Genomic DNA, 1,140,771 nt, shown 5'->3' with positions numbered 1-1,140,771 from the left:
GAACGGGGGAGCGGGTGAACGAGCTGGCGGTGCCGGTGCCAGCACAGCTTCGGCGCCATGCTATCTACCGGCGCCTGGAGCAAGTGCTCCACCGGCTCCGCCCTCGCTACGCCTCTGTTCTTGAGTTGTACGTATCTTCACTCATGGGAATTGGGCATTTGGACACAGTGGGTGAAATGTAATAGCATGAGAGATTCAGTAAGGGAGAGATTTGGTAAGAAATCTCCAGTTTTTTTAAAGCGGCAATCATTTACACTGCAAAATTGAACTGGTATTGCAGTGTAAATGATTGCCGCTTTAAAAAAACTGGAGATTTCTTGCCAAATCTTTCACTTTCTGAATCTCTCATCCTATTACATTTCAGCCCGTGTGTTCCAAAGGGCTGGCAGACAGAATTCCTGCATATGAAGATTTAAGCTAGACACACTGGGCGATATATATCATTAACGATATACAACTACAACTATTGTTAATAATATATAGTACAAATTGCTCAGTGTATACCCACTATATTGATAACGATTCACGTTCCAGCACATCATGAACAACCCCCCCCCCCCCCCGTCTTCTGTACATGCTCCTCAATCTGACAATATCTTCAGAGCCTGAATGAAAGGAGAGGGGGGCAGGTGACGACACCGCCGACTGATATAGTAATCAATGTCAGTCACTGCGTATGCACTATATTGTTTTCTAGCGGCACCGCCAATATAATTAACAGTATCGATGGATGGATGGAGAGTAGGGGCTTGAAAGGGTTGTGACAGGGATATTATTTCCCTCCCCTAATACCAGCTATCAGTGCTGGGTCTCACTGTTCACTGGATCCTGCAGTGGCACTTCTCTTGTATATCGGTAGCCCCTGCTCTCCCATGTCTGAGCAAGACATGCAGGCACTGCAGCTGTCACTCTCCTCTGCACCGGGTCCTGCAAGCGGCTCAGGCATCTGCCACTCCCCTGCACTGGGTCTCTGTCGCTGAAGCCTCTGCCCTGCGCTGCACAGAGGGTACAGGGGATGCAGCTGCTGTGGGCCCCCCCAAAGTCCCATGCCCCATAGCAGCTGCACCCTCTGTATTACACCACTGGAAGAATCATTATTAATATGAAAGTTCATCAACTTCATTGTAATCTATGTAATACACTAAACTTTGTACTATTTTACGTGGTGGACACTTTTACAAAGGGCACTTATGTGGAGACAACCCTGTTCTCTATAATGTCAGTATGCTTTGTGCACTACAACTTATACATCTTAAAGTATGAATCAGGCTGCAATATACTAATCACACCATGCATCATCCTGATTTTTGTTTATGTGTTTCTTCCCCGTAGGATTATAATTTATGTGTTGTTGAACTAAGTCACCGTAATTGAATGAAACTGTCTCCAGCATTTTGATTGTTATAGGCAATAAAGGATCATTTACAAACAAGGTTCTTACCTACATATCCTATGCCCTATAAAGTACTTTGAAATAATGTATAAGTGATTCTGTGTTCAATAAGTAAATAAACAACGCAATGATCACAATATCCTAACCACAAATATACAATTTAGCAAAGCATCATTAAGTTAGAAACACAATTAAAATGTATTACACACTATTTACATTTGTACCCAGGATTGTCTGACTTCTCTGGCACCTGCTCCCCCCCAGACATAATGAATATGTTATAAAAAGGAAAATGTACGGTACTTGTTTCCTAGCACGGCCACACTGGTTTGCATCGGGGTGGTCGTGTCGGAAAAATTGCGTCGGTCGCATCGCATGCAATGTGACCGACGCGATCGACGCGATTTTTACAATCAATCAAATGTGAATAGGGTCCCTGGGACCCTATTTTACATTGGATTCAATGTAAAATATTCCCCAGACCCCCAATTTTACACCCTCAACGCCGCCACCCCACGATTGACGCCAACCCGAAGCATGGCGCGCGCCGCGAGCCCGCGAGGGGTGGCGGTGCGCGTCCATCCGACCTTTTCATACCCCCACTATCCACGTCGGCGTGGAGTTGAGAATATAAAGTGTGGCGAGCGCAGCGAGCCCCGCGAGGGGACGCGTATAACTTCACAGGTATACGCGTCCCCTCGCGGGGCTCGCCGCGCTTCGGGCTCGGTGGCTCGCTGCGCTCTCCACACTTTATATTCTCAACTCCACGCCGACTTGGATAGTAGGGGTATGAAAAGGTAGTAGGACGCGCACCGCCGCCCCTCGCGGGCTCGCTGCGTCAATCGTGGGGTGACGACGGGGCCATATACAATGTGAAATGGGTCATATTGCCCCATTTCACATTGTTTCCTATGTGAGATGGACTTAATCAAGTCCATCTCATCTTGTGCCATTATAATGGCACAAGACCTACGCGATGCTCCCGATTTCAATGTTAAAAAATATTTTAACATTGAAGCCTATGACAAAATCGTGGGCATCGCGTCGGTCGCGTCGGGGGCGATGTTAATGGCCGAGACCGACGCGATGCCCCCGATTTTGCCTTTGATGGTAAAATGGACCTGATTTCAAAGGAAATCGGGTCCATCGCGGACATCGTGTACCTTAACTTTAAGGTACACGATGCCCTCGATTGTGGCCGTTCTAGGAAACAAGTACCAAATGTACTCCAAGTGGATAAGTTCTGAAGGAAATCTACAGATTGCAGAATGACTTCCAATTTCCCAACATCCCAACGGTACTGATAAAACAGCAGCTAGCAGTATTATATCGCAGACAACTTTTATTTACATATTTGTACAGAGGAAAAAAATGGACAATTCAAAAAAAGCTTCCAACATATTCTTGAGCTTAGTCCTCCTGATGTAGCCTGGAAGCACACCCACTATATGACCATAGATGGGCAAAAGTAGTAGCCCTTTAGGAGATGTCATACTGCATCTAACACGTTCTGCTTTCTGTGTCTGGTATATAAGCTGGCCTCTGATTCTTATAGAGGAAAAAAAAACACAGTACAATCCTTCTCAGTGAAAAAAATAATATAAAAAATTGAGTCAGATAAATACTCTAATTATTAATATAATTGTATAGTATTCTAAAAAATATGCACACAATAACAAAAGAAAATAAATAAAACAAGAATAATTCCTCCAGCTGTAACTATATACAGGCTAAAGCATAGTCTGTTTGCAATATAGTTGCAAGATCACGCAAACCTGGTCCAGCGAACATTTTGCTTCTAACGCAACACAGGGATGGGCTATCACTAATTTCTTATAGCTGCAAATTGCAGCAATGTCAAATTCTAATCATTGGGTCTAGGACCCTGATTAGGGGGGGGGGGGGGGGGGTGTTGTACCAGAAATAAAAAATTACTTTTTACAATAGCAAAGCACTCATGTAGTACTGTATTGGTGGTGCAGCGGCCACCCGGGTGCCGGACGGCTCCCCGACAGTCGGGATTCCGACAGTCATTACTTCGACGTTGGGATCCCGACTACTCCCACGTGGGGGTCCACGTCCCCCCATAGAGGGAGAATAAAATAAATAATATTTAACATGCAGACCAGGTTCTGGCAGGCAAATTAGCCAGAACCATGCACAGATTATTGAGATCTGTGCATGGTCCTGTCTTAAAAAATGTGTTAAAGTTAAATTTTAAAATAAAAATGTTGTGAGGTCCCCGGGCTCATTGAGCCGGACCTGGTTCCAAAAATACGGGGGACAAAAAGCGTAGGGGTCCCCGGTATTTCTGAAACCAGCCCCGGACTCTTGGACAGGTCCTGGTTCTAAAAGTACAGGGGACAAAAAATCTGGGGGTCCCCCATATTTTGAAGCCAGCACTGTGCTCCAACAGCCCGCAGTGTCATGCCACAGCCAGGGGGACACTTTTTACATAAGGTCCCCAGCTTTACCATGAGCACCATGGCTAGTCAGCCTTGGGCGGGGTACCTGGGGGAGTGGGGACCGCCCCAATAAAGGGGTCCCCCCAGGCTACACCCATCCAGGGCTGAAGCCCGCAGCTGTCGCCAGACGCCGGCCTGATAGGGTTAAACCATTCATACATAACATTGCTTTATACAGGTGAACTACAAGTGCCAGCAGGCCTCCCCCGCATGCTGGGACTTGGCGAACCACAAGTCCCAGCATGCGGGCCATTAATGGGCCCGCTGGGACTTGTAGTCCAATTGTAAAAAGAATGTGTAAAATAAAACACACACACACACAGAAAAAGTACAACTTTATTACACCCACACAAACACCTCAATTTTACACCATTATCCTTACCAATCCAGAGTCCATCGCTGCCTCCCTCCTTCACAGCCAGCTTACCCCACACTGACAGCGAGTCCAAGAGTCCGGGGCTGGTTTCAGAAATACGAGGGACCCCTAAGCTCTTTGTCCCCCCATATTTTTGGAACCAGGTCCGGCTCAATGAGCCCGGGGATGGTTATGCTCAGGAGGGGGACCTCACAACATTTTATTTTTATTTTTTTAACAAAAAATCGCACATTTTCTCAAATTCGCACATTTTCATGACTAAAATCGCACATTTTCATGACTAAAAATCGCACAGTATCGCACTTTTTTGCCCGGATTTTGCAATACAATTAAATATGCGTATTCTGGGAAAAAATGCGATTTTGGAAAGTGACTAAAAATCACTTCCTAGTAAATGTCACCCAAAAGGTCCATACACACTGGGCGACTATGCCCAGCGTGTATGGACAGCGATGATAGTGTTCATCACTGCAGGGAAAGCCGCTCAGTGCATACACACTGAGCGGCTTTCCCCTTGCCCGGCACCGATGGAGGGGGGGAGGACAGCGTTGCTTAGCGGAGCAATATGCAAAGCCATCCTGAAAGCCGCTCATCTGCTGGTATAACCAGCAGATGAACGGCTTTCCCGTCGATGTTGCGGGAGCGCGCAGCAGCGCTCACCGCTCATCGCCGGGCCATACACACTGGGCGGCTTTGAGCTTAAAGCCGCTCAAACCTGCTGTTTTGAGCGATGTCCAGCTCAAAGTTGCCCAGTGTGTATGGGCCTAAAGTGTCTGGTTTTTATCACTGGCCAATCAGCTCCTACCTGTCATTTTTCAAACCAAGCCTGTAACTTCACAGTTAGGAGCTGATTGGCTGGTGCTAAAAAACAGATTTTTTTTATCACTTCACCGAGCTTAATAAATATGCCCCAAAACCACAAACCAGTGATAGAGCATCTTTCCGAAGTCTTGCAATGCTAGCCCTCTGTACAATTAGGATAGATTTAAACCACACAACTATATGGAAGACATAAATATATGTACACGCCAATAATTAAAATAAATCTTTTTTATAAGACTGAAATGGTTAACTTCTTTGGCATTGGGAGATTAATCCAAGGGTCTTCATCTGCCAACTTGACATTACCAGCGCATTCTTGTAAGATTAAAATAGAATAATGTTCCTTTGTTTCCAAAGCTTAGCCCAAATATTTAAACCTGGGAAAGTGGGAAATAAGATGTTACCCTGATGCACAACGTGGAGCAATTCTGAGTTTTAGGATGTCATTCCCAAGGTAGGCTGAGATGAAGTGGATAGTAATAATTGTATTTCTACTGTATAGCACTCTTTCTTCAATAGGACAGGATGCACCAGAGGCAGAACTCTGGGAGGCAATGGAGTCATCTGCTGCCGGGCTCCTGCTCCCAAGGGGGCACCTCTCCTCCCCTGTAAGTTTAAATCAGTTCATTGAAAGCCAAAATATCACTTCTGTGGCTGAGTTCTGAGAAATATGTGTGTTCTCTCCTTCTCTCGCTTTCTCTCTATAGATATATAGATACAGACAATTATAGAGAGCGATATAGATATAAATTGAACACATATATTTCGGAACAGACATATATTTAGTGGTGGTGGTGGCGGGGGGGCACAATACATATATCTTGCCTCCGGGCAACTGGAGCAAACTTACGCCACTGGCATGCACAGTATACATTATTTAATTAAATGTTTCTAAATTATACTATGGACAACTAAATCCCATAGAACCAAATATTTGTATTGTAGATATAGGAACAGTTCATCTGCAGTATAATATGCTCTTAGGAAAGAGCATTTCAGGTGATACTAGGCATAGAACTAAACATCACATCCTCCTGTGTACACGTCCTTACTGCTACACAGGGGGATATGTTGTGTGTTCCTATGTCTAGTCTGACCTGGAATGCTCTTTCTTAAGAGCTGCCTTTTTAATATGATTAGGAATGTTTTCACTTGAAGATGAAAATGTACACAGAAATCCACCCTAACAGGACAATATTACTTGTTCTAAGACAAAATGTGATATTGCTGAGTTAATTACAGCGAGAACCATCCCTGTGCCATATAGCTTATATTTATATTCCAAATAGAAATGTAACCAAAGTTGTAAAGTGTTTAAATTGTAAGTTAAGCTGGGTACACATATATACAATCGTCGGGCCGTTCTTCCAATCTGGGGGCAAACGGTCGTTCGATTGTATAGGTGTGTACGCTGTCCCAATTGCTGCTGTGCGACCGATAAACGGCCAAAAACGCTCTTGGCCGTCCACGGTCGGTCGGTCGAAGGTTCTTTGCTGCTTAATATTTCATCCGACAGGACGGCTCCATATCGGAACAAAAGTGAAGTGTGTACGCACCTTCGATCGATATGCTTGACAGTTTGACAAAGCACGGTGGTATGCTGCATTATGAGAGACCCTGTAACCCTTTGCCTGCTGTTTTAACTAATGTGTGTATAATGCCTCACTGCCCAACACTTTAGACGCATCCCTTTAAGACATTAATCAATGTTGAAGTTTTAATAGTGTGAAGCTGGTGCCCTGAAAAGAGCTTCCAGCCCACTCTATTAAAACTTCAACATTGATTAATGTCTTAAAGGGATGCGTCTAAAGTGTTGAGCCACTGCTCAACATATATACATTATATACACATTAGTTAAAACAGCAGGCAAAGGGTTACAGGGTCTCTCATATACTTCTTCTTGCGATTGTTTGGACGGGAGTACATCGGACGTCGCAAGTAAAATTGTACATATGTGTACGCGCAGAACGGTCGTATGTTTTGGACGGCCGAACGTGTATTCGGTCGATCGAACGGTCGCAAGAAAAAGGAAATTGTACATATGTGTACCCAGCTTTAGCTACAATGAAGCCTTAAGGTCCCTACAAACTGGGCGACTATGCCTAGCGTGTATGGACATCGATGATCAGTGCATATACACTGAGCAGCTTTCCCCCTGCCCGGCACCTTCAGCTGTGAGAGGACGGCTTTGCATAGCGCAGCGCTCACCTGCTTTCCCGACGATGATGTGGGAGCGTGCAACAGAGCTCTTCGCGGGCATACACACTGGGCGGCTTTTAGCTCAAAGTCGCCCAGTGTGTATGGGCCTTAAGTTTGTATTATAACAATAAGTATTACTGTCCATAAGACCTGTCTAACTTATAATACAATTTACAGCAACACAAAACTCCTGTAGTCTGGATATATTTGAAGTAGTTTAGCAAACATCTGACTGGATATACTAATTAAGGGTGTGGTATACTGGTAATTGATTAAAACCAAAACATAGTTATATTGAATAAAAAAATTATTATAGTTGATAAGCACATGACGGACCTGATTTACACTTGTAAGCTAACCCAATGGTTAATGTACAAGTCTGATGGTGGGGACATTTGGGGTCAGGAAATAGCACAAACCGGGTCCATTCCTCAAAATGGAGGCATGTCACCTCCATTTTGTAGGAGTGCTGCAGAAACAGAAAGGGTGCTGGTTGGGGAAACAGAAGGGAGCGGGTTTGGGAGACATAAAGGAGGCTGGTGAGAAAAATGGGAACAAACTAGAGCAACAGAAGGCGGACTAAAGTTTGATATGCGGGGGGGGGGCGGGCATGAGTTACAGATCACTGCAAGACTAATAATACACTATGGAGGAACAGACAATGGAGGCAGGGCAGATGAGAAATCACTGTATTGTCAGGATCAGACACCAGATACAGGTATCAGCAAACAGGTACAGATATAAAGACTTCCAAATACAGGTAAGACAAGACTTCTGACAAACAGGGCTACGAAGACTTCAGGACACAGGTACAGGTATCAGGAGACTTCCCAAATACAGGCAAGACAAGACTTCTGACAGGCAAGGCTAAGAAGGCTCTAACTGTCTTTGAATCTCAGGGCAAACACAGCTTTTAATCAAGACCAGGCCAATCCAGCACACAGAGACAGGCCCCTCAATCCTTAAAATGTGCTGCAGCTGGGAATGGTATTCAGAGGACAGCCTGATCTAGCTGATTACACCAGCTGGGACTGCTCTCAGAAACCACTCCTCAGGCCATTCAGAGGTACTGCAGGCAGAATGTAGCAGAAGCACCTCTGGCCACACAGAGGTACTGCAAGCTGAACATAACCACCTCTGGCAACTCAGAGGTTCTGCAGTCTGAACACAACAGCAGCACCCCTGGATGCACAGAGGCACTGCAGACCAGAAGTCAATTGCAGGCCAGAGTGGTACCAATGGCAGTCCTGACAGGTGGGCTGGCTGGGGAGTCCCTAAGGGTGGGCTGGTGGGAGAGACAGAGGGGGGGGGGGGGGGGCTGACTAATTAGACAAAAAGGAGTCTCAGAGAGAAGGGGGGCTGGATAGACAGAAGTGGGCTGGCTCGGGAGACAGAAGGAGGCTTGAGCTGGAGAAACAGCAGGGTGGTGGCTGGAAAGACAGAAGGGGAATTGGCTGATGGTACAGTACTTGTCATGATTCAGCAGTTTTGATGCTTACCTGTCTGGATGATCTGTTCGGGGTCTGCCTGGTGGTTGGGCACATTACTTATCAACAAGTTTCTGCATCTGGTTACCACAGTGGCGGCCGGCACCGCAGATCTGTGGCATTCGGCTGGGCACTGCCATCTTGGTGGGTCACATGTCAACACTGACCAAGTCAATTCTCAGCCACTGTTAGCCAATCCGCAGATATCAGGGGATATATCGGTGTTTATTCCACAAAAAAACTAATGCCAATGCAAAACTATCCTTCAGCAGTGTCCTGAGCTCCCATCAGCTGATCTGAATCTAGTTCAGTGCTCAGCTAAGAGTATTTGTTCAGTCTTCAGCTCCAGGCTGTCATGATCCGGAGTCTAAAGAACACTTACCTTTCATCTAAGTGCCTGTCCAGACTTGCTCTGAGGTATACACCTAATAAACTTCAGTGCAGTGCTCTTGCTTTCTCTCACATGACATTCAGAAACCAAAACCTGTCTGCCTGATTCTGACATCATCCAGCTGGGTCCAATCAGCCCCGCCCTGATTCCTATAAGTATGCTGGGAAAATGGTCTGGCGTTGTCAGTGCAATGGTGTCTACAGCCTAAGTAGCATCTAAGGATCTGCTCCTGTGTTATTCAGCCTCCAGACCAGTGCTATTGTCATCTCCAGCACAGCCTGACTCCTAGCAGTTCTGCTGCATTCTCTCCTGCTGATTCCAGTCAGTTCTGCTCCTGCAGTTACCACAGTGTCTATCTGGTTCGCCATCTATGGTCAACATCGGTTTCTGCCAAGTGAACCTCCAGAATCCAGATCAATGTGATATTGTGTTATTGAACATTTCTAATTACTGTGTTGCTGGCTCCAGTCCAGTCCTCATCATCTCAGTGATGTTTTGCTTATCTCCAGTCTTCTGATGTTACTTACCTGTCTATGTGTGCAAAATTCATTAAACAACCAAGTTTTGCTTTTACCTCAGCCTCAGTGTCAAGTAATTTCTCAAGTGTGACACAGTCCTGTCAGTCCGATTACTTCTCTAAAATTCTTCAGCTCAAGTCCAGTCAATCTTGTTACTTACCTGGTATTACTTTTTCAGTCTTCAGCTCTAATCTAGTCAATCTGGTTACTTAATTGGATTTATAATTTTTCAGTCTTCAGCTCCAGTCCGCCCAGTCCAGTTACTCCTCTGGAAGGAAATTTCTTCAGTATTCAGCTCTAGTCTGGGTAATAGGGTACTCCTCTGGATTTATAATTCTTCAGTCTCCAGCTCCAGTTCGCTCTGTCTGGTTTCTCCTCTGAAACTATATTTCTTCAAGTCTTTAGCTCCATTGCGGTCACTCACTGGTTATTTTTCTGGAAATATATCTCACAAATCTTCAGCTCAAATCACCCATACTGATTATTCTTCAGCAACGACAGTTATCAGGACTTGGGTCAATTAAATCACCTCAGTACCAATCCAGACAGAGAGCCCGGGCAGGGGGCTGGGACATCCACATCAGGCACCACAAAAGTCCATACCTCCTTGCAGGGATTCCTGGTGAATAGCCCTGATGTTAGATTCCGGGTCAAGCTAATCTCTCTTCTGGTTCTCACACTCTCTTCGTTTATGCACAAGCAATATATAAAACCAGCTAAACTACAGTTATCAAGTTACAATCCGGAGAGTCCCCAAGACTTCCAGCTGGGTCCACAAAAACATACTCACCTAACAAAACTGATAGGTTACTGGATGGAGAGACAAAATGTGGGATGGCTGGAGAGACACCAAAGGGGACTGGTTGAAAAGGACCAAGCGGTGGGGCTGGCTTGGGAGATCCAAGGAGGGCTGGCAGGAGAGACCCAAGTGGGGGCTGGCTGGACAGACAGAAGGGAGGCTGGAGCTGGAGAGACAGTAGGTAGGCTAGCTGATGAGACAGAAGAGAACTGGCTGGTGATACAGAAGGGTGGGACAGAAGGGGGCTGGCTGGTGATACAGAAGGGTGGGACAGAAGGGGGCTGGCTGATGAGATCCATGGATAGCTGCCTGGAGAGACCCAAGGTGGGCTTAATAGAGATAAATAAATAATGGCTGGCTGAGTAGAAACTGGGAACCTGAAGAAAAACAACGGCAGCTGGTTGAGAAGACAGACGAGATCTGAAGATACAGAAGGTGGCTGTCAGTTGAGACAGAAGAGAGTTTGAGAGACAGAATGTATGCTGGCTGGAGAGACAGAGGGGAGGCTGGCTAGGGAGACAAAAGGGTGGCCAGCTGATGGGACAGAAAGAGGGCTGGCTGGAGAGTCAGAATGAAGGATAGCTAATGAGACAGAAGAGAGGTGATGGTGGTGGTATGCTGGACTTAGAGAGACACTGTGGGACTGGAGCTGAAGAAACATGGGGGATGAAGCCTAAGTGAACTGGGGGAAGGGCGGAGTGGCAGGAGATTTGCAACTGAAAGGATGTCTAGCACATTTGTCTATTTTGGGGCTTATAGGCAAATGCGGGGGGGGGGGTGTTCTGGTTGCCCAGAAACCCCCTCCTCTTGGCAAGTGCCTTAAATGATGACAAAAATAGTACTGGTGACAACATTAGCACTGGTATATAATAGAGCTGCCACCACATCATGCAGTTTTGGGGACACAGCAGAGTTGCTGCACATACCTGGTGTACCAGCTTCTTCTACCACATTTACTGTATGTGCAGATGAGTGCCCTTAAACATTGCAATGGACCAGAGAGTAGCTGCCATGAGGAAGAGACAGGAGCCTTACCATGAAGTGGGAGATTGAGATCTTAGAAAGTGTAGTACTGGTTCTACTATGTTTGTGTATTTATTTATTATGATATGTTTAACCTTTTCCCAACCACTTATCTTATTTAAATGTTTGAAACAGCCTATACTATAGACCAGTGGTAGCCAACTCCAGTCCTCGAGAGCTACCAACATTTCGCGTTTTCTAGATCACCTAGCTGGGGCACAGGTGTATTCATTACTCACTGACATATTATAAATGATCCACAGGAGGGGATTATTACTTAACTAGTGATTCTGGAAAACATTAACTTGCTATCGAGGACTGGAGTTGGCTATCCCTGTTATAGACCATATGTACTGTTAAATATTAATACTGTATTCCATACAATATCCAGTGTATGAAAAATACCAATTTTCAAGGCTGTTACCACTCCCCTAGACTCCTGTACTTACTCCAATGTGCTGCAGAGAGGGAGATTTTGGATTATGGGCCTTATTCTAGTTCACTCTCATACTTACCGCGGGAATGTCCCAGTGGCCATCAGTGTCCCGCGGCGAGGGGGGGGGCTGTTGGGAGTCCCCCTGTCGGCTGCTCAACAGCTGGGAATAAATGCAGTGCGCACGCACAGCGTCTATTCCCGCAGCCAGGGGGCTGGGGGCATGGCTAGAGGCTGACAGAGCCTCTGGGTCATGCCCCCATAGCGTCAAAATGGGGGTGTGGCCTCGTGGGAGAGCCGTGAGTATAGGCCACGCCCCCTTTGATTAGGCCTACGGTGCGCATCCCTCTGCCCCTCCTTCCACTCTACTCAAGTTGGGAGGTATGCACTCCTAGAGGCAAATTCGGTACTGCTTTCCTAGCACGGCGCCCGTCTCATTGATTGTATGCCTTAAGTTTAAGGTACTTAAGGCATACAATCAACGCGATGGACCCGATTTTTTAATCTCATGGATCTTATGCATCCATAAGATGCATGAGATCCATGAGATAAAAAATCGTGAGCCCCCAATAACCATTGTTAACGCCACCAGCACTATCAACGCCAACCCGAAGCGTGGCGAGCGCAGCGAGCCCGCGAGGGGCGGCGGTATGCGTCCTCCAACCTTTTCATACCCCCACTATCCACATCGGCGTGGAGTTGATTCTATATAGTGTGGCGAGCGCAGCGAGCCACCGAGCCCGAAGCGTGGCGAGCGGACGCGGACTACTTTACATGTATTCTGCATCCACTCGCCACGCTTCGGGCTCGGTGGCTCGCTGCGCTCGCCACACTATATAAAATCAACTCCACACCGACGTGGATAGTGGGGGTATGAAAAGGTCGGAGGACGCGTACCGCCGCCGCTCGCCACGCTTCGGGTTGACGTCAATAGTGGGGTGGCGTTAACAATGGGGGGGGCATTTCACCCATGAGGGGGGGTTAGCAATTAAAATTGGGGTTTTGGGGCCTTTTTAAATTGATTCCAATGTAAAAATCTCGTTGATTGCGTTGATTGCATCATCTCATGTATCTTATGCTGCACAAACACATAAGATGCATGAGATGCTTGCAATGTAAAAATCTCGTCAATCTCGTCGATTGCATCATCTCATGTATCTTATGCCGCACAAACACATAAGATGCATGAGATGCTTGAGATAGCAGCTCCACACATACAATCTAGATCAGTTGTGGGCAACTATTTGGGCTGGGGGGCCGCTAAACACTTCCAGCAAATATTCGAGGGTCGCAAAAAGCATACACGCAAAGAGGTGCAGTGGGGCCCATACCTACACAACCATGTGTATGTATGTGTGTGTGTGTATATACTGTATATATATATATATATATATATATATATATATATATATACACGAGTAGAAAAGTGGGAGACACTCACCGGACTTGCTGAAGCAAAAGTTTTTTAATGGTACATACCACCTTTCAAATCACCATGTGCATAACAGTGGGTACAGGTCGACGTTTCGGTCCTGGCTGGACCTTTATCAAGACCCCCTTTCTGCCTCCTCCAGTGTGCAACTACCCATGCTCCATGTGGGTCTTTTATACCAAAGGTACACCACTCCCCCTAATCACAACAGGAAGTGTACTGTAACATGTTAGTCAAGCAATAAATGTATATATTTTCAAGATATATGAGCGGGGACCATATCCCTGTCACTCACATTCACATATGATAAATCACAGAATACATCAATATTATTCTTATGCTCTTACCATGTGTTAATATACATAGCGTGCACGGGCTCAAAGATGATCACTTCCACCCTTTGACACGCGGAAGCGCATCGCATCGCCAGTTGGAGCGCATAATACTAAAGTCATGTGCGCTTCTACTTAGTGGCTCAATGCTGTTTACTTCCGCCCTTTGGCACGCGGAAGCACACTATTGGAGCGCATCGTCATATTATCAAATGGGCTAACGTTTTTACACAAATCATGCATGCTTTGTTGCACCCTTGGTATTTCAGACCCACATATTGGAGCACCCCCATCAAACATTATACAAAAATAACAAACAAATTTATATACAATAAAATTCAAAAAAATACATTCTCTAAGAAAATATATTTCTTTGAAAAAACTTAAAAACAAGTGAAATGTGTGCCAGACGCAGCACAGTATTAAGCAAAAAGGATTATGCAAAAAAGATTCTATTTCATTGTGCACTACTGACGCCTATGATCTAGCGGGAAAATAGCTTCATTTAACGTTACAGAAGCTATAAAAAGACATTAAGAGGATTAACTTCATTTAATCCCCTAGGGGCGACCGTATCCAGCCTCATAATCCATTTAGCCTCCTTTCTCAGGAGTAAGAGGCCCCTGTCACCACCTCTCTCGAGGGGGGGGACCCAATCGATGATCATATATGTCATGGCAGACACTTGATGTTTCAGTCTGAGAAAGTGGGCTGCTACCGGTTTGTCTGTGCTTGAGGTGGCATAGGCCAAACGGATCGAAGACCGGTGCTGATTCATACGCTCCCTAAATGTGCGTATCGTCTTGCCCACGTATGTGAGCCCACACGGGCATTTCAACGTGTACACCACATGATCCATGGTGCACACTAAATGGTGGCGGATGTTAATTTTCAAGCCCGAATGTGGGTGGCAGAAGGTGCTCCCAGTGATGAGCGCCCTGCAAGTCACGCATTTTAAACACTTAAAGCACCCCATTTTCTTTTTAAGCCACCCTTCACCACCTTGGGTGTGGCGCATATTTGGGCGCATGAGGAGGTCTTTCAGGTTTTGACCTCTCTTGGCTCCAATGAGAGGGGGAGCTGAAGAAATAGATCTGAAGGCCGGGTCTGTCGCCAATAATGGCCAGTGTCTTCTAATGGCATTGGTGACTGTACTGTACCCACTGTCGCACTTCATGGCCAAGGTCATACGAGTGCTGTCAGTTTCCCTTTTACTGACAGTCTCTGGGGAGCTGTAGATCCTTCTGGCCTTGGTCAAGCATCGGTTAATGTCCATTACTTTGTATCCACGATCTTTAAATCGAGTCGCGCACTCCTCTATTTGCTTCTCAGCTTGGATCGTATTGGAGTTGTTGCGTAATACTCTAAGGAATTGGGACACAGGCAAGTTGGACTTCAATTTATCCGGATGATGGCTCGTTGCCCACAATAGAGCATTCCTATCGGTTGTCTTCCTGAATAGTGTGTAGTCCAAATGCGAATATTTGTTAATCACAGTCACATCCAGGAAGTCGACAGTATTTGCGTCGACATGGGCAGTAAATCTAATGGGACTATCAATCCTATTCAATTCTTCAACCATTAATAAAAAAGACTCTCTAGTACCCCGCCATATCATAAATAGATCGTCAATAAACCTTTTGTAGTGCACAATATTTGTAGCGTACTTTTGCAAAATGTGGACCTCTTCATACTCGGCCATATAAAGATTTGCGAACCCCGGCGCGAGGTTCGATCCCATTGCCGTCCCCGATATTTGCATAAAGTACTCCCCCTGATACTGGAAATGATTCAGGGTTAGCACTTTATGAATCAGGTCGCAAATAAATTCTATTGGTGGACCATTATAAGGGCCAAGTGTCAGGGCCCTCCGTACAGCCTGAATACCAGCCTCATGTGGTATTACCGTGTATAGCGAAGCTACATCAAGTGTCGCAAGTACACAGTCCTCAGAAAGCCCCACCACATCACGCAGGCCCCCCAGGAAGTCACCCGTGTCCCTGATGTAACTGGGTACTATCTGCACGCATGGTTGTAGATAAAAATCCACTAATTGGGCCAAAGGTTGTAAAATGGACCCACATGCGGAGATAATGGGTCTTCCTGGGGGGTTTACTAGCGTTTTGTGGATCTTGGGCAGGGTGTACATCAGGGGGCACCTAGGAGAATCCACCACCAGAAAGTTGAGTAGCTGCTCATCAATCCACCCCATATTAAGTGCAGATCTGAGCATCTTATCTATTTCTTTTTTTATCCGGGGCATAGGACTGTACTCAATCCTCTGGTAGGTGTTAACATCTCCCAATTGCCTCCTGACCTCTCTGTCATAATCAACAAAATTTTGGAGCACTATAGCGCCCACTTTGTCAGCACTTCTTATTACTGTTGATGTATTATTTTTTAACTCATCCAAGGCCAGTCTCTCTGCGCGAGATAGGTTGTCGAATGTGCATTGATTCTTCAAACCTTTCTTCACATCCTGATCAACCATCCGCATAAAGGTTTTCAGACTGGCGTTGGTGGAAGGGGGGTCAAAATTGCTCGGTCTCTTAAGACCAGGTACACCACTACAAATTTGTGGGGTTTGTTTATCTGAAAAAAACTCTTTGAGCCTTAGTTTACGGCCCATTTTGTACTGATTAATGGTCCAATCAATCTTGTTAAAACTACAGGTCAGTACAAACTTTAAACCTTTTTTCAGCAAGGTCTCCTCAGCCGAGGATAACGTGTGATCAGATAAATTGAATATGAGTTGCTCTACCTCCCTCTTATTCTGCCTCCCGTACCTCCCCCTCCTCGGGTGCGGTCTCTGCCGCTTGATCTTATACCCGTCTTGGGTCTGGTATCTGGGCCTAAAAAAGACCCAGATGCGGAATCCTGTCTCAAGGGGGGTAAACTACCCGATGCGTCGGAATCAACAGAGGAATCAGAGTACTGAGAGTGGCCAGCCTGGTCTTGGCCCCTCCTATTATACCTTGTTCTGGGTCTGAATCGGGTACCTTGTGAGTCTCCACTTAGCCAACGATAGACTGTATGTCGCTGGTAGTCTGATTCGACTGTTTCCCACTTTTTGCGTTTAAACGCAATCAGGTCAGTTTTATATTTATCAACCAGTGTCTGAATCTTAGTCAACCAGTCATCAGTCTTATCTTTGGCTAGAGTGGGTTTATGTTTTTTCTCAAACTCTTTGATCTCTGTTCTCACCTTCTTTAACTCACACCCAACCTCCTCAATAACCAGAATCAATAAATCAGCAGAACATTTATTTAATATACCGCACCATTTGACGCAAAAAGCGGAATTTTTGCGTCCAATGGTGGAGGCGTTGCTGACTCTGAAGCCCCTTGGTATCCTCTTTTTCCTATAGTATTCGGATAGGAATTGCCCGTGTAAAATCAGGTCTACTTCACGTTTTTTCAAACAGGTCAATTTAAAATGGAGGTCCAAAGGGGTCTCAGCAGGCAACCTCTCAAACTCTACCTGATCGAACAAGACTCTATCAGCCTCGTCATCAGTGAGGCTTACAAATATACTCTCCGCCTCATGCAAGGCCTCATCATCAAGAAAACCTGGTAATTGTGACATCTCACACTGGTCCACACTTTGCAAAAAGAACAGCTACACAGTATTAGCGTCTGGTCCACACATATACACAAAAATTCACAATAAGTTCATATAACTAACGTAGATAGCTACACGAACCAAAGAACAAATGCAGAAAGCAATGAAAAAATCCAAAATAACATCAAATCTCAAAAAAATCTTTGTGTTAAATTCAAATTCAATATCCGTTATGACGCGGTGCCAATCCAGAGAAGCATCCATATGATTCCCCAATAATATCCATATCGTAGAGGATAGCACTCTCCCAATCCTTGAGCCAACTGCCGGGGTGCCTGAAGCCAGAAAGTCCCAATCCTGGGTGCTTCCAAATATATACGAGTAGAAAAGTGGGAGACACTCACCGGACTTGCTGAAGCAAAAGTTTTTTAATGGTACATACCACCTTTCAAATCACCATGTGCATAACAGTGGGTACAGGTCGACGTTTCGGTCCTGGCTGGACCTTTATCAAGACCCCCTTTCTGCCTCCTCCAGTGTGCAACTACCCATGCTCCATGTGGGTCTTTTATACCAAAGGTACACCACTCCCCCTAATCACAATACTGTGTAGCTGTTCTTTTTGCAAAGTGTGGACCAGTGTGAGATGTCACAATTACCAGGTTTTCTTGATGATGAGGCCTTGCATGAGGCGGAGAGTATATTTGTAAGCCTCACTGATGACGAGGCTGATAGAGTCTTGTTCGATCAGGTAGAGTTTGAGAGGTTGCCTGCTGAGACCCCTTTGGACCTCCATTTTAAATTGACCCGTTTGAAAAAACGTGAAGTAGACCTGATTTTACACGGGCAATTCCTATCCGAATACTATAGGAAAAAGAGGATACCAAGGGGCTTCAGAGTCAGCAACGCCCCCACCATTGGACGCAAAAATTCCGCTTTTTGCGTCAAATGGTGCGGTATATTAAATAAATGTTCTGCTGATTTATTGATTCTGGTTATTGAGGAGGTTGGGTGTGAGTTAAAGAAGGTGAGAACAGAGATCAAAGAGTTTGAGAAAAAACATAAACCCACTCTAGCCAAAGATAAGACTGATGACTGGTTGACTAAGATTCAGACACTGGTTGATAAATATAAAACTGACCTGATTGCGTTTAAACGCAAAAAGTGGGAAACGGTCGAATCAGACTACCAGCGACATACAGTCTATCGTTGGCTAAGTGGAGACTCACAAGGTACCCGATTCAGACCCAGAACAAGGTATAATAGGAGGGGCCAAGACCAGGCTGGCCACTCTCAGTACTCTGATTCCTCTGTTGATTCCGACGCATCGGGTAGTTTACCCCCCTTGAGACAGGATTCCGCATCTGGGTCTTTTTTAGGCCCAGATACCAGACCCAAGACGGGTATAAGATCAAGCGGCAGAGACCGCACCCGAGGAGGGGGAGGTACGGGAGGCAGAAGAAGAGGGAGGTAGAGCAACTCATATTCAATTTATCTGATCACACGTTATCCTCGGCTGAGGAGACCTTGCTGAAAAAAGGTTTAAAGTTTGTACCGACCTGTAGTTTTAACAAGATTGATTGGACCATTAATCAGTACAAAATGGGCCGTAAACTAAGGCTCAAAGAGTTTTTTTCAGATAAACAAACCCCACAAATTTGTAGTGGTGTACCTGGTCTTAAGAGACCGAGCAATTTTGACCCCCCTTCCACCAACGCCAGTCTGAAAACCTTTATGCGGATGGTTGATCAGGATGTGAAGAAAGGTTTGAAGAATCAATGCACATTCGACAACCTATCTCGCGCAGAGAGACTGGCCTTGGATGAGTTAAAAAATAATACATCAACAGTAATAAGAAGTGCTGACAAAGGGTGGCGCTATAGTGCTCCAAAATTTTGTTGATTATGACAGAGAGGTCAGGAGGCAATTGGGAGATGTTAACACCTACCAGAGGATTGAGTACAGTCCTATGCCCCGGATAAAAAAAGAAATAGATAAGATGCTCAGATCTGCACTTAATATGGGGTGGATTGATGAGCAGCTACTCAACTTTCTGGTGGTGGATTCTCCTAGGTGCCCCCTGATGTACACCCTGCCCAAGATCCACAAAACGCTAGTAAACCCCCCAGGAAGACCCATTATCTCCGCATGTGGGTCCATTTTACAACCTTTGGCCCAATTAGTGGATTTTTATCTACAACCATGCGTGCAGATAGTACCCAGTTACATCAGGGACACGGGTGACTTCCTGGGGGGCCTGCGTGATGTGGTGGGGCTTTCTGAGGACTGTGTACTTGCGACACTTGATGTAGCTTCGCTATACACGGTAATACCACATGAGGCTGGTATTCAGGCTGTACGGAGGGCCCTGACACTTGGCCCTTATAATGGTCCACCAATAGAATTTATTTGCGACCTGATTCATAAAGTGCTAACCCTGAATCATTTCCAGTATCAGGGGGAGTACTTTATGCAAATATCGGGGACGGCAATGGGATCGAACCTCGCGCCGGGGTTCGCAAATCTTTATATGGCCGAGTATGAAGAGGTCCACATTTTGCAAAAGTACGCTACAAATATTGTGCACTACAAAAGGTTTATTGACGATCTATTTATGATATGGCGGGGTACTAGAGAGTCTTTTTTATTAATGGTTGAAGAATTGAATGGGATTGATAGTCCCATTAGATTTACTGCCCATGTCGACGCAAATACTGTCGACTTCCTGGATGTGACTGTGATTAACAAATATTCGCATTTGGACTACACACTATTCAGGAAGACAACCGATAGGAATGCTCTATTGTGGGCAACGAGCCATCATCCGGATAAATTGAAGTCCAACTTGCCTGTGTCCCAATTCCTTAGAGTATTACGCAACAACTCCAATACGATCCAAGCTGAGAAGCAAATAGAGGAGTGCGCGACTCGATTTAAAGATCGTGGATACAAAGTAATGGACATTAACCGATGCTTGACCAAGGCCAGAAGGATCTACAGCTCCCCAGAGACTGTCAGTAAAAGGGAAACTGACAGCACTCGTATGACCTTGGCCATGAAGTGCGACAGTGGGTACAGTACAGTCACCAATGCCATTAGAAGACACTGGCCATTATTGGCGACAGACCCGGCCTTCAGATCTATTTCTTCAGCTCCCCCTCTCATTGGAGCCAAGAGAGGTCAAAACCTGAAAGACCTCCTCATGCGCCCAAATATGCGCCACACCCAAGGTGGTGAAGGGTGGCTTAAAAAGAAAATGGGGTGCTTTAAGTGTTTAAAATGCGTGACTTGCAGGGCGCTCATCACTGGGAGCACCTTCTGCCACCCACATTCGGGCTTGAAAATTAACATCCGCCACCATTTAGTGTGCACCATGGATCATGTGGTGTACACGTTGAAATGCCCGTGTGGGCTCACATACGTGGGCAAGACGATACGCACATTTAGGGAGCGTATGAATCAGCACCGGTCTTCGATCCGTTTGGCCTATGCCACCTCAAGCACAGACAAATCGGTAGCAGCCCACTTTCTCAGACTGAAACATCAAGTGTCTGCCATGACATATATGATCATCGATTGGGTCCCCCCCCTCGAGAGAGGTGGTGACAGGGGACTCTTACTCCTGAGAAAGGAGGCTAAATGGATTATGAGGCTGGATACGGTCGCCCCTAGGGGATTAAATGAAGTTAATCCTCTTAATGTCTTTTTATAGCTTCTGTAACGTTAAATGAAGCTATTTTCCCGCTAGATCATAGGCGTCAGTAGTGCACAATGAAATAGAATCTTTTTTGCATAATCCTTTTTGCTTAATACTGTGCTGCGTCTGGCACACATTTCACTTGTTTTTAAGTTTTTTCAAAGAAATATATTTTCTTAGAGAATGTATTTTTTTGAATTTTATTGTATATAAATTTGTGTGTTATTTTTGTATAATGTTTGATGGGGGTGCTCCAATATGTGGGTCTGAAATACCAAGGGTGCAACAAAGCATGCATGATTTGTGTAAAAACGTTAGCCCATTTGATAATATGACGATGCGCTCCAATAGTGTGCTTCCGCGTGCCAAAGGGCGGAAGTAAACAGCATTGAGCCACTAAGTAGAAGCGCACATGACTTTAGTATTATGCGCTCCAACTGGCGATGCGCTTCCGCGTGTCAAAGGGCGGAAGTGATCATCTTTGAGCCCGTGATGACGCGCACAGGGTGGATGCGCGTCAGGTACGCAGCAGGAGATATTCTGCTCTGATGAACGGATGTTTGTAGCGCCGCAGTTAAGTATGTTCTGACGGCCAGCTTAACATTGTATGGTAGTGTAAAGGCTACTGACCTAATTCCCACTTGAAGTAGGAGCGTTTTCCTGTTGCACACTTCCGGCTGCTTGTTATGAAATGCACGCTATGTATATTAACACATGGTAAGAGCATAAGAATAATATTGATGTATTCTGTGATTTATCATATGTGAATGTGAGTGACAGGGATATGGTCCCCGCTCATATATCTTGAAAATATATACATTTATTGCTTGACTAACATGTTACAGTACACTTCCTGTTGTGATTAGGGGGAGTGGTGTACCTTTGGTATAAAAGACCCACATGGAGCATGGGTAGTTGCACACTGGAGGAGGCAGAAAGGGGGTCTTGATAAAGGTCCAGCCAGGACCGAAACATCGACCTGTACCCACTGTTATGCACATGGTGATTTGAAAGGTGGTATGTACCATTAAAAAACTTTTGCTTCAGCAAGTCCGGTGAGTGTCTCCCACTTTTCTACTCGTATATATTTGGAAGCACCCAGGATTGGGACTTTCTGGCTTCAGGCACCCCGGCAGTTGGCTCAAGGATTGGGAGAGTGCTATCCTCTACGATATGGATATATATATATATATATATATATATACATACATACACACACACACACACACACACACACACATGCATAACGGTCATGAAGCAAGGGGACCTACGATATTAAATATGTTTAGTGAATGAAGGATTTTTCAACTGGTTATATTCAACAGACACGTTTCTCTATCCACAACATATAAACATCAACCAATCATCTGAGTGCCACCTTCATTCACTACAATTTTATATATATATATATATATATATATATATATATATATATATATATATGCTTTGAAAACCTGGTGATGTATTAAACTTTTATTGGCATTGAAATTGGAAGACTGGTGAGTGCTCTTTATACTGGACTTTATATATATATATATATATACGTGTGTGTGTGTGTGTGTGTGTGTGTATATATATATATATATATATATATACACACACACACACACATCTATATATATATGTATGTATGTATGTATGTATGTATGTATGCGTGTGTGTTTTTATATTTTATATATATATATCTATATATATACAACACAATAGTGCCTTCAGCGCCCTTAGTTAGTAATGTCCATACCATACAATATAATACACAGTGATAATAAAATAGTAAAAAAATTTATTAGATACAATTCATAGGTGGTTCTTTTGAAGAAATTTTTTCTTTTATTTTTCAATAAAGCGTGATCAATACCCAACGCGTTTCGCCTCGTTAAGAGGCTTCATCAGGGGTTTGTGATCTATAAAAATATATATAGTATACATAAAAATCACATTATGGACATTTCATAATTAAAACATTACAAATTTATAATACATAAATACACAAAATTATACATAAAAATTATATGTTATAAAATTATAGTGACAATGATATACAGATGGAAGGAGCAAACTTATATTATCAAATTCTTTTACATAATTATTAATATTAGAACATTTAGTAAATTCATTTAGTTCATTTATCAATTCTGTGATCTTTTGGGACACAAAGGTACATACCTTTTCTCTTTATAGACTCTAGTATCTAGTACTCATCAGAATCTGGTCAGATTTAATTGCAAACAGATAGAAAGATTTCTGTTGATGGCCCAAGAATGTTTTTACTGGACGATAGAACCTAATGGATTTATATAGACATAATACTTCTATTTTAGAAAATAATGAATAACAGATATAATTTCCTATTTATTATTTTACATTTAGTGTACATACCTTATTAAAATATGAGCACCATGTATGATGTAATTTTTCAGAAGAAATGTATCTACACGTATGCGGTAGAATCTCTAAAGAGAATAGAATGGTTGATTCTATTTTAAATGTAATTATAAAAAATAGAACAAATTATCCCTATATGTTCTATGGGATTAATAACAAACACTTATATTGATATTTCTGTCACATACCTCCTAGGATTAGTATTGGGTCATATTCAATGATATAATAGACTTTTGTTCCGTAGAATTAATTGTCATGAGCCAAAAAGCTCAGATAATTCTCCTTATATTTTGAGAAAACTCCTAAAATAAACATATAGTACATATTGGTATATTAACTGGTACCATACTTTGCAATCATATAAATCCACAATTATTTAATATGTACTTCACCTTTTAGTGTAGGGACATGTGCTCTCCTAGGGATCCAGCCAGCAAGTGAGTGAGCTGTGCTTTGGACTGTGTATATATAGTGATTATTCTATGACATCACTTCCTTTATTCTAATTTAATTAAAGTGCTAGTGATTTAGATTAATATAAACTTATTTTTACAATATAATTTGGTATTAACTAATAGAGAGATTTTAACCTCATATACAGTTGGAATACTTATATAAACCCAGTATATATAGAAATGTGCATACGGAGAAATCGCCCCATAATGCATTGCGAGTTTCGTTTCTTTAATAATACCTTTCTGGATTATTTACAGTGACTAAACGTGTTTTAATTTGGTTAGGTGACAGGGCGATATATGCCCGTTCTATTGGTTTTAAATTTTAATGTCTAACGTGTCTTTAAATAGTGTATTTTCTTTATGCGTTCCACCCTAAGCGGAGTGGAACGCACCGCCATCTTACCCGGAAGTGAGAATCGAAAATGTGTCTGACGCCAGTGGGCGTGTTTAGGTGCATCGCTAATGGTCTCCGCTCCATCCCTATTCTAAATGGTTCCACCTATCTCAGTCTAGAGCGCAACCTTATGTTAATGGTGTTTATCTGCTTTGTTAGACAGTATGCGTCTCACCTAATATAGGGTGAAACGCAACGCCATTTTTAGATATTCTGACGTGGAATATAGAGTCTAGCGTTGTTTGAAAACCATTGGTTTTTACTATAATAGTGATTAATATTTATTTTATTCTTAATTTTTAATATTCAATTCTTAATTTTTTAATATATGTTAGATTTATTTCTTTTTTCTTTTTTTGGATTACCTCTGATTGCAAAATACTGGTCTCAGTTTTACAAAAATAATAACAATAGCATACAGTAATATAATATAGCCAAAAAAGTAAAATGTGATTGCCATATATATTCACAATCAATTAATAATGCACATATGAATACATAAATTCCATAAGGATAGTAAACATGTGGCCTAGAATGTATCAAATGATACAGAATATAACAGATTTCACATTCTACATGTGCAAAAAATTCATAATATTTGCCATACAGTGACATATACCTTTAAGATCCCCATTTTTCGGGAAAACAAATATAACTTGAAATGAAACATAATACAACAATATAGAATTATATAAAGAAAAATAAGGATACATGTATACAAATACACAATAACAATTATTAATTGGTACTTTTCTCATCAATATTATAGAAAGGCTGTGACTTCAATATTTTCATTAAGCCCATTAGGGACCAAAGTGTCTAATGTATAAATCCAATAGGATTCTCGCTTGGCTAAAGTACGATCTTTATCTCCCCCTCTAGGGTCATCTTTTATGTGTTCTAGGACTGAAAAACGAAATGTGCATACCTCAGAATTATGTTCTAATTCGAAATGTCTTGGGACACTGTGATTTTGAACTTTCTTTTTTATATTTCTAAGGTGTACCTGGATGCGTAGCTTTAAACACCTTTTAGTTTTTCCTACATACCATTTATTACATCCACATTTAATTAAATATATCACGTAGGTCGTATCACAGGTCACTATCCCATTGAACTTACATTCTTTTTTTAAATTTTCTGGAATTTTAGGGCCTTGTTTTTCTATATATCTGCAACATATGCATCTGTTGCAGGGATATAAACCTTTTCTTTCGGGAAACAAAGAAATAGAAGGGTTAGAATTTGTTCCTGATGCAACATTGTTTCTTAATCCCAATTTCTTTAATTTACTCGGAGCTAATATACTCTTCAAATTCTTAGCTTTTTTAAATACAATATCGGGTTTCTCAGGCAGATGGGGTCCCAAGATAGGGTCCAATTTAAGTAGGTACCAATGTTTACCCAAACATTTTTTTATTTTGTTATGTTCTTGACTGTATTGGGTTATGAACGGCCTGATTTTTTTATTATTGGAGTGGATCTCTTTCTCTTTTATGAGATCTACTCTAGAGGCTACTGAGGCCTTTTTCTGATCACAACGAATAGTACTTTCCTTATATCCTCTTTCTAGGAATCTATTTACTAAGATATCGGACTGTTGTGTGTGTATGTGTGTGTATATATATATAAAGCAGGAGCTGGTGCGGCACTCGGTATCAAATGGATGAAAAAAACTCAAGGAGCCATAAATGTGGACGTTTCAGTTGTATTAAACAACTTTTTTCAAGTCTTACATAAATGAAAACAGTGCAAAGACATACCTTTATAGTAGCATGCAAAACCATGTGAACAGTGCTGGACGGCGCTGGGCAGGACACTACGTCAATCCGGAAGCCGCCACTGGAGATGACGTCATGGCGCATCAGCGTCATGCACGTCAATGCTGTGTACCCTGTCACCATAGAAACTGTCAGGGACGGAAAAACAACAACAGATTGTCAGGACCGGGAGCGATGCATAAAAAATAACAAGCTGTAAGATACAAGCTGTAAGATACAAGCTGTAAGATACATGGCTGAAAATGCAATGAAAACGCAATGAATGCATTCATACAGTTACTGAAAATAGCATGTAACAAAAATGACATAAACATGGAGCCAAAGCAATGCATTAGTCTGGTCAAATGACGGGGTGGAGGCAGGGTTTAACGGAAGCATACATAAGAAATCATTTCATTTAAACCTTTTGGTGCTATCACATCTAGGTCATGAATCCATCATTTAGCCAGACAGGGTACACAGCATTGACGTGCATGACGCTGATGCGCCATGAAGTCATCTCCAGTGGCGGCTTCCGGATTGACGTAGTGTCCTGCCCGGCGCCGTCCAGCACTGTTCACATGGTTTTGCATGCTACTATAAAGGTATGTCTTTGCACTGTTTTCATTTATGTAAGACTTGAAAAAAGTTGTTTAATACAACTGAAACGTTGTCCACATTTATGGCTCCTTGAGTTTTTTTCATCCATTTGATACCGAGTGCCGCACCAGCTCCTGCTTCATTTATCCTCATTGTGCAGGCACCGGACAGAGCAAGCTATCTTGCACCGCAGCTCACTTAAGTCCTGAGTGACGGGTCCATCCCTTTGTGTATATATATATATATATATATATATATAACACAATGCTAGTCAGGCTGTAAGTGTCCGGTGCCTGCACAATGAGGATAAATGAAGCAGGAGCTGGTGCGGCACTCGGTATCAAATGGATGAAAAAAACTCAAGGAGCCATAAATGTGGACAACGTTTCAGTTGTATTAAACAACTTTTTTCAAGTCTTACATAAATGAAAACAGTGCAAAGACATACCTTTATAGTAGCATGCAAAACCATGTGAACAGTGCTGGACGGCGCCGGGCAGGTCACTACGTCAATCCGGAAGCCGCCACTGGAGATGACTTCATGGCGCATCAGCGTCATGCACGTCAATGCTGTGTACCCTGTCTGGCTAAATGATGGATTCATGACCTAGATGTGATAGCACCAAAAGGTTTAAATGAAATGATTTCTTATGTATGCTTCCGTTAAACCCTGCCTCCACCCCGTCATTTGACCAGACTAATGCATTGCTTTGGCTCCATGTGCTGTATTTATGTCATTTTTGTTACATGCTATTTTCAGTAACTGTATGAATGCATTCATTGCGTTTTCATTGCATTTTCAGCCATGTATCTTACAGCTTGTATCTTACAGCTTGTATCTTACAGCTTGTTATTTGCCTTTTATGCATCGCTCCCGGTCCTGACAATCTGTTGTTGTTTTTCCGTCCCTGACAGTTTCTATGGTGACAGGGTACACAGCATTGACGTGCATGACGCTGATGCGCCATGACGTCATCTCCAGTGGCGGCTTCCGGATTGACGTAGTGTCCTGCCCGGCGCCGTCCAGCACTGTTCACATGGTTTTGCATGCTACTATAAAGGTATGTCTTTGCACTGTTTTCATTTATGTAAGACTTGAAAAAAGTTGTTTAATACAACTGAAACGTTGTCCACATTTATGGCTCCTTGAGTTTTTTTCATCCATTTGATACCGAGTGCCGCACCAGCTCCTGCTTCATTTATCCTCATTGTGCAGGCACCGGACACTTACAGCCTGACTAGCATTGTGTTATATATATATATATATATATATATATACACAAAGGGATGGACCCGTCACTCAGGACTTAAGTGAGCTGCGGTGCAAGATAGCTTGCTCTGTTGCCGTGGGTCGATAGTCTGTGTCAACACACAGACATCCATACACGAATTTCGAAAAGACAAAGGCACTCAGAGGCTTGAAGAAAGTGAAAAAAACTGGAGGAATTTTATTCCATAGCCTGTCTACGTTTCGGGGGTCATGCCCCCGTCGTCAGGACAAAAAGGCAAAGGTTACCTTTGCCTTTTTGGCCTGACGACGGGGGCATGACCCCCGAAACGTAGACAGGCTATGGAATAAAATTCCTCCAGTTTTTTTCACTTTCTTCAAGCCTCTGAGTGCCTATATATATATATTACATGTGCACATAAAATAATTTGCTGTCACGTCCTTACTTTTATTATTATTTGTCAGGGCTGTGGTGCTGAGAGAGGGGAAGCCTGGAGCGTTACTGGAGTAGCACTTTGATTTTTTTGACAAATCCGTCCAAACAATTGTGTTTGTAGATTTCCCCAGCAATACAAGGGGGCTCTTTTGTATATCAATGTAATAGCTACTATCTACTTATAAAGCATAGAGGAATACCAAGTATATTATAAAAGAATTATCAGGATTGATTTGTATTCTTCTATGCCGCTATCCCTTTCCTCCTTACTTAAGGGACTCTCATTGTGCGTCGGCCAAGAGTGACCTCCTGCGCTGGATTACCAACAGGGGTGATCCAAGAGCTGAGGCACAACAGCAGATCCCAGTCATCTGTTTTCTATTCCCCCACATTGGTAGCCCCTTATTCTGTACCTTACTTGATCTTGTTCACTGCCCCAGTGGCACACGGACAAGTGAGAGGCAGTTGGGACACCAAGGGGTGCAAATCTGTCTTTCACTGTTATACTAGCTCATGTGTAAAATAATATGTGTGCATGACATTATTGAAACTAATTAGCTAGTGTTATTGATTAACATTTGGGTCTCCTGAAAGTGGTCGACACCACCTGAATATAAATATTCTCACCAATTTTATTGTATAATGTCACTACTTTGATTTGTATTATTATACTTTTCTCACTGTATAATTCACTGATTTATTAAATTCAGCTTACTCTACTGATGACCCAAGTGATTCCGTGAAAGATCACAAGTGGTGTTTATTAAACTATATCAGCTGATACACTCTATCACTAAAGCATTAGAAAAACCTAACAAAAAAACCTTTTCAAATTTTTTTTTCGATGTGCAGCTGTGTACACAATCTGTGCCTAGCTGCAGTTTAAATATTAATCTGTTTTCACTATTGCCTTCAAGTGGTTTGTTGAGAGTATAGGAATAAATGTATGCATGCAGGGCAAGAAGTTACCCTTAAAGGGACAGTAACCAAGATCATTTGTGTACAACTGTAGTTCAATGGTTATTTAATTTGTATCCCTTACTGCCTATCAGACGGTATGCTGAGTCCTTAAAGGGACAATAACCCAGACTCCATTTTGAGACACATGTTTATTGTGTAAATCACCATCCTTACCAAACATTGGATTACCAATTCACTCTCAAAATAACAAACATCCATTTGAAGTGTGCCCAGAACTGTGCCAATCCTTTCTATTCCTGTCTATTCCTTCTTCCTCCTCCTCCTCTCTATTTTCGCCTTCTTCAATTAATTTCTCCTCATTTGTTGGTCTCCAGGTGAGATCGTTGTCGCATACTGTATTGTCTTCTACCACCCATGTGTATAAAATTGTAAATTAATTTTACAGCAAAAGTCAGTGCCCCTAAAAAGAGAGTTATCTTTTTTCTTCTTTCTAATTTATGGTTACCCATAACTCTAGGGAGCACCACCAACAAGTTTATGTATAATATCAATATTTTCATCTTAGAAATAGTTGGTTCACAAATTGACCTTATGTTATAAGTCAGTGCAAGCCATTTGTTTTTCTTTAAGCGTTACTGGACTTGCCTGCGCAGCCGACCATTAGCCGCCTCATACATACAGAAGAACCTGGCAAAACCTGACTGCGCCAGCCCCGAAAGCATTACTAGGAGTGTGGGAGGGGACGCGGTCACGGCAGGGAGGCGGCTGCCCTGTCACCGCGTCCCCTCCCACACTCCCAGTAATGCTGTGCGCGGCGAGTACAGTCTTGCAGCGGCTGCGGTACTACACTTCTTTTAGCCCTGCAGCTGCCGGTTAAATGACAAGCAGCTCAGCTAGTCGGGCCGCTTGTCATAGTGACAGAGGTTAGTGTGGTGGGCCAGACCTGCAGGCCGCCAGTTGCCCACCTCTGTGGGCGCCGTGCTAGGAAAGCAGTACCGCAAATTCCTTATCAGATGGACAAAACAATGTGCACTGCAGGGGGACAGATGTAACAGGTGCAGATAGAATTAGATTTGGGTGAGTTATTTTGTTTCTGTGCAGGGAAAATATTGACTGCTTTATTTTTACACTGCAATATAGATCTCACTTTGAAACAAAACCCCACCCAAATCTAACTCTCTCTGCACATGTTATATCTGCCCCACCTGCAGTGCACATGGTTTTGTCCATTTGAGAAGGAATTGCTTCTAAGAGTGAAGGGGATGCGATGCGATGTACTGTACTGTGCGGGTGTGATGTGATGCGATTTCAGCCTCTTCTTTTTTTTTTTAAGTTAATAGTCACTAATGGACATCGCATTGCATTGCATGTACTCCAAAACTGATGCGATGCCATGCAACGAAGCACAAAAAGTACTGCCTGCAGATACTTTTTGTGCTTTACAATATTGTACCCGCGGGGACGCGCATCACATTGCATCGTATTGCATTGCATCCCCGCAGGTACATGGTGGTATTTAAGCCGATGCGATGCGTTTTGAACTTTAAAAGTTTAAAACGCATGCTGAAATCGCAGCGTGTATAGGCACCTTAAGAAATGTTTCTTGTATTTTTTTAATTTCAGATAAACAAACTACTTGTTTATTTACAAGAAACAACTGAACCCATCTTGGTCATTGTGCTCTCTTCTTCAAAGAGTGATGTTGTTAACACTTTATTGTAACTAAGTAACTTGCTTAAGGGGATTGTACAATTTGTGAATAATGTTGTTTTTCTAACTACATTTTGTTTGGTGAATTCATTTTTACTAAAACTATAGTAAATGTGTTACCTATAATAATTTTCCTGGCCACCATGATAGTTTTAAAACATCTAAAACATGGCCTATTTGCTTTACCCTTTAGGATGATATTCTGAGCAAGAAATGAAAGAAAATTGTGGTCATCTCATTTGTATACCATTATGTCTTACAACATAAGAAGCTCAAGAAGAATAAGTCACACTTATGTAAATAAATATACTATGCTGTAAAAATTACTCATAGATTATATCAATTGGGTACTAATTATATATTCTACCAGTTTCTTGGAAGTCAGTAGGGGGCTGGACTTAGGGAAATCTTTTGATGTAATACTTCTTGATTTCACTAAAGCTTTTGACATGGTGCCTCATAAAAGGTTATTAATAAAACTAGGGCCCTTATTCTGGTTGGTGCGGTCGAGCCGCATATGCGGCTCCGACCGCACCAGACGTATCCCCGCCCACACTACGGATCGCCACGGCCGTCCGTACACGGACGGCTGGCGATCCGCACGAAAATGGTGGAGGCGTACGCCTCCACCATGGTGGGAGCTGCCCCCTGCATTCGATGGTCGACGACCATCGAAGGCAGGGCCGCACGCCGCGGCAGCTCCCGCAAGCTGAGACCACACGGACAATCGTCCGTGTGGTAGCTTGTATGGGGGCTGAAAGCTGACATCCGCCGACGTCAGCTTTCCGCCCCCATGAGTGGCGTCATGCCCTCATTACCATGCGTACGCCCCGCGTTTGCATGGGAACGCCCATGAAACGCGGGGCGTACACATAGGGAAATGAGGGGATGAAGCCCCTCACGCCCCTATACGCCCCCTTTGCGGCGGACGAAATCCGTCTGCGGCGAAGGGGGCTGCACATGCGCAGATTGACCTCTGCGCATGTGCAGAAGAAAAACATCGGCGGTACGGCCGCACGCGGGCCGTACCGCACTAATCAAAATAAGGGCCTAGGTAATTTAGGGTTAGGAAATACAATTTGTAATTGGATTAAAAACTGGTTGGAAAATCGGGGACAGAGAGTGGTGGTAAATGGTAAACATTCAAGCTGGGGTAAGGTCCAAAGTGGAGTCCCACAAGGTTCAATATTGGGACCCACCTTGTTTAATATAATTTAACATAATTCATTAATGATATACTGTAGTTATATTGAGTAAAATTGCAATATTTGCGGACTATACAAAATTGAGTAAGGAAATTAACTAAGGAGGGGATGTGGATACTCCACAAAGTGACTTAATTAAACTGGAAAGGTTGGAGGAAAGGTGGAAAATGCAGTTTAACGTTGATAAAAAGTAATTAATTTGGGCGATTTTTGGCATCCTTCATGAGCAACAAAGAGTATCAAAAGGCTGCAAAAAAATTGCTTTTAGCCATAAGCACTGCAGCTCATAAGGCTATTATACAATTTTGGATAAATCCTACTCATCCTCCTTTGAACATATTCAAAGGAAAACTCCATCATCTGTTTCAGATGGATTGGTTGGATACCACGTTGAAGAATGAAAAATGTTTTCAATACTTGGGAGAGTTATATTAACTCCCTCCCTAGAGATTTTCAACTTAAAATTAAAAAAAAACTCTCAAAAATACGGAATATTTTGAAATGAGTTTAGTGTTGGGAGACCCACCAATTCTTCTAGACATCTTATTGTTATTATTATTATTATTTTTATTTATAAGGCACCATAAGTGTTTCGCAGCGCCGTACAAAGGAACAGTACAGGGAGACAAAACAGTATTACATTGAATAAATAATAAAAATAGAGTACAAATAAAGAGCACCACAGTTCAATACACATTACAGCTTAAATATAAGTAGTGAGGACTCAATCAACATACTATAAGAGGCTTGAGGCCAATGATGGAGATGAGTATGCAGACGAAGATGGTCACTGAGTGTTTGAGAATAGGAGAGCTGTGAGTGAAATGTGAAGAGAAGTGGGCTTTGACAACAGGAGGGAAGATGGCCCTGCTCGGAGGAGTTTACAATCTAGTAGGAAGGGGAGACAGACAGATTACAAGAGGTGCAAGCAAGTGGGTGGTGGCTCGATAGCAGGATGTAAACAGGCAAGTGGTCGGAGAACCAGCTAGTTTATGCAGTGGAAGGGTACGCTTTGATAAATACGCATCTAAAATATATAGGTATAATGGAATATATTCGGGGACCCCCGAGGCTGCTGTCTCTCTGCAAATGATATTGGTTTACTTCCGGTACCATCTTTGATATCTGTTTATTGTGATACTAAATTTGTGATAATAAAACAACACCAATACCAATTTCTGTGAAACGATTATTATGGATACAATTTATTATTTATTTATTAACAGTTTCTTATATAGTACATACATATTCCACAGCGCTTTACAGAGAATATTTTGAACATTCATATCAGTCCCTGCCCCAGTGGAGCTTACAATCTATATTCCCTACCACATATACATGCACACACAGACATTCTAGGGTTATTTTGTTGGGAGCCAATTAACCTTCCAGTATATTTTTGGATTGTGGTAGGAAACCAGAGTACCCGGGGTTAACCCACGCAAGTATGGGGAGAATATACAAACTCCGCACAGTTAGGGCCATGGTGGAAATCAAACCCATGACCTCAGTGTTGTGAGGCAGTAATGCTAACCATTACACCATCCATACTCCCATTTATACATTGTAAGTTCTAGTTGAATGTGTCATGATAAATGCATTTACAATTCATACCTGTAAATTCATGTTTAACAATGTATTACTCTTATTACATATACCATGCACAAAAAAAAAGTAATTCATTATTGGAACAAAAATGAACAAGCTACTTATAGGCTAAATTGATTTATTATAGGGATTTCTGCTGTAGAGACGGACTTGGGGGTCATCATAGATGAAAAATTGGGTAATAGTGCACACTGCTCAAGTGCAGCAGCAAAAGCAAACCGGACACTGGCATGCATTAAAATGGGAATGGATTCAAGGGATGCCAATGTGATAGTGCCTCTTTACAAGGCATTGGTGAGACCACACTTGGAATATTGTGTTCAGTTTTGGGCACCGCACCTTAAAAAGGACATAAATGAATTGGAACAGGTACAGAGAAGGGCGACTAAGCTAGTAAAAGGTCTTGAATCACTATAATACAAAGATAGGTTGACCAGGCTGAATATGTTTTCACTGGAGAAAAGGAGGTTGAGAGGTTATTAGTATGATTAGTATGTTCAAATAAATGCCATACTGAATTAAGAAGAGGATTCTTCACCATTAGAGCAGTACAATTCTGGAACTCCTGCCGGTGGGGGTGGTTACAGCAAGTAATATTAATGAATTTAAATCAAAACTGAATACATTTTTGGCCACTAAGGGAATCCTATAGATATGACTTACTCAAGTCAGTAATTGCAAGTCAAATAGGTTGAACTCGATGGACTAATGTCTTTTTTTAACTTTAATTACTATGGTACTATGTAATGTTGATATGTTACAGTGCCTCGATAAGCTGCGAGCTTCTCAGCTTATCGAGTCAACCAGAACAGCTCCCATTGGGGCAGATGTATTAAGCCTTAACAAGAGATAAATGCAAGGGTGATAAGGAGAGATAAATGTCCAGCCAATCAGCTCCTTACTGACTTTTTTCAAACACAGCCTGTAACATGGCAGTTAGCAGCTGATTGGCTGGACGTTTATCTCTCCTTATCACCCTTGGATTTATCTCTTGTTAAGGCTTAATACATCTGCCCCAATATTCCTTATCTGCAGTGGCGGATTAACATTTTTTCCCCATAGGATAATATGGGACCCGTCAATTCCGACCCCCACCCGGTTCCGACGGCTGCCAGTTCCCGCCCTGGCATCACAGAAGCTTGTGGTTGATTTCATTCAATTCCAAATCGCTGGGCCTTCAATATGATACCAGGCTGGTCCAAATCGGTCAATCGGTTCCAGAGATATTGCATGTAAACCGATTTTTTTATTTTTGAAATGTAATTTCATGGCTGTTCATGGTCTTTGAGGGCAAATTACTCTGGAACCAAACGTTCCAGTTTCACTGGACCAAAATCATTCAAAACCCACTCAAAAGTTCTTCAATATAATACTTGTCTCATGTAAATGGGTCAGTTGGTTCCGAAGATATAGCCGGTTAAATGAGATAACTGGTTAAAGGGGGGAGGGGTGGTTTTCTCTCCCCCTCACACCAGAAAATGCAGGGACTAGGCTGGTGTAAAAGGGGCCAACCTGGGAATGCATTTTCTGGTGTGAAAGTGGTATTATTTCAAATAGCCGGTACCTGCAGTGCTCTGAATACAGCCAGGATCTGCCACTATCAGTGGCTATCACTTCTGCTGTCCCCCATTTACCACGAGCATGTATTCCCCCTTGGCAATGAGCATGTAATCCCACATGGCAACGAGCATGGAACCTCTGGCAATGAGCATGGAACCCTTGGCAATGAGCATGTAGAGAAGCAGCACTTATGTAGCATAACTTTTAATAGGCATTATGGTGTTTGGCATAACACATAATGGACATAATGGCGTGTAACTTAACGTGCAATGGACATTATGGTGTAAATGTTTAATTCGAGCCTTTGGTGGACAATGTCCCTGTTTATGAAGTGTATTGTGAATTCTGGCTCAATCCATGTGGCATTATGTGAATTTTGTCTCAATCCGTGTCGCATTATGTGAATTTTGGCTCAATCCATGTGGCATTATGGGAATTTTGGCTCAATCCGTGTGGCATTTTGTGAATTTTTTCCCAATCCGTGTTGCATTATGTGAATTTTGGCTCAATCCGTGTGGCATTATGGGAATTTTGGCTCAATCCGTGTGGCATTATGGGAATTTTTTCCCAATCCGTGTTGCATTATGTGAATTTTGGCTCAATCCGTGTGGCATTATGTGAATTTTGGCTCAATCCGTGTGGCATTATGTGAATTTTGACACAATCCATTTGGCATTATGTGAATTTTGGCTCAATCCGTGTGTGTTATTATGTAAATTTTGGCTCAATCCATGTGGCATTATGTAAATTTTGACACAATCCATGTGGCATTATTTGAATTTTGGCTCAATCCATGTGGCATTATGTCAATTTTGGCTCATTCCATTTGGCATCATGTGTAAGGGGCAAGTATAATGGGGTCTAGTATTTTGTTGCATAATGTGTAGAAGTTGTATATGGTGTTGACACGCCCCCTGTTGATTGGCCACACACCCTTTTCTGGAGCTCGCCTTTGGTGCGCGCACAACTACATCCTTCACTTTTGTCGCCATGGTGGGCCTGCATACTTTAAATGCCAGGGCCTATTTTTAATTCCATTCCCACCCTCTCCTGCTGCTCTCTTAACATGTACACTGGCACCACTAACACCGCCCCTCCCCCACCCAAACCCTTTTTTATCATGGTGCCCCCCCTGTCATTTTATCCTGGATCCGCCCCTGCTTATCTGTATTATATCTGGCACCCTTATGTATACCCCCTGTTTTGTATTTTTAATTTCTTACTCTTTCTGCTTATATTTGTAATTATCTTTGTCTTTGTTATATCTGTATGAATGTAAAATGAGCAATAAAAATTATTGTTAAACAAAGAAATAAACATAAATAAGTTTGCATTAGATAGGGCCACATTGGACCCCATTGAAATACCATTTTGAAATTGAAATATCAAAATAATTCCTGTCGAGAACTATAGTAATTCCAATAATGTCAAGAAGAATTCTAAACAAGGACTATTGCACTGTGCATTATTGCTGAGCAATACCTTTGTTGCCTGAATCCCCATGGGGAATATTCGTGCAGAGAATAACTACATGGACGGAAACAGGAGTCGGCTGCCAGTAGACCCTGGTGGAGGGGAGCTATTTATTGTGGTGTCTTGTATTTGTTTGTATTTGGCTTGGAAAAAAATGCAATGAAGTGCTGAAACGTTGCTTGCCGTAATGGATTATTATGTTTGATTTTTTTTTTTTTTTAGTGGAATGCTTGTATTACTGTGAATGTGCCTGCTGTGACACGGAGGGCACCTGACACAGTATAATTTTTTTTATACATTTTATTGACAGAACACATAGACAGAGTATCTTAATCTCCATTGAGTGATGTATTTGCTATGCAAGGCAAGGGCAGCCAAGCAGCTTGGGAAGCAATGTACATGAACCCTGTGTGACATGAAAGGAAGAAACGTTCTTTTTTAGTTAATACAAAGGATTGACATGACCTTGCGGAGTTCCTTATACTAGAAATCCTGCTCCCCCAAAAAAGTTTCTGCCCTTCCTATAAACCCCCACGAAAATTTGCACATACCTATGGCGTGCTCATCCAAAAAGGGTGTAATCTCACTGCAAGGTGTGTATTACCAGTTATTTATATAGCACACACATATTCTGCAGCGCTTTACAGAGAATATTTGAACATTCACATTCACAGTCCCTGCCCAAGTGGAGCTTACAGTCTATATTCCCTACCACATATACACGCGCACACATTCTTTTTAGGATTACATTTGTTGGAAGCCAATCAGGGGAGCCATAACGTTTTTAGGATGGTGGGGGAAATATACTCTTGAGTTTGGCACCCCTATATTGCTATATGCTTCCCCCTATCAATGATAGTGTTCTTCTGTTATGCTAATTTATCACTTTACTGTCAATGGGCCAGCCAAGTGAGCCTAGACTTTTGTTTGCCAGCCAGTCAGGTCCTTCTGAACCCAATCTAGGAGAGCATATTTTATTGCTGGCAGCAGTAATGGCCACCATAGGTTGAGCTAAATTCTAAATAGGGAGAACTCAGGAATATTGACAAGATTTAGTAATCTTTCTTTGATAAATTCAGTGCCAGCTTAAGGTCTAAATGGGCCTGGAGCTGAAAATTATCAAGGGCCTATTATGTGCAATAATAGGGGTTGTGGCCACACCTAATAATGTGGGGGGCGTGACCAGTGTTTAGGTGGTCTGCTCATGGGTGTGTCTCTATTTGTGTAAATACTTTCAACTAATTATATATGACTGGTAAAAGCAGAGGGCTGGAATAGGAAAAATGCAGGGAGATATATTGGCGGGTGTCCTCCAAAGGTGCACCAGCAGGATGCCGCTGTCCTAAGATCCTAAGATACTTGAGGGGTGAGGCAGCACTTGAGGGGTGAGGCAGTCATAAAAAAAATACTGAACGCCAAAACTTGGTAGACAACATTTCAGCACCTTTTATGTGGTCACCTACATTTACCACACCATATACCCCTTATACAAATCAAGCAACACAATAGTAACCCCCTTATACTGTACTTGCCACTTACACATTATGGCACATGGAATGAGCAAAAATTCACAACGAATGAGCCTAAATTCACACTATGGCACACGGACTAAGTCAAAATTCCCATTATACCACACAGATTAAGGCAAAATTCACATTTAGCCACATGGATTGAGCCAAAATACACACTATACCAACAGATTGAGCAATAATGCACAATATGCATCATAAACAGGGGCATTGTGCGCTATTAAAAATTACACCATAATGCCCATTACATGTTAAGCCACACACCATAATGTCCATTATGTATTAAGCCAAACACCATAATGCCTATTAAATATTATGCTACATAAGTGCTGCTTACCTATATGCTAATTGCCAGGGGTTCCATGCTCATTGCCAGGGGTTCCATGCTCATTGCCATGTGGGATTGCATGCTCATTGCCAAGAGGGAATACATGCTTGCGGTAACTGGGGGACAGCTGCCGCCGGGCACAAATGACGGCCATTGACAGCCGGGCAGAGAGCAAGGGGCTGCCTGGCTGTATTCAGAGCAATGCAGGTCCCGGCTATTTTAAATAATATCCCTTTCACACCAGAAAATGCAGGGATTTACCCGGGCTGGCCCCTTTTACACCAGCCTAGTCCCTGCATTTTCTGGTGTGAGGAAGAGAGAAAACTACCCCCCCCCCCCCCCTTTAAACAACCACCTATATCTTCTGAACCAACTGACCCATTTACATGTGGGCTTCCAATGAGTTTGAAATGATTTTGGTCCTCAAACAACATGAACAGCCATGAAATGACATTTCAAAAATGAAAACATCTGTTTACCCACAATATCTCTAGAATCAATGAACCCATATGGACCAGCCTGGTATCAGATTGAAGGCCCAGCAATTTGGGTTAGACTGAGATCAACCTCGAGCTTCTGTGATGCTGTTGGAACCAGGTTGGGGTCGGAATTTGCGGGTCCCATGTTATCCTATGGGGAAAACGTTCCAGAAAGCACTGTCCCTCAGCTACAAAATGGGCCTATTTAGAGAATGGGCCTGGAGCTGTAGCTCCATCAGGCCCATTGTTAATCCGGCCCTGCTGCTACCATATGCAAGTTGACTGACACAAAGACAGAGTTTGGGGGTGGTAACTGACCATATTCTGGGAGTGTCAGGCACAACACAGGCGTGCCCAGCTCCGGCCGCGATCAGCCTGTTTGTACGGCACCAGCCAAGTAGTTCCTGGACTACACATAGATTGCTCACAGTGGAAAAGTCATTCCATGGTGAGTGAGTTGTGAATAGAAATTGCAGCTAAATGCAGGGATAGTTTTGCAGACATTTCCCAGTCTTGCACAGGGCGGGATTTCATTCTAGCTGGGTGGCGATTACCTGATCACATGGCTCTCCGATTAGCAGCCGTGCAATCAGGACTGAATAACCCCCTATAAGATCAGTAATAAACAGTCCAGTAATTGATCCTTTTCAGCACACAACACTGTTTACTTAAGGTCTGGTACAGAACTAAATTTAATATAAGTCTATTCAATTTATTACAATATTGTATGTTCACACATGGTCAGATCACACATATGACAGATAACTTTAGATTTTCAACTGTCTTTTAAAAAAAAAATTAAAACTTTATTGACAAAAATAAAATATGCACAGAATATGGACAGTCGTTATAATGTCATAATAGCATTTGTTACACTATATAGCTCTGCTCACTGCACAGGCCCCTGTCTTTGCTGTGGACTCTTTTGACAGTTAGCAGCTCTTAGTGTTTGCTCTTGATTCACTTCAAGTTCAAATTGAAATGGAATCCTCTAATAACACCTTAGTGGAATCTATTCTTGTATGGTATGAAGGAGAAGGAGGAAAGATGGAAGAAGATAGAGAAAGTATTGAAGATGTGGAATTACAGTATGAAGATCCTGAGGAAGATCCACCTGCTGCTGCTGGTGTGACAATGGGATCTATGACAGAATATATGGGAGACTCAGAAACTCTGGCACATCAGTATATGATGAGACCATTGACTGCTCAAGCAACTGAAGAGGAATATCTGAGGGTCAACACAGAGAATGGAAAGGTAGATATTGCGATGTTTGGCGTTACATCTACACGTCATTATGATCGTTATGTGCCTTATAAAGGCTGGCAAGCAATGCAGTTGTACTACCTTTCAACATGGAAACTTGATGAGCCAGCAGAAAAATACATCACCACCACCACCACCACCACCACTGGTGAGCCTGATGGCGACCTGAGGGAAGACAACAGAAAAGGAGACAGTGGCAGCCTGAGGGCCCAGACTAATGAACACCTGGTGGAAATGGTTGAATCTCTCCCATATGAAGACACCGTAGAGGCACCAGAACAACGCATGAAAGAACTAAGTGCTGAAATAAAAAAGAGAAAGGTGGAACTGAATGATCTACAGCGCCAGAAGAAAAAACTGAGAGCCAGTCTGCGTGATCAGACTAGTTGCTTTGGATGGCAAAGTCTAATAAGACGGATTAGATCATCACTGTACAATGTATTCCACAGACGCAATGCTCACACATTACCAGTGTAAGCCCATCTAACTGGAAAGTAATGGTGTGCTGAGCATATTTGCTAGGGTAGGGAGGTAGGGACTTGCAGAAAATTGGGGTCCCTTGACGTGGGCTGCAAGCTTAAATGTTTTGATCAAAATATGACAAAATGCCCTCTATTTTATACATACATACATACATACATACATACACACACACACACACACACAGATTTGCATTATATTACTCTTACAGCCAATATCAAAAGTCTATTTTATATTCATGTATGGCATTAATAATGGCTGCAACTATTACTATCTATAATATGGATAAAACCGAGCACACGCATATTTCAATTTTGTTTTGTTTCAAACAAATGTCATGACAGCATTGTTACGGCTATGAAAGGCCTAGGTGGGTGTGGCTTACAAGCCAGCCCTGTATAGATGTCCTCCTCTGTATCTGGGAGGTGAGTACATGTAACTGCAATGTAATAGTGTGCTGATCATATATGCTAGTGAAAGTCTTAGACTTTTAGAAACGTTCAGAAAAACTTGGGATTCTTTGATGTGGGCTGCAAAATATTTTGATCAAAATATGACAAAATCCCCTCTATGTTAATGTATTTGCTACCTACACACAGATTTGCAGGACATTATTGTTTGCGCCTATAGTCAAAGTTTTTTAGTGCTGTACTTCCCTGTGCAAGATCAGAAAATATGCAGGATCAGACTGGCTGGGTGGGGCTCCTGGAAGTTCCTGGTTGTCGCATCAGACTTGTAGGACTCAGTCCTGGACTGTACTTATGCCAGATGGGTATTGCCAAGTCTGCCGTCCACTGTATGCCTTAAGGAGCATAAGGAGCCAGCAAATAGCAGCAGAGTAAAAACTCGGACAGGATTTGTGTGTGTCTCACTCTGTTTGCACCATATGTGTGTGTTTCACCCGGGTGCCGGATGACGCACTGACAGGGGGGATCCCGACAGTCAGATCCAGACTCACAGGGGCTATTCTCCTTTGTGGGTGTCCACGACCCCCATAGAGGGAGAATAGAACTTGAGAGAGTAGCGCGCCAACATGCCCGCAGCGTGGCGAGTTCAGCAAGCTCGCAAGGGGATTCTTGGTGCTATCCCCTGTCGGAGCATCAGCAGTCGGGATTCCGACGTCGGGATCCCCCCTGTCAAAGCCCCATACCACACCCTTTCACCCTGTCCCCTCCATGTGTCTGTGTGTAACTTTCGCTGCTTGGCATGCCTGCTATTGCCACCCTCCGGGGGTTGCAATGCCCGCCCCAAATCGACTATCCCTGCCGTGTTGCGAATTGTAGTCTTTCATAAATATCCATTTGCAGGGTAGCATGCGGGGCCAAAATCATTTGATGTCGCTTCGAATGATTTCTACCCTGCTCTCACATCTAAGTCTGTCTGGGCTGAATTAGACTTGCGGCTTCCAAGTCCAACAACTGGCACTTCAGCCACCCACCCCGGCAGGCAGGTGTCTGTCTGCATTTGCATGGGGATGCCCAGCGTTCTCCTGGGTGTACCCATTGTCCATTTTGCCCCACCCATTCAAGTCGGTGAAGGTGTCCGCACAGAAGCACTGCACATGCGCATAAGAGAATAAGCGCATGGGCAGAGCTTAAACATCAGTCACCTGTGTGAACACGCCAGGTACTGAGGCAATCAGAACGAGGGCCTATGTGTGTGCATGTTTTTCACCCTGTCTCTACCATGTGTGTAGGTTTCCCCATGTGTGTCTCTTGTCTGCACCATGCATATATCATATGCAACAGTCAGTATGAAGTATTGGCCTATAATAGAATGGGTATGGGCCATTGAGTCAACATAGCTAAGGTTGACAGGGCTGGAAGGTCGACAATGGGAAGGTCGAAAGTCAAAAAGGTCAACATAAAATGTTCACTTTTTTGTCCCGAATGTCGATGTGCACACAGTCAAAGTATACTTCGTTCGCCATGCTTCAGGCACGGTGCCTCGCTGCACTCTGTACTATTTTATTCTCCCACAAACTAGGAAACTACTATGGGGCATAATATTAACTAGGGCCCTACTATGGTTCAGAAAGTGAACTACAGCACTAATATGGGGAATAACATTAATAACTGCTGTGGAGAAGAGTCACCCAAGAAGCATTGCGACTGGGGACCCTTCAATATGTTTCTATGGGGCCCACAAAGCTCTGGTTACTCCACTAAAATTCACTATGGCCCTCATTCAGGTTGGAACACATTTTCTAAGCTGCTCCCTCTTAGCATATTCGCCCCCATTTTCCCTAACATTGGCCACCTCTGCCACCATTTTTCCCTGTGAACACCTCTCTCTATCACTCAAGCAAAAACGTTTTGCAATACAGCAATGTCGTTGCAGGGCCCATCCTACACTTGCTAATGTGATCGTACCTGAAAGCAAAACATGATGATCATGGTGGTTAATCAGACCTAATTGCACAGCTTACGAATGTCATGCGAAAAAATTATCACTTAACACACCCATAACTGCTACCTCCAATTATACACATATCACACCGTGTATTTATTTTTTTCTTTTTTTTTTTCTTTTTTTTTTTAAATAGGGGAGAGGTGGGAAGGAAAGACAGGGAGGCAGACAGGGGAGACAAGACAGTGTTTATCTGCAGTAGTGTTCATACAGGTTTGGATCTCAAGTGATTTGTCGCATCATAAACCAAGTGGTATTCTCAAATACCTTTTGAATAGATAGTTGCATGTCATTATCTAGTGTTTTTATGTATATATCCCACTTAGCGTAAAAGCGTCCAACTCCCTTTTCAATGTTACATACTGTAATTTCGATTGTCGTTCATAGAAAAGGGTCTTAAGAAGCGAGTTCTTTAATTCAGTCAATGAAGGGGAGGTCTTGTGGATCCAGTGGGTATCATTTTTTTAGTCAGAACTAGTATCAATGTAAGCAGTGTGATAATCTTTTTTTTTATTTGGTCCCAAATTCCAATTTTTGAAATTCAGGAAGAGCATGGGTAGGGGATCATACGTGAGCTGGAGAGCTAACAGTGTGTTCAGAAAACCCAACAACTTTCTCCAGAACAATTTAATTTGTCCACACTCCCAAAAGTTATGGTAAAAAGTGGCACCTCTCATCTTGCATTTTGGACAGAGGCCCAGGTCTCCTGGGATAAAATGGCTCCTCTGTTGTTGGGACACATAGGCTCTATTGAGAAATTCAAGGTGGGTTTCCTGAAGGGACGCTGATTTGAGGTATTTAAGAGTATTTGGGAGATTCTTCAGCAATGTCTGAAGCGGTGGAAGGGAAGGGATATCAACCTTCAATCTGGTCTCAAGTGTGTGAAGCAATTTATCTTTTGGGAGAGCTATCAGCATATGGTATAGGTTTCTGATCCTGTATCCCAAAATATTATGTGGCACCAGGAGTGATAAAAGAGGGTCGGAAGTGATAGGAGTAGTGAATGGTTTAGGGAGGGATTGGGCATAATGTCGCACCTGTCAATACATAAAAAATTGGGATCGCAGTAACTGTTATTTGTTGGCTAGTTCTGTAAATGATATGATCACACCCCCTGGATCAAAGACATTGCAGATGGCTGCAATACCTTTCTGTTGCCACTCTAAGAACAATGGGTTTCCATACCTGGTGTAAAGTTTGGGTTGCCCCAGAAGGTAGTATGGGGGGTATTAGTCAGATTTCTGTTGAATCGTTTATGTATTGAGATCCACATTTTGTAGGTTTCTCTGAAGAGAAGATTATCTCTTATAGAGCGAGGAATTTTGCTACGCGGTGTATGGAGAAGTGTTGCTGGAGAATATGGGGGAAATAGGGCCCGTTCTAAGCCCATATTAGTGTAGGTTGATCTGTTAAGGAGCCAGTCCGTGACATATTGAAAGAGGGCTGCCTGTGAGAAAGTTTGGGCCTGGGGGAGGCTAAAGCCCCCCTCAGGCTTGGGAAGGAAGAGTCTGACCATTGGCATTCTCGGTTTTTCCCTGACATAAATTTCGTTATGATCGCATTATAAGGGGAGAAATCTAATTAAGAGAGGGAGAGGGGGAGCATCTGCAACAAATAAGATAACTTGGGGAAGATTACACTTTTGATAACAGTAATTCTTCCATATAATGAAAGAGGGAGTGTCTGCCATCGTTCCAACAGTCTTGTTATGGACTGCAGGACTGGCTTGAAACCAACTACATATAAAGCTTCTAGGTGCAAGGGTATCATGATACCCAAATATTTCAATGGTGTCGTGCAGAGAGTGAATTGTTGTAAGGCAGGGTTCATTGCTATGTAAGATGAAGGCCAGGCCAGAGGCAAAATGTGGGATTTCTCATATTTTACCTTAAAACCAGAGAATGAGCCAAAGTGATCCATTATTGTCATGGTAGCCGGGACCGACCTAGAGGGTCTGAAAGGAAGAGGAGCATGTCGTCGGCGAACATACTTAATTTAACCTCTTTGTCTCTAATTGTAATCCCTGGGACAGAAGAAGAGGCCCTTAGTTTAACAATCAGGGGTTCAAGCACCAAGGCAAAAAGTAGCGGGGAAAGAGGACATCCCTGACGTGTGCCTCTAATTATGTCAAAAGGGGCTAACAGATAGTTGTTGGTTAGAATCTGGGAGGTGGAATGGGCATATAAATTATCAATAGCAGTGATGAAAGGTTCTGGGATGTGGAATTTCTGTAGTGTGGTTGTCAGGTGATCCCATGAGACCATGTCAAAGGCCTTTTCAACATCCAAAGACAGGATCGCATGGGGGTCAGGGGTAGTTGATGACTGAAGCCACTGCATAACCGTAAGAAGCTTCCTAACATTTAACACAGAATGTCTGCCCCAAATGAATCCCGTCTGGTCCTTGTGAACTATTGCGGGCAATAACAGCTTCAGTCTATCAGCAAGAATTTTGGTATACAGTTTACAGTCTGTGTTGAATATGGGGCGAAAGGATGAAGGTTGGGTGGGATCTCGACCTGGTTTCAAAATAAGTTTAAGTAATGCCGAATTAAAATAAGGGGGTTGGGGGGTGCCCTTAAGTAATGAGTTGAATAAAGCTATTAGAGGGGTAACGAGTTTAGGAGCTAGCAACTTATAGTATTCACTAGTCAGTCCGTCTGGGCCCGGCGCTTTGCCTGGCTTCAGATGACCGATAGCACAAGTCACCTCCTCTCTGTGATATCCCTCAGGAGCAATTGAGACTGGTCTGTTTCCAGTGTAGGTAGCGTAATTGTGGACCAAAAAGGCAGTTTTATGGGTTTGGTTAATGGAGGCAGGCATATAAAGTCTGGAGTAAAATTTATGGAGTATGTTTTGGCTTGGTTAAATGCTATTTTGTTTCGAGTTGTGGGGGACACTTTGTAAATTTGGTAAGCTGCCGTCAGTTTAGTCTGGGCTTCTAGATAGGTTTTGGTGCGGTCTTTACGCTGATGTGAAGTGTAAGAAATTATTACACCCTGCAATACTGGTATAGAGGCCTGCCAGTATAATAGTGGGGAGTCTTCCGCCGTGGCCATGTTGCTATGTTTATAGTCCATCCAAGTGGATTCTAGTAAGGACCGAAATTTGGTAGAGTTGGCTAGGTAGCTGGGGAAATGCCAATTTATGTATGACCCCCTATCTTGTGTAGTCTGCACAGCTATCCAGCATGCAGTGTGATCAGAGATTGTTATAGTCTCGATACCTGTGTCATGGGCCATAGCGAAAGCTCTTGTGGAAAGTAAAACGTAGTCAATGCGGGATAGAGTGTTATGGGCTGCTGAAAGACATGAGAATTCCCGCTCCACAGGATTGCAAGCACACCACACATCCGTCAAGTGAAGACTCGACATTAGGTATTGGATACCATGTTTGGAGGGGGGTCTTCTAGTGGTAGTCGTAGACTCTCTATCTAATACATTAGATGCAGGGCTGAGTGCAAGCCCTGTCAGCGCCCCAGGCGACCACTCACGTGCCCGCCCTCCTCTGCTCCCCCTCTCCCCTCTGCTCCCTGGTCCGGGGGGTTGCGGATGCCCCACCTCTCACCACCAGCTCCAACTTGGTCCACGGTGTGGGGCTGGGTTGCTGACACCGATCACAGGGGGGAAAGGGGCTGGGTGGCACAGACGCCCCATCACTCTCCCGCTCCCCTCTGCTCAACACCCGCTCCGACCTGGTCCACGGGAGGTGGGGGGTACTGACACCAATCGCCTGGCTCCAAGGGGGGAGGGGGGATGCACGCGATGTATGCCGTGATCCACGGGGGGTTGGGGTGTGACCGTCCCACGTGAGTGTAAGGGTGGGGGGGTGGTTCAGAGGCAGTCGGTCACCTCTTACCCGGTCTCCATGGGGGGGGGGGGGCTGCAGGTGCTGCTAACCTGGCTCCACGGTGGGTGCAGCGGCTGCTGCTTCCATGCAAAGTGCCACCCCCCAGTGGCCGGCGCCCTAGGCAAATGCCTAAACCTCCCTAGTGGTGGCACCGGCCCTGATTAGATGCTACAACATTGAAATCTCCCGCCAATACAATTGTTGTGTCTAGGTAAGGAGTTAATAAAGTGACGACATTTCTAAAGAATAGCTTTGAAAACACATTGGGAGCATATACATTGCAGAAAGTGTATCTGGTTGAATGTACGGTCGCATCCACAAGCACCCATCTGCCCTCTGGGTCAGTTGTGGTGGTATGAACCTGAGTTGGGATGCGTTTATTTGCTAAAATGACGACCCCTCTGGACTTTGAATTATAGGGGGACGCCGCCAGCAGCGCCCACCCCACAGTATTCAGTTTCAAAGTTTCTGGGTAAGTTAAATGAGTCTCCTGCAAATATACAATGTCAGCTTGTATTTTATGGAGATATAGCAGGGTCTTCTTTTGTTTAGACAGGACATGGAAGCCACCCACATTCAAACTTACTATCTTCGTCAACCATTTTAAATCATAAAACAAATAAAGTTGCGGGACATTTATAGCCTTAAATCTACCTGGCAATGTAGTAGAAAACACATGCTTAATGGCAATTATCATCAACATTCCTGCAGCAAAACAATACAAGAGGGGCGAAAACATGAGGGGAGAACAAACGGTAAAAAGGGGAGGGGGAGAATCTGGGGGTCCTGAGTTAAGGCCATAGTTTCCATTCTGGTAGTTGCAAATGTAAACAAAGTGAGGAGAATAGGCCCACCCGAGCTCCCCAGCATCCCACATAACATACAAAATAGCAAACAAAACGACCTCCGGAGACCCAGCAGCAGAACTTGCTACTGGGGACCGTATACCAAGGGGGATAACAACTCAGGCACATAAACTACCAGGCCCGCCCCGGCCCTGGAAAATAGTCCTCTGGGACCCGAGAGGGAAGCAGGAGCCAAATTTACCCCCGCCCCCAACCCAGGCACCCGCTCAGTTACTGAAAGCACACACATTTATATGAACATAACATCAACAATCATGTACGCCGGTCACCACCCACAACGTGTATCAATGGAGAGTCCATGGGGGTACCAAGGAATTTGTAGTAACCCATTCTAAGATCGTATTACATAGGGTCAGATGTGCCGACTGATGTAACAAAAATCGTCCTTGTCTATCAAAGAGAAACCAGTGTGAGTCACTCACTACCAATTAATAGTTTCTTCAATTAGCAAGTTATCCTAACATTCAATCCGTGATAGGCGTACAGTCTTAAATGGAGAGGCAAATCAAACCGCCGGTAACATGGGCAAATTAATCTTTTAGAATGCAATGTAAATCTGTATCCACCATTGTCAATGTCTTATATGTCATCCTGGATTGGATGCGGTCCTGCCGGTGAAAACGTGGCATGGGCCTGCTCCAATAAATAAGCCTCGGCATCTTGCACTGTACTAAATTCTTTATAAGAGGATCCTGAGAATATGCGTAGTTTAGCAGGGTAAAGGAGGGCAAATTTTGTGTGATCCTTCACTAATCTGGTGCATAGAGGAGAAAACTCTTTTCTTGCTCTGGTGACCTCCGCTGAAAAGTCTTGGAAAAGGAGCAGCTTGTTACCACTCCATTGCAGGGACCTGTTCTGCCTGAAAGCTGTCCACAGGGCTTCCTTGTGCTGGTAATTAAGGCATTTGAATATAACAGCACAAGGCCTATTATTGCGGCCGTCACGTACTGGGCCTAATCTGTGGGCCCTTTCTACAATCATGCCAGCACAGGCTTCCTCTACATGTAACAGTTCTGGCAGGGTGGTTAAAAGAAATGAGTATAGTTCAGTTCCATTAAGTGCTTCTGGGAAGCCTATAATGCGGAGGTTATTCCTCCGGAAACGGTTTTCCAAGTCGTCCAGCTTGTTTTGCATGCTGTATGCAGATTTTTGCAGGGAGTCAGTGGTGGATTTTAGCACCTGGATATCCTGAAAATCCTCCCCCAAATGGGTTTCATTGACATTCACCCTTTTAGTGATCTGCTTAAGCTGGGACTTTATGTCTTGCATAGATTGCTGCAGTTTGGCTGCATGAGCATCCAGTACAGGATTGATGGCGCCTTGTATAGCCCTCACCATATCAGCATATGTTAGCGGTGCCACAGGGGCTGGAGGAGTGCAAGGGGTGAACAGCTCAGGCTGTGTGGGGGGCGAGTGCGCAGTGTCCAGTCCACTTACTTGGGGCTGTGTCTATAGCTGTACAGCCTGTGCTGGGTGCTGCATGATGGCGGCCATATTGGCATGACCTCACAGCGGGACTGATGTCGCTCGATGCGGCTTCCCCTTCTGTGCTTGAGACAGGAATTTCTCCATTGGTGGCAGTGGAGGATCGGCGGTACCCTCTGGTCGTCTGTGCGGGTGGGTGTGCGGCTTTAGGGCGGCTTGCTGGGGCTGTGTAGCCGGGGCGGTGATGGAGCTCAGAGCTCTGCTGCCTCACCCATGGGAGCCGGAACCGGAACCACACCGTGTATTTAAAGATGTAATACAATACATAACTTATAGACAGATGTCAGTTGTTCCATATGTCCCAATAAAGGGGAATCACTTTCACAAATCTGAAAAATAATCCCCAAAAACTCCACAATTGTAGTGTTTTGGAGATAGAAAGGGAACAACAATTGGTGCAATACTTCTTCACAAGTTGGAAATAATTTATTTAACGAGATGCACTCACATACAAACGGTGTATAAAAAGCACGGTACTTTTTTCCTAGAACGGCGCCCAATAAGCTTTTTGCTTAGTGGGCTATTCTGCATAGGGAAATCGCATTGCATGGGCCATTTTAGTGCCGTGGGATGCGATTTTTTAATGTAATTTATTCACTGCTCTGTGGGCCCCAGGGGATCGCATCGCACCGCACATCCCGCAAAATTGCATGCGATTTTATAGGGTGTGCGATGCCATTACATTAGCTTTACAATAATATGATTGTATGTCATAAAAAGAGGTTTTACGCACCCCCCCCCACTATCCACGCCACCCCGCGTGCCAAGCGCAGCGAGCTGACTTTTTCATACCCCCACTATCCACGTTGGCGTGGAGTTGATTTTATATAGTGTGGCGAGTGCAGCGAGCCGCTGATCCTGAAGCGCGGCGAGTGCAGCGAGCCCCACGAGGGGATGTGGAATACATGTAAAGTAATCCGTGTCCCCTCGCGGGGTTCACTGCGCTCGCCACGCTTCGGGCTTGGTTCACTATATAAATTCAACTCCACGCCGCCGTGGATAGTGGGGGTATGAAAACGTCGGAGGACGTGTTTCCGCTGCGCTCGCCACGCTTCAGGTTGGCGTGGATAGTGGGGGGGGGGGGGGTGAGTAAAACATCATTGTATGTCATACAATGATATTATTGTATAGCTAATGTAATGGCATCGCACACCCTATAAAATCGCATGCGATCGCATGCGATTTTGCGGGAGGTGCAATGCGATCCCCTGGGGCACACAGAGCAGTGAATAAATTACATGAAATAATTGCATCGCATCGCACGGCACTAAAATAGCCCATGCGATGAGATTTCCCTACGTTTGCGTACGTAGAAAATCTGGGTGCCGTTTTAGGAAACAAGTACCAAAGGCACTTTATTATTCCATAGGCAATCACAGCTGGGATTTTCCTCCAACTCTAGCCTTGTCATCATTTGTATGTGAGTGCATCTCGTTAAATAAATTATTTCCCGACGCCGGAATCCCGAATGTTTCTCCCTCCGTGGGTGTCCACGACACCCCTGGAGGGAGAATAAATTAGCGTGCCGAGCGTAGCGAGGCACCGGGCCCACTGCGTGGCGAACGCAGCGAGCCCGCAGGGGGGGGGGGGGCGATCCACGTCCCCCCCTTGTCGGGATTTCGGCGGTCGGGATTTTGAACGCCGGGATCCCGACCGCTGGGATTTCATACTGAATCCATTGCACCAATTGTTGTTCCCTTTGTATCTTCAAAACACTATAATTGTGGAGTTTTTGGGGATTATTTTTCAGATTTGTGAAAGTGATTGCCCTTTATAGGGACATATGGAACAACTGACATCTGTCTGTAAGTTATGTATTGTATTACATCTTTAAATACACTGTGTGATATGTGTATAATTGGAGGTAGCGCTTATGGGTGTTAAGTGATAATTTTTTCGCATGACTATTCTTTTCGGTGATTGACAAACACTGATTTAATTTATTACCCAAGCTGCACATCCTCTTAGCGCTGGTATTCTAGAAAAACTTTTTGAAACAGCTTACGAATGTGCAAGCTGTGTGATAATCGATCGACTGCGTATGCATATGGATTGTAGTGCGCATGTGCGAAGAGAACCCTGCAATAAATCCTGCTACCCAGTGCCAGATTAAGGTCTAAATGGGCCTGGAGCTGAAAATTATCAAGGGCCTATTATGTGCAATAATAGGGGTTGTGGCCAGCACCTAATAATGTGGGGGGCATGACCAGTGTTTAGGGGGTCTGCTCGTGGGTGTGTCTCTATTTGTGTAAATACTTTCAACTAATTATATATGACTGGTAAAAGCAGAGGGCTGGCATAGGAAAAATGCAGGGAGATATATTGGCGGGTGTCCTCCAATGGTGCACCAGCAGGATGCCGATGTCCTAAGATCCTAAGAGACTTGCGGGGTGAGGCAGCCCTTACAGTCATAAAAAAAATACTGAAAGCCAAAACTTGGTAGACAACATTTCAGCACCTTTTATGTGGTCACCTAAGTTTACCACACCATATACCCCTTATAAAAATCAAGCACCACAATAGTAACCCCCTTATACTGTACTTGCCTCTTACACATTATGCCACATGGAATGAGCAAAAATTGACAACGACTGAGACAAAATTCACACTATGGCACACAAACTGAGTCAAAATTCCCATTATACCGCAATGCAGGTCCCGGCTATTTGAAATAATACCCCTTTCACACCAGAAAATGCAGGGATTTACCCGGGCTGGCCCCTTTTACACCAGCCTAGTCCCTGCATTTTCTGGTGTGAGGAGTAGAGAAAACTACCCCCCCCCCCTTTAAACAACCAGCTATATCTTCTGAACCAACTGACCCATTTACATGTGGGCTTCGAATGATTTTGAAATGATTTTGGTCCTCAAACAACATGAACAGCCATAAAATTACATTTCAAAAATGAAAAAATCAGTTTACCCACAATATCTCTAGAATCAATGAACCCATATGGACCAGCCTGGTATCAGATTGAAGGCCCAGCAATTTGGGTTAGACTGAGATCAACCTCGAGCTTCTGTGATGCTGTTGGAACCAGGTTGGGGTTGGAATTTTAGGGTCCTATGTTATCCTATGGGGAAAACGTTCCAGTTTTGCCTGGCGGTATCTCTGGTTCCCGGGGGGGCTAGTGACACAGGGCTGGGCTCTTTAGAAAGCACTGTCCCTCAGCTACAAAATTAACAACGGATTAACAATGGGCCTATTTAGAGAGTGGGCCTGGAGCTGTAGCTCCATCAGGCCCATTGTTAATCCAGCCCTGGATAAATCAGCCCTGAAATGTAGTATTGGATGGACATTGCATTAAGTTTAATTGATGCGACAATAAAGACCCTATCCCCATATAAGATTCAACTCCCTTACCCTATGATCCCAATCCCCCCCCCATTTTTTTCCTTCTTTCTCTCTTCCTCTTCATGCTTGAGCCTCTTCTGTAGATACTGTAGATTGCCCAATGGATGGATCTGCGGCCTTTGGGACCGGGTAGACACAACTGTTTTTTTTATTAATGGTGTTTATGTTGTTTTGTCCTCCGTCAAAAACCCAGTTTTGATGTACACGCTTTTTTCTAGGTAAAACATGGATTGTAACAATCTAGTGCTATCAGGAATTTCATGGCATATAAATAATGTATAATCTGGGGTAAATCACACAATTTGCTTTATGTAAGATAACTTCCTAATTTAGAAGTGTGTATATCGTCCACGTGATTAGAGTTGTTATATAAAAAAAATAGAAAATGTTTTGAAACTTCCTACCACGGTTGACAGTATGTCGTTGCTTTAAACCACTACAATATGTATGCGAATAATGTACTGTTTGACTGATTTTGTGCACAATATATATGTGCACCTTTACTGTATGTTACCTCATCATTCAAGTTTCAATAAAATATATTTTGGAAAAGTTTAATTGATGCCCGCCGATGCCACCTGTTGAAGAGTCTCGCGAAAACCAATATTAGCTGTGCAGCCGCATATTACCAGGCTGCAGGAGCGTAACTTAAATTTGGTGGGCCCCATAGTAAAATCTTGAAAGGCTCCACCTCCCCTAACTCTACCATCCACACTGCAATAGATGCTGAATGCAAGCTGCCATGGCCAGTGAATTGGGGGGGTGCAGAGAACATATTGGGATGGGGGTAAGTGTCAGGACTGGTAGTTCTGGTGGAGGTGGTTGGGAGCTGATATGCTGAGGTTACAGATCTTGGCAGCCAGGCACCACAGGTACAGGGAGTGCAGGCAGGGCAGCAGGTGGGCCTCCGGATCTGAATTTTCAGCTTGCAATTTGAACATAGCCCCTTCTCTGCTCCTCTCCTTGGGTCCAGCCCAGCTCTCTGCTTTGTTCTCAGTGTTGGATGAGGAGCATCCCTGTCCCCGACACTCTATATTATCAGGCTCCTCAGCATGTCCTGGGCTGCAAAATTGTGTCACCACGGTCCCACAGTCACAGCTCACTCTGGACATCCAAAAGGCTCAGCCTGAAAGTAGGCAGTTTTATCGGAGCAGCTCGCTTTTCCCCTAAGCAGGATACCCCCTTGCTAGCATGCAACATGGAGTCTCTCTAACTGCTCACCCCGCGAGAGGCACCACATAGCCATACTCATTGAGAGGGTGCGATGGAGTCTCTCAGTCCGTGGGCCACTCCGTGCTCCTCTGCTTGTCACGGGAGCTGCCCTTTGCTCTGCTGTCTCTGTTGTGTACTTGACTGGGTGCAGGGGGGAGAGGCTATTGGGCCCATGAGGCAGTCTGGGGCTTCATAGCACATGCAGCCTCTACACCCAGGGTAGTTGAGCCACTGCCAGGCGGCAGATTCCGCAACTGCCTGTCGGACCCCACGCTCCCCGCAAACTCTGACAGAGCTGGTTCCTCCAAGCCACTGCGGGATCTGTGGGCCCATTGTTACGCCATTGCTTGTACAACTTATCAATGGACATATACTGGAGGGGCTTTTACAGTACTGCAACTGTGTGAAATAGGGACACAGGCAGGGCCGGTGCAAGGCACCAGAGCGTCCAAGGCAAGTCGGGGAGGGGGCGCCCCGGTGTCTTCCGCCCGGGTACCTGTCCTGCGGCGCTGTAAAGCTGGCAGCGGCGGCAGCGGGGGGTCCCTGCAGTCAATATGAAATAACGAGCGCTATCCGCCGGGCTATGCGGAAGCGCTTCTCTTTTGGAAACACTGGCCGCACGGTGCTCGCTGATTGGCTGAATCTCAGTCAATCAGCGTGCGGCCAGTGTTTCCAAAACAGAAGCGCTTCCACATAGCCCGGCGGATAGCGCTCGTTATTTCTTATTGATTGCAGGGACCCCCCGCTGCCGCTAGCTTTTAAGCACATATACGCCGCAGGACAGGTACCCGGGCGGCAAGGGGGGGCGAAATACCGCCCTCCAGTGGCCGGCGCCCTAGGCAAATGCCTAGATTTGCCTAGTGGTCGCGCCGGCCCTGGACACAGGAAGTATCATCAAGTTGGTGTTCTATGTACTATGTAGAGTTGCTGTCAGTGTGTAACTTACTTAGTACGTACTGTACTCAGGATTTTACAGATGTGCTACCTCTGATCTTTTTGTCTAGTAATAAATAAAATTGCCAACCTAGTTAAATATCCCAAATCCTCATTTTCACTCTGAATAACTGTATCTACAGATTATATTTTATTTCAGTATTTGTGTTGAGTATTAAATCTATTTCCATTTGAATGGTAGTTTCCTTTCTTAGAGTTGTAGTGTTAAATTATTTACTTAAAAGATGTTGCACCCTCTCTTGACAATTCTATAGCCAGAAATAAACCATGAAGCTCTTTAATAAGAGCCATTAAGCTGCAGCAAGTATGCGATTTGTTTATTAATTTCTCCCCTGAGCCAAATCTGAACTGATTTCATATTGCTAAGTTACTATAAGCCTACAAGACATCCAGTGGCCATTTAAAGCTTTCTCAGAAGCTATAGTTCATTGTGTAATATTCCAGATAGTTCTGTTAAGGATGCACCACTTCATATTGCACTACCTCATTCTGAATCCATTTAAATGGTAAATTGATGGAACGTAATATAATAAATAATGAACTCTGCTAGATTGACTTTTTGGGGCATTATTGGGAAGATCAGCTGATAATGCCAGATAATTGGATAATGTAAAATATATACCAGTCTATACTGCATACTAGGGAAATGAGTAAGGGATATAGGGGGAAATTTACCAATATGGATTCATAAAAAAAAAATAGGTGTATTCGTAGGCAGAAATACACCTATTTTTTACACATTTGTATTTTCGGGATTTACAGTCCCGAAAATACTGTACAACAATTCGTATTCCTAAAGATGGGACATTCGTATTTGTATTTACAAATACGAATGTCTACACCATCGATAGAATACGACAGGAATCACCATTCAAAAGAATGGTGGTTCCTGATGTACTAAGCAGCCGTATTGATAATACGGCTGCTAATTGGTGTAAAACAGGCATGCAAATACGACAGGAAAATACACCTTGATTGTCTTGTTGTATTTGGCTTTAGCCTGCACGGATCAGTCAGATCCGTGCAGGCTTTAGTGTAAAAAAAATAGAAAATTAAATAAATAAAAAAAAAAAACGGCGTGGGGTCCCCCCCACAGCCGTAACCAGTACCAGGCTGAGAGAGCCGGGGCCGGTAATTAAAAATCAGGGAACCCGACAAGTAGGGGTACCCCAATTTCTAACAACCAGCCCCAGGCTCAAGGTCCGGGGCTGGTTCCCAAAATACGGGGGACAAAATGACTAGGGGTCCCCCATATTTTAAGAACCAGCCCCAGGCCAAACCAGCCAGCAGGGTAATGCCACAGCCGGGGGGAGACTTTTTATACAAGTCCCCCCGGCCAAAGCATTAACCCTACCGACCAGTCAGCCTGGCCAGGGGCCCTGGGGGAGTGGGGACCCCCACTCCAGGACTTACCTGACCAGGCTGAAGCCTGGTGCTGTCCCCGGTGGCCCTGGGCGGTGGGCATCGAGCTGATCTTGGTGTAAAAAAAAGATGAATAAACTATTGTTTTAAACTGTGGAACTATGAGTCCCAGCAAGCCTCCCCTGCAAGCTGGGACTTGGAGAACCACAAGTCTCAGCCTGCGGGGCATTAAAGGGCCCGCTGGCACTTGTAGTTCCACAGTAAAAAAAATAGTTATATAAATACACACTGACACCTGAAAAATAAAAGTTTAATACATACATTACACACACACTGATACTTACCTATTTTGATCTCGTAGGTAGGTCTCAGAGTCTTGATCCAGTGCCTTGTCCTGGTTCCGGATCATGTCGTCATTCTTCATCATGTCGATCTTCATGTCGGCGTCGGCGTCAGGTCCGGGTCCGAAGAAATCCATGGTGGACCTGTGGAAGGAAATCCAACTCACCCAGGTCCTCCATGGAAGTTCTTCTGGCTTGGTCCGACGTAGTCCAGGCCTTCTTCCTTCTTCTTCCATCTTTTTGCTTCTTATTCACGCTGCCGGCGACTCCAGCAAAGCTCCCCGACTGTCAGAGCTGCAGAGATCCTTCCTCCTCGGCGTCTGAAGGAAAATCGATCATGTGCCGATGTATCGATTCCTTATATATTCATTACCTTATTTGACCTCAGTGTGAAGACCCCTTAGAGCTCCGTGAGAGTGTAACCTCATATGATATGACCAGTAACGAGGACCACAGATACGAGGTTTAACTCTGATTTAATAATGACAAAAACAACATATTTATACATAACATACGGCGCTGGTTCAATTATATGATTGGTTAATATTTGGTGCAGAGGTAGGGAAATAACAGCATAGAGGTGGGGTGGCTTATACGTCGCCTTATAGGGGAGTGTGTAGTATTCGTTAGTTATGAGAAATCACAGGCTGTACAATTTCTGAGGAAAGTTGCAAAGTACATGATAGCAAGCGAGTACTGGAAACAAGCCAGAACATAACTTCTTGAGATAAGCAGGAACACAAACTATAAGACAGAGAAACAAGATGGCTGATTAACCCTTCAATCCCCTCTTAGAATCAATGTCCTTTTTAGACAATTTGATTCTTGTAGATGGCATCTTGTTTGGTACGGTGAATTTTGACATATTCACCATAATCTTCTGGTGAGGGAGGGCTTTTGGCGAGATCAGTGTACATAGCAGGTGTTACATTATCCAGGTACTTGGAACCAATCTTCTTGCATATGGGAAAGACACAATATCCTACTATCATAAGTACAATAATTACAATGAGGATAAATATGCCTATTTGTGTTAGTGCGTATTTCCAATCGTTTAACCATCCAAACCAGCTACTCCAGGGGTCCGTGACACCTGAGTTCTTCTTGAGTTCGATGGATAAATCTTCTAGATGTTTAATAGCTAGGGTAGTTTTCCCATTAGGACCTGTGTTGTCTGGGATATAAGTACAGCATCCATCAACCTTACCTATGTACACACAGGTTCCTCCTTTCTCGGCAAGCATCATATCTAAAGCCATACGATTCTGAAAAGTCATTTGAGAAGTGGCTTCTAACTGTTCAGCAATACCTTTTAAAGCATCTCTAGTATCATTAACAAAGCGCTGCTGATTATAATATATATAATTTATCCAGTCCACGTTCTTATTGATTGTCACTTGGGGAATCAGAGACTCAAAGCCGGCAGCGACTTCATCTCGAGCCTTAAATTCATCTGGAACTCCCCGAGGGACACCAATAGTATCGATATATATGTGTGGATCGAAACTTTCCTTGGGGGCATCTCTCTTAGCTCTAGAGTGTGTGTTTGTGTTGCCTGTGGGAGGAGGTTGAGGAAGGTTGGCTGGGAGGATGTGAATGGGCATGATAATCTTTGCCAGGGCACATTCTCCTTTCCAAGGGCTATTTAGTTTTGTCCTCAATTTCATATCTCCACAGATAAAGTAGATATCGCCTAATGATTTCTTCATGATGGGTATGCTGATATTTCTTCGTTCAGTACAATACCCGTCAGGAAATAATTTCATTTGTACAACATTTTGATCAGTACTATTAGAGAAATAACAAGTGTAATTACCGGGGTAAATAGTTATGGTACTACCAGGGTTGGTATTCTTTGTCATAATGGGGTATTCCTTTTTCCAGTGTTCACATTTGGCCTCTTCCACTATGGTATCAGTGTATAAACTAAAAAAGCACTTATCCTGATCGGGAGGTATGCGTATGGGTACAGTACCTAAATGGGGTCTGGACTTTCCACATACATAGCAATCAGTTTGATTAACCTTGCGGGCATTATACTTCATCCATTCTAACCAATAGTTTACGTCAGATGATCCAGTCTCTATGGATATAGTGTCTTCGTAAGTGGGGTTGTTAATGGCTAACATTTCATTAAAAGTAGTGACATGTGGTTTAAAGAATGATGGTGGTGTTTTAGGTTTTACAGTGGCTTTGAGGGCGGTGTATTCTGGGTTATCATACATGTCTTTTAAATGGAATCTTCCCCTTGGGCCCCCGCTTTCTCCTGATTGATATTTACTCATGACATATAGTCCGGCATCGCCGGGGGCCGGGTTTTCTAGGTTAATGATAAATTGGCTATTGCAAGTGCCCTTTTTTCGTAGGGACATACGGGTTAGTAAGGATCGACCATGGGACCATTTCTGGAGGCCAACATCGGGGCGATATCCCCAGTCTTGGCTGCTCTCAAAGACAGTGGTATCTGCTCTAGTGTTCCACCCAACAGCCCCCCATGAGTTGCAAGAATCTCCCCAGTAAGTGCTGGTGACACAGATATACACGTGACTTACTGCGTGTGGTGCGTGGTGGACATTACACAGCCATGGCAGCGGTGGTTCTCCCCGATTCCCGCCTTGATTGTTTGAGCAAGGTACAATATCACAATAAGAAAAAATAAAAGTAGCGACAGTCGTGCTAGAAGAATTATACCAGAAGGTAAAGCGTCCATCATTTTGGGTTATATCAACTTCAGCAAAACAATTATAAAGAACAAGCCCGAGTAAAGTCACTAGAGCTAAGGTGGGGGGAGTCATATCCTGTAGCGTCGTCCTCGGCTTCAGAATGTTGTACCCCTGATTCCTCGTCACCTCCAGCCGGCAGGTCTTCTCCAGGTTGGAGGTCAGGGCTGTCTGCCCCCGTTATCACCTCTCTCGTCCCGTCTGTGTAATTCTCTGGATCAGCGTCGGGATCGGTGTCGATCTGCGGTGGGAGTGGAATTTTCTTCACTCTGGATGCATGGATCCACGTTGGTCCTTCGTCTGTGAGGACAGCCGTCCTGGTGACTGCGACCACTTCCGTCTCTGGTCCGTAGGTGAAGTCTCCAGGGTGCTTGTTTCTCGGCAGTACCTTCACTACGACCTTGTCTCCAACCCTGAATGGGTGAGTGGGTAACTGTGGATGAGAAGGATTCTTAAAGATAACATTTTGCTCTAACTCATTAAGTTTCTCTATTAGGGATCTAACGTACTCTTCTCTTATTACGTCTAGATCTCCCTTAGTTGTAACCAGTGGTTTCTTTGCCCAGGGTGTGGGAAAAGGCCTACCCATTAGTATTTCGAAGGGGGAGTATCCTAGAGTTTTTTGTGGCGTCATTCTTATTTCAGCCAATACAATAGGGAGGATTTGTTTCCATTTAGCGAATGTACCTCCCGTGGCTTTACGTAATTTGTCTTTGACAGTACGGTTCATGCGTTCCACGATACCGGAACTTTGAGGGTGATATGGAATGTGAAACTTCCATTCTATTTGTAAAGCTTTGACCAATTCTGCAGTAATTTTGGCCGTAAAGGCTGAGCCTTTGTCACTATTGATTTGGAGCGGGCATCCCCATCGCGGAATGATTTCACGCGTGAGTATGCGGGCTACGGTTTTTGCGTCTTCTGACTTTGTGGGGTATGCCTCGGGCCATCGTGAGAACATGTCGACAATGACGAGGGCATATTCCTGTTTGCCTGCATTGTTAATGTGTGTAAAGTCTATTTGTAGGTGAGTGAATGGAGTGGTTGGGTATTCTAAGTGTTGGTGTCTTGCTTTGTCTGGGTTATTTGGGTTGTTTCTGAGACATATTATACACCTACTGATGTATTGTTTAATAAGTTCTTTCACATTTGTGATGTAGAAATCGTTTGAGAGGAGTAGGGTGGTTGTGACTATACTATGGTGTCCCACTCCGTGGTAATGTGCTATGAACAGTGAAGCACTGGTTTGGGGAATGCATGGTTTCCCCTCTTTGCAGATTAATCCAGTCCGTGGATTCTTCTGCAAAATGGGATATGTCCAGTCTGAAAGATCAGAGTTAGAGGCAGCCGCCTGTAATTCTGTGAGTAAATAGGTATCATCTAGTGATGGTGGTGAGATGATAGCAAGAATGAGGTTGTAAGTTTCTGTAGTGGCAGCTCGTTTAGCAGCGGCATCAGCTAAGGTGTTGCCTCTGCTGATGTCGTCTTTTCCTCCAGTGTGAGCTTTACAATGGAGAATGGCGAGTTGTGATGGCAAGGTAATTGCGTGCAACAGGTCAGTGATGAGTTGGGCATGGGATATGCCTTTTCCATCAGCACCTGTGAATCCTCGGCGTTGCCAGATCATACCATGGTCATGGACAACACCGTAGGCGTATTTGGAGTCCGTGTAGATTGTTACAGGTTTGCCTGAATATAGGTGACATGCTCTGGTGAGTGCAATGAGCTCTGCAGCCTGTGCTGATTGTAAGGGAACTGCCTTTGCCTCAAGAGTGATATCAGGAAGCTTAACTACCGCATAGCCTGCTTGGTATGTGTTGTCATTTGGTCGACTGCAAGAACCGTCGACAAAGATCGTGTCAGCGTTCGGGACAGGTATAGTGTACATGTCTGTTCTGGGCGAAGTTTCTGAGTCAATAGTCAATGCACAATCGTGTTGAGGAGGTGCCTCGTCGTCAGGGCCTCTTAGTCCTAAAAGGGCATTGAGTACGGGGACCGGACCTTCAGAATTTGTTGCATATTTAATGGTGAGAGAAGGGTTACTAAGTAGGAGTACTTCATAACCACTGAGTCTTTGAGCTGACATGTGTTGTGTGTGTAGGCCATTGAGAATGGAAAGGACGTTATGTGTGGTATGTAACACAGTAGGGTGTCCTAGTGTTAATATGGTAGACATCTCAACAACCATTGCACAGGCAGCCAGGGCTCGAAGACAAGCTGGCATTCCTTGCACAGTGACAGGCATTACTTTTGAAAAAAATGCGACAGGGCGCATTTTGCCTCCGTGAAGTTGGGTGAGCACACCCGCCATAGTCGTACATGTGTCCCTTGCAAATAAATGGAATGTTAACAGATAATCCGGGAGGCCGAGCGCGGGACTCTTTACCAACATTTCTCTTAACTTTGCAAATGCAGAAAACATTACATCCGACCATTCTATAACCTTAGGTTTGTCCTTGAGTGTACATTGTCTCAAGATGTTATCATAGTAGGAACAATCAGAAATCCACTGTCTGCAGTAATTTACCATACCCAAGAAAGACAGCATATCCTTCTGGGTAGTTGGGGTGACCAGGCCCAATACAGACTGTATGCGTTGTGGACTGATTTTCCTTTCTCCCTCAGAGAGTACAAAACCCAGATAATTGACATTCATTTTGCACCATTGCAGTTTTGCTTTAGACACTTTGTGTCCACATTCTGATAACCAGTTTAACAATGAAATTCCATCTAACCGGCTGGCCTCCTCGGTGGTACTACAGAGAACCAGATCATCTGCATACTGTAGTAGGACAGAACCATGGGGGGGGTGCCAGGGAGCCAATGTGGCTTGGAGGACTATGCTATAGACCACTGGAGAGTCAATATAGCCTTGGGGTAAACGACACCAGGTTAATTGTTTACCCTCAAATGAAAAAGCAAATAGTAATTGGGTCTCTGTCTATAGGAATGCTAAAAAATGCGTTTTTCAAATCGATGACACTAAAGTGGGTTGCGTTTGCAGGGATTGCTGAGATGAGTGAGTTTACATCTGGTACTATAGGTGCAATAGGGACAATGAGGTCATTTACTTTTCTCAAGTCCTGTACGAACCTGACAGCACCGTCAGCCTTGGCAACGGGGTTGATGGGTGTCGAGTAAGGTGAGATGACGTATCGGAGTATGCCTTGTTCAAGGAATTCTTGTATCATGGGTCTAAGACCTTCTATCTTTTCAGATGAAAGTGGGTACTGTCTACAGAACACTGGCTGTGTGTCTGGTTTGAGTTTGGCTTTGTAGGGTGTGCATGGTACGAAACCAGTGTCATAAGGGCCAGTGGCCCAAATTCTATCATCAATTTGATCAAGTGAGCTATCCAGAGTATTTTGTAGTGACACAAAGTGTGGGGAGGTGACTTGGAGCCCACTTCCTTGTGGAGAGGGTGAGATGGAGATGTGGAATTTACTAAACAAGTCACGGCCTAGTAAGTTAACAGGACATTCTGGGATGATCCTGAATTGGTGCATCCCTAAGTGTTTTCCCTTGTCAGAACGTATGATAACTGGGTCAGTCAGGTAAGTGTCTGTAGGTATCCCGTTGATTCCCATTGAAGGAGTAGTCTTTTGCAGTTCACCATCATAGTTAAGAGAACACAAAACACTGGTGGTGGCCCCGCTGTCCACGAGAAAAGACAGTTTTTTATCATCTACATACAATGTGATGAGGGGTGAATCTTCCCAATGAGTAGTGAACTGTGCAAAAGATGGGATACCCTCCTCCGGGCCCCGTCAGTGGGTAGGGTCAGACCAGTCCACTCTGAATCGCACATGGTCTTGAACTGGTGTAGAACCTGATCGGGACAGTCCTTGTTGGGGCCTTTGTGTGTAAGGTTGTTGTGGTTTCTGGGAAGGGAATGGACAGTCCCTAGCCCAGTGTGTGTTTTGGCCACAGTTAAAACAAGTTGTCTGTTTAGGGACTGTGCCAGTGTTATTATAATCCCTGTTATATGGTGGTGTACGGAACGGTTGACCTTGAGGGGGCCTGTGAGGTCTCCTGTGGTTGTTCTGTGGGAGTCCCCTATTTGATCCATTGGGTGGGCCCCTATTGTTGTTCTGGAAGTTGTGAGTAGAAGTGACAGGAGTCTTCTTCATGTCAAAACATCCTGCTGATTCTTTTTCATACAAGTGATCACTAAATTGAGTGATGTTGTCAGAGGTCCAGGTAGAGACACTCTGTTTGACAGTGGTGATAATAGATGAGTGTAAGTTATTAATAAATGTGGAGATGAGGAGTGTATCCATTCCAGGGTCTAAACCAGCCTCCTCAGACCAACATTTCTTGAATCTTTTCCAAAATTCAGTGACTGTCTCAGTTGCCTTATGTTTACAGGCCACTGCGACAGGCAGGGAAGACTTGGTTTTAAATACTTTTGTCATTTCTGTACTTATTTCTTCCCACATGGTTTTTACGCTGTCTGTTTTGTTTAAAGGATAATCCTTAGTGGACATTTTAGCTGGACAGTCGACGATGGTTTTTACGTTTTTCCAATCCCATTTGGAGTTGTGGTCAGTGACGTTGTCAATAATTAATATGATGTCATCATGTGTATAGTTACGGCCTGTACAAGCCTTTTTGAGGTATGCTACAGTGCCAGTGGGACTGACATGAGGTTTGGGACAATGTTTAATTATCTTATTTAATTCCTCAAGGTCCATAGCCTTGATGAGGAGTTGGTCTCCTATGGTCATGAAGGGGGCAAGAAAACGTGAGGCAGAGGCTCCGGAGGCAGAATCATCGTCTCCGGAGGTTCTGTTATCAGTTACTTCTATTTTGGTGATTTTTCTACTGGCCCTACTAATACTACTTAGTGACTGTGGATTTATAATGGAATCATCAGCTGATTTTCTGGTCTTTTGTTGTTGTTTATGTTTAAGCATCTCTGTGGCATCTTTTATTAATTCCTCCAATTCCTCCTCAGTAGGTTCTGTTTTAGGGGTTTCGTCGTCAGTGTCAGATTCTTCTCCTAGTTGTTGGTTTACAGGGGGTATGACGTTATTGACAGGGGGTACTTGTCCTGGAGGTATTGTACCAGACCCCGGTACACCAGGATTGGGGGGTGGTGCACTGGGGTATAGAACCTGGTGACTAATGGCCATCAGGTCAGTATCTGTCAATGAGGGATAGACTGGGCTATAAGGGGGTGGTGATAATATTTTAACAACCTTTTTAATTCTCTTCTCCTCTTTGTCATGTAAAGATTTAGATATGAGTTTTATTTGTCTTTGTTTCTTGGTGATTGTGGTGTCATGCCAGAAGGGGGCAATGGTGAGCCATTGTTCACCTCCTGCAGACATGTATTTCATGTCCCAAGACGGATCAGCATCATACCATGGCCAGGCTTGTTTGTCTCCAAGACACAATCCTTTAACCATTTCCATGTAATAGGGGTAATTGCTGCCATCTCTGGGAAATGCATCCTCGCTCCCACAATTTTCAGTCCATCCCGCTAGATTATCTATCCATGAGTTGATTAAAAAATAATTAGTGGGTGAGTTACGGGCTACGTAATCTTTACATGTCTCGTTAGGTAGGGGAGGTGGATATGTTACAGTCATTTTACTTTGTTTTGAACCCATGTTTATTGTGAGTTTGTTTCTGATGTTTCTGTGAAAATAGTTTCCACTTCTTTATCTGTTGTTGGTGACTATAATCTTCACTGAAGTCTAAGAAATATAGTATCTGACTACTTTCAGGTAGTTTGTGAATCTGCTCTATTGATTTGGGACAGATAACTGGATAATTGAAGAGATTAATTGGTATATCCGTCACAAAGAAAGGGTATGGTTGATCAATGTATTTTTGTATAACGTCCGTGCGCAGATGGCAACCTAATACAAGGACCGCCTCTACAACAGTACCGTTAGAAAAGGACGTGAGTGTAGATTTGAACCTTATAAGTTCACTATTGGCAGATACTAATTTCGGCCAATAATCGTCTCTTTCAGGGTTGTGGTACCAAAGCACTATACTACACTGACAATCTTCACAGGTTCCTATTTGTGGGTGTCTAGGATGTGACATATGTGACTATGATATGAGAGCGTGAAAAATTCAAAGTGTGCAGACCAGGGGCGTCGTCACAGAAAGGCAGGTACAACCTGTTGCAGCAGGCTGTGAGGGTTGGTCTTTGTCTGCTCACTTTTCAGAATTATGTATTCACTTTAGACATCTCATATAGTTTTAAATGTATAATGATTTTGTTAGTAGGGACCACAGACTGTCTACGTGACAGTGGATAGAGTCTAGTGGTTCTGATTATGAGAACTGTATATGAAGCCTCACGTTGCGTTACTCCAAGAAGGAGAGCATAAAGTCCGCAAGTCTGTTGGCATACAGTAATCAAATGGGACAAGTGGGGAGATTAGTGTGCGTGAACTTACCAGCCGCACGGTTTACAAAGAAATACAGATATCACAAGTGTGTATACTTACCAATCACACAAGGATATTGAAATAAGAAAAACTTATACTTCAAACTAAACATAGTAAGGAAATTTGGCCAATGAAATAGTGGGTGTTCAAAATGAGGTTCTATTTGGATAAAGACCCGTGGTCTCTTCGTACTCCAAGTACGGTATCTGATCCTAGATCAGTGTGTACACAAAACAAAGATAGAAGATTTTAACTTCTATGAACTGACATCCGATATCCCCCGGGGATAGAGTCATAGGTTCAGGATCGAGTTTGTTCGTAACCTCACAGCGGTCTCAGAGTAGACTTTTGGAGTCTGCTGACGACCGTGTAGGAATGAACTTCGAATCCCGGACGAGCCCCCATTTGAAGGAAAATCGATCATGTGCCGATGTATCGATTCCTTATATATTCATTACCTTATTTGACCTCAGTGTGAAGACCCCTTAGAGCTCCGTGAGAGTGTAACCTCATATGATATGACCAGTAACGAGGACCACAGATACGAGGTTTAACTCTGATTTAATAATGACAAAAACAACATATTTATACATAACATACGGCGCTGGTTCAATTATATGATTGGTTAATATTTGGTGCAGAGGTAGGGAAATAACAGCATAGAGGTGGGGTGGCTTATACGTCGCCTTATAGGGGAGTGTGTAGTATTCGTTAGTTATGAGAAATCACAGGCTGTACAATTTCTGAGGAAAGTTGCAAAGTACATGATAGCAAGCGAGTACTGGAAACAAGCCAGAACATAACTTCTTGAGATAAGCAGGAACACAAACTATAAGACAGAGAAACAAGATGGCTGATTAACCCTTCAGCGTCTGTACTAAGAATGAATTCTGGCCAATCAGGAGCCACCTAGCGGCCAATCAGGAGCCAGGAAAGTCGGCTCCTGATTGGCCAGAATTGATGTGCTATCAATACGAATATGAATTACCGTATTTTCGGGATAGTAAATGTCAAAAATAAGTGTATTTCTGGATACAAATACACCTATTTTTTACAAATTCCCTTTAGTAAATTTCCCCCATTGAGTCGGATAGAAAATACGAATACGACTTAGTCGTATAATTAGTAAATTTTGCCCCATGTGTGTTATCATTGGGCTTACATACATCTCTGAATTAGGCCCACTGTCAACATATCATGGGTGAAATGTAATAGGATGAGAGATTCAGAAAGTGAGAGATTTGGTAAGAAATCTCCAGTTTTTTTAAAGCGGCAATCATTTACACTGCAAAATCAAACTGGTGTTGCAGTGTAAATGATTGCCGCTTTAAAAAAACTGGAGATTTCTTACCAAATCTCTCACTTTCTGAATCTCTCATCCTATTACATTTCACCCTATGTTTCAGGGTGAATTTTTGTAAAACCATGATTTGCACTGGCAGGTTCGAAGCTTGGAGTCTAACGGGATGGACTGGGAATATTCAGGTGGTGGCAATTTAGTTGTTACCTGGAAGTGGAGGTGTGAAAATGCAACAGAAGCAAAGTACAGGCTCAGCATCTAAAGAAACCATGGACAAGATTATAGGGCAGGTTCACAAGTAAAGTAGCATTAAGATAAGACAAGCCAAGGTGTGGGACACACACAGGTGGTAGAACAGTGAGATAAGCCAAGGACTGGGGGACAGGCAAGTTGCAGAATGTTGAGATAAGGCAAGGTCAGGGGCACAAGCTGAGATCACGAGAATTAGGTTCTGGTACACAAAGCAGAATCGCAATTACTCTTCCACTGATCGGTGCTCAGAGTATACTCTAAACAGACTTTCAGGTTACATTTGGTGCCAACGTGATGTCATGATTATGTGCATCTGTCTTTAAGGCTGGAGGTGAACGGACGTTTGAGTCAGCCAGCTGAGCGGAAGAGTAAGTGGTCTGGATACATCCCTAGGCCACAGTACAGGGTGCTGATTTGTAACACAGGTTATGTGTTGTTACAGTCCCTTATTGTTGACACAATACAAATTAATTTGTAAAAAATAGGAGGGGAGGGAGTGGAAACTGGAGCCTGCCTGTGACTATGGAGGTCATTCTGGTTGACCCACAAAGCTGTGAAATTTGCAGCTTTGCAGGTCATCTAAACACCACTTGCCTGCCCCTCATCGCACACCAACCATTGAATGATTTTGCAAGTGCTCACAGACTTAAGACACCTCTCAGGAGACCAAAGGAATCAGAATGAGGGCCTATATATCAAGGGACTTCATATGGCTGAGGCCTCCTTTAGGAGTTGAAGCCCATAAAACAAACTGAGCAGAGGAGGAGTTCCAGCTACTTTACCATCACTCAGGGCACAGGGAGTATTGGGCACCAGAATGCAAGAAAGTACTAGGCCCAGGACAGTGGCTAGGGAAAGAGAAGCTTTATCCCTTTGAGTGTCAACATCTCTTTGAGTGATGTTCAAGATATAAAAATGCCAGCGTCACTCATATTTGTTATATAAATTCAAATAAACAATGTTGTGTAAAAAAAAAGATTATTTTTCCTATATAAGGTAAATATTACAGGTCATTATGATGAATACAAAGGTTTGCTTGGCAACTTTCACTCCTATGTTGACAAACTCACTTGTCACTCAAAGGGTTAATGCAGAATTTAGAACTCACGTCAATTTAGAAAATCTCAGCAGCAGAGAAACAGGAAACAGTGGGAGGGCTGTTCTAACATCCATCACCCCACTGCACCACCATTTTGCCGGCTACCACTTGTATACTACTCTCATATGCACTAACATATGCGATTAGTAACGCAAAGGACAGCTCTTGCGATAAAAGTTGTCCTTTGCGACTTCCGGGACTTGGGAGTCCCTCTGTGCATGCGCACAGTGACGGCCGCGGTGCATGCTGGGAGGGATCCCTCACACCGATGCGGAGCGAAGCCCATAGGTTTCTATAGGGTATATCCAGCAAAAGCTGGAAATTCCCTCGACAATTCCCTTGACAAAGGATTTTTATGATTATGAAAATGCTGTAAAATTCCCCAATTCAGTCAATTATAGATCAATTTCACTGTTATAAAAATTATAGTGATTTATTGCTAATAATTTTATAGTAGTGGCTTAGGGCAGGATGCATTAACATCCACAGCCCTTTTCTGCCGCACATCGCTGGCTACAGCATACATAATAATCGTATATACACTAACATATGCAATTATTATCACAAAGGACAGTTTTTGCGATAAGAGCTGCCCTTTGCGATGCAGCCAGCGAGCGATGTGTGAGCGGGTCCCCATCAGCTCCCCCCTCCACTTGTGCCCGGCTGTTGCTGCTGAAGGGCCAGGGACTCTTCCTCCCTGCACCCGGAAGTGGAAGTACAGGGCTAGTGTGGAGGAGATCATTGGTCCGGGCAGCACAGCAGGAGGCTGCCCAGACACAGGTGAAGGAGGGGCAGCGCGCATCGGTGATGGGTGGTGGAGGTCATGATAAGAAGCCCATAGGCTTCTATGGGGTATTGCTTTCGCTGGCGATTCTCTCCCCCCCCCCCCCCCCCATCGCAGCAACCTGGCAATTGTGTTTTAGTCAATGGGGTTTACCGCATTTTTGCTTTAGTACATCCTGCCTTTAGTGTTCTAAAATATGTATGCTTAATTTCCCACTTGATGGATAATCCTATAATATATAATTATTTTAGAACACTAAGGGGCCAATTTATCAACATCATTTTTTCTAAATAAATTAAAGGGATTTTTTGTGAAAAACTATTCCCAACCCTTTCATTCATTTTCAATAGTAAATGCAACAAATTTATTAAAGAAACAAGTAATAATGCACCCTCAGTAAGCCCTGTGACAATATTGCTATCCTGAGACAGCATAATCACAGGCTCCCTACAGATCAGACCAGTGTATGGGGGCCTTAAATAGAACACATACTCATCACTGAGGTACAGGTTGTCTGGCTCCTGCCCATGCTGCTGGGTTCCTGGCCCCAGCTACCTGGCTTCTGTTCTCCGCTGTCCTATAACCCCCCCCCCCCCCCCCCCCCCACACACACACACACACACACACACCACCTCTGACCCACACCCCACTGCTGTCCTCAGACCCTTGCACCTGTGTTTGTTAAAAATACTTATATTTAATGGCGTTGGATGATTGTCTCCTTTCTATCCAAACTTGCCTACCTGACCCTCTCCATGAAGAAGACAATGCTCTGTTCCTGGACTTCCCTGGTAATGCATGATTGCCATCACCTGTAGTGAAACATCTTTCTTATCCATTGCCTATCTCCCCACAGGTGATGGCAATCATACATTACCAGGGAAGTCCAAGAACAGAGCATTTTCTCTCTCATGGAGAGGGTCTGGTAGCATGCCTCCCAACTGTCCCACTTTCTGCAGAAATGTCCCATTTTTGGGGCAGTTCCCGCATCCCCGGCAGTGTCCCGTGGGGGGGGGGGGTTCAGCTGTGCATATATCTAAGTCACAAATTAACATGTGGTTCTGTTACAGACCAGGAGGCATATCTTTTCAGGCACAATTCACAGCCGTGCACACAAAGGAAAAATCACTCACCATTGAATGATTTTGCTGAGAAGACCATGGGGAGAAGAAGGCCGCTGATGACCTCACTAGTCCTCCCGCTTGCAACACAGGATTACCATCCCCAAACGCCCGCAGAGTGTCAATCACCCTGCAAGCAGACAGCAAAGGCTAGCCTTCGCTGGCTGCCTTCGGACAGAGGGTTCGCATATGTGCAGTTGTAAAAAAAATCACTCAGGCTGCAAATTTGCAACCCAGTGAGTAAATCTGAATCGGGGCCCCTGGTGCTGACTAAAGTCTCCAATCAGCATGTGCCACTAAAAGGGGGGTGGCTTAATGGAAGGGATGTGGGCTCACGGTCCAAACTACATTTTCAGCACTGTGGGGGTCCCAGAGATGCAGGGTTGCCCCCAGATGCTGACAGTGCCAGATCCTACAAGGTGACAGGAGCTGAGAACTGCATGTATTGTTACAGGCTCCTGTCACTGAAAAGGAGCAGGCATTTTCATGTCACCCCTTGGCGGGTGGGAGCGTCTTGCACCCCCCCCCCCATAGACCTATAGCGGTGCCACTCGTTACTGCTCTGTTGTTCTTGTTGTACACATTGCAAGCAGGGGAGTTGTTACCTATTTTATTATTATAATTTTGCAGCCTGCAGGGATCACTGGTGTATAATTACTGGTAAGAAAAGATTTAACTACTAGAAATGATCAAGAGATATGACCATCCTAAAGAAAAACACACATCAGACACTAAAATTATATATATATATATATATATATATATATATATATATATATATATATATATATATATATATATATAGTATATTTCTCCTAGTAAAATATAGAATAGAATAGTAAAATACAGAATAGAATTATTAATTATTATTATGAATAATATTATATGAATAATTAATTATGAATAAATTATATATTGCTTCAAAATACATTTTAATTACTGGCTTTATATTATGTGAAGCTGCAGTTTAGCAAACAATTTAATTCAAATAAAAATAGCACATTTTTTGGAAAATATATTAGCCAGTAAAGTGGCAACAACAAGGAGTGCTGTGGGCTTCTAGCAATACTGTGAAAACGTCCCTGAGGGGTAGGTATGAAGCAGTGATAATGGGCCCCATACATCAGCAATCACAATTTATGGATTTTCAGATATTGAGATATTTTGGCCAGATAAATGGATTTTCAGATCTATCCGACTTTGCCCACACATTACAGATTTTTTTCAGTGATCGGCAGATTTTTCCATCTAAAGATTGCATCTTCATATCTGGAAATTGCCCCAATCGATTGTCATTTCAGCTGTTCATAATGTAAATAGATGAAGAAAACGAATTGGGAATGCCCACACATCTAAAAAAGATCCGCAGATAATACCAGATTATTAAACATGTTTAAAAACCTGATTAAGCAATCGATTGGCGATTCTGATTGGGATTGCCAAAAGGGGGAGCCCACACATCTAAAATTAATTGTGGCAATCATCTCTATATCTGAAAATTGTCACAATTAATTGCTGATGTATGGGGCCCTTTAGGGAGAAGTGAGCCAGAGGAGAAGTGGCCCATGGCAACCAATCAGCTGCTCTGTATAATGTTATATTATGCAAATTATAGATGTTACTTCAGTGCTGATTGGTTGCCATGGACCACTTGTCCTTTGGTTCACTTCTCCTCCCTTATCACAGCTTTGTATTTGTGAGGGGGGCTGGCAACCAATTAGCTTTGAAGTAACATTTATAGTTTGCACACTATACAATTATACAGAGCCACTGATTGGTTGCCATGGGCAACTTCTCCTTTATTACTCCTTCATACATTTACTCCAGTCAGCTGCACATGCAGTCAGCAGGAGGACTAGCACATGCTGACACAGAGACTGTTGGTGGATAGAGGGGCTAAAGAAAAAAACAGTTGAACTGTAGCCCTTAGGCAGCTCTGAAGAATAAGGAGCAAGGCACTGCAGCCTTAGAAGCACAGAAACGTAAGCTGTTCTTACAGTATATGGCAGGTGCAGTAGGTAAAGAGAACTGGCACAAAGATTGAGGTCTATTGACAGAGGAGACAGGTCTGCAAGGTCTGGCTACCCTAAACAGGGTAGAGCCAGAGGTGGGCCGATTGAGGTGCCAATGCGGCAGAGCGCAGTGGCTGACACATGCCCCCGAAGAACTGGCATCTGGAGGTATTGCAGCTCTGCATCTGTATACTACGCAATAGCTGGCAAACCTAATACAGGTTGAGTATCCCTTAGGGGCCCCATACATCAGCAATTAATTGTGACAATTTTCAGATATGGAGATGATTGCCACAATTAATTTTAGATGTGTGGGCTCCCCCTTTTGGCAATCAAAATCAAAATCGCCAATCGATTGCTTAATCAGGTTTTTAAACATGTTTAATAATCTGGTATTATCTGCGGATCTTTTTTATATGTGTGGGCATTCACAATTCGTCTTCATCTATTTACATTATGAACAGCTGAAATGACAATCGATTGGGCAATTTCCAGATATGAAGATGCAATCTTTAGATGGAAAAATCTGCCGATCACTGAAATAAATCTGTAATGTGTGGGCAAAGTCAGATAGATTGTAAAATCCATTTATCTGGCCAATAAATCCCTGTATCTGGAAATCCATAAATTGTGATTGCTGATGTATGGGGCACATTATCCAAAATGCTTGGGTCCAGAAGCATTTTGGATAATGGATTATTACGTATTCTGGAATATTTTTATATTTGAATGAGGCATCTTGCATTTATGTTGTATAAACACATCAAACACATGAAATACACACAAATATATTTTATTTGTGCATGAAACAAGGTTTTAAAACATGACACAAAGTTTATGTTCTATCTCAGACACTGAATGTGAATGCCAAGCAATTTTCTTGCACATATTTAGTGCCAGTTACAGTATATCTCATTTCCCCAGAAGTGCCAGTTACAGATGTCCCCAGTAGGTTTTTAGCAAAAAAAAAGTACATTTTGGAGACTTTGGTTTTCGGAATAATTTGGATAACGGATATTTGGATAAGGGATACTCAACCTGTATTTCACAAGGCACTGACTACAACCTACTCATACTAGCAGCATAAACATTACAGATAAGGATTCGCCTTCTTAAAAAACCTATTTCATCTAGTGATAGCTGCCTGCGAACAGACTACTTAATTACGTTTACCCCTCGGTTAAATAGGTGCAAGCCTAGTACAAGATTTATAGAGGCTCTAGCATAGAACGTTAAGGGGCCATACTCCAGCAGGTGCGATCCCCAACCCCGCTGACCAGATGCGCTGATCAACGGACAGATATGATCGTGATCTGCCGGGGATCGGGGATATTAAGCATGATTTTTACACATTTAATGTTCTCAATCATCAGGGGATCAGAGGATTGCACGCTGTTGTATGGGTACCTTCAGTCTTTAACTTTCTGTTTACCCCAAGTAAACGGCAGCACATCAGCATTTCACTTAAAGAAGCCTGGGGGTAGATGTACGATTACTCGTTATGGGTGAGAAGTGGTATCAGCACACATTATGTTTGCTGATAACACTCCATTCTCTATGTTTTTTGGATGCCGAAACATATTGTGTTCCCCCTGGGGCTTTTCAATTGTCGCCTCCATTAGGAGAGTTCTTTGCCTGCACCCTTTATATTCTTCTACTGCATCAAGGCGAGATGTAATAAAGCCTTGAAAATTCATAAAATGGAGAATGATAAACCACCAACCAATTAGCTCCTAACTGACATTTTTTCAAACAACGCCTGTCCTGTGACATGGCAGTTAGGAGCTGATTGGTAGTTTATCATTCTCTATTTTATAATTTTTCAAGCTTAGTACATCTAGTCTCTTAACTGCTGAGAGCCTTGTGCTTGCCTGAACTGTGTTACCATACAGCAAGGCCCTGATCACGGTATAATACACTAGACACTCAACGAGTTCTCTAACACAGGGGTGTCAAACTCAAATTCATCGGGGGCCACATCAGCAGTTTGGTCACCCTCAAAGGGCCGGTTGTATCTGTAGGACTATGTGTCCACTCTTTATTATCATCAATTATTGTCACTGCATTCAATTATTACTGTTTTTTTTGTAATAATGTAAGTAATAACTAGCTCTGAAAGCAGAAACATAGTCAGAATAATGAGGTATTTGATTGTAGTTTATGGTCCATATACCACTGTAAAGTGACATGGAAGTGGTCAGTATATCCAAAGTTTACCACTCCACCTGCCATGGTATGTAACCATTGCAGTGCTGTGAAGGGCAGGTGCAGACCAACGCAGAGCCCACTCACATTTCAGTAGCAGATGATGCAAGTCAGAAAAGGAGGGTCGGTACTTATGTAGTATCTGGGCATCCGATTTAGAAATCGGGTCGGATCGGGCACATCGCATCCCATCGCATGCGACCATCGGATGCGATGACCCGATTTTTCCATAGGAATCAATGTTAAAATGGACTGAGTCCATTTTAACATGGAATTCAATGGGAAAAAGGGGTCCTTTTCATACCCCTACTATCCAAGTGGGCATGGAGTTGGATATAAACCTGTGGCGAGCGTAGCGAGGCGAGCGTAGCGAGCCCCGCGAGGGGACACAGAATACCGTCCCCTCGCGGGGCTCGCTTCGCTCGCCACGCTTCGGGCTCGGTGGCTCGCTACGCTCGCCACAGGTTTATATCCAACTCCATGCCCACTTGGATAGTAGGGGTATGAAAAGGACCCCTTTTTCCCATTGAATTCCATGTTAAAATGGACTCAGTCCCTTTTAACATTGAATCCTATGGAAAAATCGGGTCATCGCATCGCATCCGATGGTCTCAGAAGGTGGAGGAAACCGCTGCTTACCCACATAGCAGAGAAACGCGTCAAGGGAGTTTTACCAGCTGGCACTCCGTGTAGCCGACTCAGAGCAACCGCTTAACAATCTACCTCAACTTGCCTTAAAAATTTCCAAGCCGTTCCAGAGTGACCTCCCCAGTGTGTTGCTATCTTCAACAAGCAGCCGGCGTCTGACCGGTAATTCAAGCCACCGCAACCTGGGTGAGTGTTTGCACTGTGTCCTGACTTCTGGGATTCCCGGCAGTACAGCAAACTTCCATCCGTGCTGTTTGCCGGAGACGGACGGCTCGCCCCCTGTAAAACATCTCATCAGCGGGTTGTCAACAGGCGGCGACCGCTGACAGGGGTGCTGGAGCTGTCTGTTGAATATACACAGCACAACTGAATATTTCTCTCGGCTGTTCAAATTTCAAAGGATCTGAGGTCGGTTAATCATTGATAAATACTCTGAGTAAGCCACTGACATTTATAATTCCCCAAATCCATTTAGGGATCAATTTAAAGGACAATCAGCTGTCTATTACAGCCCTTGAAATCGTCAATAGGAGTATGTGCGAATATATCGATTCTTTTTACTTTTTTGTATTTTTATGAGCTTATATTGTCTGTACAATTTTATTGTGTGTTATTTTATATTAATAAATTTGTATTGAATTCATCCAACTGTGGCGCTCTCTAGATATATGCGAATTATCGCTTATATCTTGTCTTTCTACATATTGTCCTCTTACAAATATACCTATTTGTACTTGGCAGCAACCAACCATATTTACATCCATATTTACCCAATTGATTCAATAATCTTTGTGTAATTTTCCAGTTTTTTTTTTTTAAATTATTTTCTATTTTTTCCCCAAAAGGGGGTGTGGTCACTGATTGCGCCCGATTGGTTTGTTCTTTCTGAACCAGAGCTGTTAACTATATGTTTTATTCTGGTATGGTGGGGGCAAAAAATATGGGCGGTTTTTATAGTAGGGGATAGTTTGCATGTGTTTAACTTTTCTACTGAGGTGGCCAATGTGTTTGGGTTTTACTTTATTGCAGTGGGGGAGGCCCAATGCGCAAACGATTCTGATTTCTGATTTTGTCAGGGACAGCCACCATGCCCCATGTCTATGGACAGTATTCAATGATAAATTATGCGATGTGCAACAAATCCTGTTTAGGATTCGCTGCACATTCACAGGGTTCTGGAGGGCTACAGCCCTCCCTGTCATCAGCCGCAGGGGCTCGCTGCCCATGACGGCAAATTCTAACCCCTGCGAGCCGGGGGACGGCAGCAGGCAGGGAGATGGAAGCCTCCCTGCCTGCCCAGAATGTGTGGGGGAGAAGAAGCTGCCCCCCCCCCCCCCCGGGAGAGCTGTCAGGGGACACGGGTAGGGAGCCGCTGCACTGCTTACGCTCGTGCATATGTAATAAATGGGAGCATGTGTTTGTTTATTTCCTGTTTGGGCTATGGGTGTTTTTTTTTTTCCATGAAAACCTATAAGTTTGTTTTCTTCGTGTCTGCGCTAGTATGTGTTTTATTTTTTCCATGCGAAGCCTACTGTTTTTTTTTTTCCATGCAATTCAAAGCCCCAGTATTTGTTTTATTGGGGGAAATTTACTAAAGGAAATTTGTAAAAAAAATAGGTGTATTTGTATCCAGAAATACACTTATTTTTGACATTTACTATCCCGAAAATACGGAAATTCGTAGTCGTATTGATGTGCTATCAATACGAATACGAATTGCCGTATTTTCGGGATAGTAAATGTCAAAAATAAGTGTATTTCTGGATACAAATACACCTATTTACAAATTTCCTTTAGTAAATTTCCCCCTTTGTCTCTAACTCCCCAACTACACAATTAATGGACTCCAAATATCTTTGCAGCAATCTTTAACCTTAACAGATTCCAACCAGACATTCATGCAGAATAATATTTGCCATTTTTCCATGTGATGTTGTAGGGTTGGCCATTGAACACCGATGGTTTAGCAACCAATGATGGTCTGTTGGAGATGGTGCGTTCACCATCAATGCGTGGCTATCGATGTTAAAAATATGAATGGCTGAGCCCAGCTGTGCATGGGTTTTAGTTAACCATTGATGGTTCCTACTGTTCAAATCCATCATTCAAAGATTGCAGAGCTGTTCATGGTCATCCCTATGATTTAGGCATCCCTCAGCTCCTCCAGAACATCCTTCTTTTACAACAAAGCATAGCTTAACATAGCTTAACATAGCTTAATCTATCGAAACAAAAACAATGACATATGCCTATGTCTATGAGTAACTGCGATATTGTCTATTTTTGTTTTTGTTAGGTAAAAAAAAATCTAAAAACCACTGGTTTAACCCAATTCGGTGGTATGGCCAGAAATGTATTGGGCATGCCACTGAATGGTAGGTGTGCGCCAGTGGTGCACGATCTGGCAGCACAACCCACACGGTCCCTCCACCCACATCGCTGGCCACCATTGCTTGTACTCGCTGCTCCCCCACCCACCGCTGATGCCCGGGGCGCACCCGAATAGCTGAATGCGCCCAAGCACCTTCGATCGTCAGAATGCCGCTGCACACATGATGGGCCTTCATTAGCAGGACAGGACCAGGGGAGCAGAGAAAAAGGGCATCAGAAGCCCCTAAAATGGTGAGAATTTCTGGGGCTGGAAATACTGCCCTGAGTAATAGAGAATAAGGGGGTAGATTCAAAGGTGGATGTAAACTGAACGCAATGCTGATGTTTTTACATTTGAATAATTTTTTGCTACTGCGCATGAATGAGTTTTCCAGGAAACCCTTATGGTATGTCAGCTAACCTGACCGTACACAAAGAGGTGCGAAAGGGCACGGGATGGCTGGTATCGGAGAAGGAGTAGCTAAGTGATGGGCATTATTGGTGGAGACTGGTAGATGGCCCAAATTGAATGCCAACAATCTATGGAATGTGGGCATGTTAGTGTAAGTAGTCTGCATTGTTAGAAGCATAGCTGCTTCCACATAATCCATGTGTATCCGGAGACCAAGCAGCTGCCATAGGTGGGTGCAATTGTAGATGATGCACCAGTGGCAGACTATCTAGAACCATTGTCAGTGGCATTGCGTACAGTGGTGCAGAAAATAGGCATCTCGGGTCATACACTCTCCGGCACAAGTGCACTAAACTAACATTAGCATATCATCACACCTGTGACTTTACCAACAGATTAGACACAGCAGCATCCATATAAAGCCAACAAATAAGGCCCACTGTATCACAATGCCTATAAAATACAGTTTCAGATCCATTGGAAAATCTCGGTTCTGGGTTTTTCTCTCCAGTTGCTAAATTTACTGCACCTGGACAAAGGAACTACTTATTACCAAAACATTTGGGATTTTTATTCTGAAGGAAAGTAGTATACTCCTTTAATGTGTGCACATAATATTTCAAGTGATTCAAGGCACAGTGCAAGGCTTGCTATATTGAAAGACAGATTACAGTTGATTCAGCAGAACAAGCTATAGTTACCTTACTATTGATCAGGAAACATAATTTTATGCTCGCCGACTCACTAAAAACTGTCTGGCATTTACTCCATAAATATTACCTAACGTAAAACAATGAAAAGAGCTAGGGAGCATTTAACCCTTTCTATATTTACAACAGTAGGTGGTCTTTGTCCTGAGCAGACAAGTTATATTACAATTGCTTCCTTATTACCGTACTTTTGTGCATAGTATTTAAACAATATGTACAGCGGAAGGTTGTGTATCAGCATAGATAAAAGGAAATCTAGTAATATCACAGTAGTGATGCCACTAGAAATTCCTCTGTACTTTTAAATTATATGGGCACCATGACCAGGGATGGCCATTCTTGCCTTTGCCATCGATGTTTGTCATTAATGGGAATGCAACTGAACATCGTTGGTGCATAACTATGCAATGAATAACCATCAATGTTTTTTTCATATCGATGGTCATCCATTGTCTTTGACTGATTGGCATGTGGGCCAATCAGAACATGGGGCGGGCTTCACGGGTGTCCTGGGCGGAGCTATGCTCCATGTCCCAGGAAAATGCAAAACTAAATTATTTGTTTAAGCTTGACATCGATGTGGGAAACCATATGGTTCTCCCCCATTGATGTCAAAACTATTCAGCATTGGCCATAAACCATCAATGTTTTCTAAACATCGATGGTCGATAGCCATCCCTACACCAGACTGTCTGTCCTGCCCAAACTTGCTAGAAGCTTTCATTCTCTGATGGGCTGATTTCAAAGCTCTCCCAGACTGGCTAGCACAAATAAGGTTCCTATTGGCTATGTGCATAGCACCTGCCTCTTCTCTACGGTTATTTGCATTTTTGTCTCATTCTGCATGTTCAGGTCTCTTCACGAATACGAAATAGTGGCTGTAAGGATACCAGGCTTATGTTTTGCATTGCTGCCCTGTCTACCTGGGTTTCGATTTGTGCTGTCACGGGAGCGTGCATCGGGATCGCAAGGTAAAAAACGTGTGCGATCTGCATGCGATTTTGACTATATAGTACAAACCATAAGACTTGAACATGGAACTACTGGCAAGATCTTGGACCAGCTCAACAAGAGCCAGAACCCTTTATCCTGAAGTAGAAAACCTAGATACTGGGGCAGATGTATCAACCAGCGTTAAGTGCAAAAATGCACTTAACGCTGGTTAACTGGGGGGGATTACGTCTATCCCTAATGTATTACTAGCGCACCTAACGTGCGCTAGTAACAGCCCGCCGAGTTACGCTCGGCGGGGCTGTCCCTGCAATCCCCCCCAGGGATTAGCGGCCGGGGCGATGTATTAACAGCCTTCAAGGCGTTAATTCGCCCGGCCGCTTCGCCAGCTCAGGGCTAGCGTTGTCCTATCCCCCACTATGGGGACAACGCTAGCCCTGCGTCTGGCTTGGGCTGCGCTGGAGATCTCGCGGTTTTAGCGAGATCTCGCGCATGCCCAGTAAGCCGGGCAGGGGGGGCGACGGCGAGTGCGCATGTGCGGGGCGGCGAGGGAGCCGATAAGGAGAGACATTAACGCTGGGGATAACGGCTCTCCTTATCGGCATGGGGGATAATACATCTCCCCATAACGAGTGCCCGCTTCTCCTCGTTATGCAGGAGAAGCGGGACTCGTTATTTCCCAAACGTTAAAAGGACAATGATACATCTGCCCCAATGAATGCAAACCCCAGGAACGAATGCCTTATTTGAGTTTCACACTCACCAAGATGTTTGCTCCAGAGAGTGTGGGGGGGGGGGGGGGCAGGGTTTATGGGGCTGGAGCAGGTGGGCTGATTCCTGCTTGGGGTGGCCAGCTGGCGTCACATGACATCATCGCCCGCCCCTTTTCCATGATCTCCGATGGTAATTCTGACTGACTTAATACTGAAGGGGAGAGAAATAATTTGATGGTCAGGCTGCATGTGAGGGATGTGTTCGATATGGGTGGCGCGCATTTGCCACTGAGCTTTTTGCTAGGCTGAGAGTATACGCAGCCTAGCAAACAGGACTGAATCCAAGCTGCAGCACCAGCGATATTGTTAACAATAGCGCTGGTGCTCCCAGATAAATATATATTGAAAAATATAGTTGACAATATCATTCAGTGATGTCAACTGCCCCCACTCAATTTATGTGCCAGTATTTTTGGAACCACGGCCGGTTAAAGAAAAAAAAGAAAAAAATAGTTTTTTGTCCCCTGTATTTCGGAAACCGTATACTCATGTAGGGAGGGAGTCTTTTTTTCTTTTACACTTCTTATTTTTTTGCACAGAGAAGCATGCTTGGATCTTACCGATCCATGCATGCTTCAGCAAATACTGTGTCGCATTTTCCATTTGTATTTTGAGCCATACGAATGACTGGAAATTTGCCAATCTGATAGAACTCTACGGCCATATACGGCCTAGTTCTATTGATGGTCTATTCATTTGTACTGACGGCAACTCGCTCAAATGTGCAGGTGATTAAGTTTAGGGGCCACATTTATCAAACAATATTTGAGGCTAAATCCCTGAAAACACCAGTTTTTGGGGGTTAGCGGCATATATTACGTATCCCCCGAATGTACCAAAGGGGGACCACAGCAGGAATCTCCGATCCCTGCTGCGATTCCCCCTGCATCACTGTCGGCTGCATCCGACATAGGTTTCTATGGGGGATGCAAAGCTGCCTGATGTATCAACATCATACAGCAGCGGTCCTTTCTGAGATGGCGATAGCCCATTGTAGCCTATGGGCTACACACCGCACTGCTGCTGGGGCAGTGCAGTCAGCGGGGTCGGCAGGGGGTCAGTGCTAACCGCACATGCGCAGACCCCCCCAGCTTCCGGCTGAGCGCATTGCAGGGTCAGGCTCATTTTGGAGCCCTGTCCCAGCGCTTGTGCGATGATACATCCCAGTTCTAGGATGATTAGGATCGCATTTTAAATGTGATAGATGATAAATGGGCCCCTATATGAAAACAAATGGAAGCATTCGCATCCATTCGCTTTTGGTAAAATTTCCTATCAGCGTCTCTCCCTCCAGTGTGGAACAGGTATGGCTGCTGGCACCCTCTTATTTGTGTGCACAATTTGATTTGTGTTGATACCAGACTATAAAGCACAGGTCTTCAACCTGTGGCCCTCCAGATGTTGTGGAACTACATGTCCCAGCATGCCCTGACAGTTCTGGCATGCTCTTATAGGAAAAAATGTGGCAATGCATGTTGGAACATGTAGTTTCACAACATCTGGAGGGCCACAGGTTGAAGAACCATGCTTACTTGTTTCCTAGCATGGCGCCACCGATTTTATTTGTATGAAATTGGGTTGCAAAAATCGGGTCGATCGCATCGCATGCAACCAAATCGCATGCAATGCGATCGACCCGACCGATCCGTTTTTTTTACATTGGAACCAATGTTAAATGGTCCCTGAGACCCAATTTTATATTGGCCCCAATGTTAAATGCCCCCTAGACCCCATTTTATCATTGTATCCCCCCCCATTGTTAACACCACGCCACGATCAACGTGAACCCGAAGCGTGGCGAGCGCAGCGAGGCCGCGAGGGGCGGCGGTATGCGTCCTCCGACCTTTTCATACCCCCACTATCCACGTCGGCGTGGAGTTGATTTCATACAGTGTGGCGAGCGTAGCGAGCCCGAAGCGTGGCGAGCCCCGCGTGGGGATGCGCATTACTTCAGACGTATTACACGGCCCCTCGTTAAAAACATCTTTGAAGCCCGAAAATCGGGTCGTCGGGTCCCATTGCATACCTTAAGTTAAGGTATGTGATGGGACGCGACGGGCTCCGTGCTAGGAAACAAGTATCCTATAAAGAAATAACATTTTAATAAAAATGTTCCCAGTAAAGCCAGAACACTTGACAAACACTATAGATGTCAAAACTAGCCTGCCCTGCACAATATCTTTGTTCACAAGTAAAATATATAAAAAATATTAAATATTTTTTTTCTTATAATAGTTAACACAAATTCCCATGGTTAAATTGCTATCGGCTGTATATTTTCCAAATATCAGTGCATATTTGTTGTACTTTACATATACAGTACTTAGACTTTTTTTCCTTTTTCATTTTTAAACGTTATAGGATTTTTTTTAACCTCAACTGTGACATAAACACCGGAGATAGATACAGTGCTTCTCCTGTGGTGGGAGTTGAAGGCAGCTCAGGTAGGGGAGTGAGAGGAGCCCCAGGAGACACACACAAACAGCAGCGGCAGCGTACGGGGAAGGATGAGGCTTCGCAGGAGCCCTTGCAGGCAGCGGAAGCTCTGAGTCTCCCCTGTCTGGAGCGCCTCCTCCTCGGGCTGTGACTTCATCCTCAGCCCGGAGCTCCCCACCCGACCCCAGCACGGCCCCACCCTCTCCCCGCTGGAAGATGATTGTTTACCTAACGGGCTGCATTCGCGGTAAGTTCGCCCGGGCAGGAACGATGGGATGACTGAAGTGGGAAACGTATGGTTTCCCCTACTCCTCCATGCACATCCATCTCACCCACACATAGCAGGCCTGGACTTGCGTGGAGAGATGGGGGATTCTCGTGGGTTTTTTTCTTCTCTATACCTGCGTGGGTGATGTGTACCTCCGGTGACCCTTCCCCCCCAATACCTAGATCAGAGCCCCGCGCAGCCAATGTAACCCCCCAATGTATCTGCCTGGCCCCTAAAGTTCCAGTAGGTGATGTTCTCAGTCACCCTCCCCCACGCATGACAAGAAGACCCTTTTAAAATTGCATTCATTTCTAGCAGAGGTTTCCGTATTGCTGTGTACACAGCAGCCTGCTGCTCTCATCATCACTGAGTGCTTTGTATGCCCCTGGCTGCTGGAAAATGTGACGGGGATCCTAGTTATGTTGTAGTATGTGATTAAGCTTTTTTAGAACTAATAATTCTACTCCAGATACATTTGTATTTTATATTTTTCCAATGGACACTTATAAGTCATTGTTTATATCATAATCAGGCTATATTGTCTTCTTGCAGTGGGTAGTGCACTCCAAAGGGCTGTTTGGGTGTCCCATAACTAATGTACTGGTATTTGATTCTTGGTAACTCTTTGCTTTTATTCTGTATACAGTATATGTCTCTGTGCACTGAAGAATCAAAATATTATGTCCCTTATATTCTGTATATACATCTCTATGTGCATTGGAATATGATGACCCTTCTATTCTGTATTAATGTCTCCCTGTGCAATCAAGAGATAAATGATGTCCCTTCTATTCTGTATATATTTCTCCCTGTTCACCAATGAGACAATATAATGTCCCTTATATTCTGTATATACTTCTCCCTGTCGAGACAATTATCAGAAAGAGTTGCTATTCATGGTACTTGGGACACATGTACATTTGTAGATGACTCAGGTTGTTGTCCTGAAACAGTTTAGGTGACATAGCCATTTCCTCTTTCTTTAAATCTTCATGTCTGCTGTCATAGTTTTTACTACCACACACTGCAAACAAAGGGGCTGCAGTCTTACGAAAAAAAGGAGCAAGGTAATTACTGTGGATTATATAGCAAGGTAAGATAGACTGAAGGGCAAGATAATTATAGCAAGAGCAGAGAATGATATCAGGTGCCAGGAATCACCCTCCTAGATCAGATACAGTATATTGATTGGCCTTTTTAAAATGTGCCAAAAAGTTGAGGTACTGCCACTTCCAGCATTGCTAAAGACCCTTCATTGACCATGTGATGAATAATTTCCCAGAGCAAGACCTACATTATATGTGTATGTATAATAATGTAATAATTATGTATTATTATTATTATTATTATGTAATAATACTGTACACATACAGTATAGTACATTAGGTATTTATAGAATATGATCATATGTTTCTATTGCTACCATGGCCAATTCATCTCTGTATCTATTGTGGTGGTGTTCACATGAACGGTGAAACTATCATGTCACAATAATTGTGTGTATATGTATTGTCTATATCTATGGCGGACTGTGTTTTACTGAGAGATAATGGAGCATATTACAGAGAGAAAAAAATGATTTTATATGTCTGTTGGTCACACTAGTAAGGTTGTTTATAATAAGAATATTACTGGAAGAAAATGCTGCTTATTTTGTCAGTTAAAACCACTGGCAGCATCACACATTAAGCAATTCAAATAATTTTATCAGCTTATAAAGCTTTGACTTGAAAATGGGCAGACTAGATGGGCCAAGTGGTTCTTATCTGCCATCAAATTCTATGTTTGTCAATCAATCTGAATTCACTATTGTGATGTAGCTCAAAAGACTAAACACTTTTTTACACTAGAACAGCAGTTACAAATCTTTTTTCTCTCCCGTACCCCTTGATTCGGCTTTTCATTTATGAGTATCCACAGTATTTACGAGCGGAATGGAAAAGTAGCGTGCGGTCAGGATTCGGGTCCCTCTGTGTCTGTACATTGGCTGGGTACTGTTTCCGGGGGTTCCCGCTAACTCCTGTAGGATTAATCTCGCTGCTTCCTCCACCCATGTCAACGCATGGCAGATGAACACTGCTATCTGAGGGCAGCACTGTTAGCTTTCAGTGGATTGCTGGATGGGCCAAAGCACGAGGAGACACTGATGATGCTCCAGACGGAACCGAGAGTGATGTGACTTCTTCCTCTTCTTCCGACATTACCAATATTATTTTCAAATACCCCCAACCAGTCTACAGCATACCCCCAGGTACTAGCAGCAAAATCCTAGGGTATTGCACGTTCATGCGCAGAAACTCAGTTTTTTTTGTGAAAGTAAGCAGCTCAAGACCCGTAAACACTAGACGCCCTGCGGGGCCAAAAATATATTGGCGATCCAGCAGGTGGACAATATTGTGCATACACTAAACGATATAGCTGACAATATCTTTCAGTGACGTCACTTGGACCACATTCAACATGCGGCCACAATTGACCTGCACGTTCAGCCGGGGGGGGGGGGGGGGGGAGCGAGGGAGAGTGGCAGGGGTCGTTTATGATATTGGACCAGATTCTCTAAGGTTCAAAAGTGATAAAATGGAGAGTGATAAACAGCCAGCCAATCAGCTCCTACCTGCCAGGTCACAGACTGTGTTTGAAAAATTTCAGACAGGAGCTGATTGGCTGGCAGTTTGCCACTCTCTATTTTATCACTTTTGACGCTTAGGGAATCTGGCCCATTGAGCAGACACACTACCCCTGACCCTGCTCCCGGCCAGAGTCACAAGGCTAAGACCAGGAAATTTGTTGGCTTGGTAGACCCGGAAAAATCCTATGTTGCCTATCAAAACTTGGAGTGTGATACAGTTATGGGAGATAACGTACAAACCAACCTGACTCTATCATTTTTCAAACACAGCTTGTAATATAGAAACTCCTTAGCTAGTACTTCTTCTTTTACATCTTTATTCCTTTAAGAGCCTTGATAAATAAGATCAGTTTTCATGTTAACCTACCATTAGGCATTCTCTTAGTATGGGACAAAAGTATGTGTGCGCAGTTGCAATTAGATGTATACAAGGACCCAGTCGCACATGAGACAAAGGTATATTGTTTGCGGTTGGTCATGGCCTGGTGTAAGTATCACATGATACTGATGTTTGTTCACAGCACTAGCAAACTGCTCATGATTGGCTGAGTGTAAATGCACCAATAGCTGTCATAGCATAAATAAATGCTTTTATATTCATATTTTAGCTTAATAAAATTTTCAGAGCACAACATAGAATTGTTTCTGCTGTATTGGAAAGTTTTTTTTATTACATTTTCTTTCAATACGGAATAGCAAATACATATTGTTTTGAGCAAAAGAAATACAAAAAAAAAAAAAAAACATTGAAGTAAATCTGTTGTAAAGTAGACACATGTTACTGAGGTTGGTTATTAGAAGCATATTCCTCCGCATAAGGGTGTAAAGAGTTTATGTTTCACCAGCTTTTTCTCTCTAGTAAATTACACCCAATTTATGACCAAGTCTGCATCTGACAATGTGTTTTTCAGGGGATATTGGGGATTGGTGTGGAGGGAATTAAGCTGTGCTGAGTTGTAAAATATGAGAACACTATGATGGGAATGAGCTCATAAGAAATCATCATATTTTTAATTCACTTTTCAGGTGTTCATGGATAGGTGTGAACAAATCCTTAATGGGTACCTATGGGATTTTGCACTGCAATTTTTTTTTTTTACTAACAGAATTACAGAGGAAAAATTGGCAGAGTGCCACTGACCTTAGGGTGTTACATCTACTGTACTTACATGCAGTTACTTTCTAAAGTCCAAACAAATAGCAGCACACTGATGCAATCCAGTGGTAATGTTATGTTTATTAGTTCCCAAAAGAATAATAATAAAAAAAAAAAATATATATATATATATATATATACAGACCCACACATAGCTATCTTATCTCTTAGTCCCATAAGATACTAACCGATATATAATCGCCCTTCTGTGCTATTTTTAATGTTTATTTTCCATTACCTCCCAATAAAATGATTCTCCCACCCATGTTACTTAAACTCCCCGGAGTCTGTGGGCTGAGCTGTGCAACCATTTTACTGCGGCTGTAAAATTCAACTTGCAGCCCCATTTAAAAATTAGGCCTCTGACACTGAAGAGTGTGGAACAATCAGAATCCACAATTGGAGAACGTTCTCCAGTTCACATCACACCTCGGCAGCCATTTTAATGTGGTAATCTTGAATGTTTTGGCATTTCTACATAACAAAAAATGGCTGCATGTAGTCGAATAAACTGGTGATAACACTTAATTGTTAGATGTGTTTCTAAGACTCTGTCCTGAAGCTATTCTAGTAGGTTTTAAGGATATCCATGTTTAAGCATAGATGACATTACTACTGGAGTAATTTTGATCTAAACAGCTTCTCAAACATGGATATCAAATGCCTTGAGTGCTGAGTTTCGAGCCTGATGCACTCATAGTGGCTGCATCTGCGATTTTCCATTTGTACTTGCGTTCAATGGAAACATTTACATCTTTCTAGATATGTTCAGAGAAGCACAAAGGTCAACATGCAGATACATGGTTTTAACTGGCTGGAATTGGGGCAGTTTTCTTAAGCTTGCGGTGGATGTAGATTGAATTGCTGTATATTGAGATATAAACGTCCAAAACATGAGGCAATTTATAGGGACCTGTATTTAGTAGTAATGTAGATGAAATGCTTCTGCTGCTTAAGAGCAGCATAATTATTTTTTTTATAACGCTTTGTATAGGATCTTAACTCAAATTCCAAACCTCCAATGTTTTCAACACTTAGTTTTCTAGATTTCTTTAGTCATGTGCAAGTGTATTGATTTATTTAGCTGAGTCCATAATTATCCTGACAGAAATCTTGAAAATGTGACCTGTTGGAGTTGGAAGCCTCTGTTTTAAAGCAGTGATTCACAACTTTTCTTTTGGTGTTGTGAGTGACATATCTGCTTAGATTAATTACACGCTCACACTGATAATGAACTGTGGTAACAAAATCTGATGATCATACAGTTCGATCCATAGATATATTTGGAAAGACGTTATTTTACTTATCAAAAAATAGGAATGTTAGCAATGAATATGGTTTTATTGTGGAGATCAGCTGTGAGGGTATGCACATCCAATTTGGATGAAGAGTTTATGACCAAAGTTTCCAAATGCAGTCCTCAAGTCATCCCAATGGTCCATGTTTTAAATATGTCCATGGCACAGCACACATCGTTAAATTCAATTTACTGAGGTACTAATAAAGTCACCTATGGCCAATCATGGATATACTTAAAACCTGGATGTTTGTAGGGCCTTGAGGACCTCATTTGGGAACCACTGGTTTAGAAATTACAGCTGTTAAGTACTACCCTTTTTTTCAAGGGTCAAAAAGTAATTGGACAATAGACTCAAAGGTTGTATTTTGAACAGGGCTGGCCTATTCCACAGCCTTATGAGGTGGCAAGCAGAAATGTGCGGAACTCTGGTTTGGGCTGTCTGGGAACACCAAATAGGACTTTAGACAGGTTTCGGTGCTATACTTGGCTAAAGCTAGTTCTTTTGTGTGCGACAAGCATGATAATTAATGGGCACCCAAAACTATTTACATATAACTTGCTGAAGGCAGAAAGACCATGAACGAACAACAACTGAAGACTGCGGCAATACAAGCATGTCAAAGATTAACACAGGAGGATATCCAGCATTTGGTGATGCCCACCGGTTCTAGACTTCAAGCAGTCTTTGCCTGCAATGTATTCTCAACAGAATATTTAAAATTATCATTCTGGGGGAAATTTACTAGGATGGGAGTTCTATTTCACATAGGATGTTGCTGTGGGCAATTAGTACATTTTAAGACACTGAAAATAGTGGTCTGTGTATAAAATGGGTGCAATACACTATAACCCATTAAATTAAAGCTGAACGTCTGCACTTTTATCCCGATGTGTAATTTCAAATCACTGTGGTGACATACAGAGACAAAATTATGAAGATTGTGTCACGAGTCCAAATATACCTGGACCTTACTGTGTATTATTAGATTGTATCAGCATCTGGTCCCTCATCCTTCACTCTTGTGCATCCTTTTGTTTGCTTCTTGTTTCTTCTGTGTTTTCTGAATTATGCTTTGTCCAGTGCAATTGTTTGTTAGCTAGTTAAGATTTTTTCTTGCTGTGAAATGTGTAATTCCCCAATGAATGGTGTTGCACAATATATGTCAAACATAATTATTATTATTATTAGAATATAGGTTTGTTTTTGGGAATCACTTATCTACAAGGTACTGGAGATGCTTATACAATGAGAAATGTATGCCTTTTTTTTATGCCCAAATATACTAGAAGTATGTCTTTTGCATTATCTTATTGCAAAAATTGTTACTATTTGAATAGCGCACCTTTGGGGAAAGCAGTTCTAAAGATGAATGTCTAACTTGGTGCAAAAATATCTTAGGAGCTTTAGCTGGCAAACAGTTACACCTTACACAAAAACCCCGTCAAACAATATATAACTAAACACATGGTTGTATATTCAATGCCATTTAGGTGAGCTATGATGGCAAGCAGTACCTATTGCTTGAAGTCATAGCCTGCCCTCAGTATTCAACCCACCCACCTTCACTAGCCGTTTCCACCCCGCCGTTTCTAAAAAGCGAGGTGGAAACTGCGAGTGAGGACGGCAAGGGTTTCAAGGGAAAATAGGATATGACGAGCGGCCGGTGAGGGGATTAGGTGGCGAGGATGGAAACAACCAATTCTCGCCATACAAACCCCCTCGCCGGCCGCATTGATGTAGTGTATTGTCTGTATTGTTTGTATTAGCCATATTCTGGGTAGCTATGAATACTTATTATTGTTATTGAATGTGTAAACAGCCAATTTGATGAAGGAGATTAAACTCTGTGCTTCCCAGAAACTACTTCTGACCTCATCAAGTTGCCAGTTTTCAGCACGTTGGCTCTAATGGACACATCTGATTAGCGTCACAAGGATGTCTGCCCATATCAACAGTTTAAAAGAATGTTTGGGAAAATCGGAGCACAAATATATTTAGCTGACTTTTCTATGCTATGTGTTTTGATTTCACACTGCAATTGGGCTTTTACCCAGTGTGCAGGTACATGTAGATTTATCAAAAGCTTCATCACCGCTCAGTGCTGTGATTTTAGATGTCCATAAACACTGAACGATATCATTCAGTAACGTCACTTGGACCATGCTGAACGTGCGGGTGGTTGGCTACGTACTCAAAAGTGACCTGCATGTTCAGCTGAGGGGGAGAGGGTGGGGTCGTTAATGATATTGAGCATGCACACTACCCCTTTATTCAAAACTATTGCTCAGAAGAGCCCTTCTGACTGATGGTTTATTTTTTAAAATTGTGTAGTGTGTATGGGGCTTAAGTCCCGGGACCCTGACCCTGCTCCCGACCAGGGTCATGAAGCTGAGAGTTTATTATTTTCCTGGATGCAATAGAAATATGATAGACATACTCAGATTGGTTGCTATGGGCAACATCACCTCTTTTTATTCTTTGCATTGGTGGAAAAGAGTTGAAAACGGCAGCATTTTCGAATAAACATTTGAACTAGTGAGTAATTCGCCGATCCACATTTTCCAGCAGACATTAGACAATTCGGTACATGGAGTTGTAGATGGTTGGAGACAGTTGCGGCCCACCTAATTACCAAGCTGGTCATGGTATTTGCCAAACAGACATATTAATCACTGTCAATCTTTAAGGAAGTAGGATTATTAGTACCAAATCATTAATCATGGTGTCCTAAAGTATCCGAATTGGCTTCACGGCACCTCTAGGCCAAAAGTTTCTAATGCAGTTTTAATAAGTACGCCCATAATACGCCCATATCTCCCGAGTGAATGCGGTGCACATTTCTGTACGGTATTAGTGAGAACAAGTACGGAGACCTTGCGTGGCACATGCGCATGGCGTTGCCTACGCATGCGCAGATGGCTAAAAAACGCCATCCGAAAGAATTCGGAAATTTACGCATCGACCAGAATAAGGCCCCTTGTCACAATCCTTTTTCTTCTTTTTCAGCCAACTGCTGGAAACTAATCTTTGTGAGTCCTTTCTGTGGAATGGATGCACATACTCCTTGATTATACTTCCTCCTACATTAATAAACTAGTCTGTTCTCTCTTGTTAATTACTGAAATGCAGGACTGGTCATGAATATTTAATTTAATACCAAGTGAATGACCCAAAAAAAGCCTTTTTCTGCACAAGCACCTTCTTTGCATTTTGCACTGACTTGGAAAAAGAATTCTAATCAGCCAAGAGAGTATAGACAGGCAGGTGTGAGGACCATCATTTTAAAGTGAAACTTGGCAAGAACAGGAAGCCTGTGCGGTAAATGACTTTGGTTTCAGCTTTTCAGGTCTGGATAATGTGCTTGGTTTTACAGTTTGTTCACGTCATCAATGAAATGTTTCCAGTTGTAAATCAAAAGATTTTGAGTTCACATGTATGTGAGGTTGGGCAGGAAAAAAGGAGCGTAGTATAGCTCACAGACAATGTCTAGGTTGTCAGTCAATATGACAACCCCAAAAGGTCAACATATGAAAAGTTCAACATGGGTTTTTCTACTTTTTTGGTGTCAATGTCGGCACCTCAGCATGTCTCACTCCACTACCTATGCATTCGGCACACTTTACCATTCCCATTGGAGTACACATGAATTGTAAAGTATGAAAATGTTAAATAAAAATCCCCCCCAAAATCATGTTGACTTATTCATATGGCAGCCTCCGGTTTGTGATGACCTTTTGACCATATAGTGTACACCTATTGACTTGTGACCTAGATATTGTTTGTGAGCTATCCAGATATCAATAAAGAGCGATCCACTGACAATAGCCTTCAAGTGTGGGAATAAGGACATTTTTAATAAAAATAGATATGTCAGGTTGGAGAATGTTCTAGAAAATGGGGTAAGTGACTGCCTTTATGTCTGAAGTTTCTATAAGTGTTAAAGTACCCAGTATTGATTGCTAGTACCCAGGTTTATACCCAGTATTGATTGCTATGAACGGTTCTATGGTAGATGCTTGCACCATCTTGGTCAGTGATAATAAAATGAAACCAGTATTTCAGTCTTGGGGGAGGGAGAGATTCAGTTGTGCTTGAGGTGCTATTCGGGAGCGCCATATTGTGACCGCTGGTGTCACAAGGTCTTCCATAGAAGAGTCAGCAAAACCATAACTTGACAATGGCCCTTATTCTGATTGAGTCGGACAGCTCCGTGTGCGGTCGGATGGCCGATGTTTGGTATTTCCGCATGTGCAGAGACGTATCTGCGCATGTGCGAACGCCTCGCACGTCTGAACACTGAGTGAGGTCCGTGCAAAAAACGATCGTACGGAACCATCCGAGCAGGGGGTGGAGAGGGGCGTGAAGGGCTGTTTGGGGTCATTACCATATGTGTACGCCTCGCGTTTCATGGGCGTTCCCATGAAAACGATGGGCGATTGCATGGTAATGCTGCCGTGACGCACGTGTGGGGGGCGGACAACTGACATAGCCGGATGTCAGCTGCCCGCCCATATCCCTGCTTTCATACGGAAAAATGTCTGAGTGCTCTGGAGCACTCAGGGCTGCCTGACCACTTGGTCCATCATACGATGGTCGGCAACCATCGGAGGATGGGGGAGGTTCTCACTGATGGAGGAGGTGTTCACATGAAACATCCGCTAACGGTGCATATGCTCAGCGTCTTACCGCATTTGGACGGTGTGAGCGATCCGTAGGGTAGGTGGGGCTAAGAACACTCGGTTCCTGTCCGAAATACGCATCAGTCCGAATCAACTACAAGAAGGGTCAATATGTGAACAGCTGGTGGAAAGAATGCTAAGAGCAGAAATTAACTGAGAGGGACCTTGCTCACAAAGATACTATATGATATAGCCTGTGAAAGAGCTCGCTGTTTTATAAGGTACTAGTTAAAAGCCTGTTAAAATTACAGCTAAAGGTGCCCATACACGCACCGATCCTGGTGGTGCGATGTGTGCTTTGAGGTACGCGCTCCCGCGGCACCTCATCGCACAGTACAAAAAGTATGTGCTGCACATACTTTTTGTACTTGCTTTTCATCGCATCGCATGCACAAGGCATGCAATGCGATGCAATGGATGCTATTTTAGCCCAGAATGCACGCCAGGATCGGAGCATGTATGGGCATCTTTAGTGCTTATCTGCACCTACCACTAATCTCTGTCTTCACAGCTACCTCTGTCCATATCCAGGAAGTTTGAAACAGATCCTTTTGGTTACACTTTCTGTTAGGAGTTTTTTGGTCCATCAAGTGGCATTTAGTAGTCATTGGTGGTAATTTACCTTAAAAAGGTGAAGATTTAGCCTTTTATATTTATATTTGTTATGAGCTGTCAACATTGACCATGTTGACATTCTTCATTTAGAAACTGAGAAAATGTTGACCTGTTATAATGTTGACAGATTGCACCTGGTGACTGAGCTGCAATTGACCTGCTCCTGTTGGCTACAGCTTTTTCAAACAATGCACATCTGAAACCTGGGTTTCAGTGGGCATGTGAGTGTGACTTCAGGTGCACAAATCTGATGGAGCTGCAGTACTCATGAGCGTTCTTCCCTAACTCTAAGGTCACCATTTTGCCAATATCAACATAACTGTCAACATAATGTCTTTCAGTAAAATACATAGTTGAGAAATTAGTGTGGGAAAGTCCTGTGACCAAGTAGTGAGTAAGTCTGAGATGCCTTTGATAACCTCTTTCTGTAGGAGTGACCCAGTTTTAACTGGAAATATACTGTATAGTGCTATACTGTTTGTGTTAATGATGATGATGATATTTAAGATGTAAACCGGATGCGTTACACATGTTGATAACAATAAAAAAAATCATAAGGTTTATATTTTTCTATATTAGTGGGGTACTTGTGTATTATCACGGCACCCATCGCGTCGCATACCACTAATTAAGGTATGCGATGGACCCGATTTGAGCCTTTCCCCGGGATGAGTGTACAATTTTAATATCGCGTCGCATCACATGCCATTATAATGGCATGCGATGCAATGCGACGCGATTTCCATGTTAAATGCCCACCTAGACCAGATTTTTTATTGTATCCCCACCCTTATGGGTAATGACAATGTTAAATGCCCCCCATTGTTAACGCCACCCCACTATCAACGCCAACCCGAAGCATGGCGAGCACAGCGGTACGCGTCCTCCGACCTTTTCATACCCCCACTATCCACATCGGCGTGGAGTTGACTTTATATAGTGTGGCGAGTGCAGCGAGCCCGAAGTGTGGCGAGCATTACTTCACAAGTATTATACGTCCCCTCGCGGGGCTCGCCACGCTTCGGGCTCGGTGGCTCGCTGCGCTTGCCACACTATATAAGGTCAACTCCACGCCGACGTGGATAGTGGGGGTATGAAAAGGTCGGAGGACGTGTATCGCCGCCGCTCGCCACGCTTCGGGTTGGCGTTGATAGTGGAGTGGCGTTAACAATGGGGGGCATTTGAACATAGTCATTACCCATCAGGGTGGGTGTACAATCTAAAATCGGGTCTGGGGGGGGGCATTTAACATAGGAATCAGGCATCTGGGTGCCTGGACAATTAAAAATCGAGTATAATCGCGTCTCATCGCATTGCATGCGATCATATGGCATGCGATGTGATGCAATGCGATTTTGTGGTTGTACAATGCCCTGCAATGGAAATCGGGGGGCGCCGTGATAATACACAAGTATCATGAGTGGTTTCCAACCTCAGCCCTCAAGTTTTGGAACAGGTGGGGAAATTACAGAGGAAGCAAAAGAATAGCTCACCTGTGCATGATTAAAGAAACTGTCCAAACCTGGACTGTTGATTTCACTTTACTTGAGAACCCCTCCTCAATATGGATGTGTTTTAAATCAAAGAAAATTGCTTTCACTATCATTCATATGGGATACTGAGGTCTCTATACATTGGGGAATAGAGGTTATGCACACTCCTGGAGCTCCAGAGAGTTTTTCTTCAGTTTACTTTACTTTGTTATTTTGGGGTTGCTGTTTGGGCTAAACAGCTTCCCTGCTTCGTGGGAAGCCGGGGGAAGGGACAGTTGCAGGCCTCTTAAGGAACCAAACTGATCCCTCCTGCAGGTCCACTGACTTGAGAGGGTGTTGTTACTGTGGGCATTTCACTGCAGCACGCACACCCCCAGTATGCTGCACACTCCTGGCTGAGCCTGAAGACATCGGTGATGAGTGTTCCCAGGGTCCCCACAGTGGGGTACCCCGGTTTATGTGCAGCAAGATGGTGGTGTCCCTGCACAGGAACCGCTCACAGCCTCGCTTACACTGGATGCCAAGAGCTGCCACTGGACCACCAGGGCATGTTCTGATCTGTTGTTAACATGTTTAAAACACCGGCACCAGTATAAATGTAAGTATAGCCCTGGCACCATTAGAGGGGCGGGCTTAGCTCAGAGCGGGACCAGAGCTAGAAAGCGCACTTATACACTGCTTCCTGCTTCTTCCTCATGCTGTGGGTGCCATTACGGCAGCACACTGACTATAAGCCAGTATCCTCTATGCATACAGCAACCACCAGTAGTGCAGAGAGATTCAGACAGCAGAGACAGCTAGTATAGCACTGTGTAGCATTTTCTGTGTGCTTTACAGCCACATTGGGGTATAATTGTATGCACATACATAAGTTTTACCAGACCCTCAATCTAGGGTACTAAGGTTACAGGTGTGCTGGTCCCCATATGCCTCTGAGTTCTCCCCACTGCTATTAAGCATATATATATATATATATATATATATATATATATATATATATATATATATATATATATATATATATATATATATGTGGCTCAAGGTTCAAGACCGGCTCTGTTCACATACTTTAATATCTGCTATCTATCTGACACTGACTTAGCTGTGTACTAGGAGTGTTTAAGTGTGTTAGTGGGGTGGTTACATTCTCCAATATGGTGGGAAAGTTAACCTGTATGATATGCAGTAACAAGTTTACTCCAAGTTCTACAGCATAAGTCACTTGTGAGCAATATATGTCACCGCAGCACAGTAGTGCTTCGGTGTCCCGTCTATCTAAAAAGGTGGTACTCCCTGTACCGGGGTCTCCCACCTTGAAGGATACGGTTGAGGCAATTTAGACTGCCAGCGGCGCGTCTCAGCGCCCAGTGCTCACTAGCTGCAGGATGACTAAAGCTGTATTTACATGGGCTACCCAAATACAGGAAGGGTTGCTGGGTGACATGGATGTGACTCTCATGTAGCTGGAAAGCTTTGCCACATCCAAGATACGGCAAAGATGCTGTGTGAGCCACAAAAGGAGCCATGGCAGTATCGGCCCTCAGGGCCTTATGGTTGCGGCAGTGGGTTGCAGATGCAGACTCCAAGCGCAGTGTGGAGCATCTTCCCTTCATGGGAGAGAGATTGTTTGGGAGTGAATTAGACAAATTAATTTCAAAGACCATGGCCGGCAAGTCTACCTTCCTCCCATTTGCTTCCACACAAGTAAGATGCCCCTTTTCAGGGAATACCCAGCAGTCCTTTCAGTCTTTGATGTTAAGCCTAAGGCCATCTCGTCACCTCAAACTCAATATTTTGAATGCAGCGGCAAGGCTGATCTTACTGGCTAGACGTTCGTCGTCTGACGATCGGCTCTGGCAGTCCCTCCATTGGTTGCCTGTATATTACCGCATTCAATATAAAATTCTACTTGCATATAAAGCCATCACTCTGACTACACCAACTTATATCTCTTTGCTTATCTCAAAATATATCCCCACCCGACCTCTCCGCTCTGCACAAGATCTGCGTCTCTCATCCACACTCATTACTCACTCCCACTTACACTTGCAGGATTTTTGTCGGGCAGCACCCACCTTATGGAATGCCCTTCCATGCACACTAAGACTCTCCTCTAGCCTCCAAACTTTCAAGGGTTCCCTGAAAACTCACCTCTTCAGGCAAGCTTATCATATTCAGGACCCCCACACAACCTCCAGTAACATTCATATCTAATTGCACCCCACCAGGACTGTCTAGTAATCTGATGGGACTGCCATGCCATGGATTTCTATCCTTATGTATCCCTCCTATTATCCCTATAGATTGCAAGCTTGCGAGCAGGGGGCCCTCCTACCTCCATGTCGGTTTGTATCTACCCAGTTTGTTTAATCACTGTTGTTTCCAATTGTAAAGCGCAACGGAATATGCAGGGCTATATAAGAAACTGTAAATAAATAAATAAAAATAAGTACGGCCAGAGGTGGCTCCAACGCCAACAGAGGTGCCTGTGGTAAGCCCAGAATAACAATGACCTCTCCAAATTGTGACCACAGCACAAGCACAACTGTGCCCAAGCCCTCAGCATGGAAGGCTTCCCCCACCTCGAGACATACTCGCGGTGAGGACTCGGTTGAAGTATTTCAACCACATGCATCCTACCTCAACCCTTGGGTCAGGGGTATTATTTCACACGGTTACAAGCTGGAGTTCGAAAAACCACCCCCTCACAGGTTGTTCATGTCAGAACTCCCGGCAGCTGCGGAGGATTGCAGGATTTTCAGACATACCTCTCCAACCTATTCGTAGTACTGAAGCTGGATGGCTTGATCAGACTGATTCTCAATTTAAAGACGTCGAACCCTTATCCTTGCGCTTCAAATTCCAGATGGAATCATTGCGAGAGGTAATTGTGGGGTTGGGGAAAAAAGGAATTCCCGGCATCCACCGACGTGAAAGATGCTAATCTTCACGTACTGGTATGGGGCTCACCCCAGGCATACTTAATGTTTGCCATACTGGACGAGCAGTTCCAGTTCAGGCCCTGCCTTTTTGCCTGTATACCGCTCCATACGTCTTCACCAACGTAATGACGGAGATGAGGTTCCTTCTAAGGACCCAGGGGATAAACATTATCCCATACCTGGACGACCTGCTCCTAAAGAGGATTCAGCGACAAGGTTACTTGGAGCGATAGACGCCACCAGACGTGTGCTGTTCAGAACACGGATGGATACTGAACATACCCAAATCCTCTCTGGGTCTGACCTAACGTCTCCAATTCTTGGGGATAACATTGGATACGGTAGAGAGGAGGGTGTTTCTCCCAGAGGACAAGATGTCCGCACTTCAACAGTTGTTGTTGAAAGTGATTACCCCATTGCAGGTGTCAATTTACCAATGCATCAGGTTGATGGGCAAAATGGTGGTCTCCTTCGAGGCACTTCAGTCGGGAGTTTTCCACGCCAGGGTGTTCCAAGGGACCTGGGTCACACGTCCATATACGAAGGTTAATTCACCTGCGAGACGGAGATTCGGAATCCAGGACTGGATTCTGTTTACAACGAACGCCAGTCTCCAGGGCTGGGGTGCGGTGACATAAGGGGTGCAGTTTCAAAGAAAATGGTCACTCTGTGAAGCTCAGCTCCATATAAACAACTTACTGCGATCCAGGGTCCAGTCAGACAACGCAACGACGGTTGCTTATACAGACCGGCAAGGAGGGACAAAGAAAAGAGACTGCATGAGAGAGGTAATCAAGATCCTCTCCGGGGCGGAGCTTCATGCAGTGACAATATCTGCCATCTTCATCTTGGGGTGGACAACTGGGAAGCGAATTTCCTCAGTGGCCACAACTTTCCCGGGCATTCCCTTGGAAAGGGGATTGCATCCCCAGGTATTTGCGAGCATTGTTGATCTGTGGGGAGTGCCACAGATAGACCTTATGGCCTCCAGGGTTAACAAGTATTGCACGAGGACAAGAGATCCCCAGGCAGAGGCAGTGGATGCTCTGACTACAACGTGGTGGTACAGTCTGGTGTACCTGTTCCCTCCTCTCCCGCTGTTGGGAAGAGTATTGAAAAGAATTTGAAGCTAAAGGGTGGTGACAATTCTGATAGCCCCAGACTGGCCCCGAGGGGCGTGGTACACAAGTCTGCTGGACATGCTAGTAGAAGAACCGTGGCGACTGCTTCTCAGAATGGATCTTCTGGTTCAAGGCCCATTGTCTACCAGGACTTAGGGTGACTTTTTTTGCCGGCCTGGAAGTTGAGCGGCAAATCTTAGCTCAAAAGAGATTTCATTCCTCAGTCATTACAACTATGGCCCAGGCTAGGAAGCTGGTGACTGCATCACACTATCACAAGATATGGCGTAGATACATGGCATGATGTGAGAAATTGAGTTTTCCACCAGCGGATTTTAAAATGGACCGTGTTCTGCATTTTTGCAGTCGGGCTTGGATTTGGGCCTCCATCTGGGGCCCTTAAAAGTCCAGATTAGGCCCTTTCCATTTTCTTCCAGAAGAAGTTGTCTGGTTTTCCAGAAGTCTAGGTTTTCTTGCAAGGTGTACTACGTATACAACCTCCTTTTGTGCCGCCAATGGCACAGTGGGACCTTGAAGTAGTTCTAACCTTCCTTCAGTCATCCTGATTTGAACCTTTGGATTCAATGGAGTTGAAATATCTCACCGGGAAGACGGTGATGCTGTTAGCTCTGGTTTCGGCCAGGAGAATGTCCGAGCAAGCACTCTTTCCTGTAAGAGCCCCTACCTGATATTTCATTAGGATAGGGCGCAGCTTAGGACAAGACAACAGTTTCTGGCAAAAGTTGTGTCGGCGATCCATTTGAACCAGCAGATTGTGGTGCCTTCCAGCTTAGGGCATCAGGATGTTCCTGAATCCTTAGATGTGGTCAGGACCCTTAGGACTTAAGTCAGAAGGACTGCTCGTGTACGCAAGACAGAGTGTCCATTTGTGCTTATGACGCGCAAAAGAAAGGCTGCCCCGACCTCCAAGCAATTAATTGCTAGGTGGATCCGCTCCACCATACAGCAGGTCTATGGGGCAGCACACCCTGGTTGAAAAAATGTATGTGCCTGTCTCCTGTCGGATGACCTCTATTCCCCAATGTATTCAGACCTCAGTATCCTATATGAAACCTGTGAAAAGGATTTACCGGTAGGTATTAAAATCCTATTTTCTTCCTGTAAGGATTTTGTGAGGAAGTGACTACCGGTGATAAAGATGCTGATTTTGAAATCCAGTTTTTTAAGTCATATTTTTACCTCAGCTTTGCCACTACATATACCAAGTAGAGTGGTTTCCGGGATAACATAAATTACCTGAAACTGATAGCAGGAATATGATCTAGCTATTGAATAAAAAAACACCTTAGTTCTTAATAGAGTGGTATTTTAGATCTATAGATTATCGATAATTCACTCTTGATGGTGAATAAATAAAGCAAATGCATTTCACTGTCGAGGACATTGTAGATAATGTTTCTAAAAAGTTGATCTCTATCTATTGTACATAGGGAGGATGATTAATGTATAAAGGTAGACTAGATCTTTTGCCAATAATAATTGATACTTGTGTAAATACTCTCAGAATATAAACACAGCAAAAAAATATTTCCCACTCATACTGGGTTAGCCCAGCTTGAACATCCCATATTTACAAAATTAAAAAAAGGTTTAGGGGAAGACATCTTTTCTGCTACCAGCCAATATTCGTAACATCCTAGAATCCATCATTCCACACCATCTGGAAGCCAATCTTCAATGAATGTTCTGGTCCTTGGTTCCTGAACTTACAAATCATGCTCTACATATTGAGTGGGCCCATAAACCAAAGGATGCCGTCATGAAAACATCCTGAAACCACCTTCAAATCTTATTTGAAAAAGTTAAAATGATGATTTTTCATGACCGCTCCAACCAACATTAATAAACGTAGGGGTAGGGATCTATGGCCCTTATTCTGATCGGTGCGGAAATTCCCGCATGCGGACGGACCGCCGATGTTGATCGTCTGCGCATGTGCAGAGGTCACTCTGCGCATGTGCAGGCGATTTCGCCGCACGGATTCTTTATACGCCGCACAGGGGGCGTAGAGGGGCATGAGGGGCTACTTGGCCTCATTACCCTATGCATACGCCCCCCGTTTCATGGGCGTTCCCATGCAAACGCGGGGCGTATGCATGGTAATGAGGCCGTGACGCGTGGGTACGGGGCGGGCATCTGACATCGCCGGATGTCAGCTGCCCGCCCCTATACATGATTTCACACGGACAAGTGTCCGTGTGGTCTTGTGTTGCGGGACCTGGTGGAGCGTGCGGCCCTGCATTCGATGTTCGGCGACCATCGAATGCAGGGGCTGCTCCCACCATGGAGGAGGCGTATCCCCGTACAATTTCATGCGGATCGCCACATATCCGCATACGGACGGCAGGTGGCGATCCGTATGGAAGGCGGGGATTCGCCTGCACGGTTGCGGCCGCATATTCTGATCGGGCCGCACCGATCAGAATAAGGGCCTATGAGACTTCACAAAGGATTATGGATACTATAAAAATGATGGTTCCCATTTAGCCTACTAGTAGATACAGAAAAAAGAAAAGAACCACAGGCACGGCCAAAGCTGCTGTACGGGGAGTGTGTAATTCTCCCAATTGTATATAGGCAAAAGAAAAGGTGGATGTACAGCGCTAGGTTTGTTCTGAAGAAGTATACACTACCACGTGAATATTTATAACATTTAATAATAAAAATATAATTCAATGAGAGCTCTCATAGTAATTCATAAACAATAAAAATACATTAAAAATACATATAATAGGACAGAGGCTCTCTGATGTAAATATATCCACAATATTGGCACCAGCACGTTATATTTACCAGGGGGAGACGGGGGAATTGAAAAGTCTCCTTAAAGGTCTAGCTGCATAGGTTATGTCCCAATCCGGATAAATGCCCAGTAGGTCCAGGTGGTCCAAGCAGGTTTGTTATGGCAGTCCTTTTGGTATAAGCATACCTGGCATGACACTGCTGATAGCTGCTGAATTGGAGAGGTCTTGGAAACAATGGTAAAACCGGTCCGGAATAAAGTGCGGGATATAGTGCAGTCCTGGTATTGTGCAAATGGCAGTAAGGTGCAATGGAGAGATACTGGATACTGCTCAACGCGTTTCGACGCTAGCTTGCGTCTTCATCAGGAGCTTACCCAAGCTCCTGATGAAGACGCGAGCTAGCGTCGAAACGCGTTGAGCAGTATCCAGTATCTCTCCATTGCACCTTACTGCCATTTGTATTTTTTTTTTTTTTTAATCTTCCTTTTTAAACAGTGGATCACCGCATCTCGATTTTCCTTCTTTATCCAGTACTCTAGTCGGACTGATGTAATCTTTTGTATTTGCTTTTATGGTTATTATTTACTGTGTTTCCTGCACGACATGTTTTGCTGTTAGAAGTTTTATTTCAAAGGTCTGGGAAGAGCATATTTTGTATGTAGATGAGGAGAAGTAGACCATTGCTATAACCACAATTAAGGAATGTCTCTATTTACATTTTAAATTATGCTTAGTGACATAGTAGCCCTCTATCTTATACCAGTCACAGGTACATGTACCGTATATTCAACTGAACTAGAGTAACCCCCCCCCCCCCACACACACTTGTTACATACACACAAACTTGTAACTTCCATTTCTAATCACAATGCAGTCTCCATTGGTTTCCATGGGGGATTCTATGCTACGGGATTTATCATCCTCCTGATCCCCCTACGTTTGCCCCCATTGACACATGTGCAGTTTCTGCATGAAGCAGAGTGGAAGTTCATGTGATCAGTCATTTCCCTGCTGTTCACCCATGACATCTCTGATCAGCCGTGTCCTTGCATGAGCATAATGCTAAGAATGCATGAAAATATCCAATTATTTACATTAAATTGACATTTTGGGCAAGAGGAAAGTTGAAAACATTGCATGCAAATCAAAAGACAGTAAGTGATTGCAGTTTCATAGTTGTCTGGGCTAGCTCTCACCTTGATCTATATATCAAATACAATATACCTTCACCATAAAATACCCTACATTTAGAAAATAGCCACATAAAAGTTCTTCATGTTGGTAAAAAACTGTTAATAAAATATTGCCTTAGAACGTTCAACTTGGTGTTCTAAAGATAATGTGTCTAGATCCCAGGAGGTAAATAATTGAACATGGATCTACAAGTCCCAAAGCACATTCACTGACGAGCACAAAAATAATATTAAAGAAGAAAAACAATATAGGGTAGCTTCCCAGCGCTGGTCTATTCTTATAGATGATATCCTGCCGTTCTTTCGGGGTTTGGGGGTGTATTGCTAATAGGACCACACTGACCTTGGTGTTGGTTCCTATATGCAAAACAAGGTTTCTTTAAAAGATCCTCAGATCATGTACTTCTGTCATAGGTGGAGGGAGAATGGGTTATGAACCAATGTGACTGATCCCTATGTGCATATCATGGTATCTTTAAGGCTCCAATTCTCTGTATTCACACTCAATATGTTTAGAAATCGTACTGACCTGGCACCAAATCCCTATGTTCCTGTAAGGGTTTCTTTGATACGTCTCGGCACTTGAATGGATTTCCAAAACCAGATGCCAAGATATCCAAGTGTTAAATGATTTATTAAAAAATGATATAAAATTCCAACTTCCAAGTTGTGATGTGCACTATGTTTTTTAACATCTTGGGAGTTTTTATAGAAGGGGGAAGACACCCTGTTTTGTATTCAAGTTTTAATTATAAGTCCTAAAGATACTTATTTTAGGAGATTATGGGGGACATTTACCAAAATGGATTCGTAGAAAAAAGGTGTATTCGTAGGGAGAAATACACCTTTTTTTTACGAATTTGTATTTTCGGGATTTACAATCCCAAAAATACAACAATTCGTAGTCCTAAAGATGGAACATTCGTATTTGTAGTTACAAATACGAATGCCCTACACCATCGATAGGATACGACAGAAATCACCATTCAAAAGAATGGTGGTTTCTGATTTACTAAGCAGCCGTACTGACAATACGGCTGCTTAGTGGTGTGAAACACCCACGCAAATACGACAGGAAAATAGAACACCATTTTCCTGTTCTATTTGCGTTTTAGCCTGCACGGATCAGTCAGATCCGTGCAGGCTACAGTGTAAAAAAATAGAAAAATAAATAAATAAAAAAAAAAACGGCGTGGGGTCCCCCCCACAGCTGTAACCAGCACCAGGCTGAAGGAGCCGGGGCCGGTAATTAAAAATCAGGGAGCCCGACAAATAGGGGTTCCCCGATTTTTAACAACCAGCCCCAGGCTCCAGGTCCGGGGCTGGTTCCCAAAATACGGGGGACAAAATGAGTAGGGGTCCCCCGTATTTTAAGAACCAGCCCCAGGCACAACCAGCCGGCAGGGTAATGTCACAGCCGGGGGACACTTATAATATAAGGTCCCGCGGCCAAAACATTCTCCCTACCGACCAGTCAGCCTGGCCAGGGGCCCTGGGGGAGTGGGGACCCCCCCAATGAAGGGGTCCCCCCCCTCCAGGACTTACCTGACCAGGCTGAAGCCTGGTGCTGTCCTCGATGCCCCTGGGCGGTGGGCATCGAGCTGATAAATGTTGTAAAAAAAAGATGAACCTATTGTTTTTTACTGTGGCACTACAAGTGCCAGCAAGCTGGGACTTGGAGAACCACAAGTCCCAGCCTGCTGGGCATTAAAGGGCCCGCTGGCACTTGTAGTTCTACAGTTAAAAAAATAGTGCACAAAACACACTGACACACTTTTAAAATAAAACTTTATTACACACAAAGCCCACACATACTAATACTTACCTATCTTCTCTCCGTAGGTAGCCCTGATGTCCTGTGTCGGCATCTTCTGGTCCTGTGTCGTCTTCTTCCTCCATGTCGACCGTCGCTGTCGCCGTCCGGATCCGACGAAATCCATTTGGGAAGCTGTGGAAGGAAACCATACTCACCTGTCCCAGCGCGACGTAGTCCAGGTAAGGGTCTTTGCAAAAAAACAAACCGAACACCCCGAAACCAGACCGGACTGACGGAGACGCACGTGTGTTTGTTTACATCGTGCGGCTCCGCCTCCCGAATGCCGCTATTGGCCGCCTTGCGGCCTAGCGGCTCCTGATTGGCCGCTAGGCCGCAAGGCGGCCAATAGCGGCATTCGGGAGGCGGAGCCGCACGATGTAAACACCGTGCGGCTCCCTGCTTGTCCGGCTGGATTCGGGTGTTCGTTTTGTTTTTTTGCAAAGACCCTTACCTGGACTACGTCGCGCTGGGACAGGTGAGTATGGTTTCCTTCCACAGCTTCCCAAATGGATTTCGTCGGATCCGGACGGCGACAGCGACGGTCGACATGGAGGAAGAAGACGACACAGGACCAGAAGACGCCGACACAGGACATCAGGGCTACCTACGGAGAGAAGATAGGTAAGTATTAGTATGTGTGGGCTTTGTGTGTAATAAAGTTTTATTTTAAAAGTGTGTCAGTGTGTTTTGTGCACTATTTTTTTAACTGTAGAACTACAAGTGCCAGCGGGCCCTTTAATGCCCAGCAGGCTGGGACTTGTGGTTCTCCAAGTCCCAGCTTGCTGGCACTTGTAGTGCCACAGTAAAAAACAATAGGTTCATCTTTTTTTTACAACATTTATCAGCTCGATGCCCACCGCCCAGGGGCATCGAGGACAGCACCAGGCTTCAGCCTGGTCAGGTAAGTCCTGGAGGGGGGGGACCCCTTCATTGGGGGGGTCCCCACTCCCCCAGGGCCCCTGGCCAGGCTGACTGGTCGGTAGGGAGAATGTTTTGGCCGCGGGACCTTATATTATAAGTGTCCCCCGGCTGTGACATTACCCTGCCGGCTGGTTGTGCCTGGGGCTGGTTCTTAAAATACGGGGGACCCCTACTCATTTTGTCCCCCGTATTTTGGGAACCAGCCCCGGACCTGGAGCCTGGGGCTGGTTGTTAAAAATCGGGGAACCCCTATTTGTCGGGCTCCCTGATTTTTAATTACCGGCCCCGGCTCCTTCAGCCTGGTGCTGGTTTCGGCTGTGGGGGGGACCCCACGCCGTTTTTTTTTTAATTTATTTATTTTTTCTATTTTTTTTTTACACCTTGCAGCCTGCACGGATCTGACTGATCCGTGCAGACTGCTAGAAATAATTCGTATTAGCGGCCGTATATACGGCCGCTAATACGAATCATTACACCATCGGAGGGTTACAAAGCAGTCGTATATGACTGCTTTGTAACTGATCCTCCGGAACACGACTTTGCATACGACTTAAACAGTCGTATGCAGTCGTAGGGAAACTACCAATACGAAAAACTAGGTTTTTCATATTGGTAAATTTCCCCCTATATACCTAAACAGGATTACAAGAGGGGATCTGCCCTCCATCTCTCCCTCTCTTTTATTGTTTCATATATCCATACGGGAAGAGTCATCTGAAAGGAGACATTGTCAACAGTCTCTTACATATAAGCGGGCATTTTTTAAACGTAAGATACAGTTTTTCTCCACAGCATTTGAATTTTAGGGTGTCAAGGTGGTACCCTCTATCTTACTTGAAAACAGGCAGCTTTTATTGCACAGAAAAGGTTTTTCCCCACATTCTATACATACACCTGCTCAAAGAAAACAGCTGTTTTTGTGGGCAGAACGAAAGTGTTTTTCTTCCACCTGTAAAGTTGTATTATAGAGGTTGGTCCCCAGCAGCATGATCTTCTCTCAGTTGCATATCTTTATGATGCTTCCAGGACACTTACACTGAGACCTCTCTTCACATATGAGGAGATACAATACGGCTGACTCATTTAGCTGCAGGTTACTTGCCCCTTGCTCACAATGTTCACATTGTAAACCTTTTGCAGGATATTTTCATGATGCGCCCTCCCAATTCCCTTGCAGTACAATTAGAAACGTCAAGTCGTAGATGTCACTAGTTCCACAGAAGCATAGGCAGTACAACCAGATAAATGATTGTCAGGAGAATTGCCAGGTAGACACGTTCTATTCCAATGAGGATATATTAGTACAAGAGACTTACAATTTGCTGGTCTCCATTCTCCTGGTACAGGAGAGTGAATCTACTCACTCTTTACTAGAACTACAATTTGTCTCGGGCATTTCTTCGTTGGAGGAACCAATTAGTTTTCCGGAATCCACTTGGGAAGTGTCCTTAATATATGTTCCCTTTAGTATAATATTGTTCTGTTCGATCATTTATTCTTTGTTACATTTCCTAGGTACTGTATGTGTGAGATTGCTCCTAACTGCATATATCCCCATGTTTTATTTCTGATATTTGTTTTGTTATTAAGGTTTTATGACTATTGAACTAACTTAAGGCAATTTAGGACTATGTCTGTGTATACACATTTCTTTTTTTCTTTACATGTATTTTATTTTACACAGTCCTGGTTTAGGCACCACTTGCAAAAAAGATTATTTGTCGTTTTTGTTCTTGGCATTCCCTCTTTTGGTGATAAAAATTCAGATTATGTATGTGATCTAATTGCACCATGCTGCCTGAATTGGACACTTCAAGCAGCTCATACTGCCTTCCACCGGTGTTCTCATATCTACTGTATATGACTATTTTCCTTTTACCCGAAAGTGGGCTATGCTCACTTTTGCCATTTGTCTAGGATCGGTGTATGGATGTTATTCTGGTTGACAAGCTCTGATGCGACTTCGCACCCTTGCAAGTCCATCAGAACCGTCCTGCAAATTGGGGTCAGATGGACTGCCATTCGCAAGGCCTGCACGTTCGCACGGTCTGCGAATAAATGTTTTACATCCATATGCAGGCTGGGGGGAAAATCCCACATCTTTTGATGGTTGCCGACCATCGAAAGATGTGGTCTGAGCATGCATATATAAAGTGACTCTTAGGGCACTTATATATGCTTGCACATTCGGGAGGCGCACACATCCCCTGACAATTTCCATGAGAATGCCCAGCTGGGCAAGTACCCTGAGGCTGCCCCACCCCCCACACCACCTGCAATGGTGGGCGCATGCACCCGGCGAACACATGTGCGCAGAAATGCGGCTGCAAATATGCCAAACATCTGTCCCTGTGTGAACGAACGCTGGCTGCGAACGGACCAGAATAAGGTCCTTTTGTGTATGAATCTGCAAGACACAAGTTGAACATTTATCATGTGAATGCTAAAGTACATGGCACACTTGGGATGGGATGTTCTATTTTCTTTTTGTGCTTCCCATCTTTTTGTGCATCCCATCGTTTCCCAACAGAGGATGTATTTTTCATAGGGACTGATTCCCTGTACATTGACGTCTAGCCCACTGTTCGGTGACCACTGATTAGTGCACTGAAAGAAAAACACCTGTTTTATTTAGTTTATATGAGGGAATATTTAGTAAAGGAAACATGTTTGCGGAAGTAGTGGTTTGTCTGAAATTCATTAAATACTTGCAAAGGTCAGTCCTGGCGATGCTAGTTACAATTTGTCTTCCAATCAAATATAACAATAGCTCTAATGGTCATTTAATGTTCTGTGGTTTTTTTTTCTTTTCTACATTTCACTTTAACTTTTTTTGTAAGCCTAATCAATAGTAATTCTATGCTGCCCCATTGCTATTACTGTCTGTTTAAAAAGAGGCAATGTTTTTGTCTGTTAAGAACTATAGACAGGATTTCATGGGGTCAAATGTAATAGGGTGTTGGGAGAGTTTTTGAATTTTTTTTAAAGTGACAATCATTTATACTGAAACACCAGGTTGATTTTACCATGAGTTTTCAGGGAACGCTTGAAAGTTTGAGGGCTAGTGGAAAGTCTTATTGGGGCTTGGAAGGGCATTCCATATAAAGTCCTGTAATAGTGAATAGGAGCTAGTGATCTGTGCAGAGAGACACAGATCTTGTGCAGAGCGGAGTAGTCGAGATGGGAGATATTTTGTAGTAAAGAGATACAGTATATGCTGGTGCAGTATGGTTAATACCTTTTATATGCTAGTAGAAGTATTTTATATTAAATAAGGTAAAATACAGGTAACCAATGTATGGACTGGCAGAGCGGATCAGCAGACGATGAGCATCTTGCTAGGAAGATCAGCCTAGCAGCAGCATTTAAAATGGATTGCAGTGGTAAGAGTCTGTTCTTGGGAAGACCAGTTAGGAGACTATTGCAATAATAAATGCGGGATATAATGAGTGCATGGATAAGAGATTTAGTAATGCCTTGTGTGAGAGGGTCATATTTTGGATGTTTTTTTAGATGCATGTAACATGATTTGGAAACAGATTTAATGTGTAGAACAAAGGACAGTTCTAGGCAATGGGTAGGGTAGATTGTCGAGTTGCCAACAGTTATAGAGATATCAGGATGGTAACATGTTCTTGGCTCGTTGGAATATAAGTAATTCTGTTTTTTGAAATATTGAGTTTGAGGTGGCGAGAAGACATCCAAGATGAGATGGCAGAGAGGCATTCAGATACTCTGTCCAAAACCACTGGTGAAAACCAGGGTTGATGGATAGACTTGAGTATTGTCCGTATACAAGTGATACTGAAATCCGAAGGAGCTGATTAGTTTGCCAAGAGATGAGGTATAGATTGAGAAAAGCAGAGGACCTAAGACTGAGCCTTGCGGAACTCCAGATGACAGAGGTAGTGATGAGGAGGTAGAGTCAGAGAAGCGAACACTGAGAGAGCGATCAGATAGGTAAGATGAGAACCAGGAAAGGGCTGTATTATTAAGACCTAGGGAGTGCAGTGTTTGTATGAGAAGAGTGTGATCAACAGTGTCAAACACAGCAGAAAGATCTAGAAGAATAAGTAGTGAGTAATAACCCTGGGTATTGCATGTGTTGGGAATGAAGCTCCAATGAATTTAACCCTATATGGAGTGAATAGGACTAGAAGTAGTAAACATTAGGCTGCTTTTCTGGGCATTGACTGAGCTTTGTGTTTTGGCTGTGGATTTTATATGCATATGGTCCTCTTATTTGCTTTACAAGCCACATTAAGTGATTTATTTTCTATCATTCACCATACCAGGCATGTGTATTTATTTTGGCATCATGTTATGTGTGACACACATTATGAAGTCTTTGTTCTGTATCATAAATATGTAATATATTTTCCTTAATATTATGTGCCCCACCATGACTGGCCTTTCTGCTTGGCAGGATCAAGGTCTTTCCCATTGGTTACCTATTCATTTGAAGTTAATTCTACTCATCTCCTTCCTTCTGCCTGTTCTCCATAAAAGGGTTATTTCTCTGATTAGGACCAATTAATCTGCTCACTTGATATGTTTCTCTCAAGACAGAGCTTTGTTTCTCCCAATGTTTCATTATTTAACTGTTGTTTGCTGTAACTTTGTTACTATTGTATCGTATCATGACGGTTATTCTGGTCCGCACACTCGCATGTAAATTTGCATGCGAGCGTGATATTTTGTAAATGCGCATGCACATTTCTGCGCATGTGTATGATGCGCCAGGTGCATGCAGCCACGACAAACAAAGTGTTTGCCAGGCACACGCACCCAAGACTGCGTGGGGGAATGTGCTTAGGAAACACCCTTTGGGAACACCCAGCGTTTCATGGGCGTTCCCATGAAAATGCTGGGCGGTACCATGAAAATCGTCCTGTGATGCGTGTGCGTGGGACCGGTAGCTGAATTCACCGAATGTCAGCTCTCCGCCCAGTTCCTGACGAGTGTGCATGCAAATCTAAGTGACCTGAGAGTCACTTAAATATGCGTGCACCTTCCACATCATTCGATGGTCGGCGACCATCAAATGATGTGGGTGTTTCCACATAGGCTGTGAATGGATGTTTTGCCAAACCAGGCATGCAAAGGGAGGGGCTGGTAGACCTGCAAACGGCGTTTAGTTCACACGCAATGGTGCGAAATTCGCAGTGTTGCGAGTGGAGCAGAATAAGATCCAATATTTGTTTTATACATTTATATTAATATACTGTATATTTTATGAAAATATTCCTGTACTTTTCCCCTCCCCAATTTGTTTTATTCTATTTTCTGATTTCCTTGGAAATACTCCCTTCTGCATCTTTCATTTCATATATATACTGTATATATTTATGTTGTTTCAGCTATTGTAATCATCCCATTTCCACACTGGGATCTTCAGAGATAGGATCCTCCCATCTTCATGGATATCAATCAGGTAATTCAGTGTTATGAATTGAAATGTGGATAAAGGGGATTCACCTCCAGTCATTGTCCCATCTTTTATGTTAAACAATATGGTACTTGTTTCCTAGCACGGCGCCCACTAAGCAAATAGCTTAGTGGGCTATTCTGCGATGCGATGTCCATATTAAGTGCACAGGAGTGCTTATGGAAATATCGCATAGGATCGCATGGCACCAAATGCGATGCGATATTTCATTGTATAAGCACCCATGCCATGTGATGTGATGGGTGCTTACTATGCCATTGCATCACCCCCAGTATCCACGCCACCCGAAGCGCGCTGAGCGCATTGGAACGCGTTCTCCGACCTTTTCATACCCCCACTATCCACGTCGGTGTGAAGTTGATTTTATACAGTGTGACGACTGCAGCGAGCCACCGAGCCCGAAGCATGGCGAGCGGACGTGGAATACATGTAAAGTAATGCGCATCCCCTCTCGGAGCTCGGTGGCTTGCTGTGCTCAACACACTATATAAAATCAACTCCACGCTGATGTGGATAGTGGGGGTATGAAAAGGTCGGAGGACGCGTACCGCCGCCCCTCCCGGGCTCGCTGCGCTCGCCACGCTTAGGGTTGGCTTTGACAGTGGGGGTGCCATTGACAATGGGGGCGCGTTCTGCCGCCCCTTGTGGGGCTCGCTGCGCTCGCCACGCTTCGGGGTGGCGTGGTTAGTGGGGGTGTTTTATAAACACATTCACACCAGCCATATCGTACATCTGAGACAGTAACGATATGTGTTAACTAAGAACTGTAACTTTTACTGAAATATATAAAAATATGGAAAATCGCATCGCATGTCATGCAAAAAGCGGATGCGATGCGATTTCACTACGTTAGCGTACGTAGAAAATCTGGGCGCCGTGCTAGGAAACAAGTACCAACACCATTTATTAACAGAAAGGTTCTATGTCCTAATGACTATTTTATGTATACCAAAAGATATACTGAAAGGTAGTTTAATAATTAATTAATTAAATACTCAAATAAGAACAATAAAAGAGGTACGCAAAACTAGATTATGTTTCAAGAACATTTTTTTCAAATATTAATGAAAAAAATATTAAATACCCGACAAACTGTGTGCAGAAATTTGCTAATGGGGAATGAACCTAGGGGCCTCGCTGGTTGACCTGCACATGATCTGCGGGTGTGAGAGGTAGCAAGGCTATGTTGGCTTAGGTTTCTCAAGCCAGTGATGGGTAAACATTCTCGGTTTTTAATTAGGGTTTTAATTAGGGTTTACAATTACAGATAAATAACATTAGGAATCATTGACTAGATCTACCATGTAGCCTCATGAGTATATAATAATCTGTCTTCTAAAATCCCTATGAGGAGGAGTAAGCCCAGGGTATGTATATGGCATTTGTAATGGTTTAATGTAAATTAATCCTTTTATAGATGGGTCCACCTTCTATTGTTGCTACAATGCATACATAAAGCAACATGCATCATTGTAAAGCTATGCTGCTCCAGACTACAGATAGTTGCACCCACATGCAAAAGCACAGTGGTTTCACACTGCAGCCTGCATTCATATATGGTACCTCAGGGCCGGCGCAGCATCACACATATCCAACAGCTCCTCTTCTCTCCTCAGACAGGGCGGCTGCTCGTCCTATTCCACAGATGCTCCTCCATCCCTGTCCTGGTGAGTGCGACCCCAGCTTCCGCCTTCCGGTGTTTGCACAGTGGCAGGAGCGCCGCACAAAATGCAATGGTACCCGGCCAATGGCGCACTCTTTAGCTAACTGTTCTGCAGAACTGATAGTACATTTGGTATCGGTTCTGCAGAACCAGGGCGAACTGGTTGAATCCCACCACTGGGTATACTCTACTTTTGATCCCATTGACCAGGGTCCCTCAGGTAGGGATGGCCATCGACCAACAATGATTCATATTAATCGATGGTTAATAGCTGATCGATGGGGGAGAATCATATGTTTATTTTTTTTCAAGGTGTCAGGACATGGAGCATAGCTCTGACACCTGTGAAGCCCCGCCCCCAGGTTAAGATTGTTCAACAGGCCAGTTATTGAAAGATCAGAAATTAATTTTTTTTTTATTTTCTTTAAACCATAAAAATCTTTGATGTTTATCCATTACATAGTTGGCAACCATTGATGGTCACTTTGCATCACTGGTAACAATCAATGGTTGCCGGGGGGCATGGCCTGGACTAGCTTGGAGTAAGACTTGCTTCACAGCTCTCCCGCTAATATCCTGTTAAAATCTCCTTTTTGGGATCTACAAAGGTGCTTTCGATGACTACAGGGGCAGCTAGTGTCCTAAGGTACCTTGTGCACTGACCACACGGTGCATTCGTGCATATATTATTGTACACTTCAGACGGCTGAACCTGCGGCCTGGTCCCCAAGTGCTCAGCTCCGGGAGTCGGCTTCTACCCTGCTATACTGAGCGTGATCCCCTTAACTTATCCTGCCTTGCTGCTTCGAGCACCTTCTAACACCCGGAGAATTCTGGTTTATCCCCTCAACCTTTGTGGAAGCTTCCTGCTTTTTGTGCCTTGCCCGGGGAGCTGACTATACTTAGCGGCCATTTTATGGATCCATATACAGCCTGCTGCGACATAGCACAAGGCGGTGCCTTTATATCAGGACTTAGTTCTCATGCCCTGCCCATCAACACATGCGGAGGAGATGAGTTGGGTGGCGTGCTAGCCGCTGCCCTCTCGCTTCTACTTCTCAGTTATACAGATCTCCTTAAAATTTGGTCCTGCTGAACCTATTCATACAAGTGTCAACAAAATGGCTATCTCCTTCTCTGAAATTATCCTGGCGATAAATGCCTCGACACGTGGGTTATGCCAGTTGCTGTCCACTACCTCTGACACTCTTCAATCTTCCTCCTCTACGTCCGTTCAATGTGATGGAATGAGTGAAGCAGATCTGACCTCCCTATATATTATGCTGCTGGCTGCATTGTGGTCCTGTCTTCCCTAAAGATGGTATGCTTGGTCGAGAAGTGCTGCCTATCAGGGCTGGGATGCAGCTATTACTGTGTCGCTATGGCGTATGTGGGGATTTCAGATATTCTACATTTCAAGGAACGTGGGTCCATTTACCGTTACCGTGTGCCTTATAAACATTACTGTTTCTACCATGTCGGGCCTTGGCACGGGACTACTACTGTACTTGTATGCATGAAAGACTATGACACATGGCCGGATTAAAGTTATCACTCTGAGATGCTTTTATATACAGGCTGTCCTGCCTGTCTCCAGATTTTGAGGGGTGACATTTATCGTTGCATATTCTGTTGCTGTTCAAAATGCAGTTATTTGTACTATTCTGCTTATTTATCCTGCTACTACACTTCTGTCCATATATTACTAGGTCCTGTACACTAGACTAACGCGGGGGAGCTGGGCCACCAAGCATTAGGTCATTACATACTTTGCCCTGATCATTTTGAGGGAGGGGGATTTAGATCTAGTTAGTTAGGATAGTTTAGGGGTGTATTTGATATTTTCTTTTTTCTTTTTCTTTGAGGGATCCAAGTATGCCTGAGTTGGGGGTAGGTTATACAGGGTGGGGGGTTAAGGGGAAGGTTTATTTTAGGGGTGTTATGCTTATTTTGGTTTTATTGTGCTATATCCTTATTTTATTTTGTTGATGATTGTCGGCTAGATATATCTATGTGATTTGCTTTCTCATTCTGCTACGATTGGTCATGCAATACCTTTACTCTTGTATAGAGTGTCTTGGGCGAGTTTCGGCACACTTAATAACGCATGATATATTTCAGGTTGCTTTGGCTACACCCGAACCACCTTCGGATGGCCTGGGCAGCGCTTATTCAAGATAGCAGTGATCCTAGTTACAGTGAGACTTGTAGACATATCTTTATACCTGTATTGCCACTATCCTGATGTACAGCGTGCATTGAAATGTGATATAATGGCCAGATATATGTCATAGCTGCTGTAATATTCCTATGTAGTTTGTTATTTTTATTTTGCTATGTTATAAAAATGATTGAATAAAAAAAAAATAATGAATGGTTGCCACACTGCTGGCCATCCCTATCCTAACTCTCTTCTGAAAAAGATATGTTTCCCTGGTTGCATTCCTATTCAATTGTACTATTATATAATCAGGTAGACACTAGAGCTTATAGTATATGGGCTCTACATGCTTACATGCCATTGGCCTCACCTCCACTACTTCTCATAATAGGCCCTTGTACATTTCCAGCTACAGGCCCATTATCCTGCACTGTGTATATACCATGCTCAAGGGCTACAAAAACAAATTCTCTCTCGAATGGCAAAACCATGTGCACTGCAGGGGCAGATGTAACATGTGCAGAGAGAGTTACATTTGGGGGAGTTATTTTGTTTCTGTGCAGGAAAAATACTGGCTGATTAATTTTTACACTGCAATATAGAAATCAGTTTGAAGTACAAATTCCACCCAAATCGAACTCTCTGCACGTGTAATGTGGGAGTACACACCAGCACGTCCACGATCGTTAGACGATCGAGAAACGATTTCCCTTGAATTTCCCGGGAACTCCCAGCTGTAAAAACTGTGTTTTTGTGCAAAACGATCTTAATCCGTCTGGATGCGACTGCGATGGTTGTTAGATGGTCGGATCAGTGCTTCATGTGTTTTGCAAAGTCCACCATGTGACCTTCGTCAGATTGGCCTTTGACATTTATATAAGGGGCTGGACTAGCTGGGATATAAATAGTAGTAGCCATTTTAAACATGTGCATTTATGCTTTGTGACTAGTGAGGCTTGGTGTATACCTGCTGAACGCTGCATATAGCTATTTTGCATTGCTTTGTTTTGCTTGCCATTCCAAAGTGTGTTTTAACCCTACATTACAGTGTCCATTACGGAATCTGCAGTGATGGGTCTTTACCAGCAAGATTCGCTGCTGTGCTGAAGCTGAGGCGTGAGAGGGCCCGGCGTAGGAAAGCAAGATCTTGCTGGACAAAGCAGTGGCTGCTGAGTCGTCAGACTTGTTCTCACATGCCACTGCTGAGGAACATTAGGGAGGACAATCCAGATGACTACAGAAATTTCCTGCGAATGGATGATGCCACCTTCCAGGAATTTCTGCATCTGGTGACCCCCTACATTGAGAAGTAGGATACCAATTATCAGATGGCTATCACTGCTGAGGACCAGCTGGTGGTGACCCTGAGGTTTCTGGCTGACCATTTATCTACCGACTCCACAGCCCTGGAGACAGCTGACTTAAAATGTCGGACAAATATGTTGCAAAGGCTTCATATCGGTCAGGGGCCTTCGTAGGACCTGCTGTGCTCTGGTGTACTGTCCGGGTGGGTGTCGGAGTGTGTGTTGTGCAGGGGTTGCTTGATGGCCCCACAGTGTCCGACAGCAGAGAGAGGTCCGGGGTCGGAGGTGGTTCAGTGTTGCCACTGTTTTGTGGTTAAAAAAAAAAATGTTCCTAATCAATTTTATTTTCTTTTTAAATTTCTGTTCCATACCAGCATGAATTAGTGGAAAGCCATCGCTGAGGAGTTTGACCAGCTTTGAATCTTCCCAAATTGTGAAGGAGGCATTGATGGCAAACATGTCTGCATAGCCCACCCTGTCAACAGTGGTTCCTACTACTTTAACTGTAAGGGCTATTTTATTGTAATACTGTTGGTAGTGGTGAATGATAGATAGATAGAATTCCTTTATTCGTCTCACAATGGAGAAATTTACAATTGTTACAGCAAGGTTCAAGTACAGATAAGGGTGAAAATAGCAAATAAGATAAGAAGTCCAAACAATATAAATCTAGAATCTAAGAACATGTAGGTCCCTACAGACCATGACAGTTGTACATTCTGATTGCAGCAGGTAGAAAAGACCTGCTGTACCTCTCCGTTGAGCATCGAGGGTGAAGCAACCTATCACTGAAAGTGCTGCACAGATCCGTCAAAATATTTTTGAGAGGGTGTGAAGCATTATCCAATAATGATGTTATCTTGCTGATCATTCTCCTCTCACCCACAATCTCTACAGAATCCAAAGGCATTCCTAGGACAGAACTGGCCTTCCTCACCAGCCTGTTAAGTCTCTTATTGTCGGCTGTTGAAACACTGCTGCCCCAGCAGACCACTCCGTAGAATATGGCTGAATGCGAACTGCGAGTTCATCTTCCTGGATGTTGGCAGGAATGGGTGTGCTTCAGATGGTGGCAAAATTCTCCAACAACACCCTTAAGTTGCTGTCTGTCCAGGAAACAAAGCATGAACTGAATTTTGGGTTCGTGGCGGATGAGGCATTCGGCCTGAACGAGCATGTAATGAAGCTATACGCGGAAAGGGGTCTGAACCTTGACAAAAGGATGTACAACTACAGGCTGTCCAGGGCATGTGGTGTTGTGGAAAATCTTTTTTGGAATCCTGGCTAACCGTTTTTGCATATTCTACACTGCCATCAACTTGAGGGCGGGCAAAATAGACTGTGTCATCACGGCGTGCTGTGTCCTGCACAATTTACTCTGTTGCCAAGCAACACAGCAAAGGTCTACAGGCAAAGCATTCCAAGACCCAGATCTGCCAGAGGAGGTAATGAAGATATCCTCCTTGGAAACCCTGGCACAACAGTTTACGGGAATGCACGGGCCAAACAGGTCAGGGCCTATTTTAATGGAGTGGGGCTGTGGATTGGCAAGAGGAATCCATTCGATAGGCAACAAACTTGAACATTGTCTGTACTTACAACACAGTCTGCGAACTCTCATCCAGATTCATCAACATGTCGTCTGCCACGTTCTTGACCATCATAACCACTCCAGTCCTTTGCGACTCCTGGCCGAGGTGAATTGAGTCGATCATGGTACCAGAGAGACGTTTGGTACACCTGGCCGCTCCGGCACCAGATCATTTGAAAATCTCCATCTTTTTGTGTTCTTTAAGGAACACTGTCCTCATATTGTAGATCCGTTTGCGTACCAAATCCGCATTGGCCTCCGGGTGGAATGGGAGGCTATGTTGGGCCAGTTCTTCTAGGGCTCTGGACATTTTCAATTTATTAGAATAGTCTTTGGACTTTGTGTGCCAAAGACATTCCTATGAGCGATACTTCTCAATAAAGCCCTCGGCAAATTCTTGCTCCTGTGCAATAACCGACATATTGACTGTTAAAAAATAAAAAACAATAACAATGTGTTACAAGCTGTAGTCATAGCTTGTGTCTGTTTTGCCTGTTTTTTTTACTACGGTTTCATTTCAACCAATATACTGGGTTCTTATGTATCCTTATTGGGAATAATAATAGTCTGACGACCCCTCCTCAGGGACGGGGGGGGGGGTTTACCGCTGTGGCTCATTATTTTTATGTCAGTTTCTGTGAGCTTTCCAAGATTCTGTTTCTGATATGGTTCTTGCTGGTGGCCTCCTGTGGTGATTCTGTGCTTTTGCGGCTTTATTCTGCGGGATTGTTCTGCACAAGGCTGACGCTTAATTAGCTCGTTACTGCAGTAAGCTGCAGTAATTTGGGATTCAGGAGGTCTGTGCCTCTCCTGCAGACCATGATGCCGGTTATAGCTTCAGCTCCAGCGACTAGCTTCCAGCTTCTTGTTCCCAGCTTCGAGTTACCAGCTTCTTGCGCACTGCTTCCAGCAGTCCATTTCCACTTTAGTGGTAGTCACTTGCCCTTCTGTTTGCTCCTGTGTCCTGCAGCAGCAGTTTGGACGCTCTTGCTCCAGGAATACCAGCCTGCTTCCAGTCTTTGTTCTAGACTTACTTTTATTCTGTCTGCTATCAGCCGGATTCAGGATGGGCGCTGACATCATGCCTGCATCTGTAGCGGAACACCCAGCAATTTTATGGGGAAGCCCATAAAATGCTGGTTGTTCCCCTGCCGTCTCCTGCCTGCCCCCTTCCCACCCCTCCTGGAGCGAACGGCCCAGCGAGTGTGAAACTCGCCGAAGCCGTTCACTCCTGGGATTTCTGCTCGGGAGGGGAGTTATGGCAGCTCTGTGATGTCACACGCAGTCTCTGTGGTGTGACACATGGCTGGCCTGCGCCTGGCTTTGCAGCCAGGGGGCAGCCTGATATGTGCAGGTGCTTGCACAATAGTGATTTGCCCCTCCCCCTGCACAGCTTTGTGTTGTAGTTTAGCGGATCCTTGCTAAACTAAAACTAAGTTTGACTCATGCCCAATATGTATTATTTATTATTACTGTGTTTGCCCTCGATTGTAAATTATTGTGGCGTATACTGGCGCTATATAAATATGTGAAGAAATAAATAATAATAACTCATGAAAAGACGATGATTGCTGCATTTTTGTGTTTATTACTTGGAGTTTATTTTAAACCATCTTTTTTTTATTTTATTTTTATTGCACAAGTAGTGAATATGTTTTTTGGTACCTGTTTTGGAAGGAAAGGTGTTTTTTACCCAGCATTGTGATTCATTTGAAGCCTGCCAGCTCCCCTGTGGATTATTCATGTGCTAAGTGTCATTTATACTACTTGATCTGATGACCCTCTGTAGTTCAACTAAATTGTTATTTATTTTTTATGCACTACATTCCTCTAAATGCCTCTTACTAAGCCCAGTCTCCGTAAATCTAAAACCTGTTCTCACACATACTGCATTTATCTTCAAAACTCATTCATGTATCAGGAAAGGACGGGGAAGTGTATGTTTTCTTCAGTGCTTCCTGGATTTCTTAATTTCCTGTGTTAGTGGATTTCACACACTGTAAAAGCTAATAAACTTACATTTTGAAATCGTACGTGAAATGTGAAAAATGACCACATTACCACATCCGCAGTCAGGACCGCGCAGTATAAAATTCTCAACACCTTACTGTGTGGTTTGTTAATGTCAGGCAAAAACCATTAAGTAGGATGCCTGTGTTTCATGCTAGTTTGGAGTGTTGTACTACTTTGTTGTTCTGTATTTCTCTATCTAGCTATTACACTGGACGATAATGGTTCTCTTTTGGGTGCATTTACTAAGAAGGACAATAATGAGTTGATCAATTTACAAGCTGTGATATCAAGCCAATTATCATTAAGTATTTTGATGGTTTATCTAAACACAGAATACCTTAGAAGTGTTAACCTGGGTACACACCTAAAGATTTATCTGTGCAAAATGTCCGGAGGGAACAAAAATCTGTTTGTCTGGGAGCATATGAGTATTGAACATCTGCTCCCAAACACTGGAAACAATTCAGACAAATTGATTAAATCTGTGCGATTGACAAATTTACATAAACAATCCTTTCTGTCCATTTTCCAACATTTGGGAGCGAATATGTACCCGGCTTAACACTCCTGAAGTTTTTTTTAATTTGAATCGTAAACTCATGGGGCCCACACACGTAGCGATTCCTGGACATTTTCTAAGTGATCTCACTAGATTGTTTAGAAAATGCCCCTACATCACTCCGCCTGTAGGGGCCATAGGGATAACAATGTGCGGCTATGCACGTCGCTATCACCCCGGGGTATTAATATCCAGCATGCTGGATAAATCTACTTAATCGCCGATCAGGGCCAGTGTTCTCAGCAAAGGACACTGTCCCTGACAAATCGCTCAGCACACATCTCTAGCACATTGCTGTGTGTTGAGCGATCTTGCTGAGGGTTCTGTGCGATCTAGCATCAATCAGAACGCTCAGCAGTGTCCCTGTGCGTGTGTAGGCCCCTTAACAAATTAGTTCTTTGACATTATCAATCACAGGGTTGCCGACCCTCCCGGAATTTCCGGGAGTCTCCCGAAAATCAGGTCTCCCTCCCGGCCCCCGGAAGGGTGGGCAACCATCCCGGATTCAGGGGGGACCCCCGCTGTCCCCCGGATCGCGGCATTAAAATGCTGCAATCCTCGGGTCTCAGAGGAGGGGGCGGAGCTAAAATGACACAATCGTGTCATTTTAGCCCCGCCCCCTCCAAGGAGATCCGTGAATTCGCTGGTTTAGCATCATGGGGACGGAACTTAGTGATGTCATGCTTAAGCTCAGTACATGGAGCGATACTTTTGTGTAATTGTGCTTAGTCAATAATTGGAAAATTGTGGTGTATACGTGATGCATTTCTCTAGGTTTTCAGTTTGATTAGAAAGATCACTACTTCCCTTTGCGCAGTGCTTCTTTCCTTCTAACTCTCTGGGGTTGTGCTCTTACTCATTGCGGGTTAGAAGGAAAGTGTCACTGCACACAGGGAAGTTGTCATTTCAGAAATATTAAAGCAGCTTTCTTCATCATCTGGGTCATGCCTACTGGGTTTCAGGACCGCCTCATCAATCTATTTGTTTGTGTACTAGTTGTTTAGCCTTCCTTAACAAATTTAATTATTTATCATTTAACTGTATATTGACATTTTTTTAGAATATACTATTAAAGCTTTATTTCCAGTGTTATAAATGCACAGGAGAAACATCTTAAAGATTTTAATGCACCTGTTTAAAGCAGGATGCGGTTGTCATCTCTGCCATCAGGAAGCCAGCAGTCAGAATCCCAACGCCAAAATCCCAACTGATAGCCAATAGACTTGTGCCGTAATCCTGACATAGATGTAGATGTCAACATTGGAATACTGACTGCTGGCATCCCAATCGTAAGCATGCAGTGGCAGGTCAGGATTAGGCTGCAGGGGGGTTGTGTAGATTTAGGCACTAGGGGGGGACTCATGGTTAGCCTGCAAAGGGGGGTGGGATTTAAGGTTAGGCTAAGGGGCACAAGGGGTAAGGTTGGAAGGTTAGGGTCAGGCTGTGAGGTGGGGGGGGGGGGAGAGGATAGGTAGGATGGGATAAAATGGTAGTAAGAGGTTGCGCTTCCCTACAGAGCAGCTGAGATGAATGAGAAGGTCCCTAAACACCTCTAGGGGTAATAGCTATGGACAAAAAGAACACCTAGAGCTCCAAATTAAAGGTCACAGTGAAAAATGTTAGGAATATTTACCAGACCCCTACTGGTATTCCCTACATTGGGATGATGGTGTTGGCATCCCATCAACTGGTCATCAGTATGTATTCTGTTTAAAAGATAAATCTGGTAAATTCGTAACTCCAGAAAAATAAGTGCCAACATTTTACCTTTTCTAAGGTGCAAGTTCAAAAACCTGTGTTATACATTGTATTGTCAGATTTATATTTGTTATAATGTAGGAATATTTGCCTGTAATAACTTAGGTGTATTGTTTACAATGGGTTTTCTTAAAAAAAATACAACTTTTATGTATTGTATGTTTGCTAGCTAGGAGTCTCTGAGAATGACAGGCTTTGTCCTAATTGTTCTCCATTTCTGAGGCATTACAACTGTTCATTGCACAAATGTGATTGCCTAAGGTAGACACCTTGCTAAGCAACTCTGGGGCAATACAACGTTTTCTTTATATGTTTCCTACCATTGTGTCTACCAAAGAACCTCTATTTTATAACTTTGGAGAAAGCATTTACTGATTTTTCTCTTTTTTGTTTTTATATTCCTGTACTACTATTAAACTACGGAAGTATAATACATTTACTATACTAACATGTTTTTTTCAATATTCACAGGCTGTACCGTAGCTTCTTCAGGAGGTGACCATATTCTACAATGATTTGTAATGAGACCAAAATTATTGGTAGGTAATTTGCTTCCCTTTTGTGTATGCTTGTGCGGGTCTTGTAGCTGTTAGTACCAGGTGTAGTTGAGAAATTTTTGTGTTTACGGGCTAGGAATGATGTGAAAAGTAAAACTTTAACCCTTTGAGTGCCAAGCGAATGTTTCAAAATAGGTTTGAAAATTGCCTAGGCAAACATTTTTATTCATCATAACGACCTGTAATGTTTACGAGAAATTTAATAGGATGAGAGATTCAGTAAGTCAGAGATTTGGTAAGAAATCTCTAGTTTTTTTAAAGTGGCAATCATTTACACTGCAAAACCAGTTGATTTTGCAGTGTAAATGATTGCCGCTTTAAAAAATCTGGAGATTCCGTACCAAATATCTCACTCTCTGACTCTCTCATCCTATTAAATTTCACCCATAATCTTTTTATACACAACTTTTTTATTTTGATTTATATAAGAAATGTTAGCGACGCTAGCCTTTTTAGTGGATATTTTGAACATCTCTCATAGGGCCTTATTTTGGTTCATTCTTTCTGACAAAATCCTTCTTAGATGGGCAAAACCATGTGCACTGCAGGTGGGGCAGGTGTTACTTGTGCAGAGAGAATTAGATTTGGGTGGGGTTTTACTTCAAAGTGAGATCTATATTGCAGTGTAAAAATAAAGCAGTCAGTATTTTCCCTGCACAGAAACAAAATTACTCACCCAAATCTAATTCTCTCTGCACATGTTACATCTGCCCCCCCTGCAGTGCACATGGTTTTGTCCATCTAAGAAGGATTTTGTCAGAAAGAATGAACCAAAATAAGGCCCATAGAGATGTTGGCACTCAAAGGGCTAATGTTACTGCAGGAAAATTCACTAAATAAAAGTGTGCAATGAACAGTCGCTGATTTTGTTTGGTTGCATGCACTTATGTTCATTTGTAACTTGCAGTGGCGTACGCTTGCTGAAACAAATAGAACAGTGAGTTGTGGGCAGCAGGTGTCTGCAATGTAGTCGCTACACACAGATAAAGGACCTGTGTCGAATGGCAAATTACTGGGTATAAGTGTTTACGCGACCCTTCTGACCACACATGCTCAGCCCTTACAGATCTACTGTAGATCTGCAGTGTGTAGCCCATAGGCTGTAATGGTCCGGTAGTTGTGGGGCCAATGCTAAATTTGGCAGCTTTACATTCCCCATAGAAACATATGGAGGATGTGGCTGCAGGTGGGAATGGAGGGATCGCAGCAGGTATTAGAGATATCTGCTTTGATCCCTCCTACATGCATTTAAGAGATACATAATATTTGTGGTAAACCTCAAATAACCACAAATATTGTTTAGTAAATGCTGCCCCAAATTTAAAACCCTAAAAAGGGCCAAAAGCAGTTTTTATACTTTATGGAATATTGCATACTGCAATCTGAATCTACAGATTCTCGGGACAAAACTTTCTTTAGGACCAAACCTGTATTATTAAATGCTGTTTAATGTATTATTTAATGTTATTTATTGACTCTGTATTATTCATGTAAAAAAAAAATTGCTTTCTGAGAATTAACATTAATTGCAACTAAGAAAACAATCACCCTTATTTAATGTATTGTAGACCTGAGTGAGTTATGTCACCTTTAGTTATCTGTGAGATAATTTGGTGATTCCATCTCCAACTAGTGATTTACATTAGGAGCACAGGGTCATGTGATTACCATGGCAACCATAGTCACATGACATGTGATAGAGAATAGAGAGGATTGGGAGTGCCTCTCCTTTCAGTAGCCACAGCCTCTCCCTTCCTCTGACATCACATGGCCATGCATCAGTTTTGTGACTGATTAGCTCTCTATGGAAATCAGGCTGCACAAAAAAGCGAAGACCAAAACCTTCCAGGTGTGAGTTTTTGACAATGTTTTGCATTGGCAAGCAGGTCATGGACTACACATAAGTGCAGTGGAATAGCAGTCACAAAGGAGTGACTGCAATATAACCAGGGCTCATCCATAGACTGCACATTGTATAGATGTGATTTTCATTCACTGCCTGGAAACTGTTGAAGGACACGGAAGGATTGATCCGTTTTAATAAAAAACCAAATGATCCTAACCATTTTATAGCCATTTGCACACTGTGAACTATTATTCTTTCTAAATGGTAATGTTCAGTTTGCTTGGCTGGTTTGCACAACTATTGTGCAATGTACTAATGTATCCTCTTTTATTCTTGTTACAATACCTTCTAGTTGCACCTAGTCGTGAGTGCATTTTCTAAAAATGAATGTGCATCACTATGCTAACAAGACGCACAGATAGACTGCTCTCTAAAATGATACATGTGTCATGCCTATATTCTGTGTGCGGCTGCAGCTGTATCTGAATATGAAATCTCACTGATTTATGCAGGCTTCATGTTTGGGAGTTTTTGGCTTCCTGCAAACACGCCAAACAAACACAAGCGCATACATCGGAGAACAAAATTACTGTATTTTAGTAAAAAAAAATCACCCCTTTCGGATCAAAATATTCAGGGCGGTACATTGAATTCCGCCTGAGCTGGGCGAAAACGGCCCGGGATTCCGACTGTCGGGACGTTCAAACAGTCGGAATCCTGCGTTGAATACCCCCCTTTATCTCAGGCAAACACGGGTGAGATACGATTCTTCGTACATTTACCCCTTGGAGCATGCATACTGCAAGTGACTAGTATCAGGAATTAGGTTTTTCCTTTATTGCTCCTCTACATGATGCGACATCGGAATAATATAAACCCCAGTATCTTTCTAGGTCACTAAGCTATACAATAGTGTATACAGTTGTGATCAAAACAAACAAAATGATAAACCCTTATAGCAGGGTTCCCAATCTTTTTTGAATCACGGCACCCTACAGTATCAGAATTTTTTCACGGCACCCCTAGGCCCAAAAAAAAACAACCAAAAAGAAAACCAGAATACAGTACATATAATATTAAGTAGATATGGTTTATAATATGTGATTCTTAGGTTCAGTTATGTGGTAAAGGGCAGGATTTGCTTCTGTTTGTACACACACCACTGGCTTTGCCCATAAATAATTCACTATAAATAATTTGAATTGGTCCTGGACCACCAACCTGGGGCACCCCTGCAAGTGTCCTCAGGCACCCCAGGGAGCCACGGCACACAGTTTGGGAACCACTGCCTTATAGTATTATTGTGTGTGTGTATATATATATTTTTCACAATAAACAAGAAAACACACGCTTACCTACATATATTACAGTATAAATCCAACTTTTATTCCTATGAATATACTTCCCTTCACCCATCCCTCAATTCTAACCCATGAAGCGCTGCATGGCCTTCATGGCTTAAGCGATATATGCAGAGGAAATAAGGAGCAAAAGTTAGGGTACAGGATAGGACCAGATCAACACAAGTTTAATACAAGAAAGATTTGTGGTTCATACTGAGCTAAACTACTGTATGAGCCTTTTATTTATTTTTTTGCGGGACAGACCCATTGTTTGGTCGTTGTCTCACCCACACATGCCAACACAAATGGGAAGCATGGCTCGTGTCGCGTCATTTACATGAAGTCATGCCGATTATTGACAAAGGCCACACCTACATATTGGTCAATGTTGTAAGGTATGTGTGTGGTTGCAGAATTTCAAATAAGGTCCCACTTGGGGAAATAATTTCTATGCTTTGAAAATGTCATTCCTCTATAGCGAAAACATTAGGAGTTTTTTTAACCTGTGTAAATTCACATTACTGACAGGAAACTAGCTCCAAACTGTGAAAGCCGCTTATAAAGATGCATCCCTCACTCACCGCATGCATACTGCTGTTCATGAACACATAAGCAAAGGACAGCTCTGCTGAAGAGAGCTGTCCTGTGCATTGTGCGGACTTCTTGGTTTGAAACCTCAGAGTCCGTCTGCGCATTCGTCCTCTGATGTATGTGCTGCAGGGGTGTTGGGACAGATCCAATTGGCTTCTTTTTGAGTTATGTCATCTGGAGCTGGCGATACACATTGGGTCCAAGCTCCAGAAATCATCAGTTTTCAGAGCTTGGTGCTCATGAGGTAAGTGGCCAGACCTCTAAAACTGGAATTTTTCGAGGTTTATATGGATATTTTGTGTTTCTGTATCGAGCCCAAAATATAAAAGGTGAATGTCTGGTGCATTCCAACAGTGCCATAATAATAAACTACCTTGTGGTCTAGGCCATGTGTAGCCTCACTGATAGTGATTTCTAGTATCCAATCGATTGGTTGACGATGCCTAGGTCGACAGGCCATAGTTTGACACATAAAAATAGGTCAACCTTGACAAGAGGTTGACACAGGAAAAGGTCGACACAGTTTTTGTGAATTTTTCTTTTTTAACTGACTTGTTCTTCACAATCCAAATGGGCATAGAGAGAGACTATAATAGTGTGTCAATGTCGATTAATGTCGACACAGAGGACCTTTTTGTCAATTTCGACCTAGACCATTTCGACCCTTTTCATATGTCGAATAAACTCAATAGTGGTCGACCTTTTGACTGTCAAACTATGCACTGTAGACCTAATAATTAACACCCGTGATTTCCGCAGGTGGCAGCTTATTTATAATGGGTTTTTCTTTTTACAGAGGAGGAGCGACGAGTAAAGGCCAATGACCGTGACTACAATGAAAAGTTCAATTATGCAGTAAGTATTATTTATGGTCATCACATCTGCCTGATGCACATAGAACATTTACTATTAGCATAATATTAAGTAAATACATTTAGTTTTCTGTACAGATATGTTCAATCATCATATGAAAACATTATTTACTTGAAAGTTAATACATTTGCGGTTCTCATTGAATTAATATAATATTTATTTATTTTATTTGTTTCCAGTTTCTTATATAGCGCAGCAGATTCCGTTACACTTTACAATAGTAGACAGTGATAAAACAAACTGGGTAACAACAGACTTGGAGGTAGGAGGGCCCTGCTGCAAGCTTACAATCTATAGGGATATAGGGGGGAAACACAAGGACAGGCATCAGTAATAGCATAGCAGTCCCACCAAGTTACAAGTCCAGAAGGGAAGCTATATAATACATAAGTGCCTCAGAGGGTTATGCGTGTAGAACTTAAATATGATAGGCTTGCCTGAAGAGGTGAGTTTTCAGGGAACACTTGACAGTTTGGAGGCTAGTAGAGAGTATTATTGTGCGTGGAAGGGCATTCCATAGGGTGGGAGCAGCCCGATGAAAGTCCTCCTCCCGCTCCCCCCCCCCCCCCCCCCGGTACTAGGCAGTGGGTACCCCTGCTCCCCCCTCCCCTGGTAATAGGCAGCGCTTCCCCCGCTCTCCCACCCTTCCCCTGGTACTAGGCAGGTACCCCCGCTCCCCCCGTCCCCTGGGGCTAGGCAGCGCAGGTGCTGCATAGCACAGTGCTATGTGATGCGATTTTGACTATATAGACAAAATCGATAGTGCAAATAGCACAGCATTAGACATCTTAAATGTAGAAATGAATAAGTGAGACCTAGCTGCAGGGTCCAAACTGGGGAATCACGACAGAACAAGCCTGATTTTAGAAGCGACAATCTACGGTCGGTTTCGTCGCCATGTCCCCTTTTCGATGATTGGCAGGCAGGGCATTGAATCCCATTTCCAATTTGCTGTCGGGCAAACCGCTAATGGGCCAGGATCCCGGCTGTCGGGAGGAATCGACAGCCGCGATCCTGGATTGCATACCCCCCTCAGTGTCACCAAAGTTTTATCATGTTGACCTGAGTTAAGTAGGCCAGTAAGTAAGAGTAAGAAAATGAAATTCTGCCTTTGCAATAAACCAAAGGGAGTTGGGAGCAAACATGGTCAGGGACTTTACTTTTGATTTCCATCAGGGTGGAAATTTATAGATATGTGTAAAAGTCAGTATAAAGTATGGAGAATAAGCATTGTAATTGAGTAAAGGAAATCAGAACGTTTTACTTAAAAAAACAGGTCAATTGTGGCATTGATACCCTTAACTAACAACGAGGACAAGTTTAGATTAGTGATCAGGTCAGAAAGGTCCAGCAAATAGAGTTTGTGCAAAGGTGAACAAAACCTCCTGAGTCCATAGAATTTATCCCATGCTTAAGAGTTTTCACTGTAGCTATAGATGGGTGTCCAGAGAGGATTCTGGATTTAGATGGCATCCATAACCAGTCCGTTAGGGAGAATGTAGCTAGCATACCAATCTCCAATGCAACCCACTGTTTAAGGATAGATGTTTCTGATCAGGCACTGATTTAGTTTATCCACCATGCTATCTGGTAGAGTTGAGGATTATAAAAAAATTGTCCCTACTACTGCTTTGGACATCATGAGATATTTTTTTAGCACGTCTGCGGTTTTTACCTTTCCAGATATACAAAAATTCAGTACTGCATTGCATCTTTTAAGCAACAACAGGGTAAGGAGTAATGGAAGAGAACTAAATAAATAAATATAGAATTTAGGGAAAAAGTGATATCTTGACAGCCACCATTCTAAACATCCAGGAACCCTCATAGTTCTGCCATTCCTAAGTGAAAGCAGCCAGTGTTTTAACGATGGGCTATAATTAACATCCTCTATAGCTGTGAAGCAAATGCCTAAATGGTGAAAAGAAAAAGCCTGCCAATTACACTTGCATTGTGACTTCAGAGATAGGGGTATTCAATCCCGGATGATATTTCCGACCGGTTGACATTTCATCTGTTTTCAATAAGAACAGGTTGAATTTTCATTTGACCTATTCTATGTCAGGTCCGTTTTTCTGACTTTCGGAAAAGGTTCCAAGAGAACGCTGATCGGCAAAAACGGCCACCAGGAGACGAAAATGGCTGTGGATTTGACAATCCAGCATCTGTTTTGGACAATGCAGTTTAGACTGGATATCGAAAACCTCTTGTGGTCAGATTTTCTAAGTAGTAAACTAGGTTATACATTCAGCAGTAGGACTTCGGTTTTAGTAGTGTTTAATTTATAATATGAAGCTGCTGAGCAACATTTGATGTACAGCTGTCAGGTGCTAAAAATTAGGACGTCAATAGGCTCACTAAGGAGGGACGAGGTACAAACGTTTTTTTGCATGGGGTCCAATTGCCAAAGCAAACTATAGGGTGCAGCCCAGTCTAGTACCATTACCAATAATAAACAGGGAAGACAAAAAGCCAGAGCACCTGGAAAAGAACAGCATGAAAAGGTACCATCCAGTAAATAAACAACAAAGCCAAATTTGAGGATGACTGCCTTCATGAAACATACAGTGTTCTATGACACCAATAGCTCTCCTAGTGTTGTTTGGGGCCTGATGACCATGAATAAATCCTACTTGATAAAGGTTTATTAGACTTTGTAGTAATGGGCTTAGCCTGTTCACAATTAATTTGGCATATAGTTTGATATCAGAGTTTAGTACGGCAAAATGAAAGTTCTGGTGACACTTTGCCCAGTTTTAAGATTGTGATAATACAGGTTTATAGCATTTCAAGCTGGAATAAGCTGAATAGGTTCCCGCCTCAAACTCCTGCAGTAGGAATGGTGTAAGATTGGACTGAAACACGCAGTAGTACAGAAATTATTAGAAAAACTATCTGGGCCTTTTCACATTAATAGTGGATCAATTTTCACTTTCCGACCACTTTAAGCAATTCTAGGGACTGATCTTTGAGGGTGGGCAAGGATAAATTGGAGAGAGAGGCTGCAATTGAGATTCAAGAGTAAGTTGGGGCATATTAACATTGTCTGCCAAATTATATAGAAAAGCATTGGAGATGTCAAGCGGGTTAGTGAGCTTTGCCCTAGCTATTACAAAGAGCCTTAACCAAAGCTCAGTTCTCTTTCCCTCTTGACTTTCTCGCAAGGACCTGAATGCTCTGCTCCCTTCAATATTGAACTTAACTTTGCGCATAGTATAGGCCTCAAGTTGTTCCCTGATTTTTAGTATGGCCTTCTATAGTGAGGAGTTGTTGAAGTCTCTTTTGACTGTGCCACAAATGAATGCCACAAATGAGCACTAAAAGATATTATGTTCCAAATAACCATAGCTAAAAGGAGATTATTAATACCCCATTTACCTACAAGCCGGGTCGCTCCTGGGATTTTGTACCCGGCTCCAACCCGTGTGCAACCCGGGTTGTGACTCCTTTTACAAAACCCACCCGGCATAATGCCAGGCGGGTGATGTCATCAGTGGCGGATCCTGAGCTGGTGCTGGGAGATTAGAGCATCTCTCAGCACCCACTTTTTCATTGCAGTGAACGGGTCCTGGGTCACATCAACCCGGATTGCCCTCTCTTCCCTTGTTCTCTTTCCCCTTTTTCCTCTTTCTTTTTTCCCCTTTGAGTCTATTACAAAGCGCTTCGCTCATTGTGCTAGACCCGGATTACCTGTTTACACTACACAGCAATCCATGTTGAACCCGTGTTCAACCCTGGTTGCTACCTGGGTTGAAATGCTAGGTCTCACAACTCTGGTCGGAGCATTTACGGCACCTGCAAACCCAGGATTTTGTGTGCTCCTGTGCAATAACCTGGGTTTTTGCACGGGAGCACGCAAAATCCCATTATTTAGGCTGGTGTAAAATGGGATCTCCAGGGCCTAGGCGCATTGATGGAGTGCGTATGGTCCCACATAACTATCAAAAGAACATGGATCAGACCATGTTATGGGAAGGATATCCGTCCTACAAACCTGTTGCAGAGATCATTTATCTCCTACTTTACATGCTTTTTTATTGCCATTAATGGTAGAGACTTATAACATTTATTTTGTAGGCTATTAGAAGCAATACTCCATGAAGGTTTATAGACCCAAAAGAATAAATACATCCACATGACTTACCCAAGCAGTGGCATTGTTTGGGCAAGGACCGTTTTGTGAATGAACAATACATCACCACAGGCATTGAGAACCCTTTTCCTCTGCTGATCAATATAGAAACGTGCATCACAGTTTGAGGATTGTAGAATTACTTTTTGTGTCTAAGTTACTTTTCTCAAATTGTTTTCAGTATCCTGTGACCTAGGTATTTAACCCTTTGAGTGCCAACGTTGGTGGGAGAGATGTGCAAAACATCTGCTATAAAATGCCAGTGTCGAAGTCAAGGAATCTGAATCACTTTACTTATTGTCGGCAAAACATCTGAAGTCAATTATTTGAAGTTATGTTAAACATTGTGCCAAAAAAAAACACTCGCTTTGAGCATTGTTAGCATTGGCATTTTTAGCAGATATTTTGCTCTATCTCTCACAGTCACGTTGGCATTCAAGGGTTAAAAAGCACCTTGATGTTTAGTAAATTGGATTATACTGATATAGTTTCCACATTTTACTTTTGTGGTTTAAGGGACTTTTTTTTTTTTTTTTTGAACAATGAAAAATGCAGCGTGACTTCTTTCTATCATTACATATGACTAACCTTGGTGACTTTAATGAGAGTACGTTTCCTGGTCTAGCCATAGCAATGCTGCAATAAAAACGACTGATTGTATTTGTAACAAATTTACCACTGTTGAGAACCACAAATGGTGATAACCATGTCTCCTGATGCGCAGAGGCTAATGGCTAATCTGCCATCACAACAACATTTTATTTATTTATTTATTAACAGTTTCTTATATAGCGCATACATATTCCGCAGCGCTTTACAGAGTATAGTTGAACCTTTTACATCAGTCCCTGCCCCAGCGGAGCTTACACTCTATATTCCCTACCACATATGTACACACACACACACACAGACATTCAAGGTTAATTTTGTTGGAAGCCAATTAACCTACCAGTATATTTTTGGATTGTGGGAGGAAATCGTAGTGCCTAGAGGAAACCCACACAAGTACGGGGAGAATATACAAACGCCACACAGTTAGGACCATGGTGGAGATCGAACCCATGACCTATGGCTATGCTATACAGAGATATGGAATGTTACCCTGTGGGGACAGTATGAAATTTAATAGATTGGGCCCTCAGTGTTGTTGAATATGACAACGGGTCCTACAGGCCAACCACAAATGTGTAACTACCATATAAATCATCTCCGGATGTGTGCCAGGATATATTGCTATTTATGCTCATGGTGGTTTTATTTAATCATTATTATTCACCTTTATTTAGCACCAACACCATGTGCAGAGAATGTTTAATCCTTCCTACCCCATTTGTCCGTTTACAATCTTAATTCTTTAGAACTGCAATTGACGCCACATTCAAATAGTGCACCAATATGTTCCACTGCAATAGCTTCGTGTCCTTCTGCAAACAGATACGGTTATGGTGCAATACTGGTGCAGTATTAATCTGCAACCTCCCCTGTGCTGACTAAGCTTTCCCAGCAACACAGAGGTTAGGATGTGGGTTTCCCCTCTTTATTCCTCTTACCTAATCATTTTCACTCCATCAGATAGTGACAGTAATTGGAGGCAGCATAAATCCCTGGCTGCTCAACATCCCCTAAGGGTAGATATTTGATACCTGGCAACCTCCTCTTTGTGTATGTGCAGCACACAGAATGCCTTGATAAAGTCTGCATGGAAACCTGACTGTGACAATACAATGCCAGGGTACATCATGTAGATTTTATCAGCTATCCTTACCATAAGAGTGGATAAGAAGAACTTGAATGTATTCTTATAAAGGCAACAGAGGCATTAATAATTAATGCTCAGATCAGGTTCCATTTAATTTCCGTGTTTTTATGCTGATGGTAGGCATTACTGTCTGTGACAGCGGTTCTTGTCTTAGCAAAGGTAACTAGAATTGGAAAGTCAGTATAACATAGGCTTTATGTAAGGTGGTTGTTTACCTCAGTCCTTAGAGAAGCCCATGAATTATTATTACAGTGTATACCTTTTAGGTAGAGTTGGGCTTTAGTGCATATTGGGCACAACTAATGATTTATGCTGTTTATGCACATATACGGTCATGCATCCTTTTATATGGATGGATGCATTTTTTTGCTTAGCGAAATGAAATGGATAGTGGAGGGGACGTGCAAGTTTTTGATGTTTCAGAAGCACGGATGGTGTAATGATTAGCATTACTGCCTCACAGCGCTGAGTTCATGAGTTCAATTCCCACCATGGCCCTAACTGTTCGGGGTTTGCATATTCTCCCTGTACTTGCTTGGTTTCCTCCGGGTACTCTGGTTTCCTCCCACAATCCAGAAATATACTCGTATGTAAGTAATTCTTAAGGCGCTGCGGAATATGTGTGCACTAAATAAATGTTAATAAATAAAAAAAAGTGTCGAAATGCAGCCCCTAAAGGCCAAAAAGACACATAAGAAGATAAGATATGATATGAAGACACATGAAGATGGAGATTGTCTTGCAGATTGCATCTACATTCCTTTCCCTAATACTATTATTTGTGTGGCCACTGCAAGCTAATTTCATTATTTATTAGATATTTACAATATATTCAAATATTTATGATTAACTGTCCACACACAGAATAATCTATATTGTGTAAATGATTCTTCATGAAAGTATTCTATAGTGAAGGAGTGGTGTACTGTCATTTTAGCATTTACGGCTAACACAGTCATGTTTAATACAGATGCATGACCTCACCTTAATCCGGAGCACATACTACTTACCTTCCCTGGCTAGTGCATGTGCTGCCCTAGCAGAAGGCGCGTTTTGGGGCCACATTCTATGCTTGCGTATTAGGCACAATGCGTCAAAATCTATCATTCATATACTGGAAATAAATGTACACGCTTTTTTTGGGGTATGAACGCTACATTAGGAGATTGCAGTATTTGGGTGGACCATAATGAAACTTACCTTGCTTAGATACGTAAAATGCAATAAATATTCTTCAGAAGAAGAGGAAGCTCTTTGGAGCTGTGCATACCTCTCTTTTGTTGGAGGCTCAAAGTCTGTGTCAATGTACAGTATAGCAGCTGCACTATAGGAGGCCATGTCCCCCAGTAACAATATCACATGTGCCCCATACATATGTTTTTTTTTTTTTTTTTTTATAATTCTTTTTATTGTACATTTTCAAATTAACACAAACAGTTGCAGTATTCACAAAAATATTGTAGTGCATTATACATCCATCCAGATCATTATGTTCATGGTATTACAGCGTATATGGTGGATTACATTATCTCCATGTAAAATAAAATACATCTACTTCTCTCTTTCTATCAACTTAACCAATACGGCAGTTATGATATTTATAAGACCTCTGTTGCTAACATCAATAACCTTAATGGTTCTGATGGTGATATGTCTCAGTACCAGTACTATGACACAATTACTCTGAATAATTATCTATACAATACTAAGAATATTAATAATAATAACACACATACACGTACATACATAGACAGAAGGGGGAAGGGAAACTGGGTAGGGAGGGAGGGGATGGGGGGGGGGGAAGGGAGGGATTTACAGTTTTCCAAATGTTTATCTATTCCAATATTCATATATTTCCGATGTCCATTCATTTTATATTACGAATTACTAAGTTCAAGAACCATTTAGATAGCGTAAAGAGTAAAGCTATAGAGAAGAGTTTTTCCTGGATCTGTCCAGATGAGGCCTCTGTCCCACAAAATCCTACACCAATAATTTTTTTTTTTTTTTTTTTGGTGTTCCTGTTATCATCCGTTGATTTTTTTTTTTCTTTTTTTAAAGGTTTTCTATATCAAACATAATATACGTTTTTGTTGTTTCATCTACTGAATTAATAAAAGGCAACCATTTGGAACAAAACTTCTGTAGTCCAGACTGTTGTTCTAATCGCGCATATTTCTTTTCAAAAAACAATATTTGTAACAGTTTTTGCTTCACACTGTCTAAGGTAGGTGCTGTTTTCTTGGTCCAGTTTAACAGAATGCATTTTCGTGCTACTGTAACCGTAGCTATTACAATATAAAAGTTTTCTGTCCCTTTTGAGTCAGCAAACCATTTATCAAAAGATATTCCCATGCACGCTAACGGGTCCATAGACCATTGTACTGAAAGCATTGAGTTAATAAAGGATGTAACCTTGCACCAAAACCTCCGTAGCTTATAGCAGTCCCACATACAGTGGGCATAGTCTGCCTTAGTGACACCACATTTGATACAGAATCCCCTTTCGTCGGGCACCATATGTCTACGTCTGTAGGGAGTGATGTAGGCTCTGTGTATTGTGCGGATGTGTACTTCCTGCAGATAAACTGATCTAAGCGATTTTAACACTTTAGGCTGTGATTGAACTAGTTGCTGGGTGTTCAAAACCTGTGGTATATCGGCTTTCCATCTCTCGGCCAACAGCCCCCATTGATCATTATTAGTAAACAGCTTGGTTACCAATAAATTATATAATAGATTTAACTTATACACTTTAGTGGTTATATATACCAGCAATGATTCAATCTTTGTAATTTGTGAGCGGAATGTAACCATTGGCAGTTTCATTTTAGAGGTCATAATGCTGGCCGCGAAATGTCCCGCCTGATAATACATGAATAGAAGCGTCTTAGGGAGGTCATACCTCTGGATCAGATCCTGGAAGGAAATTAAGTTGCCCCCAGGGTCAAATACCTTGTTGGCTAAATCTAAGCCCTTATCTCTCCAGGTGTTGTATCTTTGATCCATAATGCTGGGGGGGAAGGCAGGATTACCCCACAATGGTGTATAGTGAGTGACGTGTGGATTTTCATTCAATGTTTTGTTAATCTGCATCCAGGCCATATATGTATCCCTAAATAGAATGTGCTCTCTGACCTCCGGTGGTACCTCTCTACGCTTCAACTGTAACAACGCTCCCGGGGAGTAGGGATAAAAAGCATCTCTCTCCAGAGCCATATCTGTATATGTGGAGTTGTTCAAAAGCCAATCTCCTATGTATCTAAAATGAATTGCTAAAACATAGTTCTGTATATCTGGATAACCCAGTCCTCCCTCTGCGGTAGGGGTTTTAAGTTTAGCTTTAGCTATTCTAGGGCGTTTGCCCATCCAAATAAATTTAGAGAATAGTGTTTCTAATCTTATAATGTCTGATTTTTTAGGAACGATAGGCAACATTTGAGCACAATAGAGGATTTTTGGTAAAATAATTGACCTTATCACTGCTAATCTACCCATCAGAGATATTGGTAGATCCCTCCAACCCTCCAATTTGGTTGCTATCTGAGAGATTATGGGTCCGAAATTAGCAGAGTTCAATTTGGCAAGATCACTACCTATCTGCACTCCCAAATATTTAAACTGTGTTTGGCAAGTAGGAAACGGTGAATTAAGCGACTGTAATACTTGGGGAGTAACAGAACCTAGTGGGAGAATTTCAGATTTTGCTATATTGACCTTGTACCCCGCTCTCTCACCAAAGGACTCAATGAGGTGAAGAATAGCTGGAAGGGTGTGTGTGGGGTTGGAGATAAATATAAGAGTATCATCTGCAAACATTGCAATTTTTACCTCTTCCTGATGGATTTTAATCCCCTGAATCAGAGGTGAGGTTCTAATAGCTATAGCAAATGGTTCCACTGCCACCGCAAATAAGAGCGGAGACAGTGGGCAGCCCTGACGGGTACCTCTTTTCAATTGGAACGAATTCGATAGGAGGCCATTGCACGCAATGACCGATTTAGGGGACGAATAAAGCGTGCGGATTATGTCTACAAATTTAGATGGGAAGCCAAAATTTTTCATGCTTTGGAACAGGTGAGGCCAAAGCACCATATCGAACGCTTTCTCGGCGTCCAGCGTGAGGACCAAATTGTCAACTCTGCCGGACGCCGAGGAAGCGCCCGAACTCTGTATTGCTGCCAATAATTTTCTAACATTTGTGACTGAGTGCCTACCGGTGATGAATCCGGTCTGATCTCTATGTATAATGATTGGGAGAATCCCTTTCATTCTCTCAGCCAGAATTTTTGTGAACAGTTTATACTCTGTGTTCAGGAGGGATATCGTCCTGTAAGATCCAGACAAATTCAGATTACGGCCTTTTTTGGGTAAGACCTTGATGACAGCATCAGAAAAATATGGTGGTAAGATACCATTTTTTATTATAGAATTGAAGCCTGCCATCAGTGGCTTCGCTATTTGGGGTGCCATTAGCTTAAAGAATTCGTTAGAGTACCCGTCAGGGCCTGGCGCTTTTGTAGGCTTTAATTTGCCTATCGCCCACAAAACTTCTTCTTCTGTAATATATTCAACCAACCCGTTTTTCAAATTTTCCTGTATTTGGGGGAATGGCAATGAGTCCCAGTAGTCGGCCCTTGGTGAGGGAGGAGGTGAAGCCATTAATGGCGATTCGCCAAAATGGGTTCATCTCTACTTATTGGTTGGGATGGGACAGAGTATAGAGATTCATAATAATCTTTTAACAGATCAGCTATTTGTCGGTCTCAGGTAGTTAAGGTACCGTCTCCCTGCAACAAAGGCTGAACTGATGTTTTAGGTCTAGAGCCCTGTAGAAGATTAGTTAACATCTTCCCAATTTTATTTCCAAACTTGTAAAACTTTGAGCTTACATTGAAAAAATATTTATCACCTATACTCTCCAGATAATCTTTACTCTGGGTCTGGGCCATTAAAAATTTAGTTTTAGTTTGCGGGTTGGGAGATTGTTTAAATTCTTGAAAAGCATCTGATAAATCCTGCTGCAATTCTACATATTTTTTGTTTAATTTTTTCTTTTGATTAGACACGTAGGATATAATTTCTCCTCTTAAAACCACCTTAGCAGTCTGCCAAAAAGTCATAGGGTCAGTTGTCTGGTATTCCTCATTATCAGACTGAAATTGATCCCAAATCCCCTTGATATGAGCCTGAAGTTCCTTCGAGTGTGCCAGATGGGAAGGAAATCTCCACAAGGGGTTTGCCTTGGTGGATGCATTAAGCTCCACCACCAGTGACACTATGCCATGATCCGATAAAATGGGATAAAATGGGAGGTGCAATCTCTGAGGAGGTCACTTTAGTAAATAATGGTTCAGCTATTAATATATAATCAATGCGTGACCATGAATTGTGAGTGAGAGATAAGCAGGTATAGTTGCGTTCTATCGGGTTATGGATCCTCCACGCATCCACCAAGTTAAGAGATTTACACAAGTAATGGCCCCCATACACTATGCGATTTTGGGACGATTTCATCCGATTTCGGCACTTTGTGCCGATAATCGGATGAAATCGGCCCAAAATCGCAGGTATGTGACATTTGATCCGATCCGATGCGCGGTCCCGTGCGCATCGGACCGGATCAGGGAGGTCGGACGGTCTGTACATACGATCACGTCCGACTAGGGAGGCCAATCCCGGGATCGGGATCGGCGGGATCCCGGGATTTTGGCCTAAAATCGCCGGGATTTGAATCCCGGGATTGAAGATTTCAATCCCGGGATTCCGGGATTAGCAACCCCATTAGTTTTCGCTTAAAGCCGGGCAGCGCTGAGCACCAGAGTATGGCTCAGACGCTGCCCGGCTGACTGTTCATTACCCCCGGTGCTGCTGTTGGGAGTTGTGAGGGACAGTGTGCTGTGCCGACGGCGCCCAGGCTGCGCAGCGTGACCCCTGACATCACATCACGTCACGCTGCGCAGCCCGGCCGCTGCTCTGCCTGTCGTGCTGACCCGGACAGACGCCCGCTGTTATGCCCCCTGCCTTCCGCCCACCCGCCGGAGATAGATTCTGCCTGTGCGCTGTCACCGCCACTGCCGCTGTAAGTGACAAGGCAGAGACTATGGGCACGGGGATGATGTGCGGGGTGCAGCACTTTATATTGACATCTGGGATTGCCCTTTTTTTTTTATTAGGGAGGCCGATCCCGGGATCCCGGGAATCCCGGGATTGAGCATTTTTCAATCCCGAATCCCGGGATTGAAAAAATGCCCCGGGATTGGCATCCCTACGTCCGACCTCCCTGTATGCATATGCCTGCCACCTGACAGGCATATGCATACAGACACCGGGGGAGTAGTGGGGGCGGCCAGGGGCAGCGGCGGTGGGGACGGGCGGCGTGTGCGGTGAGCGCAGTGTACTTACACATAGCAGCAGCGGCGGGGACGGGACGCGCAGTGGCGGCTATTATATTTTTAAAATACTTGTCAAATGACCGGCCGCTCTCTGATTGGCCGGAGAGCTCTCAGCCAATCAGAGAGCGGCCGGTCATTTGACAAGTATTTTAAAAATATAATAGCCGCCACTGCGCGTCCCGTCCCCGCCGCTGCTGCTATGTGTAAGTACACTGCGCTCACCGCAAACGCCGCCCGCTGCCGCAGACCGCCCCCCCACCGCCGCCGCCGCTGCCCGCCCCCACTACCGCCGCTGGCCGCCCCCACCACCGCTGCCTGTCCCCACTACTGCCGCTGCCCGCCCCCACTACTGCTCACCGCCCTGCAGCTCCCCGGGTTTTTTTTTACATGGGATAAATCGCATGCGATTTATCCCATGTACAAATGGCACATCAAGTGCCAAATTGTATGTGAGCCTCCCGGGGAGCTGCCGGGCGGCTCGCAGGTAAATTGGGTCTGACTTGTCCCTAGGACAAGTCGGCCTAATGTATGGGGGCCTTAAGGAACCCCTATCCGTGGGAGATGTGTCATCTTAGCATGTTGTGATGAGCGGTCTAATCCAATTGAGGAGATTAAATTCATATCCCCACATAATATCAGCGTAGTGGGATCAAAGGTGTATAATTGGGCCAATAATTTTGTGAAGAAAGCCTTCTTATAACCAGTAGGAGCATAAACGTTGCAAATAGTGACAATGACATTAGTTATCACAGCCTTTACTATTAGGATCCGACCACCAGGATCAGAGAGCACAGATTCTACCCGGATATCCAAAGACTTCCTAGCTAGGGTGACAACCCCACACGACTTGGAATTCAGTGAGGAGGATCCCAATACCTTCCAGCCCAGCATCTGGAGTTTTTTAACCTCTAGGGGCAACATGTGTGTCTCCTGGAGACATATCAAATCTATTTTTTGTTTATTTAAATAAGATAACAGCTTTCTTCTTTTAGCAGGGGTATGTATTCCCCTTATGTTCAGAGAAGCAATTTTAAGTGCCATCATAAATTCTAATTGTATCAATTAACACATCGGATATCGGTTCATCGTTAAGATAGTGGAAAAGGAAAAGGGAAACACATAGGGAAACACATCGGGGGTACATCAGACAAATTAAGACAAGCATAAACATTAAATGAGCAGTAAACAGAAATTGGTTATTGGACTTCCAGCAACTATATGACCTGTGGACTTCTATCCGTCCTACATCCATATTTCTATTATCTAACGGTATATCTAACTACTCCGGCTGGCTCTATCCAGCCACCCCAGCCTAGTATATACTTATAAATGTAATAAAATTTTAACTTAATCAAACCCGGCTTCAATACTTGCGCCTTATGATTTTTAGCCCATACTATGCAGGGTCTTTTCCGCATAGATGAACTTGACTGAACAATTCAACCAAAATAAAATATAGGGAAAAAGGGGTTAAAAGGGGAAAAAAATAAAAAGAAGATGAACAAGAGAAAAGCGGGAGCACTGTTCTTACTGAGCAAGCATCCTGAAATTGGGAACCTCTCCTCAGCAGAAATAAGTCCTCATCCTGGGACTTCACACAGCTCCGGGATCTTTAAATCTAAAGTCACCGAGAAAATTTTAAGTAGATGTACATGTCTTCTTCATCCGTCTGAGGTGACAGTAGTGTCCGAAATATCTTCAGGGTTAAATCCATCCACTTCATGTTTCAAGAATTCCTCTGCCTCTTTTGCTGTTTTAAAATCTTTGAAGCTGTTCCCCGAAAAAATGCGTAAACAAGCAGGATACATCATGTAGAACTTTCGGTTTGCTTTGGCTAATATAGAGCATGCATTAGAAAAGGAGCGTCTTTCTTTAGATAGGGCTACCGAAAAATCCTGGAAAAACCTCAGGGAATGACCTTCCCACTGCACTGGGTTGTGCTTTCTGGAAGCGGACCATATAATCTGGCGGTGTAAAAAATTCAGCACCCTAAAAATTACCACCCTTGGTCGGTCTTTTCTCTGTGGGTCTACATGTCCCATCCTATGCACACGTTCTATCACAATGTCCGTGCATTGAGTGCTTATATTAAGCAGCTAAGGAATTGTGTTCCGTACAAAGTGATCAAGCTGTGTCCCATTTACAGATTCAGGGATCCCAGAGATTCTTAAATTATTACGCCTGGCCCTGTTGTCTGCGTTCTCCAGGCCTTCCCTTAGGGATTTCTGTTCCCTTTCCAATTTGTGCACCGTCTGTCTCATTACAAGCAGTTCTCCCATATTGCTTTCAATTTGGGCTTCTGCAATATCTAGCCTCGTTGTAAGTTTCCCCATTTGGGAAGTGATTTCCCCAACAGCGTTTTGTAGCAGAGGTTGGATCGCTGCCTGAATTAAAGCAGTTAAGTCTTTTTGGGATGCTGTGGACATACCTTGAATCATATTTATGTCCATAGTTTTGCTCCCGTCCTCTGAGATGGCTTTCTTAGCTGCCGGCGTGCCCCGGGCGTTGTCTGGGTTGGACGCCATGCTGTGTTCCCCTTTCCACTTCTCCTGGCGCTGCTGTAATGGCGCGGGATTACTGTTACCTCCGATCGGCGGACCTAAAGCCGTGTCCATGTTGAGGTGAGCACGGCGAGGTGACCGCGAGCGGTGTTTACGAGTGGATGTCAGGTTTAAATCAGTTTGGCTGCGGGCGGCTGTCGGAGCGGTGGAGAGTAGCTGCTCACCTCTCCATGCCGGAACCGGAAGTGCCCCATACATATGTTTTAATACATATATTCCCTATACTTCTCTTGAATCCCCCACCCCACATATCAACACATTTTTCCCTCCTTTTCTTTGCGCAACTTTGCAGCAAGCTCGGGTCGCATCCCGATTTACGACCCCCTTTTAGACAGACTTCTCGTCCCGGCGTGTTACGTCACTGGAGTCGGCATCTGAGGCGGCACTGGAAGATAAGAACATGGATACCTTTTGTTTCCCACCAGTTCCTGTACTAACATCACTTAGCTAAGTACAGAGAGCTATGGAACCCCTCTTATATCAGTGGATCAGGTGTGGATCATTAGGTTGACAGTCAATATGTCGACCACTATTGCTCAACAGTGAAAAGGTTGACATGCACTAGGTCAACATGGAAATGTTGGACACATGGAAAGGTTAACATGAGTTTTTCATTTTTTTTTTTTTTGGTGTCTCTGTTGACATTGACCCCCAGATAGTGTAACGCCATGCTCCGGTCATTGTGCCGCTTAACTTGGCACACTTTACCATTCCCATTCCCAATACCATTCCAAATTGTATTTGAATGAAAACAATTGTGAAAGTGTTGACCATTGCCACACCAACAAATTGACTGTGTAAACCTTTTTTCAACGTCAACGCATGACCTTGTGACCACATTGACCTTTTGTCTGTCGATCGAACAACTGGAACCAAAATAAATCAGGAACGATTTCACACAAGAAGCTTGCATGAAAAAATTGTATATTTTCCCATACGCATTTTCCAATAGAATCTCCTCTACATGGAGGATTTTTAACTATGATTTGTCATCAACTGTGTTGACCTATACTATGTGTGAGACAGATATCTTAGAGCAGTGGTTCGCAACCTCGGTCCTCAAGGACCCCCAACAGTTCAAGTCTTCCAGGTCTCCACACAGAGGGGGAAATTTACTAAAGGAAATTTGTAAAAAATAGGTGTATTTGTATCCAGAAATACACTTATTTTTGACATTTACTATCCCGAAAATACTGCAATTTGTATTCTTATTGATAGCACATCAATACGAATACGAATTGCCGTATTTTCGGGATAGTAAATGTCAAAAATAAGTGTATTTCTGGATACAAATACACCTATGTCTTTACAAATTTCCTTTAGTAAATTTCCCCCAGAATCTCAAGTGCTTAAAAAGTATCAGTGAATAATGAGTACACCTGTGCACCTGCAGCATGACCTGGAAAATATGAACTGTGGGGGTACTTGAGAACTGAAGTTGAACCACTGCCTTAGAGAATACTTTTTTCAATTACATCCAACTCTGTATAGCTCACAGCTGCATCAACACACCCTCACTGGTTATACCTCTTTAGACATAAATAAAGATGCAATCAAATGCATAGGACATGCATATAACCATATCTCCCAACATGACCCATTCCAGGAGGTACTCAATGCTCTGTTTCTGGGCTTCCCTCTTAATTTAAAGAAGTGTTTAAAACAGGTAAATTGATAACAAAGGTTCTTCAACACAGGTGATCTAATATATAAAAGCGAAAATGTGTCCTTCTGTCCTTCCTTCTTGCTATACAAATCCACAGTTTACAAGCGACGATTGTAAACTGTGACAATTTGCTTATGAGCGTATTAAAACACGACCTAGGCAAGAAAAAAATCCTATTGAAATGAATTACTGTTTATTTTTTATTAATTAAAAATCACAATTAAAAATATATTTTTTTTTAAATGGACTTGTGTGTGTGTGTGTTCCATCACAACTGTGGAATGCCTGGAGCAATTTACATCAAGCTTGGTACACACATGACTTACAATCTGCAGAAAAATCTGTGGGGTGCCCAAAAAGGCGTCTGGCCATTACACAAAGTTTGTCAGGGAAGCAAGATATCCAGCATAACTCTGGTATCCCTGGAGCAATTAACACCAAACTTGGTACACATATGAGTTAAAATCTGGGGGGGGGGGGGGGGATATTGTGGGAGTAAGACACCCCTAGAACCCCCATGGGGGTCTGGGGGCCCAAAAAGGCATCTGGTCACTACATAAGTGGGTCAGGAAATCAAGGTATGGCAAAATTTCTGAAAATAGAGGGGGTAGAGGACATTGGTTCAGATTATGTTCATGACCACTTATACCTTCAATCATGACCCCAGCCATGGGTTCATAAAGGGGTCCAGCTACTAAACAAAGTGGGTCAGGAAAGAAACATTTGGCAAAGTTTTGTAACCTAGAGGGGGTCTAAATTATTGATTGGGTGCAGATTAGGTCACAGCCGCTAACACCCGCAATCCAGACACCGCTGGGGTCCCGTGGACCCAAACAGGGCTCCGGCCACTATACATAGTTGGTCAGGGAAGTAACATATAGCAGAATGGGGGTAGAGGACATGGGGTTTACAAAAAAAAAAATGTGCACAGACAGGTGTATGCCATCACACCATGGGCATGGTGAGCGGTTAAACTTAAAACAAAAGATAAGAAGATAAGATAAGAATACTTTATTGTTATTAACAATACACCAGAACGAATGCACTGTCAACAAAACTTCACACAAGAACCTGCACAGAAGAAAAACACTAAAAGAGCAATTCCCATGTCATTATACAGCATTTAGCATGCGAACAGCAGTAGGAAAAAAGCTATTTAACATGCGCTTTGTACGTGCCGGGAACTACGGAAAGAAGGATAAAGTGCAAGTAATGCTAATTGTACAACCAAACCCGAGAAACGGCGGGTACCTCAGCTATAGCAATCATAAATGAAGTTGAAAGTCTAGGAAAAGAACATTCTGACATTCCTGGAAAGGGTCATGTCCGTTCTGTACTTTTAAAGTACACATTGGATCGGATCGCGTCCCTAGTGCATGCAGTGTGCATGCACGCACTGCGATCCGATCCGATGTGTACCTAGTACAAAAAGTATGTGCAGCACATACTTTTTGTACCGTACTATGTGATGCGCGGGAGCGCGCATCGCATAGTACAGAATGGAGCCCTACACAACGGACCGTGTATGGGCTCCTTAACCTTAATTACCGATTTAGCTGAAGCCTAAAGATCAATGCAGCACATTCATTTTAAAGCATTCATTAATTTCACATCAAAATCCTAAAAAGATGTTTTTACACTACCACTTTTTTTAATCTGACCTCAAGCCTTCCGCTGTCAGAAGAGACATAATGTAAGTTTTTGTTCCCGGTCATTTTTTAATAATTTGCAGAATCTGCAAAATTACTTTTCTTTGTCTACTGTAAGATTATAAAGTCCCTATGCAAATTTGTCATCCTTCAGTTGTCTCAGTTTGTATGATATTAGTTCTGCTGCTTAAATTAATGGCAGCAATTCTATTAACAGAAGTAAACACTGCTCTATTTTCTGCTAGCTAGAACATCAGGACTATAATAGCTCTATCCGCTATCATGCGTATAAGCCTTTCTTTTCTCTAAAATACTCAACTTGATTTTTCAACTGCTTCTGTCTGCCTTTCCCAGACTGACAGTCACAGATGACAGCTTCAATGTCATCCGCTCAAGATCAAGCCAAGGCTCTATAGAATAATCTATAACCTGGGGATGTCTAAATACTTACTGAGAAGCTATTATTGCTGTTGGGTTTCAGCTCATGTCACAATTAGAATTCCTAGAATGTGCTATTAATTGTTAATGATTGTTATAATTTATAGCTTTTAGTGTAGAATGTATACATAACTTTTGCCAAGCCAGTATTCCCATGCCAAGCTTTGTGAATTTACATATAATTTTATATTTTAAATGAATCTCTAAGTTCACTTAACTGCTGAACGGCTGCTTTGCCTGTACCTACAGTAGATGTAATTCGATGCCCTCCAATCCCCAGTACATTTCTGATTTACAATTTGACTTGCTTAGTGGAAAAACCTCATTGTGTGTAAACTGCCCAAGCAAAACCTGCATTTTGTGCAACTTCTGGATGTGGATGACCAGTTTTCCGAGAGTACATTTTTTGCTTTGCCAAGATTTGTCAAGGTTTGCCAAGGTTTGTCCTGGGAACGGTATCCATACTTTAGGACGACAGTAATAAACAGTCAATGTGTTGACCACTATGAGTCAACATCAGGGAAGGCTCCAGACGGGGGCTGCAGCAGAGATTAAAATTCAAATAGGGGAGGCACAGCAACTGCCACTAACTGCCATTCCAAACTGACTCACTGGCAGTTGGTGCTGCTCCCTTATTTGGATTTTGAAATGTGCTACAGCCCCTCCTCTGGAGTCGCAAAGTGTGAACATGTATTAAGTTAACATGGTCAAAAGGCCGACATGACAATGGTCAACACAGAATCTGGTTGACATAAGTATTTCACAATTTGGGGTGTATTCAATGCTTTTTGCTCGCTGTCACAGCTCGCAGGGTCAGTATTCAACTGACCCCCTGCACATGCCATTTCCCCCTTGCTAGGTTTTTGGAGTGAGGGAGAAACGGTGTATGCGGCCGCTAAAACAGCGATGCTCACGGCTAAATGCAGCGGGCTCCTTGCATTAACCGCTAGCCTCGCAGTTTGGGGGAATCCTCACTGTCCTCTGACAGTGAGAATTTCCACTATGCCTTGAATATTGTGAGCAGCCAGCGTGGGGGTTAAACGGCGAGTATAGCCTGTTCACGGCGATCCCCGCTATTTAACCCCCTTCCTGGCCGCATTGATTATGGCCCTTTATGTTGTCAATTTTTTAAAACTTTTTTTATATAATTGGAATGGTAATATTTGTGTCGAGCACAGCAGTAGTGGAGTGAGACACCTTGCCTAAAGCGTGACAAACGAATCAATACACTAACTGTGGGTGGAAGTTCAGCTCAGTAATGCAGCATGAGGCATGACGCCTCCTACTGCATTGCCATATTAGTGCGATCGATGCTGCTTCATTGTAAGCAGCAGCTATAGCAACTCCAACCACATCTGAATCAGGCCCTATGTTTTGTAACAGTGCCATTGCTCCCTTAGAATGTATAAATGCTCAGGTAATCAAAACAGTATTGTATCCTGTGAACAGAGGAACAGAGAACCCTCCTGGCCTGGGGCTTGAAAGGTTGTTCACAGACTCCTACATCTCCTGGTGGCAGCAAGGTTCCTCCCAGACCATGTATAAGAGAATGAAGTAATGGTGACAACCTGGAGTCAGGGGCTATTTTCTCGCTTGCCTATTTCTTGTCAGTAGCCACTGCAAACTGGCTCAGAGATGACCTCACATCTAGTACCGAGCGTAGTACTTACTATTTTTGGTCTATTTTTAGTGAAACCTCTCTTGTAGCGAATGTCTGTTATTTAACTGCACGTTTACATATAGAAATGATGTAAATCATAGCTGCCAAGTTACAATGAGAGCTTGTTCAGTGGAGCTGCTATGTAATACATGTGAGAGTAGCATCCGTCAGACATGGAAAATAATAATTGTAGCGGTTTTGCTTCTGCTGGCTACTAATAAGTGCAGGACTGGTGATGGAATGCTTGGCATTCCTATAGAGGCTGTAAACCGTTTAGGCGTTTCCTAATCCAGTCGGCAGCTCTCTGTGTTATCCCTGCCTCATGAATAATCACCATTAATTGATTATTTAATAAAGAAAAAAGTGCATTTAATAAAACATAAATAATTCACATTTGCATTAGGGTGCGGTATATTTAGGTTGACATACACAAGGTTGACAGTGACAAAATGTCAACACAAGGAAAATGTTGGGATGGAAAAGGTTGACCTATGAAAAGGTCGACATGGGTTTTTCACATTTTGTTGTTCTCAATACCGACACATGGACCATAAATTAGTGTACATCATCCCCTCACATGGCTTGCCATGCTTCAGGCCAGCTTCCTCGTTCCGCTACCTCTGCGCTCGGCACACTTTACCGTTTCCAATCGGAGTTCATGTAAATGGTAAAGTGTGAAAAAGCTCAAACAAATAAAAAGAAAATGCTCAAAAATTCATGTAGACGGTAGCCATTTTGCTTGTGTAGAACTTTTGACGATGTCGACCATATGGTGGTCGAACTATTGACTGTTGATCTAGACATTGTCAACCTACCTTCAGAATTTTGTATTTTTTTATTTTTATTTTTTAAATAGGCCCCTCCTTGGGGAGTATTACAATGCTAATTATTGTTCTGATTTAAAATTATTGTGGAATTATCATTGTAAAAAGAAGTGTGGATTTGGAGTTAACAATAATCAATAATAATTGGATGGTTTTCTTCCTATTTTAATAACATGGAGTATGAGGCCATGTGTACGACTAAATGGTCCTGAGTGATATTAAAGGATTATGAGTTTGTCAGTGGTTGATAAAGTATACCCCTGACTTCTACACCTCTTATGCACTATCATTAAGCTGTATTAATACTAACTGCTTGCAACACATTGGTTTAAATAATTATGTTTAATTAATATATTATGTCAGTGTGACGAGGTTTTCTTTCCAGACTAACAGGGATGGCCAAAATATCATTCACGTTCTAGTAGTAGGCTTGTCCATTGCTGATGGTTTGAGTTACTATCCACAGTAGGTGCAGCTCTTATGTGCTGTCTGACAGAGGCTATCACTTGCAACAGCCTCTATTGTGGTGGCACAAGTATGGCCATCATTACCTACTAACATTGGTAGAGAGCAGAATATTAGAGCAAAAGCTCCAGAAATGTTTGGACACCCATCTGGGAATATATATGTTCATTACCATTAGATTATGGTTCTGGAGACATTTGAGTGGCTCTAAACTACAGAAATCTATTGATCATAACACTTTGCATCTATATTTGGAGCATCTGGGGGTGTATAATACTTTTTTATTCTGTTGATCACCAAGTCCAAAACTCTGACCAGCCCTGATCCATGTAGTGTAGGTTAAAGGAGGGGCATGTTTAATATTAAGGGCCAGATGTATCAAGCTTCATAAACAGACAGCCAATCAGCTCCTACCTAAATTTTTCAAGCCCAGCCTGTACCATGACAGGTAGGAGCTGATTGGCTGGCTGTTTATCTCTCCATTTTATCACTTTTGAAGCTTGATACATCTGGCTCTGACCCTTCATGTGGGCTGAAAAACCTCTTGACACTTTTCTGATGTGTTTATACAGAGCCAATATGGGCAGTATTCAATGAGGATAATTCGCCCTGTTTCACGGCAAATTTGTGCTATTTTCGCGTTGGAAGGTGATTTTTTGGGTCAGAAAGCGAATCGCCCTATTCAACGTGCACTTCTCGCCGTCTTTCTAAGTGATTTTCGCCGTGTGTCACCGTGTAGCAAATCGCCATCTTTTCATGGTGAAGTGGAAAGTGAACTTTTAAAATAAAGTTGTTGTTGTTGTTTTACATTTGGTGTAAAAAAATCAGGAATTTTATTCTGTGAAGGGGCATGCTATTTTTATTCATGTGCTTATAGCTTATAGCACATGAATATATATTTAATTAAAAATTATTATTTTTTACACAGAGCAGCCAGCAGGGGGCCGGGAGCCGAGAGCCGCTCATGAGATATTCATATATTCACTGCTCCCGATCATTACATATGCACGATCGGGTGCAGTGAATACCTGGTCCCCTGCTGGCTCTCCTGGGGGGCAGCCTGTGCTGCCTGGCTCCCGGGGAGCCCACCTCCACCCCACATACGTTCTGGGACAGGCAGGGAGACTTCCATCTCCTTGCCTGCCACTCGCCGTCAGGGGCAGCGAGCCCCTGCGACGTTGAATAGGGGGATAGCAGGGGGACAGTGAGGCTCCGGAACACGGTGACTGTGCAGCGAATCCTAAACAGGATTCGCTGCACGCCGTGAATATTTTCATTGAATACTGCCCAATATGTTGAAAGTTGTCTATTCTCTGAGTTGTAGGATGTGCCACATAAATGGTGGGGATAGCTGAAACTACCCGGTTCTGTACAGTATTATTTATTTATTGTGTCTGCAGGATGATATGGTACCTGGAACCTCTTTTACACCACTAGATATCGAGCGGAACAATATATACTTGATTTCTTCCCATGTGCTGTAAATGTTTTACTCAGGCAGTACTAGTAATATGCTCATGCTGTGCAACGAATGTTACTTTTTCTGACTGTAATGCTAACCTCACACTTATACAAATTGGGCCCTTTTTCACCCCATTCCGACAGATCAGGCCGAGAAACCAGGTGAATTGCTGCACATAAGATTTATTGTATCCGGCAGCACTTGCTTAGGGTCACATAACATGTTGCAGTTGCAGAGGTATCGCATGCGAGGCTGGATGCGATACCTCAGATAATTGTGTTGGGGCATTTAGACTTATGGTGTGTACACACGGTACGAGTACTGTGCGATGCGATCCCGACGCGATCAGATCACATCGGGATCGCATCGCACAGCATGCATGGGATCTGTGTACAACTTTGACTATATAGTGCAGATCTGCGCTATATGGTCTGTGCAGCCAAGACTTTCTGCTTGCGATACGTGAACGTGCATCAGGATCGCAAGAGTTAAAAACCCATGCAATCCCTATGATATTTTGACTATATAGTCAAAATCTCATGCACATTGTACCCGTGTGTACACACCATTACTCATTTAAAAACTGCATTGCCTTATAATAGAGTAGAAGCTTAAAAAAAATCATCTTTGTGATCTAAAGACCATAATGGGGAAAAAAATGTCATTAGATTGTGCGATTATAAAGAACTGGCTGTGAAACACCTTGTGACTGTGCTGTATAGCTGGGAGCATTCCCTATCTCCAGCTCTTGCCATGTACATGAGAGGAGGAGTTTTATTTGCACGATCAACAGATTGTTTTGCAGCTGACAGATCCCTCCTGGGCTCATCGAGCAGTCAGCAAACCTTCTGCGAAGCATCTTATTTTCCAAAGCTCTGTAATGTGCATTGACATGTGTTTGGTCTCAGGGTAGCTGCGTGACACCATTATAAACAGCCAGCTATCTTTTTGACAATAGAAAAACAAAGAGTTGCTACTGATGTATAAGACACTGTCTTAATAATTAGCTAAAGGTAAAATATACGCTCATCCAATGCAAATAGCTTCTTGTAAATATATTTATGTTTTTGCTATAGAAATATTTAGAATCCGTCTCTATGAAGACACTAGCTAAATATCACCCCAGCTTTTACCCTGTGACTGTTCCTTATACACACCACAAGTTCTCCCATTCTGATTTCATGTTATATATGTTTTCGGCAATATTTAAAGATTCTTAGATATTTATCCCATTGCTAGTGTACTTTACACCAGTAAATATCAGCAACGTTATCTATGTGTATTTTAAGCTGCTTTCACATTGCAGAAATAATGACACGGTATTCTTAAATGGGACTTTAAAACGGGTGTGAGCCATGAGACCTTTCACATTGCAGGTGAAAACCGTTTTAAAAATCATTTAATACCATTCAAACATTCAACCCGTTTAACCCCCAAGTGCCACGTTTCAAGCCATTGAAATAGAGCTGTTCAAACTGCCAAAAAAACGGCTTTAAAACGTGTAGGACTCTGCTTTTTAACCGTGTTGAAATACCGGTTAACTTTAACCGGTAAATCAACTCTGGCACTTTCACATTGCAGCCTTAAACGTTTTAAAATGGAAAAAAAAACGGCAATATACCGTTTTAAAAGTGCGATGTGAAAGGCGTATAATAGATTAATCTTATATAATAAAAAGCTAACGTTGCTCCTCACCTCTATGGGGGAATATCAGGTGTTTTACGCACTGGTGGCTACTAGGTGGTGCACGATGGAGTAATTCAAGTGTTGCTCCGTTCGCCTGTGTACATGCGCCGGCGCTGGCATAACCGTTACATTGTTCTGTTATTTTGACTGGCTGGTAGCTAGTATCTAATAAATTCTTCATGTTTGTAGTAATCTTCAACTTCTATATTGACATTGAAATATTTGTATTATTGTTTAAATTCAATTTTTCACATAGATTTATATCAAATGCTGGATATTGCTTACTTTAGTCTGTTTTAATTCATATATTTGAGGAATGCAAATTCCATTAGGCAGGTATCCTAATTATTGTGATATTTCAGTTGTATTAATATAATAGCCTATTACATATGTCTGTTGTGTGTAGCTGTTTCTAAAATTCTTAAGGGGTGTTCACACGGTGCGATTTTGCTTGCGATTTGATTGGGATTGAATCGGAATCTAATCGAATGGCTATCAAAACATATTTAATTTGTACTGGACAGTACCGATCTGTACTATATAGTATAGTCTTGCATGCACAGTCTATTTTTCTATTCCATTTTGATGCCACGGGGCCACGCATCGGGATCAATTAGTGAAACTCAAAATACAGTACTTGTAGTCCTGCCCAAAATGTTTCTATATTTGGCATCTGACTGGGAGCAAAGCAAAAAAAAAGTGTAGCTTTGCACTGTGCCAAAACCATGTTGCACTGTAGCTGGACCAGATTTATGGGGGCATGTCCTAGATTAACTAAAAATGGCCATGTAAAAATAAAAGCTATATATCATGTGTGGGCTACATGCAAAAGCAGATTTACCCTGCATGCAAAAACAATCACATAAATGAATGTTAACCTCTTGCATTGATTGCAGTGTCGTTTGCAAATTTGTTCCTTTATTCTTTTGATTTGTCCCAACTTGAATCAACCGCTTAATGCGTAAAGACAAGGGGTGAGATTTAATAGGATGAGAGATTTAGAAAGTGAGAGATTTGGTAAGAAATCTCCAGGTTTTTTTAAAGTGGTAATCATTTACACTGCAAAACTAGTTTGATATTGCAGTGTAAATGATTGCTGCTTTAAAAAACCAGGAGATTTCTTACCAAATCTCTCACTTTCTGAATCTCTCATTTTATTAAATTTCACCCATTATCTTGCATCACATACTACGTATTACTGTGAACACATAATGAAGCTGATGTACTCTTCGTGAAATGATTTGCTTTCTGCTTAAATTTAGTGTGATCCTCTAATGCCCCCTGCAGGTCTCTCTGGTATATCCATAATGACTGGCATTGGGCAAATGTTTAATAATGATAAGGATTCAAGACGATACATGAAAGTGCAGATAACTGTTTTCTTTACACATAGTAGTATATTTTTATTTGCACAATGTTCTATAGTGGACTTACCCTGCATGTTGTTCTGCTTCTAGAATAATGGTATCAAGACATCGAAGTACAATATCGTCACGTTCCTGCCTATTAATTTATTTGAACAGTTCCAGCGAGTTGCCAATGCATATTTTCTCTTCCTCCTGATATTACAGGTATGTGTAAGATATTTTTATTGCCCTACACATAGAGGCACAGGAAGATTAATTTCTGGTGAAATCCTCATTCTGCTTGTTGAATAACTTGAGTAGATGTTTTTATAAAATAACATGAATCATGGGTTACATTTACAGTGGTGCTTGAAAGTTCGTGAACCCATAAGGATTTTCAATATTTCTGCTGAAATTTTGTGTAAGACCTAACTGAGATATTCACACAAGTCCTAAAGGTAGATAAATATCCAAATCAAACAAATGAGACAAAAAATTATACATGCTAATTTTTTTTATTGATGATAATAATCCAATATCAATATTACATATCTGTGACTGTCAAAAGTATGTAAACTTTCCTTTCAGTTTCTGTTATGACCACCTTGTGCAGCAATAACTGTACCTAAAAATTTCCTGTAATTGTTGATTAGTCTTGAACATCGCTGTGAGACCAAAATAGAGCTTTTTGGTTTAAATGTGAAGCGCTATGTTTGGATAAAGGAGAACTTTGCTTTCCAGCATAAAAACCTGATACCATCTGTGAAACATGGTGTTGGTGGTGGTAACATGGCTTGGGGCTGTTTTGCTTCATCTGGCCCAGGAGCAGCATCTCAAGAGAACGTGGGACATGCAGCAAGGCAACAACCCAAAAGCACACAAGTCATTTGTCCAAAGAATGTCCTACCAGATACTGAAAGCAAAGCTACATATACTTTATCTACTCATACATATATGATATTGCATCATTTTGTAACACATTTAAGTTTTGTTTATTTTGTTTTCTCTTTATTTACTTTTAGCAATTGTATGAAAATCTGAGTTAAGGGGCATACACACGTAGAGATCTGTGCTAAGCAATTTTGCTAAGCTATTTTGCTAAGCTATTTTGCTGGTGTCAAGATCTCCCATGGGGAGCACATACACATGCAGAGATTTGTGCTAAGTGATTTTGCTAAGCAATTTTGCTTAAGCAAAAAAAGTCAGGGTAATGGTTCAGAATGAGAGATTGTGATCAGTATCTTTCATTCTGTACACACAGAGAGATTTGCAGTCCTTTGCTAAGCAATCTGACTAGATTGTGACTGCATGCACTGACTTAGTTAGCAAGAGATATTTAATCTCTCGGAGCATACACACAGAGAGATCTGTGCTTACTTTCTAAGCAATCTAGTCAGATTGCTTAGAAAATAGCACAAATTTGCTCCGTGTGTACACCCCTTTAGTTTTAGGAGAAATTTCAGCAGAAATACAGAGAATTCTGAAGGGTTCACAAACTTCCAAGCACCACTAAATATGTAAGGGAATTGCAGACCATTCAATTGTTGTTGTTGTTGTTGTTTATTCAATTTGTATTTGTGGCTTCAAATCTGTTTGGGCGCAGAATATACTGAATCTATACAGCCCCCAACATAATGCCAATGCAACAGTTCCTTTTTAGCCACACTGTTGGATAGCATCTCTAATCAATGATAAGATGTATGGTATGTGTTCATAATAAAAACAGATCCTTAAATCTACTGATCCCAAGTGATTGAATAGCCACATACATGTCTAGTCTACATGACTGTGGAGATGTCACTGCCATTCTGGGGAAGTGCCGAGGACAGGACCTCTGTAGGGAGTTGGATATTTTTATCAGGGGTCAGTTAGGGATAGGTTGTGGGGAAAAGGGTTAGTGTTAGGCTGCAGGGAAGTGGGGTTAGGCTGCAGGGAAGGAGGGTTTGGTTTAATCTTTGGGGTGAGGGGTAGAGTTAGGGGGAGGTCAGAGAGAAGGTTATCTTACTTACACCTAAAACTGTTGGGATCGTGGCTGTCGGGATGCCGGGTTGGCCTTCTGACTGCTGGCATTGTCGGCACAGAGATCCTGTAAGCAACTCACATAGGGACCATCTTTCTTTTTCATATTTGCTGTAAATTGCAGCCACATAGATCTTTAATATCTTAAGTGGCATTTGAAATTGTAGTAAGTATCTGGATTTAAGTGTGTAGAGTAGATTTTGTGATACAGTACTTGTGGGCTTGTTGAAGAACCTTTTAGACCATGTGCATCACAATGTTATTCTTTTAAGCCTGCTTTAGTTATGCAGGGGGAACCATGTCTTTTTTTGCTTTAGTTATGCTAACTGAATGTCTTTGTGTCCTCCTTACAGCTAATCCCTGAAATCTCTTCCTTGTCATGGTTTACTACCATTGTGCCTTTAGTTCTTGTATTGACCATCACTGCTGTAAAAGATGCCACCGATGACTTTGTAAGTGATTTCTCTATTTTGTTTCTTTGCTAATTATTTTCAGAATTATTTATAATGCAAAGTACAGATACATAGAAACATAGAATTTGACAGTAGGTAAGAACCACTTGGCCCATCTAGTCTGCCCCTTTTTTAAACATATTACCTCAAACCATATTTGATCCTTATTTTTTTGTACGGATATCAATATGCCTATCCCAAGCATGTTTAAATTGCTCTACTGTATTTAACTCTACCGCCTCTGATGTGACATAATTTTTTTCTCAAATTTCCCCTGAATCTTCCTCCCTCTAGTTTCAGTGCATGTCCTCGTGTTCTGTTGCTCCTCTTTCTGTGAAGAATGTCTCCCACCTGTACCTTATTAATACCCTTGATATATTTGAGAGTTTCTATCATGTCCCCCCTTTCCCTTCTCTGCTCTAAACTATACATATTAAGATCTTTTAGTCTTTCCGGGTAAGTTTTGTGATGTAGACCATGCACCATTTAGTTGCCCTTCTTTGTACAGTCTCTAATGTATTTATATCCTTCTGGAGATATGGCCTACAGAACTGAACACAGTGCTCTAGATGAGGTCGTACCAATGACCTATACAGTGGCATTATTACTTCTTTCTTTCTGCTGCTGATTCCTCTCCCTATACAACCAAGAATCTGACTTGCCTTCTTCATTGCTTTGTTACATTGCCTACCTGCCTTTAAGTCCCCTGAAATAGTGACACCTAGATCCCTCTCTTCCTCAGTAGTTTACATTATAGTGCCATTTATACTATATTTAGTCTTTGGATTTTTGAAGCCCAAGTGCATGATTTTGCATTTTTTGGCATTAAACTGTAATTGTCATGCTCTTGACCATTCCTGTAATCTACCTAGATCAGTGGTTCCTAAACCTGGTCCTCAAGTACCCCAACAGTACATGTTTTCCAGGTCACTTGTGGATTTTTAAAATGTGACAGTTGGTGATATACAATGCAGGGGCTGGGTGACTTTGAAAACCTGAACTGTTAGAGGTACTTGTGGATCAGAGTTGGGAAGCACTGACCTAGATCAATCACTTGTTTTATCCCTCCTGGTGTGTCTACTCTGTTGCATACCTTTGTGTCATCTGCAAAATATGCATCTCCCATTGGAGCACATAGTTTGGAAGCAGGGACTGTTTAGAGAAGAGAAGAAGATTATACAGCAGATAGATAATTCCTTTATTCATCCGTCTGTGGTCATAAAGAGATACAAGGGAGGTTAAGGTATGGAGGTGACAAAGGAGTGTATTTAATGCCATGGGCGAGCGGCGACAGCGAGCAGGGCTTCCTGCTCGCTGTCACCACTCACCCTATCAGTATTCAACTCACCCCCCTAATACGCCAATTCCCCCTCATTCCTTTTTTTAAGCGAGGGGGAATTGGCGTATGCGGCTCCAGAAGCAGCGAGACTCGCGGCTAAATACAGCGGGTTTTCTGCATTAGCCGCTGTTTTGGGGAATTCTCGCCGTCCTGTGACTGAGAGGATTTTCCCAGAACGTTGAATAGGGCAAGCGGCTGGCGAGGGGGTGAAACAGCGAGGATCGCTGGTTTTCTGCAATCCTCGCTGTTTAACCCCCTCGCCGGCCACATTAATTACTACCCAAAGAATAACAACTGTAGATATCTAAAAGTATTTGCCTAGGAAACTAATTTTTAATTGAATATCAGAAAGGGGCACGCGCAAGCCACCGTCATCAGGAGGATAGGCCGGGATTAAAATAGTTACATAGTAGTTAAGGCTAAAAAAAGACTTGCGTCCATCTAGTTCAACCTTGGTTTATTAGCTTAACCCTTGTTTAATGTAGTAAATACTGATATTTTAAAGACAGATTGTTATTTTTATTTGTACCCCTGGATTTTTTTAGCAAATAAATGTTGGTCTAACCTTATTTTAACTGTATTTATTGTGTCTGACGACACTGCCTCACAAAGCAGAGAGTTCCATAGTTTGGCTGCCTTGACCATGAAAGATGTTTTACTTCTAAGAGAATAAAATCTTTTTTCTTCTATTCTGAGTCCTTCCTTGTAGTAAAAAGGGTGCTTGACAGTTCCATGTATTGGCCCCTGATATATTTGTACATGTTAAGCAAGTCCCCCTCTTTTGTAGCGTAAATAGTCCCAATTTGTTCAATCTGTCCTCGTAGCTTAAATTCTGCATTCCCTTTATTAGCTTTGTTGCTCTTCTTTCCAGTTCTATGATGTCCTTCTTATAGTGCGGGGCCCAGAATTGTACTCCATATTCAAGATGTGGTCTAACCAATGCTTTGTACAGTGGCATAATTACTTTTGAGTCCCTAGTTTCCATACCCCTTTTTATACATGCTAGTATTCTGTTTGCCTTGTTTGTTGCTATATGACATTGAGCACTGCACCCCAATTTTTTTCAGGTTCTGAATTACCCAATGCCTCCCCACTTAGGTTATAACTAGCACATTGGTTATGCCTCCCCAGGTGCATAACCTTGCATTTATCCACATTGAAGCTCATTTTCCACTTTTTTGCCCATTCATCTAGTTTATTAAGATCGTTCTGAAGCGCAACATCCCCGGTTGATGTAATTACTCTGCTCAATTTTGTGATGTCAGCAAAGATGGAAACTTTGCTGAGTATTCCCACCCCAATATCATTAATAAATATGTTCAATATAATGGGCCCTTGTACCGATCCTTGTGGCACTCCACTTAGTACTGGTATCATATTTGATTCTGCGCCATTCACAATCAATCTCTGTTCTCTATTACACTGCCAGTTCCCTCTACAAATTCTTACCCCTAGTCCCAGTTTCTCCATTTTGTTTATCAACCTCTTGAGTGGCACTGTATCAAAGGCCTTAGCAAAATCTAAGAAGACCACATCTACCGCATTTCCATTATCAAGATTTTTGCTGACATCCTCATAGAAGCCTAGTAAATTTGATTGGCATGAACGATTGTTGGTTGATACTAATTAAACTATGAGGATCTAAATATTCTTGGATACTATCCCTTAAAAATCCCTCAAATAATTTACCCACTATTGATGTTAAGCTAACAGGCCTGTAATTAGCTGCGTCATCCCTTTTTCCTTTTTTGAATATTGGCACTACCTCAGCTAATCTCCAGTCTTTTGGTACCTTACCCGATGTAAGTGAGTTATCGAAAATGTAATGCAGTGGGGTTGCTAATTTCTCCCTTAGTTCCATTAGTACCCTATGATGAATCCCATCTGGGCCTGGTGATTTGTTTGTTTTGATTTTGCTGAGCCGCAATTTTATCTCATCTGTCGTGAAAGTAATATTAAGAGCTGGCTTGCTCGTTTCATTTGTGGTACCTGTAAGTTCCACTGGCTGTTCTCCCCTGGTAAACACTGATGATAAAAATTTGTTTAACAGTTTTGCTTTTTCCTTATCCTCTGTAAAGCTTTTACCATCAATATTGGTTCTCTTTAATTTAAAAGGACAATGTTCTCTTTAATTATTCGTTTACTATTGATGTGTTTGAAAAACTTCTTGGGGTTGGTTTTACTCTGAGGCTATGCCCTCCTCATTTTCCCTTTTAGCTATTTTGATTACCCTTTTACAAATTTTATTTAATTCTTTGTATTTGCTGAATGCCTCGTCATTCACGTTATCCTTATAAAATTTAAAAGCTCTTGTCTTATTATTGATTGCTGTCCTTTCTTTTTTATCCAACCATGATGGCTTTTTCTTATTGAATTTACCTTTATTGCTTTTTGGGATGTATTTAGTTGTTAGTGATTCGAGCACATTTTTAAGTGTTTTTCACATTTCCCCTGCATTCTTCCCCTCAAATAATGCTTCCCACTCAATTTATTTTAAAGATTCCCTGAATAATTTGAAGCTAGCTTTTCTAAAATGTTATATTTTAGCCAGTCCTGTATTTTGTAGTTTGCAGAAGTAGATTTTGAGTGAGACCATGTTGTGGTCAATGTTCCCTAGGTGTTTTATTACTTTGGTATTTGAAACTAGATCTATGTTGTTTGTTAACACTAAATCAAATAGTGCAGAGGTGGCCAACCAGTCAGAGGCAAAGAGCCAAAAAATATGGTATGGTAAGACTAAGAGCCGATTCCAGGCAAAAATGGGCGTGACCTAGATACTGAAAGGCCACGCCCCATTTTTAAATGGCTTTTTGTGTTCACGCCTTTAGCACATTTGTAGGACCTTGTGTGGCATTAGGTTTAGTAGTGATGACTTCTAAACCCTTTTTAGATATTTTACAAGCTTAAATGACTACTTGCCAACAAAAAAATAAGTCCAAATAAATTAGTAGCATTGTTTTTTTTTACTTGAGGTTTGAACGCTACTAAATTATTTGGACTTATTTTTTTGTTGGCAAGTAGTCATTTAAACTTGTAGGTGTTCACAATTCATACAGGGGGGGGGGGGCAGAGTGTCTCACCCATTGGTAGGGGGCTACAGGGGGGTCATACACAGGAATGGGGTGCAGGAGGTCACACAATGGGTATAAGGTGATAGGGGGAGAAGGTGTCTCACACACGGATGAGGGGGGGGGGGGTCACACACAGAGGAAGGATATGGGGAAGGCTTGACACACAGGGGTTGTGGGGTACAGGGAGTCACACACACATGCACACATAAAAAGGGTTACAAGGGGTAACACAGGGGATTAGGATGGTAGGGGGGGGGTTACACACAGATGAAGAGGGTAGGGGTGATATAGTTACACACATATGCACACAAGGGGGTAGGTGGCTCTCCGGGCACTTACCAGAAGCTACAGCCTGAAGACTGTCAGTACAATGAGGCCCGTGGATCTCTTCACAGGGCGACGGGGAGGACAGCAAAAAGGGTACACAGAGTGGATGACTGCACTTCTGGATGGTGCTGGCTGGAGGCTCAGCGAACTCATCCCTGTGCGGGAGCAGGTGGCAGGCCTAATGCAGCTTCCCTTTATATTCGGTGCAGGCAGGGTTGGGGGAGAGGACGGCTTTCCCTCATGGTCAGTGCAGGGCAGGCGTGGCTGCTGGAGAAGGGAGGATCCGGCTGGGCTGCGTGAGGGGAGAGACAGGGGACTGACATTTCCGTGGGGAGGGTGGTTGCGCTGCGGTGCTTGGGCTGATAGCGGCTCCAGTACTACTGCTTGCGCAGCAGTAGCCTGTAAATGGCGCCGGAGTGTTACAGCGTATGCGCCGGGGGCCGGCCGGTTCACTACATACAAGTGAAGCCGCGTCCCAGATACCGGCGCTGCTGCGATCCATGTGACTGCTGCCCAACAGCCCGAGCCGCACATAATGAAATGAAGAGCCGCATGCGGCTCGCGAGCCGCGGGTTGGCCACCCCTGAAATAGTGCCTCGTTTCAAGTTGGAGTTTCTACCGATTGTGTGATAAACTGGTCCTTGAGTAAGTTTATGAACCCTCTGCCTTTTTCTGACTTACATGACTCATTTGTTCAATCAATGTCTGGATAGTTAAAATCTCCCATAATTAGTACCTGCCCCTGATCTGCCGATTTTTTTTTTTATTTGGTTTAACAGTAGAGACTCATCCCTTTCATTAAAGTTCAACGGTCTGTAGCACACCCCTATTAAAATTGTATTTTTTTTGTTGTTGTTTTCAGTTATCTCTGCCCACACAGCCTCAGTATTATCCTCGTCCATCCCTGAACTCATTTCCTTCTCACACGGTTTTAAGTTATTTCTTACATAAAGGCACACCCCCCGCCCCTTCCATTTTCTCTGTCTTTTCTGAAGAGAGTATATCCCTCCATGTTTAGAGCCCAATCATGCGACTCATTGCACCAAGTTTCTATTATACCAATTATATCATAATCGTCCCTTGTGTCCACAGTTTCCAGTTCACCAATTATTCCTGTCAAGCTTCTGGCATTAGCCAGCAAGCATTCCAGTTTACTTTACTATTTTTTTATTTTCGTTAAGGTGTGATTGTGTTCTAAGTGTGCTACAGATTTCTTACTAAATCTAGTTTTTCTCCCCAACCCCCCTTCTCCAACCTCCAGGCTCTTGTTTACCCGTTCCTCACTGCTCTGGTTTTCATGCCCATAGTTTCTATTTGTCCCCCCCCCCCCCCATGCCCAGTTTAAAGACTCCTCCAACCTTCTAACCATCCTGCCTCCCAGCACCGCCACCCCCTTTCCATTCAGGTGTAATCCGTTTGTGCCTATTTGAAAAGTCCGACCGGTGCTCTAGGAACCTGAACCCCTCTTTCCTGCACCATCCCTTTAGCCACGCATTACGCTCCATTAGTTCCCTCTGTCTCCCTAGACTAGTGCATGGTACAGGTAATATTTCTGAGAAAATTACCTTGGATGTCCTTGCTTTTTACTTACATCCTATGCCCCTGAAACCGTTTTTGAGGACACCCCACCTGCCACTAACTTGGTCATTTGTGCCAACATGCACCATGACCGCTGGGTCTTTCCCAGCCCCCCAGTAATCTGACCACCCGGTCCGTGATGTGCAGTACCCGAGCACCCGGAAGACAACAGACTGTACGACTATCGCAGTCCCGGCAGCAGATTGCCCTATCTATCTTACGGATGATAATATCCCCTACCACCACCATCTGTCTTTGTCCCTGAGTCCCTAGCCCCCACTAAGCCTGATGTGCCAGTCCCCTGGATGCTAGAGGTACTGGTCACATCCAGCCCAAACAGTTTTGAAGTAACACTCGCAGTAGTTTCATCCAGTCTGGGGAATCTACTGGGATTTGTTAAATCAGCACTAGCCTGCCTCTTCCTCCACCTACTACCCCTTCTGACTGTGACCCAGTTAGCTGGCTCCCCCTGATCCTCCAAAGTTTCCACCGTGAGGCGGAAGCTTTCTTCTAATTTGGCAATGTCCCTCAGAGTTTTGACAGTCTGCTTTAGATCAGAAATCTGGGCTTCCAAAGCAGTCATCTCTACGCACCTCACACAGATGTATTCACCCGGGATCTTTTGATCCAAGTGCACATACATCTGGCAAGATACGCACTGAGTGAGATTGCCTACTCCACTCATGGTCTTTTTAGGGTGAGTACTACAGCTACGTAAGCTAGTTAAGGGGGTGCGATATACTCTAATACATGGGTCCTCAAACTGTGGCCCTCCAGATGTTGTGAAACTACAAATCCCAGCATGCCTTGCCACAGTTTTAACACTCCTTTATAGCAAAACTGTGGCAAGGCATGCTGGGATTTGTAGTTTCACAACATCTGGAGGGCCGCAGTTTGAGGACCCATGCTTAATATATTATACTATATTATATGATGTTATATTATTCTATTGAGTGGATTCTATCCGGGGGCTATGCTACTGAAGGGGATCTATGTGGGCACCTATACGCCTATACCGTGTTAAAATAGAATACAAATAAATAAATAATATAGAGCTAAAGAAAGAGGAAAGACAGACTAACACAATATACAATAATTACAATAAACGGAAGAGAAGAAAACAAAGAGACAGAGAGAACAGCTTATGTATACAATTCAATGCAATTCAATACAATACAGTACTGTAGCAAAATTGCTACAGTTATCTTATACTTGCTATTTTTGGCAGTATCCTGGTCTTCCCGCTTCGCTTCTCTCCTAACGCTTGCTTCTTCCACTCGACTTTGGACTCGGCTCCCTGCGGAATGCTGCTCACACACTGCAACCCGGCGTCCGACCTCCACCTGTGGCCTGGGTCCTGGCTCCAGGCTATTTTCAGTCTTCCTTGGCACCCCTTGCGCCAGTGCCTGCCTCTGTTAGGCTCCTGCACTCTCTGCACTCCCCTCCGCTGGATGCCCGGCCTGGCGTTCGCTCTGTCCACACGTGCCAGGCTCTGTTCAGTCTGACACCAGGAACCCTGTCAGCACCCGGCACCCTGACATCCGGCACCCTACCTGGCCAGGCTCAGCTCTGCCCAGCTCGGCTCTGCTCTCCCGCCCGGAGACCCGGCTCTGCTTCCTCCTCCTGCACGCGATCGTACACATGCATCCGGCTTTCTCGTCCCCCCTGCACTTCCAACTATCGGCTTCCTCTCTCGGCACATCTCCGTCAGCGCGTCTCCTCCCATCAGCACATCTCCTCCAGTAAATGTCAATAAACAAAGAAAGTAAGTTGGGATGGGAGGAAAAGGAGTTCAAAGGGACGGAAGTAATATCAAAGATGCAGGTAAAACCAAGGACTGGAAATTGAAGAAACAGTCTATGCACCTATGCCAGTTCAGGAACCTTAATTGGCAATGTCTGAAATCAGTACAAGAGGTACAGCAGAGGTTTTTTTTTAAGGGGCTGTCACTTACCAAGGACTGGCTTTACCTTGTAAATGACTGCCCCGTTAACAAAAAAGCTCTCGCATTACATCTGGCCCATAGGTTTCTCTTTATATATATATATTGGTTTTCTTCCACCGAAGGAGTTTTCACAGGGTCACTGATAACTGGAAACACAATAGCTTTTCTTTTAATACGACACATTTATTTTGTATTTTCCAGTTGCACTAAGTATGTGTTGAGCTATGTAATAAAACCAACACATGTGTAATAATGAAAGTTCTGATGTCTCTTTTACTCTTGTTAAAGATTTAAGAACAAGTAGTATTTTCCCAAAAATACTTTGAAATTGAGTGTCACCTACTGTATGTAGTCATGTTTTTATTGTATTCACTTTGCATGCTTTGCCAAGTATTCACTAATGCAGACACAGATTGATTTTATGGGGTGTTTGCATTCTCCAAAAAGTTATTGTGCACCTAGAAATGTTATCAGCAGTCAGGTGAGTTGACACAAATGCAAGTCGTGCAGGCCAGGTTTTTGCTCTGTCCATAAGTAAGTTGTAATGTCTGAGAAGTGGGAGGCCCTGTTACCAGTGCTGGTGGTCAGTTCGTCACCCAGGTTTTCACATTTTTTATGTTAGAAATCGTCTTTATGTATGGAAACTTCAAATTTCATATAGCTCAATAAGCTGATATTGAACAGCCATTACTAATTAAAAGCAGTTCTTTTCTTTCCTTTATTGAATCTATGCTGATCGGGTCACCCTCCTATAACAGAAAAATAGAATGACCTTGAACTTTGTTACTTCACTACTGATTTCTAAACAAGTTTGCCAAAATGTGCTCATCCTCTCCCATCCTTCAAGCTTAAGCTTTACTTACTATTACCATAGTACCAGGTGCTGTTGCTGCTGCTTACATGGAATCAATGATAGCACTAATATGTAAATGCAGCAGGAGGCATCTGATATACGAGGGTGGATCAATAAATACCTGTGTTTGAACGCCATACCAAATTTCAGATTGATTCATAGGTTAGTTTTTTTCCACCACGACAATGCACCAGCTTCCTCATCTGGAATTGTTGCTGCCAAATTGCAATTTTCCATAGCAACGCCACCTGTCTTAAAACACAAGTACAGTACTTATTGATTCACCTCATAAGTAAAGGCCTCCTGCTTGCATTAGTGATCCATGCTTCATCTGTGGACACAGCATTGGATCTCCTCCGATGCCATTTGGCTGACTATGTGTTGTATGGGGTCATGCAAGCCAACAACTGCAGATTCAACAAAGCCGCCAGGAAGTTTTCATCTTCCAGTGTTGGTCCTGGCCCCATCACACCCCCGTAACAGAGGTGGTGTCCCTCCATTTTGGAGACATTTTCCCCCTCTTCACCCTGAAACAGAATCAGACTGTCAATCACTAAAAGTCAGCTGTTGATCTACTTTCGCCATCGCAGACCCATATGGTGCATGTGCAAAATACCAATCATCTACTTTAGAGCAAGAGTTGCACTAATGTGATCAGACCCACTGATCCAAACATAATAACATGAAGTGCTATTCCATTGTAGTCTTCTCTCTGTGGGCCTGGGAATAACTGTTAGCAGGTAAGAGTTATGTTTTTTTAGTCCAAGAAGCTCCTTTAGCCAATCTGTGTTGGCTCTGTAGCAATAACAGCCTAGGCTGATAGCGATCAGTTTCCCCTATGTAATTAACTGCACAGCTGGTTATGCCAGTGGTCAGTTTGATAATGGACTAATCAATCTCCAGTGATAAATATAATACTGCTTAATAGAAACATAGAAACATAGAATTTGACGGCAGATAAGAACCACTTGGCCCATCTAGTCTGCCCCTTTTTTAAACATGTTACCTCAAACCATATTTGATCCTTATTTTTGTGTAAGGATACCAATATGCCTATCCCAAGCATGTTTAAATTGTACTACTGTATTTGCCTCTACCACCTCTGATGGGAGGCTATTCCACTTATCTACTACTCTTTTTGTGAAGTAATTCTTCCTCAAATTTCCCCTGAATCTTCCTCCCTCTAGTTTCAGTGCATGTCCTCGTGTTCTGCTGCTCCTCTTCCTGTGAAGCAGTATCCCAGAGTTCCACACATTATGCCAGCTATGATGTGTCTACCATATAATTTTGCCATTAACTAGCCACTATCTATGTCTGCTATAGGATGCCAACCACAAATTCAATGTCCTTCATATTATAACCTATATTCCTCCATTGTACTGGGAGTTCAGAAATCACTTCTGCAGTAACTGTGTGCTAAGCAAGTCTCCCCACAGAGAATGTGCGCTAAGTAATATGAAACATTATTGTTTATAAACACTGTATGTACATGAAATAAAAAAAAATATATTCAATATGTATGTAATATATGTATATGTAAATTAAGTGTTGAGCGTATTGTTACCCCTCTGTTCTCCCACATTTGTAGAGGAGATTTGAGGCTAGTGACTGCGCTCCCTGTGGAGGAATTTTCTGAAATCAGGTCACCCATGTCTTCAGACTCCTCCATATTAATATGGAGGCATGAAAAATTGGAAATGATGCACTGCGCTCGCTTTCTGTTGTGTTGGTTTGAGGCGCAGCTGAAGCTTATAGAGATATCCCAATCTCTCTCAGATTAAATGGTATATTGTTGGGTGCTACAGCGCTGCCTATATGTAGTTGATTGTGTATGTGTGAGTTGTCTAAAGAATAGATGATGAGAAAGGTTCGGGTAATAAAAGCTGGTTTTATTTATTTGTAAGCTAGTGATCATCTATTCTTTAGACAACTCACACATACACAATCAATTACATATAGGCAGCGCTGTAGCACCCAACAATATACCATTTAATATGGAGGCATGCCTTCACAATCCATAATGCTACTGTATGCCAGCCTACTGTTTTATTCTAGCTAAAAGAAAAATGTGTATGGTTCCATACACACTGGGCATCTGCATAAAAATAGGCCCATCATTATTACAGTATAATGGTCACCAGACAGACACCACTCTGCCACATGTTTTGGCCATAAATCATAAGGGTACAGTACTTGATACGATTGCCACGCTATCTAAAATCAACTCCATGCCAATGTGGATAGTGGGGGTATGAACTATCCACGTTGGCATGGAGTTAAGTTACTTTATTTTAGATAGTTTGGCGAGCGTACCCAACCCGGAAGTAGCACGGCGCCATGCTTGCGCTGTGAAACTACACAAGAACCATCATAAGTATTAAAATTACATTCCTATTTATGCAATTTTTGTACTTTTATAAATTTAGGGAGACATAAGGGCGTATAGTGTATGGGCTCTACTACATGGCATCAATATCACTTCCTCCACTTCTCATAATAGGCCCTTGAACGTTTCCAGCTCCAGGCCCATTAGGCCCTTAATCTGGCCCCGCTGGAGTGCTTTGGACACAGATTTTGGGTATAAGAAACTTTAGTACTTCCTACAATAGAGAGAAACTTCCACTACTCTATCATGCTGAATTTGTCTGCATGCTGCCACTGGAGGGCACTAGATGCATTGCTTTTTTACTAGCAGTCTTGGGTTAAAGAGAGTTGGACAGTGAACAAAATGAAAGCACAATTCCCAGCAAGTGTTCCAGGACACATTTGTGTGACATTGCACCAGGATGGATGTGTTACAGGAAGATTTGAAAATGAGGGGAAAACTCTTAAAATAAGTTATGCAATGGGGATTATATGTAAACTAGCTTTCAGTAGTAAATTATTCTTGTTTTTTCAAATGTATATTTACTTATTTGAGCCTTTGTGTACTATAAAAAAAAATAGAATTGGTAAACTTTATAGCTTCAGATTTTAGGGACTTTTTTTTAAAGTGTTCTGAATGATCATAACACACAGCTGTCCCAGTCAGAACATAAAATCTCCCTCAACTGACTTTATGGTACAATCTATAATTGCAGCTACAGATAGACTGTAGGGTGGAATGCAGTCTGAACCCTAATCACCGTGCCAACGGTGGGATCCCAAGGGGTCAAAATGTCGATCATTTTAAATAGTGGGCTAACAATTATGAAAGAACGCTCATTCATAATTGTTAACATTATTTTATACATGTTTAATAGAGCAGCTTTTTGAATGAAAACATGCAGAAATATATAGAAATCCCCCAGTCAATACACTATACGATCTGAGCTCTCTCAGCCAATCAGCGGCTGCCCAAGCATTTGTATGTTTTTTGTTTCTTTGTATTCTCCTGCAGCCCGGCTCTGGGCTTCCTCTGCTTGGCTCTTGGCCTCCCCCCGTCCAGCTCTCGGGGGGAGGCCAATAGGGTTAGGGTTAAACTGCGGAAGGGAGGGTGGGATTAGGATTGGGATTAGGATTGGAATTACGGCTAGCTATAAAATACAAAATACAAAAAAGTGCCGGGATCATCGGGGATCATCTGGCTATCGTCTTTCTGACTGCCTGAATTCAGAACACAACCATGTAGGGCTTCCTAGTCATTCTGCCCAGAAGAGGCGCGTTCACCGAGCAGATGTAGATATGATTATATACAAATCACAATGCATTAAAGCTAATTTACAACATGGTAATAGTGTCAGTGTCCAACAGAGCCTTATGTAGTGCTGATAAAATCCATTTATACACTGCATGGCAAAATATAGAGCACAGAATGATGCAAAGCTCATAGTCATTCTTGGTGCAACATTTTTTTCTCTCTACCAGCGTAGGCCCAGAGCTAGACATCCAATTCCTGGCTATTATGACCTTGGCTAGGGAGCATAAGTTAATCACATATTGGCCCTCTACATTAGTCAGAGGGGTATTTTCTTTGCTTCCCAGTATGCACAGTTTAGGTGTCAAAGCCTGCTCAGATATCCCAGTTGAGACAATCGTTTATTTGACCGCAGCCCAGAAAGAATTAACCAGGGGGCAGTCCCAGAGGAGGTGCCATAGGTTCCCATGTGGGGAACGACATTTTGGACATTCCGAGGAGGCTCGACCACCAAATCGAACCAGAGTACATGGGGTCAAGTATGTTCTGTGCAAAATAAATAGTTGAACTTGTTGGAATCTTGCAGAAACCGTGGCCTGTCGTGGCGATGCCAGTGCCTCCTCCCACTCCTCCGCCTCCAAGCTACCCACATCCGCCTCCCACTTGGTTTTTAGGGTAGACAGGGATTCCGGTACTCTTTACTTAGTTGGGCGCCCGTCGCGGTCATCGCGGGTACATTTATGTCTGGCCGCGACGCGACCGACGCGATGACCGCGATTTCCCATTGAAACCCATGTTAAACATGGAAATCGTGTCGGTCGCGTCGCGGCCGGCCATAAATGTACCCGCGATGCCCGCGACGCGATGCTCCCAATTTCCCATAGGAATCAATGTTAAAAGGCGCGATGGACCCGATTTTACTGTTAAATGGCTCAATGGACCCGATTTGGCCATAGGAATCAATGTTAAATGGGCCACAGGGCCCATTTACCCTTAAATGTCCCCCCCAATTTTTAACGCCACCCCACGATCCACGCCAACCCGAAGCGTGGCGAGCGCAGCGAGCCCGCGAGGGGCGGCGGTACGCGTCCTCCGACCTTTTCATGCCCTACTATCCACTAGGGCGTGGAGTGAGAATATAATAGTGTGGCGAGCGCAGCGAGCCACCGAGCCCGAAGCGTGGCGAGCGCAGCGTGCCCCGCGAGGGGACGCGGATACCTTCACAGTTATACGCGTCCCCTCGCGGGCTTCACAGGTGTCCGTGGCGACGCCGACACCTGTGAAGCCCGCGAGGGGACGCGTCTACCTGTGAAGGTATCCGCGTCCCCTCGCGGGGCTCGCTGCGCTCGCCACGCTTCGGGCTCGGTGGCTCGCTGCGCTCACCACACTATTCTATTCTCACTCCACGCCCTAGTGGATAGTAGGGCATGAAAAGGTCGGAGGACGCGTACCGCCGCCCCTCGCGGGCTCGCTGCGCTCGCCACGCTTCGGGTTGGCGTGGATCGTGGGGTGGCGTTAAAAATTGGGGGGGACATTTAAGGGTTAATGGGCTCTGTGGCCCATTTAACATTGATTCCTATGGCCAAATCGGGTCCATTGAGCCATTTAACAGTAAAATCGCGGTCAATCAGCCTTTTTAACATTGTTCCCTATGGAAAAATCGCGGTCATCGCGGGCATCCCGATTTACCCGCGATGCCCGCGATGACCGCGATTTTTACCCCCGACGACCGCGATTTCAATCGCTGGCGCCCATCTAGGTAAAGAGTACCGGGATTCCTTATGTAGGAAAGATAACATAACATAAATGAATAGGTTAGAGATATAGTTTTAACCTGCCCCAAATTAGTCAGGAATATTTTGGCCGGGGAGGACAACAACACAGGTGGACTGTTGTTAAACTGAGTATTTAGTGCATGACGCAGCTGTAAGTACCTTAAAAAATATATCTGGGATAACCCATATTCCTCTTTTAACTGCTGAAGGGATATTAGCATACTCGCTTCATATAGCTGCCCAATCTTCACCACTCCCCCAGACGACCACAGCCTCCTGCCCGACAAACAGGCGAGCTCAGATAATTGGATGGAGTGCCAGAGGGGAGCCTCAGGATCTATAGCCGTGTAACCCATCAAGGACTGAGTTTCCTGCCAAATGTTAATGGCCTGAACCACTAATGGGGGGGCAACCCCAGGGATCCTACCTCCCAGAAGCAGCTGCAGGGGCGAAATGGCGGGGCAAACTTGTTGTAGAAATATAATTGAAGTCTGATCAGTGTCCTGTAACCAATGCCTAAGATGTGAGAATTGGCTAGCATAATAGTACAACCTGAACTGAGGCAGGGCCAAACCCCATCCTTCCTTGATCTAGTGAGGGTAGTGACACTAATTCTAGGACGCTTATTCGCCCATATCAGTGTAGATAGCAAGCTGTTTAAATGCCTAAAGAAAGATACCGGCACATACACCGGGGACTGAAGTAGAATGTATAATACCTTGGGTTGTAAGATCATTTTAATTAGGCTGACCCTGCCCATGACATTTAGGGGTAACTTAGTCCACACCGATGTTTTATCTTTGATAGTAGATAATAGTGGCTGTAGATTGTTGGGGATAAAGTCCCGGCTGTCATTAGTAGCTATTATCCCGAGGTATTTAAATTGGGACACCCACCTGAGTGGGAGAGGGGCATCCGCAGCCAGGGGTGGGGGACCACGCAAGGGCATTGTAGACGATTTGGACCAATTCACGGTTAAGCCAGAGAATCCGCCAAACTCCTCCATCAGCTGTAGAGCAATTGGCATAGACAGCCTATAGTCTTTTAAAAAAAGGAGTAAGTCATCGGCATAAAGTGCCACTGTGTCCGTTCTCTGTCCCAGTTGGAGCCCAAGAATACCCTGATGATTCCTAAGAATGCAGGCAAGCGGTTCGATAGCTACAGCGAAGAGACCAGGGGAGAGAGGACACCCCTGTCTAGTACCCCTCCCCAAAGCAAAGGGGGGTGAGATATGATTGTTGACAGAGATCCTGGCCATCGGACGGAGGTATAACAGCTGTACCCATTTTAAGTATTGTGGGCCGAAGCCCATACGTCGCATTACCTGCCAATGATATGGCCACTCGACGGAGTCGAATGCCTTGTTGGCGTCAAACGACACAATGGCAGAGCTCATCTCCTCCATGTGTGTAGCCTGAATATATGTAAACAGCCACCTTAAATTGGTACTGGTAGACATCCCTGGCATGAAGCCAGTTTGGTCCGGATGAACAATAGACAGTATCACCCCATTCAGTCGGATAGCCAGGACCTTCGCCAGTATCTTGGCGTCAGTGGTGATCAGCGAGATAGGTCTGTACGAGTCAGGGTGGTCAGGGTTTTTACCAGGCTTGGGAATAACTACTATAAGGGCCTCTGACATAGAGTCTGGGATTGCTTGGTGCAACATTTTTAACAGTTACATATAACAGGGGAGTTTCCTATTAGCAGTGGTATTTTATTGCTGCTAATATCCCTTTAGCTCTGATGCCAGCATCCTTTTCCCAGATACCCGCTCTTATCGGGTATTATGCTTTATATGCCTGGGGAATGCTAAGCATAGTCCCATATAAGCAGCTGTCGGACCATCAATAATTAATTGCGATATCAGGCTGGTTTTATCAACCGATAAAGTATTTCAATTCTCTGTCTCTCTCTCTCTCTCTCTCTCTAATATTAGCAGTTATTTTCTTTATATACTGTAGCACATGTAATATATGTCCATTCACATCAGCCCCTGCCCCAATGGAGAGTACAATCTATATTCCCTTTCACATGTACATGCACACACATTAACTCTATTGTTATTTATTATTTATTTTTGTAATTTATTATTTGCTTTGTGGAAACCCACACAAGCACAGGGAGAATATACACACGCTACACAGTTCGGTGCCATGGTAGGAATCGAACCCATGACCTCCGTCCTGACACACACACACAATATGAAGAGGTTATTCACTTTAGGTGATTTGAAAGAAATGTTAAGTTACACAGTGGGGTCTATTCAATGCCGGGGGCGAGCGGTGACAGCATGCAGGGCTGCCTGCTTGCTGTCACAGCTCGCCCTGTCAGTATTCAACTGACCCCTTGCATACGCCGATTCCCCATCGTTCCATTTTTGGATGCGGCCACAGAAGCAGCGAGACTTGTATCTAAATGCAGCAGGCTCCCTGCATTAGCCACGAACCTCGCTGTTTGGGGGAATCCTCGCTGTCCTGTGACAGCGAGGATTTCCCAGGAACATAGAATAGGGTGAGCGGCCAGCAAGGGGTTAAACAGCAAGGATTGCTGGTTTTATGCGATCCCCCACTGAATACCCTCTCCGCATTGAATACGGGACAATGTTTCAAGTGATACACACATATTTACCAAGGCACCTCATTTCGCTCTGCTTATAAATTATGACATTGTTTCAAACAGTATTTTTTGTATTTGTATTTGTCTTATATACAGCATTTTGTATTCTAACTTACAGTTTCGACATAAGACTGACAATCAAGTGAATAACCGCCAGTCACAGGTGCTTCTCAGTGGCAGGTATGTATTCCCTTATTCCCTCCCTTGTCATTTTTATGGAGGTCATGCTTGATGGTTAATTTTACAGGCTTTTAATATACCTGAAGAATGTAAGAATTATGCATTGTTTTAAGGTTATCTCCCCCACAAGTCAGTAAAATATATATTTTGTTTGTGTAAAAACTGTTTTTATTGATATATATTTCCTAGGCTACATGAAGTTTGTAATTATTTTTAATATATTCACTTCTTTAGATTATTATTCATTTTAAAATCCTTTTAGCACCACTTATTGTATTCAAATAATATTGTCAAGTTACTTTTAATAGGATCTGTAGCAGATACTTAAATACCTATTGTCACAGCTCACCAGGGCCTGGGGTTCACTTACTGGGTGGAGCAGAGCTGGTTTTCCTGTGCTGCGTTGTCTCTGTCAGAGAGTCTGTCCAGCTGCTCAGATGGGGGGTTTCCTCCCTGGCTGCAGTAAGTGCCCCTTCTCCCGACAGTAACAGTATTTCTGTTTGAGATTTAAATGACCAGGCGAGCCAAAATGTGATGGCACGTTTGCCGCCAAATTTGATTCTCCTCCCAATAAAAGGGAGTCTGTGAGTACTAACAAGTGCCAAAGTATAGGCTCCCATACCATAATCTAGTATCTAAGCCCTTATTCTTCCTAGTGCCTTTCTTAAAGGATTTATGATTCCCTGTGCCTCGGTTTTCCCATTTGGCCTCACCCACTCTGAAGTCCATGTTACTGCACGCCTCATGGCGAATATTCAGTTCTAGCTTCAGTGTATATCCGTCCCTTACTTAGGTGAGACAGATGGCCATAAGCTGTGTGTCGGGCACAGCAAAGCCTAAAACTCCTTCCTGTGAAAACTGGGGTGCCAGACTCCACACCTATGTTCCTCTGAATATCAGTCAATTCTACAAGAATGGGCTAGCATCCACAATATCCATCCATGAGAGTTTGCACCCCATTTAAATACCGTTCTTTATTACCCCTTTTATACCGCCGCAACACCCCGGGTCTTCGGCAGTTCAGACCCGAGTCAGCGGCGGTGTAAATGGGTCACGCCGTGTCCCTTTACACGGGACCTCTACCCAGGTCCTGACCTGGGTAGACCACGGCTAGGACCTGGGTAGAGGGCGGTGTAAATGGGTACGCCGGGTCATCCGACCCAGCTCCCATTTACATAAATGGGGGACATGCAGGTTGGATGGGGGGGGTCACAGACAGCCTGCGCTGCAGTCTGCTAAACTCTGTAGACAGCAGTGACTGCAGCAGAGGAGGTGAATGGATGCCTGTGTGCGGCATCCATTCACCTCCCGGACGACGGCTGGGGGGGGGGGGTGCACGGGGGCTGGGGGCAGCCCAGCAGCTTACCTTGGTGCTGGGCTGCCCCCAGCACGGCGATCTGTGTTTTCGGCGGGGATCACAGCGGTCCCGGCGCTGGAGATGATGTTATCTTCAAGCCCCGCCTCCGTCTACACTGCGGGTGGGCACCGCAGTGTAAACGGTGTAAATCCCAGATCCGGCCCGGCTTGGATCCTTCTTCCAAATGCCGGGTCGGTTCTGGGATTTTTGGTGTAAAAGGGGTATTAGCTAGAACAGAAAAGTGTCCCTTTACTAAAGGTCAAATTTGGTGTTTTGGATTATTCCATTTTCAAATCAGAGATTTACTAAATGCAAAGCAGACTATAAAATCAGCTATAAAAAGAATCTCGGCCAAAAATTGATTATCGACCAAACATTCATGCTTTTACATGGACAACTACAAGATCCCCAGATTTACTAACTGTCTGTTTGAAAATGACACGAAAATGAAACCCAAACCAATGCAAAAATCACCCAAATAATAGCCAAATAACAGGCGATTTTTGCTGCTAAATGACATTCTATTGGTTGGAACTTAATTGTTATGCCTATACAAGTGGATACAGGCATGTTGGCTGTAGGAATAGTGGCTTCACAAATTGAAGCACAATACAGAAATCAACAAAGCCTAACTGCAGAACTTCTTTTTTGTTCTCTGTTAATTGAATTCCCTGCTCTTCTGGCAAACACTCTTCGCTCAATGGTCACACAAATGAGTGAAGTGAGTAAATTAGTGATTTGGACAGTGAAATAGTTTATTTTAATTAATTTAAATAAACATTGAAGTCAACTACAAAATTTACATTAATGAAGTATACCCCCAAATGTATCCCAAACACTCAGATAATAAAGGCAAACAGGTGAAATCAGCACAAACAAATACACTGGTGCAGAGTGCAGGTGCCCATACACTAGTAAGATTTGTCTTCAGATATGGCTGGTTGGAACAAAAACATGGTTATGGATGAGTGACAGTTTGTCAGTTTTCCAGCATTTCCAAGCAAATGGTCAACTGTCATTTGCTCTCATCCATAACCAGGTTTTTGTTCCAACCAGCCAGATCTGAAGATAAATCTGCGTGTGTATGGCCACCTTGAAGGTGGCTATACACCTACAGATTTATCTTCAGATCTGGCTGGTTGGAACAAAAATCTGGTAACTTCTGAATGACAGTTTGTCAGTCAGTTTTCCATCATTTCCAAGCAAATGACCAACTGTCATTTGCTCTAATCCATAACCATGTTTTTGTTCTAACCAGCCAGATCTAAAGATAAATCATTAGGTGTATGGCCACCTTTAGACCCACTGGACTTCACAAGAGATCCAAGCAAGTGGGTATGTACTGGAGTGGGAGGATCTATGGTCTGGCGCTGGAGGTGTGCACTGAGCAGGTTCTTATAGTGGCTCACAGATGATTCATCCCATGAGTCATCAGTACTTGAGGGTAGTAGTGAAACCTGACAGAGGTGTTATGTCATTTCTAGCCTAATGCTGAACACAGCTGGGTTCTATTACGAGTTTTAATAAGTGACCTGCTGAGTGCTGGTGGCAGACCAGTGATGTCTATGACTGCTGATAAGTATCTATCCTTATGTATCAATGCCTATTTCCCTGTAGATTGTAAGCTTGCGAGCAGGGCCCTCCTACATTTTGACTGTCTGTAAATACCCTGTTTTGTTGTATCACTGCCTGCTATTGTAAAGCGCAACGGAATATGCTGCGCTATATAAGAAACTGTTAATAAATAAATAAATAAGATTATCTTTTCAATCTGACTGGTTGGAAGCTAGAAATTTCTGGGAACAAAAAGCTGGAAAATGGACATCTGCATAAATTGATTTTGACCAATTTGTCTGAATGACCATTTTTTGTTTGTTTTCCATATTTAGGAGCAGTCAATTGTGATTTGCTCCCCAACATTTTCAGATTTTCATTCCAACCAGCCAGATTGAAAAGATAATCCTATAGTGTGTATGGGCCTTTATACCCCCTTTCACATCGCAAAGCAGGGTCAAACACGTGGCCGGCACTTTCACACTAAACCCTGGTCGCCCATTATACATGTATGATGTGTTTATGTTCAATAAATACCTATTTGGGGCATATTTACTAAAGGCTGATTTTAATTGATTTTAAAATGATTTTAATTGATGCTGCTCTCTCAGGGCTAAAACAGGACTAAAATGTAAAATTTAATTATAAAAAATCTCGTGTTAGTACATGTGTGATTTTAGCCACGACGACCAAACATTGATTAAGATCGATTAAAATCAACCTTTAGTATATATACCGCGTTGTCTTTTGCAGGCATTAGAAAACATAGTCTATGATTTAACACCTGTTTGGGAAGATGGATGCAGTTTTAAACTTTTCATTTGTTGACACGTTCAAGCCTCACCAGTTTATGTGTCCTAATTATTCATTTCACCCAACAATTACTAAAGGGACAAATTACACTTTGTTACTGCCAATTTCTGTCATCACATTCACGTTGTGCTAATAACAAAAAGTATACTATGTGATATTTCTTTCCTCTCATGTCCCATGGGTTCCTTTCTCATGGACAGAACTGAATTAATTTAAGTATGCATCACAAACACTTCTTCTAAGAGTAACCTTTGCCAGAAGAACGAACTGTCTCTCCTATAATTATATACCTCTTCTAATACATGTAATTGTTCATGAATGTGCTCTGTTTTTATATTAAGCTTATTTTGTTGTGCTCCACTTAATAAATGTATCCTTTGTAATAAGTGGCTATATGTAATTAACAAGAATAATTACTGGCATTGAGCTCTATGTTAGCAGTAATGACAATAATGAATTCTGTACTTATCAAGCCATGGAAGTTCAGCTTCTACTTGTCCCAGTTTGCTTAACTCCAGGTCAACGTAGTCCACAATTTCCAAAGATCATTCCATTGTTTTCAAGAATTAAAAAATAAAATATTTCTTCCAGGGCTCTGAGTTAGCAGTCTGACTGAATACATATATCCTTATTACCACATTAGGACTGACAATGACAGATATGCTCCTTAGGGGGTATTCAATCCAGGATTCTGACTATCGGAACGTCCCGGCAGTCAGAATCCTGTCCGTTTTCATCGGCTTCATAAGCTATCTAGACCGTCGGTATTCAATTTTCCGACGGTCGAGAGTTGGAACATCTGCAGATCGTCAAAACAGCCCTATTTGCTGATCCATCCCGCCGCTGGGCTCTTGCTAATATGTTGATTGACTGTGCCTCTGATGGCTGAGCTCCATGAGAAAGGTCCTTGATTTGGGACCAAAACATCAGACCATGTACGGACTATAAACTGTTATGATTAAATTACTTTGGTTGGAATAAATACCCAAGGAGTTTTCATATAAGAAGTTTCTTTGATTATATTGGAGAGTGCTCCTCTTTCCTCACCAGTAGGTCTGGAAATAACAGACTATATATAAATATATATATTTATTTATCAGTGCTGGGCATGGTAACGCGTTAATAATGCTTTATCGCTCATTTACATTTGTTTATTGCCATTAACGCGCGGGAGGGGGGGGGTGGCGGTGGCAGGGGGAGCGGCATTGTGGAGGTGCAGAGTCTGACAGCATTACAGAGACCCTGCACCTCTCCAAAAACGGGTTCCGCCACAGAGAAGATACGCTAGAAGTACCTCTAGTGGCTGTCTCCTCTTCTGCAGACAAAGCAGAAAGCAACAGAGTGAAAACTGGCCCAATAGTGCATCAGCCTAGTGCTGGTGTGCTGTGGCTGCCCGGTTCCACTAACCTTTTTCATTGTCGACCTATTGCATATTGACTTTTTGTCAATGTTGACATAGAGTATGTTGACCTTATGTCAATATCAACATAGAGCCGGTCAGTATTTTGTCTGCGTTGACCTATTGCATGTCGACCTTTTGGTGTTGACCCATTGACTGTTTACCTAGACACTGTAGACTTTTCAACCACTTCCCAAGGTATCATCGCAGCTAATGGTGCTGATACTGCTCCTCTCCATAGCGCTCATTCTTACATCTACCCTTGAATGTTTTAAGAAGGGCTGCTTCTGAATGCAAGCACAACTCTGTGATAAATCCATGCTTGATGGTGGGAGCTACTAAAGTTTTGAGTATGTTTAAGTTATTTGTATTTTGTTGTCCTTGTAAAATATGTTTAGTTTAAAAAAAAATAATATATATATATATTTATGAAGGTACGTGCATATTGGCTTGTAATCTATATAGTAAGCGTTTGGGGGACTTTTACTTATTATAATCTTGTTTACACTCCATTGCCATTACCACCTCTCTGATTCCATTAGCTTGAGAAAATGAAGATATACTCAACCCATAGTCCAGTACTTCCCAAACAGTGCCCCTAGGCACCCTAGGGTACCGCAAGACACTTACATGGGTGTCAGTTTGGTGATCCAGAACTAAAACAAATTATTTATCAGTGATAGGAAAAACCAGTGCTTGTGTCTGTCAGTCGTAACATGTGTACAATTCAAAGCAAAACTATGTCCACCACCACATAACTGAACCTGAGGGTGACCTGACAATTACTTAAATTAATATTTGTGCTTTGAAAAAAATGCTGATACTGTAGAGCGAGCAAGATTCAAGAATGTTTGGTAACCACCGTCATAGTCTAGTAGTGCAAAAATAAATAAAAATACTTCTGCTTTGTAGTAATTTATTGACGTATATGTGGATCACTTGGTGGTGTCCTGATCGATGACAGACAATGTGCAGGTCGACATGGCTATGGTTGGCACATGAGAAGGCTGACATGAGGTTTTTTTATTTTTTTCATTTAATTAACTTTTGGGTACTTGTGTATTATCTGGGCGCCCGATATATTGCATCGCATGCCACTAATTAAGGCATGCGATGCGATGGTACCCGATTTTCCCTTGAAATGATATAAAGTACAAATCGCATCGCATTGTATGCCATTTTATGGCATGCGATGCAATGCAATGCGATTATGTGTCCACAAGGCCCACAACCAGCCCACAACACCAACCCAAAGCGTGCAAGCGAGAGGCGGCGGTACGCGTCCTCCGACCTTTTCATACCCCCACTATCCACGTCGGCGTGGAGTTGATTCTATATAGTGTGGCGATCGCAGCGAGCCACCGAGCCCGAAGCGTGGCGAGACGATGCAGAATATATGTGAAGTAGTCCTCGCGGGGCTTGCTGCGCTCGCTACGCTTCGGGCTTGGTGGCTCGCTGCGCTCGACACACTATATAAAATCAACTCCACGCCGACGTAGATAGTGGGGGTATGAAAAGGTCGGAGGACGCGTACCGCCCCCCCTCGCGGGTTTGCTACGCTTGCCACGCTTCGGGATGGCGTTGATAGTCGGGTGGCGTTAATAATGGGGGGCCATTTAACATTGTAATTACCCATCAGGGTGGGTATACAAAAAAAAATCGGGTCTGGGGGGACATTTAATATAGGAATCAGGCTTCTGGGTGCCTGTACAATTAAAAATCGGGTCCAATCGCGTCGCATCGCATGCGATATGACGCATTTTTTGGTTGTACAATGAAAATATCGGGCGCCCAGATAATACACAAGTACCAACTTTTGTTATATGTTACCATCCACATGAACTCCTATTGGGAACGGCAAAGTGCGCTGAGCGCAGTGAGGCACCTGTCCCCAAACACTGCGAGCAAAGCGATACATTAATTTAGGATCCTCGTGCCCAGGTGCCGACTTTGACACCAAAAAACTTCATGTCAAGCCTTTCCCATGTAGACCTTTTTCCAAATTCTACCTTTTATGTTGACCTAGACATTGTCGATTTTTGATGTAACTGGCTGATAATCAGGTTGTTCATTTGTAATTAAGAAGTCAGCAGTTTAAGGTAATATGCATGCAGATATTATATTGCTCATATAGATGTAGCCACACTAGTCATTCATCCGGCATGGATGGTGCAACTACTGTGCCCACAAATGACACCTACGCGCGTGCCCAATTTATTTTTATGGGCAGCTTCTGGGCTGAGAAAATTAGCATGCCTCGATGTGTATGCACGTGTGTACAACAGCAAGCGCGGCTACATCTGTATTGTAGCCTTATAAGACTTACAGTACCTATATTTACTTGTGACAAGGATTATTATATTTAAATAACTTGTATTTTAATGATTGTGTTCCTTTTATTCTCAAATTCACATTTATAAATCATCCTTACTGAGCTGTTGCCAGATTTCACTTACACTTTCCGCTGTGTTCTTCTTTGACACATTTTCTTTCATCTTAGTAAAGGTTGTTTCTGGGTGTACTCTCTAAATGATACTTTAAGATAAAACAGTCATATGCACCCCATTTGCAAATAGAACAAGTCATCTGTGTCCTGACCTTGAGGTGCACTGTGGTACACTTGGCATTGGAAAGTGGCCACCTTCAGCTGTTTTCTTGATTGGTGGAAGGTACTGTGCTTCCCAAAGGAACTATACACCAACCTATGACCTATTTACTTTATAGAGAAACACATTTACAGTAATTATATCAGAAGCCAGTAAGTTTTATAAGCTGATAATATTGTGTTTCCATCTGGATTTTGTTGTGGCTGGAATTTTTTTTGTTTTCAGGTTATATTAAGAATTGCTTATATTAAGCAGTTTTGTATTTTTCTCCATTGGGAATTTTTTCAAACTGCAGTAAAGTGCAGTTTTGCAGTAAAGTGGAAAAATTGCTGTCAACCTGTGTGGCTAACACATTCGGATTACAATCACTGTTAGTCACACAGGTTGACAGCAATTTTTCCACTTTACTGCAAAACTTCTGCAGACTCATGTTATGTTTATGATTATGCAATTTTGATTTATGTGTATGCATGATTTCATATTTAAAAGTAAAGCGTGTTTTTTGCAATTAATCAATTGATAAATTATTATTGTCAGACTGCACACAACACAACATTTGGGCAGGACGCAGCACTAAAAACCTATTACCATTGTATACAATTTTAAATTGTAAAACATCGGGTGCCATCGCGTAACATCGCATCGCATACCATTGTAAGGCTTATGGTATGTGATGCGATGCGATGGGTGCCGTGCTAGGAAACAAGTACCAAGATATCTGCTGTGTTCTCTAGGTTTCATGCTGCACTGCAGGTGGGGCACATGTAACATGTGCAGAGAGAGTTACTAAGATCAATGGGTACGAATACATGGGTTCATACCCACTCCATCTATTATACGGCTAGGAATGCTGCATCAAATGATTTTCTAGCATCTGAATGTATGTATGTATGTATGTATGTATGTAATACGGCCGGGTCAGCCGTATTCGGCTGTACATGAATGCATTCGACATTGCTTGAACACTGTAGTATGCGGCAATTTTGTTCTATGTTATCGGCTAATTTATTATTAGTCATAGTCATTAGTCATACTTGTGAATTTGAATACAAATTTACCAGTAAAAACGAATCATCAGAACAACAACTTTTTTGTGGCGAGTTTTGAAGCCTACACGGATCTGATAGATCCCTGCAAGCCTCAAAGTGTAAAAAAAAAAAAAAAAAAAGTTTAGCTGCCAGGATTTCTAAAACCACCAAAATGAATAGGAGTCCCCAGTATTTTGATAACCAGCACGGTAAAGCCACAGCAGGGGTAAAAAAAAGTTCCCCTGAACAAAGCATTAACTGGTCAGCCCAGGCAGGGACCCTGGGGGAGTGGGGACACCCCAATAAAGGGGTCCCCCCTCCAGGATCACCCCTGCACGGGACTGTCCCCAGTGCCCCTGGGCAGTGGGCACCAGGCTGATATTTCGGGGGTAAAAATAGAATAATAAATTATTTGGTTTTGTCGTAGCAAGCCTCCCCCATGTGCAGGGACTTTGAGATCCACAAGTCCCAGCATGCGGGGCATTTAAGAGCCCACTGGTACTTCTAGAAGATTAGATTAGATTAGATACGTCTTTATTGTCATCACCCCAATAAGGGCGACAAAATTCAGTTTAGCATCCATCCAAATACATACATATAATAAAATACAAAAATGATCCACAGACAATTTACCATAAAACTTAAGTCCCAATTACCCTCCCCCCATGACCCAAACTAGCATTTAATTCTAAAATGGCCCTAGGTCAAAAAACTATTCCTGATCCTACTGGTCCTATGCCTTAGGCAACTAAACCGTCTACCCGAAGGCAGTAATACAAACAACCCATTAGCCGGGTGGGCACCATCTTTTAAGATATTATGCGCCCTGCGCAGACAACGCTTCCGCTGAATGTCATCAGCAGAAGGGAGAGTAGTACCCATTATCCGTTGGGTCAGTTTAATTACCCTCTGGATTGACTTCCGTTCTGCAATGGTACAATTACCATACCAGATGGAGATACAACTAGTTAGAATGCTTTCCACTGCACAACGGTAGAAATTTACCAAAATTCGCAGTGTCAATTGTTGTTTTTTTCAGCATTCTGAGGAAAAAAAGGTGTTGATGGGCCTTTTTTACCAAACATTTTATGTTAGTTGACCATGTTAAATCCTCAAAGATATAAGTGCCCGAGAATTTAAAATTAGAGACTTGGTCAACATTTGTCCCATTAATCTGTACCGGCATAGCTGGGTTAGATTTTTTCCTACGGAAATCTACCACGATCTCTTTTGTTTTGCTTGCGTTTAAAAGGGATTATTGGCGCTACAGCACTCAGCCAAGTGCTGAATCTCCTCTCTATATGCCGCTTCATCGTTGTTATTAATGAGGCCAATTAATGTTGTATCATCGGCAAATTTAATAATGATATTGGAATTGTAAACCGGTTTGCAGTCGGACGTAAAAATAGAATAAAGAAACGGTCTTAATACACAGCCTTGCGGTACCCCAGTATTCAGTGTCACCAGATCTGAGCTATTCACCCCTGCTCTAACCGCCTGAGGCCTATTGCTCAAAAAATCCCCTATCCAGTTACATAGAGAACTATCAATCCCTAGCTCAAAAAGTTTTAAGACTAACCTAGATGGTATCACCGTATTAAACGCCGAACTGAAGCCGACAAACAACAGTCGGACATATGTATTACTTTTATCCAGATGTGATAGTGCAGAATGCATTAACAAGGGGACTGCATCGTCAATGCTTCTATTACTGCGGTAAGCAAACTGAAATGGATCCAAAGTAGGTGAAAGACCAGCCTTCAGATGTGCTAACACCAACCGTTCAAAGCACAAAACCAATAGTGGAATAAAATACACACATAAGAAAAATATAACTTTAATTCATACTACAGTCACTCATACATACTTATCTATGGATTCTGCCATAGGCCTGTCCTCTTGTCCAGTAGAATCCAATCAGTTACCTGTGGAAATAAATTATGTTCACCAACTAATCCATTGTAGATCTGGATCCGATACGAATTCCCGGCGGTCGGAATCCCGACACTGGAATCCCGACCGCCGAAATCCCGACAAGGGGGGGACATGGATCGCCCCCCCTTGCGGGCTACTGCGCTCGCCACGCAGCGGGCCCGGTGCCTCGCTACGCTCGGCACGCTATTTTATTCTCCCTCTATGGGTGTCGTGGACACCCACGGAGGGAGAAAGTTTCGGGATTTCGGCGGTCGGGATTCCAGTGTCGGGATTCCGACCGCCGGGATCCCGACCGCCGGCAAATCAACTGCATCCCGTAGATCTTGTCCTCTTCTTTCCATGTAGGTATTCCAGGGGGTAAAAAAAACCCTGCATCTCCCGTACAATCGAACTGGAGAAGCCCGTAGTGTTTTGTTACACTTGGGGCTCCTCCTCTGAACTGGGGGATTGGCTGGTGATGTCAGACAGCTGGTCCTCCCCCAGTCAATCAGCAATGGGCTCTGGGGCCACCCGTCATTGGTTGGCTTGGCGTCTCCGTAGGAATCCCATGTTAAACTTTATCATGGGCTCCTATGAGTGTTTCCCATCATAGACTATGTTAAATATTTAGTTATTTATTTTTAATAAATTAGAAAAAATCTCCCAAAAGCTTTTTTCACATTGTCATTATGGGTTATTCCCTTCCTCCATCAGATTTTAACCAAGCCAGGATTATTATTTTACCTAAACCTGGTAAAGACCCCACCCTTACCTCATCTCGTCCAATTTCCCTTTTAAATCAAGACCTTAAACTATTGACTACTATTACAGAACATCGTTTGCAATTAATTCTGCCCAAAATGTTACATCCTTCCTAGACAGGTTTTGTAAAGGGTCGATCTTCGGTACATAATATACGCCAAGTTATTGCAGCACAGACACAGTCCTCATTAATTTCTGATGGTAAAATGCTTCTCGTTAGTTTTAATGCGGATAAAGCATTTGCACATGCTTTGAGTGCTACATTTACAGAATTTTGGGGTGGAATTCATAACACTGTTCCGTATGTTGTATTCCTCCCCTAAAGCTTATGTCATGATTAATGGTTTAAACACTTCTTCCTTTACCCTATGTAGAAGCACCTGACAGGGATTGTCCTTTAACCCCTTTATTATTTGATCTAGTGGTAGATAGAGATGAGCGGTTCAGATTCCTCGGAATCCAAACAGCTCCAAACATAGCTGGCCCAACGTCCCACGAGCCGCTCTCGCGAGTTTCTGGCTTTGTTTGGAAACCCAAGCGCAGCCGAACGCAGGAATCTGGCGTTGAATTCTTGCGAGACGCCGAGTCTATAAATGCTTGGCGTCCCGAGAATGAGCACAGCTCTGCTCATGGCAGGTCTGGGCGTTGTGCAGGGGTGTTGATTTGACCTTGAACTTGTCATCAATCATTAGTGTGCAGAGGGGTGTTGTGAAGAGGGGTGCTGTGCAGTGCAGACAGAGGGGTGTTGTGCAGTGCAGAGTGCAGGCACAGGGGAGTTGTGCAGTACAGACTGCAGATGTGTTTGTGCTGTGCAGACTAGAGGGGTGTTGTGCAGTGCAGAGAGGTGTTGTGCAGTGCAGAGGGGTTTGTGGCAGTGCAGTGCAGACTCAAAGCAGAGGGGTTTGTGCTGTACAGACTGCAGAGGGGTTTGTGTGCTGGGTTATATATATATATATATATATATATATATATATATACTTAATTATATTGTAGTAATTGTACTGGTCATGTGTTAGGCAGTCTGTCTATCCATACATATACTACTGTCAGAAGCAGAACAAGTTCTGCCTCCATGATCCACGCAGTTATCCAAGGTCCGTCCAGTAAAAAAAAAAAAATACAATATAAAAATAAATTTTGCTGTACTTTATACATTATACAAGCTGCGCATTAAAAATAATTAAAGTAAAAAAATCCAAATAATTTTTTCTCTTCTTTATTAATTCTTTGTGTGTACTGCACCCATAGTATACTGTCAGAAGGTGCGTGTGTGATTGTTCGGCCTTCACGCAGCATTATACAAGCTGCACATTAAAAAAAATGTTGCTCTTCTTTATTGTTTGTGTGTACTGCATCCCAATACACCATATTGATGCTGTCAGAAGTTCCATGTGTTAATAACCAGCCAGCTTGCTGCAGACCTTGGCCTAAATTGAATGAAAACAATATTGTGAGCTGTAAAGTGGTCCAAATTATCTGGAAAGGCCTGAAATTAATGTTATTGAGGTTAATATTACTCTAGGGACATAAAAAACGCAAAAATTACGCGATTTTGTCATTTTTTGACCATTTAAAAAAAAATCCAAAGCTTTTCACAGCTGTTTGACAAAGCTGAATTGGTGGGAGGGGTGTGGTTGAACCCGCACAGACTGAGAGATATAGAGGGTATTAATCAAGGAACCAATATGGATGACTATTTGTAGTAAATTCTGATAGTCATTGATTGGTGGTGCGCCCCAAAATTCAGTATTGTAACTGAGTAGGGGGTTTTTTTGTTCACTTGGGAGAAGCGAACTAAAGAGAGAAAGAAGCTTTGTGGGCGCACTCTTATTGTTAGTAAATATGATATTAATTTAAAATGTAACTTTTATTGAGATCCTTATTAAAATAAAGTAACAAGAGTCGTTACATAGAATAGAAAGACAGATAGATTTAATGGAGAAAAGATTTTTTTATTATATAATGTAGTGTGCTAGCGCTAATAGCTTGTTCACACCTTAATCTCCATTCAGCGCATTAGTTCCTTGTCATCATTGGTATATATACACAATGTGATTGTAGGCGAAGTTGAATGGTTTATATCCCTCAAATGGGTGGCTGGAATTGCCTTGGGGGATATTGGTTGCCCCAGCAGCGGAGCTTTTTGGTATTTATAGCTTGTATTGCTCATGCAGTAGGCGTATCCAGTGCAATCAAATTGTGGAATAAAACTTGTCCAAATTTTAGATACCACACCAGTGTTTCTTCAGGGGTCTCCCACTAAAATACTGAACTGGCCCTTCACTGCTTTGCTTCCAAGTTCGGGAAGTTTTTGGGCAGTTCCAGTGAGGTATGATGGTATACTTAGGACCAAATTCCCATTCAGCAATTGCCTGGTTAACTGCAGTTAGAGCATTTAGAGCTACCTATATACCATGTAATTTTCTGAAATCATGAGAACCAGTAATGGTAAATTACAACTGTATATAGAAACAGAGATTTACCTTTATTGTAAACCGTGGGTGCCCTCACCGATACAGAGGTAATTAACAGGTAAAGGAATAATATATATACGTGGGAGAAAAAAGGAGGGGATGGAAAAAAGGAGGAAGAAAATTATTAAATGGGGGGGGGGGGGAGAAGGGAAAGCAATTGAGTAAGAGACAGAGAAAAGGAGAAAGGGAGAAAGGGGGAAGTAGATCAAGACGTTAGGAATGTTAGATTTAAGTCACAATGCAGGTGACGGAGTCACCAAATTATTGATCACCTGTGATCAAGAAGTGGGATATATAAGTCACTTGTTGGAAAAAACAATAAATGAAATACTCAAGAAAAAATTCAAGAAAAAATGCAAGAAAAAATTGATGATGTTATATAAAGGAATTAATGTCACTTTGTCCTGGTGTAAACACTTATATCCCCTGACAACCAGAATTTCACAATGGAGGTTGCTGCATAAAAGCAAAAGCACAGTGAACCTATGCTGTTGCCAGTGATGTTGGCAGTCCTTATTCTGGAAGGTTTCAGGAATAACTGGTGAATAAATTAATGTCTTAAATATATTAGCACTGACTTGTGCGTTTACTGCAGATACAATAGAGACAGTGACCCTGTCAGTAGACACAGTGATCCTGCGCTGTTACAAGTTGTACTGGCTTCAAAGTATCTATAGAACACTCTAATGTCTTGAACAAGTTTAGCACTATATTGTGCGTTAGTATTGTATTAGGTGTCACTCTGCCGCTGTGCGCGGACAGAAGGCACCGGTACCTGCAACGCCTGGTCCTGGTGTTTAGATGTGGGGGGACCTCGGGGTCCGGTTTTGAGGGATGGGGTGTCCAGATGGGTGGGAGAGCTGTTAGGCACTGAAAACGCTGCTGCTGCTCCGGCTGGGGTCCGCTAATACACGTGTTTCGCCGTTGGCTTCCTCAGTATGCGCCATTTGGCGAAACACGTGTATTAGCGGACCCCAGCCGGAGCAGCAGCAGCGTTTTCAGTGCCTAACAGCTCTCCCACCCATCTGGACACCCCATCCCTCAAAACCGGACCCCCGAGGTCCCCCCACATCTAAACGCCAGGACCAGGCGTTGCAGGTACCGGTGCCTTCTGTCCGCGATTGGATTGGCTGCCTTCTGAAGCCATTGGATTGGCTTGAAATGTCTCTAAATAAAGATAAAAAATATTTTTAAATGTTTTAAAACATTAATATATGATTATCATACTGTATGTTATTTCCCTTCCCTTGTCTACAAAAAATTACTTATGACAATGGGTTAGAGGATGTGGCTATTCTTAACTATTTCTCTTTTGTACCACAAAGAACGAATGCCATTATTTATTGTATAATTGTCTTTATTTAATTATAATTAGATCTGTTACATTGTAACAGATTTTTCTGCAGTTTCTTTAATAAAATATAAGAAAAAAACCATATATAAATATATTGACAAGTGTGAGACCGGTCTTTTAACTGCAACTACAGTACTCCCAACATGACCTCTTGAAGAACCTCAGCATGTTTGGTTTTGGTAACCTTTTCTGGACCAGATGGCTTATACTGTGATTATAATATTTTGCTTATTTTTTTTTCTCTAAACCCTTCTGTATCTCGGATATGCATTAATAATGTACAGTTAGACAAATATGCAAACTAGCTCCAGGATGCCTACCAGTGACTTATTGTTATGCAATGGAATCTTTATGCGATGCTCACATCTGGCATTCCTTGTTTATCAAACCCTTCTTGGCTCATTCACTGTACTAACATTTCTTGCAGATGGTTTTCTCCCTCTCCCCTCCCTCTTCTTTTCAAATCACACTTAAACCAAGGGAGAGATTCATAGCTTTATAACACCTGACATTTTTTTTTTTTTTACCGCTTTCCAGAAATGGTAATCTTCAAATAAAATTGTATTTGAAACATACCCTGTTCAGTTAGAAGTTATCCATCGAGTTTTGTAACACATTGCAAAATAAACCTTTTGAGATGGGGAAAATCATTGAAGCTGCTTGGCGTAAAAAGCTTGGGAAAATTGACTTTTTTTATCCTATTTCAGTTAGGTTTTCCCTTATTCCCCTCATTATAAGTCACCAGTATTTGATTAAGAAATAAAAAAAGCAAGTTTCAAAATAAATATAAATAAAAAAATCTTTTTTTTGAAGCCGAATGTGGAGACTGGGAATCATTTAGATCTCCAACTTAACGCAGCAAATTTGCACCTGGAAAGTCGTTGCATTTCTGTATAGTGGGGGGGGGGAATTATTTTTAATGCATACTTTTGCATGTAGGAGGTCATTCAGGTTGATTTGCAGCTTTGTGAGTCAACCAAGCGCCGCCCGCTTGACCCTCCGCTCCCCCCCATACACTGAGTTTCCCCGCACACATGCAAATGAATGGAAACATCCATTCGCAGTATGTGTGCGGGGAGAAAATCATTTGATGGTCACCGACCATTGAATGAATTCTATAATGCTTGCAGATGTAAAACACCTCTCTGGTGTCTTACATCTGCATCCACACCCGTGTCATTGTCAAATCACCATGGAAATGCCCATGAAACTCTGGGCATTCCCATGGCCTGCTGCCCCACACCACCCACCAGCAGTGCTGTGTGCTAGCAGCCGGCGAATAATTAAATCACCGTGGTCGCTCACAGCAAGCGGCTTCACTTAAACATAAATGTTTATGCACAGTTGCGAAATTTCGCAAACCGTTGCAAATTCGCAACGGTGAGTGAGAACCCGAATGACCTTCATAGCCCACAAATACCTCAATTTAGAGTTGAGCTAGAATGTGCCCTCTCCGCACTCCTTAAATCTTTCTACACATTTGATAGACCCCCCTACCCACAGCTCCACATTGTTTTCCATGGTTCAGAATCATATTTTCAAACTGTGTATTAACACTAATTCCCAATTAGGCTCATTGGGGCAGATGTATTATCCGTTGTTATGGGGGAGAAAGGTATCAGCGCACGTTATGTGCACTGATACCGCTTCTCCCCCATGTATGATAGAACATGGGATGCAGTAATGGACAGGGGCGCTATGCTCCCCTGTCCATATCAGCGCTGCTATCAAAATGATAGCAGGCCGAATGTATGAACGGTCAGCATCGCTGACCGTTCAGCACGAAGCCTGCTTTGGCTTCGCCAGCATCAGGCTGGCGAAGCCCTATCTAAACAGCAGGGACAGCGCTGTCCCTGCTGTTAGGTCTGGGCTGCGCTGGGGATCTCGCGAGATCCCGCGCATGCCCAGTGCGGCCGGCCGGGGGACAGGAGATAGCGCATCAGTATTAACTGATGCGCTATCTCCAGAAAGGGACATCGCCGGAGGGGGGAGTTAACGCTCCCCCCGCTTCGGCAGACAAGATGTTAATACATCTTGTCGATGTCCCTTCCTGCTTCGCCTCGCTATTGAGGCGAAGCAGGAAGTATTATAGCGGCGCTTATCGCGCCGCTATGATACATCTGCCCCCATTATGTGGAAACCAGTTGAATCGTTGATATTTTAAATTGATTGAGGAGATTTATCAGAGCTTGAAGAGAGATAAAGTATTAACCAATCGGCTTCTAAAGTCCCATATACACTGCACCATGGCCAATACAGTACACAAAATTGGCTGCGGGAATTGAGTGTACACTCAGGGAATTGAGTGTACACACTGAATGATATCCTAAAATATATAATTCAGTGATGTCACAGGGACCCACTGAACATGTGGGTTCTCGGGCTATGTAGCCGAGAAGGAAGGGGGGTGATGACGATGTGTGGGAGTGAGCATCATCACTAGAGAATATTTTACAAGCTATCGCTCTGAAGCCTCTTTCTGAGTGCTATCTTTTAAAATATCCTCTAGTGCAGGGGTAGCCAACTCCAGGCCTCGAGAGCTACCAACAGTTAATGTTTTCCAGATCTCCTCACAGAATCACAAGTGAAATAATTAGCTCCACCTGTGGATCTTTTAAAATGTGTAAAGGTGCCCATACACGCTGCGATTATCGCACTTTTAAAGTTCAAAACACATCGCATTGGATAGAATCGCACAGTGTACCTGCGGGGATGGTATGTGATGTGTGTCCCCGCGGGTACAATATTGTATAGCACAAAAAGTATCTGCAGGCAGTACTTTTTGTGCTACATTGCATTGCATCGCATCGCATCGCATTGCATCAATTTTGTAGTACATGCGATGCGATGCAGATTACTTAACTATAAACTCCAAAAAAAAAAGAGAAGCTAAAATCGCATCGCACCCGCACAGTACAGTAGATCGCATCGCAACCCCCTTCAAGTGCCAAAATCGCAAGGTACAAACAAATGAAGTACAAAACGCACAGCACACATATCGGCACGATGTATGGGCACCATTAGTGAGTAATGCGTGCACCTTTACAGCAGCTAGGTTGTCTGGAAACTGTGAACTGTTGGTAGCTCTCGGAGGACTGGAGTTGGCTACCACTGCTCTAGTGTGTATGGGATTAATTGTTCTTTTTCAAACACAGCCAGTACAATGACAGTTAAAAGATGATTGCTTAGAACTTTATCTTCCTTAACTTTATCTCTCTCATAGCTTTGGTAAATATCCATGTGTGTTTCAGTTAAAAATCTTTCGCTATAACTGGAATTTTAGCACTGTGTATGACTAAGTCAGAAATGTTTATTCTTTTGAAACTACTAACACACTACAGTAGTGATTAGTTTGTATGTCATTAGTTATCCCTGTGATCAGGAAGAGCTTATTTTAAAGATGAAAACCAATTATTTGTATGTTAAATATCTTTAAATAAAGATCTATATATAGTTTTAAAAGAAGTTTTACATTCCTTATACCAGTGCATTCCATGTGTATCAGGTGAACTCTTTCTTCAACTCTAACCTGTTAGCGTAGGTCTGAATGTAATTAGTCTGAATGTAATTCGTCTCATGCAGCCAGCTAATTATTTAACTAGAAAATGAACGTCTAGGTTCCTGAGTGCGGGAAAGTAAATATCTGGAGACCATATGGGCTTAAAACCTTTTCAAAATTTAAAAACAACATTTCTTGCCAAAATGAAAAAGAAAAGTCCATTTATTACATACATGTTGTAAGTGCCAATTGTGTGTGTACACTTGATGAATGTTATGGGGTTTTCTTTTAATTGTGAAAAATAAGCCCCCACCTACAGTAATATCCTGATTTTTATCTTCTCAAAGTTCATTTTGAGAATATCATATCTTGATTATGTATACCCAAATATATTTGTTTTTGGGTTAGTTTGCATTGTCTAGCCAAAATGGAGTACACACTAAATGACGTGTGTACCCAGCGAGATCGTGGATGACAGGACAAGCCGGGGAAGCCGGCAACTGCATACACACTAGCAGCGACCAAGCACTGTGGCCTTGCTGCAATGCCCAACATGGCCCTCGCTGGGAGGTCATTCCTAGTCCTTCATGTAGAGACGACAGAGGATGTCGCAGACGTACGTGAGCATTTATCATTAGCGACATAGTGCATACAAACTGGACAATTTTAATGCTCTGACATTGCGTACCGTCTGAATCATCCAATTCGTTCAGTATATCTTCTAGTGCGTACCCAGCTTTTAGCGTTTGGTACATTCTTTGTTTGTGGCTTTGAGTACTACTTTTATATGGTCTGCAATGGTTTTGTATTGAACCTGGATCATACTTTATGTGATTTTTGTTGGAAATACAGAATATTATATCGAAATTTTTGTATAATGTGAGTACAATAACATATGGGCACAAACTGACCTCTTTGAAATGTACACTTTTGGTTCATAAAATAAAGTGTTTCATATATTTCTTCATTGCTAAAAATCATAAGAAACTTGGAGTTAACTTTAATTCTTCACATTAACATTATAACCTTTTGCCTTGAAGTAATGTAAGGTTTTTGAGCAATGTTTACAATCGCTCCTATGATTTTAGTCTGCATTGTTTTTAATTCACATCTAGTTTTGCTAATACATATTCTACAGAGTAAGAGGTTAATTTTGTAAAAAGACAGGTCCGTGTTTCACATAATCCTGTGTTACTGCAGGATAGGTCATGCTGACATTTGCTGCTTAAAGCAGTAGATTAGAAAGCGAGTACAGTTGAGTATCCCTTAGCCAAATACTCGGTACCAGAAGGATTTTGGGTAATGGATTATTTTGTATTTTAGTATATTTTTATATTTCAATGAGGTATCTTGCATTTATAAATACATTAAACACAAATATATTTTATTTGTACATGAAACAATTTTTGAAAACCTGAAACAAAGTTTGTGTACTATCTCAGGCACTGAATTGGAATGCTAAGCAATATTTAGTGGCAGTTGAATACAGTATCATGTTTCCATTGGTGCTGTTACATATCATGTCCCAGTAGTGCCAGTTACAGATGTCCCCTGTAGTGCCAGTTACAGATGTCCCCTGTAGTGCCAGTTACAGATGTCCCTAGTAGTGCCAGTTACAGATGTCCCCAGTAGAGCCAGTTACAGATGTCCCCAGTAGTGCCAGTTACAGATGTCCCCAGTAGTGCTTTTAGGAAAAAAAAGGTACATTCTGAGGAAACTATGGTTTTCGGAATAATATGGACAACAGATATGTGGATAAGGGATATTCAACCTGTACTGTATAAAAGTTAGATTTTTTTTCCCCCATGGACTTTACTTAAGAAAACTTATCCCGGGAAAGAACAGAATTGTGTTGATGAGCTCCTGTGAACCTGATATGTCTGTGGTTCAAATACTCGAGGCAGAAAGCAATACTGGTATAGTGGCAGATACCTAATGTAATGACATTACATTGGTTTATAAAGCAGAATATTGAATTGTAAATATACATTCTCACATGGTCTAAAACTGACAAATTAATAACTGGACCACACAGCGACTAATATGAACTGAAATAGCAATTCTTTATAGTATGATTACAGGGATCCCAAAGGAACAATGAAATTAACATCTCTCTTCAAAATGAACCAAAAAAGAGGACATTATTATAAAGGTCTGCAGGTCTAGGCCAAATAATATAAGGTGTTTTCACTGTAAAGAGGCTGTGCCTGACTTGAACACAACCACATATACACCTGTCAAAAACTGTACCTAATGCAGCTGTTGTAGGCACAGAATAAGGTTTATTCTTTTGCAGGCCTACAGTAATTCCATAAGGAACTCAGAGCCTTATGCAATGGTACTGCAAAAATACAGCAGTGACTGGAAAGTACAGAGACGCCCAGTGGCTGTCTCTAAAACTCTCCTTGCGTACAAATATGCACCATCAGTTACAACATCATTCTTCTGTGCAACCATATGGTTATTCAGAGTGTGCATTTGAACTGATCTGATGAAACCAGTTGAACTGTGTACACAGATGTACACACACAAAGTGGTCGTGACGCATCTGTGTTTGACTAGATACTACTACATCTGTTACATCCCACTAATGCACGCCGACTGTCAATCACTCTGCTTCCAAATTCACTCTGAGATGAGTCAGTAACTAGTCACAACACATAGTTTACAGTATGGCTCATGCAGTACATTAACAAAGCTCATCTGGGCACATATCTCCATTACATCCACCTCTAAATCAGGCCTTCAGTCCCATGTTGACCAGACTAGCGTTGAATTATAAGCCTGGCATTTCATAGCCTAGCACTGGTAGCAGCTTCTCCCACAGTTTTCCTTTAATTTTTAAATGATTTATATCCTTTTTTTTATATTCCATTTAAAGAGCAGCCACGATTATAAAGATTATGCGGTACTTGTTTCCTAGCACGGCCACACCGATGTTGATCGGGTCGGTGTTGATGTTGAGCGGTACGCGTCCTCTGACCTTTTCATACCCCTACTATCCACGTCGGCGTGGAGTTGAGAATATAAAGTGTGGCGAGCGCAGCGAGCCACCGAGCCCGAAGCGTGGTGAGCGGACGCGATTACAATGTTAAAAATATTTTAACATTGAACCCTATGGGAAAATCGGGTGCATCGCGTCGGTCGCGTCGCGTGCCATGTTAATGCACCCGACCGTTGCGATGGACGCGATTTTGCCTTAGCCGGCAAAATGGACCTGATTTCAAAGGAAATCGGGTCCATTGGGGGTAATCGTGTACCTTAAGGTAAGGTACACGATTACCCCCGATTGTGGCCGTGCTAGGAAACAAGTACCGATTATGCTGACTGGCATAGTGGACCCTTGCTTGTGTATTTTCAGTCACACTCTTCGACTCCACATATGTGTCATTGTGCATTCATGGAATTTATGCCAGACTAACTAAGTCTGCGTGTGTAGGGGCAGAGTTTGAAGCAGAGAGAGAGAAGAGAGAGGAGCCTGTTTGGAAGAGAGGTAGGGTCCGGTGGTGTTCCAAATGGGGAGAGGGGATGGAGTGAAGTTTGGAGACATGAGGGAACAGAGAGGAGCCTTTGAAGGGGTGGGGATTTGGCTGCCTTAAATGTTGGGGGAGGGAGTAGAGCAGTGAAGAAACAGAGAGGAGAGGGGGGAGCCTGTGGAGAGTGGGAGCCGGGTGCTGCAAACAGGGGGAGCCGAGCTTGGAGCAGTGAGAGTCGAGAGAGGAGAGGGGAGCCTATGTGTCGCTGGGGAAAGGTCATGGGTGCCACAAATAGGGGCCGGTTACAGCAGATGGGCAGTTATGGGGAAGCATGTGTTTTGCAGCATGACTAGATGCAGAAGAACTGCGGGCCATGCAGACATTATGGCCTATGGCAGCTGCATCCTCTGCACCTATGGTAGTTCTGCCAACTGATGATTAGTATTTCTACTGGACAAGGAGACCAAACAACACCAGGGACAAGGAATGTATAGTGAGTTTGTAATAAAGGACTACAACAATTTGTGTCTGTACTGTATAGGTACCAGTGGGTCTTTAGTGTCAGGACTTTCTGGCACTTGTGGTTCTCTAAGGGTCAGCAAACAGGGCAGGCATGCTGTGACCTGTAGCCCTACTGTAAAGGAAATATTACTTAAATTCTATTATTCACTGCTATTAATCCTGCAAGCACTGACAAGTCATTTGGAGGATACCCCTGGGCTTCAGCCCAGGCCTGGAATATGCTCAAGAGGGGGACCCCTTTATTGGTGGGCCCCACTTCACCCGGAAGCCCCAACCTGGGCTGTCAAGTGTGCTCTGACTGTGGTCTTAACCCCCACCAGTAATGGTGCTGTTTCTTAAAAGGGTATGGGTCAGAGGGTCGACAGTAAAAAGGATGACCACTATTGGTCAACAGGCCATAGGTCGACATACTGTATGAAATGGTTGCGATGCCTTAGGTTGACAGGGTCGAAAAGTCGACATGAAAAAGGTCAAAGTGGCTTTCACGGTTTTTGTGTGTACGTCCACATACATTGACATGGGCACTTTATAATTTTACCGCGTACCCTCACATGGCTCGCTTCATTCCCCATGATTCGGGCATGTGGGTTCTCATTAAACTTGGCACGCTATTATAATCTAACTCTGTGTCCACTTGGATATTAAAGCATGAAAAACTACAGAGTTTGGAGAAAAAAATGTGAAAAACTCATGTCGACCCCTTTTATGTTGACATATGGTCTGTCAACCTTTTTTTATTGTCAACCACATCCCTCTTAAAATACAAGAAACCCCTATGCAAATTTGAATTGTTACTCTTATACACAGAGAACCGCTGCACATATCACACTGGTGGATCTGTGCAGGCTGCTCCGAACACTGCTCACAGTCAGGTCTATTTGAAATTGTATTTTGGTCCGAGTTTGCTCTGTGTTTATAAACACATTTTTTTTTTTCAATTTCTGTTTTGTCTTCTTTTCTATAGAAAGCATTTTGGCTTGGCAAGTTAATTTAAAGGTGTTTTTGATTTGTGGATCCAGATGTGTTATGCAGTTCAGTTTGTGATTTTACTCTCGTATTCAGACCGGATCACTTGGCTTCTAATTTGTAGAGGCATGCGATCATGTAATCGCATGCACATGCGCATGCGTACAGCTCAAGAATGTATGCAAACTGAATTCCTGGCCTGTGCAAGCCTGCAAAATGTCGCAGCCCTGCAATTCGCTGCAGATCCAATCACAGCTTACTCACCATCAAATTATTTTTCCAGTATGGGCAGTTTGTGCATAGCTGATGTGATAGAAACAGGCTTATCGGGGCCCGGAGTTGACATCACAATCCATTCCTGAAAATGCCTGGACACACCTGCATTTTCCCAGAGACCCCAGGAAACGGGCGGTTACCACCACAAACGCCATCTTCCTGTCAATCATCGGCCAGAAGATTTTAACACAGGACGTCCTTGTGCATACGTTCTTGAGCTGTACGCATGTGCAGTTGAACAAAAATCGCTCGGCCTGTTAATTCGCACCCATGCGATCAACCCCCCTTAGCTTTAGTAAGTGTGCGAGTTTAAAAAATAAATAAATAGGCAAATATGGCCTATTATCTAGAAAGTTACTTAAACCCCCCCACCCAGAAATAAAATAATATAACAAAATAAGTGCTTCAGTTTGAGAATAATGCTGTAGAAATAAACCTCATTACCAAGTGCTTTTTCTTAGAATCATAGGCACTAATGCAAAGTTGAATGCACTCCTACTAGTTACATGTTTTTCCAGAGCAGAAGTACATGCACGTGTGAGCAATGCAAAGTTGTTTGCATTTCGATCGGTATGGGTTTTAGGGTCCACTCAATGAAGGTCGACCACTGAAGGTCGACACCTGAAATAGGTTGACATGGCTAATGTCAACAGGGTCAGAAGGTCGACACAAGCATTAGGTCGATGTTGACAGTCAAATGGTCGACATGAGTTTTTCACCTTTTTGTCCCCAATGACGACATAGTCAACATGGACACCGTGGCAAGATATGTACCGTATTTGCTTTGGTAGCCCTGATATCAAATATCCCTTGGTTTTGTTTACAGGGTAGCAAAGACTCATCTTTGTTTATTTAGCACATGGCTTGGCATATTACACTAACAACTGTACTTGTGTTATGAGAATGTAGCTCTTTCTATCTTGCACTTAACATGGCCTCTTTGTATCACAGCTTCTTACTTGTGATACAGATCATCCGGAACCCTTGGTTCAAGCATTGTGCCACATTTTTCATTTTGTGGGATCATCGGTGGTACTTACACCTCCCACTAGCTAAACCCTTGTCTCCCACATCCTGACTCCCTCCCACAGTCTAGCACCCCCCCCACAGCACCTTAACTTTCTGCAGACTGATAACTCCCCACAGCCTTATGCTACACAACGGACTAACTAAGCCCTCCCACAGTCTATCTGAGCCTTCCTGTAATCTAACTTCCGCCCTGGCACTTAATGGGCGGTATTCAATGAGGCAGAATCGCCAAGTTTTATGGCGATTCTGTGTTTTTTTCGTGTGTGCCGGCGATTTTTGAAACTGAAAAAGCGAATCACCCAATTCAATGACCTCTATTCGCCGATGACGACCGGTGAATGAAGCCCCAATCGCCAAATGTTATTCTCTACAAATCGCCGGTTTTTGTCTATAGGAATTTTCATGGGGATTCGCCGGTAGTCGACGGGAATCACCATGAATCGCCAAAAGTGTATTCAATGAGAGGTTGGCGATTCTTATTTCTTGTTTCATATCGCCGTTCCTCACCGAGTGTCCCTCGTCATCTTTTTGTGGTGAACTTTTATAGGAACCTGTGAAATAATTGGTTTTAAGTGTTTATTTTCACTCTGCAAGTGTAATATAATATTATTTGCTGCCCTTGTGTGATGTGATGGTCGTAGAAGTGCTATACAAATATATATTTAATTTTTTCTGGTATTTTTTTTTTCTCCCACAACGCACTGTTCTTACCCATGGTGCACCTCACTTACCCATGATTCTCCTCCCCACCTCACTCCTTCGTTTTGGCCTTTGAGGAGATTACACAGCTTTTGCAGTCTGCTGTATTGGAATCGTTTTTTCAGGGTAATTTGCATTTTTCTTGCATTTCACTGTAATTTCTTACAGTACTGAAGCTGTTTAGGGAAACGCCGGATTGGCTGAGAATCGCCGTTGGGGGCGGCGATTCTCAGCCACGTTGAATAGGGTGACACAGCTAGTCCCGGCGACTCCCGACGCTTGGCGAATCGACGTAAAAAACCGGTGAATGGCTGGCGAATGTAAAATCTGAATCGCTGTGACCAACGATTCAGGTCATTGAATACCGCCCAATGTGTCCGGATCAAGAGAGGTGCCGGACCATCAAGTGCCAGGTAATCAGTGGTGTATCATGCATTCTCAAGTCTTGCTCCCTTGCCAGCTGTAAACTGTTGTATGGTGGGTGATCTATAGTGACAGTGAATTACGGTGTATTTCTATACAGTGCTGTCACATTATAGCATATTTTGTAAGAGCTAGGTGTGTTTAAGGAAACCTAGCGACCCGTGCCCAAGGAATTTCTAGCACCGTGAGCATTACACCTTGAGGCCAAAGTAATTTGAATTCATTTATTTTTCAATGAAAAAAGGAAAACACTTAAAGGCAATATGTGACTGATGGGATTCTATGCACACTAACATGTCAGACAAGTTTGTAGTACAGTATAAACACATTTAATTGAAAGCGGCAGTGGGTTAGTGCTGGAGCGTGTTTACAAAGTAAATATGGTTAGTAATAAAAATGAAACCTAGGTACTGTATACTGTAAAGGGGTTGGAAAATTGTACCTTAGTGGAGAAAAAACGTAATTAATGGGACCGCTTTCTAAATTGGATATTTTTCTGTTGTGGGAACTGAAATCATAAAAATTAAATGTTTATGAATTCAAAGGATCTATTAATAGTTTAAGTGAAATTTTAATTGTCTGAGACGTAATGAAGTTAGGCAAGATTTACTTTTGACATGCCTTACACATATAAGTATGCACAATAGAGAGCTGGACAGTACCTTGTTCGTATTATTAGTGCCCACGTACTCCACAAATATATAGCAGCCGTCGAATGTGCTGAGAAAGTTATACACACTATTAAAATGTCCAGGAATTGGTAAATCCTTTAATGATGCTGAAGTACGAATACACTTTCTATATTTGATCTATAATATTACACTGATCTTTAACCCACCATAAAATGTATGTTTTGTCCCATATTGTGAAGACCCTGCCTTAAATAGACATTTAGGAGGGCTATATGACATTGTGTGCATTATTTAATCCACCCTGCCTTAAACTGCAAAGTCTGGCTTTCTATTTTAGTGTCTGTTTACAGCCCACACTGTAAGCCTGTGATAATTACAATCTGTCTCAGGGGCTCTATGTTCTGTCTGTTTCCAGCAGATTTTAATTCTCAAATTGTTTATTGTGACACTTTGTAAACCAAAGAAATCTTTTGAATTGAACAGTTTGGTTAAAGTACTTTTGAAAGTCACTCGCCTATTCCTTATATACTGTAATTAAATGTTAAAGTTAAATGTTACCATATTTATTCACATATCACCTTTATTGACATATTATAGTATGGCATGATCATTTCCAGTTAAACCCCTTTCACACTTGCAAGCCGGGTTCTAAGTTCCGGGTGCGAGCCGGCTTGCAAGTGCTTTCACACTGGCCACCCGAACCAGAATGAAGTCAGGCGGGTAGCGTCATCTGGAGGCTTGGTCAGGGTGGCGCTCCCAGCGGTGCATTTTCACTGCAGTGAACGGGATCTGGGTCACGCTGACCCGGAATACCCATTCACACTCACCGCATTCCGTATCGATTCCGGAATCTACCCAGGTCAGGACCTGGGTAGAAATCCAGGAATGCTGAACACTGGATGCGGTGACAAGACCCTTTCACACTGAGCTAAATCCTGGGTTGATGCGCGCTCATGTGCAAAAATCCGGGATATGTTTGCAAGTGTGAAAGGGGTATAAGTAGCTGGAGAAGATTTTTTTCCCCCTTTTTGTTCTATATTTTAGTGACACCCATATCTATCTATCTATCTATCTATCTATCTTTCTATCTATCATAGATATACCCGTCTTTGAGTGTACTGTCACTCTCTTATACACACACACACATCCCTTGGCCTCATGCGTTCATGAGGCCAAGGGGTGCATTCCTGTGTGTGTATATCAAAGTATGACCACATTTAAAAGTGGTTTATCAGTCTTATTGGGTATGGATCATTCCAGCTGGAATAACCCTGCATGTATAATTACGATCTCCCTGGCATTCTACAGCCTAAGGTAATTACTTTATAGAAAAATTATTATCATATGTCTGCCTCCTATTGATTTATATATTATGAATGCTTGATTTTAACACACACGTTCTTGGATCAATTGGGTAATTAACTAATTATGTAATTGTGTATTTCCTGTTTGTGGGTATATAAACCCAGCCCCATTCACTAAGTGCCATACCTTTGAGAAAGTCGTAAGGTTACCATGAAACATGTTAGGCAGCACTTGCTACTTTTAACAGTTGGACTCTGAAGGTTTTCCTGAACACTGCTACCCACCACTCCCTGCATACCCTGGGACCACGGAATTGTAAGTCACCCGGGTTTTTCCACCATTCCATGGGACATTTCCCTAAACCTACTGTGGATTACAAATTTTGCATCAATCGTGAGGACATCTCTAAAATTTGAGAACAAGATCATCCTCCAGCGTTATTTCCAACATCCGGGATGGTACGTGACTCTTCCACACAGCTAAGTGGCATTAATCCAGTTGACTAAGGAGAATATCATCTCCATAGGAGCAAGAAGAATTAGCAGTACTCCAGACACAAATAAGTATTGAAACACATGCTACAATTTTAATATTATTATTGTTATAAATGTTCATCCATTTTTTTATAAATATTATTGTAATATTCAATTGATCCGCTTAGCGCTCCACTTTATTTTTCTTTTTTGGATCATTGGATAGACAGCAACTAGGTCGACAAGCATTAGGTTGACACCACTAGGTCGACATGCATGGTCAACATGACTGAAGGTTGACATGGTTATTAGGTCAACAAAAGCATTAAGGCGACATGGGGAAGGTTAACAGTCAAAAGGTCAACATGGGGTTTTTCACTTTTTGGAGCCGAATGTCAACACAGTCGACATGGACACTAAAAAAGTGCACCGCGTCCCCTTGCATGGCTCGCTGCGCCCACCATGCTTTGGTCACGGTGCCTCGCTACGCTCAGCGCACTATTTTATTCTCCCACCACGCCCTAGTGGATGGTAGGCCATGAAATATCGCCTGTTGGCACATGTCAGCTCAAAAACAGTGAAAAACCCCATGTTGACCTTTTTACTATCGACCTTCCCCATGTCGACCTAATGCTTGTGTTGGCCCAATGACCCTGTCAACCAAATGTGCGGACCTTCATGCATGTCAACCTAATGCTTGTAGACCTAGTGACCATATCCTGTTTTATTTATTATTTATTTATGTCCACTTATTTATATAGCGCACACATATTCTGCAGAGCTTTACAGAGATTATTTGAACAGTCACATCAGTCCCTGCCCCTTAAACAAAGTTCTAGTTAAGCCCGACTCTAAAAAGACTTATGAGAAAGTCGCAAACTATCCTGCAGCCCTTCCAATAGGATATCAAAATTAACCTTTCTTCTGCATAGCACCCTACAAAGACTCCTTAAAACCTCATTGCTGTTATCTCTAGCTGTGGTTGGAAATGTTTTACCAATTCCATCACATGTATACTTTTTACAGAAACTGTTAGTTACAGATACTACAAACAATAAGAAATGGTGTCTGTCCTTGAAGAGCTTGCACTCGGTTTAGTCAGAGAGATAGATATAATCGAAACAGTGCCAAGTTCTAAAGATGCAAAAATTACAAATCACATGTAAAAAGTTAAGGTGGCCATACATCAGAAAGATATTCTCAATTGATTGTAAGATGGATTGTATGCAGATTGTGTGCACATCTTGTGTACACAATCATACAATCAATCAGCAGATGGATTGTATGACTGATTGTATGATGGTTTGTATGCAGATTGTGTGCACATCTTGTGTACACAATCATGCAGCAGATGGATTGTATGACTGATTGTATGATGGATTGTGAGTAGATTGTGTGTCCAAAAACCACCAAGGACTGCCGGGGATTTCAAGGGAAATTGTACACAATCATGAGCGCAATCGATCTTAAGATCGATCTGTCTGATGTATGGCCAGCTTTACAGTGCTAATGATCTAGTCAGTGCATATGTTTTCCGATTATACAGACCCAATTTTCAGTCTAATAAATCACCTTATAATTCTTGAATTTGTCATTGCTCATATAACAATGTAATCTCAAGATGTGGTTAATTTGTGTCATTAGAGTTTTCAGGATACAGCTTTGGAGTGATGAATGTGAAAAATGTCTCCGGATAACATCCAAAAACACTATCGCTGATCAAGAAAAATAAACCTCTGAGCAATACTTGACATTATCAAAACTTGTGCAAAGGCTCTAAGCAGTAATTCTCCAGGAATGTATGAAAAGCTCGTAGCGTGACATATTTTTGGGATATTATATTTAAAGAGCAATGGAAATAATATCTTCATTTACCGTGATGCTACTGGCCGAAGTAATTGTCTCAAATTTATTTCTAAGGTGCAGCCCTCCACAAAACCAATTTGAATTCCATTGAGCACTATTTGTGAACATTTTGGGTGAAGTATGTGGTTTTTATAACTGCCATATGAGCTGAGGTACTAACCTGGCCTTAGATAAAACAAACTCAGATTAAATCCTTGGCTCCAGCACTCACATGTTCCTGATGCAGAGGTCACTTCTAGAAGTGCTCACACCAGGGGTTCTGTGCATGAAATGATTATAGCTTGGACTGCACTGAAGGCACTTATGGTGTTCGCTCCCTTTTTTTTTATGTTTCTCAAATCAATTTCTGATTAAATATGGTTTCGTGCAGTTTTCAGTATAGCTGACCTCAGACACACTGCAGTCATTTCCCATCATCTTTGCCACAACTCTGCGGAGTGTTGTGCGTGGCCCTTTCTTCCCTTCCCAAAGAAATGGTAACCAGACACCTCCCATGTTGTGTTGCCAGGGTTATAATTAGTCATGTATTTCCTTCCTAAGAACCGTAAAAGTCTTGTGGTGAAAAGGCTTGGTTGCTTAATTTAAATATCTTTATACTAAAACATTATTTTGCTGAGCTTGTTTTACAGAGCAAAACATAGATATTACCATGCCTAAAAGAACAAGCGCTATTGATTGTTAAGAATTACACAACGATTGGAACATTTTGTTCTGATTTGCTCACTGTTTCGCCAGAGACCGTGTCTTATTCGATTTTTTTTTTTTTCAATTTGGCAGCCTCTGTTAACCACTTGCATGGCATGGTCCCATCACAAGTGACCAAGCCAGGCTTGGATTTTCTGGACAAGTGCGACCGGCCAGAATTACCCCCTGGGCAGCTGCTGGAAGATAATCTTCCAGCAGCTACCACTCTCAGTGGAACCTCCCAGCCTTTCTTCTTCCTGAGTGTTTCTCCCCGAGTGTTTGCCATGCAGCCAGTCACTGCTGATTGGGTAACCCAGAGGCACTAGAGGTTATGACAATGCATTATTTAGATAGCTTCAACATATTCCACAGTTCTTTGGGCTAAAACCTGTTGATTTTAAACATGAAGCACAAAACTAACCCTTGATAGTGCTGGAATCTTAATGCATCTCCTATTTTTAGCCTACCATGGACATTCATTTCAGTTGATGGTAAATAGCCACCCTTAATTTAAGCTGTATCAATTAAATATGTATTACAACTGTACGCAGTGGAATGCAAAGTTTTAGGCTTGTACCCTACGGCATACTTTATAATTAGCGACGTTTAACTATTTGTTTCAAAATAAAATATTGTGAAAATATTGTTACTTTTCTTTTGTGGCAGTGATTAGGAAAGTTTACATTTAATAAGGAAAGAGGAAAGCTGTTCCTCAGCCTATTGTATTCTATCCGATGAACAGCTTGGCAGTATAAATTACTCTCCTTAAAAGGTATTGAAAAGGTTTATTCCCGAACTGTATCAAAATATCCTTATTTTGTCTACTGAAAGCCATTAATTCATAAACAGATGGAGGACTGCCTATTGTAGAACTGAAGCACATTGTTATATTGTCTTCTGTGCCAAAGACCACACACGCAGGCTCCTCTTCTATTGCATAAAGGTGTATTCGGAATTCCAAAGAAGAAGAATTATTTTTTAAGTATTCTACTATCGCAGTATATTCACGTGCAGGGTGTTGCTTGAAAGCTTCATCGAGCAGCTATCATGCAAGTATTTTAGATAAAGAATGCGTGGGCTCGCAATGCCATATTCAGCAGCCCTAACTATAACCATTTCCGTGGTTACAATAGGTTATCGGTATCAAAATTTAGCATTTGTGACTGTCGACAAAATACAGATCTAAAAAAAAAGTTTAACGCCGATAGAGAAGTGTAGCTTGTGAAACTGAAGGAAACAAAAATCTGAAAACAAATGAGTTTTTTTCCCCACAAGATAATAGTGACTGAGGTGCAGATTTATTAAGCTTGGAGAAGAGATAAACTGGAGATAAAGCAGAGAAAAGGTAAAAGGAGATACAGCACCAGCCAATCAGCTCCCAACTGTCTTTTTCAAACACAGCTGATTGGCTGGATTCAGTACTGAATCCCGGCGGTCGGGATCCCGGCGTTCAGAATCCCGACGCCGGAATCCCGACAGCCGAAATACCGACAAGGGGGGGACTTGGATCGCTCGCCACGCAGCGGGCCCGGTGCCTCGCTACGCTCGGCACACTAATTTATTCTCCCTCCGGGGGTGTCGGGATTTCGGCGGTCGGGATTCCGGCGTCAGGATTCTGAACGCCGGGATCCCGACCGCCGGGATTTTAAGTGCAACCCGATTGGCTGGTGCTTTATCTCCTTTTACCTTTTCTCCGCTTTATCTCCAGTTTATCTCTTCTCCAAGCTTAATAAATCTGCCCCTGAGGCATTTCTGATATGACAAAGTTTTATTTATTTTTTGTAAAAAAAGAATCTGTTTTTACGTGTAACTAATGAAACTAAATTGAAACCAGAAAAGTTTTCCTCCTTTATGCGTAAATATTGCATGGGCAGCACGGATGGTGTAATGGTTAGCATTACAGTCTGACAGCGCTGAGGTTATGGGTCCCATTCCCATCATGGCTCTAACTGTGCGCAGTTTGTATATTCTCCCTGTGCTTGCGTGGGTTTCCTTCGGGTACTTCGGTTTCCTCCCACAATCGGCTTAATTGGGTCCCAACAATATTAACCCTAGAATGAATGTCTGTGTGTGCGTGTACATGTGGTAGGGAATATAGCGTGTAAGCTCCACTGGGGCAGGGACTGAAGTGAATGTTCAAATATTCTCTGTAAAGCGCTGCGCTATATGTGTGCACTATATAAATAACTTGTAATAAATAAATAATACTGCAAAACCCGGTGTCAAACTGAGACAGGTCATGTTTTCCTAGGCAGTTCCTGGCTCAAGTGCCACCCGAGGGACAAGTTTCTCCACTCTTACCCCTGTCCCCAGTTCCCTCATCAGGCAAGTCAGTGCTAAGAGTTAATTATGTGATGTGAACCAGCTATATCAGACTCATTTTATAGTAGTGAAAGGTGATAAAACTGCCAATACCCCAACAAGAAGATGGTGTGCAACATCGCAGAATTCAGCATTCACAATAAAATACTGCTGTTGAAAGTTTTCCAGGACAACATGTACTTGGATTGATATAAAAGGACCAGCCTTCCATTCCCAGGCCAAATGATCTAGTAAAGCAATATGTTGATTGTGCAGGGTATATTTCCAGTTAAATAAATATTTAGAATTGCTCCTAGCATGTTAGACGTGTGCAATATAAACATATATAGATATGTGTTTTGTGTGTGAATGCACATAGATATGTTTGGTAAATGTTTGCATGTGTAGACTCCAGCTTTGTAGTGGATATGGATGGTTTTGAACTTAACAAAAAGTACAGAAATCAAGTCACATTTAATTTTGGCTAAAAGACATCCAGCTTAAGAACAACAAGTCAACAATATAATTAACATGCATAGAGGTCCCAAATATAACTAGGAGAAATAATAGCAGATCTATATACCAGGGCAGTGGGCCAAGGGCTAGGAGCGGACCACCGTTTTCCCATTGTTTAAAGGACAGAAATATATATAATTTTTAGATAGGAACCTTAGAGGTGAAAAACATCTTCAGTGTAAATGGGATCATTTCTTGAAAGAGCAAATATTTTACAGCTAAAGCTTCTTCCACATATGACTGTGTTTGTCATACAGTCACTTTACTTGTTTACGTACTGTATGTTGAGCATACTCGAGCAGTATTGCTTATTATAATTATCCATTCATTTTTACAGTTTGTTAATAAAGTTTTTGTATTTGAGTCTTCTGTGGGAAAAGTACATAGGCAAGTGTTGGCTAGTATTAACAAACATTTGCACACATTGCAAATATTATGCACTACATAAAGCAGCATGCCCTATTTACAGCACTCAGTTTTAAGGTGTGTCCATACTGCCCCATCTAGCAGCTTCCAATATCGATTCGATATCGTGGCCTTCTGGACCGGGGTGCCGACATTGGCTGGTAGGGAGGGATGGCGCAACGGGGGTAGCGGGGTGGTATGCTGCATTGAGCAGCATGGGCCTTGTTCCGAGATATTAGAAATAGACTTTTCTGCACAGTCTATCTCTACATTCGATTCAGGTTCCACGGGGGCCGCGCATCGGGAACGGGATTTGCACATTGTGCTATGCGATTTTAAATATATTGTCTTTCTATTTTCCTCAGAAAATGAGGCAATGTTTCTACTTTGTTTATGGAGACATTGAATCTTATGATGTATGAGGTGTACACACCTACATAGCACTGGCCACACAGCACTGGTCTTTAGCTTTTAACATTAGGCCCTTGATGAATATTAGTTCCAGGCCCATGTAGCCTTTAATCTCGCCCTGTTCGTGTGCTTCCTTACTTAGATAGACTACTTTTGGACATATGTTCAAATATACCCCATTCTCTGTAATAAATACCATTCAGCACTAGATAATTATATTTCTACAAGAAGCTTAACCAGCAATCTTAGATCCAGCACCTTTCTGAGTGTAATTTAAGTATAGGTAAAACATCTTTCCCACAAGAATGAGAAATATTTTATACTTAAAATATTTTGTGTCTGCCAAAGCACTTTGCAATATTTAATGTTATATTAACGATGTGCCAACAGCCGCTTTCTGTTTGGAGGAGCTGTGTTTAATCATCTGTCTTCATCTTGAGAACTAGTACATTTGTAGGTTTGATAATTAATAGCAGCATATCAAAATGTAAAGGTCACAACGGTATTGAATTTTAAAAAATAAACCGATGATTTCTTTTTTTTAACATGCTATCAATGAATTATCAGTTTGCACATCTATCATTTAGTATCAACACCTTTATAAATCTAGTGATTAATCTATATGCTGCACATATCTATCATATCTATTTGCTCAGTTCTTCATTCCACATATGTCACGGTTGGATCTCCCTGGGGTATCTGAAATATGGTGGTAGAATTTAAGGGGCATACACATGGAGCATTTTTTGCCTCTTTTGTAAACAATCTGTCTAGATCGCTTAAAAATTAAGCACAAATTGCTCCATGTGTACACCCCATAGTGCACAGTTTCACACGTTGCCATCGCCCACTCACATACCACGCAAAGGCGTGTGACGAAAACTCGGGTGGGGAGCGGGGCGTGGCCTATACTTGCAGTGCTGCCACGCCCCAGTTTTGTCGCTGTGGGGGCATGCCTAGAAGCTCCGTGAGCTGCTGGCTATGCCCCCAGCCCCTCTGGCTACAGGAATAGATGCTGTGCACATGCGTCTATTCCTTTATGACAGGGGGGGACTCCGAATTGAACCCTCCCTGTTGCGGGACACTGCCGGTTAAAAAAAAAGGGACGTTCCTGCGATAAGCGGGACAATTGGAAGGTATGCACTCAGACCTTTAGCAGGTTTGCAAAATGTAGATAGATCTCCTAGCATGTGCATAACACTGTTTAATACAGATCATTCAGCACACATCGCTACAGTATGTGTGTATGGGCGATCTAGACACAGAAGCTGAGGGGAAATCGCCTAGACTAGATTGCCTAGCACATATCACTAATCACCCTGTGTGTGTGCGGCTTTACACAGGATGACTTTCCCATCATTATACTTACTACAGTGGCTAGCTCTTGTTTCGTGTAATAAACTGCAATATTGCCATGTGCCATACTATAAAATCCTAACATAACATGCAGCCTCTGCAAATCTAGACTTAAAGAAAAACCCCTTTAATATGATAAATTGTCATAAAATGTTTGTAGCCCATTATAGAGGATAACTGCTTATTATATAGGACTTGGAATCTCTCTCTAGTTCTCTTCTGTTTTTAATAAGGAACAAAATAAAATTGACTTTCTTTTTCATTCCTCCAAAATGTTCATATTTTTTTTCACATGCAGAAATTATTTGGAAATACTCCTAAATAAATTGTTTGTATGGCTGTATGGGAAGGAAATTCATCCTCATTTGCACTTTGCTCACCAATTTAATTTCCATGGTATCATATTAGCAAGTCGGCTCGGAATGTCACGGTTTTACATCTTGACTGTTCGTATTCTTTTGTTTCAGAATTACTGAGGTTTCAGGCTGATTGAAAATGTCAGAAGGAATTCTGTGAGACAACATCAATTACGTCCTTTTTGTTTTTGTCTTTGTCTTTTACAGACTGCAGAATGAGAAGTGGATGAATGTAAGAGCAGGCGATATCATCAGGCTGGAGAATAATCAGTTTGTGGTTGTACGTAATCCTTTTTATTTCAATGTATCACAGATTTATTTATTTTCAACATTTTATTCATAAATGGAATGCAGGGAGGATAGGGGGAAAACTGTTTACTCAACAAGGCCAAGATTCTTGACTAGGTCCATGATGAAAGATGAGTTATAACGAAGATTCATTCAGTTAATAAACTGATGACCACATGTCTAATGCACTTAGGCCCCTTTCACACGCTCCGGCTCCTGCTGGGCGGCGAAATCCTGCACGGCCAAGAAGCCGTGCCACACACAGAAGTGTACAATGGTGGGGCCCTCCCGTGTGAATGGACACACTCCTGTCCATTGTTATCTACTGTGCACGGCACGGCTTTTGGCCGTGCGGGATTTTGCCAGGAGCCGGAGCTTGTGAAACTGCCCTTATAATACAGAGGCAAGCATCAATCCTAAAGTGTATCTATCACTTGTAAACAGGGAGAATTCACTAAACAAGTGCAATACCTGGGCACTTCATGGCCCAGTGGTGCTACCAGTGAATTGATTGAGCATTTAGCCCCAAAAATAAGACTAGATTGAACGTCTATGTCCAGCTACTATATGAAAAAAAACTTGTTCAGAAAAAGTTCTCTCTTAGAAACGTAAATCCAGCGACACTATGTTTCTGTATCAATATTTTATTATTTTTTATGTTTGTCCCATTCATTCTTTTACTTTGACTGCCAGCCACAACTACTGGGAATACTGTAAAATAACACTTCCCTCTCCAATTGGGAAATCTGTCCCATTGTTCAAATAGCAAATGAATACTTGTTTACATCCTACCTTCATGAACTCTTATAATAACGTTGTCTCTATCATATCACCTGCGACAATTCTCCTCTAAGATGCACTTGTTCAGCTCTTGGAGTCTTTCTTGATAAATACTGTTATGTTTCCCAGCCTTAATTTTGTTCTCAGTTATCTTTGTTAGATTTTATGCCTTTACCGAGATAGACTAACCAACATTGTACATGGCGCTGGAGGTCTTGCCAGTGATCTAGTGTCTCTTCTAATACCTGTCCCTCTATTGTTAGGTATACTACTGCTTTTCCCAACACTTGATTAAACTGTTTGTTTATATTCATAACAATCTGTAACTGTGACTCCCAAGTCCCGTTCATCTGTCATCGTTGACTTTACATCCCTTGTTCAGTATTCTGCTTTTGGATTTTTTTTTTTGTCTGCCACATAAATTATTTTCCATTTTCATTTAAGATTGGAAGCTTTAGTCCATTTATTTGTCATCTGAATCACTACTCATTTGCTTTATCCATTCTGGAATATCAACCTTGGAACAAATCATTGTATCTACTGGAAAATTATCATGTTTTTTTAATTAATTTTTTATTCCTTTTCAGTATAAGATTACTTACTGGTAGTACTGAGTAAGAGTGACAGCCTTCATCTAAGTACAGTAACACTGCCTGCAGTACTTCGTTACTGCCAAAAGATGGCAGAAGTGCTATGCCGCAAGTGTCATTAATCCTTTTCCCTTTTTAGCTATTTTCTTTTTTTTGTTTTAGCTTGATGGCTCCAGAGAGCATACAAGAAACACTGTTAACATGACTGTTTGATCCTTTTATATGTCTGTTTGGTTAGCAAGAGTAAAAAATACAGACATTTCAAGTAACTTTCATTTTCTTTCAAAAGTCAGTGTCACAGCTGTCATAATCGTATGTACTATATATATAAATATCTATATAGAAGAGACCCCAATTCACGCTCTATACAAATGGAGCAGCACCTCTGAGGATCACCTAGTAGGCAGAATCCAACAATAGAAATGACAGAAAGAAATGTTCAGAGGGCGCTATGTACAATCTATCTATCTATCTATCTAATCCGGTTGATCGGCACTCCAGATAATGAGTTCAGTGGCCGTGGTTCCCTCTTAATAATTGCATGCACTCCAAACACCCTGTTCCCTTAGGTTTCCGGACAGTAAAAGCAGCACTGCACAGACTTGTATTTAAAGGAATATATATATATATATATATATATATATATTGTATCTAGCTGCAATGAACAGTCCACAAGATTGCGAAGCAGACCGTTTCATCAAAGCTACAGTATATACATTGCTGGCTTGCTTTAGTTCCTAAGCTATAATGATATCCTAAGGATAAACACTTGCTGCCAGAAGACACGGGTTGCCAGTTTTAGATTTTCTATTATTGCCTAGATATATACATTCATTGTATTGGGTTTACAGTGAGAGGCAACTGCGAGAAAGACAGAATCAGGGCTGGTCTACTGGATTTTGTCCTAAAGCCAGTTATATGCTATTTGTCTATACAACCCTTAGTCAAGTGTGATCATAATGCACGTTAAATGAAATAAAATAAATCCTTTGATATTTTCATGCTATAATTGGATCATTCTCATCATTATATCGAGGGTGTGGTCACTCTAGACTCATAAAATGGAAACTTGGTAAACAATGAAACTATAATTGGCCACTGTACACAGAGTGAATCATATGCTACCCTCAGCAGCCCTGTGAGTGATAGCAATTTTCTGCCAGCTAGTGTTCCACAGAAAAAGATGTAGCTGGTCTATTAACAGCATGTATTCAAAATATGGCTAAGAAAATGTATATGCCCAATCCATAAAAATACCATTTTTTTTAACAGGCTGACTTGCTCCTCCTGTCCAGTAGTGAACCACATGGCCTCTGTTACGTGGAGACTGCCGAGCTGGATGGGTGAGGCCTTTTCTGTTGTTGGTTGTTTATATTACTTTTATTTGGTATAGGTTATATCTTAGCCATCTGCAGCTCCGAAACTTCACCCTTCACCAGTAACATGCAATTCTGGAAGCTGTATAAATTCTGTATGAATCTAGTGTAGGGTTCATTAATCACACAGTCTTCATTAATCTCATTATTAATATGGATGAAGACTATCATTCCATTTGTCCTATTTAGATGTGTTGTTATTATGAAATTATTTTTATAGATTACATCTTTCAGCTATGTGAGCAAGCATTATTGATAGCAAGGCTCAGACCATTTAATGTTTTTATGTATTGCCAGCACAACAAAAATATTATTGTAAAGTATAGTATATGTGCTGCAGATGCACTTACCTTGAAATATATTGGGTTTTTTTTATTATTATTTATAAGGGTTTCTTAGCACCATACATAGGGGACACCATTACCTTATTCTCACATCCACCCATTACCTATAATATCCAGGTCAGGAAGAGCCTAAATTACTCGCACATGGAGACACTCATTGCACTTTTTGTTTCCGCATAGTTAAGGGTTAAAAATTCTATGAACAGCACTCAAAGATTAAAATACTTTACATTATAACCCTTTGAGTGCCAGATGAATTTGGCAAAATAGGTATAAAAATTGCCAAGCAAACATTTGTATTCATCATAATGACCTGTAATGTTTACATTATATAGGAACTATAATCTTTTTTACACAACATTTTTATTTGAATTTATATAAAAAAATGTGAGCGACCCTGGCATTTCTAGCCGATATTTTGAACAGTTCACAGAGATGTAGGCACTCAAAGGGTTAATATTCATCAATTAAAGTGTCAATCACTTTTTAGGGGGGTATTCAACCTTGACCAAAATTTCCTATAGTCTGAAATTTTGCCCAGTGCCTAATCAATCCCAGCCATTTTTGTCTGGGACACACCGCTGCAGATTTGACTATTTTAAAAGTCGAATCGATAAATTGTGGAATTACAGTAGCGACAGGAAGAAATAACTGATTTGTGATCCACATCTTTTTCTACTTTCGGAATGTTTCAGAATGTCAGAAGATCGGAACGGATATTGAATATGCTGAATGTAAATTTCACATGTTCTTGTTGAAAACATCTGATATTTCTGACAATCGTAAATATCGGCTGGGATTCAATACCCCCCTAAGTAGTGTATCTTCTGATAGCTGGAAGGAGAGCAGTACAACAGCCAACAGTCTCTCAGTTGGCGTCATAGAGTTCTTTTACTTTTTATATGAATTCAACTTACAGTATCTCAAAGTTTCCATTAATGAACATTGTAATACAGATAAGTTATAATAGGTTTACTTTGTAATATGACGTATACATATCTCACAGTTCATGGTACTGTACTTTTATAAAAAGCTGGCAGATTACGGTATTTAAAGTAAAATTGAGGTAAACTATTCTTGTGGACTGAGCAATTGAATATTCATGTACTGTAATATATATCTACAAATGAAGTTATTTGGTGGCAAGAAATAATGTTTATGAAATGGCACCTTATGCCTAGGTGACATTGCCTATTATAATCTCTCATATTATTTCAAACACATAGGTATTAATGATAGGCTCTCCCATTTTAATTTGTTATATATGTGGAGGGGGTTTTATATGTTTTTGAATATTTCTTTAGAATATTTCCTTAATGAAGCATAAATACATAAAATATAAAAATAAAGTTTAACGTGTATGACAGTAGTAGTAATATATTAGAAATAGTACAAAACGTCAATGCCGCATATAAACAGATAATAGACGTATTTTATGTTTTATAAAAAATGTACATGTGAGCAGGATATATTTTCCTTGCCATGATGAATGAAATAGGATAAAATTATAATAACTTTTTAAGTTGATCAGATGACTGTCATGTGAGTTTTGTGCTTTACTATAGATTTTATAATGTACCTTGCAATTAAATTCATATTACGTTTATGAATCTTGTTTAACAGTAACACTTGGAAGTATTTATTTGTGCGCTCCATCATACACAATCAACTGCAACCAATGTCAAGTGCATTTAGTATATTGCTAGATCAAACATGAAAGTATCAATGAATGAATGATGACGCAATTATAACATGAAAACATTCTCTTAAGATTTGGTTATGTTACTGACAAGAGTGTATTTTTTCCATTTGAAATGGAATATTTTGACTTGTATGGTATCTACATTGTGAAATGATTGATGATCAACCCCTCACATGCTCTCACATGTAAAAGGGCTTTGCTACTTTTTTTTTCACTTAAATTACCTTATGCAAATTAAAGATGACCAACATGATTATGACATTTTGGGGGAAATTTACTAAAGGAAATTTGTAAAAAAAAAAAAATAGGTGTATTTGTATCCAGAAATACACTTATTTTTGACATTTACTATCCCAAAAATATGGCAATTCGTAGTCGTATTGATGTGCTATCAATACGAATACGAATTGCCGTATTTTCGGGATAGTAAATGTCAAAAATAAGTGCATTTCTGGATACAAATACACCTATTTTTTACAAATTTCCTTTAGTAAATTTCCCCCTTTATTTCTATTTTACCTGCAATTGGGAGTGAATTAATGCATAGATAATGCATAGATAATCCTAATTTTAGCAATAAGGGCTTTTCTAAAGTGCCCATGAACCCGCCAGACATCATCAGTACAGTACAAAGTATACTATTAATTGTAGTGCTCATTTATATGAAAGCAGATATTGTAATTCCTCAAATATATATATATATATATATATATATATATATATATATATATGTATATATATATATATATATATACTTCAGAACATGAGTGACAATCTTTGACAACTTCTTAAGATAACATGCTTAAGACTTACCTTAAATAAGATTTGTGTGTGCACGCCCCACACACGTCTTGCCGATATGGCTGTGATGATGTCGTATACCAGGAGGCTTACAAATAAGGCACCAGAATGTTGTTAGCACAGGACTGCCAAATGCACATCTCTCTTTATCCCCCCACCCCCATTCTCTCTCTATCTCTCTCTCTCCCTTTCAATCTCCATGTATTAAGCTTCCAAATTCCCAAACAAGGAATTGGGGGCACTTTCCAGACGGATTCAGTATTGAATCCCGGCGGTCGGGATCCCAGCGTTCAGAATCCCGACGCCGGAATCCCGACAGCCGAAATGCCGACAAGGGGGGGACGTGGATCGCCCCCCCTTGCGGGCTCGCTGCGCTCGCCACGCAGCGGGCCCGGTGCCTCGCTACGCTCAGCACACTAATTTATTCTCCCTCCAGGGGTGTCGTGGACACCCCAGGAGGGAGAAAGTGTCGGCATTTCGGCGGTCGGGATTCCGGCGTCGGGATTCTGAACGCCGGGATCCCGACCGCCGGGATCTTAACTGCATCCCTTCCAGACTAGTGTTAATAAGTGAAGTTTAATAAATTTATTCCAAATGGAAAGACATACCAGGTCTTAAGGTTCTTCCAAGTTGGACCTTTGTCAAGGAGCGAGTAAGCACTCCAACGTGACATAAACATCAAAGGATCAGCATCTCTGTAACAGAAAGATGGCACATACAGCACAGCTTCTGAGGCCCCTATTAAATACCCTGAGCAATTAGATTCAATTGTGCCAAGATTGCGTTCCACCAAGTGAAATTCATTACCTCACTTCTGGTGGGATACGTGTCAGTCTCCGCTATAAAGGCACAGAAAATTAAAAGGGCACTATATTAGCGCATAAATCATGGCACAGAATAAATGTTGCGCCATTGCAATGAGCTCCCGTGGAGCACAACAGACTGTGTGCGCGCACCACAGATGTCTCTATATCCACTTCCGCAAGCACTCACATACAGTGGTTAGTACCTACAAAAAGTAGGCCAAGGAAGGACAAGTGGGGCGCCGATGACAGGGTCAATCGATTCCTAAGCTTCTTGTTGTGCATGGGGAGCAATGACTACCCCGTCTGATCCGAACCAACAGAATTGCTAATGTATCACAAAGAAAGGTAATGCTATGATCTATATATACATTGTTTTATATATATATATATATATATCCATCCATCCATCCTGGTGGTTATTACACAATCGATCAAAACATCCGGAAAGTATTCACAACACTTCACCTTTTGTTATGGAATGGAAAATATATATTTTTTTTTACCCTCAAAATTCGACACACAATATTCCATAATGACCATGTAATAAGAGATTTTGGGAGATTTGCAAGATTATTAAAAAAAAAAAAAAACATAAGTATTCACAGACTTTGCTCAATACTTTATTGATGCACCTTAGCAGCAGGGTCAAAATGTTTTGACTGTGTAGCCACAAGCTTGGCACACCTATCTTTTGCCAGTTTCACCCATTACTCTTTGCAGCACCTCTCAAGCTCTATAATGTTGGATGACAAGTGTCGGTACTCAGCCATTTTCAGATCTCTCCAGAGATGTTCAAGTCTGGACTCTGGCTGGGCCACTCAAGGATATTAACAGAGTTGTCCTGAAGCCACTCCTGATATCATGTGCTTAGGGTCGGTGTGCTTTCTCCACAGAGGAATGCTGTAACTTTGACAAAGTGATCATAGGGTTCTTGGTCACCTCCCTGACTAGGGTCCTTCTCCCCTGATCGCTCAGTTTTGATGGCCAGACAGCTTTAGGAAGAATCCTAATGATTGCTAACAGCTTCCACTTATGGATAAAGGAGGTCAATGTGCTCATTGGGACCAGTAGATACTTTTATGTACACTTCCCAAGATGTGTGCCTTGACACAATCTTCATTTCCTTTGACTTCATGCTTGGTTTGTGCTCTGACATGCACTGTCAAGTGTGGGACCTTATATTGACATGTGTGTTCCTTTCCAAATCATGTCCAATCAACTGAATTTACCACAGGGGTATGCCAATTAATCTGTAGGAACATATCAAGGATGGTCAGTTGAAAAAGAATGCACCGGAGCTCAATTTTGAGCATCATGGCAAAGGCTGTGAATCCTTACAGGGTATTGTACATGTGATTTCTTCGGGGTTTTTTTTGTAATAGGTTTGCAAAAATCTCCCAAAAACTTTTTAACGTAGTAATTATGGGGTATTGTGTGTAGAATTTTGATCGAAAATTTTTTTGTAAAAAGGCTGAAACGGAAAAAAAATGTGGAAAGAGTGAAGCACTCTGAATACTTGCTGGATGCCGCATACAGATCATCTATATATGTGTCTAGTGTCCGTGTGTCTCTGAACACTGCCATCTGTTGGCAGTGAGTGAAACTACATCTCTCTCTCACATGCACAAACAGAGAGGCAATCACAAGGTAGCAGACTAGCTTTCAAAGCATTAGCTTCGAGTGGGCTTACTAGAATAGTTATATATAGATATCTCAATATATCTATATAGCAAATTGCATGCAGGCAGCACTCCGACTGAGCTGAGAGAAAAAGGTGCCCTCCAGGGTAATCAGCTTGTAATAACAGGCTGTGTAGATAGATGCTGTGGTTGGCGGCACTCTACTTAATAATAAAGAAAGACAGAAGACCTTGTGGTTATCCCTTATATTGGGATAACCACAAGGTCTTCTGTCTTTCTTTATTATTAAGTAGAGTGCCGCCAACCACAGCATCTAATATATCTATATAGATATAAATATAATCGAGATGGTATTACTTCTTATGGAGAGGGGAGTATCTACCTGAAAAGTTGAATTAAATCACTGACTGTACAAGTCTCCTAGCGCCGCCGCAGTTGTTTTTTTTTTCTTGTCGCATTCCAGGGTGAGTTCCCCTGATGAGGGCACTGGAGGCAAGTATTGCACATACCAGTTCTTTCAGTGCTAAATCTGCTGATAGTCACTGAAAATATTATTTTAAGTGTTGTGAACTTTTGAAGACAATTAAGAAACAATACACACCAAAAAGAACAATGAGACACGCCACATACTTTTTAAACTGAACTAATTTTGAGTGGTCCCTTTTACTTGGGGTAAATTGAGTTAATGTATTCTACAATAAACATACTCTAATAAATTCAGGCTGGACTCATTGTAAATGTGTGTACACAGAACACTAACATAGCAGCCTTTGTATATGTGTGAAATGACAGCTCCAGGACATAAATCAAAGCAAGGTACCTCTAATGGAAATGTTTATAGCAAAATATTTTCACTCTAGTATTATACAGTGTTAATGTTAATGCTGGTGTGTAACTGCTGGTAATCATTGTCACTTCTTATGGCTTTGATCCAGACTTGTGTTGCTATTAAAATGTTATACTGTACAGGTGGATGTTACTTCTGTTAATATGACAGGTTGTGTATCATTGTATATTTTGCAGGGAGACTAATTTAAAAGTCCGACAAGCTCTGCCAGTAACTGCGGATCTTGGCGAAAATATTTCCCGGCTTGCAGAATTTGATGGTAAGTGACTATTTTATAGTCGCTGGTTGGACATGTTGGTTGTTAAATATTAGAGGTGTGTAGGGTCTTGGGTAAACTGTGTGTCTGTGACATTATAAAGTATTTCTCTCTCCAACAACTATTAAAATCATCATATTGCAGCCTGGTACAAACTCACATTTATAAGTCCTGCACTTACACTTTCTCTAAATATTTATACAGTATGTTCTCTACAAAGCTTTTAGGGACTTCTATACCAGTCTAATATTAAACCCCAACTGGCAAGTCCAGTGCTAACCTCAGGGGCGTAGGGAGGGCGGATCACAAGCTTCGGGCACCAAGAGATCAAAGGGCGCCGGAGCCGTGCATCCCGCTCCCCTGTTCGCTCTCTGCTCTGCCCGGCTGAGCTCAGCTGCCCTGTCCGCCACTGTAAAGTCTCCCGCTAGACCGCTAGCCAATAGGCGCTTGCGGTCCAGCAGCCAATCAGAAGCAGCATTGGAGACTTAATTAAAAATAGTGACTGACAGGGCAGCTCAGGCGGGCGGGTGTGTGGGCTGCAGTCCCCCTTGGCAATGAGCTTTTTAGTCCCCTTGGCAACAAGCTATTTCAGTCCCTCTTGGCAACAAGCTATTTCAGTCCCTCTTGGCAACGAGCTATTTTAGTCCCCCTTGGCAACAAGCAATTTCAGTCCCCCTTGGCATCAAGCATTAAGCCCCTTGGCATCAAGCATGACGCCCCTGGCATCGATCATGAAGTTCCTAGCAATGAGCATGTAGGTAAGTGGCACTTATGTGTCAGATGTGTAATGGGCCTTACAGTTTGTTATATAGTATTTAATGGGCATTACGGTTTGTTATATAGTATGTAATGGGCATCATGTGTGGCCCTATGTGTAATTGGCATTACGGCATGTGGCTTTATGTGTAATGGGTATTACAAAGTTTGTTAAAATGTGCAATGGACATTACGGTGTGTGCTATAATGTTAGGCCGCGACACCTTTTTCGCCATGCTAGAGCCCCGCCTACTACAAATAGGGGGGGGGGGTCGCGAAACATGCCCTTGCTTGGGCACCGTGGCACCTAGCTACACCACTGGCTAACCTCTATGACCCTTTAGAAGCTGCAGTCGCTTTAAGAGGCAGTATGTGATAATTAGCATTGTGCTACCTGACTGCAGTAGACAATAGGACGAACTCCAGACATCTAGTGCAAGACTGATCCACAGGTTGCTGGGGAAATTCCCAGTGGGCTATACTGCTTTAACCCTTTGAGTGCCAACATCGCTATAAGAGATGTTCAAAATATCCGCTAACAATTCCAGCATCACTCACATTTGTTACATATTCACTCATCACTCATATGGGTGCCGGACGGGGTCCCGACAGTCATTAACCCGACGTCGGGATCCCGACTGTTAAAACACTGACGGCCGGGTTCCCGACGGCCGGCGGCTATTTTCCCTTGTGGGGGTCCACGTCCCACATAGAGGGAGAATAGAATAGGTGGCGAGCGTAGCTCGCCACTGTGCCCGCAGCGTGGCGAGCGCAGCGTGCCCACAAGGGGCTTTGTTGCGCTGGCCACGCTGTCTGAGGCCAGGCAGTCGGGATCCCGACGTCGGGATAATGACTGTCGGGATCCCGACTGTCGGTGAGTCATACCACACCCACTCATATTTGTTATACAAGGTAAACATTACAGGTCATTATGAAGAGTTCAAATGTTTACTTGGCAATTTTCACACCTATGTTGATAAATTCACGAGACACTCCTCCACGTTATAGGTCATGTTCTAGATCATGCACTATAAAATACATTGTTACTCGATTGGGATATCAATTTCTTGGTGTAGCATGACCATAGATTGTTGGTTGGCCACACCGTTTAAACATATGTCCCTACCTCTGCATACCCCCAGTGGCCCTTCATGTCCCAAACTGACACTGCAGGCAACTAGTACCATTTTAATGTTTCTTGAGTTTTTACTTCCCTATATTGTAAGCACAGAAAATGTTGCCAGTCATCAACTTTGTTTTCTTTGTCTATTATTTTTTTCATTACCCATGAGTTTTACATATGTCTCTTGGTAACTTTTTCTACTTATTCCAATAACTGCATTTAAACCCAGAACATTTACTCCCATATTTTTATTTCCCCTTTTAACCCCTGTTTCTCTCTGGAATATCTTTTGGTGGTGCCTGCTTAAAATATGCACTAATTTATCATCTGATTTCATCAAATATTCCCAAAGCTTTAATATCCAGATCATAGAATGTCACCAGATTGCTATACCACGAGCAGTGACTTTAATGACACCACATAGAACTATAATCAGCCTTATTGACCAAATCCAGCAGTGTTAAAGAAGAGGCTATGCATGCATGTAATTGATCCGCACACAAAAATGTCATGTGTGGTTAAACTTGGTTTATTGTTACGGCATTGTTTTGACTACCTGCAGCATATGCAGACATTTTGTAACACTTCACGGATCATTGCTGACTTAATTGGTAGGCTATATTCTCATGACTGCTTCAATCCAAAAATGGCTACCTCCGCTGTGTTTATCTGACAGGTACAAATTAAAGTTACTTAACTTTCATAATCTTTGAAAAATTGATGGCTCTACCGAGTAGTTTCATATTTAAAAATACTGCATTTTCCTATTCAGATGATGATGTAAACATCATCCTGATTAACCTCAGTGAATTGAAAGCTCATTACATTGAAACAGTCACAGTTTATCTCTATTTATTTGGAAATCAGAATTGTCTAACAAACTCTGGATCAAACTCAGGAAAATGTGATGTTTTTCGCCTTCACGTTTGAAGAGGGATTTCTTGAGATACTGTTTACACATGAGTTGGAACCAGTAGAAGTTGGTGCATTTTCCAATGAACAGAAAAGATGAGGAAAATGTTTTATCTTTTTTATTTTTTTTCTGTGTTTTTTTTTTAGCTCTAGCAAGACTAAAATATTAAAGAGCTGTCATGTTGATATAATGCTTTCCAAAATCATCGCATCAATTATTAATCACATATTCTCAGTAAAAGAGCTAAGCTTTTTAGAAATGCCATTGGACTAATAAAAGAAAAAAGGGATGATTTCAAGTAAATAATTTAGACACTAAAATAAATTTTGCTAATTCGTTGTATAATGTTTACACCAAATCATTGGCTATTTTATTTTCCTTTTAAGTCATCTTGAAAAGAGAATTTTCAAGATGACTTAAATGGATAGTTTGGGGGAAATAATTTTCGGTATATTAAGTTTCTTAAAATTCTAAGCATGTGTCATATTTTTGGATAGATATATATATATGTATGTATGTATGTATGTATGCATAGGCGTGCGCACAGGGGGTGCCAGGGGTGCACAGGCACCTCCTAATGACCGGCACCCCCCGCACAATTGCAGCAGCTCTAATGACTGTCAGCGACAGTGCCCCCTCCCCCCCGCTGGCTAGCAGTACCTGCGCTGGTCTGGCTGCAGTGGCTGGGCTCCTTCAGCACAAGTTTTTAAAGGGGGCGTGGCCACGGAGGTCTGTGATTAGGCCACGCCCCTGACATGTCCTGTGCTCGAGTGGAGACGGACTAGTGAAGCTACAGCCTACCTAGTGAACTGTGGCAGGCTGGCTCCTGGCTGAAGCCTGCAGGTAATGTGTGCAGAGACTGGGGACAAGCGAATAAGGTTGTGTGTGACATACTGTGAGGGAATAGTGCGCTGTGTGTGAGAATGCAGTGAGGGGAAGTGAGGGGAACAAGGGGCCTGATTCAGGATCGTTCACTAAGTAGCAATGGTGCACCCCCTAAGGAAATGGGCTGCGCACGCCTATGTATGTATGTGTGTGTTGAAACATATATTTTTATCAAGGGAAGATTGTATAACAAAGCTATAAACGTATAAAGATATATACTGTACATTAAGAATGTTATAAATGATGCATGTGCTTAGTGTTCATTCTAGCACCCGCTATCTTTGAAAATCCATGCAGTTCCTCTTCCCTGCCTGGGGTATCGCTGCCTGCTGTGGTGTTTCTAGCACAGGTCTGGTTATCATATCAGTGCTGATATACAGACCAGATAAGAAAAAAGGTTTCAGACCAAAGTATCATGCGCTAAAAAGCAGCCTAAGTCACAGCAACCAAAAAATGAAGAACCACTTCAAAATAACAACATACAATACCATCAAACAATATTGGAGAGTTCCCAAGGCGCTAGATGTCGTGATTAATGGCGGTACATCCAATATGGTAACCCCAACAAAAAGAAGAAATAGGCAAACACTAATGAACACCTCCCTGCCACTACAACACTTTAGCTACAAGTCCTCCGGATGCCCGTGGCTATTTGAAATACGGAATTGGCTTTTTGAGCCAATCAGAGCAAGCATGTGTATTTTGCATTATTAATTTTACTAGACCATTGTCATATAACTATATACCTGTCACAACATTTAGTTATTGTTTGGTGCTTACCTGGTTTGTGACTTCTCCTGTCAGTTCAGCTCTGCTCCATGCTGCAAGAAAGTTCTGTGTGATCTGAGCTCTGCTAATTAATTGCAGCACCTGGGTGAATCTCTGCTGCAAGGAAGTTCTGTGTAACCTGACCATGGTCTGCCCTCATTGATTGAGGCACCTGTGAGTATCCACTTAATTGTGCTTCCTATAAAAGGCAGCCTCTGGCAGACAGACTTTGCCAGAGTATAGGTTCACACCAGCTCCAAGGTTCCTGTGCCTTGTCCATTACTAGATTCCTGACTAACGTGTTTGACCTCGGCTTGTTCCTGATCATTCTCCTGCTTTATCCTTCGGTACCTGACCTGTGTTATCCAGTGTTTGATCTCAGCTTGTCCAGTGACCTTTCTTCAGCCTCATCCCAGTGTATTATGAACTGTGCCTTCCTGTGTATGACCCTGTCTAACTCTGACCATTCATTGCTGCATCCCTTGGTACCGTATCTGCTCACCTGTTACTGACCTGGCTTGATCTCCACTACCCGCTTGCTTCAGTCCCTGACACCGCTTCTGTCCCACTGTTACCGACCCGGCTTGATGACCACGCTCCATATTCCACAAGCTACTTCCAACTCACACGGGAAACCTGACCAGGGGGCCGCGACCGACGTGTCGGGTGCCGTCAAAGCCCAAATCCAGCTTGGAGGGGTCACTGGCAGAAAACCCCCGGCACGGTTAGACTCCGTGCCCCTGTGTCAGGTCGAGTTGGTTGTAACAGGACTTCAGTTTGTGACAATACCTGTGTCATTCATATATGTTTTTGACTTTTTTTGGCATGTACTGTTTTAATCTGAAATATGCAAAAGATTATGGTGTGGCTGAGAGGCGTTTTATATTGTAGTGGGTGCCAATAGATGATGGTAGGCACGCCTGATTGGCATTGGCGGTTTTAGACACACTCAATAGGTGGTGCTAGACCCCTTTAACTGTGCACCCCTAAGAAAATGTGCTGTGCACGCCTATGCAGACACTCACACACTCATAAGCACACATTCTCTTTTTTTGCAATAATAGGTTTTTTATTGGTTTCATATAGCAAAGAAAATTAAATAATAATAGAAAACAGGGTACAAAAATAAAAAAGGGAAGGGAACAAGGGAAGGGAAAACATAAAATCGGAATCATTGCACACAGATACATAGTATTAGGTAGACACAGCGTTGCCACAAATAAATTTGGCTATACATAACAATAGTAACATAAATTCAGAACTAGAATAAAACCAGGTTAGCATTGACATCCGAGAAATATAGTCCTATTAGAATTATGGTCTATGTGTCCAATAGTCATGCCACGGGAACCACTGAATCGGTGGATTAGAAGCGGAGGAGGTATAGGGAATGCCTGCAATTTCATATTGGTAGTGAGATTTGACATTAAATTAATCTCGGGTAAAAGTAGGGACGATTGGGGAGCTCCAATTTTGTGCAATCAAGAGTTTTGTAGTTCTCAGAATATGGCCCATTATATACCTATCATTTTTGGTTAACTCTCATGGGAACAAATGAAGTATTGCTATCAATGGAGTCGGAGGGATCGGAATAGTGAAAATCGTAGATATAAGGGCAAATACTGAAGACCACAGTTTAGCTATAGCTGAGCACTCCCAAAAGATATATAATATAGAGCCCACATAATCACAGTTGCGCCAGCATAGATTTGAGACTGATGGCCACAAGTAAGATAGGAGTTAAATACAGTTGATGCATTAATTTAAAAAGTGTTCTGAGTGTTAAATGCACCTAGATAATTGGAAACATTACTTTAATATGTTATGCCAATCATCCTCCGGTATGAAGGTAGAGAGATCACGTTCCCATTTCAATAAGGGTGGGAATTTAGTAAATCCCGAGAGTGTTATCAATAGGGTGTACCACCAAGTGATTCCATCTCTACTATCTCCATGTGATAATCTATCCCAAAGATATTTGGGGAGTGTGGATATATTATGTGGCGGTGTAGTGATACTGGCTAACCAGTGTCTAAGTTACAGGTCTTTAAAGAATTCCCTGTGGGAGAGAGAGTATTTGGATTGTATATGGGTAAAGGAGAGCAAGGCATCAGATGAAGATGCCTCCGCTAAGGAGGCTATTCCCTCAGATGAGCAGGACACAAAAGATAGGTTTGGTTTCAGTAGCGCCACCCAGTAAAGTGACATATCACCGAATGGACGAGAAACATAATTTGTTATGCTTTCCAAATATATTTTATTGAGCCTCAATAGACCGAAACAATACATCAAACAGTAGATGATAATATACAGAGCATTGAATGAGGATCAAAAACCTTTTTTCATCATTTTCTAAACAAATAAGACTATGGAATAGAATAGATGAAACAATTATCTCCTATCCAAATGAATCAAGGACAGGAGGAACTTTCCCCAGCTCTTAAGAAATTAGAAGGAGAAAATATCTCTAAATCAAATATCTCTAAATGAAATACTCAGCATGAGCATATAAACACTATAGTGTTAAAATACAAATGAAAACATAACAATAAAATAAATGAAAAACACCCAACATCATTTGTTATGCTAACAAATTCCAACCATGCCTGCCGCATGGTCAGAACCAATGAAACACTTATACTGTAAGGGAGCGCAGGTCAATCGATGGGGGGAGCCATAAGCAATCAGTTATAGGGAAGGGGGAGACCATACTACGTTTTAGAGTCAGTAGTTACCTCGGCCAGTGGCTCAATAGCAAGTGCGAAAACCAAAGTTGACAAGGGACATCCTTGGCATGTGCCATTAGTGATTAGGAAGGAGGAGGAAAGCAGTCCATTCCCTGGCCAATGGAGAGAGGAATACAAAGCAGATATAGATGCCAGAGCTCTACCAGCAAAACCAAATTTGTGGAGAACAGCATATAGATAGCTCCAGTGGAATCTATCAAAAAGCCTTCTTGGCATCTAGGGACACCAACAGTAAAGGGTCCCGGGACATTAAAAGGGCCTCAATGACATCAATAACTCTCCTTGTATTGTCAGGAGCTTGGCGTCCCTGAACAAAACCCACTTGGTCCTGATGGATAAGAGTAGGAAGCAGAGGATTGAGTCTATTTGTCAGTAATTTAGCATAGATTTTAACGTCCGTGTTTAGTAATGCTATGGGGTGGTTGTTGGCCATGTTCATGGGATCTTTCCCCGGTTTAGGAAATGTGAGAATTCAAGCTTCCATCATCTCCTGTGGAAAACTACTTTGAGCGGAGGCTTCATTAAACATCTGTACTAAAATGGTGGAAAGAGTCTCTAAAACAAGAATACAGTTTGTTAATATAGCCATAAGGGCCCGGGGCCTAATCTAGTGGGAGAGAATCAGTAACCTTGTTTATCTCCTACTGAGACCAGGGGCGTTCAAAAGTAGAGAGAGCATCCGAATCAAGCGATGGTAAATCTATTGCGGCTAGAAATGTACCAGTCTCAGAGGCTGTCGGTTGTGGCATCATCTGCGAGATTATAAAGATTGGAATAATATGTAGTAAATGCATTTCCTATATCTGAGGGATCGTACTTCATATTAACAATTGTACAGATAAGATCTCTCGCAATTTTCCACCTTAACTTCCTAGCCAGTAATCTTCCCACTCTGTCCCCCAGAACAAAATATCTCTGTTTCAATTTAAAAAAGAGATTTATGGACCTCCTTTAAAGTGAACACATTCCATTCCTCGCAGACCTTAAGAAGATCCCGGTACAATCCATGGTTAGCTGGTGATAATTGATGTCTTGTTTCTAAGTTGGCCATATGGAACATCCACCTGATATGCAACCGCTTTCCTACATATGCGAGCTGCTGCCTGAATAGCCAATTCCCGTACAATGGCTTTCAGAGAGCACCAAAAGTTGAATAAAGAGGTTTGTTCCAGTTTGTTAGTTTCTAAATAGAGTTGAAGGGATTAAGAAATAGTCTGCTTTGCTTCCACATCATGAAGTAAAACATCACCAAGGCGCCATGGGCTGGGGGGGAAAGGGGGGATCCTAAGTGAATTAACATCCCAGTATAAGCAAAGAGTTGAGTGGTCGGACCATGTAACTGGCAGGATAGAGGCCTTTGTAATTTGTTGCAATACCCATTTATCTGAAATGGCCAGATCTATACATGAATATGAACCATGAACTGGGGAATAAAAGTATAATCCCTCATTGTCAGATTCTTAGCCCTCCACACGTCAAAGAGGTCTAATTCACATAAAATCCATCTGAAAACAGCTGAATGGTCATGGGAAGGTAGTTTACCAATTCTATTATGACTATAGAATTTGTCTAGAGATGGATCTAAAACCATATTAAAGTCCCGTAAAACTAGGACCAAGCCTTTACAACAAGCCTGGAGGGAAGTACAGAATTGTCTAATAAAAGGGATTTGCTTAGAGTTAGGGGCATAAGTCACCGCTAAAGTTACTTGTTTATCTTCCAATTTCCCAATCTGGATGAGAGGCCCTCCTGATCATTAATCTGTTGTTCAAGTGTAAAATTACAAGAATTCGAAAGGAGGATAGTTACTCGTGCTTTTTTATGTGGGCTGATTGCAATGGGGAAAACTGGTATTGGATAACTGAGGGGGGGAGGAGTGCATGAAATGGGTTTCCTGTAAGGCCACAATATGAGCTCTAAATTGACTGAAATAACGTAGGGCTAATATTAGAAGATAGAATAGAATTCCTTTTATTCGTCTCACAATGGAGAAATTTGCAATTGTTACAGCAAGGTTCAAGTACAGATAAGGGTGAACATAGCATAATAAGAACACACATGATAAGATAAGAAGTCCAAACAATATAAATCTAGAATCTAAGAACATGTAGGTCTCTACAGACCATGACAGTTGTACATTCTGAGGGTGTGAAGTATTATCCAATAAGGATGTTATCTTGCCTATCATTCTCCTTTCTCCCACTATCTCTATAGAATCCAAAGGCATTCCTAGGACTGAACTGGCCTTCCTTACCAGCCTGTTAAGTCTCTTATTGTCGGCAGTTGATACACTACTTTCCCCTCAGACCACTCCGTAGAATATGGCCGATGCCACTACATAGTCAAAGAAGGTCTTCAGGAGCGCGCTCCCTGCACTTCAAAGGACCTCAGTCTCCTCAGTACATAAAGTCTGCTCTGCCCCTTCCTATATAGAGCAGCAGAATTATCAGACCAGTCCAATTTATTGTTCAGGTGAAAACCCAGATACTTGTAAGTTCTTACGATCTCAATATCCACTCCCTGAATGCTCACAGGAGTGGGGGGGGGGGGGGGGGGGGGGGAGATATGTTGACATTTCCTGAAATCAACTACCAACTCCCTTTCTCGTATTAAGTTGAAGATGGTTCCCCTGACACCAAGTAGCAAAGTTCAGCACAAGTTCTCTGTACTAACCACAGAAAATACAAGACAAAATGATTCACAACTAATAGGATAAATGACACTGGACCCTTATTCTGGTTAATTCGGTCAGATGTGCGTTCGGTCGTATCGGACAGAACGCACTGCAAAACCAATCGGTGCACCAAGACACGCCTACAAGGCCACTGCATCCATTCGGACGGACTACCACATAAGGGAGTGGCGTGGTTCTGCATGAAGACCACCGTGTACGGATTGAACTCACAAAGTTTGCACGGCCTTTCAGCGTCCAAACGGCCGGACAGCCGACCAAACGCCCTCTGTTGGAGGTTTTCACAGCACGAATCCGCACGGAACTCATGCTTCTAACGCATTAAATAATTATCCAAACTCTATGGTCTTTATTACTTTCAATTAAATGCTTTTCTACCCACATTGCACTTCACATTAACCCTTGCGACATTTCTATGTATTCTTTTGAATGTGGCATTTTATAAACTACCTGCGTTTGTGTCCCACAATTTTACATACTGCAATTACCTTTGCACCACTACAATCTAATGTTTAATCAACACCCCTTCAATTTGTATAACTGCCACAGTTGGGTACCCATTATGTAATCTACATCTAATATTTCGCATAAACATTACACATAATAAATGCCATTTTTTAGTTTTCAAATATTGTGTCATGCAATGCTGTCACTTCCATATACTACATTTCCATACATATGTGGCCCAGTACATGTGTGTACTTGATCACTTATCTATGATAGCTTTGCAAAACACAATTTCTGGATTCTTCTCAAATGTGTGCTTATGTGTACATGTGTTTGGAAAACCAGTGTCTGCTGTTACCAGTGTTTACATTCATGCATTCATTATTACGGTCATATTTATGGCCATCACACACTAACCTAACCCTTTATTCTGAAAACACACACACCCCACCACACATTCAGCAACATGTATTCATTACCCTTCCCTTTATACCACACATAAAAATCCAATCACACATGTCTATACAGTATGTTCCTATTTCTTTTACCATAACACAATACACAAACATATTTCAACAAAACACAGACAACTTCTAACTTATAATAAACTTTTATTTAAATATACAAAACAAAACGAAAAAAAAAAAAAATAATAATAATTCTGCAGGTCCGATAGGTTGGCAACCTCCTGCGCTGCCACCAGTAAATAATGGTAAAGTCTCGCCAGTGTCCCTTGAACCGCCTGATGAACTTGGGTCAGGTAATCTGTTGGCATGGGAAATGGGGTTTTCCATTAGTGTTGTTAATGATTTACACATGTTAATATTTTTTGTCTCAAGTTGTTTGAATTGAGCTAGGAACCCTACAGTCATTTCTATACAGGATTAAAGAGCTGCTGTCAACATGTTACTAAATGCGATGATTGGGAGACACACTAGTCTAGTCTATTAATTGTATGGCTTGTGCAATCATATACCAATGTGTGTTGCCAAAGCTGGCCTAGGCTTGTGGCTGTGTCAAACTGGACAACTCTCTGCAGTAAACCAATTTACTGATAAGGTCCTAAAATTGGTGCTCCTTGCCATTTTGAACCACCACCAACTATATGGCAATATAATGGGGGTAAGTTGTGGCTTTTCTTGAAGGGTTACTAAATGGACAAAATTCCAAGCTTCAACAAGGGTACGAGTGTTTGTTGTGGTGGACACACAATAGTCATTGGTGTGTGTGTGGGCTGGCCCACACAAAATACCAATGGTGTTTTAACTGGAGTTGTGTGTGTGCAAGATAATGGTTGCTATTAGGGCAAAATTATTCTCTTATCCCAATGTATTATTTCCAATAGTACAGGATTCAATTCCATGTGCCTGTGGGAGATGTGTGCTCATTGGGATCCAAACTGCAAGATCCCAATGAGCACACATCTCCCACAGGCACATGGAATTTAATCCTGTACTATTGGAAATAATACATTGGGATAAGAGAAGAATTTTGCCCTAATAGGTTCAAGCATATCTATATACTGTGAATGTCAATGACATCGGAATAGATAAAGCAACTTATCATTTTAATATTATAAGAAGGCTCCTATCACACCAATCATCTTGTGAGGTGTCGTTTCTTGGACCCCAACCACGGTCCTTATTCAATTCTCGTGAATTCATGCTTGTGGACCCAGAAGGGCCTAATACACCCTGTATATTTATTTTTAAGATCATGAACCCCTGAAGAAGTCTCTAACGAGACGAAACGCATTGGGTATTGGTCACTTGTACTGAAAATAAAAAGAGAAAAAACTCATAAAAAGAACTATTCAACTGTATTGTTATTATTTTAAAAAAATATTGATTTTATTCATTTATTGAAATGTTTGAGGGACATTATTAAGTAAGGGCGCTGAGGACACTATTGTTGGTGTAGTGAGGTGTTGTCTATCCCAACTAGTAGGGTATAGAGTGTCATCAGCGACCGCCTAGGAGTACATTTAAATAGCGCAATCTTTGGGGATTTTGTTGTTATATCAGCCCATTTGTAAGCAAATTCAAAGTGGCCAACTTACACTCTCCTTACCCTTTAGGAGGTTTCGCTGAAGGAATCAAATATGTTTGTTTTTAATTAGGAGAATATAAAAGTACTTTTAGGCTGTTTAATTGGGTTTAGCTGATTGTGATTATGTAGTTGTTGGATTTAGTATTAATCTTCCATAATTACTGGCCTAATGCAAAACACAAAGATTAAATCCGCGAAAGATCCCAGTAGATTGAGGGAAAGCAGATTATTTAAGTAAATATTAACAGACATGATGTAAAAGGCTGTGTAATAAGATTGCTTCATAATTTTTTTTTTGCTTTTAGCATATTCATTTCGTTTCTGGCTTTTTGACTTGTATGTACAGTATGCGTTCTATTACTGTTATTAATATTGCATTTGTTTTGTACAGTATGTGTACAATTTATAATGTACAGGATAGGTTAGTCCTACGTAAAAAAAGAAACCAAGATCTAGAAAACATTGAATTAATCTTGGAATACAAAAACCACTGGTAAATTGGCATTGATTAAAATGGTTACAGAGAAATATTTATCAGGTTTCAAAACGAATACTATGGAATTCCACAAATGTCTCATAGCTCTTTCATCAGGAAAGGAATTGTTCATTATGATGGACGTGGATTCAAAACTTAATGTTTCACTAATTTGAGTTTGATTAGCTTGAAGTTGTATGCAGTCATGAGCCAAATTGTAACAACTTCAGATGAACAGGAGCGATAAAGTTGTGGAATAGTTTGTAATGAGGGTAGAGTTTATTGTTTTTGGATTTCAACCATGACATTTAGAATGATTACACTTAAAAATCTGCTATAGTGTGCCTTTGCAGAAGTTTTGAGATGTGTTATACATTTACGTGGTAAACCTGAAATCATTTCATAGCTTGTAACCAATGTCATTTATGAGCTTCAAATTTTACACTAAAAAGTTCATAATATTTTATATATTTAAGTTTTAGTGGTACTTGTGTAGCTTCAAGGCGGCAAGCTACGCTACATTTTCAGCATAGGCTAAGCTACGTTGTCAGCGTAGCCCAACGGCTGCCTAGCGTAGTTAGCGTAGTGACTCCGCGGCAGCCCTGCGTAGTCAGCATAGTGTCCCAGTCAGGCAGCTAGTCACCGTACTGTCCCCGGGAGCTGCAGCTATGTCCCCAGCGTCCCTGGCAAGCCTCTCACACAGCACCGGTAACTGCCAGATCCCCTGCACTGATGGAGGCCGGCGGAGAGGGGATCATGCATGCGCCGGCAGAGAGGTGCTCCATCTGTCTGAGATTTTATAAAGTGCGGCAAGCCACCGAGCCCGAAGCGTGGGGAGCCGACGCGGATTACTTAACATGTATTCTGCGTCCCCTCGCCACGCTTTCGGGCTCGGTAGCTCACTTCACTAGCCACACTTCAACTCCACGCCGGCGTGGATAGTGGGGGTTTGAAAAGGTCAGGAGGACGCGTACTGCGTGTTTCAGGAACACATTCACACCTGTCATGTCAGGCAGGTTAAAATGGTCATTGGTTTCCACACAATGTAATCAGCGCTGACTGACTTCGCTAACTACGTAAGCTCTGGCTGGCCGCGGACGGGCTGGAACACGACACTGATACTGACAGGGATGCCTGACTGACTACGCTAACTACCGTAGCGCTGCCTGGCTAGCCATGAACGGGCGGGAACACTACACTGATACTGACAGGGATGCTGCCTACGCTGGCCGCAGGAACACTACGCTGATTCTGACAGTGACGCCACGCTAACTACATAAGTGCCGCTGTGAAACTACACAAGCTCCGGTAACCGCCAGATCCCCCTGTGCTGGTGGACGCCGACGGACTACGCTGATTCTGACAGGGATGCTACGCCAACTACGTAACTGCCGCCATGAAACGACAAAATATATATATGAATGTACAAGCGCTGATAGATAACAATGTCCAGCTGTGCAACAATCCAAGTGATACCACTATGGAGTAAAGTTCACCAAAGTCCAATTATATGGCAGTTCCCGGAGTCCGACAACAGACAAGCCTGTGATGCTCAATCCGATCTCTGCAAGTTACCTGCTGTCTCCAGCCGGCGTCTACATCTCCGCCTTCCCTCACCTTGCAGCGCACACCAGCGCTTGTCTGTTGTCTGACTCCAGGAACTGTTGTATGGCTCTGTGGACTCAGGAGCAGCTTGCCTAGTAGATATGTTTAAGCCTTGTGGTAGCCAGCCCTACAGCATTCACTCATTCGGTATGAGCAATTGTTTTATTGTATTACCTCTTGTTTAACTCCTTCAGTGGTGGTTTTTTTTAGGGAGCGCTCCCCACTGGGCGAGGTTTTTTCTGGGGAGCACTCCCTAGAAAAACCCCCACCACTGTGTCTCCAGGTCCAGGCAGCGCCGCTGAACTGTGTATCAGCCACTGCCCGGCCCTGCCCCAGCTGATGTCAGCTGTCCACCCCCACATTTTTTATTGCAATTTCTTTCTTTATATCCTATTATTTCTATATGTGTTTATATTATATTACATATATTTTATATACCAGGGTTTTGTAGTGATCAGTAATAGTATTTTATTTGTTGGATGGAAATGTCTGTCCAATTAATTGCTGGATTGGAGTATCCTTACAAGTAAAGTAATTTTCCTTTGAGAGAAGTAGAGCATCAGTTCATCAGTGAAGCCCCTGAGTGTTTATCTCCCTTATACATTAAGAAAAAGTATGGTAAATGTATACTGTATATTGGAACAATTATGAATAACAGAGCACACATTTAAAAGTTGTAAGTAAAATAGGCAATTATTCCCATCTCTGACTCATGCTTTAGAAAAAAATTAACAGAAAGTGTTTCGTTTTATTTCGGTCAATCGCTATTTAAATCTTGCATAAAATAATCCTTAAATTGACAGGAAAAACACATTACATATATATGTTTAAGAAAATACATGAATTGCACACATGACAATTTTTCTGAATTTGCAGTCCAGGCACTGTAAAATTTGGAGTTTGTCACATTCCTGCACCATTTCAAATGCATCATCATTTCTCATGTAAGCTTGGAAAATATTCAGTCCAAAGCTTAAATAAAGTAAATAAAATAAAGGTCAAAAGAAATATGCAAAAACAGGATTAAAACAAAAAAATCTGTTTTTTTCGGGCATTGCATACAGCTTCCTAAAAAGGGTTTCTGTAGGTGTATGGTTTTGTGCTCTTCTTTATTGATACAAACTAATCATAAAATAACATAGGCCCTTATTCTGATCGGTGCGGCCGGATCCGATTATGCGGCCAGGACCGTGCGTGCGAAACCCCGCCTTCCATACGGATCGCCAACTCCGTCCGTACGCCGTAAGAAGCTGGCCGAACGGACCGCACGTGTATTTTTCACAGAATACGCCTCCTCCATCTAAGGGAATCTCCCCCATCATTCGATGGTCGCAGACCATCGAATGCAGGACCGAGTGCTCCACCAGCTCCCGCAACCTCAGACCACACGGACATTTTTCCGTGCAAAAGCAGGGATCTGGGCGGGCAGCTGACATCCGGCGATGTCATATGTCCGCCCCCTACACGTGCGTCACGGCCGCATTACAATACGTACGCCCAGCGTTTGCATGGGAACGCCCATGAAACGCGGGGCGGATGCATATGGTAATGAGCCCAAATAGCCCTTCACGCCCCTCCACCCCCTGTTCGGAGTGTTCACATATCATGCGGGATTTGGCCGTACGCCCCGCTCGCACATGCGCAGAGACGCCTCTCTCACAAAACATCGGCGGGCCGAACGCACGCGGATATATCCGCACCAACCAGAATAAGGGCCATAGTTATCTGGACCCCAACTCTCCATCCAACTACAGGCCCATCTCCCTCCTCCCTTTTGCCTCCAAGCTCCTAGAACGTCTGACCTATAATCGTCTCCTAAGCCACCTTACTGCTAACTCCATTCTAGACCCCCTCCAATCCGGGTTCCGCCCTTTACATTCCACTGAAACTGCCCTGACCAAAGTCACTAACGATCTACTATCGACTAAATCCAAAGGCCTCTTCTCTATCCTCATCCAGCTTGATCTGTCGGCTGCCTTTGACACTGTTGACCACCCTCTCCTGCTCAACACCCTCCGCTCCTTTGGCATCACTGGCACGGTCTTCTCCTGGTTCACCTCATACCTCTCCGATCGCTCCTTCTCCGTCTCCACTCCGAGCTCCTCCTCTCGTACTACCCCGCAGCCAGTCGGTGTTCCCCAAGGGTCAGTCCTTGGCCATCTTCTCCCTCTACACCAGTGATTTTCAACCTTTTTACCTTGCGGCACACTAAATAAGATTTTGAAATTGGCAAGGCACACCATGAGATCCCCACAGGACAAAACACATTGGCCCCCACAGGAAAAAAACAAACCTATTGCCCCCCATATAAAAAACAATCACACTGGTCCCCACAGGTAACACAAATAAAATACATTGGCCCTTTAAATGAAAACAAGAGACCAGTAAATAACACTTGAACTGGTGGTGGCTGTAAACTAGTTTGGGCATCTCTAGATCTGGGGGCACACTTGAGAACAGCTCAAGGCACACTAGTGTGCCACGGCACAGTCGTTGAAAAACACTGCTCTACACCACCTCTCTGGGCACCCTCATCAGCTCCTATGGTTTTCATTACCACCTTTATGCTGATGATACCCTAATCTATCTCTCCTCCCCCGACTTATCCCCATCACTCCTGTCCAAGGTCTCTGAATGCCTCACGGCCATCTCAGCCTGGATGACCCAACGCTTCCTGAAACTAAACATGGCTAAAACTGAACTTCTAATCTTCCATCCCCCGAACATCCCCTCTTCTCCCACTATCTCCATCAGCATTGGTGAAACCGAGATCACGTCCACCGACCAAACGCGCTGCCTCGGTGTCATCATTGACTCCTCCCTCTCTTTCACCCCCACATTCGTGCTCTCTCACAGTCTTGCCGCTTTCACCTACGCAACATCTCACGCATCAGACCATTCCTCTCCACTGCCGCGACCAAAATTCTCATTCACTCTCTTTTCATCTCCCGCCTTGACTACCGCAACATCCTTCTCTCTGGGCTACCTCTCACCCGCCTCGCACCTCTCCAATCCATTCTTAACGCTGCTGCTAGGCTCATCTTCCTCTCCCGCCGCTCTACCTCCGCCTCCCCCCTCTGTCTATCTCTTCACTGGCTCCCCATTCCTTTCCGAGTTCTCTTTAAACTCCTCACCACCACCTACAAGGCTCTCTCCTCCTCCGCCGCTCCTTACCTCTCTTCACTGATCTCTATCCACACTCCCTCCCGTCCTCTTCGCTCCATCGCTGACCGCCGACTGACCTCTCACCTTATCACCTCCTCCCACTCCCGTGTCCAAGACTTCTCTCACGCTGCCCCCATGCACTGGAACAACCTCCCGCCACCCATCAGGCTTTCTGATTCCCTTACCTCCTTCAAGCGCTCCCTCAAAACCCACTTTTTTCGACTAGCCTATCCCTCCTCCTAACCTCTTTTGATCCTCCTATCCTGCCTCTGTTCCCCTCCGTTCCTACTTATCCTATTGTTTTTCGTTCGTCCACCCACCTATTTTTAGTATGTTAACTCTTATGTGTAGGGTCCTCCTTCCTCACGTACTCACCCTACCTCTTTACCTCACCTGTGCTCCTGTCCTGTTCTTCCCTTCCTCTACTTCATCTTCAGTCTCCTTGACAATTTTGACACCTACTTCTGAACTGATGCTGATTTTAGTTCTACCAGCTATAGCCCTATTTATACTGTATTTTTCAACACACCCTGTACGTTACCTTGTAATTTGTTTTTTGTTTGCTATGTACGGCGCTGCGGACACTTTGCGGCGCCTTATAAATAAACCTACTACTACTACTACTACTACTACTACTACATAGTTATACCACCACTGAATTGCAATAGATAATGATAGATAAAATAGTTTTGTTTGTTTTTTTCTTAATTAAAATGTGTAAATTGCATTCAACATATTCCCTACTATGTAAAATAGTATTGTGACACTGCAAGTGGATTGCAGTGACAAATCAGGTGTAATAAATGCCTTAATTGGTGGATTGATTTGGTTGAAAAATCCTATCTAGAGAGAACTTGCATTAAGTTAATGATTGGATAGTGGTATGTAAATCATCGGATATGTGAAATGTCAAGTTATTATACACATTTGCTCACATCTAAGTGTAAAAACTCTGTTTTCCTATATAAATATTGTCACTATTTGTTTCTGAGAGGATAGCCCTTCACCTATCATATAGCGCTATATGGATGATACTTCCCTGGTTTTTATGAAGATCAGATGTGGTCCTTTCAGAGCTCTATTGATGAATATGATTGTTTGTTTCTACCTTAACACTAAATGACTGTAGCCTTAACTGCTCTAATTAACAATTTTGGCCGCATTGATATTGTTAAGTGGTGTCACCGGGACCCGCTGAACAGGCAGGTTGTTTGGCTATGCAGCCAAATTGACCTACATGTTCAGGAGACATCAATCATCATTACCAACACGTGGAAGCACGCATTGCTAACAATATTGGGTGTACACGCTAGACGATAATGTGAACGATAACGCTCAGAAGCCCCTTTCTGAGTGATATTGTTTACAATATCTTCTAGTGTGTATGGGGCTTTACTCTTTTCCTTTGACTGGTTGTATCATTCTTTCTTGAGGCTAGCATCAGGCTGTAGCACTTGATGAGGTTGGGTCTTCAGTATAGAATACAATCAACTTTATTGGCCATGTATGCTTGCGAACACTAGGAAATTTTTTTTGTGGATTTACAGTGCAGCATCAATCAGGGATGAAGGGGGGGCATTACATAGTTACATATGTTACATTAAGACATTACATGCGGGGAACACATGCCCGCTGAGATGCACAGCGCCTAGGCAGCCATCAGCTGCGCCACTGGTTGCTGCAGCAGCCAGGTAGGGGACAATATAAGCAGGGACAGTACAGTTGTCACACAGGGAACACATACCCGCCGAGCTGCACAGCGCCCTAGGCAGCCATCCATGGCGCCACTGGTCATTGCAGCAGCCAGGTAGGTGACAATATAAGCAGGGACAGTATAGTGGCACACAGGGAACACAGACCCGCCGGTAGGTAGGTAACAGTATGGGCAAAGACACCGCAGTTATAGCAGAGACAGTACAGTTATCACACAGGAGACACAGGGTTACATATGGCTGAGTGCACAGTTCCAAGGCAGCCATTTGCAGCGCCATCTTCCTGTAGGAGAGCCAGCATGGGCAGTGGTGGAGGGGGTAGAGAGAGTCAGTGAGGCCTGGGGCTGGAGTTGTGCCCTCCTTTGGCTGAGTTCCATGCCACAGTGTCTCCTGGGGGCAGAGGCCCCATCTCCTGGGTGAGTGGGTGAGACAGGGGGGCCGAGACTGGGCCTACAGGAAAGGGAGCCAATGCTGGTGTCTCCTGAGGGCAGAGGCCCCCTCTCCTGCCATCTCTCTCCTGGGGATGAGCCTGCAAGCTGGGGCACATGATCCGGCCAGCGCCGGGCAGGGGGGCTACCGCTGGTGCCCTTGTGCAGCTTTCCCTCATCTCTCCCTCCGATGGTCACCGGGAGCCTGGATGCCGGGTCGCGGGATGGACGGAGGTCCTCCTTAGCTGCTCTGACCGTGGCCTGCTCAGCCGAAGGCCGCTTGCAGATGTCTGTGTAGCTGCTTGCAGATGTCTGTGTAGGGACTCTGCTAGGCCGGACCACCGCTTCCTGGGGGATCCTGGCCCTCGCTCCTCTCATGATGACGATCTTCCCATTTCCTGGTCATCGCCCGCTCACAGCTTGCCCGTCTCGCCCGACCAACGGGCGCGATCCAGCAGTGGGGTTGGGGGGCTTGGGATGGGAACTCCATGGATGGAGCGGGAGCTCCACAAGTTTGTGTCCATCCCCGACCCCAACAGGAGGCAACAACAACAGGGCTCAAACAGACAACAACAGTGCTCAAAGCCTGCAGACTAAGTGGTTCCTTTACACTATCTCCCTTCCTTTATTAGGTGTAGTGGAAGGTTTCATTTAGGAAATGTTTTCCACCTATACAAAATCCCCTGTGATCCCAAAGCATTTCCATTCTTTTCCTCTGTCTTCTACTTGACTGATACTGTATAGAAGCCCTAGCAGATCAGCAAGACTACAGCTGTGGAGCTTCAGTAGGCTGGTGGGACAGATGTTTCTTTAAAGTCAGAGAAGTCTATAGAGTCCAATTAAAAAAACAAACCCCATTACTCCAAAGTAAGTAATGGGTAAAGGGCAAGATATTTCACTTTCATTATTTATCCTAACTGGATTTCTCCTTTGTTTAAAAAATATATTTGTACATTTTGTATTCTCTACCGAAACAACTGAATTCTGAGAAGTGAATTTTATTTTTACAGGGGAAATCCTGTGTGAGCCCCCAAACAACAAACTCGACAAGTTTAATGGAACACTAATCTGGAAAGATAGCAAGTATTCTTTGAATAATAGCAAGATGCTTTTGAGAGGATGTGTACTGAGGAACACTGAATGGTGCTTCGGAATGGTGATCTTTGCAGGTATCCTATTTATTAACATAATAACACGATGCATGCAGTTTTGTACCAATTAGTAATGCATAATAAGGACTAATAGGCAATACAGGATTTGTTTAATTTGAAAGAAAGTACATTGAAGGCATTATAAACAATGATCAACTTTCATTTGCACTATGAAGTATTTTAGAACTATACCATGCTATGGGGGGGTATTCAATCGCCGGCTACCATCTCCGTGGGGCCCTATTCAATGCTGTCTTCCCCGACAGCATTGAGCAGGGTTTCTCGGCAGAACTTCACAAGCTGTCGGGCTCGTTCTGCTGAGAACGGCCGGGAAGTGACGAGCTGCCGGCTTCAGCTCGCCTCTTCCCGGCTGCAACTCGCAGTCACGCCCCCTTCTCATCCCACTGCAGGCGGGACAGTGAATCCCGCCTGCATGTTCTCGGTCGAGCTGACTGAGAACGGAACAGAGTCACGGCGGTCGAGCTTGCGTATTGAATACCCAGAAAAAAGCAAGAAACACTGAGCTATACTGGAATTACTAGTATGTTAATTTAAAAATACTGTATATATTTTTTTAAATTGTGATAAAGATGCCCAGATTTATATGTACATATATACACCTAAATCATGTTAAAACACATCAATACATTAAATAAACCTTCACATACAATATAAACAATATTGATGATCAATATAGATAGATGACCAGAGGTAGCCAAACATGTTAGTAGTTTTCTTTATGATTACCACACTTGTTGTAAGATGTTGTTTAAACAGCTGTTAGGTTTCATGCAGCTTTGAAGCAGATTTTTGAATTAAAGCTTGTTCGTAGTGTAGCAGAGAAGTACAGTTTTTATTAAAAATGCAGGCATTTAGAAAGATATAGTATAATGCAGCAGTTTTTGGCAAGGAAGCACAGTTAGTAAAGTGCAAACAGTTTGTAGAGGGTATAATTACCACATCCTTGAGGCAATAGAAGATTCTTTGTTCTTTATGAAGAATTTTGTATCCAAAGCATTGTGAACAAAAGTTGGTGTAGTAAATAGGGATAAGACCGAGGGTTCTTGGCTCCTGAATCCTTGGTGGGTTAACACTCCCACTTAGTTGTATCAGGGTCCACCCACAGTAAAGCCATTATACTCCCCTCCTCTCTGGAGCCGCCTCAGTGCTGTAGAGCCTGGATTTCTACCAGAGTCTACTGTAATATGCACAGGTTATAGCTGTGGGAGTAATTTGTACATTACATGTTGTATTTGTGCCATTGACATTGTCCATTCATAGGATGTCTTATTTCCTGAACTTTTGCTACATGTATGAATCTCTAGGTGTCCTAAAGATTGTATTCAAATGTTTTTGCATTACAATATAAATGAACACTTTGTGTATTTGATCTGTACCCAATGATCCTTAAGTGAGCCTACAGTTACGCCATGGTTTTGTAACTTTTTTTTTTTTTTTTAAAGGTCCGGATACTAAATTAATGCAAAACAGTGGTAAAACTAAATTTAAAAGAACAAGCATCGATCGACTTATGAATACTTTAGTTTTATGGGTAAGTAATTGCATAAAACCCTAGAGAATTAGGATGTGGTCTTATTTAGTTATGTTTTAAATTGATAAGTTTTCTTGAATGGAGAAGTTTGAATGGAGTGATGAGGTGTTAGGATAAAATAACTGTAAAGTATTTTAAACTTATAACTATGGGATATCTTACGGCATATTGTATTTTGAGAATAAATCCATAATGGTAGATAAATCCAGTATTATGCATCAGTTACTCACAATATAGATAAGAATTTCAATGCCGGCACCCCGAACGCTGGCAGCGCTGGCATAAACATGATTTTGCAAATGCATCTTGGGAAAGAACCCGGCATGCAGGGCAGCCTTGGTATCTGCTTGATGGTTCCCCCATATGCTGCCGGGAAGAGTTGTGGTTTTATGAATCCTTGTAAAACTACAATTCATGCTAAATCAGGCCCTATATCTGGTCCCATGTGTTGTTACGATCACAGCCACAAAAAATAAAAAGGCACTTATTGCAACTTTTGCTTCTCCTGTCTCGGGGCAGGTGAAACAAAATCCCTCATAAGGATGGCTTGAAGTTGACAGCCATCATTATCGTGGATTTTATCAGTCTGGCTGCGTTTATGGGCTCACTAAGCAGCGTATGTATGTGGCTTAGCGAGCCATGCTGAATCATGCCCATAGAGTGTGAAGGCGCCCATACACGTACCAATTACCCGGTACTTTTTGTGCTAAAATAGCATTGCATAGCATGCACAACGATGCTATTTTAGCACAAAAAGTACCGGGTAATTGGTACGTGTATGGGCACCTTAAGCTCTACTGTTGCAGGAACTTGTAAAAGGCCAAATATATTTGATGAAGCACTGCAGAATATGTGTTCACTATATAAATAACTGATAATAAAGCAATAAAATAAATACAACCAAGTGTCCCTCTTATCTTGTGATAAAACTACATTGTGGAACAGAAGTTTTGCAGTTACCAACTCCAGATTCACATTTAGAAATTGATGTCAGCTAAATCCTCAGATGAACTGTCCTAACAGTACATGCTGTTTGTAAAGACGAATATTCATTTATTTATATATTGCAGTTTATGCAAGTGATTTTGTGGCTTAAGCCACAGAGATTGTGTATTTTCTTCCAATAACACAATTTTATATTCTAATCATTTACCTCTCTTTTGGGAAGCAGGGCGATACAGTTGGGCACACAGTAAATTATTTCGATTGAAGTTATCACTTGGTTTTTTGACTATTTTGCAGATATTTGGTTTCCTGGTTTGTATGGGGTCCATTTTAGCAGTTGGAAACTCCATTTGGGAGCACTACGTAGGCAGTCGTTTCAGAATCTACTTGTACTGGGACGAAGTGGTGAACAGCGCTGTGTTCTCAGGATTCCTGACGTTCTGGTCCTATATCATCATACTGAATACCGTAGTACCAATTTCTCTCTATGTAAGGTAAGCTAAAATCAATTGGCATTAAAGTTATTATCCTAAGCAATACCTGCTAACAATGAGCTTGGAATTCATTATACGGTACACTGTGTTTTCTGCAGCACCTGAACATTTTAAAAAGTACAGTTCCCATTATCTATTCTCGATTCTTGACTATTTGCTTGTCTATAGCTAACAAAATGAAAATGAAATATCAAACTTTCAAGTCATAGTGTAATTACATCAATTTAAATTTTAAACCATAGTGTTGTCTTTTCAATAACTTAATTTGAACCATGCTAATCTTTCTCATCTGTAGTGAAATCAACATTCCATAGTAAATGAGTCTTTTCTTGGTTTCCGTTGTTAGAATTAACCATTTTCATTGAATTATGTCAACAATTTTGTTTCCTTCTTGCTTCATTCAGCAGCCGACAGGTAAGCAGTGGGGGCAGCATTGTCACTCCTGCACCTGAACACCCAGGCTTGGCATACCTCATGTACTGTAATAGTCACCATAGAATTGCCCTTCTGTCACCCTACAGTCCACCCATTTTCTCTTAGTTCTTTTCCTCGTATCCATATGCACATTTTCCCCAAAATACCTCTTTGTAGAATGGTCCTATAGATATTTAAAACAACTTTATGCTTGCTTCAACTGTTGTGTATAATTTGTGTGTGTGTATATATGTACTCATGTGTGCATTCACACTACAACATGTCAGCATGTGGCAAGATCTTTAACACATGCAGCATTGCGTAGCAAAATGGTCATTTCTTAACACGGTGTAGTGTTACAGTATTATATTCTTGTGTATGTATGGGTGTGTATATGTATTTTGCCTCTATGCAGTGAATTTGTAATTTTACATTGCCAGTAAACTTACAGGGGTTCTTGTCATAAGGAAAATGAATAGATTTTATGAAAATGAATAGATTTTATGTACGGTTGCTGGGGGGTACATAGCAGAAAAGTACCACTCACCATCCTAATACCTTACAGTCTTCAATGGAGTTACGTTTCTGCTAAGATGACATTTCTACATTTCATGGCTTTCTTCCTTTGGATTTGATAGTTGGGGGATTGGGGGGTTCGTTGCACAAGATGGGAAGACTCAGTTGTTCAATCTTTTTCGATTGGCCCCCTGTCATGTGATTAGGTGAGACATATCGGTAAATCACAGGGGTGTGCTACCACCGACAAAGTGGGTTAACAGTTAGGGTGTTGAAGAGAGAAAAGGTTTGTCTATAGTGGTGCACCAGTTAGCGAAAAAAAGGGAATCATAAAATATACCTTTTATTAATAAAGTTTTAAAAAGGACTGCGAAATATGACAAACCACATGAAACATGAAACAAGTGAATACAAGTTTATTAAAAAGATGCACGTGCGGAGTCTTGGATCCACTGTCACAATACCAGTGTGCTTATAGCACTGTTAGTGGGACACTTTATTTTCTTCCTTGATTAGTGTAATCATTTTTAATAGTTCAGGAGATATGTCACCAGCTAGTATGTGTTTAACTATTTGCTGCTGGAGGTTATGTTATCTAGGAGTAAAGCCAGTAGTTTGTTGCTAATACAAAGATATAGGTTTTGTTTACACAAATGGTTGATTCACCAGCATATGAATAACACTCTCATACTCTTATATGGTGGTTACACTACAGTGCAGCGGCACCAATAGATGTACTTATAATAAACCCATATACAAGTCACGGAGATTCTGCTGTGGGCAAGCAAACATAGGATTCGTTGAGGATAAACGGCTGAGAAATGAATCACCCGACAATAGCAAAAAAAAATGATTGAGTTATTGCCTACACGGTGAGGGCTATAGTGGTCCCACTGATACACAGTTATGGCAAAATACCCTGCGGTTCAAATCACTGCTGTAATCACGGGTACTAGGCAAGTAACTGCCGTCTGCGGCGTCTCCTCTTCAGGAGAGCGTCAGCCGGGAGGCAGTCTAGCGTGTAATGGTTAGCACGCTAGTTGCCGGTATTTCCAATGGGAAATTGTGGCGGGCGCAGCTCGACAGAATGGAAGATTGAATTACGCCTGCAGATAAGCTGGGGATCTGACCGAAAATAGGGCAGGATTCCGACTGGCGGAACGTTCTGACAGTGGAAATCCTGGATTGAATTGTAGCACTAATGGAAAAGTAATAATTGGGCCTAGAATCTTTAAACTCTACATTACAGTTCTAAAGCCTCAATTTGAATCTTCTTGCGCTAGAAGGATTATTTAGCAATAGCAGTATTAGGGTGTGGTAAATTATCCCAACTAATGGGTCCCCCCGAGGCTATCCAAATAGCCCAGATGGCACTTAGAGGCTCCCAAAGCAAAATCCCAGATAACCAACCTAATGACACCAGTATTGCTGGAATAACCTATGGATCCGGAAACCTATCCCAGTGTCACGAAAACTGGACATTTTTCAACCGAAAAAACAACAACTGGTTTTATAATTGGATATACCGATAATGACCCTTGTGATAGTAGCCTGTTTTTTGGGGGGGCAAAAAATTAACATGCCTAGTAGGATACCTCCCTTAATCTCAATTTTTATATTATCCGTAATACTTTTGGAATGGTTTGAAATTAGGAATCTGTTCAAGTGGCTAATTATATTTTAGGCCCAAAAAATGTAAGACCAGCATAAATATTTCTTTAACTATTTTTCTATTAGTTTTCCCAGAAACAGGCTAATTTCCTAGCATGCTCATCATTTGTAGCATCTCATAAACACAGACTTCTTTTGTATATAAAATATTTTTTTTACTATGCCAAGTCAAATACTTTCATGTCACACAATACGTTGTCAAGCTAAAATTATATTGAGAAAAAAAAAATTCACTTCATTTAAGTGTATTGCGCAGCATCTCAAATGCCACTTTCCATGTCTTCATATGTTATTGTGTTTCATTGATCAATTTTGTTATACAACTTTTGGAGCGGGTGAGTAAATATGTTATTGTTTGTATAGGTCCTCGTATACTTCCAAGTCAAACACTTTCTTGCCTTCAATTCTTTTTTTATCTTCCTTGATCTGCTTTGTTTTAACCAGCTTTTATAGGTGTTTGGCTGTATTCATACTAGTCCTATCTCCAAAACACTTTGGCAGTCATTTGGAAAATAAAAAATGATCCCCTTTTCTCCTTAAAAATCTGTTCTCTGCCAGAATTCTATATTACCTATATTATTTGATATTTATTAAAATATATCCAGAGCTACCAAACCATTTTAAAACTCTCTCATGTGGCTGATTTGATTCAAACTGATTCTAACTGTTTTTTTCCTGATTAGCGTTTCTGTTGTAGCTAGTGCTTAAATATGCTTTGTTTGGACATTTTCCCTCTGTGTATTCAGGCACTTCACTTCTCAGCTCTATAAAATGCTGTGTGTCACTTTCGGGAGTCTCTTCTCCGTCTTTGGAGACACATGTCCTTGTTTCCATTTTGCTCTAAAATCTTATAATCAGGGTGGATGGTGAATGTGTAGAATTAAAGGAGACAGACAGGAAACATTAAGAAATATTGAACATCCACAGTCATAAGAAAAAAATATAGAACAGCGGTTCTTTTCTGAACTTATCTGTTGGGGCATATGGAGTAATATATCTTCATATTCTTAAGGTGTCCATACACTGGGGAGATGTACCTCAGCAATTGGTTGCATGCGTTTTGCTTGCAATGTGGGCAGGACCATCCCGGGATACAGGATCGCATATGATACATTATATGCGCTCTTTTGCATACAATGTATCTCATGTGATCCTAGCAGGGGCTACAGGCCACGATAAATATTTATGGCAACCGGTGAGATCTGGAATTTTGATGCAAGGTGAACGGAAGCGCACCTCGCATCGCAATCACACCGAAACCATCTGTGATGTGCCAGTTTTCTAGAGATCCGTTACAGCAATGCGTCGCAATTGCGTGAAAACAGGCCATATCACACCAGTGTATGGGGGCCTTTACAGTTGTAAATATGCAAGATGTTCTATCCAAGGGTATACCTTTCAGATAAATCTACTACAGATCGAAGTGATTTCAGCTGGCATTTTAGGACTGCAAATCATTCAACTGCAAACTGCTCAACTTCTTAGGGCTGTCATACCACATGTAGTTCCCACTAGTGATAGTTGTACTATATATCTATGGATAGAAAAGTTGACACACCGGGGTTGTTTGCTTTGTTAACCCTTTCAGGTTCCTTTTCTGCATAGTTATAGAAATAGAAGTTCTAGCTTATGTATTTTACAAGTGGGTCACAGCCAAGAATGATTGTTGATGCAAGTACTTCAGGGACCAAAGGTTATTCTCATTACTCCGGTACAGAGCAAGGTCTTAATGCACCCTGTACCATTCTGTGCTTGCTGGTACTGGTAGTTGGTAGGATATGCTGAGAGTAATGGCAACTGGTGTCTCATGAAAAATACATTATTTACATGGGTCGGCAAGCAATCTTTGTTTCTACAAATAAAATTCTATCTCAGTGCGGATTTTTTTCTACTTTACTATTAATGCTCCTTTCCTTTCCTCCCTGTTGTCTCTTGGTAATTAATTGTTATATTTTGTTGTTTAGATGTGAAACGGTCTGGAAGGAAAAGTGTAAGTGAGTTTCTGTTAACTCTCCCTCCCATTTTCCCATTTCAGACCTTCAGTGATCAAGACTTGGGGCCTGTAGATCACAATATACACATTTCCAATATTTTCTGTAGAACAAAATGTTTGTTTTTAGTAGTACAGTTTAGAAATTAAAGAAATATATATTATTTCTCATGACTTTTAAGTTTATGTTCCAAACATCCATTCTTCACCTTTACCAATTTTATTGCAATGGGTAATTTTAGAGAGAAACAAAGTGCACAGATCCACAGTCTTGTAGCCAATGACTAAAAATTTAACAATAAATGAATTGGATCAGTTAAAACTGCTGGATTGTCTTATTCCTCAAATTATCTTAACCTCTTTATTGTTTCTTGTTTGGTAACATGCTCTTCTCAGCAGGGGTCTGCATACGTCCAAGTATAGAGGATTTGTGAGTGTAGACACTGGTGTGGCCTGAAAAGGGGACATGGCCTCATCAAAATGGGTGTGGCTTCACAATAATCACGCTATTGTGAGACACACCTCCCACTTTCATCACGATGAGGACATGGCCAGCGTGCTGTGAGCCGCTGGCATGCTCCCAGTCCCTCTGTCTCATGTGAATAAAGCAGAGAAGCGACAGTGGGACTCCCAACTACCCTTCCCCCACCCCACTGCGGGACTCTGCAGCCTTGGCTGGGACAGGCAAAAAAGAGACTGTGATATTTGAACAGTTAGGATGTATTGTTTTTGCCTACAAATTAGTTTTAAGAGTGGACATAGCTCTATTTGTGCCAATTAAGCATGGCTTTCTGGCTGTTTTATAGTCCCTTCATTGTCATTGGTACAAACACACCTATCACTTGCATACTACTAATGAGCATGAAAGGCTTAGTATTCACAAACACCCATCCACTTACAATATGCCATGTCACATAGGTAATATTCCACTCTATTCTGTTGTATGTATTAGAATTCAGAAGTCACACAGGTCCTATGATTCTTCAGTGTATACCGTTGATATTAGGTAATGACCTGTATTACTAAATGTATTTTGTGAAGTACTTACTACATAACCATTATTTATCTAATCTGCAATTCAAAAGTTGTAAGGTACAGATAGGGTGCTTTGCGCTCACCTTTTTGTCAGTTGTGTTTAGGCACTGCTTTGTCTTAATGGTATCCCAAACCCTTTTTGTTCATATATAAAGTTTGGAGAATGGACATAAGCGCTGCCTGTATTCAAATGAAAATTTATTTTGTGTGTGTGTGGTGGTACAATGATGAAACTGAGGGTAAATATCATTTTAATTTCACTTTACTAATTTGGACAAAAAACTAATAAAATAAAATAAAAAGTTAAAGAAAGCATGGAAAAATTGGTAATGGCGGTGTTGGAAAGTTGGGAAAAGTGAGCTGTTATAATGGTCTGTTCTGGGAGGTTTTATGGTTCCTCTTCATTGGTGTTTTAGTCACACCTATATGGGGTTCCCTTTGGTAGGGAAATTTTTGTCACAGTATCACTGTGGGGACATTCCCTTTTGGGGTTCAGGTGGTCTGTACTAGACTCCTTTACACTCCCATAGGTCTCTTTTCTGTGGCCTATGGTCTCCCTCTTGTGATAAAAAGGTGAATGGCATGAAAGTTAATAGTTAGTTTTTATAGTCAAGTGTTGACACGTAGGAGGGGAGCCTTAGGGCGATTCACTATGAACCCCTTTACAATCCCATAGACTCTAGGTGAACCTATGTCCTCTCCTGGCTGTGCCTATGTCTCCCTGTTTAGTTACTGATCCTGCCTGCGGCATCCCGCTGGGGTAGTGGTGGGCAGTCTGTTTGGCATTCACGGTTTGTAGCCTCTGGCTGGGGTCAGTCCGTCCGGTCCTGCGTTTGCCTCCGTAGGTCTTTAATGCAGACCTTGTTCGGTGGGCGGCTGTCTGTTTTCCAGCGTCTGACACTGGCCAGGTTCTGGTTAGCCGGTCGGTGCAGTTGTCCCTGTTTGCTGTACTTCCAGCTGTGACTTGCGGGCTGCTGTTCCTAGCTCTCGCGAGTGTTGAGGGAACGGGTGGTGACCGCAGCTCCTTCTCCCCAGCGTGTTCTTATCTGTGCACTGCATCCGAAAAAGGCAGTTACACATGAAACGCGTTGGTTATATACACCAAATTAAGGCACCAACTCCTAAACTATATCCCATTCATCAGTGCACAGAAAAGAAGAGCAACAGCTAGCCCTTGAGCGTAGTTATGTGGATTTAGAATTTTAAAAGTCTTACAGGGGTATATTCATTGTGTGCCCATATTCCTGACAGTCGGAAATATCAGCAAATTTCGATCTATTCAATTTCCGACTGTCGGGATATGTTCCAACGGTCGGAAAACAGGTGGATCGCCGAAAAAAACCTCACCGATCCATGTGTATTTTCTCGAAAATGGCCACAGTTTTAACAATTGAGCAGCCATTTTCGACAATTCAGATTCCACTTTTAACAAAATGCTATGCAAAGCCATCCACAAAGCCTCTCATCTGCTGGTAGTACAAACAGATGAGCGGCTTTCCCGGCGATGATGCAGGAGCGCGCATCACCGCTCATCAGTGGCCCATATACACTGGGCGGCTTTGAGCTGAAACTTGGTGTTTTGAGCAGATTTCAGCTCAAAATCGCCCAGTGTGTATGGGCCTTTAGTCTTTCAAACGTAAGTCTACTTGTGTATAGTTAACAATGGGTTAATTCATTAGGGAAAATCATTTCTTTTTCTAGCAAAATAATGGTCCAAAAAATCTGCAGTACCTCTATTTGCAGCTATAATGCTATAAGTGGGTACACAATTCACAACTATGCCTATTCTGGTGAAATGGTTTATTATCCCATTAAATAAGTGAAGCTATCCCGTTCCTTTTGGCATTTTGGATGTGTGACACAGACCACAGATGTCAGCCTCATACAAGTAGTAACTTCTGGCTTCTGCAGGCAATTTTAGTAATTTATATTGGTAATTTTGAGTTACTGTTACACAAGAGCTCTGTGACTGATTCTTGCACTTAAATGAGTCATATTTTTTTTTAATTGTCTCATTGGGGCTTGTTTTTTTTCCTTTCAGAAAGACTGCAAAAAAAATTAAACCGCTACTTTTGCAATGATTTACTGCATATCTTGTCCCTTTTCCTTGATCGCATATGTGATTAGTGAGATGTGGGTTAAGAAGGAAATATAAATAATTTTAGATATAAATATATTTGTGTTTTTCTATTTCCGATGTCTGTCAGACATTTGCACTGTACAGTAGTTTTGATTATTTGCCGTTTTTATTTTCAAATCTTACTCACCTGCACTGTATCAATATGGGCAACATTTATTGACAGCATAATTTTAAGACCATTCAATAACTAGTATTTTGGGAAGGTCTTTATTCACAGTATGTTGAACCCATAGGTATTGAGAAATATAGTTTAAAAAATGCCAAAAGATTTAAAAAAGAAGTTACCTTTAAATCTCTCTTTCTTATACTTTGCACAAAGGAGCCATATTGCACCAGTTTATCTTACGACTAACCACTATGGTTCCTTGGTAGAAATGGCATGTTAAATGTTATCCAATTATGGTTTCTGAAACAATTAAGAAGATTGTGCTCCCTAAATTGTCTAGGCTAAAATATAGTGCATCTTCAAAACCATGTCTAATTTATGAATGTTCATTTATATTTGTATTACTTGCTGTCAAGTCTCTACAGTATGGTAATGCCACACATTTATCATAAGAAAAATCAGTAATTGCTAAATCATCTTCCATGGGCTGATTACAGTAGGTAACAGGGAGAATGGTTTCCATACACGTTACAGCAGTTGACTGTATAATTAGATATTTATTTTATATCATATTTATTACATTTTTGTAACCATATGATATAGAAGACATTAAAATATTTATCAGTATAAAACTAAATCTCCATACACTGTTAGATGCTTAGAAACATTTATAACAAACATAAGGATTTTGTATATGCTTTTACAGCTTGCTTAGGTATCTGGACGTCCCTATCATATCTGACGCATACCTAAATTTATTTATTTGTATTAATAAAATGTATTGATATAGAGCAATAATATTCCATTGCACAACTAGGAATAAAACAGTAATAAAACAAGACTAATTTTTTGCAGATGGACAAAACTATGTGCACAGCAGGTGGGACAGATTTAACATGTGCAGAGAGAGTTTGATTTGGGTTGGGTGTGTTCAAACGGAAATGTAAATTGCAGTGTAAAAATAAAGCAGCCAGTATTTACCCTGCACAGAAACAAAATATCGCACCAAAATACAACTCTCTGCACATGTTACATTTGCCCCACCTGCAGTGCAGCATGGTTTTGTCCATCTGCAAAAATTGCAGCCTGGCTGTTATAGATTGGAAATGCAGTAAATGAAATCAGTCTTTATTGGTTGCTGTGTATAGCAGCTGTATGTGTATTTTTTCATTTATGTCCAAACCACCAGGAGCGTGATTGCCTTGGAAACTCTGCCATGTTATGTGGGTTTTCCAATGCTCTAGGAAACATCCAGTGTTTAAACACCACTTGGTACCACGTTATGACCACCTCTACATTAATTTCATATACTCCGTGCTTTACAATTAACCAGAATTTTGAGGGAAGTAATAAATCATCCTTATTACAGGTCTAATTTTTTTGGTGTTGGAATGTTTAGATTGCAGTAGTTGAAGTGCCTCTAAAACTATGCCTTTACATTTCAGAAGTACAAAATGTTTGCTTCCTAAAAGTAAAAATTTATGGGGGGAGATTTACCAAACCTTGGAGAGCGACAAAGTACCAAATAAAGGAGCTTCTAATTGTCATTTTACAGGCTATGTTTGATAAATGACAGCCGTGAACTTATTGATTGGTCCTTTTATAGATAGGAATAGTCTGTGCTCCTTCACATACAAGAATAGATAACACTTATAGCACATTTTTTAGTACTGTGGAAAGAAATCCTGTTTTTAATGTGAATACAAAAGCAGACACTGTGATAAGCCTGTAACGCCTACAGAAGTAATCATTATGGCACGCAAATCCATGTCCTAAAACATCTTGTCCACCACTAGTAACATGCCTGCAACTGCAGATTTCATCTTCATATGCTGTCTTGCCCCATTTGGTCTCCATCTACACCATGTCCTGTCTCCGTGGCAACATACTTTATAATAGCATTTAGGATCATTTAAAATAGCAAATCAATTGCTTACCTTTTCTGTACAGTTTTATGGCTAAATAACTGAAAGAAGAACTTCACATTAAACTTAAAATTTAGTTGTAGGACAAGTTCACACTTTCAAAAAACAAAGTTTTAAATCTTTTGGAGTGCATTGTTTCCCATGTCAGGTTCCCTGATTCCTCCACACATTTGGGCACTGCTCTACTCTATGCACCAGACATTGGTGGTGTTATTACTCTACCAAACAATCTTAGTAATGGCAGCTTACAGTAGTTGGGGATGGGCCTCCACAATACAGATACCTGTTTGGTATACACTAGTGTGAAGTAGGAGAGAATTCCTATTCAGGCAACACAGCTCAGTTGGACTCAATTCAAACCTAAATTTAAAGTTTATTGTTTAGTTCTTCTTTAAAGATTAATGTTATTTGCATAGTTGACAAAAGTTCTAGATTGGTGTTGATGTTATATAAAGCATAGAATCGAATGATTTAAGAGGATGATTGAGAGGTGAACAGTAACAGCACAACCTCTGCATATTTGTACACCACAGCTGTGCTAAGAAATGCAAAAACTGCAGAGGCATCTTGTGTAAATAAGCACCCACTGCTAGATTTTGAAATGCGCTGGTGCATCAAAAGATGCAGCATCAAATCCTCTGTGTCTGCCACTGGAAAGTTGAGTAACTCTCTAGACATCTAAGTAACTCTCTGGTTACTTGGGATGTCCAGTGAAATCAGGCTGCTGGAGGCAGTGCTATCCAGACTTCATTTTGTGGAACACTGCCGGCTGCCGCCCCTCAAACACCAGCAACATGCCAGTCATGCTGCGGTTTTTGTGGCGCTGCAAACGATATCATAGCCCCAGATCTGATCATGCACAGTCTGACCTATGTGCACGCTTAAAAGATCAGAGATGTATGTAAACACACATAGCAATAGCTAAGATATTAATTGTAAATTAAATTTAAATACCTACATATTAATGAAAAAGTTCGATTTTAAATAGATAGATATTGAGATGTACTGTATGTATAACCAGCTCAGATTTTTACCACACAAACATCCGCTATATTGGCAAGTAAATTTATTATGTCACTTTACATTATTTAAAAAAATAAAATAAATACTAGTAATTTGAAATATAGTCACATGATTGATTAAAATTCATCATATATCATTTCACTCTTTTATGTTTTGCTTGAAAATTAAATTAAGTTTTGATATTTCTTAGTAATTCATATCTTGTATAGATGTTAGTGTTTTGTGCCTCGAAAACTGTCTTAGCAGGATGTTTTGAAATATATTAATGGCATTGCAATGGATTTTGGATATTCATTTTATAGTAACTTATAATGCCTGAAATTGTATTATCTATCAGGAAAAACAATTTGTTCCATATTTAGTTTTTTTTTCTCCAGAAATTAACATAATTCATATTTTTCTAAATTCCTCTGAATGATAAAGGCATGCTTATTTATATGCATCAACCCTTCATTCTAAATTCAAGTTATGGTTACTTGTAAATGACACTCTTTCTTGTTGTTTTTTTTGAAGATTGTCTTAATTGTGACATATCATTCTGTTTTCGTGTTTTGTCTTTAAAAGTGTTGAGGTGATTCGATTGGGACACAGTTACTTTATCAACTGGGACCGAAAAATGTTCTACTCTAAAAGAGGCACCCCTGCCGAGGCACGCACTACGACCCTCAATGAGGAATTAGGGCAAATAGAATACATATTTTCTGACAAAACAGGAACACTCACTCAAAACATTATGACCTTCAACAAATGTTCAGTTAATGGAAGACTTTACGGTAGGTAGAATAAATGTATATATTTTTTAAACCAAATTTTTTGTGTGTATTTTTGTCCATGAATAAAGTGAATACTGAGTACTGTTACAATGAGTGAATTGATGAGTAAAAGCGCGGTACATACAGTCAGTAGTTAAGAAAAACCAGGTCATAAGTAGCTTTATTTTTGCATAAATTAGGGTGTCTACACATTGAGTTTATTTGGGATTTTTATATATGCCCATTCATTTTATTTTCCGAGTGGTCTTATTGGTTTTTCTGCTGACTTACTATCAAAGAATCATCACTTTAGTGAATACAGTATATGGGTAGCCTTCATCTTGCATATTTCTTTGTATTTTCTGAAAGTTGTATCACTATTGTAATAAGCTGCATTTTGTGACACTTTTATTTCAATGTTTCCTGTGCACTCCTTATGCTGAATAGTAGGGAGGTACAGTATGTAGATTTATGGTCTCTTACTATTGTTTTATTTTTTTAGGTGAAGTACGGGATGAACTGGGTCGTAAAGTAGAAATTAATGAGGTAGTGTGTATATTGACATTAATATCAATGTTTGTATTGTGCAGCACTTGTAGTTTTTCACTTTTGTATGTTTCCCATACTTGTAATACTGAAGGCTCATTTGCACATATAATTAGCATTAAACCATATCAGTCAGACATTTTATTTTATTGAGGAACATTACAAAAAGAAAATTCAGTTTTTCTGCAGTGTGTTATTAAGGGAGTCAGCACATCAGACAGCTTTATTTTTTATACTCTAGTGTGTGTTTTGGACTACTACACCTTCATAAATGGCAAAAGTTTATTTTACATGCATTCTGTATAGACCGCTTGGGTAATTAAATCTGTTCCAATACATGATTTTATTAAGGTCTGGGTGCTGGGTGTGTGATGTCCCACCTCCCCATAAGTGCAATGTACACCCATTATAAATACTCCACTAATAATACTTTACAAACGTTAGTTTAGTACTCTTCACCTATCCCTGTCCTGTACCACAACCAACTTTATTGTTACCATTATGCATCCAGTGGCATAACTATGGTCCACAGACCCCGCAGTGTCTTGGTGGAGCCAGCGCTGGCGGGGTCTGTGGTGAGTGCCGAGAATAAACATACTCTGCCGTAGTGTTGAGGGCTCTGACCCTTGTTGAGGGTCAGATTCTGGGTGGAGCTGGGGGTGGAATCAAAATCAGTATAGATGCAGACATTTTGAATACACTATAGTGGAGAGCGGAGACACAGAAGGAGGTACTGCAGCCACAGGAGGGCATGCTGCATGACTGGATGGGGGCACCTCCTCCGTTGCGGTCCTTTTACAGAGCCAGTGCACATGGATCAGGGAGATTTACCTGCGTAGGCTGCTGAGTGGCGGGACTCGGAGCTCACGGTCAGACAGGGGGGAAGGAGGAGCATGAGCTGCGCTTGCCAGTACCTGTGGCAGACAGAGCTCATAGGAGGCAGCACTTACTACACATGGAAGCAGCAATGGCATTGATAAGGCATCGGGGTCCCAGCTCCAAGGAGTACACAGATGAAAAGCAGTCAGCAAGATGAGGAAAAGGGGGTGCCCCTCCTGTTGTGCTTGAAATAGAGTGCTGCATAAAGGTCTGTTGAGTCTGTAGCACCAATCAATATTTATAGAGTGATACCCTATTGCCTAACCCTAATGACCCCCCCCCGCTGCTTAACCCTCCCCCTAGACTAGAGCATTACCCTAATGTACCCCCCATGCCCCCTAAGTGGCATAATGTATGAGGGGCATTACGGTTTGTGGCAGAATGTGTACAGTATGTGGCATTATGGTGTGTGGCATGATGTGTCAGCGTTATTACGGTGTGTGGCATAATTTTGTTAGTTGCATTATGGTGTGTGGCTTAATGTGTGTGTGTGTGGGGGGCGTATAGTGTAAAGGGCATTACAGTGTGCCGGGTAATGTGTAAGGGGCATTGCGGTGTGGGTGTCTAGTGTGAGTGGCATTACGGTACTCAGCATAATGTGTAATCGGCATTACTGTGTGTGGCGTATAGTGTAAGGGGCATTACGGTGTGCGGCATGATGTGTCAGTGTTGTAAGTTGCATTATGGTGTGTTCCCTACGTTCTGTGGTGGGTTTTACTGGGGCAGGACAAATCTGCCCTGGTAGTTTTGCCCTGCCCCAGCAAAACCCACCACTCAAGGGGTTAATGTGTGTGTGGCGTATAGTGTAAGGGGCATTACAGTGTGCGGGGTAATGTGTAAGGGGCATTACCGGGGGGGGGGGGAGTCCAAAAACTATTTTGGATGGGGGGAGCAAATTTATAGTTACGCCACTGGATGCATCAATAATCACATATTGAATAAGATTATATGTACGATTTGAAGCCCCTGGCAAGGAGCGTGTTACCCTTGCTCTAAAGATCTGAAATGATCAACCCTGTAGCCTAGCGCTCACACTTACATGTAAAGCATGTTATCAATACACATCTGCCGCCACACTTGTATAGTGCATCTAGTATACAATAAAGTAGTTATTGCACTATATTACTGTACTGTATTTCATTGTAGACCTCACACAGATGCTGGGGGGGGGGGGGGGGGGTTGCTAAGCATGTTCTGGATTCAGCTCACTTTTTAAACGGCTTTGTTAGCATCTTTTCTGCAAATATTAGGTGTCATTACCACTTTCCGATCAGGCAGTTTACGTCTTGTTACAGTGTGGTGCACTGCAAGGTCAATAGCGGTTTAGCGTCCAATTTAGCTGAGCAGCAAAGCATAGAGATGAAAGTTTGAGGATAGAAGCCTAGCTATGGAGAAGGTGGAGCAGAGTCCCTGAACATTAGTCCACGCACATAGAATGCACTTTGAATGCACGAACCCCAGGCACAGTGCATAGCATGCTGTAGCCATGCACTGTGGAAGTCGAGTTGCACACACGCCATTTTAGGATAGTATGGCCGCCATTTTGGTTCGCAGAGTTGCGCTAATAAAGTTTCCATACCCGATTCTGTGTGACAAAGTGGACCAGAAGAGTAGCCATACTATCACACATAAATTCATAAATACATACTGACACTAAGTAAAATGTAGTTAAAGGTTTAGACGCCACACATAGCTTAGTTAGCCCTGCATACATCTGTCTGTATCATGTTTAGTACCGTTCCGTTCCGTTTCTTATGCGTAGTATTCTGGTCATTGCGAATATTTCGCAATAGACACGGCCCGATAGTTATGGACATAATTCCATATTCCCAAGACAGTTTCGGTTGAAAGTATATAACAAAGGAATCTAGATGTAACCGGTTTCTACAGCTGTTTACAATCCCTGCCGACGATACTAACGAACAAAGGACTCCTAAAGTTCACTCCCCTGCACCTAGTCAAACCAGGTGTATCATCTTACCCCCCAATCACAGCGGACCTGACATACGATCTCTGACCAATAGGAATGGCCTTTGACCTCCCCTTTCTGACCCTATAAGATAGGAGACCCAGGGCTGCCTCGGCCACTTCGGCACATCTTTCTTTCCCTGACCTTCAACCGGGCTATAGTTCAATCCTGAACGATAGCGAGCTCTGACCGGACTGCGCTTCGCATATTTGATGAGACGGTAACGGTTGCATTCACGGTACTTATACTTATTGTATTGTTGGCTGATTGTATCCTGTATCTGTTTTTCTTCCCTTAGTAGAGTCTAATTATTGTATTCATTGTTAGTCTATTGCATTACCTGTTATACCTGTATCTTCTATTCCTGTAACCCCCTTTTGTCCATTAGGGACTTAAATACAACCTTTTACGGAGTTCTTACCTCCTTATTTCTATACAGTGGTTTGTGTCTGTTATTCGCACTTAGCGATAAAGGTATATTACGGACACAGTCCTTAAAGGTATATTCGCAGATTAGAGACAAAGTACTGCGAAGGGATCTCTTATTAAGGTATTGGTTCTTGGGTGTATAATACACAATAAAAGGTACGCTACGCTGCGCTACGCTTTGTTCGCACGTAGTTAGGTTTAAAGGGTACGCAGGTTGCGGACATAATACGTAACCTGCGCTTTTCACTTATTGTTTCTTTGGTTATAATTCATCGGCATTAACAATTGAGGGCTCGTCCGTCCGTTTCACATTCCAGAACTCAGTACCAGGCGTGCGAACCGACCTATACCAGCAAAAGGGTGGAAGTATTATTATCCATTGCTGGATAGGCCGGGTCCGCGGCGGTGTGGGGTACGGGAAGTGCTAGCGTTGAACTCGAAGCACAATAAGTGAAAGCCAAGTGTTTTAAAGCATATCATATCTAAGTGTTTAGTAAACTGTACTTCTGCCTGCCACAAGTAGTTTAACGGGGTATAGTGTCTTGGGTTGCTTGTTTATTACAGTATATGTGCCACGTGCGATAAAGTTCGCACACGTGGAGACAAAGGCCTGTGTTTTATTATAGTACATAGAGGATCCCTTCTGTGCAAAACTATAACTTTTATTGTTAGTTACTGCAGGGTCAGGGACTCCGCCACGTGGCGATAAGTTCTGGGCCTTTTACAGTAACGTAAAGCGTCTATTGTGTATTACGCAAGGTGCGCGCGCACGTGCCCATATCGGAAATTTTCGCATCTTTGTACGTGATTTACGGATTAAGTGCGGGATTTATTTCGCATCTTGATACATAACTTTCGGACGGAGTTAAGGGATTTATTCCACATTTAGGCGCAATTACTGCGTATAGCGAAACCCGAGTGCAACCTTGCAAATACACTATAGAACACGTGGGTGGCCGATTTCATCGGCGGCCTGTGAACAACGCATGTACACACGTGGCTGTTCATTGGCACTGCACATGCAGCACACATAGGAACTCAAAAGGTGAACAGTGTTAAACCACTAACCTCATTTAAAACAGTATAGTAATATACTGTGGATAAGGCGGTGATTAATAAAAGAAAATAAGTTTTTTTTTTCTTTTTGTTCATTTTTCAAAAACAAGCAACTCAAGCATTATTTTAATAGATTCCTATAGCTTTTTATAAGGGATTTATACCTGCATAAGTATCTAGTGAAAAGCTACCAGCCTGGGAAGATTTTCTGTACAGAAATATTACAACAATAAGCATAAGACCAAGGTGTAACTAGCGCCCAGTGTGAAAAATAACTGAGGCGAACGGGTGTGTGACGGCACGACTCAAGCGCAGTGTAGTCCAGTGTAGGACAGTCCAGTTAGGACAGGGTTCACGTGACGACGTGCCTATAGGAACTGCCCCTTCAGTGGAACTGATCCGCTAGGAGGGTACAAGAAGATACATCGGAACCCAGTGATCCGATTAGCTACTTTAGAAAATCCAGTTTTTGGGGGTACAGGAAAACAAGTTTGTTGTACCCTGGAAAAATTAGGCCGCACCTTGCAAGTTGACTAGAAGTTCGCTGCTAGTTGAAAGACTTGGTGATTGAGTATCATACCTCGTATCCTTCGCACCCGCTTGATTGTGGGACTGTTCTAGGAAGCTGTAGAAGTGAGTGTTTGGGGAGCTCTCAGACAAGTAATAACCCACCGATATCTATTAAGCTGTGAACGTTTATTCCTGTAATTATGGGTAATAACGGGTCACGCTGTGATAACGTGCATGTTAGGGAGGAAGCAAGCCGACCAAAAGGATCGGCGGCTTTTATTATGTGCTGTAAGCACGGTGAACAAGCAGTTGTTTACCAAAATAAATGGAGAAAAATGACACAAGGCAGCAAATTAGAATTTCCCAGTGTTGGTGGCTTTGATCCAGAAATCTTATCAGCAGTAAAAGATGAAATATGTCTACTCTCCAGTCGTAAGGAGAGAATGAAGCACATAGATATTCTTAAATTGTGGCAGAAGGAAGGACAGGAACAATGGGGAATCAGAGGTCTGGCAATACCAGATACAATCAGCCACAATAAAAATGCAACCGCTGCCGCAATAGAATCAGCTCCCCCACCCCCATATGTGCCGAAGGGGTTAATGACTCATAAGAAAGACATGAGTAATAATGTATCCGTTGCTAACTTGTACCCTGTCTTATCCCCTTATATGTTTATTTCATGGATCCCAATTTCTCTGTTAGGATTATGAATTTCTGTATTGTCGTGTAAAATGTTTTGTACTGTAACAGTTTTATATTTACTGTTAAAGGGTGGACTGTGGAAGTCGAGTTGCACACACGCCATTTTAGGATAGTATGGCTGCCATTTTGGTTCGCAGAGTTGCGCTAATAAAGTTTCCATACCCGATTCTGTGTGACAAAGTGGACCAGAAGAGTAGCCATACTATCACACATAAATTCGGCACATCTTTCTTTCCCTGACCTTCAACCGGGCTATAGTTCAATCCTGAACGATAGCGAGCTCTGACCGGACTGCGCTTCGCATATTTGATGAGACGGTAACGGTTGCATTCACGGTACTTATACTTATTGTATTGTTGGCTGATTGTATCCTGTATCTGTTTTTCTTCCCTTAGTAGAGTCTAATTATTGTATTCATTGTTAGTCTATTGCATTACCTGTTATACCTGTATCTTCTATTCCTGTAACCCCCTTTTGTCCATTAGGGACTTAAATACAACCTTTTACGGAGTTCTTACCTCCTTATTTCTATACAGTGGTTTGTGTCTGTTATTCGCACTTAGCGATAAAGGTATATTACGGACACAGTCCTTAAAGGTATATTCGCAGATTAGAGACAAAGTACTGCGAAGGGATCTCTTATTAAGGTATTGGTTCTTGGGTGTATAATACACAATAAAAGGTACGCTACGCTGCGCTACGCTTTGTTCGCACGTAGTTAGGTTTAAAGGGTACGCAGGTTGCGGACATAATACGTAACCTGCGCTTTTCACTTATTGTTTCTTTGGTTATAATTCATCGGCATTAACAGCACGCTAGGACACTGTAGCTACTGTACCACAAGCCTGTCCACTCTTTTATATGGAGGAACCCAGAATTATTTTGTAATTATGCTTGAGTTTATCAAATTTAAAAATGTAACCCTTATTGTATAAAAAAAAAACTATTTAATGTAATTTGCACTGGGCTGCTTGTCAGGCATACAGTGCCATATTAATCCTTGACCAGTGGCGTAACTATAAATACTGCCCCCCCGCACCTGTCAGTCAATGTCTGCAGTGTCTGCCTCTCACCTGGTCCTACTGCTGCAGCTGCTCCCAGGATCACCGTCCACAGCAGCCCTGTCCCCAAACATTCCCCTGCATGTCTGACATCTGGGGGAGACATTTCCCTGGGGGGGAAGGGGGGGGGGGGCATGTGCAGGGCGAACAATTCCAGCATCTAGGGGGGGGGAGAGGGCAGCGCACAGAGTGCACATTTCCGGCGTCTCGGTGGGGGGTGAAAGGGCAGCACAGGGCACGCATTTCCGTTGTCTGGGGGGGGAGGGATGGAGGAATGAGAGGGCTGCCCAGGGCATACATGTACAGCGTTTTCCCCTGTGCTGCTGCGCTCCTGTAGCGCTGGCGCCCCCTTCACAGTGGTGAAGCAGTGCAATTACATGCTTTGAATCCTCTTTCACCACATTGCGCCTTAACGGGACATTTCTCATGGCATGGCAAGGACAGTAGGCTGGCAATCCAACAGCAACGATAAGCGTAGCTACAGGCATGGTCATGCTGAAACAGAAGAGTTACTCCCCATACTCTTACCACAAAGTTGGAAGCTCACAAATCTTCAGAAAGGCATTCTGTGATTTTGCATTAGGATTTCCTTCACTGGAAACAAAGAGCTTGGGGCCTGGGCCAAACCATAATAAACAACCCCAGACCATTTTCCTCTTCCACATAACTACACAGTTGGCAATGCACATTCGCACAGGAAGTGTTCTCCTGGCATCTGCTAAACCCAGATTCCTCCATCATACTTCTAGATGGTAAGGTTGATTCGTCATTTCAGAGAATGTGTTTCCACTACTCCAGCGTCCAATCACGGAATAGTATTCACAACTCCAGCTGTTGAGTTGCTATTCATCACTCCATCTCAGGCATATGTGCTTCTGCTTGGCTATGGAAACACAACACATGAAGCTCTCAACAAACTTCTCCTGTACCATTGTTGGTTCCAGAGGCAGTTTAGCCTCCTAGGACAGATTGCACTGACGGTCCAGTTCCATGAGCTCTGCAGTGGAGCTGTTGCAGCTCTAAGATGCTTCCACTTACCAATAACAGCACTCCTAGTGTACCGAGACAGTTGGACAGCACTAGCAGGACTGGAAAGATGATATCTTAGAATAGGGCCACAGTGAAAGTCACCCTTAGGGGATTATTTACTAAAATGGGAGTTCTACTGAAGATGGTATGTTGCCCATAGCAACCAACCAGAATCTGCTTCTTATTTTCTTGAAGATAAAATGTTATTGGCTGCCCATAGCAACATCCCATGTTTAATAGAACTCCCATCTTACTAACTAAACCCCTTAGTGCACACTGGAGCAAATGGGCTATGTTTTATGGCGGTTCCATATCTTGTTCCTGTGTGAAATCCCATCATTCATGGTCTGATTTCCTTCACGATTTTTCGCTCTTGGTTTCATATACAGTATGTGTACGTCTTTTATTTTAGCATAATAATCAGATTATTGCATTTTTCGAGAGCAAATATTTTAATGTTTTGTTCATGTGTGTTTTCCAGAAAACCGTGCCTGTGGACTTTTCATTCAATCCTCTTGCTGATAGAAAGTTTCAGTTTTATGATCACAGCTTAATAGAGGCTATAAAGCTGGAAGAGCCTCATGTTCAGGAGTTTTTCCGGTTGCTTTCTTTGTGTCACACAGTCATGTCTGAGGAGAAGAATGCAGGTTTGTGTTCCTACAACCATGTACATTACTTTACAGTCAGCAATGTAACCACAGCCAGGGGTAAGGACAGACTAGATGGGCCAAGAGATTCTTATATGCAGTCAAATTCTAATTTTTGGACCACGTGCAAGTTTCCTTTCATCAGCCGTATAAAGTAATATTTTATTTCAAAACACATTCAAAGCTATTGGATTATTGTCCCACATGCATACTTAGTAAAATCACTGTTTAATTATCCTAAAATTTACTATTAACATGTTATTGTCAATTTAGATTGTTTTATAGAAATTGTGAAATGACATACCTTGTTTTCTTAAACTTTGAAAGTATAAAATATTAAAATGTAGTCATTTTTTTCAGTTCTATATCAAGTTGACACTTTTCACTTTGTTTCACTTTGTTATTGACATTTGCTATTGACAGCTATGGTCATTAATCCACTTTGTGGATCAGAAATTATTTTAATTCAGATAGTAGCAATGCAAGATAAAATCATTCATTACGTATCATTAGAGAATTTCTAAAACAGAGTCTTCAAGGCACCCCAACAGGTTTTATGTATATCCATGCTTGGCCATAGGCTAATTAGTGCCTAAGTCAATTTGATTTAACCAAATGATTTAGCCATAGATATTCTTTAAATGAGTACCTGTGGAAGGAAACCATACTCTTGGGGGTCCTCCGGCATAGATCGCGTCCTTCTTGGTTCCATGTAGGCATCCAGGGACTTGGCAAAATAAAAACACGAGACACGCGACACCCAGAACGGACTGACAGGAGGGGACGCAGGATGTGTTCACATCTTGCGACTCCTCCCCCGGTTCTCCCAGTATGCGAACCAGGCTTGCTTATAGTTCCACAGCAGAACTCAATGGTTTATTCTAACCTTTACACAAAGATCAGCCAAGTACCCACAACCCAGGGGTACCAGGGACAGCACCAGGCTTCAACCTGGGCAGGAAGTTCTGGAGGTTGGGAGGACCTTCATTGGGGGGTCCCTGCTTGCCCAGGATCCCTGCCCAGGCTGATCGGTCAGTGGGTAATCCTTTGTCCGTGGGACCTTATATAATAAGTGTCCTCCGGTGTGGCATTACCCGGCTGACTGGTTGCGCCTGGTGCTGGTTCACAAAATACGGGGGACCCCTACTCGTTTTCTCCCCTGTATTTTGGGAACCAGGACCGGCCCTTTGGCCTGGTGCTGGTTTTAAAAAATACAGGGAACCCCTATTTAATTTGTTCCCTTATTTTTTTAAAACCAGCATCGGCTCTTTGAGTGCAGGCTGCCCATACGAATTTGTGTTAAAAATATGAATTCGTATTGGCAAAAATACAAATTTATATGACATCGGAAGATACGAATCAGTCAAATATGATTGTTTTGTAAATTCCCCTCCGGAATATAAATTTGTAAATTAAATACGCCGATGATGCCAATTATATTCATTCATAGTAAGAATACGAATTTTCATATTCTTAGTAAATTTCCCCCAATTAATGCTATGGCTTTACTACTTCCGGGGTTAGACCCAACTAATGCTATGGCTTTACTTCCGGGGTCAGAAAGACCTAACACTATGGCTTAACTTCCTGGGTCAGACCCAGCTAGTGCTATGGCTTTATTTCTGGGGTCAGGCCCAGCTGGTCCTTTGCACATGTACAGCCATTTTGACAGAGTATGTGCAAATGGTAATTACTGAAGAGGAATCCTGCAGATCTCTCTCTATAATGTTATTATCCATATCGTGCACTTGGGTAACATGTATACTATATAATAAAAGGCTAATGCTGCTCCTCACCTCTATGGGGGAATTCATGTGTGTTGATGGTTACTAGGTGGTGGCCAATGGAGTAGGTGAACTGTTGCTCAATTCGGCCTCGCACAGCCACCGGTGCTGACATTACTGGTACTTTGTTCTGTTATTTTGACAGGGTCCTTTTAGTGGTAACTAGTACTGTATAGAGATTTACAATGTTAAATGCACCCCCGACTATAAACGTGAACCCGAAGCGTGGCGAGCCCGCGAGGGGCGGCGGTACGCGTCCTCTGTCCTTTTAGTGGTAACTAGTACTGTATAGAGATTCATGTAAACCTTCCATCCCCCTTTGCACATCCGGCCACCCACCCATTAGACCTCCTCATACTGCACACACCTATATAGTCCTCTCACTGAGATACAGTAACATAGCAGACACTCTCCCTACAGTATATCTCAGTGATAAGATGTATGCAAACATGCTGACAAAGTCCTTCCTCAGGTCCAGTGTTATCGCACATTCACCCCTCTCCCCTATTACACACGTCCCCACTAATCTTCCATCTAACCAGTCATTTCCACTCTCCTCCCGTTCTCCGACTGCACACACCGCCATAGCATTGCATCTCTGAGGAGGCCCATATGTACTCTCTGAGTGTTTTTATTTTTTTTTCAATGCCAGGGGTGGGGGAGGGGAAGGTGATGGTATTATCCCTCCCATTGGCATGACTCCCCAGTGTCTGGGGGAGAGGTGGAATGATTGCCCCAATGGGTGGGGGTGCTGGTATTATTCTTCCTATTGGTTGGGGGACACACCCCAATGGGTGTGTCCTGTCTGCCATGGCGTGGGTCTTATGGAAGCTGCTACCATAGATGATAAAGTCCAGTGGGAGTCAATGAGGGGTCGGAATGACTGAGGTGCAGTTGGTGTTTGCTTGCTAAGGTCGGCTGTGATGACACGATAATCCTGTTAGCTATGGGATAGGTCAGAAGTATTGTGGCAGGCTGGAGGTGGTGTAATAGTTGTAACTTATCTTCGATGTGACTGTGGGGAGTTACCTGTTCCCTCAGTGTGGGATTTAGATGTTCCTAGAGGAGCCACCTGATACCCACACGAAGAGAACAGGTAAACCCCCAAAGTCACACCTAATGTAAGTAATTACACTGTGTCCAGTCTGCCATAATACTTCTGGTCTCTCCCAGAAGCTAACAGCATCAAATCATCATTTTTAGGATCACCCTGTCGACCCTTTGTTCCTGTCAATCTTGAATCTGTTTTTTATATGTCAACCTGTGGAATCGACCTATCCACTGTCCAGCAACTTACTGTAGAACTTTTGAACCACATAACATATGCACACCTTCATTATGCTCTGATTCACTCTGACTGTACAAGGCAAGCATGACCTTTTGGAAGTTCTGTGCACTGATATGACTGCAGAATGCTTCTGATTTAAAAAAAAAAACTCCTATTACTGTTGCTACAGCTGGTTCTCCAAAAAGCTTCAACCAATCCACTGAGAATGAACCCATTTTGGGACAATCTCTGCCCCATTCAGATCCTTGATCAGGATTGCTCCATAAAGATTTAGACAGTTGTGTAGTATGCTGTTACTGGCCCACTGGTACTAACCACTCTTGTTTTAAGATCCTGGGCAATTATCATACTGCGGGTTTGCAGCAGAACTGCAATGGAAATTGGGGAGATATTAATGAAGACTGATGCACAAGTTATGATTTCACACTATATATACATTATGTATCCCTTTCAATATTTCAATCCCTTAGAAGGCTTGACCTTGATGGGCATGGCCATGTCATATTGGGGGAGTGACCCTTAACCACCTTCGCTCCCTTCTGTATACCCTTGCCTTGCTGCCGATGGCATGCTGTAGTAGTAGTACGTTTATTTATAAGGCGCCGCAAAGTGTCCGCAGCGCCATACATAGCAAACAAAAAACAAATTACAAGGTAACGTACAGGGTGTGTTGAAAAATACAGTATGAATAGGGGTATAGCTGGTAGAACTAAAATCAGCATCAGTTCAGAAGTAGGTGTCAAAATTGTCGAGGAGACTGAAGATGAAGTAGAGGAAGGGAAGAACAGGACAGGAGCACAGGTGAGGTAAAGAGGTAGGGTGAGTACGTGAGGAAGGAGGACCCTACTCATAAGAGTTAACATACTAAAAATAGGTGGGTGGACGAACGAAAAACAATAGGATAAGTAGGAACGGAGGGGAACGGAGGCAGGATAGGAGGATCAAAAGAGGTTAGGAGGAGGGATAGGCTAGTCGAAAAAAGTGGGTTTTGAGGGAGCGCTTGAAGGAGGTAAGGGAATCAGAAAGCCTGATGGGTGGCGGGAGGTTGTTCCAGTGCAGGGGGGCAGCGCGAGAGAAGTCTTGGACACGGGAGTGGGAGGAGGTGATTAGGTGAGAGGTCAGTCGGCGGTCAGCGATGGAGCGAAGAGGACGGGAGGGAGTGTGGATAGAGATCAGTGAAGAGAGGTAAGGAGCGGTGGAGGAGGAGAGAGCCTTGTAGGTGGTGGTGAGGAGTTTAAAGAGAACTCGGAAAGGAATGGGGAGCCAGTGAAGAGATAGACAGAGGGGGGAGGCGGAGGTAGAGCGGCGGGAGAGGAAGATGAGCCTAGCAGCAGCGTTAAGAATGGATTGGAGAGGTGCGAGGCAGGTGAGAGGTAGCCCAGAGAGAAGGATGTTGCAGTAGTCAAGGCGGGAGATGACAAGAGAATGAATGAGAATTTTGGTTGCGTCAGTGGAGAGGAATGGTCTGATGCGTGAGATGTTGCGTAGGTGAAAGCGGCAAGACTGTGAGAGAGCACGAATGTGGGGGGTGAAAGAGAGGGAGGAGTCAATGATGACACCGAGGCAGCGCGTTTGGTCGGTGGAGGTGATCTCGGGTTTCACCAATGCTGATGGAGATAGTGGGAGAAGAGGGGATGTTCGGGGGATGGAAGATTAGAAGTTCAGTTTTAGCCATGTTTAGTTTCAGGAAGCGTTGGGTCATCCAGGCTGAGATGGCCGTGAGGCATTCGGAGACCTTGGACAGGAGTGATGGGGATAGGTCGGGGGAGGAGAGATAGATTAGGGTATCATCAGCATAAAGGTGGTAATGAAAACCATAGGAGCTGATGAGGGTGCCCAGAGAGGTGGTGTAGAGGGAGAAGAGGAGAGGGCCAAGGACTGACCCTTGGGGAACACCGACTGGCTGCGGGGTAATAGGAGAGGAGGAGCACGGAGTGGAGACGGAGGAGGAGGAGCACGGAGTGGAGACGGAGAAGGAGCGATTGGAGAGGTATGAGGTGAACCAGGAGAAGACCGTGCCAGTCATGCCAAAGGAGCGGAGGGTGTTGAGCAGGAGAGGGTGGTCAACAGTGTCAAAGGCAGCCGACAGATCAAGCTGAATGAGGATAGAGAAGAGGCCTTTGGATTTAGCCGATAGTAGATCGTTAGTGACTTTTGTCAGGGCAGTTTCAGTGGAATGTAAAGGGCGGAACCCGGATTGGAGGGGGTCTAGAATGGAGTTAGCAGTAAGGTGGCTTAGGAGACGATTATAGGTCAGACGTTCTAGGAGCTTGGAGGCAAAAGGGAGGAGGGAGATGGGCCTGTAGTTGGATGGAGAGTTGGGGTCCAGATTTGTTTTTTTGAGCATTGGGGAGACAAGAGCGTGTTTGAAGGAGGAAGGGAAGATCCCAGAGGATAGGGAAAGATTAAAGAGGTGAGCCAGGTGAGAGCAGACTGACGGACTGAGACGACGGATAATATTGGAGGTGATAGGATCGAGCGGGCAGGTGGAGGGAGAAGCGGATTGAAGGATAGAGTGGACTTCAGCAGCAGTGGTGGGCCAAAATGAGGACAGGGGTTGGAAGCAGGGGAGTGGAGATGTAGATGGGGAGGAGGGAGAGGGTGAGGTCATGGCAGCAGTGCTGTACATGATCATTCTCTCTACAGTGCAGAGGATGCCCCATGTTTGTACTTTGGGTCATGTATGTCCGCTCGGCAGATCCCTCAAATCAGGGCTTTGTTGCCTAGACTGCTTAGTGCTTTAGCTATATATTGATGCAACATGTTGCATTATGAAGGCCAGTAAATTATATATGGGAGTAAGAAAAATACAGTAAAATATGTTTTGGAGAAATGCTGAAAAAAAAAATATATATATATAAAGGGGTTTTCCTTCCTGTATTACTCTGTTCATTATATAGGAACAGAAGCTCCAATATCCTTAAATGTGTTTTTGAAAAGGAACACTTCTGAAAGCTGCAGGGGGTTAATGCCAGTTGCTGGAGTCTTTAGTATGCATTGCAATTTACAAAGGTTCTGCTCCCAGTATTTATAATTTTGCTACCTCGTGGGTTTTAGGTCAGACACGTGTTTGCAGTCCTGACATTTTCAGAATTGCTGTGACTCAGTCTGATACCAGGAGAATTGCTCATGGTGTGCATGTTTATGAATGGGCCCCACAAATGTTCCCCTGACCTTTTTCACAGGCATTTATTTGACCAAAAAAGGATGTTTTCCAAAGTTTATAGATATTTCAAAACTTAAATGTTTTATTTCGAATGCTAATCCTTACAGTGGTTTGTTTGTTATATATAAGAAATACAGGCTTCTAGATTTTGTTATGTAATCTGCAGCATCATAAATGTTTCAGCAGTAATTCATCTGGGGATTTTCCTCATGTACATATGTTTCTTTTTTTTTTGTAAGTAAGAATGTAAAGCTTATACAATTGACATAAAGAAATCAGAACCTATACACTGTAAAGGTCATGATCTAAAGAGCAGTCAAATAAAAATAAATTGCACCCGCTATTTCATGGTGAGAACAATCATCTAGTCCTCACCATATCCTATGGCAGGGTGCATTTAATCTTATGTGATAAATTGTATGATAGATTTTATTTGGTCATTACTTATTCCACAAGCAATAACCAATATGAATGTGTCATAAAGTAAGTACCTTTTCCTTAGTTCCTGCACAGCTCACTTTAGGGTCTACTGTACCAAAGCATTGCAGTTGAGTTGAGGCCTGGACATCAACTTGGCCACAACAAAGCAGTGATCTAGTAGTTTTCTTTTTCAGTCTTTGGTCCTGGCAGTCCTAAAAAAGCCAGCAAGATGTGGCTGTGCACACTGCAGCCAGTGTAAAATGGTTGTGTGCGCTGCAGCCAATAGTTCTGGTTGTGCGCAATGCTGCCAGCAAGATCTGGCTATGGACACTACAGCCAATAGAAGATGTAGCCAGTAGGATCTGATTGTGCACGCTGCAGCTAATAGTATCAGGCTGTGCATGCTTCAGCCAGGGAGATTGAGCTAAACACTTCAGTTGCCCTATTCAATGCAAGAACAATGCACTGTGTAAAACTCCCAGCAGCTGAGCTGAACAAATCAACTGTCAGCCTGATTCCTGGTGCTCTGGGCATGTGAAGTTCTTGACTGCAGCACCAGGACCACTGCAGATTTGCATGTAATGTAGGAGCGGTGAGCAAAACATATACTGGAGACATCCCTCTCCTCTCTGGCTGCAGTGGAGCCTGTGCTCAACTGGCACGCTAGGATGGAGCTCCTGTCTGAAAGTACAGACGTAGCCCAAGTTCAGATACTACACCTTATCAGTTATCTGCATACTGTATCTAGCAAATTATAACCACAGGACCTCAGGCATATTTCATATGCTCCTAAAGATAGACCTTGTACATTTACCAAATTACTGAACTCCGCTATTAATCATGGTTTATTAATATTAAATGACTGGACAATCAGCCTTGGTGGAGTTAGGCGAGTGTTAACAGTCTTTAGGAGACATGCTTAGCATTTGCCAGAATCAATGTACAATGTACTTTGGAATGACATTACGTTTATGGAATTATCCTTAAGATCTTTATTTAGTTAGCCCTTAGTGCCATGGGCATGTTCTGCAAATTAGAAAACTGGAAATTTGTAAAACCGTAGGAATAATAGAACAGTATTTTTATGTTCCCTGGACAAAACACTGATAACAAAAAAGGCAATAGTGACGTACCAGAAGTTCACCATAAACTAAGCAAAACATTTCTGTGAGTCATACTATATACATTCAGAATATTTATGTGTGTAAACTTCCAAATACGATTAATAACAGCGTGAATACTTATGTACATTTTGTTCCTCTGTATGTTCCTAGGAGCACGGGTTAATTAGTGGGTTTACTGTAAACTGTATCTGTACCAAGATTTATTAAGGCTTTTTATATGTTGTTTCATAACATCCACTTCACTCCTTAATGCAATTTAACATTGTTTGTCTTTTATATTTTATTCCTTTCATTTATAATTTGAAGTAACCTTTTGTACCATTCTCCCCAACAATGACACAGAAGAGCTTATATATCAAGTGCAGTCACCGGATGAAGGAGCGCTGGTCACTGCTGCAAGAAACTTTGGCTTTATATTCAAATCCCGAACACCAGAGACTATCACTGTGCAGGAAATGGGGAAAATTGTAACCTACCAGATGATAGCAATATTAGACTTCAACAATGTCAGGAAAAGGATGTCCGTCATAGGTAATGTCTTCATTGAACGTCTCATTCTAATGATTTGGTTAAGCACTTTGTTTGTAAATTTCTCCCCTTTTTGCAAATAAGACGCTATTTAGCAGAAAAGGTGGCAAAAAAGATGCCTGGTGCTACAGAGTCACACATATAGCACGAAATGAATCGCATGGAGGATAAAATGTATATGGACACATCCAATTGTAAAGTACAATGGAATAGGCTGCTCTATATAAGAAACTAAATAACAATACTCTGTAGTATTTTATTGGTTGCTATAGCAACCCCTACAACACAGCTTTATTAAATGTACCACTAAGTAAAATGTGAACTACTTTCTAAAAATGGCAGTAGGGCATACAGATGGAGCTGCTCTCAGCGCTGTCCCCTGTCTACCATGTGATACCCTGCACCAGAATGGGCACGCGTATTTCGAGAACCTTGCGCACCCAATTTTTGGCAATGGACGCGCGGATGGCGGTGTGGAGTCTGGCCTCATCTGTATGTACTAAGTCTTGGAGAGAGATAAAATGGAGAGACAAAGTACCTGCCAATAACTGTCATGTTATAGGCTGTCTTTGAGAAATGACAGGAGCTAATTTTCAGAAAATATTTTTTCTGGGAAACCAGCTAGATCAGATTTCTTATTATCTGAAAAATGCACCTCTAATTGGCCATGAATTTATTAGACACACACTGAATTCTGTTCTAGCAGATAGAAATATAAAAATGATCAGATTCTTCCACAAATAAAAAGTTATATTTAGCAAAAGTGTATTCTCTTTGATTTGTCTCCACTGGGATTTTGTCTCTCCCTCCTCCCAGGCACTGTGTACCTCTTATATTTCTGTCTAATTCCACCTTTGTTTCTCATTGTTCTCCCCTTCTGCACCTCTTACACTACTTACTCCCTTTTCTCCATCTGTCCTTGAAGTCTGATCTGTATTTCTCTCTCATCTGCACTGATTGTTAAAATGATCCTTTATTTATATGGCGCCACAAGAGATCTGCAGCACCCACTTAGAGTACATAAGCAAATAAATATAACCAGCAACTTACCGTCCAAGACTATATGGGACAAGTACAATGTATATAAACATATCTGCATGAGCAAATAACGCTGAAATAAGTATTAGGGTGGCAGCAAACAGAATTTTGATGCTGTCAAATGAAGTATGAAGTAGAAGATAGTTTAAATCAGAGTAGGAAAGCACATAAGGAAAGACGGCCCCGCTCATGTGTCCAGGGCAGCCGAGAGGAATGCCGGGCCCCGGTAAAAAAAAATTGGGACGTGGCCTAAGTGTGGAAGGTGTGGCCACCTGCACTTAGGCCACACCCCAAATATTTAGAGGGGTGAAAGAAAACTCTAAAAACTCTGAACTCAGCAGCAGCACACACCTACAGCATGTGCTGTGCTGACAGCAGGCTCAACATAAGCATGTGCTGTCTACAGCACATGCTGTAGAAGTGTGGTGCTGCCTGGGAGGGATGGCGAGAGAAAGGAGGGGTTGCCGGGCCCCTCCAGCAAGCCCGGGCCCGGGTCATTAGTACCCACTCCCCCCCTCGACTGCCCTGCGTGTGAGCTAACATTTTAAAGGGGAGGGGCAGACAGACATGGGTGAAACAGATGGGGTAGACAGTGAACGAGGATTATTCCAAGTCACTACACAGCATTACATTTTAAAGGCGTTAGTAATATGTGAATACATTGAGGTGCATCAACAAAATGCTATTCATATGCGTTAAAGTTCAGTTTTACTTAAATCAAATGAATACTCATTTGTTACTCGTTTTGCTTCACAAAAGAGATGGTTCTAATTCCCCATATCTGTATATTCTAATGTATTGTTCTTCCTGAGCCAGGAAACCCATTACTTATAGATGATATTTCTTGAAACTTTGACGTTGGAGGTTTATACGGGCTATGTGGAAAGAGAAAACATTCAGCGTCTAAAACACAAATTGGCTGTAAGCTGCGGTTGTCCTCAGAGATTTTGTAACAAAAACCATGAATAGACAGAGATCTCTGTTCTTCATCACAATACTATATCCACCCGGTTCGTGTCTGCTAATCCACATGGAGACAAGTCAGGCCAGTAAACATGTGTTTCCTTATGCAGAGGGAATGAGCTGGGTGTAGAAGATCATGAAATAGAGAAAATGATTTGGTATAGTTCAATTTTATTGTTAAATAATATTTAAAGCAACGTATTCTGATAAAAAGAAATGTATTTATTGATTTTATACTATTTTTTATTCAGTATGTGTTATTGTCAATTGTGTCATATAGTCCATGAAATACAGATATACTGTATCATTCGTTTAAACAGTCACTAATAAATAGATGCATTTAACATCAGTAGTTTTTTATTGAAGATATGGGATAAAGAGAAAAAGGAGGAGTGGGATGGAAAAGGTAAGGGAGGATATACAGTATAGGGCAGGGCCGGATTAAGTGGTGGGGGGGCACAGGGAGTCAGTACCCCTGGGCCCCCTCTAGTTAGGGGCCCCCTGTGGTCGGCATGTATTTTTTTTTTTAAAGGATAGCTAAAGGTTTTGTGCATGGGAGTGGAGTAGTGCTGCAGTTTCACCTATCTGCCGATGTGACAATGATAAATGGTGCTGAGCATCGGGAGCCAAGGCACACTGACTGCACAAGTGTGCAGTGCATTACTGGGAGTTGATTAAGTCCCATGACACTTTGCACAAAAGGGCAGAGGCTGAGATGTTTGTGCAGAGCTCTGATTGGTGGAGCTCATTACATGTTATGCTGCCTTTATTCTGTGTTTTGACAGTGTAATATTCTCCCATGCAGTTTGCGGCCAGTAATGACAAGTGCAAGGGGGCCCCCTGGTCTAAAGTGCCCCGGCTCCCCAAAGGCTTAATTCGGCCCTGGTGTAGGGGATCCAAAATACCAGACAAAAGACATGACAGGAATAACATTACAGTATCAAATTAAAGAAATGTAAAATTCAATACATGTAGTGGGTTATTCTGGTCATTTCTGCACATGTGCATACGCCGGGTGAGTGCGACCACGGCAAACAGACTGTAGCCAGTGGGGTTTGGGGCGGTGGCGGAAAGTCACGCCCATGGGAACGACCCAGCATTTCATGAGCACTCCCATGTAAACGCTGGGCATTCCAATGGTAATCGGGCCGTGATGTCGGTGCTGGGGGCGGGCAGCTGATATCACCGAATGTCAGCTGCCTGCCAACTTCCTCCCGAGGGTGCACACAAATATAAGTGACCTGAGAGTCACTTAGATAGGCGTGCACGTTCCACATCATTCGATGGACACCCACAGGCTGCGAATGCATGTTAAACATCACACACACGCTGCAATGGGGGTAAGCAGCTTGGCATACACCAGGCGGGGTTTGGTGGACTCGCAAGGCTGCAGTTTTGCAGCCTTGCGAATCAACCAGAATAACCCCCACAGTCAACAGTAAATCAAGAGGAGACATCCTCATTGAGATTAATTGGAGCGAAGTAGATAATGACGTGAATAAATTGCGCACCTTCGCCATCTGTAACGTACTCATGGCAAACACTAAAATAGATATTATTTAAATGAACAATAATAAAACACAAGCATCTGTTGTTGTAGGATAACCACTCATACTGCTTTCACATTGCAGAAATGGGTAATGACACGGTATTCTTAAATGGGACTTTAAAACGGGTCTGAGCCTTGAGACCTTTCACATTGCAGGTGAAAACCGTTTTAAAAATCATTTAATACCATTCAACCCGTTTAACCCCCAAGGGACATGTTTCAAGCCATTGAAATAGAGCTGTTCAAACTGCCAAAAAAACGGCTTTAAAATGTGTAGGACTCTGCTTTTTAACCGTGTTGAAATACCGGTTAACTTTAACCGATAAATCAACTCTGGCACTTTCACATTGCAGCCTTAAACGTTTTAAAATGGAAAAAAACGGCAATATACCGTTTTAAAAGTGCGATGTGAAAGGGGTATCAGAAACTCATTGCAATACTTAGATTAAGCAGAACTCATAACCGTAATAATAATTAAACGTAAAGGTAATTTTAGAGAATGGCACCCACCACAAGTGAAATAAATATACGTATGTAATAATTAGACATGTAAAACAAATGAAAACAATACTATAATGCCATTTTCATTGTCTACCAATGTGTATGTTTTGATGGGATGCAGTCATTAGGTCGACATGCTGAAAGGTCGACATGGGTCTAGGTTGACATGGGATAAGGTCGACAGGTCATTGGGTCGACACAAGCATTAGGTCGGCATGGTCTAGGTCGACAGTCAAAAGGTCGACATGGCGATTTTCACTGTTTTTTGAGCCGACATGTACCGACAGGCGGTATTTCATGCCCTACCATTCACTAGGGCAGGGATGAGGAACCTTCGGCCGAACTAAACATCCAAGCATGCCCTGCAACAGTTTTAACATGACCAAATAAAAAAACTGTAGAAGGGAATGCTGGGATGTGTAGTTAAAAAACAGCTGGAGGGCCGAAGGTTCCCCATCCTTGCACTAGGGCGTGGTGGGAAAATAAAATAGTGTGCCAAGCATAGCGAGGCACCGTGCCCGAAGCAGGGCGAGCGGATGTGGTGCACTTTATTCTGTGTCCATGTCGGGTAAAAACAGTGAAAAACCCCATGTTGACCTTTTGACTGTGGACCAAGACCATGTCGACCTAATGCTTGGGTCAACCTAATGACCTGTCAACCTTGACCCATGTCGACCTTTCAGCATGTCGACCTAATGACTGTCGACCAAATTATGGTCGACCATATGACCCACACCCGTTTTTATTAATGACAACAAAAAAATCTGAATTGATTAGAATTGAGATCTAAAGAAGTTAAATAGCCAGCGAATTGTTAATATACAAGACAAGGTATGCTAAGTGCTGCTTGTTAGCAACAAACAGTGTGTTCCATATGGGTGTTTAGAATTCCACTTGGTATAATTACCATTGATCTGGATCAGTGATGACTGCTGGGGTGAGATCCTCAGCCAGAATAACTGAACTGTGCTGGAATAGTCACTATAGTACTCCATCCAGGAAAAATGACTTGTCAATAGACACACTCCAGATAGCAGCCCCCTGCTGGGTGCTGCAAATAAAGTGACAAGCTGGTAAGTTACAATGCCAATCATTTCAGAGTGGGAACGTTTGGCTGGAAATATGCCTTGAAAAGTTGCTGTATCTATGCATGTGTGCGGGGTCTGGACCTGATTACAGCAGGCAGCTAAGTAGGTGCAAAGCCCATAGGTCAGTGGTTTCCAAACTTTTTGAATCACGGCACCCTAATTTATCATAATATTTTTCACGGCACCCCTAGGCCAAAAGTTTGTTACTGAGAGTTTCAGAAAAAAAAATATTAAATTAAATAAGTTGTGATTAGATTGTATCCTTAGGTCCAGTTATGTGGTGAGGAACATGATTCACTTCTGTTTACCCATATATTTTATAACTGGAAGCCACGAGCACTGATTTTTGCCTATTTCATTGGCCATAAATACATTTAATTGGTTCTGGACCACCAACCTGAGGCACCCCTGCAAGTGCTCCGCGGCACCCCAGGGAGCCACGGCACACAGTTTGGGAACCACTGCCATAGGTAATCATGCTGCTAGTAGCGCTGTAATATCTCAGATATGTCTCAAATAAATTGTAAAAGATGCTGGGTCTATTAATCTGCTTACAATTTGCATTATTGTTATGCCCTTTAATGTTCATTCGAGCACACTGCACCTCTTCAAAACCTGTGCAGTTCCTCTTTCCGGCATGGGGTGTTGTTCTCTGCTATGGCGCTTTTACCACAGTCTGGTCTGTATGGCAGTGATGAGATATATACCAAACTGTGCTAAAAGTACCAGAGCAGAGAACAACATCCCAGACAGGATAGAGGGAACTGTATGGGGTTTAAAAGGTGCTGGATGGTAGAATGAACACTAGTATCTAATTACTTGTGAAGCTTTTTTGACCAATGGTTATAGCACGCTATCCAAATACAGACCACTTTTATTGGCCAAAAAAAGGACCACACATGGGAACAAAGAGAGGTCCCCATCTCATGGGTTATCGTGATTCAGGGTGCTTCATATCACAAATTATGCTTTGGGTGCGTGAGGTGCTGTGTATCGGAGCTAATTGGATAGCACTGGGCGACTTCATTAGATGCAGTAAGTTACCACGCACCCACCGCACGCATGTCCTAAGATTGACTTTTGTAGGAGATCGCCCTGCTAATGGCTCCCATGGTCATTAGTGTTGGAAACTGCTGCCATAGGTAGGGGAGAGGAGAGGCGCCTCAACCTGGTATTCACTGGGTACATCTACTAATTAGACATATTAATATAATAATAATAATAATGATATTTATATAGCACTTTTCTCCCAATAGGACTCAAAGTGCTTCACACATTGTCTTTACAGCTCGAAATACAAAACAAGCTTAACAGTAGATGTCAGTGAAATGCTTGAGTAAATAAGTATGTCTTTAGTCTATTTTTAAAGGATTCTATAGTGGGCGCTTCTCGCACTGTGCGAGGAAGAGAGTTCCACAGAGTTGGAGCAGCAAAGTTGAAAGCTCGACCCCCAGATGAATTCAGGGAGATTCTGGGTACTGTTAGTAGTCCTTCTTCAGTGGATCGTAGTAATCGAGTAGGACAGTAAGGGATCAGCAGCTGTTGCAGGTACCTTGGGCCCTGGTCATGTAGGGCCTTGAAAGTGAGTAAGCCAATCTTGAAAACGATTCGCCATTTTACAGGTAGCCAGTGAAGGGAGTAGAGAATGGGAGTTATGTGGCAGGAGCGGGGCTGGTTAGTTAATAGTCTGGTGGCTGCATTTTGTACCAGCTGCAAGCGGTGCAATTCTTTTGCTGGAAGACCCAGGTAGAGAGCATTGCAGTAGTCTAGTCGTGATGATATAAATGCATGTATGACTTTAGGATGGTCTTCTGAGGGAATTAAATGCTTGATTCTGGCTATGTTTCTCAGATGAAAGAATGAGGATTTGATTGTGGCTGACACCTGATGTTTAAGTGTCAGGCCATTATCCAGGACAACACCAAGATTCCGCACATGATCAGAGTTTTTTAGTGCTGTGCCCCCCAGCTTAAGACCTGTCAGTTGGCTATGCTGCCGTCTTGTCCTGTGATTTATCATCAGGACTTCTGTTTTATCTGGGTTCAGTCTCAGCCAACTGGCACTCATCCACTCCTGGAGCTCAGCTAGGCAGCCATTTAAGGTTGTTATTGTGTTAACGGTGCCTGGAGCAAAGGACAGGTACAGTTGGGTATCATCTGCATAGCAGTGGTAGACCAGGCCGTGACGTCTTTAATGTCACCAAGTGGAAGCATGTATACTGCAAAAAGCATGGGAGATAGTATAGAGCCCTGTGGGACACCACAAGACAACGGCACTGGTGGTGAAGAGTATACTCCCGATGCAACTCTCTGTGACCTGCCAGCGAGAAATGATATAAATCAATTATATAAATCCTAATTACAGCTAACTAGTTATACACACAGTGCGATTTTGGCTATGTACGATTATGACTATACAATTTCCTTTGAACTCCCAGGATCGAAGAACCATATTATATTAACTATATTTACTTGAGATTTTCAACTATATTTCTGTGTGATTTTGACTATGGCCTATTCTGACTATACTAGGCACTAGATTGTACACAATATAGTAAAATTGTATATACACTGCGCAAGCTGTACCAAATTTTCTTCCGAATTTGACTATATACAAAATCGGAAACTCAAATCACACCGTGTGTATGCACCTTGTAGGCATGAGAAACCTAATATATCAATGATGCCACCAGTTCTTGGTTAATGAATAGCTTACGTCTTCACAAATATAGATTGTTAGCAAAGTGTCTATCGCCAATATGGTAATGCAAGAATTATACTTTAAATTGTTCTGTTGTGTGTTGTGGCTCAGTAAGTATTCTACTCCATGTACATAGCCAAATAAGTACTCTGAGAAAGTAATGTATGTTATCTGTGTCATTGTGTCAGGTGATTTCAGTTCTAAACACGTTTGTTCTTTTTCATCAGTACGAAATCCAGAAGGCCAAATTAAACTTTATTGTAAAGGAGCAGATACTATCCTGTATGAGAGGCTTCACATCAGTAGTGAGGAATTAATGTACAGAACATCAGAGCACTTGAATGTGAGTTTTTCTTCTGTTGTAGTAATTACTCATAGTTCTGTTTGGGCAGTCCGGTGGGAGATTTATTACGTAGTAAAGATATTTCTGATCACCGAAGCTGTATGTCTGGTGCTGAATAAACCCAAACAGACACATCCAAGCTACTCTTAGGGGGGTATTCAATGTGCCGCCGATATCCCAAAGGGGGTAATAGCAGGGTCTCCCTGTTCAATGCTGTCTTTAGCGACAGCATTGAAGCGGGTTCATGGCAGAACGGGCCGGACTTTAGAAGCTGTTTAGAATTGCTTTGAAACTCATGTCGATATGTTGACCTGTTGGCATGTTCAATGTCGGTATTTTGACCATGTCGGTCAACTGAATATGTCGATATAATGAATGTCTGTATATTGACCATGTTGGTATTCTGACTGTCTGTCAATTGGTGTTGGTGTAATGACCGTCGGTAAATTGACTGCATCCCCAAATTTAGAATGATTTATAGGGGACCTAATTTTATTTGACGAACTTGAGATGTACCATGTGCCCCATTATTGCTCTGGCCCTCATACTCCCCTTTACTCTGGAGAACAAGCTAATTAAATCTAAGGCACATTTCTTTGTTTAACGTTCATTGTGTCACAGTCACTATGCAAAGGATAATGGAATGCAATATCCCAAATAATTTGGCATAATATAACTATACAGCAGAAATAAATCCATTTTCTTTAGAAGACTATTATGGAATAGTAAAGTTATTCCCAGTGAAACTTGCATGCCTCCTAAAGATGGATTCTTAGATATATCAATTCTTCCAGAAAAAGTACCAACCAATCTGCTTTTATATGTCATATTACAGGTTGTTCTAGAAAAATTCCAGAAGCTCATTGGTTGCTGTGAGCAACTTGTTTACTTTATCACTCTCTGAGCTTTGATAAATCTCCCCCTTCGCCTGGTCATTACATTATTAAAAAGATGGTAGTCTATTGTATTAGAAGTAACTAATACTAGCCATACACTATACCAACTTTTATCCAACTAGTTGGTTGGTTGGACTGAAAATCTGGTACCGGATGGGTGCAAATGACAATCAGCAATTTCCTCACAAACCCAGGGAAATGGACAAAAATATTCAGTCAAATTGTTTAAATCAAACAGATTCAACTACAGTGACTTCCTTGTCTGAGCGACAGTTTTTGTCCGTTTCCAGATTTTGGGAGCAAATTACTGAATTACAATTTACATATGCTCCCGTCCAGTACCAGATTTTTATTGCATCCAACCAACTAGTTTGATGAAAGCTGGCCTAGTTTATGGCCAGTATTATATATAGAACATCAGAGTGATTTGGTATAGCATTTATCAAACTAATGATCAATGTGAATTTATCAACTATATCACTTTTATACAATGAATCTTTGTTAATCCATCAGTGGTTGCTGCATCTGGTTTCCTCACTACTGTATTTCTCATATTTATGAAAAACTACTCCGGTTGTTCTTCCAGGAGTTTGCAGGTGAGGGCTTGCGGACATTAGCCCTGGCATATAAAGATCTCAGTGAAGATTACTTGAAGTGGTGGCTGAAGGTTCTCCATGAGGCCAGTACTGCTCTGGATAACAGAGAGGAACGGCTTGCAGCGGTTTATGAACAAATAGAAAGTGATATGATGGTATGTTTCCATTTCTCCACCCAGATTTAGTCCTTTATCTGGTGCGTACTCAGGAATCTACATAATTTTCTGCATGGTGCAATTACATTATTAAAACCATACACACATTTAGAAAAACTGGACCATAATCTGAGCACAGAGCCGTATGCTATATTTTTTAATGCAATCTCTACAAGTGTTTAAAACTCAGTTAAGGTACAAATAAATCCTAGTGATGTGCACTATAACTTATTACTGTATTTGTCCTGATAACTAGGCTCAGCCAAGTGCATTACAGAACATAACTTGCTGTGATTGTAGGTTTTTACTGCACAATGTTATTGGCATGTTACTGAGAAATGCAGGGCCGGTGCAAGGTATCTAGGCGCCCTAGGCAAACCTACAGGATACCACCCCCCCCCCCCCCCACCCCCAACTTCTCATATACACAATTGACTTTTAAAAATTGTATTGGCTATATTTTTTGATTTGCGAGTGAACCAGAATAAGGGCTATTGTCTAATCTAATGTATGTGCAGCCAGCTTTACCCTACACTTGCAGAATAGCCTATCAGCTGCTATAGGCTTGGGTCAGACTCACACAGTCAGTAGTTAGGTTACTATGGTCACATCCTGTCACTAGAAGCACCGCAGAGCATAAGTCTACACAAGATCCTTTCACATGTTATACATAGAGCAGCTGCTTTTAGTAATAAAAAGATTATACCAAAATAAGCAGAATTGACTATATTTTTTTACTTTGAATGAATTTACCAGTATGTTTTTTTGGGTTGTGGGAAGAAAGCTATGCACCCAGAGGGGTCCCATGTAAACATGGGGAAAATAGCCAAATTCCCCGAAAACTGAGCCCTGGTTGTAATGAAAAGACAATGTTTAGAGGCAACAATGCTAACCTCTGTGCTACCTAGTTACCTATGCAATAACTTTTACTATGGTAACTGATCACCCAAAGGCTGCTACATACTGTTTGTGCCACACAGAAGCCTCAGTTGACATGACACATGTAGCTAATCTACCAAAGTGCGAGGCATAATATGGATTATGGGCACTATAATGTGTATATTATGTTTATTTGTGGTGCTGGGAGTGTATACACAGTATATTTTTATATAATATTGGAAATTGTATTGATAAGGGGTCCTATAAACCTTAATCTGGCCATGACCAGCATAACTTCAATGAAAGCAAAGAGCATACTGGTTGCTATTGGTTACCACATTGACAATAGGAAGCAGTGATCAAACTATGGCATATATTCAATGCCGTGGGCGAGCGGTGACTGCGAGCAGGACTTTTTGCTCACAGTCACCGCTCACCCTGTCAGTATTCAACTGACCCCCCCTCATACGCAAATTCCCCCTCGCTCCGTTTTTTGAGCGAGGGAGAATTGGCGAATGTGCCTCCAAAAACTTGCCTCTGAGTTTAATAGCATGGCTAAAGTGATATTACACAAATAGACTCTTGTTGCAACCAGGTAGCTGTTGTGCAGACGATTGCCGTTGAGTAGCTGGGCGGGCGGGTGTGGGGACCAACTTTCCTCAAACCATCCAACTAGTTGGTTGGATGGAATAAAAATCTGGTACTGATAGCCTGCTGTGTACCCCACTACACTCAGGGGCAAACACAGGATTTCTATAGGGGGGTTTCCAAATATCGGCTGACACAAATTAAATAAATAAATGAATAATAAATAAATAAATACAATTAAATAAATAAAAAAATAACCAGATTATTAAATATATATAGAAAAAAGGGCACTACATGCTGCACTACACTACATGCTAAATCATACTACATGCTACACTACATCCCCCTACATTCAGGACTACTGTACACTACACCTTACTCTATATCTCCCTACAAGCTGCACTTTACTGTTACACTACCACAATACCCACAATAATATTAAAACTTCTCACTCCACACAGGCCTGGGTTAATCTCCCCACTTCTCCTTGCTAGGGCCCCATGCGCTCATACAGTAAAGTACAGTGTAGCCTAATAGTTAAAACAAGAAATGCTGACTGACCATTTGGTGTGGTTGTGAATGATAGTACTGCCATGAAACACTATAGGGCTGGGTGCTCCCCCTCTGTGCAGACAGATCACAGAGGAGAAGATTAAGGAGCCAGAGGTGGAACCGAACCGAAGTGCCGGGAACAGCAGCACGAGACGGCACCCAATGAACTCCCCCCAGAACTTCCTCTGCCGGGTGCCCACAGCTCCCACTCGCCGTCCACTGTGACAAATAATGCTGAGGAGCTGCAGCGCGCACACGCAGCCCCGATCCTGGCTGCAGCTGGAGGCCCAGAGATTGACAGAGATTGCTGTGTGGAGTGTGGTGTCCAGCGCACGGGGGGGGGGGGGGGGGATGGACAGCGCCGCGAGTTGCGGCTGACTAGCTGGTGGGGGCTGCGGCTGACTAGCTGGTGGGGGCTGGGGCGGCCGCCGCCCGCCCCCCTGCCGAAGATTGCCGCAGCCAGGGATAGGGACTCTCTGTCAGGCAGCACGTTTAAAACGTTGGGCGGGCTCCGGCGGGAGGGACCGGGAGGGGGGAAATCACTCACCGAATAGCTGCCTGTGGCTCTGTCTGTCTGTAAAGTGCTTGTTGGCAGATCACTGCAGGCAGCTTCCTTCCAGTTCCTTCCTCCGGCTGGCTCTCCTCTGCGGTAGCTTTATAGCAGGCTGCTGCTGCTGCTGGCCGGCTACAGCTCACTACCGCCCTCCAGTGGCCGGCGCCCTAGGCAAATGCCTAAGCCTGCCTAGTGGTGGCGCCGGCCCTGGAGAAATGTCTGCCTGCTGTAAATAGTCATCTTATTGAATGCATTGCTAAAAACATGGCTGCTGTTTTCATGTATCCGCTGCAGCTACTAGGTGCTACTGCAATTGAAGACAAGCTACAAGAAGGAGTGACAGACACCATTGCTAATCTCCTGCTGGCAAACATTAAGCTGTGGATTCTAACCGGCGACAAGCAGGGTAATGCTGGTCCTTGTATGTATGTACTAGGCTCGTTGTTATTGCAGGCATGCTAACACTAAGCAGAACATGTACAATTTGAGGTTCCTACTACAAATTGAATGATATGACTTTAGGTTTGGTATTGAGTCGTATAAAATGTTACCTGCCATTTCTTTCCATGGTAATGATCTCAGCATCCTTTGGTATGCTACGTGTCTAAGGCAGAAGCCGATATGTCGATAATTCAACATTCTTAATGACCATGATTGCATTGTCATCTATGACCATATCTATATAAAATATAATTACATGCATTTAGTAACTTCTACATATAGCGAGGCTGCCTTCCATATTCACCCCCAGTAATTTATCGAGTGTAATTGAATTCCGGCCATAGTATCTAATGACAATCTGTAGTGATCACTCCACCACTCTATTAAGAAGCCAAGTTTTCCAAATTTTGGAGTGACAGATGAGAGTCCTATTGTATTTATGTATGCTTACTTGAACCCAAAAAGTAAGGAGCTTTCAATGGGCTCTATGTAGTCCTCACTCACACATCTTCATACTTTGATCTCCTCAGGCATAATTCTAAAATACAATATGGTGCACCTAACAGAGTAAATACAATAAATTACATTAGAGTAAATTTATGTTATATCTAAATATACAGTATTTACAGTCCATCCTTCCTCCTGTTTAGTTTTCACTCTATTGCATATTGTGTTCACTGTAAATGTACTTACTTCCATAGAAACTGCAATGAACATTGGTTACTCTTGCCACATGCTCACCGATGACATGAATGATATTTTTATAGTATCTGGTCGTACAGTAACAGAGGTGCGAGAGGAACTGAGGTACTAGATTCCGTCCTTATTTCTTTCACAATGCATGGAACCATCTTTCCTTTTGCAGTGCAGCATACATTATTATCTTTGTATATCAGGAAAGCTAAAGAGGCCACCTTCGGGCAGAGTAGGAACCTCTACAATGGCCATCAATTCTCTGAGAAAACAAACGATGTAAAGCTAGAATCTGTGTATGAGGAAACGGTTACTGGTGAATTTGCTTTGGTCATAAATGGTCACAGCCTGGTAAGTAGCCCCTACATTTTTAAAGTTCCATGTATTTTCTATTGTTCTGTGTGGTGACCAGCACAAAATCGCTCAGAATGTAATATTAAGGGCGAGATGTAATAGGATGAGATTTTTAGTAAGGTTATGAAATCGCACCATATCCAAACCTCCCAACATGACCCTCTCCAGGAGGGACACAATGCTCTGTTTCTGGACTTTTCTCTGAATGTATGATTACCATCACCTGTGACAAACAGGGTAATTGATAAGAAAAGTGTTTTTCAACACAGGTGATGGCAGTTATTCATTCAGAGGGAAGTCCAGAAACAGAGCATTGTGTCCCTCCTGGATAGGGTTATGTTGGGAGGTATGCCATATCTCATGGTTAGAATTCACAGTTTTTTTGCCTAATTCGCAAATGTAATAGAATGAGATCTTTCGGGTAGAAATGGAATTCGCATGTGATTTAGTGCGATTTTTAGTAACGTAAATGTGCAATTTTTAGTAATGAAAATGTGATTTTTTTTTGACGTATGGTTTTTAGTAATGGTAATGTGTGATTTTTTTAAACATGGAAGTGTGTGGTATGTAGTTTAAAAAAAAAAAGCATAGGGGTCCCCATATTTCTGAAACCAGCCCTGGGATCTTGGACCGGTCCTGGTTCCAAAAATGCAGGGGATATATATAAAAACAAATAGTAGTAGTCCGGCACTCCAGCAACCAGCAATACTTGGACGGGTGCCCCCAATAAACCAGCCTGGCAAGGGAAGGTTCAATACAGCATACTTGAGAGAAAGTGGCACTCACGTCACTGGCATAATAGACGACACGTAGTCATAAGTCTAATCAACATTTCGGTAATTTATTATACCGTCTTCAGGATATGACATACAGTAAAAACACTCACCTTATATAACATGAACACCCCGTGAACACACCACGCCGGCAGCCGCGCGCCACACTCGCCGTCAGAACCAGAGGGCGGGGGGAGCGCACGGAGCGCCAGGACGCACAACGGCGTAACCTGGCAACCAGCCACCATGACGTACGGAGCCCACCATGACGTACGGAGCATAGGGACGCCATCCGGTATCCCCGGCAACCGTCAGCCATTACATATATATGCATTACAATACAATACACGGAAAGGCATATAAATACAAAAATTGGACAAAAGCGCAATATCAAAAAAAGAAGAGTAGAAGAATGTATTATCATACGATATAACTACCAACAACTGCATAGTCGAATGATCAATTACAGAAAGCAGGACAATGATAAGTACTCATTCAGCCCCTTGGGGCTGATGGTGTTGAGGTGATGGATCCAGTAGCTTTCACGTTTAAGCAGAGCTAGATTGCGGTCACCCCCACGTCTTAGCGGGGCTACCCAATCAATCATCCTGTACTTTAAGCTAGACAATGAATGTTTAAAAAGCGCAAAATGTCTAGTGACAGGTTGTTCGCTGACACCGCTAGAAATAGCAGCTTTAATCGCAGATCTGTGTGCAGCCATACGGTCCTAGGAACCTACATTGAGTCTTTCCAATGTAGGACAAGCCGCATGGGCACACGATCTGGTAGACCGTATATGTAGAATTACAGTCTAATGAATATTTAATGTGGTAAATTTTACCGGTATGTGGGTGGGGAAATACATCACCCCCAATCAGAAATTTACAAGTGGTACATTGGCATCTAATGCACCCTAATTTCTTCTTTAAAAAAGATTTGACTGGTTCTTTACCCATTCCTGTTACATCTGCTTTAACTAACAAGTCACGTAAATTACTGTTCCTCTTGAAGCAGGGCATGATAGCATGATTCTGCAAACCCAATGAATTATCAGTCTGTATTAAGGGCCTTGTTCCTTAACAAATTGAATACCGTGGGTGCAGTACCCGAGGGGGCGTGGCTTGTGAGTGTTGACGTCACAAGCCTCTATACCATCATACCCCACACCCTTGGTATTCAGGCTGTACGGAGGATCTTGGTGTCCAATTCTGAATTGTCAGCTGCCTTTATTGATTTCTTATTGCAACTGTTATCTTTTGTGTTGACTAAAAATTATTTTTTATTTGACGGGTCGTTCTATCTACAGGTAGCTGGGTGTGCCATGGGCAGTTCCGTGGCCCCCAGCTACGCTAACTGTTTTATGTTTGGCATCAAACATGATATTTTTTTCTCTGACTCTGCTATTAGCTCATCTGTTTTGTTTTATTCACGCTTTATTGACGATCTGTTTTTAATCTGGACGGGCCCTCAACAAGCCTTTCTTGATGTAATAGATCGTCAAAATGCTTCTGACAGTACTGTTAAACTTACTGCTACGATGAGCCAATCACAGATTAGCTATCTTGACGTATCTGTATCTTGCAACGGAGGAGTTATCTCCACGTCTGTGTTCACTAAATTAACTGATAGAAACACGTTCCTCCATAGATCTAGTTGTCATCCAGACAAACTCAAACTGGGTTTACCATATTCTCAGATGGTGCGCATCTGCCGTATAAATAGTGACCCGAATGTATCATGTGCCCAAATTGATTTATTGATTGACAAATTCTGCCTAAGGGGGTATGATAGATCTTCCTTGTTGAAAAATAAAATAAAAGCTTTGGCATTATCTAGAGAGGATTTGCTAAAGCAACATCCTAAAAAATCTCTAGATAATAGGTTACCGTTTGTCTCTAAATTTAATACTCAATCTGAACAGATTACCAAAATCATTAGATAATCATGGCCCTTAATACAGACTGGTAATTCATTGGGTTTGCAGAATCATGCTATCATGCCCTGCTTCAAGAGGAACAGTAATTTACGTGACTTGTTAGTTAAAGCAGATGTAACAGGAATGGGTAAAGAACCAGTCAAATCTTTTTTAAAGAAGAAATTAGGGTGCATTAGATGCCAGTGTACCACTTGTAAATTTCTGATTGGGGGTGATGTATTTCCCCACCCACATACCGGTAAAATTTACCACATTAAATATTCATTAGACTGTAATTCTACATATACGGTCTACCAGATCGTGTGCCCATGCGGCTTGTCCTACATTGGAAAGACTCAATGTAGGTTCAAGGACCGTATGGCTGCACACAGATCTGCGATTAAAGCTGCTATTTCTAGCGGTGTCAGCGAACAACCTGTCGCTAGACATTTTGCGCTTTTTAAACATTCATTGTCTAGCTTAAAGTACAGGATGATTGATTGGGTAGCCCCGCTAAGACGTGGGGGTGACCGCAATCTAGCTCTGCTTAAACGTGAAAGCTACTGGATCCATCACCTCAACACCATCAGCCCCAAGGGGCTGAATGAGTACTTATCATTGTCCTGCTTTCTATAATTGATCATTCGACTATGCAGTTGTTGGTAGTTATATCGTATGATAATACATTCTTCTACTCTTTTCCTGTAATTATGAGTAATTGCTACTTCTCTATTACTGTTTAATTATATTGTCCTGATATTCTTGTATTTTTGATATTGCGCTTTTGTCCAATTTTTGTATTTATATGCCTTTCCGTGTATTGTATTGTAATGTATATATATGTAATGGCTGACGGTTGCCGGGGATACCGGATGGCGTCCCTATGCTCCGTACGTCATGGTGGCTGGTTGCCAGGTTACGCCGTTGTGCGTCCTGGTGCTCCGTGCGCTCCCCCCGCCCTCTGGTTCTGACGGCGAGTGTGGCGCGCGGCTGCCGGCGTGGTGTGTTCACGGGGTGTTCATGTTATATAAGGTGAGTGTTTTTACTGTATGTCATATCCTGAAGACGGTATAATAAATTACCGAAACGTTGATTAGACTTATGACTACGTGTCGTCTATTATGCCAGTGACGTGAGTGCCACTTTCTCTCAAGTATGCTATATATATATCTATATATATATATATAGATATATATATATAGATATATATACGCTTGAGGTATGACTGTCAGGATTTTATCCTCCTGCTCAGTTTGCATTATCTGTACTGTAATTAGGCATTTTTTATTACTGTCAGAATGGAACTGTTATTGCACATCAGTATTGTATAATTTATATGGAGCTGCTTTGCAGCTGCTTGTGTATCCTTTGTGTTATTAAGAGCACAGACTGACCTTAAAAAGTATTTAAATGGAGTCCTGATATCCCATGTACCGTGGTTAAAGATCTCTCCAGTGGGATTCCAGTAAATCAAAAGCTCACAGCCTTGCCAGAGAACTTTGGGAGTGTGTTTCTTGTACTAGTATTGGAAAAGTGAATGCTGAGGAGGACAGCTATAATCTAATATTTCATCTCATCGTTATGTTTGACCTAATGGTCTAAATGATGATAAAATGTTCCACTGGGAAGCCACTAGTAGAGAACTAAATACTAAAGTTAAGAGATCCTCCTCAGTGGACATACAGTACATATACAAATGTAACCTTTTCCTTGATATGTGTGTGTTTGTGTGTGTGTGTGTGCGTGCGTGTAGAACTCCTTTCTTGCGCTACAGTGTAATATTATTCCGTACTCGGCTGCCTGACCCACTTAGATTCCCTGTTGATCAGAATCACACAGATATACACAAAAATAGTAGGGTGGCACCTGATGTCTATGGGCCATATTCAATGCGACCGGAGACGGGGTTAAACGGCGAGGATCGTCAAAAACATACGAACCCCGCACCCCGCACCGTATTCAACAATCCAGAGGAATCCTCGCTGTCATAGGATTTTTTTTTTTTGCTTTTACAGTTAAAGGGACAGTGTTTTAGATGACTGATAATAATTAAATGTACGTTCCCATGTATATAATGCACAAATAAATGACATTTTCAGAGAAGGTGAGATAAGGATGCATGGTAGATACTCTTGTGCACAGCAGACTTCCTGTCAGTAATCTGATTGAAGTAGATGGCAGTCATACTTTTTGTAATTTGAAATAGCTGGGTATATGTGACAGTGCAGACATGAAAAGAGCAACAGCTTAGGAGAAAAAAAAAAGTATATGGTGCAATATACCGTAGGATGGTTCTTACCTAAGCCTACTGTTGTTCATTGGGGATTGGTACTAAATCCCGGCGGTCGGAATCCCGTCGTTCAAAATCCCGACACCGGAATCCCAACCGCCGAAATCCCGACAAGGGGGGGACGTGTATCGCCCCCCCTTGCGGGCTCGCTGCGCTCTATGATGTGTTGTTGAGGCTGAAATAGTTACTACAGGTAAATGAATACAGTGATTAATTGTCTTTTCCCCAGGCTCATGCCCTGGAAGCAGACATGGAAAAGGATTTCCTGGAGATTGCATGCATGTGCAAGACTGTGATCTGCTGCAGAGTGACTCCTCTTCAGAAAGCGCAAGTGGTGGAGCTTGTGAAAAAGTATAAAAAAGCAGTTACTTTGGCCATTGGGGATGGCGCGAATGACATCAGCATGATAAAAAGTAAGCCAGTAAAAATCAGTTTAAGACTTGTTTAACGGATCATATTAAACAAGAAAACAGATGATCTATCAGTTCAATTCTAGACGCTATATATAAGACTTTGCAAGAGGTTCAGCCATATTTTTACTATTTTAGGGAACTGAATGTTTCTTTTTAGGTGTAATTTAAGTTAATTGATTTAAGTTGATTAGATGAAAATTAAACTCATCCTTTATCGTTCAGTCTTAAACAGGAATGTGTTCCCTATCAAGGGTGATACTGTCTCAGTGTTCTAGGTAATACATGTTACAGGAGGAAAGGTCACAGAACCTACTTATGCTACACGTTGGGTTCATTTTGGTAATATTTAGCTCTATGTATCTACAATATCTATTTATCTACAGTAGATATATAGATCTATTGTATCTATATATCTACAGTACAGTATTTATCATATCAAATGTGTTTTCTTACATTACTATCTATAACATCTCTCTAGGATAGGCCCAGGTTTTCTGCATGTGTAGCTGGAAATTATGGGCTCTGGCACTATTCACATGTTTATATTTTCCAGCTGAGCACAATAAAATAAACTAGTGTGTGTGTGTGTGTGTGTGTGTGTGTGTGTGTGTGTGTGTGTGTGTGTGTGTGTGTGTGTGTGTGTATGTATAAATATATATATATATATATATATTAGTAAGCCCTCTCGAAGCAAATGCTTTGAAACCTAGGCCCTTATTCTGATTGATGCGGACTTTACCGCGTTCTTACGGATAGCGTCTTTACGGCGTCTGCGCATGCGTGGAGAACGCTACGCGCATGTGCCACGCCTTGACTCGGTACCAGTTCGGACAAAGCCCGTCCAAAACTGGTCCCCGCAATCAGTCGGGAAATAGGGGCGTATTATGGGCGTCATGCGGAATGACACATGGGCGTAGTTTCAAAGTGGGCAAAACGGGGCGGAAACATGGGCGGACACGGGGGAGTACACTTATGTTGGGGGGCGTACATTCGGAAACCACTCCGAATGCACGCGAGCAAAAAGGGCTGAAATGTGCGGTGTCCACAAGTGTACTATTGCTTTGCGGACACCACTCGTTCATGCGGTAGGCGAACGTACGCCTAATGACTACAACCATTAACACCTGAACCCAATAGAATCTACTCCTTTACTCATTACTCACTAATAGGACGCTTGTCAGTGCTTTAATTGAAACCATTGCACTTCAATTGCTGTAAGGGTTAATGTGTGCAATGCATGTGTTAGGCATGCTTGTAAGGATATATTGGAATCTAATTGATTCCATTTCCAAATAAGCAGTTTGTTATGAGGATAGGTAATTGAATAAGTGGGTCATGTGATGTATTGCAGAATATACATAATAGTGGGTTGTTTGGCGTAAATACTCCGCTTACGTGCGGCAGCACCGCTTGGCTCCCGGTCGGATGCGGTATTCCCGAGCATACTCTGTAATACTCTGTAATACCGTGCCGAATCGGAGTGTTTCTCCCGCACACGCATGGTTTGTATGTCGTCCGTAAACACGCCCTGTTCTTAAAGAGTGAGTCCGTCCGAATGCGGAGGACACGTGGGCGTTTCTACGGACGATGGCCGCACGCGGCAAAACACCGTGGCGTGCGGACCGCTCCGTAAGAATGCGGGAATTTCCGCACAGATCAGAATAAGGGCCCTAGTCTGCTGCCTTGCCTCTGTGTTTATACATGTGTGAGAAAGAGATGTAGAGTAGTTTCACTCTCTGCCCAACAGATGGCAGCGTTTCAGAGACACACATATGGACACTAGACATACAGTATATACAAATGCTATGCACAGCACAGGAAGCAGGAACCCCGGGACAAGGGTTCACCTAAACATGGCATGGCACTGGAACAGTAGTATACAGTATATATATATATATATATATATATGGTACTTATGTACTAACTGGGCTGCCGATTTTGAAATCGGGTCCATCGCATCGCATCCGACCATATCGCATGCGATGCGATGGACCCGATTTTTCCATAGGATTCAATGTTAAAATGGACTGAGTCCATTTTAACATGGAATTCAATGGGAAAAGGGGTCCTTTTCATACCCCTACTATCCAAGTGGGCATGGAGTTGGATATAAACCTGTGGCGAGCGTAGCGAGCCACCGAGCCCGAAGCGCGGCGAGCGTAGCGAGCCCCGCGAGGGGACACAGAATACCGTCCCCTCGCGGGGCTCACTTCGCTCGCCACGCTTCGGGCTCGGTGGCTCGCTACGCTCGCCACAGGTTTATATCCAACTCCATGCCCACTTGGATAGTAGGGGTATGAAAAGGACCCCTTTTCCCATTGAATTCCATGTTAAAATGGACTCAGTCCATTTTAACATTGAATCCTATGGAAAAATCGGGTCATCGCATCGCATGCGATATGGTCGTATGCGATGCGATATCGCATCGCATCGCATCTGATTGTATGCCTTAAGTTAAGGCATACAATCAAAAAATCGGCAGCCCAGATAATACATAAGTACCATATATATATATATATATATATATATATATATATATGTATATATATATGTGTGTATAGGTGTGTGAATATATGTTTATGTGTTCGTGTGTGTGTGTGTCTCTGTCTGGTGCTGTGATGTTAATGATTTTTCTCTCCTAATTGAATTGTTTTCTCATTTTAATGATTGCAGGTGCGCACATAGGAGTTGGCATCAGTGGACAGGAGGGCATGCAGGCAGTTTTAGCCAGTGATTACTCATTTGCTCAGTTTAGATATCTACAAAGACTCCTCCTAGTTCATGGGCGCTGGTCATACTTTCGAATGTGTAAATTCCTATGCTATTTTTTCTATAAAAATTTTGCCTTCACGCTAGTGCATTTCTGGTTCGGATTCTTCTGTGGGTTCTCTGCGCAGGTGAGTGCTTGTTGCACATAATGAGAATGTAAGCAATAGTGCGAATTAAATCAAGACAACCCTAAATGTATTGTAACAACAGTTGTTCTTCCATGTTTAACATTTTACTCACAGTCCAGTCCACAGATTTATTGATGTGATATATTTACAGATAATTTAGAAAACATTTCTTAACATACTCAACTGTTTGAGAATTACAGTACGTTGTCATATATCTGAAGGAGCATCATAGTACAGGAGAAGCTAAAATGGCCACCAAGCCGGAGGCTCTCACAATTTTGTTAACTATCTTATTCTTACGCCCAGGGGACCTTTAATGTTTGATAGTATGTGTATTTCGACAGTCATAGGGAACTTAAGAAAGAGAACTACAGATATGTCCATCTTCATTTCTCCCACCACTATTTGCAGGGGCAATTGGTTTGCTTCGATTACAGTGCCACTGTGTGGACATGTGTAAATAGTCACACCCACCGTCCATAGGAAATACTTTGTATGATGGCAGGTGCAACTATCTTGTAGGTTCCCTCGCACCTCTCCAATCCATTCTTAACGTTGCTGCTAGGCTCATCTTCCTCTCCCGCCGCTCTACCTCCGCCTCCCCCCTTTGTCTATCTCTTCACTGGCTCCCCATTCCTTTCCGAGTTTTCTTTAAACTCCTCACCACCACCTACAAGGCTCTCTCCTCCTCCACAGCTCCCTACCTCTCTTCACTGATCTCTATCCACACTCCCTCCCGTCCTCTTCGCTCCATCGCTGACCGCCGACTGACCTCTCACCTAATCACCTCCTCCCACTCCCGTGTCCAAGATTTCTCTCGCGCTGCCCCCCTGCACTGGAACAACCTCCCGCCACCCATCAGGCTTTCTGATTCCCTTACCTCCTTCAAGCGCTCCCTCAAAACCCACTTTTTTCGACTAGCCTATCCCTCCTCCTAACCTCTTTTGATCCTCCTATCCTGCCTCCGTTCCCCTCCGTTCCTACTTATCCTATTGTATTTCGTTCGTCCACCCACCTATTTTTAGTCTGTTAACTCTTATGAGTAGGGCCCTCCTTCCTCACGTACTCACCCTACCACCTTACCTCACCTGTCCTCCTGTCCTGTTCTTCCCTTCCTCTACTTCATCTTCAGTCTTCTCGACAATTTCCACACCTACTTCTAAACTGATGCTGATTCTAGTTCTACCAGCTATACCCCTATTTATACTGTATTTTTCAACACACCCTGTACGTTACCTTGTAATTTGTTTTTTTTGTTTGCTATGTACGGCGCTGCGGACACTTTGCGGCGCCTTATAAATAAACGTACTACTACTAGGTTCTGTCACAATTCGAGTAAATAGTGGCAGCGATAGGGGGGGACACTCATCTGTGCTTATACTCAGGGTTGCCACCAGAAAGTCTGCGACCCACTTCAGATGAAACACAGGTGTAGCATGTAGCTCTGACAAAGTTACTGTATGATAGGGGTGTTGGCAGGGTTGGAGAGAGAGAAGGGGTTGGGCCTATACCATGGGGATTGGTGGTTAGATAAACCCATAGAGAAATGTATTGTTTGGTAGCAGGTGTGACTATCTTGTAGGTTCTGTCACAATGCAAGTACATAATGGCAGTGATAGGGGGGGGGGGGGGAGACATCTGTGCTTATACCCAGGGTTGCCACAAGAAAATCTGTGACCCACTACAAATGAAACACAGGTGTAGCATGTAGCTCTGGGAATGTTATGATAGGGGTGTTGGCAGGGCAGTGACTGGGAGGGGGTCGGAGACAGAGAAGGGGGTGGGGTCTATAGCATAGGTTTTGGTGGTTAGATAAACCCATAGAGATTGCATTGTGTGATAGCAGGTGCAACTATCTTGTAGGTGCTGTCACAATGTGAGTACATAGTGGCAGCGATAGGGGAGGGGGGACACATCTGTGCTTATACCCAGGGTTGCCACCAGTCTGCTACCCACTACAGAGGAGACACAGGTGTAGCATAAAACTCTGGAACCCAGATCAAGTACATGCTCTGATGCCCTTCCACACATTACTAACATCCGCCCCATTCTTATTTAGAAATTCCCACATCACATACACATACAGCTACATACAATTTGTTAAATGCAATTACATTTTTTTTGTAGATGGTCAGGTATTACTTCTTATGAGACTTACCCATACAATGCATGACATCCGGGAGTATTGATTGCGATAGCACAGTTATAGTTGATGGTAACCCTTTCAAGTGAGAAGTCCAAAAGATTTCTCAAAGAAAAATGTGTGCTTACAGTTATATTGGCAGTGAACACAATCTTGCATGCATTCATACAGTACACCCTACTTCTACTACCACCAGCCAGGGAGTGGGGAGTCAAAGTTATGATGGTGGTGTTGGCAGGGTCAGAAACAGGGAAGGAGGTGGGGTCTGAAGCATGGGGATTGGTTGTTAGATAGACCCATAGAGATTGGTGGCCATAGGAACACTTGGGGAGAGTGAACCAGAGGCAGACTAAGGGAGGGATAAGAAAAGAGGGTTACTTGTGGAAGAAGGGGGCAAAGACACACTTGGAGTGGGGGTAGAGTCACACCTGGGGAGAAAGGGGGACAGATACACATTTGGGAAACTTCTTTCATTGTGCAACTCTATTATTGGACAGTATGGCAGGTACAACAAGAGCAGGCAGGTACAATGGAGGAGAATAGTTGTGCGTTAGGAATAGGAGTAGATGTTAGACTGAAGTTTTCATTTTCCTTTGAGAGGAGAACCTGACAGTGTCAGCGTGCCGGGAGAGCAGCAGTTCTCTGATGATCCCTACAGCAATCTACTTTTCTCTTACATCTGATCCAGAGTACACTGTGGTAATTGCTGTAGGTTAGGGGGCTAGTACAGAAGTACAGTATGAAGAAAATTACTCTGTCCCCCACCTCACTGGACCCTCAGTAAGGCATATTTTAGCTAGCTAGTGTTTCTTTTATTTTTATTTCTCTTGTGATATCATTAAACGATGCCACTACTGAGGCTTTTATCAACATGTCATCATGCAATGTTATTGCATGCATGACATCAAGATATCATTATGCAAAAACCAAAGGGCGATGGTCAAAATACCGACAAGCTCAAAATCCTAACAGTGTCAAAATGCAGACAGGGTCGAAATACAAACATTTACAATGTTGACTGGTTAAAAAAGTCAACATGAAGTTTTCATGATTTTTCTTTGAAACCAACTGGTTCTTACTTCATGATCCAAGTGGGCATAAAGTTAGATTATAATAGTGTGCTAAGGGCAGCGAGCCATGCAAGAGGACATTGTACACTTATATAGTATCCATGTCGACGTCCATGTTGACCTAGACATCCAAAATAGTTATAAGCAACTGATGACATTGAATGGGACGAGATATCCTGACTTTTAGTCAAAAAACGGGTGAAAAAAAATGTTTTTTTTTCTGAAACTTAATAGGATGCGAATTGCGGTAAAAATCGCACTTTTTGCTGAGAAAAACGCACATTCTGACTTGTTGAATTTTCAACCCACTTTGCATTCAGATGTTTTTTCATTATAAAGCATACAACTCGCAAATTTAAAAGGATGCGATTTTGGAAAAAACGTTAATAAAGATCGCAACACAAATAGACCAAGTTCTGAGAGACAAGTTTGACAGACAGTGCAATCTATGCATTGTTCTGTCCCAAAAAATGTGTAAAAAAAAAAAAAATTTTAACGGCATGGTTTCCCCCTCATGAGCAAAACCAGCCCTGAGCTCAAAGAGCCGGTCCTGGTTTCAAAAAATCACAAACCAAAGCAAATAGGGTTCCCCTTCATTTTTAAAAACCAGCACCAGGCTCAAGGGCCAGTCCTGGTTCCAAAATACGGGGGACAAAATGAGTAGGGGTCTCCCATTTTTCAAGAACCTGCACCGGGCCCAACCAGCCAGCAGGGTAATGCCGCAGCCAGGGGTAAACTTTTTATAAAAGTTCCCCCGGCCAAAGCATTGACCCCATGACCGGTCAGCCTGGGCAGGGATCCTAGGGAAGAAATTTCAATTCCCGATCATAATTGGCAGGTGGGCGGGCCTAACTCCCAGTCTGTGGGTGGAGCCACAGATGTAAACAGAAGATCGCAGTGTCTGTACAATCAAGGGGACCCCTATATGCTTTGCCCCCTGATTTTATGAAACCAGGCCTGGCTCTTTGAGCCCGGGGCTGGTTATGCTCAGGAGGGGGACCCCACGCCATTTTTTCACAAAAAAATTCACATTACCATGTCTCAAAAATCGCACATGTCTACAAATTTGCACATTTTCATGACTACAATTTGCAAATTTTCATGTGAAAAAATCGCACCATATCGCACTTTTCACCCACAAATTCGCATTTCATGAAATAGTTGATTTTTTTTTATTCCGATTTCGGAAAATGTGATAATGTGCAATTTCAGAATCTTACTAAAATTTGCATCCCGTTAAATGTCTCCAAACGTGTACTTTTTGACCTGTCAACATCTTAAATGTCGCCATTTTGTTTGTGTCAGCATTTGGGCCCTGTCGAGATTTTGAGGATCGGCCAATAGTTGTCGGGATTTTGACCATCAGGTTTTTGACTGTCATTGCTGAACCCTTTCATAGTTATGGTTGTCTTTTCTTCATGCAGCTTAGTTTTGCAAAAGCTGAGGTTCAGTTGAAGTGAGCGTGGTTCTAAGGGGTGGGGCTATTTTTCTACTCTTTTCATGCCTACTCCTGTGCAATCTCTCTAATCCAGAGTCATGACCACAGTATCCCCAGATAACAATGGGTTCCACTTTATTATCGCTGCATATACTGTAGCAGGACAGCGATGCACACGCAGAGTGGCATGCCACCTTATATGTATCCCTAGCTGGCTCCCACAGACTTCAAAGGTCAGTGGTATGCAGTTGCCAATACCTTTATTTTTTTCTTTGTTTAATTTTAGATTTTTATAACTAGTATCGGAAACACAAAACATAACTTAAACAGAAACATAAACTTCTCCATTTAAAAAAAAAATTCTTATATCAACTTTGTACCCTTTAGGTGACCACGACACCTTTTACATGCAAGAACAAAACATTTATTATAGCACCAACTGTTGCCAGCACATGCCACAAACCCTTCAGCAATAAACTCATAAAAATGAAAAGTAAGGCAGATTTTGAACATTTCAATCTCAGTAACCTTTTCCAAGGTTCTGTGAACAGGTTAATCATTTGCCTACAGGTTACAGAATGTCTATTTTTCCAGAAGAGACTAGTCGTCATTTGTTAGTGATTGCGCCTCATAGATCAAAAGTGATCCCTATGTAGTCTGATATTAATTATCCAATTAGGCAAAGAGCTGGACTTGGTTTTTTTTTCTTTCTTTTGGCAAATGGTTGGAGGAGAAAAATCTCCATGGGTGGCTTTTTAATGAAATTAAATTGGCGTGCATTAACCGCCAAGACTATCAGACGCAGATAAAGCTGCGAGTAGCCATATTGGTCAGTACAGAAATAGAATCCTTGGCAGTCACTGACACATTTTATGGGCTCAAAAAGAGACCAAAATAGGCAAACTTGCAAATAAGATAAATGATGTATTGCTAATGGTTGCATCATCCTTCAATGCTTAAGCTCTAAGAATAGCAAGTGATAAAATGAGACGGTCTGAATAAGAAACAGTGGGGTGATTCTTTCATATTTAGGCGTGTCTGGCTTCAATGTTCATTTATTACAGAACAGTTTCCAAATGTTCAATATCTTTACAGATGTTAAAAAAAGAGGTACAAAAATGTTTCAGCCTAAAATGCGTGCCAAAATATACATCAAATATATTGATTCAACCTGTTTATTTTAATTTTTTTTATATTGTGTGTAGAATTTTGGTCAGTTTAATTACACATTATGTTTCTGATCTATTGTTGCATGTCAGATTTTTGACATTACAATTACCTGAATGTTTGTTAACCTGCCAGACAGCAAAGTCACCTTACAAAAAGAAAATCATTGTTTTCTTGATCATATCATTTTCATTTGAAACATCTGCTCATTTTTCCATGTTTCAAACACATGTAGGGAAATGGAAATGCTGACTTCATTTAGATTTCACAAAAGTACTGGATTTTTATGTACAGTATCTGTACAGCAGCAGATAGGAAAGCGTGTGACTCTCAAATCATGGTGGGTATTCCAGTTCCACACCACCCACTGAGCTCTGTTGTACAGATATCCAGTCTTCAGTCATGGGGTGACATTTTCTAAAAGGTGAATTGTAAACCCTGGGGGTTTTGTGGCAGTTTCTCAATCAGTTAATTTACCAAAGACAACACCACTGAGATAGCACACTGTAGCATAGAAAACAATTGAATATGAAGCACCATCAGTGTTTTATACCTGTGGTCACCAACCCATAGCTCATTATCTCCAAGCAGCACTCCAAGTGGCTTGATCACTCCTCTCTGCCCGTCCCTTTCCTATGGCTGCCGTCTTACCCCGCCTGCCTGCTCATGTGTTGCACTCCTCAGCCTCAGAGTAGACAGATGCTAGAGATCATATTTGAACTCTAGCATCTGACAGGGAGCACAGCACTGCAGCGTTACCTGGAAGTGCTGGGAGCACTTAGCACTGATGCCACCCTGATTGCCACATGGAGAAAGATGCAATTTTCAGAAAAGCTGCATCTTATACCATGAAACCCCCTGGCAATGAGCATTAACCCTTGGCAATGAGCATTGACCTCCTGGCAAAGAGCATTGACCCCTGGCCATGAGCATTAACCCCTGGTAAACAAGCATTGACCTCTTGGCAATGAGCATTGACCCTTGACAATGACCCATTGGCAGAGAGCATTGACCCCTGGCAATAGGCAGGTTATTTAAAATTATTTAGAAGCCTTTCTGTGGGCGGCATAATGTGTAAGGGGCATTTATCGGTTATTAAGCAGATCTTTTTTTTCACACATTTTTGTAGCTCTTCAGGAGGTTTATTGTGTCTCAAATAGCTCATAACCAAATAAGGTTGGAGGCCACTGGGTTATACCAAAGAAAGAATAGACCAGAAATGTATGAAGCAACCTTTTGAAAAATCTCATAAAACCACAGCAACAGACCGGCGTGGTATAAGTATAAGGAAGACCCGCTTTAAATAGGCAAATACAGAACAACACTCAAGAGACTTATAAAAAAAAACATATAACAATTAGCAATCACTTTATATCCTTCTCAACCTATACTCATAAATCCTCAAAGTCAAACTAACCAGCTGTTTCTGTCATGTCAGGAGAATGTTTTTGTAAAAGCACAATCAATTGAATATGAATTGAATAGCTCATAATCTGCAGTGGGGTTGGATACAGTATCCCAGTTCTTAGCATGCCGGCAGTCACAAGACCGACACGGCATTCCGACACCTGGAGTGCAAGTATATGAAACCTCTCCCCTTCTATCCAGCAGCCAAGCCCTAACCTGCCCTTCTTATAGCCTAACCCTAACTCTACACACACACACACCCTGCAGCCAAACCCTAACCCTCTTCCTAGTGCCTAACCTTATTCCTTCTACAGCCTAACCCTCCCCAGCATACTTACATCCGGGATGAGGACTGTCCAGATTCAGGCAATGGTCTTCTGACCACGGCATTCTAAGCATCGGGATGCTATTTATATTCTATGCAGTGGGTTTGAATAGAAAATGCTGGCAAATAGAACATGCTTTGGTGAGTTGTCATTTATAAATCACCAAGGATCGAAGGCAAATTCAGTTTCGACACCAAAACCACTACTCGGTAAATGCTATTAAATAGACCAGTGGTTCACCACAGGATGCCTCAGGGCAGGTACAGATGTGGACCAATTCAAATTATTTATAGTCAATATAACAAGAAAAAAATAAATACTTCCAATAAATACTGTATAAAAACGATATACTTATTTTTGTTTGCTGAATTTCTCAGTAAGCAACTTTTGGCCTAGATGTGCCATGAAAATCCTTCTCATACTCTAGGGAGTAATGATGCAAAAAGTCTGGGAACCACTGAATTAGACATACTGTAGATGCCCACTTACTTACCTGAAATGTGCCAGAGTTCTGCTAAAATTGAGTGTAAGTTAACACCAACCACGTTGCCAATTCAGCAATAAGGAAGTCCGCACATGCTGGAGGTGACCTTTTATGCATAAAGATTTATTTATTTGCTGATATGTTTATTTATCTATATTAAGAAAAGTTCTGCATGTATGAAATTATACTTTTTGTGATTAGAAAATTGATTATTGACACAGGTTATTTTCTAATTTCTCTTTCAGACAGTCTACGATCAGTGGTTTATTACGCTGTTCAATATTGTATATACATCACTTCCTGTCCTAGCAATGGGACTGTTTGATCAGGTACTCTATCAATCCGCTACTTAAATAACATCACCTTCTTTTTAGGTTTGAATACAATTTTGTTTTCATTGCCATAATTACATGTCTTATTGAAGATCTCAAAGTGTATTTTTAATGGTGGATATCAGGAAACCCAGAAACACATACACTTGATATACATGTTACTATAATCCCCTTTATACATAGTCATTATTGTTTCATTAGAAAACTTAATCTAGAAGTTTTAAAACTGATATATATGTGAAAAGCTTACTAATCTGTTATGTATGTGATTTATTTGTAGGATGTGAATGAACAAAACTGTATGGACTACACTAAACTGTATGAGCCTGGCCAGCTGAACCTACTATTCAACAAGCGCAGATTCTTTATTTGTATATTACATGGGATTTACACCTCTTTCGCCCTCTTCTTCATCCCCTTCGGTGCATTTTTTAACACAGCTGGTGAAGATGGAAAACATATTGCGGACTATCAGTCTTTTGCCGTCTCAGTTGCTACAAGTCTAGTGATCGTTGTTAGCGTCCAGGTAATATACCACAGTTTTAGCAGCTCTCCTCATTCATACTATAAGTAGGCCATTTCTGTACCCACTGGGAACTTTTTGTATTGAATTATGGGAAACTTTTCTGCACCAGAAAATCCCACAAAGTGTCATAACTTTGCATGCATTATTATTATAATTATTATTACATTTTATTTATTCCTCCACCCCGCTTTTGTCAGTTCATTGTAACAGTGATCATTAAGTGTTAGGCATGCTGGGATGCTGAAGGAAGATGTTTCTATCAGTGCTGGTATCTCAGTGACAGAGGTGCTAACCCGCTGCTAATAATAATGCTCTTGTCCTTCTTGTTGGAGGACTCTGGGACAGATTAAGCTACATTCAATAATTTTGCTGCATTGAAACTCAGGTTATAAACAACAACCATTTGCACATGTATTTAGAATGAGCCCTGGCTGAAAACGGACAATAAAAGCACATACTAGCTCTGGTGTCATATGATAGTTACCTTATATACTGTTTATAAAGAGGAAATATGGTCTATTTATAAACCAAGTTAAAGCTGACAACATTTACACAAACGTTCAGTAAACTAGTCTTTATAATGTGTGCATCGCATAGAACTATGAATCTTCATATTTATGTTTACAAATAATTGTAAATGTCCTGTTGATTAGCATAAAAAACATTTAGTAGCAGATAAGATCCATGCAAACCCATTTGAATTAATTACAATTTTTAGACCTTATTGTTTATTTATTAACAGTTTCTTATATAGTGCACACATATTCCGCAGCACTTTCAGAGTATAGTTGAACACTCACATCCGTCCCTGCCCCAGTGGAGCTTACAATCTATATTTCTTACCACATGTACAAACACACACAGACAGACATTCTAGGGTTAATTTTGTTGGGAGCCAATTAGCCTACCAGTATATTTTTGGATTGTGGGAGGAAACCGGAGTACCCGGAGGAAACCCACGCAAGCATGGGGAGAATATACAAACTCTGCACAGGTAGAACCATGGTGGTAATTGAACCCATGACCTCAGTGCTGTTAGGCAGTAATGCTGACACCATCCGTACTGCCCTGTTATATCCATTATTTGAGCGTTAGCTTTTTATATGAAGGATAATGTGATCATGTTGAAATTAACAATCATCTTTGTCTCTACTACCTCTGCTGGTGGCCTATTTCTTTTATTTACCACTTCACTGAAATGTTTGTTTTCATATTTCCCTTTAATCTTCCATACATACCAGTTTAATGGGTGTAGTGTGTGTGGTGTACAAAGGCCCCTGAATCCCAAGGGGGGCCATACCGCACACACTGCACCTATTTTCTAATACTTACCCATCGGAGACCCGCGTCAGGAGCTCTGCAAAAATTGCCAGAAAAATGGTGCAGCGGCCATTTTTCTGGCGATCTGTACATGCGCAGTGTAGTCTGAGCACTCTAGTGTTCAGACTCCATAGTGCAGCGAAGTTTCACACATGTGGAGTAGGGTCTGAGCACTAGAGCACTCAGACCATACTGCTCACGGTGCAGCTCCCAGCAGTGAGGAGGGGGCTCAGCCAAGGAGGCTGCACACAGGCCTCCTCCTCTCTTAATACACCCCTAATACATACAGTACTCTTCATAGCACATCCTATGTACTAAATAATCCCCTTCCTCTGTAGCGGAACTTCCTTCCTGTGAAAGCCAAAAGATACTTGAAAGCACATCTCTCATCTCTCCTCGACATTAACATTGGGTACAATGGACAATGTATCATTCTAGTAGCCAATTTGACCCACATATAATAGCCTGCGTGTTGCCGGAAATTAAGTGATTATGGAGATTTAGCCCATAGATGTAAAACATCATAATTTAAAAGGCAAAACAAGGTTGATTTCACCTTTTTATATTATTGCCCCATTAAATGTACAGATTCAGTTGCTGGAATGACAGAACGTTCTGCAGCTCACTGTGCCATGTGGGTTATGGCTTCCAGAATTAAACACAGTACTCAGTTGTCTCACCATTTGTGGCATCACTTCTCTCTTTCTGCTACGGGTCCTTCTTTCCAATGCAACCTAGAATCTGACTGGTCTTCCTCATTGCTTTTTCTATATTGAGTGACCTGACATAGTGACTCTTATTTTCTTCCAAGCAGTTGTCCTTTTCTAAAGACCCTGGTTTTCTCTTTCTTCCTATTACATTGGTTTGGTCTGCCATGGTAAATTGTCACACCACCCATAGAGAGTGCCACCTTGTGGTAATATTATCATGATATATGGTAAATGCTTTCAAGCATTTACCAAGTAACCATTTTGAATCAATCCTATGGAAGGAGAACATCCATACCAAGCAATATTGTTTTAGAAATAAATTCAGCATGTGATATGTGCTTTGGTTGTGTTGCAGATTGGTCTGGACACAAGCTACTGGACAGCTATTAACCATTTCTTCATCTGGGGCAGTCTGGCTGTGTACTTTTCTATTTTGTTTGCCATGCATGGAGATGGGATTTTTAATATTTTCCCCAGTCACTTCCCTTTTGTAGGTAAGTTGAGTTGCTGGATTTACTGTACAATGCAGATAAACTTTTAAATAAACATTTACAAGTGACATGCCAGTTAACGGATCTATACATAAATCTGTTGATTCCTAAATTCCAGGAAATGATTTGCTAGGCTTTATTACAGAGTAATCCAGAATTTAGGATTAGTGGTGTGCAGTTTCTTCACTAGCATGCACGTGTGTCTGGGGCCTGTTTCAGAGATGGATGTAGGAGTTGCATCCCAAGCAGGTTTCCAAGTATCGGGAATCTGCAGCTATGCAAGGTCCATTCTGCGCATTTTCAAGAACGGGCCTAGGTTTGCCATCAAAGGGAGGACTACATTCCTAGAAACTGGGTCATATTACCCCCCGATTTCTAGAAGGGGAGATGCAAGAGACTGTGGGGTAGATGTATGAAGCAGTGATAAGGGAGGAGAATGGAAATTCAATGCTGTTTGAATGTGGCATTGAACTTCCACTTCCGATTCATGCCCTAAATGCAATGACACCTAGGATTGATCAAATATAAAGTTAGTTTGCAATTTTGCTTTAGAAAGATGTACAGTATGTCACAGCAATACTAGTACCACTGTTTAGTGTGAAGATACAAGAGGATAATACAGGAGCCATGGTCTATCTAGTTCCTTGGTTACTTATAATGACACAGAGTGGAAAAACTGCTATTTGTATAGAACAAATGACATGCTGATATTTTAGGACCACTAAACCGCAAAAATGTCTAGTTATAAATAATAATCGCAAATGTTTAAAAATTCTTATGCTTCACGTTATATACTGTATTTTTAGTATCTTTAAATTTAATATTCAATCTTTCTTGATTAGGAATTGTGCCCTCCCCACATTTATTTATTTATTTAGTTTCTTATATAGCGTAGCAGATTCCGTCCTTCGCACCCGTTATAAATTGCCTGGTCAGTGTTAGCTCCAGCCGTGGATACCATACAAAAGACTGTGTCCACACACAAGCCATGCAAATGCCCCTTGTGTAACCATCCACTGTATTTGGCTAATTGTGTGCCTGAACATTAGTGCATACCATTGTGTTCCTGTTTTTGCCTAGTGTATATGTTATGTGAATAAAATACACATGTCTTTATCCAAGATGCAAATCCATTTTTTTTTTTATTTAACAGGAAATGCTAGAAATTCTCTAAGCCAGAAAAGTGTTTGGCTTGTAATATTCCTGACCACTGTGATTTGTGTCATGCCTGTACTGACTTTCCGCTTCCTGAAGGTGGACCTAACACCAACACTAAATGACAAGGTAGTAACCGGAAAATGTGTCCTGCATCTCTCTGTTAGGTCCTTTATGACTTTTTTTTCTTCAGATTTTAACAACCCTGAGCAAAGTCTGCTTTCATCTAACATAATTTCTTATATATGTACAGTATTTATAAGTATGAGCAGGTATGTTGGGCTGCATACCTAGAAAGGAACTATAGTGGTATGATAGTGTTCAAAGAATCTTAAGGACTGTACCATATTTCTCAAAACAGGGTTATTCACTTATCAACATGTTAAAACTACTGAAGTAATAGGTTCTTGTATGCTTCAGACATGCACTCCATCATCAGATGACTTGTTTACTGGCTTCATGCAACTTTTACTAAGAATTATTTTATTTATTATCTCTCGGGCTACTGTTTAATTACATAGTGAGCCAAGAGCAGCTTGCGCTGTTTGCCCTGCGATACTTGTGTCTGTAAGCAAGTTTTCTGTCCAGTGAAGACCAAGGGACAGACAATGTGTAGGTCAACACCATATGGTCGACATTGTCAAAATGTCGACCACAACAATGGTCAAAACGTGAAAAGTTCAACATAAGACTTTCCTGGTTTTTTTTTTTTTTTATCATCCACATGGAGTCCAATTGGGAATGGAAAATTGTACCAAGCACAGTGGTAGCCGAGTGAGGCACCTGGGCCGAAGCAGGGTCCACTAATTAGGGCTCTACATACTCAGGTATTAAAAACTCGTCAACTTTTACAGGTGTCAACCTTTTCCGCATTTCCCCAGACATTGAACCTTATTCTAATCCGTTCGCAGCTGGCGTTCATTCACATGGGGACCAATGTTTGCAGCCGCATTTCTGCACATGTGCATACCCGGGTGCGTGCGACCACAGCGAACACTGTCGGGGAGTTGAGCGGTGGTGCATAATCACACCCATGGGACCACACAGTGTTTCATGGGTTTTCCCATGCAATCGGGACCGTTTCCATGGTAATCGGGCCGTGATTTGGGTGCCAGGTTTGGGCAGGAGACTTCACTGGATGTCTCCTGCCCGTCCACTTTCTCCAGAGGGTGCAAGCAAATATAAGTGACCTGAGAGTCACAACCATGGTCGGCAACCATCAAATGTTGTGGGTGTTTACCCACAGGCTGCATATGGATGTTTATGTTAAACATACCATTCGCAGACCCTGTACACTGAGCGGGGGGGTGGGGTACCACCATTCACAGGGCAGGTTTTGGTTGACTTGCAAGGGTGCGAATTTGCATCCGAGCGAATAAACCAGAATAACCTCCATTGTCTGTGAGTTACACCACATCGGGCAGAAACAGACAATGAAGCTAGGAGTAGAGAACAGGGTAATTTGAAAAAGTTGTAAGAGACGTATATACCAGCCTAAGAGTGAAGTCTCCTGCGGTGCATAATCCCATTACTTCCAGTGAACTTTTTGTACATGTGGCAAAAATATAACCGGTTCTGTTGGTCATTTTCAGGTACGATACTTGCAGCAGGCTAAGAAGAGACGGAAACCATTGGCAAACCACATGCGCAGGGTGCACAGGACTAGCTCCAGGAGATCTGGTTATGCCTTTGCTCATCAAGAAGGATATGGTGAACTCATTACATCTGGCAAAAACATGCGTTTTAGTGATGCACAGGCGTCATCAGGCCTGGCAAAAACTATGCTGAGTAGTACAAGCTGGATAGAGAATTTACGAAAGAAAACTGCAGAGAATTTTAATAGTTTCAGCAGTGACAAAACTTCAAAATTATGAAGTATGCAACCATAGTTGGGGCACTTGTTTTTTTGTTGCCGCTTTGGAATTTTTGTTTATGTTCTTTCAGTTGCCATATTTTTTGTATATTTCTCTAATATTCATTGTGTCTTTTACAAAACCAAAGGGAGATAACCTCATCTCCTAATGCTTATCAACATTAAGGGGCTGTCTGAGCACACAACATTGTCCATTGAAAAGACAAAACATCCCTTGGCAAATGCCCCTTGTGTTGCAAAGACTGCTGAAGATTCACTGTAACTGAACAGCTGCGGACGTCCATACTGTGATCTAGAACACAGCACTGTAGTCTTGTTCTGACCAGCAACTGTTTATGAATGTCACAGGCATCTGGTTCTAAACATACACTGCACAATGTGCTGGAATGTTTTCAGGATTCTATATGTACACTAATGGTACATACAGTCTTAGCCTGACCATTAGTGGTGTCAGAACCAATGTTGTACTGTTATTCCACACATACAATATATTCCATGCTAGTATGCCCAATTTTTAGTTCCAAAATGGTCTTCTAAGCAGGGTACTAGTCCTCTGTTCACAACAATGCTGCTATTCATGGTTGCTGGAGAATGACTTCTTCCTGGATGTGGCCGCTCTATATACAGCTGTCACTGGCGTTCATTTCAGGATTTCAAAGTTAAAACTACAACAGAAGATTTATGTATTTTTTCTATGCATCCCTAACCTAACTTACTGCCTGTCTTGCTGATTTGTATAGAAGATATCCCATTAGAAAGCAATATATAACTGTGACATAGCCAGTGTATAGTATGTGTAATAATACAGAATATACAGTTGAGATTTATTCCATGTGGGACTAACTACATTCCTTCCAATACACAATGAATGTCTGTTACATTGCTGCCTTTCCAGCATTATGAATGTGAGAACAGGTGATTGAAATACTGGTCTATATAACAGTATTGGGACGCATGAAACTTTAGCAAGCGATAAAGTTGAGAAGTTGCCCTTAACAACTAATCAGCTAGCTATAAGTCGACTGGTTGCTGTGGGCAACTTCTCAACTTTATCTCGCTCACTAAGGTTTCATCAGATTCCCCCAATCTAGAATCTGCTGTGAATTAGAAAAGTGAAGCAGCCATAAGACCTTATAGAGTGGTCCATTCATTCAGTTATCACCTGATAAGATCACTTTACTTTTGTAAAGATGCTATTTTTTATTAGAATGGAAATATGAAATTGCTGACTTACCTGCAAGGAAGACAAACAATTACTCAGGGGGATAACCATTCGTATAATGCCTACGGATGTGTACTGCAGAAACACCTTGCTCACACACGTCATTAGTTAAAAGTGAAATAATAAATCCCTGTGCCTGAAAGTGCAGACAGTATCACCAGCCGTACAGGAAGGCATTATCACAATTCAACAAAAGGCACTAAAAATGGCTTCAGGTTACCTGTACTGGGGGGTTAAGTAATGCCCACAGCTTTATAGCTTTACACTTAATAGAATTCATTCGGTGTAATTGAAATATCTAAAATCCAGAACAATACTGGTATTTACAGCTATGATGTAAATATATTGTTCACATGGTAACGGTTGAGCTCCATCATTAGTCATACAGTTGACATAAGCAAGACGTAACCTGAACCTTATTTTTTCTTCCATATAGTGTGTATGTATGTATATATATATATATATATATATATATATATATATATATATATATATATATATATATATTCACAATGAAGCAGCAACAACTTAAATAGATTATGCACTATACCTACCCAGAACTCCATGTATAATATTGGAAATCTGCTTCCATTCTGACTATGGACCATATTTGCCTACTTTTCGTACCTACCTAATGCGCGTTAACCCATAACCCAGTTTGTTTTTAAGTCTGCAATTCATTCATTATGCCTGCCTTTCATTCATTATGCCTGCATTTCATTCATTATGCCTGCAGCTTTACCATTATCCCTGCATTGTTTGCATTATTTCTACATTTTGTCCATTATTCCTGCATTTTGTTCATTATTGCTGCGTTTAGTTCATTATTCCTGCATTTCAACATTATTCCCGTATTTTGTTCATTATGCCAAATACTTGATTGTGTATTAGTGCTGAATACACAAACCGCTTTAATATAATAAACAAATAGGGAACAAAGACACGTGGATGCACAAGAAAAGAGAAGGCGTGACCAGTACTTCCATCTTACTGGACCTTGGCCTCTTTTGTTCCCCTCCCCACAATTTGCATGCTTTACCCCCAGACTGATTGGGACAAAACTGCCCTTCTCGTGAAGAAGGGACAGATCTATTGTGGGACAGCTGGGAACTAGGGTCATAGGGGGTTATTCTGATTCACTCGGAAAGGCACAATCACTCTCTAATGGACAAACCATGTGCATTGCAGGGGAGCTGATGTAACATGTGCAGAGAGAGTTAGATTTGGATGTGTGTGGGGGGAGGGGGGGTGTACTACAAACTGATATCTATATTGCAGTGTATAAATAAAGCAGCCAGTATTTAGTCTGCACATAAACAATAAAACACCCAAATCTAAAACTCTCTGCACGTTACATCAGCTGCACCTGCAGTGCACATGGTTTTGTCCATTAGAGAGTAATTGTGCCTTTGCGAGTGCATCAGAATAACCCTATACTGTATAAAGCAGTTTGTGTGATCATTAGGTGCATCTCATTCAGTAATTTCTGTACCTTGTTCTATAGGTTGACTGTGTATACAATGAGGTAATATCTATAGTTATGTAGTACAGTTTAGAAATTGAAAGCCAGTATCTGTTGATTGTTCATAACAACACCACTGTCTTGTGGTCTTCATAAATATCCCTCATTGTATTAGTGTATTTCTAAACAATGTCACTTGGTCAACTACGGTAGACACTTATGAAAGTAAAACCTGTCATGTTTGGTTAATCTGCAGTTGCCCTTTGCAGTTGTTATCCCGTCTCCTTTAGTTATGCTCATACACCTGGATCTGCAACGCCATCCACAAATAATTAATTCTGAGCAATGCATACACAAATATGTTTGATTGTTAGGACTGCTGGGAAACAAATGTGCTTTAATGTATTCTGCAACATGCGCTGCTGTCTGGGATTGGTCCTAATCCCATGTTAATATTTGGAATTTAAAAAAAAAAGATATGGTGTAAACCGTTTTGTAATTACCGAAGGCAAAAAACTCTGTATATATACACACAATAAATATACAGTATATATACATATATAGATATATCTATATATAGATAGATATAGATCTATATATAGATCTATATCTATCTATATATAGATAGATATATATCTATCTATATATAGATAAGTATATATGGATAGATATTGATAGAAAAAGATGTCTTTATTATTTTAGATACTTGTATAGTTTAGAGTACTATAAAATATATGGCTTTTGTTTTGTGCGATAGAGAATTTACAACTCTGTTCATGACATCATACCAAAGAGTTTGCGCTCTTTTGTAACATAAGGTTTACATATGTACATAAAGTTCCATAATTTATTTAAGTTCTTTATATACAGAATATTTTCTATAAATATACTGTTTCTAAGTAATTATTGCATTGTGTGATTTCTTTACGACGTTTATTAATATTACTAAAATAATAAGGGCAATGTCACACTAGTATTGTTACATGATAGAGGGGTATTCAATGCACCTGACGACGAGCTCTCCGGCGAGCAGTGCTGATAGCTCGCCGTCACAGTATTGTACTCCCTCCCCTTCACTCGCCGTTTGGACGGTAGAAGACACCCTCGCCGTGGGATTGATTACCTCCCTTAGTGTTACATAACAGTTAAGATTTTATACACAAACATAACTAAAAAGGTTACCAGCATACTGTAGGCTAGGTTCTTCTTTCAGTTAAGGGGAGGATGGCTATATATTTAAAGGTTTTTTTATTTTAGTTTTATATTTAAAATGATGGCCATTCATATCAGATTGATGACGACTGGCATCTCTTTTATGCAACTCTGTCAGAATATGCTCAGGTCTGGTGACGGGGGGTACTAAGGGTACATGTGTTTTGGGCCCCAAGTTTCAGGGTAAGAGATTTAGGGGTAGATGTATGAAGCAGTGATAAGGGAGGAGAAGTGATAAAGTGCCTGGTACTTTAACACCAGCCAATCAGCTCCTAAATGTCCCTTTTTAAACCCAGCCTTAACAGTCAGGAGCTGATTGTCCAGTGATAAAGTACCAGCAACTTTATCACTTCTCCTCCATTATCACTGCTTCATACATCTACCTGTCAAAAACTGAGCACTCCATCTGGCCACCCACAAGTAGGCATAAAAAGGAAAAAAATTATCAAGCCACCACAGAAGATGACTCTCAGTTGATAAAATCTCTCCAAGAAAAGAAAAATTACATTTAGTACTTATTGCTTATCACTATTGTTTAATAAATATTATAAAATGGAATAAACAGATTAAAACCAGCCCGTGTACCAATTATGAAAACTTATAAGGATGTGGATGAAAGGTCTGCAATGCCTAGGTAAACAGTCAATAGGTCGACAACAGAAGTTCTACAGGTAATTAGTCAACAGGGACAAAAGGTTGACACAGTGAAATGGTCAAAATGAGTTTTCTACAGTTTTTTTGTGTCGATATTGACATGGACCCCCGTTAGCTTCGCTTGCCACTTTACCATTTTCAATTGTAGTCCACGTGGATGGCAAAGTGTGAAAAAGTCCCAAAAATTTTTAAAAATTGTGCAAACCTTTTCATGTGTTGACCATTATGTCGACCTTTTAGCTGGCTGGACCTTTTGTCAATGTCATCCTATTGCATGTCAAACGTTAGATGTAGACCTATTGACCGACTAACTAGACAATGTAGACTTTTTCAACTGCTTCCCACTTATAATGATCTAAAGTACTAAACTCACTTTAATCAATCATTGCAATGTCAACCAAAAAAAACTATATTACTGTAGATGACTGTGGAAAACAGAGGCCTTGATCCCTCCACCCATCATTTGTATAATCATTTATGTTTCTAACTTCTGTGCTGTAGAGTAATAATATTATTGATGACCTTGCCCATAAAAAGTTACATTTTCAGGCGGAAGAGATAATAGTGGCAGGACAGGAAAGGGTGAACAGGAGAGGTGTGGTAGCATAGGGGGGAAGAAACAAGGGGCAAGATGTGAGGATATATGCAAATATGGGACCAATTATAGAGCATGGCAAGTGGCATAACACCAAGCAGTCCTATGCAAACTATTGTTTTGAAGGGAGAAATCCAAGGCACAAATCCTAGTGTCCACCATCCAGCTCTAGCAATGACGAGGTTCCAGATTGCAATCTATATCCTACTCACTTCTAAATTACCATGTAGATGTCAGTTCCATCATAATTGACTAGTGTCAACCTCCCTGTGATATGCTGTCTGAATATTGGAGCAAGTACATAATCAAAATATAAAAATATTCTGAAATACGGAATAATCCCTCATCCAAAACTTTTCTGGTCCTGAGCATGTAATGATGTAATGAAGAATAATAATAATAATAATAATAATAAAGGTCCAAAACTGGTTATCTGTATCCAGTATAGAAGGGATGGCAGGTTGAATCAGGTAGTTCCCCTCTACTTCAAGCAATGCACATAGCATACTGCCCAACCCCCAGTTACAGCCCTATCAACAAGTGGCATCGCTGATGGCAATTAAACATATAAAGCAGTGGTTCCCAACCTGGGGGTACGCCGCAGACTGGTTGGGGGTACTTGAAAATAATATTGGTAATGGCAGAAGAAGAGGAAGATGTCTCCCGATTCAATGGCGATGAACCACGTTGCATTACTGGGAGCTACCTGCGCTGTGCTCAAACATCAGCGTTGACACGGGTGGAGGAAACAGCTGCATTAATTCTACAGGTGTTAGCGGGAAACCTGAACACAGTACACTCCATCTCTGAACACAAAATTTGTATTGTCACATGCAATAATTTCAATTTTGTAGCGGAAATACAGAACATCAGGGACAGGAAGCTCAGTCAGCATTTCATACACTGGGTGTTTGTTTGTGTGTGTGTGTGTGTGTGTGTGTGTGTATACAGTGAACCCTGTTGCATTTCTGTGTCCTTTATAACAAAGGTTTAAATAAAACTAACAAAAAATTCAGTTGTACACTCTGTTGGTCTGTGATGGGCTGCCACTGCATTTGTGAGTTTATGCATGTGTGTGCGTGTTGTTATACACTCGGCGGCGGGGAGCGGATTCCCTGCCTGTCTCCGCTTCAGGGAGACGGGCAGGGTTAGTGGAGGGCAGCAGTGGGCTCTGTCAGAACGGGGCGCGCGAGTGTCTCGTACACATGCGCTCCCTTCTGGTGGATGGCGAAAGGTGACGATTGGCGATAGAATCGCCAGGAGCAGCTCTAATGAGAGCTGCTCCATCTGTAAATATATATTTCTAAAGGGGTGAGAAACAGCACTCTCTAGTGTATTAACTTGGTAGTATAATGAAGGATGTAATATGCGTCCCACAAGAATTAAGACAATTTGCACATCATGGGTTCTTTGGAACGAGGGCTTTGGATCCTATTGACCTTCCCAGTAGGTTGGTTTACAGTCTGATCCACTCTCATCACAGAGGTTACTCCATTAGTTGTCACAAATTATTTGAGTACAGAAATATATTCACTTCCATAATGCATTAATTTAGTTTATTTTTACATATACCACACAGTATATGTATAAGTAGCAAATGGAAAAAAGAGGTGGGTGGAGCGCTATGAGCAATGATTGGTTAACGGTATATTTTAAACATGTAAAATTTATTAGTAAAAAATTCAATTGTGCTATGCACTGAGTTGGTATATAATAGTATTAGACACAACGTATTGCACAGTTATTTAAATAATACAGAAATATGTTAAAAAGAAATGTACATTGGTAAGGAAATAAAAATTGTAAAACAAGAGGGTCTGATACTTATGGTCAGAAGTCCCGTTTACCCCAGGATGGGGAGACGAAAGTGAAGTTGGGGTGATCCTGGGATTATGCCTCAGATTGTTGGAGATTGTGGGAGTCCATGAAACCTTGCCGGATTTTTGTTTTCACGCTGGAGGATGCTGTTAGAGCCCCTGATGGAGTGTGGGGAGTCCTCAACGATAGTGCGGAATTTGTAATCCTGATTGTGCAGGTGGTGGTTCCCAAATTGCTGGTATGGCTCGTGAGGCCCAGGTGATGCAAAATTGTGATAGTCAGTCTCCAAATGACTATATTGCAAATGGATGATGGGGAGGGATCAGACCATAAATGCCCAATAAAATCAGCAGGTGCTCCCTGACATGTTTCGCCGTCCAACTGACAGCTTTTTCCTTTGAAAATAAAATAAACACATTTGTGTTCATACAAATATTGATCTCTCACTCTTTCTTATACTCAATTGCTAGCAATACCATACTTTCATTAAATGAGCTCTTGACATCACCTTGTTAATTACAGTTGGGACATGTTTAAGCGGGCACTTTCCTACCTTCCCGCCTTGGCTTTTTATTTTAATTAAACTGCAGCACCAAATGAAGGGCACTGAGGGCTCCATCCACCGGACATATGGAGCACAACTACTGTGAGTATTATCTGTGCAAACTACTGTATGCATCTTTGTAAGAGGCACTATTAATGTGGGCATTAAATGTAAAGGGCACAACTACTGTGGGGATTATCTGTGTAAGGGGCACTACTACCGTGGACATTATCTGTGTAAGGGGCACAATTGCTGTGGGCATTACATTTAAGGGGCACAACTACTGTGGGCATTACATATATAAGGGGCATGACTGTGTGATGTAAGCACTATGTGCGGGTCAATGTTGTGCTTGTGACTAGCATAATTTTAATTGGGCATACCATTGTGTGGCCATGATCCGTCTTTGGCCCTTATTCTGATCGGTGCGGATATTCCCGCATTCTTACGGAGCGGTCCGCACGCCACGGTGTTTTGCCGCATGCGGCCATCGTCCGTAGAAACGCCCACGTGTCCTCCGCATTCGGACGGACTCACTCTTTAAGAACAGGGCGTGTTTACGGACGACATACAAACCATGCGTGTGCGGGAGAAACACTCCGATTCTGCACGGTATTACAGAGTATTACAGAGTATGCTCGGAAATACCGCATCCGAACGGGAGCCAAGCGGTGCTACCGCCCGTAAGCGGAGTATTTACGCCAAACAACCCACTATGAAGTATCTTCTGCAATACATCACATGACCCACTTATTCAATTACCTATCCTCATAAAAAACAGCTTATTTGGAATTGGAATCAATGTGTGTGGTTTCATGAGTACATGTCTAATACACATGTGTATTGATAGTATTAAGATTCAGTCATGTCCATTGTTAGCAGTTTTTAAGTGTGGGACAAGTACAGCATATGTGGGGGATTACTAAGGTTTCCTTGAAGCAGCAATGGTTTCAATTAAAGCACTGACAAGCGGCCTATTAGTGAGTAATGAGTAAAGGAGTAGATTCTATTGGGTTCAGGTGTTAATGGTTGTAGTCATTAGGCGTACGTTCGCCTACCGCATGAACGAGTGGTGTCCGCAAAGCAATAGTACACTTGTGGACACCGCACATTTCTGCCCTTTTTGCTCGCGTGCATTCGGAGTGGTTTCCGAATGTACGCCCCCCAACATAAGTGTACTCCCCCGTGTCCGCCCATGTTTCCGCCCCGTTTTGCCCACTTTGAAACTACGCCCATGTGTCATTCCGCATGACGCCCATAATACGCCCCTATTTCCCGACTGATAGCGGTGAACAGTTTTGGACGGGATTTGGCCGAACTGGTACCGAGTCAAGGCGTGGCACATGCGCGTAGCGTTCTCCACGCATGCGCAGACGCCGTAAAGACGCGATCCGTAAGTACGCGGTAAAGTCCGCGTCAATCAGAATAAGGGCCTTTGTGAGACCACATCCCTTTTTTGCAGAAAAGTTTCACACTGTCCCTTTCTAAAAATATGGAAGGGACCCAAAATCTATATTTACTTATAAAAAAAAGTCAACTTGGACAGGCCCTGGATGCACCCACCCATTAGTGCTGCCCTGTTTACACAATACAATCCAGATCCAGGTGGGACTATGCAATCCAAAGAACCCAATGTCACTGAAAGCCAGTGGGGGCCAAGAGGCTGTATTTGTGTGAAGCTGTGGAAGCCAAACCAGGTTCAATCTGCAAGAGGTAGATCTAGACACTGGCCTCTGAACTTGGTTTGCAGTTTTATATGAAGTTTGAAGATGAGCATCCCATTATAGCTGCATGTGGACCTTTATCCATATAGGCCTACTCTCTCACAATTGAGATTAGTGAGACCTAATTTTTTCAGGCAGTCCCTTATATGTAATTTCAGTGTCCTATTAAGTGGAGGGATTACATGAAGTAAATTTGCATTAATAATCCTTGCCTCCTTTTCGCAGAACCATGAATTACAACATTTGGCGGAGTCGGCCCTAGTGACTGACAGTCCGGCCCCAGCCACCAAAGTTTCATGCAGCGTCACCTCAGGTCGCGATGTTCCTTTAGAGCTGCAACTGCATCAATGTTTTTAGCAAATGCAGGCATTCACATTGCTGAGGATTGCATATGTTAAACTGCTGCAATTAATTATATGAGTGCATTTGTTGCACTGTTGTGCTTAATAGCAGAAAATGTATATTAAAAATAAGGTATGTTAGCATAAAAAACACAAACTTTTTTCAAAAGTACCACTTTGAAATTTTGTATTATGGCAACAGCAGAAAAAAGCTGAACTTTGTCACTCATAAAAAAAGTCATATCGTTGGTTTAATTTTTTTGACATCTGTTGATTACTAAACATCAAAACTTGCTACACTAAGTAAAAAAATCTTGGTCTTATGGGTGACCTGGGTCATTCGATCCAGATCCCATTGCAAGCAAAGTGAGAACTGCTCTATAGCACTTGCAAATTACATTATTTTAAGCCCTGGCAGTGGTAAGACTGTACATGGGTGTGGTATAAACAGTGCCAACTAGGATGGCCAATCCCGCAATCAGCTGGTTCCCGAGATTTCCGCCTAAAATCACTTGGATTTGGGGATTTAAAGCGCATGTGCAGTTGTTTTTTTTTTAATGCCGGGCAGCACACAGCAGCAGACGGCTAAGATGCTGCCCTACTGCTCCGCCCCTTGGCCGTGTGCAGCGTAACGTCAAAGATCACCCTGCGCAGCCCAGTCGCTGTCTAAACCAGAGTCCATCCTCAAATGCCCACCTGTGAACACGCCAGGCAGCACTCAGCACCAGACAGCTAAGATGCTGCTTGGATGCAGGGTGACCTTTGACGTCAATCTTTAGTAAATATACCGCTAAGAGGGTAGAGGCAAAGGAAGCCACCGTTTGAAACTGGTATACATAGTTACATAGTTACATAGTAGGTAAGGCTGAAAAAAGACTTGCGTCCATCTAGTTCAACCTGGTATAGATATCCATTGCTGATTTTGTAGGTTCTGGTATTTTACAGACAAATTATATTTCTTATTTGTACCCATGGATGTTTTTCTCCAGTAAATGTTTGTCCAACTTTGCCTTGAACGCATTTAATGAGCCAGCCATTACCACCTCTCTGGGAAGAGAGTTCCAGAGTTTGACTGTTCTGACCGTAAAGAAATTCTTTCTACTAGCTGAATGAAATCTTTTTTCTTCTAATCTATACTAATGCCCTCATGTCCTAGATTCCTTTCTAGTAGAAAAGAGGGTGTGTGACAGTTCCTTATATTGGCCCTTGATATACTTGTACATGTTGAGCATGTCACCCCTTAAACGTCTCTTTTCTAATGTAAATAATCCCAAATTGCTTAATCTCTTCCCGTAGCTTAAATTCTCCATTCCCCTAATAAGCTTTGTTGCTCGCCTTTGGACTTTTTCTAATTCTATGATGTCCTTTTTATAGTGTGGGGCCCAGAACTGCACTCCGTACTCGAGGTGAGGTCTCACCAATGCTTTATATAGTGGCATAATTACCCTTGAGTCCCTAGTTTCCATTCCCCTCTTAATACATGCCAGAATTTTGTTGGCCTTTTTTGTAACTACATTACAATGGGCACTACATCCCAGTTTGCTGTCTATTTGGACTCCTAGATCCTTTTCAAGTATGGAATTACCCAGTTCCTCTCCGCTAAGGTTGTAACTTGCACACTGGTTGTGTCTCCCAAGGTGCATAACCTTACATTATCTACATTGAACCTCATCTTCCATTTTTTTGCCCACTCATCTAGAATTGCAAGATCATTTTGAAGCATGGTGACATCTTCTGATGATTTGATGACTTTGCTAAGTTTTGTATCGTCCGCAAAGATGGATACATTGCTGAGTAACCCTATCCCAATATCGTTAATAAAAATGTTAAACAAAATGGGCCCCAAAACCGAACCCTGGGGCACTCCACTTAGTACCAGTATCATATCTGATACGGCACCATTCACAACCACTCTTTGTTCTCTATTACATAGCCAATTCCCTACCCATCTGCAGATATTTTCACCCAATCCTAGGTTCTCCATTTTATTAATCAATCTCTTGTGTGGGACAGTATCAAATGCTTTAGCGAAATCTAGGAAAATCACATCTACAGCATTTCCAATATCAAGGTTTTTGCTAACCTCTTCATAGAACCCTAGTAGATTAGTTTGGCATGAACGATTTACACTGGAATGTCAGCAGTTTAAGTGATTCGTGGTACATTTTCTGGCAACACATTCTTAGGAACCGCTGAGCATTGCCAAGTTTACATGTATCTGCCACAGCTCTGCAAACAAAGCCTCTTCATTTACAGTTTTTGTGGCAGATAATCAGGGGTTAAAGTGAGGGGGAACGGGGTGGAATTGAGTTCCACCACCTCTAATGGTGAGATGGAACATTTTAACATCCACATTGGCCCTGCATGCACAGTAATTCTTACAGAGCAGCATTTTAGTTTGGAGGGGGATGGCATAAACCCTACCACTGGCCCTGTCTCTGCATAATGGGGGTAGGGGAGGGGAGATAATTAGGTGGCATAGAGAAATGAATTCTCCCACCTCTGTATGACCACTTTATGCCCATAATCATTAACCAAAATGGTGGCTTCTTGTTTCTGTAAAATTAAATACATAGTAAATGAGAAAAGCCATTCACTATGATATTAGTTACATACAGCACCAGTGGTTGCATTTATCTATTCTGTCTGTTAAAATAATCTATTTTCAGACCTCCAGACATGCTTCAGATACTGGAACGGGGCTCAGTAGATGAGTGGGAACCTGGATGCAGTAAAAGTTCTGCGTGCCATTGGTGATAAAGTTTAAATTGGTGAGCAGTCTGAAATCAGGATGGTTCAGAGAAAGAGTGTGTCTGGAAAATGTCTAATTAGTCTGTGGGGCTCTTTAAATACAGTTATGGTTAAAATACGGAATATTATGATCTATGTCACTGGGAAGAAAGCAGTTTATGGATCAAGTTTTACTTTTGTTGTTCTGTTTTACAGCTCCAGTCTGCCAACTTTTGCTTATTAAAGTATCTTATGTAAAACAAAAAGCTTTTTGCTAATCTTTACTTTGGCTAAGCTTTATGTAGTCCAGAAGCCTCCACACAAGTACACATGAAAGTTTCAGCATCAACCATCAAAACTTTTTTTAAACAGGAATATCACATACGTAATCTGTATTTAAGTGGAGGCTTCCAAACTATTTCATTATTTAATTATAGTGACACTCACCATGCTTCTGTGGGAAGATTAAAGGGATGGCAAAGGAGACCCATTTGGCCTGTTTCAAAGAGAGTGAGAATGATAAGAGGATGGTAAAGAGCATTGTGGGACAGTAAGCCTGATGGACGTTGGCAGGTCTGACAAACAGCATATCCTAGTTGCATAGAATTTACAGATGGGTGAATTACTGGATGTACAACTTTTTCAGCAAATTTAGTTTTTTAACAGGGTAGGAATAGTGTTCCAAGCATGCTTTGTCATTATCAGAATCAAAATCCGCTTTATTGGGCAGGTATATTTGCGTATACTAGGAATTTGTTTTAGGTTTGTGGGATGTCATTCCACAGGATGGCAGATATATGCATAATATTAAACATTGGTTAAAAATAAATACAATTTGTTGCATTGGAAGACATAGGGGGGTATTCAATGCTGGGGGCGAGCGGCGACAGCGAGCAGAGCTTCCTGCTCACTGTCACCACTCACCCTGTCAGTATTCAGCGCACCCCCCCTCATACGCCAATTCCCCCTTGCTCCATTTTTTGAGCGAGGGGGAATTGGCGTATGCGGCTCCTGAACCAGCGAGACTCGCGGCTAAATACAGTGAGTTTTCTGCATTAGCCGCGGGTCTCGCTGTTTTGGGGAATTCTCGCCGTCCTGTGACGGCAAGAGGATTTCCCCAGAACATTGAATAGAGCAAGCGGCCGGCGCGGGGGTTAAACAGCGAGGATCGCTGGTTTTCTGCAATCCTCGCTGTTTAACCCCCTCGCCGGCCGCATTGAATACCTGCCATAGAGGTCCAAATGTAAATGCCTACGAGTTGGGGGACAATAGCAAAATTATGGCAAGGTGTACTTGAACTTTGAAGTGACAATATTTAATGTGCAATTTTTATTTAAGCATCGGAACACATACAATCATACACAGAATGTCAAAGTTATAGCTGACTAATTTATAACTAGGAGCTACTAAGAGAGTGCAAAGGCTCGCTAATCATAATTGTAAACGAGTGGAAGTCAGGTAGACACAAATATCCATGGCACAATTAAAAAATCAAAATAGTGTGAAAGTATGAAAGACAGATTTATTTATGAAGCAATGAGTTATAACACCCTGCACTTCTGACCATTTTCAACTTAGTGATAGATTTCCCATTTGGCATTTGAGGCAAGTGCCTAGGGGGTGACACTTGCTTCCGGGGTAACAGATACAAATATTTAATGAGAAAGGGCCAATGGAAAGAGGCAACAAGAAGGAAGTAGGGGTGGCAGGTACTGATTAACTAGGCCCGGGCTTGTTGGAAAGGTCCAGCCCAAGTCTGCTACTAGGGGAAACTCGTTTGAGGGGTGTGGCCACATCTCAAAGATATGGGCACACCCACCTAAGTACTTGGGCCCTTGTTTGCCTCTGGCTGTGGGTAAATAATGCAAAATAGTTAATACAGATAGAGACATCCTCATCTAGCCCTTTAATAGTATTAAGTCCGACAGCTCTGGCTCACTTCGGCCCTTATTCTGATTGATGCGGATATTCCCGAATTCTTACGGTGCGGTCCGCACGCCACTCTGTGCTGCCGCGTGCGGCCATCGTCCGTAGAAACGCCCACGTGTCCTCCGCATTCGGACGGACTCACTCTTTAAGAACAGGGCGTGTTTACGGACGACATACAAACCATGCGTGTGCGGGGGAAACACTCAGATTCTGCACGGTATTACAGAGGATGGCAAGCGGTCCGTCCGCACGGAAGCGGTGTATTTACGCAAAACTACCCACTATTATGTCTATTCTGCAATACATCACATGACCCACTTATTCAATTACCTATCCTCATAAAAAAATGTTTATTTGGAATTGGAATCAATTATATGCCAATATATCCTTACAACCATGCCTAACACATGCATTGCACACATTAACCCTTACAGCAATTGAAGTGCAATGGTTTCAATTAACCCCTTCCCGACAATTGACGTACATTTACGTCATGGTCGGGAAGTACTTCCCGACACATGGCGTAAATGTACGTCATGGCATTTAACTGTCACCGCGTCTATAGACGCGGTGACAGTTTCAACATGTCTGCTGTCCCTGACAGCAGACATGTCCGTGCATGCCCAGGGGGGGCTGCGATGCCGCCCCCCCGTCGGCGATCGCTGTGATTGGCTGTTCAGTGTGAACAGCCAATTACAGCGTTTTCTGTGTCACCGGCGAATAACGTTCGCCGGTGACACGCGATCGGAGGTGATTGGTGCTGTAAAGTACAGCACCAATCACCGCGGGGTGTAAGGGTGACACTGGTGTCACCCCACCTCACCCCGCCCGCCCCCAAAGGCCGTGATTGGTCCGTCGGACCGACGGACCAATCACAGCCATGGAGGGGGGTTTAAACTAACGGTGACTGCACTGCAGACGCCATTCCGGTCTGGAATTGCGTGCAGTGCGGTCACCGTGCCAATCTGCCGCGATATACTGACCAGAACCTGGCAAAATACTTACCTGATCCTTGCAAATATCTTGGCTGCTTCATCTGCTTGTAGTGTGCTGGATGCTTCCTGGATCCTGTTACTTGTGACTTCCTGTGAACTTGTGCTGCTGCAGTGTAATAGCGTTAGTTAGATAGAGAGAGATAGAGAGAGATAGTGTCAGAGAGTGCTGTATTTTGTGCTGCTGCAGTGTGATATAGTTATAGAGAGAGAGATAGAGAGAGATAGAGAGAGATAGAGAGAGAGAGATAGAGAGGCCTAGTGACAGAGAGTGCTATATTTTGTGCTGCTGCAGTGTTATAGTTATAGATAGAGAGAGAGAGATAGAGAGAGATAGAGAGAGAGAGATAGAGATAGTGACAGATTGTGCTATATATTTTTTATATAACTGACTGCTGCCCCCCCTTTTGTGCTGATCAGTATAAATTAACTGATCAGCAACTTTTTGGGGGCGCAGGGTATTTTTATATATATATATACCTGTCACTGCTGCTGCTGCAGTGTCATAGAGTGTTAGATAGTGAGAGATAGAGAGATAGAGAGAGATAGTGACAGAGAGTGATAGAGAGTGCTAAATTTTGTGTCTGCTGCCCCCGCCTTTTGTGCTGATCACTATATCTGAGGTGATCAGCAACTTTTTAGGGGTGCAGAGGTTTTTTTTTTTTATATATACCTGCCAGTTGCACTGTCAGTTGCACCTGCTACCCCTCACTGGTAATCAGTGTCGCATCACTGATCACCTTTTTTTTTTTTTGTGTGTGCTGTGGGGTCTTTTTTTAATTTTTTTTTTACACACACTGTGATTTTGTGGGTGTCCTGTGGCCGCTGTGCGCGGATCAGTGACGTACATCACTGATCATCTTTTTCGGCACAGGGTTGATCTATTTTTTTTTTTTTTTTTTTTTGATCAAATTCCTGTTGCCTTTCAGCGCTGTTCAGTGACGGACGTTACTGACCAACATCTGTGCTCAATTTTTGGCGCAGGACCTTTTTTTTTTTTTTTTTTTAACCCCTTCAATTTTTTTTTAACCCCTTCAATTTTTTTTTTAACCCCTTCAATTTTTTTTTTTTAACCCCTCCATTTTTTTTTTTTTGTATAAAGTATTTTTTTTTTCTGCACACTACATACACACTACACACTACATACCCCCCGGGTTGAAATAAAGTTTGTACCCCCCCCTACACTATACACGTGTTGAAACATTTCACTACCAGTAACACAAAAATAAAAATGGCATCCCAAATGTCATCCCAAATGTCATCCCAGTCATCCAGAAGAATGTATTCAGCGGAGGAGGCATATGCCCTGCTTGCTTCTGACTCTGACACAGCCAGTGATGCAAGCGGGGAATTTGAAGGATTCGCCTTAAGCTCCTCTTCCTCCTCTGATGATGAGGGACCCCCTCAAAGACGCCCCCGTAGAGCAGCTGAGACCCCCCCCCCAATAATTGATCTCGTATGGACCCCACCACCAGACAATTTTGAGCCCCAGGTTCCTGAGTTTTTGGCCATGCCAGGAATCCAATTTGATTCCACAGGTCTCAGAGAAATTGACTTTTTCAAATTATTTTTCTCTGATGATTTTATAAATTTAATGGTGGACCAAACTAATTTATATGCCCAGCAGTTTATTGCTCAAAACCCCACGTCATCATTTGCTAGGTGGACCCCTGTAGATGCAGTAGAGATGATGACGTTTTGGGGTCTGGTGTTTCATATGGGCATAGTAAAAAAGCCAGAAATTAGGCAATATTGGAGTACAGATGTTCTGTACAGCACCCCATTTTACCGTATGGCAATGCCCCGGGCTCGATTTGAGACGATCCTTAAATTTTTCCATTACAACGATAATGCACAGTGCCCACCCAGAGATGATCCCACCTTTGACCGGCTATTCAAAGTCAGGCCGGTCATTGATCATTTCAGTGCCAAATTTGAAGACATGTACATCCCAGATAAATTCATTTGCATAGACGAGTCCCTTATACATTTTAAAGGAAGGGTTAAATTCCGCCAGTACCTTCCCAGTAAGAGGGCAAGGTATGGCATAAAAATGTATAAGTTGTGTGAAAGCACCTCAGGGTACACCCACAGGTTTAGGGTATATGAAGGGAAGGATTCAAGAATTGAACCGCCAGAATGCCCCCCCTCCCTCGTAGGTGTTAGTGGAAAAATTGTCTGGGATTTAGTGCACCCCTTCCTGGATAAAGGTTATCACCTCTATGTGGATAACTTTTACACCAGCATCCCCCTGTTTAAGGCCCTTGGTTCAAGAGGTACAGCAGCTTGCGGTACTGTGCGTAAGAACCAAAGAGGCCTCCCAAAAACGCACATTGCCCAAGTAATGAGAAGGGGTGAAAGCAGGGGAATATGCACCGAAAATATGTTGTTGGTCAAATATAAGGACAAGAGGGATGTCCTTATACTGACAACAATTCACGGAGACAGTACCACCTCCGTCCCTGTACGAGGTACCAGTACCCACACCTCCAAACCTAATTGTATCCTGGATTACAATAGGTACATGGGCGGAGTGGATCTTTCAGATCAGGTACTGAAGCCGTACAGTGCCCTGCGGAAAACAAAAATCTGGTACAAGAAGCTGGCCGTGTATATCATCCAGATGGCACTGTATAACGCTTACGTGCTATTCCGTTCTACCGGCCAGAGGGGGACATTTATGCACTTTCAAGAGGAAGTCATAAAGGGCCTAATATTTGGGAACCAGCAGGCTGAGGGCCCCAGTACTTCTAGTACTGGCCCCCGTATTGTACCAGGGCAGCATTTTCCTGATGAAATCCCCTCCACTGGAAAAAAGGGCAGGACACAAAAAAGGTGCAAAGTTTGCTATAAAAAGGGAATAAGAAAGCAAACTATTTTCCAGTGTGACACTTGCCCCGACAAACCCGGCCTATGTATAAAGGAGTGTTTTAAAATATACCACACATCTATGGATTATTAGGTTCATAATTTCACCGTGCTTCGGGGGTCTTGCTAATGCCACATACCACCCACCATTCATTCCACCATAATCTGAGCCGCAAAATCCAAAAATCACTCCTTCCGTTCTGAGTCCTGCCATGCACCCAACTGGTATTTTTTGGTCACATGTGAGGCATTGCCGTACTCGGGAGAAATTGGGGCACAGATTTTGGGGTGCTTTTTCTCCTTCATACCTTCTGAAAATGAAAAATTTTGAGCCAGAACTGCATTTTTGTGTAAAAAAATGTAATTTTTCATTTTCACTGCCCACTTGTATCAAAATTGGTGAAACCCCTGGGGGTTTGAAATGTACACTATACCCCTAGATTAATTCCCTGAGGGGTGTAGTTTGCAAAATGGGGTCACTTGTGGGGGGGTTCCACTGTATTGGTGCTTTGGGGGTCTTGCTAATGCGACATAGCACCCACCATCATTCCACCAGAATTTGTGCTGCAAAATCCAAATATCACTCCTTCCCTTCTGAGTCCTGCAACTTTTTGGTCACACATGAGGCATTGCCGTACTCGGGAGAAATTGGGGCACAGATTTTGGGGTGCTTTGTCTCCTTCATTCCTTCTGAAATTGAAAAATTTTGAGCCAGAACTGCATTTTTGTGTAAAAAAATGTAATTTTTCATTTTCACTGCCCACTTGTATCAAAATTGGTGAAACCCCTGGGGGTTTGAAATGTACACTATACCCCTAGATGAATTCCCTGAGGGGTGTAGTTTGCAAAATGGGGTGACTTGTGGGGGGGTTCCACTGTATTGGTGCAACATAGCACCCACCATTCATTCCACCAGAATCTGTGCTGCAAAATCCAAAAATCACTCCTTCCCTTCTGAGTCCTGCCATGCACCCAACTGGTATTTTTGGTCACATGTGAGGCATTGCCGTACTCGGGAGAAATTGGGGCACAGATTTTGGGGTGCTTTTTCTCCTTCATACCTTCTGAAAATGAAAAATTTTGAGCCAGAACTGCATTTTTGTGTAAAAAATGTAATTTTTCATTTTCACTGCCCACTTGTATCAAAATTGGTGAAACCCCTGGGGGTTTGAAATGTACACTATACCCCTAGATGAATTCCCTGAGGGGTGTAGTTTGCAAAATGGGGTCACTTGTGGGGGGGGTTCCACTGTATTGGTGCTTGGGGGGTCTTGCTAATGCGACATAGCACCCACCAAAATTCCACCAGAATCTGAGCCGCAAAATCCAAAAATCACTCCTTCCGTTCTGAGTCCTGCCATGCACCCAACTGGTATTTTTTGGTCACATGTGAGGCATTGCCGTACTCGGGAGAAATTGGGGCACATATTTTGGGGTGCTTTTTCTCCTTCATACCTTCTGAAAATGAAAAATTTTGAGCCAGAACTGCATTTTTGTGTAAAAAAATGTAATTTTTCATTTTCACTGCCCACTTGTATCAAAATTGGTGAAACCCCTGGGGGTTTGAAATGTACACTATACCCCTAGATGAATTCCCTGAGGGGTGTACTTTGCAAAATGGGGTGACTTGTGGGGGGGTTCCACTGTATTGGTGCAACATAGCACCCACCATTCATTCCACCAGAATCTGTGCTGCAAAATCCAAAAATCACTCCTTCCCTTCTGAGTCCTGCCATGCACCCAACTGGTATTTTTTGGTCACATGTGAGGCATTGCCGTACTCGGGAGAAATTGGGGCACAGATTTTGGGGTGCTTTTTCTCCTTCATACCTTCTGAAAATGAAAAATTTTGAGCCAGAACTGCATTTTTGTGTAAAAAAATGTAATTTTTCATTTTCACTGCCCACTTGTATCAAAATTGGTGAAACCCCTGGGGGTTTGAAATGTACACTATACCCCTAGATGAATTCCCTGAGGGGTGTAGTTTGCAAAATAGGGTCACTTGTGGGGGGGTTCCACTGTATTGGTGCTTTGGGGGTCTTGCTAATGCGACATAGCACCCACCAAAATTCCACCAGAATCTGAGCTGCAAAATCCAAAAATCACTCCTTCCCTTCTGAGTCCTGCCATGCACCCAACTGGTATTTTTTGGTCACATGTGAGGCATTGCCGTACTCGGGAGAAATTGGGGCACAGATTTTGGGGTGCTTTTTCTCCTTCATACCTTCTGAAAATGAAAAATTTTGAGCCAGAACTGCATTTTTGTGTAAAAAATGTAATTTTTCATTTTCACTGCCCACTTGTATCAAAATTGGTGAAACCCCTGGGGGTTTGAAATGTACACTATACCCCTAGATGAATTCCCTGAGGGGTGTAGTTTGCAAAATGGGGTCACTTGTGGGGGGTTCCACTGTATTGGTGCTTGGGGGGTCTTGCTAATGCGACATAGCACCCACCAAAATTCCACCAGAATCTGAGCTGCAAAATCCAAAAATCACTCCTTCCCTTCTGAGTCCTGCCATGCACCCAACTGGTATTTTTTGGTCACATGTGAGGCATTGCCGTACTCGGGAGAAATTGGGGCACAGATTTTGGGGTGCTTTTTCTCCTTCATACCTTTTGAAAATGAAAAAATTTTGAGCCAGAACTGCATTTTTGTGTAAAAAAATGTAATTTTTCATTTTCACTGCCCACTTGTATCAAAATTGGTGAAACCCCTGGGGGTTTGAAATGTACACTATACCCCTAGATGAATTCCCTGAGGGGTGTAGTTTGCAAAATGGGGTCACTTGTGGGGGGGTTCCACTGTATTGGTGCTTGGGGGTTTTGCTAATGCGACATAGCACCCACCAAAATTCCACCAGAATCTGAGCCGCAAAATCCAAAAATCACTCCTTCCGTTCTGAGTCCTGCCATGCACCCAACTGGTATTTTTTGGTCACATGTGAGGCATTGCCGTACTCGGGAGAAATTGGGGCACATATTTTGGGGTGCTTTTTCTCCTTCATACCTTCTGAAAATTAAAAATTTTGAGCCAGAACTGCATTTTTGTGTAAAAAAATGTAATTTTTCATTTTCACTGCCCACTTGTATCAAAATTGGTGAAACCCCTGGGGGTTTGAAATGTACACTATACACCTAGATGAATTCCCTGAGGGGTGTACTTTGCAAAATGGGGTGACTTGTGGGGGGGTTCCACTGTATTGGTGCAACATAGCACCCACCATTCATTCCACCAGAATCTGTGCTGCAAAATCCAAAAATCACTCCTTCCCTTCTGAGTCCTGCCATGCACCCAACTGGTATTTTTTGGTCACATGTGAGGCATTGCCGTACTCGGGAGAAATTGGGGCACAGATTTTGGGGTGCTTTTTCTCCTTCATACCTTCTGAAAATGAAAAATTTTGAGCCAGAACTGCATTTTTGTGTAAAAAAATGTAATTTTTCATTTTCACTGCCCACTTGTATCAAAATTGGTGAAACCCCTGGGGATTTGAAATGTACACTATACCCCTAGATGAATTCCCTGAGGGGTGTAGTTTGCAAAATGGGGTCACTTGTGGGGGGGTTCCACTGTATTGGTGCTTTGGGGGTCTTGCTAATGCGACATAGCACCCACCAAAATTCCACCAGAATCTGAGCTGCAAAATCCAAAAATCACTCCTTCCCTTCTGAGTCCTGCCATGCACCCAAATGGTATTTTTTGGTCACATATGAGGCATTGCCGTACTCGGGAGAAATTGGGGTACAGATTTTGGGGTGCTTTGTCTCCTTCATACCTTCTGAAAATGACAAATTTGGAGCCAGAACTGCATTTTTGTGTAAAAAAAATAATTTTTCATTTTCACTGCCCAGTTGTACCACAATTGGTGAAACCCCTGGGGGTTTGAAATGTACACTATACCCCTAGATGAATTCCCTGAGGGGTGTAGTTTGCAAAATTGGGTCACTTGTGGGGGGGTTCCTAACTTTTAGCATCTTATGGTGCCTAGAAACCTACATGGTGCCTAAAAAATAATCTCATAAAAAGGAGGCTCCAAAATCAAGTAGGTGCTCCTTCTATTATGAAGCCTGTGGTTTGGTCACCGTGCACACTAGGGCCACATATAGGATATTTATGAAAACAAAAGAATTGGGGGAATCAATTTTCAGTCACATTTCTCTAGTAAAATGTACTGTGTTCCTTAGAAAAATGTATTAAAATTGCAAATCTGCAAAAAAAAAGAAATTTTGAAATTTCACCTACACTTTGTTTTAATTCCTGTGAAACACCTAAAGGGTTAACAAACTTCCAAAATGCTGTTTTGAATACTGTGAGGGGTGCAGTTTTTGAAATGGCATCATTTATGGGGGTGTCTCACATACAAGTCCCTCAAAGTCACATCAGAACTGAACTGGTCCCTAAAAAAATCAGTGTTTGAAATTTTCTTGAAAATTTGAGAATTTGCTATTCATATTGTAAGCCTCCTAGTGTCCCAAAAAATTAAAAGGAAGTTGAAATAATGATGTCAACATAAAGTAGACATATGGTCTATGTTAGTTATTAACTATTTTGAGTGGTATGATTATTTGTCTCACAAGCAGAAAATTTAACATTTTGCAAATTGCTAAATTTTCCATTTTTTTACGACATTTTGGTATTTTTCACAAAAAAACACAGACTGCATCGACGAAAATTTACCACTAACTTGAAGTACAATGTGTCACGAAAAAACAATCTCAAAATCACTGGGATAAGTAAAAGCAAAAAAAAGTTATCCCCACTTAAGTGAGACATGTCAGATTTGAAAAAAAGGGCTCTGTCAGGAACGCAAAAACTGGCTCTGTCAGGAAGGGGTTAAAGCACTGACAAGCGTCCTATTAGTGAGTAATGAGTAAAGGAGTCGATTGTATTGGGTTCAGGTGTTAATGCTTGTAGTCATTAGGCGTTCCGTTCGCCTACCGCAAGACCGAGTGGTTTCCGCAAAGCAATACTTGACTTATGGACACCGCACATTTCTATCGGTTTTGTTCGCGTGCATTCGGAGTGCTATCCGAATGCACGCCCCCCAACATAAGTGTACTCCCCCGTGTCCGCCCATGTTTCCTCCCAGTTTTGCCCACTTTTAAACTACGCCCATGTGTCATTCCGCATGACGCCCATAATACGCCCATATTTCCAGACTGATTGCGGTGCACAGTTTTGTACGGGATTTGGCCGAACAGGTACGGAGTCAATGCGTGGCACATGCGCGTTGCGTTCTCCACGCATGCGCAGACGCCGTAAAGACGCTATCCGAAAGTATGCGGAAAAGTACGCATCAATACGAATAAGGGCCTTCATTCTATGCTAATCCCTTACTGTATTCTATGTATTGTATTGCAGCTGAGAACAATAGGCCTTGGTGAGCCATGGCCCACTGTGGCTATCCAGAGAAGGCTAGTTGAAGAAGGCTCCATCTGTAATAGTGATCAATAGTCATAATTGCATATATTATTTCTTAACATGCTTGTTCAAGAACCAGTACACCTCCTACATTAATTATTTAAGCTGGATACACACTAGAGCAACTGCCAATCCTTCCTTCTTAATTTCCCTTGAGCCCAGAACTAGTCAAATTGAGCATATACAGTATACAGCTAAAGACCGAACAAAATATCCCATTTTGGTCACATGCTAATTTATCATTGCTCTTGTACACGCTAGAACAAGGATCTTCAAACTATTTTGTTCTGGGACCCCATTAGACTATAAAAATAATGACAGGACCCCAGCAAGTTACTGCAGAAGGTCGTCACATCACATGTGTCATCAGGAGACAGTACATAAATGGCAGCATTGTGGCGGCACAACATGATATGAGGTGTCTTAAATAACAGACAATTCAACAGATTTTTCAGCCTCTTGAATCATTGACTGAGATTAAAAAAGTCATTAGCCTGATGGTCAGCAACATGGAGTCACGACCATATTTTGGGTCAGGACCCACAGTTTGAGAACCACTGAACTAGACCATCGTTCATGCCAGTCCATAACTGTGGCATAAAGGTGATGTCAAATCACTCTGACATATAGTTTAATATCCAGTTTGCCATACACACTGCAATATGGGTACCAAATCAGTATACTGATATCACTAGGTTTGATGTGCCACATATCAAACCTGGGGACATTGAATGTGAACATGGGAGGGCATATATTGAGCATACAATCTGAACAATCGGATGACATAGCGATGTGAACCAGCTTAAGTTTTATGCACAGCTTTGTTTAAATTAACAATTAACTGAAGTAACCCTGTTGCCTGGGCTTAAATCTTCACCCCTTTTATTATCAATCAAAAATAAACGAACCATTAACTCCGCTTTCCGAAAATGTGTCTAGTCAGGCAAAGAAAAAGAAATTAGTCTTGGAATACTTCAAAGAAGCAAAAAAGAAGGATGTATTCATTTTCTGCATATTCCCTCATATAATCAAGCAGCGATTTTTGTTATATTAAAGCTTGGCTTTTATCATGTAATGTATACGCCAATGTGCACCGGATGGTCAAACGGTAGGCGGTGGAGGATTGTTGATCTTCCCACCACCTGCCGGACTTAATAATAAGCAGCATGGTGATGCTCTATGATACCTCTTTCAGACATACAGCAAAATCCCGGGATTTTTCACGTGCACGCGCACAATCCCGGGACTAGGGTATGTCTGAAAGGCTTTACCCAGGATTTTAGTCCTCTGAAATCCCGGGTCCTGCGCACCTGCAATGGACCTGGGATGTTTAAAAACCCGGGTTTGAACCGGCTCTAAAATCCCGGGTAGTATGTCTGAAAGGGGTATAAGACATAGCTGGTTCCGCTGCTATTATTATGTAAACGGACCAGCTAACCTAGAAACGGGATACAACTTAAAACACCATGTGACCAAGTCAACCAATGGCCAACTAGCTCTGTCTGAGATACCGGAAGTAATAGCAATTACTACCAGAATAGTAGCCGAATAAAGGCGCCCCCTGTATGCTTATTCCTGTATTATCTATTTGATCTAATGCTTACCAAGCCAGGTAACCAGCAGTCACTGTATTATCTATGTGAGCTAATGCTCACCAAGACAGGTAACGCGTCAGGGACCTGCTGGACAGACACCCACTTTATTTGGATCCTGGATAGAAGCCAGAACCAGTCCCCTGGTGTATTTCAGCATTTTGCCCCAAGTAACGTTAAACCTACGCCTTTGGGCCAAAACTTCCTAAGGAATACAAAAAGGCACTACATCAATCCTACCGTGGCCACAGTGGATATTCGGTGATTCTACCTTGGTGTGGGCTGACCACATGGAGATTTAACGGATCAGGACACGTTGCCAGTACCAACTGAGGTGGTAACTATTATAACATACCATTTATTGGGGCGTACATACTGTAGGAACGGACTATACGGGCCCTCTAATTGAATGGGTGTTTTATTATACAGGGTATATGTATTTTACTTTTGCTACCTGATAACATGGTGTGTTTTTTATTGTTTCATTTTTAAAGCCATTTATTAAAATTATTTAATGTAACGACAATATAAAGGCAATCCAATAGTTTAATTTTGTGTACATATATAAGCTCTGCTAGTTCTTCTTTTAATGCATACGCCAGGGGTTCCCAATCTTTTTTTTAATCACGGCACCCTAGAGTATCAGAATTTTTCCAAGGCACCTCTAGGCCCCAAACAATATATATAAAATGAAGTAGATTGTGTTTATATGTGTTTCTTTGGTTCAGTTATGTGGTGACAGGCAGGAATTGGTTCTGGTTGTACACATTTTATGATTGGCAGCCACCAGCACTGGTTTTGTCCAGAAATAATTAATCATAAATAATTTGAATTGGTCCTGGACGACCAACCCAAGGCACCCCTGCAAGTGTCCCGAGGCACCTCAGGAAGCCTAGGCACACAGTTTGGGAACCACTGGCATACGCCATCTCTGACTTACAACAACAACTTATACACAATACCCATTTGATAGCATTTTTACAAATGTCAAAAAATAATCCTTCTGTAAAATGCATGCTTAATAAGGGTATCCCCCCCCCCCAGTCTAAATAACCCAAAGCTCACTTTCTCTCATTCCTTCTGTTAAGTCTCTTAATCTCTTCTTTTATTTCTCTTTCCATTTTCTTTTTCGTCTTTCTCTTTACAGTATTATGTCACACCGTAATACTCTGTACAGATTAAGAAATATGAATGCGTCCAATAATTAAGGTAGAGCTTGTATTTGTTTATTAACAAATTCATTATATTGTTGGTTTCTTTTCCTATATTCACAGAAAATACCAAATATGGATATCAGACCTTTTCAAGGCTATATACTCTATGGCTATGGACTTGGCAAGTGACATATTGTAAAAACGTGTTCTCCATCTTCTGGACTCCAGCTGCAAACAACCACTGCATTGCATACTCTGTTACCAATATACAAAATATTATACTATGTTCAACATTGCATTCCCCCCAAGTTGCACGTAATGCTTAATACTTGCTTTCCTAATAAAAATTAGTGTTAAGAAGAAATCCTGGGATCCAGCCAATCCTGGGATTGGCTATCCTATCCAACAAGTTTCAGGAAGAGTGGGTGTTTCACTCAGATCCCAAAAACTTCCTAATCAATCGGGGAGGATGTCAAGAATAGTGTTGGGAATTACAGAATGCGGAGGAGGAACCAATATGGTACCTTTGCCCTCTCTTCATAGACTAACAATTTCCCTGGGTACTCTTTACCTAGAAGGGCGCCCATCGTGGCCATCTCGGGCATTGAATGCACTAAAAAATCGGGTGCGATGCGACCGACGCGATGCCCGCGATTTCCCATAGGGAACAATGTTAAATGTCTCAATTGACCCGATTTTCCTGTTCAATGCCTCAATTGACCAGATTTTTCCATAGGAAACAATGTTAAATGGGCCACAGAGGCCAAATAGGCACCCTGAAGTGTGAAATGGCCACCCCAATTGTTAACGCCACCACACGATCAATGTCAACCCGAAGCGTGGCGAGCGCAGCGAGCCCGCGAGGGGCGGCAGTACACGTCCTACGACCTTTTCATACCCCCACTATTCACGTCGGCGTGGAGTTGAGAATAGAAAGTGTGGCGAGTGCAGCGAGCCACCGAGCCCGAAGTGTGGCGAACGCAGGGAGCCCTGCGAGGGGACGCGGATACCTTCTCAGGTATCCCCGTCCCCTCGCGGGCTTCACAGCTGTCCGCGTCCCCTCGCGGGGCTCGCTGCGCTCGCCACACTTTCTATTCTCAACTCCACGCTGACGTGGATAGTGGGGGTATGAAAAGGTCGTAGGACGCGTACCGCCGCCCCTCGCGGGCTCGCTGCGCTCGCCACGCTTCGGGTTCACGTTGATCGTGGAGTGGCGTTAACAATTGTGGGGGCCATTTCAAACTTTAGGGTGCCTATTTGGCCTCTGTGGGCCATTTAACATTGGGTCAATTGAGACATTTAACATTGTTCCCTATGGGAAATCGCGGGCATCGCGTCGGTCGCATCGCACCCTGATTTTTAGTGCATTCAATGCCCGCGATTTTTTACTAACGATGCCCACGATCAAAATCGTGGGCGCCGTTCTAAGTAAAGAGTACCTTTCCCTGTTCTCATTAGCAGCCACCTCCTTGGCAGGCATCTCCCAGAAAGAAGATAAGAAAAGGAAGTAAGTACGTATTGCAGAGCACAATGCACAATAGTTATGACATAAAGCCAGCAGAACCAAATTGCACTATATCTTTAAAAAAATTCTACCAAGGACATATAGTAAGCTCACAACCTGGTTTTGTTTTTTGTTTTTTTAATTTGTCACTTTAAATCATACTTGCCTACTTTTTAAGTCACCTATCCAGGAAAAGCCTACAGAGGAGACACTTTTCATCACGTAGGTCCTGTCCCAACCCAGGGGAAAACAGATTTTTGAATTGTAATTGGTGATTAGCAACATAAATGAATAAAATTGCATTCACATATTTAAAAAAATATTTTTTTTGTTCATTAAATCTCAGTGTTTCTCACGGGTAAAGTGGACTTTTGATTTTCGGTACTTACAAGTCAGTTATATATTCCTGTATTACAAATATCAGAGCAGGAGATGATGATTTATAATATGTAAACAATATAGTTTCCTTTTCAAGTCTGTGATGTATTTTGCACTATAATTTTGACTATGTACAGAGACATGAGTGCACAGTCATTGCCCTGGCTGGTATCCTGTGACATGAGCTGCCCGCCTCCGTCTTAGTCGTAGCACTTGCAAAGAAATGTCAGTTTTCACTGACTTCTATTTGCGAAGGCTGGAGCAATCATTCAATGATCGGCGACCATCAAATAATTTCTCCTGCTAGCGGAGGCATGTTCTCGTCACACATCGCCTCACATGTTACCGAGGGAAATTAGTGGCGGGGGAGGGGGTGGTAGTCCGGAGGGGCGGCTGGTGGTGTCTCACGCACTCAGTAAGCTGCGACGTGACAATAATGGTCACTAAAGGTATAGCCTATGTGGTTATGTAAAACTAGCTAGGACTGATTTCAAAGGAGTGTCTGCTTTCATATACCTGTGGCACCCCACTCCTACCCCTTGTATGCCCCTGTGCCCCCGGAAGGGAGTTAACTATTGCAGCCAATGCTGCTTAAAGGACCTTCTTCCCATGTGAAGCTGGCGGGCTGTGAGGGGTTAAACAGACCCAGCTAACACTAGGACCCTGTAGCCTGCATTCCTGTGAGGAGAAGCCTAGTCCCACGGGGATTGGCTGGTGAAGGACATGCCTGAAGAGTAGGTCAGAGGTCAGCAGATAGCAGCAGCGTGATGGAGAGAAGGAGCTGGAGGCTGACACATGCAGAAAGAAGACCCGTGTGAGCAGCTTGAGAGACAGTGTGAAGGAGAGCAGTGTGCAGCCTGGAAGGAGAGAGGGAGATGCCGTGCAGCCAAGACAGCAGTGTGAAGAGAGAGGCCCCAAGTGCACAGGGAGCGAAGTGTGGACGGCGCGGCAACAGGACAGAGGCAGCGTGGAGACAAGCGTGGCCTTTAGCGGGACGGGAGCAGCGCCATCTCAGAAGAGGCAGCGCAAGCCAGGAGACCCAGCCAGGAGCTCCAGAGACGGATGCCCCTAGTAGAGGGGGAGAGCTAGTCCAGACCGGAGCCACCGCCCAGAATCATGACCATCTGGAGCCGGCAACGGCAGCTGCCATCAGTTACAGGGACACCCCTCACTCACCCTGGCCAGTCTGAGTCCCCCTACCCTCAGGGAAAATCTACCCCAGCGGGCCTGTGCCCCGACAGGGACTGTCCCACTTGATTGTCCCCCTTCACAGACTCACTGCCCTGGCACAGGGCGCAGCCCCTATTAGGCTGTCCCACGTGGTCCAGCGACCTCAGGGACCCTTCTTCCCTGTGTAGGGAGCAACTGTTAATGAAGTGTCTGCCACCCTGCTGCAACGCCCCTGACCCCATTGAGGAGACACACAGAGGCAGGACAGAGAGACAGCCGATAGTCTCCCAGTGTAAAGGCCAGCATATATATTCAGATTAACCTCTGCAGCTTGTTCTAAGTACCAAACAGGAGGTCACCCAAAAAAGGAAACTTGCCTGTCCCTCTCCCTGAGGACCGTTCAATCACTACCCCATTCCTGTGGAGTATAAATTAGTGTGCACACTATTATAGGGACGTACCCTTATATGTTTGAGGACCTGTCGACGTGGGACCATTGTTTTGAACCAGTGACTGTTATCTCGGACATTACCATTAATTTGCATAGAGGTTGTTGAAGTGTTTAGATTGGCTACAGAGGCAGGGTCTTGTTCTTATAGTATTTTCATAATGTCAGTTGTAACTGTTAAAGCCGATCCAGGTTTAGAATACTGAAGTGATAAATGCCTTTATTGAATGTTTTACTGTCAATGCTTGTAGAGCTGATACTTGTTATAGCAGTTGTGAATAACCATTAAATTGCAGCAGCAACTAACTTGTTCCCTACAAATAAATGTGTGTCGCTGCTAACAGTAGTAGTATTCCTTTTGTGGGTCCTCCTTGGGGTGTGCCATTCCCTGCCACAGGTACTCCAGAAGAAGCAGTTAAGTTCTCTGAAGCCGTCAATTCCAGAGCCAGGTATGCCATCACACCACACCATCACACTACACCATCACAGGGGTGCTGTTACATACCATGCACGATGACCTGAGTAGCCAGTCTCTCCTGACATGTGGAATACCGACATGTGCACTTTCTGTCTATGCTGAGTATGATGAAAGCTGCTGAGACCTCCTTTACTAGCTGAAAGCTAATAACATTGCATCATTATTTGTAGATGTACACTCATTAATAATGCCCATCTTGTGACTCATCCTTACAGCCTGGATTCTGCACTTTGGCCCCTAATCTGTGATTACTGGTAATTATCAGGTGTTAATGCGAAGAGATTTCGATTTCCTTGGAAGGTAACCCATTTACTATCTCTGTGGTGCAATATATAAAGGAATGTAAACTATTACTATTATATACAAATGACAAAAATGATTGCTGTTTCATAGCTAAGCACAGTATTAGATCCATGATCTGTGAATACTATCCATTGTTGCAGCCCCGAGATAGCTGTGAAGGTTGTTCTGAATGATCTACCACTGGAAGCTTTGCACATGATGGCTATGCCTGCACAGTGATATTACCATCTTACTTCACTTTTAAACACTTCGTGAAAGTCCTTTTATAGCAGTTTTGTTATTAATGAATTAATAAGTTCTCTAACTTTAAATATACATATCATTAACAATCCACAAACTCTCTTAGTATTTATTATTATGTTTTAATACTTCTAATTGGATATTTTTTTTTTTATTGAAGCAAAAGCATCACAATTCAACAGCAGTTATTTAAAACATCCCACAAAACATGTTGAAATGATAAAGGGACATTACCCACATTTCAAGAAGCCATAAAATCCATTGCATACAACATGTTTTGAAGAACCACAACAAGATTGTAATAATATGCAAAAAAATAAATCTAAATTTTAGTTATTCCCAAAGGTATATTTTTCAATTCCAATAAAACAATGCAGATGAATCTAAACAGTAAAAACAGACATGGACAAAACGAGAAGAAGACTAGCTCGCATATCCATATATAAAAAGAAAGAAAGACAGACAAAAGGAAAAAAGAGGAGGGAAGAGATAAAGGAAGGGTTTGAAACTTGCCCGGGGTCAGAAAACGCGTGAAGAAGCAAGAAAGTTTATAGAGCTCAAGTCAGTGACATGAATGTTGCTAGACTACGGTCTAAAACGACAAGTCCTTGATATCCCTAGGGGCATTGTCGACAGGCTGTTACTGGTTAAGGGTAAACGGTTCCATATTGGAATAAATCTCGGTAATTTATTATGTAGATTAGCTGTGGTTTTTTTTCATAGCAGCAATGTGTCAATCTTATTGACTAGCGTTATGATGTTTCCAATAAGAAGCTATTGGGCAAAAGACTCCGTTAAGGATCTGGCAAACTAGTATATCTGATCCTTTATCTAAAGATGCTGTATGGAGAGCCAATAAAGGATCATGGAGCTCTGATTATGACAGAGTTGGACACTATTCACCTCATTCCTAAAAGCCACTTTTTATTTGGACAAGTCCACCAAATGTGAATAAAAGTGCCGGTCCCACCTAATCCCCACCAACAGAGTGGAGATGTAGATGGGAATATTCTATTCAGTCTGTCGGATACCATATACCAATGAAAAGAAACCTTGTAGGGTATTACCAAGATCCATCTCCCATTGCACCTCGTATTTTGGAGTAGGGGGTTCTGTAGCATGCACTAATAAGACATACAGTGATGAAATCAAACATCTAAAGAGGGGGTTATTCAGACATAGCTATTCTAGCAAGGACATGAGACGGGGATGCACAAAAAGAGTAGAGGGAGGTTACAAAGTGTTTCATTTGGAGATAAGTAAAAACATTCATATCTTGGAAAGCAAATTGACTCTGTAAATCACCCAGATTCATACATGTGTCTCCTCCTATAACATCTTCCACAAGGTTATACCTCTAGCAATCCAAGGTGCCACAGAGGAAGAAGGAAAGATCCGTGCAGGCTGCAGTGTGTAAAAAATAGAAAAATAAATAAATATTAAAAAAAACCTGGAGGACGACACAGGACACCGGACACCAGGACAGAGGGCTACCTACGCGATCAAGAAAGGTAAGTATCAGTATGTGTGTAATGTATGTATTAAACTTTTATTTTCATTGTGTCAGTGTGTGTTTATTGTACTATTTTTTTAACTGTGGAACTACAAGTGTCAGCGGGCCCTTTAATGCCCAGCAGGCTGGGACTTGTGGTTCTCCAAGTCCCAGCTTGCTGGCACTTGTAGTGCCACAGTAAAAAACAATAGTTTCATCTTTTTTTTACACTTGAATCAGCCCGATGCCCACCGCCCAGGGGCATCGGGGACAGTACCAGGCTTCAGCCTGGTCAGGTAAGTCCTGGAGGGGGGGGGGACCCCTTCATTGGGGGGGTCCCTAGTCCCCCAGGGCCCCTGGCCAGGCTGACTGGTCGGTAGGGATGAATGCTTTGGCCGGGGGGACTTGCATAAAAAGTCTCCCCCCGGCTGTGGCATTACCCTGCTGGCTGGTTTTGCCTGGGGCTGGTTCTTAAAATACGGGGGACCCCTACTCATTTTGTCCCCCGTAATTTGGGAACCAGCCCCAGAGCAGGAGCCTGGGGCTGGTTGTTAAAAATCGGGGAACCCCTATTTGTCGGGTTCCCTGATTTTTAATTACCGGCCCCGGCTCCTTCAGCCTGGTGCTGGTTGCCTGATCCTCATGGCATCTTGGCACCCTCAACGCTACCTTCGCTACCATTTGGCCCAGACCAACCGCCACCAGAGCTGACCGTTGGTTACATCTATTTCCGCAACAATATTTGGGAATTCCATCCAAACCACCTGAAGACTCCAGCATTATTGCTTTCCTTACCAAGGATTAATCATCTTCTATTGGACACTTCCCTGTGGTAACTATACCCACTTTGAATATTTTCCAACTCTGGACACTTTACTGGAAAAACACTTGGCGGTGTACTAGGAATGGACCATCAATATTAGTAGCATACTAGGTGCCCAGCCCTTTGCATATGCATATTATTAATATTAATTTATTGTGCTATTTTTAATTGTGTGTAATAAACCCTGTGAATTTTTTATCTAATATTGTCCAGCGCTACTATCTTCCTTTTTGTACAGAGGTCAAACAAATAAGGAAATTATAAGTAACTTGAGAACAAACTGAGCAGGACATCATCTGCTCTAAATCCTATATAATAATGATAAATACTGCTCCTCAACTCTATTGGGGGGAGGGGGGATCCAAGTATTTTGCCTGCTGGAGGCAACTAGATGGCATCCAACAGAGCAAGTCAAGTATTTCTCCATTACTGCCGCCGATGCTGAATTTACTGTTATGTTGTTCCTGATCATGGTTTTTTTTGGGCTTTGCGATTAGCACAACCCCACTCAGAGACCCGCTACTGCTTTATTTGTTTTATATTTCATTTTACATTTATTTTATTCCAATAAACATCCTTTGAAAAGTAAAGATACCTTGATGGATGTTATATACCTCCTGGCACCGTGAGCACGGGTACGCCACCCAGACAATACCTGTTATGCTGTTATCCACTCACTTTATTAGAATTTTTTTTACTGAGCTAAGACCAGTGCTATTTTTGTAGGAAAAATTGGGTGTTACCATATGCCACATGAGGCCTGGCCAATGAAAATGGGGGAATGATACACATATGACCCCAATAATGCAGTCCGTGATGCCCATTATACATATGACCCCAATAATGCAGTCCGTGATGCCCATTATACATATGCCACACACCGAGATGCCCATTATACATATGCCACACACTGTGATGCCCATTATACATATGTCCTACACCGAGATGCCCACTATACATATGCCACACACCGTGATGCCCATTATACATATGCCACACACCGTGATGCTCATTATACATATGCCCCACACCGAGATGCCATTATCCATATGCCACACACGGTGATGCTCATTATACATATGCCACACACTGTGATGCCCATTGTACATATGCTGCACACCGTGATGCTCATTATACATATGCCACACACTGTGATGCCCATTATACATATGCTGCACACCGTGATGCTCATTATACATATGCCACACACCGTGACGTTCATTATACATATGCCGCACACCGTGATGCTCCATTATACATATGCCACACACCGTGACGTTCATTATACATATGCCACACACCGTGATACTCATTATACATATGCCACACACCGTGACGTTCATTATACATATGCCACACACCGTGACGTTCATTATACATATGCCACAAACCGTGACGTTCATTATACATATGCCACACACCGTGACGTTCATTATACATATGCCACACACCGTGATGTTCATTATACATATGCCACACACCGTGACGTTCATTATACATATGCCACACACCGTGACGTTCATTATACATATGCCACACACCGTGACGTTCATTATACATATGCCACACACCGTGACGTTCATTATACATATGCCACACACCGAGATGCCCATTATCTATATGCCACACACGGTGATGTCCATTATACATATGACCCACACCGAGATGCCCATTATACATATGCCACACACAGCAATGCCCATTACAGATATGCCACACACCAAGATGCCCATTATACATATGCCACACACTGAGATGCCCATTATAAGAGACTTAGGTAAACCCACTAACCTCTGTGCCCCATATAAATGGCACCCATTGTATCTACTATAGTTAATCTCATTATCACATTGCAATCAGCAGATAGGTGTTGAAATAAAGGGATGGTGAAAAAAAAAAAAATACACACATATATTTGAAATGGAGCAGTCTTTTCTGCAACCAATTAAACATCCCAGACTATCAATGGACCCAGACTTCGGGCAACTACAGCAGTGAGAAAAAAAAATTTGAATTTGAATTGTTTCTCACTGTACCAGACAGGCAGGGCTGAGAATCCAGCGCAAGATGAAAGGTTCCACAGGCTAAGGCAGACGGGGGAAGCGCGTCCTCTCAGGTCAGTCAGGAGAGTGTGCTCCTCAGGTCAGGCAGGCGGGCGGGAGCGAGTCAGAGCACGCGTCCAGGGGCGGATTGGGATTTCAAACCAGCCCGGGAAATTTCTTAAAGCAGCCCTTTGGCGGCAGGATCTCGTGAGGAGGCGTGGCCAGGGGGTATACTCCCTCTTCATATATCCTGTACTAGATACATTTACACTAGAATACAGTATGTATTTTGCAACAGTACTTCCCTTATTCTATGTAATACTGTAGATTTCTAAACTAATTCTACATTACAGTTCTACTTTTCTTTCTAATCTAACACTTAAAAAGTGTGTATGGTCAGTATTCAGTGTTAGGCTGTGGAGGTGTGTGTATGGTTAGAGTTAGGCTGCGGGGAGTGTGTATGGTTAGAGTTAGGATGCTGGAGTGTGTTTATGGATAGCATGAAGCTGGCCATACATCTACAGATCGATTGTCAGGTTGGGCTGGTTAAAACAAAAACCTGGTAATATCTGAATAACGGTTTGTCAGTATTCCAGCATTTCAAAGCAAATGGTCAACTGTCATTTACTCTCATCCATTACCAGGATTTTGTTCCAACCAGCCAGATCTGACAATCTATCTGTAGATGTGTGGCCAGCTTTAGGCTGCAGGGAGTGTCTGTATATGCAGAGTTAGGTTGCGGGAGTGTGTGTATGGGTAGAGTTAGGCTGCGGGAGTGTATGTATTGTTACAGTTAGGCTGTGACTGTGTATGGTTAGAGTTAAGCTGTGACTGTGGGCCTTATTTTTGTTCATTCTTTCTGACAAAATCCTTCTTAGATGGACAAAACCATGTGCACTGCAGGGGGGGCAGATGTAACATGTGCAGAGAGAATTAGATTTGGGTAAGTAATTTTGTTTCTGTGCAGGGAAAATACTGACTGCTTTATTTTTACACTGCAATATAGATCTCACTTTGAAGTAAAACCCCACCCAAATCTAATTCTCTCTGCACAAGTAACATCTGCCCCACCTGCAGTGCACATGGTTTTGCCCATCTAAGAAGGATTTTGTCAGAAAGAATGAACCAAAATAAGGCCCCGTGTATGGTTAGAGTTAGGCTGTGACTGTGTGCATGTATGGGTAGAGTAAGGCTGTGTGTGGGGGGAGGTGTAAGGTTAGGGTTAGGCTGTGTGGGGGTGTTATGGTTAGGCTATGGGGAGTGGTATGGTTAGGATTAGGCTGCCTGGGTGGGGTGTATGGTTAGGGTTAGCCTGCCTGCAGGGTGTATGGTTAGGGTTAGGCTGCGGGGTATATGGTTTGGGCTGTCAGGGGCGATGTAGTGTAGTGTAGTGTAGTGTAGTGTACTAACCTTGCCCTTTGCACCTGCTTGAGTTTCATCTTGTGGCAGGGAGTCACTTACAGCAGATGCGCTAATCTGTCCCGGATATCCATGTATGCACACACTTCTCCCAGTAACATCCGTGGCAGACAGCACGGCAGACATGGACACGGAGGCGGAAGACAAGGAAGCCTGGAGACACAGCACAGCAAAAATAGTGAGCTGGGCACTTCTGCTTAGCGTTCCCCACACACAGACATACTGTATATACACCAAGCCCCCCATCCGACACACACACACATACTATATACGCACACGCACATCCCCTACAAATATTTGTTTATGCACACATCCCTCTCACACATATACTGTATATGAACACAACACACACACACACACACTGTATATGCACAGATCCCTCACACACACACATACTGTAAATGCACACATCCCCCCCACACACATACTATATACACAAATATATACTGTATATGAACACACACACACACACACTGTATGCACGCACATCCCCCACACACACATACTATATACACACATACTGTATATGAACACCCATACACACACACACACATCCCTCACATACTGTAAATGCACACATCCCCCACACACACATACTATATACACACATATATACTGTATATGAACACACACACACTGTATACGTACACATTCCCCACACACGCATACTATATACACACATATATACTGTAATATGAACACACACACTGTATACGTACACATTCCCCACACACGCATACTATATACACACATATATACTGTAATATGAACACACACACTGTATACGTACACATTCCCCGCACACGCATACTATATACACACATATATACTGTATATGAACACACACACTGTATACGCACACATCCCTCACACACATACTATATACACACAAAAATACTGTATATGAACACATACACACACTGTATACGCACAAATCCCCCCCACACACACATACTATATACACACATACTGTATATGAACACCCCCACACACAGTGTAACCGCACACATCCCCCCGTGCACACACTGTATATGAACACCCCCCAGACACACATACTGAATATGCACACATCCCCCCCCCCCACACACACACACACATATATATACACTTTATATGCACACATATACCCCCCCACACACACACACAAAACACATAAACTGTATATGAACCTTCCCACACACACACACATACTTTATAAATATGCACACAGACACCCCCCCCCCATACACACACATACACACTGCATATGAAAATATTTCCCCTCCCTCCCCCTGAAAAATACTACTATGTCTCAATCAATGTCCTTTCTGCTCCTCCAAGATGCGGGTCGGCGGCTCCCTGCTCTCTCTCAGGGCCAGGCTGCTGTGGACCTGGTGTGTGGCGTGGGAATGAAGCCATGCCCACCGCTGATGTTTTTCTCCTATCCCGCGGCGGCTCTCTTCTAACGCTGGCCGAGCCTGCGACTCAGACGGACTGCTCTGAGACGGCTTAGGCTCTGCACGGCACATCAGAATACAGCTGTGAGCGCCGCGCGGTAAGGCAGCTTAGTTCCGACTGGGTTGCAGCAGGAGCACTGCCACTGTGAGCTGGCCAGAGGGGTTAGGACTCCTTGGAAGCACTGCTGGCGGCCGGACTGACCACTGAGTAACCCGGCCGCCAGACATGACCAGCCGGCACGACAGAGGGTGGATTGGGCTGGCCAAGCGGGATTTCTCCCGGTGGCCCAATCCGCCCCTGCACGCGTCTCAGGTGCCGTGCCTGGGTGTCACCATGGATGCGCACTGCACAGTGACATCATGTGCATGCATCCATGGAGTAGGAGGTAGACGGGCTGGGCACCGGAACCCGACTTTAGTGGAGTAAGCCGAGTTATTCTGCCGCTATTTAGAACTTCCGGAACGCCGTTCCTGATGAGGTCATTTTTCATCAGAGCTTCAGGAACGGCGTTCCGGAGCGTTCCGCCACAAAAATAGCGCTGGCTAAGACCTTATTACACAATGCCATTTCATTACCATTCATACTGAAACCACCTAAGAAGAAAACTATACAGAAACTGCAAAGAACAGAAAAAACTAACGGAATGAACGTTTTTGGCAGTTTTCCAACATTTCAAAGCAAATGGTAAACTGTTATTTCCACTCATCCATTACCAGGTTTTTGTTCTAACCAGTCAGATCTGACAATAAATCTGTAGATGTATGGCCAGCTTTAGAGTGGTGACACTGGGCTATGTGGCCATGCCCCTTCCCATAGGGCCACGCCCCTTTTTCATCACACTTGGGTTGGGCTTTACACCACATCGGATTTCACTGACTCCATTGGTGTCCCTGCCTGTAAACACCAATATACAGTATAAAGTAACTATTACATTTTGATATGTACTATTTTTAGCAGTACATATCTACAGGAATTTAAGCTCCCAGGTGATCAGCGCCATGTATTACAGCTGCATAAACCAGGACCATAGGTAACTTCTTAGTGGTTTAAGTCTCCACTCTTTTCAATGCTTCATACATACATATATTATATCATAATGCTCAGAGTCATTATTTCATATTATTGCACAAAACACATAGATGATGTAATGTCCTTTTATACGATAAGGACAAACTTCGTTAAAAAGCAGACATCAGTATTATACATATGGCTCCCAGCTGTGCTGGTTATATTATACTCCAAGGTGAGAAAAGTACATTGTGTGCCGACTCAGTAATCGCACTGTCCCTGCATCAGGCGCTCAAGTCTTATCCAGGTGCCTGCACAGCTGTAAGCTGCTGTAACTCATTATTACAGAAGTTGATGCGATGGGTGAGATTTAATAGGATGAGAAATTCAAAAAGTGAGAGATTTGGTAAGAAATCTCCAGCTTTTTTTTTAAAGCGGCAACCAATTATACGGCAAAACCAGTTTGATTTTGAAGTGTAAATGATTGCCGCTTTAAAAAAACTCGGGATTTCTTCCCAAATCTCTCACTTTCTGAATATCTCATCCTATTAAATCTCACCCACTATGTCTTTTGACTTTCTATTACACAATGACAGTCATACACTGGGAGCAGTGTGGTCCCTGAAACATTACACAATGTACTTTGCTGGAGAACAATAAAGCAGCTCAGACTGTATCCTGTCGGGATGCGGTCATTTGGCCTACAGCATGATGGTCATTAGGTCGACACCATTAGGTCAACACAGGAAAAGGTCAGCATGGGTCTAGGTCGACATAGCAAAATGTCGACAGGTCATTAGTTTGACAGGTCGTTAGTTTGACAGGTCATTAGTTCGACAGTGTCTAGGTTGACAGTCAAAAGGTCGACATGGGGTTTTTCACTGTTTTTTGAGCCGACATGTGCCGATGGGCGGTATTTCATGCCCTACCATCCAAATGATCCCAACCCATCCTTTATATGTTTGGCTGTATTATTGCAGACATCAGTGTGGATGAGTCATTGGCTGTTTTGAACCAACTATCAAAGCATCTAGGGTAAGAATGGACCATACTGAGGAGCTCCAGCTAGGGATGGCTGATTCATAATCATTGATGGTTTATGTACGATGTGGAATGCTTTTGCCATCAATGGGGGAAAACCAGATAGTTTCCCTCCATCAACGGAACAGCATTTTTTTTTTTACTAGGTACAGGGACATGGGTCATAGCTTCACCCCATGACACCAACAAAGCCCCATCCACAGGTTCTGATTGGTCCACGGGACAGTACCTTAAAGAACCGAGATGACCATCGGTTGATGAAACCATCAATGGTCATCCGTTGCATATTCGGCAATCATCAGGGGCCATTAGCGGTATCAACACCAATGGTTACCGTTGATGAAGGACAGATATGATCATCCCTAGCTCCTGCATAAGAACATGCAAAAGTTTACAGGGGGCAGGCATGCAGGAGTCAGATGTGGAAGAAATGTAGGAGCAGGTTCAGTTGTTGTTACTGACTGTATAGGGTGTAACTGAGTGACACCTGATCTTGCTTACAGGACACACTGACCAATATGTATTAACAAAAACGGCTCAGTGACGTCATCGGGTTCCCCCCTGTCCATGCAGTCCCTGATGTTATAGTCAGATTGAGCCGCATGCACAGATGACAGAGGGGGTCATTACCGATCCACGGGAGCGCACATTTTACAAACTACGGGGTAAATTTACTAAGATGGGCGTTCTATTGAAGATGAGATGTTGCCCAGTGTATGTGAGTTTTAGCCCCTGAAATAAAACATTTGTTTAGATTGATTTAAAATGTATTAAAATGAACCTTTAGTAAATTTACCCTTATGTCTTTCCAAAGAAATTTCACTTTTACCCAATCATATAATTCTATTATAAACTATACGACAGGACACACTATACCTGTCTACTGGGCATGCAATGGGCCCTATTGTATATAGAACGGCTTACTTTACTGCATAATGTATTCATTTTCCAGACATAAAAAGCAGAAAATTCATTAACCCTTTGAGTGTCAACATCTCTGTGAGAGATATTCAATATATCCGCTAAAAAAGGCAGCGTCACTCACATTTGTTATAAAAATTCAAATAAAAAAATGTTATGTAAAAAAAAAAAAAGATATTTCCTATATAAGGTAAACATTACAGGTCATTATGATGAAGACAAATGTTAGCATTTTTCACAAATTCACTTGGCACACAAAGGGTTAATAATGTTTCTAGAAATATACAAGTTCAATATCAGTAGGATCTTCTTGGTTCGGTTCTTGTAACCATTTTTTTATTTCTGTCCCTTGAAAGCATATTGATTTTTGCAATTGGTATATGTTGTTGTCTAGAGATGGTATCCGCATTCTGGCGCTTGGGAAGTCAGATAAAGTTATTTAATTGGAGAGTTATTGTGCTGTGTTAGTTTAGTGATGCTATTGCAATGACTGCATTTGTGTTGCTGAGAGAATCGTATCTACTCCTGCACTTAATGCTCGCTCCTAGAATTTTCCATGTAAATATTCTATTGTCTGGAACTGTCACAATAATAATGTAGCATATACCGTACATACATTTTGCTATAGTAAATGATTTGTATTATCTTGATTAATATGACATACTGTAAAGCAGCAGTTCTCAAATTGTGGGTCATGACCCCAAAGTGGGTCTTGACCTTCTCAGCATGGGGTCGTGACTCCATGTTGCTGACCATCAGGCTGATGACTTTTTTAATCTCAGTCAGTGATTCAAGGAGTCTGAAAAATCTGTTGGATTGTCTGTAAGTTTAGACTCCTCCCATAATTGTGTTCCTCTATAATGCTGCCATGTATGTGCTGTCTGCTGACTACACATGTGATGTGATGACCTTCTGCAGTAACTTGCTGGGGTCCTGTAATTATTTTTATTGTCTGATGGGGTCCCTGAGCAAAATAGTTTCAGGACCCCTGCTGTAAAGCAACTGTGCTGGAAAGTCATAATTCAATATGTAAAACATTTCCATGTTGCATTAAGTATAGTCACATAGGACTGGATACTGTAGTAAGGTGTATCTGGAGTTCTGCTGAAATCCATCCAATTTCCTATCCACAATCCCTGATCTTAAGTTGGATATTCAAATCTGTTTTGTATATGTTCTCTCTACTGTATAAATCCCTAATAGAAAATTTACCATGGCTGACTGTTCCTGTTATGAAGTATAGGTAATCCTTAACCACAGGAATCACATCTGGATACTGTATTTTACTCTTCTGTTGAACATTAACTTTGATACAGCAATGACTTTTATGACTCCATCAGACATTTCCCATTTCCCCAACAGAATTATCATTGTAAAGGAATTTTAATAGTGAATTGCTTCTCATTTGCCCTGAGCTTGCAGCCAAGAAATGTTGGCCTCACATAAACGTGACTTGGCAGTTGCAGGACCCAGATAACTAATTATGGATTGTACAATTATAAACCATTTCTCTGATATATTAGAGGTTGTGCTTCTACCAGAATCTTCTAGTCTGCCACCAAAAACACATTAACTTGTATGACACCCTTACTGATGTTACTTATGTTGAAGTGATGGATGTATTACATCAATGTGTTTTTATTAATCTGTGTAAGATGGAGTCAGATACGTCAGCTAACTAGAGCTGACAAGTGCTTTAGTACTTGGATAGAGATAAAGAGGAGACATTGCACAAAGCAACCAATCAGTCTATGACGGTATATATCTACAATAGCAGAAGTTGATTGGTGCACTTTATATTTCTGTAAGTGGGAGATGTACTAAGCCTTGGAGAGTAATAACTGCAGAAAGATAAATCAACAGCCAATCAGCTTCATACTCCCATGTTGCATACTATGTTTGAAAAATGACAGGAGCTGATTGGTTGGTAATTTATCTCTGAGGCTTGATATATCTGAGACTTTTAGTGAATGAAATTTCAATTAAATGACAGATGCACAAACAGTAAACGTGATCTGAATACGGCCAGAAACAATGTTCCTCTGCTACAGTCTAGTACTGAACCTTGAATCTCATCATCTTGGACTATGGAAATAGGCCGTGTCAACTTTATTTTTGTATTTCCTTATATACTTGTATGTATATATGTGTGTATATATGTGTGTGTAATATATATATATATATATATATATATATATATATATATATAGGCAGTGATGACCCAGCACTCCTTTCAATCCCACAGTAGTTGTCCAGGTACAGTCTCATGTGCTTGCAAGCACAAATGTACAGATAGTCCAAGCAGGGGTGGAGCGGCACTCCACGGGACTTCAACTCAGAAATAAAGCCAAATGCCCAGGTACTGCAAATCGACGTTTCAGTTTTAGTAAACCTTTATCAAGATTAATCGACAGATAGTGAAAACTAACCTTAAATCCCTCACCGAGCTCCGGGGCCCCGTCACCGACATCCGGGATCATCTACGTCACAACACCCACCGATGACACAGGATATGTGAGTAGAGGCTGTGCGCTACCATGTCCGGAGGGCGGGTTGCCCGGGCAACGTATATACAACAATACAAACAAATAATTAAAAAGCGTCAAAAAATGGAAAAATAAACATATATATATATATATATATATATATATATATATTAGCAGGGAGAGGTGAGGTGGACTCTAGCTGTGCACACTCCCTCTGGACTTCACTATTGTGTGGGTCTCATACCACTGAGCCTATCACCTTTTGTTTCTGGAGAAAATCAAGCTCTTTTGCTTCTGTTGGAGTTTGCCTATCTGGTTATCTATGAGAAACTCTATCTGGATATATATTTTTGATTTGGATTGACATAGCTGTATCGGTCGCTCTGTTGCCCCTGATGAAGTCATGAGAATGCCGAAACGCGTTGGGCTGTCCACCATCAACCCACCAGAGTTGTGCATACATTTGTGAACATCTTTTGAGCAATTCATCTACCCACCAGAAGTGGCATATTGTTGTAACACTTGTGTTTATTTGTTACACCCGATATAGGGTGATTAATGTGAAATTTCATTCTTAATCCTTTTGTATTAAATACAATTCTTTTATCTAAATTGCTGTGTTATTCTAGCGACCTCTGAAACCCCCCTTTCTTTCTCACACACACACACATATATATATATATATATATATATATATATATATGGTAGTGTCAAACCGGCACTCTCCTGGAATTGGTGCTGTAGCCTGGGGGCCTGCTGGAGAGATGGTGTACAAAGCATATACAGAAACAAGCAACGGCACTCCTCAGGTCTTGTGAGAAAACAACTTTTATATTATGAAAACCTTTCCTACCATAAAAGTTGTTTTGTCACTAGACCTGAGGAGTGCCGCTGCTTGTTTCTGTATCTGCTTTGTGTATGGGCAGGGGTGCTGCATATGTAATAGATATACCACTCTTGTGTGTGCAGTCTAACTCTGATTTAAACATCTTGCTTTAACCCCTAAGGTGTGCATATATCAGAGCTCAACCGGATAGCCGAGTCTATATAGTATATCTGTCTTATAAAATGGCACCTGTTGTGAGAGAATAGGGAGAAACAGATATAGAATAGGAAGAAAAATTTGTTCATAATAGGCTGAACTATTTGAACTATTTGAATGTATAACATTTGCCTGGACAACAGTGTAAGTGAATAAAATAGATGACATTTTTCTCTCTGAAATGTGCATGTCCATCAGTGAGGCGATGATATCATTAGTTTGCTTACATATGGTTATTTGCAAGTACTTTAAAGCTGGATACATACTGAGTGATGTATATCCATATGATATTGAAGTAACAACTTTAATTGAAGTAAAAAGGTGTCAATTTTAGTGCAAGTGGGCAGAATTTTGCCAATCCGTAGACTCGATGAAATCACCATGCAGCCAGGATATAGAGGAGCAGAGAGCAGCTGACCAGCTGTACTGTGCATAAAGGGAAAAACTTGACAACCAAAGACCAAAGGTAATTGTAGTTCTGAAAGCATTTTTTCCATTTTTTTAAAGCGGCAATCATTTACATGGCAAAATCAACTTGAGTTTTAAGTGTAAATGATTACCGCTTTAAAAAAAATGGGAAAACTCTCTCACTTTCTGATTTTCACACCTTATTACATTTGGCCCATTGTCTCATTCACTTGAGTTTATTATTAAGGGAAATATGAAGAAACCTGCTCATACATGGAACAGGATTGACCATGGTTGACCAAGGTTATCTTAACTTTTTAGGTTGATTTTTTACTTGTCCAAAACCTTACAGAAATTCCATCTAATTTTCATCTCATTTGATGGACCATTGTGACATACACGTGGGTTGTACTAAACCCTGAAATGCAATAGAAAACCTGAAAATGCAGTTTTTGGGGTTTTTACAGCAAATACCATATGTACCAAGCTTTGTCCTTGTGGGAAACATGTTTGGATGGCATTACCCCATAGAAACCTATAGACTTCTATTGCAAATTTTCGCCTGAGAGGGATCCAATCAGAACTCTACTGGCATCTGCTGCAATGCGCAAAGCTCTGGACGCACATGCAAAAGGATTCCTGGGGCCAAACCCCAGATATCTTTCTATAGCAAAGGACATCTGTCATCAGCAGGGCTGTCCTTTGTAAATTTCCTCATGCATAGTAGTGTTATGTACGCTGGTATATACCCAATCTATGTACCTCAGTGCAGATGCGATGTATAGCATCCACAATATGGATAGAGCAAATCTAGTGTCAGGTAATACCAATGAGAGCTGGGACTATAAGCTTGAACATAGCAGTGAGTAAGTAATTTGGAAGAGACCACAAGTGAGAAGAAGCAATGTGTGAGCTTGATTATACAGAAAAACTATTTTAAATACAAAACATTATTTTTTCCATTTCCTTTTCCTTCAAGCCTGACTTTTATGATAGAAATATTACAATATATATATATATTTTTTTACAATTTTAATTTCATTTTTGCGGTGTACTTTGTTCTGCTTAGGGCTATCCAATTAGCTACTTGTCATAAACAACTCAAACTTTCCCTTATGTAGAGCTAAGGACGGCGAGAGTATTCTACACACTATTGGAAAAGTGTAATGGCCAAGTCCAGAGTTTCATCTCTGCATCGCATTACACTGCCGACTTGCCAGATCTAAATTATTTTCTCTCTGCCGTTTTTCCAGGAATATGAATCACGCAACAATCTCAGTATTTCTGTTAGCAATGTACTTTTTATAATCTCGGAATTCAAAGGTGACAGGTTTTATGTTCAGCAGCCAGGGTAAATGCAGGCATGAATTATGTCTTAATTTCATACTTTCTGCATTAAATGTAGATATAGCAAAAACAATGTATGCTCGTAACTTAACCGTTAATTCATTTTTATTTTTCTCTTTTTTTTTTTTGAGGTGTATCAGAAGTGAGGAGGGGGGAGTTCATTTTAATACTTGTGGGAAATTTACTAAGATGTGTATTCTACTTCACATGTGATGTTGCTATGGACAACCAATCAGAATCTACTTCCTATTTATTTAGCACCCTCTAGAAGATAGTAGACAGGATCTGATTGGTTGCCCATAGCAACATCACATGTGAAGTAGAATACACATCTTAGTAAATTTCCCCCTTTGTGGTGTTATGCATATGCTTATGCCTGTTTTATGGACTCTTTGATGAGAATATAGGTGACCGGGCAATAGATATTAAATTGGCTTTTGAATAGGGTTGCTTTAAAAGGGGTTCGACCTAGAAGTTTTTGCTCACAATATAAAGGAGTGAACCACTTCCTAAATGCTGTTTTCATAATCGTTTCATACTAGTGGCCCCAATGTTATCGGGAATGAAATGCAGGAGGCCTGAGAAATACCGCATAATGGACTGTAAATAATACAGACTAATTCACAATTATGATTAATGGTCGTATGTACAATATCCCCATGATAGCAAGTCCATCCCGAATCATTACTTCACTAAGTGCATTCTATTTTCCAGTTAGAATAGCTGGCCAAAACGAAATATTCAAATTTGATCAGAAATTTGCTCCCAGGAGTTCACATCACAAAAGAAAGCAGTTAAGAGGATGTTAAACTAAAATTTGTTTTGTTGTTCAAAAAATTAACTATAGTTGTTTTTTCACATATTTATAATATGCAGTAGATAAAACATAAACCTGTTGGCCACTTGGCGTAAGTCTGGAAATATGTAAGAAGACTTGATGGTGGGTGTATTTTAAGGCATCATCCCAGAATATCCCATAATGCTGTTTTGGGTTTTGACACAGCCACATGTGCATAGAACATGGTGAGAGAAAAGTGAAAGCAAGGAAGACCCAGGCAGCTACCAACCAGTGAGCCTTACATCAGTAGTAGGGAAAATTATGCAAACACTCTTAAAAGAAAGCGTTGTGGATTATATCAAATCCAGCCATTTACCGGATCGCAAACAGCATGGATTTACTGTGGGGAGAGATCATGTCAAACTAGCCTTATTGCCTTTTTTGACTGGGTGACTAAAGTACTGTAATAGAGAAATGGTCCATAGATATAGCTTATCTAGACTTTAGTAAGGCTTTTGGCACTGTACCAAATTTTTTTTTTTTATAATTAAATTTTTATTACATTTTTTAATTGAGTACATGTATACAAACATTACAGACATACATCGGGGGAGAAAAAAAAAAAAATTATATATATATATATAAAAAGTAAAGTAAAAGACATAGGGATAAGAAAATGAATTAGGTTACAATACATTACGGTGCAATACGACATGAACGTAAAGTAAAATTAAAAAAAAATCAGGTAAATGTGCAAACATCACATGCGAGAAAAAAGTCAGGTTTATCAGGTTAAAGCCTTACATCATTCTGTCTAATGGTGAACGTAGCAGAGGCTGCTGGGTGAAGCCCCAAAATCTGAGCAGCCTATTAGAATAGGGTTATGTTAGGGGAGTGTCGGACTTGTGTCACTCCTAAACTAGCGCAGCACTGATAGATCTGTATATGTACTGCGTCCGCATGTATAACCTTGTTGTTCCCTGTATTCAGACCATCTGAGCCATTTAATGTGAATAGAAGACGCCTTAGAGGAGTAAGCTATATCTGAGGTTTCGAATAGGAAGTGCTTATGTATTTTATTTTCAATCGATTGTATACTGGGGAGGTCTGCGGACTTCCAGAGTTGGGCGATGGAAGCTTTGGCTGCTATCAAGATGTGAGCCGTCACCATCGCCAGCCGTCACCATCCCAGGGTAATAGTGAAAGAGTGCGACTAGGGGGTTCATAGGGATAGTTTGGTTGAGTACTTTCGCAATTAGGTGGAAAATTTCTCTCCATAGGGAGCTTAGGGCCGGACAGGACCAGAAGATGTGTACAATGTTCCCCACCCCCCCACATTTCCTCCAGCACAGAGGGGAGACAGAAGGCCAAAACCTATGGAGTCTGTCTGGGGTGAGGTAAACTCTGTGGACCAGCTTAAAATACATCTCCAAGTGATTAACACACTTTGACACTTGGAAAATGGAACTCCACACCTCTTCAGAGAACGTGTTTGGCAGATCTCTTTAACACTGATACTGAGAAGGGAACCTCTTATTTGAACCAATAGAGATCATGTGTCTGTACCAGCGAGAGACACCTCCCTTAGCGGTTGTAGACTCGAGGAAAGACACCAAAACCTTTGGTATGCAGAGCTTACTCGGGGCTTTAGGCAGGAAACTACAAAGCCAATGCCTTATCTGTAAGTACTTGTAGAAGTCACGTTTCGAGACTTGATATTTCTGTTGCAGCTGAGAAAAGGGCACTACTCTCCCTTCCAAAAGGAAGTCTTGTACTGATACTAATCCTAAGGGGACCCAGGAACTTACGTTTAAGTCAGGAATTAGGGCCGCCAAGGATGTTAACGATAGTTGTGGGGAGGGTAGGCAGATGTCTGTATCACTAGCGACTAACTTGTGCCATACCGAGAGAGTCGTACGGACCGCTCTACATGAATTGGTCTGAGAAATAGTAACTGCTGCTGGTAATCTTAATAGGTCTGGTAGGAGGAGGGGGAACATTAGAGCTTTTTCAATCGCAACCCAGGGTTTGTTGCTATCTGTCGCATACCAATCCTTAGCTTGGCTCAAGATACATGCTGAGTGGTAATTCTCTAGGTGAGGGTAAGCTACGCCCCCCTCATCTTTAGCGAAAGACAGTGTGGTTTTCGCTATTCTGGGTCTAGCCCCCTTCCAGATATAGGAGGATAGCAGCTTATTGAATTTGTTGCAAATAAGAGGTGGGAAAGGTCTCGGGATTGTACGAAAGATGTACATCAGTTTGGGCAGCAGTACCATTTTTGCTGCAGCGATCCGACCTACCCAAGATACTTCCTGCATCATCCAATCTTTAGTGAGTATATCGAAAGCACGTAGCAGGGGGTCATAGTTAGCATTTAGGATATCGCAGTCCCTAGCCAGATTGATACCTAGGTATTTAAGCGACTTAGTTTTCCACGCGTATTTATACTCTACTTTCAGGCTTGCTACCATATTATCTGGTAAATCTAGTGGGAGAGCTTCTGTTTTAGTGGTATTTAGCTTGTAGTATGAGACCTTAGAATAAGCCTCCAGAGTTTTGTGTAAGTGGGGGAGAGAGGATACCGGATCTGCCAGACACAATAGGACATCATCTGCAAATAGGCTGATCTTGTGTGAAATACCTCCAATAACCGGGCCATGGATGTGCTCCTGAGAGCGAATAGACTCAGCCAGGGGTTCAATCGCCAGGGCAAAAATCAAAGGGGAAAGCGGGCAACCCTGACGAGTGCCGTTTGTGATGTTAAAGTGTGAAGAAAAACACCCATTCGTAAAAACCCTTGCGCCTGGGGCTGAGTATAGGGCCAAGATGGAGTTGAGCATCCTTTCACAAAAGCCAAAGCGTTGTAAAGTGGAGCTCAGGTAAACCCAGTGTAGTCTGTCGAATGCTTTTTCAGCATCAAGCGACAAGACCAAGAGAGGATGTCTATGTGTCCGGCAGTATTCTATAATGTCAATAATTCTGCGCGTATTATCCGAGGCTTGTCTACCCAATACGAAACCTACTTGGTCGGGATGAATTAATTTGGGCAAGAGGGGGGAAATTCTATTGGCTATCATCTTGGCATATAGTTTAATATCGACATTAAGGAGGGCTATGGGGCGATAATTTTGTACATTGGTAGGAGCTTTACCTGGTTTAGGGATAGTAATAATGCGGGCCTCAAGCATTTCTTTGGGGAAAGCAGTGGTAGAGGAGGCTTCATTGAAAACCAAAACTAATATAGGGGCCACCTTAGATTTAAACGTCCTATAAAAATTGGAAGGGTAGCCGTCTGGGCCAGGGGCCTTATCTAGCGGCATTGAGTCTATAGCTGATTCCACTTCCCCTAGAGACCAAGGTGTGTTGAGAAGGTCGCAGGCAGCCGAGTCTAAAGAGGGGAGGGACTGGTTTTGCAGGAACTCGTTAATGTCGGATATAGATGGTTGGGGCGTGTTGGGGTCATTTTTTAAATTGTATAGTTGAGCGTAGTACTCAGCGAATGCTTCTGCTATTGCTGTGGGGTCTGTAACTTTGGCACCTCTAGAGGTATGTATGGCCTGGATGCGTTCAGTCGCTCTGCGGCCTCGAAGTTTACGGGCCAGGAGACGGCCCGCTCTGTTCCCAAGCAGGTAATATTTTTGATTGAGCCGGTGCAAGTTGCGCTGTACCTCAGCCAGAGAGAAGGAGTTAACCCTATCTCTGGCTGCTAGTAGTTTGTTGTAAACAGCTTTATTTGATGGATCAGCCTTATGGGCTGTTTCCAGTTTGGTTGCTTCAAGTTCTGCGTCAGCAAACCTCTGTTTGTATTGTCTTTTGAGTCTAGCTGCTATTTGTATTGCTGAGCCTCGCAAAACGGCCTTTAAAGCACACCAGTGTACAAAAACGGACGTGTCTTCCTTGCTATTAGTGTCAACATAGAGGTCTAGGGAAGTTTGAATAGCTTTTTGGGCCTCTTGCTGGGTCAACAGAAAGGCGCTCAGCCTCCAAGGTCCAGGGGCGACCCTACGCTCAGCTACTTCCCAGAGGATCACCAAAGGGGAGTGATCCGACCAGGTAATTGGTAAAATTTCAACTTTACGGGCTGTGGGCAGGGACCATTTGTCAACCAGAGCCAAATCTATGCGTGAGTATGTGCGATGGACATGTGAATAGAATGTGTCATCCCTCTCCGAGGGGTGTTTCGCTCTCCACAAGTCGAAGAGATCGTACTCTGCCAGAACTTTGCGGAAGCTAGCCGAGCAATCTCGTTGTCTGATATAGCTAGTGGAGTGAAGTGGATTTGACTTATCTAGGGTGGGGTCGAGAACCATATTGAAGTCCCCTAGGATAAGAAGGGCCCCCTTTGCGCTTTTCTGTAGGGTACAAAGAAACTTCCTGCAGAAGGACACTTGCTTAGTATTAGGAGCGTAGCAGAGGCCAAAGTCACTTCAACATTGTCCAGGTGTCCCGTTAATATCAGGAATCTCCCGTTAGGGTCCGCATATTGGGAGGACAGAACAAAAGGACATTGCCGAGCTATGAGGAGAGCCACTCCAGCTTTTTTGTTTGGCCCATTGGCAGTAAAACAGTGAGGGTACAGATGGGGCCGGGCTCATCTTTGCAGGGGATGGCGATGGCGACGCCATCGCCATTCCCTGCTCCCGCGCCATCTGTGTGTCGGAAGGGGACGCGCGCGCACGAGGTGCGCGCGCGTCCCCTTCCGACGGTGCTGCCGTCCCCTTCCGACGGTCGCCCGGTGCCCACACCGGGCGCCCGCACCCCCCCACAGCCTCCTCGGGTCCCCCCAGCCCCCCTCGAGCGGGAGGCGGACAGTATTGCGTCCGCCTCGCCGGCCGGCCGCCCGGATACTGAGACACGCGTGCGTGGGGGACGCACGCGCGTCTCAGTCAGATGGCGCGCCGTGTTGCTGGCGGATCGCCAGCAGCATGCTGCTGGCGATTCGCCAGCAAGCATAAGGCCGGCGCCGTCTGTATCTATGGTCTGTAAAGAGGGGAGAGTTATTTTTTTGGAAGTGTGTCTCCTGCAGTGCGACTCTCTGGGCTTTGATTCTATGAAAATAATTCAGCGCCAATTTTCGCTTCTGGGGGGAATTCAACCCCTTCACATTTAAAGACACTACTTTAACCATGTTCTAAGACAAGAGGGCAGCTATTATAGGACAAGATGAAGCGAGGGTAGTAGTAGCCTGACATATGAGTGGTGTTTGCAAAATGTGGACATAAACAAAAACATAAAATAAATACAAAAAAACAAGACATAACTAAACGGGGACAAAAGATCCCACTTGGGATCTAAACCAGCCTACACTAACAGGCGGCTGGGTATAAAGAAGGTGTGGGGGTAGTGGCCAAACTCCCACCTCCCATATTTTAGGGGAAAAAAAAGGATTTCCCTTCAAACCAAACTAGCTAACCTTAAACAACCTAATAGAATTTGAAGTTCAACTATATAGACATAAAGGTGAGCTTATATCATTCTACGGAATTAACTTGTACTAGAGTACCATTCCTAGATAAGGGGCCGAAACCAAAACCCGTGGTAATTATAAAAAATAGAAACTGTAGAAAAGTTAGTAGAAACATAATACTGAACATGTGTGTATACAAACAAAGCACACACTAACTTAAGCGTGTCAATCCAGTAGCCATAACTGCGCCCTGATATGGATCATACCTAGTACCAAAGGCTTGGCAGGTGGGCCGTGAGCTAATGGCAGCAGCAGGCCCACTGGGTAGAGAGCAAACGGTAGCATGGCATTGAGAACATATTCGTTACCCAACCATTCCTCACCCCACCACAGACCAGTCCTGCTGAAGTCAGCGAGGGGAAGGAGAGCCGGGCACGGGCTTGGAAACGCTCCAAGAGGCCATAAGCTTCAGTCCCTCCTCTGGGTTTAGAATGGCAACTGTGGAGCCTTCTCGAGAAACCAACAGCTTCTAGGGAAGCCCCATCGGTATGGGATATCGGCCTTTCTGAGAGCTGAGGTGATAGGTTGGAATGAGCGTCTTTTCATTAACTTGGCTGCAGATAGGTCCCCAAAAAGCTGAAGTTCACCGAGCAGGTTAGACGCTGCAGCAGATGGTCTAGCTGCTTTAAGTAAGGCTTCCTTGATGTGATAGTAGTGCATTTTCATAAGCACATCTCTAGGGGCATTCTTGGGAGCGGATCTAGCTTTAGGCAGTCTGTGTATTCTGTCAATAAGAAGATCCGCAGAAGAGGCTTGGGGTAGAAGTTTCCGGAATAGAACCATGGTGTAATCATGCAGGCTGCTATTTGAGATGTTTTCCGGGATGCCCCGCAGTTTAAGATTAGATCTTCGGGACCTGTCCTCTAGGTCAGCAATTTTGTCCCGTAGTAATTTGACTTCTGCTTCAAGTGCATCATGTGAGCCGATTAACCCATTGTGAGAGCACACAACCTCCTCCATCTTGGTCTCAAGGTGGTCGGTGCGCCCCCCAGCTCATCTACAGCGTGTTGGCAGTTTTGCACCGCAGCTCGAATTTCCGCCGTGACATCATTCTTGAATTCTTTAAAGAGGAGTTTCAGAGTACCGACTGTGAGGGCCTCCGTGTCTCCCGCTGGGATAGACTGTAGCGAATCAGGTGTAGCAGGGGAGGGCGCCGACTGAGCGTGTGTGTCAGACACGGCTGTAGGCTTATCCTTGCTTTCGGGTCGAGACGTGCTAGGTGATGCCTTAAAGAATGGAATTTGGGAAATAGGCTGGGACGTTTTGCTGTGTTTAGGAGGCATAGTGAGGAGCCCTGATGAGGTGCTGGTTGAGAAATTACACAAGGAATAGGTACGGTTCCACAGTGCGAATTACATGCAAGCTATTCCGTAATAACCATGGGAGGTAGGAGAATAGGGACTTAGTCGGTCATGATGGTGGTTCTGGGCCCAGTTAGAGGCCCATCAGGCATATCTGACTGGTGTAGGTGGTTGCACTGACACAGCTGGCCACCCGGTGGGGCTCCCACTGACAATCTGTTGGTGTGCTGCTCAGAGGGCAGGAAACGTGGGCACTCCTTGCACCCCGAGACCACAGAGCTTGTGCAGTCTTGTAATGTAAAATATGACAGTATGGAGGTGCTCAGAGGTGCCTTTCTATATGCCCCCCAGTACTTCCAGGGAAGTCTTTATATGTGGCACATGGGGAGCAAACAGAGTAACTGGGGTGATGCCAGCCAGGGGAGCTTTCTAGTGTTTGGCTCAGGGTGTCCTATTAAACTGAGGAGGCGCCAGAGGAGAGGGCACACAGGAGCAAGCAGGGTCTCCTGCTAATGGTCTGACCAGGGTCTCAGTGCAGCTTCTGCAGAGGCAAGATGGCTGCTGCTGTAGTTAATACCAGGGAGCTCTAATGGCAGCCCCCTCTCCGTGCCCTCCCCGGACCTCGGGACACCAGCAGTGCACTCTGAAAATTAGGAGGCCCTGGGCTGTATAACTGCGGCCGGCCGTTTCCAATATGGCCGCCGTGACCAGAAGGAGAGAGGAGAACCCGCAGCTCCCGGCCACCTACAGCCCGGCTGGCACTCTCCGGCGGATGGGACCTGCTTTCTATGGTAGGGGAGGACCCCTCCTACCTCTTAGCGCCGCTCAGCGCTCTCTCCTCGGCCGCTTCGTGACACGCACGGGTCCCGGAGCTCCGCTTCCGGGTGCGGGAAGCAACTTTAGTCCGCGGCTTCCGTCGAGAAGCTAGGCCGCAACCTGCAGGGCAGCGTCCTTCCACCCCCGGCTCCGCAGCACTACGGACCTCGCGACGGAGGGTCACCCCAGTTGGGCAGGTGAGCTGGGAAGCACCAGGTGCTCAAAGTTGGGCAATAAATTGAGGTTTTATTGGGCTCAGTAGCAGGAGCTCTGCACAGAGACGTCCTGTCACCTTCGCCGTTAGGCCACGCCCCAAATATTAAAATGGTTGTATGGATAAGATCTTCGTTGCAGAATAAAAAAAAAAACAGACAATTATGGTAAATGGAGTGCTTTCACAGGAGTACCCCAGGGATCTTTACTTGGACCAGTGCTTTTTTTCTTTATTGGTGTTGAAGACAAAGTATGCATTTTTGCATTTATACAAAGGTATACAACAAGGTAGACACACCATGAGGGATAAAACAAATGTTCGATAATCTAGATAGCCTAGAGGAGTGGTTCCCAACCCTGGTCCTCAAGTACCCCCAACAGTGCACGTTTTCCAGGTCTCCACACAGAATCACAAGTGACATAATAAGCTCCACCTGTGGATCTTTTAAAATGAGTCTGAATAATGAGTACACCTGCTGGGTGACCTGGAAAACGTGCACTGTTGGGGGTACTTGAGGACCAGGGTTGGGAACCACTGGCCTAGAGGAATGGTCAAGAGCATGGCAAATACAGTTTAATGCCAAAACTATGCAAAATTATGCACTTGGGTCTCAAAAATACAGAGGCTAACTATAAAATTAATGTCACTATATTGGAAAATACTGAGGAGGAGAGGGATATATGAGTCACCATATCAAGTGACTTAAAGGCAGGTAGGCAATGTAACAAGCAATGAGTAAGGTAAAGGGCCCCATACATCAGCAATTAATTGTAACAATTTTCAGATATGGAGATGATTGCCACAATTAATTTTAGATGTGTGGGCTCCCCCTTTTGGCAATCCCAATCAAAATCGCCAATCAATTGCTTAATCAGGTTTTTAAACATGTTTAATAATCTGGTATTATCTGCAGATCTTTTTTATATGTGTGGGCATTCCCAATTCGTCTTCTTCATCTATTTACATTATGAACAGCTGAAATGACAATCGATTGGGCAATTTCCAGATATGAAGATGCAATCTTTAGATGGAAAAATCTGCCGATCACTGAAATAAATCTGTAATGTGTGGGCAAAGTCAGATAGATTGTAGAATCCATTTATCTGGCCAAAAAATCCCTGTATCTGGAAATCCATAAATTGTGATTGCTGATGTATGGGGCCCATTAGTCAGATACTTGGTTGCATAGTGAGGGGAATCAACTTCAGAAAGAAAAAAGTAATAATGCCACTGTATAGGTCATTGGTACAACCTCATCTAGAGTACTGTGTCCAGTTCAGGAGGCCATATGTCCAGAAGGATATAAACACATTAGAGACCGTACAAAGAAGGACAACTAAAATGGTGCATGGCCTACATCACAAAACTTACCCGAAAATACAAAAAAGGCTTGATAGTTTTACCCCATTATGAGATGCACATATGGGATACATCTCATAATGGGGTAGCTGGGGTCCTCAATTGTGGTTGAAACACATCCTACCTTTCCTTCTCTAGATCTGTTGAACAGATGCATAGCTAGAAAACTGCTACAAGAATTCAAATAAGCCCTACAAAGGTATTTCTGTGGTCACAAAAATAAGAAGCAAACACCTTTCTTGAAGAAGTATTTAGCTTTAATACATATATTATTTAAAGATTAAATTATCCTTTAATTAAACAAAAGCCGTTTTCCTTGAGCACACAGAAACACACATGCACCACAGCTGATATTTGGGACTCAAAGTATAATCAAACACAGATACAAACACCACAAAACACCACAATAACTGCCAGGGACAGCCTCACGTTTTACAGATTTGTTCTTAGAATGTAATTTGTTAAAAAAAGCTGTTTATTTTTATTGTATGCTCTTAATGCATGGGCATTATAAGAGAGGAGAGGGCTGTGTGCAAGTTCCATGTGGCCCCTTACTCTCTGGCAGTGAGTTGACACTGGCTTTATGCCAGTGTATACTGCACATGCACAAGTCTCCGTAACAGAGCAGTCACATCCTTGTTCCTGAGGACATCTCTATTGCGTATGTGCAGTTCACTGGGGAAATGACCAGTAATGTACAGTATCCCAGCAGTGCCAGCTGTTATGGGACTATGAAGGAGTAAGTATAATAATATGGGTGCAGAGTGTGCAGTGTTTGGCTCCCCTGGACCCAGGTACCGTGTTCAATGCACACCTTACAGCCTTTATAGATACGCCTATAGCTTAATGTAATCTAATTTCACTAAACTCTAACCCTTCATGGTTTTCTCCTATCAGTCACACAGCACTGACTGGCTTTCATTCAAAGGTGGCTTTAGTTTTCAGAATAAAGTTCATTTTCTCATCACTTTGTGAATTAAGTCATGCCACCATTACAAAAGTTTTCTATGGGGCCAGCAGTATGAATAATAACAATACTAATAATACTAATTTTATTTATATAACACTCTTTCTCCAATAGGAATCAAGGTGCTTAACAGACAGAATTAATGTAATACAGTACAGAAACACTGAAGTACAGAAAAGCTTTTCATAAACAATACTTAAGGGAATTAAGGAAAGTTTTGAGTAAACAGGAAAGTATTAAGTCTTGGAGCTGCATGCCTAAAAGCTAGATCCCCAGATTAATTATGGGAGATTCTAGGTACTGCTAAACATCCTTCATCTGCAGATCACAGTAATTGGATGGGACAGTATGGACTCAGAAGCTGCTTCAGGTACGTTGGGCCTTGGTCATGTGGAGCTTTGAAACTCTGTAAATTAATCTTGAAAATGATTTGCCATTTTATGACCAGCCAGTGAAGGGAGAGTTATGTGGCTATAATGGGACTGGTTGGTTAACATCATAGCAGTTGTGTTTTGTATCAGATGTAATTGGTGCAGTTATTTGTGCAGTTATTTTGCTGGGAGACCAAGGTAGATGGCATTGCAGTAATCTAATCGATATAATACAAATACATGTATGACTTTTAGCAGTACTTTAGAGGGAATTAAGTGTTTGATTCTGGCTATGCTCCTCAGATAAAAGAATGAGGATTTAATTGTGACTGATATCTGAGTGTGTAGCCACCATCCAGCACGACGTCAAGATTCTGTGCATGATCAGAGTTTTGTAATTCTGTGCCCCCAAGTGTCAGTCCAGTTGGGTGGCTATTTTGCAGTCCTGTCCTTTGATGTTGAGCCCCTATCATAAGGACCTCTGTTCTGTCAGGATTCAGTCTCAGCCAACTGGCACTCATCCATTCCTGGAGCTAGACAGTCATTTAGGGTTGTTATTGGGTTCTCAGTGCCCAAAGCAAAGGACAAGTTGTGTATCATCTGCATAGCAGTGGTAGACCAGGCCATGGTGGGTAGACCAGGCCACGGTGCCTAATTATTTCACCCAGTGGCAGCATGTACACTGAAAAACGCATGGGGGATAATATAGAGCCTGGACACCACAGTGACACTGATGGTGATGAGTATACCCCAGATGACACTCTCTGTGACCTGCCAGTGAGAAATAATTTGAACCAGCTTAGTACTGTGCCATCCAGTCCACAGAAATGTTTCAGAAACTCCCCAGCACAAAAGGAGATATGGGATTTTCATCCTGATACATGTTGCAAAGTAGTAACAGAGCCTTTCTCCATTGAATACATACATTGTGCCAGAGTTTAGGCTTATCAACACCTCTTAAACAGACCCCGATTGCTTTTACATTTGGTTGCTCTTGTTACAGATGCCATAAACACTTTTCTGGTAGTGAAATCATACTGCCAGATTCTTTGATACAGTGTAGAACATTCACGAACGATGTTACTGTGTCTATGAAGAGCTAAAATATGTTAATTGCTAAATTAATGTCAAGTTTCATAATGTGATCACTGTATTCAGACCAAAATAATTATGATTTTTTTTTACTACACCTTGACATCATTAACACACTGGTGTCAAAACTCTGTATGCACTTTATATAAAGATGTGCTCCAGACCATTTTTGGAGGATTTGGATCTGATTTGACGTCCAGTTTTGGATTTGCCATACCACCCTGACTGGTGCTATATTTTGGGTTGTGATTATGTTACCAGAATGAAATTACTTTGTAATACGCATAACAGGCACCTGAATAAACCTGCAAGGTATGCAATGGTGATGGGACATTTCACTGTATATTCTGTAACTTTCATACTGATGTGAGCACATATTACTGCATTACAGTATATGCCATTCTGCTATATTGATTCATCCCTTGTAATGCAGTAAAAGACTGTTAATCTGCGTGTCCTGAGATGATCCGTACTTAGTAGCATTGTCACTGATATTGTATATTGGGCTGAACAGCTGGACTGACTTACCTCCAGATGTGTGATACAATCCTATACATCTAGTGAGTGGCTAATCCAGCATTATACTACATTTTGTCATATTATGTTTCTGTATGCCATTTACCTTCAGGTTAGGGGTTTCTAAGTACTAAATGTAATTTTTCTTTTATTCTTTATCTGTCTATGACCTCTCCCTCTGTGCCCCCATCCATCCCTCTACGCACCCTCCCACCTGTCTGTCTATGTCCCCTCCCATCTGTCTGTGCCCCGTCCAGTGCATCCATATATGCCCCCTTCTGTTCATCTATTCTCCCATGTGGTAGTTGGTCTGTCCATCTATAGCCCTGTCCATCCATATATACCCTCATATGGTGCTCTGTCTGTTTGTCTGTCCATCTATGCCCCCTCCTGCTATCTATACTAACCATATGATGCTCTGTCTGTCCATCAATGCAGCCAACATCATTCTATGCCCCTATATGGTGCTCTGTCTGTCCTTCTGTCCACCCATGGCCCCCCCATCCGCCTGTCCTTCGATGCCTCCTCCCCTGTCCTATGCTGTAGTGTATCTCCTGCTCGCTCCTTATCCCTCTTTCTCTCTCCCTGACATTATGTACAGTACTGTATCTCGCTCTTTCTCTCATTCCCTCTTTTTCTAGGAAAACCTTCTCTTTCCCAACAGGATACATACGGATGACTGGTGGTCAGGATGCCAACCTTCAGAAGTTTGATGCCAGCATCCTGAAGGAGTGTAAATATCCTTACCCTTCTTCTGCCCCCCTAACCCTCCCTTGAAGCCGCCTAACCCTAACCCTCCCTCCTGTAGTCTGACCAAAACCCTCCCTTCTAATGCCGAACCATAACCCCGCTGCCTAAACTTAACTCGCCGCTCACAGTCTGACCCTAACCCTCCTTCTAAGTGTCTAGACCTAACCACTCCTCTCCACAACCTAACCCTAAGTTCCCACACTAGAGGCTAAACCCAACCCCCCATTACCGGTCGCATGCTAGCCAGTTCCGCATACTCACTGATCGGGATGCCCGCTGCCATCATGTGATCCTTTTGGTGTTCTGGTGCCGGTGTTCTGAAGGCAGCTGAGATGCTAGTGTCAGTATACTAAAAGCCAGCATCCTGACACTAGGATGCTGACTGCATCCCATCCTGACACCCCCTTTTTCTCGTACTCCCCTCTGTCTCCTGCCGCTAAGGGGCATTGTAGCGACCATGGCTGGGGGGCTTTCAAAATTTTGCTATGAGGTCCACAAAGTTCTAGTTATGCCCCCCCCCAGCAGACTGCCAATCGCTGTACAATAATGCCCACGCTCATATGTAAAATTCCGAACATTTAGTACTTTGTGTCATGTACTGTGGAGCCTTCAATATCTGAATGAGGGGATGTATGCTTTTGCAGATAATAAATGTATAGTATGACACCTCCTGCTACTGCCAGCATCTGTGATCCGAGTGCTGCATCGGATCCCCTTGCTAGTCATTTAAATAAGCCCAAGTTTATTCAGAATGACTGCTGGACCTCCTCCGCCTGGCCCATAAAATCTGAATCAGAAGCCTTTGACCTGGCCCCTTCATTCCCAGAAAAGTAGGAGCAACACGCTCCTATTTGAGCAAATGTTGGATAGCTCCGCCCGCACCCAAAGGCCTGTAGCCTGTCAATCAGGCTACGACTTTAGGCAGCACTGTATGCGATCCAACAGGAGCTGTAGTGCACATTCTTAGAAAAAGGTACTGCACATGTGTATTACACCTACAATTAGAGATGAACGCATACCTGTACCATTGGGGGCTTTGTGTACAGTACATTTCCTATTTAGGTCACTAATTTGAACCTCAGTGATGAAAATGAAGCAGCAAGATACTATAAATGAATTCCAGTGGAAAAGTACATTTCATATATTCTGCTTAAACATGAGAATAAATAGTGTAAATCCCCATGAAGAAAATGTAGTATTTAATGATAAAAAAGTCATTAAAAAAAAGCAGAGAGCACACTATGCCCATGACAAAAGAACATCAGCCCCTTAACACCCTATAATTCCTTGATATGATAATAGTAATTTACAAAACTGACCCACAGCACCAGCAAATGCCTTTGTGACCTCACAAAACAATATACATGAAATCCAGAAAAGTGCTTTAACAAAGTGTAATGTCAATGTAACCTCTCTTCCTATTACACCTAATAGTGATTGTGAGTTTACCATTGTCTCTGCTGGTTGCCCAGCAACAATGTTGAAGTCTAGTGTAAATACTTACAGCAATAAAAAATAGGGAAACCCTTAGAAGTGATATTTGTGGCTTTATATAACCTACTTTGATGATACTAAGTCATACCAGCTGTGTACACGCCAGCTGATGTCATTCTTTTTCTAAAAAGCCATACAGAATCTTTCTGTTCTGCTTCCATTTCTAATAAGTTCTGTTTCAATTTTTTGGATTCACGACTATAAAGATGGGGCAGTCTTCGTACTTACATTTTCTAACGAAAGATAACATTAACTAAATGTCTGCTTTTTAGCAGTTCTACTAGAGCCCAATTTTCAAGTCATTGGCAGGGCCTAAATAATGACCCTTGGTAAATGCCTACATGAAAGCAGTGTTAATTTCGTTGATGAAAATGTAGACTAAAACTATTTGTCGACCAAGGTTTTTTCTGTGACTGCAGATAACAAAAATAGGAATTTTTTAAAATAACAAATATGTTGACTAAATATTTGACCATGCTGTCATGGCTAAAATTGACTAGACGAAAATTCTGTATCACATTCACCAGGACACCCCATTTTTCGAGTGATTTTTTTGGATTCTTTAATTAATAATACTGTATTTATACAGTGTCACCCATCCTCTCTGCGCTGCGGCTGCGCAACAACTTTTGGCCATGAGAATCACTGTCAGTTTATGTAGCTGGCTAATTAGTTAACTTTAGCTAAATAGTTATATATAATAATATGCATCCTTGCATATTCATTTTATTTTGCAGTAGACTTGTACTGTACTACTTACTTGTATCAGGCAGGTTGTATTTTTCTGTAATTGTTTAAATTACATTTTTGTAATTAAGAAAGACAAGAATTGTATTCTTGAATTGATATTTACAGAAAATGAATGACTTGCTGTGAAGGAAATAGCATTTTTGTTGCACTTGTTTGATACCTAGATTACTAAACACATAGTGAAAGGTATACAAAGTATTTAAGGGAATGATAGAGAAATGATCTTCAGCAAAACCCATTACAGTATCAATAAACTGCAAAGTTATGACTAAATCAATGATTACAATTAGACGAAAATGTTCGTCAAGATCCACTGACAAAATTAAAATTTTTATACAAAAATGTGACATTTAATTAAGTTAAATTTTAGGAAAGTGACTTAGACTTAAGGTGCCCATACACTGTCAGGACTCGTGGATTTTGTGAGTCCGTTTGCAGACCAGAAGCTAAGGGGCACACTGAGGGCTGGAATGTAGCAGGTTTAATATAAGTCTTACGCATAAGCTAAGATGAATAATACCGTTTATTGAGATGTCAGTCACAGGTATTAATACTGGAAGCGTGGAACAAGTTCATGGAACAAGAATACTCACTGGAGGATAACTTGAGTAATCAGTTCATGGAACAAATGTACACACTGGGAGATCACTGGGAGCAAGAGTTCATGGAACAAGTGTACACACTGGGAGATCACTGGGAGCAAGAGTTCATGGAACAAGTGTACACACTGGGAGATCACTGGGAGCAAGAGTTCATGGAACAAGTGTACACACTGGGAGATCACTGGGAGCAAGAGTTCATGGAACAAAGGATACACGGAGATGGAAGCACAAGTGTCAAGATACACTGGGACCCAATGGAACATTCAAGCTGAAGACCCACGGATGCGGCAGCGCCGGTGCAGGTACACACTGGGAGATCAGTGGAACAGCAGCTGGAGATATACGGATGCGGCAGCGCCGGTGCAGGTACACACTGGGAGATCAGCGGAGCAGCAGAGCTGGAGACACACGGATGCGGCATCGCCGGTGCAGGTACACACTGGGAGATCAGCGGAGCAGCAGAGCTGGAGACACACGGATGCGGCAGCGCCAGTACAGGTACACACTGGGAGATCAGCGGAGCAGCAGAGCTGGAGACACATGGATGCGGCCTCTGGTGCAGGTACTCAAATGGGAGACGGATAGAGCACAGTCTTGGAAGCACCCAGGCTTGGAGATACTGGTACATGTATTCACAGGGAGATGATTGAGCTCCGCCTTGGAAGCACACAGGTGCGGAGACTCTGGTGCAGGTGCTCATAGAGGGGACGTAAAAGCAAGGGCTCAGAAGCACACTGGTGCGGAGACTCTGATGCCGGTACACACCGGGAGATTGAGCACAGTCTTGGAAGCACACAGGTGCGGAGACTCTGGTGCAGGTACTCACAGGGAGAACTTGGAAGCAGGGAGCTCAGAAGCACGCAGGTGTGGAAACGCTGGTGCCGGTACACACTGGGAGATTGAGCACAGTCTTGGAAGCACACAGGTGCGGAGACTCTGGTGCAGGTACTCACAGGGAGAACTTGGAAGCAGGGAGCTCAGAAGCACGCAGGTGTGGAAACACTGGTGCCGGTACACACTGGGAGATTGAGCACAGTCTTGGAAGCACACAGGTGCGGAGACTCTGGTGCAGGTACTCACAGGGAGAACTTGGAAGCAGGGAGCTCAGAAGCACGCAGGTGTGGAAACGCTGGTGCCGGTACACACTGGGAGATCTTGGAAGCAGGAGCTGGTTCAGTAGCACACGGGAGAGCACAGGTCGCAGGTTACCTCCTGGGAAGAGATAGCGAAGCACTGGCGTCTGCTGAGACTCTACTAGGCAGGCGATGAAAGGCACGACCGCTGGGACACACCCACAGGACTCCTCCAGCTGGTACCAACATGAAGGGACCTAAGACCCTGACGCTGGAACTGGTAAGCGCCACTTGTGTCCAGTGATCGTGACATACACGTACCGATTATACGGTACGTTTTGTGCTAAAATAGCATTGCATCGCATCGCATTGCATGCGTTGTGCATGCGATGTGTGTGCGATCAAAACACAGTACAAAAAGAATGTGCAGCACATACTTTTTGTACTGTGTGATGGGATGCCCGCGGGAGCGCGCATCCCATCTCATCGCACGGCTGCATTTATCGGTACGTGTAATTTAAAAAACCCTGACAAAAGTAACACTGCATGAAAGGTAATGTATGTAAAGTTAATGTGCACCGAGGGCCTGATTCTGAATAGGACACAAAGCATCCTCCAGAGAGGACGCCTACTTAGCCAGATGTATTACTTTATGCTTACTGTATGTGAGCATCCATCTGTCTATGTATGTATCTGTCTGTCACCCTGTGCGCGGTCCACGGCCATAAGTGTCATAATTAGTGTCATCAGCAGGTCCATCAGAAACAGACATCCCTTCTTACTATACATAACACAAGTACGGAAATCTGTCTACCCCCAACGACACTCCTGCGACATTTACATGAGATGGATCTGTCACAAAGTAGCCGTCCAGTTACTGCCTATAAACAACTATTCCATTGAAAGAATGATCCAGCCAAGCACAGAGAGGACCTGATTTTCCTCTTGACAACAGGGGGTAAATTTACTAAGATAGATTGGTTTCCATGGGCAACTTTTTGCACTTTTTCTTTGTAGAAACTATGATACATCTCCCCCATAGTCAGGTAGTCACAAAGCTTCTTTTAAACCAATACCTGGCTATAACAACAGGTGTGCTCACCAAGTCATTTGTATCATTGAAATAGGAAAATTAACTTGAAATTGCTACTTAGCTAGGTGTGTATTCCTAGTGATTTGTCCAAGCATTTACAGCCTAGACTTACTCAGCGCTGCGAGCAGGGGGAAGATCATTAGATGGTGAGTGATTTTCCTGCTGTGTGCACGGCTGGGAACGCATTCGCAGCTGTGCACTGTGGCAGGGGAAGGGAGCTTTTACCTGCAGGTCTGAATCATGCCCCTAGCCCCAACAGTTGTAAAGATTTGTTATTGGGATGTGAAATTCGTACCATGGACATACAGTATATGTGTTAATTGTACAGGCACGCATGACAAATATAAAATATGTGTATTTTAAATGTGTGTATCATGCAACTACAGTATAACAGACATATGCCCATCTCTACATGAGCCTGGAGAAGTACCATAAATTAGCAACATTTCGAATCTGGATAATAGGATATGAAGCAAGCAAAATGAAAACATTTCAAAGGCAATTCGCTCACACCCTAGTTTTATAATGGATTCGTCCCACAGTCATACTTGTTCTAGGTGTCGTAAAGACAATGCAGACTTGTTTCATTGTCTTTGGCTACAGTATGTCCAAAAGTTAGGCTTTTTTGGCTTAAAGTATACAAATTTGCCATGGTCAACTATTACCCTTTACCTTTGAATGGGCCTTTTTTGGTATGTTGCCCCAGGGTCAGAAGGTATCCCGTGGTGGCTGTAAATTGTTCTTAATCATGAGTTCCGCTGCAAAAAACTATTCTTCAAGTCTCATCCTGAGATTCCCCCCTTTTCCCTGTTCAATGGAAAGTTATTTATCTATGTCCAATGGTAAGTGGCCTCCCTAAACAAAGAGATCAGAGTTGATCTCTTTGAATATTTTAACCCTTCCCATACAAGCAATTAATTCTAAAATATTTTTCATCAACTTCTTAGCATGACTAGTTGCCAATGATCCACCAATCTAGATGAAGTATTGTTTAGGTTTCACATGGCGTGTCCTTAAATTTTCAATTTTGATTACTTTTGTCATTGCATATTTTCTTTTTGTCTTTTCATTGATTTATTCATTATGATTTAGTCATTGCCAAATGTATATCTAAGATCCTTATTTTAAAATGTGTACCAAATTACAGAGTATCCATATAAAAACAAGTTAAAAAATGTATTTCAAAGGCAATAAACTAGACCTTCGGCGAGTTTTACGATAGGGGGCTGTCACTAGGTTCCTCACAGCTTTTTATGGGCGTGCCACAAAAATGGCGTGATCTGCCTGTTTGTGGTGGGCAGATGACGTCACATGATGTCAGCGCCCACCTCTATTTAGGCCAGGGGTGGGGAACCTTTTTGTGCCAAGAGCCGTTTGTATGGGGAAAACATCCTTCGGAGCCATATGTAAAAATGTCTCCAAATTGTCCTGCTGCAGCCGTCCCACGCTCCGGCGGCTGCCGCTGAATAGGACTGACAGTCTCCGGCTGCTGTTGATTAAGAGGAATCTCGCAAGAACTACCGACCTCTCACAAGAATTCCCCTGTACTTGACTCCCGGTAAAGCTGCCAGGCGGGTGGGCGGGCCACCCAGATCGGCTATGGGGGCCGCATACGGCCCCCGGGCCTGAGGTTTCCCACCCCTGATTAAGGCCATCACCGTGCAGGATAAAAGTAAGTACAGGCTTACATATATCTACAAGGAGAGGATAACTCATTGAATGGTATGTAACCATCGAATAATTTCTCCTCTGTGCGGATGCATGCGAGCAGATGTGTAAGCATATATATATCTGCTCACATTATGTGGCGGGCCTTCGGTCGGCGGGGGGGGCATGCATTTGGCGGAGCACCGTTTACCTGCTCGCTGGGGAAAGAATATATGCAGCCAAGCGAGCAGGTCTGAACGACCCCTTAGTTCCTTTTTACCAGAGTAATTACTATTTTAAATAATTAATTTAACGATGTCACTGCTGGGTAGTAGAGGAATCTGCACATACAGTAATATCGCCAGGGACATTCAACTATTCTCATATTATAAAGTTTTATATTTAACTACAGGTACTGTATATTAAAGAAATCTCATTTGATCTGCCCCTCATAAAATCTTCCTGTGCCCTAGGAAAATATTCAATTCATCATTTTCTTGGTGACACTTCAAAATGCAATAAGGCAGCTAATGCACCTAAGTTTACATTAGATGAAGGCGAGACGTGTTCAAATTGGGTGTTAGAAGAGCATGTTGGCATCATTGTCATATGATATAAAAAATATGTCTGCTTTATTTATAGCTTTACATTTGTAATAATAAATGCTACTGATTCATCAATTTGCAAAAGTGTATGTGCAAAGAAGGAAAACATTTTGCATCAGTTTTCCAATCAGATCATTTGAAAATGCAATCACTTATTTGAACAAAAGTGTAATTTATACATATATCACTTTCATCCACTTTTACCATGAAAGATGCCCATTACCCCAGGGAACTTACTATGTATAAATTTTTTTTTGCGTTCTATTCAAGAGTTCCATCTTCTATAAGTAGCTTACCAGTGCTCCATTCCTGCTGTTTAACTGAAAGCTGAGTTTGGAGTCTGATACATTCTAAGACACATTATAAAGTTGCCCATACACTGACCCGTTTTTTGGGCAATTGCAACGAATCAGGCAGTGAAATCTGGCCAAAACAGCTCGGTTTGAGGTCCCCTCACGACCGATACGCGGTCCCGTGCACATCGGACCTGAGCAGGTGGTCAGACCTGCTGGCCGTCCGACCCAATCAACCTTTTCATGTGTTGACCATTGTCATGTCAACCATTTGACCATATCGAACATATGGTGTAAACCTATTGATTGTTGACCTATATACTGTTGTCCTATTGACCAGATACCAGGCAAAAGGAACCAATGTTTACCTTGCATAACAAATATCAAAATGTATTTGCCCATCTTGCATGGCAACATGGTTGTTCCAGACACAAAGGTGGAAATGTAATAGGATAATAGAATCAGAAAGTGAGAGATTTAGTAAGAAATCTCCATTTTTATTTTAAAGCAGCGATCATTTACACTGCAAAACCAGTTTGATGTTGCAGTGTAAATGATTGCTGCTTTAAAAAACTGGAGATTTCTTACCAAATCGCTCACTTTCTGATTTTCTCACCCTGTTACATTTCCCCCAAAGCTTTTTTGTTTGATTTATTATTACAATATTATTTTTTACTAAAATAATGTGAACATTTTTGTTTTTTTAGTAAGTAGATTGCATTTCCCATACTTTAGATGTTAAATATGATCTTCTCAAATTTACTAAAATCTAATTGTAAAAAATTACTGGAGGGAGTCCTGAGATAATAACACCTTCTTCAGATGGCCATTATGCAGGCTTCTCCCCTATCTCTCTAGTCCTAATCAGCCTTTCCTGCATACTGGTAGGGAAAGCTGAGCCCAGTGTAGACATCTCTGATCAGCCATGTGGGTCTTATAGACCACAGGCTGATCACAAATTAAAAATAATTATATGATAAAAAAAGACATCACTTACATGCAGGGACTGATCCAGTCATCTGATCACTGTTCTCTGTCTCCCCAATCATGTGTAATAAAATGATGTGTAGTCCTGAAAATAGTTTAGGTGCTGAGCAGCCTAAATTAGTTGTAATCAATCAATAATGGGTGTTATCACACCCATAAGGATAACAAAAAAGAAAAGAAAACTAATAACCACCTATTTTGGCGCTACTACAATTAAGTAACCACAAAATATACCGGACGTTACTTTTATGATGTTGGTGTCAGATGTGATAATCTTGTCTTTCTCGTATCTTAACTTCATAATTGATCTCATCTGATATGTGAAATAAAAATGTACTGTATATAAGAAACAATGTATAGTATTGTCATAGAAGGGTTTAGAACAATAATACCAATGATTAATTTAATGGGAGAACTTGAGTTATGTAAAATAGCGTTCCCCTATTTCCCTAGTCATCTGATCTGTGAAGTGAATTGTGATGCTGTGAAGTCCTGGCCAGCAACCAGCAGGTGGTGCATGCCTAGTCTCAGGGTATTTTTAGGAAAAATACTGTGTGAAGTGGGAGGTCTTGATTACCAGGAAAATTATTTTCTTGCAAGCTCTGACCTCAAATGCAATAGTTGATACATCCTTGCATATTGATTCATTCTATCACATTGCAAATATGGCCAATTTTATTACATCCTATCCACACCTCATTCAGGTGCAGTTGTTCTTGCTGCTGCTGTTGCTATATTTTGCCTCATGCAATTGGACCTGCATGCTAATATGAGCAGAAGCCATCATTGATTCACTTTGATTCCATCCAACATTGTATAATTGCGGACACTTCCGTACCATCATTGCAAGTTGGAACATGTTAGAGATTCCAAATACCTCTTAAAATATACAGGCTGAGCTGCTTCACCGGTATGCAGAGAGCTCTCCAATAGCAAGAGAGCTTGCAACTACTAATTTATGGATGTCCATAAATGATGAATGGCCATCCGGACACTCCATTACCACCCCCAAATGCTGATTACCTGTCATTCACTTTGCAACTGATTCCTCAGTGTGACCGTAATCACAATTCAGTGCATGCACAAATGGAAGTGCCGTAATCAAGCCTTTACCAATGTGCGTACAATAGCCACTTTGTGACCACGTTACAGTAGCACACGCAGGGGGGTTTCTAAGTACCCAGAAACACCCCCCCCTAGGAGTCTAAGGGACCTAGCTGAGGGTCCCCTCTTTCTATGGGTATAAGAATTTAAAAAATCGGCCCTTGGGAACGGGAGATATCTGACTTCAAAGCAGTGGTCCCCATCCAAGCCTGTTAATTGCTCTTTCTAGTCAGATATTTCAGGTTGTCTGACTTAGAGCTTTTCTGAGGGTATATTCCAAAAGCTGGGGTTCTTCCCCTTTGAAGGACACTAGGAGCTTGTCTCTACGTTTCCCAGAACCAGATATATCAGCCTTCTAGCAGCTGGTTACTGCTCCAGCTCCACACACCTGGTATGTAGTTTTATATTCTTATTGGCAGATTGCTCTGCCTCCTGAACTCTGATCCCCAGTCCCCAATATAATTTGGTAGGTGGGATTCTTAAGTTTTTAATTCCATTAAAAGCTAAGAAATCTAGTTCCGGGAACTGGAGATATCTGCAGTCAAGCAAGCTGTCCTCCCACCAGAAAATTATGAATAATAAGCCCACTCCACTATACACCCCTCCTCTGCGTATTAAACATCCTCTACCACCCTGGAAGTTATGTATCAGGGCCCCTTCATTCAGCCCAATGCCCCCTTCTCCCACCCCATCTCTCACCATCTGTGCAGTAAAGGGGTAATTAGTGGAAATTACTGATCCAGGCCCTACATGCTGAGCGGTTGATATAATACCCCCTACCTACCGCAGGACATCAAAGCTTCCCCCACCCCTACCGCTGGAGGATCGGTAGGTGCCCCAATACATTGCTATGCCCAGGGGTCTACACTGCTGTTGACGCCCCTGTATGTATATGTATATATACATATATATTATTTTTTTTAATTATTATTATTTATATACATTTGGTCTATCTATAACACTTTAACTGAACCGGCATATACTGGGTCACCTAAGTGTCCATCTCCGTGCTTTGCTCCACCCCTCTGGAAACCCCCTTCCGAAAATCCTGTGTTTGCCCCTGCGTTAGAATGAGTCTCAAATATGCCCCCAAATCCATAGTTTATAAAAGAGGTGTGTGCCGAATATTAATGATGGCCATGCACAGTATTGGCTTTTATTTATACTACTACTACTAATAATAATAATAATAATTTAATTTATACAGCTCCTAGAAACTAGATGTGGCCCCATGCAATCCCCCCCCCCTCTATTTTGTAATACCAGCCAAAGCTAAATTACCCAGGGCTAGTTATAAAATATGGGTGACTTTTTTTTATTGCCTTTTAAATAGTTTTACCCTGTTTAAGCCTGTTGATATTCTAGGGATTGTGGCAGGATCAATGGTGAATTCTATGTTGAAGGTCTAATTTACCTTTAGGAAATAGGCTATTTTGTTTTTGGAATAGAATCCTCCGTCAATCCTGCAGATTTTGGCAGTTTCTAAATGAGTACCAACCCACTGCTTAGAAAATGTTCCCCCTTATCTCCTCCCTTTGGGTATTTCCCTAACATTAGAATCCTGAAGAAATAAACAAAGTAAAAATGGATATTGCCAAAACTTTTGTTATATCCTGAGACTGTGATTCATGGAGAAAAATATGTTACAAGTGGGAATAAGAAGGGATGTATTGTTTTAAGCATGTATATTCAAATTTCATTACAATGCATCTTTAAAACTTGTATTTCAGTCATCAACAGTTGTATTTAGTAGAATTCGAAAAGCTGTTAACTATCAACTTAAAGTTGGCTTTGACATAGCAACAAGTGAAATATTATAAAATAATTATAAACGCTGGATGAAAAAAATACTGTATCATGGCGTTTTGGCTGTCTGCTGTTGGTTACAAAAATTGGTCTTGTGTCAAATGGTTAAGCACTGTATTTTCTTCACCCGTTCCAAGAAATGGACATGCAATGGTCAAGAAAAAGCCTACAGGAACAAATATAAATTGGACAAAGGCTGAAAGCCAACAGTCTGATGAGCCTGAAACTATCCCAAACTACAAGGAGGTATCTCAACACATCATGTAATAATTACTGCAAACTAATCCTCTGACATTATCATTTCCAGCCCAAGCGATCAGGTCAACATTGCAAAACTTGGCTGTTTGACTTTCCAATGTCCTGACATGAAAAGGGAAGTGTGGGGCATTACTTATGTATGTCAGTGTGGTTACTTGATATACTATAGATCATTTGGGGACACTAAAAGACAAAATGCAAACAGAAAATGGGAAATGCTAAGTTATATTCCGAAAGCACTATATTTGCCATTGTTTACGAAATAAAGGAACAAGTTAATTGGTACCATACAGTAGTTTTCATTTTTGAAACACTTGTCTATATATTTTTATTCTAGAGATCTTAAAATGTCTGTTCCATGAAAGAACACTTATTTTATGTATTTTGAATACATTTGAATTATAACTTGTAGATTTTACTATGCCAGTACAAACATATGAACTTCATATTGTACAGCAAAAATAAAATACAGATTTTCAAACTATGTCAACACATTCTTCTCTTCATGGTCCAAAGAACCAAATCAAGACCATTCGTAAAGTCTGCACTAGAATACAATTACATTACATCTTGAAAAAAAGTATTCTGATATCAATAAGTGAGAAGCATATAGAATTTCACTCTATTGATGTTTAAAGTACAACACTTTACTCATATAAAAACTAATTTCTCGATGGTACATACAAATATATAAGAAATAAAAAGAAAATACATAAACTATGTCCTTTATGGTATAGTGTAGGTGAAATACACATATTTGCATTGTAATTTCATACGCACAAGGTCGACATGTAAAAAGTTGACACATGGAAAAGTCAACATGAAAAGATCCACGTGAGTTATTCATTTTTGTGTGTGTTATAATTAAGGAAGTTTCGGGGATATGACTGATTGCACCGTCAAACACTCCTAACTGTCATTTTAAATTAGTCAGTGGCATGGCAGTTAGGAGCTGACTAGCTGGTACTTTTTGGGGTTAATGTATAAAGCAGTGATAAGAGTGGAGAGATGTACCGGTGAAGAAATTGCCCATAGCAACCAATCAGCTGCTCTTAAGTAATATTTATAATTTGTGTACTATAAAATTATACAATGATGATTGGTTGCATACATTTCCCCCTTTATCACTGTCCACTTTATCACTCTCACAGATTTAGTACATCTCTCCCTAAATCACTTACATTATAGGCATTGCAATGTGAAAACCGCAGTTTTGTTAGTCTAGGCCCTGGAGTCGTTAAAGGCAAAAGATCATTTTTCAAAGATAATATATCAGTCTGTGGACACAGAAATCAAATAGCAGAGCTCAGATTATACGTAAGAGTAAATATACTAGCGGTTGAGTGTGATATTATATTCAGGAACCAAGCATATCAAACTACGCATGTACATGGCAGACTGGCACATTGGAGTGCCAAAGTAACCAATTTAGCATAAGGGAGATTAGGGCAGGAGATTCATAGGGGAATCAACAGTAGGCCTAGGAAGTCCCAATGGAGAAAGTTCCCATATATCTCATAGTTTGCGAATTCAGACTAATATACACTAAGTGCTCGTGATCAACTGTATCATTAAACAGAGAAATTAGCACTTCCACATTAAAAAAAATGAATATGAAAAAGCATCCGTAAGCCCTAGAAGTACCAAGATGTGTTATAAAAACCAAACGAAACAATAAATTTGGATAACACTTGTGAGTAGTGAAAATGCTATCTAACTGGTTATAAATCTGATGGCTTTCAGAGGGAAGTGTTCTCATATTACGTAAGAAGACACACCATGTTAATTTCAATCCACTCCTTCTACAGCCACATGTTTTGTGTACACTGGACGTGCTTCCGTCACCTTGGTCTGGAGAAAAGGAAAAGTTAGCCATCACACGGGGATTGTGTTACAGCTTCTACACACAGACTTTCAAGTCCTACTGCACACATCAGTATATGTGTATAACTATATCAATGTCTGAGTCCAAACGCATAAGCTAGGGCATGTACTGGAAAGCATGGCAGATAGCTCAACTAACAATAGCTTTTTCTTGTTGAATTTATGCATTACATAGAAAATAGAAAATACCACAAAAGGGAATCTACTGAAGTCAAATGTTCCTACAATTGGTTAATTAATCAAATCAGCCCCCCAAAGTCGATTTTGTGATCCTAATTGCCCATTTTTTTCTAATACAAAAGGTGATTTTCAATCTACTCCCATACACTTCGGAAGAGGGCTCTAGTGTGCAGTATGCACTATACAGTATGTAAAAATTGTGTTGATAAACCATAAATTGTCTAGAGTGCCTCCCCATCATTCAACATCCTCAAATAACCCTATTGGCAGGCTGCTTGGGTTTGTGTCTACTAAAGAGAGCACACACATAATCATAAAGGGCCACATGTATTAAGCTTTAGCAAGTGATAAAGTGAAGAGTGATAAAGAGAGATAAACTTCCAGACAATGGAAGGGGGGGATTTCCATGGACATAGAGGTGGAGTTCCATGGACAAGTAGTATTGGTAAGTGGATATTGTATAGAGTTTCTTTTACTTGGACTACATTGGATCAAGACATAACAGTAAAAGACAAAGAAGATTTCAGATCTTATTGGGACCATATTAAATATTAACCCCTTGAGTAGTGGGTTTTCCTGGGGTAGGACAAACCTATCAGGACAGGTCCTGCCCCAGAAATACTCACCTTTTGCAGCGGCCCCTGCTCCCCTGGGGCTGCCGTTGCCGGCTTTGGTTGTTTGCAGCCAGTTGGAAAAGTTTGGGGGCACTTGGGGGGGAGGGGCTCGGGATAGCTCGGGTGTTTGAGCACTCGCCTGCCGGGCAATTGTATGTTTGGGTGCCCGAATGCACAAACACATGAACTGCCGAGAGCGGCCGAACCTCCCCGAGCGGCGACTGGGAGGATCGGCAATGGGGCGGTAACGGGGATGATTGGCGAAGGGGGAGGAGAGGGTCAGCGACAGGGGGATAGTGTTGTGCCAGTGGTTCTTTACAGTGGCATGCCCGGAAATGTTCTGGGAGAGCCCGCGATGGCAGCGCAGCTCATTATTCCCTGGGTCCCAGTCTGTTCATGCTTGGGTCCCTTACAGCATGAATAGATTGGAAACAACTTTAGTGCTTATTTATGCTAGCACCCTCCAGAGCTGCGAGCAGAAATCAGCATTAACTGGTGGATTAGGGCTGCTCACAGGTTGATCGCAGGTCTGTAATGGGCACTTTATCTGCGGAAATAGACAGCATGACTCAACCTGTAGTTAAATGAATCTGTCCCAAAGATATCCCCACCAATAAACCACCAAAATCTTTGCATATAATAAACTATACCTCACAACTTTTAACCCCACCAGATGGAGACCCCCATGTGCGTAAACCAAAATGGCCTTGGGTGGGAGGAAGCATGACCTCGCACATACAGTACCTGTGTTTACATTTTGGAGGGGAGTTCAGCTCTCCCGAAGCAGCTCCCGGCTTTACTCCCTGCACTGTATAGATGCTGTGTGTGTGAGCATGGAATCTAGTCAAGGATCATTTGCCCCCGTGGGTGGGATAGTGTCCACTGGAATTAGGACAGTTGAGAGGTATAAATAAACTATTGCAGTAAGACTGTCCATTTTTAAATAATTAGAGAACATACCTTTATAATGTTCCTTGGTAGTCCATTTCAGAACCTTACAGTGATAAATGACTTCATGTGATAATGATGAATATAACTTTCCTCCAGAGACAGAATGTACTTGTGCCTGGATTATGCACATTTTTTTAACTAATATTACATATATTTATAAATATTCAGCTCGCCTCTAACACATTTTGTATCCATTCCAGGAAAACCTAATTCAACAAATTTCTTGTGCTGATTTAACTGTTGATTTCATTTTTACATTTTGGTACTTGCAATGAATCTGTTTCACAAAGCAGATTCCTGATTCATATTTTAAAGGGCAAGGTAACAAAGTTGTATTTGATTGAACTTCATGCTTTTATTTTGTATCTGCATCTGTACTTAGGGGGTGATTCAGATTTGTTCAGACGGGGCCGAATTCGTCCCTGTTCTGATAGTGGGGGGTCTTCACACTCGCCGAGCCATTCACTCCAGAGGGAGCAGGGGCGGGAAATCCAATTCACCTTAAGAAAAAGCACTTTTTGGCCAACCACAAGATGACCACAGTACTACATATTACAACCCCAAAATGGCACCGGTCAAAGTGCCTATGTTTGGGGATCGAAAACTATGGACTTCCTACATCCGCAGCATCATCAGCCCAGGATCTATTTATTCCCACTCCAAAATGGCCCATGCTATATTCATCTCCCGCAGACCAGAAGTCACGGACTTTCAAAACTTCTGCCGCGTCACTTCAGCCATCACACGACCTGCCGGAGGTTTGCTTGGCTGGAAGTCGCGGACCTTCACTTCCGGCATGCAAAAGCTGCACGAAGAGGGGAACACAGCCCCCGTGGGACACCGGAAGTATGCATAGTACAACTTTCAAGGACGTCTCTTTAATGTTTTTTTCCCTGACTTTTTCACTATAAATAAGGAAGCTTAACTGAAATATTTAGCCTTGAAAAAGAGCCCCTAGTGGCTTGAAACGCTTTGGCCCGATTGCATCTACCAGGACACAGCCCAGCCAAACCATTGGAGCCTTTGCAGGGTGTGTCTATCCCAGGAACACTCTGCAAAATACCATCCTAGGCTCTATCGCCCCCAATGGGTAAGGGACTATCCTGTTGATCATCTCTTTTTATTGTCATTTTTATCTTGCAATTTTTATTTTACACATTCCATCCTACTATTGTCATAAATGAATTTGGTACTTGTTTCCTAGCACGGCACCCACTAAGCAAATTGCTTAGTGGGCTATTCTGCATAGGAAAATCGCATCGCATGGGCCATTTTAGTGCCGTGCGATGCAATGCGATTGTTTAATGTCATTTATTCACTGCTCTGTATGTCCCAGGGGATCTCATTGCATCGCACCTCCTGCAAAATTGCATGCGATCGCATGTGATTTTATAGGGTGTGCGATGCTATTACATTAGCTATACAATAATATGATTGTATGACATACAAAGAGGTTTTAGGCACCCCCCACTATCCCGAAGCGTGGCGAGCGGCGGCAGAACGCGTCCTCAGACCTTTTCACATCCCCACTATCCACGTCAGCATGGAGTTGAGTTTATATAGTGTGGCGAGCGCAGCGAGCCACCGAGCCTGAAGCGTGGGAGCGGAAGCGGAATACATTTGAAGTAATCCGCGTCCTCTTGCCACGCTTTGGGCTTGGTGGCTTGCCACACTATATAAAATCAACTCCACGCCGACGTGGATAGTGTGGGTATGAAAACGTTGGAGGACGCGTTCCGCCACCGCTCGCCACGCTTCGGGGTGGCGTGGATAGTGGGGGGGGGGGGGGGTGCGTAAAACATCATTGTATGTCATACAATGATATTATTGTATAGCTAATGTGATGGCATCGCATGCGATTATGCGGGAGGTGCGATGCGATCCCCTGGGGCAGAGCAGTGAATATATTACATTAAAAAATCGCATCGCACGGCACTAAAATGGTCCATGCGATGCGATTTCACTACGTTAACGTATGTAGGAAATCTGGGCGCTGTGCTAGGAAACAAGTACCATGAATTGTTTTTTTGAGTACACCCAGTGCGCCCAGGGTCCTTATATACCTTTTTTTTAACATAACCACCAATGGGTGTTGGGAACACCAATTAAGGTACCCAGGCAGCCATGTAGGAGGTGTGCAGGGTGACAGTGTCCAATCTATCCTATCAAGGTCATAGATATTTCTCAGAAGAAGCGACACTCATGAGACTTTTCTCAGCTGTGAAATGTCAGCATCTATTTTAACATATGTTTCGGGTGGTGTACCCAACATCAAGGATAAAAACTGAGTGCTGTATTTAAATGCACAGAGGAAATATCTCCCACCAATCACAAACATTCCAACTCATGTGCAATAGTTCCTCAATTAAGTGATGTACAGTATGATCCTGCACACACAACACAAGCAGTGACACTTGTAGCATAAGCAAGTTAGAACATAATGCACAGAGTGAATCATTATATCCATAGGAAGAGAAGAAAAGAGGCAACTTTAAAGTGCAGAAATGTTTTTATCCAAGAAAAACAGCTTCATCTGCATATTCACTTAAAATATATAAAGCTCAAACCCAACTGTTCCTCAGTGTGATTAGTGCACCAAATGGTTTTACAAACAATCGCCCATCTGGTTTTCATATACCATCTCTCCAGGTCAGTGGTATTTCTCACCGCACTGTCAGTACTGGGCAGCTGGAAGGCACTTGTGCTCTCTCTCACCATCCATTTGTAATCGCTGGCTGGGAAATCACAAGCGTATCAGCAAGGCCATGTCCGTACGCATTTTGTAATCCGACTGTCAGCGGGCTATAGGAAAAGTTCTTCTATACTTCATTGTGTCTGTACTGTATTATGCTCATTATATCTGTTAAGTGCCTTGAGTACTATTGGAGAAAGAGCACTAGATACATAAAATTGTTATGATCTTCCCAGTGCTTCTGTACATGTCCTTTGCTATATCACTTTTAGTTGCAGGTATGCATACAATCTTAGACCAGGATAAACATAACTTAACATTTTTGATTCTTGAGAAAGCTATATAGTAGACTTTCAAAGTAGGATAAGAGAGTCCCTTAAAAACTGAGGGCCAAATGTATTAAGCCTTAACAAGTGATAAATAGGAGGGTGATAAAGAGTGACGAAGGACCAGCCTATCAGCTCCTAACTGCCATGTTACAGGCTGAGTTTGAAAAATGACCGGAGCTTATTGGCTGGTACTTTATCAATATTTATCAACCTCCACTTTATTGCTTGTTAATGCTTAATAAATCTGGCCCAGAGTGGTATTAATGATTACTTTTCCTGAGGCTCCTCCTATCCCTGCATATGGGATGACGAACACTTGAACCATGTATTTACATTAACTGATGTATTCAATATGTGCTTTTGATGTGTACACAGCAGAGGCAGAACTCTGGGAGGCAATGGAGTCATCTGCCGCCGGGCTCCTGCTCCCAAGGGGGCACCTCTACTCCCCTGCAAGTTTGAATTACTTAATTTAAATCCATTGATAACGGTTCTGTGGCTGACTCCCCCTCCTAGCAGGACAATAGATGTCACACTCTCTTCATTTTAAACATAATATACATAACATATATTTATATAAGGTGGTATATATGTGTGTGTGTGTGTGGGGGGGGGGGGGGGCACCAATATTTATCTTGCCTCCAGGCAACTGGGACGAACTTACGCCACTGGTACACAGTGTAGGTTGAGGTTCATTATTATTTTTGCATTGGCGTACATATGGCACATATTAGAACAATACAGTGGACACTGAACTTAACATTACAGTAACTTAAAAACTAAAACAGAGCACAGGTAACAATTAGCACAATTCTTAGTACACAATACAGCTGAGATGAAGGGTAGCAAAGGAGTTGTCCACATGCTATCAGGGGCAGGTTGGCAGTAATGGAGATGAGTGAACACAGGTGAGAAGAGATTTCTGTAGAGATAGAAGGTGAGTATGCAAGAAGAGGGCGGTGAGAACAGAAGGGAAGAGGGCCCTGCCCCAAGGAGCTTAAAGTATACTAGTGGGATATGTATGTATGTATGTATGTATGTATGTATGTATGTATGTATGTATGTATGTATGTATGTATGTATGTATATATATATATATATATATATATATATATATATATATATATATATATATATATATATATATAGTGGTCAAGGGTGGTTGGAGGGGGAAGAGATATCAGTGTACCAGATCCTGGTGAACATTTTAACCCCAATCCCAACACACTACTACCCAAGCCTAACCCTAACACAACCCTCCCCTGCAGCCTAACCCTAACAGCTTACCCCCTTAATGCTAACCCTTCCCCTCATGTCTAACCCTACACCTAACCTGAGTCCTTACCAAAGAGACCTGTCAGGATCCTAAACGTTGGAATGCCACTGTCGGGATTCTGACCATTGGGATTTCAACCGCTGGGATCCCATCCACCCTTGAACTATACATTTTGAAGTCAAAATACATGATCATATATACATACTAGTGTTCATTCTAGCACCCGCTATCTTTGAAAACCAATGCAGTTCCTCTTCCCTGCCTGGGGTGTTGCTGTCTGCTGTAGTGCTTCTAACACCGTGTGGTCTGTATATCAGCACTGATATGCAAACCAGACCTTTGCTAGAAACACCACAACAGACAGTGACAACCTAGGCAGGGAAGAAGAACTGCATGGGTATTCAAAAATAGCGGGTGCTAGAATGAACACTAATATACTACATACATCATACAAATAACATGGTAATAGTTTTGAAACAGACATGCTACAATTCCTTTGAGTGCTACTTTCATTCATAATGTATATTTAATCTAATGTCCTAGAAATTGGAGAGACTAGATTAATGAAGACATCGCAAGTAAAATTGAGACCTTCAGAGAGTTGACACATAACATTCAAAGAGACTCATTTATCTTCATGTCAACTTGTTAAGGCCAAGTAATTATGAGAGATTTTCCAAACAATCCATATGCTTCTAATTATCCATTGAGATACAGACTTAGTTGCACATGTCAGGGAAAAAAACTGAATACCTGCTACACTATGCAGAACAAAACAACTCAATACGCAGAAAGATCTTACTTAGAATGGCTACAAATAGTGGCTGAGATGGACTTCCACGTTCAGATGCATAGACAGTAAGCATACGTGAGGGAATCTCCTATTGGCATAAGCTAGTGAGCAGGCTTCTACAGCCATATGGATAAGTGGATTTAGTTGCATCCGACATGTGAATACTGTCTCTGGCTCTATGGCAAACTAAAAACAATTAAATACAAAACCACTTATTGTTAAAATAAAAAAGTCAATGTTATTCCAATACAAATTAATATGCAGAGAATAAAAAAAATTACAGAAACATGCAATGAAAGTTTTACAAGGAATAAAAGAAGGTAACATCCACAATAAAGTACTTTATATGAACATCTCTATCACATTTACAAAACATTTAGCAAAATTAGGAGTGAATCTAGTCTTAATTTAATTCCCTTTTTTTTTTATAAAAAGACCACTAAAACTTTAATGCAAAATGTCTGACAGCGAACATAGGGTATGTCTTTTTACTTTGACACATATCCCTGTCGTACATTCGTTATTTTTTTGTAATAGACATGATCTACAGTATGTACCTGTATTTCATTGAACTTCATATAGGTTTCACTGCACAAATAAGGTATTAGCCGCTAGGCCCAATTCTCCATTGGGCATTTAATAGATTTTTAGTTTTTTTCAAATGCCTTAATATGCTCATAAGCTTAATTTTTTTGCAATGCATGCCGAGGGGTGCTCCGCCACTCACTCGTGGGGGGTGTGTGTGTGTGCCACGGGTGCTCCGGCACCGCTACACTGGGGGTGTGTGTGTGTGTGCCGGGTACTCCGGCGCCGCTGCACTGGGGGAGTGCCGGGTACTCCGGTGCTCACCTGCTCCGGACGCTCCACGAGGGGGTGCCCGGCAATGCAGCATTCAACGGGAGGGGGCGGGTGTGATGCGGCTAACTCCACGGGGTGTGTTGCGAGAGTAACTCCACTGGGGGATGCGGCCAAGTCATTCCAGGGGGGGGGGGGGGGGGGGGAGATGGGGGGGGGGAAGAGTTCCGCTAACCTCCATCCCCGGGGACCTGCTCCTAACTGCCGCCCTGCAGTGGCCTGCACCCTAGGCAAATGCCTAAGGCTGCCTAGTGGTGGCGCCGGCCCTGGCTCCTTCATATCTTTTTTGGCAGATGGAAAATGCAATATGGCTTCACTAAGCTTCCCACAGGTATACCACTTATGACACTGACAGCTTTAAGACTCAATGTGGTAAAATTCACCAAATTTAAGATACAAGATCCAAGTGTACCTTCCAGATATAAGACTTGTTGCAAAGAGCAGGTAACCACCGATGAGCAATTCCATTGGAGAGGTTACTTCCTTCTTGGCAGATTTAATATGACTAATCTAGTTAACAACCAATCAGAAATGAACTCAGCATTGTTACTGCAATATACAATTGAATACTTAGTTTGTACAATTTAAATGTTACATCAACTAAAATATACACTCAAACAACCAAATCCTATCCTAAAGTTTAAAGAAATGTTTTCATTGTACTGCCACAATGTTTGACAGTTATTTCCACCTGAAAAGGAATTATAAGTTGTTTTTATGTACAGAGCAGTAATTTCTTGTACCCTCATTAAAACTTATATAGAATTAGTACACTATGCTAGGCTTTGGGTCATTGTCTTGGCAATTTTGGTGTTGAATGTAATAGCTGTTATATCAACTGAAAAAGAAAGATCACTCATTTAAATTATAAGAAAAAGGAAAAGCTTCATTGTAGATTTCAGACATGGCCGTGGTTTCTTGTCACTAAAATTGTCAATGTCTACAGCCTTTCATAACAACACTACTAGTCCTTCTGACAATACTCTGTCAGAGTACAAACAGGCAAGACAATTAATAGAGACATATTTAGCTACACATTATATTAGCAACAAATATTATAGATGGGCTAACAAGGCAGAAGATTGCTGGCAGTGATTTCTCAGCCACCTAGGAAATGTCATATGATCACAATGCTCAAACACCCTACCTCACAAAGTCCCAAGAATCTCAATGCAATTTCATTGCTATTTTGAACCAAAAACAAAATTGCATGGATGATATACGTACTACCCCTATTAACTCCAGAAAGAAAAGTAATGCTGATGGTTTATCAGGCGATTATTATTGTATGTTACAACCTCATATAGGCCCTTATTTTGATTCGTGCGGTACGGCCCGCGTGCGGCCGTACCGCCGATGTTTTTCTTCTGCACATGCGCAGAGGTCAATCTGCGCATGTGCAGCCCCCTTCGCCGCAGACGGATTTCGTCCGCCGCAAAGGGGGCGTATAGGGGCGTGAGGGGCTTCATCCCCTCATTTCCCTATGTGTACGCCCCGCGTTTCATGGGCGTTCCCATGCAAACGCGGGGCGTACGCATGGTAATGAGGGCATGACGCCACTCATGGGGGCGGAAAGCTGACGTCGGCGGATGTCAGCTTTCAGCCCCCATACAAGCTACCACACGGACGATTGTCCGTGTGGTCTCAGCTTGCGGGAGCTGCCGCGGCGTGCGGCCCTGCCTTCGATGGTCGTCGACCATCGAATGCAGGGGGCAGCTCCCACCATGGTGGAGGCGTACGCCTCCACCATTTTCGTGCGGATCGCCAGCCGTCCGTGTACGGACGGCCGTGGCGATCCGTAGTGTGGGCGGGGATACGTCTGGTGCGGTCGGAGCCGCATATGCGGCTCGACCGCACCAACCAGAATAAGGGCCATAGTGACTACTTTATTGGAACTATTTCAGAAAATATATGAAATGGGAACCCATGTCTCCATATGTAATGAAGCTACAGTTAGTAGTTAAGGCTGAAGAAAGACTTGCGTCCATCGAGTTCAACCTAGGTTTAGTAACTTAACCCTTGTTATAGGTAGTGAATACTGATGTACAGTATTTAAAGACAGATTGTTATCCTTATTTGTACCCCTGGATGTTTTTAACCAATAAATGTTTGTCTAACCTTATTTTAAATGTATTTATTGTGCCTGTCGACACCACCTCACCAGGAAGAGAGTTCCATAGTTTGGCTGCCCTAATCATGAAAAAAAAATTTGGTACTTGTTTCCTAGCATGGGCCACCGATTTTAATTGTATGCAACCGGTTGCAAAAATCGGGCCAATCGCATCGCATGCAACCAAATTGCATGCGGTGAACCCGATTTTTTACATTGGAACCAATGTTAAATGGTCCCTGGGACCCGATTTTACATTGGCCTCAATATTAAATGCCCCCCAGACCCCATTTTTCATTTTATGCCCCCCATTGTTAACGCCACGATCAACGTGAACCCGAAGCGTGGCGAGCGTAGCGAGCCCGCGATGGGCGGCGGTACGCGTCCTCCTACCTTTTCATACCCCCACTATCCACGTCGGTGTGGAGTTGATCTTATATAGTGTGGCGAGCGCAATGAGCCCCGCGAGGGGATGTGCATTACTTCACAGGTATTAAGCGGGGCTCAATGAGCTCACCACGCTAACGGGCTCGCTGCGCTCGCCACACTATATAAAATCAACTCCACGCCGACGTGGATAGTGGGGGTATGAAAAGGTCGGAGGATACTGTATGCTGCATAGTTTGTTTCAGGTGGCAAACCTGGTTAACACTTACATTATGATACTTTTTCTTCTTTTCGTACAGTCTCTGATTATTACTATGTTATTTGACCATTGCTTGTATTGCCAATATAATGAATAAAACCAACATGAATTTGTGCAAGAGAATGTAATACATTTACCACAGGCTCATGGCACTGTGCACATTGATAGACTTTTTGACTACATCAGGCAATCTAAATCGGCACCGGATTTTCTCTGTGCCATACTGTAGCTCATGGGTTCTCAAACTCGGTCCTCAGGACCCCACACAGTTCGCCGTTTCCAGATCCCCCGGCAGTTGCACAGGTGCAGTCATTACTCACTGACATATTTTAAAAGATCCACAGGTGGAACTACTTGATTCTGTGAGGAGACCTGGAAAACATGCACTGTGTGGGGTCCCGATGACCGAGCTTGAGAACCTGTGCTGTTGCTTTAGGTCATTTAAACTTATAAACACATTACTGAGACAGGAAAATTAGATTAGAGGGCCAGGCAAAGCAACAACATATTTGTAAACTAAAATACTGTACAGATAACCCACACAATGAGACACTCCATATACATGACTAACATAAAAAAATGTTGGAAAGAACACAAAAGCAAAGTTCCCAATATGTACGATTACAGGAATGAAAACTGCAGTAAACTTAACTAGTGAGACTAAAGATTTACTGTTCACTGGAATGTTCCCAGTCAGCATCAACCAAACAACATGGTTAAACTCTACAAGAACACACAAATCAGCTAAACTATGAGAAATATGGTTTTATTGTTGATACAAAAATCATAGGATTTATCTTGGTAATCTTTGTTTCCATTGGAATTTTCCATATTCCTACTGGACTGAATTGGCGCTGCACATAAGAAACAATACAAATATGCAATGCTTCCAAATGTAGATTTGGTTATTATATGACTCTTCAGCTTACGTTTAAGCACAAGTCCCTAATTAGTCTTTAAATAAGCGCGCTACAGCTTTCCAGCAGCATGCTTGGCATTTCTGACGAGTCTGTACATGAAGGAGTAGAAGAAGAGAAGGTTATCGTATTCACCATGATAGTCCTTCTCTAAGATTTCCATGTGATAGTCCACCATGAAGTAGTAAATAGCCTCTATTGTTGAAAGGTAAGTGTCAGGCGATCCTTTCTGATGACGCCAAAAACAGGTTTTTCGTTCGGTCAATTCAACACTCACCAGTCCTAGCCCAAAATAGGGTATAAAAAAAGGGTCAATCATTTTTTAAATTATATGTTATTTTAATGATTTCATAGATTTTAAGATTAGAGAGTGTCCTTACTCAAGCTGCAAACAAAGGGCATGATTGGACAGTGGATGCTATTTGCACATACGCAGCAACAGATCACCATCCTGACCAGACTAAAGGTGCCCACACACTAGAAAGATCTGCGATCTTAAGATGTGCGCATAAATTATCCTTAAAATCTTTTTTCCATCCTGGACAAAAGATTTCAGGCAAAGATTTTTCTAAAGATCCCGTGTGCGTTCCTATGGATCTTTTGTTAAATCTTCTGATCTTTTGTGCAGCACGTAAGATCAGAAGATTCAGCTAAAGATCCACGGGAGCGCGCATCGGAACAAAATCGGACTATGTGACTTTGGTTCATTGGAGCAGATGTATTAAACCTTAACAAGAGATAAATGCAAGTGTGATAAAGAGAGATAAACATCCAGCCAATCACCTCCTAACTACCATGTTTCAGGCTGTGTTTGAAAAAAGTCAGTTAGCAAGTGATTGGCTGGACGTTTATCTCTCCTTATCACACTTGCATTTATCTCTTGTTAAAGCTTAATACATCTGCCCCATTATGTCAAGTTTATGAAATACTGTAGCAAGGCTAATGGAAATACAGAATCATTCAGGGTAAGTGCTTAAGTTTGTAGACCAATGCAATAGTCTGCAGGCAACTCAAACAATCATGCTATGGATATTATTAATGCTTTAAGTACAATTCACTTGTCAAATGTTACCATAAGGACAAGGTTTGGAATATTCACTCACACAAAAACCCACTTATGTCCAATGAATAGAACTTAATTAAAAGTTTATATCTACAGTAATATCAGATATTATACATAAAGCACCAAAATCAGCTTCTGAGCTAGTATATACAGTACCGGGAGTTCAAAACAAAACAACAAAAGCAACAAGGACACATTAAGTTTATTCACAGATCAATTGTTGTTTTTGGAATGCATGGAAAAAGCTTTGCTTTAAATACTGTATGATCCTAAAATGAGCCTACATTCACTTAAATAGAACATAAAAATAAGCACAAGCAAAACCCACAAACCACACGACCGCCAAGTATAACAAAGGGAAATAAGGACACACTGGGGGTGATTCAGATGCAGTTTGATCACTGCTGCTTAATTGGAAGCAGCATTGATACTCAGACATGAAAATGCAGCAGTAAGAGTCTGGTATAAGCAAACATATCCTGCATTTATGTGTGTGCTATGTCTGAGGATGCAGAATCAGATCACCTGCCTATGACACCATTGGCCGGCTGAGAAACCCATAAGCTGCTGCTGATCCGTAGATGAAGGTAAATGAAGGTCAGAAAATCTCCATCTTCAGACGGAGACCTTGGAACTCCCAACATAGCCCCTCCCGCCCCAACGGACGCTTGCAGTCATACTATATCAGACGACGCAGGACCTAATTTGTCCCTGCACAGTATGGGTCTGGCGTATGTGCAATGTACACCCAGATGGGGTGTAGTTTGTTCTGGAGTTGGTGGTGCGCCCCTGAGTCCAAATGTAAACGTAAGAGAAGAAGAAAAAAAAGAAGACTCTTTTTGTGGGGCACTCTTGAATGTGTGCCTTGATGGATTTAAATTTAATACGTAACTTTCATTGATTCTTGGTTAAAATAAATGGACACTTGGGCTTTCGTGTTAAAATAAAGTAAACAATTCCTTCCTGTGCCCCTTGTGTAGTGAGCATATAACAATGTATGCTGTGCACTCGGGGGGTACGTGTGGTTGTTGGTAGGAAGGGTTATTCCCCTCTGGGATATCCCCATTGTGGCCGAAGCTCTATTGGCTGGGGATCGTTTGGAGGCAAACCATTGTGTAGAATTCTATATTCAGGTAATTGAGGGTTGTATTCCCTGCTAATAATGAAGAATTCCATCAGGTATGAATGAGGGTTGAATTCCCTATAAGAAAGAGACTGCTAGTTGGTTACTGAAAATAATGGGTAGTATCCTGTGCAGGTGTCAGGATTTTCTAATGGTACCTCTTTCTGTCAATTGCGGGCAATTTTCTCTGGATATAATGTGTTAGAGGCCTAGATATAGCAGATACATGTCTGTAGCAACAGATTGTGTCAGTTTGCTAGATGCACTTGGCAGTTTGCAACAAAGTGTATGTATTCACAGTTATAGTGTGTACACACGGTCCGATTTCCTTTCCGATGTTGACGATATAGTCAACATCGTATCGGAATCGGATGCAGATCGCAAGGGTTTTAACCCTTGCAATCCCGATCCGATCCCGATGCGCGTTCACGTATTGGAAGCCAGAAAGTCTTGGCTGCCTTGTCTATATAGTGCAGATCTGCACTATATAGTCAAGATTGGATGCAAATCGGATGTGCCTTGAGATCCTATCCACGATCCGATCTGATCGGATGGTGGATAGGATCTTAAGGCACATCTGACCGTGTGTACACACCATTAGGTGTAAATATTGAAAAGGGCAACAATGTGTTACTCTTAATGTCCAATTTCTTGTACTGCTCTAGGTTGCATAACAGTTTCTGGCTTGTACATCATTCCAACATCATATCTACTGATCTATGTCTGAGAAAAACAGTTCTGTGTTAAGTCGCAAATAGATCAGAAACCTTGACAGTATGCTGCTGTCACCCAGCCGGTAATTGCAATGTTCATCACTATAGCCACAGTAAAGTATCTTAGTGATGTAATTCTATTCACATCACCAATGATAGTAGTGCTCTAGATCGTAAATTGGTCACACAATCAGAGTTCCTGTTATACAGGCAAATCGTTTTTACACTAGGTCATAAAAAAAAGATATCATCACAGATATGGACAATGTGCTCCTGTTAGGTAGCCAACAATGATAGTACTTTCTGATGGCAGCCAAAGTCACAGGATTTAACAATGTGTTAAAAAAAGAGTTATATATTTTAAACAAAAACTGACATGATACGAGTCCTGTAAGTACTAGGTTATCTAAACCAGTTGGATCCTTCAAATGTACTGGATGCGTTAACTGTCAATTGATAACCTAAATAATAATCATAATAAACATTAACTGCTTAGTATGCGCACTTAATGTTTATTATGATTATTATTTAGATTATTTTTTTCTTTATTGTTTTCTTTCACTTTTTGTTTGGATTTGGTGACATTATCATATGTATTATTTATCTTGTGAAGTAGGTGTTTTAATGTAATATCTGTATATATTTACTGTCCCCCTTTAGGCTGCCCGGTTTAATGTGTCTCTCTGCCGGGCGATTATACATCCAATTCTGCCCAGCCTGACCCGGCAGCTTAAGGCAGTGGAACGCACAGCAGGAGCCTGTGGAACGCACTCTGGTGCTACCACGGCAATGGTACTGTACTGTACATAAAAACACTTTTGTGGGTATCAGTGCTGCTGTTAGTGTCTCTTCCACCTTTGGACTGTATGTCTCCTCAGTAAGTTCCCTTTCTAGAGCCATCTAGCAATGGTAACTTCCTCTTTTTACTATACAGAATTTGGTATTGATACCACCACAAAGTACTATCCCCACCCCTAGTAGTTCTATTATAAGCTCTAGTGGGACAAAGGGAGTGTATAAACTATGCTTCTCAAACAGCTGGTGCAAATAGTCATTGGCATTTTATCTTCTGTTTCCCTGTGGCTCGATGGAATTAAATCCTCATGTGAAGACATTTTATTTTTTTTAAGTATTTGATGTTGATCATAGTGCTCAACTACCCATCACTTTATTTTAGCAGTAAGTCCAAAGTAAAGTGTCTGGGCAGAGAATCACCATTTATTAGCACCTCCAATTATCATACGGTGTGCCGCACTTGCTATATCGATATCTATTAGGGGATTGTTCTATTTTTGAAAAGCAAAACCTTTATTTGAACTATATGGAGGTGATAACAACTCTCACCTTTTGAACTAGACCTAAAGGGAAATCCTTTTAAATTGTTTTTGCCCAAAAATCTGTTTAATAACAATGGCTGTTCTATTCAAAACTTACTGTTCTCTGCTCTTTATCAGTACAAGTAATTGGAAAAGACATCAAAGATCTTCAGAGTTGTATACTCCAGTATACATGGAACAACGAACATCAAAGAATTAATAGAAATGTGATGATTCTGCCAAAATGTATGGGCTGCCTTTCAGTTTTCAATTTCTTATGACGGATCACATAGGAATGCAATTAGAATAAGAAACCTATTTATTAGCTGGTAGGATTACAATAATAAAAAAAAAAAAATTGATCATAATTAAAAATGAATATATTAGTGAACAAAACTACTATTTTGCCCATAAACATTACGATATATGGGACAGCCATACTTATTAGGGCTCTGTACCCACAATCCCTACTGTGAAATTATATATGATGCTAGTGTTCATTCTAGCACTCTTCACCTGATCTGTGAGTAGGGCAACATTTTTAGGCCAAAAGGTTATATGTCATGTATCGCTACACCTTCTGTAGCGATAAATCTTAAATTTTGCCCTTAAAAATGTAAATACAGTATGCCCTACTCGCTAATTAGGTGCACGGTGCTAGAATTAACATCTAGAATATAAATGACTGAATTGGGAGTGCAATACCTCTGTATGATCTTGGGTGGAAGGAAAGGAAATTGCAGACACCATACTTGTTAGGAATCTCTTAGGGGGGTATTCAATTAAGTCCGTTTTCTAGTCATGTTTAGCCGAAGAAGAAATATGACAAAAAAACCTGTTAAAAACGGATGCAATTTCGGCAAAAACATGACGGATTTTTCGGCTAGTCAGAAAAAATGTCACTTACAGTAAATCCCCAAGGATGAAGGGAAAAAAATGAAGTTAAAATGGGCACATTTTCAAACAAGATGCTTCTATTAAATAAAATCACCTCAAAGCAAAGTGACATTTAAATCAGTTTATGCATGTGGTTAGTACTGTCAATCAACTGACTAAAGGTTTGACAACCAAAAGTACTGTTTAGGAAGGAAAAAAGGAGAACTCCGTAGACCGGCAGGCAAGCCCTCCAAAATAATGTACAGAAGTACAATGTTTGGATGATCATTTTTTTTTGGAACAAATCAATTTAATTGAAACCATTTGTGTAAAAGTCAACTTGCCATTTAGAAGGGAAGTAGACTTTTCAACCCTCTACTTCCCTAGGCAGGCATCCTGGTAAGACGATCTGTGCTGAAGCTCTCTCTCTTGCACGGGTGTTTTTTTTGGCCAGAAAATCATAGATAAGCTTAAACGTCTGTGGGATGCCAACTTTGGAATATGAAACACAGCTTTGGAATATGTAACATAGGGGGTCTATCAGCATCACATAATCAGCATACAAAACCAGAGCTACTACTTCTCCAATACACTGTATTTAAGCAAAACTTTCCCTAATCAGCAATACCTTGGATGCCAAGCCATAAAGAGGACTAAAAGGTTATGCATTCATTTGTTGCCATTTAAACACTAAAACCATAGAATGCCAGTTTAGAGTAAACAATAATTAACACATGGCTACTGAAAGCATGTACTTGTGGCATTTTCTTCATTTCAGATAGATTTTATATCCAGTATTTATGGGTTTATGATAATCCTGGCATATCTAATGCGTAATTTCTTACTGAAAATGGTTCTGTTCATCAGAAGCAAACTTTTTCCTTCCACAGAAATGCATGATCCTACAATATGGAATTTGCCTGACAAATTGGTTAAACAAACCTCGTTAAAATAAATTGCTGAAAAATAGCAGAAGTACATTTTCTGAATCTCCAAATCAGTCTTAAATGACATAAAACATCACTACTACAGATACAAATACTCTAGTAAACGAAAAACAACCCAGGTACTGTATTTGCTACATCTTTAAGTTACTGGGGGCAGATTCTAGTAGTTGCGAGTTCAGTACTCTGAAGTCCTGCATTTATTTTCCGCTCATCCTGCCCAAAAGATCAGAACAGATTGTACATTTCAATTAGAAATGGCCAGTAACAGGCACTGTGCCGATGTCATGCGTAAAATATGTGAAGTGAATGAAGGCGTGGGATAATCACCCTGCAACCACAAATAAGATAGCATGATAAAAGAGACCAGCAGCAAAGTATTGGAGGCAAAGAGAGGTGTGAAATGGTTGACTTTTACATCCTTTACAAATGAAGGGTAACATTGTAGAGAGCAATTGTATTTCAGCAAATAATAATTTCACTTAAACAATTAAGTGCTTAAAGGTCCATACACACTGGGTGATTTTGCCCAGCGTGTATGTACGATGACGATGGGGGAAAGAAAATCGCTTAGCTGAAAAATGCTCAGTACATACACACATTTTTAACCATTTTGCAGTGGTTCCATACACAACGGATCAGAGATCAGAGGTGCTGAACATAAGTTCCATTGAATCAGGTAGCCTCCGCCAGCAGTGAATGGTAACGCATACATCCTATGTGCATCGTATGTGATTTAGCCGCTGGGAAGTTCCCGGGCAGTTCAAGGGGCTGCAACTTCCCCTCAGAAAAGTCACAATAGTATATGGGAGCCTTTTGTTCCATGCACACAATGGAGTGGATCCTGAGCTAAAACCATGCTGCACTGCAGGTGGGGCAGATGTAAAGGGGCTGGTTCTCAGCCACATGCTAAAGCCAAATTGTTTACCTCATACCAATGTGACATTCTGTACAACTATTACAGGGACCAGTGCAGCCAGCTGATGTAACAGTTATTACTACTAATCGGCACATGCACCAGACTAGGGATGGCCATCGGCACATCCCCCATCGATGGCTTCTAGAGCAGGAACTATCGATGGCTATAAACTATTCTACCTCACACCATCGATGGTTCCTGCCATCGCTTAGCCCCGCATGTGCAGAGCAACGGGAAGGGTCGCTGCAGGCAGCCTGCCCGGCAGGGATCCGCGCGCTTGTGCAGAAGAAACTTTAGCCATCAATCCAGTTTAAGTTTCTTTTGCGCATGCGCGCACCTCCCGGTGGGGCGGGCCGCCCGCAGCGATGCCTCTGGATGCAATGACGCTGCACACGCAGTGCGCATGCGCCCCCAACTTTTACCATCGAAAGCCATCCATCGATGGCATATAACTATTCGACCATCCACTATCGATGCCCAAAACATCGAGCACCAGGTCCCAACCATTGAGGTTTTGGAAACATCGATAGTCGATGGCCATCCCTACACCAGACCCATGCTTGGTGAAAGAGATCCATACCCTGTATCAGGGCAGGTCCGGGTGACTGCATTGTCACCACCCAAATTCCTCAAAACGCCAAATGTCACAGAAAGATAGATCCGGCCAAGTTCTGTCTAACTCGGTATACTGTATAAGGGACATGTTTAAAAATACTGGGGCAGATGTATTAAGCCTTAACAAGAGATAAATGCAAGGGTGATAAAGAGAGATAAACGCCCAGCCAATCACATCCTAACTGCCATGTTACAGGCTGTGTTTGAAAAAAGTCAGTAAGGAGCTGATTGGCTGGACGTTTATCTCTCTTTATCACCCTTGCATTTATCTCTTGTTAAGGCTTAATACATCTGCCCCACTGTCTGCCCCAGGACCCCACCCCTGTATAACCACTGTGTGTTATGTGAGGTTGGGCTGAGTGAAAATAAGGCACTTACAGTCATAGCACTATGGTGCAATATTAAACTTCCGATCCATACTCCCCTATTAGTTTAGTCGCAATGTCTACTTGGTTAATGGACATTGTTTTCAAGAATCTGAAGAAAAGTATAATATTTATGACTACAGCCCTGATGTGTTTTTACAGCCTGGGTCAGTTACTTGGACACTTAAGAATTAGATTATATTTTATTTGTTACCTTGAAGTCGTTCATCAGACATGATTTTGTTTGTCTGATTCCATGTACTGTCAATGAACACAACTTTCTTCAAACAATCTATCTTCAGATTTTTTTGGTCTTTGCTTTCACTGCCATTACTACCAGCTGATAGTTTTTGTCGTTTGATAGTTGGTTCAGAAGTAGAGTCTTGGTTGTGAGTATTACAGTTACTGAGATACAGAAGACTGTCCTTTAGAGGTATCGCATGTGGCCCAGGAAACACCAGAATAACCTGGAAAATAAATAAATCAACTAATGGACATGATAAGTAAAACATCTTCACATCCAATGGTGCTCACTATAGGGCCCTTATTCTGGTTCACTCACAAAGGCAAATTCCTTCTCAAATGGACAACACTATGCGCCTTATTCTAGTTCACTCTTTAGGCCCCATACATTAGCCCGACTTGTCCTAGGGACAAGTCGGACCTGATTTCCCCGGCAGCCCCCCGGGAGTGGAACACACGATTAGGCACTTGATGTGCCAAGTTTTGCATATAATAAAATAGCCATGCGATTTATCATATGCAACTCCCGGGGAGCTGCAGGGGGAGAGCCGGGCAGAATCAGCGGGCGAGGGACACTGGGGAGCTGGGGGGCATGGCAGCGAGCGGGGGATGCCGGAGAGCCAGGCAGATGCTGGGGACCTGCAGGGGGTGGAGCCGGGCATGGTAACCTCCCAAATACGCAGTGAGCGGGGGGACGCTGGAGAGCCGGGCAGGGGACACAGAGGCAGCGCGCGGTGGGACGCCGGTGAACCGACGAGGGAGCTGGGCAGAAGGATCGGGGACTCACTCTGCAAGGGAGGAAAAAAAACCATTACAAATGAATGGGCAGCCAGTGACTGAGAGAGCTCTCAGCCAATCATTGGCTGCCCATTCATTTGTATTGGTTTTTATTTCCTTGCAGCTGCAGTGATTCCCCGATCCTCCTGCCCAGCTCCCTCTCGGTTCACCGGCGTTCCCCCGCGCGCTGCCTCTGTGTCCCCTGCCTGGCTCTCCAGCATCCCCCCGCCCGCTGCCTATTATTGGAGAGGTTACCATGCCCGGCTCCCCCCCCTGCAGGTCCCCAGCATCTGCTGCCGCTGACTCTGCCCGGCTCTCCGGCGTCCCCCGCTCGCTGCTACTACCCGCCCGCTGACCCTGCTGCCCGGAGGCTGCACATAAGATTGAGGAAATTAAACAGTCAGAATTGGATAATTAAATATGCACCTCAGATAACACCAAGGCACTGCTGTTATACCAATATACTGTACATAGAGTAGTGTTATTTGTATTACTTTTACACATAGCAAGCAGTGGAGAAGTGGAGAAGTGGATACTAATACCACTTTTATACCAAACAGTTGGGTCGTGCCCAGGATTTTGTACACGGCTCCAACCTGGCTTATGACCCTTTCAGGGGAGACGGGTACTGAGCCAGCACTTGGAGATAAGACGATCACCCGATGCCGGCTATTTCATTGCAGTGAATGAGTGCGTTTCCACTGCACATTATCCCCAGTTGCTGTGTGGTCATGTGAAATAACCTGGGATATTTTGGGCAGTGCAAAATCAGTATAATTGTACTGGATATTTAAGTTTCACCTAAATATTCTTATTGATTAATGAATTTTAAAGGATAGGAAAAAAAATGCTAATGCAAATATCAATATACCTACAGTAATTTCTGTATGTTTCATGTACTTGACTTACATCATGTTTGTGATTGTCATAATCTGGAATACAGGGATAAGTATATACAGTAACGTCCTCATTTGCTAGAAGTTTTGCATGTACAGCAGTGCTTTTCCCATCGGTTTCATTAGGGTGTTTAATAATATCAATTTTCAGAGGAAGCTAAAAGCAAGCAAAAATAGTACATTATGACAAAAATATATTACATTCCTCAGACTAATGCTGGATGCTACCGACATCCTGTCCTCAGGGATAGTGAATGTAATGTTATACTTCTCTACACACGACTGACCATAAACACAATACGTAGCAGTTATAAAGCATCACGAGCTCAGGGAAGTGTAGCTCACAATGAACATACAGCACCATGGGTATACCACAAGTGACTTTTCATACAGAATATGATGATGCAGCAATTACACAACAAGGAGCCAAACATTACCTATAAATCTGTAGGTGCAGCAATAACAGCGTGGACACATCAGTAATTTGCATAGGCACTGACTTTTAAGGAAGTGTTTTATATCTTAAATGTAATGCAGTATTCGTAATCAGCAGCTGCTCAGAGCCAGAGACTAGTACTGTACCTGCAATTATTGTCTGGCTGCGGTCAAGAACCCCTTCTTTATCATCTTTATGTGATGACATTGGGCTCCATTTAAAAGAGGTAATAACCCCTTGAGCACTCGATAAAGGACTTATGATGTCCATTAAGTATTAAACAAACAGCCTTAAACTCAGTGTACTTTCTTTTCATGGCTGAACCGCTTACTCCATAAGTCCCTTTAATAGATACAGTGCCAAGCAATGCCTTTCTGGCTTCAGCGAATCCTTCCGGACTTTGCCTAGTTCCCACCATACTGTAGCACAATGCGAATACACATTAGTCAGCAACATTATACGGTCAGTTACTCATACCTCTTTCACACCGCACAAATTATGTGGATTGATGTGTGATGTGAAAGCGCCATTTGGTAATCTGACCCATGTCGGATCTGGGTTGCTGGGCAGTGTGAAGTGTAACCCAGGTCAAGCCACCTAGGGTCCCATTTACACTATAGGGAGGAGGCAGCGGCAGCTCCATGCGCTGCCTCCTCCGCCCCCCCCCCCCCCGATGACGTGCCGCCGCCCAGCCCCACCCCTGTGTGACATCAGCAACCTGGCTTATTGCTGGGTTTCTGATGGGAGCTTCACCGGCGTTATAGGCTAGAATCACCCCATGTGTACAGGGCTTTAGAAGACATAAGTGCTACCCCCAGAGATACAAAGAGATCAGCAGCTTAAACATGTGTTGTGTGACACATTTATTATGTGTGTCTTCTCAGATACTATATTTAAAAAAAAAAATAGGTGATGTTTACATAACAAATAGATACTGCTATCCGGTCTACCTGATCTACCTGATCAGGTCTTTCCTCCACCATCCATAACCCATTATTTATTCCCTTTACCACCACTGCTCCCTCCTCCAGCTTTCTCTCATGTCATCCCTTCCTTCCTATACCCTAAATCAGTGGTTCTCATCCTCGGTCCTCAAGTACCACCAACGGTTCATTTTTTCCAGGTCTTCACACAGAATCACAATTGGAACAATTAGCTCCACCTGTGGATCTTCTAAAAACGTGTACAGTGGGGGGTACTTGAGGACCGGTTGGGAACTGCTGCCCTAAATGCCACAGCTATGCCTACACTTGTATTTATGTAAATATATTACGTTATGTAAATGTTACTTTGTTGCCTTGTTTACCCTGCTTTACTATGCATGACACTGAATAATTTGTTGTGCCTTATAAATATTATAATGCTCATAATACTTCTGCTTCTATTTAGGTGAAAACTTTGAGGACCATTGACATGGGGAAATGTAGCAAACCATGGAGAGAGATCCAAGTGGAGATGATGTCCACAGCAGCCAGTTTATGTCATGTTATAGAATGCTAGATTGATAAATAGCATCAGTTTGGTTGCTATGACAACTTCTCCACTTTATCTACCCAAATAGTCACAAGGACGACAATGTGGAATGTCCTAATAAGATGTGGTGCACACAAATATTTTTAAATGAATAAGCAAATTGAAATTGAATTGTATGAAGTTGTCTTCTCTTTATTTTGTATACACAATGGGCGTTTTTGGCCAGCGTGTATGCACAGTGATGATGGGGAAAATCACTGGGCTGAAAATCAATCAGTGCATACAAATGGCACGATTATAGTCTGTTCAAGCGATTTTCCCAGGGGTGGAAAGCTTTCCATAGCAGGACACTATGGAAAGCTGTCCACCCCTTGCTCATCTGCTGGTAATATGATGAGTGGTAAGGGACAGTGATGATTTGGTAGCACACATCAGTGCTCACCGCCGAGTCGTACACACTGGGCTGAAAGCAGCTGTGTATAGGCCTTTAGAATATATAAAAAAATGCGAAGACAAAAATTTAATTATCAACCAATGTATAGTGCACATAACCCCTAGAATAAAGTATAAAACAGAGTAGGCAAAGTGCAACGTAGAAATGTCCTAAGATAGAACATAAGCAATAATAGAATTTCTTACTTTCACAGATGGTAGATCGCCTGTGGGCACATTCTCTACTGGTACATAGCAGGTGTAGCAATAGAACATTCTGGAGCTGTTACACTTTGGACACCGCGACCTCCCTTTCTTTTGGGCCATTTCAAGTACTTTTTGACATGAGACTTGTAAATGATCCAATAGGTCATTTCCGGGTAATGGAGAACTGGCTTTTGCTTCTTTGTTATTTGACATAATTCATATGATGCCTATGGGTCAAAATACATATAGAAACCGATATGAGCTTAACCAGAATGGTAACAGGCAGAACATACTGGGCACTTCACAACTGTACAACAGGTCATGGTTGCCTACCTGACCCTCTCCTTCAGGGAGAAAATGCTCTGTTCCTGGACTTCCCTGGTAATATATGATTGCCATCACCTGTTGTGAAACACCTTTCTTATCAATGACCTAGCTCCCCACAGGTGCTGGCAATCACACATTACCCAGGAAGTCCAGGAACAGAGCATTTTCTCCCTGAAGGAGAGGGCAGGTAGGCAACACTGCAATAGGTGTGATGGCACTCAATTTTATTTCAAAGGCTGAAATGTGTAAATGATAAGTTTAGCTGATGTGGAAACAAGACCTATAACCAGTAAAACTTGCACTGTTCCCCCAATCTCCCTGATCTATACTCCACAAATCTGCACATACAGTAAATGAGGCCGAGAAGTTAATATGTGGGACTGCAATTAATCAAAGAATAGGCAGTGACATTTCCCCATCCCTCTCCCCTGCAGGACATGCACCTCTGCCCGCCACGCTGACTCATATGGAACTGCACATCTGCACTACTCTGTGCTGGATAATATTAGGCAACATAAATACATTCTCATTCATGAAAGAACCCCTAAGCGCACTCCCACTACTGACACCGGTGAGCTACCTGACAGGCTGCTCGCCCTCTACACCGTAAATGGGAGGTGTACGCTCCAATGTTCCACAACCGCTGCCCAGCAACCGCACAGCTACCTGTCGCCGCTGTAAGTCGCGCAGCGCTGCCGTCAGCGCAGCGCGACTGAGCCGCGTCACTTGCTGCTTCGTCATGAATCCGGGCGGCGACGGTCAGAGTCTGCCTCTGTCAGTCAGACTGGCGGGACTGGACAGGACAGATGACAAATTCGCTTGGTTGGCACTGAATGAATTCCCCAGTAACCCATACCTCCCAACATAACCCATGCCAGGAGGGACAAACTACTCTGCTCCTGGACTTTCCTGTAAATGTATGATTGCCATCACCTGTTTTTAAACGGGTGAAATAATAAGAAAGTTGTTTCACCACAGGTGATGGCATTCATAAAGAGGAGAGTCCAAGAGCAGAGGAGAATGTCCATCCTGGAGAGGAGGGTCATATTGGGAGGTATGAGTAACCCATGCTGATGACATAAACATAATTAGAGCAGAGGGGCAGATGCATACTTGCCTAGTTTTGAAAACTATCTTCTGGGAGATTATAGTTGGCAGTAGAATTTTGCACAGTGCCCCATTAAGGGTGTGTGTCATGCTCCACTCAAAGGACGTGGCTAGTTCCATATATATGTGCTTAAATGCTTGTTGCTAGATGACGTGAGTAACTATATGCTTTGGGAAATGTAGCAAGTATTGATAATAACAGCTGCATAAGGTGGGTTAGGAGAAATGGAGATTTCTCCTATTTCAGGGAGTCTCCTGCAGAATACAGGAGGGTAGGAAACTATGGGCAGATGTATTAAGCCTGGTGAATGGATGCATATAAAGCAGCAGCCAAGCAGGCTGGGTTTGAAAAATGACAGGAGCCGATTGGCTGGTTTAGTCAAAAAACAAATTGAATAGACCTCAAACAATTTTCAGCTGCATTCGATGCTGATTCTATCCTGATCCGCAGCATTGAAATAGAAAAATAGACTGTGCAGGGAAGACTATATAGTACATATCTGACTATATAGTCAAAATTGAATGTGTGCACTATTAGATCCTGATTGAATAGAAAGTGAATCACACCGATTAATATGCCTACCCCATAGCAGGCTTGCCTACCCTCCCTGAATGGCCGGGAGGCTCCCAAAAATGCCTGATTCCCATATGTTCCCATACATTGTTGGTCCCACCAGATAGATTTGAGAGAAAAATCTTTAGGTGTGTACCCAGCTTTAGTATGTGTGTATCTTGTTGGACTGTAAGATGCTGACAGCCTAATAGTGGTTTGCTGCAGTGCAAGCATGGAAAACAAAAAACATTGGGTCAGTGGCTATCATCAATGGCGTGAACCCATCTGTATCTCTGCTATCAATGGTAACATCGGTGCACGACCATCAATTGCTTCAAACTGTTGATGACCAATGACCTGCGCTAACTGTCTGCTTCAGTGGCTGCATGTTTGTTACTAAGGTACTTCTGCATTCATTGTAGCCAACAAGTGTGGCAGTATCTGGACGCTGTTAAAATAACATTGTTTCCTAAAAGCAACTAGGCAGTATTAATTTGCTAATAAAATAATATTGGTGTCCAAAAACAAATTTGGATTATCTGGGCACCGTTAAAAAAATTTGTCTCCAAAAAGCAATCAGGCACTGTTAAAAAAATTGTGTTCAAAAAGCAATTTAGCAGTATCTGGGCAAAAGGTCAACATGGCTGTGGTTGACACATGAAAAAGTAGATGTAATTGTTTTGTCTTTTTTTTTTTTTTTTTTTACTTATTCATCCTTTAACATATACGTGGACTCGAATTGGGAAAAAGTACAGTAGAGCTCATTGGTAGCGGAGTGAAGCAGCATGGTGAGCATAGGCGTGCGCACATAGGGGATTATTCTAGTTCACTCGCAAAGGCACAATCACTCTCTAATGGACAAAACCATATGCACTGCAGGTGGGGCTGATGTAACATGTGCATAGAGAGTTAGATTTGAATGAGGTTTGTACTTCAAATTGATATCTATATTGCAGTGTAAATATAAAGCAGCCAGTATTTACCCTTCACAGAAACATTAAAACACCCAAACGTAACTCTCTTTGCACATGTTACATCAGCCTCACCTGCAGTGCACATGGTTTTGGCCAATGGAGAGTGATTGTCCCTTTGCGAGTGAACTAGAATAACCCCCATAGAGTGTTAGCGGTGCACAGGCACCCCCTAATGCTGTGCCCACCCTTATAAACACCTCCCTGCTGCTAGAAACCAGCAATACCTGTTACCAAAGTCTTTCGCTTTTTAGAACTGTATTCTATTAAAAGAAGATCCCATCATTCAATTAGAGTATGTGTGTTTTGGATTGTTAATTGTACTAGACCATTGTCATATCACTACATACCTCAGGGTTGCCGACCCTCCCGGAATTTCCGGGAGTCTCCCGAAAATCGGGGCTCCCTCCCGGCCCCCCGGAAGGGTGGGCAACCCTCCCGGATTCAGGGGGGACCCCCGCTGTCCCCCGGATCGCGGCATTAAAATGCCGCAATCCTCGGGTCTCAGAGGAGGGGGCGGGGCTAAAATGACACAATCGTGTCATTTTAGCCCCGCCCCCTCCACGGAGATCACTGAATTAGCTTGTTTAACTACATGGGGGCGGGGCTTAGTGATGTCACGCTTAAGCCCCGCCCCCTGAGCGGCTACTGAATCTCTCCTCTCCGGGCTTCTCCCGGAGAGGAGAAGAAGAAAGTCGGCAACCCTGACATACCTGCATCATCCATATATGTTTTTGACTTTATTTGCATGTACTGTTACAGAGAGTAATAAGAAGATTAAAAACTGACTGAAATAGGCCGAAGATTATGTTGTGGCTGAGAGACTTTTATATTGTAGTGAGTGCCAATAGATGTTGGTAGACACGTCTGATTGGTGGTGTTAGACACACCCATGGTGCACCCCTAATAAAATGTGCTGTGCACGCCGATGATGGTGAGTGAAGTGGTACAATATTTGGGGGTCCACGTGCTCAGGTATCCACATTGACATAAGAAAATATGAAAAACCCATGTCAACATTTTAACGTGTTGACTTTTCTTGTGTTGACCTTTTGTCACTTTGTGCATGGAGTCCCAATTAGAAATTTGGTACATGTTTAAATGAAATATGGGTGAACGTATATTAAAAAAAATATATAGACAAAAGCAAGCACAGACACTCTAAACAGACATGGTACTTACATTTATAGTAGTGATCACATGTAACCATTACCAGTGCAAACAGCAGTTCCCAGCGTGTGCGTCCCACGGGATTCCTGTGACGTCATGAGGGCGCCGGTGCGCTTGACGGGCCTGTCAGAACAGGGGGGGGCGTGTTTCCAAGGGAGAATGCTTTAAAGAAAGTGACACCTAAATAAAACACACAGTGCATACGAGATGATTAAAAAACACAAATCCACAAACAGGCATCATTGTTCTAAGACAATAGGTACTGTAAGGCATGCATATGAGTTACATCAGCTTATAAATGCATTAAAGTTCAGTGCAACAACTTATAAGAATGCAGCCTTTTGTAGCAAGTATCGGGACAGACGCAAATACTTGACTTGAAGTGTGCCTCAAGACTGTGGGCAGACTGATACCGTTGTGTCAAACAGATTGACACAGACGTGACAACGGGAATTACTGGCAAGGCTGGGTCTAATAGACCGGCATGTTGCGGGATGGTTGGAAGGTGCTGAAGTATTGCGTTTGTGAAGATGGGTGCTCAGCGATCATAAAAAGCAGGTGAATGAGAGCTGTTCATTCAGGCCAAGTGGATGCACAGTTTGCAATCGGTGTATCCATTTTGCCTCACATTTTAGTAACATCTTGTTTCTATCCCCACCTCTTTTTGTGGGTGGTATGCAGTCGATCATTTTGTATCTAAGGGCAGGTAATGTGTGTTTGAAATCCCTGAAATGTCTCGCCACAGGCTGTTCTGAAACTTTGCCTTCTAGTGCCGCTAGCAATGCGTTCTTTGAACTGGGTGGTAGTTTTACCTACATAGAATAAGCCGCATGGGCATTTTATGTAGTAGACTACATACTTGCTGCTACAGGTTAAGTTTTCTGTAGATTTGTTCATTAGCTAATTGGCGGTAAATCTCAGTCTTATAGGGCCTTATTTTGGTTCATTCTTTCTGACAAAATCCTTCTTAGATGGACAAAACCATGTGCACTGCAGGGGGGCAGATGTAACATGTGCAGAGAGAATTAGATTTGGGTGAGTTATTTTGTTTCTGTGCAGGGTAAATACTGACTGCTTTATTTTTTCACTGCAATATAGATCTCACTTTGAAGTAAAACACCACCCAAATCTAATTCTCTCTGCACAAGTAACACCTGCCCCACCTGCAGTGCACATGGTTTTGCCCATCTAAGAAGGATTTTGTCAGAAAGAATGAACCAAAATAAGGCCCATAGTCGGCAGTATTTTGGACCACCAGTCCGCCACCTTTATCAGCCGTCCTGATAACTATGTCGGTGTAGGTGCTTAGACTTTTGAGGGCTGCTTTCTCATCCTGGGACAGGTTATAGGGTAGGTCAATGTTGGAGCAGTTGTTATTGGTGATGATGTTGTCCACATATTCAGTGAAGCTTTTGATGGCTGGGTTGCTGGAGTTGGGGTCAAACAAAGATTTCTTGTGTATTTTCTATGCAGGTATCGGGGTCGAGGGACTTTCTGCGAAGAATTCTCGCAGTCTGAGGCGACGGCCAAACTTAAACAAATCGACTTTATCATCAAAGGGGTCAGGGGTTGTAGTAGGGACAAAAGACAAACCTTTGTTAAGAACACTATGTTCTGCAGCAGTCCCAAACCACAGCCACACTTCCTGACCAGAAAAAATGGTAACTACAAATGTTTGGGTTGCACAACTTGCGTTAATCTAGAGATTGGTGACAATTTCTTCCACCCCCGGACAGGTGAAAAATACAAAATCCGTCATCCCTTAACCTGTAGCAGCAAGTATGTAGTCTACTACATAAAATGCCTCTGCGGCTTATTCTATGGTAAAACTACCACCCAGTTCAAAGAACGCATTGCCAACCATAGATCCGCCATCAGAGCGGCACTAGAAGGCAAAGTTTCAGAACAGCCTGTGGCGAGACATTTCAGGGATTTCAAACACACATTACCTGCCCTTAGATACAAAATGATCGACTGCATACCACCCACAATAAGAGGTGGGTATAGAAACAAGATGTTACTTAAATGTGAGGCAAAATGGATACACCGATTGCAAACTGTGCATCCACTTGGCCTGAATGAACAGCTCTCATTCACCTGCTTTTTATGATCGCTGAACACCCGTCTTCACAGACGCAATACGTCAGCACCTTCCAACCATCCCGCAACATGCTGGTCTATTAGACCCAGCCTTGCCAGTAATTCCCATTGTCACGTCTGTGTCAATCTGTTTGACACAACGGTATCAGTCTGCCCACAGTCTTGAGGCACACTTCAAGTCAAGTATTTGCGTCTGTCCCGATGCTTGCTACAACAGGCTGCATTCTTATAAGTTGTTGCACTGAACTTTAATGCATTTATAAGCTGATGTAACTCATGCATGCCTTACAGTACCTATTGTCTTAGAACAATGATGTCTGTTTGTGGATTTGTGTTTTTTAATCATCTCGTATGCACTGTGTGTTTTATTTGGGATGCAGTTAAAATCCCGGCGGTCGGGATCCCAGCATTCAGAATCCCGTTGCCGGAATCCCGCCCGCCGAAATCCCGACACATTCTCCCTCTGTGGGTGTCCACGACACCCCTGGAGGGAGAATAAATTAGTGTGCCGAGCGTAGTGAGGCACCGGGACCGCTGCGTGGCGAGTGCAGCGAGCCCGCAAGGGGGGGCGATCCACGACCCCCCTTGTCGGGATTTTGGCTGTCGGGATTCTAAACGCCGGGATCCCGACCGCCGGGATTCAGTACTGAATCCTTTTATTTAGGTGTCACTTTCTTTAAAGCATTCTCCCTTGGAAACACGCCCCCCCTCCGGCGCCCTCATGATATCACAGGAATCCCGTGGGGCGCACACGCTGGGAGCTGTTGTTTGCACTGGTAATGTTTACATGTGATCACTACTATAAATGTAAGTACCATGGCCCTTATTCTGATTGACGCGTACTTTACCGCATACTTTCGGATCGCGTCTTTACGGCGTCTGCGCATGCGTGGAGAACGCAACGCGCATGTGCCACGCCTTGACTCCGTACCTGTTCGGCCAAATCCCGTCCAAAACTGTTCCCCGCAATCAGTCGGGAAATATGGGCGTATTATGGGCGTCATGCGGAATGACACATGGGCGTAGTTTCAAAGTGGGCAAAACGGGGCGGAAACATGGGCGGACACGGGGGAGTACACTTATGTTGGGGGGCGTACATTCGGATACCACTCCGAATGCACGCGATCAAAAAGGGAAGAAATGTGCGGTGTCCACAAGTGTACTATTGCTTTGCGGACACCACTCGTTCATGCGGTAGGCGAACGTACGCCTAATGACTACAAGCATTTACACCTGAACCCAATAGAATCGACTCCTTTACTCATTACTCACTAATAGGACGCTTGTCAGTGCTTTAATTGAAACCATTGCACTTCAATTGCTGTAAGGGTTAATGTGTGCAATGCATGTGTTAGGCATGCTTGTAAGGATATATTGGCATCTAATTGATTCCAATTCCAAATAAGAAGTTTTTTATGAGGATAGGTAATTGAATAAGTGGGTCATGTGATGTATTGCAGAAGATACATAATAGTGGGTTGTTTGGCGTAAATACTCCGCTTACGTGCGGTAGCACCGCTTGGCTCCCGTTCGGATGCGGTATTCTCGAGCATACCGTGCAGAATCGGAGTGTTTCTCCCGCACACGCATGGTTTGTATGTCGTCCGTAAACACGCCCTGTTCTTAAAGAGTGAGTCCGTCCGAATGCGGAGGACCCGTGGGCGTTTCTACGGACGATGGCCGCACGCGGCAGAACACCGTGGCGTGCGGATCGCTCCGTAAGAATGCGGGAATATCCGCACCAACCAGAATAAGGGCCCATGTCTGTTTTCTTCATGTCTTGATAAAGAGTCTTGAACTCGAAACGTTGACATTAACCTACCGTTGTGGGTGTCCATTCATTTCTTTGGATAAGTTGTTAGTGAAGAGTGCCTGTGTTTGCTGTTGTCTACATTCATCCCAGAAGGGAATCAGCGCACCTTCCAAAGTTGCTACAGTATCCAGAGTGCCAGGCATTGCATGCTACATATATATATATATATATATATATATAATCTTTTTAAAAACTTGAGGTCAAAGGTTATTAAAAAAATATTTAGTACTACCTTACTAAATTGAAGTGAAAAGATCTAGTCATAAGCTTCAAAATTACACTAATTTCATCTCTGTCTTAGAACTCAAGATCCAGGCAAATGAAAAGACCCCTGCGGCAGTAAATTAGCTTATTTTGTTCATTTTTAAATTGCTCCACCTTCAAAAATATCCAACCTATGATGTTGAAATTTGTTGTAGATTCGTTTTTTCCCCCCATTCTACTGGTACACCAAATTTCATAAATATCGGAGAGGGTCAGTAAAAATGTTATGTTTTTTTTATTTGATTTGATATAGAATGACCCATTGGCCAAATGTAATAGCATCCGAGTTTGACAGCTGTGCGGGATGCCGGAGGCACTCGGATGTTTTTGTAAAGAGGCAGTCATTTACATTGCATGATTTTACTTTGTAAATGATTGCCTCTTTAAAAAATGTCCGCCATCTTGCACAGTCGCCAAATTTGGAGGCTATTACATTTGGCCCCATATGCTAATGATATCATGTTTTTCAAGAGTTTTCAATGCATCAACCTATGCTCAAAATTAAGCGGTCTTGTTTCCCTAAATTGGGACAGGGAGTAAAAACACATTATAAATTTGTAGATTTTAATCCTGCAGAAAAAAATATTATCACTCCAAAGACTTGGTAAGGTTCAAGTTTATTATCATTACTATAGTATTGTGCACAGAGGTATAAAAAAAAATTTCTTTGTTTTCTACAGCATATCATGTAAGCAGATATATCTGCAGAACACAGTGCATAAGTCTCAGTTTCCCCATTTGCTGGGGGATGGCATTTGCTGTGACACGGATGAAGGAACCTGTTGCCCTTGGTAACTGTAAACATACCAGACAGGCTCCAGCTTAGGTAAAGAATTGGTGAGTTACTATTTTTTTTATGCAAGGCTTTTTATGTTCATGCACAGCACCGGTTTGGTTTATTTAGTGAGTTAGCACAAGTATGACTGAAGTCCTTAGGCAGCTGAATACAGCCTGCACTGTGCAAAATAGACTTCATTTTCTCACTATATACACATTTAAATTATTTGCTGTGTGAAGTCTGTGCACTAAAACATGTAATTCTTGTGAAAAATGCTATGCCTGTGTAACCATCCTTATTTGTTCTGTAGTGTTACTTGAAGATTTTTGCAACAAAAATATATATAAAATATAAAGACAACTTTTGGTATTTTGAATTCAACTGGAATTTACAGCCCTGCACATCTACAGTATGTAATAATTGTAGGTCTGACCAGTCTCTTCAATATGTACACCTCAGCGTACAGTATATTATTTATTTACTAACAACTTAATCACTTTTATGCTTGTGTGGAAATTATATATCATAGCTGTAAGCCCCAGCACAGTAGGGGTTAAAGTGGACGCTGTGAGAGGGTTAAAGTGGGAGGGGGGCAGAGGCAACAATTGACAGACAGGTCACCGCGACCTGGGATTGGTAGGGAAGGAGGAAAAGGAGGACCGGAGGAAGAGGGAAGAGCTGGGAGCAGGACGCACGTGGAAGCAGAGCTGAGCGGCAGCGGGAGAAGTGCTGGACGCTGTGCTGCAAGCAGAGAGCCCGCAGAAGAGTCCCCTGTCAAGCGGCGGCGGGTGAAGGGAAGAAGCAGAGAGCCAGCAGCGGGACTCCCTGCCGAGAGAAGAAGACGCGAGCGGAAGACGCGGTGGAGCAGTGACGTCATCGCCGGGCGAGACAGACGCCGGGAGCCGTGGACTGCGCGCAGGAGCGACGCTGACCCCCGCCGACTGCCAGGACGACCAAGGAGCGGGTAAGAGGCGAAAAGGGTACAGCCACAAGCAGCACCAGGCCCCAGCAGCACCAGGCCACTAACAGTAGCCCCAGGCCCCACCAGCAGCACCAGGCCCCAGCAGCACCAGGCCACTAACAGTAGCCCCAGGCCCCACCAGCAACATCAGGCCACAGCAGCCCCAGGCCCCACCAGCAGCATCAGGCCACAGCAGCCCCAGGCCCCACCAGCAGCATCAGGCCACAGCAGCCCCAGGCCCCACCAGCAGTACCAGGCCACAAGCCGCCACAGGCCACTAGAGGCCCCCCACCAGCAGGACACTACAGGGCCACACCAGGCCACCAACAAGCCTCCCCACCAGGTGCCCATACAGGGGGAGAACCGAGTGAGCAGTAGGGGGAACTGCAGAGCCCAGCAGCATTGCAGACTGACAGAGAACCCGACAGCAGCCGGGGCGCAGTGTAGCGGAGTGTGGCAACGCCTGGCGCCCACACTAGCAATCCCGTCGGGGTGCACTGCGACCGGTGAAGATTTGCCCAGACCCAGCGGGAGCTGGCACCGTCTACAGGTACTTTATCCCTGACCTTAAAAGTTAACCCCACTTTCCAAATCCAAGGAAAAGGTTGCTGGACCAATATTGCCACCCGGTGGCCAAAGGATAAAATAACAGGGACTCATAGACATAACTAAATCCTATGCATAGGTTCTTATTGAGGACTGACCGGTCTTAACTAACGATAGTACCCGGGTACATAGGTGTAAGTGTGCAAGTAATATTTCATGATAAATGTGTTAGTGATAATCGTAATTAATCGTCATAGTAGATAACTGTTCTAGAACTACTGTACTGTTGTATTTAAAACAATGTTTGCACTTTGATATTGCGTTATATTGTTACGTGCTGTTCACCCCATTTCAAAGTGCGAAATCAGCTGGCGCCCCTAGTTGCAGGCCCAGAATAAAACATCAATTGAGAAAGTGTGTCGCTTGATTTGTGTACCCATCCTATAGTAAGAGAAGACTCCAGACCGTGAACCGAAGGAGATTAGTGGGACCGATTCCAGACGCATCAAGTGAGGTAATCCCCCTAGCGGTGTCCACATCTTTTCTGGCGTCACGAACAGGATCGCGGTCAACTCGGAGTATAATCTAAACCCAGGATGGAGGCACCCCAGGCCGTGGGTGGGCAGGCACCCGCCGTGCCCCCCAACGTTGATCAACAAGTCGTAGCCCCAGTGATAGCACCCGACCCAGCGGCGACACCTCGTGCTCCCATCACACTACCCTACTACTTCGGGGCCCCATGGATGCTGACCTACAGTGGGGACCCCAACAAGGGCGCCACGTTCACGGCGTTCAAGAACCAACTGAAATCCATGTCCCAACTCTACACCCCGAGTGAAGAACAGAGGGTACAGATCCTAATCGGTCAACTTACGGGCTCCGCCCTCAGCGAAGTCGAATCATGGGAGGATGACCAAAAGACGAACATTGACCAGGTCTTGGATCGGCTGGCCACGATCTTCGAGACCGCCACCCTCCCGGAGTTGAAGATGCAGCTCTACGGACGGAAACAGCGGCCGGGCGAGAGCCTCCGGGATTTCGCCCTGAGTCTGCAGAAGACCCTGAAACTCATCCAAGCGGCCGATAAAGATGAGATTCGTAACAGCGACGAGACGCTCACTATCCAATTCGTAGAGGGAGCGTCGAACCCTAACGTCAAGACTCAGCTGCGGATCCTCAAGATGCAAATGCCGGGCAAGCCCTTCGCAGATTTTAAAAACACCGCCATCTTAACCATCGGGAACCATTCAGACCCCGAGGCGGAGTATCCGGAGATGACGGGGTCTCGAGGCCCCATAGCGACGACGTCCGAACAAGTGGCGCGGCCAAAGGACCGGCCCACCCAGAGTGTCCAGCAGCCAACGGGAAACTCGGACCAATCACTCCAACGTCAGGTAGAAGACCTGACCGTCGGAATGGCTGCCATGCAGCGTGACCTGCGCCAACTAGCCCGGCAAACCGCGCCGAACAGCGGAGGTAATAGATGGAGGACGGAGAGGCAACAATCAAGCCGGAACCGTTGGGACCCGCCTCGAGAATACGGGAGGCGAGCGACCGATCAGTTCGACCATCAGGGCCGACCCATCTGTCGACGCTGTCAAGAAGCCGGGCACGTCGAAAGAAGCTGTCCCTCTTCCGACCGTTTAAACTCCAATGCCCCGAGGGGGAGGGCCGAACCTCGGGGGGAGTCTCTGGAATAGACCCAGATCCAGACAAATGGTGGCCCCAATACATCGGAAGATGCCCTACCCTACCAGTAACCATCAACGGAGTGGAAACCGTAGCAATGGTGGACACCGGATCTCAGATCACCACGATCCAACTGCCGACCCTTCAACGCTACTGGGGAAGTCACCAGCTGTTGTCCCCACCCCCCACCTGGCTCCACCTGATCGCCAGTAATGGACTGGAAATCGCCTGCGAAGGGTACTGGGAGGCCGACATACAAATTGGAGACACGCTACTGCCAAAACAAGGGTGTCTGGTGACCACCACAGATGAGACAAAGGTGGCGCCCATAATCCTGGGGATGAACGTCCTGCAACGCTGCCCCAACGAACTTGTAGCGACGCTGAAGAATCGACTCCCGGCGGCAGAACCACCGAGCCAGCGGGCCTTGCAGAAGACCATCAAAGTTCTCCAAGGGCACCAGAAGTTTGTGAAGGGCACCGGAGAAATTGGGAAGATCCGCCTGACCGACGGAAGACCCGTCAAACTCCGCCCCAACACCGAGACGATACTCTGGGGGAAGGCCCGCTGTGGTCCAAGTGGCGATAAGTATGAAGCACTGGTCGAGGCCTACCCCGTAACCGCACAACAAGAGGTAGTGGTCGCCAGTGCCTTAGTGACGGTCGTCCACGGTCGAGTCCCAGTGCGCGTCCTGAACCCTCACAATCACACGGTCAAGCTGTATCGACACCAACCCATAGCAACGCTGAGCTGGACTACATTCCAAGACGTGATTCATCCCGAACAGGCCCGACAACAGAGCGTGGCAGCCAAACAGGGGGAGGGACCGGGCCCGGCCAGTATCTGGTGGAAAGAAATCCATATTGGGGACGCAGCTACCCCTGAAGAACAGAAGAACGGAGTCCTGCAGGTGGTGATCGATAACGGGGAGGCTTTCAGCAAAGACCCCACTGAACTGGGATTGGTCGAGGACATCCGGCATGGAATCCCCACCGGCACGGCCCACCCGGTAAAGGAGCGGCACCGGCCGGTAGCCCCGGCACTGCACCAACCCGTTCGGCGGATGCTGGAGGAGATGAAAGCGAGCGGAGTAATACGGGAGAGTCACAGCCCGTGGGCTGCGCCGATGGTCCTGGTCCGAAAGAAAGACGGCCAATTGCGGTTCTGCGTGGACTACAGGAAGCTCAACAGCCTGACACATCGGGATGCGTACCCCCTGCCCAGGATCGAGGAGTCCCTGACGGCCCTGCGGGCGGCCCGGTACTTTTCGACCCTCGACCTAACCAGCGGGTATTGGCAGGTCCAAGTGGAGGAAGACGACAAAGAGAAGACGGCGTTCACCACACCCATGGGGCTCTTTGAGTTCAACCGCATGCCTTTCGGACTGTGTAATGCCCCGGCGACATTCCAGAGGGTGATGGAGCACTGCCTCGGGCACCGAAATTTTGACATCGTGCTCCTATACCTCGACGATGTGATTATATTTTCGGAAACCTATGCGGATCACCTGGGCCACCTGCAAGAAGTGTTTCAGCGACTCATCCAGTTCGGGCTGAAGTTGAAACCCAGTAAGTGCCACCTCCTGAAGCCCGAGGTGCAGTACCTGGGCCACATTGTTAATGCCCATGGGGTATCCCCCGACCCAGAGAAAGTCAGCGCCGTAAAGGGATGGCCCGTGCCACAAACGGTGAAAGATGTCCGACGGTTCCTTGGCTTCGTGGGGTACTACCGAAGGTTCGTCCAAGACTTCGCCAAGGTCGCAGCACCACTGACCGAACTAATGAGAGGGATTCCCAAAGACGGGTATAACAAGAGGATCCCGGTGGTGTGGACAGAAAGTCGACAGGAGGCATTCGACCGACTCAAAACGGTGTTGACAGAAGCCCCTCTGTTGGCGTACCCAGACTACAGTGTCCCCTTCCGTTTGTATACCGATGCTAGCAAACAGGGCCTCGGGGCCGTGTTGGCGCAAGTCCAAGATGGGAAGGAACGGACCATCGCCTACGCCAGTCGCAGCCTAACGAAGACCGAACGAAATGATGCGAACTACAGTTCCTTCAAACTAGAGTTCCTGGCGTTGGTGTGGGCCGTGACAGAGAAGTTTAGAGACTACTTGGCTGGCACTCCCTTCGTAGCCGTCACTGACTGCAACCCACTGGCCCATCAAGCAACGGCCCGCCTGGGCGCCCTGGAACAGCGTTGGGCCTCCCGGCTGGCCAACTACCAGTATAGCATCGAATACCGGAGCGGACGCTGTAACGCGAACGCAGATGCACTCTCACGTCTGCCTATTCCCGAAGGGGAGGAAGAAGAAGAGTCCGACATAAGGGAGCTAGAAGAGCTGCCCCAGTTTACCAAGCGGCCCACGCCACTCTGCACCAGCGCGACCATCGTCAGCACCAACCGAAAGGAGGGGGAGGAGAACTGGGCCCAGCGGCAGAAGCAATGCCCGCACATCCAACAAGTCAAAAGCTACTTGGAGTCCCGACGCTTTCCAACGCGAGAAGAGCGGGATCGGGCGTCCACTGAGGTGCTCCGATTATGGCGACAGAGGGAACGGCTAGAGTTGCGTCAAGGCGTGCTCTACAGGAAGTATGTGGACCCAAAGACCCACGTCGTTAGTAAACAACTGATCGTGCCTAAAGAAGCAATAGAGGAAGTGCTGCGAGCCTACCACGACCACTCCGGTCATTTCGGGAGCCAGAAGATGGAGTCAAATCTACGGACCCGAGTGTACTGGCCTAACTTGAGGTTGGACGTGGAGGACTGGTGCAAGGCTTGCACCAACTGCGCCATGCGGCGACCAGCGACATCGATGGAGAAGGCCCCCCTCCACCCTATTGTGTCATCATATCCCTTGGAGTTGGTCACCATGGACCATGTGAAGTTGGAGCCGAGCCCCACCGGATACCAGTATGCCCTGGTCATCGTAGACCACTATACTAAATTCGCCGTGGCCCTACCGGTCCGAGACCTGACAGCCAGAACGACCGCTGAAGTTTTCTGGAAGGCGTTCGTCCGACCCTACGGATTCCCAGGTCAAATATTGTCCGACCAGGGCCCGACGTTCGAGTCACAGCTCTTCACCGAACTCTGCAAATTATACGGCTGCAAGAAGTTACGCACCACGCCCTATCACCCCCAGGGGAACGGGGTGTGCGAGCGTATGAACCGTACCCTTATTAACATGTTGCGGGCGATGCCCCATGAGCAAAGACGGGACTGGCCCTCCCTGCTAGCAGAGCTTGTCTTCATCTACAACAACACTTGCCACACATCAACGGGATATACTCCGTATTACCTACTGTTTGGGAGGACGGGACGACTCCCCGCGGACCTGCAGCTCCAACTGTCACCCCCGGACCCCCAGACCCGGACCCCGTGGGTTCAGGAACATCAAAACCGCCTTAGCGAAGCTCGGTCCATCGTGGACCAGCGAATGGAGCAGGTAAGGGAACAACAGAAGAGAAATTACGATCTAGACGCTCGAGCTGACCCCCTGACGGTAGGCAGCCTCGTATTCAAGAGGAACAACAGACCGCAAAGCAAACTTGACCCCAAGTGGGAACCCTACCCGTACGTGGTCACCAGGGAGCCAGAATCGACTCTCCCAGTGTATCAGGTTCAACGGCAAGATGGGGGCCGTCTGCAGTGGACTCACCGGAATCAACTCAAACCCTGTGTTAGCCGGGTTGCGGAACCCGAAACTGTTGACGGGGAAGAAGCACCCCGGAAGACGCCGGAAACTGAACCCTCCCTGGGGCCCAACATTCTACAAAACCCTTTTGAACTCTTGTTGTATGCAAGCTGCCTCACCACCCCTCGGGCGCCCGCCATTCTCCAGACCGACCCCGGCACCCTGGACGACTTCCCTGCAACCACGGGGCCCGCCCTGGAACCTGAGCCCAGGCGTTCGGCCAGAAGCACTAGGGGTGTCCTGCCAGCCCGGTACCGAGAGTAAGATATAAGTACTGTATAACCAAATCGTACCACTGTTGTGTACAACGTTTCTGCATTCAGTTTACCAGTTATAATGTTTATGACGCAGTTAATAATTGTTAGTAGGTTGTTCTTCTTAGCGAGCATATTAGGGCTCACCAAATGGACTTTGTGTTCCAGGACTGTGTGACTGTCCTAGACTTGTGACTGAAGTGGTGTGGCGCGAGGACACGCCCACAAAAAGGTATGGGCGGATGTAAGCCCCAGCACAGTAGGGGTTAAAGTGGACGCTGTGAGAGGGTTAAAGTGGGAGGGGGGCAGAGGCAACAATTGACAGACAGGTCACCGCGACCTGGGATTGGTAGGGAAGGAGGAAAAGGAGGACCGGAGGAAGAGGGAAGAGCTGGGAGCAGGACGCACGTGGAAGCAGAGCTGAGCGGCAGCGGGAGAAGTGCTGGACGCTGTGCTGCAAGCAGAGAGCCCGCAGAAGAGTCCCCCTGTCAAGCGGCGGCGGGTGAAGGGAAGAAGCAGAGAGCCAGCAGCGGGACTCCCTGCCGAGAGAAGAAGACGCGAGCGGAAGACGCGGTGGAGCAGTGACGTCATCGCCGGGCGAGACAGACGCCGGGAGCCGTGGACTGCGCGCAGGAGCGACGCTGACCCCCGCCGACTGCCAGGACGACCAAGGAGCGGGTAAGAGGCGAAAAGGGTACAGCCACAAGCAGCACCAGGCCCCAGCAGCACCAGGCCACTAACAGTAGCCCCAGGCCCCACCAGCAGCACCAGGCCCCAGCAGCACCAGGCCACTAACAGTAGCCCCAGGACCCACCAGCAACATCAGGCCACAGCAGCCCCAGGCCCCACCAGCAGCATCAGGCCACAGCAGCCCCAGGCCCCACCAGCAGCATCAGGCCACAGCAGCCCCAGGCCCCACCAGCAGTACCAGGCCACAAGCCGCCACAGGCCACTAGAGGCCCCCCACCAGCAGGACACTACAGGGCCACACCAGGCCACCAACAAGCCTCCCCACCAGGTGCCCATACAGGGGGAGAACCGAGTGAGCAGTAGGGGGAACTGCAGAGCCCAGCAGCATTGCAGACTGACAGAGAACCCGACAGCAGCCGGGGCGCAGTGTAGCGGAGTGTGGCAACGCCTGGCGCCCACACTAGCAATCCCGTCGGGGTGCACTGCGACCGGTGAAGATTTGCCCAGACCCAGCGGGAGCTGGCACCGTCTACAGGTACTTTATCCCTGACCTTAAAAGTTAACCCCACTTTCCAAATCCAAGGAAAAGGTTGCTGGACCAATATTGCCACCCGGTGGCCAAAGGATAAAATAACAGGGACTCATAGACATAACTAAATCCTATGCATAGGTTCTTATTGAGGACTGACCGGTCTTAACTAACGATAGTACCCGGGTACATAGGTGTAAGTGTGCAAGTAATATTTCATGATAAATGTGTTAGTGATAATCGTAATTAATCGTCATAGTAGATAACTGTTCTAGAACTACTGTACTGTTGTATTTAAAACAATGTTTGCACTTTGATATTGCGTTATATTGTTACGTGCTGTTCACCCCATTTCAAAGTGCAAAATCAGCTGGCGCCCCTAGTTGCAGGCCCAGAATAAAACATCAATTGAGAAAGTGTGTCGCTTGATTTGTGTACCCATCCTATAGTAAGAGAAGACTCCAGACCGTGAACCGAAGGAGATTAGTGGGACCGATTCCAGACGCATCAAGTGAGGTAATCCCCCTAGCGGTGTCCACATAGCAATATAAAAAGAGAGGTAGGGATGAGCTTTGTGCATCTGCACACAATACCACATGTACCACAAATAAAACCAGTGTTTCGTTTTGTGATGGTATTCAAGACTTATTATTATTGCCAGTTATTTATATAGTGCACACATAGGACCTTATTCAGGTCCGTTCACAAGGGGCTGATGTTTTCTCTTTGCGTATGTACTTGGTGCGTGCGGCCCAGGTGAACAGAAACCTTGCAGCAGAGGGGGGGGGGGGGCATTAGCATATGGGAACGCTTGGTGTTCTCATGCTAGTGGGCCGACGGTGCGGGGGGCGGGCAGCTGACGTAACTGGATGTCAGCTGCCCGTCCATTTCCCTCAGAATGTGCACGCAGATCTAAGGTTGCTCTGCGTGCACGTTCCACATCATTCGATGATCGTCGACCATCGGATGATGTGGGTGTTACCCCGCAGGCTGTGAATGGATGTTTGTGTAAAACATCATTGGCAGCCACTGCAATATTTCGCAGTGCCATATTCCACAGCGCTTTGCAGAGAATATTTGAACATTCACATCAGTCCCTGCAACAGTGGAGCTTACAATCTATAATCCTTAGTCTATGTACACGTACATATGGACATTCTGGAGTATGGGAGAAAACTGGAGTACCCGGAGGAAACCCACGCAAACACACTGCTCCGGATCAGGGGAACGCCCAATCTTTTATGGACGGGGGTTTGGCGGGGTTTGTGTTTGGTGGAGCAGCATTAAGGTGCTTGCTAGGCAGTGAAAATACACTGCCTAGCAAGCCAGCCTGAATCACCCCCCATGTGTGAGCTGCATACAAGTGTCAGGACAGAAGTGTGAAAGGTTTCAGAGCTGAAACAAGAAGCACTTGCTTTTTTCTTATTTGGTAACGCATATATGGAGGTTTTTTCCCTGTGTCGGAGTGTTGATATGCTGCTGTGAGGGGAGGGGACTGGGCCAGTGATGGCACCAGAGTCAGTGACACCCATTTCTCACCTTAAACAAAACGTGTACTGCACAAAAAGGGCATGTGGCCTTGCAGAGCCCCGGATCACTAAAAATGGTGTGGAGTAGTGGGGAAGAACACCCTAAGAGACTCTTACAGTACTGCTGGCTCCTTCTCATTGATGGGAGGTGGGTGCTGCAGGTTAATGTCACTTTGCAGCACCTGGTTGCTGTCCATGTGGATGTCACCCTGGAAGGGTGACATCCACATGCCGCCTGCACCCCCCTTGTGGTGCTACTGGACTGGACTCTAGATATACGCTTAGCTTAACACATTCAAGGGTAGACTTATTAAAGCTACTAAAAATTAAAACATGAAAGCTGTTTTAAATTTTGAAGTTAAACATGGTTTGTAACAGCCACCGCTTAAAAAATTACCACTATGGCCCTTATTCTGATTGAGTTGGACGGCTGCGTGTTCGGTCAGACAGCCGATGTATTGTGTTTGCGCATGTGCAGAGGCGTTTCTGTGCATCTGTGAATGCCGCACACGTCCGACTACAGCGTGAATTACATACAGAAAACGAGCCAGCTGCCCGCCCATATCCCTTCTTTCGCACAGAGAAATGTCCGAGTGGTCTGGAGCACTCAGAGCTGTCTGACTGCTCGGTCCATCATTCGATGGTCGGCGACCATCGGAGGATGGGGGAGGTTCCCACAGATGGGGGAGATGTTCACATGAAACATCCACTCGCACTCCGTTCGCTCGGCGTCTTACCGTATTCGGACGGTGTGAGTGATCTGTACGGTAGGCGGGGCTAAGAACACTCGGTATCCATCCGAGTCAACTAGAATAAGGGCCTATGTGTTTGTATTTTTCCATGTCTGCATACTGGGGCATAGCCAGAGTTTTGTGGGCCCCACAGCAACATTTTAAAGGGTTCACTTTCCCAATGCTTCTGGAGAGACATCTCTCCGCAGCAAGTGTTAATTTTATGCCCCCTAATAGTTACCTAGTTTGTCTTCTGACCCATATTAGTGCCTTTGTTAATGTTAATAAACTAGTCGTACCTAGTTTATTTTCTGAACCATAGTGGTGCCTTAGTTAATATGATGCTCCATAGTAGGGGTGCTGGACGGGGTGCCGACAGTCGGGATCCCGACAGGCATTCACCCAACGTCGGGATCCCGACTGTCAAAACACAGACAGCTGGGTTCCCGACGGCCGTCTGCTATTTTCCCTTTTGGGGGTCCACGACCCCCATAGCGGGAGAATAGAATAGGTGGCTCGCGTAGCGAGCCACCGTGCCTGCAGAGTGGCGAGCGCAGCAAGCCCGCAAGGGGCTTTGTTGCGCTTGCCATGCTGTTTGGGTCCAGCCAGTCGGGATAATGACTGCCGGGATCCCGACTGTCGGACCCCTATACCACACTCATATAGTAGTACCTTAGTTATTTTATGAACCATATTAATGGCTTAGTTAATGTTATGTCCCGTTGTTAGTGCCCAATCCGCCACTGGTAGTGCCCATGTTCACATTGTAGGTCTTCCAGTACATATTATGCAGCACAGTTCCCCCAAATCACATGATGACATAGTGTCGTCAGTTCATAATATGTAACATTACAGTGCCCCAGTTCACATTATGTTACATTATAATTTAATATATTAACATATTATGCCACATTACAATGGGCAGGTACAGGTGTGTAACTGCAGAAAATATGTGGTAGGCTCCAAGGCAAATGTTTGTAAGGGACATTTTGGAACTATCTGATAATGAATAATGTATACAGGTATATCACATGTGCACTTGATGTCATCATAAATATGCTGATGTGTTCAACACAATACAGCTACAGTATGTATACACAAACATGCGCATGGAAATACCCAGTGATTTTTTGATGCAAGGCCACTGTTTGTGGTTAGAAGCCATCAATAGTTTTGCTATTGGTGGAGGACGCCTCATGATTCTCAAAGTTGGAGGGCATCTGGCCTATAACAGTGATACAGATGGGAGTAAGAAATGGTTATTAGAAAAGGAGGAAAGGATAGATCAGTGTGAAAGAGGAAATGTGTTTTATGAGGTGATCAGAAATGTATGCATTTCAGCAGTTGGAGAAAGATTTAAAGATGAGGGCAAGTAGCTCAAATTGACATATGTACAGTAGATTACGTACCAGTAAATATGAGGTACTGTACATTATTGTAAAATGGTATAGCTGTTATAAAGTAGCAAGAGTCTGGAGGATCAGCCTTGCTGCAGTATGTAAGATGGATTGATGGAGTAGAAGGGTGTTTAGTGTAGATTGATGAGCTGAAAAAACCTCTTAAATCAAACAGTAAAATATGTCTGCAAACCAGCAAGCTAATATATTCCTCATTAGTTCAGATGGCAAACAATTGGGAAGGGATTTTAGTGCAAGATTCATGTGAAGTGGTAAGCCCCAGTAAGACTAAAATACAAGAGCAATTTTCAGGCCAGCAATTATACATATTAATATATAGTTATTGCCTTCATGGGATTGTGACTGGTATCGCAGGTCATATGTAAGAGCTGTTGAAAGTGTGTGTGTGTACTACTTTGTAATTTCCAGCCTGGCAGACTTGCAGGCAGCACTGATGTGAGACAATACGTGTTAGATGTACTGTCCAAAATGAAATGATAGTTGCTAAATCTAATAAATATGTAATTTACTGTGAAGCAGGCTCTTTAATGCTGGATAACTTTACCTTGGATAAAGTACAATTAAGCGGTGTGGATTGCCAGTAATCTTGTGCAATAAATACTGAAACCGATAAATAAAGCAGAAGAAACTGTAATTATAACCAGCTGTGAAATGGCTGGAACAACTATCAGGGACTGGGCTTTCAGTTCTGGTAGCAACCAACTGCAGTCGGGTCTGTGCCATTATCCCAGAAGTTAGTTGTATTGTTACTCGGGTTCAGGCACTCTCTGTATATTAGACCATCTACCATCATTCTCTGCATAACATTCCTTTAATAGTATGCACCATACTGTAGCTTTGTATATAAAACAAGGTTGATATAATAAAATTGTCGAAACTATTGGACATTTCCAATACACTGAGGAGAAGCAGGGAGGGGATGGTGCTATTGAGACTGAGTGGAGGTGATGCCGGTAAAGCATGAGGGTGAGGCTGGTGAAATATGAGAAGATGGTGTTTAAGAGACACTCTCTTTTGCAACATCAACCCAGTCTGGGTTGATGTTGCAAAAGAGACACAGGGATGGGGGGAGGGGGTTCTGGAAAGATGCAGTAGGGGGTAGGGCTGTAGAGAAGTAGTAGGAGGGTGTCTCTCCAGTATGTTTGATCAGGGAAGTTCACATTTTGCCCTGCCCCAAAACTTCAGTATGTATAATCTGGTTGAACTTCTGTAGAATGAGCATGACCTACACAAATAGGTTGCTTCTCCTATATGCACACTGAATACCAACCTAAACACTATCTATCTAGGGAGACTCAATTCCTTAAAAGTTCCCTCACTGCAGGGAAACAACCAAAACACAGTAATTAAGCTAAGGTGAAACATAGTGGTTACAAAAATTAAAAAAGGGGCATGAACATTACAAAGACTTGGGAACCATATAGAAATCGCAGGGGTGGCATAAAAAAAGGTCGCTGACAGAACAGTTTTTTCATTCTAAGTGTCCTAACATTGCAGTCTAAAAAAGCAAATAAATGCGGAATTTCGCAGCGCTGCGTGTGATTTTAACGCTGCCCGGCTCAGCCAGTCACCCAACCCCCCCCCCCCCCCTTTTTGCATAAAAATCCATTTGCAGCCTTGGGTGTGGGGACCAAATCACTCAATGGTCACCAACCATCAAAATGATTTGGAGCATGCTCGCAAAACTGAGGCACTCTCTGGTGCCTTATTTTTGCATGTTCCATGTACGGTGTAATGTATGGTGATGTCAGCTGCCTGCCCCCAGCACCCGCATCACTGCCTAACCTCCATGAAACCCATGAAACGCTGGGTGTTCCCTTGGGCGCATCCCCAGGCCCACCGGCCCACGTGACCCACCTGCACTGTTGTGTGCAAGCACCCAGCGAATAATATATTTGCGCATGTTCAGTCGTTAAACATCGCGCCCCAATTATATTAACCGTTTGAGTGCCAACATCACTGTGAGAGATGTTCAAAATATCCGCTAAAAATGCCAGCGTCGCTCACATTTGTCATTCAAATTCAAATAAAAAATGTTATGTGAAAAAGATTATATTTACTATATAAGGTAAACATTACAGGTCATTATAATGAATTGACAAGTTCACTTGTTAAGGTTTGTGTTTCCCATTTGTTCAGTACCAATAGAGCCCGAATTTGAAACTATATTTGTTAAGGGGTAGCATTTATATTTTAATTTGTTCTGGGCCGCCCGATAGCCAGGGGGACATCGGTCAACAAGAGACTTCCGTCATTTCCAGTATAATTTTGAAGTACCCCTGAATGGGCCGCAGCATACTCCCAGGGGTTGGGAACCACTGGTTTAGAATTACAAATGTGGTAGTCTCTCTGGGGTAGATTTATTAAGCCTGGTGAAGTGATAACGTGGCTGGTACTTTATCACCGGCCAATAAACTTGTAACTGTCATTTTTCACACCCAGCCTGTAACTTGACATTTAGGAGCTGACATTTGATTCAAAAGCTATTTAATAGACATTTATGGCTATTCCTTTTGTTATTTCTTCAATTAAATAACCAGTCTGAAGATGATTCCAAGTGTGGCATTTGGATTTGGAAGTTGCTTTGAACCCACAAAATACAGTCAAAGGAGCTGTCAATGTAAGTGAAAGGCAATTTTTACGCAAAAAAAAATGACATCAGAGAGATAGTGAGAACCTTTGGAAAAGAAAAATAATGATGAGGTCGGTAACACAAAAGGTCCTGGACATCCGCAGAAGACAACAGTGGTTGAAGAACACAGGATCCTTTCTATGTTAGAGAGACCTCTTCACAGCATCCAGCGAAGTGAAGATCACTCTCCATGAAGTAGGTATATCCTTATCCAAGTCTACCATAAAGAGAAGACAAGAGAAAATACAGATGGTTCACCACAAAGCGCAAATCATTCATAAGCCTCAAAAACCGAAGGCCAGATTATGTTTAGCCATTACAGTTCCGGTACAGCATTCCTTGGCCAGATCGAACTACAGCTCACAAATCGAAATCCAGATAGACATTGACTATATAGTGCAAATCTAAGGCAGATTGTATGTAAATAGTACAGAGTAAGCAAATATTGCATAGCACTCGAATCTTAAGTCGAATAGCAAAATAATCTCACCATGTGTACACACCATAAGATCAACCTGTTACAGAGTGATGGGAAGAGAAAAAAATATGGCTCGGGATCAGAAGTATATATATCATCTATAAATAACATGGAGTAGGCAGTGTGCTGGCATGGGCATGCATGACCTACAATGATACTGGGCCAGTTGTGTGTATTGATGATGTGAGAGAAGTAGTGAGATGAAATCAGAAGTGTATAGAGGTATACTATATGCTCAAATTCAGCTAAATTTGGCAAATTTGATTGGATAGCTCTTCACACTACAGACAGACAATGGCAAAAAATGTACTATGAGTTTTTTTAAGACAAAGTGTGAAAATTGTGTCAGTGTCCAAATATATATATGGACCAAATGATATTGACATCATTTTCTCATAAATGATGTTGTCCATTTGTAGACAGTTGCTAAAGAAACGTCTTTGGTATTGCACTTTTAATATGGAATGTGTCAAAATACAATTGGCTTGCAGAAAACTATATATGAATGAGTGGGACCATGAGAGGCTGTGAGCCATTTTGTAATCTGCATCTGACTTGTAGGCTAACAAACAGATAATTCAGTACTAATTTATAGTTAAAGGCCAATATATACTGTAAGCGATGTAACAAGGTGCAAACACAATTTTGATATACAGTATGAAATATATGAGCCTGTTTGCCTGACAGCTTCAAGTCATTGAGTTTAGAGGTCAGCTTGAGATCTATAGGGTTAACAATACGTGACAAGTTGAATACAGGAGATCTGCCAAACTTCTGAATGACCTAAGTAAACTATCCTCCCATCTCCATGGGTGATGACATGCAAGCGAGACAGCTTTACCTCTGCCTTAAGCTAATCCAGATGCCAGCTCAAAGACAACATAATGGATAGAAAAAGAGTTGCCCTTTGATGTTTGAAGAGGATACATACAGGCGGCACAATTTGAATACTTGCAAGTTTCCTACTTCGGCAGGAGCTGACCGCTGCTTGTTGAACATCAGCTTTCTTTAAACTGCAAACCCATACCCAACACCAGTGTTAAAGTGATGTAATAGTATTATTTATTTTCTTGTTTTGTTATCTTATGCAACATTATGTTATTTGTATGTACTGAACTATTACATAAAGGGACAAATGTATTACCTGACAATGAAATAGTTAGCATTTATTTTTAAAGCACAAGACATCCAGGCCATACCTGAAACCTTGGTGTCATCTTGAAATTTTTTTTTTTTCATTTAAGGTTCTAAAATGTGAAGTAGTTATAATGACCTGACAGTGTCTTTAAGGCAGTATTAGAAGGTCTTGGGCTATATTAAGAGGACCCTTTGACTTGGGCACGTTTGGTACTTGTGTCATAGTCCAATTACAATTTTCTTAACACCTGTTACCTGTCACTGTAGCAAATACAAGCAAAATCCTCCCAGCACACTGCAACAGATCAGCAAAAGAGATTTACATCCTAAATAGTAGAAGTGCAGAGATCATAGTTATGTAAGCACGTTGGAAAACATATGGTAAGGCACCAGCCACACCAAGGTGTCTCTGCTTTGTTGGACCAACACTACAAGATAACAGCATCTAGTTTGGGTCGTATGGTTAGGTATATTTACATTCAGAGCTAACTCAGATGTGATGGCCTCCAAGTTTGGCGATTGTGTTGGATGAAAACCATGCCTTTTAAATGAATGTCCATTTAAAAAAAAATATCCCACACAGCCCCTGAACTCTGAGGCTATTACATCTGCCCCATAGTCTCATTGGCCTTTCATTCTGTGTCAGACGTTTCATTATATCTCATCTGCTTGTTGCCCTCTTGTCTCCAACAACCCCTCTGCTGGTGTTTGGGCTAGTTTTTAATCTTTGCCCTTATTTCCCATTCTCTGTGTCCCCTTATTTTACCTCCCAGAGGTGTTACACGCAGAAGTATGATTCAGAAGTACACGCAGTCACAACCATGAACGATTCGTAGCCTACTGAGATGGCCGTGAAGTGAGGGGACGCGCATACCTGTGAAGCCCGTGAGGGGACTCCGATACCTGTGAAGGTATCCGCGTCCCCTCGCGGGGCTCGCCACGCTTCGGGCTCGGTGGCTCGCTGCGCTCGCCACACTTTCTATTCTCAACTCCACGCCGACGTGGATAGTGGGGGTATGAAAAGGTCGTAGGACACTTACCGCCGCCACTCGCCACGCTTCGGGTTCACGTTTATAGTGGGGGGTGTCGTGGGGGTGCATTTCACATTGTAAGCACCCATTAGTGTGCTTAAAAGCACCCTTTATGGTGCTTATACGATCTTTCATCGCATAGGGGGCAAAAATCGCGTCGCATGCGATGCGTTAAAAACATCGCGCGATGCACATCGGGGGCACCGCTTTAATACACAAGTACCAAACTGGGTATTTACAGACAGTCAAAGGTATGAGGGCCCTGCTTACAATCTCTACAGTATGTCAAATTGTTATATAATACAAAATATTAATGGTGAAGCACTTAAAAAAAGGTCTTTAAAAAAAAAAAAAAAACGCAGATGTGTCTTCATACATCTATCCTCCCTAGGAGACAGTGCTGATTAATTTGATATATAACATATCTTTGCACGGAACAAAGCACGGCACGGCATGAAAAAAGCCACACTGCTACATTTTGTTACTTCATATATGTCATACAAAGATATACAATTGTTGTATATCAAATGAATCGGTACAGTCTCCTGGTGTATCTTAGTCATATTGGTATGTCCTAGTCACTAAAATAAATTTTCATGGAAAAAGACACAAATAAAGATACCCGACAGATTTGCGTGGGCCTCAGTGCGCCAAGAGGGGCTGTTTGGCGTGACTGCAACAATGATGTATAAGGAAACATCTGTAATTACTTTTTTTCTATACAGTAGGTTACTAAATCATGAAACTATATTAAGAGGATGACTCACTAATAGTAACATCATAGATATCAGTGAAAAAAAATACTTTTATACATTGAGTAAAAACTGATTGTAAGTACAAACCATTATATAGTCCTACTTTACCAGCTATTAACTATATCGGAACTTTATCTTCTTGGCACAGTGTCAGTACCTTACCGTAAAGCACATGCGAGTGGAAAGAATAAATCAACTGGGATTTAAATGTTAAATAAACACAGAAGGTCTGTTTAAGTGTATGTAAACATATGGACAATTCTCAAGGCTTCTAATGCTTTAAAGAACCTTTTTAATAACTATCTTTAATACAGCAAGTTAATAAAGCATGTATCAATGTGCCGGAGAAAATGTGATAACTTTTTGTTAAAGTGCAAATAGTAAAATAACACAAAAACAGCATCTCTAGTTTAATCTAGCAGACAAGCCTCACATACCTAGTGACGCAGCTTTCTTAACTTATTACAGTACATACAATGTGTAATATAACCATGTGAATTTAAATAAAAGCCATTGATTAGTTTGCAAAAAATATGTCATTTTTCTTTCATTTTATACTTTCTATATCATTGAAATAATTAAAATAAACAGTTTGCCACAAATCAGTGCATTGGGTCATGCCAATCTGGTCCTATTGTTTGCTTACTAAGGTGCAATACTGTAACTGCCAGAGGCAATGAAGTAGCCTGTCTGCAGGCATCAAGCCCTGAAGGGGCACCTGCATGTACAGCAGCACTTGTGCAGCAAACAACGGTCTACCCGCAGCTGCTGCTGGACTGTGAGATGGGACTCGCCAGTGAATGCTTAGTCTGCATTCTGCAGAGAGTGACACCCTCACTCACCTGCTGTTGTCACCCAGCATAGCTCCAGTCCCTGTAGACAAGCTGAGAGTAATCATCTATATATATGTCTAGTGTCCGTGAGTACAGGGGCTGGCTGGCAACTTTTAGCCTGGGGGGCAAGTCCAGAGCACTGGCCCATAAGTAACAGTCACAGACTGTGACGTCAGTTCTGGCCCCGTTCTATTGCAGCACCAGAGTAAGTCCTGGGCTACGCACAGACTGTACACACTAGGAAAATAATTTGATGGTAAATGATGCCCATTACAAGCTACGCCAAACACCGTGATGCCCATTACACGCTATGAAACACACCGTGATGCCATTACACACTACCCACACACCGTGATGCCCATTACACGTTATGCCCATTACACATTATGCCACACACTGTGATGCCCATTACATGTTATGCCACACACTGTGATGCCCATTAAACATTATGCCACACACTGTGATGCCCATTACATGTTACGCTACATACTGTGATGCGCATTACATGTTACGCCACACACTGTAATGCCTATTACAGGTTAAGCCAGCCACTGTGATGAGCATTACACATTATGCCAGGGCTCAACAAATGTTATTTTAATGTAGGAGCCAGGATAAAAGTGTAGGAGCCAGGCAAACCAAAAACATGAAGAGTGCGTGCCAAACATTTACACCGTAATGCCTATTACACATCACACACCCATTACATATTACATCACGTGCCATAATGCCCATTACACATTATTCCAAACACCGTAATGCCCATTACACATTATACCAAACACCGTAATGCCCATTACACATTATGACACACTGTAATTGCCATTACATATACCACACGCCATAATGCCTATTACATTTTATGCCACATAAGTGCCGCTTACCTATATGCTCGTTGCTTCAGGTTTTTGTTTGATGCCAGGGGTTACATCATGAAATGCCACCCAGCCTCACTTGCTGCTGCCTGCTCCTGGGGTCGCCTGGGTGCAAGTGAGGGCACCGAATAACTTTGACTGTCCATTTTTACTGAGCTGCTGCCTTGCTCTGCCACCTGGAGTCCTGGGGAGGTGGGCACGCTGCCAAGGCCAGTCGCTGGGGCCTGTGCGCAGATGGCAAGGGCACATTGTGGGTAGTGAGGGACTTAACAGTACCTGTGCAGGGTCAAAACTAGTCTTTACAGCACCCAATGCAGGCTTTAATCTGGTGCCCCCCCTATCTCACCTGGCGGCAACCCACACCCAGGACCCCCTTCTCACCCAGTGACAACCCACCCGGAACACCCCCCATTCTCACCTGGCCGCAACCCGCCTATGTCCTCCGGTCCTGTAATGCTCTGCGTGTGTCCTATGAAGGGAGAGCAGCGATAGCAGTCAGCTTTGGGAGCCGCCACTGACTGCGGGCTGTTGTGTGAGGACACGCAGCAGTGATGGCGCCTCTACGCCTGCTGTACCTGGGACCGGACAGGCTGTCTGCTATTGGCAGCGGATCATGCACAGCCTGTCAATTTCACGCGTCAACACTCCAAGCTCCTGAGGCGCATGACCCATGTAGGTAAGCGGCACTGGAGCAGGAGGGGCTGAGGGGAAGGCACACATGACATACACTGTCCCTCCTCTTCTTCCAGTGCACGCTGCAGCGGAGCGCCGGAACAATACCGCCAGGCTGTGGGCGGCAGAACCCTAAATACACTGGACCACCAGGGCCCTTTTCAATATTTAGCCAGCCCGCCGCACTAATTGATGAAGCAGCCCGGGGGGCACATGGCACCCTGCCCCCCGGCCCAGCCCGGCTCAGCCCGCCTCTGCGTGAGTATCCGAAACACTGCCATCTGCTAGCAGGGATTGAAACTACATCTCTTTCTCACACATGCACAAACACAGAAGGTAGCAAAGCTTTTGCTTTGAGTGGGCTTACTAGTATCTATATAGTTTTGTAGGTCGTTGTTTTCTTGTTTTACTCATTTGAGTATTCTTTTAAGCTGGGTACACTAATAGATTGTTAATGTGAAGGTTTAAGCATCTCTGTGTGAATGTTAATGAGACACTGTTTTGGTTCCTGGCTGCTTTTGTGTCAACAAGATACTGCTCTATTGTAGTCTGTGTGCAACTCTGTGAGAACTGTTTATACCTTTTCACTGTTGTCTCTGGAGGCTTGATGTGTACCTGAGTTCAAACATTTGGGAACAAATGCTGGGAAACAGACAATATTCATTCAGACAAATTGGTTAACTGTTGAATAAATGTATCCAAACAATTATTTGTATCCATTTTACAGCATTTGGGAGCAAATGGTTGACTGTCACTTGCTCCCATCCATTGCCAGATTTTTGTTCCCACCATACATTTTGGATAGATACATTTCTCTATGTGGACCCAGCTTAATTTGTTTTTGCTGTGATTCCAATCTGAATGGCCCCTAGGTTTTTTTGTTTAGTACCAAATGGTTATCATTGACTTAAGCCCCATGCTCACTAGCTGACTCCCTGATGACACCGGTATTGGTGGTGGCAAGGATCCAGCTGGGTGCCAGTATCAGCAAATGCATACACACCTGCTGATGCCAGTGGGGGGAGGGACATCCTGAACATGAAGGATGAGGGAGAGCGTCGTAACAATATTGATTTGTACATTATTATGAACAATATCGTTCAGAAAGTCCTTTCTGAGCGATATTGTTCCCAACATTGCCTAGTGTGTATGGGGCTAAAGGCTTCAAGTCTTCTACCTTTTTTATGTGGATAGGAATTACTTTTAAACATGCAGGAAATACAGTATCATTAGCAACATACAGTACTCCAAGATATGGCCATTGATGATATCTTTTGCAAGACTATTGTAAAGCGCAACGGAATCTGCTGTGCTATATAACAAACTGTAAATAAATAATAATAAGATTGCACAGCGTGTACGCACTATGGACCTGATTCAGAGTTGATAGCAAATACTTAATCTTTCTCAAATGAGCAAAACCATGTGCACTGCAGGTAGAGCAGATGTAATATGTGCAGAGCGAGTTAGGTTTGGTGAGTTATTTTGTTGCTTTATTTTTACACTGCAATTTAGATTTCAGTTTGAATACACCCCACCCAAATTTAACTCTCCCTGCACATGTTAGATTTGCCCCACCTGCAGTGCTCATGGTTTTGCCTATTTGAGAATGATTTTTCGATTATGATGAGGTCTTAATCGGGCCCTATATCGCTTGTCCAGAAGTTCTGGCGACTTCAAGGGAAATTAACAATATTGTATCATTATCAAGTCATCTAATGTGTACCCAGCTTAAGCAAAACTGTACCTTTTAATTCCTTTTGGATGTGAGATATCTTGATACATTGACATATCTACCCATTTAATCATGAACGTTCTAGGAACGGGTTTGATACGAAATCCCGGCGGTCCGAATCCCAGCGTTCAAAATCCCAACGCCAAAATCCAGACAAGGGGGGGACGTGGATCGCCCCCTTTGTAGGCTCGTTGCGCCCGCCACGCAGCGGGCCCGGTGCCTCGCTACGCTCGGCATACTAATTTATTCTCCCTCTATGGGTGTCGTGAACACCCACGGAGGGAGAAAGTGTCGGGATTTTGGCGGTCGGGATTCCGGCATCGGGACCGCCGGGATTATAACTGCATCCCCTATTGTTTCAAATGGAATTTGCATAAATGGTCTACCTTAGTTCCATACTATTATATGGTCTTTGTTTTAGTACATACCTAGCAATGGGTGCTAAAACAATTTTGTACTTTTTGTTTACGTTCTGACGTTTTTCTTTTAGTAAATTCTATTGTTTTATTTTTGTTCCAATTTTTGTAATATGCTTTTTAAAATTCTCTGTTGTGCTATGTTTGCATTATGATGTTATATCATCCATACAACAGGATTGCTGTCAGGGTCGGACTGGCCATCTGGTACTTCTGGCAAATGCCAGAGGGGCCAATGGCCAGGTGGGCTGATTTCTTTGTGCACTGTGGAGGCTCTGCTTCCTGATCGGATAGATAGGATAGATTCAACAGATAGAGCCGCTGGACTCGTGGTGGGTACGGTGGCTCTCTCTGTGTGCCGCTGAGGTCCAAGAGAAAGGGGGGCATCACATTCCCCTATACCCCTCTCTCCTGCAAGCATCCATGGTGCATGTGTGCGCACGCATGCACACAACAAAGGTCTCGCTCCTGCACAAATGCTAGGGCCGGTTCAGCGGCCCAGTCTGTCACTGATTGCTGTCCAGATTGGCCACAAACATAGGTTGCCAGAATTACATGTTGTTGAGGTTCCTTTCATCACAAGGTTTAGGCTTTAGAGGCACAAATTTTATGTGGAGATTGCTCCCACACTTACATAAGTGAGTAATTACAGTGTTTACTTACAACTTGAGTATGACTTGTAGTGTATACAGTAATTGTGAAAGGATAAGAAATCATTGTGCCTGAAGTATACATCATCTCCTGTCTACTACATTTTTTTGTATACATTGATGTGATTATTTTTACATAAAATAATTTCACGATTATATTTGATTGTCAGTCTGTTTCCATTATAGATAATGCAAAATCCACCAGCTACGTATCAAGAATTTCTGGACTTCCAGCGCTTGGTAAGAGATGCAAATAATGAAAGAATGGATTTAGAGATGCTTTTAGTCAGGCCACATCAAAAAGTCTGATTTTAAACAATATGTACTTGGAAACCTCTTACTGAAGGATGTGCATAGGTCTTGTATAAAGTAATTAATTGCACTTTCAGGATCCAGATAACATAAACTGTATGTTATACATAGGTGTAAAGCCAGAATAAATGTTTCTATTACTTTCTGGTATGCTCTTAAGGGAACACTTATAATGCATACAACTCAAATGTGACCATTCATTTATCAAGTTGTGCATTTATCCTCAATCATAAGGAATAACTATTGTATTGTGAAGGCATACAGTTGTTCTTGACTGGCATCCGTGTCAAAGACCTACTCAGGAGCAACCGGAGAGATGCCTGTAATAGAGTAGTGTATCTGTCACCTACACATTAAATATAGAATATACCTGTTTCCAGATGGGCGTGAAATTCAGTTAACAGGCAAGCAAAAATATTCTTTAGCATAAATAAGAATCCTGGTATCCCATATACTGGCAGAAACAAACTTATGACATCCTATTTATGACCACAGCTTACTGGAAAGCACTAAGAAGCAGATGGAATGCCCTTCCACGCACAGTAAGACTCTCCACTAGCCTCCAGACTTTCAAGCGTTCCCTGAAAACTCACCTCTTCAGGCAAGCCAATCATATTTAAGTTCTACATGCATAACCCTCTGAGGCACTTATGTATTATATAGCTTCCCTTCTGGACTTGAAATTTGGTGGGACTGCTATGCTATTACTGGTGCCTGTCCCATGTCAACCTTTTGACTGTCGACCTTCCCATTGTCGACCTAATGCTTGTGTTGACCGTTTGACCCTGTCGACCTTAGCCATGTCAACCTTTTTCATGTGTTGACCTTTAGTGCAATGCATGTAGACCTCTTAATAGTGTCGACCTAACGACCGTATACCCATGATTCAAGAGAAGTCGTGTTACGATTTCTCTTGAACTTCCCGGCAGCTTCCCAGACACAAGATAGATCTTGTGTATAATTTAACTTAAGACCTATCGTAAGATCTGCAACTGCCAGCATACTTCTCGTTGGTAGCATCTTCAGAACATGTGTGCAGCAAATAAGATCACAGGATCCACCTCACGACCCGCAGGACCACGCATTGGATCATAATAGTACGTAAACACCTAACAATGTGCATTAAAAACACACACAATGCATCACACGACACGTCGAAATCGTACGTTCCAGACTCTTCTGGATTGTGGATTGTAAAGAGAAAACTCTCAATAAGGGGTTTATTTACTAAGAGTTCTATTGAAGATGGGGCGGTGAAATGTAATAAGATGAGATATTCAGAAAGTGAGAGATTTGGTAAGAAATCTCCAGTTTTTTTTAAAGCAGCAATCATTTACACTTCAAAAGCTATTTGGTTTCTTACCAAATCTCTCACTTTCTGAATATCTCACCCTATTACATTTCACCTGGGATGTTGCTATGGGCAGCCAGTCAGATTGTATCTATTATCTTCTCGAAGGTGCTAAATAAATAAGTCGATTCTGATTGGTTCATCAGCAGCAGGTCATCTTGACAGCTTAGGCCCATTCATGTGTGCTCCACGTACCCTCCTTGATGGTGGCCGTGGTTAGAAAATGTATCAAAATAGTATTTAATATTGATTTTTTTCAAAATCAGTGCAACATGTGTACTTTAGCTGCTGTTGAGCATCATTTAAACATTAAAGCCCTGAACTTTGACATCTTGGTCATTTTCCATTTCATCAATTCACTTGACTATAGCATTTAGGAGAAACTAGTTTGTATTAAATATAATGTAAATGTACAGATTGAATTGTTATTTGCTTGTATTGTGTTGCAGTCATTAGAACTGAACGACATGACATTTTTTCCCCTTTTTTTTCTGAGCAGACAGATTGGCCAGAATATCCTTTTATAGGAAATGATCTACCTGAAGAGGCGATACCAAAATATTCACTGGACATGATAACAGAAGAGCTTTCAAAAAATGTCCCACTAGACATGAAGGCTTTGGACTATTTAGAGGAAACAGTTGTTAAAAACACTTTGTTTGTGGATAAATATGCTTCCCACATATTATGTTCACCTGCATCAGATGATCATCATTATCCATTAACTCAAGGTAAGAAGATTCCTTTTGTGTTATTTACTAAAAACAAATTGTAATATTTATATCACCCTTTATCATTTGCAGAACGGTTATGGCACAAAAGGGTCATCAGTGTCTAGATAGTCAATAGTTCGACACCAAAAGTCAACATCACCATATCAACATAGACAAAAGGTTGACACAAGCAAATGTAGACATAGAAATGGTTAACACAAAAAAAGTTGACACATTTTTTTATGTGTCAATTTGTAAGCTTAATCAAGTGTATTACAAATTATTACCCACTCCCTTTCCCCATCATCTCAGCCTGCACCCCTTGGTGTCACCCCATTTCCTGGCATCACCACAACCTCCTTTGAAACATGCAAATACCACCCTACCTGTACCCCGGGCGTGGTGTCCCGTCGTCCCCCCCCCCCCGTCATTTTGTTCTGGATCCGTTCCTAGATCAATGTGGAAAAGGCACTGACAGATGGCGGACTGATGGAGTTTGGACCCATCTGTAGCTATTTGTTGAGTTATTTTAGATAAAGGATTCCGGCGTTGGTATTTCAACCGTCGGGATTCCGAACGCTGGGATTTCATACTGATTCCTTTCAAAAATACACCAAACAGTATAGTGAAGAATTATCATAAATGATAATGATTATCATTATCATAAAGGCACATTCCTACTGTATAATTATTCCAGGTGGCATTAATCCTTGTATGACTAAAAACCAAGTACATTCCATATTAAATAATGTTTATAAAATTAAAATGAAACTGTGGCACTCAGCGTAGGGCAGATGTGTTTGTACCAAATTAAATAAATGTACAAAACATGATTGATGGATAATTAAATAAAATAATTTCTGACATCCAGAAAGAGCATCTCCATGCGGCCAATCATTGAAAAGAAAAAAAAAACCACATGAACCTTTATAAATTTTAGCGAACACCAACCTGCCCTCGAAAATAAGGATGGTAAATTGCAAGTTATTTACAATTATGTAAATGCAACAATAATTATTAGACACTGCTGTCATAATGGTGGTAAATTTAAATATGAGGTGCAACAATAACTACAATTCAAAGATGTTATACACTGTTTAGCAGAATTTTACGCCAGTCTGCCTTAGCAATATATATAATTCTGAAGATGGCGGCATTGGTCATTCTTCTTGCACTTGGCATGGTGCTTATATATTTATCTGTGTTATTTGTCTAAGAGCATGCAGAAATGAGGAAAGATAACATGCAGAATATGTGCTGTTTTGTCAAGCAGCAGCAAAATATAGTAGTAAAAGATATGCAGTGGATTTTCAAAAATGTAAATAAATATTTAATAAACACAATAAGATATACAATTAAAAATGATCATAAAAAATATTTGTAAGCGAAAACCAGCAATGGATCGGTGTGCTCTGGCTATATATATATATATATATATATATATATATATATATATATATATATATATGTCACCCTTAGTCCGCAATGTGTGGTTGGCAAGTGTCCCTCATTGGTATTCACTCCACTTGGAATAGATGGAATGGAAATGCACTACATAAGTTAAACATGTAGTAATATGTTCTCTTCCAGCCAGACTTGCATGCAAGCACATGTTCCGCATTGATGCTTTGAATGATTGTAATTAGAACAAATCTAATTTTCTTATTTATCTAGAGCGGTGGTTCTCAAACTCGGCCCTCAGGACCCCACACAGTTAACGTTTTCCAGGTCACCTTACAGGTGCACTCATTACTGACTGACGCATTTTAAAAGATGCACATTTGGAGCTAATTATTTCACTTGATTCTGTGAGGAGACCTGCAAAACCTGCACTGTGTGTGGTCCTGAGGACCGAGTTTGAGAACCTGTAAACTACAGTTAATTAATTTTTCTTTATTGCTTTCAGCCTTTGTTACCGAAATCGATATCGCTGAGCTCTCTCAGAAAGCACAAGAAAAAATGAAGGTATGAAATGCTCATTTAAAAAAAATGTCATATTCTAAAATGAAATAAAAAAAACATACAGCAGTAGCATAACTCCCAACTGTCCCAATTTTCCTGGGACAGGCCTGTCGTTTATGACTGTCCTGCTCCCCACCCGCAGCTGGCAGTGTCCCGCTGTGGGGGACAGATGGGACTCCCCATATCAGTGCTTCTCTGCTTGACAAAGCCGCTAGAAAAAGATGGTGCACACAGCGTCTATGCCCACTTTCCAGGTGGACAGGGGGCATAGCCAGCAGCTCACAAAGGCCATTTCTCCCAACATTGATGAACACGGGGACCTGGCTTCATGATTGTGACATTGCCGGGAAGCCATGAACCATTTCCAGGAGCATGTGGCAGGGCTGCACACGGGGATCCTGGTGGCAGAAGTCAGAATGTTGGGAGGAATTCACTTATAGCGTTAACTTTGCTACATACTGTATAGTATTATGGAAGCTACACACTCTGTAAAGGTCATCTACAAGATGCCTGTGTCTGGCATTTGAAAAGCAAGGAAAATGTACATGAGTGTTTACTGCTCTGATGGGGTAGCCACAGCAGTTTCCTCCAAGCAAAATTACTTAACGGTAAATTATTTGCTAACTCTTAAGTCCCAGAGATCAGGTTACCCTTTAACAGGGGTTCTCAAACTCAGTCCTCGTGACCCCACACAGTTACATTTTTCCAGGTCACCCAGCAAGTGCTTAGGTGCATTCATTACTCATTGACACATTTTCATACTTTCCAACTTTTAGACTCTCTGAAGAGAGACACAGGCATGTGCCGAAGACGCGCGCCTGAAAATTAGGGGTCGTGAGCCTCTAGCTAAGCCTCCAGCCCCCCTGGCTGCAGGAATACACGCTGTGGGCATGCGCACAGCGTTTATTCACCGCTGCTCAGCAGCTGACAGGGGAACTCCCATCAGGTTGGTTGGGGGGACTGCACACAGTGAAAAAATCATTCAATAGTGAGTGAGTTTCAAATGGATTTGCAGCTAATAGCCAACATGCGATATTTTCGCAGGCCTTTTGCAGCCTTGAACAGGGTGGCAGCTATTTGATCACATGTTTCTGCAAATTAGCAAAGAACCGATCAGGTCTGAAGAGCCCCCTAATTTTGGAAACCATACAGGATGCTAAACTTAGCAAAAACCATTATGAGGGAAAAGTGTAGGGGTTGTAAATTGACGTGACATTTAACACATTCCATCCCTCACATTTTCTGGAGAATTTGCCAGCTCTCAAAGCTTGGTGCAGACGATTGTAAGGGGTATTTCAACATGCACCTTGAATTGGCAAGCACATGGGAACAAATATAATAGTGTGTGCGATTCTGAGACTGACAAGATTTTGGCAAGATAGCAGTCATATTTAGTAAGGCAAATCTAGTCGGCCTTAATAAACATTGCAGCATTAAATTTGACTTTTAATTTGATGAAATCTTGTCAGTTTCAGATTCCTGCACACTATTACATTTGGATCATAGTGCCAAATGTTTTATGCCTTAACAAGATATAAAGGGGTTGATTCTGGTTGGTTTGTAAAAGCAAACTCCTTGTTGCAAACAATGAAGGTTATTCTGCTTCATTCGCTCCCCCGTGTGTTCGTACAGAGGAGTGATGTTTTACGAATGTGCAGACGCATTTCTGCACATGTGCGGATGCAGGGTGCGTGCGGCCACGGCGAACAGGGTGCACCCAATTGTGTGGGCGGAGGGCATGGGGGGGCAGTGGGCCAGGCCATTTGCATATGGGAACGCCCAGCATTTCATGGGCGTTCCCATGAGAACACTCAGCGTTCTCATGTGATTGACCCAATGAGGCGGGGGGCTGCCAGCTGACATCACCGGATGTCAACTGCCCACCCACTTCCTCCCGAGTGTCCACGCATATGTAAGTGACTTGATAGTCACTTTTATATGCGTGCACCTTCGACATCATTTGATGGTCACAACCATCGAATGATGTGGGTGGATGCCACTAGGCTGCAAATGGATGTTACTGTCTAACATCCATTCGCAAGCCCTGTGAGGGAATCTCCCTTACAAATGGGTGGTGGCCAGGCCACCATTTGCAAGGCGGGGTTCGGTGGCTGTGAATTTGCAGCATTGCGAATCAACCAGAATAACCCCCAATGTGCACTGCAGGTGGGGCTGATGTAACATGTGCAGAGAGAGTTCCATTTGGGTGGGGTGTGCAAACTGAAATCTAAATTGCAGTGAAAAAATAAAGCAGCCAATATATACCCTGCACAGAAACAAAATTTCTCACCCAAATGTAAACCTCTCTGCAATGTTACATCAGCCCCACCTGCAGTGCACATGGTTTTGTTCATTAAAGAAGGCATTTGCTTTTACAAACCAACCAGAATCACCCCCAAAGTGGAGAGTGATAAAGGACCAGACAATCTGCTCCTTACTGCCATTTTAGACTGCATTTGAAAAATTACAGTTAGAAGCTGGTGGTTGGTCCTTTATCTCTCTTTATCACTTTTCACTTTATCTCTTGCATATGGCTTGCAGTACTCATGTCCGCGGGCCAGCATGGAAGCTGCAATGGTTAGCATTACTGCCTCACAACGCTGAGGTCATGGGTTCCATTCCCACTATGGCCATAACTCTGCAGAGTTTGTATAATCTCCCTGTGCTTGTGTGGGTTTCCCCTGGGTACTCAGGTTTCCTCCCACAACCCAAAACTATATAGTAGGCTCCTAACAAATTAACCCTAGAATGTCTGTGTGCAAATACATGTGGTAGGGAATATAGCTTGTAAGCTCCGCTGTGGCAGGGACTGATGTGAATGTTCAAGTACAGTATTCTCTGTAGAGCGCTGCAGAATATGTGTGCACTTTATAAATAACTGGTAATAAATAAATAAAATCAGTACTTATTTCCTAGCACGGCGCCCATCGCATAAGATTGTATGCCTTAATTAAGGCATACAATCTATACAATTGAAAAGATTTTTAATTGTATGTACAATATCGCATCTTATGGATCTCATCTTATGGATTTCATGGATCTTATGCATCCATAAGATGCATAAGATCCATGAGATCCATAAGATGCCATAACATAAAAATCGTAATAAAACCCCCAATAACCATTGTTAACGCCACGGAACTATCAACACCAACCCGAAGCGTGGCGAGCGGCGGTGGTACGTGTCCTCCGACCTTTTCATACCCCCACTATCCATGTCGGCGTGGAGTAGATTTTATATAGTGTGACGAGTGCAGCGAGCCACCGAGCCCGAAGAGTGGCGAGCGGACGCGGACTACTTCACATGTATTCCGCGTCCCCTCGCGGGACTCTGTGCGCTCGCCACACTGTATAAAAACAACTCCACGCCGACGTGGATAGTGGGGGTATGAAAAGGTCGGAGGACGCGTACCGCTGCGCTCACCACGCTTCGGGTTGGCGTCAATAGTGGGGTGGCGTTAACAATGGGGGGGGGGGGCATTTCACCCATGGGGGGGGGGGTAGCAATTAAAATTGGGGTTTTGGGGGCTTTTTACATTGGAATAAATGTAAAATTGGGTCTCATGGACCATTTCACATTGATTCCAATGTAAAAATCTCGTAGATTGCATAGCATGCATCTTATGCTGCACAAACACATAAGATGCATGCAATGCTTGCGATATCGGCCCGACACATACAATCTAGATCGTGGGCGCCGTGCTAGGAAATAAGTACCATAAAATCTCTTGTTAAGGCTTAATACATTTACTCCATAGACACTTGTAATCACGTATGGAAACATGCCATTTCCAGCATGGCAACCTGCAGGGGTGTAACTAGAACTTGGTGGGCCCCTTAGCAAAATCTTGAAAGCAAGGGGGAGGTAGGCATATGGACAGCAAAGGGGGGTCAGGCTCTGCAGACACATGCTTGGGAACATGGGGGCAGGTTGTGACATGCTTGGGGGGGTAACATCAGCGGGGCAGCAAGGGGGGTCAACCTCTGCAGGCACAAGCTGGAGAATAGGGGGCAGGCTGTGACATGCGGGGGGGGCATCAGCAGGACAGCAAGGGGGGTCAGACTCTGCAGGCACATGCTGGGGTGCAGGGAAGGGGGCAGGCTGTGACATGTGGGGGTGGTGGAGGCATCAGCTTGGCAGCAAGCGGGGGACAGGCTCTGCAAACACCTGCATACACACGCTGAGAGTGGGGGAAGGGGGGCATCAGCAGCCAAGGGAAGAAGCCTGTCATCCACTGGGCCTGTGCTTCTGACTCAGCGTGCGCCTACCCAGCACTCACCATCGCCCGCCTGCCTCTACCTGTTGGAGTGGTTGATGTGGTTGATCACAGGCAGCTGTCCCAATGGCAGTGGTTGCATGAACATTTTTCAGTGTCCACCTGCTGGATGGGCTTCTAACACAACCCTCTTCTGCTGGGTTACACACCGCAGGCTCTGTGGCGCCACGCTAGGGGGATGAGGAGACTGCCAGGATTGTGCAGGGCTGACTGACAGCAAGCCCTGACAAATAGAAAATAAAGAAGGCCACTGTCTACATTATGCATTCCACATCCTTCCCTGCGAGCCACGATCTCGGTGCCACATTATCAATAAAAAAGTATGTTAATTCAAAAGGGTGCAGGGGGTTGCCTGCTGGGCCCTCGCCCACCCCAAGCTCCGGGCCCCATAGCAGTTGGTATAGGCAAGAAGACCCTGGCTCTAGGGGTCTTACACAATTGAGCTGGAGTTCACTAACATTGCTACTGGCTCGACACTACTGGAGTGGAATGCTAAACATGAACCCAAGTCAGTTCCAGATCTTCTGAGCAAGCTGAAGAACTTTGAGAACATGTACAGTAAACCCTAATATTACAGGCCTTCCTAGAAATATCTTCTTGTGTGGATGTACTGCAGCAGCAAGTTTCTCAATCCTCTCAAAATTTTCTGGATGCCATTTACCCTTGCCTAAATCTGCTGAGTGGAAAAAGTTTTTGTAGCACCGCTTCTTTTAACTGTATAAAGCCCGATCAGTCCCACAGTGTAGTTTCTGATTCCTGAGTGACTGGGTATATTGCACCTAAAGATAGAACTGTTGCAAAAACTATTTACTGGTATTAACCATTTAATACCAGCATTTTTTGGGAGTATACTAGACATTATTAAAGCTATAGACTCTGTCTTCCCCACAATTGAGGCCTCTTTTTCTGAGCAAGTGAGGTATTGGCGTTATATGGGACACAAGCTCTCCAAGCTCTCCAATGCAGAGCACCAGAGGTCACGTGTAGCAAAGAAAGTATCTGTCTCTGCTGCAGGAGCACTGATCACTTCATTAAAGACTGTTCTCTATGCAAGTCTCAAAATAGTGATAAGCTTCCATGTTCCGGCTGACAAACCACCTTGTGTAACATCTACTGGTCGAGACTCAATGACTCCTAATGAGGGTGCCAAGGTTGCTGAGAAACAGACTCACAGTTATGACTGGAGTCCCATGACTATGAAACTTAACTACAGATTTGGGAAACAGCAGAGAATATTCAAGTGTCTCATTTCCAGATAGATATCTGCCTCTGCAACACCTGAAGGGGCATTCTATTCGCCAACCTCAGGAGTGGTAGCTGATGTCTTAGTCAATGACTTAACCCCAAGAGGGGTAGGCAATGTCTTTAGTCGATGTCTTGACTCTAAATAGAGAGTGTACCGAACCCAAGCAAGGGGTATGATGCCTTGTCCCCAGAAGGTGTATCCAGGTCAGCAGCCCTTAAAAAAGGTCATCTGGTCCTGTAGCAATAGGGAGATTTTGCATCCCTTGATGGGGCATCGGACTCTACAGTACCTGAGGGGCATCTGATTCCATTGCCCAAGAACAGCTATCTGTGTTGCCAAGTTGAAGCATGACACATACAGTAGTGCCTCAGAGTTGATGTTCAGTTTAAACGGGATACGGTCACTACGTCTACAAGCATTAGGTCGACATGCAGGAATGTCAACATGACTGAATGTCGACATGGTCATTAGGTTGACACAAGCATTAGGTTGACATGGAGAAGGTTGACAGTCAAAATGTTGACATTGTTTTTTTTTTTTAAGCCGAAATGTGCCGATAGTTGGTATTTCATGCTCTACCATTAACTAGGGTGTGGTGGGAGAATAAAATAGCATGGCAAGCGCAGCGAGCCATGCAAGGGGACGCGGTGCTACGTTTCAGTGTCCATTTCGACTGTGTCGACATTTGGGCCAAAACCCCATATCAACCTTTTGACTGTCGACCTTCCCTATGTTGACCTAATGCTTTTAATGACCCTGTCGACCTAACCCATGTCGACCTTCAGTCATGTCACCCTTCCTGCAAGTTGACCTTCAGTCATGTTGACCTTCAAGCATGTCGACCTAATGCTTGTCAACCTCGTTCATGTCTATCCAATAATCCATACCCGTTTAAACAAAGCTTTCCCATCTTCAACCCAAAATACCTCCAAGCACAATCTGATTTCTCCTGTCAGTGCCAGTTCCAGTAAATATCTCCAGTATAACACTGCAGTACTCATTCTCTTTGAAGGAGATTTTGCTCAGTTCTGTACATTGGTTCACCACTATCTCACCAATATTGAATCAGATTCATCAATCAGCATTACTGTTACCAATGCAATTAAATATTTTCTTCATGCCTTCAGGGGAAAGCCTTGGACTGGGCTAAGCCTTTCATTAAGTCATTGAAAACTGATCTCTCTGCCTTCATTAAAGCAGTACCCAGTGGTGTAGCTAGGTGCCCAGAGCAAGGGCATGTCTCGTGCCCCCCCTACCCCCCCCCCCCCAATCTGTAGTGGGCGGTTCCATGGCACGATGAAAATCTAGCGTGGCCAAACATTATCCACACACCGTAATGCCCATTACACATTTAGCGAACTGTGTAATACCCATTACACATAAATCCACATGCCGTAATGCCAATTACACATAAGGTCACACATGATGCCCATTACATATTATATAACAAAACTTAATGCCCATTACACATTTGACACATAAGTGCCACTTACCTAAATGCTCATTGCTAGGAACTTCATTCTCGATGCCAAGGGGCTTCATGCTCGTTGCCAAGGGGGACTGAAATAGATCATTGACAAAGGTGACTAAAATTGCTCGTTGCCAAGGAGGACTGAAATAGCTCATTGCCAAGGGGGACTAAAATAGCTTGTTGCCAAGGGGGACTGAAATTGCTCGTTGCCATGGGGAACTGAAATTGTTCATTGCCAAGGGGCACTGAAATTGCTCGTTGCTAAGGGGGACTAAAATAGCTAATTGCCAAGGGTGACTACATAGCTTGTTGCCAAGGGGGACTAAGTAGCTCATTGCCAAGGGGGACTAAAATAGCTAGTTGCCAAGGGGGACTAAATATCTCGTTGCCAAGGGGGACTAAATAGCTCATTGCCAAGGGGGACTAAATAGCTCATTGCCAAGGGGGACTAAATAGCTCATTGCCAAGGGGGACTGCAGCCCGCCCGCTCCCCGCTGTGCCCAGCTGAGCTGCCCTGTCTGCTGCTATTTTCAATTAAATCTGCCGATGGACCACTAGCCAATAGGCGCTCGCAGTCCAGCAGCCACCAATGCTGCTTCTGATTGGCTGCTAGACCACAAGCGCCTATTGTCTAGCAGTCCAGCGGGAGACTTAATTGAAAATAGCATTGGACAGGACGGCTCAGCTGGGCACAGCGGGGAGCTAGCCAGCAGGGCGGGGGAGCTGGCAGCACAGTTTGCAGTGCATGGCTCCGGCGCCCTGTGATCTTTCAGCACCCGGAGCTCGTGCTCCGCCCTCCCTGAATGGGCAAATAGTCAAAATCTAATTTGTTTTACTTGCTGTGAGATTTGATCCTTAAGGTGTACCTTAAGGTGTGGAGGTATAAGTGGTCCCTTCCTGATAGACAGCTGGTGGGCAGAACCAAGGAGATTCCTGATTTTTTCCCCCCAAGAGCAGTAATACAGAGGAGGCAGCTTATCAGTCCTAAATTACCTGTTCTGAAGGTGACATTGGTGCATAACAGGTCAGTAGTCCTGTATCTCCATCCACACACATCCCAAGCTGATCTTAGAGAGGGCCAGCTTCAGAGGCAGCACAGACATTTAGCTGAGGAAAGTACAGTATAACCATCCTAGAATAATTGCCAGGACAGTTCTGCTAATAGCAACATTTTGAGAGTCTTACTGCAACATTGTAACAGGCTGCCCCTCTAAGGGCCAGGCCACACATAGAGGTGCAGCGAGTCACTTTGGTGGGACCCTCTGTGCTATGCAGCCACCCATAAGCAGAATGCTAAGTGATCTGACTAGATCACTTATAAATTAAGCACATAACGCTCCATGTGTACACCCCTTAGCAATGTTACATTAGACCTAGGCATACATATATGGGGGTGACAGTTGCTTTTTCGATGTTACAATATGTGAAACGAATAAACATATATTGAAAAGTAGATATCACATGTAGTTGTTTTTGGTACATCCGTATTAGAATAATAAACATAAGGGTAGTCCCATAGTATAAAAGGTTGTAACATAAGGGTAGAATTGGACCGGGTCAGTCCTGGGTTACCCCCATACCAATAGTCCAGCAAGCCGTGGCTCTGGTAAATCACTGAAGAAAAATTGTCCCAATGTTGTGCATACGTTTCTCAGTCAAACAATGGATTAATGAATGGTGGATGGGACATGGGCTGTGGGTCATGATACATAGAGTTGCGGGACATTAATCTGGAGCATTTCAGAGTCAAGTCATAAACATAGTGACATATTTAATACAAATAAACATTTCTAAAGTAATGGGGAAGGGATAACAGGGGAGGGGAGGAAGACATGGGGGACAAGACATCAATCACCTAACAGAACTCAAGTTCTGTGAAACTGGGCCTCAGATGGGACATGGGTAATCCAGGTGTCAATTACATGGTTGACTGGTGAAAAACCATCAATGGCTACTCTTTGGAAGATCTGATCAGTTAAAGTCAAGATAGGTCAGGGTTCAAAGTGATCTGGCGCAACATAAACCAAGTCGTATTTTCAAAGATCTTCTGTGTGGTGGTTTGTACAGTAATGTCTAAAGTTTGTATATAGATATCCCATTTAGCATAGAAGTACGTCACACCCTTTTCAATATTGCATAATGCAGCCTGGCACTCAAAGAACAATATATTAAGGAGGGAGTTTTTCAGTTCGGTCAACGAGGGGGCTGTCCTATGAATCCAGTGGGTCAGGACCAGTTTTTTGGCCAGAACTAGTATTAAAGAAATTAATGGTATGGTTTTCTTTTTGTTAGGTCTTAGGTTCCAGTCTCTGAAATATAGAAATAGCATGGGTAATGGGTCATAGGTCAGCTGTAGGGTGAATAGAGTGTTCAGGAAACCCAGTAACTTCCTCCAGAAAATCCTAATCCGTCCACAATCCCAGAAATTATGGTAGAAAGTGGCACCTTTCATTTTACATTTCAGATAAAATGACTTCTCTGTTGTTGGGATACATAGGCCCTGCTGAGGAATTTGAGGTGGGTTTCCTGAAGTGAGGCAGATTGCAGGTGTTTTAGATTGTTTGGGAGTTTCTTTAGTAAGGGTTGGATCGGGGGAAGGGATATTAGTTTTCCATTTAAGCTCCAGGCAGTGGAGCAGTCTGTCTCTCGGAACCACTACTAGTAACTGATCTAGATTCCTGTTCCTATATCCTAGAATATTGTATGGGACTAACAAAGACAGAATCGGATCTGGGGTAACTGGAGTAGTGAATGGTTTAGGTTGAGATTGGCCATCGTGCCGCGCCTGTAGATACATATAGAATTGGGATTTATGTAGACACTTTTAATGACAGTGACCCTTCCATAAAGCGAGAGTTATCATCTGTCTAGTAATTTTGCTATTGTTTGCAAAGCAGGCTTAAGATTGGCTACGTATAATGAATCTAAGTGTAGAGGGATCATAATTCCCAGGTATTTAAGCGGTGAAGTACATATTGCAAGTAGGGTAGGGTGAGTCTCAGCATAAACTGGGGGCCAAGCCAGGGATAAAATATGGGATTTAGTGTAATTGACCTTAAAGCCTGAAAATGTACCAAAATGGTCTATAATAGTCATGGCTGCCGGGATGGAGACAGGGGGGTTTGAGAGAAACAGAAGCATGTCATCCGCAAACATACTCAGCTTGACCTCTATAGTTCCCACTTTAATACCAGTAAAAGAAGGTGTATTTCTACGTTTGACGGCCAGGGGCCCCATTGCAAGGGCAAAATAAAAGTGGAGAGAGGGGGCAACCCTGGCTAGTGCCTCTAAGTATATGAAAAGGGGGGGGGATAAGTAATTATTTGCTAATATCCAGTGTATAGATTCCGGATCGCCTCCATGGGTGACAGTTGTTTAAATGATTGCATAACTGTATGCTGATCTGAGATAATGGGGTCCTGACAAAAGTGTGTGTGGTGAGGAGGTGGGTGGGGGGCAGCCAGGTCGGATTTCCCCTTTGCTGAATAGCTCATGGGCGCAGAAGCAGATTCCTCTGATTCACACTCATAAAGGGGTCCTAAATCTGCTTTGTCTAGTGATTTATTACAAAGATCTTGTCCTTAACATGTCTTGTCGTTTGGCTTTGTAATAAAATGTAGTCATTTCTCCAATCTGTTTCGGCATCTACAGTCCACTGTAAAAGGGGGGAGGGTACTGTTATAAGACGCTGCCACAGCTCATAAGGCAGGGGTCCTGACTGTTGCTAGTAAAATAATGGGATCCCATAGAGACAGATCAAATATTTGTTTTGATTTCTAAACTGTACTGAAAAAAGAACAGTCAAAATCTGGGTGGTTGCTATTAATTAAACCTTTTTTATTTATATATTCTTTTGCACAATTACTTGCACCCCAGTTTTCAGGAATGTCCCCCATTAGGCATGCTACTGTTTTATAAGACTTTTAATTGATGTGTCACATATTTGTTTGCATTGTAGGCACTGGTCAGAAACAGACATAAGGAAAAGTATGTTGAGGTAAGCTGTTTCATTAGATAACATTTTAGTACAAAGTTTCCAATGTCATAATATTTGCTTGATTGGCTTTTACATTTTCATTGCTCTGTGCCAATTTTATACTTTTTAGGTTTAGCTAAAGTCAGATGGACGTTCGTCCATTGGGACCGCCATTATTAAACAATTTTGTTGGATAAGGCAACTATTGATGGGGCTGCTCCTTTTTCTCCAGTGCCATATAAATAATGTAACCCTTCTTTACGATCCCGAATTGGGGGTGGTCGCTGACATCATGTGACGTCAGCTGGCCGCCCCGAGCAGGCAGCATCACGTCTGCGTCCTTAGGGGGACACCCATAAGATGCTTGGTATTCCCCTACTCCTGCCACATGCCCGCCTCCTTCCCTCCCCTCACAGTGCAAACCTGTCGGCGAGTTCATTTGGTATATGTTGTGCCCTGATTAGGCAATAGCATCATATAAATAAGCCACTCAAAAAAAAAAAAAGAACACCCTAATATAGATGCTTTCTGCATAAAGGAGTTTGTAAATGTATGGATATGATTAATTTGATTGGGGTATATAACCAAAGTGACTGCGATATGATACTAATAATAGTACATAGTGTTCATTCTAGCACCCGCTATCTTTGAAAACCCATGCAGTTCCTGTTCCCTGTCTGGAGTGTAGCTGTTTGCTGTGGTGTTTCTAGCAAGTCTGCTTTGCATATCAGTGCTGATATACAGACCACACTGTGCTAGAAGCACTACAGCAGACAGCAACACCCCAGGCAGGGAAGAGTTATAATTCACCCGCGGGTGCTAGAATGAACACTAGTACTAGTAGAAATATAAAAACATAGGGGCAGATGTATTAAGCCTTAACAGGAGATAAATGCAAGGGTAATAAAGAGAGATAAACGTCCAGCCAATCAGCTCCTTACTGACTTTTTCAAACACAGCCTGTAGCATGGCAGTTAGCAGGTGATTGGCTGGACATTTATCTCTCTTTATCACCCTTGCATTTATCTCTTGTTAATGATTAATACATCTGCCCCATTATTAGGTACTGTATGGTTTCAGCCCAAAAAAGATTAGTAGAGACAAAAACTGTAGTCCAATTGTGTGTATGAATGTTACAGTCAATTCCATGGTGGAGATTTATTAAACAGCAATTTTGTGTGTGGTTTTTAAACACTCACACATTGAATGTGGTTTTTCAAGCCAAACAGCAGGATTTACTATGTTTGTGTTTGAACTCTGCAAACTAAAGCCACAGCTGATGTGTGGTACTGTAGTTTGCAAATCCATAAATAGCATGTGGTTTAGGCAAAACCGTATGGTACATCTAATATGATCTCTTGCAGCGCTAAGCCAATCACTAATAAGACATCTCTCCTGATTGGCTGTCTGGCTATTAAGTAGGTTATATCATTTTGCCTGTGGCGCTCCAAATAAATGGTTTGCTCCATCCATCAGGCATTCTATTTTTACATTTAATGTGTGCATTGCATCTGCGCAGGAAAAGAAGATGATGTCAGGCAAGTATTTATTAGGTAGGGAATACATAATAATAAATTATGTTTTCCATATTAATTTATACAGTGCAATACCAATATTAAATTGTGTAATACTACTGGGAGCAATACTGGTCCTCACGTGCATTTTCAGCAGTATCAAAATGGGATGTGAGTGCTTTCTGATACTTGTAATGCCACAATAGCTTTTAATGTTAGAGCAGGCCTAGCGGTAGGGGGGTACAAAGGGGACCCCTGTAAGGGGCCTCAAGGTACAGAGGGGAGCCAAGTCATGGAAGTGCTCAAATGATAATATTTACTAGGCAAATTACATTTGTAACACGCTGGCTGGCAGAGCACGAATACGTAAAAATGTAAACGTAAAAGTTAACCCCCACACACGAGGAAAATACAAGTGTGCTTGTGTGAAAGTAATAAAAAATGGCGCGCCACTGGCTCTGCCCTATTCCTGCATCTATAGATCCTACTGTGGCTGCCTAAAAGGAGCTGATGCTCAACCGAGCAAGCAGTGCTGCATCACTGGATGATTTGCAAGTGCAGCACATCAGCGCACTCCTGCACTTCTCTGTCCCTGCCTCTTTGGATCCCATCGCGGCTGACTAAAAAATATCCAAGCAGGCAAAGCTGCATATGTATGTAAGTACACATCAGAGCTAATGGGGGTTATTCTGGTTTGTTTGGATCCTCCGCGGCACGCACGGAGGACTTCTGTTTTTGGTTGTGCCCAGCGTTTCTTGGGCGATCCCATGAAAGCACTGGGCGTTCCCATGGAAATCACCAGGTGTCAGCTGCCCGCCCACTTCCTGTTAAGTGTGCACGCAAATCAAAGTGACCTGAGAGTCACTTAGATATGCATGCACCTTCCACATCATTCAATGGTTGGCGACCATCAAATGATGTGGGTGTCTTTCCATAGGCTACGAATGGATGTTTATGTTAAACATCCATTCGCAGCCATGTGGGGGAATTCGCACTGCGAATGGGGGGTGGAAAATTATACGCAATGCTGCGAACGAAGAAGCGCTGCGTGTCATCCAGAATAACCCTCATTGTGTGATCGTGTTAGTATACTATGTTTATTCAATTTTGAACAACCCCCCTCTGCTTCTTAGAAAAAGTTGTTAAGTCAAATACCATACAAAACATATGGAGATTTTTTCTATCAAAAGATTAACAGGTCTCCAAGGAAAGAGCATGGGTGTGGGAGCAGGGTCAAGGTAGTGGGTACTGGAGACATACGGGCCCCATTATTTCTGTTGCCTCCCTGGTAGAGGGTACCAGACCCAGTGCTAATGGAATTTATTCAGTTAATATTTTATTATGTAGGCATCATTTATGGTGACCTAAAATAATATAAAAACATTTTAATTGGTACCATTAGAATTTCTTAATATTGGCAACTTTACAAATTTTAATATTATTGATCTATTAATGTAATTACTCTTTAAACACGACTTGATTTAGGTCTTTTGGCCCCCAAAAGATGCGTAATAATGTTTTTTCCACCTCATTTAATACATAATGAATATATTGTGTCGCCTAATCTACTGTTTGGCCAACAAGCTTCAGCAGCATGCTTTTTGCACTCTCTTCATTATCATAACCACTTCATTTTGTTCTGGTGGTTTCTTGGTGGTTTGTACTACTGCTGGATAAATATTGTGGATATCTATTCATTACATGTCATGCCGATATGTGAAGTAGGTTTTAAAAAATGTCTGTTTTTCCACGTTCGTTAAAATTTCACAATGCTATATCAAGCACAGTAAAATAACCCATGGTTAATATATAATTATGTGTGTTTTCTACAGAACTGTGTATTTCCTGGGCTAAAAACAACTGACCTCCCTAGGCACTTGAAGGCTAACCAGATCCTGCACGGTGTTGCTAAAACCCAGAACTTTCAGGTATAATTTCTCAATGAAATATTCTTATATTCTTCATGTAAGTGGAATACGGACAAGTTTTTCCAGTCATAATTGTAATTAAAATACACTCATTCACATATACTGGAGGTCATTCAGGAGTTGCTATGACTGCTGCTTCCTTGGAAGCAGCAGTGATTGCGCTACATGGTAATGCAACAGAAGACATCTCTTTCAAGCAAACGCCGTTCTGCTGTAGTAATGATCTGACCTGCATCCTATGATGCAGCATTGGAGTAATGACCACACCATCGATGGACTTGTGACTACCATGGTGGAGGCAAAAGAATCTCATTAGAACATATGAAATAATATCTTTCTCTGCATTAAATGCACAATTCAGTTTGTAATTTTGTGAATGTTAACCCCTCTCCCCTGTAAACCCTTATTCTACATTGTTGGAGTTTTTGCCAAAAAGTGCCCAATATGCCAGTAGGCTGCAACCAAATCCTACTGTATGTCAGACTTTCCTACTTCCTTCTCTTTTTGGCACATTGCTTCCTGATGCTGACGCAGTCATTACAATGGAATTGCAACTGGTTCAATAAATTCTATCTTTATTAGACATTGTAATGGAGAGAGCTGGAAGTAAAGGGCTTCAACATGCAGAAGCTAATGTATCAGATGAGAAACAGTTACAATTCAAATAAGGGGGAGAACATACTTTTCTTATTTTAATTTTACGGTCTGCTTTTTTCTTCTGATTTGCATAATTTATTATCAGTCACTGCATATTGCAGCATTCAAAATATATCTGTTTGTGTGTATTAATTATGTCTTGAGCAACATGGCCTCTGATTGCATTAACTAGCGGGGGCCAAGCTCCTCCCCGCTTGCTATGTCTCACAATTTCATAGTCCCTCCAGAAACCTATGGACAGGGCCGGCGACAGGGGGGGTCAAGGGGGACATGTGTGTCGGGCCCCGGCGGTCTGAAGGGCCCTAGAGTCCAGCCGCGGCCGGGACCCATCTGTAAGCTGCGTGACCCGTCTAGTGTGCAGTCTAAGCGTGGCGTGCTGCCCCGCCCCGCCAGTGTCTATGGAATGTGTGCTGCCTTGATCGCTCTGAAGCTGTGTGCACTGTGCAGCCGCCGGGGCCCATCTGTAAACTGCGTGACCCCGTCTAGTGTGCAGTCTGAGCGTGGCGTGCTGCCCCGCCCCCGCCAGTGTCTATGGAATGTGTGCTGCCTTGATCGCTCTGAAGCTGTGTGCACTGTACAGCCGCCGGGGCCCATCTGTAAGCTGCGTGATCCCGTCTAGTGTGCAGTCTAAGCGTGGCGTGCTGCCCCGCCCCACCAGTGTCTATGGACTGTGTGAGTGTGTGCTGCCTTGATCGCTCCGACGCTGAGTGCACAGTGCAGCCGCCGGGTCTCTCCGGTGGCTGTGTCAGTGTGTGTGGTCTGAACTTGGACCGACTGAAGGGGAGACTAGTGAGTCTCTGTGAACGTCTGCACTTACAGTGCAGCAGGCAGCAGCAGCCGCTCAGCATTTGGAGGCTGAGTCGGTTGTCTCCTGGCTGCACTGCGCATGGACCTTACTGCGCATGCGTGGCCCCATTATGAAACCTGCTCCGCACTGTGCTGTGGCTGCCTCCTGCCCTGGCCCTGCCTAGTGCCCTCTTGTCAGGAGATGAACGCAGAGCAGGACGGGACAGTTGGAGAAGCCAAGTCCCCACCTGAAGTCAGAAAGGCCCCCCTGGATCTGGACCTCAAAAGTACAGGTGACTAAGGTGAGGAGATCAAGGAGGGAAGGAGGCAATTAGCTGCCTGGAGCTCATCTCTGCAGAGAGAGCCAGGCAGGGCCATCTTTACACATGGGCTTGATGGGCAGTTGCCCGAGGGCCCTACAATCCTAGGGGCCCACTGCCCAGTCCAGGTCATAGGTTACACACCTGCGTCACCGATATCACTATATACCTGCGTCACCCATATCACTACACACCTGCGTCATCCATATCACTACACACCTGCGTCATCCATATCAATACACACCTGCGGCATCCATATATGGTTGTGACTTTATTTGCATGTACTGTTACACAGAGTAATTAGAATATTTAAATTGAATTAGGCTGGAGATTATGGTGTGGCTGAGAGACGTTTTATATTGTAGCGAGTGCCAATAGATGATGGTAGACACACCCATTGGACAATGTTAGACATGCCCAATAGGTGGTGCTGGACACAACCCTTTTGTTTGACGGTGCACCCTCTAATAAAATGTGCTGTGCAGGCCTATGGCCGCAAGCTTAGTGCCCTGACTACTAGTGAGCCCAGTCGCCACAGACAAACAGATGACGGGAATCCCTGACATCCCCGGCTCTTTTCTAGTATTCCAGTGTCTTATATTTGGAAATACATTTACTGGTACATGCAAAAGAGGGTTGTGTGGGTTTAGGATTATGTGGGGGGGCTCCAGAAATATCAGTGTACAGGGCCAGAAAATTTCTGTTGCCGGCCCTGCCTATGGATACTGCATTTACAACAGAGGGTTTGCAGAAGATACAGATTTGTCCTTATTCACTATTGCTGCAGTCTTGCCTAATAGCCCTCGTCAATGTGCAAGGTCACACATAAGCTTGCATACAACATATTTATGGTGACTTTTTTCCTTGAACGCGCAATGCAACAAAATCACTTAATGATACTGCACTAAGTAATTTGATATATGACACTTGTATCTTTGTGTGAATGACTCAATGATCTGCAAAGTGCTATGATGCATGGCTAATTTTTTCCCCTCAGAATTCCATTGAGCATCTTCTGCAACTCTGTATATATTTAAAAGTAATTCCTGTGTAGTTGAAGTTTCAGCTGTTGTCTTCGCTGCATCTGTGATCTACATAATATGCAAGTTTAAAAAGATCTTTGCTACTTTATACTGCTTGGCACGTCTCACTCACGCCAGGCTTCTCCCGTTGCCTTGGCATATTGAGGGGGTCTTTCTATTTCACACGCTTCCCCGCACGTTCGCGCGGGGGAGCGATGTTTTCTTTCTGCGCATGTTTTATGCACTTGTGCAGGGTCCCTGGGTGAACGGACTCGGCGACTTCCCCATGGGAATTTGGGCGGGAGGAGGTGTGCTGGGGGCAGGCGGCTGACGTCACATGATGCCACCCTGTCTTCGGTGGAATGGCCGCAAATATAAGTCAGTCTCCATCGAATGATTGTCTTCATCACACATCCCCTGCCATGGTTGCGAGGGGATATGGTGGTGGCGGGGGCGGGGATTCGGTGGGGCAGGCCCTCTGGGGGCGGGGATTCGGTGGGGCAGGCCCTCTGGGACTTGTTAAGTTGCGAGCTTTGCAGCTTACCTAGTCAACCAGAGTCAAGTTTTGTGGCTAAATATAAAAGGGTGTGAAAATCAGAAAGTGAGAGATTTTGGGAGAGTTTTTCCATTTTTTTTTTAAAGCGGCAATCATTTACACTGAGAAAAACAGGTTGATTTGGCCATGTAATTGACTGCAGCTTTAAAAAAAAATTGGAAAACTCTCCCAAAATCTCTCACTTTCTGATTCTCACACCCTATTACATTTGGCCCTTGGAGTAGGAGAACACTTCTCTATCTGTGATGTGTGCTGTGGTAACCTCTTGGTTCATTGAGGGGTTTTCTGAGAATGTTCCTCAAAATATACTTCATACATCTGCCGCTAAAGGTGAACTTTTCCTTTAAGACCAAATGAGGCCTTAGTCAGGGATGTCTTTTTGGCAGGCTTTATTACTATTGTAATAGATAATAAACATACCTCACAAGAAGAATATTGTTGAAGTTTATACAATTCAAATGTAAAAAGCATTTTCAAATCAGTTATGAGTAAACACAGCAACAATCCTGATAATAGACAGCCATTACTGAAATTAGGAGCAACATAAGCTCAATATTATCCAATGTAAAAAAAAAAAGTTTTAAATCATATTCCCGATTAAGCCTGTATTTATATAACCGTTGAGGGAGGAAGCCCTTCACTGCAACAGCTGGCACCTTGGCCTCTAACAGCATAAGAGCATGCTACCATCAAAATCACCATGACAACAAGTAAACAGCATACCCGTGGCTGGTTGCTATAATAACAAGTACACAACTTCTTTCTTTATAAAAGTCCATCTGACAGTGCTAGAGCTCGGAAAAATCTTACTTACAAAGTAGTTCTTTATATTTTGCATTGTGAATGCTGCAGAGCACAAAATGTGACATAGGCTGGGAAATGATTATAAATAATCTTTAAACATTAAAGGACTGTTGTTGTATTTTAGCACAACAATCTCACAATCAGGATGTGTTTCTGAATAGAAAATATAAACAGATTATAGTAAAGGCCCCCATGCATTAGGCCGACTTGTCTGAAAAAGTTCACTGAAAAGTGAAGTTTGTATCTGGGTAAAGCTATGTACAGTAATCGCATGAACAAAACATAAAGTTGCTGATAGGTGCATAGCTTGAGAGATCTATAAAGTCGGGTGTGGTATAACACCCCAACAGTCAGGATTCCGACAGTCATTAGCCCCGCAGTCAGAATCCCGACTGCGGGGACTCAGACAGCGGGGTGGGTCGCCACACTGTGGGCACAGTGGCTCGCTACACTCGTCACCTATTTTATTCTCCCTCTATGGGGGTCGTGGACCCCCATGAGTAAGAATAGCCGCTGCCCGCGTGTTGGGCTTTTAGCAGTCAGGGTAATGACTGTCGGAATCCCGACTGCTGGTGAGTCCTCCGGCACCCTATAAAGTCTACAACTAATTATTCATTGCTTAACAATAAAGGTCTGTGTTGGAAGATGTCATTGTTCGGGTTTCAGATTTTAACTTGAACATTTTTTGGATTTTATTTCACGGTTTCTAATTTAAAAAACCAACTCTAATAATTGTATTTCCGCTATTCTTATGGTGCCCGAGCATGCATCTTCATTTGTGATGTTATAATGGTTTAGAGCTATGTGTTAATAAAGCTGTAAATAAAAGTGAATTGTAATCCATGCAAATGTTTATGTATATTAGATTCTTTTTATTGACCGATGCTTGTTGAAATTCCGACTTGTCTGAGGCACAAATCGGACCTAATTTTCTTTGAACTCCCCCAACTTCTCCATGGGGGCCCTTCAATCTGATTTGGCTCTTGATGTGACATTTTACATGCGATTTATCGCAAGTGATTTCTCACATGTAAAAGGACTCCCGGGAAGCACCCACGATATACACTGATGGCTGCACATCAGATTTATCTTATGTGCAACACGTCCGACCTCTGACTCTGACCCGATGTGCAGTGGATAGGATATTAAACACATGCAATTTTGCCACTTTGCACCCTATTTCTCTGCCCAATCCATCAGAATTGGGTGGAAAGTGTCCAAATCATCGCAATGGTGTATGGGAATCTATATACAATCTCCTTTTTTAAAATCTCAAATAGCATAGAGATACACTACTGAGAATTTGACATACACTGACTCCTACATTACACAGACCCCACTGCAAGCCATTTTTCATACACCTCCCCCACATTACAAAGACCCCATTGCCAGCCATTTTACATACACTGATGTCCACATTACACATACCCTATTGCCAGATACTTAATATAAAAGACATTTCACAGATCCCACGGCAAGATCCTTGAAGAATTGGCAATATTGCAAACCCCCCTCGTAGACTGCCCATTACGCATGCCCCTTCTTTTTAACACCTTCCCACATTATACTTCTTTAAATGGGGTAATATGTCCTTGTATGAGCTACTACCACAAGAATGAACTACTGAACATTGATCTATTGTACTAGAGCCAGGGCTTCCATTAGGCAAGTTTAGGCAGCTGCCTATAGGCGCCGGACCTGAGGGGGCGGTCTGCGGTCATTGGCTGATGTTACGGGTAATGGTGCGAACAATATCTTCCGCAACACTTGTCACTGCTTCTATACACAGTCGGCCCACCAGCTAGCCTTCTGCCGCCGCTCACCCGCTTCCTCCTGCTACCATGCAGCCGCTAGCCTCCTGAGTTCTGCTGTCGCCCGCACGCCGCTAGCTGCCTTCTGCTATCGCCCAGTGAATAGCCTAATGCTGTTGCCCGCTAGCCACCTGAGTCCTGCTGTCGTCCTTCCGCTAGTCTCTTGCTGCCCGCCGGCTCCCTTACCAGCGGCACATGCATCCATAGTAGCAGGAGGCCAGCGGCGCTTATGACCGTCCAGATGGCAGAAGCCAGAAGAAGTGTCTCCTGCCTGGGTCAACGGACAGGGGCATCCCCCACACTCACATAGCAGTGTGTGTGTATTCACTACATCACAATGTTTCTGGGCATGACTGCCCCTTTTTCAAGGTGAAAATCTGTGTGTGTATTAAATATTTAAATATATATTTTGTGTATGTATTGTGATCTGCAGTTTGGGTTGGGTGCTGATCAGCCTTCATGAATGGTATACTGTGACTTTATTTTCCCCCTATACTACAGCCAGCCTGGGGGTCCCTGCTTCCTCTGGAGTATGTTTTGCATTAGACCTTTCAGATATATATTATATACATATGGCGGATGACTCCCTGGAAGCCTGACCCTAAATTCCCCCATTAATGCCTAAACCCCCCCTCCCTGCTAGTTTACCCCGCATACTTACCAATATGGATCCCAGCTGTCTGTATTCCAGTATTGGGATCCTGATCTAATCGAAGTACCCACGACAATGTTGTGAGGGCAGTCGGGATGCCAGAATCTGTATCCTGACTGCTGTTAACCGCATCCCATAACTATCGGTCGATCTATCCTCCTCAAAGTGGGTATTGATGTGTATGACTGGGCAGGGGAGGGAGGCATTCAGCAATCAGTTTGCCTAGGGTGCTGACAAACCTTGTAACGGCCCTGACTAGAGCAGAGGTTACTCACTTCAATATCATGACAAAAATTGAAGTCCATTAAAGGAAGGGGTTCTGAAGTGTATTGTCATAGGTTCAGTTTAGGTAGACTTACCATACTATCCCTTATACTAGGACTCTCATGGATTACATACAGTAGGTTCTGTGGGATGGAATTAAAAGGGAATACATGGTCGGATTTTTTCACAGTGGATTTAAGTAAATCAGGTCTTTTTAATTTAAGAGCTCTATCCTTAGCAGACCGTAGCATGGGCAGTGCATACCCTCTCATATGGAATGTATCAATTATTTTATCAAGCTCCTCCCCCAGTTTAGTAGTGTCGCTACAAATGCGCACCACCCTGACCATTTGTGAATAGGGGAGGCCCTTCTTCAGTTGCGGGGGATGATGGCTGCTTGACAGCAGAAGTGTGTTTCTATCGGTGGGTTTAGTAAATGATTATGTATTCGTAGGATTGATGGTGCAGCGCTCTTCTACATTGCCAGGCTTAGCGTTACTGTGGCCGATAGGCTGGTCTCGGTCACCTGATGCCCCTAGCGAGGTGTGTGAGGCCTTGTGGGGACATCTCGGGGCCGTGGTTGGCACGTCGGTGGACGGCTCGCGGGTGCCCGCGGTGGGGGTACACTCGCGGTGGAGTGAGAGACTCCGTGGGTGCCTCCGGGCGGCGTGCACACTGTGTGCTGTCTAACAGATCGCTGAGCAGCAGCATCCGTTACCATGACTACCATAGGCTGGGACGCGTTGCTATGGACGTGACGTGGATGGGTGTGAGCCAGACACGTCACTGCTAGGCGCGCGTGTCACCTGCAGTGGGCTGGGAGTGGACTCGGCTGGTAATGAGGTGAGTGTGGCGCCAATTGCTCCTTTTTAAACGGTGTATGTTCTGTGAATGCTTTGTATTGTTTGCATTCTCCTGAGAAAGGGGTGAACTCCCTGAAACGACCCGTCGAGGCAAATAAAGCAAAGTTTTGCACATCAAGAAGCTGCAGTGCCGTGTTTGTTCCTGGATACCCTGGGGACCCTGCTGTCAGGGCCGGTGCTACCACTAGGCAGCTTTAGGCAGCTGCCTTATTTATCCTTTAAATGAAGAAGGGCCAGAAGGAAGGAGGGGGACCCGGAGAAGAGTAACTAAGAGCTGGTGCGTCAGACAGCACCCGCCCGGCTAGCCTTCCCTAGCCACACTGAACGCCCCAGCCCCAGTACAGTTAGTGCCTCCGAGTCCCCGCCAGCAGCAGTGGCCGGGGCAGAACTATCGGCGGTGCATCAAGGCTGGGGTCCGCTGCGTTATGGACCGCATGTCGGTGCCGTCGTTTCTGTTTTTTTATCATTAATATTCTGGGGTACAGCGGCACACCGGGAGGCCTGCGGCCATGACAGGCTGTAGGATCGCCAGCATAGGCGAATCTAGGGGGTGGTCCGGGGGTGAGCCCATTTTGTAGCTGAGGGATGGGGCTTTCCAACGAACCCAGCCCCGTGTCTCTAGCCCCCTGGGAACCGGAGATACTGCCAGGCAAATCTGGAACGTTTTCCCTATAGGATAACATGGGACCCGCTAATTCCAACCCCCATCCAGTTCAACGGCTGCCAGTTCCCCCTTCGGCATCACTGAAGCTCGAGGTTGATCTCAGTCAAACCCAAATAGCTGGGCCTTCAATCTGATAGACATGCTGGATCCATATGAGTTAATTGGTTCCAGGGATATTGAGGTTAAACCGTTTTTTTTTTTCATTTCTGAAATGTAATTTCATGACTGTTTATGTTCTTTGAGATTTCTCTGGAACCAAATAGCCCAGTAAACAGCCCAGTTTCACGGGACCAAAATCATTTGAAGTCAACTCAAAAGTTCTTCAATATGATACTGGTCTCATGTAAATGGGTCAGTTGGTTCCGAAGATATAGCTGGTTGGTTAAAGGGGAGTAGGGAGAGGGGAGTGGTTGTCTCTCCCCCTCACACCAGAAAATGCAGGGACTAGGCTGGTGTATAAGGGGTCAGCCTGGGAATGTCCCTGCATGATACTGGGACCATATTCCCGGGTAAATCCCTGCATTTTCTGTTGTGAAATGGGTATTATTTCAAACAGCCGTGACCTGCAGTGCTCTGAATACAGCCGGGCAGCCCCCTGCTCTCTGCCCAGCTGTCAATGACTGTCACCCCTGCAGCTTCTGCTCTAATTCTTCTCCCCGCTTTCACCTCAGCCCACCCCCCCTTTAATCATGTGGTGCTGGCGCCCGGCGTGCTCCCCCGGCGTCACGCACAACAACAGCGCGCACAATATTTCAAATGTCCACTCGGCTAGAGGGGACACCAGGAGGGGAGTGGGAGTGTGCTCTGCGCTGTGCTCTGCTCCTCTCCCCATAGATGCAGCTGCACCACTCTCCATCTCTCCCTGCAGCAGCAGCAGCGAAGGCTCATATAAAAATTTGCAGTAAGTGGCACTTTTGGGGGCATTGCTTAAGGGACGCTACAAGTGGAGGTATGTGGGGGCATTACGCATAATGTGTGGCTTAATGTGTAAGGGGCATTACGTTGTGCAGCATCATGTGGAAGGGGCATTATGTGTGCAGCATCATGTGTAAGGGGCATTATGTGTGCAGCATCATGTGTAAATGACATTATGTGTGCAGCATCATGTGTAAATGACATTATGTGTGCAGCATCATGTGTAATGGGTACTATGGTGCGCAGCATCATGTGTAATGGGTACTATGGTGTGCGGCATCATATGTAATGGGTACTATGGTGTGCGGCATCATGTGTAATGGGTACTATGGTGTGCGGCATCATGTGTAATGGGTACTATGGTGCCATCAAGCAAGAACCCCCTAGCAATGAGCACGTAGGTAAGCAGCACTTATGTGGCAAATATGTAATGGGCATTACAGTTTGTTATATAGTATGTAATGGGAATCATGATGTGTGGCACAATGTGTACTGGGCATTATGGTGTGTGGCCTTATGTGTAATTGGCATTACGGCGTGTGGCTTTATGTGTAATGGGTATTACGGAGTTTGCTAAAATGTGTAATGGGCATTACTGTGTATGGTCTAAAGTGTAATACCACACCCCTTTTTGTGATGCCACACCTCCTTCCCACGAGACCACACCCCCTTTTTGACGCGCGGCTGCGCCGCGCAAAGGTCCCCCTGCTGTTGTATCTATATCTGGGACCACCCATTACCATAATTCTAGATTCGCCTATGATCGCCAGGATTTGCCTCCCTCCGTGCGCCTGCACAGTGCATGTGTCTATTGCTCTGTGCTGCTGCCCTGTATGTTCCGCCCAGGGCTGCTGTACATGAGGAGAAGAGGAGAGCTGCGAGCAGCGTGGTGCCAGCTGCTGGACCGTAAGAAGAGCGGGTCCAAGCGGCAGAAGGTTAGAAAGATGAAGTGGGTGCAATGCAGAGTAGATCCGAGGACGTTGAAGAAGGCTGCCGGGCAACACTAAAACCAGAGGTCCGCCCAGGAAGAGCTGCAGTGAGATGAATGCATCCTATGGATGCAAGGTTAATAGCTACTACACACCCCCTGACATTATCCCCCCAGCCTATCTCTAACTGTACATCCCTTCCCCCCATCCTACCTCTAACTATACATCCCCTCCATTCTAATTCTAACTATACATCCCTCCCCCCTATCCTAACTCTAACTATACACCCCCATCCCACCCTAACTCTAAAGTCCCGTACACATGGAGTGATTATAGCATATATCACCGGGGATATGGTCGCTGAGCGTGCATATCCCCATGTGCATGGGGTGACTGTCACTAGGAGAACACTCCCGCAACCAGCGTCTTTCTGCTTCAGTAACTCCGTTTTCATCAGCGGGTCACTGATGAAATCGTTCAGCGACTAAATCACTTAGTGTGTATGGAGCTGAACTCTACACCTTCCTCCCCCCTCCCAGCTTAACTCTAACTATATACTATCCTACCCACAGTCTACCTCTTTCTATACACCCCCCATGGCCAAATCTTAACTACACCCCCCCCCCCCTGTAGCCGAACCTTAATTATACACTCCCCAGTAGCCTAACGCTAACTATACATAACCCCATAGACTAACCCTATCTATACCCCCACCTGCAGCTTAACCCTACCCATCCCCCTCCCCACAGCCTAAACATAACCATACACTCCCCTCTGCAGCCTAACCATACTCCCCCCTTAGCCTATAACCCTAACCATACACACTCAATGCAGCCTATAACCCTAATCATACACACACACCCCACAGCCTATAACCCTCACCATACACAAACACACCCTATAACCCTGTGTGTAAGTACACGGTAAGCGATACCCCTCTGTTGTCTATGGGTGCCCTCACGATAATGTATAGGTGTTGGAAATTACTGATCAAAAAAGGGTTATGGGGGATGAAAGGGGGGGGGGGGGGGAGTTGGCAGAAGTTTTGCCTAGGGTGCCAAGAACCCTTGCACCGGCCCTGCCTGCTGTGTATGTATTTCAACAAAGGCACGCTGCCACATTGAACTGTTGTTGATAGTGCCGGTCCATTTGGACATATATATATATATATATACTCCAGTACTCCCTCAATGTACTGAGGGGGATATGGACACTCTCCTTGTTGCACCAATAGACAAAGCATTCAATGGTTTTGTGTAAAATCACAAATAGTAATATTTATTCCAATAAAGAAATTTTCATCCTGCCCCGACGTTTCGGTCCACAATCGGACCTTTATCAAGGAGCTTATTAGGATGGATCACCAGCGTATAATAGCGTTTTCACCTCAGCCCTGAGGGAAATGGAGACAGCTACATCTAGATGTAGCTGTCTCCATTTCCCTCAGGGCTGAGGGAGTACTGGAGTATTATTGGGGCACGTGATCACACACGTTAACCCCCTTTGGACACCCCGGATTTTACTTTGTTCTATGTGCGAGTGCGGTCTCTTTTGGATCTATATATATATTTTTTATTTATTGATGAAAGAAAGATGTGGCATTTGTTTATTCCGACTTTTTTTTTCTCCTCTCCGGGAGAAGCCCGGAGAGGAGGCCCGACAGCAGCATGTCAGGGGGGCAGGACAGGCAATCGTCATCAAGCCCCGCCCCCATGACAGTCAAATAAAGTAATTTGCGGGTCCGCGAACTGGAGGAGGGTCTAAAATGTCGCAAAATTATGCAATTCGTGTCATTTTAGCCCCGCCCCACGCCGCAGACCCGTGAAAACCGGTAATTTTGTGCTGCAGGGAAGGGGGTAGCGGGGGCTGCCTGGCCAATGTGGAAGGATTGCCCACCTTCCCGGGGGGCCGGGAGGGGGAAACCGATTTTCGGAGCCTCCCAGCAAATTCGGGAAGGTAGGCAAACCTGGTTTATTCTGCAGCTCTTTCAAATCTTAAAATGTATTCCCATACCTGTCAACTTTAGGAGGTGTCAATTCCGGGCCTGCTAAATAGGGGGTGGAGAGGTGGGACATCGGGTAGAGGTGTTGGGCCTCACTGCAGGACCCCCTTGTTGTTTTCATTCTATCGCTATTGGTATACTGGCCTGTCTGCTCCTGCAGCTTAACAGGGAATCAAATATATTGATTGGGTAAATATCGCTATTGGTATACTGGCCTGTCTGCTCCTGCAGCTTAACAGGGAATCAAATATATTGATTGGGTAAATATCGCTATTGGTATACTGGCATGTCTGCTCCTGCAGCTTAACAGGGAATCAAATATTTTGATTGGGTAATCCAAGACAGTGCTAATATTATTTATAGATTTGAGAGCTCTTGTATAAGTTTAAACTAATTTGTCTTCAAGTGCTAGCAATCTGCTATTTGAATGTTTGTTTATATTGGAGTTTTATTGCCTGCCTTGTAATTGGGGAGGGGTGGATTGTTCAGACTTTGATTAGTTGTATTGAGTTCACATGGACAGAATCCATCATTTATAAGGGAGCCTCACTAGGCTGTTGTAGCCTGAGCTGTTGGGTTATTTTATAAGGGTTTATTTAAAAGGGTTCTGTAATGATACAACAAATTCAGGACTTATTCAGGACTTGAACAGGATGAAAACAGATGAACTCATCACCAAGACATCTTCAAGCCTAAGAAAGTTTAACAACCCTTTGCTTTAACCTCTAAAATTGAACGTATGTACCTAACCTGCACTCCTATATACTCACACTGTCACTATGCTGCCTGTTTGTGTATGTGATTCATCCATTCTAGTAACATAATCTGCTTCTATATTGCAATACTTGTGTTTGTACATTTAGACATTGCAAATTTGCTAATTGGAGCCATATTAGGCTGGTGCCTGCTCCACAAAATACAGGGTAACTCTACAACTGAAAACATTTACTTCACTGCATGCCATAGCATTGTATCCAATCTATGGTCAGCTGTGCTAATCAGCGTGCACTCACATATATGTAGGGTTTATAAATTACTATCTGAGCAACACCAGTAAGCTGGTATTAACTATTGCAAGCCTAATATAACTCTTGGCCTATAGAACTGTTCAAATACACCATGTACTATAAACTATTGCTCTGCTTCGCTCTCCATGGTTTTCTCTCAAAATCAGTCTCTTCTCTCTCTCTCCCTGAAGCTCAGCCCTCTATACACATTTCTGCCTCCATTATTCACACTCCTCTTATTAACACTCATGAGATTTTTACATATCTCTCTACATTGACAATAACATCCACAAACTGTCACCAGAAACAACATTCACAAACCACCTGCAGCTACACCTATCTCTCTCTACTGCTTCTATTAGCTGGTGACATTTCACTTAATCCAGGCCCCAGCTGCTTGCCCCGCTCGCAGGCACCTAACTCTCAGGAACATAGTAATCCAGCTAACCTCATAAACATCAAATGCCTCCCTTCATCCCCCAAATCACTAAAATGTGCATTATGGAATGCACGCTCTGTTGGCAACAAATTAACATCCATCAACGACCTCTTCATTTCAAACAACTTCAACCTGCTGGCTATAACAGAAACATGGCTCTCACAATCAGACACAGCCTCCCCTGCAGCCCTGTCACACGGTGCTCTCCACTTCACACACACACCCAGGCCTGGTGACAGCAGAGGAGGTGGGGTTGGAATATTACTATCCCAATCCTTCACATACAGTACAAAGTTATACCACAGGTTCCATCACTCACATTCACATCATTTGAAGTACATTCCATCAGAACTTACACTCCTTTCTCGCTGCGTGTTGCAGCTATCTATCGCCCACCTGGGCAGCCAACACGATTTCTGGAAGATTTTTCTGCCTGGCTCCCTCACTTCCTTTCTGCTGACATCTCAACCATCATCATGGGTGACTTCAACATTGCTATTGATAGCCCAAAATCTGCTGCTCATGCCTCCAAACTACTCTCTCTAACCTCCTCTCTCGGCCTCTCCCAATGGACTGACTCCTCTACTCATCAGGATGGCCACTGTCTTGATCTGATATTCACTAAGCTGTGCTCAGTGTCGGAATTCACCAATTCTCCTTTCCCTCTCTCAGATCACAACCTTATCACCTGCATGCTGTCCTCTAGTACTTCTAACCCAAAAACACAGAAATCCTTTAATCCACCTCAAGCCCACAGAAATATTAATGATATTAATTTTCAAGTACTCTCCTCCTCACTGCAACAACAGCTTGCTCCTATTTCTGCATTCACTACGCCTGAGATGGCGGTATCACACCTAAACCTAACCCTCAAAACAGCCCTGGATGAAGTGGCTCCAGTTACCCACCACACTCCACGTAGGCCTAGACGCCAACCGTGGCACTCTAAATTAACGAGACACCTACAAAATATCTCACGCAAAGCTGAGCGTAAATGGCGTAAATCTCACAGTCCAATGGATTTCTTTACATATAAGAATATCTACCAGTACTATAGTTATGCCCTGGAAACTGCCAAACAAACATATTTCCAAACTCTCATTTCTGCTCAAGCTTCTAACCCAAAACGACTTTTTAATACATTTAAATCCCTTCTCAACCCTCCCTCACCCAAGCCACCAACCACTATCCATGCACAAGATATTGCTTCCTACTTCAGGGATAAGATTGACAAGATCAGAGATGAATTGGTATGCTCCAACTCAGTTGGTGATATGCTCAATTCCATACCTGAGCCCTCTGAAGCATTTGCTTCATTTGATCCCACAAATGAAGATGAAGTATCTGCACTTTTCTCTGCCTCCCACTCTACTACCTCTCCTCTTGACCCTATACCCTCGCAAATAAGTAAATCTCTGTCTCCTGTGCTCATTCCAATCTTAACTAAAATCTGTAACCTCTCTTTCTCTACTGGTGTCTTTCCTTCATTGTTCAAACAAGCAGTTATTACTCCGATTCTGAAAAAACAGAATTCTGATCCAAGCTCTCTCTCAAACTACCGTCCCATTTCTCAACTTCCATGCACCTCCAAACTACTTGAAAGACTTGCTTATACTCGCCTCACACACTTTCTTAACTCGCACAACTTAATGGACCCGCATCAGTCAGGCTTTCGTGCCCAACACTCCACAGAGACAGCACTGACTAAAGTTGTGAATGATCTGGTCACTGCTAAGTCTAAAGGCCACTACTCACTACTAATTCTTCTAGATCTCTCTGCTGCTTTTGACACTGTTGACCACACACTTCTCATACAAACACTACAATCCATAGGTCTTAAAGACACAGCCCTCTCTTGGTTCTCATCCTACCTCTCTAACCGCTCCTTTAGTGTTCGTTTCTCTGATTCTACCTCCTCTTCGCTACCTCTTTCAGTTGGAGTACCTCAGGGTTCAGTTTTAGGTCCCCTGCTTTTCTCAATCTATACCTCATCTCTTGGCAAACTAATCAGCTCCTTTGGATTTCAGTATCATCTATATGCGGATGATACTCAGCTCTACCTATCCTCCCCGGACCTGTCGCCATCTGTATTGAGCCGTGTCTCTGAATGCCTTTCTGCTGTTTCATCCTGGATGTCATCTCGCCACCTCAAACTTAATATCTCAAAAACAGAATTAATTATATTTCCGCCAATAAATAGTAGTTACCAACCTGATATCTCTATCGTTGTTGAGAAGATGACAATCACTCCTACCTCTCAAGCTCGCTGCCTAGGTGTTATCCTTGACTCAGAACTTTCCTTTGTACCCCACATTCAATCTGTCTCAAAATCATGCCACATGCACCTAAAAAACATATTTAAAATTCGCCCTTACCTTACACAAGACACTGCAAAAACTCTAATCCATGCTCTCATCATCTCACGCATTGATTATTGCAATAGTCTCCTTATTGGCCTTCCCCAATACAGACTCTCACCACTACAGTCCATTATGAATGCAGCTGCAAGGCTAATCTTCCTAGCCAGACGTTCATCGTCTGCAAAGCTACTCTGTCAGTCACTTCATTGGTTACCTGTATTCTACCGTATTCAATACAAAATTCTTTTACTTACACACAAAGCCATAAACCAAACTACACCAACATACATATCCTCTCTTATCTCAAAATATCATCCAACACGACCTCTACGCTCCTCCCAAGATCTGCGTCTCTCATCCACACTCATTACCCGCTCCCATTCCCGACTGCAGGACTTTCTTCGGGCTGCACCCACTCTGTGGAATGCCCTCCCAAGCACAATAAGACTCTCCTCCAGTCTCCAAACCTATAAGCGTTCCCTGAAGACATCTCTTCAGGCAAGCTTATCAAATTCCAGAACCAGTCATAGAACCTTGCGTTCTGGTGGAATCGATGCAATAAAGAATACAGTATCTATCCTTATGTATCAATGCCTATTTCCCTTTAGATTGTAAGCTTGCGAGCAGGGCCCTCCTACATTTTGACTGTCTGTAAATACCCTGTTTTGTTGTTTCACTGTCTGCTATTGTAAAGCGCAACGGAATATGCTGCGCTATATAAGAAACTGTTAATAAATAAATAAATAAATAAAGCTGGCCATACATCAGAAAGATTGATCTTAAGATCGATTGCGCTCATGATTATGTACAATTTCCCTTGAAATCCCCGGCAGTCCTTGGTGGTTTTTGGACACACAATCTACTCACAATCCATCATACAATCAGTCATACAATCCATCTGCTGCATGATTGTGTACACAAGATGTGCACACAATCTGCATACAATCCATCATACAATCAGTCATACAATCCATCTGCTGATTGATTGTATGATTGTGTACACAAGATGTGCACACAATCTGCATACAATCCATCTTACAATCAATTGAGATTGTATGATTGGGTACAATATCTTTCTGATGTATGGCCACCTTAAGGTTGTACCCTGGGCTTTCTGAGCATATGGGGAGCTCCCAGTTCACCTCCCCGCACTTTAGGATACCATGCGCACGACATCTCTACAGTGATCATTGGCAGCTTTGCAGAGCATTATAGAGGTGATAACAGGCTCTCCCAACTCACTCCCCCTCCCCCACAGGTGGGAAAGGGGGACAGTGTTCAAATAACTGAACTATACCACTGGAATCATGGGGAAACGGTCATCTATCAGACCACACTTAGGTCGACAGTCATTAGGTCGTCCACATTGGGCCAAGGTCGACAGGGTTATAGGTCGACATGGGTCAAGGTCGACGTGTGTTTAGGTCGACATGGGTCAAGGTCAACAAGGGTTTAGGTCGACAGTCATTAGGTCGACATGAGTTTTTCACTGTTTTTTGAGCCGACATGTGCCGACAGGCGGTATTTCATGCCCTACCATCCACTAGGGCGTGGTGGGAGAATAAAATAGTGTGCCAAGTGCAGCGAGGCACGGTGCCCGAAGCATCGCGAGCGAAGCGAGGGGCTGCGGTTCCCCTCCAACTGTGTCCATGTCGACTGTGTCGACATTCGGGTAAAAAACAGTGAAAAACTCATGTCGACCTAATGACTGTCGACATAAACCCATGTCGACCTTGGCCCAGGTCGACCTAAACACATGTCGACCTTGACCCATGTCGACCTAACGTGGTCGACCTAATGACTGTCGACCTAAGTGTGGTCTAATAGATGTACCGATTCCAGAATCATGTGCCTTCTGTGCTTCATTAAACTCCATAAAAAAAATATTAGAATGTGAAAAATGTAATTAATGAGTTTGTTTAATCTATTGTGACTGCAGGTTTCTGTACCATACAGACTGATTTTAACTAAACTTATCTATCACTCCATATATATTATGCACGGTTTAGTTTTATGGTGCAGTTTTGTAATGCAATAATTTTTATCCACATAATAAAAATAAAAAGTGGATCTAGGACCAAAACAGTAAGCTTCTGAGATCTTTTTTTTTTTTTCTTCGTGTGACTCTGATCAATTGGTTTTAAATGGCTTACTTTAACTATTCATGCTGTACTTTGACCGTGGCTAATGATTGAAACAAGCTTTTTCACATAATAAATTTAAATATGTTTAGCATGTATCATCCAGTGCTACGCATTTTAGCAGAGATAATGAAAACCAGGAATGGTTCTGAGAAATCGATCTTTCTTTTTTTATAAACCACTGATAAAGCAATACAAAAGAATAGAAGTTTTTAAACATTCCAGCTTGTGCAAATATGATTTATCCTTTTTGTTCATTTACTGCACCAATTCAGTACAGAGGCCACACAGGCATGATTTTTGCAACCCTTCGCATCCAGGCCACTACAGAGAGTAATGGAAGATTTGTCTTTGGAGCTAGAGTCTACAGTGGTGTAGCTTGTTACCCTGCAGCCACCACATAGGAGGATTGCTAGCCTCCACAAAAATTCAAGGGAAAGATAAAGAACGTGGGTTGATAGCTCCTTAATTAGAAACTTGGTCCTTTTTTGGACTAAGGACCATCCGATTGAGTGGTGGGTATACACACTGACAGATCCAATCTGTCTTGCATTGTCTTATTGCGGGTGATGTTGCATAGGAACCCGTTGGAATTGGGTGGTAAATTCCTTTTCAAACAAAGTCAAGAGCCTTGTGGCACATTCCAAACAATAGCGTGGTATGTGTATCTTACCACTTGGCAGGCTCACACCTATTTGGCAGTATGTGTGAAGTCTCAGCGTCCGCTCCGTCCTGCTGCCTCGATTGACCCTCTGCTCGGAAGTCAGCTGGGTTGATTGCTCTATGTGAGCCCTCTCCTAGTCACAACTGATAGTCCTCTGCACACTCCGTTTGGCACTCTGCCACAGCGTCTGACGGGTGTCTGTGCGCTGTAGTCAGGGGGAGATCAGGCTCTGGCGATGTGGAGGTTGTTAGGCGGGTTTCAGAGGTAATCCTTAGGGAACGCGTTTCGCCGCACTCTGGTCGGCTTTTTCAAACCAGGAGTAAGGTCCCTTCAACTGAGCCGGCTTTAAATGCTGGTCTGTTCCATTTGCACAGGTGTTCTGTATTCAGTATTTAGCTCATGGATTTCAGTAACCCTGTGTGTAGGTCACTCTTACTTAGAGGAGCTATGCAGGGTTTCTCTTTCACACCGCAATAGTTGTGTATATCTAGTGATCACAAATTAAGGCTGCATTCCCGCACACCGCCGGCTCTCCTCCCGCTCTGTACCTGTAAGCCAAACCTGCTCCTCTACCCACCATCCTCTTGGCTGCCCTAGTAGATATAGCCATACCTTCCAACAATTTCACTTAATAAAAAGTGACCCTCACCAGGCTCTGGTGCTCGAACGACCAAAAAGGGAGTGGCCTATTATGAAGAGTTGGGGTCTCGGGTTGCCGCAGCTGTGAGCCATGCCCCCATGTCTTATCACAATGGGGGCATGCTCAGTGCTCTGAAAGATGCTGGCCATGTCCACAGCCCCTGTCTCTCCAAGTAGATGTTTTGTATCACTGCAGAGAGGGGAGCAGGGGGCTGCCGAGCTGCTCAGAGAGTGCTGGGCATGCCCCTAAATTCCGAAAAATAAGGGAGGGGGTATCTCGGGGCTCAGCCTCGCCCCTCCACTTGTGGCCCCTCACATCCGCCCTTGGCCCTGTCCCTTTTCTGAAGCAGACACACCTATGTCATAGGTCCCACTGCCCATAACAGTAAAGATGGGAGGTACAGTACAGTATGGCATGTTTTTCATACTTCAATCAGGCTTTGTTCAATAGTTGCAGCTCAGGTGAAATTTGGAACGGAAAGTGTCTACAAATATTAAACGCAGCTGCTTTGGAATCTAGATTCTCTGTAGCATGAGAGGAGCTGTGAGTTAATTTCCCAACAAGCACCTCAGCAATAACAAAGTTGCACATTATAAATTATATGTGTGCCATATGAAACATTAACAGCAGCAACCACTCCACCTAGGGACTTGTTGCTGCTGACAGAATCAATGCATCTCCTAACACAATCAACATAATCCACAGGTTCTCTAACTCGGTCCTCAGGACCCCCAACAGTTGATTAAAACTTTAAAATGTGATAGCAGTGTACTGTGTATGACAAACTATGTGAACTGGAAAATGTGACTTGTGTTGGGTCCTAAGGACTGAGTTTGAGAACCACTGAGAACAGTATTACAGATTACATTTTATAGGCTGCTAATAAAAAAACAGGTTGAGTATCCTGTATCCGGAGATCCATTATCCAAATTATTCCAAAAACCGTGTTTTTTGGTACAATTCTAATTTCTTTTGTCCCCCCGACCCATTTTTTATAATTACCAAGTCCCCCGGCGTCTGTGGCAGGCCTTCAGCAGCGTCTCTAGCAGTCCCAGGAGTGCATTGCGCGAGTGCACGCCCGCACCAGTGACATCACCGGCGCACCTGTGAACTCGCACAAAGTACTCCTGGGAACACTGGAGATGCCGGAAACAATGCTGAAGGCCTGCCGTGGACATCGGGGGACACCGGGGGACACCGTGGACGCCGATGGACCATCGGGGCACCACCAAGGGACAGGTAAGTATTTTTTTTTAATTATTCCAAAAAACTGAAAAGTCCCTTATCCGGAATGCTCATGGGCCCGAGCATTTCGGATAAGGGATACTCAACCTGTAGTACCATTTGAGAATATATGATGTCTGTGCCCTATTAACAGACAAAGGCGCTCGCAGGGGAGGGACAGGGCAGCCAGCATTTCCGGAATATGGAGCAAGCAGCTTATCATAAGTGATCAAAACTGATTCAGGCCCATTGTAAATATTTTAACCTTCTGGTGTCTACATTATGAATGTCAAAATTGTCATGGTCAACTTCCTTATTTCATCCAAGTAGGTAGACTCCTAAGATCTGATGCACCCTCCAAGTTCAATATTTCTCGCAAAGCCATAGTACCATAGCCATATAAATTTAAATATCTTACCTCACTAACTACTCCTTCTTTCAGTCTCCCTCCGGTTCGACCTTACCACCTTCCATCCTCCCAATGGTGCACCCCATGGTTCTATCCTATCGCCCTTCTCCTCTCCCTTTATACTTCTTCCCTGGGTGATCTAATAAAATCCTTTGGCCTTCAATACTCCCTCTAAGCTGATGCATACTATACCTCCCTTTCCACCACCAATATCTCTATCACTGTTGGCAACATGATCATCATCCCGCCCTCTCCGGTTGGTTGATGACTGCCAACTCTCCTCTACCCTTGTCACTGCATCCCCTGCACAAATCCACAATTTTACCTTTGCTGCCTCCTTCACTGGAACAAACTCCATTACTCTATTAGACTCTCCCTGAACTTTATGCCCTAGCCATTTCTGCTTTGCTTGCACCTCATGTCACATGTCTCCCCCTCCCTCTAGATTGTAAGCTTCTCTTCTCTACGCCGACAATGTCTTTGCTTCCTTACATATTAGCTGAGTATTCTACTGACCTCTGTGTCACTTTAGTGGGACTGAAACATAAGTATCTTTCTTTCTTCAGAGACAAGAAGACACGTCCAGCCACAGGTTGAATGAAACTCTGGTATGCTTTTATACATAATGAGGATGTAAGACATTAAACAGAGAACTGTTAATGGACACAGCTGTGTAAAAACAACAACAACAAAAATAAGATGGCTTAGCCATTTCTGGGCCCTACTGTAAACAATGTTTACAATGTTTCTCAAAGTGTCTTGCAGGAGCCAATCCGCTTCCCAGCAAGTAACAAACAGTTCTTCTGTCCACTCTCAGGAGTCGAAATGAGCCTTTTTTAAAAGGCCAATGAATTAACAAATAATATTGAACATGTAAAATACTAAAAATAATGTGTGTGTGTGTGTGTATATATGTATATGTGTATATGTGTGTATATATATATATATACTAGGTGATTCATCGCGCCCTACGGGCGCTCTTCACACCGTCGTAAGGGGCTGCGCCCCCTTAATTTGTGAACGTTTGTATATGAGAAATATGGTTAGAATTGTATGAAAGATGCCCTGTATTGCAACTTAGGTGTCCGCGAATCGCGGGAGGGGGGGTCGCGGAGGGTGCCGCGAATTGCAGGAGGGGGGGTCGCGGGGGGTGCCGCGAATTGCAGGAGGTGGGGTTGTGGGGGGGTGGATGCTGCGAATCGCGGAAGGGGAGGGATTGCAGAGAATCGCGGGAGGGGGGTCGCGGGGTGGGTTGCAGCAAATCGCGGGAGGGGGGTTACGGGGGCGGGGGTTGCGGCGAATCATAGTAGGGGGGGTCGCGGGGGGTGTGCCGTGAATCACGGGAGGGGGGGTCACGGGGTGGGGTGCCGAGAATCGCGGGGAGGTGTGTGTGTGCCGTGAATCGCGGGAGTGGGGGTTGTGGGGGGGGAGTGCGGGGGGTGTGACGCGAATCGCCACAAGAAAAAAATCAACACAGAAAGGTCAACACATGTAAATGTTGACATAAGTGTGGCACTTCATTGGTGTCTATGTCGACACATGAGAATGAATATGAAAATATTAAAAAAATGACAAAAAAACTTCAAAAACTCATGTCAACCTTTTTCATTGTCGACCATAGCCATGTCAGTGTTTTCCATGTGCAATTTAATTCTGGAGCTGCCGCGAATCACGGGGGGGGTGCCGCAAATTGCGGGAGGGGGGGTCGCGGGGGTGGGTGCCGCGAATTGCGGGAGGGCGGGGTTCACAGGGGTTCCGGTGGGGGGTTGCCGCGAATTGCGGGAGGTGGGGGGTCACGGGGGGTGCCGCGAATAGCGGGAGGGGGGGTTGCGGGGGGGTGTGACGCGAATCGCCACAAGAAAAAATCAACACAGAAAGGTCAACACATGTAAATGTTGACATAAGTGTGCCACTTCATTGGTGTCCATGTCGACACATGACAATGAATATGAAAAAATTTAAAAAATTAAAAATAAATCTTCAAAAACTCACGTCAACCTTTTTCATTGTCGACCATAGCCATGTCAATGTTTTGCATGTGCCATTTAATCCTGGGGCTGCTGCGAATTGCGGGGGGGGGCCGCGAATCGCAGGAGGGGGGTCGCAGGGGGGGAGCCGCCAATCGTGCAAGGGGGGGTCGCGGGGGGGTTCTTTTTGCCGCGAATCGCGGGAGGGAGGTCGCGGGGGGGGTGTTTTTTCCGCGAATCGGGGGGGGGTCACGGGGGAGGGTTTGCCGCGATTCGCGGGAGGGGGGGTCGCGGGGTGGTGGTTATGCCGCGAATTGCGGGAGGGGTCGTGGGGGGGTTCTTTTTGCAGCGAATCGCGGGAGGGGGGGTCGCGGGGGTGTTTTTGCTGCGAATCGCGGTGGGGGGGTCGCGGGGGGGGGAGGTTTTGCCGCAAATCGCGGGAGGGGGGCGCTCACCTGGTGGCTGTGGAGTAGCAGTGCTGGGCAACATGGGAAGGCAGTGGGTGTCTGGCACTGTCTGTGGGCTCACTGGGCTGGTTCTCTGTCACATACCTCCCAACATGACCCTCTCCAGGAGGGACACAATGCTCTGCTTCTAGACTTCCCCTTAATGTATGATTGCCATCACCTGTTTTAAACAGGTTAATTTCTCAGAAAGGTGTTCAGCACAGATGAAGGCAATCACACATTAAGAGGAAAGTCCAGGAACAGAGCGTTATAGACACAGACACCCACTTTGAGTGACAGATGTAGCCAAATATATAGGAGATATATATATATATATATAAATAAACTCCAAAGGCCGGAACTCTCATGTAGCCCTTAGGATATACTTGATATACTTGCCAGGTGCCTTACCTGTGCACCGCAGGTAACAACAGCACATAGACACAACATTAAATTATATTTATTGTGTTAAGTTGTTTTATACTCTTATTATGGCTTGATAAAAAACTCCTATAAAGGCATTGAAACATTTCTATTACCAATTGCTGTATAGTTGCTGTCTGTTCGAAGTTGTATATATAGATAGATAAAGGTAAATGGGGCAGATGTATTAAGCCTTAACAAGAGATAAATTCAAGTGTGATAAGGTGAGATAAACGTCCAGCCAATCAGCTCCTTACTGACTTTTTTCAAACACAGCCTGTAACATGGCAGTTAGCAGGTGATTGGCTGGACATTTATCTCTCCTTATTACCCTGGCATTTATCTCTTGTTAAATATGAGGGTGCTTAGACATATATCACTTCCTAGAACATTTTTTCCTGCCCAATAATAGGACTATAAATTCCAAAGGGAGCAGGAAACGTAAATTCACATTCATAAAAACATCACATTTGTAGTTTTCACAAATAAAGGTAATTTAGAAACATCTTCCTATTTCCAATAGATGTAAGTTGAAAACGTGAAACTCAACGTGTTTTGTCATTAGAACTTCTTCAGGGGTAAGTTCAGTATGATCATGAATCACTTTAGATGTGTTAGAATTAATGCTGTTTTTTGCAGCTTCATAACAGGTGCAAACTTTGGAAGAATCATTGTTTTAAGGTTTCCCAAACTCTGCCATTGCATGTTACGACTTTATGCTCTCCCATCAGTCCTTTAGCCTCCTGCAAGCTGTCTTCGCCTTTAGCAGTTGGCTTTCCCAGGGGATTGGTACACCCAGTACTCAGATACCCCCAGGTTTTGTGATGGGTAAGGCAGCTATTTGAGGTTTAGCGAGTGCAAGAAAAGAGGACTAGAACTCTCTGGGAATGGAACCAGACTAAACAGAAGTGTGACTGTGATTAATATGATGAAAAATACAGGCAGATTATATTGAATCTAAATGCAACAATGCATACAATAATTTAAGCACCTACTGTAAATAGATACAGCATATGAATGCAACAATGCCCAGGGTGGTATAAACAATATGATATATGCAGATAATAAATGCTACCAAGAATATATAAATCGTGCTAGAAACAAAAAAATATATATATATATATATATTTCTTACACTAGAATTTCACTGGCCAGTAACAGACAGTACACAACAAATGAAAAAATAATGATAACATGAAGTAATACTATGGAGTAAATAGTCTAAAATCATCTGTTGGCTGCTGTTGTAATTAGTAATCCAACTGTTTTAGTTGTTAGAGGGACCTGCGTATTAGAGATCATTATTGTCCGTTAGTAGAGTCTGTTTAGTCCTGTCAGGGAGTGGGTGATAGTTATGTCCCCTGTCTAGCCAGACAAAATATATAAAATAAAGGGGAAAACCCTCACTTTACCTGCTTGCTGTTTAAATCCCAGCCTTTTTGCTGAGGGCTACATTAGACATTCGTACTTGCTTTTATAGGTGATGCAGAGATGATGTTGCTCAAGTAACGATTATTCGGTAATGACACGTTTCCCCACATCTGTTGGGCATGAGCTCATCATGGATTGTTGTCCCCCGTATTTTGGAACCAGCACCTTGCTCCAACAGCCAGCGGGCTTCCCCCCACATGCTTGGACTTGTAGAACCATGGAAACACCTACAGTCAATCAGGGCTCAGATCAGGCCTGAGTGGCTGTATGTGTCTCCATGGAAACACTTAGAGCCAATCAGGGCTGAGCAGATTCCCTATGACAAAGGTCACTGGGAATCCCTGTGACTGACGGCAGGAGAGGTGCCATAAGCTGCAGTATTTTCCAATATTTATTCATAGTTTTTTGGATTACAAGCTTTCCCCATTTTTTTTTAGTTTTGCTATATTTTCTGGACGAGAAATTCTTGCTAACATTTTTTTTCAATTGGATAGTGGGAGAATTGGGAGTGCACATAGCCACTGTAATGAAATCCCAGTTTCATATTTTGCATGAAAGACCTCACATTCAATTAAATATATCCCGCTGAGTTATAAAATGTAGAAAGTGCTAAATGATGTTTGTTTGCATTTTCTGTTTTGTTAAATAATATATTAGTATTTAATGCATGAAACTTATTTTGTTTATTATATTCAAATGTAGATAATGTCACAGCCCATTTCCCCCTCCAAAAAAAGTAGACTTGTATTAAAGTTCTGTGAATGACACATATGTACAATACTGTGTAAAAATTAACCAGACAGGTGTGGAAAAAATAGTGCAAAGAAAGAATGTATGAAGCAAATAAAACAGGGGATATGATGATATTTTAATTAAAGAAAAAATTTCATATGCTACATAGACACAGAATATATAATTTTTTTCTGCTACTTACACACAGTGTACACACACACACACACACACACACACACACACACACACACATGCACAATAAATTACAGAAGCTTGTTATAAATATATTTAAGATAAATTGTATTGTAGATTTAGTGGTCTCTAATTTGTTGAACAATACCATTGATTTATTAAGTTTCCTGCAGTGTACAGAATGTACAACTGTTGAGAGTAGACCTGGTAATTTGAAATCAGCCTTTTGTATTTCAATACCAAAAAAGACCACATATTTCTTTTTTTTTTTTATACTCGTTACTGGCTGCTGCTCAACATTGACATTGTTAAGCATAAAAAGATATTTTCGCCCTTACATGGAATACACTGTTCAGCTTTGTTAGTTTGCAGCACACATACTGTATACACATGTAGGAGCAAACACAACATTTGTAGAGGGGTCTTACCAAAAGCATGGTTTGAGAATGAGTGTGGCAGCCCATTTATTAGTACTTAACAAGCTATATTATGCCTCATAGAAATACAGTAGTGTTTGTAATATCTCAGACTTACACAATGGCAGCAATCACAGCAAGCCATTAGATGTTCCAGTAGGGCCAGCCCACCTCCGCTGAATGTTTTCCCCAGATATGGGCATCATTCCACAATCCAAGTCCCTTGCCTGCGGAGGATCCCAGTATATGAACCTGAGAGAGTGGCAGAAGACATATACAGTATGATAGTACTTATTAATAATTAACACTATAGATAGTCTAGTATATGTTCTAGGGGAGAGAGTCTAAAAAATGTCTTTATAAAATATATAATGGAAGCAAAATTGGATTATACACTGCATCCATTAGGATACTGGAAGGGTTAGAGATGATTTCTGGCTAATGACTAACCCCCCGCCCCCCCCCCCCCCCCCACGTTTGCCTATGCGATTACATAAAGCTCTTGTTGCATGGACCTATTGCCATCCATTTTCATGGATCACCCGCATATTGCACAAAGTTTATTTCTGCAGTTTTGCATTTACAGTCTTCTCCCTCTATGAGGTCAATCCTATTAACCCCGAAGGGTGCGAGTTGCCATTCAAGTGCCATTTTAATGCTGAAAACGGCACCCGATTAAGCCTAACTCACATCCTTTGCAGGGCGGAATTTGCTGAAAATTGCTCGCACCCCTATGGATTGTGTTAGCACAATTTTTAGCGAATTCCGCCCGCTGTAAAGTGCGCCTGGTGTCGTGATGATTTGCAACTCACGAATCGTCCGCATCGTTCGGGGTTAATAGGATTGACCCCTATGAGTGATTAGTTTCTCTGAAGTAGACACTGTGAATTGTGTTGGAACACAACTCAAAATCAGTCATGGGAAACGGTAATTGTAATATGCCTTCTATGTTGCCTTGTTGTTCATTTTGTAAGTCTATGGGTACATCAAGAACTCTGTTTATCATGACATTTTTTTTAAATGTTTTATTTTTTAATTCTTGATGTGTTTTGCCTTTTTTCTGCCTCTTCTTTCAAAGGAGAAGAAAATATCATCTTCAGCAGACAACTTAAATGTTTAAATACATAAGAGTTCTGTGATTGTTGTTCTGGGGACAATATTTGCAGGTGCAATTATTTCTGCTAACTTCCTGGAAAGTGTCCTAAGGTTGGACCCTAATAGCAGTAATACACATTTCTGTTACCAAGGATTTTGAAACTGTAATAGGTAATTGAATAATGTGCATTGCTCACCTATATCAATGAGCCAGTATGGTGAATCTCCTGGTCAATGGGATTTGGTACACTGGAGGTCAGATAAGAGTAGAAAAACAGACAAGTCCTAATGGATTCAGTTAAAATCCCGGCGGCCGGGATTCCGGCGTTCAAAATCCCGACGCCGGAATCCCGACCGCCGAAATCCCGACAAGGGGGGGACGTGGATCGCCCCCCCCCCCCTTGCGGGGTCGCTGCGCTCGTCACGCAGAGGGCCCGGTGCCTCGCTACGCTCGGCACGCCAATTTATTCTCCCTCCAGGGGTGTCGTGGACACCCACGGAGGGAGAAAGTGTCGGGATTCCGGCGTCGGGATTCTGAACGCCGGGATCCCGACCGCCGGGATTTTAACTGCATCCCGTCCTAATATACAGAGCCAGGCTGGTTCACAGAAATTCACAAGATATCAGCTTGCAGAAGTCTAGGTAAACAGAGCCAGGTCGGTACACAGAAATCTACAAGTAGCATCATGCAGCAGAGTAGTTACAGGAAAACAGGCCTTCCTCATGAATTAAGTGTCCTGGACCTAAAATGAGTATTGGGGCAGAAAGTGACCTTATACAGAAAGTGGCCTTCATGGCTTATTTAAAAGGCACCTTATAGGTATTCCAGGTTTATTGGGGTATTTAAAAAAAAAAGTCCTGTATGAACTGAAAGAATGAAGATTTTCTAATAGCTTCCAAATATTTACTTCTGTTACTCATACATTTCACACAAAAAAATGTTTTTATCTTATTTGAGAGGCTCGGAAAAGTTTTCTACTATGAATTTATCATATCCATTTACCTTGATTGGAGGTTTTACGTAGGCATCAAACTTTGTGATATGTGGAATACAGGATGAACTTCACAGCTAATTAAAATGGAACAGCCTGCTCTAGGAATTATTAACAGTTATGGTCCAGTAAAAATGTTAGAAAACTTAAGAGAACGTTATGTGAGCTTCAGATGTTTGTAGATAACCACATTCTGTCTCTGATTACAATTACTTGTGCTGGCAATCATCTTCTATCCATTTGCTGTTTGTATCTAGATTGTGGCTAATGAAAATTGACTGTAACTTCCTTCTATACTTGCTTTGGATTTTGATGGAATTCCTGGACTACTGGAGCATCAATGTGATTACTAGAAACAGGAAATGACTTTGGATGATAATAGTCAGTAAATTATGGACAGTGTAGTTTTGAAATATATTCAGAATACACAATTCTGCCCAAAAGTATTCAGAGCAGTTGTCCTGTTGATAATTACAAAAAAATGCATAAATATTGTTCCAGACATTAATTCCCTCTCAGATTGGCTGTTAGTTTGCGGATGGTAACCAGACAATTTGAATATTTTCTCAAAATGCTTTTCAGGAGCAAGAAGAGAACCATAGGCTTTGATCTGATATTACCGTATCTGGACAGTAACTGGTAGATATTTTAATACACAAACAAGCGTTTTGAGGTCAATAGTAGTTTGGTCAATGGAACATATTTTCCATCTTGGAATATCTGTCCAGAAAACTAATGTTGTAGTATATCCTTTGTCTGGACCAGGTTGCAGCTGACCACTAGGAGGTGTGTTGGAAATTTTGTTCATAGAATAACTTGAGCAACCTTCAGCAGTGGTCAGATTCATGATATTGCTATAGGACATCAAGAGTTTTATAAACTTTTTTGTCTTCAATATCCAATATCCAATTTTTTTTATGTAGTAGTATTTATATTATTGATTTTGCATATACTGTACTCCTCTCTACTGGAAGTGCAGCTTGCTACATATAAGAAGTGCCCGTGCTGGCCCCTGTCCACCAAAAGCATTTAAAATGGCTATGGGAGCTTCAGAACTGAGCCAATGGAAGAAGGTGGTCTGGTTTGATGAATCACATTTTCTTTTCCCTCTTGTGGATGAAGTATGAGTGTTTGTTGTTTACTTGTCAAAGAAATGCCACCATGATGCACTATGGGAAGAAGGCAAGCTGGCAGAGGCACTATTCTGCTGTGAAACCTTTGGTCCTAGCATTCATATAGATGTTACTTTGACGTATACCAACTACAGTTTCTAAACATTGTTGCAACAGTATTCCCTGAGGACAGACAGTGTCCTTTCATCAGGGTAATGCACCCTGTCACACTGCAAGTATTGTTTAGTAATGATTAAGGAACAGGTTCACGGTATTGACTTTGCCTTCAAATACCCCTCTGATCAAGCTGCAATAATCTATATAATAAAATTGATTGCCGAATGTATATTATGTTTTCACGTTCGCGGATGCAAGAGTGTATTTCACACCCAATGTTAACCACCACAGCATGGGACTGAGATGCCTGGTCCATTTAATAATAAGAACTTCAGAAATAATTTTAAAGCATTATATGAATAGGGCCTTATTCTATTTCACTGTCAGAGGCAAATTCCCTCTCAAATGGACAAAACCATGTGCACTGCATGGGATGGGGGGGGGGGGGGGGCAGGGCCGTCTTTTTGTTTGGGCTTAATGGGAACTTTCCCAGGGCCTCCAGGTGTATAAGGGCCCTATGCTAATATCTGAGGATCTCCTTTTTACAGGGTTGCCATAATTTTGAAAATCGGCCCTGGGGAACTGGAGATATCCAACTTCAAAGCAGCAGTCCACATCCGACCTGTTAATTGCACTTCCCAGTCATATTTCTCAGGTTCTCTCTGCTAGCTCCAAACGTCTGGTGTACAGTTTTATATTTTTGTAAATGGATTGCTCTGGCTCCTGATCTCTGATCCCCAAGTCCCCAGCACCTCCTGAAAGTTGGAACTCTAGGTTTTTATACTATTGAAGGCTAAGAAATCTATTTCCAGATAATGGCGATATCTGCAGTCGAACAAGCTGCCCTTCCACCGGAAAATGACGAATATTAAGCCCACTCCATTATCCAACCATCCACTGCATATAAAACACCCCCTACCTCCCTGGAAGTCATTTACAAGGGACCCTTTATTCAGCTCAGTGCCCCCTTCCACACATTAGTGTTCTCTCTCCCACCACCTGTGCAGTAAAGGAGTAATTAGCAGAAGTTACTGCTCCAGGTCCTACATGTTGAGTGGAAGATAGAGCACCCCCTGCCACCCGTGGGACATCAAAGCTGCTGCTAATAGCACCCCCACCCCTAGGAGGGGAGAATGGGTAAGGGCCCCAGTGCATTGCTTTGCCCAGGGGCCCACACTGCTGTTAAGACGGCCCTGGGGGGGGGGGGGGGGGGGGCAGATGTAACGTGCAGAGAGAATTAGATTTGGGTGAGTTATTTTGTTTCTGTGCAGGGAAGATACTGACTTCTTTATTTCTACACTGCACTATAGATCTCACTTTAAAGAAAGTTTGTGTACAGTATGCATGTGATACAATGTTCATTGAAATTACATGTGATATAAATATATATATATAATGTTTTTTTATTATTTAACCTCCTTAGGGTGGAAATGGAAAAACATTGTCAAAATTTATTTTGTCTGACAACTCAGTAGCAATATTTCAAGATTGCTTCTGGTGGTTTTTTCTTCAAAGATTTAAGGTAAGTTTCTTTAAAACCAACATGTAGTGTATTTTTTATAACAAAAATTAGGTATTTATATTTTAATAGCAGAAGGACGACTTTTATGAGTGTCATAGTTCTAAAATGCCATTGTCTGAGCAGGACACATATACAAAAATTAAAGGTCTTGGACATAGATTTGCAGAACAATATTGACTTTGTAACTGGTTGCTTCATTTTGGAGTTAAAATTGCAAAACTTCCACTTGCCATTTCCAAAGCATCATCGTTGGTGAACTCGCCTTGTGCACCTGAAAGGTGACATGGAACTTATGACCTGCTTGGTGGTCTGGAAAATGTGATCTTTGTTGGACAAGTAGGTATGAGGGCTTCATACGGTTTAATAAAGTCATGTTCACTAACATAGATGTACAGAACCGCATCAAACACAAGAATTGTTAGCTGATGGTGTTAGCTTTATCCTTTCCTATAATTATTTTTCTACGGAAATCCGCACCTTTAATAGGATGGCTATAGGTCACTGCTATTTCTGGCTGCAGCATGACTATATGTCACCTTTGTTACTGGCAAAATTCTATGCCCATGTCACAATAACACTGAATACCTGGTTTTGGCAGACATGACATAATTTCCGATCACGGATAGGAAGATACCAGGGACTTTTAATTGCAGTGGTACATCAATACAGTGCATTGGCAGGTGTAAGTAAGTATGTCCGGCCATAGGCGAATCTAGAATTATGGTAATGGGTGGTCCCAGATCTAAACACAAAAACAGGGGGACCTTTGCGCGGCGTAGCCGCGTGGCAAAAAGGGGGTGTAGCCTCATGGGAAGGAGGCGTGGCCTCATGGGAAGGAGGCGTGGTATCACAAAAAGGGGTGTGGTATTACACTTTACACCATACACAGTAATGCCCATTACACATTTTAGCAAACTCCGTAATACCCATTACACATAAAGCCACACGCCGTAATGCCAATTACACATAAGGCCACACACTATAATGCCCATTACATACTATATAACAAACCATAATGCCCATTACATATTTGCCACATAAGTGCTGCTTACCTTCGTGCTCAGTGCTAGGGGGTTCTTGCTTGATGGCACCATAGTACCCATTACACATGATGCCGCACACCATAGAACCCATTACACATGATGCCGCACACCATAGTACCCATTACACATGATGCCGCACACCATAGTACCCATTAGACATGATGCCGCACACCATAGTACCCATTAGACATTATGCCACGCACCATAGTACCCATTACACATGATGCTGCACACATAATGTCCCTTACACATAATGCTGCACACATAATGCCGCTTACACATGATGCTGCACACCGTAATGCCCCTTACACATTAAGCCACACATTATGCGTAATGCCCCCACATACCGCCACTTATAGCATCCCTTAATGCCCCCAAAAGTGCCACTTACTGTTAATTTTTATATGAGCCTTCACTGCTGCTGCAGGGCTGCAGGGAGAGATGGAGAGCGGTGCAGCTGCTTCTATGGGGAGAGGAGCAGAGCACAGCGCAGAGCACGCTACCACTCCCCTCCTGGTGTCCCCTCTAGCCGAATGGACATTGGAAATATTGTGCGCGCTGTTGTTGTGCGTGACGTCGGGGGAGCACGCCGGGCGCCGGCACCACATGATTAAAAGGGGGGGGGCGGGCTGAGGTGAAAGTGGGGGGAAGAATTGGAGCGGAAGCTGCAGGGGGGACAGTCATTGACAGCTGGGCAGAGAGCAGGGGGCTGCCCGGCTGTATTCAGAGCACTGCAGGTCACGACTGTTTAAAATAATACCCCTTTCACAACAGAAAATGCAATATGGTCCCAGGATCATACAGGTCATTCCCAGGCTGACCCCTTACACACCTGCATTTTCTGGTGTGAGGGGGAGAGACAACCACTACCTTCTCCCTACCCCCCTTTAACCAACCAGCTATATCTTCGGAACCAACTGACCCATTTACATGAGACCAGTATCATATTGAAGAACTTTTGAGTTGGCTTCGAATGATTTTGGTCCAGTGAAACTGAGCTGTTTGGTTCCGGAGAAATCTGCCCTCAAAGAACATAAACAGTCATGAAATTACATTTAAGAAATGAAAAAAAAAAAAACGGTTTAACCTCAATATCCCTGGAAACAATTAACCCATATGGATCCAGCCTGGTATCAGATTGAAGGCCCAGCGATTTATGTTAGACTGAGATCAACCTCGAGCTTCAGTGATGCCGAAGGGGGAACTGGCAGCCATTGAACTGGATGGGGGTTGGAATTAGCGGGTCCCATGTTATCCTATAGGGAAAACGTTCCAGCTTTGCCTGTCCGTATCTCCTGTTCCCAGGGGGCTAGAGACACGGGGCTGGGCTCGTTGGAAAGCCCTATGCCTCAGCTACAAAATGGGCTAATGGATGGTCCTGTGCACCCCCGGACCACCCCCTAGATTTGCCTATGTGTCCGGCTATGGCTAGAAGAATGGTATTCACATATTCTTTTAATGACTCCCACTGTGATGAACTGATGATTGAACCAATGAACTTGAGGAAGGGGTGTGCCAAATGACATCATTATGATATACTTATCTCTCTTGTGATTATTGACCATGATGGGCTCTGCTTAAGTATCTATTGATTATAATGGCCTGGTTGTTCTGTTTACCTTATTAGCAGAAAATATATTATAAGAATACTTAGGGGTTGACTCTATTAGGTACGAGGTATGCGAGGTGCCTTCCGGGTGCCGTTTTCATGCATTTAAACACTGGAAAAGGCACTTGATTCAACCCGATCTCGCACCCTTCGTTGGGCTGAATTCACCCCTATGGAGGTGCGAGCGCTTTTAAGTGAATTCAGCCCACCGTCAAGTGTGCCCGGTGCCGTGATGATTCGTACTCGCGAATCGTCCGAACCCAATAAGATCGACCCCCGAGTGGGATTCTATAGTTACATTTAGGTTACCAATTACCTGCAAAGATACATCGGAAGAGAAATTTGCCACCCAAAATAAATAAAATTTCTCCTGAAAGACACAGGTTCAGTAAAATCTGTGTGTTTTCACCAGCCACAGACCCTTATTCATTTGCAAACAGGGCTGCTTTTGGGGATTATTGAGTGTGATTTGTAATTTTCAGTCCAGTCAATGCGTGTCATTCCCTGTCCTCTTCTGCAACTACACTGCTCAAAAAAATAAAGGGAACACTAACATACTGTAACACATCCTAGATCTGAATGAATGAAATATTCTTTGTTCTTTACATTGTTGAATGTGCTGACAACAAAATCGCACAAAAATTATCAATGGAAATCAAATTTATTAACCCATGGAGGTCTGGATTTAAAGTCACACTCAAAATTAAAGTGGAAAAACACACTACAGGCTGATCCAACTTTGATGTAATGGCCTTAAAACAAGTCAAAATGAGGCTCAGTAGTGTGTGGCCTCCACGTGCCTGTATGACCTCCCTACAATGCCTGGGCATACTCCTGATGAGGTGGCGGATGGTCTCCTGAGGGATCTCCTCCCAGACCTGGTCTAAAGCATCCGCCAACTCCTGGACCATCTGTGGTGCAACGTGGCGTCGGTGGATGGAGTGAGACCTTATCTCCCAGATGTGCTCAATTGGATTCAGGTCTGGGGAACGGGCGGCCCAGTCCATAGCATCAATGCCTTTGTCTTGCAGGAACTGCTGACACACTCCAGCCACATGAGGTCTAGCATTGTCTTGCATTAGGAGGAACCCAGGGCCAACCGCACCAGCATATGGTCTCACAAGGGGTCTGAGGATCTCCTCTCAGGTAGTCAGGCTACCTCTGGCGAGCACATGGAGGGCTGTGCGGCCCCCCAAAAAATGACACCCCACACCATTACTGACCCACTGCCAAACCAGTCATGCTGAAGGATGTTGCAGGCAGCAGAACATTTTCCTTGGCATCTCCAGACTCTGTCACGTCTCTCACATATGCTCAGTGTGAACCTGCTTTCATCTGTGAAGAGCACAGGGTGCCAGTGGCGAATTTGCCAATCTTGGTGTTCTCTGGCAAATGCCAAACATCCTGCATGATGTTGGGCTGTAATCACAACCCCCACCTGTGGATGTCGGGCCCTCATGGAGTCTGTTTCTGAGTTTGAGTAGACACATGCACATTTGTGGCCTGTTGGAGGTCATTTTGCAGGGCTCGGGCAGTGTTTTTCCTATTCCTCCGTGCACAAAGGTGGAGGTAGTGGTCCTGCTGCTGGGTTGTTGCCCTCCTACAGCCTCCTCCACGTCTCCTGATGTATTGGCCTGTCTCTTGGTAGTGCCTACATGCTCTGGACACTACGCTGATAGACACAGCAAACATTTTTGCCACAGCTCGCATTGATGTGCAATCCTGGATGAGCTGCACTACCTGAGCCACTTGTGTGGGTTGTAGACTCCATCTCTTGCTACCACTAGAGTGAAAGCACCTCCAGCTTTCAAAAGTGACCAAAACATCAGCCAGAAAGCATAGGAGCTGAGAAGTGGTCTGTGGTCACCACCTGCAGAACAACTCCTTTATTGGGGGTGTCTTGCTAATTGCCTATAATTTCCACCTGTTGTCTATTCAATTTGCACAACAGCATGTGAAATGGATTGTCAATCAGTGTTGCTTCCTAAGTGGACAGTTTGATTTCACACAAGTGTGATTGACTTGGAGTTACATTGTGTTGTTTAAGTGTTCCCTTATTCTTTTGAGCAGTTTATTTTACACTGAGTCTGTACCTGCTGTCCTGAGCTCAAGTCCCCACATCCTGTCTAGTTACATGTGTCCAAATACAGAAATAATATGTACATTGCATGGCAACTGTTTTGTTTTAACTATTTTTGTAATACATTATTGCTATCTTTTTATTAGCCTCAGCAAGATGAGCAAAACCATCTCTTTGAATGCATCTCGGACACCTTTGTTACCCTGTTCTGCAGTGTTCCACATGATGTTAGAGACTCTTTTTTCAAGGTAATTTAGTTTGAGGGGGCTAAGGTATAATTTCATTTTGGTGCCTCTGAATCCTGGACTGTTACCCCCTCAGCAGAGACAGCTGGGCTTACACACTATACTACCTAACTGATTTCCTATCTGTCTCTCTATCTATCTATCTACACACATAACTGTCCACATTTATGTTAAAAACGCCATAGAAGACACAAAGGGGAATACAACTACTAGTGTAATACAAGACAATAAATGTATTATTTATTGAGTTTAAGACACAATAAATAGAATTTCTTCTTACCAATATCCAGAGTTACCACGAGGAAGGGGTCAGAAAACATCAAAGGGGAGCTGAGGTGGAAGAGGGGAGGAACATATGCAGTGTCAGACTGGGGCATGAAGGGCCCATCGATGAATGAAATTATATGGTTCCTCTTTAGGGGTGTTGCCTTTCTCTAAAGTGGGTGTGGCCAGCTGCCACAGAAGCTTGGCTAACCATTAGAGATTAAATCGTATAGTAAAATAAAGGTGTGTACACAAAATGCAATTTGGTTGCTCAATTTGGTGGCTTACTATCTCTCAGCAATATATTGCTCAGCGACCATATTTCTCAGTGTACCATTTTACTTAGTTACCACTGATTTTGGGTGAAAATTGCAAGCAATTGTGTCTTGAAAATGTTTTTTTAACCTCTATTCTATTTTGACTAAAAACCGCTGGTCGATGGTGCGCAGTGCATTGTACACCAGTGATTTTTTTGCCATAATTGAAGAAGCATGCTTCAGCGACCATTAAGGGAGCGCGCTCTGAGCAATTTATCACTCACAACACACAAAAAACACAGGCGATATGGTTGCTCAGTGACCATTTAGCCAGAAATACTGGCTTAAATCGCTCCATGGTACAGGGCTTATAGTAAATATTTCGGTACTTGTGTAGTTTCTGGTGCCGTGCTACTTCTGGGTTGTACGCTCGCCACAAACTATCTAAAATAAAGTAACTTAACTCCATGCCAACATGGATAGTTCATACCCCCAATATCCATGTTGGCATGGAGTTCATATTAGATAGTGTGGCGAGCATAGCGAGCCACAGAGCCCGCAGTGTGGGCGAGTGAAGGGAGCCTCGCAAGGGGACTCGGATGCACGGTGCCATGCTGGCGCCGTGAAACTACACAAGTACCAATATTTCTAGAGTATGCATGATAATGTTCCATATTAGCAGTAATGCACTGTAGAAAATACACCAAAGTCCTGTGCAGGGGGCCCACCAGTGGTTTCCCAGTGCCCCTATGGGCCAGTTCAACACTGAACATATGAAGTGGGAGGTGAGAAAATGGTCCCATATCACACTGTAGGGGGCCTGGAGACGGGTAAACAAGGGCTGTGGGAAGAGAGGAGGTTTCTCAGCCAAGTTCAAGTTTGGGGGAGGGACACTTTTTCTGCCCCCTTGCCCTCCCCACTTCTTTTTGACACCTACAGTTTGCTGCCTATTAAAATGTAATTACTGTAATGAAATACTTGTAATTTACCTACGTCATTTATAAAATACATTCATACTGAAGTTTAACAAGAAAATCCAGTGGAGTAACTATATGCTTTTGGGCTCCTGCTTAACTATCAATGTGGACCTCTTATTTTAACCCCTGGGAATGTAGTGCTGTGTTTCACAGCTGTGGCTGTACATGGGATGCAGAACTCAGCTTCAGTTCTCCTCCATGTATCATCCTGTTACCAGACTCCCATTGGCTAGTTACAGAGGAGTCTCTGAGCGGGCTTTTACAGGAAGTAGAAGCTGAGGGGATGCAGTCAAAATCCTGATGGTCAAAATCCCGACAACCATTGACCAATGGTCTAAATCCAGACAAGGTCAAAATCCTGACGAGGTTAAAATACCGACAAGGTCAAAATACCGACATTTAAAATCCCGACAAGGTCAAAATACCGACATTTAAAATACCGACAAGGTCAAAATACCGACATATAGAATGTAGACAGGGGAAAAAGTCAACATGACTTTCGGTCGACATGGGTTTTTTCATTGTTTTTTGACCCGACATGTGCCGACAGGCGGTATTCCATGCCCTACCATCCACTAGGGCATGGTGGGAGAATAAAATAGTGTGCCGGGCGCAGCGAGGCACCGCGCCCGAAGCATCGCGAGTGAAGCAAGCGATGCGAGGGGCTGCGGTCGACTTCCAACTGTGTCCATGTCGACTGTGTCAACATTCGGGTAAAAAACCCATGTTGACCTGTCGACCGAAAGTCATGTTGACCTGTTCACCTGTCTACATTCTATATGTCGGTATTTTGACTTTGACGGGATTTTAAATGTCGGTATTTTGACCTTGTCGATATTTTGACCTTTTCAGGATTTTAAATGTCGGGATTTTGACCTTGTCGGGATTTTGACCGTCGGTCAAAAGCTGTTGGTATTTTGACCGTCGGGATCTTGACCGTCGGTATTTCATACCGAATACAAGCTGCTGCTTCCAGAGTGCTGCAGTCTACTGCATTTAGTAACTGATTTCGGGATGGGTCCCCTTCACCTTGTGGGCCCCTCGACATTTTCTAGTCTAAGCACCCTGTAGTTACTCCGTTGAGTATAACAGTTATTGTAGAACAGTCAGTAAGTTATATGTTTGTGATCAGGGCCGGTGCAAGGCACCGGAGCGCCCCAGGCGAGTCGGGCTGGGGGCGCCCCGGTGCCGGGGGGGGGGGGGGGTAGGTAGGGGTCGGGGTACCTTTCGTTCGGCGCTCTCTCTAATCAAACCTGGCGGCGGAGGCAGCGGGGGTCCCTGCAGTCTATTAAAAATCACGAGCGCTATCCGCCGGGCTATGCGGAAGCGCTTCTAGTGTGAAAACACTGGCAGAACGCTGATTGGCTGAGATCAGCGTGCGCCGTGCTGCCAGAGTTTTCACAATAGAAGCGCTTCCGCATAGCCCGGCGGATAGCGCTCGTGATTTTTAATAGACTGCAGGGACCCCCGCTGCCTCCGCCGCCAGGTTTAAATAGACAGGTACAGGTACCCGGGCGGCATTTTCCGCCCTCCAGTGGCCGGCGCCCTAGGCAAATGCCTAGGTTTGCCTAGTGGTGGCGCCGGCCCTGTTTGTGATCAAATGTGTACAATATCTAGGAATTTTACATCTTACAGTATACTATAAGTTTATTTTATATACTGTATGGTAGAAAATAGCTATTAAATACATTTTGATAAATAAGTGAAAATAATTTTGAAATGATCAATCATCACTAACAATGTGTCATGTTTAATAAGTTCCATGATATGTTTTGAAGTTTTCACTCATTTTATAAAGTGTGTTATTATTTCTTTAGATCATTGCTACAAATAGTGTTTTGTAGAGTGATCTTATCCTAGGCTCACTAATGTCTTATGCGGAGTGACACTGAATCGCTCGGTTCGCTCAGCACACAGCGCTGCACATCCGCCGCACATCGCCGCCCATCGCATACATAATTATCGCATATGCTCTAACATGTGCTATAATTATGGCAAAGGACAGCTCTTGCGTTAAGAGCTGTCTTTTGCGGTGAGTCAGCGTGTCCCATCGGGACCTGGCGGCTCCCCCCTCCCTCCCTTACCCGGCACTGTGCTGCTGCTGCAGCGGGGGGGGGACTGGCTCTCCTCCTCCCTGCACCCAGAAGAGGATGTACAGTGCAGGGAGGAGGAGGTCACAGGTCCGGGCAGCACAGCTCTGTGCTGCCCGGACACAGGTGAGGGGGCGATGCGGGGCGGCGGGGGTCGGGGCGGGGCGGGGGGGGGGTCGCGTTAGAAGCCCATAGGCTTCTATGGGGCATCACCAGATTTTTCTGGCGATGCCCCCCGCCGCGGTAACCCGTTGGGGGATGCTTAGAGCATCCCAATAACGGGGGTTTGACCGCATTTTTAGTTTAGAGAATCTCCCCCAAAGTGAAAAAAGATAAACCACCAGCCACTTTCAATCACAGCCGATTGGCTGGTGCTTTATCTACTTTCACATTATCTCCACTTAGTCTCCATTTTATCTCTTCTCCAGGCTTAATACATCAGCCCAAAGGAATTCTTTGTTAGTCAAATTTCAGTCCAGTAGTATATCTTGAGTTGTTCTTTTATCACTCATATCACAATCTAAAGCAAGGTGTTAATGTGCCAACAATGTTGCTAAGCCAAATACAAGCAGAGTTATATTACAAATAGAACCGATATCACCTTCATGTTAATATGCTGCATTAATTTATATGCAGTTATAAAGCAGCAATGTCACTCAGCGGTAGAATAGAGGTGAAGTATGAGCACCACAGCACAATTTGGTTATATGTAAAACAGTGTATGCAGTCACTCTAAGGTCAAGAGATAGTATAATTATCTCAGCTTTGCGTGGTCAATAAAGTGTATAATGAGGGTAATATAGTGTATAATGCTCTCAAAGCAGAGGCGGAACTACTACTGGTGCAGCAGGTGCATTGCACTGGGGCCCCTTAGGACTAAGAAGCCAACTTCTGCCCAGGCAGCAATGAGTTATCCCCTGGGCACCCCACAGACCATTTTGAGCAATGTCAGATGGATGGCCCATTGCAGAGAGCAGGGTGGAACCCACTGGCTGAGGGACCTGCCCCTTACCTTAGGTCTTCTCCACCATTGGCAGCCATCTATGGTGTGAAGCAGAGGTCCCCAAACTTGGTCCTCTGGACCTCAAACAGTTCATGTTTTCCAGTTCACCCTGCAGATGCACTGTATGTGACCGACTGTCACATTTAAAAAATTCACAGGCGACCTACAAAACATGAACTGTGTGGGCACCTGAGGAGATGTACTATAGTGGTATGGCACATTCCACTGAAGCTCTTCCTACATCTTTACAGAGGCAAAACAGGAGGCACTAGGGTACTTGTGTATTATTACGGCGCCCGTGGATAGTGGGGGTATGAAAAGGTCGGAGGACGCGTACCGCCGCCCCTCGCGGGCTCGCTGCGCTCGCCACGCTTCGGGTTGGCGTTGATAGTGGGGGTGGCGTTAACAATGGGGGTGCATTTAACATTGCAAATCACATCGCATCGCATGCCACTTGCTGGCATGCGTTGCTATGCGATATTTAATTGTACAATCAGGGGCATTTTCCCGAAAATCACATCGCATACCATCGCATAGTACCTGGGGGTGTGCAAGGATGGAATAACATGCAAATCATCAGGAAATGGCCAAAATCTGCAAAAAAATCGGCCGAAAATCGGACGCAAAATCGCATCGCAGATCAAGTCGGCCGATAAATCGGATGCGATATCGGATGCGATTTGGATGAAATCGGGCGCCGTTATAATACACAAGTACCGGCACTAGCACCAGACCCCCACTGTGTCCCTCTTCACGATCCGCTCTGTAGACATTAGTGAGATCTTACTACTATCATGAGATCTCCCATGCACAGCCTGGAGCCCACTAGCCGTCACAGCCAGGGACACTTGTGTCTGTTGAAATTGATAGCTGCAGGTATTGTAATGGTCAATTTTACTGACCATTCATACATTGCCTGGCATATCGGCATGCTATCTTGTAAATCACAGCGCTGATATAGACAGAGGCACATAGAGCCCTTGCCATTTACCAAACATCCTATACATTAATATATAACACTACATAGAACATCTGCCCCCTTTGTTGTAAAGTATCCCTGACCTGATGTCCTGTCACTTTATGTGGAGGTGATCACCGCTGGAGATCTGTGTAATGCCGCTGATTTTGAGATAATAAAGTCCAGCTGGAATGTAACACTTGGAACCTTTAATTACATTACATTTCAAAGTAGTTACATTGTTATAAATATGTTTATTTATATATATATATATTTTTGGATTGTGGGAATAAACTGGAGTACCCGGAGGAAACCCACGCAAGTACAGGGAGAATATACAAACTCAGCACAGTTAGAACCATGGTGGTAATTGAACCCATGACCTCACTGCTGTGAGGCAGTAATGCTAACCATTACACCGTCCGTACTGCCCTGTTATATCCATTATCTGAGCCTTCGCTTTTTATATGAAGGATAATGTGATCATGTTTAAATTAACAACCATATTTGTCTCTACTTCCTCTGCTGGTGGCCTATTTCTTTGTTTTACCACTTCACTGAAAAAAATGTTTGTTTTCATATTTCCCTTTAATCCCTGTGTTCCCCTATTTACTTATACTGTAGAAAAATAGGATCCTAATTCAGCATCCTAGATTGTTTTGCCAAAGACCTTCCAGCTACCAGATTACACTTCCAATTTTCCTTCCCCCAGTTTTATTTTTCGATATTGTATTTATGTACAAAACTTTAGCTGACACTTTTCTATAGTTATAAAGATCTGGTATGCTTTCTAGAAATCTGACTTGTTTCATTCTTAACATTTCTTACTTTTAATATTAATATAAAATGTATCTGTTTTGTATTCACAAAAATGTATATTGTACTTATGTTGAGTTGTGAGCTTTGTCAATTTGTACTGCTGTTAAAAAAAAAAAAACTTAAAATTTATATAATCCCATTTAAAAAATTTCGCAAAAAAATGATGTTAGTGACATTTGTTATTGCTATGTATACCAATCTGCTGTTTACAGCAGATTTGGGCAATTCTACAAATCCAAAAAATATGTCATTTTTAACTTCCAAGTTTTTCTTTTTGATTCTTAGTTTACTTGGATAATCTGCATTTCTTTTTCTTAGATTTCTTGAAAATATTAACAGGTTCCAGTAACAAAAAATTGTTTTCTGGCAGATCTATCCAGACTTCTTGTCACAAGCTGTATTTACTGCATTTTACAAAGCATTTCCAGAGTCTCATGCACAATTTAATGGAGAATTCAAAAGTGAAATAGTAGACCTCATTTTCCAGTGGCTCTCTGGTAAGTACAAATAATTGTCTACAAACTCCAATTTAAACATTGAGTACATTGTGGTTTAATTTAGAGAAGAAATAACTGGTTATGAAAACGTAGCTAGACTTTCTATTTCCTTTTGTAATCATGCCTTTAGGACTTACTGAATTAAAGCATATGATGGCAAATTTGAAGTTTTAAAGTAAGCATTTCTTAAATGGGGATGACATTAAATTGAATTCAGGGGGTGATTCAGGTTGGTTTACAAAGCACATTTAGGGGGGTATTCAATGTCTGTCGAGTTTTGTGAAATCGCGAGTTTTTATGTTATCTCGCCCAGAATCCTTAGGTTTCTCGTCCTCGATTATTCAATCTGCATTTTTTCTCGATTTTTTTATTGTCCCGTTTTTCATATTTTTTCGATTTGGTCGACTGTCGAGGGCACAAAAGCTCGCATTATCGAGCATTTTGTCCACACATTTTCGTCGACTTTTCTCGTAACCTATGCAATCTTTTCTGTTTTTGGTTTTCTCGACGTCAGTTTCACCAGTTCTCGTCTTGCAAGTCTCGCCAGGCTTGTGTGGCGTGATTTTAATATTATGTATTTATTTTGGTCCGTATAACAGATTTGTGATATATACCTATATGTAATAGTCTACTATTGTTATCTATTTTGTGAACTACTTGTTAAGAGTGTCTAAAATCATTTTAGGAAGGGGTCATAACTTTATTCTTGCTGGCTTCTTCCGCAGCAAAATGCAAGCAATACAGTATTTCTGCTACACCCACGTACAGCATACACTTCCTCCTCAAACTCGCTCGCTCACACGTGGCGGGAAACGGGAAGATGTCGAGGCGGGAAACGGGAAAAAGTGACGCCCACAACTCGCAACATTGTTACAACCTCGACGGGAGTGGTCTCGCATGATTGGCACATTGAATACCCGAGATCTCGCTTCGTCGAGCTAATATAATCTGTCGAGCAAAACGAACAAGTAAAATACTCGCAGAGGAAAATAAAATCGACACAGATTGAATATCCCCCTTAGTTTTCTAATAGACAAAACCATATGCAATGCAGGTGGGGCTGATGTAACGTGCAGAGAGAGTTACATTTGGGTGGGGTGTGTACTTCAAACTAATATCTATATTGAAATGTAAAAATAAAGCTGCTGGTATCTACCCTGCACAGAAAAAAAAAAATAACTCAAACAAATATAAAATTGCATTTGCAACACCTGCAGTGCACATGGTTTTGTCCATTAGCAAACCAACCTGAATTATTATTATTATTATTATTATTATTATTATTAGCCTTTATTTATAAAGTGCCACAAAGGTTCTGCAGCGCCTAACAATACATAAATGAGCAAAAAACAAATAACGAATTGCAGTACAAGACAATTTAGGAAAAGTACATGGTAATTAGGATAGTTACATTAATACAGTGATAATAAGCTCATGCAAAGGGTGTGTGGACTGGAAAGACAATAGAGGAAGACTAACCTGGTAGAGGATAAGGTAATACTTTTCAAGCATAATGAAGAATGTCAATCCATAATCAACCACAGATTGCCAGTGCCACAAGTCACACTGCTGCTATGTGTGAGCTTAATGCCAGTGCTCCTCAGTATTATTTCCAGCACACCATTGGTTACCATTGTTTCATCCATTCCTGCATACCATTGGTCCATCCAATCCTGCATACGATTGGTTACCTCTGGTCTATTTGGTGCAATAATACAATTTGCCAAAATAATGCTACACCTTGTTGTGATGTAAAATTGTCTGATACTGAGTCTGGTAAGAAACTGTTGTAGAGAAAGATCTGTGTCTACAGAACAAGTCTTTAGCATTAAGTTTGCCTTGAGACTCTTGGGTACATAGTATATAAAAGAAAAGGGCATCTGTACCAAAGAGAAATAACCTTGTAAAAAGGCCTCACAGATGGTGAATAACAAATAAATAGGATTTTCATTAAAAAATTCTCAGAACTGTAGCATTTGAACCTTTGATAATATTAATATTCAATTTCTGAATGTATATCTATATGTACATCTATGTAACCTATTGTATCGTAGACTTTTTCTGAAGCATTCCATTTATAAATAGCTTTGCCTTATGAAAATTATTGTCTAATTTGGCCCCTTTCCTAATGTTCGGGTCTGTGCATACACGAATATGCGCATGCGCAAACCCCGGGAGTGAGTTTCAAACTCACTGACCGTTCACTAGAGGAGGGGAGGGAAGCTGGCGGCAGCAGGGGAATTCTCAGCATTTTAGTAATTTCAGTCATTAGGAAAGGGGGACAATGCCATTTTTAATTAAGGTAGAACATTTGCTGTCCTTATAAATGTGTTTCTTTTTATAATAAGTGTTCTGCACCACTATATGTTAATACAGGCCATAACTAGCTGTGTGCTGAGTGCGCCTTGGTCTTCTGGGGGAGGAACATACAGCCACCACAATGTCTATTTTGATAACCCTCTGCTTCCTCTCCCCACCAAGCCTCCGCCTCAAAGCTCCGCTCCCCTTCCATGTGCCACCCGGCAGCGCCATACTGGGAAACTGCCCACTTCTCAATCAGTCCACTCCTACTCTCCCCTCCACCTCCTGCTGGCAACAGCTCCAAGTGGGGAAGCTGCATCCTCTCCACACCCCAGCTCCATTGCCCCCCTTCCCCCAATGTCAGCAGCGGTGACCGGGAAGCTGCCTCCTCTTCCAACCAAGCCTCCATACCTAAGCTCCGTTTCCCCCATGCCAGCAGCACAGAGTAGGGATGCTTCCTCATCTCCCCACCAATCCTCTGCACCCAAGCTCACCCCCCCCCACACACTTCTCCCCTGCTTTACTCCCAATATTCCCTCTCCCAGGGGGTAGCAGCACTGAGCTGGGAAGCTGCCTCCTGCCCGCTTTTCCCCGGTAGCTATGAGCATCTAAATTCCCCCGTGGCTATGAGCATGTGACTCCCCCGTGGCTATGAGCATGTAAATCCCCCATGGCTATGAGCATGTAACTCCCATGTGGCTACAAGCATGTTAATCCCCCATGGCTATGAGCATGTAGGTAAGTGGCACAATATGCAATAGGAATTATGGCGTGTGGGATAATATGTAAAAGGCATTATGGTTTGTGGCATAATATGGCATAAATATGTAATATGCATTACGGATGGTGTAATGGTTAGCATTACAGCCTAACATCACTAATGTCATGGGTTCAATTCCCACCATTGTAATAACTGTGCAGAGTTTGTATATTCCCCCTGTGCTTGCGTGAGTTTACTCCGGGTACTCCGGTTTCCTTTGACAATCCAAAAATATTCCCATAGGTTAATTGGCTCACAATAAAATTGATGCTAGAATATAAATGTATACATTTACTTTTATTTTCATAATGATTTACAGTTCTGCAGTTGTAGATACATACTGTGGGTATAATAAGTAGCAACTGTCCGAAATACATATATTGTTGTGAACATTTGCGATTTTATTTGTATTGCAGGTATAAAACCTGTGCCTTGTTCATGGATGAGATGGGATTTAAGTATGCTTGGAAACAGTGAAGATCAAAGCGCTAATGGACAGATAAACATATCTGAAGAGCGTGGCCAGTACGGTATGTTTAAATATTCTGCAATTGTGTAAGACAGATGCATTATTCTTTTACATAAATTTGTTCAGTGTGATAGATCAAAAACAATTAAAGTGGACCTGTGTTTCCAACATTAAACAGTGGCGCACGCAGGGGGTTTCCAAGTACCCAGAAATGCGCCCCCCCCCCCCCCGACCCTATTCTTTGCTGCACATGCCACACTGGATGCAGCTGCATATTAAATCCTTAATATCCGTATACAAAGTGCCCGCGCCAGGGTCCTGTCCCCCCTCTGCTCTGCTGAGCTGCCTCTTAACTGTGCACAGCGGCGGGCAGCTGGAGACCGGTGAACACGCAAAGTGCTCAGCTCCGTGGTCCCGTCCCCCCCTTTACTCCGCTCCACCCTGGCTTTAAGCTGGACACCGCAGTGGGCAGCCGGGGACAGACTGCACACGCAAAGTGCACAGCGCCACAGTATCATCCCATCTCCTCTCAAACCCCCCCCCCCCCCTCTGGCTTTGAGTTGGACTCCGCAGCGGGAAGCCGGGGACACGCTGAAGAAGCTTCTAGTAAGAGTGGCCAGGGCTTGTGAGCTTTTTCCATCCCTTCTGTATGATCCATGGGGCCAGCACAGCAATGGCTCCCAGTGGCTTATAGTACCTGTGAGATCTTAGAAAGTTGAGGGACTGTCCATGTGATTCAGGTACAGTGCCATGCTAGTATATGCCCCAGTGCCATGCCATCACAAAGTTTGTTGCCTGCACCTGATATCATGTAATCTTCTGGTAAGATAAGTTTCTTCCTGTACTTTTTTTAATTTTAATCATTCTCTGTTCTATGCCCATATCAGACTCTCGGCCAGGGGTTCCCATTCTTTTTTGATTCACGGCACCCTAGAGAATCAGAATTTTTTTTACGGCACCCCTAGGTCCAAAAAAAATTAATTTGATTGGGTTTATATGCGATTCTTAGCGGCAGTTATGTGGTAAACGGCAGGATTTGCTTCTGTTTGTACACATTCTATGATTGGCAGCCAGCAGCACTGGTTTTGCTCATAAATAATTAACTATTAATAATTTGAGTTGGTCCTGGACCACCAAGTCGCGGCACCCCTGCATGTGTCCCGAGGCACCCCAGGGAGCCACGGCACACAGTTTGGGAACCACTGCTCTAGGCACTTTTCTCCTCTGTGCCAGCCTTCTGCTTTTTTCCCTTTTTGCCAACCCCTCTGCCTTTCGCTGTCCCATATTCTCTTCCCATCTTCTTTCCGTGCCAGCCTTTCTGACCTGCCTCTGTCTGCGACAACTTTTTTTGATAATCTTCTGTGTGCCTCTGTACCTAAGGTGCCAATTATACAATCAAAATATGGAAACCGCCTTTTAAAAATCCTGTGTTTGCCACTGTTAAATTCAAATTAAAATTGGAAGTAGGCCGAGATACTAGAGCAGAAACTTGTATAAATGGCCCAGATAGGTGGGTTTGGTTAATAAACAAAGAGGGAATATGAATCAAATTATATTTAGTTACCAGGTAATTGTCAGACAGACTATGGCAGAGACATATTGGGGCTGTCTCACAGCCCCAGCAGATGGGGTCACTCCTCACAAGGGCTCCTGGGGGCCAGGCCTCACAGCACGCCCATAAGTCTCTTTATGCCAGGCACCTGAGCCCCTGTCTATGTGAGTCGGGCACCTGAACAGAGTGCTCTGCTAACCCTGGTGTCCTCTATGGGTGGCCACATCAGGCCATCAATCCTTTTGGCATTTGCCATACGTGCTAGCTTGCCAGTCTGACCTTGAGTCACAGTCAGTGCAGAGCAGACAGTCATGCAGAAAAGCAGGGGCATCCAAAAAGCATGAGAGTTAAATTTGGGTAGATATTGCCTGCTACTCCAAAATTCACCTGACCCCTGGAGTGGCTGACCAGTCAGTAGGCGTGCACTTAGAATCCTCTGGACTCCTCTTAGAGTTAAGAAGGCAAAGATCCAAGTACACGCTTTCCTGCAGAGAATACTCTGAATTCTGTCTCTGCTCCTTCCATTCAAATCCCAAACAAGGAGGCTTCCTTTGACATGAGCAACAGCCATACAGACAAATCTGGAGACCATGTCAGAGTACAAAGACTCCTGTATTCTAATATGACTGCACTGTTTGTGAGTGAATTGCGGAAAAGGTAACGCCAGTTTAAATGCTTTTCTAATTCACTTTGTTTTACTCAGCTTTGTTGAATTTCTCCCTGACCACAGCTTTCTTATATTTAGCTGTGCTTCATAGCCAAAAAATATAGAGTTCATACTGTAATTGTGATACTGCAGCACATCTTTCTCTGTCAGATTCATGTTACATTATTTACTTGTATCCATTGTATATTACTATCTTAAATATCTAGTATATTTTCTTATTGACTTTGTCCATCCATCCATTGCATTTTAATGGAGTCAAAGTTACAACTCCATTGATCGCGAAATACAGCATGTTATAACAGTGAGCAAAATTGTCTAAATTGAAAATCATAAAAAAGTTTTATTACAAGATATTTTTTATTAGTTTCAGTGATTCTTACAATAAGATTTACTCCATAAAGAACCTTTTCCTAATTTCTGGGAGGCTAATATGTGTAAAACAAATTGTGGCTCCTGTTCAAACTTTTTTTTTTTTAATATGGCAAAAAGTTTGGACATTCCTGCAATGGAGACCAAGACCAGGAGTAAAATGAAACATGACACAGATGCAACAAAGGATATCAGAAATGGGGGATAAAAATGCCATCCAACCACTAATTGGGAACTGATTTACTAGGCTCATTGTCAAGTGGTTCACAAACTGTATGCTGTGGCACTCTGGGGGCAGGGCCGGTGCGACAAGCCAGAGTGCCCCAGGCGTGGGGGGGGGCACCCCGGTGCTCACCCTCTCCACAATGGGGGTCAATGCGGCTGCCGCCGCCGCCACTTTGCTCCACGGGGGGGGGGAGATGAGATGCCGCAGCATGCCATATCGCTCCACAGGGGGAATTAGAGATGCAGCAATAGCCACTGTTCCGAACGGGCAGGGGGGTCAGTGGTGTGCGGGCAGCGCTATCCAGGGGTGGGGGTATGGCTAACTCACCTGCTCCAGTCCCAGGCTCCCAGCCGATTTCTCCCCTTGGCACCGGCGGAAGCTCTGCTGCTGCTGCTCACCCCCGCCCTCGAGTGGCCTGCGCCCTAGGCAAATGCCTAAAGCTGCCTAGTGGTGGCGCCCCCCTGCCTGGGGGGCCTTGGGAGACTTGCAGGGGCGCCCTGGATTGGTGGTCTATCACCAATTCAAATTATATATGACCAATGTAATAGGCAAATTGTGGACAAACAGAAGTGAATCCTATCCATGACCACATTACTGACACAAATGATGAGATATAAACACAATTTCATTTAATAGTTTTCTGATTTTATCAATGAGAAACTTTTGCAGTAAGGGCAGCATGATTCAAAAATATTTGGTAACTAATTGTCCTTGCTAGTTTAGTGTAACTTCATTTCCACATTAGTACTTGCTTGCAGAAAATATTTTGAGAGTGTATAATAAAAGAATGGACCGGTACAGATGTAGATAAGGGAATGACAGATCAGTAGAAAACAATACAAGGTCAAATACTAGACTAGGCTAGGGCCAAAGCAGCTTACACATGCGGAAAGGAGGGGAGATGAGCATTCTAAACAATGCTAGATCACTCAGCACAGTGCTGCACAGTAATGTGCTGCTGAACAATGTGTCTGGGCCCTATGCCCCTACACACACAGCGATGTAGGCGCATTTTGATTGCTTAGAAAATGCCTGGGGATCGCTATGTGTAGGCCCCATAATCGCAGCTAGATCAAGATACACTTCAATGCAGTTCTGAACACAGTGAATAAATACCTATATTGTTCACATTATATCGGGCACTCCATGTCCTAGTATTTATCTTGCCTTGTGTACTAGAATGCTTTGTCCACTCCATTTGCAGGTTTATAATTTTTATGTTCTTTTTTTCTTTTTTGCATCTTTAGCCTTTATCATTTCATCATATATTATTCTAGAATTTCATAAGTATATTTAAAACGCAACTTTAATCATAATCACAAAACCATGTGCACTGTAGGTGGGGCACATGTAACGTGCAGAGAGATAGATTTGGGTTAAGTTATTTTGTTTCTGTGCAGAGTAAATACTGGCTGCTTTATTCATACACTGCAATTTAGATTTCAGTTTGAACACACCCCATCCATATGTAACTCTCTCTGCTACAACATGCATGCCCCCGCCACCCGAATCCCCACACTACCATGCAAGTGGATGTGTATGCTTACACATCCGCTCGCATACGGCCGCACAAAGGAAAAATCATATGATGGTCGTACACCACCCAATGATTTTGCCACCCTTCGGTATGAAAAGTAAGTCTATGCATTTATATAGTCGTTTTCTTCTGAATTGGAGGCAGGAGCTGACATCATGTGACATTAGCCATCCGCCCTGAGCAGGCATGCCTGCATTTGCAGGGGTACGCCCATTGTTTTTGTGGGAATGCCCATAAAATACTGGGGAGTCCCCTGCGCCCACCCCTGCCTGCCCATCATGTAGCAAATGCTATGGTTCCCAACATGCAGAAAGAAAACTTAGAGATTTTTTTTTCAAAAACTTCTATTTATTGAAGCACTGCATTTTTTACAATAGAGATGTATACATAAAATATAATATTAAGTTGTCATTTGTTTAGTACAGTGGTAGCCAACCCTAGCCCTCGAGAGCTACCAACAGTGCACATTTTCCAGACAACCTAGCTGCTGCATAGCTGCACTCATTAATCACGGACACATTTTAAAAGATCCTCAGATGGAGCTAATTAGCTCACTTGTGATTCTGTGAGGAGACCTGCAAAATATGCACTGTTGGTAGCTCTCGAGGACTAGGGTTGGCTACCCCAGGTTTAGTATATAAGCATAAGGTACACATAGTTTTGCATAAGGGATAAACATCCGTATATAAGCAGATTGACAATACTGTACTATACCATAAAGGTATAGTAGTAATGCTAGACAGGAGTCCATGTATTTGACATTTGCTGATATAATGTTATAATATGAACCAGCATTTTAATTACAATTGAATTTCCCAGAATATAGACAAACCAGAACACACACAAGCAGGGGAAAGAGACCATTTTAATGAAATTGTTTTGTCCTAAATAGGACAGGGATATGTTTTTCCAACTCTCAAGATCATCGTAGATTTGTTTAAAATGGGGGCATAATTTAATTTATATAAAGTAGACTTTTGATGGGGGATCTGAACTCCTAAATATCCAAGTGATCCTTGGTCCATTTAAATAATGTATTTTTGGTGAAACTAAATGGTCAGTGAAGAAACGGTTGATTAATTGCAAAACCTCAAAAAAGAAAAAAGTACTCTCCTTTGTTTGGGGGCAAGCTTATCAATATGAGAAAAAACTTTGATTTGTATTGGTTGTAAATTTTAAAATATAGCTTTTAATACTTTATATTTAAAAGGCTGTTAGTCGACATAAACATAGACAGACTACATAAAACATAGATGAGTGGTAGAGACCACTTTTTTGAACTCATTGGAGTTCTTCCAGTAATATGTGGCTGGTATAAATTCAAATGTGAATTTTTTATGGTATAAATCTACATATAGTTAGTTTGATGCACTAATTTTCGTTATATTTAAATGCTGGTAGCGAAATGGATGAGTGTATAATTAAATCTGGTCACTCCCAATAAATTGTATGGTGTGTGCTGCCAAATACAATATAAGAAAACAATTGTTCAAGTTACGTCAAGTATTTGACGAATATAAATTTTCTAATGTGTGCAGACAAACAGGAAATGCAGTGGTAGCCACTATATACGGTCACAGTAATGCCTTATTAAGAGTGAGTGAGAAGATATATAAAGACTCCTCAGGCAAGGACAACACAACCACTGCTACAGTGTCAACTAACTAGTCCTAGTCCCAAGTCTAGCAGTTAGTCGACACTGTAGCAGTGGTTGTGTTGTCCTTGCCTGAGGAGTCTTTATATATCTTCTCACTCACTCTTAATAAGGCATTACTGTGACCGTATATAGTGGCTACCACTGCATTTCCTGTTTGTCTGCACACATTAGAAAATGTAAATTCGTCAAATACTTGACGTAAATTGAACAATTGTTTTCTTATATTGTATTTGGCAGCACACACCATACAATTTATTGGGAGTGACCAGGTTTAATTATACACTCATCCATTTTGCTACCAGCATTTAAATATAACGAAAATTAGTGCATCAAACTAACTATATGTAGATTTATACCATAAAAAATTCACATTTTAATTTATACCAGCCACATATTGCTGGAAGAAATCCATTGAGTTCAAAAAGTTGTCTCTACCACTCATCTATGTTTTATGTAATCTGTCTATGTTTATGTCGACTAACAGCCTTTTAAATATAAAGTATTAAAAGCTATATTTTAAAATTTACAACCAATACAAATCAAAGTTTTTTTCTCATATTGATAAGCGTGCCCCCAAACAAGGGAGAGTACTTTTTTCTTTTTTGAATCTGTACACTTTCTACTCTCAGGGGTGCACCTCCACAGAAGTGATTTAAACCTTTAATTATTCATATTGTGGATCTAGGACTATATACACATATTAAAACTACATTACTTGTTATTCCTTTGGTGTAACTTGTGTGCGGGTTTTTCCATTTATCCCCTTTCCCCAATCCCTAATTGCAAAACCTGACAGCATTTTAATAAATGGAAAATACTGTATGATCTATAGAAACAATTGGATTGGAGATATGCAAAAATATATCATCAGCAAATGCAGTGTTTAATCACTCTTGAACCTACTGATATACCTTTAAAAACGTTATACTGTATGTTTCCAAAATGCATCTTAGAGGATCAGTAGGGAGATTAAATAGCAACGGTGAAAGGGGACATGTGTCACGGGTACCCCGATGCATCTCCATAGCAGAACTACAGTTACCAATCAGATATTTAATCCATAAAAGATGTGCCAAAACCTCTTCTCCCAAAAATTGGATAGAGATGAGGCCACAGGACAGTGTCGAAATCCCTTCTAGTATCAAAGCTTAACAAGATATTAGTATGTGATTTGGTCAATGGGGATGCCACCACTACTGCTAATGCCATTCTAATACCTCGAGCTAAATACAGACCATGGACGAATCCCAATTGATGGGGAGTAAGAAAGTCCAGTAGGATATGTTGTAGACCGTCCGCCATAATTTTAGCGAGTAATTTTACATCATTATTATTAATTATACTTATTGGGGGTCTCTTTGAGGCTTATCAATCGATATCATCGTGGTGTTGGTCAGATAGACGTGGGATTTTGTATGTTATCATTCAATAGTTCCACTAGTGCTCGGGCTACCTGATGCTGAAGTCATTTATAGTACTCATTTGTCAGTCCGTCAGGACCAGGTGACTTACACAGGTGTAAATGAGATATTGCAGAAAGTATTTCTGTGATATTAAAATAGTCATTCGGTGAGTAGATCTAAATCTTTAAATAATTTGATGTGTTTTGCTGGATCAACAGGTGAGTCCTCATATATATATATACAGGTTGAGTATCCCGTATCCAAAATGCTCGGGACCAGGAGAATTTTGGATAACGGATTATTCCGTATTTTGGAATATTTTTATATTTCAATGATGTATTTTAAAGTATCTTGCATTTATGCTGTATAAACACATAAAATAAACACAAATATATTTTATTACCACATAAAAAACACACAAATATATTTTATTTGTTCAAAAAACAAGGTTTCAAAACATGAAACAAAATTTGTGTACTATCTCAGATATTGAATTTGAATGCCAAGCAATCATTTTCTTGTACATATATAGTGCCAGTTACATATCATGTCCTCAGTAGTGCTGTTACATATGTCCACAGTGAGTTTTTAGCTAAACAATTTTTTTTTTCCACTTTCTGGAAAGTATGGTTTTCGGAATAATTCGGATAACGGATATTCGGATACGGGATACTCAACCTGTATATTTTTTAAAGTTTTCAAATCAATTAACTATTTCTGGGGTAGTTTTGAGGAGATTTCCAGTGAAAGGATCTCATATGGCTGTAATATAAGGTCCAGATTGAGGTTTCGATAAAGAAGCCAATAGTTTCCCGGCTTTATTACCCCATCTATGTTTTGTATAGATTACATCTTTCTTGGCTTTGTTTAATAAACTGGTATCCAATTGTTGCCTGGCATGCTTATAAACATCATAGGAAGTAGAATTAAGATTACGTACATAATTATGTAGAGCACCTCATAGAGCTTTATATGAATTATACGTAGCTATAACTTCTTTATTTTGTAGTGATACATAGACTATGATATGACCCCTCATAACAGCTTTGGAAGCCCCCCAAAATAATGTTGATGTGTCCCACACTTCAATGTTATCATCCTGGTTATTCATCCATTTGGTTAACAAAAATTCCCTAAACTTTTCAGACCTATAAATAAGAAGGAAATCACTACTGTCCTGGACCTCTATAGCTATTAGAGTGAGTAAGAGATAAAGTAATGAGAGCATGAACAGAAATTAAAGAATGGAGGGGGGTAATAATTGGTGTACTGCTGAATAAAATGTAGATTTTTTTATCAGTAGTATTAAGTAATCTTCATATATCTAGAAGCTGCAGGGTAGTATTAAATGTTTGATACTGTTTCCATAGTGTCTGATTCATCAACTGCGGTGGGGGCTGCCTATCTTCCATTGAGTAATTAGTATGCTGTGCCAATAAATCTGTGAGCCTACCCAGAAAGACCTGCGGTGCATTGTTTGTGGCATAAATATTTACCAGGGTATATTTTATGCCCCAAATTACCATATCTAAGATGAGATATCTACCTTTCGGTTTAACTATGGTTGGCAAAACTGTGTATTGCTGAACTTTATGAAACAAGACAGCTACTCTCCTAACCTTTTTATGACAATTAGCTGTCACGTATTGCCCTATCCTTGGTGCTCACAAAATGCATATTTGGTCTCCCTCCTTCCAGTGAGTCTCCTGCAGGTAACTATATCTGGGTGAAGTCTCTTAATATGTGTGGCAACTCATTTCCTCTTTCCCCTGATGTTCCAGGACAGTAATTTGAACTTATTAGGTATAGGTGTTCTTCTAGAAGTGGAATATGTTGTCTGAGACCTAATTATCTGATACCTAACTTATTACGATGTGTTATTAGAGTTAGCTAACAGGATTGTGCGTTTGCTCCTGTCCCAGCAAGCAGGGAATGCACATGATAGAGCTTTGGAGTCATTCCAGGGAAGGGAGAAGAGGGGACGGGGACAGCGAGCAAACCAAAAACAATACAGGCGAGCAACTGACGTCCACCATTGGCAGGAATCGGTCGCCCATAAAACACTGGATATTCCCATTGTCCATCACCATAACTGCCCCTGTCCACCCCCGGCCCTCCCTCCCGAAACGAATGGCCTTGCGAGTGCGTAAACATTGGAACAGGGCCGATTTCGCCCCATTTGGAGTGAAGATAAATTAAGGCTCAAGTGTGTTCTACACACAAATGGCCAATTAAAAACTAAATAAATTGAGGAGCACCACTCCAAATATTAACTAGCAATGTATTTTAACTTTCTTCTATAACTTTAATTGTGGTTTTTTTTTCTTAGTAGTTACTAAAAGTACAGAACACTTACAACTATTATGAGAGCATATTTTATATAATCTGTTAGAGGATTGGGCTTCATTCATCCTTATACCAAAATGTGTATTGGCAGCTGGTGGATCAATGAAGTCGTGGGTGCAACCATTATCTTCCACCTTAAGCTTTGCCAGATACAGTAAAGTAAATTTGGTGTTGTGATTCTGAAACCAACGGCACACTTCCGAAAACTCCCTTCTTTATTGTGTAACTGTTGCAGAGAAATCTTTAAAGATTAAAACTTTACATCCAAATGAGGGCAATTTACAATATGCTGTAAGAGATTTTTTTTAACAAAAAATTGAAAATATCTAAAAAAAAACAAAACCAATCTGTGTAATACCAAAATGGTGAGGGGTCAACTGGACATTTGACGAAGGCTAATAAAAAAAAAAAGAAAGGAACTGTTAATAGATATATTTTCATCTGTTATCCATAACCAAAATCAATGTAACATAAATCGGGAAAATTACACAATGCATTGGAATGAAACCCACAAAACTTTTTGTACCATCATTTAGATGTACAATAATCACATATCACAGAATATGGTGTAATGCTTATCATTACTGCCTCACAGCGCTGAGATCCTGGGTTCCAATCCCACCATGGTCCTAACTGTTGCGTGGGTTTCCTCTGGTAGGTTAATAGGCTCCCGACAAAATTAACCCAAGAGTGAATGTGTGTGTGTGTACATGTGGTAAGGAATATAGATTGTAAGCTCCCGTGGGGCAGGGACGGATGTGAATGTTCAAATATTCACTGTAAAGCACTGTGGAACATGTGTGCGCTATATAAGAAACTGTTAATAAATAAATGTTGGTTATATTGTTCTCGGGGGGGGGGGGGGGGGTTGTTTGCAAAATACTACACACAAAAAGACTAGATTTTATCTCTGATTGCCACTTATCGATCTTAAGTATTGTCTATTAAATATTGTTAGCTATTGTTGTTACTTTGTGCTAGAAAAGGAAATGTTATTTTTCTGTTTGACAAGTGTCTGAAGATCAATTTAAAAAAATAAACATGCAACCAAAGGGTAGATTGGTGAATAAATCATTATACAGTTCTACAATCTACAGATTGTTCTTAAATTTAGCCATAAACTAATCATTTGTTGTGAGCAATAAATTAACCCAAATTTAGAAATAAACAAGTGTTAGAGGGGCAGGGCTCCTATTATCTGCAAACTGATTCTTACTTTAGGTTATTCTTACACTATGGCAGGTATTCAATGCGGCCGGCGAGGGGGTTAAAAAGCGAGGGTTGCAGAAAACCAGCGATCCTCGCTGTTTAACCCCCGTGCTGGCTGCTCACTCTAGTCAACGTTCTAGGGAAATCCTCGCCATCACAGGACGGCGAGAATTCCCCAAAACAGCGAGACCCACGGCTAATGCAGAAAACTCACTGTATTTAGCCGCGAGTCTCGCTGCTTCTGGAGCCGCATACGCCAATTCCCCCTCTCTCCAAAAATGGAGCGAGGTGGAATTGGCGTATGGGGGGGGGGGTGCGTTGAATACTGACAGGGTGAGTGGTGACAGCGAGCAGGAAGTCCTGCTCGCTGTCGCCGCTCGCCCACAGCATTGAATACCTGCCTATGAATGTTCTACAGCTACAGTAGCTCATTTGGGTTTTGTACTTGGAAAATTGAAGGCTGCAATTTTTTGTAAAACAAGAGTTTCGTTTACCCCTCTGAGTATCCTAAAGGCAGATTTGTACAGTTCCCATCAAATGGATCATGCACTGGTATTCCTGAGAAGAAAAGCAAATACTTTAGGAACTAGGAGGTTATTCTGGTTGACTTTTAAGCCTGCCCACCATTTGCATTGTCCCCCTTCGCATGGCGACTTCACCCGCATGCAGTGGCGTAACTAACATTTTTGTGCCTCCCTCCGATATTGACAGCGCTTGCAATCCCAAATGAGTCGTGACTCGTGAGCCGAGATACTGACTCGACACACTTCACTGAGCTGAGCCTTGTGTCTCAACTAATTTCAATGAATCGCTTTGATACGCAGCGCGGATATCCTCCTAGCTCCGTCTCCTGCAGTTCTAATGAAAAATGACACCATAAAATGGCTGCCCCCTAATAGCAGACAGTTTTTAAGGATGCTAGAGGAGGCGCTGCCTGCTCTAACATTCCTAAAAAAACGGTCTGCTATTAGGGGGCAGCCATTTTGTGGTGTCATTTTGGCATCACACTTGCTATACATACTGTATATAACAATATACTGTAAGTAGATTTTTTTCTTTGGTACTCTTTACTTAGTTGGGCGCCCATCGCGGTGATCGCGGGCATCGCGGCCAGTACATTAACGGCCGCGACGCGATGCCCGCGATCACCGCGATTTCCCATAGGGTTCAATGTTAAATTTAGTGCCCGCGATTTTACATTCAATGCTTCAATGGCCGCGATTTGGCCATAGGAATCAATGTTAAATGGGCTACAGAGCCCAAATAGGCACAATTAACACTTAAATGTCCCCCCAAATTTGTAACGCCACCCCACGATCCACGCCAACCCGAAGCGTGGCGAGCGCAGCGAGCCCGCGAGGGGCGGCGTGACGCGTCCTCCGACCTTTTCATACCCCCACTATCCACGTCGGCGTGGAGTTGAGAATAGAATAGTGTGGCGAGCGCAGCGAGCCACCGAGCCCGAAGCGTGGCGAGCGCAGCGAGCCCTGCGAGGGGACGTGGATACCTGTGAAGCCCGCGTAGGGCCACGTTTACCTGTGAAGGTATCCGCGTCCCCTCGCGGGGCTCGCTGCGCTCGCCACGCTTCGGGCTCGGTGGCTCGCTGCGCTCGCCACACTATTCTATTCTCAACTCCACGCCGACGTGGATAGTGGGGGTATGAAAAGGTCGGAGGACGCGTACCGCCGCCCCTCGCGGGCTCGCTGCGCTCGCCACGCTTCGGGTTGGCGTGGATCGTGGGGTGGCGTTACAAATTTGGGGGGACATTTAAGTGTTAATTGTGCCTATTTGGGCTCTGTAGCCCATTTAACATTGATTCCTATGGCCAAATCGCGGCCATTGAAGCATTGAATGTAAAATCGCGGGCAGCACTAAATTTAACATTGAACCCTATGGGAAATCGCGGTGATCGCGGGCATCGCGTCGCGGCCGTTAATGTACTGGCCCGATGCCCGCGATCACCGCGATTTCTTTACCCACGACGCCCGCGATGGAGATCGTGGGCGCCGTGATAGGTAAAGAGTACCTTTTCTTTTGGCAGCTCCATCTGCCTCTGATGTGATGGGTCTCTTTCCCAGGCTACATAGAAGGTCACTTCAGAACCGTTCAATGTTTTTTTCTTATCCATTCTTGGGTGCTTTTAGCTGTGTGTTTGGGTCATTATCCTTTTGGAGGACTCATAACCTGTGATTGGGACAGAGCTTAATGACATAGTGTGTTTCACTCCAAAATGCATTGATAGTCTTGCTCAGATTCAAGGCACTGCATTCAGACGCAGCAAAGCAGACCCAAAATATAACTAAGCCTCCTCCATGTATCACAGTACATATGGTATTGTCAGCTTATTTTTTGCACCTGTGAACTTAAAGCTAATGTGACTTGCCAAAAAGCTCATGTTTTGACTCAGCTGTCCAGTGGACATTTTCTCAGAAGCATTGGGTCAGAATGTATTTTACAAATTTCCAGTATGGATTTTGTACAGTATGTTGTTTTTTTTCTAACAGTGGAGACCTGGGCCTTTTTGAATGGCGCTCGCTGTCAGTCACTTGACTGTAGTCACAGGAACATCAAGTTGCTTGGACATGTGGCCGAATTTGAGACCTGATTACAGGACAATGTATTATGTGATTTGTTAGGGGTAAAGTATGCAAAATCCTAACAAAATACAGTATATTTCCTACCGTTTATTATCATTTTTCATTAGAATGAAGCAGAACACATCTAACTAGCATCTTATTGATAAAACATTCTGTGAGAGGGGTGAACATAAGCAGTCCTCTGTCAATAGCTAACACCAACACATCACAGAACCAATGTCAACACCTTCCCACTGATATTTACCAGATGGCATGGCTGTGGGGGCTGGGCGTAAACAGAGTACTGTATAAGCCTAGCTTACTGCAAATGTAGGATCTGATCAATAAGACATTCTATTAAAGTATGTCAAATAAATGAATAGATAGACTCCACGGGTGAAATTCTCCAGTTTTTTTTAAAAGCAGCAATCAAACTGGTTTTGCAGTGTAAATGATTGCCGCTTTAAAAAAAACTGGAGATTTCTTACCAAATCTCTGATTTTCTGATTCTCTCATCCTATTGAATTTCTTCCCACATTATTGAAGCCAAGAAAGAAATCCAATGATACCTATAAGTCTATCACTTTATGATTCATGTTCTACAATGTGAATTTATATTTCAATATTGTACAGCAACTGTTATTTATGTAATATATACCCACCCTTAAATATCTTACTGAAATCATGATCTTGTTTGAAGTTACAGTCACAATCCCACTTGTATACCTAAACCTTTATGTGGCATTGCATCATTGCTTTAACATTGATTTCTGTAAAAAAAAAAAATTGAATGGCTAAATAGAAGAAATTAGATTTACATTTTGTATTTCATTTCAGTTTTACCTTGCCAGTGTTTTGTATAATATAGGGCACATGATATTTTGCATTTTTGAATTGTTGCCTCAGAGAAGTCCATTGTTACTGTTGCCGCAGGCTCTTATTTTTGTCTGCCATCCATTTTATGCTGGCAGCAGTGTTGTGTACGAGACATGGCGTCTAGTCATTGGGGAAGAAATCTACAGCTGCGCCAAACTTTCTTGTTATGTTTTGTTATTTTGCTGGAATTAAAAGCATATGAAACAGATACAGCTTAATAAGTTATTTTTCTTTATAAATAACATCAGCTTAAATAACTTTAAACAATACAGTTCAAATCTATCTAAAATATAGTTTAATGCTGTGAACTAGGAAAAATATTAATAGATGTTAATAAACCATTGGAAGAAACATATACGAAGAATTTACAAAATATAGATGACAATTTTATATGTAAAACACATGGCTTCTAAGGTTCTAGGGGGCAGATGTATTACGTCTGGAGAATAGATAAAGTGGAAGGTTATAACGCACCAGCCAATCAGCTGTGTTTGAAATATGACAGTTGGGAGTTGATTGGCTGGTGTGTTATGACCTTTCACTTTAACTCCAGTTTATTTCCACTTTATCTCTTCAGCAGGCTTAATACATCTGCCCCTACTATTTTCTTTGCAATGAACAATAATGTATTCTTTTGTGCATTATTATGTGCTTATTTCTAACCTCGTAATTCTCATCCAGGGCTACAAGAACACCCAGGGGTACTTGTTGGGACATTCAGAAGTACAAAATTGTCAGTAATAATAATAATTATTATGATTACTACTACTATTATTAACAGTTATTTGTATAGCATCAGCATATTCTGTTGCATGTTGCAATTGGGTACAAACAAAGTCTGGTTAATAACAGACAAAGAGATAAAAGGGTGCTGCTCACATGCTTACATTCTGGGACATAGCACTTATACTTGTATAGTACATACCTCCAAACCGTCCCGATAATCGTGGGAACATCCCGGTTTTCGGGCTGTTGTGAGTCCCCCCTGACAGCTGCTGAGCAGCTGTGAATAAACGCTGTGCGCATGCGCACAGCATATTTTCCCACAGGCAGGGGGGCTGGGGGCATGGCTAGAGGCTCACAGAGCCTCTGGGCCATGCCCCCACAGCGGCAAAATGGGGGCGTGGCCTCACAGAAGATGTTATTATAGGCCATGCCCCTTTTCCTGATAGCCACACCCCCTATTTTTCAGGCGCGCAACTGTGTCCCTCTTCAAGATGCTGCAAAGTTGGGAGGTATGCCCTGTCTACCTATTGCATAATAGTACAACCAGGTTGCAGAGTTCTTGGTGGGTCTGGAGGATGTGAAAGTGAAGGAAGAGAAAATATGTACATTTATGTGTAGACTGTGTAGAGGAGATGTAATTGTGTGTAGGGCCGGCCTGGCCATCTGGCACTTCTGGCAAATGCCATAGGGGCCGATGGCCAGGTGGCCCGATTTCTTTGTGCAAGGTGGAGGCTCCGCCTACTGACTGCCGCACAGAGAGAGCCACTGGACTCGCGGCAGGTCCGGCGGCTCTCTCTGTGTGCTGCTGAGGTCCAGGAGAGAGGGGGCATCACATTCCACTATTCACCTCTCTCCGGGAGAGGCAGCACGCGCATGCTCGGTGGATGTGTGCGCATGTGTCACGCGTGCACAAATGCCAGGGCCGATTCGGCGGCCCAGTCCGTCGCTGATTGTATGCATGGCTGTGAAGCACGTTTTAAGCAGCCTTTGGTGCAGATATGCTTACTTGATGCTGCTTATACAGAAGAAGCCGAATTACCCAGCATGTCTAGCTATATATAGAAGCTGAGACAGTCACTGGCTCTTTCTCCTTCTTTCAGAGGTACAACCCTTCATTTATAATGTGCTGAAACATGTGATCAATTTCTTGAAGAACTAACATCACCCAAATTACATTTCTGTATTCAGATCAACCCATTTGTATGACAATGATAACAGACAGCAAAAATAGTGACATGATCACCAGTGTTTCCTGGTTTTATTGGAATACAAATCATTTTAACACATTAGGAGGTATTCAATTATGTCTGGATTTTTTGTCTAGCCAAAAAATGCAGACATACCTATTCAATTGTGACCGTTTTTCGGCCAGTTTTCCACCAATGCAGTTTCAACTTTGTTAAAAAGTCAAATCTGCATTGCTGGAAAATAATCGAAAACAGACACATTTTTACTAAAACACATGGATGAGAGAGTAAGTCAAATGGTTGGCAGGAGTACACAGATGAAAGACTGTTGAGAGCCCTTGTTATAAACATTAACAGAATTTATGCTGAAGATTCTTAAAGGATTTGTTAACTAATTTTTTTTAAATTTATATCCCTCAATTCATGTTAAGGTGATTTACAAAGAATGGGCCTGATTCAAAGTTGATCGCAAAAGCCACATCTTTCTCAGATGGGCAAAGTCATGTAACGCTGCAGGTTTGGCCAATGTGACATGTGCAGAGAGCGTTAGAATTAGGTGAGAAGTTGTCATAGGTGATCGAATGCTGCATCATCAGATACGGCATAGATCACTACTGCAAGCTGGGAGTCTACTTATATCTGACGCCTCCTGCTGCATTACCTTACCAGTGCACTGCTGCTGCTTACAAGTAAGCAACATGTTGCCAGCTGGTGTCTTTCTGGTGATCATCATGTTGTCATGATGATGGGCCTGTTTTCATATGGAGGCCTGGAACTACAGCTCCATTGCCCCATTGTTAATCTGGAACTTGGTACAGGTTGGGTTGGACTTATGCGGGCAAGGTTGACAAAAAAAGTGTTTAAATACATTTCAGTCATTGGCTAAAGTCACTGCCTGTTGTGAGTATTGACCTAGGAGTGCTTTCATGTGATGGACTTAGTTTGTGGGGTATATACAATACTGTTCAAAAGTTTGGGGTCACCCAGACACTTCCGTGTTTTACACGCAAACTGACTTTTATTTATCAAATAAGTTGCAAAATGAATAGAACATATTGTCAAGACATTTGCAAGGTTAGAAATAATGTAAAAAGACGCACCGTCTTTTTACATTATTTCACTTGCACTAGACACTTAGACAGATTTGATTAAATGTATGCACTCTTTCTGCATCTTTTAACTTGTTCTGTATCTCACAAATGTTCTTCTGTGTGATAGAAACACCTCAAACTTCAATTCATCTGTCCATAACACTTTTTTTCAAATCTTTCTCTGTCCAATGTCTGTGTTCTTTTGCCCATATTAATATTTTCATTTTATTGGTCAGTATCAGATATGGCTTTTTCTTTGCATCTCTCCCTAGAAGACCAGCATCCCAAAGCTGCCTCTTCACTGTAGATGTTGACATTGGCAGGTACTATTTAATGATTTTGCCATTTGAGAACCTGTGAGGCATCTATTTCTCAAACTAGAGACTCTAATGTACTTGTGTTCTTGCTCAGTTGTGCACCACAGCCTCCCACTCCTCTTTCGACTCTGGTTAGAGCCTGTTTGTGCTGTTCTCTGAAGGGAGTAGTACACACCATTGTAGGAAATGTCCAGTTTCTTGGCAATTTCTTGCAAGGAATAACCTTCATTTCGAAGAACAAGAATAGACTGTCAAATTTGACATAAGTTCTCTTTTTCTGGCCATTTTGGGAGCATAATCAAACCCACAAATGTAATGCTCCATATACTCAACTAGCTCAAAGGAAGGCCAGTTTTATATCTTCTCTAACAAGCAAACCTGTTTTCATCTGTGCTAACATTCTTGCACAAGGGTTTTCAAGGGTTTTCTCATCATCCAGTATTCTTTTAACGAGATTAGTAAACACAATGTACCATTAGAACACTGGAGTTGTATTTTTGTAATATGTAGAGTGCTGATTATGTGGGTTATCTATGCATTCACTTGCTGAGCATAATAATACAATTGTTTCACTCTTTTGGAATTTGCTGGTCAGAAGGTACTACCTTAATATGGGCATGATTCAAAGTTACACACTACCTTTATATGGGCTATGAGTTGGACATAGCTACAGCCACAACTGTGTTTTTGGTGTGTGTCTTGCAAATGTCGCTACAAACTTTGCCTTGTCTACATCTATGTGTATGAATGTGCACTTTGAGCATCTATAGAAGCTGTTGATGTGTCATCAATAACCATGCCATGCGTATCGATAACGACTGTGCCTTTGTGTGTACATACTGGGCCTTATTCTGGTTCATTCGCTCGGACGCATGCATGCACCCTTGCGAATGACCCAAACCCGACCTTGCGAATGGTTAGCCTGCACCACCCAGTCGCACTCCGAATTATTTGCAAGGCATGCGAACAGATGTTTTACATGAGCATCCATTAGCATGCCAGTGGGGACCTCCCCCATCTTTTGATGGTCGCCGACCATTGAATGATGGCGAAGGCGCACACATATGTAAGGATGGCCCAGACCACTTGTACAAATGAGCGAAGAAATGCAGGGAATTGGGCCGGCAGCCGACATCCGGCTATGTCAGCTGTCCGCCCCCTGCACGTGCGTCACGACTGCATTAGCATATGTATGCCCAGCCTTTTAATGGGAAACCCCATGAAACGCAGGGCATAGACATATGCTAATGCCCCAGACCAGTACCTCACACCCTTCTCCACCATCTGCTCGCAAGCCTAGGAGCGTGCACTCGGCCACCAGACTTTTTGACGGGTTCGTACGCACCCAGCATATACACATGGCGCATACGCAAAACATCGGTCCGAGCGAATGAACCAGAATAAGGCCCACTGTGTAATGCATGCATCATAAAAAGTTTTACGGATTATTGGTGTTCTTATGCAGTGAGCTGTAAGGTTCAGTCCAACTTCGGGAATGCACATACCTGGCAAACCCCGCTTGTTGGAGTGCACTAGCACAGCAATTGGCTGCAGTGTAAACTCTTTGGCAAATTGGATACCCCCCCAATATCTCTATGGAACAGTAATGCAATAAATATAATAAAACAGTTTTATGTTTTATGATTTTAAGCAATAGATCAATTAGTGATATTCTCCAATAAAACAAGCATCTATTATTACAACTGATATATTGTTACTGTATAAAGAAAAGCATTATTTAAGAAAGAGAAGGTTTAATAACTGAAATACTTTTATTAGGTCATAATTGCAAGAGATTGATGTTTTCATATGGAGACCAAACTGCACATAGACAAGTGAGTAATGTATTTGTAGTATTTTTTCATTTTAAATATTTAGCAACATCTGGCATTCTTAAAAATGAGGAGTAAATGACAGTGGTGGTACATCCTCTATCGATAAATACATTTTATTTGAATGTCATAGTCACAAAGGTTAAACTATTATTTTCTTATAATATAGTGTGCATACAGTTTCCTCACTAAGAACGATTTAGGTACTTCTCAATGTCTACATGCAGAATTGACTTGAAAATCTGACATCATTCCAGCAGCCTCATGATCCGACATATTTTACATAACACTAGTATCTGCTCTTTTAAAAAATAAAAAAATTTACAAAAAAATATTTTTTTATAGCAGCTATATTTGACAAGCAGACTTTTTTTTTTTTAAATATAAATCATCAGATTATCAAGTCAATTCTCCTTCTTTGGGGTTACATAATTTACCAAAAATAATACCCCTGGATTATTACTAACATATGTTTGTACAACTCTTCTGAATTTTTACAACTTATACTTAAGTATATCTTGCTTTGGCTATATTAGTGTTTTTTTTCCTTTTTTGGACGGAAGTCTTTAAATCCAAATGAATGCGCAAGTCCAGCTTGTTCGGATTTTCAGTAGTAGATCCAGCTTTTTTTCTTTTGTCCTTTGTATGTTTTTATTTTTATTATTAATATTATTAATATTATTAAGATAAAAAAATATTTCTGCTGGAACTGGTGAATAACGGTTAGGACATTTGCATTGGAAGGAAGTGGGAGCTTTTATTTTCTATCTTGGATTTCTTCCCTTTTATCGGAGACCCTTTATTGTTCAAAGCAACAAACATCTCCTTTCCGTTATGCGTCCACTTTGCTGATGCATATGTGTTGTATTTGTTCTCCTGGATTAACTCTTTAAAGTTGCAGTCTTCATTGCACATTTTCTGTAATGTAAAATGTATACAATATTACTTGGTAAATCAAAAAGGAATGAGTGTGTCATATTTGCCTACCCTCCCAGTCACTGTGGGATTCTTCCATTCTTTGGGGTAGTCCCCAAATGCCCAAGAAGGGTAGACTTCTCTCCCGCATCTTGATGCTTCGTAGTGAAGCACACAAGATGAAGATAAACACACTGCAAATACAATGTCTTGTGAAGGGATCAGTGCCAGATTAAGCTTTCGGGGGGGCCCGGGGCACTTTAGACAGGGGGGCCCCCTTGCACTTCTCATTACTGGCCACAAACTGCATGGGATAATATTACACTGTCAAAACACAGAGTAAAGGCAGTATAAACTTGGGTAACTGCAGGGATATATATATATATATATATATATATATACACACACACATACATACCACATTAAAAGCCTGTGTTTGTCCCTGTAGGAGACCTCACAGGCTCAGTGCTGCCTCTAATTAAAAACTCTCCCATGACTAGGCTGCTGCTGCTGTCCTCCATGGGCCTGAGAAGCATGTAATGAGCTCCACCAATCAGAGCTCAGCACAAACCTCTCAGCCTCTGCCCTCTTGTGCAAAGTGTCATGGGACTTAGTCAACTCCCAGTAATGCACTGCACACTTGTGTGCCTTGGCTCCCGATGCTCAGCACCATTAATCATTGTCACATTGGCAGATAGGTGAAGCTGCAGCACTACCCCACTCCCATGCACAAATCCTTTAGCTAAAATATATGTATTTTTAAATACATGCCAGCCACAGGGGGCCCTTAGCTAGAGGGGGGCCCAGGGGTACTGACCCCCTTTGCCCCCCCCCCCCTTTAATCTGACCCTGGAAGGGATGGGGCCTGATTACATTTAGCATACCCTGTCTGCAGACCCATAAATCACAGGCATGCCAGTCCAGCCCCAACCCACGATATCACTGGCTGCATCTTCTTCCCGGAGATGGAGAAGAGTAGGTAAGTATGGTGTGTATTCATGTGATTATGAAATGTGTTTATTACCTTTCCATAGAGCTTTCCAGACTTATTCATAGCTAGGAAGTAATTACTTTGCACTCCTCTAATTGCCACAATTCCAACTGTAACTGTTCGGATCTCAAGAACACCTGTAAAACATTAAACAAATGACACCTTTTAGGTTTTAGAGCAAACCATTTGTACACTTATTTCATGCCACAGTGTTAGAAGCTTGTTTTTCTCAAAGTTCAATTTATATTTCAAGTTTTAAATGTATGTAGGGCTGTATTTATGGTTGACATTGCTCTAGGAATTGTATATGAATATTCTATAAACTGTATTTTTATAACCTCTATGCTCATAAATAAAAATGCCTGCATTTTTAAATGGAAATATTTACAGTTTGGAAAGCCCAAGCAACAAAAAAAGATAAAAAAGAAGAAATAAAGTGAACATGAAACAGTTGTTAAGCGGTCACTATGACGTGGGCAGTAGGTTGTAAGTCTAAATTCCATACCATACGTACTGTACACCCAATAAGCGTCCAAAGTTTGACACATGCAGAACTAGTGGTGGCGAGGCCATTGAAGGGGCCAACTGCTGACAGTATTATTAGCAAGCCAGCCAGATACTAGTAATCAGTCAGACTCCCCTTGACTCACTGCTGGCTCTTTCTCTCTGCCTATCTGAATTGCGGGCACTACTATGTGGTGGTAGGTGAATTTTTAGACTCTGTTATTTGTAACATGAATTATGGCCAATTCTGTGTGGCATAATATAAATTTAGGGCACCACTGTGTGAGTTGCATTACTGTGCGTTTTAATATGAATAATGGTACAACTGTGGCTTAATGTGAATAAGGAGCACTACTGTCTGGTGTTATATAAATAGGGGCCTTGATAATAGTACATATAATGTAATGTACATATAATGTAACAATTACTAATTTAATGTTACAGTATATTACTGATGTACAGTATATAACTGCATCCACAATGCATCCAGAATGTTGACATTGGTCAACACCCTCATTAAAAATATCATAGAGTGAGCAATTTGTGTGTATGAATATACAGTATTTTGACAATATCAAACTAAATGGTGATAGTGAGCTATGGCTTGTGTTTGGGGCTGGAGGGATTCACCCACCAAAGGAGGAAAAAAGCTATTGGGGGCTGTTGAGTGGAAACAGTCCAAGAGAGATTGTGGTATTTGAGAGATGCTGTTGCTGTGTGGTCAGCCCAGGAAAGACTGTGGAAGTCAAGTGAAGCTGCACTGAGTGGACTGGACAGGGCTGAGGCAGCCAGAAGCCAGAGGCCAAACTAGGACAGGCTTGTTGGAAGCCATACCTGAGAGGTAGGAAACTAAAATACTTTGAGACTTTGCATATAAACTACAGTAGCTGCCTATTGTAGAGTGGTGCCATAAAACGAGGTAGTGCCATGCATGGGGGACTAGTTTTGTTTTTTCATTAATTTACTACTGACATCAGTAAAGCTCCATTTTACATGTTAAACCTGCATATTGACCCTGACGAGTGCCTAAACATTGCACTACTAGAAACTCTACCAAGGTAAATACCCAAATAGTACACACACCAAATTCCTATACATACATCATGGTCACCTCATCAGCCCAGTTTGTCTTATGTTATTATTTGGTGAGTTCAACTGGACTTTCATATTAATGGACCTGAATGTTTCTTATGGAACACTACCACTGAGCAGTGAGTGTGGATCTATGAACTAATTATATATATTGTATATATGCAAATCGTGAACACCGGCACTTAGATTCCCCCCAGGGGGTAGCCCGCTCAGGTGCCTTCTGTACAGGAACGTGACCTGGTATAAACAGCAGTAGAGAAAACCGTGTCACTTTGAGACTTGTAACGTGAGTAAACTAGTAATTTAATAGATCAACAGTTTCAGGGTATTCACCCCTTCCTCAGGACAGGTCGCATATGGGAGCAATGTTCAGTGACTGCACAGGCACATAAACATCTATGCGCATGTTCAGCTGCATTGTGCTGTTTGTTACTGGCATGAAGATCATTCTTGGGCATTAAGTATCTGATATATCAGGGTCGGATTAAGGCTGGTGGGGGCCCTGAGCAACAAATGTGTGGTGGCCCCCACAATTAAAAATTTTTTGTTGATATTTGTAAAAAAATAACAACATCGCAGCCATCGGAACATTGCTAGATCTGTTTTTTTAACCTCAGGAACAGTCCAGGAACACAGGGGGGGCTTGGGGGAGGTTAACTCCTTCAGTGGTGGGGTTTTTTCGGGCGAGTTTATGGGGAGCGCTCCCTAAAAAAAAACACCTCTGCCTCCCCGGGTCCAGGCCGCTGAACTGTTAATCAGCCGCTGCCAGGCCCGGCGCCCAGCCCCTGCCCCCCGCAGCCGGCTTGTCACAAGAGAGTTTAATAGAAAAGCCAGAGGGGAGGGAGCCGGGCAGCGCTGAAGCTGCCTGAGTTCAGCGATTGAACTCAGCAGCGCTGCCCGGCTTAAAACATTGGCAATCCCGAGAATTTTCTGGGCTTGTCAGACTGGGCACTTGAGGCACAGCCCGGAAAATTCTTGGGATTGCCAATGAAGGGGTTAATTTACAATTCCCCAGTGGCTGCTATTGTCTGCAGCCGCTGGGACAAGGGTTTTGCCATGCTGACCGATCAAAAATGATCGCAGGAAGGGCAAATGCTGGAAGAGAGCACGGGGAGGCAGAGGGACCTTCCGGTCCCTCTGAGAGTGTGCTGCCTTGGATAATCTGGCCCTGTGATACTAAGTAATAAGTAATAAATATAGACAAATCCTTGCTGTGAATAGCTCCTGGAGGGAACTCTCGGAGCTATACTAATCAGCACGCTGCTAAGTTGGAGATTGACGGTACTTTCTGGTGGTTGGTTGTGAGTTATGACATTTTCCAGCTTATCTGATGTTTGTGCCACGCTAGGGCACAAAACAGCATTGCCGCCCTAGTTTTGGCAGCAATGCTTTGTTGGATTTTTGCCCGCATCTAAGTATAGGTGGTAGCAGAAATCCACTAGTAGGACTTAGTAGCATGCTGATTATAATAGCTCTGGAAGCTCGCTGCCTGCGCTATTCATATTGCTTTGTATTGAATCTGACTAGTAGCCTGGATTGCCACTTAACTTTAAGTAGATGACTACATTAGATTGATGCATCCATGCTATGAAAAAATGCCTCAGCTGCATATTGAGTAGGAGAGACTGTGAGAAAGTGATTAACAAGGATCTACCAATATCACATCCCAGGAAAAACAGAAATCTGAGGATGTGTAAATGACACAAAGCAGACCACTGAGAATTGTGCTTTTGGTAAGATAAAGCATCTGCTTGGCCTCTTTGGGCATTGAAAACTGATAGGATTTGCAATGATTTATACATGTGAAGATAAACAATTATTTAGTTAACGTGCAACAGTTTTAATCCTGTTTAATTTACACTTTGCTAAAATAAATGAATGTTTGTGTCTTGCATGTGTGTTTTAAAATGTAGCCTTATTCTCTAAAGTACAACAGTACACTAGTTTAGCTGGTTACACACTATACTTTATTTCTGACTATGCTGCATTCCACAACAGCTACCATAATATAGTGTGTATGTTCCAATTCACCCAATTCATAATTCGATGAATTGGGTGTTTGCACTTCCAGTCAGGGCCAGTGCTACCACTAGGCAGCTTTAGGCAGCTGCCTAGGGCGGCGGCCACTGGAGGGCGCCTCTTCAGCCCAACATTTGAATCAAATATAGTTGTGGCAGCAGCAGGTGCTGGGAATAGCTCTCTCTAGTTTCCCAGCACCATTCTAAAAACCGTCCCTGGTCCCTGCTGCTGGCGATGGCTGCTACCGCTGGTGGTGAGACACTGGTCCCAGCTGCTGCCCGCCCCTCACCATTGGCGTCAGTGGGGAACAGTGCCTCCGTGGCAGCAGCACTAGGCAGTCAGCGGCTGCAGCAGGGACTAGGGACGGGTCTCCCCAACAGCCGCAGAAGAAGGAACCCACGCAGCCGCAGCGGTGAGTGGCACTTCCTATTCCCCCCGCCACCCCCCCTTCCCAGGGTAATGACGTGGCGGGTGAGCACCGCAGCGTCGTCGTCCCCCCCCCAGAGCGCCGCGATCACCAGCACCCCCCCCTCCTGTACAGCGGCCGAGGGGCGGGTGAGCACCGGAGCGTCCCCCTCCCACCTGGGGCGCTCTGGTGCCTTGCACCGGCACTGCTTCCAGTTGGATGATTCCATGGACGACGCAGCATAGTGCTGTACATTAAACATGTAACAATATTGTGTCATTTTACAGCAGCCCGTGCTACAGTATGTGTACAGCAATGCGTTGTCGTTCAGGAATATACCCACCTTTAGAATACTAATAATTGATCATTGAAATTTTACACCTAGCATTACATTGAACAGTATTCATTATTAAACGCATTGGTGGTTTGGAGGTACATGGGATCCCTATCTGAACTTGGCACTGGGACTGTCTATGGCAGTGGTTCCCAAACTGTGTGCCTAGGCTCCCTGGGGTGCCTCAGGACACTTGCAGGGGTGCCTTGGGTTGGTGGACCAGGATCAATTCATATTATTTATGATCAATGTACCAGGCAAACCAGTGCTTGTGGCTGCCAATCATAATATATGTGGACAAACAGAAGCAAATCCTGTCCCTCACCAGATAACTGTGACATATAAACACAATGCACTTCATTTAATATTTTTTTCTGAATTTCTCGATAAGAAGCATTTGGCCAAGGGGTGCCTTGAAAATATTCTGATGCTATAGGGTGCTGTGATTCAAAAAAGTCTGGGAACCCCTGGTCTATGGAGATTGTATGAAGAAGTCCACCCAAGTTTCTACATCTGACCCCACATATGCTTTAAAGCTAGCCTTTTGTTTAAAGGCCAGATACTGTACCAGGCTAATCACTCCGGCTGAACACCATAGACGCATGGGTCTTCAGCCTGTGGCCCTCCAGATGTTGTGAAACTACATGTTCCAACATGCATTGCCACATTTTTTCCTATAAGAGCATGACAAAAACTCTCAGGGCATGCTGGGATATGTAGTTCCACAACATCTGGAGGGCCACAGGTTGAAGACCTGTGCCATAGAGGAAGAACATACAGAGCCAGGACAATTCAACTATTTATGACCATTTCACCCGAATAGAAAGTGCAGGTTCCTATTTATTGTTTTTCATTGTAATTTAGAGATAGACATTTACCATTAATATGAACCCTGCTTACAATGATACAGATTAACTTTTGCACATGGTCCCTATCAGCTTTTTATGTTTTTTTTTCATCTCAGCATGAATATGTACCTTTAAAGAACCATAAACAATAAGGAAAACAAGTACTTACTCATTGCTTGGATGCCGTTATATATTTGAAAGTGTGATTTACAAGATATTCTACCATAATTGAACACATTAATTAATTTAGACTGTTTAGCGATTGTAGCATATTGACACTATGGGGGTTATTTTGATTCACTCCTTCTGGCAAATTCCTTCTTAGATGGACAAAACCATGTGCACTGCAGGGGGGTCAATGTAAAATGTGCAGAGAGAATTAGAATTGGGTGAATTATTTTGTTTCTGTGCAGGGAAAATACTGGATTCAGTATTAAATCCCGGCGGTCAGGATCCCGGCGTTCAAAATCCCGACGCCGGAATCCCGACCGCCGAAATCCCGACAATGGGGGGACGTGGATCGCCCCCCCTAGCGGGCTCGCTGCGCTCGCCACACAGCGGGCCCGCTGCGCTCGCCACACAGCGGGCCCGGTGCCTTGCTACGCTCGGCACACTAATTTATTCTCCCTCCGAGGGTGTCGTGGACACACACGGAGGGAGAAAGTGTCGGAATTTTGAACACCGGGATCCTGACCGCCGGGATTTACACTGCATCCCGAAAATACTGGCTGCTTTATTTATACACTGCAATATAGATCTCACTTTGAAGTAAAACCCCGCCCAAATCTAACTCTCTCTGCACATGTTACATCTGCCCCCCTGCAGTGCACATGGGTTTGCCCATCTAAGAAGGAATTTGCCAGAAGGAGTGAATCAGAATAAGGCCCTATATTACGTGTACTTCACTGCTAGATAGAAACATAGAATTTGACGGCAGATAAGAACAACTTGGCCCATCTAGTCTGCCCCTTTTTTAAACACGTTACCTCAAACCATCTTTGATCCTTATGTTTTTGTAAGGCTATCAATATGCCTATCCCAAGCATGTTTAAAGTGTAAATTCTGATATTTTCAATGTTTGCTCATTAAATACTACCTCATGATAAAAATATAGACACTACAGAAAATCAACCACTAGCAATATTGCAACATTATCCACAATAAGAGAACATGTATACAGCATAGAAGAAGGGGAACAAGTGTATAGGCATGCACAGGCGGTTATGGTATAAAACATAGACTGACTCATGATAGACAGTCATATGGTCGACAGTCACAAGGTCGACAGGGTCTAAAGGTCGACATGAAAAATGTCGACAGACAAAGGGTTGACATGGAAAAAGGTCGACATGAGTTTTTAATGTTTTTAGGGTGTCTATGTTGACATAGATCAACATGGACACTCTCTAAGTGTATCGCGTCCCCTCGCATGTCTTGCTGCGCTCGCCATGCTTCGAGCTCGGTGACTCGCTGCGCTCCGCACACTATTTTATCCTTCTTTCGTGCCCTAGTGGATGGTAGGGCATGAAATACTGCCTGTCGGCTGAAAATTTTGTCAAAAAGTGCATGTCTACCTTTTTCATGTCGACCTTTTGACCATGCCGCCCTTTAGACCCTATCGACCTATTGTGTGTCGACCTTTAAACCCTGTCGACCTTTTGACCCTGTTGACCTTTTGACTGTCGACCATTAGTGGTTGACCATATGACTGTCTTATAATGAGTCAGTCTATGATCAGTCCAGATACCATACAGGCCATCCAGAGAAACATACACATTGTAGAGGAGAAAACATGAAGACATCCCAAAAAGCATAAAATATTTTGTTAAATACTGTATAACTTATTGTAAGTACAGTGGCTGTAAAAGGAAGTCACACCTTTTGAGCTTTGTTACTTTTTGCTGTGTCACAACATTGAACCACTATAGAATTATTGTAAATGGATTCCTACAAATCAACACAAATTTACTCAGCAATGTACAAAAAAAATAACTCTTGAGGGGTAACAAATAAATTATTTATTTTCTGTTTCATTTTGACAAAGTGTTATTTTAATAATTTTTTAGTACATTATCTAGCATTTTTTGGTGATTAGTTGGAATAAATCTCAATGATCATGGTTTCGTGTTGTAAAAGAACAAACTATGAAAAAAGGTCAAAAAGAGTGAATAACTTACTGTATATAGCCACTGTTATGCGCCACCTTTGCTAGAGATGTATCCACTCTGGCTGCAATATGGCTACTAGTGCTCGCTTGGCGCAGCAAATAGCATCTGTGACACGGATAATGTAATTTCAATGAGTCGTGGGTGTGACTTTGATGCATGAGCGTCGCGGGTGTCTGCCTTTCACCATGCATGTCTTGGACATGACAGAGCTCCGATGAGTGCGGTTATAATAACTGTATATGTCTGTTGTTTCCAGACTGTGTGCATAGGCACCTTGGGGTGCTGCGAGACTCTTGCAGGGGTGCCTCGGTTTGGTGGTCCAGGACACAATCTAATTATTTATGATAAAAATAATAGGCTAAACCAGTGCTAGTGGTTGTCAATGATAAAATATGAGGACAAACAGAAGCACCTCTGTATACATCACATAAATTAATCTAACAATGACAGGTAGTCACAATTTACTTTATTTATCATTCATAATGCAATGTAATGTAATGCTTTTCCTGTGGCTTTATACTGACTTAATTGCAATAAAAAAAATACTGCTTATAAGCAGCGATTGCAATGTATCTGTCCGTGTCTACAGAAATAACAAAATGCTGATAAAATGGCCACGGCACCATTTTCACAGTGACTCGTATAGCGCTCCCGCTGCTGATGCAGAACTCACGCCTTGCACCCATTATGGATACACTATAAAGAAGTATTTACCCAGGATAATGAGGAAAGGGAGGGTGTAAAATACACATTTACAGTACCTCTCAAATGCCAAATACATGTACTTGTCCAGCAACAAAGATGTACGTTTTAGTTCTCCCTAATAGTATACAATCACTATATATCATATATATAGTAAGTTAGTAAGTTTAATTTATATAGCCCACTTTCTCCAACAGAGTAGATGCATTTGTCATGTCAACAGTGTTACTGCCGGCAGCTCTATGCTGACAAGATTATAATGTTATTTAAAGCTTGTTGGCAGTAAAACTTCATATATGCTGTTAAAGTAGCATGTTTAAAATGATACTACTGAGACCATTAAAATGCTTTAAGTAGCATTTAAACCTTGTTGGCATTGTGGTGTCTTCACAATGTGTCTGACAGTGACATTGTGGACAATGTCACTGTTGACATGTACTTAGGGGCAGTAAAGGAATAGAGGTGGGGCTCAGCTGTCAAATCTCAGGATCTGCCAACATTTTGGGAATGTGGTGCCATTTGTGTTTAGCGTAACTACATCTGGATATTTATGCAGAGGTTTACAAAAGTTTGAAGAGAGATAAAGTACCAATCAATCAACTCCAGACTGAAATGTTTTAAACATAACCTGTAACATGAGAGAAGCTCATTGGTTGGTATTTTATCTCTCTTCTTTTAGATTTGATAAATCTCCTTGTTATAGTCTTAAAAAGAAAAATAAATACACCTGTCTGTGAGAACTCCCACAGTCAGTTAATGCATTTCCAAACCAGAATGATGAAATAATATTCAAACAAAAATGAGAACAGATTATGAAAGTGCACCCTGTCAGACAAAGTATTTAAGAACATTTCAAATACTTTGAATATCCTGTCAAGTTGTCATAAAGAAATAAAGATCATTTGAAACAGCTGTGAGTTTGTCTGGAAAAGGCAATCTTCCAAAAGTAAACATTGTGCAAGAAGGGTAATTGCTAGGCAGGCCAACAAGATGCCTATAGCAACTATGACAGTATTACATTATTTTTCAAAGATGGGAGAAACTATCAATGACACAACACATGTCTGGCACTACGCAAACATACACTTTGTTGATAGGTGGCAAAAAGAAAACAATTTTTTGAAGAACACTTGCGTGAAATTGCAGCTAGAAAGTGTATGGGGTCCCGCATACCAAATTGAAGACAATTCTATGGTCTGCTGAGGCTAAGATCAAAGTATTTAGCCTCAATGTTAGGCACTAGGTTTTTCAGTAACCTTATGTTATGAATCATCCCAAGAAGACCAAAATCCTTACCATGAGGTGTAGTTACAGAAGTATATCGTACTGAACTGGGACTGAAAGCATATAAAAATCGAGGGGGGGAAATGCAGCGAAATATAAGTATACCAGTCGCATTAGAACTATGACTAGCAAGAAGATTTATATTCCAGCAGATTAGCAGCCAAAGCATGCTTCTAAACAGTGGCATAACAAAGGGTGCATGGGGTGCACTTGCTATGGGGTCTGGCCATTTGGGGTGCCCGTAGGTCTAGAAAGGAACCCTAGCTTGTTTTATTTTCTTCACCACTGCGGGCCTCCCCCACAGGAGCAGCTATGGGAGGCACCATCCTTGCCAGTAGCTGACGGGGTATTTAAACCTTGATTATACAAAACCCCCTACTCAGTTACTGTACTGAATTTTGGGCGCACCACCAATCAATGACTACAAGAACTATCCAAAAGTAGTCACTCACATTGGTTCCTAATATAATCGCATAAGCTATGTTTTTGTCGGTGCGGATCCAACCAAACTCTTGAAGTTTGAACACTATCCTGGCCAGCCAGCTGCTGACCCTCACCACCCATTCCCCTGTCGGCAAGGACAGTGGCAAAAGCAGCAGCTGCAGCAACACAGCCCCTGCTCATAACCTCTCCCAGCAAGAGACAGCAGTGCCCCTGCCAGCAGCAGTCCAAGCAGCACCACAGAGCTATTGTTCTCTACAGTGCCTCACTGCAAACAGCTCAAGCCCTGCAGCCAGCACCTCCACAGAAACTGGTGCCTGCAACAGTGCTGTGCTGGCCAGAAGTAAGTGCATTGTGGGGAGAAGGAGGGTAGGCTGGTTATTGACTGTGTAATATGGGGGGGAGAAGGTTTGGTGGTGGACTGGACTGTGTAATAAGGGTGGGTGAGAGTAGGTTGGTAATGGACTATGTAATATGGGAGGAAGAATATTTTGGTGGTGGGCTGTGTGATGTGGACCCTCTGCACTAATTTTCACTGCTCTATCTGTCCATAGGGCTGCAAAGTATGTGACACAATGCAGCACTATATGGGGTGGTCAAAATGTCACGTGTGTACAGTATCAGGCTGTGGAGTCGGTAGATAAATGGTCCGACTCCGACTCCTCGTACGTCTGCCCTCGACTCCGACTCCTCTGTATTAATATGCGAATGTATTTGATACATTCCTTGAAGGAAAGAAAGGCAACATACATATTATTACTACAGAAACTAGAGGCTGGGAAGCCAACAGTCTACTGTATTGAACAGTTTAAGCAAAGGACAAACACAATGTTTGTCCGCTGGTTTGCTTGCTCGTCACCGTTCAATTCACGGACACAAGGAATGATTTCTTTACCGAATCGTTACTGGCGACGAAAAATGGTGCCTGTACATCAATATGAACCAGCGTAAGGAATGGCTTAGCCAAGTTAAACAAACAACCCCGCGCATGAAACAAGATCTTCATCCGCGTAAAAAGATGTTGTGCGTATGGTTGGAGAGCTTGGTTGAATGAATTTTTCTAGTCAACACTAGGTGATTTCTACCAACGAGGTATTGAAAACCTTATTTGAACGTTGGAAATAAGTTGTAAACTACAAGGGAGAATACATTTAGAAGTATTGGTGCTCTAAATTGTGCGTTGCGTGCCATATAGTGAAGCACATGAAAAGCATGCTTTTTCACGGTCACTTAACGTGTTCGTTTTGCGGTTACGTGAGGCACTGCATGCATTGGTCTTTATTCTTACAGTAGAGAAGTCATTAATTATAATTTTCGGAGTTGGAGTCGGTGCATTGTTTACCGACTCCGACCCCAGGTACTCGAAATTTGCTCCGACTCCGACTCCTCGACTCCGACTCTGACTCCGACTCCACAGCCCTGTACAGTATGAGTGGAAGAAGGATGCAGTATACATATGTAACGTGAACACCCCCATCAGTCCATCTGTCTGTATGTCTGCTCATCCATCTATGCCTGCTCCTTGTCTGTCTGTACTTTCATGCCCCCATCTTTATGTCTATTCCCTTATATGGTGCACCATTTATCTGTCCATGCCCCCAGGTCCATCCAGTACTGTAGTCAGGTAATTTATCTCCTGCCAATTTCCCCCTGAGGACTGAGGCTCTCACTGCTGCCCCTGTCACCTTCTTTCTGTCACCCACTGTTTTTACCTGTCACAATCTGCCCCCCCCCCACCTCTTCCTGTCACCCTCTGCCTCTCATGTCACCCACTGCTGTGTTGCATATTGTGAACTTGGTGTGGGGTGAAGGAGGGGGGCCCAATTTATATTTTTGCACCTAGGTTCACCATCCACAAGCTCCGCCATTTACTGTGTCTATCTCATTCTCTCCTTCTTCTTGTCTCTCTCTCTCTCTCTCTCTCTCTTGCTACCCTCTCTTTATTTCTCCCTCCCTCCCTGACACATTCTCTCCCGCTCACATCCTTACCTCTCTCTCGCTCCTCCCCCTCTCTAACCCTTCTTATTTTATCCCTGACACACCCTCTTTCCCTCTTTTTTCATGAAACAATCTACATCCCTGTGCTCACTCTCCCCCCTCCTCTATCTCTCTATCTCCCCCTGACAATCTTTGTCTCTCACTCCCCTCACTATGTCCCCTACCTGGGGGTCAGGAGGACCCTTTCAAGATTTTGCTATGGGGCCCACAAAGTTCTAGTTACACCCCTGCCTCAAAAGTTATATTAGAAGGACTTATAAAACCCATATCAATGTCCTGCATCAAAACTAAATGTCCTGCATAAAACCAAAATCATTGTCATTCCAACCTGCTATAACCAGATCAATACTGATGCAGAAAACTGTTACAAATGACCTTGTCCAGATGTTAAAAGCTGGCGATGCTAACAGCTGGTATTATAGCTGAAGGTGTTTCGACTAAGTACTGTATTTAAAAAGCATATTATTTTGTGATCTTTAGTCTGTTTTTTTTAATTTGTAATAAAAAAAAAACCTTTTACAGTTTGTTTTATACTTATTATAATGCAGAAGGTGTCCTGCCTTTCACAACACACTTTCCAGTAAAAAAAATGTCCCAGTGATAGGGTCCAAATCAATTGGTTCCTGACTTTCTTACAGGGCCCTTGTGTTCTCATTGATAGTGCAATAGCAGCTGCAATCTCTCAATACCAGTAATTATTAAAGTGTAATGTTTCTAGATGCTAAATTGTGTGAAGTGATGTAATAGATTTTTTTCCTACTTACCATTTGTTTAATATTTGTATGTTTTAGTCTTCATAAATTATTAATTATTGCTATTGTACACTAAGTACTGTTATTTTAACGTCCTTATATTATGTTTCAAATAGAAACATACTGTTGTTGAAGTTGCATCTGTTTTTAAAAACTGGAGCTATAAAACAGATTACATAAATCAAGATACTGTAAAAAGAATTGCTATAACTGAATAAACCTGACAGCAGATAATATGAGTAAATGTAGACTTGAATCCCCCCAAAGAAGGGTTTGGAGTGAAGAAAGAGATCCACAAACTAAATCTTCTCCAAAGTTGCTGTTGGATCGATGAGTGTCAATGAGCTAGAGAATGTCTTAAAAATTGTTGACTAAACAATTCTTTCTGTAACAAGGCCTCCAACAAAACCTCCCAAAAGACATGGAAGCATCTCTAAAACACGTAAAACTGGTGCAGGGGAACATCCCATCAACTTTTTTGGCCACCTCTAATACAGTTTTCTTGTCTCCTTAGCATCCAAATACCTTCAGGTAAAATCTCATAGAAGGCCCATTCAGTGCAAAAGATAAATAAGTATACAATATAGCACCACACCTGGCCCATAATCATTTTACCATGGGAATTACCTAGAGACCAAGTTCACCATGGGTGTTCCATGCATATTTGGTGTGGGAGAAGATGCCCTATGGAATGCATTAGGAAAAAGTTCAATATTTAGGAGCATATTCAGTTAGCCGCAAGGATTTCCCCAAAGTTAATTGTTTAAACTGCCTAATTTACTAATTACACTAATTACCAGGGACAACATTTTTTCTTACAGCATCAGCAGTCAGTGGGATAGTGTGGGTCAACCCAATGATTACCACACAGGGAAAGGCAGTTTAATTGAATACCCTTTTCCCCAAATAGCACACTGCGCGGTAAACCCTAATTAAATATGCAACATAATGCTGCTGGGATTAAATTGATGAACTGAAAGGATGGAGTCAAAGAAGACCAGATGCGAACACCAACGTTTTTTGGGGCACACTTTAAAAGAACAGAATAATGAAAAATGTATTGTTTAAAACATTTTTTATTATTCTGTTCTTTTTAAATTGTGCCCCAAAAACCATGTTGTTCGCCTCTGGTCTTCTTTGACCCAATCCTTTCAATTACATAGTTGCATAGTAAGTAAGGCTGAAAAAAGACTTGCGTCCATCTAGTTCAACCTGGTATAGATATCCATTGCTGATTTGGTAGGTTCTGATATTTTACAGACAAATTATATTTCTTATTTGTACCCATGGATGTTTTTCTCCAGTAAATGTTTGTCCAACTTTGCCTTGAACGCATTTAATGAGCCAGCCGTTACCACCTCTCTGGGAAGAGAGTTCCAGAGTTTGACTGTTCTGACCGTACAGAAATTCTTTCTACTAGCTGAATGAAATCTTTTTTCTTCTAATCTATACTCATGCCCTCGTCCTAGATTTCTTTCTAGTAGAAAAGAGGGTGTGTGACAGTTCCTTATATTGGCCCTTGAAAAACTTGTACATGTTGAGCATGTCCCCCCTTAAACGTCTCTTTTCTAATGTAAATAATCCCAAATTGCTTAATCTCTCCCCGTAGCTTAAATTCTCCATTCCCCTAATTAGCTTTGTTGCTCGCCTTTGGACTTTTTCTAATTCTATGATGTCCTTTTTATAGTGTGGGGCCCAGAACTGCACTCCGTACTCGAGGTGAGGTCTCACCAATGCTTTATACAGTGGCATAATTAAACTTGAGTCCCTAGTTTCCATTCCCCTCTTAATACATGCCAGAATTTTGTTGGCTTTTTTTGTAGCTACATTACAATGGGCACTACATTCCAGTTTGCTGTCTATTTGGACTCCTAAATCCTTTTCAAGTATGGAATTACCCAGTTCCTCTCCGCTAAGGTTGTAACTTGCACACTGGTTGTGTCTCCCAAGGTGCATAACCTTACATTTATCTACATTGAACCTCATCTTTTTTTTTTGCCCACTCATCTAGAATTTTTACACTGTTACACTGAACAAATTTGGGAGCACCACCACCCAGATACCGCATGGGATCTCCGGGTTTGCTGTCTTTATGTTGGTTTAAGTTTGACTATTTTGTAGATAATTCTTATTTTTGTGCGAAACCCCTCCCATATTGTGTTTACATTAACTTGATGAAATCAGAAAGTGGCCACAATAGAATTATGATCAAAGAAGGATATATCTCACTCCATAATGCATTATTCTTATAAGATAGATAATAAACTACTAAATGACTATAATATATACTGTATGTATTTCTGAACAATATTGCTATCAACACAAACTTCGCAAAAAAATAAAATAGGATCCAGCATAATTTTTAGTCATTTTTTTCTCTATTAAAACAAATGTTCTTATGTGGAGAACAGAGCCATTTATCAGAGTTTTCTTTCAATACTGTACTGTAGAAATGCCTAATCCGTTGTGAGGGGGAGACACAGCAAAAGAGAATCATCGGTACTTATGTAGTAACTGGGCTGCCGATTTTGAAATCGGGTCCATCGCATCGCATCGCACCCGACCAAATCGCATGCGATGCGATGCGATGCGTTGGACCCGATTTTTCCATAGGATTCAATGTTAAAATGGACTGAGTCCATTTCAACATGGAATTCAATGGGAAAAGGGGTCCTTTTCATACCCCTACTATCCAAGTGGGCATGGAGTTGGATATAAACCTGTGGCGAGCGTAGCGAGCCACCGAGCCCGAAGCGTGGCGAGCGTACACAGAATACCGTCCCCTCGCGGGGCTCGCTTCGCTCGCCACGCTTCGGGCTCGGTGGCTCGCTACGCTCGCCACAGGTTTATATCCAACTCCATGCCCACTTGGATAGTAGGGGTATGAAAAGGACCCCTTTTTCCCATTGAATTCCATGTTAAAATGGACTCAGTCCATTTTAACATTGAATCCTATGGGAAAATCGGGTCATCGCATCGCATCGCATCGTATCGCATCGTATGCGATGCGATGCGATATCGCATCGCATCGCATCTGATTGTATGCCTTAACTTAAGGCATACAATCAAAAAATCGGCAGCCCAGATACTACATAAGTACCGAATCATCTAAATGAAATGCTTATCTTCCTTCCAAGTATGTGACATTAACCATTCTAAATCTACTTTAAAAAAATAATTCCTGCACAGAACATACATGAGGAATTCCAGCCTACAAATTCCCCAATGAAAGCGGACACATTCTTCACATTTATCTAGTGCTGATATGATGCAAAAATGCCACAGGTACTGTACTGTGTATATTCCATTTACAGCCTAAATGAATTTTGTCTTATATAATTCATTCATTTCATTAGAAAACTTGCATACAGAACGTATTATCACTTTGCAGTATTGGTCTGTAGCCCATTTAAGTCAGGGTGTTGGCTTCCAGTTACTTATAAAAATGTTACCTGCAAACGGTCTAAGGCAGCAGCCCCAATAATGACCTAAAAAGGGGACATCTATGCCCCCTTAAAATAATATACTGTAAAAAGTGTAAAATAAGGGGCCACCATTGTATTGCAGACACCAGCTTCCTACCTTCTTTGCAGGGAGCAGTTCCCTCCCCCTCAACTGGGAAGATGGCACATGTGTACTATAATGCAAAAGACTCTGGCACAGTGTCAGAGTCTTTGCTTTCAATATGCAACCTCCATCTTCCGGGAAGATATTACTGGGAACATGGCCAGCCATAAGTATATGAATACTTCTAGGCTCCTTCAGCAACAGATAATTAGTACGCCCCCTGCACCATTGTGAACATTAGGATGACCTGGATTGTGGCCGATAAAACATCGGTTGCCTGTACACACAGAATGATATAGCATTTGACCGCACAATATATGTTTCATTTGCTGTGTTCAGCTTCTTATTGCTAGGACAATCTCAATGTCAGTGGGTGGAAATGCGCAATCATGGGCACACATCAGATTTGTATGATCTGTCACTCTAATCCATGTGATCGGACAAAATATTGTTTTATGTGCACCCAGCCTAATTATTTGGCCAGCTACACAGCACTTTGAGTAGAACTTGTAATAGAAGGAAAAGAGAAAGCGGAATTATTCAATTAATTTTTTGCTTCAGTATTTATAAGGGAAGAATCTTCAGAGGCTATCCCACAGATTAAATGCTCGGCTCTTGATTGCTACTAAACTGTATGATTGTGTGAGGAAATAGTCAAAAATAGATTACAGAACCTAAATAGTGACAAATCTCCTGGCCCAGACGAAATACACCCTAGGACTCAAAGAATTGAGTTCTGTCATAGCACTACCATTATATCTGATATTGGATGAATCAATAAACTTGGGGATGGTACCAAGGGGATGGCGCATAGCTAACCCATATATAAGCATAGTACCAATATAGAAGAAAAGGTAGCAAAACTAACCTTGAAAATTATAGACCGGTGAGCCACTGTGGGGAAAATATTAGACGGAATAATAAGAAATAGTATCCAAAATTTCTTAGAACAGTAGAAGGTGATACGTAAAACTGGCCATACATTAGAAAGATCGATTTTAAGATCGATTGCGCTCATGATTGTGTACAATTTCCCTTGAAATCCCCGGCAGTCCTTGGTGGTTTTTGGACACACAATCTACTCACAATTCATCATACAATCAGTCATACAATCCATCTGCTGCATGATTGTGTACACAAGATGTGCACACAATCTGCATACAATCCATCATACAATCAGTCATTCAATCCATCTGCTGATTGATTGATTGATTGTATGATTGTGTACACAAAATGTGCACACAATCTGCATACAATCCATCTCACAATCAATTGAGATTGTATGATTGGGTACAATATCTTTCGGTACTTATGTAGTATCTGGGCGTCCGATTTAGAAATCGGATCGCATCGCATGCGACCAAATCGTATGCAATGCGATGGTCAAGATTTTTCCATAGGATTCAATGTTAAAATGGTCTGAGTCCGTTTTAACATAGAATTCAATGGGAAAAAGGGGTCCTTTTGCTTTCCCCACTATCCAAGTGGGCATGGAGTTGGATATAAACCGGTGGCGAGCGTAGCGAGCCACCGAGCCCGAAGCGTGGCGAGCGGACACAGAATACTTTTTAAGAAATATGCGTTCGCTCGCCACGCTTCGGGCTGGGTGGCTCGCTGCGCTCGCCACGCTATATAAAATCAACTCTATGCCCACTTGGATAGTGGGGAAATGAACAGGACCTTCTTAACATTGAATCCTATGCAAAATCGAATCGCATCGCATCGCATCTGATTGTATGCCTTAAGGTAAGGCATACAATCACAAAATCGGCAGCCCAGATACTACATAAGTACCTATCTTTCTGATGTATGGCCACCTTAAGGCTCAGCATGGGTTCATCAAAAATAGATCATGTCAGACTAATTTACTTAGTTTCTATGAGGAAGTCAGTAGGGAGATGGACTTAGGGAAGTCTGTTGATGTAATGCTTCTTGATTTCGCTACAGCTTTTCATACGGTACCTCATAAAAGGTTATAAATAAAACTAGGTAACAGGGTTAGGAGATAACATTTGTGATTGGATTAAAAACTGGTTGCACAATTGGTGACAGAGACTGGTGGTAAATGGCATACATTCCATCTGGGGCAAGATCCAAAGTAGAGTCCCACAACGTTCAATTTGGGACCCACCTTGTTTAATATATTAATGATATAGGTACTGACATAGGGCCTTATTCTAGTTCACTCTTTCTGACAAAATCCTTCTTAGATGGACAAAACCATGTACACTGCAGGGGGGCAGATGTAAAATGTACATAGAGAATTAGATTTGGGTGAGTTATTTTGTTTCTGTGCAGGGTAAATACTGGCTGCTTTATTTTTACACTGCAATATAGATCTCACTTTGAAGTAAAATCCCACCTAAATCTAATTCTCTCTGCACAAGTTACATCTGCCCCACCTGCAGTGCACATGGTTTTGTCCATCTAAGAAGGATTTTGTCAGAAAGAGTGAACTAGAATAAGGCCCATAGTGAGTAAGATTGCAATATTTGCGGATTACACGAAATTGAGTAAGGAAATTAACTCAGGAGAGAATGTGGATACACTACAAAGGGACTTAAATAAACTGGAGAGGTGGGCAGAAAGGTGGAAAATGCAGTTTAATGTTGATAAATGTAAAGTAATTCATTATGGGAACAAAAATGAACAAGCTACATACAGTATAGGCTAAATGGAGTTATTATAGGGAATTATGCTGTACAGAAGGACTTGGGGGTCATCATAGATGGAAAATTGGGTAATAGTGCACACTGCTCAAGTGCAGCAGGAAAAGCAAATGGGACACTGGCATGCTTTAAAAGGGGTATGGATTCAAGGGATGCCAATGTGATAGTGCCTCTTTACAAGGCATTGGTGAGACCACACTTGGAATACTGTGTTCAGGCACAGCACCTTTAAAATTACATAAATTAATTGGAACAGGTACAGAAAAGGGAGACGAAGCTAGTAAAAGGTCTCAAATCACTAGAATACAAAGATAGGTTAACCAGGTCGAATATATTTTCACTGGAGAAACAGAGCTTGAGAGGAGATATGATTAGCATGTTCAAGTACAGGATTGGGAATCATATGGAACTGGGAGATGATTTGTTCACTAACCGGTCTATACTTAGGACAGGCAGACATTTACCGAGGTTCAAGGAAAATAAATTAATAAGAATTAAGAAGAGGATTCTTCATCATTAGAGCAGTAAAATTCTGGAACTCATTGCCGGTGGGGGTGGTTACAGCAACTACTGTTAATGAATTTAAATCAAAACTGGATACATTTTTGGCCACTAAGGGAATCCTATAGATATAATTTACTCAAGTCAGTGGTTACAAGTCAAATAGGTTGAACTCGATGGACTATCAATATTTTCTACCTTAATCACTATGTTACTATGACTTGACAATTTTTTTTGCTTTGCATCCATTGTACGCAGGCACACTGGGGAGAATTTGTAGGTGACTTGAGTTTCCTTTCTAAAGCCCTGTACATACTATGAGATATTGGCAGCCACATGGACCAAGCGGAGTGCTGGTATTGGCAAGTGCACAAACATTTGCAGATCCCGGGGGGGGGGGGGGGGGGGGGGCAGCATGGCCCTTGTTAAAGATCCGCTCCCTCATCTGACAGAGAGGGACATTAAGGACCTGCAGGAGCATGTGTCAGGCATTGTTGGATGCATACACAACTGGGCGATACAATGATCAATATCACTTAGAAGTGCCAAAATGGGCACTATCCCTCATTATATTGCTTAGTGTTCACAGGGTTTAACCTTTTGGGTGCCAACATCTCTGTGAGTGATGTTCAAAATATTTGCTGAAAATGATACAATGAATATGATTAAAAACTGTTGTACCCTACATAAATCATTGAACAAGCACATGCATTGTCACATTTGACTCATGGGGCCAAGTGTAATATGGTGTGAGAATCAGAAAGTGATAGATTTGTGGAGACTTTTCCCCATTTTTTAAGGACGGCAATCAGTTATATGGCAAAATTACCCTTTTTTTTTGTGTAAATGATTGCTGCTTTAAAAAAATGGGAAAACTCTCCCCAAATTTCTCACTTTCTGATTGTCACACCCTATTACATTTGGCCCTTGGACTGTTACAGAGCAGAATGTACATACATTATATGAATCATCTCAGGCCAGATTCTGATTTGGAAGTAAAGCATGTGACTTTGTTTCTGGAACAAACCATGTTGCAATGCAACAGGTACACATACATTTACAGTATAATATTTCTGTGCAAGGTAAATAGTATCTGCTTTAGACTGTAGCTCACAAATATTTATTGTTACACTGCAATTTACAATAGGTTTCTGTACACACCCCACCCAAATCTAACTCTTTCTGCACATTACATCTACCCCATTGTTTTGCTCAGGTGCATAGTTACTTGTTTTTTTTGGTTTGTTTTGCTTAACTTCAAAATCAGAAACATGCCTGTTATGTGGGAGACAGCTTACCCTGTAATACTGCTTTCACATTGCCTAAACGTTTAAGACCTGGTATTTTGAAATGGTACTTAAAATGGGTCTGAGCCACTAAACCTTTTTCACATTGCAGGTGAAAGCCAGTATATTACTGTTTTAAACCGCACAGAAATAACTATGAACTATGAAAGCAGGACAGACAGTAGCTATAAGACAGTGCAGTGCATATTTAATGTGCCACTCATTACAAATGCGCATATGTAATGAACAGCTCCCGCTAATAAATCTTCACTCCGCTGATAGCCAGCTCTGTACTCACTGCTGCCTGAATCCCATATACCGGTTCAGAGCAATTCACACTGCATAAAAAACGGCTCTGAACCGTGTAGGACTCTGCTTTTTACCCGTTTGCAAGTACCGGTTCTTTGTAACCTGTAAATGCAGACTGGCGCTTTCACACTGCAGCTCTAACAGTTTTAAAGGGCTAAAAAATCGTCAATATACCGGTTAAGAGCTGGAGTGTGAAATGGGTAAAAGTGGCAAGTACAGCCATATGCTGCACTTACGGTAGCTCCAAAATTTTCAATTTTCTTTTGCAGCCCCATAGGGAGAAATAAGGGCCATTGCTTGCTTCTCCAGACTGTTGGAACAGCAAGTTGACCGTTACTTGGCAACTTAATTGAATAAACCCAATAATGTTAGCTATATAGTAGTTGCTGCGGCGGCTGTCAATCTGTGACTTGGACTGGAAACACTATTAGACTTGGCTTGCTACCACAATATCCTCCAAGTGCTCTAACATGATGCATTGAAGATAACCTTTTGAGACCTATCATGAATCCTCCCATGTGATCACTTTTAATATGGATAAGCTCCAGTAATGACAGCTGTCTGAGTACTGTAGGTCACCTTAATCCTCTCATTATAAGTGGATGTGTTCAGTCTAAATCCATGATTGCAACAGCATTTCACTGTTTATTTGTCCGACTAACACATTGCTTGGAAATATACTTTAATATACAGATCTGAACTAGAATTGATGTATAAGTTTTCAGAAACAAAAAATAATCATTACAAACATTCACTTAGAAATTATGAAATATTTGTTAACATTTATGTAATGCCAGCAAATGTATGCTGAGCTTTTCATTTAGGAAAAAAAAACAGTAATGACTGGGTAATAACAGAAATATCAAAGACCTAATTAATTTTTTTGCCCAATTAAAGTATAAAGGATGCCATCACAATGCCGGCAAGCGGAATGCCTGAGCCGACTGATAGCCACAACACTGACGCCGGTATACCAACACCACTTGATAGGCTGATTCCAAAGACCTGACAGTAATCAATGGAGCTTAGTTAAACTGGTTTTACTTACATAATTCTCTAAGTTCCATGTTAAAAATGTTGACGTTGTTTTCAAGGGGAACAAATAGACACTAACTGTAGACCACAAGATATTTTATTCAATACCATTTATATTTGGTATGACCTATCTTTGTTTAATATTTTTGTACTCAACTTAGTAGAACCACTATTTTTATGCTAGTTGATTGTGAATGAGAACACATACTTTCACATGTAACCATCTACATCATCGTTACTGAATATAAGGTTTGTCTCCTCTCCAACATGCAAGTGCATTGGGAGCCTTTCAGAAACACTGATCCTTTCATTAGTTTAACATATTCTGAAATTGATAGAAATTCCTTGGTATTTAAATGTAATTATGGAAAAGCAAATTCTGCAGTTTTATAAATCATTGTGGGGGAAATTTACTAAGATGTGAATTCTACTTAACATGTGATGTTGCTGTGGGCAACCAATCAGATCATGTCTACTATCTTCTGCTAAATAAATAAGTAGATTCTGATTGGTTGTCCATAGCAACATCAAATGTGAAGTAGAATACACATCTTAGTAAATTCCCCCCTGTGTGCCACAGTAAGTCATCTGATTCTTTATTGGTTATTCTAACTTCATATATTTTACTTCATATGGTCAGTATGATATCTACATACCCTTTTAGCTTATTTGCATAACTGTTCAGCATAATATATATTAAAGTGTGTAATGACTAGTATTTCTGCCACACAGCACTGAGAACTTAAATTCTATTTGCACCATGGCTCTAACTGTTTGGAGTTTGTGTATTCTTCCCGTGCTTGGGTGAGTTTCCTCCAGGTACTCTGGTTTTCTCCAACAGTACAAATGTATATCAAGGGCGTAACTACCATAGGTGCAGGGGGTGCAGCTGCTATGGGGCCTAGAGTTGAGAGGGGCCCACTTTGCCTATGAAAGTATCATATGCTGTATACATTTTTCAGCATTAGGTGATAAATAGGGGCCCTTACAAACTTTTGCTATGGGGCCCACATAGTTACGCCATATATAAGTAGGTTAAGTAACACTATTGTTGTTGTTGGGGTGTGTGTGTATGTGTATGCGGTAGGGTTCATGGATTGTAAGTTCCACTAGGAAAGTGACAGATGTGAATGGCCAAATATTTTCTGTAAAGTGCTGTGGAATATGTGTGCGATTATGAATAATAATATTGTTAACCCATACTACATGCAGTATGTATACTGCGCTTACTGAATTATGGTTACAAAAAACCTTGTGAATGGGTATAGTTATGTGTTGCTTGTGAAGTTAATAATGCTTTACTGGAGTTGATCATCTTCCCTCTCATATCCTCACTCCCTCCCCCTTAAGAATGGCCTGACACCACCACCATCACCACTACCACCACCCAATTTCTTCCTGAAATCCACAATAAAATGTTATTTAACCCTTTGAGTGCTAACATTATGTTTCCTATATAAGGTAAACATTACAGGTCACTATACTGAATAACAATGTTTGCTTGCCAATTTTCACACCGAATTTGATAAATTCACTTGCCACTCAAACTGTTAAGAAATTCTTCACTGAATAGAAGAAAAAAATATTACATATGTATTTTTCTGATAAATCTATCAGTTCGGCTTTTTTTCTTTTTTTGCCTGTAGAACACCTGCACTTACTCATAAAAATCACTCATTCTCATGGGAACACTGCTTGAAGAAAAGTTAAAAAGCCCTCAGAAAGCACCTGTCTGCGCCAGCCCTTAATGATGAATTACTCAAGTTTTCCAAAAATAAAAGCCAGAGCAGTTGAAAGGTAGATGTTTATCATTTAAACGAATTAGTTGTGCAACATTTTGAATTGTTTTAGTTGAAGGAGACATTTCTGTATTATATAAAGTGTAAATCTTTTTTTCCTAAATGGGCTCCAGGACTCTTTAGAATGCAGAATACTTTAATCATGTGCATGTTCCCCCAGTTAATTTAATGCTAAGGGAAACAGAACATTTTGTAGTTTATTATTTGTCAGCCAATTTTTTATGCTGAATTAACTTGTGAAGTATAGTATTTTAATGTTGCGCACAAACCAAAAATACGTCATACATGGTTTCCAAGGCTTATTTCCAAGGCTTATCTTAAAAGGCTAATGTTAGAAAAAAAACTACTTAAAACATATTTAATCAGTAATGGCATTTTTTTTTTTTTTTTTTTTTTTTAAACACATTTTATTTGAAAGTATTTCAAAACAATAGATGTTACAACAAATCAAATAAAGGCAAGAAACATTAAATATCACATCTGGCTGACTTGGTGTTTTCTTTATGCTTTTTTTTTTTTTTTTTTTTCCCCTTACTTTCAGTTTTAATCTATACATTGTACTATCACATTAATTTCAAAGTTGAATTGTGTGGTTTTGGGAATTAGCAGCAAAGCGGGTTAATTCTATATCATTCTCCCGAGCCACTTAGCATTGAAAGTTCAATTGGAGAAAATATCCACGACCAGCGCAGAGATACCTGCAAGTCAGTCAAGTTTTTATATAGAAGTATAGATTTATACTTGTTCAAGCCTCATAGTATTAAAACAATTTACAATACAAATCTTATCCGGGTTTAATGTGGGTGGGAAGGAGGGAGGAGGGTAGGTAAACAAGACAGGGGGAGACAAGACATCAAAAATTTACCATAACAGCCAATAATTCAAAATTCTAAGTGATCTGTCGTAACAGAAACCATGTAGTGTTCTCAAAGACTTTTTGTATGGACGTCTGAACTTCGGTATTGAGGGTAAGGATATAGGCTTCCCATTTGGCATAGAAGCGCCTGACTCCCTTTTCTATATCAGTTAATGTTGCTTGACGCTCAAAGAATAGAGTCTTGAGAATGGAGTTTTTCAACTCCGTTAAAGAGGGGGAGGTTTTTTCTATCCAATGGGACAGGATTAGTTTTTTGGCTAATACCAGAATTAAGGTAATAAGAGAGATAATCTTTTTTTTATTGGGCCCCAAGTTCCAGTTGTTAAAATAAAGAAAGAGCAGTGGTAGTGGGTCGTATGTTAGCTGCAGTGTGAACGTTATGTTTAAGAATGTAACTAGTTTCCTCCAAAATATTTTTATATGTCCGCATCCCCAAAAATTGTGAAAATAGTCTGCACCCCTCATTTTGCACTTTGGGCATAATCCCAGATCTCCCGGGATAAAGTGACTTCGTTGTTGTTGTGAGATATAGGCCCTGTTAAGAAATTTGAGGTGTGTCTCTTGAAGAGATGCTGATTGTAGGTACTTAAGGGAGGTGGGGAGTTTTTTGAATATCGTTGATAGGGGCGGAATGGTAGGGATGTCCATTTTCCATCTATTTTCCAGGTTTTGGAGTAGTTTATCTTTCGGGATTACTATCAGCTCTTGATATAAGTTTCTAATCCTGTATCCCAGAATATTATGTTGGGCTATGAGCGATAGCACTGGGTCAGGGTGGACTGGCGTCTCATAAGCCTTGGGAATAGATTGCGCATAATGTCGTGCCTGTAGATACATAAAAAATTGTGTGTTAGGGAGTTGAAATTTAGTTGTTAGATCTGCAAACGATAAGATTGTGCCTCCTGGGTCGAAGACGTTGCATGTGGCTGATATTCCCTTCTGATGCCATTCCAAGTACAGCGGATTCTCTAGGCCCGGAGCAAAATTGGGATTGCCCCAGAAGGTAACATGTGGGGTGCTAGCTGGGTTCCTACCAAAACCCTTATGGATTGATATCCACATTTTGTATGTTTCTTTGAACAATAGGTTGTTTTTGATGTCAATGGGGATGTCCTTACTTGGTGTATGAAGCAGTGCGGCTGGTGAGAATGGGTGGAAGAGTGCCCTTTCCAGGTTATCATTTGTGTAAGTGGATCTATTAAGAAGCCAGTCAGTTGTGTAGCGAAAGTGGGCTGCTTGGGAGAAAGCTTGGGCATTTGGGAGTGCAAATCCTCCGTCTTGTTTTGGAAGTACTAGTCTGGACATAGGCATCCTGGGCTTTTTCGCTGCCCAAATAAATTTTGTGACCATTTTATTATAGTGTGCGAGGTCTTTTTTAGAAAGGGCCAAGGGGATCATTTGGAAAATATATGAAATCTTTGGGAAAATGACACTTTTAACAATCGTTATCCTCCCATATAATGAAAGGGGAAGGGTAATCCATCTGTCCAATAGTTTCTCGATATTCTGTAAGATTGTCTTAAAATTGGCAACATACAAGGAGTCCAGATGTAGCGGAATCATGATTCCCAAGTATTTCATTGGGGTAGTACATATTGTGAATTGTTGCATGTTGGGGTGTGTTTTGGCATATAGGGGAGGCCACGCCAGAGGGAGGAGATGTGATTTATCTTGGTTTATTTTAAATCCTGAGAATGATCCGAAGTGTTCTATAATTGTCATTGCTGCAGGTATAGATTTGGGCGGGTTCGAGATAAAAAGAAGCATATCGTCTGCAAACATACTTAGTTTGACTTCCAGTTGACGTATTTTAATACCCGTGAATGAGGAGGAGGATCTAAGTTGGACTGCTAAAGGTTCCAGAGCTAGGGCAAAGAGGAGTGGGGAGAGGGGGCAGCCTTGGCGAGTGCCACGCTGGATCTGGAAGGGAGCGGATAGGTAATTATTTGTGAGTATTTGTGTTTTGGAGTTTGCGTATAGGTTACTAATAGCATCTATAAATGGCTTTGGAAAGTTGAATTTCTGCAAGGTTGTAGACAGGTGGTCCCAAGAGATCATATCGAAGGCCTTTTCGGCATCTAGGGATAGAATGGCCTGAGGGTCGGGAGATTTTGTAGACTGAGTCCACTGCATTACAGTGAGCAGTTTCCTTACGTTTAACACTGAGTGACGGCCCCAGATAAAACCCGTCTGGTCTTTGTGGATTATGGATGGGAGGAGTAATTTCAATCTGTCAGCCATAATCTTAGCATAAAGTTTATAATCAGTGTTCAAAAGGGAGATGGGGCGGTATGAGGCGGGTTGAGTGGGATCGCGACCTGGTTTTGGGATAACTTTTAGAAGGGCTGAATTAAAATAGGGGGGGGGAGGGGCACCTTTTAGTAGAGAATTAAATAAAGCGGCTAAGGGGGGGGCAAGTTTTGGGGCTAATAACTTATAATATTCACTGGTCAGTCCATCTGGTCCTGGGGCTTTACCTGGCTTAAGTTGGCCAATGGCTCTAGTTACGTCTTCTTCAGTAATATCCGTTAGTAATGAGTCTGTATGTTCTGGGTCTAAAGCTGGGAGTGAGAGTGTGGACCAGAATGTGTTTTTGCGTTGTTGGTCTGGTGGGACTAAGGTATATAGGTTTGTGTAAAATTTATGAAAGGTGGATGCTATCTCTTGGCCACGGTGTTGGAGGGTACCATTGTCGTCCGCCAAAGAGGTAACTATAGCGGGGGGGTGTTGGCCGTTAAGCAAGTTGGTCATTAGTCTATTGGATTTTCCTCCGAATCTGTGGTATTTACTCTGGGATTGGAATGACATCTTGGTTTCTATTTTGGACAGGAGGGTATCAAAGACAATTTTAGCTTGGTTGTATGCCTCTCTATGTATCGGGGTGGGGGAAGACTTGTATGTCTGGTATTTGGCTGAGAGTGTGGCTTGGGCTTCAAGATACAATTTGGCTCGGTCCTTACGGAGATGGGAATAGTACGATATTATGGCTCCCCTGAGGACCGGTTTAGATGCCTGCCAAAACAGGTGGGGTGAGTCTGCCTCAGTCGTAAGATTGTTATGTTTATAGTCCATCCATGTGGACTCTAAGAGGGCCTGAAATTTAGAGGAGTTTGCCAAGTGGCTGGGGAATCGCCAGTTGATGTATGGGCCTCTATCTAGGGTGGTGTGTAGGGCAATCCAGCTTGCAGCATGATCGGAGACCGAGATCGTCTCAATTTCTGCGCCGCATACCAAGGGAAAGGCTCTAGTAGATAGAAGGACATAATCAATGCGTGACAATGTGTTATGTGCGGCAGATAAACAGGTAAATTCCCTATCCATTGGGTTACAAGCCCTCCACACATCAGTCAGGTGGAGGCTGGACATTAGGTATTGTAGTCCTCTTTTCGAGGGGGGTCTCCTGGATGGGGCTGAAGATTCTCTATCAAGCACATTAGACACCACAGTGTTAAAATCACCAGCTAGCACAATTGATGTATCAATATAGGGGGTCAATATCGTCACTAGATTACGAAAAAAGGACCTAGAGAATGCATTGGGGGCGTAGACATTACAGAAAGTATACCTTGTTGACTGTACGGTGGCGTCCACTAACACCCATCTCCCATCAGGGTCTGTGAGCGTAGAATGAATCTGTGTGATTGCCTGCTTCTTCACTAGGATAGCAACCCCTCTGGATTTTGAATTGTATGGGGAGGCCGCCATCAGCGACCACCCCAGGGTATTTAATTTTAGGGTTTCAGAGGGGGTTAAGTGCGTCTCTTGCAAGAATGCAATATCTGCTTTTAATTTGTGAAGATATAGCAGGATTTTTTTACGTTTGGAGGGGACGTGGAAGCCACCGACATTCAACGTGACAATTTTTAAGTCAACCATTTCTAATTAGACGGGCATAGCAGCCCGGCGGATCATTATCATAGTACACAAATCCCGACAGATCTACTGCTATTGTATCCATTAAATAATTCTTGGCTACATTAGTAAAGTACATATAAGGGTAAAACATGAAGGAAAGAAAGGGGAGGGTAGGGGTGAACAAGGGGAACCAGTGGGCCAGGAGTCCCGCAGTTACGGCTGCATGGATCAAAAGTATGAAAAGATATTGCATCGGTATATTTTCCTGGCCCCACTGGTCCTCCAAAAACCTGCTGTGCAACTGAGTTACACAAGGACCTCCGGAAGCCCAGGGGCAGAAGTGGCCACTGGGTTCCGTGTTTTCAAGGACAGGGCATAAAGTGCGCTAAAGCTTTCAGGCTCGCCCCAGCCTGTGAAACAATATGAGGCGCCATCTGCGACCTCTTAAACTGTAAGTACTCCACAACTCGTTAATTAAATAGTTAAACTACCTACATTCTTTTAAACATAGTTAACAATAACATTGGCTTAGCTTCACGTCAACGGAACCAGACAGTGATACCAACAATTTTAGTCTTGGTTATCCTTCTAGGGGAATGGATAAATTCAATATCAGGGGAGGGGAGGGGGGGGGGCAGGATATCGGGTCAGGAGTCATCCAGTATGAGGATTCGATCCTATCGCTTCAGATAGGGATAGCTGTAAACTCTTCTCCACAATCTGTACGGTCTCAGTTCTTCAAAATAGAATCCAAAAAAAAAAAAAAAAAAATTTCCAGAGTGGGTTAAACAGTTACGGCGTTCAAGTCCCAGTAGCTTGGGAGCAATTACATCCCGCTAGGGGGTCCAACTCCTCCAACCCAGTTATTTACTTCACTTGATCTGGATTTCTTATCACATGGCAGACATAACTGGGAGGAATTTTTAGCCTCGGCTTCCCCACAATGGGGTATGATAAATTCTGCTATCCGGGGTGGGGGGGGGGGGTGGCGGGGAGGGGGCAGGGTTGGGGTAAAGTCAGGCAGCATGAGGACCCATTCCTGTTGGTACAGGTGAAGATGTATGTGAGAACTCCCCCTGCAAATGTGAAAGTCTCGGTCTCACTTCCCCATATCCAATATATTCCGTGAGAAATAAGGTAAGTGCTGTAATTAAGCAGTAATAGTGCAAGTTCAGCAAAGTCCTGTCGGGGACCTGGGGTATGCTTTCTGGACTATTTATCTGGGGGGGCTGAGGAAAAGGAGGCCTGTGCTTGTTCCATTAAGAAGTCCTCCGCGTCCTGCACAGTGCTAAATTCTTTGTAGGAGGAGCCAGCAAAAATTCGCAGTTTTGCGGGGTAAAGCAGTGCAAATTTAGTTTGGCTTTTTACCAATCTGGTGCATAATGGGGAAAACTCTTTTCTCGCTCGAGTCACCTCTGCAGAGAAATCTTGAAAGATAAGCAACTTGTTTCCATTCCATTGCAGGGTCCTATTTTGTTTAAAGGCTGACCACAGCGCCTCCTTGTGTTGGTAATTGAGGCATTTAAATATTACTGCCCGAGGTCTGTTGGAATGGTCCTCCCTGATCGGCCCCAGCCTATGGGCTCTTTCTACTATCATGCCCGCGCATGAATCTACCACCTGTAGCAATTCTGGCAGGGTATGCGTGATAAAGGAATATAATTCTGGACCTTTGATCGTTTCAGGGAGGCCAATGATACGTAAATTGTTCCTTCTCGAACGATTTTCCAAATCGTCGAGCTTGTTTTGTACTGTATAGGCAGACTTCTGTAGGGACTCAGTGGTGGCCTTTAGTGTGTGAATGTCCTGGAAGGCTTCTCCCAAATGTGCCTCGTTTATGTTGACCTTTTTAGTGATCTGCTTTAGCTGTGATTTAATGTCTTGGACAGACTGTTGCAGCTTAGCTGCGTGGGCGTCCAGGATGGGGTTAATAGTATCTTGTATTGCCCGCACCATGTCTGTGTATGTTAGGGCTGCAGCCTGGGGTAAGGGTGGAGAGGGGGTGAACAAGTCAGGCTGAGTTTGGGGTATAAATGTCTCTTCCCCACTTACTTGAGTGCGCTGTGGCAGCAATTGAGGTTGGAGCTGTAACGCTGACTGCGCTGGCTGCGCTTGTGTATGTGAGCCGGCGGCCATCTTGGGCTGGACTCGCGGTGGAAGAGAAGGCTGGCGTCTGGGCTTTCCAGCAGGCGTGGGGGAGAGAAATCTCTTCATCGGCTGCAGGGCGTTCCTGGGAGCGTCTGCCGGCGGGTGCCCGGATTTCGTGCGGGGAGTGGAGCGCTGGCGGGCGGCTGGCTGGCTGGGGCGGCTGGGGAGCTCAGCACGCTGCGTCCTCACCCATCAAACCCGGAACCGGAAGTGCCCAGTAATGGCATTTTAATATGGAATGGTAATACTCTAAACAAGTTCTACTGTTTAGAATTTTTAACAAAATTTCAGGATTAGCTATATTAAGTTAGATTATTGCTTTATGTGTGATTTTAAACCTGTAGATGTTTTATAATAGCAATTTTTACTGTGGAATCACCACTTGCCATCAGTTCAATCCACACAGCAGCCTCTGGGCAAAGAAATGTGGCACATGTATGTCAACTAGCCAGAATCTCATCGTGGCTTGTTAAGCTGTGTACACAAGGGGGTGATATATTGCTCAGCGATGGTCGCTGATGAAAGGGAACCTCTACCGGGGGAGCCGCAGAGGGAATCAGCTGGTCGCAAGAGCAAGCTCCTGGTCGCTCAGCAATATGGTCGCTCAGCGACCATATTGACAGTGATAAATGCCCGTGTGTACGCACCTTTAGGCATGGTGTGGTTTTATCGAAATTGATCAAATAAAAAAAAAAACAATTTTAGAGAGCTATAATCAAATGTTAAACTCCATCAGATAACCAATATTCTCTATACTATAGAGTGCAGTTTTGTTTCCTCGCTCATTTCCTATTCCTCCTGTTTAGTAATGCAATGGAAGTCAGAAAATGCTAGTTGAAGAACCAAGAGCTTAATAAAAAAGTTATTTCAATTTTGAGTAGTAGTGTTTGCATCGTGCAACTTTCCCCCCTTTTTATGTGTATTGCTATAAATCGGTATACAATCAGTAGGTCGATCCAGGAAGGTCGACCATTGAAGGTCGACACACCAAAAAGGTCAACATGGCTTTAGGTCGACCGGGTCATAAGGTTGACACAAGCATTAGATTGACATGGGGAAGGTGAACATAGTCAATAGGTCGACTTTGGTTTTTCATGATTTTTAGCTGACATATGCCGATAGGTGGTATTTCATGCCCTGCCATCCACTAGGGCATGGGGGAAGAATAAAATAGTGTGCTAAGCATAGCGAGGCACCGTACCCTAAGCATGGTGAGCACAGCGAGCCATGCGGTAGACTGGTTGCACCGATATGGTGTCCATGTCGACTGTGTTGACATTCGGGACAAAAAAATGAATAACCCTTGTTAACCTTTTGACTGACGACTTTCCACAAATCAACCTAATGACGCTGTCGAGCTAAAGCCATGTCAACCTTTTGAGTGTGTCAACCTAAGGCCTCTCAACCTTCAGAAGTTGACCTAATGAATGACAACCTTCCTGTGGTCGACCCAATGATCCCAAGCCGTATAAATCTCAGCAAGGTTGCACATCTCATTACATGCAGCTAGGATATGCAGTCTAGAGCTGATTCACCTCCCTTGTGTTTTGTTAAGAGTTCTAAATATCATGGAGGGGATTCTGAAGTCCAAGAGCATCCAGTACCAGATAAACTTATGGGTTGTTTATGTAGGCATTTAGATACTGTTCCAAACTTTGATTCACCTGTTCATGAACCAGTTTGTGCATTTCATTGTTGATGGTGGGCTTTGGACAAGTGTCTTTTGATTTGGAGCATGTTACAGAATATTCCAAAAGTGCTTGGTGAATTGAAAACCTCTGTATGACATAATATTTTATGGAGACCCATTGTGGTAGATCTCTTGAATGAAAGTATAGGTTGAAAGAGGAGTCAAAGGAGAACCTTCATAGGTATACAATGCATTTGCTTTATGATTTGGTCCAACTGGTCCATTGTAATCCATTGAAAACTGTAGTTCTGATATACAGTAGTATCTATGGACATGGATCACCATGGCTTAATTGAAAAAGGAATTGGCTTTTGGAATCCGCATGACAAGTATGTAGACTGTTTGTATTAGTCATTTAGAACAGTCTACAACATACAGTACTTGTGAATGGTTTGTTGGATTCCAAAAGTGGATAACTCTTTCCTCTTCTTCAGCCAGTAGGGATGAGCATGAAAAATTCCACTGGGTAAAAAAATATGATAATGTGATGTATTAAAAATGTCTGATGTTATTAGAAACAGCATAGCTCAAAAAATCTCATGTAAGCTGTTTTAAATATTTTCTTGATGTACATGTGCATTTTGCTTTTAGATGTGTGACATACATGGTTCTACTACACCATTTTTTTCAGTGATAATATATTTAGACAACAATCACTAAATAGTTAATTTCCCTTTCTGGAAGAATCCACTTTTATGGAATATTCCATTATGTGGTTTAGAAAAGCATATAAATAATTTTATTTATTGATACAGGTTTATTTAGCAAAGCATTGAGTCATCATGGAGAGAGATAAAGTAAAAACCACATTAACTGATTAGTAAGTGCTTTTTTCCCTCTCTACTGTATGCCCATGCTTTCATAAATACCTTCCTTAGAATATTCACTGGGTGTGCTTACACAGATATAGCACTAGGTGGCACCTGTTTATTTTCTCTTAGTGGGCAATTCAATTGCTTCTGTGTCTGCAATTGCGCCTGATCGCCAATCTTTTTGTACATGGCATATTTAACTGATGTTGCCGGACTGCCGGTGAGCGTGGGTAAATGGGTGCACAATACATTTTGCGCAAGATGCACCTAGATAGACCTGGTTTTGAGCAGATATAACAGGCGCTCACAGTATATATGTCCAAACAGAGTAACAATTGAATTGCTCCATTGGGCCTAAGGCATCCCAAAAATAATTTAAGTATTCTGTGTGTGTGGATAGATAGATATATGGATAGAGAGATGAATACATAGATACATACAGGGTCTATCAGGAAAGTAATGAGACTAAGGGCATGATTCAGACCTGTTCTCTAGGTTGCGTATGTTTGCAACTTAGTAAACAGGTAAATGCTGCCCGGCCCCCACACTAGCATGCAAGGGGATGTGTATGCTAACACAACTCCTCCCATGCAGCCACATAAAGTAAAAATAATTTGAGGTTCGCTTATCTCCCACTATGGAGCAAACAGCTCAGCGAGTGTGAAAGTCATTGTAGCCATTCACTCCCAGGGTTTGCAAATGCTTATATTCAACCGTGCACAAACCCAGACCACTGAATTTAGCCCGTAACAAACGGGTCTGAATCGTCCCCTAAATCAGAATATTTTGTTTTATTGAACAATCAGATACAAAAGGTTAATAATCTTCAAAGTATGACCCTTGAGCATCAATACACCATTGTGTCTGCCAAGATTGGAAGGCATTAACGGAACGTGCTCTAGTCAACGCTGCTTGCAATTTGTCTCCGGTCTGAAAACGGTGTCCTTTTAGGCGGAATTTGATCGGGGGAGAACAAAAAGAAGTCAGCCCGGCCCAGATCCGGACTGTAGGGTGGTTGAGGTAGTATTGTCACATTATGCTTGGCTAAAAACTCTCACTTGCAGTGATGTGTGACTTGCCATATTGTAGTGATGGAGGATGCAAGTAATGGCAATCTCCTTGTGGATGCAGTGGACCTTGTTACTCCTGTGTAAAATGCATTGACAGTTTGGCCAGTAGGTAGGAATGTCTTGTGGTTCACACCCTTCATGTCGAAAAAGGACAATGAGTATGGATTTGGTCTTTGATTTGCTCATTCAGCCCTTTTTGGGGTGAGGCGAAGATGGCGTGTGCCATTCTGTGATTTGCCTTTTGGCCCCCAGATTGTACTCAAATATCCAATTTTCATCACATGTTATCACTCTGTCAAGGATTTTCTACCTACCGGCTAAACTGTCAAAATGCATTTGTATATTCTCCAAATGTTTTTGGGAAATTGGCAAAACACTTATCTTTTTGATCATGAGTGAAAACCTTGGGAATCAGGCACAAACTGTTCATATCACTAATTCGTTTGTCACAAAGGCTTGCACAGTAGTTTTTGGAAGTCCCAACCTTTTCAATGAACTGCCAGTGTTCAAAACATCATGCACTTTGTCCGCATTTTGCTAATTTCAGCTTGTTATAGAGGGCAGTTTGTCCTTAACATCTTCTCTGCCCTCCTTGAAGAATTTAAACCAGCAGTAAACATGCCTTGGAAAATGATTCTCCTTACTTTCCGAACAGACCCTGTACATACATAGCAAAGACCTGCATTCTCATTTCAAGTAGTACAGTGATAGATTACATCACAAAAGATTCAGCAATAAACTTTAACACCTACAGTAGGGTGTATCCAATTATCCCTAAAAAGACATCGGCTATTTTTACTGATGTTTCTACAATGGATTTTTTGTTTTAAAACACTTTCTCCACAAAACACACAGGTTTAGTGAAACATGCATGTTTTTAGCCACCACAGCCCTGTTTTATGGGGGATATGGTTTTGCCTGGTGGACACAATGAATGGTGAGTAGTGCTTTTGATAAAGCCAAATCAAATGCCCATATGTCAATTCTTAGCTAAGATCCGTTTCAATGCTAACAAACCAGAAGAGAACCTCAACATTCATTATGTGGTCACTAACAGGGCCGCCAATAGAAATCATGGGCCCCGGTACAACAACTTACTGAGGCCCCACGGACAGAGCTCCCCGCACACTCTGTTGACCCTTGTAAATTCCACTTACCTAAATGCTCATTGCTGTGGGCTTCATGCTTGATGCCAGGGGTTAACATGCTCTACCAGGGGTTAACATGCTCGTTGCCATGGGTTTAAATGCTCTGCCTGGAGTTACATGCTCTGCCAGGGGTTAATATGCTCTACCAGGTGTTAACATGCTCGTTGCCATGGGTTTACATGCTCTGCCTGGAGTTACATGCTCTGCCAGGGGTTACATGCTCTGCCAGAGGTTAACATGCTCTACCAGGGGTTAACATGCTCATTGCCATGAGTTTAAATGCTCTGCCTGGAGTTACATGCTCTGCCTGGAGTTACATGCTCTGCCAGGGGTTAACATGCTCTACCAGGGGTTAACATGCTCGTTGCCATGTGATTAACATGCTCTGCCAGGGGTTACATGCTCTGCCTGGAGTTACATGCTCTGCCCAGAGTTACATGCTCTACCAGGGGTTAACATTTTCTGCCAGGGGTTACATGCTCTGCCAGGGGTTACATGCTCTGCCCAGAGTTACATGCTCTGCCAGGGGTTACATGCTCTGCATGGGGTTACATTTCCTGCCCAGAGTTACATGCTCTGACAGGGGTTAACATGCTCTGCCAGGAGTAAACTCCCAAATAATGTGGTGGGCTCTAAGCAGGCCCTGGAGTCGGAGAGCGGAAGGACCTCTGTGATGCTGCTGCCCCCATGCCGGCCCATATCCGCCCACATCCGCACTCCCAATGCCGCCGCTGAAAAGTTGACTCAGACCCAGCGCACTCGCCATCAAATTAAAAAAAAACTGTGTTTCCAGACCCGGGCCCCCCTGACAGGCCTGAGCCCGGGTAAACAGTACCTGCTCCCTACTGTAGAAGTATGTGCTGCTGTTGCTGCCCGGGAAGGACGGAGGGAGAAGGGAGGGGTTGGACCAGGGCCCCTCCAGCAATCCCGGGGCCCGGGTAATTAATACCCGCTCCCCCCCCCCCTCCTCAGCTGCCCTGGTCACTAAAAGATTTTATTGTTCGTGTCACAAATAGCACACAAGCGTTTGTCACGATGACACCAGACAAACCTGACTGTAGCCAGAAAGAGTTTTGCTTACTATTCACTGACCAATTAGCTAACATCAGTCTATACGCCAATAAAAAGTCAATGTTTTATCCCTCATCCAAGCACCAATAAACCACAGAGAACAACAAATTAATTACACCCTTGTGGTATATTTGTGTGTACTGTATGGGTGAAAATAAAATACTGTGCAAAAGTTTTAGGCAGGTATGGAAAAATGCTGTAAAGTAAGAATGATTTTAAAAAAGTCGAAGTGTAAATAGTTTATTTTTTTATCAATTAACAAAATGCAAAGTGGTTGAACAGAAGAAAAATCTATATAAAAACAATATGTGTTGTAACCAACCTTGAGTTCAAGTTGTTTTCCCTTAAATAAGTAGACTCATCTTTCACAAGATTTCCCAGTGCTGTTCAGCATACTGGTATGTGAGGTGTTTTTAATTTTAGGAATTTTGGATGGTCTCATAGTACAAGTTTAATACCTAGTAATCTAATTGCAAGGGCCATCTGCATAAGATCTGCATGACAATCCATAATTATGGTGGTTTATATATATAGTTATATTAATTATAAACATACGTTTTGGATATATATCTACTATTTAACTCTGAAGTCCACATTGAGCATACCAATGACTTTCTTCATTTGTTATCTTCTATAATTTTCTATTCCTCTAGTACTCAGTTCAAGATGTTCATATTTCAACATTGGAATTAGATGATGATCTGATTTTCAATGTATTAGCACAGCTAAATGTGCTTCATTTTTTTACTTAACCCCTTCCCGACATTTGACGTACATTTACGTCATGGCCGGGAGGTACTTCCCGACACATGGCATAAATGTACGTCATGAGTTTAAACTGTCACTGCGTCTCGAGACGCAGTGACAGAGGGACGATGTCTGCTGTCCCTGACAGCAGACATGTCCCTGCATGCCCAGGGGGGGCTGCGATGTCGCCCCCCCGTCGGCGATCGCTGTGATTGGCTGTTCAGTGTGAACAGCCATTCACAGCGTTTTCCTGTGTTACCAGCGAATCGGACGCTCGGTAACACAGGTGTCAATCACCGCCGGGCGTCAGGGGGCATGAGGGGGTCATCGGTGACGATGACACCTCACCCCACCCTCACCCCACCTGCCCCCAAGGCTGTGATTGGTCCGTGGGACCCACGGACCAATCACAGCCAAGGCGCGACATTTAAACTGACGGTGACTGCGCTGCAGACGCCATTCCGGTCTGGAATAGCGTGCAGAACGGTCACCGTGCCTGCCTGCCGTGAATACCGACCTGATCCTTGCTAATACTTACCTGATCCTTGCAAATACCTTACCTGATCACCTTATCACTGCTTGTAGCGTGCTGGACGCTTCCTGGATCTGACTTCCTGAGACTTCCTGCTGCTGCTGCAGTGTGATAGAGAGATAGAGAGATAGAGAGAGAGATAGAGAGAGATAGAGAGAGATAGAGAGATAGTGACAGAGAGAGCTATATTTTGTGTCTGCTACCCCCCCTTTTTGGGGGTGCAGGGGTTTTCTATATATATATAACTGTCAGTGCTGCTGCTGCAGTGTCATACAGTGATAGATAGTGATAGATAGTGATAGATAGTGAGAGGTAGAGAGATAGAGAGATTTGTGTCTGCTACCCCCCCTTTTTGGGGGTGCAGGGGTTTTATTTTATATATATAACTGTCAGTGCTGCTGCTGCAGTGTCATAGAGTGATAGATAGTGATAGATAGTGAGAGATAGAGAGATAGAGAGAGATAGTGACAGAGAGTGATAGAGAGTGTATATTTTGTGTCTGCTACCCCCCCTTTTTGGGGGTGCAGTTTTTTTTTATACATATAACTGTCAGTGCTGCTGCTGCAGTGTCCTAGAGTGATAGATAGTGAGAGATAGTGAGAGATAGAGAGATAGAGAGAGATAGTGACAGAGAGTGATAGAGAGTGTATATTTTGTGTCTGCTACCCCCCTTTTTGTGCTGATCAGTATATCTGTGCTGATCAGCAACTTTTTGGGGGCGCAGAGGTTTTTTTTTTATATATATACCTGTCAGTTGCTGCCAGTTGCACTGTCAGTTGCACCAAAGGTTGTGCACCTGCTGTCCCTCACTGGTAATCAGTGTCGCATCACTGATCACCTTTTTTTTTTTTTGTGAGTGCTGTGGGGTCTTTTTTTAATTTTTTTTTTACACACACTGATTTTGTGGGTGTCCTGTGGCCACTGTGCGCCGATCAGTGACGTACATCACTGATCAGCTTTTTCGGCACAGGGTTGATCAATTTTTTTTTTTTTTTTGATCAGATTCCTGTTGCCTTTGAGCGCTGTTCAGTGACAGACGTTACTGACCAACATCTGTGCTCAATTTTTGGCGCAGGACCTTTTTTTTTTTTTTTAACCCCTTCAATTTTTTATTTTTAACCCCTTCATTTTTTTTTTTTTTATTGGTATAAAGTATTTTTTTTTTTCTGCACCACATACACACTACATACCCCCCGGATTGAAATAAAGTTTGTACCCCCCCCTACACTATACACGTGTTGAAACATTTCACTACCAGTAACACAAAAATAAAAATGGCATCCCAAATGTCCTCCCAAATGTCCTCCCAAATGTCCTCCCAGTCATCCAGGAGAATGTATTCAGTGGAGGAGGCATATGCCATGCTTGCCTCTGACTCTGACACAGGCAGTGATGCAAGCGGGGAATTTGAAGGATTCGTCTTAAGCTCCTCTTCCTCCTCTGGTGATGAGGGACCCCCTCAAAGACGCCCCCGTAGATCAGCTGAGATTCCCCCCCCAATAATTGATCTAGTATGGACCCCACCACCAGACAATTTTGAGCCCCAGGTTCCTGAGTTTTTGGCCATGCCAGGAATCCAATTTGATTCCACAGGTCTCAGAGAAATTGACTTTTTCAAATTATTTTTCTCTGATGATTTTATAAATTTAATGGTGGACCAAACTAATTTATATGCCCAGCAGTTTATTGCTCAAAACCCCACGTCATCATTTGCTAGGTGGACCCCTGTAGATGCAGTAGAGATGATGACGTTTTGGGGTCTGGTGTTTCATATGGGCATAGTAAAAAAGCCAGAAATTAGGCAATATTGGAGTACAGATGTTCTGTACAGTACTCCATTTTACCGTATGGCCATGCCCCGGACTCGATTTGAGACAATTCTTAAATTTATACATTACACCGATAATGCACAGTGCCCACCCAGAGATGATCCCACCTTTGACCGGCTATTCAAAGTCAGGCCGGTCATTGATCATTTCAGTGCCAAATTTGAAGAGGTGTACATCCCTGAAAAATTTATTTGTATCGACGAGTCCCTTATACATTTTAAAGGAAGGGTTAAATTCCGCCAGTACCTTCCCAGTAAGAGGGCAAGGTATGGCATAAAAATGTATAAACTGTGTGAAAGCACCTCAGGGTACACCCACAGGTTTAGGGTTTATGAAGGGAAGGATTCAAGAATTCAACCGCCAGAATGCCCCCCCTCCCTCGTAGGTGTTAGTGGGAAAATTGTCTGGGATTTAGTGCACCCCTTCCTGGATAAAGGTTATCACCTCTATGTGGATAACTTTTACACTAGCATCCCCCTGTTTAAGGCCCTTGGTTCAAGAGGTACAGCAGCTTGCGGTACTGTGCGCAAGAACCAAAGAGGCCTCCCAAAAACGCACATTGCCCAAGTAATGAGAAGGGGTGAAAGCAGGGGAATATGCAACGAAAATATGTTGTTGGTCAAATATAAGGACAAGAGGGATGTCCTTATACTGACAACAATTCACGGAGACAGTACCACCTCCGTCCCTGTACGAGGTACCAGTACCCACACCTCCAAACCTAATTGTATCCTGGATTACAATAGGTACATGGGCGGAGTGGATCTTTCAGATCAGGTACTGAAGCCGTACAGTGCCCTGCGGAAAACAAAAATCTGGTACAAGAAGGTGGCCGTGTATATCATCCAGATGGCACTGTATAACGCTTACGTGCTATTCCGTTCTACCGGCCAGAGGGGGACATTTATGCACTTTCAAGAGGAAGTCATAAAGGGCCTAATATTTGGGAACCAGCAGGCAGAGGGCCCCAGTACTTCTAGTACTGGCCCCCGTATTGTACCAGGGCAGCATTTTCCTGATGAAATCCCCTCCACTGGAAAAAAGGGCAGGACACAAAAAAGGTGCAAAGTTTGCTATAAAAAGGGAATAAGAAAGCAAACTATTTTCCAGTGTGACACTTGCCCCGACAAACCCGGCCTATGTATAAAGGAGTGTTTTAAAATATACCACACATCTATGAAATATTAGGTTCATAATTTCACCGTGCTTCGGGGGTCTTGCTAATGCCACATAGCACCCACCATTCATTCCACCAGAATCTGAGCCGCAAAATCCAAAAATCACTCCTTCCCTTCTGAGTCCTGCCATGCACCCAACTGGTATTTTTTGGTCACATGTGAGGCATTGCCGTACTCGGGAGAAATTGGGGCACAGATTTTGGGGTGCTTTGTCTCCTTCATTCCTTGTGAAAATGAAAAATTTTGAGCCAGAACTGCATTTTTGTGTAAAAAAATGTAATTTTTCATGTTCACTGCCCAGTTTTATCAAAATTGGTGAAACCCCTGGGGGTTTGAAATGTACACTATACCCCTAGATGAATTCCCTGAGGGGTGTAGTTTGCAAAATGGGGTCACTTGTGGGGGGGTTCCACTGTATTGGTGCTTTGGGGGTCTTGCTAATGCGACATAGCACCCACCATCATTCCACCAGAATTTGTGCTGCAAAATCCAAATATCACTCCTTCCCTTCTGAGTCCTGCCACTTTTTGGTCACACATGAGGCATTGCCGTACTCGGGAGAAATTGGGGCACAGATTTTGGGGTGCTTTGTCTCCTTCATTCCTTCTGAAAATGAAAAATTTTGAGCCAGAACTGCATTTTTGTGTAAAAAAATGTAATTTTTCATGTTCACTGCCCAGTTTTATCAAAATTGGTGAAACCCCTGGGGGTTTGAAATGTACACTATACCCCTAGATGAATTCCCTGAGGGGTGTAGTTTGCAAAATGGGGTGACTTGTGGGGGGGTTCCACTGTATTGGTGCAACATAGCACCCACCATTCATTCCACCAGAATCTGTGCTGCAAAATCCAAAAATCACTCCTTCCCTTCTGAGTCCTGCCATGCACCCAACTGGTATTTTTTGGTCACATGTGAGGCATTGCCGTACTCGGGAGAAATTGGGGCACAGATTTTGGGGTGCTTTTTCTCCTTCATACCTTCTGAAAATGAAAAATTTTGAGCCAGAACTGCATTTTTGTGTAAAAAATGTAATTTTTCATGTTCACTGCCCACTTGTATCAAAATTGGTGAAACCCCTGGGGGTTTGAAATGTACACTATACCCCTAGATGAATTCCCTGAGGGGTGTAGTTTGCAAAATGGGGTCACTTGTGGGGGGGTTCCACTGTATTGGTGCTTGGGGGGTCTTGCTAATGCGACATAGCACCCACCAAAATTCCACCAGAATCTGAGCTGCAAAATCCAAAAATCACTCCTTCCCTTTTGAGTCCTGCCATGCACCCAACTGGTATTTTTTGGTCACATGTGAGGCATTGCCGTACTCGGGAGAAATTGGGGCACAGATTTTGGGGTGCTTTTTCTCCTTCATACCTTCTGAAAATGAAAAATTTTGAGCCAGAACTGCATTTTTGTGTAAAAAATGTAATTTTTCATGTTCACTGCCCACTTGTATCAAAATTGGTGAAACCCCTGGGGGTTTGAAATGTACACTATACCCCTAGATGAATTCCCTGAGGGGTGTAGTTTGCAAAATGGGGTCACTTGTGGGGGGGTTCCACTGTATTGGTGCTTGGGGGGTCTTGCTAATGCGACATAGCACCCACCAAAATTCCACCAGAATCTGAGCTGCAAAATCCAAAAATCACTCCTTCCCTTTTGAGTCCTGCCATGCACCCAACTGGTATTTTTTGGTCACATGTGAGGCATTGCCGTACTCGGGAGAAATTGGGGCACAGATTTTGGGGTGCTTTTTCTCCTTCATACCTTCTGAAAATGAAAAATTTTGAGCCAGAACTGCATTTTTGTGTAAAAAATGTAATTTTTCATGTTCACTGCCCACTTGTATCAAAATTGGTGAAACCCCTGGGGGTTTGAAATGTACACTATACCCCTAGATGAATTCCCTGAGGGGTGTAGTTTGCAAAATGGGGTGACTTGTGGGGGGGTTCCACTGTATTGGTGCTTGGGGGGTCTTGCTAATGCGACATAGCACCCACCAAAATTCCACCAGAATCTGAGCTGCAAAATCCAAAAATCACTCCTTCCCTTCTGAGTCCTGCCATGCACCCAAATGGTATTTTTTGGTCACATGTGAGGCATTGCCGTACTCGGGAGAAATTGGGGCACAGATTTTGGGGTGCTTTGTCTCCTTCATACCTTCTGAAAATGAAAAATTTTGAGCCAGAACTGCATTTTTGTGTAAAAAAATTTAATTTTTCATTTTCACTGCCCACTTGTATCAAAATTGGTGAAACCCCTGGGGGTTTGAAATGTACACTATACCCCTAGATGAATTCCCTGAGGGGTGTACTTTGCAAAATGGGGTGACTTGTGGGGGGGTTCCACTGTATTGGTGCAACATAGCACCCACCATTCATTCCACCAAAATCTGTGCTGCAAAATCCAAAAATCACTCCTTCCGTTCTGAGTCCTGCCATGCACCCAACTGGTATTTTTTGGTCACATGTGAGGCATTTCCGTACTCGGGAGAAATTGGGGCACAGATTTTGGGGTGCTTTTTCTCCTTCATACCTTCTGAAAATGAAAAATTTTGAGCCAGAACTGCATTTTTGTGTAAAAAAATGTAATTTTTCATTTTCACTGCCCACTTGTATCAAAATTGGTGAAACCCCTGGGGGTTTGAAATGTACACTATACCCCTAGATGAATTCCCTGAGGGGTGTAGTTTGCAAAATGGGGTCACTTGTGGGGGGGTTCCACTGTATTGGTGCTTGGGGGGTCTTGCTAATGCGACATAGCACCCACCAAAATTCCACCAGAATCTGAGCCGCAAAATCAAAAAATCACTCCTTCCGTTCTGAGTCCTGCCATGCACCCAACTGGTATTTTTTGGTCATATGTGAGGCATTTCCGTACTCGGGAGAAATTGGGGCACATATTTTGGGGTGCTTTTTCTCCTTCATACCTTCTGAAAATGAAAAATTTTGAGCCAGAACTGCATTTTTGTGTAAAAAAATGTAATTTTTCATTTTCACTGCCCACTTGTATCAAAATTGGTGAAACCCCTGGGGGTTTGAAATGTACACTATACCCCTAGATGAATTCCCTGAGGGGTGTACTTTGCAAAATGGGGTGACTTGTGGGGGGGTTCCACTGTATTGGTGCAACATAGCACCCACCATTCATTCCACCAGAATCTGTGCTGCAAAATCCAAAAATCACTCCTTCCCTTCTGAGTCCTGCCATGCACCCAACTGGTATTTTTTGGTCACATGTGAGGCATTGCCGTACTCGGGAGAAATTGGGGCACAGATTTTGGGGTGCTTTTTCTCCTTCATACCTTCTGAAAATGAAAAATTTTGAGCCAGAACTGCATTTTTGTGTAAAAAAATGTAATTTTTCATTTTCACTGCCCACTTGTATCAAAATTGGTGAAACCCCTGGGGGTTTGAAATGTACACTATACCCCTAGATGAATTCCCTGAGGGGTGTAGTTTTCAAAATGGGGTGACTTGTGGGGGGGTTCCACTGTATTGGTGCTTTGGGGGTCTTGCTAATGCGACATAGCACCCACCAAAATTCCACCAGAATCTGAGCTGCAAAATCCAAAAATCACTCCTTCCCTTCTGAGTCCTGCCATGCACCCAACTGGTATTTTTTGGTCACATGTGAGGCATTGCCGTACTCGGGAGAAATTGGGGCACAGATTTTGGGGTGCTTTGTCTCCTTCATACCTTCTGAAAATGACAAATTTGGAGCCAGAACTGTATTTTTGTGTAAAAAAAATAATTTTTCATTTTCACTGCCCAGTTGTACCACAATTGGTGAAACCCCTGGGGGTTTGAAATGTACACTATACCCCTAGATGAATTCCCTGAGGGGTGTAGTTTGCAAAATGGGGTCACTTGTGGGGGGGGTTCCTAACTTTTAGCATCTTATGGTGCCTAGAAACCTACATGGTGCCTAAAAAATAATCTCATAAAAAGGAGGCTCCAAAATCAAGTAGGTGCTCCTTCTATTATGAAGCCTGTGGTTTGGTCACCGTGCACACTAGGGCCACATATAGGATATTTATGAAAACAAAAGAATTGGGGGAATCAATTTTCAGTCACATTTCTCTAGTAAAATGTACTGTGTTCCTTAGAAAAATGTATTAAAATTGCAAATCTGCAAAAAAAAAGAAATTTTGAAATTTCACCTACACTTTGTTTTAATTCCTGTGAAACACCTAAAGGGTTAACAAACTTCCAAAATGCTGTTTTGAATACTGTGAGGGGTGCAGTTTTTGAAATGGCATCATTTATGGGGGTGTCTCACATACAAGTCCCTCAAAGTCACATCAGAACTGAACTGGTCCCTAAAAAAATCAGTGTTTGAAATTTTCTTGAAAATTTGAGAATTTGCTATTCATATTGTAAGCCTCCTAGTGTCCCAAAAAATTAAAAGGAAGTTGAAATAATGATGTCAACATAAAGTAGACATATGGTCTATGTTAGTTATTCACTATTTTGAGTGGTAAGATTATTTGTCTCACAAGCAGAAAATTTAACATTTTGCAAATCGCTAAATTTTCCATTTTTTCACGATATTTTGGTATTTTTCACAAAAAAACACAGACTGTATCGACCCAAATTTACCACTAATTTGAAGTACAATGTGTCACGAAAAAACAATCTCAAAATCACTGGGATAAGTAAAAGCAAAAAAAAGTTATCCCCACTTAAGTGAGACATGTCAGATTTGAAAAAAAGGGCTCTGTCAGGAACGCAAAAACTGGCTCTGTCAGGAAGGGGTTAATTGTGCCAAGATATAGTTTTAAATTGTATATCTTTGTGCAATCCATGGGGAACTGGGGGGGGGGGGGGGGGGAGTCTGGCTCTACGTTTCCTGCTCTATGTCTTTTTCATCTTACATTTGAGCTGCTGGTATAAAATAACACACAACTAAAACTAACCGTAGAACAGTAAAATAACTCATATGTGAAATAGACAAGATTATGTAAATTAATTATGGAAAAGGCCAAACAGCGTTGCACTAAACTAAGCAAAATTTGCAGCTGACATACAGTAGAATCACCATTATAGAGCAATGGTAAAATCCTGAACTAGAATAATGATACTTAATATTTCAAGTAGGAAACTAATTGAAAATAAAATTATACATTTAGTTTGCCATTAAAATGAAGGAGCTTTAACTTCACCATAAAATGTAGCCACGCTCTTCTTTGGCACAAGATGTATTCCCATAGGAATCAGTGCACGTGTGTGACTTCTTCGTGGGCACACTAGTCAAGCCATATGCATTGCGGGGATGGATTAGATCTGTAGACAATTCTTCATACATATGTACTAATTGTACTAGTATCATACAAACAATAATTCTTTTCAATAGCCTGTCAACTATGACACATAGGTGGCTTACTGTATTTGTTGCCACTTTTTTCACATTTTACACCCTCTGATATATGGCAAGTACTACTAGCACCTGGCTACAAGATTGCAAAAATGTTTGTGCTGTTCCAGAGTTCCAGTTGTTATCTTCAGTGCAGGTGATAGAACTTATTTGAGATACAGTTGGTCCCAATACTGCTACCAAAGAGAGTGCCATAAGTATTGCGCTAGCTGTTATTGTTTCGGGTAGATGGCTTAAGGCCCCCTTTGACATCATGTTTCTGTGTATACTGCAAACAATTCTGTTAAACAACTTAACATTTTTAATTTATGACTAATACCAGAAATGTGAATAATGTTTGTTTGATTAGTGTCAAAAAAGCGATTTGGCTTTTCCTGGTCAGTCACACATTTTAACTAGAGATGAGCGGGTTCGGATCCTAGAGATCCGAACCCCCACGAAATTACCGGATCCGAGGCCGGATCCAGGGAGTTCGATGGTCGCCGCCATTTTTCTGAGTTCAAAACGAGGCCGGACATCATCTTCCCGCTGTCGGATTCTCGCAAGACCTGGGGATATATAGTTCCCGGCGGTCGGCGCCATTTTCAAACAGGCTGGTGATTTCAGACAGCACGGATGTGTCCGTGCTGTCTGCTGAGCGGAGTGGGGGGATGACATGCTGGGGGGGATGATTTATGCATAGGGGGCTGCTGCTAGTGCTACAGAGGGGGCTACATTATTTTAATTCAGCAAAAAAAATAAAAAAATTTAAATGACTGCTGCCAGTGCACAGTATAAGTCCAGGGTGCCCGCATGTGTGCTGCATCAGTCCAGGGTGCCCGCATGTGTGTTGCATCTGTCCAGGGTGCCCACATTTGTACTGTATCCATCCAGGGGTGCCCACATGTGTGCTGTATTTGTCCAGGGGTGCCCACATTTGTACTGTATCCATCCAGGGGTGCCCACATGTGTGCTGTATTTGTCCAGGGGTGCCCACATTTGTGCTGTATCAGTCCAGGGGTGCCCGCATGTGTACTGTATCCATCCAGGGGTGCCCACATGTGTGCTGTATTTGTCCAGGGGTGCCCACATGTGTGCTGTATCCGTCCAGGGGTGCCCGCATGTGTGCCGTATAATTCTATGGGTGCCCCCTTGTGTCCTGTATCAGTCCAGGGGTGCCCACATGTGTGCCATATAATTCCATGGGTGCCCCCATGTGTCCTGTATCAGTCCTGGGGTGCCCGCATGTGTGCCGTATAATTCCAGGGGTGCCCCATGTGTCCCATATCAGACCAGGGGAGCTGCCGTTTTTTAATGAAAATAAAGGTGTTTTTTTTTTTTTTTTACTGCAAGGGCTTTTAAATGCGCTGTAGTCCAGGGGTGAGCCAAGAGTGCTGTATAATTCATGGGGTGTTGCTAAGTAAGGTGTGCTGCTCTTTTTTATAATTAAAAGAATACAAATTTTTATTTTTACTGCAGGAATTTGTCTGCCGTATAATTCCATGCCTGCCGCCATGTGTGCCGTATCAGTCCAGGGGTGCCGCCATCTGTGCTGTATAATTCCATGTGTGCTGTATCAGGTCAGGGGTGCCACCATCTGTGCCGTATAATTCCTGGGGTAAGCCAAGTCTGCCAATTCATGGGGTGCTGTCAAGTGTGCTGTATTAGTCCAGGGGTGATGCTAAGTGTGCCGTATCAGTCCAGGGGTGATGCTAAGTGTGCCATATCAGTCCAGGGATGAGCCAAGTCTGCCGTATAATTCCTGGGGTGAGCCAAGTCTGCCGTATAATTCATGGGGTGCTGCCAAGTGTGCAGTATTAGTCCAGGGGTGATGCTAAGCGTGCCATATCAGTCCAGGGGTGATGCTAGGTGTACCGTATCAGACTAGGGGGGATGCTAAGTGTGCCATATCAGTCCAGGGGTGATGCTAAATGTGCCGTATCAGTCCAGGGGTGATGCTACCTGTGCCATATCAGTCCAGGGGTAATTCTAGGTGTGCAGTATCAGCCTAGAGGGGATGCTAAGTGTGTGCCATATCAGTCTAGTGTTTGTGCCGCACACTTGTGTGGCTTATCATAGTTATCCAGCTACCTCTGTGCAACCTTTTGCCCTAAAAAACAATATTGTAAGGTGTGAGCTGTTCAGAATAGACTGGAAATGAGTGGAAATGAATGTTATTGAGGTTAATATAGCGTAGGAGCAAAAAATAAAAACCAAAATTCAAACACAAAACACTTAGGAGGTGTTTTGCCAAAACCCATTAGAACCCAAAACCTCAAGGTAATCAGAACCCAAAACCCGAAAAGTGGCCGGTGCACATCCCTAATTTTAACACTATCATGGATGATACGCTGAAACAGCTATCGTTTTGGGTAGATGTGAGTGGATAACATAAATATCCTATGAAGTTATAGAATATGCTTCTCTCTTAAGCCAGGAAGTTCTGCTACTTCAATATCTCATTAGCAGGTGTATGCCTTTCACTGGTATATATTACTAGTGTCAATGCTGCCACATGTCTGTTATTTTGGCAGTGGGATTTAAAAGGGCAATAATAACAAATATATTAATTTGGCCTGATATGTGTTTTGTGTTTAATCTGAGACTCGTTATGGAAATGTATTTCATGTGTGTTTTTACACAACCTATCAACCCAGTGTTAACAGCTTTTGTTCACAAAGTTAGTGTTCATTACATATAGTAATTAAAGGCTCTTTCATTAGCAAAGTTTATTTTACAATGACTTATTTACCTGTTTATCAGTCTTGCAAATTGACTTGGACGATATTACGCCTGCTTCTCTTCAAACTATGGCCTAAGTTATTTAAGGGGAGTTGCTGAACTCCTTCCTTGGTAGTGTTATCCTGAGAATCACATCTAATTACCAATTCAGTTTGTGCCCTTATTGCCTTTTTTATTATTATTATATAAATATCTGCCTCAAATGTAATAATTTCTCAAGCACTGTATCCTAACTACTTTACCTAGTTAGGATACAGTGACTGTCTCGCCTAATTTGGTAATAGTTAGGCTGAACAATGCACGGATCTGATTATTTTGTAAGGATCATGTATCTCACGTTAATAATCTGTAGTACCCCATTACATGTCATATTGTCCAATCACACAAAATGGCTGCCCCATATCTGTACTATCTTTATGGTTTTCTGTATTTTCTGCTCAAGTTTTTTTTTTATCTCTGGTTTATGTTAAAGCTTTCTGTATTTTCAGTATTATGTTTATGATTTTTGGAAGGCATCTTGAGTGCTTATAGAAATATACATTATAAAAATACCACTTCCCCCACCCCCCGGAATTTTGTCATATTTAGCCCGTTCAGGCAGTGCAGGGTTCTCTTTTCTATCTAGCACATGCCTAATCCCACGAATTTGTGCCTTCTTCATCATGGCCGCTGGGGGCTAAGCACCTGTGCAAACCTATGACTATTACATAAATGGCATCTTAAAAGTATTTCTAGTCTTTGTGGCTTTAACAATAGGGCCAAAGAAAGTACAATATAATCATGCCTGCCAAATGTATGTTGGTTGAAGAAATATGCTCACAGTTATCAAATAAGCAAATAAGAAACGACTGTTTGCAGCACCACAGCAGACTTTGGGCTTTATTCTGAATCTGGGTGATATCTGTCTGTATATCCTGTACTTGCCTGGGTTTACTCTGGGGACATAGTTGTCTACCCTCCTGCATTCTGCAGTAGACTCCCTGAAATAGTAGTAATCTCCCTATCTCCCTGAAGGGTCTAGCACTCTCCCTGATTTCACCTTACCCACATTATGCAGTTGTTACATTATTGATTGAAAAAATCAGAGATGTATACATTAAATGGAATCATCAGTGCCATTTCCCTGCATTGGTTATTATAAGGCAAAATGATCCCTATGGCTACATGCATATTAAATAAGATTTATTGTGGCAACTTGAAATCAAATATAAAAACACAATGGAAAAACACAATGGAATTACATATAAAAACACAATACACAAAAAAGCCCTGACACTTATCAGTGTCTTTTCTTCAAAAAGTATAGTAGATCTTTCTAACATCTTTGTGGCTCATTTATATTTGGATGCAAGTCATTTTATGACACGTTTCTCAGATGTAACAGGACAGGTCCACGCTTCTAGGTACCACTTTTACCTTCTCCCTGACATGCTTTTCCAAAAGTAGGCAGGTATAGTATGGTTAAATTGTGTTTGTAATTTATTGCATAGCTTCACATTTATTATCACGTATATTATGCTGAGTAGAAAATAAATAGCAAATAGTTGCAAACAAATAAATCCAATATTGCAGACAGCAATGGTATTATCAATATTTGCTAAATTTCCCAAAATATATGGTTAATAATGATATCTAGAAATATCTTGCAACAATCATTTATGCATAGATACGCCCATATATGGAGCTATATCCTCCCTTTGGGTCTAGCTCTGCACGCCCCCTCAATGCCGCAGCGTACGAAATTCTACTACCAATTATAATCTCCCTGAAACTAGTTTTCAAAAGTAGGCAAGTATGCTCTGGGAGCTTCTCACTTTTTGGCAGATGTATTAAGCCTTAACAAGAGATAAATGCCAGGGTGATAACAAGAGATAAACGTCCAGCCAATCACCTGCCAACTGCCATGTTACAGGCTGTGTTTGAAAGAAGTCAGTTAGCAGGTGATTGGCTGGACGTTTATCTCTCCTTATCACACTTGCATTTATCTCTTGTTAAGGCTTAATACATCTGCCCCAGTGTCCAAAGACATATTGTTGGGTAACTTGGCCTTGGCTTCAGCCTAATTATCAGCATAGATAAGGTAGGCCTGACCTAAATACATTCAGCGACTGTGGGGGATTATTTTATGTGGTAACAAAGAAATGTTTGAGAGAATGTATATATTTAATGTAGGTTTACTGGAGATACAAAGAATTAAAGCACATATCGTTTTCTGTTGATTAGTTTTATGTATATACCGTATTCTAACCTTTTTTATTTTCCCGCTGTAAACATTTGAAATAATGCTGTTTCTGGCTCAGTACATGGGAGTATGGTAATTTTTTGTTTTAAATGGTTGGATATTGTGTATGTGATCAAGGACTCAATAATGTTGCTAAGGGTCTTTGTAATTCAGCTTTGTCCCTTGATAAATTAATTTTCCTACCGAAGAGACATTAGATATTTAGGTTCACTAAGGCAGGGACAGAATGTCGGGGCTTTCAAATATTTGTTAGTATGACTAGTCATCCATATATGCCTTAAACTTGCAGATGATGTAATTGAAGAAATACATAGTTTTCCGTAGATATTAAAGAACATATTGTCCCCCATCTGCCTCATACTGGCCTACAAACACATGGGGGCAAAAATGATGTGCCCCCTAAGTAGCAAACAATAACTAAAACAGTACAAAAATATATTATTTTCCACAGACAGAGAAAATATGTAATGTAATGTTATTTAATGCAGTAGGTTGCATAGTTTTTAAATTGTAGGTCTTTTTGGGCTACCATGTTGTTCCTACACCTAGGAAATGTTTAAACCGAAACAGTGAGAAAAAAACAACAACATTATTTATATTCAAAGTATAGATTTCTGTAGTAAAGACTGCTGCAAGAAAAATATGGTTTAATCAGTGCTGGAAGCTATTTGTATTGTGTAGCAGGTAACTGTGGGAGCCCATGGTGGACTTGCAGTTGTGACCTTCTTAAGTCATTGTGGCCTGTACGGTATCAGGAAATGCCCTTGATTCTCAAACCTGTGACAACATGATTTCATGATAAGGGAGTGGAGCCATTCCAAATATTCGGTATGCCAAATGCATGTTCCATGGGGCAGTAATGGTGCTGCTGCATAGGCCCTGTGTCCTGGGTGGCAGTAGTGCTTCTACACCCCTAGCTATGGTGAATAAATTATGACATCCAAGGTAAAGACAGCTCGAGGAAGATATTTTAGGGGTATCCACTGTACAGCCACAAGAGATTTAGGAGACCTGCATTGTAAACCACCAGACATTTGGGAGAATGATGGCGTATAAGGTGAATGCAGAGTCTGATGGCATATGGGGGCCATGTGGAGGAGACTGAATGAATATAAGGGGCATGTAGAGGGGTCTGATGGAATATGAGGGGCATGTGGAGTGGTATGATGGCATATGGAGGAGTGTGATGGCATGTGGAGGGGTCTGTTGGCATATATGGGGCATGTTGAAGGGTTTAGATTATATGTTGTAGAAAGAGTAAAATCGGCTTAGCTTTACAACATTCAACATAGTAATAAGCATTGGGGGCCTGTTCAAAAAAATTCTATGGAACCCACAAAGCTCTAGTTATGCCATTTGTATACTGATCATTGTAACAGTGGTGGATCCAGGATGATAATGATTGAAAGCACCTTGGCAAAGTCCATCCACAATACTTCGCTAAATGGTTAAGATCCAACATAAGCCTATCATCTTTGGATGGGACAGTTAGCCCTTTTGCTTGATTGATTAGGCTATGCTGTGAAAATGAGATCAGCGATGGTGGACTAAGTAAATGCATTCCTAAAACTTGGCTAAGGGCACACAACCAAGCACACAAAAAAAGCATGTTTCTTTCTTCCGGGATCCTGGTGGTGGGGGCTGATGAAAGTAAAGCTCATGGAGCAGCTGAGCAGCAGTTTGCAGTTAGACAAGATCGGGGGAAATTTACTAAAGGAAATTTGAAAAAAAAAATAGGTGTATTTGTATCCAGAAATTCACTTATTTTTGACATTTACTATCCCGAAAATATGGCAATTCGTATTCGTATTGATGTGCTATCAATACGAATACGAATTGCCGTATTTTCGGGATAGTAAATGTCAAAAATAAGTGTATTTCTGGATACAAATACACCTATTTTTTACAAATTTGCTTTAGTAAATTTCCCCCAATCATGTCTATTGTCACTCCCAGTTTACACTACACCCTCTCTCTGTGTGTACTGGAAAATGTCTACATGTGTCTGGAGGGGGGACACCTAGTGCTGTGTGACCTGCAGTGTACCAGGAAGCTCTGCTATAATCATTGCTCCATACTGTTGACTGTTAATTTAATAGACTATAGATCTGGGGTAGCCAACTCCAATCCTCAAGAGCTACCAACAGTTAAGGTGTGCTAGATCTCCTCACAGAATCACGAGTGAAGTAATTAGCTCCCCCTGTGGATCTTTTAAAATGTGTTATTGAGTAATGAGTGCACTTTTGCAGCAGATATGTGAACTGTTGGTAGCTCTCGAGGACTGGAGTTGGCTACCACTGCTATAGATGCATCTGCCATACCTTGCATTGTACCATTTATAGATGTTGTTGCCTATGGAAGCATATGAGCGTCTTTCAACATAAATCCTGAAATAAACCCAGAAGTCCCAACTGTGCATGGGAAAGCTCTTATTGTATTGTGCGTAAGTAATCATGCATATGGAATTAACAAATACTGGCATGTATGCCAAAAGGAATGGGAAATATGTGATACATAACCATATATACAGGTTGAGTATCTCGTATCCGAATATCCGTTATCCGAATTATTCTGAAAACCATACATTCCAGAAAGTGAAAAAATATATATTTGTCTTGCTAAAAACTCACTGGGGACATCTGTAACAGCACTACTGAGGACATGATATGTAAGTGACATTATATACGGTATGTGCAAGAAAATGATTGCTTGGCATTCAAATTCAGTATCTGAGATAGTACACAAATTTTGTTTCATGTTTTGAAACCTTGTTTTTTGAACAAATAAAATATATTTGTGTGCGTTACATGTGGTTGATGTGTTTATACAGCATAAATGCAAGATACTTCAAAATACATAATTGAAATATTAAAATATTCCAAAATACTGAATAATCCGTTATCCAAAATTCTCCTGGTCCCGAGCATTTTGCATACGGGATACTCAACCTGTATCAGCTTCTTATATGTGAAAAAAGGTACATAAAATATATAAATTAAACAAAAAAAAATGTGACCGCTAAGATAAAAAAAAAGAGGAAATCCCCTCCCCAAATGAAAAGTTTAGATTTGCCCTTCATTAAAATAGCTTGCATTGTATACAAATCTGATGGGGCAGTGGTTAATTTGATTATACTGTAGCTATTTTTTCTTTTAAAATATATTGTTTTTATTAAAGCACTGCAGCACATTACATTAAAATGCAATATTATAAAATACAGAATTTCATAAAAACAATTCAAAATTATATAGAGTATGTTAATATAAAAAGGCAAAAATTGACTTTTAGTAAGAAATAGAAAACTACCTTATGATTTTTATTGACTTTCTAAAACCACAATCACATTATACAGCTCCATGTTTTTACTGTGGTGCATCAGTCTGAAAGTTCAGGCCATTTTTGTGTGTTTTTTTGTTTTTTAGATTCTATAATTTAGCTAGAATTTATCAATTCCTACTTACAGTAATATATAATTATGATAGTAATAATGATAACTTGATGCAGTATAATGTCTAAGTTAAATGTACATATATTTTGGAAACTCAGTGAAACCTAATGTCTCTAATGGAATGTAATTCTCCTGGTTTATGGTAGAGTACAAAATAAATGGAGTGCAAATGTTACACCAGTCTTCTAAAACTATCCATGTATGAAATGGCATTATCAGACATTTCCTCTTCTAGGCTGGCCTTTTATATTCTTTATATTCTTCCTTCCTTCCTTTAAAGAAATACCTGTATCAACATTTTCCACCAAATCCATGCTGTATATCATATTACAGCCTCTGCTCTTTGTTAAAGCAATGTATCTCTCAATCATTGGTCTTACTTAAAACATACACTGCTAGGACATTCTTTACTACATTAGAGAATAGTCTTTTTTATGTGCCTAGTGGGTTCATCCTTGTGTTCATAATATATTGAGTTCACAATGACATTTTCTACAGCTAACCCAGGTAGAATAAGATGAGGATAACATTTGTCGAATTATAAATGACATCTGAATATAAATGATAGTTTCAAACTTATAAGTAAAACTGTTGAAAATTTTATTGTACTGTATATTTTTGGTGTATTTTGAGGAATTTAACTTCAGATATCTCTTTTTGTGTTGCTCAGTGAAGAGCGTTATTTTGAGGGCTAGTCATTGTTTACACGTATCACTTAAACCAAAACTTTACAGTAGTAGTGAGATAAGAAGTCTTATCACAGATACTTATATTCTTCAAAACTATATACAGTATATTGTATAGGTGGTCACCTTAATTGCTATACCTCTATTACTTTTTGGCTGCTTCTGACAGATTAGAATATCAGAAAAGTATTCTGTGTATAATCCACTCCACATTCTGTTTCATTTAACTAATGAACCAGCCCCCATGATCTCTCTTGTTCCACATGAGCTCATTGTTGGGACTCCAACTGGCCATGAGGTTTTTACTGCAGTCCTGGCACCCAGTTGTGGATCACCCTTTGTATCCAATTTGTCAAAAGTTGTTGCAGGGTTTTCAGTATATATGTAGGTTAAGAGGGCGCTATTGCCTAATAAATAATTATATAAATTGCATTCATAAAATGTTTATTATAAAAAAGTTTTCACAGCTAAGAACATTGCACTAAAAGTACATATAGCAGTACAATCAGCCAATCAGCAGTGAACCATCGAAGTGGAATTTTAAGATGTACAATCGTCAGATCAAAAGTATAAACCAAACGCATTTTGTCAAAACATGACTTCATCAAGAGTGTATGTACAGTAAGTTTGACTGAGTGCTACAACTGAAATCATTATACATACAATACATAATCAAGTATTAAAAATGTACACTTAAAAGTAATATAAACATATCTTAATGTGGAACAGGTGTATTATAGGAGGCAGACAATTAAAATGAATCATAAGAATAAGGTCTAAACTATTTATAGCTCCTTTTTGAAAAATAGTAAGTAGTTTTAAGCTAGACATCCCCATGATTAGTGATCATTGTTACTGACCGATCCCCTTAATGAACATTGTAACCCTGTATGTTTTTGACTGCTAGAAATATGTCTAGCCCTCTTTTAAATGTAGTTAATGAATCTGCTAACACTACTGCTTTTGGCAGAGTATTTCAAACTTTAACTGCTCTGGCCATAAGGAATCTCCTCCTTTGGAGAGTAGGAAATCTCCTCTCCCTTAGGGCCTTATTCTAGTTCACTCTTTCTAACAAAATCCTTCTTAGATGGACAAAACCATGTGCACTGCAGGTGGGCATATTTAAAATGTGCATAGAGAATTAGATTTGAGTGTTATTTTGTTTCTATGCAGGGTAAATACTGGCTGCTTTATTTTTACAATGCAATATAGATCTCACTTTGAAGTAAAACCCCACCCAAATCTAACTCTCTCTGCACAACATCTGCCCCACCTGCAGTGCACATGGTTTTGTCCATCTAAGAAGGATTTTGTCAGAAAGAGTGAACTAGAATAAGGCCCTTAATCTCAAGGGGTGCCTACGTGTCCTATACCTAATCCGCAAAGTAAACAGAGCTCCTGACCATTTCCTATACTGACCCCCCGAAATGCCTTTTCTCCAGTGTAGACATACCCAACCTGGCTAACCTTTCTTAGCTCAATGAGTCTAGAGCAGTGGTTCCCAATCTGTATGCCGTGGCTCCCTGGGGTGCCTCAGGACTCTATCAGTGGTGCCACGGGTTGGTGGTCGAGGACCAATTCAAATTATTTATGATCAATTATTTATGGACAAAACCAGTGCTGGTGGCTGCCAATCATAAAATATGAGTACAATCAGAAGCAAATCCTGCCCTTCACCACATCACTGACCCTAAGAAGCACATATAAACACTCTACTTAATTTTATATATATATTTTTGGGCCATGGGGTGCCGTGGAAAAATTCTGATAATCTAGGGTGCCATGATTTGAAAAAGATTGGGAAGCCCTGCTCTAGACCTTTGATCAGTTTAGTTACCATTCTCTTTAATGTCAGTCATTGTAGTCTTTCTGAGTGATATCACTCATGACATTGGTCCAGTGTGTATTCCTTCACCAATAGATGATGCACGCTCCCATGCATCATGTTGATGCTGAATCACTGCAGAATTCTCCGCCGGCATCTGCAAATGTGCATGCACTTGCTGATGCCAGCATCCGCAGGGTCCACACAGCTGCCAATATCAGCAGCCGCAATCTTACATTGAGTATGGACCTTTAAGCTGGGAACACATTAGACAATATGCTCCATGAACTAAATTGTTAATGCTTTCCCTTGCGCTCCCCAGAGCTCCATGACTAAAGACCTATTTTGTGCAATCTGAAAAGATTTCACAAAAGATATCTACAATGGTCGCATGGAAAGGCATGATGTCATTGATGGTAAAGTCAAGATTTTACTACATGTACAGACAGCAGAGGGGGATAGTTTAATGATATAGCAAAAATTGACTAATATGTTACTCAAAACACACAATACTCACATACTAATACAGAAGGACGTATCCCGACCCTGGAGGAGAAGACACTGCTTTGAAAGATAACTACTATTTAGGCTAACTGGGAACTTCTAATTGCTTCACTGGTCTTTGGGGGGCCGCTGAGGTGCCTGAACAAGTACCAGTGCTTTTTCCTAAAATGAATGATTTTTAGGAAAATAAGACTTATTCTGGAGGTGTGAGAAAAAAGATGGGGTGATTTATATAGAACAGCGACACCATGTGGCTGCAGGAAAAAAACATTAAATATGGGTTTTGTTTTATTTTCTGCCATGAATTAAATTTTCCATCATAGGCCATTCTATATGTTATCTGTTTGGATGTACTTTAGCGGTACTTGTGTATTATCACGTCGCCCATCGCATCGCATACCACTAAATAGGATATGCGATGGTATGCGATATGATTTTCACGCGAAAAAGGCAAAATGTACAATTAAATATTAATGTGATTTTTAATTGTACAAGCACCCTAATGGGTGCATACAATGTTAAATGCCCCCCCATTGTCAACGCGATCCCCACTATCAACGACAACCCTGAGCGTGGCGAGCGCAGCGGTATGCGTCCTCTGACCTTTTCATACCCCCACTATCGAGCCCGAAGCATGGCAAGCACACGCGGAATACGAGCCCGAAGCGTGGCGAGCGAATCAAGCACCGCAAGGGGACACTGAACACATGTAAAGTCATCTGCGTCCCCAACACATGTAAAGTCATCTGCGTCCCCTCGCGGGGCTCGCTGCGCTCGCCACACTTTGGGCTCGGTGGCTCGCTGCGCTCACCACACTATCTACAATCAACTCCTCGCGGGCTCGCTGCACTCGCCACGCTTCGTGTTGGCATTGATAATTGATAAAAATTGTAATAGCATAATAATTCAGGAAGTTTTACATAATTTAATTTAAACAATGTTTAAGTTGGGAAACTTCCATTTTCAGGTAGTTCACTTTTACATGGTTTAATCAATATTTCTTATACAATGATTTAATTTAAGTTAAGATTACTAATGGTTTTTTGACTCAACATTGACACTTTTTTTTGTAACAGTTACAGATACAATTCTTCATGAATAATTCATGTCGTACAGATGTATCCGCTCATCGTGGCTGCCACTAGGCACAATGGCATGTACTTTACGTGCATAGTACAGAAAAAACTTGCAGCCAGCCATACTGAGCCGCAGATGTAACTAGGCGTGCCAGATGTCCCGAGTCTCATGTGTAAATACATATGTAGCCACGTAGAGCAAGGTTTCATTTCTAAGTCTATTCACTGTCTCAGTTTCAACACAATCAGACTGGGTTGTGTCTTTCTCCTCACAGTCCACTGTGAATTCTCTGATTAGTAATCCATGCTGAATTAGGCCCTAAATCTTAGTTCAAGTGTGTTCTGGTTTTCCTGGCATCCTGCAGTTGAGAACCCTGCCAACCAGCCTGCTTGACTGCCTATCTAACATGGTTTCTGTACAAAGTGCAGCCTCTAGGTGTTTTCACATACACCTTTAGTTCCTTGTATGGGTGGACCCCTCCAGCCCCACTCTGATTCACCTGCTTCCTAGCACAATCCCTTCTATACTTCCATGTATAAAGTATACATTATATATATATTGCTTAATGTTGATACTTTAGACCACAATACACAGAAGGTTTCTCTTCTTGTCTTCACTTACAGATCTAATGTCAATTTTGTATGACTGCTGCTTATGGTTGCTATGAATTGGAGCATTCTCAACCCAAAGGCAGGGCACCTAATTTTTAATTAGAGGCTAATATTAAAAATTGTTTCTAGGAATTATTAACAAATTGACTTTATGTACTTCCATTGACAAAGTAAATACATTCATATAATGCATTTTCCATGTCTGTTCAATTTTGCACTCCGTGTGTATGACTAAACTGCAGCTGCTCATGGGTCCAAACATTCCATTCAATTGCAAAATGTGTAGGCAGAATTATTCAGCCTGTTATCACGTCAGATTGTCAGCTGGAAGGTGATAATTGCAGCTCTTGTTCCAAGGACTAGGTTGACAATTAGGTTCATAATGAATGTTTATGATGCTTGTTCATTCTCCTAGTTTAGCTGTAATCACTGAAGAATGTCTATTGCAGTGGTAGGCAACTTTTTTCTTTTTTAATGCCAGACGCTCAGCAGTGCAAGCCAAACAAAATTCCTGAATGTCACCACCATTACAACATATACAAGCATTTACAGTACAGATGCAAGATATGGGTACTAAAAATGTTAGTAATATCTTCCTTTTACTGTATTTAATCATTTTAAGTTGATCATTTGTAGTCTAGACATGTTTTAGAAGTTCATTCTGTTATATGATTGTGGCAGGGTTTACTTGCCATAGACCCAGAATTCACTGGGTATGCAGGCCGTGCATGCTTTGTTTCTGTTTGGAGAGGGCCTAGGCACCTAAAAGGTCTTTTCTTTGAGAGGAGATGGAGTGGGGGGGGGGGGGAGGGTGGAAGCAATGCATCATGTGTAGAAGAAGAGGGACAAATCCCTTAGGTGTCGCTCTGAACATTGTAGCGTGCTACCATCTGGCACCAGTGCCTAAGGTTTTGTATACCTGGACCTGCCAATGTTTGATGATGCTCTTATTAACAATTGGTGGTTCATATGTCACCATCAGCTTGTTCAGGTTGCTGAAACAGACTTCTATCTGTTCAAAGCTCTGAAAAGCAGTAAAAACTGTTTCTTGTGTTCAAGGTGTACAGTATCACTCTGAGCAGATAAAATTTCCCATCATTTGATATCAGTCTTCTATCGTATTGTATTGAAGAGTTTAGGCTAGTATTTGAAAATATTTCAAACCAGCTTATGACATGTGTCTTTCAGAGTGCATCATTTTTTGTGCCTTTGTTGGCTCAAATGACTTCTTCAGTTAATGTGAGAAAAAAATGGCTTTTGTGAGTTTCTCCTTTTATTACAGTATGTTTGAGTCAGTGATGTAAACTGATAGCCCTTGTATTGTTCTTAGATCTGAATTGAAATGTTTTAAGTCATGTTCAAAGACTAGAGCAGTTGAAACCAACTATTTTCTAAATGACTGGATTCAATATAGATCTGTTAAACTGTACCCTTAAAATGTTAATTACATATAATTTAATGATGTTGTAGTATTACTACACACTAGTGACTTCAAAGAACCATAGCTAACATGAGAAAAAGCAATACCTAAGAAAGGTGTTTGTTATGTATGCTTTCTTTTTAGTCATTTTGTATTGAAATGTTCTTGTTATTATTCTATTATTGTCTGCAACTATTGCTGATGAGTATTCAATAATAACGCTCAAAATACAGTACAGCATATTGTTTATACAGAAAGTTTTAATATATTATGTTTAATTATATATACCTGAACCTTGAAAGAATACATTTTTTATATTTTTAAGGAAACACTATTACTACTTATGTTAAGATTTTTATCTTATCCTGTTTACTACTGCTTACTGCAACAGTAGAAAATCTGGATTTGCCCAACTTGAAAAAACAATTTCTGGGACTTCAGAGTGACACTCCTCTCCATGGTGATACTGGCTGGCATTGTTAAAAGGAACTTTACCCTTTAACCAGCCAGTCGTCAGTTCTTGTTATTACAAGATGAAAAAATACCATTGAAATATCATTGAAATTGACTCCACTTGTTTTGTGGTTGATAAATTAAATGTATTATATTTATTGATGTTTTGCTTTGCAGTTTCTCTTAAGGGTCTGGATTAGGGATGCAAATCCCGGGATCAGGATTGGCGGGATCCTGGAATTTTGGGCATTTTTGTCCGGGATTTCAATCCTGGGATTGGAGTCTCCAATCCCGTGATTTCGGGATTGATGTTTTCAATCCTGGGGATTTCGGAATTTAAATGCACATTTCAATCCCTTTCTGTCGGACAGCGCTGAGCTTGTGCATCACTTGGCTCAGGTGCTAGCCAGAAGACATGCTGTGCGGTTGCGCAGCATGATGTTAGAGGTCACGCTGCACAGTCACGCACCAGCTGCCCTATCGCCACTTCTGCTGGTCTCCATCGGCGCTTCTGCCGGTCCCCACCTGCATGGTCTCAAGCCAGGCATCTCCTTCTGATTCTGCCTGTTTGCAGCTCGCTTCCACCTTGTCTGGCCCATACCACTATTGTGTAAAAATATTGTGCTTTGTTTGTTCCCTATCCCTCAGGGAACCTAGTGGTGAGGCTGCCAAGTATTCATAGTAAAATTGTAAAATAGGCTTTATTGAAAGTAAATTTGTGAAATAGTAGGCTTTAGCGCGAGTTGGAATATTGGGAATATGACTATTGGTATTTGTTTATCTATTTCATAATGATTATATTGTTGACAACAATAAACAAATGGTCAATATGGGCTGACTTATTATATGGCTATTTGGGGAAAACATTTTTCATTTAATTTATTGATACACCTGGAAAGTAATAAAGATATGAAGTAATACTTTTAAAATTGGTAGTGAAGTTACTAGTGAGGACAGTATTAAGATTAGCTAACTTGTAGATAGGTGTATAGATAGAGAAGTTTATAACATCAGATGTTGATGTTTAGACAACCCAAGAAACTCGATTCAGTCTTATAGTGTCACCAAGATACTTTTCGGTCTTTGTGCTAAGCCTTGGCTGGTACTTTATCTCTTTCCAAGGCCTAGAACATAGGAAAAGATGTATAAAGCAGTGAATAGAGTGGAGAAGTGTGCCAGTGGAGAAGTTGCCCATGACGACCAATCGTCTTTGAAGTAACAAAGCATTTTATAGATAGCAGCTGATTCCCATGGGCAATGTGTATACTGGTTCACTTCTCCATTCTTTTCACTTCTTCATACATGTACCCCATAGAAACACTTAAGGCTCATACACACTGGGCGACTTTGAGCTGAAAGTCGCTCAAAACGGGATGCGGTCATTTGGTCTACAGCATTATGGTCGACACCATTAGGTCGACATGGGAAAAGGTCGACATGGGTCTAGGTCGACATGGTTGTAGGTGGAAAGGTCATTAGTTCGACAGGTCATTAGTTCGACAGGTCATTAGTTCGACAGGTCGTTAGTTTGACAGGTCATTAGTTCGACCGTGTCTAGGTCACAGTCAAAAGGTCGACATGGATTTTTTTCACTGTTTTTGAGCCAACATGTGCTGACAGGCGGTATTTCATGCCCTACCATCCACTTGGGCGTGGTGGGAGAATAAAATAGTGTGCCCAACGCATTGCGAGCACAGGGAGCGATGCTAGGGGATGTGGTGCACTTTAAACTGTGTCCATGTTGACTGTGTTGACATTCAGCACAAAAAAAAGAAAACCCCCATGTCGACCTTTTGACCGACATTGTCAAACTAATGACCTGTCGAACTAACGACCTGTCAAACTAATGACCTTTCGACCTATAACCATGTCGACCTTTTCCCATGTTGACCTACACCCATGTAGACCTTTTCCCATGTTGACCTAATGGTGTCGACCTAATGACTGTCGACCATCATGCTGTAGACCAAATGATCCCAACCCGTTCAAAACAGCAGGTTTGAGTGGCTTTCAGCTCAAAGCCACCCAGTGTGTATGCCTGGTGATGATCGATGAGCGCTGATGCGCACTCCCACATCATCGCCGGGATAGTTGCTCATCTGCTGGTTATACCAGCAGATGAGCGGCTTTGAGGACGGCTTTGCATAGCACCCTCCATCAGCGCCGGGCAGGGGGAAAGCCACTCAGTGTGTATGCACTGAGCAGATTTCCCCCCAGCGATAAATACGATCATCGCTGTCCATACACGCTGGGCATAGTCGCCCAGTGTGTATGGACCTTAAGTCCCCACTACAGTACGTTGCTGCCTGTGCTGGGAGAGGAGGAGCAACACAGAGATGAAGTAGAGAGGAAATATTCCTTTTCCTCGTGCATGTTCATGAAATACTACATGACTCGCTATCAAAAGAGAGTGAAAACTAAATAAATCAAATTTGAAAATGAAAAACCTTTTTCTGTGCATGATACATAACAAAGAATATTACTTTGAAAAAAATACCAGCAATATTTTAAGTTTCAAATTTGTTGTGGCTCGAAATTAGCAATATTTAATGTGTTAAAAGTTTAATAATAATTGACAGCATAATACTGTAAATAGAGACGAAAACCATGTGTGTGTGAAGTGCCATTTTTGTAAAATGTTCCTAAAATTCGCCTTGATACATCTGCCCCAGGTGAGAATATTCCGTAACTAGTTAACAAAATTCACTGTGTAGAGTGACTACTTAAATCTCTTACTGCAGTTTAAAGTAATGGCAAAGGTGGTAATATATGTGTATGTAAAATTCAAAGTGAGTGTCCCACAGAAACCAGATGTAAAAGGCATCATGTAAGAAAGATGTAATATCTTTTAATCAATTAAGCTGATGCTCTGATGTATGGGTACACTTTTACATGCTCTTTTGATCCTAAATGGAACTACCATTTACCAAAGCTGCTTTGCCTCAAGCTATATGTAATGCAATTATCCCAGGCTTGCCATATCACTCCCTTCCAAACAAAGCAAGACGAAAAAGAGACATTAAAAACATAGACAGGAATTGACAACATTCCAAGTTCCCATCACTCTACAGCCCAAGTACTATACAAATGAGATGTCTGGAAATCTTACTAATAACAGTGAACGTAAACTATTAGCTTTGTGAGGAATCTGATGTAAACCTGTGAGTTTATGGTACCTTTTGTTTGGAAACCTTAATCTCCATTCTCTAAAGTCAGTTCGAGTTATGCAGCCTCTTTGCCAGCTAGGAGCATTGTTTTTATTTTAAGGTAATACAAGCCATCCACTTATAAGCAATCTATTTATATGTGCACAAATGTGCTGCTTCACATAACTTGTTGGCTTTCATTTCCTATACTCTTCTAGAAAATTGACAGCAATAATTGAATTGGTTATTATTGCTTACAGAACATTAGTGTACATTGTAGTGTAATAAGCCTTGAGTCAAAACCACTAAATAAACAATAAATATTATAAAGTATACAGATATGTTGGCAAAAGAGACATCTAATATATGCTAGCAGGAGACAGCCAAAACAGTCTATCTATCTATCTATCTATCTATCTATCTATCTATCTGTCTGTCTGTTTGTTTGTTTATCTATCTCTTATTTTACTTATCTGTATGCTTGTATGACTATCGCTTATTTACCATATCTGTCTAACTAGCCAATTAGCTAACTACAGGTTGAGTATCCCTTTTCCAAAATGCTCAGGACCAGAAGCTTTTTGGATTACGGATTATTCAGTATTTCAGAATATTTTTATATTTCAATGATTTATCTTGAGGTATCTTGCATTTATGTTGTACAAACACATCAAATACACACAAATATATTTTATTTGTGCATGAAAAAAGGTTTCAAAACATAAAAAGTTTGTGTACTATCTCAGGTACTGAATTTAAATGGCAAGTAATCATTTTCTTACACATATATATATATATATATATATATATATATATATATATATATATATATATATATATACTGCCAGTTACATATCATGTCCCCAGTAGTGCTGTTACAAATGTTGGAAACTTCTCCCCCAACTGAATGATTGTACAGAAATAGGTGGACATTCGGACCATGTACTTCTGCTGAGTGCTATTTTTCAATACTGTTATTGTCATTCTGAGATGATATCATAAGCAGTAGCACATGACAGCCTATATTAGCTGTGGTACTTGATTGTGCAAAATTCCTAAATCCTCACAGAAGTTTAGGTACGCATCCACATTATCCAGAGGGGTGCAGGCATTAACACGTGCTTATACCCTTGCCGGTGTGGGCGGGCAACGATGAAGGGGTATGCGGGGGCCATGCTGCATTCTGTAGCATGACCCTCCTTAATGATCCGCTCCCTCATCTGTACATGCACAGATGACATAACAGGCCGTTAATGACCTGCCAGAGCGCACATCTTCTGGGCGATGTAATGAGCGATATCGCTCACAAGGGCTAAAATGAGCAATTTCGCTCATTTTTTCACCTAGTACATTGGTCTTGGTCACTATAAGTAAATGATAAAATATAGTGTGTGTGTATATATATATATATATATATATATATATACATACACACATGTACTATACTGTACATGTGTGTGTATATATACTATATTTTATCATTTATATTACTTTAAATTAAATGCCATAAATGCAGTAATAGTTACTTTGCATCTAAAAAAATGTATAAAAACTTAGCACAGCATTCAGTTAAATATTCTAAATTAATTAATTTAAAATAAAAGCATACTGTATATTCAGTGTCAGAACCTCAAGTCTGTGGCTAAGAGGGTGGAGCAATATTTAATGCCTCCCTTTCCCTGCTCACAACTTAATCATTGATAAAGGGCAGTGCATGGCCTAGACTAAAGATGTCAGAACAAAACCAGGTACTCTAGACTGCTAGATCAGGTATTCTATTCTGGTCTTCTCCCCCTTCTCGGTGTCCTCCCGCACATCTGGCAGGTAATGATCACCTAGATAAACAGTTTGAGGAGGAACGGGTGGGAGTCTTGGCCAGTAAGTGGCAGAGAAATGTACTTCCACTCAACATGACCATCTTAGTTGAGCTTTCTCCATGAAAGCATGGCCACATCCTCGCTAGCAACTGGGCCTACATGGTGTCATGGCATCTCTGCATTAAATTGTTATTTTTCGTTACTCCACTGTGTATATACTATTTCTATAAACACGAAGTAGACAAGTTGTATGTAATGGGGCCTATACACAGGGCAATTTCAGGGCATTTTCTAAGTGATCTCACTAGATTGCTTAGAAAATGCCCCTACATGTGTAGGGGCCATCACGATAACAGTGCGTGGCCCTGTGTGTTTCTATCGCCCGGCACATAATATCCTAATAGCCTATATTTTATGATAACAATTTACCACATACCATAATGTGCCCCCAAAAAGAGTCTTCTTTTACTCTGGGGAGCACCTCAAACCCAACAAATATCACATGCAAAGAGAATTAAAGGATTTAATTAAGGGATTTGGATGTTCTTAGATATACTCATCTTTTCCCCCATGCACAAATAAATAAAGGGATAATTATAATTCTCAGCTCCACGGTGGAAAGTCCAGTGTGAAACACCTCCCAAAAACATTTTATATATATTATTTCTATAAACACTAAGTAGCCAAGTTGAATGTAATGGGGCCTAAATGCAGGGCAATTTCAGGGCATTTTCTAAGCGATCTCACTAGATCACTTAGAAAATACCCCAACATCACTCCATGTGTAGGGGCCATAGCTATAGCAATAAGTGGGCCACGTGTGTCGCTATTGCCCGGCACTAAATATCCAGCATGCTGGATACATCTAGTATATTGTGTGTTCACCGGAGAACATTGGCCCTGACAGATCTCTCAGCACACAGCGCTGACACATCACTGTGTGCTGGGCGATCTTGCTGAGCGCTCTGAGCAATCTAGCATCATGCAGAACGCTAAGCAATTCTCCCCATGTGTAAGTTCCTTAAATCAGTTTTGTAGATGGATCTGGCTTGTTTTTTTACTATGTCGCTGAACATCTATGGGCAATACTGAGTTTAATATTACTACATTACAGGGCCGGTGTGCAAAATTATGAGAGCTATTTAACCAGAGGTATGGATAAGGTCTTTGCAGGGCTATTTAACCAGATGTATGGATAAGGTCTCTACAGGGCTATTTAACCAGATGTATGGATAAGGTCTTTGCAGTCTATACCAGCACCTTAGGGTTGGGACTGGCTTGAGGACAGAGGTTAGGAACCACTGATCTAATGTAAGCCACCTAGAAATAAATTAATCATATAAGTAGTTTATTAAACCAGATCTACAGAGACACACAGCTAGATCAGGTCCACACCTTTCTGACATGGCCATTCACATCCTGGAGAAAATCCAAGTGGTGTCAGTTGTTTTGTGACAACACCATTTCACTACTGTAGTGTTCATTCTAGCACCCTGCATCAGTCACAACCTCTGCAGTTCCTCTTTCCTACATGGGGTGTGCTCTGGTGCTTCCACCACACTCTGGTCTGTATCTCATCACTGAAATACAGTATGATAGAAGCACCGGCGCACAGAGCGACACCCCAGGCAGAAAAAAGAAACATAACAGTGATGGTTTGCCTGGGAAATAAATGAAATGCTTCACAGGAATGACATTGGAACTTGAATATATTATTAGATCTGGCAATACTGAAATGCAAGAATATTTAAAAAGTTGTTAATTAGTAATAGAAATACATAGATGTTAATATGTTTGTTTAATTTATTTGTTAACATTTATACAGATGGAGTACATCTCATGCAGCTCCAGAGCTCGTCAGATCCCATCCACTGGTGAGTGCTGGTGGAGAGGTGCTCCATCTGACTGGGATGCGTGAGCGTCTGGCACGTATGTGTGTCCCAGTCACTCAGCAGTGGGGAGCAGAAACCCTACCCATCTCCGCTTCAGGGAGATTAGGGTTAGGGGGGTGCGGAGAGGTGGTGGGGAGAGACGGGGAGGCGATGGGAGGTGGTGGAGAGCTCCGTTGGAACGGGGCACTGCAGGGTCTCGTGTGCGTGCACCCCCTTCCAGGAGCTCCAGCTGAATGACTGGGGCTCCATCTGTATAACACATATTACGCAGCACTTTACAAAGAATATTGATTCTTATTAGTTTAAAATTTACCATATTGATATACACACACTAAGGGGTATATTCAATGCTGATCAGACGAGCTATGATGGCGAGCAGTGCCTATTGCTCACCGTCATAACCTCCTCAATATTCAACTGACCCTCTGCACTTGTTGTTTCCAACTCGCTATTTTTAAAAAGTGAGGCAGAAACGGTGTGAAAATGGCGAGACTCACGACTATATGCAACGGGCTTGCTGCATTAGCTGCAAACTTCTCCATTCAGGGGAATCCTCACCATGCTCTGACTCCCCTGGGAACATATAATAGGGAAAGCGGCCAGGTAAAGGGGTTAAACGGCGAGGATGGCTTGTGTTTGGTGATCCTCACAAAAAAAAACAAGCCATCCTTGCCATAAAATCTGCCTCACCAGCCGCAATGAATACACCCCTAAATTTAATTTCAATTACAAGTCAATTACCTACAGTGCAATTCTTTTATCATTGTTTTTTATTGTTTTTTATTATACACATCTTCTGCACAGATAGTATTTGGGTGAGTGCCAATATTTCCCCTGTTGGGATATATCGGCACAGATTGAATACCCCCCTTTGCGAGAGTGTTCCCATTTTTTTAAAGCAGCAATCATTTACATGGCAAACTCAACCTGTTTTTTTTTCAGTGTAAATGATTGCCACTTTAAAATAATGGGAAAACTCCCAAAATCTCTCACTTTGTGATTTTCACACACTATTACATTTGATCTCAGCGCTGTGATCTCAGCATGATCTCAGCGCTGTGAAGCGATAATGTTAACCACTAAACCACAGTGCTGCCCAATTAATCATTTGATTAGTAAAAGTCAGTATTACAAAAGTCAGGCTCTACAAGGTGTCTGCATGGTGTAGTTTTTCAGCATAGGTAGCTTGTGTGGCAAAATGCAATACTACAGTATATTGTTGTTAATTGTTCTGTTTCTATAACAAAAAAAACTACTGGGCTTGATGGAAACTAATTTGTTAACCATCACTTTATTGGAATGATAAATTTGGTACAGTTATTATCAATGGGCTGTATGTGCTCCCTGCCCTCAAATATTCATTATATGTCAAATCCAGTCCGATCAGATCTAATCTGTTTAAATGGAAACATGGTTACTCGATCATCTCTTTCATTATGCTTCAGCCAACCAGACAAATTCAAAAATGTGGTTCCTAGAATAAAATTTGGTACTTGTGTAGTTTCACGGCGACACTTCCCTGTGGATCGCATTGTATGCAAATTGTATGTAAATATTGCATGTGATTTGCATACAGTTTGCATACAATGCGATCCGCAATGAAGTGTCGCCGTGAAACTACACAAGTACCTAAAATTTTACTAAACATGCATTCACAAATGACTTGACTTTACTAACCTTGCATTCACAAATGACTTGACTTGAACAAGGGAGGTTAAGCAGCCACTGATTAAAATAATTAAAAGTAATAACTTTAAGCTCTTTTGTCAGCCAAACTGAACTAGGTGTGAAAAATGATTAAAGGCCAACCACTGTTTCTGTGTATAAACATAAATTGTGAATCTGATTCCAAGTTACAATTATTAAGTGATTATTGTAGACTTATTACTGAAACTTGTATGGATGTATTCTAAAACAAAATGGTTTAACTATTTCACTTGTGAGCAATTGGTCCTAACAAATATATTTTTTTACAGTTGTTCAATGGGTTTGATTTTGTCACAAAATCTTGAAATATTGCTTTTCCACAACTTTGAATATTGCTTTTCCTCGGTTGTTAATTGGAGACCAGTCCCAGACTTTCATTAAAATGTTAGATATTTAGTTTGTTATTGTTGTAGATATTTAGTTATCAATTCATTTTCTCCTTGACCCCTTTGTTATTATTTATCCAAGATCACATTACACAAATCCCTTGTCTTTTTTCCCCAAAATAAAACTATAATGGGTTTTAAACATCATCATCATGTTAGGCAGAATAGGAGAACTAACCATGGTGTGATAATTAAAGAAAAATCTGACATTGCTTATTATCTACAGTAGCAAACTGTTTTAAATACTAATGCTGGCCACACATCAGACCAACTTTCCTCCAACCATCCAACTAGTTGGTTGGACTGAAAATCTGGTACTGTATGGGGGCAAATGCCAATAAGCACAATGCTCACAAACTCAGGAGAATTGACAAAAACATTCAGTGAAATAGTTTAAATCACATAGGTCCAACTACAGTACATTGTCTGAGTGACAGTTGTCCATTTTCAGATTTAGGAAACAAATGACTTAATTACAAATTACATTTGCTCCTATCCAGTACCAGGTTTTTATTCTATCCAACCCACTAGTTGGATGGTTGGAGGAAAGTTGATCTGATGTGTGGCCAGCGTAAGAGCTAGAAGAGCACTGTGCATAAACTGGATTTGCAATTTTAATCAGATCTAAATAAACATATAAAAGATAACAGGGAACAATCCACTAACTTTTAAAGGGAACTAACATGCTAAATACACAGAAAGTCTGTTATAAGACTTCTTATAGCCACTATAGATTGTAAGCCCATACAGCTATGAGCAGGTTCCTCCATCCTTTGGCTTCTCTACATAATTATGCTGTTCATGATAGTCATGTATCTATGCAAAATTACATTATTAGCCTGTAATTAGGTATTAATGTTGTAATTTGTATTCCCTGGTACAGCACTAGGGCTCATTCTACAAACTACTCTTATATATTATTATAATTAAAAAAGGGATATATTTTTCTGTGATTGTTGTTGATACAAAAGACAATAGAGGATTTTTTTTAAATGGGAATAAGACTTCACATGTGATGTTGTTATGGGCAACCAATCAGAATCTACTTCTTATTTATTTAGCACCCTCTAGAAGATAGTAGACAGGATCTGATTGGGTTGCCCATAGCAACATCACATGTGAAGTCTTATTCCCATCTTAGTAAATTTCCCCCAATACATTTTGAAACCCAAATTGACCTTGTTTTTACAATGAATTCACGTTTGCAACTCATTTCTTGGTCTGGTTGGAAATTTTTGCAGTGGATGCATTATCCTTTGGCTAGCATATAACTTAAAAGTGTTCATTTATCAGATGGATTGATGCATCATATTTAGAGGAAAGTGTATGTGCCTTTACATACAGTTCTTTCAAAATGACTTCTTAAATACACCCAGCAAGAGGAAAACACAGTTACTTATTTCACAGCAGTATCCAGAGAATTTCAAATGATTCACATGCATTCCTTGAGTACCACTAGTGATGCTAGCAAGTGGCATAGCTGGCTTCTCTGTCAGCACTACACTGACAGACTAAAACTGTTTCAACAACAAATCTATTTCATCGCTTTGTAAACTCAACTTTGTTCAAACTGCATGATGTCATTTCTTTCCCTGGTAGAATTTTTATATTGAAACAAACGAAAGAACCCATCATTCTTATGTTGGCCACACACACAGTTATATCATCAAATTGGCTTAATATCACCATGAAGATGACCACACGCAATCAACATGCCCAAGAAGGATCCAATCACAATTTATAACGTGTGTTGTCATCTGGCAACACGCTACCATGCATCCATTTTATCAGACTCTCCGTGTGACTTGGCCACCCAGGTGACCAGTTAGGTGTAAACTGTTTGATGACCTCATTCTTGCACAGCATTAAAGTTAGTGGGTGCAGTTACAAAAAAAAAAAAAGGTAAAAAGATTTGTCCCCAGAATCTGACGGACATTAGTTAGTATAGGTATACTTTTTAAGATATACTTACAAATTACACAATAGGTTTAAAAAAATAAAAATATTGGGAGAATGCCAGCAAAACGGAAATCTAAAATGCGCTGTAATAGGGGGTAGAAGAACTGCAGTATTAGAGTATGAGAATTGTAAATATTCTCTTATTTTGTGTAGAAATACACGGAAATGTTAGGGTAGATTTATCAAAGCTTGGAGGGAGATAAAGTGGCCCAAGATAAAGTACCAACCTATAAGCTTTTGTCATTTTTCAAACACAGCCTGCAAACTGACAGTTAGAATCTGGTTGTTAATTTATCTCTCTCCACTTTAAAGCATTGATAAATATCCACCTTAGTTTGACCAATGGAATAAGTATGGTACCCTCCATATGAAAAGCTCTAAAACTCAATTTTGTATGTAAAAATGTTCTGCAACATATATTAATTGGAGCTCAAATGTTGTTAAAAGATAACATCCCATTTTGTCACTTAGTATTTCCTGCAGGCATTGTAAAATAGTACAATTATAAATGAATTACTAGGAGATTCTGTCTCGAGCTTGTAATTAGGTTACCAATTATGCACTTTCAAGGTTTAAAGGATTGCCTGAGGCTTGCTGTCTTTAGATCTCAGAAAATACAAAATTAACTTTATTTGTCTTGATTAGTCATAAATACACACATTCCACTGAATATGAAAGATTGTCAGTTTTAGTGATCAATACTGTAGTATTTTGTTCTAGGAAAAAAAGTTACCGATACTCTGAAAAAGGGTACCGGTACCCACTCAAATTATATAAGATGTATAGTAACTTCCATTTTCAGGACAGGTCTTCAGTGTCTAATTTGTTTTCATTTGTGAAATAATTTAACAGATTTTTTTTCCTGGGTTTTGGAACTGGTTCTATCAATAATTTTTTATTATAATATTCCAGTGCTATGTACCATTGAGTACTATTAAGAAAATCTGATTAAAATGACAATGTGTACTGTATATAACAAACAGATTGTGAGTCGCAAATCAGAATCAATAAGGTAGCTAACATCTGTAATACACCCACTCAAGAGTACTTTCTTCTGTAAATATTCACAAAGTACTAACCATACTAATGAGCTCACAGTACATGCCACCTGATTTAAATTTTTTAACTAAGAATTGCTAGCTCTGAACTAGTGAGGTCACCAATGAATTAGTTCCTAATGTTCTTAGTGTGATAACTGCATGCATCTTCAGTTACGCGAGAGTCATTTGGTGTAGGGTGGATTAGCTGTGCCTCATTAGGACCATGTAGAATGCCAGAAGGGATGGAAAAGCAAACTGAGACACACTGTACTAACTATAACTAATTTCCCACTTTTTTTACCGCAGGCAAATCTCGTAAAGTCAATGCATTAACAAATTAGTATATTGTTCTGCATTCAAACAAGATTCACAGACATTAATGAGTGATTGATTGCTTTTTTAATTAGTAAACTAAACTAATCCTTCATGCATCGTTTGGAAATAAGTTGTTATGCAGTGGTGAAGCTTTAAATAACTAACAGTATGTAACAACCAGGTACCAGATTGTCTGATTGAGATGAACGATAACGGTATTATGATATTAAAGCTCTTCAATCTGACACTGACACTATTAAATGGTTTATTTTACGAGTCTTTCCTTCTTGATTCATGTGCAGCATGACCTTTAGGGGTGTCATTATAATCACCGCAAACACTTTTGGGATATAAAATCCAAGAAAAGCTCATTACATTGAAATGAGAATGGTCTAAATTCTATCCTGATGCCTCCACCAAAGCAGCTATGTAACACACCACCATAAGTATCTACAAGGGTCACGTCTCGCTCATTGAATACAATAGCCTGGGTGACCATCTTTATTTCTAAAAAGTTTTTATAATCAGACCTTATAATACCACATTTTCATTTTTTTTTAATCTTTTTTTGTGTCTTGATTAAATCCAATTAAATTTTTGCATCTTGTACAAACATATAATGCACAAAGGAGATCTAAATAGAACAATTGCCACATAATATATACACATATAGTAATCAATGGGTTTTGCTGTTCCTATTATCTATAAAATGATCATTTCTTATGACATAACGTTAGACATCTTTCATTTGTAATTTGATTATACTGTGCTTGGTGATGGTTCATATATTAGTACATAAATAGAATGTTAGCCACTAATTTGCCTCTAAACAGTTCCGTCTTGTGTACATCATGTGAGGAACTTGAAGGTACAGTACTAAAATATTGCCTTTTTCATAGTACAGTAAATCGTTCCATGTAATGAATAGCAAAATTACTGGAATTATTCCAATACCCCATATTGCAGTTGAAATAACTAACTTAAATTCAATATTGATGTTTTTTTATGTTATTATATGTTTGCCATATTGCATCATTGCTAACCACAGAAATATATAAAAATATTGTTCAGACATGAAAATAACTGCCAAGATCAACACCAGTGAATCTCAAACTTGGTCCCCAGGACTCCAAACATTTCACGTTTTCTATGTCACATACAGTAACTGGACACAGGTGTAAAGTATAACCAAATGTCACACTTGAAATATCCACCGGTGACCTGGAAACGATGAACTGTGTGAGGTCCTGAGGACTGAGTTTGAAAACCACTGGTGTTGATCACCCCATTTTGGTAATATTGGACAAAGCTGCAATTTTGCAGTTAAATTACCTAATAAGACATTTGTTTTCATTGTCAAATCTATACTAGACATACATAAGTAATTGCTGATTGGCTGCTTTTGTACAGTTCTGATGTGTACCTTTGAGGAGTGTGTATAAATAGCATTGTATATTAGTTAATTTCCACTCTATTATTCTGGATGAGACATTATTTTACACACCCAGCCTCCACATCGCATTACCGCATTTGATGTGTTATATTGCTTTTAAATACCCTGTTAGAGTGACATCATTCTAAGAGTGCCTTTTTAGTTCTGTGACTCTGTTACACTATTGATGTGTCACCCATTCAGGTAATTTACCCATTCTGTTTTAATCATTTAAATTAACTCCCTCTGAAAACTAAATGCAAAAATGAAATGGGAAAATACATGTGTCCCAGATTGTGCTATACATTATAATGCTATTAAATAGCATTATTTCTGGAACACCTGCCGTAGGACTGACTCCACCTGCCTGCAGTCCTGCATGTCATTGTACTCTATTACTACTATAATTACTGCTACCTCTTGTTCATCAGTCATTCTCTTTGACTTGCTTTCATATTATGGCTATGGAGTAGTATTACCAGGATATATAGAAGAAATATCTATTGATTCATCTTGGTTATTTTTTTTCTTCTTTTTTTGGTGTCCAGAAGCTCAGGTGGAACCTGTCACCTGTGGGAAAATGTCACTGTAAATAGTACAGTGTGTATCCTATTGTGTGGTCTATTGAAGTCGAGCTATTTGCATAGAGAGCATGCTGTTTTTATGCCCTCCAGCAGTGAGACAAAGGGACACAGAGAGGCTCTTTTTTTTGTACATTGTAAGTGCAGAGATGTGTAGAATTGGACAGGTTCCCTTTATTAGCCTTTACACAGCAACCCTCTTCCAGTGAATACAACATAAGCGTATTTTTTTTACAAATGATGTACATTTACAAAGCTTAGGGTTTATAAACTGTACCTACTTTTAGTCACTTATCAGGACAAGATGCACTTAGATAATGCTTGCCAGATTTACCTAAAGAACTAGCAAAGTTCTAGAAAACAGTCTGCATTGAATTTTCTCAAAATGAATGCCTACAGGAATAAAGCATTTATCGCCGATCATATAGATAATGTGGGACTTATCAAGGACAGGATCATACTATCATTATATTATTATTCCGATTCATTTTTTTTTTATAACAGAGACAGTCATGTTTTGCAGCATGGTGATCACTGAGAGAAAAGATCAGTACTTACTGTAGCTGTTGTTTGGGTCCTGGGTACCCTTCACATTACCACGCTTATCAATCCACAAGTACCACTGCGTTCCACAAAAAAGTTTCCTTATTCTTACATCCCCCCCTTCCATATAATCATAACTTCTGGTATGCCGCTCAGGGCTGGAACAGTTCACATTTACAGCCATTTGCTCTGGAGTCATATCATTGCAGGCTAAAGAGAACGTACCCAGTAGAAAGATAATGTAAAGGTATGGTATTATGTAGAGCAAAGTTGTCAGGATCCAAGTTAGTCTCCATTTGCGCATTATAGTGCAGTGCTCTGGGTGTTCATGAACATCATAATGAAACTTAAATCTCAGGTGGATCTGTGTTTTTAGGTCCAAGACCTGACTGTACACTTTGCTATTGGTGTAAATTAAAATGACTCAGGATACCTCCAGGCTTGTCTTATTGTCTTGCGGCTATGCCATAAACTCTGGACTTTCCAATACTGATCTGTCTCCGCTGTGCCCTCAGAAGATCAGAATGGGATGACCTTGGCAGTCGTAATATTCAAAACCACTCAGACTGACTGTTGAATGCAAACGTAACAAAACTGTAAAGACATGATAAAGTTTATAGAAGATATCTGCAATCTTGCCCGTGACAGCTGATGAAACATATATTACTTAAAAACTGAACAAAGTTTTCCTTCTGCGATACCTTCAGCTGAAATTGGCTAAAACAAACATATGAAATTATTACAAGTCAGCATTATACAATATATAGTTATTAGAAAGTACAATCATTTGTTTTGACATTATATCTGCTCATGCTAATAAAGTCTGTATTAACCAGTACAGTGAAATGCAGGGAACACACACTGTTTTGTAAGCATGCCTTATGAACAGCAGCATGTGAGCTGAGCTGTCAGAAAGACACTGTTACAGAGACATTCGCTTAAAAGTACCCTTAATTCTATAAACATCTGTCAAGTAATCCAGGGTCTTTCTACACTGGATGCAGGAATAACAGAGGAGCGGAGCCTTGCAGATCTATAACATTAATTATTGTTTAAAAAGATGAGATAACTTACTTGTTCTCGATGATAACAGCTGGATGTACGCGTATTCCATTTCTGCTGCCTGGTGTGTGCAACATGAGAGCCTGTAACGGCAATATTTCTCAACTCAGAAAAACTGTAGTACAGTCCTAATTGTTTCCATAAATCAACACAGGAGAGGGGTTTTCTGTGTGTGTGTGTGTGTTGAGTCTGTTGTTGTTCAATGCTTTTCGATAAATACCTTTTGGTGACCTCACTTGCAAGCAATTAGATCTAACCACTCAGCAGCTGAAAGCACGAAGAAGAAGAAAAAAGTTGTATGAATCTCAGTCATCATCAGAGGGAGCTAAGAGCATGTTTTATGCTGTTGGGACGGAGTGGCAGCAGCATTCTGGGAAGGCACATAGCAGAATACTTGAAAAAAAAATAAAGATCTGCAGTATATCGTTACAGAAACAAAGATTTCTTAATTCATTGAAGTCTGTCGCAGAGTTTAATGTTTAATGAGTCATACTACAAAAAGACTCACATTTTATACAACTTAACGCTGTAGGATATTTTTTTTATGTAAGATATATATTAAATTATACACGTGAATATTTACTAAATATTTGAATTCAACTCTATATAAACACATAAGCAGAGTTACAGAACAATTACAAGTATGCCGATTTAAAACTCGTAATAGAACAGTTTTTACTGTAGCAGAGATTTTTAGAGCTTCTTCTTTGTCTGGTGGATAGTATACAGTATCATCGTCTACATTTAAAAACTGTGCATGGAGTGCGGAATTATAATTAGACTAGACATTAGGAGTTTCAGAGATTAGTGACACTCTCTGGGGAAACCTGCTTCAACTCACAATATCAGTTCTTCTGAGATCTTATGTGTCATTGCTTGTTATAATGCCTCAACAAGTTTGAGAAGGGAGCTGTAATGTGCAACATAACTTTCATAGCCAGAGAAGTACAGATGGGGCTTCTCCCATCTTTGCAGGCCTGGCATTTCTAACGCCAGCCCCGCCATCACTCCATCCCCGCCAGGGGGCGCGCGCGCACGAGACGCTCGTGTGCCCCCTGGCAACAGAGCCTGCCTCCGGTCCCCGCCATGGCCGCCCGTCGCCGCAGGTACCCCTCGCCGCCCGAGCGCCCCCCCTAACCCTGCCCTTCTCCCTGAAGTGGAGATGGGCAGGGACATGCAGCATCCCCTCCGAGAGAATGGGACGCGCGTGTGTGTGAGACGCACGTGCGTCCCAGTTCAGTGTAGCCCCTGCCGCTGGCACTCGCCAGCGGGGAGGGTCTGGCGAGCCCCGGCCAAGGATGGCAGGGGCTCCATCTGTATATTGCTGCTTGTATTACTGTTTGTCTTGTTGTTATCACATAGTCTTAGGTCCTCTGCTTTTCTCAATCTATACTTCCTCTCTTGGCAAACTGATCGGCTCTTTCGGATTTCAGTATCACTTATATGCGGATGATACTCAAATCCATCTATCAACCTCAGAGTTGTCACCAGTGGTTTTGGGCCGAGTCTCTGAATGTCTCTCTGCCATCTCATCTTGGATGTCTTTTCGCCAACTCAAACTCAATATTTCCAAAACGGAATTACTTATATTGCCGCCAACTAAGAACAGTTACCATCCTGCCATCTCCATCGCTGTTGACAACTTGATAATCTACCCTACCCCACAAGATTGTTACTTAGGTGTCATCCTCGACTCTGAACTGTGCTTTCTTCCCCACATTCAATCTGTCTCCAAATCATGTTACATGCATCTAAAAAAAATATAAAAAACACGACTCTATCTCACACAAGACACTACCACATCTCTTATCCATGCACTCATTATATCTCACATTGATTATTGCAATAGTCTCCTAACTGGTCTTCCCAAGAACAGACTCTCACCACTGCAATCCAATTTAAATGCTGATCTTCCTTGCAAGACGCTCATCGTCTGCTGATCCGCTCTGCCAGTCCCTTCATTGGTTGCCTGTATCTTACCATATTCAATATAAAACACTTCTACTCACACATAAAGCTATTAACCAACTTGCACCAGCATATATCTCTTTACTTATCACAAAATATATCCCATCTCGACCACTCCACTTTGCACAAGATCTGCCTCTCTCTTCTGCACGGATCACTAGCTCCCATTCACTATTACAGGACTTTCATCGGGCTGCTCCCACCCTATGGAATGCCCTTCCACGCACAATAAGACTCTCCACTAGCCTCCAAACTTTCAAGTGTTCCCTGAAAACTCACCTCTTCAGGCAAGCCTATCATATTTAAGTTCTACACGCATAACCCTCTGAGGCACTTATGTATTATATAGCTTCCCTTCTGGACTTGTAACTTGGTGGGACTGCTATGCTATTTCTCATGCCTGTCCTTGTGTTTCCCTCCTATATCCCTATAGATTGTAAGCTTGTGGCAGGGCCCTCTAACCTCCAAGTCTGTCTGTTGTTACCCAGTTGGTTTTATCAATGTCTACTATTGCAGCTTCCGGTCACTTAAAATAAATCCATCACATCTTGCACTTCTCTTGTGGGAACACACATAAGTCACAGACGACCCTGTTTGGACTGTACAGTGGATTGTAGGTCTCATGGTTATATTCATGGGCCAGAAAATGCACATCTGAAACTTACTGAACACCCCTCGTTCTTGGAGCAAAAACATGTAGGGTGAGATTTAATAGGATGAGAGATTCAGAAAGTGAGAGATTTGGGAAGAAATCTCCAGTTTTTTTAAAGCGGCAATCATTTACACTGCAAAACCAGTGTGATTTTGCTGTGTAAATGATTGCCGCTTAAAAAAACCTGGAGATTTCTTCCCAAATCTCTCACTTTCTGAATCTCTCATCCTATTAAATCTGACCCTTAGTGTCAATCTTTGCGCTCCACTAGGCCCATCTACAGTAGTTATGGTTTTATATTTAATATGTATGTTTTGCCTTTGTTAAGCGGTATAGGAAATAATCCCAACGAGATACTCTTTCATATAGATATTTTTGGCACATGACTGAGATGTTCACTAAACCTTTTTGCAACCATTTTGATTGTGATTTACTTTGTATATCTGAACAAGTATAAGCTGCCCTGGTTTTTCACTTCTAGACTTGCCTATGGCAGTAAATTGTACCTTCCATGTGTTAATGATGCTTTTAACAGGTTTAATACATTTGTATAGGTTTCCTCTGCTTTGAATTTTGGACCAAAATAAAGTGATTCTGATCATATTGCTATTTAAATAAAAATAATTATTTGAAATTGGAAAAATCGTTACATTTCTGCAGTTCAACAAAAATGGGAGATAGAGCCAGTGGTGTGGTATAGAAACCTACAGTAATAAGATAGACAGTTATTAGGTTGACCCCATATAGTCGACATGCAATAGGGCAAAAGTGTCAAAAGGTTAACAGGGTTAAAAGGTAGAAAGTCAACAGGTACAAAAAATTTGACATCCTCAAAAGGGTAACATGACAATGGTCAACAAAAAAATGTTTAACACAAGGTTACTATTCACAGCCATTGTTTACATGTATGGTAAATTAAGTCAAAGTTGGAATACATGTATTAAAACCCAAACAAACTTGTGTCAACCATATATGTGTCCAAAATTGTCATGTTGACCTTTCAAACAAGTCAACCTTAAGTGCTGTGTACCTTTTAACTGTCAACCTTTTGACCCAGTTGACAGTTTAGCCCTGTCAACCTAATGCATGTTGACCATATTAGGTTGACTGTCTTACTAGATGCTGGCTATCTATACGTTGAAACCCAAGAGCCAGTAAGATCACCAAATTATGAGAACATTATCAGCGTATAAAGTTTTTGGTACTCAAGGCCAACCTGTGTGCCTGAGATTATCAATTTATGCACAGTCTGGCTATAAGTGGCTTCATAATGAGAAGAAATGGAAGGGAAATGGGGAAAGGCAAATCTACTAATTTAATCTGGATTTTTGTCAGGCAGCACAACAGTGATTAAACAAACTGGGTAGATACAAACCGACATGGAGGTAGGAGGGCCCTGATCGCAAGCTTACAATCTATAGGGATAATAGGAGGGATGCATAAGGATAGAATTCCATAGCATGGCAGTCCCATCAGATTACAAGACAGTCCTGATGGGATGCAATTAGATATAAATGCTACTGAAGGTTGTGTGGGATCCTGAATGTGATAAGCTTGCCTGAAGAGGTGAGTTTTCAGGGAACGCTTGAAAGTTTGGAGGTTAGAGGAGAGTCTTAATGTGCGTGAATGGGCATTCCATAGGGTAAAAATGAGGGAAAATCATTATGTTTTCGGGTGGTTCTGCTCTCAGATCACCCCCAATGAATCTGTCTCTAATATCTTTTTTTAATAAGATGTACATCTTCAATATGCCTGCAATGCCTAATAGGCCCTACACACATAGCGATGTGTGTAGGGCGACCTAGGTGTGTTAGGTCGGGCAGTGCTGCGCCGCTGTCACTCAGCACACAAAGCTGACAGCCCACACACAGAGTGAGCTGTCAGCTCTGTGTGCTGAGCGAGCTGACAGCACCAGTGGTCTCCAGAGGAGCTAGATTGATGGACATTGTTCATCAATCTCGGACAGTGACAGTGACGTGCAGGGACGTGCATTGCTGTCACTATAGCTCCTACACACACACACACACACACCGATGTCGGGGCATTTTCAAAACCGTTTTGCCAAACTAAGCAATGTCGCTTAGAAAATGCCTTAATATCGGCATGTGTGTAGGATTAGAGAAAAAGTGAGGAGAACTTCTATGTCCCCTATGAGTGCAGCAGACTTATCATTCAATGACAAAGTAGCAGGGCCATGTTTTCTATAAAATTATGTTGATTCAAGAGAAGACAATAATTTTACAAATTGTAAAAAAATAAGCCAGAGTGTTTGGATACAGAACTCCAAGAGTTGTATTTATTATAGAATTTCAAGAGATTAAGGAGCTTCTCAAAATCATCAGCTTGACCAGAGAGTCTTGAAGGGCCAGTTGCATTGATTGATGGGTGGTGAAATAGCCACCTATGCTAGTGCTACTCTGAGTGAGTAAAAATTAACCCTACATAAATCTTAACCAAGAAAGCACCCTGGCCCACATTGAGCACCAACAGAATATCTATTGTGATAGGACTATCATTAATTTTTCCCTCCAGAAGGCATACCAAACTAATGAATCTGCTATAGAGGTGTTGACATCATGTGGGATAGAATAGCTAAGTAAAATAGCAGCACCTTGAGTTATATTTAGCAGAAGCATAAAATGCTTGTGGGAACATTCTATTAGTGATGCTTGTATATAATATAAGCTATATGTGCACTTTTACCCGGTACTTATGTAGTATCTGGACGCCCGATAAAAAAATCGGGTGCATCGCATCGATCGTATGCGATGCGATGGACCCGATTTTTTCATCGGATTCAATGTTAAAATGGAGTCCATTTTAACATAGGATTCTATGGGAAAATGGGCCCATTTCATTTCCCCACTATCCAAGTGGGCATGGAGATAGGCGAGCGAAGCGAGCCCCGCGAGGGGACGCAGGATACTGTTTAAGAAATCTGCGTTCGCTCGCCACGCTTCGGGCTCGGTGGCTCGCTACGCTCGCCACAGGTTTATATCCAACTCCTTGCCCACTTGGATATTGGGGAAATGAAATGGGCCCATTTTCCCAAAGAATCCTATGTTAAAATGGATTCCATTTTAACATTGAATCCGATGAAAAAATCGGGTCCATCGCATCGCATACGATCGATGCGATGGACCCGATTTTTTTATCGGGCGTCCAGATACTACATAAGTACCCTTTTACCCTTTCAGGTATTAAAGGGACATATAGCCAGATGCACTAAGCTTCAAAAGTGTTAAAATGAAGAGTGATAAACAGCCAGCCAATCAGCTCCCCCCTGCCATGTCACAGACTGTGTTTGAAAAATGTCAGGCAGGAGCTGATTGGTTGGTTTTTTTATCACTCTCCATTTTATTACTTTTGAAGCTTAGTGCATCTGGCCCATAGTATGTTTTATGTGTAATTTGAAGCCATTGACAGAGATTGTTTTCCAGGCCATGCAAAGTGATAAAGAAAAGCTTAGTGTGAATAAAGTTTGCAACTCAGGCATTGGAAGCAGAGAGTGGAGGAAGGTAAAGGAGATGGCGAAGTGTTAGTAGATGGAAACAATTAAATGGGTAAGAAATGTTGGTAACACAGTCAATGGGGGAAATGTAAAAGCCTTTGAGATGCTGCCAACCAACCTTATATTACTGACGATTTAAAAAAAACAAAAAAACAATGAATGACTCTCCAGAATTACGCAGATGCCTATATCTCTCCAGCTATTACACTATGCACGTGGAGTATGTAAGGCATAGATAAATGTGAAAGAAGAAGAGAAGTAGCAGGGGGGATGATGTTAAGTCAAATTACATTGCAGCCTGTTCTCGGGATTAAAGACAAGTCTGAGAAGAGGAGGAATCTATCATGTTGAAATTACAAAAGGAGGACAGGTCCATTTGGGGAAAAACATTGGAAGTTATTTAGATCCCAAAGTTGTTGCTACAGGGGCATAAAGTACTCATTATCAGTACTTTATACAAGTGCAAGACCCACCCTCCGAAATACAAAGCTGCCTGTCAGAAGACAGAAGTCAGTGATTCGCCTCCGCTTGTGAACTCAGAGGTGTGTCACTGCTGTGTAGAGGGAGAGAAGTGGTCAGGGATCTCCATCATCATCGTTTATTTCCTGGCAAGCCGCCCAGTGGTGATTCATTGATCTGATTCTGTGTCCTAGGACCAGGGGTTAAAGGCATCCTGGAGAGGTGGTGGAACTCCTTTCCCTCTGCCACCTAATTCCCACCCCTCACCTTCCCCATTCGGCAGTCAGGACCAGTTGTAGGCTTTTTGGCACCCCCTGCAAACTATAATGCTTTTCTGTTATAATTACTGTGCAGGGCCAAGAGGGAGTTTGAACTATTTGCACTTCACCGTTACAGGTGGTGGAACTCAGTTCCAATCCTTTCTCTCCCTCCCACACACACACAGTTTAACCCCTACCTAGGACGCAGCTCAGATCACCTCTGCAGCAGGAGGTATCTTCGTGTAATAGATTCCTCCTGCTACATTACCATACAGGCCCATTAACAGACAGAGCTGGCAATCAAAGTATGAATAATTGAGGTGAGCGTGGAGGTATAATCATTCCAATTGTGCAATAACAGCAAATTAAATGTCAGGGTTGACTGAAAGAGACAGCGGGCACTTGTCAACGTCACTAAGTCTACCTATCAAAAATAAAATTAAGGATGTCCATGAGGATCCTTGTTGTACATAATGCAGGTGGCTGTGGAACTTCACCTCACCTCCATACTTTCCCTTGAGGCATACTTCCCTACATTTTATGCCCCCTCATTTTATGCCCCTTGTACTCTATTGTTGATGGCAAAGGAAGGCCTCCAGGGAAAGCATGGGACTTGCCCACCTTCCCGGGGGGCTGGGTGGACCACCCAATTTTAGGGAGCCTCCCTGACATTCCAGAAAGTGGGTATTGGTAGCAGTATGGGGGGGGGGGGGCATTTGGTTGAAGGTTTGCCTAGGGTGCTGAGAAGCCTTACACCGGCACTGTCTGTTACAGTGTGGGGTCTATTAAAGGGATGGACTCCCTCCTAATAGGGCCTGATTCTGAGTTGGACACAGTTGCATCCGTCCTTGTGTCTTTTCCTACAGTTGTATCTGGGACTTTATGCTAATTCCGTCACAATGACCTTCCCTGGTGTCATGGGCAGATTAAAAAAGTGGCCCAGGAAAAATTCTCAAAAAGTGTCCCCCTTACACGCCCACATTGTCAGCCAGCAACCTTCTACTCCCTAACACACACACCTCAATATATCACCCTCTACCCCCTAACACACCCATGCTGCCAATCTGTCATCCTCTTTCCTCTCCCAGACACAACCGGCTCCACGGCCCACCAGGAATCTTTTACCACAGCAGTTTATATTGCCAATCCACCCCTGGTATGGAGAAGGGATGCTTCATCAGCATGTAGTGTTTATTTAATAAGCAGCAAAAGTCTTTATAGATTTTACGTCACTGACATGGTATTTAATGAGGTTTGTTTGCAGTTTGTATACCCCAAACAGTCTGGAGAGTTGCAAGCGGGCTTGAGCTGGGGAAACACAAGGGTCCTAGAGAGACACAGCGTGCTCTGAGGCATGTCAAATGCTACAAGGGTCACTTTAAAGGCCTAAGATCTCCAAAATAAAATGGTTATGATCCACGTCCTAGTCATGCCAACCTGGAAATTGTAAAATAAAGGTTTCCCTTCACTGTAGATATGCCTCAGAATAGCACAAAGCACTACAGCATAGCTATGACACTCACATGACAGAGATCTGACCAACAGCTGTCCAAATTGGCTGGTGATACCCAAAAATTATATAATTTTGCTTCTGCATGTGAGTAGTTTACTAAAGCTCACTATTTGTGGCTGTATACAGACTGGCATACAGTACAACTTAGAATCGGGACCATACTGATAGTGTACACCTGTGTAGTCCTCAGCATTTCATGCAATATTTAAAAAAAAAAATAATGTCTCTCTCTGCAAAAGTGTTTGCATTGCTAAATTACAGACAAATGACAGCAGCTGAGTTAGTTTCCACGCTGACCCTTGAGCAGGTTATCATCTGTCTTTGGTGTTGCCCTGTGAAATCAGTTTCAGAACACAGACCTTGGGGAATGAAACATGAACTCTGACCTTCACCCTTGATAAAAATGAAGAAAGTGAACACAGTTCTTTCAAAAGCATACAAATGTATTTTATCAACTACACTCTGTGTGTGTGTGTGTGTGTGTGTGTGTGTGTGTGTGTGTGTGTGTGTGTGTGTGTGTGTATAAGTTCTGTTTTGTTGTATAACATTTTTAGTAGTTCCTTTCTCATTATTTTATTTGTGTCATGTCAATTGTACTTTGTCTGATGGCTGTAATTAGTAAAACATTTTTATTAAAATATAAGCAGTTCTCCAGTGAATGACCTGAAATGTTGCAAATGTGAGCAGTAATTTGCTAGTCTAAAGCCCTATACACACTAAATGATTTGCTACAAGAGCGATATCATTAACAATATCGTTGAAGATCCAGTCCAGGTTTTAGAGCAGCAACAAGAAAACTGATGTGATCAAGGTTGGGCTGATTAGCAGCACCTGTGACTTCCTAATAAAAGGGTTTCCAGGGCAGGATGTCATTGCTCTTGATGGTGGAATAGCTGCCCAAGTGATAGGCTGGGATGTGGTCTATGGTAAGGACCACTGGAGCATTCTGAAGAGTTTGAATTATGCTTTGTTTACTTGTATGCTGCTTGCTGTAACTATGCTTGCCTATGCTGTGTACCTGGTATGCTGTGACCGATCCTGGGCATTTTTTCAATCCCGGGATTGAAAAATGCTCAATCCCGGGATCCCGGGATTGGCATCCCTGATACAGTTCTGCTCCACACATACAGATGGAGCGGGGCTTGTCTTTGCAGGGGATGGCCATGGCGACGCCAGCCGCCATCCACCCCCTCCCGCCATCTGTATCTGTGAAAAGGGACGCGCGTGCACGAGATGCGCACGCGTCCCCTTTCGCACGGTTCCCCCGGGTCCCCGCCGGCTTGTCGGTGGTCACCCGGGGTCCCTACCACCTCCCCACACCCCCCCTATCCCTGTCCGTCTCCCTGAAGCGGAGACGGACAGGATCCTGTCGCCCCACTGCATGGAAACTGAGACGCACGTGCGCGTGAGACGCACACGCATCTCAGTCAGATGGAGAGCCGGGCTGCTGACGGATCGCCAGCTGTGACAGTCTGGCGATTTGCCAGCAAGAGGGAGCCCAGCTCCATCTGTATGCAGCACAGCCAGTGGCATAGATAGTGTAAGGCATCCCACGCTGCTGCTTGGGGAGCGGGGGCTGCATGGGCGCCGGGTGCTGGCACCCGCACTGCGGGTGACAGACAATCATCTCTGAGTCTGTCACACTATATAGAGATGCTGCTGAGCTGGCTCCCGGCTCCAGTGAGCGTGTGCTGGGGACCGTGCCCGCGGAAGGAAACCCGGCACTGGGTTGAATGCAGGCTGCTGTAGTCAGAGCCAGCGTCTGCTGTGCCAGGGACGGAGCGACTGCCAGAGCCAGTGCACAGCGCAGCATGAGGCCCAGCATCGGGAGATACCTGTGATGGAGCAGGAGGCCCTGCACCATCATTATAGGGTGAAGCAGGAGGCCCCGCTGTGGCAATACAGGACGCCCAGCAGAAGTCATGGGGAGGAGACCTGCGGCACAGCATGAGAGGCCCGGCGGCGGCGATCAACAGGGAAGGACACCCGGCAGCGGATCAGGAGGCCTAGAAACTGTGGTCAGCTGGAGAGCAGGAGGCCCAGCTGCTGCAGTACAGGAGGCCCGGCAGCGCGGTGATCAGCGGAGGAGCAGATCTCAGGAGCAGCTGAAGGTACACAGCTTTTCATGGCATCGGGGAACAGGGGTGCAGAAGGGGTTCATTAGGCTCTCCCCCTATTCCCTGTTATCGCCTACCCCTCCCTTTCCCCATCCATACACCCCTCTCCTCTATTTCTCTCTCCCCCTGCCTCTTTATTTCAATTATCACCCGGTCTCTCTCCCCTTTTTTCTCCATTCTGTTCTCCCCCATCTAATCCATTTCTCATAAACTCTCCTCTGCCTCTCTTGCTGTAGCCTTTTTTTCTCAACCCACTCTCACCAATTCATCTCTTTCTCTCTTTCTGCCCCATGTCTCCTCTGTCTCTGGTCATCACACTTCCCCATCTCACTTTCTTCCCCGTCCCCCTCTACATTGGCTTCGGACAGGGGACGGATTATGGGGTGGTTGGGGGTAGACAATTACAAGAAAAAGAAAAGGGGAAAAAAAACTTCAAGAGGGTGCAGGGGATTGCCTTGGGCCTCTCCAAGCTGCCAGGCCCCATAGCATTTGCACCCCCGCACTGACTATAATTACACCACTGCAGGCTTGGCCATGTAATCCCCCTGGAAAACGTGCATGTAATCCCCCCAGGAAATGAGCATGTAATACCGCTGGACAATGAGCATGTAACTACCCCTGGCAATGAGCATGTAGCCCCCTGTGGCAAAGAGCATGTAACCCTCTGGCATCTAACATGTAACTCCTGGCAACAAACATGGAGGTTAGCTCTTTTTTTTGTGGCATAATATGTAATGGGCATTATGGTGTTTGGCGTAATGAGCAATACGGTGTGTGGTATTCTATGTAATGGGCATTACGTTATGGGGTATAATGTGTAATGGGCATTACTTGTGTGGGCATAATGTGTAATGGACATTATGGTGTGTGAATGTGTAATGGGCATCACAGTGTGTGACATAATGTGTAATGGGCTTAACCATCTTGACCCTAACCTGGTATACTTACATTCTGGATATCATCTGTCGGTATTCCGGCATTCGCATCCTGATTTGTTTTGAAGTCCTGGCGCCAGTGTTCTGACAGCAGTCAGGATGCTGGTGTCGGTATACTGAACATCAACATCTTGACTACCCGAATGCTGACCACATCCCATATATAACAGGCATTACGATTTGTGGCATAATGTATAAGGGGCATTACGGTGTGCAGCACATTGTGTAATGGGCATTGCGGTGTGCGGCATAATGTGTAATGGGCATTACGGTGTCTTGCATATTGTGTAATGGGTATTTTGAAATAGCATAATGTGTTATGGGCATTACGGTGTGTAGCATACTGTGTAATGGGCATGACAGTGTTTAGCATTATTTGTAATGACCATTACGGTGTGTGGCATAATGTCTAATGGGCATTACCCCTTAAACCGAGGCCACACACCCTTTTTTGTAATGTGCACATTCTTTTTTTTATATCTATTGGAGGGGCAGATTTTTTTTGGCTTGGGGGAGCAAAATTTATAGTTACGCCACTGAGCACAGCATACTCTCCCCCTGCCTCTTTATTTCTTTTATCACCCTGGTCTCTCTCCCCTTTTTTCTCCATTCTGTTCTCCCCCATCTAATCCCTTTCTCATAAACTCTCCTCTGCCTCTCTCGCTGTAGCCTTTTTTTCTCAACCCACTCTCACCAATTCATCTATTTCTGCCCCATGTCTCCTCTGTCTCTGGTCATCACACTTCCCCATCTCACTTTCTTCCCCCTCCCCCTCTACATTGGCTTTGGACAGGGGATGGATTATAGGGTGGTTGGGGGTAGACAATTACAAGAAAAAGAAAAGGGGAAAAAAAACTTCAAGAGGGTGCAGGGCCCCATAGCATTTGCACCCCCGCACTGACTATAATTACACCACTGCAGGCTTGGCCATGTAATCCCCCTGGAAAACGTGCATGTAATCCCCCCAGGAAATGAGCATGTAATACCGCTGGACAATGAGCATGTAACTACCCCTGGTAATGAGCATGTAGCCCCCTGTGGCAAAGAGCATGTAACCCTCTGGCATCTAACATGTAACTCCTGGCAACAAGCATGTAGGTTAGCTCTTTTTTTTGTGGCATAATATGTAATGGGCATTATGGTGTTTGGTGTAATGAGCAATACGGTGTGTGGTATTCTATGTAATGGGCATTACGTTATGGGGTATAATGTGTAATGGGCATTACTTGTGTGGGCATAATGTGTAATGGACATTATGGTGTGTGAATGTGTAATGGGCATCACAGTGTGTGACATAATGTGTAATGGGCTTAACCATCTTGACCCTAACCTGGTATACTTACATTCTGGATATCATCTGTCGGTATTCCGGCATTCGCATCCTGATTTGTTTTGAAGTCCTGGCGCCAGTGTTCTGACAGCAGTCAGGATGCTGGTGTCGGTATACTGAACATCAACATCTTGACTACCCGAATGCTGACCACATCCCATATATAACAGGCATTACGATTTGTGGCATAATGTATAAGGGGCATTACGGTGTGCAGCACATTGTGTAATGGGCATTGCGGTGTGCGGCATAATGTGTAATGGGCATTACGGTGTCTTGCATATTGTGTAATGGGTATTATGGTATAGCATAATGTGTTATGGGCATTACGGTGTGTAGCATACTGTGTAATGGGCATGACAGTGTTTAGCATTATTTGTAATGACCATTACGGTGTGTGGCATAATGTCTAATGGCCATTACCCCTTAAACCGAGGCCACACACCCTTTTTTGTAATGTGCACATTCTTTTTTTTATATCTATTGGAGGGGCAGATTTTTAATGGGGGGGGAGGGGCAGATTTTTTTTGGCTTGGGGGAGCAAAATTTATAGTTACGCCACTGAGCACAGCATACCCACCCCCACACCGGCCGACCCGCACATTTACTTACATTAGCGGCCGGCCGGGAGTGGGTTCGGAGCGTAGAGGCACCGTGCACCTCCTTCTTAGCAGGCAGGCCGGAGAATGAAGAGGCAGGGCAGGCTGGAAAGGAGGCGGGCGGGCGTTCGGAGGAGACTGGAAGGGGGTGGGCACAGGAGAAGGCTGTGTCAGAGTGGGCGGTGTGGCCTGCACAGCGTGACCTCTACTGTTACGCTACGCAGTCCGCATGCAGGGGTCAGGATTCGGGAACAGCTGGGCAGAGTGCTCAGACGCTGCCCGGCATTTGACTGCGCATGCGCAGTCTAATCCCGAAATCCCGGAATTGGATTCTCCAATCCCGGGATTGAAATCCCGGACTTTTTGAGGCCAAATCCCGGGATCCCGCGGATCCCGATCCCGGGATTGGCCACCCTAATCTTGATCCAGTGTATGTGATTCCTTGTCACAATGGATAATGCTTTCTGTTCAGTGATGCCACTGGGCAGTGCCTGATTAACCGATAAACTGATTAGGCTAGGGCGCCAGGACTGGGGGGGGGGGGGGGGGGGTGTTTGCACCTGGCAGATGACAGCCGAGGAATAAAATTAAGGCCTAATTTGTGTCATGCTTGTTAGCTATCATCCGTCCCAATGTACTGTGGGGGGTAAAGTTCTTAAGGTGACTGCCAGATGACTGTGCCAATGTAACTTACTTATGGAACCATTACTTTATGTACATTGTGCTACAGCTCCAGCTGGGCAGCCTAAAGCCAAAGTTTTCTTCATACTCCACAAGCATTATATCAAACATGGCAGATGTATATACTTCCTTACATGCACATGGGCAGTATGACTGGCGAGTCCCTATACACGTGTTTAGCATCATTACACAGGGAGCTATATGTGTATAGCCTAGGACACCTGGAACCTTTAATCAGGCCCTGCCACGGGTTCCTGCTCCTAGCATGTATCGTTGACGATATAGTCAACATTGAGCAGGCAGCAGAGATGGGGTGGGGTCATTAAAGATGCACGGGAGCTCATATCAATAAGATTATTCAGCATACACATTGAACAATATGATCAACAATATTGGTTACAAGGGTCAAATGAGTAATATCATTTATAATATCGCTTAGTGGGCTTAACAAAAATGGACTGATGAAGCTAAATGTTTGGTTTATCACTCAAGTGTTGCACAACGCCAATAGGGCCGTGCAAATTTAAAACCTTTTATTCCACCAATGCACCTTCGTTACTATAGGGGCAATGACCATGCATTTGCTTCGGAGCCTCATATGCAGCACAGTTCCCTCAATTGTTGTTTCAGACATGCATTTGGCAGCCACCAGGTACATTTTGACAGCGAGCTGCTCCACTGTAGCGTGTCAGTCGGCCCTCACACAGGTTCCATGTCAGTCATTCACATTGGGGCCATTTGTCTAGACATGATACACCTTCACCACACAAGCATGCAAAAAGTTCACAAATTGCTCTGTTTCAGAAATTCTGCCACCCTTGGCCCAAAAGCTGATAATCATTCCTTTTTGTAACGTGGATAAATCGCTCCATTAGCCAACGCAGCAATGAGTACGACATGTGCAGAGGGCCTATCGGACACCTTATATACCCACCAAGTCAGTGCATGATACCTGATGTAGTTATTGGGCTACGCACTGCTGTCGTCAAATGGAAGAGGTGGTCATAATAGTCTAAACCAACTGTGTATATTCATGTGTAACATTATCATATATGTCGCAACCTTTCTCCACAAGCTACTGTGATCGTTTGACCTCAGGCTTTCCTTCACAGATGGTTGCAGAGATGGACAAATCCCAGAAGTAATGTTAGCTAATATGGCTTATATAATTAGTGCTGCTCCTGTTTGCTTTCATTGTTATGAAAAGTTCCACAGCTTTCCTGGCTGAAATATTCTGATGGCTCATAAATGTATCTGGCTTCTGAATTCTGTATTATTCTGTCCACCACTGGTTTGATGTATTGTCTGATCAGCACTCATGCTAAGATGAAAAATAAAGTCCCGGTGTGTTTAAACCCAAAATTGAAGAGGGTCATGCTTTTAATAGCAAAATAACCCATGTTTCACTATTAAAAGTATTGCTCTTTTGCATTTTAGTGTCAAATATGCAGCCAATATGGGCTTTACTTACTAAGTTATGTAAAGAGAAAAAGTAGACGAAGATAAAGTAGCAAACAATCGGCTTCTGACTGTCATTTTTCAAATACATTATTTAACATGGCAGTTAGGAGATGATTTGACTGGTACTTTATCTCAGTCCACTTTATCTCTCTTCAAAGCTTAGTAAATAGACCCCTTTATCCCTGTGTCATCAGCTGTTTAAAACATGGAGGAGCAAACTTGGGGGTTTGGGGTTCTTTTACTTGAGTCAACAGCTTGCAGAGAGTGACAGCACCCTAATTCGAAAAGGCTAATACAGCATTTTGCTGCACTATGCAATATCTTCTGGCATACATCTATTTTGTTATGGGTATTGAGAAGTGTAACACATTTTTGGGAACTTCTGCAACAGGCGGTCGGATTCAGAAATTATCACCTTGTCCATTTTGTATGCAGTGGAGCACTGTACATATGTCGCAATGATCTTGTGACAATGGTTGCAGTGTAAATTTATTTCCAAAGTGATTCATTGTTGCAAACTGTTAATGGGAGGTAACAGAAATGTAAACTCAGATGCGTGTTATAATCATTTTGGGGGCATGCCGCATTAGTTATCCTGTACACAGTTACAATGATTCTAGTGTCTTATTTACTGTGGGTATGGTGTTCAACCTAAGGGTTACTTAGGAAGTGGATGTTTGACCCATGAGTATTGGATGGTTGCGTCTTTGGGGTTGATTTCATTATCCCCCCGATGTGTGTGGATGATTCAGCATGAAAATGGCACCCGAACAGTAACTTGCACTCTTGAGGTTAATAGGATTGACTCCTTCGTATGCAAGCGACGGAGTAGAGCCACCGTAAGTGTCTCAAGTTGAGAAGATTTTTCCCAACATTATTTGATTACTATTTTTAAAAGAATCTATGAGTATGTTCTGATAGAAATGATGTGGGTACACGTGTTGTTGTGTGCAGAGTTCTATAGGCACACATTAGCTCATGACTCAAACTGTGAACAGCCCAGTTACTTCACCAGTACTGTTGGTTTATTGAAATATAACAGGTACAGCCATACTCACTATGCACCAGCGGTTCCCAAACTTTTTGCTCTCCCATATCTCTTGATTAGGCTTTTCATGTATGAGTACTCCCTCCTCTCAATTTGAAATATCCACAACTACTTAGGAGTGGAGTGAATGTAATAAGTATATTTATCCTTATAGGTGTACTTATATTAAGGAGTAGCAGAGGATTATTGTGCGATCAATAATTGGGTCTCTGGGTCTGGCCATTGGCTGTGTATTGTCTCAGGAGTTCCAGCTAATGGCTGTAGGATTAATACCGCTGCTTCCTCCACCCATGTCAGCAGGGGGCAGTTGAACGCTGACGTCTGAGGGTAGCTCCCAGTGGATAACTGGTCGGGAGGAGATGCTGATGATGTTACAATGCAGAATTGAAATTGACGCAACGTGATTCATCTCCACGGCAATAGGAGACTTACTTATTTGGGGCTACTTGAGGACTTAGGTTGAGAACCACCGAGGTTTATGATGCCCGCAATAGTAAAATCCCACCTTGTGAATAGATGTGTACAGCTTGCAAAGACTTCACATCATTTCCAAACCATTCCCATGGTTTCCCCACTGTGTGTAGCCTGTGTGTAGCCCTGGACTTTCTTGGTGGCTGCAATGAAATCAGCCTGATCGAGGCCGTAGTCACACACCCTCCCCTAAAACGCTTGGGCAGGCCTCCCTGGGTCCTAGTGCCTAGCATGTATACACAGTGGGGAGATGCACTGCTTTCTAACATTCTAATGTTCAACATTATTTCTGCTAAATGCAGCTACTCTGAGGAGTCGCAAATTTTGATTACATTTGTTAAGTATGATTGTAAGAAATCTCTCTCTAATTATTTATTCTATGCTTTAATTTTATAGAAAGGTGTAAACTGTAAATTTCAGTAAAATTGTTAAAATATGGTGACTATACTGGTAGTATATTTAGAAAAAGTGGTTGTATTTTGCAAATATAGGGTTATATTCAATTAGAGTTAAAAACTTCTGTTGAAAAATGCCAGTTTCCGACTTTTTGTTGTTGAATCCATGATTCAATGCTCCGAACTGTCGGAAACTATGTGGACTGGCGGAATAGCACCACCAATCTGCGTGCTTTTGCCAGAAACGGGGCCAAACTTCCACAGGTTTTGGCCCGTTTCCAAAAATCTCAATCCCAGTCCCAGCGCCGGCCGGTAGAGCAGCAGCAGCCAAATCTGACAGTTGGATTTGGCCGCATTGAATAGGTATTGTGGGATCCATTCCGACAACTGCCTGTCGGAATTTATCCGACTCCAATTGAGTATACCCCATCATCTTTCTATAATCAATCTCTAAATGCTTGTAATGCACTCTCTAGCCGAGTACATGTTACTACAGCTTTATCAGTCCGTGTGAATGCTAAGCGCTTGCCAGCATTAATGCCCCTGTTCAAAATTTCTCTAATATCCATTGGGGGGTTTTGGAACAATGGGGTAAATATGTACAGGTAGGATCTCAGGCACTTTAAGAAAACAAGTAAAAAAGTCCGAGCTCCCCCCCACTCTTTATTTCCAAGCCTGGAAGGCTTTTCTTTTTAAATGCCCAGGCAGCAGCGCACTTTTTAGATGCTACCTAGGGAAGCCTAGTATATTCTTTATTTTGTTTAGCATGTATTTACTTTTTTTAAAGATCTTCTATCTAGCAGCATTCCATCACTGGTATCATTGCTGTGATACTGTTGTGACAGATGTGCACCACAGTGTCCTGAAGCTTCATTCAGTGAGATTCATGGATGAGGTTCAGTAATGCCTCTTTACAGCCACAACCCCCTAAATTAACTAATTCAGGTATTACAGCAGACCTCCCTTTTATTTGCATTTTCCTACTGTCGACGTATCTGTTTTTTGAGAAAGAAGGGGTCATGCCTGGGGGCTACGAGGCCAGGCCCCTCTGACTCAAGGCATGAACCCCAAGTGGCTGCACCCCCTGTAACGAGTGCTCGCCACTGAAATGCTGGGGTTGAGAATAAAGCCCCAGTCCTTCCTTGTTTATAATTTTTAAATCTTTTCTTTTTATTATTCTAATTCATTTTATACTCAAAACTCTGGATTGTTCCAGAATATGACAATGTGCATGAATATGACTGCACTTCCATGTTTACTCAGAGGCCCTTATTCTGGTTTACTCGCAAAAGCAAATTCGTTCTCAAAAGGACAAAACCATGCTCACTGCAGGGGGGCAGATGTAACCTGCAGAGAGAGTATGATTTGGGTGAGTTATTTTGTTTCTGTGCAGGGAAAATACTGACCGCTTTATTTTTACACTGCAATATAGATCTCACTTTGAAGTAAAACCCCACCCAAATCTAACTCTTTCTGCACAAGTTACCTCTGCTCCACCTGCAGTGCACTCGGTTTTGTCCATTTGAGAAGGAACTTGCCTTTGCGAGTGAACCCGAATAAGGGCCATAGTACAGAATTACAGATTTGCTATGTGGCCCAGCCATTTCATTTTCATTGTTGAGACTCTTTAACTATGAGAGTTTGCAAATATTTTCGCACTAAAGAATTCAAACCTGATGACCTTTTCATATAATCATTTGCAGGAGTAGAAAGACTAAATGATAGAACTAAAATGTATATTCCGTGACTATTCTGCCTATGTTCTCTTCCTCTCTCAGGCTGACGATCTACTGTCCAGCCAAAAGCTGTATAGCATTACCGGGCACATGCAGATACAACATAGAACGCCAAACCACAGTTTATTACTTTCAAAGGGAATAATGTTTTGCAAAGTTAATTACCAGTAAGATTTACCGTGACCGTGATAGCAAGAAAGTGATAGTCAGAAGCAGAAATAGACTCTTATCTTAGAAAGAATTTAAGAAAGTTAGGAAACGACAGACTGTGGGCAGATGTCTGATATGTTTACTGTTTTCTGATATATCTGTAAACACAAAGCATAACGTCAGGAAATATAAACGACTGTTCTCAAAGTCTCATAAAACAATAAATTTAATTAAAATGACTATGATCTCAATGAAAACAAACAAGAGTAGCAAAACAATATGTTTCTAGCTCCTTTCTTCTCATTCCCGAACACCATTGCTTTCCTTTTTGCCACACATGCCATTCTGATTAAAATGTTTTATTCAGGGATCTGATTGCTGCATGCAATGCAAGCAGTTGCATCTATCCTGATATAAACCAATGCATTAAAAGTATTGATAATAGTAAAATAACCCAATCGGCGCTCAGCTGCATACCATTCTTGTGCATATATCATTAATTAGAGTTTAAAGATAATTAGAAAGTGTGTGTGTGTATATATATATATATATATATATATATATATATATATATATATATATATATATATATATGTAGTACAGTTGTGAGCTGGCGCCCCTTATGTTGATCTTTACAATTAGACCAATAAAACCTTATAATATATTTTTCAAAGCATACAGAATAAAGTCCATAAGTTTTAAATATTTATTAAAAAGTCTCTTATTTCAAGCATTGATAGCAGTTTTTCAGATTGTTTTGAGGTTCATTGAGAAGCTTTAAACACTTGGAAAAAGCATACGAATAACCAACGCGTTTCGCTTTCTTACCGGGACTTCATCAGGGGTTTTGCGAATTACAAGAATTATTTCAGACCATTTTCACAAGTGTGTATTCAAATCAAAGTTGTAATTGGATCCTGGTGATTTTTGAGGTGCCTTTAATAGATTTAAATACTATTATAGACACCTTCATATGATCTTAATAGACCCGGTATATGGTTTTGATAGATCCAGGGGATAATCCAGTTCGATTTCTCTGTCTTACTCAAAATATAAAAGCAATATATTCAATACAGAGTCAGAGACTGTCGAGGAGGTGTTCTCCCTTTTTAGAGATGTGTTCTGGTCAACAGCTCTGCATGAATGACGCAAAACCCCTGATGAACTAAAATTGATACACTTATCAATCAAGCGGTTTTTGCTGGATGGATTGATGAAATGATAGCCAGTTATTTAAAAGTGGATTCTGCTGTTTGTCCGATTTTGTAACTTTGCCAAAGGTACATAAAAGGCAGGACAAACCACCTGGCAGACCCATAATTTCTGCGGGGTGGTCTGTAATTCAGCCGATGACACACTTTGTAGATCAGGTATTACAACCTGTGGTGACAGCTATACCGAGTTATATACATGACACTCCTGATTTTATAACGAAAAGAAAGGATATTGAATTTACGGACACTGATGTAATACTAGCAACCATGGATGTTTCATCCCTCTACACAGTGATTCAAAGGGACCGCCATGGGTTCTAATTTAGCCCCAGTGTACACCAATATATATATATATATATATATATATATATATATATATGGTGGAGTACGAGGAGATATACATCCTGAGCACTTATGGTCACAACATCTTGGACTACTATCGATTTATCAAGGATTTTTTTTAGTATAGTGGGGTAACTTGGCTACTTTCGAGGGTATAGTACATGATTTGAATGAATTGAACTCTCCTATTCAGTTCACACATTCAGCAAGTCTGACATCTATTGATTTTCTGGATGTGACAGTCTATAGAGATGGTACCACTATTGGTACAAATTTGTACAAAAAATCATCTGATCCAAATTCATTATTGCACTACAAGAGTTACCATCCTACCAATTTGAAAAATGGATTACCCATATCACAATTTTTAAGGGTGCTCCGAACGAATTCTGATATTGAAAACACACAGATACAAATTGACGAGATGCAAGATAAATTCCATGACAGGGGTTACTCACCACAAGTGGTTAACAGCAGTTTGAGACGTGCAAGAAACATATATCAGAATGAAAGAGCAAGCTGACCGTATGATTGTGACAACCACCCATGACACCAGGTCACCATCATTCAAAGTATTAAGAGACATTGGGACATTGTTGCGTCTGATCCTAAATTTTAAACTAAATAATAAACAACCAATGATAGTGTATCGACGAGGACAAAACCTTTGCAATATGCTGATGAGACCCACATTGAATGTTAAAGAAACGTCGGGCAGTCAATGGCTGAGAACCACACGCATGGGGTGCCGTAAATGCACCGTGTGCACCACGTGCCAATCCATGAACACTGGTGATTTTTTCAACTACCCGCACAATGGACAAAAAATCAAGATCAGACATACTGTAGGCTTACTTGTTCGTCTGACCATGTTAATAATCTCTTGAAATGTCCATCTGCACATTCAAGGAGCGGATGGTGAACCATCGGTCCAGCATAAGGGCAGCACTGATGACCAAAACAAGTGACAAACCGGTGGCACGTCATTTCCTCGAGAAACAAAATGCTCTTTCTACATTAAAGAGCATTATCATTGATCAAGTCCCTGTTCTAACTCGAGGGGGGGACCGTTCTAAAGAGACCTTACAAAAAGAGGCCAGATGGATATACTCCTTGGACACCATCAGCCCAAAGGGCCTAAATGAGTATAATTCGTTTAAATGCTTTTTGTAATTTTTTTCCTTGATTAAAATGGACACTTTTTGGATAGGCACATGATGATAGTTTCAGCAATAATATATAGGAAAATCATGGTTGCATATTACATCAGTGATCAACCCTACTTCAAGTGGGTTATATCTGTTATATATAAAACCATTGATTTTTTTCTGCCCTTTTTTTAATATATGTTGTATATAATGTGTAAAGTTTGTATTTGTCTATATGTTAAGTGTTGATTGATTTAGTCAATTGATCTCATGCCACATATGTATCACTCACTTTTTAGTCAGAGGTACCAAATTTAGTGTGTTTGAAATATGTATTTTTTATGGGTCCCAGAATATATTAGATCGATCGATATATATATATATATATATATATATATATATATATATATATATATATATATATATATATATACTTATAATATATATTATTCTAACTTGTTGCCTTTTAAAATATGCATATGATCCTATTAAAAAGTACAGTGATGTTATAATTGATTTACAAGGTGCTGTAGCGTATATTTTGCCCCGTTTCCATGGCAATATGACGGGCCACAGAGCTTGCACGTAGTGGCGCTCCTCATGCAGGGGGCACGCACTGTGATGTGTACACGTGGTGACGCGCTCTATTGAGAGCATCAGTGCAGGGGACAATGCCCCCTGCACTGATGCTGAGCTGTCTGGTCGTTCCTGATGCTGTCTTGATAAAGGACTGGTTACAGTCCGAAACGTCGACTGATTCAAATGTCACATTGGTGATGTATTAATGAATTATTCTTGTTAAATTTTGGAGTGTGCCCATATGTATATGGTAGATTTGTAATTCCCTCCTTCTAGTCTTCTGTTGAACCTTGTAGTTGACCTGTCCCACCGCCTCTATGTTCTCATAAGGGCCCCACCATTGAGCATACATCTTACTTTGAGATGTGACATTTCTATACATAGTGTGAAACTCTGAATGCGCTTATTTACATTGGCACAAGTCTACATGCTATACAACAAACTGCTTAGTACAGACAAACTGCTAGTGTACAAATGCGTATGGGTAAAAAAAGGATAAGCTTCTAATCCAGCACAAAAACCTTGAGAGTTTCCAACTGGGGTAGTGACTGTTAGGACTTTATGTCCCAAGTGATCAAGTAATAATGGTGTATTTTGGTTACCAAGTGAAGTTTTCAAAGGCATAAATGGTGTCACCTGATACCTTCTCTAATGAGGGTAACTTACAAACTAATGATTTGTGGAAAGTGTTAATATGTTTAGGGAGATTTGATGAGAATCAGCTAATACCACTGATGAGTGGTCTTCCTTTGGGTTTAGGCAGAGATTTATGGATTTTAGGCTATTGATGAAAGATCTGGATTCTGGATGTCTTGATATAGATAAATCTAGTTCAGCCTTGGAATTCAGCAAAAACATCCTTTGCCACTTCAATGGGCAAGTGCAGTATTTGAAGAACACTATATTTATATACATATTATGCCATTATAATGGTGGCAGCTGTTACTGGATGTTAAGCATCTGTAGCCCACAGCCTACAGAGAGAGAATTGGCTTTGTTGATATATTCTATTTCCAGTGATCTATGCCGATATTTAGAATCCTGATTCCCTGGCAATGCATCTTGCTCTAGAATGATTTAAATGTTTGCTAACATAAATAAGAGTTTAAAATGATTTGTCTTCAAACTTCTATTGCAAATCATTCTGCTTCTAAAATATTTCAATTTTAAAATCATGCAATTAGGGCTCAATTAAGTAAAGTGCAAATTTGGCTTAATATTCTATGTTGAAATCACATAACAGTAAGCTGTCTTTTTTTGTGCTTATTTACAAAACTGGTGCCAATATTTAGGTAGGATAGAGGCAACTTTCCTCTGCATCCAGCTGTTGAGCAGATATTAAACCTTGTTTTTAGTTATATTCACACATTTTACATTTTTCATGAGATTTTATTAATAGTCACCAACATATGCACTAAAACATCATTAAAGGTGCATACACACTAGAACATTTATTGACCAATATTGTTCTTTTTGCCCTTCCGAACGATATTGTCTAGTGCAGTGGTTCTCAAAACTCGGTCCTCAGAAGCCCACACAGTTCACTGACACAGTTTAAAAGATCCATAGGTGGAGCTAATTTTTCACTTTATTCTGTGAGGAAAACTGCAAAACATGCACCATATGGGGTCCTGTGGACCGACTTTGAGAACCTGTGGTGCACCTTAAAAAGTGTACAGACTAGGCTAAGCTATCAGAAATATTTAAGGTGATGAATATTTTTTAGACACGGGTGCTCAGCTAGCCATGACAGCTCTTTACTAGCATATATGTAGCCCAACACTTTTCAGAAAGAGAATGGACAAATATATAAATAAGGGACTTATACTGTATAGGGTATTAGGGTTAGTGTATTATGTTTAAGTTGGTGGATTGGGATAGGGTGTTACAGATTGGATATTCGGAATGGTTTAGTTGGACTAGAGGTTAGGGTAGGCCTCATTTACAGATTTCCATACTGTGCATGTACTCCAAAAAGTCTTATCTGGGGAATGGGAAGGACAATCATGCAGCCATTTAAATACTTTACAAAACGTAAAGTAATCAGAGACAGATGCAGATCTATGCCAATGACAATCAAACCTTTACAGTACTACAAGGCATGTAATCATTATGTCCATATTCAGAACATCAACATGGTTCAGAATGTCAAAATGTTGACATGGTTATTATGTACACATTGTTGACAGTCAAAATATTGACAGTCACACTTGTGAGATTTGACCCAATTCAGGTGGATTGAGTCAATTTATCTGACAAAATCTTATGTGCCTGATGTGTAGGACCCAATGCACAATCCCTTGCCATTGGGTATACCCAAGAGATTGTAAGAGATTGATCCTCCTGCACATAGGATAAATCTCAAGTCCATCAGGTCCAATTTGTTGAACAATAATTTGAACAAGTGTAAGGGGGCCTTAATGGTGTGTACACGAGGTGAGATTCCTTTGCTATTTGATTTGCTATGCAATCTTTGCTAACTCATGTGCTATTTACATACAATTCATACAATCTGCATTAGATTTGCACTATATAGTCATTGCTGTCCTGTCTATCTGGTTTTCGATTAGTGCCGTCCCGGGAGCGCTCATCGGGATCACAAGGTAAAAAACCTGTGCGATCTGCATGCAATCCCGATGTGATATTGTCTATATAGTCAAAATCTCATGCTGGATTGTACCGTGTGTACACATCGTAACACTTGAAAAACGCTATGTATATATATATATATGTAAGGGCTACATTATGACCATGTAAACACTGTGCCACTTGTGTGTCGACATTCTAAATCCATGCAGCATGTTTGTGCTGATTACTTCGGCTGATCACAGCTAATTTCAGAGAATGAATAGATCAAAAGCCAAATTCAGCAATTGGTTTGTCACACTATAAACAGGGAAATCCACAGCATCGTGGCTTCCACGTCCTAATGTGTCATAATGTTACAAAGTCCCCCAAACTGACACGAACATGGCTGAATGCTCTAGGTGAATTGCAACAGCAAAAACATGAAAATGTGAGCACTCCTGTTACGTGAGCACTGGGTCAACTCCCAACACCCAGACAATGGGTGAAATGTAAGTAAATGTAGGGTGGGATTTGTAGGCATGTTTTAAAATCGCACTAAATTGCATGTCTAAAAATAATTTTTTTTTAAAATCGCGAATGTAATGAGGAGTGAATTTTCAGACAAAGTCGGAATAGCATTGCGATCTAGTGCAATTTTTATTAAGGAAAATGTGTGATTTTTAAGACATGTGTGGTTTTTAGTAATGATCATGTGCAAATTTTTTTAGACATGGAAGTGTGCGGTATTTAGTAAAAAAAAAAACTAACCAGCCCCGGGCTCATTGAGGCGGTCCTGGTTTCAAACATATGGGAGACAGGGGTCCCCTGTATTTAAGAAATCAGCACCAGGCTCTCGGACCCATCCTGGTTCCAAAAATACGGGGGACCTGTGTCATGTCAAAGCCAGGGGACACTTTTTATACAAGGTCCCCCAGCCGTACCATGAGCACCGTGGCTGGTGGTCCGTAGGGAATCAGAACCCCCCCATTAAAGGGGGTCCTCGTCCAGGGCTGAAGTCTGGGGCAGTCTCAGAGCGGTCTGGATTCCAGGCTGATACATGTAAAATTAGAATAATAAACATTGTTTTTTACAGAACTACACGTCCCAGCAGGCCATCCCCCGCATGCTGGGACTTGGCGAACCACTTATACTTATAGTTCACCTGTAAAAAGAATGCTAAACTAAAGACAAAAACACACCCACCCACCAATAAAAGTATAATTTTTGGATCCTCTGCCGCAGTTCACCCCGCACTGACAGTAGGAGTGAGTCGGATCCCCCTGGCACTGACAGCGGACAATCTAGCTGTCATACTGTTCAGGAAGCTGCTCAGTCCTGATTGGCTGTAGGCACATTCAAAAGTACAACCCATATTAGAAAAATACAAATGAAAAATGCGGAGAGTCAGAAAGTTTTAGTTTAAAATATCAATAATATAAAAACATGAAAAATACAATGTTGAAACAGCGGCCGTTATAAAAATGTGTATTAAAGAAACAATTTCATATTCGTAGCATAAATTTATCATAATAAATACAAATATTAAAAAACATAATATTAATAAATACAAATATAAAAAAATATATGTATAAAAATGTATAATAATAAATAGGAGTCCTTTTTTATAGAGACAGTTGGCCGACTGATATTATATTTGCATTGAATACCAATTTATATTGCAGCCAAAATAAATGTAATTATTATGTCATTATATAATCAAATGTATCTGTATTTTAGCAGCAGCATATATTAAATTGATTTTAATATTAGCTTTAGTGTTACAGCAGCAGTATATATATCAAGCTGGTTTAAATATTTCAGCAGCACAAAGTCTCTCATTCTAATTCACATTTATGGCCAGATGTATCAAGCTTCAAATATTATAAAATGAAGAGTAATAAACAGCCAGCCAATCAGTGATAAACGGCCATGTTACAGGCTGGGTTTGAAAAAGGACAGATAGGAGCTGATTGGCTAGTTATAATTCAACTATCTCAGTCTCATAGATAAAATGTAAACATGGATAGGGGGTCGGCGACCAATGGTGTCATATACTTCTAGTGACTGAGAGGTATAAACAATCTAAAAATGATCCAAGTAAGATGAAACGCATTGAGTGTTGCTCCACTTCCCTCCTTAACAAAGATAAGCTTTCTCCTGATTCTTTTATATCTGTTTATTACCTATTTTAGATATTTTTAGATGCATCTCCGGTCTTTTTTACCTTCACACATTTTTATGCAGGTGCATAGGTGTAGTCAATGTTCACTGACATATTTCAAAAATCCACAGGCGGAGCTTATTATTTCACTTGTGATACTGTGAGGAGATCTGGAAAATATGAACTGTTTGGGGTTCCGAGAACCGAGTATGAGATACTATAGTCCATAAAACAATAAGCTGTGACACAACAAAAGAAGCACTAAGGAAGGTAACAGGAAGAAGACCAAAAACAGGATGGACCATGCATGGAATGTTTGGAAGCTACAATATACAAAAGTGCTGTAATATAGGTCCGTGAGTCTATTGTGGTTAAGTAGACTTTCTCAGTCCCATGATACTAAGAATAAATAACCTAATGTGTTGCACGCCCATCCCTTTTGAAAACATCCAATAAAGTGTTTCTGAAAACGTCATTGTTCCTCAGGGCAAAAGCCTTTCCAGTCATATTCTTTTTGTTCCGATAACAGCAGGAGGAGGAATTCTAGCAGTAGCAAAGCAATTAATGGTGAGACAACTGAGTGAAATACAGTAGGAACACAGAGTACAAGGAAGATCTATCCTCAGACCACTGGATTAATGAAGCACTTTAAAAGCCTCAACAAAACGGGAACAGATTTCATGCTGGGGATTCTGCAAGTTGACACCTACTTTTTTCTAATAGGTGCAGTTTTTATAACAGACTGTTTACAGAAATAACTTATTTAATGGATATGGTCATATATCAGTAAGAATGGGGTGATAACCGTACTGAACAAAGATGGGTGTAAATTAAGTATATTTGTGGTGATGATTGTTATGGGCTAACTCATCGTAATAAGTCATCTTAATTTGCAGAAATATAATATCTAAAAAGATTTGTAAGTGCTGTTTTAGCCTCAATGAATTAGAGGGTTATAGGTCTAAGACAAGTTAACTTAATTTCAATAGCTTTAAGGGCCTACATACACAGAGATTTGTGCCAGAGATTCATAACGGGAGATTCAGCATGAGAGATTTCAAATCTGTCACAACTGTCACAGAAAGTGACGTAAATAACTGCACTTCATCACAAAAATAATGTTATATGGTATAGACAGTAATTTCCTATCCACCACATATATAATGTATGTTTCCATTTAACCTCTATTTAATCTAATGTCATAATGTATTTTCCTGAACCTGAATCACGGCAATACATCCACCCATATTGACGCTTTCAACATTTAACTGAGGGGCATTTGCTGACATGATGTGCATTGAAATATATATTATAACAAAATATAATTAACATTATTAGCGTCCTTATAAATAAACGTTGGTGGCATAGTGTGTATGTCCCCTCCCCCATCCAAATAAATGTTGGTGACATACTGTTCTTTCCCCTCCCCCTAGTGTCCCCCCCCCCCCCAAAAAAAAAAAAAAAGTTTAATCATTGGTGGCCATGTCCCTCCCCCAAAATAAGTTTAATCATTAGTGGCTAGTGGGAACCCCCCTTTCCGAACAATTTTAATCATTGGTGGCTAGTGCCCCCCCCCCCCCTCCCCAAAAAAACCTTTTAAATCATTGGTGGCTCGTGCCCCCCCCCCCCCCCCCCCCAAAAAAAAAATATTTTAAATCACTTGGGCAGATTCAGAACGGCGGGGCTATGCATTTAAATCTCTGTGTGGTCTACACACTCAGCGATTTACATGCGTTTTCAGGCATTTTCTGAGTAATGTATTAAAATCGCTCAGAAAATGCCTGCAAGTCACCCAGTGTGTGGGGCCTATTACAAATGGTATAGCCCAGTCTTAGTAGATCTCTTGTGAATAACCACGTAGTCAAAAGATTTCCTCAATAAAATGTACTGCTACAGTAGATTGGGTGTAGAACAAAAGGATCAGTCTTAGAAAAAGGGTTTACGACTCACCAGATTGTGCTGAGGTGCCATTGTGGAGGTTACATCAATTGTAAAGTCCATTTAACTAAAGGACCAAAGACAAGTAGGAATGAAGAAAGGAAACAAAATTTCCTGTCAAGGTGTTTTATGTCAAGGAAACAGATTTCGTGTTAGATAACATGGAAAGCCATAACAACAGGTTGTTTTTTTTTTACAAAACTGCTTTAACACTGATTGGGGAAGAAAAAGAAAGGAGAGGTAAAATTTGACTGTAAGTAAGTTTAATTTATATAGTGCACTTTCTCCAACAAGTACTGTCTATGAATCAGATATTATGTCCTATATGTGCTGATTAAAAGTCTTCCAAGCTTCCAGGGAAATTTTTTTGAGTGTAGTAAAACCCGGATCATGGCAGTGATGGGTGAAACAAGAGTTGAGTAAACAAAAAAAAACTGCCTTTAGTAATTGCAAATATGTGTTTGGTCAGTTGATGATGGTTTCAAGTTTATTTACAGTAGATCCATTTGTTGCCCTGAACCCAATATTAGGTAAACCAAGAAAGTTAACCTAATCTGTTCAGAGTGACATTTTCAAGTTCACAATGTAAGTTATTGTTAAGCATCACTTCTGATATATTTTTCTGATGGCAATGTAGATATGTAGAAAATAAGGATTTACTCTAAATGAACAATTTCAATTCATCATGAACAGCTTGTTTTTTTCTAAAAAAAAAACGTTTTTATTGAGATTTTTCAAGACTACGCAAAATACAGCTGGAGCAACAATTTCAATAATGCATTTGGGTAAAGTGGATCTCATCTATTTGCTGAGAGGTAATTGGTATCTGGGTAATGTACAACAGTGAGAAATCACAGGTGCATTTCTTGTTTGGGATAGAACCGCGTGAGAGTTAAATTCTGAGATTTCTCCACTAAGCGGAAAAATTTCTGACTTTGAATAGTTCACTTTATAGCTGGCAAATGATCTAAACTCCTCTATCTTAGCTACAATAGCATGCACAGAGACAGAGGGGTTCCATATGAATAATACCATATCGTCTGCAAACAGAGCAATTTTACATTGAGTCCTGCCAGTCGTGATGCCAGCATATGAGGGGAGATTACGTAGGGTGACCACCCCAGATAAAACCGGTTTGGTCCGGGTGGACTAGGTAAGGGCATTATTAGCTTTAATCTGTTAGAGATAATTTTGTTTAATATTTTATAGTCTGTGTTGAGTAATGAGATTGGGCGATACGACTCTGGCAACTCGGGATCTTTTCCTGGTTTGGGTAATACTTTAAAGAGTACAGAAATTATTTGTCAATTTCTGACCTGATAAGATAGCATTATATAACTTCTTCAAGGGATCTGCTATTCTGGGAGACAGAACTTCTTTGGAAAGGCTGTCAGGGCTAGGTGCTTTTCCACTTTTAAGGCCTTTAATAGCTAACTGAATTTCTTGAGTGGTTATTGGGCACATTAGTGAGTTTGTTTGGGATTTGGACATTTGTGGTAATAAAATCTTCGGCCAAAACTTTGTTTGTTAGTGTCATTGATGGCTTGTTTAGAGTAAAGATTACGAACCAGATTGTGATTGAGGAGCAAAGGACAGACTCTACTATGCTGCTCATCTTCTACACTGCCATAGTAGAGTCTGTCCTTTGCTCCTCGATCACAATCTGGTTCGGAGGAGCAAACGAGAATGACAGACGAAGGTTGCAAAGAGTGGTGAGGATGGCAGAAAAGATCATTGGGGCGGAGCTCCCCACTGTCCAAGAACTATACCTAGCCAGGGTCAATAAGCTTGCAGGAAAGATCTTGGCGGACAAGCTACACCCTGGCTACAACCTGTTTGAACCCCTTCTGTCAGGCAGATGTTTTAGGTCCATCCCAGCAAAGACGACAAGAACTACAAAAGGCTTCTTCTCAATAGCTGTCCACCACCTAAACCGTATTGAACGTACCAAATACTAAATACTAACTCGAACTGTTCTAGATATATGTGAAATGTATGTGATGTATGTTTATGCCTCTCTTCCCACCCCCCTTGTGTTCCCTGATTGATGCTGCACTGTTACCACAAAAAATTCCAAGCATACGCAAGTATACCTGGCCAATAAAGATGATTCTGATTCTGATTAGAGTAATAAGATTTAATTAAGTCTGTAATCTGTGCATTTGATCAGATGATAATTGGTGTACGTATCACAGTAGTTGGGTGTCTTCCTGGATTTATTGCCGTACCTGTCGAACATTACATCCCTGTGACAGTGTACCTGGTTTCCATCTTATTCATAATATTGTCGAAAAGTGTCATATAGTGGTAATAATTCTTTCTCGACAAGGGGTTCGCGCAGGATGTAAACTCCTGATATGCATCTGTCAATTTAGATTGTACCTCTAGATATTCAGAATTGTTTTGGAAAAAAAAGTTATGAGAAACTCCAAACAGTGCGCATGGCAGCTGGACAGTGGGTACACCCCAGGTGGTGACCCCACACTACTAACAATAAACAGAACAAATAGGTAATAGAATGTTCCCTCAACTGACGCCAGAAAAACAAAATACTGGGAGTGATACATCCCTAGATGATAGGTAACCAGCCTCTTCTCCAACCACACAGTTAAGTCTAAGGTGGTAAAATTAAATAGCAATGCAAAATACCCTACGTTCCTCTGACATGAAATGTTTCCTCTTCTCTGTATGCTGACAGTTAACAGGGGTGCATAACTGATACCACAGGATACCCCAGAAAACCCACATTCTTGATCTTAATCAGACCAGTATTTTTCTTACATTAAAATTCTATAAAATTTCCAATGAACAACCCAGAGAGAATCTCTGCCGGGCCCTGCTGCTGCTCCAACACTTAGCTGATGTGTTTTGCAGACGCAAAACATCGGTCCCCCGCTTGAACACACGGGAAACCGAACCAACTAAAATAACCCCTTAGTTCTTTTAATGATGGATTATTAGCAGAATTCATTATGTCCAGAGTATATTGTAAAGGCCCATACACACTTAAAGATTTTCATTTCAAAAGACTTTGCCAAAATCGTTGATAGATATATCTTTCCCCAAAGTAGTGCGTACACACTGAGCTATTTTCCCCAAAGAGCAAGAGATTTTCAGGAGGCAAAAGACTTTGCTGAAAATCTTTCATTATAAATGGGCTGGGTTTGAATTCCAAGGGTTCCATATATACACAGTACATTGGTGGCAGTGGGCATATAAATATATAAACATTGGTGGGCAGTGTTGGCACTAATTTATGCATTGCTGGCACAGACCAGCAATGTATACGTTACCGCCAACACTGCCCACCAATGTTTATATATTTATATGCCCACTGCCACAAATGTATATTTACTTAAATGAAAACTGCCCACGTATGTATTTATTTAAATGGCATGCATGTACTAGACGGGGTGCGCATCTCCCCCCCCCCCGTGTGCCCCTGGAGCGACTCGGCCGCATAATTCCCCCGTGGAGCACCGCGCCGGCCGCATAACCCCCCCCCCTCAGTGGAGCGGGTAAGCGCCAACCAACCGCCTCCCCCCCTCCCACCCACCTGGGGTGCACCCGTGCCCTACACCGTCCCCAGCAGATAATGACGCACACAGCTGGCCACCAATGTTTATATTTTTATATGCCCACTGCCACCAATGTATTCATTTAAATGCACCAACAATATATTATAATATATTATATAATATATATATATATATATATTTATATTATATTTATATATATATATATGTATATTATATTTATATATATATAATATATATAATATATATATATATATATATATATATATATATAATATATTTATATATATATAATATATATATATATTATATATATATATTATATTGGTGCATTTAATGAATTCATTGGTGGCAGTGGGCAGAACAATATAAACATTGGTGGCCAGCAGGGTGTTTGCAGGGAGCAGTGCTGTCTGCTCCGTATTTAGCAAGGCTTGGGGCCGGGCTAGCCAGGCTGGGGAGCAGGGCTCTGCAGCAGCAGCAGCATCCAGCCGGCCGACCAGAAGGAGCACAGGGTGAGTACAGACAGGCGAGGGGGCGGTCTGCCGGGCTGAAAGTGGTTAATCTTTCAGCCCGACAGGCGTACACACATGGCGATGATGGATGAAAAACCATCCATCATCGCCACATCTGCTGGTAAAACCAGCAGATGAACCACTTTCCTAGCGATGATGCGGGAGCGCGCATCATCGCTAGTCGGCAATCTCCGGGGCATACACACTGGGCGATTTTCGGCCGAAAATCGCTCAAAACGGCTGTTTTGACCGATTTTCAGCTTAAAATCGTCAAGTGTGTATGGGCCTTAACCGTTCACTATGAATTCTAGAACTATCAAACTAATAATTGCTTTGCCACATGCAGGTAATAATGAACAGTTTAATTAACGAGCTACAAATGTTTCTGAATACATCCAGTCTCAATGGCCCTTATTCTGATCGGTGCGGTCCGCACGCCACGCTGTGCGGCGGCGTGCGGGCATCGTCCGTAGAAACGCCCACGTGTCCTCCGCATTCGGATGGACTCACTCTTTAAGAACAGGGCGTGTGTACGGGCGACATACAAACCGTGCGTGTGCGGTGGAAACGTACAGATTCTTGCACGGTCTTCCCGCACAAGCACGGTCTTACCGCGTCAGAACGTACGGGAAGCTGTCCGTACGACCCGATGCGGAGTATTTACGCACAATCCAACACTTTTGTACTGAGTACACACAGCGATCACATGACCCACTTAGGCTATTAGGCAACCTCCTGAAAAAGGGATTGTTATCAATTTCAATCAATTAAATGCTCATCTATACTAACCCACATTCCTACTTCATTCATGACACACATTAACCCTTACAGCATGTGACCCTATCATACATCTATATACACTTTGTACATTTTGCTTATTTTAAACATTTTAAACAACTTACACATATACTTTAGCATGTTAGGAAAAAACACTGACAACTTTTAACTTTAAATAAATATTTATTCATAAACAATATTATCAAAAATGAAAATTAATTTTCAGCATCAATTATGCTTTCAATGAGGCTCGTCATTTGCCGCAACAGGCCTCGTAGACGAAGGAGGGCCCCACGGCGACCCTCCTCTGCTTGGGCAGGCTCATCTGTGGAGGAAATTCAAATTTAAAAATGACTAATGATATTCATGCATACATTTAACATAGTCAAACCTACATTTTAAACATGCATTCTGACAGGTGTGTGTGTATATATATATATATATAGATATATAGATATATATATCTATATATATATATATAGATATATATATATATATATATATATATATCTATATATATATATAGATATATATATATATATATATATATATATCTATATATATATATAGATATATATATCTCTATATATAAATATATATATATATATACACACATATCTAACTATATATATGAGACATACACCTATACATACATACATGCATACATACTACATGGAAAGCCTGATTTTGGCCCTCTACCCTTTACTCTGTAGAACACCTCACAGTCATACTTCTCCTTCTCAATCCAAACCCACCCATGACTAAACTCTGAGAAGCATGCCACGCGCTGCACCAATCACAATTCTGCAAACAAAGTTCAGTGTCTGTTATATGATGAATCCTGGCAGGGGAGTTACACAACTCTCAGGAATGCTCAGTACATTTGTGCAATCAAGCATGGCTTGCCTGCTGATGGTCTGCTCCAGAAATCATTGTCATAATGCCAGTTAGGGGAAGCTGCAGCACTAACCCACTCCCATGCTCAAAAGCATTACTAAGACCAAATATCAATCACCAGTAAACTCTACTCACCTATATGAGGCTACAGATTGTATGCAAGCAGCAGGGACATGTAACCCTTACATGAGCAAGTCATCACTTTCTTCCAGGATACAGATTAACTACACAGGTTCAGTGGCACTTAAAATCGACCTGACAGCCATCCGCACAACCTGTGTCATTAATATGTGTCCAGGATGAAAGGGATGGTTTGCCCACCCTATCTAACCCCAAAGTGTGTCTGTTGCTATCCAGGTGGTTTTATCACTTTATAGTATTGCAAAAAACAATTTAATCACCAGTGCTACAAAGCAAATAGAAGATGACTAAAGGAATAATTAATCTTTATGTATACATACCACTTTCCTCCGCCTGCGCCACCTCACAGGCCTCCTCATCCTCCTCTTCAGCTGGTACCACCTCTTCCTCCACCAGCTCCTCCTCCTGTGGCACCATCTCTTCCTCCACAACCTCCTCCTCCTGTGGCACCACCTCCTCCTCCTGTGGCACCACCTCCTCCTCCACAATCTCCTCCTCCTCTGGCACCACCTCCTCGGCCATCTCGGCAGTGCCCTCCTCCTGGGCCTGGGACGCCTCTGCCTGCTCCCGTGCCTGTCTTGCTCGATCACGGGCTGTGTTTGTGAAAAGTAAAAAAAGTGCCAATTAGTGGTAATTTGTATTAAGCCTTATCAACCTATAAATGCAAAGGTTATCAGTACAGATAATTGTACAGGCAAACAGCTCCTCAGTGGCCTTTACAAAACACAGCCTGTAACATGGCAGGTATGCTGTGACATTTGGGCCATTATAAGCATCACAAGCATTAATCCTCCCCAATCACATATTTTATGACCATTACAGGGTGTCAAACAGGAAGTAGCACTCATATATTGTATGCCATGTTTAACTCATGATCAGGCTGGTGACCTTAGTGGATTAAATAATGTCAGGTAATCAATCATGTCCAAATCCACATTTACTGTTTAAATACTCACATCTAGCAATGCTGGCCCTTATGGATTGAAGCCTCTCTGGCTCCCTGCGCCGGAGGTCGGACCACCGCCGCTCCAGCTGAGCGATGGTCCGCCGCACCTGGGTGCGTGCGTAGATCCGCCGGCGGGCCACCGCATAGGCAGAGCGTTTCTGCCTGTTCGTTATGAAGGGGCCCGCCCGGCCCAGCCTGGTCCCCATAACGGAGACCAGTGTCCTCAGCTCTGCAGGCGAAAACGGTGCTGCTCTGCCATAAGCCGCCATCTTAGCAATGGCACAAATCAAACAATCATGTGCTGTCATTGGTTGATCAGAGTTATATTTGGTATTAACTTTATTGTTCATTTTTACACTAACAGCGTGTATGCGCCCGAACAGACGGCTAACCCATTGCATCGCACACCCATCCTAAACAGACAGTGTAAAATAAGATGGAAACACATTCTATCTAATCTATAACATTCACCAAACATGGGTATAAGCAACAGGTGAAATAGTGTGCATCACTAGACACTTACACCTAACTCAACAAGGTACTAAACAGCTATTTTATAATGAAAGCTATGCTGCAGAAACATAGCAAATAGTGGCAGACCTTTTTCCAAAATTAGGCCATGCTGCCATGTGTACACTTACCTTCTACTGGGCCATACTACAGAGGTGGAATGAAAAGTAGCTAGCATCTAAGCTGAATTTGGAGTGGTTTCACATGTGATTTGGATGCTAGCACTGATTACTTGTGGCTAAGTGGTGGACTGGATTGACATATGGACGCGGCCGTACGGAACGCAGGTTGCAGCTGATTAACGCCAATTACAGAAATAGTATTTAAAGTTGTCCTAGAAAGGCAAACACTTGTTGCAAACATGGCAGGCTCAGAGTCAGAGGAAGACCAGGTGGTGCAGAATCTCTTGTCCCGCATGGAGGCCAACACCACCTATGTCCCACTCAACCCAGAGCACCCAGATGGCCCATCAACATCAGGCCAATCAGCAGCTGGGCCATCCTCAGCATCAGCAGAATCATTGGGAACACAGCAGGTGGCTTCCCAACAGAGTAGCCAGCCCAGCACTTCAGGTACAGCAACCGGTGGCCGCGGCAGTGGCAGTGCCCATGCCAGTGGCCGTGCCCGTGCCCGTGGCCGCAGTGGGGCAACAGAGGAACCAACCACAAGAAACATGGCATATGAACCGCGGGAGCTTGACATCCTGGTGACCCGGGCACGTGATTTAATTGAGTGCCCAGCGGTGAAGTTGACACACACAAGGAGATGGAAGATCTGGGAGGAGATAACGGCGGAGATTAATGCAGTGGCTCCACAAGTTCGTTAGACGGAGAACGTTAAGAAGAGGCAAGTACATGTGTGTTACATTTGAGTAGTACAAGTCCAGTAATGTTAACATTCAATATTAGATGGAGTTGGGCAATGGGTGTTCACGTTGCTTGGAGGCACAGACATGTTGGCCATGACATTGAATTGATAGTTATTGGAGGGTGACTGTTTTTGTATCTTCTAAGGGTTGGTTTGAAAAATGAATATAATGTAAGTTTGTTGTCAGTAGGCACATGTTGTATTATGTTTCAGATTGCAATGGGTGCTACAGCAAACATGAGGAGTTACATGTATTAATATGTACACTTTGATTGCAGGTGGCACGACTTCAAAGGCAACCTCAAGAAGAAATTGACCCAGCGGTGGGAACACAGCCACACCTCTGGGGCTGGCCCCATGCCATCCAAGCTGGAGCTCACCCCCCTGGAAGAGATGGCCCAGTGCTGTATTGCAGTGGAGGAGGTCCGGGGGGTGAGTACTATAGACAGCGAGTCCCCAGCGGAAGTGATGGCTTCTACGCTTGAAGGTAATTATTTGCCAGGCCATAAGTAGATGTTTAAAATTTGGCATGGAATGTGTGGTAATTGGTAATTTCTCGTTCAACAGCATCCCCACCGCTTGGTCAAGATTCTCTTGAGGAGGTTGTGGAGTCTGTGCCACCTGGCCCCAGTAGCAGGCCCGTGCAGCAGCAGCCGGGATTGTCCGCGGCTGAATTGTCCATGTGGGGCCGTGTGCTGGATAGTATTGTGCAGCAGGGAGAGTCTGCATTCGAGCGGGTGCGTAGGGCCGAGGAGGTGCTGCAGGGTTTGACCACCAGCCAGCAGAGTATTGCTGCGAGCCTGCAGGCTATGAGTGCCAGCCAGCAAGCTATGAGTGCCAGCCACCAAGCTATTGCTGCTAGCCTGCAGGTGCTGGCTGATCAAGCCCTGCGGCAAAATGACCTCCTCCTCCGCCATAATAACCTTATGGTGGAGCTAGTTACCAGCAATAGGGCCCTAATGTCACCCGCTTCGGCTGCATTACCAACATCATCACTCCCTGCTGCCAGAGGGGGAAGAACATCCACCCCCTCACCAGCATGTGCTCCACATGAGCCACCATCTGACTCTGGCCGTGGACGAGGCCGAAGAGCTGCTGCACGTGGCAAGGAGCCTGCCAGGGGCAAACGTGCCCGCAAATGAACTTGTGTCCCCATTAATCTCCCCCGTTATGTCTTCCCAAATCTTCCATTGAGCTGTGTGTGTCAGCATCCTGTGTCCAAATCCGTGCCCAGGGTCACCACTTTTGCCCGCGGTTCAAATGTCATGTTTGGTTCCCCTGTTGCCCTGTTTCGGCTAGCATTACTGTGTGCTGTACTTGAAGTGTTGGTGCTGTACTTTTTTTGTGAAGCCACCTGATGTGTTCCTAATGATTCTGCTGTGGCTATTTATTCTATATTATTTGTTTTTTGTCCTGTTATGGTCCCATTTGTTTTGTGATGTTTTTGAAATTTTTACCAAAGTTTTTTTAATAAATGTTATTTTGGCCCCACAAATGTCTGTATTAATTGATACATGCAGAAGTGCCATGTGTATTAGTATTATTAGTATTAAGTTGTGTGCATTGTTTGCAGTGTAAAAGTGTGTGACAAGTGCAGCATGTAATGTTCCCTTTAAGCTGCAATGCTTCCAATTGTAGCAGTGAGAAGCGTGTAATTAACAAGTAATGGGTAAAGTATGTGATTGTATTGGGTTCAGGTGACATTGGTTGAGGTGCGTCCGTCCTGATTTGGCGTTCCGATTGCCTAGCGCATGACCGAGTGGTGTCCGCAAAGCAAGAGTAGCCTTTTGGACACCGCACATTTCTTCCCTTTTTGTTCGTGTGCATTCGGCGTGCTGTCCGAATGCACGCCTACCCAAATATGTGTACTCCCCCGTGTCCGCCCAGTTTAGCCCACTTTGAAACTACGCCCCTGTGTCATTCCGCATGACGCCCATAACACACCCATATTGTCCGAGTGATTGCGGTGCACATTTCTGTACGGTATTAATGAGAACAAGTACGGAGACCATGCGTGGCACATGCGCGTCGCGTTCTCCACGCATGCGCAGACGGCTAAAAAACGCCATCCGAAAGAATACGGAAAAGTACGCACCGATCAGAATAAGGGCCAATATGCCATGCAGAGAGACATAAGTGAGCGGGCAGGTCTGGTGAAAATCTGCTAAGGTGGGCGCCTTTTGTGTTAAAATGCATCTCCAGACCCAGTGCAGCCCAGCAGAAGCAAATCCTCTGCAGTGAGCATGCCCAGGCTTCAGTTAGTCACTCCTGAGAGGTGCATGGAAGTTTTTTTTTTTTTTATATTTGAGCCTCTGTGAAAATATTTATTTAAACTATTATTTGTGTGTAGATCTTTAATAGAAGTATCATTTTCTGTACTTAAATATTAAAGTTGTTCAAAGTGTGTATTTTGCTCTGTACCTGTGTTTGTGTGCAGATGGGTACATACATCATTTGTTTACAGTATATGCACAAAATCACTGGTACAGAGCAATCACAATCAAGGTTACTTTATTCCATAGTTAAGGTGATTTAAAGTAGATTATCTATATGTTGTGTTTCTTGTGCAATGAGCAGTACCCAGGCAATTGCAGCCCCCCAAAGGCAGGAGCCGCCATTGTAAATGAGGCTCCAAGATTTTTAACTCAACAACTTATTGTTATTATTAAGCAACCGATATTAAGGAAGCAAAATTATCCAAAACTTTAATAATCTACGGGTTTATTTACTAAATATTGATGTTCATTAATTTCAAACTGATGGAAATTTATCTGCAGGACATTGATGTTATGTTTAGGGGCTAAAACACACATTTAAAAATTAATTAAAATGTCTGTTAGTAAATGTGTGTTTAGCCTTTGAAACACAGCAATGATTTAGATTGATTTTCATTAATTTGAAATCGATAAAAAAATCTATGAAAATCAACCTTTAGTAAATTTACAGTATCTTTATGGAACTTAGCAAAGACTATCTAAGTGACAGGTCTCCGGAAACATGGAGGCCGCTTGTTCTCTACTGTACATGGGTACGTCACTGAGTAAATGTCTAAGGCAGCCATTTTCCTAGTGATTTCTGCAGCCTTCATCAGGTTGATGGAGTGGTAAGTATAATTGTGTGGGTGCAGGATGTGCACTGTGTGGGCCTCCCTCAACTTATTGGCGCATGTACACCGCATGCCTTCACCCATTATAGGTATGCAAGTGGAACTTAACGATTGTGCGACATTGAATATGGGCAGCAAGGTACTGCAGGATTGCAGATTTGATTAATCAATCGAATTACATTTCTCAAAGTAAATTCCTTTTTGATATTATTATTATCCTCTATCTAATATTTTCGATTTCAGATTGCTTTTGATTTCTTATATTCATTAATAAATTGATATGGGTATAAAGAAATGCCTTAACTAGGAGCAGCAGAATCCTTAAATAACAGTTTATATTTATATATATAATTATATTCTGCACCTAGTATTTTGTGTGTTTTTATTGCCTAATTAAAAGTATTTGCCAACTCCAGCTATGTTCCCAAATGCGCAGCTGTAAGCACAAGAGGCAGTGGTCAGATGGGCTCGGCATCAGCAAGTGTGTGTGTGCAATTGCTGCATGCCGGGTCCCACCGGCAACAATGTCAGGCTGGGTACACATTGTTAAGTGCCACCAGCTTTAGAAGGACACATTGAGAATTGCAGTGTGCACAGGCACTACATTTTCGTGCCAAATGTAATAGGGTGAGAGTTTCAGAAAGTGAGAGATTTGGGGATAGTTTCCCATTTTTTTAAAGCAACAATCAATTACATGGCAAAACCAGGTTGATTTTGCCATGTAATTGATTGCTGCTTTAAAAAAATGGGAAAACTATCCCAAAATCTCTCACTTTCTGAAACTCTCACCCTATTACATTTGGCCCGAGGAATCAATACAAGTATTGATGTATGACTCTAATTGGAAGAGGGCACAGTGAGCATGGTTCAGAGTGGAGCATTAGACCGTTGTTAATGGTGCATTAGCATGGGAAGCATAAGAGGAAGTAGCTATGAGGACGAGAGGGAGATTTTGTTTGAGAAGTGGATTGAAATATATAAAGTTGAGGACCATGCTGTAGGCAATGGTTCCACTAATATCATAGATGTTGCCCTGTATGTAATATATATGTGTGTGTGTATCTAAATATATATTACTGTGTAATTAAAGACAGATGTAGACATTAGGGAACTGTCAGTGTTGTTCAGGAGTGCACTGTGGGGTGTTGTTGAGTAGGACTGGAAGTTGGGAAACTACTAAATAGGAAAGGGATCTAGGAGTCACTATTTCAGGTGACTAAAAGGCAGGTGTGCAGTGTAACAAAGCAATAAGAAAGGCAAGTCGGATGCTTGGTTGCATTAGGAGAGGAATCAGCAGCTAAAAGAAAGAAGTAATAATGCCACTGTATAGGTCATTGGAATTACCTCATCTAGAGCACTGTGTCTAGTTCTGGAGGCCATATTTACAGAAGGATATAAACACATTAGAGACTGTACAAAGAAGGGCAAACAAATAGCATGTTAATAGACACCAAAGTGTTCAAATTTTTTGTTTAAATTTGGTATAAAATTGCAAAAATATTGCTATCTGCTATCCGTCACACAATTCACAAGCACAGCAAGCCATGTAAGGGTTACACTAATTGGTGGTCCATGTTGACAGATATCACCCATAGCATGAAATCTTGTAGCCAGCTTTTCCTGCATCAACCAGTTCCATGTGGACCTTGTGTCGACCTTTTGTATATGTCTACCTAGTGCACATTGACCATTTTCACGTGTCAACCTATTCATTGTTGACCCTTGATGATCAGCCTATTGACTGTTGGTCTAGATTCCCAACCACGGTCCTCAAGGCACACTCCAGGCTTGAGCACAGGTGACTTAATTAGTATCTGAGGGATTCTGATTAAACCATCTGTGCTGAAGCCTGGATATCACTAAAACCTGCACTGTTGGTGTGCCTTTAGGGCCGTGGTTGGGAATGCCTGGTCTAGATACTGTCAACCTAGTAATCCAGGACCATCTAATCACAGTTATTGTTTTCATTTTGTCCCCCATGACATAATCCTCGATAAAAACCTGACATATCCTAAATCTTTCATTACACTTAGCATAAATGTGGAGCTAAAGCAAAATAAATCCTCTTACCGATGACGCGATCTCTTAGGCCACTTGATTGGTGCTAACCAGATGGTCAGCATAGTAAATGTCTATATAACATGTTTTAAAACTGTACTAAAGCGTGCAGATCAAACACACTGTAATAAAACAAGCCAAATTAGAAATGATTAAAGTTTACAGTAGCTAAAGAGTGCAGGGCCTCAGGGCATTCCAACCCTTTATGTGAGCAAACATCTATAATTTTTCCAGGCTGCCTTTTTTTTTTTTTTTGCATTGATTATTGACAGCAATATGAGAATGCTGGGAATTGCTTGCACATTTTATAAATACTAAGTTTAATTATGGAAAGCATAATTTATCTTCAAACAGATTATTTCTTTACCTTTGCTGACACAACTCAGGAAGGCTTACCGAACAAGTAGTTTAGTAGACATGCAATAAGACAAATCACTTCATATCACAGAATGCAATACATGGCAGATCCTTTTGCGTGAGTGCATGCACCATTTCAAAACTTACAGATTTCTGAATAGAGAAATGTAATACAGTAACATGTATATAGTGTGCAATAATTATGCATATAGTATACAGTGAGTGGGTGTCTGCTTATGTTTTTTTTTTCATGTTTAATCAGGTAGCATACCTCCCAACTTTTTGAAGATTAGAATAGGGACACTCGCGCGGCTTCGCCCGAAAAGGGGGTCTGTCGTATGCAAATGAGGGTGTGGCTTATGCAAATTAAGCCACGCCCTAGTTTTTTGACGCGATATTCTGTGATATTGGGGGGGACTCCCAACTGCCCCCCCCCTCGCAGCGGGTCACTGCCGGCCGAGGGAGGGACGCGGGAACGTCCCCAAATATCGGGACGTTCCCGCGTTTATCGGGACATTCCCGCGTTTAGCGGGACAGTTGGGAGGTATGAGGTAGCCGGTTCTTGGATTCAAATAATGCTGTATTCGAGATAGGTTACATTGGGGCAGATGTATTAAGCCTTAACTAGAGATAAATGCAAGGGTCATAAAGAGAGATAAACGTCCAGCCAATCAGCTGCTAACTGCCATGTTACAGGCTGTGTTTCAAAAAAGTCAGTAAGGAGCTAATTGGCTGGACGTTTATCTCTCTATCACCCTTGCATTTATCTCTTGTTAAGGCTTAATAACTCTGGCCCATACACTTTTTGGACAGAAGTAATCAGACACCTGTCCATTGCACTAATAGGGACTGTAATGACATATCATTCAAACAATTTAATATGGAGTTGGTCCCCCTTTTGCAGCTATAACAGCTTCCACTCTTATTGGAAGGCTTTCCACAAGTTTTTGGAGTGTTTCTCTGGAAATTTGTTTCCATTCTGTCTGTAGAGCATCGATTAGATCAGAATTTGATGTTGGACAAAAAGGCCTGGCTCGTAATCTCCATTCCATTTTATCCCAAAGGTGCTCGATGGGGTATAGGTCAGGATTCTGTGCATGCCAGTCCAGTTTTTCCACACCAAACTCATCAAACCATGTCCTGTCCATGTTATGGGCACAGTCATGTTTGAAAAGAAAAGGGCCTTCCCCTATCTGTTGCCTATATGTTGGAAGTATAGGATTGTTCTAAATGTTTTTGGTATTCTGAAGCATTAAGATTGGTAATGTGAGTCTTGAATGCAACTGCTCTGCAATGAAAACCCATTTTTTTTAAGCTCTCGCAGCACAATTTTGCAGCAAAGATTGTAACCTCCTACATTTTGACTGTCTGTAAACACCATGTTTGTTGTATCACTATCTCCTTTGTAAAGCGCAATGGAATATGCTGTGCTATATAATTAACTTAATAAATAATAAGGGTAAGTGTACATTGCTATCACCTGATTAATGTTAAAATACAGAGGTTGTTATAAAGGTTCTGTAAACTACAAAATCAGAGGCAATAATAGAACAGTTAGTTCCTAAAACACCACCACTATCCACGCCACCCCAAAGCGTGGCAAGCATGGCGAGCCCTGCGAGGGGCGGTGGAACGCGTCCTCCGACCTTTTTATTCTCCCACTAGCCACATTGGTGTGGAGTTGATTTCATAAAGTGTGGCGAGCCACCGAGCCTGAAGTGTGGCGAGCGGACACGGAAAACATGTAAAGTAATCTGCGGCCCCTCGCGGGGCTCGCTGTGCTTGCCAGGCTTCGGGCTCGGTGGCTCGCTGCGCTCGCCACACTTTATTTAATCAACTCCACGCTGACGTGGATAGTGGGGGTATGATAAGGTCGGAGAACGCGTTCCGCCGCCACTCGCGGGGCTCGCTGAGCTCACCACGCTTTGGGGTGGCGTCAATACTGGAGGTGACGCTAAACAATGGCATAGGTGCTTACAACTGTTGGCATGTCATACTAATCACACATCTCATCTCATCCAATGGGTGCTTCTACTATGAAATATCGCATCGCACCTTGTCTATGGTGTCCTCCGATCCCATGCGATATTTCATTGTATAAGCACTCCTGTGCACTTAATATGGACATCGGATCACATTTCATCGCACAGCACTATACACACTGTGCGATCCGATGCGATGCAATTTCACTACGGAGAATAGCCCAGTACGCTTAATGCGTACTGGGCACCCTGCCAGGAAACAAGTACCAAAAAAACTTCTGTCCACTTTGCAGTAGTAACACTGATTGTTTTACATAAGGCCAGTATCCAATTAGCTGCCGTAAGTAACACAGCTAATGAATCGAACAGAACTTTCCGATTAGTGCTGATAAGTAGCAGGGATTATGCTTTGGGTGTATTTTTGTGATATTGGCCAAAAACGTGTAATTTACCACATGCTAAAAACATGCTTTATTTGTAAATCTCAATAATCTCAATATTCCATTTTTTTCAGTAAGTTATTTGCGGCAATTGGATACCAGCCCAGAGTTTGTCTTTTTATGGTGTATAAAGGGCCTAAATGGAAATTAACTTAATTTTCAGTGAGTGCCCTGAAATTGCCCCATGTGTAGGCCCCATAAGCTTATAACTGTCTTGTTGGGTCAGTTGAATTTCTTGAAGTAAAGTACGATATGGCTGCATGAATATATTTGCTCATATTGTATTAATGCTCACTTGTTAAAGACCTTTACCTCCTTGACATTACATGTTTCCACAGTAATCCCTAGAAAAAAAGTCAGGGGCCCTCCTCACTTTGCAAGCTGCATTTTTTCCCTTTTTAACACCATTTGGGTGCCTTGAATGTGCGTGTGTGCAGACGTATTTGCACTTCCATCCAACTTTGCATAGCCGACAGTTCTGTCAACACACCCACTCTGAACTTTTGTTATGTTTGAACACCCTTTAAAAGCCCAGTATTTCCTCCCCAGTGTTTCAAGTAGAGATATGACTGAACTGCATATACTGCAACTCTGCTTTGTTGGTTAATGCATACCCTCGGTTACAGTGTACGCACAATATGAATACACGCAAGATATAATCTGCTATAGGTGTACATGTGCATTCCACTCTGGCTCAGGTGAAATTGTATCTTATTTGGGAGAAACATGAAAATTGGAGATTTACCGAAATGATCATGGTAAAAGGAAGCCCATTGCATATATGGAGTCTCACTGACAAACATGAAGAATGGCTAAGGGGGTGATTCAGTAAGGGTTGCTAAGCAGTGTAAATATGCTACTTAGCGAATCCATAGACGCCGTCTGGCCAAACACCCGCACCCACCGCCGCTGAATACCCTCATTACCATGCTCTGGGATTCTACACGAACACATCCCCTTGAATGCAGTCTTAGGGAAGAGAAATCATTTGATGGTCGCCAAAAGCGTTCGGACAGCAGCCCTGCACATGCACAAAGCCGCACAACCGGTCCCCGGAGCAAATACATTTTTGCTTACTTTGTGGTAATTATGTAGAAACTTTGGTTTGCACGTGATTAACAGAGAAATAGCATCGATAAATAGACCGGGGCAGCGGATGGTGTAATGGTTAGCATTACTGCCTTACAGCGCTGAGGTCATGGGTTCAATTCCCACCAGGGCCCTAACTGTGTGGAGTTTGTATATTCTCCCCGTGCTTGCGTGGGTTTCCTCCAGGTACTCCGGTTTCCTCCCACAATCCTAAAATATACTGGTAGGTTAATTGGCTCCCAACAAAAATTAACCCTAGAATGTCTGTGTGTGCGTGTACATGTGGTAGGGAATATAGATTGTAAGCTCCACTGGGGCAGGGACTGATGTGAATGTTCAACTATACTCTGTAAAGCGCTGCGGAATATGTATGCACTATATAAGAAACTGTTAATAATAGACCTCTATGCATGCTTCTATAGGCTTGCTGCATTGTACATGATCCTTAGGTGAAGCTCTCATAAAAAATTGGTTCTTATACAGTTTAACAAGTAAAGTGCTGTGTAACTGAATCACCGCACCTTTCAAGCCTGTCATGAGTTACTAAAGTGATTGTTGAATAACAATTCATTGACGTATAGTTATGCTGCTTTCCCACTGCAGGTCTAAAACGGTAATTGCCGATTTTTTAGCGCAATTTACCGTTTAAGGCTGCAGTGGGAAAGTGCCAGAGTTGAAATACCGGCTAAAGTTAACCAGTATTTCAACCCGTTTCAAAAGCAGTAAAATACCGTTTCTGAGGCAGTTAAACGGTATTTAACATCCCACACTACTTCCCCCTCCCCTGGTACCTGTCCTGGAGGACGGGGAAGTAGTGTGGGAGGAGGAAGCAGAGGAAGGGGGTCCCTGCCGCAAATGGTAAATAGCGGAGCCGCTCATTAAATATGCGCATATCTAATGAGCCGCTAATTAAATATGTGCACATTAAATGAGTGGCTCCACTATTTCCCATTTATGGCAGGGACCTTCCTCCTCCTGAGCATGGACCTGCCTGGATCCCCAGTGCCCCAAGTGCCCCTGCTGTCTGCATCAGTGGGGGACCTGCCGACTCGCTGCCTACTGCACTGCCCCGGAGCAAGGTACCAGGGCAGGGGGGAGGGGGGTACGGGGGAGCAAGGTACCAGGGCAGGGAGGGAGGGGGGTACAGGGGAGCAAGGTACCAGGGCAGGGGGGGAGGGGGGTACGGGGGAGCAAGGTACCAGGGGAGGGGGGTACCAGGGAGGGGGGGAGCGAGGGTACCAGCTGGCAGGTAAGAGGGGAGGGGGGGCAGGACAGGTACAAGGGGATTAAAAACATTTTACCTGCAATGGGAATGGTACTACCGTTTTACATACCGTTTAAAAATACCAGTACTTAAAACAGGTCTGCAGTGGGAAAGCAGCATTAGTTACCTTTCTAGGTTATTTACTAAATAATGTTTTATTTTATAATTTTCTGATGTTTGTGTTTGCCTCAGTTATTTACTTACAGTAACAAGGCAAAGTTGTTTCATTTTTGTTGCTCTGGGATTTAACCCAGGCTATATCTGCATCCGGACAACATTGTGGCACTATATTCTGAGACCATGTACTAAAAAAACAGTAATTGTGGAGAAAGAGCCTCTCCTGCTTCAACTGTAATCGGTGCAAAACAGGAGACAGACTATTGAAGATGGGATGCTGCCCATAGCAACCAATCAGATTCTATCTATTATCGGTACTTGTGTACTAGCACGGCGCCCATCGCATTGCACACCATAAGGCATGCGATGGTATGCGATGCGATGTTACGCGATGGCAGCCGATGTTATACAATTTTAAATTGTATACCATCGAATTGTATGCCATTCTATCGCATATTCAATAGTATGCGATTTAAAATTGTATAAGCACCCTAAAGGGTTTTCCCATGTTAAAAGTGGCCCCTTTAAGTTAATTAAATGTGTTGGGTGCTTACTATGTTAAAAGCACCCCCAACGGCACCCCCACTATCAACGCCACCCCGAAGCGTGGCGAGCGCAGCGGTACGTGTCCTACGACCTTTTCATACCCCCACTATCCACATCGGCGTGGAGTTGATTTTATATAGTGTGGCAAGCGCAGCGAGGCGCGCACAGCGTGCCCCGCGAGGGGACACTGAATACATGTAAAGTAATACGCGTCCCCTCGCGGGGCTCGCTATGCTTGCCACGCTTCGGGCTCGGTGGCTCGCTGCGCTCGCCACACTATATATAATCAACTCCACGCTGACATGGATAGTGGGGGTATGAAAAGGTCGTAGGACGCGTACCGCCGCCCCTTGCGGGCTCGCTGCGCTCGCCACTCTTCGGGTTGGCATTCATAGTGGGGGTGGCGTGGGGGTGCATTTAACATTGTAAGCCCCCATTAAGGTGCTTATACAATTAAACATTGTATAGGGGGCTTATACAATTTCAAATTGCATCGCATCGCAGTGCATCGGTTGTATGTCGTGCGACCTAATATCATGGGCACCGTGCTAGTACACAAGTACTCTATTATCTTCTAAAAGGTGCTAAATAAAAAATTAGAAGTAGAATCTGAATGGTTGCCCATAGCAACATCTTCAATAGAACTCCAATCTTGGAAAATTTAACCTGGAGTGTGAACGTTAAGTCATCTCCATGGCAGTGCGGCCAACAGCGGAGACTGGGGGCTCACTGTCACAACATGCAAGTATTTAGTGTTACCTGCTTGTAAGATCCTGCTGGCTCTGTCTATTGCTGTCTGTGTGATCTGAGCTCTGCTGATTAGTTGCAACACCTAGTGAATCTCTCCTGCAGGAGAGTTCAGTGTGAACTGACCATGCTCAGTCTTTATTGATTAGGGCACCTGTGAGTAATTAGCTCCCTGTGTTTCCTATAAAAAGGCAGTCTCTGGCAGACAGAGGCTGCCAGAGTATAGTCTCACAACCTGCTCCAGCGTTCCCAGTGCTTAGTCTGATATCCAGTGTTACCAGTGTATGATTCCGGCTATTCTCCTGACTATTCTCCTGCCTGCTCCCTGTGTACTACATCAGTGACATCCAGTGTATGACCTTGGCTTGTTCTGTGACCATCCTTCTGCCTGCTCCCTGTGTACTGCATTCGTGACATCCTGTGTATGACCTTGGCTTGTTCTGTGATCATTCTCCTGCCTGCTCCCTGTGTACTGCATCCTGTGACTCCCAGTGTATGACCCAGCTAGTACTTGGACTCTTGCTCAAGCCTACTCCTATAGTACCTGTATCTGTCTACAAGTTCCTGACCTGGCTAGTCTGACCATGAGTATTCCAGAGCTTACCCTGCCTTACACCCAGTGTTTTCCAGCACCATGTGGGAAACCTGACCAGGGGACCGCGACCGGCGTACCAAGTGCAGCGAAGCCCAAATCCCGCTTGGAGGGGTCACTGGCGAAATCCACCGGTACGGTTAGACTCCGCACCCCTGAGTCAGGTCAAGCCAATTCCCGGTCTGGCATTCACCCGTCCGAGTCAAAAACCGTGACACTCACCCTCTCTCCAATCCTGTGCAGCTACAGCAGAGAATTTTTTATAACCAAACCTTATCAACAACTGCCCAAAATGACAGATCTCACTTCCTACTTCTACACTGTGAGGCAGATAACGGTAGCTATATGTAGGGTTACCACCACCCTTCCAGGATTACTCTGGATAATCCAGTAATTAAGACCGGAGTCCGGAGGGGTGGCGTTCTCAGACTCTACAATGTCTTTCTCAGACTCTACAATGTCTTGGAATAGGCAGATGAATAAACAAATGACGGCTGGGTATGACGGATTGGGGTACATACTATACAATAAATGTGATATTTCATTATGATACGCATCAGTATTATATATTTTATGATATCTCTTATAGTGTGCACCCAACCGATTTTTTTTTACATTATGCATGATAACTATATCATTAACGATATTTTCATACATAGCATTTAGGCCCTTATTCAGATCGGCACGGTACGGCCCGCGTGCGGCCGTACCGCCGATGTTTGTGGTCTGCACATGCGCAGAGGTCATTCTGCGCATGTGCAGCCCCCTTCGCCGCAGACGGATTTCGTCCGCCGCAAAGGGGGCGTATAGGGGCGTGAGGGGCTTCAGCCCCTCATTTCCCTATGTGTACGCCCCGCGTTTCATGGGCGTTCCCATGAAAACGCGGGGCGTATGCATGGTAATGAGGGCATGACGCCCTCATTACCATGACATGGGGGCGGAAAGCTGACGTCGCCGGATGTCAGCTTTCAGCCCCCTTACAAGCTCCCACACGGACGATTGTCCGTGTGGTCTGAGCTTGCGGGAGCTGCCGCGGCGTGCGGGCCTGCCTTCGATGGTCGTCGACCATCGAAGGCAGGGGGCAGCTCCCACCATGGTGGAGGCGTAGCCTCCACCATTTTTGTGCGGATCGCCAGCCGTCCGTGTACGGACGGCCGTGGCGATCCGTCCGGTGGGCGGCCCTTGGTTTGTGCGGTCGGAGCCCCGTGTGCGGCTCTGACCGCACCAACCAGAATAAGGGCCTTAGTGCTCAATCCCACATTTTGATAGCGATGTCTTTCGTTGTCTAACATGCATCCCCCGCCCCTCTCTCACACACATCGCTCCTGGCCTCGGCAAGTGTATATGCCAGGTACCGCCTGAAATGCTACAAAAAGCTGCTTATCTTTTGATATCTGCATTTTGCTACTGCCTGATAGATAGTTAAATAATGGATAATTCATATTTTCACAAAAGTAAGTGTATACAGTACATTTTATACCATTTTCAGGAACATTTTTAATTCTGAAGGTCAATTAAATGGAATATTTATGAACAAGAACATAAACTTTCAAACGTTTCTTTTAAAAAGGGATTTAGTTGAGACATTCCTTAGAATTGTTAGTGTGGTAGATGAGAGCTTATCTATAACTGGACAAATGTAGGATTTATGTTGATCCCTGTATTATTAAGTAAGCATACACTAACCCACAAATGTAAATCAAAGTGAAATGTGAAATTTTGTCAAACAGCAGCTGCTGTAAAAAGATATCCAGACAACCAGAAAGAAATACACCATTAAAGGGAAATAGTACAGTACTTGTTAAATTATATTGAGCTGTAACACCTCAACAGGAAATATAAAGTATAGTTTCCAGGTCTAGAATTTAGTTTTAAGCCTTGAGCATTGATTGTGTTGACGGTGATACAGGATTATGTTACTATAAATTCACAAGGTGTTTTTTTCTCTTACTTTACAATAGAGGACTGATGAGAACAGAACAAGCTTCTATATTATCTCCATGATTCAAACTATCCTGACCTTGTTGGCCTTTCCCTAATTCAGTCTTTAATCTACACTGTCCACTCAGAGAAAAAGTATATCTGTTTTTGCCCCACTGTGCACATTTATGCACTAGTCCAGGTTGATTCTGCATGTCTTTTGCACACTGAACAAATGCTTCTACAGTCATTCTAAGGGGAGTATTCAATGGGTTTTTCTCCATGTGCAGCGAATCCTGTTTAGGATTTGCTGCACATTCGCAGGGTTCCGGAGGGCTGCAGCATTCGCTGCCAGCCCTCCCTGTCACCCTATTCAATGACGCAGGGGCTCGCTGCCCCTGACGGCGAATTTTAATCCCTGCAGCAAATGCCGCAGGGAGCCTGGGGACAGAGGCAGGCAGGGAGATGTAAGCCTCCCTGCCTGCCCCAGAATTTGTGGGGGAGGGCTCCCGGGGACACAGGCAGTAGAAGCTGCAACCCAGGAGAGCTGGCAGGGGACAGGGGTAGGGTGCCGCTTCACTGGTCCCGCTTGTAATAAGCCGGGACCAGTGTGCAGTGAATATATGAATATCTAATAAAAAAATAAAAAAATGTAAAAAAATGTAAAAAAATAAAAATTAAATATATATTAATGTGCTTCAAGCACATGAATAAAATAGCATGCCCCTTCACAGAAAAATAATTCTGATTTTTTGACACCCAACAAAAAAAAACCCTTTATTTTAAAAGATCACTTTCCAGTTCACCTTAAAAAGATGTCGAATGCAAAATGGCGAATCATTTAAAAAATCAGTGAGAAAGCAATTCGCCATCCTAGCATTGAATACACTCTCAGCGAATCCCAGTGAAAACCCCATTGAAATACACCATCAAATTGCAGTGAAACGGAGAACTGGCCGGCATTCACTGTTCACTTTCGGCGAACAGTAAACATTGAATAGGGTGAATCACATTTTCAGTGAAAAAGATTCACTGCAAGGAGTGAAAACAGCCTGATTCGCCGGGGAAAAAAACGGTGAATCAGGAGCATTGAATACTGGCCAAAACATGACAATCATTCATCACCTTTAAACTACATCACTACCTAAAAAAACTAAAAAAAAAAAAAAAATCACATTTGTGATGACTGTGTTAATGCTTTTTTGTACTTGACAGTGCTTTACTAAATTTTTGTGGGTTTTTTAGTTTTAATATTTTACCCACATACCTACTACATATTTTATACTCATTGGTACACATAAACTACCGTATTTGCCGGCGTATAAGACGACCCCCCCCCAACATTTCCACTCAAAATATAGAGTTTGTTATATAAGTGCACCCAGCGTATAAGACGACCCTCCCATTTGGAGGCATGTTTTTCAGGGGGAAAAAGTAGTCTTATACGCCAGCAAATACAGTATTTCTTTTGTTAAAACAAAAGTTTTATTAATAATAATAATAAGTATAAGTATAAATCCAAAACAACTATGATTCAAAACACTAGTATGCTTTCCATAGTCTTCAAGATATTCCACTATCATCTATTATATTGTGTTGGAGTTTAGTGCTATTGAAAGCATTTCAGCTTCATAATAAAGTCCCAAAAACACCTAAAATCTTCATACGGATAAGGAGAAACTAATAAACACACAACAGGATGCACTTTCTTTATTCATGCATTGAGAAAAATTTTACTTTTGTAGACTGACTTCTGTAATAAGGGTCATTATCTTGCCAAAAGACCACCTTTCTGTTGAGATTCAGTCACAAACAAGTACTCTGAAATTCTCTTGTAATATTTGCTAGTGAAATCCAGGATTCGTAGTTCTACCAATAATAGCAAGGCATCGTGGTTTTGTGGCAATAAAACAGCCCACCCCCATGTTTCACACTTGAGAAGCATTTCTTATGTTGAAATGCAGTGTTTAGTTTTGTCCAAATATAACTCTCCTTGGCTAACCAAATAAATTCTATTTTTGACTCATCGATTGGAAAAAACATTTTTCTGGTAGTCAAGGTTTGGTACCCCTTAATGCAGCCCTGGAAACAATTCTGGGTGTTTTCCAAGACACCCCAAATGAGAACTGGTAATGAAGAAATTGAAAGGTTCCTTGGGCGCAAAAGGTGTTTATTGGAATAAAAACAATAACAAAAACATCACATATACAGAGGTTAAAAGATACAATAAATCCCTCTCACCCAGTGTCGGTGGTGGAGCCACAGATGGCAAAGGCAGAGTGTCCTAAAAAATAGATCCACCCTGCAGGCTCCACAGGCTTAGCACTGGGCTGGGTCCTTGAATAGTAGCAGCAGTCCTGGGCCAACGCGTTTCGATTCTCTAGGAATCTTTGTCAAGGCTGATGTGGTTCTGTGAAGTGCTGCTATTTATGAGGAAAAAGTGCGGGAAAAATAATGGGCGTGATCTAAGTCCGAATACCGGAACTGAGTATCCATTGGTGGTTCAATGTGTCTAAGAGGAGAGATTGTATCTCCTATTCGTTGGAAAAAGTTACAGTTTCATTCATTGGTGGTTCCGTGTGTCTGTATAGGGGATTTGTTCCTCTATTTGCGGATGAGAGCCGCCGCATAACTTCCGGTTTCCGGAAGTGCGGGCGGCGGAAGTGTACGTCCGTCACTTTCTGTCCCGCCGGCTAACGATCCTAGTCATCTTAGTTCCGGCGCTTCCTCTGTGAGGCCGGATGTTGATGTTTTGTTGACTTCAGGATTCCTCAACAGACGTATGCCGGTGGTCACCTTGTCGGGGAGTAATAGAGACATCGGTGGCCATCTTTGATGTGGGAACCGGCATACGTCTGTTGAGGAATCCTGAAGTCAACAAAACATCAACATCCGGCCTCACAGAGGAAGCGCCGGAACTAAGATGACTAGGATCGTTAGCCGGTGGGACAGAAAGTGACGGACGTACACTTCCGCCGCCCGCACTTCCGGAAACCGGAAGTTATGCGGCGGCTCTCATCCGCAAATAGAGGAACAAATCCCCTATACAGACACACGGAACCACCAATGAATGAAACTAACTTTTTCCAACGAATAGGAGATACAATCTCTCCTCTTAGACACATTGAACCACCAATGGATACTCAGTTCCGGTATTCGGACTTAGATCACGCCCATTATTTTTCCCGCACTTTTTCCTCATAAATAGCAGCACTTCACAGAACCACATCAGCCTTGACAAAGATTCCTAGAGAATCGAAACACGTTGGCCCAGGACTGCTGCTACTATTCAAGGACCCAGCCCAGTGCTAAGCCTGTGGAGCCTGCAGGGTGGATCTATTTTTTAGGACACTCTGCCTTTGCCATCTGTGGCTCCACCACTGACACTGGGTGAGAGGGATTTATTGTATCTTTTAACCTCTGTATATGTGATGTTTTTGTTATTGTTTTTATTCCAATAAACACCTTTTGCGCCCAAGGAACCTTTCAATTTCTTCATTACCAGTTCTCATTTGGGGTGTCTTGGAAAACACCCAGAATTGTTTCCAGGGCTGCATTAAGGGGTGCGCAGGGAGACCGAGTTCACCTACCAAACCTTGAAATTCTCTTTTTTCCAAGAACTACGGTCCCCAGCAGCACCATGTTTACACACTTTAAAGAACGTGAAGACATGGTCAAATCTGCCTTCTATTTTGAATTTTATCCAAAGGAACAGGAAATCTCGGTACTTGTTTCCTAGCACGGCCACAATCGGGAGTGGTCGCGGCTCTTATTTAGTGCACTTTAAGGGCCGCGATCACCCCCGACGGACGCGATTCTCTTGATTTTTTGTAATCGTGTGTATCGTGTACCATGCTTCAATTACCGCGACACGACCGACGCGATAATTGAAGATTTTCCCGAAATCGGGTGGATTACCAGATATCGGTCCCATCGGGAGCACTAAATGACAGGATTTATTGTCCCCGACGCGACCGACGCGATAATTGAAGAATTCACCGATATCGGGTGTTTTACCATATATCGTCCCATCGGGAGCACTAAATGTCAGTATTCAATGCCCCCGACGCGACCGACGCGATTTTTTTTATTGAAAGCACCCATTTTATGGTTTTACATGGCTGCTTCCAATTGAACCCCACATTTACACCCACATTTACAGTTTACACCCTATTTATAACTACACCTGAACTATCGGTCCCATCGGGAGCACTGAATGACAGTATTCAATGGCCCCGATGCGAGCGACGCAATATTTTTTATTGCAAGCACCCATCTCATGGTTTCACATGGCTGCTTCAAATTTAACCCCACATTTACACCTGAAATAATAAATAACACGACACATGATAATAGATTTAACCACTTTTATTGAAAAGCTTTTTTTTTTTTTTACGTTTATTTTTTTGAAAATTATTGAAAACCTTTTTTTTTTTTACCTTTATTTTTTTTTGACGGCAACATTTTTGCCATTTCATTCATTTTGAACATTACATACAAAAAAAATTACATTAATTACAGCTTTATTTCAAGCAATAAATACAAATATTATTTTTTTTTTCTTTTTTCTTTTTTGTTTTTTTTTGTCTTTTTTTCCTTTTTTCTTTTTTAACAATATAAATGCCTTTTTTTATATTTTTTTTCATTATCTTTTTTTTTTTTTTTCCTTTTTTCTTTTTTAACAATATAAATGTCATTTTTTTTATATTTTTTTTCATTTTTCTTTTTTTTTTTTCTTTTTTAACAATATGAATATCATTTTTTTTTTATTTTTTTCACAATTTTTTACATTTAACACACACAATACAAACTCAGAAGAAGTTGATCGATCAGTACAAAGAGAATAGATGCCTGGCTATCACAACCAGGCAAATTGAAATGAGGCGTGGGAAGATCACGGCACACTACAAAACAGTGCCCACTAATGCAAACAATCACATGAATCCGAAAGAAGTTACAAATATGCAGAACAGTGGTTAGTGAAGGAGCAAAACTAGTACAGCCATCGCAAAATTCAGGAAGACCGCACTGCAACGTTCACCAACCAAAATTGTAGTACATGACTAAAAACTCATTATTATAGAGAACTCAGAAAGGAAGAGAAACAAGAACATTGCTGCCAAATTATAAATTAAAAGTCAAATTAGCCGAATTAATAATTTAAATAACGCTCTTCGCCTGGGGTGGGGGGCTGCACATTCCGCAATGCGGAGTACACAGTCCCAGGCAAAGTCGAGGGATCAGTGGGAGGTGGCATAGGGGGTCCCGGCGCATAGTAAGGGGCAGGCGGAGGAGCAACCGGCGCACTGAACATGGGGGGGTGATGTGGGTGTGGGCATGGTGGCTGTCTGTGCGCATTGCGGCATGACGTTCCGTTGCAATCAGCACAGATATCATCCTCTGCTGCCTGCAACATCAGGCCATACAGCACACGCTTAAAGTGGTGTTGTGTTGATCCCTTCCACTTTCGCATTTCTGCGCACACATGATTGGTAAACATTTTGCAATCATCTGGGGGATTGTTTACTGCTTCCTCCTTGTAGGGGCAGCAATATTCTTGGCCGGTAGCAGCAGGTCTTGTCGCCTGTCTCCTTCTACGCCTCCTGGGGGGAGCTGATGACGTGCTCGCCACCACAGGAGGCGCCACCTCCGACAACGACTCACCCTGCTGCGACGACTCAGAGGGAACTACCTAAAACAAAAAAAAAAAAACAAAAAAAAAGTTAAAACATTGCATTTCACTTACATTTACATTCAGAACATTTTTGAACTAGATACTTACTACGTCAGCACTCTCCTGTGCACTTGATGAAGAGTCTTCATCCGTAGCAGCTCCCTCTGTTTCCCTCCTTCCTTGATCCTCCACAATAAAGAGCATACGGTCGTAGTACCACAACTTTGGCTGGTACACATCTGCAGGGTCAGTTCCTGAAGATCGTGACTGTTGGACCCGATTGTGCCTCTTCACCAGCACTGTCCGCATATTAGTGAACTTCTTTCGGACCCACGTGACGTCTGCATTAGGGACACGTCTCATAGCGTAGGCCGAGATCTTCCCAAAGGCCTCATTCCTCTTTGCCTGGTTGTGAAAATCTATGTGATCTTGTCGCCACAGACATCTATTCTCTTTGTAGAGATCGATCAACTTCTTCATGAGGTTTTTATCAACCTGACGGGCCATTCTGTAAAAAAAAAAAAAAAATTAGGTTTACACTATTAAAATGAACGCACTGCACTGTTATTCATTAACACACTACAAAAAAAACACTAATATTTACCTCAGTAAGTAGCAGGTGTAAAAAAAGGAAGAGTTTTAAACTAATTCCCTTAAAGGGCCAAAAAATCACAATCAAACTGAAATAGAATCCGCGAAAAAAACAAAGCTTTTAACAGAGATATTGATAGCATATGATATAATAAATGCAATTTACACCACATTTGACAACAGAAGTAATTATATATTTGTGTCCCTCCACTATCCACACGCACCCGAAGCGTTGCAAGCGCAGTCAGCCCCGCGAGGGGACGCAAATACCTTCACAGGTAAACGCGTCCCTTCGCGGGCTTCACAAGTGTCCACATCACCACGGACACCTGTGAAGCCCGCGAAGGGACGCGCTTACCTGTGAAGGTATTCGCGTCCCCTCGCGGGGCTCGCTGCGCTCGCCACGCTTCGGGCTCGGTGGCTCGCTGCGCTCGCCACACTATTCTGTTCTCAACTCCACGCCGACGTGGATAGTAGGGCATGAAAAGGTCGGAGGACGCGTACCGCCGCCCCTCGCGGGGCTCGCTGCGCTCGCCACGCTTCGGGTGCACGTGGATAGTGGGGGTGGTACACTGTTAAAAAAAAGGCATTTTGGGTACATTAACAAATTAATTAGAAGCACAATTTAAGCACAACTTACATTATTCGGTGCAAAACTTTGGAATTTAATGTAACTTTTTCAGCCCTATATTCACCGATAACAGCAACTGCAATTCCACAAAACAAATAAAAAAAACATCAATAATCAAAATGGAATGACATACAAATCCACCCCCACTATCCACGTGAACCCGAAGCGTGGCGAGCGCAGCGAGCCCCGCGAGGGGCGGCGGTACGCGTCCTCCGACCTTTTCATGCCCTACTATCCACGTCGGCGTGGAGTTGAGAATATAATAGTGTGGCGAGCGCAGCGAGCCACCGAGCCCGAAGCGTGGCGAGCGGACGCGGATACCTTCACAGGTAAGCGCGTCCCCTCGCAGGCTTCACAGGTGTCCGTGGTGATGTGGACACCTATGAAGCCCGCGAAGGGACGCGCTTACCTGTGAAGGTATCCGCGTCCCCTCGCGGGGCTCGCTGCGCTCGCCACGCTTCGGGCTCGGTGGCTCGCTGCGCTCGCCACACTATTATATTCTCGACTCCACGCCGACGTGGATAGTAGGGCATGAAAAGGTCGGAGGACGCGTACCGCCGCCCCTCGCGGGGCTCGCTGCGCTCGCCACGCTTCGGGTGCACGTGGATAGTGGGGGTGGTACACTGTGAAAAAAAGTCATTTTGGGTACATTAACAAATTAATTAGAAGCACAATTTAAGCACAACTTACATTATTCGGTACAAACTCTGCCTATTTTTTCAAATATGCAGCAGGCTCTATTCACCGATAACAGCAACTGCAATTCCACAAAACAAATAAAAAAAACATCAATAATCAAAATGGAATGACATACAAATCCACCCCCACTATCCACGTGAACCCGAAGCGTGGCGAGCGCAGCGGTACGCGTCCTCCGACCTTTTCATGCCCTACTATCCACGTCGGCGTGGAGTTGAGAATATAATAGTGTGGCGAGCGCAGCGAGCCACCGAGCCCGAAGCGTGGCGAGCGCAGCGAGCCCCGCGAGGGGACGCGGATACCTTCACAGGTAAGCGCGTCCCCTCGCAGGCTTCACAGGTGTCCGTGGTGATGTGGACACCTATGAAGCCCGCGAAGGGACGCGCTTACCTGTGAAGGTATCCGCGTCCCCTCGCGGGGCTCGCTGCGCTCGCCACGCTTCGGGCTCGGTGGCTCGCTGCGCTCGCCAAACTATTATATTCTCAACTCCACGCCGACGTGGATAGTAGGGCATGAAAAGGTCGGAGGACGCGTACCGACGCCCCTCGCGGGGCTCGCTGCGCTCGCCACGCTTCGGGTGCACGTGGATAGTGGGGGTGGTACACTGTGAAAAAAAGTCATTTTGGGTACATTAACAAATTAATTAGAAGCACAATTTAAGCACAACTTACATTATTCGGTACAAACTCTGCCTATTTTTTCAAATATGCAGCAGGCTCTATTCACCGATAACAGCAACTGCTGCGCTCGCCACACTATTCTGTTCTCAACTCCACGCCGACGTGGATAGTAGGGCATGAAAAGGTCGGAGGACGCGTACCGCCGCCCCTCGCGGGGCTCGCTGCGCTCGCCACGCTTCGGGTGCACGTGGATAGTGGGGGTGGTACACTGTTAAAAAAAAGGCATTTTGGGTACATTAACAAATTAATTAGAAGCACAATTTAAGCACAACTTACATTATTCGGTGCAAAACTTTGGAATTTAATGTAACTTTTTCAGCCCTATATTCACCGATAACAGCAACTGCAATTCCACAAAACAAATAAAAAAAACATCAATAATCAAAATGGAATGACATACAAATCCACCCCCACTATCCACGTGAACCCGAAGCGTGGCGAGCGCAGCGAGCCCCGCGAGGGGCGGCGGTACGCGTCCTCCGACCTTTTCATGCCCTACTATCCACGTCGGCGTGGAGTTGAGAATATAATAGTGTGGCGAGCGCAGCGAGCCACTGAGCCCGAAGCGTGGCGAGCGGACGCGGATACCTTCACAGGTAAGCGCGTCCCCTCGCAGGCTTCACAGGTGTCCGTGGTGATGTGGACACCTATGAAGCCCGCGAAGGGACGCGCTTACCTGTGAAGGTATCCGCGTCCCCTCGCGGGGCTCGCTGCGCTCGCCACGCTTCGGGCTCGGTGGCTCGCTGCGCTCGCCACACTATTATATTCTCGACTCCACGCCGACGTGGATAGTAGGGCATGAAAAGGTCGGAGGACGCGTACCGCCGCCCCTCGCGGGGCTCGCTGCGCTCGCCACGCTTCGGGTGCACGTGGATAGTGGGGGTGGTACACTGTGAAAAAAAGTCATTTTGGGTACATTAACAAATTAATTAGAAGCACAATTTAAGCACAACTTACATTATTCGGTACAAACTCTGCCTATTTTTTCAAATATGCAGCAGGCTCTATTCACCGATAACAGCAACTGCAATTCCACAAAACAAATAAAAAAAACATCAATAATCAAAATGGAATGACATACAAATCCACCCCCACTATCCACGTGAACCCGAAGCGTGGCGAGCGCAGCGAGCCCCGCGAGGGGCGGCGGTACGCGTCCTCCGACCTTTTCATGCCCTACTATCCACGTCGGCGTGGAGTTGAGAATATAATAGTGTGGCGAGCGCAGCGAGCCACCGAGCCCGAAGCGTGGCGAGCGCAGCGAGCCCCGCGAGGGGACGCGGATACCTTCACAGGTAAGCGCGTCCCCTCGCAGGCTTCACAGGTGTCCGTGGTGATGTGGACACCTATGAAGCCCGCGAAGGGACGCGCTTACCTGTGAAGGTATCCGCGTCCCCTCGCGGGGCTCGCTGCGCTCGCCACGCTTCGGGCTCGGTGGCTCGCTGCGCTCGCCAAACTATTATATTCTCAACTCCACGCCGACGTGGATAGTAGGGCATGAAAAGGTCGGAGGACGCGTACCGACGCCCCTCGCGGGGCTCGCTGCGCTCGCCACGCTTCGGGTGCACGTGGATAGTGGGGGTGGTACACTGTGAAAAAAAGTCATTTTGGGTACATTAACAAATTAATTAGAAGCACAATTTAAGCACAACTTACATTATTCGGTACAAACTCTGCCTATTTTTTCAAATATGCAGCAGGCTCTATTCACCGATAACAGCAACTGCAATTCCACAAAACAAATAAAAAAAACATCAATAATCAAAATGGAATGACATACAAATCCACCCCCACTATCCACGTGAACCCGAAGCGTGGCGAGCGCAGCGAGCCCCGCGAGGGGCGGCGGTACGCGTCCTCCGACCTTTTCATGCCCTACTATCCACGTCGGCGTGGAGTTGAGAATATAATAGTGTGGCGAGCGCAGCGAGCCACCGAGGCCCGAAGCGTGGCGAGCGCAGCGAGCCCCGCGAGGGGACGCGGATACCTTCACAGGTAAGCGCGTCCCCTCGCGGGCTTCACAGGTGTCCGTGGTGATGTGGACACCTATGAAGCCCGCGAAGGGACGCGCTTACCTGTGAAGGTATCCGCGTCCCCTCGCGGGGCTCGCTGCGCTCGCCACGCTTCGGGCTCGGTGGCTCGCTGCGCTCGCCACACTATTATATTCTCAACTCCACGCCAACGTGGATAGTAGGGCATGAAAAGGTCGGAGGACGCGTACCGCCGCCCCTCGCGGGGCTCGCTGCGCTCGCCACGCTTCGGGTTCACGTGGATAGTGGGGGTGGTGTTAACAATTGTGGGGGCCATTTCACACTTCGATTACCAACCACTTTACATGCACATTACTATAAAGTAGACACAGCATACTGCCTGCTGCACCATTTCAATAACAAGCACAACACACCTCAAACTGCTCTATTTTACAAATATGTACCAAGAAATCATTACAGTCTATGTCACCATGCATTACTATCATAAACAACAGACTATTCTGTATGTATTATAACACACAGTACATCATTTCCAGGCACATGATATTCTCTGCACATAAACCTGTTTTATCCAGATTATCATTATTGCCATGACACTAAAGTCATACACTTCATAAACTACTGCACATAAACACTTTCTAGCTATTTAGATAAGCACTACCCCTTGAACATAAGCATTATCCACTCTATATAGCCAATGATAACCCCCTAATCCTCAAAAAAATGATATATGAAGGACACATGTATAACCACAGTAAGCACACCCAACCCCTCCAAATCACCCCCCCCCCCCCACCCTCCTAAGCCTGTATATATTCCTCACAAACCCAAAGGCCCACCTATGCTCAGTAATTCTCTAAATCTACTTACTGTTTTGTGCAGGGGCAGGGAGCCAGACACAGCTGCTGCGTATTCCTCAGTGATTACCATCAAAATGGCTGCTGATGTCCTTCCCCAGAGTGCTTTTGGCGCGTTTTTTCCGGCAGGCAGAAATATCGCGTCGGTCGGGCGGTGATGTTACGCTCACGACAATGCATAAGACCGACCGACGCGATATTTCTTTGTATATTGACGGTGTAGCGCGTAATACGGGGAGTTACTTCGCAATTGATCGGTCGCGTCGGTCGGAGCCATTGTAAAATGCTCCCGACGCGACGGACATGTTAAGAACAGTATAAAGCACTTTATAGTGCTTATACTGATCGGTCGCGTCGGTCGGAGCCATTGTAAAATGCTCCCGACGCGACGGTCATGTTAAGAACAGTATTAAGCACTGTATAGTGCTTATACTGATCGGTCGCGTCGGTCGGAGCCATTGTAAAATGCTCCCGACGCGACGGACATGTTAAGAACAGTATTAAGCACTGTATAGTGCTTATACTGATCGATCGCGTCGGTCTGAGCCATTGTAAAACGGCCCCGACGCGACGGACATGTTAAGATCAGTATTAAGCACTATATAGTGCTTAATCAAGTACATGTCACGTCGGTCGGCAGCATTGAGCTGTTAAGCTCACAGTACATTGCGGCCGACGCGATATGCTTTTAAACATGTCAACATGTGTATCATGTCGACATGTCGACTAAACATGTCAACTTAAAGTTGATCATGCTTAGTATGCTTAAAAAAAGTGGTTCTCTGTGTCCAAACCATGGTGAGGGCCCCAAGCCCCAGAAGCCTATGCAAATTATAATGTTAATAACCCACACACGCTTCTTGGGGTTTGCTGCACTTACCACGATTTTGACTTAGTGCTCCACTACACTCACCGCACTCCAAAAATTATTTGGATAGTGGTGGTGTGACTCTATAGCATTCATCCATCACAAATCATTCACCTGAGACAAGAAACACAAGTGTTTTAAAAGCATTTTTGAAATTTTACTTTTCAAATGAAAATAGAAAAACTGTATATAATTAATGGCAAACAAAACATATCACATGAGCATTAATGGGGGAAACAGAAATGGGGGTAAATCTCAAGAGTCCTTGGGCAATAAAGTCAGGGCAATTAGTATGCGGGCAAAAGGGTTCTCTTGTCCCAGGCTCTTCCGCCACATGATTTCTTTAAGATAGCTCTGGAGCATATGCCTGGCGGTGCCCCTGTGGCGTTTATTCCGCCACTTACATGCCCCCCACATCCGTTCAACATTCTGGGTGTGAACCCCTGTTGTAGGGTCAACAAAGTTATATCGGTGGTTCACCTGGGCATGTTCATATCCTGCAGCATTCAGCTGGGCCGTACTGTAGGCTCTCCAGCAATCAGTGTACACATGAGACCCCGGCTCCACAAACTGCAGGATAGCTTCCATGAGGGTGTTGGCGTCCCGAGTGGCAACCTTGGTGGCGAAACACTGCCCTGTTTCTCTGCATATGCCACCAAATACCCATTGCTGAGGCAAAACTCGGCCAACATTTGCCTGCCTTTTGACGAAGAGGGTCTCATCCACCTCAACGATCATGCCGGGACCTCCAATCCGGCGCTGCGGCTGCGCCATGAGGTCCAGCAGGCAGGCCTCCCTCATGTACTTATTGTACAGGACAGCCGTCTTCTTAGAGAGGGACAAATTCTTCTCGCAGTAGTCAATGCTGGTATATTCCTCCACCCAGGAAAATATGAAGCGGACCAGCGTTAAGAAAGGCAAACGACAGCCAGGAAAGAACAGTCCTGCTCTCAGACTCCTCTTCAAACGGCAGTCCCTCACGTTACAGCGCCACATGGTCTCCTTCAAATTCAGCCGCATCGGATGACCATTGTCGCACGTAGCCTCTGATGGCAGCAGATGATGGCGCTGCAGAAACGCCACTGCCTCCTCCTCACTTGTAGGCAGTGAGAACATATTCACCTCAGCCATCTCAGAGGTCTTGAAATCACCCACAGAGCACTCCACAGCAGACCAATCCACAGCTCAGGACTAAAGATCAGCACGGCTCAGGGTCAGAATCAGCAGAAATCAATCGCAGAATAATCAGGATCAGCAATAATCCACTCGATCAGCAGCAATCCGCAGCACAAGGCTCAGGATCAACAGCAAATAGTATTCAAAGCACAAGATCAATCAGGGAGATATCACCAGCAAAGGATCAATCATCCAAGAAATCACCAGCAACTGAATACACGTCTCACTCCTACCGAGACAAACCCACAAAGGCAGTAGGGGAAAAAATAACAGAAGGGGCTGTCAAAGTAAGGGGCTGGACTATCACAGTAAATATTGACATTGATGCTGTAACTGAGCAGATTACAGAGGGAAGATTTCATATTGACATAGAAACACACACTCCAACACATTAAAACATATGTTACTAGGTAGATTTTATAGGGGGTTGGACTATATAGATTAATTGGGCCTATTAAAAAGGGCCTAAACAGCGGGAAAATCGTTGGGCCAATGGGACAGATGAAAATCGTGTGCATCGTGAGCATCGGGGGGTTTTTCTTAAACATGCGACGCGACCGACGCGATTTAATAGAAAGATCGTGAGAAAAGAAGTAAATCGGTAGTATCGCGTCGGTCGGGGGTACACAATTGAAAGGGCCCCGACTCAATCAACAAGATGCCGATATGAAAACCGACGCGAAAAAAATACATCGTGAGTACATAACTATATCGGGGGTATCTTATCGGTCGGGAGCATCGTTACCATACAAAAAAAACACCGATGCAACGCGATGCTCAAGACTGACAAGATTGATATCGGTGTGGCCGTGCTAGGAAACAAGTACCGAAATCTCAGATAACAACATTGAAACTGCCATGGCCTCCCTCAGTGAGAGCCTACTAAAGGAAAACAAAATTTGGTGGAAGATCTCAGCTTTAGAAAAATATCTAGCCGAAAAAGTCATTCCCAAAGGACTTCGCATCAAAAAAATACCCACCTTCTCTGATGCCACTGAGGACTTTAAAAAAGAATGTGAATCAATACTCAATCACTGCTCCGTCTCACTGATCAACCTCATTATTAAAGAAAGACAGAAGGAACTAAAAATCTTGAACGAAAGGATACAAATACTACAGAGATTAATAGGACCCTTCAAAGAAATCGAGGAATGCATAGAGCTCCAGAAAGAAATTGAAGAAAAAATTGAAAAAAAAACACCCGTAAACTAGTAAATAAAAAGTGGAAGAAATTCCAGCGAGACTTCAATTTTCTAAAAGCAGGGAAAACTCAAAAAAAGAGCAAAAAAAGCACCCGAAAAACAGACTCCAGAAACACTAAGAAGTACGATAACATTACCCAATGGAGAGAGGAGGAACATAAACAAAAATCCCTTAAAATCAGAAATTATGCAAAGACACCAAGGGATTTCGAGAGACCCCTTTATAAACCTTTTTACCCCAATAGAAATGAATACCATCATCGCAAACCACGACAGTACGAAGAAAGAACATCCTTCAGACCCAATTTTCGGAGACAAGAACCTCCAAGGGAAAGAAACTAGAGAAATCATTATGAACCACTTAGAGATACTACACCCATCTCACGTCGCGGTACAAACAACATTTTTTTAGAGGAGAGAGGCCCTGCAAGGAGGCCTTACTAGGAAACAACATCAAAAAAACGAAGAGGGGCACTAGGGCAGGGAAGAATAAGAATGGAGTAAAAACCCAAAAAAAGAAGAAAAAAACGAAAAAATCAAAAGGGAGACTTGACCAACGAGAAGATCATATTCCAGAACAGCCCTGCCATATTCATAATCTCAGTTCCAGAACACTCACCAAGGAAGAGGAGTCAGTCCTACAAAGGGGTTTGAAATTTGCCCCTACTGGACAGATGGACCATTTTCAAGCCTTTATCGACGTACAGAAGTACGTGAGAAAATTAACGTTAAAAAAGTTTTTTTACAATAAGGAACAACTGGAAGTTCAAGAATCTTCCACCTTTAGGGCTAAATCCAATTTTTTCCTGCTCATTTAAAGGGACCATATGTGGAGAGTTTCACCAGATCAGTGTTGGACGACTTAGAAACCCTAAATCAGAGCAAATATCTACGAAAGTGGAATTTGACAAGAAAAGAAAGAACAGCCCTGAAGGAATTACAGAGTGACAAAACCATAGTGATCAAACCTCTGATAAAGGGGGAAGTGTGGTGATCATGAATAGGGACTGGTATGAAAAGGAAATCATGCGACAGTTGGAGAGCACCACATATAAAAAGCTTAAAACTGATCCCACCTTGAGAATCAACAGTACCTTTGAAAAATGTCTGAATGAAAATAGAGCAAAGGAAACAATCACTCAAGATGAAAAATCTTTCCTACACCTACCACATCCCACAGTACCGACGATCTATATTCTACCGAAGGTACATAAAGATGCCATCAATCCCCCTGGACGTCCGATAGTTGCAGGTACCAACAGCTTGACCTGCAACCTATCCCAATATATTGATCACCATCTACAACCTCTGGTTAAACAAACAAGATCCTATCTTAAAGACACCACAGACACTTTAGAAAAAATCAGCAACATCATTTGGAGTGAGGACATGATCCTGGTGTCAGCGGATGTTACCTCTCTCTATACCATCATCCAACATGATGATGGTATAGAGGCCAACAGATGGTTCTTGGAGAAATCCACCATTCCGAACACCAAAAAAGATTTCATTTTAGTAGGGATGAATTTCATATTGAAAAATAATTACTTCCACTTCAATGGGGACTATTTCCTACAGGTGGTGGGGACCGCCATGGGTACCAGGTTTTCCCCCAGCTATGCCAACCTCTTCCTAGCCAAATGGGAGGAGGATAACATCTGGACCAACAATAGCTGGGAGGCAAGCCTGGTATCCTGGCATCGGTATATCGACGACGTCCTGTTTTTTTGGAGAGGATCCGAAGAGGAACTTGAGGCTTTCTGCAATCATCTGAATAATAACTCTTTAAACATTCAACTCACTTTTACCAGGAGCAAACAGGAGATTCATTTTTTAGACCTCACCATCTACATAAAAAACAATAAATTAGAAACCAAAACATACAAGAAACCCACAGATACCAACTCCTTTATCCATAAAGAAAGTCTACACCTCCCAAGATGGCTCAACAGTGTACCCAAAAGTCAGTTCCTTCGGGTCAAAAGAAATTGTACAGAGGAAGAAGTCTGCAAAGATCAACTAGATGAAATGGCACTTAACTTCAGAGCAAGAGGGTACGACTCTGGCCAGATCACCACTGTAAAAGAAGAAGTGGCCAAAATCGATGTAAACACCTTAAGGACAATCACCAAAGAAAAAAAGGAGAAGAAATCAAAGCGAACTTCGGAATTGGCTTTTATAACCAAATACGGTCCCCATCAAAAGAAATTAGAAACCATCCTAAAAAAGCACTGGCCACTTTTAAAAAAAGATCCCATCTTGGATAGTATTTTACCAGCACAACCTGAATTCATTTACCGCAGAGCAGACAATCTACAAACCAGATTAGTGAAAAGCGCACTACCGAATACTGATACATCTCGGATACGCACTAAAGGTTTTCATAGGTGCGGCACATGTGGCATGTGCAAAACAGTAAAATTAAAGAAATCAAAGAGGGACACTTTCACAATTCATTACGTGTCACATACCTAATGTTATTTATTTAATTGAATGCTCTTGCGGTTTATTTTATATCGGACGTACCAGTAGAGCGCTGAAAACCCGGATGACGGAGCATCTCCGCAATATTAAAAAAGGAGTACAAACCCATTCCTTGGCGGAACATTTCAGCACCATTCACAATTGCTCTAGTGACCATATACGGGATTTTATGGCAATAGAAAATATTAAGACCACTTGGAAACACCGAGACTCTGAAACCATGTTGGCAAAAAGAGAGATGGAGTGGATTTTTAGACTAAAAACCCTAGTTCCACATGGTCTCAACAAGGACTTTGAGTTAAAGTGGTTTTTATAATTTTTATTAATTTTGAAATTTTTTAACTTTACAATGTATTTTGGTCCTCTATTTGCCCTCTCAATTAATTTTTAAATTAATTTTTTTAATTAATTTTTAAAGTATTTATCCATCTTATTGGTTTATCAAGTTGTATGCAATATTTATCTAAACAACTTCTAATACAATATCTTTCTTTTATGAGGTTTTATCATCTTATTGAATATGGAAATTCTTGGTTCCCACATCAAAGATGGCCACCGATGTCTCTCATACTCCCCGACAAGGTGACCACCGGCATACGTCTGTTGAGGAATCCTGAAGTCAACAAAACATCAACATCCGGCCTCACAGAGGAAGCGCCGGAACTAAGATGACTAGGATCGTTAGCCGGTGGGACAGGAAGTGACGGACGTACACTTCCGCCGCCCGCACTTCCGGAAACCGGAAGTTATGCGGCGGCTCTCATCCGCAAATAGAGGAACAAATCCCCTATACAGACACACGGAACCACCAATGAATGAAACTGTAACTTTTTCCAACGAATAGGAGATACAATCTCTCCTCTTAGACACATTGAACCACCAATGGATACTCAGTTCCGGTATTCGGACTTAGATCACGCCCATTATTTTTCCCGCACTTTTTCCTCTTAAATAGCAGCACTTCACAGAACCACATCAGCCTTGACAAAGATTCCTAGAGAATCGAAACGCGTTGGCCCAGGACTGCTGCTACTATTCAAGGACCCAGCCCAGTGCTAAGCCTGTGGAGCCTGCAGGGTGGATCTATTTTTTAGGACACTCTGCCTTTGCCATCTGTGGCTCCACCACCGACACTGGGTGAGAGGGATTTATTGTATCTTTTAACCTCTGTATATGTGATGTTTTTGTTATTGTTTTTATTCCAATAAACACCTTTTGCGCCCAAGGAACCTTTCAATTTCTTCATTACCAATTCTTCTGGTAGTCGTCTGGCTCATCCTGGTGGTCTTTATAAACTTTAAAAGGCCAATAATTTTCTTCTTGCAGAGAAGTGGTTTCATACTTATATAGCCATCCTATATAATGCATACTTGCCTGCTGCCCTGTGATTTCAAGAAGACTCTCACATTTTAGAGAATGTTCCTGGAATCCTGAGAAAGTAGACCAGCTTCTCTTATCCTCCCACTTTCCCAGAGAAGGGAGTGGTCCAATGCCACGATAATGCAATTTGCAATGAATCACATCATCCTGGCCTCGCTCTCTTCATACTGACATTGTACAGCAGAGAGGAGGATCACATTTTTATGATAAACAGCACTGTGTGTGGGGAACAAGGTGCCTGAGCTTTGATTCCCACATTTTCTGGGGTTACAGATAAAATGTTGAAATGCACCATATAAGAAAACCTTGCCATTCCTCTAAGCACAATATTATTAGCATATGCTTAGATGGTATACTCATCAACTGGATGCTGTCAGCAATAATGTACTCATCAAAAGGATGGTATCAATATGATGATGTTCAGAAAACTGATGCCGTCCTCCCGACTTCCATCAGAAAACTGGGGCCTCGAAAGGATCATGATTCCAACGCCAGACAATTCTGATTGGTAAGTTTGCAAGGCGGGCTAGCGAGTGGCTGGGAAGGTGGTAAGGTTTAGACACTAATGAGGGGTGTTATGGTTAGGCTACGGGGAGGAGAAGGTTAGGGTTAGGCTGCAAGGAGGGGTGGTTAGGTTTAGGCACTTACAAGGGGCCATTAGGGTTAGGCTAAGGGGCGGGGGATTATGTTTAGGTGGCAGGATACAGGGGTTAGGCACTCACAAGGAGGGTTAGTGTCAGAGGGGTTTAGCATTAGACTGCCGCAATGAAGGGTTAGGGTGTAAGGGAGTAGGGGAAGATAGTTAGAGTCCTAATGAAGCCCCTGACAGGATTTTCTGTATTGGGATATCCCGGCGGTCATGCATTCTGACCACCAGGTTATCATATGTATTTCCTCATTGACACTGATGTTATATTGTTCAAGAGAGGCTGGCAGATTACTGGGGTTCTTTGTGATCTACTAGAAAATGATATGCCAGCTCTTGATTTTTGACGGATAACCATTTTTTGGGAACAGTAACAATGATCTTGAATTATCTCTCCAGGAGTTTTTCACGTAGAGGGATTGTGTGTGCTAATGCAACACATGGGTGTATTTAGAAGTAAGTATCTAAATTTTGTGTGCTAATGCAAAATATGGTTGTATTTGTGTGAGATATGTGTGACAATGGGAATAATATATTTTCAATAAATGACTGTTAGTTTGACAGTGTCAATGTGTAAATTATCGCTTGCATTTGGAGTCAGGGGCGGAAGTCCCAGAGGTAATGGAGACGTCTGCCTCCAAGCTCTAAGCCCTGAAGAGGCACCTGCATGTACGGATGTACCTATGTGGTTTACAAGGGGATCTAAGTATGGCTGCTGCTCTTTCAAATTCTGTGGCATATGCGCTGCTGCTGCACTTAATGTGGCTCTCTGTAACAGAAAACGGAACGTGATGCGCAATGGTTACGCCATCTACATTCTGTAATGCATTTGCTATAGGGTACATACACTCTTCATTGAGGGTTGGTGGTACTAAAAAGTTACCAAATATTTTGTGCTTCATCGTAAATTGGATCATGCTGTTCTAATAACACACCTTATTTCTTTACCTTCCACTATTTATATACTCCTACATATAATATGTCCTGGATACCAAAACAGAGAAAGACTAATGCACAACGTAAATGTTCAACAACTAAATTATTAATTAAATTTTCCAATAACATTTTTAAAACCTATTATTATTGCTTTGGATTATAGCTTCCGTTTTTTGTGTTTTCTTTTATTTTTATTTTTTTATAAATGCCTCACAAATTGCAGCATTTTTTCCACTTTTCCCTAAAATATTTTCAAGTAAGGGGTGTAATAAATATGTACTGGAAGGGGACTATTTTGCCACCTGTTGGTTACATAGAATAATGGAGCAGCTGTATATTTTTACATCTCCATCCACACATGTCATAAATAGTCTTAGCCAGTGGGTAATACTGGTAAATATTGTATAGTCTGCGTAAAGCAGGAACAATTCAAAGATCCCTGACGTTAACTAATATGTATTCAAAAATGGAGACACCTTGGTGGTCCCTCAGCCTTTTGACTTTCATTTTTTTTTGGGTCTATTCTAAGGTTATTCCCCTATCTATACACAAATTGCACACAAAGAGATTTTAATTTCTAGAAACACCCCTTGGCATCTAGTTTGTTTGAACTGATTTTTAGTTGTTTATCTTTTTTAGCTGCTTTCAATCTGTCCATGGAAAGCACATCTGGTTCTGATTTTAATCAGTATTCCTAAGAGAGCAACTTCATATTGTAGCTAGCTAACAATGCTAAAATAATAATCCATATAGATGCAACTGCTGGTCATTTGAAACCATTTTATCCACTGTTTGGCAAAAGTTTTTAAGTGGTATACTGTAGATGGACTGATTTCTATGTGCAATAATTGCGTAGGCTTTTGTGATGCCTGCAACCTACATACAAAATCTGCAGAATGTCTCACTTGAAATTACAGTAGAAGGCATTTATGCATCATAAAGCCACATGTTCTTTTCACACATTGGACAACATAACAGTGATAGGAGCTACTGAAATCAGCGACATAATGCTTGTGCACGTACTCTTGTAATTGACTAATACCTATGGTTATTTATTGCCACTTATGACAGTGTAAAAAATAAATATCCTGCAGAACATAATGGCAAGTATTTAGCCTTCCTATGTAATACATCCTTGCCTGCTCTCCTGTGATTTTCAGAAGACTTCCACATTACAGATAACTTACATGGACTCCTGAGAGAGTAGAGCAGCTTCTCTAATCCTCCCACTTCCCAGAGAAGTGAGTGGTTAGGGGCCTCTATAATGTCATTTGCAGTGAATCCTGTCATCCTGGCCTCGCTCTCCGTATACCGCAAATTGTGACATTGTACAGCGAAGAGGAGGATCAAAATTGTATGATAAGCAGCACTATGTTCCCCTCAACTCCCTGAGGTGGGGTGAACAAGGTGCCTGAGCCTTTCTTTCTACATCTCCTGGGGATCCAAGTAAAATGTTGCAATGCATGATATAAGTAAATCTAGACAAATGGGGAAAGCCCATTAAAGATTGGCTGATGTGTCTATTATACAAATTATTGAGACATGATAGAGTATTGAACAGTATACTGTAGGTAAAGGCTTTATAAGACCTATTTAAAATTTCCCCACTACTACTTTAGTTGTGAATTCTCCATTACAAATACTGTGTGTCACATTAGAGCACTGTGAGCATTCTCTAAAATACCTTGGAAAACAAAGAACACAATCAAGATGCTGTTAGCAGCCCCATTCTGTTTTAGATTAGCCGCAGTAAGTTAAATAATTATTTTTTTGATCTTGCTATTCTGATTCTCATCCATGTATATATAAATAAGAAAATCTGTGCAGTCTAAACCCCCTCGATATTCAATTTTTTGCTCTTGAATCTAGCAAATTAAGTGTGGCTTCTACTTTACTTAGTTCATTGGCCACTTGAGCCATGTTTGTGTCACGAGTCAAACATTAAGGCTCATTAAGTATGAAGCTGCAAATTCATTTAAATATTGCAAATGTTCGGTTTTGCACCAATTTGCCATTCTATATGTGTTTGGGTGTTAGACTATAGTATGTCAAATTTTGCTACTTTAGGGATCAGGGAGATCCCTGCTGAATGTAGCTCAGATGCACCCATTCTCCTAGTTTTGTACTCACAAGCGAAATATAGATTGTATGTGTAACTGAATGAATAAAAGTAGTTAGTTAGTAGGAGTTAATATTTATGGGTCATACACTAAGGGGGTTATTTTGGTTGATTGACAAAGCTGCAGATTCGCAGCTTTGCGAGTCCACCAAACCCTGCCTTGTGAATGGTGGCCTGGCCACCACCCCGACCATCGAATGATGTGGAAGGCAGACTCACATCTAGGGTAGCTCAGATCAACCTTAGATATGTGTGGGCATTCTGAAGGAAGTGAGCGGGCAGCTGGTGATATCAGCTACCCGGCCCTGGCATTCACATCACTGGGCGATTTCCATGGGAATAACCAGCATTTTCATGGGAACACCCAAGAAACGCTGGGTGTTCCCATGGGTGGGTCGTCGTCGTCCCCCACCCTCCACAATGTTGGGTGCGTGCACCCGACGAACAATCTGCTATGTCCGCAGAAATGCGCATGTGCATTGCTAAATTGTTGTGCTCGCATGCAAATTTGCATGAGAATGAATGGACCAGAATAAGGTCCACATTACGTGGGTTTTTTAAACCTACAAGAAAAACTAAGCAACCCATTTACAAATTAGGGCAGAAAATAAAGATTTTATTTCAATTACATTTTTGCTCTTTTTTCTACTCATGGCTTAATAAATAGACAAATCATTTTGGAAAAAAAATGATAAGCTGATTAGTTGGATTGATACAGACCTTTGAGGTCCTTCTGTTTTTCAGAAGCAGCTGCTACAGAAGCAGTGACCAATCCTTTTGTATGGAGTCAATTGTATAATTATTTGCTGATCAAGTTAATATGATTTAATATTATTTTAGGCAGGGGAAATTGAATGTTGGCCTCTATTTTCAATAAAATGTGTTTACATTTTGTTGATGCATTGGCTACGGAATGAATATTGGGCCTGGTTCAGCTGAAATCGCTACTTTGATGATGTCACAACTGAGCAGCTATTGGTAGACTGCGCATGTGTTACAGCCACACTGCGCACACACAGGGGGAGGTCTACAAAAAACGCAGGTGTTTCATGACCATTCTCAGGGCATGTCTCGGCACGTGTCTGCTATCTCGTTTGCATAGAAATGGTGTCATGATCGCAAATCACACAAATATTCTGCCTGACTATGTAGGCACTCGGAATTGATAGAATTGAATTCACAGTGGAAGCAGTTGTAAAATATTTTATAATGGCTTCGGTGTGGGTCTCTGTTCACTTGTGTGCAGCGGCTGCACTTGTGATGCCACTTCCTCTCATCCCAAAGAAAGATTGCTGCTACATCAGCATTGAGACATACGGCTGCATTTGAATCAGGCTGTTGTGTACAAATGTGATACCCAATTAAAGACAGTCCTAACAGCTGTATTCTAGAAGAAAATTTAATTTTTCACACTTTTTTTACATTAGACACATTTCCATACATGCTTACAATCAAGCAAACCATTGGCTCCAGGGGCAGTCCAGCATCTCATGTGGAAACACTAAATATGCCCTCAGAGTGGTGAAAATGGAGGCATGTTGTTAGACCATGCTAATCTCCTAAAGGCCACACCTCCTCCTTCAATGTCTTGTCCCCTTTTTAGGTGCACCAAAGAGGTTTATGTGGCGCACCGGGTGTCGATATCAGCGGCACTGGTTGTTCACAAACCCCCTTTGCATCCTCCTTGAGCTGAAGAGTCTTGGAGATCTAATTGTTGATATAGCGAGCTACTGATAAGATGTGTTTTAAAGAATGGGGAGCAAGTTGTTTTAAGGCAGTGCACCAAACTTTTAGTGGGGTTATCAAAGCTTGGAGAGAGAGAACATTTTTGAGAGAGAATGTACCAATCAATCCACTTCAAAATGTTATAGAGATTCTGATTGGTTACTATGGGCAACATCACCTCTTTTCATTTTTAGAAGCTTAAGTAAATGAACCCTTAATTTCTCATTGCCACAAATAGTGGCTAAGAAATTCTTCTCAGATAATTAGCAAATATGCACATAAATGCTGTTAAAATCATGCAGCGTATTGCACAGCCCATGCGAAGGTATCTGTTAACAAAATAATAAACTCTCATCCCAGACAGTAAAAGCAAGAAAGGACTGTGAGAATAAAATTAGCGCATCCCTTTAGGCTTTTGCAATCAATGAACCCTTTCCATATTTTATTGCTTTTTCCTGTGCAGTGTCAAAAGAGACTGCCCTGCACAATTTAGGGTCAATGGCACCATTGACTGAATTTCCCTATTGTTTTGAAAGGTGATGACTCTTTTGAAATGTCCCCAATTTCACTAAGGGACCACTAGAAGATGACACTCACAATCCCTGATTTGATTAACCATCACCTCTTTTCTTAAATCTTACTTCTCAGTGGCTCCTAGTCTGGTTCAAAATTTGCTGCCATGTTCTCTTTATAGATTAACAAAGACAGGATTTTTTTTTTTTTTTGTGTAAATTTTTATTAAGTTTTCAAGCTTACAAAATAACGACTTAGAAAAATAAAAAATAAAAAAATAAAAATGAAGACATACAAAACGTACAAAACCTACAGTCTCTGTGTCGCAAGTTTCACAGGTCTCAATACAGATCTAAATATAAATTTCGTGAGTGTGGCTAGTTACAAAATGTGTAAATTATGCAAAGTATAAGAAATACATACAAAAAGCATACTACAATACCTTGAGAGAAAGCAATAATAACATTTTGCTAGCATTCAAAAAACTGGGATTGACCGCATGAAGACTCAGCACATAGGGGGTTATTTTGGTTCACTCTTTCTGATAAAATCCTTCTTAGATGGACAAAACCATGTGCACTGCATGGGGGTAGATGTGAAATGTGCAGAGAGAATTAGATTTCGGTGAGTTATTTTGTTTCTGTGCAGGGAAAATACTGACTGCTTTATTTTTACACTGCAATATAGATCTCACTTTGAAGTAAAACCCCACCCAAATCTAACTTTCTCTGCACAAGTAACATATGCCTCACCTGCAGTGCACATGGTTTTGTCCATCTAAGAAGGAATTTGTCAGAAAGAGTGAACCAAAATAACCCCCATAATGATTAACACATAGCAGAGTCAGATGCTAATCTGGAAGTATTCCACCTATCCCACTTAGCATAATATTTCGAGAGTGTGTCATGGGAGCGGTAGACAAATCTCTTGTGCCCATAAACTTCATTAACTAATGCACGCCAGTGGTGGACATTAGGAGAGGAAGTGGAGATCCAATTTTGCGCAATTATGACTTTAGCAAAAGTTGTTAAACACAGGGCATATTTATAAATAACAGGCAAGTGTGTTTCCTCCAGGTTTACACCAAATATACACACCGCTGGGGACATAGGACGAAGTGCTGGTTCCGTAACCAATAGGTAAATCCAGATATTCCTCCAAAAATCAATCACTCCAGGGCACAACCACAACATATGCCAAAAATCCGTATTAGAAGTACCGAACCTGGGACAATCTGCGTCTAACCGCACCCCTGCGCTGTGAAGAGACATCGGAGTGCGATAGGCACGATGAAGTACATAGAAAGACACCTGTTGGTATTTAATACAGGGGGTGGAAAATGTAATCGAGCCCAGGACTTGCGTCCATTGGGCATCATCTATAGTGCCCAAATCTTGTTCCCATTTGGATTTAAGTAGGATAAGTGTCTGAGGGTTTGCACGTGTATTAAGGCTTGCATATAAATGAGAAACCTGCTTGTGCTGACCAAGAGTTTGGACGAGCTCCTTAATCGGAGAATGTGAAATGGCAGGGGACAGTCCAGCAAATTGTGTTTGTACTGCATGACGCAGTTGAAAATATCTAAAAAGGCTCTACTGGATATATGGAATACATTGCACAGTTGTTGAAAGGATTTAAGGAAGTTATTCTCGTAGACATGGCCAACTGAAACAAGCCCCGGCCTAAGCCATACGTTATCGTCAGATATGGTTAAAAGCCATTTTATGCCATAAGGGAGTATCACCGCCAATACCCACCCAGTCAAAAAGAGTAGAAGATTGCCTCCAGACAAGTAGGACCTGTCGCAGGTTAGGGGGAAGGCCACATAGAGATGTTCCTGAGAGAAGGAAATGTAGTGGAGGTAGAGTAGAGCCGACCCTCTTAATATAGAAATTTAGGAAAGTAGGACCCCCCTGCTCCCTGATCCAAATGTGCATAAGCTGGGCTGCCCAATAATATGTATGCAAGCTATGGAGACCCAGACGGCCATCATCCTTTGCCCTGACTGGTCTGTAAAGCCACATGAGGAGCTCTCCCACCCCACTCTCAATTTTGGTAAAGATCTTCTTTGGGATGTAGACCGGGGCGTGCTGCAAAAGGTATAAATATCTAGTCTGTAAAGCCATTTTAAGCAAATTAATACGGCCAAACATTGTTAAAGGGAGTTTTTTTCAAACGTGGATCTTCTTCTGGTCGATTTGTCGGGCATAAAGCCCATCTGGTCATCATGGATAACAGTGGATATGACAGAATTAAGACATATTGCTAAAATCTTAGCTAAGATTTTTATCTCTGTTGTCAATAACGAGATCGGGCGGTTTGAGTCTGGGGTAGATGGGTCTTTTCCCGGTTTCGGAAGCACTATAATAATGGCCTCCATCATAGAGGGAGGTAAACTAACACCCTGGAACAGACCATCATACAAATTTACAAAATATGGGATAAAAAAAATCTTTGTACTTTTCTATTTGGGGAGGAGGCTATAGCTGCTTCTATCTCTGTATGTGTAATCCTCGCTTCCAAAAGTGCAGGGGAGGACAGGGATAGGCAGGGTAGAGTAATTTTGGCTAAATAATCCTGTAATTGTTGTGTGGTGTATGTTGATCTTTGAGGCATACCAGTTCGAATAGTAAGATTAGAAAACCTGGGCAATTTCAGGGGTGGAGTACTGCATCGTGCCAGACACGTCACAAATCTGTTGAATGGTACTGGCTCCCCAGGATTTAGTTTTTACTTCAACATGTTTACTGAGAGTTTTCTCTTTTATATGCCACACAACTGGATACTTTCTCTCAGTTTTGCTGTATGAATGAGCAAAAAGAGCTTAAAAGATGAGCATACATTAGGTGGGTTAAATAAAGCAAAGAAAACAGATTATGAGGGGGCAGATGTACTAAGCGTGAAGTGATAAAGTGGAGATAAAGTGGAAGGTGATAACGCACCAAAAGTAAACTCCTAACTGTCATTTTGGTGTGTTATCACATTCCACTTTATCTCCACATTATCATTTAACCAGGATTAATACATCTGCCCCTGAGTGTCCAGGGCTTGTTTGGCCCAAGCCCTGAGTTCTAAGTACATTAAACCTCTGTGCAGCTTTGTGTCTTTGGTAGGCAATTAAGTATATAAGCTACTCTGGTCCAGGGACTGTATGTATAATGTATAAACATTTTCTGTACAGCACTGCATAATAATATACTGTATATGAAAGACATATTACCATCCAAATCTATTGATAATAGGAATTATCTTCAGACATTTTTTAATATATTGCATTAATTAAGTCAAAGCTTAGAGTTAGAGAGAAGGTTTTTAGTGTTTTATGATAATGGGGGAAATACTATATGAGACAATACTTTACCGCTCAGAACATGGAAGCGTTACTGTATGTTTATACTCATGAGTCTTGGCCACTTCAGATTTTTATTTTAGATTTTATGGCCAGATAAATTTAAAAGCATGAACAGAGTTGTTCCTGTTTTCAACACTTTTGTTTCCACATCTTCATAATGTGTGTAGTCCTTCCAGATGAGACCAATTATTTCCATTCAAGTTATTTGATTTTTATTGTAAGCCATTAATGATGTAAATGTTGAAAATACTGCAACTACTCCATTGTTCAGATGTTTCCGTTGGTTCCTTGGTTTGTTTGTTCTGTGTACGTAACGTTTTTAGTCTTTTTTCTAGATCCAAAGCTGTGGACAGATTTCTGCCAACATATGTACTGTGAGCAGCGTTAACTTCTAAATCCTCAGGGCAGAAGAGAGACTAGGGATGGAGCGTAGAGATATAGAAATGTCTTGCGAGAGGCATCATATAACAATTGGTGAATCTGATTATTTGTATCCAGGCTTTATCTGAGTTGTTCATATATTTGTCACAGACTCGCTGTATCAATTTACCAGATTGTGTAAAACATGAAAATAGCAACTATTAGTAAAGTGGAATTAGAAAAGCAGGATACATTTTTCGGTACTTATGTATTATCTGGGCTCCCATGCTAAATGCACCCCATTTTTTCATACCCCTACTATCCAACTACGCATGGAGTTGATTTTATATAGTGTGGCGAGCGCAGCGAGCCACCGTGCCCGATGCGTGGCAAGGGGACGCGGTCTCATAAGAAAAACGGGAGCCCAGATATTACATAAGTACCCATTTTTCCTAAGTAATTTATAGATACAGTAGATAGCATAGGCGTGCGCACAGGGGTGCCGGGGGTGCACAGGCACCTCCTAATGATCGGCACCCCCGCACGATTTTACAGGGGCTGGCAGCTGACACAGCTCTTGCAGAGCCTGTCACTGTCTGGAGAGGAAGCAGTGGCAGCAGAGTCTGTGCTGCGGCCGGGAGCGCAGAGATAATGATGTGCAGGTCCTTACTGCACTTTTGGCATTGTTAGCTGTGCAGGAGGACTCGGAGGAGGGCAGTGTTACAAAGGAGTCAGTGGGCGGGGTTACACGGGAGTCAGGGGCGGGGCTACACGGAGGTCCCTACTGGCCTGCTCACATTGCTGCTGCTGCTGCTGCTGTCATGGAGGGAGAGGAGGGGCAGCTCCACATCCTTCCAGACCAGGGCATGCCCATCAGGAAGATTACCCTCTGTTTCTCAGGCAAGAGTGAGTAGAGGGAATACTTCTCTGTGTGTGTGTGTTTTTCTTGTGAAATTAATTATGTAAGGTGGGTTAGCATTAGGTTGGAGGAGGGAGGATTAGATTTAGGCACTAGATGGGACATAGAGTTAGGCTGTGGGGGGGGGGGGGGCTTAGGTGGAAAAAAGGGAAGGTTAGGCCACAGGGCAAGTTAGTGCATCAATGTGATAGACTGCAGGCCGCATGGTGTGTCAGAGTGAGGGAGAGTGCTAGTGTGAGAGCGCGCAGGCTGCAGGGTACGAGAATGTGTCAGTGTAATAGAGCGCATGCCGCAGAGTGGGGGAACACATCAGTGTGATAAAGCGCAGGTCGCAGGGTAACGGAGTGTGTCAGTGTGATTTAGTGCAGGCCGCAGGGTGAGGAAGCATGTCAGTGTGATAGAGTGCATCAGTGTGTGATAGAGCACAGACCGCATGGTGAGGGAACGCGTCAGTGTGACAGAGCGCAGGCTGCTGAGTGAGGGAGCGCGTCAGTGTGAGGGAGCGTCAGTGTGATAGAGCGCAGGCTGCAGGGTTATGGGAGTGTTTAGTGTAATTTAGTGCTGGCCGCAGGGTGAGGGAATGTGTCATTGTGATAAAGAGCAGGACACTGGGTGAAGGAGATTGCCCCATCTAGAGCTCCCAGATAGCTGATGCTGTTGCTTTGCCCAGTTAAGGTAGGTAATATTTTTCTCCAACACCCTGTCCCATGTCACTGATACTCACACGCCACTGTCATAACGCATAATGTGTATTGTGCATTACGGTGTGCGGCATAATGTATAATGGGCATTATGGCATGTGTTATACTATGTAATGGGTGTGTGAACATGTAATAGGCATTATGGTGTAAATTTTTGGCACACACTGTCCCTATTGTCCCTATTTTACAAAAATACAGGGTGTGGCATTATGTAGAAGGGCCATTAAGATGTGTAGCATTATGTGTGATCTGGGCATTATGGTGTGGCATTATGTGTAATGGGCATTAGTGTGCATGGCATTATGTGTAATGGGCATTACTGTGCATGGCATTTTGGCGGGCACATTCCCTGTTCTAGTACACGTGGGAGGGGGGGGTGATTCATTTAAAATGCATATACATAAATAAGTCACCTACAGTATTTAGTTTGCACAGTCCAGTAGGCTGTAATATACATGCCCAGTAGATGGTGATGGACACGCCCATCTAATGGTGCACCCCCTAAGGAAATGGCCTGTGCACGCCTATGGTAGATAGCTTTATAGATAGCTTGCTACAGGTAATATTGAAAACAAATATGTTATATAAATGTAAGGCTCCCGTTTATGTATTGTGGGAAAACATTTCCAACAACGGAAAATATAATGTGGAAAGCCCAGGTACCAAGGTGGCAGGGGGTTTGAGTGCTACACTGTATGTATAAAGATACATAGATGTACGATGTGTGTGTGTGTGATCGTAGACATAGGTCAGCCACGTTGCTCCTCATCTTCTTTGTATTACTTTTTGTTTGGAGCAACATATAGCACATGATCATTTTGAAATGTATGGGATCCTAGAAAATGAGTAATAAAAGTTTGAAATAACAGTCCAATCCAAGGGGTTCTTAAATATGGCCCTCAAAACCCCAAATAGCTCATGATTCCCAGGTCATCTATCATGTACACAGGTGTAGTTATTACTCACTGGCACCAAAATATCCACAGATGGAGCTAATTATTTCACTTGTGATTCTATGAGGAACATGAACTGTATGGGGATCTTAAAACCAATTTTGTCTAACCAATAGGACACTGCCTAAATAATATGTGTGTGCATTCAGTTTATGTAATATATATATGTTGGAGGCATTCTGCAAAAAGTTTCATTTGCCAACATGCTAAGTCTTTTAGTGAGGAATGTGAGTTAGTTACCTGCATTTGGATCTGCTATATTTCATATCGTGTAGAGCACATTCCTATGGTAAGAGAACGGCGAGAGAAGGAGTGCAAAAGAGCAAATTCCCAGAAGCCTGCTAACAATTTTTCTTACTTAAGCACCTGCTTTTAGACTAATTGGAAACATGTTTTCTATATCTATTTTTTTACTAGCTGAGTAATTTTAAGGGTTATGTAAAATCATCTTATATTATAAACAAGTTCAGAATAGCAAATGTGCTGTACAAAATTCCTGCATCAAGAAAGGCTTATGACTCCCATCTTGCTTTCCTTAAAGGACAACTACCCTCACAATTTAAAAATCAGTCTTTGTTGTAATCATAAATCCAATTCCAGAAGTTCAGCAGCAGGGCACATAATGGCTTGCACACACCTTACACATATTCACTTCCTCTACCAGAGTTTTGCCAATAAGCTCCCTGTCTGAATGAAGTCCAGATCCGCAGCTGCAAGAATACACTGGGAGATTTACTGTATTTTTGCAGTTAACTTAAAATGAGGGTAACATGCATACAGTAGGAGATAGGTACAATTTCTCAATATCAAATATTAAAGTATTGTAAGGCCTCAGTTCTAGCTGACAAAGTATAGTCATTAATGTTACAGATTGGGTTTTTTTGTGGATCCGGTTGAGCTGCTTGGAGAAGGGGAGACTTATTGATGGGAGTCTGGAATGTAGCTTGTTTAATGTAGTGTTTGTACATAAACTGGAGAGTGAGAAGATACTAGTATCAAATAGTTGATGTAATCCAGGACAGGGGTGTGGAATGTAACACACTGGGGGAAGGGGCGGGGGGATTTACTAACATGGGCATTAGACTTCACATGTGTTGTTGCTATGTGCAACCAATCAGAATCTATTTCTTATTTATTTAACACCCTCTAGGAGATAGTAGACAGGTTCTGTTTGGTTGCCCATAGCAACATCACATCTGAAGTCTAATTCCCATCGTAGTAAATTTCCCCCAGGGAGTCTTCACCAGAGAACCCTGCAAGAAGATTTGGCCTTGGCTGCACCCAATGTACAATAATTCTGTCTAGTAAAGCACTGACTGGCCTGAAATGCAATGAAGGAGCTGTAAAGAACCAGGCACTGAACAAGTCACAATCAGGCAGACTGGACCAGAATCGCTGATGATGAAAAATACTGAGAAGACAAGCCGAACCAGCTATTAACCAGATGGACTGGACCAGACTCATTGATAACGAAGAACACTGAAAAAAACAAACTGAACTGGCTATTAACTGGAATTGATTGAAGATATAGAACCATCTATTAACCAGACAGTACAACACAAAAACAGAACCACTAAACTAGGCGCTGGTTTAAATGATCATCTCAATTTAAATTTTTGGCTGGACTACTGCCCTTCTCAGGAAGTAATTACAACTTCTCTTTCAAAGACTAGAAAAAACTACACGACTAACCCAAACAGACCTATGGACTGTTTGGGTGAGTTGAAATGTAATCTTTCCAACATGATCCAAAAAATATATAAACACCTCTAAAACATACGATAATTCATACCATGCAATTTCATACAGTAAAAATACTGACCTAAATAAATAAAAAATTACAATGGTACATATAAATAATAATGAAAAACTGACATTCCTCACAATTCATCCAATCTGGGCATATTTGGACTTAGATGTTAATATTATTATGAGGCTTGGACCGGATACTGAGTCACTTATGACCGAGGCTTAATGGGCACAGTTCTATAAACAGTCTACTATATGGACAGTGATCTGTCAGAACATTTATATTTACTCCAAGTTCTTCTTATGGGAGGGACAGACCTTTTTAGTTGATATTATAACCTGCTCAGATTGCTCATACCACACTCAGTTAGTTGCTGGTTGCATCCTATTGCAACTGCGTGGCCAGGCAGGTGGTCTGGAGATGACTCTCTTGCATGCAGTCTACTCCCAAAGTCTGATGCCTGGTATTGGAGTACTCAGCAAGGGCTCAATTACGGGTTTCTCCGCCTTCAACTGCAGCTGCTCCCTCAATCATGCTTCTCTGTAGAGATGGTATTGACCTGGTGATGAAAGATGCCTGGTTTCCTTCAAACATGACGCCTGGCATTCACGCCAAAGAGTTTAATGTTTGTCTCATCAGACCAGAGAATTTTGTTTGTCATGCTCTAAGAGTCCTTTAGGTGCATTTTGGCAAACCTGGAAGTGGGCTGCAATGTGCTTTTTACTAAGGAGTGGCCATAGGCGAATCTAGAATTATGATAATGGGTGGTCCCAGATCTACACATAACAGTAGGAGGACCTTTGCGCGGCCTAGCCGCGCTTCAAAAAAGGGGTGTGGCCTCATGGGAAGGAGGCGTGGCATCATAAAAAGGGGTGTGGTATTACACTTTAGACCATACACAGTAATGCATTACACATTTTAGCAAACTCCGTAATACCCATTACACATAAAGCCACACGCCGTAATGCCAATTACACATAAGGCCACACACCATAATGCCCATTACACATTGTGCCACACATCATGATGCCCATTACATACTATATAACAAACCGTAATGCCCATTACATATTTGCCACATAAGTGCTGCTTACCTACGTGCTCATTGCTAAGGGGTTCTTGCTTGATGGCACCATAGTACCCATTACACATGATGCCGCACACCATAGTACCCATTACACATGATGCCGCACACCATAGTACCCATTACACATGATGCTGCACACCATAGTACCCATTACACATGATGCCGCGCACCATAGTACCCATTACACATGATGCTGCATACATAATGACACGCTCCCACTCCCCTCCTGGTGTCCCCTCTAGCCGAGTGGACATTTGAAATATTGTGCACGCTGTTGTCCGTGACGTCGGGGGAGCACGCCGGGCGCGGCACCACATGATTAAAGGGGGGGGGGGCGGGCTGAGGTGAAAGCGGGGAGAAGAATTGGAGTGGAAGCTGCAGAGGAGACAGTCATTGACAGCTGGGCAGAGAGCAGGAGGTTGCCCAGCTGTATTCAGAGCACTGCAGGTCACGGCTGTTTGAAATAATACCCCTTTCACAACAGAAAATGCAGAGATTTACATATGGTCCCAGGATCATGCAAGGACATTCCCAGGCTGACCCCTTATACACCAGCCTAGTCCCTGCATTTTCTGGTGTGAGGGGGAGAGACAACCACTCCCCTCTCCCTACCCCCCTTTAACCAACCAGCTATATCTTCGGAACCAACTGACCCATTTACATGAGACCAGTATCATATTGAAGAACTTTTGAGTTGACTTCGAATGATTTTGGTCCCGTGAAACTGGGCTGTTTGGTTCCAGAGAAATCTGCCCTCAAAGAACATAAACAGTCATGAAATTACATTTATGAAATGTAAAAAACGGTTTAACCTCAATATCCCTGGAACCAATTAACCCATATGGATCCAGCCTGGTATCAGATTGAAGGCCCAGCGATTTGGGTTCGACTGAGATCCACCTCGAGCTTCACTGATGCCGAACGGGGAACTGGCAGCCATTGAACTGGGTGAGGGTCAGAATTAGTGGGTCCCATGTTATCCTATAGGGGAAAAGTTCCAAATTTGCCTGGCAGTATCTCCGGTTCCCAGGGGGCTAGAGACACCTGTGCACCTGTGCACCCCCGGACCACCCCCTAGATTTGCCTATGGGAGTGGCTTTTGTCTGGCCACTCTACCATACAGGCCTTATTGGTGGATTACAGCACAGATGGTTGTACTTGTGGAAGGTACTCCTCTCTCTACAGATTAATGCTGTAGCTCTGACAGAGTGACCATCGGGTTTTTGATCTCCTCCCTGACTAGGGCCCTTCCCCCCGATTGCTCAGTTTAGATGGCCGTCCAGCTCTAGGAAGAGTCCTGGTGGTTCTGAACTTCTTCAAAGCAGCAGATATTTTTCTGTACCCTTCCCCAGATCTGTACCTCGAGACAATCCTGTTTCAGAGATCTGCAGACAATTCCTTTGACTTGATGCTTGGTTTGTGCTCTGATATACCATGTCATATGTGGGACCTTATATAGACAGGAAAAATACAAAATAAACAGCACTTTTGGAGGAAACCATAAAAACTTATTTTTTTATTTTTTATGCAAAAAAAGACAAAAACTCAATACCCGCCCGGTATAAAACAACTAAAACACAAAGAATAATATATTATACAATCCATGGGATGCCACAGCAGAATATACTCAAAGGGTAAAAAACTGCTCCTTTCTCACATAGCTTCTTATTAGCTCAACAGATGGATAATTAGTGAATGTTAGTTCCTAATGCTTTAAGCTTTCCAATAGTAGCAAATTTGTTAGAGAAGCTGGTTTAAATGCAAAAGCAATCGAATACTGAGCTTTTTTACTCCATTTGGTTAGTCAATGTCATGCAGAAAGTGTTAATAGTCAGTGAGGAAGTAAATTGTGGCAAAGATTGATAGATATACTTAGGGTGACATTTAATAGGATGTGATTATTAGTAAGGCTTTGAAATCGCACATTAGAATTTTCCAAAATCGCAAATTAAAAAAAAAAAAACAACGACTATTTAATGGGATGCGAATATGAAGGTGAAAAGTGCCATATGGTATGATTTTTAGTTATGAAAAATGTGCAAATTATTGGACATGTGCAAATTTAGTCATGTAATTGTGAATTTTTAGACATGTGTGATTTTTAAGACATGAAAGTGTGCAGTATTTAGTAAAAAAAAAATGAGGGTCCCCCTCCTGAGCATATCCAGCCCCGAGCTCAGTAAGCCAGACCTGGTTCCAAAAATACAGGTGGCAAAGATCATAGGGCTCCAGTATTTCTGCAACTAGCCCCAGACTCTTGAACTAGCCCCGGACTCTTGGTCGACCTTGTGCATGTCTGTTGACAGACACTGTTGACCCATCATCTGGATTTCACTACACAAATGGTGTTAAAACCATTAGAGGCAGGTAGATATTTAATTAAATCAATGGTTCAATGAGTTCAAGAACATTCAAGTATAGATAGAGACTACAGTTCCCCTGTAGGAGCTTGCTGAGAGTCCTCATGTTGAGAGCATTTAAGATCAGAAAAAAATCTTTAACATCAGTTTTCACTGATGGTCACCAACCTGCTTATTGAATGAATTCCAAGATTTGCCAATTACTGCCATGACTAAAGAATCGAGATGCATGAGCCCAAAGAGGACGGGATCATGGGTGAAGAGCCACAAAAGTCTTTACTGCTGAAACAGAAGAAATGATAGTATTCGCAAACACAGATGGATTTAGCATCAAATGTTTTTAAGACTCTTCCTGTTGTGGAGAGAGAGCGCATGAGAGACCATCAGTTTTACCATTACGAGTTCCTGGATGAAAAGATAAATGGAAATCAAATCAAGAACAAAGTCCAATGAATGAGCCTCAGATTAAGACTCTGAACATTCTGTAAGTACAGTAGGTTTTTGTGATCAGTAAAAATAGTGATATGAAATTTGTCTCCTTCCAGAAGATAACACCATTCCTCTAATGCAAACTGAATCAGTAGTAATTCTTCTTTCGAGAAATACCAAGGTAGAGAATCCCTTAATGAATTTACAATAATTATTGGAGTAGCCAAGAAATCAGTGTACAGCTCTGACAGTAGTTGGAAGAGTCCATTGGATAATTGTGCGAACCCTCTCTGGATCCATTTGTAAACCAGATTTCTAGATTATATAGCCCATAAAGCTTATAGGTCGTAATTCAAATATATATTTACCTACATGGAAATTCTTTGACATGTTGACAATGATCCTTAAGATTTTCAGAGAAGGTTAATATGTTGTCAAGATCCACCACGACTGACCCTCTGCCTGATTTACAGGAAGAGGTATTGAATGGGAAGGGTGGGGGGTCTGGCGTTTCTGGAAATGGGGGCCTGTCTTTTTCTGGGAGTGGCCGGGCCACGGACTCTACAGTGAGGGGAACTTTCCTTGGTCCCTGTGACTGCAAGCCTTACTAAGGTTAGACTTACTCATGCTGCAGTTGCAGAGGAACACCTCAACCGATTGTTGCGATGTTCCTCTAAACTGTGACTGCATCGCAGTTCTGTACAATTGCAAATGCAGACAGAGCTGTGATATGCACCTTCTGCATTTGCATTGATTAAGGATCGCATATAATAAGTTGATTTGAGCAGCTTATCATATGTGATACAAGCTGAATCAGGCTCTATGTCTAGGTTGACAGCAAACGGTCAATATAGACAAAAAGTCCGCACATGAAAAAGTTGACATGGGTTTTTTCACGTATCTTTTGGTGTCAATGTTGACACCTGAACACATGGTCTTCCAATTAGTGTACCGCATCCCCTTACATGGCTCACCATGCTTCGGGCAAAGTATGCTTTACTGTTCCCAATCGGAGTCCATGTGGATGGTATTCCAAAGTATGTAAAAAGTATGAAAACATTTTTTTTTTTAAATTCCACTAAAAAACTCATGTTGATCTTTTTCTTGTGTCTACCTTAACGCTGTCTGTTAGCCATCCAGATACCTTGCATTTTGATTGGGAGCAAAATCTCTTCTGCACCACTCATAGTCACCTACAGCAAACAGACAGCAGGCGCATCATACTGTTTTTCTGGTTGTGCAGAATCCGCATCTACTTGCTCCATCATTAGCTTTCTTTCTTTTCTATTATGTTTCTGACATAGCAGACATTAATTCAAACCTTTGCATTCATGTCGGAGATCCTCTTTTGTTCCACGTTTCTGTAGTTTTAAATATCTGCTTTGCGTGACTTATTAAAGCTTATATCACTAGTACCAGAGCTCTTTAAAGACTAAGTTACCTCCTTTGAAAGTTTATATTCTATAGTATAATTTAGTCTTCAATGGACTGGGTTGTAGGTGGCGGTAAAAGGGAGGAGAGGAAGAGCCTCTTTGAAGATTATTATCCTGTTGAATTTCATTCTTCAAAGGTTTTTTTTTAGAGCTCTAAGGAAGTTTGTTGTTAAAGATCTTTGCATTATTGAAATATTTTCACATTGTTTCTAAAATTAAAAGACATATTCCAACCACTTCAAGAGTTTCACATCTTTTGAGGTATCTGTCTTCAAAGATATTTTGGGTGGTTATCTCTTTGTTCATTTGTACATGAATGGGCAGGAAAATCTCTTCCTTTCTTCACAAGATTGGGAGACCTTTAAGTGGTGTACTGCCATGCTATAATGCTTTAGTTTGCTTGAAAAGGGACATCTTAGGGTTCTGTTCTTTAAAAGCACACAAAACTAAGATTTATGCATATTATGTTGTGATATAACTCTAAAATAAGCGATGGACGATCAGTCTAAAAACAAACCATTATTATTGTACACCTGACTTTCAGCAAAACAAAATTGTACTTTGTTAACAAATAGTAAATGTGTGATAGAAATGTGCAGTGGCCCATGTGTCACCTCAAGAGGGGGTGACCATAAAATGCTGGTTCTTCTGCAGTGAAAGTGCTGCAGAGTTATACTGTATTCTCCTGCAGCACTTGGCTTCTGTCACAGAGGAGAAGCTGGCACTACAAACAGCTCAGTCTCTTGTGAAAGCCAACATCTCTGGATTGATGCATAAGGATTTCCTACTAGGCCATGCCCCCTTTTTGGGTGGCTTTGCTGGAATGACTGTAGATTGCGCACCTGGTGTCACCAGACCCAGTGGATACTCTGGATATGTATATATAGCTGGGTTCCCGCAATTATATATGTCAATTAACACCAAAGGTGCTGTGTAGTATTTCATTTTGTAACACCTTTGGTTTAACTACAGGTATATACTGTAATTGCAGGAACCCAGCTGAAAAAATCTGTTGATATAAATTGTGATTTTATCTAAATGGAGGTAGTTTTTGGAGATTGTGACATTATTAGATACATGTTAGCGTGGCATTTTGTTGCATGATTGGGCCATGATGACATAAACTGAGTGCCGCTCCCGCTCCACAAACACAAACTTGACATGTCTCATCTTGTTTCTCCTGGATGAGCCGTCTAAAATGCAGGCAAATGTTATATATTATATTAAATATTATAAAGCTTTCAACTTAGTGAATTATAACGCTGAACCATTTAGTATTTATACTCTAAGTACAGTGAATTTACCTAAGGTATTAGGTTTCTGAGCTACTTTTAGGCCTTGTCAATCCTACCAACAGATTGATGGCATTGCCCATGCCACTGATCCTTTGATGGCATTCTGGGGATCAAGCCAACAGATTATGGATTGCCAAGCCCCATATATCACAGAAAAGGTGCACAAACTCTCATATGATTGCTGTGCATTTGTCCATAACTCCCAACTGTCCAGTTTTTCGCGGGATCGTCCTGTTTTTTGGAGGATGGTCCTGCGTCCCTCCCGGGGCCGGCAGTGTCCCATGGTGGGGGTGGGGGGGGGGGCAGTTGGGAGTCCCCCCAGCCTGAAGGGAATAGACGCTGTGTGCGTGCGTACAGCATCTATTCCCTTCTGGCTGGTGGGACAACAGTGATAACAGCAGTGCAGAGGTTGAAACCGAAAAAGGGGTGTGGCCTATGAAAGGGAGTGTCATGCCCTTTTTAGGTTTCGTACGACTGTCCCTCTTCCAAGCCTCCAGAAGTTGGGAGGTATGTTTGTCTGTGGGTCCAGGATTCTTTGTTTGCAGAGTTTAGCATGATAGGTCTGAATTCTGTTTCTATTGAATTAAAGTATTTTGTTTGTGTTATTCTTTGTCAGGCAGAAGATCACCTCAAAACCAGAAGTCGTCCTAAAATATCCAAATCTAATCAGTTTTGCACTGTACTTTACTCTAGGACTTGCTGTCATGCAGTTTATTCCTTGACTTCCTCTAGTGATGAGAGTCTGGGTCATAAACGAGATAAGGGCCTGATTCTGGTTGGTTGCAAAGATTGCAGCATGCGCCAGAGAGCCCGCCCCGCCGAATACTCCTGTGCCGCTGTTTCCCCTGTTACGAAAAACACATCCCCTCACATGCCGCCACTGCCAAAAAAATAATTTATTGGTTTCCGACCATCCAATTATTTCTCCTGGTTTCGCAAATAGAAGTCAGTGGGAACTGACTTTTATTTGCAAGTGCCAGGATGAAGACAGGGTGGGTGGCTTACATCATGTGACATCAAACGCCCCCAGCACACATCAGCCCCCTTGCGTAGCCATGGAAATGCTCATAAACCTCTGGCCGACCCCTGTCCCCACTGCCATCTGCCCCCATGGCCCGCCCTGACCTTTGCGAATGGCTCAGCGACTAAGCTAGTCACCAAAGCCATTCACAAAGGGGAGCTGTACATGTGCACAAAAGACTGTGCACATGCGCAGACCCCCAAACATCGGAACGGGGAAGAAGGAATAAGAATCACCCCCAAGAATGAATAAGAATCACCCCCAAGTCTGTTCCACTTAAGCCATTTACTCTAGTTCATGTTCCAGGTCTAAATGAGACCATTTTGATCCAAAATGATCCAGTTTGTTTACTTTTTTTAATCCTAACTGTTGGGAGTAATTTGCCTCTTTAGAATGTAGAAATTAAATTAAGGTTAACTCTATTTTGTTATGTAGATTGAGATGCCTGGTATCAGCAGGGAATTGCAAGATTTAGTACTGAGGTCTGTAAATGTTGGCCTCAATCACGTGACATTAGCTCATTACACTTGGATCTGTATAAATATACTACAGAAGTACCATGTGCTCAAAAACATAATTGCTTTGCATCTGATGAACATCTAATAGATAGGCCTGGAACATTTAAACATTTAAACTGAAATACAATGACTGAGGTAAACATCTACAAATGCTAGCTATTACTTAGAAGACAGATACTACATATTTAAAGCTGTCCTTTAAATAGATTTTTTTTTTAAATCCACTTTAGTTTTATTACCCACAGGTAGTTTTTCACTTGACGCACATACTCCTTTGCCTATATATTTTATGATCTAATACATTACAATTTTTAGGTTGAATACAAAGGAATCATTTGGGTTCTTGCAGGTAATCACATGATGTTAGGGGGGGGGGGGGGGGGCATATGGTCTATTCCATACTTCCCTCCAAACCTCATGCTTGAATTTATTCAGTTTACAAAAATCATAATTTCAGGGAGATTGTGAAGGTAACACCTGTAAGTGTGGACGTGCACTGCTACATCTGAGAAGCCTGTTATACCAATGACTAACAGCCAAATGTAAATGAGCCCCAAAGCAGTTATCAAGATCTGTTTGATGAAAATATACTAATACTTATCAGGGCTTACTCGCGTATGGTGTTTTACACATGGTTCCATGTAGGCCAAGAGAAACGCATGTAGCCATAGGATAATTGTGTCTTATGTTATAAACATTCAGGGGAATAGAATTATGTTTAGAGATGGCCATTGACCATCAATGATTCAAAATCATCGATGGTTTTTGACCGAGATTGAATAATTTTGCCATCGATGGGGAGAACAGGTGGTTTCCTATCATAGATGCTGCACAAGCAACAAATATTTACATTTTGTTTTGTACAAAATGCTGGAACTTAGTTCTGCCCCAACACCCCCATGAAGCCCTGCCCCCAGGCTCTCATTGGTCCACAGCCTACTGAAAAATAAAGCAGGGGTGACCATTAGTGGGGAAACCATCAACTGTTCCCTTGTATAAGATTCACACCAATAAGGTTGCCTATCATTGGTAGCATTGATGGGCAATTCACCAATGTCAATTTTTGATCTCATTTGAATGCATATATCTCTGATTGCAAGGGTGTGCTGGCCCGGTCTGTCTAAGGAGTGGAACATACCTCTCCCGTGATTGATGCATTCTATTTAGTGTCTGTCCCTGCACCCCAGTCGATACTTTACAAGGAGTGTATGTCTCCTCTCAATGCTATATATATATATATATATATATATATATATATATACACAGTGTGCGGCACTCGTAGCGAAATGGTCAAATGGTAAATCAACATTTCATTCTTGATAGAATTTTGGCAGGAATCAAGAATGAAACGTTGTGTAACTTTCTACCGTGAGGGCACCGGGCGCAGCATTATCAGCAAGAGTGAGTGCCGGACCTGCTGCAGTTTATGTATATATATATATATATATATATATATATATATATATATATATAGCTTGTGTATGTTCTCTTTATGAAAGATCACCTGATTATATACAGAATTCTGTTTTAATACCATATAAAACATCATCAGGCTACACTTGTTTAAATTGTGTCCCAGCTAGACATTCAGTTCTAGCAGCCTAATGCTGCAATCAATACTTCTAAACAGTCTAAAACGGACTCCCCAGGCGTGCTGCTTTCCCAGAACTCTTCACATCTAGGCAGCAGCTGCTCTATGATGAAAAGTTAATATTTTTAAAGATTCCCTCATCCTTACATCTCTTGCCAGTGTCTCACATACCCTTCTAGTTATTTCTAGTTAACTTCATCATATATTTTAAAAAAGTGACTAGTAAGGGTGCACACGTGGTTCAGCTAGGAACAAATTCGCTGAAACATTATAAACATAGATAATTACTCCAGGAGTTTAAACCACATGGAAGATGTGGGGGTTTCAAAAGAATTAATACACTTTCATACATTTATGTTGCCAAAGGGATCTGTATCATTGCAAAAATGCACCAATGCACAGTCAAAAGTCATTGTGACCAGCTTGTTGAAAGTACCGAATTATAGTTGTAATGTGACAGTCAGTAATAGGGAATTAGGACAAGCAGCGGCATTCCTGGCAGTGCAGTGGGGAGGGAGTGAGGTTCGCGTTTAAGCATTGGATATACTACTCCATCGGTGTGAGGGAGGAGCCACCTGAGACAGAGGAGTGGGATGGTTTCTGTACCCTGCGCTCCAATTGCACACTTTCTATTTGGATCCCCCAAATCACTGATGAATGGGTGATATTCGATTTTTATTTGTCTTTATGTGAGTGTAATCTGTAATAAATTGTTTTTATGTGGTGAAACAGAATTGCACTATTTTGGTGTTTTCTTAGATCCGTACAGTCTAGGATCGTACAGAAGACCACTACATCTACTGTCAAGTTATCAATGTGAAGGATCTATATGCAAATTAAGTATTACTCAATGTGAGTGCACTACATCTGCCTTTTTAAAGTCTTTTAGAAAAAAATAAGAGAATTACTACAAGAGACATTATTTTAGGAAAGCATCATTTAATGTTTAAAAGGTGGACGCCTGTGTTAACGCCAGTGTGGGACACATTTGTCTTTTGTTGTCTATTGCTGGGGCATTGGTGAAAGCTCCTTAGGGTCAGCACAGGCTGCAACTTTGGAGGTGTGCACTGGTGTAGTCAACTTGTCATTTATTCGTAAAAGAGAAATGTCTATCACAATTCGCATTTCTAACATGGTTGTATCATGAACAAATCTACAAAACTCTTGTTGTGGTACTGTATTTAGTTTTTTTGTCTGAATTTATCAAATGACGTGTCACAGGACAGGACTTGCTTGGGAACTAAGAACCCAGTTGCACAGAAGACAGCCTTCACACTTTTGTTTGTGCTACATCTGTCTTATACAACCAGACATATAAAACAGCACTGTCAGAAGTCTAGCAGTTGCGGGGTTGACAGGAGACTGAGGTTGGCTGCTGCAGTTCGCAGCTACCTTTACTTACTCAATCAGTCAATTTCTGCAGTGGTTGGTAGACCCTCACATTTAAGGAACTTCCTGTGAGCCCATCTCTGCTGGTAATAGCTTTTTGTAGCCTGTTCTCCAGCCTCCTAGATATTCAGCTCCAGTGGATTCCCTGGTCGTTTTCCAGTTTCTCCTGACCTTGTTACAGATTATCTTGGATACTACAGTGTCTCTGTTTCCAGCTTTCGAGGTAGCGTTAATCCGGCGGCTTTGACGCACATTGTAGTCATTGCTGCATCCTTTGTACATACCTTGTTTGTATTGTGTTCTGTGACTTTGTCATTTATCTCTGTTATTGCTGCCATTTGTGGCTTATTTACCTTGGTCGCGTTCTGTGACTACTAGGCCGCTGTTACTTAGCGGTTTTGGGATGCAGTTTAAATCCCGGCGGTCGGGATCCCGGCGTTCGAAATCCCTACACTTTCTCCCCCCGTCGGTGTCCACGACACCCTCGGAGGGAGAACAAATTAGTGTGCCGAGCGTAGCGAGGCACCGGGCCCGCTGTGTGGCAAGCGCAGTGAGCCCGCAAGGGGGGGCGATCCACATCCCCCCCTTGTCGGGATTTCGGCGTTCGGGATTCCGGCGTCGGGATTTTGAACGCCGGGATCCCGACCGCACATACTGTTACCGCACATATTTAGTTATTTCTGGGTATGCGACGAAGTCGCATTTATTCTCCGGATATGCCGTTCATTATATGTTATTATTTTCCATGTACTTTAGTTTTGGTATCTTACATATTAGTATTAGCCAGTTTGTTCTCTTATCCACTCTTCAGTCTCGGTTGGTGCCTTGTTCCCCTGTAAGACCTGGTGGCATCGGAGTTTGGGCAGACCTAATTTTCATTCAAACTTGGCTATTATAGGTGAAGCCTAGCTTTGCAGGCACCAACAGACAGCTGTGGAGGGATAACAGAGTTAGGGGGGTATTCAATGTGAGGGTCACGGCAGTCGAGCTTGCTCGTCCGCCGTGACCCAGTCCCGTTCTCGGTCAGCTCGACCGAGAACATGCAGGCGGGATTCAATGTCCCACCTGCAGCGGGACGAGAAGGGGACGTGGCCGCGAGTTGCAGCCGGGAAGAGGCGAGCTGCAGCTCCTCTACCCGGACGTTCTCGGCAGCAAGAGCCCGACAGCTTGTGATGTTGGGCTCGTTCTGCCGAGATACCCTGCTCAATGCTGTCGGGGAAGACAGCATTGAATAGGGCCCGGCGGGCATCTCCCCGATGGGAGATGCTCGCCGGCGATTGAATATCCTCCTTAGTCTGTAGAGTAGGAGTTGCTGTGGTTTTCATTACACAATCACAGCTCCACAGGCTTCTCTGGAACTCTCCACTCACCACCCTATCATGTGGGTTCCAGAGATCCCGTCCTAACAAGCACCATATCAGTGTTAAAGCGTGCTGGTCAAGGGGTGACTCATTTAAAATTTCCTACCTATGGATGAAAAGAAATCTCCTGCTTTCTCATATCTGCAGGCCAGACAGCAAGCCCGGGTGTGGTATGACACACCGACAGTCGGGATTCCGACAGTTATTTCTCCGACGTCGGAATCCCGACTGCACATCGGGGAGAGTGCAATGAAGCCCCGTGCGGGCTCGCTGCGCTCGCCACGCTGCGGGCACGGTGGCGAGCTGCGCTCACCACCTATTTTATTCTCCCTCTATGGGGGTCGTGGACCCCCACGAGGGAGCAGTTGGGATTCTGACTTTGAAGTAATGACTGTCGGAATCCCGACTGTTGGGGAGCCGTCCGGCACCCAGCAAGCCCATGCATTCAAATATAATGTTTATGCTGTAAAAAAATGGGAGTCAATGGTTAAGTCAATGCCTGTTACATTACATCTGTATTATCCACATTTTTTTATATTATGGTACAAAAGTGATCAGGGTCTGAACTCACATTGGGCTATAATTGTTTGGCTCTCACATTGGTGTGTGCACTGGTGGTACCAGTCAAACCCAAGTGACTACCTGCTGCACTTTCTTTTTGTTATACTGTTTTTTCATATTTTCTGTGTCCAAGAGAATATCCTTATTTTTAGCCTGTTATAACTCTAAGTGGGTACCCTCTTGCAATACATGTTCTCAACATTATTTACTTATGTTCAGTTTCTTATATAGCGCAGCAGATTCTGTTGCGCTTTACAATTGTAGACAGTGATAAAACAAACTGGGTAACAACAGAAAGACTTGGAGGTAGGAGAGCCCTGCTGCAAGCTTACATTTTATAGCAGGCTTTCCCAACCACAGTCCTCAAGGCACACCAACAGTGCAGGTTTTGTAGATATCCAGGCTTGAGCACAGGTGACTTAATTAGAATCTGAGGGATTCTGATTAAACCATCTGTGCTGAAGCCTGGATACCACTAAAACGTGCACTGTTGGTGTGCCTTGAGAGGATCATGGTTGGGAATGCCTGTTCTATAGTGACATAGGAGGGAAACACAAGGACAGGCACCAGTAATAGCATAGCAGTCCCACCAAGTTACAAGTCCAGAAGGGAAGCTATATAATACATAAGTGCCTCAGAGGGTTATATGTCTGATACTTAAATACTGTATGATAGGCTTGCCTGAAGAGGGAGTTTTCAGGGAACACTTGAAAGTTTGGAGGCTAGTGGAGAGTCTTATTGTGCGTGGAAGGGCATTCCATAGGGTGGGAGCAGCCTGATGAAAGTCCTGTAATAGTGAATGGGAGCTAGTAATTCGTGCAGAAGAGAGAGACTCAGATCTTGTGCAGAGAGGAGTATTTTACCATATTCAATTTTATATTGAATACGGTAAAATACAGGCAACCAATGGAGGGACTGGCCGAGCGGACCAGCAAATGATAAGCGTCTTGTTAGGAGACTATTGCAAAAATCAATGTGGGATATAATGAGTGCATGGATAAGAGATTTAGTAGTGTCTTGTGTGAATTAGGGTCATATTTTGGATATGTTTTTTAGATGCATGTAACATGATTTAGAGACAGATTAAATGTGGGGAACAAAGGACAGTTCAGAGTCAAGGATGACCCCTAGGTAATGAGCTTGTGGGGTACCTGCTCATTTCCCGTCGACCTATTGACCCTGTTGACCTATTGTCTGTCGACCTTCAGACCCTGTTGACCTATTGTCTGTCGACCTTAAGACCCTGTTGACCTTTTGACTGTCGACCTTAGGACCTTGTTGACCTTTTCATTGTTAACCTTTAGACCCTGTCTACCTTTTAACTAGAGATGGGCAGGCTCTGATTTACTCTGATTTCAAAGCAGGATCTTATTGGCTATCAACTGTCAACAACTGTCATGTGATTTGGGATAGCCAATAAGATCCTGCTTTGAAATCAGAGTAAATCAGAACCTGCACATCTCTACTTTTAACCCTGTCGACCATATGACTATAGACCTAGACATTGTAGATCTAATATACCATAACCGCATGCAGAAGGTCTCTATTTACATCAGATGCCTTCTGCCCCACTAGCATATATTAGCATCACTGCTGCATGCAAGGATGCATCATCAATGCTAACAACATGCAAAATGGAATCATGCCCTTTGTACTATTAAGAGTAAGGTTCTGTTCAATTAGGTGTTCATTGAAACATATCATGTGATTGGTAGTTCCTCAAGTTTTACTTCACACTTTGGTCTATCCCACAGGTATATATTTCCAATGAAATGGGCAATGGCTTGGATAATTGGGACATGTGTGGCAGAGTTGATTATGTTTTACGACTGCCCTGTCCTATGCAGGGTCACTTTTTTCTAATTAATTTTAATTAAGTGTGGGTGGCATATGGAAATGGTTTAAATCAGGGGTGGGGAACCTTTTTTGTGCCAGGGGCCGTTTGTATGGGGAAAAAATCCTTCGGGGGCCATGTGTAAAAATTTCTCTTACAAATTGTCCTGCTGCAGCCGTTCCACGCTCTGGCGGCTGCCACTGAATAGGACTGACAGTCTCCGGCTGCTGTTGGGCGGGCCACTCAAACTGGCTACGGGGGCCGCATACGGCCCCCGGGCCTGAGGTTCCCCACCCCTGGTTTAAATGATTTCCAGCATACAGTGAGCAGGGAGACTGGAAATGAAATCAGTATAATAAAGGCTATACTGATAGTTAAAAATTTCAGCGCATCCATTTAAAGTAGTTTTCTCTTCCTACTTTTAAAGGTTGTTTGGATGCACTACTTCAATTATAGTATTTGCAGAGGTACTTGTAATTTTCCTAGTCTTAAAAGCTGGATACATATACAGATTTATCTGTCCAATCTGACTGGTGGGAACAATTATCTGGTAATTTATTTATTTATTATCAGTTTCTTATATAGCGCACACATATTACGCAGCGCTTTACAGAGATAATGTATGGGAGCATATGAAAATCGAACATTTTCTCCCAAATACTGGAAAACAGATATTGGCCTTTCAGACAAATTGGTTCAATCTATGATTTAACCAATTTGATTTGACAAATGTATCCAAATATTTTGAGTTTTTGTCCATTTCCCAGCATTTGGCAGCAAATGGCTTATTGTCATATGATCCCATATATTAACAGATTTTTGTTCCCAACAGACAGATTGGACAGATAAATCTGTAAGTGTGTACCCAGCTTACAACCATATGCAATGTGCCAGATAATCTATGAATGAGCCTTAAAGAGCTTGCTGTGGCTGGTGCATTTAGCAAAAACTTTGAAAGATAGTCTGCTACCTTTTGTGTTTGTGCATGTGTGAGATAGAGATGTAGTTTCACTCTTTGCCTGCAGATGGCAGTGTTTCAGAGACTCACGGACTCTAGACATATATATATATATATATATATATATATATATAGATAGTTCCAGAAAAAGACCGCACTCCCACTACATAAAAGTCACTCATCTGGGGTGCCTGGCAAGGGAAATGTGTTTTGACACACAGTCCCAATTATATTCCGGGAGTATCCTCCACACTGAGGGTGGGGGATGTCAGGCACTCGCCTTTATAACAAAAGATATCCAATCTTGTTATAAAATCCAATCCAGGTTTTATTATAACATCCAGTGATTTTTAGTCAGCATAAATTACAGTTTTAGCGTTTCCATATGTGCCCCGACGTTTCGGTCCATAATGGCGGACCTTTATCAAGGAGCCTATAAACACATGGAATAATGCTTTAGTAACCTGCATACAGGGTACCAAAAAAACACATTGCAAATGCATATACAAATGGATAAAGTGTTATAAGTGGTCTCAGCAATCAGCGATGTCATGGAAGGAAGCCCATGGTCAAAGGAGCAGCAGCTACCTGACACTGCCCGGGCCCGGCATTTATACCCTACAGATACATTGCTTGAGTGAGGACGCCGCCTCCAACACAGCTGAGCCGCGTTTCCGGAGTCACCGGAAGTTCGGGACCCGGAAGCATCGGCATTTGACACGCACGGGTGATACGCATAGACTTCCGGGTTTCCCCGGCTGCTATGACGTTCTTGCCCAGCGCTGCGTGGTTTGACCCGCACAAGTGGAGCTTCCGGGTTTCCCCGGCTGTTGTGATGCTCCTGCCCAGACTAGCGTAATCACAGTTTAAAGGAGATTACATATGTACACCGCTACGGTGACTCTATTTTAATCTTTAAACGCGGGGGCCATATTAGTCTTACTAAGTATATAAAAAATGGATGTTATTTAATTTAATTTTATTTAATTTTATCCAATCAGCTTGCTGCTTCATTTAAACGGCAAAAAAGCCGTGCTTATGTAGTGAGGGTGAGCCGGGGGCATTCAGCCTGCTTAGTGTGGCACAATATATTATTTGCAGATTAATGCAAACAATTGATCTAGTCATATTTATTCATATTAATTTATATTGATCACCAATATTTATTATGCCATATCTAGCAGGAAAAAAGGGAGGAGGGTCGGACACATTCTTATGCATAATCCAAAAAAGAATAAACTGTTTGATAGATCCTGAAAGTGGATCATTGTGTTATTCAAATTAATGTGTGGAATCTACTATTTATTTTATAATTATTTTTATTATTTTTTATTTTTATTTTTGTTATTATTATATTTACAAAAAGGAGCATATAATAAATATTTTAAATATTTTAAATATTTTGAGTGAGACAAAAGAGTATCACTAGACGATGGAGACATCTAGGGAAAAGGGGGGGGGGCATCTAGAAAAAAGGGGAATGTCTAGAAAAAAGGGGGAACATCCAAAAGAGAGGGACATCCATAGACCAAGAATATCTACTAAAAAATCTCTTTTGAAAAAACTTTTGAGAGGAAAAAAGAGACTTTTGAAAAGTTGTGTGTACATAAGCATGTCAAAAAAAGTTGTGACAAGGGCTTATTGGGTGTACATCAGGATCTAATCATATCAGGATAACCTTCAGGGAGACATAATCGCTTAAATAAACAGACAGATGGGTAGAATTTCAGTAGTCGACTATTTTAGAAAAATGTTCAATGGGTTATTCTAGTTAAGGCCTCTGGGGACCAGTGTCCCAAGCTGGTAAATCCATCGACTTTCTTTTTTCTTCAATAGTAGACCCCGATCTCCTCCTCGCTGTGGTGGTGGGACCCAGTCTATCAGACGGCAACGCAAGGTAGATATTTGATGGTTTGCTTGTAAGAAATGCGGCTCTACCAGACACTGCCACTAGGAGGACTTTGTCTCGGACACACTAGTTACAAATCTACTAAATACTTGTAAAAATTTATACTGGATCTTGTGATATATCCTATACCCCATTGATTCTGGCTTCATCCTATCAGTGACGCCTGACCAACTAAGGGACTTTACAAATTACAACAGTCATCCGAAACCACTAAATACCCACTGACAAAAATGGCAGTTGGGGGCTTGGGATTCCTGGATGACAATTTACTTTTACAAGCGGAGCACGGGATTATATCCCTCACTGATGACGACGCAGACAAAGTCCTTTTTGATCAATCAGACTTTGATACTCTGCCCATGGAGTCAGCTACTGATTTATCTCAACGTCTATTCAAGCTCAGGAAACGAGAGATCGATCTGACTATGCATGGACACTTTTTGTCCGATTATCACCGAAAAAAATTTGTACCAAGAGGCTTTAGGGTCCCAAATGTTCCCACCATAGGGAAAAATAACCCCACGTTCTGTAGCCGCTGGTGCGGCGTTTTGAACAAATGTTCTTTTGATCTGATGCTCCTGGTGGTAGAGGAGGTGGGTACTGAGCTGAAGAAATTAAAAAAGGATATCGATGACTTTAATAATGCTTACCTAACAACAATAAAAAATGATAAATCTTGCAACCTATTGGACAAGATCGGGGCGCAACTGGATACTTACAAGAATGAACTAATTTCTTTTAAAAGAAGTAAGCTCACAGCTGTCACAGCTGACTACCAAACCCATTCCGTATGCTGATGGTTGTCAGGCGGGAACAGTAGTAACTCCAGACGCACCCAACGTCCATACAAACCATGACGTCAACAATATCAACAACAAGGTAATAAAGGCTCATCTACCTCGGCTTCAGCAACAGACACAGAATTTTCCGGACAACAATCCGATTTTTTAGACAAAGTGACCGACAACACCAGAAAGCCAAAGCGACGACCAAGGGGAAGGGGTGCAGACCACACCCTCGTCGCGGAGGTGCTGGGAAAAAGAGATCGAAAACCTGTCAGAACTTAGTCTATAATCTCTCTAACACCATGTTAACCCCAGCCATGCTATCAGTCCTCTCAAGGGGACTGTCATTTGTCCCTACCACCACACATGACAAGTTTGAAACTAACGTAGACATCTTTAAGTTTAGCAGAAAGCTCAGATTACGGGAGCAATTTGGGGATTCGATAATGACCACCGACAGATCAACATTTAGAACAAATTCAACCTTTGACCCTACGTCTGGAAATCCCAGTATAAAAACATTCTCAAGACTAATGGAATTGGACTCTCAACAATTGCCTGACAAACCTAAATACCATAACTTAACCCTTGATGAACGCACTGCTCTTAACGAGCTGAAACGAAACACTAACATAGTGATAAGACCTGCGGACAAGGGGGGTGCTGTCGTCGTGCAAGACTGGAAACAGTACCATGAGGAAATTATCCGGCAACTGGGAGACAACAACACCTACCAGTGTGTTCATCACAATCCGATCCCAGAATTTAAAAAGCAAGTCGACAATCTATTATCCCGTGGTTTATCCTCTAAGTGGCTGACGAAAGGCGAGTTTGATTTATACGTTGCCAAAAATCCATAAATCCAACACGCAACCACCGGGCAGGCCTATCATCTCTGCTAGATCCTCCCTTCTCCAACCTCTTGCTAAGTTCATTGATCATCACCTACAACCATTGATTATAAACAGTGACACTTACATCAGAGACACAGCCGATTTAATTGAGAAACTCCAACAGATAGAGATTACTGGTGAATTATATCTTGCCACAATGGACGTTAGTTCACTTTATACTGTTATTCCTCACGCAGATGGTCTTAGGGTGTTAAAAGAGAAATTAGGTGGCAGAATGCTCCAGGAACCGCCGACAGCCTTTTTAGTCGACATGGCGACTCTGATCCTAAGCTGTAACCATTTCCTAAACAACAAGAAATACTACGTCCAAGTGTCGGGCACCACTATGGGTTCAAACCTAGCCCCGGCATATGCAGGACTATATATGGTCGATTATGAAAGCACCTATATACTAATGAAATACAAAGAATACATTAGGTACTTCAAATGATTTATCGACTATATTTTCGTATTATGGTCTGGTTCGAGAGATCAGTTCCAGAGCATGGTTCAGGAACTCAACAGCTTGGAGCACCCGATCAGATTCACCCATCAGATCGAGGCCAGGGAGATCAATTTTCTGGACATCACAGTGAGTTTACATTAGGGGGTACTACAGACAAGTGTCTTCCGAAAACCGACGGACCGAAACACTCTGCTTTCTGTAGAAAGTCAACACCCCCCAGCCCTCAAAGAAAATCTGCCTATCTCCCAGTTCATGAGGGTCATTAGAAATAACACTCTGCCCACCACTATGGAGGAACAATTGACAGAGATGACCACAAGATTTACCGAAAGAGGCTACTCAAAAGTAACGCTGGATAGATGTCTACAGAAAGCACGGCGCAATATGAATAAGAACCAACATAACGCCGATACCTCAATCCGACCTAAAACCGCACAGAGAATAATCTTTGTAAACACCTATGATCATGCTTCACCTGATATTCAGAAAAGCATTAAAAAGCACTGGCCCATATTGGCAACCGATAATGCATTAAAACTGAGAAAATACGGACCACCGATGTTGGCCTTTAGAAAAGGCCCGAACTTGAAGGAAATACTAATGAGACCAATGGCCACCCCTACCGTCGAACAGAACTCCACCTGGCTACATTCGAGAAGACCAGGATGTTTTCGATGCACTGTTTGCATAACATGCAACAGCGTGACCCAAGGCGCCACTTTCCCTCACCCGTATTCAGGCAAAGCCATTAAAATTAAACATCGGTTACATTGCCAAATGGATCATGTGATATATCTGTTAAATTGTCCATGCGGTCTCGCTTACGTAGGCATGACCACCCGCAAGTTTCGTGAACGCATGGCAAACCATCGGAACTCTGTGCGTGCAGCACTCGAAACAGGCAAAGCCGAATTATCGAATCCCCAAATTGCTCTCGTAATCTGAGCTTTCTGCTAAACTTAAAGATGTCTACGTTAGTTTCAAACTTGTCATGTGTGGTGGTAGGGACAAATGACAGTCCCCTTGAGAGGACTGATAGCATGGCTGGGGTTAACATGGTGTTAGAGAGATTATAGACTAAGTTCTGACAGGTTTTCGATCTCTTTTTCCCAGCACCTCCGCGACGAGGGTGTGGTCTGCACCCCTTCCCCTTGGTCGTCGCTTTGGCTTTCTGGTGTTGTCGGTCACTTCGTCTAAAAAATCGGATTGTTGTCCAGAAAATTCTGTGTCTGTTGCTGAAGCCGAGGTAGATGAGCCTTTATTACCTTGTTGTTGATATTGTTGACGTCGTGGTTTGTATGGACGTTGGGTGCGTCTGGAGTTACTACTGTTCCCGCCTGACAACCATCAGTATACGGAATGGGTTTGGTAGTCAGCTGTGACAGCTGTGAGCTTACTTCTTTTAAAAGAAATTAGTTCATTCTTGTAAGTATCCAGTTGCGCCCCGATCTTGTCCAATAGGTTGCAAGATTTATCATTTTTTATTGTTGTTAGGTAAGCATTATTAAAGTCATCGATATCCTTTTTTAATTTCTTCAGCTCAGTACCCACCTCCTCTACCACCAGGAGCATCAGATCAAAAGAACATTTGTTCAAAACGCCGCACCAGCGGCTACAGAACGTGGGGTTATTTCTCCCTATGGTGGGAACATTTGGGACCCTAAAGCCTCTTGGTACAAATTTTTTTCGGTGATAATCGGACAAAAAGTGTCCATGCATAGTCAGATCAATCTCTCGTTTCCTGAGCTTGAATAGACGTTGAGATAAATCAGTAGCTGACTCCGTGGGCAGAGTATCAAAGTCCGATTGATCAAAAAGGACTTTGTCTGCGTCGTCATCAGTGAGGGATATAATCCCGTGCTCCGCTTGTAAAAGTAAATTGTCATCCAGGAATCCCAAGCCCCCAACTGCCATTTTTGTCAGTGGGTATTTAGTGGTTTCGGATGACTGTTGTAATTTGTAAAGTCCCTTAGTTGGCCAGGCGTCACTGATAGGATGAAGCCAGAATCAATGGGGTATAGGATATATCACAAGATCCAGTATAAATTTTTACAAGTATTTAGTAGATTTGTAACTAGTGTGTCCGAGACAAAGTCCTCCTAGTGGCAGTGTCTGGTAGAGCCGCATTTCTTACAAGCAAACCATCAAATATCTACCTTGCGTTGCCGTCTGATAGACTGGGTCCCACCACCACAGCGAGGAGGAGATCGGGGTCTACTATTGAAGAAAAAAGAAAGTCGATGGATTTACCAGCTTGGGACACTGGCCCCCAGAGGCCTTAACGAGAATAACCCATTGAACATTTTTCTAAAATAGTCGACTACTGAAATTCTACCCATCTGTCTGTTTATTTAAGCGATTATGTCTCCCTGAAGGTTATCCTGATATGATTAGATCCTGATGTACACCCAATAAGCCCTTGTCACAACTTTTTTTGACATGCTTATGTACACACAACTTTTCAAAAGTCTCTTTTTTCCTCTAAAAAGTTTTTTCAAAAGAGATTTTTTAGTAGATATTCTTGGTCTATGGATGTCCCTCTCTTTTGGATGTCCCCCCTTTTTTCTAGACATTCCCCTTTTTTCTAGATGCCCCCCCTTTTTTCCTAGATCTCTTCATCGTCTAGTGATACTCTTTTGTCTCACTCAAAATATTTAAAATATTTAAAATATAAAATATTTAGTATATGCTCCTTTTTGTAAATATAATAATAACAAAAATAAAAATAAAAAATAATAAAAATAATTATAAAATAAATAGTAGATTCCACACATTAATTTGAATAACACAATGATCCACTTTCAGGATCTATCAAACAGTTTATTCTTTTTTGGATTATGCATAAGAATGTGTCCGACCCTCCTCCCTTTTTTCCTGCTAGATATGGCATAATAAATATTGGTGATCAATATAAATTAATATGAATAAATATGACTAGATCAATTGTTTGCATTAATCTGCAAATAATATATTGTGCCACACTAAGCAGGCTAAATGCCCCCGGCTCACCCTCACTACATAAGCACGGCTTTTTTACCGTTTAAATGAAGCAGCAAGCTGATTGGATAAAATTAAATAAAAATAATATTAAATTAAATAACATCCATTTTTTATATACTTAGTAAGACTAATATGGCCCCCGCGTTTAAAGATTAAAATAGAGTCACCGTAGCGGTGTACATATGTAATCTCCTTTAAACTGTGATTACGCTAGTCTGGGCAGGAGCATCACAACAGCCGGGGAAACCCGGAAGTTTGTGCGCTCCACTTGTGCGGGTCAAACCACGCAGCGCCGGGCAAGAATGTCATAGCAGCCGGGGAAACCCGGAAGTCTATGCGTATCACCCGTGCGTGTCAAATGCCGATGCTTCCGGGTCCCGAACTTCCGGTGACTCCGGAAACGCGGCTCAGCTGTGTTGGAGGCGGCGTCCTCACTCAAGCAATGTATCTGTAGGGTATAAATGCCGGGCCCGGGCAGTGTCAGGTAGCTGCTGCTCCTTTGACCATGGGCTTCCTTCCATGACATCGCTGATTGCTGAGACCACTTATCTACCAAGTAATGTAACACTTTATCCATTTGTATATGCATTTTCAATGTGTTTTTTTGGTACCCTGTATGCAGGTTACTAAAGCATTATTCCATGTGTTTATAGGCTCCTTGATAAAGGTCCGCCATTATGGACCGAAACGTCGGGGCACATATGGAAACGCTAAAACTGTGATTTATGCTGACTAAAAATCACTGGATGTTATAATAAAACCTGGATTGGATTTTATAACAAGATTGGATATCTTTTGTTATAAAGGCAAGTGCCTGACATCCCCCACCCTCAGTGTGGAGGATACTCCCGGAATATATAGATATATATATATATATATATATATATAGATATGTGTGTTAAAGCAGCTAGAGGAGTTGGAAAGCTAGTGATCTGTTTTATTTATTTTTGTTTAAATCCATTTGTGCATTGTATTTAGCAATTGCCTAAAAATACCCTCTAATGCAGATTTTATTAGGAGTGGCGGATGCAGAATTTTCTTGGGATTATATCCAAAAACTCCTTGGCACCATAAACTTAAACAAAAGGAACCATGATTTAATTTTCTTAGTAATGAACCATGGAACAATTTTATTTTTTTAAAGATAGTTTTCTTTCCAATTATGTGTGATACAATGGGACTTCTATATAAACATTATCAAAGGGTTTTCTGAACATGAGCTCTATAAATGTTGTTGGGATTGGGCATGCAATACCTCATTTAAACATTAGCAAATTAGCATTCCCTGTTTAACACATATTATAGTATAGAATTCTCTACATTGACGTATTTATAACTAGCTGACCCGCCCGAAATTGCCCGGGAAAACCTTGTGGGTTTTGGAATGTCCAAAATTGTTGTAAACCTCGACCATAATGTTAGAATGTTTGCATTGATACTCAATGACAGCAATGAAATCAGGTGTGGTGTTGCTGTTTGAAACACACTGCTCCTGACTTGATAGTTTGTGTGTGTTGATGAATTCCATATCCACTCCTGAGATTTAGCACTAATGATGCATTCATTTTTGTGTGTTTTGTGCTGTTTGTGTGTGTTGTACTGTGTGTGTTGTGTTATGTCTGTGTTGTGTTGTGTGTATCTGTCCAATGTGTAAGTGCATGAGGTGTGCTCATAGGAGTACGCAGACCATTTTATTAGGGGGTGCACAATTGGAAGGGTGTGTCTATCACGGCCTACTGGGCATGTCTATCACCACCTACCGGGCATCAATGCAAATGTATTAAAAAATGAATGAATACTTTACTATAGAAGAACTATATATTACATGTGTCCCCCCCTAACAGGCCGCCTGCAGTAGACATTCAGTGACTGCTTTTGGCTGCCCTGCCCACCATAGTAAAGTCAGTGTCTGTCACATTTATTTACTAATTCTATTTTTATTTCATCTTAGCTGTTTGCCTAAAAAATGATCAAACTTCACAGGCTGCGTCTGTAGTTTAGTTCTCCTAAGAGGAATACTGACTAACTCCTACTCGGCAAGTTGGCGTCAGGTGTGGCAAACTGTTTACAGCCGCGCAGTCAGGAGTCTGTGAGGCACACGGGTGGGCGGTTGTGTGCGCGATGTGACAACATTGCATCACACAGGGCACAGTAACGTGTGTGGAGACGGGGCCTGAACTGCAGGGGCAATGGAGGCAGCAATGGATTTAGATCTCATGGGCCCTAGGCAAGATCCGGGCTTGGGGACCCCCATCCCCCAAACAATACATAGCGCTGTATTTTCTTTCCTGATTAATACCCCTTGAAAATTCCCACTCGTAGTGTACATCAGTCCCATGTCACACTGCAAGAACAATGCATGGTTACATGGCTTCAAGCCACACTGCTTCGGGGACAGTTTGTGGCTACTGTATATTCACATAGATAATAACACATAGGCGTCATTCCCCAGATAATAATACATTGCATAGGCGTTCCCCCTTCCAAGATAATAAAACATATAGGTGGTGTTATCCCCCAAAGATAACAATACAGCACATACTGTAGGTCCCCCCAGAAATTAATACAGCGTATAAGTCAGCGTCCCCCAGATAATAATACAGCACATAAGTCCCCCACCTCGATCTTAATATAGCACATAGGTCCCCCAACAGATAGTAACACAGCACATAGGTCCCCCCACAGATTGTAATATAGCAAATTGACCCCCCCCCCAGATAATAATACAGTACATACTGTAAGTCCCCCCACTGAGATAATAGCACAGCACATATGTCCCCCCACATATAATACAGAACATTATAAGTCCCCACCCAGATGATAATACAGCACATAGATCGCCTCCCCCCACATATAATACAGCATATAACCCCCCCCCCCCCCCCCAACCCCCACAAAAGAAATCCAAATAATTGTGTTGTGTGTGTGATACTTGTGCAGAGATAATTAGATTTGGGTGGGGTTTTACACCTGCCTCGCCTGCAGTGCACATGGTTTTGTCCATCTAAGAAATATTTTGTCAGAAAGAGTGAACTAGAATAAGGGCCACAGTTCCTGCTGGAGCCTGCAGAAAAATAGCCCTGGCCGGGTGTATCTGTGAAATGTTGAAGTGTACCTTTTCGCCGAATTTGGCAGCTGTAAGTGCCACGGTGTCTCCGCACACACACTCTTCAACTTATTATATAGATGGCTGAGCCCCTCCTTCTCCGCAGTGACATCTTTGAGAAGATGGGGCTGGGCACTGAAAGCAAAGATTATGTGCTGAATAGGGGCACTGCATAGGGGCACTGCACAGGGGCACCTTTGGCCAGTAATATGCCTCTGATTCTATATGTAAATGATGGTTTACAATAAATATTCATATTTGGACAATACATTTATGAATAGATTATATTCAGGGTTGCAGTGGGGAATTTCCCATTAGGCTTGTGACATACTGTATGCGCCTAGCGGTGACACTAGTTTGGGGGGCATCACCTGGCTGCTTCTTTCAGTATTGTCAGTCTGAAATTTACCAGTAACTACAAAATATTTCACTCTACTGTACCATGCACCACCTTGTGTGGACTGTAAATGAGTAGGACATGCACAGATTAGCGTTGTAAGCTTTCCTAATACAAAATTAAAATAAAATTACATTTTATGGTTTATTATTATTATTATTATTATTTTTATGCATAATAATGAGTTATAACCAATGAAAATATTAAAATTGAGAGGGGTGTGCCCATTACTTTTGTGATTAGGGGTACTGGTGTGAGGATTTGAGTTAGATTTAGGCACTAGGGGGAGGTTAGGGTTAGGCTACAGGGGGATGGACAGTTAGGGAAAGGCTGTGGGAGTGGATGGTTAAAATAAGGCTGCCGTAGGGAGATGGTTAGGGGGGTTAACATGCTCGTCATGAGGGTTACATGCTCATTGCCAAGGGGGTTACTGTCAGAGCGCACCCGTGTTTATAATTTTTCTAATCCATCTGCTTGGCACAATTACATCAACATGTTTACAATAAACAGATGCCCCTTTTGTTTGTTGGTTTCTCTCTATCACTACCCAGCAGTGCCTGATTATGGGATCCAGGGCCCCCAGGGGGGCTTCTTGCTCATTGTCATTGGGTTATATGCTCATTGCCATGTGGTTATATGCTCATTGCCAGGGTGGTTAGGGATAGGTTATGGGAGGGGTGGGTTAGTGTAGGGTTAAAATAATTATGCACTTTAACCCTTTGAGTGCCAAGTGAATTTATCAAAATAGGTACGAAAATCTTTATTCATCATTATGACCTGTAATGTTTACCTTATATAGAAAATATAATCTTTTTTTACAGATCATTTTATTTATTTATTTATTTTTATTTGACTTTACTGACTGTGGTGCTTTCACATTGCACATCGACCCGGGTCAATTCAGCAATAATCCTGGTCCAAACTGGGTTATTTGTGTGATGTGAAAGGGGTAGTACAGTAGTGTCAATAAGGAAAATGGTACATCAGGATTTCTTTTAGAAGCTGTATGTATGGTAAAAAAAAAAAAAAAGTTAACATTTTTTATTGTTTATATTAAAACTTTAGAAATTTCTTGGAACGGGCCTGAACATAGCAACTTATGTTCTTTTTCCACTAGACATGTAAGAATGCCATTTAAACTGACATTTAAATGTGTTTATGATATCTACTCACTTCTAATTAATAAGCTGAGTGTTTAGCATTCATTTTGACATTATATAGGAAAGTTAGAGTCAATCATTTTAAAGTGATATATTGCATATTGTAGATGAAGATACTGTAGTTGAAGAAGGTCATAACATTTCCTGGAACAAATATAATGACTGCCATTAAGCCACTGTATCTTAATGAATATATACTGTGCATCTATATATATATTATATATATATATATATATATATATATATATATATATATATATATATATAGGTTGGTGCGGCCCGGCACTCGCCACTATGGTTCAGCTGCCCTGGTGCCCTTCCACATATTGGTATAAAGAATCAAGAAAAGGCTGGCACTCCAGGGTCTTTTCAAAACGTGCTGTATTGTTAGCAAATAAAACGACCAACGTTTTGAGGGTGGTCCCCCTTTGTCAAGGTGCGTGGTGATAACGACGCACCTATTTGTCATGTGGTATTTGTCATGTTTCCTAATGTTATATATACGTGTTTCAGGCATGAACAAACTATATATTGGACGCAATTCATCAGATAAAGCCCTGAGAGTATGGTCATTGGGACATTGCGGACATATGATGGTGGCACCTGCTCAGGTGGTGGTTAAAATCCATTAACTAGCAGGGCATTGCAGCTCTGTGATCAATTGTCCTAGCAAAGGGCATTGTAGTCTCCCTTCGGCCGAGATGAGTTGTGCACTGGTACCTGGGGTTTGTCACGGAACACACAATTAAAAAATTTTTAAAAATTAAAAATATTAAAACATCAAAAATCATAAACCATAAAAATAAATAAAAATAAAACTAAGTATAATATAAATTAACATAATTCAATAAATGCATTATGAACTAAATTAATATAATTCAATAAATACATTATGAACTAGGGTAACCACCACATTGAACACACTTTGTGAAACACTGTTAATTGTGACTACTGCAGGATCTTTCAAAATTAAGATCCACTTGGTAACTTGGTATACAAAATTAACAATGATCCTATCTGATAATACCCCACTATTTATGGGGTCAGTGTTTTGAGGTTGCTGCCCCCACTATGTGAGGTGAGCAGTCACAGTTGTTTTTATTATGGTTTTTGTTTGTGTTCATGTTACATTCACTAGATGTGCGAGCACTTGGGTTATGTGATTGTATGTCAAACACAGCATGGTACACACGGGTCTCAGCATAGAGTCCCGTGTCACTGTTGTTTAATTACCCTGCGGGAGGCAGTGGAATGTGTGTCGGTGCCGGCGGTTGACACGGTGATGTGTCTCCAGTCCCGGCGAGATACCTATTTACAGCTGATGTTCCCGGCAGCACAGTGGGCGGTTCCCAGTGTCGGGCGCCGCCCCCGCCCCTCTAGCCCTAGACGCAACTGACCCAGTTGCCTTAGGAACGTAGTAAACAGCTCCCGGCTACACCGGAAGCTGTCATACGTGCGTTCCAGGGACCGGAAGCCGCGTCAGCGTGCGTTCAACGGTCCTGGACGCAAAGCGCAATTTGGCGCTGAATTTTAAACAGATGACAGGTATAAATAGCCGGGACTGGGGGGAAGCTGATTGTGGCTCTCCCTCTATGGATGTTTGTCCCGTTGACTTCTGTGACGTTGATGACGCTGGTTGCTTGGCTTTTCATTCTCCTTGACAAAGGTCACAGGAGTGACCGAAACGTTGGAGGCAGATTTTGAACCAACAGCAGGTTTTTTCTATTTTTTCTATTGTTTATTACATATCTTTTTTCAGTATTTAAAACTGAACTATTTCTGTGGAGAGTGCTTTCTTTCCCACTCACAAGTGAGAAAGCAGTGTTATATATATATATATATATATATATATATATATATATATATATATATATATATATATATATATATATATATATATATATATATATATATATATATATATATATATATATAGAGAGAGAGAGAGAGAGAAATGTGGGGTTTTCAGGGTGCGCTAAAGACCTCATATAATTGAACTGTACAATTCAAATGACAGTAAAAAACAAGTTGTGAGCAACTTTTTAATAAATTGTTTTTTACTGTCATTTGAATTGTACAGTGGAGAAATGTGGGGTTTTCAGGGTGCGCTAAAGACCTTATATAATTGAACTGTACAGTTCAATTATATAAGGTCTTTAGCGCACCCTGAAAACCCCACATTTCTCCATTTCTCTAACCGGGTCCCATCTAACAGGGGATCCTTTCAGGGTTGCAGCTCTTTCTGTTACTCCTATTGAGCGCACTGTGTGCCCCGCAAAGGGACGAGGAATACACGTCAAGTAATACACATAATACAATTCATGTAATCCACGTCCCCTCGCTGCGCTCGCCCCACTTTCTAAAATCAACTCCACGCAAATTGTATGCAAATCGCATGCGATTTGCATACGATGTGATCTGCGGGCAGTGCCGCCGTTAAACTACACAAGTACCATATATTTTTCTGTAAAATGCAATAAATAAATATTAAGATATTCTGCTCCCATACCATTGTCATTAGGCAATATGTAGGGCAGTTCTACTCATATTCTTAGTAAGTATTTTATGCATGGTGCTTATTGATAATATAGACAATGTTGATTGATATCACTGAGAAAACATTAAATACAATGGTTATTACTCATGGAAGGAAACTGGCTTTTTTGGGTTGGTTTAGGTGTGTTATTTGACTGTGAGATATATTTCATTGTAGTGATTAATGATTATTTTATCATAGTGTTACCTGTAAGTGATACCAGTTTGGTTGTCAAAGTATTTACAATAGTAGAGGTATAATACAATATGTTTGAAAGGAAATTCTGTCTTCTATATGTATCGTTCTCATGTTGCAAAATACTTGCTGTCTGTTCTGTTTTGGTGTACAGTAAATGTAAACTGAAAAGTCAAGTGAAACAGTGTGGGCTGGAAACTGTACATATTTGCATTATTCCTATCCAACATCTGTATCAGATACAGAATGATTGTCTGTTCCCAGGCCTACTCCATGCTATTAAATCATTATTGTTTTAGCGGAATTGCTGTGCGAGGCCCCATGTCTCTTGAATCAGATACAAGTGCAGAAATATTAAACTTGATTGCAAATGTACCCCAAATGTTATTATTTATCTTGCTCCAGAAAAGGAACACATATCTTTCTATTTTTAATCTTCTTTTATTTTAGTAATTTAGCACAATCCCCACACAAAGATCTATATTATGTATCTGGCTTTTTTCTACTATAAACACCTTTAGGACATGCTATTATTTTCTTATTAATTGCGCACTAATATTAATGCTGCTTACCAATTAGAATAAATGGGTGACTGTGCTTGATAACTAAACAGAAAGCATCACATATGTGTATTGTGCTGTAATGTGTTTTTTTTTTTTTTTTATGCACATTGGAAAAAGTATTGTGGGATTTTCTCTAAAGATGTGCCTAACTTACTCAGTATAACATCTGCCATCTGATTATCTTAATTGCAGACAAAAGGAAATTTCTTGGACAATTACCATTTATAGATCATTCTAAAATACTGGATTCAGCTTTTACAAACATGAATAATTAACTTGTCTAAATATGTTCATTTTTTTGTTACTGGAAAACAGACTTTATGGAAATGCAATTACAGACAAAAAAACATTTACAGTATCTGAGGAAAACTGCTCTGCAAGATGTTTGTTGTGTGGCTCGCCAATGTAATTTTTTTTAGGGTTAAATTTACTAAGATCGGATGTTGCTTATAGTAACCAATCAGATTCTACTTCTTTATTTAGCACCTTCTACCAGACAATAATATATATATAATCTGATTGGATGCTACGGGCAACATTGCATCTTAAATAAAGCTCCCATTAAAGTAAATGTAACCCTTAGGGGGGGTACACACCAGAACGATTAGGGCTCAATTCCATCAATCTGGATCCAATTCCGACCGATTGGATGCAGATTGTATGTAGATTGGGCATGTTTAGGTCCAATTCCGATCCGATTCCAATCCGATGCGCGTCCCCGCTGTCGTTTGGTCATTTTACAGATCCTACCTGCTGCAGTGAGGATCTGTAAAAGATCCATTCAACTGGATACAGACTCAGATCGGATTGGGATCAGATTGGATGCAGATCGTTAGCAGATTGTTAGCAGATTGTGTGCTCCAACAGATCGTGCGAAAATCACACAATCTGCTAACGATCTACTAACAATCAGGATCGTTCTGGTGTGTACCTGGCCTTAGTCTCACCAAATTTTACCATACATACATTATATTTACAGGGCAGAACTAATATAGTGCAACATGGTGCATTTTCTCTACAAAATCAAAACTATGTTGCAATATACATCTGAAATACAAAGACAATTCACTAAAAATACCAAGGTCTGCATGCACAAAACCCAACCTCACAGCCTTGGGAGCCACCGTCCAAAACCCCCATCACCTCCTCTCATCTGATGCCCCAGTAAGTGGAACATGCAGATCGTCACCAGCAGGGACCACGCTACACTGCTGCAGGAGCCGCCATCTTCTTTTACCCACCGGGCCTCTATCACCTCCTCGCTCTGGACTGGAACCCCTACGGCGACTCTGGGATGCTGGCCTTCTAGGCAGTGGCAAAGAACTGGCCAATATAAGGAAAAGATTAATATGGGTAAAAGAACACAAACATTGGACAGAGGAAGATTGGAAAAAAGTGTTATGGACAGACGAATCAAAGTTTGAGATGTTTGGTTTACACAGAAGAACATTTGTGATACACAGAACAAGTGAAAAGATGCTGGAAGAGTGCCTGATGCCACCTGTCAAGCATGGTGGAGGTAAAAGGGATTTGCATAAGGAAGGCTATCACTCAATTTTGCAACACCATGCCATACCTGTGTGGACAACGCTTCATTGGAGCCAATTTCCCCCTCCAACAGGACAATGACCCAAAGCACACTTCTAAATTATGCAAGAACTATTTAGGGAAGAAGCAGGCAGCTGGTATTCTGTCTGTAATGGGGTGACCAGCACAGTCACCAGATCTCAACCCCATTGAGCTTTTGTGGGAACAGCTGGACCATATGGTATGCAAGAACTGCCAATCCAACTTGTGGGAGGTGCATCAGGAAGCGTGGGGTGAAATTTCTTCAGATTACTTCAACAAATTAACAGCTAGAATGCCAAAGGTCTGCAATACTGTCCTTTCTGCAAAGGGAGCATTATTTGACAAAAGCAAAGTTTGAAGGACAAAATTATTATTTCAAATAAAAATCATTATTTCTAACCGTGCCAATGTCTTGACTATATGTTCTATTCATTTTGCAACTCATTTGATAAATAAAAGTCAGTTTTCATGTAAAACACAAATTTGTCTGGGTGACCCCAAACTTTTGAACGGTAGTTTCTAAAAAGAAAAAATTTGTTTGGATGCGAATATCTTCCACAGCTAAGTGAAGCTGCCAAATCTTACACAGTTATATAGTTATAGGTACTTATGTAGTATCTGGACGCCCGATTAAAAAATCGGGTCCATCGCATCACATCGCATGCGACGCGATGCGATGGACCCGATTTTTCCATAGGATTCAATGTTAAAATGGACTGAGTCCATTTTAACATAGGATTCTATGGGAAAAAGGGTCCTTTTCATTTCCCCACTATCCAACTACGCATGGAGTTGGATATAAACCGAGCGAGCGGATGCGGAATACTTTTTAACAAATCCGCGTCCCCTCACGAGGCTCGCTGCGCTCGCCACGCTTCGGGCTCAGTGGCTCGCTGCGCTCATCACAGGTTTATATCCAACTCCATGCGTAGTTGGATAGTGGGGAAATGAAAAGGACCCTTTTTCCCATAGAATCCTATGGAAAATCGGGTGCATCGCATCTCATGCGATTTGGTCGGATGCGATGCGATAATCGGGCGTCCAGATACTACATAAGTACCTAGTTATATTTTAAAACTTTATTTTTTGATTGTAAACAATTGTTTTACTGATGGAAGGAAATCTCTAATCATAGTTTTGTATATCTTTCTATTATACTAACCACATTTTTTATATATATATATATATATATAATTGTTTTTTTTGTTTAATAAACTGGTTTTAATGGCAGTTATAAAAAAAATCAAAACTTATCATCTTAATGGTACTGCCAATGATATCAGAAATTGTGGGGCCCAGGACTGATAAAATAGGCATCTACCCCCTTTAGCTGGAAATCCCCATCCACTGGGCCAGCAGCTCAAAATTGTAGCAATAGCAAGAGTATATAATAGTGATTACTGGAGATGCCTCCAAAACACACAGGTTAGGAGACAGGGTGAAGGTGTTGTAAATGCCCAGGGCAGCAACTTTTTCTACAAAGATTATTGCGTGTGTGTGGATGTGAGGGCTCAATCAGTGCTCTGAGTGAGACAGGAGCTGCCAAGGAGAAGAGACAGGCGCCATACAATTACTTGTGAAAATAGAATGTGGGCTTATAAAATTTAGATCTGTCTCCCACAAGTTCTACGAGTGTATGTGTATTCCTAAATGATGGGATTTTTAACCTTTTCCTGACCTCTTATGTTAATTATGTAGTACCCCAGAGTTTTTTTAAAAGAGGGGACAAAGTTTTGTCTGGAGATTGGATTCTTGGGTCCCAGGGCAAAGAAGCCTGAGTGAGGACTGTTTCTGTGGAATATGTTTGCGCTATATAAATAACTGGTAATAAATAATACATGTGTTACCTGCTTACCTGTGTACACTGCTTGTAAAAGGCATATATGTTACTGCTGATTATATGACTGTGTACCAAAGTCAACCAGCTTTTGATACCTGCTAAATTGTGGGCTACATTTCATAGGGGCCTATTTGCTACTGTTAGTTATAATGACTGTGTACCAAAGCCAACCAGGTTTTGTTACTTACTTCGCATATTTAATTGTGTGCACCACTTTTAAAGAGGCCTATTTGCTACTGTTGGTTATATGAGTTTCCCAAAGCCAACCAGACTTACCTGCTTACCTATGGGTTACATTTCAAAGTGACCTATTTGCTACTGCTGGTTTCAGGGACTGTGTCCCAAACCAATCAGCTGTTGCTACCTGCTTCACCTGCTTACCTTTGTGCTATCAATAGGTACTAACTGCTACTGCTGGTTCTAGTAACTGTATCCCTAAAGCAAATTAGCTTAAAAAGAACTTTGCATTGTGTTGTTTTCTTCCTATTCACTGTCTGCTCTTTGTATATTGTATTTTGTTGTCTAACGTTAATTCCTGTGTAAGGAAAGGTTTTAGCCAATAAATTGAGTTTGATCTTTACAGCATAGTTCTTTGTCTGCAATAAGGGAAGAAACATCTAGACTTGCCTGTCTGTCACAGTGTGCCTTTTCTGGATCGTAAGAAGAATAAGATGGCCACAAATAGCAAACACACCTGAGTACCTAGACAATACATTTATACAGCATATACTATAGAACCGTGGAAAACTTGGTCCTCGGGACCCCACGCACTTCTCATTTTTCAGGTCACCGGTCAACTTATCGGAGCCTTGAAGTTGCAAGAGATTTTCCTTGAACTCCCGGACAGTTTCCCAGCGGCACAATCCCATACGATACATTGTGTGCAGTCCTTTTGCATATACTATATTGGGTACTTATGTAATATCTGGGCTCCCTTTTTCTTATGAGACCGCGTCTGCTCGCCACGTTTCGGGCACAGTGGCTCGCTGCGCTCGCCACACTATATAGAATCAACTCCATGCGTAGTTTGATAGTAGGGGTATGAAAAAATGGGGTGCATTTAACATGGGAGCCCAGATAATACATAAGTACCCTATATTGTATGCAATCCCAAGCATGGCTGATGGATCCAATGAACCATTGTGGCAGCCATGGCAATCTCTGGCTAGGATCCGATGCACACGGGACCGCGCATCAGATTGGAATTGGAGGTAGGACATATATAATTTGACACTTTTCACACGATTTCTAAGTGTGAAGCGTTGGAATCGAGTGAAAAGGGCCCAAATCGCACTAGTGTATGGACACCTATAGAGTCTAAATCTGCACTTGAATATGGGACTATCCCTAGCACATTCTCCATTCCCAGAACTGCTTTATAAAACATGTTGCTCAATTCCATGTCTCTGCCAAAAAAATTACATCATAAGACCAGAGCTCTGTAGTAAAAATGGGTCACTTAGAACACCATGTGCAAACTGGAAGACAGATAGAGGAATTGCAGTTGCCCATTTTGACACCATAACAGAAGTTTTCAATTTATAAGTCCTGTGTGGAGTCTGATATACTTTATATTAATAAAAAAAAAGGCTCTTCCCTAATCTCTAATAAGAGAGTGACATGAGACAATATATCACAATGTATCATGAAAGAAATGGCCCTGTCTGTGAAGGATAATGATTCATAAGCAAGAGACTTATTTATGAATCTTACAACTTTCATGTTTTATTTCTAGTATATTTCTCCACTGTTCCCTCTGTGACAACACACCAATGTTAAGTTAAAACTAACCGTTTTGGATCATCGTTGTGTGTCACCATCCACTAGGATTGCCACTTTAATAATAATTTTGTTACCCAGAAAGCATGTGTGATCTCTGGCTCCGATCCGATGCACACGGGGGTGGGGCAGTAATCAGAATGAACACATGTTTCTGTAGCCTTATTTATTTAGCATAGGTTTGTAATAGATGGGTTTGGATAAAATGTAAAGAATCTTTCTGGTGTGGCTCAAGCACACAATGACAAACTGTCCTGGGCTGTGAAGGAACCAAAGGCATGTTCACATTACCTGGTCCACACCATTTTTTGTGACGACCCAGTGTACAGTCTCATTTATTTCCATCACCAATGGAGCTGAAATGGTTCTAAAAATATTTCCTATCCATTCCATTTTAAAATGAATCGTTAAAACTACACAGGGAAGTTATATTATATTCTTACAATCTCAAACACTAGAATGTGTTTTGTAGAGGGTCTTGGTATGTTATGCCATACATTCCAAGATGATTATATATATATATATATATATATATATATATATATATATATATATATATATATATATATATATATATATATATATATATATATATATATATATATATATGAAACAGTTTTACCCGGCACTCTGCTTGTGAAACAGGTATCTTGCCGCGGTGCCTTCCAGGGAACTCTAGGATCCAAAATAGCCAACAGGAAGAAAGGCGGCACTCTCACAGACTTGTAATGAAGTTTAAAAGTCCTTTATTTCAGCGGTCCTACGCCGTTACAGAGTTACCTCCGTCATCAGGGACACAAATGCATCAAATAAACACAGGCAATAAATACCCATACACACATAAAAAACCCTCCCCCCATGTCCACACCGATTGGCTATGCACTCACCATCCCCCGCTCGCGTCCCGCCGCACACCTGTCCAACCTGCCCAGATCAGACAGCACCCGGCACGCTGCAGTGTAGAAAACAGGCCCCTCTCACTGACCTGTACTTCCGCACCACGTGACCGGGCGGCCTTCCCTATGCCATTGGGTGGAACAGGCGCGCGTCATCCACACGAGCCAGGGTGCCTCTGCGCACAACACAAACGGTTCCTATGGAAACCATAACAAACACATTACACATAATAAAAAACGCTGTTACAACAGCGATCAAAAAAGGTTTTAAAATATAAAAATGAAAAAAACGCATATACATGAGTATAATATACATATGAACACCCACATTGACAGTGTGGTCAGGTTCACTCACACCATGAATACTGAACGGGTGGAGTTCCTGGATGTCGCAATCGTGAAGAGGGGGGCTGCTATCAGCACCAACCTGTTCGTGAAGGCGACAGACAGGAACACACTATTGAGAAATGAAAGCTTTCATCCTACCCCTCTACATAAGGGATTACCCTACTCGCAATTGTTGCGAGTTAAAAGGATAACATCAAACCCTGAGGAGGTTCCTATAGCATTACATACTATGGTAGAAAAGTTTGTCACTAGGGGATACCCTAGAAGTGAGTTGAACATCTTAAGAGAAAAAGTGTTACTTATGCCCTGTGAACAACATTTAAGTCCAAAGACACTGCCGCCCGCAAACAAGGATGCTAAACGTGTTCCCTGGGTTAATCGCTATTCAGTTGGGTCAGAAAGTAAAACCAGGAAAGTTAAAGAACTATGGCCCATGCTATCCACTGAGCGAGTTACCTTTATTACAGAATTCCAGGGTGCTACCCAGTTACACCAGGGGTAGCAGCATTAAAGACAGAATTGTTAAATACAACATCACGGGATGGGATAAAACCATTTCTGGCCAAAAGAACTTCCTATCTAGGAAAAATGGTTGTTTTCGTTGCTTGGGGTGCACTACGTGCAGGTCCATGTCAGTGGGAAGTTTGTTTACTCACCCCCATAAAGGGAATAAAATTCAGATAAAATTTCTCCTTACTTGCACCTCAACTTACATCATCTATACTTTGACTTGCCCCTGTGGACTGACCTATGTTGGGAAGACCCAGCGTGCTTTTAGGGAGCGCAATGCCCAACATAGGTCAGCCATTCACCAAGCCCAGGCCAGTGGGCATAGTGACCAACCCGTGGCCCGCCACTGTTTGCAGTTTAAACACAATATTTCAAGTATACGTACGATGATTATTGACCATATACCTTTGCCCGTCAGAGGGGGTAATAGGAATAAAATCCTGCTCTAGAGAGAGAGTCACTGGATTTTATCTCTGGGGACTATGTCCCCTGGTGGGTTAAATGAGACTCTGGGGCTCCAGTGTTTCATTTGACCACCTTGCATTGGGAGGTGTTATGCGTTCTTGCTGTATTGGTTATGTTATATGCCTTATTCATTCATTATTATGTATGCTCATTTTGCCCTATATCATGTCTCTTTAAATTGCTGACTGATGTATTTAGAAAGCATTATTAGCTATACAAGCTATATCCCATAAGAATGTGGGTGTTCATATGTATATTATACTCATGTATATGCGTTTTTTTTTTTTCATTTTTATATTTTAAAACCTTTTTTGATCGCTGTTGTACCAGCGTTTTTTATTATATGTAATGTGTTTGTTATTGTTTCCATAGGAACCGTTTGTGTTGTGCGCAGGGGCACCCTGGCTCGTGTGGATGACGCGTGCCTGTTCCACCCAATGGCATAGGGTAGGCCGCCCGGTCATGTGGTGCGGAAGTACAGGTCAGTGAGAGGGGCCTGTTTTCTACACTGCAGCGTGCCGGGTGCTGTCTGATCTGGGCAGGTTGGACAGGTGTGCGGCGGGACGCGAGCGGGGGATGGTGAGTGCATAGCCAATCGGTGTGGACATGGGGGGAGGTTTTTTTTATGTGTGTATGGGTATTTATTGCCTGTGTTTATTTGATGCATTTGTGTCCCTGATGATGGAGGTAACTCCGTAACTGCGTAGGACCGCTGAAATAAAGGACTTTTAAACTTCATTACAAGTCTGTGAGAGTGCCGCCTTTCTTCCTGTTGGCTATATATATAGTCCACATTTATGGCTCCTTGAGTTTTTTTCATCCATTTGATACCGAGTGCCGCACCAGCTCCTGCTTTATATATATATATATATATATATATATATATATATATATATATATATATATATATATATATATATATATATATATATATATATATATATATATATATAGATAGATAGATAGAGCAATAACAGGCGGCACTCCAAGGGTTTTCAAAAAAGACTTTTAGTGATGGATAGACACCAACGTTTCGGGGCTCTGGCGCCCCTTTGTCAAGGTGGGTAAAATACAGCGAATAACAGAAGTGTGCAAAATCTTACCTTAAATAAGGTGAGCCACCGTCCCTCTCTCCGTGCAGCTGGCGTCGGTTTCCGCCTCCGCTGTGTGTAGCCGGAAGTTGCCGGATGACCACTTCCTGTGGTTGGAACGCAAGCTGAGCGCGGATGGAACGCAAGCTGTGTGCGATGACCCGCATGCTGCGTCCATTCCACTGGGTTGCCATGGTAAACTACCTAGACGCGATGGGCTGTGACAGGGAAACCGGCCGCTGCAGGGGAGAAGAGAGTGTGTGCATGTTACATGAAGGACACAGTGCATAATAAACGTGCAAAACAAGGAAGACATGATTAAAATACTATCATGATATAAAAAGTGAAAGAAGAAAACTAAAGTATATAAATCGGTGTTAATCAAGAGTGAGCACAATAAAGATGAATAGAGTATACATAAAGTTAAAAGGGACACATATAGTACTGATGCAGAAAAAATAGCATAGATCAGAATGGCAGTTGTATGATAATAATAATATGCCTATTGTGGACAAGACGTCCCGAATGTCCCATGTTTAGAGCCAGTGGGTTAGAGGAACACTGAGAACGGTAGTTTATCATTTAGGCCGGAGGGTTTGACTGCATTCAGCCGGTGGATCCATGTTGCTTCTAGCCGCAGCAGTTTGCCTTCTCTGTCACCTCTGCGAATAGAAGCTGGTACATGGTCGATGGCCATGTGTTTCAGGTCTGACAGTTTGTGTTTGCCCATTGCAAAATGCTTGGCCACTGGAAGGTCTGTATTTTTAGAATTCCCAGTCAGTGCTTTTTTGATTGAGAAGCGGTGATTCGCCATGCGTTCCTGCATCGGTCTGTTCGTTTTGCCGACATATATGAGTTGACACGGACATTGTATTACATATACAATGTAAGCCGACATGCAATTAAGGACGTGGTTAATGTGGTAGCTCCTGTTGGTAATGGGATGAATAAACGCGGGACCTGTTAGCATATCAATACAGGTGGTACACTTGATACATTTGTAACATCCGTTGTTTTTAGTAAGGATGTTAGTTCTAGGAATTTTGTTCCTCTGATCAAATCCCGTAATATCTCCATGTACTAACACGTTCTTTATATTGCGGCCCCTCTTGTAGCATAGCATTGGGCGTTTGTTTTGAAAACAGGGCAGTTGTTTGTCCGTTTTTATAATGGGCCATAGGGCCCTGGGTAGTACTTTGCTGGTGGGGGTAAGCTGGGTGACAAATGGAATCACTTCCTCCTGGGACTTAAGATTTTTCTTAGACTTGGTGGTTAGCAACACGGATCTATCCATCTGTAGCACTTCCTCTTTTTGTTCTTGTAGTTGTTTTCTCGGATATCCCCGGTCCTCAAATTTGTTAATGAAAGTGTCCAGAACCTGAGGTAACAATTCAGGTTGGCTTGTTATCCTAGCTGCCCGGATCATCTGGGATTTAGCTAGTGATTTCTTGAGAGACAGGGGGTGGAAGCTGTTCGACTTGAGTGTAGTGTTTCTGTCCGTTGGTTTTATGAACAGTTCAGTTTGGATGGACTGGTTTATGACTTTGACACATACGTCTAAGAAATTGATGGAGCTGCATGATTGCTGATATGTCAGCTTGATGGACGAGGGTCTCTGATTAATGTTGTCAATGAGCTGTTGCAGTTCTTGTTCACTACCGAGCCACACCATGAATAAATCGTCTATATATCTACTGTATGTCAAGATTTTATTCGCAATTTCAGTATTGCTGTAGAACATTTCATGCTCTTGCTGGAACATGTAGATATTGGCGAAAGATGGCGATACTGGGCTCCCCATCGCGCAACCAGTTTTCTGGCGAAAGAATTTTCCTTCGAAAAGAAAATAATTTTTAGTAAGTGTTAACTCCATCAGTTTCATAAATAGGTCCAATTGGATGTCTTGCATGTTGTTAGACTCCAGAAAGGACTTCATTACTGCTAGCCCATGATCTTGGGGGATACTAGTATAGAGGCTAGTCACATCCATGGTGACTAGCCGTGCCTCCTCCGGTATTGATGTTATAATGGAGAGGGTATTCAGAAATGCAGTAGTGTCCTTGATGTAGGATTTTTGGGATGAAATGATGGGTTGTACTATTGAGTCCAGAAATTGAGATATTGGTTGGTAAATGGATTCTGGTGCGCTGATGATTGGGCGGCTGGGAGGGTGTAGCAGGGATTTGTGAATTTTGGGAACTGTATAGAAGATGGGAACACGGGGTGACTTTTGTGTTAATGCAACACGCAATTTCTCTGATATCAAGGCCTCCTCATGCGCTTTAGTCAAAATTCCATCAATTTCAGACTTATACCTGTCGGTAGGGTCATCCTTTAATGGTTCATATACATGTTCATCCATCAATTGTCGATAGGCTTCCATCTTATAGTCCGCCAGATTCTGTATCACCAGGCCACCCCCTTTATCCGCCGGCCTGAATATAACATCAGTATATTCACCCATTTGTTTAAGGGCAGTTTGTTGGACTTTACTGAGGAGATGCACTTTAGGAGGAGATAGTGGGGGCCTTGAAAAAGGTCTGTTGGCAGACCGAAACGTTGGCCCTAGGCCCACTGTCATGCACTTTGCACTTTATTGGATGTGGTGATATGGAATAAAATTCTTTTGAAGAAAGACCGGTGAGTGTCCTCATCTCTGTGGCTGTATTGGAGAACTGGACTTGTCTGGGACCCCTGAGCTGACACCCCGGCAGTTGCCACCTTTTGGAGGAGAGTGTGATCTTTACCCTTGGATATATATATATATATATATATATACATATATATATATATATAGGTAAATCAGGCAACAGGCGTCACTCGGAGTCTTGAAGTAAATAAAGTGCTTTATTGCATATCAGGTGACCTACACCAGTGTTTCGAGCCCAGTGCTCGTCCTCAGGGTACACACACACACACACACTTAATCCATTTTTTAAATATCGAAGATAAGCAGATATATGCTGTGCTTTGTAGATTGTTTTATAATGCCTTTATTCTACTGTTTTATGTATACCTTTAAAAGGTGGAGAAATATAAAATAGTTTTTCTCCATGTATTCGCCCATACACAATTTTGCTTAAAATGGAATTTTATGGGTTAATTCATTTCAGTGTGCATTTCTCCAAGAATTAAAACTAAATCTCTGTTGTATCAGTCCCTCTGAAGCATTTAAGTATTTAGACTATCGGCTGGTTTCACTGTACCAAAATATTTGATGCTTAGATAAGTTCTTGCTAGCTGAGTCATCAGCAAATAACATGCATACTTTCTTAGCCATCAACACAGTGGTTTACTCATACAAATTAATGGGCCATAAAACACTGTCAAGTAATTTCCAGTAGAAAATCTGCAACTAGTAGACAAATGTTCTGTACAATAAACACAATTATTTATGAGAATGTTTTACCAGTAAATGTTATACCCATATTTTACAGTTATTTTTGGCTGCATGCATCATTTGGTAAATTAAATGTAAGAGCACATAAAACCGAACACATTACCTTTTTACCTATTTTCTGTACATAATGTAATTTATGGGGAGAAAACAAATCAATTTTAAACTACTGGTGAGGGGTAACATTTACTATAGCTTCTAAAAATTTAAACAGGTGTGGGGAAATGTAATAGGATGAAAGAATCAGAAAGTGAGAGATTTGGTAAGAAATCTCCATTTTTTTTATAAAGCAGCAATCATTTACACTTCAAAAATCAAACTGGTTTTGCAGTGTAAATGATCGCCGCTTTAAAAAAACTGGAGATTTCTTACCAAATCTCTCACTTTCTGATTCTCTCATCACATTTCACCCGTGATGATGTCCATAGCAACTAATCAGATTCTGTTTGTTATTTTCTAGGATGCACATGAGAAATCTGTTTCGGTGCTATGGGCTCTTTTAATGTTTCGAAATTTTAGTAAATTTACCCCTTAGGGAGGCATTCAATACATGCCCATAATTCAGACAGTTGGAAATATCTGCACTTTTTTTTTTAAAAGAACAGGTCAAATTTACATTCAATCTATCTAACAGAAAATATAAAGGGATTGCTGAAAACAGCGGCAGATTCGACAATTTAGCCATTTTCGACATTGCAGATTCAGCTTTTAAAAAAGTCAAATCTGCATGGGCGACAATGAGTCTGAAAATGGTCACATTGAATAGGTGTGTGCCGATATTTCTGACTCTCAGAAATATCGGCACACATTGAATACCTCATAATGTCTAATTCTGCTTTTCACAGAATTTTATCAATATGTATTAAAATAGCTGGTCTTCTATTGACTTATTGCAAAAAACCACCCGACTATAAATGTAGCCACTGGGAAAATGATTTATTCAAAGTATAAAGCATTTCCTTCTGACTTCCTAAAAATATTTAGTAATAATAAGGTGTGCTCAAATGAAAAGGAGACTACAGTTGTATGTAAATAATATTTTTATGCCATGACACCACAGGCTGCTCCCCCTGTATAATAATAATGCCATGACACCACATGCTGCTCCCCCTGTATAATATAAAAGTAATGCCATGACACCATAGGCTGCTCCCCCTGTATAATAATAATAATGCCATGAAACCACAGGCTGCTCCCCCTGTATAATATACAAGTAATACCACAACACCACAGGCTACTCCCCCTGTATAATAATAATGCCATGACACCACAGGCTGCTCCCCCTGTATAATATAATAAAAGTAATGCCATGACACACAAATTATTATACAGGGGGAGCAGCCCGTGGTGTCATGGCATTACTTTTATTATACAGGGAGAGCGGCCTGTTGTGTCATGGCATTATTATTATGCAGGGGGAGCAGCCTGTAATGTCATGGCATGATTATTATACAGGGGGGGCAGCCTGTGGTGTCCTGTCTTTTTTACGCAATGGAGCAGCCTGTGGTGTCCTGTTTTTTTACGCAATGGTGCAGCCTGTGGTGCTGTGTTCTTTATGCAGGAGAGCAGCCTGTGGTGTACTGTTCTTTATTTATGCAGGAGAGCAGCCTGTGGTGTCCTGTTCTTTATTTATGAAGGAGAGTAGCCTGTGGTGTCCTGTTCTTTATGCAGGAGAGCAGCCTGTGGTGTCCTATTATTTTTTTTTTTTTTTATTAATACATATTTTTAAACCGCAAAAACCTAAAATGTTACTTATGGGCCAGTGCTCTGGACTTGCCCCCCAGGCTGAAAGTTGCCAGCCAGCCCCGCAGTAGCGCACGCAGGGGGGGTTTCTGAGTACCCAGAAACCCCCCCTGGAATCTGAGGGTGCTAGTCTGAAAGCTGAGGGTCCCCTCTTTCCATGGGTACAAGAATTTTAAAAATCGGCCCTGGGGAACCGGAGATATCTGACTTCAAATCAGTGGTCCCCATCCAAGCCTATTAATTGCTCTCCCCAGTCAGATATTTCAGTTTCCGTCTAACTTAGAGTTTTTCTGAGGGTATATTCCAAAAGCTGGGACTCTCCCCCCTTGAGGGACACTAGAAGCTGGTCTCTACTGTGCCCAGAATCAGAGATATCAGCCTTCAAGCAGCTGGTTACTGCTCCAGCTCCACACACCTGGTATGTAGTTTTATATACTCATTGGGGGATTGCTCTGCCTCCTGAACTCTGATCCCCTAGTCCCCAGTACCATTTGGTAGGTGGGATTCTCTAGTTTTTAATTCCATTAAAAGCTAAGAAATCTAGTTCTGGGAACTGGAGATATCTGCAGTCAAGCAAGCTGTCTTCCCACCAGAAAATTATGAATAATAAGCCCACTCCACTATACACCCCTCCTCTGCGTATTAAACATCCTCTACCACCCTGGAAGTTATGTATTGGCACCCCTTCATTCAGCCCAATGCCCCCTTCTCCCACCTCATCTCCCACCATCTGTGCAGTAAAGGGGTAATTAGTGGAAATTACTGAGCCCTACATGCTGAGCGGTTGATATAATACCCCCTACCACCCACGGGACATCAAAGCTTCCGCTCATAGCACCCCCCACTCCTACCACTGGAGGATAGGTAGGGGCCCCAATACATTGCAATGCCCAGGGGTCTACACTGCTGTTATGCATATCTATTTATATATATATATATATATATATATATATATATATATATATATATATTTATTATTATTTATATACATTTCGTCTATCTATAATACTTTAACTGACCCGGAATATACTGGGTCACCTAAGTGTCCATCTCCGTGCTTTGCTCTGCCCCTCTGGAAACCCCCTTCTGAAAATCCTGCGTTTGCCCCTGAGCCCCTGCCAGTAAGTATGCAGCCTCCACAAATTACCCACTGAGGAAGTTGCAGGACTGTATGGAAATGTATTTCACGCAAACTGAAATTGGCATCACACTATTCCATCATATATACTGTAGTCTAGTGTATAAGTAGAAGACCAACCAGATCTACTGTATACAGCTTTCCCTTTTCGTCTTGACAAGATAAGCTGCTTGTACCACATAATGGGCCTGATTCTGGTTGACTCAGTAAACTGTGAAGATTGCAGTTCACCAAGTCCCAGAGTGTCCTCGTCCTCCGCCACTGTATGTCATCGCAACCATGAAATAACCTCCCGCAGCAGGAGAAATCATTCGATGGTCAGCGACCATCGAATGATTTCTCCGGGGCTTCCAATTATAAGTCAGTGGAGACTGACTTATATTTGCGGGTGCCGGGATGAAGACAGAGCAGGCGGCTGAAGTCATGTGACATTAGCTGCCCCCCACCCGCACACTGCGTCACAGCCGCATTATTATGGAAACGCCCAGCATTTGCATGTGCGATAGCCACGCCGACTGTGCAGGTTGGCAAAGGTGCCAGCACAGAAGCCCTGCACATGCGCATAACCGATTTTGAGCATGCGCAGTGCTTCAATATCGGTCCCCCTTGGGAACATGCGGGATACCGATCAAATTAGAATCAGGGACAATGTCCTATGCCTGCACAGGGTCTGACCTGCCCTGGTGATGATCTGCAATGAAAGGAGGTTGGTGCCCATGGGATCAGAGGAAGTGAGGGAGAAATGGGAATACAATAATGCTGGGAAGTACTGTTGGGGAACTGGAATCTCCAATTACCAAGTCCATTATTGCTCCTTTTCTGTGATTTTCAGAAAGATGTAGACATGACACAAAGTATTTTTCTTTGGTTTTCAACAGTTAATAAACGGAGCTCTAAACCATTTAATGTGTATGAGCATTTAGACAACTACAATTCCCCCTGCAATCTTCACAAGAGGCACACCCAGTACTTTATTTAACCCTTTCCCGACGGGGCGTTTTTTGTTAACTTTTCTTTTTTTTTCCTCCTCGCGTTCAAATAAGCGTAACTTTTTTAATTTTCCGGCTATATAGACACATGAGGGCTTTTTTTTTGCGGGACAAGTTGTACTTTTTAATGGTACCATTTACTATACCGTATAATATTCTGGGGAATCAGGAAATAATTCAATGTGGGGTAAAAAGGAAAAAAAACGCAATTCCACAATTTTGCGCTGGTTACGGTTTTTGGAGTTCATAGTTCGTTTAAAATGATGGGTTATCTTTATTCTATGGGTCGTTATGATTCCGGTGATACCAAACTTATATAGTTTTCGTTACGTTTTACCACTAAAAAAAAAATAGAAAATTTTACGGTTTTTCTAATTTGCGTCGCGTAGCCATGTTCTGCGGCTTATAACTTTTTTATTTTTCCACCTACGGACCTGGGTGAGGGCTCATTTTTTGCGGGCTGAAGTGTACTTTTTAATTAATACCATTATGGGATATGTGCGACTTTCTGATCTCTTTTATTTACATTTTTTTGGGTAGGCGATGCGACCAAAAAAAGTAGTTTTGGCGTTGGGAATTTTTTTCCGTTTACGCCTTTAACCGTGCGGGATAACTAATGTTATATTTTAATAGATCGGACTTTTAGGAACGCGGCGATACCAAATATGTTTATTTTTTATTTTTTTTTATTTGTGAAATGGGGAAAGGGGGGTGATTTGAACTTTTAATATTTTTTTATTTTTTTTTATTTTTTAACTTTTTTTTTTTTTTTTTTTTACTTTTACTACAAGGCCCCCTAGTGTACTTGACCACTATTACTTTTACTACAAGGCCCCCTAGTGTACTTGACCACTAGGGGGCGCGATCGCCTGTACTAGGTTCAGCCAAAGAGATGTATGGCTGAACATAGTGACTTTCAGCACTTCCTATTACATCCTGCCTCAGGCAGGATGTAATAGGAATGCTGACATGGCCAGCACAGGGGTCTACATTAGACCCCTGGCTGCCATGGCAACCGATCGGCACCCTCCGATCTCGCCGCGGGGGGCCCCGATCGGCGCCGGAGGGGGGCGCCCCCCCTCCGATCAGCTATTTAAGCACTGCGGGCGCTTTGCCCGCGGTGCTTAAAGGGTTAAACGGCCATGATCGGCGAACTCGCCGCTCGTGGCCGTGAGAGCAGGTACCTGGCTGTAATATACAGCCATTACCTGCTCTCTTTCAAGCCAGCTCACTCCGTGAGCTGGCTTGATTCCCCCGCAACCGTCATATGACGTACATGTACGTCATATGTCGGGAAATTAAAGACTATTCTTTTGAATTGTGCAAATTCACCATTGACTGCACAAAGTTTTATTAAATGGCAGAAACTTAATTACTGGAACAACAGCATCTATTTGATTTGACTTGTCTCACCAGTGATGAATCTAACCTTCTACATCCCTTATTTCAATCATTTATTTCTATTTGACTTTTTTTTATCGAAGTCTGTTATTTAAGGATTTTTCCTATAATTTTTGTGGAATATAATGGTTCTCAACAATAATCTGTCATTCTAATGTTGATTTTGTTCTTCTTGAAACCTTCTTAAGCAAATACATGTAATTTAATGCATCATTTCTTTGGTCCATAACCACTACACAAGATATATAAAAAATAAAACACGTTGTTATGCATTCATATACCCAGGTGTCTCGGCACACAGTCCAAATTTAGATCTCAGGGGAAGGGCCAGATTTAGGATGGTCAGCAGACCGTTATTGGAATGACTCAGCATTAACAGTCTGTTTCATTGGGGTATTTTAGAATGTATCAAGGAATATCTTATTCAATATCCAGTAACTGTGCCAATGGATTCTCTTTTGGTATTAAGTATTAAAATTGACAGGAAGTTAAGGGAACGCGTCCCAAAAAATAAATCCTTGTCTTTGGCAATAACCTTTAGTCCTGATGAACCCATGGGAATTGGGGACCTCATATTAACCCAGGATGGGAGGAGTAAGAGACACACTCTGGGACTGTGTTATTGCTGTGGAGCCCACAGGCATTTGGTTAACAAGTGATCAAACAAATCTGGAAATTAAAAAGCCCAGGCTGCATTGTAGAGTGCATTCTGGGTGTTCATGCTCTGTAATCCATTGAGTACCAACCTCTCTGTGAGAGATGTTCAAAATACCTGCTAAAACTGCCAGCGTCACTACATATATTCAAATAAAAATAGTGTAAAAAAAGATTATATTTCCTATATAACATAGGTGGGCAACAGGCGGCCTGCGGGCCGGATGCGGCCCTCGAGACGCTTTTGTCTGGCCCGCCGAACAAACATATTTTAATATTACATAAGGCCCGCGAGCACCATTATTTTATTTACATGTGGGTGTCAAAAAAATTACTTTGATATTGCTGCTGCCGCCGTTAAAGTCCGTCTGTGACTGCCGCGCACAGCATTACTGGGAGTGTGGGAGGGGATGTGATGACGCGGCAGCCGGCTCTCCGCCATTGGTTGGCGCTACCGCGTCCCCTTCCACGCTCCCAGTAATACTGTGTGCGGCAGGTGGAGACGGGCATTAACGACGGCGGTGGCAGTAGTACTTCTATAAAGTGTCACGTTGTCCCCAGGCTGAGTGTCCCAAGGCTGACAAGGTATACTGTGCGCATCAGGCACAGTCCTGCATAAAGGGTTTTTGGCGGCTAAATATTTGAGGCTGGAAAATGGCTGCTAACAGGCAATAATTTGTACCGAAGTACTGCGATGGCATTCACAGGACTTAATTTTTTAAAATAAAATGCAGACCATACTTTTAAAGAATTAAATCCTGTGAGTGCCGCTGCAGTATTGTGGTACAAACCTGCACTATATATATATATATAATATTTTTATATTATATCCTGTAAAGTAAATATTCTTGATAAAAATCTTAAAGCATTTTTCGTGATTTGTATTGTGTATATACAAGATATTATGTGCGCGGCCCTCGAATATTTTCTGATTTTGTTAAGCGGCCCCCCAGCCAAAATAGTTGCCCACCCCTGCTATATAAGGTAAATATTGCAGGTCATTATGCTGAATACAAATGTTTGCTTGGCACTTTCACACCTATTTTGCTAAATTCACTTCTCACTCAATGGGTTAACTCCCTCCAATTTGTATTATAATCTGTGTCTACAAAAGCATTATCCAGACAAACTATTGTGCATAATGGTGCTTCTGTAAATGTTATTGATTAAAGTTGTCAAGGATCTTGGATTATCCTCATCTCGTTTGGAAAAATATATTGCTGTCACAGGGGTAGTTTGTCACCCTCATCTGGGTGACTCCACGTTCTTCTTAACTGATTCCATTAAGATGGCAGCTGACTGTACTATCAGAATTGATATCACGTAAAATCATTCAGTCACCTTTTCATCCTATAATACTGGGTAACCAAAGCTATTGTTTCATAATATTGGAAATGATTGGGAGACTAGACAAACTGTTCAATAGGGTGAAAATGCATAAAATATTATCTTAGACCTACTGAGACTTCCAAACTTTATCTCATTCTATAGATTGTAAGCTTGCGAGCAGGGCCCTCCTACATTTTGACTGTCTGTAAATACCCTGTTTTGTTGTATCACTGTCTGCTATTGTAAAGCGCAACGGAATATGCTGCGCTATATAAGAAACTGTTAATAAATAAATAATAATAAAATTTTCTTATGTTTGATAAGAAAAAACAGCAATACTTATGTAGTATCTGGACGCCCGATTTTTTGATTGTATGCCTTAACTTAAGGCATACAATCAGATGCGATGCGATCGACCCGATTTTCCATAGGATTCATTGTAAAAATGGTCTTGTTCATTTCCCTACTATCCAAGTGGGCATGGAGTTGGATATAAACCTGTGGCGAGCGAAGCGAGCCACCGAGCCCAAAGCGTGGCGAGCGGACGCAGATTATTTTGGTGACATGGAATACATTTTAAATAATCTGCGTCCGCTCGCCACGCTTCGGGCTCGGTGGCTCGCTTCGCTCGCCACAGGTTTATATCCAACTCCATGCCCACTTGGATAGTAGGGAAATGAACAAGACCATTTTTACAGTGAATCCTATGGAAAATCGGGTCGATCGCATCGCATCTGATTGTATGCCTTAAATTAAGGCATACAATCAAAAAATCGGGCATCCAGATACTACAAAAGTACCAAAACAGCATATACACTAACGCCACTTAGCTCTTATTATTGTGGTACTGACTTGATGCCTGAAAGATAGTTGCTCAAAGGATGATTGCTTAACTTAAAGAGTGCATTGTAGAAAATCTTGAGAAAGGATTCATTAAGCCATCAAAGTTCCATCCAGGACAAGCTTGTTCTTTTTGCCAAGAAGGATTAGGAGACCTGAAACCTTGTTTAGATAACAGAGCACTTAATAATATATCAATAAAAAAACGATATCCCTTACCTTTGATTACAGATTTATTTAATCAACTCAAGGGTGCAACTTTTTAAAGAACATTGGCTGAAGAAGAACTAAAATTTAATTCATTTTAAAGAATGGGATGAATGAATTTATTTCACATACAGGTTTTTCTGAATACCTTGCCCTTTAGGTTAAGGAACACACCTGTCATTTTCCAAGATGTAATTAATGATGCTCTTTTAGATTTCTTAGGTGGTAGTCTAGTCAGATGGTATTTCATACCTCCCAACTTTTAACATGAAGAAATAGGAACACTCGCGCGGCTAAGCCGCGCGAGCGCCCGAAAAGGGGGCGGGCGTATGCAAATGAGGGTGCGGCTTATGCTAATTAGCCGCAACCTCATTTTCATACGAGAATAGACGCTGTGCGCATGCGCACAGCGTCTATTCTACTAGATTGGGGGGTCTCCCAACTGCCACCCCCCGCAGCGGGACAATGCCTGCCGCGGGTGGGACAGCGGGACAGTACCCGAAAATCGGGACTGTCCCTCTAAAATCGTGACAGTTGGGAGGTATGGTATTTTATCTATTCAAAGCCTGAATTGAATTCAGGAAGTCCTAGATCATGTTTTTGGGGTATATTATTTACTCACAAGGATTTACAATGGATCAACCAAAGTACATGCATTTTCTGTCTGTCAAACCTTCAAACTTGAAAGCACTTAAAAAATGTTAAATTTTTTTTTTTTATTTCATAATTTATTTTCATCCTGGATCCAAAAATTTGCAAACAATGCTCTTTTTACAAGTTTTCTTTATCAACATGCACATTGAGGCACAGATGTATGAAGCAGTGATAAGGGAGGAGAAGTGAGCCAGAGGAGAAGTGGCCCATGGCAACCAATCACCACTGAAGTAACATCTATAATTTGCATAATATAAAATTATACATAGCAGCTGATTGGTTGCCATGGGCCACTTCTCCTCTGGCTCACTTCTCCTCCCTTATCACTGCTTCATACATCTGCCCCTCAATGTGAAGCTAACTCATTATACCTTCCAAAAAAATAAGTATGATAGGTCTGACTATGGATTTTTCCCTACAATTGCATTTTTTCCAAACTAAGGGCCTGATTCAGACCTAATCATTATTGTTATAGATGACTGTGAGTAGGGAGATAGCTGCCTCCCAGACAGAAAGAAAACCCACTCTGTAAATTTCAGAGAGAATTGCTAATCGCTATTCTCCCACAAATCCATACGCATTTGCCCAAACAATTGAATAGTTTTACTAGTCTGTGCAAATGTGAGTAGCTCTGGCCTTTCCACAAATTTGTGACTGAGACAGGCTTATCAAGCCTGCCACATAGGTCACAGACCCTCTCTTAAAACACTTAAAACACTTTTAAACGTTTTTTTATGGGTCACAAAAAAAACATCAGGTTGCCACCCCAAACACCAGCTTCCTGTTAGTCAACATTTGTCCGATTATTGTTTATGATCAGTATGCTTTTTTGTTGCTATTTGGTCTTGCATATGGTCTGCATGCCAAGTTATTTAATAATCGATTGTTTTGTGAATTTGCTGATCAGCGATCAAGTCTGAATTAGACCCTTAGGCTCCTGTAGAGTTGTCAACAGAATGATTATATGTTCCTGATTCAAGCAGTCTTGCAGGAGGTTTATGAAAGCTTCTTGCAGATTATGAAAAAAAAAGCCATCTAGATATTACAAAGGCTATAAAGTTATTACATTGTTTTGCATGGTGGCCAACCGTTAGACAAGATGTACTGTATGTGTGTTAGTTAAAGCATGTCCTGTACATGTAAGAGAACCTTGAGGGGATGACAAATGGGTCCTCTGGAATCCCTACAAAATTGAGTACCGCCTTTCTATGTATTTTATTGTTAAGCTTCCTAAAACCAAGAGTTTTACCATCATGTGGGTCATGGTGGGCAGATTCTCAAAATTACCTACTTCACTTCCTTCGGAAGGACTCCCTACTGCCAAAGTGTTAAGGCAGTACAATTTAACGGCTGCTCGAGGCCAATACTGCGCGTTCTTTGCATATTAATGTAATGGTTACCAAGGACTGTTGTTGTGTGCTTGGCCATTGGTGATTGTGGGTGTGAGCCAGGTGAGGTCTCTAGCCTGGTTTCATTCACCCATCTGTAATGGTCACAGTCTATGGTACTCTTGTCTGAAGTTATTGCTTAAAGGACTTCTATCCAGCACACAGGGGCAGATGTATTAAGCCTTAACAAGAGATACAGATATATCCGGCCTCGTTGTTGCTGGCGACACGGCGCCTCTATCTGACTGAGACGCGCGTGTGTCCCCCACGCACACGCGTCTCAGTATCCGGGCGGCGGGGCGGACGCAATAATGTCCGCCTCCCGCTCAAGGGGGCAGGGGGGGACCCGAGGAGGCTGCGGGGGGATGCGGTCGCCCGGTGTGGGCACCGGGCGACCGAGGGCAGCACCGTCAGAAGGGGACACGCGCGCACCTCGTGCGCGCGCGTCCTCTTCCGGCATACAGATGGCGGCGGGGCAGGGGATGGCGATGGCGACGTCATCGCCATCACCTGCGAAGATGAATCCCGCTACATCTGTAAATGCAAGTGTGATAAGGAGAGATAAACGTCCAGCCAATCACCTGCCAACTGCCATGTTACAGGCTGTGTTTGAGAAAAGTCAGTAAGGAGCTGATTGGCTGGAAGTTTATCTCTCCGTGTGTCTCTTGGTCCGTTCACTGTCCGAGAGACACACGGCCGGAAAGTAGGAATGATTTGAGATTCAAGGAGATCAGTCTTTTAATTACCTCTTTACCTGTCTCCCTATTTTTGTGGAAATTTCCTTAGCTCCATATGTAATCTATACAGCACCGGATAATTGTATGCACATGCGCTAATTAATACCATAGAACCACATGCTGTGGTAGCCCATCCGTGACAGTCACCTGAAGATAATCTGTCATATTTCGCCAAAATCTTTTAATAGACTTATTTAATTATATATAATTTATATACACTTTTTGTCACTTCAAATAAATTACAGCCAGGCTATTTCAATGCCTCATGGGAGAATATCCCTATATTGAGACCATTTGTGACCAAGGCTGATACACTTATTAATTTCTCAATTTCTAGTATCTAATTTTCATTATCAAATCTGTACTACTTATATCCACTTATCAATTATATTATATATATTCTTTATATCACTCTTTCACTAAAAAAATCCCTTAGAATAAGCTAAAACTTACCTCCTTCTTCATTCATATTCAATTTTATTGTTTAGTGACAATCGTTGTGACGATAATTGTAAGCTCCTATTTTAATGCATATCATTAAAGCTTAATATATTTTAATAAGTTGTGCCCCGACAAAGAGAGTCATCATCTTCTTTTGTGTGTTAGAACACCAATATAATGTAAGTATCTCTATCAATATTTCTTGCAATAAAAGTCTATTCGTCTTAAAACGGACTGTGCAAAATTATTGCGAATACATCCAACATTGGACACATGGAAATGATCTCCAGAATGTATTTCTGATTTTAATTTAAGTACTAACTGGGAGGTACATTTTATGCATGAGGTTGCGCACCCCAATCACTCTTTCTGTTGCATTTGTCTTTTTGTTCCTCACTAACAGGAGGAATTTTGGTGGTGCTGCACATAAGATAGCGCAATTCAGAGTCAAACCCCTAATCCTTTATCTCTATCAATATATTAATAATTACATATCATACAATAAGTCTGATGGCCCTGATTGTTTACAAAGGAAAAAGCATGACACAAATATTTTTTCTATTTAAATATGCAAAGAAAAGTGTTAATTCCAAGTATCATTAGAAGTCCAAATACATTGGTACTAGATGAACATAGTTCTGTTCCTTTGTCATTTGCCGTTAAAAAGTTTATGCACATTAAATACAGTTTTTCCAGCATCGGATTGTTCCATCTTTTGTTTTCTGTTGTTGCTCACGGGATATATTTGTTCACTGTGACTTCTTCCCTAGGTTACTCATACTAGTAGTTCTATGTCATTTGTTTTCTTCTTTGGATTTCCTGTCCTGAGCAAAAAAAAAAAAAATTTCCTTGACCTCCATTCCAAAATCTTTTTTTTTTTTTTTTACTGGCGATAACTTTTTTCCTCTCATCTGTCTCTACTTCGGACCCATAGTTCAATTTTTTTCCCTCTGTTGAAGTATTCAAACATTAAGAACCAGAGATCATTTGAAAATACAATACACACATTTTAGGAAGCAAATTGTTTATTTTCTCATGTTTTTTTCCACCCTTCAAAATTACATTGTTGTTTTTTGGATATTGTCATGTAGCTCAGGAAATAATTGTTCACAATATAGATTGTGATATACAGTATATAAATTTGTGTAAAATTGTATTTATACGTAAATGGACCTATCAAGGTTTTGCCAACCTTGTATGTGTTTTGTTTTACATGTGAAATGTTATCTCTACTTAACTACCTTTCTGTAGATTTCTTTCTTCTCATCGGGTGTCTGGTATTACATTTGTGTACAATAGCACACATAGGAGGTGTGTGCTATAATAGGACTAACCATATGTCAAGCAGTATAAACCTTTCAACATTTCTTTTGGTTTGTCAGCCATTCCTTCCATTATATACTTTTTACTCTGCCATATTATTATCTAGATATTAATGGTAGCAGTCACAGTAGTCATAGCAAACAGTGAATGTTTGTTAGATATATGATGCCTACAATGCCTGCATTAAACATGAATTAAGAGAGTGCACGTTTCCTGGTAGCAATATGTCACTCATTTTAATCAACTGACCCCTTTTGCCTGGAACTAGAATATAAAATACATGAGTATACTGTATATACATTATAATCCTTTATTTCTTTATTTGCAGATGCCAGATGGAGACTGGAATTCAATTTGGATGAATTAATTCAAGAGGCTAGAGAATTAAATCTCCCCAAGGCATTAGTGGTGCAAAGCAAAGATGGACCTGCAAAAGAGGTAAGTAGATAGATTTTGGATTTGTTTAAAACAAGGACAAGAAAAATGGAAATGAGCACTCAAAAAACATACCTCCTAGTGGTAGTATTAAATGTACAGCTCGTACAAGCTGTATAAAAACTCAGTTTGTGAATCAGGCTACATGTATATGCCATTCGGCAAGGGCTGGAGGGAGATGTAATGTTGTCTACTGTTGGTAATTCCTTTTTCCTGTCCCTTTCCTGGCCACCCCACCTCATGTTCCGCCTCCATCTTTGCAGGCACAAGTGGTAACCCCTAAAAGGGGTCTCTGACTGGAGTTTGAGGTCATAGCTTCTGATTCGCTTGCAGAGGTGTTACTACCACTGGATGTTTCTGTATCAAAATTCCTGCAATATTGTCTTCTCTGGGTGCATTTGTATTTGCCTTCCATATTGCTGCCCATAACCCAGGAAAATACACACTGGTCTTGATAATCCTGGTTAACTTTAGACATTATCTCTTTTTTGTACTTAATAATATTTTTTCTATAATCCTCAATCTGTGTACTTAATTTCTCCATCCAATTCACTTGTGTGTTTTCAGTAAATGTTTTTTTTTCCAAAGATTTTGACCTTCTTCCTGGTGACCGTGAGCTCTCTAGCTGACTCTTCTAATATAAATAAAAAAATATTTTGTAAAAAATAATTATATTTCCTATATAAAGTAAACATTACAGGTCATTATGATGAATAAAACTGTTTGCTTGGCAATTCACACCTATTTTGACAAATTCACTTGGCGTACTCAAAGGGTTGAGAAAACCACTCCGTTCTCTGACTTTAGATGACTACCTAATCACACCAGTAACCCAATAGCTATGACAACCAAGACAAGGTAGTACAAGAAAACAGGGTTAACGCAGAAGTTGGCGGTATACTAGCTCATAAATTGTCCAAAGGTCAGTTGATGGTGCCAGAGAAGTAAAATTATACATGAAGGAGCAACATATTCTGAAGCATGATATGGGTTAATATTGATAAAGAATCTACAGGAGAGGCACAGACACTCACTTAATTATATTTGTAGTTTCTTGACTATGGCAATGAATCAATGCTTCTCTTACGAGCGGAAATGGAATCCTAGTAAAAATCATTGGTGATAAAACATGGTAAAGTGCATATGGCAACAGTTATTTCATGGAAGATTTTTCTAGGTAATGCAAAATACGGTACAGTAGCAAATCACAGTAAGATCAAATTCCAATAACTTACTACTCCGGTATGTCCATATACTATACACAAAGTTTGTAATAATAAAGTGCTCCACTTGATAAAGTGCAGATAGCAGCATCAGTTCTGAAAGAGAGTTAATTATAAAAGATTATAAAGTGCAGTATGTGCTGATATGTCCGATGAGGTACCTCTTCAAATGCGTAATTACTCCAAATTGTCCATGTGAGCAATACTTGATAACAAATCCAGGTGACTTATTGCAAAAAGATAATATTACCAGCAGAAGTTCTTGACTAAACAGTATAACATACTGTCAGATCTGGTATCTGATAAACTGTAATACAGACTCAGGGGTGACTTGCAATCACACAATCCTGCGCAACATGCATGAAACATACAAAACCAGAGGGTATAGGTAGCTGTACCATATAAATGCAAAGATGACAATCAATGAAGAAGATGGAAACCTAGTATTAAACATCAGTGGACATATGCAAACGGACCGCCATAACCCAAATATTAATTTATAATTCTTTCTTTATGTTTTAATGCACCATTACAAAATGTCTATAGAAAAATACTATATTATACCTTGATGTAGATTGAAAATATACATCTTGTTAATGAAATTCAATACGCTCAAAGATATACTTATAACATAGGTTTTCTTAAAACATAATAGAAATGAAAACAAAAAAATAATAGATGTAAAAACATATATAGAACTCACAACTTTATCAGACATGTGTTACCACCATATTGTGGTTGCAACAATATAATTGTTCTATAATGACCAGTGCTGGTTTTTACCTATGAGCTGCAGGGCTGCATCCCCCAGGTGAAATCCACCACTGTTCTCTGCCTAAGTGAATCCAGATGCAGTCTGTGAGACTGCTCTGGCTTCAATGTGACTGGCAGTGAATTCCCATTGGAAGTCCGACCTGCCAGTCACTCAAGGCAGTCCCATTGGGAGGTGTTCCCTCCCTATGGGATGCATTTCTATGCGCAAATGTTGGGCAGCCACAAAAATGGGTTCTGCACATGTGCTGGACCCAGGAACCTAATTAAGCCTCCGGGGGCAGCTGCAAAGGCAGCCCATGGAGGCTTGGGCCAGTGCATATGCAGTATGTATGAAGTTACTGCACAAGCGCTGGCCCCATGCAGGGGACCGACAGCTGAGACTGGCAGCAGCGGGGAGCACAGCAGCAGCGGAGGGATCACGGCAGCCCCCCTCCTCCACAAGGGTAAGAGCCGCCACCCATAATTCATTGCAGGATTAAGAAAGATTTAGTAGCCTAGCTATCAGTGTGATAAGTTTGAAGGTGCAAAAAATACTGCTAAAGAATATATGTACTTGAGGCTATATTTTTGTTGGCATGCTATCACAGGAAATTACTTTTTGAATTGGGGAATTATGCAGTATCACAAATACATTAAAAATACATTAATCACAAGATAATATTTGCATCTTATTTCACAATTTCTTACAAATACACTGTTTTAACTTGATTTAAATTTGATTTTATTTCACTATTTGCATTGATGACCTGATAAAAGGAAGGGCATTTCATTTTAGATCATACAATAAAAACTATTTATTGCAGTAGAAATCCCAAAATTTCCAGTTGAATTTCCAATTTTTTTATCACAATTTCCATTTCTGTTTTTGGATCCTAATTACTGGCCATACACAGTATGTAATAAAGTAAATATTTGCTTAATTGGTTTGACAGTGTTTACCTTTTATTATGGTGTCAGAAGAAATTCCTTAATTAGAAACAGTTGTGCAACCCAATTGTAGTTTTCTGGCTTAACAAATTGACAAAATATGTAACACATTTATTCCAAACTGCCACCAAAAGTTTGTCCTTCTGATGTGAATAAACTACATTTGGCTATTAAAATTAGCAGGTGGGATACAGGTTATGATGACAATGACATGTGTTCAGTTGGTGCTTGGTGGTAGGCATGAGAGACTGATTCATCATTCTAAATATTCAAGTTGTTTAAGTTGAATAAAACGTGCTGTTTTCACATTATGTAACAGTGCCATCATGCCTGTCTTATGTCTCTGGGTAAAGGTTGCACCTAGAAGTGCGGCCGTGCAATGCTAAGATGCGTGTCCTAAAATAAATCACATCCAATTGTAAATGAGCCCCAAAAGCAGTTAGTAAGATCTATTGTACTTGTTAAAGAAAATACATTGATATGTGTCAGGGCTTGTTCATGTATTGTGTTTTACAAGTGGTTCTATATAAGTGGCCACAAGAAACCTTATTAAATGCATGTAGCTATATGGATCACTGGGGCAGATGTACATTATTAAAGGTGCCCACACACTAGAAAGATCTGTGATCTTAAGATGTGCGCATAAACTAGCCTAGAAATCTTTTGTCCATCCTGGACAAAAGATTTCAGGCAAGCGCACATCTTTAACAAAGATTTCTCTTAAGATCCCAAGTGCGTTCCTATGAATCTTTTGCTAAATCTTCTGATCTTTTATGCAGCATGTAAGCTCAGAAGATTTAGTAAAAGTTCCGCAGGCACCTTTAACCCCTTCAGTGGTGGTTTGTTTTTGGGAGCGCTCCCCACTGGGCGAGTTTTTTATGGGGAGCGCTCCCTTTAAAAAAAAACCACCACTACCCCCCTGGGTCCGGGCAGCGCCGCTGAACTGTCAATCAGCGGCTGCCCGGACCTGCGCCCCCCCCACCGCATCGTTGTCCCCGGCAGCCGGCTTGTCATAAGCCGGCGCCGGGGACTTCTATTGAAAACCCAGAGGGGAGGGGGGAGGAGGAGGGAGGAGGAGGCGACGCCGCAGAGGGGAGGGAGCCGGGCAGCGCGACGCTGCCTGAGATCAAAATGAACTCAGCAGCGTTGCCCGACTCTAAACAGTGGCAATCCCGAGAATTTTCCGGGCTTGCCAGACTGGGCACTGAGGCACAGCCCGGAAAATTCTCGGGATTGCCACTGAAGAGGTTAAGGTACCCACACACTAGAACGATTCTTTTGCGGATTGGCCGATTTCCGATAAATCAACCGATATATCGGTTGATGTTTATCGTCAATCGATCGAAAATCGCCCGTTAACGGTCGGATGCGGGCTCCCGCGGATCTTTTGCTGAATCTTCTGATCTTACATGCTGCATGAAAGATCAGAAGATTTAACAAATGATCCATGGGAACACACATGGGATCTTAAGAGAAATCTTTGTTAAAGATGTGCGCTTGCCTGAAATCTTTTGTCCAGGACAGAAAAAAGATTTCAAGGCTAGTTTATGCGCACACCTTAAGATCACAGATCTTTCTAATGTGTGGGCACCTTTAGGCTGGCAAAGAGATAAACTGAAGATAAAGTGGAGATAAAGTGGAAGCCAATCAGCTGTGTTTGAAATATGACAGTTGGGAGTTTATTGGCTGGTGCGTTATCTCCTTCCCCTTTATCTCCACTTTATCTCTTCACCAGGCTTAATAACAGGGAGTGGCGGCGAGGACCGATGGTCCATCAGAATGGGACACACAAGCGTCTTGTGCGCACGTGCCCCCTTCTGACGGATGGCGGGGCCTTGCATGGCGATTCTATTGCCAGCCCCCCCAAGCATGAGAGCGTGAGAGGGGCTCCATCTGTATTTCAGGGAGCCCCATGCAGGAGGGTAGGCAACTATGCTATAGGGAGGAAAACCTTTTTTCATCTAAACTCTCTGTAAGAACACCTTCAAATTAACTTTATTTTTTCATGTCCTTTCAGTCTCATTCGATTGGCCCAGGACCTGAGTTTCATCATGTACTTTTTAAGCTTGGAAGCCACAGCCTTCTAGTGTCAAACTACCTGAAGAGGCACAAATGTACAGATTTTGTATATGGAGGATCAGAACAAAGACTAAAACGCACTGAAATATCAAAGTTACCATATCCTTTTAAAATTAATTCAAAGGCAAAGTAAATTTTATCATTGTTGTTCTTGCCTTTCTCTAGGTCACTTATTCATTACAAGTATTGTTTCCTTTAACTTTTTCTTTCTATCTCCAGGCACTGCATTGCATGCAGAACCCAGTATAGAATGGAGTCAGGGTTATTTATAGCAATGTCCAGTTTCAGAGCACCATTGTACAGTACTTAGGTTCTCTCCCATTATGCATGCCACTTATGCATAGATGTTTCTGTGTGCCGATATTCAACACTGATGCATATATTGCATACTATATATTCAACACTTTCTCCTTTATACACTGCCTTCTGCATCAACACACCTCTGCATTATGATTTTCAATTGGTCAAAGCCATGCTGTAGCTCAATATCTGTCAGTTGTCTTAACAGTTCCATCATTTTATTCTTTACCTCAGTAACTGATGCAAAAATGGGTTCTTTGAGTACAAATTTGATTTTAGGGAAAAGAAAGAAGTCAAATGGTTTTTGGCCTGGCTAATATGGAGGGTGTTCTATCATTTAATCTGTTTCTCGGGCAAAATGTATACACAGAGATATCTGTGTGGGTTGATGCATTGTCCCAGTGGCATAACAATGGAGGGTGCAGGGGGTGCAACTGTTATGGGGCCCTTTGGCTTGAGAGGGCCTGGGGGCCCAGCGGGCTCCCTCTTTCCTTTTTTAAAAAAAAATTATCACTGTGCCGCCACCGCAGTCATTTTAGAGAGAGGGAGGGAGGGATGAAGTCTGGGATGTGTCGCAGAAGGAAAGGCAGTCTGCATAGAGCACCACACTAGAGGGCGCTGCAGCTGCCTTTCACAACTGCCGGGCGCTCTCTGAGATTATGTGACCAATGGCGCCCAGCAGCTCCTTGCAGTGCAGCTTCTTCTGCTGTGCGTGAATGATGGTGCTGAAGGGAAGGTGAGTCAGCGCTCCTCCCCAGCACCTTTTACTAAGTAGCGCAGCATAGGCCCGGATGGCCGCTGGCTGCACGCACCTAGAGCAGTGACCACAAACAGGTAACCAAGTGTCAGCCTGCAACCCTCCCTAGCCCCTGCAGGTGGCAGCCTATTATAGTGACAATGGTGGGTGGGCCCTTATGGTTCTAGTTGCTATGGGGCCCACAAGGTTCTAATTAAGTCCCTGCATTGTCCTGATGGTCATGAAAAATCTCAATGGAAAACTTCCTTGTCGATATTTACCATTTCCACTATTATTCACTTGCCATATCAACAGTCAGTTTGAGCTTTCTCCAAGTTTTTGTTTGTTTTTATCTGTGCAAGGTCTTTCAAGACTTTCATTATCTGTGACATCCTCACAGCGATCACTTAATCTTTTGTACCACTCAAACACTTGTGCATGTGACATACAATCTGCGCTGTAAGCCTTGGTTAGCATATGGAAAGATTTGGTTGGTGTTTTGTTCTATTTCATTAAAAAATCAAATGTTAATGCATTCCTAAACTTTTGAACTAAAAATGGGAAAAACACAACTTTTGTGAATGCAGTCCAAGGTCAATTTTCCTTTTAACTCATGAAGTATGGTTTATTTTTTATACAGTATATACAGTTGTTTAATAGCCGTTCCGGGTATAAGTATAAAAGTATTTTAAAGTAACTAAGCTCCTGCAAGACTGAATTTACCGTTTTAAATTAACCGGTATTTTAAGACGGTAAAATAGTCCTACCCGTTTCAGACCTGGTTTTTTTTTGCAGTCTGAACGGGTCTGAAACGGTACCCAGGCAGCAGTGAGCACTATTGGTCCTGCTATGTGCATATTTAATGAGCGGAGACCCAGCACAGTGCCTATTTAATGAGCGGGACCCGCTCATTACATATGTGCATATGTAATAAGCGGGACCCGTTCATTACATATGCGCATATGTAATGAATGGGACCCGCTCATTATATATATGTGCATATGTAATGAGTGGGACCCACTCATTACATATGCACGGAGCGGGATAAGTGCATCAGGGATCTGTAGTGAGCAGGGCAGTGTGCGAGTATTGCCACCTGCCTGTAGCCATGCCAGGGATGCGGCTTCCTGTCTGCTGTATTCTATCACGCTCCTCTCAGCTTGACCGTGCTGACACCAGCAGCCTGTCTCATAGCTACTGGGTGTCCTGTTCTCCAGCTGCTTTCACACCGCAAACCTGCTTGAGACTCGGTATTTACGTGCAGTGTTAAAGGCGTTTTAACTTGCTCTGACCCCTTCGATCAAAATTCTCACGCATTAAAGATAATAGATCCCAAACCTGTGCATTGTTCTTGCTAAAGGTTAAGAAACATCTTTGGTTTAAACATTCAGGAAATGTGTTTCGGAACTGAGGGTCTTCTTAATTGCATTTATCTTTGTTGCTGGTGTAATTGTTTCCAGCTAGTTTCTTTCACACACAATTAATGATTTCAAATAAAGAATAACGTTTGTGTTTCTTAGAGCAATTTAAAGCAAAGATTCAAAACTTTGTTACAGAGCAAAATGCTTCCACATGATGGCTTCAGGTTTTGCAGTGCAACTGTTTGACATTCGACTTAATTAAACAGAAGGATATTACTGAGCGATGAGCCTAATTGCACTAAGCAGCAAGGTCACGGTGATACGCTATACATAAAACACGTTCTTGTTCATGCAAAATGCATGTGATAACACATACTGTATGCTAGACATCTTGAGAAAGGTCCTTGACCGAAACGCGTTGATGTCACTGGAGAGGAGTGAACAGCCATCACACCTTGGATGTATGTATCGTTTTTGTTTTTAATCGTGCTGTTTTTTACACCTTATGGTGTTTTTGGACTTGTTTTCTATATTGTTCAGACCCCTTGTTGGGTCTTATATGTTTTTTTATGGATGTCCTGGATTAAAAGTTTTTCTACATTTTCAACACCTGACTGGCTTAAAAAAATTCTGTTGTTGAATAACTATTAAAGAAACCGCTACAGGCTTTGTGCCGCCACCTAAAGTGGTGAGTAAGGTATGCCATTATCCTTTGGCCCATTCCCCATTTAATCTTTACAAAAAAAGATATCTACACATTGGGTATATGCTTTCTTGTATGTATGAAATATGGTGAGAAATCCTGAGGTTCCACGTCTTTAAAAGTAAAAAAAACCTTGATGAGTGGACTGGCCGACACACAAGTGTGAGTTAGGGTACGCCCACTTTTTTCATCTTAAAATATCTTAAAAATGATTTAGGGGTGAGTGAGACAATATTATTATATATTGAATACACTTCACCCACCACTCTCTAAAAACTTGTGCAACATCTTACATATGGTACACTAATTTTCTTCCGAGATAAACTGGGAGTATACCACGCCAACATACGAAGAGGAAAAAACGTACAAAAGAAACCGTTATGAGTTTAACATCATCTCTATTACCGTGAGTTGGGGTACGCCCATATTTCAAAAAAGATACCTTTGTATATGTATCACTTTTATATTCTTGGTGAGTGAGGTATGCTGATCTAGCTCCTCACATATTATTTATACACTTGGTGTATGACAAATCTATACAAATTGTATTTTTCTCTTTTTTTCTTCGGAGTTCATGTAAGAAGTCACATCTCTTTTCAAGCAACTATAGACACAATACTAAAGATACCTTTATGAGCTTCACACCAGCTTACTCAAACGTGAGTCTGGTACGCTTATCTTAATTTCGTTCACTTTATTTGTACTAACACAGCAGCAATAGAAATATTCACAAACACAAGAAATAACTCTTTATTTTTTAAAATTCTTATTTTTTCATCACGAACACAAACTGGTGTTTGAAACGGACATATTGGACCAGATCCTAACATCACTAAGGGCCTTATTTTGGTTCATTCTTTCTGACAAAATCCTTCTTAGATGGGCAAAACCATGTACACTGCAGGTGAGGCAGGTGTTACTTGTGCAGAGAGAATTAGATTTGGGTGGGGTTTTACTTCAAAGTGAGATTTATATTGCAGTGTAAAAATAAAGCAGTCAGTATTTTCCCTGCACAGAAACAAAATTACTCACCCAAATCTAATTCTCTCTGCACATGTTACATCTGCCCCCCCTGCAGTGCACATGGTTTTGTCCATCTAAGAAGGATTTTGTCAGAAAGAATGAACCAAAATAAGGCCCTAAGAGAGATAACATCAAGAAAGGAGCACTGCACTCTACTATATCCCTAAGTATTTTTCTGTTGCGCCTCATTGTATATCAGCTCCAAATTTTCTCTTGTTTGCCTGTTTGTAAAGTGTGGGTGACACTTATAGGGGCTGTAACACCAGAGCAGCATAGCGCCATATATAGTTCTGTCATTCCAAAATCCCAGTTCTATTGTCCGTTAACTGCTACTCATTGCATCTCAATGCAGTCCATTGAGATGAATGTTATGGTTCAGCTGCATTTAGGCAGTGGTATTAAATAATAAGCAAAGACTGCACTTCATTGGCACTGCAATGAAAGTAATAGGCTTGTACAACCCCAAACCTCATACTTCCATTATTGGTTAGGTAGAATGTCTAAAACTAAATATTTCTTCTGTCCCGGTAACATACAATATATATACAGTATATATCAAAGTTGGGATCACTCTCTGCATATCCGCTTGTGTGCCTTCTGCTGGTATCTGGCAGATGGCAATCCAGTGGACTTGGACGTGCGAGTGTCTCACACGTTCATGCGTCCATTGCCGAGAATGGGGCACGCAAACAACTCAACGTGCGCATACCCCATTCAGCGAATGTGATGAGCAGCTCCATCTGTGTATGTGTGTATATATATATATATATATATATGTATATACATGCTGGGAAAGACCCGTCGCTCAGGTCTTATTGGTGGTAGTTGTTTAATTTCTCTGGTGCTTCCAATTTGAGGGGATAAGATCTCCAATGTAGAACTAGCAAGGAAGTGGCACTCAGAGACTGTTTGCTTGTGGAAAAAGTTGCACCAATTTAATCCATATCAATCGATGTTTCGGGGCAGGGCCGCCCCATCATCAGGATGTATAGTAACATTTCAAATAAAGCACCTCTCCTTAGTGACTTATATACCGCACAATTACTATAGATAGAAAACCTATGTGAGCTATATAAGAATAAGAATTAGATGCCGTTACAATGATTACATGACAGAGTAGTCTCTGTCAGTATAACAGGCGCATATGACACACACGGCCATAGTGGCAGCAATCTACAGATGACACGCACGGCCATATTGGCCATGATTCTTAGGTGGAACGCACGGCCATTTTTAAAAGAACCGAGTGATACTTAGGGGGAAATTTACTAAAGGAAATTTGTAAAAAAAAATAGGTGTATTTGTATCCAGAAATACACTTATTTTTTTACATTTACTATCGCGAAAATACGGCAATTCGTATTCGTATTGATGTGCTATCAATACGAATACGAATTGCCGTATTTTCGGGATAGTAAATGTCAAAAATAAGTGTATTTCTGGATACAAATACACCTATTTTTTTTTCAAATTTCCTTTAGTAAATTTCCCCCTTCGTGTTTTGATATACAGCGGCGGATAGGTGCTCTATTTGAAACTATGGATGTACATGTGAGCCACGAGCCTCAATTATTATGTGAACGGTTACTTAGTACCATTGAGCAAAGTGCCAGTTATTTCATTACTTTTTAAGTTGAAACGCACGGCCATCTTGGGAGTGGCATGGTGCATGAAATATTGACCTATTATGAGTATAGCTACACGTCAGGTGACTATGGATATGGTCCACGTAGGCCACCATAGGTGCATAACACACCTGGATTGATTAGACTAATTAGGTGCATGATATATATTGCAGCCTGGGAGGCAGTGTCAGTGTAGCCTGGTCTCTGCAGGGGCAAACGCAGGATTTTCAAAAGGGGGTTTCCAGAGGGGCGGAGTAAAGCACTGAGATGGACACTTAGGTGACCCAGTATATCCCGGGTCAGTTAAAGTATTATAGATAGACCAAATGTATATAAATAACAATAATAAGAAGAAGGAATATATATATATATGTTTGTATATATATATATATATATATATATATATATATATACATATACATATATATATAAATATACACACACACACACACACACATATATATCTATATCTCCTGTCTATATATATATATGGTACTTGTCTCCTAGCACGGCACCTACGATATTCAGTCATATGGCATCGTATAGCATCGCATGCCATATGCCCGCATGCGATTTTTAAATTCTGTAAGCACCCTAATGGGTTTTTTCAATGTTAAATGGTCCCCCTATACAATTTTTAATTGTATAAGCACCCTAATGGGTGCTTACAATGTTAAATGCACCTCCATGCCACCCCCACTATCAACGCCAACCCGAAGCGTGGCGAGCGCAGCGGTACATGTCCTCCGACCTTTTCATACCCCCACTATCCACTTTGGCGTGGAGTTGATTTTATATAGTGTGTCGAACGCAGCGAACCACCGAGCCCGAAGCGTGGCGAGGAGACGAGTATTACTTTACATGTATTCCACGTCCCCTCGCCACACTTCGGGCTCGGTGGCTCGCTGCGCTCGCCACACTATACACAATCAACTCCACGCCGACGTGGATGGTGGGGGTATGAAACAGTCGGAGGACGCGTACCGCCGACCCGTCGGGTTGGCGTTGATAGTGGGGGTGTTGTGGGGGTGCTTTTAACATTGTAAGCACCCATTACGCTGCTTATACAATTAATCATCTTATAGGGGGGCCATTTAACATTGAAAGTACCCATTAGGGTGCTTATACAATTTAAAATCGTATACCATCGCATCACATTGTATGCCATACATCTGGTGCCATCGCGTCGCATCGCATCGCATACCATTGTAAGGCTTATGGTATACGATGCGATGGGCGCCGTGCTAGGAAACAAATACCATATATACATACATATATATATATATATATATATATATATATATATATATATATATATATATATATATATATATATATATATATATATATATATATATATATAGAGAACAAAAAGTGTATATAGAGCGCTGAATAAGAACCTCCACCTTAGTGTGTTATACAACAGTGGATACAAATTTCGTTGTGATTTATAAAATGATTTTATTAAAACATATTGTAGTTAATGTCAGACAGTATTGATGGTACATTTGTGGTACATAGATAACAGATGAGTCGGGACCCAACGCGTTTCGTCGCTGTACGACTTCCTCAGGGGTAATTGACTCTATGACAATAAAAGATGTATATATACACATATGTAAAAAGCCCTTTAAATGTTTGTCTTTTTTCATTAGTGGTACGGATAATGATTTATACATACCGATTTTGTTTGGACTTTTGAAGATATATGTAGAGTTTTTAAAAAAACTTTTGTTTGACGTTATGGTGACGTCTAGAAAATTTAAAACATAAATAATTATTATAGTAAATGGTCAATGAGGAGTGAGCATGTAAATACAAAGGGGAAGAGGCACTATTGGTCTCTTCATGGGTACATACCCTTAGATGCCGGAAATAAAGATCCTGCAGAAAGGCTGATTGGTTGTCCAAAAACGTAATGTGTACCTAAAGGATGGTATGCCTTATTAGTCCTGGGTGGAGGGGGTCTGTTTAAATTATGCTTTAAATTTTAATATAGAATATAACCCGTATTTAGATCATAAACCTCTTCAATGGTGGTATTTCAATACATTTGTTATGAGCTACATATTGTATACATAGTTTTTCCTTGTGTGACATTAGTTTGTCTGAACTGGTTAAATACCATGAATATCTCCTGTAGCTGCGTAAGCACCTCAGTTTATCCGATTTAAATATATATATATATATATATATATATATATATAGGGTATTTAAGGTACTTAGTGCTTTTTTTTCCTTCTATATATGCCCCATAAACATATACATATTATGCTCCACATATATACATATATATGTTCCACATATATATACCAAAAGTACAGGAAAAAATAATTAAATAACAGCCTAAGTTCGAACAGTAATGAAGATCCAATTTCCTCAAGTAGAAAACCAACAAAAAAGGATGAAATTATGAAAAAAAAAAAAAAAAAAAAAAACCCAATCCAAAACATACTACTTATGGCTACAAACTAATATTAGCTATATCAAAATCCCTAACACACCTAGTATAAACTTTAAATTATATAGTAAACACAATAATGACAGGGTTACACAAAATAACAAGCTTTTCCCAGACTCACAGGTCACAGGGTTACACAAAATAACAAGCTTTTCCCAAATTCACACTCAAGGGAGTAATTAAGGATGCACTAATATTAAACTGTCATCATCACTAGACACCACTGACCTATCGGTCTGTAATAAATTTCTTCATCACGATCTATCTATTGTTATAAGTACTGACTTATAGGTCTGTGCTAAAAATATATTTCTTCTTAAATCACGATCTGTCCATTATATTTTCTATATGTATTAGTATATAAAAGCAAGCAACTTCTAAGAATATCACGCTATCCGACTTTATATATAAGTATAAGCACTTCAAAATCCACGGTAATATACCTTTTCACAAAAGTATGCAAACACCTATCACGAAAGAACTATGACCCAGGTCATAGCACCCAAGTCACCACGGTCTCACCACGTTGGCATAATCACCTTAAACGAGGAGCCATTACTGTTTATTACAAGTCTGTCTATCGTAACAGGCAAAGTGTTATGAATTTGAAAAATGCACATGAACCTGCTGTTTTGTATAAGAAGACACATGCAATCATATTAGTTTTTTTAATGTATTATTCATGCTCGAGTTTTGGAATGTGCGTCTGAATATGCAATAATATATGTCCGATTTTTGTGTATTTTTTGTGTATATTTTATAAATGGACTAGCCGATTCAGGGTCCAAATATGTAATATATATTTCTCATGTACGGAGAAAGGTACTCTGGCTTTTCTAACCAGAATCTGATTATATCTATAAATGCGGGGGAATCGGACAGTCATCTATAATGCATGAGAGGCTAAGTCTGCCCCATTGTATCTATATAAAAATACTAATGCAACAATTTCATTGTGCAACAAATGTAATTATCCATTTTGCAACCTATTTCTCATGTTTTGAATAAGGGTTTCTAATTAGAACCAAAATATGTCTATAAACACGGATAATCAGACAATCCTCCATAATGTATAAGAGGCTATGTCTGCCCCATTGTATCTATATAAAAAGACAAATGTAACAATCTATCGCGCAACAATTGTGAAAGTGGGGTATACCTATATACAAACTTGCCAAGCTTGTAAATGATAGACTATTCAGAGGAGCATATCTTATGATTTTATTGCCAATTCAGATGAACATATCTTATGGTTCTTATTGTCAACCTAAACAATTCACACATTACGAATTCAGCTGTCACTAAAGCGCTCTTTACAAACTTAATGGGGCCATCAATCAAAGTGGAATGTAACTGTCATCAAAACGCTTACCACAAACTTAATATGGGCATCAATTAGAGGTGAATAAGATGCATGTATAGCGGCACATTCACCCGATAAATAAGGGGTTAATATGAGACCTAGATCGCCTGACATTCCTTGTGTAATTGAAGCTGTAACACACAAACCGGAAGGAGGAAATGGTAGCTGCGCCCGCAGTGGAACGCAGTTGGAACGCATGCTCACCACGGAGCGATATGCTCCCTCCAAACACCCCACATTAATCATAGGCGCATAACTGATAGAAAAGACAGGCGAACGGACGCCTCACTTATTAGTGATATCCCCGCTATTACACTTTAAAACACGATGTAATTACCGGAAGTGATGTCACATGCCTGTAGCCTTATATAGGAGGCACAGACGCTGCAGCAGTCTGCAGTCAGACACAGGATAGGATTGTGAGTTACACCTCCGGTAAGACCATTATTCTATTAAGAAATTTGATCATGCTCCACCTGAGTAGTTTGTCATATCTATACTTTGGATGTTAATTTTTCTTCTAAATGAATAATGTTCTATGTTGAAAGACTTTTAAATATGTTTACCCATATCCACACTGGGACATATATGTGCAAATGTGACTGATGGGTTCCCACCACTAGTCTCAAAAATAAGTTTTAAAACCTGTACTTTTGGTATATATATGTGGAACATATATATGTATATATGTGGAGCATAATATGTATATGTTTATGGGGCATATATAGAAGGAAAAAAAAGCACTAAGTACCTTAAATACCCTATATATATATATATATATATATATATATATATATATATATATATATATATATTTAAATCGGATAAACTGAGGTGCTTACGCAGCTACAGGAGATATTCATGGTATTTAACCAGTTCAGACAAACTAATGTCACACAAGGAAAAACTATGTATACAATATGTAGCTCATAACAAATGTATTGAAATACCACCATTGAAGAGGTTTATGATCTAAATACGGGTTATATTCTATATTAAAATTTAAAGCATAATTTAAACAGACCCCCTCCACCCAGGACTAATAAGGCATACCATCCTTTAGGTACACATTACGTTTTTGGACAACCAATCAGCCTTTCTGCAGGATCTTTATTTCCGGCATCTAAGGGTATGTACCCATGAAGAGACCAATAGTGCCTCTTCCCCTTTGTATTTACATGCTCACTCCTCATTGACCATTTACTATAATAATTATTTATGTTTTAAATTTTCTAGACGTCACCATAACGTCAAACAAAAGTTTTTTTAAAAACTCTACATATATCTTCAAAAGTCCAAACAAAATCGGTATGTATAAATCATTATCCGTACCACTAATGAAAAAAGACAAACATTTAAAGGGCTTTTTACATATGTGTATATATACATCTTTTATTGTCATAGAGTCAATTACCCCTGAGGAAGTCGTACAGCGACGAAACGCGTTGGGTCCCGACTCATCTGTTATCTATGTACCACAAATGTACCATCAATACTGTCTGACATTAACTACAATATGTTTTAATAAAATCATTTTATAAATCACAACGAAATTTGTATCCACTGTTGTATAACACACTAAGGTGGAGGTTCTTATTCAGCGCTCTCTATATACACTTTTTGTTCTCTATCTATCGATACTGGCCTCCACTAACAGGGAGGTCTTATAGAGTAGCTGCTCATAATAGCGCAAACGAAGGTCTTCTTTCTATATATATATATATATACGGTACTCTTTACCTAGAACGGCGCCCATCGCGACCATCGAATGCACTAAAAAACGGGTGCGATGCGATGCCCGCGATTGCCGCGATTTCCCATAGGGATCAATGTTAAAAGTGAGATTGGACGCGATTTTAGTGTTCAATGCCTCATTGCCCGTGATTTTTACATAGGAAACAATGTTAAATGGGCCACAGAGCCCTAATAGTCCCCCTGAAGTCTTAAATGGCCTCCACAATTTTTAACGCCACCGCACGATCAACGTGAACCCGAAGCGTGGCGAGCGCAGTGAGCCCGCGAGGGGCGGCGGTACGCGTCCTCCGACCTTTTCATATCCCCACTATCCACGTCGGCGTGGAGTTGAGAATAGAATAGTGTGGCGAGCGCAGCGAGCCACCGAGTCCGAAGCGTGGCGAGCGCAGCGGATACCTTCACAGGTAAACGCGTCCCTTCGCGGGCTTCACAGGTATCCGCGTCCCCTCGCTGCGCTCGCCACGCTTCGGGCTCGGTGGCTCGCTGCGCTCGCCACACTATTCTATTCTCAACTCCACGCTGACGTGGATAGTGGGGGTATGAAAAGGTCGGAGAACGCGTACCGCCGCCCCTCACTGCCTCGCTGCGCTCGCCATGCTTCGGGTTCACGTTGATCGTGGGGTGGCGTTAAAAATTGGGGGGGCCATTTAAGACTTCAGGGGGACTATTAGGGCTCTGTGGCCCATTTAACATTGTTTCCTATGTAAAAATCGCGGGCATTGAGGCATTTAACACTAAAATCGCGTCCAATCTAACTTTTAACATTGATCCCTATGGGAAAATCCCTATAGAAAAAAGTCAGATAAAACCAGAAATATCTGACTGGGAAGAGCAATTAACAGGCTTGGACCACTGCTTTGAAGTCAGATATCTCTGGTTCCCAAGGGCCTGCAGCCTGACGGTTCCTGCCGCCAGGGATGAGATGTGGGGGAGAGACCTGCTCATGTGGGAGCCAGGTGGACTCCCTAAAATTTGTAGTTTCCTGGATAACATTAGGCATTTATGACATATTGGCGAAAAGATATTTCGTACATTGAAAATATATAGTTCTAGCTATATATATAAAATTAAATCAAGGAATATAAATGTATATAATAAAATAATGAAAAATGTTTTGATAATTAAATCAACCTGTGCTGGCGTAATTGTGTATCTCTAGGAATAGGTTACAGCCATAAGTGTGTTTATCAGCATTAATGTAACTATGCCTGGATACAGTAAGTCCACATACCAGCAACCATGCAAATTGTGTTATGAGCTTGACTGCTGGCTAGCACTTGCCAGAATACATTATCTTCCTCTGTCTCACGCAAACAGTTTTTTTGTTATGTATTGAAATGGAAATTGTTAAAAATAAAATGAAATAATGTTATGGTCGTTAAATGTGGAAATGTATGCTTATCTGCTGTTTATTTATTTGATTAGACATTAATAGTAATGCTACAGAATAAACACTCGTATCATCTGTTGGGAATGCTGCCATTGATGTTCACTGTTATATGTACATTATTCCATTATTAGTGAATAGCAATCCCCAGATTTAGCATTCAATCTTCATTTAGGATTAAATAGCACCAAAAATTGTGAGTACCATTCTGCAATGAAGTGCGTGTACTTTATATAGGGTCATACAACTTGCATGCATGGTGAGTCACTTCCATCTGCCTGCATGACACTTAAATAACATGGAAGATATGTGGAAGGATTACAAAAAAAAAAAAAAAAAAGCTACTCTATGTGTTCATGATAAAAATAAAAAACAGATTTTCCTCATACAGAAGTTGTGTGCCCCATAATTGTGCAATATCCCCACAATTGCACAATAACATCCTTCTCCTACATACGTAACTTCTATTTTGATCTAAATTCTCAGGAAAGTCAGTCTCTAACTTAGTGGAGAGAGGTAGAGCAACACTCCTTAACACGTCCGTAACCCTTTGAGTGCCAACATCTGTATCCACTAAAAAATGCCAGCGTCGCTCACATTTTTTATATAAATTCAAATAAAAAACGTTGTGTAAAAAAGAGATGTGCTCTGTTTTTCTTTGTTTCGGAAAATTTATAAAAATGACTGGTACTTGTGTAGTTTCACGGCGCCAGCATGGCGCCGTGCGTCTGAGTCCCCTGCGGGGCTCGCTTCGCTCCCCCACGCTGCGGGCTCGGTGGCTCGCTACGCTCGCCACGCTAGCCACGCTATTTAAAATCAACTCCATGCCAACATGGATAGTGGAGGTATGAACTATCCATGCTGGCGCCGTGAAACTACACAAGTACCAAATGACTTAATGTAAAAAAAAAAGGATTCCCGGGATTGGCATCCCTAATAAAAAAAAAAAAAAAACTCCCACGCCCCCCGACCAACCGCCGTGCACATTTACATACTTAGCCGGTGCAGCAGGTGGTGCGGATGGGGAGCTGGACAGGCACTGCAGCCGTTGAGCGGGGTAGAGAGTGCCACACTGATCGGCCGGGCCAGTTACAGCGGACCTTTAGCATCACGTCACGCTGTGCAGAGCCGCGCGCCGATTCGGGACAGCCAGGCCAAATCCCAGGATCAGGTTATTCTAAAGACAATTTTCAATTCACTTGGCTCTCAAACGGTTAATACTTAACACCAATACCTCTATCTGCAAGTGCAAAAACTGGCAAATAAAGTGCATCTACTGTATACAAAGACAAAACATACAAAAGGATTTCTGTTTACCAAAAATTTGCTGTGAAATATTTTATTTCTATATTTGTAAATGTGAACTTGATTTGAGTTCCCTTTACAAAAATAAAACATAAGGTGATGGTTCAATAATACCCCTTTCACATCGCACCCAGGATTTGGACTCGGATCGTCCCGGGAGCGACCCGGCATTTTTGAGGTGAAGCTCCCACAGCAACCCGGCAATAAGCTGGGTTGCTGACGTCATCAGGAGGGTGAGGTGGAGTGGTGGTGTGTCACCAGGGGGTGGGGGAGGAGGCAACACTTGGAGCTGATGCTGCCTTGTCCCTATAGTGTGAACGGGACCTGGGTCGGTTGACCCAGGTTACCCGTTCACATTGCCCAGCAACAGGTCCGAAACCCTTCTTTTAACCCGGGTCGGATTCCTGGGTTGCTGGACCAAGGATTTTTTAGAAAGCCCTTTCACACCGCACAATGACCCGGGTCAACTCGGCAACCACCCAGGTGGGACCTGGGTCATTTGTGCGGTGTGAAAGGAGGTATAAGTTAGGTTACAATCATGTGTAATATTTAATTCTAATTTCCCATCAGGTTAGAGCAGGTAGACACTGCATCCCCTCATAGCCATTAGACACTCGCCTCGTGTCAGTCCAACATCAGTGAAATGGTGAGGCTGGCAGAAGCATGGTTAAACATTGAGGTGCTTACTGTACCTTAAATATAGCATTTGATGAATATGTGATATATCTGTCCTCAATTATATTAGAACTTATGGTATTTAAAGAAGTGAATATTAATATCAGAATGTACTATTAAGCATTTGTTAATTATTTGCTAATAACATAGATTCAATGGGTCACTGGTGTGTTTGAGGGTAATAATATTTATTGTAGGGTCACTGGTGTGTGTGAGGGCAATAATATTTATTGTAGGGTCACTGGTGTGTGTGAGGGCAATAATATTTATTGTAGGGCCACTGGTGTGTGTGAGGGTAATAATATTTATTGTAGGGTCACTGGTGTGTGTGAGGGCAATAATATTTATTGTAGGGTCACTGGTGTGTTTGAGGGTAATAATATTTATTGTAGAAAACATCATGGTGTAAACAGAAATGATGTAGTGTAGTCACATGAACTTTTAGCATTATATTGTAGTAAGACTAAAAATATTAAATGTGTTACAGTGCATCTCAGATTTCTGTATCTAAAGGGCACAACAGCAGCTGAAATTCATTGCTAACTTGTTGAGGTGTACAGTGATAATGTCATGTCACAGAAACAGGTTTGGGCTTGCTGTACTGCCTTGATAATGTCAAGCAACACTCAGCCAACCACACACGTGAGTTGTTACAGTGCTACCATTGGGGGGTACTGTACCATCCTCCCTGTACCATCCTCCCTACTCCCTTTCCATCTTTTGGACCATTGAAGAAGCACCTGGATGGCAGGCGAATCACAACCATCATGTCCTGGCTTCAGGCACACAATACTGATTTCCATGCCAGGATAGATACTTGGTGTACCATTAGAACAAATGCTTAGACAAGTATGATGGACTACAGTATGTAGAAAAATAATCTGTACAAAGGACATACTGTCGATATATATATATATATATATTTATATATAGCGGCCCGGCACTCTCCCACCCAGGTGCAGATGTCCCCGGTGCCTTCTGGTAACAGTAGATAACGTCGAACAAAGCAGACAGCGGCACTCGTGGAAGTTTTTTAGCGTGTATTCAAAACAGTACCAATCTAACGTTTCGAGGCTGGTGCGCCCCTTTGTCAAGGTGTGGGTGAATATAGTATAAATGTAAAAATGTTTTACTTGGACACCTGGTTCTTTCCTGAATGTGTCTCATTGTTCATCACAGTCAGTGGGCAAAATATAATAGCAAGTCTGCCAGTTTTTTTTGTAAAGCCGCAATTATTTACAAGGTGAAACCAACATGGTTTTGCCTTGTAAATCACTGCAGCTTTTAAAATAAGGACAGACCCACATAATATCCTGCACCTCACAGGCTATTACATTTAAGGCCTGATTCTGGACCCATCGGTCCCATGCGTATTTGCATGAGGGACAGATGGTAAGCCTCTGCGCATGCGCATATTCTCATATGCGCATGTGCAGAGCTTGTGTGTGGGTGCCTTCGCCTTTGGCGTGGTACAAGGAGGGGGGGGCGGGAGTGGAGTTGGGGCATGGCAGCTATTCATGGCATCCCCATGTAAACGCTGAGTGTTCCCATGCAAATGCGGGCAGGAAAAAGTGTGTCCGGGGGGCAGGTGGCTGTCGTCATATTGCATCAGCCGCACCTTGACACCTTTTTTGAATACACACTAAAAAACTTCCTCTGAGTGCCGCTGTCTGCTTTGTTCATCGTTTTATATATATATATATATATATATATATATATATATATATATATATATATATATATATATATATATATATATATAGTGAAGGGTGCACTTGTGTGTTATCCAATGATTGGCCTTTTTTTGCCGGGATTGGATAATGTCATTGTTACGCGCCACCTGTTGGGGGATGTTTCCCGTCCACTGCTGGTGTTGATATCACTGGGTGTTAATTAAGGTATGTTCATTTCTCGTGTTTTTAGCCTGATGACGATACCGTGATGTTATTGAAGCATTGCCAAATAAACTATTGCTTTTACCGCATGAATAATGGATTTTAGGAGTGCCGCATACACTGTTCTTTCTCTCTCTCTCTCTCTCTTTCTCTGTGTCTATATATATAAATATATATATATATATATATATATATATATAGACACACACATACACACATGAGTTGAATAAATGTATGCAACGAGTTATCTTGTTACTTTATTTATTGAAACACCTTCGTAGTAATAATAATAATTATAATTTTTATCAAAATAAATACTGTTTCCTTGACAAATATATTACTTCTTCTGGTACAACCTATGAAGATGTCATTAAAGAAACCCAGATATTCAGAAAGAATTTACAACTTGAATATGAAATGTAAGTAATCTTCTCTTTAATTATTTTCAAAATATATACATGTTTTTACCTTATGTATCACATGATATTTGTCTCAATTACATTACAATTTGTGGTATTTAAATAAGTGAATATTGATATCAGAATATTTAAAATGCCACAATATAATGTAATATTAAGCATTTGGTCTTTAATTGCAAGTAACATAGATAGACTTCATTTGTCACTTCTGTATGTGAGGGTAATAATATTTATTGTAGATAAGATCATGGTGTAAACAGGAATGATGTGGCGTAGTCACATGTACTTTTAGCATTATATTGTAGTCAGATTAATGAAATCTTACATGCACCCTCACACTGTTGCTCCGGTGCTGGGAGCAGGGGAGCGCTCCCAGCACCAGGGCACATCATTACACATCTCTGCTCTTTGTACTGTGTAATGGACCATAAAGGCCAGTATGTGGGGCTTACAGTAATATCTAAGGCACAACTACACTACTATCACTATAATAAATAGAGATACCGGACTATGAGCCTGATTCTGATACAGTATGCTTGTTATGCTGCAAAGCTCGCAGCTTACCAAGCAATTGTTGCGCCATACCAGTGAACCCCCCCCCACAACCCTATCCCTTCGCAAGCATGCGAGGGGATGTGTTATGAAAACACATCCCCTCGCATGTGCCCGCAGCAGGAGAAATCATTCAATGGTCGTCAGTGGAGACTGACATATTTGCAGACAGTAGGACAAAGACAGGGCGGGCGGGCGGGCGGCTGATGTGATATGACTACAGCCACCTGCCCCCGGACACACTTTTTCCTGCCCGCACTCAGCGTCTACATGGGGATGCCATGAATAGCTGCCATGCCCCGACTCCACCCCCGCCCCCCCTCCTTTTACCACGCCAAAGGCGAAGGCACCCACACACAAGCTCTGCACATGTGCATATGAGAATATGCGCATGCGCAGAGGCTTACCATCTGTCCCTCATGCAAATACGCATGGGACCGATGGGTCCAGAATCAGGCCTTAAATGTAATAGCCTGTGAGGTGCAGGATATTATGTGGGTCTGTCCTTATTTTAAAAGCAAAAAAAACAGAGGTTGTAAATTGGGATTGATACCAAAATGGTACCGACCAATTCACGTTCCTGGCGCTCCAATAATAGGAGAAAAATAAATTGGTGGATGTTAAATGATCTACACCAATTAAATATCTACCCAGCTGCTGCACGTGCTGGATGAGCTAGCCCAGCTCATGAAAGGTGAACAAGATATGGGGGGGTTTCAACACAATTGCGCTGCTGGGTATAATGTAGTATAAAGAAACTCTGAGTCTAGTTTGGGTCTGACCAGAAAGAAATGACACTGGACACGCTTGTAAATTTGTATTATTTTATAAATGTAAAAAAGATAGGCACATAATCATACACAATAAAACTATAACATGAATGTATAAAAACATATAGGGTTAGATCCCAAATGGTAAGGAGTGTCTCCAAGGTTTAATGTGAAAATCCCAATAATGGGAGTAACTCAGTTCAGATCCTGAATTGATTATTAATAATCAGGTAAATCGGGGTATCCTTCAGTAGGTGTTAATAATGCCAATTTAGCATGTAGACAAACATGCACTAGGTGGAAGGCAGTTCGAATGGTTACAATAGGGTAATTGGAATTTTCTCACCCATATATTGAAGGTAGCGGGGAGCTTAATGGATGTTGTTTAGCTCGACCCTGAAGTAGAATTTACTCCCAATTGCGGAGTCCGACAGCCGGGTAAATCTGTGAGAGTGGAAGCGGTATGGTCGGCGCTAAGTAGCACTATAGCAGGCGTCCCCAATATGGTGATCCGGGGGACCGGCCGTATGCTGGTGGAATTCTCCCTTGTCAGAGTAGCAGCGTGTCCTGCTGGCGCCGTAGGAGATGGTGTTGCAGCGGCGGGCACAGAAGTTAGCCGGTGGCCGCGTGGAGAGCCGATGTCAGAAGTGCGGCTAACAGTGAGCAGTACTGTTGGCTGGAGGCGGGACCTTGGAGACACGTCTAGAGGTTTGAATATTGCGTCAACGCGTTTCGTACCCTCTGTGAACTGGAACTTTTTCAAGACAACTTTAACCTTAACTTTAAAGACGTTTTTAACGCACTTTGAAAATCAGTCGCATCGCATGCCATTATAATGGCATGCGATGCGACGCGACAGACCTGATTTTTACATTGGACCCAATGTAAAATGGTCCCTGAGACCCGATTTCACATTGGACCCAATGTTAAATGCCCCCCAGACACCCAATTACTGTGATCTGTAAATTAAGGACTTTTAGCAGTACATGGGATCTCCCGTAATTCATCGGGGGGGTCGAGCTTTTAGCCATGTGGCTCTAACTTTATGGAACTCACTTCCCCGCACAGTTCGAGAGGCCCCCACTGCTTCAAGACTTTCTTATTTACTCAAGTATTTCCTTCATTACCTTAAGTATGAAAAGTTTTTTCTGTACTTTATTGTTTCTGTACTGTATTACAGTTATTCTATCTGTTAAGGGCCTTGAGTCCTATTGCAGAAAGAGCACGATATAAATAAAATGATTATTATTCTTTGAGGACCTATGCAGCATTTCTCCTCTGTGGAGGTAGTTGTGACCCTTTGTGGACTTCCGCATTTTGCCATCACTGCTGTTTTCAGTGTGAATTTTTTTCTTGAACACCTGTGTGGAATTGTTGTGGAAATATAACCTCTACTGGGACTGCCTTTATCTGGACTGCTATCTGCATATTGTTTCTTTGCTGGATTAACCTCTTCCTGTGTATTATTTATTTATGTGTGTGATGAAAAATAAACCATTATTGTGGTTTAATCTGCTCAGTAACTACTGGGTAATTAAAAGAGCGCTATATCCGGTACTTATGTAATATCTGGGCTCCTGTTTTTCTTATGAGACTGTGTCCCCTCGCCACGCTTCGGGCACGGTGGCTCGCTGCGCTCGCCCCACTATATAAAATCAACTCCATGCGTATTTGGATAGTAGGGGTATGAAAAAATGGGGTGCATTTAACATGGGAGCCCAGATAATACATAAGTACCCTATATCCTCACAGTCTCCTAAGTTTCTTATGCAGAATAATTTGCGGCAGTAAGTTACGGACAATGATAAGGACAGCACTATGGGTTATGCCATGATTAAAGGGCTGTAGTGAATTGATGGGAAGATTTATTAAGCTCGGTGAAGTGATAAACTGTCTGGTTTTTATCACCAGCCGATCAGCTCCTACTTGTGAAGATACAGGCTTTGTTTGAAAAATGACAGGTATGGGTTGATTGGTCGGTGATAAAAACCAGACAGTTTGTCACTTCACCGAGCTTAATAAATCAACCCCTGAGTCCCCTTATGCAGAAAACCTGACTTTAATGAATTGAGGGATGTGTTTGTATCCACAGGTTGGAAACAAAGACCCAGAAAGAACTTGCAGATATTCAGCACCAGAGCCTGAAAGTCAAGTGTAAAATTGAAAAGTAAGTAATGACATGTAGTACTTCTGAATTGGTGCAAATGTTTTTCTGCTATACAAAAGGGATACATTTGTTTAGGAAATGGAGCCCTTCGTGATTGATTTTTCTGGCAGTAATAATAATTCATTCAATGACTTGCTTTACATACAGAACCTCTTGTGTTTTTGGAAACATTTCAAGATCACTATAGATATCAGTAAACTCCGGTCTTGTGATTACACTTTTAGTCTTTTACTGATGGCTGTGTGTGTTTTTCATTATCATAAGGGTCTCCATAGACTTGAACTTCAGTGTACATACCTGGAAGTCCTTAGCTACGTTATTTCCTGCCTTGGTGTCTGGACTGATGGATTAGATACAGGATCTCCAATAGAAGCCATATGGGTGGCCTTAGACTGCTGGTGCATCCGGACTTCCTGGAACTCACATGTTCCCCATCTATAACATGGCATTTTCTTTAAATGGCAATATTGCTATTTATATCTTCCTAAATTTTACTTTTGTTCAAAAAAAGTTTACAAAATACGTCTGCGATGCTATCATCATTGTCCAAGTATGGCAGCAATCTTCCTTCCTGTTAAATTTACAATATGTTATAATAACCCAGTCATAGTCTGTAACCCCACACTTTAGGCACCTGACTAAAACTAAATGTACCCAGGTAGTCATAACATAAAAAGATAGGTACAGATGAGTCTCACATATCTGAAATGCTTGGGACCAGAAGTATTTTGTATTTCGGATTTTTTTGTATTTTGGAATAATTGCTTAACATAATGAGATAGCTGGGGAGGGGACCCACGTCTAAACGCAATATTTTTAGTAAATGTGTGCATGAAACACAGTGTATATGGAACAAATCAGAAAGCAAAGGTGTCATTGTATCAGTCATGATTGAAAAATTTGGATTTTGGAATATTATGTATATTGGACTTTTAGATACAGTGGGCCAGATGCACTAAGCTTCAAAAGTGATAAAATAGAGAGTGATAAACAGCCAGCCAATCAGCTCCTGTCTGATATTTTTCAAACACACAGTCTGTGACATGGCAGGTAGGAGCTGATTGGCTGGCTTAATCACTCTCCATTTTATCACTTTTGAAGCTCATTGCATCTGGACCAATATGTGAGACTCAAGGCAAGATAAACAAGAAAAAATTCTCTACTGTGCTAACTGCGCCTGGAGCAGCAATAAAGATCACAAACACCAATGAGGGATAGTTCAGTCCTTCCACACAAATAATGAATAATGAACAGAATATGTGTTGCAATCCTTTGTAGCGCTCAAATAAAAATAAAAATAAGTAAAAAGATGGAAATAGTTACGTATTTCTTTGCCCTGTGTGGCCAAGATGTAGAAAGTGTCACATCAGATTTCTCACGGGCAATTCATACATAAAAAACAAATAAACAAAAACATATATAGTGAAGTAGGTTTTTAAAAGTTCATATACGGACTTTCTTCAAGGCAACTTGATAAAGACAGACACTTTTGAAACGAGTTGGTGTTTTATTATACTGGAAAGGCTGTTTGAGCTATATCTGTTATCATACATGCCCCTCCTTTTATATTTACTTTTTTTTTTTTTATAAATTCCACCAATTTTAATATCTGCCTGGACATCTTTTTCATTGAAAAGAAACCATTATATGAGGATCCGCTGCAAGGCAAACGAAAGTGAGCGTTTGAAAGATACCTTTACATGTTTTCTGCCATTTATATGAATGTAAGCTTATTGTAAGCACCGTTCATTACTACCTGCACAGGAGGCGACCCTTTAACCCCTTCCCGACATTTGACGTATATATACGTCATGGCCGGGAAGTACTTCCCGACACATGACGTATATATACGTCATGACTTCTAACTGTCACTGCGTCTAGAGACGCAGTGACAGAGGGACGATGTCTGCTGTCCCTGACAGCAGACATGTCCCTGCATGCCCAGGGGGGGCTGCGATGCCGCCCCCCCGTCGGCGATCGCTGTGATTGGCTGTTCAGTGTGAACAGCCATTCACAGCGTTTTCTGTGTCACCGGCGAATAACGTTCGCCGGTGACACAGGGATCGGAGGTGATTGGTGCTGTAAAGTACAGCACCAATCACCGCGGGGTGTAAGGGTGACACTGGTGTCACCCCACCTCACCCCGCCCGCCCCCAAAGGCCGTGATTGGTTCGTCGGACCGACGGACCAATCACAGCCATGGAGGGGGGTTTAAACTAACGGTGACTGCACTGCAGACGCCATTCCGGTCTGGAATTGCGTGCAGTGCGGTCACCGTACCCAGCTGCCGCGATATACTGACCAGAACCCCTCTAAATACTTACCTGATCACTGCCTGGATCTTGCTTATTCTTGTGACATCCTGTGACATCCTGTGCTGTGTTGTGCTGCTGCGAGTTATTAGATAGAGAGATAGAGAGAGAGAGATAGAGAGAGATAGAGAGGCCTAGTGACAGAGAGTGCTATATTTTGTGCTGCTGCAGTGTGATAGAGCTATAGATAGAGAGATAGAGAGAGATAGAGAGAGATAGAGAGAGAGAGATAGAGAGAAATAGAGAGATAGTGACAGATTGTGCTATATATTTTTTATATAACTGACTGCTGCCCCCCCTTTTGTGCTGATCAGTATAAATTAACTGATCAGCAACTTTTTTGGGGCGCAGGTTTTTTTTTTAGATATATATACCTGTCAGTGCTGCTGCTGCTGCAGTGTCATAGAGTGAGAGATAGAGAGAGATAGTGACAGAGAGTGATAGAGACTGCTATATTTTGTGTCTGCTGCCCCCCTTTTGTGCACCCCCAGCAACTTTTTGGGGGTGCAGGGGTTATTTTTCATATATATAACTGTCAGTGCTGCTGCTGCAGTGTCATAGAGTGATAGATAGTGAGAGATAGAGAGATAGAGAGAGATAGTGACAGAGAGTGATAGAGAGTGCTAAATTTTGTGTCTGCTGCCCCCGCCTTTTGTGCTGATCACTATATCTGAGGTGATCAGCAACTTTTTGGGGGTGCAGAGGTTTTTTTTTTTTATATATACCTGTCAGTTGCTGCCAGTTGCACTGTCAGTTGCACCAAAGGTTGTGCATCTGCTGCCCCTCACTGGTAATCAGTGTCGCATCACTGATCACCTTTTTTTTTTTGTGGGTGCTGTGGGGTCTTTTTTTAATTTTTTTTTTACACACACTGTGATTTTGTGGGTGTCCTGTGGCCACTGTGCGCTGATCAGTGACGTACATCACTGATCATCTTTTTCGGCACAGGGTTGATCTATTTTTTTTTTTTTTTGATCAAATTCCTGTTGCCTTTGAGCGCTGTTCAGTGACGGACGTTACTGACCAACATCTGTGCTCAATTTTTGGCGCAGGACCTTTTTTTTTTTTTTTTAACCCCTTCAATTTTTTTTTTAACCCCTTCAATTTTTTTTTTTTTTAACCCCTTCAATTTTTTTTTTGTATAAAGTATTTTTTTTTTTCTGCACTACATACACACTACACACTACATACCCCCCGGGTTGAAATAAAGTTTGTACCCCCCCCTACACTATACACGTGTTGAAACATTTCACTACCAGTAACACAAAAATAAAAATGGCATCCCAAATGTCATCCCAAATGTCATCCCAAATGTCATCCCAGTCATCCAGAAGAATGTATTCAGTGGAGGAGGCATATGCCATGCTTACCTCTGACTCTGACACAGCCAGTGAGGCAAGCGGGGAATTTTAAGGATTCGTCTTAAGCTCCTCTTCCTCCTCTGGTGATGAGGGACCCCCTCAAAGACGCCCCCGTAGAGCAGCTGAGACCCACCCCCCAATAATTGATCTCGTATGGACCCCACCACCAGACAATTTTGAGCCCCAGGTTCCTGAGTTTTTGGCCATGCCAGGAATCCAATTTGATTCCACAGGTCTCAGAGAAATTGACTTTTTCAAATTATTTTTCTCTGATGATTTTATAAATTTAATGGTGGACCAAACTAATTTATATGCCCAGCAGTTTATTGCTCAAAACCCCACGTCATCATTTGCTAGGTGGACCCCTGTAGATGCAGTAGAGATGATGACGTTTTGGGGTCTGGTGTTTCATATGGGCATAGTAAAAAAGCCAGAAATTAGGCAATATTGGAGTACAGATGTTCTGTACAGCACCCCATTTTACCGTATGGCCATGCCCCGGGCTCGATTTGAGACGATCCTTAAATTTTTGCATTACAACGATAATGCACAGTGCCCACCCAGAGATGATCCCACCTTTGACCGGCTATTCAAAGTCAGGCCGGTCATTGATCATTTCAGTGCCAAATTTGCAGAGATGTACATCCCAGATAAATTCATTTGCATAGACGAGTCCCTTATACATTTTAAAGGAAGGGTTAAATTCCGCCAGTACCTTCCCAGTAAGAGGGCAAGGTATGGCATAAAAATGTATAAGCTGTGTGAAAGCACCTCAGGGTACACCCACATGTTTAGGGTATATGAAGGGAAGGATTCAAGAATTGAACCGCCAGAATGCCCCCCCTCCCTCGTAGGTGTTAGTGGAAAAATTGTCTGGGATTTAGTGCACCCCTTCCTGGATAAAGGTTATCACCTCTATGTGGATAACTTTTACATTAGCATCCCCCTGTTTAAGGCCCTTGGTTCAAGAGGTACAGCAGCTTGCGGTACTGTGCGCAAAAACCAAAGAGGCCTCCCAAAAACGCACATTGCCCAAGTAATGAGAAGGGGTGAAAGCAGGGGAATATGCACCGAAAATATGTTGTTGGTCAAATATAAGGACAAGAGGGATGTCCTTATACTGACAACAATTCACGGAGACAGTACCACCTCCGTCCCTGTACGAGGTACCAGTACCCACACCTCAAAACCTAATTGTATCCTGGATTACAATAGGTACATGGGCGGAGTGGATCTTTCAGATCAGGTACTGAAGCCGTACAGTGCCCTGTGGAAAACAAAAATCTGGTACAAGAAGCTGGCCGTGTATATCATCCAGATGGCACTGTATAACGCTTACGTGCTATTCCGTTCTACCGGCCAGAGGGGGACATTTATGCACTTTCAAGAGGAAGTCATAAAGGGCCTAGTATTTGGGAACCAGCAGGCAGAGGGCCCCAGTACTTCTAGTACTGGCCCCCGTATTGTACCAGGGCAGCATTTTCCGAACGAAATCCCCTTCACTGCAAGAAAGGGCAGGACACAAAAAAGGTGCAAAGTTTGCTATAAAAAGGGAATAAGAAAGGAAACTATTTTCCACTGTGAAACTTGCCCCGACAAACCCGGCCTATGTATAAAGGAGTGTTTTAAAATATACCACACATCTATGGATTATTAGGTTCATCATTTCACCGTGCTTCGGGGGTCTTGCTAATGCCACATAGCACCCACCAACATTCCACCAGAATCTGAGCTGCAAAATCCAAAAATCACTCCTTCCCTTCTGAGTCCTGCCATGCACCCAACTGGTATTTTTTGGTCACATATGAGGCATTGCCATACTCGGGAGAAATTGGGGCACAGATTTTGGGGTGCTTTTTCTCCTTCATACCTTCTGAAAATGAAAAATTTTGAGCCAGAACTGCATTTTTGTGTAAAAAATGTAATTTTTCATTTTCACTGCCCAGTTGTATAAAAATTGGTGAAACCCCTGGGGGTTTGAAAAGTACACTATACCCCTAGATGAATTCCCTGAGGGGTGTAGTTTGCAAAATGGGGTCACTTGTGGGGTGGTTCCACTGTATTGGTGCTTTGGGGGTCTTGCTAATGCGACATAGCACCCACCAACATTCCACCAGAATTTGTGCTGCAAAATCCAAATATCACTCCTTCCCTTCTGAGTCCTGCCACTTTTTGGTCACACATGAGGCATTGCCGTACTCGGGAGAAATTGGGGCACAGATTTTGGGGTGCTTTTTCTCCTTCATACCTTCTGAAAATGAAAAATTTTGAGCCAGAACTGCATTTTTGTGTAAAAAAATGTAATTTTTCATTTTCACTGCCCAGTTGTATCAAAATTGGTGAAACCCCTGGGGGTTTGAAATGTACACTATACCCCTAGATGAATTCCCTGAGGGGTGTAGTTTGCAAAATGGGGTCACTTGTGGGGGGGTTCCACTGTATTGGTGCTTTGGGGGTCTTGCTAATGCGACATAGCACCCACCAACATTCCACCACCAAAAATCACTCCTTCCCTTCTGAGTCCTGCCATGCACCCAACTGGTATTTTTTGGTCACATATGAGGCATTGCCATACTCGGGAGAAATTGGGGCACAGATTTTGGGGTGCTTTTTCTCCTTCATACCTTCTGAAAATGAAAAATTTTGAGCCAGAACTGCATTTTTTGTGTAAAAAATGTAATTTTTCATTTTCACTGCCCAGTTGTATCAAAATTGGTGAAACCCCTGGGGGTTTGAAATGTACACTATACCCCTAGATGAATTCCCTGAGGGGTGTAGTTTGCAAAATGGGGTCACTTGTGGGGTGGTTCCACTGTATTGGTGCTTTGGGGGTCTTGCTAATGCAACATAGCACCCACCAACATTCCACCACCAAAAATCACTCCTTCCCTTCTGAGTCCTGCCATGCACCCAACTGGTATTTTTTGGTCACATATGAGGCATTGCCATACTCGGGAGAAATTGGGCACAGATTTTGGGGTGCTTTTTCTCCTTCATACCTTATGAAAATGAAAAATTTTGAGCCAGAACTGCATTTTTGTGTAAAAAAATGTAATTTTTCATTTTCACTGCCCAGTTGTATCAAAATTGGTGAAACCCCTGGGGGTTTGAAATGTACACTATACCCCTAGATGAATTCCCTGAGGGGTGTAGTTTGCAAAATGGGGTCACTTGTGGGGGGTTTCCACTGTATTGGTGCTTGGGGGGTCTTGCTAATGCAACATAGCACCCACCAACATTCCACCAGAATCTGAGCGGCAAAATCCAAAAATCACTCCTTCCTTTCTGAGTCCTGCCATGCACCCAAATGGTATTTTTTGGTCACATGTGAGGCATTGCCGTACTCGGGAGAAATTGGGGCACAGATTTTGGGGTGCTTTGTCTCCTTCATTCCTTGTGAAAATGAAAAATTTTGAGCCAGAACTGCATTTTTGTGTAAAAAATTTAATTTTTCATTTGCACAGCCCAGTTGTATCAAAATTGGTGAAACCCCTGGGGGTTTGAAATGTACACTATACCCCTAGATGAATTCCCTGAGGGGTGTAGTTTGCAAAATGGGGTCACTTGTGGGGGGGGTTCCACTGTATTGGTGCTTGGGGGGTCTTGCTAATGCGACATAGCACCCACCAAAATTCCACCAGAATCTGAGCTGCAAAATCCAAAAATCACTCCTTCCCTTCTGAGTCCTGCCATGCACCCAAATGGTATTTTTTGGTCACATGTGAGGCATTGCCTTACTCGGGAGAAATTGGGGCACAGATTTTGGGGTGCTTTTTCTCCTTCTTACCTTCTGAAAATGAAAAATTTTGAGCCAGAACTGCATTTTTGTGTAAAAAAATGTAATTTTTCATTTTCACTGCCCAGTTGTATCAAAATTGGTGAAACCCCTGGGGGTTTGAAATATACACTATACCCCTAGATGAATTCCCTGAGGGGTGTAGTTTGCAAAATGGGGTCACTTGTGGGGGGTTCCACTGTATTGGTGCTTTGGGGGTCTTGCTAATGCGACATAGCACCCACCAACATTCCACCACCAAAAATCACTCCTTCCCTTCTGAGTCCTGCCATGCACCCAACTGGTATTTTTTGGTCACATATGAGGCATTGCCATACTCGGGAGAAATTGGGGCACAGATTTTGGGGTGCTTTTTCTCCTTCATACCTTATGAAAATGAAAAATTTTGAGCCAGAACTGCATTTTTGTGTAAAAAAATGTAATTTTTCATTTTCACTGCCCAGTTGTATCAAAATTGGTGAAACCCCTGGGGGTTTGAAATGTACACTATACCCCTAGATGAATTCCCTGAGGGGTGTAGTTTGCAAAATGGGGTCACTTGTGGGGGGGTTCCACTGTATTGGTGCTTGGGGGGTCTTGCTAATGCAACATAGCACCCACCAACATTCCACCAGAATCTGAGCTGCAAAATCCAAAAATCACTCCTTCCTTTCTGAGTCCTGCCATGCACCCAAATGGTATTTTTTGGTCACATGTGAGGCATTGCCGTACTCGGGAGAAATTGGGGCACAGATTTTGGGGTGCTTTGTCTCCTTCATTCCTTGTGAAAATGAAAAATTTTGAGCCAGAACTGCATTTTTGTGTAAAAAATGTAATTTTTCATTTGCACAGCCCAGTTGTATCAAAATTGGTGAAACCCCTGGGGGTTTGAAATGTACACTATACCCCTAGATGAATTCCCTGAGGGGTGTAGTTTGCAAAATGGGGTCACTTGTGGGGAGGTTCCACTGTATTGGTGCTTGGGGGGTCTTGCTAATGCGACATAGCACCCACCAAAATTCCACCAGAATCTGAGCTGCAAAATCCAAAAATCACTCCTTCCCTTCTGAGTCCTGCCATGCACCCAAATGGTATTTTTTGGTCACATGTGAGGCATTGCCGTACTCGGGAGAAATTGGGGCACAGATTTTGGGGTGCTTTTTCTCCTTCTTACCTTCTGAAAATGAAAAATTTTGAGCCAGAACTGCATTTTTGTGTAAAAAAATGTAATTTTTCATTTTCACTGCCCAGTTGTATCAAAATTGGTGAAACCCCTGGGGGTTTGAAATGTACACTATACCCCTAGATGAATTCCCTGAGGGGTGTAGTTTGCAAAATGGGGTCACTTGTGGGGGGGTTCCACTGTATTGGTGCTTTGGGGGTCTTGCTAATGCGACATAGCACCCACCAACATTTCACCACCAAAAATCACTCCTTCCCTTCTGAGTCCTGCCATGCACCCAACTGGTATTTTTTGGTCACATATGAGGCATTGCCATACTCGGGAGAAATTGGGGCACAGATTTTGGGGTGCTTTTTCTCCTTCATACCTTATGAAAATGAAAAATTTGGAGCCAGAACTGCATTTTTGTGTAAAAAAATGTAATTTTTCATTTTCACTGCCCAGTTGTATCAAAATTGGTGAAACCCCTGGGGGTTTGAAATGTACACTATACCCCTAGATGAATTCCCTGAGGGGTGTAGTTTGCAAAATGGGGTCACTTGTGGGGGGGTTCCTAAATTTTAGCATCTTATGGTGCCTAGAAACCTACATGGTGCCTAAAAAATAATCTCATAAAAAGGAGGCTCCAAAATCAAGTAGGTGCTCCTTCTATTATGAAGCCTGTGGTTTGGTCAACGTGCACACTAGGGCCACATATAGGATATTTATGAAAACAAAAGAATTGGGGGAATCAATTTTTAGTCACATTTCTCTAGTAAAATGTACTGTGTTCCTTAGAAAAATGTATTAAAATTGCAAATCTGCAAAAAAAATGAAATTTTGAAATTTCACCTACACTTTGTTTTAATTCCTGTGAAACACCTAAAGGGTTAACAAACTTCCAAAATGCTGTGTTGAATACTGTGAGGGGTGCAGTTTTTGAAATGGTATCATTTATGGGGGTGTCTCACATACAAGTCCCTCAAAGTCACATCAGAACTGAACTGGTCCCTAAAAAAATCAGTGTTTGAAATTTTCTTGAAAATTTGAGAATTTGCTATTCATATTGTAAGCCTCCTAGTGTCCAAAAAAATTAAAAGGAAGTTGAAATAATGATGGAAACATAAAGTAGACATATGGTCTATGTTAGTTATTAACTATTTTGAGTGGTATGATTATTTGTCTCACAAGCAGAAAATTTAACATTTTGCAAATTGCTAAATTTTCCATTTTTTTACGACATTTTGGTATTTTTCACAAAAAAACACAGACTGTATCGACCCAAATTTACCACTAATTTGAAGTACAATGTGTCACGAAAAAACAATCTCAAAATCACTGGGATAAGTAAAAGCAAAAAAAAGTTATCCCCACTTAAGTGATACATGTCAGATTTGAAAAAAAGGGCTCTGTCAGGAACGCAAAAACTGGCTCTGTCAGGAAGGGGTTAAAGAATAGTACCACTATCGTATAAAGGAAGACTCCATTTTTTCATCCTACCTGCACAGGAGGCGACCCTTTAAAGAATAGTACCACTATTGTATAAAGGAAGACTCCATTTTTTCATCCTTGGGAAGAAAGTCCCTATATGAACTTTTATAAACCTACTTCTACTATATATGTTTTTGTTTATTTGTTTTTTATGTATGAATTGCCCGTGAGAAATCTGATGTGACACTTTCTACAACTTGGCCACACAGGGCAAAGAAATACGTAACCATTTCCATCTTTTTACTTATTTTTATTTGAGCGCTACAAGGATCGCAACACATTTTCTGTTTTGCAATATGTGAGACTCAACCTCTACAGATTTCTTTTGGCCTATGATTTGACATACTTATAATAAGATAAATTAGTAAGAAGGTGCATAGAACAGACTGTTACATTGCAAAATGACATTATTGGATATATTGTTTACTGTATGTGCTTCATTAATTGCATATGTTTTATTAACAGAATGAAAAAGGAACTTTCGAATGGGGTGAAGCTGAACCAGGCACTTCTTTTGGAGAAACTGGTATGACAAATATTTGTAAATTCTGGTTTGTATTGTGTTTTGTTCAAGACAAATTGCGCAGACACTACATCAGTGCAGCCCACCACACACAAAGGACCTTCACCTTAGATCCTCAATATAGTAGCAAAGATAGTGGAAATTAGTGTGTACGGCGCTTAGGTGATAAATTCACAAATATGTGAATTTATCACCTAAGCGCCTTACACACTAATTTCCACTATATTAAATATTTGTAAATGCTACAGTAAGATGTTCCAGTGTACAGTATGCTAGGAATGCATCCTACTGGTTCAGTATTAGAAAGCTGGCAGCTGGTAACATATGGGTTCTTCACAGTTGCGTAAACCACAGGGTGTCAACTGCCCAGTGGCCTACATGGCAATAGGGTAGGTCAAAGCCACGGCCTTAATTTCTAGGTCATTGTCTAGGATTATCATCAACAAAATGCCGACACTGCTGCCTTCTGTGCCCACCTGACCCCCCCCCCCCCCCACACACACACAATACTGTCTGCCACATACCTGAGAAGGCTCCGCTGTCATTGGGGTCCACCTGGGGAGAGTCATGTCCCTGCGGCCACCCTTTGGTGTGTCTGCTCCATGAGAGTATTCTGTATAGCTCTTCCTCCTCATCTGTCAGTTCCTTTGTTGGTAACTGCACATGTACCTGTAGACATAAGGTTTTATAGAGACCACATTGGATGGGATATCCAAGCCTCTAGTTATGCCACTTGTTCTTCACATGCCATGCAGTCATTTCTGTACAGTCCCTGTCTCATCTGATATTATCAGTAGTACAAATAGGGTAAGGGGACAAATCAATTGGCACATGTAGTAGAGAACACAATAATAGTGTGGTAGTGGGTGAGTAAGAAAACAAAATAATGCGATCAGTAAGTAAATCATAGAATATAAAACTGTAGGTTATTTACACACTCTGGATATGGAACAATATATGACACTGTAAAATCCACTGACCCTAGCTGTCCTCACAGGTATAGTAATAATCCAACATCTGGGACAAAGGCAGCACATTTCTAACAAACAGTACCTCCACTTTGTGTCGCTCGAATAGATGATATATATTTCAGTGGGAAATAATAGTGATGAGATGAAGAGCTCCTGTATTATCCAAGTGAGTCATGTTGCAGTACAATGAGAGCAGATTGAATCTTAGAGGACAAACATCAGAGGGCATCTGAAAATGGGCACTATGCAGACAGCAATGTATTCCTAATTTACAGTCTTGACAAATGGATGCTTGTCCTTCCTCCTGAAACAAAAGACATGGCTGAAATTCACTAATATTTGTTTTTAAAGTGCAACATACTGTAGTTCATTGAGATAAGACAGTTTTACACTGATATTGCTTAAAGGTGCAATATGCCAGTTAGTAATGTATTGTGAATTGCAAAAATCTGCTGAAATAGAGAATTTGGTTTCACTACTTAGGAGGGAATGCAATGTTGTGTAGGAGTTTTCCTATTTAATTAAAGGAGAAAAAAATGAGATGCAGCAATATTTATCTCTATAGATATCCCAACGTCTTTTTTTTCTTGCAGTCCAAAATGATCATTTTTTCTCTAGCACCCCCTAAGGACTAAATAATCAATTAGAAGTTTACGATTATCTTAATTACTCATCTTCCAAAGCACTGTGTTCTTCCTCCAATGTTGGGACCGGTCTTCTAAAGCAGTGGTGTGTTTAACCCCTTCCTGACACAGCATGTTTTTGCCTTCCTGACAGAGCCCTTTTTTTCAAATCGGACATGTATCACTTAAGTGTGGATAACTTTTTTTTGCTTTTACTTATCCCAGTGATTTTGAGATTGTTTTCTTGTGACACATTGTACTTCAAGTTAGTGGTAAATTTGGGTCGATACAGTCTGTGTTTTTTGTGAAAAATACCAAAATGTCGTAAAAAAATGGAAAATTTAGCAATTTGCAAAATGTTAAATTTTCTGCTTGTGAGACAAATAATCATACCACTCAAAATAGTTAATAACTAACATAGACCATATGTCTACTTTATGTTTCCATCATTATTTCAACTTCCTTTTAATTTTTTTGGACACTAGGAGGCTTACAATATGAATAGCAAATTCTCAAATTTTCAAGAAAATTTCAAACACTGATTCTTTTAGGGACCAGTTCAGTTCTGATGTGACTTTGAGGGACTTGTATGTGAGACACCCCCATAAATGATGCCATTTCAAAAACTGCACCCCTCACAGTATTCAAAACAGCATTTTGGAAGTTTGTTAACCCTTTAGGTGTTTCACAGGAATTAAAACAAAGTGTAGGTAAAATTTCATTTTTTTTGCAGATTTGCAATTTTAATACATTTTTCTAAGGAACACAGTAGATTTTACTAGAGAAATGTGACTAAAAATTGATTCCCCCAATTCTTTTGTTTTCATAAATATCCTATATGTGGCCCTAGTGTGCACGTTGACCAAACCACAGGCTTCATAATAGAAGGAGCACCTACTTGATTTTGGAGCCTCCTTTTTATGAGATTATTTTTTAGGCACCATGTAGGTTTCTAGGCACCATAAGATGCTAAAATTTAGGAACCCCCCCACAAGTGACCCCATTTTGCAAACTACACCCCTCAGGGAATTCATCTAGGGGTATAGTGTACATTTCAAACCCCCAGGGGTTTCACCAATTGTGGTACAACTGGGCAGTGAAAATGAAAAATTAAATTTTTTACACAAAAATGCAGTTCTGGCTCAAAATTTTTCATTTTCACAAGGAATGAAGGAGACAAAGCACCCCAAAATCTGTGCCCCAATTTCTCCCGAGTACGGCAATGCCTCACATGTGACCAAAAAATACCATTTGGGTGCATGGCAGGACTCAGAGAGGAAGGAGTGATTTTTGGATTTTGCAGCTCAGATTCTGGTGGAATGTTGGTGGGTGCTATGTCGCATTAGCAAGACCCCCCAAGCACCAATACAGTGGAACCCCCCCCAGAAGTGACCCCATTTTGCAAACTACACCCCTCAGGGAATTCATCTAGGGGTATAGTGTACATTTCAAACCCCCAGGGGTTTCACCAATTTTGATACAACTGGGCAGTGAAAATGAAAAATTACATTTTTTTACACAAAAATGCAGTTCTGGCTCAAAATTTTTCATTTTCAGAAGGTATGAAGGAGAAAAAGCACCCCAAAATCTGTGCCCCAATTTCTCCCGAGTACGGCAATGCCTCACATGTGACCAAAAAATACCATTTGGGTGCATGGCAGGACTCAGAAGGGAAGGAGTGATTTTTGGATTTTGCAGCTCAGATTCTGATGGAATGTTGGTGGGTGCTATGTCGCATTAGCAAGACCCCCCAAGCACCAACACAGTGGAACCCCCCCACAAGTGACCCCATTTTGCAAACTACACCCCTCAGGGAATTCATCTAAGGGTATAGTGTACATTTCAAACCCCCAGGGGTTTCACCAATTTTGATACAACTGGGCTGTGCAAATGAAAAATTACATTTTTTACACAAAAATGCAGTTCTGGCTCAAAATTTTTCATTTTCACAAGAAATGAAGGAGACAAAGCACCCCAAAATCTGTGCCCCAATTTCTCCCGAGTACGGCAATGCCTCACATGTGACCAAAAAATACCATTTGGGTGCATGGCAGGACTCAGAAGGGAAGGAGTGATTTTTGGATTTTGCAGCTCAGATTCTGGTGGAATGTTGGTGGGTGCTATGTCGCATTAGCAAGACCCCCAAAGCACCAATACAGTGGAACCCCCCCACAAGTGACCCCATTTTGCAAACTACACCCCTCAGGGAATTCATCTAGGGGTATAGTGTACATTTCAAACCCCCAGGGGTTTCACCAATTTTGATACAACTGGGCAGTGAAAATGAAAAATTACATTTTTTTACACAAAAATGCAGTTCTGGCTCAAACTTTTTCATTTTCAGAAGGTATGAAGGAGAAAAAGCACCCCAAAATCTGTGCCCCAATTTCTCCCGAGTACGGCAATGCCTCACATGTGACCAAAAAATACCATTTGGGTGCATGGCAGGACTCAGAAGGGAAGGAGTGATTTTTGGATTTTGCGGCTCAGATTCTGGTGGAATGTTGGTGGGTGCTATGTCGCATTAGCAAGACCCCCAAAGCACCAATACAGTGGAACCCCCCCACAAGTGACCCCATTTTGCAAACTACACCCCTCAGGGAATTCATCTAGGGGTATAGTGTACATTTCAAACCCCCAGGGGTTTCACCAATTTTGATAGAACTGGGCAGTGAAAATGAAAAATTACATTTTTTTACACAAAAATGCAGTTCTGGCTCAAAATTTTTCATTTTCAGAAGGTATGAAGGAGAAAAAGCACCCCAAAATCTGTGCCCCAATTTCTCCCGAGTACGGCAATGCCTCACATGTGACCAAAAAATACCATTTGGGTGCATGGCAGGACTCAGAAGGGAAGGAGTGATTTTTGGATTTTGCGGCTCAGATTCTGGTGGAATGAATGGTGGGTACTATGTGGCATTAGCAAGACCCCCGAAGCACGGTGAAATTATGAACCTAATAATCCATAGATGTGTGGTATATTTTAAAACACTCCTTTATACATAGGCCGGGTTTGTCGGGGCAAGTGTCACACTGGAAAATAGTTTGCTTTCTTATTCCCTTTTTATAGCAAACTTTGCACCTTTTTTGTGTCCTGCCCTTTTTTCCAGTGGATGGGATTTCATCAGGAAAATGCTGCCCTGGTACAATACGGGGGCCAGTACTAGAAGTACTGGGGCCCTCTGCCTGCTGGTTCCCAAATATTAGGCCCTTTATGACTTCCTCTTGAAAGTGCATAAATGTCCCCCTCTGGCCGGTAGAACGGAATAGCACGTAAGCGTTATACAGTGCCATCTGGATGATATACACGGCCAGCTTCTTGTACCAGATTTTTGTTTTCCGCAGGGCACTGTACGGCTTCAGTACCTGATCTGAAAGATCCACTCCGCCCATGTACCTATTGTAATCCAGGATACAATTAGGTTTTGAGGTGTGGGTACTGGTACCTCGTACAGGGACGGAGGTGATACTGTCTCCGTGAATTGTTGTCAGTATAAGGACATCCCTCTTGTCCTTATATTTGACCAACAACATATTTTCGGTGCATATTCCCCTGCTTTCACCCCTTCTCATTACTTGGGCAATGTGCGTTTTTGGGAGGCCTCTTTGGTTCTTGCGCACAGTACCGCAAGCTGCTGTACCTCTTGAACCAAGGGCCTTAAACAGGGGGATGCTAGTGTAAAAGTTATCCACATAGAGGTGATAACCTTTATCCAGGAAGGGGTGCACTAAATCCCAGACAATTTTTCCACTAACACCTACGAGGGAGGGGGGGCATTCTGGCGGTTCAATTCTTGAATCCTTCCCTTCATATACCCTAAACATGTGGGTGTACCCTGAGGTGCTTTCACACAGCTTATACATTTTTATGCCATACCTTGCCCTCTTACTGGGAAGGTACTGGCGGAATTTAACCCTTCCTTTAAAATGTATAAGGGACTCGTCTATGCAAATGAATTTATCTGGGATGTACATCTCTGCAAATTTGGCACTGAAATGATCAATGACCGGCCTGACTTTGAATAGCCGGTCAAAGGTGGGATCATCTCTGGGTGGGCACTGTGCATTATCGTTGTAATGCAAAAATTTAAGGATCATCTCAAAACGAGCCCGAGTCATGGCCATACGGTAAAATGGGGTGCTGTACATTTTTTACTATGCCCATATGAAACACCAGACCCCAAAACGTCATCATCTCTACTGCATCTACAGGGGTCCACCTAGCAAATTATGACGTGGGGTTTTGAGCAATAAACTGCTGGGCATATAAATTAGTTTGGTCCACCATTAAATTTATAAAATCATCAGAGAAAAATAATTTGAAAAAGTCAATTTCTCTGAGACCTGTGGAATCAAATTGGATTCCTGGCATGGCCAAAAACTCAGGAACCTGGGGCTCAAAATTGTCTGGTGGTGGGGTCCATACGAGATCAATTATTGGGGGGGGGGTCTCAGCTGCTCTACGGGGGCGTCTTTGAGGGGGTCCCTCATCACTAGAGGAGGAAGAGGAGCTTAAGATGAATCCTTCAAATTCCCCGCTTGCCTCACTGGCTGTGTCAGAGTCAGAGGCAAGCATGGCATATGCCTCCTCCGCTGAATACATTCTTCTGGATGACTGGGATGACATTTGGGATGACATTTGGGATGCCATTTTTATTTTTGTGTTTCTGGTAGTGAAATGTTTCAACACGTGTATAGTGTAGGGGGGGTACAAACTTTATTTCAACCCGGGGGGTATGTAGTGTGTATGTAGTGCAGAAAAAAAAAAAATACTTTATACAGGAATTTGATCCCAATAAAAAAAAAAAAATTGAAGGGGTTAAAAAAAAAAAAAATTGAAGGGGTTAAAAAAAAAAAAAAAAGGTCCTGCGCCAAAAATTGAGCACAGATGTTGGTCAGTAACGTCCGTCACTGAACAGCGCTCAAAGGCAACAGGAATTTGATCAAAAAAAAAAATAGATCAACCCTGTGCCGAAAAAGCTGATCAGTGATGTACGTCACTGATCAGCGCACAGTGGCCACAGGACACCCACAAAATCACAGTGTGTGTAAAAAATAAATAAAAAAAAAGACCCCACAGCACCCTCAAAAAAAAAAAAAGGTGATCACTGATGCGACACTGATTACCAGTGAGGGGCAGCAGGTGCACAACCTTTGGTGCAACTGACAGTGCAACTGGCAGCAACTGACAGGTATATATATAAAAAAAAAAACCTCTGCACCCCCAAAAAGTTGCTGATCACCTCAGATATAGTGATCAGCACAAAAGGGGGGGCAGCAGACACAAAATATAGCACTCTCTATCACTATCTCTCTCTATCTCTCTCTATCTCTCTATCTCTCACTATCTATCACTCTATGACACTGCAGCAGCAGCACTGACAGTTATATATATAAAAAATAACCCCTGCACCCCCAAAAAGTTGCTGGGGGTGCACAAAAGGGGGGCAGCAGACACAAAATATAGCACTCTCTATCACTCTCTGTCACTATCTCTCTCTATCTCTCTATCTCTCACTATCTATCACTCTATGACACTGCAGCAGCAGCACTGACAGGTATATATATAAAAAAAAAAACCTGCGCCCCCAAAAAGTTGCTGATCAGTTAATTTATACTGATCAGCACAAAAGGGGGGGCAGCAGTCAGTTATATAAAAAATATATAAAACAATCTGTCACTATCTCTCTATCTCTCTCTATCTCTCTATCTATAACTCTATCACACTGCAGCAGCACAAAATATAGCACTCTCTGTCACTATCTCTCTCTATCTCTCTCGATCTATAACGCTATCACACTGCAGCAGCACAACACAGGAAGTCACAAGTAGTAACAGGATCCAGGAAGCATCCAGCACGCTACAAGCAGTGATCAGGTAAGTATTTGCAAGGATCAGGTCAGTATACCACGGCAGATAGGCACGGTGACCGCACTGCACGCAATTCCAGACCGGAATGGCGTCTGCAGTGCAGTCACCGTTAGTTTAAATCACCCTCCATGGCTGTGATTGGTTCGTCGGTCCGACGAACCAATCACGGCCTTTGGGGGCGGGCGGGGTGAGGTGGGGTGACACCAGTGTCACCCTTACACCCCGTGGTGATTGGTGCTGTACTTTACAGCACCAATCACCTCCGATCCCTGTGTCACCGGCGAACGTTATTCGCCGGTGACACAGAAAACGCTGTAATTGGCTGTTCACACTGAACAGCCAATCACAGCGATCGCCGACGGGGGGGCGGCATCGCAGCCCCCCCTGGGCATGCAGGGACATGTCTGCTGTCAGGGACAGCAGACATGTTTAAACTGTCACCGCGTCTATAGACGCGGTGACAGTTTAAAGCCATGACGTACATTTACGCCATGTGTCGGGAAGTACTTCCCGACCATGACGTAAATGTACGTCAAATGTCGGGAAGGGGTTAAGTATGTGTGAATGAGTGAGTGTTCTCCGGAGGTAGCAGCAGCCCCTTTGCCTCTTAGCAGCTTAGTGATAAACCACCAATTAGGATCGGATTGGTTGGTGTTTTCTCACTCTCCATTTTATGAAGGCTTAGTACATAACGCTCTGTCACCCACAACATCTGCCCCACAGACACTGACCCTGTCCCCTACCAGATCTGCACCCCGTACATTATCCCTATCCCCTACCAACCCTGTCCCCGTACATTCTCCGCCACCCACCAGACCTGTCCCAGCACACTCAACCTGTCACCCACCAGACCTATCTTGCATACTCACGCTGTCATCCACCACATCTGTCCACACACACTCACCCTGACATCCATGAGACCTGTCCAAAACACTCACCCTGTCAATCACCAGACTTGCCCCATACACTTACCCTGTCACCCAACAGATGTGTATAACTGGTAGTATTCTTTACTGTAAATAGGCTTTAGTGGATGGTGTATTATCATAATGTAAATAAATTACAAAACTATAATGTTTAATATGATTAAATGGCACTACTGTGTGGCGTAATTTGAATTGGATACTCTGTCCATTAGATACACCCCTGCCAGGGAACATTATCTGATTGGTTGCTATGGGCAGTATCCATTCTTCAACAGAATTCTCATCTTAGTAAATTTACCCCTAAATCTCAAGTAACATTACAGTCCCAGATGCAGAGAGAGGCCTCTGTGCCTAGAAAGCAGCAGCGTCCAGTAGCTCCCACTTGTCTGACTACAGGTCAGTTGTGGAAACGATGAAATGCTCGCCATTGCATACATTTATGCCCTGATATAAGACTAAGGGGGTGATTCAGATTGGTTTGCAAAAGCAAACTCCTTTAATGGCCAAAGCCATGTGCAATGCAGGTGGGGCTCATGTAACATGTGCAGAGAGAGTTACATTTGGGTGGGATGTGTTGAAATTGAAATCTAAGTTGCAGTGTAAGAATAAAGCAGCCAGTATTTACTCTGCACAGAAACAAAATAACTCACTCAAATGTAACTCTCTCTGCACGTTACACCAGCCCCACCTGCAGTGCACATGTTTTGTTCATAAAGAAGGAGTTTGCTTTTGCAAACCAACCTGAATAATCCCCTAAATGCCCACAGCAAATGAAGGTAGTGTAACAGCAGTTGTCACTATCAGTAGTAGGGTTGGTGTTATACCTCTGCGCAGCATATGCAGCTGCCTAGGACCAGTAGATCGTGGAGGGCCTGTCTGTAACCTGCCACTGATATGTCTTTTCTTTTTAAATCCATTATGTAATTGCTGTAAATCTGAGTAGACAGTGCCATAGTACTTCCTGTAAATCTGAGTAGACAGTGCCATAGTACTTCCTGTAAGTCTGAGTAGACAGTGCCATAGTACACCTAGTGAGCCATCAGGCAGGGGAGGTTTGTAAGATCATGAAAATCTCCTGGGCATGATGCAGCCAGCTAGGAGAGACTAAAAGGTGTGAACAAGTGCATGAGTAGTACACTATTGCCAGAGCCTGGGAGTGTTTATGGGCACTTCTGAGAACATTTGGGGTGTATTTTGAATTTATGCCAATTTTTTTTGGGAAGGGGGGACATATACAGTGTCACCTACTAGCCTTTCCCTAACACCCATTCCCTGGCATCACTCACTACCTCTGTCACCCACTGCCACTCCTCATCACCCTGTGCCTCTCCCGTGCATCACTATATACCCATCACCCTATCTCTCCTGTCGCCCCCTCTGCCTCTCCATGCCATCACCCTCTGTTCGCCCTGTCACTTACTGCCTCTGCCCATCACCCTCTCCCCTACAACCTTTCCTGTCACTCTCTACCACTCTGTCTCCCAATATCTTTCCCAGTCATCGCTCACCCACTGCATCCCCCTTGCGTAAACCACTTCCTACTGTCAATTGTTAACACTTTGGCTTGGTCCTTTGTCATGGTATCTTTGAACAAGGTCCAAGCCTGGATTTCTTAATGTTTTACTTATTGAAGCATATCATATGAAAAGCATATGAGTATGAATTTATGTAACATTAGATTGTTAACTTTGTAGAATAAATACGTGTGAAATATGCAGATTACATTGAACATTTCCAACTGAAACATTTTTTAATAATTTTATATTGTTATGACAACAATTTCATATAAAATCTATATAGCTACCAAATATTGTGTGAAACTATCTTATTTGGTTTTGACTGTTTACCAAGAAAGATATACAGTATGATACATAGTACTATGTTCCATACAATTTTATTATTTGTTGTAGATAAGATAGAATATGTGATGCTCGCTGTTCTTGCCAGTGTGATCAAGGCAGACAAAGGGTGATTGGGGCATCGCCCTCCAACAATCTCAGACCATACCAATTAGTTAAATGCAAACTATTGTGTATAGTTTTGCATGTTGAGAGGTAAGTCTGCAATATAACTCTCCCAAACCACAAAGAACTGGCCAACATTTATTTCCTTATTAAACTTGGTTTCCACCCAGTCCATGTGTGGAAAAGGTGTGAAATTGGACTATCCACTGTCCCGTTCCTGATTGGGTGGCAGTGTGATCAAACGGTCTTCCATATACTGTAGTATAGATATGTTCTTTTTTTGGGTGCAATATTTAACTAAACTTCAATTAATTGACTTGGCTGTATTTGTATTTATTTATACTAAAAGAACAGTTGCTGTGAGCGACGCTGGAATTTGTAGCGGATATTTTGAGGATCGCTCACAGCAACGTTAGCATTCAAAGGGTTAAAATAACCTTACGAAGTAAACTGTGTTATATGCAGAATCAATTAAATCAAAATATTTTTAGATATCGTTATTCATTCTCTCTATTATCTACAGAAAGCTATTTTGTCTGGTTGGGAGGGATACGTCATTCCTTACACAGAAGTCAGGGCCTACAGCCCAACCCCCTAGGGACATTTCCTTGTAGGATCTAATTAATCTGATGTGTTTTGTTAGACTGCAAAAAGTTAGACCCCCCACAGGCTTTTGTGACCATTTTTTAGTAGTCATGGAAAACAGGTTAATGAAAGCAGACTCCAGCAGCTGGATTTAATTTGAAGTTATGAGTTTTGTAATGTAACTTCCCAAATTAGGTTTCAATGGGACCTGGCTACAACCGTGTGTCACATCCACCACAATTGCTAGCAAAGTATGGAGCTTGGCTTGCCTGCATGTCGAATATCCCCTGTGCTGCTACCAAACAGAAACAGTTACATTCTACTGTGTGGTATTATGACTTCATTTAGGAATTGTACAGTACTTTTCGAATGAGATCTAAAGTATAAACAAAGCTTGTTAACTAAGGCCTGAGTAACACCGGTCTTGGACACAGCAGTAGTGATGCTATAAAATAAATATAACTGAGAATGTGACTCAAGCAATGGGATCAGCTAAACTGTTTACAGATGTGTAGAATGTGTTAGTCTAGCTACTGGCCAGAAATCTAATCTATCGCAAAGGAGGACTGCTAAATATCTACTTGAATTTGCAGCAACCAACAGTGATGGGATTATATTACATTCCAATCTTAAAGAAAAACTCCACCAAGATCTACAATTATACTGTAAAACACCCCTCTTTGAAGTAGGAGAACAGTGGTGTCTGGCTCACTTGGCACAAATTAAGTACAGACAACTTAAAAATCAAATGGAGACTTCAGAATTTTAAGTGGGACAAAAAGCTAGGTATTTTCCTGTATTGGATATGGGAGTATTGAGGGGATGGTTGGGAAGCTGTGTAACTGGTTCTCTAAATAATGTGGAGACTTGGACATTGATAGGCACTCTGGGGCAGGGCCATCTTTTATATATAGGCATACTGCCCACTGCTGCAAAAATATGGGGGACTTTGAGCAAGGTTGACTGTGGTCACACAAGCAATATAATATATATATATATATATATATATATAGATAGATAGATAGATAGATAGATAGATAGATAGATAGACATAGACATCCACTAGGGAGCTTCAGTTTTCAACTTGCAGAGGTGCCTCCAGACTTTTAAATAATTAAACTCCAACAGGGCATTCAACAGGCTTAATTCTTAGAAAATCTTGCATCAGGCATGTGTATATGTATACATACACCCGATGTATACATACATTCCTAACATTATGAATATCTGAGTTTGTAGACAGGTATAAACAAAAATATGTTCCGCTACTAAAAACATATATACAAGACACCACTTATATTCTACAAGTCTTAAATGAGTTTGAATGTAAATAAATGGTGCACAGTAGATGTAAAGTCCTTGTACACAGCGATCGCGCATGATAAGGGTATCGCTGTAGTCAAGTAAAAACTATGTGAGGATGAGAACATTGGTTTACAGAAATCAGAATTAATTTGTAAATGTTTGAATTTTGTGTTAAAATATAATTCATTTAGATTTTTAGAAGAATTTTACATACAGCGCAGTGGGACAGCCTTGGGGAGCATTTGTGCCCCAAGTTTGGATAATTTATAGGTGGGGCATTGGGAAAGAGCTATAATTACTAATCCTTACAAGGATAAATAAAAAATATTTAAACATTATATAGACGACGTCCTGATTGTGTGGGATGGGAGTAAATCTTAATTTGACTCCTATATGGTAGACATGAACTATAACTTGACATTTACCCACACAATCAGTAACAAGTCTATTGAGTTTTTGGATCTAAAGATTTCCACAGAAAACTTCACATAGGTGTAATAGAAACATATACCTATTTTGAAAAACTAGATAGCAACAGTTATCTGGAATTAGGAGCTGACACTTGCCAAGGTGGAAGCAGAACATACTATTTTTACAGCTCACAAGGTTAACTGCTCCAACCCCCTGACTTTTGATCAGCATTCCCAAATCTATGAACAAAGATTTAAAGAAAATGGTACCTGTAGAACTGTTAATATAGGCTAAAGAAAAAGCAAAAGGAAGAGATAGAGAGGAATTGCTCCAATACATAAAAGAAGGAAGCAAAAGAGAGTGAAAACGTTTTCTGCCCTTTCATTACCAAATATAATAATGCGGAAAGGGAAATATAAGAAAATTATACAGAAAATGATCATGTACTAAAGCTAGATCCTGTACTTTCTGATCAATTGCCGAAACTTCCAGATATCTTTTTAAAAAAAAGCAGAAAAGATGAAATCTATGATCTCAAAAAGCTGCTTAGAGAAACTCTCTGGTAATCAAGTTCCAAAAATGTTTGGCGGTCTGACAGGCTAATTTCAATGTGGGCACCTTTGTAGTCTATATGGTTACATGCCCCTGTGGTCTTATATATATAGGCAAAACAAAAAGACCATTGAAAATAAGAATGCTGGAGCATATGAGAAATATTAAGAACATAATCACTAATCATAGCCTGCCCAGATATGTTTTAAAATATCATAATAGTGGTCTCAGCCTTCTTAAATTCAGAGGCATAGAACATATACCGATAGACAAGAGAGAAGGAGATCGAAAGAAACAGCTGACCAAAAGGGAAACCTTTTGGATCATTAGGCTTGACACACTAATCCCTGGTGGATTGAACAAGAATGATGAGATTACTCCATTTATATAGGATGCATAGGGTTAATCTCAGTTGTTCATACTTCCAGCTAAGAATACAAAAGTAACTAAGTTACAGACTGTTGACCCAAGTAGGATACAGTATATCATGGTACTGTACTGTTTTCTACATTTTTATATAATTTTATATATAATTCTTTATATATTCTTCATATTTTTATATACATTTTTTCATAGTTCTATATACGTGGCTGGTATATTTTCTTTATATGTATTTCTATACTTGTTGTTCCCTGTTCTCTCGTGTATATACATTCTTGAACAATCTCTTTAATTGTATGCTGTTTTAAATATCATGTTGCACTTTGTAAAGTGCTATCTCTATTTAAAAAAAGCCTGTTTGTGCCCCTGTATTAAAGCGTCCAAATGGACCACACAAGGGCCATTATTCTGATTGAGTCGGATGGCTCCGAATGCGGACGGATGGCCGATGGTTGGTGTTTGCGCATGAGCAGAGGTGTATCTGCACATGTGCGAACGCCTCACACGTCTGAACATGGCGTGAGGTCCGTGCAGAAAATGATTGTACGGAACCATCCGAGCAGGGGGTGGAGAGGGGCGTGAAGGGATGATTTTGCTCATTACCATATACGTACGCCCTACGTTCCATGGGTGTTCCCATGAAAACGCTGGCCGTACGTATGGTAATCCGTCCGTGACACACATGTGGGGGGCGGACATCTGACATAGCTGGATGCCAGCTGCCCGCCCATATCCCTGCTTTTGCACGGAGAAATGCCCAAGTGGTCTGGAGCACTCGGTGCTGCCTGACAACTCGGTCCAGCATTCGATGGTCGGCGACCATCGAATGATGGGGGAGATTCCCACAGATGGAGGAGGTGTTCACATGAAAAATACACTCGCGGTCCGATTGGTCGGTGTTTTACCGCATTTGGATGGTGTGAGCGATCCGTACGGAAGGTGGGGCTAAGAACACTTGGTTCCTGTCCGAAAATACACATCCGACCGATTCAACTAGAATAAGAGCCAAGGTGCTGTGACACAAAGTAACGAATGTGTCAATTAACAGACTAATAACCTAATGGGCTATCAGCGCTGATAAAAAAAAAGAAGTACTATCTGTCGGTAATAATAAATGCCAAGTAACAGAAGGCACATACATTATCATCTATATAAATAATCATGGTACTCTTTACCTAGAAGGCATGCGATGCGACCGATGCGATGCCCGCGATTTTACATAGAAATACATGTAAAAATGTAAATCGCGTCGGTCACATCGCATGCGACCAAAAAACGCATGCGATGCGACCGACGCGATTTCACATAGGGAACAATGTTAAATGGCCCAATTGACCCGATTTTACATAGGGAACAATGGCCCACAGAGGAGAAATAGCCACCCTCAAGTGTGAAATGGCCCCACCAATTGTTAATGCCACCCCACGCTCGCCACACTTTCTATTCTCAACTCCACGCCGACGTGGATAGTGGGGGTATGAAAAGGTCGTAGGACGCGTACCGCCACCCCTCGCGGGCTCGCTGCGCTCGCCACGCTTCGGGTTGACGTTGATCGTGGGGTGGCGTTAACAATTGGGGGGGCCATTTCACACTTGAGGGTGGCTATTTGGCCTCTGTGGGCCATTAAACATTGTTCCCTATGTAAAATCAGGTCAATTGGGCCATTTAACATTGTTCCCTATGTGAAATCGCGGTAATCGCGTCGGTCACATCGCATGCGATTTTTTGGTCACATGCGATGCGACCGACGCAATTTTTTACCTTGCGATGCCCAAGATCAAAATCGTGGGCGCCGTTCTAGGTAAAGAGTTCTATAATCATCTATATTTTCTAAATTCTAAAACTCACTGAAACCTAGAAGATTGAGATCTGTGAACATAAGAGCTAACACACTCTTTTGCTGAACTACTCTGTTTTATTGGTAAGAGAAAGCACTGGGCGGTATTATGTATAATGTATGCTAATACAAGATTGTTGATTGGCCGAAAGCTCAGTAAGAGTGTCAGCCAGAGTCACACTGGCCACCCCACTGATGAAGCCAATGACGAAATACGTAGGAGCGTGACAGGTTTCCCAAATAGCTGGCACCCTGCACCATGAGCCGGATAACATCTAGCACCACGAATAAAACGGTATTTCACCATTGGAGGCCTATTTCCATTCTCTCCTATATGGTAACCGGTTTACAAAGGGACAGATGGACGCGATGTGGAGTTGACTCCTCTCCCATTCGAGCTCAGAGTGTCTGCTTAAAACAAGTGGACAACAATAGAGGATACGTTTCCCCACTTGGGGTTTTTTCCTCTTATAGAACTGGTTAAAATTGGGTATCACCCTATGTATTTTCTCTCTTGCTTTTTCATGTATACTGAGAATAATGAGTATATGATATAGAACAGAATTGAGAGCGAGGAGCGCTTTGAGAAACTGTCAGTATCTTTTTTTCTTGTATCAAAAAAATCAAGTCTCTCCAACTGGGTCAGTGGGTGATCATGGATAATGTATCCCTGCTCTATTTCTTGGATTATGAACCTAGTTCCAGGATAGCTGCCATGGTGTGGGTTTTATAGTGATATGGCTAAGATAATTGATTGCCCTGTGCTTCATATTCCTATTAATGCTAGTTATAAGTTCTGGCTTCTTGATTCCAGGTTCAGTCATATGCAGCTCTCCCTAGTGGGTTTACCTGAGTTTTTAAAAAAGTAGTATGTTTCAGCCCTGATTTCCTTAGGCCCGGAGCTGGGGTTGAGTTTTTTAGTCAACTTTAGGCATTCACAACTACAATTTCAATACTTTATCCTGGCTCTGAGTTGCATTGTCACTTGGCTTTGCAAAGATTGCCTAGGACACCTCAAGCACTTAATCTTCTCTCTTATCCGTTCCAGGAGCAGTCAGCTCACCAAATGTCTTAGCCTTACTCACTCTCCAACTTTAGCTGACCCCAAGGGTCCCAACACAGATCTTAAACCTGTGACAATAGTAACTGTGTTACCATTATATTATGTTAGCACAGAAAATCAAAATTGTTCTGAGACACCTTATTCCATCCTATCTCAATCTTTTCTTATCTCTTAGTGCAGCCTTAAGAAGATATTATTTATCATCACAACAGTCTAGTGACCAAAGATGTTGCCATTTTTTAGAAGTTAGTTACATATGCTCTTCGTGTCTAGTTGATGAATGAAGCTTGAATGCCCCAGAAGACTTAGGAGATAAACCACATGACATAACTGTTCTATTTCAGTATCATGTTTCCAAATGCACACAGCAGTTTCATGCACAGCACTATTAAGTCCCTTAAATGATCTAGAGAATTAAGTAGATCAATTTATATCTGAGCACAAAGACCTTGTTGGTAGGAGGGTGTGAGACACCACTGCGAGGGTTCTAAATGCACGGACAAACTGACCCGAATAATCAAACATTTGTGAAAAATGACTAAAGAATGCAAAACTTAAAAGTTGTTTCTTACCATAAGAGAGAGGAAGAGGAGAGAAATCTTTGTAGTACCTTTTGCAATAATGAAACAAGTTCTGTCACTGGAGAAAGAAAACAGTTGAGGAATGTACTGCATTTCAATTTGTGGAGCAATAACACAGGGACATGGGACCATAATGGCATGTATTGTAGAAGTCACAGGTAGTGGTTCATGTACATTTGCAGCTGAAATCGAAGTTATATATTGATATTGCTGATCATTATTGCTCTTAGTCTGTCCTGATCATCCAGTTCACTCGGTCTTACGGTCTCCCTCAATTAGTCCCTTTAGTTTTATTTTTCTTTTAACACTGTTGTTATGTATTCTTTAATTGGGGTAAATTTGCGAAGTTCAGCCATAAATGTCCAATCCCTGTACAAACGGATCGGCTGTGAACGGCCGACAATATGAATGGAGAATATGGCAAATTTACAATCCTGCCGTATTCTCCAGATTCGTATTTGCCAATTTCGTAGCTATTTGTATTTGACTGCTGTATTACTGGCAGCCAAATACGTACAAGCCACCAGCATTCTATATATAGATCTGTCAGATCCGTGCGATGCTGGCCTGTGTAAAAAATTTACTAAATCATTTAAAAACCTGACGTGCGATCACCCCACCCGGCATTAACCAGCCCCGGGCTCATTGCGCCGGTCCTGGTTGCAGAAATACAGGGGGAAAACAGTTGGGGGCCCCCTTTAATTCTATAATCAGCACCATGCTCATGGGCAGGTCCTGGTTCCCAAAATGCAGGGGACAAAACGAGTAGGGGTCCCCCATATTATGGCAACCAGCACTGGGGACATACATCCAGCAGGTTAATGCCACAGCTGGGGGGGGAACACTTCTTACACAAAATCCCCTGGTCAAACCATTAACCTGTGGCTGGTCAGCCTGGGCCAGAACCCTAGGGGACCCCAATAAAGGGGTCCCCTACGTCAAATCAGTTGCATTTGGCTGACTGTAAATTAGCTGGGCACAGAGTCCAGGCCTTGTTTTACATTGAATAGATATGAATGGCTGCATTTATACCCAAACTTAGTAAATTTACCCCATTGTATGTGTGTACAGCATTTGATAAGTACATTTCCATAAACACCTGTTACCATTCATCAATTTGCATGTCTCAGACTATTTAAACTTATATTACTCATCCTTACCATTCATATATAAATGAAAGGAGTAAAGGGCAGCACTTCTTGCTATTAATTATTATTACCTTTCGGTTTGTCACTCGATAGTGCAGCAGCTAACTCCACACAGGAACGTCCAGTGCGCAGTAGCAAAACTGCCCCTAGTGAAGCTTTGGAAGTATAATGACGTGTAGTATTAAGTTATATAAGTATGGAGCAGAACAGGAGATGCCCTGGAAGCAGGAATGAGAGGTTGCATGCAGAGAGAAGATCAAGGCAACTTTTTATTACCCATGGATGACGTTAGCGATGTATGCAGTGATATGTCTGGTGAGGGATTTGTAGGTAAGTAGCTTGAATTAAATCTGGCACATAGATTTTCCGTGTGATGTAGTGGATGTTAATTAGCGAGCAGGTGCGGACTGAGGATTAAACAATGGCCCAGGAAAAATTTCTTGAAGCAGACTCACCAAAGCAACAGTAGATGGAGATAACACCAAAATAGGCATAATTATCTCTTTACCTGATGACATTGGTGCTGGTGAGGTACATTGTTAGAGTTGGAACCCTAAGTGCAGCTCCGTGGCAGCTCCAGACATTGCAGCTGGCAGCTGCGGTGTTGTTTAAAGTATTGACAGCATGAAGATGGTCCTCCCTGGCCACATAGAGTGCATAAGGTCCATGGCAGGAGGAGACAGTCAAATGCGTCCAGGGTCAGTCCAATGGACAGTCATGGAAAATTCTTGGTGCCTGAGGGCCCCATGCTCCCTTATGGGTCAGGTTTGAGAATGTGCAATGGATTAAACATTACTCTGCTAGAGGGTCATTTACTTTGCATTGTAGGGCCATGGACAGTGGGCTATCATAGGTCTATATTGCTACATTCATACCGGTAGGCCCTTCATGACCCAGTCAGACACTGGGGTACCTCGAAGGGAGACTGGGGCAGGAGGTACCATGGCAATGGCTGCCTAAGAATAAATACTAGAGGTTCAGGCCTACTCTATCAGAGGACAGCAGCATGCCACCACATATCACTTGGTCCTCCTCACAGGTCTCCAGATGTCCCTTAACTACCCCACATGCTTCCAAATAATACACCATATGTCACTCTGGACATCTTAACTGCTTTCACATGCCACCCTGACCTCCCAACATGCCTCTGCATGCTATAACACGCTAGTCTGATCTCAATAGGCCCTCAATGCTTCTAGAGATACTCCTTTATTTATCAGTACCTCTTAATGGTTTTAGATGTCAAAGCCTGACCGTAACCCTAGCCTTCACGAAAATTGAACCCAAACTCCCCCACTAGTTGAACCATAACCCTAACTGAAGCCTATTCATAACTGCAACATAACCCTACACGCAGCCTAATTCTAACCTAACATTAACTGTAGCCTAACCCTAGAAGCGAAGACACTGCGCTAAAATAGTAAAGCACAATTTGTTACTTAAATCATAAAAATATGATAAAAAACAATTACAAATCAATAACCAGACAGGTTAAGATATTCTGTAGATATTTGGACCACAGTCCCAATGATTGTAGTTAATTAAGCAGATGGCTAATAAGTTGTAGTTCATGCAAAGGCTCATAAGTAGAAAAAGAACAGTTGTTTGTTTGTTCAGCCTATTTAGGCTATAAAGGTTATAGCTTTAAGCAAGTGCCAGCAGATGGATGTCCCAGTTATAGTTACCACATTATATGAAGGCTGTAGTCACAGCAGCATTAGGCACTTTTAAATAGTAGATACTAGTGGCCACCTTTTAGTTGGAAAGGCTCCCTGGGCTCCCGGGTTGTCCTGGTTAGCACTCCAGATTGGCCATATAAGGGTCTGCCCAATGAAGAAGTAATCTCCTGGGTATCTAGAAGAACTGGTACCATAAAAGAACAATGATCCCTAAATGCAGACTAACATAACCCCACCAGAACCGCTGTCTAATTCTAACTACATCTGGGTGTGGTATGTCTGTGTAGACAGTCAATAGGTTAAAAACATGGTCGCTGAGCAATATATTCTGAGATATTAAGCCAAAATTGCTGAGCAGCCAAATTGCACCATGTGTACACACCTTTAGAGAGAGCAGTAAAGTGTATGTAGGGAGGTTGGGGGTACTGTGGATGGGGGGCTTTGGAAAGTGTCCTTCTGCTTACTACTGTGGTCTTATCTAAGTCTTTTGCAATGATTCAGCTTATTGTTTTGCTTTTATCTGTATGGGGGCCATCTACATAGTTACAGTACATAGTATTTAAGGCTGAATAAAGACTCACGCCCTTCCAGTTCAACCTTGGTGTATTAGCTTCATTTACTTACATTTATACTAAAATAATGTGATAAAGGGTGTTCTCACACCCATTGCACATTATTTTACTTTCACCTGAATGTACTACAGGGCTTTTGGGGCAGTTTTCCCCCAAAAATGCTCCTAACCCTTCAATTTGCATTTTTGTTTAGAATACTAGCAATGAGATATGTGATCTGGCCAAATGTACATAAAAAAAAAAAAATAGCTGTGGTAATAATGCCAGTTTCAGCTGGCTAATCAATGGGCTCAGATTGTGGTCCTCTGCACAGCTTTCTCTGCTCCTGGGCCAGGGTGATCAGCTGTGTGTCTCCATTGGACACAGGCTGATCTTAGTGTAAAAAAAAATAAAAAATTATCAACTTCCTGTGTCCTCCTGCTGCACTGTGACCCCTGGTTCAGTAAAATGACACTGCAAAGCGGCAGGTCACTTAACAGCACTGGGGGTCACAGGAGAAGATATGGGGGGGGGGGTGTTTGCAGCACATGGGGGGGGGGGGTCATCGCTATGGGTGCTGGCAGCAGGTGGTGTCAGCAACGGTACATGCGCAGTACAACATCAAGGTATTGTTTGCAAAAAATATCCCAGTGCTGCTGCGGAGACCCATCGCAGGTACATCACAACCATGCGGTAACTGATGTATCCGTGCAATGTATTCAATTATCACATTGCGACTGTGGCTGAAATTCTCAAATCATGGATGGTGATGAATGGGTCCCTAAATAATTTACACCTAACATGTAAAAACCTTTCTGGTGTGCTTCACTGCTGACATACTTTCCACTTATGGGTTATACAACTGTCAAATAAATTTACTCCCAAATAGTCTCCACTGAAAAGGAAGATTTATGCATTATCTGAACTTGAGGAAGCTAAGAATATATCGGAGATCTCAATAAAGCTTTTATTAGACCACCCACATCACCAGCTGGTGCCAGGTTCCTTTTTGCTGGAGGAAAAAAAAATGCAAAAACACCTTAAGGTTTAATTGTTAACCATTTTACAGTCAGAGGAACTACAGTATATGTATACAGTAAATCTCAGGCTATACTCTTTTCACATTTTTTTATGACATTTTATTTTATTACAGCCAAGTAAATGTTATACTGCAGTTTTATTTAGTGGAGGTTGGAGTGGCAAGACTTTCCATTTCATATAAATAGGCATTGAAAATATTACAAACAACTAATGAAAGTATTTTTACCTACTGCAGGTTCATTACTACACAAATTAAAAGCACACACACACTGGAACGTGTATGGTGATGCTCCTGAGTAATGGCATACTTGGAGCTTATATGGTATGCTTTCTGGTGTGTGGAGCGCACACTAGAACCCATACATAGCGAATTCCGGTCAGACATCCATCCGGAGGATGTACTTCCGGTAATTGTTCTGAACAATGGCGCGCACGTATAAGATGACCTGTTTATCTTTTACAAACCAATAGGGTGACTTGCCAATTCTTCTTTTTGGAGGTGTACTCCAATAAAGTCTGTTTTTAAGAAAACTTGGCTTGTCCATCTGAAAGATACCTTTATGGGAGTCTCCTACACACTGACCAAGTGAGTTTGGGATATGCATAATTTTCGGGCCATATCTCCATAAAGACACCTTTATGCAATTTATCGGCTCCTGAATTTGGTGAGTGAGGATACGATCCCTTCTTTAAAAAGATACAGTACCTTTATGGGAGGTAATTCTCATGTAGCAAAGTGAGTGGAGTATACATCTACTCAATGTCCAAGAACCTACTACACTATTGGTATTTTTTCTGTTTTTTTTATGACATTATCACCTTAGGAAATATGGAATGAAGAATGACACCTCAACTGTGGACATAATTTACATCTACCATTCCAGGAGAGTTGTCTGTTTTATTGTACTGCACATATTATAGCGCCAGTGTGTATCCTGCTATTCTTCCTGTTTTTTTGTATTCTGTTTGGAAGGTGGTGACCTTCATTAGTGGTGGATACAAATTGGCTACTGCAGTTGAAAGTGATCCACCCCTATTTCCATTGTAGTGGCTTCTTGAATCACAACACCTTAGAATAGCACATCCAGGTCAAAAGTTTTTTATTGTGAGATTCATCGACATTATTAAATTAAGTAAATGTTTCTTACCAATCTTCCTTTGATTCATTTATGTCCCTTTTCCATTAAAATGCCAGGTCCGACCTGAGTTTTCGAACATGGATCCAACCCATGTCAGAGCCAGCTGAGATCCTTTACACACTGCACCTTGGACCCGGATCATCCCCATTCCCACTGCACCTGTTCTGCTCCCATGTCTACCCTGCGTGACACTCACGCAGGGCACACATGGGAGCCTCTTCAGGCAGGCCTCTGCATAATACAGCCAATATCGAGCATTGAAGCATAACCTAGGTAACACTGTTTACTCGTTACGTTTTTAACCCTAGTAATTACAAGAGTTAGACTCCCGGGTAATTCAGGTTGTTTTTCTTTTATCCTTTTACACCAAATGTGGACCTTGGTTGCCCCAGCAGTTATTTGCTTGGTGGTGGACAGGGCTATGCTTTTGTTTGTCTCATATTTTATAATTGGCAGGCACTGGCACTGGTTATGCCTATCACAAAGACTATAAATAATTGGATCTGAAACTGGAGTACAACCCTATGGCACTCCTGCATGTTCCCTAAGGCACCCCCGTTTTTGGACCACTGGTTTAAAACACAAATGTGAACATCATTGGTGAAATGTAATCGGGTGAGAGAATCATAAAGTGAGAAATTTGGTGAGAAATCTCCAGGTTTTGTTTTTTTTTAAACGGCAATCATTTACACTGCAAAACCAGTTCGTTTTTGAAGTGCAAATGGCGCTTTAAAAAAAAATTGAGATTTCTTACCAGATCTTTCACTTTCTGATTCTCTTACCCGATTACATTTCATCCACACCTTAGTACAACCTACAACCCTTTTCAATTGAATTAACTTTTCTGTTTTTCTCCATAAATACTGCTTGGTTTTGCCTAAGTAGCCCTCTAGAACAGGATAAGTATTTATCCTGTTCTGGAGGGCTTGCTGCCACTCCTGCTCCCACTATTCAATGTGGTTAAGACTCGCCGCTACTCGCGGCGAGTCTTAACCCCTGCGGCGGACGAGCGTCCGCGGCATGGAGCTGGCAGGGAGCCGGGGGACGGTGGCAGCCAGGGAGATTAAAGTCTCCCTGGCTGCCCCAGAACATATGTGGAGGGGAGGTGGGCTCCCCGGGACCCAGGCAGCACAAGCTGCCCCCCCCCCCCTATAGCCAGCGGGGGACCCAGTATTGACTGCACCCGATCGTGCATATGTAATGATCGGATGCAGTGAATATATGAATATCTAATGAGCGGCTCGAGAGCTCCGGCCCCCTGCTGGCTGCTCTGTGTAAAAAAATATATATATATTTTTAAAAAATATATATTTTTTAAATTAAATATATATTCATGTGCTATAAGCACATGAATAAAAATAACATGCCCCTTCACAGAAAAAAAATCCTGATTTTTTGACACCAAAATTAAAAAAAAAAACCTTTTAGTTTAAAAGTTCACATTCCAGTTCTCCATGAAAAGATGGAGAATTGCTACACGGAGAGACACGGCGAAAATCACTTAAAAAGACGGCAAAAATATCACATTGAATAGGGTGGTTAACTTTTGGAGAGCAAAATGCTCCTTCCAACGCGAAAACAGCACAAACTCGCCATAAAACAAGGCGAATTTTTCTCATTGAATACTGGCCTTAATTGTGGCTTACATAAGTAATAACAGTCAGAGAATATCAGAGTCGTTGTTTCTAATTATTTATTTTATTATATTGTTTACAGTGTGTTAGAAATGTACTTCACAAAAGGCTGGCAAAGATAGGTCCTATGAGTTGCTGCTGCAGCTCACACCCCACGTTGCAGGGGGGAGCCGGTTAGCATGTACATATACTAGCAGCAAAGGTAAAGGAGGAAGGTGCAAACAGTGATCTTCTGAAGTCCCGAGACCACTGACTCACGCGCGGCGTGGGGGAATCAAGATGCAACTAGAGGCAGCATCAAACAGACGGTCTGAAACTGCTGATAGTGAGCAGGTACTGTAGTGTGAAATAATTTGTAAGGAGCATTACTGTGTGGGGCATTATGGTATGGCCAATGTCTGGGGGTGCAGGGTGAAAAACAGGTATAAGGTAGTATTATCCTGTGCGGACAGCCCTTTCTGTGAGGCCATACAAAAATATTTACTTTTTAAAATGTCTATAGGCGGATAAGAGGGCCCAATTTTACTGTTGGCGCCCCGACCTACATGGTCAATCTGCAGCTGTTCAAATGTTATGAAATTACAATCCCCAGCTGATGCTGGTAGAGTGTGCTGGAAATTGTAGTTTCACAATAGGTGGAGAGACGCAGGTTGTCCAGTACATTACAGTTATTGTTATTGAACAAAGTACAGTGCTATTATGTTCTATAACCAAAGCATGACTAATGGTTGCGTGGATACATAATGAAAGCATGTGAAAGGAGCCATTTTAAAAATAATTGTTTGAATGTTGCTAAAAGAGCAGATTAAGATAGTAGATGCGTGCAAGTTTTTAAAAACACAATATAGCAATACAAGTATATATAAAAACTAATTGAATGCAAGAGAAGGTAACAAAATAAAAAATGGTCCATAAATGGCTCTTTAGATGATTTAATTATATGGCTTACTTAGCTTTATTCTGCTTGTCAACACTGTCTTTATCGTGCCCGGGTTCAAAATACTTTCACAATAAAAAGCAATTTTGCAAGGAGACCAGCAGGCCAGCCTTTAGGATACGCAAAGGAACAAAGTGTTTTATGTTTAGCAGACATGCAACGCTGATGACAGGAATGCTTTGTGGGTAAAAGATGTCTGAATGACAAAATAAATACATTTTTACAAAGGAGGAGCCGGAAAAAAAAAAAAGACTAATCATGCTAAAGAATGAAAGCATCTGAAGCACAAGTATGTAACTGCGCACATATGGGATTAAACGGGAGAGCGCGCTGAGTTCACACATGTTTATTGTGTTCTGCTTAGGTGGCTCTCGAGCAGCATGACAACACACTTTCAATGAGTTACTTGGATTAAGAATGGAAATTATACTGTCTAGTGTATAACTTGTCTATCAACTCTAATAACAATTAGCATGAGACACTTGGATAACAGAGAAAGTATGTTTTAATGTAAAAATCACACAAAGAACAATAAATCATAACTAATCTGACCCTAAATATGCAAATCAACTCCTTTGGGGAACATTAAGTGAATTATACAATAAGGGGAAAATGACATTGCACTGATTGCTGTAGATCACATATTTGTTAGAAATAATGATGTTTTCACACACACCGTATGTGATTGACGTCTATGGCGATCTGCTGCATTAGGACACCTGTACATTAGAGGCAGATATACTTTTAAAAACGCTATGATAATTAGTGTGAGTTAAAACTAAAAGTATGTGTCTATACAATTAGCAGCCATGTGGCATGTAGTTAAGTAATAGAAACAATGTCACTAATTATCATAACTTTATCCCCCTGTTATTTGCCATGGTGAACTATACATATGTGATGCATGCACACGAAGACCCATCTTGCGTCATAGCAATGAGAAATATTCTGTATATAAAACCGGCTATTAGATTTAAAACGACAAATGTAATGAGATTCGATTTGCAATATGCATAGGAGAGAAAATCCACAACATTTGTTCAGGTTAGAGACTGAGGAGGCCACAGCCACGGAGCATTCAGTGGCCGTGCAAACCTCAGTATACTAATCATGTACTGCAGGATATTACTTTCATCCTTATTAAACATATATTTGTAGCATATACTAGTGAACACACTGAGGGGTACATTTACTAAGATGGGAGTTCTGTATCAGATGGGATGTTGCTATGGGCAACTATTCAATTTCGATTATCTTCTAGAATGTACTAAATAAGTAGATTCTGATTGGTTGCTATGTGCAACATCCTATCTGAAACAGAACTCCCATCTTAGTAAATTTACCCCTGAGACTATCAATTCCTAACACATAAAACACATCCGCTGATCAGAGAAGAACATTTCCCTTCTAACAGAAATTGTTTTTTTTTAAAACAAAATAGACACCACTGGCATCGTGCACTCCAGTGGAAGAGCCACGATAGAAATGATCACAGATGTGTCACCGTACACATCACACTCACATAAACCACAAATATATAAACCACTTTATAACGTTCATTTTGTGGAAGGTCCACATTGGATTGAGTGCCCAAACAAACCAAAATATTACATTTGTTATGATGCAAAGTGTAGTCTTGTATAGAATATGTACTAGAATATCTCAAAACCAGCAATTTACAAAACAGCATGGGTTTACTGGGGGAAGATCATGTCAAACAAATCTTATTGACTTTTTTGACTGGGTGACTAAAGTGATAGATCAAGGTGGGGCTGTAGATGTAGCTTATCAAGACTTTAGTAAAGCTTTTGACACTGTCCCACATCGCAGACTGTTAAATAAACTTGAAAGCTTGGGATTGGATTCTAAGATAGTTGAATGGATAAGAGCGTGGTTGCAGGACAGAAAACAGAGAGTTGTAGTAAACAGAGTACAGTCAAAGGAGGGAAAGGTTACAAGTGGAGTACCCCAGGGATCTGTACTTTGACCGGTGCTTTTTAATATCTTTATTGGTGATATTGCAAATGGAATTGAGGGTAAAATGTGCCTTTTTGCAGATGACACAAAGGTATGCAACAGGGTAGACACACCAGGAGGGGTAAAACAAATGATTGAGGATCTAGGTAGATTAGAGAAATGGTCAAGAGAATGGCAACTACAGTTTAATGCCAAAAAATGCAAAATCATGCACTTGGGTCTCAGAAATCCAAAGACTAAATATAGTATAAATGGCACTATAATGGAAACTACTGAGGAAGAGTGGGATCTAGGTGTCACTATTTCAGGGGACTTAAAAGCAGGTAGGCAATGTAACAAAGCAATGAAGAAGGCAAGTCAGATGCTTGGTTGCATAGGGAGAGGTATCAGCAGTAGAAAGAAAGAAGTAATAATGCCACTGTATAGGTCATTGGTACGACCTCACCTAGAGTATTTTGTTCAGTTCTGTAGGCCATATCTCCAGAAGGATATAAATACATTAGAGACTGTACAAAGAAGGGCAACTAAAATGGTGCATGGCCTACATCACAAAACGTACCAGGAAAGACTAAAAGATCTAAATATGTATACTTTAGAGAAGAGAAGGGAAAGGGGGGACATGATAGAAACTTTCAAATATATCAAGGGTTTTAACAAGGTACAGGTGGGAGATATTCTTCACAGGAAGCAACAGAACACGAGGACATGCACTGAAACTAGAGGGAGGAAGATTCAGGGGAAATGTGAGGAAGAATTACTTCACAGAAAGAGTAGTAGATAAGTGGAATAGCCTCCCATCAGAGGTGGTAGAGGCAAATACAGTAGTACAATTTAAACATGCTTGGGATAAGCATATTGATATCCTCACAAAAAAATAAGGATCAAATATGGTTTGAGGTAACATGTTTAAAAAAAAAGGGGCAGACTAGATGGGCCAAGTGGTTCTTATCTGCCGTCAAATTCTATGTTTCTATAAATGCATGCAACATGCATAAGCGAAACGACACCGGTGTGGAAATAAATCATATTGAACTTGTACTCAAAAAATATTCTTCATAGCACTATAAAAGAACAAATAAATATAGCATAATGCTGTATAGGGGTGTCACAATAACGGATGTTTTCCCCTTCAAAGGAATGAGTATAATATAACGAAGTGTCCTCTTAAATCCTTGCTGCGATGTACCTGCATCGAAGTAAGGATGCTGCAGTATAGCAGAGAGAGGGCATTTGCACCTTCTCAATATGCCATTGAAGTGAATGGGAGCTGTGTGAATGTGCCTGCCTCCCATTCCCTTTAATGGGACCTGGTAGTGATGCAAACAGATTTGGCATGTCAATTCATTTGCATTGCGGTCCAACTACAGTAAGCTGCTATATGCAGCAACAATGTAGTGGGACACAACTGTATAAAAGTATACAATTTTTACAATACCATACAGGGTGTTTCAAAAAGGGTGGACCCGATTTGAAATTGCTATATATCTACAAACACGAACCAACCATAAATGAAACCCTTATCACTTGAAAGGGTGGGTCAGGATTTTAAATGGCTACCTCTAGATGCCTCTCACAGTGCACCAACAGCCTCTAGCCTCAGTCATTCGTAAGATGGCAAATCTACAACACAAGGCAATGCATTTCAACTGCATTTTGGTATTGACCAGCCAATGCCAAAGAGCATTCATGGTTGGTTCTGACACTTGGAGGGAACAGGTTGTTTACAGTTGTGCTCATAAAATTACTTACCCTAGCAGAATTTATGATTTTCTGGCCATTTGTCAGAGAATATGAATGATAACTCACAAACTTTTCTTTCACTCATGGTTAGTGGGAGGGTGAAGCCATTTATTGTCAAACAACTGTGTTTACTCTTTTTAAATCATAATGACAACAGAAACTACCCACAACCAAGGGTATGTAAACTTATGAGCACACCTGTATGTAAAGGTAAGTGCACAGGGTGACCACGCACATCAGAGGAAAATGTAAGAAGAAATAAAGAGCATTTTCCACATAGCCAGTGCAAATCCACTTGTAGTGCCAGCTGAGAACTTGGGATCCATCGTCAGGCATGTGTTAAGCCTGTCTGACATCATGAGGCCATACCAGTTGCAACTAGTAGAGGCTCTTTATGCAGGTGACAAAGCAAAATGCGTAGAATTTAGTAATGCAATGTTACAGAACATGGAAAACCACTTCTTACTGCGTTTGATTTTTAGTTATGAAGCATTGTTTCATATAAGCAGTAAAGTTAGCCATCACATTGTGTGTAAATGTGGATTAGAAAATCCGCACAAAATCGTAAAGCATGAACGGGATTCCAGAAAGGTTAATGGCTCTTTCTTTTTTGAGAGAAACAAAGTTGTGGATCAAACATATCTCAAAATACCGCAGAATTGGCTTTTTCCACAACTTAATTAAGATTCTGATTACTTAATTTTCAACAAGATGGAGCATTGCACGGTTTGACGGTTTCTAAGTGACACACTGCCTTAATGTTGGAAAGGTGGCATGGGAACCCGACTTGCTCCACTCTTAGCTGCTAAGATCTCCAGATACTAAACCCTGTGACGTTTTCTTTTGGGTATGTAAACCTTGTTTTTGTGCCTTAAAAACAAAAACATGGCAGAGGCAACTTCAGTGGAAGTAGAAAATTTGGAGGAGTTTGGGAAGAATAAAATAATCGTCTCAATGTTGTCCATACAGCAGGCGGAGGGCTCAGGGTTAGTAAAATTTCACAACTTAAATTAAACCATTTGTAACTTTTCGTGCAATTGTAACATGTTGTCATCGTGAAATGTATTGTTTTCAAATTGGATCCATCTTTCTGAAACATGCTGTATTATACTATGCAAATGTGTTCTTTCATAGTGTTATGAAGAATAATTCTTGAGTTTATGTATACTCCCATATATATATTCTTCGGATGGCATGGCACCGAGGTTAAATACTATGGGTGAAATTTAATAGGATGAGAGATTCAGAAAGTGATAGATGTGGTAAGAAATCTCCAGTTTTTTAAAGCGGCAATCATTTACTTTGCAAAATCTAATTTTTTACCTTTTTGGATCCTAACATATTTTAGTTGTGGCATTCAATAAAACCAGGACCTTCCTCGACATGAGCGCAATAAAAAGTTTTATCTAGAACAGTGTTTCCCAACCCTGGTCCTCAAGTACCCCAACAGTGCACATTTTCCAGGTCTCCACACAGAATCACAAGTGACATAATTAGCTCCACCTGTGGATCTTTTAAAATGTGTCTGAATAATAAGTGCACCTGCTGGGTGACCTGGAAAACATGCACTGTTGGGGGTACTTGAGGACCAGGGTTGGGAGCCACTGATCTAGAAATTAGCTTTCAGTTTAAATGATGTTACTGTGGCCATTCAGGAGTTATATTATAGGAGAACTTGTGGAAATACACTGCTCAAAAAAATAAAGGGAACACTTAAACAACACGATGTAACTCCAAGTCAATCACACTTCTGTGAAATCAAACTGTCCACTTAGGAAGCAACACTGATAAAGGAGTTGTTCTGCAGGTGGTGACCACAGACAACTTCTCAGCTCCTATGCTTTCTGGCTAATGTTTTGGTCACTTTTGAAAGATGGCGGTGCTTTCATTCTAGTGGTAGCATGAGACAGAGTCTACAACCCACACAAGTGGCTCAGGTAGTGCAGCTCATCCAGGATGGCACATCAATGCGAGCTGTGGCAAGGTTTGCTGTGTCTGTTAGGGTAGTATCCAGAGCATGGAGGCACTACCAGGAGACAGGCCAGTACATCAGGAGACGTGGAGAAGGCTGTAGGAGGGCAACAACCCAGCAGAAGGACCGCAACCTCCGCCTTTGTGCAAGGAGGAACAGGAGGAGCACTGCAGCAGGCCACAAATGTGCATGTGTCTACTCAAACGGTCAGAAACAGACTCCATGAGGGTGGTATGAGGGCCCAACGTCCACAGGTGGGAGTTGTGCTTACAGCCCAACACCGTGCAGGACGTTTGGAATTTGCCAAGATTGGCGAATTCACCACTGGCACCCTGTGCATTTCACAGATGAAAGCAGGTTCACACTGAGCACATGCGACAGACATGACAGAGTCCGGAGATTCCAAGGAGAATGTTCTGCTGCCTGCAACATCCTCCAGCATGAGATCCTCAGACCCCTTGTGAGACCATTTGCTGGTGCGGTTGGCCCTGGGTTCCTCCTAATGCAAGACCTCATGTGGCTGGAGTGTGTTAGTTCCTGCAAGACATAGGCATTGATGCTATTGACTGGCCCACCCATTCCCCAGACCTGCATCCAATTGAGCACATCTGGGACATCATGTCTTGCTCCATCCACTAATGCCACATTGCACCATAGACTGTCCAGGAGTTAGCGGATGCGTTAGTCCAGGTCTGAGATAGATCCCTCAGGAGACCATCCGCCACCTCATCAGGAGCATGCCAAGGTGTTGTAGGGAGGTCATACAGGCACGTTGAGGCCACACACACTACTGAGCCTCATTTTGACTTGTTTTAAGGATACTGTATTACATCAAAGTTGGATCAGCCTGTAGTGTGTTTTCCACTTTAATTTTGAGGGTGACTCCAAATCCAGACCTCCATGGGTTAAGAAATTTGATTTCCATTGATAATTTTTGTGTCATTTTGTTGTCTGCGCATTCAACTATGTAAAGAACAAAGTAATTAATAAGAATATTTCATTCATTCATATCTAGGATGTGCTATGTTAGTGTTCCCTTTATTTTTTTGAGCAGTGTATAATTATAAGTTCAGGTTATTTAGGTATTTATGAGGCTTTGACTCAACTGCGAAGTTTAAGGAACACAAAAATAAACAATATTTCCCCATAGGTGAACATGAAGCTAATTGAAGGAATCAGTGTATTGAATATAATATTCATTTAGGGTGGAAATGTACTGTATACAACCTTGGAGTACCAATTAATCAGCTTCTAACTGCTATTTATATTTTTTTGGTTGCAAATTCTGATTTAAATGAATATTTTGGCCAACTAACTCTCAAAATATATTTTTTTCCACAACATATTAAAGAATAGTTTAGTGGTTTGAAACCCCATATTTTTTTTATAAAGGCAACATTTCTGGAAGGTTTAGAAACCATTCATTAAACACATCACTTTATTAGCAGAGAAAAATTAAAAGCGCCAGATTTATGATAATTAGTAAAACTAAAGATAGATTTCATACCAATGACAATATTACTATGAGATACATACTGTGCTATTTTCATACCTTAAGTACTCTACAATAACAAATGCTTCCTTTATGCAGATCACTGCCTTGTTTTAAAGGTTTGATTTCTTTACAACATCTTTTTGTGAACTGGAATGTGTTTGATAACTTCAAACTTGTACTGACTTGGTGTATGATGCATAATTGCATAATGTCTGGTGACCAGTAATTCCCCGACTTTAGTGTGAATGGTAGATGTATGTTGTTGCATATATATTATATGGTCTTAATATATAGAAGTTAGAGTACTTCATTAAATAAAATAAAAAAATAACAGATAATCATCACATCTGTAACCATATAACCATATGTATGGCTTTCCAGGTTTTTTTTAACTGAAAGATCCAGCTTGACCTCTAGCAGGACATGTTGTTCTTGAAGTTCCACAGCTGGAGGCTCTAATAAAAGTGTAATAGAATGCAAGCTACCTACCTTGCAGCTTGTTCTAATAAGCTTGAAAAGTGATAAAATGGAGCGTGATAATCCACCAGCCAATCAGAAAACTCATTAAGAAAACACACACTGCCTTCCTCTTCCATCCCCGCCTACCCTCTGCATTCCTTGGGCGGGTTCACTACGGTGTGTTGCATAATGTGTAAGGAACATTTTGGTGTGTGGCATAGGGGTATATTCAATGCGGGTGGCACGGTTGGGGGTTAGTATGGTTTGGCAGGGAAAACCCATCCTCGCCGTCCATTGCTGTATTCAATCTTTTGGAAAAATCCTTGCCTTCATTCCCTTAAACGTCGAGGTTCACCACAAATGCAGTGAACCCCACCATTTTTGATGGCGGCACTCATTTCCACCTCGCCTCAGGGAACAGGCGAGGTGGAAATGGTGAGTGAAGGTGAGGCAGTTGACTACTCTGACGGCCAGCTATCAGCACTGCTCACCGTATAACCCATGGCCCGCATTGAATATACTGCATAATGTGAAAAAAATAAAAATAATGTATGGGGCATGAATCAGGATTTTTTTCCCCCTGTTGTGGTCAATGTCTGGGCATGCAGGTTGCAAAACTGGGGTCTAAAGTTTTCTTTTCCTGCAAGGTCACACCCCTTGCAGCAGGGCCACACATTCTTTTTGGGACATGCATTCCAGAGGTGTGCACAAATCCCTTTTTTGTCTAGGGGGGGGGGGGGGGGGCACTTTTTAACTGTTCACACTGGGAGCTAAGTTGCCTAGAAATAGTCCTGTTTGTTTTACCAAAATGCCAATTTTTGGGAAGGGGGGAAGCAAAATTTATAGTTACACCACTGGTACAAACCCAAGAATAATAAACACAATTCTCATATTTTGGGCTATTTAGACCACCACAATGGATTTGAAATGAACCAAACAAGATGTGCTTTAACTGCAGAGTTTCAGCTTTAATTTGAAAGTATTTACATCCAAATCAGGTGAATAGTGTAAAAATTACAATGGATCCTATATGTGCCTCCCACTTTTTAAGGGACCAAAAGTAATGGGACAATCGACTCAAAAGCTATTTCATGGACAGATGTGTGCTATTCCCTCGTTATTTCATTATCAATTAAGCAGGTAAAAGGTCTGGAATTGATTCCAGGTGTGACATTTGTATTTGGAATATGTTGTTAGGGACAACTCTTTGGATCTCATATTGAGAATCAACATCAGCGAAGCAAGCCATCAATAGGCATAAAAATAAAAAAACAATCAGAGATATCAAAAGCATTAGGTGTGGCTAAATCGACTGTTTGGAATATTCTTAAAAAGAAAGAATGCACTGAAGAGCTCAGCAACACCAAAAGACTAATGAAAAGTTCATAAATTCAACTGGCATTATCGTAAGCACAAAAACTGTGCAGTGGGAGCTTAATGAAAGGGGTTTAATGGTTGAGCAGCTGCATTCAAGCCTCACATCATCAAGTCCAATGCCAAGCATTGGATGGAGTGGTGTAATGCTCACCGACACTAAACTGGAGCAGGTAGAAACTGAAAAAGTGTTCTGTGGAGTGGCGAATCACGCTTCTCTGTTTGGCAGTCAGATGGGTGAGTCTAGATTTGGCGGATGCTGGGTAAACATTACATACCTGACTGCATTATGCCAATTGTGAATTTTGGTAAAGAAGGGTTAATGGTTGGGGCTGTTTTATCTCCAGTGAAGGGAAATCTTAATGCTTCAGCATACCAAGACATTTTGAACAATGCTATGCTCCCAACAATGTGGCAACATTTTGGGGAAGGCCGTTTTCCAACATGACTGCCCCAGCGCACAAAGCAAGGACTATAGAAGACATAATTTGATGAATGTTGGTCTCTTGCCTGATCTTATAAATGCTCTAAAGAATGAATAGGCACAAATATACAAAGAAACCCAGCAAAATCTTGTGGAAACCCAAGAAGAGTGGAAGCTGTTATTGCTGCAAAAGTAAGACATACCCCATATTTTAGTCGATGTGTAATTCTAAGGCGTTGGAATATATTTGTCCATATAGTGATATATACCTCATCCAAAAAATAAACTGTGGGTCGTTATACATCCTCGGGGGGAAAAAAAGGTATTCGCTAGGAATAATCAGGCGCCTTGCAATGAGCTGGATCTCCGGTGAAAGCAGCTGCTTGGCTGTGGGGGTAGTCACTCCCCACTGGAAGAAAACCACAGAAAAAGAAATACTCACACAAGGTGGGTGAAGCAGCGCTTAAATCAATGAAGGATACCAGTAATGAAAAGGTATAACAATTTTACTGATTCTGTTAAAATCACAATAATAAAACAATGACAATAAATAAAATACAATAATGGTATAAGATGGTGGGGGGGGGGATAAACGTAAATTGGAATAAATATCAAAAATGGTAAATAATAAGAATAGGCCCCGCCTCAATGGACAGTCAGAGTAAGCTGTGTTGACACTAATATGGAATAAACAGGTAAGTGCACTTTACCAATAATAAACGGTGGATCCTTTGAATATGAAGTATGCTGGGAGTCCTCACGATGTATGCGGCTGGAATGATTGCCGCTGGAGGTGGTAAGTATGCTGGGAGTCCTCACGATGTATGCGTCCTGCAGCTTTATCAAAGGACGTATTCCAGCCGCATACATCGTGAGGACTCCCAGCATACTTCATATTCAAAGGATCCACCGTTTATTATTGGTAAAGTGCACTTACCTGTTTATTCCATATTAGTGTCAACACAGCTTACTCTGACTGTCCATTGAGGCGGGGCCTATTCTTATTATTTACCATTTTTGATATTTATTCCAATTTACGTTTATTCCCCCCCACCATCTTATACCATTATTGTATTTTATTTATTGTCATTGTTTTATTATTGTGATTTTAACAGAATCAGTAAAATTGTTATACCTTTTCATTACTGGTATCCTTCATTGATTTAAGCGCTGCTTCACCCACCTTGTGTGAGTATTTCGTTATACATCCTCCCCTACTCCGACCCTGATCATCAATCAGCATAGTTGTGCTGGGTGAGGGCATTGGTATTTGCCCCAGGAATGCAGTTCTCACATTCTGTGGCAAAATTTCGGGAGTGATGTCAGTGGTCACAGAAGTACTCAGAAGTATTCTTAAGCTTTTCCTGCATGTTTGCACAGATTCTCAATAATATTCAAGTCTGTGTATTGTAAAGGCCTTTTTCTAAACTTTATTTTATCATTCATTTAAGTTATTGTTTGGATTTGAAGTATCTTTTGAATTCTTGTCTTGTTGAAATACTCAACCTCTTTCAGTATCAATTTCTTCACTGACCCTGGAACATTAGATTTTAGAGTCCGTTGATATTTAGTTGAATTCCTTCTAACCTCCATCTGAACAACAGTTCACTGGCTGCCACGCAAAAAAATAATATATACCCTAGTGTATAGCTGTTGGCAAGGTGTTCTTTTTATCAAGTGTTTCAACAGTTTTCCTTTTTTTTTTCCTGGCGTTTGTGGCCAAAAAGTCATCAAGTTTCTGACTTACACAATTATTCATTTTGCATATTCCAGACATCTCTTAAACCGAGTTATAGAAAGGATTTACATCTGACAAAGCACTAGTCTGCATAAAAATACATGTATATTTCAGATCCGTATCTGTGTTGTCGCTTTTTGTTACAATAGGGACTTCCAGATCATCCATTGCCCAATTGATTGCTGTTATTGTTATTTTTTGTCTTTTTTTTTCAACATTTAGCTTAAGTTAACACGAGAACTGGTTTCACATTTCCATTTCTGGAAGCTTATGTTTTTTACTTTGTCCGCCTTTAACCACAATCTTACTAGCGGACAACACTTTACTGTAGTAGGACCTGATAATGTTTTTAAAATAGGTTATTTAATGTCTTGCTATTCTTTTAATAGCAAGACTTAAGGTGCCCATACAAGCACCGATTCCGGCGCCGCGATGTGTGCTTTGTGATGAGCGCTCCCTCGGCATCTCATCGCACAGTACAAAAAGTATGTGCTGCACATACTTTTTGTACTTGCTTTTTATCGCATCGCATATACAAAATAGCATGCGATGCGATGCTATTTTAGCCCAGAACGCACGCTGGGATAGGGATGTGTATGGGCAGCTTTATTTAATGAGCAACAATGAATATAAATAAAAATGAAGCATAAGAACTCAAGTTATAAATACCAAGTGTAAACAGGGCCTGAAAATTTACAGCTAGAACAAATACAACCACAAACTCTCACTGAAAAAAATAGACATAACTAGTCAATACTGTACAATGATAAAGAGAGGGATCAGGAAGGAAGCATAGGGTAGAAAATACAGGAGAAGTAAGGTAGAGTGATCACTGTACTGTGTACAGTATATTACGTCAACAAGAACTTGATATCCTGCACAGAACTAATATACAAACAAACTGATACCAATTATAACTCTGTAAATAAATAATAATAATGTAACTTAAAATATATGAAATAAAAAGATAAACAGATATTAGTAAATATGTTGGATTTTTTAAATGGTCACATGTTTTATGTCTGTGTGTGTGTTCTCTGAAATGCAAATGTGACTATAGTAAGAACTCTCAATTTCCTTGTCAGATTTCGATGTGAGATGTATCGAAATTCTATAGTGTTTTATACAGTACCTTATGATCTGATCCCCACAACAACAACAAATGCTTTCTGTACATGGCAGGGATGGAAAAAGTTCCTGTAATATACACGTAAACATACTACTATCTACATAGCAGGTGCAACATCACAAATCTCAACGTAAAGCTGAGTACACATTAGACATCATTAAATCATTTGCACGATTATGACAAGTCATGATGACATTTTTGTGTATACCGCCCAGTGTGTACGCACTTTAATATTAATGATGCATGTTTACATGGATTGTTTGAAGAAAGGCTGCAAACTTTTGTTCAGCAGACACGTAAGCCTTCCAGCATAACCAGGAATGAAAGCCTGGCTGACAGGCCAACTGTACCTTTCCTTTTCAGTGTTCCCCATGGCTCTCTCCTTGGTCCCATTGTCGTCTCTATGCCTCCACTCTTTGCAATCTCATCTGCTCATTCCGTCCACAGTGTTATCTATATGCTGATGATACAAAAACCTACTTATCATTTGCCCACTCTCCGTTCACCCTCTCTTCATCTCCAATGGTCTCTCTCTTATACAGTATATCTTACTGGATTTTCAGTGTTGGGTTTATCAGCTCCACTTTTCCTTGCACATAACTGTTGCTATTGCTGTTCTCTTGCCTAGTGTCATGAAACTGGATTATTTCATACATCACTTGTTCAGTGTCTTAACTCCAAAACTGGCTATGACTGCTGCCATGATGGCACAGGTAAGCTGATCGGTCAGTCTCCAATCAGGAGTTAGCCAATGGTCACGTGATTCTCTCTGCCTATTCCTAGGTGGCCAGGGGTATAAAGGAAGCCCTCTGAGCACTCACTAATCACCAGAGCTTTTTTGTCCACAGACATAACGGCTGAGTTCTCTCCTGGGAATTCTCACAGCAAGACTTCTGCATAGTAACTTTAATGCAATAATCATCTCCAGCCCCCCCAGGCTCATCTCAGGATAAAGCCGTAGCAATTGCTCCTGTCTTGCAGGTGCCATTCCAGTTTTAGCTAACGCATCTATACCTGCATCACTGGTGACAGCCCAGCATACAGCCACAGCAGTTGTTTCTGTAATGGCTGGTATTGCTCTGCATCTCAGCAATTCTGTAATATCTGGTACTGCTCCGCAACCTGGCAATCCCACAGTATTTTATCTAATTTTCATCCCAGCCTTCTGAGTACAATTCCGGTCCACTCCTAGGTCGAGTCCACAAAATATTCCAAGCATGACACCTATCCCGCAGCCTGTTGCCTCCTACCCTCATTCAAATGATCTCCAAGTCCTGATGCTTTTACCTCTGACACACTTACTTTTTTTCCCCCGTATTCTACTAAATCTTTTCTTCGAGACCTTTTCCTTTTTTTATTCAGGTTGTCTTTCATCTGGAAAAAAAGAGAAAGGTTTGCTGCGCTTTTATTGAAGTAGAATTTAAAAAAATGTATTTATGAAACGAATAAAATGTTTATACACATAAACACTTGAGTAGCTGATGTCTAAGCTACTCAAATGTTTTTTACGTGTATAAATATTTCATTCGTTGCATAAATAAGTTTTTTAAATTCTATAAAAAAAAAAAAGCGCAGCAAACCTTTCTCTTTTTCCATTTTTTGTTGTAAGGAGACTGACACTCCCCTATTCATTGCTGCTGCTTGAGAGAAACAGCTCTTTTTTAAGCGGGTCTAATAGATGACTAGTTATCTATTTTCTCTGTCTCTCATCTGGGCCACAGTGACCTCCTACACTCTGGTCTTCCCTTCTTTTAATTTTAAAATGTATTTCTAATGCTGCGGCTCACATTCTTTTTCAGTCTAGTCAGTCTTATGACCTCTCTCCTTCAGCGGCTCTTATTCTCCTACAAGCTACAGTACACGCCACTCACCCACAATCCTCTCCTTCATCTATAGCCTCAGCTCATTTCAAACTCCCTCTCAACTATTTAATTCTTTCTCCTGGTCTCCTCCATGCTTTGCTCCTGCAGTTCAGTTACTGCGATGAGAAGTACGATGACCGTACAATATTGTTGGATATGTACCGTGTTTTATTGCTCTACTCATGTCTGGTTCCTCCATCTTTTCCAGGATGATTATGTTGTGTACATCAATTTACTTAATACATTTGTGGTTTTTCTTTACTTTAGCATAAGATGCCGTTTTCCAGCAAGCTATTCCGGAAAGATGATTTGACAATACAAGACGTTCTTGATGCTGACAATTCTGACCTAACTGAAGATCAGACGTTAGTAATGCTTTAAAGAATTTATGCTGAAGTCCATTTTTACTTATTGTTACATAATAATATAATAAACATTTGAAAAGTAATTTTTTAATTCCATTTGCATTCTTTTATTTCATTAGTTATGTTATCATAACATGTTAGTAATCATTTTACATGTTACCTTATGATACGGACTTTAAATTTAAGAACAATGTTATGTTAAAGCAGCAAATAATAGCTTATTATGTATGTGTAACTATGGTCATGTTTACTGTGTACATGTACATATACATTTCTACTGATTTGCCAAAGAGGATTTACTTTTCTTCTAGAATTATCATGGCTCCGTCTCCTGGCTTTGTGGCAAACAGGCTCTGTTCCTGTATTGCTGCTCTGCGGGCATCTGGTTTGTAATATTTCTCCTGTACATTTGACAAGAAGTCATTCAGCTTTTCAACAGGGACCATAGAAACTGTACAACCTCCCCATCCAGCTCCAGTAAGGCGTGATCCAATGGCTCCAGATTTCCTACAATCAAATAATTATAACTTTAGAATTTTACCTCTCCCTTTGCAAGTAAAAAAATAAAAGTGCCGGGCAAAGCTGAAACAACTGTGTTTTAGCTGCAAATAAATCGTAGTACCTGTATCCTAAAATGAAAATGATATAATTGAGATAAACTTTTTTCTCTGCTTTGTTCTTGTGAAGCAGATTGTGTTCATGCTCCATTTAGCATTAGGGAAAAACTGCCCACAAGTACAGTTTTTTTGCCCTAGTTGAGAAATCCATATATTGATGAACTGCAGCTGGTGACTGTAGGACACGGTAATGGAGCTTCCTATACTGTATATAACCTATGACCTCATTCTAGATCGTAATAAACAAGAACAAAGTCGTTGAAAGAAATAAGGCACCACATAAGTTTAAAATAGAAATGTACAGTATATAAACTGTACGAGGAAAAAAAAAAGAGACTAAAGATTGTGAGGCTACGTTTAAACAAAGAAAAAAAGTGTGCACCGCTTCAACCATTATTTTCTTGTGAAACCCTGACAAGCAAACAAATTTAATTGAACAAATACATTTTTATGTGGATACTAATTTAACACAGAATTATCCCAGGAAATGCAGTTTTCCATGAGAGGTATTAGACATGGAATGGACTACTAGAGTTTTAGAGGATTCAAAATGTTAAAACTTTTGTATGCAACCTGTTGGTGCTCTGTTGTTGTTCTGCATCTCCCAGCGCAGTCATTAGGAAAAGCCGTCACTAGATTGAAAAGCATATCAACAGTAGTTGCCAAACAACAGCTGGAGATTCCCATGTTGCCTAATCCTGAATTAGAACATCCACTGTATTGCATGACGCAGGGAGTCTTAAATGTCAAAGTGAATCACTGGCGTATTCAGACCTCTAAAATAACAAGTATTGCGTTTGAGGAGTCCCAAAAGACATATAAGCTGTCATGGTACACTCATAAAACAAAGATAACCACCAAACTATACTAAAAGCATAATGGGATGACTACAATATATATTTAATAATATATAACACAATAATTGGTCATATCTATATATTTCAGCATCTGCTAATCTAAATTCTGCCACATTACCACCCCCAAATTACACATTCCCACTGCAGTTTGTCTATTTCACCTGTGGCAAGCATAGTTCCTTATACTTTGTCTATTGGTCTTATATAGAGTCACTTAATTAAATCTAATAGGTGCACCTCTTTCCATTTACCTCAAACAAATACAATATCCTTCATGTTACCTTAACAAGTATACTGTAAACCTCACCACTGCTTCATCTGAAAAGCAAACAAAGTGCTAAGATGCAGCATCCTCGGCTGTTTTTCAAATATGATTCATCTTCATCTCACACGCACGTCCCAGTCACTCGGTGGTAGAAACTCTGGCCGACTCTGCTTCAGGGAGGGGGGGTGTGGCGCTGACCGTCAGTGAGGACCGCCGGGGGGCTTTGTCGGAACTGGGCGCAAGGTGGCAGAGGCTGGTGGCTGGGATTCCGAACACTAGCCCCAGCCTTAATGAGTGGGGCTCCATCTGTATTTAGGTTTAGGAGTGCATGTCTGTATACATTTCAAATAGAGATGTGCAGGTTCAGTTTTACTCGGATGTCACAGCGGTATCTTATTGGCTATCCAAAACATGTGCCAGCCGATAACCAATCGGAAAACTCCAAACTTGTGCTAATTTTGGCGATAAGAACCGAGTAAATCCCAAGCGCTCATCTCTCATTTCAAATTGGAACTTCGGAACAAATACTATATAACTCCTGTGAGCTCTTGTTCCAGAACTACTGTACACAATTGTAAGAATAATATCTTACTTAGAAAAGATAAACCTGGTAACATGTACATGTACTGGTATGCAAAGACACTAGAATAAATAAAACTCCTGGACAATTATAAACACAGGAATAATGATAAATTCAATGGTAAACACATGTAGCCATTCTCCAGACAGCTTTCTACTACTGATGCTGGAAACACTTGCTGGTCTCATTCACTGTAAAAACATGTAACTTGTACTTAGTAAGCAGAAGTTTACAAAGTGTATGCGGTGGAGGCAACTTTCTGTGACAATTGTTCCTGAATTGAAACATTATAGAATGTATTAAGAAGCTGCAGTTGTATACTCCTGTTACACCACTCTCACAAATCATGTAATGATGTCTGTGTTTTACACACATGAATACCAGGCACATTCTTCTAAACTTGCCAAAATGATTTTATATTTTGTACTTGGTTGCCAGAATACATTGCATTAGTACTTATCGCTTTTTAACTGATTTATTACACAAACCGATCATACGCCTGAGACAGCTGAATATCTTTTTTTTTTAACTTCCATAGTAGAATGTATCAAATTGATGAAGGCATATGCGAGATCAAATAATCACATTTAGCAGAAAACCTATATCTGTATTAGATCTGAGATTCCTATTTGTGTCTCTTTCATACAGCAGATCCACAGCCCATTAAGCTATCCTATAACATCGATGGTATTTACATCAAGCATTCCTGAGAGTTTTGTTTTGTAATGTAGGACTGTGGCATGAAGACAGGGCTGGCCATAACAGATGAGGTTTGTGTGTTCTGGGTCAGCACTGTTTACAAAGCTGTTCCTCCTCACTGGTCTAACTTCCAGTAATCCTGGGGACTCTGGTTAGATTCTGCGTGCTACCTTCTTGTTATTTAGAAATAAGATGCAGTTTGGACAGCATTCAGATTTTTCCTCTCATTATTTTGACTGAATCAAAATTGTTTTGGTTTTTCAAGTTCATTTAATTTAACAGAAGGAAAATATGTTTACTGTTTTGCATCACAAAAAATTTCCCTAAATATAAATGAACATAGAAACATAGTCTACTGTAATTCTTTGGGTATATTACCCTGGCACAATTGGTATAGGGTCATCTACTATACGGTATGATCCAGACACAGCCTCCAACAACCAGGCATTTAAAGGTCATTTATGTGCCAGGTCATGTCTAACGTTAGCATACCTTGGGTAGTGCCAATTCTGTTTCCTCACATAAAACACATTGGGGGAAATAGATGTGTATTCTACTTCACATGTGATGTTGCTATGGGCAACCAATCAGAATCGACTTATTTATTTAGCACCCTCTAGAACAGGCTTTCCCAACCACGGTCCTCAAGGCACACCAACTCGGTTTTGCGATAAGATGAGATGCGATGAGATCTAGTACAAAAAGTATGTGCTGCACACACTTTTTGTACTAGATCTCATCTCATCGCAAAACTGAGATGCGATGAGATGCGATATTGTATCCAATATTGGATACAATAATTGTAACGTGTATGGGCACCTTAAAACCTGCGCTGTTGGTGTGCCTTGAGGACCGTGGTTGGGAAAGCCTGTTCTAGAAGATAGTAGACAGGATCTGATTGGTTGCCCATAGCAACATCACATGTGAAGTAGAATTTACATCTTAGTAAATTTCCCCCATTGTGCTTTTTTTTTAAACTACAGAAATCTTCAGGGAAGTTTTCTAGCAGACATCTCTCATGGAAATGAGGTTAGTACATAAGATGGTTATTGCTGGTGTAGGATTCCCTTCCTGTTGGCCCCTGAGTGCTTTGGACATCCAGTTTTTAGAACAATTCATTTTTAATTTACCAGAGGGGTGTTTGAGGCAGTTCTACCCTTTCATTTCCATGAGAAAAATTCTTGTCACTTTATATAATTATTTGACTGTTTTTTGTGTATTATGTTCCTGGCTCAGCATAAGTGAATTATGGGTTCATTCGTCGTCCCCCCCCCCCCCCCTTTTTTCCATTATGTAAACAAAGCTTCAGATGGACAATAACAAAACTATCCTATCCATGTTGATAAAATTCCCAATAATGTTGTTGTAGTGCCACTCCCTGTGTAATCATAAGTCAGCATGATGCCGCCCACTAACCTCAGGGTGTTCAACCTTATGGCCCTTGTGGAAGTTATAATCATTTGAATTGATATGCGTGGTGAAGATTGATTCTTATACAGATGCTTATGTCATTTTTTTAATAGGAGGTTTGTCATAGCAGTTCCGCAGAGAAAGCCATTACCACAACCTGAGTCAATAATTTGATTTGTTTTGCATATGCACTTGTGTATTTCACAGCGTGCAAGAGATCACTGGTGGAAAATCAGCACAGAAAGGAAATTTCCATGGTCCCAGCTGTCCCATTTTGTAGGATAATAAAGATTTGCTTGGAATGGGCATTATTACCTATTTAGTGCTGTAGAATCAGTAAGCAGGGATGTGTTCAACAGAGATCGGGGGCGTGGTAAGTTTACACCACAGGAATGTAACGGGGGATGTTTTTCATCTCCATGTGTGTGATCACCCTGCTCTTTATAGTCTACATTGTCCCAAAAATTCTCAGCTCCATGTGGGGGTTGGGGTCAGTATCACCCGCTAACTTTCATCTGCTCCAGCTGGGGTACCAGATTAAAGTTTTTTGTCACATGATAGCTTGCTAACTTTCACCTGCTCCAAACATGAAGGGCTTGTCAGGAAGGGTGGAGGTTGGGCGTGGCCTCCAAATTTCAGCAGACAGGCTGTTAGGAAGTGGGGTTTTATACTTAATTTTGTTGTCAGGAGGTGTTTCACATCTATTACTTTAGACCTGCATATGGTGAGCATGCCCTGCTCCCTTATCTCTTATATTTTTCCATCTTGATGTGACACCGTAAAGAATATTGTTTTAATAGAAATACTTTTTACAATAAATCTGTTATTATATTGGTGTACTCAGAGCCATTCATTGAATTGGAGGATACAACCGTTATATAAGGATACACAACAAGATCGTGTAAGCATACTGTATGTGTGAGCCTTCCTTCTGGAAGAGGTGTCTGTGTTAGTAAGGGGTGTAAGTGTCAGAAAGAGGTGTCAATGTAGAGGTGTGTGTGTGTGTCAATAAAGGGTATACGTTTCAATAAGCAGTGGCAACACAGTGGGAGTGTCAGTAAGTATGTGTGTCAGTAACTGGTGTCAATTAGGGTGTACACGGGTGAGATAGATGAGAGTAAGCGAGTTTGACTAAGCCAATTTTGGCTAAGTGCACAAGCGAGTTTGACTGTGTGTGATTTAGCCAAAATTGACTACATTTCCAGACAATAGCGACGCTGCAAATACAAGCATTGCTATCACCCACAGTGTACACATGGTGCGATTTGGGCTAACTTGCTAGACAATTTTCACTATATACTGTAGTCAAAATGGTCTGCAAAATCGCACCATGTGTAAACCCCTTAAGTGTGTCTTTATCATTGTGTTTGTGCCACCAAGTGGAATCTGTGGCTGTAAGGCAGTTTGTGTATGCGTGCAGCTATGAGGGTAGCTTTTGTGTGTCTACGGGGGCAGTGTGTGTGTGAAATTGCTTGCATTTGAGGGAGGAGGCCCCAAATTGATATCCATTATTTAACAATGTTCATTGTAATTAATAGATTAAAGATTTGCACATGGTGCAAATACACACATGTGAATAGGAATATAATAAACAGTAGCTAGCTGCTCCTGATTGGCTTTCCATGAATTCAGAATAAAGCAGAAAGGTGTTCTTATTGCGCATTGCTCATGCATAGATTATATGGATTTGTATGCATGTTACTTTAAGCAAATACTTTTTTTTTTTTAACTTGTATAACACTTCTCAACACCTTAATGATTTTCTTTCACCACCATAACACTCTCAACGCATATCTGCTGTTTTTATTAATGCAACACAACACTTTTATTGCTACTTTTCACTAGTGTGATGCCTTGGGGAGGGTGTCCTGTGTTGGCCTGGTGGGCCCCGTACTCTGGACTCAAGCCATATATTGTTTTGCCCAGAAGGTATGCTAAAGCACCTTCATTTTGCGCTTTGTTAAATTGCAGAGTTTATTATAATCATTATGATTACAGGTATGGGTGTGCACCTGCAATTCTTCTTCTTTCTATGAGGAACCTTATGTCTCAGCATGGTAGCTTCACTCATGCTGTTAGGAATAGGGGTGTGCAGTTTCGCTACTCCTCCCATGTATAAACTCCATGTTCCATAAGGACACTGGTACTTCAGTTTACTAGTCGCACCTAGGTTCTTCAACAGCAAAGTTCAGTTTAAAATGCATTCTAACATTAACCTAATTTCCTCAGCATATAACTTGGAAAATATAATCCATGGTTTAAGGTTGGACAAGTAGCCTGGGTAGGCACCATCATAACTGTACCTCATCAAGTATCCTGGAGCTGTGACAAAAGGATTCTGCTTTGAGGAGATAGAAATTCTAGGAACACAATAATCTGAACATATTTCTGTCTCTAGCCCAAGGTTACTGCAATGTGTTTCTAATCTCAAAATTAAACTACTGTAGGGTGGAGTATATTTCAGTTGTCCATGGCCTTGTTTATGAGATAACAAACTAAAGTGCATTAGAAAAATTTGCTGAGCAGTTTTGTCTTAACCAATCTGTATCCAATAACCACTTTTAACTAAATTATTATAATGAGTACACTTTTCTGCACAAGTGCCCTTTGTGTCTGCTCACCTTTGGGTAATTAACTATTAAACAGTTCATTGGTTTTATTTCTTTTTCATTTGTTATAAACAGATCTGTCATTCCAGAGGGCACAGTAGGAGATAGTTTGTGCGTGATGCTGTGCCTGATTAACCAATAAGTTTTTAGGGTGCAGCCTAGTGCACCAGGTCTGGGGGTGGGGTGTCTTGCAGGTGACAGCTGAGGAGTTAAATTCCCATGTATTGTTCATAAAGTGACTGCCAGATGGCTGAGCCAATGTAACTTACTAATGGAACCATTACTTTATGTACATTGTGCTACAGTCTCAGCTGGGCAGCCTAAAGATGGTGAGTCCCTGAGCGCCCATACATGTGTGTTTATTACAAGGGGAGCTACATGTGTATTAGCCTAGGGCACCTTGAACCTTTATTCAGGCCCTGAGGTTATGTGAATGAGATTATCAAGGTAGAAAGTGCTGATTAGCCCTATAACTCCATTATTGCACCAAGGAATTTTACACTATATTTATTCCAAGTATATAAGTACTGTATAAGGAATTTGTTTTATTCACATCCAATGCAGCATTTTGGATCCATAACAAAATATCTTCTATACAGCTACATTGCATTCTCTGATTGCACAGGTATTATATACACTATTTTAGTATCAATTCTATGTGGCTTCCCTTTTGTGGTTTTGTCTGTTGCTAAATAAATGATTTCCAAAGCTTCACAGGTCACCAGCTGAATGTTAATTGTCTGGACTGGTTACTTGGTCACACCTAGTCATTCTGTAAACCACGGTATTATAGTGCAACATCCATGGCACAGCGGTAGGAGGCATCTATAATCAGCTAACATAGTGGGTTACCATAACTCATATACGCTACTACCTATGTTATAATAACCTATACTATTCCTTTCACAGAAATAATGAATTGCTAAATCAATTTTGGCAGTGGGATGGGAGGGAAAGGACCAATTATAGCCAGGGCCATTACAAGACCATAGAAACTGCTACATGTAGCCACGTTTTTCTGTGGCAGCTCCTAAGAGAAGGAGCACATTATTGACATGTCCCAAAGAGATGGCATTGCCGCTTTAAATATCTGCTACTACATAAATGCTTTCCAACTGCAGTACACGCCTCTCCATAGAAGTCTTGCTTTGTATGGGGATACTCGCATTAAAATAAATTGGGAATTCAGGTCTTAAAACCTGTAACTTAATTTTTTGAGTTTTCTGTTCTCATGTATTATTTTTTCTAAGCAATAATATCCAACACCTGTAATAAATCCATGCTAATAGATTTATGGCGAAATTTGTATATGCGTCAAATAGAAAAATCCAGATTTTGAAGAACATGTGTTTGAGAAAGACTCACTTTGTGGTTAACCTCAAGAATATAATTTTCTACCATTTAACCATTCGCTTTCAGAGCAGAGGCAAAAAGAAAAAATTAGTCACTTTCTAACCATGGTGCCAAAGGGGCTGATATTTTAGTAACTGATGTCATGTATTCATCATCTAATCAAACAGAAAGCCAAAAGATATTTTTTTTTTGTTGCTGTAGTTGTCAAAACTTACAGACAGATGTCCACCAGCTGATCCAGCTCAGAGCAGCTGCACTCGTACATGTCTCTGCAGCTCACATGGCTCTGGTTCATGAGGTCTCCCAGCAGCTGGACGGCATTGGCAGGTGCCTCATCACAAACCTTCTTAAAGCCGAGGACTCTCGAGGCCTCGCTGTACACATGCTTAGCTCGCTGGTACAGCTTGAAGGTAGAAACTAGAGGGCAAGACAATGGATAGCATATAAAAAAAAGTGCAGTAATATCAGAAAATACAATTGATTTTATAAAAGCAAAATTGAAAAGGCTGAGAAGCATAAAAAGACAATTAGTCGAAAATAAACTAAAAAATGTTTTATGCTTGAGTCTAGAACAAGGTTAACTATATATATATATATATATATATATATATATATATATATATATATATACATACACATATAATGTGTGATACACTATGTGATTTTCTAATGATATTATTGTGCATAACTTCTAGTGCACTGTTCTCAAAGTCACTCCTCAGAGCTCCACATAGAGCATGCTTTACATGTCTCCTCACAGAATAAAGTGAAATAATTAGCTCTACCTGTGGATCTTTTAAAAATGAGTCAATGAGTAATGAGTGCACCTGTCGGGTGACCTGGAACCCGTGAACTGTGTGGGGTCCTGCGGACCAAGTTTGAGAACCACTGGTCTAGTGTGTATGCATCTATATCAGTGATGGCTAACCTTGACACTCCAGCTTTTGTTGAACTACACATCTCACCATGCCCTGCTACAGTTTTACTATTTGGCCATGCTGAAACTGATGCAGGGCATGCTGGGATGTGTAGTTCAACAACAGCTGGAGTGTCAAGGTTAGCCATCACTGATCTGTATTGTTAACAAAGCGAGCTCCCGTGGGTCATAAACGACCCCACTTGAACATCAAATTTGGTTATATCATTAGCAACAGCATGCTCCTAGATTTAGCTGCTGAATAATATCATTAACAATATTGGTCAGCATGTATGCACTATATTATTTGTCCAGAAGTATTTGTCAGTTCAAGGGAAGGCGGTGGAGAGCTCAGTCGGAACGGGGTGCACAAGCATCGTGTGCGAGCGCGCCCCCTTCCAGCGGCTGGCGATTATATTCGGTCTCCCTCTGTGTACATTATAGCCTGAGCAATCCTATATACACTGACTGTAAAATCCTCAACCGGGCACCATAAACAATTTTCACACACCTCCCACAACTAACTATACTTCTTATTCTTTCTCCATCTGTTTCTGCTAGCTAGTGACTTATAGCCAAATGCTGGCCCCACCAACATGCCCCATTCACATTCAATGGATTAACAATGGAATACAAATCCAGCAAATCTCTGGCCAGTGTCAATTGCCTCCCATTACCCTTCAAGTAACTAGAATGCAGTGCCTTACACATTATATAGAGGGAATCAGCGTATGCAGGGGCTCAGTTGAATATTGACCCTGCTCGCGGTTACAGCTCACCCGCAGCATTGAATACTGGCCTATGTATCGCCCACCTGGGCAACTCCAACAATTTCTGGAACTTTTTTTTCCCTGGTTTCCTCTGGTCTTATCCTCTGACATCTCCACAATCATTATGGGTGAATTCAATATCCCAATTGACAAGCCATAATCTTATGCCTCAATACAATTCTCTCTTGGCCTCTCTCAATGGACTGACTCTTCTACTCATCAGGAAGGCCACTGCCTTGTTCTTGTATTCACCAGACTATACTGAGTTTCTGAATTCACTAAAACTCCATTCAACCATATCGCCTGTATGCTCTCCTACATTACTTTAAACTCAACGTCATTGAAGTCTTCCGAGACTCCTCCAAATCGCAGAAAAATCAACAGTATTTTCCAGCTCTCTGCAACAACTGCTCTCACTGATTTCTATTCTCACCTTTCCTGAGGTGCTGTTTCACACCCGACTTATAGAAATAGCTCTAAAATGAAGAGGCTCCAGCTACCCATCACATTCCACGAATACTTAGATCTTGCAGCACTACAAAGCTCAGCCTCTGCTTTTCTTATTCTATACCACATCTTGGCAATGTAATCTTTTCGGAATTCAGTATCCTCCCCAGATTTGTAACCATCTGCATTGGTTACATGCACTGAATGCTTTCTGCCACTTCATCTTCAAGTCGCCACCTCAAACTTAATATTTTAAAAGCAGAACTAATTATAATTATCACCAACCAATAGTAGTTACAATCTCTATCACTGTTGATAACTCAACAATCAACCCTACATCACAAACTCGCTGACTACAGACGTGTACACAAATAACTCTACCTCCAAGTCGCATTCTACATAATGTGGGAACTGCAGTACTGGCCTTTATTTGAATATGACACTACCAGCTTCTGCCTAATAAAATGCTATGCAACATGCCAATGTTGGGTGTGTGACTCCAACTGTATCTGTATAATAGAGAAAGTCGCAAAACAGCCTGCTCCGTATCATGGAGCTACTAGAAGAGCGGTCGAACGCAAAAGAAGGCCAGATGTACGACACATCTGTAGGTGTCATCTTCCCCAGGGATTTCACTACATTCACAGATTTCCCCCAAAATTAGTTACAGTCTGGTTAATGCTCTGCAACTTCCCCGGCATTTTATCAATCGCGCTTTAAGACTTGAAAGATCAATTTGTAGTTGCCTATCTGGATAGAATACATCGGCTTGTGTGTCTTATTTGCTACATTTTGCAAATAAGCATTTTAATTTAAAAAAAAAAGTCACAAAAAAAGATGCCTGGCTCTACAGAGTTGCACCATAGGGGCCTTTTAAATGCAAAGGGAGGTTAGATGTATGTGGACACATATGTATACATTGCTAATAGGTAAAGGAAAGACTTGGGTACTGCATCCTACAGTATGTGTGTGTTTATTTTGTGGCCCTGCTGCATCTCGCATATAGCCAAGCTGTGTCCTTTTTTTGCTGTATCATTTGTCCGTGCAAACGTATTATTTTGGACTGGCACTTTAAGCATTCTATCATTTATACTAGTATTCAGTCCTGCCAACCATCAAATATCACCTACAGTATGTCAGATAAAAACCACGTTCTATCAAAGGACAACCGAGTTCTAGCAAAAATACAGAGTTCAATGGGAACTCTGGTTGCAGTAGATTAACCACCTTTGCACCTCCCACACCACCCTGTGACCAATGTATTTTTTTATGTCATTATTTTACCTCTCATCTCGCATACTTTATTTTATATTCATCCTTCACAAGCAAACATGTTCTAGATACCCCCCATCCCTAGGTTATGTAACAGCCCTACAGACAGACACTCCCCGCACACACATGCAATCGCTCTAGAGCATGTTTCAGTGTCGACCACACAGTATTCTGAGGCACAATTCAGGCAGTGGGAGGCCGCTGCGTCACTGTCTGGTCCAGAGGCAGCACACTCTGGGGCCCCTGGAGAGCGGTGGGCAGCGCACATAGTATTTGATTCGACCAAGCCATCCAACATACTCATGGCTCTGGAAGCATCACATGCAACCAAGAAAGTTAAGTACTCCTCAAGGGTCAGCTCTGATGACTTAAGACATGAAGAGATTTGTGAAATGTCCTCGGTCATATGGGCAAACAGAAATAACTGTTCAAACTCTCCCACCAAATTTACCGTTTCCCCAATTGCCTTGAAAAAGACTGGATGGAACATTTACCCATTACTGTATTTGTTTACAGCTATGAACAAAGCTGAATTTCTAAAATCAGTTTTTCTGCCAACTTAGCATTCCAACTATTGTTAATTCCAAATTTCCCAGTTACCACACCAATTCCAGCCATAAATGTTAGAATCAATTCTTTGGAGGAAAGAGAAGAGAGACTAATTGAGACTCTGAGAGAAGTTCAGGAACAATATAAATAAACCGCAGACAGACACCATAAAGCTAGTCTGAATATTTGGTTGAAGAAAATATCTGGCTCTCCATTAAAAATTCTGAAAAAAAAAACAATCAATACCATCTCGCAAAATGGGTCAAAAGTTTATTTGGACAATTTAAAATGTATTCTCATGTTAACTGAGAGGTTTTCCTCTTAAAGCTATCTTTGTTGAAAATACACATGTTGCTGCTTCAAACATTTTATGAGAACCCCTTTTCCATGTTGTATTTGGACTTGGCTAACAGTCATTGTTGAAAGTAAAGAATGTATTTTCGTGAAGCACCCAGACATTAGAATTGAACGAATTATCTATAGATACAGTTGTGCTCATAAGTTTACATACCCTAGCAGAATTTGTGATTTTCTGGCCATTTGTCATAGAATATGAATGATAACTCTTTCACTCACGGTTAGTTGTTGGGTGAAAACATTTTTTGTCAAACAACTGTGTTTACTTTTTTTGTGTTAAATCATAATGACAACAGAAACTACCCAAATGACCCTGATCAAAAATGTATATTTTACCATGGAGATTTTAGCTTGATAACATGCACACAAGTTGACACAAACGGGTTTGAATGCCTACTAAAGGTACCCATCCTCACCTGTGATCTGTTTGCTTGTAATCAGTGTGAGTGTATACAAGGTCAGTGAGTTTTTGGTCTCCTGAAAGACCCTTGCATCTTTTATCCAGTATACAAAATTGGGGGATGAGCGCTAATAGAGGATTAAGGAAAGGAAAATAAGAATAGGGAAATAAGTGATAAAAACACCTGAAATAAAAACGGGTTAGTATGAATGCTTACAGCTCCTTTGAGCCGATGTGGATGTCCGTGGAGCGTGCTTACTATCTGTCCCTACCTCTGGTGTCAGCACCGAGTGTTGCGGGTTGGGAAATCAGCGTGCTGCGGTGTTTTTGGCATTGTGGCTGCTGGTTGCGAGTTCTCTGTAACTTGTCTGGTGTAGATGTCAGCTCCTCTCCATACAAGGCCGGGTGTGATGGATGCACAGAGTCTGCTCAGGGCTGGAGGGCTGCTGTCTGTGCTCTGTGTGCGGTAATACGGTCTCTTCTCTCTCCGGCTAACGGAACACTAAGGTCTAAGAGACACCGCAGCACGCTGATCTCCCAACCCGCAACACTCGGTGCTGACACCAGAGGTAGACACCAGAGGTAGGTTGTATACGTATTTTAACCAGATTGAGCGGCTTTTCCTTTCCAATCCAGCGCAGTGAGCAACCCCCCTTTTTTTCCTGTATCTTTTATCCAGTGCTGCACTGACATGTCTGGATTCTGAGTCATGGGGAAAGCAAAAGAATTGTCAAAGGATCTGCAGGAAAATGTAATTGAACTGTGTAACACAAGAAAGGGATATAAAAAGATAACTGAGAATGCCAATCAGAATCAGTGTTCAAACTCAAGAAGTGAAAAACGCGGGATTCTGTGGAAACCAAGTCACGTTCAGGTAGACCAACAAAAATTTCAGCCACAACGGCCAGGAAAATTGTTCGGGATGCAAAGAAAAATCCACAAATAACTTCAGCTGAAATACAGGACTCTCTGAAAAAAAGTGGTGTGGTTGTCAAGATGCACAATAAGGAGGCATTTGAAGCAAAATGGGCTGCTTGATCGAGTCGCCAGAAGGCGTTCGCACAGGGGAGGCTGCACATGTGCATATATGAATTCAGCCCTGTCCAACCTGTAATGAATCACCCCCAAAATGTGAAAGTGGTGCCCTCCTTACATTCCAACAGAACAAGGGATTTCCATAGGTTGTTTTTTTTTAACCAAACCCTCTTGGCACGCTGCAATGGTGTCAAAAGGACTGAACCAGGCAGGCTGTTTCACAGGGATATCTAGGGTTCTATGTTCTGGCTGTAAAGCACACACAAAAAAAGAGGGTAAAAGGAAATAGCTGCAGCAGTCAATTATGCTGAAATGCCTTTAACAAAAATTACAGGCAGAAAGCTGTAGACACACATACATACAGAGAGTCAGGATTGCACATGTTTCTGGTTATTCCTGCAGCTGAGCTTCTATCACATCTGCGGTATCAGTGGAAAAAAAGGATAAAAGGAAATCAAGTAACTTTTTTTCTTCTTAAACAGACTATTATTTAAATTACACTGATGGACTTTCACAAAGACTGACATTTATACTATACTTAATAAAATGCACCATAGGCATAAAAAATGACATCCAATAATATTTTATCTGGTTATGGAAGCTATATCATTCTGTTACTTTACTCGAAGCATTATGAATAGACTGTATCTTTCCATCAACAGCATCAATTTATCAACATGTCTGCTGAAAATCGGTCTGATTCCCACTATGTAACTATACTCAGAAGGAACACATGATAACACAAAATGCTGAAGGGGTCCGACAGAAGCAGAGTGTCAAAGCTCTCTTCAGGTCACCTCTAAATTACTTCATCACTGACAAACAACATTGCTTGGAACATGCTGGCACTGGAGTGCTGACAGAAATCTCTCACGTATTTTCATTAAATTGGAATACACAAACACCAATCCCAAGTGCTTAAATAATTTGTACAGTATGTATATAATAGTGCTTGTTTATACTTGCCTTTTCACTCAGAATGGCTGGGAGGCCCCTGAAAATCAGGTCCACCTAATAGCTGGACAAGCGTCCAACATGCCCCCCCCCCCCCCCCCACACACCCTTCTCTCTGCCAGTCAAATACCGTGAATTGCAGCTCTTCGCTCACCACTCGTAGACCCATAATTCACAGCATTTACTGCACTGGGGCTGGGGCTTCATGTCATCAGGCTCCAGCCCCGCTCTCCTAAAGTGCATCTGACAGTCCGTCTCCTATCTGGGCTTCTCCCGCAGAGGAGATAGAAAAAGTAATTACAGTAAGTATGCGCTCATCTAAAATTAAGTGGCAGATATGGCCTGCTCCAAGTGTCAGTCCTGTGAAAATTATAGCGTAGCATGTATTGTGCAACTTTGCATTATTTGTAAAATAAATAAAATCTACTGTATGTTCTTCCCTTGTCATAATGAATTTATGGGGATCTTAATCTACAGTTATATATGTATTTGCCTATTGGACTTAAAGGCACATTTACCTTTCATACTTGCCTATTTCCGTGAGATTGGGAAAGTAATAACCATAAGCTCAAACATGTACTACTACATCTGAGAAAAAAAGCTAATTCTGTTTAGGGCTTGCTTGCGTACTGTGTTTTACAACTGTGCTATATAAACACAAGTAGCCAAAGGGATCATTGTGACTTAAAACAAATGCAGGGAAATGGTACTATTGGCACACATTTGAATGTATATATCTACATAATGGGGGTAAGGTGCAAACAGGGAGATTGCTAGAATATTCAGGGAGATTGCCACTATTTCTGTGAGTCTCCCTGACAACAGGGAGAGCTGCCAATTATAGACATATCGATGTACACCTAGCATCCTTTCCCGTTAAACACGAGACTCGGTAGCACCGGAGGTTTTTTAGCGACACACTGAATATAGAAATGCAGCATATTGTTTAAGTCATACAGAGTTCACGTGTTACGTATAATGCAACTAGTATGGCACTGAGGATAGATGTTTGTGGACACATCTGTATGCTTTGCATCTGACTACTATAAATGAGGATCTACAGGCACAATATTTTTTGCTAACTTCAGCAAACAGCCAAGTGCAAAGCACTTTTATCTTTTCCTAAAGCCATTTCATTCATCTTAATTTTGCTTTGTCATAATCTGTTCACAGTACCATGGCAGGAAGATAACGTAGTGGTATGACATCATGGTGACATTGCTTGATGCCATGTTGCAGACATCGCAGGTCTGAATGATCACATATATGGCAGAACAGAGGGTGCCAGTCAGAAAAAAATTTCAGCTATGACAGCAATTCATTTGTTTCAAATCTGGGAATATAGATGAAGGCTCCACTGGGGAAGGGACTAATGTGAATGAAGAAATATTCTCTGTAAAGAGATATAAAGGGTGAGATTTAATAGGATGAGAGATTCAGAAAGTGAGAGATTTGGTAAGAAATCTCCAGTTTTTTTTAAAGCGGCAATCATTTATACTACAAAATCAGACTGGTTTTGCAGTGTAAATGATTGCCGCTTTAAAAAAACTGGAGATTTCTTACAAAATATCTCACTTTCTGAATCTCTCATCCTATTAAATCTCACCCCAAATATGTAATCGTAAATGAACAGTGTGTACAGAGCAATATAAATCTATGGGTGTCATATGCATTTCCTCTTCTACTCACAATGAAACTATTTTTTTTCTTGCTATGTTTATAAGGCATATAATACATTTTATTTTTACAAAGAAGTTGTCCAGTAACAACTTACATCTCAATAGGCATAAATAAGAGTTAAATAAGGGCCTACACTGTACATCATACTGTAAATGCCTTGTGTGAAATCATGGGTTTGCAGAAATATAGTAATAGTTGGACAAAGTGCAACAAGTCCATTACTAATCAGAAATGAGTTAACCACATTCGCAATAATCAGTGATTCAGCGCTTTGCACTCTTCTTGCTGGAAAAGCAAATCACTACCATATTCTATCACTCTTCGTTTATCAAAAGCAGGAGCTCTGCAGGTTGGTTACGCCTTAATTGCACCATCTGATGCTATAGGATACAACTTCACAGCTCCCAACATGCACTGCCAGCTATAACGGCCTGACAGGACGTGCTAGACATTTCAGCAGCTCCTTCTATGGCAGGGGTGGCTGGTCTATGGTACACATACATCCCATGATATGCCATATGAGAGGCTACAAAGAAAAAAAAACAATATTTTGACTTTAGTTTAAAGGCTCCGTTCTTCTTAACTATTCCTTCAATTATAATATGAAACAAGAAAAAAAAAAAAAAAAGCTGATTTGGAAATGTGCATCCATTTAAAGATGTATGTAGACTTGCGTGAGAGATTTCCATAGCTCACACACTCTTGTAAATCACCATTGAACAGTAGTAACCCAAAGAATGAAGCACAAACACGTCTGTTTTCAATTTCATTGTGAAAGCTCTGCCAATAACTGTGACTGATTCCTAGACCACCCTTTGGTAAAACAATTCTGTGCTGGCCAGATTACCTTAAAAAACTTTATGGTTCTTTCAGCTCGGCACGTTATATATTGGCAAAGAGAATGGTTTTTTAACAGCAACCAGAAGATCAGAAAATCTTTTGTAATCTTTACAAAACAGCATGCTCAAGATATCCAAAATTAAGTGGCTGGCCTTGATTAAAAGAAAGAAAATCTCTGTGCTAAAGTACAAGAAGGTTTAACGTTGGTGATTCCCAATCTTGCAGAAATATTTTAAAGGATAATCTAGAGCTGAGGGCAGCAATACCCTAGGGTACACAAGGAAATTAGGACAGAGCCTAGCACGTTCTAATGATTCTTTTACATTTAGCTCTCAATTGTGTACTGAACAGGGTGTGCTACATTAGTAAATATGGTCACCCTCAGAAGATTACCGTGCACATTGCATGTCCCAGAGCTGATAGTTACCATATTCCGATACACATAAGAGAAAACATACTGCACATTTATTATTATACATACATATGTACACACATACATACATACATACATGATATGGGCCCGTGGAACACTTGATGAACTATGTATGCCTAACAGTACATGGAGGTTAGCGATCATCATTATGTTTACAACACGTCGAAACTTCACAAGATTGAGACGGTAAAAAAAATGACCCCATTCTCTGTGAAAAGCATAATGTTTTATAGCTTTCAAACATTTTTATGAAAAATATACAACATTTTCAGATTTTATAGTCAAGGAACAGGGCTTAAAGTGGTACTGGAGATGTGGTGGAACTAATTTCCCCTGCCAAAATCTAAACCCAAAAAGAGGAACCCGTGCCAGGGCCAGGGTTTTCAACACCCCTTGCAATCTACTAAATTTGTGCTCTACCTTCCATACTCATAAATGGTCACTGGCCTCACAATAGGACCCTTAATTCTAATTATGCCACACAGTAGCACAACCACATTCACATTACACCACATGTAGTGACTCTGACTCATAATACACCATAAAGTAGTGCCCCTTATTCATGGTATGACAAACAGCAGTGCCCTTTATTCAAGTTACATTATACAGTAGTATTCCTTATACATCTATGCCATACTGTAGTGTCGCTTACACATAATGCCTACATTAAGTTTCCTTTATACACTTGCAGTATCTATCTCTGTTCTTCCGCAGGTTCCTCTCCTCTCTTGTTCACTTCAGCAACTGAGGCGGCATGATATGACATATGCCATGCCATAAATGCCATATTTCAGCTGCATTGTACCCATGTTGGCTCGCTTTGCTCACCAGTGTCACGATCCGGGTATAACAGCAGGCATATTTACCATCCAGATGCCTCAGACCATGTGCCTCAGACCATGTGCCAAACAAACAGGCTTTCCACCTTTCCCAAACATGGAAGCAGCCATGTCTTTCCCTGTCACATGTCTGTTTCCAGCCTACCCTCTGAGTTCCCCAGTCTGGCTAAATTACCAGCCAATCTGCTTCCACTCCTCCCTATTTCTATGCTGGGTAAGTAATGCCAGTTGCCAGTGCTACTGACCTCATCCTGAGTGTATTACCCGCCGGTCTGTGCACGGACCTGCATCTGGGTAAGACCCTGGTAAAACTGTTGCCTGTTACTATAGGATACTCTTTCAAGCAGCACTCATCTAGTCTTCATTCTAGAACCCTGCTCCTTGAAAAATCCTTGCAGTTCCTCCTTTCTGCCTAGGGTGTCACTCTCTGCTGTGGTGTTTCTACACAATCTGGTTTGTATTTCAACATTGAGATACCCGCCATACTGTTGAAGTACCACAGCAGACAGCAACACCCCAGGCAGAAAGGAGGAACTACAAGGGTTTTACAAGGAGCAGGGTGCTAGAATGAACACTACTCATCTGCACCCCTGCATATAAGCAGACTATCGCACACTAGCGGGGCGGCCATACGCTGCTATCTAGTGTCGCTACTGCCCTACTCCTTACACTCATTTCACACGGACAGGCTCATCCTCTGCCATACATGCGTTTATGTAGCTGCACCTTACTTGTGCACACGCACAGAACGCCTCCCATACAATCCCCATGTAGCAGGCTTCATATTATATAACAGACTCTATGGTCAGACAAATTCATCAGACATTTGTTCTGCTGTATAGGCGCACAGTAATTTAAAGTGTGAAACACTGTAAGTAGTATCATTAAATCCACATGCTAATTGGGTATAGATAATTATTAAAAGTCTTCAGTTTCTGATATTGCCTTCTGTGGTCAATAAAGACTATCTTTTTATCCTGTGGTCTTTTTACCCTACTGTCCGAGGGTTTCTGGCATGCACAGTACCCTCAACAAGGCTCCTCAGTTCCAGTACCAGCCAGCCCCTAACGCCTGTTGTTACTTCCAGCCAGGATCTGACCATAGGCGTGACAACCAGGCTTGGGCACAGTGGCTCGCTTTGCTTTCCACAGGTTACCAGTCCTCCTTCAAGAAGTGGAACCAGTGCATGATGGGAAAGTTCCTTCCGGCAAAAGGGGATCCAGCAACTACCATAAAATAATGGCTATTTTAAATTTGAGAAGTATATAGCGGTTAGAGCTAGTAGTAGAATGAGTTGAGATGTATGTGCACACCTTTCTGAGGAGGGAAGAAACTATGTACTTACTTTATGAATCTGCTTGTAGGATAATACTGAACAAAAGTTATATTTTGGGTATATTAATACTTTTTAAAAACAGCAATTACATAAACATGTGCAATTGTTTTTAATATTTTTAGCCAAGGCCAATAAAGAACACTCTAGTCCATCTCAGTATTTACTCTAGTATAATTTTGTTTATCTATGACTTACCATCCTGTGTGTTTTGGCTCAAGATCGAGGCACGAAGCTCCTCTAAGCTAATTCCCAAAGACTCACAAATTTCTTCTCGTGTGTATGGTTCAGGATGCAAAACCTCCTCAACTACCTCCAGCATATCTTCTAAGCTAACACTCAGCCTGCTCTGCAGATCGCCAAGCTTTATCAGATTCTTCCAGTCCATCCCTTTGGATTTTGCTAGAACCTAAAATACAAAGGTGACTTTTTATACAAACTCACAAGTACACAATTGCATATAGTAAACAAAATAGATTTTAAGATCATTACATGCCTTATTGGCATTTATTGTAAAAAAATATTTTTTTTATTGGAATGGTCTTTATTTTACAATTGTGCAGGGTCGGATTTATTCGGCTCTTCTCGCAAGTCCGGAGAGCCGTTAGCCAATAAGATGCGTTTTTGAGATCCAAGTAAAACCCGACGTGCACATTTCTGCTTTAATTTAGAACTATAATTCATACTATATAAAAGATTTACAGCTATACTAAAATTCATTTATGAGAAACAGTAGCCTTTTTTCCCACATTTTATTTATTTTATTGCATATTAATCAGAAACACATTGTATTACTTGTTGCTCATTGGATGTTTACATTAATGTGAAAAGTCATCCCACATAATTATATAGAAACCATAGCATTTGTGTATTTCACAACAAATTTGGCAAATATAAGCAATATCTAGTAAATAAACTGGTACAATAAGAGGAATCATCATGGCTAAGATTTTACATAATCTATCATTTATTACTTTAAAAGCATGAGCATATTTTTCCATCACTATATTTCTCAACAGTTATTTACAATGTATTTAGTTTAACTAGAAAGATAAAAATAAAATATAACTATCCATGAACAACTGTGTGGTATAAAGGTTTTGGCAATATATATGAAACATGCACTGAGAAATTTTTAACAGTAAAAGTAAATGTAATTCTATGGAACCACATAGGAACTGTGCCACTCAGCCATATGTACCCCTGTGTTTCCCCTGTCTCGCACACTGCATAGCAACCTAAAACTGTTCTGTCCCTGCTTATCTGTTACCTACCTGGCTGTTGCAATGACCAGTGGCACCGCTGTTGTCTGCCTAGGCGCTGTGCAGCTCAGCGGGTAGGTGTTCCTTGCGTCTACAATCTCCAGGGCACATTGAGCGTTTACCTGTATGTGTATGTATATCTGTACTGTCACTGTTTAACTGTTACGTAAACGGCTGTTGCACAGCAATCCAAATCAAATTCCTAGTATACGCAAGTATACGTGGCCAATAAAACGGGTTGTGATATCTCACCCTCTTACATATTATAGATAGTGTTAATTACCAGCCATTAGGGGAGCTGCAGTGATTACTGTTCCTAGATATCGCTCTACACAGCTCAGAGACCTCTCTATGGAAACAAGTACATAAACGGCCTCAGACTTATTTATACTACAAGACATTTACAATATTCTAAATCTTTGAAAACATACTGGTCAAACTATCCTGAAGCGGTATAGAACTTGTCTTTCTTATACCTGTAGCCACCATCATACTAGTGAACAGAAATCATGGTGTTCAATAAGGAATACTTTTGGTCACTATGAACTGCACAGGGTGTTTACAATAAACCAGTGCACTTACTGGAGCCCCTATAATATCAGTGCTGCCGATAATGACAGACCTCCGTCTGACCACTTGCCCAACACGAAAATGTGGAACTCTAGTGGAACTCTAGGCAGCTGCCCAGTGTGCCTATACGTTAAGACGCCCACAATGCCCATCATAAGTAACAGAAAGGCAGACTAGGAAAAAAAAGAAGCAACCACACCAAAAAGTAATACTGATTCTCTTATCAAAAACTGCAAGTAAAAAACAAACAATTTTTTTTTTAAATCATTATAATATAATTAAACATTTTCTTAATTATAAAAGAACAAAGAATACCCTGTACATTAATAAAACCTTAATCTATAACCAGTACGACATGTACACAACCATCTTAAACCTATGATAGCAAACACATTGTGGTATCATTATTGCAGTGTTTAGTATAAAAATCAAAGACAGATCAGACATTAAAACCACTCCTCAGACACATGTGCTTGACAAGTGTCTGCCCATAGTTTTTCAAACTGTTTCTTAAGGATCATATGTTTACATTGATTAAATGCCACGGCTTTTATTATTTCTAGCAAATGTTAACGATTAATGTTTTAATAACAACTTTAGAGGACTCGTTTTATTCCAGTGTTTTCTTCAACTTTCATGCAACATTATTAATTGAGCTACAATTTCACTGTGATAAAAAACTGGGCAGCCCGTGATTCGTCATTGTGAGAATGTCAGGCATGAAAACTGAGGGAAATCATGAGACATTGAACCTTTCCAATTTGCTAAATCCAATAAAAGTAATTCGTTTACTTTGAGCAGAACAAAAATGGGCAGGGAAAAGGAAAAGTTCTACAAAGAATAGCAATATACGTGAAATAAACACATATGCTCTCTGAATAAAAAGAAATCAAAATTAACATGATAACAGATTGTTCTATCTTTTTTTACAAGATGCTCTCAACGCCATCTTAGAAGGGAAAGCGGTTAAAAGGTCTACACATCTAGATAGGCAGTCAATCGGTCGACACCAAAAGGTCTACATAAGTGGTTCTCAATTTTGCCCTCAGAACCTCACAAGTGAAGTAATTAGCCCCACCTGTGGATCTTAAAATGTGTCCGTGAATAATGAGTGCACCTGTGCACCTGCAGGGTGACCTGGAACACATGAACTGTTGGGGGGTCCTGAGGGCTGAGGTTGCGAACCACTGGTATGCACTAGGTAGACATTGACAAAAGGTTGACACATGTAAAAGATCGACATGACAATATTAAACACATAAAAAGTTCAACAGGAGTTTTTCGCATTTTTTTTTTCGATTGTTGGACTTTTTCATCCACGTGGATTACCATTGGGAATGGTGAATGGTGCCAAGTGAAGCGCCAGGCCTGAAGCATGGCAAGCAAAATTAGGGATCTTTGTTGACAATGACCCCCCCCCCCCCCAAAAAAAAAGAAAGACATTAAAAAAACATTTACAGCAATGGGGGAAGCTCAACCTCTGGACTGCAGCGTCCTGCAGTCAGTATGGAGGTTGGACGGGGGACGCGCAGAGCCTCCGCTGCTGTCTGCTGTACTGTGCATTTTCAATGATTTTTTTTTATAAGTTTGAAATCCTCACACTAGCCTTAAACGCTATTGCATACAAACACACACACATATAAGTGTGCATTTCATCTATTTCTTTTTAATATGTTAATACGCACTGGTGGTTAATGGAACTATTTCTATGTAGCAATTTATCTACCATGATTGCACATAATTGCTGTAGGTTAAACATTCACACAACACAAACATTTGTTATAGAAATTATTAGTTGTTTATGTCCTTGTCATATCTCATTAGATCAATTCAGAAATGAATGAGGAAAGCGGCTATACACTGCAAAATAGAACATTTATGTAAAAAAATATTTGTGTTTGAATATGTCACCTTTCTGAACCCCTGAAACTGATCTTGCATGTAAATGCTTCAATATCCCCACAGGCCCTTCTATAATTCTTTCCTGATTGTTTTCTTTGTTGCCCATTGACCATTTTATTCTCTCCTGTTACTGTAGCACAGTTCAGTTGGTTGCAGTTTATTGGGTTAGCCATAGCCTGCAAAGACATGTCAAAACATTTACCCTGTAGGATGCAGCGAACAAAATAGAGGAAGATCCTACAGTACATGAACAGATGATCTTTATTTGGGGCTAATAACAACCATTTTTATTGGTGGCAAGTAAATGCTAAGTACTTTTCAACATGATGTTTAATGAGATTGATTAACTCTGAACATTTGTTTTTTAATTTTCACTTCGAAACCTTAAAAATTATCTATTCTTAACAAAATTTTTCTGCATTTTTATTATTTGCAGTAAAAATATTATTTATATTACGGTGGAAAAAGATCTGATAATTTATTTTGGTTCATTCTTTAACAAAAATTTACAAGGGTATGTACTTTAAAAAATAAATAAAAAAAACCTCATGGTAAATCATTGGTTCCCAACCCTAATCCTCAAGAACCCACAGTGCATGTTTTCCAGGTCTCCACTCAAGAGGGGAAGATTTATCAAGCTCGGTGAAATAATAAATTGTTTTTTTATTATTGGCCAATCAGCTCCTAACTGTGAAGTTACAGGCTTGGTTTGAAAAATGACAGGTAGGATTGACCAGTGATAAAAACCAGACACCTTATCACTTCACCAAGCTTAATAAATGTACCCCAGAATCACAAGTGAAATAAATAGCTCCACTTTTGGATCTTTAAAATGTGTATGAATAATGTGTACACCTGTGCACTTGCTGGTTGATCTGGAAAACATGCATTGTTGGGGGTACTTGAGGACCAGGGTTGGGAACCACTGCTCTAAATGGACACAGCGACTTGTGTGGTGGGTGGTGGGGCAACAATATGTGTTTTATGTATATTATTCTGCACATAGATGAGTGTGATGGAGAAAAGTAGTGTAGAGGGTGAATGAAGAGATATAGTTCAACAGGGAGAGGCAGCGGGTGTTGGAGAGAGGCAGAGGCTCACTGAAGATATAAAGGGTGACGGGGAGAGTCAGTGGGTGAGGGGAAGAGGCAGAATGAATTTGCAACAGTCTGAATTAGAGGCAGTATGCAGCGGTGATCAATAGTTATAAGAAGGAATCCAGCTCAGATGGAAAGCTGATGTGGCTGTACACCAGTGCTGAACCATTGGTCTAACATTGCTCATGATAGTTCAGCAGCAGCAGACCTGGAGCAAAATCATTGCAGGTTTGGACAGTGGTGGGCCCCCTAGTCCCCAATGCAAAGCATGTGCTGCACTGTAGGTACTTATACCCCTGTATGGTTTGTAGATAATATGATATCAAAGCTACTGTTTTGAATAAGCACAATAGCTATACATACTGTATAAGGGACACATGCTTAAAAATACTTTATTGCTGGTTAAATTGTGTATCCACTATACTTACAAGTGGTTATCCTATTAGACCCGCTAACCCAGTACGAGCCACGTCTTATCAGTATTTAGTTTTACCTGCCTCAGAGAGGCAAAGCAAAATCAGGACTGCTACAGGGAAACACCACAGATTTAATTAAAACGGTTTGTTTTCGCATGAAAAGGTATTTTTTCACGGAAGATCTAATTGGATACCCCATAAAAAAAAAAAAATCCGTGAAATATCGAGAAAATTGCGAAGAACTCCCATATTTCGCTCCTCGTGTTTCATTTCAACAAATAGGATATCCCCCTTATAGTTTAATTGTTCAGAGTGTGTTTTTAACAGTTTATTACTATCACATATGAATTGCTTTAGGCTATGCTCTTATGCATTCATGTACTATAAATTAAGTGCTGTTCTTTACAGGAGCGTCTTACGAGAGGAGAAGGCCAGTGTGCAGCCTCCTCTGGCTGGGCTCTGCTGGAAGCAGCAACAGGGTCGGCTGGAGCAGTAGGGTCTGACCCTACTAGACATTTACGAGTCTCTAAAAAAATTATACATCGATTGTGGAGTCTGAGCACTAGAGGGAGCTCAGAGTCCACTGCGCATGCTCAGATCGATGGAAAAATGGCTTCTGTGCCATTTTACCGACGATTTTAGCAGCATTACTGCCACTGGACTGCCAGAGGAAAAGTAATTACAAAAATGGGCACAATGCACCCATTATAGATATGCCACTGTTTTTTTTTTTTTTTTTTAACCTTTTATATAATTTTATTTGACATTGAATTAAAAATTTCACAATACATTCCAAAGAATTAAGTAACCATCTTTTCTGTCATTCTATTCCATTGCTCTTACGAGGGTTTCCTCTGTCTATCCACTGAAAGAGCACAGAAGGGAAAAAAAGACAGTAATACTATTTTTGACCCATTATTCATTAATGTTCTACATAAGCTTTACAATACTTTCCATGTCCCTAGAAAGGGGGTTTTCTATTCAGTGATTCGGTTATATACCAAGTTGTATTTGGGAAATAATTTCTCAAAGCCTCCTTCAGAGGGACCGACAGAGTACGTATATATGGTATCCATGTTTCCAGAAATTTTGCAGAGAAACGTCTCTCTGAAAGAGGTATATTATTCTGGGGAAGACCAAACTCATGGATGATGGGTCTGTCGAGATCCACTGGTTCTTTATTAGTAGTTTACACTTTTGCTACCTCTCATTAAATTAGTGTTAAAAGGAAGTATGGGGAACCTGTTAACGTTTGCAAAGAAAATGGTTCACGTAAACTTCATTTTTTTTCATACTGTATTTTGCTACAGGTCAATTGAACACATTTTATATACAGCATAGCATAGCATCTGTGTAGCTTCTTACTAACTCACTAGCACTGTAGCTTCTGAAACATGGTATTAGGGACCCACCAAAAACAAGGTCAAACAGATGCTGGTTGGTGGGCTAGTATTTCTTGACCGTTAAATATACCTAGAACCTTGATATTACTCTAGGTTACATATCAGAGTCCAGCAAAAGTAATGTATCTGGTCCTCAGGCAGAGAACATAGCAAACAAATGCACTATGACTAAGAGCCTAAATGGTATGTAAAGCTTTGTAACATCTTTATTGTCCAATCCGTAAATATGCATGTGCAAAAGACACAATTTCAAATTACCACCAAAATATAACACAATATGTTTATGCAGACCAATTACCCATCTCTGGCATTTCTTGGAAACATTGTTTGCTGTATACATTTTAGTTTCCTGTCTCACAATTGTTTTAAAGAATGATATAAACTGTATTTACAGTCTCAAAACAGTATTGAGATCAAAGGTAATGAACTAAGTAAAGAGGAGAAAAAAAACATACAAATTGTCATATCTAGATTATGCTATAGTGAATTATAATGACATTTTATTGGCAGTGTCCACTTAATTTTTCCTTAATTAGAGTTATCCAGGTCAATTAGTGTATGCCAATAAAAGTCAACTAAAACATTATTTTCCCCAAGATGAATGCATGTTCTTGTCTTGTGAAGGATGGTTGTAGTTTTTCTTATACCCCTTTCACAGAGATGTAAATATGTGTTATTGCCAGGGCAAGCCAAGTCCTTTCATTGTGTGAAAAAGTCTACCTGGGTTCAAATTTTTGGGGCCTTTACCCTGGGTGACTGCCAGTGTTATTAATATATCTGTCAAAATTGCCAGCAGTGTGAAAAGTGTGACCCAGGTTGAAAAAAACGGTACTTGTTTCCTAGCACGGCCACAACGATCATGATCGTGGGCATCGTGAGGAAAAATCGGGGGCATCGCTGCCATCGCAAGCACTAAAAAATCAGGTGCGATGGTCGCGACGCGATGCCCGCGATTTCCCCATAGGGAACAATGTTAAATGCCTCAATTTAGCCGCGATGCCCCCGATTTCCCATAGGAAACAATGTTAAATGGGTCAATTTACCCAAATCATCATAGGGAACAATGTTAAATGGGCCATAAACCCCCCAAAACACCCCTGAACAGTGAAAAGTCCCCCCAAAAGTATTTAACACCACCCCACGATCAACGCGAACCCGAAGCGTGGCAAGCGCAGCGAGCCCACGAGGGGCGGCGGTACGCGTCCTCCGACCTTTTCATACCCCCACTATCCACGTCGGCGTGGAGTTGAGAATAGAATAGTGTGGCGAGCGCAGCGAGCCACCGAGCCCGAAGCGTGGCGAGCGGACGCGGATACCTGTGAATCCCGCGAAGGGACGCGTTTACCTGTAAAGGTATCCGCGTCCGCTCGCCACGCTTCGGGCTCGGTGGCTCGCCACACTATTCTATTCTCAACTCCACGCCGATGTGGATAGTGGGTGTATGAAAAGGTCGGAGGACACGTACCGCCGCCCCTCGCGGCCACGCTTCAGGTTCGCGTTGATCGTGGGGTGGCGTAAAATACTTTTGGGGGGACATTTCACTGTTCTGGGGTGTTTTTGGGGCTTTCTGGCCCATTTACCATTGTTCCCTATGATGATTTGGTGAAATTGAGGTATTTAACATTGTTCCCTATGAGAAATCGGGGGCATCGCGGGTACATTGAGCCATTTAACATTGTTTCCTATGGGGAAATCGTGGGCATCGCGTCTGGACCATTTAAGGCTTTTTTAGCCGCATACGACGCGACCAACGCGATTTTGACTATTTTCAATGCATTTCAATGGGAAAATCGGGGGCATCGCGTCGGTCACGTCGTATACCACTAAAAATGACACACGATGCCCGCGATTGTGACCGTGCTAGGAAACAAGTACCGAAAAAACTTTTAAAGCTGCTGATTGGCTCAGTCTTTTCTGCTTGCGGATGCTCTGTCCATTTATTTCTGCATACAAGCTCTCTCTCCAGGCAGGAATTGCACAGAGAGGCTGCACTGACAGGCAGTAGTCCTCTTCTGTGTCATCAATTCCTCTAAAAAAGAGTGGTGGGGCTTCTGAACAGCATGAAGATGATAAGGCAGAAGGCTACTTCTTCCAGGTTCGGTTAGTAGGTACCTTGGGGAGTGACTGATCCGCATCCTGGGCAGTGCTCTGCCATCGATGGGTTCTTAAACAGGATGAGATGGAAGGCTAAATGTCCCACCAGGACATTCAGCCCAAGTCCAGGTAACCACCGCCGGTTTTGTGTCTGTAGGCCTAACATGCTAGGCAGACAGAGGTGTGAACGAGTCAACCCAGGAAAAACCGTGGACCAGGTGCAGTGCGAAAGGGGTATAGGCGCTATGGCCTGGGTTCAACCCGTGTTCAATAGAAAACAAAAAGCAGTAAACAGGGCCATAGCCCCAGCTTTGCTCGGCAAGTAATACTACCAATATCACAGGTTGTCAAAGCTGGAAATCATGTAGTTGAGGCTGCAGTGGGAGTCAGATATACATAGAGGAATGCAAGAAATCCCTCGTTTTGAAGAAATAATAGTCCTGCAGTTCTTATTGTATTAGATACTTTCAGTTGAAGAGTATATCTAACCAATAGAACAATCTGGTCAGACTTTCATCTTACAAAATATTGCTCCAATAAATGTAGAAAGAAAAAGGCTATAAAAGTGCTAGCTGCATGTATACAGGATTATTTAGTAAAACATGGCAAACTTCCCTGTGTACTGTACCAGGAAGACTGTGTGAGCTGTAGAGATGTGCTGTAGGTACTGTATTACATATTTTCTTTTTTCCATTTGTTATTTATTAACGTATTTGAAGCGAATTGTACATTGATACATTAGTCGACGAGGTTTCTCTTCAGATTCCTCTATACATTTTTACATTTTTAAGAGAGAGCTTTCATATCATTACATCCGTTGTTTTTACAAATATACACTTATGGCTAGAGAATTAGATCATTGCCCCTATACGTTCCTCTCTGAGCGGAGCTCCCAGATTATCTTATATCTTGTTATGTCCTTCCGGATGCGGTCTATTGGCTGGCCCCCGTTTTCCCACCTTTATTTACTATAACAATTACTTTAGTTTGCTTTATGTTCCCCTTATTTGTTCCTTTGGTTCATTAGGTGCTCCGTTAAGAGAGAAAATCATAAGTTTAATCCAAACTCATAAAAACTAGATCAATAAACATACAACAAATAATACAAAATTTTACAAAATAATCATACAACAAATCATATAAAACGTTACGGAGCCATGTTTTTTTTTTTTTTTTTTTTTTAATTGCCTAACTGTCTATGATGTTTATCGGATCTTCATTCGATGCTACTCTTGCTTCATACCAACTTGTTGTTTGAAAGCATTGTCTTAAATGTATCTTTATTGTAGTTGGTTCGTTTTCAATGATAGCTCCCCATGACTCAAAGAGCTCTTTCACCCTTTTTTCCTTTTGGAGTGTCGCCTCCACCCATTCCATACGGAATATGTACATTAATTTTTCTTCAAAGAGTTTCATTGTGGGAGCAGATGTGTCTATCCACCTGTGGAGAATGCTTTTCCTGGCTGCAGCTGAAATTGCCAGTAGCAGTTTTTTTTCCTTCTTAGCTATCTTTGTCTCCCTCCCTATTATCCCAAAGATAGCCCACTCTGGGGTTAGTGGGAACGTGTGTGTCAGTAGTTTTAGGGAGAACTGCCACACTTCCCCCCAAAATTTGTTAATCTGACCGCATTTCCACAGGCAATGAAACAAATCTGCCCCCACTCTATCACACTTTAGACATTTACAATCTGGAGCTATTCCCATTTCGAACCTCCTTTTTGATGTTAAGTATGTCTGGTGGGATATATTATAGAACATTTCTGTGTACATTATAGCTGGTATGGTTTTTACTGATTCTTCGAGTGATTTTATTAATTTTTCTAATGATATGTTTGGAAGTACTTCTTTCCATTTTGTTATGCCTGTTTTTATTTTGTCATAATCTAAAGGCTGGTATAAGAATTTATAATGAGCTGTTATGATTTTCTTATGTGGAACTTGTTTTTTTAATAATATGTCCAGGGGGTTATTCAGGTCTCTTATTGTCAAGTTTTGTAATACCTGCTTTGTATAGTGTTGGGCCTGTATAAATGTAATATTGTGCGTCGTGAACGGACCATATTTACCTACCGCCTGGGCATATGTCAGGGCTTTGCCCCCCTCTACATCCACCAGATGTTCTATTCGGCTTATCCCCTGGCTTTTCAAATTTTTAAATGGGTTGCCTGCCCTTCCCTCCTGGAAATCTGGATTTTGTAAGAATGTTATAAATTGTGATTTGTATGGATTTATTTGCATTCTTTTTCTTAGGATAAACCATAGTTTTCTCAGTGACATTAATAGTGGGTTGCTCAATATCTCCGGGTCTATTTTTGCTTTTTCTAAATGTAGGAAATTAACCAAGTTAATATCCCCTATAAACTCTTGTTCTAAGGATGTGTTTGTGTAGATTTCTGACTGCTGTATCCAATCCCTCAAGTGCCTCAACACAGCTGCTTGATTGTACCACGTCACATTGAGGAAGTTAAAACCTCCGTTATTTCGTTTCTGTTGCATCTTAATTAGGCTGATTCTTGCCTTCTTATCTTTCCAGATAAAATCCCGGAACAATTTATTTACTTCAACTGTGTTTTTCTGTGTTAACAGAAGAGGCAAATTTTGGAGAGGGTACAGCAGTCTGGGTAATGATATCATTCTTAGTAAGTTCAACCTCCCTGTATATGACAATTTCAGATGTTTCCAGCCCCTGATCTCTTTTTTTAGTTGGTTTAAAGCGTTGTTTATGTTTAAGTCATGTAGGCATGTTATGTCTTTAGGGAGATAGACCCCTAGGTATCTAAACCCTTCTTTTGCCCATTTTAGGTTTATGTCCTGTGCCCACTTGGGCTTAGTACATTTGGTGTCTAGGGTCATTGCAATTGATTTCTCAAAGTTTATTATTACATATTTTCAACTTCATGTAGTTACAGTGTTTGACTTGAGCTATGTACCTTTCACACTTTTCAGCCTCAGTTTAGGTTTTTAAGACTCTTTCACAATGTAAGCATGTCTAACTTAAATTAAGAAGTTAAGCAAACTGAATTAATTTTCTGTGTATTAGAGTGTTTAGGGGGCAGTATCACTGTGTATATTCTGGGCTGCAGTCTTTGGGCGCAGGGCATCAAGGTTGTATTTGCTTATTAAATCCATAGCTTATAAGTAAGGCCTGTCCAACATTTCAACAACCACATCACAGCAATTCTGTCTCTATGAACCCACACGCCTTCTATCATGCAGCTAATGTACCTTGGTGGCAAGGCGACACTCCACAACTCTTATATTGAAATGAGCTGTTGCAGCTTTGTTCATTTCAACGCAGCTGTTGGCAATGACAAAAACGGCTCCAGTGGGGAGTTTCACATCCGTCGCTCTCAGTGGGCTGAATTCTATCAATTTAGCCTATGAAAACAATAAGAAGATCAATAGACAAAATCTACATTATGAATAAACAGCTCTTCAGGTAAATCAGAAGAAAATATTAAATGTACACGTCTATTAGGGTTATGTCGGGAAAGGCAGGGGCCTTAGTATGCCCACCACTGTCAGCAACCTGTTGAGCTGCATAGGAGAAAGTGCTACACATGGGCTAGCAACCTCATTACTTGGGCAACAGCAGCCCTTAGAGTGCTATCAAAAAAAAAATACAATTATTTAAAGAAATTTCAGATGCCATGAACCCTTTATTTCCAGTTCAATAAAAATTTGTTTGCAAGTCTGAAATAGTGTTACTGAGAGAGAATAGAATACATTGTATGTTATTATCGGCGAATAATGTACACAGCATGTTACTTAGGTATAATAATGTACATTGCATGTTACTGAAGTATAATAATGTACATTGCATGTTAGTGAGGGATAATAGTGTACAATGCATGTTAGTGAGGCAGAATAGTGTACATTGCATGTTAGTGAGGGAGAATAGTGTACATTGCATGTTAGTGAAGCAGAATATTGTTCATTGCATGTTAGTGAGGCAGAATAGCGTACATTGCATGTTAGTGAGGCAGAATAGTGTACATTGCATGTTAGTGAGGGATAATAGTGTACGTTGCATGTTAGTGAGGGATAATAGTGTATGTTGCATGTTACTGTGGGAGTATAGTGTACATTGCATGTTAGTGAGGGATAATAGTGTACATTGCATGTTAGGGAGGCAGAATAGTGTACATTGCATGTTAGTGAGGGAGAATAGTGTACATTGCATGTTACTGAAGCAGAATATTGTTCATTGCATGTTAGTGAGGCAGAATAGCGTGAATTGCATGTTAGTGAGGGATAATAGTGTATGTTGCATGTTACTGTGGGAGTATAGTGTACATTGCATGTTAGTGAGGGAAAATAGTGTACATTGCATGTTAGTGAGGCAGAATAGTGTACATTGCATGTTAGTGGGGGATAATAGTGTATGGTGCATGTTACTGTGGGAGTATAGTGTACATTGCATGTTAGTGAGGGATAATAGTGTACATTGCATGTTAGTGAGGCAGAATAGTGTGCATTGCATGTTAGTGATGGATAATAGCGTACATTGCATGTTAGTGAGGGATAATAGTGTACATTGCATGTTAGTGAGGGATAATAGTGTACATTGCATGTTAGTGAGGGATAAAGGGATTTTTGTAAGAACTTACCGTTCGAATCCCTTTCTCTGATATGGTCCTGGTGACACAGCTCAACACTGGGATGTAGGAGGGTCCGAAGGAGCCAGGCACCTATCCTAAAGCTTTAGAGGGTAGGCTCCTCCCCTACTGCATCCCTGGACTCTTCAGTTCAATCTTTCAAAGCCACTGGAATACATTAACTCAGTACAAACGCCTGCACATATTATATGCACATTTTATACCAGAAAAACTGTTAACTTTTAACCATTTTAACATGAACATCATGAAACTTCTGGCATACTTACTGAGCGTAAGGGAGGGATCGCTGTGTCACCAGGACCATATCAGAGAAAGGGATTCGAACGGTAAGTTCTTACAAAAATCCCTTTTTCTCTTTCAATGGTCCTGGTGACACAGCTCAACACTGGGACGTTCCAGAGCCGGTCCTTTGGGAGGGTACGCTCAGGTCTGCAGCTCTCAGCACTGCTCGCCCGAATGATGCGTCCTCCGACGCGAACTCATGGAATCTATAGAATTTGGCAAATGTGTGAACAGATGACCAAGTGGCAGCTCTGCAAACCTGCTCAGCTGTGGCCCCATGTCGGACCGCCCAAGAGGTGGCAACTGACCTGGTGGTATGCGCATTTATTCTGGCCGGTACAGGCCTACCCACTCTGGTGTATGCAAAGGCTATCACAGAACGCAACCACCTAGCAATGGTCTGCTTAGATGCAGGCCAACCAATTTTATGTACGTCATACAGTACCAATAAAGTGTCAGTTTTCCTAACACTCTTCACTCTGTCCACATATATGCGTAAGGCACGCACAACATCCAAAGTCTTCAACTTGTCCCTTTTCTTGGAACCCTCTGGGGGTTGAAACACAGGTAGAACTATCTCCTGATTTAAATGGAAGGCAGAAACTACCTTCGGTAAAAATTGCGGCACTGTTCTCAGAACAGCCCTGTCATCGTGAAAAATTAAGAAGGGAGATTTGCATGACAAGGCTCCCAGCTCTGACACCCTCTTAGCAGATGCTACTGCTAACAAAAACACTAGCTTCCACGTGAGTGGAACCTGGCAAATTGAAGCGTTTCGAATGACGCCACCATTTTCCCCAGGAGTTTGAGGCACCTCCATACTGACAAGCTCGGAGCTCTGAGAATCTCCTGAACTAGGGTGACCAAGTCCCTGGCCTTTATCTCCGGGAGAAATACCCGATGGAGATGGGTATCCAGTATGACTCCCAAGAACTGGATCCTCTGTGATGGTACCAACTGAGATTTTTGTAAGTTTAAAATCCAGCCGTGAGCCTGCAAAAAACTGATGGCCTCTCTCAAGTGACTTTGCAGCAGGATTGCTGACTCCGCCTTGAACAGAAGATCGTCCAAATAGGGTATTACTGTGATTCCCCTGAGCCTCAGCACTGCCGCCATCACAGACATTATTTTTGTAAATACCCTTGGTGCGGTTGCTAGCCCAAAGGGTAACGCCCGGAACTGTAAATGCAGTTCTCCTATGGCAAATCTCAATAGCGTCTGATGTTCCGGGTGAATAGGAACGTGCAGATATGCGTCCTGGACATCCATGGACGCCAAAAATTCTCCCTGGTCCAGACTCAGGAGTACTGACCGTAGGGACTCCATTTTGAAATGGTCTACCCATAGGTGAACATTTAAGGACTTCAAATTTAGTATTGGTCTGAAAGACCCGTCTGGTTTGGGCACCAGGAACAGCGTGGAGTAAAATCCTTTCTTCCACTCTGCCCTGGGAACCGGAATTACCACCCCTTTTTCCAAAAGGGAATGAGCCGCTCTCATAAGAGCTGTGCGCAGGAGCGCCTGCTTTGGTATGGGTGTGGGGATGAACCTCTTCGGAGGGCGCCCTCTGAAAGGGATTTTGTAACCCTGGGTAATAATCTCTAAGACCCAGGTATCCTGGTCTAGAGAAGCCCAAGCGTCCCTGAAGTGTGTGAGACGCCCCCCCACCTTTATCCCTGCCGGGCATATCCCCAGGCAGTCATGCGGAGGGTTTATCCTCTCCTTTAGAGGCAGGCTTCTTATGGAAAGAGCCAAACTTGGACCTTTGAGATTTGCCCCTGGAGGTCTGAAACCTTCCCCTGAACGACTGTCCCCGAAAGGACGCACCACCTCTAGGGGAGGGCCGAAAGGACGGCCTAAAAGCAGCGAATCTGGATGACTGCTTTGTTGAGGAGGCCGGCAGAAACGTACTCTTGCCGCCTGTGGCTTGTTTTATAATCTCCTCAAGTTCAGAACCAAAAAGTAACTTTCCCTTGAAAGCTAACAATTCTAGGGCCTTTTTGGACTCATTGTCCGCTTCCCAGGCCTTAAGCCAGAGTACTCTCCTGGCATTAATAGAGACTGTGGACACTCTGGTAGCCATTTTAAGAGCTTCCTCCTCTGCTTCCACCGCATATTCTGCCGCGGCCTTAATCTTTTCTGCTACCAGCAAAGCGCCAGGGTCAGCCTGCAGCATGGTGCATAACTCACCAGCCCACTCTATAATGGCCTTAGAGACCCAGGCTGAAGCAATAAGGGGGCGCAGGGTAAACCCCACCCCTTCAAAAATAGCTTTGAGGTTTCCCTCGAGCTTTTTATCCACAGAATCTTTAAACGCTGCACCACCCTGTACAGGCAATACTGTAGCTTTTGATAAACGTGCCACAGAAGCATCCACAACCGGCACTTTTTCCCAGAGTTCAGAATGAGACTCCGGCAAGGGGTACAGACTAAGGAATCTTTTAGGCATCTGTAGCCTCTTATCTGGGGTTTTCCAAGCCCCTTCCAATAGTTCCTGTAACCCCTCATCTGAGGGAAAAGTAACAGCCTCCTTCCGCTGTCGCTTAAAAACACCCTTAACAGGGGTCTTATCCTCAACAGACAGTTTTAACGCCTGCTTAACAGCTACAATGAGATCCTCTATACCTGCAGCAGAGGTCTCTTCAAAATCATCACCCTGGTCCCAGGGTGTGTCAGTATACTCTCCTTCCTCCTCCTCTAACACATTAGGTATAGCATAAGACCTTTTAGGGGTCCCTGCAACATCATCCATTTTGTCCAGTATTTCACTGAATCTGTTGATCCCTTTTGCAGTATCCTGTATCACTTGAATAAGCGCAGGATCTGCCTGGGTAAGAGGCAAGGAGCCAGACGACTGCTGAGATGATGGCATAGGTCTCTGTGATTCTACCAGCACATCACTCTGCCTGTCCAGAAGCTGCACCAAAGCGTTTACAGACCTGCCTAGGGCACTGGCCCACGCAGGTTCACTCTGCTCTGCCCTATGGTGTTCACTGCCCATGGGTCTCACATCAGCGCAAGTAATGCATAAGCCCCCCTTGGCCATCTGCTCAGGGACAAACTTTTGTGTGCAAACATTGCACGCGCTCAGTGCACTAAGGGCTCCCTCCCCCAAAACCACAGCCTGATGCTCAGACATGATGCCAGTGAAAAATATATATATATCTCAATATACACAGTGCAAACAATTGTACAAGCGCTTATACAAAGTCAATGCACCCAGTCACTTAGCTGTCTGTAGGTTTCAACTGCGGGGAAGCGATGCCCAGGAAATCCAAGTCACTCTGCCAGGATCAATTAGCCAGCTCAGCTCCGCTGCAAGCGTTCTGAAAGGCGCCAAAGTCAGAGTGAAGGAAGAGACCAAAAGTCCCTGCTGCTGCGGGGTCCGTGACCTCTTGGCGCCAACCACCCCCAGCTAGCCGCTCCTTAGGTAGGATTTCCTTGTTCCAGTGTCTCCCCCTCAAATGGGGACCACTTGGAACATGCCTGTCACAGCGCTGCTGTCCTCTCAGTCAGGAGCTCAGCGTGTAAGCTCCGCATAAAATGGCCGCCGCCATCACGGAGCGCCTGTCCCCCATGATCCCCACCTAAACGTGGAGCCGGTTTCAGGCTACTCCGGAGCCCAGGCAGCCTCTTAATAGAGGCTATGAGCGCAGCACAGGGAGACCAGACAGTGTCTACCCTGTGCACAGATAGCTGACAGGACGCGCTTCTGTCAGCTCCTGCTGCGCTAGCAGTGTGAGGATTCACTATGAAAATCCTCACACTGTGCCTACCTAGCTAGGGTAACAGTTAATAAAATAATAAAAATCCCCTAACTACTCTATTTCTTCGGCTGCTCCGCAGCCCTTTAGAATAGCACCCACTCCAGTGGGCACCTAACACGAACTGAAGAGTCCAGGGATGCAGTAGGGGAGGAGCCTACCCTCTAAAGCTTTAGGATAGGTGCCTGGCTCCTTCGGACCCTCCTACATCCCAGTGTTGAGCTGTGTCACCAGGACCATTGAAAGAGAAAATAGTATACGTTGCATGTTACTGTGGGAGAATAGTGTACATTGCATGTTAGTGAGGATTAATAGTGTACATTGCATCTTAGTGAGGGATAATAGTGTATGTTGCATGTTACTGTGGGGGAATAGTGTACATTGCATGTTAGTGAGGGATAATAGTGTACATTGCATTTTAGTGAGAGAGGATAGTGTACGTTGCATGTTATTATGGGTGAATAGTGTACACAGCATGTTACTGAGGTATAATAATGTACATTGCATGCTACTGAGGTACCGTATAATAATGTGCATTACATGTTAGTGAGGGATAATAGTGTACATTGCATTTTAGTGAGGGAGAATAGTGTACATTGCATGTTAGTGAGGGATAATAGTGTGCAATGCATGTTACTGTGGGATAATAGTGTACGTTGCATGTTAGGGAGGTATAATAGTGTACATTGCATGTCAGTAAGGGATAATAGTGTACATTGCATTTTAATGAGGGATAATAGTGTACGCTGCATGTAACTGTTGGAGAATAGTGTACCTTGCATTTAAGTGAGGGATAATAGTGTACACTAGGTGTTCATTCTAGCACTTGCCATCTTTGAAAACCCATGCAGTTCCTCTTCCCTGCCTGGGGTGTCGCTGTCTGCTGTAGTGCTTCTGCATGTATTGCATGTTAGTGAGGGAATAGTGTACATTGCATGTTAGTTAGGGAGAATATTAGACATTGCATTTTAGTGAGGGATAATAGTGGACACTGCATGTTACTGAAGCAGAAAAGTGTACATTGCACGTTACTGTGGGAGAATAGTGTACATTGCATGTTACTGTGGGAGAATAGTGTACATTGCATGTTACTGAAAAAGTGTTACATTAGACAGATCATTTTTACCCCCCCCCCCCAGGGGCAACATTTTTTTGAAAGAGAATATTCCATTCTACAAGACCACCTAAGTTGTAATTGGGATATATTAAAAGCAGCTTATACTATTTAGTTTTAAGGAGGACCATGGAGCTGTCCATCTTTCTGACATTACTTGGAAATGCGGTTTATGGGTAATCATATGAAAGTGATCTGTGGATAAAGACAAAGGACAACATAACTTATACAGAACCTATTGTCATTGACATGGGTTTACACTGTCCAGTTACTTTAGTTAATTGGTTTGGAAATTCTGTCCATTTTAATTAAATACATTTATTTATCTTTCTCACTTCCTTCCGCCCTTCTCAGTCATGTAATTATATAATTTGCCATAGTTGTTTAATCTCTGTGCCCTGGTATACATCAGAGTTTTGCAGAGGTCTGTGCATGTGATTCGCGCAGATCCAGAGGCAGCTTTGTCTCATTTACAAAAGCAACCAACATAAAAACTTGCTGTATTTTGATGTTTTATCTTCTAAATAGCCAATAACCATTATCCCCTAAAATGAGTTAAGTAAAATGAAATCACTGCAGTGATCACTAGGAAATCTGAATTTCAGATAAGCAAAATCATAAATAAATGACACATAGTAGCAGTATCAGACTTCTGTAACCTAGTAGTAGACACAGAACAGACACTGAAGGACACAGTGTGGTAAATTTACTAATATGGGAGTTCTATTGAAGAGAGGATGTTGCCCATAGCAACCATATTCTAGTTCTTATTTATTTTATACCTCTAGAACAGGCCTGGCCATATCCAGAATATGTAAAACTACACATCCCATCATGCTTGGCCACAGTTCTAGCATTGCATAATAGCAAAACTGTGGCAATGCATGCTGGGACAGCTGCAAAGCCACAAGTTGGTCCCTGGTAGCCACAGACTGCAAACTGAGGGCACAATGAAGGTAAGACCTAAAAATTTACACTAATTGCTAGTCTTGGAGATGGATTTGGGGCGCGGCTCCCCTTGGGTTGGTGTAACAGAGTTGCTTGGGGGGGGGGGGGCACACCCTAACATTTAATTAGCACTATTTATTTTCACTAATATTATACTTTCTAGCACTCACTTTTTAACCTCTAGCTTCTGCTTCTTTCTTATTAACACACTTTTATAGCTTAGTTTTTCACTTGTGTGCTGCCCTGGGGTGACTGGCTTATGCCAGCCTTTTTGGGGTTCCGCGCCCCATATTGAAACTTAGTATTAGGGACCCACCAGAAATGAGGTTACCGTGAAGCTCGTTGGTGGGCAAATATTTCTTGGCCAATGAATATACCAAGAACTTCTATTATTGATTGATTTGATTAATAATATGGAGTGTGCATCTGCACCATGTGTTTTTCTTGCCAGAACTACAAGTCCCAGCATGATAGCACCTCATGTAAATCAGGTGTGCATTCTAAGATCCCCCCCCCCCCCCCCCCATGAGCCACAGGTTGGCCAGACCTTTTCTAGAAGATAATAAACATAATCTGATTGCTTGCTATGGGCAACAGCCATCTTCAATAGAACTCCCATGTTAGTAAAGTTATATGACACTTGTATATCTGTGTGTGAATGAGTCTCTGAATCTGTACACGGAAGGCTACACTGCAGCTTTTTTTCCATACATGTTCTGTTCTGCTCTGTGTAGACTCAGTCACACACAATATACAAGTGTCATATAAAATTAATCAGCACCGTCTCCTTTTGTATCCTAGTCATTGTTCTGATTAGCAGAATTGAATGGGCCCTGTTGACTTAAGGCCCCCATACATTAGGCCGACTTGTCCTTAGGACAAGTCGGACCCAATTCTCCTGTGAGCCGCCCGGCAGCTCCCTGGGAGGCTTACCTACAATTTGGCACTTGGGGCCTTATTTTGGTTCATTCTTTCTGACAAAATCAATTCTTAGATGGGCAAAACCATGTGCACTGCAGGTGGGGCAGGTGTTACTTGTGCAGAGAGAATTAGATTTGGGTGGGGTTTTACTTCAAAGTGAGATCTATATTGCAGTGTAAAAATAAAGCAGTCAGTATTTTCCCTGCACAGAAACAAAATTACTCACCCAAATCTAATTCTCTCTGCACATGTTACATCTGCCCCCCCTGCAGTGCACATGGTTTTGTCCATCTAAGAAGGATTTTGTCACAAAGAATGAACCAAAATAAGGCCCTTGATGAGCCAAATTTTACTCGTGATAAATCGCTTGTGATTTATCACATGTAACGGGGAGCAGGGGGCGGGCGGTGAGGGGCATGGGGCCGGCGGTGATCCTCTTCATGGGGAGCAGTGGGGCGGGCAGCGGGGGTACTGAGCACTGACCTGGCTGGGTGGTGTTGTCAGCAGCAGCGCTCATCAGGGGGACGCCGGAGCGGGCAGCGGGTCCTGGTGGTTTAACTAGCTGGCGGCGCCGGTGTGTGATGACCTGGCCGGGCACTGTGATCATTCACAGATATCATTCAGCAGCGCTGCGGGATGGAAGGGGCCGGGCAGTGCAGTGGCGGACTGGCGGGTATTAGATTTTTAAAACACCTGTCAAATGACTAGCCGTTCTCTGATTGTCTGAGAGCTCTCAGCCAATCAGGGAATGGCTAGTCATTTGACAGGTGTTTTAAAAATCTAATACCCGCCACTGTACTGCCCGGCCCTGTCCGTCCCGCAGCGCTGCTGAATGATATCTGTGAATGATCACAGCGCCCGGCCAGGTCATCACACACCGGCGCCGCCAGCTAGTTAAACCGTCAGGACCCGCTGCCCGCTACGGCGTCGCCCTGATGAGCGCTGCTGCTGACCACACCACCCGCCCAGGTCAGCACTCACCGGCGCCGCCAGCTAACAGGGAGGTCGGACGTGATCTTATGTGCTGACCGTCCGACCTCCCTGATCCGATCCGATGCGCACGGGACCGCGCATCGGATCGGATCAGATGTCACACTCCTGCGATTTTGGGCCGATTTCACCCGGTTATCGGCCCAAAGTGCCGAAATCGGATGAAATCGTCCCAAAATCGCATAGTGTATGGGGGCCTTTACTCCCACCAGGCATCTCCTGCTGCATGGTGTATGGAGGGAGGACACATCTCTAGGTATTAGGAAAAAAATCACACAAAATATGCAGTTACAATATATTGTGGTGTGAGTTCTTACCTCTGACACAACTGATTTTGGTACTTGTTTCCTAGAACGGTGCCCACGATATTGATCTTAGGCATCGCAAGGAAAAAAATCACGTCGGTCGCATCGCATGCGGCCAAAAAAAAAATCACATGCGATGCGACCGACACGATTACCGCAATTTTACAAAGGGAACAATGTTAAATGGCCCACAGACCCCAAATAGCCACCCTGAAGTGTGAAATGGCCCCCCCAATTGTTAACGCCACCCCACGATCAACGTCAACCTGAAGCGTGGCGAGCACAGCGAGCCCACGAGGGGCGGCGGTACGCGTCCTCTGACCTTTTCATACCCCCACTATCCACGTCGGCGTGGAGTTGAGAATAGAAAGTGTGGCAAGCGCAGCGAGCCACCAAGCCCGAAGCGTGGCAAGCGTAGTGAGCCCCGCGAGGGGACGCGGATACCTTCACAGCTATACGCGTCCCCTCGCGGGCTTCACAGGTGTCCCCTCGCGATGCTTCGGGCTTGGTGGCTCGCTGCGCTCGCCACACTGTCTATTCTCAACTCCACGCCGACGTGGATAGTGGGGGTATGAAAATGTCGGAGGACACGTACCGCCGCCGCTCGCCACATTTCGGGTTGACGTTGATCGTGGGGTGGCGCTAACAATTGGGGGGGGGGGGCATTTCACACTTCAGGGTGGCTATTTGGGGTCTGTGGGCCATTTAACATTGTTCCCTATGTGAAATCGGGTCAATTGGGCCATTTAACATTGTTCCCTATGTAAAATCGGTAATCGCGTCGGTCGCATCGCATGCGATTTTTTGGCCGCATGCGATGCGACCGACGCGATTTACATTTTACCATGCATTTCTATGTAAAATCACGGACATCGCATCGGTCGCATCGCATGCCATTAAAATGGCATGCGATGTACATGCGATGCCCGCGATGGGCGCCGTTCTAGGAAACAAGTACCCTGATTTTTTCTGCACTTAGAAGTTCTGATAAATGTACTGGATGGAAACTATTGTGGCACATAGTCAAACTCAAATACAAGAAAAAGCTTATTGATAAACAACATTTTTGGTTTCTCTATTTGGAGGAGAATTTGTAAATTGTTTCTTGATCCAATCCTGGAAATTGCCTCATATAGTTGGCCATGGGTTCACGCAGGTCCACACTGGATTTTGAAATTTTGTCCTTGCGATACCTTTGTGGTCAGTGAGAAAGCTAAATAAGGTACTGTAAACTACATGTATGTCTGTATGTAGCTGGACCCTTATATGAAATATCTGTTGCCGTTAAAGTGTTATTTTAAAGTGAATATGAGGTGTCATAGGGAGTTTATTTAAAGGAACAAACATAAAATGCATTTAGTGGATGGCAGTTTGTTAAATTAGCAATAATGTTATGGAACACATTAAATCATACCCTCCAACATGACCCATTCAATTAGGTACAAAATGCTCTGTTTCTGGACTTCCCTACCAGTGACAGTTACAGAGGTGGGACTGCACCACTGTCCAATATTCAAAAAGAGGAGCCACACCTACTGCCACCCCAAACATGTCCTGGACTCACTGGCAGTTGATGTAACCCCCTCTTTGAATTTTGGACTGTGCTGGAGTCCTACCTCTTTAATTGCCAATGCCAGGGAAGTCCAGGAACAGAGCATTTTGTACCTAATGGAATGGGTCATATTGGAGGGTATGCATTAATGTAATAATCATCACTTCTTATTTCTGTGCTAATTGTAATTTAATATTTCTGTGACAAAAGAAAATTAAAATGTAGGTGAGGTGTCAGAATTCAGGATACACCAGTAACTGTGCTGTTTCTTAGTAACTGTGGTTTGATTATTCCAAATACAATTTTTGGAAGTTTGTGCATGTGCAGAATAAGTCCTGCAATATTACTAGCATTGGCTGCTTAATGATTGCCCCCCTAACAGCCTATACAGCAACTGGAAATGTACTGATCTAGCCATGCTCATCTATCCTACCTATGGTGGTTGGATAACAGATGGGGTTTAAATTGGCAATAATAAAAGTAAAGTGGTGTAATTCTAGTAAAAGTATTCAGTTAAGTTTCAGGAAAGAAATCGTGTTCCCTTTTTTTTTTCATAGTAGCAGACTGGGGAAAGAAGGGCCCACCGGAGGAATGCATTGGTGGGGACCCATGTATAGACAGTAAATACTACTAGTGTATCCATGATAATGTACCAAGTTATTTACAGCAATGCACTGTAGACAATAAACCATAGTCCTGTGCAGTATAATGTACATAGGTAGAATGTATAATTCAACTGCACAGTCTGAAACCTTATCCTTAGAGGAGGAGGTAGGGCCCCCAGGCAGTGGGGCCCACCGAGGATTTCCCCTGTGCCCCTGTTGGCCAGTCCAACCCTGCTAGCAGATAAGTAAAGAAAAACAATAAATGTGATTTATTGAGGTCCTGGCATTCAGGAGTTACCTACAGTTCCTTCCTCTGCCAAGAATGAGATGGACTGGTCCATACCGCCACCTTCTGTGCCAATATAACGCTCACATTTTGCACAGGTTTCTGCAAGTTCAACCTAAAAAGAAAAGCGTATAGTATAAAGACATATGATTATACATAATTTGCTGAATAGTAATCAAGTGTCAAACAGTCATGTAATGACAAACAATCTCCTGGAATCCCAATGATCACACTACTAAGTAACTATTTAGGCTGTGGTGACGCACTTAGGGGTAAATTTACTAAAATTGTAAACTGGTACGGTTGCTCATAACAACCAATCAGATTCTATAATTGAATAGGCTGCAATAGAGAATTTATAACTAGAATCTGATTGGTTGCTATGGGCAACATCCCCATGTTTCACTTTTACAATTAAAGTATATTTACCCCTTAGGATCTAAACAACTTTTATTGCAGATGACAGACTGCTATTGCTTTCCAAATGCTCAAATTACAAACAAATTGCTTTAATATACAGATTAGGGTTGTTAGCTAGCATAACCTTATGGAAAAAGATTCCTAACTGGGAAGAATATGTCAATATGTATTGGTGATTTACAGGACTGTTTGTTACAAAGAAACATCAATGAGGATTTTTTTTATCACAACTAATCACAGAGAAATAACATTTGTGTTTCCTGACAATCAGGACCGATGTGACCTGTGTTAGTGTTCTGTGGGCGTGGTCTGCACAACGCAGGCGTGTCCGGACCCTGCAGATGGTTGCGGCAGCTGCGTAATAACACTCGCAGCCGCTGCAACCCCAAACACTGTGGGCCTGGTGCCTGCATTCGCAGCTAGGCTGCAGGGTGCTGCAGTTACTATGTGATCGCTTTGCTGTTAACCAAGCACTCGCATTTCAGCAGGGGTAGGACCTGGCATGCGTGGCGGCCTTCCCTGCATGCTGCTGCCGGGAGTTGCAGTTTTGTGAATTTTATGCACAACTGTAACTCATACTGAATTGCCAATTAGAGAAAAAGCAGTTGCCTGCAATCAAAGATTCACCACCCAGAAAGAAGGAATCAACGCCCATTGCAAAATTGCAGAAGCATAGCAAATAGCAATGCATTCGCAGATCGCAGATCCATTAGCAAAACATTGAAGCGTTTATTACATCCGAGTAAGTCTAAAGCCCCGCACACAGAGGGCGACCCATCTTTTTGGCTGAGCGGTATGCTTCAGCACGATCACTCAGCACACATCACAGTGCACCTGCCATGCTGTGTGCTGAGCAATCGTGCTGAGCGGAGCACCTGCCATGCTGTGTGCTGAGCAATCGTGCTGAGCGGAGCTTTGCCTGTAGGCACTGGCTTTCCCTGTGGGCAATAGTGACGTATGGGACCACACACTGCCATCGCTGCAGGGCATACACACGGAGCGATCAGTGCTCCATTTCTAAGCGATCTAGTCTGATCGCTTAGAAAAGGGTCTGAAATCACCCCTTGTGTATGTCCCTTAAGGCTTTCCCCTAATCTGCTAAAGAACCAGGATGGAAGTGGTCATTGTTGATGTCAGAGACCCACCCCGGCACGCCTGCCTTTTCACAAACACACCCTGAAAACAATATGTTTCCGCACTTAAACGCTGGCTTTATGCAACTGCAATGAATACAGATATTTTTTGCAGACATGCACAATGTAATAATCAACCAGATTAGAAATCTCTTAATAGGTCCCACAACCGTAGCAGGAGTCGGGTCCAGCGTGGTCCGGAGGGGGGGGGGGGGAGGGGTTGGCATCACTGGCAGCTGCAACCCCCCTCCTCTAATGAGGTAGGAGCCACCAGTTGTGCAGGCTATACATTGTTACACGTTAATTATGCATCCTTCAGGGGCTCGCGAAAATGGCTCTAAAACCTTTAAAAACCTTTGTAATTCTGCATTTGTCCCTGGTAGCTCTGCTGAATGGTTAGCTCTGCAAGCAGGCTTAGTAGTAACAGCATGGAAAATAGGTTATGTTTTTATATATTTATTAAAGATTACGCTAGACAAATACAAAAGGGAAAACAGAGGGTTAGATTCCATTCAACAAATTAGGAAAGAGAGAGTGAAAAGGACATTTAGTCCGGAACCTCCACCCACACTTTGTGGTTTCTGCCCAGTTTCCAAGTCAACTGATGTGCAAGAAGCAGTTACAATTAAGCACAAAGCCCGACACAAATGCTAATAATTACATTCTCTATTGCCAAAGAAATACAATCTTGGCTTCTAAATCCTTTCTGCAATAATATTCTGTCTGACAAGATATGTGGTCCCCACAGTCTTTTAGGTAAAAACCCCAAGCAGTTAACAGCTGGTTCATGTGGTTACCCATACGGCTTAGTGCATAGGAAGGAGCAGGCATTCAGCCATGTTGTTGTGCTGAAAGATAGAACACTGTATAAACTCTGTTATTAATAATGTGCAGATTAGGTGTGAAAAACATAATATCGCTAGTCAAAAATAGATCTGTAATGCAGATTCCCCAGGACCATTTGAAAATAATTAGAGTAATGTATGACTTGGGATGCCTTTCTGTATTTGGATAGATTTTAGGCCCTGGTGTTTAGTTACATCGCCAGATGAATTAATATATGATTCCATCAAACTACAAAAACTTGACTAAAATGAAATATCTACAAACACAAATATATATTACAGGTTGAGTATCCCTTATCCAAAATGTTCGGTACCAGAAGCATGTTTGTTATCAGATAATTCCATATTTCAAGAATATATTTATATGTCAATGAGGTATCTTGAGGACGGACCCATGAGTGAAAAAATGCATTTATGCTGTATAAACACATCAAACTCATGAAATACACACAAACATATTTTATTTGCGCATGAGACAAGGTTTAAAAACATGAAACAAAGTTTGTGTGCTATCTTAGGCACTGAATATGAATGAAGCAATCATTTTCCTGCACATATTCTATGTGAGTCACATTGAAACATAGACTTTGGGCAGTATTCAATGCTCCCAGTTCACTGTTTTTTCCAGCGAGGATCATTGTTTTTTTTTTCTGCAGAGAAGGCCAGTCCTCTTGCCAAAAATGGTCCTCAGCCTGGTCAACACTCCCTGTTCACCAAAAATGAACAGAGAGCTTTTCCCTGTTCACCGCTTGGTCCTCCCCGTCGTTCGCCGTTGTGTTCTTATGGGAAATTTTGCATACCTCGCCGTTTGTGTATTCAATGCTAAAACGGAGAACGCTGCTCACTTTTATTTTTGGTATGCCTCTCCGTTTTGCTCTCGGCATCTTTTTTAGGTGAACTCAACTTACGTAATTATAAAGAAACCTGTATTTTCTTTGTTTTTTTTTTGGTGTCTACAAGTCTATTATTTTATTATTTGATTTATTTTCTTTAGAAGCGCCACATTTATAATATACATTTCATTTTTGTGGTCACCCCCCCATAATGCATTTTTTTCTCACTGTTTATTCTACCCATGATTCACTTCAGTTATTACCAATGATTCACCTCTTCATCCGGCCTTTGAGGAGATACACAGCTTTTCACAGTCAGCTGCTTTGGAATAGTTTTTTTAGGCTAATTTGCGTTTTTCTGCATTTTTGAACACTGCCTACAAGTGCAGCCAGTTACTCATCGTACGCCACATTGGTCATTGCTTGCCGTCAGGGGCGGCGAGCAGCTGAAGCATTGAATTCACGGCGAGCATAAAACGGAGTACACTGTGCCGCGCTCGCCGGAACATTGAATACTGCCCTTTGAAGGCAGATAAGAACCATTCGGCCAATCTAGTCTGCCCCTTATCATGTCCCCAGTAGTGCCAGTTACAGATGTCCCCAGTAATGCTATTAGCACATAATGGAAACTATGATTTTCGGAATAATTTGGATAACACATATCCGGATAAGGGACACTCTCCCTGTATTAGTATATTGGATTCAGCTCCCTGTCTGTTATTCTGACCAAACCCCCCCCCCCAAACATACCCTGTCCTCTTCAATATAACAGATTAAGGGCAGTATTCAATGTTGGCCGCTATTTCTGACAAGGGATATAGCGGCCCCGCATATTCAATTGAAGGCAGATTAGACTTTGAAACAAGTTGGATCTGTTTTGTCGGAAACGGCCGTGGATTGACAACCCACGCCAACACGTCCACTTTTCGCCACTCGACAGGTGGAACAATGAACTCTGCATATCGAGTATCTGTCCGACAGTTGGAACCCTGGATTGAATACTGCCCTAAAAGGGAGTGTGGGGGCGAATATTGACCTTTGACTATCTTAATTAAGTTTGCAAGGCCTTGCACATCATAAACAAACAACAATGTTGAAAATTTTTTAAGAAAAATAAATCAAATCATTATCGACTCCAAATCCAAATTACAGCAGAAATGGTAAACATCGACTTTGGCAAGTTTTGCAAAAAGATCTTAACATGAGAAAAGTTTGTGCTAAAATGGTTCTATTGCTTTCTTTCTTTCCCCCCCAAAATGAACGCCACCACCAGGATCAACGCCAACCCAAAGCGTGGCGAGCGCAGCGAGCCCGCGCAGGGCGGCGGTACGCGTCCTCCTACCTTTTCATACCCCCACTATCCACGTCGGGTTGATATTAGATAGTGTGGCGAGCGCAGCCCAAAGCGTGGATAGTGGGGGTATGAAAATATTGGAGGACGCGTACCGCTGCGCTCACTACGCTCCGGGTTGGCGTTGATCATGGGGGTGGCGTTGAGTATGGGGGGCCATTTAACATTGTAAGGACACATCGCGATCGCATCGCATGCAGCTATATGGCATGCAATGCGATGCGATCGTATAAGATGCCATAAGATGAAATTATTGGGCGCCGTGCTAGGAAACAAGTACCAAAAAAAACTTTGTTTTAAAAGATCACATTCCAGTTCACCTTAAAAAGATGTCGAATGCAAAAAGGTGAATCATGGCGAAAATCCTAGCACTGAATACACTCTCGGCGAATCCCAGTGAAAACCCCATTGAAATACACCACGAATTGCAACGAGCATGAAACGGAGAACTGGCCGGCATTCACTGTTCGCTTTCGGAGAACAGTGAACATTGAATAGAGTGAATCAGATTTTCAGTGAAAAAGATTCACCGCAAGAAAACAAACGGTGAATCGGGAGCATTGAATACTGCCCAAAAAAAATCACATACAATCACAGAAAGTCCTCAATCCAACATTTGTGTTTTTTGTTTAGATTTACTCTGGTAAATGACCCTGAAAGATTAAAACTAAAGGGATAGATTTAGCAAACCTTGGAAAATGATAAAGAAACCTGGCAAACCAGTAATATCATCCCTGTTTTTCCACAATAACACATGGGGTCCAGATATCGCCCAAAAATGGGTCATTTATCGCACACTAAAAAGGGTCTATAACTGGATAGCCTGATACCATTGAGCTCAAATCACAGTTTTTGCTTAAATTACCCCCAACAATAGGATATACCTTAGGATAATTTTATTCATGAAGTAAGTGTTAGTGCACTATACTAGCCTATATAATCAAATACCTCCTAAATGTTGACTGTAATATATTTTAATATGCCTCAATATGAATTTCTACATTGTTAAGCATTTACTGATATTTACTGATATATTGCAATGATGTAGTTAATAATAGAAGAAGAGGTACTTGTTTCCTAGAACGGTGCCCACTAAGCAATTTGCTTAGTGGGCTATTCAGTGTAGGGAAATCGCATCGCATTGCATGGGCCATATTAGGGCCATGCGATGTGCGATGCGATTTTCCTATGTAATTTATTCACTACTCTCTCAGCATCGGCCGCAAAATCGCATGCGATCGCATGCTATTTTATAGGGTGTGCGATGCCATGACATTAGGTATACAATAATATGATTGTATGTCCCAAAAATAGGTTTAACACACCCCCCCACTATCCACGCCACCCCGAAGCGTGGCGAGCAGCGGCGGAACGCGTCCTCTGACTTTTTCATTCCCCCACTATCCACGTCGTGGAGCTATTTTATATAGTGTGGCGAGGATAGCGAGCCTGAAGCTTGGCGAGCGGACGCGGAATACATCCGCGTCCGCTCGCTGCCCTCGCCACACTATATAAAATCAACTCCATGCCGACATGGATAGTAGGGGAATGAAAAGGTTTGAGGATGCATTCCGCTGCACTCGCCACACTTCTGGCTGGCGTGAATAGTGGGGGGGTGCGTTAAACCTATTTTTGGGACATACAATCATATTATTGTATAGCTAATTTCATGGCATCGCACATCCTATTAAATCGCATGCGATTTTGCGGGACATGCGATGCGATATAGTGGGGTACAATGATCATAGAAAAAATTACATTTAAAAACTGCATCGCATCGCATGCCGCTATAATGGCCCACGCAATGCGATTTCCCTTCGGTGCCGTACGTAGGAAATCTGGGCGCCGTAGGAAACAAGTACCGAAAAAGAAAATAAAAAAGTCAGCACTTGCAGGTAAAGTGAGTGCCATTGGAAACATTATATAACAAAGTAAAACATCCCATACGTTCTAACTCTATTGTTTACCATAACATTACAAACGTGGGAGTCCAGCAACAGAATTGGATTACAACATCCATAATACCTTTCATATATATGCTTTGGAAATATACAAATATATGGTGTAATTGGGAATATAAATAACTTCTAAAAGCTAAGCCAACTTTCATGTGCTAAGAAGTATGTATTTTCTTGAGCGGCGGGTCATCAGTCATCTACACTGTGGAAAGCCGTCTCACATGTGTAGCTCAGCGACAACCTTTGATCGTCAAAAGATATTTACAGAAAAAAAAATAGCTTTTTTGAGCTTAAAATTTTGATGTAGATATTTTACTAATGAGCCATGAATACATTTTCCAGGTATTCTACATAAACTCAAAAAAGGAAAGGGGGTAAAATATGTAAAGTATGTTTGCGGGAAGAGATTCCATATACTACTATATTGTTATTACTGCTTATAGACAGAGTTTTGGTAATATTATATGCAACTAATACAGAGTATATATTACGCTATTGTACCACCATTTATCATTTAAGAAGCCATGTTTGTATTTGCTTTTATCGTGCTATGCAAACATGCAAATCGTTTTCTATATTTCAGGAAATTCAGCAAATTCCCTAAAACATTATTTGGGGATAGTGAATAAAAGGTTTACATTCCAATTTCTAAGTAGATGCCTACGGTTATTTACCATACAGCACTACTCTCTACCCGGCTTCTTGGGTCTATCAGATAAAGCAAAAAATTGTGACGTAATAGCTAGAGGTATGATTGGGGTTTCAGTGTTTATATAGGAATTGAATCTGGTCATTATTAAATCAATCTCACCAGAAGCACTAGAACAGACTGTGGTAATTGTTTCCTATGACAGCTAGATACTGTTGTTTAACCTGGATCTCCTAAAATCTCCTGCATGACTATTTTAGTTGTATTAAGCTGATCTAAACTATATTTATTGGGCTTGATTCAGCAGCAGTTGTGGAAATGCTGCCCAGCATGTAAAGTCCCTCCCTGCGCTACGATCGCAAAACATATTAACATCACACCGCAGCAAACGCTGAGGTTGCAGTGGGAAGCCCCCTGCCTTCACAGTGCCACTAATTTTTGTTTCACAGTGGTTACGTATGACATCGTGCAGCTGCTCCCCCTGCCAAAACAGTCAGGGGCTGCACACTCAAAATGCCACGTCGCTGTTCCCTGTTGGCAATCTTACTGTGATCACATCCTTCAGGGATGCGATCGCAGTGGATACTGACCATGGAATGCGATTGTCACCTTTCTGCGTCTGATACTGAACGAGGCCCATCATCTTTTAATAAATGTATTCATATTTAACAGATCTTTCCATTTATTCCAATGCACATTTCATCCTTGGTTTATGGTGTACTGTCACTGTGATTTGTGATATATGTTCTAAAAGTGTTAGACAAGAACAGTGTAATGCTGGGTACATGCTTACAGATTCAGCGCTATTGTCAGGTCCCGCTGCGGCCTGGTCTGTCGGGACACGCAACGTGTCTCTTACTCACCAGGATGGGTGCGGCGTGGCTCCAGTGGGTCCTTTTTCTGCCTGTAATATTCAGGCGGCTGCGAAGATTCCCCATTGCCAGATCCTGGTATGGGCGCCACTATCTTGGTAGAGGCACTTCCGGGTTGCGGGGTTAATATAACCTCTCCTAAGAGGTCAGCAAATGGCAGCAGTCTCAGGGGAATAAAGGGCAGGGATCCCTATTCCCAGGAGCTGATGTTACTTTCTGCATTCCCAGACAGTTGCTGCATTACTCAGCTCCTAGGTGTGCTGGGATTTGCTTATTTGGTCCGGTCCACTGCATTTCACTATCTGCTTTGGTTCTGTGTGTATCCGGTATTCCAGCTGACTGTCACCCAGAATGTCTGCCTCCTGTGGACTCTTCGCTACCTGTTGGGATATATTCAGTTACGTTGTTTTCTTCCCGTTATCTGCAGAGTAGGCCATCCCAAGTTGGCGGTTAGACTTTCTATTACTACTACTTCTACTTTACTTTTGGTTATTTCATTTAGCCAAGAAGGTGTCCAGTTTGGTTCCTGCTGCATTCAAGTGATTACGATCTGGGTCAAGGATCTCTTCAGTCTGACCTTTCTGTCCTCCAAGAGACTTCCAGTTGCCAGCCCAAATGCTGGTACAGTCATCCAGTTATCTCGCTGTGTTCACCACCACCTTTTGTCACAGCCAGGATCTAAGGGATACACCTGTCGGAGGGCCGCGACCTGCTGGCAGATGAAAGCCAAGTCCAAACTCCCTTGTGGGGGTCCCTGGTGCACACCACTATCCAGTTAGACTCTGCACCTCTATTTGGGAGTTCAGTAAACATCCCTGTGGTTTCCACATATGCAAAGGCAATACATCCGCCCCGCTACACTAAATCCGCCCCATCAATCCGTGCCAGAACAGCCATCTGAGGTGGATCCGCAAAAACCCATTGTGACAGATATAGGGGGTTATTCTAATTCAATTGGTCCCCTGTTGGATGTGCGTCCCCATTTTGGAGTGGGGACTGGATTATCCGACTAGTAGCTGCCTTGCCAGTGGGACTTTGCATTTGCGCCTTATTTGATGTCTTCCTATTGTAAGGGCAATTGTTTATTAAAATTCCCTTTTTTCCAAAGGTCATCTGCACTATATTTTGTTTTTCTCTATCTCCCTTAATTACACATGGTCAACTGCATAAGAAAAGGGAGATCATCTTTTTTCAGATCTAGTCATCACTGCTGGTCAGCCATCATGAATTCAATACCGGAGAATTATTCACAGTATGGTGATATAATTCCATTTATTATCACCGGGTTATACTACAGGTACTTGGTTATTATTGAGCGCTTTGTGTTTATGCTTTCAGTCTTGTTTTTATTTTCCTCCATGTATGAAAGAGGAGAAGTGTGCAAGATGATAATAGTGCTATGTACCCGTTATTTTCAGCGCTGCTAGCTACAAGGTAGCAGGGAGAAACGTATAAGCGGTCAGCATCGTGGACAGCTCCCACACCTGCAGCTATTGACAACTGCAGGTTTCTTTGCCCATACTCCGCAGCAGACAACACTGTCCCTGGCTGCAGAGCTCACTGGCTCTGGGTTGCAGGTGAGATCTTGTGCATGCCCAGTGAACCAGCTGGAGGAAAGGCACTACGTTTATGCTCTGAGTGGGGCCTAGCAGTGATCACTAGAGGGGGAACTTTTTACTCTCACACTTTGGCATCTGAGATGTTAATACATCTCAATGCTGTGGCTTCCTGCTTTGCCTCAGTACCATGCAGGTATAAACTATTTAACCCTAATGATCAAATATGGTTGTGATTACCGAAGGTTTAAAAAAAAGGGGCAGACTAGATGGGCCAAGTGGTTCTTATATGCCGTAACATTCTATGTTTCCATGCAAAGTCCATATAGGAGAAACACATCCATACAATAATTGAGGTACTTGAGGAAAAAAGCGGAAGAAAAAATTCTACTGACTGGACTAAGTTGACAGCACCTGAATTTCATAGGTTACCTAATATGTGATTGATAGGTTTGCATTAACCTATTTAATGAGAACATCTGCCCCAGAATGTAACATTTACCTACATATCAAACACGCTAGTTACAGGACATACACGGATAAATGTCTTAGCTCATTTAAAGTTTGCAGAAGAATCCCTTGCATGATTACAACTCCTGCAGAGCAAAAACAATTAGCGATGAGTAAACACATAAATATTTATGGAATAAGCTAAACAAATCAGCTGAGTTTCAAAGAAATCAAAGGCAGTATGTCAATTTAGCAAAGGGGCAGCAGGCTGGAAGACTGCACATTTCATTACTTTGAAATTTAACCCAGTGTACAGACAAATTGAGAGCTACAGCGAGCCAAATAATATGAACCTAGGCAAAAGGGACAGGAATAAAGTTACACTGGTTGCTATTTTGTTTTAATCCATGTATACCGCAACAAATAAATAAAACGTAGCCTCCGGCTGTTGCTTACATTAGTACTTTGTAGCCTCAATTAAATATTGGATATAAAGTGCAGGTTGCTGGTGTACATAGACACAAGGCATGCATGTGCTACAAATGACAACAAAGCAAGTCTATTAGAATAAAAATATGAGAAATACAGTAGGTACATGGTAAGCAATGGATTGCTCTGCAGCTATTGGGGCTTTTAAACAAAGCACTGAGGGGTAGAGGTATAATGCAGTGATAAGAGAGGAGAAGTGATAAAGTACCAGGCACTTTATCACTTCTCCTCTCTTATTACTCTTTCATACATCTACCCCAGAATCTTGAGTGACTGGTGCTGTAAACCTCATTTGTAACATTCAGAAGACTCATAAGCTGGCCGTACATTATACGAGTGGTTCCCAATGGTGTGCCTAGGCACCCTGAGATGGCTGTTGCAGCGGTGCCTTGGGTTGGTGGTCAGCACCAAATCAAATTATTTATGGGGCAGTATTCAATGAGGCCAATTCACCATGTTTTATGGCGTATTTGGGCTATTTTCACTTTGGAAGGTGATTTTTTGTGTCAGAAAATGAATCACCCTATTCAACTTGCACTTTTCGCCGTCTTTCTAAGTGATTTTCGCCGTGTAGCAAATCGCCATCTTTTCATGGTGAAGTGGAATGTGAACTTTTAAAAAAAGTTGTAGTTTTTTTTACATTAGGTGTCAAAAAATCAGGAATTTTATTCTGTGAATGGGCATGTTATTTTTATTCATGTGCTTATAGCATAATTTTTTTTACACATAACAGCCAGCAGGGGGCCGGAAGTGGAGAGCCGCTCATTAGATATTCATATATTCACTGCTCCAGATCATTACATATGCACGATCAGGAGCAGTGAATACCTGGTCCCCTGCTGGCTCTCCCGGGGGGCAGCTTGTGCTGCCTGGGTCCCAGGGAGTCCTCCTCCCCTCCACATACGTTCTGGGGAAGGCAGGGAGACTTCCATCTCCCTGCCTGCCGCCGTCCCCCGGGTCCCTGTGGGACGCCGTAGGGGTTAAGATTCGCCATCAGGGGCAGCGAGCAACTGCAATGTTGAATACGGGGATAGCAGGGGGACAGCGAGGCTCTGGAACACGGCGACTGTGCAGCGAATCCTAAACAGGATTCGCTGCACGCCGCGATTATGTTCATTGAATACTGACCATGGTCTAAGGGATAGGCACAACCAATGCTAGTCACTGGCAATGAAAAATTATGAGGACAATCAACTGTAAACCACCACATACATGAACCTAAGGACATTCTAGATTTTATTTTGGTTTAGTATCAGGTTTGTAGCTGCTCTATTTTTTTGCACACAAGTATACTACAGGTTTCGCATTATTGTACAGTTTATGTCCAGCTTTAGACTTTCAGATATTTTGAAAACCTTTATAGCTAAGCATCTCAAATGTGACTGGCATTACATCTGCTTTCTGCCACTCCTTTAAAAATGTACTGACATTTTGATCTTCAAACTAAACAAATCAATAGATCTTTTGAATAGTTAAGTGAATTTGGATATTTATAAATAAACTTAGGAGACCTATACAATATAAGATGATTTCATTACATTCAGCAGATGTAGCCTTTTTATGAGCTGATCAAATATTCAGCCCACCAATTTACTGGGAACTTGACATTTTATTTATAATATTCTGACATTTAGCAACACTGTACATAGAGTACATCATGAAAAAAAATAACATATACACAGTGAGTTTACAAAAGTTATGTGGAGAACACATAAGGTACTGTAATAGCAAATATTGGGGGGGGGGGGTGTATTCAATGACGTACCTGATTTTTTGACGATCTAAAAATTTATCACGGTCAAAAAACACATGGACCGGCGAATTACTCGGCTCAACTGTGGCCATATCCAATACTTTTTTAGTCATGTTGCACCGATGCACTTTCGATTTTTTTTAAATTTGAAACAGCAGCGGTGAAACATTTAAAAAAAACATTCAAAAACCGCCGCAACTGACTAGGAAAGTCCATTTTTCCAGCTTAAATGAATGTCACTGGCAAATGACTGCCTTTTCTGTGCAGTTATAACTGATGCATTATGGGTTATGCTGACCACTAGAAACAGAGACAGATTAGTGTTTCCCCCCAGTTTGGCTGCCGTTTCTGCTACTACTGAGGCAGCGGAGACCACCAAAGTAGGAACTGAAGTGGTAGATAAAAAAAACTGACTTGGCCACACAAATTAGCTGCCTTCACTGTCTGTAGGCGACTGGTGCAGTCATACCACAATTTTTTATTGAATTGTCTAGATCAGGCTTTCCCAACCACGGTCCTCAAGGCACACCAACAGTGCAGGTTTTGTAGATATCCAGGCTTGAGCACAGGTGACTTGATTAGTACCTGAGTGATTCTGATTAAACCATCTGTGCTGAAGACTGGATATCCCTAAAACCTGCACTTTTGGTGTACCTTGAGGACCATGGTTGGGAAAGCCTGGTCTAGATTAATGGTTCTTAAAATCTGTCCCCAGGACATCAAACAGGTTACAGTTTCCACATCATCTAAGAGGTGCACAAGAGTACTTATTACTTACAGACACCATTTTAAAAGATACACAGGTGGAGCTCATTATTTCACTTGTGATTTTACGAGGAGACCTGGAAAACATGCACTGCCTGGAGTTCTGAGGACCGAGTTTGAAAAACTATAGTCTAGATAAGATCTTTCACATATCTAACTTATACCACCTGTATATCAACATAGAAAAAATACTATCCTAAACTCAAATAAAGGGTTAAAAACATTGTAACATTAGAAAGCACCCAATGTGATTTATAATCCTAATTATCTGAAGTTTTAACATCCCACGAATGGATAGAAATGCAGATCTATCCTAGGTAAACTGCATATTAAAATGAAGTCATAACCATCTGTTTTTAGTTTGCATGCAAAGTTCAAATTAGCCAGTTGTACACATGTTCTGAAAGATGGTGGCACGTTCCATCAGGAAAAAGATAAAAAAAAGTAATAGGGGGATGAACTTATAAATTACTCTAGTGTCATCACACCCACATAAAATATGACTCGAGTACCACATGATTTCTGACCTGATGTTATCACCCCTCACTCTTACTTAGATTGGAAGGTTTTCAGTCTGATTCATATTAGATTATGGTCTGTGATTAGTATATATACAGTTCCAAAGTACTTTGCTTACACTTGAATTGAAAAGAGCACAGCTAAACTTAACAAGCGGTTAATAGACATGGAATTTCCGCTGTGGTGGGAAGGGTGCCTAGAAATTTAGGAACACTTTATATAGGCAATAAAAAAAAACAAAGAACAGCCAGTCTAGGGCCCTAATAATAGTTATACACTATTATATTTGTTAATCTGTTTTTTTTTTATGTTCATTTTTACTGAAAATATGCTTTAGTTACAAGTGCAAATAGGATGCGCAAAGAGACTCTGTGGATTGGTTTGCTATATGACACTTGTATATTCTGTGTCACTATGGGCCTTATTCTGGTTGACTCTTAGAGGCAAATTCCTTCTCAGATGGACAAAACCATGTGCACTGCAGGGGGGGCAGATGTAACAGGTGCAGAGAGAATTAGATTTGGGTGAGTTATTTTGTTTCTGTGCAGGGAAAATACGGACTGCTTTATTTTTACACTGTAATATAGATCTCACTTTGAAGAAAAACCCTACCCAAATCTAACTCTCTCTGCATATGTTATATCTGTCCCACCTGCAGTGCACATGGTTTTGTCCATTTGAGAAGGAATTTGCCTCGTGCATACACACTCTAATATTTTTTTGACCAATTTGGTTGAAAGACATTTCCATTGAACCCAGTGTCCTGGATGAAAGATGTTGACGAAAGATATTGACGACAGACGAACAACGAAATGATTATGCACATACCGGCCAGTTGTTCCTCAAGATTGTTCGTTAACTGTGCATGCAGTTCAATTTGGATATCTTTCAAAAGGAGTCTATAAACTGTAGCTAGATCTTTCGTCTTTCGTCTGTCGTCAATATCTTTCATCAAAATCTTTCGTCCAGGACACTGGGTTCAATGGAAATGTCTTTCAACCAAATTGGTCAAACAAAATTGTACAGTGTGTATGCACCAGAGTGAACTAGAATAAGGCCATGTGTCTGTATGTGGAGCCGAATATAACTTGTAATAAAAAAAGGTGGGTACTTGTTTCCTAGCACGGCCCCAACGATTTGTATCGATGCGACCAACGCGATGTACCCGATTTTTACATTGAATCAAATGTGAATAGGGCCCCTGGGACCCTATTTTACATTGGATTCAATGTAAAGTAGTCCCCAGACCCCAAATTTTACCCCCTCAACGGCACCCCACGATTGATGCCAACCCGATGCGTGGCGAGCGGCGGCGGTACGCGTCCACCGACCTTTTCATACCCCTACTATCCACGTCGGCGTGGAGTTGAGAATATAAAGTGTGGCGAGCGGAGCGAGCCCGAAGCGTGGCGAGCCCCGCGAGGGGACGCGTATAACTTCACAGGTATACGCGTCCACTCGCCACGCTTCGGGCTCGGTGGCTCGCTGCGCTCGACACACTTTATATTCTCAACTCCACGCCGACGTGGATAGTAGGGGTATGAAAAGGTCGGAGGACGCGCACTGCTACGCTCGCCACGCTTCGGGTTGGCGTCAATCGTGGGGTGACGCTGACAATGGGGTTGCTTAACTTTTTAACGATGACGGGCCATATACAATGTGAAATGGGTCATATTGGCCCATTTCACATTGTTTGCTATGTAAAATGGACTTAATCAAGTCCATCTCATCTTGTGCCATTATAATGGCACAAGACCGACGCGATGCTCCGGATTTCAATGTTAAAAATATTTTAACATTGAAGCCTATGGCAAAATCGCGTCGTGGGCCATGTTAATGCACGCGACCGACGCGATGGTCCCGATTTTGCCTTTGCCGGCAAAATAGACCTGATTTCAAAGGAAATCGGGTCCATCGCGTCCATCGTGTACCTTAACTTTAAGGTACACGATGGACAAGATTGTGGCCGTGCTAGGAAACAAGTACCAAAAGGTGAAACAGCTACAATGTAGCACTTCAAGTACAGCGTCAGAGACTCAGTGACACACAGATATACAAGTGTCATATCAAATTAATCAGCACAGTCTCCTAGTAGCAATATGCCAGCGTCACTCACATTTCTTATATAAATTTAAATTAAAAATGTTGTGTAAAAATATATATATATATATATATTTTTATATATAAAAGGTAAACATTACAGGTCATTATGATGAATAAAAATGTTTGCACACCTATTTTGCACTCAAATTGTTAAGGTGTATATACAGCAAAAAATAAGCAAATATGCTGCTTGGTGCTAGAACAGTGGTTCCCAAACTGTGTGCCGTGGCACCCTGGGGTGCTGTGGGACACTTGGAGGGGTGCCTCAGGTAGGTGGGCCAAAAGTAATTAAAATCTTGCCGACTTTTTAAAACTTCTTCTCCCGGAGTGGAGTGAAAGGGGGGCTGGACGAGGCTTCATTTTGGGGGCGGGATGAGGCTGACATTACCAAGCCCCACCCCCACGACCAGCAGCCGCATTAATTTGCAGGTCCGTGGATGGGGGGAGGGGCTAAAATGATGCAAAATTCCGTGATTCGTATCATTATAGACCTGCCCCCTCCCCGCGGACCTGCGAAATTTGGAATTTTAGACCGCGGGGAAGGGGGGAGCAGGGGCTGTGGCTACAGTGCGGTAGACTTGCCCACCTTCCCGGGGGACCCGATTTGCGGGACCCTCCCGGCCATTCCGGGAGGGTAGGCAAGTATGATTCAAATTGGTCAGTATAACTATTGTTTAGGGCTTTCCATTATAAAATGTGTACCAACAGAAGCTAATTTAATATATTTTTTAAAAATCCTTGATAAGAAACTTTTGGAATAGGGCACAGGTTCTCAAAGTCGGCCCTCAGCACCCCACACAGTGCATGTTTTGCAGGTCTCCTCACAGATTCAAGTGAACTAATTAGCTCCACCTGTGGATCTTTTTAAAATGTGTCTGTCATTAATGAGTGCGCCTGTCGGGTGACCTGGAAAACATGAAATCTGTGGGGTACAGGAGAAGTAGGCTGGTATAGGTGGAGAGGTGCCAGAGGGGACACAGGAGGAGTAGGCTAGGATAGGAGGAGGGATTACAGGAGGAGTAGGCTGGGATAGGTGGAGGGGAGCCAGAGGGGACACAGGAGGAGTAAGCTAGGATAGGAGGAGGCGTGCTGGAGGGGTTACAGGAGGAGTAGGCTGAAATAGGTGGAGGGGTGCCGGAGTTGACCAAGGAGGAGTAGGCTAGGATAGGAGGAGGGGTGCCAGAGGGGACACAGGAGGAGTAGGCTGGGATAGGAGGAGGGGAGGCTGGGTAACGTGTATCACAGATGGCAGGGAGCTGGGAACAAGAGCAAGTGGTGGTGGGAGCCAAGGAAAAGAAGGAATAAGCTGGCATTGGATTAGGTACAGGACATAAGGAAGCTGCCCCATACTGCCCCAAACATTAGAGAGTGAGGGAACTCCTGGGGCCAGGGCAGGCATGCTGCAATGCTGCTAACACACTCCCCACTGACAGCAGGGAATGCAGGCAGATGAAGATAGCAGTATAGAGAGGGGGCGGAGCCACACATGTGCACTGTACCTCTATGCTGCAGTGTCTGCCATAGATGTGGCTCCCGCTCTGCAACCTCACATGCTGGAACCGGCCTGTCACCCTGCCCAATCCGCCTCACAGTAGGACTCTCCACACGCCGCTGCTGGCCCCTCTGGTAGACGCTTTTCATATACTGTATGTCGCTGGTTTGTGAGCTCTCCGGCTGCCAGCCATACTCGCTGCCAATCACCGCCGCGGCTGCCCATCTGCAAAGGCGAATTGGCTGGCAGCCGGCATCTGCATTGAATAGCCACAGAGTCGCAGACTGACACAGAGGGAGAAGCGGTGTCTGCTCTGCTCACTATGCGGCAGCGGGCATTTCTCCAAGGGGTTGCAGGCATGGTGTCACCCCACTGAAGGGTCACACCATTGAGGGTATCAAGCCAGGTAGTAAATGGATGGCTGAGGTGGCTGCGGGACAGGCCTGGCTGGGCGGGTTCAGTGATCGCTCAGAAGGCCACCACAAAGCAGAGATGTGCAGGGCTATGAATTTACCAGCAGGGCAGTTATGCATCGGGTACTCGTGGGGCCGCACATTCGTACCACTGTGTGGGTTACACACAGCGATATTCAGACACTTTCTGAGCAAGTTAGTAAAATCGCTCAGAAAGTGTCTGAATATCGCTGTGTGTGTAAGGCCCATTAGTGCATCTTTAGAAATGAAATGTGCACCTACCACATGCTGGGTGCACTCTGTCCAAATATGGCCTCCAATGTAAGGGTTAAAGAATTGGAAACCAGTTCAGTAACACTCCCATTAAACAAGCCAACTACATCTGAATAGCCAACTCAGTCACTGACCAGCACATTTCCTGTACGCTTAAACTGGATACACACTATAGGATTCGCTTTCCAATTTGGCTGGTTGGAAAGAAAATCTGGTAATTTTTGAGAACAAATTACAATCAACCATTTGCTCCAAATGGCCAAAAGCAGTCATTTGTATAAATTGATTGTTAAATCAAAAGGATTTAACCAATTTGTCTGACCATTTTTGTTTGTTTTCCATGATTGGGAGAAAATTGTAAATTGTCATTTGCTCCTAGAAATAAACAGATTTTCCAACCAGCCAGATTTGAAAGTTAATCCTGTAGTGTGTATCCAGCTTCAGGATACCACGCATCTCAATCAAAACGACACCTTTGTGCATACATACTGTACCTTGGATAGAATGCGCTTCATAGCCTTTTTTTTACGCAGTTGAAAAAACCATGATAATTTACATTGCATGTTACTCAGAATCAGGCCTACTGCGACTAATTGCTGGAGATGCCTCATTAAGTTAGCTGCAAGAATACTGCAGTGCTCTCTAATCCACAGAGGCAGGATTTTTCCTTGCAGCCTTAGGAACTGCAAGAGAAGGATCTGTGTTATATACCATCAGCATTAAATGTACAGGGAAAGCCATTGCATTTCATAATTTTTTTCCTAATGGATGATGTGAAGTCTGTAGCAATGCAGAAATGGGAAGGCCAGAATCCATGTTTGCTATTGTATACTGGGCATCAAGTGAAGAGCAGAGTTTAAGGTGCTTACAATGCTCTAAACACTCAAACATTCAGCAGGCACTAACAATAACCAGTCAAAAGATTTTCTTCGGTTCAATGCATGGTTGCCTACTTTTAAAGTCTCCTCTCCAAAAGAAGCCCGGAGAGGGGCCTGACATAATCAATTTGCATATTTAGCCCGCCCCTCCCAACGAAAAGCCACGAACCGCGTGAAATTAACGCTGCTGCGGGGGAGATGCTGGAATGGGGGGGGGGCGGTATCCGAAGAGGCCAGACCCAATTTTCGGGAGGTCCCTGGCCATTCCGGGAGGGTAGGCAAACCTGGTTCAATGGTTTACCACATAGTTTTTATCCCCCTTGGTAATATACATATTTAAAAAATGTACATTAAAAGAAGCAAGGTGCAATATGCTATGTAACAATGTCAGCTTGTCAGGACATGTATGTGTATAACCATCAAAGGCTGTGTATGCACTGTATATGAGCAAGAGAAACCTTTTAAAATAGCCCGACCATATACAGCAAGGATAATGTGTGTCTTATAGGTTAATTGTGTATGCTCCAAAATTGCTGTAATTAGGCTTGCTTCTCAAATAGCCTTATTTATGATTCATTGAGAACTATTTATGATGTTGTAGTAAGTCTTCAGCACAGGTTCTCCACAGACAAGATATACATAGTAGAAATAGAAGTAGAAACAGGTAGTCTTAGTAATGGATACATGTAATAACAGTCTTGTTGGGTCAGGTGTTTAATGTTGAGCCACTCACTAGAAGAGCCAAGGGTAAATTTAGTAAAACTGGAGTTTTATTGAAGAAATGGTATGTTTCCCATAGCAACCTATCATATCCTTCCTTTTTATTTAGCACCTTCTAGAATATAATAGATATAATTGGATGAGATCAATTGCTATTGGCATCACACCATCTTAAATAGAACTCCCATCTTAGTAAATTTACCCCCAGTGTCTTTGGTGTCAAACCAATTAAGTTTGCTTTGCACAAGAGGAGGGTGAGCTGCTATTTTGAGATGGCATGTAAATACCAGCAACAACATTGCGACTCGCCCCCCTTGTTGCCCTCTCGTCTCAGATATGAAGAATCTGGTGTCACCTTTTTTTTTTAAATTGAGTATTTTTTATTGGTTTTCCAAAATAAAACAAAACTTACTAGCATGAAAGTCCGGCAGAGGCAAAATAGGCACATAACAAATGAGCACGTACATTGATTTGCGCATATACAGAGCGACAGGGTTACAACGCAGTACAGAAGGAAAAGGTCATGGTTCCCCACACCCACATAAGTATAACATAGTTGCCTGAAGGCGCCATCCAGACAACCGTTAAAACAGGATATACAAAAGCGCATTTGTGTAATGATTAGTACTGAGATGTAATGTTATGTCATGCTCAAAATGAGCTAGCAAGGAGAGTACCTCCTGCCGGAACCTCCACACCAGTTCTAATATAAACCTAACTAGATCTAACAAATTAGTCCTAAGAACCCCAAAACAACCCTTCCCACAACCCCCCCCAAAGGACCCAAAATAAACCTCCCAAAAACCCCCCACCCTGTATGACCTACCCCCAACCTAGGTATACCTGGATCTCATAAGTAACCTGCCCTCACAGCTAACTACAACTAATTCTAAAAAGGGGTAAAGTAGTGGCCTGTAGCTTTTAATAGCTACCTAGCCTAAAGTCCTAATTTCCCCCTCACTCCCATCCTCCCTCCCCACACAAACCTATCTAACCCCCCCTCCCCCCTTCCCCCCACCCCATGTAGCGGATAACAAAACAAATGACTAGTAGGGGCAATATAAGCAGAGTCGAATCATTGTGAGACCTAAGAACAACTCCTCTGAGCACTACGGATAGGACAAAAGATAAATAATTATATGAAATAAAGTAAGACTATGCAGTAAGCAAAGCACAAAATATAGAAATATTGGGCAGACAAAATTTAGACATTGTTTCAGATTTGGCAGACATACACCCCAATGTCATTTAGTCCGGCCAGGTGTCAACTTGTTTCATACATGTAGGTACTGTGATTCGGGGAATCCAAATATCCCCACAGTAAGACTGTAGCTGCCAGGGCAAAAAGACTGAGGCTATTCGATCGAGTCCTGGAAACACATATGAGCAGGATAGAGAGCCAGGTGCATAGATCTGTAAGTACACAATCTCTGCTGCAGCTGGATGAACATCACCTTCATCAGTCGAGTCGGGAGTAATAAAGGAGTGCTCTTTTTGATTTGATAGTTCCCTAGGCTGCTGAGGCATGGAAATAGTGCAGATCAAGGTTGCAGGATATACAGAAGGGTTCTCCATCGGATCAAGTGCATGCAGAAGTCGTTGGGTAGAGGCATTAATGGCCTCGAGTATGTGCTGCAAAGATATTGACATTGTGTATTGTAGGTTGCACCCACACCAAGTATAGTGGCGAGACGGTGGCGGCTAGCACACCACCAGGTAGATAGGATAGTGCCTCTGGTGTAGTCAAAAGGAAAGTGTCCAGTGCTACAGGTGGTACACAATGAGATGCAATGGAACTGTTAGAGCACCACAAATCAATATATAGGATGTATAGTGAAGAGCACTGGCAGCAGGCTCTATCTGTAGCCTGAATTTAAAAAAAAACAGTTTCCAGGAGGCCCGACTCAGAGCAAGTAAATGTAACACAGTACCTGTCCAAAGGTGTATTAGCAGAAGCACCAGTATGCAAGGCACCGCAAATAGTCTGCAGCAGGAGGAAATATGCACGGATATCAAAGTCCAGGATATGTATCAAGAGCTGGGACAATGGACACAGCTGGGCAGGATGTCAGTAGAGGGTGGCAGCAGGAGTAAGTTTTCAGCCGGGTTCAACCTCCGTCTCCCCGCGTAGAAGCCGTGCGGCAGGCCAGAGACCGCAGCTCCCCGTCTCAGAGGGCCAAGATGGCGGCAGGCCGCGATCCCTCCACACACCCCAGCAACAGGATAGAATCTCAGCGGTGCCGCGTCCCCGCAGCTCACCGCTGGCATTGCCAGACGGGCAGGAGGATCCCAGCAACAGCGCGCCCGGCTCCCGGACCACCACCTCGCCCGGCAGAGAAGAGTGCAGGAGGACCCGCCGAGGTCCGTGATTAAAGGCTCCAAGATGGCGTCCGCAGCGCGAGACGCCACAGGCCCAAACAGCCACCTCTCCCCGTACGCAGCAAACAGCAGTGCCGCAGGTGTCCCAGGAGGATCAGGGAGGCTTACGGAGGGTGAGTGGTCAGGGGTAGGGTGCTTGTGGCCTCCGGGACAGGAGATTTAGCAGGATAGTTACGGAGCCCGGAGCGCACACGTCCGCACAGTTAGTAGGTCAAGCCACGCCCCCCTGGTGTCACCTTTAGTGCAGCTTAAACCTGCACTTACTTGCAACCATGAATACATTCAAGTTAACAGGTGTTGTGGGTCTGAATTAGGCCCTTTGTGTGACATAATTGTGTATTGTTGGCTTCCTTCTATGACCGTGAATGACCTGTGGTTTCTGAAACAACCTACACGTGAAACCTTGGGACAAGATCTATGAGGGGCCATTGAAGTCAAAACTACAGCTTACTAAATAGGTCATATAGATAATTTTTTCTTTCTAAATACAAGTATGCCGAGACAGCTACAACATATTGAAATCAATGAATATGCCAGCTTTCTTGTGAGTAAAAGATATTTTTCAAAGCACGTGACAAACCCAGCCAATCATAGCTCTCCTTTTAAGCAGGGTTGCTGTGGAGGAAGAGAATGAAGCCAGTGTGGTAGGGCTGTGAAGTGGAGGCAAGTGAGTGAGGGCTCCAAGTCCATGCCAGCTCCTGTCACATCGGGAATGTGTGCTGTTGTACAGTCCTCTGCTCCATGCTATGCTCCTGCCTGCTGACAGCAGTAGCTAGGTTGTATTCATATGCTATATATGTCATTTTTGTTGTTGTTTATCATTGCTCTCAAAAGTACTCTAGCCCAGGATGGATAAGCTATTTGCTCGTATCTTTGGATAATTTCCTCTGCATTTGTTTTTTTACTCTCTCACTGGGAATGTGGACACACACACACAAAGAAAAAGTGAGAAGTGGGGGGCATACTTTTTAACAGAGATATACAGATAGAGCCATGCTCATGTAGCCTGCCTCAGGCGTTTGGCCTGCAGACTCGCCACAGCACACCTAGTCACAAGGCAGCACAACATTAAGTAGCAGAGCTTTGCGTTTGGCGTATGGTAATTCCAGCGATTATCCACCAGATGTCACTTTTAAAAATCACAGCTGCGCATGCGTCAGATGTCTAATGCAAAGTTATAGCAAAGAATCCAGAATGAGTGTGCGTGTAGTGTCCATTGAAATGCATTGTAGCACAAGAACTACTTTTCTGTACAATACTGTTCTGTTCAGTATGTTAGATAGAAACTTAATTTCTGAAAATACTATTACATGGACAGGCGTCTCATTATGCTATTTATAACAGGCTTTGGGGATAAGTGAGCGGGTATACAGTACTTTAGTAGAGATTGGGGCGCACGTGTGTGAGACGCTCAGGTGTCCCACCCTCGGCAAACGGCGTAAGACGGATCGGTGGTGCGAAAGCAGCAAAGACAACCGCGGATCCATACTGTAGGTTCAACGTGTGCGATGGCACTGCTGTCCGTGCGTCTCATTACGCTACACTGATGTGAACACATATTTACGCTACAGTACGAGCAGGCCAGACTGTGATCGGGTTAACAAAATGGCTACCGGGTTTCTGCCAGGGCTTCATGGGAGCCCATATCTATGGAGCTACCGGTGGCAAAGGTTACACTTATGTAAGGGCACTGCTGTACGTGCATCTAATTACGCTACACTGGTTAAACACAGAATTACACTACAGTATGAATGACATACAGTATGAGCAGGCCAGACTTGTGTACCAAGCGGGTTAACTCCTGCCAGGTGCTCAGCTCCCTGTTGCACAGCAGGTGCACGCGAACATGGACGGCAATACGGGTAGGGGAACGGAGCTGCGGGTTGATAATTGCAGCGTATGTGCCTTTGTCAGCAGCCCCTCTGTTATCTAGCGTAATGAGACGCACCTTCAGCATTCCCCTTCGACATGTAAAACCTTTGCCGTTGCTTGCTCCATAGATGTGGGCTTAAACTAAGCCTTGATTCAGGCTTGGTAGCGATATTGTTAACCCACTGGGTGCTTGAGTCTGGCCTGCTACCGACAGTACGGTGACTGCATGCTCACTCTATCCCCATAGCCCCTATGTGTTTTAAATAGCGTAATGAGATGCACATATAGAAATGCCCAAATACGGTACATACATAACTTATGCAGTAGCATTTTCTGAGTTAAAATGTCTATTTAACATGCAATACTGAACAGTAAAGTAGTATGTATAAATGTATGAATGCTAGACTAAAAACAGAGAAAATAAAATGGTCCCTTAGAGAATCAAACCTGGGTCTCCGAGCATGGACCCACTTATCCACTAGCCTACAACACCTGGTGATAGTGACCAGTGCTCATGAGTCTATGTAAAGAGTGATCTCCTGCCATCAGTTATGCTTACTGTATGCTGCATCGGTTACGAGAACTGCAGGACGCTATGTTTATGAAATAATTTGCCTAGGGGACCCGGACGCTCCACCTGACCACTGTACATTACACAATACATTTGAATGACCTTCTATCATACTGTACTGTACTGTGCAGATGGAGCCGCAGCACCGTTCGCCCAGAATGAGATGCACGAAACTGAACATTGCTGGTCAAGTAGTAGTAAATAATGTAATCATAAATGACTTAATTGTTGTTCTTCCTGCCAATGCAGTTACTGGAATATATGAAATTTACACAATGAACATACAGAACAGTACTGAAGCAAGAGGGAATTCCATTGTTGCAAAATGTTGTTGTACTATTGCAGGAGTTTATGAGATTAATTTAATGTGTGGTGTAGTTCAGCCTTGCTAATTAATTACCTGAACTGCCACCTGCAGAACAGTGTTAAAAGCTTGATGCCTAAAGAACACTGAAAAAAAGTCCAGATTTCATAATTCCCCTGAGGGTTCTCCAGGACATGTTGTGTGCAGTATTCAGCAACAGTGAGTTCTCCTGTGCGTGTAAAAGATTTTATGAGTGAGAGGAACACAATGCAAGAAATAAACTATCAAATAAACCATTATAGTTATCTGAGCTGCAGATTATGATTGTTGATCTAATATCTATGCTCTGACCTAGCTAAATAATATATGCTTTAAACTGGAAACCAAGAATACTGTTTTTATAAATAGCAAAACTAATGGTTAATATTAATGTACTTATAATAAAGATTATTGTAATTAATTTAAAACTTAAAAATATCTTAGAAGTTTTCCATGGCAATGCTCTGACAATGGCAAAAGTCATTTGAACACACTCCAATCTCAATATTAGAAGAAACATGTAGCTAAGGTCAGTGGCGTAACTTGAAATGTTGTGCCCCCCAGCCAAAAATCTCTTTACGCCCGCCCTAAATGGAGGTTAAATTTAGGGGGAGGTCAGAGATAGGGGGTCATTTGGCTGCAGGATAAACTGACTGGGGAGGTCTCTGCCTGGCTTCCCTGGGCAGGATAAAGTTGCTATATAACAGCCACTACTTGCCAGGCACAAGTGATGTGACGTTAGGGACAGCTCTCTGGGCCACTGAGAGGGAGAAAGAAGCCGGTCACAGGCTATGGCTTCCACCTCCTTCCTGCCTCCCCATATCGCCTGTTCCTCGCTCATTTTATTAACTCACACTGGTGGTGTCCAGGCTGACGTCCACTGTCCCTCCAGCAGATAATGAGCAGGGACAGCACTGGCGGGAGGATCAGGAAGCCAGAGCTCTTTAGAATGTGGCTGCTGCTGATTCTGCGGCTTCAATGGGTGAGTCCTTGAATGAGCTCAGCTGTGGGCAGCAAAGCACACACAACGGCTGGTCTCCTGCTCCCAGGCTCTGACCATCCATGCTGCGTACACTTAGCAGCTCCTGCTGACTCAGCCATGCTGCAGATTAAGACAGTGCACATGATTTTCTCATGTTCGGCAGCGGCTGCAATTTTACTGCTAAAACCTTCCCCTGGCTCCCGCGGGTCACTGCACTATGTCCTGTGGCGCCGGCTCCCCCCCCGCCATCGCTGGGTCTGCGGAGCCTTAGTTACGCCACTGGCTAAGGTGAAAGACTATGGGTATTCAATCCACCTATTTAATGCTGCTATTTCTGACAGTATTGAAGGTGGATTCCGACAAAACAGATCAGACTTTAAAACAAGCTGGATCTGTTTGGTCAGAAACGGATGCCGATTGTTGAATTCACAGCCATTTTTCGACAATCTGCGGCTGCTTTTTGCTGACATGCCCACTTTTTTAGACACTACACAGGCAGAACATTGAACTCAGCCTGTCGAGTATCTGTTGAGTGGAGCAAAAGCGGCCCGGGATTCCGACTGTGGGGATGTGGAGACAGTCGGAATCCCAGATTGAATACCACCCAAAATAGATCAGATAAACTATAGTTAAAAAGGCTATACATATTACCATCAAGCTGGGCACACATTGGACGATGTGTACCCTGCGAGATATCAGCAGTGATGCGACTGATGTTTGTGTGCTTGTACTTTTTTAAATGAGGAAGAATTACATAAGCCTTTGATGCAAAATAAAAATGAAAACATCTCCAGGGCCTGCAGGCATACACCAATTTTTTCTAAAGCAGCTAAGCTCCGAATCAGCTATGCCATGATCAATAATATTTGAAGATTCTATTTCATCAGGCATGGTGCCTAAGGACTGCCAAATTGCAGACATAGTGCCACTATTTAAAACAGTTATGAAAACACAAATAGATCATTAGAGACCAGTAAGTCTGACATCAACAGTGGGGGAATTATTGGAGGGATGGTATTCTGGATGGAGGGGGAACCCTTTATTGGGGGGTATGTGGAGGCGGTAATCATGCGTTTTCTGGGAGTGCTCCAAAAAACGCAAGCATTCCCTTGAAAATAACTTTAGGCGCTTCTCCAGAGGAAGTACTGTATTTTCCTCTGGGCTTTGGAGTCAAGCAAGGCCCCAAGGTGCAACATCTGCTTGGATGGTACCAAGGCAGATTTTTTTTTTTAATTTATCAACCAACCATGGGCCTGTAGAAAGTCCTTGGTTAGCTGAAGATGTGCTACCAATGTCTCTTATGTACTGGCTAGGATCAATAGATCATCCAGGTACTCTCTGACTCCTTTGTGAATATTCTTGGAGCTGTAGCAAACCCGACTGGGAGGGCCTAGAACTGAAAATGTTGTGGTGGTATGGCGAACCTCAGGAACCGTTGGTAAGACTGAGCAATAGGAACGTGTAGGTACGCATCTTGAATATCCAGGGATACCATGTAATCCCCGGGGTTCCATTGCCAAAACAATGGACCTTAAGGTTTACATGCGGAATTTTGCAACCCTTACAAACTGGTTCAGTAACTTCAAGTTTAGTATGAGACGATACGTTTGGTTTGGGCTCCAGAAAAAGGGACGAGTAGTACCCTCCTTAGCCTCATTGTTTTTGAGGAACTGAAACCACTACTCTGGATTGAAGTAGAGAATCCATTACCTGGTGTAGACCAGCCCTTTTTACCAGATCTTTTGGTAGATTTGTAGAAAAAAGCTGTTGTGGATGGCGTCCTTTGAAGGACACTGAGTACCCATTGGGCTGATTTGGTCTGTCCAGACTGTCTGCCAAATACCTGTCCTTTGCTTTTTCCAGACGTATGAAAGTACTGATTTTTGGAGGATTTGTACTAGAAGCTGATGAAAGGCATGCCATTTTGGCTGCTGCCAGAGAGGCTACTATTTTATAAAGTTCCTCCCTAAAAAAGGACATACCCTTAAAAGGGCAACATCTCCAACGCTCGTTTGGACTCCACATCCACCACCTTCCATGAGTGTAACCACAGAACAAATACCGAGACCGCAGAGATCTTTGCTGCCATTTGGCCAGCGTCCATCATATCTTCTGCAGAAGTGACCGGCAACAGCAATGGTTTAACCAGCCGGGTCACACAGGAGTCCACCGAAGGCGGATTCTCCCACAGTTTACAATCGTCCACCTTTTAGAGATTGGGAATTTCTTCCAATGAGTTTTCCAAATTTCTGTCCTGACCTCCATTAGATGATCAGAATGTGGGAACTCAGCTCTGGCTACATTATGGGATTTAAACACATCCACCTGTTGTGCTACCAGAGCCGGTTCCTCTTCTTCAGACAAGATTAGCGCCTGAATGGCTTGCGTCTCATTAAGCTACACTGGTTAAACACAGAATTACGCTACAGTATGAATGAAATACAGTACGAGCGGGTTAACTCAGATAGGTCAGCTCCTGCCAGGTGCTCAGCTCCCTGTTGCACAGCAGGTGCGCCCAAACCTGGACGGCAGTACGGGTAGGGGAACGGAGCTGCGGGTTGATCAATGCAGCGTATGAGCTTTGTCAGCAGCCCCTCTGTTATCTAGCGTAATGAGACGCACCTTCAGCATTCCCCTTCGACATGTAAAACCTTTGCAGTTGCTCACTCCATAGATGTGGGCTTAAACTAAGCCTTGGTTCAGGCCTGGTAGTGATATTGTTAACCCACTGGGTGCTTGAGTCTGGCCTGCTACGGACAGTACGGTGACTGCATGCTCACTCTATCCCCATAGCCCCTATGTGTTTTAAATAGCGTAATGAGATGCCATATAGAAATGCCCATATACATTACATGCAAAACCTATGCAGTAGCATTTTCTGAGTAAAAATATCTATTTAACATGCAATACTGTACAGTAAAGTAGTATGTATAAATGTATGAACGCTAGACTAAAAACAGAGAGAAAAAAAAATTGTCACTTAAGGTGGCCATACATCAGAAAGATATTGTACCCAATCATACAATCTCAATCGATTGTAAGATGGATTGTATGCAGATTGTGTGCACATCTTATGTGCACAATCATACAATCCATCAGCAGATGGATTGTATGACTGATTGTATGATGGATTGTATGCAGATTGTGTGCACATCTTGTGTACACAGTCATGCAGCAGATTGATTGTATGACTGATTGTATGATGGATTGTATGCAGATTGTGTGCACATCTTGTGTACACAGTCATGCAGCAGATTGATTGTATGACTGATTGTATGATGGATTGTGTGTAGATTGTGTGTCCAAAAAGCACCAAGGACTGCCGGGGATTTCAAGGGAAATTGTACACAATCATGAGCGCAATCGATCTTAAGATCGATCTTTCTGATGTATGGCCAGCTTTAGAGAATCAAACCTGGGTCTCCGAGCATTGATCCACTTATCCACTAGCCTACAACACCTGGTGATAGTGACCAGTGCTCATGAGTCTATGTAAAGAGTGGTCTCATGCCATCAGTTATGCTTACTGTATGCTGCATTGGCTACGAGAAATGCAGAACGCTATGTATGCGACAATCAAATGATTTCACCTGCCCTCACAAATTAAAGTCAGTGGAGACTGACTTATATTTGCGGGCAAACAGGGCAGGTGGTTGAAGTCATATGACGTCAGCCGTCCAGCCCTGACCCACTTTGTTCCGCCTGCATTGGCATGGGAACGCCCAGCGTTTTCATGGGGACACCCCATCGCTGCCACTGCCCCCATCCCGCCCCTGTGCGAGCGCCACGCCGACTGTGCAGGTCGGTGAAGGCGCCCATGCAGAAGCAGTGAACATGCGTATATGAAAATATGCGCATGCACAGAGGTTTACCATCGGTCCCCCATGAAAACACATGAGGGACCGATGGAACCAGAATCAGGCCAAACATTTAGCATTGTTTTTTTAGCCACCAGATTCAGAAGCATATCTATATTATCTCATGTTGATGAGCAAAATCTGCTTGTGATCCCAAATACCGAAGCTCTAAGAATTTGAGGAAAGACATAAGGATATTGTTCATCGATTTTATACAAAATAGTTTGGCATTACCAAATTTATTAAATATTCTTCGATACAAAACAATGAGGTTTTTTTTATGATAAATATGGAACAAAGGCCTTTACTATTCTGATCTTAGGAAACGGAGGTGATAACACTGGCTCTGAATAATGCCCTATACACACGGTTTGTTTTTGCTTATATAAGTCGATAAAATCGAACAGAAAACACATTTGATTTCAATTTAATCCCAATGTGTGGTTCGAATCAGGATCCAATAGCAAGGAAATTGCACGGTGTGTAATTGCCTTGCTATATGCCTTGTGTATTGCACTCTTGAGTCTGTAAAACTAGTTTGCATTGCTACTAGCCCTGATCGGTATTAACTATATAAACACAAGGTGATTCATCGCGCCCTATGGGCGCTCTTCACACTGTCGTAAGGGGCTCCACCCCCTTTAACTGTTACAACCTCTAATTGCATGAAATCTGGTTTGTGCAGGAGGGGTGGGTGGGAAATACTGTGGGTGCATGAGGTGTGGTGTTTACCAAGGTGGATGTGTGGTTGGTGGAGTTGCGGGTGTGTTGGTGTGGTGAATGGGTGAGGGTCGGGTGCAAGGGTAACGTGTGTGGGGGAGGTTGATTGGGTGGGGGAGTTGCAGGTGCAGGGGTGCCATGTCTGGGTGGTGTGGGTTGGTGGGGTGTATTGGTTGAGTGAGGGGCAGTTGTGGGGGTGCTGTGGGACAGATGGTGGTGTTGTGGGGGAGGTATGGGTGTGTGGGTTGTTCGGGTGGGTGATGGCCAGGTGCGATGGACATGATGGGGTTTGTAGTGGGTGTCAGAATATGCTGGAGCTTATCATAGTTGTTAATGGGCATGCTGGGGGTTGTAGTGGTTGGCTTTGGGTACATTAAGGCTTGTAGTGGTTGGCAGTGGTTATGATGGAGGTTGTAGTGGTTGGCAGTGGGTAATACTGAGCAATCAGGTACGTATACTTACACCCCCCCCCCCCCCCCCCCCCAGCCTAACCCTCCTCAATAATGACTAACCCTGGACCCTGCTGGCTAAACCTAACTCACCCCACCCTACAGCCTAACCCACTGTGATGTCCACAGTGAGGTGCTACTCTGACACACCAGTAACACACACGCAGGTGATCTGCACAGTGACGCTCTCCTCTCACACTGGTAACGCACACACAGGAGGTGAAATAGACACAAATAGGGACATGCACATAAATGAGGGGGGGGGGGTCTAGGCGGGGAGTGGCAGCAGGGTGTCTGGTTGTAACTTTCCCCAGCCACAGGGAGGGAGGGAGTCAAAGGCGCTGATAGGCCATTAGCCTATGACTCTGCCCAGCGTTATACACACACACACACACTCTGACTGACAGTTCTGGCTAAATATATAAGATATGAGAGATGTCTTCTTGCAAACTGGGGAAAAGCTATTCTGTTGCCACATTTTGGAACATCCACATCTTTTGGTCTTAAATGGATTGTGTCCATATTGCAGTTCTAACCCATATGGGTGTTGGGAGGGAAATGATCCAAACAAAGTCATTGCAGAAGAAAAATTGTCCAGAGAAGCGTCATATAGAATTTACATTCTAGTCTGCTTGATGCCAATGCATCTTGGCATGTATTGACAAGACTTTAAAATACAGTATTTAACGATATATAGGTTATTTAAAAACATTTTTCATTTTTTTGACCAGCATCCGATCCATTTTGTGTCACAATTTCCCTTGAATTCCCCGGCAGATTCCCAAACACACGATGTGTAAATTCACAGAAAATCTATTGAAAGATCTGCAACTGCCAGCATATTCGTCGTTCGTAGCATCTTCTGATCATGTGTGCAGTACATAGGATCATACGATCCATCTCACGACCCGCGGGCCCGCGCATCGGATCATAATCACACCAAAACAACTCACGATGTGTACAAAAACCACACACAATGCATCGCACAAAACGTCAAAATCGTGCTATCGGGATTAAAATTGTTCTAATGTTTGTCCAATTTAAGGGAACCCTAATTTATAGTTCTACTACACACACTGCATCTACTTTAAGTCAATGGTCTGGCTCTACATCAGTAAATAGATACATTTGTTCCAGTATTTTAGCCTGGACTGACATTTCTCCAGCTGTGTCTACTCCTTCAAGATTAAATCCATAAATTAGTGAATAAACAAGAAACACCCTGATCTTTTGACTCGGATTTTAAAATATGGATGTCGTTTATGTCTCCCAAAGACTTGCACATATTTTTACAAAATAACTACAAAATCAAATAATACTTTTAGGGGTAAAGCTCTATTGAAGATAGGATGTTGCTCATAGCAACCAATCAAAATCTACTTATTTGACACCTTCAAGAAGATAATTGATAGAATCGGATTGATTGCCCATAGCAACATCCCATCTTCATAAATAAACCCCTTAGGGTGTTTCTTCAAATTCCCCAGACTCTCACTAAAGTAATTTTCAACACTACCTAAGAAATCCTATTTTGAATGTGAACATCTGAACCAGTTAAAGACTTTGGTTTTTTAACCCCTCGTCAGCATTGTGATCTAAAACTGTTAAGGTGCTCATACACGTTGCGATTATAGCATGCGTTTTGAACTTTTAAAGTTCAAAACGCATCGCATGTGCTTATAATCGCACCGTGTACCTGCAGGTACAATATTGTATAGCACAAAATGTATGTGCAGGTAGTACTTTTTGTGCTAAAATCGCATCGAAACACTTTTGTAGTATATGCGATGCTATGTCCATTAGGGGACTATAAACTTTTTTTTTAAAAAAGGCTGAAATCGCATCAGTACAATACAGTACAGTACATGGCATCGCATCACATCCCATCCAAGCGCCAAAATTGCACTGCACCAATAAAGTTCAAAACGCGCAGCACATAAAATCGAAACGTGTATGGGCACCTTTAGCAAATACTCTAGCCAGGCAAATCAGATCGTTCTACCGTTCCAAAGGCTGAGGTTTTTCATTAGGTTGGGTCGAAATGACTGAAGGTCGACAGGGACATTAGGTCGACACAAGCATTAGGTCGACAGTCAAAAAGTCTACATGGAGTTTTCACCTTTTTTTGAGCTGTCATGTGCAGACATGCAGTAGATCATGCCCTATTAACCATTATGGCACGTTGGGAGAATAAAATAGTGCCCAAAGCAAGGGGACGCAGTGCACTTTTTTAGTGCCCATGTCAACTGTGTGAACATTCGGGACAAAAAAGTGGAAAACCCCATATCGACCTTTTGACTGTTGACCTTCCCTATGTCGACCTAATGCTTGTGTCAACCTAATTTCCCTGTCGACCTAACCCAGGTCAACCTTCTTGCATGTCGACCTAACGTCTGTCTATCCAATGGCAGGGGCAATTCTCCCTTATGGGGGTCCATGAACCCCATAGAGGGAGAATAGAACCTGTGGCCAGCGAAGCGACCCACCAAGCTCACGGCGTGGAGAGCCACAAGGGGCTTCTTTGCACTCTCCCCCCTGTCTGAGCACCGGCAGTTGGGATTCCGATGTCAGTATACTGACTGTCGTGCAGTCATACCCCACCTGGTTGGATAGAGTCTGTCAGTTACAGTGTTGGCCGCATGTAGAGCAGGTTATATACAGTGCAGGATATAGAGCAGGTTGGATGCAGTGCAGTATATAGGGGGTTATTCTGGTTGAGACAACCAAACTGCACCATGGCGGGGTTTTGGCAGTGCAGAAGTGCCGGCTGTGTTGACAATACAGGTGTGCTGGTGGTGTACTCAGCTCAAGGTTGTGTCCTAAGTTTGAAGGGAACTACGATGTTGGCAGTGTGGGAATGTGCCAGCGATCGGCATTGCAGTTGTGATTGTGTTGGCAGTGCTAATGTGGCTGTGTCGGCAGCGCAAGTGTGCCAGCAATGCCATCCTGCTGCTGCTAGCTGCTGTGGGGAGAGAGGCCATTGCTGAAGAGCAGTGCTGGCTTGGAACATGCTGTGGCAGTGGGGGGGGGGGGGGGGAGAGCAGAAAATTATATAAATCCCATTGAATCATTGGGCGGCGGATGATTGGCCGAGAGAGCTGCCCGTCACTGCTCTCAGTCAATCAGCGGCTTTCCAATTGATTTCAATGGAAACTTTGAACTCTCCTGCTCTCCCTCTGGTGCCTCTCCTTTGTTCCTCAGCGCTGGCATCTCTCCCCACAGCAGCCAGGCAGCAGCAGGAGGCAGAGCAGGAAAAGCACCTGACCTGCGTGGTGTCTCCCACGCAGGACAGGCTAGGTGGGTGCCAGCGGTGTGCCTACAGTGCAGATATGCGATGTGGGCAAGGCACCACTGACACACACCAAGTTACTGCCCTGTGCTGGTGTACCATAGAAAATTGTACCAGTCAATTAAAAGGGTCTCCTAATTTCATGTATGACAAGCACAATCTCCATAGTTGGAAGGGGAGTTTTGCAAAGTCAGCAACTACATGCAGAACAATACTGGGTTCTAACACTAAACACACTGATCTCCCTACAACTAACCTGACTACCCTTTCCCTAGGTAATCAGGAATGGTCCCTAGCAAATATTGTTTTTGCTGATCACTAAACTCTCCTAACAGCTAAGAAGTTCAATGGGTTGTATCAAACTCAATAGATTCTTATGACTCATTGGGGCTTACAGCTGAGGTACACAAATGCTATGACTACCAATATCACTAAATTAAAGCAAGATAAACAGTGACTATTGCATAGACATTCTTAGAAAACCTTCCTCTCTTTGCCAAACTCCATTCCAGCCATTGTGGTTGAAGAGACACTGCATCTGTGGACAGATGGAAGAAGTGTGCAGCTACTCTCAAGGTTCTGCTCGATCGTTTGTTTTATCAATATCTAATACAATGACAACATTGTTTGCACTCTACTAATTTTATATTTTGTTGTTTTAAGAATCGGCTAGGAGTATATCAATCAACTTTCTGGCAGGATCACACAAATAACTCAGACTCGAAGCCCATTTTGTTTAAACACGTATCAGATCTCAGGCATGCATTTCCATAAATCTTTCCGAAACATTTGATGTTAACCCATTAGATACACAGATAACATGGGGGTTAATGAATGCAGCATGTAGGTATAAAAAGAATGTATGGAGGTTATGTGGTTTCAACCACAGATACTTCCCAGGACTCCAACTCAACCACATTCTCGGCTATGTCTGATTCAGAAGCTGAATAGTTCTCACCAATGTGTTTGTTAGGTAGACTTCTTTCGGTGTTTAACACAGGCATGTCCAAACTATGGCCCTCCAGCTGTTGGAAAACTACACATCCCAGCATGCCTTGCCATAGTTTTAGCATTCCCTAATCGCAAAACTGTTACAAGGCATGATGGGACTTGTAGTTTCACAACAGCTGGGGGGCCACAATTTGGACATGCCTGGTCGAACAGAATTATGTGGCGTGGGTTCATACAGCACACATGTGAACAGCATGTGAAGGAGCAATAATTAGATAGCTTAGTATGATGCAGTGTACACCAGATATGTAAACACCTCCCACCTGGTTTTCAGTATGATTTAATACTGCAAGATGAATTTAACACAAACAATGCAAGGTTCACTCCAATCTAGCAAAAGTAAAAACACATGGGAAGAGTTATGTTATGGTTAGGTTTAAATTCAAGTGGGCTATGGGACCTTGTCATGTGACAGGCAGGAGAGGGGGAGCAAGGTCAGAACAAGGGACCCAAATGGACCCTTTGCGGGCTTGCTTCGAGCACTGGTTACTAAAGGCAACCAGTGGTGCCATGGATAGTAAAGGAGCAAGCCCCCCATCCTTGCTCCTATCCCTGGGCATGAAAGGTCCTTTAGCCCACTAGAATTTAGCAACTACCATTATGTTACAACATACACACATATATGTTTGCCTCCCTGGGGTCATTGTTAAAAGGTTGGTAACTATTTGTTATACTGTACAGTGACATTTACAGAACAGTTTTTTTTCCTAGTATGATTATAAGACAACTGCCTGGGAAATACACATTTGGTAATATTGAGTCCATGGTCGTGCCCGTTAGTAAGTCTGTCTGTGACAGCAATACAAGAGGAAACTGGTTAGCTTCGTACCTCTATGCCTCAAAACGCAGTTGTGTCACTAACCTGTTGCGCCCTTTAAAAAGGAGTGACCCCAAAATCCTGGCTCTCCTACAATGACAGAAGCTGGGTGCTGCAGTGTAATACTGCCCTGCAGCATTCAGCTCCTGTCACAGACAAAGAGCCGGTAATGTAGACAGCCAAGTCTTCGGGAGCAGCCAGCATCTTCGGGGTGATGAAAATGGGGTCCCACAAAAGCCATGACAGTTAGCCTATGCCCACTTTTGGGACACACACTTCCGGCGTGCTGTGGATGTTAATTCAGATTGCGCACTGGGTGTCACCACAAATAATGAGACCTCCCAGCAGGAGTTCTCTGGTTTGCGTGAGCCAAAACGTTCTGTGCAACTTTGAAAGCCATTGGCATCATTTTGCCTGACATTCATTTTAGTTTTAACACAATGCTTCTAGGACACACAGAAGACAGTGCAGATTCATTTGTTTTGGGACACTTGTATATTGTGTATGACAGTGTGTGTACAAGGCAGGACAGAACTTATTTTGGAAAAAAGCTGCAGCTGTTACATTGTAGCACTTTATACACAGATTCAGAGTTTACAAGTTTTATGCGTATGGTCCTTAAGGATTAATTTTAAGAAATTCATAATGTTCCATTTACTGAAAAAAAAAACAGTATTAAAAAGTAAAAAAAAAAAACGCACACATCTGCAGTATAAAAAAAAAAAACATTTAACCTTCTAAGTGCCAACATTGCTGTGAGAGCCACAAAATATACGTTAAAAATGCCAGCGTCACTCACAGCGACTGTTCTTTTTGGGTGTAATATTTAACTAAGCTTCAATTAATTGACTTGGCTGTATCTGTATTTATTTATACTAAAAGAACAGTCGCTGTGAGCGATTCTGGCAGTTTTAGCGGCTATTTTGAGGATCATTCACAGCAAAGTGAGCAACCGCTCAAAGAGGTTAAGTACTTTAATACCCGTTTCAGGTATAGCTGCAAAAAAAACAAAACATTTTAGCAATTTAGGGGTTACCGACATGCAAAGAATAGAAAATGCAATTGCAGACCTTTATATCATATACAGTAATGTTTACAGGAAATGTGCATTTCAACTTGTTCTTTGATGCTCAGACTGCCAGCATTCAAACAATAACCCTGAAAGCATATACTCACATGTAGCAAAAGGAAACCAAATAATTAAAGGATTATCTAAAGACACAACAACATTCAAAAATAAACCTCCTCTGTGGTAACTGTTGGGAACGATTACATGTTGTGAATGATAGATATGAACCAAATACCTTTTCACAACTGGAAAAGATGAGCCTATTAATTTACAGAATGAGGTTTCAAATCGCTTTTTGTATGCTCAATTGATATAGGTTAAAATAACATTATAGCCCTCCTTGGACTAGATGTGTAATTTACCTCAATGCAGCAATTCTCTCCCCTCCAATGTTACAGTTCTGCAAACAGGGCACTGTATACTGTAGTTGGTTGGATTTACATGGAATGCATTTATATTACTTTGGCACTATCCTTCATAGTTGAAAACAAGCAGAGAGTACTCTGACAGTTTGGTTTGATTAATTTGTTGTAGATGACTGTTAATGTGTACATTATTTAGTGACACAAAACTGTAATAAATAAATAAGCAAAGAGTTTCCCCCATTTTTTTTACTAAAGATCCATCAAACTCTTATCAGTACCCCTTGACTAATGCAATCTTATCATATCTTTCATGCCCGTCTCCCAGCTATACCTGGTTCAAACGATCCCAAATGCCTGGACTAGACTGGTCTTCCTCTCTCAAAGATCAACATCTGCTGCACCACTCTGGCTCCCAAACATCTCCAAATGAAACAACTGTCTAGTCTAGTGTAATCTTATCTGTATTATGAAGGGGTGATACTCGAATGACACTCAAAAAAAAAGTTTCTCTATTATATGGATTCAGATGTGGTTGGAGTAGCTATCACTGCTACGTACATGTAATGGACAAACAGCATAAGTCTGATGCCGTAGAGCACAGGTGTTCAACCTGTGGCCCTCCAGATGTTGTGGAACTACATGTCCCAGCATGCCCTGCCAGTTTTGGCATGCCTTTATAGGAAAAAATGTGGCAATGCATGTTGGAACATGTAGTTTCACAACATCTGGAGGGCCACAGATTGAAGACCCATGTCGTAGAGCAACCAGTGTCACAGACCCATACTGCAAATGTGCAGTACAGGTCAAGTGCATGGTACCAAATATCAAACAAAGTAAAAAATATTCTACATAGTCCAGTACCCTCTTGTATTAACCCTTTCGGTGCCAATGTTGCTGTGAGCGAACCTCAAAATATGCGCTAAAAATGCCAGCATCGCTCACAGCGACTGTTCTTTTAGTATAAATAAATACAGCCAAATCAATTAATTGAAGTTTACAATAGTTAAATAACTAAACAGTCGCTATGAGCGATTCTTGTATTTTTAACAGATATTTTGAGGATATCTCACTGCAACATTGGCACTCAAGAGTTAAGTTCTATACAAAAGTTTAAAGGAAAGGTCTGTTTTAAAATTCACCCTCTTGGATTTAAGGTGGGAAACCCATAGATCTTGCATTTTACATGGAATCTATGTATTGCTGCGATCTACATGAGACCTTTCACTTGTGCAAGATCTGTGGAGCCGTGTGTCCATCAAAGCACTGAGAAGTGGCATTGCTGCTGTACTAGTAGTGCTGCAGGAGAAGCCTTCATACGCAGGAGACGAACATTGGTAGCTAATGAGAGACAGATCCTATCATGCCTTGTTTTCTTTTATTTATAATAATATCATCATCAACAACTTTATTTATATAGAGCTTTCTCCAATAGGACTCAAGGTGCTTTGTATTGTATGTTCCAATTATATTTCCTTTGTAGTATAAGCCACTATAACCTGTAGTTTAACAACATACTCTTTAAAAGTGCTATAATCTTGGTTAGTGCCATTTCCTAATAAACACTGTTTATATTAGCGTGATAGATAAAGATATGGATACATTTCTTAATAACCTTACATACTAAGACAATGCATTATTCCTCCAGAAAAGTGATGAACTTAAAAGTTATTGTCTCATGTATGCTCGAGATAAATCAAAGAAACTGAGAGGACCTAAATTATTGCTCGTTATCCCAAGATATTCTAAAATAACCTGGACAGATCTGTTGGTACCCCTTAGAAAAGATAAACAACCGGCGTATAGAGATAGTTCAAACTATTTGTCTTCAAACTTTTAAATCAGTCATTCAGTCTACTTAAATGGAAAAACATACTCTGCGGTTTGGTATCATCATGTGCACCACACTGAATATGGACCAAAGAAGTAAAGAGAGTTGTTGGAGGAGATCAGAAAGAAAATTATAAGTGTGTTAAAAAGGTTAGAAGACCATTTTCAAGCAGCTTGATGATCCTGTGACTACAGTTTTAAATAGCATTAAAAAGTTTTTAGTCCATAGGACTGTAGAAAACCATTCTGGACAAAACTGCAAAACCAAAAATCAATATGAAAAAGCCAGACTGCTAAAATGCATACAGACGGGCCACAATGTTTCTGGTGAAATGTCCTTTGGACAGATACAGTAAGTCAAAACTAGAGCTTTTACAAAAGTCATATCAGCTACATATGAAATTAAGCTTTTAAGAAAACACCACCACACTTACTGTGAAACATAGGAGGAGTCTCTAATGTTTTGGGGGTGTTTTACTGTGTCTAGCATAGGGTGCCTTAGATCTGTACAGGGCGAAAATAAATCTTAAGAAAGCATTCTGGAATGAAACAAAGGGGCAGATGTATTAACCAGCGTTAAGTGCAAAAATGCACTTAACGCTGGTTAACTGGGGGGGATTACGTCTGTCCCTAATGTATTACTAGCGCACCTAACGTGCGCTAGTGACAGCCCGCCGAGTTACGCTCGGCGGGGCTGTCCCTGCAATCCCCCCCAGGGATTAACGGCCGGGGCGATGTATTAACAGCCTTCAAGGCGTTAATTCGCCCCGGCCGCTTCGCCAGCTCAGGGCTAGCGTTGTCCTATCCCCCACTATGGGGACAACGCTAGCCCTGCGTCTGGCTTGGGCTGCGCTGGAGATCTCGCGGTTTTTGCGAGATCTCGCGCATGCCCAGTGCGGCCGGCCGGGGGACAGGAGATAGCGCATCAGTATTAACTGATGCGCTATCTCCAGAAAGGGACATCGCCGAAGGGGGGAGTTAACGCTCCCCTGCTTCGGCACACAAGATGTTAATACATCTTGTCGATGTCCCTTCCTGCTTCGCCTCGCTATTGAGGCGAAGCAGGAAGTATCATAGCGGCGCGATAAGCGCTGCTATGATACATCTGCCCCATCATGCCCAGTGTCAGAAAGCTCTGCCTGGGTCATGGCCATGGGTCTCCAATAGGAGAATGACACAAAACACACAGCGGAAAGCACCAAAGAATGGATAAGAACAAAACATTAACTTTTTCGGAAGTGGGCCCTGATGTATATTCAAGTGACCGTGTATGGAAAGAGATGAAACATGCTGTGTGGAGAAGGCGCCCATCACACCTGAGACAGCTGGAGCAATTTGCTCAACTACCCTGTTGACAGGTGCAGAAGTCTCAGTGAATGCTACAGAACAAAATTGGGTACTTGTGTATTATCACGGCGCCCATCGCATTGCATAACATAGGCTTAATATGGTATGCAATGAGATGAGATGCAATGCGATGGGACCCGATCTTATACAATTTAAAATTGTATACCATTGTATATGGCATACAATGAGATGAGATACGATTTTAAATTGTATAAGCACACTAATGGTTGCTTTCAATGTTAATTGGCCCCCATATAAGATTTTTAATTGTATAAGCACCCTAATGGGTGCTTACAATGTTAAATGCACCCCCACTATCAACGCCAACCCGAAGCATGGCAAGCGCAGCGAGCCCACGAGGGGCGGGGGTACGCGTCCTCCGACCTTTATCCCCCACTATCCATGTCGGCGTGGAGTTGATATTATTTAGTGTGGCGAGCGCAGCGAGCCACCGCGCCACGCTTCGGGCTCGGTGGCTCGCTGCGCTCGCCACACTATATAAAATCAACTCCACGCCAACATGGATAGTGGGGGTATGAAAAGGTTGGAGGACGCGTACCGCCACCCCTCGCGGGCTTGCTGCGCTTGCCACGCTTCGGGTTGGCGTTGATAGTGGGGGTGGCGTGGGGGTGCATTTAACATTGTAAGCACCCATTAGTGTGCTTATACAATTTAAAATCGTATCTCATCTCATCTCATTGTATGCCATATACAATGGTATACAATTTTAAATTGTATAAGATGCCATAAGATGGAAATCGTGGGCGCCGTGCTAATACACAAGTACCCAAAATTGTAGGTTAAGGGTCTCATAATTTTTGTGCATGACATTTTTTTTTTTTTTTATAATTTAAAACATTCAGTTGAATCAAAAATGAAATATATAATCTCATTAAACATGGAATAAAACAATAATGGAAGGCAATTACTTTTGCCACTTTCAAGTTATTTAAAAAAAAGGGGGGGGGGGTATTTACTCATGGAAAAGTACCAAATTGTGCTTCCATGTAGAAGGCAGCCATCTGAACTAGGCACTAGGTTGAAGGTCTCATAGTAGCACTACCATGGCAGATCAGGTGCACCAGCATTTGCCTGTTAACCCCAGGCAAACTCTTGCTTAATTATTTCAAAATAGACATAAGCATCCTGGCACGTATTACATGCCAATAGATGTTTGGCACTGATTATGGTGGATATTTGGAGGTGGACACACATATGCTAATCATATGTTGGTAGGGGCCTTCTGCATGCTTCATAGCAGCACCACAAGACCGAAACTAACATTCCATACCAAGCTTTTATTGTTAAAATGGTCTTTGGTATTTATTTTTTGTGATATTAGTATATATTCCATTCCATTCTATTCAGGAATATTACTTTCTTTTTTCTCTTCCCCACACTCTTCTTACCAGAACTGTGTACTTTATTCTTATCACTTGTTTACATAAATTTAAGATCCTTCCAACATTTCTTCTGACCTCAGTCCACGTATCTAATTTATTTTAGACTACTTTCAACAAAAATTACAGCTAAACAGTTGGCTATATATTACAACTGACAAAATAACACAGCAAAAGAATTCCATTAGATGGAAAGGAAAAAAACAGAGCAAACTTTTATTACATGTAAATTAGAACACGGGATGTACTATAGTGAAAATGCGGTAACAGGGGGTGCTAAGAGGGATCCAGTCAAATCCCTCTGACAGCACAATGCATAGAAAGTTAAATGATGGAACACAGGGTCCAGCAGAGCAAAAAGACACCCACATCTCTATCAGAGCTGGTCACAGCAATGTCATGAATAGCACTCTCCTTCATGACCAACTGTCAGTTGAGGGCCGTAAGTTTCTTCTTCATATGGCCCCTCTTCTCTGTATGCCACCGAGGGGTAGATGTATGAAGCAGTGATAAGGGAGAAGTGATAAAGTGCCTGGTACTTTATCATCGGCCAATCAGCTACTGTCTCTTTTTAAAGCCAGCCTGTAACTTAACAGTCAGGAGCTGATTGGCCGTCGATAAAGTACCAGGCACTTTATCACTTCTCCTCACTTATCACTGCTTAATACATCTACCCCTTAGATCTGTGTTCCTCTCATGCACAGCAGAGTTGTCAGAGGAACAAGGAACTGGAGCACCTTGGGTCAGCAGGGGTTGGGCAATGCTAGCTTACCACACAACACAGCAGCCAATTGACTAATGGGCTTGTGTCAGTGGCTAGTTGGCATGGTGCTGCCTGATATCTGGAGAGACCTGGGTGACGGATAGAAGCAGAGTTGGCAACACTGACCCAGAAGTAGGGGATGTAAATCGGAGACAGAAGCAACACTGACTCCTCCTGTACTTCCACATTGTTACCAGCAGCTGGGAGACCCGGATTACTGTGGTCCTGAGGGGTCTGTAATACCCAGCAAGGACCTAAAAGGAGCAGGATTCAAATTAAGAGGACGTGGAAAGGGAAATTGTTCTCCGATCAAGCCAACTAAATACATCATATCTCCTTACACCAAGGATAATCTGCACTATATTTTCTCCTATCTCACCCGCTCACATAATTTGTGAGATTGGGTGTGTATCATTTCAGGTTCACCAAAAAGCCTGCAGATTTGAGATCTCCATTTAAAGGGAAACTAATGGTGGTATCTCTATGTTTTAAGGTTATACACAGAGCGCTGTATGTGAGACACCCCCTTGTTTTTGTTACTAGATGTCTGTTTAAGTAGGTTCTGGATGTCCTACTTTAAGGTGTAATTCACATCTGCTGCACTGAGTTTTAATTGCGCACTATATGTTGGCACACTTGTTTGTTTCCATAGTTGGCATGGTGGTCAGGAGCAAGCCAGATGCACTGAGCACATGTGTATGTACGGTTCATTGTGGCAGTATTACAAAGGCTGTTTTAGAACTGTGACCGTTCTACCTGTGAAATGGGGATTCCTGTGAACCTTTAAAGTGGCCCAGAACCCAGCAGAATCTGTTAACATGACTCAATCCGCCTCTGGCTGTATCACACTGATAAGAGTCCCATCGCCTGCGCTGTATCAAAGACATTTATACTCCTCCATGAACGCACTCCTCCCTCTATGCTGTAATACACGGACACTCACACTGCCTCCTCCTGCTGCGCTATATTACAGGAATTGGGGGAGATGAGAGAGAAATAGGTGGAGACAAGAAAAAGAAATAGGGGGGAGACAGAAGAGGAGGAATAAGGGGAGAAGGAAAAGAGTGGAGGAGAAATAGCGGGAGAAATAGGGAGAGATGTAAGAGAAAGAGTAGACATAGAGGAGATGAAGAGTAGAAAAAGGACAGGGAATGAAGGGAGACAGGAGGAGGAGGAGGAGGAGGAAGAATGAATAGGAGGAGATGGAAGAGAGAGGAGGAGGAATAGGGCAAACAGGAAGAGAGGAGGAATAAGAAGAGACAGAGGAAGACTAGGGGGAGGTGGAAGAGAGATGAAGAGGAGGAGTAGGGGGAGACAAGAGAGGAGGAGGAATAAGGGGGATATGGAAGAGAGGAAGAAGAATAGGGGGAGATGGAGAGGAAGAGGAGGAACCGGGGGAGAAAGAAGAGAGAGGAAGAGGAGGAACAGGGGGAGATGGAGGAATAAGGGTAGACAGATAGTGAGGAATAGGGGGAAGATGGAAGAGAGAGGAGGAAGAGGAATAGGGGGAGACAGAAGAGAGAGGCAGATGAGGAACAGGAGGATATAAAAGAAAGGAAATTACAGTGGTGCACGCTACAGGTGGTGGCTGATGGCTGCCACAAGGGTGCACACTTAATGCTGTGGCACTGCCCCTTGCTGGCACTTAGACAGTGGTGCCATTTTCCTACATGAAACAGCAGTTTAAGGGCAGTATTCAATGGAAATATTCTCCGTGCACGGCGAGCATTTTTTTTTGCTCGCCGTGCACTCTCCGTGTTCCGGAGGGCTCGTTGCCTCTCCTGTTTCCACTATTCAATGTTTATAAGACTCGCCGCCACTCGCGGCGAGTCTTAACCCCTGCAGCGGACAAGCGTCCGCAGCAGGGAGCTGACAGGGACGTGGCATCCAGGGAGATTAAAGTCTCCCTGGATGCCACAGAACATATGTGAGGGTAGGGGGCCCCCCTGGGACCCAGGCAGCACAGGCTGCCCCCCTCTATAGCCAGCGGGGGACCCAGTATTCACTGTACCCGAACGTGCATACGGGTGCAGTGAATATATGAATATCTAATGAGCGGCTCGAGCGCTCCGGCCCCCTGCTGGCTGCACTGTGTAAAAAAAAGAAAAAATGTAAAAAAATATTTTTTTAAAAATTAAATATATATTCATGTGCTATAGGCACATGAATAAAAATAACATGGCCCTCCACAGAAAAAAAAACCTGATTTTTTGACACCAAAATTAAAAAAAACACCCTTTTAGTTTAAAAGTTCACATTCCTGCTCTCCATCAAAAGATGGAGAATTTCTTCACGGAGAGAGACGGCGAGAATCACTAAGAAAGACGGAGAATATTTCACATTGAATAGGGTGGCTCGCCTTTGGAGAAAAAAAACCTCTCTCCACGGCGAAAAAAGCACAAATTCTCCACAAAACACGGAGAACTTTTCTCATTGAATACTGCCCTAAGTCCGAGCATATCTGCTAAAATAGCACTTTCAACCAGTGCTGAATCTGGCCCATAACACCCTCAGTAGCAGCGCCTCTTACATGCATAATGTCCACAGTAGCAGCTCCTCTTACATGCATCATTCCCACAGTAGCAGCACCTCTTACATGCATAATGCCCACAGTAGCAGAGCCTCTTACATGCATAATGCCCACAGTAGCAGCACTGCTTACATTCGTAATGCCCACAGTAGCAGCACCGCTTACATGCTTAATGTCAGCGTTAGCAGCACTGCCTACACGCATAGCGTCATAGCGGCACGCCTTCACACATAATGCCCGCAGTAGCAGCACCCCTGACACATAATGCCCGCAGTAGCACCCCTTATACATATAATTAGCTAGGGACACGTAGCACTGCTGCCAGGAAGTACCCGCTAGCTATCCGCAGCCAATAGTAAGGTCAGGCTTGCTTTCCATATGGTGTAATGCAAATCCCAGAAGTGAGGCAGCCTAGTAGGCAGGGTAAGTCAGTCCAGCAGAGGGGAGATGGGACAGGCCCAGCAAAGCATTCCGTAATAACGCGGGCCCAATCCGTTTCTTTAACCTATCAACTGTAGGTAAGTTATGGATACCCCTTTTCCACTAGCAAAAATAACCCGGGTCGACCCGGGTTTTTTTGCTAGTGAAATCATGCAATCCTGGGTCACTCCAACCTAGGACGTTACTTGGGTTGGACCCGGGACGCTCCCGGGTCCAGGGGCAGCGGAAACAGGTAACCCGGGTTGATGTGCTCATCTCCCAGTGCCACCCCGGCCCCACCACCCAATGATGTCACCAGCCCGGATTTATGCCGGGAAGGGAGACCGATAGGAAGGGTCCGTAAGCCAGGTCGCACTCAGGAACAAAATCACGGGTGCGACGGCTTGCCTAGTGTAAAAGGGATAGATCATGGATATATGAGCTTGCAAAAGAACTACTTTACAATGCTATACTGTGTGCGGAGATCCTATTTACATTGGAAAGCACTATAATACATTTATAATGGTGATGGCGTGTGCAACATGTTTCTTCACATTAATCGTTCTCTAATAGGATATCAAGATCAGCATCTTACCTTAGAAAGAGATTTTCCATTAGCAGTGAGGGTAGCAAGCCCAGCACAACACACCAAGGCACTTGAACTGGATAGGCCAGAACTGGGTGGAATGGTTCCATCAACCAAACAATTCATTCCAGTAGGGCTGCTCAGATTGAAGTGTTCCTAGGAAAAAAAAAAAAAACTGTGATTAATTTTTTTTCATCTGGAAAATACATTTTAACAAAACAAGAGTAATGGGGATGGAGCAGACCCTTTTTGCTGCATCTTGCTGAAAACAATTGGCAACTGAGCATTTGACCTGGTCATAGCTGTAATTATTGAAGACAGCTGCAAGATATGAACATGAACTTGCATAATTATTTCCAATGGGCCTCAATTAGCGATGAATGCAAATGGTGTGGGATTTGCACTAAGATGCCTACTGGAGCCGTCTCAGATCCACGACTTATAACTGAAGACGTATCCATCAGACACATGTCATTATAGAATAGATATTTCAATAAGTCTATGGATGCACAACAGTGCTGTGTACAGTAAGACGCCAGAGCCATTTTAACTCTGTACAGGATTAAAGATGGTCACGTCAGACCTATGTTTGAGACACCATTCTCTAGTTACCTCCGACAAACGCTCTGACGGTCAATTCCTTTGTGAATAATTGCTCTCTGTGATCGCCGTTGCAAGATCGCTGCACAGTAGCAACAAATTTGCTCCACTGCATGAATGCATCTATCCCTGGCCCAGACCCTAGGTCAGTGAGTGCAGTGAAAGTCTACCAAACTCTACAGTGCAATATTATTGTATAGTTTGTTGCTATAGTATGTCTAGACTTGGATTCCTGTTCAAGCTTTACGTTATAACTGTATATTACACAGCCATTGATTTTTTTTTTTTATTAACTTCAATTTTATACTGCTTGTAATTATTTTGGACCAGCACTGGTGGTTAGTTGTTATATGTGTGCCAATATGCTGTATACTCAAATGTCCATCTATTACAAGTTAATAAACAGATATAATGCACAGTAGATACCTATACATGCAATACTAACAATTTATATACTGTATGCTTTATACATAGAATGAATTAAGACTACATAGTTCACTAGCATTCAGACTTGTGGTGCAACAGGATCACAGAATTGTGGCATAACCCACGCCCTTTGTTATTAGTTACATCACCGGTTAAGAAGGATTCTCAGTCAGTCTTCGTTCTATATTTTGCAACAGTTACTAGAATTCTATTTGAAGTTCTGTGCTATTTTCAGACAGTTGTCTAACCTTACAACTTATGTTAATGCAGTGTCTTGGCTAGGGAGTACAGCTCCATGGTCCTGTTATCTCAAACACTCTGGGATAGACCCCACCTGCTGTGCTTCATGTATGTTATCTTAAAACCACAGTATCCAGTATACAACAGCTGATCCCCTTAAGCTGTGTTTGTGTTAAAGAGGCAATCATGCTTGCTCTGCAGTTTTTAAGTTTGGTTTACCGAGGTTATTTTAAAACTTAAGTTGCGAAATGTCAGATCCAAAAAGCAGGTTCAATACAAACACAAATGTTCTTGAACTGTTAACATCTTAATTACTGCTCTTATAAAACACATTGGGGGAAATTTACTAAGATGGGAGTTGTATTTCATATGGGATGTTGCTATGGGATGTTGCTATGGGAAACCAATCAGATGGGATCTTTTATCTTCTTGAAGGTGCTAAATAAATAAGACTTATATTCTGATTAGTTGCCCTTAGCAATATCCCATGTGAATTAGAACTCACATTTTCCCATTGTGCCTTATGTAGGGTACACACCAGGACGACCCGCTCACGATGCACATCGTGAGCGGGTCGTCAGTGTCTCGTCCGACCCGCTCACGGTGACGCGGGGGGGTACGACCCGCTCACGATGTGCACCGTGAGCGGGTCCGATCTGATGGCAACCCGCACCCGGCTGTATGGTCGTCATTGAGATCCTACCTGCAGCAGGTAGGATCTCAATAACGACCGACCCGCGGGACCGCGCATCGGATCGGTATCGGTCCACACCAGGTCAGAAAAGGGCCCAATCAGCACACAATCTACATCCAATTGATCGGAATTGGATCTAGATTGTGGGGATCGGGCCCTAGTCGTCCTGGTGTGTACCCAGCATAAGTCAGAGATTAGAAGTAAATGTGAGTTTTGGATTTTTGCAGCTGCAATTTGCCTTTGGATTAGTGTGTCCCCTTTCAGGTGCAACTTTCATTTATGCAAATCCTTTTGGATGAAATTTGCATATTTAATTGTGCACATGCAAGTCTTTCTACATTGAGCATCTTTTTTCCGCAGTCAACTGGGGGGTTTTTCAGTTTGATTATGTGTACACTGTAACTGGGCGCTGCAGAACCCTTGTGGCGTCATATAAATAAATAAATAATAATAATAATAATAATAACAACAACAACAACAGTCAAATTGTAATTAAAGGTTACTGGACAGAAACAATGCATTGCCTGGAAGGACCTGACTTACAGATGCTAAAACCCCAGTGGAATTTGAACACAGAGGAGGAGGATGATGATGATGATGATGAATTACATACTCTGCGTTTCACTGGAGAACATCTCAGACATACACATTACACAAATTTAAACAGCCTAAAAGGTATTATAAAGGTGTAAATGTAATGAATACTTATGTCACACAAAAAAAAGTATGCAGCATACAAATATGTCACACATCTTTGATCAAGGTGCATCAAACAGCTCCTCTTGGCATGCTGGGATCTTTCGCAACTCAATTGTACTTCTTCTTCAAAAGTAAAGTTTTAATCACACTACAATACTAGCATTCTGATACAAGTTGCTGTGGGCTATTCCTCCCGCTACATTAAGTTATGCTAATACCCCTTTTACACCAAAATCCCTGGTCGGACCCTGGTCTTTCAACACAGGAGTTTCCAGGGTCTAAGTTTGTGCATTGTATGAACCAGTTCCTTTATGACAAGAGTTGGAGATTTTTACCTTGTTTTTTTTGCACACACAGGGCCTTATTTTGATCTGAGCTCAGTACAAATGTGTTTGGAAAATGGACAAAACCATGTGCACTGCAGGTGGGGCAGATGTAACATGTATAGAGAGACTTGTGCAAATTATTTTGTTTCTGTGCAGGGTAAATACTGATTGCATTATTTTTACACTGCAATTTAGAGTTCAGTTTCAGCACACCCCACCCAAATTTATCTCTCTCTGCACATATTACATCTGCCCCACCTGCAGTGCACATGGTTTTGCCCATTTTCCAAACACATTTGTACTGAGCTCAGACCCACAGTGAAGTTACACCACCAGTCATATAGCAGCCACATCTTACCCAGGTATTTAAAGGCTAGAGGGCCAAAGCTGCAAACATAACTGCTTTTTTTATTTTATACAAAACAAAAAGACTTGAAATTCTGTTGCGCACCTTGAAAAAGACTTTCCACAAGTCGAAAAGCATTGGTGGGGTGCCACTACCACTGAAGTTCTTGTTTGTGTGTGTGACCGAGCTGCCCCCCATACCAGTATAACCGTGAGTGTGCTTCCCGGCAGGGGCGGATTTAGGGATGAGGGCGCCCCTAGGCACAACAATAATGTTTACTAAGTAGGACAGTTTATAGGGGCAATTTCTGCATGTCCTATCCATTTACACTCTATTTAAGATGGAATATAGTACAGTACAGTGGATATTTTGCAGTTATTGGTACATTTTGGGCTGACAGTACTATCACAGGCATCCAAGTGCCCCCTCAAACATGTGCCGCCCTAGGCCGGTGCCTCACGTGCCTAATGGGAAATTCGGCTCTGCTTCCCGGGCTTCCATCTGGCCACTGTTGTGTTTTCTGGTTTTTGGAGTCTATCTGGCACCGTTTTTTTATAATTGTTTTATAATAAAAGGAAAAAAAGTTTTTTTATTCAAAATGGAGTTGGAGATGTCTTTTACATAAAGAAACCTTGATGAGAGTTCCATCACCCTGATACATGTAAGCTATAAGTAAGCACCGTTTGTTGATCACCATAAAGAAAAAGAAACCTTTATACACGGGGTTCTAACCCTTTTTATGTAAGCAGAGTGTAAGCGATTCATATATCCTGACACAAGGTGATCCTGTAAAAAGAAAGCCTCCCAGCCTACCACCACACAAGGGACATAGAGGAATCCACTGTATCCATCTAGCTCCAAGAGTCCCCTATATATTTATTGGTTTATATGTATTTGTGGACTATTACACATGTTGTATATTTTTCTATTTTTTTCATGTGAATCGTATGAAGTAACAAAGCAATGGACAGTATCTAGGATCCCAAGTTGGTAATATATCAATATATTCCAATTGTCTATTATATCCCCAGTAGAGCGCTGTACTCCCAAAATTTTGTCTGTGATATATGGTAGTTTTTTTATTTTATGATTACCTTTGCTTTGTTTTGCACAAATGCACTTATATCATGCATCTAATTACACCACTGCATTTCCACTGCATAGTTCAGGAAAGTGTAATTGGAAGTCTTGCTAATGATCACATTTTGAACCACAATATAAACTCCAATTGGGTGAACAGAACCAGTGGGGGACAAAAGACAAAATGGATGTCCATAGCTTAACAGTACAGCTTTGATCATGGTCAAAGCTGGAGGTCTTGTATACTAGGACAACTAGGGTCTGGACAGAAGCAAGTCTTGGTCAAAAACAAAAATTCTGTAGTAATCTTAAAGCATTACTCTACACAGCTGGATTAATACTTGTGACAGGTATGTATGAGAAAGGCAGAAGGCAGGATTTTTGGACAAATCTGGTGGGTAATACACATTATAATATAAAAGCTAAACACTGGCCCTACATTAAAATATGATAATTGAGCAATAGGAGTCAAATAAACCCTTTCACCTAGAAGGAATCATACATTAATCCCAATATATTGTTCTAGGCAATGATGACTCTTTTTGGTTATTTGTTTATGGAAGCCTAACTGTATATGTAATGATATACAGTACAAAATGCTCTTTAAAACCATGGTGCAAGGGGCGTGGCCTGACTGTGAAGGAGAGAGGCTGCTTTCCAGGAGAGCTCCGACTGGGGACATCTAAAAACCCCTCCAAATCCCCTCCACACGTACCTGCGTGCACAATAGGTGCCGGTGGGCTCCCCCTCATCTCTGGGGAGCTTGCTGGGAAGCGCTGCGGAGTCGGGGGTCCCGTTTTCGGGTCCCTGCGGACTGCGGCCTAGCACCTGCAGAAGCCGGGACCTCGAGTTGCTGCCCGGTCCGCCGCTGGGCTCCCGCACGAAGTAGGCGCGACGTGACTACTCCGGAGGCATCATCCAAACCAGAGTGACCCTCTGTGCGGTCCCCCGGCGCCACCGGACCCCCGCAGGAGCCTGCATCGGCTCCGTTGACAAGGTAGGAGCAGCTCAGGCCCCCTTCTCCCCAGCCGGCGGCCATTTTGGAATCCGGAGACGCCGGAGCTGTGCCCCCTACCACCCCCCTGCATCACCCAGGGAGCTCACCTGGACCTCCTGAGGTGTGGGCGCTACCCACCCCAACCTCACAGGACCCCTAGCCCCATTAATCTGCCCCAATCCACAGCTAAACGGGGCAAACAAAGAGCGGCGGCCATATTGGATGTGGCATCATCTGCACAGCCATCCACCCGCCTGCTCTCCCGGCTCCATCCAGGTCAGCCAGACTGGGCATAATAGTGAGAGGGTCAAGGCTGTCCTGCCCTCATAACTACGTGCTGCACCTGGCCTGTACACCCTCCCCAGGCACTGAGGAAGACAGGCGGCGGCCATATTGAGTGGGGCAGACGCAGCCCAGCACAGGCCAATGAAAACCCCTATATAAGGGGGATAATACCCACGCCCCAGGCCCACGTATTGCCGCCCCTGCCAATCCCATCCCCTCTGAACCCACTCCGCCTCCTTATAACCGAGCAACGCTTAAAGCCCGACCCCGCAGCATCGTGAGGAGACCCCACAGCTGAGAAACAACAGTCTCCCATCCTCCGGCTACTATCAAGCTCCCCATCATCTGGGAAAGTGGATCCCCCTCCCCGTCAGCCTTGACAAAGAGACCACCCCCTTTTCCTCTTCAATTGAACTGTAGCGCCTCATGTCGACCTAAAGGCCCCTGCCCCGCTTCCCCTGGGTGCCCCTGACCATTCACCCCTACTTACCGAACCATACAACAACTGATCGAGGACCCGACTCCCTACAAGTCCCGGCCTTTTTAGATCCATTCATACTACTCTACCTGCCCGGGCCCCTCTCACATGCGGAGATCCACCGCTAAAACGCCCAAAAAAGGAGGATCTGACATCTCTCACCACTTCACTCGCTCCATCAAAGCAACTCCTCGGGAGGAGCCCAACTCCCCTACCCCAAAAGCCATGGATAAGAAGCAGCCCGCCTCACCTACCCCCTCCACCAAGGAGGACATCCTGGCTCTTCGATCCTTAATCACCGATCTTAAGGATTCGCTCGAGACTAAATTGGACAAGGCGATGGCCTCCATTAAATCAGACATTACCTCCCTTGCAGCCAGAACCTCCAAACTGGAAACTCGACAAGACGGCTTTCAAAAATCTCTGAACGACACAAGCAGAGACCTAAATCACATCATCTCTGAACTAACTGACCTTCGCTCTAAGAACGAAGATCTGGAAAACAGAGAGCGGAGAAACAACATCCGTATACGCAACATTCCTGAATCTATCCCGCAAGAGGCCCTAGAGCCCTACCTCCACAGACTCTTCTCCACCATATCCAAAGATATTGGTCCGAGAAAACTTCCTTTAGAGAGAGCGCACCGTGCGCTTAGACCAAAACCTCGCGATGGAGACCCACCCCGGGACGTGATCATCCGATTCCTAAGCTTTAAAGATAAAGAAATGGTCCTTTCAGCAACAAGAGGTCAGAGATCCACCACCTTTGAATCCTCTAGACTCCAGTTTTATCAGGATCTGGCCCCTCTCACACTAGCAAAAAGAAGGGACTTTCGTGACCTCACAACAGCCCTCCGGCACAAAGGCATCCGTTACCGTTGGGGCTTCCCCTTCAAGCTAATTGTGGACCTGAACGGTAAGACTGTTCTAATCAGAGATATGCGGGAATGCAGGGATCTGCTCTCCCACCTTGAAGAATCTTCCTCCCTCCCAGAGGGCGGGTCACCATCCACCCACGAATGACTCGAACCCTTCAGCTAATACGGAATGACCCCCTTAGACTTTTACCTTTTTGTTTACCAGTTTGCTCCTCACATATTTGAGCACTAGTTAGGATTGTACTTCACTTCTCTAATGGTCATTCCAGACCGCTTGTTTCAGTTCAGGCCATGACACTGACTGTGTTTGAAGTTGCCTTGTTAGATTGTATGGGGGCTGGGCGGGGGGCATGGGGCGGTTGGGAGAGCACCTTTGATCTTGTTGCCCGCAATTTACGAGAAAAACACACCCTACCCATCACTGCAGTACATATTTGACAGCAGATGGGCCCCTTCTCTCTGCCGCTCTCCCCCCCCCCCCCGCCTCAGCACCCCTTTGATTTCTTTGACATCTGTATGTTTAATGTTTCAATTTAATGTTTCAATTTACTTGCTGATCTCCGCACCCAGGGGAATCGACAAGATACGTTTACTTTCCACACACCCCCCCAACCCTCCTTCCTAGGGTGACGCCCCCTAAGGGTGGACCACCCCTTTGGACTCACCAGTCCTACCAACTGAGCACCTCCTCTTCTCTCCGAGGACTCGTTCTCAGCCTCGTCCTCCCTAACCTCCTATCACACCTAGCCCCCACCCCCTCCACAACGCTCTAGAGTAACGCTCACACTTATCCTCTTTAACACACACAGTATCTGTCCCTCCCCTCCGCCTTACCTTCCCCCCTTCCCCCCCCCATCCTCTTTCTCCTCCCCACCTAGCAACCTAGGATGCCTCTCACAATAGCCTCAATGAACGCAAGGGGCCTAAACACCCCTCAAAAGCGTTCTCTCCTATTCCGCACCATTCGTACCCTTAACGCAGACGTCATCCTTCTGCAAGAGACACATTTCAGAGCACCTGGACACCCCACCCTCCAATCTAGACAATTCTCTACTGTGTACTACTCCTCCAGCTCGTCCAAACATAATGGTGTGGCCATCCTACTCCGCAACAGACTCCCCTTCTCAATGCACTCGGTGTTTAAAGACTCCGACGGCAGATATCTCATTGTCACTGGTCGACTGGGCCACATGGAGGTAACTTTTGCTAATATATACGCCCCCAACTCAGGCCAACAACGCTTCTTTAAAAAGTTCTTCACCACCTTGCAGAAAAAGAAAAGCGGTCATGTATTTCTAGGAGGAGACTTTAACTGCGTTCCTGACCCTGACTTAGATAAATCACCTCACCTCCCCTCCTCTAGATCCGACCCTCTGGCCCGGGCCCTTTTAAAGCATACCACAGAGACCGGTCTTGTCGAGACTTGGCGCTCCATGAATCCCTCCACCAGAGATTATACCTACTACTCCCCCTCCCATCACTCTCACTCGCGAATTGACCTGATATTTTGTGACCCCTTGACCTCCACCTCATTAATAAACTCCAGCATCATCCCCAGTACATGGTCTGACCATTGCTTTCTCACCTCTTCTTTCAACCTTTTGGAAACACCAATCCCCAAGCCCTCATGGCGCTTAAACGAGACCCTATTAAAGATCCCACACTTCCAAAACAAGATCAACGAGGCGTTGATAGACTACTTCTCTCTCAACTCCGCTGATCAAGACTGTACTCCTTTAGTCTGGGAAGCGCATAAGTCAGTAATCCGGGGCCACATCATTAGCTACGCCTCCCACAGAAACAGGGAACAGAAACAAAAATTTCAAAACCTACTAAACCAAGTCGCCCTCCTCGACTCGCAACATAAACGCTCCCCGACCGACTAACTACAAACAACTCTCCAAGGCCAAAGCCGCTCTCAATGCTATCCTCTCAGAAAAAATTGAGAAATCCCTACGCTGGACCAACCAGCGTTTCTATGAGAAGAGTAATAAAGCAGACTCTCTCATGGCCAATCAACTCAAAAGCCGTAAAGCCCGTTCCGCTATCCCGTCCCTTAAAAACCCCTCAGGTTCTCTGTGCTACCATCCCAACGATATTAATGACATCTTTAAGCAATACTATAACAATCTGTACAATTCCTCTACACCACCCTCTTCCACCCTCACGTCAATGTCCTCTCCCGAATACCTGACCTCATGCTCTCTCCCAGAACTTGACTCAGACACGTCTTCCAAACTCTGCTCCCCTATCTCCTCAGAAGAAATAAAAAACGCCCTCAAATCCCAAAAACCCTCCAAATCACCAGGTCCGGACGGGCTCCCTTTCTCATACTATAAAACATTCCAACAATCTCTACTCCCCCAACTCACTGCTACCTTCAATCGCATCCTAAATGGAGAATTCTTTCACCCAGACACTACGAGAGCGGTAATCACCGTCATACCAAAGCCTGGCAAAGACCCACAGCTGGTATCAAACTACCGCCCCATATCCCTCCTAAACACAGACCTAAAACTTTTTGCAAAAATACTAGCTAATAGACTCAATCCAATACTCCCCTCCCTCATTCACCCTGATCAAGTGGGCTTCGTACCAACTCGCCAAGCATTAGACAATACCAGAAGAACCATCAACTTGATCCACCACGCAAACGCCATTAAGCTCCCCACCCTGTTACTAGCCTTAGATGCAGAAAAGGCGTTTGACAGGGTATCATGGTCTTTTCTTTCCCACACACTCCAAAGATTTGGATTTCAAGGACAGTTCCTACAGGCCATACAAGCTCTTTATCACAACCCCTCTACTTCTGTCTCTGCTGCAGGCCTAACCTCTGCCCCATTCAGTGTTTCCAATGGAACCAGACAGGGCTGCCCATTATCCCCGCTTCTTTTTGCACTAATTATAGAACCCCTTGCCAACCGCATTAGAATCAATCCTGATATCTCAGGTGTCACGATAGGCAACTCTAGCTACAAAATATCGCTTTTTGCTGATGACGTCCTCCTCACTCTCTCCAACCCCTCCATTTCCCTCCCCAATCTCTTTCAAGAACTATCCTTGTACGGCCATTTTTCGGGTTACAAGATTAACCATGACAAATCTGAAGCACTCCCCCTTCATATCCCCAGACCTGCGCTCGACCTCCTTCAAACTAACTTTGATTTCTCTTGGCGCAGGGACTATATAAAATATCTAGGAATAAACCTCACAAAATCCTACACTAACCTTTACAAATTCAACTTCCCCCCCCTCATCCAGTCCATCACACAAGATCTCGCTCGCTGGAGTAAACTCTTAATTTCCTGGATAGGCAGAATTAATGCTATAAAAATGTCTGTGCTCCCCAAACTCCTTTACCTATTCCAGACCCTCCCCATCAGCATCCCCACTAGGACCCTCAACACCCTACAAACCTCATGCTGTAAATTCATCTGGAATCACAAGAAACCACGCATTAAACGTAGCATACTTATCAAACCCCCCTCATCAGGAGGCCTGGGCCTCCCTCTCTTTTCCAAATACTATCAAGCTACCAGACTCAGCCAATTAGTTGCTTGGCATTCTCCCCCCGGCATGAAAAGATGGGTTGACATGGAGTCGGATCTTGCTATGACCCACTCCATCTCCCATCTCCCCTGGATTCCACGAAAACTTAGACCCACCCTAGCTCAATCCTCACCTACAATATCCCTCACGCTCTCTATATGGGACACCTTAGCCGACAAACTTTCCCTCACCTCCCATCCCTCTCCATTAACGCCGATTTGGCAACACCCTTCATTCCCTCCAGGCCAATCCCCCCACATGACCTCTACCTGGTCCAAGCTAGGAATAACACGACTTAAACATCTCCAAGACAGGAATACCCCCCTCTCTTTTGCGGACCTGAGTGAGAAACACCACATCCCCCACTCTCTTTTCTACCAATTCCTACAAATCAGAAGCTTCTTCTCTTCACTCCCTAAAACTGATACCCTCAGGGACCTTACTCCCATGGAGAAACTGTGCTCTTACAGACCTACGGACAGGGGCACTATATCTTATCTATACCACTACATTCTCTCACCAGATGGCCCACCTATAGAACCCCACGAAGCTGCTTGGGACTCGGACCTGGGGTCCCCCCTAGGAGAAGACGCATGGAACGATATACGACTAGCCATTTCTAAGTGCTCCATTAGTGTAGCAATTAAAGAAACCGCGTACAAAATCTACACCCGTTGGTATCTCGTCCCGTCACGTATCCATGCCATATACCCATCCGCCCCCAACTCCTGTTGGCGACTCTGCGGCTGCGAAGGCACTTTTCTCCATATCTGGTGGACCTGTCCACATATTAAAACCTTCTGGAACATGGTTCAATCTGTCCTAGCCTCTGTTATCCCTGCCTGCCCCCCACTATCCTCCACAAATATGCTCCTGTGTGGCCCAGTCGACCAGTTACCCGCCCACACCAACAAACTAATTCTCCACATCACATCCGCAGCTAAACTCCTGATCGCTAGATCATGGAAAGATCCTAAAACTCCGTCTCACACAGAACTCTCAAACCGCATCTGGTTTGTTGCAAAAATGGAATACATCACCAGCCTACAAAACAACACTGTCGAGAAGTACCACAAAATCTGGGAACCCTGGTACTCACTCACTGGGTCCCCTCTCCCGGGACTGACCTAACCCCTCCCCTCATCTATTCCCCCTTCTCCCTCCCCTCCCCACTTACGTAATCTCCCCTTTTTTTTTTTTTTACTCTCCTTCACCCCTCCCCCCCCCTCCCTCTCCCGCCAATCTTAACTCTCCCTACTCTCAATCCACTAGACCCCACCCCACCTCCCTCAAAATAGGTTTGGTCATGTGATCTGTTACAATTTGATGTTTCTTGTATGTTGCTGGATGAGCAGCCTTATTCTTGTAACTCCAGAATTTTCTCTTAACTGCTCCACATGCTGTAAACTTTTATACTTTTCAATAAAACTATTTGAACAATAAAACCATGGTGCAAAAGTGATGCCGGCAGAGACGGGCTGCGTCTCATGGGCGTTCCCATGGTTTCCTGATGACACGGATGACGGGGGGCAAGCAGCTGATGTTTATGCTAAACATCCATTCACACATGTGCGTGGAACTCGGCATGCGAGAGGGGGACGGTCGGTCGTGCAGGCATCATTTCAATGACTGTGAATGTAAAATTCGCAGCTATGCGAGTCAACCAGAATAAGGCCCAAAGTGTGTCATTTTAGTAAAACGATCTACCACCACTCAAATTATTTATTTATTAACAGTTTCTTATATAGCGCACACATATTCCGCAGCGCTTTACAGAAAATATTTGAACATTCACATCAGTCCCTGCCCCAGTGGAGCTTACTATCTATATTCCCTATACTTCAAGGGGAAAAGGGGGAGGGGATGGTGACCGGTGCACAAGAAGTAACAGTATATTTTGTAAAGAGAAATGAGTAAAATCCACAATCAAGAATAATCAAAGGGGATGGTTAGTCTCCCTGTTTTACACAATTTTGCAAGTGGAGGTGCTCCCTGGAGAGTAAATAGGTTACTGGAGAAAGAAGAAAAAAGACTCTCTCTTTGTTGGGGCACTCTTAGATTATTTTAGATTTAAACAGTAATGATGGTGTCGCATATATAGGTATTGAGTCAACCACAGAGACCACTTGCCCAGGTGATGCCCAAAAAAGAGGGGGGAGAAGTGTCTGGCTGAAAATGCTAGAAAATAAAGGTATTTAAAGGTAATCTATTGAAATATAGCGAAGTCGAGTGGGGGAATACTAGTTGGACACGGTAATGGAGGAGAAATGTTCCCCTTCTAAATGTATTATTGGACGTTTAAAAATTAGCTTTTATTAGATATACAGTAAAAAGATATCTAGACAGACATTAACAGACATTTAACACAAAACATATAGACATATAGACAAGTTAGGGTAACCTTAAGTATCTGTGCCTAACGGGGCACTAGGTCCTCCTGTTTAACCTCAACAAGTTTACTCTTGATGCCACAAGTTATTTGACTATAATGTGTGCTGTTTACATGGATATATACATTTTATACTTGCAACATTCTAAAATATCAGAGACAATCTTAATCTCAACAAAGTTTCAATTTCTTGGAGAGAAAACTTCAGTACTAGCTCACGGGTCGAATCAGTCCTGCGGGAGGACACAGTGTCTGGGCCCTAAGAGGCCTGGTTACCGATTACCCCTTTAGAAGGGTGAATACTCTTTTAAACTACCTATCAAGCAGACAAACGTTCTGTCTTATACAGTCTCATGAGAACTGCACAAAGGATAAATTGATTTATATGAAACTTCACTGGGTTTATTTGACCAGTGTGATATTCATTTTAACAGTCACATTTATAGGGCAGAAAAAGGTAGCAGTATGAATTCACTATTTCTCCCGCAAGGAGAAAAGGGTATGGCTGGGAGGGGGGAGGGTTGGAGGAGGATGAGACACGGGTTGGAGTGGGGAGTGGAATAGAGGTAGGGATGGGGGTCCCGTTTTGCCCAATAGGTATGGGTAGTCCCACCGACTTTATATACCCATAACAGAAGGGAGAGCCTGATTTGAGTATGGAAAGTCTCCTATCCCCTCTGGCAGGTTGTCTACTCCAACTGTCAGCTGCCACTGGGTGAGAGTGGTCTTTTTGGGGTATTGTGGGGGATGTTCCCGACCTTTGGGGTGTAGGGTCAGTGGTGAAAATGGAAGAGTGCTCTGTGTGAACCTCTACAATAAGCGGCTGCTGCCCTGCTTTATATACCTATGGGCTCGGGGTGGAATACTGTACAGTTTAGAGATAGGTCACCCTTATCTCATAGTACCTTCATACGCCCCGGGCCGGCTACTGTCAGTTGGTCGACAGACCTTAGAGGTATAGCGGGTGAGCGGGCTTATGTAAGCGTGACGAGAGGGCTAAACGACAAGAGCAGTCAAGTGGGGAAACTGAGAGATAATCCCAGTGTAGGGAGTAGACCCTGATAATATTAGCTGTAGTGCTAGATAGGGTGTGCTGTTATCTTCCCCATATATATGTATATATATATATGCGTCAATTCAATGGTAGTTGGGGATGAGCAACACCTGTTTAGAAACCCACTAGTGGGGTAAGTGGGGGGTAGGATTAAGAGGGGGGCAGAGGAAGGAGGGAGAACAAGGGGAAACAGGTCAGGAAAGGTAACAAGGGAGTGCGGGAGAGAGTGGTACCTGTTTGTGTACAGCGTACACTTATCTGGTACTAGGATCGTCTACTGCAGGTAAATGGTGCTGCCTGGGACAACGTCCTGTGTCTGTGGAAGTATAAGCGTCACTTGTGCAGGCTGCTGTATATACGACGGGAAGGTGCCTGGGGAGTCCCCTTGAGTGCAAACTTTAGAATCAGTCTCTGTCCGGTACTACCAAGCTTGTTAGGAGCCGATTGAGAATGCTGCTACAGGGGGCATTCAGTATTATGGCTGTCTCTGGGTCATCCGGCGGTGGTTCGGCTGCTGTGGGGAATGCTCAGATCCGAGCTTAATCCCCTAGGTCACGAGCGGTAACGTCTCTGCTTTGTGGGTGGCTGCCTGTGGGATACGCTAGATGGTAGCGTCTCTCCCACCTCGCGAGGATGCGGCGGCGGCTGCTGCGGGAGGCGCTCGACGGCAGCGTCGCTCCCTGGAACAGCTGATTAGTGGATTTCTTCGCCTAGATGCGGCTGCTACGGGAGGCGCTTCAATCGTAGCGTTACTCCCTGGACCTACGATCGTTTCACCTGGGATCAGGCTTCTTCAGGGTCAGGGTCTATATTCCCTACCACATTTACACGAACACAGACATTCTAGGGTTAATTTTTGTTGGGAGTCAATTAACCTACCAGTATATTTTGGATTGTGAGAGGAAACCGGAGTGCCCGGAGGAAACCCACGCAAGTACGGGGAGAATATACAAACTCCACACAGTTAGGGCCATGGTGGGAATGGAACCCATGACCTCAGTGCTGTGAGGCAGTAATGCTAACCATTACACTCAAATTGTGGTAAACTCCTGGTAAATCCAATATTAAAGTCAAAACAAGAACAATAGTGCTTTCTAAAAGACATCTTTAAGGGCCAAACAAATAATCATAAATTCTCTAACACAGTTTCTTATATACTGTATATAAGTACATGTATGGAGGACTTATTACCCTGCTTCAGGTACAAAATAGATCCAACATTATCAGTGGGGTTGTATACATCCTCAAGTAAAAAGAAATATTGATTGGTCAAATTAATTTATAAGAGTAATTTGTATAGCTTTAAAAAGGTCTTGAGTACCAGTTATTCTTTAATGGCTTGAGTCTTGACTGTTCACTTCTACTTTATTTCTAGAAAAAGATATGGCACCATCATTTTACAAATAAACGGTTATATTCAGGACAAATGATAGGCCCCTATGAGCACAATTTTTGCAAATACATAACTTTGAATAATTCTTTAGGAGACTTAACTGGCCATCTATTGCACATGGTAATAGCAATCAAAATAAGGTAGTCCATGCTTCTTACTACAAAATAAAGGAGTGCATTAGCTAGTGAAGGATTGAATTTACTCACTTTATAGATTATCAATAAACATAATCTAGTTCATATTCTGCATAAAATCAATTTAACAATCAAAAGAGAAGGTGACAGGGGTCCAGTCTCAGGGGTTCAGTCTGTTACTACTTTTAACAAACATCTTTCAATTATCAATATTGAAGGAGACTTTCTGTATCACATGGAGAGGCTGTGGTGGCAACAGTGGTATTATTTCCCAGCAAGGTTAAAACGTGATTAATGAAAAACTCTGATGTGCAGAGTTTCTCTTTGGGTTCCCCATTAATAGAGTTCTGCATGGCAAGTCAGGTAATGGAAAACACAATTGGAAATTTTGTGGAACCACCTCAAATGTGAATAATTTATGATGTTTCTTCCAAATGTTCTCATAAATAAACAGAACAGACACACTCATTAAGATCCACATGAAATAGGAGAATCATTAATAGTCTCCAGTGGCATAGTCCTGGGGGATAATTGAATTAGATGTCAGTAGCCTTGTATGGTGTGTTAAATGAAATCAGAAGCCTACAGTATGATCAGTCTCACCGCATCGCGAAAACTGGTGCATGTATGGGCACTTTCACAGCTGTAAATAGGGCTAAATATTGTTTGTTTTCTTTGCTAACATGCCATGGCCATATAAACAAAAATGAGCAAATGCATTGGTTTTTCCTTTTGTATTTGTACGCCATGTATTCTCCATATATCTGCCATAGTAAAACGACACAAGAGTTGGTACCACTTGCCTACAATTTTCTGTGTTTATGCTTTTAGTACAATTCACTGCTATCAACGGTACAGCTGCGGTCATGCAATTTTTAGCAAGTGGTTAACATCTCTCCAACAAACAGATTACTTGCACCTGATATCACCTGATATAATGCAGTCTCTTACTACATATCCTTGCAAGATCATCAGATTGACCATGCCATTAGCCTGCTCACAGTTCCCTGCAGTTTGTTTCAGCTCAACTAACTTACATACCTTCAGCCTTGGCCCTCAGAAACCTTCTATGGTATCCGGTCTCTACTTTCAGCCTGCTGCTCCAATTATCAAGCTTCATACAGCTGCATTTCAGGAGTATAGGCCAGACTTTCAATACATCTTCTATCCTGCTCCGCATTTGTATTCTTCTGCGTTAGCCTCCATCCATATGCTGATAACCTGATTCACAGACGCAGTTTATATGATCTGGTCTCAAGCATCTCAGTGTTTGCACAACTTACCAGTGTAGAGTCTATGATTTTCCAAGTCCCAGCCACAAGAAATTAATGCCCTTATATATTTATATAGGTCATTTTGTCAGCTGCTAATCAGAGAGTTGAAGTTTCTTCAACCAGTGGTTTCTGCATCTCAGCATACCCACTGTCTCACTACAGTCTCGGATCTTGTTTTTCTGATATCTAGACTCATGTCTGCAAGTATAAAAAAAAATATTTTTCTATCATACCAATGGTGGTCACTGGGACAGTGGGGTGTGGGTGGAGCTTCAGCTACAGGCACCAAGAAGATTGACAATCTTTTCGTGCAGCCCAGGCTCCTCCTCCTCCACGCCCCCTACAGGCTTCAGTTTTTTCTTGGTGCCTCAAGGCACAGGTATCAAGGGACAGGGCTCCGTGCCCTGTCAGACATTTTTTTAATTTTTACTACAAAACTGGGAGACAGCTTGCGCCGGCAACGCTGCTCCCCTGTGGCTGGAAATGGCACGCTGACTTCTACAGCCAGACCTGCCATTTTTTCCTCATGACACGGAGGAAGCTGCGCCCAACCACAGGTAAGCGGGTCCCCCTGAAGGGGACGGCTAGCCGTTCGGCGGCGCATACCGCTAGCAGCATATGTCACCAGGGCGCGGTGCAGCCCGGTGACCCTGGCAGTGGCACCCAGTTGTTTCTGCGCGGCCACTAGACCACCAAGGTGCCGCGCTGTGGAGTGCCATTTTGGCGCAGGGCACTGTTGGTTCCAGGGGAGGCGGGTCTGATCCACAGCTCCCCGCCTCCACTCTCAGAGCGAGCACAGTCACTGTTTCCCGCCTGAGCTCAGCTTCTCCACGCCCACGCAGCGTACAGTAAGCGCCATTACGGGACTTCACTGTGGGAGAAGCGCACCAGTTTTCCTGCTCCTCTACACGCTACAGGACCAGGTTTTTCAGCAGCCCTCTGTACCACACTACATTAGCGCTGGTCAGAGAGTATTGTGTTTTGTTTCTCTCTCCCATCTGAATACTTCTTTCTGTGTCAGAGGGTGATAGTATACACTGTGTTTTATTTGCATTAGTGTGTTTGTGGGTTCTGTGAGAGTATGTCACAGAAACCTTCCAAAGCTAAACCTGTAAGGGAAGCTCCTAAGCTGCATGCATACACATGCACAAAATGTAAGGAAAATGATTCCTCTGTGCAAGACCAAGCTGGTTTGTGTGAGCGCTGCTCTGCACAGGACTCTCCTGGGGGCCCTTCAGGTCCACAGGCAGTGGAGCCCAGTTGGGCTTCCACTCTTTCATCTGCTATGAAAGAGTTAGCTTCACAGTTAGCTGCATCCAGGGAGTCCGCTCAGCAGCCTCCACAGGCACAACCCGCTGTTATTCCTGAGCCTGCCTGGGTGCAGGGTTTCTCCTCCACCATTCAGGATTTAGTTCAGGTGTCGGCATCCTTACAGTCAGGTTTGAGGGCCCCACCTAAGCGCAGAGCTCAGGCTCCAGTGGTGGCCCATCACTCAGACTCTGGTGACGACACAGGTGACCAAGGCACGGTTGACACAGATGATGATGTCGACCTAGAGGAACCTGATAAAGAGGAAAGAATGACCCAGGCCAGGGTGGATTCTTTAGTCAAAGCTGTTAGATTGTCCCTTAACATACAGGACTCACACACCTCAGCTCCTGACGCCCTTCACTTCAAGAAGAAGAAGGAATTGGCCATCTTCCCCTCAAATACAGATTTAGAGGAAGTTTTGTCAGAGGCATGGCAACACCCGAACAAAAAGTTTCTGGTATCCAAACGTCTAATTTCTTTCTTCCCGTTTGCTCAGGCAGACCGTCAGAAGTGGGAGACTCCCCCACAGGTAGATGCTCATGTGGCTCGCCTGGTAAAAGCAACCACTCTACCCATACCTACAGTGGCTTCTCTTAAAGATCTCACTGATAGGAAGATTGAACACTGTCTCAAGGCAGTGTTGACCAATGCAGGAGTCTCAGCCAGACCGGCTATGGCCTCGGCATGGGTTGCAAAGGCAATAGGCGCATGGGCAGACAGCCTGCAGGATCAAATTACCTCAGGTACCCGTCGCTCTGAACTTTTGTCCACAGTGGACCTAATCAGAGAGAGCGCCACATATTTAGAGGAGGCAGCAGTGGATGCAGCTGCGTTATCATCTAAGATCTCAGCCTCATCAGTAGCAGCCCGGCGAGCTCTCTGGCTGCGTACATGGAATGCAGATTCCGAGTCAAAAAGGGCCCTAGAGGCATTGCCATTCACAGGCGAGGTCCTTTTTGGCCCAGAGCTGGACAAAATTGTAACCACAATAGCCACTTCCAAAAGGCTTTTTTGCCTTCTGCACCAATAAAGCATAGATCCCAGTCCTTTCGGTCCTTCAGACCTCAGGGAAGGCCTAGGGGACAGCCCTCATCAAGAGCGCAGCCCTCTGCAAAGCGCTCATCGTCCTCCAAACCAAAACAGTCATGGGCAGGACGCCGTCAAGCCCCTAAGCAGGCAGACAAGCCCACAGCATGAGGGGGGGGGCGGCTCACCAGGTCATACCGGTGGGTGGTCGCCTGTTGTCATTTGCCGAGATTTGGCAGGCCACAACCACCGACAGGTGGGTGAACACCATTATAGCTCAGGGATACTTCCTCTCCTTTCAGGGTCGCCCTCCAACTCGGTTCTTCACAACAGGCACCTCTCAAGAACCGGAAAAAGCAAGGGCATTATCCAACTCTGTAAGCTCCCTGCTGACAGCAGGAGTGATCATCCAGGTCCCGCCTTCTCAGCAAGGGACAGGTTTCTACTCAAGCCTGTTCCTGGTAGGGAAGCCGGACCCATCCTCAATCTAAAAGGGCTAAACGAACATCTCAAAGTGCCCAGGTTCAGGATGGAGTCTCTCAGGTCCATCCTTCAGGCCCTGGAGCCAGGGGACTTCCTAGCATCCCTGGACATCCAGGATGCTTACCTGCATGTGCCGATAAGGGCAGACAGCCAGTGCTTCCTCCGTTTCGCAATCAAGAACTGCCACTACCAGTTTGTAGCTCTGCCTTTCGGATTATCAACAGCCCCGAGGATCTTCACAAAGATCATGGCTGTAATGGCAGCAGCACTCAGGACTCAGGGAGTACGTCTGTTGCCATATCTGGACGACCTCCTGATCTTAGCCCAGTCGCAAGGGACACTCCAGAAGCATCTCAAACTCACAGTGTCCCTCCTTCAGAGGCATGGTTGGCTCATAAACTGGAGGAAGTCCACCACTACCCCATCTCAAAGGATGGTGCACCTGGGAGCCTTGATAGACACCAGGGCCCAAAAGGTCTTCCTACCGGAGGACAAAAGAGTGGCTCTAAGAGATCTTCTACAGCTCTTTCTGAAGCAGCACAGGGTTTCAGTTCATCAATGCATGAAGGTCCTAGGAAAGCTGGTGTCATGTTTCGACATGGCAGAATTTGCCCAGTTCCACTCCCGGCAACTCCAGAGGGAAATGCTATGCCACTGGAACCGCTCCAGAACAGATCTGAAAGCACAGACCTTTGTTCTGTCCAGGCAGACCCGCCTATCGCTGAGTTGGTGGATTATTCCTCACAACCTGCAAAAAGGGCGCCAGTTTGTCATCCCTCAATGGATGATCCTGACAACGGATGCCAGCCTCAGAGGTTGGGGGGCGGTCTTGGCAGAGCACTCCTTCCAAGGAAGATGGTCAAGGGAAGAAGCAAAACTCCCTATAAACATCCTAGAGCTAAGGGCGATCCTCAGGGCTCTACAGAGTGCAGGACCTCTAGTTCACTCCAGGCCAGTGAATATTCAGTCAGACAATGCCACAGCGGTGGAATATGTCAACCACCAGGGAGGGACCGGGAGCTCAGCAGCAATGAGGGAGGTATCCTCGATTCTCAGTTGGGCAGAGCGTCACCTGATGGCCTTATCAGCGGTCCACATTCCCGGAGTCCAGAACTGAAAGGCCGACTTTTTAAGTCGGCAGGACATCCAGTCAGGAGAATGGGCTCTCCACGAAGAAGTCTTCCAAGAACTGGTCACCCGATGGGGGCTCCCACAAATAGATCTAATGGCCTCAAGATCAAACAAAAAGCTCCAGTGTAACGGGACTCGCACCAGAGATCCACAAGCTTACCTAGTGGACGCGCTCTCAGCTCCATGGCCGTTCTCCCTGGTCTACATATTCCCTCCAGTAACCCTTCTTCCGAGAGTCATCAGGCACCTCAAGCAGGAACAAACCACAGCAATCCTTCTGGCCCCGAATTGGCCTCAAAGGGCTTGGTACACAGACCTTCAGGAGATGTCCCTTCAGCCTCCTTGGCTTCTGCCAGCTCGTCCAGACTTGCTGTCACAAGGACTATGCCTTCACCCCAACCTGCACAGCCTATCCTTGACGGCGTGGCTCTTGAGACGGAAATACTAAGAGCAAAAGGATTTTCCTTGCCGGTCATTAAAACTATGATCGCGGCAAGAAAGCCAGCCTCTTCCAGAGTCTATTATAGAGTTTGGAGTGCTTTTTTCGGCTGATGTGCTGAAAGAAAGCTCCCTCCTCGGGAGTTTAGTTTAGCCAGAATACTGGCCTTTTTGCAAACAGGCCTCGATTTAGGCCTCAAGCTATCTTCAGGTGTAAAGGTTCAGGTGTCGGCCCTTTCGATTCTGTTCCAGAGGAAACTGGCCACACGGATGGCAGTCCGTACATTCCTGCCGGGGGTCCTCCACATTCAGCCCCCCTTTACACCTCCGATTCAACCTTGGGATCTGGCCGTGGTTTTATCAGCTCTCCAACACCCTCCGTTTGAACCTCTTGAGTCAATAGATCTCAGATGGTTAACATGGAAGGTTGTTTTTTTGTTAGCAATAGCTTCGGCTAGGCGAGTATCAGATCTGAAAGCTTATGTTTCCAGAACTCAAAGCATTCGTAAGACTGAAACGTTGTTTGTCTTATATGATGCTAACAAGCGAGGTTGGCCTGCAACAAAGCAGACGTTGGCTCGCTGGCTGCGGTTAACAATTAAGCAGGCTTATTTGTCTTCAAATAAGCCAGTCCCATCTTCCATTAGGGCCCACTCCACCCGTTCGGTTGGGGCCAGTTGGGCAGCTCACCAGGGAGCCTCTGCAGAGCAGTTGTGTCGTGCGGCCACTTGGTCTTCACCGCATACTTTTATCAAATTTTACCAATTTGACACGTTCGCCACGGCAGATTCTGCCTTTGGGCGCCGTGTCCTCAGTGCAGCTCAGGTGCGTCCCCTCCCGTAAAGGGACAGCTTTGGGATGTCCCACTGTCCCAGTGACCACCATTGGTATGATAGAAAAAAGTGGATTTTGGTCCTACCTGTAATATCCTTTTTTCTGAATCCATGGTGGACACTGGGCGCCCACCCTAACGCACTAATCTGCAATGAGTGGGTATATACTTCACTCTCGGGAACCTTCCACTTCCACGGTAGCTAGGTTTCCTTTTCCTTTTCTCTTCCTCTTCCTGTTCCTTGCGGATAAGCTGTTGAACAAACTGAAGCCTGTAGGGGGCGTGGAGGAGGAGGAGCCTGGGCTGCACGAAAAGATTGTCAATCTTCTTGGTGCCTGTAGCTGAAGCTCCACCCACACCCCACTGTCCCAGTGTCCACCATGGAATTCAGAAAAAAGGATTTTACAGGTAGGACCAAAATCCACTTATTCCTCTAGTAGAAGTACATTGAAAACAGTTCGTTTTCATCCAGGACCCATTGTTACAATGTTCACCTATACATTGTGGACTTGCAGTTCAATTATCTACGCACCATATGCATTAATACAAAATGTGAACTGTAGCTAGTACAGATCAGTGTTGGTTACCAAACAATAGTGTACAGGATTACAAATTTTGGGAAGACCCAACTCAAGAGAAAAGACCATAGAGGAATGAGAAATCTGGATGACCATAAAGCGATGAGCTTCTATCTTGACTCCTGTTACGCTTTTGGACTTTCTTCTTGGAACATTCTGCAGAGGGCTGGTGGAAATTCCTTCAGTCTGTTGATTTCTAAAGGGGCTGTTTGGGCATACAAAGATTTATTTAGTGGTAATTCCTTGCTGCTAATATTGGATCCATTGTGGACAAATACCACAAAGGGGGTAATTCAGACCCTGCTCACTAGGCTGTGCAGGGAGCTATTGGAGACCCCCCTCTTGATTGATCACACACATCTGGATCGAAGTCTGAACCAACCCCTGAGTTACAAACCTGCCCTTTCCATCAAGGACATTACTTCTATGTACCTCCGTCTCAAGAACATCCCTTTGGTAATCCACCATCTACAATTTACCCTTTTGGGCATACCCGAGCATTATAAAAACCACACACCGTCGGTGATTTGAGCCAACTTTGGGCCGACCCGTGGATACTCGGAGGAGGACATCTATACCCTACGAAGGGTGGTAAATATCATACATCACTACATTCGTCTAGGGGTAACATAGGAACGGACTCTCCAGTAACTTTTCCACCCCATCGGGGGAACCCCCACATTGTTTTATATGCCAATCATTCATGCTATATTCATTTTTAGCCCCAAATGTTTTTAATTCTCATGTATGTACATTGATCTTATATGTAGACTTCTCATTGTTTACTAAATTTTTATTTCATCGATTCTCATCACATGTGCGCTGTTCACATTTGCTTTTTCTTTTGTCCTTCCATACAGGACTAACTACCCCGTTTACTGAACAGCTGCTGGTTAAGCCACTCTTGACAAGCGCCCCCAAGTTCCGACCCTTAGGGGACGGTCCTATTGCCATTTTTTCTTTGTGCATATTCGCTGCCTAGAGAGCGGGTAAACGCCGCTCCGCCATACGCACGCCCACTCAGTCACCTAAATCCCTGCGCTACGACGCAAATGGATGTGAACACTTACACATCTGCTCGCATGTGCCCGCACAGACGAAAAATCATTCGATGGTTATGCATCATCGATGTAGGAATTTGGGGCAGACGTCATGTGACAAGTAGGCAGGGTCATTAATTGTAGATATTAGCTGGCTTCACTATTTCTTGGAATAAAAGTTAAATTGCAATGCCAGGTACAGATGTCCCAAAAGTACCAGGTAAATGTAATACCTAGGTGAATACCACAGACTAGTTGACAGAGGAGAAAGGTGATACCTAGGAGGGAGGGCAAGCTAGCCACTGTAGATGTCAAGGTTTCCAGATCTATCCAACGCAGCAGATTACCAGAAAAACAACAATAAGCACATACAGGTTGAGTATCCCTTATCCAAAATGCTCAGGACCAGGAGAATTTTGGATAACGGATTATTCCGTATTTCGGAATATTTTAATATTTCAATGATGTATTTTGAAGTATCTTGCATTTATGCTGTATAAACACATAATATACACACAAATATATTTTATTACCACATAAAATACACACAAATATATTTTAATTGTTCAAAAAACAAGGTTTCAAAACGTGAAACAAAATGTATGTACTATCTCAGCACTGAATTTGAATGCCAAGCAATCATTGTCTTGCACATATATAGTGCCAGTTACATATCATGTCCCCAGTGATGCTGTTACAAATGTCCCCAGTGAGTTTTTATAAAAAAAAAAAAAAAATTCACTTTCTGGAATGTCCGTTTTTCGGAATAATTCGGATAACGGATATTCGGATACGGGATACTCGACCTGTACACAAAAATCACACCACTCACATAATTACACAATAATTACTTTTTAAAGAAAATAAACCGCACCTTAAATATGCAATATATAGAACAAGAAACTACAACTTAAAATAAAAACCCTCACCACAGTTTCATTCTCCCGCTATTTTTCAGTATTTTTATCTTTCTCTACTTAAATTGCTCACAAACCAACAAAGTGAAAAGTAGACTATTGCCTGCTTCTAGGATATCAATTGAATGGTACTTTCTCTAAAGCCCCCATACACTATGCGACTTCTCCAAGGAAAGAAGTCGCATGTGATGCCCCTTGAACCGCACAGGAAGCACGGGCGGGAGGGTCACATATGATACATCGTATGTGGCCTTTATGCATATATCATATCAACTAGGTTCCCATTCCCCACTGCCAAGAGGCTGTCTGAGTCAGAGGTCAGACATGCAGCAAGTCCGATCTCAGACTCTGATGCGCATGGGACAGATAATCGGAATGGATGTTGAAACATGCAATTTAGCCACTTTTCACTCATTTTCTCGGCCCGATCCATTGGAATCGGGTGAAAAGTGGGCACATCACACTAGCGTATGGCCAGCTTAACAAATATAGTAGCACAAGTAAATAAACATGAATGGAATCTTCAATTTCCTACTAATCTGTTCCTATTATGTCAATTAAATTGTTGTATAATGAACCATGAAATTAGTAAAATAGCTTCTAATCTGAAGTGGTGTCTATGTGTATGTGGTTACCAGACATAGTACGTGCGATGAGTGCAAGCCTCACTTTGCTCCATTTAGATGAGCGTTGATTTAGGATGGCAGAGCTGGTGAGTTTAACATTACTGGAGGAAGCAAACAATGTGCAGTTGTACTACATGGTCAGGTGAATTACAGGGGAATAAACCAATAACTGCTCCTATGAACTTCTACAAATGTTTCTTACTTGGTATCATACAGGCTCTCTGATATTTCTCAAAAATAAGTAAAAATAGGTATTTTATTATGTGGATTTGGTGTGAAGATAACTTTATTCAGTATACATCTAGAAATTTATTTTTTTATTGGACCTTTATTTAAATATTTGTCTAATCCTTTACAATATACTGTTAGCAAACATCATAAACATAAATTAAAGAGAAAAAGTATGGAATGGGAAAGCGCTATCCTGCTTGTGTTGAAGGGGTTAGAGGTGTTGAAGTGTAAATGATTGTCAGAGTATGCAGTATAGGGGTAAAAGATAAATCTTTATTAAAAATACTATGTGTGAGCCAGACTCTGTAAATGGGGGGCAGTGGTAGGGCCTTGTTACCCTAGGGGTAAAGGGTTACCTTGTAAGGTATACTTGGTGTTTCGGTACACCTAATCGGGGTCCCCACTGTATGGGAATATTCCAGCACAAGTGTCGTCAGGGAGAGTTCCCAACGGGTTTTCAGAAAGTCTGTACTAGACCTCTTTAGCTACCGTGGGTCCTGAGCCCAGGACCCACGACCTCTCCTGGCGATTTGTGTAGGAAATGAAAGTTAGAATGTGACAGTCTGGCCTGGTGGAGTGCGCAGAGAGGTGCCTCTGGGTGGGCTTCAGGCTATTCCTATAGGAACCCCCTTACAATCACATAGGTGGGACACCTATGCCCTCTCTGCTACTTCACTATGTTGTTTGTCCGTGGTGCGCCTCACAGGTCACCGCTAGCGGCATCCCGCATCGCAGTGTGTGTGTAGTGTCACTCACGGTTCTGTTGGGGCGTCTGTTGCGGATGTCAGGCTGCAACTTCTCCGTACGGAGCGGGTCCCAGAGCTCTCCGTGCTCCTTCTGTTGCTGTGTGGCTGCGTGACTTCCGGGTCTCGGCTATCGCGAGATTACGGGCGCCGGTGACAGTCAGCTCCTGCTGTCTGCTCTGGGTGCTCGTTGCTTCCCACTTTTCCCAATAGACGTCTAACCCCTTCAACACAAGCAGGATAGCGCTTTCCCATTCCATACTTTTTTTATTGTAACCAAAAAGGGACCGGGATAACCTTAGGGAACAGCAGCACCTGCGCCTAGTTCAGGACACCACACAGGCAGAGCGCAGTGTTTAAAAACCTCTTGCATAAATTAAAGAGACTCTAAAGGTGCCCATACACGGTGCTATGAACGGTCTCTAGTACAAGAAGCATACAATGTGCTACAGCACCGTGCTTTTAGTACTAGATTGCATTGTGTCTAGCACAAGAAGCATACAATGTGCTACAGCACTGTGTTTCTTGTACTAGATACGATGCAATCTAGTACCAAAAGCACGGTCTGCACAGACTACACCGTGTATGGGGACCTTCAATGATATTATTGTATTCCTGTATATGCCTCATGTTATTTAAAAAAAATGTGTAAAAGATTATTGACTTTCCGTAGCTTCTGAGACCACAGATGAGTTTGCAACCAGGTATACCATTATGTAAAACTCAAGCTCACCATTTAGTACAGTGCCAGAATCCCTTTACCTCTGCCCATGATTCTGCTATAAATCCTGTAAGTTGGGGTCAGGGTCTAGTTGTAGAAGATATTGGAGGCATCATAAGAAGTAACGTATGAGGTCACTTCGCACGTACAGAGGGATAAATGTACAGCGCACATACAGTATATGATACCTTACACATCTGTACATAGGGAAGATTTTTGCAAGAGAGCAAAACTCGCATATGGGGCAGGGTTTTTTTTATTTTCTTGTACACAAAAAGCTTCCCTGTTTAGTCAGGTAGATATACACCCTGGGGGAGCAGCACCAACACGTCATACTGATCAAAAATATTTACTTAACTATATATACACATTGTTGGTTAACATAAACCATTTTAATATATTGCCTAGTCTGGTGTAGGATCAGTCTCTTTCTTTGCCTACAAGCAGCTATAGATAGCTCATATCCATCACCTAGCACAATTAGAGAAGACACACTATGGGGGGTATTCAATCTCCCACCGCTATTCCCGCTATTCAATGCGGTCTTCCCCGACAGCACTGAACAGGGATCTCGGCAGAACGTGCCTGACTTTACAAGCAGTCAGGCACGTTCTGCCGAGAACAGCCGGGAATTGTCAAGCTCCCGGCCACAGGTCGACGATTTCTGGCCACGTCCCCCTTTTCAGCATTCGGCAGGCAGGACATTGAATCCAGCCTGCCGATTCAGCGTTGAGCCGGTCGAGAACAGGACAGGGTCATGGCTGCTGGGCCAGCCCGATAGTCGTGACCCTGCATTAAAATACCCCCCTAAGGCTGCAGGGGCCTACACATGGGGAGATTTCACTGAGCGATGCTAGATCGCTCAGACAGATCACTCAGCACACAGTGCTGCACAGCAATGTGTGCTGAGAGATCAGTTAGGGCCAGTGTTCTCCGATTTAACTAGATATATCCAGGATATATGATAGCCCTGGGCATTGCTATCGCTATGGCCCCAACACACGGAGCGATGTAGGGGCATTTCTAAGCAATCTAATTAGATCGCTTAGAAAATGCCCTGAGATCGCCCCATGTGTAGGCCCCAAATATACTGTATTATACAAAAAGATACTTACATTATATGACCGCTTATATTAGCAGTATTTTCAATAATACAACTACATTTTGCAGTGTAATGTGCTAAGGGCCTCATTTAGACTTAATCGCAAAGCACATTTTTTTCTCAAATGGCCAAAACCATGCTGCACTGCAGGTGGGGCAGATGTAACGTGTGCAGAGATAATTACATATGGGTAGGGTGTTTTCAAACTGAAATCTAATTTGAAGTGTAAAAATAAAGCAGCCAGTATTTACCTTGCACAGAAACAAAAGAACTCACCCAAATCTAATGAGGCCATACACGGGGCGATTTCTAAGTGGTGTGTCTAGATCGCTAAGACATGAAGCATACATTGCTGGGTGTGTATGCCCCATAGCAATAGCGGTGCGTGGCTCCGCGCGTTGCTGTCACCGGTCTGAGAACATGAGCAGTGACAGATCGCTCAGCACATATTGCTGGTGCAGTGCTGTGTGCTGAGCGATCCAGTGTCGCTCAGCACAAAGCTTTCTATTCCCCGTGTACGGCGCATAACTCTCTCTGTGCATGTTACATTTGTCTCCCCTGCAGTGCAGCATAGTTTAGTCCATTTGAGAAAAAATGTGCATCGCGATCAAGTTTGAATTAAGCCGTAAGTCGCCAATTTCATGTTTTAGACCTGTTCCATGCACTTTGTAAAAACAACAAATCCATAGAAAATATTTCCTTGAGAAGGATTCCGAATTACATTTGATAAACAAAATATCTTCATAGCAGATTCTTGCCATAAGAGAAAATCCTATTACTTTGGTTAATCTGTGCCTGAAATTAAAGTAATGATGTGGATAACACCACTCACTGTGTGGTGAATGGATGCTGTAAGGTGTTACTCTTCCCTGGATTATTGAGAGGTCATCTCCACTAAGAAGAATGCAGTCGAGTTTTGGACCCTCTCTAAAAACAGCAAGCACAAAATTCCCTATTCATGTGCGCGAAAGCGGGATTTAAATTGCTTCTCTGTTGCTGTTTTTTTCCAGTTATTTAATCAGGATTTTCTTATTAGGTATGATGTCATTTGTGTTGCTGAATCATAGGATGCTGGCTGACAATTGGTTTTAATGAGTTTACCCATGCACATGTCACAGATGGGCTTGCACAAGGCCTGCTGTAGATATTAGAACAGGATGGTCGTTCAAAACAAAGTTTACTACAGTGTCATTAACTGCTTCCTTGTCCACAACAGTCACGAGGACCATACAAAACAATTCCAAATAACACAGAAATATTAACATTACTAAAGATATCAGTTCTGCTGTTAGGACGATTTGATGAGAAAGATTTTTTCAAACCCTCTAAAAGGGGGACAAGTGAAGCCGTTGTCGATAACAGCACCCTTGTGATGGTTTTTACATCGGGCAATGGCTGCGACCCCAACCTATGACAAACCCCCCCCCCCCCCCACCCTCCCCCTTTGGTGGCTAACAGCAGCTGAGACTACCTCTGCAGGAGCCAGTGTTGAGGCATAGAAGACCCTCTGGCACTAGGACGCAGGAGAGTTAAGGTGGCCATACACACGCAGATTTATCTTCTGATCTGTTTGGTTGGAACAAATACATGGTTTTGGATGAGAGCAAATGACAGTTGTCTATTTGCTTGGAAATGCTGGAAAACTGACAAACTGTCACTCATCCATAACCATGTTTTTGTTCCAACCAGCCAGATCTGAAGACAAATATTACTAGTGTATGGGCACCTTAAGATCCTCTGCTGCAGGAGCCAACCCCGAAGCACCTTGCCAATGCAGGGGAGAACGAGACACACATAGTGCAGTATTCAATGCCGGTGCGAGCGGCCGGCGAGGGGGTTAAACTGCGAGGATCACAGAAAACCAGTGATCCTCGCAGTTTAACCCCCGCGCCGGCCGCTCGCACTATGCAACGTTCCGGGGGAATCCTCGCCGTCACAGAACTGCGAGGATTCCCCTAAACTGTGAGAGCCGAGGCTAGTGCAGCAAACTCGCTGTAATTAGCCTCGGCTCTCGCAGCTTTTGGAGGCACATTCGCAAATTCCCCCTCGCTCAAAAAACGGAGCGAGGGGGAATTTGCGAATGAGGGGGGGTCAGTTGAATACTGACAGGGTGAGCGGTGACTGCGAGCAAAAAGTCCTGCTCGCAGTCACCGCTCGCCCACGGCATTGAATATATGCCATACACTACATTATAATGGGGGAGGGAGCGGGAGAGAAAGTAATCCCTGTCAAACAAGACCTGCCTATCAAGTGTCAACATTTTTGAAACCCCTGCTCTTCCCCTCTTGCCTTGCCTCCCCTCTCTTGTCCCTCCCCTGACCGCCTCACTCACCTTCTCTCCCTTCACACCCCTCTCTCCTTCCCTTGAGTCTTTCATTCCCCTGCCTTTTTCATTCCCCCTTCCTCATTTTTCTACCAGCTCCTCCCCCACTCCCCTCTTTTTCACTCTTTCATCATCCCTTTTTCTCTGTGCTCTCACTCTCTAGCCCTGCCCCCCCCCCCCTCCCCCTCCCCTGGTCTTCCTTCACACTGCCCGATCTCTCCCCCCCTCCCTATGGGTGTGGTATAATTACCCGACAGTTGGGATTCCGACAGTCATTACTCAGACGTCGGAATCCCGACTGCACAGCGTGGGGAGCGCAATGAAGCCCCTTACGCTACGCTCGCCACTTATTTTATTCTCCCTCTATGGTGGTCGTGGACCCCCTCAAGGGAGCAGTCGGGATTCCGACGTCGGAGTATTGACTGTCGGAATCCCGACTGTCGGGGAGCCGTCCGGCACCCCTCCCTACACCACCTCCATCTCATTGTAGCCTATGGGCTTCTGTGTCAAATGCTGCCCCTCCCACCATGCCCTGCAGCTGCCAGCTTCTCTGCGCATGCGCAGTTGGACTTCCCCATTGACAGGAGAGCTGCCCTTTGCATTGGTCATCGCATATGTTAGTACATATGCGATGAGCATCGAGGCGATGGCACCACTGCTGATTGGTCCATCCCATCCTCTGGTAGCCGGGGGTTATGCTGGGAGGGATCCGTGTTGGATCCCTCTCACAGCAGTGCTGCGAAGAGAAGCCCATAGGCTTCAATGGCTTATATGTCATAATGCCAGCTAAAGAACATTTTGCTATGGGCCCCTCAAAGTTCTAGCTACATCCCTGATTTTGCATTAAGGTTTGTATCCAAGAAAATTACCTGGATTCCTTTCAGTCCACACAGAAAGTAACTGTGCCACAAAGGCTTGCTCTTATCAATCTGAATGTCGTTTACACCAACCGAAAAGGCTCTAAAAAGACAAGAACATGTTAAGCCAAAGTTAAAGAACTTGGTCCACTTGATAGCTCTCTGCTGCCACATCCTGGCATAGCAAGGTACAACATTCTGTGGATAGACAAGGTAACCCTCCTTTTTACTAATAACACACACATAACACTAATTGCGGTTTGCTTTCTTATAACAATAAATAACTTAATGCAGGTAAACAGTCTTTAGCTGTAAACATAGAAAACCACAAATTCTAATCATTCTCTGGTAAATAATAGCATCTTCTGCTAAGTATGGTATAAACATACTAATGAATAAGTTTTATTGTTAAATGTTTGTTAAGAAGATTTGCGCAAACAAAATATAATGACTGCAGGGAAACAGAACATATGCATTGTGGGTAACCAGAAAAGCATGGGGTTACGTTAAAAAAAAAAAAAAAAAAAATTTGTAAAAACCATATAGCTCAATCGAGAGCTATTTGTTCATTAAGATTCTGGTTCACTTGCAAAGCAAATTCTCTCTTATAGACAAAACCATGTGCACTGCAGGTGGGACAGACTTAATATGTGCAGAGAGAGTTAGATTTGGGTGGGGTTTGTACTTCAAACTGATATCTATATTGCAGTGTAGAAATAAAGCAGCGAGTATTTTCCCTGCACAAAAACAAAATAACTCACCCAAATCTGACTATGCACATGTTACATCTGCCCCACCTGCAGTGCACATGGTTTTGTCCATTAGAGAGTCCTGCAAATGAACCAGAATCAGGCCCTTAATGCACAGAAACATTAATTGGCGCATGTTTTTTAGGGAAGAGTTTTATCACTACTTGAGGTAAATGTAGATGAGTGCGAGAAGCCAGAGGTTTTGCTTTGTAAATGATCGGCGCTTTCTAAATATGGCAAGTCTGAGGCAAGGTCCAGCACCTTCAGCTTCTCATTCCCCATTACATTATTATTTTCTTACAGTTTTATACACTACACTAACTCCATGCATTTTCTCATGCCAGGCTCAACTGAGTTTACTCCACAACTGTATGTGCGTAAAATCTGTGCAATTAATGTCACAACCTAGTGTCTTCAGTACATAGTGGATGGCTTTTCACTGCATCTAGAATGCTCAAAATACACAGATTGTAATTAAAAGAAAATAAGATATGGTACACTACTCCTCTTGGAGCGTTAGATGTATGAGGAAACATCTGCAGGTATATATTAAGTTATATTATATATATTAAGTTTAAAATTAGGAATGACAACTGGCCAAAACGTGTTAAAAATCACATATTTTATCAATTCAGATAAATGGAAGGTAGGTCATTAGTGGCAGCTCCAGAGGGGATACGGTCATTGGGTCTATAGCAACTTGGTCGAAAAGCATTGGTAGAATAAAATAGTGCGAAGCAAACGATGTGAGGGGATGCAGAGCACTGGAAACTGTGTCCATGTCGACTGTGTCGACATTCGGGTAAAAAACAGTGAAAACCCCCATGTCGACCTAATGCTTGTGTCGACCTATTGCCCTAGACCCATGCCCACCTTGTCCCATGTCGACCTAATTCTTGTCGACCAAATGATCCCAACCCCTCCAGAGATGGGGCTGCAGCACAGTCCGAAATTCAAATAGGGAAGCAACACCAACTGCCAGTGAGACAGTTTGGAATAGCAGTTGGTGGCAGTTGCTGTGCCTCCCCTGTTTGAATTTTGAAATATGCTGCAATCCCTCCCCTGGAGGTCAAAGAATCCCACTCAGGACAAATAGGAAAGAACATGTGTGTAAACTTGCTAAGATGTGAGTTTTATTGAAGATGGGATATTGCCCATAGCAACTAATCAGATTCTATTTTTTTATTTTCTAGAAGATGCTAAATAAATAAGTAGAATCTGATCTGTTGCTATGGCAACATCCCATCTTCAATAGAACTCCCATCTTAGAAGTTGAAGCAATTTGGTTGTGGCACTGCCTTACCTTTTACATTGGTATATAGTGCATCCATACTGGACACCTGCTATAAGTGCGATCAGCAAATACTAACATTTTAAACAAATTGTGCAAATATAGAAAGAATATCGGTACTCTTTACTTAGAAGGGCGCCCATCTCGGCCATCTCGGGCATTGAATGCACTAAAAAATCAGGTGCGATGCGACAGACGAGATGCCCGAGATTTCCCATAGGGAACAATGTTAAATGTCTCAATTGACCCGATTTTCCTGTTCAATGCCTCAATTGACCCGATTTTTCCATAGGAAACAATGTTAAATGGGCCACAGAGGCCAAATAGGCACCCTGAAGTGTATAATGGCCACCCGAATTGTTAACGCCACCCCACGATCAACGTCAACCCGATGCGTGGCGAGCGCAGCGAGCCCGCGAGGGGCGGCGGTACGCGTCCTACGACCTTTTCATACCCCCACTATCCACGTCGGCATGGAGTTGAGAATAGAAAGTGTGGCGAGCGCAGCGAGCCACCGAGCCCGAAGCGTGGCGAGCGCAGCGTGCCCCGCGAGGGGACGCGGATACCTTCACAGGTATCCGCGTCCCCTCGCGGGCTTCACAGCTGTCCGCGTGCGCTCGCCACGCTTCGGTCTCGCTGGCTCGCTGCGCTGACGTGGATAGTGGGGGTATGAAAAGGTCGTAGGACGCGTACCGCCGCCCCTCGCGGGCTCGCTGTGCTCGCCACGCATCGGGTTGACGTTGATCGTGGGGTGGCGTTAACAATTCGGGTGGCCATTATACACTTCAGGGTGCCTATTTGGCCTCTGTGGCCCATTTAACATTGTTTCCTATGGAAAAATCGGGTCAATTGAGGCATTGAACAGGAAAATTGGGTCAATTGAGACATTTAACATTGTTCCCTATGGGAAATCTCGGGCATCTCGTCGGTTGATCGCACCCGATTTTTTAGTGCATTCAATGCCCGAGATGCCCGAGATTTTTTACTAACGATGCCCACGATCAAAATCGTGGGCGCCCTTCTAAGTAAAGAGTACCAGAATATCTAACTGAAAAGAGCTTGTGCATCTACATTGATATTTATTTTATTCAACATGTTCGGATTTGTTTGTACATATCAATCCCATTATGCTAGTGACTGACTTTAATAGGATGTGTCCTCCTTTACTAGTGCAAAATATTTACATGGTGAACACAGTATGACAATGTGGTTAATGTTGGCTTTTAAAATGCCTGGAAATCTGGACCACATTAGTTGCGCGTTCCACTTATCTCATCCTATTGAATCAATAACAGCATTCTAAATGAGAAATTTTCAGAGAAGACCATGCACGTAAATTGGAACATTACAGTCATTTATACACTTTGTGGATTAGGATAATATCATCATCATCATCCATAGCTCATCCTCCATCTGCTGGGGGTTACATTTAGGGCACCTGAATGAACACTAGCTGTGGACTGTAAACCGCTAACAATAATATAATAAGACAACTATTACCACAAATAAAGAGAAAAAAACACAACACATGGCTATATTGATATCATATAATTATCTCTAATGTAACCTCCTAAGTTGGGAAATGATTGCAAAGCTTTTGCAATCTGCATTGAATTTCAGAGTTTGTACAAGAGTCAAGAGAAAAGTAAAAAATAAAAAAAAATATAAAGGAAACAAGGTTTTCAATGGTGCCTTCATTGTGGCTAGGTGATGTTAATTAGTGGACAAAGAGCTCTAGCTATAGACAATGAGCTATTGCTACATGAAAGGTAATCCAATCCAGAATTATAGATTGTAATGTACAAATACTGCAAGTGTTCTGCAAAGAGTTACTATAACGTTTTTAAACATACCAATGTTTTGTACACATGGAAGAGTGTGATAAGCAACAATACTTTTGGTACAAACGTGTATAGCACTTATAGGCCATCTGTATGCAGGACACTATTTTGTCCTTTATTTTTGCATTTCTGCTGAAATAGTTTAGTTCAGGTTTACAGAAGATGCAATATTGCCCATAGCAACCAATTACATTCTACTAAATTTGCTAGAATCTGGATGCTATTGGCCATCATCTCCAGTTCTTTAGTAATTATATGCATTTTCACATTTCTGGAGGTGCATTAATGTGATTTAAGCACTGGAAGGCCTCAATAAGGGGATTTTTGTAAGAACTTACCGTTCGAACCCCTTTCTCTGAGTCCATCCCGGTGACACAGCCAACCTTGTGATGTAGGAAGGACCGCAGCCATCACTTTTGTGAATACCCTCGGTGCTGTTGCCAGACCAAAGGGTAGAGCTTGGAACTGTAAAAGAGTCTTCCCTATCGCAAAGCGAAGTAAGGACTGATGTTCTTTGCATATGGGTATATGCAGATATGCATCCTGAATATCCAGAGATGCCAAAAATTCCCCTGGCTCTATGCTGCCAAGCACTGAGCATAGGGACTCCGTGCGGAAGTGATCCTCCCAAAGGTTTTGATTTAAAGACTTTAAATTTAGTATAGGTCTGATTGACCCGTCTGGTTTGGGCACCAAGAAAAGTATTGAGTAGACTCCAGTTCAGAACCAAAAAGCAGCTCCCCTTTAAATGCCAAAGTCTCAAGGGCTTTCTTTGATTCGTTGTCTGTATCCCAGGCCTGAAGCCAGAGGGCTCGCCTTGCAGACACAGACGTGGTGGATACCTTAGACGCCATATTTGCGCCTTCTTCCCCAGCCTCAGTGATGTACTCTGCTGCATATCTGAGTTTTTCTGCTTGGATAAAAGCCTCGGAATCAGGCCGCAGCTGATCTTCTAAAGCCTCAGCCCACTTAATCATAGCTTTAGCTACCCAAGCTGAGGCAATAATGGGGCAGAGTGTATAGCCCACTCCCTCAAAAACTGCTTTAAGACATCCTTCCACTTTCTTATCTACTGGGTCCTTAAAGGCTGCACCACCCTGGACTGGCAATGCTGTAGCTTCTGACAATCTAGCCACAGGAGCGTCTACCAACTGGAGTTTCTCCCACAACTTCACATGCTCCTAGGGCTTGGGGTACATATTTTGCAAACCTTTTGGACAGTCACTTTTTTATCAGGAACTTTCCAAGCTTCCCCTAACAAGGAGACCATACCTTCATCTAAAGGAAATGTCACAGAATCTCTACGCATTCTTTTGAATACACAATGAGCCTGTACCTTGTCCTCCTCAGACAAGTCCAATACCTGTTTAACGGCCAGGATTAAATCCTCAATGCCCGGGACAGAAGCATCAGCCTCTTCCCTTTGGTCCCAATTTAAAACATCTGCACACACACCATCATCATCATCATCAGAATCTAAGGATAACAGAGGAGGTGTAGCTGAAGGCCGCCTAGAGGAAGGACTCTCAGGAGGTTTTGCAAACTTTTCCATAAGAGAATTATTATGAATCCCTTGTGCAGTATCCTGTATGACCTGCAATAACATGGGGTCCCCTTGTGAAGGCGCAATGGATCCCATAGAAGTCTGAGAGGAGGAATTAGGGCCAGAAGACTTTATTAAGTTATCCTTCTGCCTATTAAGAGCCTCAGCCAAGGCATTCATAGACCTCCCAATGCAGCAGCCCACACAGGTTCTTGTTGCTCAGACCTCTGGGCTTGAGCATCACTGGGCACAGTATCACAAGCAGGGCAAAGGTCCCCTTGATCCATCTGTTCACATGTTAATTTTACCCCGCAAAATCTGTAGTCCAATAACATGCCCTGCGCTTCCCCCCCACAGCAGCAGCATTATCAAATGTGTCAGTCATTTTTAACCCCCGGTGCACAATGTCAGGCAAAGCACAAAGCAATGTATACAGTGTACTTATCTGTCTGCTTGCTGTCAGTGACCTCAGCGTCAGCGGGGATAGCGCTTTCCAGGAGACACTGCACCCTGTGTACTTTGAAGAAAACAGACAGACTTCAGCTCCGCAGTATGGAGAGAAATGGCGCCAGTACACAAAGCAGGAAGAGACCAAGTCTCTGCTTCAGCGGGGTAGGAAACCAAAATTGGCGCCTTTCCCCCTAAAGCCGCTCCCACAAGTGTTTCTCCTCACCTCCAGCGCCTCCCCTTCACTATGGGATCACTTGGAGTCGTCCAGCTGGACACCTGTAATAGACTTCACCTCCCTAGTGGGATTTCAGTCTATAAACCCTTCCAAGATGGCGCCCGCCATCATGGGAGGTCCTTCCTCCATGATCCCCTTCTAAGCAAGGAGCCGGTTCCAGGCGCTAGCAGGGCCCAGGCAAACCTCAGCAAGGCAGAGGTTAAGCGCTGTGCAGTGGGTGCAGACAGCATACCCCTGCACACAAAGCACTGATAGGACGCGCTTCTGTCAGCCTCTGCTGCGCTCTCAGTGTGCAGCGCTTCTGTCAGAAGCAGCACACTGGTGAAAAACCTGCACTAAGACACTAACTTAATAAAACCATAAAAACCTAGCTATTCTAGTCAAATATCCAAGAAAAAAAGGCGGCTGCAGCCGATCAGCATAGCCCCCACTCCTGTGGGCACCTAAAACAAACAGAGGCATGATGGGATGCAAAAGGGAGGAGCCTGCGTCCAGAGGAAAGCTTTCAGCATAGGTGCCTTGACTCCTGCGGACCCTCCTACCTCCCAAGGTTAGCGGTGTCACCGGGATGGACGAAAGAAATATAATTTTCTGTATTTTCTCCATTGCATGCCTCGCAAAAATGACCCCTTCCAGAAGGCTCAAAATGCTCTGTTCCTGGACTTCCTTGCCAGGGGCGGTAGCAAAGGTGGGGCTGCAGCACAGTCCAAAATTCAAATATGGGAGACACACCTGCTCCCACCCCATACTCAGACCAATATCGCTGGCCGGGACTCACCAGCAGTTGGTATGGGTCCCCTATAAGAGTTTTGGACTGCACTCCAGCCCCACATCTTCAACTGCCACTGACAAGAAAGTCCAGGAACAGAACATGTTGTCCCTCCCGCAATGAGTCATGTTGCGAGGTATGCCATTGTAAAGTCTCTTAAAGTAAACTATGCTGCATGTCTTTTAGATCATTTAAATCATCATTTAAATAATTAGCATGAAGATTTCAGAAATCCACGCCAAGCAACGCCTGACGCACCTAGTCGCACCCACAATTCAGCATGCCAGGCTCTGGCTAATGCAAAGTTAATGCTCAAGGGTGCAATAAAGACATACGCGCATACCACAGTGCATGCACATTGCAGCATGTGGGAGCTATGATGACTGTTTCTACATCTGTAAGTGTAAAACATTTGCTATTTTGGGGCAGAAGTCTACATTCTGCATTCTTCCTTATATAAGTTTTGTCCATAAATAATTGATCTTGTATAATTTGAATTGGTCCTGGACCACCAACCTGTAGCACCCCTGCAAGTGTCCCTAGGCACCCCAGGGAGCCACGGCACACAGTTTTGCCAACCACTGACCTATAATATTATCATCCTTGGTTATGGTATTTTAGATCTACAGTCATATGGAGCCACTAGTGGTCTTTTTAAAAGGTCAACAGGGAAAAGGTCAACATGAATTTTTCAAATTTTTTGGGTGGTGTCAATGTCAGCAGAGGTCGACATGGACACCGTCTAAAGGGCCCCTTACACTTTTTGAGATTTTGTCAGATTTGACCCAATTCAGATGGATTTGGACAATTTATCTGACAAAATCTGATGTGCTTGATGCTGTAGAACCCAATGCACATTGGGTCTAACCCAAAGATTGATCCTCCTGCACATAGGATAAATCTCGAGTCAATCAGGGCCAACTTGTACCTCACACAAGTTGGACAAGTGTAAGGGGGCCTTTAGTGCTATTTCACACTGTCCAGCTCCTGCCGGATGGCGAAATCCTGCACGGCCAGGAAGCCGTGCCGTGCTGTGCACAGTAGTTGTGAATGGACACTGTTGTGTCCATTCACACGGGACGGCCACGGCCCGGCCGTCCGGTTGCAGCCGGATCCCGCCACTGGAAGGGACAGCTGCCGGGCTGTGGCCATCCCCTCCATGATAAACGACTGTGTGCTGCACGGCTTTCTGGCCGTGCGGGTTTTCGCCGCCCGGCAGGAGCCGGAGTGTGCGAAACCGCTCACATTCTTAAGCAGAGGTGACAGACAGTGAGCAAAGAACAGATCGTTAAGATGAGATTAGAATGACTGATGAAGAAGTGGGAATGTAGAGCACAATTTAAATTTAGCAGAGATGCGAGAGCCTATTAGGGAGAGGGATAGAATTTCAAAAGTAGGCAGGAGCAAAGGAAAAATCTTGGAGGTTGGAGGAAGTAATTTGTGGAGCAAAGAGGGCAGGTGGGAGTGTGAATGGAGCAGAGAGATGTAAAGAGAAGATTGGGTGAAGAATTTAGAAGTGAGTGTAAAAGCTTGTATTTGTTTCAGAAGTGAAAGGGGACCCAATAGAGGGCTTGTATCAGAGGGGAGGTCAATGTGGTAAATTTGGACAATAATGAGCTGGGTAGCAGTATTAAGGACAGAGTGGAGCGAAGAGAGGTCAGGGTGACCAGATAGAAGGAGGTTACAGTAGTCCAGTCTGGAGTTGAGAGTGGATCATAACCATACTTGCCTACCTGACCCTTTTTTTATGAGGAAAAAAATGCTCTGTTCCTGGACTTCGCTGGTAATGTATGATTGCCATCACCTGTGGTGAGCTAAATAATTGATAAGAAAGGTGTTTCGCCACAGGTGTTAGCAATCATACATTACCAGGGAAGTCCAGGAACAGAGCATTTTCTCCCTCATGGAGAGGGTCAGGTAGGCAAGTATGGTCTTAATGGTCTCCAAGGAGAGAAATGTCAGGATTCTGGAGATAAGAGAGGGAGGAGTCAAGGATAACACAAAGAAAGCACACTTGTTTGCTAGAATAGATGGTTGTGCTGTCAGTAGATATTGAAATTGTGGGAAGTGAGGTTATGAGAAAGGGTGGAGTAAAGATGGTCAGCTCATTCTTAGACATGTTAAGTTTAAAGGATTCGCTGGGACAACCAGTGAGAAATAGCAGAGAGACAGTTGGAGAAATAAATGGAGAGAGGGGTAAAAGTCAAGGTTGGAAATCTGAGTGTCATCGGCATAGAGAGGATATTGGAGGCCAACAGAGCTGAAGAGCTCACCTAAAAGAAGATGCATGAGTGAGAATAGGATTGGTCCCAGCACAGAACATTGGGGGACATATGCTGTTAGTGTAAGGGGGAGGGATGGAGGCATGAGATGAGACAGATAAACAATGTTCAGAGGTAGGAGCACAGTCAAAAGAGAACATTATCATGCAGACAAGAAATTGAAGAATTTGCTAGAGGATAAGGTGGTCATGGTCAAAATCCACAGAAAGGTCAAGGAGAATGAGCAGAGAGTAGCAGACTTTGTATAAGGAAGCAGACTTCTGTGGTTTCTGTTTCTGTGGAGTGGGGATGATGGAAGCAGGACTGAAAAGGGTCAAGGAGGGAATGGGAGGAAAGAAAGGTTGCAAGGCAGCTTTACAAAGTATGGTCAAAGAGTTTGGAGACGGTCGTTGGTTAGAGAGTTAGGAGCAAAAGTTTTTTGGGGTTTTTTTTTTAACGAAAGGTGGATACAAGGGTATGCTTTGATGCCGAGGGGACAGTGCCTGATAAGACCAAGAGATAGACCAGATGGAAACAGGCAATTGGATGGTTATAGCAGAGGGAGCAAAAGGGGAAAGGCGAGGTGGACCGAATGAGGGCAATTAAGTCTCCCATCAAAAGAATTGCATTGCTTGCAGATGGTACAAAATGCAGTGGCCAGGCTATTAACCAACCAGGTGGGTGTGTTACCAAAGGTAAGTTTTCAGGTACAGTGGGAGGTGCTTTTCTAAAAGCAGCTGCTTGGGGAAGGGGATTAGTCAGTTTCCTTCAAAGAAAAATACAGTAGGCAACAGAATCTCAAGAGATATAAAGCAGCGCTGGTTATTCAAAAACTTGATAAAACATATAAAAAGGATGTCTGAAAAAATCACTAGTGTTTTAATAATTCATGCACAATATAACAATAAAAATGAAAAAATATGTATAACAAATATATAAAAACAGGAATTCCTGAATAATGGAACATCACATGGAGAAAAGTCACAATTCTAATTGTAAAGCAGTCATTTTTTTAATGAGGGTAATTAGCTGCCCATACACTTTTCCGATCACATTTTTGGGTGCAAAAGTCAGCACCCGATGTCGAATGCCATGCTAGCAGTAGCACTTGCGGGCAGCAGGAGTCAGCGGTGGCAGAAGATTTGTTTAAAACACTGTGATTGGCTGAGCTCTCTCAACCAATCACAGGGCAGCCCAATATTTTAAACAATTTTCCCGCAAGCGCTACTGCTACATTACTCCGCTGCCCCCTGATACGAGATGCAGGTACGCCGCCAGCGGTCCCTAGGGCCCCCGCTCACCAAAACCCACAACGCTGAATGCGTCCCCTTCGCCCCCCACCCCCGGATTGTATTCGAGCAATCGCATGTGGTTAAAAACCACATGTGACTGCTCCTACAATTCGATAGAAATTATGTGCAGCACATAATATCTGTCGACGCGTCATTCAACGGCGTGCCCGTGCATCGCGTCGAAAAGTCCCTTAAAAAATGCATATAACCATTCGATTTATCGGCCAGAATTGGTCGAAATCGAATGATTGTATACAATCTCTGACAAGTGTATGGGCAGCATTAGAGATGCTTCTTACTTTCATGGGTTTTAATTGGCACTGTAAAGGTTGGTATTATCTCACCACTGGGGGTGCTCTCAGGGATCACTAATGTTAGGGTCCAATTGTCCTCACTAGGATGAGGATGTCAATGTGATAAAGTGAGTATTCACTCACATGGGAGGGTATGGTGGTCCATTGTGAGTTTAGATGATGAGGGTAAGGAGTTTATACGCCAAAGCATCAGTGGGGGTATCGATCGGGATATTTAAGTTTATTAAGATGATGGAGTGAATTTCAAAAGAGTATTGCAAACCTCACCAAAGGAAACCATGTAAAAAAAAAAAGGAGCTTAAACAGTTGAAGAGGTGTTCGAAAAATTACTATTTTAATACAGGTTGAGTATCACTTATCAAAATTATTCTGAAAACCATAGCCTCCCAAAAAAAAAAAAAAAATTTATTTTTAGTTTTTGCTAAATACCTACCAGATACATACTTAACTGCCACTAATGGGGACATGGTATGTAATTAGCTTGGCATTCAAATTCACTGTCTGAGATTGTAAACAAACTTTGTGTCAGGTTTTTAAACTTTGGTTCATGCACAAATAAAATATATTTGTGTGTATTTCATGTGTTTGATGTGCTTATACAACATAAATGCAACATACCTCATTCAAATATAAAAATATTCTAAAATATGATATAATCCATTATCCAAATGCTTCTAGTCCCAAGCATTTTGAATAAGTGATAATTAAACTGTAGTTTCTTTATAGTAAACTATAAAGACTATGTAATGTCTGGACATGCAGGCACTTGTTGTTGAACAAGTTCTACAAGTTCCGGCATGCTGTATCAGGCTTGCTGGGGCCTAAAAGTGAAATGTAAAGCACAATATTAACACTGTGAATTAACGCCTCACCCACCACTGGTTGTTATTTGGGAGGAGGTACAACATTTTATTTTAATGCCCCCCACTTTCAAAGAACTTCCAGACCTGGGCTGACCAGTTTGGGATTGATAAATGTGATGACAGGTGAACCACATGCTGAGTGTTATGGCATTATAACACCTGTTGGTTCAGTCCAGTGCTGGTTTTGGAAAAACAGTAGAAACCGAATTCTGCTTTTTCACCCTATTTCCCATCCCAGGGAAGGCCGAGAGGACTGTGGCTGTTTACAGGTTTGAGTGTTTTTTTTTTTTTTTCTAAATTGGCCTGAGCCTCCCAAGCCCATTGGCCTTCCCTATAAGTCATTTGTACACTTTCAGATATGCTGGATAATATAATACTGTATATCTGAATGGTCACTCTTTTTTTTTTTATTGTACCTATTGTTAAGCACTACCGATTGGCAGAAGAAGGGGAAAGATGGGAATGCACATACCAGAAAAAAGGAAAATATTTAAAGTCACTTTAGGACTGCCTACTTTATTTTATTATGTTTTTCGGTACTTGTGGAGTATCACGGCTCCCATCGTATGGCATCGTATGCCATATGTAGTGGCATACGATGGCATACGATGCGATGCGATGTTTTACCGATTTTTGAGCATTTTTGCTCAAAAATCGTATGCCATCGCATGGCATCGTATGCCATATGTAGTGGCATACGATGCGATACGATGTTTTACCGATTTTTGAGCATTTTTGCTCAAAAATCGTATGCCATCGCATGGCATCGTATGCCATATGTAGTGGCATACGATGTCATACGATGCGATACGATGTTTTACCGATTTTTGAGCAAAAATGGTCAAAAATCGGTAAAACATCGGATAACATCGTATGCCATATGTAGTGGCATACGATGTCATACGATGCGATACGATGTTTTACCGATTTTTGAGCAAAAATGGTGAAAAATCGGTAAAACATCGCATGGCATTGTATGCCATCGATGCGATACGATGTTTTACCGATTTTTTAGCCATTTTAGCTCAAAAATCGTATGCGATCGCATCGGATGCCATACGATGGCATCCGATGCGATGTGATGGCACCCGATTTTGCACTGAAATGCATCAGAATGCATTGAAATGTGTATTAAAGTAGTGAAATGCCCCCAAATGCCATTTTTCATAGTGCACCACCCCCACTATCAACGTCAACCCGAAGCGTGGCGAGCGCAGCGAGCCCGCGAGGGGCGGCGGTACGCGTCCTACGACCTTTTCATACCCCCACTATCCACGTCGGCGTGGAGTTGAGAATAGAATAGTGTGGCGAGCGCAGCGAGCCACCGAGCCCGAAGCGTGGCGAGCGCAGCGAGCCCCGCGAGGGGACGCGGATACCTGTAAAGCCCGCGAGGAGACGCGTATAGCTGTGAAGGTATCCGCGTCCGCTCGCCACGCTTCGGGCTCGGTGGCTCGCTGCGCTCGCCACACTATTCTATTCTCAACTCCACGCCGACGTGGATAGTGGGGGTATGAAAAGGTCGTAGGACGCGTACCGCCGCCACGCTTCGGGTTGACGTTGATAGTGGGGGTGGTGCACTATGAAAAATGGCATTTGGGGGCATTTCACTACTTTAATACACATTTCAGTGCAAAATCGGGTGCCATCGCATCGCATCGGATGCCATCGTATGGCATCCGATGCGATCGCATACGATTTTTGAGCTAAAATGGCTCAAAAATCGGTAAAACATCGTATCGCATCGATGGCATACGATGCCATGCGATGTTTACCGATTTTTCACCATTTTTGCTCAAAAATCGGTAAAACATCGTATCGCATCATATGACATCCTATGCCACTACATATGGCATACGATGTTATCCGATGTTTTACCGATTTTTCACAATTTTTGCTCAAAAATCGGTAAAACATCGTATCGCATCGTATGACATCGTATGCCACTACATATGGCATACGATGTTATCCGATGTTTTACCGATTTTTGACCATTTTTGCTCAAAAATCGGTAAAACATCGTATCGCATCGTATGACATCGTATGCCACTACATATGGCATACGATGTTATGCGATGGCATACGATTTTTGAGCTAAAATAGTCAAAAATCGGTAAAACATCGCATCGCATCGTATGCCATCGTATGCCACATGCGATGCGATGCGATTTTTAGCATACGATCTGCATACGATGCAGGTCGTGGGAGCCGTGATACTCCACAAGTACCTGTTTTTCTTCAATAGGACTTGTTCAAACTTAAATATTTTATACTGATCCTATATACAGTATGTGTTTTCAGACAACTAGAATCAGCCCTAGACTCTTATATAGCCACTAATGATAAAGATGACACCTCCAAAGTATCGGTCTGGGAAGTCTATAAATGCGTTCTAAGAGGCCCAATCGCCTTGCTTAACATGGGCTTGAAGTTACATGCCAAGCTAATCGCTAATAGACTTAAGGTGCTATTACCACACCTGATCCACAGAGACCAAGTGGGGTTTGTTTTAGGCCGTGAGGCTAAAGACAACACCACAAAAGTAATTAATATGATTCACCTTGCCAGCTTGTCTACATCCACATCTATATTAATTTCTACAGATGCAGAAAAAGTTTTTGACATGGTTGATTGGGGCTTTAGGTTTGTCATTTTGAGTCATATAGGTCTGGGTCCCACCTGTCTCCATAGAATCATAGCCCTCTACAATATACCTTCAGCGAAGGTAATACTTCCGTCTGAGTCGTTCAATATTTCCAATGGCACCCGACAAGGATGCCCCCTATCTTGCTTGCTGTTCATCCTCCTTTACTTGGCATGACCATAAACTGAAATATTTGGGATTTATACTTAAAAAAAGACCTCTCCTAACTATGTCACCTGAATTTAACACCTCTTTTGAAAACTATTTGTCTAGATTTTCAAAAGTGGAGATATTTACATTTATCCTGGCTAGGGAGAATTAATGTAATTAAAATGAACTCGCTTCCCAAAATACTATATATATATATATCTTACGAACTATCCCTATTCACAATCCCACCTCTTGGTTTCGGTCAATCCAAAGCATTATACGCCAATTTGCATGGGGCCGTGATAACCCTAGATTTAAACAGGATATTCTTTTTAGACGAAAGCTAAAGGGTGGAATGCAGAATCCCAATATTCCAAGCTATTAACATGAGGTTCTACTAAATCAAAAAATAGACTGGACTCGAGCTAAAGACTCAAAATTGTGGGTGGAAATGGAAGAAAGCTGCTTCAAACACTTCATTGAAGTGGATCCTTGGCTAATTAATCATCCCACGGTTTCCCCTACCCTTCTGGAAGAAAGCTAGCGTACTCAGATCTCTTCGAAGATCTCCCCTCTTACCTCCTTAACATAGATTTTATCCCAGGTTTGATCTACTCACAATGTAAGCTATGGGCAGAGATTGGTATATTTAGAATGGGTCAGCTGTTGTGTCAGAACGGGGTACGCTCTTTCCCAGAGATCCCATCCTTATGGAGTCTCCCACAATCAGAATTTTGGAAATATCTCCAGCTCAGACACTTTATTTCCTCTACAAATACACTGCCATCCATCTCAAGGACTCTTACCAACTTCAAGCGCTATCACTCACACTATCTTGCAGATCTATTCCTTCCTGATAGAAGACCTATTTCACCAACCTCTCGTCTTCCAGACTTCTTGGGAAAAGACTTACATTGATTGGGAAGCGGTCTATAGAAAAACACACACACACACACACACGCTCCCTTTGTCTCTCCACTTTAGAAAACTTATCTAAGATCTTCTCCAGATGGTATAAAATTCCCACTTTGCTCCACAAAATGTATCTATCCCTCAATTCCCTACCCCTTCTATTTCCTTGTATCAATGTTATGTGCTCCTCGTACTACACTGTTTTTGCATGGTTATATTTGATGAGACTTTGTAAAATTACCACTGGAACAATTGTTCTTTTTTTTTTCATTTTCTTTTCACATATATGTATAAGCGTGAAACAGACTGATGTTTCTTTGTGACTTGAAGCATTCTTGGTCTCTGCAATTATATTGTTCTACTTAATAGTATTACAAACTTATATATGTAAATATGATTTACTATTCAATAAAAACAGAATGCAAAAAAAAAAAAAGACTAGTTCAAAGGTGAACTGTATTACTATGTACATGCTTACCAAATACAACATGTACACCAAGTAAAAAAAAAAGTACAGATCTGTACTTACATTTAAGATGATTTTTCCATCAAATGTGATTACAGATACAAAGCAAAAATATGAGCACAATCTACATAACATGTTTTACATATTTCATGGATATGAATAATAAATGCAGTACTCCTAGGGGGCCTGTGTTAAGACCGGTAAACTAATAGGCACAATTCAATTAGAAGTTCTGCAAACAAAATTTTGGCTGCAAATAGGATTTAAGATCACTCATTTTCCTCCGGTTCACTAAAAGAGTATAAACTATAAAAAAAAAAAAAAAAAAGAACGAGTAGCTATTCTGTATTAATATAATCTAAAAGGATAGGTTCATGATTAAGAAATGTGTCACAATGAAAAGCTTAAAACGCACTTACAAGTAAGATGAATTTGTATTGGTCAAGTGAAGTACATGAGAGGGAACAGATTGAACAGCTGCTAAAATATCTTGTTCAATAGCCATTGGAAGAACAGCATAGCCACAGTAATCAATATGCTCCCCTGTAACAAAAACATTAGGGTAATATAAATGAATTAGAAATGTAATAATTAAAAAGGTAACCAGATGATAGGTCAACAATCGATGCAATAAAGAATACAGTATCTATCCTTATGTATCAATGCCTATTTCCCTATAGATTACAACCCTGTTTGTTGTATCACTGTCTCCTTTGTAAAGCGCAACGGAATATGCTGCGCTATATAAGAAACTGTTAATAATAAAATAAATAACAGGTCATTGGTCGAGAGTCAATAGGTCAACATGGTAGACAATGTTTTAATTTTTACTAACTTTTTAAAAATTTTCTATCCACTTAGACTCCATTGCGAAATGGATGGGGTGTGGAACACTAAATTGGGTCCATGGGCTGAAATCGACAATTGAGATAAAATAAGTCCATGTCAACCTTTTGACAGTTAAAACGTTATGCCAAACCCAAAATAAAAAATAAAAAAAACAATATATGAAACCAAAGATCCCTCCATCATTCCATGCTCACAGAATATGTATGCTGTTGTTTTTCCTTTTAAAATATTTTTATTGTACAGATTGAATAATTAGTATCAATTAAGTAACATGCCCAAAATAGTGGGCATCTTTTCAAGCATGGTAACTACACAGATAAAATTGTGCCAAATGACACATAGGTCTACAAAAAGGGGAGTCCACCTTATAGTGCAGCAAAAAGAAAGTTAAGAACCAATTTCATTTTTGGTTTGATATAAAAAAAAAAAAAAATGAAAGAAAAAAAAAGAAAAAAAGGAAACACAATATGACATATCCGAGTGCACCATTTATCTCTACATACTGATTTTCTGCTTTACCTATTAAGTTGACCCGTCCTGGTGCCCGTGCATAAAATGATGGCTCACATCCATAATTGGAGATAAACATTTCCTTCAGCTTCAACAACCTGCAAAATGTAGTAAAATAAACATCTTATTGTTAATTCATCAGATTATAATTAAATCTCTATTACTGGTCTCATTATTACCTCACTCTGAACATATGCAGCTACTTAATCAAGCCCATAATGTAATTTATTATTTTGAATTAAACTTGTTCATGTGAATCTGTGTTAATATGTTCTTATAGATAAAAGTTAATATAAATAAAAGTTAATATAAATATATATATATATATATATATATATATATATATATATATATATATATATATATATATATATATATATATATATATATATCTATATCTATCTAACCAAACTCTCATTGTCATACCCAGTGGATGCCAGAATGTGCACCATATCCCTCACGGATACCACGGCAGCAACATAAGAAGCCTACCCAGGGTGGATAGGTACCACTTCACCATTAAGAAGCAAGTATAGCAGGTAAGGATGGGGAGGGCTGAGGTGATTCAACGGATGCCAGGTCCATTTACTAGCATTGGTAGGTTTCACTGAACCGGTTTGATTTTTAGAGAAAATGAGGTGAAAGAGGGTGTGTGGGGGGGGGGGTTGGCAAATCTAATTGGATAGCCTGATAAAACAAACATAGGAGAAACATAGGGAAAAAAAGTTTCTGCCGAGATAATTGGATATCTCCCTTAAGGTGTGCATCAGCATTCAATGCTCATCGCTGGGGCATACACACTGGGCAATTTTTAGCTGAACGCAGCTCACTTATGGGGTTTTGAGCTGCTTTAAGATCAAAACCGCCCAGTGCGTATGCCCCAGCGATGAGCAATGAATGCTGATACACGCTCATGGTTCAATCACCGCCCACCGCTGCCACAGCTGTTAGTCTGCTGGTTACCAGCAGACTGAACCACTTTCACAGTCTCCTATTGTGGAAAGTGGTTCACCGGCTGTGAAAAATCACTGGCCCGGCGAAAACCGCTCATTGTGTTTTCACTGAGCGATTTTCCGCCAGCGATTTTTAGAACATCAATGGCAATACACGTTAGGCAAAAATGCCCATTGTGTATGGACCTTTAGTCTGTTACAAATGGCAAAGACCAACTACCATAAGCAGAACATTCTCATAGGACAAAGAATGGAGCTTACATGGTAAACAGCCTGGCACAGCATTGCACTCTTCTGTGTAGTTTTTTACAGGCTGGTTCTGGGAGAAGAAGACAAAAAACCAAGAGGATTTCTAGGTTCCAATTAACAGAAGTCAACATACCAACTAGTTGGATAATTGGATGAAAGTTGGTTTATTGTATAGCCAGCTTTAAATTTCTTCAGTTGATGGCTTATAGAATTTGGCACATGACATACATATTAACATAGTAATTTAGGTTGCAAGACATACCTTTATCAAGCAACCTTTTACAGGACTCCATAGAGGGTGTTGGCTAGATGTTAAATTCCCTTTTGAATACCTCTAGACCCTCAGGCGATTTTATCACTTGATGCCGAAAAGGCCTTCGATTTAGTGACATGGGAACGTCTATTTCATACAATGGATAAATTCGGGATCCCAGAAGCATTTATACTTCTCTATTTAGCTTCATCGTCACAAATACTATCTAATAATTATATGTCTGCCCCGGTTAGCATAGAGAGAGGCACTAGACAGGGTTGCCCATTATCCCCCTTATTATTCGCGCTAGCACTAGAGCCTTTGGCTATAGCCCTCTGTGCCTCCTCCTCATATACTGGCATCCATATTCACTCAAAAGAACTTAAATGAAGCATGTTTGCAGATGACATGCTGCTCTTTATTTCTAAACCCCATGTCTCCATTCCAGAAATTATTAGCCTAATCAATCAATCAGTTTGGCTCTTTCTCCGGCTTTAAAGTCAATTTCGACAAATCTAAACTATTCCCACTGCATACTTCTAACCATTCCATTATGGACCAATCAACCTTATCGAGATTTACCATATGCCATAATCCCATGAGATATCTTGGAATAAGATTAATCTATCTAGATTATATGAAGTAAATTACGGACTGATTAAAATATCTATAACACGCAGTTTAGACCATTGGCAAACGCTCCCCCCCCCCCCCCCGCCATTCACCAGCTGCACTTCTCCACACACCAATTCGCTTACTGCCATCTCAAATTAAATCATATGTATTATTTCACAACACATACAGATCTTGGAAAAACACTAACATGAAATTGGGTAAGTCACATACAGCAACACCTTCTAAACACTTTCTGGGGTAACCCCCCATTTTGTTTAGATAATGCTATCTTCCTTGAATGGAAAACTAAAGGTATAGCATGCATATGAGATGTCTTTGACCCTGGCGGCAATATATATTCTTTTTCTTCGCTAGCATAAAAGTTTGAACTACCTAATACACAATTCTTTATGTTCTTACAAGCACGTCACTTTGCTCAATCCACACCAAGTCCAGCCTAGATAAGCCAGAACCGATCTAATCATTATTATCATCCTCTTGTGTACTGGGTTACCATATTCGCTATTTATGCAATTCGATAATATTGTCCAAATTATAAGCCTACCATACAGTACTACAAATGAGATGATGGCTGATATCCCTAGCAACCCACCATTATCACAGTTGTATAAAAAGCTGGAGCTCACCCTGAAATATCTGCATTCCGCATCATTACAGGAAACTCACCTTAAGTTTCTCAGTAGAGCGTATATTGCACCCATACAGAGAGCGCATTTTGTACCGGATGATATGGGCAACTGCTAGAAATGTTCTATGATGAAGGCAAATTATATGCATCATTTCTGGGAGTGTGGAAAAATCAGACATTTTTGGAACAAGGTCTTATATTATATTAACAATCTCTTTACAGTGAAACTCATAAGAGTTCCAATGGCATGCTTATTTCTTTACTTTAAAAACTGGTAGCTTGGCCCTAATAAAAAATCAATTGTCCCTGTACTTACGGTGATATTGGTTTTAGCCAAAAAATGTATATTACTACATTGGATTCATAAACAGGCCCCATCAGTACAGGAACTTAAGCTTGCATTCATGGATGTCTTATTCTTTGAAAGACATGCCCTGCTACCCATTGCGGAAAAGGACGCAGCTAGATTCTATAAAACAATGGGATGTATTTATACGCAGCTTATATACAGAAGTACAATCTCGGATAAACAATGTTTTTGAGTCTACTACATGGTATCTTAGACGATAGCCCACGAGGGTGTATGACATGATACTATTAGACACTGAGCTAAGTAGGATTATGCCAAGAATGAAAAACTTCAGATGTATTCAGTGGTAAGAAAGTGAATTATGCATTGTGACTCCTCTCCCTCTTTCCTTCCCCCCCCCCCTCTCCCCCCCTTTAAGTAGCGAAAGTATAATCAGGAAAATTGATATATATTTTTTTAGAGTACTTTTCTATTATGTTCACAGAAAACTATAAATGTTTATATAAAGTTTACTCAATATCCATCCATGCAGTTAAAAACTGTATTGGACGCTGATTATTTTATTACCATAACCACGATTATCAAGCTCACATCAGAGATTACCTTCTTGATCTGTGTGGATAACGCTTCCCCATTCTCCCAATGTGGACAAAAAAACACGCAAATAATCTGCTCTGAGAGGTCGATGATGTATTGTTTTTGAATATGCTTTATTGAATATACAACTGTATAAGCATTATACTTTTATTGAAAATCATAATAAAAATTGTTTTACAAAAAGAAAATTCCCTTTTGAATATTTTACTTCGATTCCACTTTGGGCTAAATTATGTTTATCGGTTTGTACCCCTGGTTGTTTTCATCCGTTAAATGCTGGTCTAACCTTTATTTAAATGTATTTATTTTTTCTGCCGACACCACTTATTCTGGAAGAGAGTTCCATAGTTTTACTACCCTGACGATAAAAAAAAGCCTTTAGTTTAGAACAGTGGTCAGGGAACAGGGGTAAATTACCCCAAATGGGGTAAAAATTAAATTCCTGGGGGCAATGGACTGCCCAGACACAGTCAGGCATGCATATGACTCTATATACCCCCAGGAATGTATTTCATTGCATATAGAATCTATATATACATTCTACAGTATATGCATGCCCGGCTGTATGTTACAGTACAGTACTGTAGTGTACAAGGACCTGACACAGTAAAGTGAGTCAGGCCCTTGTGTATAACACGCTTCCCTGCGTGATGCCCCGGGCCCCACCTCCAAGTTCTCCAGTTTTTTCAGTAGAGTTGACTAGGTGCTGCGCCATCTTGGCAGCGCTCAGTCTGTACTGCAGCTGCGGTGACGAGATTCTTTGCCTGACTCCTTCTAGGCTCCTGTCAAGGTATACCCATGTCTAGTCTAGGGAAAGAAATTTGTACAGACTGTTACTATATTATCTTGAAATACTGGCAACTTGAAATAGTTGCCTGGACATCACCTATACCACACATAGCCTGGCAGTCATTGATGAGGATAAATAAATATAATATTATGGTCTTAGATAAATGGTAGTAGAGCTCTACTGCCCTCTTCTGGTCATCATAGATAACAATACAGGTTGAGTATCCCGTATCCGAATATCCGTTATCCGAATTATTCCGAAATACGGACATTCCAGAAAGTGAAAAAAAAAAATTTTTTGGCTAAAAACTCACTGGGGACATATGTAACAGCATCACTGGGGACATGATATGTAACTGGCACTATATATGTGCAAGATAATGATTGCTTGGCATTCAAATTCAGTGCTGAGATAGTACACACATTTTGTTTCACGTTTTGAAACCTTGTTTTTTGAACAATTAAAATATGTTTGTGTGTATTTTATGTGGTAATAAAATATATTTGTGTGTATATTATGTGTTTATACAGCATAAATGCAAGATACTTCAAAATACATCATTGAAATAATAAAATATTCCGAAATACGGAATAATCCGTTATCCAAAATTCTCCTGGTCCCGAGCATTTTGGATACGGGATACTCAACCTGTATAATGCTGCAGGAGTTGTGTTTCAATATTAAAAAATGTATATGATTTGGTCACTAGGGGATAATAGAGCTCCATCATATATAAGTGAATGCAATACTATATACCTACACATATAATTGATGAGCAAACGCAGTGACCTGAATCAACTGTACACTGCCTCTGTCATTTCTAAAGTATTCTAATAAAGCTGAGACTAACACTCTGAACTACCCGAACTAACACTAACACCATATATATTGCCTGCTTGCAGAAATTTACGCTAAAATCAACAAGACATCTTTCTGGCAAAACATTATTGTGGTTTTAATACACTTTTCTATACTATTCAAGCACAATATGTGTTTATGTCGCTTTGTCTGTGATTTTGACCACTTTATTTCATTGCTATTTCCAGAAGTATACCAGAAGGGAATCTGATCAAAACTCAATTAAAAGTTAAGTTTTATATTGTTTAAGAGTGCGTCCCCTTTTTCTCCTTTTGCATACTATGTGTACCATACTAACAGGATACATCATACATTTTTGGGGGTACTTTGTGTATTACAATTATATGATTACATTTATATGATTTCCTTCCTTTCAAATCAAAGGGGTAACATCAGCGTATCTAAATATATTTTGGGGTAAAAGGTCAAAAAGTTCCCTGACCCCTGCTTTGGAGGGTATAAAATCTTCTCTCCTCCAGCTCGGGAGGACTCGAGTGCCTGAGCGCTCCCGAGTCCCCCCAAGCCGACGCGAACATCCCCGAGCCTGCCGCCGACGTCACTGCAGAATGTGACAGGCGGTTAGGCAAGGAGGACAGCGGCAGCACGGACATGTCTCTAAAAAGAGATTTGAAGTATCAAGGTATGCATAAGAAGGGGGGGGGGGCGAGGAGAGTGTATGACATGTATAACAGTGTAACCCTTGGGGCAGCTATATGTATGTCTACGAAGTGCACCCGGCGCATGTTTTCCAGGGGGAAAAAGTCGTCTTATACGCCAGCAAATACGGTAGATCGCATGAATTGTATGCAAATAGTACAGAGATAGCAAAGATTGCATAACACTCGAATCTTAAGTCGATTAGCAAGGGAATCTCACCATGTGTACACAACATAACAGTTCCTTATATTGTCCCGATATTTTTGTATTTGTTAAGCATGTCTCCCTGTAAGCATCTCTTTTCCAGCGTAAGCATTCTTAATTCGGCTAATCTGTCCTCATACCCTAAATGATTCCTACCCTTTCAATATCAAGCTAAGGTTGCCCTTCTCTAGACTTTTTCCAGTTCTATAATGTCCTTTTTGCAGTGAGGAGCCCAGAATTGTACTCCAAATTCTAGATGGAGGTCTAACCAATGCCTTTATTTATTTACAGTTATTTATATAGCGCACACATATTCCGCAGCGCTTTACAGATAATAATGGAGCATTCACATCAGTCCCTGCCCCAGTGGAGCTTACAATCTGTATTTCCTACCACATATGTACACTCACACACATTCATTCTAGGGTGGGGGGGGGGGCAATTACACTATATAGTATATTTTTGGATTGTAGGATAGTATATTTTTGGATTGTGGGCGGAAATCGGAGTACACCCATGCAATCAAGGGGAGAACATACAAACTCTGCACAGTTAGGGCCATGGTTGTAATCAAACCCATGACCTCAGTGCTGTGAGGCAGAGATGCTAACCATTACACCATCCATGCCCTGTACAGTGGGATCATTATTTTGGTGTCCCTAGCTTCCTAGCTTTTATACAGGCTAGTATCTTGTAGGCCTTATCGGCTGCTAAATGAAATTGAGCACTGCACCCCAGTTTGTTGTCAATTTGGACTCCTAGGTTCTTTTCCAAATATGATTTACCCAATTCTACCCCATTTAGATTGTAAGTAGTACACTGGTTGGTCTCCTAAGATAGATGTGTAACCTTACATTTATCAACATTGAACCTCATATTCCATTATCTTTTATCAACACTCTTCCCACACTGCCAGATAGTGAGTGGTAGAAAGGCTCCTTTCTTGAAGCCTAATCAAATATACTATCTTGCAGGGCTGAGTTGGTACTTGTTTCTGCTTTTATCATTCCTCTGATGCCTCTTAGGCTGAAGCACTGAGATGTCTGAAATACTGTGCCCTCAACATTGTTCCCAAACACTGTAGGATAGAGGCTTAATTACTTTCAGTAACTTCCTTAGGGCAGTTCTTAAGGCACCCCAACAGTCAAGGTCTTAAGGATATCCCTGCTTGTGTACAGATTTACTGACTGAGTCACACGTGTCTAAACTTGGATATTATTAATACATGTGGAGTATCCCTTATCCAAAATGCTCGGGACCAGAAGAATTTTGGATAACGGATTATTCTGTATTTTAGAATATTTTTATATTTGAATGAGGTATCTTGCATTTATGTTGTATAAACACATGAAAAACAAGCAAATATGTTATTTTTGCATGAAACAAGGTTTTAAAAAAACTAAGGGCCTTATTCTGGTTGGTGCGGCCGGATCCGAATATGCGGCCAGGACCGAGCGTCCTAAACCCCGCCTTTCGTACGGGTCGCTCACTGCGTCCGAATGCGGTAAGCCGCTGACTGCACGGAGCACGAGTGGATTTCTCATGTATATACCTCCTCCATCTCTGGGAACCTCCCCCATCATTCGATGGTCGCAGACCACAGGACCGAGTGGTCAGGCAGCACCCGAGTGCTCAGACCACTCTGGCATTTCTCCGTGCTAAAAGCAGGGATCTGGGCGGGCAGCTGACATCCGGCAATGTCATATGTCCGCCCCCTACACGTGCGTCACGGCCGCATTACCATACGTACGCCCAGCGTGTTCATGGGAACGCCCATGAAACGCGGGGTGTATACATATGGTAATGAGCCCAAAAAGCCCTTCACGCCCCTCACCTCCCCCTGTTCGTAGTGTAAACAATTAATGCGGAATTTGGACGTATGTACCTTTCGCGCAAACACAAAACATCGGCGGACCGACCGCACAAACCAGAATAACCTCCTAAGTTTGGGTACTATCTCAGGCACTGAATTTTTATGTCAGGCTATCATTTTCTTCATCAGTTACATATAATTTCCCAGTAGTGCCAGGTACAAATGTACCCAGTAGGTTTTTAGCAAAAAAAATAATACATTTTGGAGACTATGGTTTTCAGAATAATTTGGATAACGGATATTTGGATAAGGGATATTCACCATGTACTTGGAATATCAGAGTGCCTTGAGGACTAGGTTTGGAAACAATTGACTTATGGGATATTAGAGGCTTTTTCACTTTCCTATGCCTACATGACCATCTTTGCTCATACTCCCGGTAACTTATGTCTTATGTAAATAACCCTTCAAAATGCCAGCTAGTCTACTCTGGTCATAAATGTATACAAATTCATCCTGTGAAATGTCCACCATCAGTATATTCCAAATTACGGAAAACGTTTTTAGATTTTTGTCCATTTATCAGACTACTTGAGCCAATAAAAAAAGCTCTGATAATCCAAACAATTAGGTAAATTGCTGCCTACAGTAAATCCAGTTTTGAGGCACAATAGGCCATTATGGCAAAAACATTTTCATTGGTTTATGCGTCACTACTCTGCACTGTGTTTGAATAAACACTTCATGACATTTATAGTCTTTAAAGCAGGGCTGTGGAGTCGGTAGATAAATGTTCCGACTCCGACCCCGACTCCTCGTACTTCTGCCCCCGACTCCTCTGTATTAATATGCAAATGTATTTGATACATTCCTTGCACCACACTTAAAAACCTGGGATAGACAGTTTCTTCCAGAAACATGTACACATGTCTACCCTCATACAGACAAGCAGGTTTTAAAATAAATATAAACACTAATGCTGTGTACACACGGGGGCTGAAATCGCTGGAAATATGGTCGCTGGCGACCATATTGTCAGTGATTGGGAGTGTGCCCCGGCGATAAGTCGCCAGGTGCGTGTTCTCGTTTTCAGCCCCTTTCCAATCGCTGGTCGCAGGAGCTTGCTCCTGCGACCAGCTGATTACCTCTGCGGCACAGCCAGCAGAGGTTCCTTTTCATCAGCGACCATCTCTGGTCGCTGATGAAAAGGATACACTGGGCAATATATATTGTCCTTCTAAGCTCTTCTAGCTATAGAGAAGAATCTTCACTCCATAGGAAAGGTTTAGAAGTGTGGAGCATGAGTTCTGCATGCTTTGTGACGACAGCAAAAATCAACGAGCCACAATCTCCGCTGGTTTGCTTGCTCGTCACCGTTCAATTCATGGACACAAAGAACGATTTCTTTACCAAATCGTTACTGGCGACGAAAAATGGTGCCTGTACATCAATATGAACCAGCGTAAGGAATGGCTTAGCCAAGGTAAACAAACGACCCCGCGCATGAAACAAGATCTTCATCCGCGTAAAAAGATGTTGTGCGTATGGTGGGAGAGCTTGGTTGAATGAATTTTTCGAGTCTACACCAGGTGATTTCTACCAACGAGGTATTGAAAACCTTATTGAACGTTGGAAATAAGTTTTAAACTACAAGGGAGAATACATTTATAAGTATTGGTGCTCCAAATTGTGCGTTGCGTGCCATATAGTGAAGCACATGAAAAGCATGCTTTTTCACGGTCACTTAACGTGTTCGTTTTGCGGTTACGTGAGGCACTGCATGCATTGGTCTTTATTCTTACAGTAGAGAAGTCATTAATTATAATTTCGGAGTCGGAGTTGGAGTCGGTGCATTGTTTGCCGACTCCAGGTACTCGAAATATTCTCAGACTCCGACTCCTCGACTCCGACTCCACAGCCCCGCTTTGAAGGATGATGTTGATCAATTCATTATGCTGGTTGCTTTAGTACTAGGGCCATTTAGGTCAAATTTTGCAGGTAAAAAAACAAAAACACAATTTATAGACCAATGGTCACAGTAGCACACGCAGGGGTGGTTTCTGAGTACCCAGAAACCCCCCCAGGAGTCTAAGGACACTAGTCTGAAAGCTGAGGGTCCCCTCTTTCCATGGGTACAAGAATTAAAAAAAAAAAAAAAAATCGGCCCTTGGGAACCGGAGATATCTGACTTCAAAGCAGTGATTCCCATCCAAGCCTGTTAATTGCTATTCCCAGTCAGATATTTCAGGTTCTGTCTGACTTAGAGTATTTCTGAGGATATATTCCAAAGGCTGGGACTATCCCCCTTTGATGGACACTAGTAGCTTGTCTCTACTGTGCCCAGAACCAGCAGTTCAGCAGTTTATACCGGAGTATGGTGAGAATATATTAATACTTTACAGAGCTAAAGTCACTTTAACACTGAACAATCTTAGTATCCAACATTACATTTTTGGGTCTAGTTGTGCTATAAGGAAACCAATACGTTTTTTTGGATTTGTTTCAAGCAGTTTATGCAGCTCAGGATATATTTATCTCTAGATCCATCTGCATTTGTCTGGTTCCCTAAAATCATGTTTTAGATTTCAGATCAGTGCATGTTACAAGGCATAGTGGCTGGCAAGTACATACTTTAGAGTTACTGGGAATAGCTTAGAAGGAACTGCAGCCAATCTGAAATATCAGTTTTCCCAATTTAACTGCAGCAACAGAATGCCAACTGCTGTGAGCACACTACAAAATAGTAATTAAAATGCTGTGGTTGGGCACTGAGGATATAATTATATTGTTACTGAGCAGAATGTTGCCCCAGAACAATATTAGAGGCATCGACCATTTACGTCATTCACTACGGCTGTGTGGTTTACACGCCAGACAAGATTTACCAGCTAGTGCATTGTGTGAATCAAATTACGACTTAAGGCAGACTGTGTCCCAAATAAAACGCTGAGGAAAGAAAACACTTCTATCAACTTGCTAATTGCTATCATTGGTTAATGTAATCATGGGTGAAGTTTAATTATTTACATACAGAGTGTTCCAGAAAAAAACAAAAACAGTTTAATTAAAAATTCTAACATATTTAATCTGCCACCATTATCAAATTATTCAGATTTGCATATTATGTGAGAGATGTAGAGCTCCATATAATTATACTGTCAAATTTTGATTCATATCTCACGTCTAGCAAATTCGTTAGAATTTCCTGGTATTCTATACAGTGGTGCAGAACAATGTACAGCCCACCATAATGGCCAAACACGTTGCGAATCTCACGTGATTATCCCTGGCATAGTGACTACTTTAAGCAGCCCCTTACCAAGGTCTTTGCAATGATATATTGTGTTCTCCATAGGTTTGTGTGATTTTTTTCCCAGGGTCTCTGATTGTCTGCCAAACTGCTTCTACATATTTATATTTTTCATGATATTAAGATTTGTCATCGTACTGCCGCTTTAGTGGTTGATTAGGCGTTACGCCGCATGTCTACTGGCAGTCACCCATCTATGACTTTGAGCAAATTCCACTACAAAGTCCTTTCCCGATTTACAACCATGTGTCTAAATGTACAAAGACTGACACAGCCACTGTTAACACGCAGAAACACTGACTGGTGAACCACATCACTGTCACCAGCTAAGAAAAATATTTTCAATATTTTTCATGCATCTAGAATCGCGACTGAACACAATAGCAACACATGAGTGGCACGACTTAGCCGCATGCACAGAAGAAAAAAAAAAAAAAAAAAAGGATCAGTCTACATGACAACATCCAACATATTATGTTCATTCTAGCACCCACTATCTTTAAAAATCCATGCAGTTCCTCTTCCCTGCCTGGAATGTCGCTGTCTGCTGTGGCGCGACTCAGGCTCTTTATATACTAATAATTTGAACAATTCTACTAGAGATATTGGGTGAGATGTACTAAGCTTAAAAATTGCTAAAATTTAAGCAGCCCATACACATCCCGATGCGGGCGTGCGTTGCGGGCTTCAATAGCATGGATCACATTGCATTGCATGTGCATTCGTTGTGCATGCAATGCGATGCAATTTGATGAAACCTAAGTACAAAAAGTATGTGCAAGCACATACTTTTTGTACTGTGCGATGAGGTGCCGCGGGAGCGCGCACCTCAAAGCACAGAACGGACAGCCCTGCATTGCAGCGTGTATGGGCTGCTATAGAGTGATAAAAAGCCAGCCAATCAGCTCCTACCTGCCATATCACAGTCTGGGTTTGAAAAATGTCAGGCAGGAGCTGATTGGCTGGTTGTTTATCACTCTAAATTTTATCACGTTTCAAGGCTTAGTACATCTGGCCCTTAAAGATAATTCTGTCCTCCGCCATAATGTTCTTAAATGAGGATAATAAAGGCAATTATAGGTGAAAAGTAAATGTAGAGTTATAAATTTACCCACTAGATGGTGCTATTTATTCAAAGAAATTAATTCTTGCACAAATTACTGTAAACACATATGAAGTCATGGCTGCTACAAGCTTCTTAAATGACTATTCTAACAACAGAAAAATACTCAGACTTAATAGTAATTAGATATTTTAGCAAATGTTATATTGGCGAAAATATATATACTATGGACAGAAATCACATTAGGTCAACATAATTAGAATTCTTGTCATTATATTAACTTTACACTTTAGAAAAAAAAAAGTCTGTAATAGCGGAAATATATTATACTGCTTTAAGCTAGTGGATAAATTGATAAAATGCATAAAGACAAAAAAAATTCTAAAACTGTAAGGGTCCAGGTATGTGGGTAATTAATACCTTAAGCTGGGTACACACTGAAGCAATGGCCATTTGTTCAGACATTGGAACGAACCCCTCTCAGCCAGCATACACGAACACAATATTAGCATACTACAGGGTGCTAGGGACATCAAACCTGATGACGTTGCATGTGAACCTGGGAGCGAACATTTTGAGAATACAAACTGAGTGACGTACCAGCATATTGCTCAGTGAGTGTACTCAGCCCAAGCGATTATTAAACGACTCCACATGGTACACTGTGCGCATGTGTGAAGGCAGCCAGCGATGGCTGCTCACAGGGTGATTGACACCATGTGCCCTTTGGGGGGTGGTAACCCTGTGTTTTCTGGGAGTGCCCCAGAAAACGCAGGCTTTCCCCGGCAGTTGGGAGGGAGGGTCACTGATGTCAGCAGCACCGCGTCCTGGCTTACTCGGGGCTGCAAAAATAAGGGAAAACCAATCAATGGCGAGTGACTACAAATGGTTTTACCCTAATGTGCACAGCTGCAAATGAGTTTACCTGATCGCTGGGCTCTGAAAACTTGCAGCCCAGCGATTAGGTCTGAATCGGGCCCTATATCTCTTGATAACCCTGTCACCAGAAACACGCAGATATGTTCCGGAATGTTCTAGAAATCAATATCGGTAAAAAATCTCTGCTCTATAGTGATTTTCGATCTGCAGTCCTCACAATTAGCAGCCTGGAACATTACCATCTATTTTTCATGAATTTCTGTCATCTTCAGACAAAAAAGTTGCTAGGACAGCAAATGGAATGTTGCACAAAACATGTGTACAACTGACACTAGTCAGTCCGAATGTTGTCCAAGCTGCTTGTCTCTGTTCTTTCCTTCTCAGGATATCACAAAATTCAATAATCACTTCCTCTAATGCGAGATAGTAATGAAAAATCATCTCTACCAGGGGATCAACTGTCAACCCTCTACCCTATCACATGAAATCCCAGCAAGTGCTGCCGGAGGCTTCCCAATCCAACAGATCTTATGTGCAGCACTTGCAATCTAGATGCTCAGATCCAATGCACACGGAGTGTAGCGGATCAAAAACATATGTGAGAAAAAGAGTTTATTTTTAGATTAACCTTGCGCTATAAATCGCTGCTCTAGATTATTGTCAGTTCGTATGTATCACCTCACATACAGAAGAAACATGCATAGAAATTGGGGGGTACCGACAATGTTCCTGAGCGCTGATCCTAATTTGTGTCTCTCAGCAGGTGGATACCCAAAACACAAAAGAAATAATACCACAATAGTGCATTATCACTCAAAATATAAAATACAATAAGTAGTAGATTTTCTTTTTGGGGAAAAAATCAGACTCCATATGGTTTGGTCTACTTTTATGCAGACCAAACAGGCTTTGGGGGGGGAGCGGTTCTTTTTGCCGTCAGATCCCAGATATTCACTTTCACTTCCACATGTAAAACAATTAACACACTGGTATGGTATGATATCGCTTTGATACAATGTAATAGGTTTTATATACAAAATAACAAGCAGCCTCGTACCGTGTGTTTTGGTCTACTTTTCACGGCAGACCTCAATCGTTTTTGGGGGGAGCGGTTTAATCACCGTCAGATCACCTCAAAATACCACGGTCGATGTGGTGTATAGAAAAGAAGAGAAAAAGCTGGTATGGTGTAATACCGCTTTTATTTGCAAATACAATTTAAAATGACAATGTGAGGGGGGTCAAATCAGCAGACTCTCACCGATTCCAGTTGTCCACAGGAAATGCAGACAAAATAGGCAGTTGGTATAACCAGGCGTCCCTGTAGCCTCTCTCGGTGGTAGTCCTGTGTAAGTACCCCTCTAGCTCCACGGCCAACGCGTTTCAAGACCACAATGGTCTCTTTTTCAAGGCCTTGAAAAGAAAATCTACTACTTATTGGCCCTTATTCACATTGGCACGTACGCATGCAAATTTGCACGTTTCACCCTGCAACCCCCACTCTTTATTATCATAAATTATTGTCACTGCATTCAATTTTTACTGTTTTTTTGTAATACGGGGGCAGATATATTAAGCCTGGCGAAGAGATAAACTGGAGATAAAGTGGAGAAAAAGTGGAAGGAGATAACGCACCAGCCAATCAGCAGTGTTTGAAATATGACAGTTGGAAGCTGATTGGCTGGTGCGTTATCTCCTTCCACTTTATCTCCAGTTTATCTCTTCGCCAGGCTTAATACATCTGCCCCAATGTAAGTAATAACAACTAGCAGGGAGATTGGCTGGGGGCCTGGGACAGGGCACAGTGACGTGACGTCAGATCGCCCAGCAGGTGACCTGGGCCTCTGGGTTCGCTAGAGTTCTGGACTGGTGGTGACAGTGGGACAGATAATGATAATGACCCTGGACACAGGCAGCCGCACTGCAGATTTGTGGGCTCAGGCTGCGGCTGTGTGCCTGCCCGGCCACGGACTCTGGACAACACAACTGTGCCCACCCCACTGCCGAACTTACAGTAAATATACTGAACCAACTGATGCCACTGCTGCGTAGCGCAGGACCACAGGCAGGAGGCAGCTCACCGCCGGGCCGGCGTCCAAGTCAGACAGGCAGCAGCAGCAGCATGCACGTCACGGTGTCACTGGCACTGCTGTCAGGCGGGCGTGTGTCACACATGGCAGCGCCGTAGCCGCTGCCTGCAGGAGGAGCCGGGCACGTCACACAGTAACACTAACAAGTCTGTGTCCACTGTCCTGCCTCCCTCCTCCTCCCAGCGAGCGCCGTGGTGGAGTGACTGTGTCACCCGGCTTCCTCACGTTGTTAGGTATGTCTCTCAGTCTCGAGTCGTCATGTGAGTGTCACTGAATGTGATGTGACACTCACACTGTGATGGCTTCCCGCAGTAATGTAATCGGCGCCAGGCGGGGGGTGGGTGGCGGCGGCTGCGCGGGCCACATGTCGAGGTCTGGCGGGCCGGATTTGGCCCGCGGGCCTTGTGTTTGACACCAGTGATCTAGAATGTAGTAAATATGTGACACTGTCCCACATAGCAGACTGTTAAATTACCTTGAAAGCTAGGAATTGGATTTTAAGGGAGGAATTCAACTGTTTTTCCCTGTGACCACTATTGGCAGCCAATGAAGCATTTCAGTTGTTGCTCCGTTCGGGCACGATAAGCTGCAGTAAGCTAAAATGTGAGAAAAATGGACCCGTTTGGGTGCCTTTTCACGATGCGGGCATGATATTTGTGGGGCTAAGCCATTTTACACAACTAAACCCAATCTGTTTGGGTGCAAATAGCACGTAAAAAACATTGCACTCACAATCTCCTGTCACTTTAGGCGGGAGATTGGCATGCAAAACAAATGAAGCGACTCCTAATATGGTTGAATAGATAAAGACATGATTACATGATAGAACACAGAAGGCTGTAGGAAACAGAGTGCATTCAAGGAATGGAACGGTTACCAATGGCAGAAAAAGAGATACAGAGAAAGAGATGGTAGATGTAAGCAGATGATATATGGATGCCAAGATCAACCAATGGGAAACCGATAACCTCAACTAAATGGTCCAAGGATGAACATTTCCAACCTAATTTTATTATTGAAAAAGACATTATAAAACTCCAAGGGAAAGATATAATAGATTTTATAAAATTTAAATGGCCAGAAGTTCCTCCTCACTATTTAAGGAAGTCTTTGGGCATTATTGATCAGGTCCATCTGACAATTCTCCTCACCTACTCCTTAGTGCTTCTTGTGGGATGCAATCATTAGGTCGACAGCATGTTGGTCAACAGTCATCAGGACGACACCACTATGTCGACATGGAACATAGTCGACAAGTCATTATGTCGGCACAAGCATTAGGTCAACATGGTCTAAGTTGACAGTCAAAAGGTCGACATGGGGTTTTTCACTGTTTGACTGTCGACCAAGCTTTGTCTTTCACATGAACCTGTCTCTGCCTATCCCCTGGTAAAGCACTGCTTGCATGGTTCTGTCAACTACACTCCAGTCATACCACTTGCTTTGTTGAAAGCAAAGATGTATCTGGTATTGAGCATGGGGGTTATACGGTCAATAAAACTTTCCAGAATATAATAATTTACTGTAAGATTATTTGTAAAGCGAGGCTCCCACGAAGTCCATGCAAAACACTAAATAAAAATACTAGTCACCACTGAAACTATCAGGAGTTAGCATGTAGGGTTTAGTTATTAGGCCTAGGATTACCCATTCAGGTAAAATTAAGGAGGAGGCATTGTACTGCACAGGTCTCTAACAAAAAAAAGTGATAAAAATAGTCAGCAACATCTCGTGGTAAAATCTAGCAGTAAGGAAAGAGCCAGCGAGCGTTTTGAAGAGCAAGAGTAAAAGGAAATTGAGGACCGCGATGGCATGGTTAGATATTGCATAAATGTGCTTATAATGTAGATACACAACTTTACTAGTTGTCAGTAGTGTAGACAGCTAACTGTCTACATACACTATGTGGAAGAAAGTCATTGGACACCCTGGTTTAACTCTGAATTAATGGAATCATCCTGACTGAAGTGAATATGGACTCTTCCTACATGTATAAATATGGAAGCAAGTGTCGTAGCAGATCATTTGCTGATAAAATGACAGACAGGAAACGCACTCGGTTATCATGGTCGAGCTTCGGCTCACAAGCCTCTGATCACAAAAACCAATACACGACAGAGACTTCGTTGGTGTAAGGAGCGGAATAACTGGACAGTGGAGCAATGGAAACAAGTCCTATGGAGCGATGAATCACGCTTCACATTGTTTCGATCAGATGGGAAAGTGTGGGTATGGCGATTGCCTGGAGAACGCCTGTTACCCGAATGTGTAGTGCCAACATTAAAATTTGGAGGTGGAGGCATCATGTTCTGGGGTTGTTTCTGCTGGCATGGCGTGGGCCCACTAGTACAGGTGCATGGGAACATGACATCGGAGACCTACCGAGATATTCTGGATAACTCCATGTTACCTACGTTGTGGCGTTTCTATGGGAACGACGATTGTGTGTTCCAGGACGACAACGCGACAGGTCATGTTTCGAGGGCTACAATGGAGTGGTATGACGAAAATTGCGTCACCCAACTAGCGTGGCCTGTGCAAAGCACCGCATGTGCAGGGTATATAAGCAGTTTCAGTTCGTGACAGGATCCCATCTTGAGAAAGGGACTGGATGTCCCGAAACATGTCGATTTGAGGAACTTGTCACCCTTTATTTAATCCTAAGGAAGGACTAAAGGTAAGAGCTGTAGAGTGACTGACAGGTTCAAGCCTTATTGTTTTTTCCGGATAAAACCTAAGTGTGTGGACCTTCAAACACCTTAGAACCCTGCCTTATCCTCCTTTGTATCTTAATGGAATTATTTTTAACCATTTGTATTTGTTAATAAACGTGTGCTTTTTTAAAAACAAGAGGGATTACAAAGATACCTTGATGGGAGTTGAAAGACACAGTACATCATGAGTACGGGTATGCTACCCATATTTCGATAAAAGAAACCATTATATGTATGACCGCATCTCACATGTGTAAGTGAGGTGCGCATTCCTTTTGGTCGCCGATTATATTTGAGAGAAGAAATATTGTTATAGATATACACATTGCAATTTTTTCTTATATTTCATATCCATATATTGGAAAATTGATCCCACGAGTTATCCATCTGGATTTGAAAGAATTTTTGACATCGCAGAAAGGAAGTATAACATCATTACCCTCACTCATTTTTGTGGTGCCCACACAAGGGAAGCGCTTAGTTTGGTTCACCACCCCTTTTTTTAAACATATTGTGCAAAGCCCTGATTTGAACCCCATAGAACAACAGGTTGTGGTTGCCTTGCCCTTCTACACTACCACAGTTGGTGACTGTACTGCAGGAGGAATGGCACAATATCCCACTATGTGTGCGCTACACAAACTTGTAGAAAGTTTACCACGACGAGTAGCTGCTGTTATTTCTGCAAAAGGTGGACCTACCCCCTATTGATTGTAAATAAACGCATGTGGTGCCCAATGACTTTCTTCCATGTAGTGTATTTACACTAGTCAGACTGGTAGAATGTGTTAGCCATGATAGTAATATTTAACCTCATCCTTCATAGGTGCAGTTTTGCCAAAAAGCAACTTTCGGCGCACCAGGTCCCATGACACTATTAGCACCAGGCATCTTTTTTGCAGAAAATACATCTTGGCTACACAATGGTGCGATGCTTCCACAGCCAATATGTTGGTCTGATGGACCGATATATCAGATCTTGGGTGTACACTGAATGATGCAATAAAGGTCAGAACAACACAACCTTCATTACGCATGCCACAGGCTTCGCATATTGGGCATATACAATGAGTGATATGCCATTCAGAATGGGGCCAACATGACATAATGGGTCAAAATCGGCCAAGTGTGTTCAGAGCTTTAGCCGCAACACAGCGTGTCTAGGACACAACAGGAAACTGTGGATTCGTTTGATATGTGACAGTTGTGTGCTACAGTACCAGAAACTATACTGCTGCACCCCTGCTCTTCCGGTCCCGACCGCCCTTGTGAATAAATGTGCCCACTGGGGGGGGGGGGGGGGGCCGGGGGGAGCGGTTATTTTCTGGGAATCACAGGATTGAGCATATTTTCATCCCGCATACCGGGATTTATAACGTGCCCCAGGATTGGCATCCCTACTCAGATTGCAAAATATACCATAAAGGCTGCGCTTATTTAATCAAAGGTCCATGTATGTTTAAAGCACTGCTAGACACAGTTATATAAAAAAAAAACGAGTTTTATTCTCACAATAAAATGTATATGTAGATATACGTTCAATAATCGGTGGCCACCTAAAATAAACCAATAAATATATGCATAGTATTTACTTTATAAAAAATTCATTAATTAGGTGAATTTAGTAGACCCAGGATCACAAGTGCATTAGTCCTTCCACTTAAATATCCAGACTGCTATTAAGCCAGTTTAAACCGTATACATTTTTGTTTTGGCTGTAGCAAAAAGGGCAGAAATTTGTATCCAGTATTTGTATAGTACTCACAGGTTCCAGGCAATTTGTCAGTTGTATTCAGTGCTGTTCTGGCAGGGAGGCGGGAGGGCTATATCCGCAAGTGGTTAAGATGTTAGAAGTCTGAGGCCCTCCGTTCTACAACCCGCACGATGCAGATGCCAAGTCGCTGGCAGTTGGTGTCAGTCTCTTACACGAGCCCACGGTCACCTCAGGTGATTCCCCCAATTCGACTTTTGTAAAAGAGCTGCTTTTACAAAAGTCGAATTGGGGGAATCACCTAACTTAAGCTAGCAGTGTTTGAACTCACTTCACAGACGTGAGGTGACCGTGGGCACATGTGAGAGACGCTGCTGCTGTGGACTTGCGGGTTTTATGTGTAGTAGTACAAGTAAAATCTTAGTAATGTACTTTCATACCTTGTTTATAGAGAATGCCTGTGCGTTCGGTATACCATTGCTCTAATGCAGTAACAGTTGTTGGATGTATTCTGTGAGGGTTATGTTTTTCAAGATGATTAAAGGATTGTAATAGGTGAGGTGTAATAAGCGAAAGCAAGCATATGTAACATTGTGGGACAGCATATAGAATAGAACGTACATTGGGGGTTATTCTGGTTGATTTTCAAAGCTGTGAATTCGCAGTCCACCAAACCCTGCCTTGTGAATGGTGGCCTGGCCGCCACCCATTCACAGCATGCGTTCGCACTTGCTGCGAATGGATGTTTTATATAAACATCTATTTGCAGCCTGCGGGGGAACACCCACATCATTCGATGGTCAACGACCATCGAATGATGTGGAACGTGCATGCATATCTAAGGTTGCTCAGAGCAACCTTAGATGTACGTGCACATTCTGAAGGAAGAGGGCAGGCAGCCGACATCTGGTGATGTCAGCTGCCCATCCCCTGCACCATCGTAACATTAGCATGAGAATGTCCAGCGATCTCTTGGGAACGCCCATGAAATGCTGGGCGTTCCCATATGCAAATGGTTTGGCCCGCCACCCCCTGCACTCAAGGTTGGGTGCTTGCACCCAGTGAACAGTTTGTTCGCCGTGGGCGCACACACTCGTGCGAACACACGCTGCCTTCCAAACAGACCTGAAAAAGGTCCATTGCGTAGCCTAAGATAGTATAACACACATTACTCACTACATTTACAACCGGAACCGGGAGAAGGGATCTACAGCAAAAAGATAGACAACCATTAGGTCGACACCATTAGGTCAACAAGCAAAATGGTCGACATGCAAAATGGTCGACATGCAAAATGGTCGACATGCAAAATGGTCGACACTACCATTATGTCGACAGTGTCTAGGCCGACATGGGTTTTTTCACTGTTTTTTTTTTACCAAATTTCGACACAGTCAACATGGACACAGTTTGAAGTGAACCACAGCCCCTCACAATGCTTCGGGCACGGTGCTTCTCTGCGCTCGGCACACTATTTTATTCTCCCACCACGCCCTAGTGCAGGGCTGGGCAATTGCGGCCCTCCAGATGTTGATGAACTACACATCCCAGGATGCTTTGCATACGTTTTGCTATGTGGCCATGCTGAAACTGATGCAAGGCATGCTGGGATGTGTAGTTCATCAACATCTGGAGGGCCGCAATTGCCCAGCCCTGCCCTAGTGGATGGTAGGGCATGAAATACCGCCTTTCAGCACATGTCGGATCAAAAAACAGTGAAAAAACCCATGTCGACCTTTTGACTGTCAACCTAATGGTAGTGTCGGCCTTTTTGCATGCTGTAGACAAATAGTCCGGATCCCTTGCTAATCCACTACTGTAGTGTTCCCGCTAGGCTGTTTTAGCGGGGCGCTGCGCCCTGCCCGATTTTTACAGGGCAAAATGCGCCCTGCCCTGCTAACAGCACCCCGCTAAAACAGCGTGGTGCCTGCCCTGGCTGTGTGCACGGGGAAGCGCAGCGCCGCCTTAGACGGCGATTCCCAGCTCTTCCCCGACAGCACGGTAACTTCGGCGGTGCCGGCCCCGCCCATTTTCGTGACGTCGCGGCCCGGGCACGCCCCTTTTCGTGACTTCTCTGCCCGGGACTGCCCACAATTGTGACGTCGGCGGGCCCGGTCTGCCCCCCTTGCGCTGCGGCGCCCTGCCCGCCCTCATTTCTAGAGGGAAGACTATACTGTATTGTTCTATGTATTGTATTGCAGCTGAAAACAATAGATGATAATAAGCCTTGGTGAGCCAGGGCTCACCAGAGAAGGCTAGTTGAAGAAAGCTCGTCGTTGGAGTGGACGACTTACCATAGCAGGACACTATGGAAAGCCATCCAACACATCGCTCATCTACTGATAATACGAACAGGTGAGAGGCGGCTGGCAATGATGCAGGAGCACGCTGGCCCGTACGCACTGTGTGCTTTTTGAGCTGAAAGCAGTTCAAATGTCAAAACAGCTGCTTTCAGCTCAAAAATCGCCCAGCGTGTATGGGCCTTCAGAAAAAAAAAATAACCATTGGACAAAAAAATCCTGTATAAAAAAGCCTAATGGTGCTCTTTACCTCTGTGGTGCCGTCAACCAACCACTGGATGGCACCCAATGGAGCTCCATTCAGGAAACACACACGCACACACAGGCACAGCAAAATCTGGCAGCTCCTGACATGTGTAAGTAGCACCACCCCCAATAATCAGGCCCTGGTGTCATTTTAATTAGTAATTAAATACAGTAAATAAATCCAGCAAATTCAAAATCAAGGAAAGTATATACTATACTGTATATCCTATTTTATTGCGATTTTCAAATAACATTTGCAATACAAATATCAACATTGCTGCAGTGCTTACTTGAGATCATTTCAGTGAACCAGATAAGACCTTAAAGCCGCCCATACACAGTGCAATGCGCACCATGAGTTTTGAACTAGATCGCCTCGTATCTAGTTCAAAACACGGTACTTGTGTATTTTGGCGGCGCCCCCGATCTCCATTGCTCGATGTTTTAATCGCATCGCATGCCATGCACCCGATGGCATGCGATGCAACGCGATTTTTGCCCCCTATGCGATGAAAGATTCTATAAGCACCCAAAAGGGTGCTTTTAAGCACCCTAATGGGTGCTTACAATGTTAAATGCACCCCCACGCCACCCCCCCCCACTATAAACGTGAACCCAAAGCGTGGCGAGCGCATCGAGCCCGGGAGGGGCGGTGGTACGCGTCCTCCGACCTTTTCATACCCCCACTATCCACGTCGGCGTGGAGTTGAGAATAGAAAGTGTGGCGAGCGCAGCGAGCCACCGAGCCCGAAGCGTGGCGAGCCCCGCGGATACCTTCACAGGTATTGGAGTCCCCTCGCGGCCTTCACAGGTATCCGCTGCGCTCGCCACGCTTCGGGCTCGGTGGCTCGCTGCGCTCGCCACACTTTCTATTCTCAACTCCACGCCGACGTGGATAGTGGGGGTATGAAAAGGTCGGAGGATGCGTACCGCCGCCGCTCGCCACGCTTCGGGTTCACGTTTATAGTGGGGGGGGGGTGGCGGGTGCTTATACAATGTTTTATCGCATTGCATCGCATTGTATGGCATTGTATGCCATATACAATGTCATACATCGCATACCATCGTATGCCTTATGGTATGCGATGCGATGGGCGCCGCCAAACTACACAAGTACCCAAAACACTTCCTATGTGTGATTTAAACTAAAAACTAGGTCATCTAGTTCAAAAAGTACCTGCAGCACATACTTTTTGGACTGTACAGGAGTGCACATCGCATCGGCAGCCCAAAACAAACTGTGTATGGGAACCATTAGTGAAATGAGTCGATAACACAATGAAGAATAGAATTCTAACATGCAGGGAGCTATTTTTTATCTCAGAATGTAAATAATAATTACTTTTTGGTAGCAAGTTTGAAAGCTCTATCCCGTCTGCAGGGACTGAGCTGCACAAACGAAGAGCAGATGACGTCGGCTTTGACTTATACGCCTTACACCGCCGCAAAACCCCGGGTCTTCGGCGGGTCAGAGGCGGTGTAAATGGGACACGCCGTGTCCTTTTACACGGGACTTCTATCCAGGTCCAGGCGGCAGCGGAGGAGGTGAATGGATGCCTATGTGCAGCATCCATTCACCTCCCTGACTACGGCTGGGGGGGTTGCTGGTGGCAGCCCAGCAGCTTACCTTGGTGCTTGGCTGCCCCCAGCACAGCGATCGGTGTTTCCAGCGAGGATCACCGCGTTCCCGGCACTTGTAGATGATGTCATCTTCATGCACCGCAGTATAAACGTTGTAAATCCCGGATCCGACCCGGCTTGGATCCTTCTTCCAAATGCTGGGTCGGGCTATGTACACACTGGGCGATTTGGAGCACCACGATTTTATTAACTACTGTAGATCAGCGGTGCTGCGGGCAAATGATACAGGGAATACACACTATCGGTAACAATATCGGTCAATGACGTCACCCTCCCCTTACATGCATTGTACAGACAACAGTGGGATTGTTTTGGCTGTGCGAGAGCGCTCATCGTTAACGATATTGAACATACACACTGACTAGACAATATGCAGGATATACCAATAACGATATCAATATTGTGCATATCATTAGCAATATAATCACCCAGTGTGTACCTAGCATTAAAGATCAGCCAGAATAATTTTTTGTCTACATTACTGTTGCACCATTCATACAGTACCAAGAAACATTTGGTGTAATTTAGCAGAGCAGCAAGAGTTTACTGACATTTTAGTTGAAATTTAAGATGAAGTTGGTGCAAATTGATAAATATTAATAATACAAGAAATGCCAAGACAAGGGGCCTAATTCAGACCTGATCACACAGCCACAAATGTGCAGCAGACAGCGAGCATGTACATGCCACCCCGCTATAATAAAATCCTGCCTGCGTTTTCATTAACACTTCCAGCATTTTTTTCTGTCACACCTAGCGCTTTCCTTAACATTAAGCTGGCGGTTATCAAACACAAAATGTAGAAGGCTTTCATCGCAGCACAATGTCGCACGTGAGCATTGCGGACCATACACCTGCCAGTGTATTGATAATCATCAGCTGTGCGAATTCGCAGCCGTACAATCAGGTTATGAATAACCCCCAAGATACAGTTTCCGAAAGTTCTTAGGAGAATGCTATGTCCCGGCTTTACATTTGATAAAAAGGACTTCAGAAATTAAACATTGGGACTATCGTGGAACATTAGAGACAGCTGGAACTTTAACATCGAAGTAATTGACTTGTCAAAGAGCATTACTGTCCAATCTTAGGTCATATTTATCAACACTGCATACAGAACTAGCCACACAGCTGCAGCTCACAAGTGGAGACACTGTTGTGCAATACCTGAATCTGCATTTATTTTTACATAGGGACCTTTTATACCGCTGCCATCATGTGACTCCGGCTGACTTCCCTCACACAGCAGTAACCCCCACCACATTCAAGAAGCAACAGCAATAACTTCACAACAGTCTCACACACTATGCACAATAACGATATTGTTAACAATATTATCGTGCATAGCATCTAGTGTGGAGGCACTACATCACTAACTAGGTATATGGTCGACACTTAGGTCAACATGCATTGGGTCGACCATTGAAGGTTGACGAGGCTTAGGTCGACACACGAAAAAGGTCGACATGGTGAAAGTCGACAGGTCAAAAGGCAGACACAAGCATTAGGTCGACAATGGGAATGTCGACAGTCAAAAGTTCAACATTAATTTTTCACCTTTTTTTTTAAGCTGGCATGTTCCAACAGGGAGATATTTCATGCTGTACCATCCACTAGGGTGTGGAGGGAGAATAGAATAGTGTGCCGAGTGTAACGAGCCATGCGAGAGGACGCGGTCACCGATATGGTGTCCATGTCGACCATGTTGACATTCAGGACATAAAAAAAAGGAAATAACCTTTGACTATCGACCTAATGTGTCAACATTTAGACACAGCCCAGAGCCAGCAGCAGGGCTAGCATTGTCCCTGAAGTGGGGATAGGGCAACAAAGTGGTTATACTGGCGTGGCAGGGGCGATTTAACGCATTTAGGTGTGTACACACGGTGCAATATGGTCGCTGAGCAATTTTGGCTTAATACAGTATCTCTCAGCAATATATTGTTCAGTTTGATCAGTGACCAGCAATTTTGGCTGAAAATTGCAACCTATTCTGTCTCTACCTCATTTTGACTAGAAATCGCTGGTTGCTGGTACACAGTGCATTGTGCACCATAAATTTTAGCCATAATCGCAGGAGCATGCTCCTGTGACCAGCAACTATTAAGGGCTGGCTGCGGGAGTGCGCTCAGAGAGATTTATTTCCCACAACACAAAAAATACACTGGCAATACAGTCGCTCAATGACCATTTAGCCAGCGATAATGGCTTAAATTGCCCCGTGTCGCCCTGGCCACTATTTGCTGGGGCAATTTCAGGAGCATTACTCGGCGGGCTGTCCTTAGCGCACATTACTTATAAATAAAAAAACTAAAAAAACTTAATCCCCCCCAGTTAACTAGCATTGGGGCAGATGTATTAACAAACTAATTTTGTTTGTTAAATATCGGGTCCCACTTCTCCTGCATAACGAGGAGAAGAGGGCACCCATAGCGGCCTCATGTATTAACCCCCCCACACGCCGATAAGGAGAGACGTTGTGCCCAGGGTTAATGGCTTTCCTTATCGGCGTCCCCTCATGCCTGCGCATTTTAAAAAATCCTCCCTCTCTCCACCCGGACGGCTAGACTGGGCATGCGCGGGATCTCAATATTCACGCGAGATCTCCAGCATAGCTCACAGCCAGCAGCAGGGACAGTGCTGTCCATGCTGTGGAGATAGGGCATCGCCAGCCTGTTGCTGGCAAAGCCAACAGCAGCGGCGGGCGGAACGGTCAGTGCTGCTGACCGTTTATACATTTGCCCTGCATATCGGTCTGTTATCATTTAGATAGCAGCCTCGATATGGACATTCGCCAGCCTGTTGCTGTTGAAGCCAATAGCAGCAGCGGGCGGAACGATTCATACTTTCACCCTGCATATCGGCCTGCTATCATTTAGATAGCAGCGTCGATATGGACATGCTCCTGTCACTGCTTCACACAAGGGGCCAGATGCACTAAGCTTTAAAAGTGATAAAATGGAGAGTGATAAACAGCCATCCAATCAGCTCCCATCTGCCACGTCACAGACTGTATTTGAAAAATGTCAGGCAGGAGCTGATTGGTTAGTTGTTTATCACTCATCATTTTATCACTTTTGAAGCTGCCTTAGTGCATCTGGTCCAATGGGAGAAGCGGTATCAGTGCACATAACATGCGCTGATACCCCTTCTCCTCCATCACGCACCTTCATACATCTGCCCCATTAAGTGCAGATATGCACTTAACGCTAGTTGATACATCTGCCCCAGTGTGTATGTGCTATATCGTTTGCCCGGGAACTCCACAATGATTTCTCTTGTGGGGCATACTGTGTAGTGTGTACACACCTCACTAGGGAAGGTTTAATTTACCTAAAATGCCAGGTAGGCACCAGGCAGCATGTAACCATCTTTGTTGTGGGACAAAACACTTCCACTGTGTGCCTCCCAACCAGAGTCAAAGTGTGCTGGTACTTTTGTTCCACATGCAGTTGGAACTTGGCACTGGCAGCTGCAGTGACAGAGGACACTGAGGTGGGACAGGGAAGCAGAGGTGCAACTTCTCAGAATGGGAAGTTACCCCCATCCCGGCACGTCAAGTGACATAAGGACGCCCCCCAACACAGCTGACACCGGGTCACTCACCTGCCGTTCTCAGTCGGCGGTACCCGGACGGTGGGCGGCGGTGCCTGGTCTGCCATTCTTACGGGGACGCGAGAACTCAACTGCGGGGAGAGAAGCAGCAGCAGCAACGGCGGCTTCCGGATACAGGAGGCGGCGGCAGCTCACGGAAATCCTGCTGGTGGTGTACACGGCGGCGGGATGCGGCATCCCTTGTACCTAGCCTACGTGCTGGAATAATCACACGTCCCTCAGCTGTGTGGCACATTCCGCGTACACCCCAGTGCCCCACACACAGCGAGCATATGCATAATTGTGTTTTTTATGAAATACATAACAGGGCATTATGGGACAACTTATTACTGAAACAGTGGTGCAGCAGGTGGCTACGCGCCAAATGGGGGAGTGAGCAGGTATGCCCTAGGGTAGGGATGGCCATCGACTATCGCTGTTCCCAAAACATCGATGGTTGGGACCTAGTGCTCGATGTTTTGGGCATCGATAGTGGATGGTTGAATAGTTTTATGCCATCGATGGATGGCTTCCGATGGCAAAAGTTGTGGGCGCACTGCGTGCGCAGCGTCATTGCGTCCAGCGGCATCGCTGCGGGCGGCCCACCCCGCCGGAAGGTGCGTGCATGCGCAAAAGAAACTTAAACTGGATTGATGGCTAACATTTCTTCTGCGCATGCGTGCGGATCCCGGCTAAGTGATGGCAGGAACCATCGATGGTGTGAGATAGAATGGTTTATAGCCATCGATGGTTCCTGCTCTAGAAGCCATCGATGGCAACCATCGATGGGGGATGTGCCGATGGCCATCCCTACCCTAGGGTTGCCAACTCTGAAATGAAGAACAAGCAACCGTAAAGTGAAAAACAAGCCCAAACCAATCCTAAAAAGCCCCCCAAAAAAGCTACTGCCAAAATGGAGCAAAGCTTCCCTGGGGTGAAGGTGCAAGGACTAGTGGGGTCTATTCATTATCATTAATTTTACTAAAATTGTAGTTTCACTCCCACTGCTCATCAGTAGTTTCACTTCCACTGCATGGCAGGTTTAGTGTTTTTAGTGCTCCCTGCAGATCCCGCCGATGCTGGCTCCTCGAAGCCACCGTAGAGTCTGCGACGCATACACATACAGTGGCAAACGCAGGATTTTCATGGGAGGGGTTTTCATATATACATACTATGGTGCCCATACACGGTGTGTTTTGGACTCGATTGCATCGCATCTAGTTCAAAACGCATGCGATGGCCTAAAGCACCATGCATTTTGAACTAGATGTGATGCAATCTAGTTCGCATACGCCATGCCCCTTATCGGCCGCGATTACTGGGACCTAAAAGTTGGGAGGTATTGCGTGGGGGATGTAACACTCACCCAGGAACAGAGCTGTCCAGCCATTGTCAGTGGGCCAGTCGGCTACGCACTAGGCGAGTGTGATCTGTGGGGGCTGGCTCCATAGGGAGGCGTAGCTGAGGGCCTACAGCATAGGCAGAGGCATGCCCCATCATTAATCAATAAGGGTCATTGATAGGTTTCACCTTCCTCATCAGCAGGGATGCAGCAGACTGCCCTCTCCCCATTAGGTGCACACTATTTGCCGGGCTGGCTAGGAGAGCCCACCCAGACTCTATACAGGTGTGCAGGAAGCGCTGCAACATATGGCGTGATGCCAACAATGATTTTTATTCCTGTACACATTCCAGCCTGCCAGGGCCGGTGCTAGGCATCGGAGCGCCCCAGGCAGGGAGGAGGGGGGCGCCCCGGTGCTCAATCACTCACCCACTCCAGGGGGGCCATCTGCCGGGTCCAGCGATGCGGCGCATAGCGCCGTGACGTCCTGGGGGGGGGGTGGGGGGGCTTGCAGTGGGATGTGGCGCTGGCTGCCGTGACTCTCCCCGGGGAGGGGGATGTCCGGTGCCGTGATGTCACGGGGGGGGGGCCTGGCGGGTGATGCGGGTCACCGCTATGCTCCCCAGGGATGGGGGAGGGGGCGGCGATGTGGAGCGGGGGGGACCAGCTCCAAACTGCCGCCCTCCAGCGGCCGGCGCCCTAGGCAAATGCCTAAGGCTGCCTAGTGGTGGCGCCGGCCATGCAGCCTGCTCTTACATGAGCAAATTCGGAGATGATTGCTGATTCACAAATTTGCATTCTGTTTAATTATGGAATGACTGTGCATGCATATAGATTGGAGCTCTAAAAACACTATCATGCCTTGATAAAGAGCAGCAGCTTGAAACGTGTCGGCAGGAGGGACCCCCCTTTTTTTGTTTGAATGTGGTGACGGTTGTGAGAGAAGGTAAAAACAAAAAGTATCACCATCTGTGCCTACCGGTTTAGCACAATTTTGTTTTGGACTCCAACTCTAACCTCCCTCATTGCCCGGCAGACAGAACTTTTTAAATTTTCTTTATTGATTTTACTTATATATGTAAATAAAATACCCCTTTTTTATGCAAACACAAGGAGTGGATTATAGTTTTATGAAAAATTACCTTCGCCTCCGGGCAAAATATACCTGTTGAGGAGTGTCAACATGAGAACCGCCACCCCAAAAAGATACCTTTATAAGTGTCAAGGGTACTTGTTTCCTAGCACGGCCACACCGATTTACATCGGGGTGGTCGTGTCGGAAAAATCGGGTCGATTTGGTCGCATGCGATGCGATCGACGCGACCGACCCGATTTTGGACCCGATTTTTTGATTGAATGAAATGTAAATCGGGTCCCTGGGACCCGATTTTACATTGGATTCAATGTAAAATATTCCCTACACCCCCAAATTTAGCGACGTAAACCCCACCCCACGATAGACGCCAACCCGAAGCGTGGTGAGCGCAGCGAGCCCGCGAGGGGCGGCGGTGCGCGTCCTCCGACCTTTTCATTCCCCTACTATCCACTAGGGCGTGGAGTGAGAATAGAATAGTGTGGCGAGCCACCGAGCCTGAAGCGTGGCGAGCGGACGCGGATACCTGTGAAGCCCGCGAAGGGACGCGTTTACCTGTGAAGGTATCCGCGTCCCCTCGCCACGCTTCGGGCTCGGTGGCTCGCTGCGCTCGCCACACTATTCTATTCTCACTCCACGCCCTAGTGGATAGTAGGGGAATGAAAAGGTCGGAGGACGCGCACCGCCGCCCCTCGCGGGCTCGCTGCGCTCGCCACGCTTCGGGTTGGCGTCTATCGTGGGGTGACGACGGGGACATCTATAATGTGAAATGGGTCATATTGGCCCATTTCACATTTTTCACATTTTTTTAAAGGTGAGATGGACTTAATCAAGTCCATCTCATCTTGTGCCATTATAATGGCACAAGACCGACGCGATCCTCAAGATTTCAATGTTAAAAAATATTTTAACATTGAAGCCTATGGGGAAATCGGGGGCATCGCGTCGGTCGCGTCGGGACCAATGTTAATGGTCCCGACCGACGCGATGCCCCCGATATTGTGCTTTAGCCGGCAAAATGGACCTGATTTTAAAGGAAATCGGGTCCATCGTGTGGATCGTGTACCTTAACTTAAAGGTACACGATCCATAAGATTGTGGCCGTGCTAGGAAACAAGTACCGTGTCAAGCACTTAATTCATGTGTAAGTCAGGTATGTCTTCTTGCCTGCACATCATGAATGCTTAACCATCACCCATTCTATATGTGAATGATATGATATACAAACATCCAAATTCTATTCTATGTCTCCACCATATGAATACAACAAATACAGAAGGTGACAGAAAGACGTCTCAGAAGTGGGAACAACGCGAATAAGATAAGTATTATCAAGACTTTCAGCAACATTCAGCACCCTCATTTTCTTAACCACAACCCCTCATCCAATATAGATTGTAGCGCTCATGCATGAGACAAAACAGTGAAAATATCGAATCACAATCTCCTTGCAATTTTACTGAGAGGAAGTTGCCGTTTGGGGGTGGTAACCGCAATTCTCTCGGATTGCCAGAAAAACTGCAGGCATGGCCAGGTGTTTTAAAGGATGGATATTAGGGCGGAGTGAAAAAACTGAAATTGAAAAATTCAAAATCGGCTAGTGTGGGAAAGTTGTGACTTGACCTGAATAAGAAATGTACAAAAGCTTTTGGTACTTATGTAATATCTGGGCTCCCGTTTTTCTTATGAGGCCGCGTCCCCTCGCGGGGCTCGCTGCGCTCACCACGCTTCGGGCACGGTGGCTCGCTGCGCTCGCCACACTATATAAAATCAACTCCATGCGTAGTTGGATAGTAGGGGTATGAAGAAATGGGGTGTATTTAACATGGGAGCCCAGATAATACATAAGTACCAAGCTTTTTAATCTGTCAACATCTTCTGTTCTGGCAAGAGGCCTGAAGTTTCAATTTTTTGGTGAAAATGCCGAAAACTATGAAGATGCTCCGATCTAGTTAAAATTATGTCAAGATGTCTTAGAGTGGTTTATTAATATACTTTAGCTTAGTAAAAGAGAGTATGAGCTTGTCCTAGTGCAAAGTGACTGACTTTGGTGGGAGAAAAAATCCCTGATAAATAATCCATTTTCATGGTTTCAATTGTGAATATGGTGTTTTCTCCGGAACATGTTTTTTTTTTTTTTTTTTTTCACATCAATTACAGGGGATGCTCTGTAATTGATGTGATCATGAAAAGAAACTTGGTGAAAAAAAACAGGGTACATCCCTTTTGTTTGCCTTTAATAGAATAGTGCACCTATTTGTCTTCTAATGCCCAACAAACTCTTTACTGAATGCTCCAGTAAGTTCAGTAACAATGCATTACACTCTGTTCTTTAGGAGCAGGATTTAAAACACTTCTGTTTATCCAAATGAACCGGGCCAGCCGGGGGCAGGGACTGAATCATATGCCTGATTTGTAGTTCGGTAATTTGTATTTTTCTCTCAGATCTGCGAAAGTTCGGAGATGGCCTCCCGGATCATACACGTCCCTGATTGCCGCCAGACCAGCCTTCTTCCAGACCAAGAATTGGGGGTTATCCAGTCCAGGAGTGAACTGGGGATTACCCCAGAACGTAATGAAGCGGGAGACATGGGGGGATCTTCGCAATGTTTTATTGGTGCCTATCCAGGCCTTATATGTATCTTTAAATAAAATGTTATTAAGTATATCCTGCCTTATCATTCCCTTGGGGGTGTGTATGAGCGCCGCTGGTGAGTATGGGGCGAATAGTGCCTCCTCAACTGCGCGGTTTGTAAATATGGAGTGCCGCCAGAACCAATCCAATATATAGCGAAAGCTGACTGCCCTGCTAAATGTTGAGGGGTCAGGGATGTTGAGCCCTCCCTCAGACCTGGGAAGTTGCAGTTTTGCGTATGCTATTTTTGGTTTCTTGCCAGCCCATAAGAATTTAGAGAAAATAGTATTGACAATGGAGCAATCATGTCTGGAGAGGGACATTGGTATCATTTGCAGTAGGTATGTTAGCTTAAGGAACGCAATGCTTTTTATAACCGCTGCCCGCCCCATCGTGGAGAGGGGGAGAGTAGTCCATCTGTGGAGGAGGGCAGAGATTTCTGCTATTACGGGGCAGAAATTGGCCGAATAGATTTCTGATATAGCAGGGGGCACCTGGATGCCTAGGTACTTCATTGTGTGTTTCACTATAAAGAACTGGGATAATGGGGAGCCTAAAATGGATGAGTCATTGGGGCCTGTGAGAATCATCAGTTCAGACTTGGTGTTCAGACTTTGAAGCCTGAGAATGAGCCAAACCGTTCTATTAGGGACGTTATCTCCGGGATAGCTATGTTTGGGTTCGATGCGAAGATCAGCATGTCATCAGCGAAGAGGGCCAATTTGGCCTCTTCCCCCCCGACCCTGATTCCAGTGTATATGGTAGATGTTCTCATGGCTATGGCCAGGGGCTCTAAGGCTAGTGCGAAAAGTAATGGGGACAGCGGGCATCCTTGTCTGGTGCCCCTTTGTGTACAGAACGGTGAGAGAAACCCATTGTTGAGTATCTGGGTGGCTGGGTTAGTATATAGAATCTTAAGGAGGGCAATAAATTGAGGGGGAGCTCCAAATCTGTGGAGCGACTCAAACACATGGTCCCACGTGATTAAGTCAAAGGCTTTCTCCGCATCCAGGGAGAGGACAACATTCTGCTCCCCGGATGGGTGAACCCTAAGCCATTCCATCACAGCCAACAGTTTCTGGATATTTACCACGGACTGGCGGCCCCAAATGAACCCAGACTGATCTGGGTGGACTAGGTGGGGGAGTATTAGCTGGAGCCTGTCAGATAAAATCTTTGTGAATAATTTGTAGTCTGTGTTTAATAAAGATATGGGGCCATAAGAGCTAGGGTCCTCTACATTTCTGCCGGGTTTAGGTAAAATTCGTATAACCGCTGAATTGAAATATGCAGGGAGAGCCCTTCCAGACATGATTGCATTAAATATTGCCGCCAAGGGGGGCCCAATTTAGGGGACAATATTTTAAAATATTTGTTTGCAAACCCATCCGAGCCCGGGGATTTCCCTGTTTCAAGCCAAGTGATCGTGGACTGGATTTCCTCAGGTGTTATCGGGGAGATCAATGATTCTTTTTGTGTGTCTGTGAGGCCAGGTATTGTAAGGTTAGCCCAAAGCTCCTCTTTGGCCTTATTGTCTATCAGGGGGGCAGAATAGAGGGAGGAATAAAAGTCAAAAAACACCTTTGCTATATCGGCGTTTGATTTTTTTAGGGTTCCATTCTGGTCCCTTATGGACCTCACTAATGTAGGAGGGCGTCTACCCGCCAGCAAGTGTGATAACAGTCTCCCTGCTTTATTTCCGAATCGATGGAATTTGCTGTTTTTATGAAAACTGAATTTTTTCTCTATGCCTGTGAGGATGTTGTCAAATGTTGTTTTGTCCCTATAGTAACAGGATTTATTAAGCCCTGTCGGGTTGTTTTTAAAATTGGTAAAATATTGGGTCAGTTTTGCCTGTGCCTCTAAGTAATTTTTATCTAAATCTTTGTCCCTTTTCTTGCAATAAGATATTATGTTCCCTCTCAGTACGGCCTTAGAGGTTTGCCAGAATAGCAAAGGGTCTGTTATTTCTAATTCTGCATGGTTGTGCTTGAAGTCCATCCATGCCGCTTCTAGCATAGATCTGAATTGAATGGAGTTTGCCATGTATGCCGGGAAGCGCCATTGGCGAATCGGGCCTTTATCAACCTGGGCGGCAAATTGTACCCAGCACAAGGCATGGTCAGAAAGACTAATTGTTTCTATTTTTGCATCCGCCACTCTGGGGAACAGATGGCGGGGGATCAAAATATAGTTGATTCTGGAGAGGGTACCGTGCGCGGCAGACAGGCACGTATAGTCTCTCTCTACAGGGCAACATGACCTCCAGGCATCTACCAATTGGAATCGGTCACAGAGAGATCTTATGGTTTCGTCGGGATGACGGTTACTTCTAGGTGTAGGTGTATTTCTGTCTAATATGTGTGACGCTACTACATTGAAGTCTCCCCCCAGTATCAACGCTTGGGTCTGTACTGAATCAAGCTTGGCAACCAGGGACGCATAAAACTCCTTGGGATTAGTATTGGGGGCATATATATTGCACAAAATATACGGGACATCATGTATAATCACATTTACGATCACATATCTGCCCTCCTCGTCAACCTCAGTTGACACAATTTTGTAGTCGATAGCTTTCCTGATAAGGATCACCACCCCTCGCGATTTAGAATTAAATGATGCTGATGCCATTACCGTCCATCGTAGCATATTTAGCTTTAGCACCTCACGAGGAATAAGGTGGGTCTCCTGGAGGAAGGCTATGTCCAGTGACATTTTGTTAAGGTGTGTTAAGACCTTCCTGCGTTTAGCAGGTGTATTAAATCCGCCCACATTCAGTGTGCCTAGTTTAAGCGTTGCCATTACGGAATCTTACACAGGTATCCTAAATGATTTCTCATACCCTAGACGGGCAGGGGGAAAACACACAAGGGAAAACTGGACAAACTTAGGGAAGACAAAAGACAAACATAAATCTTGACTCGCCTCTGCTGGTCAGAAGCCAGCATGGAAGTCAATAATACTCTAATCAGAACTTCCGTACACAACATCCTCTACCTAACGATGCCCCTAGCAATCCCCCCCCCCCCCCCCACTTACCCCAAACCGTCCCATAAAGCCCCATCGTAACAATTATAACATATTGGCTTTAAGCCTTACTTTAAGCTCTATTCAGAGAAATATTAGACCTGTAACTAGTGAAACTTGTATCGATGCATAACATGGAGCTAATCATTGTGGAAATACACCCCTTCCGCCATGTTTGGCCTATGTGGCAAACAGCCCAAAAAAGAGAAGAAAAAAAAGGGAAAAAAGCAAACCTTCATCCAGCTAGTGTCCCATTTAAACTAGTGGGTGACAATAAGACATTAGTATTGTATGTTCTCCTGCCTTGAAAGAGAGAAAGACGTGAAGAAAAAATCATTTCCCAAAAAAGAAAATCAAACCAATCCAATATCTGTCTCCTCTTGTAGCGGCGTCGTCTCTGGTATGTAGCCGTCACCATCTCACAATAATGCTTAGAATCACTCTCCCTTGTTATTCGACCGTTTCTGGTGCTTCCCGATGATCCGAGCCAGTGTCCCCCTCTCCTGCTTGTTCGGCAAGGTAGTTGCCTGCAGCTGCAGCAGTTGTGAAATCTTTGGCCGTATCTCCTTCAAATACTCTCAGTCGGGCTGGGTAGAGCAATGCAAATTTTCTTTTGGAATTAAACAGTTTTGTACATATCGGGGCAAACTCTTTACGGGCTCTGGTGACTTCAGCGGAGTAGTCTTGAAAAATGAATATTTTGGCGTCATTCCATGTCAAGTCCCGGTGTCTCCTAGAAGCTGACCAAATAGCGTCTTTATGAAAATAGTTCAGACACCTGAATATCACGACCCTCGGTCTGTTACCACGTGTAGTACGGGCTGGGCCCAAGCGATGTGCCCTCTCGACCACCATGTCTTTGCATTGGTCCGAGATCTGTAGCATGTCAGGCAGGGATATTTGTAGGAACTTATACAGGTCAGGGCCCTTGACAGATTCATCCAGACCCACAATCCTTAAATTATTCCTTCTCGATCTGTTTTCAAGATCATCGATCTTATTCTGCAGCTCATAGCAGGTTTGCTGAAGGCTGGAGGAAGAGCCTTTTAGTGTGGCCACATCATGGAAGAGCTCCCCTACCCTGCATTCTGTGGTATGCTGCATGTGGGCTACCTGTTTCAGCTGTGCTGTGACATCTTTTATAGCAGTATTAGGCCCTTATTCAGATCGGTGCGGATATTCCCGCATTCTTACGGAGCGGTCCGCACGCCACGGTGTTTTGCCGCATGCGGCCATCGTCCGTAGAAACGCCCACGTGTCCTCCGCATTCGGACGGACTCACTCTTTAAGAACAGGGCGTGTTTACGGACGACATACAAACCATGCGTGTGCGGGAGAAACACTCCGATTATGCACGGTATTACAGAGTATTACAGAGTATGCTCGGAAATACCGCATCCGACCGGGAGCCAAGCGGTGCTACCGCCCGTAAGCGGAGTATTTACGCCAAACAACCCACTATTAAGTATCTTCTGCAAGACATCACATGACCCACTTATTCAATTACCTATCCTCATAAAAAACTGCTTATTTGGAATTGGAATCAATTAAATGCCAATATATCCTTACAAGCATGCCTAACACATGCATTGCACACATTAACCCTTACAGCAATTTAAGTGCAATGGTTTGTATTACACCCTGTGTAAAAGATTATAAACAATCTACACATATACTGTTTAATGTGCAAAGAAAACCAACAACTGTGAACTTGCATAAACAATTTATTAGAAAACACAATGAACATATAAATAAAAAAATATCAAATAATAAATTAAATCAGCAGATCTCTGAGGTCCTGCAGGTCGGCTAGCAGGAGCCTCAAGTGGTGCTCCGCCCGCAGGAGGGCCCCACGCACCCCCTCATCTGCCGGTGTGGTGTCATCTGTGGGCATGTCAAAGGGGCAAAAATTAGTCATGTTATTCATGCATACATTTCACATACTGCGACATAAATTGCACAAATGCTAGGTGACATGTGTGTGTATATATATATATATATATATATATCTATCTATGTAGAGAGATAGAGACACACATAGATAAATAGATATGACACATACATATATACATACATGCAAACTTATTTACTACATACTGTCTTTTTTTGCCTCTACCCTTTACTCTGCAGAAGACATAACAGTCATAGTGTTTCTTCTCAGTCACAACCCACCCATGACTAACCAATGACAAGCATGTCATGGCCTCCTTCAATAAGAACTTGTCACAATCTGCTCAGTCTAAGTTCAGTGATGGTTCGTGGCATGGGAGTTATGCAAATGTCAGGAATGCACAGTACACATCCTCAAAATCATAATTCTGTCTAAACCAACCTACAATTCTGTGAGGGCAAAAAAACAATCTGAACTACAGGGGGTGTTTAGGTAGAGGAGGCTCCTGGGACACTGGCAACTTCTGACTCCATTCCAAGGTAGGCCGGGCCATACTCCATTTATAGCATACATCCTAGAGTTTATAAATAACATTCACCAACAATATAGATTCCACTATTTGATGGGTCATAATCTACGATTGCAGCAGGTGAATTTAATCCACAAATGATCCACTCATCCCTTTACTCCAGGATCCTGTTTAACTACAACGGTTATGTGGCAGTCAAAATGGAGCTCCAACCCATCCCACAAACCTGTGTAATTGAGAGGTGTCCTGGATGAAAGGGATGCCTTGGACACCCCATCTAACCCGTACCTGTATCTGTAGCTACCCACTTTGGGGTCTATATGAATAGTATTGGAACAAAATTTTTAATCACCAGTGCTACATAACAAATACCAGTACAACTACTTCATGAATGATGCATTATGTAAACATACCGATCTGCTGGGACTCCGGGGCTTGGCACGCCTCCTCCCCCTCGGAATCTGAATCCTCTGGGGCAACCGTGGCCTCCTCAGCCCCCTCCTCCGCCAGCTCCTCTGCCACCATGACCACGTCCACCTCCTCCGCCACAAGCACCTCCTCCTCCACCTCCTCCTCCTCCTCCACCTCCTCCTCCTCCACCTCCTCCTCCACCACCACCACCTCCTCCTCCACCTCCTCCTCCGCCACCAACACCTCCTCCTCTGCCACCAACTCCACTTCCACCTCCTCCACCACCACCTCCTCAGGCACCTCCTCCTCCTCCACCACCTCCTCCACCATCTCCTCCACCATCTCCTCCAACATTTCCTCCTCCTCCACTTCCTCCTCCTCCACCCTTGCCGCCACCTCCTCCTCAGGGTCTTGGGCCTCCTCCTGGTCCAGGGCTGCCTCGGCCTCTTCACGGGCCTGTTGGGCTCGGGCTCGTGCTGTGTGGTAGAAAAAAAAATCATGGTCAATGTCGGGTCATTGGGGCACATGTATTAATCCATAACAAGACATACATGGAAGGGTGATAATGATGGCAAACGATGCAGGCAAGTAGCTCCTTACTGTTAATGGACTCAAAAATGTGACATTTAAATTATTATGTGATTGTTAGTAATTTGTTCAAACATTACAACCCTGGCATTTATCAATGTGTAACACATATTAGATCTGGCACATTGTATGCATCAGAATCCTCAATGCTATGTCATTACATATAAAAGCCACATGACTGCATGTTAACCAGGAAGAAGCACACATAACAGTCTATGGACTTTTAAACCCATGGACACCCACTTATCATGAGACACCTGTTATTGTTTATATATGCTATGTTGTAAGTGCGAAATTTCATAGCTAAAATACTCACAATCAGCAATTTCGCCCCTGATTTGCTGCAACAGCTGGGGCTGGCGCCTGCGGAGGTCCGACCACCGCCTCTCGAGCTGCCCGAGGGACCTCCGCACCCGAGTGCGGGCGTAAATACGGCGCCCTGCCGCAGCATAGGCCCTCCGCTTATGGCGGTTACTGATAAAGGGCCCCGCACGGCCCAGCCTTGTCTCCATGACGGAGACCAGAACCCTCAGCTCCGCATGTGAAAAGGGGTCTGCCCTTCTTGTCTCCGCCATGTTAACAATGGCATCTATCAACCAATCAGGTGGTGTCATTGGTTTATCACAGTTATTTGTGTTAATAACTTTATTGTTCATCTTGACATGAACAGCGTCTCTGCGCCAACACAAATGGTGACAAATTCGCATGCCTTCAAAACAGTAGTGCTGATGTATGGCAATGAACAAATCTGATATATATAAAACACAGTGTGTATGCACTTAGCAAATCCAATGACGCCTCGCTCCGCCAAGCAACGCGTGCTATAGCTTAGCAACGCATAGCTGTACCATGGAAGAGCTTACCTTAGACCCTGACAAGTCCAGATCTGCTGACAAATGATTCTAGCAGCAACTCACTATTTATAGGCCTCTCACATGTGTGGTCTATAACAGTAGTGATGAGTATTGCATGATTTGTGGCCTGGATTTTCTAAGGGATTGGGCTACTTTTAGCTTGCAATCAAACTCCACAATACCACAGTAGTCATGAACCAAATGTCATGTCATGCTAGCAAATAGCATGTGTATTGTGCAATAGTCACAGGTGTATCAGAAGATTCTATGCAATGTTAGAATTGGTGACCAGTATTTCATGTCGAAGTTTCGCCAGGTTTTACACAATGGAATTTCCGCCACCGTATGCGGCGCGAAAAAACAGCGACGTACGCACACGCACGGAACGCAGCTGCCGCTGATGTCCGCCAAACAGGATACACAAACAGTATATAAAGGTGTATTAGAAGGTGACAATGTTGTTGCTAACATGTCTGGATCACAACCAGAGGTGGACCCAGACCTGCAGCAACTATTTGACCAGATGGACTCCAGCACCACCTATGTGCCACTGCACATGCGGCCAGTGGGTAATGAGGAGGCTGCTGGCCCTTCTACAGCAGGGCAACCTGCACCTGACCATTCTACAGCAGGGCAACCTACACCTGGCCCTTCTGCAGCAGGCCAACCTGCAGCTGGCTCATATGCACCATCAGCAGAATCGTTTGGAACACAACCGGGGACTTCACAAGGTAGTACCATGGCCAGCACTTCAAGTGCAGCGACACGTGCCAGGGGGCGTGGCCATGGACGTGGCAAGGGGACAGCGAGGGCAACAGAGGAACCAACTACAAGAAATAAGGCATATGAAGCACAGGAGCTTGCCATCCTGGTTCCCCGAGCACGTGATTGGATTGAGTGTCCATCGGAGAAGCTGACACACACACGCAGATGGAAGATTTGGGAACAGATAACGGCAGAGATTAATGAAGTTGCGCCACAAGTTCGTGAGACGGACCATGTGAAGAAGAGGCAAGTTGTTTTGTGATACATGTGGCCAGTAATAGGCAAGTAATGATTGAATTCATGCTTAGATGGATTTTGCAAATGGCCCGTGAGGTTGTTACGATACACAGACATTATTGACATGTTATTTCGTTGAGAGTTAGAGTAGGGTGATTGTGAATGTGTATTGTAACGGTTGATATCATAGTTGCATGTAATATTATCTATTGGACATTAATCACATGTCGTAATATGTAGCACAGAGCAATGGCTGCAACAGCTAACATCTGGAGTGACATGTATTAATATGTCAACTTACATTGCAGGTGGCAGGACTTCAAAACCAACCTGAAGAGGAAGATGACCAAGCGGTGGGAACACAGCCAGACATCTGGGGCCGGGCCCATGCCATCAGGGCTAGAGCTCACCCCCCTGGAGTTGATGGCCGAGAGCTGTATATCAGTTGAGGAGATCAGGGGGGTGAGCACGATGGATAGCGAGGCCCCAGCTGAAGTGTTTGCGTCTTTTATTGAAGGTAAATATTGGTCATGCCATAAACTTGTGCAAGTAATTATCTTAGAATGTGTCCTAATTTTGTTTATCTTTTTCCACAGACAACCCACCGCTTGGTGCCGACTCTGCTCAGGAGGTGGAGGAGTCCGTGCCACCTGGCCCCAGGGGTAGGCCTGTGCAGCAGCAGCCATCGGCCCAAGCCGATTTGGCCGCCTTGGCCAACATGCTTGGGGACATCAACCAGCAGGGAGAGTTGGCATCAGAACGGATGCATAGGACCGAGGAGATCCTGGCGAGCTTGGTCAGCACCCAGCAGGCCATCGCTGCGAGCATGCAGGCCATGGCTGAGTCACATCAGGCCATGGCTGCAAGTGCTCAGGTGCTGGCCGAGCAAGCCACCCGCCAAAATGATCTCCTCCTCCACCATAATGAGCTTATGGTGGAGCTGGTTACCAGCAACAGGGTCCTAATGTCATCCGTTTCTGGTGCATTACCACCGGCAACACTCCCTGCTGGCAGGAGGGGTAGACCAGCCAACCCCTCAACATCATCTGCTCCACCTGCCCCAGCATCTGCCCGTGCCAGAAGAGCTGCTGCACAGGCCAAGGAGCCTCCCAAGGCCAAACGTGGTCGCAAATGAACTTGTGGCTGCATTAATCTCCACCGTTATGTGGTCCCAAATCTTCCATTGTGCTGTGTGTGTCAGCTTCTTCTGTCCAATCACGTGCTGAGGGTAACCAGATGAGCCCTTGCTTCATATGTCCTTTTTGGTGCCCCTGTTGCCCTCTTTTGCCTGCCATTACTGTCAGCTGTACTTGAAGTGATGGCCATGGTACTATCTTGTGAAGTCCCCGGTTGTGTTCCAAATGATTCTGCTGATGGTGCATATGAGCCAGCTGCAGGTTGGCCTGCTGCAGAAGGGCCAGGTGTAGGTTGCCCTGCTGTAGAATGGTCAGGTGCAGGTTGGCCTGCTGTCGAAGGGCCAGCAGCCTCCTCATTTCCCACTGGCTGCATGTGCAGTGGCACATAGGAGGTGCTGTAGTCCATCTGTGTGCAATTATATTTGTTTTGTATTCTTATTTATTTTTGTACATTCCTGCCATGTTGTTTTTGTTTGGGATTTGTTATTTTTTGGTCATTGCATCACAGTGGCATTGACTGTGACATGTATAGAAATAAATTTGTTTACTTTACCAAAAATGTGTGGTTTCATGAGTACATGTCGAATACACATGTGTATTGCTAGTATTAATATTCAGTCATGTCCATTGTTAGCAGTTTTAAAGTGTGTGACAAGTACAGCATATGTGGGGGATTAGTACGGTTTCCTTGAAGCAGCAATGGTTTCAATTAAAGCACTGACAAGCGTCCTATTAGTGAGTAATGAGTAAAGGAGTCGATTCTATTGGGTTCAGGTGTTAATGCTTGTAGTCATTAGGCGTACGTTCGCCTACCGCATGAACGAGTGGTGTCCGCAAAGCAATAGTACACTTGTGGACACCGCACATTTCTTCCCTTTTTGATCGCGTACATTCGGAGTGGTATCCGAATGTACGCCCCCCAACATAAGTGTACTCCCCCGTGTCCGCCCATGTTTCCGCCCCGTTTTGCCCACTTTGAAACTACGCCCATGTGTCATTCCGCATGACGCCCATAATACGCCCATATTTCCCGACTGATTGCGGGGAACAGTTTTGTACGGGATTTGGCCGAACAGGTACGGAGTCAAGGCGTGGCACATGCGCGTTGCGTTCTCCACGCATGCGCAGACGCCGAAAAGACGCGATCCGAAAGTATGCGGTAAAGTCCGCGTCAATCAGAATAAGGGCCTTAAACTTAGCTGCCTGTGCCTCCATCAGGGGACCCATTGTCTCTTGAATTGCCTTGACTACTTCAGAGTATGTTACAGGTGGCCCTTCAAAGGTGTCAGGGGGTTGTGAAAACAGTACCTGGGATACTGTGTCTCTCTGCCTGTCAGGTGTGGCGGCCATCTTGGAACGTGTCTGTGACTGGGACCTGGTGCCAGACTGTGTCCTCTGATCCCGTGTTTTATGTGACCCCCTCGACATCTGTGGAGAGAGGAATCTCTCCATCCACTGCCGGCGCTGTAGATAGGGGTTGGTGGTGGTGTGCCCCGCTGTGTTATTCCCTATGGACGCTGTGGCTGATCACTGGGACTGGGGTGAGTTGTGGGATGGCGCGCTCACCGTATTCAGCAGGGATTTTCAGCCGGGTAGCTGGAGAGCCAGATGCTGTATGTGGCTCCAGAGCTTCTGCTCGGGGACTCAGAGGGGCTGCCGGTACCTGTGCTGCTGGAGCTGGTGCTGCGCCAGCCGGATGAGACGCTCAGCGTCTGGCGTCTGGTACCGCGTGCTGGCAGGTGCATGGATGTCGCGATCGCGCGGCGCCGTTGTCAGCGGGGCTGCTGCTGGGTGTCCGTGGGGCTGGTTACGGGGCTCCGGGGCTGCCCGGGGGCATGGGGGAGCGGCTTGTCCCAGGGATGCAGCGGAGGTCTCGCTGGCCGCGACCGCTCACATCGAGGCCGGAACCGGAAGTCTAAAACTATTTTTAAAAGATTTTTCTTTCTCACCAGTGGTAATAAATGGGCTTAGGGAGAACTGAATCTGAGCCTCCCCTGCATATAAGACCACCAGCTGGCTGTCAGCAGTGTAAAAAAAAAAGCCAGATCCAGAGGATCCTTTATAGGAACAATGGGCCCAATGATCATTGTCCCATTCAAATTAAAATCATTTATGTGTGTGGGAGTATTCAAACTAAACAGATTCACCCATAATTGTAGCTGGAACAATGAAAAAGGAAAAACCCAATAACATATAGAACATGTACCGAACAATTTATATTCTGCTACTTAAACAGCTCTCCTGTCAATTAACTGAACGCTTCATTCTTCTTTATTGTCATATACCAGCAGTTAAACTTAAGTTGAACAGCTGCATAATTTCTGACAGAAAACAAGTGCCAATGTTATCACTTTTGCAGTCATGCTATTAAGGCTTGCTACCATTGACAGCATTAGATAGGCATGTACACAGTCATCTTTTGCTGTCAGGTGCAGTGAAGCGCAGAATCAGCATGTTCCTCCTGGCAGGAACTAGTGCTCTGGAACCAAATCAAATGATTCCTGGGCACAGTGCAGGAATCTCAGGCTGCAAATGACACCCTGTTCCAGGACTTAACGCACGGATGGGAGAAGCCTGACAATATTTTGGCAAAACATTTTGAAACATTTCTTTAGTATTGATTGAAAATTTAAATGAGTAATAATAATAATAACAACAACAACAACAACAACAGAGAACAGTTTGGAATCTCTGGTTATAACCTGCAACTGGAGGTATAAAGGAGAATTGAGTACTGTGGCCAGTGCTGCGGACACCTGAGATTTCACTATGCACACCAAGGGTTTGAGAAGGGGAACCCTGCCTATTTTGTCAGTCCTGGGCTACACAATTTCTGATGCCAGTCCTGCCAGGATGTGTTGTTAAGGTGGCTAATTTGCAGCATTTTTTCAAACAAGACAAGCAAACTTTGGGAACACACATCTGTATTCATCTTAACAGAAACCAAACATTGTTATGTGGTTAAACTAGACAAAGATATAAAGATTTGATGGTCATTTTGTTTGTAGCTGTGGAATGTGAATCCAAGCTGGATATAAAGCTGCAATTCTATAAAGTGTTACATAAATGCCATTAGTATTCTGGTAGTCATTCCAGAACGGTGAAATCACGTCTCCCTTCACAACCTGGCGCTTCTCTGGCAATCTAACTTTGCTACATTTATTAAACACTCTGTTAACGTTTGACGAAGCTGTGTCACATTTTCACCTGCTACCGCAACATAAACTTACTTACTTCCAAACAACGAATTACCTACAGTCAATACTCCTCAGACTACAATCCCAAAACATTACCAGTGGTGAAGCAAGGAGCCACGGTGCCCGGAGCAAGGGCATGTTTTGCGCGCCCCCCCTACGATTTGTAGTAGGCGGGGCTCTTGCGCTGCGAAAAGGGGGTGCGGCCTTACATTATACCACACACCGTAATGGTCATTGCACATTTTAGCAAACTGTGTAATACCCATTACACATAAAGCCACATGCCATAATGCCAATTAGTAGTAGTAGTAGTAGTTAGTTTATTTATAAGGTGCCACAAAGTGTCCGCAGCGCCGTACATAGCAAATATAAAAACAAATTACAAGGTAACGTACAGGGTGTGATGATAAAATACAGTATAAATAGGGGTATAGCTGGTAGAACTAAAACCAGCATCAATTCTAAAGTAGGTGTCGAAATTGTCGAGGAGACTGAAGATGAAGTAGAGGAAGGGAAGAACAGGGCAGGAGGACAGGTGAGGTAAAGATGTAGGGTGACTACGTGAGGAAGGAGGGCCCTACCTATAAGAGATAACAGACTAAAAGGAGGTGGACGAACGAACAAAAAACAATAGGAATAGTAGGAACGGATGGAGGGGTAGGGTAGGCAGGATAGGAGGAGCGAAAGAGGTTAGGAGGAGGAGGGATAGGCTAGTCGGTAGAATTGGGTTATGAGGGAGCGCTTGAAGGAGGTAAGGGAATCAGAAAGCCTGATGGGTGGCGGGAGGTTGTTCCAGTGCAGGGGGGCAGCGTGAGAGAAGTCTTGGACACGGGAGTGGGAGGAGGTGATTAGGTGAGAGGTCAGGCGGCGGTCGGTGGCAGAGCAAAGAAGATGTGAGGGAGTGTGGATAGAGATCAGTGAAGAGAGGTAAGGAGCGGTGGAGGAGGAGAGAGCCTTGTAGGTGGTAGTGAGGAGTTTAAAGAGAACTCAGAAAGGAATGGGGAGCCAGTGAAGAGATATAAGCCAGGGGCTTCATGCTTAATGCCAATGGACTTCATGCTCGTTGCCAAGGGGGGCTGAAATAGCTTGTTGCCATGGGGGACTGAAATAGCTCATTGCCAAGTGGGACTGAAATAGCTTGTTGCCTAGGGGTACTAAAATTGCTCATTGCCAAGGGGGACTAAAATTGCTCGTTGCCAAGGGGGTCTAAAATAGCTTGTTGCCAAGGGGGATTAAAATAGCTTGTTGCCAAGGGGGACGAAATAGCTTGTTGCCGAGGGGGAATAAATAGCTTAAAATCCTTAAAAATAGCAAAATCCTCCACCGGCTTACTTCTCCCCTAAACGTTGTCACTTGATGGGTACCGCTGATTCCTCTGACTACCCTAAATGCCATTCCCATGATGCGGACCTGTATCACTGACTATGGACCTGCCCACTTATCCATTTTTTTTGCAACGCCCTACACAACTTTGCAGCCTCCTCATTGGAATTGACTTTTCAATGTAATGAAGCATGGGCACTGTTTGGATGCATTGCAGACCAGACCTCTACCCAGGGCTGGATTATAATGGGGGCACAAGGGGTCAGTGCCCCTGGGCCTCCCTCTAGCTAGGGGCCCCTTTTTTTTAGCTAAAGGTTTTGTGCATGGGAGTGGGGTAATGCTGCAGCTTTACCTATCTGTCAATGTGACAATGATTAATGGTGCTGAGCATCAGGAGCCAAGGCATACTGATTGCACAAGTGTGCAGTGCATTACAGGGAGTTGACTAAGTCCCATGACACTTTGCACCAGAGGGCAGAGGCTGAGACGTTTGTGCTCTTTACATGCTTCTCAGGCCCATGGAGAACAGCAGCAGCAGCCTAGTCATGGGGTGGTTTTTAATAAGAGGCAGCACTGGGACAAACACAGGCTTTTCATGTGGTATGTATGTGTGTGTGTATATATATATAGAGAGAGAGATATATAAATAGATACATGGTTACCGGCACTCCAAGATACACATGACAACTGCCCGGGTGCTGCACTCAAAGAAATGGTTCTATCCTTGAAAATGAGTAAAATCTGAAATGTTGGAGCTGATTGCATCTGCATAGTGATTTTTGTGAAGTCCAAAGGAGTGCCACTTACCACACATCTCTCTCTCTCTCTCTCTCTCTCTCTCTCTCATTATATATATATATATATATATATATATATATATATATATATATATACGGTAATATCTATATCTACTGTATATATCCCCTGCAGTTACCCATTGACCAAGTTTATACTGCCTTTACTCTGTGTTTTGACAGTATAATATTCTCCTATGCTATTTGCGGCCAGTAATGACAAGTGCAAGGGGGCCCCCCTGTCTAAAGTGCCCCGGGCCCCCCGAAGGCTTAATCTGGCACTGCCTCTACCCCAAAACATGATCAAAAACTGGTGATTTTATCAGTTGTTGGCAGAAAGGCCATTCTACAGCAATGGATACACACCCTGGCAACTTTTCCTGGAGATGGCAACATCTAGGTTACTCTTTCTATTTACTATGGATTGGCTGGAGGCTTCTCTCCATAAGGAATCTATGGCCGCAGCCTTATTCCAATATTGGGATAAGTATATCCAGATCTTGCCACCTATGACTAAAACGGTGATCCAACGTGCTTCAAATCCACTTTGTGGTATAATATACAGCTACTTCAGGATAAGGTCCCTGTTTACCATCTAGTTATCATAACCCAAATAACTCATCCACATAAGCTCTCCTCCTGTTTCTTTTTTCTCTTATCCATATCCTTTTTTCCTCTCTCCTTTGTGCTTCTTGCTGGATGGCTGGATCGGTCCATGGATGGGTTGATGGTTTGGAACTCGGAGCGGGCTGTTGTTTAGATGTTTAGATATGAATGTTTTTTTTGTTTGTTTAATGTTTTATTATTATTTTTCTCAACTTTTTTATTCCTTTTTGTTTTTAGCTTATTGGTTGTTTTTGGCAACTCCTGTCTCCTACCAGTCGATACCGCTTATATTTCTATTTGCGACATTGCCGGTCACAATTTAGTATCTTCAGTAAGACTATAGTCATATTACCATTGGAGTTGCCATGTTTTTTTTTTCTCCCTCTTTATTTGTGTGTTAGTTTCTTTTTTTTCTTTTTTATGGAAAATTAGAAAATTGTGGATTGACCCTCATTGTATATTTTCACACTTAATTTTCCACTGTATGTACTAACTGCAATACGTGAGGTTCAATAAAACATATTTTAAAAAAATTCTGGCAGTCAGGATGCCAGCAGTCAAGATACCAATGCCAGAATCCTGATCGTATGTATGTGGGGCAGTTTAGCATTAGGCTGGGGAAATTATGGTTAGGAAGTGGAGATGGGGGTGGTGGGGTTAGGGTTAATCTGCAGGGATGGAGTGTAAGTAATTTAGAAGGGGGAGGGTGGGGAAGGGTTAAGGCAGCAGGGTAGGAGGGTTAGGGTTAGGGGAGGGCTAGATTTAGGTTGCATGGAATGTTATGTTTTAGGCCATTTAGAAATTACTCTTCTAGACCAAATAGTGGATGTTTACACTGGTTTACACTTATACCCCTTTCAGACAGAAAAAAAGACCCGGTAATTTCCCTGCTTTTGCCGTGTCGACCCGGGTTTTTCTTCTTTCTGAAAGGGTCAACACGGGTATAAAGTTCCGGGACTTCGACCCAGGTATTTACCTGGGTTTTTCCCGTGTCAGACACGTGTTTGCGGCTGTGTGAAAGGCTCCGACCCGTGTTTTTCTCCCGACTATTGAAAAATCATGCTGATTGGCTGTGCAGCATGGCGCTGCATGATTGGCTGATCTTTACAGCTTCCCTGATTGGCTGAGCGCACGTGGCAGAGGCGTGCAGCGCAGCAGTAAATGGCCATGGCACACTGGAAAGATGAGGAGATCCGTGAGCTGCTCAATGTCAGAGGGGAGGAAGAAATCCGAAAACAGATTACTGGCACAGTGAAGGACGCTGTAGTCTACACCAATATTGCCAAGATCCTCACTTCAAGGGGCATTGTGCGTACCCAGCAACAGGTGGTCAACAAACTAAAAGCTCTGCGCAGGTACTACAACAAAGTTTGTGACAACAACAGGAGGAAAAGTGGTGCTGGGAGGATGGAATGGGTTTACTTCGACCAATGTAACGAGGTCTTTGGCAATTCTGCCCTGGTGAACCCTGTTGCCATATCATCATCCAGTGCAGCTTCATCACGGAGCATAACTCCAGAATGCAGCCCATCTTGCCCACCTATAATGGAGTTTGAAGACAGCATAGACAACAGCATCCCTGATCCTATTGCTGCCATGGAGGACCCAATTGATCCAATAGAGGCTGAGGTTGAGGACAGTGGAGCCAGCACCATTACTCCATCTGGGACACCAACTCCTGCACACACTGAGACCCCGACGTTGCGTTGTAACAGTAAGTTTTTCAAGTATTGTTTGTGTATCTATTTTAATTGATGTTCAGGGGGCTATAGGTATCAGCAGGCCTTTAATGCCCCACATGCTGGTACCTGTGGTTCTCCCAAGTATCAGCATGTGTTGCAGGCTTGCTGGGACCTGTAGTCCCACTGTAACACAGGTAACAACCCCGCACCCACTACTACAGCACACGTGTGGTGTGCCCTGGAGAGGGGTATTTTGGGAACCAGTGTAGTATCTCTCTCTATCTATCTATCTATCTATCTATCTATCTATCTATCTATCTATCTATATATATATATATATATATGGTACTCTTTACCTAGAAGGGCGCCAGCGATTGAAATCGCGGTCGTCGTGGGTAAAAATCGCGGTGATCGCGGTCATCGCGGGCATCGCGGGTAAATCGGGATGGCCGCGATGACCGCGATCACCGCGATTTTCCCATAGGGAACAATGTTAAAACGGCAGATTGACCGCGATTTTACTGTTAAATGCCTCAATGGACCCGATTTGGGGCCAAATAGTCCAAATTAACCCTTAAATGTCCCCCCAAATTTGTAACGCCACCCCACGATCCACGCCAACCCGAAGCGTGGCGAGCGCAGCGAGCCCGCGAGGGGCGGCGGTACGCGTCCTCCGACCTTTTCATGCCCTACTATCCACTAGGGCGTGGTGTGAGAATATAATAGTGTGGCGAGCGCAGCGAGCCACCGAGCCCGAAGCGTGGCGAGCGCAGCGAGCCCCGCGAGGGGACGCGGATACCTTCACAGGTAGACGCGTCCCCTCGCGGGCTTCACAGGTGTCCGCCTCGCCACGGACACCTGTGCAGCCCGCGAGGGGACGCGCATAACTGTGAAGGTATCCGCGTCCCCTCGCCACGCTTCGGGCTCGGTGGCTCGCTGCGCTCGCCACACTATTATATTCTCACACCTCGCCCTAGTGGATAGTAGGGCATGAAAAGGTCGGAGGACGCGTACCGCCGCCCCTCGCGGGCTCGCTGCGCTCGCCACGCTTCGGGTTGGCGTGGATCGTGGGGTGGCGTTAAAAATTTGGGGGGACATTTAAGGGTTAATGGGCTCTGTGGCCCATTTAACATTGATTCCTATGGCCAAATCGGGTGGATTGAGCCATTTAACAGTAAAATCGGGTCCATCGCGCCTTTTAACATTGATTCCTATGGGAAATCGTGAGCATCGCGTCGCGGGCATCGCGGGTACATTTATGGCCGGCCGCGACGCGACCGACACGATTTCCATGTTTAACATTGGTTTCAATGGGAAATCGCGGGCATCGCGTCGGTCGCGTCGCGGCCATACATAAATGTACCCGCGATGCCCGCGACGGGCGCCCTTCTAGGTAAAGAGTACCATCTATATATATATATATATATATATATATATATATATATACTGGCATGGCAGCTATTCGATTGTAATGATTTTTCCTTTTATTTTTAGTATTTGATGTACCTGCAAGGAAGAAAAAACCGTCAAAGATGGAGCTTGCTACGCGCTCAATGTCAAGAATCCTGGTAGATCATCTACGAGATTCCGATCTTGAATTTCAAACTCAAGAGGATGCCCGACTGCAGCGCTTCTTTGACAACGAGAGACAGTTGCAAGATTCCTTTCTCACACAGTTGGTGGGTCTGCACGAACGCATAGCGCGTGAAAATCGAGATGCACAGATGACCTTCCTTACCAATATGGTGTCTACATTACAGAATCCGCACCCTTACAAGATGTGTAGTCCGTACGCTGAGGGTGATTATTGTAATCCACCCCACAGAGGCCATACATTTATGCCTTCAAACTCAAGACAAACTACTGTGCAGGGCCAAGGGCGTAGTTATACTGAAAACATGGGCAATAATTTTTCACATGCCACACAGCCAAGTAGGCCACATGCTAATACCAGTCCACAGAAGACAGTGCATGATAGTGTCAATGGCACAGGATATAGTAGGCAATATGGCAATGTGAAAAATTATGCCGATGATTCAGTGAATGCCAGTAATCATAACACTCCGGTTAGCACTGTAATCAGCACTGCCTACAGGCATTTGTAGTAATGTTGCTATATGGTTGTTCTTTTTATATTTTTTCTGGGCTCGTTCAATTTTTCTTGCTTAACAAGTGGCACTTACAAGGCCCGTTAAATGCTGTGTTCCATTTTAATGTACACAGTACAGTAGGGATGCGGTCATTTGGTCTACTGCATTATGGTCGACAGTCATTAGGTCGAATCCATTAGGTCGACATGCTAAAAGGTCGACATGACTCTAGGTCGACATGGGAAAAGGTCGACATGATTCTAGTTCGAAAGGTCATTAGTTCGACAGGTCATTAGTTCGACAAGGTCATTAGTTCGACATTGTCTATGTCGACATTCACAAGGTCGACATGGAGTTTTTCACTGTTTTTTGAGCCAACATGTGCCGACAGGCGGTATTTCATGCCCTACCATCCACTAGGGCGTGGTGGGAGAATAAAATAGTGTGCCGAGCGTAGCGAGGCACCGTGCCCGACGCATAGCGAGCGCAGCGAGCGATGCGAGGGGATGCAGTGCACTTTAAACTGTGTCCATGTCGACTGTGTTGACATTCAGGTAAAAAAACAGTGAAAAACCCCATGTCGACCTTGTGAATGTCGACATAGACAATGTCGAACTAATGACCTTGTCGAACTAATGACCTGTCGAACTAATGACCTTTCGACCTAGAATCATGTCGACCTTTTCCCATGTCGACCTAGAGTCATGTCGACCTTTTAGCATGTCGACCTAATGGATTCGACCTAATGATTTTTTACCATAATGCAATAGACCAAATGATCCCAACCTGTACAGTATGTGTGGTTCTTTAGTTTATGAGCCTCAAAAAAGCTCATTTGGTTCTTTCATTTTCAGTTTGGAGCTGAATCAAAGTTCTCAAACTTTTTTTTTTTATATGTGTACCAATAGAGTATACTCTAGATATGTGGCTGAACATAATCTATAATGTGTACACAGTATGCCTTCTTCTTTATCTTCAAGGCAATAAAAAAATTCCCTGTTTGGGGCTTCTATTTATATATTTATATTTTTTTGCGCTGTACTAAGGGCTATTTCACACACTCCGACTCCTGTCGGATGGCGAAACCCTGCACGGCCAGGAAGCCGTGCCGCACACCGTAGTTAATAATGGGCACAGATGTGGCCATTCACCCGGGCCGCCTGGTTTCAGCCGGATCCCACCATTGTAAACTGCTGTGTGCGGCACAGATTCCTGGCCGTGCGGGTTTTCACTGCCCCGCAGGAGCCGGAGTGTTTAGAATTGCCCTACAGAATTGCCGGATGAAAATGTGTGGCTGCTGGACAGTCAGACTAGGTGTGTCTCCCCTATACAATAACAGCTTGGATGGCAGCACAACCTATTCACCCACCACTGATAGTAGACCTATGCTAAATACATATTGTACCTCGTGTTGCAATAGTTCAATGTTGTTTCAGTGTTGAAAGGGTATTTATGACCACTAAAGATTTATATTTGAAAACATTTTATATTTAAAGTGAACTGCATAAAACATATTTTGTGAAAAATAAAACAAGTTCTTTCAAACATACAACCAATGAATCCTTCTACTTCTACTGTGTCATAGTATTTAGGTTAATAGTGAGGGTGTTACGGATAACCTCAGCAGTGGAACAACTTGTCTCACCCTCGTACCCTGCTGATTCGACAGGGGTATCAGCCAGGTCATAGTCCTCCACATTCCACTCAGGTAAAAAGTTCTCTTTCTGTAGCTCACACACATTGTGCAGAATGCAGCAAGCTGCCATCACATCTGGAACCAGGGTAATGGCAATGTCATTCCTCTTGAGTAGACACCGCCATCGCCCCTTTAGTCTTCCAAAGGCGTTTTCCACCACCATTCGAGCCAAGCTCAGAGTGTGGGTGTAGTGGACTTGTTCAGGAGACAGTGGGGTATGTTGCGTGAAGCCCTTCATAAGCCAACGCCTCAAAGGGTATGCCGCATCTCCAATAATATGGACTGGGATCTCCACCCCAGATACAAACTTTGACCAATGTAACGGTATAAAAAAAACATTAGAATTGTATAGGTGGCAAGTGTATGTTGGTTTACTTGTGTCTCTATCTACTGTTTATTACATGTGAATGGCAGTGGTTAAAGAACACATTTTAAAAAATACCTCTCTAGGGAACAACCAGCCACCTCTCTTCCCCTCCGCGATCTGGAACAAGTCCGAATTGGCAAGTACCCGTGAGTCATGAGCACGACCAGGCCAGCCAATGTAGACATCTGTGAAACTGAACAGAAAATGTATTTGTGTTTAACAATATGCAGTGCGGCCCAATCATATCACTAATGTAAATACTGCATACTGTACTACTTACCAATACTTATGGTCCACCACAGCCTGCAAGATGATGGAGTGCCAACCTTTACGGTTATGGTAATCTGCTGGGTTATCTGGGGGTGCAATAATGGGTATGTGTGTCCCATCGATGGCTCCAGCACACTGCGGATAGCCTCTTCGCAGAAATCCTGTTATGGTCTCATCCAGTCGGTCGCCTTGTGGTAAGCAGATGAAACGCTTGTAAAGGCTCTCCAACAATGCCTGTGTCACTTCCCGCACTAGAACACACACCGTAGAAATGCCCACACCAAACAGACATGAGATGGTACGGTATTACCCTGGTGTTGCGTACCCCCACAACACAATCCCCAGTCTCCTGCATGGCTCGATGGTTTTCCGATAATTGGTGCATCCCCTTGTAAGTGCCGGGGTGACCAGTTCCAGCAGGTAGTAGAAGGTAGCTCGTGACATCCGAAAATGTGCCAGCCACTGCTCAGGTGCAAAAGCTTCCACAGTCTCCCAGAAAGCTTCTCCATGCCTGCGGTCTCTGGCCCACAACGACCGGTTTGAGGCACTTGTAGACTTCAGGATAGAGGTAACACTGGACAAAATCAGTGCTTTCCTCCGGTGCAAATACCTGCGTCGAGTGGAAGCCCTCTCCACCAAAAATTGTGCCTTCCTCCTCCTGGCATAACACTGTGCCAGGTAGCACAGTGTAAGCATCTGCATAATGCTCTGATTTGCTGTAAGCAGCAACACACACAGAGCACTCATGACCTCCAGGTTCTGCAACTTGTCAGCCATGTTTAATGCAATGCAGTGAGCAGACACCTCCCACTTTTCATGATCTCATCTCTGTGTGCCTTTAAAACTGTCCTTTCTTATGACACACAGAGTTTTGCAGGAAAAATCCGGCTTCTGTGTGAAAGGGGTCGACACGGGAAATACCCGGGTTTTCAGCTTGCATGGTATTTAAGAGGTACAACATCCATAATCTGACATTGAGTCTCCTCAGGATTACCAAATCAAGGAAAGTAATTCTACGTATGACATATTTATTTCACTAGCTCCTCTCATACCCCTTTCACATCGCACTTTGTAAACGGTATATTGCCGTTTTTTTCCCATTTTAAAACGTTTAAGGCTGCAATGTGAAAGTGCCAGAGTTGATTTACCGGTTAATGCTAACTGGTATTTCAACACGGTTAAAAAGCAGAGTCCTACACGGTTCAAAGCCGTTTTTTAGGCAGTGTGAATGGCTCTATTTCAATGGCTTGAAACGTGTCCCTTGGGGGTTAAACGGGTTGAATGTTTGAATGGTATTAAATGATTTTTAAAACGGTTTTCACCTGCAATGTGAAAGGTCTCAAGGCTCAGACCCGTTTTAAAGTCCCATTTAAGAATACTGTGTCATTACCCATTTCTGCAATGTGAAAGCAGTATCACTCTCTTCATCTAAAAACATTTTCCACAATATTTAAGAGGTAGGCTTGCATACTGTGACATTACTGCATTTGTTGATGATTGCATTGACAAAACAACTTTGGAAATAGGTATCTGCTGCTGGCTTAACAGAATACAAACATTCTACAGTATTATAAAGAAGTTAAATGTGGCCAAATTAAAGACAGTTTTCACAATTTGCTGATCATGCTGAAGCATTAATGCAGCACTACCGTAATTCAGGAAAACCTCATGGGCAACCTTAAAAAACATAATTAAAAAAGCCCATGCCTACCTCCCAACTTTGGCAGGTCAGCAGGCGGGACGCTGCTGCTGTGCGCCGTAGGCGCGTCGAAATTTTTGGGGACGTGGCCTAATTTGGGGGCGTGGCCTATACTCACGGCTCTCCCGCGAGGCCACGCCCCCATTTTGCCGCTATGGGGGCATGACCCAGAGGCTCTATGAGCCTCTAGTCATGCCCCCAGCCCCCTGGCTGCGGGAATAGACGCTGTGCGCATGCGCACAGCGTTTATTCCCCGCTGCTTAGCATCTGACGGGGGGACTCCCAACAGCCCCCCCACACCGCGGGACACTGCCGCCCGTGGGTGGGACAGCGGGACAGGCCCTGACAATCGGGACTGTCCCGATAAAATCGGGACTGTTGGGAGGTATGCCCATGGGCAGGAGTTCCTCTCTGCACGCAAGCTGCGATTGGATGATGATTACCATGTATGGCTGTGTGTGGTTCAAAATTTGTACCACACAGCCATACATGGTAAACATCATCATCACCAATGGTTGCCAGGCTGTGTGCAGTATAGCCATTCATAACGTGACGTCCTGCAACTATTAGAGCCATATTCAATAAGAAAAATTTGCCGTGTTTTATGGCGAGTTTGTGCTATTTTCGTGTTGGAAGGAGCATTTTGCTCTCCAAAAGTGAACCACCCTATTCAATGTGATATTTTCGCCGTCTTTCTAAGTGATTTTCGCCGTGTCTCTCCGTGTAGCAATTCTCCATATTTTCATGGAGAACTGGAATGTGAACTTTTAAACTAAAAGGTTTTTTTTTTAATTTTGGTGTCAAAAAATCAGGAGTTTTTTTCTGTGAAGGGGCATGCTATTTTTATTCATGTGCTTATAGCACATGAATATATATTTAATTTAAAAATATATATTTTTTTAATATTTTTTTTTTTTTTACACAGAGCAGCCAGCAGGGGGCCGGAGCTCTCGAGCCGCTCATTAGATATTCATATATTCACTGCACCCGATCATTACATATGCACGATCGGGTGCAGTGAATACTGGGTCCCCCGCTGGCTATAGGGGGGGCAGCTGGGTCCCGGGGAGCCCCCTCCCCTCCACATATGTTCTGGGGCAGCCAGGGAGTCTTTAATCTCCCTAGCTGCCACTGTCCCCTGGCTCCCTGCCAGCTCCCTGCCGCGGACGCTCATCCGCTGCAGGGGTTAAGACTTGCCGCGAGTGGCGGCGAGTCTTAACCACGTTGAATAGTGGGAGCAGGAATGGCAGCGAGCCCACCGGAACAGGGCGAGTGCATGGCGAGAGAAAAAATCTCTCGCCATGCACGGCAAATTTTTCTCATTGAATATGGCCCTTAGTGTCAGTATGTCAAGATGATATAGTGACAGTCTGTGCAATTTTTTTCCTTGACAGGAACTAGCAAGACAAAGTAAACAACAGTTCCCAAAAGCGCAATGCTGCCTTAAAGGGAAATCCTCCTGGGTGTCGCCTACGCCCCAAAATACAGTTATGGACAGAAAAAAAAGGTTGGAGGATGTCCCTTGTGGGGCGCAACAATCAGTGTCAAAATTGTGAGTAAAATAAAATTGAATGAATTACAGTCCTTAAGTGTTGATGAAGCATCCATTTCAATGTGTTGTTCTCGTGATTAAACGTTTGATTGTGATTTTTCTCACAGCAGGGTGTATATAAAATAAAAAAATAAAAAAAAATATTTGTGAGACAAAAGATAACAGTCTAAAAGATACGCAGCCGTAAGTATATATGTTTTCACACAGATGGGCATACCCGACTCACTCTTAATAGAGTTTTTTCAAGAGCATAAAGGTATCTTTACATCTGGGAAGGCAGAAGATCCCTGAAGGCTTTCTTATCTCCCAGTTTTTTTCTTTCCGAGTGCTCTTGAATAAGGAGGTATGTAAACATATAATGGTTTCTTTATAGGGAACTTCAGAGTTATGGAGCATACCGTGACTCACTTTGCGCCAATGTTCTGGACTCCCATAAAGGTTTCTTTAAAACTGGCTTAGATTCCTTAATAGTGTTTTACTCCTTAGCCTCGTGGTCCGATGGCATGTGTGGTAGAGAAAAAGAGCGAGAAATTCTAATGTGTAGTATCCAGTGTTATCAAGGGCATATATTTTAATATATCAAGACCCAGTATATAACCCCTTCTATCAACCCAAATGAAATCAGGATTGTAATGTCCAACTCACCACTGTTTGGGTGGCGGTGCACTTGTGAGAAAGTGAGTAAGAGCGAGAAACTCTAATGTGTAGTATCCAGTGTTATCAAGGGCATATATTTTAATATATCAAGACCCAGTATATAACCTCTTCTATCAATCCAAATGAAATCAGGATTGTAATGTCCAACTCACCACTGTTTGGGTGGCGGTGCACTTGTGAGAAAGTGAGTAAGGGCGTACCTCACATACCCAATGAGGGGGTGAGGAAATACCTGTAAAGGTATCTTTTCCTGTTAAACAACTCCCTTATGAATAAAGTTTGATATACCTCACTCACTCATTTGTGTGGAGGTGCTCCAAACGGGATGCAGTTCCAATCCCGGCGGTCGGGATCCCGGCGTTCAGAATCCCGACGCCGGAATCCCGACCGCCGAAATGCCGACACATTCTCCCTCCGTGGGTGTCCACGACACCCCTGGAGGGAGAATAAATTAGTGTGCCGAGCGTAGCGAGGCACCGGGCCCGCTGCGTGGCGAGCGCAGCGAGCCCGCAAGGGGAGGCGATCCACGTCCCCCCCTTGTCGGGATTTCGGCGGTCGGGATTCCGGCGTCGGGATTCTGAACGCCGGGATCCCGACCGCCGGGATTCAATACTGAATCCCTCCAAACATAAAGGTTTATTTTCCTGGTGTAGTGGAGGATGGTCTTTTTAACCAGAAGTCATGCATCTCCCAAATGTATAAAAAAAAAACATATTTTATTGATGTACATGCAAAACAGTTCTTGATAAAAAAACTTCACAGGGGGTCTTTCAATGACTAATAGGGTGACCAACTCATCCCTTTAATCCGGGACACATATTAATTACACAGGTTCTGTGGCAGTTTAAAACCAGGTGAAATGGAGTCTTGAGGTGTGGCAGTTTAAAACCAGGTGAAAGCCAGCCACAGAATCTGTGTAATTAATATGTGTCCCGGATTAAAGGGATGAGTTGGTCACCCTAATGACTAACCAAATCACAAAAGGTCCCCCAAAAAGTCCAAACAAAAAATTGATCTCTGGCGCCGCCGTCGTGGCCTTGCAGGAGCATCACACCCCCTTTAGTTAGGCCCCCAAATTTTCGGCGTACACGCCAGTGTCCCTCCTCCGGCTGCCACAAAATTGGGAGGTATGCTGGGGGTAATGGACGGTTGCGCTGCCGAGACACAGCTAGGCATGTATATGAATCTATATGCATGCCCAGCTGTGTCCTGGCAGCACGGCCGTCCACTATACCTATGAATTTCATTTTTACCCTATTTGGGATAATTTACCCCTGTTCCCTGACCACTGCCATAACTGATCAAACATTTCTGGAGGTACATTACATGAATCTCAGTTGTTGGAAATACCTAGTTGTATACAGCAGCCAACTAACTTCAATAAGGCCTTTATTCTATTTATAATTGCAAATATCATATTAGTTCTTAATATAAAGCTCCTGAAGTCTCTGTTTACAAGTGTCAGAATATCCTGCCAATCGCGCCGTTACTATGCTGGTTGCTAGGCCGCGGCCACGGCCTGCGCGTGTCTCAGTGACGGGCTTCCCCTGCAAACAGCAGCAGAGGCGAAACAGTCCGTTCCGGATAAGGAAATAATTCCGGCAGACGCAAGGAATCCTGGGAGGCCACTGGCTCTAGTTCCCCGGCCAAGATGTCTGACATGGAGGATGACTTCATGTGCGATGATGAAGAGGATTATGACCTGGTAGGTGTCTACCAACGGGGCGATGGGTGACTCCACGAGAGCTGCCCGATGCGGTGGTCGGTTCCCGGCGGCCGCTAAGCCAGCAGGGGGCATGAGAGGTGTGTTGGCGGGACACTGAGCAGGCAGCTCCCTCCCCTCCCCGCCCGGTCACTGAGATGCTGCCGCTAGTGACATGCCGGCCTTCATCCCCGCTCCCCCGCCGCAGGCTGCCCCTTACGGCAGCGCAGGGTGACAGGGAAGTGGCGGTGCACCGCAAGCTCCCGTCCTGGTGCCATATCCCGCAGGCCGCTCAGTCACCCCCTCCCGGGCCCACTGTGTGCTAGACAAGTGTCTAGTGGGGGGTATTATATACACACACAATTATATAGTATACCCTTATATCCTGCACACAGTAATGTACTGTACAGCATACGCTTCTATTCTGTACAACCACACATACAGTACATCCTGTACACTGTAATGTACTTTACAACATACACTTTTTTGTTTTGCACATCCCCACATACTGCACATGCTTATATCGTGCACTTTAATATACAGCATACACTTCTTCACATACCTAAATACTAGAAATATACTCCTGCACACAGTATTGTACTGTACAGCATATGGTACTTATGTAATATCTGGGCTCCCGTTTTTCTTATGAGACCACGTCCCCTCGCGGGGCTCGCCACGCTTCGGGCACGGTGGCTCGCTGCGCTCGCCACACTATGTAAAATCAACTCCATGCGTATTTGGATAGTAGGGGTATGAAAAAATGGGGTGCATTTAACATGGGAGCCCAGATAATACATAAGTACCCAGCATACAATTATATTAACCTTTCACACTGCACTTGGGACCTGCGGTGTGAAAGCACCCCCGCTTATATACCCTTTGTATAACCCTGGGCAAATCTCTGGATCCATCGATAAGAAGGGTTGAACCTGGGTCGCCCTCTGTATGATGGGCTACCCCGGGTTTAGTGTGAAAGCATCAGATCTGGTATCGAGATGTGAAAGGGGTATTATTCTGCACACACCTACATACCGTTATATCCTGTACCCCTATAGCCTGCACTCCGTAATGTGCTGTACAGCACGCTGTACACTGCTATTCTGCACACACCTACATACTGCACACGCTTATATCCTGTACCCCTATATCCTGCACACAGTAATGTACTATACAACATACACTTCTATTCTGAACACACCTACATACTGCACACACTTCTATTCTGTACCCCTATATCCTGCACACCGTAATGTGCTGTACAGCATGCACTTCTATTCTGCACACGCTTATATCCTGTACCCCTATATCCTGCACACAGTAATGTACTATACAGCATACACTTCTATTCTGCACACACCTACATACTGCACACGCTTATATCCTGCAAACCGTAATGTGCTGTACATCATACACTTCTATTCTGCAAACACCTACATACTGCACACGCTTATATCCTATACCCCTATATCCTGCACACAGTAATGTACTATACAGCATACACTTATTCTGAACACACCTACATACTGCACACACTTATATTCTGTACCCCTATATCCTGCACACCGTAATGTGCTGTACAGCATACACTTCTATTCTGCACACACCTACATACTGCACACGCTTATATCCTGTACCCCTATATCCTGCACACAGTAATCTACTGTAGTATTCATTCTAGCACCCGCCATCTTTGAAAACCCATGCAGTTCCTCTTCCCTGCCTGGGGTGTAGCTGTCTGCTGTAGGGCTTCTAGCACAGTGTGGTCTGTATATCAGCACTGATATGCAAACCAGACCTGTGCTAGAAACACCACAGCAGACAGCGACACCCAAGGAAGGGAACAGGAACTGCATGGGTTTTCAAAGATGGCGGGTGCTAGAATGAACACTAAGTACTGTACAGCATTCAGTTATGTTCTGCACACACCTGCATACTACACACGTACATACTGTACCCTATATCCTGCACACACCTACATACTACACACACATACATACTGTACCCTATATCCGGCACACACCTACATACTACACACACGTACATACTGTACCCTATATCCTGCACACACCTACACACATGTACATACTATACCCTATATCCAGCACACACACGTATATACTGTACCCTATATCCTGCACACACCTACATACTACACACACGTACATACTGTACCCTATATCCTGCACACAGTAATGTACATCATACACTTCTATTCTGCACAACCCTGCATAGTGCACGTTTTGTATATTATGCACACACTTATATACTGCACACGCCAATTTCCTTCACACAGCATACACTTCTATTCTGCACACACCTACATACTGCACACACTTATATCCTGTACCCTTATATCCTGCACACAATAATGTACAGCATACACTTCTGCTCTGCACTACCTCACATACTGCAGACTGTACAGCATTCACTTCTGCTCTGCACTACCTCACATACTGCAGACACACTTATATAATGTACCACTATATCCTGCACACAATAATGTACTTGACAGCATACACTTCTGTTCTGCACACGCTAATATCCTATACCAGGGGTTCTTAAACTCCGTACTCAGGACCTCGCACAGTTCACTTTTTCTTGGTCACCCGGCAGGTGCACAGGTGCATTCACTACTCACTAACACATTTAAAAGATCAACAGGTGGAGCTAATTATTTCACTTGTGTTTTTGTGAGGAGACCTGGAAAACATGCACTGTTTTAGGTAGAGTACCGAGTTTGAGAACATTTGTCTTATACAGACTAATGTACTGTTTAGCATACACTTCTATTCTGCATAACCGTTCATACTGCAATGTACTGTACAGCATACACTTCTATTTTGCTTAACCCCACATACTGTACACATTAAGATGCTGTAGACTGCAATGTACTGTACAGCATATACCAGGCATTCCCAACCACGGTCCTCAAGGCACACCAACAGTGCAGGTTTTGCAGATATCCAGGCTTGAGCACAGGTGACTTAATTAGTATATGAGGGATTCTGATTAAACCATCTGTGCTGAATCCTGGATATCACTAAAACCTGCACTGTAGGTGTGCCTTGAGGACCGTGGTTGGGAATGCCTGGCATACACTTCTGTTTTGCACAACCCCACATACTGCACACACTTCTATCCTGCACACTTGAATGTGCATCATACTTCTATTCTGATCAAACCTACATATTGCTCACACTTATATCCTTTACCCCTATATCCTGCACACCGTGATGTACTGTACAGCATACACTTCTATTCTGCACACACTTTTATACTACATCCTGCACAAAGTAAAGTATTGTACAGCATACACTTCTATTCTGCACACACTTATATCCTGGACACCATCATCTACTGTACAGCATACATGCTCTGCAAAAACATACATACTGCACATAAATATCCTGTACAAATAATACTACTGCTGCATACACCTATATCCTCTACACACCGTAATATACTAAACACACACACACACACACACACACCACAGCATTCACATATATACTGCGTATGCCTACAGTATATACTACAGAATGCAATTGTCCAGAAATGCATATACTGTATATACAGGCTGCTGAGTACTCAGCTATAGAAAGCTTATGTAATAGTACTGTGTGTCTGTTGCATAATATATCACCTAACTATGGAAAATCATACAATATCATCAAATCTGAGGTTTTATGGATCATTCTTGGTTGTATTTATTTGTAGTTTTTTTAAAGAATTGATACAATTTGTTTTGCGATTATAATGCCCGCCTCAGTGGATAATGGTGAAGCATGCATTGATGATCGTTGCAGACTGTCCCTAATTACTATGAACAGCATCACGTTTTAAATCTTTATCCGAAGAAGTTTTGAACCGCTATATAGTACAGCCTCTCTTCTGCGATTAGGATGCCAATTACACTGTGTATGTTCTTATTTGCTGAGGTTCATATGTATTTATTACAGATGAACAGGAAAAATACTTATTGCTTGTCTAGTGAAGATCTTAATTAAGTAAATGGTTCCCAAATGGACAGGGTTCATTTTGCCCTTTTTAGAAATTAGACGGAGTGCGACACCCTGCTAAAACAGCCTAGAGCAGGCAAGGCCAAACTGGTCCTCCAGGGAATGCTAAAACTATGGCAAGCCATGCTGGGATGTGTAGTTTCACAATAGCTGGAGGACCATCGTGAACACTACTCTAACACTACTCTAGTCTTTTTGACCGTTGGAACATTTCCGACTGTCGAATACGGTTGCAAATTTCCGATAATCGGATAGGTTGAGTAGGTCGAATGTAAATTCGACCTGTTGTTGAAAAGTGACAATATTTCCGACTGTCGGACATATCGGCATACGTTGATTGCCCATCTGTTTTCCATTGGCACTCCTTATAACCAGCGTTACAAGCTCTGGTTACCCTTAACACCTATGTGTAATCACACTTAAAATATAAAAGAAAAGCCTTGTGGTGCCTAATCTTAGCTGGCAACATATAGGGCCATATTCAATGCGGCCGGCGAGGGGGTTAAACAGCGATCCTCGCCATTTAACCCCCTCGCTTGCCATCCCTATTCAACGCGCTGGGGAAATCCTTGCAGTTAGAGGACAGCGCTGATTCCCCCAAACAGCGAGGCTTGCGGCTAATGCAGGGAGCCCGCTGCATTTATCCATGAGCCTCGCTGTGTTAGCACCTGCATACGCTGTTTCCCCCTCGCTCCAAAAGCCTAGCGAGAGGGAAACGGCGTGTGCAGGGGGCCAGTTGAATACTGACCGTGCGAGCTGTGACATCGAGCAGGCAGCACTGCTCGCTGTCGCAGCTTGCAAAAAGCATTGAATACACCCCATAAAGTCCAATTTAAGCTGCTACTTCTTCTAAAAGGTTATTCCGAAAACCCCTTCAGCAGAAATGAAAATAGAAATAAGCAATAGCTTGCCAAGAAGCATTGATTTTTTTGGTTGATTTATATTCTCCAATATACAAATGTAACCAAAACCTAAAATTAATTTAACACACACACACGGCCATATCATAACATAAATATGAATACAATTAAGAAAACGTTGTTAGATTTGTGTTTTGATTTTATGCATATGGCCATATGTGTGTGTGTGATAAACTACTTTTATGTTGTATAAATTTGTTTATTGGAGCGTAATTTCGTATTCAGACATAATCACTAAAGCAAAATATTTCTCAAGTGGGCAAAACCATGTGCACTGCCGGTGGGGCAGATGTCACATGTGCAGAGAGAGTTAGATTTAGGTGGGGTGTTATCAAACTGATACTGGGCACATTTACCTGCTGTGCTGCTTTGTTTCATGACTTTGGGTATGTAGCTCACATATCACTAGTCGTGTGGCTTTTTCCTATTTGTGATCTGTTTTTTCCATGTATAGCAACTTTAGTACCACCAACGTAGTGTCACAGAAAAGCAGGTGGGAGACTATAGCTGTATTTATATGATGGAAAATTGGTGCTTACACTTATGCGTGGAGGAATCCTTTTCACATTGGGTGTGGATCGTATTGTCGACCCGACTTAGGTCGACGTGGGTGAAGGTCGACGGGTGTCTAGGTTGACATGGGGTTTTTTCACTGTTTTTTTTTACCCGAATGTTGACACCGTCGACATGGACACAGTTGGAAAAACCCATATCGACCTAATGCATTTGTCGACCTAAAACCATGTTAATCTAGACACCTGTCGACCTTCATCCATGTCGACCTAGAACCCTGTCATAGAAACATAGAATTTGACGGCAGGTAAGAACCACTTGGCCCATCTAGTCTGTTGCCTGTCGACCTAAGTCGGGTCGACTATACGACCGTATGCCTTCACATCTTACTACAAGCTTATTTTGCCTTAAAATTAATGCCAAGCTATCGCCTGTTTATACTCTTGTATGCACAGGAATACTCGGAAGACAGTAATTCTGAGCCTAATGTTGATTTGGAAAATCAGTACTACAATTCAAAAGCTTTGAAGGAAGATGATCCCAAAGCAGCTCTCAGCAGCTTCCAGAAGGTATGTAGTACATGTTGCCTATTTATTGTAATCTCCTTTTGTTTTGATTGTGTTCCATCTTATCTGAGAATGACTTTGACTAATCTTTTTTTCTGCTTTATGCATAAAAAAAGCATAAACAAGACACGCATTAAAGCTTTCATAGACAGTGCCCTCCTTTCTCATGTTCATCCCTACCACTATCCTTGCTTACTGTGTTCCTGTCTTGGGGCTGCAGCATAGTCCAAAATCCAAATAGGGGGGATACACCAACTGCCAGTGAGTCCCGACTGCTGATGTGGGGTGACACCTGCAGCCTGATCTCTGTAGCCCCCACTGGTCATTATTGCCAATCCTTTCTGTAGAAACTCAGTGTGCTTTTATGTGCAATTAACAAACTTTGTTTACCTTAAAGCCGCCACCAGGTGGTGCTCATCTAGATAAATACTGGTGACCTGCAAATCTATTTACATATGGGGCCAGCGTCAACATTGCTGTAGCATCTCCTGCCGCACGAGCGTCTCGAACGCTCGCATGTCCATTGGTGGGAATGGGGCGTGCAAGCGTCTCCTCATTCCGTGGCGCGGGGTGGCGATTAGAGCGGCTCCATCTGTATAACTACTATACTTTGTGAATAATTGAAGCTAGGTTTTGGACACTTTGTATATAATTGTATAAATATCAGAAATTATTATCCCAATAATTCATGGGCTTCTCGAGTGAGTTTACCACGAACAGGAAACTGTTTTTTTTTTTTTTTTACCTTATACATAGGAATATGCAGTATACCTTAAAGCAGGGCTGGGCAATTGCGGCCCTCCAGATGTTGAGGAACTACACATCCCAGGATGCTTTGCATTAGTTTTGCTATGTGGCCATGCTGAAACTGATGCAAGGCATGCTGGGATGTGTAGTTCCTCAACATCTGGAGGGCCGCAATTGCCCAGCCCTGCCTTAAAGGGAATCCTTCTTCCCCTAATAACATCTCTGTATTATCCAATTGTGTATGTTTGTTTTTGTACATATGGGACTAATTATTTTACTACCCAATTTTTTTGCAGTATAATTAATGAATGTTAAGTTATAACAAATCATAAGTGTGCCCCCAAACAAATGAGAGTATTTTGTCTTCCCTATTAAGAATTCAATTGACTCTGGCAAGGCACCATACCATAACTATTGTGGACTCATTTTCCTTTAATTATTTTCCCTTCACTAACAGGTGAAGCCTGTGCCCAGGTAACCTTTCCCCTGTCCCCCCCCCCAGTCCCATGTTTAATTATATTTTAATGAATAAGCCAATGGTGGCTTTACTTCCACAAGAAAGCAGCATAACATTTAATACAATTTTGTATAGAGAACCACTTGGCCAGTTCTAATCTGCCCTGAACAGATACAGGTGCACATATTAATCAACAGTATATTTTTGGATTTTGTGAGAGGAAACCGGATTATCCAGAGTAATCCCACGCAGCCACGGGAATAATATACGAACTCAGCGCAGTTCGGGTTAATGGTGGGAAGCGAAACCATGAACTCAACAATTAATGTTTTCACTTAAGAGGAAATGAGTGAATTACACGCATTTTAATACTTTACCAGTATGCATTACTACTTTGTGAATTAAGGGCCTGATTCTGGTTTACGAGCATAAGCTAATTCTGTCTCTAATGGACAAAACCATGTGCACTGCAGCTGGGGCAGATGTAACGTGCAGAGAGTTAGATTTGGGTGTTTTGTTTCTATACAGAGTAAATACTGTCTGGTTTAATTTTGCAGCACAACTAGGTATCAGTTTGAAGTACAAACCCCACCCAAATCTAACTCTCTCTGCACATTACATCTTCCCCACCTGCAGTACACATGGTTTTGTCCATTAGAGAGAGAATTTGCTTTTGCAAGTGAACCAGAACACTAAGTTATTTATATAGTGCATACCAGAGGTTCCAAAAAACCGGTTGTCAAAGTACAACAACTGTCCTTGATTTAATTATATGTTAATGCAAAAGTTTTAGACAGCCATGGAGAAATCATGCAAAGCAAGAATGATTTTAAAAATACAAGTGATGTTTATCTTTTATCAATTAACAAAATAGAAAGTGGATGAATAGAAAGCTAAATCAAATAAATATTTGGTGTGACCACTTTTTGCCTTCGAAAAATCATCCACTTAGTCACACTTTCACAAAGTTGGAGATTTTGTAGGATTATAGTCAGGTGTATGATTAACCAACCGTACTAAACAGGTGATAATGATCATCATTTTCATTTGTTGAAACCAGGTCATTAACTGAAACAGAAATAGCTGTGTAGGTTTAAAACTGGGTGAGGAACAGCCAAACTGCTACAAAGGGGGGTTGTGGAAGACTACCCTTTCGCCAAATGTCATGTTCCATGGAATGTTGGCGCACAGCAACAGAGCACAAGGTAGATGTAGTGCATTGGCAAGGTCCCAGGCAAAGATTTCAAAGCAGACTGGTGTTTCAAGATGTGCTGTTCAAGCTCTTTTCAAGAAGCACAAAGAAACTAGCAACATTGAGGACCATGGACGTAGCAATGGGCTAAGTAAACTTGGTGCACCAGATGAAAGACACATGATGCTTACTTCCCATTGATATCGGCAAATGTCTAGCGGTGCCATCAGCTCCGAACTGGCATAAACAAGTGGGACCCAGGTACCTCTACTGTTCAGAGATGTCTAACCAGAAGTAGTCTTCGTGGGAGAATTGTGGCTAAAAAGACATTGAAAAAAAGCAGAACAACTTAACTATGCACAAAAATGCAAGAACTTGGGAAAATGTTAGCAATATTAAATATTTGGCTGGAAAAAAAAAGCCATTAATTCACTGAAGGACAGGTGAGTGGTACAATAATGGATTTCTACAGGCAACAGTGAAGAATGCTTGGGTTCCTTGCAAGTTTGAGAAAAATATGCAGGTACTTATCCATCATGCAGTACTATAATGGAGGCATCTGATTGGCTTTTCATTTAGTGTGCAGCAGAACAATGACCCCAAACTTACACCCAATGTATTTAAGAACTCTGTTCAGCGTAAAGAAGAACATGGAGTCCTGGAAGTTCTAATTTGGTCGCCACAGAGCCCTGATCTCCACATGATTGAGTTGGTCTGGGATGACATGAGGAGACAGAAGGATTTGAGCAAGCAACCGTCCACAGATCTTTGGTTATTTCTCCAAGACGTTTGAGGGCAAAGGGTGTGGTCATGCCACAAATGTATTTGATTTAGATTTCTGTTCTGTTCATTCACTTTGCATTTTTTTTTTTCCGAGTACTGGTTTTAGAATCCTCTACAGATGACTACATTGGGAAGTGAAAAGGCTGGAAAGTGTATAGATAGATGAGATTATTGTTCATTCTGTGCTGTAACATTCTTGAATAGCCCACATGCCATGGAATACACATCAGGAAACAGCTGTATCCTTTTAGTGGTACATTTAAAGAACATGATATCCCATAATACAGCCTAAAAGTGACTGTAACACCTTTCGATCTAGGCCAGTAGTGATACATGACAGATAATGCACTGATCTATCCTCTATGCGAAAAAGAAGTTCTTGATTATATCTCCCCATTCATTCGCAACAGCAGAGGATTGCACATATTGCCAATCAAATATTTGGTAATTGAATGCAGGGCAATATGTAGCAGTGTGCAAAGTGCAGGCTGAATACCTGTGATTCACTGGTTATTAGGTATTGCCCCTTGTCAAATATTTAACAGATCTGCTCCTGTCCAATGTGGACAAGGTAGAGTGAGATTTTTAATGCATCATATCTGTCCAACCTACGTTTCTATAGCAATATTCAGCAGACGTAGCTAGTGCTCTGTAAATTACATGGACTTTAATTGTATTTCTTTGTTACAGGTTTTGGAACTTGAAGGAGAAAAGGGAGAATGGGGATTCAAAGCACTGAAACAAATGATCAAAATAAACTTCAAATTAGTAAGAAAAAACAATCACAATTTGTTTTTGTATTAAGCTGGTTAAGGCTGCTATTATTTTATATTACATTGTGGTAACCAACTCTTGTATTCTAATTTGTATCCTGTATTGATTTACTAAACTATGGTGGCAAATTCAGTGAGCGCATTTCTTCAGAGGTAGCTACTGCAATGCTGAGTGGCTTCTTACAGCTGCTTAGGTCAGAGTATTTCGTGTTGGTAAATTAGTATAGTACACGTTGCTGGGAGACAACCTTATGCTATTATTGTACAGTGGTTTAATAGCAAAGTATAATGCTCAGTAATATTGAGCAATTTTGATTGTTGAAGTTGAATTTTACTTAATGAAAACAGCAAGACCCCAACTTAGTAAATTGTAGATTGTGATGTTACTTTTACAACAGCGGGACACGGACATTTCGGTAAATTCTGTATTACTGATTATGATTTGTATTCAGATTCTTAGTAAATCACTATTTATCTGTTAATCAAGGGGTGGGCAATAAGTGGCCCTCCAGCTGTTGAATGACACATCCCAGCATGCCTTGCCTTAGTTTTGCTATTTGGCCATGCTGAAATGCAAGGCATGCTGGGATTCTTCAACAGCTGGAGGGAGGGTTATTGTAATTTTCAAAACTTGTTCTGTTACAAATAAATGAACAATCTCTTATACAAAGGGCACATGAGAAGTTGAAACAGGATACGGTCATTAGGTCGACCCTTTTAAGGTCGACAGGGCAAACTCATGTTGACCTTTTCACTGTCGACCTTCCCATTGTTGACCTAATGCTTGTATCAACCTTCCGGCCCTGTTGACCTTAGCTATGTTGACCTATTTCAGGTGTCGACCAAAGCCCTGTCACCTTCAGTGGTCAACCTAATGCATGTTGACCATATGACCCATACCCGTTGAACCGAGTAGCTCTCCATTCATTGTCACTTTCACTTCAACATATTGCCAGGGGGTCTGCAAGCTAGGAGATTGCCTGCTTGCTAGAGTCAACAAATTGCTGGCTCACATGTCTGTAAAGCCCCATACACACGGGGGAGATATATTGCTCAGCCATATATTGCTAGCAATATATGGCTGAGCAATATATTGCTCAGTTTCTCCTTTTCATCAGCGACCAGAGATGGTCGCTGACGAAAGGGAACCTCTGCCGGCGATGCCGGCAAGCTCCTGCGACCAGCGATTAGAACGCGGCTGAAAACGGGAGCGCGCACACTCCCATCACTGGCAATATGGTCTCCTGCGACCATATTTCCAGCGGTTTCAGCCCCTATCGTCCCAGAGTGTACACAGCTTTAGACATATAAGGGGAATCGGTATGGGGTAGATTTAGATTGCTTCTAAAGAGTGATGTTCATCTCGATTATTTTTCAGCTGTAACAAAAACAGGCTGATATTGTGATTTTTAGACCGTTGATGAGTATCGGGCTAGCCTATTACAGACTTTTTTTTTTCCTTGTGTCTAAAAAAAATGTGCTGCTGTCGGGCGATAATACATGGGAACCAGCGTAATTTCCCAGATCCATGTGTTATCGCGGGTCTGAAGGGCTGCTTATCAGGGATTTTGCTTTTTTTTCATCGGGCGATCAGGACAACACATTGGGGCTTATAGGATAGCCTCCAGTGATACTACAGGTTGAGTATCCCTTATCCAAAATGCTCGGGATTTTAATTTTGGATAACCGATTATTCCGTATTTCAGAACATTTTTAAATTTCAATGATGTATATTGAGATATTTTGCATTTATGTTGTACAAACAAATCAAACACATGGGTACTTGTGTAGTTTCACGGCGCCAGTATGGCGCTGTGCGTCTGAGTCCCCTTGCGGGGCCCGCTTCGCTCGCCCACGCTGCGGGCTCGGTGGCTCGCTACGCTCGCCACGCTATTTAAAATGAACTCCATGCCAACATGGATAGTGGTGGTATGAACTATCCATGTTGGCATGGAGTTAAGTTACTTTTTTAACCCCTTCCCGACATTTGACGTACATTTACGTCATGGTCGGGAAGTACTTCCCGACACATGGCGTAAATGTACGTCATGGCTTCTAACTGTCACTGCGTCTATAGAGGCGGTGACAGTTAGGAGATGTCTGCTGTCCCTGACAGCAGACATCCCCCCTCGCCGCCCAGGGGGGGCAGGGGTGCCCCCCCCGGTCGGCGATCGCTGTGATTGGCTGTTCAAATCTGAACAGCCATTCACAGCGTTTCCTGTGTTACCGGTGGCTAAGCCGCTCGGTAACACAGGGATCGATGGTGATCGGTGCTGTTAAGTACAGCACCGATCACCACCGATGAGCAGCACCCCCCTCCCACCCACCCGGCACTCACCCGGCCCGGCAGCAGGCTCACCCGGCGGCGGCAGCGGCAGGAGCGCACGCAGCGGCAGGAGCGCACGCACCCTCTCCCCCCCCTGCCAGCCGCAGCAGCAGCATGAGCTGCATAAAAAGTAAAAAAAAAGAATGATAATGAACTGAAATATATATATATATATATATGGTGTAATGGCGGACCGGCACTCAATTCCTTACTTGATGTAGTCGCTGCGGTGCCTTCCAATACTGGGAATAATAGCGGGTGAAGAAATAGCGGCACTCGCAGTCTTAGTGAAAAAACTTGTCTTTATAAAATCATCTTAAATGCAAAATGTGACCGACGTTTCGGGGACAAGCCCCGTTTTCAAGATCTCTTACCTATATAGGATCAGAGAAGGCTGAGGCGGGAGCCCGTCTCCCACGTCCGTGGCCGGCGTCTCACAGGAAGGCACTGGTGTAGCGCTTCCGGTTCTTCCGCCGGACACACGCGACCTGGGTAACCAAGGCAACCTGGGTATACAAAAGAACGTGCAAACATAAACATGGTGATAAAAACAGTGCTATATAAGGTGAATGCTTTGCAGCGTAAAAATTAAAAAGCAGTATTGGGGATACTCTAAATACATCTTGATGTCTTAGTTATTAATCAACTGAATTTATAATAAGTGTGCAACAAGCGTCCGTTACTCTGCTGGCAGTGGCCACACAGTCAGATCTGTCAGGGCTGGATGGTTAGTGCTTGCATGAAAAGGATAGATAAATCAGCTAATGTATAGGGCACATGGTTAGTGCAGGGGTCTAAACGCCTATGAATGTAGAAATACTATATAGTCCTGAACGGAACCTATTTGAGGAATACATTCCAAGGCATTCTTTCATTCAGTCCAAGTGGATGGGAGGTTTTTAGTCGGAAAATCCAACCTGCTTCAGCTCGCAGTAGAGCGGTGTCTCTATCCCCACCTCTTAGTTGAGCTGGTACATGTTCAATGATGAGGTGTTTGAGGTCATTGAGGGTGTGATCCGCTTCGGCAAAGTGCCTCGCCACTGGGTGTTCTGATTTTTTGCCTTTGATTTTGTTACTAAGTGCCGCTTTAATAGTGGATCGGTGCATTGCTGCCCGTTCCTTGAAGGGTCTAATAGTTTTACCTACATAGCCCTTGTTGCACGGGCATGTGAGAAGGTACACTACATATGCTGTACTGCATGTAACCGTTTGGTTGATTCTAAATAGCCCATTGGCTGAAGGTAGTGAAAATGTAGAACCTGTCCTCATGAACTGACAGGTGGTGCATTGGACACATTTGTAGCATCCAGGGGCTCTGGTAAGAAACGTGCTGCCTCTCTGAGTCCGCTGAATTTCAGAGCTAAAACCCGTGATATCAGTATGGACCACTATATCTTTAATACTTCTACTTCTAGTAAAGCAGGCCATAGGTCTTTTGTTTTTGTAGCACTGGAGCCCTTTGTCGGTACTGACTATGGGCCAGAGAGCACGTGTTGCCCTTGGAATCACAGGGCTGGTGGTGGAGTACCTGGTTGTCCACGCAATGACTTTGTTGCTTGGCTTAGGGTTACTTGCCAATAGGGTACTTCTAGGGGTATTTAGTACTTCCTTTCTCTGCTTGTTTAAGGTCTTCTCATCATAGCCCTTGCAGATGAATCGTTGTACCACTTGGTCCAATGCTTTTTCCGTTTCTTTAGGATTGCTGGTAATCCTGGCACTGCGGATGAGCTGTGATTTGGAAAGGCCAATTTTCAAGGCTCTTGGATGGTGGCTCGATGCCTTGAGTAATGTGTTCTTGCTTGTAGGTTTACGGTATACCGAAGTCTCGAGTATACCATTCCTTTTGGTCACTAAGACATCCAAATAATTAATGGCTGTGTCTTCTATTTGAAATGTAACCTTTATTGGAGAGTCTCTCTCATTGATGAACAAGATGAGATCTTCTAGACTGGTCCTCCTGCCCTGCCACAGCAGGAAGACGTCGTCTATGTAGCGACAATAAGAGATGATGTTGGAGGCCCAACCGGTGTTAGAAAAGAACATGTGCTTTTCCTCTTGTTGCATGAACACATTAGCGTACGATGGGGAGACGTTGCTCCCCATCGCACACCCACTGACTTGTAGATAATAAAGGCCATCGAAAAGGAAATAATTTCTCTTTAAGATGAGTTCCAGTAGGTTAAGAAACAGCTCAATATCCACAGAAAGGTTTTCTTCATTCATTAGAAAGCTACGCATAGCCTGTAGTCCCTTGTCATGGGGAATTGCCGTGTATAGGCTACAAATGTCCATCGTGCAAAGCCATGTGTCATCATTGATGGAGGGGCATTTCTGTATTTTTTGCAAGAAACTTGTGGTGTCCTTAATATGATTGGGCTGTTTTAGGATCAACGGTTGCAAGATTCCATCAAGGAACGCCGAAATGGGGTGATACAAGCCATTTCTGGCCGAAATAATGGGCCTGCCAGGCGGGTGTGCACTATCTTTGTGCATCTTAGGCACTGTGAAGAAAACTGGGCAAATTGGAAACTCTTGTTTGAGAGCCGCCATCAGTTTGCTAGATATTTTATTTTGTTTGTGTGCCTCTTCGAGGATACAGTCCAGTTCGGTTTTATAGCCCCTGGTGGGCTCCTTAGTGAGCTTCTGATAGGTTCTGGAGTCATTGAGTTGTAGGAGTGCCTCGGTGCGGTAATCATCAGTGTTCATAATGACGATACCGCCGCCCTTATCCGCCGGGCGTATCACCACATTTTTGTTGGTGCCCAGAGTGCGGATGGCTTGGCGTTCTTCATTGGACATGTTGGAATGTGTCACTTTATTTGCCTCCGTATATTTAGTCACTGACTCTCCTAGAAGCCTCATATAGCTTTTGATCGATGCATTGGTAGAGGGGGGGTCGAAACTGGACTTTTTCCTGGAGTTGATGAATGTTTGATGGTCATCAGTGGTAAGGGAATTAGTTGAGTGCTGGAAGAATTCTCCCAGTCTCAGCTTGCGGCCCAATTTATAGGAATCAATACCCCATTGCAGGTCATTGTGTTTATTTGTGGGTATGAATGACAGTCCTCTTTCCAGGGCAGATTTTTCAGCTGAGGTCAGGGTATGGGACGATAAGTTGTAAATTACCGAATCCTCGGTGTGGTTCTTGTTGGCGTGCCTTTGGTTTTGTCCGCCCCGGCGGGTGGCCTGCCTCTTCCTCTTTGAATTGGGACGGGTGCCTGTTGAGAGTTCCCTAAAGGGACTGATGCTGAAGCCTCAGGTACTGAATCAATGTCATTGTATGCGAATTCGCTATCGCTGTTGGAGGTGGCAGTCTCTCGGCCATGAACTTCGCGTCTTTTCCGCCAGTGATGTTTGGCTCTGGCATTATAAGGGTGCTGGGTGGGTTGGTCGCCCCCCATAGCCCAACGGTATACCTTATTTGTGTCATAATCCTCCGATACTGTGGCATGTTTGGACCGCTTGAATTTGACCAGGTCCTGATGGTATTTATCCACTTGAAGCTGCAACTTGCTCAGCCATTGCTGACTGGGATCCTCTTGTGCTGCTGCTTTGAACGCAGGTTCAACCTGTTTGATCTTATCTCTGGTCAATGCCAGTTCGCGTCCTGCCTCCTCTATGACCAGGAGTACCAAGTCCAGACTGCAGCGGTTCAAGATGCCCACCCATTTGCTACAGAACTCAGGATTGTAACGCCCGATGGTCCGGACGTTACGAATCCTGAATCCCCGGGGGATCATTTTTTCCCTGAAGTAGTCCGATAGGGCTATACCATGCAGCTGGAAATCGGACTCTCTCTTTTTCAGGCGTAATAATTGTTGAAAGAGGTCGTCGGCATCCTTGTTATCCTCCTGGGTCGACAACTGGTCGGCAAATAGTACTCTGGTTATCTCATCTTCTGAGAAGCCATAGGTGTAGCCCCTGGGTAGCGGTATATTTGCGTAACCCCTGGTGTCACTCGATTGCTGCATGTTGGCGGACTAGTTGTAGTCGACACAGGCAAACCACTGTCTTGGCTGTGGGATCCGAGAGAGTAGTTTACGCTTGAGATTAATAGCACATACTATGAGATGTAGAGATCCGGAAATGCTGGTGCTAGAAGTTGGTGTCCTTGAAAGTGAAAGAACTGTGAGCGGTATGTCGACAAATGGTGTCAACCTATATCGCTGAGTGAACAGGTGTTGGTTAAAATGGTTGCTCCGTCCTCTGCCTTGCGGGGTATTTAAAGGATGGATGTTTGGGGGTGCCTTGTCCCAAGCGGAGTCCCTGCACCGTACCTATCTGGACCCCCCTACAGGGACTCCGCTTGGGACAAGGCACCCCCAAACATCCATCCTTTAAATACCCCGCAAGGCAGAGGACGGAGCAACCATTTTAACCAACACCTGTTCACTCAGCGATATAGGTTGACACCATTTGTCGACATACCGCTCACAGTTCTTTCACTTTCAAGGACACCAACTTCTAGCACCAGCATTTCCGGATCTCTACATCTCATAGTATGTGCTATTAATCTCAAGCGTAAACTACTCTCTCGGATCCCACAGCCAAGACAGTGGTTTGCCTGTGTCGACTACAACTAGTCCGCCAACATGCAGCAATCGAGTGACACCAGGGGTTACGCAAATATACCGCTACCCAGGGGCTACACCTATGGCTTCTCAGAAGATGAGATAACCAGAGTACTATTTGCCGACCAGTTGTCGACCCAGGAGGATAACAAGGATGCCGACGACCTCTTTCAACAATTATTACGCCTGAAAAAGAGAGAGTCCGATTTCCAGCTGCATGGTATAGCCCTATCGGACTACTTCAGGGAAAAAATGATCCCCCGGGGATTCAGGATTCGTAACGTCCCGACCATCGGGCGTCACAATCCTGAGTTCTGTAGCAAATGGGTGGGCATCTTGAACCGCTGCAGTCTGGACTTGGTACTCCTGGTCATAGAGGAGGCAGGACGCGAACTGGCATTGACCAGAGATAAGATCAAACAGGTTGAACCTGCGTTCAAAGCAGCAGCACAAGAGGATCCCAGTCAGCAATGGCTGAGCAAGTTGCAGCTTCAAGTGGATAAATACCATCAGGACCTGGTCAAATTCAAGCGGTCCAAACATGCCACAGTATCGGAGGATTATGACACAAATAAGGTATACCGTTGGGCTATGGGGGGCGACCAACCCACCCAGCGCCCTTATAATGCCAGAGCCAAACATCACTGGCGGAAAAGACGCGAAGTTCATGGCCGAGAGACTGCCACCTCCAACAGCGATAGCGAATTCGCATACAATGACATTGATTCAGTACCTGAGGCTTCAGCATCAGTCCCTTTAGGGAACTCTCAACAGGCACCCGTCCCAATTCAAAGAGGAAGAGGCAGGCCACCCGCCGGGGCGGACAAAACCAAAGGCACGCCAACAAGAACCACACCGAGGATTCGGTAATTTACAACTTATCGTCCCATACCCTGACCTCAGCTGAAAAATCTGCCCTGGAAAGAGGACTGTCATTCATACCCACAAATAAACACAATGACCTGCAATGGGGTATTGATTCCTATAAATTGGGCCGCAAGCTGAGACTGGGAGAATTCTTCCAGCACTCAACTAATTCCCTTACCACTGATGACCATCAAACATTCATCAACTCCAGGAAAAAGTCGGACCCCCCCTCTACCAATGCATCGATCAAAAGCTATATGAGGCTTCTAGGAGAGTCAGTGACTAAATATACGGAGGCAAATAAAGTGACACATTCCAACATGTCCAATGAAGAACGCCAAGCCATCCGCACTCTGGGCACCAACAAAAATGTGGTGATACGCCCGGCGGATAAGGGCGGCGGTATCGTCATTATGAACACTGATGATTACCGCACCGAGGCACTCCTACAACTCAATGACTCCAGAACCTATCAGAAGCTCACTAAGGATCCCACCAGGGGCTATAAAACCGAACTGGACTCTATCCTCGAAGAGGCACACAAACAAAATAAAATATCTAGCAAACTGATGGCGGCTCTCAAACAAGAGTTTCCAATTTGCCCAGTTTTCTTCACAGTGCCTAAGATGCACAAAGATAGTGCACACCCGCCTGGCAGGCCCATTATTTCGGCCAGAAATGGCTTGTATCACCCCATTTCGGCGTTCCTTGATGGAATCTTGCAACCGTTGATCCTAAAACAGCCCAATCATATTAAGGACACCACAAGTTTCTTGCAAAAAATACAGAAATGCCCCTCCATCAATGATGACACATGGCTTTGCACGATGGACATTTGTAGCCTATACACGGCAATTCCCCATGACAAGGGACTACAGGCTATGCGTAGCTTTCTAATGAATGAAGAAAACCTTTCTGTGGATATTGAGCTGTTTCTTAACCTACTGGAACTCATCTTAAAGAGAAATTATTTCCTTTTCGATGGCCTTTATTATCTACAAGTCAGTGAGTGTGCGATGGGGAGCAACGTCTCCCCATCGTACGCTAATGTGTTCATGCAACAAGAGGAAAAGCACATGTTCTTTTCTAACACCGGGTGGGCCTCCAACATCATCTCTTATTGTCGCTACATAGACGACGTCTTCCTGCTGTGGCAGGGCAGGAGGACCAGTCTAGAAGATCTCATCTTGTTCATCAATGAGAGAGACTCTCCAATAAAGGTTACATTTCAAATAGAAGACACAGCCATTAATTATTTGGATGTCTTAGTGACCAAAAGGAATGGTATACTCGAGACTTCGGTATACCGTAAACCTACAAGCAAGAACACATTACTCAAGGCATCGAGCCACCATCCAAGAGCCTTGAAAATTGGCCTTTCCAAATCACAGCTCATCCGCAGTGCCAGGATTACCAGCAATCCTAAAGAAACGGAAAAAGCATTGGACCAAGTGGTACAACGATTCATCTGCAAGGGCTATGATGAGAAGACCTTAAACAAGCAGAGAAAGGAAGTACTAAATACCCCTAGAAGTACCCTATTGGCAAGTAACCCTAAGCCAAGCAACAAAGTCATTGCGTGGACAACCAGGTACTCCACCACCAGCCCTGTGATTCCAAGGGCAACACGTGCTCTCTGGCCCATAGTCAGTACCGACAAAGGGCTCCAGTGCTACAAAAACAAAAGACCTATGGCCTGCTTTACTAGAAGTAGAAGTATTAAAGATATAGTGGTCCATACTGATATCACGGGTTTTAGCTCTGAAATTCAGCGGACTCAGAGAGGCAGCACGTTTCTTACCAGAGCCCCTGGATGCTACAAATGTGTCCAATGCACCACCTGTCAGTTCATGAGGACAGGTTCTACATTTTCACTACCTTCAGCCAATGGGCTATTTAGAATCAACCAAACGGTTACATGCAGTACAGCATATGTAGTGTACCTTCTCACATGCCCGTGCAACAAGGGCTATGTAGGTAAAACTATTAGACCCTTCAAGGAACGGGCAGCAATGCACCGATCCACTATTAAAGCGGCACTTAGTAACAAAATCAAAGGCAAAAAATCAGAACACCCAGTGGCGAGGCACTTTGCCGAAGCGGATCACACCCTCAATGACCTCAAACACCTCATCATTGAACATGTACCAGCTCAACTAAGAGGTGGGGATAGAGACACCGCTCTACTGCGAGCTGAAGCAGGTTGGATTTTCCGACTAAAAACCTCCCATCCACTTGGACTGAATGAAAGAATGCCTTGGAATGTATTCCTCAAATAGGTTCCGTTCAGGACTATATAGTATTTCTACATTCATAGGCGTTTAGACCCCTGCACTAACCATGTGCCCTATACATTAGCTGATTTATCTATCCTTTTCATGCAAGCACTAACCATCCAGCCCTGACAGATCTGACTGTGTGGCCACTGCCAGCAGAGTAACGGACGCTTGTTGCACACTTATTATAAATTCAGTTGATTAATAACTAAGACATCAAGATGTATTTAGAGTATCCCCAATACTGCTTTTTAATTTTTACGCTGCAAAGCATTCACCTTATATAGCACTGTTTTTATCACCATGTTTATGTTTGCACGTTCTTTTGTATACCCAGGTTGCCTTGGTTACCCAGGTCGCGTGTGTCCGGCGGAAGAACCGGAAGCGCTACACCAGTGCCTTCCTGTGAGACGCCGGCCACGGACGTGGGAGACGGGCTCCCGCCTCAGCCTTCTCTGATCCTATATAGGTAAGAGATCTTATGTTTTACACTGTTGTTGTACTTTCTGCACCTTGAAAACGGGGCTTGTCCCCGAAACGTCGGTCACATTTTGCATTTAAGATGATTTTATAAAGACAAGTTTTTTCACTAAGACTGCGAGTGCCGCTATTTCTTCACCCGCTATATATACACCCCCTGACGAAGTCTACCTATGACGAAACCGGTTGGGCGTGGCCTGATTGACGACGCTGTGCAATTCTGTTCCTGACCTACCTGATGTCCACAGACGGTTTACAGCTGGTCCCGGTCTGAAGCTGTTGGCGTGGTGCGGGGGTTTATTCTGGCAAGCAGATCTCTGTTTACTTTCATGTATGTGAGCTTTATTACACTTTCAAGTAAAGTATTGAATTTTATGCTCATGGTGCGCTCCCTCTCCATTTCTTTTTACATGTTTGTGGGATATTGAACCGTGGTCTGGTTCCCTGGAGAAAGCTGCAAATACTACTAAGAAAGAAAAGGACGCACTCTTAATTACTTTTGGCTGTGCGCGGTTTGGACTCCCTTTTCTATATATATATATATATATATATATATATATATATATATATATATATATATATATATATATATATATATATATATATATATATATATATATATATATATATAGTGTGTGTGTGTATAGATATATATATATATATATATATATATATATATATATAGATAGATAGATAGATATTCCCGACATATGACGTATATATACGTCATGGTCGGGAGGTACTTCCCGACCGAAGACGTATATATACGTCATGGTTTTAAACTGTCACCGCGTCTATAGACGCGGTGACAGTTTGGAGATGTCTGCTGTCCCTGACAGCAGACATCCCCCCTCGCGGCGATCGCTGCGATTGGCTGTTCAAATGTGAACAGCCAATTACAGCGTTTTCTGTGTTACCGGCGGCTAAGCCGCTCGGTAACACAGTGATCGGTGCTGTTAAGTACAGCACCGATCACCACCGATCGCCAGCCCCCCCCCCCCCTCCCACCCGGCAGCCCCCCTCCCTCCCACCCACCCGGCTGCCGCAGCGCCAGCACCCCTCCCACCCCCCCGCCAGCCGCAGCGCCAGCCCCCCTCCCAAAGCTGGTGACCAAAATGGGGTCACTTGTGGGGGGGTTCCACTGTATTGGTGCTTCGGGGGTCTTGCTAATGCGACATAGCACCCACCATTCATTCCACCACCAAATATCACTCCTTCCCTTCTGAGTCCTGCCATGCACCCAACTGGTATTTTTTGGTCACATGTGAGGCATTGCCGTACTCGGGAGAAATTGGGGCACAGATTTTGGGGTGCTTTGTCTCCTTCATTCCTTGTGAAAATGAAAAATTTTGAGCCAGAACTGCATTTTTCTGTAAAAAATTATGCAGATCTGGCTCAAAATTTTTCATTTTCACAAGGAATGAAGGAGACAAAGCACCCCAAAATCTGTGCCCCAATTTCTCCCGAGTACGGCAATGCCTCACATGTGACCAAAAAATACCAGTTGGGTGCATGGCAGGACTCAGAAGGGAAGGAGTGATATTTGGATTTTGCAGCACAGATTCTGGTTGAATGACCCCCGAAACACCCATACAGTGGAACCCCCCCACAAGTGACCCCATTTTGCAAACTACACCCTTCAGGGAATTCATCAAGGGGTATAGTGTACATTTCAAACCCCCAGGGGTTTCACCAATTTTGATACAACTGAGCTGTGAAAATGAAAAATTAATTTTTTTACACAAAAATGCAGTTCTGGCTCCAAATTTTTCATTTTCACAAGGAATGAAGGAGACAAAGCACCCCAAAATCTGTGCCCCAATTTCTCCCGAGTACGGCAATGCCTCACATGTGACCAAAAAATACCATTTGGGTGCATGGCAGGACTCAGAAGGGAAGGAGTGATTTTTGGATTTTGCAGCTCAGATTCTGGTGGAATTTTGGTGGGTGCTATGTCGCATTAGCAAGACCCCCAAAGCACCAATACAGTGGAAGCCCCCCACAAGTGACCCCATTTTGCAAACTACACCCCTCAGGGAATTCATCTAGGGGTATAGTGTACATTTCAAACCCCCAGGGGTTTCACCAATTTTGATACAACTGAGCTGTGAAAATGAAAAATTAAATTTTTTACACAAAAATGCAGTTCTGGCTCCAAATTTTTCATTTTCACAAGGAATGAAGGAGACAAAGCACCCCAAAATCTGTGCCCCAATTTCTCCCGAGTACGGCAATGCCTCACATGTGACCAAAAAATACCAGTTGGGTGCATGGCAGGACTCAGAAGGGAAGGAGTGATATTTGGATTTTGCAGCACAGATTCTGGTTGAATGACCCCCGAAACACCCATACAGTGGAACCCCCCCACAAGTGACCCCATTTTGCAAACTACACCCTTCAGGGAATTCATCAAGGGGTATAGTGTACATTTCAAACCCCCAGGGGTTTCACCAATTTTGATACAACTTAGCTGTGAAAATGAAAAATTATTTTTTTTTCATTTTCACTGCCCAGTTGTACCACAATTGGTGAAACCCCTGGGGGTTTGAAATGTACACTATACCCCTAGATGAATTCCCTGAAGGGTGTAGTTTGCAAAATGAGGTCACTTGTGGGGGGGTTCCTAACTTTTAGCATCTTATGGTGCCTAGAAACCTACATGGTGCCTAAAAAATAATCTCATAAAAAGGAGGCTCCAAAATCAAGTAGGTGCTCCTTCTATTATGAAGCCTGTGGTTTGGTCACCGTGCAAACTAGGGCCACATATAGGATATTTATGAAAACCAAAGAATTGGGGGAATCAATTTTTAGTCACATTTCTCTAGTAAAATCAGCTGTGTTCCTTAGAAAAATGTATTAAAATTGAAAATCTGCAAAAAAAAAATATTTTTGAAATTTCACCTACACTTTGTTTTAATTCCTGTGAAACACCTAAAGGGTTAACAAACTTCCAAAATGCTGTTTTGAATACTGTGAGGGGTGCAGTTTTTGAAATGGCATCATTTATGGGGGTGTCTCACATACAAGTCCCTCAAAGTCACATCAGAACTGAACTGGTCCCTAAAAAAATCAGTGTTTGAAATTTTCTTGAAAATTTGAGAATTTGCTATTCATATTTTAAGCCTCCTAGTGTCCAAAAAATGAAAATGAGGTTGAAATAATGATGGCAACATAAAGTATACATATGGTCTATGTTAGTTATTAACTATTTTGAGTGGTAAGATTATTTGTCTCACAAGCAGAAAATTTAACATTTTGCAAATCGCAAAATTTTCCATTTTTTTACAACATTTTGGTATTTTTCACAAAAAAACACAGACTGTATCGACGAAAATTTACCACTAACTTGAAGTACAATGTGTCACGAGAAAACAATCTCAAAATCACTGGGATAAGTAAAAGCAAAAAAAAGTTATCCCCACTTAAGTGATACATGTCAGATTTGAAAAAAAGGGCTCTGTCAGGAACGCAAAAACTGCCTCTGTCAGGAAGGGGTTAAAAACAGTTTGTGGCGAGCATAGAACCCGGAAGTAGCACGGCGCCATGCTGGCGCCGTGAAACTACACAAGTACCAACACATGAAATACACACAAATATATTTTATTTTTGCATAAAGCAAGGTTTCAAAACATGAAACAAAGTTTGTGTACTATCTCAGGCTCTGAATTTGAATGCCAAGCAATCATTTTTATAACCTATTTAGTGTCAATTACATATCATGCCCCCAGTAGTGCCGTCACAGATGTCCCCAGTAGGTTTTTATCAAGAAAAAAAAAATTCTTCACTTTCTGCAATGTATGGTTTTTGGAATAATTTGGATAACGGATATTTGGATACGGGGTACTCAACCTGTATTAACAGCAATAAATTACTGCTACTAATAGTATATTCCCATAATTTCTATAAGCAACACCTCCACTTTTTAGAAGCTTTATTAAAACTAGCCCTTATTGTGAAATGGCAACGAATGGCCGAAAAGTTTTCAGCAACCCACAATTTCAGTCCAATATTTTCTGGCACTTTTGTAAAGCACTTGGGATAGATTTACTAAGCAAGCCAAAAAAATAAAATGTCATTATTACTTAAGAAACAAAGAAGAGGATACATATATATGTCATCCCTAATTAATATTTATAGAATATAATACTTAAGTAACCCCTTCTTCCTTATTTTCCTATAATTATCAAATATTTGCAACAGTTTATTGTATTTTTTGTGGGGGGTCGCACCTTCTCATGTTCTATAATTTACAGAAGTCATGGTAGAAAACTTAAGGGAGTAAAGTGATATAATATGAGGTCAGTGCTGTGGAGATTTTCTTTGCCGCTATGTGACTAAAATCCTAATTTTAAGTGCGAGTGATTAAGCATGCTGTATATAGTGCTTTGTGGTTGGTGAAGGAAGGCTGGCACAAAGCTAAACTACACGATGGCTTTAATCGAGCTGTAAATGATACTAAAGCAGATTTGATGTTGATTCAAGTGGAAGAGAATTTTTATTTATACTGTGCCCTCAATGTTTTCAACCTTAACAAAAAATATTCTCACTTGGTGTTTTCCCTTATACAGTAAATTGTGCCGTGATTTTACACATCACCAGCAAATGCATTTTTTGACCAGTCTGACTGTGTTAGACATTTTTCCAGTCAGAACCGAGATAACGTGTATTCACTGAAACAAATGCATATTCAGTTTTTTTTTTTTTTTTTAATATTTTATTTTAGACAGACTGCAAACTTTACATGTATCCACCTTTTCCACAGACTAACTATCCGGAAATGATGAACAGATACAAGCAGTTGCTAACCTACATCCGTAGCGCTGTCACCAGAAACTATTCCGAGAAATCTATCAACTCTATCCTTGACTATATCTCCACTTCTAAACAGGTCTGAATTATAGATTTACTATGCTCATGGTTTTGCACTGTCCTGTTTACTTTACTTTTTCAAGCTTATTATTATTATTAGGTCTGTGATTCAAAACTGCCATCATTTTCACAGCCAATGGCCAATGTAAGTTATGATAGAAACTTAACCTTGTACGATAATGAACATTTTCACAGCTGTTTCTGGGCGGAGCATGACACACTGTAATTGGAAATGCGGTGGAGGCTTACGTGTGTGTGTGTGTGTGTATGACTAGATTAATAAGATGCTTGTACAACTGTATAGGACACTGAGCTTTATTAGCCAAGAAATTGCAAATGTAACAACATACATACATACATGTAACAACTAAATACATGGTTGAATCATCCGGAATACAAAAAACTTTATTATAAAGCTTATTTGGCAGCAGTTTGTGTAGATAACAGCCTTATACATACATTTACTGAACACAATCTATTGGGGTTATCCCAATATAAAGAATAGTAGAGAATAGATTGCATTTGCTGGGAGAATAGCAATAGGCAGATTTTCAAGGCTATGGCCTTTGTAATGAATAGTGTAAATCATTAGTGCATGGTTTGCGTTACTATTCTTTCTGTGTTTATTGTTCAATATTTGTTGAAAATTAGATTTGATTGAGGTTGGGGGGGGGGGGGGGGGGGGGAACCAGACACTAGTGGTGACGTTACTGTATAAAGGTCATACTGATGACCGCAAACAATTTTTAATTTAATTAGAAGTCTTCTTTTGTCGAAGGGCCTAATGACCATTCCCTTCAGTGCAGAGAAATGAATATATTTCTACTAACTACAGTTTAACTGCTAGCACTTTGTTTCTACTTTCCCAAGATGGACCTTTTGCAGGAGTTCTATGAAACGACGCTTGAAGCTCTGAAGGATGCAAAGAATGATCGGTTATGGTTTAAAACAAACACGAAGGTGAAGATTGACATATACTTGTAAATAGAGATGACTGGGGGGTATTCAGTTCACAAAGATTTTTCCGACAGTTAAAAAATAGTCACTTTTTGTAGATTTTTTTTTCTTTTGTAAAATTTACATTCGACCTATACAGTTCAGGTGCAGATTGTTCGCCTGTCTGAAAAATCGGCACGTTCAGAAAACACATGGGTCGGCGAATTACTTGCCGATCCACGTGTTTTAGACGCATGTTTTCTGCCAATGCATATTTGACTTTTTTGAAAGACAAAACAGCTGAAAAAGCCCATATTGAAAAGGTATGTCCGGATTTTTCAGCTAACCAAAAAATCCAGATACCCCCCTTACTGCCCATACACACTGGGTGACTTTGAGCTGAAAGTCGCTCAAAACACCCAGTTTGAGCGGCTTTCAGCTCAAAGCCACCCAGTGTGTATACCCCAGCGATGAGCGCTGCTGCGTGCTCTGGCATCATCGCTGGGAAAGCCGTTTATCTGTTGGTTATACCAGCAGATGAGCGGCTTTCAGGACGGCTTTGCATAGCGCTCAGCTATGCAAAGCCGTCCTCCCCCCTCTGTCAGCGCCGGGCAGAGGTAAAGTCGCTCAGTGTGTATGCACTAAGCGGCTTTCCCCGCAGCAATGATTGGCATCATTGCTGTCAATACACGCTGGGCATAGTCGCCCAGTGTGTATGGACCTTAAGTCTGAGACTGCATTTTCAAATGAGCCTTTTATTTATATAACTGGAGAGATTTGGGCTTCAGGGGGCTATTATTATGCTGCGTGTAGGTTCAGTGGCCTTTGCAAAACATTTATGTGAGCATGCTCAACAGTTTTCATTGCTTTGATTTTGCATTCATTCTGATAAAAGGATGGGCTTGTATGTTTTGGAGAGCTAAACGGAGAGGCTTCTTTATTTTACTTGCAGCTTGGTAAATTATATCTGGAAAGAGAAGAATATGGAAAGTTACAGAAAATTTTACGCCAGCTACACCAGTCTTGTCAGGTAATATTTTGTATTTTCTCATATTTAGGTCTGATCAGCAGAAATAACGCTTTCAAGCCAACATATAATTCATATTAGTTGCTGTTAAACCTACTGTATACATTGAAGAAGAATAGCAAGGGAATCTCACCATGTGTACACACCAAGGTCTATACAAGCTTTGCTAACTGTGTACTATTTACATACAATTTATACAATCTGCCTTAGATTTGCACTATATAGTCATTGCTGCCCTGTCTATCTGGGTTTCGATTTGTGCTGTCACGAGAGCGCGCATCGGGATCGCAAGGTAAAAAACCTGTGCGATCTGCATGCGATTTTGACTATATAGTTAAAATCTAATGTCATATCTCACCGTGAGTACACAGCATTAGGGAATGTGTTGCTATAAGGGAAGTTATGGATGGTTTCCTATGTGATACAACCTCACAAATTACATGAGGCCATAACAATGCACACATTTCTGTCCATGTGGAGACTTATTAATGTTGACAGATTTGGCACACTTGAGTGGCCTAACTGCAAAAGTTTTTTTTTTTTTTCTTCTTCATAATTTTGTTTTATTGTCGCAAGTTCCAATGCAGCCCTTGGACGACTAGAGAAATTCTGTTTATTCCAGGTTTATAGTATAGTTATTGTGCAGTTGTGAAAGAAAATAATTGTTCATTGCGTAAAGAAGTTGGTACATCTGATTTTTAACTTTCTGTGTCCAGACTGACGATGGAGAAGATGACCTGAAGAAGGGAACACAGCTACTGGAAATCTATGCTTTGGAAATTCAAATGTACACTGCACAGAAAAACAACAAGAAACTTAAAGCGCTATATGAACAGTCCTTGCACATCAAATCTGCCATTCCTCACCCTCTTATTATGGGAGTTATCAGAGGTGAGTAGGCACACACCATTAGCCTTTGTCTACCAATTGTTCCCTCAGCATATGCTTAGCAGTCAGGATGCTTGCGTCAGTATACCAGCGCTAGAATCCCGACTGCCAGCATCCCGATTGTAAGTATGTGGGGTGGGTTATTGTTTGGCCAGGGAAAGGGAAGGTTAGAGTTAAGTATTAGCAGGGAGGGAGAGGGTAAGTATACTTTCATGATTCCCTGAATCGGTATCCTGGCGTATGTATTCTGACTGCCGGTAATCCGTATGTGTTCCATTCTCTCTAACTTGCTTTCTGTTTAAATTGCTGTAGCCAGTCCCAAAAAAGACACTTGTTGTTAGTAAATACATTTACCTAGACTAGAAGGGATGTTTGACATCATTTTGTGTTGCTTAACAAATATAAACTCAACATGATTCTTCATTTTAAAGCATGGCTGTCATTTGCTGGGCTAAACATTTTAGAAACGCCATATAAAGAAGCATGCTACATTTATAAAGTATTTCTAAGCCAGAGGTTCCCAAACGCGGTCCTCAAGGTACCCCAACGGTCCAGGTTTTAGGTATATCCATGGCTCAGCACAGATGGTTAAATCAGACTGACTGAGTTACTAATTGAGGCACCTGTGGCCAAGCATGGATATACTTAATACCTGGACCGTTTGGGTACCTCTGTTCTAAGGACATCTTATATTATGTCTTCCAATGCATCTAGTGCAGAAGTGGCCAAACCAGTCCTCGAGCTCTAAGAACAGTTCACGTTTTCCAGACCACCAAGCTGGTGCACAGGTGTAGTGATTACTGATCACATTTTCCAGACCACCAAGCTGGTGCACAGGTGTAGTCATTACTGGTCACATTTTCCAGTCCACCGAGCTGGTGCACAGGTGTAGTCATTACTGGTCACATTTTCCAGTCCACCAAACTGGTGCACAGGTGTAGTCATTACTGGTCACATTTTCAAATATGCTGCATTCATTCCTCACCTACACAAATCCACAGGTCATCTGAAAACAAGAACTGTAGAAGGATCTCAAGGACCATTTTGGCCCCTCACTTTATCAAGTGGTCTGAGCAGGAAACCCTTCCTTCTGCTCCACTATGCCTTGCTCAAGAATCACCAAAGTCCTTAACTAGTAGACTTCTCACAATCCTAACTCCCTGCATGTGCCATTTTGTACCTAAAATGGCCCCACTGTTGAAATAGAAGTATCTGTTTCCACCTCCTCTGAATCTCTCCAAATTGTTTTTTTGCGGTTCTGATGAATAAATAGATGTTGTCTAGTTAGACAGTGAATAGATTGACCCCCAGCTCTGATCTGCAGTATATTAGGTAGGAGAAAAAGACACGGTACAAGGGGGCGGGACTAGAATATTTACAGTAGTGGGAGGGGTGGTGGTCCCTGAAAAAAATTCCTGTCCCTATTCTAAAGGCCCCCATACATTAGGCCGACTTGGCTTGGCTGGCGGCGCCGGCGGCTAGTGCTGACCGGGGCGGTGTCTTGATCACAGTCTCTCATTCAGCAGCGCTGCGGGACGGGAGTGGGACGCGCAGTGGCGGGTATTCGTTTTTTAAAAAACCTGTCAAATGAGAGCTCAGCCAATCAGAGAACGGCCAGTCATTTGACAGGTTTTTTAAAAATCTAATACCCGCCACTGCGCGTCCCACTCCTGTCCCGCAGCGCTGCTGAATGAGAGAGAGACTGTGATCATCACACCGCCCGGCCAGGTGAGCATACTCGCTGGCACCGCCAGCTAAGCGCCCCACTGCTCCTCCGGTTGTCTGCATGCATATGCCTGTCAGGTGGGCAGGCATATGCATACAGGGAGGTTGGACGTGATCGTACATGCTGACCGTCCGACCTCCCTGATCCAGTCCGATGCGCACGGGGCCGCGGATCGGATCAGATATCACACACCCGCGATTTTGGGCCGATTTCACCCGGTTATCAGCCCAAAGTGCCAAAATCGGATGAAATCGTCCCAAAATCGCATAGTGTATGGGGGCCTTAAGGGAAGGCAAACTTCCCTATAATACGGGAATAGGTCCTATATCCCAATGTGTGGCAGCCATGGTGTATAAAAAGATAAGTAATTTGTAATTTAGCAGAACCCCTTAACTTGCTGTGTAGAACAGTGAGCTGACATACCTTATTGTGCCTTATTTTCATTTGTTTCCCTTTTTCTTCCATTTCAGAATGTGGAGGAAAGATGCACTTAAGAGAAGGAGAATTTGAAAAGGCTCACACAGATTTCTTTGAAGCGTTTAAAAACTATGATGAATCTGGGAGCCCAAGGAGAACAACGTGTCTGAAATATCTGGTCTTGGCGAACATGCTCATGAAATCTGGAATAAACCCATTTGACTCTCAGGAGGTATAAATATTTTGTCTCCTCTTTAGGAAAAAAAAAATAACATTTTCTAACATATGTTATGTTAATGTAACTTTATTAATCTGTTTTGTTTCCTCCTAGGCTAAACCTTATAAAAATGATCCAGAAATTCTAGCAATGACAAATTTAGTAAGGTAAGCCATTATATTTATGTAGGTTTTCCTGTGGGCTGTAAATGTGGTTTAATCTAGGCTTAAATAATCATACACATTCAATTAACATTCTGTGATTTACCCTATGCAGTTTGCTTAAAATGTAAATAAAACAAAATCTGATCTCTCACTTTGCATATAGTGCCTATCAAAACAATGACATCACTGAATTTGAGAAGATTCTGAAAACAAATCACAGCAACATAATGGATGATCCCTTTATAAGGGAACATATTGAAGGTAAGAATCTCAAAACACTGTTTAGAGTTCTTTTCAATTGCAACAAAGATAAATTATGACTGTTTTTCTGGGAAAACAAAGATTGATGGGTTGTTCATTTATTTCATTGGGTACATTCTTTTTGTCATTTATAAAGCTGCCCATGGTATATTGGGGTGTGGTGTATCTCAGACAATGTCTAGCCAGACAGTCATTAGGTTGACACCAAAAGTTAGACATGCATCAGTTAGTCATTGACAATAGTAACACATGCATTAGTCCGACAGTGACAAAAGTAATGACACAAGTAAAATGTGGACATGGAAAATCAATCTGTGTACATGGACGCCATACATTTTTCCACATCCCCTTGCATGGCTTGTTGCGCTTGCCATGCTTTGGGCATACACTATCGATGTTTAAAAAAGTTGATGTTTAAAAAAAATCGATTGTCAGGATATTGAGTGCATTGGCATGTCTAAATTTTGTCACTGTCTATGTAATGTATGACATAAGGGATGTGCACACGGTGCGATTGCCTTGCTATTGGATCCCGATTTGATTAGGATCTAATAACACGGCAAGGCAAACTCATTCAATTTGGACTATATATTACAGATCTATACTATATAGTCTTGCCTGCACAGTCTATTTTTCTATTCGATTTCGATGCCCCTGGGCCATGCATCAGGATCGAATCAAAATGTGTTCCATTTCCTTTCGATTGCATTTCACTTATATACCACATCGATCCGTATGCACTCTGCATCACTTTTGTTAATGTCTAACTAATGCATGTCTAACTTTTGTCAATGTCTAAATTTGGCGTTGACTGTCTGACTAGACATTGTCTGCCATCTGGAACCTGTATGTTGTCCTGTGCTGCTGGTCCAAGGTCATATCTAGAGAAATCATGCATTTCATTATAGAAAACTGAGAACTGTAGCTTAAAATGTGACTTCCATTTAGAAGCAAGACAAGTTGCTGTGAATATGAAAAAATTGTTAAATCTGATGTCTAAATAGTTTAAGGATTGTTTGGCTTAGTAGACCTTTTTGGGGTATGCAATCCCGGATCATGACTGTCGGTCCATCCCGACAGCTGTAATCGTGGCCCGTTTGCGGTTCTATGTCCAACCTGCTGATCGGTGAAAAGGGGGCGTTTATAATGGTACCACACCAGGGTTAAGCATCTGGACATTTTTTTAAAGTTAAGAAGCCGTTCCTAAAAATATGGTAAAGATAAGTGAATCCAATCTGGAGTGAAAAAGCTTAATTTTTCAATAGTTGTGTAATAAGAGAATGTGGGGGGAAATTTACTAAGATAGGAGTTCTATTTCCCATGGGATGTTCCTATGGGCAACCAACCAGATACTATCTATTCTAGTAGGTGCTAAATAAATAAGAAGTCAATTCTGATTGGTTGTCCATATCAACATCCCATGTGAAATAGAACTCCCATCTTAGTAAATTTCCCCCTGTGTGTTTCTCCTACTAAGACTCATACACACTATAACATTTTATTTCCAATATGGCTGGTTGTAATGAAAATCCGGAATTTTTTGGAAGCAAATGACAATTGACCATCTTCTCATAAACATGTAAAACAGACAAAAATGGTCACCCAGACAAATTGGTTAAATCAATTTATGCAGATGACTGCTTTTGTCCATGTTCCAGCTTTCGGGAGCAAATGGTTCATTTTTAATTTGTTCCCAGAAATGTCCAGATTTTCATTCCAACCAGCCAGATTGGAAATAAAATCTTATAGTGTGTATAGTTAGGCCCTATGTAAAACATTTCTTTATCATAGAAAAAAAAATCTGCTTTGTGTTGGATTTGAGTACGCAGACATCAAAATGTCAATATTCTGAACAATATACATTGTTCACATTCTGGTTGTCGACGTAATGTGCCACACCTGTTGAAAGCATATCAGTAATATGGTCAGGCAGATAATTCCATTAATAGCACAAATGTGTTCTACTGTCTAAACATATTATATTTTAAATTATATTTCATTAAAGTCTACATGAAGAATATATTTTACTAAACCTGATACGGTACTTATGTATTATCTGGGCTCCCATGTTAAATGCACCCCATTTTTTCATACCCCTACCATCCAACTACGCATGGAGTTGATTTTTTATAGTGTGGCAAGCGCAGCGAGCCACCGTGCCCGAAGCGTGGCGAGGGGACACGGTCTCATAAGAAAACCCGGGAGCCCAGATATTACATAAGTACCCCTGATACTGTTTAAATTGTTACTAGATTTTCTTTTAATTTTTGCATTTTTTTTGTATTTCTTAGAGCTTTTACGAAACATCAGAACACAAGTACTTATAAAATTAATTAAGCCTTATACAAGAATACATATTCCTTTTATTTCGAAGGTAAGAATGTTTCTTTGCAAAATAGTATACTAGATCATCGCAAAACAAAATGTATTTTTCCTTTTTTTTTTTTTATCCAAAGAAAACTACAAAACTCTTACAAGGAATTTTGCAGTAATGAAAACGAAAAAGTTAAATATCTGTAAGAAAAGTATTTTGACATAAAGTAAATGCTTGTACAGATATTATTTTTTAGTAGAGTCTAAAATGATATAATATATAAAGCCAGAAAATGTTACATTTGCCATAACAGCTGCAGGGATGGTTTAGCCACATCTAGCAATATGACCCAGTTATAGTGTCCACTTAGTGTTGTGTCATTGCGCCTACTACATGCTTACAATATATTTTTTACCTGTGCATATTCACTTGCATTACATGCTGACAATCCTATGTAGTCTGAGTTCATTATTCTTTTCATTGCCATGCACCCTCTTAATATTGTTTGCAGTGTGTGCATTTCTGGTCAGATTTCTCGTATACAATATATGACAGTACGCACTTTGCAAGGTACCTCCCCATCCACCTCAACCTTGGATGCCTCTGGCACTTTTTACATCAGTACTTACAGGCTGAACTGCAGTTCTGTATAGATTAGTCTGTTCTTTAGTGAACGGATATCTTAACAACCCTAGCCAAGACTCCTATTCTCTGTAACCATAAAAGTAAGCATCCTTTTATTGGTTGGTAGTATTTTTAAAGATTTCAATGTGTTAATGTCTGCACGGCTCTTTAGGACTCTCTAACTGTATTTATTTGGTCCTTTTGCCTACGTTAAATTATAGTTTGCCCTATATATGGCAGTCTTAACATCTTTTTAAATTCAATTTAAAAGAAAGAAATGAGTGGATACTGTTAACCTCCATTTAACTGGTTTTTGGGGGTTTTCTATATTGTATACTAAGTAAAATAAGTCCAGGCTGCTCTTGTAACTGACATTTTTGCTTGATCTATATTTAGATATTGAATGTGTTAGTTACACATTAAACCATTGTAAAAGAGTAATGTGCAATCTTTCATCTATTCATGCTTTTACAGATTGCAACACAATAATACATATGGTGACATTTTTACTTCTAACCTTTCCTTCTCGCCGTCATGTGCTTAACATTTATGTCTAATCTTGTTCTTTTGACCCTTGGATCTTTGTCACTGGTGGGTGTGCCCAGAGCATTGCATTCACAATTCTGATATACCCTGTTTCCCTGATAATAAGACCTACCCCAATAATAAGCCCTACCCTTATTTCTGGACAACGGTCCAAAATAAGCCCTACCCCGAAAATAAGCCCTAGCTTAATCCCCATTTTGCCCAGTCCCTGTGCTAAACTCCCAGTTCCGCTAAACCCCCCCCCCCCAACACCCGCATGAAATGGATGCTGCCTCTACGGTAGCAGCCCTGGTACCGCTGAAGCCTCTGCTGGCATCAGCGGTCCCAGGGATGCATTGTGCATGTGACGTCACTGCGCACCTCAAGGACTGAGTGGCGTCTGTTCACAGACGGGAGCGGAGTGACAGAGCGGCGGCGGAGGAAAGGCTGAGTGGCTGAAAAATGCAGAAGGAAAGGAAAGCGGCAGTTGTGCTTAAAGTATAAGGTGATTGAGGGGCATGATGTAGCTAAAAGAAGGACTGAGGAGCTAAAATAAGCCCTACCCCAAAAATAAGCCCTTTGGTGTTTTTGGACTGAAAAAAAACAATAAGACAGTGTCTTATTATCGGGGAAACACGGTAGTATACTTGACCAAACATGAAATCTTCCAAACAGATTCATAGTCAGTTAAGCTCAAAGAGGCCTGTTCTAAAAATTAGATTAGAGATAATAGTATACCTTTACCACATTATAATATAATATAGCAGGTACCCCTCAATTCTAAAATGTATTAACGCTAGATAAACACACACACACACACACACACACACACACACACACACACACACACACACACACGCACACACTAGTGATCCCTTTAAAAGGGGATCAGGTGGAGCTGCAAACACACAAGCTGTTTCACCAATAAAACAGTTGCTTGCAAACAGGTAAGTCGGCCTGTACATATAAGATACCAAGGAACAAAAAACAGCAGCACTGAAGAGGTCTTAAAATCAAAAATAAACTATTGGGTTGACTTTAGACTTTGGATTGACTTAACACTTTATAAAGTAAAGTGTAAACACTTTATAAAGTAAAGTGTAAAGTCAATCCAATCTTTTATTTTTCATTTTAAGACCTCTTTAGCATTGCTGTTTTTTGTTCCTTGGTGACACACATGCACCATAATTAAACTTGCACTATCCAGGGCCATCTGCCACTTGATCTTATAGTGGGTACACACTGTGCGATTTTGCTTGCAATTCGATTGGGATCGAATAGGGATCAAATCGAATGGTATGCAAAATGCATTAGATTTGACTATGTAGTATAGATCTGTACTATATAGTCTTGCCTGACCAAACTTTTTTTCTATTCAATTTACACTACGCGGGAGCGCGCATTGGGATCTAATTTGCATCAGATGTAGAAAAACCATTCTATACCCATTCGATTTTCTATTCGATTTTGCTTCTAGAAGAATTAGGATCACACAAAAAAAAAAAGTTGAAAGCAAAAAGTCGCCGATAGAGGGAATGGACAAATGTTATATTGCTGTATATCCAGTGCACTAAAAATATATTTTTTCCACAGAAGGTGGTTCTAAATTTTAGTTTAAAAACCAGTGATGTCAAGATAAGATGCTTAGGATCGTACACCCATATGTATTATGTAATGTGGACTTGATTATTACAGCACTTTTTTTCAGTAATGGTTGTTCAGTTTCATTTTTACTGATTTCCAAATGTCCTTTAAGTTTAGTACAAATATAATGTTATAAATGTTTTATTAATTTACAATAACCTATTCTTTAACTCTCTCCTTTGTCCAGGAGCTCAATATAGACGTAGCAGACGTTGAAAGTTTACTGGTGCAGTGCATACTGGATAAGTACGTCCTGATTATCCCTTTTTTGCTTCTTGTGCTGATTACTAACTTAAATTACTGTAGAAAATCATTGATCTGTAAAGTTGGAAATGTAACCTAATTCCATGGAGGTGCTATAGGTAGTGAACCTGACTGCTGTTCAGCTGATTGTAGATGGTAATAAAAAGGTACATGAGTTCAGGATTGCATCACACAGAGTCCCAGTAATCTACATTAATTATTGTTGTCTAATGTATGGCCTCTTCTACAGGAGTCTGTTTCCACCTGTTCTGCATTGTCACCACACAATAAACCTTGGGGAGAGTTATGGAAACTAGTATAGTGGAAAATGGTGGTGCGTACATGACGATCAGAGTCTGCTATGTTTCTAGTATGTTATGTGTCTAGTATAGATTTGATCATGAAAACAAGCATCTTATTAGTTGCTGGATAAAACCTATTTCCGTTTAACCAATGTCCTAACACTTTCCTGCATCTTTCACATTAGCATCAGCAAAAAGGCTGTAAACCCAGACAAAAAGCTTCTGCTTGTACACTAGTGGGTGTATTCAATTCGGCTGGTGGGGGTTAAATGGCGGGGATCGCAGAAAACAAGCGCTGGCCGCTCACCCTATTCAACGTGGCAGGGAAATCCTCGCTGTCAGAGGAAAGCGAGGATTCACCTAAACAGCGAGGCTCACAGCTAATACAGGAAGCCGGCTGCATTTCGCTGCAAGTCTCGCCGTTTCAGCTGCAGCATACGTCCTTTCCCATTTTTGGAGCAAGGGGGAAACAGCGTATGTAGGAGGGTCATATGAATACTGACCCTATGAGCTGTCACAGCTCACCAGCAGCAATGCATACACCCCTAGGACTTGTGTGTTTATTGACATCGTGCAAAGAGGACAAACAATGTTATGTGCAACAGTAAATCAGATATTGGCTTTGCTCAGTGTGTAGCATATCCTATGACTACAATTACTTCATGAATTGTTTGCTGTCATTTCTGGCATACTTGTGATATATGAACCATATTCATAAATAAATGCAGCTTAATGTGTTTCCAAACCAGAGGATTACATTACAGAGCCAACTCTTCCTAAATACATAGAAGCTGATTCTGTGGCTGTGTGCATCTCTTGCTGATCTTGCACAGAATACCGCTACAAGGCCTTCCCTGTTGTACAGCCGTGCATCTGAATGCACAAGGACTGTAATTCCCACCAGTTCGGTGACAAGCCTATAAGATTAACCTTAATAGCCACTACATGCATATCAATTACATGGTAGTGTGCATGTGCGAGCCCTGAAACTGTGGTCGCATAATGGGATGGCGTGGTCCAGACAAAGCAGACGGCTGCGTGTGACAACCCTAAGCACGGGGGGCCTGGTGCTTACCCTCACAGTCACAGAACTACCAAAACATTTTATAACTTTGCTGTATAGCAAAATGTTTGCATTGTAGCAGGGGTAGGTCTCAAGGGCCCCTTACACTTGTGAGATTTTGTCAGATTTGACCCAATTCAGGTGGATTGGGTCAATTAATCTGACAAAATCTTAGGTGTCTGATGTATAGGACCCAATGCACAATCCCGTGCCATTGGGTATAACCAAGAGATTGTAAGAGATTGATCCTCCTGCACATAGGATAAATCTCGAGTCAATCAGGTCCAACTTGTTCCCATACACTAGTAAGATTTATCCTTAGATCTGGCTGGTTGGAACAAACACCTGGTTGTGGATGAGTGACAGTTTGACAGTTTTCCAGCATTTCCAAGCAAATGGTCAACTGTCATTTGCTCTCATCCATAACCATGTTTTTGTTCCAACCAGCCAGATATTAAGATAAATCTGCTTGTGTATGGCCACCTTTAGTTGGATAAGTGTAAGGGGGCCTTTAGTCTTTTAAATTTTGTTTTTCATCAATTATTTTTCATCTAGGCAGAAGGATTTAATTTTATTGTCTTTTCTATTGTCTATTTAGATGCAACTAAATCATATACAAGTATCTAAAGCAACTTCTGAAAAAAAAATATGTTTGGAATCTATAAAGGTCTTGGTGGGGAAAAAAATACGATTAATGATATTTCAAAGAGTTTGTTTTATAAAACTTCAAAAAAAATCTTCTTCTTTCATTTTTCAGCACTATTCATGGGCGAATTGATCAAGTGAACCAACTACTTGAACTGGACCATCAGAAGAGAGGGGGAGCACGGTACACTGCATTAGATAAATGGACCAACCAACTGAATTCTCTCAACCAGGCTGTAGTCAGCAAGCTTGCTTAGCAAAGATCAAGCTTTTACATAATAGAAACAAAAGTACTTAAAGGTAACCGTGCCGTCATTCAACCCTTAAAAAGAACTGTGGAATGGCAATGAAAAACTGTTGGTTGGTTTGTTTGCCCTGGAAAAGGAAAAAAAAAAAAACAGGCAGTTTTGGCGGGAGTGCTTTCTGATCCGCTGGTATGTGTTTCACTGCTGCATTTGTCCCAAGAGAATAAACAAAAACAGCTTTAATCTCCAGAAGATAACCAAAATCATACGGGATTTATACTGTATTGTCTTCTAGCCCTGTAACATGCAATCTACCACTAAATTTGCCGAAGGAAAATCATGACCGGAGAGAAGATGTTGTCACAATTTTAAATATACACTTTCATGTTACTGATAATTCTATTTAAATGGTTTAACTTGCAGAGAAAGAAACAAAATCACAGAAGCCTACAATAACTTGAAACGCATGTCCAAACTGAACACTTCCCTGTATAAACTGATCTGTTTGCTGCAGTTTGCAAAATATGTTTATATACGTATCACATAATGTGTGTGTGTGTGTGTGTGTGTGTGTGTATATATATGTATATATACACACATTATGTGAAGCATAGTATGGAGGCCCCCATAATTACTTAAATACAGTCACGTAGGTTTTAAGCAGCAAAATAAACAGCTCAGCTCAGAAATTAATACTTGTTATTTTCCCTGTGTATTTATTGCATTGGAAAGGGCAAGTTGATGCGTCTAAGATATAAAAGTCATTTTAGCAATACTCACATGATTAATTGTTGTTTGTTATTTTTTGAGGTAGTGTGTTAAATATTACTTTCAGACTAACACCAAATACAGCTTCAATTTGGTTTATATAACAAAGAAATGGAAAACAAAACCTTGAAGCTGAATAAATGAAGTATTTATTTCTTATGTGTGTCCACTGTGTATTGTCATCCTAGCCAATGTACACACCTTGCACTGATGCTGACAGAATTGCCTGCTGATCAGTGGTGGCTCTATATATATCTACATTTAGAATATGTGAGCTTTTACTTAGAGCAGGCATAAAGGTTACAGCTAAGATTGGCTAGTTTGGTGTACAAGCTAACCACAGCACTATTGTGTTTGAACAATTGTCTGATCTCACACATCTTTGCATGCTAAAGACCACTATGCATGTGTTTTGTGTGTGTAGAGTACAAACACACACACACACGTTTGTGTAAGCTGTAAGTAACATTATAAACAGACACTGCCTGGACGTTCTTCAAGTTATGTATGCAAATGATACTGGTCTTTCTTATGCCGCCCATACACGATGCGATGCACGCTCCCACGCACATTACACAGCACATGTGCTGCCCATACTTTTTGGACTAGATTGCATCACATCTAGTTGAAAAGGCACGCTGCTTTAGCACTTCACATGCGTTTTGAACTAGATGCAATACAATCTAGTTCAAAACACAGAGTTAATCGCTCCAATATGGGTGGCATCGCTTCGCACATCGCATGGCCCATGCGATGCGATTTCACTACGCAGAATAGCCCACTAAGCAAATTGCTTAGTGGGCGCCGTTCTAGGAAACAAGTACCAATTCTTCTTTCCCCGGTTATAAATCCAATAGGACTGCCCCATAATGAAATACTTTATTAAGAGGCAATATTAATGGTAATAATTAATATTGGTTGTTAAAAACATTACCTCCCCATAATGAATAATTCAATGTGTGTCCCTAATAAATCACATTATGCCATTTGTCTTTATAATATCATTTTTTTTATTGTGTCTGAGTCGCATTTAAACTGCATGCCAAACCACTGCCTAGTAAGTTTTCCTGTTCTGTTGCTGATTTGCTGGACTGTACAGTATGCTGTCATGCTACTTCGTTGGCTAAGGAAATAAATGAATGGAGAACTTTTTCTCCCTACTGACACTGCACTCTATGAGCGGTATTCAATGCGGCCGGCAAGATGGCTTATTTTCGGTGAGGAAAAGCCATCCTCGCCATCAAACCACCTCGCCATCAAACCACCTCGCCATATTCAATGTTTGGCCAGGAGGCAAACGGCGAGTGAACCTTGCCATACAAAGTGAGTTGACTACTCTAACTGCAAGGAAAAGCCATCCTCCTCGCTGTGGCATTGAACACAGCCCTATATATTGGTAATGTCAGTGTCCCTGAACTTTGCAGAAATTCACTACTGCCATAAATCGTGTTTGGATGAATCACAATACAGTAGGTTTACTGGTTGCCCTAGCTGCAACCTGATATTACCAGCCTTATACTGCACTGCCTTAGAGCCAACAGCCTAGAAAAGCTTGGATATAAAGTTACAAAGTATAGAAACCAGAAAACCTGTATCTTGCAATATGAGAAGTCAGGGCTGGGATTCGCGTTATACTTGCTAGGAGAAGGAAGGATTTGTTTGATTATGCCATTGACTCCCAAGTAGAATTGCACAATGTTTGGTTCTCCAATACACTACATGTTGAACAAAGTATAGCTCTGCCATATCTTAGTTAACACTATTTAATAAATAAAATAAACAAAGTTAAACTAATGCTGTGTACACACGGTACAATTTGATATTCGATTTTGACTATAGTCAAAATGGAATCTGGATTGCATATACATCGTATGGAGATAGGACATGTTTTTAAGCTCTCTATCCCATTTCAATGCCAATGCACGCTCCCGTTCAGCTGAAATTAAAACAGCCAAATAGATAGTGCAGCAACGACTATATAGTACAAATCAAATGTAGATAGTATTAATTGTATGTAAACAGTACAGTCAGCAAAGATTGCATAGCAATCGAATCTTAAGCAAAGGAATCTCACCGTGTGTACACACCATAAGTTTCAGTATAATGTCTTTGCAATCCGAGATTTATCCTCTAGCAATAGGAATTAAAGACCGAACTGGGGGGAATCCCATTTTACTGTGAAAACATGTGACTCGTCTTATCATTAATTGCCTAAGTAACACCTTGTCTTTACAGCCTTCAATAGTTCTGATATAACATACATTGAGAATATTTCTGCAATTCATGCACTGGTCACATCACATCAATGAGAATTTATGAATTGCATTACCCACAAAAATTCTAAATTTTTCTTGTAGATTAGAGATATTTTCTGAAAATATTTTGTTAAAAGCAATGGTGTACAGCGAATATGGATAATACAAAGATATCAAAAATGTTAATATTTATTCAAGAAAGTGAAGTAAAAGCATTTGTGCATGTATAATTTTTTTAAATATATTTGAGGTGGAATAGATCTAGGCCAGTGGTTCCCAACCTGAGGTATTTGAAAATAATATTGGTAATAATGGAACAAAAAGTAGTCTTCCAAAGGTGAAAGAATCCTCCCATTGCCATGGAGACGAACTGTGTCACATCACTTCTGATTCCGTAAGCAGCGTCTTCTCGTGCTTTTGCCCATCCAGCAATCCACTGGGAGTTACCCGTGCTGCTCTCAGACAGCAGCGATCATGTGCACTGAGACGACGGGTGGAGGAAGCAGCGGAATTCTTCCTACAGCCAGTGGCCAGGCAGAGGGATCCGAATCCTGACCTTACAATACTCATTTGCTACTTTTTATTATAAGGGCACACATTCCGCTCACTTGCACTCCATTTGTAAGTAATGTGGATATATCAAATTGAGAAGAGGGAAAACTCATCAATAAATAAACCTAATAAAGGGGTACGGGAGAGAAAAGAGGTTGGGAACCACTGATCCAGGCGAAAGCTCTATCGCATCTGGGAAGTAGAGGTTTAGTAAAATTAAAGTTAGGATACAAAAATAAAAATGGGGGCAAGCCAGGAACAAGGGTCTCCGCTCAAGTGGTTTTTGTCACAAAGAAAATTATACATACTCCAATTGCTGAGATGCTGGCAAAAAAAATTAAGAATTGAAACAACGAGATCCCAGAGTATTTAAATTTTCAGAAAAAAAATGTATGCATCATTTCTCCCTAAAGTTTCCCCACCAAAACAAATTTATATGGATGGATGAGGGAATCTCAAACAGATGTTTATGGATTTTATTTTCAATCATAAGTATAGTAGGATTTGATGCAGGTATCCACGTGAGCAATGTATGCCTTAGTGGCAAGCATTATATGTCGCATAAAGTATCTATCACCACTAGACATCGCACCAGCATATAAGTGGAATGGTGTGGTTAAGGAATCCACATAGACATCCATAGCTAGCACTACTAATCAGGAGGGACACTGCACTCCTGTGCGGAAGCAACAGGGGGCATGTCCCAAAAAAAAACATCGTAAAGGTTTTGAACGTAGCCAGAGTTCCTCCTGTAATACTTGGTTACAGAATGCGAAATCCTGTGCTGCTTCGGGGTCAAGTAAGGTCTCTCAACCTCCTTTTCTTGTTGCATGTTTACATATCCACTGGAGAAGGGTTGACTCTGAAAGATACCTTTATAAGCTTACACATCCATATTCCCCAGTGAGTAATGGTACGCACATTGGAAGATACATCTGTTTGCCTTCAGCACCCATCTTGTTGATTGCACCTGTGGTGATCCACTTAAAAGATACCATTATATACGTCCAGTACCACAGTATATTGTGAGTTCTGGTACGCTTTCTATATTTGGGATCCCATTTTTTTACCCTTACACCTTCAATTGGGGTTTAGTGTGTTATTAATACACATATTGTGTGTTTCTTTTTCTCCTTACCCATCCATTCGGAGATTCTGATCATACCACCTGAACAAACAAAGTCAAGCGCCAACAATTCCTTGTCTTGCTCCAGAATATCCAAACAGTGGGGATTCCAAAGTGATCCTCCTTTAGGAACTGAGGCCGCATGGACTGATAGCGCCTTGGGACTTTTCCGTTTTTTTGTCTATTGTACTTGTTTCACTTGTGAATTTTTGTCCTAGGCTGCCATCATGTTTGTTCATCGTAATACACGTCACCAGCATATAGATACAGTATTCTCATTAGAGAACATTGGTGACATTGAAATTCTGGATGATACTCTAGATAATGTTATGTCTAAATTAGAGAAGACTCTACTTAAAGAGAGTCGCCTCTGGTGGGAGGTGACAACTCTGGAGAAGTATCTATCAGTTAAATTGATACCAAAAGGTTTGCAGATCATAAAGAAAGCTTCTTTCAACAATCCTTCTGAGAAATTCACTCAGAAATGGGAACAAATCCTCAATATGTGCTCCATCTCTTTAATGGAGCTCATTATTCAGGAAAGAAAATCTGAAATGGAGGATGTTGAAACAAGCATTGGTAAACTGGAGTCTTTAATAGATCCTTTTAAAAATCAACCTGAATTCAAGGAATTTGAGAATAAGATTAAAATCAAACTCCAAAAGAATGAGAAGGACCTTATGAGAAGAAAACAGAAGAAATTCCATAGAGATAGAGCTGGGATTGATGGCACGGTTGAGACGGTACAGTTGGGAAGACCCGGTCCAGGGCCACCAGCTGAACGCAATCGATCAGCCAACTCCACAGCCATCTCTAATAATCATAGGATGAGGAAACGAGAGCCGAAAAGGAGACAACAATACTTTCAGTCACCTGTTAGGCCCAAACCATCGTATAGTGAAGCTCTCAGACAGAACCTTCACCAACCCAAAACCCCTCTTCAACAACGTACCCCCAGAAGGCCCAATCCTAGAGCCTGGAAAAGGGTACCGTTTAAAAATTGGGAGGAGAGAAAAAATGATTCTGTATTCCCTGATCGACAGGGTTATAGAGAGAGAATAGATACTAACGATAATCCTCGGAACTGGGTAGACCGTTTTGTAACCCAAAATAGATTCCACCCGATAGAGCCTCAACCCGGTAGATCTAATTTTTTAGAAAGGAATCAACAACCTTGGAGAATAAATTAAAACCCACTCCCATTGTGAGGAAAGGGAGAACTCAAAGGGGTAAAAGAGGTGGGACACGGAAAAGATATAGAGGGAAGAAGAGTAAAACCCTTAAACATTCCAATTCTACTGTGGTGAATCCAGAGGACACTATCACTAAGATCTACAACCTGAGTGATCATGAATTGTCTGAGGATGAAACCAGTGTATTACAGAAGGGTTTAAAATATGCTCCTAGTAATTCCATCAATTTTTTTGACCTATATCTTGATGTAAATAAATTCATTAGGAAAGTCACTCTAAAAAAGTTTTTTGCGGCTAAGGAACCTGAAACTACAGATTACACCGTTAATCCTTTCAAAAATCCCTCTACTTTTAACCCAAAATATATAAGGGGTTGTTTTATTGAATCTTTTCAAAAGATGGTGAATAAAGAGCTTAACACACTTAAGGATAACCTTCCAGTTTTAAAGCATAATCTTAGCACTAAGGAAAGAATAGCTGTTGATGCCCTTAAAGATAACGCCAATATCATCATTAAACCCGCCGATAAAGGCGGGGCGGTGGTTGTTTTGAACAAATCAATGTATGTCAATGAAGCACTCCGCCAGCTAAACGATGGGGTCACTTATAAAAAATTAAAATCTGACCCCTCTCAAAGGATCTTATTGGGCCTGAGAACGTTGATAGAAAGCTTTGTCACTCTGGGCACTATAACCAGTGAAATTGCGGAATTCTTGGTCAAGGATGAGTACTCAGTCCCAGTGCTCTATCTTTTGCCCAAGATTCATAAGAGCGATACCATCCCCCCTGGTAGACCCATTGTGGCGGGCACCAACAGTATTACTGCTAATTTATCCTTCTTCATAGATCACTACCTACAGCCACTTGTCCTGTTGAATAAGTCCCATTTAAAGGACACCAAAGATGTGCTCAACAAACTTAGAACAGTGGAGTGGAGTGATGACTGCTTCCTCATTACAGCTGATGTCACTTCTTTGTATTCAATCATCAGGCACACTGATGGTATAGAGGATGTAAACCAAGCCCTGATAGGGACCGACACCAACTCAGATTTGAAAGATTTGTTGTTGGAGGGAATTAAATTTATCCTCACCAACAATTATTTTAATTTTAATGGCATCTTTTATAACCAAGAGGTCGGCACGGCCATGGGGACCAGGTTCGCCCCCAGTTATGCCAACATGTTCATGGCCAGATGGGAGAACCTGATGGTATGGCATGGTCATGACTGGGTGGCGAACCTGGTTCAATGGTGGCGTTATATAGACGACGTGCTGTTTATATGGAGGGGTCAGGAGGATGATCTTACCAAATTTTGTGAGTACCTGAATTCCAATTGCTTTAATATCCATTTGACTTTTAATGTCAGTAAATGTGAAGTCAATTTCTTGGACCTTAGAGTATATATAGACAACAATAGAATAGAGACTACAGTTTATCAAAAACCGTCAGACTCTAATTCTTACATCAATCCATCCAGTAACCATCTTAGGAGATGGATTTCCAACATTCCGAAGGGACAATTTGTACGACTGAAGCGGAATTGTTCCAACAATACCAACTTTGAGGTCAGTGCATTAAATATGAAACAGAAATTCATTAATAAGGGTTACAATACCGATCTTGTAGATGGAGCACTTGAAGAAACTAGGTCCATGGTAAGGGAGGACCTTCTAATGGAGAAACCTGCCAATAGGGGGAGTACTGCAGGCTATACTATAGCCTTCAGTACCCAATATAACGCCTATCATAAATCCATAGAGCGCATCTTCAAAAACAATTGGAAGTTACTTCTTGAGGACCCCATTCTGAATAATATCTTACCCCCCAAGCCCAAATTCATCTACAGACGTGCGGCCAGTTTGAAGGATAAATTGGTGAACAGTGCATTTTGTGAACAAGGGAATATGTCTACGCGCAACAATGGCTTTCACCGTTGCGGTGATTGCGCCATGTGCAAAGCATACCCTTCCACCATCAGAAAATTTACTGAATTTAGATTAAATAATCAGTGCATTAAACCCAAACAATTTATCACTTGTAATTCGAACTACGTGATTTACGCCATACGTTGCTCATGTGGCAAACTATACATAGGTAAAACGAAGAGAAACCTAAAAGTGCGCCTTGCCGAACACGTTCGCAATATTAAGAAAGGCTTTAAGGACCATCCATTTTCTCTGCATTTCTTAGAGGAGCACAACAGCTCCACCAAAGCCATTACTGGTTTTTGGGGTCTGGAAGCTGTTAAGAATCATTGGCGACATAATAATAGGGACGTGCGGTTGGCTCAAACTGAGATGAGATGGATTTTTAATTTATCCACTCTGAGTCCACATGGCCTGAACCACGAGTTCGAATTAAAATGGTTTCTTTAATTATTTTTATATATATATTCTTATCTTCATGTTTTTTTATTATTAATGTTGTTATATATATTTTTAATGTTATGTACATACCCCTGCACTTTTATGCTGTGATTATGTAAATGAAGGAACCACTAATCAGGTTTTCTTTGTCAAACCAACACATATTGCATGCATATAGGCTCCACCTATATTCATTAGCAGGACTTATTCCATATGGTCCTGTTACCATATTCCGAATATGGGACATTCGTTATTTTGTACTTGAAGGACGCTTTTATCAATTTGCCTCCTTGCCAATTCATTATATTATGGCATTTTTTCTATTTTGAATTCTAAGGATTCCGTTATTTATACTGCCCCATTCTCATAGTATGTATGCGCTTCATTAGCGCTCTGATGCACTTCCGGGTGCGTTCCACAGGGCGGATGTCGGAGGTATTAATACTGCCCCCTTCCCATAATATATATGCGCTTCATTAGCGCTCTGGCGCACTTCCGGGTGCGTTCCACAGGGAACTCCGCCTCGCCCTGCTTTCCATACGATGGATACGCACATCCGGTAGTGCGTTCCATCAGGCGGAAGCCACGGGATGAGTGGTATATCACTCATCCTACTGAGCGCCATTTGACACGCACGCGCACTTCCTGGTGTGCGTTCCACCGCTCAGAAGCCCTGTTGTCAGCGGGCTCCTATTGGATACCATGCGTCTCACTGAACGCACACGCACTTCCTGTGTTGCGTGTCACTGAACGGAAGCCCTGCTTTGAACAGGGTTCCTACGCTATCCCCGGACACCCGGTAAGCCCGTTTTATCTTATTTGCAGGGCTTCTGACCGTTTACCATTTGCACTATTTGGTTCATATGGGAGGATGTTTAGGTTATGGAATTATATATTTTCCTATTGAAATGACGACGAACCGGAAGTGGTTCCTTCATGGGGTATATATATCCTGTTATGTGCTCACTCACTTTATCCTTGAAAAAGGCGGCTGTGACCGCCGAAACATGTCGGGAGATAAGTGAGTTCATTTTTTATTGCATTTTACCTTGTTATTGTGGCTCTATGGCCTATTGGCCACACTACAAGTATTTTTATTAAATTCCTTTTACTGAGACCTGTTCCTCCATTTGTCTTTGGCATCACATTCCACATGCCATTTTTCAACTGTGAGTGGGATTGAAAACAGGAGAGTGAGGAAGGATTTTTTGCTTTACACAAAGATACCTTTATGAATGTGACTGGCCTGCTTATGCAGTGAGTACTGGTACGATTACCATCGAGACCCTCCTTTTCTTGTTGCATGTTTACATATCCACTGGAGAAGGGTTGACTCTGAAAGATACCTTTATAAGCTTACACATCCATATTCCCCAGTGAGTAATGGTACGCACATTGGAAGATACATCTGTTTGCCTTCAGCACCCATCTTGTTGATTGCACCTGTGGTGATCCACTTAAAAGATACCATTATATACGTCCAGTACCACAGTATATTGTGAGTTCTGGTACGCTTTCTATATTTGGGATCCCATTTTTTTACCCTTACACCTTCAATTGGGGTTTAGTGTGTTATTAATACACATATTGTGTGTTTCTTTTTCTCCTTACCCATCCATTCGGAGATTCTGATCATACCACCTGAACAAACAAAGTCAAGCGCCAACAATTCCTTGTCTTGCTCCAGAATATCCAAACAGTGGGGATTCCAAAGTGATCCTCCTTTAGGAACTGAGGCCGCATGGACTGATAGCGCCTTGGGACTTTTCCGTTTTTTTGTCTATAGTTTAAAATACATGTCAGGATGATTAATGCAGTTTAGAAATTTTAAAGCAGGTATTAAAAACAATAACCCATTCCTCCTCATCAAGTGCCCTAGACAGATGTGTCCCATTTCCTTTGGCATGACAATTTTCCATTCCTAATATCCAAAACTAAATACCATACCTCCCAACATGACCCTCTCCAGGAGGGACACATTGCTCTTTTTGTGGTCTTCTCTCTTAATTTATGATTAGTATCACCTGTGTTGAAGCACCTTTCTTATAAATCAACCTCTTTAAAACAGGTGATGGTAATCATACATTAAGTCCAGAAAAAGAGCATTGTGTCCCTCCTGGATAGGGTCATGTTGGAAGGTATGAAATACTGATACCAACCCCTTATAATACTGTATAATAGTTTGTGCCAAGCCGTTAAAGTAGTTTGTACTGCTTTACATGGCCTAGACCACAGTGGGATCACTGTTGGGGGTAGCCAAATTAATTAATAAGATAAAAGGGAGCTGGAAAATGTATTTGTAGAACTACCAAAGTTTTTATCAATATGCATACTAGATAATATTATTCCAAATTGGGGAAAGTAAGTCTGCCCACAGATTTGGTGAGAGAACATTAGAGGTACATGCATTTGGGTAAAAGCACCATTTTCGCAGCAGCAATGTATCCCAACCAAGAGACCTCCTGAAGCATTCGTCTCTAGTTAGCCCCCTCAAAAGCCTTCAGTAGCGGGTCATAATTAATTAAAGTCCAAGATATTCCTGCCTCTTTCTAAGTTGACAATAAAATATTTGAGTGATCTAGACAACCAGGCATATTTATAGACTTCTCAATCAGGGATTGACATACACGGAGAAGAGGAACGGTATTTGTTGACAAGGGATGCAATTTTCCTTTAACATTTCCTCTCCTCATTTGTGGCACCGATAGTGGGCATATCCCAAAACCTTTGTCTTTTTGCACCAGTCTGTACAGGTGGGAGGGCACCTGAAGGGATACACCGTTTTGGCAGCCTAGTGTGCACTAGCAGAGACATTTTTTTCTCTTCTTTTTGATATGTATAGACTTCTCATCCAGGAACTGATGGCTTTCTGTCTTCAGGTACTTATGTAGTATCTGGGCTGCCGATTTTCTGATTGTATGCCTTACCTTAAGGCATACAATCAGATGCGATGCGATTCAATGCGATTTTGTATAGGATTCAATGTTAACAAGGTCCTGTTCATTTCCCCACTATCCAAGTGGGCATAGAGTTGATTTTATAAAGCGTGGCGAGCGCAGCAAGCCACCGAGCCCGAAGCGTGGCGAGCAGACGCAGATTTCTTAAAAAGTATTCTGTGTCCCCTCGCGGGGCGCGCTACGCTCGCCACGCTTCGGGCTCAGTGGCTCGCTACGCTCGCCACAGGTTTACACAACTCCTTGCCCACTTGGATAGTGGGGAAAGGAAAAGGACCCCTTTTTCCCATTGAATTCTATGTTAAAATGGACTCAGACCATTTTAACATTGAATCCTATGGAAAAATCGGGACCATCGCATCGCATACGGTATTTGGTCGCATGCGATGCAATGCTACCGATCCGACCCGATTTCTAAATCGGACGCCCAGATACTACATAAGTACCTGTCTTCATAGTATTTTATAGTTGGAAACTCCTGTATATTGATCTAGAATAGCATGTTACTGAGGGAGAGACAAAACTAATCTTATGTGAAATGCCACTGATACTAGGACCATAGATAGAGCCTAAAGGGTACATTTACTTTACAAAGTGTGAGTTTTTAGAAGTGAGAGATGTTGCTCATTGCAAACAACCAGATTCTAGCTATTATTATCTTATTGCCCACCACTGTTCTACTATAATCTAGAACGGGTGGGCAATAAGTGGCTCTCCAGCTGTTGTTGAACTCATACCAGCATGCCTTGCATCAGTTTCAGCATGGCCAAATCATAAAACTAAGGCAATGCGTGCTAGGATGTGTAGATCATAAACAGATGAAGGGCCACTTATTGCCTACCCTTGCCTCTTGAAAGTGCTAGATAAATGATAAGCAGAATTTACAATTGTAAAGCGCAGCAGAATCTGCTGCGCTTTACAAAAATTGAAATTTTTCTCAGGGCTATAACTTTTATTGCAGTTAAATGCACTCTCCTCCCAGATACAGAGAGCAACATTTATACAGGGGCTGGATTGTCAGCCACTCCCACTTAGACCTTTTATAGCCTTGATTGAAATCAGCATAATAGCAATTTTGAAACAAAACAGAAAATATTTTAAAGTTATAATGTAATGATGATATCTTCCAAAGTGCGCCAACAAAGAGATAATTCTTTCTCCATTTTTTGTTGTTGTTGTTGGGTTAGCAGCATCCCCGAGCTGAATATCGGATTGATATTTATTATTTAATACTGGCTAGTGCAGTAGTGGTTCCATTCCATTACCTTTTATGCCATCAAATACTGGCTGCTTTTTCCTTTAGCCCACAAATGTTGAATGGCATTATTTTTCTCCTGGGTACACAATGGACAATATATAATTTGCAGATAAGTGGGTTTGTACATAGCATACAACATTTACTTTACAAATACAGAAAATACAAACTTTACTTTAACTCTATCTTTGCCCATTCAGGGGTAACTTTGCACTCAGACTGCATCAACCTGGGTAGTTAAGGCACTATGTTAATGAGCTGACTCTTTGGAGCATGAAGGTTGCTCAGGCACTCGTAGATCCAATCTCCTGTCCATAGTTGACAACATCCGGAGTCCATGTGCTTACTTTGTGAAGCAACTATTGTCTCCTCCCCTTCAAGGTATCTGCTCTGTCTGTACCAGCCATGCGAGCACTTCAGCTTTTCATAGGGTTATTGTATAAAGTGTCAAAAAAAGCTCTGAATACTCTCATTTTCTATGGTGAGATTTTCTATGGTGAGTTTGGACCAGAACAGAAAAAAATCATTGCCACCATGGCGCCTTCTAAGACTACTCAAGACCAAGCCTTCCACCGGATCTCAAAGCTCTTTCTCCAAAAGTCCTAAAACCAGAGGATGAGAGGATTGATCAGGTCAATGCTATGGACCCCCACAATAGCAGCTAAGCCTGCAGCATTATGGGATGGGTTCCCTTTAGGGGTAGGTGGCTGTATCTTGCTCTTAACTGTTGCTTAGCTTTAAACTACTTCTAACATTTGGGTACATAACATTGTGTCTCCGGGATATTCGTTAACCTTTTGCGAACACCCACCAACTCAATTCTTTCACACAAGTCTACCTGCCTATGTTGACAAAAAAGCTAAGCTTAAGACTTCTGTCCCAAGCTTTTCTACATCGGACATCAAAGTCCCAGCTTGCTCCTCCTTAGAAAGGAACATTGTTCTATTCCAATCTGTTTCTCATTCAGACACCGGACTGATCCTTTCTGTCGCATCCTCAATCTGAGAACTCTGAACCTATTTCCTCCAGGTTCAGGATGGAATCTCTACTTGATATCATCCAAATCATGAAACCAAGCGATTTTATGGACTCTTTGGACACCCAGGATGCCTAGTTACCATATTAACCAGGACACCATGGTCCATTCTCTTTCAACTACAGAGGCTTCTGAATCAGGTCCATCCTTGCTTACCCTTGATGTTGCCAGGGCTCTCTGTATTTACATGTATCGGTCTGGAAACATTTAGAGATCAGACTCCTTATTTGTCCATATTGACTTCCAGAAGTGTTGCTGGCTGGCATCTATAGAGACATTTGCCCACCCCCTTACTACAATAGGCCTACCTATTGGCTTACCTGCCAATCCTGACATTAGTGAAGGCTCATCCCACTAGGTCTGTAAGGGCCTAATGGGCAGTCACGTGGTTTTCTGCCCATACATTCATTCAATTCTACAGTTTTGACACTTTCACCTCTGCAGACGTGGATTTTGGGCATTCGGTCCTCAGCACAGCACAGAAGTGTTTCCTCCCTTAGAGAGACATTTTGTTTAGGATTGTGTATTCTGAGTATGATTCATTTCCTGTTCTACCCTAACCTGCACATAGCCTAATACGAAGCCTGGGTGGTGTAATAGTTAGCATTACTGCCTCACAGGCGCTGTGTCTGGTCATACATCACATCTATATCCATGTTTATGACACATTGATCAGTGTAAATGATTGCTGCTTTTAAAAAAAAACCTGGAGATTTCTTACCAAATCTCACACTTTCTGATTCTCTCGCTACTACTTTTCAATCTAAATTTCCCAAATTGGAGTGTGCTGTTTCCCACAACATGAGTACATTGAGTGGGCAGTAGCACTGGAACATGTCTCTTCCTTCACTGTCTGCCTCCTTGTCGGGGTTGCTTCATGTGTGCTGGCCATGTGTTCTATCTGGTGCTGTATTCTTCATATGTGTGAACTGTATAAAATACCTACTTACTTCCTCCTACGTTCACATTGCTGAGGGCTCTGTCTGTGCAAAGCAGTCTATGCGCTTGTACATTATTGCTGACGTGTGCATTTTTATAATCCAGTATAGATGTAGTTCTGCCCTCATGGCCATCTCATATCATCAGTGGGGTGCTCGGCAACATGTACTGTTCCACATATATCACTCTATAGGGCCACATGGGTCCATTAAGGGAACTCATCAAGTAGAAGATCAAAATAAAGTTATTTATTGCATCACCATATCCAAACAGTGGTCTTCTTACATACAGGCCGACGTTTCGTATGGCCTGCTTGAACATCCATTCAGCTACAGAGACCAAGGATGTGCATGCTGAATTGTCTTGACAAAGGCCATACGTGGTCAAAACGTGGACCCACCTGTGTGTACTGTAAGAAGACCACTGTTTGGATATGGTGATGTAAAAAATTACTTTATTTTCTTCAACTTCAGTGATGGGGAACCTTTGGCCCTCCAGCTGTTGTTGAACTACACATCCCAGCATGCCCTGCAACAGTTGGAGCATAACATAGCAAAACTGTAACAAGGCATGCTGGAATGTGTAGTTCCACAACAGTTGGACGGCCAAAGGTTCCCCATCCCTGTGTCTACTTGGTGAGTGACCTTAATCAGATCCTCCGCCTGATTTATGATTAAGATAAAGACCCATGAGTGCCTCTCACCGTTTTATTATATTATTGAACACTGCCTAGTATTCTAAGGTAGGCACCAGGGCCATTCTTCCAAGGAGGGATTCTGCTGGCAGAGAGTGAAAGTACAGTACATCTCATTCTCACACATGCCCAAACACAGAAGGTAGCATTACAAAGCTTTTGCTTTAAGCGGGTTTACTAGTATATATATATATATATATATATATATATATATATATATATATATATATATATAAGCTTCTTGTGTAGTTTCACGGCGTGCTACTTCCGGGTTGTACGCTCACCAAACTATCTAAAATAAAGTAACTTAACTCCATGCCAACGTGGATAGTTCATACCCCCACTATCCACGTTGGCATGGAGTTGATTTTAGATAGTGTGGCGAGCGTAGCGAGCCACCGAGCCCGCAGCGTGGGCGAGCGAAGCAAGCCTCGCAAGGGGACTCAGACGCACGGCACCATGCTGGCGCCGTGAAACTACACAAGTACCATACTGTATATAATTTCATATGGTTCGATTACCAAGCACACAGTATAGACAGGAATTTGGAGTGCTTAGCAAATATTCATGCACATGTAAGCTATAAATTGATTAGTGCCTCAGTGATGTCACCAGTTCCTAGTAAATTGAAAATGGCTTTGTCCACTGTGTGTGGGTTAGTAATCACTGTTATCACACTTTTAGAACATTTTTAGTTCATAACTGTGGAGAAATGTAAAGTGTTTGGTTACAATCACATGAAATACTGCAAATGTGCAGTTTCTCCACAAAGAATTGACATTTGCCGTCGACCACTGAAAGTCCTACAAAATGTCAAAGCACAAAAGCACAGAGGTTACATTTGGTGTAGATCTTAAAACATTTAATGCATTCCTTTAAGAATCCTTTCTCTTGAACAATGGTAGCATTGTGTTGGAAGTGGAGACAATGGGCTATAGATTGACAGTTCTACATACCCACACTCACTGTGACTTATTCAAATATTTCAAGAAAACAGTATGTGGACTTCATCTAATACAGACTGAAGAAATGCTATAAATGTTAAAGAAAAAAAACCCAGCAGAAACATATTGTTACATACTTCTGATAAAGGTGTTAATATGGAGAAGCATTTTTTTTGGTACTTGTGTATTATCTGGGCTCCCGATTTTTTCATTGCATGCCACTACTTAAGGCATGCAATGCAATGCGATTTTTCATTGTAAAGACCTGATTTTTAATTGTATAGTCAACCATGGGTGATTTCATACCCCCACTATCCAACTACGCATGGAGTTGATTTTATATAGTGTGGCGAGCGCAGCGAGCCTCCAAGCCCGAAGCGTGGCGAGCAGATGCGGATTAATTTACATGTATTCTGCATCCCCTCGCGGGGCTCGCTGCGCTCGCCACGCTATATAAAATCAACTCCATGCGTAGTTGGATAGTGGGGGTATGAAATCACCCATGGGTGACTATACAATTAAAAATCTGGTCTTTACAATGAAAAATCGCATTGAATGAATTGTATGCCACTATATTGCATGCGATGCGATGCGATGCAATGCAATACAATACAATAAAAAATCGGGCGCCCAGATATTACACAAGTACTTTTTTTTCAGTTATAAGAGGATACACATCTTCTATTTTTGTATAACTAAAAATAATGGAATTTAAAGTGGCTAAAAACCAAGACTATTGTGTATATTCATACTAGGTGATTCATCGCGCCCTACGGGCGCTCTTCACACCGGCGTAAGGGGCTACGCCCCTTAATTTGTGAACATTTGTATTGTGAGAAATATGGTTAGAATTGTATGAAAGATGCCCTGTATTGCAGCTTCTGGCAGTGGGTGAGGGTCCAGCGTGGCAGCACAGGAGTACCGGACGGTGGCCCTGAGTCAGTGTCTCCTCCTACTGGGTGGGAGTTAGGGTGCATGAGAGCAGGAGGCTGGGATATGAGGCATGATAGGGGTATGTGGGCAACACAGCGTCAGCGATTACCCAGTGGTGGAAGTTATGGTTCAGGAGAGCAGGAAGCTGGGTAGTGATAGGGGTGTGTGGGCATACGGGGGACTAAAGAGGGTGGTGGACACTGTGCAGCTTCTGCCAGTGGGTGAGGGTCCAGCGTGGCAGCACAGAAATACAGGAGTCAGTGTCTCCTCCGACTGGGTGGGAGTTAGGGTGCATGAGAGCAGGAGGCTGGGCGGTAAAGCATGATAGGGGAATGTGGGCAACACAGGGTGAGCGGGTCTCCACTGGCGGAAGTTACGGGGCAGGAGAACAGGAGGCAGGGCAGTGTCCTCCCACATTGATGGCAAAAGTATTCAACATCGGCCATAAACCATCGATTATTTGAAAATCATTGATGGTCGATGGGCATCCCTAGAACTGGAGGAGGGTGGGGGACAGTATGCAGCTCCCGGCAGTGGGTGAGCGTCTCCTCCCACTGGGAGGGAGTGAGCGTGCATGAGAGCAGGAGGCTGTATAATAGTGGTATGTGGGCAAGACATTGATAAAAGTTGTGGCGCTGGTGCAGAGGGCAGTGGGGAAACCTGCAGTGCGGCAGCCAGGGCCGGATTTCCCACCATGGGGCGGTACCTGCTTGTGGTGGTACAGGATCCCCCATTGTCACGGGGGTACGTGAAATGCGGGAGCGGGGGCCGCGGTGGTCCGCTGGGGGGTGGAATTGCCGGAAGGGGGTCTGGGGGGTCTGCAAATTGCGGGAGGGGGGGTGGTGTGTGGGGATCCGCGGTTAGCGGGAGGGGGCGGGGGTCCGCAAATTGTGGGCGGGGGCGCGGGGGGGCTTGAATCGTGGGAAGGGGGGTCCGCAAATTGCGGGAGGGGGGTTGTCGGGGTTAGTGAATTGCGGGAGGGGGGGTTGCGGAGGTCCGTGAATTGCGGGAGGGGCGCGTGGGGTGCCGTGAGTCAAGGGGGGGGGTGGTGCGGGGGTCCGTGAATCACGGGAGGGGTCATGAATTGCAGGAGGGGGGGGTCGTGGGGGGGCTGTGAATCGCAGGAGGGGGGGTGTGGGGGGTTGCCGTGAATTGCATGAGGGGGGCGTGAATCCAGGGAGGGTGGGCGCAGGGGGGTGGTGCGGGGGTCCGTGAATCGCGGGAGGGGGCATGAATCGCGGGAGGGGGGGTCGTGGGGGGTTCCGAATCGCAGGAAATGGGTATGGGGGGTGCCGTGAATTGCGTGAGGGGGGCATGAATCGCGGGAGGGGGGGTCCCTGAATGTGTGAATTATGGGGCGGTCGCAAATCGCCAGAGGTGCCGAGGGGGCCCGCAAATCGCGGGAGGGGGGCGCTACGGGGGGTTTCGTGAATCACGGGAGGGGGGGTCGTGGGGGGTTGCGAATCGCAGGAAGGGGGGTGTGGGGGGTGCCGTGAATTGCGTGAGGGGGGCATGAATCGCGGGAGGTGGGGGCCCCGAATGTGTGAATTAGGGGGCGGTCGCAAATCGCGAGAAGTGCCGAGGGGGCCCGCAAATCGCGGGAGGGGGGCGCTACGGGGGGTTCCGTGAATCGCGGGAGGGGGGTCGCAAATCACAGTAGGGGGGGGGGTGCCGTGAATCGCGGGAGGGGGGGTTGCGGGGGGCCCTTTTAATGCCGGGAGGGGGGGTCGCAGGGGTCCCGCGAATCGCGGGAGGGGAGGATGCAGGGGTCCTGCGAATCGCGGGAGGGGGCTCGCGGGAGGGAGGGGTCGCTGGGGTCCCGCGATTTGCGGGAGGGTCGCGGGGGTCCCGCGTTTCGCGGGAGGGGGTGGTCGCGGAGGTCCAGCTAATCGCGGGAGGGGGTGGTCGGGTCTGGGACGGATATTAGACAGCCATTACATCGACAGCCATTACATCGACACCATTAGTTCGACAGCTCAATAGGTCGACATGGTTTTAGGTCGACATACCATTAGGTCGATATGTCATTATGTCGACAGCTCATTAGGTCGACAGCTCATTAGGTTGACATGTTTTTAGGGCGACACTGCCATTAGGTCGACAGAGTCTATGTCGACAGTCAAAAGGTCGACATGGGTTTTTTCACTGTTTTTTTGGCCGAAATGTCGACACAGTCGACATGGACACAGTTTGAAGTGTACCGCAGCCGCTCGCTATGCTTCGGGCACGGTGCCTCGCTGCGCTCGGCACACTATTTTATTCTCCCACCACGCCCTAGTGGATAGTAGGGCATGAAATACCGCCTGTCGGCACATGTCGGCTCGATAAACAGTGAAAAAACCCATGTCGACCTTTTGACTGTCGACATAGACACTGTCGACCTAATGGCAGTGTCGACCTAAAAACATGTCGACCTAATGAGCTGTCGACCTAATGAGCTGTCGACATAATGACATGTCGACCTAATGGTATGTCGACCTAAAACCATGTCGACCTATTGAGCTGTCGAACTAATGGTGTCGATGTAATGGCTGTCGATGTAAGTGCTGTCTAACAATAGTCCGGATACCGGGGTGGTCGCGGGGGTCCCGCGAATCGCGGGAGGGGGGTCGCGGGGGTCCCGCGAATCGCGGGAGGGGGGGGGGGTTCGCGGGGGTCCCGCGAATCACGGGAGGGGGGGTCGCGGGGGTCCCGCGACTCGCGGGAGGGTGGAAAGCGGGGGTCCCGCGAATCGCGGGAGGGGGGTGCGGGGTCCCGCGAATGGCGGGAGGGGGGGTCACGGGGGTTCCGCAAATCGCGGGAGGGGGGGTCGCGGGGGTCCCGCTAATCGCGGGAGGGGGGGTCGCGGGGGTCCCGCGAATCGCGGGAGGGGGGTCGCGGGGGTCCCGCGATTCGCGGGAGGGGGGGTCGCGGGGGGTCCCGCGAATCGCGGGAGGGGGGGTCGCGGGGGGGTCCCGCAAATCGCGGGAGGTCGCGGGGGGTCCCGCGAATCGCGGGAGGGGGGGTCGCGGGGGTCCTGGCAGAGGGTAGGGATGTGCAGGAGTAATGGTGGATGGTGGCTGTGGAGTAATGGTGGATGGTGGGCGTGTACTGTAGCCCTGGCTGGGCGGGGGGAGGTGATGTCAAGGGGGTGGAACGTTAGACACATGAAAGTGAAACTGTTCTACACAGGAACGTTCTCCACAGGGGTTGAGTGACAGATCTGGCTAAATATATAAGAGATAGTGAAATAGGGTATACACTATAACATGTCACATTGTATGCATGGTCAAACTGTGACCCTCCAGCTGTTGTGAAACTACACATCCCAGCATGCCTTGCCATAGTTTTAGCATTCCCTAATAGCAAAACTGTGGCAAAGCATGATGGGACTTGTAGTTTCACAACAGCTGGATGGTCATAGTTTGGCCATTCCTGTACATTATGCTGTTTGCAGCTGTAAATTTCTGCCTGTGGATGTGATAAAGTGTGCAAGTGTTAGCAGCTGCCTAGAAGTGAATAAAAAATGGCCACCAGAGCCATAGCAAAAGCACAGCAACTTCATCTAATTATAAAGCCCAACGGAATATGCTGCACTATATAAGAAACTGTAAATAAATACATGTGCAGATTGTCCTATACTCAACCACTCAAGTGAGTGGGGTTGAGATCGTTTGGACTACAGCAAGTTGGTTGACAAGCATTAAGTCGTCATGGGGAAAGCATACCTCCCAACAGTCCCGATTTTAGAGGGACAGTCCCGATTATCAGGGCCTGTCCCGCTGTCCCACCCGCAGGTGGCAGTGTCCCGCGGTGTGGGGAGGGCTGTTGGGAGTCCCCCCTGTCAGCTGCTAAGCAGCGGGGAATAAACGCTGTGCGCATGCGCACAGCGTCTATTCCCGCAGCCAGGGGGCTGGGGGCATGGCTAGAGGCTCACAGAGCCTCTGGGTCATGCCCCCATAGCGGCAAAATGGGGGCGTGGCCTCGCGGGAGAGCCGCAAGTATAGACCACGCCCCCAAATTAGGCCACACCCCCGACAATTTCGACACGCCTCCGGTGCGCAGCAGCAGCGCTCCGCCTGCGGACCTGGCAGAGTTGGGAGGTATGGGGAAAGGTCGACATGATTCTAGGTCGACGTGGGTTTAGGTCGACAGGTCAGTAGGTTGACACAAGCATTAAGTCAACAGTGTCTAGGTCGACAGTCAAAAGGTTGAGCCAGAGCTGTCGGATTTAATCCTATGATAATCCCCTACTGTATTGTTCTATGTATTGTATTGCAGCTGAGAACAATAGGTATTGGTTAGCCATGGCTCACTATGACTATCCAGAGAAAGCTAGTTGAAGAAGGCCATCTGTATATACATCCCCATGTCCTTGTATGAAGGTTACCCATACAGACATGTTCCATATACTGTACATATGAAGTTTAACTATTTATTTTATATTCCCAATATATTGGGATTGTGAGTAATTAAGGTATAAAAAAATAAAAACTTTTTTTTTTATGTAGACCTCTGTTTATTCCAACCCACGTCAATATTTTAAAGTGCCAAAGGAAAAGTTGAGAAAAATCAAGACGCTCCAGAAGTTTGAAACCTTGATGTGAATGCGAGCCTCTGGCATTGTAAGTAGTATATGCATACCCTTACACACGTTATTCACACAATTGGTGTGAATAACGGTTCAATATCTGGAGCAAATGACCTGTGAAAACATATCTTTAAATGATTCACTTTAAAATACAAAAAATACTGTATGAATTCCACTATACTATCTCAACCCCTCATAACAAAACCCTCAAAACTAGGGATGCAGTTATAATCCCGGCGGTCGGAATCCGGGCGTTCAAAATCTGTGTGCAGCGAGGAACCGGGCTGCACCCTGCGTGGCGATCCACGACCCCCCTTGTCGGGATTTTAAACGCCGGGATTCTGACCGCCGGGATTTCATATCAAACCGCAAAACTGTATAGTATGTAAATAAACAATTGTTTGCAGGTACACAAGCAGTTATTTCAAAAAAAAAAAAAAAAGAAAAACTGTGAAATATGCTGTTTCAGACTAAAGTGTTCATTTAGGCCTCAAAGAAACATGATAAACCTGTACACCAGTGGTTCCCAAACTGTGTGCCTAGGCACCCTGGGGTGCCTCAGGACACTTGCAGGGGTGCCTTTGGTTGGTGGACCAAGATCAATTCATATTATTTATGGTCAATGTACCAGGCAAAACCAGGACATAAGGAGATAAATCTGTGTGGAACTACAAGTACATTAGTTCCCGCTTAATTCCAAACAAGACCTAAAGGCTATAATACAAGTGGCGTTATTTTAACATTCTTGAAACAAATCAATTCAAGTACAGGCACTTTAATGGATACAAATTAACCCACTGAGAAGTGGCTATAATCTTTCCTTCAAAGAAACCCAGACTTGCATATATTTATGATTCTGGACATTACAAATAAAATGTTTATATAAATGGAAAATGCTCAAGGGGCTGAAGAATTTATATTAGATGTCTTTTATTGATACTTAATGTATTTTAATTGTTGATATTTTTACAATAAATGTAATTGAACTGGTATACATGCGCTCTCTTTAATTAGTTCCTTTATTGACCATATTGTTACCTCAAACCCTATTTGATCCTTATTTCTTTGTAAGGATATTCTTATGTCTTTCTATAGGGTGTGACGGCAAACATGATCTGCCATTCCAGAGAGGCACATTGAGATGGTGCCACGCCCCTTTAACGCCACTGCGCTCGCCACGCTTCGGGCTCGGTGGCTCGCTGCGCTCGCCACACTATATATTCTCAACTCCACACCGACGTGGATAGTAGGGGAATGAAAAGGTCGGAGGACGCGCACCGCCGCCCCTCGCGGGCTCGCTGCGCTCGCCACGCTTAGGGTTGGCCTCTATCGTGGGGTGGGGTTTACATAGTAAAATTTGGGGGTCCAGGGAATATTTTACATTGAATCCAATGTAAAATCGGGTCCCAGGGACCCGATTCACATTTGATTCAATCAAAAAATCGGGTCGGTCGCGTCGATCGCATCGCATGCGACCAAATCGCATGCGATGCGATCGAATCGATTTTTCCGACACGACCACCCCGATGTAAATCGGTGTGGCCGTGCTAGGAAACAAGTACCAAAATTACTTTGGGGTATGTATAATTATGGTGATCTAAAGAGAATAAAAGAGGACACTGTGGGGCATATTTATTAAAATAATAATTAGGGTAAATTCTCTAAAAATGTTTGCAAAAAGAAATGATAGATAGGGATTTTTTTCCAAAAATGTATAAATAGTCTGCTGCATTTCATAAAGGCATACTGAAAGTTTTAATACATGCATTTCCTGCCTCAAGGCACTCACTGGCCATACACCATATATTTCTGTCATTTGCCCTGATACAGTACCAGATTTTCAGTCCAAGGGGAGCAGTGGACCCTCGAAGCAGCTCGGACCCTATAGCAGCAACTACCCTTGGTAGTTACGACACTCAGTATTTATTTATTTACAGTTTCTTATATAGCGCAGTATTTTCCGTTGCGCCTTACAATTGAGTAGGTTCTAATTAATGCTAATTTTAAAATGTGCGTAACTATGGGCCTAATTCAGAGTTGTATACTATTGGACAGTCACACTGGGCATTCTCATATGCAAATGGCCCGGCCCGCTGGCCCTCCACACCCCCACCCACACACTTGGGTTTGTGCGCTCTGCGAACACCCCGTTCGCTGTGGCCATTTGAACCTTGCGTCTGCACATGCTCAGAAATGCGTCAAGCTGGCACGGGGGAGCGAAGGAACTAATTTATTTACCCCCTATGTCAGGGAATGCTGGGATGTGTAGTTTCACAGAGTTGGGAGTGCCATAGTCTTCCCACCATTGTTATAAATAACATTGAATACAGTACTACAGGTTCCAGGGGGATATTAATGAATGCATAAAAGTTTTCACTTTCCCAATAGTGGAATAATCCAGGACTGTATATACTTGACGACAGCCATTTGTCTTTGCAGGAAGGCAATGTAAACTTGGAAAGATAAACATTACATCATGAGCTGCTCCCTGATAAGCACGAGTTTCCATGCGTACAGTAAGCAGAACAGCACTGTTACCAGGCAATGATGAGGCACATGATGACAGACAGGGGCGTTGCTGCTGCTGCTACTACTACTGCAGCAGCAGGCCAGCAGCGCGTTTGGCTGGATGTGGCCGCGGCGGCCTCCGTCCCAGCTGACTCCCTGTCACACAGCCGCCGCTCCGCCCAGGGCCGCAGGTTCAGCGGGCGTTACGTAGCAGGGCGGCTCGGGGTGGAGTGTGGAGAGAGGCCGGTGTGGGTGAACGACCAGAACGGGTGCAGTCAGCGGCACTGGGAAGAATAAGATGGGCAGAGCTGCTCTCGGTCTGTCCCCAGCCCAGGCCAAGTAGCATAAGACAAGTGACAGAACTCGGGGCGCTGCTGACAGCTAGGCCCAGGAGCCATGGAGATAAACGAGCAGGTAAAGCCGGCTGTTCCCCCTCCCGTACCCACCGCTATCCCTGCGGCACTCAGCCCAATGCTGTGCTTCATAGTGTATATGGTGGTATGGTGCCCATCCTGTCCCGGTCACACTCAGGAGCCGTGCCAGCTGCCCTCTGTCTCCACACATATCCTGCTTGTGACCCAGAGCCTAATATTATGGAATTGTCAGAGAATGAGGACCCTTCTCCCTTCCTAATGCCTGTATGCCAGTGCATGAGTTCAAGGGAGTTCGAAAGCAGTTAATGGGTTTCTGTTGTATTTTGTTCGTGTTTTCAATAACTATGGTGTTGAAGGTTTAAAATCACATGTTAACTAATGATGATACTAAGGTAGTGCTTCCCAAACGTTATAGAATCTTCTACTACTTGGGTGGAGCTCCAGTTATTAAAAAAATTGCAATGTACATTTTCAGGAACATTTGCCATAAAACTACTGGAAAATGTCTGAAAGTTATTTTATTCGCTCAGCGTAGGAATGCCTGGAAGCATATAACTGGATTTGAACCTGACACATGTTCTCTATAGAAAAGTTCAAAATATCTTTGTCAAATTAATTGCATGATCTTACCACTCAACTACTTTTGTTCTTGTACGTAGCGCAGGAGTAGACAAAATGTATCACGTCAGACATATTGTGGAACTACATGTCCCAGCATATGTACTGCCACAATTTTCCTGTTCGTGTATGCTGAAACAGACAGGTCCTGACGGAAGTGCACTTTCAAAGCAGTTGGAGTACCATAGGCTTTCTACCTTTGATCTATCATATGCATTAGACTTTTGAGTGGAATGCAGTGTTACAATATAAAAAAATGCTATATCAATGACATCAGCCATGGTTTTATTGTTTCATGTGTTTATATTTTGTGAGTTAGAGAATTGCTGTAGCCAGGTATTATTTATGTACAATAGCAACATCAGTTAAGATGAACAGTACAGAGAGAATATTTGTCATTCAGGTTAGTTTCAGCCCCATTAGAGCTTACATTCTAAATTCTCTTACACACAAGCAGCAAACACACCACACTGCTTTATATATTTATCATCATTCATTTGACAGATTAGAATAATTCTAGTAAAATTGTTTATATCTTAGTTAAAAAAATAAAATTTTTTACTAATAAGATCAATTCTATTTTATGGGGGTATTCAATCTGGGATTCCAACTGTTGGAATCCTGTCCGTTTTCGCTGGATTCCTTCGCTAACTTGAGACTCGGAATTCAATGTTCCGAATGTCGAGAGTCGGAAAGTTCGTGGGTCGTTGAAAACAGCCTCCGGTTTGACAATCCATCCATTTCCGACAAAGCATATTCGACTTTAAAAATAATACGAATCTGACAGGTTTTAATACTGTTGAAAGCGGCTGCGGCGAGTGCTGATATTTCCACCTGTTGGGAATATGGCACAGATTGAATTACCCCCTATGTGTTCTAACAGAGTTTTACGAAATTTGGTCCACAAAAACATGGGTTCAACCCGGCTCGCTGTGCTGTGTAAACGGGTACCTTGGCTAGATGCGACCTGGACCCGCTCACTGCAATGCAATAGCGCACGCTCTCATCTCCCAGCGCAGGCTCAGGACCCGCCTCCAGTGACGTAATCTGCCTGGCATTATCCCGGGTGGGAACGTCGGTGTGGTAGGAGTCACAAATCTGGTGTTAAAAGGGGTATTAATAGTCAGTCAGTATGATGTAGCCATCTAAGCTTAAGTTGTGTACACACTGGCCAATATATATCAATGGACCGTCAGGCAATGTGTACCAGAGATATGTCTGTGAATGGCATAGTTCACATATATATCGCGTCGGCTGTGCATTATAGCCAGTGGTCGATATATCTAAATCTATTTCAGCGCATAATGCTGTGTGTATGGGAAATCCACTGACTGCCCATAAAGCGGCAGAAGTAGCCGTCAGTGATTGACAGCACAGTGGGCGGGCGCATGAGGCTGCCCAGTTGTGATGTCAGTCCAGATGGATCGGGCAGTGTGTATGAAAAACACTGCCTGGTCCGTCTGTAGATAGACTGCAGATACATTGCTTAGTGCGTACTGAGCATAAGGCATACTTAAAAGCTGGACTATTGCTAATCATGCAGATAAAGCACTTCCTGTTTCACCTCTTTACCGAGGCAAAGTAGCAGCGCTGAGATGTGTGAACATCTCAGATGCCAAAGTGCAATCACTGCCGGACCCCCACAGCACATCAGCCGATGCACTGACTTTCTCCCCTGGCTGGCTCACTTGGCATGTGCAAGATCTTGCTACTCATACAAGATTTCCTATGCAGTCTGGAGCTGGCAGAACGCAGTGTATGGGCAACAACACCTGCAACTGTTGATATCAATAGCTTCAGGTGTTGGAACGGCCAGTACTACTGATTGTTCCTACATTGCTCCACATATTGGCATGCTATCTTAGCGTTTATTCTAGCACCTTGCATCTTCAAAACCGATGCAGTCCCTCTTCCCTCCCCTGGGTTGTCATTCTCTGCCGCAGTGCTTCTAGAACAGGTCTGGTCTGCATATCTGTGATGAAATACAGAGCACATTGTGCTAGAAGCTTTAAAGTATGGAAGGACACTCCTAGCAGGAACTGCACAGGTTTTAAAAGATGCAGAGTGCTAGAATAGGCAATACTATCTTGTAGATGGCAGTGCCAATATCACCTCTGGAGCACACTTATTCTTACATGGGGAGAAGTGGTACCAGCACAGCTAATGGCGCTGATACAGTTTCTGTCCCATAATGATGCTTGTCACATCTACCACTGTGTTGTACATACTATAGAATTAATAATAATAAATGTACTATCTGACACTGTTTAATCTAATTATTTGTTGTTTGTTTTGATTATTTGATGATTATTGAATTATTTTTCTTGGTTTCATCTGTACATAATCACTGTATAATACTGTTACGGGTTAGCACTCCCATAACTTGTGCAAATAGATCTGGTTGCGCTTGTTTGAATAATAACTGTGTTTCATAGAGAAATGTGTTGTCGGCCTGTTCGACTACATGTCTATCATTCCATTAGTATAAGTCACCATTAAGGAAGCTAATTAAATGCAAAGCCTATAAATAGATTGTTGTAGCCTTCTATATGTGGCAATTAGTTTTGATTTCAAGGAATGTAAAGTGTTTCAGAAATGCGTTGGCAAAGCTCATATTATCATGGCTTTTCTGTAAGAATTTCAGAGATCATTTCTAAGAGGGACATTGTAATTTATGTACTTTTTGCCATTTCAGTTTTTTTCACTACTAAATAACTTTACAAGATAGATCATACAAAGGCGTACACATATTGACAGCTGAAAAGGTTAAGTGACAATAAACAAAAGGATTTGTCTGTATACTGTATATACAGTACCCTGTCCATGTGGGCTGTTTTACCAGCCTGTTCCTGCTAGTGACATCGTCTGTGTGCAGCTGTAAAAACAAAGGCGACACAGTTTGAGTTGGGGTGCAAAGTCTGTGCTTCTGTGTTTGCTGCTGTTATTAATACCTTTTAATTGTACATACTTCATTTCATTGTTTTTCTGTTAAGAGTAAAAAAAAAAAAAGGTACTGGTTTCCTAACACAGCGCCCAGATTTCCTACGTACGGCACCGTAGGGAAATCGCATCGCATGTGCCGTTTTATAGCGGCATGCGGTTTTTTTTTTACTGTCTTTTTTTTTCTATGGGCATTGTACCCCACTATATCGCATCGCATGTCCCGCAAAATCGCATGCGATCGCATGCAATTTTATAGGGTGTGCGATGCCATGCCATTAGGTATACAATAATATGATTCTATATTCCAAAAATAGGTTTAACGCACCCCCCCACTATCCACGCCACCCCAAAACGTGGCGAGCACAGCGGAACGCGTCCTCCGACTTTTTCATTACCCCACTATCCACATCAGCGTGGAGTTGATTTTATATAGTGTGGTGAGCCACCGAGCCCGAATCGTGGCGAGCGCAGCGGAACGCGTCCTCCGACTTTTTCATTACCTCACTATCCACATCGGCGGGGAGTTGATTTTATATAGTGTGGTGAGCCACCGAGCCCGAATCGTGGCGAGCGCAGCGGAACGCGTCCTCCGACTTTTTCATTACCCCACTATCCACATCGGCGTGGAGTTTATTTTATATAGTGTGGTGAGCCACCGAGCCCGAATCGTGGCAAGCGCAAAGGAATGCGTCCTCCGACTTTTTTTTCATTACCCCACTATCCACGTCACCGTGGAGTTGATTTTATATAGTGTAGCGAGCCACCGAGCCCGAAGCGTGGCGAGCGCACGCGTATTACTTGACATGTATTCCACGTCCTCTCACAATATATAGAATCAACTCCATGCCGACGTGGATAGTGGGGTAATGAAAAAGTCGGAGGATGTGTTCCGCCGCCGCAGGGCTCGCTTCGCTCGCCACGCTTCGGGGTGGGTGGGGGGGGGGTGCGTTAAACCTATTTTTGGGACATACAATCATATTATTGTATACCTAATGTCATGGTATAGCACCCCAAAAAAATCGCATGCGATTTTGCGTGAGGTGCGATGCCATGCGATGAAATGCCCCTGGGGACATAACAGCAGTGAATAAATTAACTTAAAAATCGCATCGCATGCGATTTTTCGGGAGATGCTATGCGATGGCCTGGGGACATGAAAGCAGTGAATAACTTAACTAAAAAAATCACATCGCATGCAATGCGATTTTTTTTTTTTGTTTGTTTTTTTATTTTTTTTACGGAAAATAGCCCTCTACGCAATTAATGTAGTGGGCGCCGTGCTAGGAAACAAGTACCAAAAAAAATCAGTTTCTAATTTGCTCCAAAAGTGAATAAAAAAACTAATCTATAGATATAGATGTGTGTGTGTGTGTGTGTGTGTGGCCTTATGTTTGCATTTCTCAAAATGTTGTGTTACGATAAAAAGTGTGTGTATGTTAACTTGCAGTGTATGATATCGATCCTATTAGGCACGAATGGGGAGAGTTGCAATGCAACTTGCCCCAGTTTTGCAGAATTCTCTATATGTTTGTATGGGGCTACAAATAAAAATCTGCGATTCAAGATATGTGAGGCTATAGATTCCCTATAGATTGTAAGCTTGCAGCAGGGCCCTCCAACCTCTATGTCTGTCTGTTTGTTTTACCCAGTTTGTTTTTTCAGTGTTGTCATCAGTTGTAAAGCGCAATGGAATCTGCTGCGCTATCTAAGAAACTGTAAATAAATACAGAAATAAATCCTTAATCCATCTTCAAGGACACCACCAGCTAAAAGAATGGACCACATGTCTTTATTGAACATTCTGCAAAAAGAGACGCTGTTGTAAATGGTTACATAGTCAAGAGAAAATAAGTTGTCTTTTTGACAGTAATATTGCAGAAGTGATGTCAAAGTCTGTTTAGAGGTCTCATATATTCAGATAAAAATTAGAATGGCTTATGTGAATCAATACAATTTTTTTTCTAATGCAATAATATGAATGTTCTGAAAAATTGATATTAAATACTGTACATGTGCCGTTCCAGTCTACACCAGGTTTAGGATGGGCTGATTCTCTGAGAGGCTTATTTTTGTAATCTCAGAGATGACCCAAACAGACATAAAACATAGCTTGGAAAATCTTAACGCCAGAATTGATTCACTCGATGCATCACTTCACTTTTTTTCCCACATTTTGTTATTTTACAGCCTTATTCCAAAATTGAATAAATAAATTCTTATAATTTTTTATTTATTTATTAAAAATGAAAAAAAAAATTACGAAATCACATGTACATAAGTGCATAAGTACATGTACATAAGTATTCACAGCCTTTGCTCAATACTTTGTTGATGCACCTTTGGCAACAGTTACAGCCTCAAGTCTTTTTGAATATGATGCCACAAGCTTGACACATCTATCTTAGGGCAGTTTCGCTCATTCCTCTTTGCAACATCTCCCAAGCTCCAGCAGGTTGAATGGGAAGTGTCAATGCACACCCATTTTCTATCTCTTCAGAGATGTTCAATCGGATTCAAGTCTAGACTCTGGCTAGGCCTCAAGGACATTCACAGAGTTGTCCTTAATCCACTCCTTTGATATCTTGGCTTTGTCCTGATGAAAGGTGAACTGTCGCCCCAGTCTGAGGTCAAGAGCACTCTGGAGTAGGTTTTCATCTAGGATGTCTCTGTACACTGCTGCTTTCATCTTTCCCTCTATCCTGACTAGTCTCACACTTTCTGACACTGAAAAACATCCCCTTAGCACGATGCTGCCCCCACCATGCTTCACTGTAGGGATAATATTGGCCTGGTAATGGGCAGTGCCTGGTTTCCTCCAAACATGACGCCTAGCATTCATACCAAAAGTTCAATCTTTGTCTCATTAGACCAGATAATTTTGTTTGGAGTCCTTCAGGCTGGCTGCCATGTGCTTTTTACTAAGAAGTGGCTTCTGTCTGGTCTCTTTTTACTATACAGGCCTATTTGGTGGATTGCGGCAGAGGTTGTTCTCTTTTTTTCTTTTTCCACAGAGAAATACTGTAGCTCTGACACCACCGGGTTCTTGGTCACTACCCTGACTAGGGCTCTTCTCCCAGCATTGCCCAGTGTAGATGGCCAGCCAGCTCTAGGAATAGTCCTGGTGGTTCTGACCTTCTTCCATTTGATGATGGAGGCCACTTTGCTCATTGGTACCTTTTAAAGCAGAATATATTTTTCTGTACCCTTCCCCAGATTTGTGACTTAGGACAATCCTGTCTCTGAGGGCTACAGACAATTCCTTTTTGGAATTATGCTTGGTTTGTGCTCTGGCATGCAATGTCAAGTGTGGGACTTTTATATAGACAGGTGTGTGCCCCTTTCCAAAGCATGTCCAATTAACTGAATTTACCACAGGTGGACTCCAATTAAGCTATAGTTATGGTGCCCACACACGCACCGATCCCGGCGATGGGGTGCGCGCTCCCGCGGCACCTCATCGCACAGTACAAAAAGTATGTGCTGCACATACTTTTTGTACTAGCTTTTTATCACATCGCATGCACAAGGCATACAATGCGATGCTATGTGTGCTAGTTAAGCACAGAACGCACGCCGGGATCGATGCGTCTGTGGGCACCTTTACATTTCAAAGATCATCAGTGGAAACAGGATGCACCTGAGCTCCATTTTGAGCTTCAAGGCATAGGCTGTTAAAACTTATGTTCATGTGATTTCTTAACGTGTGTACACACCCATTGATTTTTACTTTTTGATTCGATTTGGCCTTTGCTTTCCATTCGATTTCACATTCGATCTGCACTTTTGCATGCAATATCCATTTCGATGTGCGTTCAAGGCACAATGTACACATTCAATTTTGCTGGATCGAATTCGATATTTCCTTGCCTGCAGTCTTGGTTTTTTGTTTTTTTTCCAATATAGAAAAAAGGGGAGCACGCATTGAATCGACTGTGGATTGAAAGCACCTTAAAAACCGTTTGATTACGTTTCACTATCAAAATCGAAGCTTGTGTACACCCCTTTATTTAATTTCATTTTTTATAAATCTGCAAAAATCTCCAATTTTTTTTTTCCATTTTGGTATATATTTATAATTGAAAGTCACTGGTTTTTAATAAGTCCTAAAATTAACAAATTGAATCTCGTGTAACAACGAATGAAAGAGGCGATTGTCTCATAACAGGATATGAATAAACCCAACATAGAGAAGCCTTATGTGAAAAAGTAGTTTTCCACACTGCAACATGTCACAGCAGTTCGATCCGCACTGCACAATGTCACAGCGAAAAAATGTAAGTGGTACAACAGTACTACCAGAATTAAAGCAGCATTTACTGTACTTAAAATACAGTTTATTTTTATACAATAAGATTGCATATATTGTGACAAACCCCTGAACATCGCTTTGAGCGCCAGTGACATTTGCTGGCATCTAAAGTAGTAATTATAGAATTCAAGTATGAATGAGCTGACAGTCCCGAGGTACAGTAGATGTAATGGCCTATAGCAGTTAAGGTCATTCCATTCTATGGGCCTTATTCTAGTTCACTCTTTCTGACAAAATCCTTCTTAGAGAGACAAAACCATGTGCACTGCAGGTGGGGCAGATGTTACTTGTGCAGAGAGAATTAGATTTGGGTGGGGTTTTACTTCAAAGTGAGATCTATATTGCAGTGTAGAAATAAAGCAGCCAGTATTTACCCTGCACAGAAACAAAATAACTCACCTAAATCTAATTCTCTCTGCACATTTTACATCTGCCCCCCTGCAGTGCACATGGTTTTGTCCATCTAAGAAGGATTTTGTCAGAGAGTGAACTAGAATAAGGCCCTGTGTGCTGTGCCTAGAGTTCAGATCCTGCCAGTCGCACCAAATTTTTTTTATTTCAATGTACATTTTTTTTTATTTTTTTTATAGAAATGTATTCTACAGTATGTATTCTTTTCTTCTGCACATACTGCCCCAGTGTTAAAATCCTGGTAAAAAGATTACAAATTGTGGCGAAAAATTGTTAAATAAATCAAAATGGTGAAAAACACTTGAAAAAGTATTGTAGTGTGTACATTAAAAAGTAGAGAATAGCCCGTTATCTCATTGCCAGTCACTGGAAGAACATGAACACCCCCCCCCCCCTCCCGGCAGCAGATCATTAATAAAATTTGGGACATTGCTACCATGGAAAAAATTACAATTTACCTTCATAACGCTTCCCACAAATTCCTCCTGATCTGGTCTAACTGGTTCAGTTATAATGTCACCACCCTACAGGATCCCCACTCCCACTCCACTTCAGACCTCTTGCTCTGAATAACTACTAATGCTATGATGAAAACGTCACTGTTCTTCGCCTAATCTGTGTAGCCGTTTCTAGGACCCGGACTAGGTCTCTTCTCGTATCTCTATCACTTTCTCTGCCCTGTACCTACTATTAGGTGCACCTTCTCTATCTCTCCCCCCTTGTTCAAGAGTATCCAAATTTTTGATTAATTCTCTTGACCGAGTAAATGGTTATTCTGTAATATTCCAAATCCTTAGCTGTTAATTTGTTTAAAACAATCTGTTAAATTTGAGCAGCTAATTGTACCAGTGCCATGCCACAGATATCATCTTGTTTGCCATGTACATTTTATACCTATTGGGCCCTACACACATAGCGATGTGTGCAGGGCTACCTAGCTATGCTAGGTCGGGCTGTGCTGCGCCGCTATCGCATAGCACACAGAGCTGACAGCCCACACACAGAGCGAGCTGTCAATTCTGTGTGCTAAGCGAGCAGACTGCGCCAGTGTTCTCCGGTGGGAGAACCCTGCCGATGCTGAGATTGATGGACACTGTCCATCAATCTCGGCCAGCGATAAAGACGCGCGGGGACGCGCCCTGCTGCCGATATAGCCCCCACACATACACCGATGTGAGAGCATTTGCTAAGCGACTTTGCCAAACTAAGCAAAATCGCTTAGAAAATGCCTTAATATCGGCTTGTGTGTAGGCCGTATATGACTCTTGTAAGCATATATTTGCTCTAATGTTTACTTACCTTTTTGAAAACAATAAATAAATGCATTAAAAAAAAAAGTTGAGTATACAGTTTTTTCTCTTCCTCCACTGAAATTAGGTTTCATGCCGGTTGTGGAGAGTAGCCAAATAAAGTTTAATGTCTGGGGGCAGGAGCAGAGCTGGTGTATGGGAGAAACTGACCGGGTGTTTTTTTTTTTTTCCGCAACCCAAATTATTTGCACAAGTTAAGTGGAAACACTGCCTACTGTACATACAGGATAGGCAAGTTGTTCTAGTCTCTATGCATGGCATACTGTGCACTTAACCACTCGGCCATTAGGGCTACTGTACTGCAAGCCTGTCGGCTAATTGACACTTGATGTGCCACTGTGTAGACCAGGCATGGCCAAACTGTGGCCCTCCAGCTGCTGTGAAACTTCTAGTCCCATTATGCCTTGCTACTGTTTTGCTATTAGGGTATGCTTAAACTATGACAAGAAATAGATTTGCCATGCCTGCTGTAGACCAAAGCACTGTTTTTTATACGCCATTTGCATTGTGGCCTTTTCCTCAGAACTTTTTTTAACCCACACAACTGTCCACAGCTTCATACACCTCGTGAATATATCTAGTATACTAATCTGCCAGATCCCCCTGAAGGATGTGGGGTTTAAATCTCTTATGAGCATTTCCTAACAAATAAAAGAATAACACTGCTCCTCACCTCGATGGGGGGGGGGGGGAGCTCAAGTGTGGTGCACCGTTGGCCATTTGATGACGCCCAATGGACCTATTGCTCCATTTGTGCATGCATAGCTGCTGGCGCTGACATTAAAGTTATGCTGTTTCATCATTTTCACAGGCTGGTAATTAGTATATACATAATTAATTGAAAACCCAATATAACGACACTTTTTGAAAAGTCATTTTTGCTTGGTTTTATTACTACATTGTATACTTTTTTGACTGGTTTACACTATATTAAAAAATTGCTATTCACCAAGTAGAAAATGAAGTGTAAGTGATAAAATCTGATGCAGGAAATATAAAATGAATTTACATAGAATTTGTGTACGTTAATCATTGCATACACAATACACTGACGTGCCAAAAGTCACAAGATAAGCAGTATGTAAAGGTAGTGGGTAGATGGCGCCACCATGCTATGATGTCTCAGAAGTACCCAGGCCTGAATCTGACATCCCATGTGTCAGTTTAAACCCCGGCTAGGCTGTTATGGTGTCATGTCTGTACTGGGAATACCTATTGGTACTGTATTACCACCCACTGTGGACAACCTGCGTTTGTGGTAACAGACAAGTGACACTGGAGCAGATGTATTAAGCCTGGTGAAGAGATAAAGTGGAAAGTGATACCGTAACTCCTTACCATAATTTTTGAAACGCAGCTGATTGGCTAGTGCGTTATCACCTTCTACTTTATCTGTTCACCAGTCTTAATGCATTGCTTCATCTGCTCCTTTGGCTCAAATCACATTCAATGCTGGAGGTACCAAATGCTTATCTAGCACATCAGTGCAGTGTTCTTTAGCTTCCATGGGATGTGTTAGCAAGAGACCCACCACGTTACCAGAATCCATTGTACAAATGGCCTCATCTGGGCTCTTGACATTGCTAAATGGACCCTTGAAAACTGACATGTGATGTGGTCCGGTGAGTCACAGTTCCAGTTTTTTTAAGCTGGTGGTAGGGTTCAGGTATGGTGCAGACCCTATGAGACCTTGGATGTTAGTTGTCAACAAGGCACCCAGCAGGTTGGTGGTGGTTCCATAATGGTCTGGGGTGTGTTCACATGGTATGGGTTGGGTCTGCTGATTCGCTTGATCACATCATTAACTGGTAATTGCTATATTGCATGGACTGATGACCATTTGCAATCCTTCATGGAAATCATGCATCCCCACAGCGATGGTATATTCCAGCAGGATAATGAACCATATCATTGGTCCCAAGTTGTCCAGATATGGTTTGAGATACATTCTGAAGGGTTCAAATGAATTGTGTGGCCAAGACGTTTGCCTGACATGTGCATTTACTGTATATAATGTGGGGTCAAGGTCTATTCACATAGAGTTCCTGCACCTATAAATATTAGGGAGCTGTGGGAAGCTATTTGGATGGAGCGGGTCAACATCTCTCAAGAGGTCTTCCATTCACTTGTGGAATTGATGCCACCTCGAATTGCTGTACTTTGCCGGGCTAGAGGGGACCTGTCTGACACTAGGCACCTATCCCATGACTTTTGACACTTCAGTATACTGTAGATTGCACTTGAGCATTGTCCTAAAATGAACGGATAAATGCATCTGGTAGTGAGAATGTTACAACTGCAAATGTAAGTTGTAGTAACACTACTATAGCCAAGTCATTCACAGATCAAAACAAATATTGAATAAAGCTATATTATAATGCTTTTTAACTATTAAGTTTAGCTCATTTGGTTACAGACTCTGATAAGCCATACAAGTACAAATAAGACCACTGTTTTATAGCTCACAACTCTATCTGTTCCTGCCCAATAATTACTGGTGCAATGAGTTTGCTGTAACGTAAATGGAAGACAGTAAAGGGTTAATTTTATTATTAATCAAGGATGTGTAGCAGTTGATCTTTGTAAATTAGGGATTTAGGACCTTATTCTGATTGACTTGCAAGGCTGTGAAATTCGCTGCACAATGGAATTATCAGACTCTGCTGCCCCCCCCCCCCCCCCCCTTGCTCACACGAGCACCCGCACGGCTACGAATGGATGACTTACATAATTATTCATTCGCAGGCGGGGAGAAATCATTCGATGTTCGCCGACCATCGAATGATCTCTCCAGTGCTCGCAGTTCAGAGATACCTATATAGTGGCTCTGAACTGCGGACGCCCTGTGCGAGGACAGGGCGGGCAGCTCACATCTGTTGATATCAGCTGCCTGCCCCCCGCATAACCGTCACTTCCTCATTAGCCTGAGAACGCCCATGAAACGATGAGCGCTTCCATATGCTAATGGGGCTGCCTGGTGCCCCCCGCATGCACCTGGCAAACCAAATGTTTGCCGCAGGTGCACGCACCCTGTGTCTGTACCTGCGCAAGTGCAAAACATTGGTCACACGGAGGACCGAAAGGATATGAATAAGGGCCATAATGTGAACATAAAGAGCACTGGTCAGTCACATGATTATGATCAGCAGCTCAGTAATTAGATAACTGTTCCCTTTTTATATGTGTAACATCCTGCCACCAGATCAATGTATTCACCAACTGGAAAGGTTTCAGCTCCGTGCAAAAGGTTGGGCTGTTCTTGTGTGACTTCTATCCTTTTCAACAGTGTTTACTGCCAAGCTAGTTCTTCCTAGACATAGAAACCGTGTTTTAGTCATTAGTAATCTTCACATGACATCCAGATGTTAAAATTCCTTATTGATCATTGTAATAACAAAACAAAAACTTTCTGGAACCTGACACTAGTTGTGCCCTGATCATAAAAGCCACTAGATACATTATATTCAGTTTTTAATCCAACAGTACCATTGCTTTTTACCCCTATATTTGATTTTGTGGTTTCATCAAATGATCATTTTAGGATCTGCACCCGTTGCTTATGCCTGAACAGATGGTACCTGTGAGCTTTCCCATACTTTGAAGCCCAACCTCCATATTTGTGGGTTCTCTCCCTAGCCTGTTGTATCCTTATATCCAGCGAGTAGTATTGTTGCGTTGGACTCCCACGAGTAAGCCTCCCATCTCCCTTTGCATTTTATCTTTCCATTACTATAAATTGTAGCTATGCAGCCATATCGATTGGTCATATTGTCACAGGGGAAGCGCCTACTGTTTAGAGATACTTGCAGTGTTATAAATAATTAAAGTTCTAGCTTATTGCCACAACTGGTGTGTGCATGTTATGTAATTATCGACTGCCTTGACCTCAACCTTGCTTCATATTTAGAAGTAGTAAAACTCAACAACTGGCTATGATGAATTCAAAGGGCGGTATTCAATCGGCCGAAAACAAGCCATCCTCGCCGTCTAGCCCCCTCGACAGCCGCTTTGAATATCCCCAAAAGCTGCTCCTATAAAAAGGTATTTCTATTGTCCTATATCAGTGATTTTCAACATTTTTACCTTGCGGCACACTAAATAAGATTTTAAAATTGCCAAGGCACTCTATGAGATCCCCACAGGGAAAAACACATTGGCCCACACAGGAAGAAAAACAAACCTATTGGCCCCCATATTAAAAACAATCACACTGGTCCCTACAGGTCACAAAAATAAAATACATTGGCTTTTTACATGAAAAGAAGAGACCAGTAAATAACAGTTGAACTGGTGGTGGTTGTAAACTGGTTTGGGCATCTCTAGATCTGGGGGCACACTTGAGAACAGCTAAAGGCACACTAATGTGCCTCGGCACAGTAGTTGAAAAACACTGATCTATATAATACAAAAATAACTAAAAAAACAGACATGTTTCTAAGGTTATAATAACTTTACCACATATCTCATAAAAAAAAAAAAAAACTCTGTAAACTCTCCAGGTTACCGGTAAATATCCTGAAAAATTTCCTGAGTGTCTTTCCTGGGGCAGAATGTGACACCACAGATGTGGGAAGGGGAGTAGTGTGCTGGAAAGTTGTTTTTATCCAGAATTAGGACACTGCTGCGCATTCACTGGTGGCAGGCTTGCAGCAGTGTCTGACTACGTGGGATACTGGCTCTCACTTCTTGCCTCACTATGTAGTGGTCACTCATCCTGTCACCAAACCTGAAATCTGGTCACTGCATCATAGGAGCTAACCCACCATGCTTTGATCACCCTCCTGGAGTGTTCATTCTAGCACCTGCCATTTTTGAAAACTCATGCTGTTCCTGTTCCCTGCCTGGAGTGTCGCTGTCTGCTGTGGTGTTTCTAGCACTGGTCTGGTTTGCATATCAGTGCTGATATACAGACCACACTGTGCTAGAAGCACTATAACAGACAGCGACACCCCAGGCAGGGAAGAGGAACTGCATGAGTTTTCAAATATGTCGGGTGCTAGAATGAACACTATGATGGAGAAATAAAGTTCTACACTACTCCTAGGGAGGCAGCATTGTGGCTGTACCAATGTTTGCCATGTGAAGAGCTTTAGCTAATGACTAACTTCTATGTTCCTTGTCTGGAATCTGCTGCATGTAATTATTGCCTAACATCCCTCTTATTTTAGTTCTCTCGCGATGGTACCCTTGCCTTGTTTACTTTGATCATTGACATGCCGGTTGCAAATTGAACATTATGCGGAGTGATGTTTTATATCTATACAATGGTGTGTCTTACAGGCACAAGATATTTTCACATATGGATCTCTGCAGGGGTACTGCTTTTGGGTATCATAGGAGATTGCTTTGGGCAGTGCGTCTGGAATCCCATCTTTTCTAATGAGCACTGTGTTTGTCATGCTACTGGGGAACCTCCTCTAAACTTGAGGACTACTCTGTTCTGTTGCCATTATACATTTTGGCCAGCATGGTTGATAGGGTAAGATAACCTGTATCCACCTTGCTTAGTTAAAAAAAAAAAAATCTTCAAGGAAGGGGAAGTTTAGTTTGGGAATTAAGTATGCCAAGATTGGGAGATGGTGTACAGGGTGGGGGTGTTGACAAGGTATGGGCAGTTATGCTTTGCCTACATCAGGGGTTCCCAAACTTTTTTGACTCACGGCACCCTGAAGCATCAGAATTTTTTTCGCGGCACCCCTAGGCTATAGGTTTCTCATTGAGAAATTCAGAAACAAATATTAAATTAAATAAATTGTGTTTATATCTCATCCTTAGGATCAGTTATGTTGTAATGGACAAAATGTACTTCTGTTTGTCCATAATTTTACTATTATATTGGATATAAAGAACTTGAATTGGTCCTGGACCATCAACCCAGGGCACCCCTGCAAGTCCCCCAAGGCACCCCAGGGTGCCACGGCACACAGTTTTTTTTTTTTTTTTTAATTGTGTAGTTTTTATTTGAAATTTTAACCATTTACATAACCATGTTCAGAGGGCATATTGATGGTGACGATACATATATGAAAGGTGGAAAAAAGCACACAGACATTATCAGATCTGGGTGCATACAAAGGAGGGATAAACAGTTAAGCAGAGGTAGCAATAGGACATAGAATAGCACTCCGTTCTTAGGATAAATATACATACACAACATAAACCCGAAGGCGCCATTCGGGTAAACATTCAAGGATAGGAGCATCAGGATTCAGATCTGTCCATATATCAAGGCAAGTGCACCCAGACATTTGGTGACAAAGAATAGATAAAAAATAAAAAAAATAAGAAAAAACACAGTGATGTATCGCAATGTCAACAGGATATGAGAGAGGGAAGAGAATAAAGTAAAATTATGCCCATCCGGATACTTGACTACATTCTAAATATGAAATCAAAACCTCCCTAACTGCCCGCTAGACCCAAAGTAAAGCCCCCCAGAACCCCCCACCCTGTATGACCTAACCCCAACTCTAGGTATACCTGGATCCCGATCAACTAACTAAGCTAACTAACTCTAATATCTACCCCACTATCTACAATATACTATAAGGAGGAGTAAATCAGTGGCCTTTAGCTAACACAGAGTTAAGCTAATACTTACCAGAAAATCTGATTTACCCCAACCACCCACCCACCCACCCAACTAACTAACTAATGAGGATTATAGATCGGAGAACTGACAGGGGCTATATAGGACACATGAATTGACTGGGGCAAATATTTTGCACTTTTGGGCTAGCTAGCCCAAAGCTAGTAGCATGGGGCCATATACCACCAGGATAAAGAAATTAGGAATACACAACAAGCAGTAGGTTAATGGCCCTAATCAAAGCTGAGCTACCCCAACTCAGGTTGCAGATTTAGCGCACATAATGTAGAGATATACAGTATAATAAGAGGCTACATCAGAGGATATGGAAATCAGGCCGGCCAGGTTCTTAGTAATAGCAGTGTTAAGTATAATTATCTTCTATTAATCAGGCCAATATTCAGCTTCATTGAAGGACATAGACAGAAAGCCAGTAATGGCCCATCGCACATGAGGAAGAACAGGAGAGTAATCAGCATTTGTTCCATCACGATCCTGAGGATATTCAGATGAAGAGAAGATATATTGGAGCACAAAGTCCAGACACAAGCCGTGGAACCTAGGAGTTATATATATATTCTGGAGACAAACAGGAAAGGAGTCCTGGAGAATAAAGCAATCTGGGACAGTCTCACAACAGAGGATTGGACGAGGCCATCCCATGGGAGACAACACTCCGTCGAGGTCAATATCCAGAGAGACAAAAGGAGCTACGCTACCAACATCCGGAGTTACAGAAGACCTCTCCACCTGGCAATCAGCAACAAAGAAAGTCTGTGACTCTGTCAATGTGCAATGCCTGGGCACAGAGCATATAGGCATGGGGGTCACATTATCAATTTTATTATTAATTCTCTGGGTGGACTCCTCAATAGCCTTAATGAGCATTTGTACAGAGGAAGGCATGCCTATGATATCAGCAGTATAGTCCTCCAGAGAAGTGCAAAGATTACTTGGTGGTGGCTAGCACACCTCCAAGCTTCAATTGTAGATAAGAATCAGTGTACCAGGCCAATGTAACAGGCACCGAAGAAGGCTGTGAATGCAGTGAATAATGGCACCTGATACTGCAGTGTCCCTCAGATCCAAGATGGCCGAAGCCTGCACCCCGTTCCAGCAATGTAAGGCCGCGGTGTATCCGGAAAGTGGGGCAGAATCCCTCCACTCAGGTCCTCACAGGGCTCCGCATAAGGCACCAGACGTGTGAGGAGACTCCCAACAGCGCCACCGGCGCTCACCGCCGCAACCGTCCGACAGCCACAGCCGAAGTCACAGGAGGGGGGAGCGATCAAAGATGGCGCCCGGCAGCAGAGAGCAGGGAGGACCCAGCCAGCCGCCTCAGACCGTGCGGTCCAATTCGAAGGATCCCGCAGGGAGTCGTCGGGGGCAGAGCTTCAGCCCAGCAGGATGCCGACAGAGAGGTCCGGGCAGGATATAAGAAGTGCGGCCGTCTGGAGCCGCAGTAACAAAATGGCGCCGGCTCACCCCACGATCAAGGAGGCCCGCAGCGGCAGGCTGGATATCCCCTCAGCGGTCGCACGGAGCCGAGACCGGAAACAACCAGGATGGGCCAGGAGGCTTCCCCCACCAACACAGGTAGTCTGGAGAGGTGTAAGTGCGCAGGATGGGCTTACAGGATATTTGGAGTGGGGAGCAACAGGAGAGCACGTCCACTCACTTGCCCGCCGAAGCCACGCCCCCCCGCCACGGCACACAGTTTGGGAACCACTGGCCTACATTATTGTTTGAAAATGATTCCTTGTGTTATCCCTTTCACTAATTTATGGAATTTGTGTGCTCTGTTGGATGGCATAAGTTTCTGTATATTGTTAGTGATGGTAACAGCTAAAATGCATGTTCTTACCTGGAACGTAAGGGTGCTTAATAACTGCATCAAACTATCTTTAGTTTTACACCACATTAAACAATATGTATTGGCCATAATATTCCTTATGGAAACACATTTAGTGGGTGGTTAAGTTTTTATCCATTGGGACAGAATAAGATTTGTCTGTATGTGGTGCACTGAAATAGTTATGGTGCCCATACACGTTGCTATTATTGCATCCGTTTTGTACTTTTAAAGTACAAAATGCATCTCATGTGCAATAATCGCACCGTGTACCAGCGGGGATGCGATGCGCGTCCCCGCAGGTACAATATTGTAAAGGACAAAAAGTATCCACATGCAGTACTTTCTGTGCTTCATTGCATCTCATCAGTACAGGAGTACATGCGATGCGATGTCCATTAGTAGCTATCAAAAATAAAAATAAATCGCACCCGCACATGTAGGGGCATCGCATCCCCCTACAAGTGCCAGAATCATACGGCACATTTTAAAGTACAAAACTTACAGCCCCATATCTGAACGTGTATGGGCACCTAAGGGAGGATAACCAATAAAACCCCATTTGAGATCCGGGTAAATTCGGATCTACACATCGCTAGTCTGAAGCAATTTGTTTTCTCTGCTATAAAGTCTTCCATACTCTGCTGATATCCTAATTTTCACATAGTGCAATTTAAACCAGTATATGACTTCTGTGCAGACAACGCATACCTATTTGTGAGAAGCATGAGTTGTGCACGCTGTATTTCTTAAGTGGCATACACACTGGCGAAATATATGGGCTGTTCAGTTCAACAGACAATCTATTGCTGGACCACTGGTCATTGTGTACCAGCCATATGTCTGAGCGATATGTCTAAACTGCGCTGTTCAGAACTATCTCTTCGGCTGTGCTACAGAGCCACATCATTGTGCTGTGTGTACAGGTGATCTGCCGACTGCGTGTACACCCGCACTCGAGCTACAGTAGTCATCGACTTCTTGATAGGCAGACACATGCAGATGTACCTGCCAAATTGTGATGTTAGTCCAGACAGATCGGGCAGCGTGTTTGGAAAACCCTTTGATCCATCTGTAAATATACAGTATCTGCTGAACAATTGATCTGCAGATAGATATATCTACTAATGTATACACAGCCTTTGCCACACATGCCATTGATGAACCCATCTTTAGGTTAGACTTTACAGATACTGTATATAGTGTTTGTGGGAAGAAGCAAGGATGATATTATGGTTCTTTTGAAAGTAATTTATTTCCACTGTGACATTAGCTGGCAGAAGGTAGAAAAGGATTACAGTAGTCATTTGTGGTCATGGTACATCAATATATAACACTGTTAGCTGTTCCCAGATACAAAGGGTCCCTAGGGGCAAATTTATTAAGCTCGGTGAAGTGATAAACTGTCTGTTTTTTTATCACCGGCCAATCAGCTCCTACCTGTGGAGTTACAGGCTTGGTTTGAAAATTGACAGGTAGGAGCTGATTGGCTGGTGATAAAAACCAGACAGTTTATCACTTCACTGAGCTTAATAAATCTACCCCCCAGTACCTTATTGTTTTATGAAGGGACTATTAAGTTTTATCTTGTATAGTTCATATACATTGATGCACAATGACATTTAATCCATAAGAATCCAGACAAATTACATGTTACTAATTAATAAAAAAAAAAAAATTGTATTATGCATGCCCACATTGCATGGGGCCCATTGGTGGATTTCAGCTTCCATCATTCAAGCAGTCTTCAGTATTCGTGTTTAATTTTAAGCATATCTCCCCATCATTATGTGACAAGCTGAAGACAAGTTTCTTTGTTTCCCACCCTAAAGTGCTTTAGAAAAGTTTCAATTACTACTGTTGGGGAGCAGGGAAGGATGTCTTTTAATGACATCCTTACAATTTATTGTTGTCATCAAAAGCACAAGGAATTTGACAAATGACATTTCTTTGTATAGCATCAGACCAGTACAATAAAACAGAAAATCACAGTAATGCAAACAAATTTTGCAGCAAAAAAAGACATTCTTGCTGTTCAGCTTGCACACAGCGTATGTAAAGAGCCTGTCTGAGAGAAGACTTGTGGGGTATCCAATTCGCTTTCATGCATTTTTGGCTGATTAAAATCGTCCTGATGTTGCAATTACTGACTGATGGTCATTGCCATTTTTTTTTATCGGCTGAAAATGGGCCTGCAGTCCCACAAAAACACATGGAACTAGGGATAAGTTCCCGATCCCTTGTGTTATTTTGAGTCTGGCGGCTGCTTATCAGAGATTATGCAGTCAAAGCATAGTGCCACTACTAATAGAATATCCCCCTCGGGTTCTAAACTAAGGCTGGGGCCACACATAGTGGCGCAGCCGGTCCCGTTCAGTGGGAGGCTGTGTGGGGTCACACACAGCGGTGTGAACAGACCCTGCAGAAAAGGATTCTGCCATTGTCCAGCCTTTTATCTGTATTTATGTCAGTGTCAGGAGATGCAGTTCCTTTTTGGCAACCGCATTAATATACCATTGAACATTCTGAGCAACTATAGGTTTTCTCTAATGTAAAATGGTGTGACTGATGGTGCAATTATGAGATCATAGCTCCAGCCATTGGGAATCTTCGTAGACCATGCATTGACTGTCACACAAGCAAAGTTTGCAACAGAGACTTCTGAAAAAGTCCCAGACTTTTCTGCATTAGCATCCACCTTTTGAATTAGGCCTTAAGTGTAAAATCCTGCTTATTGCTGTTGTGGCAAGGTGGTTTAATGCCAAAGCAAGAACCACAAAGTATTTATTGGTGTTTATGAAACAAACATAAACACATCTGTTTAAATGGGCATACACATGGAGCGACTTAAGCGCTATTTCAAAGCAATTTGACTACTTCGCTTAAAATGAAGCACAGATAACTCAATATGTGTACACCTTATAGCGATTTGGATGCGTGGTCCTATGCGTTGCTATAGCCTGCAAAAATAGACGGTGTCAGGAAAGACAAAACACTGCTCCGCACACATTGCAGGTGCATTGCATGTATGCTTACGCACCTCGATCAGCACAAAACTCAAGTCACCCCATGTGTATGGTGCTTAAATATTATTGAGATTCCCATTAATGAAAACCAAACCCTTATTTTAGCCATGTTGGTTTTATATTATTTGCTGTATTTTAAACGAAATTGTAATTCTTGGAAAACTCATTCTCGTAAAAAAAAAAAAAATGTATAATTTGTGCACTTATTGCATAATAAAAATGAGTGATATTGATGTTTGAACGTGACCAGCCCAAAAAGTGGCAAAATATTTTCAGCACATTGCTAAAAGCGAACTATGGTGAAGGGGATTGCATAAAATCGCCTGAAGTCAGTAGTCTTGTCCTATGTGAATGACTGCATTAAGTAGAACAGTCTGCCGGAGGGCTTTTTTTAAATCTCTTAATACACCCAAGACAAGCTTAGAGAGGTTATTTTTATTCATTAATGGATTACAGTAATTTCACAGAGTTAATCTTTTTAATATAACTATTAGTAGGTGTACTCTGAAGTGTGTAATGATGGCTTAGATCTGAACCATAAAATATCTGCTATTTGGAATCAGAGCTCTCAGTTCTGACCACTGTCCACTCCATACTACAAACTATTGTTCATCAAGTCACACTTTCTCAATATGTTGCCAACTTACTGTACCAGCGAACTTTTACATTTCTATTGAGGCTTCCATTTTTAGTCCTGTCTGTTAAATAACCAGGGATCTTGGTTTGTCATTAAATAAAATGCATTTTTTAACCCCTTCCCGACATTTGACGTACATTTACGTCATGGCCGGGATGTACTTCCCGACACATGGCATAAATGTACGTCATGACTTTAAACTGTCACTGCGTCTCGAGACGCAGTGACAGAGGGACGATGTCTGCTGTCCCTGACAGCAGACATGTCCCTGCATGCCCAGGGGGGGCTGCGATGTCGCCCCCCCGTCGGCGATCGCTGTGATTGGCTGTTCAGTGTGAACAGCCAATTACAGCGTTTTCCTGTGTTACCAGCGAATCAGACGCTCGGTAACACAGGTGTCAATCACCGCCGGGCGTCAGGGGGCATGAGGGGGTCATCGGTGACGATGACACCTCACCCCACCTGCCCCCAAGGCTGTGATTGGTCCGTGGGACCCACGGACCAATCACAGCCAAGGCGCGACATTTAAACTAACGGTGACTGCGCTGCAGACGCCATTCCGGTCTGGAATAGCGTGCAGAACGGTCACCGTGCCTGTCTGCCGTGAATACCGACCTGATCCTTGCTAATACTTACCTGATCCTTGCAAATACCTTACCTGATCACTTGATCACTGCTTGTAGCGTGCTGGACGCTTCCTGGATCTGACTTCCTAAGACTTCCTGCTGCTGCTGCTGCAGTGTGATAGAGAGAGAGAGAGATAGAGAGAGATAGAGAGAGATAGAGAGAGATAGAGAGAGATAGAGAGAGATAGAGAGAGATAGAGAGAGATAGAGAGATAGTGACAGAGAGAGCTATATTTTGTGTCTGCTACCCCCCCTTTTTGGGGGTGCAGGGGTTTTTTATATATAAATAACTGTCGCTGCTGCTGCAGTGTCATAGTGATAGATAGTGATAGATAGTGAGAGATAGTGATAGATAGTGAGAGATAGAGATATTTGTGTCTGCTACCCCCCCTTTTTGGGGGTGCAGGTTTTTTTTTTATATATATAACTGTCAGTGCTGCTGCTGCAGTGTCATAGTGATAGATAGTGATAGATAGTGATAGATAGTGAGAGATAGAGAGAGATAGAGAGATATAGAGAGATAGTGACAGAGAGTGATAGAGAGTGTATATTTTGTGTCTGCTACCCCCCCTTTTTGGGGGTGCAGGTTTTTTTTATACATATAACTGTCAGTGCTGCTGCTGCAGTGTGATAGTGATAGATAGTGATAGATAGTGAGAGATAGAGAGAGATAGTGACAGAGAGTGATAGAGAGTGTATATTTTGTGTCTGCTACCCCCGCCTTTTGTGCTGATCACCATATCTGAGGTGATCAGCAACTTTTTGGGGGCGCCGAGGTTTTTTTTTTTATATATACCTGTCAGTTGCTGCCAGTTGCACCAAAGGTTGTGCACCTGCTGCCCCTCACTGGTAATCAGTGTCGCATCACTGATCACCTTTTTTTTTTTTTTGTGGGTGCTGTGGGGTCTTTTTTTTATTTTTTTTTTACACACACTGTGATTTTGTGGGTGTCCTGTGGCCACTGTGCGCTGATCAGTGACGTACATCACTGATCAGCTTTTTCGGCACAGGGTTGATCTATTTTTTTTTTTTTTTTGATCAAATTCCTGTTGCCTTTGAGCGCTGTTCAGTGACAGACGTTACTGACCAACATCTGTGCTCAATTTTTGGCGCAGGACCTTTTTTTTTTTTTAACCCCTTCAATTTTTTTTTTTTTAACCCCTTCAATTTTTTTTTTTTTAACCCCTTCAATTTTTTTTTTTGGTATAAAGTATTTTTTTTTCTGCACTACATACACATTACACACTACATTCCCCCCAGGTTGAAATAAAGTTTGTACCCCCCCCTACACTATACACGTGTTGAAACATTTCACTACCAGTAACACAAAAATAAAAATGGCATCCCAAATGTCCTCCCAAATGTCCTCCCAGTCATCCAGGAGAATGTATTCAGTGGAGGAGGCATATGCCATGCTTGCCTCTGACTCTGACACAGCCAGTGATGCAAGCGGGGAATTTGAAGGATTCGTCTTAAGCTCCTCTTCCTCCTCTGGTGATGAGGGACCCCCTCAAAGACGCCCCCGTAGAGCAGCTGAGACCCCCCCCCCAACAATTGATCTCGTATGGACCCCACCACCAGACAATTTTGAGCCCCAGGTTCCTGAGTTTTTGGCCATGCCAGGAATCCAATTTGATTCCACAGGTCTCAGAGAAATTGACTTTTTCAAATTATTTTTCTCTGATGATTTTATAAATTTAATGGTGGACCAAACTAATTTATATGCCCAGCAGTTTATTGCTCAAAACCCCACGTCATCATTTGCTAGGTGGACTCTGGTGTTTCATATGGGCATAGTAAAAAAGCCAGAAATTAGGCAATATTGGAGTACAAATGTTCTGTACAGTACTCCATTTTACCGTATGGCCATGACCCGGACTCGATTTGAGACAATTCTTAAATTTATACATTACACCGATAATGCACAGTGCCCACCCAGAGATGATCCCACCTTTGACCGGCTATTCAAAGTCAGGCCGGTCATTGATCATTTCAGTGCCAAATTTGAAGAGGTGTACATCCCTGAAAAATTTATTTGTATCGACGAGTCCCTTATACATTTTAAAGGAAGGGTTAAATTCCGCCAGTACCTTCCCAGTAAGAGGGCAAGGTATGGCATAAAAATGTATAAACTGTGTGAAAGCACCTCAGGGTACACCCACAGGTTTAGGGTTTATGAAGGGAAGGATTCAAGAATTGAACCGCCAGAATGCCCCCCCTCCCTCGTAGGTGTTAGTGGGAAAATTGTCTGGGATTTAGTGCACCCCTTCCTGGATAAAGGTTATCACCTCTATGTGGATAACTTTTACACTAGCATCCCCCTGTTTAAGGCCCTTGGTTCAAGAGGTACAGCAGCTTGCGGTACTGTGCGCAAGAACCAAAGAGGCCTCCCAAAAACGCACATTGCCCAAGTAATGAGAAGGGGTGAAAGCAGGGGAATATGCAACGAAAATATGTTGTTGGTCAAATATAAGGACAAGAGGGATGTCCTTATACTGACAACAATTCACGGAGACAGTACCACCTCCGTCCCTGTACGAGGTACCAGTACCCACACCTCAAAACCTAATTGTATCCTGGATTACAATAGGTACATGGGCGGAGTGGATCTTTCAGATCAGGTACTGAAGCCGTACAGTGCCCTGCGGAAAACAAAAATCTGGTACAAGAAGGTGGCCGTGTATATCATCCAGATGGCACTGTATAACGCTTACGTGCTATTCCGTTCTACCGGCCAGAGGGGGACATTTATGCACTTTCAAGAGGAAGTCATAAAGGGCCTAATATTTGGGAACCAGCAGGCAGAGGGCCCCAGTACTTCTAGTACTGGCCCCCGTATTGTACCAGGGCAGCATTTTCCTGATGAAATCCCCTCCACTGGAAAAAAGGGCAGGACACAAAAAAGGTGCAAAGTTTGCTATAAAAAGGGAATAAGAAAGCAAACTATTTTCCAGTGTGACACTTGCCCCGACAAACCCGGCCTATGTATAAAGGAGTGTTTTAAAATATACCACACATCTATGGAATATTAGGTTCATAATTTCACCGTGCTTCGGGGGTCTTGCTAATGCCACATAGCACCCACCATTCATTCCACCAGAATCTGAGCCGCAAAATCCAAAAATCACTCCTTCCCTTCTGAGTCCTGCCATGCACCCAACTGGTATTTTTTGGTCACATGTGAGGCATTGCCGTACTTGGGAGATATTGGGGCACAGATTTTGGGGTGCTTTTTCTCCTTCATTCCTTGTGAAAATGAAAAATTTTGAGCCAGAACTGCATTTTTGTGTAAAAAAATGTAATTTTTCATGTTCACTGCCCAGTTTTATCAAAATTGGTGAAACCCCTGGGGGTTTGAAATGTACACTATACCCCTAGATGAATTCCCTGAGGGGTGTAGTTTGCAAAATGGGGTCACTTGTGGGGGGGTTCCACTGTATTGGTGCTTTGGGGGTCTTGCTAATGCGACATAGCACCCACCATCATTCCACCAGAATTTGTGCTGCAAACTCCAAATATCACTCCTTCCCTTCTGAGTCCTGCCACTTTTTGGTCACACTTGAGGCATTGCCGTACTCGGGAGAAATTGGGGCACAGATTTTGGGGTGCTTTGTCTCCTTCATTCCTTCTGAAAATGAAAAATTTTGAGCCAGAACTGCATTTTTGTGTAAAAAATTTAATTTTTCATTTTCACTGCCCACTTGTATCAAAATTGGTGAAACCCCTGGGGGTTTGAAATGTACACTATACCCCTAGATGAATTCCCTGAGGGGTGTACTTCGCAAAATGGGGTGACTTGTGGGGGGGTTCCACTGTATTGGTGCAACATAGCACCCACCATTCATTCCACCAAAATCTGTGCTGCAAAATCCAAAAATCACTCCTTCCCTTCTGAGTCCTGCCATGCACCCAACTGGTATTTTTTGTTCACATGTGAGGCATTGCCGTACTCGGGAGAAATTGGGGCACAGATTTTGGGGTGCTTTTTCTCCTTCATACCTTCTGAAAATGAAAAATTTTGAGCCAGAACTGCATTTTTGTGTAAAAAAATGTAATTTTTCATGTTCACTGCCCACTTGTATCAAAATTGGTGAAACCCCTGGGGGTTTGAAATGTACACTATACCCCTAGATGAATTCCCTGAGGGGTGTAGTTTGCAAAATGGGGTCACTTGTGGGGGGGTTCCACTGTATTGGTGCTTTGGGGGTCTTGCTAATGCGACATAGCACCCACCAAAATTCCACCAGAATCTGAGCTGCAAAATCCAAAAATCACTCCTTCCCTTCTGAGTCCTGCCATGCACCCAACTGGTATTTTTTGGTCACATGTGAGGCATTGCCGTACTCGGGAGAAATTGGGGCACAGATTTTGGGGTGCTTTTTCTCCTTCATACCTTCTGAAAATGAAAAATTTTGAGCCAGAACTGCATTTTTGTGTAAAAAAATGTAATTTTTCATTTTCACTGCCCACTTGTATCAAAATTGGTGAAACCCCTGGGGGTTTGAAATGTACACTATACCCCTAGATGAATTCCCTGAGGGGTGTACTTCGCAAAATGGGGTGACTTGTGGGGGGGTTCCACTGTATTGGTGCAACATAGCACCCACCATTCATTCCACCAAAATCTGTGCTGCAAAATCCAAAAATCACTCCTTCCCTTCTGAGTCCTGCCATGCACCCAACTGGTATTTTTTGGTCACATGTGAGGCATTGCCGTACTCGGGAGAAATTGGGGCACAGATTTTGGGGTGCTTTTTCTCCTTCACACCTTCTGAAAATGAAAAAATTTGAGCCAGAACTGCATTTTTGTGTAAAAAAATGTAATTTGTCATGTTCACTGCCCACTTGTATCAAAATTGGTGAAACCCCTGGGGGTTTGAAATGTACACTATACCCCTAGATGAATTCCCTGAGGGGTGTAGTTTGCAAAATGGGGTCACTTGTGGGGGGGTTCCACTGTATTGGTGCTTTGGGGGTCTTGCTAATGCGACATAGCACCCACCAAAATTCCACCAGAATCTGAGCTGCAAAATCCAAAAATCACTCCTTCCCTTCTGAGTCCTGCCATGCACCCAACTGGTATTTTTTGGTCACATGTGAGGCATTGCCGTACTCGGGAGAAATTGGGGCACAGATTTTGGGGTGCTTTTTCTCCTTCATACCTTCTGAAAATGAAAAATTTTGAGCCAGAACTGCATTTTTGTGTAAAAAAATGTAATTTTTCATGTTCACTGCCCACTTGTATCAAAATTGGTGAAACCCCTGGGGGTTTGAAATGTACACTATACCCCTAGATGAATTCCCTGAGGGGTGTAGTTTGCAAAATGGGGTCACTTGTGGGGGGGTTCCACTGTATTGGTGCTTTGGGGGTCTTGCTAATGCGACATAGCACCCACCAAAATTCCACCAGAATCTGAGCTGCAAAATCCAAAAATCACTCCTTCCCTTCTGAGTCCTGCCATGCACCCAACTGGTATTTTTTGGTCACATGTGAGGCATTGCCGTACTCGGGAGAAATTGGGGCACAGATTTTGGGGTGCTTTTTCTCCTTCATACCTTCTGAAAATGAAAAAATTTGAGCCAGAACTGCATTTTTGTGTAAAAAAATGTAATTTTTCATTTTCACTGCCCACTTGTATCAAAATTTGGTGAAACCCCTGGGGGTTTGAAATGTACACTATACCCCTAGATGAATTCCCTGAGGGGTGTACTTTGCAAAATGGGGTGACTTGTGGGGGGGTTCCACTGTATTGGTGCAACATAGCACCCACCATTCATTCCACCAAAATCTGTGCTGCAAAATCCAAAAATCACTCCTTCCCTTCTGAGTCCTGCCATGCACCCAACTGGTATTGTTTGTTCACATGTGAGGCATTGCCGTACTCGGGAGAAATTGGGGCACAGATTTTGGGGTGCTTTTTCTCCTTCATACCTTCTGAAAATGAAAAATTTTGAGCCAGAACTGCATTTTTGTGTAAAAAAATTTTATTTTTCATTTTCACTGCCCACTTGTATCAAAATTGGTGAAACCCCTGGGGGTTTGAAATGTACACTATACCCCTAGATGAATTCCCTGAGGGGTGTAGTTTGCAAAATGGGGTCACTTGTGGGGGGGTTCCACTGTATTGGTGCTTGGGGGGTCTTGCTAATGCGACATAGCACCCACCAAAATTCCACCAGAATCTGAGCTGCAAAATCCAAAAATCACTCCTTCCCTTCTGAGTCCTGCCATGCACCCAACTGGTATTTTTTGGTCACATGTGAGGCATTGCGGTACTCGGGAGAAATTGGGGCACAGATTTTGGGGTGCTTTTTCTCCTTCATTCCTTGTGAAAATGAAAAATTTTGAGCCAGAACTGCATTTTTGTGTAAAAAATGTAATTTTTCATTTTCACTGCCCAGTTGTACCACAATTGGTGAAACCCCTGGGGGTTTGAAATGTACACTATACCCCTAGATGAATTCCCTGAGGGGTGTAGTTTGCAAAATGGGGTCACTTGTGGGGGGGTTCCTAAATTTTAGCATCTTATGGTGCCTAGAAACCTACATGGTGCCTAAAAAATAATCTCATAAAAAGGAGGCTCCAAAATCAAGTAGGTGCTCCTTCTATTATGAAGCCTGTGGTTTGGTCAACGTGCACACTAGGGCCACATATAGGATATTTTTGAAAACAAAAGAATTGGGGGAATCAATTTTTAGTCACATTTCTCTAGTAAAATGTACTGTGTTCCTTAGAAAAATGTATTAAAATTGCAAATCTGCAAAAAAAATGAAATTTTGAAATTTCACCTACACTTTGTTTTAATTCCTGTGAAACACCTAAAGGGTTAACAAACTTCCAAAATGCTGTTTTGAATACTGTGAGGGGTGCAGTTTTTGAAATGGCATCATTTATGGGGGTGTCTCACATACAAGTCCCTCAAAGTCACATCAGAACTGAACTGGTCCCTAAAAAAATCAGTGTTTGAAATTTTCTTGAAAATTTGAGAATTTGCTATTCATATTGTAAGCCTCCTAGTGTCCAAAAAAATTAAAAGGAAGTTGAAATAATGATGGCAACATAAAGTAGACATATGGTCTATGTTAGTTATTAACTATTTTGAGTGGTATGATTATTTGTCTCACAAGCAGAAAATTTAACATTTTGCAAATCGCTAAATTTTCCATTTTTTCACGACATTTTGGTATTTTTCACAAAAAAACACAGACTGTATCGACCCAAATTTACCACTAATTTGAAGTACAATGTGTCACGAAAAAACAATCTCAAAATCACTGGGATAAGTAAAAGCAAAAAAAAGTTATCCCCACTTAAGTGAGACATGTCAGATTTGAAAAAAATGGCTCTGTCAGGAACGCAAAAACTAGCTCTGTCAGGAAGGGGTTAAAGTGAATGTTATCAGTCATGCAATCAAATGATCAAGGCTGTGGACAGGCTGAGTGGGCCCTGGTAAAGCCAGGGTCGTGACCTAATGACAGAGGTTTGTCCCCTAGATTCAGAAGGGGTGTGGGGGTAGTATGTAGCTCTCCTAAGCCCACCACATCCCCTTTTGTTCAAAATATACATCCTATATCCACTATTGAACGCTTGTGCCTCTCTCCAATGCCCTAATTACCTCTGTCCAAAGAAATAACTGGTTTCAGTCACAGGTAGCACTCCTGCCTCTGCTTCCAATGTGTTTCCAGAACCTTATTGCCTTCCTCAAGGCAGTTTACCAGGAGTGAGCTGAGTGCTATTTATAGTATGGAGGATACGAACTTCCGGATCACAGGTCACAGATATAAGATACAGATATACTTCTAAAACTTATGCACCTAGATATGTAATCATACAAGATCAGTTAAAAAATTGTGCAGAATTTGTGTCCATACAATATCGAATGTATCTGCCATTTCCAGTCAGTAATTGTAGACTAGCGGTTTGCAACCTCAAAATGAGTCCCAACCATCTCTGCATGGGGTTGTGACCTCATGTCGCTGACCATCAGTCTGATGACTCCTCTGACCTCTCAGCCAGTGATCCAAGGAGTCTGACAAATCAGTTGAATTGTATGTTCTTTCACACTACTTGGATCACTGACTTAGAGGTCCGATGAGTCATCAGGCAACTCTGTCCCCACTCCAGTGCACTGCCACTCCTGGTCTGCCAAGTGGCAGCTACTGCCACTAGCAGGCGTCACTCCTGGATCCCTCATTTACATACAAATATCTACAGGGGGCATATGACTGGTAACGAGTGCACTCCCAGGTCCTGGGGCTTCTTGAACTGTAGGAAACTTGTATATAAGGGGGACAGGGGAAAAACACCCTCTGTCCCCATCTTCCATCCCTACGGTCTCCTTCCATCCCTACGGTCTCCCCATCAAATTAGAGGTCACTTCACTTGTTTGGTGTCTCTGCGATGCTACTGCCGTCTGCTGACCACACGACCATCCATTCTATGGGGCTCTGTAATAATTTTTATGGTCAAACAGTCAGTCATAAATAACCATAAATACTTTGGAAGAACTCATTAAAAATATAGTTACTATTTCAGGTCAATTAATGTAATCCATTCATCCATAAAAATAGTATGTATCTATGAAAATATCATATATATTATTTCTGGAAGGTGATTTTTGGTGACCAACCTTTTTTTTCCTATATATTATCACTAAATAAATGGTGTATAGAACCCATTTGAGTGCTATGTTAATTTGTTAAAATTGCCAAGCAACATTTTTTATTGATCATAACGACCTGCAATGTTTATCTTTTTATATAGATCTTTTTTTTGCACTTTTTTTATTGAATTCGTATAACAAATGGGTACTCTTTACCTAGCACGGCGCCCACGATTTTGATCGTGGGCATCGCAGGTAAAAAAATCGCGGGCATCGCGGCCATTGAATGCACTAAAAATCGGGTGCGACGCCATAGGGATCAATGTTAAATTTCTCAATTGACCTGATTTTACTGTTCAATGCCTCAATTGACACGATTTTTCCATAGGAAACAATGTTAAATGGCCCACAGAGGCCAAATAGGCACCCTCAAGTGTGAAATGGCCCCCACAATTGTTAACGCCACCCCACGATCAACGTCAACCCGAAGCGTGGCGAGCCCGCGAGGGTCGGCGGTACGCGTCCTATGACCTTTTCATACCCCCACTATCCACGTCGGCGTGGAGTTGAGAATAGAATAGTGTGGCGAGCGCACGCGGATACCTTCACAGGTAAACGCGTCCCTTTGCGGGCTTCACAGGTATCCTCGTCCGCTCGCCACGCTTCGGGCTCGGTGGCTCGCTGCGCTCGCCACACTATTCTATTCTCAACTCCACGCCGACGTGGATAGTGGGGGTATGAAAAGGTCGTAGGACGCGTACCGCCGCCCCTCGCGGGCTCGCCACGCTTCGGGTTCACGTTGATCGTGGGGTGGCGTTAACAATTGTGGGGGCCATTTCACACTTCAGGGTGGCTATTTGGCCTCTGTGGGCCATTTAACATTGATTCCTATGGAAAAATCGTGTCAATTGAGGCATTGAACAGAAAAATCGGGTCAATTGAGAAATTTAACATTGGTCCCTATGGGAAATCGCGGGCGTCGCGTCGGTCGCGTCGCACCTGATTTTTTTTTAGTGCATTCAATGCCCGCGATGGGCGCCGTGCTAGGTAAAGAGTACCACAAATGTAAAGGTTTAGCACATGGGTCTTCAACCTGTGGCCCTCCAGATGTTGTGAAACTACATGTTCCAACATGCATTGCCACATTTTTTGCTATAAGAGCATGCCAAAAAAAACCAGGGCATGCTGGGACATGTAGTTCCACAACATCTGGAGGGCCACAGGTTGAAGACATGTGGTTTAGCAGATATTTTGCATATCTCTCAAAGATGTTGGCACTCAGAGGGTTAAAAGATTGGAGTTAGGGGGGCGGGGAGTGTTACACTGATAGTAAGGGTTTAAATAAAAATGAAACATTCCAGCTTTGGGTTTTTGCATAGCAGCCGCAGTTTCATGTCCTAAAACCACTAGCTGCTGTGTCGTGAGAAAGTGAATTCAAGTGGACTGTATTACTGCTTCACATAATGATTGTCTGTGCCATGCTGTGAGCCAGTGGTTATTGCCCTGCTATCAAATGAATCTCTTGCGGGGTTGTAATGATACGATTACGTTAAAGGGTCTCCACTCCAAATAGCATCTACTTGAAGAGCTTTTCTTATTTGATAAAACTATGTTCATCATGTCTAAAAATTGACTTTGTCCTAAAGGCATTGCTCTGTAAAGATGAGCAAGTGTTCGATCATTTATCTTAATAATTTGGCCAGTAAAGACACTTGGGGGGAAATTTACTAAGATGTGTACTCTACTTCACATGTGATGTTGCTATGGGCAACCAATCAGAATCTACTACTTATTTGTTTAGCACCCTCTAGGTTCTAGAAGATAGTAGACAGGATCTGATTGGTTGCCCATAGCAACATCACAAGTGAAATAGAATACACATCTGAGTAAATTTCCCCCTTGGTGTTTTTGAGTAACAAGTATGGCAGCTGTCGCTCTCATTTTAAAGTCATTTGTCAGAAATGGTAGCGACAAAATGCCTCGCTCTGTGCATTCACTGCTTACTAATGAATTGATTCTGCATTCTGATGAACAATAAGAATGTGTAGATTATTGAAATTTACTTTTTTCATTGTTTTTAGAATGGAAAACTATCTGCTGAGGTTGAGCCATTTGTTCCTCAGAAGAAGGGGGCTGAAGCCATTACATGTACAATACCAATGTCTATTTCTGGTGAAGGAGGAAATGCAGGTAGTCTGGAACCTACTCCTATTCCAAGTTACCTCATAACCTGCTACCCATTTGTACAGGAAAACCAGTCTAATAGGTAATTTGCATTCTTTTCTTCAATCTGTAAACTATATTCAAATACTTACCTTCTGTTATGACTTTGATTGTGCAAACATTCTATAAATAGGAGCTGCTGCTTGTTTTTCTTACAGTACTTCAGGTGACCTATACCTGTATCTCATGATTCACAATAACGGAATTTCATTTCCTGCTCTGTGTAAATAAGCTAATGCTGTTCAAAAAATTATTGCATTTGCTTAGTCATGCTAACATTACATAAGTGGGTTTTCAGAGCCTAGTTTGTATAACCAGAATAGGGTTTACTGCCAAATCTGAAATGTTATCAAAATAATCATACATCTACATACAAAAAATGAGTGACTTTGACTAACCAGATCTAGGGGTCTATTTACTTACCTGGGAGAGAGAGAAAAGTGAGAGCAATAAAAAGTCTATGTACTAAACCTTGTAAGGAGATAAAGTACCAGCCAATCTGCTCCGAACTGTAACTGTTACAGGCTGTGTTTGAAAATAGGCCCCGTGGTCTGTCATAGTGACATCTGAGTCTGCCTGAGAGAACATGCATTGGAATAAAATGTGTTTACATTTAAGTTCTATCAACATCCTGGCCGTGAGATTTTCTCACATCAAGTCTTTTATAACTGTAAAAAATGATTCATCCAGAGGAATGGAGGTGGTGGTGGTGGTGGGGGGGGGGGGGGGGGTTGGGGTATTTAATCCTGGCAGATATAACTAAAGCCCCCCCTCCCCCCTTTGGCAGCTATACTGATAGAGTGGATGCTTTGGTTTTATGGTTCGGTTTCCATAAATTTCCATTATTTAGATACTGTGTCAGTCCAGTAATCCATTGTCTTCAGCCCTAATATATTGCTTAATCAGATTATTTAGAATTAGGGGGCTTTCATATAACTATGTTGTTGTGTTTTTTTTTTTTTTTTTTTTACCCATTTGCCACTTTCCTTCTCTCTTGTAAATGCTGTGAACATTTATTTAGCTTTTTTTTTTATTTTTATAAAGTTGTCTGACTTTCTATTGACTTGTTTTGATCAAAAGTTAAAATATCAATGATAAAATGCTAATAATGTTCCTTTAACTTTTTTTTATTGTTTTGTAGACAATTTCCACTATACATTAATGATGTAAGATGGCAACAGTCTAGCTCGAACCCTCCTGGGCCATATCTTGCTTATCCCATTGTTCCTACACAACCACCTGTGTCCACAGAGTACATGTACTACCAGCTAATGCCAGCACCTTGTGCTCAAGTCATGGGATTTTACCATCCTTTTCCCACTACCTACACCACTCCCCTTCAAACAACAAGCCCTGTTAATGCAATCTCTGTTGATTGTAATGACCGCACAAACCAGCAAGCTCAAATCAATGTGTTATCCAGTCAGCGGAGCAGAACTTCCACCAGGCCACCTATTATCCACAAGGTACGTATATACAGTCTTTCTTGCACAAATATCTAATTGACCTTTCTTGATGATAAAACAAATTGAAACTTCGAACAGTAGTGCCATATGCTTGCAATGCAAAGTGAGTTTTGTTTAGTACAGATTGTTGCAGTCGCCATCTCTGCGGAACAGTTGATTTAATCAGAGGTCACCAGTAACACTGAATGAGAAGAAATTAACAGGAATCCACATTATTTATTGTTATTATGAGGCATATAAGTAAAAAAAAAAAAACAGCTAAAAATGCACCAACTTGAAACCACCCAGAACAGCCCCGTTCCACATAACAAATGTAGGAATACATTAGTCACAAGGCTGCTAACCCAGTTGAAATCTGTAAAAGACATGTGAATAGACCACTATTGTTAAATGGAAGGCTGTACTTGAAGTGTATACAATAAGGGCATTATATAGTCAGCATCTCCTCATACACATTCTAAGAATATAGGATTGAAAATGTTCTTTAGGCAATATTTAAAAGCGACAAGTATTTTTGTGAATTCCTAACTTTTCTGTTCTTTAGGTGAAATAGCCCTGGAATACTTTAGTGTTCTTTTTAAACATGGAATCACTGATTTCAATGACAATGTTTGGTGAACTGTGTGTGCACATGTACAAAATGAGCCCTGCTCCTTGTTCTGAGTTGTTGCCTATTGTTGACAGGATGCGCAATGCCATTTTTTATTTTGGAGAGGTGGTAAGATGTCAAAGATTACCGCCTCCTCTGTGTCAGCCATGCACACACTCTGAATGCTCCCTGATGTTCTGAATCCAAAAAGGTGCTTGTATCACTTCCTTTTAATGGGGCCTTTTCTAAAAAATGTATAGCTTCTGCCCTCTGCAGCCCCAAAGCTGTAGGTTTCCTCCTTTTGTTCCCAATGTGGGATGGATTTTGTTTTTTTCTGAGGTCTGGGGGGAGTACCACCTCCAACTCCTCATTATATCTGGGAGTTATGCATTGGCCTTTAAAGAGTGTCCGCTAAAATAGTTCTTCACAGTTGACATTCCATCAAATTAGACTCCTTTATGGGAGTTGATCTGGTCTCTGCTTTGATTTGGCCTTTCCAGTGATTGCTCCAGTTTCCATCCTCCCAACAAAGAGGAACTGGCTTTTATACAAACCTATTCTCAACCTGAAATCCTTCAATGTTTTCTTCAAGGTTACATATTTCATAAATCAGATCTATTATTCAGGCCTTGGGACCAGGGGATTTCATGGTGTACTAGATATCATAAATGCCTATTTATATGTTTCCATTTGGGAGGACCACCCACAACTTTTATATACGCTTTGATCATTACCAGTTTTATGCTTCATCTTCTGGCCTGTCAACAGCCCCACTGGTGTTAATAAATGTAAAGTCCGTTATGGCACCACCCTCAGACTTTGGGATACGCATATCTTCCCATTTATTGATGATATTTTACTGGTAGATCAGTCACTTCTTCAGGAACACATCCTCCAGATGGCTCCTTCAATCTCATGGGTGGAGCAAGTTCAGCCATACCCTCAACCAGTAGATGATCCATTTGGGACTATGTTAGATATAGAGTCACAGTGTGTCTTTCTAGCCAGAAACAATGTCCTTGCAGACTGATCCTCTGGGTGTCAATCCAACCTTGCATGCGAGTACTAGGGAATTGGTATCCACATTCAATATGGTGGAGTGAGGTCAGTTTTACGCCAGACCTCTTCAATTAGCAATTCTCTCTAGGAGGAAACAATCCCCCTTTCGTCTTCCCTCTCAGACGATGGTCCTATGTCATGCATTCAACTTTCTCTGCTATAATGGATTCAGTCATACCATCCTCTGGATTCTGTTCACCTTTGGTGGCTCACATGAAAGACCACTTTCTTGCTTGCGATTTAGTCTGCATGGGGGTAAAGGTCTGATTTCCTAAATCCCTCTTCCTCATCTTTCAACTGTATTGGGCGGTCCTTTTTACCAGACTTGGTTCCCTTCTGATTGTTGTGATCAGGTTTAATATGTATGAATCCTGAAACTTCCAATCTTACTTCTTTGCAAGCTCCATTGATGTGGTGGGGTTTCTGCATCTACATATACAGAATGAAGACTATTCACAAGTTTGGTTCTCTGTTTATTTTGTATGACTCAAACAGGCATGGATTGTTCCACTGTTAAACAGACACTTGCACACTGGATCCTTTTGGCGATTCTAACAGAATCATGTTTTGACTGAAAGACCGGTTTTAACTTTCATGCCCAGCCCACTCTGTTGGTGAAGGCTTCCTGGTGGCTTCATGTGGTGCTTCTGAGGAGCAATTCTGCCACGTGCCTCTGCATCATTAAACTAGAGATACTGACTAGGAACAGCCTTATGGAAAGAACTCCATTGCCTATGTTGCCAGTGCATTGTATTGCAGTAATACTATTGCTTTCTTCTTATTCAATGACCAGATAGATTTATAAGATCATATTCAAGCACAGACGATCACTGTCAGTGTGTGTGTGTGTGTGTGTGTGTGTGTGTGTGTGTGTGTGGGGTCAGCCCCTTTTGTCAAACATGTTCGCTAAATATGAAAATGACCCTGTCACTCATTATATCCAGCTGAACATTAACTGACCTTATGTGCAGAGTACATTAGTGGCAGAAATCTAGGTCTAGATGATGCAATAAACTGCAGCTGCAGTGGTGGAAATTGTAGGTTGTTGGCCTAGGTGCAAAAATATAATTTGGGCCCCCCTCCTCTGCTCTAGCCCAAGTTCACAATATGCCACACAGCATTGGTTGGCAGAAGTGAGCCTCAGGGTCCCCTGTGCAATGCATCTGCTGCACTAGTGGTAGTTCAGCCTTTATTCAGTTGCCATACTGACTGAAGTAATAGTAGAGTTTAAAATGGACAATAACTGCAGAAAAACCATATGAAACTACATGTGATCACTTGCCAATGTGAAATAATGCCTAGATATGAAAGAAAATGGCTAAAACCATTATTCATTCAGGTGTTTTTTTTTTTTTTAAATCAAAGCAACCACAACAATTAATGGCACAAATAAAATGCAAGAGACCTCCAATGAAAAGTGTGGCTGTGCAAAAGGAAACTTGTTCATCTCTAAGAGACACTCGCTCCAATATTGTTCTCTTGGTGGATGCTTGTCAGCAAACAGGTAACTAATTCTCTCAGTGAAAAACAGGTGACTGTTGAAATCTAAATATTAATTATGGTACTTGTGTGTTATCAGGGCGCCCGTTAAGTAGTTAACATAGTGTCCTATTCAGCGTAGTAGGATCGCATCGCATGGGATTTGCATGCCCCTGCCCACGGATCGCATAGCACACAAATTGCATACAATACAATGCGATTTAGCACACCCCCACTATCCATGTCACCCCAAAGCGTGGCGAGCACAGCAGTTCGCGTCCTCCTGACCTGTTCGTACCCCCACTATCCACATCGGCGTGGAGTTGAATTTATCAAGTGTGGCGAGCGCGGCGGAAAACCAGCCCTGTGAGGGGATGCGGATTACTTGACGTTTATTTGCTTTGGGCTTGGTTTCCATGGCCCCTCACAGGGCTTGCTGCGCTCGTCACACTTTAGAAAATCAACTCCACGCCGATGTGGATAGTGGGGGTATGAACAGGTCGGTAGGATGTGTTGCGATGCGATCCTACTACACCAACTACGTTGCGCAGATGGGCAGCTGTGATAATACACAAGTACCTTAATTATTTTTTATTATTACTTTAGATTTTCCAACGGAAATAGCCAACAAATCTCTCTCTGAAAGTATGGGTGCAACACCCTGGAAAACAAAAGCAAGACGCAGACGGTCCTCACACCCTACTGCAGAATCATCCAGTGAGCAGGGTGCAAGTGAAGCGGATATTGACAGCGACAGTGGGTACTGCAGTCCGAAACACTGCCAGGCAGCTGCAATGTGTTCAAGGCACACAGACTGTACTGCTTCTGCTGTCAGCGTATGTTCCATTTCACTTCTCTCCAATAACATGGTTTTTCTATATTAATCAGTAGGCACTCAAATTCCAGTGTTGGTTTAGTATTTATTTATATTCTTTTCTTTTCTTAGGCACCTGAGCTATACACTAAATTAGGTGTTCGTACAAAAATCTAATATTTTCAAAAACTGGATACACGCTATAAGCTTCTCTGTACAATTTTTCTAGTTGGATCAAAAATCTGGTAATGTATGGGAGCAATTGACAATGAACGATTTGCTCCCAAATGATGGAAAAACAGACAGAAATGGTTACCTAGACAAAAATGGTCATCCGTTTGCGTTACCTGATTTATCCAAACAACCGTTTTCGTCTGTTTTTGAGATTATTGTAGCAAATGGTCAATTGCCATTTGCGCCCAAACATTACCAGGTTGGGCAGATAATAATGTGTATCGAGTGTTACAATCAAGATATTTTATAAGATAAGTAATATGATGTTGTGTTCTGAAATACATTTGCATATAATGGCTTGGTGATATGTTATGCCTGTCAGTTTTTTAGAAGTTGGTGATGATGTTTATATTTCTAATTCCAGATTGCAGAACCAGAAGTATGTACAGGTAAAATGACCCTTTTTCTTGTATAAAACCATATATATATTAGTTTCTCTCTCTGTTCCCTCTCCCAATCCCCCCCCACCCCCACACCAAAATGGTACTTTTCGGGTCACGCACAGCACTTTGATCTGGTTTAAGCATTTTAAATGGCCAAACCTGGTCTGTCTGGGTGCAACCAGCACAATGACAAGAAATTAAAAAAATAACGGTACTTATGAGTTATCTGGGCGCCCGATTTTTTGATTGTATGCCTTAAGTTAAGGCATACAATCAGATGCGATGCGATGCGATATCGCATCGCATCGCATGCGACCATCGGATGCGATGACCCGATTTTTCCATAGGAATCAATGTTAAAATGGACTGAGTCCATTTTAACATGGAATTCAATGGGAAAAGGGGTCCTTTTCATACCCCTACTATCCAAGTGGGCATGGAGTTGGATATAAACCTGTGGCGAGCGTAGCGAGCCACCGAGCCCGAAGCGTGGCGAGCGGACGGTATTCTGTGTCCCCTCGCGGGGCTCGCTACGCTCGCCACGCTTCGGGCTCGGTGGCTCGCTACGCTCGCCACAGGTTTATATCCAACTCCATGCCCACTTGGATAGTAGGGGTATGAAAAGGACCCCTTTTCCCATTGAATTCCATGTTAAAATGGACTCAGTCCATTTTAACATTGATTCCTATGGAAAATTCGGGGCATCGCATCGCATCGCATCGCATCCGATGGTCGCATGCGATGCGATGCGATGTGCCCGATCCGACCCGATTTAGAAATCGGGCGCCCAGTTAACTCACAAGTACCAAAATAACTGTTATAAACAATTTAATCGCCCCCATAAACTACAGTGAATAATAGTTGTCTCTTTCTCTCTCGCTGAAGCTGGGGGAAATTGGACAATTGTGGCTTCCCAAGCTACCCAGAAAAGACCTTGGAATGAGAAAAGTCCAGCTTTTTCTAGGGGAGGCAGACAGGCTGAACTACGCAATAATCAGGTAACCTTGTAGTAGTTATTGCATCTCACCAATTACATGTTCATCTAGACCAGGCATGTCCAACGTTGGCCCTCCAGATGTTTTGAAACTACACATCCCATCATGCTTTGCAATAGTTTTAGCATTCTCTAATAGCAAAACTGTGGCAAAGCATGCTGGGATGTGTAGTTTCACAACATCTGGAGGGCCAACGTTGGACATGCCTGATCTAGACTATATATTTTATATAGAATCAAATTTGTGATTTTACCTTCTTATGGAGCAATTTTGGAATAAGTGGGGTGAAGGAGGTAAATAAGTGTGTAAGAGCAGATGAGAAAATGAGTGTGGTTTCAGTGTAAATGTTTGTAACCTGCTAAATACTGTGATAAATTACAGGAACCTTATCAGGTGCCAAATAGTAGTAAAACATCAATGCTCAAAAGTATGATCTCAAAATCATTCAGTCAGAGGTTGGTACCACAATCCTAAATCATAGCCTTAGTATTGCATGAACTGCAGTTTGGTTCCATTATCCCCATGCTGGAGTTAGTAAGAAGATTACTGTAAATGAGTATACACAAGCTACATTTGTTATTTTTCTTATTTTTTTTTTATCTTATGCTTTAAAAAGAAAAAAAAATGTATTCCGAAATTCCTAATTCATAGTTGTCTTTTGACCATAGCTTGGATATCGTATGAGAGGTCAGAGCACATCATCTGAAAGAAGACAGAGGAAGCAGGACAATAAAACAGGGACAACAGCACAATTGAACAGAACGGATCAGAGTCCTGAACAACTCTTCTTTGAGGTTGTTTTATGGTTGTACTTATTTATTGTATTACAGTAGGCCTCAAAAATGCACAATAAAATTGATTTAATGGAGTATTAGAAGGGAAGGTATTGTCTTTCAAGAATCCACTGCTTAGGATGCCTGAATATCCAGTCCCCCTAATGAGGGAGGTTTCATTCAGCACAATTGGAGAGGACTGGATGAATCCACTGTAGAACAAAATAACAATTCTAAAAGGAAATTGTCAACAAAGGTCTTAAGCAGGGTACACACTATACCATTTGTACCCTCCATGATATATCCTATAGGTTAAGTCAACATCCGCAAATGCGTACACATTTGTCAATGCCAGCAGCAATGGAGCTTCGCTGGCGGTCATGTTGTATTCCGCATGGCCCTTGCTAGTGATGTCTTCTGTCGGCCCTGTAGGAGTATGCCACTGATGACGTGTCTATACACTAGAATAGACCATAAGGTGCTCCACTCTGCACGATTAAACCACATATCATTTGTACCCAGTATTAGTCCTTATTTTTGCCACTTAGAAGATTTAACATTACATGTCTTAGGTTTATCACATGTGAGTAGTTGTCTGTGGATTTTACTCCAAGAGCTATTCAATTAGAGCCCTATTTCTCGCCCGATAAACGACTGTGTTAACAGGCCTGAGCCCTTATAATCTGGAATACGTTTCCGGATCTATGGGCTAACACAGTTGCCACACCAGAAAACAGGCTTTTTTTTAGCTGCCATTTCTGTGCTAGTTGATTAGCCCCACTGAACCAATTAGATGCAGTTAATTACTGTGGCTAATTGAATATACACCATAGTCTGCATATTGTCACACATTACATGACTATTTAATAAAAGGAAGTACTTCTATAGTACTTTATTACATACAGTACTTTATTAAATGACTTAATTTTATTACTTTATAATAAAGCTTACATCTTTCCAACTAACGAACAGTTCCTCCTCCTGGTCCGCTGACTGCACCTCTCAATTTCCATAATTCTATCTTATAACATAAATATATCTCATTTGGCTTGAATAAGGCTTTTTAAAATCTAAAACCCTTGTCAGACCATTAGATGGTCAACAAGCTTAAGGTTCTCCCGTTTACAACCATTTAATATTAAATCCCTATATATGATTGCTGAATCTACTGGATCAATGCAGTTAGGTGTGATGCTGATATTTTTCTTCTCGGATGATGAGCAGAGTACGCAAAACTCAAGTTGTGAATTTTAATGTGGGACTGACTATTAAATGTGAGATGTATGCATTGCTAAGGCTCCATCGGCAAATCGTGGACATCACCCTTGTTAAATAGACTCCTAGGTTTGCATTCTTGTCTGGTGTTTCAATAAATAAGAGTCCATTTACTAAGATGGGAGTTCTTTTAAAAATGGAATAGTGCCTATAGCAGCCAATCAGATTGTCATTTTTATTTATTTATTTAGCATCTTCTAGAAGATAATAGATATCATTTGATTGGTTGCTGTGGGCAACATCCCATCTTCAATATCTTTAGTAAATTGACCCATTAGTTTCTAGAGAGATTCTTCTTGTAAGTGATTCCCAGTATTGCTTCTCCTTGCTGAGTTAGTAAGCATCCTGTAGTCTGCAAGGTACACTATGGTGGGTAATTAATCATTGATCTTTGTTTCGCATGCGAAAAAATGGCAATGATTTGCCGATCAGTACTCAATCACTGGTGTTTTCGTCCATGCTGTTTCACTATTTTACGTTTTTTTCCCAATTGGCATGGGGGAAAATTGGCCCAAAAATGACCATGAATTTGCCAAAATATGTGTATTTGCGTCAAATTCACAGATCCACGTGTTTTTCTGTGATGCTAGATTTTTGCCTAGCATGACATCAGAGGTGGTTGTTAATCCGTTCTACATTCATGCAGAGAAATAGTTTTAGAACTAGTGCATACCTATGTTACACGCACATACTATACATTTATGTGCAGGACCCTTTACAAGATAACGTTATAAGGTCAGATCTGACATGTACCCTTATGTTTCAGTCAGCTCCCTATTCTTTCCCATTGACTGGTACTTGATCATCTACTTTGTCATTGTTTAGGATGAAGATGAATTTCCAGAATTAAACAGCAGCAGCGGGAGTTCTAGAAATGAAAACCCCCAGCCAAAGATAGCAACTAAAGTGGTAAGTGGCTGTTGCCATAATTTTCTTAACTCCTAATAACCTCTTTTAGGTTGTGAAAAAGAAAGTGTAGCATACAGTATGCACTGGAAAATCCAAAGTCCTTTTAATAACTGTGTTCACATTCTCTTTTCAGTTGGATGACTTACCTGACAACTCCCCCATTAACATTGTTCAGACCCCAATCCCCATCACCACTTCTGTACCAAAGCGTGCTAAAAGTCAGAAGAAGAAGGCTCTTGCTGCTGCATTGGCCACTGCCCAGGAGTACTCTGAGATAAGCATGGAGCAGAAGAAACTCCAGGTTTGTCATACATGTTTCATAAAAATGTTGCCGTGTCACTGTAGGACAGGGCTTGACAAATTTATAAAAAATCTAGGAGCCAGGATGAAAATGTAGGAGCCAGAAAAAAATAGTGACAGTGTGCGCCAAAAAGTGACACCATTATGCCTATTACACGTCACACATACCCACATGCCACAATGCCCATTACACATTATGCCACACACTGAAAAACCTTTTGCGTACTATACCACACACAATAATGCCCATTACATATACCCCACACACCTTAATGCCCATTACATGGTAAACCAAACACCGTAGTGCCCATTACATATATTACCCCATGGCATATTATGTCACAGTGCTGCTCACCTACATGATCATTGCTATGGGTTTGTGGCTTGATGCCAGGCAGGGGCATATTGAGAAAAAAATGACGGGGGGGGGGGGTGGGAGCCTCTGTTCTCTGGTGCCTCCCTCTGCATAAGCAGCAGGTCCCCATGGTGGGTTATAATGTTCAATACAACAGCCAGCATTGTGGCAGCCCGGTAAAACACGGGAGCTGGCAGCAGCGTCTCTGTAAGCAGCCAGCATTGTGGCAGCCCGGTAAAACAGGGAGCAGCCCGGTAAAACACGGGAGCTGGCAGCAGCGTCTCTGTAAGCAGCCAGCATTGTGGCAGCCCGGTAAAACAGGGAGCTGGCAGCAGCGTCTCTGTAAGCAGCGGGTCCCTGTGGCTTGCTATCCTATCAACACTTGCAGCAGCCTTGGGTGCCCGTTTCAGACACGTAAAAAGATGGTGCCGCAGTGGGTTAAATTCAATATAACAGCCAGCACGGCGGCAGAGCGGTGCAGAACCCTCCCGGCTGCCGCTGCATCAGAGCAGGTCCGCGGCGCGCCTATTACACGAGCTAATCGGGAGCCGTGCTTGGGCTTTGAAATAGGCGCGCTGTGCTGACCTGCTCTGATACAGCGGCAGCCGGGAGAGTTCTGCTCCGGGCTGCCGCCGTGCTGGCTGTTATATTGAACATAACCCACTGCGGCACCATCTTTTTACGTGTCTAAAACGGGCACCCAAGGCTGCTGCAAGTGTTGATAGGATAACCAGCCACTGCTTACAGAGACGCTGCTGCCAGCTCCCTGCCTTTCCCTGTCCATCTCCCGGCAGCCGGGAGAGTTGTGAACTGCGCTGCCCGCTGCTATTAAGCCACCACTCTTCCCGGGGGTTCGGCTTCCTGGCAAATCTGGTCGCCAGTCAGCAGAATCTGGTCGCCATGGCGACCTGGCCCCCGGGTTTTGTCGAGCCCTGCTGTAGGATATAAAGTCGCCATGATGCTATCACTCTAACGACACAACTTCCCATTACTGAATACAGCTGACATTCATTTAATAAGTCGCCCCCCCAAATGCTGCTTTTACTTATCAGATCTTCACAGATTCAGAGTCCTGCTCCTCTGAGTCTGGCTGCACCCTGTCTGTTTTATCTGTGCCCTCATTTCCAGCCCTGTGGATATCTGCTTGTAGATAAGGGATTCAGGAGTGTACCCTTTTGGTGGTGGCAGCTGCTGCTGGGCAGGACAGGAGAGGCAGTGCACTGGAGTGAGGACAGAGCTGCCTGATGGCTCCTTGAATTGCTAAGCCAGTGATCCTAGGAGTCACAAGTAACATAGTTAGACTGATTTTTCATACTCCTTGGATCACTGGCTGAGAGATCATCAGACTGATGGTCAGCAACATTGAGTCTTGTGACCCCATGTTGTGATGGTCAGGGCTTGAGAACTACTGCTCTCATTTAATAACTGTATTCTTGTATTTGTACCACAGGAAGCCTTATCCAAAGCATCTGGAAAGAAGAGCAAGACTCCTGTACAGTTAGACCTCGGTGATATGCTGGCCGAACTAGAGAGACAGCAACAGGCTATGAAGGCTCGTCAGATCACTAATACCAGACCTTTGTCCTATACTGGTATGTCCTTTTTCCTGTATACTGTCTTTCTATGTGGTTTGTCTTCTATTTCTGTGTCTGGAATAAAAACCTCTATTCATAAATGAAAAGTCAACACCTGTTTTATTTACTTCTGATTTTATCTTTTCAAAACAAAGACTAAGGGCCATATTCAATGTGGCCAGTGAGGGGGCTGGCTAGTTCATTTAGCCACGAGCCTCGCTGTCTTGGTGGCCGCACACGCCATTTCCACCTCGCTATAAGAACCCAGCGAGGTGGAGACGTCGTGTGCGGGGGGGGTTGTGAGCTGAATACTGATCCGCAAGCTGTGACCGTGAGCAATCAGCACTGCTCGCTGTCAAAGCTCACAAATGAGCATTGAATACAGCTGTAAAGGGGCATACTCATGTTGAGATTTGTGCTAAGCGTTTTTGCTTAGCTGTTTAGGGTGGGCGACTGCCCAGTATCTGGATCGCCCATACACATGCAGTGATGAGTGCTTAGCGATTTTGCTTGAGCAAAAAGAAAAGGCAGAGTAGTCATTCAGGATGACGTAGAACGCTATCGCTCATTCTGTACACACACAGCGATTTGCAGTAATTTGAGTATATTTTGACTGCATGTACTGACTTAACTTGTGAGTGATAGCGACATGAAGGACAGCACGTTGACATCGCTCGGGGCCCTACACACGGAGCGATCATGCTTACTTTCTAAGCAATCTAGTTAGATTGCTTAGAAAAGAGCACAAAATCTCTCCGTGTGTATGCCCCTTTTATATTATGCTACTCAGCTCCCTTAAGTATACTGTATGTGTATGCACACACACTTGATGATTTTTTATTTTTTGGGGGGAAGATCTACTTACCAGAACAGAGAGATAAATAATTCCAATTCGTTACATTGTAATTTTAGATACTACCATAATAATTTCTCAATTGAAAACCTGCAGCCTCTAGAAATGCTAGGATATGCCATTAAACCGCGATGCAGTCACTTTACCGGCGGTCAAAATCCCGACACCGGAACCCGGACTGCCGAAATCCCGGCACTTTGTCCCTCTGGGGGTGTCCACGACACCCATAGAGGGAGAATAAATTAGTGTGCTGAACGTTGCCTTTGCCTCATTCCTTGTAATAGGACTACAGAAGTTGATTGTGAATTGATTGGCTAAATATCAGTTTAGTTCATAAATGATTTGACTTTGATATTTTGTCATCTTGTTTAATAATGCTGCGATCTAATGACTGTAAGTAAATGTTTTTGTTTAGTTGGTAGTGCGGTCCCATTTCACACCAAAGAACACACAAACAGAAACGTATTCACAAAGGCACAGACGCTGGTGGGTTCTCCAAACCCTTTGGACTCCACTGCTCCACGGGTCAAAAGGGGAAAAGAAAAAGAAGTTCCAAAACTCAAACGTCCAACTGCACTTAAAAAGGTAAGTTAATATGTACACAGTAATTTTCATGGCTACTTAAAAATAAGAGTGCAGCAATTGCCTTTAAATAAGAAGGTCTTTTTAGTTGCAGTTAATCAACTTCTGTACAGATGAGGGCATATGTGGCATTATGTAAGCCATACATCTGCATCCCAATTCCACATTATGCTTAGCTGGTCTGGCAGACATAGATGATTGTTGCTCTGAACAGATAACTGGGTTGGGTTAAAAGATTGTTAGCAAGTCACAGTAAAGTAAATGTGGTGTCTATGTGGTAGTATGGCCAAATGGTCTAAGTGCTCAATTTAGGACCAAGTCTCTTCTGAGCCATGGGTTCAGATCACACTGCTGCCATTAGTGCCACACTTTCTAGGCTCACCCCAAGACCATACAGACTTCCTGGTTCCCTGTAATTAGCCACCAGACCTGTATTCTCTGCTTCTGCGTAACTTTGTTACCTTTTTGCAGATCATATTCATTCTATGATGGGTGCAGCCAGTTGGGATTCATCTTTCGGTTAATGCTTTCTCACTAAGGCTTCTGTCCTTTTTATTTGGGTCTAAGAATCTAGTGATGCATGCCGCTGGTGCCCAGTACAGACCTCAAATATATTAACCAGAAAATGATGTGATTATCTCTCTTTTTGCAGATTATTTTAAAAGAGAGGGAAGAAAAGAAAGGACGTATAACAGTGGACCAAAGTGTTCTGAGTTCAGACGAACAAAAAGATATCCCTTTAAGTTTTGCTGATGATCAGTCTGAGGAGGTGGCTTCACAAGAAGGTAACATGAGCAAAAGATCAAAAGTAGAGTGGCGTCTCATGTTAGAATACCAAGTTATAAGCCTCTGTAGTTCTGGGTACTACGAGTTTCATGTAAAGAATATGACAGGTTGACAGGTTAAATAATAAAAATAAATATATATAGAGATATATCTCTCTTAAGGTCCATACACACTGGGCGACTATGCCCAGCGTGGACAGCGATGATATAGCGTTCATTGCTGGGGGGGGGGGGGGGGAGGGGAAGCCGTTCAGTGCATACACACTGAGCGGCTTTCCCCCTGCCCGGCACCGGCGGAAGGGAGAGGACGGCTTTGCATAGCGCAGCGCTATGCAAAGCCATCCTCAAAGCCGCTCATCTGGTGGTATTACCAGCAGATGATTGGCTTTCCCAGTGATGATGCAGGAGTGCGCAGCAGTGCTCACTGTTCATCGTTGGGGCATACATACTGGCCAGCTTTGAGTTGAAAGCCGCATGCTGTTTTGAGCGACTTTCAGCTCAGTCGCCCAGTGTTTATGAGCCATTAGATAGAGCTGTATATGTATATTTGGTGTTTATGTGGCCTTACCAAGAAATTGTATAATTTAGAAATTTGAGAGTGCAGGACTCTCCAGTAATTTTTGTAAAAGTATTCTAGAAATGTAGAGCCTTTTTTACCCTTTTGTCATAGGCGCATTATGTTATTGTCAATAGAAAATGAAACCTACAGTATTCAGTAGATACACCTGTGAAGTTATGATGTTGGTTTTTTCTTTAAAACCACCTCGATAAATAACCATACTGATTTTATTTTTTCAATTGTATTTCCTAATAGAGGCACCAAGTGATACCTCTCTATCCCCAGCAAGTCAGAACTCCCCCTATTGTATGACTCCTGTATCTCAGGGCTCCCCAGCAAGTTCCGGCATTGGCAGCCCAATGGCCTCATCGGCCATTACCAAAATCCACAGCAAGAGGTTCAGAGAGTAAGTGCAATGATTTTTAAAAAAATAAAAGCTTACTGTTCTATTTTTAATTACCACAGAAGCGAAGTTTACTGTGTGTTCATATTTATACATTTTGTTTTTCCAGCATTGGAAACTGTATACAGTTGATTAAAGAGAACCTGTGATTCACCATTTACAATATAAACTTTTGATTGCACTTGTATATCTGTGTGCAACTGAGTCTGAATCTGTATAAAGCACAGTGGAGCTCTGCATGGAAAAAAGCTGCAGCTGCATTGTAGCACTCGATACAGGGGTATCCTGCTAGGTGTGATGAAACATTGTGAGCAAAAAAAACTGGACTTTTGTTAATTTTTTTTTTTTTTACCATTCTTTTTTATGAGGTATCCAATTAAATCTAATGTAAAAAAATAATTATAATTTGGTTTAATAGATTTGGTTTTGCTTGCCTAAGGCAGGGGAAACAAAATCCCTGATAAGCCACAGTGAAGGAATTACAGTTGTACACAGATATGTCACATAACAATTTAATTAGTGCAGTTTTGCACTCCCCATTACACATTTGAGTGAAAAAGGATGCCCAGGCAAGCAGTCACATTGGATTTGGCTAGCTGAAAGGGATGGTTTTAGCACAACTGCAGCTACAGGTTATGAGGGCAATTCTGTACATATGTGTTTTTTGTGGAGTAATTTGTTTCAATCTGTGTTTGTTTTGTGGGTTATGAAAATAAATTGTTAAATACATTAGGGTGGTATTCAGTAATTTTGAATATATTAAATCTCAGTTCTAAATGAGCCTTTATGGCCCAGTCGTCATCCCTCTCCCCAATGTATATATGTACATACATTCATTTACTTTTTCAAATATATATTGTGTATCCAATGATTCCAAGCACAAGAGCAAAGTATCAGTGGTGTGGGGGCGATAAAAAAAAAAAAAGGTAGTTGTTCTCCAGTGGATGAGCCAAAGTGCAGATCTAAATCCAATTGAGAGTATGACACTAGTCAAAAATGACAGTCCACATGCGTCATCCAACCAACCTGAGCTTGCTGGTGGAAATCTGCCAGGAATAATGAGCATAATCACTCTCAAACAGTTCAAACCTGGTAGAAACATACTCCAAGAAACACCAAGCTGTTGTGGTTCTATGAAGTATTTCCGTTTCTACAAATAGAAAAATCTGCAGACTAATAATGTATTAAAATGTATTTTCAATAGTAAAATTTCTGTTTGGAACAATCTGTGTGTTATTTGTGATTTAGACAAATCTATTGACTTTGTGGGGGTTGAATAATAATTGCAAACAACTGTGTATATAGATTCATTTCTGTTTATAGATTACATTTAAATGTATACGCTTCTTTCCTCCTTCTTAAAAGGTATTGCAATCAAGTTCTAAGTAAGGAAATTGATGAATGTGTGACTGTGTTACTGCAAGAACTGGTCAGCTTCCAAGAGAGAGAGTATACGAAAGACTCAACAAAAGCCAAGTTAAAGAGGAGACTTGTTATGGGTCTGCGAGAAGTCACAAAGCATATGAAATTAAATAAGATAAAGTGTGTTATTATTTCTCCAAACTGTGAGAAAATACAGTCAAAAGGTTTGTTCTACTTAGCAAGGGGCTTTTTTTATTTTTATATTTTCTTTATTTTTTTCGTTTTGTATTCCAGTTTAATTGCTAGGGTTTATGGGATAAATAGTAAAATGTGCTAATTAATCCATATACCTTTTTCGCCCTGGTTTGTAATACTGAAAATTAGAAAAATAATTTTTTTTGAAGGAAATAGGAACACATAGGAACAAATTGGAACACATTCAATCTGGGGGTCACAGCTGTCGAGCTTGCTTGACAGCCGCGACCCTGTCCCGTACTCGGTCTGCTCGACCGAAAACACGCAGGCGGGATTCAATGTCCCGCCTGAAGCCGGACAAGAAGGAGGCGTGACCGCGAGTTGCGGCCGGGAAGAGGCGAGCTGCAGCTGGCAGCTTGTCACTTCCTGGCCGTCCTCGGCAGAACGAGCCCGACTGCTTGGGAAGTTGGACTCGTTCTGTCAGGCTACCCTGTTCAATGCTGTCAAGGAAGACAGCATTGAATAGGGCCCGGCGGCCATCTCCCACTCAGAATACCCCCCATAGTCTGCGAAGTGTTAAATTAGTACACAGTTAACACAGGTAGGTAAATACATACAATCACTATTTCACACTTAAACCGCTAAGGAGATTCCAGTGCAGCAAGATCAACGGGTTCTGGGATAATAGAAAATTGACCCTGCCCATCCCTATATTCACCCCAGCGGAACCATTTCATGTGTGGAGAAGTGGCTGAGGAATATTTGCAGTCCACTGTCTCGAATGTGAAGTGCTTCCGTACCTTGTTTTCAATAGCATGTATATTTGGGATAGTATTTGATCTCCAACCCTTTCTCCCAAAGGTGTATATATCCAGGGTAGTAATGTAAAAGGGCCACTAACGGATCATCTCTCGCTTAAACCCCAACTATTTGTCTAATCAGAGTGAAAACCGCAGTCCAAAGCTGCTGGAGTAATGGACAATGCCAAAATATATGTAATAAGTCTCCCAACTGACCGCAGTTTCTCCAGCATAGTTTTGAGACTGAATGCAGTCTATCTGCAGTAAGATATAATCTATGTATAAGTTTATAAAACATCTCTGTATGATTGATACATCTAAATACTGTAAAATAATTGCAGAAGATGATCTCCCACTCCTCCTCAGTCAAGGAATATGAGAGACCATCCTCCCACTTCAATTGACAGTGTAATTTGCCTTTTTTAGTTTGTTACTTGATAGCCATACCACCCTTATAGTTAAGAAACTTAAATATATTCACCACAACTTTTGGAACAGAAGGTTTCCTGAATGGAGAGGGCAAATAAGCCTTTAACCAGTGCCTAATTTGCAGACACTTCTTTAATTCTCTAGAAGTATTATAGAGAGTTTGAAGGTGGAAACAAGATACAACCCCTTCATCCATCAACTTATCTCCCAATGTTGTGGGTCCACTGCTCACCCATGTATGTAACTGCAGCTAGCGATACACCTTAAGGAGAGCGCTGGAGAAGGCCTTCTGAATATGTCTTCTGAAGCAAGCCTCGCCATGCTGAAACTGTACAATTAACTGCTGTAGATGAACCTAGTTGAGGGGGAGTAGAATTGCTAGGAAGCCATAAAAGATCAGGAAGATCAATAGGCTGTACCAAAGCTATTCCACAGCCACCCATGGTGTAGGAGCAACTATTCATCTTTTCTAATACGTATGCATCATCCCACTTTTTCTTCACAAGAGTGATCACTGGCACTTACACCAACCCTTGGGGAGTGCAGGAGATTCATCTGAATCTGGCACACAGGATGCATACAGTATGTACCACTCAGAATAGTGAATAGCTCTGGCTACATGTCCAAAACATACATTGAAAATCCCCAGAGATGATGCCAAAAGGTCACAGACCGGTAAAGATGGCGCTCAAAATGGGCTGAATGCGTATTGATCTTTCTGCTGTTACAAAAATGAATGGGGTCATTTAAATTGAAATGAAACAGAGATATCATAGTGACATACATAATTTAGTTTCCAAAATGAATATAACCACAAATCCAATATACGTACTCCAACGTTTGGTCTACTAATGGGAGTAGACTATACTAGCTTAGGGAGAGGGATCTTAGCGTTCCAACTTCACCTTCTTGTGAATCTTCTCCTCGCATAAGAATATAGGCACATGCAGAACAAACCCTCTCATTGTGTAAACACATTTAATAAATTCCATAAAAGCATAAAAAGGTCACAAACACCCAAAGGTACAGGGACTAGTGTGGAGACTCCCAAAAAAGTGGACTAAAAACACACAGACTGATGTCAATAATATGGCGTCCTCAGCCAAAGTCATGTGTTGGTCCAAACATATTCCTCCTTGGCCTATTCCCTAGAGATGGGTCTCATGTGTGCGATTAAATTGGTGCTGCTCTGTTGCCACCCTGAAATGGCTGATATGCGTTACTGTATATCATTCGTGCTTTAGCAAAGATGCATATGCAGGCCGGGGCACATGTTATAGAAGCCAAATATATCTAGTTGTAGCTGCATTCATGCAGTAGTTGCTTGCCTCTCAGAAATCTGGACCTATAGGTACAAGGGAAAGGTTAATCCAATTTTAATGACAAAATATACTGTAAACAAAAGGTATACTGTCATTAGAGACCACTAGATAGTAATGGAATGAAAGGGGTCCCTTTACCTGCTACGGGAGCAAGTGGGGGGTCCCCTGGGGGCGCAAGGTGTGACCTGCTTAACTCGAAGCAGCTGCAGCAAGATCAGGTGTGTCAGACCTGAAAATATACACAGAAAAAAAAAAAAAAAATTTTTGCAGCGCTGTTAGAAATGAAACCAGTAACTAGTTGGATTGACTTCACAATTTTTATAATAAAATAATGTTAAAAAGAGTATCACAATTTAGTAGGCCTAGGGGCCACACATATAATACATAGACTAATAAAAGTGCATGGGTGAAATAAGCAGAACTCGGATAAACTGAATTACTGTCCGTTCCTATATTGCCTTGGAATAAATGATAGGACCACCTCTGTATTCAGAGTAACTATAACCCACTCTGAATACAGAGGTGGTCCTATCATTTATTCCAAGGCAATATAGGAACGGACAGTAATTCAGTTTATCCGAGTTCTGCTTATTTCACCCATGCACTTTTATTAGTCTATGTATTATATGTGTGGCCCCTAGGCCTACTAAATTGTGATACTCTTTTTAACATTATTTTATTATAAAAATTGTGAAGTCAATCCAACTAGTTACTGGTTTCATTTCTAACAGCGCTGCAAAAATTTTGGTTTTCTTTTTCTCACTAGATAGTAATACTAGAGTCTGTATTAGACTGATTTGCTGTGTTTTCCCACAGGCGGACTGGATGAGGCCCTCTATAATGTTATAGCTATGGCCAGGGAGCAAGAAATTCCCTTTGTTTTTGCACTTGGACGCAAGGCGCTTGGGCGTTGTGTAAACAAACTGGTTCCTGTCAGTGTTGTTGGTATCTTCAGCTACTCTGGTGCCGAGGTGAGAAAAATTGCTTTCATTTTCTGTTATGACATCTTTTAGCACACAAAGGAGTAATTTGGTCCCTCGGGTGGTCAGTGGCAGTACTTCACCTCCTCACCTCTATGAGGTGAAGTACTGCCACTGACCACCCGAGGGACATAAGTGTCATAAGTATCCTTCAAGTTTTCTGTTTCATTACATATGAGTCATTATCAATCCAGTATATGTTGGTTGCCTGCCCTTAAATGTAAAGCTAGTGTGTTTTCCAGAAACACATCCTAATAGTGAATGGGCAATAGAAGTACTGCTATTTTATTGTCCTCATACTTTGATAGTGCAACAGTTATTAATCATTTGACTCCAAAAAAACCATAATGCTACACCATTATCAGATTGAAATCAAAATGGTCATAATTTTGGAGAGTGGAGTGTGTGCAGCTATGTTTAGTCTGCACCCAGCATACTTCCATGAATCCGGAAGGGATATGACGACTTTATTTGGGAGTAGAGATTACAGTCCTAGTAAATAGATTAAGTGAGAAAGGGGTAATTAAACTAATTTTTATATATTTTTATTTGTTCTACAATCCTGTCCTCCCTGCCATATATTCCTCATCTCTTGACCTCCTTCAAGTCCAGCCTCTGTCTCCATGAAAGTCCATCTCCCACCTCCTGTCGTGCTGTGTAAGCCTCTTGTAAATACATAGTGGACAACGTGTTTGTGCAGTGTCGCTCTACCCGCTGAGAGTTACCTTGATTTTGGGTACCCAAGAGGTCCCGCATACCATTTGAATTGTTGTACTAGTGTAAACCGCAAACGTTTTTCTGGAAATATTGAACATGCTGCATAGCCCCATTATTATTATTTTTTTAAATGTGCATCATAGGGCAACTGCAGCACTAAGCTATAAAGTACTATTCTAGCAATCTTACTGGTGTCATATATATATACTACGTACTGATATTACCAATTTCTTTCTAGAGTTTATTTAATAACCTGGTGTCACTGACAGAAGAAGCTAGAAAGGCATATAAAGATATGGTGGCATCTATGGAGCAGGAACAAGCTGAGGAAGCTTTGAAGAATGTTAAAAAGGTTTCACACCACATGGGTCATTCTCGCAACCCCTCTGCAGCCAGCGCAATTTCATTCTGCAGTGTCATCTCTGAGCCGATTTCAGAAGTCAATGAGAAGGACTACGGTGAGTAATTGCCCTTGGAAGATCCTATGACATGACAGATGTAGCGCAGACCATTTTTAAGAGCGTAGAGGGTCCATGTGCAGGCCCCCTTCGGTCTGACAATGAGTAGACTCTGCATATGCAGGACTCCCAGGAAAATGGTGCCTGCACTTTTTTCCCAGAGACATCTCTATTAAGCCTAAACAAGTCACTGGAAAAATGGTCATGGCAGACTATTTCTGGTCACAGCCATGAGACTCTAGATGGGTAAGTGTAGTTATATATGGGTGCAAGGTGTGTGGTGTGGGCGCCCCTGGACACATGTACATTGCTTGCCTTTCACCCATTATAGATATGCCTTTGGATGTAGTGTAATGAAACTCGCAGAAAACAAAAGTGCTAGATAAGCAGGTCGTTTAATAGTATAATACAAAAAAAACCTGACCAATAAAGGTATCAATGTAACAAATTAGTAATAAAGACCAATAATAACACCATCCAATTTCTGATTTAGTATATATGGGGCGGTATTCAGTGCAGGCTAGTGAGGGGTTTATAAGGCGAGGATGGCTTTTCCTCGATGAAAACATGCCATCCTCACCTCCAAACCCCCTTGCCATTCCTCGCCGTATTCAATGTAAGGGAGAAATCCTTGCCGTGAGAGGACGGCAAGATGCGCCGCAAATGCAGTAAGTTCCGCCGTTTTAATTGCCACACTTGCTATTTCCATCTCACCAAATTGAACCAGAGAGACTGAAACGATGAGTTGAAGGGAAGGGATTTGAATACTTCACGACAAGCTATCGGCACTTCTTGCTGTCGTAGCTCGCTGTCAGGGGCATTGAATACCCCTCATAATAGGATGTGCTGTGCTCGCATATATAGAATAATATAGTGGGTAATACCCCCTTCACATCACAAATGCTGGGTCACACCTGGGATTTGGGCACAGGTATGTCCCAGGAGCGACCTGGCATTTGTAAGGTGAAGCTCCCCACTGATGGCATCGCGGAGCAGGGGGATGAGGCAGCACCTGGAGCCAATGCTGCCATCTCCCTGTAGTGTGAACGGGACCAGCACCATGTGACATTTATTTTCCCTAAAGTCAACTCTGTACTCTATGGAACCTGTTTTGCATCCGTTACTGAGGTAAAGGAAAGATAATTACCGTTGAGATATTGAGACAGCTGTCAGACAATGAGCTACTGTACATCACTGCATGGGAAAAGAAATACAGAGGTGTGTGTATGCAGAAGAGGAGTACATAAAAGGGAAACGGAGTTAAAATGTTCTTAAACATAAATTATAACATCAGTCTCGTTATTTAATATCCATATCTTGTATGCAGGGAAACTACCCATTTCAAAAAAAAAATTCTTTTGTATTGAAACACAGCAGAGGAGCCAGCAGGCTAAACCAGCTTTCTTTATGTAACATGGAGTTCCGCACAGGAAAGAAGTCCTAGGCTTGCACAACTTATGCTAAGTACACACTATAAGATTTTCCCCTACAATGCTAGTGACTAGACTGATTCATATCGCCTAAACTATTCCAATAATGTCCGATATACACCTTACACACTACCTAATAATCATTTCATTCCAGTTCTCCCCTCGATCAATATAGTGTCACCATACGCTATAGAAAATATGCTCGAGCTTCGTTTTACCCATTTTCACATGGTACCAGCTGCGTGACATTATTCATGCCCCATATTTATACAAAACAGACTTTTGCTATCTGCGCTAACAATAAGACCGCATAATGAAAATCTGTATCTAGCAAATGAAAGCATGGGGATTTTGTTCACATTTTTAACAAACATTTAGCTTTGCTGCATGTCGTCAAGGGACCCAAATTCACTTAAAGTCCTTACACTAGCATATTTGCTCTGCACACCATTGCATTGTAGTTAAATGTACTTCATCTCTCAGGTGTAGAGTGTTAAAATGTACTCGCTCTCTTAGTTGTAGAGAGTAATACCTATGCTGGGGCTGGCTTGTGAGCCACACCCAACTGGGCGGTATGTTTAATAAATTCCAACCATCAGGCCCTGGTCCTGCTTTCACACTACACATTTATAGCACCTATCTGACAGAGGCAAGTCAGTCGAGAATCAAATAAAGGTAAATTTACCCATAGCAACCAACCAGATTCTGTTTGTCATTTCTTTATAGTATCCTAGAAAATAGACAAAATCTGATTGGTTGTTATGGGCAACATTACCTCTTTTTATTATTAGAAGCTTTATTAAATTTGCCGTACAGTGTGTACCCAACTTTACTGGTGTCAGTACTTAGCTTATTTGTCTACACTGCCATCTACAGTCATACGCTGGTAATACACAATATTCAGCTACTTCTTACTATCAAAATTGCCCCAATCCTAGCATGCACGCTTTATCTGCAGTAACAACTATCAGCGAAAATGATCTAAAATATGCAACCTGAAATGTGCTAATTCAGCTTCACTTGACCAGAAATGGATAGTGCCAAGCCAATTCTCAAATTTTATCTTCCAAAAAGTATAATGATGTTATTTGTATTGAATTTTCATGCAGCCTTCCATTACTTCTGTATTTATTAACATATGGCAGTAGTTCGACATGTCATAATCAGTGTTGTGAGCAAACGTAAAACGTATGGTGCACTAAATATATTAATGTATAGTCATATTTTATAAACAAAGTAAAACAAATGTTTGTATAATCACTGAAGTTTTATTTGTCATTCTATAATGCTGATGTATTAACATCTGCTAATTTTGTTTTGTGCATTTAAATTTGTTTTCACAGAAACAAATTGGAGAAGTATGGTAGAAACATCTGATGGGGTTGAAACATCTGAAAATGAAGACTGTTCTGTGAGGACAATGGCTGCGGAGCACACAATCGCATCCCAGTCAGATAAAAGCAGTGCTCATAAACCACTACTGGTCACGCTCGATGTTAGTACCTCTGTTCCGAAACCCAGCAAGGTAACGCCTATTGACAAAGATGAGTTAAAGCCAGATGACAATCTGGAATGGGCTTCACAACAAAGTACTGAAACTGGGTCATGGGATGGGAGCGGAAGAGACGTCCTTAATTCTTCCATCATAAGTACAACTAGCACTTTGGTGCCAGAAATGCTAGAGGATGATGACGAAGATGAGGAGGAGGAAGATGATGATGAGTATCACCAGGAACCTACATCAGTGAGCAGGATAGAGTCTTGGGTATCAGAGACCCAGCGAACTATGGAAACCCTTCAACTTGTGAACAGCCCAGAGGAGGATAACATTGAGCAAAGTGAAGAGGATGATTTGGAATCCACAGAACAAGTAGAACCAGTTTCTGATTGCAAGGAACGGACAGCAGAAAAGCTAGTCTGAAATGTCTGAGTGATGGAAGGTCTTTATTAGAAGAGAGTTATAACTCTAATTTTAAGTAAAAATAAAAGATATTCACAACAAAAATCAAAAAACACCCCTGCCCCAGAAACTCAGGAATTGGTCCACTGACAGACCTTAACTATTGGGATAGTTGCAGCCATTCCCATACTTATTTCATCTCAATGTTTGCACTGTTTAAATGTTTAATCTATATTGAATTCCATTGAAATTATATTCTTTAAGTGTTCAGTTGTATCCTTTTTTAGCACTTGATGGTGATTTTACAGTTTACTGAACATAAGTTGTTGTTTTTTTCGCCCACACGACCAGTGGTCCTTCCACATTTTTGGTATCTTTTTATATGCTAGGAGAAAAGTAGTGATTTACAAGTGACTTCCTAGTGTGATAATTGGAGGTATTGTGGATTGATTCTGCATTTTAAAATACAAATGTTTACACTTTAGGTCGGTTTTGTGGCTGCACCTAACTATCTAAATCCCGACACAACTCCCTGTTTCCTGTTTTTAATTGAAGACTAATGAAGTCAAATTTGAAGGAGTGGGAGACTATATTTTGCTTTGTTCTTAACTGTCCATTGTTGTGTAGCTATCCATATGTTTGTTACTTGGGACAGTGGGATCATCTGAGTCTGCAGGCCTGGTGTATTTACAATACAGATTATAGTGTGTGTGTATATATATATATATATATATATATATATATATATATATACATACATACATACATACATACATACATACATACATACATACATACATACATTTCCATTAAGATGAAAACTCTAGAGACTTGTCTCCATTCAAACATTTCATTATGCTTATTTTTGAGCCCATTGAATGCTAATTTATTGTTAACTATCTATTGTTAATACAACTTTGAAAAGTCCTGACACCGTTTAACCTTTGTCATGATTATTGCATTGCATTTTAGGTTGTTATGTTTAAATAATCTTGTGGATATGATATGTATCCATGATATCTCCCATAATTAGTCCTAATTAGGTTGTTGCTAGTGGTAAATCATTTTCAAACATAACTAGGCAATTGATGGGAATTATTAACCTGACGTGCTTTCCAACCAAAAAGTGTTTCTATATAATGCTATACAATTAACAAATACCATTATGAAGCACATTTCCACAATATATATATTGGCAAACAGTGTGAAAAAAGTCTGTAAGACTAGCCATTAGTAATCAGTTACTATTGCACAGCATTGGGTGGTGTGGTGTTTTTTTGTACCTTAGTCAAAACCTAACTTGAGTTTGAACGCGGTTTGTGTAATTTGAAATAACCAATAAGATGAATGATTACTTTTTTGTTTCTCAACCATGTTTGTCAGATGCTGGCTATTGACCAACAAATTAAAATTATGTAACATATGTACATAATAAGTCAATAGAAGCTTCAACAAACAGTTTTCAAAACCATTTAAAACAAAAAACCCGCAAAACTCAATTTTTTTTTTCTACACCTTTCATAAATGTCTGGCTGCATTTAAATATAAAAAAAATGAATGTAAGGTGCTAGGATGTGAGCATTCTTCGGTTGCCTATGGGAACACTTCTAAGCTTTCCTTAGCAATTTGTGTATAGATTTTCTGACTTAGAACGGCTTACTACACTAGAAATACAGTCTTGAAAATGCAAAGGTAAGGCTTGAGGTCCTTTTAAACAGAAGTGGTATATGACAGACCTTAACCCTGTATATTTCAAGTGCCATCTTGCTTGTAGAAATGATAGAATTTTGAACCTGCAACACAGATAAGTAACATTTCAACAACAACAAAAATTCTGTGTTTTTTTTTTTTTTTTCCTTTGTTCTCTACAGGTTCAATAAATTTTTGATCTTAAGAGGTGGCAATTTTTAGCTAGAAAAATGTTTTCAACCAATTTTCTCCTTATTTTGGCAACTATGCCAGAAAAAGGGAAAGACTACTTACAGTGTAAGTTAGGGGATATAAAATGAAATGGTAGAAATGAATTAATGTACATGTATGCCTCTACTTGGACCCCTTTTTTACTCCAGCTGTAGATATTGGACCTCCACAATTGGTTGCAGTGAAGCACAGTGTGGAAATGTCTTTTAAGGGAAATCTGCATTTAGTACTGCATCAGAAGGGCGCTATTGTGGCTCAATGCAGTAGGAAATAACCCTTACCGACAACCTCCTTTAATTATATCTGTGAAGTACTGTATGGGTATGTTCGATAATTTAGTGAATTGGAAATGATCCATTTCAATAGTTTGTGTGTATATAGTTAAATGATCTCTGAATGTTTGTTTTGTCAGTCTTCCATATTTTCCGTTATAGCTGCATTGGCTGGTTATTATAAAAATATAAAAACTATGAAGGGTTACAGGTATTTGTACAAAGGTAAAACAGACAAATCCTAAGATCAAATTTTGTATAAAATATTTCACACGTTAATTGTCAGTGAATTAGTGTAACATCGCATAGGTTACTTAGCGTGTGTAGCGATTGTGCTTGTTGAGGATGAATCCAATTAAAGTAACTTGACATCAGTCTCTTCATCATATAAGTGTTACTGGTATTGTTTACGGAAATGTAATCCTGCAAAGTATTATTGTACCTCTCCGACACGGCGTGGCAAATTCAGCCACAAATACCTTACCGTATGCTTCAATTAGGATTACATAAGGCACAATAAACATGCAACTTATTTAGTAGTGCCAACAAGTCCTTTATATTATAATGTGCTCATTTATTATTGGCATGCTTTGTAAAAGATGAACATGCATTTATAGGAGTAACACTATATTGTGATCTCTCTTGCTTTTTGCTCTTTATTTTATCTGCATCTCATCCTTTTAATGTGCTGGCTTTATTCTTTATGAAGTACTAAAGTACTTGTAAAATCTTTATGGCATGTATACTTGTGCTAGTTCTCATCACCTTGCTCCTAATGATATGGGGGTGGGGGGGATACAAAATATTTAAATCTTTTCATCCTTATATAGGAACATGTATTTCCTAATAAAAAAAAAATGAAGGGGTTTTCTGTATGAAGGATAATTATATTTTTATTGTTCATTTTTGAGTAATAACAGCTTTTTGCACTATGTAAATACTAGTGAAATTTCTTCCTTATCTAATAAAAGAATGATTGTAGATTTTGTGGTTTGTGTATTCTGTTTATTTTGAGTTTATGGGAAAACATATGAATGAATAGTAAAGGACTAAACCTAGTTCACAGGACTGTCAAAAGCAAAAACTCACTGCAAGCTATACTAAAGTGATCTTAAAAAAAAAAAAGTGGCTATTCCCTTTCTGTACTAGACAAATGAAGGGTGCTCTAGTTTATGATCTAGTATCTACCACCATGGAATTGGTCTGACTTGGCAGTCTCTAGGACAGGAGAGTTCCAGAGCAGTAGGCTAGTGGTGAGATTTT

General features: G+C 42.6%; 7 protein-coding genes across 21 annotated transcripts; 4 read left to right on the top strand and 3 right to left on the bottom strand.

Moving 5' to 3' along the window:
- The first annotated feature begins 82,797 nt into the window (after positions 1-82,797).
- On the top strand, positions 82,798-311,892 carry ATP8B4 (ATPase phospholipid transporting 8B4 (putative)). Of its 3 annotated transcripts, XM_083183963.1 has the most exons (30): positions 82,798-83,030; positions 111,043-111,116; positions 122,652-122,719; positions 127,314-127,372; positions 153,545-153,658; positions 155,806-155,904; positions 173,146-173,207; positions 209,871-209,943; positions 212,594-212,664; positions 219,014-219,096; positions 239,869-240,027; positions 241,473-241,561; positions 242,804-243,000; positions 247,566-247,595; positions 254,385-254,593; positions 255,075-255,118; positions 263,238-263,403; positions 271,528-271,716; positions 279,780-279,895; positions 281,378-281,542; positions 284,409-284,520; positions 285,257-285,362; positions 285,452-285,599; positions 290,810-290,993; positions 293,667-293,890; positions 302,171-302,254; positions 302,538-302,783; positions 305,169-305,307; positions 306,458-306,588; positions 308,052-311,892. In XM_083183963.1, the coding sequence occupies exons 3-30, from the start codon at positions 122,692-122,694 to the stop codon at positions 308,331-308,333; spliced, it is 3,609 nt and encodes a 1,202-aa protein (XP_083040089.1). In that variant the 5' UTR covers positions 82,798-83,030; positions 111,043-111,116; positions 122,652-122,691; the 3' UTR covers positions 308,334-311,892. The 3 variants fall into 3 exon arrangements, with proteins under 3 accessions (XP_083040089.1, XP_083040090.1, XP_083040091.1); XM_083183964.1 differs by lacking the exon at positions 111,043-111,116; XM_083183965.1 differs by lacking the exon at positions 247,566-247,595 and having other exon boundaries at positions 82,799-83,030.
- Positions 311,893-393,004: 81,112 nt separating this feature from the next.
- Positions 393,005-406,675, bottom strand: DTWD1 (DTW motif tRNA-uridine aminocarboxypropyltransferase 1). Of its 2 annotated transcripts, none has more exons than XM_083183957.1 (5): positions 406,563-406,675; positions 405,570-405,796; positions 403,035-403,178; positions 401,320-401,572; positions 393,005-393,453 (listed from the first exon to the last, which is right to left on the bottom strand). In XM_083183957.1, the coding sequence occupies exons 2-5, from the start codon at positions 405,780-405,782 to the stop codon at positions 393,224-393,226; spliced, it is 840 nt and encodes a 279-aa protein (XP_083040083.1). In that variant the 5' UTR covers positions 405,783-405,796; positions 406,563-406,675; the 3' UTR covers positions 393,005-393,223. The 2 variants fall into 2 exon arrangements, with proteins under 2 accessions (XP_083040083.1, XP_083040082.1); XM_083183956.1 differs by having other exon boundaries at positions 406,477-406,641.
- Positions 406,049-817,783, top strand: FAM227B (family with sequence similarity 227 member B). Of its 5 annotated transcripts, XM_083183951.1 has the most exons (17): positions 406,943-407,957; positions 414,555-414,711; positions 438,097-438,150; positions 440,073-440,304; positions 442,193-442,251; positions 453,201-453,239; positions 456,565-456,660; positions 488,136-488,234; positions 493,113-493,214; positions 499,950-500,076; positions 503,554-503,667; positions 741,759-741,868; positions 746,807-746,967; positions 763,799-763,876; positions 767,291-767,365; positions 777,932-777,992; positions 817,626-817,783. In XM_083183951.1, the coding sequence occupies exons 3-17, from the start codon at positions 438,100-438,102 to the stop codon at positions 817,737-817,739; spliced, it is 1,518 nt and encodes a 505-aa protein (XP_083040077.1). In that variant the 5' UTR covers positions 406,943-407,957; positions 414,555-414,711; positions 438,097-438,099; the 3' UTR covers positions 817,740-817,783. The 5 variants fall into 5 exon arrangements, with proteins under 5 accessions (XP_083040079.1, XP_083040077.1, XP_083040080.1 ...); XM_083183953.1 differs by lacking the exons at positions 406,943-407,957; positions 414,555-414,711 and adding an exon at positions 406,049-406,083; XM_083183954.1 differs by lacking the exons at positions 406,943-407,957; positions 817,626-817,783 and adding an exon at positions 796,301-796,531 and having other exon boundaries at positions 414,118-414,711.
- FGF7 (fibroblast growth factor 7) lies at positions 523,099-602,435 on the bottom strand. 4 transcript variants are annotated; one of them, XM_083183960.1, is made up of 5 exons: positions 602,215-602,435; positions 602,007-602,077; positions 600,948-601,526; positions 525,117-525,220; positions 523,099-524,095 (listed from the first exon to the last, which is right to left on the bottom strand). In XM_083183960.1, the coding sequence occupies exons 3-5, from the start codon at positions 601,234-601,236 to the stop codon at positions 523,901-523,903; spliced, it is 588 nt and encodes a 195-aa protein (XP_083040086.1). In that variant the 5' UTR covers positions 601,237-601,526; positions 602,007-602,077; positions 602,215-602,435; the 3' UTR covers positions 523,099-523,900. The 4 variants fall into 4 exon arrangements, with proteins under 4 accessions (XP_083040086.1, XP_083040088.1, XP_083040084.1 ...); XM_083183962.1 differs by having other exon boundaries at positions 600,948-601,502; XM_083183958.1 differs by having other exon boundaries at positions 602,007-602,435.
- A 7-nt stretch (positions 817,784-817,790) lies between the features above and the next one.
- GALK2 (galactokinase 2) lies at positions 817,791-984,351 on the bottom strand. Its single transcript, XM_083183955.1, has 10 exons — positions 983,983-984,351; positions 956,484-956,572; positions 955,535-955,658; positions 939,351-939,441; positions 908,147-908,293; positions 862,085-862,183; positions 849,908-850,060; positions 838,137-838,347; positions 826,329-826,530; positions 817,791-818,230 (listed from the first exon to the last, which is right to left on the bottom strand). Exons 1-10 carry the CDS (start codon positions 984,036-984,038, stop codon positions 818,020-818,022), a joined length of 1,383 nt encoding a protein of 460 aa, XP_083040081.1. The 5' UTR covers positions 984,039-984,351; the 3' UTR covers positions 817,791-818,019.
- Positions 984,352-1,015,961: 31,610 nt separating this feature from the next.
- COPS2 (COP9 signalosome subunit 2) lies at positions 1,015,962-1,055,646 on the top strand. Of its 4 annotated transcripts, none has more exons than XM_083183947.1 (14): positions 1,015,962-1,016,119; positions 1,022,027-1,022,140; positions 1,026,007-1,026,084; positions 1,041,372-1,041,497; positions 1,041,579-1,041,623; positions 1,042,349-1,042,438; positions 1,043,367-1,043,444; positions 1,044,158-1,044,332; positions 1,046,526-1,046,704; positions 1,046,804-1,046,856; positions 1,047,017-1,047,114; positions 1,049,406-1,049,488; positions 1,052,409-1,052,467; positions 1,054,587-1,055,646. In XM_083183947.1, exons 1-14 carry the CDS (start codon positions 1,016,066-1,016,068, stop codon positions 1,054,729-1,054,731), a joined length of 1,377 nt encoding a protein of 458 aa, XP_083040073.1. In that variant the 5' UTR covers positions 1,015,962-1,016,065; the 3' UTR covers positions 1,054,732-1,055,646. The 4 variants fall into 4 exon arrangements, with proteins under 4 accessions (XP_083040073.1, XP_083040075.1, XP_083040072.1 ...); XM_083183946.1 differs by having other exon boundaries at positions 1,015,991-1,016,119; positions 1,022,018-1,022,140; XM_083183949.1 differs by lacking the exon at positions 1,041,579-1,041,623.
- Positions 1,055,647-1,078,937: 23,291 nt separating this feature from the next.
- On the top strand, positions 1,078,938-1,140,494 carry SECISBP2L (SECIS binding protein 2 like). 2 transcript variants are annotated; one of them, XM_083183942.1, is made up of 18 exons: positions 1,078,939-1,079,229; positions 1,112,195-1,112,379; positions 1,113,478-1,113,802; positions 1,116,816-1,116,954; positions 1,117,536-1,117,765; positions 1,118,342-1,118,366; positions 1,119,246-1,119,358; positions 1,120,024-1,120,149; positions 1,122,229-1,122,312; positions 1,122,446-1,122,613; positions 1,124,418-1,124,559; positions 1,125,810-1,125,979; positions 1,126,629-1,126,761; positions 1,127,576-1,127,726; positions 1,129,089-1,129,309; positions 1,132,648-1,132,802; positions 1,133,767-1,133,986; positions 1,136,760-1,140,494. In XM_083183942.1, the coding sequence occupies exons 1-18, from the start codon at positions 1,079,212-1,079,214 to the stop codon at positions 1,137,335-1,137,337; spliced, it is 3,183 nt and encodes a 1,060-aa protein (XP_083040068.1). In that variant the 5' UTR covers positions 1,078,939-1,079,211; the 3' UTR covers positions 1,137,338-1,140,494. The 2 variants fall into 2 exon arrangements, with proteins under 2 accessions (XP_083040069.1, XP_083040068.1); XM_083183943.1 differs by lacking the exons at positions 1,116,816-1,116,954; positions 1,117,536-1,117,765 and having other exon boundaries at positions 1,078,938-1,079,229.
- The last annotated feature ends 277 nt before the right edge of the window (positions 1,140,495-1,140,771 follow it).

This window comes from Crinia signifera, chromosome 4 (assembly GCF_055691185.1).
Source record: "Crinia signifera chromosome 4, ASM5569118v1, whole genome shotgun sequence".
Lineage (NCBI taxonomy): Eukaryota > Metazoa > Chordata > Amphibia > Anura > Myobatrachidae > Crinia > Crinia signifera.
This window is presented reverse-complemented; position numbering and strand designations above follow the sequence as displayed.

Coding starts and splice junctions, on each gene's coding strand:
- ATP8B4 (XM_083183964.1), top strand. CDS start 122,692: ATGATTTGTAATGAGACCAAAATTATTG. Junction 293,891..302,170: donor TCTGTGGGTTCTCTGCGCAG/GTGAGTGCTTGT, acceptor TTTCTCTTTCAG/ACAGTCTACGATCAGTGGTT. Junction 302,255..302,537: donor CAATGGGACTGTTTGATCAG/GTACTCTATCAA, acceptor ATTTATTTGTAG/GATGTGAATGAACAAAACTG.
- DTWD1 (XM_083183957.1), bottom strand. CDS start 405,782: ATGTCAAATAACAAAGAAGCAAAAGCCAGTTCTCCATTACCCGGAAAT. Junction 403,179..405,569: donor GCGATCTACCATCTGTGAAA/GTAAGAAATTCT, acceptor GCTTGCTTTTAG/CTTCCTCTGAAAATTGATAT. Junction 401,573..403,034: donor ATGACAATCACAAACATGAT/GTAAGTCAAGTA, acceptor TTTATTTTCCAG/GTTATTCTGGTGTTTCCTGG.
- FAM227B (XM_083183953.1), top strand. CDS start 438,100: ATGCAAAATCCACCAGCTACGTATCAAGAATTTCTGGACTTCCAGCGC. Junction 442,252..453,200: donor AAGCACAAGAAAAAATGAAG/GTATGAAATGCT, acceptor TTTGCATTGTAG/GCACTGGTCAGAAACAGACA. Junction 488,235..493,112: donor TTTTTCTTCAAAGATTTAAG/GTAAGTTTCTTT, acceptor TCTTTTTATTAG/CCTCAGCAAGATGAGCAAAA.
- FGF7 (XM_083183958.1), bottom strand. CDS start 601,236: ATGCGCAAATGGAGACTAACTTGGATCCTGACAACTTTGCTCTACATA. Junction 525,221..600,947: donor GGACCCAAACAACAGCTACA/GTAAGTACTGAT, acceptor AATGTTTTACAG/GTGTTCTTGAGATCCGAACA. Junction 524,096..525,116: donor CTGGAAAGCTCTATGGAAAG/GTAATAAACACA, acceptor TTTACATTACAG/AAAATGTGCAATGAAGACTG.
- GALK2 (XM_083183955.1), bottom strand. CDS start 984,038: ATGGCAGACCAGGCACCGCCGCCCACCGTCCGGGTACCGCCGACTGAG. Junction 956,573..983,982: donor CCGCCGACTGAGAACGGCAG/GTGAGTGACCCG, acceptor TACATTTTGCAG/GTTGTTGAAGCTGAAGGAAA. Junction 939,442..955,534: donor AATACAAATTCATCTTACTT/GTAAGTGCGTTT, acceptor TTGTCTTTTTAG/AGCCTTTTCGGTTGGTGTAA.
- COPS2 (XM_083183946.1), top strand. CDS start 1,016,066: ATGTCTGACATGGAGGATGACTTCATGTGCGATGATGAAGAGGATTAT. Junction 1,041,498..1,041,578: donor ATATCTCCACTTCTAAACAG/GTCTGAATTATA, acceptor TATTATTATTAG/GTCTGTGATTCAAAACTGCC. Junction 1,043,445..1,044,157: donor AGCTACACCAGTCTTGTCAG/GTAATATTTTGT, acceptor TTCTGTGTCCAG/ACTGACGATGGAGAAGATGA.
- SECISBP2L (XM_083183942.1), top strand. Junction 1,117,766..1,118,341: donor GTACTGCTTCTGCTGTCAGC/GTATGTTCCATT, acceptor TTCTAATTCCAG/ATTGCAGAACCAGAAGTATG. Junction 1,122,614..1,124,417: donor TGGAGCAGAAGAAACTCCAG/GTTTGTCATACA, acceptor TTTGTACCACAG/GAAGCCTTATCCAAAGCATC.